Here is a 1,054,778-nt window from a genome sequence, read left to right as displayed (position 1 = left end):
CTGATTTTAAATATAATAAAGTTTACACATTCATACAAAGCTAATATAATTTTGAGAAGGAAGACAAGTAGGAACTCATGAGATATTAAGACATATAGTAATATCACAGTTCTAAGAAACAGTGTAGAACTGGTATAGGAACAGATAGATCAATGAAACAGAATAGAGAGACCAAGCAGAATTATATATGAAGGATAAGTGTATATAACAATGATGGCATTGCAGATGTGCATGTGCTAAGTCACTTCAGTCATATGCAGCTGTTTGCGACCCTGTGGACTGTAGCCCGCCAGCCTCCTCTGTCCATGGGATTCTCCAGGCAAGAATACTGGAGTGGGTTGCCATGCCCTTCTCCAGGGGTCTTCCCAGCCCAGGGATCGAACCCTCGTCTCCTGTGGCTCCTGCATTGCAGGGGGATTCTTTACTGATAAGTCATGGGGAAAACCCGAAGGCATCCCAGGTAAGAGGCCTAAATATAAGCATAAATTTATCCAGGGCATGCTGCATGACAAGCCAACCTAAAGTCTCACTGGCTTCTGACAATAGACATTTTATTTCTTACTTGCAAGTTTAGGATCAGATAAGAGAATGCGCATTCGGTCAGCCAAAGGTAGTCCAATGGTTGGTCCTGTCAATGGTGTGGTAAAGTGCATTTCTTTACAGGGACACACGACAGGAATGTGTTAATAACAGTGACATGAAGGAGTGAATGGGTAACTGTGAATAACAACCAATCTATCATAATAAAACTATAAACAACATTAATAGAAAAAATGTGGGGAGATATTTTTATGACATTAAAATACCTTGGACTTGGGGGTACAAATTATAATGTAAAATACTGATAAGTTCAAATAAATACAAAAGAAGACTGAAGATGGAAAAGGGAGTTGATGTATGATGAATTGGGAAAGGCAGTTTTAGCATGATACGGGCATTACTTCCTGGAATACAATAAGAACTCATAGATAAATAAAAGAAAGGAAAACACTGTATGTTTCAAGAGAACAGAAATTTTTCTCTGCCCTGATCACTGTTGTATCCCCAGAGCTCAGCTGAGTGCCTGGCAATACTGACCCATCCTCCTTAGTGTTTATTCTGCCTCAAGACTCACGTCCCATCTGCCCTAGTCTCCAAGACAGGCATATTAATTTCCTGTTGCTGCTATAAATAGTACATGTTTAGGCGCTTAGAATGACACATGTTTATTCTCTAACTGTTCTGAAGGTTAGAGTTCAGAATCAGTCTCCCTGGCCAGGAGTCAGGGTGTCAGCAGGGCTGGCTCCTTCTGCAGGTTCACCTGTGTTCCTTGGCGCTTGGCTCCCTGCTCCATCTTCAAAGGTGTCATCACATCTCCTTCATTGACTGCGTCTGTCCTCACACTACTTTTTTTGTTTTTGACCCTCATGCCTCCTCTTATCTGACCCTCGTGATTACGTTGGGCGCACTCAGATAATTCAGGATCATCTCCTTATATCACACTCTTTAATCACAGCTGTCCAATCCCTTTTGCCATTTAAGGAAACTTGTTCAAAAATTCCATGGATCAGATCATGAATGTATTGGTGGGGAGAGCATTATTCAGCCCTCTCCCCGCACTCTGGGCTTTCTCAACCTTGGCACAATTAGCGCTTTCAAATGGATAATTAATTATTTGTTGTGGTGGCTTGTTCTGAACCTTATAGGATATTTAGTAGCATCTTTTCCCTGGGCCCATTAGATCCTAGAACTCTCTCTTCCCCCTGGTTGTGACCAGATGTTATGGATCAAGACCCACTGCTTCATGCCCTTCTGCTTAATAAAGCAGATCTAAAGATGTTAATCTGCTGCACAGACTCCTGTCTGTCCCCCTATTCCTTTCAACAGAATCTCCTACCTCTGTCTTAGAAAGAACCCCTCCTACTTAGCATATCATCCAACTTTCCGTAACCTGGCTTCTCTGACTTCTCCTGGCCCTGTCTGCCCCCACTCCCTGTCCACTTGTCCTTCAGATATTCTTGTAGTTCCCCAGATATGACATTCTCTCATACCTCCTGGCATTGTAAATATGCTTCCCCCGTCTGCCTCAAATTCCCTGTTTCCTTTTTCTTTATGCAGAGAACTCATACTTGTGTGTCCTCAGAGTTTAGCTGAGATGTCTGGGACCGAGGTCTCCTCCCTGCGTCTGCTGAGCACCTGAGGTTACCTATATCTGCATGTGGGTGTTTATTTCCTCTTCTCTCTGCCCTGGTTGGTGAGCTGTCTAGATCTCTGACTTCTGTCTGTTTCCATGGATCTAGCCGTCTTCCTGCAACAAATTCGGGGCCCAATAATTTCACTGCTTTTCGAATGAATGAGGAAATGGTGACTTTCATGCCTCAACTTGAACATGCTCTCCAGTATCTGAAACAGATGAGGAATGTTGCTTCAAGATATTTACAAAAATAATACACTTTTCTATTCCAGAACAGAAAATAAATTCATTCTCCTACCCTTTCTCATAGAAAGAACCCCTTACAAAGAGAGTATCTGTGCTGTCCTGTGTTTATGAACTGCTTAATTATTGTTTGTCCCAAATTAAGTTCATGCTCAGAAACTACCTTCACTTACTAAATATGCTTAAATTAAGAAATAAATTAGAAAAATCCTTCTCATGGAGAGTCTGGCAAAATTAAAGTGCCCAATCCTAGACTTCACAGCATTGTGAAAAGGTCAGATGTGTCAGAGCAGTTTTGTGGGCCACCTCGGAGACCATGGTTGGTTCTGCAATTTAGATTTTGACTTTGCAAGAAGAAAACTGTCACCTGGCACTTGCAGCCTTCACAATGAAACAAGATCTGCTGCTTTGCAAAGTCTCAGCATTTGGCATTTGCTTCAAATAATAGACATGTCAAAAATGGTTTCTGTTGCTATGCATTTTATGCTTCTTCTTACAGCCTAACATTAAAAGTTTCTCTTAATGGGTAGAAACTGGAGACTCTTCAGTAAATATCACTGAAAACACCTGCATGTGATGTTCACTAATGACTATTTTCTCTATTCAGAGCTCAGATTAAGAGTGTGTTCGGAGAGGATGGCTGTTCTCTCTCTACTTGTTAAATATATTCAGGTACCTTATGTAAAACAGAAATTAAAAGAAATTTCCCCCATACTACATTTTTATCACTCAAGCTAAAAATCTGTCCACAGACATTGTAAGGAGAAGAGTCAAAACAAAGTTTCATTACACAAAAGGTGTCAAAGCTTAATATGCTAAAGGTGGCTCAGTGGTAAAGAATCCACCTGCCAGTGCAGGAGCTGTAAGAGATGTGGCTTTGATCCTTTGGTCGGGAAGATCTCCTGGAGAAGGAAATGGCAACCCACTCCAGTATTCTTGCCTGGGAAATCCCATGGAGAGAGGAGTCTGGTGGGCTACAGTCCATTGGGTTGCGAAAGAGTTGGACACCACTTACTGACCAAACAACAACAGCATATAAGCTAAAGGAAGCTTTTGAGATTGTCTTTAATTCCCATATGAGGCTGACTAAGATGTATTTTTCCTCTAAACCACCATGTCATAAGTTGTTGCTAAATATATTTGATTGTAGGTAGTGTCATATAAGTGATGTTGCTGACAAGATTTGTCTAAGACCTTGGCTGGCCTGGTTGAATCCCAAGTCTGTAACCTTGAGCATGTTACATAACCTCTCTGAGCCTCAGTTCCTACATTTGTAAAATGTATCTGTAAAGTTTCTTGGAGGATATGCATTCAGCTAGGACTTCAGATCGGGAGAATCTCAGGAAACTGGAATGAAGACGAGGTTAAGAAAACGTGAGAATTACAGCATGAGCCAAGAAACAGAGAACAGCAAATAGAATTTATCCTAATTCCTTGAATTTGTGGTGTTTTACAGTTTTTGAAGTGCTTTCCTGTATCTTACCTTATTTGTGAATTAAAGCAAAAAACATCATGTGGAGGTTTATAAGAAAAGTATGTTTTATTTTACATAAGAAAAAAGTGCGTTCTAGAGAAAATGAATGACTTATAAAGTCATCAAGTAATAAATAATGCTTAAGAAGAAATAGAGTCTAAAGCAGAGTAGGTTTACTTGCAATGGTGACATGACTCTTTATAAACACTGCAGATGCACAGGGCATGCCAGTTTGCTCCTAATTGCAAGTAAGGAGGGATAACAGAGAAATAGCCAAAGACTCAAAGGCTAGTCACAGTGAAACAAAATCTATCTCAGCCTCGAGGGGCATGTTAGTGACATCTCGCAATATCTTCAGTGTTACTCCCCAGCTCTTAACTCAGCTCTCTGGAGGATGGTGAACCTAATTCTAATTAAAGATTTTATTTGATCCAAATGTGTACCAGTACACAACAGCTAAAGAGAATAAGTCCATGACGAATCAGTCAGATGACTGAAAATTGTGATGGATATAAAATATGTTCAGAAGTTCTTTGATTCTCCTCGCTTCTAGGGATAAAGTTTAATTCCCCTCGCTTACCCTCTGTGGGCTGTTCAGAATGACTGGATGCTAATGAACAGTAGTGAGGGTGAGGGTGGGCCACTGCAGAGACAAGGAGTAAGGCCATTACAGCCTTTTCCTTGCCTTCTCGCTTGGGTCACACACTCTGGGATGTTACCTGCCATGTCAGGAAAACAGCTGAGCACCCCGATGGAGGGAACCATACAATGAGAAACCAAGGCCTCCTGCCAATAGCTGTAAAAGAGAGCCATCTCTTACATGGGTCTTCTAGCTACAGTCAGGCCTTTAGACTGAAACTTCTTGACAAGCACTGATCTAGAACCACTCAGCCCAACCCCTGCAAACTCTTCACCGGCAAAACTTTGATATACTGAATGAAATAATTTGTTAGGGAGAAAAAAAAATTACTAAAAAGGGAAACATGAATAATTGTATGAAGACTCAGGATCAGTTCAGTCGCTAAGTCATGACCAATTCTTTGCGACCCCATGAACCGCAGCACACCAGGCCTCCCTGTCCATCATCAACTCCCAGGGTTTACCCAAACTCATGTTCATTGAGTTGGTGATGCCATCTAACCATCTCATCCTCTGTCGTCCCCTTCTCCTCCTGCCTTCAATCTTTCCCAACATCAGGGTCTTTTAAAAACAGTCAGCTCTTCGTATCAGGTGGCCAAAATATTGTAGTTTCAGCTTTAACATCAGTCCTTTCAAAGAATACCCAGAAATGATTTCCTTTAGGATGGACTGGATGGATCTCCTTGCAGTCCAAGGGACTCTCAAGACTCTTCTCCAACACCACAGTTCAAAAGCATCTATTCTTCAGTGCTCAGCTTTCTTCATAATCCAACTCTCACATCCATACATGACTACTGGAAAAACCATAGCCTTGACTAGATGGACCTTTGTTGACAAAGTAATGTCTCTGCTTTTTAATATGCTGTCGAGGTTGCTCATAACTTTCCTTCCAAGGAGTAAGCATCTTTTAATTTCATGGCTGCAGTCACCATCTACAGTGATTTTGGAGCCCCCAAAAATAAAGTTAGCCACTGTTTCCCCATCCATCTGCCACGAAGTGATGGGACCGGATGCCATGACTTAAGTTTTCCGAATGTTGAGCTTTAAGCCAACTTTTTCACTCTCCTCTTTCACTTTCATCAAGAGGCTCTTTACTTCCACTTCACTTTCTGCCATAAGGGTGGTGTCATCTGCGTATCTGAGGTTATTGATATTGCTCCTGGCAATCTTGATCCCAGCTTGTGCTTCATCCAGTCCAGCATTTCTCATGATGTACTCTGCATATAAGTTAAATAAGCAGGATGACAATATACAGCCCTGATGTATGCCTATTCCTATTTGGAACCAGTCTGTTGTTCCATGTCCAGTTCTAATGGTTGCTTCCTGACCTGCATACAGGTTTCTCAAGAGGCAGGTGGTCTGGTATTCCCATCTCTTTCAGAATTTTCCACAGTTCACTGTGATCCACACAGTCAAAGGCTTTGGCATAGTCAATAAAGCAGAAGTAGATGTTTTCCTGGAACTCTCTTGCTTTTTTGATGATCCATCGGATGTTGGCAATCTGATCTCTGGTTCCTCTGCCTTTTCTAAAACCAGCTCGAACATCTGGAGGTTCTCTGTTTATGTATTGCTGAAGCCTGGCTTGGAGAATTTTGAGCATTACTTTACTAGTGTGTGAGATAAGTGCAATTTGGCCGTAGTTTGAGCATTCTTTGGCACTGCCTTTCTTTGGGATTGGAATGAAAACTGAGCTTTTCCAGTCCTGGGGCCACTGCTGTATTTTCCAAATTTGCTGGCATATTGAGTGCAGCACTTTCACAGCATCATCTTTCAGGATTTGAAATAGCTCAACTGCAATTCCATCACCTCCACTAGCTTTGTTCATAGTGATACTTCCTAAGGCCCACTTGACTTCATGTTCCAGAATGTCTGGCTCTAGGTGAGTGATCACACCATCATGATTATCTGGGTCATGAAGATCTTTTTTGTACAGTTCTGTGTATTCTTGCCACCTCTTCTTCATATCTTCTGCTTCTGTTAGGTCCATACCATTTCTGTCCTTTATTGAGCCCATCTTTGCATGAAATGTTCCCTTGGTATCTCTAACTTTCTTGAAGAGATCTTTAGTCTTTCCCATTCTATTGTTTTCCTCTATTTCTTTCCACTGATTGCTGAGGAAGGCTTTCTTATCTCTCCTGGCTATTCTTTGGAACTCTGCATTCAAATGGGAATATCTTTCTTTTTCTCTCTTGCCTTTTGCTTCTCTTCTTTTCACAGCTATTTGTAAGGCCTCCTCAGACAGCCATTTTGCTTTTTTGCATTTCTTTTTCTTGGGGATAATCTTGATCCCTGTCTCCTATACAATGTCACAAACCTCCGTCCATAGTTCATCAGGCACTCTGTCTACCAGGTTTAGTCCCTTAAAGCCATTTCTCACTTCCACTGTATAACCATAAGGGATTTGATTTAGGTCAAATCCTAAACCACTGAATAGTCTAGTGGTTTTCCCCACTTTTTTCAATTTAAGTCTGAATTTGGCAATAAGGAGTTCATGATCTGAGCCACAGTCAGCTCCCAGTCTTGTTTTTGCTGACTGTATAGAGCTTCTCCATCTTTGACTGCAAAGAATATAATCAATCTGATTTTGGTGTCGACCATCTGGTGATGTCCACATGTAGAGTCTTCTCTTGTGTTGTTGGAAGAGGGTGTTTGCTATGACCAGCGCGTTCTCTTGGCAAAACTCTATTAGCCTTTGCCCTACTTCATTCCGTACTCCAAGGCCAAATTTGCCTGTTACTCCAGGTAGTTCTTGACTTCCTACTTTTGCACTCCAGTTCCCTATAATGAGAGGACATCTTTTTTGGGTGTTAGTTCTAAAAGGTCTTTTAGGTCTTCATAGAACCTTTCAACTTCAGCTTCTTCAGTCATACTTGTTGGGGCATAGACTTGGATTACCATGATATTGAATGATTTGCCTTGGAAACGAACAGAGATCATTCTGTTGTTTTTGAGATTGCATCCAAGTACTGCATTTCGGAGTCTTTTGTTGACTGTGATGGCTACTCCATTTCTTCTAAGGGATTCCTGCCCACAGTAGTAAATATAATTGTCATCTGAGTTAAATTCACACATTCCAGTCCATCTTAGTTCACTGATTCCTAGAATGTCGATGTTCACTCTTGCCACCTCCTGTTTGACCACTTCCAATTTGCCTTGATTCATAGACCTAACATTCCAGGTTCCTAAGCAATATTGCTCTTTACAGCATCGGACCTTGCTTCTATCACCAGTCCCATCCACAACTGGGTGTTATTTTTGCTTTGGCTCCATCCCTTCATTCTTTCTGGAGTTATTTCTCCACTGATCTCCAGTAGCGTATTGGGCACATACTGACCTGGGGAGTTTCTCTTTCAGTATCCTATCATTTTGCCTTCTCATACTGCTCATGGGGTTCTCAAGGCAAGAATACTGAAGTGGTTTGCCATTCCCTTCTCCAGTGGACCACATTCTGTCAGACCTCTCCACCATGACCCATCCGTCTTGGGTGGCCCCACACAGCATGGCTTAGTTTCACTGACCACACGACCTGTGGTCCGTGTGATCAGATTGGCTAGTTGTTTGTGATTGTGGTTTCAGACTGTCTGCCCTCTGATGCCCTCTCTCAGCGCCTACCGTCTTACTTGAGTTTCTCTTACCTTGAACGTGGGGTATCTCTTCATGCAGCTCCAGCAAAGTGCAGCTGCTGCTCCTTACCTTGGACATGGGATAGCTCCTCTGGGCTCTGGCCCCTGAGTTTGAGTGCCGCCCCCGAGCTTGGGCGTATGAAGACTGTCTTCCATCAAAGGGCAGAGTTCATGACTGAATTTGGGTTGTTAGGGAATAGGATTCTTCCTTGACTAGTTTGTAACCTGACCTAGAAGTGTAAACAATAATTAAACAAGGAAATACAAAGAATCCTGAGCCTGATCCAGCTAACTCTTGATGATTAATTTCTCACTACAGAGAGAAAGACATTACTCTTCCAATTTTTAAATTTAAATCTTTAGTATATACATTCTTCTGGTTTAATGACAGCGGTGATATGCTTACTAAGTTATTGATAAATTGATGTTGTGTTTTAATGTGCTATATTTTAATTTTCAAAAAGGACTAGGTTTTTCATTATTTAAAAAGTTGTATGGAGTCATATATTTTCATGTGTGCAACACTGTGTAAATTCGAAAAACTATGCATTGCCTCAAATTTATATAGATCCCTGCCTTTTTACAAAGCAATTTCAAATGGTGCTCATCTCGGACATCCCAGAACAGAATATTTGCATGAATTTTTGTAGAATCTTGCTTAGCTCAGGTATCAAAAAATGAAGAGGGTTTTAACATAGACAGGAAGATAAACTTGGCATATTAGGCCACGTTTTCTAAGACATGCTAAACCTATAGGAGAAAAGTAAAAGCTGCTAGTTGTAAAAACCTTCCCCTGAGTCCCTCTGCGCCCATCCAAGCCTGAGGAGGGCCTGCAGAAACCTGAGGCCTCCCAGGCCACCTCGGACTTGGGGAAGAATAACAGGATCAGGTCACAAAACGTGCGCGTACCGTGCAGCTCAAGGACAAGGGCAAAACCTCAAAGCAAAGAAAACAAAATTGGAGCTTCGGAGGATATATAGTTCAGCCCCCAGGGGAGGGTGGTGAGTGAGCATCAATTCGCTCCTTTCTATTGCAGCCCCGTGTCCGGGCCCGGAAGCTGGGCCACTGCGCTTGCGCCGAGGAGCCGGGCCGCGAGGGGGTGGGGGGCGCTGGCGGGGCGGGGCCGGGGCGGGGCCAGGAGCGCGCGAGATTTGAACTTCTCAGAGGAGCTAAGTGCCTGCGCTGAGGTGAAGTTACGCGGCAGTTTTCTCGGCTGGCTTTGCAGCTTAGTGGGGTGCAGCGTAGGCCCGGGCGATGGTGGAAGGCCCGGGTTGTACTCTAAATGGAGAGAAGATTCGGGCGCGCTTGCGCCCGGGCCAGGCGGTGACTGACGTGCGGGGCCGCGAGCTGCAGGGCCTGGGGGGGTCCGGCTCGCCGCCGGCCGCCTCCGGGCCTGTGGGCTCCTCACAGGTGAGCAGCGTCGTTGTCTCACTAGGGGACCAGCATGGGAGACAGAACAAAAAGCCCACCGGGTTTCCAGGGTCCAAAGTGCCTTAGCTCTGGTCAAGGCTTCCTGCTGCTGCTGCTAAGTCACTTCAGTCGTGTCCGACTCAGTGCGACCCCGCGGACGGCAGCCCACCAGCCTCCCCTGTCCACGGGAGTCCCCAGGCAAGAATACTGGAGTGGGTTGCCATTTCCTTTTCCACAAGGCTTCCTGGGGCCTGGTCTTTCCTAAGGCGTACTTTGACTTCGCCCGAGGGAGAATGCCCTACTAGTGCGCCTGCGCACTGCGGTTGAGGGTTGGTTGCTGGACCGCTGAGTTAAGGCCGCCTTGGAGATGCCCGGGTGGGAAGTGATGGAAGGTGTTTTATTCCATGCTACCTTGCTTATTTTCTTTATAGCCCAGCAAGAGATGGTTTCCTTCTGTCCATAGCCGCATTTTCTGCTGTTAATATTATCAGATGTCTGCAACCTCTTTTTTCTTCTTCTTTGTTTTTCACATTTTAAAGACAGTAAGCTTGTAGGATAAAATTCTAGCTTCTCGCCTGCCTAGTATTCTGCAACTGAAAATGTATTACAACTAATACATAATCCTAAAATTTCACACAGAAGATTAGCACCACCCTGTCCACTCAACTCAATATTGCCATCTAATGAAGGGGCAGAACCATTTTGGTTCCCTTAAGTGAATTTATTTCTTTTCAAAGGAAGTTGTAGCACAGCTTCTTGCCACTCAGACATGCATTGCAGATGGTGTGATTTTCATTTGGTAAGAACTTAGAACTTGTACTGAAAATATTCTGATTAAACCTCGTGCCTTAAAAGCCCTTCAGATGTACGAATGATTGTATTTCATGAATGCATGCATTATTGCGCTGTACTTCAATTTCTCCTGCAAAGCTTCATCATAGCCTTTGGTCCTGGAAGAAAAAAGTTGCTTGCTATGAAATTAGCATATGCTTACAACTTGAAAGAAATGAAGTTCTCAGTCTGAGTAAATACATTTTCAGACTTGGACAGAGAATAATTTTTGCGTCTCCTTCCGACTGCCCTTGTGTTTTATTTATTTTGACTATATGTCAGTTAGTACACTGAACCTGTTCTTTTATTATAGTGTTTCTTTCAAAATCATTTCAGGATACCACAGAGATGAATCCTGAGTAGTCTCTTAAGAGTATTAATGTTTAGAAAAATCACTCATTCAACAGAATTTTGAATACTCAAGGAACCTGGGTAACAGAAACTTAACACTTCCCCCTTGTGGGGGCTATTCTTTAGTTGGGAAGATACATAGACATTCATTAGGTAAGAACAGAAAGAAATATAAGTTGATAAATTCTCTAAAGTAAAGGTACATGGTTCCATGAGAACTTACAGGAAGTTCAAGGATGGCTTTGCTGAGACAGTAACAATTAAGCTGAGGTGTGAAGGGTGAGGAGATACCTAGATCTGAACTGAAGGTTGGCAGGCGGAACACTGCAGGCAATAGCAAAGGAAGAGAGATTGAAAGAAATCTGGTGTGGCTGGAAAGGGGATGATGAGATACAGGGAACGTGGTTTGAAATAAGACAAAATTGAGATTGCTGGTCGAAGTCAGATCCTGGGAATCTTTGCAGAACTTTGTAGGGACTCTACTCATTCTGTAATAATGGGGGTCTTTGAAGGGTGTTAAGATCCAGTGACAGTTTGAAAGATCATTCTCCTTGCAAAGGAAAATCATAAGATTGGCAGAAAGCCAGGGCACATGCTGCCTTCTCAGGTGAGGACTGTAGGAATCCGAGAAGGCTGCCTGGAGCACAGAGGAGGGGGCTGGTGACAGAAATGAAGAGAAGGGAACAGAATTGCTATTTTGGAAGTAAAGGGAATAGGGTGTGGTAATGGATATGGCATGAATATGTTATGGATATCATAATTTACATCATTAAACAATAATATATTCTATATTAAGTTTTAAGCTATTACTAGCTCCCAAGGATACAAGATGAGTCAGATAAACTTACTTCCTTGAGAATCCCATTTACTGTTTTAAATAGACATTACCTCATTGGTCTTTAGGACCAGCATGAACATTTCCTTTCCATTTATGATTATCTTCAGTTCCAAGGCACAAAGTGCTTTTGAAGAACTGTTATATTTCATTTCATTATAAAAAGTAATAGCTCTATGATAAAGGATTAACCTGATTCTACAGATAAGGAATGTGAAGCTCAAGTGAGTTTAAGTAATTAAGTTGCCCAGTATCACATGACTAGGAAGGGATGAACCAGGTTTAATCTCCCTTCTTTCAAACTCCAAAGCCTGACACTTTTAACCATAGTTCCCCTCAGTTATAAAAGTTCAGTAGGAAAATGCTAATTCATTTTGGCAAAAATACCATACTGCTCAGCATATAGTGGTGACTACATATTAATCAGAGAAGTGAGACCTTAAGTTTTTGGCTGTATCTGCCACCATTTCTACTTTTGTTCAGTTTAGCCAGTTGGCTTACCTACTTTGGTAATGCTAATGGCTTCCATTAGCATGAAATGGAATCCATGCTTCCACGAAGCATGGATGCTTCATCAGTGGATGAACAATTAATAATATCACTTGGAAGCAATCCCTCAACATTACTATATTTAATACTTTGACATAAAAAGGTGTTAAAAGTTGGAATAGGTCTTTATGATTTGGAATCAAGAATCTGCTTCTATGGGAACTGGCTTTGAAAATCGATATGAAAATCAGTATGGAATTAATAATCCCTTTATCACTGGGAATATTCTAAATATTTTGCCATAGCTTCACTTTATGGACCCTTGATCTAAAGAAATAATAATCTTTGTAAATATGAAGGGTCTTTGCATTTTAGAGGGTCATTGAATCCATAGTGCTAGTTGCAATCATGTCTGACTCTTTTGAGATCCCGCCAGGCTCCTCTGTCCATGGAATTCTCCAGGCGAGAGTACTAGAGTGGGTTGCCATTCCCATCTCCAGGGGATCTTCCCGACCTAGGGATTGAACCCGGGTCCCCCACACTGTGGGCACATTCTTTACTGACTGAACCACCAGGGAGGCCCTATAGTAAATTTCATCAAAATGTGGTAGGTTGTCACAGATCTTTGGGTAAATCACTACTTTAATAGGTGATCCCATGTTTCCTAGACCTTTGTGCCTGAGCATTAAAGCTATTTAAAGGTTTCTGCTACTGGCTTGAAATCATTAGTTTTCATGAGGCAGCAGTTGAAAAATAATAACTGCATATGATCTTCTTTTTATTGCAATAAACATGAAAAAGTACAAAGGAGAGTTGAATACTAATTGGGCATTTAAAATAAATGATTGAAACTCCAGATAATCATTGTATCAAAAAAAGAATCTCACCTGTGTAGCTACTGTTGTAATGAATCAGCTACTGTGGCCTGTAGTCCTCCTCTTGGCTCAAGTTTGAAGTTCATGGAGAACATGTTCTAAGGCATGTCTCCTTGTGACAAGTGACCCCCATTTTGAAGAAGAAAGCCTAGCCATAGAAGCCCAGCATTTTCTAGTTGTGCATGCACTATATTACTTCTGAGTTTTGATCCACTGTCTTGTCAGCATAAAATTATGCAACTCTGTAAGCACATTGCATAAAACTGCTGGAGCTTTTGGAACCTTATGGTAAGAAACAACCTTGGAGTATAAATGAACATGTCTGCTTAATGAGCTGTGAAGAGTCAATCCTTCGATTTTAATTGTTGGGTGGATACAATATTTTGGTGAAATCAGTGTGTAATCTGCATATGTTTTCAGTTTCCTTTCACAAAAACAGAATATGAAACAGTTTATAAGCATTCATTTCATTTGAAACATGATCCTCTGGCTACTCTCCCTCTCCTTAAGATTTGATATATGTATGTAGTATGCTAGTTATTCTTACTCGTCTTGATATACCCTTCACAGTGTCTCAGAGTTATTTAGTAAACATTTGAATGGATGGAGATATGCCCTTCACAGTGTCTCAGAGTTATTTAGTAAACATTTGAATGGATGGAGAGGAGCAAAGTTTTAAATAGTGCAAAAATAGTTTTGATGAAAGATTTAAAAATAAATTCAGTTTGGAATCTTTCTCTATAAGTGTGTATTTTGTTATGCATGTTAAATGGAAATTTCTATTACAAGAAAATAATGAAGCCATATAATAAAAGTTTTCCTCCCTCCTTTGGAGGAAGTGGAAATCATAATTCATTTTATTGCCATTATATGAAGGAATGAGCTAATCCACAAAGATTCATTTTCTAGCTAAATGAAGCTTATTCGTTTAAATCTAAAAAGAGGTTTTTTAACTTGTATAGAACATGCATAATAGTATTTGCTTACATTCTTCCATGGATCCGGGTAATGGTTTCATCTTAATGACTCAGGATCATTACTACCAGCATTCAGCATTACATGGAGTCATAGAGCAAGAGTGAACCGAGAGAGAACAGTTAAGGAAACTCAGGGAGATGATTCTCCACAGCCACTGGAGCTTTTAGTGAACCCTAAAGTGTTGGGGATGATGTAGAGAAAACGTCTGATCATCTTGATTTTTGAGTTCCAGCTCCTTTGTTGCTTATACTCACATCTTTGCCTGTTTGGTCAGAATCAGATTATAGGACACATAAAACTCTTAGCTTAGTGCCTAGCAAAGTAAGAAGTAGTGGTAGTGTTAGTCACTCAGTTGTGTCCAACTCTTTGTGACTCCATGGACTGTAGCCTGCCAGGCTCCTCCATCCATGGGATTCTCCAGGCAGGAGTACTGGAATGCATTGCCATTCCCTTCTCCAGGGATCTTCCCGACCCAGGGATCGAACCTGGGTTTCCTGCTTTGCAGGCAGTTTCTTTACTGTCTGAGCTGCAGTAAACGTCCTTGTAATTGTTTGTTCCTTTTTCTCCCAGATCAGGGCTTTCTCACCAGACCCACCTATCTGATGATGACTTTGTAAAGGGGTGTAATCTTTTGGTGTAATCATATTGTGTATAAAACATTTAGCCTCTGAGTAAGTGCTTACAGCCTCTGCCCTTACAAAATTGTAGAACAGGTTTTTATGTAAAGACCTCTCTTGCTAAAATTAGGTTTTTTTTGATGGTTTAAATTGATAGATAAGTGGCTTGTGATTACTAAAAGTATTGTTGTATTGGGGGTAAAAATTATGTGGGGGACAAAAAGGAGAGACTGTCAATGTAAATAGGGTATATTTTTCCTCTCTAGGGGAAATATGTAATTGTGCTACAGTTAAACCATTTATCTGTGGAAAAGTCTTATTCTGTTCTAAAAGTTCATCTTCCTTGTTCACCCATGGATAGGCAGGATAAATGGTAATCAGCACAATAAATCACGTGCTGTCTCCAAAGATATATGTTGTTTTGATGATTTCCTATTATCAAGCCACTTGAAAATGGAAAGGTGAACCCTTCTCAATCATACTTAAAATTGTGGCAAAGGAGATTTTCTCTTATTTCAGGGGGAATAAAAAGAATGAAATGTTCAGATAATATAGTAACAAGTTTATAAGGGTCAAAATGAGAAAGTCAGGTGTATGTTGGACAATTGTGTATAGTTACAGAAAAAATAATAGGCTTGTGGAAATTAATTTTTGATTTTGCATGGGCTGCTGAATCTTGCATGAAGAGGTGATAACCCCAGGTTCTGCAGTAGGACAAGTGAATCTCTTCTAATTCTTGGGCTTATTGCAAAAACCTTGCCCCATTTGTACATAAGAGCTCTCAAAATAAATGGAACATACCATCACTGGTACGTAAGAATTTCTCCCTCAAATGGTGTTTTCAAAGAAAAAAGCAGTTAAAAATGTATTCAGGTGCTTGAGATGGTCAATTATAAGTTGAAATTTTTATTTTGAAATTTTTAATTTTTATTTTACTTTTATTTTATATCCTCTAGAGCAGATTATTTTAGAAATGATAGTGTACTGGGGATCAGGTGATTTGGGTCAAATGCCCAATAGACAATTGGATAAAAGATCTTTTTGTATCATCTCCCTAAAAACCCAAATAAGATTTTTAAAGCAGCCATTTAAATGCTAAGTAAAAGGAGATCAGTCCTGGGTGTTCATTGGAAGGACTGATGCTGAAGCTGAAACTCCAATACTTTGGCCACCTCATGCAAAGAGTTGACTCATTGGAAAAGACCCTGATGCTGGGAGGGATTAGGGGCAGGAGGAGAAGGGGACAAAAGAGGATGAGATGGCTGGATGGCATCACCGACCCGATGGGCGTGAGTTTGAGTAAACTCCAGGAGTTGGTGATGGACAGGGAGGTCTGGCGTGCTGCGATTCATGGGGTCGCAAAGAGTCGGACACGACTGAGTGACTGGACTGAACTGAACTGAACTGAACTGAAACATCTTAAGTAAAAACCAGGGCAAGCTGGGGCTGGTTGCTGAAATCCTAAACCTTCCTGTAAAGTTCTTTTTACTTAATGGAAAATTATGATTAACTATAATATTTAACTATAATATTAACTATAATATTTTATAATTTTAATATATCACATTAACTATAATATTTAACGGAGAACTTGGTACTCCTATATTTAAGCCTCATTTCTTTGCAGATAATTAGAAAATAAGAGACTGGGATGTTAATAATTCTCAGAGGAGCTAAAACAGTTGGTGGAGCAGAAGTTTTTGCCAAGAAGCCTTGGGAAAGGTATAGCAAGATGGGGACGATGGGTGGGGAATATCGAGAGGGCAGGAGGGAGGGATCTGGCTCATCCCACAGATGTTTCCTGAGCTCCAGGCATCGTGTGAAGTGCCCGGGGATAAGGAAACACCATAGTCGCTGTCCACAGGAGCTCACAGATGAATAAGGGAGAAACACGAGTCACAGACACTAGTTCAGTTGGTAAGTGCCAGCACTAGGTTGTAAAAAGCCCTGTGCTGGGTTTGGCAGGTAGAAAGCCTCAAGATGATTATGTTTCCCAGGCAGGGAAATTCTAGTCCCAGCGAGTGTACATCGAGTGACAAATTGTGTGTGTGAGCAAGGAGGAGGCTGTGCTAACATGTCTTTTTAATTCCCAAGCACCTCATCAAGTATTAAAAAACTAACTCTGACACACAGTTGAGCCAAGGGCTCGAGGCGTCTGTAGCTGGAGCCGGCTATGCCACAGAAGTCATCGGATAGTGTCAAATCTGTGTGTTTCCACAGCTCCAGCCTCGCCACCTGTGATCGTCCCCCACCTGCCCCTGCTGACATCTGTATTGTCATAGTCACCTTCACCTTCATCAGGCCCAAAACATCTTTTTTCAGTATTTGTAGAGACTTTAATATCGTCCCTTTCCACATTCTGTTTTTGATGTCCTATTCTGTGTTATTTTTGATTATAGAGTAGAGTACAAAACCAGCACACCTGTGAAGATTTGGCTTCTGGTTCTTTGTGACTCTGTCCATCAGGACACCATGGTTCACTTCTCATGGACAGCTGTGTGAAGAGACTTACTGGTGTCATGCATTTCAAGTATATTGGCATTTGTGTTTTTTGACTCATCTTCTTATGTACAAGCAATTTAGTTCTAAGGGCACATACTCCTCTTTGTCTTGTTAATAAGTGGTCCAGGAACCCTAACATTTGGGAGGGCCTTCTGCTGAATCCTCCTTTGGCTGGGGAGACATTTCCCATGGTCACATTCATTAGACTTCCTAAAACCTCTGATGGTTGGCAGTAATTGGACAGCACATAGATACATACCCCAAGACATCCTGTGGTGTCTTAACAGATTAGTACTGTATGGAAAACCTCTTTTTTTAACCTGCCCCTCAATCTTGGTCTATAGGGCATTTCAGCTGTGCTCTCCATTAGCTACACATGGAACCAAACTTCTTCAGGACTGCAGGAACTAATAGGAGTATTTAGCACAGAATTAGAAATTTCCCAGGGAAAATATAGGATAAAAATCAGAATAAGCTAGGTTTAGATTTCTTCCTAATAGACATTATTCGAAACTCTGGCATTTAACTTGGAGCAAGAAAAAGGAAGGTTTTCATTAAGAACCCATACTTCCCCCCCCACCCCAGGGTTTTATGGTTTCTTTTAATTTATACCTTCTGAAATGGATGTTACAGTGGTTTAAGAATAAGTAGCACAAAACTTTTTGATATGAATTGTACTCACAGATTTTGTTTAGCCAATCGTAACAAAACCCAATGATGTATGACCGTTGAATCACACCTGGGTGCTTTAATACTGGGGCGGTTTTCGATGGCCCAGTCTAGTCGCTGAACAGCGGGCAGTTACCCTGCAGGGACGGAAGCTCCCCGGGAAATGGCCCGGTTCGGTTTTCAGATGTCTAGAATAAGGCCTAGCAGGGCCTCACGCACAGTACGAAGTCAACAGGCTTTCCTGAAATGAATGAATCCAGTTCAGCAGCCCTAAATGGTACATTTTTTATGTGGAGAGTGTGTGTCCAGATGCGTCCTGCCATCTTTATCCTTAGAGGATGTCAAAGTCGTGGACACAGCCAAGTGAGTGGCATGAACTATGGTAGCTGTTGACTGAGAATTTTAAACTACATGGTGTTAAGTTCTTGCAAAATGGTTAATTTAGTGCTGTGAGCAGACTTCCTGGGAGACATTAGGGACCCATTTACTATTTTATTAGATATGGTCACACCGCTGTCTATATCAAGGTTTTCTTTTCTGTCTGTGACAGGAGCCATTATAGAACTTGGTAAAGCCAGATCAAGGAGAGAAAAGGAGGTCTGAACACTGGGGTCATGGTGCACACAGGTGCTTAGGGAAACAAAGGGATGTGCACTCAACCTGAAACAGGGATAGACTCCCTTACAAGGGAGTCAGGCATAGGCTGTGAGGGTTCTGTATGTCCCAGAAAGGAAGTGTCCTAGGTTCAGGGCAGGGTGAAGGGTGTGCGGATTGGCATGGTGACCTTTTCCTGCATATTGGATAGATGACGGGTTTTAGATTTAACTTGTAAAGCTTAAAGGAAAATGCAAACACTGGGGTGACAGTCAGCACATTTTCTCCTAACCAAGAAGTGGGGGATGCTGCTGTGGTGTCCAGGGCTGTGCATGTGAAATGGGGCCAGATGCCCACCCAGCCTTCACTGGGAACCCTAATAGAAGTCAGAGGACTTCAGAGGACACAGTGAAAACGAGTTACTAGTAAAGAATACTGGGAGGGATAAGAGGCTATTGGCTCTAGAGTAACAGGAACACAGGCCCCTGAACCATTAATTTAGAAAATGAAGGTTTAAAAGATCATAAGATGTTATGGCAAAAATTCTGAAAAATATAAAACCTAGTCTATGTTGAAGCAAAGGTTATTCAAAACAGATCTATTTCTGCTCTATTAATCATCATCCTCAAAGTCTCTGGGCTAATTTATGAGAATTTTTAACTACTAATTGGTTGTCATGGAAACCCACCTCAAAACTGCTATCTTAATCTACACTTGGTTTGAAGTGTATGCAAGAGACAGCAAAAAGTCTTGTTCAGTAGAAAAGCATCAAATTCTTGGTGCTTCTCAGTTTAGGGTTCTAAGAGATTCATTTATAAAAATATGGCAAATGTGAAAGAATATTTTTCCCTCACTGAGTACTCAGGCTTGCTGTGCCAGTGCTTGATAACCACTGATTTGTGCCAGAGTTCATCCAACTCTTTGCGATCCCATGGACTGTAGCACCTCAGGCCTCCCAGTCCATCACCAACTCCTGGAGCTTGTTCAGACTCATGACCACTGAGTTGGTGATGCCATCCAACCATCTCATCCTGTAGTCCCCTTCTCCTCCTGCCTTCAATCTTTCCCAGCATCAGGGACTTTTCACATGAGTCAGTTCTTCCCATCAGGCGGTCAAAGTATTGGAGTTTCAGCTTCAGCATCAGTCCTTCCAATGAATATTTAGGACTGATTTCCTTTAGGATGGACTGGTTGGATCTCCGCAGTCCAGGGGATTCTCAAGAGTCTCCTCCAATACCACAGTTTAAAAGCGCCAATTCTTCAGCGCTCAGCTTTGTTTGTGGTCCAGCTCTCACATCCATACATAACTACTGGAAAAGCCATAGGTTTGACTAGATGACCTTTGTTGCAAAGTAATGTCTCTGCTTTTTAATATGCTGTCTAGGTTGCTCATAACTTCTTCCAAGGAGCAGGCATCTTTTGATTTCATTGCTGCAGTCACCACCTGCAGTGATTTTGGAGCCCAAGAAAATAAAGTCTGTCACTGTTTCTACTGTTTCACCATATATTTGCCATGAAGTGATGACACTTGATGCCATGATCTTTGTTTTTTGAATATTGAGTTTTAAGCTAGCTTTTTCACTCTCCTCTTTGACTTTCATCAAGAGGCTCTTCAGTTCCTCTTCGCTTTCTGCCACTAGAGTGGTATCATCTGCATATCTGAGGTTATTGATATTTCTCCCGCAGTCTTGGTTCCAGCTTGTACTTCATCCAGCCCAGCATTTTGCATGATGTACTCTGCATGGAAGTTAAATAAGCAGGGTGACAATATACAGCCTTGACGTACTCCTTTTCCAATTTGGAACCAGTCCATTGTTCCATGTCTGGTTCTAACTGTTGTTTCTTGACCTACTACAGATTTCTCAGGAGGCAGGTAAAGTGGTCTGGTATTCCCATCTCTTTAAGAAGTTCCACAGTTTCTCCTGATCCACACAGTCAGAGGCTTTGGCATAGTCAATGAAGCAGAAGTATATGTTTTTCTGGAACTCTCTTGCTTTTTCTGTGATCCAAAGGATGTTGGCAGACAATTTAATCTCTGGTTTTTCTTCCTTTTCTAAGGAAGTTTGAACATCTGGAAGTTCACGGTTCACGTTTGCTGAAGCCTGGCTTGGAGAATTTTGAGCATTACTTTGCTAGCATGTGAGATGAGTGCAATTGTGGGGTAGCTTGAGCATTCTTTGGCATTGCCTTTCTTTGGGACTGGAATGAAAACTGACCTTTTCCAGTCTTGTGGCCACTGCTGAGTTTTCCAAATTTGCAGGCATATTGAGTGCAGCATTTTAACAACATCATCTTTTAGGACTTGCAATAGCTCAGCTGGAATTCCATCACCTCCACTAGCTTTGTTTATAGTGATGCTTCCTAAGGGCCACTTGATGTGAGATTCCAGGATGTCTGGCTCTAGGTGAGCGATCACACCATTGTGGTTATATAGGTCATTAAGATCTTTCTTGTATAGTTCTTCTGTGTATTCTTGCTACCTTTGCTTAATATCTTCTGCTTCTGTTAGGTCCATACTGTTTCTGTCCTTTATTGTGCCCATCTTTGCATCAGGTGTTCCCTTGGTATCTCTAATTTTCTTGAAAAGATCTGTAGTCTTTCCCATTCTATTGTTTTCCTCTATTTCTTTGCATTGATCACATACTAAGGCTTTCTTATCTCTCCTTGCTATTCTTTGGAACTCTGCATTCAGATGGGTATTTCTTTCCTTTGCTCCTTTGCCTTTAGCTTCTCTTCCTTTTTCAGATATTTGTAAGGCCTCCTCAGTCAACCATTTTGCCTTTTTTCATTTCTTTTTCTTGGGTATGGTCTTGATCCCTGCCCTGCAATGTCATGAACCTCTGTCCATAGTTCTTTAGGGACTCTATCAGATCTAATCTCTTGAATCTATTTGTCACTTGCACTGTATAATCATAAGGGTTTTGATTTAGGTCATATCTGAATGGTCTAGTGGTTTCCCCTACTTTCTTCAATTTAAGTCTGAATTTGCCAATAAGGAGTTCATGAACTGAGCCACAGTCAGCTCTCAGTCTTATTTTTACTGACTGTATAGAGCTTCTCCATCTTTGGCTGCAAAGAATATAATCAGTCTGATTTTGGTATTGACCATCTGGTGATGTCCATGTGTAGAGTTGTCTCTTGTTTTGTTGGAAGAGGGTGTTTGCTATGACCATTGAGTTCTCTTGGCAAAACCCTATTAGCCTTTGCCCTGCTTCATTCCATACTTCAAGGCCAAATTTGCCTGTTACTCCAGGTATCTCTTGACTTTTTACTTTTGCATTCCAGTCCCCTGTAATGAAAAGGACATCTTTTTTTGATGTTAGTTCTAGAAGGTTTTGTCAATCAGCATAGAACCGTTCAACTTCAGCTTCTTCAGCATTACTGGTTGGGGTATAGACTTGGATTACTGTGTTATTGAATGGTTTGCCTTGAAAACAAGCAGATCGTTTTGTTGTTTTTTGAGATTGCACTCAAGTACTGCATTTTGGACTCTTTTGTTGACTATGGGGGCTACTCTATTTCTTCTGAGGGATTCTTGCCTACCGTAGTAGGTATACTGGTCATCTGAATTAAATTCACCCATTCAATTCTGTTTTAGGTCACTGATTCCTAAAATGTCCAGGTTTATGCTTGCCATCTTCTGTTTGATCACTTCCATTTACCTTGATTCATGGAGCTAACATTCTAGGTTCCTATGCAATATTGTTCTTTACAGCATCAGACTTTACTTCCATCACCGATCACATCCACAACTGGGTGTTGTTTTCGCTTTGGCTCTATCTCTTCATTGTTTCCAGAGTTATTTCTCCACTCTTCTCAAGTGGCATACTGTCTCATTTTGCTCATAGTATCTAAACTGTTTTATAATTTTATCATCACAGCATGCATACTGCTCAGCTTCAGAAGAAAGGTTTATCTCTGTCATCATTTTCTCTGTCATTATGATTTTTACTTCAAAGGCTAGTCAATTTATTTCTTTAAAAAAGAAAATGGTTATTTGGCATGGCTTCTCAGGTATATGTAAACTTAATGCATTCCTGCCCTTCACCCACAGGAGTCCTGATATTTTACGCCTGTAATTACCTTGGTCTTTTTTATAATGTTCGGTATATATGTTGTAATTCTGCCAGTATGTTGTTGGCTTTCCATGCTGATGGGGGAAGGTGTACTGGGTTTCTGTTTCCTTTATTCTGAACATTACGCTTGCGGAGCGGGAGAGGGGCAGCCCTGCGGCCAGATTCCCCTCCAGGGGGACTCCTGGCTCTGCCTGTGACCCTCCATGTCCCACAGAGCCATGAAAACCGGAGGCCTCATGTCTTAATGTCCAGTAAATGCCTTTCTGATAAAATCTGGCTCCTTACCTTTGGGGTTCTCTCTCACTTTTACTTGGCTTTTGCCCTCTTTTTTTTCCTTACTGGTTTATGAGTTCATCATCACAGGTCCAAATTTATTTTTTTACCAAAATATATTGTTTGCCTCTATTCTTTACCTAGGTTATTCTTTGCCACGTTTAGATGTTTTTATCTGAATGCTCTTCCAAGGACCTTGACTATACTTTGGAAACGGAAGACTCTGTGCCCTAGTTTTTAACTTTAAAACATTCATGTCATTTCCCTGTGCTTTCTTTTTTCATGCACAGAGCAGTATAGTCCTGGGAGAAATTCATTTTGATTCTGTGCCAATGACTTTTTTTTCCACTTTTTTTTTTTTCTTTAGGCCTCTCTCTTTAAATAACTGCCTAGTTATTTAACAAAATGTATGTAAACAGCTATTTACATTACTCAACTTATTTGAGATGATTCTTCTCATTGGGATGCACCTGAGCATAGAGTAATATAAAAATGTTAAGATTTAAATTATGATTTTTATTTCAAGTTTGTGTATTTACATGTGTTTATTTTCCCCTAGGCTGCTGCACTGAATAATAATAAAAATTCCAGTCAGAATTTCTTGAGACTGTTTAATGGACATGTTTACAGTGGTGTGGAAACTTTGGGGAAGGAGCTCTTCATGTACTTTGGGCCAAAAGCTTTACGGTAAGATAAACCTGTACAATACATCTGACCTCTCTATCTTTAAAGATCTGCAGAAGGCTTTTCTTGCAGTTTGCCGCTTGTCACATTTAATCACGGAGAAAGTACTCCATTTTTAAGAGAGCTCTACTACAAGAGGTTGAAATTTTTGAAATTATCGTGGAAAGCAGCGAGTAGAAGAATAAAGTGTGATGTCATCATTACTTGGAGAGCTAATCAATTTATTTATTTAAAAAAAAAAAAAAAGACAGTCAGGCAAGGTCTCCCAAAGGTTGTTAGAACAAGGCGTCTGTTTGGCTCATCTCCAGACGCCCTGTGGTGCCCTCTCCCACTCTTGTTTTTACCAAATGTTTATTGCATTAGTGCCATCATTTTCTTTATGACGCCTCCTAGTTTGATTGGAATGTCTCTCCAGATTTGTATATTTTTCTCTCTTCCTTCTTTCTCCAAAGGCTTGTACAGAAATGGAAACTGACCTGTACGTTTCAAAGACTTTCCACAGAAGTAACGAGTTCTCTGCTGTTTTACAGTTCTTATGGAAATTAGTTGCTAACTTACAGATTGACTTAGTGGTAAAGGTGTTGAAATGTATATAGTCATCTATCTGATTTTTGCAAAAAATATGAAAAGTCCTATGGAGTAAAATGTCTGTCAATTTTGTCTTCTTGTAGTTTAGCCTAAGCTATTGCAGACTGTAAACTTTAAACCGTTTAAAATTTTTCTTTTAGATTTTCACCTTCTTGAAAGTTCTGCTATTGGACCCCGTGAAGATGACTAGTGGTCATAGATAATATGACTACGTGATTGTTATTTATTGTATCTCATCTTTTGCTTGTTTCGAGTACTTCAGAGTTTACCTAGTTGCTTTTCCTTTGATGTGTTCTCTCATTGTCAGCAGCTGCTGTCCTTGGAGAGCACTGTCCCTTCATGGTTTTTCTTAGTCTGTAATTGATAACATCACATAACCTCCTAGTTCATGTAGGAGCAGGCTGCATTGTTGTGGTAGTAGATTGATTGATGTGATTGAAAATCCTTTGCTCTGAACAGAGAAGGACGCAATGGGATCCATGTGAGATAGTTGAAAACATTGATATGTTATTGATTCTCTGGTGTGAGGTGCAGATTTATTTCTGTAGAATGAGAGGGAGCTTTTCATCCTGTCTTCTCCACCAGACTGATAAGGGGAATCATTTCCCAGTGAAAGGCTGTCCGTAGGTGTTTGCTGAAGTTCTCAGCAAGCGCAGCCGTTTGGTCGAGCTCAGCGATGTGGGACCGTCCCTGGCAGGTGTGCGCCTCCGCGTACGGATGAGGAGCAGCGTGGTCCTTGTCTCTTTCCAGTTTCTGCAGCCTCAGATACTACTTGATGTAGTGATTCAAGGTCATTGGCAGATCAGCTGTTTGAATATGAAATGAGCAACCTAAAATCAACTGTATTCCCTTTCAGAGTTTAACACAAGTTACAGAAATGCTCTCCTGACCTAAGCTGCTCAGGAGGATGGATGACTGTGTCAGAGAAATGGGATCCTGTGTGGGGCTGCAGGTCTGTGAGTGTGAGACAGGAACGTTGTCTTCACTTCTGACCTGTTTTCTCCTCACCCGGCTGGTCTGCTCTTTCGAAAGCCTATAGCCAGAAACGTGCTTAATGATCACTTACAGTATTCCCTCCATAGGCAGCATCTCACAATTAAAGCTGCCCTTGGATTTTGGTGCATCTTATAGGTCAGGCTGTGAGTCTTCCTGGGATTCATTTGTTATCAAAGTGAAATACAGGCCTAGCCCTCTGGAGGAGAACCTGCTATGTAAGATCCAAGCTTCAGAAAGGTACAAACTAGGTACGGACTACTTCTGTTGCTAAAAGATGTATCTAAGTGCTCAAGCACTTGGAACAGTATCAGAAAATAATAAAAATGATTTAACATACATTTATTTTAGGAGTACAGTTGTGGTGTTATGTGTGACTAATACCTATACTGTTTCTAAACACTTTTCAGAAGCTTTTAATATGTAACGAAAAAAGTCATGTTTAACTTTTTGTTAAATATGTATCAATTACTCATTAGAGCAAACTAAGCATAATGAACAAATAAGAATAAATGTATACTTTCACAATCCCACTACTGAATAGAATATCTACTAACTGTGGGTGCATGTATTGCCAGTGCTATGTATGTACATATCTTAACTCTATTCACTCAGACACACCCACCCTTCAAGCTGCTATTTTCAATCAAAATGACACAGGTTATATTGTGGATTAACCTGTATCTAAATATATTTTTAAATGAGTATCTTTTCCAAAAAAAATTAGCTATTTCTAACTTGTGGTTTATATGACTAATTATTTGCAGTTACATACATACTCAGAGACCAAAAGCTGTATCTGAAATATTTTGGAGGTTTTGCCATTTTAGTGAAGCATTATGCATTATCAGTTTTGTAATTTAGTAATTTATTGGAGATATGCAAAAGATAATGTGACAGTTTTTTAGCTTGCTGGAAAATCTTTAAGGAATCCACGATAGGCTACATGTAAGAGGGTTTTACAGCTTAAATGTAGCTTTGTAATCTGTCGCGTGACATGTTAGGAAAAGCTGGAGTGTGATAAGGACCCCAAATCTTACACTTTAGAGTGGTAAATACCTACTGTTTGTCCAGTCTGCCCTCTTAACTTTTGGGGACAGCATTTCTTCTGGAAACTGATTATCTGATCACAGTAACTGGAGAGTTCAAGTTGAATTTAGCGTTTCTTTCCTAACATACTCTATTGGGTCAGTCTGAGTTCTTTTGTGAACATTCTCACCTGGAGTTGAGGAGAGTTAGCCTCTCTGTGATGGAGGGAATCTGGGATGCGATGTCTTAGTACTTGTATGGAGCCACTAGCTTGTCCAGAAAGATAAGGTGATGGAAAATACAGCCAGTTTCCATAAAACAGAGAGAGTTCCCAAGGCATCTTCATCCCTTATTCCCTCTGTCCCTGAGATCCAGCTATATTCCTGGCTCTCATGCACTTTGATTCTTCAGCCTTCCTAAGAGCCATGAGTTACAAAATATCCATTAATGCCTAAACTTTTTGAGTTGAGTCTGTGTCACTTGCAATCTAAGAAACCTGATCATTAAAATATCTATAGGTTGTTGTTCAGTTGTCAAGTTGTGTCTGGCTCTATGATCCCATGGACTTACAGCAAGCCAAGCTTCCCTGTCCTTCACTATCTCCCAGAGTTTTCTCAAACTCATGTGTATTGAGTTGGTGATGCCATCGAGCCATCTCATCCTCTATTATCCCCTTCTCCTCCTGCCCTCAGTATTCCCCAGCATCAAGGTCTTTTCCAGTGAGTCAGCTCTTCACAACAGGTAGCCAAAGTATTGGAGCTTCACCTTCAGCATCAGTCCTTCCAGTGAATATTCAGGGTTGATTTCTTTTAGGATTGACTGGTTTGATCTCCTTGCAGTCCAAGGTACTCTCAAGAGTCTCCTCCAGCACTGCAATTCGAGAGCATTAATTCTTCGGTGCTCAGCCTCTTTATGGCCCAACTCTCATGTTTGTACATAATTGCTGGAAAAACCATAGCTCTGACTATATGGGCCTTTGTTGGCAAAGTGATGTCTCTGCTTTTTATTATGCTGCATAGGTTTGTCATAGCTTTTCTTCCAAGGAGCAAGCATCTTTTGATTTCATGGTGCAATCACTGTCTACAGTGATTTAAGAGCCCCGAAAAATAAAATTTTCCACTGTCTTCATTATTTCCCCTTGTATTTGCCATGAAGTGATAGAACCAGATTCCATGATCTTAGCTTTTTGATTGTTGAGTTTTAAGTCAGGCTTTTCACTCTCCTCTTTAACCTTCAGCAGGGGCCTCTCAGTCCCTCTTCACTTTCTGCCATTAGGGTGGCATCATCTGCATATCTGAAGTTGTTGATATTTCTCCCAGCAATCTTAATTCCATCTTGTGAGTCATAGCCCGGCATTTCACCTGATGTATTCTGGATGTAAGTTAAATAAGCAGGATGACAATATACAGCCTTGATGTACCCCTTTCCCCATTTTGAACCGGTCCATTGATCCATGTCTGGTTCTAACTGTTGCATTTTGACCTGCATACAGGTTTCTTAGGAGACAGATCAGGTGGTCTGGTATTATTATCTCTTTAAGAGTTCTCCATAGTTTGTTTTGATCCACATAGTCAGAAGTTTTAGCCTAGTCAGTGAAGCAGAAGTAGATGTTTTTCTGAAATCATCTTTCTTTTTCTGTGATCCAATGAATGTTGGCAATTTGATCTCTAGCTCTTCTGCCTTTTCTAAATCCAGCTTGTACATCTGCAAGTTCTTAATTCATGAAAAATAAGGTTTTGAAGTAGTAACTTATTTTCTATTTTAGTTACCATAATGTTTATATGTGTAACTGGAGAAAATATACAATTTTCTTACCATCACTTCAACTTTTAGTTTGGACACAATTGTCATATTAAAATTTTGGTTGTAAGTTTCAGAAGCTCAACTTAATTTTAACAATTATTTGTTATAAGAATATGAGTGTCTTTTAATACCTGAAGATAATGGAGTCAGCTTTCAGGTAGAACTGGAAGCAAAGACTAAATGCTATGAAGACTCTGCATTCTGTGATTCTGTTCCTCTGAAATCCTCTACAGTCTGTGTCTCTGCAGACAGGCCTCCTTTGGCTATTCTGGTGCCTGGTGCCCTGTCGGTAATATCATAGACAGCTCCCAGCTCCCAGGCCTCCCAGTCCTAACAAGAAACTGATCTCTCTCTGTCCCAAAGAAGTTTGTCAGGAGAACTCTGATGAATCCAGCTTGACTCATGTGTCCATTCCTGAATCAGCTGTGTCTAAACTGGGATCAGAGGAAGGGACAGAGACTGCCCCTGGTGGGGCCTGGAGCCCACCGTGGGCAGGCAGTCATGTTATGCACAGTGAATGAGCTCAAGAAACCAGTTGAACTGTGGTGGAGGGAACTTGAGTTGTCAAGAAATAAGGATCTAATAACATTTTCCTAAACTAGGTTGATAACAATGAGGAATCTTGAAAACAAATCTGATTCTTGAATGCAAATACAATAAGGGTGTATGTCCCAGTTTATAAGACATCAGTATGACAATTGTAGTAACAATACAGGTATTTATTGCGCCTTGAAAATTTTCATGATACTGTTATGTTTTTCTTAGTTTTAGACAAAGGGTATGTAACAATAAATGCAAAATTTGTTGTTTTGTTGCAGCGTGGTTATCACAACATTTTGCTATTTCATAAAAGTTAGCTAAAATTTGTTAATTATAAGAAGTTATTTTTGTGCACATTTCTCCCTAAATAGATTTGTAAGACCAAAAAAAGGTATACATATGTGTATTTGATCTGGGGTTCTTACTGGGACTACTCCTGCCTTTGAATTGGATCTTAACCTTTGAGATTTTATATGTGGATGCAGTTTCATTATAGAAAATGATTTAGAATCCACTTTATGAGCTATTCAGCTGAAAAGATTTTCGGTATGATGGCTTCTGGGCATGACAGTTGTGCACCTTTCACTGGGGTTGAACCTCCATAAGCTAAAGTATAGAGTACTTACAGGCACACATTTTTCCTGTCAAGAACTATGGGGCATGTAAAATGCATATATGATTGATAGTAGGGCACACAGAGTTTAAAAATCCACATTTTTAAAGTTAGACTGGTTAACCTTGTACAATACTGTAACATGGTGCTTTGGAATTAGAAGCATAGAGCAGTAACATTTGCTGCCAAAAAAAGCCATATTTATTAACTCAACAAAGCTATAAGGAGAAGGATTTGAAAGGCAGAACACAATATTTCATCTTGAGAATCATTTCTGATCTTCATCATCAGAAGTCTCATAGAACCACTTTTTTTCTTTATTTTTTAACTGGACATGCTAATCAATCCTATAAAAACTGAAAGGCTATGAATTTTTCATCATTGCACTGTGGCTTTCAAGTTAACTGTAAATATTTATAAATCCCCTCTTCCCAATACATATGAAGGTAAAAGGAAACTAAAAAAATTGAAGACAATGGTATTTTGACTTGTTCTCTTTTCTTTTGATCTGAAAGATTTTGTAAAAAATTGTTTCGTTGTGTTATCCCAAAGCAGGGGAGGGGGTAAAAAAGAAAAAGTGTGTTAAGCTATATATCTCATTCTGGAATGGGTACATTTCCAATCCACTGTGGCTAGAACTAAGAAATGTTAGTGTTCGCGGCTTTGTAGAATTCATAAAAACACCCATTATAGGCAGTTTAAATTTAGCCTTATCTCACCCCAAGCCTTTGAATCTGAGAAAAGGCTGAGAAGACAGTAGACTGTTGTGTGAATAAAAGATGCTTCATCTGACAAGAAAGAGAACAGGGGGATATTTTGTTGGGATTATTGTCAGGGCCTTATTATTTCTCTAGGAACTTATTTTATTTGTGGATTGGAAAAATGATTGCCCTATCTTGTTTTATAAGGATGCAAAGGCATTAACCAAAAAAAAAAAAAAAAAAAAGTGATATTAGCTATTATTTTGTGCCCTTGAGTGTTTATTGTGACTGGTATTTGTTTGCTTATATTCCAATAAATGAAGAAACAAAAATTTAATGCACAAGATACTTTCTGCTGCTCAAAGATGGGTTTGATTTTATTCCAGGATTCATTTTGGAATGAAAGGCTCGCTTGTGATTAATCCACTTGAGTCTAAAAATAAGAATGGAGTTTCTCCTGTTTTTGAAGTACAGCTCACCAAAGATCTGATTTGTTTCTTTGACTCATCAGTAGAAATCAGGTAAAAAATTAAGTTAGAAAATGCTTCTGCTGCGAAACTAAAAAGTTGGCTCTGCAGCTGGATTTGGGATGTCACATGTGGAAGTGAAAAAATAAACACAAATTTTTAAAAAGTGGTTTATAATTGATAAAAAAATTATTTAAAAGAGTCTTCAAATAACATAGTTTGGTAGGATCTTCATTGTTTGGCTATATAACTTTTATATGCTGGTTAACATAATCTTTATATCAAAGATCATTTAAAATGACACTGGATTGTAACCAGGCACATGATTAATGTGTTGTCTATTCCTTTCTTTAGAAACTCAACAGAAAGCCAACAGAGAATAAGAGTGATGGAAGAATTAGATGTATGTTCACCTAGATTTAGTTTCTCCAGAGCAGAAAATGAAGTGAAAAAGCAGAAAGGACGGATGCTATGTGACGTGTTAATGGATCAGAAAGTGTTGCCTGGGGTGGGAAACATCATCAAAAATGAAGCTCTCTTTGACAGTGGTCTCCATCCCTCTGTCAAAGTAGGTTTTAGATATTTTTTAAATGACTTCTTTATTTTTAAATATTGTGAAGGGCTCAGCGAGGAACACTTAAATTTGGCCTGACATGTTTGGAGAGAATGGCAGTAGCACAGTCTCCCCAGCAGACTTCAGGGGGCCTTTGCCCGTGTCAGCTTCTCTGTGAGACCAACCCTGGCCACTCTTTTTAAAGCTGGGCATGCCCACTTCATCCCCCCAGTCTTCTGTAACTTGCTCTGCTTTTTTTTTCTCCATACCACTGATCACTTTCAAATACAGCCTGATGTTTACTTGTTACATATATAGTATGTAAGATCTCTTCTCTGCTAGAATACAGTCTCTTAGGAGGAAAGTGTCTGTTTGGTTCATTGATATATCTGAGCATCTAGATACAGTGTTTGGCACATGGAAGGCATTAAAGAAATATCTGGTGAATGTATGAAGGAACTGAGCTCACCAATTTCTCTTACTATCTGGCATATTAAATTCATACTCTGCACTCACTCAGGATAGCTATTTGTGACATTAGAAAATGCTGTTTTGATGGAATGGTAAGATTGGAAGTCAGGACGCAAAGGCTAAGAATAAGTGAATGGTGAGGAAATGGAAGCAAATTTTAGAGTAATTGTTAAGCTAGCTTAGATTGAAGCAAAAGGAAAATATTCAACTGCCAAAGGGAGATGTTGGCATAACTGGGTCTTTAGGTGATTTTTTCCTTGTTCTTCAACTGAAGTGATGTGAACTTATTTATATGTTGTGGGGTGGGAGGTGGGAACTGACAGAGAGGGAGAGGTCGAAAAAAAAAAAGAAAATGATGATTAATAGGGCCAAGTTGTAAGAAGGTCAGAGAGGTTAGAACTCAAATCCAGGTGGAAGGATACATACATTTTAGTTTCCAGGGAAGAAAGTTACATTAGGGCTTTTATCCAGACCCAAGTATTGTCTATTAACTAAACCATCTTTTACATATTTCCAAAGATAACTATTTATTTTATATGATTTCTTCCCAGTTAGGTTTTATGCAATCCAATCAGTAGGAAATTTTTCAAAGAAACTAGTTAATAATTGTTATAGATTCTGTTTGTTTTTTGACCCTTGGAACAAGCTAGTCAAATTTCTGTAATACAGAATAACAAAACAGAATTATAACAGGAATGAGTTTATGAGCTTTTTAAAATCACCTCAACGTCTATGGAAAATATTTTTGAAAAAAGAACTGAGTGTTGTTACCCAGAGCATTGTTATTACCTTTGATAAACTGGCAATTTACTTTTTATCACTTTGTATCCAGCCAGCCATTCATCTAGTAGGAGATCATTTGACCATAATGCCTGCAGGTTAAAAATTAATGATAAGCTACTAGCCCCCTAAAAGCATATGTACAATGATTGAAAAAGTATAGTTTAACATTTTAAGATATGACTGAACATAGTATGTAAGATGTGGTAAAAAATAAGTGAGTTTGAGAAGTATAATACATATGTTTTAACTTTAAATAAATGAAAAAATAGATGATATTTACTTTTAGAAGGATTTTGTTGATTAAACAGTTTTAGATTTTAGGCACTGATAAATTTATTTCCATTGCATAAAAATGTATTCATTACACAAAAGAGAGTCATCAGGAAGAATTTGTTCTGGAATTGCTGTTGAAACTACATGTGCCAAATGATAACTAATTCTACAAGGGAAACCCGGAGATTTATGCACAAAAAAAAATCTTCAGTAAAGTCTGTTTCTGAGTTCTTCCATGTATTAACAAGTACTTTAGTATTAATGTGTGTCTATAAATTCACTAAAAACTTGACAGTGACCTTGGTGGTCATCTACTCTTGTGCCTGTTTTTCCCTCCCCTCTTTCTTTGTGATCTTTTTTTTTTTTTTTCTTTTCCTCTTTATCTCCCACAAAACTTTTCAAGGTGGCTGTGACGGGCAATATTGGGGCTTTGAAGATGTCCAGTACAGAGAAGATATTCAATAAATACTTGAATTTAGGATTAAAGTTTATAAATAAGAATAGTATTTTTTCTTTTTCTTATAATTTTAACTTTTTCTAAAGTTGAGGTATAGTTAATTTACAATGTTATGTTAGTCTCATGTGTACAGCAAAGTGATTCAGTTATGTTGTTATTCAGTCGCCCAGTTGTGTCCGACTCTTTACGACCCTGTGGACTGCAGCATACCAGATCTCCCTGTCCCTCACCACCTCCTGGAGTTTGCCCAAGTTCATATCCATTGCATCAGTGATGCTGTTCAGCCATCTCAACCTCTGACACCCTCTTCTCCTTCTACCCTCAGTCTTTCCCAGCATCAGGGATTTTTCCAATGAGTCATCAGTTCACATCAGATAACCAAAATACTGAAGCTTCAGCTTCAGCATTAGTCCTTCCAGTGAATATTCAGGGTTGATTTCCTTTAGTATTGACTGGTGTGATTTCCTTGCTGTCCAAGGGACTTTTAGGAGTCTTCTCCAACACCACAGTTTGAAGGCATCAGTTCTTTGGCATTCTGCTTTCTTTATGGTCCAGATTTCACAACAGTACGTGACCACTGGGAAGACCATGGCCTTGACTATATGGACCTTTGTCGGCAGAGTAATGGCTCTGCTTTTCAATATACTGTCTAGTTTTATCATCACTTTCCTGCCAAGAAGCAGTCATCTGATTTCATGGCTGCAGTCACCGTCCACAGTGATTTTGGAGCCTAAGAAAAGGAAATTTGTCACTACTTCCACCTTTTCCCTTTCTATTTGCATGCAGTAATGGGGCTGGATGCCATGATCTTAGTTTTTTTAGTATTTAGTCTTAAGCCAGCTCTTTCACTCTCCTCCTTCACCCTCATCAAGAGGCTCTTTAGTTCCTCCCACATGTGAGGTTGTTGATGTTTCTCCTGCCTGTCTTGATTCCAGCTTGTAACTCGTCCAGCCTGGCATGTCTCTTGATGTGCTCAGCATACAGATTAAACAAGCAGGTGACAGCAGACAGCTCTGTCGTAGCCCTTTCTCAATCTTGAACCAATCGGTTGTTCCATACAGGTTCTAACCGTTGCTTCTTGACCTGCATACAGGTTTCTCAGGAAGCAAGTAAAATGGTCTGCTGTCACCATCTGTTTAAGAGCTTTCCATGGTTTGTCATGATCCACACAGTCAAAGGCTTTAGCCTAGTCAATGATACAAAGATAGATGTTTTTCCTTTTTTTTTTAGATAGATGTTTTCCTGATATTCCCTTGCTTTCTCTATGATCCAGCATATGTTGGCAATTTGGTCTCTAGTTCCTCTTCCTTTTCTAAACCCAGCTTGGACATCTGGAAGATCTTGGTTCACATAATGCTGAAGCCCAGCATGCAAGATTTTAAGCATGACCTTACTATCATGGGAGATGAGTGCAACTGTCCGATGGCTGGCGCATTCTTTGTTACTACCCTTCTTAGGAATTGGGATGAGGATTGACCTTTTCCAGTCCTGTGGCCACTGCTGGGTCTTCCAGATTTGCTGACATAATGAATGCAAAACCTTGATAGCATCCTTCTCTAGGGATTTGAGTAGTTCTGCTGGAATTTCATTGCATTTAGTAGCTTTATTGCATCAGTGCTTCTTAAGGCCCACTTGATTTCACACTCTAGAACATCTGACTTTGGGTAACTAACCACATCATCACAGTAATCTGGTTCATTAAGATCTTTTTTATACAGATCATCTCTTCTTGATCTCTTCAGCATCTACTAGGTCTTTACCATTTTTTTCCTTTATTGTGCCCATCTTTGGGTGGAATGTTCCTTTGATGTTTCCAGTTTTCCTAAAGAGATCTCTAGTCTTTCCCCTTTTGTTGTTTTCTTTTGCCTTGAAGAAGCCCTTCTTGTCTCTTCTAGCTATTCTTTGAAACTCTGCATTTAATTGGATGTACCTGTCCCTCTCTCCCTTGCTTTTCACGTCTCTTCGTTCTTCTGCTATTTGTAGTCTCCTTCTTGCTTTTTTTTTTCTTTTGGATGGTTTTGTTTGCCGTCTCCTGTACAATATTACAGAACTGTGTCCATAGTTCTTCTAGATCTAGTCCCTTAAATCTGTTTGCTACCTCTATCGTGAATGCATATGGGATTTGATTTAAGTCATACCTGGCTGACCTACTGTTTTTCATGGTTTTCTTTAGTTTAAGCCTGAATTTTGCTATGAGAAGCTGATTATCTGAGCCACAGTCAACTCCAGGTCGTGTTTTTGCTGACTGTATACAGTTTCTCCATCCTTCGATTGCAAAGAATGTAATCAATCTGATTTCGGTATTGACCATTTGGTGATGTCCATGTGTAAAACTGTCTCTTGTGTTGTTAAAAAAGGTATCTGCTATGACTAGTGCATTCTCTTGGCAGAATTCAGTTAGCCTTTGCCCTGTTCCATTTTGTTTCCCAAGGCCAAATTTGCCTGTTACTCTAGGTATATCTTGACTTCCTACTTTTGGATTCCAATCCCTGATGATGAATAAAACATCTTTCTTAGGTTTTAGTTCTAGGAGGTCTTCTATATCTTCATAATAGTGATCAACTTCAGCTTCTTTGGCGTCTGTGGTTGGGCCATAGACCTGGATTACTGTGATGTTGAATGGTTTGCCTTGGAAATGAACTGAGGTCATTCTGTTTTCTTTGAGGTTGCACCTAAGCACTGTATTTCAGACTCTTTTGTTGATTATGATGGTTACTCCATTTCTTCTATGGGATTCTTGCCCAGAGTAGTAGATATAATGGTCATCTGAATTAAATTCGCCCATTCCTGTCTATTTTAGTTTGCTGATTCCTAGGATGCCGATGTTTATTCTTACCATCTCCTGCTTGACTATGTCCAGTTATACACACATATGTACATATTCTTTTTCAACATCTTTTCCATTATAGATTATTACAGGATACTGAATATAGTTCTGTGTGCTATACAGTGGAAACTTATTGTCTCTTGTACATATAGTAGTGTGTATCTGTTAATCCTAAACTCCTAATTTATCTCCCCCACCCCACTACTGGCGACTTCCTTTGTGCCTGCAGTGCAAGAGACCCTAATTTGATCCCTGGGTCAGGAAGATCCCCTGGAGAAAGTAATGGCAACCCACTCCAGTATCCTGCTTGGGAAATCCCACGGACAGAGGAGCCTGGCGGGATACAGTCCATGGGATCGCAGAGAGTTGGACACAACTGAGTGACTAACGCTTTCACTTTCACCCCTGCTGCTATACCCCTTTGGTTTGTTTTCTATGTCTGTGAGTTCATTTCTGTTTTGTAAATAAGTTCAAGAATGGTGTTTATTTATCTGTGCTTGAAATGGTCAATGCTGTTAAGAACACTAAATAGATACATGAGTTTTAGAAGAGATGCATATATTTCAAATCTTTTTATAGTACTCTTAGACCTGGCAAGTGGTATTACTGTCTATAGTAATGAACAAATTATGAAACTGTCCTGAGTAGTTTTTCTATTTTAAGGTTTGTCAGTTAACAGATGAACAGATCCATCACCTTGTGAAAATGATACGTGATTTCAGCATTCTTTTTTACAGGGTAAGAGCAAACATTTTTCAACTATGCAAAATGTTGCTTATTTTCCTTTAATTGCACCAAAAATGTTAAGGCTGTATGTAGCCGTCTAAGGGTAAGAGCATAGAGGTGCAGTGGGGAGAAGTGACATGTTGTGGGCATAATTAACATCTTAAAATTTTAGGTCAAAGGTCAGCCCAAACTAACTATAATTATGTTAGATTATCTTTATACTAAGTTGGGAGACAGGTATGTTGGCATGTTACTTAGACTCATGTTCTAATTTTGGGCATATAAAAGTAAAAGATAGGTAGCCTAGAGAGAGAGTCAATACTTTGGGATAAATATAGTCTTTGTTTCAATCACATTTTGCCACTTACCATTTGTGTGGTTAATATTATTTAGGTTACTTAACTTAGGTTTAGTTTATCTATAAAATAGGGTAATATTTGTCTTAACACAGACGCTGTTTTGAGAACTGTAAATTTTGAGAGTTGTGTATATAGGCATGGGCTTCCCTGGTAGCTCACCTGTCAAGAATTTGCCTGACAATGCAGAAGACATGGGTTCAATCCCTGGGTCAGGAAGGTCCCCTGGAGAAGGAAATGGCAACCCTTTGCAGTGGCAATCCCAATGCCTCGGAAATCCCATGAACAGAGGAGCCTGGCGGGCTACAGTCCATGTGGTTGCAAAGAGTCAGACATGACTGAGCAACTAAGGAGAAACATATTTTATCTTTAAACAAATTATCATAAATATGTCTTTTTTTCTCTACATTCCATTTTATATGTTCAAAATGTTTATTCTTGCTATTGTTAGAAAGTCAGGTGTTGTAGGATTCTTCATTAGTTGGCCTAAAGTGTTAATGAGTCTTTAGATTTACATACCTGTCCTAAGTATCTGTGGCTGTTTTAATATTATATATGCCCACTTGTGCTTTTAGGGAAAGATGATTCCAAATCACTACCCATTTTCTGCCCAGATTAAGATGTGTATTTCAATACTTGGCTTAAATTATTATGGATTGTTTTTTTAATTTTCAGCTTGTACTATTATTTGCTGTATTTCTGAACTTTTAAATTTTCACACTGCTGATATAAATCCCAAACATTGGCTTTTGGAGGAGTTTTACGTGTGTGTGAGTAGAATAAAACTGACAGAGAATAATCAATGTCTTTTGAAATAGAATTCTGCCAAATGGAACATGTTTGCTGCTAGGATGGTATTTGAATTTTTCTTCTTTTTCAGTGAATTGTAAGATTAAAAACAACTGTCCCTTTTTAGGTCAGCAAAGAAGATGATCTTATTAAGCTTTACCCTGTAGAAATAAATTTTTTGGCTATTGAAACAAAGTGAGCAGCTTCAATATTCTAAAAATAATCAGATTTAAAGCTAATCTAGTCTTTTTCTTATAACCACATAATTATGTTTAATTATAAAAACCTTAAAAGCATGAAAGGCATTTTAAATTATAGCACTTTTGTATCCTGTTTAGATAAGAGGGTAAAAAGCCATGCAAAGAGCAATTTTAAATACTAATAAGTTATAAAATAATGGCTTAATTACTTCACATAAACCTTATTTGACAAATGTTGCTGAATCTTGTCAATACCTTTTTCTCAGATGAAAGAAAGATCATGAGGACATATGTATAAGCCTATGTACATTTTTAACAAATCATTTTTAGAAATGTCTTTCAAGAATATGTCATATATAACATAACGTAATGTTTGTTTGTTTGCTTTTAGTGCTGCAAAGTGGGATCTGCTCTCTCTAAATACTGTAAGGTTTACAAGCGTCCAAACTGTGGTCAGTGTTGCTGCAAAATAACTGTGTGTCGCTTAGGGGAGAATAACAGAATGACATATTTCTGTCCTCACTGTCAGAAGGAAAATCCTCAGCATGTTGACATATGGTGAGAAATCTAATTTAAAGTGTACTGTTTGCCCCAATTCTCTTAACAAAAGGTCTATTAATAAGAGAACATAGCTGAAGAGCTATCAGGCTATTAAGAACAGAACATAACTCACAAGTGTTTGAAGGCTTGGAAGAAAATAGTAAATAATATCATCCAAAAACCAGAATGATCTGGAGATGGTTTATGAGCCTCTTCTGATTCTGCAGAAAATCTCTAAGTTTAATGTTAATATCCAGGCTTTGGCTTTTGTCTCATTTATAAAATGATTACTAGGAAGTGTAGTTTTGTCAATAATAGGAAAAATGCAACTACTTTCCAAAGCTCTTAATAGAAAACATTAGCAAACTCTCTTTACTGAATTGCTGTCTTCCTGGTGAAGCAACCAACTACTTAGTAAACACGACGTGGTGATTCAGCCAGTGGCTGAGTAAGTCTGTTCCCATTCTGCGTTCCAGAGCAGGGAACTCACCACTGGGTGGGTTCAAGGACCCACTGGCTCCACTGCGAGAATTGAGCTAAAACTGTGTTGCTCTCCTGACCTGCACAAGCCCCTGCTCTGACCTGTGGAGCACAGTGGTACTTCGGGCCTGCTCAAATAAGTGTCAGTTCAGAACTAGCGTCCCTGGAAGGCTGGGTGAAATATTAACCATATAAAGGAGCTGCAGGATTTGTGATTTTAAGTCAGATGAATCAGTACAGACATGAAGCACATTAAGTGCTACAAGAGTGCAGGGACATTAGCTCTTTATAGGAACACAAAAGCTTGGAAAAATCTCATACAAAAAGTGTAATTTGATGTTTCTTTTAGAGCTATAATTTTGGCTAAGTAAATGAGCAAGCAGACATTATTTAATTGGAAAAGCATTGCCACAAACCTCAAATCATTGATGGTAACACTGGCGAAGCCACGTGAAGACTGCAAGCTGTTAAATAGGAAAAGCTAGTTTTACAGTTAGGGTGGGGTTAACGGGTCAGAATCAGTAGCACTAGGAATGGTTCATGTCTAAGCTAAATCAGTAGATAAAGACTTTTTAATTGGTTATAGCAATGTTAGGATAGAAAATGAAGAAACACACAGGAAGCTTGTGTAGTATAATGGACAAGAGATGGTTACTAGGCCTGAGGTCAAGACACTGGAAATGGAGGAAGAAATAGTCACCTAGAGCCGGCAAGAATTATGACAGATTTGATATGTAGGGTAATGCAAAAAGTTTCAAGCCCCAAAACAGAAATTTTCACTTTACAGGACTGGGAAAGATGGGTGGAATGGAAGAGATAAATCAAGTTTTGGATATGTGGATCAGATCCATGTATGGTGGGTGATGAAGGCTTGATGGTTACACCTGTGTTGTTGATGGAAGTATTAACACAGGATTGATTCACTGGAAAAGTATAGAGAAAAGAAGCAAGGTCTGAGCTTTGGAGAGTATACCTAACTACACAGTAGGAGGGAAAGAGGCAGAGAGGGAACAGGATGCGGTGGTTGGAGACCGCAGGGCAAGCAGGGAAGTACACATCTGTGAGGAGGTCTGGGAGGGCGGAGGCACCATCTTGTCTGGGGAGCTCAGGGCCCCAGGACGGAGGTGATGTGGTCCAGATCCCCTTATGTCTCTATCAGTATGTCTGCAGCTGTCTTTTGTTTTTTCTTCCTTGTTCCTATGTTTCATTTTCTTCATCACCTTTTGTTAACAATTACTTTTCTCTAAACCACGCCATATCCCCCTTTTTTCAGGTTCCTCACTGCATTTTACTATCAGAGATCTGAAATATGGTTAGATAATGTTATATTACATAAATTTAGGGGTTCCTTATATTTAGTATTACTTTTATTTGATCAAAAACATACAGCATTTCTGGCAGAAGACATTCAATATATATTCATCTACTGAATAAGTGATTAATATTCTGTATGTATTTGTTTTCTATGAGTTGATAGCTTTTGAAGTTTTTAAAAATTCACATTCTTCCAGTTTGTCAAGTAAGCAAAGGTCTTTTGAAACTAGGATTCAAAGCCTCAAGGGTTCCCTGAAAGAGCCGTGGGAGTCACCTGTGAGCTGTAGAGTGGGATGCACCGGATGCGTCCTGGGCCCTCCGCCTCTCCCTCCTAACCTGGGTCTCTTTCATATGTTGGCACCCAGCTGAAGACTTATTGCAGAATAAGTGTGTATATAATAAAGCACTTGAAAACCAGTAATATTTGCCCCACTCTTAGAGATTTCTGCAAGTAAGTATATTCTAGTCATTGTCTGGATGAGCATTTGAGCACTTTTTTATATTGACTAAACTTTTTTCGTTTTAAAGTCATTTCAAATTCAAATGAAATATTAAAAATTTCAATCATAATGATCTAAATTCTTATGTTCCTTCAGTCACTAAAAATTTACTTCAGTCCTTCCTGAAGTCCTACCCAGATTTTCCAGTCTATTGGTCACACCATTCTTTGCATACTTGTATTTTGTATTGTTGGCTCTTCTTTACATTCTTACTAGCAAAATCTATGTGTGTGAGTATTGTTTTCATGAAGGGAAACTGCATTATTCTTTGACTTTACTGGAGTCTTTATAATTTTTTCCTCACTTTTTTTTTTTTTTTTGATGTTGACTTTATGAGGGCCTGCAGTATGTTAGGTGCTGGGATAGCACAGAGGAATAGAATAGTGACTCTGTGACTGATAAGTTCCCACATATGCTTCTGCTCAGTCCTTTCTCTGAGGACCACCAGCCCTGAGGTCTCCCTCAGCTGTCCCTCTGCCAGGCTGTTCCTAGGTCACTGGTGGATGGTGCGTGTTTGAAGGGACTTGGGGCCCCAGTCATGGTATCCCCTAAGCAAGGAACGGAGCGGCATCTCTTGAATTGGACATGTGAGACAGTCCACCTGCTCCCTGACATCACCAGGGCACATAGGTCCCTGGGCACTGAGCAGGTGTGAGGTGGTGCTGGCAGCACGTGGGTCTTGCCCAGAGAGAACCCCAGGCCTGACGTCGCGGACAGTGCCCTCCACCTCCTGCAGCTGGAATGACAGCTTCTGTCCCCCACGCTCACCAACCCCCTCCACAGAGGACCACACAGCAAGCCGCGGAAGCTTCCTGAGTGTCTGGCAGATTTGCCTCTGCAGCAGGGCCTGCAGGATGTGTTGACAGAATGGGTGTGAGGGAAAAGTGTTACAGACAGCTCCCAGGTTTCTGGCCTCATCAGCTGAGTGCATGGTGATGCCCTTTGCCGAGATGTGCCAAACCGGCGGGAGTGCAGACTGGGGGCAGGGGTCCCGGCTTTTACCTGCACAGGCTTCCTGTGGCTGCTGTAACAGCTTACCAGCAGCTGGACGGCTCAAAGCAGCAGCAGTTTATTCCCTCATGGTTCTGGGTGCCAGCAGTTCATTATTCTCACTGGGCCAGAGTCACAGTGTGGGCAGGGCTGTGCACCCCTAACCCAGCGGCTCTAGCACGGAATCCACTCCTTGCCTTTTCCAGCTTCTGGTGATTCTGGTGTCCTACGCTTGTGGCTACATGATCCCAGTCTCTGCCTTTCCCTTCTGCATGTATCAAATCTCCCTCTGCCTCACTCTCTCTTAAGGACACTTGTGTTTGGATTAAGAGATCACTCTGATAATCTTTTGGAGGTCATTATTCAGCCTACTGCAGACATGTTAGGGTTGAAATTCTGGTTAACTGTCTAACTGGAAACTGAAAAGAATTTATTACTAGATTATTAAGACATGGAGCAGTTAAGAGAAAATGTTTCCAAAGCTTCTGTATGTAACAATAAATATTCACTTACAGTAAATTTGTAGGATAGAAAATGAAAAGGGTGAAAAGTTGGAGCACATTAAAAACCTGAAGGCTATTTAAATTGTGCTTTACTTAATTATGAATAAATACATAATGCTGCTGTCTCTCATAGTAAGTCAGTAGAGGGCAGGGATTAGGTCAAGTAAATTCTTTAGAAGGTCTGATATTGCATAGGAATAAGAGATATTTTTAAAAATTTATTAAAGTATAGTTGATTTACAGGGGTGAGAAATATTGAATAGCATTAAAAGTCAAGGTAAATAAAGATAAAAGAACCATAATGAGATGTGTCTTACTTTCAGATTTTCTTATGCTATTTATGATTTTACCAAACAAGTCTGAATTTAAAACCTGTTATAATTATATGTAGGGAGCAAAATATTACAGAAGACAAGGCTACCTTTGAGAGTCAAAGAAGTCATGTTCTGAAATGTAAGGTACAAAGCCTTTACCGGAAGAGTTTTTTTCAATATTAATGTTTGGAATCATGAAAGGAATCCATGACCCTGCCTTGGTTGCTAAGCCATGTGATGTGCTCTGCAGACCCAGAGCAGGACTACATCAGAGCTTAGAAAGGCACTTTCTTGAACAATACAGAGTCAACTAGGAATTTGGGGTAGAGAATCATAGTTTACGTCTGTGGCCAAAAATTGGGGTTGGTTTTACTGTTTGCTTACTAATCTGTTAGATATCAACATGAGAGAGTTTTACCTGAAGGGACATAACGTTAAGTATAGATATCTTTCTCATCATAATAGATTGTAGATCAACTAATTGCCACAGTGCTGAGTAGACACTGTTGAGAAATTCCAGAGGCGCACAAAGTATATGTGAAGCTTTTCTTATCTTAACGGTCATTGCCTTGATTTCTACATAACTTTTTTCCTCCGTAATTTGTTTGACTAAAGATGGTTTTGCTTCGGGAAGAGTCCCACTTACTTTAATGCTCCCTTACAGAAATGCTCCCTAGTGGTTAGGTCAACTGCTTTTAGTTGGTTTAAAAGTACACATACACAGTTCTTTGATTGTAAGTCTTTTGTTAGTTCTGTCTTTAATAGCAATCTTCAGAACCCAAGTGAAAACATTCTGAGACATAGAACTTCTAAGCAATAGTAAACGTGTAACATTTGGGTATTGTAATTGTGGTTCTGTAATTGTTTCTGCGGTACTCAGAATGTATAAGAACAAGACCGTAATAAAAGTGTTAATGATTAACTTTAGAAAAAATTCTCTTCTAGCATGCTGCCAGTTAGAAACACTGCAGTCAGTTGGTCTTGTAGCAGAGAGGGTCATCTTATGGACTGTGTGGCCCAGAAATTTGAAGAGCAATGGACATGCGAGGTCTGTACTCTAATAAATAAGCCGTCTTCTAAGACATGTGATGCTTGCCTGACTTCAAGGCCTGCAGGTAAGACTAAATTTTGATTCTGAGTTCCTGCTATTTCAAAGAGGATAAATTATACAAAGGCAAGTATATATCTTGTTCCATTTTGATATTTCACAACTAACTAAAATGCCTTCTTTCTGAAAGATTTAAAAGAATTGCCAGCCTTTGCATGTAAACCATGCTAATATTCTGTTGAGCACTTTTTTTTTTTAAACAGGGAGGGAACACATGGTATGTGCCTTTGTATCTCACAAAACTGAGATGATCACATCTGTTCTCTACTGTTTCTAATGAATTATTCAATAAAGCTTTGTTTTATGCAGATTTCAGCAACTTTTGAGTTTGTTATTCAGTCCAAGTGTTTCATAAATTGAAAGGGAGGATTTCTGTAAGAATATCTTTGCAGGTGGAATAGAAAAATGCTGAATTTTTTCCTCTTTCTTTATCCCTCCTACCCCTTGTTATTAAAATCTTTACCCAGACAATTGTACTGATTTCATTCAAATCCTTCAAAATAACTCTTTAGAGCTCACAATTTCATGCGTTCAGAGAATGTAAAACCTCAGAGAAAACCTGTGATTAAGAACCATCTCATTGATGCGGCTTCTATTGTGTTCTCAAAATGTTCTTTCTTTCTTCAATTAGAGAGGAGAAAGTTCATTCTTGACTTCTGGACCCCACATTGTGTGAGCCGTCATACTGTGTTTTGTTCTCTGGGCCAGAGAGGCAGGCATCACCCCTTGCACAGCTTCACTGGGAGCAGAAGGAACTGTGTCTCCTATTTCTGGCCTTGCCTTCTTCAGTATCATTCAACAGAGAGCCTTTAGAAAATCACAGTCTTAGATTTCCACATTTATTTTGACATTCTGAAATGCCTTTACACATCTTAATTATTTTCTTGTTATTTTTTCTGAATATGAAAGGCATATATCTCAAGAGCAATTTAGAATAAATCACAGTACAGATTCTAAAATTCTAAGATGCTTTCTTGAAACATATTTAATAAATGTAAATCTTTGTAATTCATCTTTACTTTTTTGTAATAAGCCTTTCAGTTGGTCTCATCATTCACAGACACATTCCTGATGATCTAGATATAGACTCTAACTGCTGACCTAAAGCTTTGTGGGATGACCCCTCTTAATTATACTGCATTAATATTTGGTTTGCTAGTTGCAAAATCGATAGCTCAATAACCTTTAAATGCTAAAACACAATATAAAGCATAATAAATACAAATCTTTATTAAACCCACCTCTGAGTCCCTGGAAGTTGTTGAAATTTTGCACTTCATGTAACTCTATTTCCTAATCAGAAGGTGGCTTTCTGGATTGTTCAGGCTAACTTTGTATTATTAGTTCTATACATTAAGTCACTGTAATAAATGAACTGAATGTTTTAATCAGATGAAAAGATGTTTCAAATAGTCAGTGTATTTAAAGGAATTCTATAGAACTACTTGTCTCTTCTTCCAGATTCAGTACTCAGGAATGAAGGAAATCCTTTTGTCTTTAACAACTTAGTGAAATACCCTTGTAATAGCTTTGGAAAACCGAAGGCAAAAGTGAAGATCAACAGGAAAACTGCATTTGGAACTGCAACTCTTGTTTTGACGGATTTCAGCAATAAGTCCAGTGCTTTGGAAAGAGAAGAAAGCCAAAATCATATACCAGATGGAGAGTTTCCAAGCCCTCCTCCTAACATGTGTGGTAGTGATACACTGAACACCTCCAAGGAGAGAACAAACTGTGGAAGTCAATCATCTAACAAAGTAAATATATCACCTGTAGTCTGCTCTCAGTATAAATTATTTAGTCCAGCACATAAAAAATTAAAAACAACCCACTACTCATCACCAGATCTTAAAAGTTGCAACCCTGGATTTTCTAACAGGTATGATACCTCTCACCTTGGTCTTTAAGGTATTTGCATTAAGTTTTAAGGATGAAGAAGAATCATCCATTGCTAAGGAAGCCTAATTGATCTTGGAAATGTAAATCAAACCCAGAAAGACTTTTACAGTATTCAATAATTTGCATCCCTTTCTTCCTCTAGCTTATAATACTACAGAAGGGAAGAGAATGAAAAACAGAATTTCCTCCATCCATAGAAAGTTTGGTTTTGGTTTTTCTGACTTAACTATATACATGCTTAATACAGAATCTTTGGAAATATTGGAGAGTATAAGTACAAATAATTAAATCCCCCCCTAGTCATACTGGTTATCAGTCTCTACTGTTAGCAATGTTTTATTTTTTTTAACTTTTCTTCCAGTGAAAGATAGTTCTTCTAAAAGGGAAACTGTTCATTTAGTAAATGTCCTCTGTTCTGAAGGAGAGGGATCTGAGACATTTTTAGTGACATTTCTGCTAAAGAAAGTGGCTGTATTTCAAACAGCCAGGGAGAGTGGTGGTCATTATTTCAACCAAAAAGCCTTGAAGAGCATGTGTACTACTTTTGGACATGAAATTAAAAGGTTGTAATTCCAATTAATGAATACTACCACACCACATATGTTTTTAAGAGACTACTAGCTATACATTCGGGAGAAGACACAAGCTGCTGTCACCAGAGATAGATACTTTAGTAAACAGTGTCATCCTTGTCCTTAATAATTATTGGCAGCTGCTCCTCCTGTTCTTCTCCAGCCTTATTTAATATATTGTCTGGGGCTCCTGACTGTCATATCTCCATCAGGGAGAGACTTCTCTCCACAATTTTCTTTTCCTTAAGAAAGCAGACATTGTGTATCCAGCATCTTTACATGAAAGGGAGAGTATTTTAAATGAAGTGAAGGTGGGTCTTCTTACCAATGGGAGATTAGCAGGGGAAGAGCTGCTGTGGGTGGGCTCTGAAATAATCTCAGGAGGGATTCTGGTTTCCACCCTCTCCTCTGATTAGCTGTGTCTTTGCTGATGGAAAGATTCTTCCTCTGGGTCATGAGGCGAAGGACCACCAGTGCACACACCTGGAGCAACCCTCGGGGAATCCTTGTAACTTATTTCATAACAATTCTGAGATGATTTTGGGCCAATAGATACTTTAATCTTCCCCATACTGGTTCTAAATTTACCATCAGTTCATCTTGATAATTTATTCTTGGCTAATTCTTTGTTGCTGTTCTTCCTATTCACTTATAACTTGCTTGACTTTTGTCTGTAATACTTATAAAATAGAGACATTTGAGTTAAGCCATGAAGGGGAAACTTTTAACTACTGCATTAGTACACCATCTCTTCACTTAACGCTAATAGCGTTTCATGATGAAAGTTCATGAAGGAGCTAGTTAAGAGGGTCCGAGTTGGGAGGCTTTCCTGAAAGAAAATCATTTTTGAACAGCCTTTTCTATTGTGTCCCATAAGTGGAAAGAAGCAGGTGTGATTGTTTAAAAACATTGTGGCTTTTTTTGCACTCAGATGAAGTATCTTGGCATATTTTTATTTCCTTAGTGCTTTGTAGAAAATCTCAGACAATTTAACTAATGAATTAGGGATTTAAAAAAACATTAATGTAACCTTAAATTTAAATGATTTCCTCATAAGCCATTAGTAATAGGGTCATATGATTAATCACAGCACACAGCATTACTTAGAAACACTGCTGCATGCGAATGTGTTGAATATAAGAACCCCAGGAATGCAACTCTAAAATCAATCAAGATCAACTATCAGAATAAATGTCAAGTGATGAAATACATTCACCCAGCAGCCCTTCTGCACCCAGCTACTTTACAAGGAATAAATTGCAAATTACTGTCATTTATTTCATTTTTCTCCTTGTCTGACAGCTACAGTGTTCATCTTGTGGACAAGATGCTGAGCAGAAGCTCACAACATAATAGGATTAAAGCAGGTGGTCCACTCAGAGAAGTGATAGCCAGTTCATTTTTTCTTTAATTATTATATGGTAATTAATTTGCTTTTTGTTCTCTTAATTACTGATCTCATCACCACATGATACATGCTATGTTGACAGGGCATATTTTCAGATTGGTCTTTAGACAGACTTGAATTGAATCCAGCTACTGGATTATAAATTAGATAGTTGAACCAATTTTTAAGCAGTTAAGAATGACTGTTAGACAGTTTTAAGTCTTTGATCCAATTATTGTAAATACAGAGCAAAACACAGTGATACCACTTCAAAGAAATCATACATGTATTTTAGGTTGAAGTTTTCCCTGAGCTGATACAAAGGCTCATGTAGATGAGAGAAATGAAATAAAATCAGTCTGCTGCCATCAGGGTTGCCAAATTCTACCTCTAATCACCAGTGAAGCACTGACACCTTGTACATGCCTCTGGGTCACCTTTTGGGGTTTTCAGTCCCCAAGAATGTCAGAGCCAGCTGGGACCATCCAGGATGAGTCATTTAACCTCTGTTTGTTGTGATCCTTGAAATACTACTAAACTATAAAATATACATTCAGTGAGACTGATTAATTTAAAAATATCAGATAATTTTTTTTATAATCACCTGGTCTGTATAAGTTAAACCATGATAAATTGGTCATTGAAAAAAATACCCACTTTAAAATTAAAAACCTGTGCTTGGTAATGTCCTCCTTTTTGATAATAGCTTTTGTCTGATCTCTGTTTAATATTATTTGAACAATGCTTATTGAACACGTTCAGTGTTTATTATTAAGTATTTATTGAGAACCTGTTGTGCATCATAAATATTACTGTTGATTCTAATGACTTTTACCTCAGTAAACTATAGCGAGCAGGGCTAAAGTCAGCCCACCCCCAGTTTTAATAAGTAAAGTTTTATGGAGACAATCCCGTTTCCAGTTGGTTTACATATTCTCTCTGGCTACTTTTCATGATAAAACAGCAGACTTGAGTATTTTTCAACAGAAACCAAAAAACCCATGAGCCTAAAAGTATGTCCCTTTTGAAAAAATTCACCGACCCCAATCTGTTATATTGGCCATTTATGCCGTGTTTAGTCTTAGAGTTGTGTCCGACTCTTTGTGACCACAAGCTCTCCAGTTTCCTCTGTCCTTGGGCATTCTCAAGGTAAGAATAATGGAGAGGGTTGCCATGCCCTCCTCCACTGACCATTTGTAATCCAATATTAATATTTAAGATAACAATCCTAGTTATCAAAATAAGTTAAACTATTCCGTATGCTTTTTACCCAAGAAAATGCTTTGCTACATTATTGAAAGTTTTTAAAGTAATGATGGAAACAAAGAGGAACCAAAATGTCCTCAGTTAATCAGAACATTTAATTATTCTGGGTAGTATTTGTTATCATGAAATGAAGATTGGCTGTGCGTCTTTGGAGCCTGTGTGGTCTTGGTTGCAGTAACTCGGTACTCTGACACATACTGCGGGAATGTATATTCAGTCTCTGGGGTTCTGAGTCTGCCAGAGATCTGGAGTAGAGGCAGATGATTCTGAGGAGCTGCCCAGTAATCCTGACGCTTCTGGTCAATGGGCCGCACTCGGAGGGCCGGAATAAGATAGCTTATGGAGTTTTTTAATTTATCTTTGTACTAAGGAAGAAAGGGAATGGAAGACAGAAATGAGGAACTTACAGGAGACACTGGAGTCTTTCCTTCCTATCTTGATCCTGTCTTCCAAAAAAGCTTTACTAATAAGGGAATCTAAACCTCTCCCTGGATTTATGAAGCTGGAGATTTCTAGGTTGAAGCAAGTGGGTTCAAAAATGTTTGATTGTTAACCCCAGCATTCCAAATAATAAAATTATGTTTGCATGTGTGTACTTTTTTAAAGAAAGCATCCATTTATTTCCTTCTCTTAAGATTTTTAACTTTATTTCTCCTCTAAATTTTTTGTAAGCATTGTTTATTACCCTCTTGCTTTGATTTTGAAATCACTCAACTTCTCTACAATTATCCAAATATTTAGCTTCTCTTGGAGTTAACATTTTAATATTTACTCTTTGGGAGGCACTGATGAAACCAAAGGAGATGGAAAAGAGAAGTCTTTTGCCCTTCACCTTCTTTATTTCTGGTTAGTGTTCCCTGTGATTCTAAATTATAAGCCACCATCCCCCACACTGAAAGTGCTACCAACAAAATACCTGCTGGAGGAATATTTAATAATAACAGTTTCTTCACAATGCCCACAGCTGCTTTCATCTTATAGATGCTGCTGCACAAACAGCTTCAGAAACTACCCTCAGGATGTTTGAGTCCATTTAAAGCAGTATAGTTAAATGTCTTTTATAAACAAGTGTAGACCAACTTCATCACAAATAAAAGATCCCTTGTATGTCAATTATATCTCAATTGAAACTGGAAAAAATATCTCATACTCTGAACATTTTTTTTATCACTCTGAACATTTTGATTAGATATGATGCCTTTAGAAACTATAGGAACGAGTATGTGAAGCTTATAGTTTAGGATTTATAAGTATTTTTTTAAAAAATCACTTGAGAATGGTATTTTGTTCTTCAGAAATTAACAAAAGAAAGAAAGAACTTTATCATTTAAAAATTAAAAATTGGGCTATTAGGGGAAGGGCTTCTGGTTTTAATAAGGGCTCTTTTTCTCTTCAATTGGTTTATTAAAAAGACCATTATAAAGGCATTATTAAAAATATGCAAAGTATAAAAAATTAAATCATGAAGTTAATTTTTGAAGAGAAAATTCCACATACAGTGGAAGGCCAGCTTCTGACCTTTATACACTGTATGCAGGGATAACCTCCAGCCGCTCTTGATCTAATCATGGGGAAGAATAAAGCTTCCTTGCTAGCTTTACAGAATACATGTTTCTGCTCTGGTGGCAGCCTGCTGAAATATGATTGCAACTATTATGTAGCCTTGATCAAAGCAAAGCATAGAAAATTATCTTTAGAGTGGGCAGTAGAAAAAGTGATCTCTTTGGCCTTGTCAGAGCCATTGATGACAGTCTGCTACCCATGAGAAAATAATTAGAGAAGATTGTGACTTGTTCGTTTGGGGGTCAGGGGGCTGTTAAGACTTGAGAATATTTTAGGGGAAATAAAAGTGGCCACCCAGTCATGTTGGGTAAGAAAAGAACCAAATGTCACAAATGAAAACTAAGAAGATTGGATGTGCAAGTCAGCTGTTTTTATTCTTGAGAAATTTAAATTATATGTTTAATTTAAATTAAATTTACATAAATAGGTACCCTCATAAGTAAATTAGAATTACCTGGGAAAACCAAGAATTAGAATGATGTAGGAGTGTGTGTAATTACGTGAAGTTGACCACGGTCCCTTTTTGGCACCATTTCTCTGTACAGGCAGGATTCTAATGTGGAGGTGAGGTGGTGTGAATGATCCCTTTTAGCACTGTCGTGCTGCAGTTATTTTGTAACTTGTCATTACAGTGAACTTCAAAACAATTTGACAGATGGTCCTTGCTCGTTAAATGCCGGCAGTCCCCGCTGCAGTAAACACGGCCGCCCCTGCGCTCTCCGAGTGGTGAGGAAGGGTGGAGAAAACAAGGGCAGGCACTTCTATGCTTGTCCTCTACCGAGAGAAGCACAGTGTGGATTTTTTGAAGTACGTGTATGATTCATCAAACTTAATGTTTATGTCATTGAAAACTTAGGGCCACTAAAATGTAGCAAATATCTGTCCTTTTCTTGTTTTATCTTTAAAAAAGCTATACTGGTGGTGTTAAAATTCAAAGGTGTTCATCTCCAAAAGAAAAATTAATCAAATGACAGCTGTTCCATTATTAGAGTATATTTGTAACCACCAGTACAGGTAGAAGTGTCCCTTGGTTTACAGAGAAAAGTAATAAAGTCACTTACCAGGGACTGATAATCCAAGATAGATATTTGCTCTTCCTGACTTCAGAGTGACATCCAGACCTTTGGTTTATGCATTGAGTAGAGGTACCTGGGAAACTAATTTACATGCCCTGGATTTACAATAAGCTTGGCGAATCCTACTACACAGGCTTAGCCAAATAAAGTGATGACACAGTAACAGTTTAGATGTAAGTGATTCCCCAGCCTTTCAGTCTGTTTGTCCCTCCCAATGACTATGAGACAGAAGACAGGAACCTGGGTCCTTTAGGTCAGTCTTGCTTCCTTCCTCATTGTGAGCCTCACTCTGCTGACTGCCATCCTAAGGCTTAAAGATACATATTCTCCCCAACTGCTTTATCTGATGAAAAGCTGGAAAAAGAAAATACAAATCTGTTTCAGTGCTGGAGCAGAAGTTTTCTGGTTGGGCTTACTGAGAGAGAAATAATCTGTCTTCAGGGATTCCTTAGGAATCCCTAAGGAATTCCCCAGGGAAGCTATGATTTTGATTTCAGAGCCTCGCCCCTTCCCAAGATGTGACTCCATCCTACTCAACTTACACATCTCCCCAAGAAGCTCGTATAGGATTATTGGAGAAAATATTATTAGCAATATTAATATCACAGCCTTCTTGGTAACTCTCTTGAGGCCAAAATTAATAAGGATAAGAATAATACAGTGCAATCTGGTAGTAATTAGTCTGGGTAATTCTGTATTGGATTCTTTTCCTAAGAGAGTAAGAAAGTTCAGTATTAAAGTCATAACAAATCTTTGATCTTAATAGCTTTAACTGAAACAGATCTATAGCAGGAACATTGCTGATTTGCTTTACAGTGAGATTTTCAATAAAGTGAAGGAACTTTATTCTTGTAAGTATCCTATAATTAAGCCTTTGGAAGAAGGACACTTATAATTATGACAACTTCTCGTGTGGTTCAGGCAAATTTGTTGGAGAAGCTACTTATAGGATATAAGGTTTTTTAAGGGCAATAACTAATGACTTACATGTATCTTACAATGTCAGATTAATAGGAAAAGGAGTGGAAACAACAAGGTACTAATCAAATACATCTCATCTGTCTACCTCCATCTAAACTTTACAATCTGTTTCTCTCCAGTGGGCGGATTTGTCCTTCCCATTCTGCAACCATGGCAAACGCACCATCATGAGAACAGTGTTGAAAATTGGACCAAATAATGGAAAGAATTTTTTTGTGTGCCCTCTTGGGAAGGAAAAACAGTGCAATTTTTTCCAGTGGGCCCAAAATGGGCCAGGAATAAACATTATTCCAGGATGCTAAGTTTCTGTAATAAGTGTGCCATCTTTCCATTCAGCGGCTGTGTACATTCCATTTATAATGTATATTTAACCTATTTAGCTATGACAATAAAGTATTTTTAATATGCTCTTGGTCTGTTTTAACTTTAAGGAGGCAGTGATTTTTTTTTTTTTCTTTGAGGAGAGGAGTGTGCAGTTCAATAAGATAATGCAGTATTCTGTCTGTGATGAATAATTTCTCATGTATCACCACTATTCATGATATATGATTAAAGGAACTTCTTGTTTTCCTAAGTGAAATGTAAGAAATGGGATGATCTTTATAGAAAATATTTTCTTTTTTTAAAATTCTATTCAACAAATATCAAGTTCCTCAAGATGCCAGAGACATGCTGAACACATGTATAACTTCAAACGCATTTTCATGAAAAGCTATGGGGATTCAGAATATAAAAGTAACATTTAAAAAAAGAAGAAGTCATCTGTATATCTTAAAAGAAGTTGATTTAAACTTTTCTGCTCTTGATTTAATATCTGGTAATTAATTGCTTAAGTTCATTTCAAAAGCTTAATGTGCTATTATTTTTTAATTTCTAGTTTTATTTTAACTCCCCTCTTTTTAAAAAACTTAGTCTAGGTGTGATTATTTCTCAAAAGAAAAGAAAATATTAATCTCAATGCATTTCTGCATGTTTATGGAAAATTCCATTCAGAGCTGGTTCAGTCTATTTTAAAGGATAGCATGGAAGATGGCTGGAACCTCACTCCCCTTCTAAAACCAAATAGCCCCTGCAGCACTCTAGAGGTTAACAACATACAAAATTACCAACAAGGAAAGAGCATATTTCATCACCATGTGCTTGAAACTTTACAATGAAGAGACACAGAACCAACCTAAGATCAGTGATCTTAATCACTCAACAGGGTAATTATAGAGCTCCACCAGGCCACTGATGGTGTTAGTGACTGATGTGAAGCACACAGGTGTGCATTCAGAAAGTAGCTACATGTTGATTATACAACAACAAGGGGAAAGGCCTATTGCAAACCAGGATTCCATAAATTCTAGTCCCAAAAATCAGCAAATTAATTATGAGGAAATATAGGCAAATGAAACAATAAATTTAGAGATTATTTTCTAAGAAATGTGCAAGATTTAAATGAAGAAAATTTTACTGACACTTCAAAGAAATGTTTCTAGGCCAAGCAGCACCTTGATTGAAAAGGATGGATGTTTTAAAAGTGTCATTCTTCCAAACTTAATTGTGAGTTTTAAAGAAATTTCCCATCAAAATCTCAAGGAGGTTTCTGCTTCCATTGAGGGGTAAGCTCCACCTGAACCCAGCTCTAGATTCTGGAAAAAACCATTCTGGAGTGTGAACAAAAGGAGACAACTTCTAGAGGACTGTGAAATTTGGAGGAAGAGACCAGCAGGAGGTAACTTCCCATTTTTTACAGTGTTTATCCTGAGAGTAGGACAAAGTCAGTTTCAACCCACTATCTTTCTGTCTTGAAGAGCCAGCAGGCGGTCTGGGCAACCACAACTCCTGAGAAGGGGAAATCTCAGAAGGCATTTTGAGATGAGGAGCCCTAAGTTCTGTGTTTAAACTGCCCATGACCTTGAATGACCCCTGAAAAACATTTGTATAGGGCAACTAAAGATACACCAACTGAACAAAGATTTTATCTACCACCCACGAGAATTTGCAATTTGAATCCAATGAAATCAATTGCCTTAGACAAGAGTCAACACTCTCCAGAGGAATATACCAAATCCAGAGTCCGCCACATCTTATACACATTCACTATTCCATCAGGAATTATATAGCATAAGAAGATCCAGAATAATGGGACCCAGATTCAGAGAAAAGACTTAGCACCCAAGACCTCCAAGATGACCAAGATGTATTACTTTGTCTCTTACTTTCATTATATTACAAGGGATTTTGTAAAGCAAAAATATAATCTTGTAAGATTTATAATGTTTGTAGACATGACAGCTATAGCCTAAAGAGAAAGATCAAAGGAGCTATTTAGTTGCAAGTTTTCTACATTTTGTGTGAAATAGTTTCATATTAACACTAATTATGAAAAGTGTATGTTTGTGTTGGAGAAGACTCTTGAGAGTCCCTTGGACTGCAAGGAGATCCAACTAGTCCATCCTGAAGGAGTTAAGTCCTGGGTGTTCATTGGAAGGACTGATGCTGAAGCTGAAACTCCAATACTTTGGCTACCTCATGTGAAGAGTTGACTCATTGGAAAAGACCTGATGCTTGGAGGGATTAGGGGCAGGAGAATAAGGGGACAACAGAGGATGAGATGGCTGGATGGCATCACTGACTTGATGGGCATGAGTTTGAGTGAACTCCAGGAGTTTATGATGGACAGGGAGGCCTGGCATGCCGAGATTCATGGGGTCGCAAAGAGTTGGACATTACTGAGTGACTGAACTGAACTGACTGATATTTGTGTGTGTGTGATATCTATTATCAGACTTCGGAAATTTTCAACCACTGTTTCTCTGAGTACTTTTTTAGTTCACACTCTTCTTTCTGAGATTCTGATGATGCAAATATTAGATCATTATTATTATCCTGCAGACTCCTGGGCTCTGTTTATTTCTCCCACTCTCATTCAAACTGGGTAAATCCTATTCATCTGTCTCCAAGTTCACTGATTATTGTTTTTGATCTTCACTCTATTGTTGAGAACATCCAGCTAAATTTTTTATTTCAGTTATATATTTTATTCATTCCTGTAATTTCTACCTGTTTCTCTTTTTATGATTTCTGTTTCTTTATGGAGATTTTTCCTTTTTTTCCCATTGGTTTCAAGATAATTTATAATTGATTTCAGAAGCACATTTATGGCGTCTGCTCTAAAATCTTTGTCATATTATTCCAATACTTGATTTATTCTGATATCTCGGAACCAGAGATCCCATTGCCAACATCTGCTGGATCATCAAAAAAGCAAGAGACTTCCAGAAAAACATCTATTTCTGCTTTATTGACTTTGCCAAAGTCTTTGACTAGGTGGATCACAATAAACTGTGGAAAATTCTGAAACAGATGGGAATACCAGACCACCTGACCTGCCTCTTGAGAAACCTGTATGCAGGTCAGGAAGCAACAGTTAGAACTGGACGTGGAACAACAGACTGTTTCCAAATAGGAAAAGGAGTACGTCAAGGCTTTATATCGTCACTCTGCTTATTTATTTAACTTACATGCAGAGTACATCATGAGAAATGCTGGGCTGGAGGAAGCACAGGCTGGAATCAAGATTGCTGGGAGAAATATCAATAACCTCAGATATGCAGATGACACCACCCTTATGGCAGAAAGTGAAGAGGAACTAAAGAGCCTCTTGATGGAAGTGAAAGAGGAGAGTGAAAAAGTTGGCTTAAAGCTCAACATTCAGAAAACTAAGATGATGGCATCCAGTCTCATCACTTCATGGGAAATAAATGGGGAAATACGTGGAAACAGTGTCAGACTTTATTTTTTTGGGCTCCAAAATCACTGCAGATGGTGACTGCAGCCATGAAATTAAAAGACACTTACTCCTTGGAAGGAGAGTTATGAGCAACCTAGACAGCATATTAAAAAGCAGAGACATTACTTTGCCAACAAAGTCTGCCTAGTCAAGGCTATGGTTTTTCCAGTGGTCATGTATGGATGTGAGAGTTGGACTGTAAAGAAAGTTGAATGCCGAAGAATTGATGCTTTTAAACTGTGGTGTTGGAGAAGACTCTTGAGAGTCTCTTGGACTGCAAGGAGATCCAACCAGTCCATCCTAAGGAGATCAGTCATGGGTGTTCATTGGAAGGACTGATGTTGAAGCTGAAACTCCAGTACTTTGGCCACTTGATGCAAAGAGCTGACTCATTTGAAAAGACCCTGATGCTGGGAAAGATTGAGGGCAGGAGGAGAAGGGGACAACAGAGAATGAGATGGTTGGTTGGCATCATCTACTCAATTGACATGGGTTTGGATAGACTCCAGGAGTTGGTGATGAACAGGGAGGCCTGGTGTGCTGCAGTTCATGGGGTCGCGAAGAGTCGGACTTGACTGAGTGACTGAACTGAAGTCTGTCAGCTGAGCGTCTTTTCTCCTTCAGATGTATGTTTTCCAGTTCAGAACAGAAACAGATGGTTGTTCAATTGTATAAAAAGTATTTGGCTGTTAATGTTTGGATACTCTTTAATGTTTGGTTATTATGTTAGGAGACTCGGTCTTCTGTAAATAGAATATGCAGTCATTTTGTTTAGCAGAGTGTCTAGTTTCTGACTTAAAATTTGGGCTTTATTCCCAAAGGCAGATTAATTTTCAGAGCCCTTGCAGTCCAGTTCTGGCCTGCTTTATTATGGATTTGCTGTGTGTCTTCATCGAGCTGCCTGGTGCTGTCTGCAGGCACATGAGGTGATCCCTAGGCTGTCTGGTGTTTCTAGGACATCTTGTTCAGAGAGGGGAGGGCAGGAGCCACTGCACCTGCATCTCCTTATGTCACCGGGTGAAGAGAACTGGTATTTTTGTTATCCCCATCAACAGTGTGGGTTCCCACAGCACCCAAGCCAGAACCAGATGGTCAGCCTTCAGATCCTACATTGGTGCATCATTGTGCTGCACCTTTGGAAGCTGCTGTGTGGTCTGCTACTGTTCATTCCTTTGGAGTTTATCTGCCTATTTCTTGATATTTCAGACCACTATCCTGTGAATATAAAGGCTTTTCATAATTCAGGGAAAGCCAAAAATGAGATAGAAGGTAAAATGATGCTTTTAAGAGCTGCTGTTTCTGAACTTTTATGTGGTGACAGCTGTTGTCGCTTTCCATAGATTATTTCATCTAATCCTCTTAACTGCCCCATGAAATTTGTTCCCATTATTTCTAATTTTCTAGTTTAAGAAAGCTGGCTTGCTATAGGTTAACTCAGAAATGTGTGTCACACAGGCTGTAGTTTGAAGTTTGCGTAGTGCTAAAACACACGGATATGTTTCTTTCCTCTCCATGAATTAAAGTGGCTGTATCCAGAACTGTGTGTCATTGGTAAATACAAATATCTAACATATACAGATGAAAATAATTGTGGGATGCTAATAAAATTATGGTCATTTTTTCCTCTAAAATTTGTCATGTTAAAAATTTATATAAATTTATTTTAAACCTATTACTTTCTATTACTTTTAAAATTTAATTTCTATTAATTTTATAATCTATTATTTGTACCCACAATCACATATTCTAGACTACCATTATTAGCAAGTTGTTGTGTGGAATGAAAGAACAAATGTTCTAATGAGTTTCCAAAAAATTTAACCTCCTTTTTCTTTGTACATCTTTTCAGCATTTTACATTTCTTCTGGAGCGTATGCTAGGGTTTGCCTTGTGTTGTATAACTTGTCCTGTCTGGATTTCCTGATGTTCACCTAAAGGCTTGCGTGTAATCCTTCTTTGTTCTTCACAGAATCTTACCAAGGATTGTGCCTGTACACAGTAGAAACTTGGTAAACATTTGTTGAACCTAATAGATTAAGGTCTAATATCATGTCACTCTGTTGGAATGTTTTTAACCTTCTTACCACTATTCAAACATGAATGCACTCAAATGTCATTGAAAAGAGTGTCACTGGTTTATTATAAAAGAGAAATTCCTTGGTGTCTAAAAGCTGTTAAATCTTTCTAGTAAGTTAAATGAAAAAAAATTGGCTTTTTATAGAAATTTGCTTACACACAGACAGGCAATCAAAGACTAATCAAAGAGCATATATTCGTTGAAAAGTAAAGAGGCCATCAAAATAAGGCTTCGTTATTGCTATCTCATGTTTCATAACATATAGAGATGAAAAAAATGTGAGTACCCCTCACAGTGCTTCATGAGTTTGAACCTCTTCCTTTTTCAGGAAACCAAGTCAACCAGTTTAAATTATTTCTTAGCTTTTAATTCAGTTAATCCCTACTGAGCTCCCCCTATGTGAAAACTTCAATGATACGTATTTTTAAAGTAGATCTCGCCAATGCCTAAGTGAAATAGAGATGATGAGGGATGTAGTTCTTCAAGCAAAGTGTGGACAGACGGGAGCAAGCAGGGAGCCCACACCTGACTAAGGAGTGGACAAACCTCAGGACAGATGGCTGCTGGAATTTCACTTCGATGAAGATCTGCATATGTACAAAGGCATCTCAGTAAATACAGCCCAGAGCACAGGGAACGGAACGTGTGGGGAATAGCAAAGAATCCTGTTTGGCAGGATTGTAGGGACTATGAAGGCAAAAACAGGGGAAATATGTAACAGATGAATTCACTCCATTTCACTGCTACAAGTGGAGTTCCTAAGATGGGCCAGGTCTTTGTTCCAAAGATATAAAAGTCACTCTCTCCCCTTAGGGAGCTCATGGCAGAAGAACAAGCCAGTGCACATCAGGACCCAGCTGGGTTAATGATCCAATCAGAGGGCCTTCTGAGCAAAGGAGAAAAGGAATCTATTCTGCCAGTGCTGTGCAATGTGGTAGGTACAGTGTTTAATTGCTAGATGCTAGAAAACAATTGAGTTCTTAAATCAGACTGCTAGTTCAAAGGCCGGTCACACCCCTGACCCTTGCTCATTGGAAGAAGGGCTATGACAAACCTAAGCAGCATATTAAAAAGCAAAGATGTTACTTTGCCAACAAAGGTCTGTATGGTCAAAGCTATGGTTTTTCCAGTAGTCACGTATGGATATCAGAGCTTGACCATAAATCTGAGTGCTAAAGAATTAATGCTTTTGAACTATGGTGTTGGAGAAGACTCTTGAAAGTCCCTTGGACTGCAAGGAGATCAGACTAGTCAATCCTAAAGGAAATCAGTCCAGAATATTCTTTGGAAGGACTGATGGCTGAAGCTGAAACTCCAGTACTTTGGTTACCTGATGCAAAGAGCTGACTCGTTGGAAAATACCCTGATGCTGGGAAAGATTGAAGGTGGGAGGAGAAGGGGACGACAGAGGAAGGGATGGTTAGATAGCATCACAGACTCAATGGACATGAATTTGAGCAAGCTCAGGGAGTTGGTGATGGACAGGGAGGCATGGCGTGCTGTAGTCCATGGGGTCACAGAGTTGGAAATGACTGAGTTAGTGAACTAAACTGTAGATTAGGATTGGGATACTGTGTACTGAGTCTTAACTTACCTCACCTGTTAGGTGGTGGTGGTGATGTTGGTGCTGTCTGTGCTGTCTCCAACACTTTCAATGATAAAGTGCTATATCCCTGTGAAGCGCTGAGCACAGTCCCTGGCCATCAGAACCGGAGAGTTCATTTTATTATCTTCATTAATCTTCCCCCTCCTCCCATCACAGCTATTATTGTGGGAGGTCCCAGAGGGGAAGGATGTAGCAGGGGTAGTAGCCTCAGAGAAGGATGTGGGTTTCACTGGCAGGGCAGGACTCAGGATGGAGGGGACATGGGTGAGGGAAGTGTGGGAGCAGGAGGAGGTGTGCTGTGTCGGAAATGGAGTCTGGAACCTCATAAGAAATTTTCAGGAAGAAGGTGCTGGGCTGAGTTTTATGTTTTCAATGACACGTCAGAAATTTAGGATTGAAATGTGTGAAAGAAATATGAAAAGCCGTCATTCATGAAGAATAGGGAGAGCCAAGTGTTCTCGGTAATGCAGGCATCCTTTATTCTAGACAGAAGTCATATATCCTAGCAGTGAGTCCAAAACTTAATTACAATAGCTTGCAGGGCCTGTTTCTATGACTGCAAAGAGATAATGGCTTTGAGTGCATGGAAACACTGGGAAAGCAGGTTATCAGGTCAACCAGAGTGATGAATCCAAGTAGTACTGAGGGTCCTAGTTGCAGTAATCCATTTTTAAGCAGGTGAATCCAATGCCTCACAAGGCAGAACAAGGCCCCCAAACACAGAAAGTGGGTGAACCTTATTGTCCTTGGAAGTCACAGAATAAAAGCCAAGGGTTTTCAGTTCAGTGCATTTCAGTTGCTCAGTCCTGTCTGACACTTTGCAACCCCATGGACTGCAGCATTCCAGGCTTCCCTGCCCATCACCAACTCCCGGAACCTACTCAAACTCATGTGCATTGAGTCGGTAATGCCATCCAACCATCTTATCCTCTGTCATCCCTTCTCCTGCCCTCAATCTTTCCAGGCATCGGGGTCTTTTGAAATGAGTCAGCTCTTCACATCAGGTGGCCAAAGTATTGGAGCTTCAGCTTCAGCATCAGTCCTTCCAATGAACACTCAGGACTGATCTCCTTTAGGGTTGCCTGGTTCGAAGTTCTGCCTCACCAAGGGATTCTCAAGAGGCTTCTCCAACACCACAGTTCAAAAGCATCAATTATTCAGCACACAGCTTTCTTTGTGGTTCAAGTCTCACATCCATACATGACTACTGGAAAAACCATAGCTCCAACTAGACAAATCTCTGTTGGCAAAGTAATGTCTCTGCTTTTTAATATGCTGTCTACGTGGTCATAGCTTTTCTTCCAAGGAGCAAGTGTCTTTTAATTTCATGACTTCAGTAACCATCTGCAGTGATTTTGGGGTCCAAGAAAATAAAGTCTCTCAATGTTTCAATTGTTTCCCCAAATATTTGCCATGAAGGGATGGGACCAGATTCCATGATCTTGGTTTTTTGAATGTTGAGTTTTAAGACAACTTTTTCACTCTCCTCTTTCACTTTCATCAAGAAGCTCTTTAATTCCTCTTTGCTTTCTGCCATAAGGGTGGTGTCATATTTGTATGTGAGGTTGTTGATATTTCCCCTGGCAATCTTGACTCTAGCTTGTGCTTCATCCAGTCTGGCATTTCTCACGGTATACTCTGCATAGACGTTAAGTAAGCAGTGTAACAATATACAGCCTTGACATACTCCTTTCCTGATTTAGAACCAGTCCATTGCTCCATGTCTGGTTCTAACTGTTGCTTCTTGACCTGCATACAGATTTCTCAGGAGGCAAGTAAGGTCATCTGGTATTACAGTCTCTTTAAGAATTTTCCACAGTCTGTTGTGATCCATGCCATCAAAGACTTTAGCATAGTCAATGAAGCAGAAATAGATGTTTTTGTAGAATTCTCTTGCTTTTTCTATGATCCAATGGATGTTGGAAATTTGATCTCTGGTTGCTCTGCCTTTTCTAAATCCAGCTTGAACATCTGAAGTTCTCATCTGAACATCTGAAGTTCACATATTGCTGAAGCCTGGCTTGGAGAACTTAGAGCATTCCTTTGCTAACGTGTGAGATGAGTGCAGTTGTATGGTAGTTTGAACATTACCTGGCATTGCCCTTCTTTGGAATTTGAATGAAAACTGAAATTTTCCAGTCCTGTGGCCACTGCTTAGTTTTCCAAATTTGCTGGCATATTGAGTGCAACACTTTCACAGCATCATATTTTAGGATTTGAAATAGCTCAACTGGAATTCCATCATCTCCACTAGCTTTGTTCCTAGTGATGCTTCCTAAGGCCCACTTGACTTCATACTCCAGCATGTCTGGCTCTAGGTGAGTGATCACACTGTTATGGTTATCTGGGTCACTAAGATGTCTTTTGTATAGTTCTTCTGTGTATTCTTGCCACCTCTTAATAGCTTCTGCTTCTGTTAGGTCTATATAGTTTCTGTCCTTTATTGTGCCCATCTTTGCATGAACTGTTCCCTTGCTATCTTTAATTTTCTTGAAGAGATCTCTAGTCTTTCCCAGTCTATTGATCTCCTCTATTTCTTTGCATTGTTCACTAAGGAAGGCTTTCTTATCTCTCCTTGCTATTCTTCAGAACTCTGAATTCAGATAGATATATCTTTCCTTTTCTCCTTTGCCTTTCACTTCTCTTCTTTTCACAGCTATTTGTAAGACTCCTCAGGCAACCATTTTGCCTTTTTTTTCCTTGGGGATATTTTTGATCACAACCTCCTATACACTGTTAAGAGCCTCCCTCCATAGTTCTTCAGGCACTCTATCAGATCTCATCCCTTGAATCTATTTGTCACTTCTACTGTATAATTATAAGGGATTTGATTTAGGTCAGACCTGAATGGTCTAATGGTTTTCCCTACTTTCTTCCATTTAAGTTTGAATTTAACAATAGGGAGTTCATGATATGAGCCACAGTCAGCTCCCAGTCTTGTTTTTGTTGACTGTATACAGCTTCTCCATCTTTGGCTGCAAAGAATATAATCAATCTGATTTCAGTGTTGACCATCTGGTGATGTCTATGTGTAGAGTCTTGTGTGGTTGGAAGAGGGTGTTTGCTATGACCAATGCATTTTCTTGGCAAAACTCTATTAGCCTTTGCCCTGCTTCATTCTGTACTCCAAGGCCAAATTTTCCTGTTACACCAGGTATTTTTAAATTTACTCAGTAAATCTATAATCCAAGTTTCTGTTGATGGCTGGGGCTGTGTTGCCTCCCTGTAGTTTGGCCTCAGGCCAAAGGACGGTTGGGGTAATGGCAGCCTCCCTGAAGAGGACTTTCGCCAGCACTCCACTGCTCATGGGACTGCTGTATTCAGTGGCCCGACCCCACGGCAGGCTGCTGGAGACTCCTGGACATTCACAGACAAGTCTGGCTCAGCCCCTTGTGGGATCACTGCTCCATTCTCCTGGGTCCTGGTGCATTCAAAGTTTTGTTTGTGCCCTCCAAGTGTCTGTTCCCCAGTCCTGTGCAAGTTCTCTAATCAAGTCCCACTGGACTTCAAAGTCAAATTCCCTGGGTGTTCTAAGTCCCTTTGCTAGATCCCCATGTTGAGAAATCTGTTTTTGGTCCTAGAACTTTTGTGACAGTGTGAAAACTTCTTTGGTTTCATTGTTTTCCAGTTTGTGGGTCATTTGCTTGGTGGCTCTATGGTGGGGCTAATAACAACCTCTTCCAAGAGTTTTAGAGTTGAGAAACTCCAAGAGTCCAAGGGTTTTAGGATTGAAAAATTTTCTGTTTATTATTCAAATACTATTGGCTGAAGGAGGGGAAAAAATAACAGGAAGTTAAAAGAGATGAAATGAAACAATGATGGTAGGAAAAAAATCTTGTCAACAGAAAAGAAAATACAAAGAGCAAGGCCCAAAGCATCTATGTGGACACTAAGCCTCCATTTTTAGCTTTCAGAAACACAAATATATAGACAGTTAACAAAAGAAGAGCTTTGTAAATTTTTAAAGCTGAGCACTAGCTTTTTGTACTAAATGCTATCATAAAATGCAAAACTGCAAAACAAAGGAGCAGTCTCATTAGAACAGTTCCACACCTAATGTACATCTCTCTCATTCCAATCTTTAGCCATGGCATATTCATTTACATATTAATAAATATTCATCTGCTTTTAATATGCATATATCTTTCTCATATTATTACACTCAGTTTTTGGCTCCATTTAAAAAGAATTTATTTTGCTATCAATAACAGAAAACAATTTAGGAAACTGAGCAGAGCAGGAAAAATGTTAAATCTAAGTATTTGAGTCAGTTATGGACTCATTAGTTTAATAACTCGTTTTCTCCAAACTTGAATAATTTGAACACATTAGGAATGATACAGCAGTTTTAAAAAGTGTGTTCTTAAAATGGTAAACACTGGGTCTAGGATCTGAGTTTGTAGTTATTACTTATTTAAAATAAACAACCGAATTCCACTGAGATATGGTCTCATTTTCAGGAATGGTCTATTAACAGGCAGCAGTGAGCAAAACAATTAACTATATCAGCGCATTAAAACCTAATGTGTAAACTCTGCATAGCAGCAAACACACATCCTACCATGGCCTATTAAGTAATCAGAAATGATTGCAGATAATTAGCTGGTGAACAGCTGCATAAACTGAAGTATCCCATTTTTTATCAGACATGGAGACTTCAAGTGGAAGGGAGGTCTGTCAGCTGTGTCTTTAACCAGGCAGGAGTGTCACCATGAAACAAAATTAAGGACGACTCTAGGACTGGATGGCAGATGGCCCCTTCAGACTTTCCTCTGCTGCTACTCCCAATGTTCAGGTGAATATAGTCTGTGAGTGAGAAGCGTGGAATCAGGGACACTATCAGTGACCAAAAAGCTTGTAAAATTGGAAATTGAAATAGGATAACACAGAAATCAAGTTAAGTTCTCTTAATGAGTGTGTATCATTCGTACTTATTTGTATTTTTAGTTCAGAGTTGATTTGCACACTCCCATATATCCCTTCTGGATGAGATAATATTCTGATATGTATCTAAATGGTGATATATACAGTAAACATATAGTTGTATTTGAATTAGTAAATGTACTGGATAAGTATTTCTTAAAAAATGCAAATAACACAGTTTCTTTCTTTCTTTTTTTCCTATTCCTTTTTTGACTAAAGAAAACATGCTGGATAGACCATGATGACTATCTTTAGGAATCTGAGGTACTGATATGAAAAAGAATCATATTTATTCCATACAAGTCCAGAAAACATAACAGACATATATTTAATACAGACAAAATTTCAAAAATTAGAGTTCTTAAAATGGAAGCGAGTACACTGTAAGGTTCTTAGGTCCAGCCAGGAGTGTAATCAAATAAATTCGGTGTCTGATTCCTACCAGAGTGGATGTGGTTAGAAGGACCTCAGGTTTTATCAAAGGTTCCCCCTCCGCCCCGTTGTAAAATCCTAGACTCTAGAGGAGATGGTACACTGTAAAATCCCATCTCTAGAGGAGATCATACAGCAATAAATAAATGTATTATCATCAATGGTGCTAAACTTTTGGGTAGTACTTGAGGAATACTTGCATGAAAGGTTTTGTATCAGGTGAAATTACATTTACACATGTTCACATGATTTTTTTTTTGACACAAGTTTTCATTTTATTTATAGGCTTACTAAGGATAAAATGGATGGATGGATGGATAGATAGATAATAAACATATAACTGAGAACCATGCATTTCACTCACAGAGAACTAGTTCTATCATATGGATATTATATTTTTTTCTCTCAAGTTATCCTCATTGATAAAAGCATTCATTCAACAGATGTTATTTCTGTACCTGTTGCTGTGCTAGGCTCAAAGTGCTGAAAATGTAGATTATTGCTTCAAGATGTTTAAAGTCTTTGAAGGGAAGTGAGCCTTCAAAGCATCACTCACAGTTACAGTTCAGTGAGACAGAGATACAGGATACAAGGAGAAGATGGGGAAGGAGTTCCCATGACAATCTGAAAGACACCAGGAGTAAGGCTGGGGTGGGGAGTGTGCCAGGCAAGGCGTAGGAAGAGGCTGTGGGCAGAGAGGAGTGTTTGTAAAGGCCTATGTGGCCTGGAAAGAGGCTACTGATTACACCTCTGAATGGTGATGGAGCTAACACCTGCTAAGCTGTGCTCTGATTAGTCGCTCAGTTGTGTCCAACTCTTTGCAACCCCATGGACTGTAGCCCGCCAGGCTCCTCTGTCCATGGGATTCTCCAGTCAAGAATACTGGAGTGGGTAGCTGTTCCCTTCAGCAGAGCTTCCCAACCCAGGGAGTGAACCCAGGTCTCCCGCATTGCTGGCGGATTCTTTACTAACTGGTAGTTAGTCTCACGTTGTTCTCTCATTGAAAATTGTCAGTTGTTCTCATCCGACTTTACAGAATCGTTTGCTGTAACTACTGTCTGTCTCCTAGGACCATTGCTCAGAAAAGTGCTAATAAAAATGTGGATGTGTGCTGCAGCTGCTACCCAGTGTAGCCAAATAAATAAATAATTTTTAAAACTTTATTAAAACAAAAATGGACTACAACCTCAGCATCACCTTAGAACTTAGTAAATGCTCCTGGATGGAGGCCCAGCTAGGTCTGCGTTAACAGTTCTCCAGGTAACCTGTCTACAAAGTTAAGTTTGGGAACCACTGTTGAGCAGAGTACCTGCATGTTTTAGAAAAATTTATTAATCTATATTAGAATAAACATGTAAAACTTTTTTTTTAAGTGTGTTGTAACAGGTAAATTAATTTGAAGTGGAATGAGGATGTTAGGTTGAAAAAAGCAATGAATAGACTGGGAGTCAGGCCACCTGGTTACTAATTCCAGCCCTGCCATTAAATGGTAACAATAATCACCACCAAGTAATGTCCAACCATGCCAAGATTCTGGACTTATCTTGAACCTCAGAGTTTTTCAGCCTGTTATAACAAGGCAGTTATATAGGAAGATTTCTAAAACCCCTTCCTAAGTCTAAAATGTGGCTCTGAAGGAGTTTTAACATTTGTTATTTGCATTGGGCTTCTCTGGTGACTTAGAGGTAAAGAATCTGCCTGCCAATGCAGGAGATGCGGGTTCAATCCCTGGATTGGAAGATCCCCAGAAGGAAAGGGCAACCCACTCCAGTCTTGCCTGGAGAATCCCATGGACACAGGAGCCTGGTGGACTATAGTCCATGGGGTTGCAAAGAGTCGGACATGACTCAGCGAGTAAACAACAACAACAAATTTGCATTATTAAAAAATTTAATCATGTCAGTCTCTTTGCAGATGATTTTAAATTGCTTTCTCTGCGTGTCTTTTGAAAGTAGTGCAGCCCTTGCTGTCTGCTATTTCTGGTCCATCATTTTTAAACCTTTTCTTTCTTCTTTCCTGCTTTTGGGTCAGTGGTTGGTTCACTCCATGGTTATTTAAAGTAAGATCCTCTTTTATACATATTAAAACTTCCATGAAGACTCCTTGATGAAAACTACCCAATAGACTTTCAGAAGAAAACAAAACAAAAATAGCCTTCATTTTAGAGTGTGAAACAGTCTGTCTTGAATGTCAAGCAAACAATTCACAGGGGGTAGAAAATAAGAAGAAAATAATGTTTCTCTTAAGATTTCATAAGCTATAGACCCACAGAAAAAATTTAATCCTTCCCTTTGTATATGGTGCTTTAGATTATCTTTTCCTTCCTTCTCTCCTTCCATCCATCCATATTCTCTTGTGCTGATTTTCTTTCTGCTGAGCAGCTTTGGCACCAAATCTTGCATTTATGAAAGTGCAGACTTCTATAAAGCAGAATTTGTTAGGCCCCCATAATGTTTAGCATAACACTCCAAACAAATAATTTCTCAATAAAAGCTTAAGGTATATGAATTTAAGTTCTGTCTCAGGAAAATCTTAGCCCCAGTCAGTAAACTGGTTTTCTTTACAATCTTTGGAGCATCTCTCCAAAATATTTTCTCTGTATTTCTGTAAGGAGGTACCTGGAGGAGAAAATGGCAACCCACTCCAGTATTCTTGCCTGGAGGATCCCACGGACAGGGGAGCCTGGCAGGCTACAGTCCATGGGGTTGCAAAGAGTCAGACACGACTTAGCAACTATACAGAAGGAGGTGCAGCTTCTGATTCACGTTTAGATTTGCTGCTTCACCTGCTCCCACTCCCTTTCTGACATGATCGCTGGCTGGGGAGCTGACATGGTGGTTCTCTCTTCTTTTCCATGGTGCATGGTTTGGCAATCACCCCACTCTTAACACGTGTCTGGGTGATGCAGCTTATGCTTGAGCACCCTGGAGACCCACTCAAAGCATGCACTTGCTCATTCTAAAACTTCAATAACCCTTCTCTGTCTCGGACAGGAAATTAGAGGAAAATGCTCTGTTTTCAGCATTACTTTGCAGTTGGGTGTGCGCGCGGTCACTTCAGTCGTGTCTGTCTCTCTGTGACCCTATGAGCTGTAGCCCGCCAGGCAGTCATCTCACCTTTATGCTGACCAATCTTGAATCCCCAGATGGGTCTTACCTCTTGTTAGCTGACTGTCCGGCTATTAAGAGGGACTGCATCAATAACACAAAAAGAAGCCGTCTCCAGAACTCTTCATTTTTGTTTTGGGAGTGAGCATAGATAATTCTGACCCCTGGTCAACTCCAGGGATATAAAATTGTGAAGGCTATCTGTTCTAAAAATACTGGAAGGCATTCATTTCTGGAGAGCACATTATCTCTGAAATGTGGGTCACTATCTTAAGTCTCTCTTGGAGCCAATCTTAAATATTAGCAAGTCTTTCTAAATCGTTTCTCTGTGGATAATTGTTTTGTTACGGGTCATTTTTGAGCTACTTACTGTCATCACTATATACACAGTATTCATCTAGTTTTACTCCCTCAACTTGTGAAATAGTTCCGTATCCTTAAAGGGACTCCAAAGAGCTCCGGTGCCATAGTCCTTTATATCTCAGTGCAGACAGGAACGCAGCAAGAGCAAAGTGATAGATAAGAGGTGATTTATTAGAATAGGACCTTTGTGAGGTTTCCAAGCAGGCGGTTGAGAACTGCCATGCCCTGAGAACTTTCTGGCTACAGTTTTATAATCAAAGGAGAAGTGGGGAGGGGAAGAAGATATTCTTTGTTTTCTTAACTAGAAATGCTTCCATCATCAGCTCCTCCTCCAGGTTGAGCAGGGGAGTACTTTTGTCCCTTCATGGTCAAGCTACGTCCACAAATTATTGTTTATCATGCATACAAAGAACATGTCCTGGGGGTCATCAACTTACTGAGCTCACTGAGAAGGATGTGGGTCTCATGCCACCGTTGTTTACTGTTCTGAGGCATGCCTGGTGCCTCTGTTGCAGTTTTGTTGCTAAGCAAGCCTGCTTGGTTTTATGGTTTAGCAAACCTGCTCTCTTGAGTGATCGTTAATTTACAGGGGTCTCCCATATTTTTTCTACTTATAATCCCCTAGTGGGATTAACTATTTAAACACCTACTTTGCCCCTTCACTGTGTTCCTATCACTTGTATTTATCCTCATTTTCCTCCATCCCTTCCCCTTTGTAAGTGCAAGTGATAGTTGCTCAGTTGTTTCCGACTCTTTGGGAGTGTCCCCTTTGTAAGCATAGATCAACCAAAGGGACCCTCTCCTAAGAGCTTTCTTTAAAGCTCAGATCAGTTCAGTTTACAGCTTTTTTGTTTTTGTTTGTTTCTGTTGAAGTAAATCCTGTGAATTTTCTTCCTATGAATAATCACAATTGTAACAAAATAATATACTGGGTACCTAGTCTAATGTCTGTCTTCCTTTTTAAAATGAACACTCCACGTGGGCACGACTTTTCTCTTACTTATCACAGGATCCCCACCTCCTAGGCCAGCGGCTTGAATATAGTAGTTGTTCCACAGAAGCTCTTGAATTAACAGGATCCTATTACTTTATTAATTTTGCTGACTGCTCTTTGGCTGTTATTTTAATTCTAAAATGCAGTCCTTTGGCCTCCAAACTGATAGGGAAGGCCGCTTTGCTAATAAGCATGCTCTCTCCCCCGTAGGCAAATCGACATGTGAATAAAGTCTTTGAAATACAAATTACTATGGAAACAGCCCAAGGTTTGGGTTTGGACATGGAGTGCTGGGGCTGCCCTTCTCACGCTGGAGGGAGCTGGAGTCACAGACAAATCCTGGCTCCCTGGTCTCCCCACTTTCTCACAGACGCCCCCACCACCCCTACCATCTGCTTGTTCTCTCTTCAGGTGGGTTACAGTACAATTGATTGTGATGAGAGTACTTAATCTATTCACTATCACAGATTAAGTTCTTGCTTGATTGAGTTACAGCTTCATCCATTTACCCTGATTAGATTGTTACTGGAAATACAGGGATACCATCAAGCTGCTGCCACCCTCAGATTCCTCAGGGTGTCTCTGAATTTCTCCACATAATCTTCTTGGCTGTTCCTTAGGGTATGTCACTTCCACAGATAACTAATCTCATCCATTACGTTTTGAATCTTCCTGATTTTATTCTTGGAGGAAGACTCTATCTCAAACTCCCCTGGGGAACCCTCCTGCCCTCTCCAGGACTAGCCACCCCTGGCAAATAACTGTTGGGGCTTGTGGAGGCCACAAACCACTCTCCTCTTTCTTCCTCTCCTTCTGTCTGTTCCTCCTCTCAGATGAGTGGTGGCAGAGAGTTACATATAACTGCCAACAAACGTAAGAGGGCTTTTCATGAATTTTCACCCAGAGGCCTTGGACAGAACTTTCTGTCAATGTCTTGCATATATTGGAGGAGCAGAGCAGGCAGAGCAGAGTTTGTTAAAGATAATGATAGGAAGTTCCTCACTGCTCAGTGTTACACATTTTTAAAGAAACAACATAATTTAGTTTATATCCAACCACTTACATTCAAGCTCACTTTTTCCAGGGTGAAGCGGGATCAGGAAACATTTGCAAACACACCTCTCTCCAGCTTGCTGGCTGTGGTGAGCCTAGGTCAGAGGCAGAGGGTTAGCAATGCCAAAGTTTGAGGCCATCTGGCTCAGCAGACTTGTTCTTTTAGAAAGTCAACACACAGTGGAGTAGGGTATGTTTATTTGTGTATTTGACTTTATAGAAACATCTCCTGTGAATGAGCAGTGGAGAGATTTCTCTTGGTATTCATAGAAACCAGAGACTTCCCTATGATTCCTCCAGAAACATTATATATAGCTTAGAAGGGTATTGTCTAAAAAAAAAAAAAATTTTTTTTCCCCAAAGATTCAATACAGTATGAAGAATCTCATGGTAAATATTACTTAGGGACTGAAGTTCTTTTAGTCTGCGTGTGATGATTATATTGGGCTTATATTTCTTGCATGATTTGCTAAATTGTTTCATAGCTTGGAAGTCCTTATTCTTCAGCATTTCAGATATCTTTTCCATTTATACAGTCAGGTTCCTTCCCATGCTCTGTCTCCAGGTCCACATCTAATTGCTTCCAAAGACAAACGAGAGTCACAAGTTTATAAGGTTAAATATACACAAAATTAAGTTTATTTCTTCATGCTTCACTAATCTACAGAAAATGCAACCTCTTGACACATAACCTAAAAAACTTTACTTGAAAAGGAAAAACAAGACTACAAATAACTATACATTTTTAAAATTCAAAAATAGTTTTTCTGACATAAAGCATCATTATTCCTAAAAGGCTTCTTGCTATTCTCTTCACCTAAATGAGTGACCATGGCACATGCATTTTGGAGGTGAGTGAATTTTTAGCATACCCCTAGCTACCTCACTGACAGATTTAAGAACATCTTTATTTTGAACCTGTGTATCTAACAGTCATGCAAAAGTATAGAACACCATGGCATAAGCAAAACATGCATGTGAGGAGATAAAATATAGCTTCCCAAGTGCAGCTACTAAATTTCCACATCTTATTTTTGGGTGAACTCCTACCACCTTAAAACGATAGGATAAAATTCTCAGCCCATTTGCTCTTTATGTGCTATTTTCTTTCTTTTTATGTGCTATTTTCATTATAACTGTGTTGCTTCAGACTTTGGGAAGAAAAAACAGAAATTAGTGGGGGAGGGGTTCTTGGTATCCACACTGATACAAGCAAGACAACACAGAGAAATACAGGAAACCGCAAAAAGAAGAGATCAGAATTCAAAATGTAAGGAGCTTCTTGTCTCATTCAATTTTAAAGTCATCCCTTTATTATAGCCTAGAATAGGAATCTAGGCTCATAATGATGACACTGAGTAATCAGTTCAGTAAACATGTAACAGCAGATGACATGTACACAGAATATTTTATATTCACTGCCTGCCACATTTTTTAGCATAGAGTGTAGGAGTTCAACTACTGTATGTTGAATAATACTGTGAAAATAAACACAGAAACACAATGGAGATTAGATATATACTATTGTGATATTTTTTATGGGACCATTTCAAAAGAATAGCATACGAAACTTTAAAAGATATCAAGGATAAAGCAAGTGAGCTGGTAACTGAGTTTAAAAAGGGATGAAAAGCCATTAAAGATTATAGGAAAAGGTCGAGAATACAGAGCTTTGAAAAATGCAGAGATACCATAGTGTAGCAGCAAAATCCTAGATCATCTGAAACCACAGATTAAAGATTTAAGAAGGCTGTAAAGGAGACAGAGGTAGTATTTGATATAGAAAATGATTAAGACATAAATGAGAATCTCAGCGTAGGCAGGACTCTGGTAAGGGTGCATGTTAGACATGTTCAAGGGTGCGTGACAGATGGAAAGGCAGAGGAGGAAATGGTAGCTTCAAGTCAAGGATATCTTAACTACTGGGGGCCTTGGGAGCAAAATAAAAGTAGGAACTTTGGACAAAAAAAGAGCAAAGCCAAACTGCTGTCTAGCATAACTAGAAAGGAGACTGCATTGAAGAATGAATTGACATAAAAGTTCAGGAAGATGACAGATTCAACCTAAAGAATAAAAGAAGTTGATAGGCTAGGTTTAAGACTATATATATATATATATATATATATGGTATAATTAAACACAATTAATCATGTAAATACTGTCATCACAATTACATCAGGAGATCGAAATTCAGGCTTAATTGCTCCAATGAGGGAAGTAAGTATTTAATGAGTTAAGAGTGAGAAATATTTTGAAAATTGTGGGAAAATGTACTAGGAAAGGGAGCTGTGCATTGAGAAGAAGGGTAATTTTAAGATGGCCCAAGCAGCCCCTTGTTACTGGTGGCTCAGCTCAACCTTAAGGTGTGGGTGACTCAGCTTTTAAGGACACTTCCACTGCTCATCTAATTACACCATATTCACTTTGACAAAATTTTGAGGGTGCACTGCAGTCGCTTTTACCAACTGGAATCATTTTTCCAGATCTTCTCATTAACTATAAAAATAGAAATCATTGTCCTTGCTGTTTTACAATAAATATTCAAGCAACCAAAGTTTTAAAATATAACCTGGCAATTTAAGTGATTCATTACAGCAGCATAATGCTTGAGACATTCTGATTAATGGAAAACTTGAAATATTTCAACTAAAATATTTAAACAAATGAAGGTGTCTTTAGACGAAAGAAAACCAAAGCAGTTATCATTGAGAAGTATAGATTCATCTCCTTCTCTTCTTCACAAAAACATCAAAATGTTACCAAACTCAGGTTCAGCTGCTGACCACTCAAAAGCCAGTAATTCAAGAGGCAAGTGTCAGTAGAAATGAAAGTGCTTTCATCAGAAAAGCCAGCAATCTGGGTAGGAGGTAGACTCAAGTCTGGAGACCAACTCCAAAGATTCTGCTCAGCCATGACAGTGTTTAAAGGGAAGGTGGGGGTTGAGGGGGCAGGAGGTTGGGTTCTGCATTCATCTGTACTGTGTGCAGCCTGGCTGACTCCCTCTTCAGGTGTTTGCCCACCCAATCTGCCTGCAGGATTGCTAAGGCAGCTCTTGAGGGTGTGCGTGCTTGCTAAGTTGCCTCAGTCATGTCCAACTCTGCGACGCTGTGGACTATAGCCTACCAGGCTCCTCTGTCCATGGGATTCTCCAGGCAAGCTTACTGGATTGGGTTGCCATTTCCTTCTCCAGGGGATCTATTCAACCCAGGGATCAAACCCACGTCTCATACATCTTCTGCATTGACCAGCAGCTTCTTTATCACTAGCACCACCTGGGAAGCCCTGTTGAGGGTAGAGTATTTAAATACTAAATTCTACATTAGAAGATATAATCAATGAAGTTAAAAAGGAGTGAATAAATTCAACAGCATAACAGGACAGAAGGGAAGATGATAAATGGGAAGATGGAGCAAAAGAAATCACTCCAGGACATAAAGAAATACAGGACAGAAAGCATATATGCAGCACAATATATGGAAAATATGAAATGAAGCATGAGACATTTAATGTAGATAAAGCATGAAGAATATTGCCCAATGAATTATTGCTTTACCATTGACAGCAATTTGCAATCCAATTAAGAAATGCTTCAGTTCAGTCACTCAGTTGTGTCCGACTCTTTGCGACCCCACGAACCGCAGCATGCCAGGCCTCCCTGTCCATCACCAACTCCCAGAGTTTACCCAAACTCATGTCCATTGAGGCAGTGATGCCATCCAACCATCTCATTCTCTCTCTTCCCCTTCTCCTCCTGCCCTCAATCTTTCCCAGCATCAGGGTCTTTTCCAAAGAGTCAGCCCTTCGCATCAGGTGGCCAAAGTATTGGAGTTTCAGTTTCAACATCAGTCCTTCCAATGAACACTCAGAACTGATCTCCTTTAGGATGGACTGGTTAGTTCTCCTTGCAGTCCAAGGGACTCTCAAGAGTCTTCTCCAACACCACAGTTCAAAAGCATCAATTCATTGGCACTCAGCTTTCTTCACAGTCCAACTCTCACATCCATACATGACCACTGGAAAAACCATAGCCTTCACTAGATGGACCTTTGTAGACAAAGTAATGTCTGCTTTTTTAATATGCTGTCTAGGTTGGTCATAACTTTCCTTCCAAGGAATAAGTGTCTTTTAATTTCATGGCTGAAATCACTATCTGCAGTGATTTTGGAGCCCCCCAAAATAAAGCCAGCCACTGTTTCCACTGTTTCCCCATCTATTTGCCATGAATTGATGGGACCAGATGCCATGATCTTAGTTTTCTGAATGTTGAGCTTTAAGCCAACTTTTTCCACTCTCCTCTTTCACTTTCATCAAGAGGCTCTTTAGTTCTTCACTTTCTGCCATAAGGGTGGTTTCATCTTATCTGAGGTTATTGATATTGCTCTCAGGAATCTTGATTCCAGCTTGTGCTTCATCAGCCCAGCGTTTCTCATGATATACTCTGCATATAAGATAAATAAGCAGGGTGACAATGTACAGCCTTGACGTACTCCTTTTCCTATTTGGAAACAGTCTGTTATTCCATGTCCAGTTCTAACTGTTGCTTCCTGACCTGCATACAGGTTTCTCAAGAGGCAGGTCAGGTGGTCTAGTTTTCCCATCTCCTTCAAAATTTTCCACAGTTTATTGTGATCCACAATCAAAGGCTTTGGCATAGTCAGTAAAGCAGAAATAGATGTTTTTCTGGAACTCTCTTGCTTTTTCAATGATCGATCGGAGGTTGGCAATTTGATCTCTGGTTCCTCTGCCTTTGCTAAAACCAGCTTGAACATCTGGAAATTCACGGGTCACATATTGCTGAAGCCTGGCTTGGAGAATTTTGAGAATTACTTTAGTAGTGTGTGAGATGAATGCAATTGTGTGGTAGTTTGAGCATTTTTTGGCACTGCCTTTCTTTGGGATTGGAATGAAAACTGACGTTTTCTAGTCCTGTGGCCACTGCTGAGTTTTCCAAATTTGCTGGCATATTGAGTGCAGCACTTTCACAGCATCATCTTTCAGGATTTGAAATGTTCAATTAGAATTCCATCACCTCCACTAGCTTTGTTCATAGTGATACTTCCTAAGGCCCACTTGACTTCACATTCCAGGATGTCTGGCTCTAGGTGAGTGAGTGATCACACCATCATGATTATCTGGGTTGTGAAGATCTTTTTTGTACAGTTCTTCTGTGTATTCTTGCCACCTCTTCTTCATATCTTCTGCTTCTGTTAGGTCCATACCATTTCTGTCCTTTATTGAGCCCATCTTTGCATAAAATGTTCCCTTGGTAGCTCTAGTTTTCTTGAAGAGATCTCTAGTCTTTCCCATTCTATTGTTTTCCTCTATTTCCTTGCACTGATCACTAAGGAAGGCTTTCTTATCTCTCCTTGCTATTCCCTGGAACTCTGCATTCAAATGAGTATATCTTTCTTTTTCTCTTTTGCTTTTTGCTTCTCTTCTTTCCACAGCTATTTGTAAGTCCTCCTCAGACAGCCATTTTGCTTTTTTGCATTTCTTTTTCTTGGGGATGGTCTTGATCCCTGTCTCCTGTACAATGTTACGAACCTCCCTCCATAGTTCATCAGGCACTCTGTCTATCAGATTTAGTCCCTTAAATCTATTTCTCACTTCCACTGTATAACCATAAGGGTCTTGATTTAGGTCATACCTGAATGGTCTAGTGGTTTTCCCCACTTTCTTCAATTTAAGTTTTCAAATTAAGGGATGCTTAGATGTTAAAAAATTTTTAATTTATAATTAAGAAAATAAAGTTAATATAGATAAAGACAGACAATGAGAGAGAAGAGATATTTTTTAAAGTGATGAAAAGTTTAAGTATATGGTGATCTTTATCATGTCTTTATGAATCTTCCAATTTAGAAGTACAGTGAATTTCAAGCAGAACACATAAGTAAAAATAAATCCACACATAGACACATTATTTGGATAATTAATGACACCATAGATAAATAGTTCCAAAAACTTTCCTGAGAAAATAAGTTGAGCACAAAGTCAGGAAAATTAAACAACAGAATTAATTCTCAACAGCAACTACTGAAGCTAGACACAGTATAATTAATTCTTCCAAGAGGAAATAGCTATCAATTAACAATTGAGTACCTAGAAAAATTCAATAATGAGAATGAAATTAAAAACATTTTCAGACATAATTTGAGGGAGATATTCAGCATACATCTTCATCAAAGGGGTTTCTTTTTCCCTTCCTCCATTTCTCATTTTTTAAAATATGTAGTACAATAATGTGGTTTAAAATTCCAAAATTCAAAAAGATATAGCCTTAGAATCTGGTGATTCTCAGCAAATCATTTCTCCCAAGGGCAGTCATCATGTATTTGAAATGTGTATGTTCTGTTTGTGTATATCTTTAAAAAGATACATTATAAATATACAAGCAAATGTACATACATTATTTCTCCTACATTTTGATGAAACTGTAATATTTCATGATAGATGAGGATTGGAAGATGCTCAGTTGTGTCCGACTTTTGTGACCCCATGGACTGTTTCTCTATCCATGGAATTCTCCAAGCAAGAATACTGGAGTGGGTTGCCATTTCCTCCTTCAGGGGATCTTCCCAACCCATTGATGGAACTTGAGTCTTTTGCATCTCCTGCATTGGCAGGTGGATTCTTTACCACAAGCCACTGGGAAGCCCATAATATTCCATGATAGGGTTTTGTACAGTCCATTTATTATTACTATACATGAAGGCTACAATAAGTCACCTTTCACATAAATACAAATTGTGATAAATGTAAGACTAATTTCTTTAGGTAGAATTATTAGATCTAAAGTTTATTCCAATGCAGCCTATCTTACATCTATTTACCTCTCTACTGGAAAAAATAAAATGACAACTGCTCCTACATCCCCACCAAAATAGTTTTCAAACAGGTTGATCATTGCCAAACTGATAGAAGAGCTTAATTTTAATTTGCATTTATTTTATGATCTGTAATGCCCAGCACATTTTATATTTTCTTCTAGAAATTTATATTTTCTTTTAGGTGAGTTTTTATACCCATCTTCTATATTTGCGTTTTGGGGAGTTTACTTTTGATTTAAGGGCAGGCTTTATCTAAACTCACTTAGCCCATGGTGTTGTTATGGGTTGGAAAAAGATTCTTCAATTTTTATATGTCTCTTTTGTCATTGCATATAGTGCTTTCATTCATGCAGGAAATTTTAATATATTTAAATATAATACTTAAAAATTTTATGACCTTTGCTTTTGTGTCATATTTAGAAAGACTTTACCTTTTAGATAATACAGTTTTTACTACTTATGCCAGTATTTTATCAATTTAGAATCTGTTCCTATGTAGGTCAATTGATATAATGATCTTTCATGGCATCACTTATATTCATCATTTTTTTAATTGAAATACTGTGACCACATAATACATTTCCACATATTTTAGAATATTTCTGGAGTTTTTATTCTCTTTTCATTATGTTAATATTTATTCATCCTTTAGTATAGAAAAGTTAATGATTTTACCATTGACATGTTCTTATTTTTCCAATAAAATTTTGAAGTCAATTTGTTCTAAAGCTTGTTTTTTGTGAGTGTATTAAATACTTACTGTTGGAAAATCTGAATCTCTTATAGTTATTACATTTTGTTTCTCCAAAATAAATTATAGAATTATTTTATTAAGATTTTTCTCCAAAGAAACCTTTTCAGATTTTGATTGTATCAAATGACATTCTAGTTTAATTTAGAAATAATTGACATATTTACAATGGGGAAATTTCCTCTCCAAGAACTTGGTATTTGTTATGTCTCTCTATTTAATCAAGTTTACATTTTTTTTCTTCAGTTGCATTTTATAGTTTTATTCAAAAGTACTCAGTAATAAAATTTGCTAAGCTAACTATGGATGCTTTTGACTGCATAAAAAGAGTCAAGCCATTTTCTCCTATTTTGAATATATATGTCATTTTTTTTAATCTTGTGAGAATACTTAGGAAATATTTGAATGGAAAATAGAAGAATTAAGGGAGGAGTTAGCCATTCGGTTAAAAAAAAAAATCACAACTCTTTCACTCATAGCAAACTAAATTCCAGATGGATCAAAGATTTTAAATGTTGAAAAATAAATGTTTTAAAGCTAAATTTTAAAAGTTTGCCCAATCATTTTTATAAACTTGTCATGGAAAGATCTTTTTAATCATGATAAACAAAGAAAAGCAAGGAAAAATTTGCATAAATACTTACCTAATCTTTATAAAAGTATGTCTTGAGAAAGAAAGGCTGTAGACAAATGGTTCTCCCTATCTGTAGAGATCTGAGTCTTTAGTTCAATTCCAACGTTTCTAGTCAACCAAGACCTAAAATTAATTGAACTTACTACTTTCTCATTTTGCTCACCCGTGCACCCATATCGCTCTTCTTATCCAACTGAGTTCATGGTCAGTGCTGATAATCATTTTGCCTGCGGGGTTAAATTCATCTGTCTGTCAGGCTTCAGTCTCTGTGAATCTAAATATGGTGGGATTTCAGTCACACTGCAACCCTCACTTTCAGCCTGCAGTAACTAGCTTTAGTAACAAGTGGGCTCTGAATGCTTTCCGGCAGTCATGGTCCCTTTTCTTTTCTAACCTGGATGTCTCCTCTTTTCTCCTCAAGCTTCAAACCTCTGACCATCTCCTTCCACAGCCTACCTTTCATCTAACTACTTTATTCCCTTGGTCACTGAAGAAAGAAAAACAGTTAGAAGAGAACTTCCACAAGTTTCCTTTGCTACATAAGACCACCTACCTTCATTGAGCAGCTTGTCTTATTAGCTTGCCTCCTCCAGAGAAATTCTTCCTCTATGCCGATTAATTAACAGTACTTTTCCATTTTGTAGAGAAGTCTGATGATTGGTAAACCCCTTATAACCAGTAAGTCGGGAAAGAAACCTTTATTTTGATCAGAACATTTCATAAAATTTTATTATTTCACTATCAGTTCAATTCAGTTCAGTCACTCAGTTGTGTCTGATTCTTTGCGACCCCATGAACTGCAGCATGCCAGGCCTCTCTCTCCATCACCAACTCCCGGAGTTAACCCAAACTCATGTCCATCGAGTCGGTGATGCCATCCAACCATCTCATCCTCTGTCATTCCCTTCTCCTCCTGCCCTCAATCTTTCCCAGCATCAGGGTCTTTTCCAATGAGTCAGCTCTTTGCATCAGGTGGCCAAAGTACTGGAGTTTCAGCTTCAACATCAGTCCTTCCAATGAACACCCAGGACTGATCTCCTTTAGGATGGACTGGTTGGATCTCCTTGCAGTCCAAGGGACTCTCAAGAGTCTTCTCCAACACCACAGTTCAAAAGCATCAATTCTTTGGCACTCAGCTTTCTCCACAGTCCAACTCTCACATCCATACATGACCACTGGAAAAACCATAGCCTTCACTAGATGGACCTTTGTAGACAAAGTAATGTCTCTGCTTTTCAATATGCTGTCTAGGTTGGTCATAACTTTCCTTCCAAGGAATAAGTGTCTTTTAATTTCATGGCTGAAATCACTATCTGCAGTGATTTTGGAGCCCCCCAAAATAAAGCCAGCCACTGTTTCCACTGTTTCCCCATCTATTTGCCATGAATTGATGGGACCAGATGCCATGATCTTAGTTTTCTGAATGTTGAGCTTTAAGCCAATTTTTTCACTCTCCTCTTTCATCAAGAGGCTCTTTAGTTCCTCTTCACTTTCTGCCATAAGGGTGGTGTCATCTTCATATCTGAGATTATTGATGTTTCTCCTGGCCATCTTGATTCCAGCCTGTGCTTCCTCCATCCCAGCATTTCTCATGATGTACTCTGCGTAGAAGTTAAATAAGCAGGTGACAACGTACAGCCTTGATGTAGTCCTTTTCCTATTTGGAACCAGTCTGTTATTCCATGTCCAGTTCTAACTGTTGCTTCCTGACCTGCATACAGGTTTCTCAAGAGGCAGGTCAGGTGGTCTGGTATTCCCATCTCTTTCAGAATTTTATTTCTTATATCACTATAAGCACAATTAATTCAGATACTCAAGACCTCTGGTAGATTAATTCATTAGACATCATGCTGTGTGAACACAAAGTTAAATTGTTAGTAGCTTTTTGTGTCCACATATTGCCTTCAGCATTGCCTTCCTCAGAAAAATATTTGATGGACAATATTAACCTCTTGGATGTTGATGCATTTCCAACGTGATTTCTCAGATGCATCTATGTGGCCAGTTGACAATTATTTTCCCCCTAATGGAATTACCAAATGAGCCCAATGTGAAGAATTCCATAAGTGTCAGCAAATGTCTTGAAAGGTGACTTTTTATATCCGACCCTCAGGAAATGAAGTGTGTCTCCTTTCTATAGAGGCCACAAGGGCAGCCTGTACTCATCCAATGACCGGCGACTCTGATGGATGAATCTGGTGCATGAAAGGGTCAGGAGCAAAACGATAAATGAGTATCAGGGAGACGTTGCCTTCGTTCTGAGACTATAGGAGAACCCTTCAGCTGTACCTGAAAATGTGAGTACTATGCTGAATAATTGTGTGGTCAAGGAGAGAGGTGTGTGTGTGTGTATGTGTGCACACTTCATCCCCTACTCAGCTCTTTCATTCTTCAAGAGTAGTCTCTGATAATTACTTTGGCATTCTCTCCACGAGAGCAAAATTTCAGTGGCAATATCAAGTTGATTGCTTTTTGCTTTTCTGTGAATAGCAACCCTGACCAATCTATTTCAAAGGACAGCACTCCAGGCATACCATACGATGCAAATGTAACGTGGCAATTTTATTTTCAAGGAGCACTTCATAGGAAGCATGGCTAGGCAAGCAGCAAACCAGTCAGCTCTCGAAAATGTATTTTATCCAACCAAGTGAGGAATCCCAGAGTAAAGGAACCCTCTCAACTTTCTGCAAAACCGATCATACCCCAAAGATTGAAACTGTCTCGTTATTTGTAATCTTTAGCTCATAAGTGGCAGTCTTTGCCTTCTCTGAGCACGATTGGGAGCTCTTAGACATGCTGAGGGCTCTTGAACTCCACTCAAGAGCTCCACGACCGGGTTCTCTTTCCCACTCCCAGAGATGTCAAACCTGTGAACATAACGTTGTATGCCACGTTCAAGACCGAGACAATAAACAGAACTGCATGGAGGTATTCAGAGTTCCCATACAGGGTGTAAAATACTGAAAATGAGACAGGCTGTTTTGAATTATCACAAAGAATCTGGAGGCAAGAAAGAACCCTGCCAGAGCAAAGCAGGACTTAATTTCTAATTAAGGGGCCCTTCTTCCAGGCCCCCTACTCCATAAAGCACCATGGGGCGTATGGATCAGTAACCCACTCTAAGATCAACTCTTTGAGTGAATTCTAACTCCTTGCTTTAAAAATCAGAATAATTTCCTCTGGATCAGTCAGATCGCTTGTATCTTCTTTCCAAAGATCCTAATCAAATCTCAGGTTCACATATGAGTCTTTTCATGCTTGAATTGCTGTACCAAGAGAACCTTCTCTCTGGTCTGTCAGTGGTACACGGTTCCTCAGCAGTCTCCTGGCTTCCCTGGGAACGTGTGACAGGGTCCACGTCACTTTGCTCAGCTTCCTTGCTTAGCCAGAGCAGTCATCTGACCACGCTCTGTTAGCTGTCTCTGAGGTTTACGGCAGCAGTTCTCACATATATTGTTCTCAGGATCCCCAGACTCTCTTAAACATTTCTGAGAATCACAATGTAGATGTTCGTTATATCTATCAATATTTACCTTATTGAAACTTAAAATGGAGACATTGCAACCATCTATTTGTTAAGTAAAAAATATTTAACCCATTACATGCTAACAAAATATTTTGTGAAAAATAACTAGATTTTTCAAAACAGAAACACATTTAGTGAGAAAAGTGATATATCACTTTACATTTTTGCAAAGCTCTTTAATGGCTGGCTTAGAGGAAGGGTGTTGGATTCTCATTTCTGCTTCTGAATCCATACTGCAATATGTTCTTTTAATTGATGTTCCAAAAGAAACTGTGGCCTCACACAGCTGTGTCCTTGGAAAAGGGAGAGTATTTTAATTGCTTTGCTTCAGCTAATTTTGAATTTTCTTCTTTGATAAAACACCAAATCTTGACAAGTGGTAATTTCTTAAAAGCTACGTGCAGTGGAGAAACTGAAGCCATATCGGTGAACCTCTTTTACTCCATTACCCTGAAATTCATTGGCTTGTCTCATTCTTGAGTGAATCTTTTACCCATGCATAGTATTGTAACATCATGTGTTAGTTATCTGGAAAACCCTGAGTAACTGATTTATGTAGCTCTTGTAAATATTGATGATTTCATTAATTATATCAAAAATAATATTTATTATTATAACTACAGATTTCACAAGAAAAGTCAAGTAGTGAGAAGCTGTTAAATCTCATAGCTGTGAAGGTAAGTATTCCAAAATTTAATTTTCACATAAAAACCCAAATGTTATCACTGATAACTCATACTGACAACTGTTTTGTTTTTTACATACCAGGCTTACTTTGCTCATTTTCAATGTAATATCTGTCACATACCCAGATCTGTATAACTATAGTTTATCTACTAATCATTTGTTGAAATAAAACTTTTGTTGTTGTTGTTCAGTTGCTAAGTCATGTCCAACTCTTTGTGATCCCATGGACAGTACACCAGGCTTCTTTGTCATTCACTATTTCCTTGAGTTTGCTCAAACTCAAGTCCATCAAGTCGGTGATGCCATCCAACCATCTCATCCTCTGTCGTCCCTTCTCCTACTGCCTCAATCTTTCCCAGCATCAGGGTCTTTTCCAATGAGTCAGCTCTTCCCATCAGGTGGCCAAAGTATTGGAGCTTCAGCATCAGTCCTTTCAATGAATATTCAGGACTGATTTCCTTTAGGATGTACTGGTTTGATCTCCTTGCAGTCCAAGGGAATCTCAAGCATCTTCTCCAATACCACAATTTGAAAGTGTCAATTCTTCAGTGCTCAGCCTTCTTTATGGCCCAATCCTCACATCCACTGGATGTGACCACTGGAAAAACTGGTGCACTGCAAAAACATTGGCCAGTTTTAGCTCAAAACTCAGTCATAGTGCTTTCTCCATGATAGCGCTGCACTTCACTATGGAGCTGAAATACTCTATAGGTAATTCCCGTTTCACCAGACAATGTTACAAAAAAGACATATATTCAAGGGTTGCATTTAATAAAAATTAATACTATTTTCTGCCTCATCAAGGGCATTCTTAAGAGAAACTGGAAATATTTTTTCTTTAGCTGCAAGTGTGTGATGGTGGAAAATAGGATAACAACCTGCATGGTTTGGTACCACTGTGTTTTTGCTAATACACGAGCCATTTTACCCATCATTGCCAGCGTCAGCACAGTGAAGAAGGCAAGCAATGCCTTAATATCTTAATATTTCATGACTAGTGTTAAGACTTCATGGACGATGTGGGACTGGGTCAGGAACCCTCAAGGCCCATGTGCCATGCCTGAAGTGCTGGCCTGATACAGGGCATGCCCAGTGCAGGTTGCATATTAAAAGAATGGAAAGGTGTTTAAATACTTGTGCTCAGGTCCCAAGCCAGGCTGATTAAATCGCAACTGTTGAGCGTGGGGCTCAGTATTTTTTTTAAAGCTTCCTAGGTGTTTCTACTGTCAGTAAGTTGAGAAACTTTGGTCTCAGTGGTATTTGAACCTGTTTCCAAGTGTTTGTTCCTATTTTAAATTTTATTATTCTGGCTTTTCCCAAGTTCTTTGATGTGCTAAGAATACTTAACCATTCTTCCATCTCATTCAAATCTTAAACTCTGTAAGAAAGCTTTTTAGACTTTAAACAAAGAAGATGATAAAGCGTTAATGAACTATCACCTAGTTTGTGCAGTTAATTGGCCATTTTTTTTTACCGTATTCCATTGCTTGTTATTAAAAGACAAATATTAAAATAAAAAGCTTACCTCCCATTTTTTCTTAAAAAATAATCAGAGGACTAGGTTAGAATAGGTATAGTTTTAAATCATTCTCTTGTAATTACTTCCATAATGGGAATGATGATCAAAAGGCTGTTCTCTCAGAGTAAAAGTATTTGAATCACAAAGATTGCAATCCCATCCCTGTACTAAACCTAGAGAAGTATCAGTACAATTTTAAAACATGTCTAACAACGCATACATTTTAAAATGTTTCCTTCTTGGTTCATCACAGTACTTTATCTTGAAGCCATTTAGTTTACTGAGAATTTATCCTATTATTTGTATTTTAAAATGATTATTGATTGCTATATGAATTTGCTCTTGGTAAAGAATCCACAAGTTTGTTTTTTTTTTACTGATAAGCAAAGAAAATCATATTGTGATGTATTAAATTCCTTCTTATACATAGAATTTTTCTCAATTTTGAATTTCACTGGATAGACTGTTCTGGCATCAGTGGACAGAGTTAAGCCTGTTGATATAAATTATGTGACAGCTGTCTATAAGGGACAGGATTTCCTGATAAATATTAGACCATAAAGCAAAGGGTAGCGGTATTATAAACATAAGTTTTCTGCTTATGACATCTTTTCCTATGAAAAAATATAAAATCCTTTTAAAGATAACTTATCATTTTTTAGGCTAACCCTCCCACACCTGAGCACACTTTTCTTTTTCTTTCCTTCAAAAATAAAACAAGCCAAGAAAGTCTTAGCTGACCAGTGACACCAAGGGAGCTAATGGCAAAAATCCATGGATGCGGTCTGTGGGCACTAGCCCTCTAGCCTGGTCGGTAGAACTATTCACAAAATGTCATTTGAACACTTTACTAGATGGAACTTAAGATGAGACTAGGAGGGGAAAAAGTATTTTTTTCCCTTCATATGGACTGTAGGTCTGAGCTGTTATCAAGCTGTCTCATATTCCACCAAAGAGTGACTGATAGTCGGAGTCCGAATGAGAAGGAGAGAATTCCTCCAGGTCAGAAGAAGAGGATAATGATTTTTTAAGAGTATATCAGGAGATTGATGACAGAGAGAGGACTTTCAGGCAGCCAGAGGAAATGGCTGGAAATAAACGTCTCGAGCTGTGCTAGTTTTCTGCCGCTGCTTTCAGAGCTGCCACAGGGAACAGCTTCACAGCCTTATTGATCGTGAAGCCAGTAACATTTCCATTAAAATTTGCTAAATTAACTCTCTGGATGCTTGTGGACAAAGAGCAAATGGTCAGACCTGAGGTTTCACTGACCTAACAATATTTGCTCTTCTTTTATTTATTATTATTAGTTTCACTCTCTTTTAAATGATCACTGTTTCAAATAAATTATTTAAGTTATTTATTTAGACTATCAGTACATCAAACTTGTATGAAGCAGGGAAGGAATATGAAATCTTATGCTCCCTTCATGGACCACATTTACCTTGTATTGTGGTCCCAGGCTCTCTGTTCTGCTGGACCCCTGAGATGGGACTCCACACAGGGTGAGGGTAAGCTCCTTACACTTTTATCTGCGACAGTGCCTAGTACCATTATCTTGGGGGGACAAGTTACATCTGCATATAATTTTGTATCTTCTTGTCTTTTCTTCCTTGCAGAGTATTACCCAATGATTCATTAAGTTCTCAGATTATTTGGTTACTATCTGTTTCAATAGTGTCTACTAATTTAATTTTTCACCTCTTCTTTAAGTGTTAACTGAGAAATTTTGATGTTTAGTTTGTTTGACCTCCCTTATGCTACAGATGTCTTGTTTGAAATATCTTGGCTTATTTCCATTTTTATAATCCCTTTTCCCCCCTCTCTGCCACTTCTTTTCCTGTTCCTTGATTCTCATCCTTATTTCACAATTATGGGGAAGGGTCATAGATCTCTAACCATTATTCACCATATACGATGTCTCAGGTGTAGATTCTTTTCACAATCTTACTCTAAGATAGGAATTATCATTTTCCCCAGTTTGCTGATATTGAAACTCAAGCGTAGAAAGAACACGTGAATTGATGAGGTTGGTAGGTGTCAGAGTCATGGGTGGACTCAAGCTACATTGCCTTTCCCTGTAGAATGAGATTCTTAACCAGTGTGCCTGTGAATCTGTCTCTAACCATTGCCACATAGTGTCCTTTAAAAAAAAGGAAGTTAATATTAGTTATTAACTAACGTAGATGATGTTGGCCTCAAAAGAACTACAATGTATTCCAAATAGCAGAAGTGTCCCTTAATGGTCCTTTACAAGGCTGTGATCTGTAGATCTATCCAAAGCCATCTTGAAGTCATTTGCATTTTCTATACTTCACATCTCATGGAGCAGAATTTTCAGAAGTTTGTTGTTCTCCCCGTTACGTCTTCCTCCTTTTAGAACTCTAGAAGTTCTGTGCTCATCACTCCTTTCAGCTTCATGATAGCTCTCCAAGTTGCCGCCTTCGTCTGGGTTCACCCCCTGCCCCTCTTCTGGCATTATTGGCACCTGTCATATCTCATCTCAGCTTTGACTTTCGTGGCTGTAAACCAGTCAGCACTGTTGTCTCCACTTTTTCTTGATGTCTCTAATTGGCCTCCTTTGGATCCTTTCCCCATCAACTGTATTCTTCTGAAAGTACAGATCAAACAGATTTCACAAATTATTTCTGATATGAAAGCTTTGTTTGGGAGCTACTGTGAAGGATGGATTAAAAAGGGAGTTACATCTAAAAGTCTCAAAGCTCTTGGTGTAATTGAGAGGCAATGAGGCCTTGCTTGCTGGGGGAGCCAGGGAGACGGGTGATCAGTAAGGAACTGCTCCTGGCGTTAGCCCACTCCGTGGCCTGGGCAAACACTGAAGGTCTTTGGGTCTTAATCCTTTTTCTTCCGAGAGGAAAGCTGTAATGACTACCTTTCCTTATTGCTTTGAGCATTAGAGGAAATACATTCATTTAGACTTAGAGGAAGTACTTCAAAAGTTGTAGTTATTACAATCTAGATTAGGAGCAATTGTGTTAAAAAAAAAAAGGAGGTGTGGATAATGAAGGAGATAAGAATGAAAAGACTTCCAATATGTTCATCCTTAGAGACTGGGATAAGAATAATATACCTTGAATTATTTCTGGCCTTTGAGATTTCCGGCTTGTTCCTAACCTGCCACGATATATGGGGTTTTGATTCTTATTTGGAAAAGCTACTGTTTTTTCAAAGATACAGTTTTGATAACACTGGCCTATTATTTGTCAGGTAACTATGCTATCTACGCATCTCTATGTGTAAGAAGATAGTAAAGGGCGGCAGTGACTGGAGAAATTGAGTTCGGCAAAGGGTAGCAGGAAGAAAGACAGGAGTAGAAGGGGGAAATGTCTTTTTTATTTTATTTTATTTTTCGATTCATAGCTTACACTTGGGTTTGCTCCAGGGTGTTTTTAAGTAGTGTACAGATTTCCTGCTGATTATTGATTCTGCTTTATAATATCTGTATTTTATCATAGTTTGTTGCCTAAAGTTGAGTAAGCAAGTGATAGATTTCTTTTAAGTGTTTGCTCTCCAAGAAGACATTGATTCCTATTATATTGTGGCTTAATTCACAGCTACTTCCAGGGAGGACCTCTGTTCATTGCTCAGGTTCAAGGCTCTAGCCATTTATCCTTCCCTAGATTATTCTTGCCCAAAGGAGAGGTTTCACCAATAGAGCAGCAGGGTAAAGTCTTACATTATAAATAACAATATGATTTAAAATTTGCATTTCTCCCTGTCAGGACTCATGCTTTCAGCTTACAGTGATGTACCTTGTCAAATTTCTATAATACATTCCATTGCCATTAAAAAAATATATTAGAAGGACTAACACCAAGCTCATACTTTCTACAATAAGATTTCAATACCTTGATGCTTTCCTGTTTTGCCTCCCCCCACCTTTTATATCCTTCCTGTAGATTTTGTAATCTACATGCTCTGTATTCTCTTTCATCTTCCAAGTATCTGACATTCAAATTATACCCAGGGTTTCACTTGCTGGTGTAGAACATCCTTCACTGTGTTTTCATCAGGGCTTTTAACATGCATTTTGAAAAATTTACATAACCTGAGTTCACTTTTCTGTCTCCTCCTACAGTTCAATTGACCAATGTATTACACAATCTAGTCCTTTCTGTTTTCCTTAAATACTCTATGAAGTCCCCTCAGTACTCTTAACTGAGACTTGGAATCTAAAATTCTTAATTTTTTTTTTTTAAAAGTTGTCTTCTCAGAATTTTTAATTCAAGAATTCTTGCCCTATTTTCAATCAACTTTATCAGAGCTAATTTGAATCTTGTTTCAGGTGAAGTTCGTGTGTGTACGTGCTAAGTTGCTTTAGTCGTGTCCAGCCCTGTGACCCCATGCACTGTAGCCTGTCAGGCTCCTATGTCCATGGAATTCTCCAGGCAAGGACACTGGAGTGGGTTGCCATGCCCTCCTCCAGGGGATCTCCCTGACCTTTCCTTAATTAGTACAGTGAGCATATGTATTTATTTCCTGACTCACTCTTGCCATTTAGGCCTTGAAAGTTTTGGTTGCATTTATTTGGGTTGCATTTATTAGGTATTGTCTCAGGAAACACCAGTCAGAAGCCTTGGATTTGATTCTTCAGTCTAATGGACCGTCCATCAGCCTCTCCAGCGGTGGGGTACTTTCTCTGTGCCACTGAAATCATTCCAGCCAAATGTCTACAGCTCCCTGTGTCTCCTCTATGATCATCTGATACTTTTGTTTTGGTAGGGAAATCACATCCTGAAGATGTCACCATGATTGTTAATTCTAGTCATTTATAATTCCAGTTCCTTCTATTACCTACCTCTATTTCAGAATTCCCTTCCTTAACTAAGACTGAAACGTTAGCTGGAAGGTGAGCTGCATCGAGAACACCTGTGTTCTTCCTGTTAGCGGGAGGTCACCTCACTCTCTTGTTTACCCTGCAGCCCTGAGAGGTTATTTCTTGTGCTTCTGATTCTCTCAATCATCAGTCAGTCTCAGGTTTTTAAAAAAGGTATATCATGTCATTCTGGTATAAATGTACAAATTTTTGTAAGGAAAAACTACTCAGGAATTTCCAAGTTTAAGACCATAGACCATAGCAAACATAAACTTGATTTTTATAACTGAAGTTATTTTGGCTACTGTCAGAGTAAATGTACCTCTGGTGACCATCCATGACTGTTCAAAAATAGGGAAAGAGACAGACAGCAACAAGAGACCTCAGAGAGACGGACATGCCCCAAACTACACCCCGCCAGCAGGGATCTGGTTAAGAACAGGGGTAAACATGAGGATGTGCTTTTCAGCTCGTTTTCTCCTTTCCTCTCCAGCCACTCCTCTGATGTACTCAAACAATTTATTCAAAAAGGTTTGAATTGGCTGTGGGGGTATATTAAAATTCATAGGATAATTAATCATCTTCTCGCTTTCACTATATAGATACATCCTGGGAAGAATTACTCATATTTCACAATATACAGAATATTTTATTTTAATGAAGCAACTAGAAAATCAGTGTAAAGAATTATTTAGTATTAACACAATCCATTACCAAAAATGTTGTGGGAATTCAGAATAGAAGACATTGATTGGTATTAGTTAGAATTTTTCCAAATGATTTTCATACAGTGGATAGGGTACTAGTGAGACATAAATGAGATTTTAAGGAGGCAAGGGGGACCACTCAAGCTAAGGCAGAGGTGGGGCCTCCAGGTCACATATTCAGAGGGCAGGAAGCAAGTCCATGGGATTGGGCGGAGGTCGTAATTTGAGAATGGTAAGAAGTTGTATAGTGGAAAGCAGATTGATGTAAGATACTGATTATGAAATGAGGTGAGTTGAGAGCCAGTCATTCAAGGAACTAGATCTAACCCTACAGAGCAGTACCGAAGAGTTTTAAAAGAGAGGGATGTGTCTTATAAAGGTTAGTCTATGAGCAAAGTAGTGTACAGATTGAAACAGGAAAAAAATGATTTGGTCATGAGGTTGTTGGTAAAGGTCTAAACTAATGCAACTATTCTATTTTTATTTATAAAAATAAAGAGATGTGAGGCACACTGCAAGGGGAAAAGCTAACTGCTTGGAGTCTGCAGGGGAGCAAAGAAGTTTGGGATGAGAAAATGGTAAGGAAATAAGAAATTCACAGTGTCCTGTTTAATACAATTTTTCCTTCATTTCATTATAAATTTTATAGTTGGGGTAAACAATCAAATGAAAAAAAATTGTACTAGATTCTCCTGGAGAATTGAATGTGATTAAAGAAAGGGTCAATAGTTTTAAGATATGGATCTCTTTTGATTCTGTAACTCAAGACCTAAGTTGTAAAACTTAGTCACTGATCCTGTTTACCTATCCTGTTGAGTAGCATTTTTTGTGATTTGTGTATTAAAGATAAAACACAATAAACTTTAACAAATGGGATTTCAAAATGTCGTTAGTGTTAGTTCATTAGTTCTATTAATTTTTTTATTCCAATAAAAAACAAAAGCAGTATTCTGTTTCACTTTTGCTGCATTAGTTTAGCACAAAGTCCTAATTTTCCAATTTTTTCCTTCTAATGTAAGAACATGGATCTGATTCCCTTTCCCATAACATTTTCTGTGACTGACTTTCTAACAAAGACCTCTGTGACTCTACTATTCCTGGGGTGAGAAGGGGTTTCAGACAGAACCTTGACCAAAAGAGGAATTATCTTGCTGCCCAAAAGACTGCACTTTTATAGAGAAAAATATCGTTTTTCTCTAAAATATATCCTGTTACTCATTATCAGATACATACTTCACTGGGTAAGAGGGGTTAATAGCCACCTGCTTGCTGTCTTATTATTTCCTGTCAATTTAAATATAGGCTGGAAACATAATGATATCCCTAGATTCATTGCTACCATCTCCACCGACAGTGAGGAGGACATGATGAAACACTTGCATGCTGGTTCTCTCCAAACCAGGCGTGAGTGCGGAGCTGCTTCAAACACTGCTGCTTCATTCCATTCATTCATCTAAGCTTAATGGAACAAAGTAGACGTGCAGGTACTGAACATATTACAGATACACATGCTGTACAAAGAGATTTCAAAACTTACAGATCTGCTTCGTTGCCTTCGGACTCGTGGAACTATCTTATTTGAATGATGAAAGTAGTTAACACTTACTAGGTAGCAGAGACCATTCTAAATATTTTTAACATATTAACTCCTTTAATCCTCACAATAACCCCATTTTCCAGATGAGGAAACTGAAGTTTGTAGAAAGTGAAGTGACATTTCTAAGGGAAGTGACAGAAGCAAGATTGTTAAAGCCTGGCATTTGTATTCAAGAATCCTGAGCTCCTTGAGAGATTCGTACCAGGGTTTGAGACCAGTGCCTCTGAGCAGGAAAAAAGGAGCTGCAGAGAGACCTGGCTATGATCACAAAGCCCACAGCCCTGTCAAAAGTCTCTGAGGGCCTCAGAAGGAACAAAGCTGATTCCTAGGGGACCAGGTGGATCTAGGACAGGAACAGAGGCCTCCAGGGTCGGTGACTGGTGGATCCTTCCCATGTGATCAGCTTTGGGTGAGTCTCTACATACTGAGGAATTTTGAGGACCTTGGAGCAGAAGGCCACCAATAGTTCTTGAGGTGGAATTGCCACCAGGTGGTCAGAATGAGGCTCAGAGATGTAACTAATTTTGTCTTCAAGTAAGTAACACTTTTTAGCCCACAGGGGTTTGTGGATTCAGACTTGTCCTCATTTGAGTAGAATCAACTTTAGAGCCACAAACAATTCCGTTTTCCACCACCTGCTTGTAAAAGGTCACCAAAAAATATCAAGTGGAGCAAAAAAATCACAAATAGTTCTTTAGGGGACTTCCCTGGGTGTCCAGTGGTTAAGACTCCAAATCAGGTGCCTGGGTTCGATCCCTGGTCAGGGAACTAGATCCCACATGACACAGCTAAAGATCCCTAGTGGCACAACTAAGATCTGGCACAGCCAAGCATAAAAATATTTTGAAAGCAGTGCATGTATTATAACTTCCCAGCTTTTCCACATCATCATTTTCCTCAAAAGCTAGGCTTTCAAGAATTAACCAGGTTTAGTTTTAAATAGAAAATACCATAAGTTAACAACATGAAAAAGCAACAGTATATCTCCCACGGGTACTGACTCAGTTCAGTCCAGTTCAGTTGCTCAGCCATGTCTGACTTTTTGCGACCCCATGAACTGCAGCACGCCAGGCCTCCCTGTCCATCACCAACTCCCAGAGCTTGCTCAAACTCATGTCCCTCAAGTTGGTGATTTCATCCAACAATCTCATCCTCTGTTGTCCCCTTCTCGTCCCGCCTTCAATCTTCCCCAGCATCAGGGTCTTTTCACATGAGTCAGTTCTTCCCATCAGGTGGTCAAAGTATTGGAGTTTCAGCTTTAGCATCAGTCCTTCCAGTGAATATTCAGGACTGATTTCGTTTAGGATAGACTGGTTGGATCTCCTTGCAGTCCAAGGGACTCTCAAGAGTCTTCTCCAACTGCACAGTTCAAAAGCATTAATTCTTTGGCACTCAGCTTTCTTTAGAGTCCAACTCTCACATCCATACATGACCACTGGAAAAACCATAGCTTTGACTAGACAGATCTCTGCTTTTTAATATGCTGTCTATGTTGGTCATAACTTTTCTTCCAGGTACCAACTACCACAATGATATCTATTTTTACATATTATCTTTCACTTGCATACTTTCATGCATTTGCAGTCATACCTTGTTGACTGTTCCATTTTTTTTCTGAGCATATGAATGCTAATACAGCAGCTTATCTTCTAAACTTGAGAATAACAGAAATGATACTATTCAAATGCTCATCAATTATTGTATTGATGCTCCCTCCACTCTTATTTATTTATTTATTTTACCACCACATGTCTTTTTTTCCCCTGAAATGCCTTGAGCTTTCCAAATAACCTGGGGTTTTGAATTAGTTCAGACTTATTCTGGCTAAATAATAAAAGCAGCAAATTCCCCTTTCACATTGTCATGGTTGTTGCTCCTCTGATAGGAATTTGATGGAAAGAATACAGAGTGAATAAGGCCCCAGTTCCAATCCTCTCTTCACCTATTTTTAGGAGTTTGTGTACAGATTTCCAAACCTTGTAAATTAATAGTTGGCATCAAAATCTGACTGCAAGTGGTGATCCTATGTACCTTACAAAATTGTCAGAATCATATTATCAAAATCTGATCAAAAACTTTTCAAAACATGTATACAGAACATAGATGTAAACTGTTGCATAGCTAAAATTTTTATCTTCAATGTAATTGCTTTGGCTTTTCCCACCTATCATTTCTAAATAGCTCAACTGAATTTAAGAAATAACTGATACATGCAGTGACCTGTCAAGTGTGGGGACCATTTTCTGGAAGATATTGAATCAGCTACAGACCATCCTGAGATAGGTGACATCATCATTCATGGCATAGCACCAGTAGGTAGAGGGAATGCTTTAAATCCAAGTAGATGGACTACTTTCTATCTACTCAATTTTAGAAAAAAGTACTGAACTGTCATTAAGAAAAAATTGATAGCTATTGTATAAATTTCACAGATGTTTACTCCATTATCTTTTTTGTTATTTATGAAGAAATCATGTTTCACTTACAAAACAGCACTAAGTTGACCACAGGGCAATAGAAGTTACTAAGAGCAAGCTTTGTGATCCTGTTTTTTTGTTTTTTGTTTTTCTTATTTTAAAGAAATTATCACTGTCTTTTGTTAGTATTTGTGAACCTGACTGCTTCTAGAATGTCCTCATCTTAATAAAAATTAAGGACATAAACATTGAACATAAAAGCAAATTAAGTGGATGTCTTATCTTAAAATTACTTGATAGAATCATCTAGAATTTATCTTATCTCTAAAGGAATGAATTGGTTTAGTGGAAGGGCGGGAGGTTCTTTGATTGTTTTATTAGAAAATTTATCACAAACTTATACATGAGTGATATTTGGCTCAAGTGAAATCAGAGGGTTGCACATCAATCATAGTTCAATAAAAACTTTAAAAAATTTTCCTTTAATGAAATCAGAGGGCGAAAGTGACCTTAGAGACAGTGGTAGTTAACAATAAAAGGCCACGAATTACTTGACATTCCTGACATTGAAAAGAGCTTGGGACTGCTCTAATGAATAGAATATAGCAGACAAGATGCTGTGGTTTCCTATCTACATCATGAAAGGTTATGCTTTCTGTTTCTTTCTTCCTGGAGGAAGTCAGACATCAAGGAAGAGGTCCTGCTACCTTGAGACAACACACACTGGAGAGGTAACACCCAGCCAAAGCCAATCTCCAACGCAGCCACGTGAGTGACCCTCTAGGGCACCTCGGCCAGCTAGCCCCACCTGGCATCTGGACCACAGCTGCATCCGAGTCCCAGGTGAGACCTGCCCATCCCAGTCAAGCCCGTCCCAGACCCCTGACACCCAATCATGAGCAAAGGAAAATGAAATGCCCCTAAGCTTGGGGATCATTTTTCACACAATAATATTTGTTGGAGTAGTAGTCCTAAAGTTAATTTATGTGACTCTTAAGTAGATGGTAAGGCTAATATACAATTTTCAAGCTACGAAAATTCCTGCTCTTGGTTTCATCATTCATTAAACTTGTGATCTAGCCAAAGTGTCATTTAATGCCTTGGTTCCTTTGTCTATAAAATGTCCATGTCTTTAGAGTTGCTCTAAAGTTTAAGTGAGAATCCATGTAGAAATCCTTATAGAAGGGGGCATGAGAAGCATTATTAGACATAACTGATAAGTGGAAATTATAATGCAAATATCTTATAATAGAGATGTGATATTAGTTTTTCTTACAGATCAAATTTTCAGAGAGATATTTAAGCTATTGTCTATTTTCCGTAATGATATTTATTGTTGGACTGAGGGAGTGAAAGAATACAAATTCAATCAAAGTACATGAAAGCATGTGCCTACTTAGAGTTTCATTTTCTTCTCTCTTCTTATTGTGATATTACTCTGCATGATGTATTATGGGTTTTAGGGGTGATTTGTATTCATCATAAAAATTCCCTTCAGTATTATTAGAGCCCATTGTGGGATGCTTAGGACTGTCTGAAAGTCATTCGTCATTCAGAAAGTATGATAAAACCATGGTTAGGCAGCTCCCAGCCACTGTCATACTTACACTTCTGGAAAACAACATAGTGAAACAACATTTGGGAAGGAAGTGACCTTGATGCTTTCATGTCATGCTATTGTGATAAATATCATTAACGCTAGAACTTTTTAACATCAATCCTATCGAGAATCAACTGCTACGACATCTGAAAAGCTACATCCCCACACTTTATTTCTGACTATTTCCCTTGGAATGTAAATGAGCTGTTTCTCGCAAGCCAGGTCCTTGATGTGACATTGGAGTGTACTTTCATTTTCTGAGATCTTTCAAGAGACAAAAAGCTGCAATCTTCAGACTGGGTTTTTGGGAATTATATATATAGAGAAAGACAGCCAAACTTCCTTTTCTGTATAAGGAGGAGACTTGCTGAGTGAAGAAACTGAGTTGCCCCCTGGAATGAGCCTCATGGGTCGGAAGGCTGCTTCAAAAGGGTGTCCAACACACAGTGAGGCCAAACAGACCCAAACATCAGAGCTTGGAGGAGAAAAAGGTTTACAGCAGGGCTGAGCAGGGAGAATGCAGCAAGGAGCCTGTGTCCACCCTTCTACTCCCCACCCCCCCAAAACCCTGAACTCCCCAAGGGGCTTCAGCAAAGCATTTTTAAAGGCCAGGTGAAGGAAGGGTGTCCCAGGGTATGTGATCAACTCACGCACAGTTCTCTGGCTGATGTTGAAGTCACAGGATGGTTAACATTATCAATCCTTAGGCACCAGAAGGTGTAGGGGCTACATACTCATGACCATCGGGTAGGTGATATCTTCCTTGATGGTGGTTTTAGCAACTGAAAAACTCAGGAAATATACATGAGATACTATTATCTGGGTACTTCAGAGAAGAACTACAGCGGAGGAAACGGGAGTAGGGTCTGTCCAGGAAGACCCTCCAGAGTCCTGCTGGTCACAAGGGAAGTTGGGCTCCTCTGTCCTTACATTTCCTAGAGTCATAGATCACCCCATTCCAGTACTCTTGCCTGGAAAATCCCATGGATGGAGGAGCCTGGTGGGCTGCAGTCCTTGGGGTCGTGAAGAGTTGGACACGACTGAGTGACTTCACTTTCACTTTTCACTTTCATGCATTGGAGAAGGAAATGGCAGCCCATTCCAGTGTTCTTGCCTGGAGAATCCCAGGGACAGGGGAGCCTGGTGGGCTGCCGTCTCTGGGGTCGCAGAGTCAGACACGACTGAAGTGACTTAACAGCAGCAGCAGAGTCACAGATTACACCGGATAAAGAGGAGACACCGGTTTCTCATCATCCTGGTGACGATGCTGTCTTACATTTGTGTGAGTGGTGAATCATGCAGTTTATCTATACTGCTTGTGTGCTTGCCACCTTCTTCCTGAAAGCAATAGAGAAAAAGAAAAAAGCCAAAATCACCCTTTGTCTAGAATCTTTACAGCAATGCCAACTCTCATTTTGGAAGAGTAGAAATTATCTTATTAAGTGTTATTGTTTTCCAGTACCAAAGCTAGTTCTTCAAAGTACAAAATGTAAAACTTTCTTGTAAAAAAAAAAATCCTCCATGATTCTGATGAAGAAGAAAAGCGAAATTATAGGAATTCAGAGGCCCCCTAATTTGGACGCTTGTTATTTATCCCAGGCTTATTTCTCCTTCTTCTCTCCTGCTAGCCCTACACCCACTATAACCAGTCTCTCACTGCCAAACACACTCCGAAACTTAACACAAACTATTCCCACTGCTAGGAATGCACTTTCCTGACATTCCAACAGTTGAGAAGGCCCTAACTTCTCTAAGTGCGCCATTGAACTCTAATTTCCAAATTTTCCGCAATGTTCTGCAGCCAGAATTCTATGTCCCTCAGACATACCTCCAGGGGAATCTGTTTATACTTCTTATCAGTGGTTTGTTGTCAACTGCATTTTATCAGTCATTATATTCTGTGTTTGAAATTAAAGATGCTTAATATGTTTTTTGCCAAGAATTGTTAAAGATCTTAGATTTTATCTGAATACAATCTAACAAGTGTGCCATAGCAGTTTCATGACTTTCTGGAAGACATGAAACTCCTGGGTCAGAAACAAAGGGCTTAATTACCCACATATATAGCAGTAGCCAGAGTATCTGTATGTGCACCATTTCTCTGAGCCCTGAATCCCACCAGGTGCCTTGAAGAAGGCAGGTGTTGCCTGCATAGGCAGTAGGTTGCATAATGGAAAGGAGCCCACGTCATTTATAATGAGCAATAAGCCCGCCTGACGTTAGCCCAGAAGAACACATTATCTTTATTATACTGGATGGTACACAGATATGCCTTTGCTGCAGAGACAGCTCTCTCTGCTGTCTTCCAAGTCCCTTCACTGTGCATACAACCTGGGAAAGGCAGCCAGCACCTCAGCTCTCTAGACACCAAGAAACGTGGCTGATTCATGGAATAGTGTCTCCCAAAGTTAGTTTCCTCCATCTTGCTCATGTCTTTCTGTCTGTTCATTATGGCCTTATAACCTAGGAAGAAAATGTCTTATTCATATTTCTAATAGAATAAGCATTGTTTCTTGAAGAAAGTACATCCAGCCTTCTGAGTAAATGGAATGATAGAACAAGGGTGTTAAGAACCTCCTCTATCTACACCCTAGATTTTTAAAAGAATCTACCTTGCCGATAGCAGAATGGAAGCCAGCGAGTGTGTATGTCAGTGTTGAGCATACAGCCTCCCTATTACACTTAGGTTTTCTCTTTGGGGATGATTAACTCTTAGGGCTTCCAGATTCTATTTCATACAACCCTAGCTACAAGCAAAGTGCCTCCTACTTTCTTATTCCCAGCTTCATCAAGACCAGAGCCGAGGCAAAGAAGGTTCATTTCACCAGGGTGTAAATACTGATGACAGCTTTAGTGTTACCCATCTGAGACTGATGGTAAGCTAAACAAGAAGGAAATATACATTGGGTAAATGTGAGCAATTGCTAGCTACCCTAATTAATAGAAATTTTGACTATTGTTTCTGAAATTGTACATTCACACCACACTGATGAACATCTTCCCTTCCTATGTATAGGAGTGAGCTTGGGAAATGGGTCCCAACAGTACAGAGACATTAGTTAATATTTAAATAGTCAAGACAGAAATACAGCATTTTGGCTATCACATAAGCCATAGCTCTTCCATTTGAAAGCAGGTATAAAGTAACACCAAATAGTTTTGAATCACAGACAAGAAAAAAAATACTTGTTCCTGCCAAGGCAAACATTTAGTATAATCTTTTTCTAAGGAAAACTTTCTGCATAGCCCCAAACATGTTTTTTTTTTTTTTCTGAATTCATTTATTTAAAGATAAAATAGCCATTTGAGATCATGGAATACAATACCAACACAATAAAAGGTGAGGAATTGTTATATTTTGCTTACATTGATTTCTTAAAAGAAGCAAATGTAGATTTTAAGATTTAAGACACTAATGACACAACTAAGAGTTTCTATCGAAGTTAACAGTGATACTGCTTGATTTTCAAGTTGAAAGATTTTTAATAACCTATATATTTCAATTAGATGGCAGCAAATAGAAAAGCATCTTTTGAGCTGAATAGTATACTGTTAAGCAGGAGTTTATTTTACAGCAGTCATCGTTCTCCTGGCCTCAGTTTGTGTGTAGAAGGCATACTAGATACCAGCAATTCACGTCACATAAATGATCTACCACTCACAATGGTACAAAATCTATTAGACATGTATTTGAACAGAAATTTTTGTTGAATGCCAGAAAAAATGCCATTTGTGTTTGACAGTTGTGGGGTTTCCCAGTTTTGCCACTGATCAGCTATCTGAGCTTAAGTTTCTTCACTGTTAAACTTCTGACAGAACAGGAAGAAACTGCAAAATAGGCTTTAGTAGCCTTCAGTTTATCAGCTGTCCACTGGCTTTTCATCTCACGAGAAGGCTCATACCTAGTTACAGTGGAGTTATTTCCACTAGGACAGCATCGGCACAGCAGACACGGGGTGCTGCCACACAGACATGGGATCCAGCTCGCCATGGAGCAGAGCCCCAAGACGCTCCCCATCTCCACAACGTCGCAGGAGAAGCCTGTGCCAACAAAATGGAGACAGCAACTCCCCTCGCGTTTCCCAGCTTATTTACTCTTGTTTTTTTTTTTTTTTTAAATGAACATTAAGAGTGCCAAGAGAGTTTGAAAGGAAGCACAATTATTGCTTAGAGACCAAAAAGGAAGATGATTATCTTTTAACAGGAGAAATATGCCTGAATATGAGAGGTAACTAGATGGATTTTATTTTTTTAAAAAAACATCAAAGAATGCCTGGGGCATATACTGCATTATATTTAATATGACATTTGCATGGAACTTGCCAGAACTCCCAGAAATGCTTTCAGTAGCATGTCATTTTGCAGCTCTATATGTATAGAGATGATTATGATAATTATTGGCCAATTTTAGTAATTAATATTCACTGCAAAATATCAAACCCTGCAGTTCCCATGCCCAGTTTCACTCAACATTCAGATCCTGTCAAAGTTACCACCTTGAGGAAGATCTGTGATCTCCAACCTCAACCTGCAACTAGACACTACCAGTCAGCCTGGGGGATCTCACTGCCACGTTGGTTTGTCGATAACTCCTCCCTCCCCAGCCTGTCCACACCACCCCCACACACTCCATGAGCTTCACTGGGGTTGAGCCATGTTGGTTCCTTCATAGCTCCATCTCCTGGGCATAGAATAGTGTCTCAGACAGAAAGATAAAGAAATAACCAAAGGACGAATGGGTCCCTCGTTTTACTCTTTAAGGCTCCGTTTTCAGACCTCTTTCAAACCACAGGATTCTCGGTAGCTGTCATCTCTTCTCAGCAGTGTGCTGGCAGAGGGCATTTTCTCCAAACCCATAGACCACAGGCGACATCTCGGTTTGGTGAAAGGGGAAGAAGGCCCTTTTGTGCTTGCAGTCACAATGACTGGAGTTTCCTCTTTCTCAGGATTTTCCTTCTCTTCATTTGTTCTTTGGTTTTCACTTTTTCTTGAGTGTAGAGCGCGTCATTCCTGGCTGTTCTTGGACACCTTGGCAGTTCACCTAGTTCACAAACTGCCTTCCTGTCAGCCTTGTCTCCTGCCACCATCATTCAGCCCCCAGCAACTTGTGTGGTGTTTGCTCCCAGACACGTTCCACGTGTGCACTCATATGCTCTGCCTGTGACTTGTGTTGTATGTATTGTGATCTGATGAGTACATAGACAAGAGTGATAAGGGCATGGACAGATTGCAGGACTATGGGTTCTCACTTTTCGAGAGCAAATATTAATTTTATAAGGGCAATTTCAGAAAATAAATCAAATTTTTCTATTCAGTGTTTGGGCTAGGTCCCATAAAATTTGAGCTGTATCGAATCTCAGATTATTTGAGCCACATCAAGTTTTGGATTGGTCAGTCTTTCTGAACCTGGGCAGAATTCTAGTCAGGAAAAATATATATGCATCCCTCTCATGGTGAACTCCAGAGAATACAAGTATTTTGTTTGTTTCTGGTATTATTTCTAGCACAGATTGTACTCCCATTCATCTGTCTCCATCCACTCTTGCTAAGTTCCTGCTCCTTTCACATTTTCTGCAGAAGTGTATTTCCTGAAGGGAAAATCAGGGGGGCAAGCAAAGTGCTGTTAGTGCAGGAGTTGACCTAGGATGGAGCATGCATTTTGCAACTGGATCTGGAATCCATCTCCCTGCAGGTCACGGTCTGTGTCCCCAGGGTTTTCCTGATTCATCTTGCAGATCAAGCTGGTTCCTGGGAGCCTGAGGTGTATTGTGAAGGACAGAGAAGGCTGTGTTTAGGGGAGGTGTCAGCCCCACATACAGAAAAAGTTACTGAGCACTGGCAAGTTTTCTTCACTGCTCAGGGGAGCTTTCCTCCTTTTCCTTATTTATCTGTGCTGTTTTTTTCCCCAGGTATGTTTCTAACACTCAAAGAAGTTACCAGTGGTTTCCTGCTCTGTTCTCTCATCAGTTTTCTCATCGGTTTCATTCTGTTCACTAAACCTAAGTCAGTAAGATGACTGGTCTCTTCTTGGCTCTCGTAAAGCCTCATTAATTTGGAGAATGATTATGGAGTGGAGGGAGGGTGGTGTGTGCTGAAGGAAATTGAGGAATTGAGGCCTGGAGGATATTGTTATAGCCCAAGTGAATGCCAGGAGGAAGGCAAGACAAGAACTCTCAGCTGAGAAGGTTGTATTTGTATTGAAATGCCAGTAATCAACTAAATAGACCCTAAGACTATTTATACTGTGGCAAGTCTTCTGTAAATAAAGCAAAAAAAAAAAAAAAAAAATTCAATATGGTGCTGAAAATAATTCAAAAGTTTTAATTTCTGGTTTAAAAAATGAACAAATCTAGCAACCAGCAGTCCTTATCTAGGAAAACTCCAGATCCACTATAGCAGGTCAGAAACATTTGCTGTCTTTAGTTTCCGTTCCGTGAAGAATTGGAAGGGCCCAGCTTAAACCATAACACACTCTCTCACGGCTTTATATCACCATGATATCCCAACATCATACAAAGATACGGTGATATAATCCATTAGGCAAAGAACTAACAAATTTAACACCAAGCCATCCTTTTCTGCCTGGTCCTTATAAATAATCATCAAATTTCCTGTTAAATCTTACCTACATAGGTAGGTCCTTTATCTCAAAAAGTTTAGAGGGATGTATCCTTGCCTTAAAAATATGGATAGCATTTTACACTTTAAAAAAAATTTTGTTTTTTGCACTAGATTTGAACATATTACATTTTAACGTGATTCAAATTCTCTCAGTGTGGTAAAAAGATAAAGGTGGTTTACCAGGAAACACAGAAAACCTTTATGTTTAAAAAATAATAAGCTATTATGAAACAAATACTGAATTCAACTTCACCAGATGACTCTGAAAGATTCATGGGTACTTAAGACTTCATCCAGTAATTTACAACAGAAGAAAATAAAACATGAAGACATGCATTTTCCACAGATATTATTCAGTCATTATCTCAAATCTCTCTCTATATGGCAGCGAGACCCTGGTCTTTCTGAGACATGATCAACTGCCTGATAGTAAGAAAAAACAGAAGGATTCAAGTGTCATGAAGCAAACCTTCCAATAACTCAAGTGTGGAATGAAATCAGGTAGGACATCACACTGACTTTCTCAGTTAATGTCTCTTTTAAAAACAAAAGTTGACATTTGCATGGTAGTCTTTCAGCAAATTTGGCAGAAAAAAAATCCAACTTAATTATTTCAGAAGAATTCTACCTCTCTTAACAAAAAAGTTCTTGGAGACCCATCAATGACAAGAAATATCTTTCAAGGCCTCCCTCAAACACTGTCACATTTACCAGGTGACACTTTCTTCTACTTCTCATAACTTATCTGACACACTAGCGTATCAGCAATATACTACAGGGGAGATAATTGGAATCAAGAAAGCTAATCCACCTTTCTGCTTCAACTGTCAGAGAGGGAAAAAAAATGAAGTCACAGCAAATACTTTTAAAAGCACAACAGTGGAATGTCAATTCCCTGACTCAGCAACCCAAACAGAAATGGCAAATCTATTCACAAAGCCGTAAGAACCTGCCACAGCTGGTGTTCAGTGGCATAATGTGCTTTTATAGCTAACTTGAATGGAAGTCGTAGGAAAGAGCGATGTGACAGCCCCTCGCCCCAACCTCCAAGTAAGGCTGCAAGGCACTGCACGCCCATCTAGCCTCAAATAAATCCAGCCAGGTTAAAGCATAAATCTAGTACTCCGGTCTAATAGAGCAAAAGTTTCAGGAAAGTGATTTCAAGTGTAAGAAAGGACAGTGACTTCCAAATAAATCTAGTCGAAAGCTGTGTTGCTTGGCCACAGAGTTAATCAGGGAGCCAAGTGGGTGCAGTCAAGATCTTAGCCCTGTGATATTCACACACCCTTGTCCTCCTTATGTGGCAATGCAAAGATTCCTAAGCATCAGATAGAAACAAGCATGCTGATTACAGAAACCTCTCTGAGTGGAAGACAAACAAAACCAAAACAAAACACCTGACGATGAATATATTGTTCCTGTTTATATCATATCAAAAAAGTGAATCTTTGAAGGTAGAATTATTTTTATAAGGACAGTTCTCACAAGAAGTTTTCTCTTCCTCCTTCTGTCTGCCTCTTTCTGGATAGGGAATTTCTGACTTAGGCACATCTGCCCACCTTACTGAGATGCTGGACATGCTGTTCCAAATGCTGAAGAGTATTTTCTCATGGGGATGAAAATATCCAGATATCCACAAGCTAGCAGCCGCCATATGAAGCAATGCCCTTCTTGAAAGGCAGGAGAAAGCCGCAGTGGGGCTATCAGCTGCTGGGCGCTTTTGGTTGGTCCCACCCACTGTAATTGCCTCTGACCTGGCTGAGTAAGTGGGCGGCTGCAGTTAGATTCTAAAATTGGCTCATCGAAGTCCAGAAGTTGAACATTTGTTTAATGTTTAAATATCTTTATTTTGTTTTCTACTTTGACTCGGAAGCCCTTAAAGGGGAAGAATCTAGGAAAAAAAGATTTTTAAGTGAAATTTTGAAATTGAACATTTTGAAGACTGGGTTCAGGATCCTGCCTGCTGTCAAGATGACACCCTGTTATCACACTTGTGCAAAACACCCAAACAGATTATTGCAGACTCATTCACAACCTGCCATGTCTTACTATTTAACTGTCATGTACTGATATCAACAGAGACCAGCTTTTGCTACTAAAAAATGCTTTTATTGTGCAAGTTTTAGTGTAATTAATTCTTTCCTTTAACTTCAGGCTTAAGAGAGCAAGGTCTTTGTGTCTACAGAGACCGCTAAGAAGCCTGCCCTCCCCTGCCCTTTACACGTTAAACCACTCTCATCAGCCACCTTAGCTAATGGAATATCCTATATGTTTGCAAAATTCTCTCATGATCAATTCTAACATTGTTCCATGGAAGAGTTTTATTGCTTCCTACCTTCTTTTTTTTATATGAAGATATCTATTGATTTCCTACTAACATTAAAGCATTACGCTTGAAACTGGGGAGAATACTTAAGACAGAAATAGTTTTCTCCATCTTATCATCCAGGAGGGACAATTATAGGCAATAATAATTTAGGGTGATTATTTGTGTTTAATGTGATTGTTTAGGAACCCTTAGGAGGGACACTTAACTGGATTACAGTAGTGAGGGAAAGTTATGACAAACCTACAAACCTAGACAGCGTATTAAAAAGCAAAAACATCACTTTGCCAACAAAGGTCCATATAGTCAAAGCTGTGGTTTTTCCAGTAGTCATGTACGGATCTGAGAGTTGGACCATAAAGAAGGCTGAGCGCCAAAGAATTGATGCTTTCGAACTGGTGTGCTGGGGAAGACTCTTGAGAGACCTTTGGACAGCAAGGAAATCAAACCAGTCAATCCTAAAGGAAATCAACCCTGAATATTCATTGGAAGGACTGATGCTGAAGCTCCAATTATTTGACTACCTGATGCGAAGAGCCGACTCATTGGAGAAGACCCTGATGCTGGGAAAGAGTGAAGACAGGAGGAGAAGGGGATGATGGTTTAGATGAGGATTAGATGGTTAGGTAGCATCACCGAGCCAATGGATATGAGTTTGAGCAAACTCTGGGAGATAGTGATGGACAGGGAAGCCTGGCGTGCTACAGTCCATGGGGTCGCATAGTCAGACACAACTTAGCAACTGAACAACAACAGTGAGGGAAAGCACTCTGTAAGAAGTGACAGCCTTTACTGTAGGAGGAGGGGAGGCAGAGGAGTGATCCTGGTGAAGGTCTGGTTGGAGATAGAATGTGAGGAGATAGAATGTGAAACCTGGGCTTGGTGGTGTGAGCAGGGACCGTGGTACAGATTAGCCCTCTATCCCAGCACTGAAGTAATCACTTGAGAATTACACGTGCTGTCACATTTGGGTTTGTGAAAGTTGGCTCTGGAGGTTGGAGACCAGTTTAGAGAAGAGCCTTGAATCCAGTTTAGAATATCAGTTCAGTGCCTGTTGGAATAATCTCCATGGAAGAAAGTGATGGCCAAGCTAAGGAACTGCTGCTGCGAATGGAGAGAAACATACAGATTTGAAATATTTAAGAGGTAAATGTAGTTGGCTCTGTGTGTTGACAGACAAGTGTCGAGGTCTTGAGCAGCTGGGTGGATGGTGTCAGCCCTTGAGACAGGAAACATGGTAGGAGGGACATGTTCGGTGGGAAAAGTGAGTTCCATCTGTACCTGACTAGTCTGAGATGACTGTGGGGCATCCCAGGGGAGCTTTCCAGGAGGCACGTCAGATCTTCCTGCTGTGTTAGCAGAATACAATATGTAATCACTTTGACACACCTATTCCAGGTCATGTTGTGGAATTCTTTGATTGCTGTCTTTCTTCTCCATTTGACAGTAAGCTCCCAGAGGGCAGGATCTTGATCTGTGCTGACTAACCATTGCATGCCCCTGACCTAGCACAGTGCCTGGTAGAGGGTAGGAGCTCAAGACATGTTCCATTCATCCTGTTCCCTGTGGGAATAAAATGCTGCCGTTTGTATGCAATAAGTGACAAAACATTTAGCAAGTTCGGCATTCATTTTCTTCGGTTGTTAGCTTCATCTTATATTTTAACTCTGACGGTGTGCACCTAACAAATCAACTATTGCATCAAGATGTCTTCTTAAGTTTCCATTTGCAGAGTCTTTCAACTTACATGACAGTTTCTTATCTATGGCTGTGTAAGAAATCCACGTAAAACTTAGCTGTTTAAAAACAGAAGTTAAACTTTTTCTGTAAAGGGTCATATAATAAATAATTTAGAAATCTCGGTTGCAATCACCTCACTCTGCCCTTGTAGTACAAAAGCAACTATCTACAGCACTCAAGCAGGGTAGTGTATTTGTGCTCCCATACAACTGTTGATGAACACCGACATCCAAACATTATGGAATTTTCTTGTGTCAAAAAAATTATTATCATTTTAAGCTTCTTCTACCACTTAATAATGTAAGATCCCTTCTTAGATCACAGACGAAAACAGACAGTGGGCTAGATTTGGCCCAGGGGCCGACAGCAACACTTATATTATCTTTACCTGGGGAAGTGGAAAAATAGTCAGGAGCCAGGCTGCAAGAACAAGGAGCTTTAGTTGGGGTCTTAAGAATTGCAGTTCAGGAGACACAGATTCAGGGAAAACCAAGAGAGGCTTCCAGGGGAGGGAAGAGTCAGGGGCTTATAAAGACAAAAGTCACAAGGTTGTTGGAGATACCGGGCAAAAATTGTGATTGACATGTCAGGAAACACTTGTCCTTAAGGAATCAGCAGGCACTTTAGGGTAGGGGTCCACTAAGCATCTTGAGTTCCTGGCAGATGTTCTAGTTGCCTTCGTTAGGATAATAAATGGTCAGAAGCCCAGATTCCCTCCGGGCTGAGAGGCGTGAGTCACAGTCTCTCAGCGAGCTCCCAGCTCCATTCTGGAGAGCTCTCTAAGCAGGACTGACTCCTCTTCGATTTTTCCACTTGCAGAAGGAAGAATTAAGACAGAACTCAGCAGGGTGATTCTCCTGCCCCTCTCAGCATTGAGGAAGGCTGCTTGGTAGCACTTGGCTTTGACTGTGCTGGCCTGGAGGATCTTAGGTTTATTCAGACACCTGGCACCTTGGTGGGAATGTCTGGGGAGACCTGGGCTCAGCTGGGATCACGACTGCAATCACTGAACTGGCTTCCAGAGAGCTTCAAGATGAGCCTTATGCATCCTGGCAGAGGGTAAGCCATGTTCCGTGTGTACAGCGAGTCAGGCTTTGAGAGGATGGATGCTGCTTATCAGTAGGAACAGAGGAGCAGGGTGTCCACTTCTTAGCTTCCTCCTAAGAAAGCACTTATGCTAATACACACTGTTGGGTTTTGTACAACTCTTCACTTTTCATCTGATCATTTGCTATTTTTCTCCATCCTTCAATTGCCTTCCCTTTTCAATTCAAAACAAGCCTGCAGAGTCAATGCTGAAGCATAATCCTGTATTAATTTATGGGCTGTGGTGTGGCTCACCAGAAATGAAACACTCTGGTCCCGTGAAATCCTAATCACTCTCCCAGCCAGCAGGTGCCAGAGTTAAAGCATTTCCAGGGAAGTGAACAAGAACATTTAATAAGACCAGGGCTGGGAACTGGTTGCATTTTAGTCAGGGAGAGGGAAGTGCTGAACCGCTGATCAAGGCTTAGCCGGGGGAGGCAACTCTGTTTGGCTTCAACTCAGTGGTAAAGGCAGTAACTTCAAATCCATGGTCAGTTCAATTCAATTTATGAGAGACTTGCCCTGTTATTTCTGTATTGCATACCAAGCAGAGAGGATCTGAGCAGGCTCATGAAAAATCTCCCAGGTGAAAGAGAGAATATAAAAACTGTGCCCTGTTTGAGTACTTTAAACTACCCCTGACCCTTTGAGCCCTGCTCCCAAAGTAGATCAGAATCTCAGAAGAGGAGAAGGGCCCCTGGGGAAGCCCGTGTGTCGGGTGGATGGCTCCAGTCCCAGCCCCCAGAAGGGTTCTCTCTGATGCCAAAGAGTGTGGGAAAGCCCTTCCTATTAACTGCTGACAGGGCATAGCTCGAGTAAAAGCAGGTTTTGGGAAAACTCAACTCCGGATATGCTGGTATGAATGAACTTCCTGAATATACAAATGGCAGTGGAAGGGTTTTCTAAAATCTAAAAACAGTGCACAGGACATCTTGAAATTCACTGCAAAGTCAAGATAAGGTATAATACAGCTTAAAGACTAATAAAATTTAGTTTAGTTTTGATTGTCAATTATGCCAAGGCAAAAGAACTTCTCAAAGCTGGTAAAAATTTTATATGTCTCCTAATAGCAGATGGAAGTTATACCCAATAGAATGTAGACCAAAAATAATAATCAAAAATTTGCTGATGTAGTATTAGATTCACCTTGGCAGGAACTTTATCTTCTTAATGATGTTCAATGTATAGTGATGTTAGAATCAGCTTGTTTCCCTGAATTCATTCTTACAATGTCAGGCAGAAAACTGCCCATTTTAATTTTTAGTTTAATCTTGGTTTTGAATGTCAGTTTTATTTTAAAGGGATTTAAAAAGAGCTGTGAGTGAAATAGCTCATCTAATGCATAAGTATATTAGCATAGAAAATTTAGAATTAAACTTACTAACATTGACTGTAGTACCACTTTTAAGTTGCATACAGTATTTAGAAATATTGATACATTTAATTGCAAATATGGTAATAGTCATCTTAGCAGTGCAAAGATGTACACAGGAAAGCCTGTGAGACATTTGTGTATGTTGTGATATGAACAGGGAAAGGATTGGGAAGATGTTCACAAAGTTTGAGTAAGAAAGAAAGGAAGAAGGTGAGGGAAGATTTTGAACTGGGCCCATACTTACTCAAGCATAGATTCTTCCGGGGTCGACAATAACCCAATGGGAAGAGGAGGAGGAGGTGGCCTCTGTGTGTGTCTTCGTTTATTCCTTCTCACTGGCTAATGGAATGGAAATGAATTGTCTAGATCTGAAGGCGATAGAAGGAAACCCTACGGGGCTTTTGTTTGATGCCTTCTGTTGGTCTACCATGAAAGAAGAGCTACAAGAATATTTTACAAGCGAAGTCCTCCAATCCCCTTCCTTCTTTCAACCAGTTTTGTCAGAATCATAACACAAATTATTCAGTTTTAAAAAGCAAAGCTGTTCAAGAATACGACTGCTAATGGAGCACTTGAAAGCCTTCCATGTTTTGACAAGCCTGGTTCAAATAATATTTGTGGGCACAAGAGCACGGTTTGTTTTTATCTGCATCCAGACAACTTATCCCAGGAAAAGTTTTGTGCATGATTTTTTAAAAGAAATACTGTCTAGAGTTTTGACAGTGTTCTCGGCTGATAATCCTTAACCAATTAAGGAGGACCCACTGGAGACCTTGTTCATAAAAGATTTACCAAAAAGTCACAGTGTAGTTGAATTCAAAATGAAGAGTGTAAAGATAAGTGAGCATTTCTGAATAATAACCTATTCGGTAAAAGACAAAACATATCACTTCAAAATACAATGGAACAGCATTTAAAAAGATATCTTGGGAGACATTTCTCTCCCCTAATAACTCTTTAGAAAAAACAGATTTCTTCAGGGTTACTTTGAAAGATGGAAAGCACTTAATAGGTAATTGGGTTGACAATCACCCTGTTTTGAGACAACATTCCAAGGATCTTCACGTCTTGCCCCCAAGCAACAGCAACATTTTGATAATTTGAAAAACAGAAACGTTAGCTTGATTGTTTCTAGTCTAACTGACTCTAGTAGAGGAGGACTCCAGTTTATTTATGAGGGATATTGCATAAAAAAGCTTGGAGTAACTCCATTTGCTGCCACTGATAATTATTTAGTTCTTAGTATATGATGTTACTTTTGCAGGATTTGATCATTTATGTTTATTTTCTTTAGTTGGGGGCGGTGGCAGCAGGAAATGAGGTCTGTGACAGGAATTGAGATCCATAGAATCACAGGATATTGGTGCTGCTGGAGAGAGTGGGCAAGGGCCAGGAATGAAAAGATGTTCCAATTCTGTTGTATGCCAGACACTGTGGTAGGTGCGTCATAATTTATGAACAGCACATGTACTGATAGACGTAATTTGACAGATGTGGAAAAAGACTCATCAGGGAATTTCTCCAGTAGATAATGTGGCGGCAGAAAAAAAATCTGTTTTGTTGTTGTTTTCCCATTTAGGGCTATCAAACCCGTGTCGTGTTCTTTCTGATTCATGAGGCTAACTCCTCCGGGAGGAAACTTGGCATCCTCTGGCTCAGCAGTGCTAAATTTTAAATTGATATGAGTCAGTAAAGGTCTTGAGAGAATGTGGATTCTGAATCCGTAGGCCTGGGGTGGGGTCTGAGAACCTGCATTTTTAATTAGTTCCCAGATACTGCTGATGGCGTTGGTTTGGCTTCCTGGTAAAATGGTCTCCAATACAACACTGCTTTAGCATCATTAGAATCATTGTCTGACATTGCTTTTATTCTGAACTCTGGTTTAATTTTTAATCAGCCTTTATTACAGTAAATGGAACAAGAGAGCAAGACGAGTGACACTGGTTTTATTTAGGAATGGAAAGAAGTCTTTTGACATTTATGGTGTTTAAGGATTTTGCACAAGTTAGAGAGAAATGGAGACAGATTGCTAGCAATTGAAAGGAACTTTGTTTTTCCACATCTACTGTAATGTCTGATTTCTCATCATATGTTGCCATCCACATTCTAGAAACCAAATTTTAATTAAAGAGAATACATGAACAACTACATCTAATGCACAGCATAGAAAGATCACACGTTTGAATCAGCTGACCAATGCTTTAGTGCACTGCCCAGGCATTAGAACTGGATGACTTCCTGTCCCTTTAACTCGGACACAAATAGGTTGATAATGGCAGCTTTAACTTTCCCCATTATATCCAAGTTGAATGTGGCAGTGATTTTATCCTTCAAGTGGCTATGCTTTTTCAAATACTGAAATAACGGTACTTCTTTACTGGCTGACCCTGGATTGTGTAAGAAAAGATTTATCTTATAGCACCTATGGGGCACAGGCAATTCGTAGACATGCAATTTTCATGGGCCTTGTCATCTTTTTAACTTCCTAAGGGTCAAATATATACACATAAATAGCATAATACTCAAGAAAACAAGCAAAAATTTTAAGTGTCTTTTTAGAAGCACTTTTAAAGGTCTAGGAATCTTTTTAAAGAAGACCAATAAAATGACATAAATAGGTCTTAATCTGTTTTCATAATTAGCATCTGATTAAGATATGTCATCAGTTTTTATTCAAATGAAGATAATTAAACTATTAAGATACTGAGTTCAATTATGTCCTCAGCTCCAAATTCAGTCACCAAGTATCAGATGTAATGACATTTTAATAAAAAGAATTTCTGCTTTTGAACTGTGGTGTTGGAGAGGACTCTTGAGAGTCCCTTGGACTGCAAGGAGATCCAACCCGTCCATCCTAAAGATCAGTCCCAGGTGTTCATTGGAAGGACTGATGCTGAAACTGAAACTTCAATACTTTGGCCACCTACTGCGAAGAGCTGACTCATTTGAAAAGACCCTGATGCAGGGAAAGATTGAGGGCAGGAGGAGAAGGGGACGACAGAGGATGAGATGGTTGGATGGCATCACTGACTCGATGGACATGGGTTTGGGGGAACTCCGGGAGTTGGTGATGGACAGGGAGGCCTGGCGTGCTGCAGTTCATGGGGTCACAAAGAGTTGGACACGACTGAGTGATTGAACTGAAAAAGAACTTCCAACTATTAAAAATTATGAGCTTTAAAAGTATGTTACAGTCTATGTATGATATCTCAATTAAAAATGTCTTATGCTTATTATTTGCCTTTTGAAACCAAAAGGAATCATTTGAATGCTGGTATTAGAAGTAGACCCCTTTTTATGTGCATATAGTGTACATATACATGTCTAACAACTACAGGTCGGAGTTCTACAAGAGTAAATCAGGACCAACTAATTTGCTAGGGAGTGACAGCTTGTGAAGATTTTCAAATTTATTTTTCTGGTGGTACATGGTTGCCTAACATATTAACAGACAGCAAACAAGAAACACAGGCATTTCACCTTGATATAAATGAATATACTCTGAGTTTCAATCTGGCTTCTTTCTCCCTGTTCCAAGGCCCAGTATGAGATTTCAGCAAGTCATCACACCTCATGGGAACCCACAAAAGTAAGATTTTCCCTGCTGCTCTGGGTGTGAGGCTGCAGGATTATTTCCTTACTGGTTTTCAGGCCTCCACCAGCAGCTGCTGAGTCCAGCTTTCACATACCTCTTTGTGAAGACCAACTAGATGGGCCAGAGAGGAGGGTGTCTGTGAGGAGGCACCCCAGTCATGATACGTGGTGAGGTCTGAGCACAGGTGACCTGAGAGCATTCTCAAAACTATAGCTTTCCAGCCCTAACTTACAAAGACCATGAAATATTAAGATAAGTGTAGGTAAAAGAGCAGATACACTGAAGGTGGGGACAATATTGTACATACAGCTTTATTAATGACTCCTGATGTACAAGGTCATGACGGCAGAAATGATAGCGAGCACACACATGCATAGTTCAGAAGGGCTGTCTAGACTGCTGACGGAGCGCTCAGGAAACAGGGCGGACAAGAGCCACTGACTCATTGCTAGCCTCTGCACAGGACAGTCATATAACCACAGTACACATCAAGTTCCCTAAATCAACTTGCAGATGAAATTATCAGTAGTAAATGCTTGTAGCTAAAAGTTTAGAGATTTTTGTGGCTAACAAACCTTCACAGGTTGAGAGCTCCATTAGAGGAAAAAGTACAAGAGAACCAACAGAGCTGCTCCCCAGAAGATGCCCACATTTTCTAACACGTGCAAAACACAATGCACCTTTAATATTAACAGCATTCTTTCCTCTTCAGGCTAGGAGGCCATATTATGTACAACTGATAATAAGTCATTAAGAGACATACTACTGGAAAGGTACTGAAATTCAATTAGAGCATATCATGGTGGGACTCATCATTACTTTTCCTTTGGGTCTAAATATCTTGGCTGCTCTCCCTATTTAAGTATCCAAATACAGATTACGTTTTGTGCCTTTACGATATTACTATGGAAATAAATCCCCAAAGTAGAAATTTCTTGAAACACTGAGCAGAAATCCAGAGATCACTTAAAATTAAACATATACAAAATACACACATATATATTCATTTTCAGGGGTATATAAAACTTAAGTAAAAACAAAAAATTTTTTTCACATATAGAAAGTGAAAATGCTGTTTCAGCATAAACTTTATTTTTGTGCTTATTTTACAGAGTTTAGAATACATGAGGCACATTATTCGATGACAGTGAGTAGCCTTTTCAGCTTCTGTTTCTTCTTTAAATATAGATGCTGACAGAAAAGATGGATTAGATGCAGTCTACTTTTTCCTCAGTTGGCTCACTTTTCAGAGGATTATAAACCATGAAATGAAACTGAGTAAATGTTGAAAGTTTATTGCAAGCAGCACCTGGGGCCAAGAAGAGAGAAAGCCGTTTGGTTAAATGTAGAATGCACGTATTTACAACCAGTAGACACCGCTCCAGACACTGGCCATGGTGGACCTTCCGTCCAGGCAGGCCATAGCAGTGTGCGTGTCCACCCTAGTGCCCATCCGCTGACCACCCAAGAGACCTCACAATGTGGGCTGAGGTTCTGCTCCTATCCATACGCAGTCATTGCTCCCATTATTTTAAAGTTTTCATACCCTTTTTTAGCAGAAGAAAATTTTCAGGTACATTTCCTAGTCACTGGGCCATTCCCTGTATCCATCCATAAGCCTCCCCTCCCCAGGCTCCCTGTTCGTTTCTACTCTTCTATGCCCGTGGGTGGGGAGGCTAGCTTGTCAAGATGGTCTCTGTCAGACAACAGTGACTTCTTCCCCGGCTCAGACACCTGGAGGGCATCCTTTTAATACTTTTCAGCATAAGAAGCTGGTCAATTTTAAATTCATCTACAATTATATAATTATCATTTTTACATCCTGTTAAATGCAACTTTGAGCTTTCTAAGGTTTATTTCCTAAGAGGGAATCGATGAAATGGACTTATTTTAGACATAAAGCCTTTTCCCCCATAACTTATATTGACTTTTGCATTTTAGTACTTAAAAAAAGCATAAGGAATTCCTCCACCAAGTTTTCAAATACTGAACTGTGGGAAGTAAGAGATCAAAGCACAATAATAAGCAGTCTAACCTAATAAGTTGTATTGATCAGTAGGCCGTGTATCTTCCCCATCTGAAATCTCGCTAATGAGGAGCGGCCGTGGTTGATCTTGAAGTGCTTTGAAACTGATAGGTTCACATGGAAAGTAAATGAAGCAAACGATATGCCTCAAATACAGTGCAAAAATAATTCTGCTAATGCCTTTAGTTTACTAATTGGTAATACATTTTGTACCTCGGAACCCTGAGATCTAAATGACTGAGGCCTTTAAATAATGAACGGAAAACAAGCAGGGAAGATCATTTATCCCTACCTACTTCTAACAAATAAAGGCATTTGACTAGATTAGCTCATCTCAGCATGCACTTGAGCTGAAGCTAAACCTTCCTTTGGACAGATGTCAAGGCTAAGAGCTAAAAGCCAAAGACTGGATCCTAACCACTGCCAGTCAACAGGTGCATTTTTAACCCTTTGGGGGTCGTGACTCATCAGCAGTGAACCTCTACTCAGCATGGCCCGGCTTCTGCTGCAGACGACTAAACTTCCTCACAGCATCTAAAAGTCTCTGTCCTCATCAACATTTGCAGGCCCACACAAATATGAATTTCAGATCAAACCCACCATAACTTCCGGTCACGTTGGCACATATCACAGCCCCAAAGAAGTTGGGAAAATACTTCTGGATTCTTGAGATCACTTTTTCACATGCTGTGGTTGGATTTTCTCCTCTTCTCATATATTCTACAGCTTGATAGCTGATTTAAACAGAGGCAAAACTTTAGTATCACAGAAAAAGCAAACTCCACAGTTTGATTACTTGAGTTTCTATGTGTAAAACCAACAAAACTGTCACATTTGATATAATACAGTGCAGACAGGTGAACAGAGGCCCCTAACTTCTGTGGCAATATCAACAGAAAAAGAAGTAATCTTGATACCATTTCTGTCTTTTCAGCTCACCCACCCACTCATTTCAGATAAGAAGTAATGTATTTGGCTTTGGCTGAATAACTGTTATTTAGTAATAACAGCCTAAAGTCAGAAAGTATAGAGTATAATTTCTTTAAATAAGAAACAAGGCTACTGACAACGGGGAGGAATACTAGGCATGAACAAAACACCTAAGTGTGAGGGTTATCTTTCCGTCAATAGTGGTGTGTAGTGACTCCATTTTCTACTTTTGTTGTCAGTTTTCACGTTTTCTCAGTGGCCTTACACTTTATTTAAATAGATCCTAAGTATTCTCAACTGTGCAGCACAGTGAGAGGTACTATTCCATTTCAGAGGACTATGATTGCTTCATTTGAATGATTACGCTTCATCTGAATGATTATGACTGTAAGTGATAGAGTGAAGAGTTGGTAAGCAGGGTTTCTAAAAGGTTCTGCCACACACAGGTTCGGGTCACGTGGCACAGACGATTAGGTTCTATGCTGACAGATGGCATTGCCACCCAACTCTCTGCAGTCACAGATGGAGGAGGACACACCTTGGGACGAAGCGCATCAGGATGTCCCCGTCGCCCGTGGCTGCGGCCGCCCCCACCATGTCGTCGGCGTAGGCCCCAGACCCAGGTATTGGTGAGTCTCCTATTCGGCTTTGGGAGGGCACAGCATGGTCATTCAGGGCAGGAAGGCAAGTGCAGAAAACTCTCTTAGATGTTTCTGCTTAGTCACTGACTATCACTTCAAGTAAATTCTTCATCAGAATACAGACAAGCAAGATTTTCCTTAGTTTTTCTACTGGGTTTTCACAACCCTGCACTCCTTACACGGGGATCAGACAGCAGCCCGTCACACGGAGGGGGCCCGCACAGGGTCACGGCGCCTGTCCCACCACCTCTACCCTGCGTCGTCTCAACAGGTCCCAACTGCCTTTCCTCACCTACAATCTGTTCCTGCTTTCCCGCTCACATGCCAGCATTTCAGCAAGCTCTTCCTTGCGTTAACAATAAACCTTCCATGCTTTTCTGCTACTTTCAGATAAAAGCCCAGGAATCTTTGAAGACCGCTTGAAGTCTGGCTCTGGTCTTCCTTCCCTGCACATGACCGATGTGCAGTTTTGCTCCGGCCATCCTGAGCCCTGCACCTGGGCGTGTACTGGCTCGGGTCAGCTCGGGCCTTGGCCCGGACGTCCCCGTTCCCTGGCTCAGGCTCGGGGTCAGTGCCCGGCCTCTCTCTCTGGCCTCCCCGACTATCCCAGCCTAGTCTGATCACCCCTGAACTCTGCAGCCCTGGCTGAGACCCCTTCTCCTTTGCACTTAGCAGCCACTCGTGTATCTTCTTTCACAGCAAACTCAGCTGTGAGGGCAGGGCTCTGCTCTTAACACTCTTCATCCCCCAAGGCACCTAGGACATATTGGCCGACACTCAATACATATATTCGAGATCTGTTCTTTTAAAACACTAACCCAGGTATTTTGAATTTTATACCATTTGTAGATGTACCAGCAGCAATATTTCCCATCTTATGGATGACGATCATGCCTAGAAATTTAAAAAAGAATGTATCGTTGTAGGTATCACCTCTACAGTGTACCTCAAATAAAACCAAATAATTGAGCAATTGGCAATATAAACATCCTCTTCCATTAATTTCAGGTAGAAAACAGCAGGTATCTTGGGGATTCTGAAAATTACACCAGTGGTATATAATCTGTGTGTTTTAATGGCCTGGTTTCATGGCATCATTTTGTAGGCATCCCATTTCCTCACTTCAGACTGCTCACTTTTCAGTGTCTCTTCAACAGTTATGCCAAAGAGAATCACTGCTGGAGACGAATGGAAACTTCCAACATTACCGGAAATGACTGGAAAGATCATTTGAATATGGTAAACATAAAATTATTAAAGCACTAAATACCAAACAAAGATTTAAAAATCATCAAGTAAATGATCATTAGATTTTTGTATAAGGTAACTGACCAAAATGTATACAGATGATATGAAAAGAATGTGTGTATGCATATGTGTATATGTATTTTTTTCCTTAATTTGCAATTAATCAAAATCACCTGGTTCATGAATAAGAATAAAGAAATTTAAAACTACAAGGAACCAATTAAAAATAACTGACTATAACCATAAAAACTGTAGTGAAGACAAATTACCAATAGTATCATGACTGTAACTGTGTGCTGTATCTTCGTAGGTGATACCATCTCGTTTTAAGATAGCAGGTGGTTTGTAGGGTCCACAGTATTTTGAAGAATCTGGTATAACATTCTGTAAATAATAAGTTTTATTTTTTTAGAAAGGGTGATTTTAGAAATCAGCAAGTGGTTATGTACAATCACTAAACATTAGCAAGAAACCAAAAGGACATCTGGTAACTGAAAGGTAAGAATTAAAAGCCAAAGGTTAGCTAAGTCTTATGTGAACAGATGGATGTTATTTTGCTAAATACCTAGTCAAATCTCCAAATCACCCAATATGGGCTAGACAGCTATAATATCTGGAAAAGATCCCCATTTTTTCTCTGTGTATGCCAAAATTTCTCAGTACAATGGCAAATATAAATAAAGATTTTCTTTTTTAGATTAGATATGATTTTTAAGATTAGATTTTCTTTTTTTTTTTGGATTCAAAGAAATCAGATATACAACCTGATTTTTTCAATTTTAGAATCTGTTCCCTGGCCAAAGAAGAGTTACTCTGAGATTTAAAGCAAAATCTATTTGAAAACCTTCCAATTTTCAAAGCTAAGTTCATGTGAGCATATTCTAAGTTGTACTCTCAGATTCTTTTACGAATCTTAGAGGCTCAAGAAAATAATCCAAATTCATAAATTCAGCTTGTGGACCTGGATTAATATTAAAGCAAGAAGCCTACAACTCATGTCTTATCCATTTGTGCACAGGGTGCCTCCCATGACCTGGTGTCAAGCAGTGGCCCCTTTCAAGAGACTCCCTGGTTACTCAAAGGCAATTAGGATTTGGTGAAGAAGTGAACGAGAGATCAAGGTACTCCAGAGAAGGACTCTACTGGGAAAGAATATCCGATTTAGGCTAACGTCCTGGTGGTTCAGATCGTAAACAGTCCACCTGCAATGCAGGAAACCCAAGTTCAATCACTAGGTTGGGAAGATGCCCTACAGAAGGGAATGGCTCCACTCCACCTGGAGAACCGCATGGATGAGGAGCCCGGCGGGCTACAATCCATGGGGTCACTAGGAGTCGGACACGACCGAGGATTAACACTTTGCTTTCTCACTGATTTAAAGACAAATTATCTTTCTAGTAACAGACACCTAATAGTATAAATCTTCAAGGTGAATAAGGGCAAAATATAGCATATACTTCCTATAGATAAACTGTTAATAAATACCTTAAATGAATGGTTTCCAAACTTTGGGTTTTTAACACATGGAACCTTTTGCTACAAAGAAACAGAGAGTGGCTGCAGTGAGGCAGCCCCTTACCCCAGAAACCTTTTAAGTCTGAAGCCACTGCCAGGGGCCAGGAGCTCCCCAACGGGGATGTGGATCGGATGCGGCTAGGGAGCTTTCGAGACCACCTGTGCCCAGAGCTGACTCCAGTCTTTGGTTCCAATGAGCAACCAGGGGTGCTAACTCACACTGCAGGCAACAGGTGGATGACTGAGAGCGGAAGCACTGTCACTCAGTATATTCAAATAACTTACTTTAAAAAATCATGCATACATACCTTCCAGTAATTTGGTTGGCAATTCCGAGCAAGCCAATCTGAATGAAGAGCCTGAGAAACGTTGGTGGATAAATCCTCATTGATAAAGCCCATGCTTTCGGCAAACTTGGTGGCTGGAGATTGGGAACAAAAATGTAAATGAGTTAAATGTCTTCTTTTAAATAAAATGTATGTACAGGAAGTGCTGTGGGTCAGCTGTCTTCCTCCTGGAGCACAACAATCCAGGGAGGAAACACAGATGGCCCAGGGAGGACTCAGATGCGAGGAGTGCTGTGGGCATCGGTTTCCAGGTCTCCACTTCCTACGTCCTTCCTGACGCTCATCTACTGACACCCTGGTGATGTGTGTGAGGACAGTTCCCCTTTCCCTCCAGATCTCTCTCCTTCTGCTTTACGAAAAGAAAGGGACACCCTGGAACAACAGTGACTCTGTGGCTCTAACTGGGGTGCAGTGCCTGGCGTGTAAAGAAATGCTGAGACACCCAACAAAGGCACCACTGATTCCACAAAGGAGTAACAGCTCCTGGCTTTGTCTGGTAGCTTTCCATTCTGGACGCCAGCAAAACTGAAGGATGCCTCCTGGAGTTGTTCACATCATTAAACGATGTAGCAAATGTGATTTTTGATTATAGATCACGGCATGATTTTTAGTATATACCTAGGAAGGTGTTCAAAGAAGTACCACTGTTGGAGCAAAACTCCTGTTCCCACCTTCTGTCATCATGTCTCTCAGGTCTCATGCCCATAAAAACGTACCGCAAGAAGGGAAACGATGCTGAACCCTTGTTCCCCTCCAGTAGTTACTCATTTATTAATACACTGATTTCTAAATAATAATAAAAATAAATGGAAAAAAAAGATAAAACTACCATAGTCAAAAAATAAAAAAAATTAAAAATCCTCCATTAAAAGTGAAGAAAGTACGATTTAGAAGTAACTTATCCAAAGTTAAACAGATGTTATGTAAAACAGCTGGACTTTGAACTTAGGTCTGCTTTTATGCACTGTTTTATACTGAGCCCTGCTTTCAGAGTGAAGACCAGAGCCAAGAGACAACGTAACGGAACACAGCTGGAACATACCTGCCTCTCCTGCTAACAGCGTGTGTGTCGTGTGTTCCAGAACTTTGCGGGCCACGCCAATGGCGTTTTTAATTCGTCTGAGATCTCCCACTGCTCCCACATTCATGGTAGTGCTGCCAGAAACAAGTGCGGTAAGATTAATTCAGGTAATTTATATGTTCACAAGTTTTTTACTTCAAAGCGTCTGCCTATAATGCGGGAGACCGGAGTTCAATCCCCGGGTCGGGAAGATCCCCTGGAGAAGGCAATGGCACCCCACTCCAGTACTCTTGCCTGGAAATCCCATGGACGGAGAAGCCTGGTAGGCTACAGTCCATGGGGTTGCAAAGAGTCAGACATGACTGAGCCCGACTTCACTTTCTTTCTTTCACTTTCATAGTGTTTTGTAGGATTAAACTCCACCGTCTTACCACAGAAGTGACAACACGTTCAAAAGTTCATACAATTCCCACATTCCGACATTTAAGGAAAAAAACCCAGAAAATCAACTAGCCATACTCCCAAAGCACTGGCCTTCTCAGTTTTCCACCGCTCTGGCTTTTGAAAAGGCCTTTAAGTCTTCCAGTGAGGCAAACCACAGGGTTCGTGGCTGGCAGGTAAACAATGGTTTCCAGGTACACGTTTTTGTATGTTAAGGTTCTCTCTGCTCTAAGGAGACCATCTACCTCCATGCGATATTTCTCTTATGATAATGATTTTTCTTTTCCAAAAATTTTTTAAATTGAGGTGTAGTTAATTTACAGCGTTGCATTAGTTTCAGGTCTACAGCAAAGTGATGTGGATTCTTTTCCATTACAGGTTGTTACAAGATACTGAGTATGGGTTACATCAAAATATATCAAAACTTATACATTGTGGGGGAGGGATAAATTGGGAGATGAGACTGACATATACATGCTACTAGATATAAAATAAACAGCAAGGGCCTCCTGTCTAGCACAGGGAACTCTACTCCTAGTCGGCAATGGCCTAAATGGGAAAAGAATACAAAGGAATGTGTGTAACTGACTCGCTCTGCGGCACACCTGAAACTAACACTACCCTGCACATCAACAACACGCCAATACAAAAACTAAAAAAAGAATAAACACCGTATATATTTGTGCATCTTGCTCTGGGTATAAGACTGCTGCTGCTGCTAAGTCGCTTCAGTCGTGTCCGACTCTCTGCGACCCCAGAGACGGTGGCCCACCCGGCTCCGCTGTCCGTGGGATTCTCCAGGCAAGAACACTGGAGTAGGTTGCCATTTCCTTCTTCAATGCATGAAAGTGAAAAGTGAAAGTGAAGTCGCTCAGTCGTGTCCGACTCTTCGCAACCCCATGGACTGCATCCTACCAGTCTCCTCCGTCCATGGATTTTCCAGGCAAGAGCACTGGAGTTGGGTACCACTGCCTTCTCCGGGGTAGAAGACTGACCAACTGCACGTGTGACTCCGCCTGCAGCAAGGCCGCAGAGCGCACGGGGCCGTGCGGGGCGCCCCTACCCGTCCATGATCATGGCGTCCAGCGTGGTCTCCGCCGACTCGTCCGGGCTGCCCCCGAAGCCCACGCTGCCGTCGCATTGCTGCTGCTCGCAGGTCGCGCAGCCGCTCTCAACCGCGTCCAGGGCCGACCCTCCGGCCGCCAATGTCTTCCACGCTGGGGATCAAATCCCAACAGTGCTTGTGTAGATACCGATTTCCTTTTCCATGCCAAAGGCAACAGACCAAAAATGGCACGAAAACGCATATTTTAAAAATTGTTTGCACATTTACTCCAGTTAAGTTGAAATTTTTGTTTATCAAGTGCTACAAATAAGTTATAATGATATAGACAGAATTATATAAGACAGTTCTTACCATGAAGAATCCAAAGGCTTCGGCTATTGATGCAAAGTGAGGGTTTTTTCACTTATTAGTACCCATTTCTACTACGTGTGTGAAAAAAGAATACTTATATAATTCTGGGTTGTGTGACCCTGAGCTAATAACTTAACCTCTCCGGATCGGTTTCCTGTTATTTAAAATGGGGATATTAATTACACAGTACTTGAATTAATGAATTAATCCACCTGAGCCCACATTGGAATTATCTGCTGTTATGGTACTGTTATGGACACTTGCTGCGATAGAGGCTACTTCAGTAGGTATATTTTTATTTAAAATATTAGGTCTATTTTAAATAATCTGATGATGTAGAAAAAATCTTATTTTGGTTCCAGTGGCCATGCTTTTAACACTAAACTATGTTCTCCAGAGCCCCACACATGGAAAAAGGGAGGCAGAAAAAAGGTCTTCAGTAGTCAACTTCTTTACTAATAAAAACAGAATTCCTTGACGGGTTGGTGCTACTATTTGTAAATAATTTAAGTATTACTACTGGAAGAACAGGCTTCAAAGTACATTTAGAGAAGTTTTCCTCTTGAATTCAGGCAACACAGAGAAGTGTCTCCTGCCTGGGGCTCTGAACTTTCTTTTCTGTCTCCTTGTCACTGAGAATTTCCCGCAGCCTGTTTACGCATTCTCTGAATCATACGCACTGCCTGTAACATACAAACTTAACGCCATCAAATGCTAAAGCTAGTTCAGCACCAGAAAATTCTATTAGTAGCCTCAAATCGGGGAGAGGAGTAGAAGAAGAAACTCCTGGGGCAGTACGAGTTGAAATGAATGGAACACAGTAAGAAAATGACAGAACCATGATAGGTACAGGATGTTACCAAAGCACCTAAGACAGGCACCTGAATCAGACTGGGTCTGAGGGTGCTAAACGAGGACAGACTTCCTAGAGGAGGTGATATATGTTTAGTCATTCTCAGTCCCAGCTGGCTGCAAATCAACATCACTTAAGCAGCTGGGGGGGGGGGGGGGGTGAGTTTCGGTTCAAGCAGTGGAATGAAAACCTAGAAGTGGGGCCCAGGCACGTGTATTTTTTGAGAAGCTCTGAGGATGATGATAATATATAACCAAGACTGGAACCCCATATTTCTGGTGACAAATACGGCATGTCAGCACGTAGCACAGAAAGTAAAGGTGAACAGATGATGTTTTATTTGGGAACTTGGTCGTTTGCCCAGCTTAAGTAGAGAGTTACTGCGGATACGTCAGGGGTTAGAAAGCAGAGGTGGTGGGGAAGACCGGAGACACAAGCTTCGAAAAGACAATAACAGGCGAAAGAAGGGGCAGGAGGGCCCCTGAACTCTGAGCAGAAGCCTTAAGTGCCGTAGGTCAGGGTGGAAAATAGTGATCGGCGTCCGAACAGGAGTCACCCCGCCGCTGCAGACCTAAAATGCAACTGCGGCGGGGAGGGGGGTGCGGGAGAGGCCGGAGGGGCGGCTGCGGAAGGTCGGCCGGTTCCGGGTTCCCGGCTCCCGGCCCCCTGCTCCCGGCCTCTGGCCAGCGGCGGCCCGCCCGCCCCGCGAGCTCGCGCAGCGCAGCCCCCGGCTCGGCCCCGCACCTGCCACGGTTGCATTCCTGAAAGGCCAAGTGTTGAGGATCAAGGGCAGCTGGCCGATGCTGCGCGCCGGGGCTGGGCCGAGCAGCAGCAGCAGCAACGGCAGGAAGAGACCCGGCTTCCGCACCATAGCTGCGCGCCCAGACCGCCGCCAAAGGTCACGGCCGCCGCGGACCCGCGGCCCGTGAACCCGGAACTCGTGGTCCCGGCGCCCCGCCCATCGCCCCGCCCCCCACTCCCTTGGGGCGCGGGCCCAGACCCTCAATTCTCGCGAGTCGTGGTTTCCGCGGCCCCATGGGAGTTTTCAGGTCACCACAGTGGGTTGGTGCTAGCGTCCTTCTGAGGTCTATTTTTTTTTTTTTTTCTTTTTTTGGGAAACTATTCAGCCAAAAATTAGTAGGACATTGTTCGGCTTTGGCTTACACGATCCTGGGAGCTTTTAAACTTGATTTCATTAGTTGAAGTTGGTCAATTTGTGAAATTTACAGTGTGCTCGCTGCGGTTCCTAAACGCAGATACGAGGATGGTTATTGAGTGTTAGGGGCGGCTCGGCTATAAACCAGGTTTATTTTAGATTTCTCCCACCCTACCTGCAGTCGTCTCTCCGCTGCGGTTTTTGTAGGACGTCCTCTGGTTATAAATCCCTGAGCTGAAAGAAATGGGAGAAACTGGAGAAGCAGAAATTAACAACGATCTCTACAGCTCGCTGAGGTGTGCTCTGTTGTTCCTCTAGGGCGAGAAGCTACCTCCGTTCATTTCTGAATGTGTTTTACTTGTGCCTGAACATTAAGTGCTTAATAAATGTTTGAATATAGGCTGAATGGAGACTTTACCTTGTTGAAAGATGAACTGAAGCGCATTAAAGATTCTGGGAACTATTTCTTAAGTAGACATACTGTAAAACAATTCTCCTTGAGCGTTCATTTAAAACCTTTTATTTATGTGTATCTAATTTACTTGTTCTTAACTATTAGATTTAGATTTGCTTTTGGAAATTTCATGAAACATTAAACAACTAATCATTTTAAGTTATGTTTCTTGCTGACAAATTCTGCACCTGAGGGAAGGAGCTTCTTTGACTTCGTAAACCGAGGTAGAATTAAAAATACTCTTGTTTAATGCTAATAGCTTCAAAGATTGACCTGTTCTAATTAAGTAAACAAACTTAAATTAGGTTTTATTGTGAAGATTATCCTAGGTCATACGAACTTGAAAAACTGGTTAGCTAGTTTCTATATTTCTGTGAGTATACTTTATTTACTGTTTGCCTTTAACCCAATTAAAATAGAGCTCTTTAGAAATAGTGCCAATACTACTGGGAAGCTTAAAAAATCATACAACTATAACACACATAGATACTATAAACGTACAGACAGATGCAAACAGTTTTTATAGCTTTTGTTTTAAAATTTTAGCCATGAGACAGGTATAATAATGCAAAACCCACTAGCTTATAAAAGATCATTGTGTTTCTGGCAGATGGAACAAGTTAAGGTTACCTCTTCAGATCAGTTCAATTCAGTTCAGTTGCTCAGTCATGTCCAACTCATTGCGACCCCATGAACCACAGCACTCCAGGCCTCCCTGTCCATCAGCAACTCCCAGAATCCACCCAGACCCATGTCCATTGAGTTGGTTATGCCATCCAGCCATCTCATCCTCTGTTGTCCCCTTCTCCTCCGGCCTTCAATTTTTCCCAACATCAGGGTCTTTTCAAATGAGTCAGCTCTTTGTATCAGGTAGCCAAAGCATTGGAGTTTCAGCTTCAACATCAGTCCTTCCAGTGAACACCCAGGACTGATCTTTAGGATGGACTGGTTGGATCTCCTTGCAGTTCAAGGACTCCCAAGAGTCTTCTCGAACACCACAGTTCAAAAGCGTCATTTTTTTGGCGCTCAGCTTTCTTTATAGTCCAACTCTCACATCCATACGTGACCACTAGAAAAACCATAGCCTTGACTAGACAGACCTTTGTTGGCAAAGTAATGCCTCTCTGCTTTTTAATATGCTGTCTAGGTTGGTCATAACTTTCCTTCCAAGGAGTAAGTGTCTTAATTTCTTGGCTGCAATCACCATCTGCAGTGATTTTGGAGCCCAGAAAAATAAAGAAAGCCACTGTTTCCCCATCTATTTGCCATGATGGGACCGAATGCCATGATCTTAGTTTTCTAGCTTTTTGCTAACATTTATGAAAGAGACTCTTCATAGGCCTAGATCGCAAAATAGCCTTTTCTCTCCCTGTCTCTCTCTCCTTCTGATAAGAATTACCTTGGTTTCTAGAGAAGACCATGTAGAACAGTTACATCTCAAAAGACAGTGAAAGAGTGCAAGTTCCACCAAGAAGGACTCCTGTTTGTAAGTCCAAATAATTTAAAAAATCTGAAAGCATTTTGAGATGAATTGGGGAGGTTTGGGAATTGGTTAAAAAAAGAAAAAGGAAAAAAAGCAAAGGATTGAGTGTGCTGTGAATTGTTTCTAGAGCCGCATTTCTGTTCTTGTAAAGACTCTATTTGTAATACAAGTAAAATGTTTTTAATTCCTCAAATAATTGGACTGCAACCTGAATATTAAGAGACTGACCCACCCATCCAACCACTTATCCTCAATTTGTTTCTCTATGCCCGGGAGAAGATCTTCTACTAAGGTAAATATCAGATTTCATTGTTTCAGATTTAGAGTTCTGTGTCTTCAGAGTGTTTTAGTATTTCCTTCCACAAAGGCTTCATAATGTGTTTCTTTCCTTCTGGGTACAGTTCTATTTTTAGTTTAGAGGTCCAAACCTAAAAAAATATAGATCTCAGCCTCTAAAAATCAACTTTCAATTTGGCCAACTTCTGACAATAGAGCTACTTTAATATAAGTTTTAAAAAATCCTCTCAAATACTTTGTCAGGTTTCAGCTGGGACAGACAGTAAATATTCCTGACTGTATTAAACAACCCTGTGGATGCAAAGACTTCTCTTGTGGCTCAGCTGATAAAGAATCTGCCCGCAATGCGGGAGACCTGGGTTCGATCCCTGGTTTGGGAAGATCTCCTGGAGAAGGGAAAGGCTAACCCACTCCAGTATTCTTGCCTGGAGAATTCCATGGACTGTATAGTCCATGGGGTTGCAAAGAGTCAGACACGACTAAGCAACTTTCACTGGATGCAAGGGGCATTCCCTCAGGAAGGACAGAAGATCCTACTCCCCCAAGATCTGGCACCACCTGCAGGACAGACAAAGGAAAGACTCGGAGTTCTCCTGAGATCTGGCAGTCTCAGTGGGCTGCAACCCACGTGTCTTCCAGGCTGTGTGCGCAGACTTCCAACCCGAGAACTGTCAGGCTAAGTTCTCAGTTCCCAAACGAGACAGACCAGCAGGCAGAGCTGTCCCTGGGAGAGAGTCAGCACCAGTGAGCATCTGAAAATCTAAGTCACGAGTCACAACCCGAAGATCTAATTCTCACAAATGTTTTTTTCCTGCCAAGGTGGATTTGGAAACTGTTCCTTCCTCTTGGGCAAGCCCCACAGTAGAGATCTGGGAGAGCTGACTTTAGCAAAACCCCCACCCTTTGCTGGCTTCGCCAGTTTCCCCAGGATCCCGGCTGCAGGCCCTGGAGCAGGTGGGGTGTCCCAGTGGGTCTCATCCAGGTCCCCAGAGACCATAGAGGAGGAAAGATAATGTTCCCTCTGCCCCTTCTGGTGAGTCTTGACTGAGACCCCTTCTCTCTAGGGCACCTCCTGAGTGGAGGTGAAAAGCCCTCCACTGTGGCCTCTCTAGTTCAGGTTACCTTTGTGAGTTGAGCCTGCCTGTTCAGCCTAATAACAAAACTTGATTCACCTGCGGTGCCAGGCAGAGCCGGGTCCAGCTCACGGCAGTCCGCGCCCACCCCAGACCCAGTCTGGCTTCTGTGCGAGACCCAGCTGGACTCAGCCAGTTTCAGGACCCAGCACAGACAAAGGAATGCTCAGTTGAAGTCTGAAAGCTTAGACGAGGTTCCGGGGGGACTCACCCACGACCTCCAGAGCCAGCAAGAAACCGTGAGCTTGAGGGCTCAGCAGGTACCTGCGTTTGCTTGCTCTTTGCCATTGCGTGTGTGGGGTGGGGGTTTATTTCACTCTGTCTTCTGACGCTGGCACTGTTAAAGGATAAACTGAGTCACATTCATTTATTTTAGCAAAAATCAGTTTGAATCAGGAAGTAGCCAATCTAGAAAGTAGGAGCTCGAAGGAGCTGTACAAAATGAGAGACTTTCACAGGCAGAAGGGAATGCAAACAAGGTGGTTACACCAGCACCTCCCCCCCCACCCCCCAAAAAAAGGCAGATTGGTTGGTTCAAGATTACTTTCCTTTAGGGCAGCAGGGACCATTTTTGTGCAAGACAATCTTTCCACAGACTGGGGGTGGGGGTGATTTCGGGATGACTCAAGTGCATTATATTTACTGTGCAGTTTATTTCTAATCTAATGCCACCGCTGATCTGGCAGGAGATACCAGTCGGCGACTCACAGCTTGGAGACCCCTGCTTTAGGGGAGGACAGAGGGCTTCACGAGCAGATTACCTAACTAGTGCTGATCAGATGGTTCCTGACTGACTGGGTTCCCTTTCCATTTCTGGAAGAACCAGAACTATTCTTGTCAGTCTTAGTTTGATGATGTGAAGCTTAGTGATTCCATTTTGGGGGCTGTCCTCTTGTTTTCAACCACATGCATGGCTTGTTTGTTTAGCTCAGTTGTCTGGGGAGATGGCAGAGTATGAGACTCCAGGGGGCTGGAATGCCTGTCTGATTGTGAAGGGAAACCATGTCACCAAATGATATAGAGGAGTGTCTATAAATCTGTGCAGACTTTTAAAATATTAACTTGGTAAGAGTTGTAAGGTTTACAGAAACTTCATGGCTCTTACTGCGAGGAATTTAAGTATAGTTTAAACAGCCTAAGATAGCCTGGAAGAATTATCCTAAGATAAAGAAATGCTATTAAAAAGTTAGGTGTAATTGAAGAGAAGTGTTACAAATTTCTGCTCAGGGTTTTTGGAGGAGGAATGAGTCATTTGTGCTGGGGTAATCAGGGTAAATTAATGCCATCTGCAATTTAGAAGAGGCGAAACAGGTTGAGAAAGCAAGGAAAACGTGCACTGTCTTTTCAATTAGCTTTGGTTAGCACCTGCATTGAGCCTTAGTGTTCTTGATACACCCTTGGGGGCCAGGCCAAGCCTTCAGGAAAATACAAAGTTGCATGATGCGGTCCGTGAGAAAACTGGTCTCTGCCCACTGCCCTGTATAGCTATCTCTAGTTCTTCTGTCTAAAAGAACTGGACTTCGTTGTGCCTGTGCAGTCGCTTCAGTCATGTCCAGCTCTTTGTGACCCCATGGACTGTAGCCCACCAGTCCCCTCTGTCCATGGAATTCTCCAGTCAAGAATACTAGAGTGGGTTGCCATTTCCTCCAGGGAATCTTCCTGACCCAGGAATCAAACCCACATCTCCCTAGGTAATATGATAAATCAAGACAGTTATATGTTATTTTTATTTAAATTTAGAATGCATTACACAATTTTCTTTGGTCAAAAGCTTGCTTTCCTAAATGGAACTTACTGTGACTAGCAATACTGTGGGAGAGTTCTCAAGTTCTGGATTTTAAAACATTGTTGTTTAGTTGATCAGTTGTGTCTGACTTTTGCAACACCCATGGACCCTACTAGGCTCCTCTGTCTATAGGATTTCCCTGGGAAGAATACTGGAGTGGGTTGCCATTTTCTTCCTTCAGGGGTATTTTTCAGACCCAGGGATCGAACCCTCATCTCCTGCATTGACAGGCAGATTCTTTACCACTGAGCAACCAGGGAAGCCCCTTTTAAAACGTGGGGCAACAACCTATCAGCATGATTAATTCACGTAATATTCCCTTGGCACACTTTTCATCTGTCAGATGGAGAAAAAAGAGTGTTTATCTTAGAAAGTTTAGGGACTACGTTAGATGTGAGAGAATGGTAAAGTACTATGAGAATTCAGTCGTTTAATTGGCATTTGCCAAGCAATTGATGTCAGCGAGGAGGCAGCCCAGAAATACACAAAGCAGCAAAAAGAAATTTCGCCATTCAGAATTTTCTATAGGACTAATAAAGAGTTGGCTGGATACCTATAAGGCATTTTGTAAAGTAAGCAGTTTGATTTTCTCGACTGTCTTAAATGAGAATTAAAAAGAATGTTTTCCATTCTCTAAAATTTGGTTTAAATGCTTAAAAAGATGGTCCATGTCTTTTGTGAGGGTTGTGAGATTTCTGGAATGTTTTAAAAGCAGCATCCTCCAGCCTTCCCAAATGGAAACTTAAGCGTTGTTACTAATAGAGCCTTCCTGTGTTGGGTGAGGAGGGGCGCAGGTGGCTGTAGGCTCCCCTCTTTTCCTCTAAACTTCATGGCTTTCAACTTATCAGTCTCAGAAGGATGAAGAGTTGAGTCTCTCCTGATAGCATTTGAAGCTGTGGTTCCACAGAGGATTTAACGCTGTAGTTGCAGGGAGTCTGGGTATTTCAAATCTGAGGCTTAAAAAACTAAGCCATCCCCTCCGGCTTTTGCACTGATGCTGTGAAATCCATTTGAGAAACATGCTCGTGTTTTGCTACTCGTTCAAAGCTGTAAGCGTGACTTGGCATTGAAATAATAATTTATTTTTTCAAAAGCTCCCCACTGAACTACTACCTGGGTTATCTAAATACAGTTTACTTATTTGATTGGCATATGCTCCTGTCAGTTTTGCAGACCGTAAGTAATGATGGTTGCTAATGTTAGAACATTGTGGTACCGCGTTTCTCATTTCTGTCCAATTTGACACTCATCCTCGGACACTTGATGGTTCTACCTGATTGAATATTCTAGATGTAATTAGAGTCATTATATAGAAATGTGTTATCTTATTATTTTCTAAATGAGAAAACAAAGAATTCTTCCTTTTTGAAATATTTTTTCTGGTTCACGCCCTTGAACCCATTTGTCAAATCATAGGAGATTCAAATCCCAAACATTTTTTAAAAAACTTTTTGACCTTTAAAAATCATCTTGGTGACTTACAGGACCAAGATTGTGTAGTAGAAGATGTCCCTATTAAATGATTTCAAGGTAAGTTATATGAATGTGCTACAATAAAGTTATAATAAGGATATAGATGACTCGGTGGAATCTACTTTTATGACAGTTGTTTACAATGTTGTGATGTCTTCATGAGTGTGATTCTTTACAGTAATAAAGGAGGGCGCAGCAGAGCAAGCTTCTCGGTATCTTCCTATCAGTTTAAACTCACCTGACACCACTGACTGGTGTCACAGCTGGTTTTAATGAAGAAATTTGACAGTAAAAGCAAAATCATAAAAAAAAAACTCAGTGATTCACAGGATTATGCTCACCATTTAAAATAATGCTCATCTAATGATCATGATTTAAGTGGAAAAATATTCTAATATGAACAAATGTGTCCAAATAGTCTGTTCTTTCCCAGTGGTTCATATAAACTTTGAAAAGGAAGGTTATTATACATGTGACTTAGTGTTCATTTTTTAGAAACACATATGTGGTCAACAATCTGTCAGTTATCGCTACTGTAACCCTTATTGAAGATAAGGCATTAACATTTTGGTACATATCTGTTTGGTGAAAAATCTTGACAGCACACACATTGGTGTATAACCTACCTTTTAAAGATATCTTTAGCCTCTTTGCATGTCACTAATATTCTTTACACCATTTTAGTCTTTATTGTGAAATATAATGCAAATATAGAAAAGAACATAAAGCAAAAAGATACAAAGAATTTTGCATAAAATGAACACCCATGTAATCACCACCCATGTCAACAAACAGAATATTTTGAGCACCCCAGAAAACCCTTAACCATTCATACAACATAATTTTTACTGGAGGTATGACATTCATTTCTGTCTAAACAGAAATTTACTGTTTTCTACTGCCTTTTACTATTTGGCCAAGAAGTTTGTTCAGGATCTTTCTACATACAAAAACCCTGAACAAACTTTTTGGCCAACCTAATAGGTGAGAGTGAAAGTCACTCAGCTGTGTCTGACTCTTTGTGATTCCATGGATTACAGTCCATAGAATTCTCCAGGATGGAATACTGGAGTCTCTAGCCATTGCCTTCTCCAGGGGGTCTTCCCAGCCCAGGGATCGAACCCAGGTCTCCCACATTGCGGGCAGATTCTTTACCAGCTGAGCCACCAGGGAAGCCCAAGAATACTGGAGTGGGTAGACAATCCCTTCTCTAGCGGGTCTTCCCGAGCCAGGAATCGAACTGGGGTCTCCTGCATTGCAGGTGGATTCTTTACCAACTGAGCTATCAGGGAAGCTCAACCTAATAGGTGTTTGTATATAAATCATTCTTCAGGATTATCCTGTCAGGTAGTACATTGAATTTATATGATAGACTGTAGCAGCTAAGATAGTATCATGCTAGCTCATGGGTGAAGGTTAACACCAGGAATTCAGGGCCCTTGCATGGCTCAGGTGGGTGGGCAGCATCTATTATTAATGGGTTTCTGAAGAGTCAGGACAGATTTAGAGTTTAGGCTCCTCTCCAAATTCAGGGCAGATTCAGAGAGTCAGGTGGCTAGAGGAAATGAGCTCTCATTCTGAGGAAAGGGTTTTTCTACTCACCTACCATCTTTATCATTTTCTTATCTCTCATCACCATCTTACGGAGCTGTGAACTGGATAATTTTGATTACATCCCAAGGCCCTGATGGCATTCAGGAGTTTAGGCAGACTTAACAGTAAACATTTAGGTCACACATCTTTAAACTGTTTGAATTTCACAGGTTTAGGATTATGATGAGTGTGATTTTGAAATTTTGTATTGGCTTTAAGTGCTCTCAGTATCAAATAACAGAAAAAAAGCAAAAGGAATTTACTTTGTTGCACAAAACAAGAAATAAAAAGGTGCTGGCCTTGGCTCAGTAGCTGGAAAATGGTAAAGCATCTGCTTATATTGTGGGAGATCTGGGTTCGATTCCTGGGTGGGAAAGATACTCTGGAGAAGGTAATGGCAACCCACTCCGGTACTCTTGCCTGGAAAATCCCATGGGTGGAGGAGCCTGGTGAACTACAGTCCATGGGGTCGCAAAGAGTTGGACATGACTGAGTGACTTCACTTTCACTTTACTTATCTTACATTCACAAGAGAGCTACTATTGCTCCAGATATTGCATCTGCATTCAAACAATGGGATGGAAGAAAGATCTGGTGGTATTAGGCACACTGTCTTTGCCTTTGTATCAGGAAAGCAAAAGCATTCCCAGACGCACCCAGAAGAAAACCACTTCATTATCATTGCTCAGAGTGGTGTCACTTGGCCTTTTCAGTAAAAACCTTCATTCCATACTCACAACATTTTCTTTTTCTTTCCTTCTTTTTAAGGAAGGGTCTGGATGCCATTTCTGTGTCAGTGTAGTACATAATAGGAAGAACACGTACAGGAAGAGGTCAGATACTGAGGGGACCTTGAGAACTTAAGACTTTTGTAAGTTTCTTAAGTCTTTTTGAAAGATTTTGGACTTCATCAGTAAACTTGGAGTCTGAGCCCGTCTTATTTAGATCTCAGGGATCAGAAGAACCTGATTCAAAATCAGAATGACGACTCTGGTGCTCAGGTTGAAAGGAACAGGGCCATTCTCCCTCTGCGATAGAAAGATGATTATTTTTTTTTTTTTTTTAAATTTTTATTAGTTGGAGGCTAATTACTTTACATCATTACAGTAGTTTTTGTTATACATTGATATGAATTAGCCATGGATTTACATGTATTCCCCATCCCAGTCCCCCCTCCCACCTCCCTCTCCACCCGATCCCTCTGGGTCTTCCCAGTACACCAGGCCCGAGCACTTGTCTCATGTACCCAACCTGAGCTGGTTATCCGTTTCACCCTAGATAATACACATGTTTCAATGCTGTTCTCCTGAAACATCCCACCCTCGCCTTCTCCCAGAGTCCACAAGTCTGTTCCATACATCTGAGTCTCTTTTTCTGTTTTGCATATAGAGTTATCGTTACCATCTTTCTAAAGTCCATATATATGTGTTAGTATACTGTAATGGTCTTTATCTTTCTGGCTTACTTCGCTCTGTATAATGGGCTCCAGTTTCATCCATCTCATTAGAAGTGATTCAAATGAATTCTTTTTAATGGCTGAGTAATATTCCATGGTGTATATGTACCACAGCTTCCTCATCCATTCGTCTGCTGATGGGCATCTGGGTTGCTTCCATGTCCTGGCTATTATAAACAGTGCTGCGATGAACATTGGGGTGCATGTGTCTCTTTCAGATCTGGTTTCCTTGGTGTGTATGCCCAGAAGTGGGATTGCTGGGTCATATGGCAGTTCTATTTCCAGCTTTTTAAGAAATCTCCACACTGTTTTCCATAGTGGCTGTACTAATTTGCATTCCCACCAACAGTGTAAGAGGGTTCCCTTTTCTCCACACCCTCTCCAGCATTTATTGCTTGTAGACTTTTGGATAGCATTTTTGAGAATAAGAGATTAAAGGAAAACAGGGGACTTTGTACCTGATGATCTTCTCTGGGAGTCATAAAAATCACCTGCCAAGATTATAGCGAGTTTGAAATGGTGACTAGAAACTGGTGAGGGATTTTAGAAGATTCATTATTTCAAGTATTCATAAAGGTGGGCGGTAACTGAACAGGACAGATGGTAGAGCAGGAAGGCAGATCCCCACTTGACATCAAGTTGCCTGGTGTTGCCGAATCCTAAATAATCACCGTCTTTGCTTTTCTCCAGTATCATTTTAAATGACCTGACTTACAATGTAAAAAGTGAGAATCATCCTGTACTCGGTTGACGGGAAATGTGTTGGTATTGCTGATAACGGCGACATCCAGACTGAATGCTGTGCGTGTGTGTGTTTAATGAAGAGTCAACAGACCGGGTGAAGAGAGAGCTGGAGAGCGGGGAGGCTGTGATAAACAGCAACAGCCCTCTTCACGTATGAGGACTGCTGCATCCTAGGCTTCAGAGGCCACCCTCAAATTGAGGAGGAGGCATCTTGCCGTGTGGGCTGGACTTCGCCTTAGAAACCGCAGGAGCCATTTGCTTTTCTTCATCCCTGACCTCTTCTCTCTCTCTGGGCCTCCCTCCTCCACCTTCTTCCCGCCCTCCCTTCCTTCCTTCATTCCTTCCCTCCGTCTTCTCTCCTGTTCCTCTCTTCTCCTTCCCTTCTTATCTAAAGTATTTATTGGTTGCTCATTATGTGTCAGGGATATTTTTATGTGGTGTAGATACAGCGGTGACCAAATCAGAGAAATTCCTACCCTGATGGAACTGCTCTAAACCTCTGACATACGTGGGATATTAGGGAGCCCGCGAGGAAGGTGAGGCGGCGGGATGGGGCTGCCTGCAGCGGACGCTTCTGGTGCCAGTGATGGGAGGTGGCGAGATACTCGCTGGGTTTTAAAGGAAAGGCCTGTAGACTCGTCGATGGCTAGGACGCTGGGTGTAAGAGAACAAGGTGTAGGTGACAACTCGGGACAATGTGAGCAGACACAGCTCAGGACGAGACGTGGGACAAAGACTATATTTTCGGCTTTGGGAACGGAGTGACCTTGGCGTCGATTTCAGCAGCGTCCTGCTCGGCCAGGGTTTCTGCGTCTTAGGAGGGCAGAGACTGCGTTTCCTGCAGTGGCCTCGGCGGGGCGCTCACAGGAGCGCTCACCAGGCTTCAGGGCGGCGCTTCCTCCAGGCCCTTTGTTCAGGCGACTCGCCTGCGGACTGCGGCGCCTTTTCTCAGAGGGGAGTCCGCTCGGAAAGGCAGGGAGCGGCTCCCTCCTGTTGTGACTCCTCCTCGCGTCGAGGCCAGTAGTGAGCCCTTGGTCTTTCCGTCTGGGCTCTGTGTGATAAGTCAGGCAGGATGACCCCGAGCGGACTCCCCGTGACGTCTGGGGCCGAAGCTGCCCGCAGGGACGGCTCGCCACCCTGCCCTGCGCCCTGCGCTCCTGACCCGGGGAGCAGGCCGGTCCTGGGTCTGGCGGGGAGAAGACCGTCTGCTTGGTGGGGAAGGGCTGTCCTCTGACTCTACCTTGTTCTTTTCTGAACATGCTCATCAGACCTCGGTTTGTCCCGCCTGCATTCTGTCTTGCAGTTTACTCAGAACCCTGTCCCAGGAAAGGCGTCCTGAGGGTGGAGGCCCCTGGGGAGACACAGCAGCAGCGTTGGTCACATCGCCTTCCATTTTCCACAGCGATTTACAGACAGTCGCACGCACATTAGCTCATCCATGGCTCCCATTGGGCAGGTGGCGGGATTGGAGTTTTTAGCAGGTCATTGACACAACCAAACTCACTGTTACTAAGAATAGCAGCAAGATGCTATATCTAGGTCTCCTCACTACTAAACATAATGTTTTTTCCCCTTATATCCACGATGACTTTGGACATATATTAAGGGTGAGTTTCCTTTGAGACCTTGGGGGTAATGTGCACATTCATCAAAGTCTGAGCAGAGCATGGGGAACCTCTGTAAAAAGCATGAAAATAGAAAACTCACCACTATTCATTTTATTAGTCAAAACCCTGTACATTGTGTTCATCCATCTCTCATTTGAAATATGTCAAATTTTTCATTCAGGCCTGAAATGTATCCAAATATATTTTTCTTTGAGAGTTGCCTTTCATAGTTTTTTTTTTTTTTAAGTGCTGAATTTTGGTATGAATTTTGTTATGTTTTTTGATTGGGTGGTATTTGTGACTCTATTGGGAAATGAATAATAGCGTCCCCAAACTGTTGAAGAATTTCTATAGCAGCTGCTTTCTCCTGAGTACCTCTGAATTCCACCGTCTGGGCAGAATGCAATATCTATTAATTATCACAAATTCTTAAAAGTCTCCAGCTTCAAAATGGAAACTATGTTGCACTTATTTTTATGGGAAAGAAAATCTATTGTGGTGTGTGCCCAGGAGAGTCATGATGGCAGATAAAGCACGATGTGAATGACACTGGATGTGTTCCACGTGGCAGTAACTCTTATCTGCAGCCAAGATCATCAGCACAAACAGGAGGAATGTGGGAATCAGCCATCGAGGCCGTGCGTTTACTTCTAAGAGCAACTGTGCAATCTCCTTTCCAAGACCTGAGCCACCCAAGCACATTTTTCTGCATTACATAACACTATCATTTAAATGCTGTCATTCCAACGTGAAGACCAGCTGTGCACATCAGGGCCCAGCTGCTGGGCCGAGGTACCGATGAGCCATCTGGTGCATGGTTCTGGGTGGTTAAATTCCAGCCGGGCATTTCACTCCATGTCCAGCTGTGATAAAGTCAATTGAAGACTGCATATTATTCCTCAGAAATCACTCCTCAGGGACATTCCTCAGCAATAAATTTCCGCCAGAGGTGTCATTGATTGGTTCTATACTTTCAATGACAGCATTTGCCAAATATAAAACCAAACAAAATTGTTCGGTCATTTTGTCTTCTTTGTGTGAAACAAAATAGCTAAAGAGAATGAAGTTTTTCGGTCCTTCTGCAGATTATTTTTGTACAAGGGCAACCTGCAGTATAGCTGCCTGGCTTCCCTCATCACTCTGAGAGGAAAAGTCAGGTGCTTCATAAAGACTCAGACAGCAAAGGCGGTAATTAGCCTGATTTCCAGAATCATTCTGTCCACAGGTATGTGAGACAGCAGACTCGCCTCTCCCTCAATACCAAATGTTTTCAAGGGAAGGATCTGAAAATGCTGCCTTAACTTTTTACACATGTGATTAATCGTGGCGTCCTCAGGAAGAAAAAGACCTTGAAAAATTAGACTTGACGTTTCAGCATTTTCAGTCATTTCTGTCGTGTAACTGAAACCATGCACCTCAGATTCGGACTTGAACCCACCATCTTTTCACTGAGATCACACACCTCGTCTCAGGACTTAGTGAGGCTCAAGTGCTTGATGTCTCATTACAAAAAAAAAAAAAAAAAATTCAGTGAGAGACAAAGTGATAAGAAAGAAGTGGACTTTTATTTAGAGAGAAACACACTCCACAGAGTGCTGACCACCTAAGGAGGTGAGAGTGACCCCAGGGTGTGAGGTGGTCAGTTTTTATCGGGATAGATCATTTTGTAAGCTAATGCGTGGAGGAGTAGTCCAGCTATCTTGGGGAAGGGGCAGGGATCTCCCAGAATTGGCCCACAGCCCACTTTTTGGCCTGGGAGCTGTCCTGGAGACCATGGGTGTGGCATTTAGTGTACTGAAGTGTTAGGAGAGAAGGCTGAGGCTCAAGTTCTAGCAGAAATCAACTTGGATCTGTTTGGTTCCAGTCGGTTTATGTCAGGTCCTCAGGCTGTGTCATTCTTTCAGAGGTTGTGCCCTGCACCCTTCCTTCCTATTTCATAAGGATATGGAACTATGGACTTAATCTTTATTACGTTTTAACGTCTTCAAATGAGCTGACTTTTCCTATAACTTATGACAACGTTTCACTTAGTGAATGCTCTATATGCAATTTTATCTTAAGCAAACAGCCCTGGGATATATTAATTACTGAGAATAGAGTTATGCTATATATTAGTGTATGTTAGTTGTCAAGTACGCAGACTGAGATTGAAATAAAAAAGTTTTCTTTTTCCTTAAAATTAATTTACTTTGTTCTGTGATTTCTGATTGGAAAAGCTAACCTTTTACCCCTAGCTGGAACCTTCTTTTGGGAGCTACAATTGTTAATTTAAACACACAAAAAGTGAATATATGTGCAGAGAAATTTTTCAGTAAAGACACTTCTTTATTATCTTTTCAGAGTGTTTAGAGAAACTCTTGTATGGGGATTATATGAGTAACCAAAACACAGATAAGCACAGTAATGTGAACTTCCGAGGCATGTGTGTGTATTAGGGTTCCTCAGAGAAGCAGAGTCAATAGCATCTATATAAATAGGTAGATATAAGAGGAGATTAATTTATTAGAGAAATTGTCTCATGAGGCTGTGGGGGCTGAGAAGTCCCACAATCTCTTGTTTGAAAGCTGGAGAATGGGACAGGCAGTGGTGTAATTCAGTCTGAATCTGAAGGTGTGAAACCCAGGCACTCTGAGGTCAGAGGCAGGAGAAGTTGGGCATCCCAGCTGAAGAAGAAGAGAATTTGCTCTCCCCCCGCCTTTGTGTTCCACCTGGACCTTCAAGGGATGGGACAGTACCACCCACAGAGGTGAGGGTCTCCTGAATCAAATGCAGGTCCGTTCCACACATAACAGCACACTAGGTCCAGAAGTGATGTTTTACCAGCATCTGGACATCCCCGAGAACAGTCAAGGTGACACAGAGAATTCACCACCACAGAGTACATTCAAGTTGGGTGGTTTGTTTGCCTTTCGATTCTAAATGCAGAAGTTCTTAAGGAACACTTTCACTTTTATTACTGTGGGTTTAAGTTCAAGGTTTGTTTCTCAGACTCTGAGAGGTCTAAAATAAACCAGTGAGTGTATTATGTCAATTTATAGTCTCTTTGAGCCTGTTTGAAAGAGAATTTAAACAGAAAAGATTTTTAGAGTTGATACCAGGGTTATATATGCATTGTGTAATTTCTCCAAAATATATATTTTAGAACCCCACTAATACTTTGAATACAAAATATAGAAGTCCACCCTGTATACTTTATAGGTACCTGTATTCTACACCGGAATCCCAGGACCTACTGGAACTTATAGCCAAAGTTGGAGTAACTCCACAGAGCATGAAGGGGCAGGCCTTGAGGTCATAGAAATCATGAGACAAAACTAAGAAACAGCAAGGAAAAACAAAAGAAGTTAACAAAATTTTTAAGTTTACAAAGATTTGAAACATGCACTGCACCTCTTATTTTCAGATTTAAACTTTGGACTGTTGTTAAATTTTAGACTAATTCACTTTTTGTTCTTTTCTTTTTGAATACCTTAAAAGTTTTATTACATGCTTTTGTACCTCAAAGTGTAGATGAGCAAAAAACAGAAAATTACTGCTATTTGGTGTTAGAGGTTCCATTATTTGACTTAAAAAATTGATTTTGCCAAAGTCACCATACTGCCCATCTGTGGTGGCAAGTATCCTTTCTTTATAACAAGCAGATGACAGACAGGTGGGAAGAGTGTAGGGGAAATTCACTTTAAGTGACTTTGACTCTTTACCTTATGTGAATTATTTCTTTTGAAAATGAGAGATAGGTAGGCATCTCCTAATCAGATGCAGAACTCCATCACCAACTCACTCAAACTCATGTCCATCAAGATGGTGATGCCATCAAACCATCTCATCCTCTGTCATCCCCTTATTCTCCTGCCTTCGATCTTTCCCAACAACCGGGTCTTTTCCAATGAGTCAGTTCCTCCCATCAGGTGGCCAAAGTATTGGAGTTTCAACTTCAGCATCGGTCCTTCCAATGAATATTCAGGACTGATTTCCTTTAGAATGGACTGGTTGGATCTCCTTGCAGTCCAAGGGACTCTCAAGAGTCTTCTCCAACACCACAGTTCAAAAGCACCAATTCTTTGGCACTCAGCTTCCTTTATAGTCCAACTCTCAAATCCATGCATGATTACTGAAAAATACCATAGCTTTGACTAGACAGACTTTTGTTGGCAAAGTAATGTCTCTGATTTTAAGTATGTTGTCTAGGTTTGTCATAGCTTTTCTTCCAAGGAGCAAGCTTCTTTTAAATTCATGGCTGCAGTCACCATCTGCAGTGATTTTAGAGCCCTCCAAAATAAAGTCTCTTACTGTTTCCATTGTTTCCCCATCTATTTGACATGAAGTGATGGGACCAGATGCCATGATCTTAGTTTTCTGAATGTTGTGTTTTAAGCTGACTTTTCCACTCTCCTCTTTCACTTTCATCAAGAGGCTCTTTAGTTGTTCACTTTCTGCCATTAGGGTGGTGTCATCTGCATATCTGAGGTTATTGATATTTCTCCTGGCACTCTTGACTCCAGCTTTGGAATGGAAGCCTGGCATTTTCCATGATGTACTTTGCATATAAGTTAAATAAACAGAGTGACAATATACAGCCTTGACATACTCCTTTCCCAATTTGTAACCAATCTGTTGTTCCATGTCCAGTTCTAACTGTTGCTTCTTGACATGGATACAGATTTCTCAGGAGGCAGGTCAGGTGGTCTGATATTTCCATCTCTTTAAGAATTTTCCATAGTTTGTTGTGATCCACACAGTCAAAGGTTTGTCATAGTCAATAAAGCAGAAGTAGATGTTTTTCTGGAACTTTTGTGCTTTTTCAATGATCCAGCAGATGTTGGCAATTTTATCTCTGGTTCCTCTGCCTTTTCTAAATTCAGCTTGAACATTTAGAAGTTCACGATTCACATACTATTAAAGGCTGGCTTGGAAAATTTTGAACATTACTAGTGTGTGAGATGAGTGCAATTGTGCAGTAGTTTGAGCATTCTTTGGCATTGCCTTTCTTTGGGATTGGAATGAAAACTGAACTTTTCCAGTCCTGTGGCCACTGCTGAGTTTTCCAAATTTGCTGACATATTGAGTGCAGCACTTTCATAGCATCATCTTTTAGGATTTGAAATGCTCAATTGGAATTTCATCACCTCCACTAGCTTTGTTCCAAATGATGCTTCCTAAGGCCCACTTGACTTGACATTTCATGATATCTGGCTCTAGGTGAGTGATCACACCATCATGGTTATCTGGGTTGTGAAAAGCTTTTTTGTATAGTTCTTCTGTGTATACTTGCCACCTCTTCTTAATATCTTCTGCTTTTGTTAGGTCCATACCATTTCCGTCCTTAATTGTGCCCATCTTTGCATGAAATATTCCCTTGGTATCTCTAATTTTCTTGATGAAATCTCTAGCCTTTTCCATTCTATTGTTTTCCTCTATTTCTTTGCATTGATCACTTAGGAATCCTTACTTATCTCTCCTGGCTATTCTTTGGAACTCTGCATTCAAATGAGTGCATTTTCCTTTTCTCCTTTGCCTGTTGCTTCTCTTCTTTTCTCAGATATTTGCAAGGCCTCCTCAGACAACCATTTTGCCTTTTTACATTTCTTTTTCTTGCAGATAGTCTTGATCACTGTCTCCTGTACAATGTCATGAACCTCCGTCCATAGTTCTTCAGGCACTCTGTCTATCAGATCTAATCCCTTGAATCTACTTGTCACTTCCACTGTATAATTATGAGGGATTTGATTTTGGTTGTACCTGAATGGTCTAGTGAGTTTCCCTACTTTCTTCAAATTAAGTCTGAATTTGGCAATAAGGAGCTCATGATCTGAGCCATAGTCAGCTCCCAGTCTTGTTTTTGCTGACCATATAGAGCTTCTTCATTTTTGGCTGCAGAGAATATAATCAGTCTGATTTCAGTGTTGACCATCTGGTGATGTCCATGTGTAGAGTCTTCTCTTGTGTTGTTGGAAGAGGGTGATTGCTATGACCAGTGCCTTCTCTTGGCAAAACTCTATCAGCCTTTGCCCTGCTTCATTCTGTACTCCAAGGCCAAATTTGCCTGTTACTCCAGGTATTTCTTGATTTCCTACTTTTGCATTCCAGTCCCCTATAATGAAAAGGATGTATTTTTTGAGTGTTAGTTCCAGAAGGTCTTGTAGGTCTTCAGAGAACCTTTCAACTTCAGCTTCTTCAGCATTACTGGTTGGGGCACAGAGTTGGATTACCCTCATATTGAATGGTTTGCTTTGGAAACTAACAGATCATTCTGTCGTTTTTGAGATTGCATCCAAGTACTGCATTTCAGACTCTTTTGTTAACTGTGATGGCTACTCCATTTCTTCTAAGGGATTCCTGCCCACAGTAGTAGATATAATGGTCATCTGAGTTAAATTCATACATTCCAGTCCATCTTAGTTCACTGATTCCTAGAATGTCAATGTTCACTCTTGCCATCTCCTGTTTGACCACTTCCAATTTGCCTTGATTCATGGACCCAACATTCCAGGTTCCTATGCAATATTGCTCTTTATAGCATCAGACCTTGCTTCTATCCCCCAGTCCCATCCACAACTGGGTGTTGTTTTTGCTTTGGCTCCATCCCTTCATTCTTTCTGGAGTTATTTCTCCACTGATATCCAGTAGCATATTGGGTACCTACTGACCCGGGGAGTTCATCTTTCAGTGTCCTATCTTTTTGCCTTTTCATACTGTCCATGGGGTTCTCAAGGCAAGAATGCTGAAGTGATTTGCCATTCCCTTCCCCAATGGACCACATTCTGTCAGACCTCTCCACCATGACCCGTCTGTCTTGGGTGGCTCTACATGGCATGGCTTAGTTTCATTGAGTTTGATTAGTTTTCTGTGATTGTGGTTTTTCATTCTGCTGGTTTTTCATTTTGGTGGAGAAGGATAAGAAGCTTCCTGATGGTAGTGACTGACCGAGGGGGAAACTGGGAGGTTGACCAAGGGTAGTGCCATATTTCTTTACCACCTCCCAAACTTAGTTATAAGGGTTGTGATATTGTTCAGTTGCTAAGTTGTGTCTGACTCTTTCTGACCCCATAGACTGTAGCACACCAGGCTCCCCTGTCCTTCACTATCTCCCAGAGTTTGCTCAAACTCATGTCCATTGAGTTGGTGATGCCATCCAACCATCTCATCCTCTGCCCCCATCTTCTCCGTTTGCTGTTAATCTTTCCCAGGATCAGAACACAGCCTTTTTGCAGCAAAGGGGGTTTTGTAATTCAATGAAGCTATGAGACATACTGTTCAGGGCCACTCAAAACGGCTGGGTCATAGTGAAGAATTCTGACAAAATATGGTCCACTGGAGGAGGAAATGGCAACTCACTCCAGTATTCTTGCCCCAAGAGTCCCATGAACAGTATGAAAAGGGCTGTGATATGTATAAATAGAAACTAAAACTTTCTGCATAGATATTGGGAAAATGTAAGAATAACAGTATTGTTATCAAAGAGGGGTGGGATGGGGGTTCAGGATGGGGAACACATGTACACCCATGGCGGAGTCAAGTCAATGTATGGCAAAACCAATACAGTGTTGTAAAGTAAAATAAATAAATAAATAAATTTAAAAAAACTCACATACCCTGTTTAAAAAAAAAGAGCTCAATGGTGGTGTTTTATAAACATTTTGAATTACTTAATATCTGAGGTGAACTCAATAAATGCTAACCAAACATGGGTTAATTAATTATGGGCTAAGTTATTCATGAATTAGAAACCTCTAGCCAAGTTTGTCATTTAGGTTAAGTAAAAACACTTATTCTTCCCAGGAAAGGTTGTAATCACCAAGATTATAATCCAAGAAAAGACAATCTCCTATGCAGTAAAGATTTTAAGCTAAGGATTTTTAATTTTGTTAGATTTAGTTTTTTGGAAAGAGAACAACAGAAAATTTTCTTTGGGAGCAATACTAAATTATCTTAAATAGTTATTTGACCTTACTACCAATAATAAGTTTCAGGGAGCATTCATTAAACTTAGAAGTGACAATATATGTTTTACTAACCTTATAAGCATCATAATTGGCCTTCCCAGGTGGCTCACTGGTAGAAAAGTCTGCTTGCAAAGCAGAAGACACATTTTGATGCTGGGATTGGGAAGATCCCCTGGAAAAGAAAATGACTACCCACTCCAGAATTCTTGCCTGGAGAATCCCATGGACAGGGGAGCCTGGCGGGCTGCAGTCCATGGGGTTGCAGAGAGTTGGGCATGACTTAGTGACTAAACAACAAGTATCATAATACTGTTATCAGAACTAGCCACGTTTTCTAGGCCACTGTTAGTTGTGAGACCTCCACTATTGGTTAACTAAGGCTTTGAGGAGCATAAAGGATTTTTGTTCCCCATTTTGCTTATTTTTTAAGAATATAAAGAGACGGATTTGAAACACTGTGATCTATGTTCTGTCAGGTTATAATCTTACATATATACAACTTGTTCAGTCTTAACAAATTTTTTAAAAAAGTTCTCATATCTTCACTAATTTATTCTAGGTCACTGGAATAAATTTCATCCCATCTTCCAAAGTCTTTCACCCTTTTAAACAGGTTTGGTGACATTTCAAGGTCAGTAACTATTGAGGATAAATTGAAAGAAAATCCAGTTAAGATGAGGCCTAAAGGATTAGGTTATTTAAACATAAGACATTTCTTGACAATGAGGGTTATTAGATATTAAAATAGAAATTACCCTCTTTGGTCTGTTGGCTATAAACATTTTAATATATTTGACAGGAAGTAAATGTAATAATTTCAGAAGTCTTGGGAACAGAAAAGATGACCTTAAAAACTCATTTTCTGAATATAGGTGTGACATGTATGATACTGGGCATGAAGTAATTAAATGGTATCTATTCCCAGGGTGGAAGCGATTGTGTAATGATGACAAATAGGAAGTGTGATGACATACTGAGTCTGTCCAGTGGAAGAGTTGTAGGTGACACTTCCTATCAGAGTGATTTTAACAGCCTAAATATCCCATCATTCTACCCAGAAAAGTGCAGTGCCTTTGAGAAATTAACTTCCCTGGTGGCTCAGATGGTGAGGAATCTGCCTGCAGTGTAGCAGACCAGGTTCAATCCCTGAATCTGGAAGATCCCCTGGAGAAGGAAATGGCAACCCACTCCAGTATTCTTGCCTGGAAAATCCCGTGAACAGATGAGCCTGGTGGGCTACAGTCCATGGGGTCACAAAAGCGTCCTACGTGACTGAGCGACTAACACTTTTTCACTTGAGAAAGTGAAGGCATGCAGGACTCAGGCTGGAAATACGGAGCTGAAGAACCCTATGCTCACACCTGGAGCCATTAGAAACACAAAGCTTTTGTGCTTATTTATTGATTTAGATTTATGCTTAAAAAATCCGTTTTGAGCAATTACCAGCCAAGGCTGAGGGTGACCCAGATTCCTGTAATTCTTATTCCTGGTGTCATGCATCAGAAGCACAGCAGAGTGGCCAAGATTTCGTATTGTGGAGTCAGCCTACATGTAAGTGAACCCACTGTACAAGCTTTGTGGTTTGTTATGTAAAACTACATATTACTGATTGTAGATAGTTTGCATTTCTGGGGATAAGCTCCATCTTTTTCAGTGGATCCTTTTATCATCTTCATGAAAGGCAGAGTAGATGCTTGGGGCAGGCAGTTCTCTCATAATAGCTGCTGTCCCTTCTGAATATTCCAGGTATCCATTCTGATTAACGAGTGCTGATGCATCAAAATTAAATAGCTTGAGTATAACTCCTGGGGCTGAAGATTATTGTGTAGGCATTTGGATTTGGTTCATAATGTCTATGATGAGATATTATCAGGAAAATGTACTTGGGGCCAGAAATTCCTGGTCCTGGCTTTATAAGTAGCTTTTCTTCTAATAAGAACTTGGTTCCTCATGACCATTATAATTATTTCCAGTTTATTTACTCTTATTGAGTTATATAAGGTGCACTCTATCCATATCTACAGCTATTTCTGGTAAAGATATTTAAGTATATTTCGCATGTATATATGTAAGTGCACAAATATTAGTTAAATAACTTGATGGATTTTTACATATAGAAATATTTCCACAGCACCACTACCCATAGAGCAAGATTCAGAACTTTTCCAATAGCGGTACTTAGATGTTTTACATCCCATTCCAAAAATAAGCCCTAATGTGACCCTTATCACTGTAGAATAGTTTGCCTGTTCTTGAACTTTGTATAAATGAAACCATATAGTTTATATCTTTTATGTCTAGCTTGTTTTTTCCCCAACACTATGTGTTTGACATTCATTTACATCATTGCATAGAACCAGGGTTCTTTCTTTGTCACTGGTGTATAACATACTGTTCACAATTTATTTACCCACTGTAGCATTGACTGATTGCATTGTGCCCAGTATGGAACCTTTATGTTGATATATGTTCTTGGGTAGACTTCAGCGCTTATTTCTGTAGTGTGACTTTATTGCCCTTAAGCAAGGCATGCCAGGGAAGTAGCTGTCTCAGTACAGACATCTGCCTAAAGGGAGATTAACTAGCATTAGAAAATCATCCATTTCAAGTCTCTTTGTGTAGGAATTCTATTTCCTCATTCATCTGATATGTTACTTTATCTCCGCAATAAAGCCTCCATCTTACCAAGAAAGCAAAACCAAGTTGTAGAGATGGCCCATGAGTTGGTCTCCAGTGAGACTTACTCAAGAGGACTATCAGTATTATGCCATTGACAGAGATTATGGAAAAAAAAACCCCAAAACACAAAGCTTCCAGCTCAGCCCGAATACTCTGCTCCAAAAAATGTAATACAAACAGTTCAGAATCTCTCTGACATAACTTGCAGCAAATTCCAGCCCTTCCCTGCAAAAAAAAAAAAAAACCTAAGCAGTGTGCAAATCTTTGTCATACAACAGCCCTGATCACTGAGAGAGACCCCAGCTCTGTTCTGGGTCTCAGGATCTGTATCTGCTGGCAGAGGAAGGAAACACAGTGTGAATTATGTCTCCATAAACTCAGGAATTGCACTGGGAGCATAATGAGGTAGAAACATTTGCTGTTGTTTTTTGGTCTCAGACTCAGAATTAATCTAGCTCAACATTTAGAAGACCCTGAAACCCGACTCTGTGTCACCACCTTTCTCGAGCTGCTCAGACTAGAAACCTAGAATTCATCCTTGATTTTCTTTCCTCAAGTCCATCTCCAATCCCCAAGTGTGGATTGCTCTTCCCTCAGATCTTCAGCTAATCTGTTCTTCCACAGATTTCCGTTTCTGTTCACATGTTAACTTCACAAAAACGTTTTCCTCGACAAACCTACTTAACCACCCCTATTTCTTTACCGTGTGTGTTTTCAGCGTTTATGGGAAATTGCTGTTTTCTTCCTTTCCTGTTTATGACTGATGTTCCTCATGAGAAGATAGGCTCCAGGAAGAGGGCCACTCTGTCTTATTTACTAAAACCTCTTAAGTCTGGTATATATTATGCATGCATGCTTAATTGTGTCTGACCCTTTGTAACCCCATGGACTGCAGCCCCCCAGCCTCCTCTGTCCATGGGATTTTTTTGGACAAAAATACTGTCCAAAGTGTCCTGAGTGGGTTGCATTTGCAGGCAGAGTCTTTTACCACTGAGCCACCTGGGAAGCCTTAGTATATATTATGCCTGGTAGTAATTCTCCAAGTTCCTCCATTTTGAGTGAAGAAAAGAATTAATCAGGATTCTGGGATCAAGAGTTGCTACAACTAGGCAATGGTGGCTTGTGGAATTCTTTGTTCAGAAGACTTATGCTGTTGTTCAATTTACAGCCTTAGACTTTCCTTCTGGAAATAGTCAAGGAGATCATTGCTCATATTTGCTTGACTGTGTTGCTTGGTTTTTATTTTCCACTTCCTTCCTGACATACAGACTATCTGGCTGGACTCTGCAGTGAGTTAGATGCTCCCGGATTGGGAGTCTTGGCTCCATTCTTCGAAGGCGTGGGATCCATCTCTCCTCTTAGGAGATGCTAGGGGTGGGAAGCCCTGCTCTTGTGCTGAAGGCGTCACCACGCTTTGTCTTTATTCATGCGCCCCCTTTTCACCCTTTGATGAAACAGTCCCCTCCTTGATGCAGTGGGATGCATCTCCAGACAGGGGACGGAAACTTCTGCGCATCCACAGCCCCTGACCCAGGTCTGGGATCCTGGTCGCTCACAAAGAGTCTCATGTTGGCTGCGCCCTGGCTCCAAGGCAGATGCTCCCAGTCTCTGTCCCGAGTCAGAGGGTGAATGAGAGCCTTCAGGGATGTGTGGCTTGTCAGGAGAAGCCTGAAGTTTGTACTTGTTATTTGACCACTCTGGATTTTACATTGTTTTTCTAAGGCTGAGATAGAATATACTGGGAGACTGAGAGAGCTGAGAGGAACTTGGAGAAACTCTAAAATCAAGATGAAAAAAGAATAAAAAGCAGAGAGAGAGGAGAGCTTTTCTTTTGGATTGGTGAAGAGAACCCAATCTGTCTATTTTAAGCGGAAGGGTATTTAACACAGTAAATTAAGTGTCAGTAAGAGCATAGATCAGGCTTTCCTAGTGGCTCAGTGATGAAGAACTTGCCTGTCAATGCAGAAGATGCAGGTTTGATCCCTGGATCAGGAAAATCCCCTGGAGAAGAAAATGGCAACCCACTCCAGTATTTTTCTCTGGAAAACTCCATGGACAGAGGAACCTGGTGGGCTGCAATCTGTGGGGTCACAAAGAGTCAGACACGACTATTCGACTAAACCACCACCTCCACCACAAGGGCATAGTTATGATGACAAAGAAAGTGGGAACAATTTTTTTTTTTAATTTAAAGTGGTGAGAAAAAACAGAGATGTACTGAACGTATGTTGGCAATATCTTTCTTTGGCCAAGAATGATTCTGAGACACAAAATGTGAATTCAGTGACATATGAACATATGACATATGAACAGTGAATAGGAAAATGATCGATAAAGGAAAACAACGACAAAAACAGATCACCTTGACCATGTATCATGCATAGAAACTCAACATGGAATGAGGTCATGCATATAAAGTTCTTAGAACAATTTCTGTATGTAGTGAGCAGTCACTAAGTACTAGCTTGGATAAACCAGAGACTGCCCATCATGTTGAAGGTGTGGAGTAACAAAATTTATGCTGCAAGCTGCAGGGGGCTCACTATTTTCAAAACTTATTCTGTTTTTCCACTGTCAAAGCCAGTGGCAAGGCAGCTGACCGTGGAGGTCACCAGAGTCCATATTTGGTGTGGTGATCTGAGTACATCTGAAAGGTGTTAAGGTTGGTGGTGCCTGCCTCAACAGATTCTCTTTATTTTTCCTCCATTAGATACCTTTTAAAAAATCACAAAAGTAACATATACACATGATATCACATCAAACAACAGAAAGGTATGAAGTTGAGAAATGCACCCAGCTTAATTTCCCTAACTCAGTTAACCAAGGTTAATGGCACCACATATGTCAATCAACACACTTTAAATTCAGATAATATGTGTTTATTTTGGGGAAAAGTTATGAAGTAGAAACTGAAGTAGAATAGCGTGCTTTCAAAAGAAGGTCATTGCAGAGGATTATTGGGGGAAATATAAAGACAGTAAGCTTAAATCCTTTATGGAGTTATGAACAAAAGAATTTGGGGCAACCAAGTTACCTTTTTGATATTTTGTTAGTTAATTCTAAAACTAAATTCTTATTGGTATTATTCTGGGGGGAAAAATGCTTATTAAGCAAGACTGTGATCTCCTTCAGGATTAGTATTATCATAAAACCCTGCAAAGAACCTCACACGTGGCGAACATTTGCTAAGTGTTAAAATAGAAAATAGAACATATAACTCTTTAAAAATGTGAGGCCTCTTTTTCATAATACCAACAGAGTTCTCATTTTACCCATTATAATAATCATTTTTCTCCACTACAATCATTCAAATAACACATAAAATGTTTATATTCAATTTATTAATTTGCTTCATTTAATTATGACTATCACACCATTTAGGAAAAAGCCTACATATTTAAGAGCTTAATATATTTTCTCTTTGTTTTATTTTGCGATGATTGAATAGTTTTTAAAATGTGTTTTGCTAACCTCCAATATTTCTTTTATGTAATAGTTTTCATTAGCTTATAGCTAGTTTTTTATTAGCTGGCTTCCTCCTCCTCGCTCTCTTTTCTTCCCTCCTAGGACAACTTTAGTCCTTGTGTTCATCAGAAAATCAAGGCCCTGTATGAGAGAGCTGGGGCATAGTTAGTGAGATGGGGTATCCACCCCACTCAATATGGAGCTTATGACTCACACAGTGACCAAATCCACAGCTCAACCAATTGGTTTTTACTGAGATTCTTGCATATTTATATTTTAGTTTGTGTAAGGAATAGGATCATTGAAGGACTGACGTTGAAGCTCAAACTTCAATACTTTGGCCACCTGATGCGAAGAGCTGGCTCATTGGAAAAGACCCTGATGCTGGGAAAGATTGAGGGCAGGAGGAGAAGGGGACGACAGAGGGTGAGATGGCTGGATGACATTATGGACTTGATGGACATAACTTTGATCAAGCTTCAGGAGTTGGTGATGGACAGGAAGACCTGGCATGCTGCAGTCCATGGGGTCGCAAAAAGAGTCAGACACGACTGAGCGCCTGAACTGAACTGAACTGAACTGAACTGAAGGAATAGGATTCTTGTGCATCATTAACTATGGAAAGTTTAAGGAAGAGAAACTGGGAAGTGAGAGTTAAAAGATATGTAAGATTGAGATCTCTGGATCTTACTTGTTCTGTTGCTTTCTAAAAGAGAGTTGGTCAGTGACGAGAAAGAGCTAAATTATCTTAATCTGAAAAACAGAGCTTTAGTTAACATTACTTTCTTGTCCTGGAAGAAAATAAAACCATATCTTTAAATACTGTCTTACATGAATGGGTTGAGAGGCTGTAATAAAGATTGGCATATTACTAACACTTCCTTTTTCTATTCATTAAAAAAGTAAAACTGATGGATTGTAGTTATTGTAAAATACTACTAAATATATCAATAATATTCATTTTTATTGGCTGCTCTCTAGTGAATGCTGCATGACATATAACATGCTTCTAGTTAGATTAATTTGTTTAGGGGGAAATGGACCTCATCAGCCAATTTTTCTAATGTTTCCATGACATTTCCTATTTCTCTTTTTTTTAAGTTTTATGAACTAGGAATTTATTGTCAATGCTTGGTAAATAGCACTATGAATTACTTGCAAGAGATGACAGTTAAGTAGTTTATATTATTAGTGATGCTAAAAGTAAATAGTGACTCTGCCTGAGTCAAGTCCTAACACTGGCAGTTATTTAATGTGTGACTTTAGCAAATTATTCGACTTTCCTTTCCTTTCTATAAAGTGTCTCTGTTTACACTAAATCAGCGATAAAAATAATAACTTTTTCTGAGGACTGAGTTAACTCCCATACAGCATTTATAACTCAACAGATGTAACGCAGGTTTTTGTTTTTCTGTTCAACAGCAGTGATACATACTTTGAGCCAGTCCTTTTCCTGAGCAGACACATTCAATCAAACCAGAAATTCCTCCCACCTTGCACCCAAGGGTGGAGTGTATATTCTGGGAACTCGGAGAATAACAGGGCTTTGGAGGGGGTGCTAGAACCACAGATCCGGCCCTGGGTCTTTTCTCACACCTTTGCCTGCAGAGAAGAGCTGTCGTCACCCTGCGGGGGCTTCCCTACTCAGCTCACTTCTCATCCTCGTCCGAAATGCCCGCTTCGCACCTGGCCCTGGTCACAGAGAAACTGCAGCGCTGTCTCAGCCCCATCAGCCCAGGCTCTCTGTGCCTTGGTTCCTGACCCTTCTAGCACCCTGGACTCTCCCCGGGGGGGGGGGGGACCCCAGGCTTCCTGCATTCTCTGGCTCCATAGAGCTATCTGATGGTTTGCATATGTAGATAAGATGAACTCTGGGACGAATTTAGAAGCACAGAAACGTATGTATCTATGAGATTTGTCAAATTATTATTCTTAGTATTTTGATCAAACTCTTCCAAGTTCCATTTTTCTTTTTCCCTTTGAAGGGAGAAAGAGGATTAGAGACAGTAGTTAGAATATGCAGACACATTACCAAGGATTCTGGGCTCTCACTCCCACCAAGCTCTGGCCAGGGGACTCCCCTGGATTCTTGATCAGTTGACATTCTGACCATTAAGCTAGAGAAGCCAGTATAAAAAGCGGTGACTCTAAGAAGGGAGTTTGTACAGTCACAGTTTGGTACAGTAACAGTTGAGACAGATGAAAGCGTATTTGCAGAGTGTGAGGAGGGACAGGTCAGTTCTGGTTAGTGACTCACAGAAAGGGGAGAGGATGGAGGAGGAGGTATTTGATTCAGGTCTGGGAAGATACGTGGGCTGTTAAGTCAAAATACATGTTGCAGAGAAAACCTGTTCTTGCCCTTTTGTTCCCAAAGCTTATGTTTTTTCATCCTCCACTTTAATGAATAGAAGAGTGTTTTGTGGAGAAAAGCATGTAGACTTTGGAGCTGTCGGGCTCAGCAGTGTCACTGGATGACCTGGGAGAATGGATGGCTGAATGTCTGTACAATGACCATGACCTCGTCCTTCGGGGCAGAGGGAATCAAGTGCTGAAACATACACGGCGCACCCAAGTTCCAGGCCAGCTCCTGTAACAACTCAATAAATACTGTTTCTTTCCTTACTTTTGACCCCAGAGGTTTAGTGTAAAATTTATTTAGTGTGTACTAGGAACTTGGGCAAAACTCCCTTTAGGAACTGTGTTCTGTAAATAAATATTTATAGTCATGGTCTACTTTGTCCTGGAAGGATCTGTAAAATGCAAGACTTTACTGCCATTGATACCTAACCCCAATTTTTATAATCATAAAATGGAGCAGAATAATGGGTGATATACAGAGCCTACAGTGAGATATTGACTTGATTTATATGTTTTTTTAGCTGCTAAATTCTACAGAGACTATTTTAAAAGGAAACACATCTGAAAAGCTAATATATAAGATTTTACAAGTGGTTGTATTTAGCAGAAAACCTGTTTTTCTGCCAGTTGATCTCTTGAGAATTAGGTCACCAGGTATACTCTCTTCCTCCTAATTGGACTTCGATAACATCTAATTGGACAACTCTGTTTCTTTCTTAGATCTTTTTGGTCTTATTATGTAGAAGTTTATTCCAACTCAAGAAGAATAAGGCAGCTACCCTAGAGTGCAGCTGAGAGGCCTCATAAGTTTGAGCAATGGGGAAGGGAACCAAGAACTAGCTTTCTCAGCCAAGTAGGCTAAACTTGAAGATATAGATTCACAAATGTCCAAATAAAATTTCTTTATTGACATAGAGGAGAATTTCCAGCCTTGGTACTGCTGGGTGTGGGTTTGGGGAGTGGAAAATTAAAAGAAAGAAAACCCAACTATAAATGGAGATGAAATCAAAATACTAGTCTGTAAAAAAATCTGGTTTTAATTTGCACTAAGGTAAAACACTTTATGAGCTTCCCTGGTAGTTCAGCTGGTAGAAAATCCACCTGCAATGCAGGAGACCCCCGTTCGATTCCTGGGTCAGGAAGATCCCTGCAGAAGGGCATGGCAACCCACTCCAGTACTCTTGCCTGGAGAATCCCCATGGACAGAGGAGCCTGGCGGGCTACAGTCCATGGGGTCACAAAGAGTCAGACACGACTGAGTGACTAAGCGCAGCACAAAACCCTTTATGCTTATTCTATGCAACCACACGCTTGAAGTGTTTGAAATCACAAAATGGCAAAATTTATAAGTGAAAATCATCTTGGATTAGTCCTAAATAGGGCTATTCTAATAGGACAAATAATCCACCTGAAAAATCTACTCATTATTCATGTCTGCACAGCACAGCTGAGTATCAGCAGAAATAGGTATGTCTCAGAAAGAAAACTATGAGTAGACTGACATTTGACTTAGCTGTTATCTTGAAGAATTCAAATCCATTCCCTTCTGCAGGATTCCTCTGGACAGCATCAGCCATCCAGCTCACTCTGTGCTATCTGACCTGGCTCCTGTCTCATGCAATTTTGTATGACTGAATTTTTTTTGTCATGTTTGGTATTTGGTGGAGGGTATAGGTGCGTCCTGGTGGTTTGTAAGTTATGAAACAATTTATGAGTACCACTGAGAGTCAGTCCATTCATTTTAGTGTGAATGTTTTTTCCACTGGTTTGCCTTTCATTTTGCCAACATCAGCTACTTCGATACCGTGGTAGTATTCACTGCTTGCTGGGAGCAGTAGACTAAGGCATCATTTCCTGTGATGTTGTAGATTCCATTTGGTGTCCTACTCTGTCTGCTTCCTCCTCATCTTTTTCCTTTTATATTTTATATTTTCTTTTATATTTTTCCTTTTATTTTCATATTTGGCCAGTAGTTTCTGGTACTTATAGAGTTTTAACAGAACTTTAGGTGTTTAATAGTGATTTTAAAGGCAGTACACCACTTTTGTGCTTACAATAAATTCATAAAAGAAATGTCACTATTAGAATTTTTCCTGAAAAAATTTTCAATTGTTAATAAATGGCATTTGGTAAGAAAAATATATAAACATTGAGACTTGCTCTTAATTGCCAGGAAACTATTTTATCTAGTAGGTGTGTGTTGAGGGCCTACTGGTGATGAGAAAATATGCCTTCTCCCCTCATCTTCCTCCCACCACACCTACTATAAATAGCTGGAGAATAACTCTTTAAGTATATACAGCAAATAAAACATGCTGCAAGTGTGGCCCCAGATGCTCTAAGAATCCAGAGTGGAAGGAAATTTCAGCTTGTGTGGGGTAATGATTGGGGAGTTAGCAGATGAATGGGTCTTGGAAGACTTGTGATGGGTAAAGATTGAGGATGAGCAATGTAAGTAGAAAGAATGACAGGACTAAGTCCGCAAAAGCAGCAAATATGGGATATCTTAGAAAATGATGCATTTTATCAAAGAAAAAATTATAAAGGGGAGTAAAGGGAGTAAGTTCCCAAGTTAAAATAAAACGGCATTGCAGATAGCCTGAAATAAAGTTCACATGGTGTATTTTGTTGTTTAAAATCTGTTCAGATTCAATGTGGCATGAACGTAAAGCACTAAAATAAAATTTCACAGCAATTCTCATATGAAATACACCCAAACTCCATTAGGCGTCAGTACTTAAAATGTGGTGGCCTGCACACTCTCCATAGACCTGTTGGAGTTTCCTGGGCTGGGAGACGTTCTGGAAGCCAGCGTGTGTCACCATGGTGCTGCTGTTAATCTCAGTGTCTTGGGAAAAGAACAGGAACGTGGGGGATCCAGGCCTTCATCTGGGTGGTTAGAAGGAAATGTCCCTTTTCAGAAGGAGCTAAGCATCCATCTCTAAGGCTTCTTATCACTCGCCCAGTTTGGTCATTGATTATAACTCCCGTTTTCTGGTCATGGGTTAATTGGCATATATACACTGTGCTGTGCTGTGGTGTCTGACTCTGTGACCCCATGGACTGTAACCTGCCAGGCTCCTCTGTCCATGAGGATTCTCCAGGCAAGAATACTGGAGTGAATTTCCATGCCCTCCTCCAGGGCATCTTCCCAGCCCAGGAGTGGAACCCAGGTCTCCTGTGTTGCACCACTATGTATAAAATGGATAACTAACAAGAACCTTGGAGTAGGAAATAGCAGCCCACTCCAATATTCTTGCCTGGAAAATTCCATGGACAGAGGAGTCGAGTCTGGTGGGCTACAGCCCATGGGGTTGCAAGGAGTTGAACATGACTGAGCACGCATCCAGTGAGAGCCTACTGTGTAGAACAGGGAGCTGTACGCAGTGTTCTGTGGTGACCTCAATGGGAAGGAAATCTAAAAAGAGACGATTCAGGTACATATACAGGTGACTCACTGCCCTGCAGTAGAAACTAACAGCATTGTAAAGCAGCTATACTCCAATTTAAAAAATAGAGATTAAAAAAAAAAAACATTAGATTTATTCATATAATGGCAAACTGTACCTAGGTTGAATTAGACTGGATTTATATGTCTCAAAACCTTCATAAATAAGATTTGAGTTCATAAAACAGAAACATAAAAATAATACATACACACAACTTTAATTTGAGGATTTCTGATAAGGAAGCCAGAAGAGCAAAAACTTTGGAGAAAAGACTTTTTTTTTTTTTCATTTATTTTTATTAGTTGGAGGCTAATTACTTTACATCATTGCAGTGGTTTTTGTCATACATTGAAATGAATCAGCCATGGATTTACATGTATTCCCCATCCCACTCCCCCCTCCCACCTCCCTCTCCACCCCATCCCTCTGGGTCTTCCCAGTGCACCAGGCCCAAGCACTTGTCTCATGCATCCAACCTGGGCTGGTGATCTGTTTCACCCTAGATAATATACATGTTTCGATGCTGTCCTCTTGAAACATCCTACCCTCGCCTTCTCCCAGAGTCCACAAGTCTGTTCTATACATCTGAGTCTCTTTTTCTGTTTTGCATATAGGGTTATTGTTACCATCTTTCTAAATTCCATATATATGTGTTAGTATACTGTAATGGTCTTTATCTTTCTGGCTTACTTCGCTCTGTATAATGGGCTCCAGTTTCATCCATCTCATTAGAACTGATTTAAATGAATTCTTTTTAATGGCTGAGTACTTTTAGATATCAGCATTATATCCCACTCATTATCTGTCATTATTGAATTTATTTTTATAGTATCATAAAATAATCTTTTTGTACATAGAATTCTCCAAGGCTCAGTCTGTAATCACCAAGATAGCTTGTGCCTTTATGAAATAGTAACTTCTTTTGCTCTGGGATGATGATAAAATTAGAAAGGTTTGCGGTAATAAAAAAAGAGGAAAGAACCATTACTGATGCAGCATCATTTAGGAAATGATATGTTTAATCAATTTTAGAAAAGCAAAGCTGTATTGAAAACAAAAAGTGCCTATCGGTTTACTTTTATGGGAAAAATGTAAATTTTCTGAGTAGTTGAGTCAAATCCCAAAATACCATACGACTTTGTAACACAAAAATGAAAAGCATCTATTGTATTCAAACCATGTGTTCAGGCTAAAAGGTAACGTTAACTGGATTTCCCAAATCCAGCCTGGAAACTTTGATATCCTTCTGGGCCATGTGGGGCTTAGAAGCCTCTGCCTATGGAGGATCAGACTGTCTTTTATCAGCCTGTCTGCCCCTGATCCAGTCGTGTTCCTATTAAGTTCTGCTGTAACCCCTCCTGGTACAGGGACAGAAGTTGGCCAATTTTTTCTTTCTCTTTTTTTTTATGGCAGTGTGACTCAATCTGCCTGAGCTTTCCAGGAATAAATAGATATTATGAACCAAGAAAAGAATAAGAACAGTGGTGAAGTTGAGCAAGCTATTAGAGAATATTTTCCCTATTGAACACCTGGGTCAATGTCATAGGATGTTGGAGGCCGAGCTTTGGGGTCCTCAGACATCCTGAAATATTATTCAGATAATATGAAAAAGATACAGACGAAAGCTCCTGAAACTCAGTGCCTGCAGATTTTCATCTCTTCCTGTTACAAAGCGAAAATGATCACTGTTCTCTTATCTGTGCGCCAGGCATGAACATTAATTGATGGCTGTTCTTCCTGAATTACATTTGGTCTGTTGGGGAAAACCCATATGTAATCAGTTTAGAAATACCGTGAGTTTAAATATAATGTCACAGATGGGCAGTGAAACTTTAATTCATGCTTTTATGATCTCCAACTTGGATTATAGTCATTCTCTGCCTCCAGGTCTCCTTCAGGTGTCCCACTGGACAAAGACAAGATAGCTTGTCCAAGTATGCGGCCCCAGAGATTTTAATCATGCAGAGTCTGGTCAATGTGTGTGTCTGCTTGGAGAGTTGGGTTCTGGCTGCCGGTTAGGGCTGAATACATGGTAAGAGGTCCTGGGGATGTGTTTTTGAAACACGGCGTGAATCCAAGTGAGTTTCAGGTTCCCTATTGTCCAAGCCCAATTTTGCTCAACTGTGAAAACATGGACTTTTCATTTCTTCAGAAGTGCTATTATAAATCATGATGCCCCATAGCTTTTTCAAGCAGTTGTGGAATATATTTTTCCCAGACAGATTCAGAATATCAGACCTGTCATCAAATTTAGGTCAAGGCTAAAGTGACTTGTTTAATTTGCTTTTTTTCTTTTTTTTCCCAACAGTATGGTATTCTTTCTGTGCCTTCTGTGTAGATTTGCCATAATTTTTAAAAATTCCTTTAAGACCTTAGCATTGTATTATTTACCACGGTTAAAATAAACACAGTTGAAATCTTGTTTAAAAGTATGCTCATGTATAACAAACTTATGGTTACCAGAGGGGAAGAGTTGGGGGAAGGGATGATTTGTGATGGACATGTACACACTGCTGCATTTTAAATGGATAACCAATAAGGACCTACTGTATAGTGCAGTGAACTCTGCTAAATGGCACATAACAACCTAAATGGGAAAAGACAGAATAGATGCGTGTATAAGTACAACTGAATCCCTTTGCTGTATTCCTGAAACTAACACAACATCATTAATCGACTATGCTCCAATTTAAAATAAATAAATTAATTAAAAAATAAAAATAAAAAAAATTAAAAGTTAAAAAACTAAGTACGTTCACGTATAGGCATGGTCTGCTGTGCACAGGGACACCATCGCCGTGACCCTTGCCACTTCCTTGTTGATGACAGAAAAATCAAACATTCTTTATTTTCCTATAATTCTACTGTATAGGATATTTTATAAACATATTTTATCATTTTCCCCAGGTATTATTTTTACCCTGATTTCCCAAGTCATCTTATTTGTGTCAAACTTAATTGAAAGTAAATCATTAAAATGCATTTCCTTTTTTTTTTTTTGCTATCTGAAAATGGAAATGGCCATAAGGGCTTTTATTTCTGAATGAAATTGCATAATTAGGTTTCTTTATCTACTGACATTTCCCCTTTTCTTTTAAACATATTTCTTCTGCTATCTAGACACACATTTGTCATATGTATTGAAGTCGGTTTAATTACTCTCCCTCTTAACCTATAGGTCATATTTTGATATGATAGCAGTTTTATGGGAATTGGGCTTCACTGATAGCTCACTTGTAAAGACTCCGCCTGCAATGCAGGAGACCCCAGTTCAATTTCTGGGTTGGAAAGATCCTCTGGAGAAGGGATAGGCTACCTACTCCAGTATTCTGGCCTGGAGAATTCCATGGACCATATGGTCCATGGGGTTGCAAGGAGTTGGATTCGACTGAGTGACTTTCACTTTCACCTTGTTTATGGGAATTAGGTGCCAGGAATACCTCCTTTAAGGAAGGGATATACTGTTAGTGACTAGCTACCTTGATTTGATTCTTCCTGAGCATGGCATATTCCTCAGTGCTATAATTACCGACAGAGGCATTGAGAAACACAAATGAGATTTGATAGTGAAAAATCTGATATTCACAGACAAACCATTTTTCCTTTTGAGCTTCTTTTCTCATCAAAGGGATAGTTATAGTTCACACCTCACACGCTTTTGTATGGAGTGAAAGAAATATGAAAGCACTTCAAACCGTATAAGACTATTTGCAAATATTAGTTATTTTCAATATTGCTCTAGTGGAGGAAAGCTTTTATGGACAAGAAGCGAGGTATTTAGCAGCTAAATTCAGTATTTAATTTTGAAGCACGGAATTTCTTCTATAAACAGCTAAACCTCTCCCTTCTGCTTTTTTGCTGTATATTGTCTATCTCTTTGGGTATTTTTTTTTTACTAGTATAAAACAATGCATATGTGTTATACATTTGTCTTTTAGTAAATCTATGTAATATTTTAGTAAAAATCAGATAAACAAAGGTCTTGAATATGTGCAAAAATATAGCAGTAAATATGGAAAGTGAAAATATACTCTAATAAGGCCCCTTTGAAATATTTCACTCTGTTTAACTTCACAATAATAAAAATAGTTGTCATGTTTTCAAACAGTCACAAAATATACTGATAATTATGTTGGCATTAACACACACTCCATTTCTCTATTTTTCTCCAGTGTTTCTTTAGTGTTAACTAAATGTTGGATTGTTCTTTTTCAGTTCATTAAAGAGCCATTTCTGAACTTATTTCTGAGTTTTTCCTGGTAAGGGGAACTTGAGGTTCAAATGCCAGTGTGTGCAAATAGTACCAAGTGGATTGGGATGGGGAATCTGATCTCGTTCTACTCTTGGTCCTCTCATCCCTCCTCTGCTTTGTGAAATTGCCCTCTTTCTCTGAGACAGGAAGAATTCATATCTGCAGCTTTTCTTAGGGAATCACAAATGAGCTCCTTTAATTCTGTGGACCAAGTCCCTTTGCAGTTACCATAGAGACCCAGATCCAAACAATAGGCCATCTTTTCAACTGTTTTAAGCTCATAGGCTTCTTGGCTTCCTGTTTCATTGTGTTTTCTCCCTGAACTAATCACTACTGAATTTTTTCCTCCTTCTTTTGTATTCCATTCTAGCCAAACTTACATATATTAATTCTTTTAAAAAGAAATATTTATAAGTGGGGAGAGTTGTCCCAGAGATGAACCAGTAATTTATGCATGTCCACGTAATGCTCACTCTCATGCATGCTTAGTCAGTCAGTCATGTCTGACTCTGTGACCCAAGGACTGTAGCCCACCAGGCTCCTCTGTCCGTGGGATTCTCCAGGCAAGAATACTGGAGTGGGTTGCCATTTCCTTCTCCAGGGGATCTTCCTGAACCAGGGATTGAACCTGGGTCTCCTGCATTGCAGGCAGATTCTTTATCATTTGAGCCACCAGGGAAGGCCCAGTGCTCACTCTCCTTGTCAGTAATTCTTTGTATTAACTATAAAACAGTCTCATAAGGCTTCATCAAGGACCAATTCACTTAGCTTTAAAAGTGAATGCAGGTGGTATGATGATGCAGGACCACTAACAGCGCAGTAAGGGCTCCCAATGCACAGGTGAGCTTCCAGAGTCTCCACACCGCTTCCAGTGTTCATAAATTACTTAGTCATTGACCAGCTGATAAACTTTACTTCCATTGGTACAAGATGAAAGTAAAGAGAAACAGCTTGAAGAATGCATCTATGCATATGCATGGTTGGACTTCCTTTTACAGACTGGGTTGAAATAATTACAGGGAATATAATTAGCAGTGAATGTAGCTCTGGGATGTGTCATTTCACATAGGATGGATTCTTCTCTGCACAACCCCACTGCGGTCCCATCTGCTAAGTCAATATTTTCCAACCAACATTTTCTGAACATATGCTCTGTGATTGGTACTTTGGTAGAAGCGGGACATAGACATAGAATTCTTGGCTGAGGAACTCATGAACTACTTATTTGACTAGAATATTTCAGTTGCAAGGATTTTATTTGGGGGGAGGTTTCTGTTTAAATAGTGACAAAAGTAACAAGCATTCACTGTCTTGTAGAGGTGGCAGATCATCACAGTTGAAATGTGGACTCTAAATGTTGCCTTTCGAAATGCCAAACATTGGAAAGGTGCGTTTAGTCTCTCTGATGTTTGTTTCTTCATCTACAAATAAATAAATAACAACAGAATCTAACTCATAGGATCCTTGTAAGGCTTGAGTTAGAATTCACATAGTACTTAGAATAGTGCCTGGATTCAAATCATTCAAAACATAATGGCTTCTTTGTCCTCAAGGCCCCAAAAAGATGATTCATAGAGTATTTTTACCCTTATGAGAATCTACATTATGTTTTAAATCATTCACTTAGAATTAAACCATGAAGATAAATAACAAAGTGGTGGTAAGAAAACTGCTTGTTGAATTCAATATGGATAATCAACCTGTACCACTCAAGGCAAAAGAGAGAAATAATGTTCTAAAACAAGTGGTGCTGCAATTTTATTTGATCCTGAAGTATACAGGTATATTCTTTGTCACCCCAATCATTTCCATCAAACATACATAATTGAGATTCTGTTGCCAATAAGCTCAAGTTGTATGGACTTAGAAAATTCTCCTTGAACCGTGGGCTTCATGTGAGCTCTTGCTGAAGTGTATTTGGAAGAGACAATTTTTTCTTTATGGTTGTGTTTCAATTAGAATTCCTGTGTGTATATTGCATCTGACCTCTTTGGAAACCTTAATTTAAATGAGGAGCAAAGAATTCAATATTCTCTTGCAAGGTCCATTCTAGCTGTAGCATTCTCCAATTTTGGGTTTGCAAAAGGTGCAGAGTTGCTCTGAATTGTGATTAGAGTGACAACGAACTCTTGTTCTCCCAGAACGTGGATGGTAAGGCACAATCTCCTGACATCCTTGTAACAACAAAATTATGCTTCTGTACTTTTTTTTGATGAACAGAGAGAGTAGAGAAACTCAGTAGTGAGAGATTTCCTGGTTAAATTAATGTTTTAAACCTATACAGGAAATGCTTTCTTATTAGAAGAAATAATTATATCTCTGGTCTCTGATCAGACCACCTGCATAACCTCAGCTTTTCATCCTAGTTTTCCCCTATTAGTTCTGAATGCTTCTTGATTAATGATCCACTTTTTCAACTGCATCTTCAATTCCTCCCTCCCCACTAGCCACTTTCCTTTGTCTGTAAGATGGAGTAGAAGTTTTCCTTTGGTCATGCTATTTCCTTGGGGAACAAACTTCTGATGTGCCTTTTAAATAAACAAAACTTTTGGAAAGAGAACATTTTTCTACCCTCAGACATTCAACTTCCGCTACAGCCTCTCCTTTGTTAAACCTCAGCAATCTGCTTTCCACTGAGTCCATAACAGCACACTTGAAGGTCACATGTGGTTCTATAATGACATAAACAATGGTTCTTTTCCAGTTGTCATCCTTCTTGATAAGCCCTTGACATTGAAATCAATGCCCCTTATCCCTTTTGCAGAAAACTGTTACCCTAGCTTTCCTGACACAGAATTTGATAGTCTTCCTATCTCTGACTGTTTTATCTGAGATTATTAGTTTTCCTCCTCTGTTATTCCAAAAATTCCACCCTGAGCCGTCTTTTCTGTTTCTGATACTCTCTCTTGGGCCTTCTCCCCACTCTCCTAACTTTAATCATTTCAGATCGAAGGCAAGAGGAGAAGAGGGTAACGGGGAATGAGATGGTTGGACGGCATCACTGATGCAATGGACGTGAATTTGAGCAAACTCTGGGAAATAGTAGAGAACAGAGGAGTCTGGCATGATACAGTCAGTGGGGTTGTAAAGTGTCAGACGTGACTTAGTGACTGAATAAATCTCTCCCCTGAATTCTACACGTTATGCTTTTGTTTTAGAGAAATTTTGGCATTAAGAATGTCTTTATCATCTTGATTACTTATTCAAGTAAATTGTCTGAAAGAGGAGATGGTAATAGAAAGTCACAGTACTATTATGAAGCTAACTGCTTGTCTATACTTGAGTAGTCCACCAACGGGGCTGTTTAAAAGCAGAAATAAATCTCAAGCTCTTATGGCATCAAGAAAACTGAAGTTTTGAGTTAATCTTTCTCCATCTAAGTGGCTGTCGGAGGAAGCTGATGCCTTGGCCACCACCAGCAAGCTGCCACTTCCTTCTGGCTTCAAAACCAAGCCACGTCTGCCCAAATCAGGGAGATGTCCAGTAGGACACCCGATTGTTGATTCCACCTGACACATAAATGAATCAGGGTTTATTCTCTGTGGGTAACTCAGCTCTTCCTGGTCATAGCAGAATTTGGGAGGCAACCCAGAGGATCCCCAGTTTTCCAGAGATTTGCTTTTTTATCTTCCCAATAGAGCGGTTACTCTTATTTTCCCTTTAACTGTAAATCACTCTAGTACATGCAGAAACTCCTCCTTTCCTCTTGGTGAGTCTAGTGACATGTGGACCCTCAAGTGACCAGACCTCACCTGCCAGTGCAGTGGGACCACTTTCATTTTCTCCACTGAGAGCATCCGTCCCTTGGGGACCATTGAAGGTACCCTGCAGGCTAATCTGCTGCAATGAAGCAAGCCCCAAACAGAGTGGCTCAAACAAGATGACTGTTTCCCTCTCAGACGAGTTCAGAGTTGGCCGGTGGTTTTGGGCAGAGGAGTATCTTTGCTTAATAAGATTATCAACCTTGTTCTGTCTTGTTGCTCTGTAATGCCTCAGGGTCTCATCTGCATAGTGAACTCTGGCCCATCTGCATCACACATGCAGATTCTAGCCCACACATGCGTGGAAACAAAGGAAGGGAAGTTCTAGCATTTTCCTCATTAAAGGATTTGACCTTGAAGTTGCATTTATACTTCTGCCTGCCTCCCATGAGCTAGAACTATGGCACATAACTCTATATAGAGGCAGTGGAAAGCTGGAGCTTGTTTAACTGGGAAGACATTCGCTGAACAAATATTCAGGGTGTTTTCTTATTAACATGCAAAGGGAGATCATTAGTCGTGGAAAAGTTATCAGTCTATGCTATGGTACTAAGACCTCTAAAAATCAAGATAGCAAAGTTTCAGGGATGAGAGGCAAAAATATTATGAGAGGGACACTAGGTATAACAGTGGGAGATGCTACTTTCCTCTTTGGTTCCAGGCCTGTGTATTTTGTCAGTGGCACTTGACATCGAATATCGGATGAGGCATATATCACATCCTGAAGGACAATTATCCAACCACACCAAAACTGGTGCCCCTGGAAGGGTGAATCCTTCCTACTGTTCATCACGGCACCCCTGATGGGCCTGAAATGCAGTATCAGTCTGCATGGTTGTAATTCGTTGCTTTAGGAAATCCAAGGTCAAAAGTTTTCTTCCCCATCACGTGGCAGAGTGCATGCATGCCTGCTAAGTCACATCAGTCCTGTCCCACTGTTCGTGACGCTATGGACTGTAACTTGCCAGGCTCCTCTGTCCATGGGGATTCTCCAGGCGAGAACACTGGAGTGGGTTGCCATGCCCTCCTCCAGGGGATCTTCCCCACCCAGGGATCCAATCCATGTCTGTTAGGTCTCCTACATTGGCAGGCAGGCTCCTTACCACTAGTGCCACCTGGGAAGCCCATCTGACATTGTACTTCTCATAAGATTCTTTGAAGGAGAGGAGACAGTACGTATATGTAGAGATGGTGAGAATTTTTCTGTTCAAGCCAGCTTACTCTTATCCACAGATAATAGCACTTTTCAAGAACAGAGGTAATTCTTCATCTCGCTAATGTCTTTCTTGGTGCTTGATAAAAGGACTCTTAGAGGACAGAGTTAATGGATGGCTACGTGGGTGCTCGTTAAAAAATCTAGCAGAATTATTAATATTTATTCTCCTTATTCTTGTTATTCTTTTTACATTACTCAGAAAAAAAGTGCTGACCTCTTAAGTTCACCCTCCTGGGCCATGACTGAATCCAGGTTTCAACCAGCTGATCAAGTAGACAGTCAGAACTTCAGCAGGTGCTTGATGAACTAAACCAATCCCGAGGTTTGGTTTCTCTTTCTCTGATTTAAAACCCTCAGAATTTTCAAGAGTGTGTGTTTCCCAGCCAGAGTGTCTAGTATTGAATCCTTGTTTTAGACTGACCAGCTGTGTGATCTTGGATAAGCTGTTCACCTCCATATACCTTGGTTTCCTTATTTGTAAAGGAGATATAGTACGTGCTCATGGGTTAATTTGTGAATACATTTAAAGAGGTTGTATGTATACAGTATATATGTGTGTGTGTGTGTATATAAAACAAAGTCTATGTTGAATCAGTGATAGCTCTTTTTTTTTTTTCATTGAAGATAGGTCAGTATTCCTAGTTTGCCAGTAAAAGTCCCTTCTCTTTTTGTTATAATCTCTACTTCTACTCATTATTTTACACCAACCATGTGTTCCATTTTTATGAAGCTGGACTAAATCCTGTTTCTTGACAAGCCTCTCACTTCTGTATTTGACATCTTTTCCTGACAAGTCCTTTCATGGAACGCTGCTTATTGGATTTCACCTACTTGTGATGCTCACATAGGGTGCCGCTGCCACTGTGAAATCTTTCTTGCTATTTTTCTGTCTGAAGATAAGCTTTCCTCGCAAACATCTTCATTGTGGGTCAGTTTTTTTTTTCCAGGACACCTCATTAATTAACTAACTGATTAGACACTTCTTAAGTGATACCCATATTTAAGGAGACAATTTCACTCTGTGAGAGGAACTTGCAAATTTCTAGGAGAAACAGACATATAAATAGATAATTCCATGTAAAGTAATTAGCCTCCAACTAATAAAAATAAATGGAAAAAAAAATAGATAATTCCAATATAGTGGTTGGTTGGATGTTAGCAAGAATCATGGTTCGAGTTACCTAAGCGTTCAGAAGACAGGTTACTTAGCTCCAAACTGGGAAGCAGTGAAAGCTTCCTGGAGGAAAGGAAGGCTTCCTAGAGGAAGTGATGCCAGAAATGAGTTAGAAAAAAAGTTATAAAACTGTTATAAAGTTCACATGGGGCTGCAGTGGGGAAATACCAGAAAGGCAGACACTGAAAAGGTACCATCCCAAAGGATCATGTATGAGTAAGGAGTTAGGACGTATTTTTCAGTGCCATTGAAGGCTTTTCAGCAGATTTCAAATTTAGAGAATTCATCTCAGCAGTAGTATGGAGGTGGGGTTTTGGGCCAAAAAAAGGCCAGTTAAATTTTATTGCCATCATCTAGGTGAGAGACAAGAAGGGCAGGGATAGTAGGACCACATGGAAAAGATGGAATAACTTGAAAATTATTCCTGAGAAAAATTATAAGGATTTTATCATCAGTTAATTCTGGGAGATGAGGAAGTCGAAGGAGGTAATATATGTATCTTTAGGTTTCAATAGGGATAACAGGGAGGTTGGTGATGCTAAATTATGTCACCTAAATCTGGAACTCACATGGTGTGGAGTACAAAAGAGCAGTATGTCTACCTAGGGCATATGGTAGATGCTCTCCGGGCTTTTTCAGATCTGCTGATTCACAGAGATGTCACTGTCTGGGGTAGAAACTTGAATGTGAAGGACAAAGGAGACTCAATCTTTGTATAATCACGTCCCATGAAGTCTTTGTACTCCTACTGGTGATTCACATCATCTGCTTTACTGTTGATGGAGAAAATTGCTAAGAAAGACAAAAGTCCACAATCTCAAACACAGAGAAGAAAGGGGAAAAAAGGAAAAAGAATGAATGAAAGGAAAAGGAAAACATCCATGTGGCAACTGAGTGTATTTGAATGTAGAATTTGATAAGAAATTGAATCTGGTATATACGATCACTGATGAGCAGATACCTAATTAGATAATGAAAAATTGCTTTCATTTAAAATGCACTAATCTCTACCCTCATTCTTTTTTTTTTTTAAGTATGTGTGTAAATATTTGGTACAGTGGGTGTTCTAAATGGAAACGTTAGAGACGGAGTGAAGACTGGAGACATACTGGTCTGGGAACCCAGAAAGCTGGATTCTGGCTCTGTCTTCTCATAAACTTGGCTGGATAAGAGATAGGGGCTCGTTAATCTCTTCAGAAAAGTTATCCTCTTGCTGAAATCTTTTGATTTGTATAATCTGATGGGGCTTGTGACATGATTCACTGTGGCTCAGAAATATTTGGTGTCTTCCTCAAAAATGCCTGTGGAAAGAGAAGCTGCACAGAGGACTGGACTCGGGCGTGACTGCCCACGAAGCACCCTCATCAATCAAGACTAACACAACGCGATGTGATAATATAAATTAAGGCTCTGGCGTGAATAATTTTCATTTCCATCCTGCTCACACTGAAGCGATTATAGGGATAAAGAATGGCTATCACTCAATTAACAGTCCATTAAAGCGTCTCATTAGCAGGTTAAAGGGTTAAGACTGGTTAAAAAAAAATGCAGCAGTTGGGTTCAAGGGACAGAAGGAAATGAAATGGAGACGGGTTACTAGGTTGCTGTAATTAGACAGCATTTCGCAGAGTAGGCATTTTATAAGTTGAATAAGTATATGAAAGAGCCTGAGGTCTTGGCTTACTTTTTGCTCTAAATTAGTATTAAACTTTTATATTATTAGCAGTGTTCTTCTTCATATGTGAATAGTATCTGCTTTCAGCAGTAGAGCAATCCACATTTGCTGAGCCTCATCTGTAATTGACATGCAAAGAATTAAACGTGTGTATGTGTGTGTGTGTGTGTGTGTGTGTGTGTGTGTGTGATTATAGGTGCGTGGAGAGGCTGGTGGTGTTCAGTTTTTACCTGTTTCTAACAAGCTCAAACTGTTGATTGAAGAGAATAATTTTCAGGTGATTTTACACTACATGGGAATGTTGAGTGGTACTAGACTTGAAAGTTTTTGAAAAGAGGAAATCGACTCTTTCTAGAGGAAGTTAATATTCACCAAGATGAAAACAGTAGTTACGCTACTGTATTGACACAACATAAAACAGTCACAGTGAAGACATTTCTTGAAAATTTGTGGCTCCTATAACTGGATTTCAGAATTCATCCAGTGGCACGTTAACCAAAGTAAAAATGAATAGAGGTGTCATCCAAAGAAGAAATGATGCAGAAACTGATTGGCAGAATTTTTGGGGTAGAGTTTTACCCATGGTCTCTACAGATGCAAGGGAGAAAATAGGTTGTTCATGAAACTTAAATTCAGTGGAGGAATCAATTCAATTTTTGAATTTATGTTTAGTTCCTAAACAACTTTCCTTTTTCCAGACCACCGTGTCCTTGAAAAGTTAATTTTGTTTTTATCTCTGGATCCAAGAGGCTTCACATGACAATGGAAGTTGAAAGCTTCCCAGGTAAAGATCCTTCAAAGAATAAGGGACTCATGATAGGGAAGGATAAAAGTCAACAGTTTATACCACCCGATCGCTTTTAAGATTTTCATCAAATACATCCCCTGCAGTAGAGACTTAACCAGAGCAGCTTCCCAGCAGAGTTAAAATCATAAAACAATGACATTGTTCTCTTTGTTTCCCTGAGCCTTCACACAGGAAAGACAGCAACTGAACTGTGTATCAACTTACTTTCTTCCACTTTTGGTGTTTAGAGGAAAAAAAAAAACTCTCTTACCCTGAGGTACCTGGCAATAGCCACAGTTTAAGCAAAACGTGGCTTCGTTTTTTGTTATCGGTGAGAAAAATGCAACTTTATTCTAAGAGTGTTTGTATTTTATGGATTCTGGTGTGAATGTGCCATGGACTTACTCAAGGACAAAATCTGTCGAAACACAGAAAAAGGAGTTCATTGCAATTTTAAAAATAAATATTAACTTGTGACTGAAAAAAAAAAAAGTGTTTACTAATACCTTTTCATCAGATGCCCAGGATTTTATTTTTTTAAATGTGTGTTTATTTTATGACAGTGATGACAGCTTATTTAACAATCAGCAGTTGTAGCAATGAAGGGGCTGCACATTCTTATTTCTGGGATATTGCGAATCTGTGACCTCATGCTGATGTTTGCTTTGGAGCCTGCCACATGCAAGTGACTGACTCCCTCCTTGCCCACTTGTGTCTCCTTTGTTCCCAGAAGGTCCATCAAGGGACCAGTGTCCTCAAAATGCCAAGTACAGTTTTGAGTTGAGACGCTTTCTTAAAATGCACTTTGTAGCTGCTTCACCAAAAGATACAGAATGCCCTACAAGTCTTGTGTTACGTGTGTGTGTGTATTACCACTCAGTTGTGTCCAACTCTTTGTGACCCCATGAACAATAGCCCACCAGACTCCTCTGTCCATGCGATTTCCCAGGCAAGAATACTGTGGTGGGTTAACACGCACTTCTCCAGGGGGTCTTCCCGACCCAAGGATTGAAACCTGGTCTCCGGCATTGCAGGTAGGTTCTTTACTATGTGAGCCACCACGGAAGCCCTTGTTGTACTGCAAGCTAATAAAAGTCGAAATTAGTTCTCCTAGATATTCATTGAGTAGCCGCTTTGCTATTGAATTGCCTCTTTGAGATTTAATTAAAAAAAAAAATTCTTCCATGTTGGCACTGAAAAGATGCTGCCAGAAGGTTCCTGGGACAGACTATGTGAATCTGGCTACATTTCAACTGGGTTCATTGCCTTTTGCCTACTTATTTTTTCATCTATGATCTTTCTCTTTATTCATGTAAATGTCATAGTCTGCTGAACAACACTGAGCACCTGTTACATTTCATTTTTTTAAAGTTTCTGAATGTTTGGAACTGTTACCACATCAGTTTCTGTGTAAATGGTTTTGGTTAGTCCAGGGGATGCTAGTGGTAAGAAACCCACCTACCAATGCAGGGGACGTAAGAGATGCACGTTCGATCCCTGTGTCAGGAAGATCCCCTGGAGGAGGGCATGGCAACCCACTCCAGTATTCTTGCCTGGACAATCCCATGGACAAAGGAGCCGGGCAGGCTACAGTCCATAGGGTTGCAAAGAGTCGGACACAACTGAAGCAACTTAGCATGCACAGGTTTAGAATAAATTATTATGGTGTTCTATCGTAGTCCCTATAATATGAATAAATACATCCAAGACAGGTATACTCTACTACAACTGAAGCCATACTTTAAAAATTTCATGATGAGAAAGCAATACGTTTGGCAGTGGTACTGAAGAATATACAATTTGATTTTCACCTCAGTATCTCAGCCCCCAAAACTCCTAAGGAAAGCTCACATTTGAGAAAGCTGGCATATTACTCTACAAAAAGGTCAAAAGGTTCATCAGGTTGCTGAATGGACCCATCACTTCTTTTCATTGTCTTCCATGGAAATCAGAATATTGCTTGGACTTTTATAGTTACTAGGATGGCCTCGGAAGTTAGCTTAATTCTCAATGATCTTTTATCTCCTGGTAGATGCTCGCCACACCCCTCAATTTCTCCACTTCAGCAATGTCACTAGAGTTGTCAACTCCAATGATTGCGTTCCACATTTCTTCACTAACTTTTTTTCCTCCCACTAACTTTTATAAACCTTTTTTATATGGTGCACCCAAACTCATGTGACTTCCAACTCAGCTCTTACATTTCCTGGCAGTTCACTGTTGACTGGGAACAGGGCAGGGAGCTCCCCAGTTCCCTCCCCCGTGTCCCTATCAGCTCTCAAGTCACCTGCAAAATGATGACGAAATCGACACTTTTAGAGCGTAAGGTAAAATGTGCCTGCAGGCATCTTTGGACTTGGCCATGCTTTTGATGTGTAACATGTGAACAACATAGGAACAGTGTGTCTGCTTCTAATTTTAACCTCAAGGGAAATCCCCTAGCCCCTTTCCCAGTAAGCCTGCCTCCCCTCTGCCCGCCCTGCGATCGGGAAGTTCTCTAGCCTGGTGCGGCTCCCAGGACGTTAGCAAAGGGAGTCAGAGCAGAAATTGCCAGGGTGGGTCTCAGATGCTAATATGAGATGTCCTCCAAGACCCTGAATGTGGGGAGAGACTTTGAGCTAATGGAGAGCTGTGTGCCAGGCAGATGTGAAGAAAGCAAAAAGCAATGATATCTGAATTATTATTAGATATTGTGTAAGTAGCTCCCGCCACTGACATTCTGAGTTAACTGTCAGGACACCTGAGATGAGAAGCATCATCAAGGCAAGAGGGATATTCAAGGGTTATCAATTTTTTTTTCCTCAGAATTTTCTGGAAGGCTGCTTTAAACAACGCAAAAATCCCTCAGATGCTATAGAAAACCGAAATGAACTTTTGACTGACCCAATACAACAATCAGTTTAAAGACCTCAAAGAAATTTTGTGCTTGGAGGTGCCCTTTCCACTGTTCCACTTGGCTCCTGTGGACAGGCAGGTCAGTCTTTTCTGCTCCTAAAGGGACCTGGCTGAGATATTTGAGAAGCTCAGGATCCCATATCTCCACAGGGGCCCTGAGACATTGATCCAGAGGCCTGACCAATGGAGACTCAGAGAATTCCAGCAATTTGTGGGCTTTGGATAATCGAGCTCAGCTCCAGCTCCTGCTCTGACCTGCAATCTGAGAAGGAATTTCATCTTATTGTTGTTGTTGTTCAGTCACTCAGTTGTGTCTGCCTCTTTGTGACCCCGTGGACTGCAGCACGCCAGGCTTCCCTGTTCTTCACCATCTCCTGGAGTTTGCCCAAGTTCATGTCCATTGAGTCAGTGATGCCATCAACCATCTCATCCTCCGCAGCCCTCTTCTCTTCTCTTTCTCCTCTTCTTCCACCTCCCTGAAAGGGAAAGTGAAAGAGCAAGTCAGTCACTCATGTCTGACACTTTGCAACCCCATGGACTTTATACTACATGGAAGCCTCCAGGCCAGAATACTGGAGTGGGTAGCCTATCCCTTCTCCAGGGGAGCTTCCCAACCCAGGGATCGAACCCAGGTCTCCCGCATTGCAGGGGGATTCTCCACCAGCTGAGCCACAAGGGAACCTCAAGAATACAGGAGTCCACCTCCCTAAATTTGTTTAAATCTCCTAAGGACTGCTGAGTAAGTATTACTGTGAACCCACATCTCCTGCATTGGGAGGCAGACTCTGAGCCACTTAGGAAGCCCCCAAATTTGTTTAAATTTCATAAGAACTGCTGAGTAGGTATTATAATCATTTTATAAGAGGAAGACCGAGGCTTGGGGATGAGAAACCTCCTCAGAGATGTAGCAGGTGCCAAATATAAGTCAAAGTCAGGTTTCTGGATTCCCAGGATGGGGATTTTTCTACTTCACTCAGCAGCCACCCGGACCTGACACCAATTGCAGCTTCTCCAGTGCTCAGCCTGGAGACACAGATCCTTGTCAATTGATCAGACATAATTCTCATGTTAGTAGCCATAGTAATGAATATCAGTAGGGTGCTTTACATTTTGCAAAGCTCTTTTTTGTGTCTATGAGTTCATTCAATCCCCCCAATAACCTCTGGCAAAATATTTCTATGAACCCATTTAAGAAACAGTTGGAGGAATTAACCTCTATTTAGCTTCTACTGGGCACTGGTACTAACCTCTTATGATATATCACCTCATTTTATATTCATAATCTCATCACATTGTCATTATGATTGTCACCTTTTAAGAAAATTGAGACTCAAAGGAGTTTATCATCATTTGTGGATTTAGTAAATGTAGTAAAACTAAAATCTAGTAAAATGGAGGAAAACTCTAATGCAGTGATCAATGTCTTTCTTATTAAATGTCATTGTTGTTGTTTAGTCTCTAAGCAGTGTCTGACTCTGTGATTCCCAGGGGGTGTAGCCCATTGGGCTCTTCTGTCCATGGAATTCTCTACGGAAGAATACTGGAGTGGATAGCCATTTCCTTCCCCAGGGTATCTTCCCAACTCAAGGACTGAACCCGCATCTCCTGCATTGTAGGCAGATTCTTTTCCACGGAGCCACCAGGGAAGCCCCTTCTTACTCTGTGCTTGTCTCATGGTAGGGTTCTGGTGAAGCCTGCTCCTCGGCCTTGCTCAGTTCTCATGGAGGCTCCTGAAACAGAAGGTGCATCCTTTACTAGTTCATCTCTGCTCAGTGGACGCAGGATGTCTCCTTCCTGTTATTCGTGGGGGAGCACTAGAAAGTTTTCCTGCTAGGATTACTTGCTCATGAGTAGCATTCTCCCTCTCTTCCCCTCTCAGCATAATCTCTCTAGGATACTCAATTATAATAGGCTCTTTATGTCTCCAGGTGCTGACTACCATGAATGCGTTTCTACTTCTTGTATTTCAGGCAATGGAATTAAGTATGGGGGAGATTGACAGAGAGAATGGGGGAGGTGTTTGGGGACTGGACGATTCCTTGTGAGCCCAAAGCACAGCATAGGCTGAAGAATCACTCATGCTTTGCATTCCTGGGAGTTTGTCTGCCCTGCGACCTGGTCGTTGGCTGGACATCAGATGATGTAGTTTTTGATTAAAGGTAATGTGTCTAAAGGGCCAAAGTCTATCCCATTTCCTCAGCCTTATGCAGCCTTTCTGGGAAGAGGCAAATTTTGTCAAAAGAAATAGACCATGAACACTCGACACTTTGATTCTACTGGAAAGGGACGATCTAAGTCAGGTAAAGACAGCTGCAGGAAAAGTTACAGCGCCCGAGTCTCTGAGGCAGTCATTAGCTGTTGCTGCTATTTAGTCGCTCAGTCATGTCCAGCTCTTTGCAACCCCATTGGACTGTAGCCCTCCAGCTCTTCTGTCCATGAAAATTTTCAGGCAAAAATACTGGAGTGAGTTGCCATTTCTTTCTCCAGGGGAATCTTCCCGACCCAGGGATCAAACCCATGTTTCTGCTTGGCAGACAGATTATTTGCTACTGAGAGACCTGGGAAGGCCCCCAGTCTTGTAGCAATGTGTTGTTCAGCATGTTTAGTTCATAGGATCACAAAGAGTCAGACGTGACTGAAGCATCTTAGCATGCATGCTGTATCTATGGAGAGAACCCAGTCATGATCTAAATTTAGTGTTCAGAAGAGGAAGAAAGTTTTCAAGGAAAGTAGAGATTGAAAGCTGAAAGAGGTTAGAGGAAAACTAGAATGTCTTAGAAAAAAGAAAGAAAAGAATTTAAGATAGAATTGATGGTCAAGTTCTTTAGCAGCCACCATGCTGGTGTCAGGATGGGATGGCCGTTATTTCCTAGCCTCTAACTCTCCACGCTCATTAGCTCCTTACCCCCACCCCTGCCAGTAGGCTCAGAAAAAAGGGGGCAGTCTGGGCTGACTCCTGTCCAAAGGCCGACTTCCTGGGCTGACAACCAGTGGGCAAGAGCTTTTATAGATAAAGGGAGGGGGCTCCATGCAGAAACAGCACAGGCAGCTCTGAGAGTCATCTTATACTTGGTCATCAGTGGTCCAAGCAGCATCCTCTTGATTGTTTTAGGTATAGCTCCTCTTCAGTTCCAGGGTCGGTGTGCTCTCATTTTCTTTGAGGCCAACTCAAAATTGAGGCAGCATAGGGTCACAAAGAGATGGACACGACTGAAGCGGCTTAGCATGTCACGGCTACAAACTGATCATCGTGTAAACTTCTCCACCATGCTTTCAGTATCTATAAGACAACTTGAAAGACTTGGCTCAGAATATTAGCTATAACCCTTGAGAAGGAACTAAAGGTCTTGACCATGCTTAATGTCTATACTATTATTTGGTCTCCTTTGACTGTTTTCCTTTATTTCTGCATTTTCTCACTTCTCTGATTAAATTTATTCATTGGGTAAAGTTTTTCCACAGACAAAAGGAAGCTGAGGACTGGGGAGTGATGCTTTGTTTCACAATCCCATTCTTAACTTTGTATCCATTCTACCATCTACTAGTTTTTAGATTCAACCACCATTATTTTCTAAATCAAATGTGGTCTTTTGCTTCGGTGCCAATGTGACACTTAAACATGTGATCTACCTACAATTTTTTTGTGTGTCTGTCATCAAAAGTGCACTTTGTTACAATACTCTAGTATTGCCTTGAGGTATATATGTTGTAAGACAGCACATAGGTCAAGAATTTTTCCATAAGTCATTTACATACCTGGGTGCTGGGCATTCTATGGCCCTGTTTGTTTCTTGAGTGGAAATGAACAATTTCAAAGAAACCTCACACAGCAGAACTTGAATATCCCATACTTAACCATAAAAGCACACTTGCTCTCACACTCAGGATACAGGGCAAGTCGGGAGTCCTTGCTCCCAGTATCTCTAGTCTCTAGTTGGTGTCCATTCACCTCCTGCATGAAAATCCTCCTGGAATGGGACTCAGTCAGTGATGTTTCTAAACCAGGGAGCCAAATCTTCCAACAGTTTTTGATGGGCAGGTAGGTTTGTCTGACGCTCAGGGTGGACTGTCTTTGAAACTGACATCATACAGCCTCTCAGTTCAGTTAAGTTGCTCAGTCGTGTCTGACTTTGCAACCCCATGAACTGCAGCATACCAGGCCTCCCTGTCCTTCACCAACTCCTGGAGCTTGCTCAAACTCATGTCCATCAAGATGGTGATGCCATCTAACCATCTCATCCTCTGTCGTCCCCTTTTCCTCCTGCCTTCAATCTTTCTCAGGTCTTTTCCAAGGGGTCAATTCTTTGCATCAGGTGGCCAAAGTATTGGAGTTTCAGCTTCAACATCAACCCTTCCAATGAACATTCAGGACTGATTTCCTTTAGAATGGACTGGTTGGATCTCCTTGCCGTCCAAGGGACTCTCAAGAGTCTTCTCCAACACCACAGTTCAAAAGCATCAATTCTTCAGCACTCAGTTTTCTTTATAGTCCAATTCTCAGATCCATGCATGACTACTGGGAAAACCATAGCTTTGACTAGACAGACATTTGTCAGCAAAGTAATGTCTCTGCTGTTTAATATGCTGTCTAGGTTGGTCATAACTTTCCTTCCAAGAAGAAAGCATCTTTTAATTTCATGGCTGCAGTCACCATCTGCAGTGATTTTGGAGCCCCCCAAAATAAACTCTCTCACTGTTTTCCAGGGTTTCCCCATCTATTTGCCATGAATGATGGGACCCAGTGCCATGATCTTAGTTTTCTGAATGTTGTATTTTAAGCCAACATTTTCACTCTCCTCTTTCACTTTCATCAAGAGGCTCTTTAGTTCTTCTGAACTTTCTGCCATTAGGGTGGTGTCATCTGTATATCTGAGGTTATTGATATTTCTCATGGCAATCTTGATTCCAGCTTGTGCTTCCTTCAGCCTGGCATTTCGCCTGATGTACTCTGCATATAAGTAAAATAAGCAGGGTGACAATATACAGCCTTGACCTACTTCTTTCCCAATTTGTAACCAATCTGTTTTTCCATGTCCAGTTCTAACTTTTGCTTCTTGACATGCATATAGATTTCTCAGGAGGCAGGTAACATGGTCTGGTATTCCTATCTCTTGAAGAATTTTCCATAGGTAGTTGTGATCCACATGGTCAAAGGCTTTGGTGCTCCTTAAAATTTTGCTACGTTTGCTCCAGTCTCGGGTGCTTACTTTACCTCTGAGGTTTGTTCAACATTTATGGCCTGGCATGTAATGCAATGAATAAGGAATAAAGAGGACTGTTAAAATGTCATTGGTGATCATGAATAATATAATTTTAGGAGAGTGGAGGGATTAGGAACACCGGAAAAACTCTTGATTTGTATCACATTATAGGTCATCTAAATAGAAAGATTAGAAAAAGAATAGAAAGTGATACTGTATATTTTTCTTTACAGAAAAATAGCAAGAAGTAATGGGGTGATTTGCTACATTTGTAGTCTGAATAAAAAAGTATGTAATAAATATTTTTTTCCCCCCAGAAACTCCAAAGTAGAGGGTGGGTATAGCAGCCAGCAAAAGAGGAAGAAAGAATTTATTGCAACTTGTCACATGAGAGACACATAATACATGGTGTGGTCATGATTGAACAAGCTGCTCTCATTGTAAAGCCGACCACACATGCTGTGTAATGGATATTTAAATCTTCTAGGAATCAGCACACAAATACACCCATCCCCAGCATTACATTGTCATCCTACAAGAGCATTCAGTGGAGCTGTGAGGCTGCTCCATGGGCAACAGTTGACCTGGAAACTGGGACTCAGAGAGCACGATCTGGCGAGTTGAGATTTAAACTTGGGACTGGGTTGAAAGGAGGGTGGATCAATATGGACTTTAGAAAGATGATAACGATAACCCTATATGCAAAACAGAAAAAGGGACTCAGATGTATAGAACAGACTTGTGGACTCTGGGAGAAGGCGAGGGTGGGATGTTTCAAAAGAACAGCACTGAAACATGTATATTATCTAGGTGAAACATGTATATTATCTAGGGCAGATAACCTGCCCAGGTTGGGTACATGAGACAAGTGCTCGGGTCTGGTGCACTGGGAAGACCCAGAGGGATCGGGTGGAGAGGGAGGTGGGAGGGGGGACTGGGATGGGGAATACATGTAAATCCATGGCTAATTCATTTCAATGTATAACAAAAACTACTGTAATGATGTAAAGTAATTAGCCTCCAACTAATAAAAATTAAAAAAATAAAAATAAAAAAAAAAAAAAAAAGAAAAGTCAGAGGTCCAGCGCTGTAGAAGGTCAAAGCTACATAATTTCTCAAAAGCCCAAGACCATGCAGTTTGTGGGTCGGAAATCCTAATTCTTACTCTGGCAACAGGCAACACTTGATAGATGATAGAGGATGGCCTCAAACTTGGGGACTCAGAGTGGGCATGAGGGAGTTTCATCTTCATCAGTTTTGTTTACTTCATCTCCAGTGGAGGTCTTCCCAGGTGGCGCTAGTGGTAAAGAACCTGCCTGCCGAGGCAGGAGACAGAAGAGACACAGTTTCGATCCCTGGGCTGGGAAGATCCCCTTGGAGTGGGGCATGGCCACCCACTCCAGTGTTCTTGCCTGGGAAATCCCATGGACATGGGGTCACAAAGAGTCAGACATGACTGAAGTGACAGCACGCATACCAGCGAAGGAGAGACACAGTGTGATACGTGATTCACTTACCTAAGCACTCGGTACAAAAATGATTTAAAATACAAGCATTAATTAGCCTCTGTTGTTGCTGAGTCACAAAGTTATGTCTGACTCTGCGACCCCATGGACTGTAGCCCGCCAGGTTCCTCTGTCCACGGAATGCTCCAGGCAAGGATACTGGAGTGGGTTGTCATGCCCTCCTTGAGGGGATCTTCCCGACCTCTACTTCCAGGGAATTTTTATAGCAATGTCCCTTATGAAGAGGTTCACTCTCCTCAAGCCTAATTAATTATGTTTTCTCCTATCAGCTATTTTAAGTGAAGGCATGTTAGGTAAAGTAACCATCTATCATGTGATGAAGGGCCACATCCTGACGAGATCTTATTTTTCCCATTTTTTTTTTTTTTTGCAGTCTGGCTCATCTTCATGTGAGGATGAGAGATATCAAGAGATTTTTTTTCAAGGTTATTCTATTAGTAAATGGTAGATTTTTAAAAGAACCTGTTTTTGATATTTCTCACTTGAAAGGCCACAAATAATTTCAGATTTAGCAGTCTGCCTTCAAAGCATCTTGGCAAAGGAGAGTTAATTTAGCTCTCAAGGTTCTGCCTTCAGTCTTTCCCAGCATCAGGGTCTTTTCCAATGAATTAGCTAGGTATATATATAGGTCCCCTCTCTCTTGAACCTCCAAAAACTTGCCTCTTTATCACAACTATTCTGCTTTCTTAACACTGAATTTTGATGTTTTAAAATAATTTTCTCTTTAAAAAACTCTCCTAGTTAGTCACAGTCACTCAGTCATGTCTCTTTTCGACCCCATGGACTATAGCCCACGAGGCTCCTCTGTCCATGGGATTCTCCAGGCAAGAACACTGGAGTGGGTTGCCATGTCCTCCTCCAGGGGATATTCCTGACCCAAGGATCGAACCTATGTCTGCTGCATTGCAAGAGGATTTCTTACCATCTGAGCCAAAAATCTCCCCTGGATTTTAACAATTAGCCTTGAAGTAGCTGTCCACTCTGTTCTTTTCAGTCTCCTGTTTCCATTGGAGCTACCTTCACTGAATGATCTTTTCTACAGAATACAAAGCTAATACAGTTTCTCTTCATCTTTTAAAAACTTAACTAATCTTGGCATTTCTTTACCATCTTGGCTTGTTGCAGGCTCTCTCACATTGAAAATTACCCTCTTTATTAAAGCCCAGACAGAAAAGTCCATTTCTCCATTTTTCTTTCTTTCTTTCTTTCTTTTTTTTTTTTTTTTTTAACAAATAGACTCTTAAGCTATTCTGTGTCCCATAATAGTTTACAGTCTTTGGGGTAAAGGAGATCCCCCTTGCAACTTGCAAACCTGTTTCTACTTGCCATTTTAAAATTGCTGTTGCCTTTGGTGGTGGGGGAATGTCTTCCTTTGTCAAAATGGCAACAGGAAGCACAAGTGACAATCCCTCTCCTTAAGACTCCGGACGGCACAAAGCTGTCAGTTTTAAAAATGACACCGTGGCACAGCCTTTCTTTAAGGCGGCACTTTCATTTTTGACTCCTGCTGTTCCTGACAGTTGAAATGGCAGCAGGAGGCAGAAAGTAAAGTAAGTTCTCTTGGCATTTGCCCTCGGGTAGAAATTAATAATAGAAGAAGCAGACCTGGGCTTCACAACAGCTCGTGTCAGATGTCACGCAATGGACTGTGACCAATCCCCTAATGAGGTGACCCAAACTGTCCATAACCATCCAAAGCTAGCCTTCGTTCTCAAACTTGCTTACTGTGTTAATCTGTGTCTTTAGACTTGTAGAGCATTTGATATCTTCTGGAAGATTATGTTCTACTTCAAGAAGTAGGCCAGAAATTGCAATCAGATTTCTCAAGAAAACCTAAATTATTTTGGCTGCATTGAATTTTATAAAGCGCCCAATATTATTTTTTTTTCTTTTGAATCCGACTGTGTTTCTGACTGTGGATGAATTAACGTGCACATTTTTTTCATGTAATAGCCTCATGAACTATCAGATAGCTCAGCTGATTCCAACCTAAGTATTAACTCTGTGGCTTTCTGGATTTATTGGTGCCATATAGGCTTCCCTTGCTTACTTGTTTATTTATGAGTCGCTGGATTTTATTGTATCTCTTCTTTGCCTGGTGCCTTCTGGTTCTGCACCATCAGCTCATTTGTATCGAATATTTGCAATTCCTTTCTTTGTGGATGGATGGTCTATTCCCAGGGCTTGGTATCTGGACATACAGTGGAATTTAAACTATCCTCTCCCAAACCCCACTTTGCTAGTTGCGTTCCCATACTCAGATCTGGGAATAAGCCAGGGCACTTAGATGTGTGGTTATGTATGAGATATACATTCTGTCTTTTTGCTCAATAAATTTTCATACCAATTCCTCAGCTACTTGAAAAGTGCGTTAGCATGAACTTTATACTCTCGCATCTCCCCCTTTCCTTTCCCATCGCTGATGCATCTTGGTTTATTTGCACTTCCTTAACTTCATCTTGCAATCTAGCTCTCCCAAATGCCTCTTTCTTAAATTCAGTTACTTCCTGATTTTCTTCTTTTTCCATTTTATTCAGGGTGTTTTCCTTCCTGAGGTACGTAAATTGTCTTTTTAACATTCCCTCTTTCCTTTGGCTTTGTTTTGATTATTGATCCCGTATATTTCATTCCACCTACTTCACAGCCTTTCAAAAATTATTTTATGTAAATTCTTGACCCATTTAATGTTACTTTGATAATGATTTGTTGGAGTCAGTAGTTTAGCTCTCTTACTATATATTCCCAATCTGTCATTCATGTTATTACAATATAAACTGAGTGATGCTCCATTTTTTACCATTTCATGTTTAGAAACAAGCTTTTCTCCATACTCACAACATACTCATAAAATTTCTGTTTTGAAAAAATAGACCTAGATTGCCTTTGATATTTTGGTTTGTAGGCATACACCAATGCGCTCTTAGGAATGTCATTAAAATATTCTTCATTGCCTATTTTTTGTCTTTGTGTATATATGCGGAAAGGCAGTCTCATTATTTGTTTTGATGCAGAAGTTCCAAAACTTGGTTGTGTACAAGCATCACCCAGCAGCTTTGGAAAACTGTATTCCCAGAGATCCATTCCAGACTTACAGATCCGAATTTCCTGGTAAAGATCCAAGGATCTATAGGAAAGATCCCTGCATTTGTAACAAGCCCCACTGAGAATCTCAGATGGTTTAGTCAGCCTTAGTCCTGAGACAAGTGTTCAGGGATAATTTCTAAGTGGTTTTCCATTTGGGACTAAGTGTGTTTAAATACTTGAGCAAAAGGAAAGAATGCAGATGAGAAATATGCTTTTGTTTATGAGACACCCCATCATGATCTGATATCTTGTTTTCAGCCTTTCCTGCAGGACTGTTATTTCTCTGAGGTCGGGGGCTGGCCCCTGGTCATCCTGAAATCTTGTACCTGGCCTCCCTCCTGACACGTGGAGACACTTGGCACAGATTTGTTTAACATAGGAACTGTCTGAACTGCCTCTCATCAAGGCATGATGCTTTGACAGATCTGAAGGCAAGTTCCACTGAAAATGCTAGATTATTAAAACAAGAGAGACCCCTTTTCTAGGCAAGCAGGAGGGAGTGAAATGGACACATGATGGAAGTACTGAGGAGGGGGCCGGACAGATGCTGGAGGCATACAAGAATGACTTTAGAAGGATGAAAAGTTGACCTATAACAGGCAACTTCCTTCTAAGTCACTGATCAAAATATCTCAGTCTGATGACTATTTCACTGTTGTCATAGGAGACTGCTACCCACAGTTACATCATCTTGTCTTTTGCCCACAATAGTTAAAGTGAAAGTCACTCAGTTATGTCCGACTATTTGTGACCCCTTGTACTATCCAGTCCATGGAATTCTCCAGGCCAGAATACTGGAGTGGGTAGCCTTTCCCTTCTCCAGGGGATCTTCCCAACCCAGGGATCGAACCAGGGTCTCCTGCACTGTAGGCACATTCCATTGAGCTATCAGGGAAGCCCCACAAAAATGGAATTTGGTGAAATGAATATTTTTGAGGAGGATTTAAATTTTATTTTATATTTCTAGAGAAAAGAGGCACAGGCAGTAACAGAAGGGGCTGGAAACATTGTAATATATGAAAGTTGATTTAGTTTCTTAGTTCCTGAAGCAGCGACTAGTGAGGTTTTTGTCGTATGTGTGTGTGTGAGAGAGATCTGTTCCACTTGTGTGGCAAACCAAACGTAATCTCTACAACTTTCATATGTAGTATGAAATTAGTGCATGAGCCTCACAGTTTTCTCAGGAACAAGTTCACTTCTAATCACCAAATTACACCAAATCAACAACTGAGAACTCTCATTAGTACACTGAAAGAAAGCAAAGACCAATTTCAAGTTCTAGTATCTTTCGCCCCAACTTCAGATCTAGTTTGCAGTAGTGTCAGAAATGTGCTGTTTTTTAAGGATGCACAGAAATCATTGCAACGAGGCGGTGTTTCCTGGAGGCATCTGTGATGGCCTTTCTCTCACTGGGTAGCAGTCCTGACATTAGGCAAAAGAGCAAAATAGAGAAGTGTAATTGAGAGGTCATCCCACCCACTGTTAAAATTCCTAATTATTAAACCTCCTTTAACTGATGAAATCTGAGCAGATGTGATGTATGCGCCCACAGGGTGGACGCTTTAACAGCCTGTGTGACCTCCGCTGTTTCTTCCTCTGCCTTAGTAACGGCCATGTTGCAGGGAGTAACTGACAGCTATGCAACTTGTTTGCGTCCAGAGTCTTAGATCCAGGAGCTTGCGGTGGGCACAGAGTCAGGGCAAGCAATCAACCTTGTTCTCCAAAGCCACTGAGACTGGGGGCTTTGGTTTCTGCATCGCTACTTTGATTATCCCGATTGATACAGGGGTATGCGATTGATGAAAAGGTTTAGCATTTTACTAGTTGCTAGTGCAGAAAGTTTCAATAGATTTAGTTATTTAAGCAAACATGTTGTGCCCAAGTTTTAAAACATATTGCAAAATTTGGGGTGGGGGAGGATAAATTTAGAGTATGGGATTAACATGTACACATCACTGTATATAAAATGGATAAACAACAAGGGCAGGGACATAGCACAGGGGACTATATTCAATATCTTATAATAACCTACAGTGGAAAGGAATCTGAAAAAGAATACACATGCGTATATCTGAATCACTTTGTTGTACATCTGAGACTAACAGAGCTTTGTATATCAACTATCCTTCAACACAAAAAGAAAAAACATACTGCAAAATTCAGTTACATAGTATAAATCTTTTGAAAGAAGAATAGATAATGTAAAAACTTATTCAGTGATTGCAAAATATAAACTCATTGGAGTTTAACATTCAGGGAGACTCCAGGATTCTGTAATGACTGCCATGTGTAGGTAGAAACATCCCTAAATGCGGTCTTCCCTTTGCAGGCATTTGGTGACTATGGAACTCACTGCCTTTTTGAGTCAGCAAATCGTATTGCTGAGAATTATAAACCGTTAGGCAGAACTTTCTTAAATTTGGAGAAAATTATTTTCCTGAAGGTTAAGTTCTACTCTAAAGGGAAACAGTCTTCTGACTCAGCCAATTCTGCTGCTGGACAACTATAATTATTAGGTAGAACTTTTTACATATATTTAGCAAAATCTTTTCCTTGCTACTTAATTTTGGCCAGCTTTACCTTAAAGAAAAGTTTCAATTAAATCCATTCTGCTGTTCATGTGGCAATTCTTAAAATATCTGGAGACAGCTATCATGTCCCCCAAAACTCTATCTGTAACCCTGAATATTCCGTTTCTTCAGCCATTCATTACAGGAAACCCTTACCACACCTTCTGAAGAAACAGCTCTCTCTGCCAGACAACCTAGTTTACAATTGTCTCTTTTAAGGTACAACAAGAACATGTGACATGCCAGAAAGAGTGTGGCAATTTCAGAGAATTCAATCATTATTCTTCTTGGGTATTATACTGCTGTTACTATAGCCTGGGATTGAATTAAATTTTTTTTTTAAGTAGTTGAACCATCCAATTGGATCATCTAAATCTCCCAGAACTTTTTCCTTACAATCTGTTGTAAAACTGAAGTGTCATCTATCCTCTCATTAAATAATGGGATTTTGGAAAACAACATAGAACTCTGTATTTATCTGTAAAAAACTTTCATATTTTTTTAAGATGAACATTTAGATTATTTAAAGTAAACATTTCAGATTACTTTAATGTAAACATGAAGTAAACTGAGTGAAAGTCAGTCATGTCTGACTCTTTGGGAATCCATGGATTGTCACCTGCCAGGCTCCTTTGTCTATGGGGATTCTCCAGGCCAGAATACTGGAGTGGGTAGCTGTCCCCAACCCAGGGATTGAACCCATGTCTCCTGCATTGCAGGCGGATTCGTTACCAGCTAAGCTACCAGGGAAGCCCAAGTAAATATTACTTATATTAATTTCATAGTAAGGCAAATTATTAAACACTTAAGTTTGTATATATGCTATAAATTAATATTTTTGATTAGAGAAGTGTTTATCTTTTTCCTTAGTTTCTTAGATTTCTTGGGATTACACATTGCTGCAGTTTCCTAACTATGCTGCATGATGCCTGACATACTTGTTTTAAATCTATCAAAGTTAATTATATCATTGGTAAATATTTGTGTGAATTTTTCATTCATAGAGGTTTTCCATTTCATGCATGTTACTTCCAAGAAAAATAACCTAACTCAAATGAACTTATTTTAAAATATTAAGCATTATCAATAGTAAAATGAATAACAGATGAAATATTACATTACATATTGTATGGAGAACAAAATCGGGCAAAAATGAACTATCATATCTGTCATTAGGACAGTGATTACCTTTGGGTTGTGATGGTATAAGTGGACAGAGGTTGCTTCGAGGAATCTGATAAAGGTTTTTTTAAATTTAGGAAATAGATTTATGATTGGTGAAAAGTCATCCACCTGTATACCTATACTGATACTGATAGCCACACAGTCATGTCTGACTCTTTGCAACCCATGGACTGTAGCCTGCCAGGCTCCTGTCTGTATGGAATTCTCCAGGCAAGAATCCTGGAGTGGGTTGCCGTTCACTTCTCCAGGGGATCTTCCCAATCCAGGTATCGAGCCCAGGTCTCCTGCATTGCAGGCAGGTTCTTCACCATTGAATTACCAGGGAGACCAGCTATACCTGTGGTGGGTACTCTTTTCTGTGTGTGTCTTACGCTCCAATAAAATGTTTACATTAAACATGTTGAATGCTTTCTTATTGGGAATTATAATTGTATTTCTCTAGACTATTAAATCCATTCAGAAAACTGTTTTAAAGGTAAAACTATTTTCACAGTTTCATGAAAGGTGATTTTATCGACAGTGCTGTCCTTATTTTGGTTATGTTTTAGAGAAGCATATTAAATGGCAACCTACTCCAGTACCCCTGCCTGGAAAATTACATTGACAGAGGAGCCTGGTAGGCTACCGTCCACGGGGTCACAAAGAGTTGGACACAAATGAGTGACTTCACTTTCACTTTTCATTAAACCTATTAAACCATATTAAACCATATTTTAAACCATGGTTTAAACCATAAAGCATATTAAACCATATTAAACCTAGAGAGCATATTAAAAAGCAGAAACATTACTTTGTCAGTAAAGGTCTGTTTAGTCAAAGCTATGGTTTTTCCAGTAGTCATGCATGGATCTGAGAGTTGGACTATAAAGAAAGCTGAGTGCTGAGAATTGATGCTTTTGAACTGTGGTGTTGGAGAAGACTCTTGAGAGTCCCTTGGACTGCAAGGAGATCCAATCAGTCCATCCTAAAGGAAATCAGTCCTGAATATTCATTGGAAGGATTGATGCTGAAGCTGAAACTCCAATACTTTGGCCACCTGATGTGAAGAGCTGACTCACAAGAAAAGACCCTGATGCTGGGAAAGACTGAAGGCAGGAGGAGAAGGGGATGACAGAGGCTGAGATGGTTGGATGGCATCACTGATTCAATAGACATGAGTTTGAGCAAGCTCCAGGAGTTGGTGATGGACAGGGAAGCCTGGCATGCTGCAGCCCATGGGGTCACAGAGAGTTGGACATGACTGAGCGACTGAACTGAATTAGAGAAGCCTTGTGGAATTACTAGTTTCACCACTGCCGAGGTATTGCATCTGTAACAGATGTCCCTTCCATGGGGGTTTTCAAGTAGGGCAGTGCCAGATGGAACCAGGATTGCTTTTGGAAATCCGTTCTGACTGAGGAGTAAGACCTCTTCACCCTCCCTTGCCACCACCACTGCTCCTTCATGCCACAACGAACAACATGTTTCCACACAACCTGTTGGACACTGCTGTATTTCTTCATCCTATTGGCTTTAGGCCTTGCCTGCTGTTTTCATACATCTCTATTGAAATCTGTTGAAAGTGGCAGAATGTGCCCATTAAAAACAATTTATTGCCACTTTGCTTGAAGACGTTGGAGCAAACTATAATTAATAGTGACTTACAGGGGATGGAGTCAGTAGTGCCAGTAACTAGAGGTAGAAACAAAATCAATAAATAGAAGCCATGAGATACAACGGAAGAAGCAAAGGACGTTAAAGAAGAAAGGAGAAAAGAAAAAGAACTGAGGAGGAAACGAGAAATGAAGGGACATAGAGACAATGGGACGCGAAGAGACAAAATGTGGACGCTCTCCCCTTCCCCTCTCCCTCCCACCCCTACAAGTGTCCCTTTCCTGGACTTGGTTTGAAATCGGCCTGCTGCTAACAGATGTCTTCTCTACATCACTCACTCAGAAATCCTGCTTTTTTTTTTTTCTTTTTCTTTTAAACTACTTTAATTCTTTTCATGAACATTTATTGAGAGCCAGGAGCCCACTTCCTCTGAGGCTATCAGGGAAATAGAACACACGAGGTCCGCTCTGGGTGACCTGTGGCTTCAATTGCCCCGACCCCTGATGCTGCAGTCAGCATACTATTCCTTAGTATTCTCCTCTCAGGATCACCCCACTGGGTTGGTATTACCTATGAAAACTTATGAGGTTCTAAAACTAAGCCCAATCTTTCAAACTTCTCTTTGTGTTTGGGTGTTTCATTTTATAAACGTATATATTTAGAGTTTAGTCTGCAGGTACCAATATACGGCTTCCCAGGGTGGCTCGATGGTAAAGCATCTGCCTGTCAGGTCAGGAGGTTCAGGTTCAGCCCCTGGGTCAGGAAGATCCCCTGGAGAAGGAAAGGACAACCCACTCCATTATTCTTGACTGGAGAATCCCATGGACAGAGGAGCCTGGCGGGCTACAGTCCATGGGGTCACAAAGAGTTGGATGCGGTGGAGCATGCATGCATACCAATAAATACCATTATATCTGGTTTACTGTGATTGTTTTCAGTCTTTATTGTTCTGTTTTAAAGGTCAGTTTATAGAAAAACATTTCTTAAGTGCCTGCTTTCTGTCAGTGAGTTCCCGGAAAAGTAGGATTGTATAAACAAGACATGCAATACATTCCAAAGAGGCATTACAAAAAGTAGGAAAAAAAAAAACACAACTCCTGTATCCTAGATAATTAATTCAGGAAATCATTGGTCAGGGAACCTTGGTGGTGGTGGATCTTAGTTTAACTTTTCAAATGTTGACATGATTGACTTTTTGTATATTACGTGTGACATTTGCAGATCCAGATAGCCTTAATTTTGCAGTCATAAAATTTCTTTGGTAGGGCAAATGCAGACAGTAGCCTCGTCTCGTGGGATCAAGTAGAATTAGAAAATATTCACAAACAACTTTTAGAGTGCAAATAAAAAGAGGACTGTGGGGCGCACATAGCAACTGCGCGTGCGCCCACCGTGCGGTGCGGATTTCTCTAGGTAACTCACATCCGCAAGCGTTTATGAGGTTTTAATTGTTTTTTCTGCTATTTCAGGATATCCCACGTGATGCTCTGACTCCTTTAGAGGCCCGGGCAGCCACACTCCATTTATCATCATCAGAGTGAAAAGAAATCTGCACATAACATCCCGTTAAGGGTCTTTCTTTGTTTCTTTTACACGTTGCGATTTCAATTTCGATCAGAGTAAATATTTTCACTGCATTTTGATATGTAAAATTTCCACTGAAATAAACATTCTTTATCATAATCTAATGAGTTCAGTTCCATGACAACAGACTTAAAACTTCAGAAATACCTACCATTCAAATAGCATGCTGTTAACAGTGAATGATTAATAATTTGAAGCAATTAAATATGATCTCCTAACTAGATTCTCTTACATGGTTGATCTGCTTTCAAAACATGTTTTTAAATTGAAGTTTAATTTACAGTGTTGTTAGTTTCAGGTGTACAATGGAGTGATTCAGTTATACATATCTTCTTTTTCAAATTCTTTTCCATTATAACTTATTATAAGATATTGAATATAGTTCCCTATGTCATGTAGGTCCTTGTTTATTTTATATGTTGTAGTATTTATTTGTTAATCTTCAACTCCTAATTTATCCCTTTTCACCCCACTACCCTCCCCCAACCCTCAGCTTTGTAACTCTAAGTTTTCTATGTCTGTGGGTCTATTTCTGCTTTGTAAATAAGTTCATTTGTATCATTTTTTTGATTCCACATATATGTAATATGATATATTTGTCTTTGTCTTACTTCACTTAATGTGATCATCTCTAGGTTCATCCATGCTGCAAATGGCATTCTTTTGTTCTTTTTTATGTGGCTGACATTGTAAAGCAGATGGCATCGGCTGCAAACCAAACTTCTTTTGTTAAAGGCCCCATGGCTTCCCACGTGCTCAGTGGTAAAGCGTCCACCAGAGAATGCAGGAGCTACAAGCACATGGCTTTGATTCCTCGGTGGGAAAAATCCAGTGGCGGAGGAGATGGCAATGCACTCCAGTGTTCTTGCCTGGAAAGTTCCATGGACAGAGGAGCCCAGCAGACCACAGTCCCTAGGGTTGCAAAGAGTCAGACTCGGCCAAGCCACTGAGCATGTGTGCTATCGATACCATAGCCTAGTAAATTCTAAAGAGAAAATCCAGGCGTAGTTACTGGGGGAGGTACTGAATTTCCTGTACAGTTCTACAGCTAGGATAAATAGCATAATTCCTTTTCTCAAGCAAAAAGGAAAATACAAGGGGCTATATACTCAATTGATTAACTCTGTGGCATAAATGTACTTGCTCGAGGGTTTCAGAGCAGGAAGAACCGTGAAGGCTGAATGAAGGTATGGTCCAGATGGGTTAGGGCAGATGTGGACCAGTGGGAGAAAGCAGGAAGGAAAGATATTTCTGGTAGGTCTAGAAGCTTGTTTTGAATGTGAGTCCTTGAGGAAGCTCTTGGAAGTGATGAAGTGCAGAAGAGGGGAGGTTAGATTGGCCACTAGGGTCAAATTATCAAAAATGTTGAATGCCATGAAGACCAACATAAGCAAGAAGAAACAGGGATGAGCAGGAAAATGAATTCATTTAATGGTAATACATTACAAACAGTAACAGGTCACACTTAGCATTACCTAGGTACCAAACACCATTCTAAGAAACTTATATAACTTATATTATGTAATCCTCAGACCAACCTTGGGAGTTATTTTAAAGACAGGAAAACTGAGGCACACAGAGAATAATTCACTAGACTATTTTGCACAGATCCTAGGTAGAAGAACCATGATGCTTTTACGTCTTCTGAGCCTATACTCTTAAAACCTTTGCCTTTCAGGAGGCTGTAGGCATTTAACTCTGGGAAGCAGGTATCATTATCCCAATTTTCAGACTGGTATGTTGTGTCCACAAGCTCTAAGTTAGTTACAGATGAAACTTCTACTTACCTGAAAATGCAGTACAGTATTGATTCAGGTTTCAGTTATGATGAAGAGAAAATATCTAATCACTACATTCAACCAATAATGATAGATGACAATACTATGTGCTGGGCACTATCAGAAGTGCTGAGGATGTAACACGGGGACTAGGCAATTACCTAAATATCTTAATAGAAGTCTCTGACTTTACCTATATGCTTCTCTTTTTTTTTTTCATTTATTTTTATTAGTTGGAGGCTAATTAATTTACAATATTGTAGTGGGTTTGTCATACATTGACATGAATCAGCCATGGATTTACATGTATTCCCCATCCCGCTCCCCCCTCCCACCTCCCTCTCCACCCGATCCCTCTGGGTCTTCCCAGTGCACCAGGCCCGAGCACTTGTCTAGTGCATCCAACCTGGGCTGGTGATCTCTTTCACCATAGATAATATACATGTTTCGATGCTGTTCTCTCGAAACATCCCACCCTCGCCTTCTCCCACAGAGTCCAATATGCTTCTTATAGTTACTCAGCAACTAGTATTTCCTCCCAGCTCTCAGTGTTTACTTTGGCTTATTCTGAATTCAGCCTAACCACTCCTTACACCCATGCTTTGAAGACAAGACAGGAAATGGACCAAAGAGCCCAATACTGCATGAGGAAACTAACAGTTATCAGTTTCCTCTGATATGGAGCCGCCTAGTGTGGCTTCTAAGGACAGACTGTTAAAAATTTAGGAAGTTTGAGAGCTGGTGGTTATATTACTGGTAGCTTGGAATTAGCCATAGAAGGGTGGATCTATATTACAAAAATGGGCAAACATTACAAACAGGGCTTTTATAAAAATCTGACTTAGCCGTATACCACTGCCCTACTTCTGCTTGAGGAGATCTCATGTTCCATCTTCACTCTTTTCAATGGCCAGTGCACTTGTTATTTTCTTTCTTTTTTTTTAATCAAAAAGGGCATTCAGTAAAATGAAAAAGAAAGGTAGTTGCTATCTCTTCAGCAACTGCTTTATATCATGCATGGTACTTATTCTGCATGTTATTTGATATTTGTGACAACTCAGTGAGTTAAGTATTTACTTGCCACTTAAGATTAGAAAACCGGCTCAGAAGAGTTAAGTTACTTCTCCAACAATGTCAACCAGATACTGAGAAATGAAGCTGAATTTTTCTGCAAGGAACACATGATTTCAGAGCCCACTGTCTTTCCCTGCTCTCCCACCGAATCTGGCTGAGTGGAATCAGGAAGTTACCTATTTAGATCTATTACTAGTTTTGAAATGCTTTAGTAATTGATTAACATAATTGCTTTTGCATTTACTGATTCTGTAAGTGCTAAAGGAGAAGTAACCGGGTCCCTGCCTGACTGTGAGAGGCACGTTGAATGCCGCAGGTGATGATGAAAGAGACAGACACCCCGACAGGAAGGTCCAGGGGATGGAAGGCACTGGTCCCTGTTCAGAAGTACTGAAAGAAAAGAAGCTTTTTGGGGGAGGCAAGTATAGACTTCTTGACACCCCATAAACTCTCCCATGCTCCTATTCCAGTTAAAGCTGAGCCTAACGGCAGTGCTTAGAACCTGCTCTCAAGACCTCGTCCTACCATTTGAGTGGAGTTTTTGTGTATGAGAGCCAAAAAATTGCTGTCTTTTAACAAAATTATTACTAGATTTTGGTTTTGATTCGGGCAGGAATAAACATGAAGATGTGTCAATGGTATCTTTCCTAGTAACCAAATTTTGCTGTAGATGTGTTGAAACTTGAAGGTGCAGATCTCCCAAATTCCAGCCCTGCTGTTTATTACCAGCTGATCACACCATAACTGTTGCTAATTCAGGAGACTGTTTGCATCTGCTTTCCTCTTCTGTAGCTTCATGATTATAATACTCACCTTCCAAGATTGGGTAATTGTAGATGATGTATATACAGACATGCCTCATTTTACACTGTGCTTAACTTTATTGCAATTCAGATACTTTTTTTTTTTTTTAAACAAATTGAAAGTCTGTGGCAACCCTGTGCTGAGCTTCTTTCAGTGCTATTTTTCCAACTGCGTTATTCACTTTGTGTTTCCTGTGCCACATTTTGGTAATTCTTGCAACATTTCAAACTTTTTGATTATTATTGTATTACTATTATGCTGGGAAAGATTGAAGGCTGGAGGAGACAGGGATGACAAAGGGTGAGATGGTTGGACGGCATCACCTACTCAATGGATATGAGTTTGAGCAAGCTATGGGGGTTGATGATGGACAAGGAAGCCTGCAGTCCATAGGGTCGCAATGAGTCGGACACAACTGAGCGACTGAACTGAACTGAGTACTGTATTTGCTGTGGTGACTTGTAACCAGTAATCTTTGCTGTTACTACTGGAATTTGCTGAAGGCTCAGATGATGGTTAGCATGTCTTAACAATACAGTTTTAGGTGCGTTTTCTTCTATAACAGCATCACTGACTCAATGGACATGAGTTTGAGCAAACTCCAGGTGATGGTGAAGGACAGGGAAGCCCGGTGTGCTGCAGTTCACGGAGTCACAGAGAGTCGGACACGATTTAGTGACTGAACAACAGCAATTCTGTTGCACATGTAGGCTACAGGATTGTGGAAAGAAAGTGAAAGTGAAGTCACTCAGTCGTGTCCGACTCTTTGCGACCCCGTGGACTGTAGCCTATCAGGCTCCTCCGTCCATGGGATTTTCCAGGCAAGAGTACTGGAGTGGGGTGCCATTGCCTTCTCCAGGGGTTCTTCCTGACCCAGGGATCGAACCCAGTTTCCTGCATTGTTGGCTTTACCGTCTGAGCCACCTTTAAATGTGTTGGGGAATCCAGACTTTTGTGCGTCTCTCTTCACCGTGATATGTGCCGTATTGTGGTGTTCTGGAACTGGACCTGATATATCTTGGAGGTCTGCCTGTAATCTTTCCAACCTACCTTTCTAGCCGGTTACCTTTCTAGCCAATGTCTTCCGGACATTACCTTTCTAGCCAGTGTCCATCAGTTCTTTCAGTCTGTCCCTTCATTTTAGTAAAACCTACCTTCTGGCTATTCTCTGATCAGTCCTCTGGGCTTTGCTTCTCTGAAGTGCCTTCTTTTCAATTTGTCCCTTCAATCTTACCCATCTTAAAGGTCTAAGTCAAGTTTGAGTCCTCCCTGCCCCCACCCCAAAGCCTTTCTAGTCCATGATATCTTCTTAGAACTGACATTGTCTCTTCCGAGTTCAGACTTTATTTCCACCCGCCCCCCACCCCATGTAATTGTGATTATAAAGTCTTTTTGGCGTCTGTTGTGATACTGCTTTTATGTTTTTGTGTTAGTGTTTTACATGTATCTTTTCCTTTTCTTTCCAACAAGATTTCCAATACCCAGAGGAGGGAACTGTTCCATTTCTTCACATTTCTCATGACACCAAGCAGAGTGTTAACACCCATACATTCACAAGGAGCAACCACATTCATATACACTAAACTTCGAAATCCTTTCATGGGTGTTTGGTATAGAACTGTGCACAGTGTGAACGATTACTAAGTACTAGGGTAATTATTCACATTAGTTCTGTTCTAATTGCAGTGTGTTCAAAGAACCCAACCTTTGCAGCAGCTTTGCTCAGTTTCCTGACCTGCGTGAATGCTCATAAAAATGAACAAAAACAGTCATTATGGGCTGAACTGTTTTCTCTCCAAATGAATATGTTGAAGTCTTAATTCCCAGCATCTCAGGAACGTGACTGTGTTTGGAGATGGGGTCTTTGAAGAGGTAATTGCAGTTAATGAGGTTATTAGGGTAAGGTGCTGGTCTGATAGGACTAGTGTCCCTGTAAAAAGGGACGAGCAGACAGACATACAGAGGGTCAACCCTGCGAAGACTCAGTAGAAGACCACCATCTGCAAACCCAGGAAAGAGGCCTTCGAGCAACCAAATCTGCCAACACCTTGACCTTGGAACCTCTGGAGCTGTGAGAAAATGCATTGTCGTCTCAGCCCCATCTGCAGTATTTCACAGCAGCCCTGGCAGTTAGGATCCGTCTGGAATGGAAGGGTGGGTTTGGCTGCAGCCATTCACGGCATCACTTATTTCCCTCTAGGACTGCCCTTACATTTGGGTTCTGAGAGGAGTCAGTGAGCTCATTTGCTTAGTAGTCTGTCCGAGGGAGTGCAGAGAGATAGTGGGTAAGGCCTACGAGCGGATTTATTGCTCCGCAGCCAGACTTTTTGGCCATGGCCATCAGTTTTGGCAACCCACTGCCGTATTCTTGCCTGGGAAATCCCACAGATAGCGGATCCTGCTCTGCGGGGTCTACACTGCACCTACCCTGCCTGGGGTCGCAAACAGTCAGACAGGACTAGTGACTAAAATGACAGCCACACTCTATTTTATTTCCCCTTACCTGGGTATCCTTGGCCGAGTTCCCCGACTGATTTTTGTCTCAGTTCTTCACCTGAGAAGTGGAGACAGTCACTGTATGTTTTCATAAGGATGTTGTGAAAAACAATGACTTTTAAAAAACATACCAGTGCTTAGAACAGTCCTTAGCACACAGGAATGAATAAACTCTAGCAATGGTTTGAAGATATTTACATTTAGTACATTATTTGAAGTTATTTACCTTTGCTAAATAGAACTCTAGCAACTTTAAGCACTGAAATTTAAGGTCCCATAGCTTTTAAAACCTATCCTTAATATACTAGAAAGCTAAATTATTCATCTCTTTATTGTGTTTATGTGCACACCCACATACATATAGTTTTATTAATCCAAGAAGAAGTAACCTATTAGCTCTTCTGTTGTCAAAGAGGAAGCACACACTCATAGGCATCGTCCAGTTTCCTGGGGCTCTTGTGTTCCTTTTGTTTGGGTACCTCGGTCAGTGGGTCATGAACCATCCTGTTGAATTAATGAGGCAAACTGGGCTATGTAGTCCAGGGCTGATGGATGTCCTCAAAAATGACTTCCACTGAATAGTTTTCTTTTTATTATCTGTTTTCCTCGCAAATTAGCGCTGTAAAACCAACTTTCAAAGGCATTTCTGTGATTTGAGATTATTGCTGTTACTACCCTTAGATTTTTCTTCCCCCCCAAGGGAGTTGCAAGACCAAACTGCCTTTGCGCATTTCGAGCATCTAATCTGTTTTAATATGCTAATAAGTTTTAATATGGTGCAGTCTTGTGTTTATAACCACAAACCTTATTGTAAATGTCAAAAGAATTCAGATCTTAATATATCCCCTGTAGTGATACATTAATAAGGGCCATAGGAGCAAATTCTGTAGGTAGTTATTTCTTAATGGACCAGGGCTCTTTGCTATTTGATTTGGAGATCAAAACCCAGAGAGACGATAAATAGTGTGCATTTTAATTTCAGGACGTGATGTTTGCTCTCCCCACAGCATGGGAGAATTTCCCTTGAAAATCCTCATTTATTAATCTACCATGACGGTGCCAAGGACATAATAGATTTTTTTAACTCATAATTGTTGAATAAATGAATACACATATTATGCTCATCACTATGTTACAATTGCATACTGGAGCAGCAGAGGTGATCTTTGAGATCATCTAACTTTGCATCATTGCTTTGCAGATAAGTTAATCAAGGTCAAAGAAGTTGAATGACCGTGGACCATGATTGAGTCAAATCTAGAAGTCAATTTGTTTGACTTCAAGTCCAGTCTTAATTTTGGTTTTCAATTACACCATCTCTAATAATGATCTGAGGAAAGGAGTATAATTGTGAGACTTCTTTACATTTTACTACACACAATATTTTTGAGGAATACATGGAAAATATAAAGTGAATATAGTTGTTTAGTCTTTATCTAATTAAAAGGCCCCTGGGTGTAGCCGGTGCCATTTTTTATAACCTTTACTCGGGCAAACTTGTATCCCTTATTTTTGGAGTAATATACCAAGTTTCATGAGACAGCTGATCACTCATCTTCATCCAGGTGGGGCTTGAGACAATTATGCTGTTCAGCAGCTTCCCACTGGCTGTCTATTCTCCACACAGCGGTGTATACACGTCAATGTTACCCCCTCAGTTTGTTGGCTCGGCACTCTGTGATGACCTAGAGGAGTGGGCTGGGAGGGGAGGGAGGCTTAATGGGGGGATCTATGTATAAGTGTGGGTGGTTTATGATGTTGTACATCAGAAACCAACACAACATAGTAAAGCAATTATATTAAAAAAAAAGCTCTTAAATAAGCGCCACACAACTCAACATGTCTGTGTTTTTACAGGCTACCCCTAAGAGGCAGCACAATCCAGCAATCTGAACTTTTTTCATTCATTATCATTTGATTTTTAATAAACCTGCCAAAGAGGAGAGTATAATATCGAATGGGTTGATATAACCTCAAATTACATCACCTCGCAGGTCTTCTGTGATGTGGGCTAAAACTATGATGACTTAAGTGCTGCAAGAACAGAGCTCCAAGGAGCAAAAAACAGGGAGTCCATATCTGGATGACTTGCCTTGTGACCACCCATGAGGTCCAGGTGAAAGAAGCATATAATCTTCTGCTTCTCCATTTCAACTAGGCCATGCAGCAATAAATCTGCAATAAATCTCTCTTCAGGTAGCATTATGGTTTAGAGAAAATATTATGAATTTTGCAAGAGAAATCCTGGTTTTTGCATCAACAGTGATGTCCTGGCCTCTTGGCCTTTATCTTCTAATATGGAAAATGGGGGGGGATGTGTTAAAGGAGGTTTTCTTCCAATGATATCTTTTCTGAGGTTGTATAACAACATTATGCTTCTAAGAGAGAAGGGCCAAGAAAAAATGTGACATTTCCTCCAGCACTGAGACTGATGGGAAACCATGTTTTTGTACAGTTAACTTCAATATCAGGAGAGTCAGGGGCTGAGTCAAAACACACCCACTCTTAATCCTGGGATGACCCAGTCAGAGTACAAATTCAGTCTTGGCTCTCTCGAGCGCACTTGCTATCTGTAGACTTTGAGGCACTTTGGTGGAAGATTAGTTCTGATATTTAGAAACCTAACAGGCTGCCTCTTGGAGACTTGTAGTGGCTCTGATTGACAGCTGGTTTCAGATACATATTTTCACGGCTTTGGTTAGGTGTGAGGACATATCAAAACGAGTTTCTGAGTGTTATGGAACAAAAGGAAAGGAGGGATTTTTTTTCTACCTGTGTGATCTCTAAAGATCTTAAAGGAATCATTTGTAAAGCAAATTGGCTAAATATCATTTATAACATTGTAAGTGAAGGTTTCTTTTTTACATACAAAAGAGACTTGGGAATTAAGTAGGAGGCCCTTTAAACTGAATATATGTTAGTTTGGGGATAAGCAAACTGCTGTTGAAAGTTTCCTTTGTTATCAGTGTTTTAAGACTGATTCATTTAAGTCAGCAGATGGTTTCTTTGTTAGTAGCGCTCACATGAAATGAAGTTATGTGTGTTTTAAACCAATCCTCTTTAGTATTTATGTGCATGGAGGTTTACTAATAGTAATAGTATTGATGATGACCATGATTGATAATTTTCAGTAAGGAAAACTGAGGTGTAGGGATATTAAAGATTTGAAACAAAATGTAAATATGTGATATTTCAATTTCACTTAAGTCTATGCACTACCTCTCAGGCATAATTCACATTTCTGAATATTTTAAAGACTTAGTTTTGAGGTAGAGAATATGCAAAAAGTTGGAGGACCAAAAAGCAAATTCTTCTATTTCCACTAGAGAATCCACAGATTCTGGTAAGACATCTTCCATTAAGGAAAGGCAGTATCTTCAACTTTAGCCAAAACATAAAACTTTCATTTTGACCTTGGAAGCCTGTAACTTTTGCCAAAATATAATTCTTTTTCATACCAGTTTTTCAATGTGTAAAAATGGAAGTGGTTATATAGTAGAATTTTTCCTTCATGGTTATTAAGACTCTGAAACATTTATTTTTACAAATGGCACTGAGAACCCCCTTTATGCCATTGGCTTTGATTTCCTGGTCAGTCTCTCCAAACCAAGGCTCCCTGGTTGACCAGTTGACCAGATTGCTGCCAGCAGAGAATTACAGAGCTTCTCTGGCAAGGTCACACAACTCTTCTTGGAGAATCAACTAGAAGTTGTAAAAAATAATAAGAAATCAGTGGAGCAGAGAAATACCCTCAAAGTGATCAGACATGGACACATTAGGCTAATGGTAGTCCATGGATGGGTTGACAATTAAGAGGGAATCAGGAGAGGGCACATTTCTGCTTGTTCCTTTGGTTGAGACTTCCGATATGCACTATTTTTAGCCCTTTTAAAATTATTGAGCACCTCTGTCCTCTAAGATGCCTCTTAGCAGCATTGTTCCTTAACAGCTGTTCCATAAATTGTGTTATTGGCAGGAGATACTGCAGACCACGCTGGGCTGATCTTAGTATGCAGCCAGGTGAAGACCACGTCTTGGTTCTGAATCTTGAGATTCACAGCAAATGTGGTTGCTGGCATGCAAATTTGAGTACCTCTTCATCCTATTTTCCTTTTAATGGCAAAAAAAATTTCAAGATTGAATTTAGATTTCAGAATTTGCACACGTTAACAGGTATATAAAGGGGCTTCCCAGGTGGCTCAGTGATAAACAATCTGCCTGTAGTGTAGGAGACCCAGGTTCGATCCCTGGGTCAGGAAGATCCCCTGGAGGAGGAAATGGCAACCCATTCTAGCATTTTTGCCTGGGAAATCCCATGGACAGAGGAGTCTAGTGGGCTACAGTCCATGGTGTCGCAGAGTCATGACTTAGTGACTAAACAACAACAACAGATTTACAACACTGTGAAATTAACCAACATTCCCCGCCCCCCCCTTAAACCAACATTTTATTGGTAAGATTCTGCAGGTTTTATTCGGTGTCCTTGTAGCAGAGTTCCCGACACCACTGCAGTGACTGGGCTTGTGGGGCATGTCTTGAGATCCTCCATCACAATTAAACAAATAAATCTCCTTCCTCCTATAAAACAAACAAAGAAACAAGTGGAACCCCCCAACATGGCGGCATGGCTCCCTGTTGGGTCTGTCCTTTGCTGGCTTCCCCTGGCGGTTCCTGCTGCTTCATCCTTAAGGAGATTGTAGGCAGGTTGACATCTGCTAGGTCACAGCTGCCTCTTCAGAATTATGCTCCTTTCTTTCTGTCCCACTTCTAAATGACTAACTAGTGCTATCTGTTGCTTTTACCACCTGCTGAAAAGCTGACAAAACAGGTCTCTGTTTGGAATCGTTCATTCTGAATATTCTTTCAAGATGCAGCTCTCATTTCTTACTTTCCAGACATGCATGGCACACAGAATTTTATTTTTCCAAAGTAATACTTTTTCTGTGATAGCGCAAAGGTCTTCAGAGAAATGTTTGAAAACTAACAAAGTAAGCTTGCAGTATATACCACTGAAGTCATATACCACAAATAGTCATTTTTTCTGTGGAGGATGTGAACGTTATTTTAATTTGATTTTTAAATTTTGTGATTTATATTACTCATACAAAATTTGGATTTGGTGTTTCTATTACATTAAGAGCATTGGGAAGAAAAAAGTCAGCTAGAGAAGCAATAGACCATGGGAAACCTTTGTGGGTATTTAAGGAGCATCGCTGGACAGGTCTCCTGAGACAGTCTAATCAGAAGCAAGGTTAGAATGGCTCATTCATAAAAGCCTTCTCTTCCTTGGCCAGAATTCCTGTGGGTCTCACATTTTTGGGGAACAGCTCTCAGTAGTAGTGTTTGATAGCACAAGCCCATAATTTTCTGTTTAAAGATCTAAGCTTTTTTCATATCGTATCTTATAAGAATCAAAAGACAGAGCACTACATTTTAATTTGATCATATCATTTCTGTAGGGATCTGAGATAAAATGTCCAGACATGGTGCATTCATAAGATGTGTCATAGAGACAGAGCTGAGAGAGTCTAGAGCAGCTCGGTTCGGTAGGACTAGGATGCAAACCACTTAAGTAATTCTGGATTTTCTAGTGGTTGCATTGGAAAAAAAAAGTAAAAAAGAAACAGGTAAAATTAATTTTAGTAATTTATTTTGTTTGAAAATGAGAGTGTTAGTCGGTCAGTTGTGTCTGACTCTTTGTGACTCCATAGACTGTAGCCCACCAGGCTCCTCTCTTCATGAAGACCTAATATATTAAAAATATTATTTCAGTGTAGAGTAAGTATATAATTATGAATGTGAGACATACTATGTTTTTCTTTGATAATCCCGTGTGTTTTATGCTTGTAGAACATCTCCATTAATACTAATAACATGTTAAGTGTCCAGTAGCTGCAGATAAGTAGTGGCTACTGAGCTGCACAGAGCAGTTCTAAAGGAATGGTTGGGTGTTATGTCCCTTACACAGATCCTTTTTAAAAAAAAATCACATCTCTTCAGTATGTTTGACTAGTGCTGGATGACATCTGGATGGTTGACTCTGTGTAGGTAGCAAAATTGTACTCTTTTAGAAAATTTAAAAGCCAAATTTGTCTTCTCACTCAGATAGATAGTCGTTCCATCAAGGCTACAATCCACATCCTGGTAAATGATGAGACGTTTTTCTCTCCAATTAGGGTAAAGAAGATGATAGTTACTTGAATTATCCCAATAACTGTTTAGTTTCAGAAGTGATGTTTAAGCACTTAATCCTTCTGTCATAATTTAAATTGTCACAACTTTCAAGATTATATCTATTTATCTAAAGACTTGGAATAGACTTTCAAAATTTAGGTTATTCCCTTTGAGAATTCACTGTAATAGAAATTGGCATGGTGATACATTTTTTAAAAATCACATTTTTTTCTTGTGAAGTTAAACTGTAGAATAACACATTTAAGTGTAAAATAAAGTGCAATCTAGAGTAAAAAAACCCACTGCTTTCTATGGAAATAAAAGTAGTATAATGGTGGAATTCCCTGGAAACACCACACAGCATAACATCTTATTCTTGCCAAGTAACAAGACCTCTTTAAAAGCTCTCATCTCATTTCCAAAAGGAAATAGAAAATCAATGAAAATATCAACAAGGAAAGTAAGCCAGGTACTTCAAAGAGGAAATAGAAAATCAATAATCAATAATTACCCAGCAAAGTAAGTTATGGTAATACTTGTAGAGAAAATTAATATATGTTAGGGGAAATTAATATATACACACACATATATGCTTCTCTTTGTATTGGAAGCAGAGTTGGAATTCACATGAATGCATCACAGTACAGATAGTTATTAGATATATGATTGTATTTTAGATCATATTTGTAATTACTGCTTCATCTCATTTTATATTACTTGAATTAAATTTTGATATAAAATTGTTGTAAGATACCAAAGAGCTTGCCTGGTGACTCAGCTCCACCTGCCAATGCAGGAGACGTGGGTACAATCCCTGGGTTTGGAAGATCCCCTGGAGGAGGAAATGGTAACCCACTCTAGTATTCTTGCCTGGGAAATTCCATGGACAGAAGGGCCTGGAAGGCTACAGTCCATGGGGTCATAAAGAGTTGGCTATCAAGAGTTAATGACTATACAACAAGAACAACAAAGATGCCAAAATCTAGAAACCTCCTTCTCATCCATCTTTCTAGTCTTCATACTATTCTGACCAAATGTTACATTTGCATTTTTCTTCTTTGTTGAGTCACAGTATGACTATTAACACTATTTTATGTTTAAAAGGCATAATGTTTAATTTCCTAGAAGATTTTATATATTTATAGAATAAGGCTTAACATATGAATAAGAGTCTAATTCATTTGAAATAGCTTTTAATCTGTATAATTTTTAATGACTTTTAAATCACCTCTAGATATTTTTAAATGGTGAAGCCTTCAAATTATGAAATTACATAAACTTAGAAGTTTAATATAGATAATATTTTAGTTACTTTGATACTATAGGATGGGCAATAAAATAAATGTATCTTGAAAAATTTTTTTAATTTCCATTTTAATCAAGAAAATGTGAAGTATTAAGATGATTAGATGTCTATTAAAAATAAATGTTAAAGGTACACTAACTTTTCAAAATAAACTTTTCATTTTAGAACTTTTATGGTGAAACTGTGAAGATAATACAGAGTTACCAGGCACCCAACAGTTTTATCTATTATTAATATAGTAAATGAATATGGTAGATTTGCTGCAATTAATGAACCCATATTGATACATTATTATTTTAGAAGTCTATTCTTTATTCATATTTCCCTGTGCTTGCATGTTCAGTCACTCAGCGTGTCTGACTCTGTGACCCCATGGACTGTAGCCCGCCAGGCTCCTCTGTCCATGGAATTTCCAACGCAGGAATACCAGAGTAGGCCATTTCCTTCTCCAGGGGAACTTCCCGACCCAGGGATCGAATCTGCATCTCCTGCTTTGCAGGCAGACTCTCTACAGCTGAGCCACCGGGGAAGCCCAAGTTCCTTTTTCTGTTCCGAGGTCCCATCCAGGATGTTGTATCACATTTAACCATCATATCCTCTTAGGCTTCTCTTGGCTGTGACAGTTTCTCAGACTTGCCTTGTTTTTCATGACCTCTGATGGTTTTGACGATGACCAGGCAGGCATTTTGTTGATTATCCCTCATCTGGGACTGTCTCACATTTTCCTCGTGATTAGAACTGGACTGTGTATTTTGGGGAGGAAAACCACAGAGGTCGTGTGCCATTTTATCAATCTAAGTGCATCCTAGCTAAGTAGCAGTTGATGTCAACAAAGAAATACACAATGGAGAAGAGTATGTGACAGGTTTCTCTCCTATAAAGTTATTTTTCTCCTCCTCTTTCCACACTGTAAGCTTTAGAAATAAGTCACTGTGCAGCCCGCACTTAAGGTGTGGGGATTGTGCTATACCTCCTTGAAGGTGGGGAATCTGTGTAAATTTTTCGGAGTTCTTTCCATAGAAGGCTTGTCCTTTCTCTTCCGTCTCTCTTCTTTCTTTACTTCCTTCCCTTCCTCCCTCTCATTTCTTCCTTTATTCATTACTCAATCATCTATAATTGCATAGGCTCATGCATAGTCATCTTTATTTTGGTATGTAATCCAATATCACTTTATATTTTATTGCCATTGGGAGCTCTTTCAGTTGGCCCCCATGTCCCTTTGATGTCCTTGTGGTGTGTTTGTTTTAACTTTTTGAGTTCTTCCTTACTTTCTGGAACTATTGGATGCTTCAGGTCCCTCTTACTCTCTTTATATTTCCTGACCTAAATCTAGAATCAGCCATTTTCCCAAAGCTCCCTCATTGTTCTTATTTCAGAGTCATATTGAAAACCAAGATCTGGGTGCCCAGTATTCTTGCTTCTGTATAAAGTTCTAGTGCTCACAGCTGACAGAGACTATATCATGTACTTTTCTGATCCCTGTTTTGCTGTGATTTTAGCCTGTAAGTTAGTCTCAGAGAGGCTACCAACACTACATATGTTCACATCTTTAACTAGGCTGGTAATGATATGCTACTTATAATCCCTTCTCTATCCCAGCCTTGTATATAGAAAGGATATAGTGACTATTTGCCTATTTTTGTTTTAAATTATGACTTTTTAATTTTCAACCAGACAGATCTATTAGAGATAATGGTCGTTCAACATACAAAGGGTAATAGGTTTGTACTGATTTTTATAGAAGCACAAAAAAGGGAAATTCACTTAACCTGTGAGGTGAAGTGCAAGGATAAGTAAAGCATTTAAAATAAACAAATCATAAAGACCATTGTGATTATTTTGAGTCTTTTCACCAGTAAAAGATTCCTTCACTTACTTGTGTTGTACCAAGTGTGAAGTTTTGAAGACCGCTATACAGTGTTACTGCCACCAAAGTTTAGCAGTTATGCCTCATTTTTTTCCCCCCAAAATCCATTTTTAAAACTAGTCTATGAGCTTTGCTTCTTACAAAATTCTTTATGGCTGTTTGAAATGATATAGAATTTCTGTATTAGTTTTTACTAAGGTTTCAAAAAAATCAAAATCTGAGTGGCTTATTTCAGTAAACACTTGCTTCTGCTTGCTTGGGCCCATGTGTCTTCTGGTCTGAGACCTAGGATGGTGGAGTGGCCTTCTTGTGTGGAACGCTGGTCTCATGGCTGAGAGCAAGAGCAAGCCAGGTTGAGCTCACTGCATTCACATCGAAAGCTCCTGCTCAGATGTAGAGAGTGCCCCGTAGGCTCTCAAGGTTCAAAGTCAATGAGTCCGATAAAGCCGTATCTTCAGGAGGCTCAGGGCAAATTACGTGAAAATGGGCCAAGCTGTAGAAACGGATGAGAGGGAGTGAGAAATGATTAGTCAAATCCCTCAGATGTTGCCTGAATACTTTGGATGACATTGAACTGCATCTGTCAGAAAAGCCTTAAAAGAAAAGCAGAGAGGCTCATAACAAGGTAAAGGTCTATTTCTCCCTCCCGGATGCAAGTCCAAGTCGCTGCCCCAGGGTCACTGTAACAGTCCACACCGCCAGAGACCGGGGTTCATCTTACCTTGTTGCTCACCTCTCTGACTCGTGATTTAAGATGGTTGCAGGCAGTAGTATGGAGGGAGAAATTACGGAGGACCTGTACCTCACCTCTTTTGTCAGAAGTATCTAGAAAAATGTTAAATAACAATTTTACTTACATTTTATTGTCCAGAACACAGTCATGTAACTATACATAAATGCAAAGGAACCTAGTAAATACAGGATTCCATTTTTATTCTCTGTGGTGTCTCTATGTGCAGCTAATTTTTTTACTACTCTGGAAGAAGTAAAGAAAGATTCTGGAATAAAAACATGCTAACAGGACTTGGGACAAGTTTTGTTGGATTTATCAAATAAAGTCTGGGAAATGAGGAATTGTAAGGTAATCTAAAAACACCAAGTGAAAAATAGGAACAAGTGAAAAAGATCCAGAAAATGATGGCTTGATGTAATGTAAAATGCAATGAAGCAACAACAGTTTGAACAGAGGAGAGGAATGGTTAGAGAATGGAAATAACTTTTTTTTTTCTGAAGAAAATAGGTACAGATCAGGTGCACAAAGAGTTAAAGTTCAGTATTTTTCCATGAAAGTAATACTCCATCTCCAGAATCTTATGTGAAGTAAGACCTGCCCCAAACTTGTTTCACTTCTTATGATCCTTCATTTTTATCTAAGTTATTCATTTTCCACTAGAATTCTAATCAAATTGCTTTAAAAGGATCTTGGCGATTCCTGGGCTATGCTTAGCTGATCAAATATTTTCTGAACAAATTAGTGGACTTGCAAGTCAGATGAGAGGAAAAGTTGGCTGGAAACTGCATTACATGTTCCTGAAAGTTGGAGAATTACTTGATGGACCATGTACTGTTAATGAACTGAGGTATGTGAAAATTTTGAAGAGTTTATTTGAGCAAAAAAATGATTTCAGATCAGGCAATGACAAACCAGAAGTGGTTAGGAGAACTCCACCAACAAGAGCATTTATAGAAAAAAGGCAAAGTAAAGAAATGGTTCATTGACTATTGTGTGAAGTCTGGTTGGCTGTCTGTGGTTGGTGGTCCTTAGTGATTTGATTTCCTGACCCTGAGGCTTTTGCTGGCTTAGATTTTGGCTTGTTTATGCAGGCTGCCACGGTGTGAAATCTACCTCAGTCTGATGGGCTCCTTGTTTTTAACATTCCCCCTGTTTGTTCATCTTCTTCTGCAACACAGACTGACAGTGTACTGGTATTAGTGGGACTGTCATTCACCATCAGAGTTGTTTTTCTCTTATTGCAAAACGTTTCAATTAATAACATTTTCTCCTGCATAGGTGCACTAGATACATTTCACGTCTGGGGTGCTTACACTTTGATACTTATTCTTCATCTTTTATAGTGCTATTTAAGACAGAGCCTAAATGGAAAAAAAAAAGAAAAAGAAAAAATATATATATATAAATCCAAAATTAAAAAAAAAATAAAGGCAGAGCCTAATATTTCTGGAGAATGTGCAGAGATACTTTTAAAATGTGTGTGTGTGTGTAAGTCAGCAGTTGGATGTAACTGGAGTGATTTATACTGTGCTTGGAAGGGCATTGCAATTTTGGCTTCTGAACATAAAGTAGTCATTTTCTATTTAGTTGGTAAAAATGTACTTAATGATTGCTACACACTTAAAGGGTCCTAAAGTTAGACTTAAGGTGTTTTTTTTTTTTTTGAACATTTCACTTCTTTTTTTTCATTCTTTTATTTTAGCATATGAAATGAATGCAGAAAATCCTAGCATTATCCATCTGGGGGACTGCCATGACCTTTAAAGCAGCATCATCAAAGGGATCTGGGGAAATATATGCTGTGAACATTTAATAACACCACTACCGTGACTTAGTGAACATTTCCATGCTTCTGTACTATGAAAATATCGCATTGGGACCATGGTTGAAAAGTTCAAAAACACAAAAGTTGAAGAATACGTGGCATTTGAAATATCTACTTTAACTGTTCTGGACAATGTTTGGTCTTGGCCTAGTTGGGGATTATTTAAGTCTTGGCTTGGTTTTTCATAACAAGGACAGAATAAACAGTGATTATTTACTATTTGGGATGGCCATAATTTAAAATGTTTTTTAAACTCTCTAATTCCACTGACAGCATATTAATGTACTAGTCAGTTTTCTTAGACTTTGTTGAAAATTCACGATCTGTGCCGCAGAAACAACCTGGCCTGATTCTTTTGTACTAAATGTATTGCAACGGAAGTTGTCTTTGCTCCTCTGACAAAGGACTTTGGAAGAATGAGTTGCCCCCATCCCCTTTGTCTTTGAAAAGCTCTGATCAGAAAAATGACCACTTTTCTTTCCTTCCTTGCCTCCATGGTTGATAATAGGATTTTACAAGGTAAAAACAGCACCAAGGGTTGCCCCAAATTCCTTCCCCAAATAGTTACGCCTGCCAAATAGCATTGACTTTGCAAACTCATCACATCCTTGGAAAAATGCCCAATATTAATTGTTCTCCAACCTTCCATTGGGAGGCAAATGTGCTCAAGGCCATTTGCTGTTCAAAAGACTTCAGATCTTCCATCCGGCCCCACAGATTCTAAGCCTCTGCCGCCCCGGTAGCTGCATGCTTTGCTTTTTTTGACAGCAGGACTAGTTCTTTGGCTTACTTATCTTCTAAACTTCAGCTAAACTTCAAACTTCTGCTTTTTTCCCTCTTTTGCTAAAGCCAGTGATCACACGCTGAGTAAATAATCTACAGACCATGATCTGCTGTCCTATCAGGCTTGTTATCCACACACTAACTCCCCCCCCCCCCCACCCCATGTCAGAAACCTGCCTGGTAAGTATTCCCGGGTAGGTTCTGTAAGCGACCCCCCCACTGGTTACCATCGCCACTGCTTACACACTTAGAGAACTCCCTTGTAGCACACTGACTATATTTGGAAGAACTAATTGGTGGTTCTGGTCTCTTTGTTAGGAAAAAGTGACACTTTTTGAAGTTAATAAAAATCTTTTCAGCTACAGCCTTTTATCAGATGTAACAAAACATTGTTTGAACAAATACGCTCTCAGTAGTAGTGACAGTTCATTTCTGTTTTTCCTAACCATCAACATCTTAGGAAAGAAAATGGTAGAAGCTCCTTAAAAGCATAAAATTAGTTTTTGAATAATGGCAGTTTCTGATAGAAAATTGCTTTTCCAATCAATAACTCAATTAAATTAGGTTCCAATTTGATTGCATCAGCATCTTTATGATATATATTTAAGGAAATATATTTCTCTGTTGTCTTTAAGCAACCTTTAATATTACACTTCAGTGCTGGATAAACATTTTTCACCATGTTATTGACTCTCTGGGAGGAAAGCAGTCTATTTATCAAATATCACAATTAAGAAAGTGACTCTGTGATAATTTAGGTGTGACATCAATAAAACTAAAAGAGGGTTCCTTTAGCTTTTACAAATAGAAATTTTCTTGAGAGAATGAGAGAGAGAGATGAAGAAAGAGATCTCAATCCTTGGAAATAAAAATCCTACTCTCAGCAAAGCAAAGCTGGGTGTGCTCACCAGTCACTGAGGATTCACCAAAATTAGTTTCTCAGTATCTGAATTCTAGCATGATTATTACATTAAAAATTGTGTTTATTGTCTACTTGTAATTGTTAAAACACTTGTATTCTTTTCCAGTGGGATAAACAGGATAAATACAATTCATTACTGATAGGGCAATACCCAGGGGAGTCTGCAGGACAGGGGCTCATTTACCCTTGCTCCGCAATATCTATCAACTACCCACAAGTCACCCACATAAATGTAAAACCGAATTAAAATATATTTGGTAACTTTAAGATTTTTCTAGAGAAATTCTGAAGCCAAACACTCATGTTTTCTTATCAAGTATTTTTACAATATGGGAAAAGAGAAAAATCTAGCTTGTTCATACAATTCTATCTACTATCGTACATTTTAGGAGTTTTGTCTTCTTTTAAAAGGTGTAGATAATTTTTAAAAACAAGAGTGTGTTCAGTTGCTTAGTTGTGTCTCATTCTTTGCAACCCCATGGACTGCAGCACGCCAGGCTTCTCTGTCATTCACCATCTCCTAGAGCTTACTCAAATTCATGTCCATTGAGTCAGTGATGCCATCCAACCATCTCATCCTCTGTCGTCCCCTTCTCCTCCCACCTTCAATCTTTCCCAGCATCAGGGTCTTTTCAAATGAGTCAGTTCTTCACATTTGGTGGCCGAAGTATTGGAGCTTCAGCTTCATCATCAGTCCTTCCAATGTATATTCAGGACTGATTTCCTTTAGGATGGACTGGTTGGATCTCCTTGCAGTCCAAGGGACTCTCAAGAGTCTTCTCCAATACCACAGTTCAAAAGCATCAATTCTTCAGTGCTCAGCTTTCTTTATAGTCCAATTCTCAGATCCATGCATGACTACTGGAAAAACCATAGCTTTAACTAGCTGGACCTTTGAAGGCAAAGTAATGACTCTACTTTTTAATATGCTCTCTAGGTTTGTCATAACTTTTCTTTCAAGGAGCAAGTGTCTTTTAATTTCCTGGCTGCAGTCACTATCTGCAGTGATTTTGGAGCCCAAGAAAATAAAGTCTGTCACTGTTTCCATTGTTTCCCCATCTATTTGCCATGAAATGATGGGACAAGATGCCATGATCTTAGTTTTCTGAATGTTGACTTTTAAGCCACTTTCTTCACTCTCCTCTTTCATGTTCATCAAGAGGCTCCTTAGTTCTTCACTTTCTGCCATAAAGATGGTGTCATCTGTATATCTGAGGTTATTGATATTTCTCTTGGAAATCTTGATTTCAGCTTGAGCTTTATCCAGCCTGGCATTCTGCATGATGTGCTCTGCATATACATGAGATAAACAGGGTGACAATATACATCCTTGACATACTCCTTTCCCAATTTGGAACCAGTCCATTGATCCATGTCCAGTTCTAACCATTTCTTCTTGACTTGCATACAGGTTTCTTAGGAGGCAGGTAAGGTGGTCTGGTATTCCCATTTCTTGAAAAATTTTCCACAGTTTGTTGTGATTCACACAGTCAATTGCCTTAGCATAGTCAATGAAGCAGATGTTTTTCTGGAATTCTCTTTCTTTTTCTATGATCTAGTGGACATTGGCAATTTGATCTCTGGTTCCTCAGCCTTTTCTAAGTCCAGCTTGAACATCTGGAAGTTCACAGTTCATGGTTTGTTGAAGCCTAGCTTGGAGAATTTTGAGTATTTCTTTGCTAGTGTGTAAAATGGGAGCAATTGTGCGGTAGTTTGAACATTTTTTGGCATTACCTTTCTTTGGGAATGGATGAAAACTGATCTTTTCCAATCCTGGGGCCACTGCTGAACTTTCCAAATTTGCTGGCATATTGAGTGCAGCACTTTCACAGCATCATCTTTTAGGATTTGAAATAGCTCATCTGGAATTCCATCACCTCCACTACTTTATTTGTAGTGATACTTCCTAAGGCCCACTTGACTTTACATTCCAGGATATCTGGCTCTAGGTGAGTGATCACACCATTGTGGTTATCTGGGTCATTAAAATCTCTTTTGTTCAGTTCTTTTGTGTATTCTTGCTGCCTCTTCTTAATATCTTCTGCTTCTATTAGGTCCATACCATTTCTGTCCTTTATTGTGCCAATTTTTGCATAAAATGTTCCCTTGGTATCTCTGATTTTCTTGAAGAGATCTCTAGTCTTCCCCATTCTATTGTTTTCCTCTATTTCTTTGCATTGGTCACATACTAAGGCTTTCTTATCTCTGCTTGCTATACTTTGGAACTCTGCATTCAGTTGAGTGTATTTTTCCTCATCTCCTTTGCCTTTCGCTCCTCTTCTTTTCACAGCTATTTGTAAGGCCTCCTCAGACAACCATTTTGCCTTTTTGCACTTCTTTTTCTTGGGGAGGGTCTTGATCACTGCCTCCTGTTCAATGTTATGAACCTCTGTCCATAGTTCTCTAGGCACTCTGTCTACCAGGTCTAGTCTCTTGAATCTATTTGTCACTTCCACTATATAATCATAAGGGATTTGATTTTGGTCATAGCTGAATGGTCTATTGATTTCCCCTACTTTCTTCAATTTAAGTCTGAATTTGGCAATAAGGGGTTCATTATCTGAGCCACAGTCAGCTGCTTTTTTTTAAATTTTCATATTAATTTATCTATTTTAATTGGAAGCTGATTACTTTAAAATATTGTGATGGTTTTCACCATACATTGTCATGGATCAGCCACAGGTGTTCATGTTTCTCCCCATCCTGAACCCCCTTCCTACCTCTCTCTCCATCCATCCCTCTGGGTTGTCCCAGTGCACTGGCTTTGAGTACCCTGCCTCATGCAATGAGCTTAGACTGGTCATCTATTTCACATACATGTTTCAATTTGGTCTTCTTTTTGCTGACTGTGTAGAGCTTTTCCATCTTTGGCTGCAAAGAATATAATCAATCTGATTTCGGTATTGAAATCGGTGATGTCCATGGGTAGAGTCTTCTCTTGTGTTGTTGGAAGACAGTGTTACTATGGTAACACTCTTGGCAAAACTTTGTTAGCCTTTGCCCTGCTTCATTTTGTACTCCAAGGCCAAACTTGACTGTTACTCCGAATATCTCTTGACTTCCTACTTGTGTATTCTAGTTCCCTGTAATGAAAAGGACATATTTTTTGGGGTGTATGTTCTAGAAACTCTTATAGGTCTTCACAGAACTGTTCAGCTTTAGTTTCTTTGGCATCAGTGATTGGGACATAGACTTGGATTACTGTGATATTGAATGGTTTGCCTTGCAAAAAGACAGAGATCATTCTGTCATTTTTGAGATTGTATCTGAGTACTGTGTTTTGGGGGCTTCCCAGGTAGCTCAGCTGTTAAAGAATCCACCCGCAATGCAGGAGACCTGGGTTCGATCCCTGGGTTGGTAAGATCACCTGGAGAACGGAATAGTTACCCACTCCAGTATTCTGGCCTGGAGAATTCCAAGGACTGTATAGTCTGTGGGGTCACAAAGAGTCGGGCATGACTGAGCAACTTTTATTTTCACTGCATTTTGGACCCTCTTGTTGACTATGAGGGCTACTCCATTTTCTTCTAAGGGATTCTTGCCCACAGTAGTAGATATAATGGTTATCTGACCTTCTAAGGGATTCTTGCCCACAGTAGTAGATATAATGGTTATCTGAAAAAAATTCACCCATTCCAGTCCATTTTAGTTCACTACTGATTTCTAAAATGTTGACATTCACTCTTGCCATCTCCTGTCTGACCACATTCAATTTACCTTGATTCATGGACCTAACATTCCAGGTTCCTATGCAATATTGACTTTATAGCATCAGACTTTACTTTCATCACTAGCCACATCCACAACTGGGCATTGTTTTTGCTTTGGCTCAGCCTTTTCATTCATTCTGGAGTTATTTTTCCACTCTTCTTCAGTAGCATATTGAGCATCTACTGACCTGGGGAGTTCATCTTTCAAGAGTATATTATAATAAGTGGTCTATTAAAATAAATTTTTTTTTTTCATTTTATTATGGTAAGAACGTTTCACATGAGAGCTGCCCTCTTAGGTTTTTAAGTGTATAACACACTGTTGACTTGAGGTTCAATGTGGTCTCTGGAACTTAGTCTTTTTTTTTTTTTTTTTTTAATTGGAGGACAATCGCTTTACAATGTTGCCTTGGTTTATGCTCTACAACAGCATGAATCCACCATAAGTATATACATATGCCCTGTCCCTTTTGAGTCTCCCTCCCACACCCACCCCGTCCCACCCAGCACAGAGCACCTGGCTGAACTAGCTTCCCACCAGCTATCTATTCTGCACATGATAGTATATATGCTTCAGTGTTACTCTTTCAATGTGCCCCACCCTCTCCTTCTCCCACTGTGTCCACAAGTCTGATCTCTATGTCTGTGTCTCTATTCCTGACCTGCAAAGAGGTTCATCAGTGGCATTTTTCTAGATTCCATATATGTATGTGTTATTATACAGTATTTGCTTTTCTCTTTCTGACTTACTTCACTCAGTATAACAGATTCTAGGTTCATCCACCTCAGTTCAACTGAATCAAATTCATGGAACCTAGTTGTCTTGAATAACTGAAGCTTTATGCCCATTGACTAGTAATTTCCAGTTTCCTCTTCCCCTGCTCCCTACCCCCGGTACCTGATAACCTCCATCCCACTCTGATTCTATGCTTTTGCTGCTAAGTCGCTTCAGTCGTGTCCGATTCTGTACAACCCCATAGACAGCAGCCCACCAGGCTCCCCTGTCCCTGGGATTCTCCAGGCAAGAACACTGGAGTGGGTTGCCATTTCCTTCTCCAATGCATGAAAGTGAAAAGGGAAAGTGAAATTGCTCAGTCGTGTCTGACTCTTTGCGACCCCAAGGACCACAGCCTACCAGGCTCCTTCGCCCATGGGATTTTCCAGGCAAGAGTACTGGAGTGGGGTGCCATTGCCTTCTCCCTGATTCTGTGAATTTACCTATTTTAGATGTCTCATGAAAGTGGAATCATGCAGTATTTGTCCTTCTGTGATTTGTTCATTTCACTTAGTGTCATGTCCCCAGGTTTCATCCATGCTGTTGCATCATTTCTTTTTTTTAAAGACTGAATAGTGTGCTATTGTTTTTCATACCACACTTCCTTTATGCATTTATCTGTTGATGAACTTTTAGTTTCTTTCCACATCTTGGTTTCTGTGAATAATGCTGCAGTAAACATGGAAGTGCAAATGTCTCTCTGAGATTCTAATTTCAATTCTTTGGGCTGAATACTCAGAAGCTGAACTGTTGGATCATATGGTAGTTCTATTTCTAAATTTTTTGAGAAGTTTCCACGCTGTTTTCAATAGCAGCTGTACCTTTTTGCATTCCTACCAACAGTGTGCAAGGGTTACAATTTCTCCACAACTTTGCCAGCCCTTGCTGCCTTCTGCTTTTTGATAGAAGCCATCCTTACAGGTATGAGGTGATACTTTGTGGTTTGGTTTTATGTTTCTCTGCTGATTTGGAAGTTGAGCATCTAGAGAAATGTTAATTCAACTTCCCATTTTTAAATTTGTTTTTCTTTTGGGTTTTGAGTTGTAGCTTCTTATATATATTTAAATATTAACCTCTTATCAGATATGATTTGCAGATATTTTCTTCTATTCCGTACGATGATCTGGTTGTTTTGCTTTGTTTTGTTTGAATCCTAGTAAACTATCAATGCAGTTCATCAGGGTTTTTTTCCATAATCAAAAGTGATATGTGAATATATTATATTTAAATGTGTAGGAGAATATCTGAAATGAAATTCATGTGCTAGTACTAGATACATGAGTCTAGTAAAATCTGAAAATCAGTTCAATACAAAAATGCACGTTGGTATAAATAACTTGACAATTTTGAATAGCAAGCTGTTATTAACACACTATACTGTACATTATCAAAAAATATTTTCAAAAAAATTCAGCACTAAAAATTACAAACTTAAAGATGGAACATTAGCAAGTTCAGAAAAACTATGGGTCAAAGTACAAAGTAAATGTTTACTTATTATTTGAATCATTTATTCATTGAACCATTCAGTCAACAAAACTCTGTTCTCTATCGCATTTGTTTTTACACCAAGGAGTGTATTCAATACAAGTGATACAAATGATTTGTACTTTCCCTGACTCCAGTGACCTGAGAGAGTTAAAACACTTCTAAGTGCAAAAAAAATACTTAATTGTATTGTCTTAATCCAAGTAAAATTGAGAATGAAGCAAACAAAAGCAACCCCCCCCAAAAAAAACTCACAACATTAATTGAGATATTAACACCAACAGATAAAACAATGTGAAGATGTGTTGTGGTTTACTTTGAAAGCTAACTGGACTTTTGTAGGTTGTCCATCATGTTTTATGGGATTCAGGTGAGGCAATACTTTCAGAAAGTGTGTTATTCAGTCTAAAAAGCGGTTCAGTTCAGTTCAGTCGCTCAGTCGTGTCTGACTCTTTGCAACCGCATGGACTGCAGCACTCCAGGCCTCCCTGTCCATCACCAACTCCCAGAGTTTACTCAAACTCATGCCCATCGAGTCGGTGATGCCATCCAACCATCTCATCCTCTGTCGCCCCCTTCTCCTCCTGCCCCCAATCCCTCCCAGCATCAGGGTCTTTTCCAGTGAGTCAGTTCTTCGCATCAGGTGGCCAAAGTATTGGAGTTTCAGCTTCATCATCAGTCCTTCCAGTGAACACCCAGGACTGATTTCCTTTAGGATGGACTGGTTGGATCTCCTTGCAGTCCAAGGGACTCTCAAGAGTCTTCTCAGGTAAAAACCCCCTTTTCTTAGTTTGCATAAAAAGACATTAAAACAAGTTTTTAAATTTTCCTTGTATTTATTTATTTGGCTGCGCTGGGTCTCTGTCGCTGACCGGGCTTTTTTCTAGTTGTGGGGAGTGGGGACTACTCTGCAGCTGGCTTGCACGGGCTTCTCCCTGAAGTTGGGGAGCACAAGCTCCCCGGTGCTCAGGCTTCAGCAGTTGTGGCCCTTGGCGTTAGAGCACAGGCTCAATAGCTGTGGTGTGTGGGCTTAATTGCTTCACAGGATGTGGGATCTTCCTGGATCAGGGATCGAACCCGCATCTCCTGCATTGGCAGGTGGATTCTTTACCACTGAGCCCTCAGGGGGCTCAAATAGGGGTTTCAAAAAGTAGTGTTCAGTTGGCTAGAGATCAGTGACTCAACTGACATTCATTTCTAGCAGTTAAACCCTTCTCCCCTCCCCCAGTTTATCACTTTCTTCATGATCTCCAACTAATATGTCCTTCTCTTCCTCAGTTTCCTGCCAGTTCAACACAATGTCAGTGATATGTCCTGAAATGTAAGGATCAGAATGCCATGCCACATCCTAGGGAAATGTTTTGTTCTTTAGAAAACAGTGTCTCTATTTTAATCCTGTGCTGTTGTTGAGACGAAAGCCCCAAACATAGATGTTTAGATTTGGAATGACCTAGAAATATAAAATTGAGAACTTAGATATCAATGCATTAAAACAGAGATTGGCAAATATCTTGTATAAAGAGTCAGTTAGGATATACTTTAGGCTTTGCAGGCCATATGGTCTGTGTTCCAAGTCCTTCACTGTGCTACAGTGGTGAAAAGCCCGCCACCAGCAGCAAGTAAATGAACATGCCTGTGTGTGTTCTAACAACATTTTGTTTATGCAAACAAGCAGTAAGCTGGCTCTGGTTTGTGGGGTGCAGTTTGCCAAACCTTGGATTAAAGTATACATGGGGTGAGTTGGCACATATAGTAGCTATGAATGTTAGTGTGCTGGGTTGATAAGTCATTGCTTGCAAGGCTGAGGTTCCTCACTGGTTAGTGAGACACAAGCTGCTAGTTACTGAATCCATCGAAGGAAATCGATTTCACTTCTGTCTCCTTCCTCCTGATCAGAAAGGGTTCTTGCAGAGCTCACGTTTCCAAATGCCATTCTGCCAATGCATCAAGGTTCCCCTAGAGCAGTGCCTACACCAATTCCTTTTCTTGTGTCAGGCGCAGAAAAGGATGATAGTTATATCACACGCTTGGGTAAATGGACGAAGCTGCTCACGGATGATGCAATGCAGCGTAGTTCTCTAAGTGTCCAGGTCCCTCCCCCCATCCCCAGGATGGACACACAGGTGACAGGATTTGCCCTACATGGTGTCATTGGGGAATTTTTGAAGGAGAAGATCAAAAGCGCGTCTGTCTGTTTTGAGTCTGTCCTTCCAAGAATTCTTACTGGATTCTCACTTCCTCCCCAATTCCTTGCAGGCTTGAGTTCCATTAAATTTCCTAAGGAATAAATGGCACAAAAGTGTTCAGGAGTTTCTGTAGTCTTCTAGGATAACACTGTGTAACAATCAATTGAAGTTATCATTCTAGCTCCGCCTCCAACTGGTCATGCGACTTTAGGGCATTCATTTAAAACCATGAAATGTAGATGCAAAACAGAAACAGACTCAGAGACAGAGGAAGCAAACTAGTAATTACCAAGGGGGAGAGGGAAGAGGGGAGAGACAGATAAGGGGTACCCGGCTAACAGAAATTAATGTGTATAAAGTAGATTAGCAACAAGGATACACTGTATCACACAGGGAACTGTAGCCATTATTTTGTAAAAACCTGTAATGGAGTATATATAATCTGCAAAATCACTGAATCACTAGCTACACAGTACATCTGAAATTAATATAATATTGTAAATCAGCTATACTTCAAGCAAAAAGAAAATGAACAGGAGCTATGGGATACCCATTTTTGGAAAGAAGCTAGGAAAAACAAGCTGTTCTCAAGGGTCTTGTTCAGGACTAGCATTTATGTATGATAGCCCACCTCTTACAATCTGAGATGTCTCTTTTTCTTGGGATCTTTTTCTGTCCTCTGAGCCCTTTTCTCTCATGAGCTGTTCCTTGTTTATAAAATCCTCATACCCATGCTCTCAACCTCTTGTTGAGGACAGTGGGCTCATTAAAATATGTGAAAACATTGTACAGTAGCATCCCAACCCATCAACCCTCAGAAACTGTCTTAATCACGGCAAATTACATGGAAATAAACAACCCAGGGTTCCAGGGGCTTGTCAAGTAAGGGTGAGCTTCTCACAAACACTGTGGCTGTTGATTTAGGTCACAGAGGAGTGTGTCAGAAGCGCCCTACTCCGTGTAAGCATTCAGAGACCAGGCACATTTAGCGAACAGTTCTCAAAGCCTGAAGTTTCCCACAGATAACGGAACAGGGAACAAACTGGGCGACCTAGATGTGACATATACCACCTCTGCCCACTTTCCTTGGGCTGGCCCTCAGTCACATGGTTCTAGGTAGCTGTCAGTGAGGCTTGGAAATAAAATCTAGCTGCTTGCCTAGAGGAAAAGGAAATTAGATTTGGGGAATAAATAGCATTTTCTCTGCCACAGCCACCGAAACAGGTTTTCCGCAGAGTGAAGGTTGGTGTGCACTGCCCAGACCTTGTTGTAATTGAGGAGAAGCACAGGCGTAAACCGTAGCCTCAAACGGCAGAAGCTGGGATCCTGGCACTCTGAGGGAGCCAAGACGCCCACAGTGGGCCTGGGGCTGAGCTTAGGTCTGGAGATGACCGCTGAGCCTGAGGATAACAAGGACTCTCAGCCTCTGTCACACCCTTCTCCTCCTGCCCTCAGTCTTTCCCAGCACCAGGGTCTTTCCCAATGAGTCGGCTCTTTGTATCAGGTGGTCAGAAGATGAGGTGGTTGGACGGCATCCCTGACTCAATGGACTTGAGTCTGAGCAGACTCTGGGAGACGGTGAAGGTCAGGGAGGCCTGGTGTGCTGCAGTCCTGGGGTCGCAAAGAGTCAGACACTGCTGAACACAAAAAGGACTCAAGGTCAGCGGCCAAGTGAAGGACACGCTGCAGATAACAACGTGTTTAGTTGTAGAGATTTTACAGGCATATAGTCATGTAAACTGCTGGAATGCTAAGTGATAGAAAACCAGTCTTCTATAATAGATCAAATGAAAATGGTTTTAAAAAGAACCTAATGATGAATTGGTATATATTTGATAAAGAGGTCCATATTCTAAGTGCACCCATGTATACACATGCCCAACAAATCCTGTGTTTTCCTTCTCTCTCCTGCTTTCAAACTCAACACTTGCATGACAAATTATGTACTTTCCCCCAGACTGTAGTATTTATGATATATATGATATCCTGATTCCTTTTAATATAGCATTTATCAGGAATACTTTTGAGAATCATGGGTATAAGCAATGAAAGAGACTGTCCTCTCTGCTTTTAAGGTTACAATTGGTGGGCTACTTCAAATAGTCCTATTTGCTTATACAAAACAAATGAAAAGATTAGGACCAAATATTTATAATCAATAGGTTAGTCATCCAAATTATTTAGTTTTTGAAAGAATTATGGACTGCTTTTTGCTGGGAAGTATTTTATATGTAGTATACCTGGCAGTCAAACTTACTCAATTTCCTAATCTAAAGTGCAGGATACAAACTCATTTGTTATATCTGTAGACATGCATTTAAGCCATTTTCTAGTGACTAGATACTTCCACAGAGCTGCATGGAGCTTAAGATAAGTTAAGCATTATGCAATTTTTAATAAACCATCATCTGTGTTATAATGTTTTGGTATCATGACCGTGACCATGTGAAGCTGCTCAGTCATGTCCAGCTCTTTGTGACTCTATGGACTGTAACCTACCAGGCTCCTCTGTCCATGAGATTTTACAGGCAAGAGTACTGAAGAGGCTTGCCATTTCCCTCTCCAGGGGATCTTCCTGACCCAGGGATCGAACCCGGGTCTCCTGCACTGCAGGCAGACGCTTTACCATCTGAGCTATTTGTATCATAGATTATCAGAAAATGGTATTAATGGTCTCTCAAAAATAACAGTCATAAACTCTCTCAAATTGCTTTTAACACAGCCAATTCTTTAATACAGGCTTCCCTGGGGGCTCAGCAGTAAAGACTCTACCTGCCAATGCAGGAGATGCAGGTTCGATCCCTGGGTGGGGAAGATGCCCTGGAGGAGTAAATGGCTACCTACTCCAGTATTCTTGCTTGGAGAATCCCATGGACAGAGGAACCTGTTGGGCTACAGTCCATGGGGTTGCAAAAGAGTCAGACACAATGGAGTGATTAACAACAACAACAAATTATTTGATACATTAAAATACTTGCTGGAGGATTTTTTTTTCTTTTGACAGAAATGGAGACATCACAGTTGTTTTGAAAACAAAGTAAGCTTACTTATTTAAAACTCATCACACACTACAACTTGCCAGTAAAACCAGGCAGCTGAATTGGTGACATAGGTGCATAGAAAGATCTGAATTACCTAGCTGGCCTTACCTTTGAGAAGCCTGTCTCCCCTGCATCTTTTTGCGTCTTTATCGTGTGTCCACACACCGATGCTACCTGCATTCTCCCCGGCTGTGCTTCCTCCTCTGCCTTTCACTGGTCTATTTTTTCTTGCAGCACCAATTACCTTTTAAGAGATGGTCCACATTGCTTATTTTACATGTGAACTGTTTAGCCTCAGTTTTCCCTTCTAACCTGCACACTCGAAAATCAATTAATGTTTTCACCAGTCTGTTTCTAAATTGAAATGTGAATCTAACTGCAAGTATTACTTTAATGAGATTAGTCTTTGCTGAAAACAACCGACAACAGCAAAGAACACCCAGAGTGTGGCTTTCTTTCGAATGGTTAATAGCTCTGATACAGGTTGTGTTCATCAAGAACTGGCTTGTCTCTGTGTAAGGACCTTGAGCTCAGCAATCCATTTTTGTTGTGCATATCGGAGTATTCTGATTGAACCAGCTCTTCTGCCTTTCTCAGTGTTTCATTATTAATGCACTGAATTCCAAATTAATATGAAAAAACAAATCCTCCATTCCTTTTGAAGTCCTCTCAAATTCTTATGGAAACAAGGTCAATAAATGTGTACACTTGCTGTTGAAAATGCTTTCATTTCCCATTTATTTTGTTTGGGATTTTTGCTAAGAAAAGATGTTTCCTTTAGTACCGTCTGTCTAGATTGCTTTATTTCAAGGACATATAGCACGGTCCAGAGCTCATGTTTCCCTCATCCACCATTCATTTTTGTGCAAATGCAGATTAAATAGTCTCCTTAACATGAACAGTGAGACCAACTTTGTAGGGAGGGCTGCCTTGCTGCAGCCCACCAGAGGCCTCTTCCCGGGCAGGGAGATGCCTGTGTCTGCACTTCCTTCACAATCGATCATGCCATCCATCTACCCTTCCCCTTCTCTCCAAAGTCTGTCTGCCTTGGTCCCTCACCAGCAGCTAACAGCATCTTCTTGCCTTCATGGTACTAAGCCCCCTGCAGTCACATGCACAAGCAATAGCTTTACGTTTGACTATGAAATCAGAAACCAATTTAGTTGGCTTTGCTGTTGTTCGCTACTCAGTCGTGTCCGACTCTTTCCAACCCCATGGATTGTGGCACACCAGGCTTCCCTGTCCTTCACTATTTCCTGGAGTTTGCTCAAAATCACGTCCACTGGAACTGGTGATGCCGTCCAACCATCTCATTTGAAAGAATGCATACACTTGTATGTATCAGTGAACCACTTCACTGCACAAACTGAAACTAACACAATATAGTTAATCAACAATGAGCCAGTGTACCATAAAATCTAAAACATAGGTGAGCTTGATTAGGTTATATTAATGTTAAAAATAATCTCCACTTGTAAAGATAAGGGCTTCCCTGTCTCTTAAAATCCATCCAATAGAGACATCTGTTCACTTCCAGGTCATCGCTCTCAACCTCAAAGACCCGTGGATGTATGAGGAACATTCATTCCTCCTGTCCTGGTGTGGGGCAGATTTCTAGTTGTTTTCACATGGTTGTTTTATTTAGTCCTTACACAAACCTTGGGAGGAGATATTATTAGCCTGGTACGAGGAAATAGAGGCTTAGAGAATTTCAGGGACTTGCAGATTCACCAACCTCATAAAACACAATGCTGGAATCAGAAGGTGTGTCTGCTGGGTCTAGGTCTCCTTCCAGGACGCCTGTGGAAGGTTGGATTTCTAACGAGGGCAGGTTAGGCTGTAGCTAGGACCATCAGATCAGGTGTGTTGCTCTACTTAATAGACCATCTTCAGCTAATGGTTTAATATATTGTCCAAGTTTATATGAAAAAGGTACTCTGTTAGTTATCACTACTCTCCCAAATAAAGTGGAATGTATGGTTACCCAAAATAACATTAATGCATTGTGTTGGTTCTCTAGAGGATATCTTAGAGATAAGGAAAGAGCAAATTTTTATTTGTAGATTCTGGTTTATCATAAAAGCAATATGTGAAGTGATTTGTATAATTCTCCTAAAACTTTCTATTAGTTCCATATGTCCTTGTTTTACTATATGTCTATTAAAGTTCAGGAATGATGAAAGAATTGACCTGAATATTAATGTCTGATTATTGGTGATATATGACCATCCTATGTAGGAATTATCCCAACTTTCATTATAGATATTGTAAGAACTTACTGAATAATTAGGCAGCACAAATGTTTTTTTTCATTGATTGTCAAGATGATAATCGCTATGCTTTTGGAAAAAATTTTCTTAAAGTACAGAGATGTAGGCTTGAAATGTTAGCTACATGGTTCAAAAATTTTTAAACTTTGGACAAACTAATTTATGTCTTGTGTGTGTTTTTTTAGCATTTATATGTGTGTGTCTAATCATGTCCAATTTTTTTGCAACCCCATAGACTGTAGCCCACCAGGCTTCTCTCTCCGTGGAATTTTTCAGACAAGAATACTTGAGTGGGTTTCTATTTCCTCCTCCAGGGGGTCTTTCCAACCCAGGGATTGAACCCATGTCTCCTGCAGCTCCTGTATTGTAGGCAGATTCTTTACTTGCTGAGCCATTACCTGAGCTTTCTCATTTGAAAAAGGATTATACTGGTGTCTGCTCTAACTGCTTCACAGAAATGCTGTAAATATGAAATAAGATGATATGCAAGTGCTTTGGAAACTGTAAAGTACTTTAAAGATGCATGTATGTGTAATATATATATGTACATATAAAATTTTACATGAATTTATATTGCACAGAGAGTTTACATTTATTTTGCTTTACAATAGAATTTTAATAAGCACATTTTTAATGAAAAATGTTAGTATATGTACAAAAATTTTTATGTCTTCAAAATAATTCTCAAAAAATATCCATCAAGGATATTACATTCTAACTTGCTGCCTAGAACCGTTATCTAAAAACGTCCTGAAGATGGCATCATAAGTACACTTTGATGCAAACGTTATTAAGGACGAGGCTTTAAGAAACATACATATGAGGTTAAAACACTCAATCTAAACAAATCTATTCTAAGTTTGTGGAAAAGAAAATTTCTGAGCTGTTTAACCAAGGCTCATTGTTTTATTGTTACAAAAGTCATTTGTTTGAGCCGTAAGGAGGAAAAGGTAACTTGGCAGAAAACTGATAGAATCTGCTGTTACTGACGAAAGTCAGGTTAGTTCATGTCCTATAGTTTTACCAATAAACTTACCCTTGGAATTGTAAAACAGCTGATGCACTCATCTGGCATCTTCTGCATAATTACAGTCTGCACCTAAATGCCAGTTTTTATTAGAAACATTATGAGGATAAGGGCTGGCAGAGAGATGAGATGAGTTGGAAAATATCCAGTTTATTAAAATATAAAATACAGTGGGGCCTATTCTTAGGAAAAATATTGACAGGTTTGCATTATTTCTGTGGGGCTGTAATACTTGTAAGTTTTAAAAATATGTATCTATCTGATGCCAGCTTTATGGTCTTCCACGCAGAAGTAGAATCAATATGTGTGCCCAGCGAAATACGCAACTGTGACAGTAGGTCTGCTGTATTGATTGTCAGAGGTTATTTGTTCTCAGCCATCTCTGAGATGTGCCTGTTTTTACATGTCACCCATGAAATACTTACAGTGCGTATAGCATAGGCTCTTTACCTATTAAGGACTTAAAATCGAAATATGATCAATAGTATATTTATATACATTTACATATGAATGATAGGGATAATCAGAGTTGCAAATATATTTGTTGTGAGTATAAATCCATAGGCACTTTCTTATAGCATGTAGAGTAAATATGCAAATGAAATCTTATCTTTACAAGTAAATACACTTCTGATTGGTTGGAGGGAAAAATTGGTGTTTTATGTCTCTCCCTGGAAGGAAATTTCTTGGCTTAAGGTTTTGAGAACTGAACTTTAGTCCCCACAAAACTGCCATTTGATAAGATTAGAGCTTAATGATTTCTTATGCCATTCGGACAGCATTGAGCTGCGAGAATGATGTTAGTGATTCTGACACCTTGAATCTAGTTATAAACTTACTTTGTTCCACATCAATATCCAAGATGCCTGGAGGTTTTGGAAATCAAAAGTGATGCATTTTGAGCATTTGTAAATCATAGAAAAGTCAATACAATTCTCTCAGTTGAGATGGATTGTTAAAAAATTAAACTGGCCTGAAGTTAGAGTGTCTGAAATTTCTTCAGTTTATAAAATTAGGAACTGAAAGTCTTACCATCAGTACTGAAATTTTCTTCTTGCACTTTCTTTTGGAATAAACTATTTGTTTATTTAAAGTATTTTAGGCTTTTTATGTCCATAATCTTCAGATAATGAAAATAGCTGTATACTTTTAGAAAATTCTAGATCATGATGTTTACAAAGAAGCAGTCTTAAGTTATCAAAGGAACAATAGATGGTTCAAAATTGTCTAAATGCTTATTAACTTGAATGTCAGTAACGTCCCAGTTTGACTCAGATAGGGTCAGAATGTTTGACAAAATGCTTTTAAAGATGTCAAGCTACATATTCATAGATACTATTTGTTGTTTAGTTGCAGTCATGTCTGACTCTTTTGCAACCCCATGGACTGTAGCCCACCAGGCTCCTCAGTCCATGGGATTTCCCAGGCAAGAATATCGGAGTGGGTTGCCATTTCCTTCTTCAGGGGATCTTCCCAACCCAGGGATTGAACTCTTGTCTCTTGCATTTTAGGTGATTCTTTTACCAGTGAGGCTTCAGGAAAGTTCTTAAATATACTATATTGCTACTGTAACAATGATTTCAAAATTATCCATTTATGCATTTATCTAAGTTACCTTTTCTAATGCATTTTCCACTGGCTTCTCCATTCTAAAGAAATGAGCAAAACTGATAAACAAAGGAAAGAGGCTAACAAACAAAAAACATTAAAAATAGAAAGTTAAAACAAGAGTCTTACTTTGTAATTTATTTTTAATTTAATCTGACAGAATCAAAGAATTAGTTCATTGTTTGGAGAGTCTCAAAAGATTAATAGATTTTATTATTTGATTGAAAGGAAACATGACTTTAGTCATAATGTTCATATTTGTTTGAGTTCAGCTTTTTTTTTTTTTTAATAGAATGACATTCTGTGCAGTTGTTAGGCTTGTGAAATCTTCTATGTTGGTACTATAGCACAGCCTATGAATGTAGAATGAATAGACTGGTATCTTTTCTTTCAAAGGGGCCCCAGCATGTCATAATGTCTCCAGTAAGTTCTGAGATCCACAGTCTAGGACCAGTAACTTGGTGGATTGTCACATGTTAATCCAGGGAGCAAAACTGTATCATCAATGGTATGATGAGAAAATCAACAGATATCTGTGCATGACTAATGCTGATTGAATTATTACTCAGAACTCATAACAACAGGTGGAAGCAACTGAAAGTGTGATGATTTACTATGGTGATATATCATAGATTTTAAAATTTATTTTTTTCTGTATTATATAGCAGATAGTGAAAAACGAGATGAAGCCAGTTGTCATTACCTCTTGTAAAAATCATGTGTATTTCTTAAAAACACGCTTTTAAAACATTTTAATTTAATTTTTTATTAATTTTTGATCACATACTTTTATCAAAAAATCTTTTCTAAGTGGTCACACAAGATGTGTCATTATGGTTTTGTCATTTGATAAAGGAACATAGAAAACTTCAAGGAACAGTGTTAGAAAATTTACTATTTTATCTTAACTTTCTTCACATAATTTATTTTAAAACAAAAATAATTGCACTTTTAAACATATTTTTTTACATTGGCTTCTTCATTCTGTATTATGGAGAGTCTACTGTTAGTCATCTTTCTCCATAAAAACAGAAGTCTGTAAACTGGATATATTTTATGGTGTCTAAGGCTACTATCAATTAGAGAGTATGCCATCTTCTGTTCCAAAAGACTTAAAATAGTAGTCATTATAATGATTTAGATGCAGTGTTATGTGAAAAAGAGAAGGTGCTGTGAGTGATCACCAAAGGTTTCTTAACAGCTTTAAGACTATGTGATTTTTCTGAATGGAGTTTGGTTGTTCCCCAAGCAATACCATTAGTCATGGTGAGTTAGAGTATTCGTATAAGCCATCTCCTTATCTCGTGTAAATAATCAATGCCAACATGTGTGAAGCTTTAGCAGCATCAATATTATGCCTGTTGACAGAGATAAAAGGGATGAGTTGAAAGAAAAGGGCTCTGGCTGCATTTGTGGAAGCCTCAGTGCATGGCTCCTGGGTTCAGATTCACAGATGTCTTAATACGTGAAAATTCTGGAATGCCCACACCTTCCTTTAGGAGAACTGACATCTCAGAGAACATTCAGGGATGCTAAAGACAAACTCACACCAGGCAGTTTGTCCTACCACTGAGTCCCTGCCACCAACATATTACTTTGGTCCTTTGGGTGTCGATCACCAGAATGGTGCAGGGCCCTAGTGATGGTGGTTTTGTTCTCTCCCACATTGGGGAGTCACTCCAACTCACCCTGGAGAACATGATCAAGCAAACCCTTCTCAAACACTGCTGGTACCATAACATACATGGATGAAGGTCGTTTCCTTTTGGCCCAGCCAGTGAAAAATGTGCAACCTAATCTCTTTCTTTTTTTGTTTTAAGGAAGAAAATGAAGAGCTATTCTCAGACACAGTTGAGCAATCACTGCCCAGCTGAGGTTTCAAGTGCCATATAGCCCAGCATCTCTTCCTTCTATTGCATTAAATTCATTAAGTCCATTAAATTCATCAAGCAGGTTTTGCTTGATTTTATTCTGTGAGGACTGATTTTGTAAGCTACTTCATGTCCTCATGGAAATAGATGAAGTATAATTCTTAACCAAATCCGTCTTTTACTCAAGAACTTTAAATGTCTTCCACTTTTCTACTGTATCAGTTCTAAGTTCCTCTGTGTGGTTTATAAGTTTCTGCTCCATCTGTTTGATTTTATTTCCCACCATTTCTCAAAAGGCCCTCGCTGCTCTAATTAGATCCATTTCCTCCAGGTTCTCGGAGGCTGTCACACTTGTTCTCACCTTTCCCTTCCCTGAAGCCCGCCATCAGGCCTCCGTTGCTCTTTCCTTTCCCTCCCTCCTGTATAAATCCCATTTGTGTCCTTTGGGGATAATACCCTAACTTCTTTATGAGGTCTACTCTAATTATTCATGGGTCTCCCCCTTTCATATTAACATTTTCAGTTTCTGTGCTGCAAAAAACAGCCCCTAAATTATTTGTACATTTTTTGTCAACTCTTTAATGTCAGACTTTTGTGGGTAGAGAAACATAAAAATTTCATATGTTTTCTGATAGTGTCTAAAATAAGATTGAGGACTCATTCAATAAACATTTTTTGTTATTTATTTATAGGTGATTTACAGTATTATATATTAGTTCTAGGTATATAGCTTAGTGATTGAGTATTTTTGCAGATTATACTCCATTAAAAGTTACAATAAGAAAATGATTGTAATTCCCTGTGCTATATAGTAATCTTTGTTTCTTATCTATATTTTTAGGGAACCCTCTTTCTTTTTGATTTTTTAAATTATGAAATTATGATAACACATTTATAGTAGACTTGGAAAATACAAAACAAAGTTAGATATAGTTCCACTACATATTACTATTGTTTTTAGGTAGATACATAAAGACTTTTAGTTGGGAGTTTCGATATCAAAGTCTGAAAAATTGACAGAACGAACAGATAGAAAAGTAGGAGGATATTGTAGACCTGAAAAGCTCCGTGAACCAGTAAACATTTTGTGGTAGAGATCTCAGGTCTGTTAACTCTTCCATATATTACAGAGCTGTAGAATTGATTAGTTAGGAGAAGGAAATGGCAACCCACTCCAGTATTCTTGCCTGGAGAATCCCAGGGACAGAGGAGCCTGGTGGGCTGCCGTCTATGGGGTCACACAGAGCCGGACACACCTGAGGTGACTTAGCAGCAGCAGCAGAATTGATCAGTTAGGATGCAAGGTAAAAACCAGCAGTAACATCCACCCTCCCTCTGCTCCCCTCCATTCCCTAGCTTTCTGTTCTGACTGATGAGCCAGGAGCAGAGATGGAAGGTCCCTAGGAAGTGAGGCAGATAAGGCAGGTTGGTCTCCCCTAACCTCTCTGTCTTCTCTTCTGATGTCGGAGGTGTCTGTTCCAGATGGCACCATCGGACCTCAGGTTGTTGAAGTTCAGGTGGACAAGAAATACATGTGTATAAGCTCTCGAGACTTTTTGAAGTTGATCTCTTGCAGTAACTAATTTAATTTTATCCTCTGGACTACAAGGTTACAAGTAACTGTACATAAGCTTTACAGAATCTTCAATCATAGGTATATACATCTTGTAAGAATTTAAGTTTTAGTCCAGAGACCTTCATTAATCTAGAACCACATGGAGACATACTCAGGAACTATTTCTGAGTGAACTAAAATTGTTCTGCCTATGGGAAACAGACGTATGCACTTCGTGATTTCCTTAGTGACAGTGAATGCTGTCTCTGACTTCATCTGGGCATCAAACATTGTTGATAATCATCTCTGAAACTTCTGAAAGGATGTAATCTTAGTTGGAAATACTATTGGCTAATGGTTGGTCAAGGGGATTAGAGATTGTGAGTTTGAAATTTTACTCAGTTTTCTTCTTTTGATTTTAAAAAGAATACATTCAACAAAAACAACTTGTCCCATTCTAGGTTATGTTGGACCATGACAAAAATGTACAGAAACATTCTAAATTCTAAGGCAGGTTCCACATTATGCAGTCTCAGTATGTAACATAATGAAAAAAGCTGTGGAGGAGAAAGTCAAGGAGAGAAGGTGAATCTGATGCTTCATCTTCTTTCTTTCGTCATATCCCTTTATTAATAGGGCCCATGGATAGTCACTGATAAAGAGTGTTCAAAAACCTCAACTATCGAGGAAAGTTATGCTTATAATATTATCATCTAAGAAAATTGAAGTTTTAAGTCTCAAGTTTTTAAAATTTTAACTTAACCATGAGTATCATGTGTGTGTGTTAGTTGTTCAGTTATGTCCAACTTTTTGTGACCCCGTGAACTGCACCCCGCCAGGCTTCTCTGTCCATGGAATTCTCCAGGCAAGAATACTGGAGTGGGCTGCCATTCCCGTCTCCAATGAGTATCATAGTGGCTTAATAATTATCAGTACACGTAATATGACAGAGGACCTTCAAGTTTATTTTGCACATTCACAATAAAAGACCCAGATAAAAATATCTAGATAAATAAAAGATTAAAAATATGATAAGAGATGCTTAGAAGGTAAAATTTCTCATATTCCATTGGTAGGAATGCATTCTTTCTGGATAGTAGTTTAGAAAGGCACATCAAGACCCCTAAAAATGTTTGTGTACTCTTCTCCAGTGATTCCACTTCTTTATCCTAAAGAAATTATCAGGGATAACATCACAAGTAGTTGTATACTGATATTTTTTCTAGTTTTTAAAAATTTAATGCTAGTTTAAAATTTTAATTAATAAGTTAATTTTATTATTATCATTAAAATAGGTGTGTCTTAGTTTGGGCTGCTATAATAAAATACCAGAGCCTGAGCGGCTTAAACAACACACATATATTTTTCACAACTCTGGAGTCTGGGAAGTTCAAGATCAAGATACTGACCAATTTGGTTCTCAGTGAGGGTCCTTTCCCTGGTTTGCAGAAGGCTGTCTTCTAGCTGTATCTGTTCTTCTCACAAGAAAACTTGTCCTTTTTTGGGGATCCCATCCTCATTATTTTATCTAAGCTTAGTTACCTCCCAAAGGTGTTGCTTCTCAATACCGTAACACTGGGGCTTAGGAAGGGCAGACACAATTTAGTCCATAGCAAACACATAAGTGCAAAAACCAGGGGTTTGGGTAAATATATTTTGGCACATTTTGATGATGATGTATTTACAGTCACTAAAAATATTGTCTTAACAAAGAATTTCAAATATTTAGCAACATGGGAAAATAGTCACAGCATTAAGAGAAAAACAGGTGTAAACTATAATTATTTCAATTTAATAAAAAATTATGTAGCTGTTTTGAAAAAGCAATGAAAAATACACAGAAAGGAGTAATATCAGTTATTTTTTTATGGTGGAGTTGTTAGAGGCTATTAAAAATTTATATTTTTGTATAATAAGGAGTTTCTTCATGCAGAAGTGAAAAATATAGAAGAACATATAGAAACTATTAAAGCATTAAAATAAGCATCAGCTATTTTGGTCAATAGAAATCACCAAATTCAGCTCTAGTTCCATTGAACTTAAATCATATTGTCTTTCTGTAAAAGTACTTGCTATTGTTACTTCATAACACACAAACAACAGTGACAGAATCACTCTTCCTCTTCTTGGGCTAGCATACTTCATCTTAGCCATCAGAGTAGCCCTTTTCATTTCCTTCGAGTCTGGTTATATGTTCTTTCACTTCTATTGTATCTGCTGTGTTCCCCTATAATGATATTCTAATGTTATTCATTTTCTTGTCTTTGTTCCCTGATGGGTTGTAACTCTGTAGTTCTTTGAAGTATTAAACATACTTCATCCCCATATTCTTAGCATTCTGGCACAATGATGGGCACGTAAATGCCAGTCAATAAATGTTTGTTGATTGAAAAATGCTTACCATGACTCATTGCAAGTGTGTATACAAACTGCAGAACTCCCCTGAGGCAAGGTCAACTCCTAATGTGGTTTTATTATAAATTTCTGGAATTTTGTTTCTAAGTAGTCAGGAAGCCCTATATAAAAACATTATACATCAGCTCCTGCTGGTCAAAGATGATTTACATAATTATATGATTAAAGGACTTTTTTTTAGACATTTGAATATATTTTTCAGTGATAAATGTGAGCCTGTGGTTAACCTCAATAAACAGATTTAAGCTTTCAAAAGTAGAAATGTTAACAAAAATTCCCACCGTTTTAGAATTCGTTGTAAATGATAAAGTGCAGTGCTAGCAGACTTCTCAACCCAAGTCACAGCAATGTTTCACAAATTTGTTTGATGAGGTTATTCATTAATTATGAGTTAATGAAAGACATTTGTCATAATGGGCTTCCCAGGTGGCTCGGGGTAAAGAATCTGCCTGCCAATTCAGGAGACGCAGGAGACACAGGTTCAATCCCTGGGGTAGGAAGATCCCTGGAAGTAGGAAATGGCAACCCGCTCTGGTATTCTTACTGGAGAATTCCATGGACAGAGGAGCCTGGCCAGCTACAGTCCATAGGGTCACAAAGAGTCAGACACAATGAGGCACCTGAGGACTAGGCGGAGAGTCTTTGCTATTGCAGCCAGTGGGGGCTACCCTCTGGGTGTGATGCTGGGGTGTGGGCTTCTGTTTGTCATGATAATGGCTTAAAGTTAACAAAAAAGCAGTCCTGGTCACATTTACTAAAGCAAGTAAGTCTGCTGTCTTGGCAAAACACTTCTCTACTTTAAAAATAACAAGTAAAATACAAACAGAATTAAAATTAAAGTTCAGAAGTATTTTCACAATACAGAAAAAAGTCTTGAAAATCCCCCAATTTAGAAAGCCATTTCTATTAGCTTAATCAAATATTCAGATCACTGGCTTTTCCATAGAATGCAGATGTTATTCAGAATGATCCACAGCAATGTGACTGGATTTTAGCCTGATTTTGAAAGACTGAGTTATTAAGATGCCTGAGATGTGTCTGAAAAAGAAGGCACACAGATAAAATTATTTCTCTGGACAAAATATGTTATCTTTGATTCCCTACCCATGCTATTTGGTTTGTTATAACTTGCTGTGATGCTAATTGGGTGACAGAATGAATGAATGTGCTTTCATGGAAGAATGGCAGATGCTAAAAATAATAAAAAAGGCAATACCTGAGCTCCAGTAATTTCATTATTGTGCATTCAGACAGTTTTGAAATCTGTGGAATTCCTGCTGGGAAACAATTTTTCCTTGCTGAATGGATCATTAAAAAGTCCATTTACTACAATAAAATGCATGTTTTGACTCTATGCATGTGTATATATGTATATATGACTTTGGAGATTTCTTTCTTCAACCATGGATACAAGAATTTCATTAATATGATTTTAAAAGAGTGAAATAAGTTTCTTATTACTATTTTTTAAAAATTGATATGTTCAAATAGCATTTGACAAATATCATTACTGTTAGGTTTCTGTGTTGGGAAAATAATATATTATTGTGTCTCAAACTGTAAGTTATATCTTATGTACTTGAATGTTTAATTATCTGATAACTGCATTTTTAACAACATATATTCAACATCTTGGAGTAGCAGTCATCTCTGTATTTTAGAATCAAAACCTCAAACAAATCAAGCTCATATGTATAAAATATTACATGTACATATTTTCACTACTACATTATCATTTTACATAGTCCCCACTCAAGAAATATTACAGTAATTTACCAATTGCTGAAGGTCAAAAAGTTAGGAGGATATAGGTTAAAAATAAAATTCTATATGAAAAAATGACCTGGAATACCATTTACATTTTAATTAGAATAAAATTAAAATATCAATAAAATATTTTTAGATGCTGTACTCATCATGGAAGATATTTAGGCATTTTTAAACAGGTGTCTAGAAATCCCAACAAATACATGTATAAAATTATCCATATGACACTGAATTTATGAATAATTTAAACTGTCCTAAATAGCTGCAATGTCCCCTGTGTGATAGGAAATGGGAAAATATTTAGTAATATCCAGATAATTGACTCAATTCCCTGTGTCTGGTCTATAATTGTCAGTATTGAAATATCGAGGAGGTAGATGATTTAATTATTGGATTACTTCAAGTTCCTGTAGCCTCAAATTGAGAAGACAAAACCTAAATCCTAGGTGTTGCTAATGTACATGAGGTTTTAGTTACACAGCAACAATAAGGTTTATGCAGTGCAACCTTTAAAAATAGCTTCAGAGTGTTGATTTTCACAATTACAAATAAGTACAATTTAACTAGTAATTAAAATGGAAATGTTAACAACTGCTCTGCATTGATGCCTCATTTGCAAATACAGTTGACTATCTCTGTTTTGAGGCAATCTGTCTGAGTTTAATCCTTATTTGAAAATTTCCCTGAGGACATTCCTTTTCTTACAAAGCCAAGTGAATTATTTGAAAAAAATATTAAAGTGCAATTTTCTGTACTCTTTTCTTAGAGAAATGAACATTTATTTGCATGATATAAGGGTATCAGCACCAGCAGAATTAATTTATTACAGTAACACCATTCCTATCAATACATATATATGGCTCTACTTTGTATCTGGCATTTCACTGAAATGCAATCACTAATGTTAACATTATCATGTTTTGACAGTAAAAATGTTAACTTTTTCTTGAATAATTAAAACAAAAGTCTTCTTTTAGCCAGCTGTACATTATGGCTACCACACATTATCTTTTTAGTAGGTCAATATATAAGATGCTTATTTTGACATCCTCAAGTTTTGCTGGGGGCTTCCCGGGTGCCTCAGATGGTAAAGAATCTGCCTGCAATGGAGGAGACCTGGGTTCTATCCCTGGGCTAGGAAGTTCCCCTGCAGAAGGGAATGGCAACCCAGTATTCTTCCCTGGAGAATTTCATGGGCATAGGAGCCTGATGGGTTATAGTCCATGGGATCTCAATGAGTTAGACATAGCTGAGTGACCAACACTTTCACTTTTCAAGTCTTGTTATATTCTATAAATTTAATAGCTCTCCTCTTTCAAGGTATGCTTTTTTTATTCAAACACTTTCATAAAGAAGATTTATAAATATTTTATGAAGATTGTAATCTATGATATTTCTAATATTTCCAATGATTTTTCTTCCAACTTAGATCATATTTCCTAAAATAAAATTAAATGAGCTCATGCATACATGCAAGGTCAGTGTAGAAATTCCTAGGGAATTTGGGAGTCCATCCTAATTCAGTGTAGACTCATCAGGGGAATTCTGCACACAAACAAAATTAGAGTGGACAACACTTGGAAAATGAGGGATCCATCTCAGTTTAATATAGACAAGCATAAGGAAATGGGGAGATATTCTAGATTAGTGTAAAAGCATTGATTAATTCAAGAAGCATCCCAAATTAGAAAACACACTCCCGGAGAACTGAGTAGAGATCTAAAGACAGTGATTGAACTTAGAAGTTATAGATTCAATCCAGGTCAGTGTAGACACACTCAGGTATTTAGAAATATATATATATATATATATTTTGTTAGTGTTTGCACCCTGCAAAATTAGGACAACATCCAAAGATAGTTTAGAAACTCCTGAAGGGGTTAGAGAGAAACCCTTGGTTATAGTAGGCAAACCTGGAAAGTTACGGAAAAATCACTTGTCAGTGTACAAAAACCTGGGGAATTAGGGTGACCTCTTCAGTCAGTCTAGACATACCTGGGGAATAAGTAAAACAAACAACATAGAGTGGACACTTTAGCAAATTAGGGAGATATCCAGACACACAGGAGAATCAGGGAGTCATCCAGGCCAGGGTGAACACCAGGTATGTTAGAGACATACTGAAAAAAAGGATTAATTCTTTATAAATCTTAGTCCTTATCTCTAGAGTCAGTATTACATGACTTTTACTACATTGTTTACGATACCATAATATATTGAATTTATGCAAATTGTACTCAGTTTGGTATATTTTTTGAAAATTGTACTCAAAGGTGTATTGATAGAACAAAAATATGAATTGCATGGTTATTACTACCCTCTTTATACAAATACAACTATTTCAAATTCTCTTTTAAAATGTGTTTTGTATTATTTATATTTGAATACATTTTAGATATAAAATAAATACATATTCATGGTTTTATTTTAAGAAGCCTAGTATGTTTGATGTCTATATATGCTTTATTTTAATGTGAACATGGAACGCCAGAGAGATTTTTATTTTTTTCTCCTTGGAGACAAGGCAGTTGGGTAATGGATAACAAGCCACTTGTCTTCTGCTTGAGAATGTGCTCCTGGGGCTTTGCATTCAAAGAAGAGTTCCTGCTCCCCACTGCCCTGTTTTATGTCATAAGTTAAAAAAGTTAGAGTCTAATGGCTTTTTTGACTAACATACACTTCTGAGGCTCTTTTGCCTAAAGGGTCCTCACAGTTACTAAAGCCACTCCCAGTACTCTGACTTTTTCCTCTCTGTCCTTTCTCGTGGATGGATTACTGAGAACAGAGAGCTTAACTGTTCACTCCCAGTGAGGGCTGTAATGCCTCGCGGTCACCAGCCGCAGTTAGTGCTCAGAAGACAGTCACTTCCTGCCATGTTTGGTCAACCCACAAGAGCAAAACCTAAAAGAAGCAGAAATCCCATTTTATTAATGCAGAGAATGTTTACTATTTCTTTTAGATTCAAGATTCAAATTGACACATGCGCTAAGTGCTTCAGTCATGTCGGACTCTGCAACCCCATGAGCTCCTCTGGCCATGGGATTCTCCAGGCAAGAATACTGGAGTGGGTTGCCAGGCCCTCCTCCAGGGCATCTTCCCAACCCAGGCATTGAACCTGCATCTCTTTTGTCTTCTGCGTTACCAGGCAGTTTCTTTACCACTAAGCCACCCGGGAAGCCCATTCTTTTAGAGGTGTGCTCAATTTTGTCTTTTTCCTTGTGGAATAAAAATTTCTTCTCAAATAAGGCAAAATATTTGTGTTTCATATACTATCAGTGAAATAATGAATTTATGTGTACATTTTCCTCCATTTTCTGAAATGTCTCAATGTTTCACAGTTTTGAAGTCATAAATAGTTCACTGGACTTCTCTTTTCCAATTTTAATCTGATTCTTACTTACTCAGGCCTGCTAAGTTTACCCAACTGGTATTCCCGAGATCACTGTGGGGAATGATGAAGAAAGTACAATTTGATGTAGCATTTTGTATAAGCTAGTTTCTTGTATTCTGGTTGAAAAAGGCACCGAAAAAAAATCTGAGCATTTGAAAGTATCTGATTATATCGATATAAACATCTTTAATTTTTTTCTTTGCAGGTGTATCTATAAATGATTATTAATATTCATATATTTTCAACATGTATTTTAAAATGTGTCTGTTTACTTTAGTGGGATACAACTAGTATTTCCTTATTTTGTGTTCCTGACTAGTTTGTATTTACATTCCCTGCACTCTGATGCATTCACTTTCCTCATGTTGCAAAGTAGAAATTAACTAAGAAGGATTTACTTATGTACTCTACATTTGACCCTGCCAGCCACTGTGTAATCATCCATGTAAGTTTCACCTGTGTCTTTCTAGCTGTTGTGGGTTTATCTGTCTTATCGCTACCTCTACAGATTCCTTGAATCTTTCCCTCTTCATTTATCTTGTTTATCCCAATGTCTCTTTTCAGTGTGTGATCTCTCCTCTCTGATCTTGAGGGTGGCCAGAAAGTCCATTATGATCCCCATTTACTCTCATCCTATAGGTTCTCAGATGCTTGCATTTCTATATATTATTATCATTGGTAAATTAAGGACAATATTTTTGAGTGTTTGCTCCTAGTGATCACATAATGAGTTATTATTTAAATTTTCTTCCAGTTAAATTCAGACTCAAATTATAGGACTGCTGGCCCAGACCTAATTTATGAATTCTGCTGAGAGAAGCATTTTTTAATTCTTCAGTAGGTATGCATTGTTCTGACTTGACTTTCCTCTTCATTCTTCCCAGGAGAAGCTCTTTCTCCTGAATAATTTACTTTAAACCTTGTGAATACAAAACTAATAAGTTAGCTTCTCTTAGGTGATTGTTAGACTGCCAGCAATTGTTCTTTTTAATATTTCATTCATTACTGATTCTACTATATTTTGTGAATTGTACACTTTAAAAATTTGTAAGTAAAATCACATATTTCATAGAAAATCTTCTGAATTTGTGCCAGTGAACATTTCCTAAAATGAAAAGAGAATAATTTCCTCTACTTCCATTTCCAAATGTAGTTACACTTTTATAGTAAAAGTTTAGGTGCACAGTGAACTAGCTGGCTAGCTAAAAGCATTCAATATCCTGGATTGTCAAATGGGAAACTTCCCTCATGAAAGCAAACTAGTTATTCTAGCATCATTGACCTCTTTGTCTTTGAGGTTTCCCAGCTCTTGCAGCTTGTATAATACTCTGTTGTCCTAATTTTGTGTTGTCTTGGATCATATCGTGTGTGTTAGATTGCTTCCTGAAGTGATAACTTTTTTAGGATAGTTGTTTTTCAGTCCTGTCTGACTCTTTGTGACATGGTGGACTGCAGGATGCCAGGCTTACCTGTCCTTCCCTATCTCTTGGAGTTTGCTCAAACTCATGTTTATTGGCTTGGTGATAACATCCAACCATCTCATCCTTTTAGAATAGAATGTATGTCTTACACTTGGTAAAGAATCTGCTCGCAGTGCCGGAGACCTGGGTTTGATCCCTGTGTCCGGAAGATCCCCTGGAGAAGGGAATGGCTACCCACTCCAGTATTCTTGCCTGGAGGGGATATCTTATATTTGTATATTTCCTATACTTCTATAATTCCAAAGATTAAATTGTAAGTGAAGAAACTGTTTGTTAGTTACTAAATGGACTATCTCTAATTTTTATCAAAGAATACTTATGCAAGTGATTAACTTTTAACAATAGGACCATAGAGAGGTGGGCATGGTAATTTAAACCTTAATTTTTATAGGTAAGGAAAATTATCCATAGAAATGAAATGAGCATTGAAAGACACTATAGCAAAATTGTTCTGTTAGCCTTTTTGAAATTGTCCCAATTTTCTACAATGTGCACTTTACATATTGTCTATTAGCATCTTTATTGGTGAATATATAGAGATAGTATTTCCTTTTTTATTTTAGATGAGTGACTAAACATAAACTTAAAACAGAGAATTTAGGCTATCTAAAATATGAAATGAATGATTTACTTCTCAACTAACTCTGAATGTGTTAATTAATTACTATAGTGATGGTAATAACGTACAACTGATAATTGACAGTCACATTTAATGAGGAATTAAAACATAAAATTTGTATTTAAGGTAAGACTTCTGTTTATATTCTAAATCTTTCAGGTCAGATAGTTTTATAACAAATTGCAAGTCTTTTTCAAACAAATTGCATGTTTCTTTTTCTACAATCATGTATTAGTGAGTTATCAGCAAACACCAAAGTTACATTCCAATGAAAAGTTGACACTGAAATTTAAAATGTCCAAATATATTTCATATTCTCTTTATAGAACACACACATGCACACACGCACACACACACACTACTTCAGAATAACATAACTAATTTAAAAGTATGACTCTAACTACAAATACCCTTATATAGTATAAAAATATATTCCAGCGGCTTATCTGTTGTACTTTTCCTCTTAAATAAGTGTTTATCATTTTGCTTTATTTAGTGACTAAATCATAAGCTGCAGTTCTAGCTGCATTTGTCATTTGCAGTTATCTGGTCTTTGAATCTTAGGCCTAATATCTAATATGTGCTTCAGAATGATCTTTCCTTCTTGCATTTTTTTTCCTGGCCCACAGAAGAACAGAGGCAATTTCATTACATAGGTTGTTGTGCTGAATAATATAAACCAGCACATGTGTTATAAGTACTATTCTACATAGCTCTGCATAAGAGAAACAAATGCACTTTGTTCTCTTTAATAGACATTTAAGGGACTTGCCTGGTGGTCCAGTGGTTAAGACTTCACCTTCCAATGCAGGGGGTACAGGTTGGATCTCTGGTAGGAGAGCTAAGATCCCACATGTCTTGGAGGCTAAAAACCCAAAACATTTTAAAAAAAAGCAATACTGTAACAAATTCAAAACAGACTTTAAAAATGGCCCACATAAAAAAACATAATTAAAAAAGACACTTATGTCCAAAGAATCAGACTATATATAGGAAGAAGCCAGAGCACCCACTGCCTGGAGAGGGGTGTCCTTGGGCCTGGTGGACTGTCCTCTGGCACATCTCCTTTGCATGAAGTTAAACCAGAAGACTTACTGCTGCAGTTAAACACTAAGCAATGATCCTTTGTTCATTAACCACACACCCCTTGATATTCTACTCTCATTTACGCAATGTCAATATGCTTCTTGCAGTTCTTTTTGCTCTTCTCAAACAAATGATGACCTTTAATTGAAAGGAGAAAATTACCTGTGATACTGTGGTAAGGGATAGCTTATGGAATTGGATTCATCAGAACAGAGAGTAGGAAAGAGAGAGCTGAAGGCAGGGGAGCAAAATCAAGTAGGAATACTCAGAAGAAGACTGACATGTGGAATAGATTTATAACGAACAGATGAATAGTAAGTCTATATAGAGGAACAATAGATTAATGATGCCTGAATGGAGCATTCATTGTCTTCTATCACAAATTCTTTTTGTGGAGACCTGACAGTAAGCTGCTTGCAGTGGATTCTTCCTTTTCTTTCTGAAATCATTTTGTTCAGGACTAATCAGTCATCATAACAATGTACATGTCCTCCATTAGCGCTTACCCTCCTAGAAGCTTCAAGCATACAAAATGTCCTGATTCACTCCTTGGTTTTATTTCCTCTAAACTCTGTATACTCCCTTTGCACAGCCTCTGGGCCTAATTAAGCGATTTTTAAAAATTAGGTTAGCAAAAAAGAAGAAAAATGCCCCTGTTTTTTATTACGGTTGCAAAGACTAAATGATGCCTCTACATTGCAATGCTGACACAGACAGTGATAATAGATCAAGATGAAAAGGCAATAGAATCCTTGCATGTTTCCCCCTCTCACCTTCCTTCTTATTCTTTTAGGGACAAAAGAAGGCAACTTTCTTTTTTCCTTCATCGCTGTCACAATACTGACTGGTCTGCCTTGGGAAATCACCTCTAGAGTGACACAGAGTTTGTACCAAGTTCAGGCAGATGACAAAACCGAGGATCAAGTAATATGCGATAGAGAAATGATTTGGAGGTGCTTTTCAAAACATGAAAGTCTTTTGAGTGCTGGCCCTGACCAGGGGTGCAGAGAACACATCAAATAGATTGCACTATTTTCCGATAATATTGACAAATGTATATGTGCTCTGAAGCCTTCCCCAACTTTCCCAAGCAGAATAAGTGATACGGGGTGTGCTGTTCCCAAAAGAGAATTCTAGCTCAATATCTGACAATCTGAAGGATTGTGAAGGATTGAAGTTACTGAGTGTTTGAACTAAAAGCCATCCAAAATTCTGAAACAGATGATCCCATTTATCTACTGCAACATAATAAGCCACCCCAAACTTAGGGCTGTCAAATGTCAACCGTTTCATTATGCTCTGATTTTCTGTGGATCAGTATTAGAAACAGCATCTCGGGAATGGTTGTCTCAGTTCCCTGTCTGGGTCTGCTCCTGGGGAGACTCAGGAGGTGGAGGGGAGACGTCTGAGGCCGGGGCCATCTGGAGCTTTCTTCACCTGCAAGTCAGGGTTCCTGAGCTGGGTTGACCAGAAGGCTCCGTTGACTGCCAATCAGGCACTTACATGGGCTGACTCCATGCAGTTCAGGGTTTTCCTAGCAAGGCAAGCTGTTAGGAGGGCTGTATTCTGTGAAGGAAGCCCTCCCTTCCCAGCCCTCTCTTGCAGAGAGCAAGCTTTCCAACAGAGCCCATGGAAGCTGTATGCTTTTTGGGACCTCACCTTGAAAATCACATAGCATCACTTCCTCTGTAATCTGTAGGTCAAGGCAGTCACAGTTGTGCGCAAATTGAAGAGACTAGGCACGTCAAAGAACCTAGGGCCATCTTTTAAGGCCAGCAAATTATACCCATAGTATTTTCTCTGTACTTTTTGCAAAGCCTGTCTGCGACTCTGGTCCATGTTATTTGTTATCTTTCCCCCAGATGGCTATGAGCTTATGCATTACAAGCATTTTTAATATTAAAAAAAACCTTTTTAGGTTTTAAAAGAATATCAACTGAAATTTACTAAAACTATTGAATGAAACAAGACTGATGTTTACCAGCTCACTCAGAGAAAATTAAAGTTAGGTAATTGGAGATAACCAAATATACATGGTTTATCTTTTTTTTAAATGTGGCTATTTGTATTTGAATACTTGATAGGCATGAGTCCAGTAAAACTTCAGCCTTAAACAAGTCAGTTATACAGTCTGTATTTTTTTTAATGTATTACATTGTTTCAGAGTTTTCTTGAGCTTTTGGGAAGGGGACAGTCCAACTGGTCTCTAGGAAAGCTCTGTCATGTAAATGTCTGGTTGCTGTTTAGTCACTCAGCCATGTCTGACTGTTTGTGACTCCATGGACTGTAGCCCACCTGGCTCCTCTGTCCATGGGATTCTCCAGGCAAGAACACTGGCGTGAATTGCCATTTCCTTCTCCAGGGGATCTTCCCCACCCAGGGGTCGAATCCAGGTCTCCTTCACAAGCAGATGGATTCTTTACCACTGAGCCAGTGTCTGTAGACAACAACAAAAAGGCTGTAGAGTGTATGTCAACTTGCTTTCCGAGTGCAGATTGCAAAGCGAATTTCGCATCAGGGGCGTGAAGCATGAGAAAAAGGAGATTGTGACTCTGGAATTTTACATCTAGAGTTGCCACTTATATTTAGAGTTCTCGTGGTCTTCTTGTTTTTCTTTTAAGGACAGCACTCATCTTTTCAAGGCCCTTTTACCTGCCTGGATGCTATTCCATAGCATAAGCGTGCTTCCCTCGGCCGCTATGTCACAACTTCTACTTAATTATCTCCTCGTTAACTTTCCTAACTGCACTGAATAGGCCCCCAGTTCTATTAGCAACACTGCATATTTTTCCTGTGGCATTTACCTATTATCAAACTATTTATTTATGTCTGTCTTCCTTGCTGTCTTCCTTGCAGTGTAAATTCCATGAGAACAGATTTATTTTCTACTACAATTCCAGTTCTTACAGCAGTGTCTGGCTCATAGTAAGCAATTACTGTACACATTTGTTATATCGGAGAATGAAGACAAAGAACATGAAGACAACCTTCCTTATGCAAGAGTTTGGAAGGTAATTAAGTCTTGATACATGTAAGTCTTTTACATTATACAACTTTGAAAATCACATCTAAAGGGCATGATCAATGATACTTTTTTTTTTTACTTTAGCTGAAGCACCAAAACCAGAAATAAAATAGAAGCCACCCCCTCCCATATTCTGAGATGCTGTTTTAGGCCATCTGTGAATTACCAAGGAGGCGGCCTGAAACTTACTCTGCATCGTTAGACCATCCAGGTATATTTAAAAAAAGACCTGGGGATTCATTACAGGATGTTTTTAAGTGCAAATTTCTTTGGACAAAAAATTTTAGGGAGGCAAGGTACATTTTCTGTCTAAACAAGTTCAGATGAGCTTTTGGGAAAGCATTTAGGGATCCTGACATATATATTCTGTGCTGCAGACACAGGGGTTGTTACCTGATGCAGGTGTGAGGAAAAATGGAAAAGCTTGATAATTGCTGGCAGAACAGGAAGAAAGCTGGAGGAGGAGCCTGGTGCATGCCCACTGATGGTGTAAAGAGGCACTGTTCCATGGGTGGGCCTGGAGGGTGCTATGCTTATTGAGATAAGTCAGACTGAGCAGCTCAGAGACTGTGCTTTCACTTATACGTGGAATCTCAATATAGCAAAACAGAAGCAGGCTCACAGAGGCAGAGAGCAAATCAGTGGTTTTCACGGGGGTGGCGTGGGGTAAGGGTGAAACAGGTGAAGGAGATTCAGAGGTACCGACTAGCAGTTATGAGATAAAATATGTGTCACAGGGATATAATGCACAGTGCAGGGAACACAGTCAATATTTGCAATATTTGTGTGGTGTATAATCTACAAAAATATGGACTCACTAAGTTATATACCTAAAGAGAGTATAACATTGTAAGTCAACTATGATTCAATTAAAAAAAAAATACACATTTCCAGCGGGAGCCAGACACAGAGCCCTTAGAAAGGACATGGATTTGAGGGGCTTAATGATTTTGAAAGGAACTGCTAAGCAGGGATGTGTTAATTTTGGGGACAAGTGTTGTGTCTCTGACTGGATTGACAGGGAGGAAGACCACCAAGGAATCCACAAACATTCCCTCTTCCATGGGAGAGAAGATAATAATGTCTGTTACTAATTGTTTGGGATTAGGGAGGAAAGAATAAGAAAAGGGAATTGATTGAGAGATTCATGCTTAGATGTTAGGTTGCAAATGACTTGTTAACTCCACCCCGCCCCCCCCCCCCAAAGTAGGTGTTCTTGTTAATACCGAGGAGTGATATAAAGTATTTTATCCAGGAATGAGTAAGAATAATTAAAAAGTTACAGTTTAAAAATAATGTTCTTACAGCTAAAAAATAACTGCAGCTATTTTCTATTTTTAACCTGCCAACCCTGGCTCAGTCAATTTCAAGGTTATATACAATTTAGAAAATACTATTAACTAGTAAAACATTTATGGTAAAGTTTTGAGTAAATAAAAGCCAAGTGCCTTGCACTTTATGAACAATATAAGCTCAAATTTATTTTATATATGTATATATACATATACAAATATATAATGTATAAAAACACACACACATTGGTATACATAGAATAAAAATGGATGTTAATACATCTATATCTAAATGTTAACACATTTTTTCCCCCCATTTGCTTGATTTAAATTTTCCTTATTTCCTCTTGGCCAGAAGAAGGCCTATTCTTTACTCATTTTCTTTTGAAAATGTATTTATTTACTTTTCTTAACTTTTTATTTTATATCAGAGTATAGCTGATTAACAGGGCTTTCCTGGTGGCTCAGCAATAAAGAATCCACCTGCAGTGCAGGAGATGCAGGTTCAACCCCTTAAACAACAAACAGCAAAAAAAAAGCTGATTCACAGTGTTATGTTTCAGGTAGGGAGCAAAGGGACTCAGCCATGTGCTAAGTCATTTCAGTTGCGTCCAACTCTTTGTGACCCTGTGGACTATAGCCCACCAGGCTCTTCTATCCATGGGATTTTCCAGGCAAGAGTACTGGAGTGTGCTGCCATTTCCTTCTCCAGGAATCTTCTCATACATATATACACTCTCCCTTCCCATCCAGGCTGCTACATAACCTTGATAAGAGTACCCTGTGCTATACAGTAGGTCCTTGTTGGTTATCAGTTTTACGTATAGCAGTGTATACATGTCTATCCCAAACTCCCTAATTATCCCTTTCCCCCAATCTTCCCTCAGCAATCATAATTTCATTCTCTAAGTCTGTGAGCCTGTTCCTATTTTGTATATAAATTCATTTGTATCATTTTTTAGATTCTGCATACGAAGGATGTTGTATGATATTTATCCTTCTCTGACTCACTTCACTCAGTATGAAATCTCTAAATCCATTCATGTTGCTGCAAAAGGCATTATTTCATTCTTTTTAATGATTGAGTAATATTCCATTGTGTATATATGTACCACATCTTTATCCAGCCTTCTGCTGATGGACATTGAGGTTACTTCCATGTTTTGGCTATTGTAAGCAGTGCTACAGTGAATATTGGGGTACATGTATCCTTTCAGATCATGTTTTTCTCTGGATATATTCCCAGAAGCAGAATTGCAGAGTAATATGCTAGTTCTATTATTAGATTTTTAAGCAACCTCCATCCTTTTCTCCATAGTGGCTTTACCAACTTACATTCCCACCAACAGTATAGAAAGATTCCCTTCTCTCTACACCCTCCCCAGCATTTATTTTCATTTGTGGATTTTTTTGATGACAGTCATTTTGACTGGTATGTGATATCTCATTGTAGTTTTGATTTGTTTTTCTCTAATAATTAGTGATCTTGAAAATCTGTTCATGTGCCTTATGGCCATCTGTATGTATTCTTTGGAGAAATGTCTTTTTAGGTCTTCTGTACATTTCTTGATTGGGTTGGTCTGTCTGTTTGTTTTTTGATACTGAACTTCATAAACAGTGTATAAATTTTGGAGATTAATTTTTTGTTGGTACTACTGTTTGCAAATATTTTCTCCCATTGTTATCTTTTCATTTTGTTTATGATTTCCTTTGCTGTGCAAAAGCCTTAGAGTCTGATTATGTCCCATTTGTTTATTTTTGTTTTTATTTCCCTTACTTTAGGAGATATTGCTGTGATTTATGTTCAGAGTGTTCTGCCTGTATTTTCCTGTTAGGGTTTTATAGTATACAGTCTTACACTTAGTTATTTAATCCATAATAAAGAAATATGGTTGGCTTCCTATTTCCTACCACATGTAATGGTGAACTACAGGTTAATGGTGTTCATTTAAATAGAAAAGCTATTACATATGGGGATGGGGAGAAAGTTCCTTTCAGAATCCTAAAAACACATTGTATATGATTTTAACTCAATGGATTTATCTATATAAAAATTCAGGAATTTCATTCAGTGGAGAATATTACAGAAAATTTTCACAGATGATTAATAGACTGGGAGAGTTTTCAAAGGACTTAATAATGAAACTATAAGAATGTCTTCTAACCAACCAAAATTGGTAGAGAAATTAGTAAGAAAATTGGCTATAAAATGACTTGTGCTTAGTCGCTCAGCCGTGTCTGACTCTTTGTGACCCTATATATGGTAGCCTGCCAGGCTCCTCAGTCCATGGGGGTTCTCCAGGCAAGAATACTGGAGTGGGCTGCCATGCCCTCCTCCACGGGATCTTCCCAACCCAGGGATCGAACCCAGATCTCCTGCACTGCAGGCGGATTCTTTACCATGTGAGCCATCCAGGAAGCCCATAAAATGATTTACTTATGTATAAAGATGTAAAACCTCTTAATAATCAGATAAACAAGAATTAAAACAAAAATAAAATACTAATTCATGCCCACTGAATTCACAAAAAGATGCAACCTAGTGGTGACCAGACCACGGAGGAATGATACTTGTCATTTATAATTTGTAGGATCTTAGTCTAGTGCAGCCTCTTTGGGGGGAAATACATAGCAGTGAATTTGCAAATTCTTATATCTTATTCAACAATTCAATGTTTGTTATTATACTCCTGAAAATCCAGCCTTCACTTCCAAGCAGGGACCTGACTGAAGGATGTTTGTGTAAGTAGAGTACTGGAGGCAAGTTAGATATTTTTTATTAGGGAAGTGAAAAAGAAAAACAAAATATGTTGATCCTATACTATGGAATAGTTAACTAACATGGCTAATCTTGAAAATTTAACTTTGGCTGGAAAAAAAAACACAACTTGTGTAGATGTTTAATTCTATTATTTGCACCTGTGGGGAAAATCAAATACCATGTTAAATTCTATTTAAAGGGCTTTAACCTAGACAGTGAACCTAGATGGTGAAGGAGAGGGAAGCCTGGCATGCTGCACTCCATGGGGTTGCAAAGAGTTGGACACGACTAAACTGCATATTAAGTTGTTTGTTTTTTTTCCATTTGTTTTTATTAGTTGGAGGCTAATTACTTTACAGTATTGTAGTGGTTTTTACCATACATTGACATGAATCAGCCATGGATTTACATGTGTTCCCCATCCTGATCCCCCACCCACCTCCCTCTCCATCCCATTCCTCTGGGTCTTCCCAGTGCACCAGCCCTGAGCACTTGTCTCATGCATCCAACCTGGGCTGGTGTTCTGTTTCACCCTTGATAGTATACTTGTTTCAATGCTGTTCTCTCAGATTATCACACACTTGCCTTCTCCCACAGAGTCTAAAAGTCTGTTCTGTACATCTGTGTCTCTCTTTCTGTTTTGCATATAGGGTTATTGTTACCATCTTTTTAAATTCCATATATATGTGTTAGTATACTGTATTGGTGTTTATCTTTCTGGTTTACTTCACTCTGTATAATGGGCTCCAGTTTCATCCATTTCATTAGAACTGATTCAAATGAATTCTTTTTAATGGCTGAGTAATATTCCATAGTGTATATGTACCACAGCTTCCTTATCCCTTTGTCTGCTGATGGGCATCTAGGTTGCTTCCATGTCCTGGCTATTATAAACAGTGCTGTGATAACCATTGGGGTACACGTGTCTCTTTCAGATCTGGTTGCCTTGGTGTGTATGCCCAGGAGTGGGACCACTGGCTCATATGGCAGTTTTATTTCCAGTTTTTTAAGGAATCTCCACACTGTTCTCCATAGCAGCTGTACTAGTTTGCAGTCCCACCAACAGTGTAAGAGGGTTCCCTTTTCTCCACACCCTCTCCAAGCATTTATTGCTTGTAGACTTTTGGATAGCAGCCATCCTGACTGGCGTGTAATGGTACCTCATTGTGGTTTTGATTTGCATTTCTCTGATAATGAGTGATGTTGAGCATCTTTTCATGAGTTTGTTAGCCATCTGAATGTCTTCTTTGGAGAAATGTCTGTTTAAATCTTTGGCCCATTTTTTGATTGGGTCATTTATTTTTCTGGAATTGAGCTGCAGGAGTTGCTTGTATATTTTTGAGATTAATTCTTTGTCTGTTTCTTCATTTGCTATCATTTTCTCCCATTCTGAAGGCTGTCTTTTCACCTTGCTTATAGTTTCCTTTGTTGTGCAAAAGCTTTTAAGTTTCATTAGGTCTGATTTGTTTATTTTTGCTTTTATTTCCAATATTCTGGGAGGTGGGTCATAGAGGATCCTGCTGTGATTTATGTCAGAGAGTGTTTTGCCTATGTTCTCCTCTAGGAGTTTTATAGCTTCTGGTCTTACATTTAGATCTTTAATCCATTTTGAGTTTATTTTTGTGTATGGTGTTAGAAAGTGTTCTAGTTTCATTCTGTTACAAGTGGTTGACCAGTTTTCCCAGCACCACTTGTTAAAGAGGTTGTCTTTTTTCCATTGTATATCCTTGCCTCCTTTGTCAAAGATAAGGTGTCCATAGGTACGTGGGTTTGCCTCTGGGCTTTCTATTTTGTTCCATTGATCTATATTTCTGTCTTTGTGCCAGTACCATACTGTCTTGATGACTGTGGCTTTGTAGTAGAGCCTGAAGTCAGGCAGGTTGATTCCTCCAGTTCCGTTCTTCTTTCTCAAGATTACTTTGGCTATTTGAGGTTTTTTTGTATTTCCATACAAATTGTGACATTATTTGTTCTAGTTTTGTGAAGAATACTATTGGTAGCTTGATAGGGATTACATTGAATCTATAGATTGCTTTGGGTAGTATACTCATTTTCAGGATATTGATTCTTCCAATCCATGAACACAGTATATTTCTCCATTTATTTGTGTCCTCTTTGATTTCTTTCATCAGTGTTTTATAGTTTTCTATGTATATGTCTTTTGTTTCTTTAGGTAGATATACTCCTAATTATTTTATTCTTTTTGTTGCAATGGTGAATGGTATCGTTTCCTTAATTTCTCTTTCTGTTTTCTCATTGTTAGTGTGTAGGAATGCAAGGGATTTCTGTGTGTTAATTTTATATCCTGAAACTTTACTATATTCATTGATTAGCTCTAGTAATTTTCTGGTAGAGTCTTTAGGGTTTTCTTTGTAGAGGATTATGTCATCTTCAAACAGTGAGAGTTTCACTTCTTCTTTTGCTATCTGGATTCCTTTTATTTCTTTTTCTGCCCTGGTTGCTGTGGCCAACACTTCCAAAACTATGTTGAATAGTAGTGGTGAGAGTGGGCACCCTTGTCTTGTTCCTGAATTTAGGGAAAATGCTTTCAATTTTTCACCGTTGAGGCTGATGCTTGCTGTGGGTTTGTCATATATAGCTTTTATTATGTTGAGGTATGTTCCTTCTATTCCTGCTTTCTGGAGAGTTTTTATCATAAATGGATGTTGAATTTTGTCAAAGACTTTTTCTGCATCTATTGAGATAATCATATGGTTTTTATCTTTCAATTTGTTAATGTGGTGTATTACATTGATTGATTTGCAGATATTAAAGAATCCTTGCATTCCTGGGATAAAGCCCATTTGGTCATGATGTATAATCTTTTTAATATGTTGTTGGATTCTGTTTGCTAGAATTTTGTCAAGGATTTTTGCATCTATGTTCATCAGTGATATTGGCCTGTAGTTTTCTTTTTTTGTGGCATCTTCGTCTGGTTTTGGAATTAGGGTGATGGTGGCCTCATAGAATGAGTTTGGAAGTTTAACTTCCTCTGCAATTTTCTGGAAGAGTTTGAGTAAGATAGGTGTTAGCTCTTCTCTAAATTTTTGGTAGAATTCAGCTGTGAAGCCATCTGGTCCTTGGCTTTTGTTTGCTGGAAGATTTCTGATTACAGTTTTGATTTCTGTGCTTGTGATGGGTCTGTTAAGATCTTCTATTTCTTCTTGGTTCAGTTTTGGAAAGTTATACTTTTCTAGGAATTTGTCCATTTCATCCAAGTTGTCCATTTTATTGGCATAGAACTACTGGTAGTAATCTCTTATGATCCTTTGTATTTCAGTGTTGTCTGTTGTGATCTCTCCATTTTCATTTCTAATTTTGTTGATTTGGTTCTCCTCCCTTTGTTTCTTAATGAGTCTTGCTAATGGTTTGTCAATTTTGTTTATTTTTTCAAAAAACCAGCTTTTAGCTTTGTTGATTTTTGCTATGGTCTCTTTAGTTTCTTTTGCATTTATTTCTGCCCTAATTTTTAAGACTTCTTTCCTTCTACTAACCCTGGGTTTCTTCATTTCTTCCATCTCTAGTTGCTTTAGGTGTAGAGCTAGGTTATTTATTTGACTTTTTTCTTGTTTCTTGAGGTAAACCTGTAATGCTATGAACCTTCGCCTTAGCACTGCTTTTACAGTGTCCCATAGGTTTTGGGTTATTGTGTTTTCATTTTCATTTGTTTCTATGCATATTTTGATTTCTTCTATGATTTGTTGGTTATTCAGAAGCGTGTTATTTAACCTCCATATGTTTGACTTTTAAAGTTTTTCTTTCCTGTAATTGAGATCTAGTCTTACTGAATTGTGGTCAGAAAAGATGACTGGAATGATTTCAATTTTTTTGAATTTACCAAGGCTAGATTTATGGCCCAGGATGTGATCTATTCTGGAGAAGGTTCCATGTGCACTTGAGAAAAAGGTGAAATTGATTTTTTTGCGGTGAAATGTCCTATAGATATCAATTAGGTCTAGCTGGTCCATTGTGTCATTTAAAGTTTGTGTTTCCTTGTTAACTTTCTGTTTAGTTGATCTATCCATAGGTGTGAGTGGGGTATTAAAGTCTCCCACTATTATTGTGTTACTGTTAATTTCCCCTTTCATACTCGTTAGCATTTGACTTACATATTGCGGTGCTCCTATGTTGGGTGCATATACATTTATAATTGTTATATCTTCTTCTTGGATTGATCCTTTGATCATTATGTAGTGTCCTTCTTTGTCTCTTTTCACAGCCTTTATTTCAAAGTCTATTTTATCTGATATGAGTATTGCGACTCCTGCTTTCTTTTGTTCTCCGTTTGTGTGAAATATTTTTTTCCAGCCCTTCACTTTCAGTCTGTATGTGTCCCTTGTTTTGTGGTGGGTCTCTTGGAGACAGCATATATAGGGGTCTTGTTTTTGTATCCATTCAGCCAGTCTTTGTCTTTTGGTTGGGCATACAACCCATTTACATTTAAAGTAATTATTGATAGGTATGGTCCCATTGCCATTTACTTTGTTGTTTTGGGTTCGTGTTTATACAACCTTTCTGTGTTTTCTGTCTAGAGAAGATCCTTTAGCATTTGTTGAAGAGCTGGTTTGGTGGTGCTGAATTCTCTCAGCTTTTGCTTGTCTGTAAAGCTTTTGAATTCTCCTTCATATCTGAATGAGACCTTTGCTGGGTAGAGTAATCTGGGTTGTAGGTTATTCTCTTTCATTATTTTAAGTATGTCCTGCCATTCCCTTCTGGCCTGAAGAGTTTCTATTGATAGATCAGCTGTTATCCTTATGGGAATCCTTTTGTGTGTTTTTTGTTGTTTCTCCCTTGCTGCTTTTAATATTTGTTCTTTGTGTTTGATCTTTATTAATTTGATTAATATGTGTCTTGGGGTGTTTCGCCTTGGGTTTATCCTGTTTAGGGCTCTCTGGGTTTCTTGGATCTGTGTAACTATTTCCTTCCCCATTGTAGGGAAGTTTTCAGCTATTATCTCCTCAAGTATTTTCTCATGGCCTTTCTTTTTGTCTTCTTCTTCTGGGACTGCTATGATTCAAATGTTGGGACGTTTCACATTGTCCCAGAGGTCCCTGAGGTTGTCCTCATTTCTTTTGATTCTTTTTTCTTTTTTCCCTCTCTGCTTCATTTATTTCCACCATTTTATCTTCTACCTCACTTATCCTATCTTCTGCCTCTGTTATTCTACTCTTGGTTCCCTCCAGAGTGTTTTTGATCTCATTTATTGCATTATTCATTTTTAATTGACACTTTTAAAATTTCTTCTAGGTCCTTGTTAAACTTTTCTTGCATCTTCTCAGTCCTTGTCTCCAGGCTATTTATCTGTAACTCCATTTTGTTTTTAAGATTTTGGATCATTTTCATTATCATTATTCTAAATTCTTCTTCAGGTAGATTCCCTATCTCCTCCTCTTTTGTTTGGCTTGGTGGACATTTTTCATGTTTCTTTACCTGTTGGGTGTTTCTCTGCCTTTTCATCCTGTTTAGATTGCTGTGTTTGGAGTGGGCTTTCTGTCTTCTGGTGGCCTTTGGTTCCTTCTAATTGTGGAGGTTTCTCCCAGTGGGTGGGGTTGGACAATTGACTTGTCAAAGTTTCTTGGTTAGGGAAGCTTGCGTCGGTGTTCTGTTGTGTGGAACTGGATTTCTTCTCTCTGGAGTGCAGTGGAGTATCCAGTAGTGAGTTTTGAGATGGGTCTATGTGTTTGGTGTGACTTTGGGCAGCCTGTATGTTGATGCTCAGGGCTATGTTCCTGCCTTGCTGGAGAATTTGCATGGTATGTCTTGCTCTGGAACTTATTGGCTCTTGGGTGGTGGTTGGTTTCACTGTAGGTATGGAGGCTTTTGGATGATCTCTTACTACTTGATGTTCCTGTAGTCAGGAGTTTTCTTGTGTTCTCAGGTTTTGGGCTTAACTCTCCTGCCTCTGGCTTTCAGTCTTATTCTTCCAGTAGCCTCAAGGCTTCTCCAACTATACAGCACTGATAATAAAACTTCTAGGTTAATGGTGAAAAGATTCTCCACCGTGAGGGGCACCCAGAGAGGTTCACAGAGTTACTTGAAAAACAGGAGAGGGAGAGGGAGATAGAGATGAGCAGGAGGAGAAAAGAGGGGACTCAAGAGGAGAGAGACAGATCTATGCAGTTTTCTGTTCCCAGAGTGTTCTCCATAGCCAAGACACCCACAGAGATTCACAGAATTGGATTGAGAAGAGAAGGAGGAGGGAGGAAATAGAGGTGATCTGGGGGAGAAAAAGATGAGTCAAAAGGGGGAAAGAGTAATCATCACACTAATGAGTAAAAATGGGTAGTGAATATTGGACTCTTAAATGTCCAAAATTGATAACAAATACTGAAAAACAGAGATTAAAAATCTAGGGTAGAGGTTAGACTCTTAAAAATACAATATTAAAAACAAAAACAAAAACACAAAAAATTTTAGAAATATATATGAAGTTCACTTCAAAAATAGGGAAAAAAATAGGGTCTTTTTTTTTTGCAAGGTTATAGTGAAATGAAAATGAAAATTAAGGAGTAATAGAGGAGTAATAGAGGACTTTAAAAGAAAATAAAAGAAAAAAAGAAAAAAATTATTAAAAATAGTAAAAATACATGAGAATGAAAATGAAAATTAAGCAGTAATAGAAAACTTAAAAGATAATAAAAGAAAAGAAAAGAAAAAAATTTTTTTCATTAAAAATAGTAAAAATATGTGAGAATGAAAATGAAAATTAAGCAGTAGTAGAGGAGTAATAGAGGACTTTAAAAGAAAATTTAAAAAAAGGAAAAAATTTCTTTTAATAAAAAGTAAAAATATATGAATATGAAAATTAAGGAGTAATAGAGGAGTAATAGGGAATGTTAAAATAAAAGAAAAAAAATTTAAAAAAATAAAAGAAAAAAGTTTTTAATTAAAAAAAAAATAGTAAAAATATATCTAGGAATTTCTCTGGAGCTGTTGCAGGCAGTGTGGGTTCAGTTCAGTTTCAGTAGCTCCTTGTTCAAGCTTACACTTCTCGATATCTATAGGCCCCTTCTGGTGTAGTCGGTGTTATCTACAGGGATTTTAATCTGTTGCACCAGTACCTTCTGAAGCAGTTCCCTTTGTTTATTTGGCTTCTGTTTGCTAATGTCTTCAGTGTCTAATTTCAGCCCTGATACGAGCAGGCGGAAGTGGTCTCTTGTTTAGGTTCGCTTGTTCAGTCGCGTTGCGGGGAGGGAGGGGCGCTGCAGACAGATATCGCTGGCGTGTGTGGGGAGCACTCGCAGTGTTCCGGCCACACTGGGTTTGACCCCGCTTGCGGCCCATGTGGTCTCCCCGTCTACACTGCTCAGGCTCCAGGCTGCTCTATAGGAAGCAGGCCCTGCGTTGCGTGTGGTTCCCAGTTTTCGGGTCCTCCACAAAAGCGCAGACTCGGTTGGGCCTGCGTTTTGTGCCTTCCCCACCCGAGCAGCTCAGGCAGCCAGGAGCTTGACGGGCGCACTCTCCCCGGGTGCAGTGCGCCTTTTCCCCTCTGCGGACCCAGCCGGGTTGAGTGCACCTTGTGTCTGTTCTGGGGAGGTGCTCTCTAGCCGCAATGGATGTCAACCATCCAGAATCTCAGGAAGTCTTTGGTTATAAACTGGGAGCCTGTTTGCAGTTTAGTAGGGGATGCCGTCTCTGGGGCGGAATTTGCCCCTTTCCCCTCCCCACTGCCTCCTGCCTCCGGCGGGGGATGGGCCGGTCCGCAGCCAGCTAGCTCTTCTCTGGAATTCTCAGCCTTTTTTTTTTTTAAATTTATTTTATTTTTTTATTTTATTTTATTATTTTTTTTCCATTTATTTTTATCAGTTGGAGGCTAATTACTTTACATCATTACAGTAGTTTTTGTCATACATTGAAATGAATTAGCCATGGATTTACATGTATTCCCCATCCCGGTCCCCCCTCCCACCTCTCTCTCCACCCGATCCCTCTGGGTCTTCCCAGTGCACCAGGCCCGAGCACTTGTCTCATGCACCCAACCTGGGCTGGCGATCTGTTTCACCCTAGATAATATACATGTTTCAATGCTGTTCTCTTGAAACATCCCACCCTTTCAGCCTTTCTTTTGTTCTGCGAATGGCTGGCAGTTTGTTTGGTTAGTGCGCTTTTCGCCAGTTAATTTTCTCTCTCTCCCTCTCTTGCTATCCCACAGTTTAAGTTGCTATCTCACATTAGCTCCCTCCGATTGCCCTCAGGGCATTCGGGCCCGGTCCTTACGCTAAGCAATTCCGCCTGCTCCTCTCCGTTCAGCCCCCACTTGCTGGTGGCGGATGCGAGTGTCTGGGGTACTTTTCTGCTGGGAGTTGCTTTTAGGCATGTAATCTGTGGGTCTTATTTATTTTTCCTCCCAGTTAGGTTGCCCTCCAAGATTCAAAAACTTCCCCCAGACCCGCCAGTGAGAGGGTTTCCTGGTGTTTGGAAACTTCCTCTATTACGACTCCCTTCCCAGGGTAGGTCTCTGTCCCTACCTCTTTTGTCTCTCTTTTTATCTTTTATATTTTGTCCTACCTCCTTTCGAAGACGATGGTCTGCTTTTCTGGGCGCCTGATGTCCTCAGCTAGCGATCAGAAGTTGTTTTGTGAAGTTTGCTCTGCGTTCAATTGTTCTTTCGATAAATTTGTAGGAGAGAAAGTGGTCTCCTCATCCTATTCCTCCACCATCTTCGTGTATTAATTTTGTAACTGTTATGCATTTTGGAATTTAGTGTGGATTATCTCTGTTTAAGGCAGTTTTCTTCTATGTCTTCATGATGCCATAAATGCACATGAGATATGGAAAACATTTCTGTCATCATAAACTGGAAAATTGACACTGTCTACCATTCTACTCTTCTAACACTAGCCAGTGTGTTCACTCTGGGAAACTAAATATACCAAGTCTTAAGTCTAACAGAATCACACTGGTTTTTTTTTTGTTGTTGTTTCTGAAGGTGGTGGTGGTGTTCAGTCACTAAGTCATGTTCTACTCTTTGTGACCCATGAACTGGAGCGCCCCAGGCTTCTCTGTCCTTCACTATCTCCCAGAGTTTGCTCAAATTCATGTCCATTGATTGATTCAGTGATGTTATCCAACCATCTTATCCTCTGTCACCCCCTTCTCCTCCTGCCTTCAATCTTTCCCAGCATCAGGGTTTTTTCCAATGAGTCATCAGCTCTTCGCATTAGTTGGCCAAAGTATTGGAGCCTCAGCTTCAGCATCAGCCCTTCCAATGAATATTCAGGGTTGATTTCATTTGGGATTCATTGGTTTGATCTCCTTGCAGTCCAAGGTAGGCTCTTAACAGTCTTCTCCAGCATCAGAGTTCAAAAGCATCAGTTCTTTGGCATTCAGCCTTCTTTATGGTCCAGCTCTCACACCCATATATGACTACTGGAAAAACCAAAGCTTTGATTATATGGACCTTTGTCAGCAAAGTGATGTCTGCTTTTTAATATGCTGTGTAGGTTTGTCATAGCTTTTCTTCCAAGGAGCAAGCATCTTTTAAATTCCTGGCTGCAATCACTGTCTGCAATGTTTTAGAGCCCAGGAAAATAAAATCTGCCACTGTTTCCGTTTTTCCCCCCATCTATTTGCTATGAAATGATGGGACCAGATGCCATGATCTTTGTTTTTTGAATGTTGTGCTTTAAGCCAGCTTTTTCACTCTCTTCTTTCACCTTCATCAAGAGGTTCTTTAGTTCTGAAGGTTTAGTTCTGATGATATGGTGACTAGTTATTCCTTTTGTAACATATACACAACCCAAAATAATCCATTAAGCACTCTGTACTTTTTCTCTTACTGTTTAAGTTTAACTCCAATGCTTTTGCAAAGTTAATATGTTGCCAACCTGATGTACCACATAGTATCACATACTATGATATTTATTTTCTTTAAAGTCACACTGGATATTGGTCCATACCTGACTCGAACTTTTCTCTTTGCATTATTCCTTGTATAGGAGAAATATGGATTAGAAAAGCAGTGTAAAATAAAGATAAGGAGACTAGAAAATGCTTCCCTGAGTAATTGAAAATGAGTTATGAGTTATCAAAAGGTGATATTATAGTTCTTAAGTAAAATCTAAATATGATTGATAACTGTATTCATTTGCTAAGGATTAAAATCTCATTAGATAACAATGGAGTATAACCTATAGGATAAAGATCTTCATAAAGTAGCTAATAGTTTTCTCAGAATATAACATCAAAAACTGAGCAATTAACAGTATGGGGTGGCCAGTGGCAAACAGTATTTGATTTTCATAAAATCTGCACAAATTCATATTCTTCCGTTTCACACATACAGAAAAGCCTGTGATTTTACTGTATTCAGTCTCCTCTTTGGGAAAATGTGTTTAGGAGTAACAGATTTCATCTTGAGCTCTCTGCTTTTGTTCTATGACATTTATCCAAGATAAATTTTAAATTGCCAGAAAATGCAAGTTATTGATCTTTATTGGTAGATTTATTTACTGTTCTGTCACTCTTGACTTTTCAGAAATTTTCCTTATAACATATGTATATTTTGTTTCCAACCTTACACTATTTTGCATGGTATTTAATATTCATATGTATCTTCCTTTTTGTTGCACTGGGGTTTTAGAATGCCAGCCTGTGGTATGTTCTTCACATACTATAAATTAAAATATTTTTCCTCCTTTAAAATACCATGTTATCCATGATCCATCTTTTATTAAAATCAAATCCAGAGACTACCATAAGAATTGTCTTACCACATCTTATTCTCACCTAAGTATTTAACAGTATAAATCAAGGTGCTAGGTATTCTTTCCTGTGCTACTAGGAAAAAATAACTGGTTTTTAAATGATTTTAAATTGTAATTATAACAATATCTATCCTTCTTCTCCTGATGACTTTTTTCCCCCAAGTGGTCTATTTTTATCCTGACATTTTTGTCCATTCTATGAATTTCATCATAGGGAAGAAACAGCAGTTTGTCTTAGAACAGCTCAATTTTGATCTCCAGGTGACAAGCTGATATTTCTTTCCTTTGAAGAAGCTTTTAATATGATGGGTTAAATGTCAAAGAAAAAACTCTCATCCTATATTGAACCTTGCTAACCTCATTTTTCTTAATATTAATGACATATTGAGATTTGATTTCTTTAAGGTTTTGTTTTTTTAACAGAGGTAAAGATTGTTTTCAAAAGAATGCATTTATTTAGGTATCTTGTCAGTTCAGTTCAGTCACTCAGTCATGTCTGACTCTTTGCGACCCCACAGACTGCAGCACGCCAGGCCTCCCTGTCCATCACCAACTCCCAGAGTTTACTCAAACTCATGTCCATTGAGTCAGTGATGCCATTCAACCATCTCATCCTCTGTCATCCCCTTCTCCTCCTGCCTTCAATCTTTCCCAGCATCAGGGTCTTTTTCAATGAGTCAGCTCTTCGCATCAGGTGGCCAAAGTATTGGAGTTTCAGCTTCAGGGTCAGTCCCTCCAGTGAACACCCAGGACTGATCTCCTTTAGGATGGACTCGTTGGATCTCCTTGCAGTCCAAGGGACTCTCAAGAGTCTTCTCCAATACCACAGTTCAAAAGCATCAATTCTTCAGCACTCAGTTTTCTTTATGGGCCAACTCACATCCATACGTGACCACTGGAAAAACCATAGCCTTGACTAGACGGACCTTTGTTGGCAAACAAATGTCACCGGGGAAAAAACTGGACAGCTTGCTCACTAATCCCACTATAGAGCAAAAGAAGTACATTTTTCTAAGGGGAAATGAAGAGTAAGTATTTATGTTTGGTTACTCAGTTCTGGAATTAAATTTAAAAAAAAAATCATTTACCTTGATGTATTTCAAGACAAATTAAAAAAATGTGTTGCCTCTATTGAAACTTTTCTCTCTGAGTAATTTTTCTTCAGAATGTCTTGCTTTGTAATTTTACCAGATTTCTGACATTCTGAACAACATCTTGAAGGAATTATCTTTTACAAATCTGAAAAATTCTTGGTGACGAAGGCCATGGAGATTTCAAGCAATAGAATATTAATTATATTAAAACCCAAAAGACAAAATTTACTAGGCCAGTGAGGCATAGTAGGTGTCATTTATAAATGATTAGGTGCTTTAACCAAAAGTTATTTATGTAAAGTTAATTCTATCAAAATAAGTGACTTTATCCCTGTTGTTGTTTAGTTGCTAAGTTGCTTCCAACTCCTTGCAACCCCATGGACTGTGGCCGACCAGCCTCCTCTGTCCATGAGATTCTCCAGGCCAGAATACTGGAGTTGGTTGCCATTTCCTCCTCCAGAGGATCTTCTTGACCCAGGGATCAAACCTGTGTCTCCTGTATCAGCAGGTGGATCCTGTTGAGCCATGTGGGAAACTCGTTATCCTTGTTATGGAGAAGTTAAACGGAAGTTCAAAGAGGTACCGAAATTCACAGAGGGAGTGATTACAGAGCAAAGATTCAAGCTTACATCCACCAAACTTCCAAGTCTTGTGCTGTTCTAGTACAACGCAACACTGTACATTGTGCAACACTGATGTCCTAGTAAACTGGGGTTAAAAAAGCAAAAAACAAACAGAAAAAAAACAGACAACCCCTCCACCCCGCACTTTTCTGTGATGTAAACACTCCCACTGTGGCCACAGTTGGACTGTCAGTAGTGTTAAACCTCAAAAAACTCCCAGGTATTCTGTTATCCTCCCTTCTGATCTACTCCAAGCCAATCCATCACACCCCTACCACTCTGCCTCTTTAATAAACAGAGAAGCTTTGAATGACAGAAATAAGTGAACAGTTCTCCTAAAGATAAGAGCATTATGGAAGTATGGACTATCACCCTTCTCTGCCCCTGAATTTTATTATGCTATCTTGTCACTTAGGAGAGCTAGCCTAGCTTTTATCCCAGTATGACTATTTTTGAAGACAGTGAAGTACTTAAGTGTAATTCTCTTTTCTTTGAACTTTGTTCCATGATATAGATCCTAAAAGTTCTAGCAGATTATTATTCCTACTGGATATTCAATTGGGTTCTCTTCTTTTCTCTCAACAAGCTTGTGGCAGGATGGTGTCTGACCACAGGTAAACAATTCTGCTGAGTAATTGAATAAAATGTGAAAAGCCCTATGCAGAATAGTGAAATCCCATATACTTGATGCTAAGATTTTATTCTTATCTTTTCTGGAGGAGAAGCATCAAGACTCAAGCGACTATATTATCTAATAAAAATCATAAAGAATAGAATATTATTAAGTATAAATGTTAAATAGTTTTATTTTTTACAGATGATCTCCAAATTATAATTACAAATCATCAGTATAAAATTACAAGTAGGCTGATTTGTTAAATTACACACATGCCTATCTTGAGAGTACCTTGATTCTCTGTACCACGTGACTCAGTCGTGTCCACCTCTCTGTGACCCCGTGGACTGTAGCCTGCCAGGCTCCTCTGTCCATGGGATTCTCCAGGCAAGAGTACTGGGGTGGGTTGCCATTTCCTACTCCAAGGGATCTTCCCGCCCCAGTGATCAAACCTGGGTCCCTTGTGCCTCCTGCATTGGCAGGCAGATTCTTTACCACTGAGCCACCCAGGAAGCCCTGAAACCACGTTACCCTCATTCTAATGCACTTGCCCAGAATGAAGAGAAGTTTTCATTGAAAACCTTTCAAAACACTTCAGACTATGCAGTCTCCACATGCTCCAACTTCTCCATACACAAAAACAGCTCTGGACATTGCCCCAAAGGCAGTTTCCTGGGCCCTATTTCCTCTTCACAACTTGATGAGATGTTGCAGTTACTGTACAACTGCGTCATCTTGTTTAACAAAGGCATACTATATTTCTAAATAGAAAAATAAAGCGTTAGAGATTTTTAGACAAAAGAAACTGGGAGGTAAGCGGGGATAAAAAGGTGGTTTTGAACAATTAAACTGTTCAAAAGGTGGTTCTGAACAATTAGAACTGTTCTATTTGAAATAATGAAATAATGTGCAAAGACTTCTACTGTTTAGTTAGATAAGGAAGTCCATGTTGGATGAGCGGGGTTGTCACCAGGAAGGACTTGGAGCTGGAGCTTATTAGATCAGTTTTCTGCTTCTGTGCCCAGTTAGGTCCTGTTCTCAGGAGTTGCATGCTGATTATATGGGACATGACAGTAACACAAAGTGTATATTGGCATGGTCCTGACACTTGTAGGTTGCTTAAATGCAGGGTCAGTTACGTTATCATACAAGCACCAATAAGGTAAAAATAGAACACTTGCCAGAGAAACTGACTTGTGGAAAATGTTTGAAACATCCTTTAATATAGCTGAAAACTGCACTTGTATTTTCTCCACCCATGCTCCTTAACACCCCATGATACATTCACAAACTCAATTTTTTGCTTCAAAGGAGGAGGCAGCTAGCACAGTTGGGAGCTGTTATCCATCTTGATGAGTTTATATTCATTCCCACGCATCACCCCCATAACTGTGGGAGTCTTGTGCATCGATTCCTTCATTTATTGTGGCAGAGTCTTTTCAGATCTTTCGTTGGGTTTACTAGTCTACAATTCCTGAGGATAACATTACATACTTATGTATTTTTGTAAAGTGGGTAATATGTCTGCATTTGCGCAGACATACGGGATCTCACCGTCCCTCAGTGAGCCTTTAAATATAATAGGTAAAGACACTGAGATTGTGTCAGTAGCTTCTGAGTGCCCCAGCGTCACTTTCATCAGGTCTTGGGCACGTGAAAGCGTGCAGCTTGACTGAGCAGCCTCTCCTCTGGTGAACTGCTGTTTACAGTCGCTGTGCCGTCCACATGGAAATTTATGTGAGAGCTGTGATCACGCTTAATGCCTTTTGGGAAGAGGAAAGAAAACACAGTTTAAAGTCTGGCATTTTGGATCGCCTCTTTCAGTTCTTGAAAAATGTTGCTAATTTCCTTTGAAGGAAATTTTGTCTGCTTGTGCGCACCCAGCTCTGTACCACGGAAAGCAGTGGAGAATAGTAAAATTAGGTGCGAGACCATGGAGCTCAGGGTCCTGAGTTCAGAACCTCAATTTGGCTACTTAGTATTTTTTCAAGATGTTATGTTTCTGTAAAATGGAGCCACAGTGGGACCTACCTCATATCCACTTCATAGAGTAATTACAAGGATTAAAGGGGTTAATGTACAGATCACTTAAAACTGTACACGGAGCCTGGTGGTCACAAGGAGTATTAATTCTCATTTATATATGTAATATTTACATGTATTGTGTATCAGGCTATCTATCTTGCCACATACACCATTATATTTTCTGTATACATGCATATGTGTGTGTGTGTGTACGTGTGTGTGCATGCGCTCGTGTGTGCTCAGGCGTGTCTGACTCTTTGTGGTCCTTTGACTGTACCCCGCCAGGATACTTTATCCATGGGATTCTCCAGGCAAGAATAGTGTCTCCTGCCTTTCAGGCCGATTCTTTACCAGTTGAGCCGTTGGGGGAGCCCGCATGCGTGCATGTATACATAAAATCATGGCATGTTAATTTCCTTGTATGTTTATACTTACTCTATACATACACACATGCAAGTAGATAAAAGATAAGATAAAATATTTTAAAGTTATGACTCATACAAATATAAAAAGAGAATACATGTCAGATAGTTTTTCTGATATATCAGTTAATGTGGGACCAAGATGTTAAAACTAATTCAGAGGAGAAGTCAAAACATATGCCCTGCCAAGTTTATTTCCTGCAGTGAATCTGTTTCAATCACTGTCATATTCTGTTTAATCATCTACTAATACTTTTATCTACAAAATTACCTGCTTCCATTTTTTCACCCTAATTTTCAGATCTTTTGTTTTGTTTTTCTGTGCTAACGTTGGTGTTTTTGAAAGACATTTACTTTTTCTGCAATGTTCCCTAAATTTCATGTATAAAATCCTTGTTGCTACTTCTTGTAGTTTGTCTTTTGGTTTGTGTATAGTGTACACCCTACAAATTTGTCAAATAAACCCCTTCATCACAAATCCAATGGCTATTTCCACTTAGCTTTCGAATTTTCTCTTTACCCACTGTCTTCTTGAATCTCTATGCAAAATCTCTGTCACTAATAGACAAAGGTGTCTCTTTTGCTTCTTACTCTCCTTTTCTAGTGATATTTGAAAGCTATCTCACCACGAGTTTTATTGCTCATTATCATTGCTTTAATTATGTATTCCTATAATTCTTCTGTGAATGTGATTAAGTATCTTCTTTTCTCATTATTGTTCCTGGTACAGCATCTAAAATCTGCATCAGCTGATTGCTTTCTTCATCACTGCAATTTAGAATCCCTCTTGACTACATTCATCCCTCACTGAAATTAGCTCAAAGTCCCCTCCTTGGATTAATGACTCTTCCTCACCCAGTGCTATGCTCTCCTTTTCTTGAGAGATAAATAGATAAGTAGCCCATTCCATTATCACCAAATCATGAGTATAGATGATAATGCTGGAGGTTATTTAGAATTGATCCCCTGTGTTCCAGATGGAAGGGTGGATTCAGAAACTTTCCCAAACTGAGGGTTATCTATTCAGAAGGAGATTTGGGAACATCTTTTGTGAATATAGTTATTTCTATGCTGTGGTGCTGAGTTACTAAAAATGAAGGTTCAATTTACAGCTACAAATTCAAGTAAGTTTAAATCACATTACTGCCAATTATCTTTTGCCCGTACGTGCCGAAGGGGAATATTAACCAGTAAATTAGCATGTTGAATGTCTCATCCAAATACAAATCAAATTCAAGCAAGATGTCTTTACAAGGAGACAGCAACAAAGCACAGATCCTTAACTAACTTTGTAGGACAAGAGATTGAATGAGGTCCCAATTATTAGACACAATGTAATTCACCTTTCAAATAATTTTTTTGTTACTTCCTGGTATAATTTAATTGTGTGCTAAGTGGAGAATGTTTCCAGAGGTGACACATAAGGTTTTATCTTTTCTACTTATTTACATATCTGTCTTGTAACCAATTATAACTTTACCTGTGGCTACTAAATAAGTAGGTTTCATTTTGCAGGGAGCGTGTCTCATACTGAAATTCAATGGTAAACAAAAACAGTTCAGAGAGAAGCATGATATATTTGCAGTGCATTAATCAGTGATACAAAACATTCTTAGAGCTGCTTGCTTACCACTCTTATTTACACTTTCCTTTCTTTCTGAAATAGCCAACATCCCCTGTTTACATTTTGTTGTTCTAGGAGCAACTGAACTATCACCTTCTGCAGGAAATTTTCTCTAACTGTCTCAGTTTGGTTTGGCAGATCCCTCTGTTCACATCACCCTGCCCACGCTGGGTTTATCATTGCCCCCTGAACGGAGAATGACTTGTCTATGGATCGGTCAGCTGGGCTGTGCTGGGTTGTGAAGTACTTTGCAGGCAGGATCATTCTTGCTTGCGCCTGCATGCTTGCTGACTGACACTGCCTCTGACATCCCTATAATTATTTTGCTCAAAGTAACAACAGCAAAAGCAAACATCAAACAAAAATTGAATTGAGTGTGTGATGAAGAGTTTTAACAAGCTCATAGGTCTTATGCAACACAGAAAACAAAACAGAACAAGGAAAAGTAACAGTACATGTGAAACAAATAAAAACAAAAAAAGAAGAGACAGGGAAGAATAATTACAGTAAATGAATTTGCTAAAATCGTGTGAATCGCTACAGATTTGATGGGTATTTGTGGCTAGAAGTTTAAAGATGTGATACATTATCTGTTTTTAAAATTTTTATTGGAGTATAGTTGATTTAAAATGTGTTAGTTTCTGCCGTACAGCAAAGTGAGTCAGTTATACATGTATCCACTTCTTTTTAGATTCCTTTCCTATATAGGACATGTGCTTGTTCAGTTGCTTAGTCATGTCTGACTCCTTGTGAACGCATGGACTGAAACACGCCAGGCTTCCCTGTCCTTCACTATCTCCCTGAGTTTGCTCAAACTCATGTCCATTGAGTTGATGCTGCCATCCAACCGTTTCATATAGGTCATAACAGAGTATTGAGTGAAGTTCCCTGTGCCATAGAGGAGGTCCTTTTTAGCTGTCTATTTACAGGTGTGTGTATATGTCAATCCCAAGCACCCTACTTACCTCTCCCCACTCCTTTTTCCCCAGTAACCATAAATTTGTTTTCTACATTTGCGACTCTCTTTCTGTTTTTAAAGTAAAATTTATGTAGGAGGGGCTCTATGAAGAGGTGACACCAGAGCATTTCACTGATGGCTTACACCTCCCCTGTGCTGGTAGCCAGGCGCGTGGTGGCGGTGGAGGTGGGAACCTCCGAGGCAGAATGTGGCCTCCTGATGATGGTCTGATGGATAGCTCACTTTTCCACTTGAAGTATCACACTTCTGGGAGAAGATCTGTGTAAGTGTTTCACCGAGAGAGCCTGAGGGGCACGTGATTTTCTGGGGTCGCTCAGAGCAAGGGGTGAAGGGCTAGATGGGATTCAGGCAGAGCTCAGGGAAGCAAGACAGCATTCAGCTTGGCAAATGGGTTCATCTGTGCCATTTTTCTAGATTCTCCATATGTGCATTAATCTATATGTTTGTTTTCCTCTCTGACTCATCTCTCTCTGTATGACAGTCTGTAGGTCCATCCAGGCCTGTGCAATTGGCACAACATACACTACTAGGTATAGAGCAGATCACCAACGAGGACCTACTTTACAGCACATGGACCTCTACTCAGCACTCTCTGGTGACCTAAATGGAAAGGGCATCCAGAAAAGAGGGGATGTGTGTGTACATAGAGCTGATTCACTCTGCTGTCCAGCAGATGCTAACAGCATTGTGAAACAACTATACTTCAATACAATTTTTTTTCAAAAAATTCCTCTACCTTATGACTAATTTAGAGCTCCCCAGGTGGCGCTTAGCATTAAGGAACCTGCCTGCCAATGAAGGAGACATAAGGGATGTGGATTGGATTCCTGTGCTGGGAAGATCCCCTGCAGGAGGAAATGGCAACCCCACTCCAGTATTCTTGCCTGCAGCACTGGATGGACAGAGGAGCCTGGTGGGCTACAGTCCATGGGGTCGCAGAGAGTCTGACATGACAGAAGCGAATTAGCACGCACACACACAGTGAATTATTCAAAGGGAAACATGTTGTAAATTAATTTACTAGGAAATTTTAAAGCTAATAAAAGACATGTTCCCTGAAAAAAAAAAGTCTTTATTCAAATCCTTCAAATTCACGGAGCAAGGGAATATAGCCACGTGGCTTGGCCAGATCCTACTGGTTGCTGTAGGGGTGGCCGTCTGTCCAAGGGGGCCCTGCCTGACGGTTCTCCCACAGGTCAGGACTCTTCGGCAATCACCTTTCACAGTGACAGGTGTGATGATTTTGATCATGCTTCCCCTGTTTTTCCCTTGAATTCCTTTAGACTTCAAGGCATTTAATCCAACACTGGTGACTCGTCTTTCATCCAATTTACCAGCTTGAACTCTTCCCTCTGCCACTGTGAATGGTCAGGTTTAGTGACAGAGTGATTAGAAAATGACCCTTGAAAATTGGAACCACAACCATAAAGGAAGTAAGTGAAGCTCACTGAAAACAAAAATTCTTGGGAAAGAAAAACAAACTGCACCAGGAAAGCAAGTGAACAAATAGAAACCTGGACAAAACAAAACAAATGGCTAAGTAGCAATGCAGGTAAAACCGGGATGAAATGCAAAAGCTAGATACGACTCTAGCGTTTGGTCCTACTTTGAAAATGTGTGAAATTGCCACTGATATACAGGAGAGACACATTTCTGAGAACAGTGTGAGTCAAACCTGAAAGGAATGCTTGAGGATTTAATAAGTTTACCAAGAATATCATAGTGATGTTTAAAGGACTGCATCAATTTGAAATAGTTTACCTGTGAAGAGATGTTTAAGAAAAGGTGTCAAGGAATTTATTCTGGACTATAAGACAATTATAGACCAATATGATGCTACCCTTGATTAAGTAAAAAACTGTTTCATGGAATATTTTATGTTTGTTTGAAAATAATTTTTAATAAGATGCATAGCCATAAAACATTCACATTTCAGGTATACATTATTGGTTTCTGGCAGCCTTTAAAAAAAATTCGTATCCTGATTGTAGCAGAGATTCTTTCTTTTAATTAAGAAGCTCACCAGACACTTTTAAAAACCATCCCCTAACTAGGTCCCTTGTGTCTCGGAATTGCTTGTACTATGAGTGAGGGGAATCGCTTAATACAAGCTTATTAGACAACCGAGCAGCTTGGAGGTTCCCCACTAGACCTTTCAATAAGGCTTAATCAACCAAGTAAGACCCTGATGAGGCTGGCAATTAGACTTACTGTATTTTTTAAATGGAGTTGCTGAGTTTCAAAATGTTAAAATGCTACTTCAACACAGTGATGACAAAATCAGAGGTGCTGTTGTGACCACAAATCAGAATCTGTATCTGCCCCCATCCTCGTAGCTCATTGCAGTGCATTGTTGAATTAACAAGGATTAATCTGCCTCTAAATTGCCTCTTGGAGTTTAGTCTGACTCCGTATAACTGTCTGAATGGGAAAAACAGTTGGGATTACTTATATAGTTATTACACAGAGAACAATTAAGTAAGTTTTTTAACTTTCTATGTCTGAACTGGATTATCATTTTTCTTTTAGTTCTCTCTTGTAAAAACTGTATAATTTACATGTGCATGCATGTACACTCAGTCACTTCAAGTTGTGTCTGACTCTGCGACCCTATGGACTATAGCCCACCAGGCTCCTCTGTCCATGGGATTCTCCAGGCAAGAATACTGGAGTGGCTTGCCGTGCCCTCCTCCAGGGGATCTCTCAACCCAGGGATCAAACTTGTGTCTCCTATATCTCCTGCACTGCAGATGAATTCTTTACTGCTGAGCCACTGGAGAAGCCCCATAATTTCAGTCAAGTTCAGTTGCTCAGTCGTGTCCGTGACCCCATGGACTGCAGCGCGCCAGGCCTCCCTGTCCATCACCAACTCCCAGAGTCCACCCAAACCCATGTCCATTGAGCCGGTGATGTCATCCAATCATCTCATCCTCCGTCGTCCCCTTTTCCTCCTGCCCCCAATCCCTCCCAGCATCAGGGTCATTTCAAATGAGTCAGCTCTTCGTATCAGGTGGCCAAAGTATTGGAGTTTCAGCTTCAGCATCAGTCCTTCCAATGAACACCCAGGACTGATCTCCTTTAGGATGAACTGGTTGGATCTCCTTGCAGTCCAAGGGACTCTCAAGAGTCTTCTCCAACACCATAGTTCAAAAGCATCAATTCTTCAGTGCTCAGCTTTCTTTATGGTCTAACTCTCACATCCATACATGACTACTGGAAAAATCATAGCTTTGACTAGATAGACCTTTGTTGACAAAATAATGTCTCTGTTTTTTAATATGCTGTCTAGGTTGATCATAACTTTCCTTCCAAGGACTAAGCGTCTTTTAATTTCATGGCTGCAATCACCATCTGCAGTGATTTTGGAGCCCAGAAAAATAAAGTCAGCCACTGTTTCCACTGTTTCTCCATCTATTTGCCATGAAGTGATGGGACTGGATGCCATGATCTTAGTTTTCTGAATGTTGAGCTTTAAGCCAACTTTTTCACTCTCCTCTTTCACCTTCATCAAGAGACTCTTTAGTTCTTCTTCTCTTTCTGCCTTAAGAGTGGCGTCATCCACGTGCACCCCAATGTTCATCACAGCACTGTTTATAATGGCCAGGACATGGAAGCAACCTAGATGCCCATCAGCAGACGAATGGATAAGGAAGCTGTGGTACATATACACCATGGAATATTACTCAGCCATTAAAAAGAATTCATTTGAATCAGTTCTAATGAGATGGATGAAACTGGAGCCCATTATACAGAGTGAAGTAAGCCAGAAAGATAAAGAACATTACAGCATACTAACACATATATATGGAATTTAGAAAGATGGTAATGATAACCCTATATGCAAAACAGAAAAAGAGACACAGATGTACAGAGCAGACTTTTGGACTCTGTGGGAGAAGGTGAGGGTGGGATGTTTTAAAAGAACAGCATGTATATTATCTATAGTGAAACATATCACCAGCCCAGGTGGGATGCATGAGACAAGTGCTCGGGCCTGGTGCACTGGGAAGACCCAGAGGAATCGGGTGGAGAGGGAGGTGGAAGAAGGGACTGGGATGGGGATTACATGTAATTCCATGGCTGATTCATGTCAATGTATGACAAAACCCACTGAAATATTGTGAAGTAATTAGCCTCCAACTAATAAAAACAAATGAATAAAAAAAAAAAAGAGTGGCGTCATCTGCATATCCGAGGTTATTGATATTTCTCCCAGGAATCTTGATTCCAGCCTGTGCTTCATCCAGCCCAGCATTTCTCATGATGTACTCTGCATATAAGTTAAATAAGCAGGGTGACAATATACAGCCTTGATGTACTCCTTTTCTTATTCAGAACCAGTCTGTTTTTCCATGTCCAGTTCTAACTGTTGCCTCCTGACCTGCATACAGGTTTCTCAAGAGGCAGGTCAGGTGGTCTGATAATCCCATTTCTTTCAGAATTTTCCACAGTTTATTGTGATCCACACAGTCAAAGGCTTTGGCATATTCAATAAAGCAGAAATAGATGTTTTTCTGGAACTCTCTTGCTTTTTCGATGATCCAGTATATATATAAATATTTAAGTTGAAATACCTATATTCATGATAAATACTATATGAACATAAAAAAATTCAAAATCTATCAAATATATTATTAAAGATAGCATCTCTCTTCATTCATTAGGGTTTCTTTATATGTACACACTGCTTGACTTGTTCATTTTTATTTTCAGCTGCCTTGGGTCTTCATTGTTGCATGCAGGCCTTCTCTAGTTGCAGAGAGAGGGGTCTATCTTCTAGTGGCCCACAGCCTTCTCATTGTGGTGACTTCTCTTATTGTGGAGCACAGGCTCTAGTATTTGTGGCCCAGGGGCTCACTAGTTGTGGCTCGAGGACCGCAGGCTTCAGTAGCTATGGCAGATGGGCTCAGCAGTTGCATCTTGTGAGCTCAGAGCACAGGCTCAATAGTTGTGGCCATGGGCGTTGTAGCTCTGTGGCATGTGGAATCTTCCTGGACCAGGGATTGAACCCATGTCCTTTGCATTGGCAGATGAATTCTTATCCACTGTGCCACCAGGGAAGTCCATTCATTAGGTTCTTAAGTGGCAAGTGTAAGGGCAAATACAAATTAAATAAGAGACTTGATTCTCTCTGCTGAAGATAAAAGACTTTCTCCCTTCCCTTTTCTTAAAGCATTTACTTTAGGAAACTTGTAATTAAGCTTTTTCTCTATCTCTTTAAGATGTATGTAAATATTTTTAAAAGTTAAATAAGCCTCTGGTTACATTTATCACTCAGGATTAACTTTCTCAAGGTCACAGGGACTATCTCTTTCAGTTCAGTTCAGTTCGCTCACTCAGTCATGTCCGACTCTTTGCAACCCCATGGACTGCAGCACGCCAGGCCTCCCTGCCCATCACCAACTCCCAGAGTCCACCCAAACCCATGTCCATTGAGCCTGTGGTGCCATCCAACCATCTCATCCTCTGTTGTCCCCTTCTCCTCCCGCCTTCAGTATTTCCCAGCATCAGGGTCTTTTCACATGTGTCAGCTCTTCACATCAGGTGGCCAAAGTATTGGAGTTTCAGCTTCAGCATCAGTCCTTCCAATGAACACCCAGGACTGATCTCCTTTAGGATGGACTGGTTAGATCTCCTTGCAGTCCAAGGGACTCTCAAGAGTCTTCTCTAACACCACAGTTCAAAAGCATCAATTCTTCAGTGCTCAGCTTTCTTTATAGTCTAACTTTCACATCCATACATGATGACTGGAAAACCATAACTTTGACTAGATGGACATTTCATGGCAAAGTAATGTCTCTGCTTTTTAATATGCTGTCTAGTTTGGTCATAACTTTCTTTCCAAGGAGTAAGCGTCTTTTAATTTCATGGCTACAGTCATCATCTGCACTGATTTTAGAGCCCCCCAAAATAAAGTCAGCCACTGTTTCCACTGTTTTCCCATTTATTTGCCATGAAGTGATGGGACCGGATGCCATGATCTTTGTTTCCTGAATGTTAAGCTTTAAGCCAACTTTTTCACTCTCCTCTTTCACTATCTCTTTAAAATGTAATTATTAGTAAGCACCTCTAGCTCCCAGTATCTGTGCGAAGGTGAAAGTCTGCTTTGGTAGTTTCCTCCCTCCAAACCACAAAGCACTCCCTTTCATAAAGGTATTATTTATTTTTTCTTTTTATTATTGTTCAGTCACTCAGGTGTGTCCAACCTTAGTCCATGCAGGCCCCATGAACTGCAGCATGCCAGGCCTCCCTGTCCTTCACTATCTTCTGGAGTTTACCCAAACTCATGTCCATCGAGTCAGTGATGCCATCCAGCCATCTCATCCTCTGTCATCCCCTTCTTCCCCTGCCCTCAATCTTCCCCAGCATCAGGGTCTTTACAAGTGAATCAGCTCTTCACATCAGGTGGCCAAAGTATTGGAGCTTCACCTTCAGCATCGGTCCTTCCAATGAATATTCAGGGCTGATTTCCTTCTAGAGTAGACTGCTTTGATCTCCTTACAGTCCAAGACTCTCAAGAGTCTTCTCCAGCACCACTAGTTGAAAGCAACAATTCTTCCACCCTCAGCTTTCTTTATGGTCCGACTCTTACATCCATACATGACTATTGGAAAACCATAGCTTTGACTGTGCGGATGTTAGTCGACAAAGTGAACACAGATGACTACCCCAACTATGTGGGTGGGTGAACTGTGTGTGTGAACTGTATGTGGCATATGGTGCTGTCAAGTCCTCTTATGTGAGGACTAGTTGTTGATCTTAAGAACATGTGTGCAATGGGCTCTATCTGCTTGGCTCTGTGAAAGGTGAGATTTCTTTTTGTTTTCACACTCTTTCGCTGGATTGTGTGCCAGGCACATCACATTCTGGTTTATTGCTCACTCAATAATAAAATTGCTTTCTTTCTCTTCTACTTTAGTGGAAAATTTTCTGAGTTAAGGGAAGATTTTGTGTTTTAGTTCTGTTTCTTCAACACAAACAATAGGCAGCACTCTGATTCTCAATGGAGAAAGAGGATTACCTAAAACATGGGACAGCTAAAAGATCCACCCAAATAACTGGAAAGTCTGAATTCAAAACTAGGTTTTAAGTTTCCTAACTTGACATGTAAAGTGAGAAAGTACCTAGAAGCAGAGGTGGTTTCCCAACACATTGGACAACCCTGTCCTTCATCTATATGGCTTTTCTGCAAATTAGTCCTTTTCTTTGGCTTACTTTTTTATTGAATTCTTTTTCTTTTCCTTGTCAGTTTAAAGAGATTCTTTAAATATATTAAATACTTACCCTTTTTTTATTGACATAGATTACATGTACATTCTTACGGTTTGTGCTTTCGTTTATTGAATTTTGTTGTGCAGAAGTGACAATCTTTCATATTAAATTTTTTCAATTTTGTTTTATATAAAAATTCCCTTTTAATCTTTAAATTATAAGACATTCTTCCATATTTTATTCCAAAAAAATCCATCCATTTATTTTTGTATGTGCTTTGAAGTAAGGATCTAATATCATTTTGTTAATTTTCTACATGAAAAGTCAATCATCCCAGAACAAATTATTGAAAACGCATTCTTTCCCTACTGATCAACAATGATAATTATATCAAGTTTTCCATAAATGTGGGACTCCAGGCCCAAGCATTCTTGAATTCCACTTGTCTGCTTGTCTGTTCTTGCACAAATTCACACTTTTATTTATTATTATTTTATAATAACATTCTTAGGTATCACTGTTGTTTTTCTTTAAGTATTTTGGTCATTTTTGGACACTGAAATTTCTGTATACACTTTAGAATCCATTTGTTAAGTTTCTCCTAAGCAACAGCAGAAAAATACAAATTGCTTGTTTTAGCATTGATGGGAATTGTTTTGGCTATAGAGATTTTGGCAGAATTGACATTTTTCCAATTTTGAGTCTTCAATTCATGTATCTACTCTTGTTTAAAAATTCCATGAAGAGACTACATATCTTTGCTAGAGTTTTGCTTTGCTAGATAAGTTATAGTTTTATTTGTCATTGTAAAGTTGAGTTTTTAAGGATTTATTATTGCTGTTGTTGCTATTTTGCAGGGAAGCAATAGATTTTTTACAATGTTCTTGTCATCCGACTTGCTGAATTTGCCTTTTTGTTCTAAATGCTTGTAAATATGTTTAGATTTTCCATTTACACAATTATAACACATGTAAATAGTGAGTTTCCTTTTTCGCTTCCAACATTTATGGTTTTATTTTTTTCCCCCTGTTTTTATGTCACTGTTTATAAACTACAGTAGTAAGCATTCTCAGATGTCCCTGACTTTTGAAGGAAATGTCTCTCATGTTTTGCCAGTATGTGTCATGCTTGATCAACATTTTAGAAAGTTACCATCATCACTTTAGGTACTATCCATCTGTTTCTATTATGCTAATAATTTTCTTTTTAAAGTTGTTTAGAGAGTTTGAATTTTATCCTAGATTTTTATATAGCTACAGATTTTTAAAATCAACTTCTGTAAAGTAGATTCTTATGTATCATGTATATTTTTATACTTATATATATTTATATAAAATATATAAAATATTTATGTGAAATATTTATATACTTTGATATCTGGTTATACTGGTTTGCACTGGCCGTCATTTAAAAGTGAAGTGAAGTGAAGTCATTCAGTCGTTTCCAACTCTTTGTGACCCCATGGGCTGTAGCCTACCAGGTTCCTCTGTCCATGGAATTTCCCAGGCAACAATACTGGAGTGGATTGCCATTTCCTTCTCCAGGGGATCTTCCCGACCCAGGGATCGAACCTGGGTCTCCCGCATTGCAGGCAGATGCTTTACCGTCTGAGCCACCAGGGAAGTCATTTAAAAAAATACCACTAGCTCAGTGGCTTAAACAATAGAATTTTTTTTTTTTCTTTTTCTGATAGTCCTGGAGGGTGGAAGTCTAAGATGCTGGCAGGGGTGGTTTCTCCGAGGCCTCTTTCCTTGGCTTGCAGATGGCCAAATTGTGGGTAACTCATGCCTGATGTTGCAGGCACAGGGTCAGGTCCCTTGCCGGATTCAGTTCTCTCTGTTCTCCTGGAAAAACCATCCTGGGATGTCTGGGTACATTTACATCTTTGAAAGTTCACAGCTTACAGGCCCTTATGTAGGGCACTTACCGCAGACCTCTTTCAGATAACCAGGAGGTGCGCACTGCTGTCTGCCACCACTGTGCCGGGTCCCCGGGGACAGCTGCAGCAGGCCTGGGGACTTCGGGGACTCTTCCTTTGCTGGCTGTTGTCTCCTGGGTCTAATGGACAAAAGCCCTGTAGGGTTTCAGATCTAGGTGCTTTGGAGGCCTGTCCCTCAGGTGGAAGTCTTAAAATTTGGGGTTCAAACCCTTCATTCCTCAGGGAGGCTGGGATTTGTGGGTTCCCTCCTGATGGTTTGCTCCTGTGCTGGGGGTATGCTGGGGGCGAAAGTGTGTCTCACCTTTCTTACCCAATGTGGGTTTTTCCTTGCTCACCGGGTGTGTGGGAATTGCTGAGCTAGCTCCCAGATTTCTTTCGGGGGAATTGTTCTGTGTGTAGGTGTGGATTCAATGTATCTGTGGAAAGAAGTGAATTCAGGGAACTCTTGCATTGCCATCTTGAGCAAGAACCATTCCCTTTCCATTTTAAAAATTTTGTCATATCTGACATGGAATAAGATAAAGTTTTAAAATGGAAAGAGAATGGTTCTGGTTCAACACGGCATCACAGGGGGGCCCTGAACTAAAATATTGCTCAGCCCTAAAAAGGAATGAAGTTAGGTTGTTTGTAGAGATGTGGGTGGGCCTAGCGTTTGTCATACAGAGTGAAGTAAGTCAGAAAGAGAAAAACAAATATCACATATTAATGCATATACGTGCAGTCCAGAGAATGGTACAGATGTACCTGGGTGCAGGGCAGGAAAGGAGATGCAGATGAGAGAACGGACATGTGAACACAGGGTGGGGACAAATGGGGAGACTGGGATTGACATATAAACACCACCATGTATGAAAGAGATAACCCATGAGAACGTTGTTGGAAGAGGGTGTTTGCTCTGACCAGTGTGTTCTCTTGACAAAACTCTGTTAGCCTTTGCCCTGCTCCATTTTGTACCCCAAGGGTAAACTTGCCTGTTACTCCAGGTATCTCTTGACTTCCTACATTTGCATTCCAGTCCCCTATGATGAAAAGGACATCTTTTTTGGGGTTAAGTCTGGAAGGACTGTAGGTTTCATAGACCTTTCAATTCCAGCTTCTTTGGCATCAGTGATTGGGGCATAGACTTGCATTACTGTGATACTGAATGGTTTGCCTTGGAGATGAACTGAGATCATTCTGTCATTTGGGAGATTGCACCCAAGGACGGCATTTCACACTTGTTGACTATGAGGGTTATTAAACATTAGAAATATACAATGAATGGAAAGTCCTCCAAAGTCAATCACAAATAGTGATTTGATGGATAGTCTTTATTTTTTGCTTTTCTATGTATGAACAAATAGTTAGAAATTATTTCTTTCAAAACAGAGTGTAGTACTTTCACTGATTAATGTGATTTTAATGTAGTTCCTTTAAAAATTTTTAAATAGTCTTAAGTGGGAACCTGCTCTATAGCATAGGGAGTTCAGCTCGGTGCTCTGTGCTGACCTAGATGGTTAGATGGAGGGATGGGGGGCGGTGGGAGAAAGGTCCAAGAGGGAGTGGATATATGTATCTGCATAGCTGATTCACTTTGTTGTAGAGCAGAAACTAACACAGCGTTATAAAGCTACTGTACCCCAATTAAAAAAAAAACTATCTTAGCCTTTCCTTAGATTTTCTTATTTTAACTTCTGTCTTTATTACGTTCTCATATTTCCATATCTGTTTTAACTTTCTGTTAAATTCTCAGTAATTTTTTAAGATTAATATTCAAACTCACCAATATTCTTTTTAGCTGTAACTGACTCCTTAGCCTGTTTAATTAATTTTTTTTTTCATTTCTTCCGTAAGCATTTCTAAAAACTTACTTATTTTTTAGTTGAAGGATAATTGCCTTACAGAATTTTGTTGTTTTTTATCAAGCCTCAACTAATTTTTGACTACAGTTACTTTATTTTTCAATACTCAAGCTTCTGTTTTCTTTAAATATGCCTTTTTATAGTCTGTTGATCTGGACGTTCTATGTTTCTGATGAAGGCTTTTATTTCTTGGTCATTTGAACTCATTGTATTGTTCATATCTGAGAGTTCTGTGATAAAGTTTGTACTTCTTGAGTATTTCTTCCTGTTCCCTGTTGTGTCTGCTGGCTCACACTAATGTTGGGTTATTTTCTAGTATATTTGTAAGATTTGGGAATTTGGGAGAACAGCTTTAGTGAGAGTTTATTTACAGTAAAACTTTAGGGCCATATGGGTACAACCCTCAAGAGAGGTGGTGTTGTTATCTGTGTTTTCCAGGTCCTGCTGGTTTTGCAGCAGCTCAGACTGTATTAAATGTTGTTTTCTTGAAGTAGGAATTTCTGAACTGTATTAATACTTGCATTCAGGCCTCCAGCCTATTGCACTAATAAATTTCCAGGAGATTTTAAATTTTTTTGAGCAAAGCCCAGGCTAAGACAGGCAAAATATATTTTTGGTCTTCCTCCATCAGTGGGAATTTTTTCCTGTTTTATGTTTTTATCATGTCTTCATCCGAAGTATATACGGAGTGGAGTTCTCAGTAACAATTTCTCGAGACCTCTTTGCCCGTCCTTATGTGTGTTTTGACTTAAGCCTGAGCTTACTAAGATCAGCTGAATCCCTCAGTCAGTCCGAGCTTCAGTTCCTGGGCATCTCCACGAATTTTCTCTGAAGATTTTCTTCATATTTTTTAATCATTTCTTTCTGTACTTATAGATCTCTCTCTCTCTCTCTCTCTCTCTCACACACACACACACACACACACACACACACACACACTCATCATTATTTTTATGCATTTCTAAAACTTTTCTATTGGGGAATTCTTTATTGGTTTACCCAAAGTTTTTGCCTCTTGAGTGGGGGGAAAAATTGAAAGAATGAAGCTTATTTGCTTGGTTGAGAGATTCCAGCAGTCCCCACAGGATAGGTGGATGAGATTTTACCATTCTGTTTTGAGCAGTCATCTCCCAGGACTAGCAGTTTAAGACAAGAGCATCTTGTGGCTTTTTATGGTTCCCAAGACCCTCAAAGACAAAAATGTGAAATAATGTTTTGTTCACAGTCTGTAGATAGAGAAGCAACAGTTGCTATGTTCTTTAAAAAAGAAGCTTTGGATTCTCTGGGCAACTTGTAAATGTCCTAGTCATATGCTATCACTGCAGTGACTCATGGGAAGAACTAACACAGCAAATAAGACACATACCAGCCGCCACTCCTATCTTTTCAGCAAGAGAAAAAAGCTGAATCACAAAATAACCATTCTGCTACAATTCCCTCTTTGGAGATGCCTCTGGTGGCTTGGGGGAGACTTCCATTACATTACTTAGCAGGTTACCTGATTCACATGTGCTGTATCAGATACTTTTAGTTATTTTTTCCCACTTAATGCTAGTCAACAGAGTAATATTTCTTACAAGTCATGCTGCCTTTGCACTAAGTCAAGATGCACATTAATTGCTGAGTTCAGAAGTTATTAGGTATCTCCTGCATCTCCAGGTTATTTTTTAATTAAGTTACAGCATTTGATTAACAATACTATTTTTCAATTAAAAAATATAATCATGCTATTCAATATAAGCCTTTCTATTATAATTAGGTATGTTTAGACTTCTGTGAAATAGGGCTTTTTGAAACATATCGTATGGATGAGTTATAAGTGTGTGCTTTAACTCGTGTAGGAGGGAAGCTATAGGAATGTTGAACCTTCTGGGTTATGACAACCTGAAGATACTTGGCTCATGGGGGAATATGAAGAATAGAAACATTTTTTTTTTCTGTATTAGTAGCAGGTACTTTTCAATCAACTTAGTGGCCTTTGATTTCATAAGGAAACAGCCATAAATGAGAGTTAAACTGTGTTGGGATGTGGAGTCTTGACACTTTGTCAAGAAATTAAATGATTAATATTCATCTCTCCATTTATTCATCTCAAATATATCTATGTATCAGGCATTTCTATTAGGTACAATATGTACAAACATGAGTAAGCTAGCCTTCTTTCTCAAGGAACTCCTATTTTCCTAATAAATATTATGTATGTATATATATATGTATGTAAATAAATAAATCATCAAGAAAAAGTTCACAGGTGATTGAGCATAATGGAATTTATGAATTAGTCAGGGAAGAAAAAAAAAACACTGCAAGGAAAAGGAACAGTATTTATATATAAAGATGTCCTAAAGTAAAAGTGATATTAAGAGAGACTGGGATAGTTTGGAATTTCTGAAGTGTCAGGTGTGTTAGAGAGAGGGGTGAGAGATCAAATTAGAATTGGGCATGGAAAGAGTTAAACAATCAAAGGCCTGGAGTGGTGATTTTAATATTGCCAGTAATAGAAAGCTGCTCAGTAAGTTTAAAGAGAAAGACTTCATACTTGAATGTATTAGACTTGTCTTTTGTACTTCATGAATGGTACTAGACTTTGTCAATAATTATATCCCTTCTAAAACCTAAATTTCATGCAGCCTATTCTTACTATTTTTCCTATCCTGACAGCTCACGCTTAGTCCAGAAGCCTTTCAGAACACCAAGATCCCTGAATCCACTGGTGTTACTGTCATTTAACCGTCTCTCACCTGCTTCATATGATTGCGCCTTACCCACCACAAGTTTCATGGTTAATAATTATTATAAGTCCTTTGCAAATAATTTTAGATTTTTTTGGTATCTTCCTTGCTTGGTGCTAGCCTGGCAAACCTATAACCTAATTGAATCCAGATATCCACCCAAGGCCACGCTGGCATTATAATGGGGCTGCAGAAAGCACAGTCATGCTGACAGGCCTCGTTGAATTCACGACCATGAACCCCAAGAGGGCTGCTTGGATCCAACTGTGTAACCGGATGCTATTCTAAGGAGACCATCTCATATCTTCTGTTTTCATATGCCAATACCTGTTCCCACATCCTTCCTCTCAACTTGTTTTCTGTTGCATTACAGAAATGAAGCAATCAGGAGAGACTTTTCATGGGGTCTGTCTTCCTCTCCTTCGTCTGTTTCCCGTGCTTGCTCCTAGCCGATGCCCCGTTTCTGTCTGCTGCCCCAGCTAGAAAGTCCCAGCACCATGGAAAACCAGGGGCTCCACTCTCATCAGGACCAGGCCACTTCTCTGCTCCTGGAGAGCTAACGCTCCTGCCCACTGCGCCCAGCCTCCCACCAGGACACCAGGACAGAAGCAGTGCGTTCCCTGCAGTAACCCCTCCCCCGGCGGTTGTCCTGCTCGCTTCTGTGGGCTCCACGGATATTTCTGTTATTCTACTTCTTACATGCTATTATAGTTTCTTGTTTATGTGATTGCCCTCTTCCCTAGGCTTAACTGTGAGAACCGCTTCCTCACTCATTTTTATCTCCTCAGAGCTTGACACATAGTAGACCCTTAAACATATCTGTTGAGCTAAAATAATACAATAAAAATATTTCCGAAATTGTAAAGAAAGGACCAGGATGTGAATAGATAACAGGAAAATAGGGATAGAAGTATGCCATTGCTGAATGCTGGGAGAAGTTTTGTTTCTGGAAGCTGTATGTGTGATAGAGAATGTATATCCAGGAGAATGTGGGCCCAGAGTAGGCTTATAACTGAATTATTGTGTGGTGTTTGTGTGTGTTTTCTTCTAAATAACTGTGTGTTATTTAGAAGAAAAGTGTCAAAGGCATAACCTTTTGTTTTTATTAAGGTTCCAATTACCTAATAAGCAAAATATTCTCAATTTCAGTCTAAAAACAATGACAAGCAAAAAGCAAACAAAATATTGTATTTTTATCTAAGACAATATTCCATTCATGGTTCCTAACTCAGTTAGCTTAATTTCTGAGAAAAAAGTTAAAATAGTCTAATTTTTATTTGTTCAGCATTATGTATGTAATTAGAAATGGTTGGATCATTCATTAGGTAGTCTATGTGAGAGTTCCATTACTAGTCTGCCTTTAATTCTGGTTTTCAAGAACTTTTTAAGATACATCTGCTAGCACATATATTTTAATGCCAAAAATAATGTGCTACTTTCCTTTGAATGAGTCTTCTTATCTTGGAGTATTTATCCTTGTTGACACTGCATTGTTTTAGAATATAGAGTCCTGCGTTTAATTCTGAATTCTGTCACTAAGTTGGCTAACTTGGTCCAAGTCATTTTTCTACTCAGAGCAGGAGATAAAAATAGGCATCTAATCTCCCTCTATTGGAAAACCTACAATAGTGTTTTCAAAGCACTTTGTATTCCTAAGACAAAATGCACTATATAAACCCAACGTTTCATTCTTCCTAAAAGAGAATTGAGACTAAAAGAAAAAAAAAAGTCCAGGTATATGATGGGATTTCTTTTTTGTGCATAAATAACTAAAATGGCATGAAGACACCCCAGGGTCCAGTGACTAAGACTCTAATTCCAGTGCTTGCTCCCACAAGTGTCTTGAGAGCAATTCCTGCAGTGGTGAGGTCATGTCCTCCTTGGGTTTTAGTATTCCTTTGCTTTTAATTCATCATAAATCATGTACAGCATAACAGGTCTTTAATAAAAAATTAAAAACTTAAAAAGAGATCCCCCCCCCCCATTCTTTTGACAAATTCAGAGTTAGTTGCTCAAACTCTCACACTTCACTATAAACAGAAGCCTGCACCTCCTGTGTAGAATATACTACTAGAATCTCAATCACATTGTATGATAAGGCTTGCTTTAAAGTCATTTTATGAGCAAATACATTTGCAGGCATCTTAATGCTATGAAACTGAGACCAAGAGCAGGTATTTTTAAGGTCTCTGAGTCCAGCTGGAAAAGTGGGGAAAAAAAAAAAACAAACCTTAATGCTTAATGTCATTTGCAGACAAAAGGCATCCACAGTGTGATGTACAAAACATTTGGGTGAAGTGGGGTTGGAGATGGAAGAGTCTCTAGAACTGAAGGTTGAAAGAAAAGTCCAATAAGTCCTTCCAATTCCTTCACTCTCTTATCCTCAGTGTGTTCCTTTTCTGGTCGTGTTTGAAATGTCAACCAGCTGTCCCCTTCATGTCTGTGCGCTGTAAGGGCCCCTTCTGTCATAGCATTCTTCCACGTGCACTTAAGATTCTACGGTCATCAGCGCAGTCATTCTCTTTCCCGTGTGATAACCATCACTCTCCATTTCACTTGGCAAAGCCCCAAACCTGGCAGAAACTCACATTTAACTGCCTGATTTATCCTCAACCCAACCCAGGCTGCCACACAGGGAGACCTCCGCCTGTTCAGAGACTCCCACTGAGACCCCCGGAGTCCTCTGGATGATTCTGGAAGAGAACCGCACTTCCTCACAGGGCTTCGAGGACCAGGGGTGTTCTAGGTCCCTCTCTTCCCTCCTTGGCACTTTGCAAATGTGCTGTAAAGATGAGAGAGACTTTCCGATGGGATTTCCACCCCCCTTGTCCTGGGCTTTTCTGCTCGCAAATATTCTCAGAGCTCAGCATCCAAAGTGCCATTCGGTTTTGAAACTATTCTGTTAGAAGATCACATCTTTGGTTGGTGAATGTGGTAGATTTGGTTAAGCTTGCACTTGACGTAGCTGATCCACATGTCTTTCAAAAATTTTTCTTCCCAGAACAATTCTAGTGAATATACATATTCACTACAATGTATTATAATTATAGTGTAATATGATAATTATTATTATGATGATACATAATATTACATATTATAATTGTATATATAATGCTTGCATGCATGCTAACTCACTTCAATCAAGTCCAACTTTTTGTGACCCCATGGACTATAGCCCTCCAGGCTTCTCTGTGCATGGGTTTTCCCAGGCAAGAATACTAGAGTGGGTTGCAATGTCCTCCTCCAGGGGATCTTTCCCACCCAGGGATCAAATCTTATTTGGGCAGAATCTTTTGTTTTTAGGTAGGGGATGAGAAAAGAAAAATTTAATGACACATGCTGGACTCAGGTGCTTCATGAGGCTGAGATTTCTACCCTTGTTTCACCAGTAGACCACATTCTGATTACTTGAAATGTTCTGAGATTTCTTCTTCTTCTTTTTTTTTTCTTTTGGGATAACTTCTGAACAAAAAGAGCAAAGTTACTTTCCTGTGAAATTGCAATACCAATACTATATTCTCGAGTTGAAAATGAACAGTCTGTTATTTTTCATAAGTGAAACCAGCATATTTTAGAGATTTGGGTTTTGTTGAGTTTTGTATGGTCATCATTCTTAGGCATGCAATGCAATATACTTGTTCCATCACAAGCTAGTAACATTCAAGACAGAAAATTGTGAGACAGGAAGTGCTGGCCATCAGCTTTCTCTGCTGCTTTCTCATCCTGCATCTCAGCCAGAGACGGGGCCCCACAGTCCTCGATGGGAGGAACGGGAAACCAGTCCTCCACTTGGGACCCGCAGCACTTTACCTGGGCTTGAAGGGCCTGGTTTTTTGTTTGTCTGCTTTGTTTTAAACCCCAGAATAGACAATTTTCTGAAAATGAACTTGACAAGAATATACACTGATACAGCATTATGTAAGTTTTTACAACATGGCTCAGACGGTAAAGAATCTGTAAGCCATATGGGAGACTGAAGTTCTGTCCCTAGATTGGGAAGATCCCCTGGAGAAGGAAATGGCAACTCACTCCAGTATTATGCCTGGAGACTTCCGTGGACAGACGAGCCTGGTGGGCTACAGTCCATGGGGTACAAAGAGTTGGATACGACTGGGGGATTAACACACTTTAGCATGCTTAGAAAGTGGTTTCCAAGATATACCATTTTAATATTAATAATGGACCACTTTAAGCATGAAAGCAGACTCATAAGAGTAATGTTTTTAGACATGTTAGCTTTTCAGCAACTTTCAGAGCTTTTCATGGTTAAACCATAGTTTCTCAGACTAGATTTTTGAATCATAAGAGGCTTCAAAGATTGCTTTCAGAATACCAGGTGTTTGTGAAGTTCGCAATAATAAAAAGAGCTTGCAACACTTTGTATATGCATATTTAATTTTTTTTTCTGGAAAGAGAGTCCAGAACATTATTTATATTTCCAATAGGGTCAACCTATTAAAAACTTGGATCTGTTTTTTGGTAACTTCAAAAACACTTTTGAATACAGACAACAGATATACTTGCAATATAATTTGGAGATACATTTCAATGTTAGCTGTTGTTTTCTTGCCCTAGATATAATCACTCTCTATACTACTTGATGTATATTGTATAATAGTACAGTGTGCCTCTACATAAATAGTTAGCGAAGACTTGAAGCATTTGCTGCTCATGAAAGGATCTTGCCTTTCACTAATTTGAGAATGTCAAAAAACTTCATGAATTGTTTTTCTTCCCAAACTTAACTGTTGTCTCATCAGTTTTTTTCTCTTAATAGGCCACAGACACTAGTCTTTTAAACTAGCATTTAAGCAGAAAGAAAAAAATAATCACAAAATGTTGCTTGCTCCCAATATTTTGTTTTGCTTTATTTCATTTATTTTTTAAAACACTTTTTGATGGAGTTTTCAACTTCAATCTTGCAAGAATATATTTTAAAACATATTTTTAAGTTCTGACACTATATTCATTTACTCCTAAGGTAGAAAACAAAGTGGAACTAAACAACAATCCTAACCCACAAATGTGAATATAAGTTTGCTCCTAAGATTGCCTATGGTATTTTTTTTTCTTCTTTTTTCCATTTATTTTCATTAGTTGGAGGCCAATTACTTTACAATATTGCAGTGGTTCCTGCCATACATTGACATAAATCAGCCATGGATTCACATGTGTTCCCCATCCCAATTCCCCCTCCCGCCTCCCTCTCCATCCCATCCCTCTGGGTCTTCCCAGTGCACCAGCCTTGAGCACCCGTCTCATGCATCCAACCTGGGCTGGTGATCTGTTTCATCCTTGATAGTATACTTGCTTCAGTGCTGTTCTCTCAGAACATCCCACCCTCGCCTTCTCCCACAGAGTCTAAAAGTCTGTTCTGTACATCTGTGTCTCTTTTTCTGTTTTGCATATAGGATTATCATTACCATCGTTTTTATTCCATATATATGCGTTAGTATACTGTATTGGTGTTTATCTTTCTGGCTTACTTCACTCTGTATAATGGGCTCCAGTTTCATCCATCTCATTAGAACTGATTCAAATGAATTCTTTTTAATGGCTGAGTAATATTCCATGGTGTATATGTACCACAGCTTCCTTATCCATTTGTCTGCTGATGGGCATCTAGGTTGCTTACATGTCCTGGCTATTATAAACAGTGCTGCGAAGAACATTGGAGTACATGTGTCTATTTCAGATCTAGTTTCCTTGGTGTGTTTGCCCAGGAGTGGGACCACTGGGTCATATGGCAGTTCTATTTCCAGTTTTTAAAGGAAATCTCCACACTGTTCTCCATAGCAGCTGTACTAGTTTGCATTCCCACCAACAGTGTAAGAGGGTTCCCTTTTCTCCACACCCTCTCCAGCATTTATTGCTTGTAGACTTTTGGATAGCAGCCATTCTGACTGGCATGGTATCTTTCAGTAAAATGACAGAATAAAAGGTATTGTTAATTTTAACAATATTAACTTTGTGCTTTGTCAGTGTTTTATATTTCTTTTTATATTTCCCCCCAGGTATTTCTAGTTAAAACCAAGTGCCTCATTTGTAGTCAAAGGATGCATTCCTGGCATTACCTGGGCATTCTACTGGTTGAGTGTAAATAGCTCAGTAGCAGTCCAGCAAAGCCTACTAGATGCTCCCTTGAGCATGTTTTGAATTTTTTACTTTTCATTTTTTAATATACAGAAATACAGGCACGTCAATTATTAAAACACCTCTGAACTCAACTTAATGTGGCTGCATTTAAATTATTTTCAGATCCGGTGCCCCATACATTTATCTGACCAGAAGTGGTACTCACTGTGTGTAAAATCATGTCCATGCATACAAACTAAAAGTATCCAGGAGAATCCATCCTAAGAGCAGGCTGCTCATTTGACATGGAGGTCTCTTTCTCTTTGCTCCATTAATTGTCACTGAGTGCAATTTTATCATAGTTAAAATGAATTCAGGCCTATTTCCCAGTAGCAATAATTTTGGAGGGCTGGAGAAATTAATATTCCTCAAAAACTAATTAATAATCTCTAAAGAATCATTTGCATAAAGGATGTTAGACTCTCACAGCCATTATGTGTTGTATGTAACTAATGAAAAGGTCCATTTTCATTATTGCCCATAGCCGGGAGGTGACAGGCGTGACCGCCCCAAATGGCCAAGCACAGGGCTAAGTGATTGAGAAATCATGTGACATTATTTCATCCAAAGCATCAAATTGTTTTTACAGTAAGGTCTTTCGAAGAAAGGGAGGAAGGAGGGAAGGAAAGGAGGAGGGAGGTGGGGAGGAAGGAAAAAAGAGAAAAGCCACCCATATGGTGGGATGGTTTTCAAACCTATACTTTGTTCTACCATAAATTTCAGAACTTTCCATGTTTATTCCACTTGAGTCCAGTTTATTTCTGCATTTTAATACTATGATGCATCAAGATGAACTGTTGATTTCACCATAAACCTACATGGAAACAGGTTCATTGTATAATACATATTTTTACGTTAGCAGAATTAACTTTCCAACTTTTCTTTTGTTTTGATGTCAATTTATTACAAGAAGCTACTGCCTGGAAATAGAGCTTCTGTGTTGCTCTGCTGAAAATTACTGTGTGTAACAGCCTTAATATGTTAAATTTGTTTGACTTATCGGTAGAGCCGACCAAACAAGCTCCACAGAAGAGAGCATCACTCTTAGCAGACAGAAGATCCATTCATTATTTTTATTATAATTATAGTGAAAACATTATTGATAAATCAAACTGCAATAATTACTCTTTGAAAATGAAAGGACATTTAGCTTTCTAATGTCCTGGAAGATGCTGTTTGTAAAATCTGTTTGCTTGCTAACTCTCCAACTTGCTAGGACAGCCCAGAAATATCAAACACGGCTTTCCACATCATTTCCTCCACCAAACTTCATTCCCACCATCAACAGTGGTGAAATTACAGGCCTTCAAACAGAACATATGGAATAAAAGTCAATTTATCTGAATGAGGATGCAACATCAACCCCCCACCCCCAACCTCAAGCAAAAGAAAACAAAATGAGTTCTTGTAGCTTTGAAGACAATCCACAGGAGGTAAATTTCCCCCATAGCAACACTCTACTGAAAAGTGTGTGCTTAGAAAGCATTTCAATTACCAGCTAGCTGAATATGATTCACAATTCTCCAATAAATCTTTTTCCCCCAGTTTTCTGAATATATAGAAAATTACTTGAAGAAATAACTATAGAAAATAATAATGCCAAAGTCAGCAGCTGAAAATGGAGAGAGTAATGTTGAATTGTTGGTCAAAGAAATCTATTGAATCTGCGCTTACATTGGTGGACTCCATATGTGAACTTAATGTGACAAGCTTATGTCATTGTTGTTAGCTGTGGGCATAAATGTACTTGCATGAACCCATACGGAATCAGGTTTTTTTTTTTTTACTATACATCTGAAGAAACTTTTGGCTTGGGAAAATGGTTGTCTTTGGTTTATTCTTTTCCCTTAAAATGCCCAAGGCTTTTGTTAAATGTGAATGACCTCATTTCTGATTGCTGTGTGCCAGGTTGGTCTGTCGACTGTTGTTATTTCCCAGAAGCTGAGAGTTACTCCACATTGTTTCAAATTGTGTTTTTGTATTCTTCAAGCTTTTCTTCAGACTGCTGTGCTTATAGCCATTATAGGGCTTTCTAGGAGCAAAGTGCTTTTACAATCTTACAAAATACAATAGGAAAAACACAAAGATGACTTCATTTGCTACACCACACAAAATTGGAACATTTGCTTTAAAATGTCCCTGAAGAATGTTGCTGAATATTTGCATCAAGAAAAATCTGTTTAATTACAAAATAGCAAAGCAACAGTTTCAACATTAAAATAACACCCTGGGTTAGCAGTGGTTTAAATAATCCCCCAAAGAGATTTAATGCTTCTGCTAAAATAGACAAAATGCTGCCATTTCTACATTGTAAGAGGGAATAGATGCAAGTCTTAGTTTACAGGCTTGGATTCTGGGAATTCTGTAGAAACCAATTTAGAATACAGGATTTTAGCTTGAGTTAGAGAGGACTGAGTTGTAATTCTGTGGGTTAGCATATTTCTTCATAAAAATAAACTGCATTTCATAACATGGGAGTCCTTCTGGAGTAATCAGAAATCATTTGGATTCTCATTTTAAAAATACTTTAGATTAGGTTATCTCAAATATTATTTTATCAGATTTTACTACTGTGACCATAAGTTCATTGAAGGATAAGCAGAATATTAACTAATATGTGCAAATAATATGGTATTTGGAGTATATTAACTATATCCTTGGCTTGGTGCTTTTTTCTTTTTTTTTTAAATTTTTTAATTTTTTTAATTTTTCCATTTATTTTTGTTAGTTGGAGGCTAATTACTTTACATCATTGCAGTGGTTTTTATCATACATTGAAATGAATTAGCCATGGATTTACATGTATTCCCCATCAAAGTGAGTTCATAGATGGTTTTAAAATCTACATACTATGCCTTACATAGTCACAATATAAAAATCATATTTTGCTGCTTCCCACCCACCCTATTCAGTTACAAGAAGTACTTCAAAGTATTTATCTGTTTAAATTTAAAAATTTGTATGCCTTGCAAATATTTTCTCCCTTCCAGTAGGCTTTTTGTTAATTATTTCCTTTTTGTGTAAAAGCTTTTAAGTTTAATCAGGTCCCATCTGTTTATTTTACTTTTGTTTCTTTGGAGACAGGTCACCCCCAAAATATTACTACAATTTATGTCAAAGAGTGTTTTATGTTTTATTCTAGTTTTATGGTTTCTGGCCTTATATTTAGGTCATTAATCCATTTTGAGTTTATTTGTGTATATGGTATTAGAAATGCCCTAGTTTCATTCTTTTACATGTAGCTGTCCAGTTTTCCCAGCATCATTTATTGAAAAGACTGTCTTTTCTCCATTGTATACTCATTCCTCCTTTGTCATAAATTAATTGGCCATAAGTGTGTGAATTTATTACTGGGCTATCTATTCTTTTCCATTGATTGATGTGTCTACGTACCAGCAACATACTGTTTTGATTATTATAGCTTTTTAGTATAGTCTGAAGCCAGGGAGTGTGATACTTCAAGCTTTGTTCTCCTTTCTCAAGATTGTTTTGGCTATTCAGGGTCCACTGTGTTTCCATACAAATTTTAAAGTTCTTTGTTCTAGTTCTATGAAAAATACCATTGATATTTTGAAAGGAACTGCACTGAATCTGTAGATTGCACAACCTCTCAGCCTACAAATATATTTGACTCTTCCATTTTAAAAGTATTTTCCATGTACAGTTACTCCCTTTTAGTTTGCCACCTTATCTTTCTTCATTAACTCATCAAATAATGAAGTAGGTTTCAGATGTATAGTAGACTCTGACAATATAAAAATGATAAAGACAAAAACTCTTTCAGAAGAAAATCAGTCTAGTGGAGAAGACATAATGTAGGGAATAGAAATAATAAACCTACCAGCTGCACCAGACATCTCAGTTCTTTTCTCTTCTCCTTGACTGCCCTTTTTATACCTTAGAGAAGGTACATGGACTAAGGTCTAGTAGGTGGTATTTTTCTTAAATTCACCATCTCTACTTCTGCTGAAGTTTACTGGGTCATGGATATGAATAAATGTAAATCAAATCATCTCTTCCAGATTTACACATTTATATTTTGATATAGAGAGTGTGAGCTGCAAATTGGGGTAATATATAATATAGATGGTAAGTAAAGAAGCTAGTCTACAAAAAAAAAAGACGGTAGATAGATGGAAATAAATATGTAACAAAGTACCCTGGAGGAGGACATGGCAACCCACTCCAGTATTCTTGCCTGAAGAATGCCATGGACAGAGGAGCCTGGCAGGCTACAGTCCATGGGGTCACAAAGAGTCAGACATGGCTGAGTGGCTAGGCATAGCACAGTACCATGATATGAAACAGACAGAAAGAGAAACTGCCAGAGGAAGATGTTTTCATGCTTTTCACGCTCTATGATACTTTGTCTAATGTAATCACATGTATCTATATGTATGTGTAGACATCTGTGTATACACACCATCATACATATGTATAAAATCATGGATAGTAGCTGGAGTGCCCATTTCTTTTGGTGATTTACAAATTAGCTCTCTGGAAAGATGACTTGTTGGCTGAACAGACAGGAGAGGAGAGTGGTAGATAATCCTTATTTCCTACAGCAAAGGTGGTAGATGCCAAGACACATGGCACAGAAGTGTAAATGATGTTTGGGAATAAAGTCATTCCAAAGTGTAAGAGGCCAGGGTATGTCTGGGGCAGTGGACACAGGTGATAATAGCATAGAATGCAGAAGCCAGATCATGAATGACCATATTTTGCCCTACTGAGGAGACTTAATTATATTCTGGAGGTGATTGGGAGTTGCTGATAGGTTTTAATGAGGGAAGTGACATGATCAGGTTTTATTTTAGAATATTGATCTTTCAGATCTTTTTGGGTGAATTGTTGCTTGGCCGTATAGGATGTCATACACCACGTTCAAACTAAAATGCTCATGAAAATCTCCTTCTGGTTCCCTACACACCATGACAATGAAGACTAAAGTCACCCTATGCAAGAGTTAAGGAAAAGACTGATGGTCTGGAATGATAAACACAGTCCATGCCTGTGCATGCATGGAGGGAACTAAGATAAGCAATGGAAGACTCTTATTTATCTGTCTTCCAGCTTGGATCATAGGGGATGTTTAAACTAGAAAATGTGCACTTACTCCATGACCCAACAGAAACCCCCACATGGGAGAGTACATTATTAATGTGTCATCTCTCACGTGTATCATGTATTATGGGGTGTGGTTTTTCTTTTCAGGCTCTTAGAATTGGGTAGAAATCAACAGTTTAGTAAAGTCACGCTAGAATAATCCTAGTTATCAGAAATAAGGGTGAAGATTTGTTGCTATTGCTGTCACCAAGTTGTGTCTCAAGATAATAATAGTACAATAATTCACTTCTGGTTTAGATTTGAGAGAAAAAAATTCATGTCTATTACATGAATGGAGTTAGAAATGAAGTTAGCAGTGATTAGGGAAATTTTAACATTACTTTGTAAGCAAAAATCAACCTAAAAAGAAATAATCTCATTCAAAAATGAGCAAAGATATGTCACATGAAGGTGAAATCCATGAAAATCTGCTCTATGAGGACCATTACTCTGAAATCTCAGAGTAAAATATTTGTGAAAATCCAATAAGAAATCAGATATAATAAAAATAAGTAATCTCTTTTGTATTTATAAAATTATTCCAAGTACAAGAGCAGGGACTGTAAAGAGACACTTATTTGATTCTCAGTTCACCTCTCTGATTCCAGTTTTATTTCTCTGAAATAGTCTCCTGCATAAAACTTTATAACATTATACAGTGGTTGGCCACCACCCACAAGGAAAATCCAATCTACCTTCCATGAGTAGAGGGTGATGACAGAAGATTGAGTCACGCTATACAAGTTTCTGCAGAATACAAAGGAAATGATAAAAGATAAAATAATGACAGGAAAGATAATAAGTAGAAAATTTTTCTATGGACTTATAAGAAAATAAAGCTCTGAATCAGAAACCAAAATGGAACAGAAGCAATTAAAAAAATATAATGATTGAAGATAGCTTTAATGAAGCAAAAATAAAATCTCAACTGCGAAAGAGATTGCTATTTTAAAGGCTGAAGAAGAGACACTTTCCTAGAGAAGTATTAGCAATGTCTTCAACCGCAAGAAAAAAATCCTGCTGGCTTTCAAACAGAACAATAACAAAACTTTGATTATTTAAAAAAAATCTTATAGTAGCAATTGTCTACAACATGAATTTCCAGAAGGCAATGGAACAGTGTGTGTGTATGTTAGTTGCTTAGTCGTGTCCGACTCTGTGCAACCCCATAGACTGCAGCCCACCAGGCCCCTCCATCCATGGGATCCTCCAGGCAAGAATACTGATGTGGGTTGCCATTTCCTTCTCCAAAAGGAACTATAGAAAGAAAGAAAGTGAAGTCACTCAGTTGTGTCCGACTTTTTGCGACCCCATGGACTGTAGCCTACCAGGCTGTTACATCCATGGAATTTTCCAGGCAAGAGTACTGGAGTGGGTTGCCATTGCCTTCTCCAAAGCAACAATAACCGGCCATAAAATTTTGAAAGAATACAGTTTTGAAACAAAATATCAACACCCAATACCTGTAAATGCAACAAAGGAGATTTTCTCAGAAACATAAAGATTAGAGGCAGTGTCTTGAAGACTTACTCCTGCTGAACAACTTACCTTGAGATAAATGCAAATGAAGAATTTAAGAATGTGTAGTTCATAATATATAAGTACTACTCATGATCATTGAAATACTAATGTAAAATGAAAAATTTAAATTAGTTCCCATTGGAATAAATAAAACAAAAGGGAAATACATGTGATTTCTTAAAAGTAATTATCTGGATTGGAATTTCAAGATTGAATTCACAAGATAGAAATGGATGGGAGATAGAAAAATCAAAGACGTTTTTTCCCTCCAACAAAAGAGTGTGTCATATTTTTGTATACTTTTTGGAGTGTCATAATAGGAGATTCATGCAGGTTTGGGAAAACCTAGAGACAAATAGCACAGGAATTTTTTAAAAGTTTGACTTTCAAATCATTGAATAGAGTGTAAGAGCTCTGTAAATATAATAAACTAGCATAAAATAAATGAAACAACAAGGAAATCTAATAAACCAAAACATAAACCAAGAAAATAGAAACATACCCAAGAACATCAGTCATTGCTATAAATGATTGTAGGACAAAGTCCCCTACAGAAACAGAAATTCTCTCAGATTGTGTCAGAAAACAAAAACAAAAGTAAATTTAATTATGTGTTGCCCATAATGGAAAAAACCTAAAGCAGAGTTACATTGAATATTTTGATGGAATAAGCATCCACTTCTTAGACAAATAAGAGCAAAGGCACACAGGAGTTTAATTAATGATAGACAAAATTTAACAGAATAGAATTATTAATTTTATATTGATAAAAATTATTAATATGTTAGAAGGCTGTATCTCCCTAAAATATGAAATCTTTGGGGAAAGAGACTACCACCAAGGCCAGACACATTGACAAGTGCATAGTGTTCCTTTAAGAAAAACTTTCTCAGTAATATGAGACAAAGAGGGTAATGTTTTACTGCTAAGCTAGTAATCACCACTTTTGCCTATGTGAAGTATGCACGACTGAAGCCTCATTAGTTGCAATAACTCCTTCAGCCATAATTCCTGTTAAAGACAATCTAGTCATAAAACTATGTGATAAATAATTGAACAGTAAAATATCTATGACAAAAGTCATCAGAAACCCAAGGTAAATTGATAACCACACAATTACTGGAAGAATCATTAATAAACTGTCTTCATTAAAGTATTATCAAATACATAAAAATAAAGAAGAAATTGGAGGTTTGAGCACCATCATCAATGCAGTTAAACTAATATATACCATATCTTGTGCCCTACAAACATAATACACATTTTAAAGAGGCTAACTAAGTGAAAGAGGTAAATGAATCTATAGTGTATAGAATAATCCTCACTGAGACAATTTGAGGTTATGGTCAGTTTTAGAAGTCTGGTTTGAGACATTTTGATATTGATGATTTATTTTCTGACCTACTTGCTGACAGGCTCAATTTTTAATTGAAACATTTTAAATCCTCTAATCCTGCACTGAGTATCTGAACCTGATGCACTGCAACTCCAGCTTGTCTGGAGAGAACCTTATTGAAACAACATCAATCTGACATCAAATTATGCTGAATGAATATTCATATTATATGAATATGACAGTCTATACTGCAGTTCATGGGGTTGCAAAGAGTTGGGCGTGACTTAGCGAGTGAATAATACCAACAATGAATATGACAGAAAGCAAACATCCCTGTTGTTCGATGGATGAGCAATTACTCTCAAAGGAAAGGACACATAAACTGAGGACATATTTCTGAAAGTGTTTGTTACAGATACCACGAAACCCCCTTAACAAACTCAGTGCTCTCTCTTCACTTCTTCATTCTACTGGATTTCTTTGCAGAAATGGCAGTTGTCCTTACTTTTGTTCTTGAAACATTCTGTATTGGTTGTTCTACAAATGCCTTTATAATTTACCCTCAGTCTCACTCACTGTTCATTTCTTTTTGCCCATGTCCTAAACAGTGATGCTTCTTGGGGATAGATCACTAGTTTTCTTTCCATTCTACCTTTTAAAAGTTTTTTCCCAGCTCCATAGACTCAGAAACACTCTTCAGTAACCTTGGTTTTCACATGGAACAGTGAAAGCAAATCAATGGTAATAACAATGGGAAGAAATAATGTGCTTGATTGAGATTGCATTGATTCTGAAGACCAATTTTGAGATAACTGACATCTAACCAATTTTCACTCTTTGATCTTTGAACGTGATATATTTCTTTCATTGATTTAAATCTCTAATTTCGGTGGTATTTTGTAGTTTTAACTGTATGTGTCTTGCTCAAAGTTGTTAAATTTATTCTATCTTTTTTCTGGATGTTATTATGAGATAAATCAATTTTTAAATTTGAGTTTCTGGTTTTGTGTTATTGCTTTTATATAGACATATAAATGTTTTTATATCAACTATACATTCTGCATCTTGCTAAAGTTATTAATTCTGGCAACTTTCTTGCGTATTTCTTTAGGCTATCTCTATGCAGGACCATGAAATCTCTTCCCAACCAGTCTGAGTTTTGTTTCATTTCCCTCTCCCACCCTTATACACTCTAATAAAATTGAGTAGAAAAAATTAGAGTGGTTATTTTTCTTTTATTTTTGATATTAGTCTTCTACTTTTAGTGGGATGTGAGCTCTATGTTATTTGTAGATATTATTGATGAAGCTAAAAATGTTCCCTTCTATCCCTAGTTTTCTGGGAGTTGTTATTATGAGTGGTAGTTGGATAGTTTTCCTTTTATTTTAATCAGTAAAGTCATATGAACCTAGAGTTTTTAAATGTTATTCTCTTATGACAAATTATTAAATTTTTTTGTTTACTTGCTTAGTTTTGTGGGGGCTTGTCTGGGACTTTAAAAAAGTTTTTTTTTGACCTGCGTACAGATTTCTCAGGAATAGATAAGTGAAAGTCACACAGTCATGCCTGACTCTTTGTGATCCCATGGTTTATAGCCTGCCAGGCTCCTCTGTCCATGGGATTCTCCAGAAGAATATTGGAGTGAGTTCCCATTTCCTTCTCCTGGGGATCTTCCCAACCCAAGGATCAAACCCAGGTCTCCCACATTGCAGGAGGACTCTTTACTGACTGAGTTACCAGGTAAGCCCATTTCTTGAAGAATTTTCTAGAGTTTGTTGTGATCGACACAGTCAAAGGCTGTCAATGAAGCAGAAGTGGATGTTTTTTTGGAATTCCCTTGCTTTCTCTATGATCCAGTGGATGTTGGAAATTTGATCTCTGGTTCCTTTGCTTTTTCTAAATCAAGCTTGTACTTGGGGAAGTTCTTGATTCACATACTGTTGAAGCCTAGCTTGAAGGAATTTTAGCATTACCTTTCTAGCATGTGAAATGAGCACAATTGTACATTAGTTTGAACATGATTTGGCTTTGCTTTTCTTTGGGATTGGAATGAAAACTGATCTTTTCCAGTCCTGTGGCCACTGCTGAGTTTTACAAATTTGTTGACATATGGAGTGCAATACTTTCACAGCATCATCTTTTAGAATTTGAAATAGCTCAGCTGGAATTCCATAACCTCCACTAGCTTTGTACATAGTAATGCTTCCTAAGGCCCTCTTACTTCACAGTCTAGGATGTCTGATTTTAGGTGAGTGACCACACCATCATGGTTATCTGGGTCATTAAGTGTATTTTTGTATAGTTGTTCCATGTATTCTTGTCATGTCTTCTCAACCTTATCTGCTTCTGTTAGGTCCTTGATGTTTCTGTCTTTTATTGTGCCCATCTTTGCATGAAATGTTCCTTTGGTATCTCCAATTTTGTTGAAGAGATCTCTAGTCTTTCCCATTCTACTGCTTTCCTCTATTTCTTTGCATTGCTCACTTTAAGGAAGTTTTTTTTCCCCTTAAATCTCTCCTTGTTATTCTCTAGAACTCTGCATTCAGTTCAATATATCTCTCTTTCTCCTTTGCCTTTCACTTCTCTTCTTTTCTAAGTTATTTGTAAGGCCTCTTCAGACAACTACTTTGCCTTCTTGCATTTCTTTTTCTTTGGGATGGTTTTGGTCACTACTTCTTGTACAGTGTTATGAACCTTGTCCATAGTTCTTCAGGCACTCTGTCTACAAGAGCTAATCCTTTGAATCTATTCCTCACCTTCCCTGTGTAACCATAAGGGGTTTGATCTAGGTCATACCTGAATGGTCCAGTGGTTTTCCCTACTGTCTTCATTTAAGCCTGAAGTTTGCAATAAGGAGTTCATGGTCTGAGCCACAGCCAGCTCTGGGTTTTGCTGAGCTTTTGTTTTTGCTGAGTGTATAGTGTTTCCCCATCTTCAGCTGCAAAGACTATAATCAGTCTGATTTCAGTATTGACCATCTGGTGATGTCCATGTATAGAGTTGTCTCTTATGTTGTTGGAAGAGTGTGTTTGCTATGACCAGGGTGTTTGTTTGGCAAAACTCTATATTGATCCTTTATATTCTCCTTTTTTCTTGATCAGTCTAGTTTGAGTTTTTTCAATTTTACTGATTTTTTTCAAAGAATTTATTTTTGGTATCATTATTTCCATTTTATTATTTTTTCATTGTCTATTTCATTGATTTTTTTACTCTTGTGTTTTGTGGAAGTTTATTTTTAGTCCTAGTTTGCTGAGTGTTTTAACATTATTAGTAAATGTAACTGATTTGTTACTTAGTGTGTTTCACCCACAGTTAAGGATTTACACAAAGCATGGACCACAGAGGAGTCTTAGAGACCAGCTCAGAACTATCTCTACATAGAAGAATGTAGAATGATCCTCACTTAGGGCTTGTTGAAGTTGATTCCTAAGGCTCTCTATGGTCTCCACTGAACTCACTGTGTTCAATGAGGATTTTCTATTCTGGATGTGCAGAATTGGAGTGTTCCGTCTCCCTGGGTGAGCTCTGAGGATAGTTTAATTTATAACTCCCTAAGATTCTCACCTGGCCTCACGGAATTTCACTCTTTGCCTGTGCATCTTTGTTTTCAGCAGCAAACTTAAGGGGAACGTTGAACGGATTTCTGGAACTCTCTCTCTGCATAGCTTTCTCTCTTCAGCCCTGTGTTCTCTCTCAGCCCCCTTGAACTCTGATCTCTTCCTTTTCAAGGAAGGGACACTGATTTGCTTTAGGTAGAAATCTGGGGGTGTTATAGGACTCATCATGATTCTTTTGTTTTTTTTTTTTTTTTAGGGATTATAGTCAAGTGCTGTTTGGCTGCCCAGCATATGAAAGGAGTTTCCTTATATGTTTTGTTAGATTTTCTGCTTACTAATAGCAGAGAGGCTATTTCAGTTTTAGGAATCTGAGATGTTCAGAAGCAGAAGTGTTTGATTTTAGTGTGAGGTCCTGTACTTCATGGCTCTGGCTAGTCAATACTATTATCAGACTTTGGGAAAATGTTGGTTTCCTGTTATTCTCTGTCCTTAGTGTATTTTATGTATGGAGATATGGGAAGGATCTATATAATGCTGCTATTCTAGGCTTACAAGGATGCTCACAATCCAATCATTCTTTAGACCAGACAGAATTATTCTGTCTCAGAATAATTTTTAATAAGTTAGAATTTCTGGGAATCAATCATAATCATCACTAGTTCCTAGAAGCTAGACAATCTTATATGGAATAGATTATGAGAACCACTACTTAGATTTGTCTTTTAGAAATCCCTTGTGCTTTGTTTGCAGGTCAACTGTCATAGGAGGGTAGTTTGGTGAGTAGTTATTTCTATGCCTATAATTTGAAAGCAGTTTCAAAAATTATGCTACTTTTTCCCCCTAAAAAGAAACCTTTGCATGTCATTTAAGATCTGGTGCAACCAAACCTAGTTAGAGTTTAGCATTAATTTCTAATGGTTCTCTTCTATAGAATATAACTTGTATTTTTACTAAAATATCCTAAAGGTGCTCACCCTCAGGGTATGTAAGAATGAGCTTCTGCTTTCCTGGGAGTGAACTGCAGATCAGCATTTTTAATGCTGCCTAAGATCCTTAGTGTGTGTGTTTTTAAAAATTACCAACATAGATCATGTTTATGTTAATTGTATGAAAAGGCAACAGAAATAATCAGTAATACTTACACAACTTTACGTTTTTAACCTAGTTCCAAGGCAGCAGAATTATTTAGTAGTCAGCACCATAAAGTAGGTAAAACTGGTCATAAAGCATTTCCTTTGACAACTTTTTTTTCTTCTTCCTTGTTGCAGGCGTGCTTGTGTACCATGCCTATTGATGTTGTGGTTGTAGTGATGTGGCTTAAATAAAATCTGTCTCAATCTACACTAAATATGTTTCTTTACATATGTTAAGCAGTCTACTCTGAATGTTTTCTCTGTTTCTCAAAGGTTGCAGGCAGCTCTTGACAGAAGTAAAAATGACACTACTGGATACGAGGGTAGAGAACAGATACATGAATTCCCTTGTGTAAAATTACACACACAAGCAAAGACATATAAAAAATACCCGTACTTTAAAATTTTTATAAGAAATCAACATTTATTGAGTGCATGGCTGTATACTTTATTGACTGAGCAAGAAGCTCATCTTTTTTTTTTTTTTTGAAAAGAAGTCCCCAGCGTAATGTCAAAAAAAAAAGGGGGGGGGGACAAATCTTAGAAAGAAGTTGCTGTACACTTCTTCAGGGGCTGTGTAGCATTTGCTATCTGAATTACATCTTAATTCTCTGCCTTAGCGTGTTGTCCTTCTGAATAAATGTATGGTTTCATCAATGAAAGACGAGTAACAGGGTAAAAATATTTTTATTGAATCTATGATATTAGAAGGAACTTAGATTTAATTGAATATATTGTAGTACCAGAAACATCAGTGGAGACTTGTGATTAATTAAAAGGCTTTTGTTGTTGCACAGTTTCCAAGTCATGTCTGACTCTTTGTGACTGCGGCACTCCAGGCTTCCCTGTCCCTCACCATCTCCCAGAGTTTGCCAGAGTTCATGTCCGTTGAATTAATCATGCCACCCAAACATCTTCTGCCCCCTTCCCCTCCTGCCCTCAACCCTTCCCAGCATCAGGGTTTTTCCAATGAGTCACCTCTTCGCATCAGGTGGCCAAAGTATTGGCGCTGCAGCCTCGAGATCAATCCTTCCAGTGAATATTCAGGGTTGATTTCCTTTAGGGTTGATTAGTTTGATCTCCTTGATGTTCAAGGGACTCTCAAGAATCTTCTCCAGCACCATAGTTTGAAAGCATCGACTCTTTGGCACTCTGCCTTCTTTATGGTCCAGCTCTCATATCCATACATGACTGCTGGAAAGACCATAGCTTTGACTATAAGGACCTATGTTGGCAAAATGATGTCTTTGCCTTTTAATACACTGTCTAGGTTTGTCATAGCTTTCCTGCTAAGAAGATATAATTTTCTAATTTCATGTCCTATTGAGTCTTAAAATTATTGAATTTTCTAGGATTGGAGTGGCCTCTCACACTCTTATTCTTTCTAACCTCCCTTTCACTTCCTTCCTGATTGTCTCCTCATCACGATGGACCTTTTGTAATATGTCCAGCATTGATAGATTCCTACTTTTTTTTTTAAATCCCATCACTATTCTACAAATTGCTCTCTTAGACACACATATAGGCATCTCTTAAAACATCATAGATCACAGCAAGAACTTTTTTTTTGGTACTATGTGATGGTTAATTTAATGTGTCATATTGACTAGTATAATATAGTTGGTATAGATAATTTCTAGTTATCTGGTGAAATAGTTCTGAGTGAGTCTGTGAGGGTGTTTCTTGAAGAGATTGTCATTTATATCTGTAGGCTGTGTAACAAAGATGTCCCCATCAACACAGATGGGCACCATCCAATTCACTGAGAGAGGGTTTGCATAGATCCGAAAGTCAGAGGAAGGGTGAGTTTGTTCTCCAGTTTGAGTTGGAACATCCGTCTTCTGCTGCCCTTGGACATCAGTGTTCCTGGTCCTCAGGCCTTTAGATTTGGACTGAATAACACCAGTTAAAGTCCGGTTCAGCCAGCTTCCCTCATTGTTCAGTTTGTAGATAGTGGATGGTGGGACTCCCCAGCTTCCATGATCACGTGAGTCAACTCCTAAAATAAATCTCTCTTTCTCTCTATTTCTATCACTAAATATACATACATTTTACTTTTAATTGTATTCTCCCAACAATAGCTGAATAACAATTTTGAAATCATAACCAAATACCACTTTTAGAGATGGAACTAAGATCCAGGAGCTATGATCACAACTGGTCTGCCAAGGCTCCCAGAGCTGGTCAGCGTAGCCCTTGTTCATATTCGAAAGTTTAATTGTGTTTGAATGTTCCCATATGAATAGCTAATAAATCCAGAGGAATAGTTTTTTCTATGCTTCAGTGGAAGCGAATCAGCATGGGGTGACATCTAAGGTTATTGGCATTTCCTAAGTGATAGCTGCTCATTGTAATGTGTAAAGACTTATTTCGCTGACTTAATGAAAATCCAATCATTTCTACACTTTGGTGCTGAGTTAAGTGAGAGAAACAGAGAGAGAGAGAAAAGAGGTGCAAAGAAGTCTTGCAAATATGAATCGATTTATTAATATCATTTTTTTTGCCAGTTCAATAGGATATGGCATGAAACATTTACAAAATGAAAACATACATGTATATTACCTTTAATGAAAGAAATTCAAAGAGGTGATGCATAGCTGCAAGGTTGAAGAATAATAAAAAAATAGATAGTAATAAATGTTATGTTGTAGTAGTTTTGACTGCTCAGGAAAAATAGATTTGGAATAAAACCAAGATGAAAGGCAATCTTACTTGTACCAATATACACTGTAAATTTTATATATATACATATATATATATATATTTATAAACAAACACCCAAGAGTCAATTTTAAAAATAGCTTAGATGAGAATGAAAGTGTTTGAAGGTTGGCTGACTTAATCATTCATAAGGCTGTAATATGTCAACACTATTTAAAACATTGTGCTTTCATAAAAACAAATTCTTACAAAGTACCTCGGGAATGGGGCTTCCCAGGTGGCTCAGTGGTACAGAATCCGCCTGCCAATGTGCCAGTGCAAGACACGTGGGTTCACTCCCTGGAGAGGGAAGATCTCTTGGGGTAGGAAATAGAAACCTGTTCTAGTATTCTTGCCTGGAAAATTCCATCGACAGAGGAGCCTGGTGGGTTACAGTCCATAGGGTCACAGAGTCAGACATGACCCAGCGATCGAGCACACATGCTCTTTTAATGCCTTTTGCTACTATAAAATTTAAAAGGCTGCTCACAGATGACGCAAAAGAAGGGATTTGAATGAAATATTCCCCTCATTTTCATCTGTGAACTTGCCAGATGGCTAAAATATTTGGATGTTTTGGGAGGTGTAGGGGAAGGGTATAGAATAGGAACAGGAGTGGTAATAATCTCATTTAAATGCATTAACCAAAAAACGTTCTATATAATTTATCCTTTCAGTATTTGTTTTTGTGTAAGTAGTATCACGTATCAGGAAAATGATGCCTATTTCATATCAATGTGAGCATTGTTACATGGAATGGAAACAATGATCTGAAGAAATTCTTTACTTTTAATTTGCATTTGAACTTAAGCAAATGCAAATTAATTAGTATTAAGTTCCACCTCATTGCTACTTACAAAGTAGTTTTGTCCTGTATCGATTTATGTGCCTGTAATTTAAAGACCTATACTTTAAACTCAAAAATTTCACTTTAGTTTGTTTCTTCATAAACTTATTGACCATGTTGCCTGCAAACTGGTAACATTTAGAAATGTAAAGATTAAAAAAGTGTAAATAATATTTTGTTCGAACTTAATATTTGACAGAATTGGGGGAATACATAAACTAGGAACATATTTCATGGAGAAGGAAATGGCAACCCACTCCAGTATTCTTGCCTGGGAAATCTCATGGACAGAGGACTCTCGTAGGCTACAGTCCATGGGGTTGGACCTGACTGAAGTGGCTAAGCATGCATAGGAACATATTTAAAAGATGTGAATGTATTAATAGTCTTTACAGTGATTACTTAGGATTAATAAAACTCATTTATGTTGATAATAGAGAATATAGCATTAAGTATCAATTTTAATGTAAAGTTGGTAGTGGCAAAATGCTTGCTTTATCATTTAAATGAAATTCAATATAATTCTGCATCTTAGAGTCACATTTTAATAATTCCAAACTATCTGAATATAAGAAAAATGATTCAAGAAAAAGCACAATGGATACTCAGAAAAGCTACTTTCTGCTGTGACATTGGTGATTATCTCAGGGATAGATGACAGTTTTAGCAAATAGAGAACAAATTAAGAAAAAAATCACTTCACACTCATCGAGGTATATTCATATGAGTAGCATATTTGCATTTTGTATATTTCTGTTCAATATTTTTTCTACTTCGAAATTGTGACTCTAAGTACAGGATATGTAGTGTTTTTCTCACTAGGTATTATATTGTGAAAATTTCTTCATGATGTTAAAAATTTTCAAACACCTATTTTCTATTACATGAAGTAGTCTTTTATATAGCTCTGTTCTAATTGAGTGAACTATTTTCTAACTGTTGAAGATATGACCTATCTATATATTATAACAAGGTTGTTATCATTGTAACAAGATTGTAATGGAGATATTTTTACCTATTTTTATATCCAAATATGCGATGATGTAATTAGGAAAGATATCAGAATTAGAATAATTAACTCAAATTGTATGCACATTTTTAGTCTCTCGATGTGGACTGTTGAATGCTTTCCAGATGTTTGAACCAATTTATATTCCCTGTACCCACTCATGAGCACTGCATAATATTTTAAAACATATTTTTCAAAAAAAAAAGTATTTTTCACATATCAGAGCATGTTTTTCTTCAATCACTATAGTAACAACAGATAATTCATTTTTAATATATTCAAAGAACCATCATATTTTCTTATTCTCTCTTTTGTCCAATTGCCTATTCATCATTGCATTCTCCTATGTTTTACATTTATTTTAAGGGTATATTATGTGTGTATGCAAACATAGCATTAATCTTAGCCTATTTTCCCACTTAAAAATGTTTGTTTTAATTATATTTATGTTCTTTTTTGTCATTAAGAAGCTTTAGTTACTGTATATTCAGATCTTCATTTTTTTTTTTTTTTGGTGATTTTTCTGTTGCTTTACTAATTAACAAATTACTTCTAAAGCAGCAAGCTGAATATTTAATTTAATTTTTAATAATTTATTTAAGTATTTGCCCTTGTGTATTTGAAACTGATTTTGATTATCAGTACTATTTAGTGCATTGAATACATTCCTTTTCTTTTGGCTTGTGTTCTTTAGCAGGATATCACTGTTTATAGAGGGTAGTGTCTATTTTATGGCAGTTTAATGTGTTCTATACTTTGCTTATTAATCTGATATAGTGCTGTGCTATGCTTAGATGCTCAGTTCTGTCTGACTCTTTGCGACACCACGGACTTAGCCTGCCAGGCTCTTTGGTCCATGGGATTCTCCAGGTAAGGATACTGGAGTGGGTTGCCATGCCCTCCTCCAGGGGAACTTCCCAATTCAGGGATGGAACACAGGTCTCCTGCATTGCAGGCAGATTCTTTACCATCTGAGCCACCAGGGAAGCCCAATCTGGTATAGTACTGAATTATTATACCAGATTATTTTTTTATAGCTTGCTTTAGTTATTTTGTGCATGCATGCACATGCAACTTAAAATCCATTTTATATCCAGGAAAGAAAGTGAAAATGAAAGTTGCTCAGTCATGTCCTACTCTTTGCAACCCCATGGACTGTAGCCCTCCAGGTTCCCCTGTCTCTGAAATTCTCCAGGTCAGAATATTGGAGTGGGCAGCTGTTCCCTTCTCTAGGCCATCTTCTTAACCCAGAGATCGAACCTGGGTCTCCAGAATCCACATTGCAGGTGTATTCTCTACCATCTGAGCCACCAGGGAAACCCAATTTCCAGGAAGGTATGACCTTATTATTCTTCTTTTTCCAAATTTACTTAGCTATTAATTGCCTCTTTATTATTCCAGATGTAGTTTGTAGTTGAAAACCAAAAGACTTTCATAAGGAAGAGGCTTATAATTGTGTTGAAAATACAAGCTATTTTGAAAAGAATGACAATATTTGGCCTCCTCATCCAGCTACATGGTAGATCTCTCCATTCAGCTGAGACTTATTTTTTTTTTCTTCTAGTAATATTTCGGGTTTTCCCTTCATAAATCTCCATATTTTGAGGAGTATGCATGGCTATCTTAAAATTTTCTCTTTCTTTTAGCTTTTGTCTCTAGGTAGGTGAGAAATTTATTTATATATTTTTATATAAGAAAAAAATTCATGGTCTGTACCATTAACCAGTGACTTTTCTTTTAGTGTAGCAGCTTTATGAGATATAATTTACATACCATACAGCTTATCTACTTAAGTGTATGTCAATGGGTTTTTAATATCTGTACCCATTAGTAGTCACTCCAAATTTCTTCCCATCTTCTCCCAGCTTCTGGCAACCACTAAACTATGTTCTTGCTTGATGGATTTACCTATTCTAGACCTTTGATGAAAAGGATCATATCTGTGATCTATTATGACTGGCCTCTCTCCCTTACTATAATGTTTAAAAGGTTCAACTATGCTGTAGCTTGTATTGACACTTCATTTTTTGTGGATAAATAATATTCCACTTTATCATTGTATCACACTTGTTTAGCCATTAATCAGTTGATGGTTTTTTCTTTCCTCATTCCTGGCTATTATAATTATTGCTGCTATGACCTTGGAAGAAAAGCTATGACTAACCTAGATAGCATATTAAAAAGCAGAGACATTACCAACAAAGCTCTGTCTAGTCAAACCTATGGTTTTTCCAGTAGTCATGTATGAATGTGAGAGTTGGACTATAAAGAAAGCTGAGCACCAAAGAACTGATGCTTTTGAACTGTGGTGTTGAAGAAGACTCTTGAGAGTCCCTTGGACTGCAAGGAGATCTAACCAGTCCATCCTAAAGGAAATCAGTCCTGAATGTTCATTGGAAGGACTAATCCTGTAGCTGAAACTCTAGTACTTTGGCCACCTGATGCAAAGAACCGACTCATTTGAAAAAACCCTGATGCTGGGAAAGATTGCAGGTGGGAGGAGAAGGGGATGACAGACGATGAGATGGTTGGATGGCATCGCCAATGTGATAGACATGAGTTTGAGTAAACTCTGGGAGTTAGTGATGGACAGGGAAGCCTGGCATGCTGCAGTCCATTGGGTTGCAGAGTCCAACACAACTGAGCGACTGAACTGAACTGAACTGATGACCATTCTTGACCAAGTTTTTTGAGGATATATGCTTTCAATTCCGTTTGGCATACACATTTGAGTGAAATCTTTGGGTCATTTGTTAATTCTGTGTTTAGCTTCATGGGGAAAGATGGATAGTCTTCCAAATCAAGGCACCATTTTAACTTCCCACCAACAGAGTATGAAGCTTCTGATTTCTTCACATCCTTGCCAACAACTGTTACTGTGTGCCTTTGAGCTCATACCCATTTTAATGCATGTGAGTTGCTATGTCTTTGTAGGTTTGATTTGCACCTTTCCTCATGACTAAAGATGTTGAGCCTTTTTTTGTTGTTGTTCTTTTTTGCATTTTAGTTGTCTGTATGTTGTCTCTGAAGAAGTTTCTATTCAAATCCTTTGTCAATTTTTAAGATTCAGTTGTCTTTTTGTTGAGTTGTATATTCTTATGTGTTCTGGATGTTCTTTTTATTTTGGATGTAAATGTGGAGAGTTGCAGTTTTAAATAGGCTGGTATGGATAGGTCCTATTGAGAATGTAACATTTAATCAAATACTTGAAGGAGGAAATCAGCCTTACAGATAAGTGAGAGAAGAAATGGTTTTTTTGTGGGCACAAAAATAGTTAATAGAAAAGGAAAGATATTCGGTATATTTGAGGAAGAGTGAGAGGGTCACTGTGGCTGGGGCAGAGTGAGTGAAAGGAACCACCGAGAGTGAGAAGGAGGGGGATTCCGAGATGTAAAGAGGGGGCGGGGTCGGATCAGAGAGCTCGCCTGTGACCGCAGTGGGTGAATGACATGGGGAGGCCGTGCGGTCCCACTAAAGGAACAAGACTCTATGGCTGACAGTTAAATGATCATTCTGGTTTCTATGCTGACCACACACAGTAGGGGAAGTGGAGGAAGTATGTAGACCAGTTGGAGGTCTGCAGATTTCAAGGGAGTAGGAAAGGAGCTTTTAAGAAGGCTAGACTCTGAATCCCTTTTAAAAGTAGAATCAACCATAGGATTTTCTGATGAATTGAATATTGTCCTGAATCTGTAAAGATCATTTTTAAACTTGTCTAAATCACTTGCTAATCCACTGAAGACTGATCCCCAAATATTGAAAACAGTTTCATCTAGTCTTACTCCTTAAACATCTAGATTTAGGGTGTTATGAAAAAAAAAAAAAAAGTCTACTTAAAACAAACAAGAAAAAAACAAAACAAAAACACAACACTTCCTCCCCATAAAGCCCAGTTATCTTCTTTAACTGAAAGGAAATGCAGTGGTCTTTTAGCAACATATTATGCAATGGAGGAGCTATTTCCTGGTCTCTTAATTGGGGAAGAATATTACCACTGTCACCATCATCCTGATTTTCAGCAAAATCGCTTTTTCATGTTTTACCTTTGACCTGAGAGATGGGGACCAGAAACCCCTCACCTTTGTAGTAAAGTATAGGCCGGCCTAAAATATTTTAATAGAACTTTAATCAAGGTTTGAAAAAGTCAGAAAAATATAAATAAAATGGAATTAGAAAAAATAGCATCAACCAAATGGTTTGCTCAACTATTCCTTGAGGTTCTTGACAGAATATTTCAGCCATGGTCTTTGCCTCCATGGAATAGTATGGTCTTTCATCCCATCACCAAGAAATGACCTCAATACTTGGAATCCTTGAAGTTTGATGTTTAACCCCTAAACAGCGAGAGCCAAGAAAAACAAAATGGCTTTCATTTTGTTATGAAAAACCTTCCTTCTGAGTTACCGCTTCCTCTCCCAACATCTGTCTCTGCCATGCAGTGAATACCATGGCTTTTCAGTGATGACGCCAGGAAAAGTGTCCTTGCCTTAGGGCAACCAGACACCTGGTCAGAACACAAGACCTTAAGCTTAATATCTTACAAGAGAGACAGGCAGAGACTAACAAAAGAATGAGTGGTTTTTACTTTGTTCTGTTTTGCTACACACAAAGGTACTTCTGAGGAGACTGAAGTTTTTAAGTTTTTTCTCTAATACATCACTACAAATTAGCTTGTCTTCAAATAACTAGAGAGATGAAAGTAATTTGATATACCTGTTGAATCAGCTTCGCTTCTGAGAAAGGTGTATGCATTTCATTGGTATGCACCCTGAGGACTGGTATCACCCTTCTCATCTTTGTGAGAAGATACAGATTCCATTCTTACTCCAGAAGAAAAATAATGTGGATCTTTCATGCAAAGCATTCTGAAGATTAGCTATTTAACTTTAAGTTAGCTTTTAAGTCAGCTTTTGAATAATAAATTAATAACACAATTATGCTAATAAGTAACTCTAATATTTGCTTAACAAAATAAATTTACCTACTTTGGGAGCAGATCAAGTGGTTAAATAGAGCAGTAAAAGAGTATTCTGGAAAATACATCAAAGTTCTATTAATCTAAACTATTTTAGGACTGATAGCAATGTTTTATTGGCCAAGTATACATGACAGAGACTGTCTTAGATACTTTCTTGGAAATAAATTGATAATCACACTGCCTACTATTTATTATTTTACAGCCTGTAAAATACTTTCATTACATCATTTCATGTAATGAACATACAAATAGGGGCATTACTGCCAGTTCCTGCATGCTTAGTCACTCAGTCATGTCCAACTCTTTGTGACCCCATGGACTGTTGCCTGCCAGGCTCCTCTGTCCATGGGATTCTCCAGGCAAGAATATTGAAGGTGGTTGCCACTCCCTTCTCCAGGTTATCTTCCCAACCCAAGGATTGAACCCAGGTTTCATACATTGCAGGTGGATTTTTTTACTATCTGAGCCACCAGGGAATCCTGTTACTGCCAGAATTAAGAGCATTATTGTAGTTTTAGGTTTTTTTTTTTTTTTTAAGACTAATGATAGAAAAGCAAGGAAAGTAAATTTATCTCTAGTTATCTGTCCAAATGGTAATTCAAAGCAAGTTTTATACAGTTTGAATAAAAAGTTTTTCAATGTTAAAAAGATTCCTTATTTGAGAAAAAAAAATCTTAAAGACAAACTTCTTGGCAGACAGAGGGTATTGAGCTGAAATAGTGTTGAAAATGGATCTGTGAGAGAAGTCGAATGTGCCCTGAGGCATAAAGATACTAATTTTGTTTTATTGGATTTTACTGTAGCTATTAATATATTTTGCTAGAGATTTATGTGATCAATTTATCCTATGACCTGAACTAATTCCCCCAGTATATTTTATCAGAATATATGACTTTTTTCTAAATTTAGCTTTATTTCTAAAATTTTCCATGCCTGGGAAGTATTATTCTATATCTCCTGACTTGTTAAGTATTACAAAAGTATTTTGAGCATCTAAGGAAAAATAAAGCCAAAATATTACCCCTGTGCATCCTGAATGTTTCTCTCACATGTAAACCAAGGTTGTCTACATCAAGGTTATTTGCATGTCTCTGGCATTATTGAATTCTTCAATGAAATGAAAAATGGATTACATTTCTGGTTTTGTGGCTTTCATGGCTCCATTGCTTTTTTGATAATATTTGCCTGTTACAAGTAGTTATTTTTCATTAACACATTCAATCATGGGTAATAATTTAATAATGGTGGATGTGAAGTTAATTAACAATCCAACAGGTATGGTCATTGGACAGGATTGTGCTCCATCTCAAATACAAAGAAAACAATTTCATTAGTAGTTATAAATTTGCATAGAAAGATACAATATGGGATTCTTGATAAATCTCATTCATGAGTAATAAAAGTGGACATTGGCAAACTGTACTCAAGTTCTCTGTTTATAGATAATTTATAATGTTATTTACAATGACAGTCATCATCACTAAGAACTCCTTAGTTAGGGAATTCTTGAGGTGGATCAATAGGTATCAATATTGAGATAGTTGAGGCTCTTTAACATATTTTACAATTTGTTTGCATATGTAAGTGGTTTGTTAAGCACTTGAGATATCCACGTGACTGTGATTTATCTTGTGATTTACCTATTAAAAATAAGAAGTGTGTACTGATGCAAAAATCCTCAACAAAATTTTAGCAAACAGAATCCAACAACATATTAAAAAGATCATACATCATGACCAAGTGGGCTTTATCCCAGGGATACAAGGATTCTTCAATATTCACAAATCAATGATACACCACCACATTAACAAATTGAAAGATAAAAACCATATAATTATCTCAATAGATGCAGAGAAAAACCTTTGACAAAATTCAACACCTATTTATGACAAAAACTCTCTAGATAGCAGGCATAGAAGAAACATCACTTAACATAGTAAAAGCCATATACAATAAACCCACAGAAAACCTTATCCTCAAAGGTGAAAAATGGAAAGCATGTCCTCTAAAGTCAGGAACAAGACAAGTGTGCCCAGTCTCACCACTACTATTCAACATAGTTTTGGAAGTCTTAACCACAGCAGTCAGAGAAGAAAAAGAAATAAAAGAAATCCAGATTGGAAAAGAGGAAGTAAAACTCTCAGTTTGCAGATGACATGATCCTCTACATAGAAAACCCTAAAGACACTACTAGAAACTTACTAGAGCTAATCAATGAATATAGTAAAGTTTCAGGATATAAAATTAATACACAGAAATCCCTTATATTCCTATATACTAACAATGAGAAAACAGAAAGAGAAATTAAGGAAACAATCCCATTCACCATTGCAACAGAAAGAATAAAATACTTAGGAATAAATTTACCTAAAGAAACAAAATTGAAAGTCAGTCATGTCTGACCCTTTGTGACACCAGGAACTATAGAGTCCATGGAATTCTCCAGGCTAGAATACTGGAGTGGGTAGCCTTTCTCTTCTTCAGGGGCTCTTCCAAACCCAGGGATTGAACTGAATTTCTCCTGCCTTGCAGGTGGATTCTTACCAACTGAGCCACAAGGGAAGCCCAAAGAAACAAAGACCTATATATATAGAAAATTATAAAACAGTGATGAAATAAATCAAAGGTGTCACAAATAGATGGACAAATATACCATGTTCATGGATCAGAAGAATCAACATAGTGAAAATGAATATATTACCCAAACCAATGTATAGATTCAGTGCAATCCCTATCAAGCTTCAGATGGTATTTTTCACAGGACTAGAATAAATACTTTCACAATTTGTGTGGAAACACAAAAAACCTCAAATAGCCAAAGCAATCTTGAGAAGGAAGAATGGAACTGGAGGAATCAATCTTCCTGACTTCAGATTATACTACAAAGCTACAGTCATCAATATGGTATGGTACTGGCATAAAAGCAAAAATATAGATCAATGGAACAAAATAGCCCAGAGATGTATCCACACACCTATAGACGGCTTATCTCTGACAAAGGAGGCAAAAATATACAATGGAGAAGAGATAATATCTTTAACAAGTGGTGCTGGGAAAACTGGTCAACCACCTGTAAAAGAAAGAAATTAGAACACTTTCTAACATCATACACAAAAATAAACTCAAAATGGATTAAAGATCTAAATGTAAGACCAGAAACTATAAAACCCCTAGAGGAAAACATAGGCAGAACACTCTCTGACATAAATCACAGCAGGATCCTCTATGACTTACCTCCCAGAGTAATGGAAATAAAAACAAAAATACAAATGAGACCTAAATAAACTTAAAATCTTTTACACAATGAAGGATACTATAAGCAAGGTGAAAAGACAGGCTTAAGAATGGGAGAAAATAATAGCAAACAAAACAACTGACAAAGAACTAAACTCAAAAATATACAGGCAGCTCATGCAGCTCAATTCCAGAAAAATAAACAACCCAATCAAAAAATGGGCCAAAGAACTAAACAGACATCTCTTGAAAGAAGACACATAGATGGCTAACAAACACATGAAAAGATGCTCAACATCACTCATTATCAGAGAAATGCAAATCAAAACCACAATGAGGTACCATCTCACACTTATCAGAATGGCTACTATCAAAAAGGCTACAAACAATCAGTGCTGGAGAGGGTGTGGAGAAAAGGGAACCCTCTTACACTATTGGTGGAAATGCAAACTAGTACAGTCACTATAGAGAACAGTGTGGAGATTCCTTAAAAAACTGGAAATAGAACTGCCATATGACCCAGCAATCCCACTGCTGGGCATACACACTGAGGTAACAAGAATGGAAAGAGACACGTGCACCCCAATGTTCATCTCAGCACTGTTTATAATAGCCAGGACATGTAAGCAACCTAGATGCCCATCAGCAGACGAATGGATAAGGAAGCTGTGGTACATATACACAGTGGAATATTACACAGCCATTAAAAAGAATGCATTTGAATCAGTTCTAATGAGGTGGATGAAACTTGGGCCTATTATACAGAGTGAAGTGAGCCAGAAAGAAAAACACCAATACAGTATACTAATGCATATACAAGGAATTTAGAAAGATGGTAACAATGATCCTATATGCAAAACAGCAAAAAAGACACAGAAATGAAGAACAGACTTTTGGTCTATGTGGGAGAAAAAGAGGGTGGGATGATCTGAGAGAATAGCATTGAAACATGTATATTACCATATGTGAAGTATATGACCAGTCCAAGTTCAATACATGAAACAGGGAACTCAAAGCTGGTACACTGGGACAACCCAGAGGGATGGGATGGGGAGGGAGGTGAGAGGGGTTCGAGATGGGGGACACATGTACACCCATGGCTGATTCATGTAATGTATGGCAAGATCCACCAAAATATTGTAAAGTAATTAGCCTTCAATCAAAATAAATTAATTAAAAAATAAAAATAAATAAATAATTAAAAGTATGTAAAATATTCCATGGTAGACTTTTGGACTCTGTGGGAGAAGGTGAGGGTGGGATGTTTCAAGAGAACAGCATTGAAACATGTATATTATCTATGGTGAAGCAGATCACCAGCCCAGGTTGGATGCATGAAACAAGTGCTCGGGCCTGGAGCACTGGGAAGATCCAGAGGAATCAGGTGGAGAGGGAGGTGGGAGGGGGGATCGGGATGGGGAATACATGTAACTCCATGGCTGATTCATGTCAATGTATGACAAAACCCACTACAATACTGTAAAGTAATTAGCCTCCAACTAATAAAAATAAATGAAAAAAAAGTATGTAAAGTAATTTTACATGTATTGTCATATAGCTATATTTATATGTATATATCTAGCTTCCTTTTGTATTTCCTTTCTCTCTCTCTCTCTTTCTCTCAATTTCTCCCTTCTCTTTTCTTTCTTCTGGTACCAAACACATTTTCTTCAAAATCAGCATAAGGAAGTCAAAATAAATAAATCTTTCATCATTTATTCAAAACCATATAGCACACTGGTCCTCTTATTCTATATTATAGATATATTGTTGTATTGACTAATCTGCTCATTTTATGTATGCAAGGAGTTCCCATTTGGGTTATTTATTAGTTATTGTGTAGACCAGAGTTCAAAGTCAAGTAGGCCTTAGGAAGCATCACTATGAACAAAGCTAGTGGAGGTCATGGAATTCCAGTTGAGCTATTTCAAATCCTAAAAGATGATGCTGTGAAAGTGCTGTGCTCAGTATGCCAGCAAATTTGGAAAACTCAGCAGTGGCCACAGGACTGGAAAAGCTCAGTTTTCATTCCAATCCCAAAGAAAGGCAATGACAAAGAATGTTCAAACTACCAGAAAATGCACTCATTTCACATGTTAGCAAAGTAATGCTCAAAATTCTCCAAGCCAGTCTTCAACAGTACATGAACCATGAAATTCCAGATGTCTAAATTCTGCTGGATTTAGACAAGGCAGAGGAACCAGAGATCAAACTGCCAACATCCATTGGATCATTGAAAAAGCAATAGAGTTCCAGAAAATCACCTACTTCTGCTTTACTGACTACACCAAAGCCTTTGACTATAAACTGGTCATCTGAGGAGGCCTTACAAATAGCTGTGAAAAGAAGAGAAGTGAAGGGCAAAGGAGAAAAGGAAAGATATCCCCATTTGAATGCAGAGTTCCAAAGAATAGCCAGGAGAGATAAGAAAGTCTTCCTCAGCGATCAATGCAAAGAAATAGAGAAAAAAAAAAAAAAAAAAAACAAAACAGAATGGGAAAGACTAGAGTTCTCTTCAAGAAAATTAGAGATACCAAGGGAAAATTTCAGGCAAAGATGGGTTTGATAAAGGACAGAAATGATATGGACCTAACAGAAGCAGAAGACATTAAGAAGAGGTGGCAAGAATACAGAGAAAAACTGTACAAAAAAGATATCTTCACGACCCAGATAATCACGATGGTGTGATCACTCACCTAGAGCCAGACACCCTGGAATGTGAAGCTGAGTGGGCCTTAGGAAACATCACTATGAACAAAGCTAGTGGATGTGATGGAATTCCAGTTGAGCTATTTCAAATCCTGAAAGATGATGCTGTGAAAGTGCTGCACTCAATATGCCAGCACATTTGGAAAACTCAGCAGTGGCCACAGGACTGGAAAAGGTCAGTTTTCATTCCAATCCCAAAGAAAGGCAATCCCAAAGAATGCTCAAACTACCACACAATTGTAATCATCTCACATGCTAGTAAAGTAATGCTCAAAATTCTCCAAGCCAGGCTTCAGCAATATGTGAACCGTGAACTTCCAGATGTTCAAGCCAGTTTTAGAAAAGGCAGAGGAACCAGAGATCAAATTGCCAATATCCTCTGGATCATTGAAAAAGCAAGAGAGTTCCAGAAAAACATCTATTTCTGCTTTATTGACTACTCTAAAGCCTTCAACTGTCTGGATCACAATAAACTGTGGAAAATTCAGAAGGAGATGGGAATACCAGACCACCTGACCTGCCTCTTGAGAAACCTGTATGCAGGGCAGGAAGCAACAGTTAGAACTGGACATGGAACAACAGACTGGTTCCAAATAGGAAAAGGAGTATGTCAGGCTGTATATTTTCACCCTGCTTATTTAACTTATATGCAGAGTACATCATGAGAAACACTGGGCTGGAAGAAGCACAAGCTGGAATCAAGATTGCTGGGAGAAATATCAGTAGCCTCAGATACATAGATGACACCACCCTTATGGCAGAAGGTGAAGAAGAACTAAAGAGCCTCTTGATGAAGGTGAAAGAGGAGAGTGAAAAAGTTGGCTTAAAACTCAGCATTGAGAAAACTAAGATCATGGTATCTGGTTCCATCACTTCATGGCAAATAGATGGGGAAACAATGGAAACAGTGTCAGACTTTATTTTTGAGGGCTCCAAAATCACTGCAGATAGTGACTGCAGCGAGAAATTAAGACACTTGCTCCTTGGAAGAAAAGCTATGACAAACCTAGATAGCATATTAAAAAGAGACATTGCTTTACCGATAAAGGTTTGTATCATCAAAGCCATGTTTTTTTTTTCCAGTAGTCCTGTATGGATGTAAGAGTTGGACTATTAAGAAAGCTGAAAGCTGAAGAATTAATGCTTTTTAACTGTGGTGTTGGGGAAGAGTCTTGATAGTCCTTTGGACTGCAAGGAGATCCAACCAGTACATTCTAAAGGAGATCAGTCCTGAGTGTTCATGGGAAGGACTGATGCTGAAGCTGAAGCTACAATCCTTTGGCCACCTGATTCAAAGAATTGACTCATTAGAAAAGACCCTGATGCTGGGTATGGTTGAAGGCAGGATGAGCTACAGAGGATGAGATGGTTGGATGGCATCACTGACTTGATGAATGTGAGTTTCAGAAAGCTCTGGGAGTTGGTGATGGACAGGGAAGCCTGGCGTGCTGCATTCCATGGGGCCATAAAGAGTCTGACAGGACTAAGTGACTGAACTGAACTGATTGAGGAGCCCCAAGAGGGAAATCCAAAGAAGTGACAGGTGCTGGTCAGGATAGACCCTATAGGTCCGGGGAGGGGCTTCAGTGAAAATGACAGGCATTGGACCAGTGTGAGCAGAGGATCGTTGTGAGTGAAATGATATTTCAGAAGCACCTGTCAATGGTGAGTTGAGAACTGACAGTTGGGGGAAAGGTAAAAGGAAGGGGACCAATTTGGAAGCTCTCCAAAGAATCCTAGCAGAAGACAGCGATGGCCTGGACCAGGACAAACCAGGCCGGACAGCAGTGCAGAGGCTAAGAGGTGGGCAGCTTTCAGGTGTGTGTTGATGACAGAAGCAGAAAAGTTTACTGGCAGCTTAGACATAACAGCTTTGGAGAGAAAAAAGGAACCCAGAATGTTTTCAAGGCTTTTATCCTAGACTATATGTCAAGGATGATGCTATTGAAAAATAAGATCAGGAAAACTGTGGGTACAACAGGTTTTAGAAAAGACACTATTTCCAGTTAGGAAAAATTTAAATGTGGGTTATCTGTCACCCACATGGTGATTTTCAGTAGGTAATTGTTGTTAAGTTGCTCAGTCGTGTCTGACTCTTTTGAGACCCCATGAACTGTACCCTGCCAGGTTCCTCTATCCATGCGATTTCCTAGGCAAGAATCCTGGAGTGGGTTGCCATTTCCTTCACCAAGGGATCTTCCCAACCTGAGGATCAAACTCATGTCTTCTACTGCTGCTGCTACTGCTAAAGTCACTTCAGTCGTGTCCAACTCTGTGCCACTCCATAGACGGCAGCCCACCAGGCTCCCCCATCCCTGGGATTCTCCAGGCAAGAACACTGGAGTGGGTTGCCATTTCCTTCTCCAATGCATGAAGGTGAAAAATGAAAGTGAAGTCGTTCAGTCGTGTCTGACTCTTAGCGACCCCATGGACTGCAGCCTACCAGGCTCCTCCGTCCATGGGATTTTCCAGCCAAGAGTACTAGAGTAGGGTGCCAGTGCCTTCTCTGATGTCTTCTACAATTGCAGGCAAATTTTTTACCACTGAGCCACCAGGGAAGCCCCCAGTAGGCAATCGGATGCAAGAATTTTAAGTTTAGGAGACAGTTCTGTCTAGGAGATTTAAATTTAGGAAGCATCATTTAATAAAGTATTCGTAAATCTGGATCTGGACAAAGTCACATAAAGAGAAAGGAGTTAGCTCTGAGTGTTGAATGTGAGGGCTCTGCGCTGTGTGGACATTGTCAGAAAAGCAGAGTCTGTCCTGATGGGCCAGTGGTAGGTGGTGACCCAGAGAGTGAGGGGTGAGGAAAGCGGGGGAGACTCCAGGCTGCTGGGTCAAGGAGGATGAAGACCTGACCATTGATTGTAGCAATGCGGAGGGTGCAGATGGTCTTTGTTTCCCTGGAATGGACAACAGAAATAATTATGAGTTGATAATAATAGAATTCATTGCATTTTGTGATTTTCCTCACCTTGACAACACTTTGTCCCTGGCAGTCCTTAAAGTTTTTTTCAACTATGGAATCTTTAAGTCCTCAAAATGAACTATGGAGAGGAGCCCATCTTTCTTGTCACCTTAGTGATAAAGCAACTAACGTCAGAGAGGTTATGAAGCTGGGTCATGATATAAGATGTGACCTGAAGTGGTCTGATTTTAGAGACTTTAATCTTAAGCACTGCACTAAAAGGTAAAGGAATGGAAAGATCACATTTGTGTATGATTCTAAGTAGTATGATGAAGAAAACAAAAATGACCATCTTTGAGTCATCATTGAGTGACGAATTCAGACTATTTTCATATCTAGTTTTATCCCTAAATATTTGCTCCTTTAGTAAACAGTTGAGCCACTAACAATTAGGCTGTGGCTGTTTAAAAATATTTAAACATCTTAATTTTTAATGTTTTTAAATTAAAAATGCTTCTGGTCTGAGTCCTTAGATGGCAGAGTAGTACAAAGTAAGATTTATTTACTTTCCATGGATTAAGTAATTTTTAAAAATTTTATATTGGAGTATAACTGATTAGCAATATGTGTTAGTTCCAGGTACTCTGTATTAACCTAAATGGGAAAATAATTTCAAAAAGAATGGATATAAAAAAAAATTTTTAAAAAAAGAATGGATATGTGTACATACATAACTGAATCATTTTGCTGTACATTGGAAACTGGCACTAGTTTTTAAGTTTTGAACCTCAACTTGGACCTTTTGTACTGGAAACTCATGACAGGCACAGCAAAAGCATAATCCAGCCGCCACTAATATCATTTCTTCCACCAGTTACATGGGAACACATTCCTTTGTAACAAACCTGGGCAAAGGTTTAACCCCACTATTTACAGTTCCTCTTCTATTTCCCCTAATGAATACCCTTGTTTTCTATTACTATTATTGTTATTATTATTTACTGTAAAATCGAGACTTGATTTTATTATACTCATTTAAGACCATCTGGGATTCAGTTCAGTTCAGTCGTGTCCGACTCTTTGCGACCCCATGGATCGCAGGACACCAGGCCTCCCTGTCTGTCACCAATTCCCGGAGTTTACCCAAATTCATGTCCATTGAGTCGGTGATGCCATCCAACTATCTCATCCTCTGTCATCCCCTTCTACTCCTGCCTTCAATCTTTCCCAGCATCAGGGTCTTTTTCAAAGAGTCAGCTCTTCACATCAGGTGGACAAAGTATAGGAGTCTCAGCTTCAGCATCAGTCCTTCCAATGAACACCCAGGACTGATCTCCTTTAGGATGGACTGGTTGGATCACCTTGCTGTCCAAGGGACTCTCAAGAGTCCTCTCCAACACCACAGTTCAAAAGCATCAATTCTTCAGTGCTTAGCTTTCTTTATAGTTATACCTATTTAAGACCATTTGGGATTAAACTGAATTAATTGGATTAAACCAAACCCACTATCTTTAATTCTTCTTAAGCTCATTGAAACTTCCAATTCTTTAGGTTATATGTATTTTTAAAAAATCAAAATGTGCCATACACGTTTCATTTTCACCCAAAATTAACTATATTGTCTACTTTATTTCCTCAAAGTGAATATATTTTAAACTCACTGCTTCAGTTGCACTTAATTTTTGCTTAAACAATTTTCCCCAACCTTTAGTCTGATGATACCCATGTTTCTTTACAAGCCTTCACCAGGAGACAGTTTCTTAGAATTAATAAAATTGCCTTGTATTTCTGCTTTACTGTTTAAAAATTTATTATCTATCAGATTTTATTGTATTTCACTTTGTAAAGTTTGTTTCCTTACCGCACTTTCCATTTCTAAAGGGACACATTTGTGTGTGAGTGTTTTATTCATAATATAATTATTTTATCTATTTCTTGGTTGTGAACTAAACGGGGATTGCAACGTTTAACCTGCTCAGACCTACTATGACATTTTGAAAAGTTAAACTTCATCTGATAACAAGAAGTCATGAGATATTCAAGTAGTCGGGTGAAGTTAGTGATTTGTGAAATGTAAGCCTAGAACCAGGGTAGCACATGGATTGGAAGAGGAAACGGCTGGACCCAGGGAGGCCAGCTAGTATGTGACTGAAATACTATTGTCAAGAGTCAATTAGCTCTGAAGTTCTAAAAGAGAAGTAGAAGTTGTGGGAAAGTGACAAAGTTTGGGAATGTTCAAAACATTAAATATTTTCCTCCAATGTTCTAGGACGCTGAGAAACAGGACTAATGAAAATTTTCCCCTAGAATCATCTTCCCTCCCTGTTATTATTTTGTTGCTTGTTTCACCCCTCTCTTTTTCTCTTGTAATAGACTTTTTTAGAGCAGTTTTAGACCACAGTAATACTGAGAGGAAAGTACAGAGACTTCCTACTCTGTCTTGATACATGCATAACCTCCATCATTATCATCATTCCTCACCAGACAGTATACTTGTTACAATTTATGAAACTACATTAACATGTAATTATCAGCGAAAGCCCATAGTTTACACTAAGCCTGACTCTAGGTGCTGTATAATCTAAACTTACTTGCTAAGTTCCCCCAGTTGTGTCCAACTCTTTGTGACCCCATAGACCCAACAGGCTCCTCTGTCTATGGGATTCACCAGACAAGAATACTGGAGTGGATGCCATGCTCTCCTCCATGGGATCTTCCTGATCCAGGGATCAAACCCATGTCTCTTATATCTTCTGCGCTGGCAACAGGGTTCTTTACCATGAGAACCACCTGGAGAGCCCTGTACATTCTCATTCTCTGGGTTTGTACAAATGTAAAATGAATGACGTGTTCAGTTCAGTTCAGCCACTCAGTTGTGTCTGACTCTTTGTGACCCCATGGACTGCAGCATGCCAGGCTTACCTATCCAACACCAACTCCTGAATATTGCTCAAACTCATGTCCATCAAGTCGGTGATGCCATCCAACCATCTCATCCTTTATTGTCCCCTTCTCCTCCTGCCTTCAATCTTTCTCAGCATCAGGGTCTTTTCCAATGAGTCAGTTCTTCACATCAGGTGGCCAAAGTATTGGAGCTTCAGCTTCAGCATCAGTCCTTCCAATGAATATTCAGGACTGATTTCCTTTAAGATTGACTGGTTTTGTCTCCTTGCTGTCCAAGGGACTCTCAAGAAACTTCTCCAACACCACAGTTCAAAAGCATCAATTCTTCAGCGCCAAGTTTTCTTTATGGTCTAACTCTCACATACATCCATACATGACTACTGGAAAAACCATAGCATTGACAATAAGGACCTTTGTCGGTTAAGGCAAAGTCAGTAAAAATAATTAAAGATTTTAATATGCTGTCCAGGTTTGTCATAGCTTTTCTTCCAAGGAGCAAGCATTTTTTAATTCCATGACTGCAGTTACCATCTGCAGTGATTTTGGAGACTAAGAAAATAGTCTCACTGTTTCCATTGTTTCTCCATCTACTTGCCATGAAGTGATGGGACCAGATGCCATGATTTTAGTTTTTTGAATATTGAGTTTTAAGCCAGCTTTTTCACACTCCTCTTTCACTTTCATCAAGAGGCTCTTTTATTCCTCTTCACATTCTCCCTGCAATTTTGAGTCCAGCTTGTGCTTCATCCAGTCTGGCATTTTGAGTGATATATGCTGTATAGAAGTTAAATAAACAGGGTGACAATATACAGCCTTGACGTACTCCTTTCCCGATTTGGAACCAGTCCATTGATCCATATCCGGTTCTAACTGTTGCTTCTTGACCTGCATACAGATTTCTCAGGAGGCAGGTCAGGTGGTCTGGTATTCCCATCTCTTTCAGAATTTTCCACAGTTTATTGTGATCCACACAGTCAAAGGCTTTAGCATAGTGAATGAAGCAGAAATAGATATTCTTCTGTAATTCTCTTGCTTTTTCTATGATCCAACAGACATTGGCAATTTGATCCCTGGTTCCTCTGTCTTTTCTAAATCCAGCTTGAACATCTAGAAGTTCATGGTTCACATACTGGTGAAGCCTGGCTTGGAGAATTTTGAGCATTACTTTGCTAGCATGTGAGATTTGTACAATTGTGCAGCAGTTTGAACATTCTTTAGCGTTGCCTTTCTTTGGGATTGGAATGAAAATGGACCTTTTTCGGTCCCGTGGCCACTGCTGAGTTTTTCAAATTTGCTGGCATATTGAGCACAGCACTTTCACAGCATCATCTTTTAGGATTTGAATTAGCTCACTTGGAATTCCATCACTTTCACTTGCTTTGTTCATAGTGATGTTTCTCAGGCCCACTTGATTTTGCAGTCCAGGTTGTCTGGCTCTATTTGAGTGATTGCACCATTGTGATTATCTGGGTCATTAAAATCTTTTTTGTATAGTTCTTCTGAGTATTACTGCCACTTCTTAATATCTTCTGCTTCTGTTAGGTCCATACCATTTCTTTCCTTTATTGAGCCCATCTTTGCATGAAATGTTCCCTCGGTATCTCTAATTTTCTTGAAGAGATCTCTAGTCTTTCCCATTCTATTGTTTTTCTCTATTTCTTTGCATTGATCTCTAAGGAAGGCTTTCTTTTCTCTCCTTGCTATTCTTTGGAACTCTGCCTTTAGATGGATATATCTTTCCTTTTCTCCTTTGCCTTTTGCTTCTCTGCTTTTTCAGCTGTTTGTAAGGCCTACACAGACAACCGTTTGCCTTTTGCATTTCTTCTTCTTGGGAATGGTTTTGATCGCCACCTCCTGTTCAGTGTTATGAACCTCTGTCCATACTTCTTCAGGCACTCTATCTATCAGTTCTAATACCTTGAATCTATTTGTCACTTCCACCATATAATCATAAGGGGTTTGATTTAGGTCATACCTGGATAGTCTAGTGGTTTTCCATACTTTCTTCAATTTAAGTCTGAATTTGGCAATAAGGAGTTCATGATCTGAGCCACAGTCAGCTCCTGGTTTTGTTTTTGCTGACTGTATAGAGCTTCTCTGTCTTTGGCGACAAAAAACATAATCAATCTGATTTCAGTGTTGACCATCTGGTGATGTCCATGTGTAGAGTCTTCTCTTGTATTGTTGGAAGAAGGTGTTTGCTCTGACCAGTGCGTTCTCTTGGCAGAACTCTATTAGCCTTTGCCCTGCTTCATTCTGTACTCCTAGTCCAAATTTCCCTGTTACTCCAGGTGTTTCTTGACTTCCTACTTGTGCATTCCAGTCCTCTATGATGAAAAGGGCATCTTTTTTTAGTGTGAGTTCTAGAAGGTCTTGTATGTCTTCATAGAACCATTAAACTTCAGCTTCTTTAGCATTAGTAATTGGGACATAGACTTGGATTACTGTGTTATTGAATGTTTTGCCTTGGAAACGAACAGAGATCATTCTGTCATTTGTGAGATAGTACCAAAGGATTGCATTTTGGATTTTTTTTTGTTGACTATGTGGGGGCTACCCCATTTCTTCTAAGGGATTCTTGCCCACAATAGTAGATATAATGATCATCTGAATTAAGTTCACCCATTCTGGTCCATTTTAGTTCACTGATTCCTAAAATGTCAATGTTCACTATTGCCATCTTCTGTTTGAGTTACTTCCAATTTACCTTGATTCATGGACCTAACTTTCCAGGTTCCTATGCAATATTGCTGTTTATAGTTTTGAACTTCCATCACTAGTCTCATCCAAAACCAGGCATTTTTTTTTTTGCTTTGGCTCAGACTCTTTATTCTTTCTGGAGGATTTTTTTTCCTCACTCTTCTCCAGTATCATATTGGGCACCTACCAACCTAGGGAGTTCATCTCTCAGTGTCCTAACTTTTTGCCTTTTCATACTGTTCATGGGGTTCTTAAGGCAAGGATACTGAAGTGGTTTGTCATTCCATTCTCCCGTGGACCACGTCTTGTCAGAACTCTCCACCATGACCCATCCATCTTGACTGTCCCTACGTGGCATGGCTTGTAGTTTCATTTGGATGAGGCTGTGATCCAAGTGATCAGTTTGGCTAGTTTTCTGTAATTTGTTGTTTCCATTCTGTCTGCCTTCTGTTGCAAGGATAAGAGGCTTGTGGAATCTTCCTGGTGGGAGGGACTGGCTGTGGGGGAATCTGGGTCTTGCTCTGATTGGTGGGGCCATGCTCAGTAAATTTTTAATACAATTTTCTGTTGATGGGTTGGACTGTGTCCCCTCCCTATAATTTGGCCTGACTATGGTAGAGGTAATGGCAGCAATGGCATCTTCCTTCAAAAAGACTTACGCCAGGACTATTGTATTCAGAGCACTGACCCCACAGCAGGCCGCTGTCGACCCATGCCTCTGCCAGAGACTCCTGGATGCTCACAGGCAAGTCTGGTCAGTCTTTTGTGGGGTCACTGCTCCCCACATGTATGACATGTGTATGTCATTATAGTATCATAGAGAGTAATGTCACTGCCTTAGAAATTGTTTGTGTTCCTCCCATTCATGTATCTGACAGACTGATGGTTTAGGCACCATCTTTTTTCTCACTTCCTTACATGCTGTATTTTCTGCAGCAGGTTAATTTCTGGAGGCTGGTTTCACATTGATCCAAGGTTCTACAGCTAGGCCATCTTCTGGGGACATAAATACAAAAGAATACAAAAGGAATTTCATTTTTCTCTTTGGATCCAGCATTGAATCAGCCTGGATGCCACCTATCTAGAGATCATATTTTTTAAACCCTGTTTATTACGGCCAAGTAATTACATTACACAACAAAGTAATTATATTATTTTGCCAACAAAGGCCCATCTAGTCAAAGCTATGATTTTTCCAGTAGTCATGTATGGATGTGAGAGTTAGACTATAAAGAAAGCTGAGCACCAAAGAGCTGATGTTTTAGAACTGTGGTGTTGGAAAGACTCTTGAGAGTCCCTTGAGCTTCAATGAGATCCAACCAGGGGACAACAGAGGATGAGATGGTTGGATGGTGTAACTGACTCAATGCCCATGAGTTTAAGTGAGCTCCAGGAGTTGATGATGGACAGGGAAGCCAAGCGTGCTGCAGTCCATGGGGTCGCAAAGTGTTGGACAAGACTGAGTGACTGAACTGAACTGATTACAGCCAGCTACAGTTGCAGGATCCCCTAAGAACTGTAGAAAGATAATTCGTGTCTTCTTGCTCCTATGCCCATGTTTCTCTCTTGGTTTCTCCAGGACCAAGACTTTATTTCTGTTTCTCTCCAGACTTTATTTCTATTCCAATTCCTAAACCCCTAAACTGGAACTTAACTGGAACTTTCCTCCTAAGATATAATCTGTGACCAAATAAGCCACTGCCATCAAAGTATAAAAAGCTAGTATCAATTCTACATTATATGCTAAGACTATTCTAATATAAAATACACATTAAACCGAACTCTAAAATTCTACCTGTGAAATTGTGAATGCATGGTTAATGTGACTAACTGGTTAATTAGACAACTTCCATTGATTTTAAACTCAAGTGAATTCCATGTAAGATGGCTTAAAATAGGAAAGCATCTTTTTTTTTTGTATGAAAGTCTTGGGGTGGTGATAAACATTTTTGATGTCTGGTAAAAAATCAACATGGTCCTAACACTTATTTTGCTTGAGGTCTGGAATTCAAAGCTCCATATTGAAGGACTGTGGGTGTTTAAAGAAAAGACAGAAAATCTGTGGAACACTGCAACATTCATGACTGACTGCGTGTAAAATGATTTTACACTACTAGGCACTGACTCTCTCCGGGTGAAAGCTGATGGCCCTCTGCATTCTGGTTGAAATCATTGTTCCCCAAATAGAAGATTCAACCCTGAAAATTAAGTAAAATCCCAAGTACTTTCTTTTCACTGCAGCACACTAATTATAGGAAATGTTTATATCAGATTCTGTTGTATGTTTCTTTCTGATTTTTCAACCTTAAAAGTAACAGTCTTGCTTTGGTTGAATCTTGTTGCTTTCTGTTAAATTTAGTCCCATGGACAGAGGAGCCCAGTAGTCTACAGTCCATGGGTTGCAAGAGTCAGACACAACTTTGTGACTAAGCCATCACCACCAGCCATTATACTAGAAGGGATTAAAGAGAAAACAGTGAAGTAAACTGATAATTGGGATGTTGCACGTTTTAAAGAAATAGAAGTGCTAAGTTTTCACAAGTAGATTGGTTGATGATGATTGATTGATTTACATTAGCTTTAGTGATATTCATTCCATGGCAACTCTGATTTGTATAGCAGTCTAACCATATGTAAGAACTGAGAAGGAAAACAAATTCCATAACAAAAAGGATAATATTGCACACAACTGGAGTTTCTAATTTTGAAAGACTTTATAATATCAGGTTTATACTAAGTTCTCAGACTCGAATTTTACATAAAACTTTGGTGCTTATTAAAACAATGTTGCTGTTGTTGTTGTTTAGCTACTAAGTTGTGTCCAACTCTTTTGTGATCCCATGGACTGTAGCCTGCCAGGATCCTCTGTCCATGTGATTTTCCAGGCAAGAACACTGGAGTGGGTTGCCATTTCCTCCTTCAGGGGACCTTCCTGAGCTAGGGATCAAACCTGCATCTCCTGTATTGGCAGGCAGATTCTTTACCACTGAGCCACCAGGGAAGCCCATTAAATAATATTATTTAATACCAAAATATATATTAGTGTAAATAATTTTCTAAATTGTCCATTTTTAGGGTTATGATTATTAACTGAATGAATAGTTATAAGAAAATAATCATAATATTTTGTCACCTAATAATTTTATTATTTTATGATCTCTAACTCAACCATTGGACCACACCAAGAGCCTGTTGACATGGACTTTTATTAGTTTTCTGATGCAGTTGTATGAATTATATGCTTAGTGAAAAGTCATGTTCTTTTAAGGAGCATTTGATGGTAGGCAGCAGAATGAACAATTTGTAGCAGTATTATAAACAAGGATTAAAAACAAGTTCACAATGAAAAAAAAAATCTCCAGAAAGAAGACCTTATATAAAAATCAAGATAAAATTATCAGATCTAGTTTTGAATTTGGAAGTCATAAATCAAGAACAGAGGTGGACAGAATCAAGACACTGTTTCAAGGTCACCATGCATAGGAAACACATTATCAAATCAGGGAAAAAATCCCTTTTTATGGCTTCACATCATGTAACATCATTTTATATCTGAATCTATTTTGAATCTCCATTAATGTGGCTATCTTGTTCCTGTACCATGAACTGAAAAGAGAGCTTTGAAACAGTCAACATTTATTAGAAGGGTTTTAAAAGTATGTTCTCAAATTTAAATTTCATCATCTTTCATGAACCACTTATTATCTCTTTTATTATCTACCTCACCTAAATTCTCTGGAAGTTACTTGAGAAATTAAAAGGAAGTTATAGAGCATATCAATAATTTTTTAGAGCAAGCATTAAAATGCAGTGGAGTACAGTAATAGATTTTTTATGGGTGATATTATTTAGCTTTCCTTTATTGCTTCTAGTTATTTTTTCAAGTACAAGGAAAATGTTTAGAAAAGTACAATAGATGCCCATTGTCCCCACAGCCCCAACCCCCCACCTCCAAAACAGATCTATCCCAAGGCCAGGGTAGGGGAAGTAAGATGAAAAGGAAGCTAGCACCGAACTTTTAGTCACTTACTTGTCCACTGCATTTTATCAACCACCCTGAGAGATTTAATTTTATGTAGTTCAGAGGTTAGTGGTGAAATCCCTGGAGACAGAAAGACTGGAGTATGAAACTTGTTTCTGATAATTATCCATGTGATCTTACACAAGTTATTCCAAACTTTAGTTTATTTATCTTTAAGTTGAAGAAAATACTAACACTGACCTAACAGGGTTATGGTGAGCACAAAATAAGTTAATGCATGGAAAACTTATAGAATTATATGAGAAGGTACACCAAAAGCATGTCATACATACTAGCTATTATTTTAATAGTCCCTGGTAACACAGACAGTAAATTATTTGCCGGCAATGCAGGAGACCCAGGTTCGATCCCTGGGCTGGGAAGATCCTCTGGAAATGGGAATGGTTACCCACTCCAGTATTCTTGCTTGGAGAATCCCATGGACAGAGAAGCCTAGGGACTACAGTCCTTGGGGTCATAGAGAGATGGATACGACTGAGCAACTGAGAACATATGCATGATCAGCTCCAAATAAAACTGATTGTTAATCTTTAAATAACCAAGAGATGAATATCTGAATATTTCAGGGCTGGGATTTATGTACATGAGTTTGACCACAGTTTTGACCCAAGGATTTCATAATGCCATTGCATTCTCAGCAATTAACTATTCTCATGTTCACATATTCATGCATTATTCAGGTCATTTATCTTCATTAAAAGAATATAACACCTTCTAATTATCAATAATTGAATGGCTCAGAAAAGTAAATTTTAATTTGTTAAAAATCCTCAAGATTATGCAACAGATGTTTAATCTAGTCCTGCAAAAGTTATCTTCATGGATAAATAAAAAAGTACATAACAGGATTTGAGGTTTGCCTGTATTTCATGTTATCATGTAATGAATAAAAAAGAAGATCCCCTGGAGAAGGCAATGGCAACCCACTCCAGTATTCTTGTCTGGAGAATCCCATAGAAGGAGGAGGCTGGTAGGCTACAGTCCACGGGGTTGCAAAGACTCGGACACGACCGAGTGACTTCACTTTCACTTTCACTTAGACTTTGTAATGAAAGCACAATGGGGTTTAGGGGGCCCCAGATAAGCAGTTTATTGAAATCTGTTGTAATTCAATCTAAATTTCCATTGGACTCATTATCTGCTTCCAGGTTTGGAAAAAAAAATAACAGTTTTCTCAAAATAGACATTCTAGTGCTTCTCCCAACCCTCCGCATATAATCTGTGCCTTGAGTTTTACATTCCACTCCATATATCATTACTTTTGTCTACTGCTTTCCTATTTTTCCTTTCCTTCACAAAAGTCACTCTAGTTTATAATGCTTCCCTCAGTTCCTGCTCTAAGATGGGAAGTCTATGAATTGCTAGGGAAAAATACAATGATAATTTAGTGCTTATTGCAGGAATGACAACTGAGGAATGAAATACTTCTAAATTGCATTCAAATAATCTCAGATGAGGACCATTTTCATGCTTAATAAGAAGGTCTATTCACTATATTTTGTTCTGTTTACTTCATATATTTCCCAGTGTGGCAGATTTGTAACAACTTTTGGCTCCCAAGTATGCTGTTGTTTGATTTTAATAAGGCATAAGCTCGAAGTGAATGGAATAGGCAATTTAAAGTGCTGATCTGTCTTACAGATACCATAAACTTTCGTTTCTATGTCACAGGAACGAATGCGAATGAAATCCAGTGTCATGGTAAGTAGAGTAATCTATTTCTAGATTTTTATATCCTGACACCACCACCACCTCCCACTTTGCAGCAAGCTTTTCCTTTGGTAAGAAAGCCTCCAGGAAAAAAAAAAAAAAGAAATCTGTCATGGGCTGATTTCTCTGGATAACTCTTTGAAAATCTCATGTTTACCGTAACAGAGTCAGCAGACTCCCACTGGCTGCAAGTCAAAAAATTAACATCAGATTTCTCTGCATAGTAGACATTAATGCACCTTTTTATTCAATGAGCTCCTTTAGCATATGGAATATAAAGTTCCGCTCTATGATTATGTCTTCAGCTAGCTGAGTTATAGGCAAGTCAAGTACTTTTTGGAGAGTAGATTTTAAATAACTCAGTTCATAGCACTTCAAATGCTCTGCTGACATCCTGAGGGCTTCTTACCCTAGATATTCAACATGGGCATAATGTGGCATCAATAAAGGACCACGTGCACGCATGCTCAATTGCTTCAGTTGTGTCCAACTTTTTGTGACCCCCATGGACAGAGGACCCCATGGACTGTAGCCTGCTGGCCCCCTCTGTCCTTGGAATTCCCCAGGCAAGAATGCTGGAGTGGGTCGCCATTCCCTTTTCCAGGTTATCTTCCTGACCCAGGAACTGAACCCTTGTCTCTTGTGTCTCCTGCATTGGCAGGCAGGTTCTTTATCAGTAGTGACACCTGGGAAGCCCAAAGGGCCATACACATGCTCAAATATTGTGATCCTTAAAGACATGCTTGGACATTTTAAAAAGGAAAATAAACTTGTTATAAATTTTAAAGTTTATAACATATAAATTCCATGTCTGTTAAGATATCCATACCTTAACAGATATGGAATTAGTTAACCATGACCTCCTGAGGTGCTTCAACAGGGAAATTATTTGTGTTATACTGAAATCATCATAATTATGAAAAAAAAATTCTTAGGTGATATTTGATCTGGCAACCTTTTCTACTTGACTAAAGGCAGGTTGTGGTAAATCCATCACCACCAACACGGAGTGGGAAGAAATGTGAAAAGATTCACCAAGATGGAGAAAATGGCAATCCCACAACTAGAAGTGACTGCATCAGATAATTGTCAGTGTCCAGAGACATCACATTTATTCAAGAGATGTGTTTACTTAGCATTTCTCATAGTTGGAAACTCACAAAATTCAGGGATTTCCATCGTCAGTGACAACAAGGTATTGCCCAAAGGCAGGGTATTGCCCATCAGAGCAACCCTTGAGTGAACAAGTAGGAAAGCTGGATCAGGACATAAACAACTCTTGGAAAGCTTCGCAGAGGGCTGACGCCCTGCAGGTTTGCTAGTGCTACAGAAGAGCTGCCCCTTGCTCTCTCCACTGTGTTTCTCACCGCACGTCAGACCTGTGTTTAAGGGGTAATTTGCCGGAATGGCTCACTTACATCTGCTCTCTGACAGATGAAAGTATGGGCTAGACCAGAGAACATGCTGTGGGCAAGTTTCTCTGTTCATCTGTTTTTCTTTGCATAAGTGCTGGGCTGACAAGTGAATCCATATCAACTTCCCTTCCTCTTAATCAGGACAGACTGATGGACAAAGACCCACATTGCAAATAAGACTCACCTTCAGGCAGCCATTGTCCATCACATGCTTTCTTTCTGCTTCATCCTCACTTTCATAGTTCACTTCTGGAAAGTCACCTCTGAGTCTTTCTCATTCAATGAGTTCAGTTAAATATGTTTCAATGTCTGCGTGTCTCAGGGTGAAAGAAACATATTCATTTTTATGTATGAAAACTAATGCAAAGAAATGTTTATTTATTTTTTTCTCTCTGCACTAAATATGCATTTCAGTTGATGAAATTTAGAGTAAATTTTGCAGGATAAATAACATGGCCTGGAAATTTTTTTTCAATGTTCTCACTCTCATGACACATTTTTAATCCCAGCATGGTCAAAGACTAAATTCTTATATGTTATACCAGTGGCAGATTCCATTATCCTCAAATTTGATAGTTCAGGGAAATGTAATTAATCAGAGAGAAGTATTAAATCTTATCAAGTATGAAGTGCTTTCCTTTGCCAGTCAGCACATCAGCTTCTTTGTGATCTTAGACAATTGTGCATTTGGAAAACATATGAGAAAGACTATACTTGACTGTCTTTGGACTTATCAGTTACTGTTAATAAGTAACATAATAGGTACACTCCACTCAACTGATCTATTGATACCTGTTTCCCGGCTAAAATAACTTTGTCTTTTCTCCAACAGTAAAGGTTAAAATAAAGCAAAATAAAATAAAACAAAGCAAGCAAACAAACAAATAAAAAAAAAGGAGCAAAACTGAGGTTCTCTGGTGGGTCTTCAGATGAAGATGGTCCAAAGGAACAGAGAGTTTGCTCAAGATCCTCAGGATAAACCAACGACTTCATGGCGCAGGCTGCTTCTACATAAAATCACTCTGATGCCAGAAAGCACTAATTACAATACGTTTATTTGCAAGTTTTTGTTCTTTATCATCTAGGCTATTTTCTTTCCTTTACTGGTAAAAAGTTCTAAATTATTAGGAGACACTCTTCTTAAATCATAGTATTCCTAAGATTCTTGGCAATGATAAGCACCAGATATTTGAAGTTAGGACACATCAGATGGTTAAAAAAAAGATCATTTAAAAAAGTACAAGAAGGAATTCAGTTTCAAGGGGTCAAAATACTACCATTATAAACATGATAAAAGGTCTCTATCCATTTAATATCAGTGTTGTCAGTTTGGATTGATGGCAGTCCTAGGAGATGATGGTCCATCCTTAAGCCTAGGCTGAAACCCTACCGGAGAAGGGACTAATAAAAGAAAAATATAGTCTCTGTATACAGCTAGGCTGTGTGTGTGTTTGTAGAAAGTGGTTGTTGTGGTGGGGGATGAGAACTTACATAGAAACTGCAACATATAAGACAGGCTGATATATTAATCACAGAAGAGATAATTCTACCAAACAAGAATATGACATATATCACACACTATCTGCAATTAGAGCTCCCTGATATCAGCTTGATTAGACCCATATGTTCTAGAAAAAAAATGACAATATAGAAAAACATCCCTCTAGCTCCACATGGACCACATGTTCTAAAGATGAGACTCCCAGGACTTTGCCTCTTTTATGCATCCTGACCAGTCCTTGCTAAGACAAACTGATGACTGACCTTATTAGCCTATCATGATCTAGGGCTTCCCTAGGCACTAGTGGTAAAGAACTCACCTGACAATGCAGGAGATGCAAGAGATGTGGGTTCGACCCCTGGGTCAGGAAGATCCCCTGGAGAAGGGCATGACAACCCACTCCAGTGTTCTTGCCTGGAGATTCCCATGGACAGAGGAGCCTGGTGGGCTACAGTCCATGGGGTCACAAAGAGTCAGACTTAACTGAGATGACTTAGCATGCACTCATTGCCTTCTAAGATTATCCTTCTCTAACTTCTCATATGAAATTCCCCATGATCATTCTTGTGTGTATCATCCCTTGCTGCAAAGTAAATAAATTCGAAAAATTTTTTTTGGCCACCTGTATTTTAGGTGGTCAGTAGTTGTGGATTCTATCAATTGTTAACAAAGGTAGTATTTAGTACCATTGTAGAATTGTTATGAAACACATAGTTAAGCATTAAGAGTACAATACCAAAATTTTAAATGGCTAGAAAATCATGTGCTAACTCATTTAAAATATCTGCCTCTACTGCTTTTCCTTTTAACCATTTATTTTTGTCTTGGCTGTACTGGATCTTCGCTGCTGCATGAGCTTTGCTTTAGCTGTGGGGAGTGGGGCTGCTCTCTAGTCGTGGTGCATGGACTTCTCCTTGCCGGGGCTTCTCTCGTTGCAGAGCAGAGGCTCTAGGCGCTCGGGCTTCAGTAGTTGTGGCACGTGGACTCAGCGGTTGCAGCTCCCAGGCTCTCGAGCACAGGCTTAGTAGTTGTGGTTCATGAGCTGAGTTGCTCCATGGCATGTGGGATCTTCCCAGACTGGGGATCAAACCCGTGTCTCCTGCATTGGCAGGTGGATTCTTTATCACTGAGCCACCAAGGAAGCCCTTCTTTATTGCTTTTAAATCTTCAACCTCATGTGTGGCAAGAAAATTAGAGATAATTTCAAAGAATAACTAAAAGGAAAATATCTACAAGAAAATACTTTTCATTTGCATCTCTGTTGGGAAGGGGTTCAGTGACCATAAGCATTAATGAAAATTCATACTTATGAAATAAATCTCACTTCATTTTTCTAAACCGGTATGACTATCTTTGCAGCACTGAACTTTTTTTTTTTTCATTTATTTTTATTAGTTGGAGGCTAATTTCTTCACAACATTGCGGTGGGTTTTGTCATACATTGACATGAATCAGCCATGGAGTTACATGTATTCCCCATCCCGATCCCCCCTCCCACTGAACTTTTTTAAAGAGGCAAATTCTATATCCAAATGATCAAATTATCCCATTCCTTACACTAAAGACAGAGGGAAAAATATGTAGTGTAATCAAGTGTTTTTCCCCTAATATATTCTTTTAAACTTTCAGAAAACTCTAATTTCTCTGCCACTATCTGACTTAATAATACCCCAGATATTTCTTGTCTTTGTATCATGCTCAGGATAAATCAGAGATATTATGAGCTTCAGGCTAACCAAAGCAAAGCAATTACATGAATTATCTGATACTGAAAATGTATGTCATTCAGGCTACTATGATTATGCATAAAATGATAAAAGCTACTTTACATTTTAATATCAGATTTACCTTTTATCCTCATAGGGAACTATGCGTGCATACAGTAAAGCTTATGTAGCAATTATGAGTTAGAAACTGAATAATCACAATTCTGGTTTCTTACATTATTATGATTATTTTATTTCATTAAATATTCTTAACAAAATTTCTAACTCTAGACTATAAAGAGTTGATGGTCAAGCTCTATTTCAAAATGTTTGAAATATAAGTTCTAACTCATAAATGACACATTTTTTAAGTTTGGGAAGGCATAGGTGTAGAGTTATAAGCATTAATGTGTTGACCCTAGAAAGGACTAATTTTTCTTCATCCTTTAGGCTACATTTGATACAACACAAAATCTATTTAGTTACAAGAATAATCATATCATCCACTTCATTTCCCCAAAATAAGTACACTTGAGTAGAAGGGAAAATGAAAATGACCCATTTGCAGTGAAACCTTTATTTCTATTTTGAGGTCATTAGTTCATTCAATTCCAGAAAATTAAATCAACTCAGGGAATGAACATTTCATACTATAATCTACAACAGTAAATTCAGTAAATTTTTGCCCCTATTTTAAATAGCTAGGCTTGTTAGGATAATTCTTAGTGTGCATCTTTTACCTTCATTTTGAGAGTTTACCATGTCTCATTCATTTTCCCAAACTGCTTTTTTTCTTGAAGTGAGCCTAAAGATAAGGACCATTTAAAATAAAGATATCTCTGAACTCTATTATTTGAAGATTGGGTCATAGCATCTGCACCTAATTTTACCTTAATAATGTTGCTGCAAAAGTCTGTATAAATAAAGAAGCTAATTGTGTATCCCTATGCATTTATGGTATTTATTATTTGGTGCACAGCCATTTCAGACATGTCCAACTCTTTGTGACCACATGGACCGTAGCCCACCAGGCTCCTCTGTCCATGGAATTTTCCAGGCAAGAATACTGTAGTGGGTAGCCATTCCCTTCTCCAAGGGATCTTCCTGACCTAGAGATTGAACCTGGGTCTTCTGAATTTCAGGCAGATTCTTTACCATCTGAGCCACCAGGAAAGCCCAGTGTTTAAACTACATAGTACAACATAGGATGAGAATTTGATAGTAAATAAATAATAAATCAAATTCTCATTCTGTGTTGTACTGTGTAGTTTGAATAGTTGAGGCATGACTTTAAATTCTGATTTGTTGAAAATGATTAATCTTGGCAAGTTATACTGTGCAACACACTCAGAAAATAGCTTTATTAAGTTGGCATTCACAATCTGGAATTGCACAATCCACACTGAGATAAAAATTCCTTAAGAAATATTTTCTGATAATACATATAATAAATACTTAGAAAATTCTGGAAAACTTAGGGGAAAGAAAACCCAAGTTAGCATGATTCTACCATCCAGAAATAACTCACATTAACATTTCATAAATAGCCTTTATATAGATATTTTAAAATCTAAATTAGAATCATGAACATAAGGCACTCTGTAATGGTGCGTTACATTGTGTAACCTGCCTATTATACTTAACAGCAAACTGTTTTCCTAGATTCCTGAGTATTCATGCATATGTTGTAAAGCTAATTTAACTTATTATGATCAGAAAAGCACGCAGGTGAAAGTCTTAACTAGAAATCACCCATTATCAACACAGGGTTGACCAAAGTAGGTCTGAAATCCAGGTGGTTGAGCCAATTCTTCTTTACCAATTGTCCTTGAGTCCTTTTTTAAGCAGAGAGAAAGTGGACCCATAACACATAGAAACTTCCCCATCCTCTGGTCTCCTTCCCTTTGTATTTCATACTTCTTTTTCTTAGATAGCAACTTTGCTACTCATTGCTGTTCTCTTAATCCATATGTTGTTGCTATTCAGAGAGGAAGACTTAAGAGAAAAAACTGTGTGTGTGTGTATATATATATATATCTCCCTAGAGGAGGGCATGGCAGCCCATTCCAGGATTCTTGCCTGGAGACTACAAGCATATGCTGTGTGCTTAGTCATTCAGTTGCTCATATATATATATATATATATATATATGTATGAATGTATGTGTGTGTGTGTGTATGTATATATATATACATATATATATATATGAGCAACTGACTAAGCACACAGCATATTCTCTTTCTGACCCCACGGACTGTAGCCTGCCAGTGTCCATGGGGATTCTCCAGGAAAGAATACTGGAGTGGTTTGCCATGCCCTCCTCCAGGGGATCTTCCCAGTCCAGGGATCTAACCCAGGTCTCCCGCATTGCAGGCGGATTCTTTACCATCTGAGCCACAATGGGAGTCCATGAATACTGGACTGGGTAGCCTATTCCCTTCTCCAGGGGATCTTCCCGACCCAGGAATCTTGCTGGGGTTTCCTGTATTGCAGGCAGATTCTTTGCCAGCTGAGCTACCAGGGAAGCTTATATATATATGTGTGTGCCTGTGTGCGTGTGTGTGTATATATATACACGTGTGTGTGTGTATATGTGTGTGTATATAATATTTATTTTTGATATTTAGATCCTATTGCAATAAAGACAGAGGCTTTCTCAGAGATAATGACATTGAGGATACAGAAGGGTGATAGAAATACAATACCACATAGTCCATGATTGTGATGGTGACATATTAGTCCATCATATGGATATGCCACAGCTTATGTTGCTAATCTATTACTCTAAAAATTAAACTATTTATTTCCCCCCAGTTATAAATGATAATGCAATAGCAATTGTATTTTCCTTCAATAGTATCTTTAGGATAAATTTCTGGAGGTGAATTATTCAATCAGGCATATGAACATGTTCATGAAATTTAACTCAAAATGCCATGTCTAATACAGAGATGTAATTTCTACCCTGTGGTGGTTGGTTGGTGTCTATTTGCCTTTGCATCCTCCAGTCATGACCCTAACATCCATTCTTGGCCCTTCCTGCTCAAATCCTGGGAAGTTTGCAGGCAGGAGTTTGATAACATCACTTGGGCTTCCCTTGTCCTTGGGTTCTGCGTCAGGCTCAGTCAAAGGGAGGCCCCAGCAGGAGAGTGCCTGGTGCCTTACCCTTCCTTACAGTGCCCTTCAGTACAACCACACAGCTACTAGTAGAACCTGCATTGTCCTCAGTGATTCAGAGTGTGCCGTCTGTTTCCTGCTGTGCTGCAGGGTGATGCATATAATTGTTGTTCAGTTGCTAAATCATGCCTGACTCTTTGTGATCCCGTGGACTGCAGCACGGCAGGAGTTTGCTCAAACGCACATCCACGGAGTCAGTGGTGCTATCTAACCATTTCGTCCTCTGCTACCCTCTTCTTTTGCCTTTAATCTTTCCATCATTAGGACCTTTTCCAGTGAGTTGGCTCTTTGTATGAGGGGGCTAAAGTTTTGGAATTTCAGCTTCAGCATCAGTCCTTCCAATGAACATTCAGGGTTATATGCAATAACCTGGGTTATAGTATATAACCCTGAATATTCATGATATATACAATAATATATATATATGCATGTATACATATATATATATATATACACAACCCCACACTGTCTGAGGATGCCTGCTTCAAAATACCCTTGAGAATAGAAAGGATGACTTTAAGATAAAAGTTGACAATTTGAAAAAACATTTTAGGAGAAAAAGGCATCTCATTTTAATTTAATTTCTTTGTTACCCAGTGAGGCTGAGTTTTGTAATATATGATTAATATTTTTATGTATATTTAGTTTTGGGGATATGAACATTCTAGCAACTGTTTATCCACCTTTTAAAGAAGGGGCTATCATTTTCTTATGGCTTGAAAATCATCTTCATATAGTAGGAATATTAAATATCAAATTTGACATTTAATTTTGCTTTAGGAGTTTTAAAAATCACTCCTTTGTCATTTCTGTCATTATTTTTACCTTTAAGAGGTCATTTCCCAATTCCAGTGTCAGTTTCACTTGACACATAGATGAAAATTCTTGTCTTACAATAGCAAATAACCAAACTTGATCACAAATATCCTAACCTTCTAAAGTGGGCTCAGAAAGATATTCCTAACTCCTGGGCCTTCTGGTCTCAGCCATGAATGATCTGAGTTGCCTGTGGAACTGTAGTTAGTATTTGTCAAAAGATAAGACTCCAACTCTTGAGCAAAACTGCGTGTCTGTCCCCAGCAGTCACTATCTAATCAGCATGACTTCTTTTTTGTTCTGCCTCCCACACCTTACACAGTGTCTCTCCATGGAAGAACATAATCTGAACCCTGTTGTGAAAATAATCCAAGAAATTCTGTGAGCAGTTAGAAGAGTGAGACTATTTCTGGAAATCAACAAACTGTATCTGGTAAGTCCACCCTCTTGGACAATTAGTTCCTTATACATCTTAGGCTTGTATTTGAACTTCCAACTCATCAGTGGCAACATCATATTTTGCCCTACACAGTTCCAGAAAGATGTACTCATTATGAACCCAAAAATAGGAGACCAAAATTTCTTACAAGTCTCTGTAGTTTTCTGTGATGCAAATTCATTTCCTAGTCCAATTGTCATTATGATATAATAATATCATATAGCTTAATCACCATTCATATACAGTATTAGTGGAAGTGAATGAGATTCTACAGTTAGTCACAAGGTTGTAGTTGGTATTTATGAGATTTTTTTTTCCCCAATAGAATTTCTTGTTCTCTTTGGCCTCAGCTGGGTCCTTATCCAATTATGGTTCTTAATCTCATAGATTGTACTGGGTGTGGTACTGTATGGTCCAGTTCTTTGCAACCCCATGAACAGAAGACCCTGTGGACTGTATCTTGCCAGGCTCCTCTGTCCACTGAATTCTCCAGGTAAGCATACTGGAGTGGGTTACCATTTCCTTTTCCAGTAGATCTTCCTGACCCAGGGATTGAACTCATGTCTCTTGCATCACCCACATTGGCAGGTGGATTCTGTACCACTGTGCCACCTTGCCACGTTGCATGTCTGCTAAGTCACTTCAGTCCTTTCTGACTCTGTGTGACCCTATGGACTGTAGCTTGCCAGGCTTCTCTGTCCATGGCATTTCCAGGCAAGAATACTGGAGTGGGCAGCCATGCCAAATTATCACTGAAATTGAGTCATTAATGATGTTAATTATTTGAAGGTGTATTCTTTCATTCACTAGTAGTACAGACAGGAGCAAATTCCAGAAATTCTTCTACTTGAGGCAGTTTTGTAGTAGTAATTGCATTTCCCCCTTGATCAACAGGATCAGTCAACTGTGACTCCATTTGTTACTGATGGATTGGTCATAAGTGACAATGTGACAACCACAACTTGCAATTCAAGTTGACCATTGTTGTCATTTCTGGTGGAAATATAACTTCTTTGGTATCTAAGACTTATATATTAGTGGTGTCCAAGATTTGGGGGAGTTGCTGTTGTTCAGTTGCTCAGTTGTGTCTGACTTTTTGAGTCCCCATGGACGGCAGCATGCCAGGCACCCCTGTCCTTTACTATCTCCTGGAGCTTGCTCAAACCCATGTCCATTGTGTCAGTGATGCCATCCAACCATCTCATCCTCTGTCATCCTTTTCTCCTGCTGCCCTCAATCTTTCCCAGCATCAGAGTCTTTTTCCAATGAGTCAGTTCTTTGCATCAGGCGATCAAGGTATTGGAGCCTCAGCTTCAACATCAGTTCTTCCAATGAATATTCAGGACTGATTTCCTTTAGGATTGACTTGTTGGATCTTGTTGCAGTCCAGAGGACTTTCAAGAGTCTCCTGCAACACCACAGTTTGAAAGCATCAATTCTTTGGTGCTCAGACTCTATGGTCCAGCTCTCACATCTATACATGACCACTGGAAAAACCATAGCTTTGACTATAGGGACCTTTGTCAGCAAAGTAATGTCTCTGCTTTTAAATACACTGTCTAGTTTTTAACATGCTGTCTATGTGGTCATAACTTTCCTTGCAAGGAGTAAGCGTCTTTTAATTTCATGGCTGCAGTCACCATCTGCACTGATTTTGGAGCCCCCCAAAATAAAGTCAGCCACTGTTTCCACTCTTTCCCCATCTATTTGCCATTAAGTGATGGGACCGAATGCCATGATCTTAGTTTTCTGAATGTTGAGCTTTAAGCCAACTTTTTCACTCTCCTCTTTCACTTTCATCAAGAGGCTCTTTAGTTCTTCTTCACTTTCTGCCATAAGGGTGGTGTCATATGCATATGGGAGAAGGTGATGGCACCCCACTTGAGTACTCTTGCCTGGAAAATCCCATGGATGGAGGAGCCTGGTTGACTGCAGTTCATAGGGTTGCTAAGAGTTGAACATGACTGAGCGACTTCACTCACTTTTCACTTTCATGCATTGGAGAAGGAAATGGCAACCCACCCCAGTGTTCTTGCCTGGAGAATCCCAGGGATGGGGAAGCCTGGTGGGCTGCCATCTATGGGGTCGCACAGAGTCAGACACAACTGAAGTGATTTACCGGCAGCAATAGCATGTCCATATCTGAAGTTATTGATATTTCTCCCAGCAATCTTGATTCCAGCTTGTGCTTCTTCCAGCCCAGCATTTCTCATGACGTACTCTGCATATAAGTTATATAAGCAGGGTGACAATATACAGCCTTGACGTACTCTTTTTCCTATTTGGAACCAGTCCATTGTTCCACGTTCAGTTCTAACTGTTGCTTCCTGACCTGCATATAGGTTTCCCAAGAGGCAGGTCAGGTGGTCTGATATTCCCATCTCTTTCAGAATTTTCCACAGTTTATTGTGATCCACACAGTCAAAGGCTTTGGCATAGTCAATAAAGCAGAAATAGATGTTTTCTGGAACTCTCTTGCTTTTTTGATGATCCAGCAGATGTTGGCAACTTGATAACTGGTTCCTCTGCCTTTTCTAAAACCAGCTTGAACATCTAGAAGTTCACTGTTCACCTATTGCTGAAGCCTGTCTTAGAGAATTTCGAGCATTACTTTACTAGCATGTGAGATGAGTACGATTGTGTGGTAGTTTGAGCATTCTTTGGCATTGCCTTTCTTTGGGATTGGAATGAAAATGACCTTTTCCAGTCCTGTGGCCACTGCTGAGTTTTCCAAATGTGCTGGTATATTGAGTGCAGCACTTTCACAGCATCATCTTTTAGGATTTGAATTAGCTCAGCTGGAATTCCATCCCCTCCACCAGCTTTGTTCGTAGTGATGTTTCCTAAGGCCCACTCAACTTCACATTCCAGGATGTCTGACTCTAGGTTAGTGATCACACCATTGTGATTATCTGGATCATGAAGATCTTTTTGTACAGTTTTTCTGTGTATTCTTGCCACCTCTTAATATCTTCCGCTTCTGTTAGGTCCATACCATTTCTGTCCTTTATTGAGCCCATCTTTGCATGAAATGTTCCCTTCATATCTCTAATTTTCTTGAAGAGATCTCTAGTCTTTCACATTCTATTGTTTTCCTCTATTTCTTCACATTGATCACTGAGGATGGCTTTCCTATCTCTCCTTGCTATTCTTTGGAACTCTGCATTCAAATGGGTATAACTTTCCTTTTCTCTGTTGCTTTTCACCTGTCTTCTTTTCACAGCTATTTTTAAGGCCTCCTCAGACAGCCATTTTGCTTTTTTGCATTTCTTTTTAGTGCAGCCATGAAATTAAAAGATGCTTACTCCTTGAAGGAAAGTTATGACCAACCTAGATAGCATATTAAAAAGCAGAGACATTACTTTGCCAAGAAAGATCTGTCTAGTCAAGGCTATGGTTTTTCCAGTAGTCATGTATGGATGTGAGAGTTGGACTGTAAAGAAAGCTGAATGCCAAAGAATTGATGCTTTTGAACTGTGGTATTGGAGAAGACTCTTGAGAGTCCCTGGACTGCATGGAGATCCAACCAGTCCATCGTAAAGGAGATCAGTCCTGGGTGTTTATTGGAAGGACTGATGTTGAAGTTGAAACTCCAATACTTTGGCCAGCTGATGTGAAGAACTAGCTCATGTGAAAAACCCTGATGCTGGGAAAGATTGAGGGCAGGAGGAGAAGAGGATGGCAGAGGATGAGATGGTTGGATGGCATCACTGACTCAATAGACATGAGTTTGGGAAAACTCCGGGAATTGGTGATGGACAGGGAGTTCTGGCGTGCTGCAGTCTATGGGGTCACAGAGAGTCGGACACGACTGAGCGACTGAACTGAACTGAAATCTTCTAACTCTATTATTGCTATCTGCTCATTTCCTGTAATTTTTATTCTTTTGTCTTTCTGTGCCTCATTCTTGATATTTCTTCTCATCTATTTCACATTCACTAATGTTCTCTTCAGCTACCAGTAAATCTCACTTCCTGTCACAATTTGCTCCTGAATTCCCAATTTCAGTAACTGCATTTTTAGTGTAGAATTTCCAGTTTTTTCTTTTTCAAACATAGAATATATGTGTGTGTGTATATATATATATATATATATATATATATATATGAATTCTTTGCAGAAATGGTTATGCTTTCCTTTTTACCTCCACAGTAAGCACAGTTATCTTACAATCCAAATCCATTGATTGTAGTATCTGGAGTAACTGAGGATCCATTTTTGCTTAGCATTTATGTGTTAGTTTGTCTCCATTCAAATGTCACATCTTCTCAAGTCTCCAGATATCTTTGATTGTGTGCTGAACATTTTAGTAGAAATATTATTTTATTTTAGAAATAATTGTCAAAGTATTAGATGAGGTAATATTCTTTCAGGGAGAATTTCAAACCTCTGTCCAGTAACTGAGGACATTAGAAATATATGATCAGCCAAACCAATGACACACATGAGATTAATTTGGGTCACTGATATAACTCACAGATATGCTGTGGTCTATGTTGTAAGGGCCTATTTGGTGCTATTTATATTTACTTTTAGGAGACAGCACTTTAAAGGGTGGTTACAGTGCTATGTGGATAGCAGGCTGTCTTCCAACTCCTGTGCTGCCAGTTCCATGAGGATGAAACCTCATACTCCAAGCTGTTCATCTTGTTTTAATACTGGACAGAATTAGCCCAGATTTTTGGCTCATCTCACTGTGCACACTGTGTGCTGAGTCACTTCAGTGATGTCCGACTCTTTGTGACCCTATGGACGCAGCCCCAGGCTCCTCTGGCCATGGGATTCTCCAGGCAGCAGTACTGGAGTGCATTGCATGCCCTCCTCCAGGGGATCTTCCTGACTTAGGGATCTAACCTGCAGCTCTTGAGTCTCCAGCATTGGCAGGTGGCTTTCTTTCCACTAGCACCACCTGGAAAGCCCTCTTCTCACTGATATCCAGTGCATTCCACAACTTAAATCTTGTAATTTCTTTTATTGTATTGTGTAGCTTACTTTGAGGTTTTTCTACATTGAGTAATATATTTAATACAGGAAATGAGAGGCAACAAAACCATTGTAAAGTCTGAGAAGTGAAAAAATATGGACACTTAAAGAGTACAATGAAGTGACTCCTAATAGTCTCAACTGTGATTGTACCAAAGTAGACGACTTGAGAAAAGACAAATATAATCTACCATGTTGGAAACCAGATTAGTGGCTGCCTAGGACTACAGGTGAAGAGATAATTGAGAAGATGCAGGAGAGAACTTCTGAGGTGATGGAAACATCCTGTATGCTGATTTGGGAGGTGGTGACATGGGTGTATACATTTCTCAAGACTCACTGAAATGTGCATCTCAGAAGGTGCATTGTAATATAAATTATACTCCAATGAAGAACTTTAAAATAAATAAAAAAGCAAGCAACAGAGAGAACTGTCAGGTTGGCATGAGGAAGCAGAAGTCAGTTTCCTGGAGGAAGAGATTCAGAGATGACTGAAAGGTCAAAGTCATCAGTGATAGGAGGCAGGATTATGCAGGTTTTTAGGAAAAGCCTCTGTTAGGAGATGCTCCTGAGAGGCAGAGGTTTACCTGGATAACTGGTATTCTCACATCTTGTGGAAGAAGCAAACAAGCTTTTCCTTTGAGATTCAGAGAAATCAAGACGGAAGAGACAGCGAGATCCTTCCTTTTATAAATGATGACGTTTCCCACAGCCAGAGTGGCAAATGAGCTCGGGCAGGAAGCAGGTTTCTGAGTCCTGCCGCTATTCACCCAGCCTCTTGCCCCCTCAGGAGTCAGAGCGCCATGTGCAGCAGGAATAAGCATTGTGCTTTGGTGCCTGCAGACCAGCATGAGAACCCCGCCTTGCCACCTACTAGCTTTGTGACTTCGGTTTGGCTCAGTATATTCATTGGTAAGAGCTTCCCAGGTGGAGCGAGTGGTAAAGAACATGCCTGCCAATGCAGGAGACATAAGAGATGTGGGTGTGATCCCTGGGTCAGCAAGATACCCTGGAGGAAGGCATGGCGACTCAATCCAGTATTCTTAACTGAAGAATCCCTCGGGCAGAGTAGCTTGATGGTCCATGTGGTCACACAGATTCAGAGGCAACTGAAGTGACTTAGGATGGACACAGCCATGTTCACCTGTAAATGAGAAATATCCTTGCAATACTAAATGGGGTCACATGTATCAAGTACCTTCTGCAGTGGCTGGAACATAGAAAGCACGATGTTAATTGTAGTTCTTACTGGGGACTTCCTTGGTGGTTCAAGTGGCCAAGACTACACTTGGAATGTAGGGGGTCTGGGTTCAATCCCTACCCAGAGAATTAGACCCCACATGTGGGAACTAAAGATTACCCACAAAAAAAGAGGTTGCCCCTGCCAGCATGGAAGATCCCACATGCCCAACTAAGACTCAGGGCAACCAAAAAAAAAAAAAAAAAATTACAGTTCTCACTTAGATGTGGTAATAGATGTTCATGGTTCCCTTCTACTTAATCACTTTTCCCTCTCATTTATGTTTTGTGAGAAAACTTACAACTCAGATAGGCTCTACCTGTCTTAGCTGGTGTTATGAGCAGGTCTTTGTGTCACAAATTTCTTGTATGATCCTTAAGTTGCTTTTGGACCCCACCCCCCAAAAATCATATATGAAATGTAGATGGGAATTCCGGCCTCCCACCTCACGGCCCCAGCCTAACATGTGCACACTCTAATTCCCAGCACCTGTGAGTACCCTATCTTGCATGGCAGCATTAAGTTAAGGGTCTTCTGATGGGACATTAGGTAATGCAGGTGGATTCAACACGAAGGAACCTTATATAAACGGAGGCGGTGGCCCAGAGCCTTGGGCGGAAGCAAGATGGTGGGTGAGGTGAAGACGGGGGTGGCAGGCGGAGAGAAGGAATTCTTGTCCAGAGCCCCCCGGAGGAACCAGCGCTGCCCAGCACCCTGATTTCCCACGTCTGAAGGTAGGAACCCACTTTCCTTGTGCTGTGGCGCTGTTTGCGGGGGTTTGTTGCGGCAGCGACGGGAAGCTGACGCGGGCGTGTCGGGGAGCCTGGGACAGCTCGGCAGAGTCTCCGCTGCCGCCCCTGGAGACCGTGGTCCCCCCTGAGGATGCTCACGGGCCCGGCCCTGGTCCCCGGGTTTCCCTGAGCATCTAGGACCGTGTGTCCCACCACCTTCCCGCCCTGTAGCTTCAGAGGGAGAGGGTGTCTTTCTTCTCTGCGGTCAAACTGGCAGAATAACCACCGCGTCGCCTCTATCTGTTCATGTGTTAAATGTGTCCTGTTGGTTAGGAGGGTCTTGCTGACGTGGCCAAGGGTGACCCAGGGCAAATTCATCACTGCTAATGGGATGAGCATAAAATTCTGTATGTTTTACTGCAGCTCGAAATAGAGAGCCAGTGTTTGTGTCTCTTTTCTCCAAACTCATAAGCACACTTAGGGGCCCCAAAGGACTTCAAGCAGACCACACTTTTGTTTAGAAAGGTTAAAATTAAAACGAACATATTCCACATCATTCTTAGAGATGTAAGTTGTTTACAGTAATAGCTATCTTTTTTGGAAAAACTGTTCAATGAGTTGTGTGTTTATATCAAGATGTATTTTTGCCGCCTCGCAAGGTATCTGGGAGAGAGCGATTTTCTTCGGATTAATGGCTGTGTGGAGAGCACTGCAGGTTGAATCACTTTAGGGATAATGAAACACTCAATTAAAATACAAACGCTTGGGTAATGGCTATCATCACAAAGGGATGTTTTACAGAGGGAAAAAAAAAGCTATATTTGAAAAATCTATTCTGAGTTTTCTTTTTGTGATTTTTTAATGTAAGAAGCCTAGAGAAAAGGATCACTTTAAACATCCCTTTGTTTTCAAGTGAATAATCAATAGATGGAAATTCTCGCAAGGATTTGTTTCAAGGTTCTGTGAATTTCATAACTTTCTCTAAAATAAGATTCAGTGGTGGTAAATAGCAATGGGAGGGTGTAAGGAATCAGAAGAAAAAAAAAAAAATTCTTTATAGGGTAAAATCAGAGAAAGGACTACCACAAGTCTTTTTAAATTGCTGACTCAGAATCTCAGCTGATGTTTCTCAACTTTGGCTGAGGGTTGAGAGGAATCACCTGGAGGATTTTCCATGTCTAACACCTGATTCCCACAGCAGACAAATGGGTTTAATTGATTTGGGGTGTGGCCTAATGAGTTTTCAAGCCTCTTTCTCTCTGGGTAGTTCAATATTTAGCCAGCCCTGCCACCAAGCCAGCATTTCTTCCTGAAATCTGTGACTCTGCTATGACCCATCCTTAATTCATGGCCTTGCCTCCTCTCAGTTAAAAAAAGATGAAATCTGTAGCTGGCTGAGCCTTCAGTTCAGTTGCTCAGTCACGTCCGACTCTTGGCAACTCCATGAACCGCAGCATGCCAGGCCTCCCTGTCGATCACCAACTCCCAGAGTCCACCCAAACTCTTGTCCATAAAGTCAGTGATGCCATCCAACCATCTCATCCTCTGTCATCCCTGTCTCCTCCTGCCTTCAATCTTTCCCAGCTTCAGGGTCTTTTCAAGCGAGTCAGTTCTTCCCATCAGGTGACCAAAGTATGGGAGTTTCAGCTTCAGCATCAGTCCTTCCAAAGAATATTCAGGACTGATCTCCTTTAGGATGGACTGGTTGGATCTCCTTGCAGTCCAAGGGACTCTCAAGAGTCTTCGCCAACACCACAGTTCAAAAGCATCAATTCTTCCGAGCTCAACTTTCTTTATAGGAGGTATGATTTCCATCATGGTATTTCTCCCTCGATGAAGGACAAGCCAACACACAGACTAGTTTCTATGATTTTATAAACTAAATATTATAAAAACATGAAGACTGAGCCACCAATTTTCCCCTTGAAACAAACTCCCACACTGGGCTCTATTTGAGTGGCTGTGGGCAGGGCTGGCAGGCAGGGGCCAGGTGGATGGTGAGCAACTGTTACTCAGAAGCATTTCCTGCTGGGAATCCCATCCTTTATCCTGAAAAATCCTCCCTCTTTATACTTGACCCATGTTCACACTGGTCTCTAACTTGTGCCAGTGTCTAGAAGCCTGCTGTTGAAAAGTATCTTGTTAGTTGAGAAGGAAAGGAATGCATCTTGTAGACATGTTGACATTGAACATCATCCTGCTTGAATTGAAAGTACTTCTTTGCTTTAAAAATGTACAGCTTTATTTATTGCAATGCTAATTCAGCAATTCATTAAATGAAAGGTTTTTAAAAGTACTCTTGCATCTTAATTTTTCAGATTATTATAGTGATATATACATCCCGATGTTCATGGCTGTATTTACAATAGCCAGGATGTGGAAGCAACCTAAGTGTCCATCAGTTGATGAAATAGTAAATAGACACACACATACACTTACATGCCTGCACATACGCAGAATGGAATACTGCTCAGCCATAAGAAAAAAAATTCTGCCACTTGCAATCACTTAGATAGACATTGAGGGTATTATGCTCAGTGAAGTAAATCACACCAAGACAATATATTGTCACATACATGGTGGAATCTAAATAATTAACAAATGAATATAACAACAGAAGCAGATTCAAAAATATGGAGAACAAACTAGTGGTACCAGGTGACAGGGAAGGAGTATGGGCAAGATGGCAGTAAGTGATTTAAAGGCACAGACTACTGTGTATAAAATAAATAAGCTACAAGGATATACTGTACAGAGCAGGGCATATAGCCAGTATTTTACAATAACCTTATATGGCGTATAATCTATACAAATATTGAATCACTTGTAGACCAGAAACTAAAATGATACTGTCAATCATCTGTACTTCAATAGAAAATAAAGAATAAAAGAAAAACAATGCAAATATTTTCTTCTTAGTATCATCTCCTTTTTTCCAGATTGTATTCATTGCTGCTACATGTTCTTCATGGTTATTGGAATAGTTCAAACAATTTTGAATACTTCCATAATCTAGTTTTATTTTGCTTTGAACTTGAAGACCAAACAAAATTCTAATAAGAATGAAACATTTATGTAATACCCTTCAAATCTGTAAATTTGTTTACATCTGGTTCTGAGCACCTAAGAAAATTGAGAAAATAATATTCATATTTGTTTTTAGTATAACTGCAGAGAACGCTGGCTCTTATCATTGGTGTTTATTCTTCCTGTTCATTTTCAGTAATTTTATATTTTAATAAGTATCCTAAATTATGGCCTACAAATTTTATAGATTTCATTATGAGATTTAATTGACATATAATGTGCTGTACATACTTAAAGCATGGTGTGATAAGATTTGACATCTGTATCAATACATACCCATAAAATATTTTCCACAATTAAGAGAATGAATGTTTCTACAATTTCCCCAAATTTCTCATCCCACTTCATCTCTCTCATCTCTAGGCAACCAATAAGCTGCTCTGTCAACACTGAGATGCATTTTATAGAAGCTTCTATAATGGAATCACCGTCTGCTTTCCTTCACTCACCAATATTATTTTGAGATTCATGTATTTTCTTATGTATGTGCATAGTTCATTCTCTTTTGCTGCTAAGCAGTTTTTCATTATCGGTAGGTACCAAAATTCACCAGTTCACATGATCATGGACATTTGGGTTGCTTCCAGTGTTTATTACAAATCTGTAGTCACTACCTCATTCCAATTTTTGTATGGATACAGGGCTTCCCAGTTCCCAGGTGGTACTAGTAGTAAAGAACCCACCTGCCAGTGCAAGAGACAAAAGAGACATGGGTTCTATCCTTGGGTTGAGAAGATCCCCCTGAGTAGGAAATGTCAACCTGTTCCAGTATTCCTGCCTGGAAAATTTCACGGACAGAGGAGCCTGGTGGGCTGCAGTCCATGGTGGGTGGCAGAAAACTCAGACAAGACTGCGCATCACTACCAACATGTATTCTTTCCTCTTGGGTAAATCCCTATGAGGGGAATTGCTGGATCATATAATACATACATGTTTAACTTTTTAAGATGCTGCTAAATTGTTTTACAGAGTTATAACACTTTACATGGCTTCACCATGTATGAGAGTTCAAGTTCTTTCACCTCACCAACCTGTGGTATTGTTACTTTTTAATTTAGGCAATCTAGAAGGTTTATTGTTGTATATCATTTGGATTTAATTTGTATTCACCAAATAACTAATCAGGTTGATCATCTTTTCTTGTCATTTTTCCATCCATATGTTTTTTGGTGCCATGTCTGTTCACATATTTTGTCTGCTTTTTAATATTTTTAAAAAATTACTAATGTTTGAGCCTTCCTTATACATTCTGAATGTAATTCTTTCTCAAATACAATGACTTGCAAAACTTTTTTTGTTAGACTGCTGTTTGGCTCTACATTTTAACTATATATCCTAAAGATGAGAAATGTAAAATTTTGACAAAGCCAATGTCACTAATTTAGTTCATGGATTATTACTTTAAGTGTCATGTTTGAGGAATCTTTGCAAGCCCAATTTGAAAGACCTTTCACTTATATTTGCTTCTGGAAGTTTTAGTTTTCGGTTTTGCTTTTAATTATATGATCCACTTTGATTTAACTTTTGTATATTGTCCAAGGTACAGAACAAAGTTCACTTTTCTCTGTGCATGGCCATGCATCTTGCCTATATTTGGAAAGCGATCCTTTTTTCTCTGAGTTGTCTTTCAACCTTTGTCAAAAATTACTTGTACATGTGTGTGAACTCACCTCTGGACTTCTATTCTGTTTCATGGATTGACTCGGCTGTAGTGATGCCAGTGACACTGTCTTTTTATGACTCAATTTAAAATCTTGTAGTCAAACAGTGTTCTCTAATTTTATTCTTCTAGAACTTTTCTGGTTTCTTTGGGTTTTTGTAGGGAATACAGAATCACCTTTTCACTTTCTACAGATATTCTGTTGGAATTTCTGTCGTGATTGCGTTGCATTTGTAGATCAATTTGGAGTTCCCTGGAAACTCGGTGGTGAAGACTCTGCCTGCCAATGCAGGAGACGTGGGTCAATCCCTGTGATGGAACTTTCCCCTGGAGGAGGAAATGGCAACCCGCTCCAGTCTTCTTGCCTGGGAAATCCCATGGACCAGGAAACCTGGCAGGCTACAGTCCATGGGGTCGCAGAGTTGGACACGGCTGAAGCAGCTGAGCACACGCATGCACAGAGGTCTATTTGGGGAGAATTGACATCTTAACAACATGGAGCCAGTGTAGATGGACTGTACGTTGGACAAATTCCCTTTTATTCCTCCTTTGCTAAGAGTATCAGGGAATGGATGTTGGATTTTATAATAATACTTATTCTGAATTTATTAAGATTATCACGCCTTTTAAAAAATTTTGTTAATAGGGTGAATAGTATTGATTCAGCTTCAAATGCCAAACCAAACTTGTATTCCTACTCATGTAAGTTTTAAAAATATTTATCTCCTTTGTCACCATTTATAAAAAGAATTTGTTTATGTTCATGAAGAGTAATGTTCTGCAGTTTTCTTTATAATGTCTAGTTTTGGTCTCACTGAATGGACTGAAAGCATTCCATATTTTTCCATTTAAGTTTGGTAGAAATCATCAGTGATGACATAGTGTGTTAGTTGCTCAATCATGCCTGACTCTTTGCAACCCCATGGACTGCAGCCCACCAGGCTCCTCTGTCCGTGAGATTTTTCAGGCAAGGATACTGGAGTGGGTTACCATTTCCTTCTCCAGGGGATCTTCCCAACCCAGGGATCGAACCCAGGTCTCCTGCACTGCAGGCAGATTCTTTATGGACAGAGCTACAAGGGAAGCCCCAGTGATAACATATGTGCCAGTAATTTTCCTTGTGGGAAATCTTAAATTACAAACTGATTCTCTATAATAGAGAATTGTTCAAGTTTTCCCCCCTAACTTAGAAGGAATGTGTCATTTCATTGGAGATGTTGAATATATTGTCACAAAGCTGTTCTAAATATTCCCTTGAAATCCTCTATTTGTAAAATACAGTTATATTCTGTAGTTATATTCTCTTAATCCTGATTTTTTTTTCCAGACCTCTCTGACCACCTTTCCTTTTCCCTTCTAAGAGCCAGTTTTGGTGGACATTGATTTTTTTTTTCCTGCTTGTATGTGCTCTGATCATTGATATTCCCTTCATCTGCTTATTTTAGATTTAATTTGTTCTTTTTCTGTAGCTAAAATGGAGCTGATATCATGAATTTGGGTATTTTTTTTCTAACAATTTTATTCTCTACATTTCTGCCTTTGTATGGTTTTAGTGGCATTTCACTTACTATTCTTTTGTATTCAGTTCAAAATACTTTGTAATTTTCTGTTTGATTTTTACCTTGACTCACATGCTATTTAGAAGTGTTATTTCATTTTCAATTATATACAAATTTTCCAGAGATCTTTGTTAATGTGAAATTCTTTTTTAGTCACAGAACACATTCTGTATGAATGGAATCCTTTCAAATTTGAGACTTCTGTTACCATCCTGGATATGACTCATAGCGAGGGTTCCATGTGCACTTGAGAAGAGTATGTATATTCTGTTTCTGAGATTATTCTAAAGTTGTCAGTTGGGTTGATTTGATTGATAGTATAAGTGGAGTCTTCTATACACAGGGATTTTCTGTTTATCACTTATTGAGAGTAGTACTGAAATCTTTAACTGGTAGTGAAAACATCTATTTCTCCTTGAAGTTACATCAAATTTCGCTTTACATATTTTGAAGGTATGTTATGCATAAAAAGTGTAGGATTTTTATGTCCTGTAGATGAATTGACCTCTTGATCATTTTGAAAAGACTTTGTCCATTCCTGGTTATATTCTTCTGTAATTTACTAGGCTGACTATTAATGCAGCTACAGCATATTTGGTTAGGATGGTCTTTTCTGTACTCTGACATTTAACCTACTTAGATATTAATATTTAAAGTACATTTCTTTTGAGCAACAGAAAGTTGGGTCGTGCCTTTTTATCTAGCCTGGAAAGCTCTGCCTTGTAACTGGAGGCGTGTCATTTACATCCAGTAGCATACCGTGGAGTTTAAGTTACGTTTGAAGTTAAGAGTGGAGCTTATGACTAACCCACCTCAACTTCAGCACAAAGGAGGGCATATTTATAATCCCACATTTTTTTAAAAATGCTAAATAAGAATCCTTGGATTGGTCACAAAACTGAACATAAAAATAAACCTTTACTTACCTCCCTGTATTTGCCTTTATAAAGTGCTAACCTATAAGTAACTGCACTATATAACAAGAGACTATAAATTAGTCTCATCTTCTACTGTAGAGATGGAGGTCTCCTTTAAACAACCAAAATCTTTATTGGAGAATTCTCAGCTTTTCATGACAGTACTGTATTGTTGCTCAGTCACTCAGTCGTATCTGACTCTTTGCAACCCAATGGACTGCAGCACGCCAGGCTTCCCTGTCCTTCACCATCTCCTGGAGTTTCCTCAAACTCATGTCCATTGAGTTGTTGATGCCATCCAACTGTCTCATCCTCTGTCATCCCTTTCTCCTCCTGCCTTCAATTTTTCCCAGCACCAGAATCTTCTCCAGTGAGTTGGCTCTTCGCATTAGGTGGGCAAAGAATTGAAACTTCAGCTTTAGCATCAGTCCTTCCAATTAATAGTCAGAGTTCATTTCCTTTAGGATTGAATGGTCTCCTTGCTGTTCAACAGACTCTCAAGAGTCTTCTCCAGCACCACAGTCAGAAGGCATCAATTCTTCAGCACAACCTTTTTTTATTGTGTAGTTGTTACATCCATACATCAGTTCAGTTCAGTTGCTCAGTCATGTCCAACTCTTTGAGATCCCATGGACTGCAGCACGCCAGGCCTTCCTGTCCATCACCAACTCCCGGAGTCCACCCAAACTCTTGTTCATAAAGTCAGTGATGCCATCCAACCATCTCATCCTCTGTCGTCCCTGTCTCCTCCTGCCTTCAATCTTTCCCAGCATCAGGGTCTTTTCCAATGAGTCAGTTCTTCACATCAGGTGGCCAAAGTATTGGAGTTTCAGCTTCAGCATCAGTCCTTCCAAAGAATATACAAGACTGATCTCCTTTAGGATGGACTGGTTGGATCTCCTTGCAGTCCAAGGGACTCTCAAGAGTCTTCTCCAACACCACAGTTCAAAAGCATCAATTCTTCGGTGCTCAGTTTTCTTTATAGTCCAACTCTCACATCCATACATGACTACTGGAAAAACCATAGCCTTGATTAGATGGACCTTTGTCAGCAAAGTAATGTCTCTGCTTTTTAACATGCTGACTGGGTTTGTCATTGCTTTTTTCCCAAGGAGCAAGCATTTTATAATTTCATGACTGCAGTCACAGTCCACAGTGATTTTGGAGCCCAAGAAAATAAAATCTGTCACTGTCTCCACTGTTTCCCCATCTATTTGCCATGAAGTGATGGGACCAGATACCATGATCTTAGTTTTTTGAATGTTGAGTTTTAAGTCAGCTTTTTCACTCTCCTCTTTCACTTTCATCACAAGGCTCTTTAGTTCTTTGCTTTCTGCCATAAGAGTGGTGTCATCTGTGTATCTGAGGTTTTGATATTTCTCCCAGCAATCTTGATTCCAGCTTGAGTTTCATCCATCCCAGCATTTCACATGATGTACTCGTCATAGAAGTTAAATAAACAGGGTGACAATATACAACCTTGATGTACTCCTTTCTCACTTTTGAACCAGTCTGTTTTTCCATGGCTGGTTCTAACTGCTGCTTCTTGACCTGAATACAGATTTCTCAGGAGGCAGGTAAGGTGGTCTAATATTCCCATCTCTTTAAGAATGTTCTGCAGTTTGTTGTGATCTATACAGTCAAAGGCTTTAGCATAGTCTGTGAAGCAGAAGTAGATGTTGTTCTGGAATTCCCTTGCTTTGCCTATGATCCAACGGATGTTGGCAATTTGATCTCTGGTTCCTCTGCGTTTTCTAAATCTAGCATGTACATCTGGAATTTTTTGGTTCACATACTAGTGAAGCCTGGCTTGGAGAATTTTGAGCATTACTTTGCTAGCATGTGAAATGAATTCAATTGTGCTGTAGTTGGAACATTCTTTGGCATTGCCCTTCCTTGGGATTGGAATAAAAACTGATCTTTTCCAGTCCTGTGACCACTGCTGAGTTTTCCAAACTTGCTGGCATATTGAGTGCAGCACTTTAATAGTATCATCTTTTAGGATTTGAAATAGCTTAGCTGAAATTCCATAATCTCCACTAGCTTTGTTCCTAGTGATGCTTCCTAAGGCCAACTTGCCTTCACACTCCAGGATGTTGGACTCTAGGTGAGTGATCACACTGTCATGGTTATCCAGGTCATTCAGATCTTTTTTTTGTACAGTTTTTCTGTGTATTTTTGCCCCCTCTTAATATCTTCTGCTTCTGTTAAGTCAATACCATTTCTGTCCTTTATTGTGCCCATCTTTGCTTAAGTGTTCCCTAGGTATCTCTAATTTTCTTGAAGAGATTTCTAGTGTTTCCCATTCTGTTGTTTTCCTGTTTCTTTGCATTGTTTACTTAAAAATTCTTTTATCTCTTCTTGCTTTTCTGTGGAACTCTGCATTCAGATGGGTGCATCTTTCCTTTTCTCCTTTGCCTTTCACGTCTCTTTTTTTCTAAGCTATTTGCAACACCTCCTCAGACAGCCATTTTGCCTTTTGCATTTCTTCTTCTTGGGGATGGTCTTGTTCACTGCCTCCTGTACAATGTTATGAACCTCTGTCTATACTTCAGGCACTCTCTCTTCCACATCTAATCCCTTAAATCTATTTGTCACTTACATTGTATAAATAGGAGGGATTTAATTTAGATCATACCTGAATGGTCTAGTGGTTTACCATACATTCTTTAATTTAAGCCTGAATTTTGCCATAAGGGAGTTCATGATCTGAGCCACAGTGAGCTCCTGATTTTTTTTTTTTTTTTCTGACTGTATAGAGCTTCTCCATCTTTGGCTTCAGAGAATATAATCAGATTTCAGTATTTACCATCTGGTGATGTCCATGTGTAGAGTTGTCTCTTGTGTTCTTGGAAGAGATTGTTTGCTGTGATCAGTGTAATCTCTTGGCAAAACTCTTATTAGCCTTTGCCCTGGTTCATTTTGTACTCCAAGGTCAACCTGCCTGTTACTCCAGGTATCTCTTTACTTCCTATTTTTGCATTCCAGATCCCTATGATGAAAAGGACATCTCTTTTTGCTGTTAGTTCTAGAAGGTCTTATCAGTCTTCATAGAACCGTTCAACATCAGCTTTGGCATTAGTGGTTGGGGCATGACTTGGATCACTGTGATGTTGAATGGTTTGCCTTGGAAACAAACAGGGATCATTCTGTCATTTGTGAGATTGCACCCAAGTACTGCATTTCAGACTTTCTTATTGACTGTGAAGGGTACTCCATTTCTTCTAAGGCATTCTTGCCCACAGCAGTAGATGTAATGATCATCTGAGTTAAATTTACCCACTCCTGTCCATTTTAGTTCACTGATTCCTACAATGTCAATGTTCATTCTTGCTGTCCGTTGGTCCACTTCCAGTTCACCTTGATTCAGTACTGTATATGTGTATAAAGTTTGTTCAGTAAATGTTAAACTGCCCTGCTGTGTCATCTTGGATATTTAGTCTACTGCTTGTTGGCCCATTGCTCACCATTGGTTTCCTAGATTCCTGAGATTATGTTGAAGCTTCTGGTCTGTTCTAAAGTTGTCAGCTGGCAGTACAATGAAGCGCAGTCAGATAAGGAAGTCATCTTGAGATACTGGAAGCCTGTCGTCCCACTGGTCACATTCCCAATGTTGTCCAGTGCCATATGCTGCATCTTATGTGGCCTGCACTTCAGAATTAAAAAATGTGTTTCTCACTTTCTCCACTGACTTTATACACGAGGAATCTCTTTACACATCCATCAAAAGAAGTTATCAGGTTTTATAAAGACGAAAGTTAAATTACAGTAAAAAAAACACACAAAAAAACCCCAACAAAGCCAAGCTTGATTATGCATCCTGTGAGAAAAGTTCAATGTTTTTACCTTTACATTTTCTTTGATAGGAATTTTATGAGCTTCCCAGATGGCCTAGTGATAAAGAGTCCTCCTGCTCATGCAGGAGACATGGGTTCAGTACCTGGGTCAGGAAGATCCCCTGGAGATGGAATTGGCAACCCACTCCAGTATTCTTGCCTGGGAAATCCCATGCACAAAGGAGCCTGGCAGGCTACAGTCCACGGGGCTGCAAAGAGTCAAACATGACTTTAGCAATTAAACAACAACAAATGCATTTTATATTTAAGTGATTAATGCATTTTTATATAAAGTATATAAGAAATTGAATTATTAATATTACCAAAGTTGCTAATACATACAACACTCAGTCTCATAACTGGTTTTGACACTCCACTCAATTAACTGGAGGGGATGAATAATTTAGTTAGAAGTCAGATTTAATAAATATGTGTGTTGAGAAGATAAGTTCCTGACAGTATAGCCCTTTGTTCAATTAATATAACTATTTTTGTCTACTTATGTACACTTGTGTAAATGACAGATTTTTAAAGACTTGGAATATTTAGTAACTTGGTTATAACATCTACAGGACTATTAAGTTTTACTATCAACAGACCTATTAAGTTATTGGAAAAATTAGACCCTAGAACATTTTCAGGGAAGACCATGATCCTAGCTGTGAAATCCTTGTTGCTGAGACATATCTTTTTGACAAAAAGATATGATATTTTTTAATATTTGTGTCAGCAGATAGAACTGTAGAATATTTAATCAAGAATACATGAGTACTCATCTGCCCGTGATGCCCTAATACGATGGTCTGAGGACAGTCCACATCAACAGAACTCCAGGTAGAATTTCACATTGTTTTCACTCATCTGGAGGATGGTTCCTTTAGCCAAGTCAAGAGGGTGGTTATGGAGCCTATATTGACCACAGCATTTTCTAATAACTAGTTCTGAATCCCCCCGCACTTCTGATGTGTTCTCATTTTTTTATAAATAGTTACATGCTGAGAAAGAGTAGCCTGTGGTTAGGTTGGAATGCGTGATTTGGAAGTAGGAGGGAGTTGCTGGTGTACGTCGTAAGTTCCTATCTCACTAAGCCTTCATCCACATCTGATCTGAGTCTGCTGGGTGCGGGAAGGTTGGAGGGGGGTGGACCTGAGGAGGAAGAGCAGATAGGCAGTGCTCACCTGGGACTGTGTCACCCAAGGTCAGGTGTCCTCCTCCCTGGGTAGTAAGTGAGCAAAGACAGAGGTTTTGATAGAAATAAGGTAAGTGGAAGGTGATTCCAAACTGTCTCAGAAGCACTTATAAGTACTGTATTGGTATTTATGCATTTCAGAGAACATACTGGGTGTGGGGGACAGTGGTGTATAAATGACTCAGTGTTACTGCTAATATAATTTCCCAAGTATTCAGAAAAATAGGTTCAACCTGAGGATGCCATCAGCTCATTATCTTGTTTCTTCTAGTACTTCTTGCAGAAGGTTGTGCTTTCCAAAGACAGCTGCACACATGCCCGTGTGTAATTGTATACATCATCCTATATCCTCACAATGCTGACATACCTGCGTTGAGAGGTGTGGTCTGTGTGCTCTCCCCTCAAACCTGGGTGGACTTTTGTGACTGCCTTGGCCAAGAGGATGCGGCGGAGCGTTGCATGATTCTGAGGCCCAGCCAGAAGGCAAAATGTGGCTTCTCCTGGCTCTTTTCCTGGAACAGTTGGACCTGGAATGGATGGGCCACTTGTATGTTATTCTGGCTGAGTGTCCCAGCTAGTCCCCCCGCTTGCTATCAGCATCTATGATCAGACGTGTGATCAAATGCACTCCCAGGCCTGAACTACGAGTCTTCCAGCTGTCTTTCCTGCCCTGCAGAGCAGAAATTAAGCCATCTCCAATGTGTCCTTTGTAAATTTGTGACCAATAGAAACTGATAATAATTATATGTAGCCTCTAAGTTTGGGGTGACTTGTTGCACAACATTAAGTGACTCTGTAGCTCTGGTGCTGTTTTTAACATTTTGCCTGTTCTACACAGACACACACAGACACAGACACACACACACACACACTTCAACCTTAAGTACTTTTTGCTACAGTGGCAAGATTTAGGATCCCTGATGTCAACACCAGCCACAGTGTCAGGAGGGAGAATGAGTTTGGACAAGGACAAAGTGTCCTGGGAGGAATGATTATTCCTGGAGCAGTGGAGTGAATTTGATGGTGAAAGACAAAAGTTAGATCCAGCAGCACTTGGATCCCGTTTATATGTAATCTCATCACAAAATTACCTTATACTTTGATTAGATTGCCCATGATTTAAAACATTATTAAATTCTAACTTAATGATGTAAAATATTTCATTCTTAGAATGCATTAGTGATGCTTAAACATTGTAAAGTTATCTTAAGACTTAGAAACAAACCCACTTTTGATAGGTTAGTACTTAAAATAGATGCTTACTTGAAATTGTTGAAATAAGGTTTTCTCTTCGACAGGCAGTTAATGAGTGCATGCAGCTTTTTTCCTGAAGAATCACCATCAGGATTAAATGAAGTTTTGCTTCTGGTCTTTGAAACTGTACTTAGTTGGCAAGTGGACATTGCATTTTCAATCTGTAGATCATTTTGGTTAAAAAGTCAACAGGTTAACCCTTTCTGAGTCATCCGAATAATGCAGGATTTCTGCTTTCTCATACATTCTTTTCATCTATCTCTAGAGACAATATCAGGTCCTATGCTTGAGCTAGCAAATTATTGAGGAAAATTTTGCATTAATAACTTTTGACTCACAGGTAACTTGGTGACAGTGATTTATGGTCTTTTCCACCAGGTGTGCTTATAGAGATATAAGAAGTATTAGTATTAAACTTGAGCATTATTCAATAGGGAAGTTGGAAGGAAATGCTTAACCTCAAGAGTTGTTGTCAATAAATAATAGCATATGGGGAATGCTATGAATTCAGTGATATGGATTTATTATCATGTCTAGACAGCTATACTTTAAAAGACGTTTGGTAGCATATCCCATAATACTTATTATTGTAGTACAGTGTGATCAGAATTAAGACAACTAGACCTACTAAAATTTTGTGAAACATACTTTTTAATTGGAGATAGAGACATAGACATTTCCAATGATGTAGGAGGTGAGTGGTCTGGCTCTCCTCCGGCCGATCCTTGTCATCCCTCCTCACCAATTGGAATGGTGCCTGGGTTGAACCAGAACTTACCTATTCTGGTTTGTGTCTCGCCTTACCAGTGGTGGTGAAGTAAACCCATTCATACTCTCTGCCCCAGTTTTTTTTATACTTACCATTCGTAATGCTACTGTTTGCCTGAAATACTCAATATTGGGACTCCTACCCAATTGGACCTTCCAGGAAGGTCTTCCCCCATCTTGTTCTGTGCTTATTCACTCAGCTGTGTCCGACCCTTGGAGACCCTGCTGACTGTAGCCCACCAGGCTCCTCTGTCCATGGGATTCTCCAGGCAAGAACACGGGAGTGGGTTGCCATTTCCTTCTGCAAAAGTTTGACTAAGTGATACCAAAAGTGATGGGTGATGATAATTCACACAAAATGAGTAAATTTGGCAAATGAAAAGGAATTTAATGAAATTCTCATTATTTTCTAATAAGAATAATTGGTAACCTGCTAGTATCAAAATTTTAAAATACAACATACTTCTCAGTACAAAAATAAGTGGAACAATAACTTCTGGACAGAAGTCAGGATATATTAAAATGTGTTACAAAATATAAATTCATAGTACAAGTTCTGAAAACAAGCTGAATTTTATATATATATATATATATTTTAAAGTGATTCTCAATCCACATTACTTTGACTCTGGGGCATTATTTTGACTAAAGTCATTACTTTCAATTCCATACTAAGCTTTTTCCAACTAAACTTTTCCCAACAGCCTTCTTTGCTGATTCACCTTCTTCTCCTAACCTCCAAATGTTGACAGGCCCCAAAGCTTAATCCTTCATCCTCTTTATCCACATTTATTCCTTTGGCTATATCATCCAGTCTTATAATTTTAAATGCTATCCATATACTGACAATGTCCAAAATATACTTCTAAAATTCCAAATTCATTACATTCATAAGCTACTTGACTGTATACAGATGGCTAACTATTACAGGGTCAAACTCAACCACCAGCCAGTGTCAGCTGCTTCCATGCCTCTACTAGACCTGTGGGATCATTCCCACAGGATTTGTTTCTGAATGCAGTGGTCCTGGTAGCACAGGACTTGGCAAATATTTGGAAACTCAGACTTAGTTCTAATGACTCATTGAAACTTGAACAGTAATGGTAATTTAGTTTTGTGTCAAAAAAAAAAAAGTTTTGTTTCTATAGGAACAAAGGGTCAAAAAAAAAAAAAGCTGAAGCTATGCTTTTAAAGAGTGATTGTTTAGACAGGAGGAAGAGGGATGATCAGCAGAAGAAGCTTGAAAGATAAACTGAAGTCTTCAAATCCAGCTTATCTATAACTGCAACTAAGAGTTTCGTAAAGCACCATAGACAAATATGTCTGTCCTCTGAATTATCGGCAATTAAGCTGTCCTATGCAAACATTCACATACTACCCAATATTATGATTATTTTCAGACAGAAACTTGTTTCCACTGAAAAGTTAGCTGTTCTAGGCACACCAGGTTTCTGATCCTAGAAATGCTTAGCATTATAGCTTATGCATAATGGGTATTTAATCATTAAATACTTCAAAGAAAAAGTATTTAGATCATATAGACTAATTTAAAATTAACTTTTAAAATGCCTGAAGTCAAGAAAAAAGTGATGTGTTTTCATGCTGAACATTGTTTGTACTTCTCTTTTCTGTGAATATAATTAGAAATGAGATTATTTATAGTTAGGAATATGCCTACCACTAAGACTAGCTTTAAAATGCCTGATTTCTTTGTGCCATGAAGATGAAAGATACAGACTTTAGATGTTTGCTTTCATGAAAAATTATTTTCCTTCCTTTGGCTTAGTAAAAACATCTTAGAAATCTTCAGACATTCTAAGTTTCTGGAAGCAAAATCAGTGGCATTTTAAAATGCAGGTTGTTAGACTATGATTTATTATAGCAATTACTTGCTAAAATTATAAAATATAGAAGCACCAGATCTGAGGGCAGGGACATTTTTTATCATCCCAGACTTTAGTGTGATCCTGTAAAAGATCACACATAAAAGAATGAATATGGCTAAACTGTATTTGTGTCAACATGTGTGTGTGATCCTAGATTACATGTTCACACTGTAATACAAATACTTCCCAACATTCTTAGAAAAGAAGAAAAAAAAGGATGAGATAAAGTAGGATCTTACCATATAGGGTATTATATAAGATATAAAGAAATATAATTTTGTTTTGCAATTTGTTAAGGGGAAACAATGGAAACATTGAAAGACTTTATCTTCTTGGGCTCCAAAATCACTGCAAATGGTTACCACAGCCATGAAATTAAAAGATGCTTGTTCCTTGGAAGAAAAGCTATGACTAATCTAGACAGCGTATTAAAAAGTAGAGACATTACTTTGCCAACAAAGGTCTGTCTAGCCAAAGGTATGGTTTTTCCAGTAGTCATCTATGGATGTCAGAGTTGGACTATAAAGAAAGCTGAGGGCTGGAGAATTGATGCTTTTGAACTGTGGTGTTGGAGAAGACTCCCGAGAGTCTCTTGGACTGTGAGAAGATCAAACCAGTCAATTCTAAAGGAAATCAGTCCTGAATATTCATTGGAAGGACTCATGCTGAAGCTGAAACTCCAATACTTCGGCTACCTGATGGGAAGAACTGACTCATTTGAAAAGACCCTGAAGCTAGGAAGGATTGAAGGCAGGAGGAGATGGGGACGACAGAGGATGAGATGGTTAGATGGCATCACTGAGTCAATGGACATGAGTTTGAGCAAGCTCTGGGAAGTGGTGATAGACAGGGAAGCCTGGCGTGCTGTGGTCCATGGGGTCGCAGAGGCAGACAAAACTGAGCAACTGAACTGAAGGGGAAAAATGACTTATGCATAGGAAAAGTTACATAACCATTCAGAGCAAATACAGCTGAATATATTAATGAGTAAACTACTAGACTATAAGGTATTTATTTGCCACTGCTGTCTTTTGGTTTCAAGAATATCATCCCAACTTCCCAAGGAAAAGGTGTTTCCCTCTGATTTGGTGAGGTGCTATACCTGATGCTTGCCTACCTCTTCATTACAGACTAGTTGGCAGGCTTCTGCTCTTCTTCATTTATAGTTAGATAACTGGCAGGTACTATTGGCCAATCATATACTCCTTTCCTGGGACATTGAGACTTGATTGTTACAGTGAGAAGGTTAAAGTGTCCGCAGTTGATGTATTTGACTAATGTGCCTATGTAAGTGTGTATTGGTCCTAGCTAATGATAACTGCATGTCCACAACTGGTCCAGTTTTATTTATGTTGCCTTGGGTCTTTTGAATGATCTTACATCCTTTCAACAGCAGTTGCAGTTACTCAAAGTTATGCCGAGTTGCTTATTTTAATCTTCTTTAAACTTTTTATTTGGCCTCTTAAAAATCTCAACTAAGACAACTATTAAGTAGGTACTAGATGAGATCAGTGGTGGGAGAGATTGCTCTATGCTGGAGTCCTCCGGTAACATTTTCCCAAAGAAGAAATGTCTGATGGGAGACTCACAGGATGGGTAGAGATTGTTTATGTTAAGTGAGGTAGGAAGAACACTTTGGTGATGAGGGAAAGCCTGGTACCAGTAATTGGAAGCTGAAAAATGGGTACCAGGTTTAGTGAGTGGAAAAAATGATTTTCTTATAAATGCAAGAGTGGGAAAAGAGATTGAGAATGTACTTTCTAAATCTTGATGCTGGATTTAAGAATTTAAGCTCTTTTTAATTGTATGGGAGTTGGTGATGGACAATGAGGCCTGGCGTGCTGCGATTCATGGGGTCGCAAAGAGTCGGACACGACTGAGCGACTGAACTGAACCTTGTACAGACATTTGAAGATGCTAAGTCCAGGTTAGGCTGTAAAAGATGATGAACCCCTAATTAGAAAATATTTATTGTAATTGCAGATTAATAGAATGATCATTCATTCACTTTTGACCTTTACCTTTGAGTTTTTATTTTATTTTTTTTAACTTTTGAGTTTTTAGTTTCAAATTACAGATAACCTGGTACATAGAATATACATAAAAGTTGATAACTGCACATCCATAAATCTTAAATATAGCTCAAGAAAATTGAAGGATAGCAGAAAATATAGCAGAAAATTGTAGGAATAGCAGAAAAATCCTAATTTTCTAAATTAATTTTTGATGTTTTTGAATAAGATTTGTGGGGAAGGAAAGTTAAGGCAAGAAGTAAGTCATGAAATCATAGAATATATCCTTAAAGGGGTTTTTGAAAATTAAGAGAAATTAAGGTAAAAATTCTGATTGTAAAGTGGAAGGAAATCATATCCCCATATAAAATTAGATCAGTGAAAACAGTGACAGTATTAGTCACTGAGTTGTGTCTGACTCTTTGCAACCCTGTACACTGTAGCCCATCAGACTTCTCTCCGTGGGATTTCCCAGGCAAGAATACTGGAGTGGGTTGCCATTTCCTTCTCCAGAGGATCGTCCAGACCCTGCTCTCCTGCCTGGCAAGCAGCAGCTTTACCGTCTAAGCTACCATTAGATCAGTCTTGACATATAATCCATATAACTCAGGATCCAAAATTTGGTGGGATCTTAAATAACCACTGTGATTTCTATGTTAACTAAATTAACAGGAGAAATTATGAGCAGTGTTTTTATTACTTTGATTGATGAAAAGTAAATGCTCCAATCAATCATCTAAATGTAATTTTGGCATTATGGCTTAGGCAAAACATCTGGATTTTGATAGAAATTGTGTTTTCATTAACTGCACATGGTTTAACTCTTTAGATAATTTATTCTATAGATATTTCCTTTTAAGTTTTAGTCTACTGACTACTCTGGTTTGACAAATGATAAGAAAATAATGGAGCTTTGATACTGAGTACCATTAACCTGTGCTGCTCAGAGTGGTGGCCATTACCCGTGTGCTCCTACTGAGCTCTTGAAATGTGGCTGGTTGGAATTGAAATGTACCGTAAGTGCAAAATGCACACTGACTTTTGAAGACTTTGTAAGAAGATTTTTATACATACACAGGATAAAAGATACATAGTTTGAAAAATATCTTAATTTTGCTTTTACTTAATGAGGTTATTAGAAATTTAAAATTATACTTGTGGAATGCAGTATATATCTGATGGAACTCATCTAGAGCTTGAAGCAGTGAAATCATTGTCAATGAAAGTAGCTCAGTCATGTCTGACTCTTCGTGACCCCATGGGCTATAGCCCACCAGGCTGCTCTGTCCATGGGATTCTCCAGGCAAGAATACTGGAGTGGGTAGCCATTCCTTTCTCTAGGAGATCTTCCCAACCCAGGGATAAAACCCAGGTCTCCTGCATTGCTGGAAGATTCTTTACCATTTGAGCCGCCAGATAAGCCCAAGATGTACTGGCATGGGTAGTTTATCCTTTCTCCAGGGAATCTTCCCGACCCAGGAATTGAACTGGGGTCTCCTGAATTTCAGGCGGATTCTTTACTCTCTGAGCTACCAGAGAAAAGGTCTTTCTCTTCTAGATTCTTTGATCAAACCCCAGGCAACCTAATTGTGTAAGCAAATTGCTTAATTGTATTCAACAAAGGTCCATCTAGTCAAAGCTATGGTTTTTCCAGTAGTCATGTATGGATGTGAGAGTTGGACCATAAAGAAAGCTGAGTGCTGAAGAATGGATGCTTTTGAACTATGGTGTTGGAGAAGACTTTTGAGAGTCCCTTGGACAGCAAGGAGATCCAACAAGTCCATCATAAAGGAAATCAGTCCTAAATATTCATTGGAAGAACTGATGCTGAAGCTGAGGCTCCAATACTTTGGCTACTCGATGTGAAGAGCTGACTCAGTGGATAAGATGCTGATGCTGGGAAAGATTGAAGGCAGGAGGAGAAGGAGATGACAGAAGATGAGATGGTTGGAAGGCATCACCAACTCAATGGACATGAATCTGAGCAAGTTCTAGGAGTTGGTGATGGACAGGGAGGCCTGTTGTGCTGCAGTCCATGGGGTTGCAAAGAGTTGGACGTGACTGAGTGACTGAACTGACCGAACCAACAATCTACACAGTTTCTGGGAAACTTGTTTCCAAGTACTTTTTTTTTTTTTTTAATTGACATGAAGCTGCTTTACAATGGTGTTAGTTTCTGCTCTACAAGGAAGTGAATCCGTTTTACATATACCTATATCTGCTCGCTCTTTGACCTGCCTCCCATCCCATCCATCTAGGTCATCATGTAGCACCCAGTCGAGTACTTCTAATTGCTGCATATACAGCTAGGACTTAGCAATGGCAGGGGGCAGCTCAGAGAGGACTGAGTACATGTTCATGGTACCACATATTTGCAGGCTTCACTGCATCTCAACTGTATGGGAAGGAGGCATGCACTCACTTCAGGGGGCAGTGCCTTCCAGAATGGCTGTCCAGGGCCTGGTGGCCTTTTTGGAAGGGCAGACAGAGCCCTGACTTTATGCCTGAGATCAGCTGAATAATGGATTCATATACTGGCTAACTGCATTGGTTTGCATTTGTTAAAAACACTGTGTGTTCAGTGACAGGTCTGTTTTAAATCAGTACCTAGATTTTCTTTTTTTACTGCAGAGTATCAAAGCCAGGTTGTTCTTTTTTCTTTTTAAGATTCTGCATTTTGTTTTCTCAGGGGATGGCCTAAGATTTCCCACGTCACCATATGTATAGAACACATTATTTTTGAATAAATGCCACTTAGTATGTTATTTATCAAATTTACAAGATTGTTTTCTAATGTGCTTTTCCTGTCAGCCTTCTCAGCAATTCTCTGACACCCCACAGCGAAAATGACCCATCATACAATCTGTTGATGGCATTCATTGAATTAGAATTAGGCTTATAATAAATTTCACACACTTTAAAGTACAATAATCAGGAGGATATGTTATTTAATGGTGACAGTCCCATCTGGTGTACACTGGTGAGACTGGGTACTCTTGTTTGAGAGCCTGAGACGCGCCCTGTGGCTTGCCCATCTAAACCAGGCAACGTATTTATAAGTTAAGCTATTTTGCATTACAATTGAACATTTTCCAAAGAATTCTTTTTTTTTTTTTCCTGCCCACATGTTGTGGCATGTAAAATCTTTGTTCCCTGGCACTGGAAGTACGGAGTCTTCACCACTAGACCACAAGGAAGTCCCTCCCAAGAATTCTTTAAGGAATAAGCCTTGGGGGGTGTGGGGGGTGTGCAGAACCATCCCTAGCATGGTCTAGTCCTTAAGACTTTGCCTTCCAATGCAGGGGGTGTGGCTTCTATTTCTGGTGGGGGAGCTAAGATCCTACATGCCTCACAGATAAAAAAAAAAAAACAAAACCTCAAAGAACAGAAGCAATGTAACAAATTCAGTAAAGACTTTAAAAGATGTGGTTAAAATTGTAAATTATCAAAGAATAAGCCTATGTACCTTGAATATTTTAAGTTTTAAACAGCTTTTTATCATTTTGTTCAACATACACAACCACGCAATGTGAAATTCAGAAAGCAGGGAGTCCTTACTGGCGCCCTGCTGATGGAAACTTGCCTGTATTGGGACGAAACCCTCTTTTTTGTGTTCCATGGTAACTTAGAATTATCAAATCATTTAGGAAAGCAACCCTGGAGAAGGAAATGGCAACCCACTCCAGTATTCTTGCCTAGAGAATTCCATGGACAAAGGAACCTGGCAGATAACAGTCCCACGGGGTCATAAAGAGTTGGACACAACTGAGTGACTATCACTCGCTCATTTAGGAAAGCAAGCCATTTACATAATGATGAGACATTCAAATTTAGGTAGAAATAGTATGCTGTTAAGTATAAAATAATAAATAGAAGTGTCATGACATAGGGGTTTCCAAGGTGGCTCAGTGGTAAAGAATCTGCCGGCCAGTGCATGAGATATCAGAGATGCAGGTTTGATCCCTGGGTCAGAAAGATCACCTGGAGAAAGAAATGGCAACCCACTCTGGTATTCTTGCCCAGAGAATTCCATGGACGGAGGAGCCTGACTGGCTGAAGTTCATGGGATTGCAGAGTCATACACAACTGGGCAACTGTGCAAGCATGCACTATGATGTAATTGAGACTTAGTGCCAAATGGTGTGGTATTCGCAAATCCATGGAAGATGCTTAACCTGCCCCTGCTCTAAAGGAGGAAAATGCCATCTTCTCAGTTGCCTTTACTATTTTACCTTTTCCCATATCTTTATTTCAAAAACCTAAATATGACTTTCCCTTGTAGAGCAGACCAAGAATGACAGTATGATACCATCATTTAGGAAGTGTTGTCTAAAGTGCTTGATTAAAGACAAGAAATCAGAGGACTTAGTGACAGAATGGCCACTTGGACTCTACTGACGAGTACTAAGTGTTCCTGGTTTACAAGGTTCTTTTGTAGAAATTTAAGATTTTTCCATCCAGAATCCTGAATCTCCAAGATTTATGTATTGGTGGGAAAATTTTCAGTACAGAATCAGAAATCTGGAAAACTGCTGATTTTTCGTCTGTTCTAAAAGATCAAGGCAGTCCAATGCCATAATGCCATCAAGGTAACCTCCACATCCTTGTTCTTAGAATGCAATCTCTCCTTTTCTAGCACATTCTCCTCCACTTTGACTCCTTTCCTAGGACAAATGGCCTGTCAGCATAATACTGTGACAAATTGCCGAGACTCGTATTAAATGTTTTTCCTAGATTAAGTAATTTTCCGAACAACCTCATGAAACAGGCACCCTAATTATCTCATTATTTCAGATGAAGTAAAAAGGCTAAGACAAGATTGTGTGTATAACATAAGCAGCAAGAAGAAGAGTCAGCCTTGGACCTCAGATGAGCCAGTCCATAACTCCATAGCTTTTTTCGTTTTTTGATATATGGTATTTTAAAAAATTTTTCTTTTTTTAAAAGCTTTTATTGGTGTATAGTCGATTTAAAGTGTTGTATTAGTTTCAGGTGTAGAGCAAAGTGAATCAGTTTTGCATATATATATCTATTCTTTTTTAGATTCTTTTCCCATCTAGATTATTAGAGTATTGAGTAGAGTTTCCTGTGTTGTACAGTAGGCCCTTCTTAATTAACTGTTTTATATACAATAGTGTGTATATGTCAACCCCAATTTTCCAATTTATTCCTCTCCTGTCTTACCCCTGATAACCATAAATTTGTTTCCTACATCTCTAATTCTATTTAGGTTTCATTGATAAGTTCATTTATAGCCTTTTTTATTAAGCTCCCACATATCAGTGATGGCATATTTGTCTGTCTTTGGCTGACTTCACTCACTATGACAGTCTCTAGGTCCATCCAAGTTGCTGAAAATGGCATTTGTTTTCTTTTTCGTGATTGAGTATTATTCCATTTTATATGCGTACCGCACCCCTTTATCCATTGCTCTGTTGACGGTCATTTAGGTTGCTTCCATGTCCTGTAAATAGAGATGCAGTGCATGCCTCTTTTCACATTATGGTTTTGTCTGGCTTTTATGCCCTGAGTGGGATCGAACGGTTCTGTGGCAGCTGTGGGCTTCCTTGGTGGCTCAGATGGAAAACATTCTGCCTGCAATGCAGGAGACCTGGGTTCGATTCCTGGTTTGGGAAGATCCCCTGGAGGAGGGCCTGGCAACCCACTCTAGTATTCTTGCCTGGAGAATCTCCATGGACAGAGGAGCCCAGTGAGCTATAGTCCACGGGGTCACAGAGAGTCGGACACAACTGAGCGACTAAGCACCGCACGTGGTAGCTCAATCCATGGCCTTTAACTGTTAAAGGCTACATGGTAGAACACTCCCTGACTCTCCAAGGATACATCTCTAATTCACATTGCATTTCTCTGATACACTTTGTCTCTCCTCTCTGTCTTTTTTACCACCCACTGCTTCCTTTCCTTTCATTGCTTGTAATTTTCTTCTTAGAACTTTGCTGAAATTTCGTACCTCCCATATTATCTTCTCTTACCATTACCAGCTTAGCCTGATGGCTCTTGACTTTATTCTGACACTTGAAACAACTTAGGTAGGTCAGCCTCTTAAAAATGTCTCCTCCTTGATTTCTGTAACAGGGCATTATACTACTTCCCTCTCCTTCTTACTATTGCTTTTATTTCTCCAAGACTGGCTTTGACTACAAGTATTTGTTGACATCTCATTTTCATCCTCTTCCTTGGCCGCCTGTTTTAACAGCCACGGCTCTTGTTTCTGAAATGATGCTGCGTTTATCATGAGTCCTGAGTTCTAACTGGGCGTCTGTTCTAATATTTCGAAACTTCAAATATTTACTTCCATTAGGACACTCCATTCCAAGGTTCAGCTAAGGGTAAGATTTGATCATCAATAAGGCGATGACTCTAACCCTTTGTTGCCAGATGGAAAGACCTTGAACAACAGTTTCATATTGTCACTTGCCTCTTAAAATAAGAGTAACATTTACTCTTTTCTTTTTTCTCCGTGAACTTGCTTGGATTTTCAGGACTCTTTCCTTGATAAATTATTATTTATTTTTGAATACACTGGTTCTTTGCTGCACAGGGGCTTTCTCTAGGGACAGTGAGTGGGGCTGCTCTTTGTTGCGGAGCGTGGTTCTCACCGTGGTGGGCGCTCTTGGAGCAGCGCCCTCGCTCCAGGCACAGTGGCTCAGGAGCTGTGGTGTGCTGGCTGAGTTGCCCCATGGCACCTTTCCAGACCAGAGATCTACCCTGTGCCACCTGCAGTGGCAGTGAATTCTTGGCCACTGGATCACCAGGGAAGCCCAGGGCTTCTTACTGTGTCATTGTACTCCTCCTCCTTCTGCCCCAGCCATCCCCTCCCCATCCCTCTGCCCCAGCCATCGCCTCCCCATCCCTCTGCCCCAGCCATCCCCTCCCCATCCCTCTGCCCCAGCCATCCCCTCCCCATCCCTCTGCCCCAGCCATCCCCTCCTCCTCCCTCTGCCCCAGCCATCCCCTCCTCCTCCCTCTGCTCCAGCCATCCCCTCTCCATCCCTCTGCCCCAGCCATCCCCTCCTCCTCCCTCTGCCCCAGCCATCCCCTCCTCCTCCCTCTGCCCCAGCCATCCCCTCCTCCTCCCTCTGCCCCAGCCATCCCCTTGTCCCTTCTGTTTGGGTGTCCCCTGCCCTTCATTCCTCTTTCTTCCTCCGTCCCTTCTTCTCTGGTCCCTGCTGTCCAGTCACAGCATCACGTTCTCGCCATTGTCCGTGGTTCTACTTTTTCTCTCTGTCGTGGTGTTCAGTGCTTCTCTTGCCCATCAGAATTCTAGGAGGTGGTCATGGTAAAAATGAAAACCAGTATCCGCCATCAGGGCACCCTTTCCCCCATCCCCTTTAAAGCTTCATCTCCTGTGAACTGTTACATTGTCCCACCAAAATTGTTTCACCCTTATTGTAATAGGCAAATTTAGTATAATAAGATGCACTGTGACACCATGATTGTTTTCCATTCCCCACAGAACAGCAGTGCTAAGCACCTGATAGATATTCAAATAAGCACTCATTTTAATAGATTAGTTCTTGGTCATGGAATACATGTCCACATTTCTCAGAAAGTTGTGTGAGTTAGATCCTTTTCTATGTGACCATAAACAGAATTTTCTTTTCTAAAATGACTTTTTTTTTAATTTAAATTTTTTGGGAGTATTGTTGATTTACAATGTTATGTTAGTTTCTAGTGTAGCAAAGTGATCCAGTTATATGTATACACATCATCATTATTAGATTCTTTTTCTCACACAGCTTATCCCAGAACATTGAGCAGATTTCCTGTGCTGCACAGAGGTCCTTGCTGGTTATCCATCTTATGTATTGTTTGTTGTTTAGTTGCTAAGTCATGTCTGACTCTGCAACGCTATGGACTGTAGCCTGCCAAGATCCTCTGTCCATGGGATTTCCCAGGCAAGGATACTGGAGTGGGTGGCCATGTCCTCCTCCAGGGGATCTTCCTGACCCAGGGATTGGGCCCTGGCTTCTGCATTGCAGGCAGAATCTTTACCACTGTGCCACCAGGGAAGCCCACCTTATGTATAGTAGTGTGTGTCTGTTCATCTGTGGTTCCTGGCTTATTTCTCCTCCAAAAGTCTCCCCTTTGGTGACCATAGGTTTGTTTTCAGTGTCTATGAGTCAGCTTCTATTTTGCACACAAGTTCTAAAATGATACATGTTATTATGTTGGTTATTAAGTCCTAAAAGTGCTTCAGCTAATTCTGATGGCATTCAGGGATAATTTTTTAGAAGTTAACAATGAGTCACGAAAATGATCTGGGGACTAGAGAGGAAAATGACTGTACACAATGTTCTTTCCTCAGCCTTAAAAAAATGAATGCATGTGACTGCCCATTTGACCAAACTTATATGAAGATCACTACTTTGGATTTTTCATTTACTTATGAATTTCTCTACCTAGTTTTCTCGTAATGGTAATTCCACAGCTCCCTTGAGACCCTGTATTTTAACCTTCATTTGCCCTTGAGTCCTTGGCTCCAGGGGTTTCCTGTTACATACAGTGGCTTGTTCACATAACTCTGCTACCTAGAGCTTTTTATACTAATTTGTGTTTGTTCTTGTTACCAGGAAGATCATTTAAGGCAAAGATGTGGCTTTATGCTTTTCTTTGTCTAAAAGCCCTGTGGTATACTGTGGTCTGTCCAAAGGTGCCTCTGGTTATATAACTGCATTTGTTGAATAAAACCTGCCCCTGACAGTGAATGAGTATTTTCACCACGTACAAGAGGCCATTTGTCAAAACTGACCTTTTATGTGAAACAGCTACAATTATTAGTTGATTCAAGTGTCAGAGCCCCATCGTCAGATAAGGGTGTCAGCTAGGAAATTTTTTCTCATTTGATAATAGGTTTCAGAAAGAGTTATAGATGGATGTGATGTTTCTGTCTAAGGTTGAAAACTTGGCCCCAAATGTGCCCAGAGCAATTTAGGTTCCCACCTTTGAACTGAGTTATATATAACAGTTTTAGTTTCTTGTAGATTGCCCATAAAATCATCTCTTTGACCAGCATTTTGCTTTCAATTACCTTGTCTTCATGCTAACAAAAGTGAGGGACAACACATCTTTTATTAAAAAGCTGTATTTCGCTATATGATACATTATTTTATATTAAGAGCATCTATACTACCTTGATAGTAGATGATGGAGACCTTTTAAAAAGTTAGACTATTTAGCACCATGGTCCCCAAACTTTTTGGACCCAGGGACTGGATTCATGGAAGACAATTTTTCCACAGGGCGCAGGGGATGGTTTTGGGATGGCTGATACACATTACATTCGCTGTGCACTTTATTCCTATTATAATTACATCAGCTTCACCTCAGATCATCAAGCATTAGATCCCAGAGGATGGGGACCCTTGCTTTAGCATAAATGCTTAATTAATGACAATGCACAGTTGATTGTGAGTGTCCCAGGTGGTTCAATGGAAAAGAATCCTCCTGCTAAGCAGGACACTTGGGTTCTATCCTGAATTGGGAAGATCCCCTGGAGAAGGAAATGGAAACCCACTCCAGCATTCTTGCCTGGGAAATCTCGTGGGCAGGAGAGCTTGGTGGGCTACAGTCGCAGAGAGTCAGACATGACTGAGTGACTAAACAAGAACAGCGACAACACTGTAAAATCAGCTCCCAGCATTTTGTAAGCCAAAGACAAAAGATAAAAAATCAGGAAACATGAGAAGTACAAGCCAGTTAGAAAAGCTGCATCAAGAAGACGTTCAACATGATCAACAGGGAAGTTCCTCCATGCAACAGAGTGCAGATGCTCTTCTCCACGCTGGCACAATACTGCTTTAACTTGAAGGTCTGCAAAAATGTTGGGCCTTGCCGATTTCAGAGAGATAACTGAAACAGCGTCATGCAAAATAGAAGTGTTAAAAAACTCACAAGAGACGTTTTTGATTGAAAAGAGAAAGTATAAAAATAACACACTCCAGTGCAACAGACAGGACAATGGGAAAATGATGAGGCTGAAGAGAAAAGAGTTATTTAAAGGCAAAGAAAGGGATTTAGCATTAAAATCATGGAGTGTGAGAGGCCTCAAGCCTACTTCCATGATAAAAAAACATCCTGGCAAGAAACTAATGTGCCTTGTAATGGCTTGAGCAAAGTCAAGTCAGCCATATGGAGAACTAAAAATAAGCTTCTTTTAAAATCCACCTGTGGTGGGGAGATGTCACCTTGAAGGTACAGAGAGCAGAAACATCAATTTTTTTAGAAGAGAGCCATGTTAATCATTGCTTACATACATAAGAGCACCAAGTTTAATTAGATAAAATAAAACTGGCATGAAAAACTCATTGCCAAACTCTTGATTCAATCTGTTTCCTTCAAGGCTTCGATTATCCTTAAAAGTGGGGTTCCCTGGTGGCTCAGATGGTAAAGAAAGCCTAATCCCTGGGTTGGGAAGATCCCCTGGAGAGGGAAGTGGAAAGCCACTTCAGTATTGTTGCCTGGAGAATCGCATGGACAGAAGAGCCTGGCAGGTGACAGTTCATGGGGTCGCGAAGAATCGGACACGACTGAGTGACTAACACTTTTACTTCCATCCTTCACAGCATCTCCTGGTCCTACATCATGTGTGTGTAGATGTGTATGTTGGCTTTAACGGTGCAGTGGAACTATGAAATTTACTCTGCAGACTGAAACTGCAAAGTCATCTTATTAATCATTGGGAAAAATCATGTTTCTTTCATGACTTTTACAAATGTTGGTCTGAATGTTAAACACTCCTTTTGGTCACTTACAATGCATGGGGAAATGAAATAGTAGAATCATTAACTGCAGTTTGACACATTGGAAACACTGAGAATTGTTTTTGTTTTGTCTTTTATCCAATAACCAATCATGGAATGAAAACATAAAGTATCTTCAGACTGTTATCAAGAAGAAATCCTATTACTGTACAACAACCTCTGAAGCATCTCTCGTTACCTCTTGAAACAATTACATGGATTTTTTAGGTCACATGATGAGAAAGAGAATATTTCAGCTTATACAACAGCAAAAACATGTTCACACCAAATAGTATAAGAGAGCATACAAAACTGTCACACACATGCGCGCGTGCGCACACACACACACACACACACACACACAGAAGCTCTCTCTTCTCAGCTCCCATGTGCTTGAATTTCATCACCCTGGTTCAACCAGATAACACAGTACTGACAACCACTTCGATTTCCGTCTTCACAGTATATTAACTATGAGTAAATGCGTTAAGTACTCACTTTGCTCCTAGCTCTTCAATATGCAGATCTCTAGGTAGATAACATGTGCTTTGCGATCAGAGCCCACTCAAATCTCTCAGAGCTCCTTGGTGATTCACTGTGCATCTGATATTCAATTTATGCACAGACAGTAAAGCATGTAGCTGTGTTACTTCCTTGTATCCTAGTGATAAACCCAAGTATCACTTTTCACAAAACTTTGTAATTCAAAGAGGGATTGGGTAATACAGGTAAAGCCCAGGAAATAAACCAAAAACACCATCAAAATCAAATCTGAATCACACATATGTGGAGTCACAGGAGAAGTCAACCGTGGGCCGGTCATCACTCCTGCTGGTCCAAGACTCTGAATATGCAGCCAGAGAAGTCAGTGAAGATAAATTTGTCAACATCAGTGATGAAAGTGGTGGTAATGAACAGGATGAAAATGTCTCAAGGATTGGAACTGCACAAAAATTTCATATTAAAAGGAACAGGGCAATGTCCCACAACACCAATGGTATCAGGATAAAATGCCAGCTAACCCCAATTCCTAATATGACAGTTAGTATAGGCCAGAGACACAGAAAAGCTGCTCACCCCACATCAGAAGCTATACTCTGGGGGGGAAATGCAGGTACTATGGAAAACTAGCCTTGTACCTAGTTTATGAAGAACTGGCCTTCTCACGCTACTGTAAATGTAGCAAGCAAACATCCTCTCCTAGTCATAATCCTGACCAAGGCAAGCGGTCACAGGATACGCAGAGCATAGGACCCAGAGAAAGAGCCATGCAATGGAACCAGCACCAGATCGGAGAGATGCCTGATCCACACTCACCCATGACGTCACCATGCTCTGTTATGTAGGGACGAAGTCACTCACTGCCAGAATGACTTCACCATAAGAAGGGTATGGGCAGTTGGGGAATTTCAGCACAATGAATCATTTAAGGCTTGAGGTTAAGAAAGTCTCGGATTTTTTACTTTACTGTGATACAGTTGGTGTCTAACATTGTATAAGTTTAAGGTGTATGAGGTGTTGGCTTGGTGACTTTATATATTGCTGTATAGTATGACTGTAGCATTAGTTAATACCTCTATCATGTCACGTAATGATCATTTCTTCTTTATGGCAAAAACCGTCTTTTAGCAGCTTTGAAGTTGGTAATGCATTGTTGCTAACTCTAATCATGATTTTGAACATAAGATCTCCAGAAGTTTTTATCTGCTGCTGCTTATTTATCTACTGGTTGCAAGTTCTATCCTTAACCATAATTTCCCCCAGCCCATGGCAACCACCATTCTGCTGTTCTATCAGCTCTGCTTGAAAAGCCTCAAATTAAGCTATCACTTTCTATATCAATGACTGTAAGCCTACAGCCTGAGTAACTACTGACAGAATTTAATTTTTTTCCACTCTTTAGGTTATTAAACATGTTTCTTATATTTTTAGATATAAAACAAAGACATATTCTTAGATACTCCAAAAGGAAGAGACTTGAGATGTCTTACTCTTTCTACAAGTTTCTTTACCAGCATGGGCCTCTTAATATTGCAGAATTTCTGAGCTGGAGATCATGGGCTCCTCTAGTACAAATCTTTTCTTTTGCAGATGAGAAAATAAGGAATCAAAGAAAAGGAAGCAAATAAAAGGGGATCATATTTTCTCCAATAACCCTGGCAGATAAAGTATTTCTGTGAAGTTTTCAGTCTGAAAAGTACACTTTCATATCTATTATTTGACTGAATTCTCAAAACAGTCCTCTGAAGTTGGTGAGCAAGAATTACAGTCACTGTGCCAATGTGAAACAGATTGAAAGAAATCGAATGTCTTCCCTGAGGTGACCCAGCTCCTGACAGGCGCCCTCATCTCCTTACCCCAGGACAGAGGCCTTATCTGTTATTTACCTGTGGCCTCCTGTGTGGGAGCTGACACTCACGTGTATAGAACCTCTGGCTGGCTTTAAGCAATTTGCCTTCAGAAGTCCTTGGCAATCTTGATCTCTTTTTCCAAAGGTTTGCAGGTGGTGTTACTCCGCACTGCAAGATGCAACTTGCTAGAACTGTAAATTCACGGTCGAGGAGGAAGCTCTCAATAGCCGCGTACAGAATAAAAATGATGAGATGTCTTTCTCCGGGAATGCAGCCTGTATTGCTGTTGAGTCATATGTGTTCTGTTAATACTCGGCATGTGGATCAGTCCAGGTGGACTCAGAGCTTCATTCTCCTGAGTCCCTGTCTTTCTACCACCATCTAACTGGCATGATAATACCTTCATTCGATGGTTGCCTTCTCCAAAGGGCTCCTAGACTTTTCAGTCAAGTTTTTCTGTCACATACCCATATTGCACAACTCCTTTTCTGCCAAAATATTTGTTGTCTAGGCAAAGTTTAAGAATATACAAACATCTCAGATGTATGGAACAGACTTGTGGACTCTGGGAGAAGGTGAGGGTGGGATGTTTCAGGAGAACAGCATTGAAACATGTATATTATCTAGGGTGAAACAGATCACCAGCCTAGGTTGGGTGCATGAGACAAGTGCTCGGGCCTGGTGCACTGGGAAGTCCCAGAGGGATCGGGTGGAGAGGGAGGTGGGAGGGGGGACTGGGATGGGGAGTACATGTAATTCCATGGCTAATTCATATCAATGTATAACAAAAACTACTGTAATGATGTAAAGTAATTAGCCTCCAACTAATAAAAAATTAAAAAAAAAAAAAAAAAGAATATACAAACACAAATTGCATACATGTGTAAAGGAGTTCAACTGTCAGGCACATTTGAAAGAGAATGTCCATTCTTATTTAAGGAATTTGAGTTCTCTATATCTGTGTTTTGTATAGAAAGGAGCCATCCTGAAATAAGATGCTTACTGTATAAATGATGGTGACATTTTCAAAACAGTCATAACTCAATATGTAGAAATACACCTGTGACTTCTCCAGTGTATCTTTCATCTCAACTTCCCTATATAGAAGGTTTAAAGATGGATAACATTTTCATACAGAAAACTGCATGTTCACAGAAAACTTGATATGATAGATGAATCATAACAATAACTTTGAATCTTTTGTGCTGGAATACAGTAGATAAAATGAGTGGTAAATTTAATACACTTGCAGGTATATTTGTGGGATTAAACTATTTACATTGAGAAAACTTCTGATGTGATGTCTTGCTTAGGTTTTTTTCAATAGCATACAATTAAGAATCAATTTCTCCTTTGTCCTTCATGATTGTAAAAGGTCAATTTTTTTTTCTGTAAATAGTAATTAACTTTGAGTAATTCTATTAGAATTTGTGTTTCAATTTTACAGAACATAATCAAATTATAAGATAAAAGAGTCACCATTTAAAAATTCAAATTTATTTGAGACTTAAGCTTTGACAAATCATAATTTATGAAATAGTCCAGTGGGATAATATACACTTAACAGCCTGAGACTGTACTTGGAGTTATCTGCATGTAACAAGCAATTTTTTCAAGGTGAAGATTCTTAAACACATGTGAGGTTTGCATATTTCCTAGAGGCTCGCATTAAATCCATCCAGCAGTCAAACGACCTTGCCACCAGCTTCCTCCCAGAAAACTGACATTTCCATTTGTAAGGTTAAATAAAATACATAATGGAGAAATCCAAAAAGAAAGAAGGAGTGATTATGCATCAAAGGAACATATCCTAAGTTTTCCTATCTTCCCTGACAACTCAAACCTTTGTATAATGATCCTGTCAAGAATAATATCTATTCTTGTGAGTTGTCTATGTATTGGGCTTGGCAACTCAACTTCAGTGGAACAAACTGAAATAATTGTTATATGTATATGAAAGGCTTTTAGAAATGAGATTATTCTGGGTTATGATCTCAAGATATATGTTTGACTGTCCCTGCAACCATGATCTCTTTATCACACAAAGACATCAGAAGCATGCTGTGGTAATAGTGATGTAACACGTTGGAAGGTATTTTAGATAATATACCAACAATAGCAATTCAAATGAATAAATTATTATTTTTAGAATGCCAGGTAATTTCTGTTTTAGAGAATTGCATTTATGATTTAGCAAAAACAAATTGTAAAGTTCAACATAGATAATAAATTAAGGAAGTTAAGAGCACAAAATTATCCTGTCTAGGATAAATGTATGATTTATTTTTTTAATTTGAATTGCTATCATTGGTATATTATCTAAAATACTTTCCCAACTTGATATGTCACTATTACCACAGCAATTTGTTCCTAGCTTAATCCTCACAAACACCTCTCTGTTCCATAGCTCTGTGCCTGGGCTGTGTCTTTGAATTTCTATAGAAATGTTATTGACTCTGTTAAAAGCATTTGTTGTTGTTGTTTGTTCAGTCGCGCAGTCATGTCTGACTGTTTGTGACCCCGTCGACAGCATCACACCCGGCTTCTTCGTCCTTCGCTACCACCCGGAGCTTGCTCAAACTCATGTCCATTGAGTCGGTGATGCCATCCAACCATCTCATCCTCTGTCGTCCTCTTCTCCTCCTGCCCTCAATCTTTCCCAGCATTAGGGTCTTTTCTAATGAGTCTGCTCTTTGCATCAGGTGGCCAAAGTGTTGGAGCTTCAGCATTTTAAATAGGTCTTCACCCTCTTTGACCTCACTAATTTGTATACAGTACTTACAGTTTCCTTTGGAATCATTGCATTCATCTGTTTTGAACAATGTAAACAGTTTGAGTCTTACTTTTTTTCCTTAGGGGATAACACATTGTATTTTAACTTTCATTCTATTTATTTTTGTCTTCTGTTTTCAAGTGCTTGACAGAAGTTTCTGGGTTTCTAGGTCTTGGGTGTTGATGTGAGGTTAGGCTCTGCATTTACTACCCTCTGGTTTGTTTTCCCACAGTTCCATCCTCTGCTCCCTGATCCACTATAGGGGAGCGTTGACTTGGTTTCACAGAAGTCCTGGGCGTCGGGTAAAGGGTTGTCCCGCATTAGAACTCGTCATGGTGTAAGCTGTCTTACCACTTCCAATGGGAAGCATTCTAACTGAACTAATGTGTCTCTTGCCTGGTAGTGAGGAGAACCTGATTGCAGTAGGAGGCGTAGGATAAAGGGTAAATTCTGGGGCCATTTTGTAAGTGAGCAGCCTTAAAGTAATTATCTTTTGAGATGAGCATAGTTTACACAAAAGAGAAGATTCCCAGGTTGAATAGTTTTTGTCTAAATTGCAGTCAATATTGACAGAATGATTCCTATGGAATCTCAGAAGATTTAATAAAATTAAGTCTACTCACAGCAAATTGCTACCCATTTTATAAATGGCAAACGTGTTCTACTTTTATCTGGGAGTTGCATTTCTGAGGCAGCAGGTTATATAACCTCAAAAGTGGGGAGAATGTTTCTTCCCGCTTGACAGTATCGCAGTGTTCCATGATACAGCAGAAAAACCAGGATGACAAATAGTTCTGTCTTCAATGGTGTTTATAACTTTCAGTTATATTACTACCTTTATCTTATCTTTCATCAGATATCTGCTTATCTGGCTTCTTAGACTTTTCCTCATAAATCAGACCCTTTTCAAGTGATTTTTAACCTTCACAGATAGGTTTCCTTAATTGTTTCTCTTCATTTCAGAAGAAACTAATTTCCTAATGGCATATATATCTAAACACACAGAAAGACCTACAGTCTATAGCTTAATTATAGCCATGAGAGTGTAATTTTCATCAAGAGAATTTGGTTAAAAAAAAAACTCATAAGATGTTCATGAACTTAAGTATGGATAGGTTTGATGGATTGTGAGCTGGCCGTTATAATATGGTGTCAGTGTAAGAAGTTGTATCGAGTAAGTCCATGAGGATTGGCTTTTATGACCTTTATATTTGATTATTTTCTTGATTTAGAATAAGGATAAAGCATATTCTCAAATAGAATTTGAAATATAAGTGTATATAATGGTATATGCCCTTTATGTATGGTGAAAAATTGCATAGATACAGCTATACTTTTTTAAAACCTTTAGAGTTTTATTTAAGGAATTACCTCCCTAAAATATATTTTTAGTCACCAATTTCTGGTTGTTAGAAATGTATTGCTTGGAGTCAGCCTGCTGGGGTTTTTATCTTGTGTTATCACCAGGCAAGATATTGGGTGGGCTTATTTTATACTGTTGTACCGAAATTTCTTTATCTATAAAATGGGGTTGATAACTTTATTTCACAGAGATGCTGTAAAGATTATATATGGAAAACATGGGCATAGAACAAACTATCACATGGCATGAGATCGCAAAATGTTAGCGAATGTTCCTTTTATCACTATGTGTGAGTCACTATGGGGCTCCAAAATTGAAAACAATATGGCAACAGCAAAAAGATTGCTCATTTCCAAAAAGGGAAATGGGCTTGTTTACAAACTGTACACGGTAGTAAATTGCACAAAATTAATAGTTACAGAAATGTGAAACTTGTGCTCATTATAGCAAACTTAGCAATGATCGAAAGCTTTCAGATGAGACCTTTCTAGATTTATTCCAAGTCTGGATACTTAATATTACTTGCAGGGTTTTTTTTTTTTTTTTTTGGTGACTCATAATTTTCATTAAGTCAAACTTTAATTAAAACGTCTCTGCCTGGAGACACTGCCTTTGAAATCCTAGGCAAAGCTCAGTAGGATTGTTTGTCTGTTTGTGACAATATTAAATGTCAGGCTGAAAAATGTCAGCTCAGCAGATGGATAATTGTATACTTTAACACTGTTAATGGAGAGAGATGTATTTCAGTATAAACTTTAATATCATCTGTGAATAAAACCACAGCTCATAAAGGAATAATCTTATTTACATATGCTAATATACCCACACTTACCCAGCAGTAGTTCAGTATTACCAGTATGATAAATGATGTTAAGAATTATTTATTGTTGTTCAGTCACTAAATTGTGACCAACTCTTTGCAACCCCATGGACTGCAGCATGCAAGGCTTTCCTGTCCTTCCTTATCTCCTGGAGTTTACTCAAACTCATGACCGTTAAGTAAGTGATGCCATCCAACCATCTCATCCTCTGTCATCTCCTTCTCCTGCCCTCAATCTTTCCTCCTGCCCTCAAAGGACCCAGCAACAGGGTCTTTTCCAATGAGTCAATTCTTCGCATCAGGGGGCCAAAGTATTGGAGCTTCAGTATCAGTCCTTCCAGTGAATATTCAGGATTGATTTCCTTTAGGATTGACTGGTTTGATTTACATATATTTATCATCTAGGAGTTCTCCATGAAACATAGGTGTCTCAGTTCAGTTTCTGAAAGCAGAGTCTGTGATCGGGAGAGCATGATGATGTGAGACTTGACGTGGAGTAGGAGTGAGGAAGCCGGCATCCCTGCTGTGGGCACTCGGGATTGGGTTTTGCAGGGACTTCTGAGCAGCGTGTAGAAGGCTTCCCAGCCTTGTCCCAGGGCTGCAGCATTTATCCTCCAGCTTTCCTCCGTTACTGGCTGAGTATTTCCTCGTATCGACTCCCCTTCTTTTCTATAACTCATTTGTGCAGGGCCCGTTGGTCAGAATCTTAGACTTGGAAGATGATACTATGACAGAAATCTGAAGGAACTTGCAGAGGCGATTGTGGTGGAAGACTTTGTCTGAGGGTCACTTTGCATAACATTGGGTATAAAGAATCCACCTGCCAATGCAGGAGACACAGGAGACGGGTTTGATCCCTGGGTCAGGAAGATCTACCTGGAGGAGGAAATGGCAACCCACTCCAGTATTCTTGGTGGAGAATCTCATGGACAGAGGAGCCTGGTGGTCCATGGGGTCGTGAAGTGTCAGGTATGACTGAGCACACACGTTGCATAAAATCCCCCAGTTTCAAGATCTTTAAATGAGCACCAGGCTGAGGCAGAGCTGCCTCCTGTCCACCATCCTTCATGCTGCTTGGATCTGTCAAGGGGTCTTTCTGGTTCTCAGCTCAGCATGGTGGCAAGTTAGCCATAGCTTCTTAGACAGCTTTTTTAGGGAAGTAAGTGTAACAAGCTGGAGTCTGCATTGCTGCAGCCAGTTTGGGGGATATAATTAATCATCTCCCTTTTCCATCACCCGTGTGGGATGTCCCTTCCTCGTGGCCCACATTTCAACTTGCTTATCATGGTAGAGGTCCAGAATTTCATCTCTCAAGGCTTGATCTCCTTAGATCAGCATGCGGTGATCCCTCGTTCACTTGTGTCAAGAATTATAGAAGGATCAAGTAATGTCCCAGGGACTCCTCCAGGTCCCAGGCGACTTGCTCCATTAAGTAACAGCCCGCCTAGAGACTCAGAATATTCAAGTCAGTAACTAACCCGGGTGCAACCTATGCTGATGAGCTGAGTATTCAGGAGTGAGAGAAAACCCTGCTTTCTGAGTGAGAGGGAGCCCATGCATGGTCTCCGTCCCCACCACCATGCTTATTCCTCATGTGGGCCATCGAGACAGGATATTACACCCCTGCTTAAACTAGGAAGACCGGTTCCATAGTCGCATCTTCTATCAGGCTAGATGTGTGCGTTTGTGCTTGGTCACTCAGTCATGTCTGACTCTTTGCAACCCCATGGACTGTAGCCCACCAGGCTCCTCTGTCCATGACAGTTTTCAGGCAAGAATACAAGAGTGGGTTGCCATTTCTTCCTCCAGGGGAGCTTCCAGACCCAGGGATCGAACCCTCATCTCCTGCATCTTCTGCATAGCAGGCAGATTCTTAATCCTCTGAGCCTTGAGGGAAGCCCCCATCAGGTACTTAGGAAAGTCATAGACACTCTCCTGATGTCACTGCCCTTCTCACTTGTGTGTTTCTTTGCAAATGACACAGTGGAGATGGGTTGCGGGGGCTGGGGGGCCGCATGACAGTGATGTTACTAGCACAACAGGAAGCTTGCCCTTGGCAATTCCAATTCCCAGAGGGAGTACCAGAATAAGCTACGATCTGACTGCGGAAGTCAAGGTACATACACATGTGGATACACACTATATCTTTTACTGGCTGTACAACACCGAATAAGTTATTTTTCTCTAGACAATTCTTTATCTGCATTATAAAGCAGGTCCTCAATTCTGCTGTTCAGTGATTCCAACACAAATGGTGTCATTTCTCAACTACTTCATGAATCTGCCTACAATGCAAAAGACCTACATTGGATCCCTGGGTCAGAAAGATGCCGTGGAGGAGGGAATGGCAATCCCCTCCTATATTCTTGCCTGGAGAGTTCCATGGACAGAAGAGCCTGGTGGACTACAGTTCACGGGGATCACAAAGAAACAGATATGACTGAGCGATTAACACTTTGATTTTCATGTTCTTTATTCTCCTCATTGATTTGAAGATGGACAGATGTTTTCTTCTTGAATCACAGGGGTTGATTTATAGTTGTAGAAGTCAATGGGGCAGGTATTTCTATTGGAGGGGTGCAACTAGACAGTTTTTTCAGACCTAGAGAATATTTGCCTATAACATTCATAAGTACAATGTACATAATTCCAGGTGAGATGGAGTCTAAGGTCATGTGAAAAGCAGATGGTCCCAGTCATTCTGAATGATGAAGGATCACGTATCCCCAGTCTTTGCGGATGGAGACTCAGTGAGCTGTTTAGGACACTGAAGGGAAGAGTCTGCATTTGAAAGACAAAGCTTCACAGAATACAAGTTTATCTGACAAATCCAATTACTCGGATACTTAGTTGATTGAAGAAATATTTATATGATGTCCACCATTGTAGAGATGTACAGAATACAATTTATGGGATCATTTAACTATATAATCATTTATGTCTAAGGAAATTGGCTGTTAAGCTATGTTCTAGATTTCAAAATGAAGATTCTCAATAGCATAGCTGTGGCTGGTTACTCAGTTTTACAAAACAGGTCGAAGGCAGCCAAGATTAGGTGTCATTTTTCTTTGTTTGGTTCTGTGACTTAGATCTGCCTTTATCAGGTGCAGTAGAATCATCCAGGTCATTTCCCAATGGTTCTGGAAAAATATGTCACCTCCACTACAGGCGAGAGGATAAAAGCAAAAGACAATGGTTTCTGTTTATAAGGGTTAATAGTGTCAGCTCATCAATAAAGTACACAGCATTATTTTCACATTTCTGATAGAATTGTACATAATATTTTCAAGCTTTTCTCTACACTGTGATTGTATCAAGTTTATCCACAGAAAAGTTTTTATTTTTATTTTTTTTTCATTTATTTTTATTAGTTGGAGGCTAATTACTTTACAATATTGTAGTGGGTTTTGTCATACATTGACATGAATCAGCCATGGAGTTACATGTATTCCCCATCCCAATCCCCCTTCCAACCTCCCTCTCCACCCAAGTCCTCTGGGTCTTCCCAGTGCACCAGGCCTGAGCACTTGTCTCATGCATCCAACCTGGGCTGGTGAAGAAAAGTATTTTTATAAGTAGTAGTATTTTACATGTCTGTAGGTTAAACTATGTAAATAACACCTCAAATTTGATTCATTGCAAAAGCATACTCTGTATTTTTTATGTAATTCTGTGTTGTCACTAAATTTGGATGACTTTAATTATACAGCTTGGGGGTAATTTCACAAAGTAGCTCTGAAGCTCTAACACGGATGTTGGACACCTTGCTTGCCCCATTATGCTGTTGTCTTTAATTAAAGACCAGTAGTAATTTTATTTGATTACCATTTTTAGTATGTTAACTTCAATTTCCCAACTTAGCACTCTGGCTTGAAGGTTCAGTCTTTTACATGAAATTGTATACACTTGACCCTTGAACGATGTGGCGGTTTGAAGCTGGGCACTGACCCTCTGAGCAGTCAGAGATCTGCCTATAACTTTCCATGCGCTCTGTAGCTACCGAGTGTTTACTATTGAAAAAAATCCTCTTAAGCAGACCTGCAGTCAAATTGATGTTCAAGGGTCAACTGTGCTCTTCTTCTTTGATTAACTTATTATGATTCCTTTTTCTTGAAATACAGAAATTGCATGTAAGTTTTACCAGCCTAGACACTAAAATCACCAGAGACTGGAGCTGGGTTCAGAATCACTTTCTAAATTGCACATTTTTGCAATCATGCAGTGCCCTTGTACAGTCGAGTCCTGGCCTTGCTGACGCCCCGGGTCTGTGGCTTTATATTAGTATCTTAGATTCATTGCTCAGCACTGATGTTGCACTGGGCACCTTCCGGTCTTTGCTGATCTTGCATGCAGAGTCCTAAAAAGGATTTTTGCTAACAGTTATGCAGCCGCCTTTGGTTGTTTCTCTTAAGTTCTGAAACTTCCCAAATGGCTTTCTCCTGAGCCTGGGTGATGGGGCTGCTGTGTGTCCACCTGCTTCAGATGCCTGTTCAGGATACAGAAGATGGAACATTTAACTTTCTTCCCACGTGTCTGAGAGCTTATGGAATAGCCCTTTTCAGATTTCTCAATTGACGGTTATAAACTCAGTCAGGATATTGAAGATTGATAACCACAGTCCTTGTCACGTTGGCTTGCGGGCCATGCTTCTCCTCCTTGCCTCCAGGATACCACTTGTGGCTCTGCAGTGCGCTTCCTGACCTTCAAGGCTGGAGGGTGGGAGTGGTTTAGCACAGATGGGGTGGGAGGTGGCCTCCCGGTGAGCCAGCATGCCTGCCATAAGGGACGTGGGACTGGGAATAACCCCGAACAGATTTCATGGATTGGGCTGTTACTTCCTGGCATTGAGCACTCAGCAGTTAACTTTCTCTAGCTTCCTGTTTTTTGATGCAATAGGTTGCTATCCACCTCGATGGCTAGTGACAAGATGAAAAGGGATACTTAGCACCTAGTAGGCTGTTCACTGGCTGCCACATGATAGATGCTCTGGAAGTGGTTGGAGCCCTGCCCCCTCCAATGCTGTCAGCTCATGGAGGAGTCGGTCCCTGGTACTGCTGGGGGCTTACTCTGTAGAGTTTAGTTCCATACGTGAACAGCAGTCCTGAGAGACCTCCTCCTAGGCTGATGTAGAATTTCTTGTGGCCCCCTCTTCTGGACTCCATGACTGGAGTCTGAGCCTCCATCCTACATACACTCAAGGCCTCTACCCCACCCCACCCCCAAGTTGTTTTTTTTTTTCCTTAGCTCAGCTGTACACATAGTACATTTTCCCTAGAGTTTGACCCTGGAGACTGATTGGGGGGGGGACCAGCTACTTTTGAAGGAGAGAAATAAGCAATCCACCATTGGAGTAGACGGTGTGGAGTGTCCCCCTGCTTTCCAAATGTATGATCTTCCGCTGGGAGAACCGATGAACTTGATTGCTTTCTGTTCCTCAGGCCGCCTCTGCAGACACTGCATATGGGCGGGAGTGGCAGACTGTGCTGCCCGTGAGTTTATACGAGACCTTCTACAGACGCCCATGCGTGGGGCAGTTAGGCTGATGCACGTTCTGTGATGGTTAAGGAGGACTCCTTGTTCTGCCTGGAGGAGGGGCTTCAGAGCAACCATGCTGAAGGAAGCCTGAGCCTGGGGACAGGTTGTGAAGCTGTACATATGTGGGCATGTCAGTTTCACTGTAATATTCAGATTGTGTGTTTGTATGGCACAGTAAGTGTAAGGTCAGAATATCCCATGTCAAGTCACTGCTTGTTTGGCAGTTTGCCCTGTACTGTGTGGATTTAGTTCTTGTAGCAAGGTGACCGAGATTCCTTACTGGTACATACAGAACTTACTCAGTGGATCCAAACAGACTGAAGGATTATTTATGCGGTGCTAGACAGACGCAGAGCCTTGAAAGATGGTGCTGTTGCTTACTTCTTTCTGTTCGGTAATTAACATGACTGTCGATGCTTCTCATCTTGCCTTTGAATTAAGTTACTTTAATCTTGAGATATTTTTAGCTTTGCTGTTTAGTTCTTCTCACTCTCTTCTCTGGTCACATAGACATTTAACAAGACACACGCTGTCCATAATTAAGCCGTGTATTTTTCATTCACGGGGAGAAACTGATCTCTCTTGTTTAACTACCAGCACATTTTATATGCCCTTTTATTCTGCACAGAAATTCATCTGTGACTAGGAACCACTAAGAACCTATGGAAGAATGTAAAACCCCAATGTGTGTCTTCAGCAGTGATGATCACTAGGGCTTAAACATTCTTCTGCCTTGCTGATCCTGTATTTTTTCTAGAAATCATGTTTGTCTGCTGTCTCTTTCATGCCTGCGGAATTACTGAGTTGGAATACAGCAGAGGACTAGCTTTGCAAATACACCTCCAATCTCATTTCCACTTCTTAATGGACTCCAGTCAATGTCGTGGTACTAAAAGCCTTTCATTACTTACTTCACCCTGACCTTTTTATATTCCTTTTATTTGTGCAGTCAGTTTTATAGGCCAGTTGCTCTTTTTTTTGTCAAGTGGCTTATAACACATTCTTCCAAGCACAATAGTTCACCATCTAAAACATCTGTAACTTCAGTTCACAATGACTTTCTACTCCTATCTTTGTCATATATCCATTTATGGAATTGCTAATAGAAATATGCCTTCAACATAATTCCTGTTTTTTTCTTCTAAACCAACAGTGACTGAAACATTCCCCCTACTGGTCTCATTACTACTCCTTGAGCTGTCGTAGGAAAAAAGTGGCATTTGTGAATAATGGCTGTGACAGAAATTCAAGGAATAAAACATTTTAAAAACCATATTTTACAGAAGTTTTACGATTTCTCTTTTCCCACCCAGTAGACCGGGCATTGCTCACCAATATGTGTGTTAAAACTGCTATGAGCTCCCTATGTTGGTGGAATGCATATGCTGTCCTGCATACACACACTTGGGTCTAGTGGTGGTGGGTTTTACAGTGAAAGTGTCACAACTTCAGTGAATCGAGATGAGTTCACTCACCACTGTTTCAGGGTGGGTCAATGTCAGTTACCTGGAGCCATCTGCACCAACCCAGTCATCCCTGCTTTGAAACCTCCAGTTCAGTTCAGTTACTCAGTCATGTCCAACTCTTTGTGACCCCATGGACTGCGGCACACCAGGCCTCCCTGTCCATCACCAACTACCAGAGTTTATTCAAACTCATGTCCATTGAGTCAGTGATGCCATCCAACCATCTAATCCTCTGTAATCCCCTTCTCCCACCCTCAATCTTTCCCAGCATCAGGGTCTTTTCAAGTGAGAAACCTCCAGAGAGCTGGCCAATCAGGAAGTTTCCATAGAGGCTAAATTCAGTGACTAGTATATTTCAAGAATTATTAACTCAGAATATATATGCTAAATGTATCCTGTATTCCAGGTTCCAGGTAAATACCAACAAAAGCAATCAAGTCTTCATGTCAACCAGTTCATGTGCTGAATTCTATGGGGTCACTGAAGCTTTTACCCCATATATATTTGTTTAGTTTTTATTCATTTTTAAACATTGAAGTATAGTTGACTTACAACATTACAGTAATTCCAAGTATGCAACATAGTGATTTGATAATTTTATGGGCTCTACTCCATATAAAGTTATGGTAAAGGATTGGCTATAGTCCCTGTGCTATATGTTATGTCCTTACAACTCATTTTAAAAACATTTTTAAAAATTGAAACATAGCTCATTTACAATGTTGTGTTAATTTCTGTTGAATAGAAATGATTCAGTTATTCACACACACTATATATATATGTATATATATTTATGTGTATATATATATACACATTCTTATTTTTTAATATATTCTTTTATGATATGGTTTATCACAGGATATTGAATACAGTTCTCTGTGCTATACAGTAGGACCTTGTTTAGCCATTCTGTATATAAAAGCTTTACATCACCTCCCCAACCTGCTCCCCCAAGCAGGCCCTCTCCCTTGGCCACCACAGGTATGTTCTCTGTGTCCATGAGTCTGTTTCTTTTTCACAGATGCATTCATTTGTATCATATTTTAGAATCCACATGTAAGTGATATCATTTGGTATTTGTCTTTTTCTTTCTGACTGACTTCATTTAGTATGATAATCTCTAGTTGCTTCCATAATGCTGCAAATGGCGTTATTTCATTCTTTTTTTTTTCTGTACTGAGTGGTTGTGCAACTTATTTTTAAAAGATGATTATTGCTCTCATGATGCTGTGTCTTAAACGACAATGATTTCTATATGCCACCAACAATGTGTCAGTGTATGTGAGGCTGTCTTATTATATAGTGGCTTGCAAAATCTCAAGCACTTAAGAAGGATGTCACCTTACTCAGCATTCTGTCACTAAAGTGCTCCATGTCAACAGGGCTTGTCTCTGGTCTCCACTGTGCTTTGGGGCTGATTTATTGAACACGTACACAACTCTGCCGCTGTGGCTTCATTTCAGCTCATTCTAAGCTGCTCAGCTGCCCTGCAGTTACCCCCCTCTCCCCACTTTATAGTCATGACCTCACTGAATTAAATGCACAGCCCCCAGCTTTAATGCCAGTGACTTGGCAGCACTGTCAGACTCAATGGGGTTTATTTTTTTCTGCCATCACATGCTACGTCTGGTTTCTAGGAGATAAATCCATTCAAAAAGGTTCTGCAAATTCTGTTGCTGGGTATATGGACTTTGATAAAGCTGTTTTCCTTTTAAATTGACCAAAGAAAGACCATTCAAATGACGTGATAGTTTTCAGCTTCATACAAAACTGTAACACAAATGTTATTTGAGGTTTCTGGATGTCTTTCAATGGAAGATGCTTAAGCTACCTTCTGATTTTGCCTGGGTTTACGTGTAGGGAATATAAGCTACTTTCTGATTTTACCTGGGTTTACGTGTACGGAATATATCCAGGCAGACTGTGTTCTTTGAGCTTTTTCCAACTCCCTCTTCCTCGTTGACACAGTCTAAAGATGGCAGAAGCAGGCAGCACAGCCGTCTTTTTATAGGCATGGTTGCCTTCATGGCAAAGAGGTTTGGACCTGATCCCTGAGTAGGATGCCAAATCAGTTAAAAGCCTGGGATTTTCCACATGCTAAAGCACTTTCTTTATGGTGGGTAGACTCCTAAAGCTAAGGCAGAAGGAAAAAGTAAGAGAGATGTGGAAGATGTAATCTCAACATGTACTATATGGGCAAATCTGGTCCTCTAGGATGCAAACACTGTTTTGGAAATAGAATTGACTTGCCCACTTTTTTCTACACTATCTCTAATGTAGATGAAATACCTTTATTTTATTTTTATTATTTTTTTACAGGAACCTAAGAATGTTGCTCATTTTTGAAAACTTTTTAGTTTGTGTTGGGTATAGCCATTTAACAATATCATGTGTGTTTCAGGTGGCCCATTCTCCTCCAAACTCGCCTCCTATCCAGCCTATAACATAATATTGAGCAGAGCCTACTGTATTATACAGTAGGTCCTTGTTGGTTATCTATTTTAAGTATAGCGGTAGAAACACTTTTACTTTAAAATTTAAATATAAGTATTTTATTGAAATATTCCAATGTGTTGATGGTCTACTTTACTCTTAGAAAACTTACTTGTCTTCTTATAAGTTATTAGTTGCCAAACATCTGCTTAACTGCATTGTGTCTCTTAAGATAGACCTTTTTTTCTATAAAATTTCTTATTTAGGGTATGATTATTGCCTCTGACTCAAAGGCTTGACTTCAGGTAATTTAGATTTGTATTTCAGGCTTAATTATAGAGAACTATAACCACCTATTGGGTTTTTGATATATTGTTTTTTGTTAAAGTCCATTTTAAAATTTGAATATTTTTCTGAAGCCATGGTATTTTAGTTATTGCTAAATACTTTGTATATCCACGAAAATTTCAATGCCCTGTCTGCTGAAGACTTTGATGAATGAGGGTAGTCAGTTTGCTTAATGAAGAATTGAGCTGAACTTTTTCATATGCAGGTTAATTCAGCTTTATTCTAAATATAGTGACATAAACTAATTCTGTAACAAATGCAAGTATTTAATAGAATTATACCTTCTCTTGACAATGATCCAAAAAGTTGAAACATTAATAACTGCTGAGTTTTAATTTTGCTTCAGTGCATACTGTTTTCACAGCCTTTTCCATCAGAACCAAATGAACTTTCTTATTTTATATGAGGCCCAGAAAACTTAAATTGTCCCTATTCCAAGTGCTATCTATTTAATCAGGTTTATGGAACCCATGTATCAGATCACCACCACTGAATGCTCCTTGGAAACACTGATAAGTTTCCATAATTCTTTAAGGCAGGAAAAATGCTTGTGTTCCACGGCTTTCAGCAGAAATACTTGGGAGGCCTGACATTTGAAGTGAGAATCATTGCTCACCTCTTTCATTTAACTAGAATCAGTCACATGGACGCAGGTTCTTAAAATGAAAAATATTTCCTCCTTCCTCTCATTCTGACAGATGCACATCCCCATTTAAAGTATAGTTGAACAACTAACTGAACAGGTTTCACAAGCATCACATCAATTTCCCCATCCACACCTCACTGTTGGTTCAGTGGAATGCAATACATCTGAGTGAAGATGAAAGAATCACAGAAGGCATTCAGTCAGTGCAGACTTATTGAGAGTCTTCATTGTAAAAAATGCTGAACTAGTTGTCAGAGGGATAAAAGAGAAATCAAAGGCATGACTCAGGTCCCAGAGACCTGCACGATGGATGATTCAGTAGTAGAGCAAGACATCTCTTCCCATAAAACAATGTTTAGTCTCTCTGCCTTCTCCAGCTTGGGCCGCGTAAAAATAAATGGAAGCTCATCATTTCTTTTTAGATAGCTTCACTGTATATGATTCCCATCCATGTACCTAGGAGCCCTGCAGTCTACCCACAATTTTTCACTATTCCATACTGCCTATGCCTATGATATTGCATGTAAATTTCCAGTTTCAACTTCCGAGAGAGTATCACTTCCATTTACATTTTCAACATTGCTTCATTGCCCTAAAATATTACCAATAACAGAAGGCTCCGTTTATCCAGGGTCTGTTTTATTTTAGGCTCTGAGATATGGGATGAAATGAACACGGAGGCAGCCGGTGCTTTATACGGCACCGTTGTTAACTAAGAGATGTGACCTTAAGACATATATATATATATATTTGGCTGTGCTGGGTCTTCACTGCTGTGTGCGGACTTGACCCAGTCGTGGTGAGCGAGGGCTGCTCTCCAGCTGCGGGGTCTGGGTTTCCCTGCTGCTGGCTCCTCTTGCTGCAGGGAATGGGATCCAGGGCACTCGGGTTTCAGTAGTCGTGGCCCCCAGGCTCTGGAGCACTGGCTCTGTAGTTGCCGTGTACGGGGGCTTAGCTGTTCCATGGCATGTGGACTCTCTCTGGGCCAGGGATCGAACCCACGTCCCCCGCATTGACAGACAAAATTCCTAACCCCTGGACCACCAGGGAAGTCCACGAGATGTGACGTTTGGAGCCACATCCTACCTTTGCACTTTTTGCTTTATGTGGACTTACAGAAGCACCGCAAAGATGGTACAGAGTTCCATCTATCCTTCCCAGAGCTGCTTCTAATGATTTCATCTTATATAATCGTGATGCATTTATCAAAGCTAAAAGGTGAGCAATGGCATGATATTAATGCTACTTACAAAACTGCCTGGTGTTACTTGAACACCTCTGATTTTTCCATGAATGCCATTTCTCTGTCCCAAGATCCAATCAGGAATCACGTTGTACTTGATTTTGTCTCCTCAGTCTCTTCCAGCGTATGAGACTGTTACGGTCTTTTTCTCATCTCTCCTGATGTTGACACTTTTGAAGACTGCTGGTTAGATTTTTCGTCCATGTTCCTCGAATTGCATTTGTCTGATATTTCTCATGATTAACCTGCTGTTACAGATTGAATTGAAGAGTACCACTGAGGTTTTATTACATCATATGGGGGTGATATCAGCTTGATTAATTTTTGGTGAGCTAACCTTGACCATTTGGTTAAAGAAGGGTCTGTCAGGATTTCTCAGTGGAAAGGTACTATGTTTCCTTTCCATATCCTAAGTACTGGAAGGAAGGAAAGAACAGCCCACACTTGACAGGAGAGCAGTGCTTAAATTCCATCTCTTGAGGTAAGGTGTAGATTTCGATTTTTGAACATGTTAAAACTATCACAGTAATGAATATTTTCGGGATACATAAAAATTCTGTTAAGTTTTGACCACATTTTACCATTTGTCTATGCATCTTGTCTGCATAAATTATTACTATGGAGTTTTAGTAGTGATGAGAGACCAAGATAATTTCTTTTAAATACTATTCTATAATACAAGGAGCCACACTCCTTGGACAAATGGCTGGTTCTGGGGTTGGAGCAGGAAATATACAAGATAAACACAGGGGATCTTGCAATATCACAAAGTAAGTGCTAAAAACAAAAGAAAAAGGATGCAGGCATGTTAAAAGGACACAGAAACCTACTCACAGCTGGAAAAATTTCACCAACAAAATAGTGGTAGTAACAGATTATAATCCCCCAAATAAAAAAAATATCCATGAGTCCACACTGATAAGCTGACTGAATAAATGGGAGAAAAGGGACAGTTGCTTACAGAAAAATTCCAATTACTAAGTGTAGAAACAATGAAGAAAATAGGAAGTCATAGTGAGATACCATTTAATAAATTCTATCCAATTTAATATCTGCCAAAAACATGCTTCATATAGTTTTTATCAAATATATGAGCCATTTGCATAGTGTTCTTGGCATTTAATCCAAATGCTATTTATGCCACAATATTATATTCACATTCACTGTTAAATTTTTTAAATGCACATAATTATCAAGGAAAAGCTTGCAGTCAGGCCATAAGCAAATTTCTTTGATTTATAATAACATTCTTCACACTTATTTGCAGTATTTCACAGTATTTCTCTTTTAGTGAGTGTTTATAATTTATGTATCTTTCCTACAAAACTTGAAAAAAAAACTGTACCTGGTTGTTTTGCTCTTTGAATTTTCATTTAGCATTTTTATTAAATTGCTCCCACCCCTAGTATTAAATATACTTTCAAAAGCAGACTTAAATTACTGGATTCTATTGTTATGCAGAAAGTCCAAATACATTTTTATAAAAAATCTCTTTTAGATATTTTATGTAATAATATCCTTATATGTAAGTCTTTGCCTGCACATCATCAGAACTAAGGTAGGCTTTTAGCAGGATGAATAATTTAAAGACTATAAACATTTAAAGCTCTTCACACACACAAGCATGACTTTTTAATACTATCATAAAACTGTAGTATAATTTAACCATCGTAATATTGTAGACACTTAGATAATTCCAGGCAGTTTATACACTATTACCAATGGTACATGTATCTTTCCCCCAAATTACTAAATTCTCAAGTGTCTTAGGCTACTTAAACATACTGCTAAATTGATTTCCAAAACAGATCACACCATGGCAAATTTCCAAATGATTATTTCTATTTCATATACATTTCTGAATATTAACTATTAGTAATTTTGTTTAAACTCTTAATTTTTTTTGTAGAATGTATCTTTTAACACTTGATTAAAAAAAAAAAACTTTTAGTCAGTTTGAATATGGAACACTGAAAAGAAATATAACCTTTGAAAGATATATTTTATGTCATGAATACTTGTGAATTGTTATAATTTAGCACATTTTAATCTACTGGTTAGTCAACAATAATTAAATTCTTGCATTAATCCAGCAACCTCAGATATGCAGGTGATACTGAAAAAGTCAATTCCTAGGCAGATTGATAAGAAGTTCAGGGTCCCCAAGGAAGATAAAGGGGTCTGGGGCTCTCAAAGTGGAGATTGGGGGTCTCAAATTCTCAAGGAGGAGAAAAGGACAGATGTTTTTTTTCCGCTACATTCCTTAGTCTTAGTCAACTACGCAACTCAGTTTAAACTCTGTACTAGGGATTATGCAACAACAATGTGTCTGGCTGGAGGACAGTTTCTCCTTCCTGAAAACCTTCTGACTAATCCTGATATTTTAGAATGTATATTATGGGAGTGGGTCTGGAGGATCTTTCTATTGTTAAACTCCAATCTTGTTATCCTAAAATGTAAGTTGCTGGAGTAGGTCTGGTAAAATTTTCACAAGCTTGAGACATTCTTTAGATTTATTGTAATAACTAATTAAAAGCTATATAACTCCATTGCTAACACTAGCAAGGGGTCACTCTTTCTGCCTCCTTCTGATGTCTACGTCAGAAGTTTTCTCTATCCCGTTTATACTTTAATAAAACTCTATTGCACAAAAGCTCTGAGCGATCAAGTCTGGTCTCTGGCCCCAGACTGAATTCTTCTCTTCCAGAGGCCTAGGATCCCAGCATCTTTTCGTGGGTCAGCAACAATCTTTCAATACTACTTTAATGGCAGAAAGTGAGGAGGAACTAAAGAGCCTCTTGATGAAGATGAAAGAGGAGAGTGAAAAGCTGGCTTAAAACTCAACATTCAGAAACTAAGATCATGGCATCTAGTCCCTCACTTCATGACAAATAGATGGGGAAAAAGTGGAAACAGTGACAGGTTTTATTTTCTTTGGCTCCAAAATCACTGCAGATGTTGACTACAGCCACAAAATTAAAAGATGCTTGCTCCTTGGAAGCAAAGCTATGACAAACCTAGACAGCATATTAAAAAGCAGAGATATCACTCTGCTGACAAATGGCCATATAGTCAAAGCTATGGTTTTTCCAGTAGTCATGTATGGATTTGAGAGTTGGACCATAAAGAAGGTTGAGCACTAAAGAATTGATGCTTTTGAACTGTGGTGTTGGAGAAGGCTCTTGAGAGTCCCTTGGACAGCAAGGAGATCAAACCAGTCCATCCTAAAGGAAATCAACTCTGAATACTCATTGGAAGTACCGATGCTGAAACTAAAGCTCCAAAACTTTGGCCACCTGATGGGAAGAGATTCATTGGAAAAGATACTGATGCTGGGAAAGATTGAGGGCAGGAGCAGAAGGAGGCAACAGAGAATGAGGTGACTGGATGGCATTACTGAATCAGTGGGATATGAGTTTGAGCAAACTCCAGGAGATAACGAAGGACAGAGAAGCCTGGTGTGCTGAAGTTAACGAAGTCACAAAGAGTAGGACACAACAACTACGTAACAATTAAACATGACTTCAAAATTAGGTCTTACTCAAAATTTTTCATAGAAATATACTTGACAAATAAAAATCGTATGTTCTTCATGAACTATGGTTATTTTGATGAAAAGGGAAATGGGGAAAACAAAACTCTTTTGAAATAGACAAAACTAAACTGGAAGATACACATCCCACAAGATATTTGAAAATGCAATTTTTCATATTTTTACATGTTTTCAAAAATTTCTTTCATAGAATTCAAATATTTTGAACACTTTGAGAATAATTAGTGCTCTTAGAGCAGATAGTGAAAATTTAAAATTACTCTGTAATTTTAATCCTATAGGATCCTAATAGTAAATGTAGTTATGATTTCAATAGAAGATGCTCAAGTAGCTATTGAAGTATGGTAAACTATGTGTATATCAGTAATTTGTTGGTTGCTTGTAGGTATATAACTGAATGCCATTGCTCTTAGTTCATGATTGTTAACCTGTTTAAATTTAGCAGGTCTCTATAAGCCAGTAAAATACATACTTGGATATGTTCTACTGTCTTATCTGCCAACAACAGAAAAAACATTAAAATAAAATCTTTATTGTTGGAACACCTGAAGAGGCCAGAGGGATTTTAAGTTCTCTCACTGAAGTGCAAGAAAATGCAAAAATTAAGGCATAATACACATTTTCATTATGTTAATTTCTTTTATCAGCAAAAGTAGAAAAACCACCCATCTGTTGAATTAAAAAACATGTTTGCCAAGCACTTTATTCCTTTTAATTTTTATCCTTGTGTATTTTAAGAGAAATGAAATCCATGTGTCTGCTGTTTTTTATTTTTGGATTCTACCAAAGTTAAGCAAGTTTATTCAAGTTCACTTGTATTTCCACTCAATGTATTCTTTACCAATTTCAGATTAAAATTTTTAGGTGCAAAAAAGATAGGAAAATAGAGCCTTGATTAGTTACATGGATTCTGTCTTTGTATAGTTTCTCATTCTTCTGTGAGATGTTACAGAAAAACCCAAATAAACCTTTTGGCCAACCCAGTACATTAAGAAAACAGACACATGAGAAAGATTGTCTATTTTCTTGATGAAATGTAAGTAAAAGAATTGTTAAACTTCAAGTAACCATAGGTTTCCTTTGAATTCTGGTTTAGAATGTTGTCTGGTTTGCAATCCTGAAAGTTTCTCCTAATTGCAAAGAGACTCACGTGGGCAGCAGGTTAAAAACTATGGCCAATGATATGTTCACTGAGGTCGGTAGGTGCCCAATACACTACTGGAGATCAGTGGAGAAATAACTCCAGAAAGAATGAAGGGAAGGAGCCAAAGCAAAAACAATACCCAGTTGTCGATGTGACTGATGATAGCAGCAAGGTCCGATGCAGTAAAGAGCAATATTGCATAGGAACCTGGAGAGTTAGGTCCATGAATCAAGGCAAATTGGAAGTGGTCAAACAGGAGATGGCAAGAGTGAATGTCGACATTCTAGGAATCAGCAAACTAAAATGGACTGGAATGGATGAATTTAACTCAGATGACCATTATATCTACTACTGTGGGCAGGAATCCCGAAGAAATGGAGTAGCCATCATGGTCAACAAAAGAGTTTGAAATGCAGTAAATGGGTGCAGTCTAAGAAATGACAGAATGATCTCTGTTCGTTTTCAAGGCAAACCATTCAATATCACGGTAATTCAAGTCTATGCACCAACCAGTAACACTGAAGAAGCTGAAGTTGAATGGTTCTATGAAGACCTACAAGGCCTTTTTGAACTAACACCCAAAAATGATGTCCTTCTCATTATAGGGGACTGGAATGCAAAAGTAGGAAGTCAAGAAACACCTGGAATAACAGGCAAATTTGGCCTTGGAGTACGGAATGAAACAGGGCAAAGGCTAACAGTTTTGCCAAGAGAACGCACTTGTCATAGCAAATGCCCTCATCCAACAACACAAGGGAAGACTCTACACATGGACATCACCAGATGGTCGACACCGAAATCTGATTGATTATATTCTTTGCAGCCATAGATGGAGAAGCCCTATATAGTCAGCAAAAACAAGTCTGGGAGGTGACTGTGACTCAGATCATGAACTTCTTATTGCCAAATTCAGGCTTAAATTGAAGAAAGTAGGGAAAACCATTAGACTATTCAGGTATGACCTAAATCAAATTCCTTATGACTATACAGTGGAAGTGAGAAACAGATTTAAGGGACTAGCTCTGATAGAGTGAGTGCTTCATGAACTATGGACAGAGGTTCATGACACTGTACAGGAGACAGGGATCAAGACCATCCCCATGGAAAAGAAATGCAATAAGGCAAAATGGTTGTCTGAGAAGGCCTTACAAATGGCTGTGAAAAGAAGAGAAGCGAAAAGGAAAGCTATTCCCATTTGAATGCAGAGTTCCAAAGAATAGCCAGGAGAGATAAGAAAGGCTTCCTCAGTGATCACTACAAAGAAATAGAGGAAAACAGCAGAATGGGAAAGACTAGAGATCTCTTCAAGAATACTAACGATACCAAGGGAACATTTCTCGCAAAGTTGGGTTCAATAAAGGACAGAAATGGTATGGACCTAATAGAAGAAGATATTAAGAAGAGGTGGCAAGAATACACAGAAAAACTGTACAAAAAAGATCTTCATGACCCAGATAATCATGATGGTGTGATCACTCACCTAGAGCCAGACATCCTGGAATGTGAAGTCAGGTGGGCCTTAGAAAGCATCACTACAAAGCTAGTGGATGTGATGGAATTCCAGTTGAGCTATTTCAAATCCTGAAAGATGATGCTGTGAAAGTGCTAAACTCAATATGCCAGCAAATTTGGAAAACTCAAAAGTGGCTACAGGACGGGAAAAGGTCAGTTTTCATTCTAATCCCAAAGAAAGTCAATGCCAGAGAATGCTCAATCTACTGGACAATTGCACTCATCTCACACACTAGTAAAGTAATGCTCAATATTCTCCAAGCCAGGCTTCAGCAGTACGTGAACTGTGAACTTCCAGATGTTCAAGCTGGTTTTAGAAAAGGCAGAGGAACCAGAGATCAAATTGCCAACATCCACTGGATCATCAGAAAAGCAAGAGAGTTCCAGAAAAACATCTATTTCTGCTTTTGACTACACCAAAGCCTTCGACTGTGTGGATCACAATAAACTGGAAAATTCTGAAAGAGATGGGAATACCAGACCACCTGACCTGTCTCTTGAGAAACCTGTATACAGGTCAGGAAGCAACAGTTAGAACTGGACATGGAAAAACAGACTGGTTCCAAATAGGAAAAGGAGTACATCAAGGCTGTATATTGTTACCCTCTTATTTAACTTATATGCAGAGTATATCATGAGAAATGCTGGGCTGGAAGAAGCACAAGCTGGAATCAAGATTGCTGGGAGAAATATCAATAACCTCAGATATGCAGATGACACCACCCTTATAGCAGAGAGTAAAGAGGAACGAAAAAGCCTCTTGATGGAAGTGAAAGAGGAGAGTGAAAAAGTTGGCTTAAAGCTCAACATTCAGAAAACTAATATCATGGCATCTGGTCCCATCACTTCATGGGAAATAGATGGGGAGACAGTGGAAACAGTGTCAGACTTTATTTTTGGGGCCTCCAAAATCACTGCAGATGGTGATTGCAGCCATGAAATTAAAAGACACTCCTTGGAAAGAAAGTTATGACAAACCTAGATAGCATATTAAAAAGCAGAGACATTACTTTGCCAACAAAGGTCTGTCTGGTCAAGGCTATGGTTTTTCCAGTGGTCATGTATGGATGTGAGTGTTGGACTGTGAGGAAAGCTGAGTGCCAAAAAATTGGTGCTTTTGAATGGTGGTGTTGGAGAAGACTCTTGAGAGTCCCTTGGACTGCAAGGAGATCCAACCAATCCATTCTAAGGAGATCAGTCCTGGGTGTTCTTTGGAAGGACTGATGCTGAAGCTGAAACTCCAATACTTTGGCCACCTCATGTGAAGAGTTGATTCATTGGAAAAGACCCTGATGCTAGGAGGGATTGGGGGCAGGAGGAGAAGGGAACGACAGAGGATGAGATGGATGGATGGCATCACCGACTCAATGGGCATGAGTTCGAGTCAACTCCGGGAGTTGGTGCTGGACAGGGAGGCTTGGCATGTTGTGATTCATGGGGTCGCAAAGAGTCAGACAAGACTGAGCAACTGAACTGAGCTGATGTTCACTGAATGAGGAAATGGACTGATTTGGAGAGTTTTTCCTATTTTTCCAAATATCAATGACAGGCAACACTGCTGTGGGTTTTCTACATTGATAGGCACTCCTGTAATAACTAACTCCTATAGTTATGTGTTTTATATTGTCAGTAACTCATTGAAGTATTTATTCTCGCTATTTTATTAACACACTTTGAGGCCAGTTTGACATCTCAGTTCAGATTTTACCCCCATAACCTCTCTTCTGTCACCTTTAAGAAGCATGGGGTTAATGAGGTTGTGTTGGAAAACTGACCTAGTGATATGCACTGGCTCACGCCCGGTTTCTTGTGAAACAAACAGCCGTTAGCCTGGAGTAGTATAGGAAGAGAAGTCAGTCTTTGTCTCATTATGGCTGTTGGCTGATACTTTGAAAGTGAAAGTTGCTCAGTCATGTCAGACTCTTTGCAACCCCATGGACTATACAGTCCATGGAATTCTCCAGGCCAGAATACTGGAGTGGGTAGCTTTTCCCTTCTCCAGGGGATCTTCCCGATCCAGGAATGAACCGGGATCCTCCTGCATTGCAGGTGGATTCTTTACCATCTGAGCTATCAGAGAAACCTGTGATACTTTGGCCAGATGAAATATGTAGTTATAACTGGAAGCATAAGATTCACAAAGGGTTGCTCTTATTTATTTTTTAAGTGGAGGATAGTTGCTTTACAAGGTTGTGTTGGTTTCTGCCAACAACAGTGCAGATCTGCCATCAGTACCCATGTGCCCTTGTTGAGCCTCTCCCCATCCCGCACCCCGTCCTGCCCCTCTAGGTTATCACGGAGCAGAGGGTTGAGCTCCCTCGGTTATCCAGCAGCTTCCCATTAGCTATGTGTTTACGTATGGTAATGTGTATGTTTCAATGCTACTGTCTCAGTTTGTCCCATCCTCTCCTTCCCTACTGTGTCCACAAGTCTGTTCTCTATGTGGGCATCTGCATTCCTGAAAGGGATATTCTTATCTCCACAACTTGAAGCTTATGACTTGTGATATTAGCACATCATGTGACGTCATTTACCACTGTGCCCTTTCAGTGCTCATCAAACCCAGTGGTTTACTGGGTTTTGGGGTCTATGACAGGATGGAAAAAAATGTAGATGGTGACAGTGAAAGGGCCATACAAACGAAAGTCTGGCTGCTTAAAAGAAATCTAATAAACTAAGAATGTGAATTTGTTGTGTTGACAAATAACATTCTTATGAATACTTGAGTGTCTGCTTAATTTTCTGTTAGAATAGACAGTATAAGGAAACTAAAAATGCTGTAGATTATAAAGAAATAGCTTTTTCAACACAGTTTTGAATCTTAATTGTTCGAGAAGGTGTACAGGTTAGCATAAACTCTAACATTTAAATAATAAAGGAATCTGAAGCAAGGGAAATTTAATATAGGCCACTTTCAACATATTAATAAAACTATCAGAAAAACAAATGCTAGACTACTTATCTTTTTTGCAGTTTAAAACTTAAGGGAACAATATACTAGATGTTTTCAAGGTGAAAAGAGAAGGGAGTAAGAATTTTCTATAAGCTGTCATCTATGTGCAAAGGCAGCAGACAAATATTCTAAGTGGTGGAGAGGCTTAGAAATTAATTGTACCAGTATCTAATTGCAGAAATAAGAGAACTTAAGTATAAAATATTTCTTTTTAAACATAAATCCAGCATTTGTTTCTGTTATATAAAACACATTTTGAAGGGAAGAGTTGAATAGAGATAGTCTGCTGATCTTTCCCTTTAAAGTGAAAACATCCTAGTGCTTGACTATAAGGAATAATACTTATTATTAAATTATTAATTTAAAATTGATGTTTTAAAAATACTAGTAAAATTAAAAGCATAACATATACCTCAAAACAATCGAAAAGATCAACAGAAAACAAACATAACAAAGATTATAACATATAAAACAAAGGATGAGCAAAGTGAGAAAGCATAAAACCCCAAAAGTATAGAACACAGGAACAGAAGACCTCTGTACTCTGAAAGTCATTTTACATACTAGTTCAAATTCTTGTTTTGAAAAGTAGACATTCAACTTCATTAAAAAATATAGCATGATATTATAAATAAATAATGCTGCAGTGAATATGGTGATGCAGATATCTTTTCAAGTGACTGTTTTCCTTTTCTTTGATAAACACCTGAAAGTGGAATGGCTGGATCATTTTGTTGTGGTTCATTTGCTAAGTCATGTCCAACTCTGTGTGGCTGCATGGACTACAGCATGCCAGGCTCCTCTGTCCTCTATTATCTTCCAGACTTTGCTCAAATTCATGTCTATTGAGTCAGTGATGCCATCAAACCATCTCATCCTCTGTCATCCCCTTCTCCTCCTGCCTTCAATCTTTCCCAGCATCCGGGTCTTTTCTAATGAGTCAGTTCTTCACATCAGGTGGCCAAAGTATTGGAGCTTCAGCATCAGTCCTTCCAATGAATATTCAGGACTGATTTCCTTTAGCACTGACTGGTTTGATCTCTTTGTAGTCCAAGGGACTGTTAAGAGTCTTCTCCAGCACCACAATTTTAAAGCATCAATTATTTGGTGCTCAGCCTTCTTTTTAGTCCAATTCTCACATGACTACTGGAAAAATCATAGTTTTGACTATACAGACCTTCGTCAGCATAGTGATATCTCTGCTTTTTATTATGCTGTCTAGATTTGTCATAGCTTTCCTTCCAAGGAGCAGTAGTCTTTTGATTTCATGGCTGCAGTCATGTTCTGCATTGATATGGTAGTTCTCTTTTTAATTTTTTTTTTGAGGAACCTCCATACTGTTACCCAGCGTGGCTGAACAAATGTACATTTCCACCAATGGCACACAAGTGTTCTCTGTACATCCTCACCAGTACTTATCTCTTGTCTTTGTGGTAACAACAATTTTAACAGGTGTGGAGTGTTATTTCATTATAGTTTTGATTTGTGTTTTCCTGAAGAGTGATGTTGAGCAGCTTCCATGTGACTGTTGGCCATTTGTGCATTTTTTTGGGGGAAAAATGTCTATGTACATTCTCTGTCCAGATTTTCATTGGATTGTTTTTGTGCTGTTGAGTTGTATGGATTCTTTATGTATTTTAGATATGAACCCCTTATCAGATATGATTTGAAGACATTTTCTCTCATTAAAGTGAGTTGCCTTTTCATTTTTTTTTTTTTGTTGTTGTTTCTTTCACTGAGCAGAAGCTTTGTAGTTTGATACAGTCTCATATGTTTGTTTTCACTTTTGCCTTTGCTTTTGGTGTCAGATCCAAAACATCATCACTAATACTTACTAATACTAATACTTACTAATAATACTTATTAATACTAATACTTACTACCTAGAGTTTCTTTATGGTTTAAGTCTTATCTTCAGACCTTTAATCAGTTTTGAGTTCACTTTCTGTGTATGATGCAAGAGTGGTCCAGTTTCATTCTTTTGCATCTGGCTGTTCAGGTTTCCCACCAGTATTTATTGAAGAAACACTCCTTTCCCCAGTGTATATTCTTGTGGTCATGGATTGGCCACCTCTGTGTGGTTTATTTCTGGACTCTCACTTCTGCTAAACTGCTTGTCTGTTTTTAGTGCCAATACAGTACTGGTTTGATTACTGTCGCTTTGTAACATAGTTTAAAAACAAGATCTGGCATCCAGCTTTGTTCTTTCTAAAGACTACTTAGGCTATTTGAGTTCTTTGTGGTTCCACAAAAATTCTGGAATTGTATTCTATTTCTACGAAAAGTGATGTTGGAATTTTGATAGAGATTGCATTGAATCTGTAGATGGCTTTGAGTAGTATGGACATTTTAACAACATCTCTTCCAATTCATGAGCATGGGATATCTTTCTTTTTGTTTCTTTAATATCTTTCACTAATATGTTATAGTTCTCAATGTATAGGTCTTTCACTTTCTTGGTTTTATATATATATACATATATATATATATATGTATGTATGTGTGTGTATATATATATAATTTACTCCCAAGTGTTTTATTCTTTTTGATGCAACTTTAAATGGGATTATATTCTTAACTTCTCTCTGTGGTATTTTGTTATTACTGTATAGAATCATGAGAAATTTCTATATATTGAGTCCATATTCCTGAAACTTTACTGAATATATTAGTACTAACAGTTTTTTTGTGTGGTAAATTTAGGGATTTTATATATAATATCATGTCATCCACAAATTGTGACAGTTTGACTCCTTCCTTTCTGATTGAGACTTTTATTTCTTGGATAATAGCTCTGGCTTGGACTTCTAGTACTATGTTGAACAAAAGGTGAGAACAAGCATCCTTGTCTTCTTCCCCATCTTAGAGGAAAAACTTTCATCTTTTCACCATTGAGTGTGATGTTAATTGGAGGCATCTTATATTATCATGTTGTGCTACATTCCCCCAATACCCACTTTGTTGAGACTTCTTATCATAAATGAATGTCGGAGAGTTCAGGAAATACTTGAGTTCAGGAAAAGTTTTGAATTTACTCAAACCTTTAAGAAAGCAGAAAACAGAGTGTATCCTGTACAATATCTATAAACTAATAATACATGCTTAATGCTTCAAAAGGCTGCAGATGTTTAGCCAAAATGGCAAAATGAAAATTACACTACATTAAATAAATGAGGAAATTAGAGCTGCATTGCTGACCACAAGCTTCTAGGCTCAAAGTGAATGTCTCTTAGTCGTGTCCAACTCTTTGCGACTATACATGGACTATACAGTCCATGGAGTTCTCCAGGCCAGAATACTGGAGTAGGTAGCCTTTCCCTTCTGCAGGGGATCTTCCCAACTCACTGATTGAACCCAGGCCTCCCACATTGCAGGCAGATTCTTTACCAGCTGAGCCACAAGGGAAGCCCAAGAATAATGGAGTGGGTAGCCTATCCCTTCTCCAGTGGATCTTCCCATCCCAGGAGTTGAACCAGGGTCCCCTGCACTGCAGGCAGATTCTTTACTAACTGAGCTATCAGTGAAGCCCATCTGAGCTCAAAGGTCTATACCTATCTTGACCCTCCAGGAGGAAGCAGAGATTTGAAACCTTATATTTATGACTATCCTGGGAATAGATCAGGATCATTATTAATTTTATGAAGTGGATCACATTCTCAGATGTGTTAATATTATTAAGGCTCCATATTTCTACTTCTAGATACATGATGTGAGTGAAAAATCTATTAATTGTGCAGAATTATATGTATGATTTCGACTTTCCGTTTGTCAAAAGGCAAATGGGATGTTCAAGAGAACATATGACAGACACCCAACTCAGCTTTCTAAGGAGACTGCAGTGTGAATAAAAGTGGCCTATGCAAGCTCAAAGTTTTCTTTAAAATTCTGTAAAATTTCTCTGAAATTATTGAAATATCAAAAACCTCTCAAAAGCAGTCTGAATGATCTTGCTTCAGAAAACATTGGATATAAGACAGCTGCAGTCTGCTGAATGGACTTCGTGAATGTCAGTCCCAGGCTGCCAGCTCATCCCATAACCCACACCCTGTGTCCCCACGGTGGCTCTCCACACCTGGGTCTCTATGACTCCCTGGCAAATAGGTTGATCTGTACCATTTTCTCTAGATTCTACAGTAGTATGTATTAATATGATACTTGTTTTTCTCTTTCTGACTTACTTCATTCTGTATGACAGACTCTATGTCCATCCATGTGTCTACAAATGACCCAATATCATTCCTTTTTTCAGGCTGAGTATTATACACCACATCTTCTTTATCTGTTCATCTGTTGCTGGACATTTAGGTTGCTTCCATGTCCTGGCTACTGTAAATAGTGCTGCATTAAACATTGGGGTGCATGTGTCATTTAAATTATAGATTTCTCAGGATAGGTGCTGATTAGTGGGATTGCTGGGTAATGTGGTATTTTTATAATACAACTGTGCATACATGCAGAGATGTAATACATACATATATGTACATATTTATATTTGTATGTTACAGTTAATTTCACATACCCACAGAATAGTTACAAACCACCATTTATTTTAATTTTTTCTCAGAGTATAGTTGAGTTATAATGTGTTAGTTTCAGATTACAGAAAAGTGAATCAGTTATACACAAATCCACTCTTTTCAAAGATTCTTTTTCCATATAGGCCATTACAGAGTATTGAGTGTTCTCTGTGATATATAGTAGGTCCTTATCAGTTACCTATTTATATGTATATGTTAATCCCTATCTCCCAATTTATAAATGACCATTTAGTAAAGCACCCTGTTGCAGAAAGGGCCTCCCTGGTGGCCTAGTGGTAAAGAATCCACTTGCCAATGCCAGAGATGTGGGTTCGATCCCTGGGTCAGGAAGCTCCCTGGAAAAGAAATGGCAACCCACTCTAGTATTCTTGCCTGGGAAATCCCATGGACAGAGGAGCCTGGCAGGTGATGGTCCAAGGCATCTCAAAATGTTGGACCTGATTTTGCATCTGAGTAACAACAGTATTTCAGAAAATGGAAATAGCATCTTTGCATAGTTCATCTAACAAGGTAGGCAACGGATACCTTAAGCAGCACTGGTTTTTGACAGTTCGAATTTCCAGTTGCTCATTTAGCTTCCTAGAGGGAAGGTGGAATTATGAGTTGAGTGAAGAGACCATGCTTTACTAAGTGTCTTGGAGGTTTGCTGAAGTGTCAGCAAGTTGTCATCCATTTCCCTAATAGAAATGGCAGGACCTTTCTTGAAAGGCATGTCAAGTGCTGGACTACAGTAAGAAAACCTGCAGTGACATGGGAAGTCTGTCACTGTGTCAGGACCCCCAGTGTCTATGTAGAAACATGCATGTCACTAACTTTGAGACCAGTGAGTTGGCTGCATAAGGCGCCTCCTCCCTAGTGGTGAGGAGGACCTGACCGCAGTAGGCGTTGCAGGATAAAGCATCAATTCTGGGGTGGTTTTGTAAATGAACAGCCTTTAAGTGATTGTCTTTTGAGATAAGCATAGTTTACACAAAAGAGAAGACACCAAAGTTGAATAGATTGTTATTTAAAGAAAAAAGAAAAAACTTCTATATCTCTAGTTAGATCTAGGTAAAGAAAAGGAAAGCAATTAGTAATTTGGAAAAATTCACGAAAACGCCCACTGTCGTCTTTGTTGCTACAGAAAAACATCAGAACCATCACATTCCAGTCTGAATAGTTAACTTATATTCTGTCTATAATATTAAGCTAAGTCAAAAGGAGAGGGTTATAGGTAATGTGCATTGCCTGGCTGGACTGATGGAGGAAAATATGGACACAGAGTTTAAGAGAATTAACCTCAGAGACATGTGTCAACCAGTGATGTGTGTGAAGCATCCACAGCATGTCCTGTGAGACCTGGGAGAAGATCCTTAGGTCACTTCCTTCATCCAGAAAGACCCTGGCTGCGAGATACCCTGTGGTACATCTAAGAATGTACACTTTGAAAAGTTTTCAGAACTAGCTGAACTAAAATGTGTATTTATAATTTCGTTTCCTCTGTTGAGTTATTATTAACAGGAAATAAAATTTTATAATTTTAATAATTTTTTATAATTTTACATTTATAATTGTATTTCCTGTTTATTATTTACCTACTTGGTATAAAATTGCCTATGAATGTTCGGAAGTAACATTTTAACTACTCTGAAAAGTGCAGTTTGAAATCAGCTTCATTACTGTTGGATCCACTCGGTACGCGGACATGCGTCACTTCAGAATGCTATGCCTCTTCATCAGTCTTCCTGTGAGCTGGCTTGCAGCCACAGCAGCTTTCTAGCTCCCTGGAACCCAGATGTTTCCTGACCCCACGGTGGAGACCCTATGATCCCTCCACCCTCCTGTCACCCAGCTTTTCCCAGGACTGAGGTTTCACTTTCATTTTTATGACTTTAGGTTATCATTTAAGGAACCTGGTTCTCTTGGTTCACATAGATCAGAAATATTTTAATCACTTCTGTCCAGAATGCTGGCTTGAGAGTTTACTTCATAGTTGGTCACGTCCGACAGCCTTAATTAAATCCCATATTTAGTCCCCAGGTATCAATACTTCTGCTGTCAGTTCTGTTATAAGGTGTCTCTAGAACTGGCTTCGTTCTTCTGTGTCTGGACCTTCCAACTCTAAGGATGTTAGTGTTCACCAGCCACGACCCCACTGCCTGCTTTTTGTGTATCATCTTGGAGCCCCAGAAATTTGAATGTTTCTAGGTAGTACTATCACCATTGCCTGCTACTAGTTAGTCAGCCATCTGCTCTGAAACTTCTGCTGTGTAACTCATCTGCTGTGAAAGTAAAGAGTATCCTTCCCAGCACAAACCATGAGAAAACCACTCTAGGATTCTAGCCTTTTATTTGGTACGGTGTCCAGGAAGGCTGCATATTTTAGGCAGTGTAGTTGCAATGTGGTGGGGTCACCATCTACCCACAGCACAATCCCTTTGGAATGTATTATGGGGTTTGTTTGACTTGTGGGGTTTGTGTATTAAGCTGCTGAGACCTTGGGATTTGTTGCTACAGTGTAACTTTGAAAATACAGGTGGGAAAGAGTGTAACCTCCTTACCCTCTCAACCCTCCTCTTCTCCTTCCTCTTTTTCCTCCTCTTTTTTTTTTTTTTCCCTCTTTCTCCTCACTGTTATCATCACAGGGGTGAGAGAAAACTTTAGAGGGTGATGGATATGTACATGGCCCTAAAGTTAGTGATGGTTTCATTGGTGTATATGCATCCCTAAACCCATCAAGTTATATACTGAAAGGCGTGCAACTTTTATTTTGTATTGATTGATCTCAAAGTGGTTTAAAAAATAAGGAATTTCTACTGTGTCTGTAGACTTTAGGACTGTTAAAGGAAGACACAGAAGGGTGGGTCAGAGCTTGATAAGTGAACTAAAAAGAGGGAGGTGTATTCCAGGCAGGAAAATAAACATTAAGGCAATTACAGAAAAATAGGTGCAGACTGTGTTTAGAAAACAATAATTATTTCCAAATTATTCTTTCTTCTACTTTGCATTGCTCTCTATCTCCACCATGACTTTTCCCCCATTACCTTATTAGAATTAATTTTGTATATATCCATTTCCTTTCTAAATTGTGATCTCTCTGTGAGCAGAAACATTTTTTTTCTTTATTTTACCCCCTGTATGATCTAATCTACTATCTTATATAAACTAGGTGTCACATCGACATAAATTTCAGTAATCTGGAATTAAGGGATTTATCAATTTTATTTTCCCTAAACATTTCACTCCTTTATTTCACACATCCTCTTTCAGAGATGCACTCCCAGGAACTAGCTCTGAGAAAGGCACACAGGATTGCCTTATGTAAACACAGGGACTTCAAGCCATATTTTTCTAACAAGACACATTTGGATTTCTGACTAATTATAAGCATTTGTTAAAAATATCCCTGGGTAAAGTCCTTAAAAATGCTTATAACATTAACAGCTTTCTGTGATAATGCATAAATACACACATTAGTAAAATATCACAGGTTAGAGTTCTTAAAAATGCTTGAAGCATAACAGTTCACACAGCAGTATGCATAAATACACACATTAGGCAAATATCACAGGATACAATTGCTAAAAACTGCTTATAACATTAACAGGTCTTACTGTGAAGTGCAGGTAATAAAAAAAAAATTATCTTAATCAACAAAGGTGTCCATGCATAAGACCTCAGCTTCATGGCAATAATGTTGGAATTTGCAGCAGTATGTTGTCTCCAAGAATTCACGGTGCCAGGAATAATTACACTCTTTACAGTTAACTAGATGTTATCTGACCTGAAACCAATATAAAGAAATTATTGCTATAAAAGTCTTCAGTCCTGAAATATGCTGGGGTTTTTTTCCCTCACAGTCTATATTTATTGGACCCCCTTATATGGTTTGCAGGGGCTAAATTTATTTTCCCTTGAAACACTTCTCTCTCTTTTTCTCTGAAGTTCCTCCACTACAGAATGGGAATGCATGTGCCTATAAATACCCCCCTGTTTACATTGCCAGAGAAGGACTTTCCGGTGAAACTGCTTATCCCAGGCATAGGGTATATTGTATGTCAGGAGCATATATTTACAGAGGCTCTAATTTATCAGCTCTTAACTCTTTGGACATGGGACTGTAAAGCTCAAGATCTGCTAAAGGAAGACTGAGATTTGGACCGTCCTCCATGGCTCAGGAGCGAGCTGTCCAATCCCAAGGGCATCTGAAGGACAGCAGTTTAGCTTTTCTAGTCAAGGAAGCCAGCAGCTCTGAGATGGCATCTAGCCACGAGCCCCTCACACCTTGGTTCCTGGACAATTTAGATGCATCGTGTAAAATATAGACTGCCTCTTCTCTTATATTCATCTTAATTCAAATATTTCTGTGTGAAGATCGTTATCCATGTAGGGTAAAGTGTAACAAAATGACTCCTCTCTAGGACTAGCATGCCCGGATGGGAAAATTTGGGTGTCAAGTTCCAGGACTGGAGTTGGGAGATGATTGAAAGTGTTTTAAATTAGCAATAGATGAGTTGAAAATCAGATGGCCTGTTATAAGGAGGAAGGCATTGTAGTAAAGCCTTAGAAGAGGTAGCAGAAAAACCCAGACAGGGGGAAAGTCAGTGTTGGGCCTCTCTGATCAGCGGATCGTTTTCACACCGTGGGAAGCTGACTGTAAGAGGTGGTCTTAGTAGGAGTCTGGCCTTCCCTTTGATATTTCACTCCCATTACATTCGGTTACCTCCTCCAAAAGGCAAGCCAGATGATAGGGTGCTGCTTTGTTTCCAAATGTTTGTTTTCACCCCCAAATCCATATATTGAAAGCCAACACTTAAGATGACACTATTAGGTTGTGGGGCCCTTGGGAGGTGATGAGCTCTGCCCTCATGAAAAGTGGCTAGACATCTAGAAGGATGGTACCGATGGGCCTACGTGCAAGGCAGCAACAGAGACGCAGACATAGAGAACAGACCATGGACACAGTTGGGGAAGGTGAAGGTGGGACAGATTGGGAGAGGAGCCCTGAAACATCTGCATTACCGTACGTAAAATGGATAGCCGGGGGATTTGCTCTATGTCGCAGGGAGCCCCACTCTGGTGCTCTGTGACATGCGGGAGGTGGGAGGAGGTCCAAGGAGGAGGCGGCATGCGTATACCTAGGGCTGATTCATGCTGATGTACGGCAGAAACCAGCACAGTATTGTAAAGCAATTATCCTCCAATTAAAAATAAATTTAAAAAAGCGGCTAGAGAAAGCTCCGTTGTCCTTTCTCCTATGCGAAGACACAGCAAAACGGTAGTGTGTGAACTGGGAAGTGGGTTTTCATCAGACGCTGGATTTGCCAGCATCTGGATATTAGACTTCCTGGCCCTAGAACTGTGAGAAATACATTTGTCAGTAAATCACCTAGTTTCTGGTATTTCGTCACAGCGGCCTGAGCAAGCTCAGGTGACTGCCCACCATCGGGGGTTTCTGATGCCTTCTCGGTGACGACAGAAAAACAGAACTCAACACCATCAGCCAAGTCCTGCACGATCTGTCCCTGGACTTTCTTAGAGCATATTTCCAACACCTGCCTTCTATTCCTCTCCCAGCCACTCAGAACTTCACACATTTCTAGATCGATGTATTTTTCAAATCTTTCCTCTGTACTTGGACTGTCTCTTCCAGGAACGTCCTTATCTTGACTAGGTAAACTCCTGCTTGTGCTTAAAGAAATGTGACTTTATTTCTTCAGTCTTCTCAGATCTCCAGAGATTTAAAGCACAATGTGGAAGGTTAAAATGGTGTTTTTATGTCTCTAGTTCTCATTAGAGGCTTCCCTGAGGCTCAGTTGGTACAGAATATGCCTGCAATGCAGGAGACCTGTGTTCGATCTCTGGGTCAGGAAGATCCCCTGGAGAAGGAAATGGCAACCCACTCCAGTATTCTTGCCTAGAAAATCCCTTGGACAGAGGAACCTGGCAGGCTACAGTCTGTAGGGTCACAAAGAGTCAGACATGACTTAATGACTAAACCACGACCACAGGGATAATTAGACTTTGAGATCCTTGAGGAAGGTGACCTTTCTTGTAGAAGGCCAGTAAGTGACTGCTGAACAAATTGATTAATTAACTATTATGCACATTCTGGAGAAATAAGCCCATTACCTGTTGAAGAACATCTTTTGTCTATGTAATAGTTGTACCAGATTTAGTGGAATTTAATGGAGCCATTTTCTTTGTTTACTTTTTCTTCAGTGAATCTGGATTATAAGTTTTCATGTGGGTACACTTGAAAATTAAATAAGTGCTGATAAATATGAGTGGAATGGAATGACACCTGAAAAATGTGGAATGCTTGATATAAGAATAGTTCTTGTGGACTTTCTGACAAAGGTCACACTTTATTTGGAGAATGAATATGTTCGCTTCTATTTCTAAATGTTATTTATCTTAGCACATAGTTTTGCCTTATCACGTAATTATCCATTTGACTCTCTTAAATAATGCCATGTAGAATTATAACAATGATTAGATTTGATTAGAAATTTGGAGACTAAACTGTAAAAGAGTTAATGACTTTAAAAGACTTCCTTAAAATATATAATTTAGTTTCTGTGTGCATGTGCAGGAGTCATTAGCAATGGAATCACTGGCTGCCTGCTAAAGAGCCGTTATTATCAGTAATACTTTCATTATTTGTTTGTGTAACCATATTCCCCATGTTACTTTAAAGGCTATTTTTATTCTGTAGGAAAGAGGATTAGTCTTGTTATTTGATTGAAGCATGTTTAAGAGGGTCAGAAAGTCTGTACTGTGTGACTAATGTAGCTAAATTTTTTCTGTGGTCTCAAAGCTCAAACTTTGTGACAAGTAATTATATGGATAATGTTGTCCCCCCAAAGTAATATTTTTCTTGTTAATATGCCCAAAGTACAAAACTCTGCTTAAATATAGACATAACTAGCTTCATTATTCCCTATGTGGGAAAGGGAGGTGGTAACAGAATTCATGGTTTCTCGAGCGCCTCTGTGAACATACAACAAGCACAGCCGTGTTCGACAGGGTCAGTGGCTCGCAGAGGCTAAGAGTACTGAAGGCCAGGGGCACGTATGGACAGAGGGTGAGAGAGGGGGATCTGTTCCCAGGATTCTATTGCCAAAGATTCTATTTTAACATCAAGTTACTCGATAAATATCTAGATGGTCCCTAGAACCTGAGTTTAAGAGTTTGGGGGTTATACTGTATACCTGATGATTAGACCAGTAATATTTGCCATCAAACATCTTTTCAGCTGGATATAAAGCTGAAGAACTTTGACATGCTGTCTGTGACTGGGTGAAGCCACAGATGCACAGGTGTGGACACTGAGGTCCCTATCTGTTCCCTGTTGCTATTGCTCAGTCATGTCTGACTCTTCGTGACCCCGTGGACTGCAGCGTGCCAGGCCTCCCTGTCCTTCAGCATCTCCTGGAGCTGGTTCAAACTCATGTCCATTGAGTCAGGGATGCCATTCAACCATCTCATCCTCTGTCGCCCCCTTCTCTTCCTGCCTTCAATCTTTCCCAGTATCAGGGTCTTTTCTGATGAGTTGGCTCTTCACATCAGGTAGCCAAAATATTGGAGCGTCAGCTTCATCATCAGTCCTTCCAATGAATATTCAGGATTGATTTCCTTTAGGATGGACTGGTTGGATTTCCTCGCTGTCCAAGGAACTCCACTTTATGTGAGGGACTTGAGTGTCAGGGGTTTGGGCATGCATGGGGATCCTGAGACATATTGCCTGCACATGCTGAGGGATGACTGTGTTATGACTTAATAGAGAAGGATCCAGGAATCTTTTGATATATGTGTGTGTGTGTGTGTATATAATGCTGTCTTACCTGTATTTATATTTATATTATGCATCCCAGTATTCATTCTTTTAAGGAGCTCTTCCAGCCTACGAGATAGTCATGGTTCTTGGTAACATACATTCCTCACAGTTGAAAATTTAAGTCCAGAGCATCTTGGTCTCAGTATTTTGGTCTTTATTTAGTTTTCTTTAGCCCCACAACTGATAAGATCCCTGTGAACCGTCCCCCTTCAACTCTCTAGCTTGAAGTCAGATCTAGCACTTCTGAAACTCTGATCTGTTTTCCTTCTAACTACACTTTGATTTCCGCTTCTTAGTTCTGATGTTCCCCGCTCTCTTAGATCTTTTTCTTGTATGAAGTCTTAGAAGCATTCTTGTCATTCTGGGTTATTTTGAGGGGGTCAGCTCTAGATAATCATTCTTAGCAAAAACTAATGGATTTTCTAATCTCCTTAAAAAAGGACACATTATGTTATGACATAAAAAATCATATTCTTGCCCCAGTCTATTTTCTGAATATTCTTGCTTTTCAGAAACATCAAATAATTGAACCATTTTCAAACATTCTTCCACATTTAGTACAGTCAATTCTCATTATGTGTGGTGATGTTCTGCAAAGTTGCCATGAACCTTAATTAGTGAATATTGAACCTTTGCTCCTAGAGAACATACAGGGTTGGTTCCTGTTAAGCCTCTGGTCAGAACATTTTTAACACGTATTTTAAAATGTAGGTTTCTGTTTAAAAATACCTTATTTCATGCATATTGTGTGTGTGTATGTGCTCGGTCATGTCTGACTCTTTCCAACCTCATGGACTGACTGTAGCCCGCCAGGCTCGTCTGTCCATAGGATTTCCCAGGCAAGAATACTGGAGTGAGTTGCCATTTCCTACCCCATGGTATCTTCCAGGCCCAGGAATCAAACCCGAGTCTCTTTCACCTCCTGCATTGGCAGGTGGATTCTCTACCACTGGTGCTACGAGCGTGCATGATTAGTCATTCAGTTGTGTCTGACTCTGTGAACCCATGGACTGTAGCCTGCCAGATTCCTCTGTCCATGGAATTCTCCAGGCAGAAACACTGGAGTGGGTAGCCACTCCTTTCTCCAGAGGATCTTCTTAACCCAGGGGTGGAATCAACATTTCCTGTGTCTCCATTGCCGGGGGATTCTTTCAGAAGCCCTATTTCATTCATATTATTTGTTCATTAACATAAAATTTACAAACATTTTTTATAATTAATAGTTTATTTATTGATTAATTATACTTTAATTGAAACTCATTCAGTGAAATATTAACCATGTACTTAGCTTGTCTCTAATTGTAAAATAAACACCCTCTCTCCCTTGCCCACCCCAACCTTGTTAAAGAGATTTTAGAACTCATCCAGCAAGGATGAGCGTTTATTTTGTGTGTTTGCTGTTGGTGTCTTTAGTAATTAGACTGATTGTGCTGTGAAGGGACGTAGCTGACTCTATCATTTTGAAGCAAGTTGGCTGCCCCATGACCTTTTCTCTCAGATGGCATCTTGTCCCTCTAGGGAAGCTGGCTGAGACTGTGGTATTTCTAGGTTAATGGCTCCTAAACAAGGAAGATTTGTCTTAGCAGCCTGTAGCAGCTCCCTTCCATTAGGAACTATTCTTTACAACACATTTTCTTACATCTGTTTGAATCTAAACACAATTTGCGCTCTTTTAAAAAAATTATTTATTTTTTTTATTGGAGGCTAATTACTTTACAGTATTGTAGTGGTTCTGCCATACATTGACATGAATCCACCATGGGTATACATGTGTTCCCCATCCTGAAACCTCTCCCGCCTCCCTCTCTTTCCCATCCCTCAGGATCATCCCAGTGCACCAGCCCTGAGCTCCCTATCTCATGCATCGAACCTTGACTGGTGATTCGTTTCACATATGATAATATACATGTTTCAGTGCTATTCTCTCATATCATTGCACCCTCGCCTTCTCCCGCAGAGTCCAAAAGTCTTTACATCTGTGTCTTTTCTGCTGTCTTACATATAGGATCATTGTTACCATATTTCTAAATTCCATGTATATACATTAATATACTGTATTGGTGTTTTTCTTTCTGGCTGACTTCACCCTGTATAATAGGCTCCAGTTTCATCCACCTCATTAGAACTGACTCAAATGCATTCCTTTTAATAGCTGAATAAGATCATGGCATCTGGTCCCATCACTTCATGGGAAATATATGGGGAAACAGTGTCAGACTTTATTTTTTGGGGCTCCAGAATCACTGCAGATGGTGATTGCAGTCATGAAATTAAAAGACGCTTACTCCTTGGAAGGAAAGTTATAACCAACCTAGATAGCATATTAAAAAGCAGAGACGTTACTTTGCCAACACAAGTCTGTCTAGTCAAGGTTATGGTTTTTCCAGTGGTCATGTATGGATGTGAGAGTTGGACTGTGAAAAAACCTGAGTGCTGAATAATTGATGCTTTTGAACTGTAGTGTTGGAAAAGACTCTTGAGAGTCCCTTGGACTGCAAGGAGATCCAAGCAATCCATCCTTAAGGAGATCAGCCCTTCATGTTCATTGGAAGGACTGATGCTGAAGCTGAAACTCCAACTTTGGCCACCTGATGCAAAGAGTTGACTCATTGGATAAGACCCTGATGCTGGGAGGGATTGGGGGCAGGAGGATAAGGGGACGACCGAGGATGAGATGGCTGGATGGCATTACTGACTCAATAAACTTGAGTTTGAGTAAACTCCAGGAGTTGCTGATAGACAGGAGGCCTGGAGTGCTGAGATTAATGGGGTTGCAAAGAGTTGGACATGACTGAGTGACTGAACTGAACTGAATATTCCATTGTGTATATGTACCACAACTTTCTTATCCACTCATCTGCCAATGGACGTCTAGGTTGCTTGCATGTCCTGGCTACTATAGACAGTGCTGCAATGAATATTGGGGTACATGTGTCTCTTTCAGTTCTTGGTGTGTATGCCCAGGAGTGGGATTGCTGGGTCATATGGCAGTTCTATTTCCAGTTTTTTAAGAAATCTCCACACTGTTCTCCATTGTGGCTGTACTAGTTTGCATTCCCACCAACAGTGTAAGAGGGTTCCCTTTTCTCCACACCCTCTCCAGCATTATTGCCTGTAGCCTTTTGGATAGCAGCCATCCTGACTGGCGTGTAATGGTACCTCATTGTGGTTTTGATTTGCATTTCTCTGATCATGAGTGATGTTGAGCATCTTTTCATGTGTTTATTAGCCATCTGTATGTCTTCTTTGGAGAAATGTCTGTTTAGTTCTTTGGCCCATTTTTTGATTGGGTCACTTATTTTTCTGGAATTGAGCTGCAGGTACTGCTTGTATATTTTTGAGATAAATTCTTTGTCAGTTCCTTCATTTGCTATTATTTTCTCCCATTCTGAAGGCTGTCTTTTCACCTTGCTTATAGTTTCCTTCTTTGTGCAAAAGTTTTTAATTAGGTCCCGTTTGTTTATTTTTGCTTTTATTTCCATTACTCTGGGAGGTGGGTCATAGAGGATCCTGCTGTAATTTATGTCAGAGAGTGTTCTGCCTATGTTTTCCTCTAGGAGTTTTATATAAGTTTCTGGTCTTACATTTAGATCTTTAATCCATTTTGAGTTTATTTTTGTGTATGGTTTTAGAAGGTGTTCTAGTTTCATTCTTTTACAAGTGGTTGACCAGTGTTCCCAGCACCACTTGTTAAAGAGATTGTCTTTTCTCCATTGTATATTCTTGCCTCCTTTGTCAAAGATAAGGTGTCCATAGGTGTGTGGATTTATCTCTGGGCTTTCTATTGTGTCCCAGTGATTTGTATTTCTTTCTTCATACCAGTGCCATACTGTCTTGATGACTTCAGCTTTGTAGTATAGTCTGAACTCAGTCAGGTTGATTCCTCCAGTTCCATTCTCCTTTCTTAAGATTGCTTTGGTTATTTGAGTTTTTTTGTATTTCTATACAAATTGTGTTTGTTCTAGTTCTAGTTTATTTGCTTGAACAAAAAATTTATTTGTTAATCATTAAACAATTATTTGTTCTAGTTCTCTGAAAAATACCATTGGTAGCTTGATAGGGATTGCATTGAATCTATAGATTGCTTTGGGTAGTATACTCATTTTCACTATACTGATTCTTCTGATCCATGAACATAGTATATTTCTCCATATATTTGTGTCAATTTTGATTTCTTTCATTAGTCTTTTATACTTTTTTATATATAGGTGTTTTGTTTCTACAGGTAGATTTATTCCCATAGGTAGTTTTATTCTTTTCGTTGCAATGGTGAATGCAATGGTTTCCTCTATTTCTGTTTTCTCATTGTTAGTGTATAGGAATGCAAGGGATTTCTGTGCATTAATTTTATATCCTGCAACTTTACTATATTCATTGATTAGCTCTAGTAATTTTTTGGTGGAATCTTTAGAGTTTTCTATGTAGAGGATCATGTCATCTGCAAACAGAGTCTTACTTCTTTTCCAATCTGGATTCCTTTTATTTTTCTTTATTCTCTGATTGCTGTGGCTAAAACCTCCAAAACTATGTTCAATAGTAGTGGTGAGAGTGGACACCCTTGTCTTGTTCCTGACTTTAGGGGAAATGCTTTCAATTTTTCACCATTGAGGAAAATGTTTGCTGTGGGTTTATCATATATGGCTTTTATTATGTTGAGGTATGTTCCTTCTATGCCTGCTTTCTGGAGGGTTTTTTTTTTTTTATCATAAATGGATGTTGAATTTTGTCAAAGGCTTTCTCTGCATCTATTGGGAGAATCATATGATTTTTATCTTTCAGTTTGTTAATGTGGTGTATCACATTAGTTGATTTGTGAATACTGAAGAACCCTTGCATCCCTAGGGTAAAGTCCACTTGGTCATGAGGTATGATTTTTTTAATATGATGTTGGATTCTGTTTGCTAGAATTTACAAACAACATTTTAACTGAGCCTGAACAAGGCTTATCTAACAGGGTAATTTTTCTGGGAGGTGCATCACAGTCTTCCTGTGAGAAACCTTAGATGGTGCTTCAGCCCTCTCTTTGGAGGCCATTATACATGGTGGAACTACTAACAAAAATTGTATATATGAGCAACATGTGACATTAAGAAATGCCCCTGCAAAAAGGGGATTGTTTGAAGTATGAAAGCGGAAAGAAAACAGAACATCGCCTGGTTTGATCTGAGCTGGGAATGGGCATCCGTCAACTCAAACTTGTTACTGCTATAAATGACTGTGAAGGCTAGTATTAACTTGGGGGGCTAGAAATTTCTCCAGATTAGCAAATTTGCAAATATTGAATCCACACATAGTGAGAATTGACTCTACTTCATATGGAAATGAAAAATTATAAAAATTGTAAAAATACTAAAAATTGTATTTTTTGTAGAAGTCAAGGAATTTGTACACATGGCAGTATTAAAACACATAAACTCACCTCAAGGGTCAAGATCATGTCCAACAGATAACTGAATTATTATACACCAGGTTCTGTGCCAAGTCTTTCTGTATGTTAATTCACTGAAGCCTAAACTCAATCAGTGAGTTGTGCTAGTGGTAAAGAATCCACCTGCCAATGTAGGAGACACACATTTGATTCCTGAGTTGAAAAGATTCCCTGGAGGAGAGCATGGCAAACCACTCCAGTACTCTTGCCTGGGGAATCCCATGGACAGAGGAGCCACAGGGCCACAGAAAGTCGGACGTGACTGATCTTCTGAATGCATAGCTGATTAACTGTGTTGTGATGATTTCAAGTGCACAGCCATATATATAAATGTGTCCATTCTCCCAATTCCCATCCAGGCTGCCTCTGTCCTTTCGTTTTCACATTTTCCTCCATTTTCTCAGGAAGACCATGTGTAGATACAATATCCTCTCCTGCTATAGGGGATGGATGACAATGGAAGGCATTCACCTAATACATGGAACAAAAGGAGGGTAAAACTTTTCATTCTATCTTGGGTAGTATTTTCTGGAAAAGTTTTATATATAGGCATGGCCTTTACACCCTGTACTCAGCATTCAAGGAAAATTAAATAGGTTCCCGACACTTTTAAGGAGAACTGTAAATAGAATTTTTTTTTAAAATAGAATATTTTAAATGTATCAGCTAGATATAGGCCAGTAACTGAGAATACTTCACCCAGAAACTCACTTTTTTTCCTGCTGTGCTATAGGCCAACTTTATCCTGACCCCTGATGCGTAAGAGTTTGTCTTAAACTCCCACTCAGATCACTCACTTTTATTACAAGCTGTCTTTGATATTCACACCTTGGCTGCTCCCCTCAAAGTGAGTCATTATATGCATGACATTATTCTATCAGGTGAGCTACTGTAAACCACCTAATTCCATTAACAAATCTGTGAAAAGAAGGGGTGAGGAAGGCAGTTCTGTTAATTAACAGGTTGCTTTTCCACCACAAAATAATGGAACCACTTTGAAAGCAAATTTAAATTAACAGCTCTAAGTAGGTTAGCTGTAAAATGCTTAGATGAAAAGAGGAAAAGAGTGAAATAGTGGGGGGAAAAAAACAAGGAGTAAGTGTCTTTTCCAAAGTAAGTTTTTATGTATGTCTGTCATTTGTAGTGAGGCTCTCCCAGCATACTTAAATATTTCATCCAGCCTGGCAACTAGAGGTAGGGTCTGAAAGAGAAAGAGAGGGACATGTTTTTTAAAAAAGGATTAAGAAAATCCAAACGTGATCCATATATGTCCCATGCTTTGCTAAATTCTGAAACTTGGGTTTATTTCATCCATTAATTTCTTGGATTTTTTCCCCACCTTTTTTTCTACCATTTGTTTTGTGCGATACTTTATTTTCTCTCCTGTTCTCCATTCTATGTAGAAGTTTTCTGAAAGAAATCTTACAGCTAGTGGTTTAACAGTGTCTCCAGTTCCTGATATACTGTCCACTCCTCTTCATTCCTTGATTTGAGGCTTTGTTTTCAGATTTCTACTCATCTCACACTTCTTCAAATTAATCACAAAAGTATCTATTAACTAAAAAAATTAGCAAGTCTCAGACTACATGTGCATTGTAATAGCTGACTCAGTCCTTCATTCACCAATAGATATTTAAGGAACACCTAAAATGCTTCAGAAGCTATTTCCAGTTAGTCATGTGAGCACAGAGGATGGGCAGGTGCCTGGGTCTCATGCATGAGACACACTTCACACGACAGTCACAGAGAAGAGCATCTTTCCAAACAGAGGCAAGTGTCGTGAAGGAAAAAGCCAGGTTGTGTAATCACATATATTAAAGAGGTGCAAACTACCAGATAAAACAAGCTTCAGAGCTATGATGTACAATCCAGGGCATATGGCCAATATTTTATAACTTGGCAGGAAGAGAAGGGGGCAACAGAGGATGAGATGATTGGATGGCATCGCTGACTAGATGGACATGAGTTTGAGCAAGCTCTGGGAGTTGGTGATGGACAGGGAGGCCTGGCGTGCTGCAGTCCCTGGGGTCACAAAGGAGTTGGACATGACCTAGCAACTGAACTGAATCTGTATTAACCCACTATGTTGTACACCTGAAACTGAAATGATATTTTAATTTATATACTTCAATAATTTTTTTTTAATTACAGTGAAAACCTCTGGGGTTAGGGATGGTTTCCATGAGGAAGTAACACTTGAACTGAAATATGAACACAGGGGTGGGATGTGGGAGGCTGCATGTTATAAAGGAAGGTTGTTCAAAGATCCCACACAAGGAATGAATGAGAAAGTGTGAGGAAGTGACTGATATTCAGGAGACTCATGGGAGTCTAACGGAGGGTGGGGCTGATGGGAATCCTGAAGTTGTCAGGGTGTCAGACACTCCATGGGCCCAACTTGGGTGCCATCCTGGTGCAAAGCCAAGCTGTGGAGTGTGGATCTAAGAGTGGGTGGAGGGGCCGAGTGGCATATTTCCCTTTGAAAAGTCTGTTTTCATAAAAAAAAAAAAAAAACACACTTGAATTTTTAAAAAATTGGTAAATAATAAGAATTAGAAGCTTTAGGATATAAGAACAGTTTTTTAAATATTTGATATGTCATTGTGAATACATTTTCATACATACTTTAATATTATAAAATAATACTCCTAAATAAAAATTTGCTGTCATTTAAACAAAAATTACTTGCATTGAAGTATAGTTGATTTACAATGTTGTGTTAATTTCAGGCGCACAGCAAAGTGATTCAATTATAAATACACATTTATCTATTCTTTTTCAGATTATTTTCCCACATAGGTTATTATAGAGTATGGAATCAAGCTCCCTATGCTATACAGTAGGTCCTTGTTGATTATTTTATTTATAGTCATGTGAATATGTCAATCTTAAACTCCTGATTGCTCTCTCCTCCCCATCTTCTTTAACCTTAAGATTGTTTTCTGTTGAACATACTGAAATGTACTCTTCAAGATGTTTCATTTATAGTTCAAATAATTTAAGTAGGTTGTTTCCTCTACTGTTTGCTTTTCAGTGGCTAAGTCTTGTCTGAGTGTTTGCAACACCGTGGGCTGTAGCACCCCAGGCTTCCCTGTCCTTCACCATCTCCCAGGGTTTGCTCAAACTCATGTCCATTGAGTCAGGGATGACACCCAACCATCTCATTCTCTCTCGCCCTCTTCTCCTCCTGCCTCAATCTTTCCCAGCATCAGGGGCTTTTCTAATGACTTGTCTCTTCGCATCAGGTGGCCAAAGTATTGGAGCTTCAGCATCAGTCCTTCAGTGAATATTCAGAGTGGATTTCCTTTAGGATTAACTGGTTGGATCTCCTTGCAGTCCAAGGGGCTCTCAAGAGTCTTCTCCAACACCACAGTTCAAAAGCATCAATTCTTCAGCACTCAGCCTTCTTTATGGTCCAACTGTCACATCCATACATGACTACTGGAAAAACCATAGCCTTGACTATATGGACCTTTGTCGCAAAGTTATGTCTCTCCTTTTTAATACACTCTTTCGCCTATATATAGAATAAATATTATCTAAAAAATCCTTTTACTTGAAACTATTCCTTTATTAAAGATCATGTAGCAATTTCCCAAGAGGTCTGTGTATAACGAGGTTGGATGTAATTATCTTAGTGCATCAGGTGGCTTCTCTTTATATAGGAAGAAAGGACCACACATTTTGCTTGTATTCTTTCTTTGTTCAGTTAACATCCTGTATTGACTTGATTATTCTTTCCCCACCATGTCCTTGAACTGTTTTCAAGTCTACAATAGCTCCTTACGCATCTTCTGGCTCAGAAGTTCTTACTACAACTTGGGCCATTGCCTTGAAACAGCTGCATCTCATTTTCAAAGGTTTTACCTTTTCTGAGTAGCATACAGATTCAGACTTGAACACCAGCACATACAGTACTTTGGAAATAATTTTAGGAAAGTAATATTCTTGTGACTTCCCTGGTGGCTGAGACAGTAAAGAGTCTGCCCACAATGCGGAAGACCCGGGTTGGATCCCTGGGTCGGGAAGATCCCCTGGAGAAGGAAATAGCAACCCACTCCAGTACCGTTGCCTTGAAAATCCCATGGATGGAGGAACCTGGTAGGCTACAGTCCATGGGGTCACAGAATCAGACACGACTGAGCGACTTCACTTCCTTTTTTCTTAAAATTCTCGATAGGAAAATAAGCAGTGTGGTACCATCTCTATAAATTCATAGTTCCTCTAAATCACAGTTTGGGATTGTGACCCCTGACGTAGTTAGTATTAGCATACGTTTGACTATTTCTGGAGCAGCTCCTATCGACTTTATCATCCCCAAATAAAACACCATAAACGGGCTTTTTTTCTTTGTCCTGTTCTTGCTGTGGTTATCTTTTGTTCATCTATTTTAATCATAGACCCACTACTATATTCTATGTTATTGATTTGTTAGATTAATAATTCATTGACAATTGATAATTAAACAGCCCTGTGCAATGTGCTGCTGTAAAAACAGAGTACAGTTCGTGCCTTCAGAGATCTCTCTGTCTTATGGGGGAGAATTGTATTTAAACAGTTAATCACTACAACACAATAAATCTGTAAGGAGAGTTATGTCCAAAAATGGCACTGGAGTAGGGAAATGTTATATTTAGGAGACTATGAATTACAGAATGAATCTAATTTTGCCAGGTTAGACAGAGCAGTACCTAGCTTTTTGTATTTCCAGAAATAATCTAACCATGATTGGATCAAAGTTTCAGGAGACAAATGATGGTTTACATTTTCTCAAGGCTCATAGCAGTTCATTATAATTTTTATTCTGCCACTATGCTCTAATACCTCCTTTCATCAGAGTCAGAATGGATTCTAGTGTTCTGAAAATACCCCATGGCTTACACTTTTCTGCAGTGAGTCATTCCTGGAGCCCCAGAATTCAGTGCCTTATCATTGGCTTATATTGGGTTCAATAATGACAAATGATAGGATTTTTTTTTGTAAAATGTGTCGCATCGCTTAGAGCCCGATTAGGTGTCCCTATCAAAATGCATACTGATAAGACAGCTGTCCTCTTTTGTTTTACCAAACTTAGCAAGTATTTTATTTGCAATAAAGAAACTGAAGGGCCATCAAAGTTGTGTAGAGCCATCTGCTTCCTGAATTAGTTTCATACAGGGGATTTAATCCTCAGTACTTCTCATCTATTTATGATCCTGGAAATGCTTTGAGTATTTTGAGCCTATAGTTTGGTTAACTGCACACATCTAATTCTAATCTATCACCTTATATCAAGTGTGTGAGCACTATTTTCCAAATGGAGAAGATGTGGTAATAACCCAGGGCTTATACATGATAATGAATCATATCACAGGGCTCAGTCTGTCTAAAAAAGTGCTAAGAACTCTCTATGCCTGCTAAGAAGCATATGAAGAAACATGACATATGATCCAGTTTATAAAAGCACAGCTTAAAAATCTAATGTAGTTCAGAGCAGGTGGGAATTCTGTGATAAGCCTGACTCGATTCATCAACATCTTGAGATGCAGTCACATTTTACCATTGTTTAATTTGCCTCAGTCTCTTGGACTGCAGGAAAACCCATTAACTGTATTTTACTCTTCCATGTATTTCTAGAGGCATCTTTGACCTGCTTTTCACAAGCAAATGTGAATCATGTACAAAGTTGGTTATGTGTGTGTTAAGAACCAAATGTGTTTTATAGTATTAAACAAGGTTAAGTTCATTTTAATAGGCAATAAACTGGACCTAGACACTCCCTAAAGTCCCTCCTCACAAGCATTTACTTTTATTCTTTTTTTTTCATTTATTTTTATTAGTTGGAGACTAATTACTTTACAATCATTGTAGTGGGTTTTGTCATACATTGACATGAATCAGCCATGGATTTACATGTATTCCCCATCCCAATCACCCCTCCCACCTCCCTCTCCACCCGATTCTTCTGGGTCTTCCCAGTGCACCAGGCCCGAGCACTTGTCTCATGCATCCAACCTGGGCTGGTGATCTGTTTCACTATTGATAATATGCATGTTTCGATGCTATTCCTTCGAAACATCCCACCCTTGCCTTCTCCCACAGAGTCCAAAAGTCTGTTCTGTACATCTGAGTCTCTTTTTCTGTTTTGCATATAGGGTTATCATTACCATCTTTCTAAATTCCATATATATGTGTTAGTATACTGTAATGGTCTTTATCTTTCTGGCTTACCTCACTCTGTATAATGGGCTCCAGTTTCATCCATCTCATTAGAACTGATTTAAATGAATTCTTTTTAATGGCTGAGTAATATTCCATGGTGTATATGTACCACAGCTTCCTCATCCATTCGTCTGCTGATGGGCATCTAGGTTGCTTCCATGTCCTGGCTATTATAAACAGTGCTGTGATGAACATTGGGGTGCACCTGTCTCTTTCAGATCTGGTTTCCTTGGTGTGTATGCCCAGAAGTGGGATTGCTGGGTCATATGGCAGCTCTATTTCCAGTTTTTTAAGAAATCTCCACACTGTTCTCCATAGTGGCTGTACTAGTTTGCATTCCCACCAACAGTGTAAGAGGGTTCCCTTTTCTCCACACCCTCTCCAGCATTTATTGCCTGTAGCCTTTTGGATAGCAGCCATCCTGACTGGCGTGTAATGGTACCTCATTGTGGTTTTGATTTGCATTTCTCTGATAATGAGTGATGTTGAGCATCTTTTCATGTGTTTGTTAGCCATCTGTATGTCTTCTTTGGAGAAATGTCTGTTTAGTTCTTTGGCCCATTTTTTGATTGGGTCATTTATTTTTCTGGAATTGAGCTGCAGGAGTTGCTTGTATATTTTTGAGATTAATCCTTTATCTGTTGCTTCATTTGCTATTATTTTCTCCCAATCTGAGGGCTGTCTTTTCACCTTGCTTATCGTTTCCTTTGTTGTGCAAAAGCTTTTAAGTTTCATTAGGTCCCATTTGTTTATTTTTGCTTTTATTTCCAATATTCTGGGAGGTAGGTCATAGAGGATCCTGCTGTGATTTATGTCAGAGAGTGTTTTGCCTATGTTCTCCTCTAGGAGTTTGATAGTTTCTGGTCTTACATTTAGATCTTTAATCCATTTTGAGTTTATTTTTGTGTAAGGTGTTATAAAGTGTTCTAGTTTCATTCTTTTCCAAGTGGTTGACCAGTTTTCCCAGCACCATTTGTTAAAGAGGTTGTCTTTTTTCCATTGTATATCCTTGCCTCCTTTGTCGAAGATAAGGTGTCCGTAGGTTTGTGGATTTATCTCTGGGCTTTCTATTCTGTTCCATTGATCTATATTTCTGTCTTTGTGCCAGTACCATACTGTCTTGATGACTGTGGCTTTGTAGTAGAGCCTGAAGTCAGGCAGGTTGATTCCTCCAGTTCCATTCTTCTTTCTCAAGACTACTTTGGCTATTCGAGGGGTTTTGTATTTCCATACAAGTTGTGACATTATTTGTTCTAGTTCTGTGAAAAATACTGTTGGTAGCTTGATAGGGATTGCATTGAATCTGTAGATTGCTTTGGGTAGTATAGCCATTTTGACAATATTGATTCGTCCAATCCATGAACACGGTATATTTCTCCATCTGTTTGTGTCGTCTTTGATTTCTTTCATCAGTGTTTTATAGTTTTCTATGTATAGGTCTTTTGTTTCTTTAGGTAGATATACTCCTAAGTATTTTATTCTTTTTGTTGCAATGGTGAATGGTATTGTTTCCTTAATTTCTCTTTCTGTTTTCTCATGGTTAGTGTATAGGAATGCAAGGGATTTCTGTGTGTTAATTTTATATCCTGCAACTTTACTATATTCGTTGATTAGCTCTAGTAATTTTCTGGTAGAGTCTTTAGGGTTTTCTATGTAGAGGATCATGTCATCTGCAAACAGCAAGAGTTTCACTTCTTCTTTTCCTATCTGGATTCCTTTTACTTCTTTTTCTGCTCTGATTGCTGTGGCCAATACTTCCAAAACTATGTTGAATAGTGGTGGTGAGAGTGGGCACCCTTGTCTTGTTCCTGATTTCAGGGGAAATGCTTTCAATTTTTCACCATTGAGGGTGATGCTTGCTGTGGGTTTGTCATATATAGCTTTTATTATGTTGAGGTATGTTCCTTCTATTCCTGCTTTCTGGAGTGTTTCAATCATAAATGGGTGTTGAATTTTTTAAAAGGCTTTCTCTGCATCTATTGAGATAATCATATGGTTTTTATCTTTCAATTTGTTAATGTGGTGTATTACATTGATTGATTTGTGGATATTAAAGAATCCTTGCATTCCTGGGATGAAAGCCCACTTGGTCATGGTGTATGATTTTTTTAATATGTTGTTGGATTCTGTTTTCTAGAATTTTGTTAAGGATTTTTGCATCTATGTTCATCAGTGATATTGGCCTGTAGTTTTTTTTGTGGCATCTTCGTCTGGTTTTGGAATTAGGGTGATGGTGGCCTGATAGAATGAGTTTGGAAGTTTACTTTCTTCTGCAATTTTCTGGAAGAGTTTGAGTAAGATAGGTGTTAGCTCTTCTCTAAATTTTTGGTAGAATTCCGCTGTGAAGCCATCTGGTCCTGGGCTTTTGTTTGCTGGAAGATTTCTGATTACAGTTTCGATTTCCTTGCTTGTGATGGGTCTGTTAAGATCTTCTATTTCTTCTTGGTTCAGTTTTGGAAAGTTATATTTTTCTAAGAATTTGTCCATTTCTTCCAAGTTGTCCATTTTATTGGCATAGAGCTGCTGGTAGTAGTCTCTTATGATCCTTTGTATTTCAGTGTTGTCTGTTGTGATCTCTCCATTTTCATTTCTAATTTTGTTAATTTGGTTCTCTCTTTGTTTCTTAATGAGTCTTGCTAATGGTTTGTCAATTTTGTTTATTTTTTCAAAAAACCAGCTTTTAGCTTTGTTGATTTTTGCTATGGTCTCTTTAGTTTCTTTTGCATTTATTTCTGCCCTAATTTTTAAGATTTCTTTCCTTTTACTAACCCTGGGGTTCTTCATTTCTTCCTTCTCTAATTGGTTTAGGTGTAGAGTTAGGTTATTTATTTGACTTTTTTTTTGTTTCTTGAGGTAAGCCTGTAAGGTTATGAACCTTCCCCTTAGCACTGCTTTTACAGTGTCCCATAGGTTTTGGGTTGTTGTGTTTTCATTTTCATTCATTTCTATGCATATTTTGATTTCTTTTATTCTTGTCTATATGGTATTTTCTCATGATCCATAGTCTGTTTGTCTGGCTTTTACCTATCATCTCTCTAAACATTGAGACATTGCCGCTTTTAAGCATTGACATATTTTAATGTGTTCTGACCCAAACAATGAGCAGTTTCCACTTCACTAATGGATTTAGTGAAAGAATTGCATTTTGCAAGACTCTAAATAGACCACCATGAAATACGAATTTTCATTCCCTTGAGTTTAATAGTCCAAAAAAAGAAAGTTTGTAGAGTACAATGAAACATGCGTTCGATTTTTGAGGGAAAAACCTACATTACTTTATGTAGCAGAAAATGTCAAATATGCTATAGCTAGTATTTGTGATATTTGTACTACTTTTGATCCTTGATAACAATTAAACCACTATTATAGAATACTAATTCGTGTCGGACTCTTGTGAAACCATGGACTGTAGCCCACCAGGCTCCTCTGTTCACGGGATTTTCCAGGCAAGAATACTGGAGTGGGTTGCCATTTTCTTCTCCAGGGGATCTTCTGGACCCAGGAATTGAACCCGTGTCTCCTGCATTGCAGGCGGATTCTTTCCCAACTGAGCTAGGAGAAAAGGCCTATATAAAGTGGATCTTTTCACTTAGAATCAAGTTTATTTGTCATTCTGTGACATTTACCTATTCACATGTTATATATTCTAGATATATTTATGTGACACACAAAGAAACCCACATGTACACTAATCTAATAGCCTTCAAAGTACTGCTGCTGCTGCTAAGTTGCTTCAGTCGAGTCTGACTCTGTGCGACCCCATGGGCAGCAGCCCACCAGGCTCCTCTGTCCCTGGGAGTCTCCAGGCAAGAATACTGGAGTAGGTTGCCATTTCCTTCTCCCTTCAAAGTACTAATAAAACAGGTATCAAATTTTACTTAGTAATATCCATTACAAGACTCTTGAAAATATTAAATATTTCACAGTAAGTCCTAGGGCCCATGTTTTAAAACTTAGTTAGCATCAATGTCCCTTGATTCATTCTTTCAGTTCCTTCAAGCAGTATCTGAGAACCGTATGCCTCGCAGGCAGTGGGATTGTAACATACCAAATCAGACATAACCCCTTCCTTTCAGGAAGGTGAAATTATACTTTAGATTAGAAGATGGACAATAAAGAAGCGACAACAAACATCTAAGTATAAATTCTGATAATACTGTGAATAAATAAACCCATCATCATCCAGAGGGAAATGATATGAGTCCCCGGGGCTGGATGGGTGTCTCAGGGTGGACAGTTATGGGCTTGGATCTCTGTTCTGATGTTAGGCGTTTGAACTTCCGTGCTGACAGAGGAAATCAATAGCTCCCAGTATGGGCTATAAGGATGCTTTTTGTTAATACATAGAGAATTTTGCCCCTCTATAGAAACAGTGTAGTGTGCTCGGTGGAAATAATCACCTTTTCTGATTAGAATAGTGATACAATTATTACATTTTATGGGCAATGAAGTGTTCATTTTACAGTTATCATCACCTTATTCAAAGTGCTGTGATGTATTTTTTTGTCATTTATTTTGGTAATTCTGTATAATTTCTTCACATAAGTAGAGGCATAAAATTAACTCATTTTCCATACATTCAAGAGACTGAAAGAAGGCTGGCAGTCATTTGTATGGTTCAAATACTATGCAAAATACATACTTTGATTTAAAAAATATCACACCAGGCTGAGAAAAGTCTATCATTGTTTTCTTTGATTTTCTGCTTCAGAAAACATTATTTACATATAAAAATAATAAATATCACATTAAATTTGAATATATACTGATAAAAATAAATATGCACTGATAAGATGAAAAGTACTCAGTCATACTAAATGGGGGTTTCCTGGTGGCTCAGATGGTAAAAAATCTGCCTGCAATGTGGAAGACCTGGGTTCAATCCCTGGGTCAGGAAGATCCCCCGGAGGAGGTCATGGCAACCCACTCCGGTATTCTTGCTGGGAGAATTCCATGGACAGCGGAACCTGGTGGGCTGCAGTCCGCGGGGTTGCAGAAGAGTCAGACATGACTGAGCGACTAAGCACAGCTCAGCATGCTAAAAAACATTGGTAAAGAACTCTGATCACTTTATCACTACTGCTTCTCAGAGACTTAAATATTAAGCACGTAATTTACAGACGTTATGCGGTAGATTCTCAGTACGTTTAGATACCAGTGCTGCAGTGTTTCTCTGAAGGTAACTGTAGTTAACAGATGGAACATGGAAATGTGCTCCTGGTGGTCTCATTTCCTAAGATCAGCATTTTATTTAAAATGTATTATTCATGGTATAATAAACTTATCCTCTAAGTTAATGCAGTTTTCTTAGTAATGCATAAGAACATAGTGGACGTTGACTTTAGAAACATTTGGGATGTGTTTAATAGCCCAGATTTAAGCTCTTAAAGAAAGCTTTAAAAAAAAAGTATTTTATCTAATGAACTTTCTTCAGTTAGAGTACACATGAAACCTTTCTATCATATTTAATTTATCCCAATTTGAACTTCTTGAGTAGAATTTTAAAACACGAAATTTAGAGTACCAATTTCATTTTAAGATAAACATGCAGGGCCAGGAGTCTTAATTTCCTCCGATTATAATCAAATTGTGATCCAAGACACAAGAGCAGCACCGCCTGGGCTGCGTCTGCACATGGCAGCCGTAAGAAAAGTGCCGTATTTCCTAATGACTCCACTCTTCATCTCTGCTCTTCAAAAGAATGGTCTCTTTTCCATCCTGATGCTTGCACTGAGACTAAAAACAGGTTGAGGAGAAATGATGTATGTGGTGGGAGCTCATCTTGAGATGAAATTTCCTAGTTCTCAGTTAAATGAGGAAAATCATTTCTATAGCCCATACAGCTCCTAATTCAGTATCAATAGTAAGTCATTTTAGTAGTCTAATAATACTGAGATCCATGATTATAAGTGTACTAGCTCATTGCTGGAACAGTGTTACAAGTCATAGTGATAGTAGACTAGAAAGATAAAGATGGAGACTGGAATAGAGTTCGGTCTCATTTGAACAAAACACATTGTTAGGCTTTTCTTAAAATCCTGTCTGTCTTTTCACTCTGACTGCTTTGAGGGAAGATTTAATGCAAAACACAATCAGGAATAGACTGTCACACTTCAAGACCTGCTTAAACAAATGATTGCTGCCCTTGGAAATCTTCTCATTCTTGATTTTTTTTTTTAAATGGTAAAAGAGAAAGGTAAAGAGCGTGGAGAAGCTGTGGTGGTAGTCTCATGGAAGGACCCCAGTCTGGGGACAAATTTCCTCTCAGAGTTACTATGCCGTAGGTGTCACCTGCAATATCAGCTTTGACACAAGGTAGCACTTAATTAACATAATTGATTTTTTTTCCTCCATAAAAAAATCACATTCTCTTTATGTACAATTATAGGAAGAGTTTAGACAATTTGATCGAAATATAATTATCAATTATAGGCACCTTTAGGTCCATGGACATGATTACCTTTTAATGACTTAGTTCTTTTTCGTATGATTCTTGGAAATTAGAGAGTCATCATTCCTCCTAGTGAATTACAAATTATGTTCTACCATGACGATGATATTGTAATTAAGGGGAGGAAACAAAAGCCCCATCAGATGTTCACATCATCCTTATTGTATTTTGACAAGGTAAAACTTAAAACGACTCCATGGGGAACAGTGAACAAAAATGACAAAAAAATATCCTGCAAAATATTTCCTTTTTGATATCCCTTGTTAATATTTTTATGGACCTTTTAAGTTTCTCCAAAAGATTTTTAATGCAACAGGCTTTGTTATGAAGTCATTTATCTAAAAAAATGGATGGCTAGACATAGATATCTTATTTCCCCTCACGATATCATACATATCAGTCTTTATCACAGTGGGAACAATAAAGTAACAGACTGCAATGCATTAGCATCGTAAAGAAAATGTAATAAATGACTTTATAACTGTCGTAAAAATTGCATGAGCACCGCAGCTGTACCAGAAGTGCTGCTGAAGCAACGCTTTATGACCTAATGGTGCTCAGTGGGCTGATGGTTCTGTGTGTGTGTTTGGGGGTGGGAGGGATGCCAGGAGTTACCAATGCCTAGATTTCAACTCGGTAAATAATTGAAAGCACTTTTAGACTTTTCCATAAAATGTTTAATAAGAGATCAAACCCTCCCTCCCTGTAGTGGAAAATTAAATAGATTTTATGGTAGTATTTTAGGATGGAATTCTTACTGCTAACTGTGGGAAAAGTGGTTTTTAAATGCAGTCTTTGAAAGTAAAGAATGCCTCCAAGAGCTTGTATAGTCTTGAATTTGATTAACAGGATTTTTTTTTTTCAACTTAATTTTTCTTCTTTGCTCAAGTTTCTGGCATTTGGATTTTGAAGACTGCCTGAAATACCATGACTGATTGAAGTAAATGTAGAGAGAATGGCATTCTTGGGGTGCAGTGTGGGTGTGAGTCTACAATGCAGAGAACTAACTGCAGTGAGTTGATACCCTGAAAATGACAGACTGGATCATCCTAGATAGTGAATGTGCGATTCACCACAGATTCTTTATGCTGTTAAGGAAAAAAAAAAAGTGTGAATGATTTTCTCATCTCATTCACAGAACAGATGAGATGTGAAATGAATGCTCTCTGAGTGGATGAAATTTTCATATCATGTACGATCTGGGAGATTGGGATTTATTTAAATAGAGAAAACAAAATATATTTTTTCCCCTAGGAGAAATTTTAATGGTAATTTTTGCTATCACATATGACTTTTCCCCCTGTTTTGAGAGGAATGAATTTCACAACTTTTGCTCATTTGTTAAATGCCTTTCTACTTCCTTTTATTTGGCTGTTAAGAGCCTGAAGGGAATTAATGTATATTCTACATCAACTGAAGTGAGGTTGCTAATCAGTTATCACAAACACTGGCTGTCAATTACTCCATATGGCACATATTCTTAGTCAATCAAATATACAACATTAGTAGGCTGTCATCTTAATGTGAAATGAAAAAGATAAAATGTATATAAAACAGTCAAATCCCTCTAAGATAAATATGTCTAAAACTCTATCTTGAGAATGATTTAACAGAAAAGAGCAACAACTCAACTAAAAAACATAATAAAAAGTGTTTCAAATAATGGTTCAACTGCATCTGCTAAATGTCACCTCCTCAGCCTGGGGGACAGTAATGAGTGCCACTGATCGAGGGAGAAATTTAGACCTTATTGAGCAAAGTTATTCAGACTTAAGTGGAAAACTTTTTTTTTTGCTTAAAGTTTATGATACTTATTTGCTCTGATGATAGCCTATACTCTACTATTTGCCACCAGGATGAAAAATGTAAATAACAGCTAAGTATTCTCATCTTAAGATACCTTGATGAAATGAGGACAAAGTGTGAGAGAGCATGTGAGAGGCCTACTATTCGCATTAGATAATAAAAGATAGTGACTCTGAGTTTGAATGTTAACTGTCTGCCACTTGGTAGCCATGAAATTTTTTAAAGTAGTTCAGTAGGTTAATATTTTAAATGTAATTAACCATGGGACAGGCTTCCCAGGTGGCTCAGTGGTAGAGAATCTGCCTGCCAATGCAGGAGACATGGGTTCAGTCCTTGGGTCTGGAAGATCCCCTGGAGAAGGAAATGGCAACCCACTCCAGTATTCTTGCTTGGGAAATCTCATGGACAGAGGAGCCTGGTGAGGTACAGTTCATGGGGTCGCAAAGACACACACCCACACCCACCTTTAACCATGGGCCTGAAGTGATGCTTGTGGGAGTTACTAAGTTGATGGCACATAACTTAGGAAAGAACAGGTCCCAGACTTTCATTACTATTGCTTGCTTTTCTCTTTCTGTACCTTTATCTAATTGCTCACAGTGATTTGAGATCCCAGAAAGTATGAGATGATACTTCCATTGGTGCCCAGTTTTGTAACATCCATTTTGCCCATATTTGCCTATCTCTATTTGATAGACTCCAAGATTGTCAGTTACACCACCCCAAACTTTCTCTTCTACAGAGGTGACACCAGAATTATTAGAAGAAAATAAAATGTGTAAGATGGTGGCTGAAGGTCATCACGCTTGAATTCAGTTCGTTGTGGCTGTGTATCAGCCCTGAAGGCAATTCTGAACTTCACTTGAAAAAATAATAGAAGCAGTTCTGTATAATCTAGAATGGCATATTTTGACTTATTTTGAACATATGAACTAGAACTTCACTATTTCTCTCTAGCATGAGTGTGAAAGTAATGGCTAGTGCTTACTGAGGTGTCCTTATTCATCACTTTTAAAAATACACATGTGGCTTAACTCAGAGCAATCTAAGAGGGATTTAATCTAAGGATTAAGGGATAAGACAAGGAAAACAACATAGCATATCTTACTCATTTGTCTGAGGTCACAGGTCAGAATGATAGAACTGGGATTTGAACTCAAGTATCTCTTTCCATGTCTGCCATTTAGACAGCTCTTCTCTGCTGTCTGTCCAGATTTACCCTCTTGGGTAAAGTTATTAACAGAGTGAATTAAGCACACATTGCCACTGTCTGCTTTTCGAGGAGAGTCTTTGGTAGGACTGTTTCCTTTTTAAATTTTAAGTATGTATTGTTTATGAAGGATCATTGCTTTACAGAATTCTGTTGTTTTCTGTCAAACCTCAGCATGAATCAGCCATAGGTATACACACATCCCTTCCCTTTTGAACCTCCCTCCCATGCTACCCATCTAGGTTGATAAAGAGTCCCTGCTTGAGTTTCCCAAGCCATACAGCAAGTTCCCGTTGGCTATCTATTTTCCACGTGGTACTGTAAGTTTCCATGTTACTCTCTCCATACATCTCGCCCTTTCCTGCCCTTTGTCCATAAATCTGTTCTCCATGTCTGCTTCTCCATTGCTTCCCTGTAAATAAATTCTTCAGTACCATTTTTCTAGATTCCATATACATTAGAATATGATATTTATCTTTCTCTTTCTGACTCACTTCACTCTGTATAATAGGTTCTAGGTTCATCCACCTCATCAAAACTGATTCAAATGTGTTCTTTTTATGGCTGAGTAATATTCCATTGTGTATATGTACCACAACTTCTTTACCCATTCATCTGTTGATGGACATCTAGGTTGCTTCCATGTTCTAGCTATTGTAAATAGTGCTGCAATGAACAATGGGATACATGTGTCTTTTTCAATTCTGCTTTCCTCAGGGTATATGCCTAGGAGTGGGATTGCTGGATCATACAGTGGTTTTTATCCCCTAGTTTTTAAAGGAATCTCCCTACCATCTTCCATAGTGGCTGTATCAGTTTACATTCCCACCAACAGTGCAAGAGCATTCCCTTTTCTTCACACCCTCTCCAGCATTTATTGTTTGTAGACTTTTTGATGATGGCCGTTCTGACTGGTGTAAGGTAGTATCTCATTGTAGTTTTCATGTGCATTTCTCTAATAATGAGCGATGTTGACATCTTTTCATGTGTTTGTTAGCCATCTGTATATCTTCTTTGGAGAAATGTCTGTTTAGGTCTTTTTCCCACTTTTTGATTGGGTTCTTTGTTTTTCTGGTATTAAGTTGTATGAGCTACTTGTATGTTTTGGAAATTAATCCTCTGTCTATTTTTCATTTGCTATTACTTTCTCTCATTCTGAGGGTTGTCTTTTCACCTTGCTTATAGTATCCTTTGCTGTGCAAAATCTTTTAAGTCTATGAGGTCCCACTTGTTTACTTTTGTTTTTATTTCCATTACTCTAGCAGGAGGGTCATAGAGGATTTCGCTTTGATTTATGTCATCGAGTGTTCTGCCTATGTTTTCCTCTAAGAGTTGTATAGTTTCTGGTCTTACATTTAGGTCTTTAATCCATTTTGGGTTTATCTTTGTGTATGGTATCAGGAAGTGCTCTAATTTCATTCTTTTACATGTAGCTGTCCGGTTTTCCCAGCACCACTTACTGAAGAGACTGTCTTTGCCCCATTGTATATTCTTGCCTCCTTTGTCAAAAATAAGGTACCCATAGATGCATGGGTTTATTTATGGGATTTCTATCTGGTTCCATTGGCCTATATTTCTGTTTTTGTGCCAGTACCCTACTGTCTTGATGACTGTAGCTTTGTAGTATAATTTGAAGTCAGGGAGATTGAACCTCCAGCTACATTCTTCTTTCTCAAGACTGCTTTGGCTATTTGGGGTCTTTTGTGTTTCCATATGAATTGTGAAATTTTTTGTTCTAGTTCTGTGAAAAATGCTATTGGTAATTTGATAGGGATTGCATTGAATCTGTAGGTTGTGTTTGGTGGTATAGTCATTTTCACAATATTGATTATTCCTACTCAGGAACATGGAATATCTATCCATCTGTTTGTCAGCTTTGATTTCTTCCATAGTGTCTTATAATATTCTGTGTACAGTTCTTTTTTCTCCTTAGGTAAGTTTATTCCTAGCTATTCTTTTTGTTGCAGTGGTGAATGGGATTTATTGATTCCTTAATTTCTCTTTCTGATTTTTCATTGTTAGTATAGAAGTGCAAGTGATTTCTGTGTATTGATTTTGTATCCTGCAACTTTGCTAAATTCACTGATTAAGTCTAGTAATTTTCTGATACTATCTTTAGGGTTTTCTATATATAGTATCATGTCATCTGCAAACAGTGAGAGCTTTACTTCTTTTCCAATCTGGATTCCTTTTATTTCTTTTTCTTCTCTGATTGCTGTAGGTAGGACTTCAAAAGCTGTGTTGAATAATAGTGGGGAAAGTGGACATCCTTTTCTTGTTCCTGATCTTTGGGGAAATGCTTTCAGTTTTTCACCATTGAGAATAATGTTTGCTGTGGACTTAGTATACTTTGCCTTTACTATTTTGAGGTAGATTCCTTCTACGCCCATTTTTTGAAGAGTTTTAATCATAAATGGATGCTGAGTTTTGTGAAAGGCTTTTTCTGCATCTATTAAGATGATCATATGGCTTTTATCTTTCAATTTGTTAATATGGTGTATCACTTTGGTTGATCTGCGTATATTGAAGAATCCTTGCATCTCTGGAATAAAGCCAACTTGATCATGGTGTATGAGCTTTTTGATGCTTTGCTGAATTAAATGTTTCCTTTTGAATGTAATTTTTCTAAAGTGTGCTATTTAGTAGAGCTCTGCCCATGAATTTCAAGATCAGTTTTAGAGTGCACGCTGCAAAACCAGCACATGCTTCCTTTGCCAACCGCCACCTCCTGCTAGTTGCAGAAGCTTCCTTCCTCCTTTAAGTAGAAAAGCTACTCACCAGGAAACACGGGCTTTGACATGGAGAAGGTGGCTATGTGCTGTGGTGACTGTGTTCAAACACCCACTGCTAAAGCTGATGCCTACCTGACCAATCCTGGGTCCACTAAAAGCTTCTCTGTAGGTTATTTTGATCCCAAATTTCACTCACTGTCTGATACTCAAGTGTCCCAACCTATGAGCCATGTGTGGGTTTGACACCCATGTTTCCCACCTGAATTTGGATCGCCTAGGTAATGGAAAAGATTTCAATAATTCACCATACTGCAGATAAATCCAGGTGGATAGATGATTCTGGTGTGTTCGGAATTAGTGATTGTGGTGTCCATGACTGTGGCAATGCAGGGAGTCAGTCAGTCAGTCTCAGGAAAGCCTGGGAAATGACAAGGTACCCTCACCCTCACTCAGCGCTGTACCCATGGCCTGGGCACGATGTTCAATCACGAAGTCATGTCGGACACTTTGCGATCGGGTGGACTGCAGCACGCCAGGCTTCTCTGTCCTCCACTATCTCCCAGACTTTGCTTAAATTCATGTTTATTGAGTTGGTGATACCATCCAAAAATGCCATCCATGCAGGAAATAGCCCTGGACTCTGAGTGGGTGCTGCTTTAGCAGGACTGTCCCAAATAGATGACCTGAGTCATTCCTCTGAGTCTTTCTCATTCATGAGAAGAGAAACACTGGGAGCAGGGAGGATGGATGTGTTCCTCTGATGGTAGTTCTTCCACCAAATGACAAAGTGACGGCTAAAGCAAAATTCAGTGCAAACTGGATTATGTCTGCTTGACTTCCAGCCTGCCTGATTTTCTGACATATGTTCTTTAGGGGGAAAAAAAAAGTATGCATTTATTCCACCTGTATAATCCAGATACATAATCATATTAATACATCTGTCCTAAAAGATGTATATTATACTTGTGAATTATGTCTTATTTAAGAACTTTGGGAGAAAGTCTTTTTTAAAATCCTTTAAGATCTTCAAATCTTTACTATCCCTGTACTGTGCATAGTTGCATTGGATTCTTTGTGATCCCACAGATTGTAGCCCACCAGGCTCCTCTGTTCATGGGATTCCCCAGGCAAGAGCACTGAAATGGGTTGCCGTGCCCTCCTCCAGGGCATCTTCCCAACCCAGGCATTGAACCCAGGTCTCCCACATTGCAGGCATATTCTTTCCCAGCTGAGCCACCAGAGAATCCAAAGAATACTGGAGTGGGTAGCCTATCCCTTCTTCAGGGGATCTTCCTGACCCAGGAATTGAACCAGGGTCTCCTGCATTGCAGGTGGATTCTTCACCAGCTGAGCTACCAGGGAAGCCCTTTATTTTCCTACCTAGCTTCAAAATTCAAGCAACATCACCAGGTGCTGGATTTGTGGTGAATCTCTGAGCTTCCTAACTTGAACACTTAGAACTTCTGTGTTCCCCTGAGGATACAGGAGCCCTCCTCCAACTTTTTTCTTTGAGCAAACATTTAAAAAACCACATTAGGTTTAATAGCTAATATCATCTTAAAGTGTTAATCATCTTAGAAAGAAAGAAAGTGAAGTCACCCAGTTGTGTCTGACTCTTTACGACCCCATGGACTGTAGCCTACCAGGTTCCTCTGACCATGGGATTTTCCAGGCAAGAGTATTGGAGTGGGTTGCTATTTCCTTCTCCAGGAGATCTTCCTAACCCAGGGATTGAACCCAGGTCACCCTCATTGGAGGCAGACACTTTACCCTCTGAACCACCAGGTTTGTTTGAATTTTAAAAGAATGAATCATAGAAAATGGCTTTCATTTTGAATTTTAAGGCTCAGCTACTGAAGGAGGAGAATAGGGTCTTCTTTTTTTTTGTAATACGTAAGTGTTTTGTTTTAAATGATTTGGGGCTTAAATAAGAGTTGTGAAGATAGTAATTATAAAGGAATTGTAAAGATGAGAATTCCCATCATCCTTTTATTCAGCTTCTCCTACTGCTGACATCTTAAATAATCATTGTGCTTCTGTCAAAACTAAGAAATTCTCATTAATATAATATAATTAACTGAACCATAGACATTTCATGTATCTATAATGTTTCTATTACCATGCTCTTCCTGTTTTCGAACCCAATGAGGATGAGGTCGTCTTGATCTCATTTAAATCGGTCATCTTTCCTGTTATCGCATAACTTTTGCTTTGCTACCAGGTAACACTAATTTCAAGAAAGCCATCCAAGCAGTAAAACCCTTAACTCAAGGTTCAAAGTTTAAGTCTTATAAAACTTCTTACACAGTGTTACTATAGGGTCACTTATTAGCAGGTGAGATTATTAAATTTCAAGAGATTATGTATCTGAAGGCAATCATCTAATGTATAGCAAATCCTCATTAATTTTAAAAAGATAGAATTAAAAATGTTAATTGCTCAAGTCAAACTACCTGCCCCACTTCACACTTCTTCTATTTTTAGAAATGGTCACTCTAATTGCTATCTGGGTGAAACAGTGTTCTGCTTCTGTTACTATTATTGTTTTATGAAAATGTTTGAAGTAGGATCATCTGATTCTCATGTAATTATGTGTTGATAATTGACTGCTGGAGTGTAGCTAGAATATTTGTTTGGAAATTGAGATATATGACTTTTCTTGAAGGGAAAATACTATGTAATATAATTTGGCTATTTCTTTAATGATGACAAAAATTAGATCTACATTTATTACATAAACATTATAATAAGTTCTGTTATGTAAGTCTACTTACTTTGATTATGTTTGTGGGTCCATGACATGGACTTTATTCTTTTTAATCTATTTAAGCACATTGTTTTTGTGTACCAAAATATTTGACCAAATATTTGGGGTTTTCCATAAGGTGTTACATTCCACCTTTTCAAAAGACCTATGGGTGCAAATTAGAGAAAATAATGAAACAAGTTAGACTATAAAAATTTAATTTCTGAAAATTCTGTATGAATGTTCTAACAATTTCTAATGTTCTAACGATTTTAGAACTGGCAACCCACTCCAGTATTCTTGCCTAGAGAATTCGTTGGACAGTGGAGCCTAGTGGGCTACAGTCCATGGGGTCACAAAGAGTCAGACATGACTGAATGACTAACACACTAACAATTTTAGCTATTATTAGATGATAAACTTAGTGATGCAATTCATAATAATTTGGTGATCACATTGAGAAGCACTTTTCCCACTATTAAATCTTGAGAATGTTAACTAAAAAATGCACAACTTGAGAGGTATGAGTTAAGTTTTATTTGAGGCAAAATGAGAACTCCAGCCTGGGAGATAGTACATCAAATAGCAACAAGAGACTGCTCTGAAGACACAGTGGGTAAAGGTCATTATGTAAGATTTTGGTGAAGGGGGAGTGTAATACCATTAAGCACTAATTTTACAAAAGGTTTTCTGCTAGTCACAAGATGTCACCATGAAGGGATTCAGTGTTTTTCTAGATACGAAGAGATGCAGGGATTCAGTCAGTTCAGTTCAGTCGCTCAGTTGTGTCCGACTCTGCGACCTGATGGACTGCAGCACGCCAGGCCTCCCTGTCCATCACCAACTCCTGGAGTTTGCTTAAGCTGATGTCTATTGAGTCAGTGATGCCATCCAACCATCTCATCCTCTGTCATCCCCTTCTCCTTCTGCCTTCGATCTTTCCCAGCATCAGTTCAGTTCAGTTCAGTCACTCAGTCGTGTCCGATTCTTTGCAACCCCATGAACCACGGCACGCCAGGCCTCCCTGTCCATCACCAGCTCCAGGAGTTTACTCAAACCCATGTCCATCGAGTTGGTGATGCCATCCCTGCATCTCATCCTCTGTCATCCCCTTCTCCTCCTGCCCTCAATCTTTCCCAACATCAGGGTCTTTTCCAATGAGTCAGTTCTTTGCATCAGGTGGCCAAAGTATTGAAGTTTCAGTGTCAGCATCAGTCCTTCCAATGAACATCCAGGACTGATCTCCTTTAGGAAGGACTGGTTGAATCTCCTTGCAGTCCAAGGGGCTCTCAAGAGTCTTCATCAACACCACAGTTGAAAAGAATCAATTTTGCGATGCTCAGCTTTCTTTATATTCCAACTCTCACATCTAAACATGTCCAAAAACAATATAAGATATTTTAGGTAAGGTGCAGCCTTACCTTTGGACCTAATGAGCTACTGTGTTCAATGCTTATGCAGACAATATATATCTGAGGTTAAAATTCTCTTCAGATCCATATTTCCTTATAGCATATTAAAAATCAGAGACATTACTTTGCCAACAAAAGTCCATCCAGTCAAAGCTTTGGTTTTACTAGTAGTCATGTATGGATGTGAGAGTTGGACCATAAAGAAAGCCGAGTGCCAAAGAATTGATACTTTTGAACTGTGATGTTGCAAAAGACTTTGAGAGTCCCTTGGACAGCAAGGAGATCCAACCAGTCCATCATAAAGGAAATCAGTCCTGAATATTCATTAGAAGAACTGATGTTGAAGCTGAAACTCCAATACTTTGGCCACCTGATGTGAAGAACTGACTCATTTGAAAAGACCCTAATGCTGGGAAAGATTGAAGGCAGGAGGAGAAGGGGATGACAGAGGATGAGATGTTTGGATGGTATCACCGACTCAATGGGCGTGAATTTGAGTATACGCCAGGAGTTGGTGATGGATAGGGAAGCCTGGCATATTGTAGTCCATGGGGTTGCAAAGAGTTGGACATGGCTGAGCAACTGAAACTGAACTCTACTGGGCTGCTGCCAGTAATTAGAGCTAAGGCGCACTGGGGCAGCTGGAAATCTTTGTCTCTGGGTTCAAGTTCTGGCTGTGACCTAACTAGATGAGAAAACCTGGACAAGTCAAATCCTTGCAGGCCTGTCTATTCTTCTATAAAACAAAGTTTGGACCCCTAAGATCTCTTAGACATTTTGTGGCCTGCATATGACAGAATTCTGGGAAGAAGGACCATATCAGGCATTGGATCCTGAAATCAGTTCCTGAATATAACTATCTAAAGACCTGTCCCACCAGATTCCCTGGAGCACAGAGTGCCTCACTCTACCCTGAACTCCCTCGGAGGTGTTGAAGGCAACAGCTGAAGCAGCATAGGGTTCAGTCTCTACAGAGGCAGATGGAAAATGCCCTTGTTGTTCAGCCTCTGGCAGTGGTCTTGGCAAGTGCCAATTTGTAGTTGACAAGACTGTCCAATTTAAATGTCTCTTAGAGATGATCTAAGTGTCTCTAAGAGACATCTCTAAATGTATCTGCAAAACAAGAGACCCAGGTTCGATCCCTGGGTTAGAAAGATCCCCTGGAGAAAGAAATGGCAACCCACTCCAGTACTCTTGCCTGGAGAATCCCATGGGTGGAGAAGCATGGTAGGCTACAGTCCATGGAGTCACAAAGAGTCAGACAGGACTGAGCGACTTCACTTAGAGATGATTATGGGCTTCTCTTGTGGCTCACCTAATGAATCTGCCTGAAACACGGGAGACCTGGGTTTGATCTCTGAGTTAGGAAGAGCTCCTAGAGAATGGAAAGGCTACCTGCTCCAGTATTCTGGCCTGGAGAATTCTCTGGACTGTATGGTCCATGGGGTCACAAAGAGTCGGACACAACTGAGCAAATTTCACTTTCACTTTCATATATGTAGCCCTTCAAAATTATTTATTTTCCCTGGGTTAAAAGTTTTTCTGAATTTATAAACATAAAATAATATATGATCCCTTGGAGGAACAAATGGCAACCTACTCCAGTATTCTTGCATGGAAGATTTCATGGACAAAAGAGCTTAGAAGGCTACAGCTCATGGGGTTACAAAGCGTGGACATGATTGAGCATGTATGCACAAAGTTAGTCACATGCAATAATGAAAGTTATAAAGTTAGTCACTCTGTAGTGTCCAATTCTATGAGACCCCATGGACCATAAACCCCCAGGCTCCTCTGTCCATGGGATTCTCTAGGCAAGAATACCGGAGTGGGTTGCCCTGCCCTCCTCCAGGGTAACTTCCCAATCCAGGGTTCAAACCTGGGTTTCCCACATTGCAGGCAATTCTTTACCATTTGAGCTACCAGGGTAACTTTTACAAACATACAATGCATTTAGTTTAAAAAGAATTACACCTTCCCTCTGTCACTCAAGCCATTCCTGCACAGATGATTTCAAAACAAAAAAAAATTTCTTTTTTTTGTATCTCAGGTGATTCTCTACTTCCTATATATGTGGTGATATGTATGCTTTTAGAATTTTGAGTAATTGTTTTCACTGATTTTTTTTTTTCAATAGATACTCCAGGCAAATTCAGATGATGATTGTTTTGACTTTTAATTTTCAAGGCCTCCTGTGTTCACTTCGACATTTCCTAGAACTAAGCATAGATGTTTGTGGAAAATGCTCTCCTCTCTGGCTTCTGGATAAACTCACAGAGCCTTTATCCAGTTGTCAAGCCTACAGTTAATCCTTGCCCTCAAGCACCTGTAGCTTTCAAAATGTCTCTTCCATCACATTGTTTCTTAGGAACCTAAGTAGGAAGGAGAGGATGTGAAGCATTTCTACATAACTCAGAGGTGATTAAACTGAATGTAATATGTTAAAAAAAAAAACAAAACATGAGAATATGTTGGATTCTTTCATTCCTTGACCTGGATTTGTGTTTAGACCCATCAAACAAAATATGTATTTGAAAGACTGACATAACCACAAGCATATGAGGCATCATGTCTGTTTCATTGTTTACTTAAAGGATGAAGGATGCTGAAGGTGTAGAGACTTTTAGAGTGTTTTCTTTAGATTTGAAATGAAATGTCCTTGTTCTTGCTTCCTCTTTTTATTTTTTTCCACTCTTTTTATTTATTTATTTATTTATTTGCTCTTTTTGTGGACTTTATTTTTTTATTTTTTTCATTTATTTTTATTAGTTGGAGGCTAATTACTTTACAATATTGTAGTGGTTTTTGTCATACATTGACATGAATCAGCCATGGATTTACATATATTCCCCATCCTGATCCCCCATCCCACCTCTCTCTCTACCCGATCCCTCTGGGTCTTCCCAGTGCACCAGGCCCGAGCACTTGTCTCATGTATCCAACCTGGGCTGGTGATCTGTATAGATAATATACATGTTTTGATGCTGTTCTCTTGAAACATCCCATCCTCGCCTTCTCCCACAGAGTCCACAAGTCTGTTCTGTACATCTGTGTCTCTTTTTCTGTTTTGCATATAGGGTTATTGTTACCATCTTTCTAAATTCCATATATATGTGTTAGTATGCTGTAATGGTCTTTATCTTTCTGGCTTACTTCAGCCTGTTTAATGGTCTCCAGTTTCATCCATCTCATTAGAACTGATTCAAATGAATTCTTTTTCATGGCTGAGTAATATTCCATGGTGTATATGTACCACAGCTTCCTTATCCATTCGTCTGCTGATGGGCATCTAGGTTGCTTCCATGTCCTGGCTATTATAAACAGTGCTGCAATGAACATTGGGGTGCACGTGTCTCTTTCAGATCTGGTTTCCTCAGTGTGTATGCCCAGAAGTGGGACCACTGGCTCATATGGCAGTTCTATTTCCAGTTTTTTAAGAAATCTCCACACTCTTCTCCATAGCAGCTGTACTAGTTTACATTCCCACCAACAGTTTAAGAGGGTTCCCTTTTCTCCACACCCTCTCCAGCATTTATTGCTTGTAGCCTTTTGGATAGCAGCCATCCTGACTGGCGTATAATGGTACCTCATTGTGGTTTTGATTTGCATTTCTCTGATAACGAGTGATGTTGAGCATCTTTTCATGTGTTTGTTAGCCATGTGTATGTCTTCTTTGGAGAAATGTCTGTTTAGTTCTTTGGCCCATTTTTTGATTGGGTCATTTATTTTTCTGGAATTGAGCTGCAGGAGTTGCTTGTATATTTTTGAGATTAATCCTTTGTCTGTTGCTTCATTTGCTATTATTTTCTCCCAATCTGAGGGCTGTCTTTTCACCTTGCTTATAGTTTCCTTTGTTGTGCAAAAGCTTTTAAGTTTCATTAGGTCCCATTTGTTTATTTTTACTTTTATTTCCAATATTCTGGGAGGTGGGTCATAGAGGATCCTGCTGTGATTTATGTCAGAGAGTGTTTTGCCTATGTTCTCCTCTAGGAGTTTTATAGTTCCTGGTCTTACATTTAGGTCTTTAATCCATTTTGAGTTTATATTTGTGTATGGTGTTAGAAAGTGTTCTAGTTTCATTCTTTTACAAGTGGTTGACCAGTTTTCCCAGCACCACTTGTTAAAGAGGTTATCTTTTTTCCATTGTATATTCTTGCCTCCTTTGTTGAAGTTAAGGTGTGTGTAGGTACGTGGATTTATCTCTGGGCTTTCTATTCTGTTCCATTGATCTATATTTCTGTCTTTGTGCCAGTACCATACTGTCTTGATGACTGTGGCTTTGTAGTATAGTCTGAAGTCAGGCAGGTTAATTCCTCCAGTTCCATTCTTCTTTCTCAAGACTTCTTTGGCTATTCAAGGTTTTTTGTATTTCCATACAAATTGTGAAATTATTTGTTCTAGTTTGTGAAAAATACCGATGGTAGCTTAATAGGGATTGCATTGAACCTATAGATTGCTTTGGGTAGTATAGCCATTTTGGCAATATTGATTCTTCCAATCCATGAACACGGTATGTTTCTCCATCTGTTTGTGTCCTCTTTGATTTCTTTCATCAGTGTTGCTTCCTCTTTTTAAAACCCTGTTGTAACCTGCAGTGCTTGCTTTGTAAACTGTGGTTTGAGAAACATTTATGTGTTATAAAATCAATCTAATGTATTAAAAGAGCATTTTAAAAATGAAATGTAATGAAACCAAAATGAGAGAACAGGCTACAATATAGTAGAAAAGCCAGACATACCTTACGCATAGGAATCAGTGTTTGGTAAACTTGCATTTCGATGATATGTGTTTATGCAAAGTCATGCATGCATTTTCTTGTGCCATAAAATATGTTTCTGCCTGTGGAATAGACTCAGAAGAGCTGGAAATGTACTTATTTACTATCTCATGACCCACCAGTATAATATATATTCAACCAGGAGGTCAGTGTCCAGTGAAGACATGATATGCGTACTACATCAACAATCTCAGGGTTATTTATCCATCATATCAGAAATGCATCAAGTTTTATATAAGAGATCAACCATGTTGTTAGCACCAGCTCTAAGTTGTAACCTTAAATAGATCAGATTTACAAACTAGCCAAGCTCCATCTTTAAGTCTTGTCACCTGAAGCTCTAGCAGAATTCCTATAGGAAGCCTCAATTTTGAGTTGATGTTCCTTTAAAAAATATTGATTGAAAATATTCTCTATGCCAAGCACTAATTTAGATACTGGGTAAGTATCTGTGAATGAATCTGTTGAGTTCTTCTGGAAAAGATGGACAATAAATAAGTAACAGTGAATTTTGCTAACTATACATATAGTGATATAAAGAATAAAGGTAATAAAAAAATATGATATTAAAGCAAGGTAATAGAGATATTTGGACCCTGGAAAGTATTTTAGATGGGATTCTCTGAATGCTTCTCTGGAGAGGTGACATGAAGGAGGAAATAAGTATCAGATAAAAGAAACCATGTGTATCCAGTTTGAGGTGAAAATGAGCTTTGTGTGTTTGTATGTGTGTGTGTTAGTCGATCAGCCATGTCCAACTCTTTGTAACCCTATGGGCTTATAGGCTGCCAGGCTCCTCTGTTCATGGGATTCTCCAGGTAAGAATACTGGAGTGGGTTGCCATTCCCTTCTCCAGGGAATCTTCCCAACCCAGGGATCAAACCCATGTCTCCTGCACTGCAGGCAGATTTTTTACCATCTGAGCCTCCAGGGAAGCCCCTTATGTGTTTAGGGGACAGTGAAAAAGCCAGTATAACTGAAATCATGAGCCTGAGGATGACTTAGTTATACTATACAGATGAAAATATAGACAGAACCCAGCCAAGTGGAGCTTCCTCTACCTTGGTCAGGATTTTGGATATTGTTTTGCAAGCTATGGAAAGATTTGGGAGATTTTGAATAGGGTTTTGATGCAATCTCCATGCATAAAAGACCTTTGTGACTCTGAGAATAACAGACCATCTGAGGGCAAGAGGTGAAGTAGAAAGTCCAGGAAGGAGTCTAGGTAAACCGACCAACAGTATGTTGAAAATGCCTTAGACTAAGGTAAGAAATCCTGGAAGAGGGAATAGCAACCCATGCCAGTGTTCTTGTCTGGAGAATCCCATGGACAGAGGAGCTAGGTGGGTTACAGTCCACAGGGTTGCAAAGAGTCAGACCTGACTGAGCGACCTAGCACACACACACACACACACAAGGAAAGAAGTGGTCAGATAGAAGCTGCAGAAGTTGGGATAAGTGCTCAGATTTGGCATCTGTTTTGCAGGTAAAGCTAATAGAACTACTTGATTTGGGATGAGAGAAGGAAAGGAGACAGTATTTCTTAGATAGTTGGCCTGATTAAATTGTGAGGGTAGGTGAGTCAGGTCGATTTTATTTTATTGATATTATATGGTAAAGGACACTCAGTATTGGAGTGAAGAGTTTTATTTTAAACTTAACAAGGTGGAGATGTCTGTTAGGCTTCCAAGTAGAGATATCAAATAGACGGTTTCATACATGAAGAGAAATTATTTCAAACTCGGGAATCAGATGATATGCGTGTGATCATTTGACTCCTAAGTTTCAAACTTCTGTTTCTGAATGAATCATGCAGAACTTCTTTGTGTGTGTGGTGTTCCTTCTCTCCTTTTTAAGAAAGTATTTACTTTGTCTGCGTCGAGTCTTTGCTATGCACGCCGGGTTAGTTGCTCTGCAGCATGTGATATCTTAGTTTCCTGATCAGGGATCCAATCTGCATCCCCTGATTTGGAAGGCAGAGTCCTAACCACTGCACCACTGGGGAAGTCTCCACCCAGAACTTCTTAAACGAGCCTTTCTTCCTAGAATTTTAACCTGCGACAAAGACACAGAAGTGACTTTTTGATTAACTCTACCATAATTTCTTATTTTGCACTCATTCAGCAAATAAGTATTGAAGCGATATTTTAAAATATGGGACTCGGAGAAACTGGACATTCAAAAGAGAGTATGGCAAAGCACTGAACCTTACAACACTTGGACATTTAGGATATTTAAAGGTCTGAAGAGAAGATTGGCATAGATTGACAGGGAGAAGCCAGAGCTTCAGGCAGAAAGTTAGAAAAGGGTAGAAAATACTTTAATAAGGAGTGGTGGGTAACTGTCTCAGACAGCCACCTGATGGAGGTCACTGTTGATCTTGACAAGACAAATTTCAGTGGGGTGGTTTTGATGAAGTCTGATTACAGTGCTTTAAGGAGTCAATGGGGCATGAACCTGTAAAGATTGCTGGCACATACATATTTTTAAGGGATATTACTCCAATACTTTGGCCACTGGATGTGAACAACTATCTCATTAGAAAAGACCCTGACACTGGACAAGATTGAAGGCTGGGGAGAAGGGGATGACAGGATGAGATGGTTGGATGGCATCACCGATTCGATGGACATGAGTGTGAGCAAATTCCAGGAGATGGTGAAGGACAGGGAAGCCTGGCATGCTGCAGTCCATCAGATCACAGAGAGTCAGACACAGCTGAGCAACTGAACTATTAGCATGAATGAAATCAGGCTTTATCACCATCTGTAGAAAATTGAGGTCAAGCTTTTTTTTTTTCTTTGATGGGAGATACTTAAAGGTTGATGAGGGTATTACTGTACAAAAAATATAAAGTTATTAACATAGCAAAAATGTAGAAGCAAAGTTTTATTTAGTTGAGATTACACAAATGCAGGGTTGGATTTAGATAGAAGCAAGGAAATGTTATCCAACATTATATTAGGGGAAACAAGGGCTGTCAGTGAAGAGACAGTGAAAATATCACCACTGGTCATTGAGGGTATATGGAGATGTGTCACTGTCCCAGGGCAGGCTGAGGTCCTCCGTCAGCACCTGGGTCAGGCTCATTCAGTTTTTAACATATGCAAGTGCAAGTTCTCCCTGCAAATACTAGTAAATGGGCATTTCTGTCAGTTGCCTCTGTTAAAAACTTTTTCATTTGTTTTCTATGGTCTCTTGATCTCAGGAGTGGAAGCCCCACTGGCCACCAGAGCCAGGATATGAAGGGGTGCATCCTCTGGGCAGTAGGTCCAAAACCTGGGGTGCCAGGTTATGTGCAGACACTCCTTTCAGGGAGATGGTGACGGGGAGGGGGCAGAGGGAGAACATGGAGAGGGTGACCATCGGGCTCTCCTGACTCTGGGGAAGTTTGCAGTTGCCCCGAGACTTGTTAAATTACAATCCTGACCCTCAGGCTGTAGCTTCTAACACCTGCAAGTAGGTGTTCTTCAGGGAGAGTCTAGGATTCGGACCTTTCTGCCTGTTGACTTTGCACTGAGCCTTGTGGGGGACATCCATGGTAGTCCAGGAGCCTGTTAAGAATGATTCCTTTGTTTGCTGGTGTCTTATAGGTCTTGTGGTCACAATCTGTTGGCTTTCAAGGCTAGGTGTTTTGGGAACCATCCCTCAAGAGGAGAAGCTGGTGTTCCGTTTATACATCCCTATGCCAGGGCTCGACTTTATAGCAAGTGTGGTTCATTCCCTGCCCCCCTCCCCCTTTTTGCTGTGCGTGTGTTTTTTAAATTTACCCAATGTATAGACATTGCTCTGCTAGTTTCTGCATTTATTTAAGAGGGAAATGTTCCATGTATACTGGCAGACCTGATATGTCCAGGGAAGGAGGGGAGTTCAGCATCCTGAAAAAATCAGTCTGATCTAGCCCAAAAGATAAACATTTAAAAGTTCCTCAGGTGTTTTTATTGTGGTTACAGTATGTCAGAAACCCTGATTTTGCTATTAGAGATGTCAGGAAATCTAGCTACAACCCCCTTTTCTTTAGAGAGTGATACTAAATAATAAGCTTAGGATATTTAACTAGTATTGTAATACTTTAGTCCTTCCCAGTTGGCACTAGTAGTAAAGAATGTGCCTGCCAATGCAGGAGACATAAGAGACACAGGTGTGAGCCTTGGGTTGTGAAGATCCACTGGAGAAGGGCATGGCAACCCAGTCTAGTATTCTTGCCTGGAGAATGCCATGGACAGAGGAGCCTGGCAGGCTACAGTCCACGGGACCACAAAGAGTCAGACACGACTGAAGAGACTTAGCTCGCATGCACATAATACTGTATAAATAAGACAGGATATTCAAGATAAAACTTTTAAAAATTCTTAACGACTCTTAAACCTGTAGAATCAAATTCAGATTTCTTGGTGCAACTGATTTCCCGTGAGCTGGTTTGGCCTGCTTACCCAGGCTTACCATTCTCTGGTCTCCTTGTGGTCAAGGGTCTCCCTCTCTTTGGTTAATTACCTCTGATTCAGTGTAGTTGCCACTTCCTTTTCCCAATCATCCTGCTTCTAGGTCAGTTGGTGAGGATATGTATAATGAATGACATGTTCAGTTCAGTCGCTCAGTCATGTCTGACTCTTTGCCACTCTATGGACTGCAGCATGCCAGGCTTCCCTGTCCTTCACCATCTCCCCGACTTCACTCAAACTCATGTCCATCAAGTCGGTGATGCCCTCCAACCTTCTCATTCTCTGTAGCTCCCTTCTTCTTCTGCTCTCAATTTTTCCCAGCATCAGGGTCTTTTCCAATATAGAATTTCTAAATATTTTAAAAAATTTAACCTTCATCCCTTCATTATTGAACACTTATGTTTTTCAATCCTAAGGCAAAGGTGGAATATTTAACATCTTTTATGCCTTTGAGAATCTCTAGTCTCTTTCAGAATGAAAAGACAGCCTACATCTAAAAAGGCTTATAATGAAACTGCAGCAGGTTTACAAGTGCTTATGAATTCTCTTCTCATATTTCTCAGGGTTCAGAGATTCAAGTTTAATGACAGCCTTGCTTAAGACTACATCTCTAAAACACTGTTTATAGCATTTCTAACAATTTGGCCTCATTGAATCCCTTTCTCAGCTTAGGAGGCCTCCATGTCTACATAATTGTAACTAGCAGTGAATGCAACTTTGATTCATTCTGAATTTCGTGGTCAGACATTTAAAATTTTTTTTCTTTGATTTATATCCTGCACAGTCCTACCAAGCTTGTATGTGACTGTAGTCTAGTTACCTCTTCACTGTCCATGGTTTGCCCAGCATAACTGGAAAAATAAATCAAAATTTCATGGTTGAGTTCATGTTGTATTTCAGCTATTAGTCTGGTATCATTTGAATCCTCCCTGAGGCTTAGCAAACCTTCGTTTCCTTTGTTACGTTCTAATACTCATTGTTCAAAGTGTTTCAGGTCCTCTGAATGACATGCATACTTAGGAAGTTATTAGTTTTTATGATTTCAAAAATGAATTCATGTGTATGAAAGTATCCTGAATAGTGTCTTGCACAAGTGAAGCACTGCAAAGATTTGATATTTATTAACTATTTGTAGGGAGCCTAATGGAGAAGGAAATGGCAACCTGCTCCAGTGTTCTTGCCTGGAGAATCCCAGGGATGGCGGAGCCTGGTGGGCTGCCGTCTATGGGGTCGCATAGTCAGACATGACTGAAGCGACTTAGCAGCAGCAGTGAGAGATGAGAGCATGTAGGAGGCTACTATATTAGTCTAAAACAGAGATTATGGTATTAACATTAAAGTGGAAGATGTTAATTGAATAAAGGATTTTTTGTTGGAGGGATGAGAGGAGTAGGGAAGGTTGACAAGATTTCATTAAAGATGGTATCAGGAAGTAAGGGGGAGGAATGCAAAGTCCTGGAATGTGGTCTTTTACTTAAATCATTATGGGATGCTGGTATGATTTACGTCTTGGGGAATAGTACTTGGAAAAGAATAAATTTGAGAGGTTTGGGTAATGTAGGCTGGACACCTGTAAGAAACTCTTCAGAGTGCCAGTGCAAAGACATCAAGAAGGAAAGTGAGTTATCAGTATGGAGTTCTAGAACGTGATCGGGAAGGAAGAATGGACAGCACAAAGTCTAGGGGTATTTCCCATTTAGAGACCAAGCAGAGAAAAGTGAAAGTGAAAGTCACATCCGACTCTTTGTGACCCCGTGGACTATACAGTCCATGGAATTCTCCAGGCCAGAATACTGGAGTGGGTAGCCTTTCCCTTCTCCAGGGCATCTTCCCAACCCAGGGATCGAACTCAGGTCTCCCACATTGCAGACAGATTCTTTACTATTCCCTTTACTCAAGGGAAGCCCAAGAATACTGGAGTGGGTAGCCTATCCTTTCTCCAGGGGATCTTCCCAACCCAGGAATTGCTCTGGGGTCTCCTGTATTGCAGGCAGATTTTTTACCAACTGAGCTATCAGGGAAGCAGAGAAATGCCGACTAAAAAAATGCTTAACGTGAGAGTTGTGAGTCAAGTTTTATGTTTGGACAAAACAAGGACTGTAGCTCAGGAGACAGCATCCCAGATAGCTCTGAGAAACTTCTCCAAAAAGGCAGGGGAAAGTCAGTATATATGTGATTCTGGTGAAGAGGGCAGTACATGCAGTCAAGCACATATTTTTTTGCAGTAGATTTCAGCTAGTCATAAGGAGCAGACGTCACCTTAAAGGAGTTTAGTGCTTTTCTAGATAAGAGGAGATGGGAGAATCGGGCTCATAAAATCGACTCCTGAAAGTAACTATCTGCAGACCTGTCTTCCCAGTTTTTCCAGAATACAGGGTGTCTCAGTTCCGCTCTTTATGGGGTGTTGAAGGTCAGCACCTGAGCAGCACCTGATTTAACCCTTGTAGAGGTGGATGGCATGTACCCGTGGCAAGTGCCAAATTTGTAGTTGAGAGAAGGAAGCGCCCATGTGGAAGACTATGGAGAAGGCACCTGGCAGGAAGAAAAGCATGTCCTGGAAGCTGCGTGCAAAAAGTGCTCCAGGAATGCAAAGTGCTCAATTGCACGGAATGCAGCTGAGAGGTCAAAGGACAGAAAAGGTGCTGATCGATTTGGGAGCATAGAAGTCAGACATGACCTTGACAGAGTGGTCACCACGGAACTGGCAGGAAGAGCTTGTTTAGGAGTGTGGAAAGCACATGAGTCAAGAAATTGGAGTTTAGTAATTACAAACCACATTTTTCTTTTGGTGAAAGAAGGGAAAAAAGATAGGCTTGCTTTTGTCAAATTTATCATTTCATTCCCTCCAGGCTGCTAACACATTCCTGTGTTTTCTTCTATCATAATAATTTTAAAAGAAGTTTTTTATTTCTGTGCCGACTTGCCCTTTGATCATTTGACATGTCTCCCTAGTTGGCCTGTTGAGAGTGTTCTCTTCAGGGTGTAGAACATCTATTTTCAACAGGATTCTCCCCCTGGTCTTTATTGCCCTTGACATGTCAGCAGTAGTTGACATTATTAAAGACCTTTCTTGATACATTTTTCTCTAAAAAAAATTTTTTTTATTCTCCTATAGTAATTTCTTCCACCCGACTAATTACTGTTTCATTTTTTCAATTAGCATCAGATGTCTTATTTAGGTTAAGAATATAACCCAGAAGATCTTCTCCCTAAATACTTTTGTTTCAAGTTAAATTGAAGCTTGCTTAAGAACCCAAGAGCCTGACTTGAAAGTGGCACAAAATTTATTTCTCACTTGGAATCCTTTAGTGGATCATCCCGTGGGTCTTCGACAATCTAAGCCCAGCTCCCAGTGCGCATGCTCCCAGGTCAGATCATCTTGACGTCGCTGCCCTCACTCCTTGTCAGCCTTGACACACGTGGGAAGTTGGCCCCACCCGTGCATCTGAGCTGGTGGGGACGCTGTGCTGAGGTCACGGCTGCCAGGTTCTCGGCAGAGAGAACCTGCCCCGGGAATGCTCCCTTGTTTCTGTGCTCCAGCCAGCTCCCCCGTTTCTGAATTTCTCAGGCCACAGTTATTTTCAGCCACACACACTCACTATCATCCAAGGTCTCCCTTCTCTAGTGATCCTGTGCTGGAACTGTTTGGCTGTCACACCACTTCAGTTCAGTCACTAAGTCGTGTCCGACTCTTTGTGATCCATGGACTGCAGCACACCAGGCCTCCCTGTCCATCACCACCAACTCCTGGTGTTTACGCAAACTCATGTCCATCAAGTCGGTGATGCCATCCAGCCATCTCATCCTCTGTCATCCCCTTCTCCTCCCGCCTTCAATGTTTCCCAGCATCAGGGTCTTTTCCAATGAGTCAGCTCTTCGCATCAGGTGGCCAAAGTATTGGAGTTTCAGCTTCAGTATCAGTCCTTCCAATGAACACCCAGGACTGATCTCCTTTAGGATGGACTGGTTGGATCTCCTTGCAGTCCAAGGGACTCTCAAGAGTCTTCTCCAACACCACAGTTCAAAAGCATCAATTCTTCGGTGCTCAGCTTTCTTGAGAGTCCAAATCTCATATCCATACATGACCACTGGAAATGCCATAGCTTTGACTAGACGGACCTTTGTTGGCAAAGTAATGTCTCTGCTTTTTAATATGGTTGGCCATAGGTTGGCCATAGGTTGGTTCTCACATCAGTCCCTTTGAAAATCTCAGCCTGGGAGCTCTGTCCAATTTGGAGAGTGTAAGTGTATGTTGATCTGGGTCCCAGAAGCATTCATTACAGCTCCTGAACTCAAATGCTTCTTTCTACTCCTTTTCTTTTTGTTATTTTATAATCAAATTTTATTATTGACAGTTCAGGAAACTTTCTTTTTACTTCATACCATGTTATTGGTAATTCAAATATCTATCAAATTAAAAAAAATTATTGGAGTATAGTTGACTTACAGTGTTGTTAGTTTCAGGTGACCAGCAAAGTGATTCAGTTACACATATACATCTAGTCATTCTTTTTTAGGTTCTTTTCCCATATAGGTTATTATAGACTATTGGATCAAGTTCCCTGTGCTATATAGTAGGTCCTTATTGGTTCCCCATTTTATGTATAGGAGTGTGTGTGTCAATCCCAAACTCCTAATTTATCTGCCTGCCCCTGCCCTGCCGCCACCACATTTCCCCTTTGGTACCATAAATTTGCTTTCAAAATCTGTGTCTCTTCCTGTTTTATAAATAAGTTCATCTGTATCATCTTTTAAAATGAGGCTCCACATATGAGTGATGGCATGTGTGTTTGTCTTTCTGTGACTTCACTTGGTATGACAGTCTTATGTCACTGCAAATGCCTGCTCCTTTTCTTATAAATGTTGTGATTATTTCTCAGGGAGAGGGGCAGGATTTAAAAAACAAACAAACAAAACTGTTCCTCAAGCATTAGTAAAGATGAATTCAGTAGCAGTTTCCTGACCAGAAATTCTGAATTGGTGAGTCTAAGGTGGAGCTGAATAATGTGTATTTTAATGAGTTCTCTAGAAGCAGTGTCTTTTGTCTAAGGTGTAAATCTTGAGAAATACCTCCTTTAGAGATAGAAAAATAAAGTTATTTTCCTTGGGAATAAAGATTTAATTAAATCTTAGTCATCAAAGCAATTCAACATCTCTCTGGGAAAGACAGGTTGGAAAATGTTATGCTTCACAGGTAAGACCCTTGGAGGACAAACACAGTGACCCCAAGGTACGTTCTTACAGCACATAAAACAAGATACAGGTTACATCTTTAGGAGGATGTACTCCTGATTAAATATGCAGCAAGAAATTCTTTATCTGAAAGATAAGCACACTGAGCATAATGAATGTGACCCATATAATAAAAAAGCAAGGTTGAGGGAAGAAAAATGCTGATGCATCAGGCCATGACTGGCCTCACATTTCTGACATTCATGGCCAAGGCTCACTGTGTCATCTCCAGGTCTCCATCCACCTGCCCCTGACCCCTCCAGACCATGATGTCTGCGTCATGCTTCTTGTCTGGACCCAGACACCATTCCTCGCTTCCCTCTCTTCTCTTCTGCCCTGCAGACCTTCATTTCTTCAACAGTGGCTGTTATGTATTAGCTTGCCCGTCAGATGCTCTTTCTCCTTGCCTTGCCTGGGACCTGCTTCTCTCTGAGACTGCTGATTCCTCCTGGTCCTCTCACGTGAACTGTTGGATTCTTTCAAACACTAAGTCCCTCGGGGTCTAGAGCTGGGCTTATCAACAAGTCCTGGTCCTCACTGTCACTTCTAGGCTGTTAGCTGCCTCCTCCTGTTTTTATTACTTTATTTTAAAATTTTTATTGGCGTGTAGTTGCTTTGCAATGTTAGTTTCTGCTGTACAGTAAAGTGAATCAACCACATGAAAAGGCAAAAAGATATGACATGTGAAAGTGAAATTTACTGAAGTTCTCACTGCTGGTATGGGGCATATCAGAAATTTAAACAGATAACTATTTGCAGTCCCAGGATCTTAATCAGTACTTTTATGGCCTCTGTATTTTTAAGGAGATCCCCGGTCAGCCTTACACAGTGAGAAAATATCAGAAATCTAGGAGGTAAAGATAATTTGGGGCAATAGCAGTGGAATAGTGAAAGAAGCTAGCATTTTAGAGGACCAACCTCGCTCACATCCTTTTTCGTAATGCCCCTAATCCTCAAGTGACATTCTTCTTACCAGAATTTCAGTCAGAGACCTAAAATGATTATTTTTGTTAAAGGAATGAACGAACTCAATGTGTTAAGCACAAAAATAATTTTGCAATTATGAAGTTCACCTCCTTATTTCAGAATTACTTCCCTTTGATCAATGAATGCAACCATCTCTGTTGTTTCCTGGTGTCTTACACATCTCATTTTGCAGCCTCAGGCTTGACTTCCCTACAAAACAATGTTCACCGAGACTTTTCTACTTCATGACTACTTCTCGGAAAAATGATCTTGACTGTTGTGATTTCTCTGATTCAAATTTATTATGTGATAAGTTTATCTCCATAATGAATTGCCAGTCAGAAGAGCACTTTAAAATGTGGATGTGTAAGTCATAATCCTCTTTTAAATTAAATAACATAACAGATATGGCTTTCCTTTTACATTTCCAATAGTTCAAACTAAGTTTCTTTCTTTCCATGAGAAAATATTAATTAGTCAATTAAAAACAGAAATTTGACCCTCTGCTGAGTGGAAACTTACCTAATAGTAATTGACTTAGTGCCCTTGTGAATACAGCTTTCTAACAGACCACCAGGGAGTAGATTCAACTTTGTGATAATTTGGCGTACTAGGTATTTAAAAAATAAAACCTCAGCTAGAATTGCACTTTTAATACAAACAACACTCCATCATGTTGTCAGCTCCCTAAGGAGAGGTACCCTTTCTTTGTTGGAAACACTTTTTCCTCTTACACAATTGATCTTCCTAAAAAGAATTTTAGATGACAATGATAATAATAGTGCCAGAAAAGAAAAGGTTAATCTCTATTTGTAGGTAAAAATGAGAAGTGTATGATCTGAGGAGTATGAAAAGACTCAAACTCTGTGCTAGTGGAAGAATTGCTTTTGAATGGATGAAGTGTATTTCATTATTTTCTTGAATAACTCAACTGTGGTTTGGGAGCATTTCTGCAAGAGGATAGGGGCATGGAGATACTTATCGGTCAGATTACAGTCCATTTAAATTGGAGATTTATTTATGTACTTTTAATATTGCTATTCTAGAAATTTAGCTAAGTGCGAGATCTGGTGATGGAGACAAAATGGAAAATGATAGTACATTTCTATTTTCTTCTATTATCTTTTTATATAAGCACATACATAATACAATTGACTATAAGAAAAAGAAATGGACTTTTTCCTACTTCTAATTCAGTATCAAAAGTGTCTTCTGTTCCAGTGTATCCTAGTTTATAGTCTGCAAGAATTTGAATAGAATTTGTATCCTACTATTGTGTGAAAACTGTGTAAGTCTTAAATATGTTGAATTGGTTCATGGTGCTTTTCAGGTCTACTATATCCTTCTACTTCTTTGTATATTCATTCTATTAATTTTTGAGAGTTTGGCATTGAAATTCCATCTAAAAATCTTATCTATTTAAAAATAATTGTGGTATATAGTGGAACTATATGTAACTTTGTCCAAGTCTCCTGTAAATGTCTTATCATACTTTCATAATTTAAAAACATAAGAAAGAGGAAAAAAGTAATTGACAACCATTTATGTAAGCTGAATTTTACCTTTTACACATGGCTTTTCTTAAAAATTTCAATGAATCCTCATGTATCTCCTGTAAGGGAAAAAGAGACACCAGTGTTGCCACTGACGTGGAGGCAGTGAAGGCCAGAGCTGGTGATGAGTGGCCCAAGGTCACACAGATGGTCTGCGGCAAACAACCTGGGGCTTCTGATTTCAACACTAAGTGCTATTTTTATTAACCACAGCTGCCACCTCACCATCTACATTTGGGAGAATAATTTGAAATAATTGGCATTATTATTAGGGTATCTACATATACATGAAACCCCAATTCTGCAAGTTTCCCCACCATTAATACCACACAGTAAAATATGTCCACCCTTCCTGAGGATATTTTTGGATTGAGTAATTTTAAGCAAACAAGTAAGCTAAAAGTACTGTAGCAGGAGCTGCTGGTCGACTTTTATTCTTGCCACAGGCAGCTGCTTGGCAGGCGCTAATGTCTTGATGAGACTGTCTTATTAAATTTTCGGTCCAATTAGTGTACATAGATACATTTTGACTGGTTCTTCACTTATGGCAACTATAAATTGTAATTGGCTGCTAATGGTTATTACCTTACTGTATCTGGGACTGATAACCATCCATTGTAATTTTACATAAACAATAAAAATAATTATAACCCAATGACCATTATAATTCATCAGCCATCTTAGAAGTATCAATACCAAAGAGAATCTGCCCCCAGGGATAATGACCTTGAGTTTATCCAAAATGGTATTTCTTTAAGTAGTTCAGGAAAATGCATTCATTTTTATTCTGCTCACTATGTCTAGGACAAGGAATGCATTTTTAATTCCTGAGTTTTTGGTGATACAGATTCAGACTAAATTTTTGTGAGCACCAAGAAAATAGGTGTTAAAGATGAATGAAAAATTTGTTAATTCCCAGTAAATAGATAAACCTTCTAAGCTTTGTTATCAATGACTGGAGGGCTGATTCAGTCTTCTAGTTTAAGAGGCCCAGACAATTTCTCAAAGACACTGAATATTAACAACAAAAGAGAAACTTTACATTGACACAGTACTTTAGAATAAGTGATCATGTTGGACTTCCAGTTGGCGAGCTATTCTTGAAAACTCTGTTGTTGGCATCACCATGTGAGGCTTTCTGACCCTCCTCCCCCACAGGTTAGAAGAACACCGGCTGTCATAGTGCAGATGGTTTGTTTCTTTGTTTGTAGTCTTCAACCCAACGTCATGTGAATGTTGCATTTTTAAGAACCTGGATGCATTATGTATAGAGCATTGACTGTCAAGTGAAGTAAAGTAGCAGTCACTCAGTCATGTCAGACTCTTTTCGACCCCATGGACTATACAATCCATGGAATTCTCCAGGCCAGAAAACAAAAGACATGGGAAGTAAACAATTCCAAAATCAAATTCTGGCTCTGACTTTGAGCAGATTACTTAACTACTCTGAGTCCAATTTCCTGTACAAGAGAGAAATCATATCTCTTTTATGGGGGCCAGTGATGATTAGAGGATGTAATACAGAAAAGTGAAAATGAAAGTCAGTTAGTCGTGTCTGACTCTTTGTGACCCCATGGACTATACAGTCCATGGAATTTTCCAGGCCAGAATACTGGAGTGGGTAGCCATTCCCTTCTCCAGGAGATCTTCCCTACTGAGGGATCAAACCTAGGTCTCCTGCATTGCAGGCAGATTCTTTACCAGCTGAGCCACAAAGGAAGTCCAAAAATACTTGAATGGGTAGCCTATCCCTTCTCCAGTGGATCTTCCTGACCCAGGAATCAAACCGGGGTTTCCTGCATTGCAGGTGGGTTCTTTACCAGCTGGGCTACCAGGGAAGCCCCCGATTGACTGTCAAACTCAAATGTAAACCAGACTTGCAGGACAGTCTTGCTGAAGGAGTTGGCATCTGTCTACCCCCTGCAAAGTTTCTGATTCAGTAGATCTGGAATTAGGTGGTCTCGTGTACATTTCCACGAAGTTCCAAGAGGACTTTCATGCTGATGATCCAGCATCTGCCCTGTGATTATCATTGAACTCGAGTTACAGTAAAGAGCAGGGTCTCCAACCACCAGTCTGCCTAAAATCACATTGAATTCTGTTACTTACTGGCTGGTTTACCTTCACTGAGTTTACCTCACTTGTGGTCTCATCTCCTGATCTGCACAGTGGGTGTAATACCAGGACCTAGCTCACAGACTATTGTATGATAGTATCCCAAACAGGGAAAGCAGTCAACAAGTTAGCTATTGCAATTGTTTTCAGAGACCCATTTGGGTCAAAGTTCAGGATAGCCCATAAAAAATATTCTCTTCTCTCATTTGAATAGATGTACTGTGCTCACAGTAATTCCCACTGAATATGAAGAAGATGACACCTGGTGTTACATAATTAACTAGTAAAAATATTTAAGAAAGGCTTGAGTAGACTTACCTGGTGGGCCAGTGGCTGGGACTTCACCTTCCAATGCAGGGGATGTGGGTTTGATCCCTGGTTGAGGAATCGCGATGCCACGTGCCTTGTGACCAAAAACCAAAACATAAAACAGAAGCCATGTTGTAACAAATTCAGTACAGATTAAAAAAATAGTCCACTTAAAAAAAATAAAAAAGGCTTGGATAAACTGGAATGCATCCTGAGAAGGCAGAAGAATTTAAAATTATGCCTCATGAAGGATGTTGGAGGCATCTCTCGAGGAGGGAATCCATGTTAGAGGTGACCCAACTCTGATAGAAGGTCCAAACAATGGCCATACAGAAATGCCCTATTATGTGCACTCCAAGTTTGGCATTTATAATAGAGAACATTCTGTTAATCACACTTTTACAAAAGAATGGATTACTCTGTAGGTTTTTATTTAATTTGTTGTTACTGATGGTGTTGAAGAAAGAAATGAGTGATTCATAATTATAATTTTTGGAGACTAATATGCTATCTTATGTAGAAGTATGGTTAGACAATATTTTTAGGGCTTTCCTGTATCTAAACCACTGCTTTTTGGTCTATGAACTTGCCTTTATCTTGGAATCTATAGATCATGTTTCTAAATGGCAGACTGTATTTGACATCCAGGCAGTTATGGTGGGGTCCTACAACATTTGCTGATTTTATTCAGTAAAATCTGCCTGCATGGCTGTGCAAGAAGCAGAATCCTGATTATGTCAGTTGTGCTGTTAGAATACCAGCCTGGGATTATTTTACTGAGCTGTGACAAATTGGACTGTCCGTAATTCTCAATCACGCCTGATTCTGCTATTGTGTGAATATGGACTGCATTATCTTAGCGAAACCACCTGGCTCACCATCAGGCAAAGCTGCTGTTATAGCAGAGCTGATGAGAAGGCTTGCTGGTGTTTTTGAAACAGAGAGTAAGGGGAGAAGCAAGGAATAATGATTACGGAGGTCACTATCCTTAGGGCGTATAATGTCTCATCAAACCTTACTATTAAAAGCACACTTGCCCTCTGAAGCCCCTCGTTATGAACACTGATATGTAACTCATTCAGCGTACTTCATGCTTTCGCCAAATCAGGCACTCGTGTTCTATTTCCTTCCAGACAGATGCATGCTCAGTCACGTACCATTCTTTTGCGACCCCCACGGACTGTAATCCACCAGGCTTCTCTGTCCATGGTATTCTCCTGGCAAGAATACTGGAGTGGGTTGCCATTTCCTTCTCCAGGGACGCTTCCCAACCCAGAGTTCAAATTTGTGTCCCCCCATCTCTTGCATTGCAGGTGAGCTCTTTACCTGCTGAGCAATTGGGGTACCCCCCTGACAGTTGAATATATATTTAATGACAAAGTTAGGATGATATATAGTATGGATAGAGAGGAAGGAATAAACTACAGCAAAGGAAAATATTTCAAAGAATCTGTAGCAAAGACACTGCTGTTGGAGAAAGGGATGGACTCATATCTGGTTTCATTCCATTTCATCCCAGTTTACTGATTGATGCTTTCACTTCAGTCAATTAGAATTAACCATGGCTTCTTGCTCATATGGTGGTGGCTAAGAATTTCTTGGGCTGCTGGTTTTGTGTTTGTTTACTGTTGGGAAAGGAACATTTTCCCATGCCCACAGAATTCTTTTGACTGGACTAATAATTGGTGCAACACAGATTAACAGGAGGGGAAAAAATTAATTTGTACACATGAATGTCTGCTAGACATGGAATGCCGGAAGTGACCAAGCAGGCTTGTGCTTGGGCCAGCAAATCAGTGAAGAAGTACCAAAGGTTTTATACAAACTTTCTCTCTTAGAGTTGAATTCCCTAACTGTTGATAAGGATGCTTTCTGTTCTCCTTGTATAAGGAGGATAAGTTCATATGGGAGATTTATTTCTTGCTTTAGGGGAAAGAAAGTGGTCAGAATTTTTTTTAAATATCATTTTTACCCAAAGGCTGTTTCTCAAGTAACTTTACAAGATAATGAATATGCCATTGAGGTGTATTTTGGGGCAGCCTGCCTGGGGGCCCCAAGAGTATTCTGGGAAAGATCTCAATGAACTAGTGGATGAGGTGTGCCCTTTGCTATAAGTAGACACAAATTGAACTGCCCAAAATTTAATGTCATGAAAAATTTAACTAGACATATACATGAGTTAAAAGGCAAAGTGGCTCCTGGATGTACAGGGCTTACTTGAGTCCTGATTGGGTGTCTTGAGCATCTAAGGAAGAACACGTTTGTCAGAAAGAACTTGATAAACACGGGAAGCCTAGAAAGATATGTGTGTACCCAGGAAACGGGGTGAAGGACAGTCATTAACCACTATGTTGCCGTTTTAAAGCAATGATGTTTGTGGAGAGGACTGTCAACATTAAGGGTAGTTTTCCTTTTATTTAATTCAGCAAACACCATTCTGATGAAAATTGTTTTTCCTCTGTGGGTCTGGTTGTCTAGGAGTTTCTAGTCTGGTTGGTTATGTTTGTCATTATAAATTGGAACTTGTGGGTTTGGTTAATGAAGGCAGCCTGGGAGACTCATCCTTGTTAAGGTTTTCAAGCCTGCAAGGATGAGAGCTAACCCATGCATAAATTCACCAGCATGACATGTGGTACCCTCTGAGACCTTGTCGGGGAGAGCCTGCCAGCTTCTTTCGAAGGAAATGCCCCTGGATACTAACTTGACTTCCTGCTGAAATTTTGAAATATCCTAATCTATCTCATGCAGTTTTGAGAATTAGGGACAATGAAAGTGAATCACCTAGCATTTAGAAGATATTATTAAGCAAGTATAGTTAGATATAGATTTCTGAACTTAAACTAGATATTCTCTCTGTGTTGTGTTTAGAACAGGTTAGTGAATAAAAGTGTTAGTCGCTCAGTCATGTCCAACTGTTTTGGACCCCATGGACTGCAGCCTGCCAGGCTCCTCTGTCCATGGGATTCTCCAGGCAAGAACACTGGAGTGGGTAGCCATTCCCTTCTCCAGGGATCTTCCCAACCCAGGCATCAAACCAAGATCTCCTGCATTGCAGGCAGATTCTTTTCCGTCTGAACCACCAGGGAAGTCCACAATAAGGGAAGTTACAGAAATAAATGTGTTTAAGTTGTGTCTGTATGATGACAATGGAAAGAGTCCATCATACTTAAGGGAGTGTGTAGAATGTGTGGGGAACTATTCAAAGTGCTTCTCATAGATGAACTCAGTCCTCAAAGCAACCCTCTGAAGGAAGTCTCCCCTTTAGGGAACTGAGTAATGTTACAGTTAAAATAATTCACACAAGTGTTTAGTCCAGAGCATCTGGCACGGACCTCATCCTAGAAATCCTCCAGGATTCGGGGGATGTTAGGTGGTGGTTCAGGTTACAGATTGCCTTCCCAAATCTACCTCGCTACTCCTCTGTGCTGGGAGAGCCTCTCCATTTCCAAGAATGCCATATGCCCAGCTAAATAAGAACTTGTGTAGCCCCTCTTTCTCTTACAGTCTGATCTTCCCTCTTTGATGTGACTACATTCTGTCCAGTGATAGCAAAAGTTAGAGTACATGACTGGGATGATAAGAGGTAGTAATCGTGTGTCTGCAGCCTTGGAGGTATGTGTGTGTGTGTCTTTTGTTGCTGTCTGTCCTTTTTGCATTTTGGCTGCAATGCAAGTGTGAAAGCTGAAGCCTGAGCAGTTACTTTGGATCTGGAAGTAATGTCAAGAGTGCAGCCATACTAGTGTAGTTGCTCAGAGTGTGGTCTCTGGCAAAACGGAAGCTGTAATATCCACCCTAGATGTCCTCCACTGAACCATTTTTATTGATAAAATAAACCTTTTTGTATTTAAACCAGTTACATTTTGGGTTTTCTGTTCTAGGCAGCCAAATCTACTTTAATTCTAACAGCTAATGGAGTGGGGTGGGGAGGGGAGAATATTTTAAACCATGTTTCCATTAAAAACTGAGAGCAGCAGTGATGGCCCTTCTCATATTTCTCCATTTGACTCCTCTTGATCATTTTTCATGACCACCCTTGTCTTAATGGAACTTGAGTTTGGTAGCATCTGAGGATGGTTTCATAAAGATCTCTTGGGCTTAAATAAAGTAATCATTCAATGTCCCTAAACTGGAAAACATTTAAGAATGAAAGGAGGCTCACTTACTAATAATATAATGGAATATTGTTATTGGTTATGATGGATATAAACCACGGCTTCCCTGGGTAAAACAGAGGCAAAATCTCTCTAGGCTTAAACGTAGGAAGACTGAAGAGAGAGAAGAAAAGGTACTGTGATAGACAATGTAGAGAGCAGAGAAATGAAGACAGACTGATGTTCTTAATAAGTCTAATTTCTGTTCCATAATGCCTTACTGTTTCAGGAATTATAAGTACAATACAGATGAGATGCTAATAATGGTTCTCACCATGGTTGTTGTTATTACTGCAATAATAGCACCAGTTATGATCTATGATGACTATTCAGTGTGAACATCAGGTTTCAAAGGGAGCTGATGGAAAAACAAACCCTAAAAGGAATTTCCGAGTTCTGCCAATCCTTCGCTGAAACAACGCATCAGGGGCAGATAGGAATAAGTAAGTCTGCTAGTTATCATTGCTTTTCCCAGAAAACCATATGAGGTCTAGGTAAGCTTTAAATAGACATGCAATTGTAGCTGATGATTAGACTGCTGATGATCAGATTACTGCTAGAAATTCTGAGCTTCGGATTTTTATGGCTAAAATTTGCTTTTTTTCCCCCTCAGTGGTTCAGAGTATTGTGTACTCATGCAGCAAAATGAACCAACATGTCTACTTTTCTCAGAAGTCTCTTAAACTAGTGCTGTGCAAAGCCCACTGAAGCGGAAATAAGGCCAGGTCAACGTGAAAGTGTTCTTGGTTAGGTTGTCAGGAGCGTGTGCTGACTCCATGGTTTCTTAAAGATGGGCTTGGTAAGGGAAGTGTTGGACCCAGTGGGCATAAGGAAAGAGAACAGACACTCGTGGTGAGTGGTAGAACCAAAATAATAAGGAAAGAAATGGTAGACACTATATTAAAGGAAAGAGAACTGTGATACAAAAACCAACAGAGGGGAAGATGACAAGAATATTTTTCCTGTCTGGTGGGCAGAAGTTTGAGAGAGGAAGGTTAGTATTTTAATTTGAGTATACCTTAATTCTTGTTTAAGAATAAGAAAAAAAAATATTTATACTTCTGAATGAGTTTTTCCACTGTAACTCCAAAACAGAAGGCCAAAAGAAAAGAAGTTGTGTACATATAACACCCATAGGAGAACAGGTACCCTACAATAAAGAAAAACAGTGCAACTCTGAGAAAGGTAGTATTTTTAGGATGAACAGCTGCCTAGAGATTCAAGTTCCAATGAGAAAAAAATTCACTCATTAAATTGCACACAGGATGGCACAGCAAACAATATTTAGATGGTCTATCATCATGGGGGTTTAGCCACTGATTTTCCTCCCTGTCACAATATGCTTTCTATCTTGTGTTGTTTTGATTTAAATGAGATAGAAATATTCTGCTTATAAATAACATGTCAATGGCAGATGATAGAACTCCAGCTTGGGCATGTATTGCCTAGAGAGGTAAACTATAACTGTTTATTTTGAGAAGCAAACTGGAGAAAGGAGAGAAGCAGAAATTAAGTTTACTGTCTTATATCTTTCTGTTTGAAACTTTAATTTCTTAGCTTTGAAGTGATGAATATATATATATATACATATATTTTCAAAGTAAGAAAGAATAACAGTTCATGTCCCAAGTTGTTTATTTTTAAAATTTTTAGTTTTTTTTTTTTTCAACTATTTAGGTGGTAAACTAGATAATTAACTTCTTTTAAACTAAGTCAATCAGTCAGTTTAGTTACTCAGTCATGTCTGATTCCTTGTGACACTATGGACTGCAGCATGCCAAGCTTCTCCGTCCATCACCAACTCCTGGAGCTTACTCACACTCATGTCCATTGAGTCGGTGATGCCATCCAACCATCACATCCTCTGTCGTCCCCACTCCTGCCTTCAATCTTTCCCACCATTAGGGTCTTTTCCAGTGAGTCAGTTCTTCACATCAGGTGGCCAAAGTACTGGAGTTTCACCTTCAGCATCAGTCCTTCCCATGAATATTCAGGACTGATTTCCTTTAGGAAATGCTTTGATGTCTTTAAATTTATACTATTTTTGCCTGAAATTGTGCACAAATTTTAATTGGCTTATGCTTTGATGTCTTAAGTTTTATTTTTTTTTTAAGATACTTTACAGTAGTAACAAAAACTCATCTGGGCTAGCAACTATGGTATATGAATGCTCAGTCACATCCAATTATTTGTGACCCCATGGACTAGCTTGTTAGACTCCTCTGTCCATCGAAATTTCCAGGGAAGAATACTGGAGTGGGTAGCCATCTCCTACTCCAGGGGATCTTCCCGATCCAGGGATTGAGCCTGTGTCTCTTGCATCTCCTACATTGGCAGGGAGACTCTTTCCCATGGTACCAACTGAGACTGTAGTATCATTTCTGTGTATTTTCCTTAAGGGATTTATGACAGATTTTTACCAACTTAGCAATATCATCTCATTCCTTTAATGTTCATCTCTGTTTAACAGGTATTAGAAACTACCAATGAGACACTTTGGGCCCCATTTGGAAGGGACTAGAAAAACAGAAGTCTTATTATTGTTCACTGATAGCAGAGATCTGGTGTAATGACATTTTTCACAGAAATAGAAAAAGTTCCCAAATCTGTATGAAATTAAATCCCAAATAACAAAGTCAGTCTTGAGAGAAAAAGAACAGAACTGGAGTCATCACATGTCTTGATTTTAAAATATATTACAAAAGTGTGGTAATCAAAACAGTACGGTATTGGCATAAAAACTGGCACATAGGTCAGTGGAATAGAATTGAGAGCCCAGGAATAAACTCACAAATCTATGGTCACCTAATATTTGACAGGGGAGCCAAGAATGGGCAATAGGAAAATAATAGTCTCTTTGATAAATGGTAGTGGGAAAGCAGGATATCCACATGTGGAAGAATGAAACTGGACTCCTATCTTTCACCAAAACCAAAAATCAATTCAACGTGGATTAAATATTTGAATATAAGACATAAAACCCTAAAATTCCTGCAACAAAACACAGAGGGTAGACTTTTTGACCTAGATCCTGACAGTGATTGCTTTTGGATCCGACACAGAAAGCAAAGGCAACAAAAGCAAAAATAAAAAAGTGGAACACAATTTAAAAAGCTTTTGCACAGCAATGAAAACCATCATCAAAATAAAAAGGCAACCTATGAAATGGGGAAAAAAATATATATTTGCAAACTGCATATCTGCTAAGGAGTTAACATCTAAGGAACTTGTAAAACTCAGTAGCAAGAAGAGTCCACAACCCAACTAAATAGGCAAAGGTCATGAATAGACATTTTTCCAAAGACATACCAACAGATGCTCAGTATCACTAATTTTCAGGAAAATGTGAATCATAACCATAGTATCACCTCTACCTGTTAAGGTATCTGTTATAAAAAAAAGAGATAAAAGCGCTGATGATAAAGATGTGAAGAAAAAAAAAAAAGAACACTTGTGCACTGTTTGTGGGAAAATAAACCGTTACAGCCACTATGGAAAAGATTATGGAGGGTCCTCAAAATTTAACAAGTGAACTACCTTCTGATCCAACAATTTCACTTCTGGGGGTACATCCAAAGAAATGCAAATCCACTATTTTAAAAAGATAACTTGTACCTCTTTATTCATTGCAGCTTTATTCATCAAGGTCAAGTTATGAAAACAACCTAAATGTCCATCAAAGAAAATGTGGCATCTACATATAATGAAGTACTATTTAGCCTTTAAAAAAAAAAAGAGAAAATTCCACCACAATTTATCCAACAACATGGATGATTGTGTAGGGCATTATGTTAAGTGAAGTAAGCCAGAGAAAGACAATTACTGCATACCTTTGCTGCTCACTCTTAAGGCATAGTGGTTTGCATCCCTTAAGCCTAAATCCCTAATTTGCCTCTCCCCTTTTGCTCTCTCCTGGTAACCACTCGTTTGTTTACTCTGTCTGAGTCTGTTTTGGGTACATATACATTTATTTTTAATTTTTTAGTACCCACATATAAGTGATATCATATAATAGTTGTCTTTCTCTGATTGCCATTCAGAATCTTTTCTGTATCCACTGTAACGATACTAGAGATAATGAATGTGTCTTTTCCAGCTGTCTCCTGTGAAGCAGCGCATTGTTTGGATATTGTTCTGTGCTAATGATGCTTGGGCTGCTGGCCACAAGGAGGGGCTGGAACAACAGCCCTGATGCAGGGTGCTGCTGGCAGATGAATTGTGTAGTCAGGGAGCTGGAGGCACCAGGGCGGGACTGGAGGGAGCCCGTTTTATGCATCAGAATATAAGGCTCCAGGGAACGATGATAAACTGGAAAATGGCACTAAAGAACGGCCCGTGGAAAATTACCAGAGACAGACAGATGGATGGGGCTATCGAATAACCAGGAAGGAATCTGTAAAGTGATGAGTGTCAGGCAGTTCATAGCTAGCGTCCTTGAGGGGAAAAAAAAAAAAACCTAACAACAAAAAACCTTGTCTGTAAGAGCTGAAGCAACAGCTAGAAATCAGAGTCGAATGGCAGGCCAGTCCTCCAGAAGCTTGATTAGTGGAGCTCAGCTGCCACGGAGGGTCAAGCAAAAGTAAACTTTCAAATCTAAGTAATGCCAATTTAGCCAAGAAGCTGGAATCGTACATCCTGCTTTGAGGTCAGGAGTGACACTTGAGAGGCTCGGGGAAGAAATGCTGTTTATATTTTCATCAGTGCCTTCTGATGCCACTTTGTGCGGGCGAATTCACTGTTCAAATGGTATCTAGGGAAGTGGCAGACAGCGGCATATACTTGGAAGGAGAATTTTAAAACATATTTATCCTTTTTTAAGATATTTATACTTCATCTCTGTTCAACTGTAGAGTTCTATTGATAAAAGCTTGACAGGTTTCCAGTTAAAAAAAAAAAATTAGGAGCATCTCATCTTGCATGAGGACCTTTGGCTGCTGAAACATTCTGTATGGTTACACCACTGGCCGAAATCGAGATGAAAAGTCCTCAAACTGTATAATGAAAGACAACAAACCTAAGGAAGTTTGGCGAAGAAAGATAATAAATGAGCATTCTTCTTGCTGCCATTCCATATTGGATGTATAGTATGAATTAGCCCAGATTGTCTGGCTTAGGGTGTATGTTTAGTTTGTGCCCCGACAAAGCACCACTGGCCGGGGGCTCAGACGACAGGCCTGCGCTGTCTCGGTTCAGGAGGCTGGATGGCAGAGATGGAGGTGGTGGCGGGGCCGGTTCCTCTGAGCGCTTACAGGGAGGACCTGCTCTGTTCCTCGCTGGTGGCTTCTGGTGCTTCACTGGCCACGTTTGACGGTCTTTGCCCTGTAGGTGCATCCTCCTGTCTCTGACTTCATCTTCACGTTGTGGTCTCTGTGGGCACCTCTGGGTAAAAATTTCCTCTTTTATAGGACACTAATCAAGTTATATTGGGGCCTAAAGACCTCATTTTAACTTGATTACACTTATAAATGATCCCCTGCTTCCAAATCAGTTCATATTCTGAGATACTGGGGGTTGGGACTTCAGTGTATCTCCTTGAGGGACATAATTCAACCTATTCTAAGTGTAGCAGACCTATGAGTCAAGTAATACAGTTTATTGCATGTCTTTTAAAAATTAACTCCACTGGCTAATGTCTTCTAATGAGAAAATTGAGGACAAGAAGATAGAAATACTGTGCTCAGAAGGATCTTTAGAATGGTACCAGATGAGTGTTGGCTTCACTATAAAGGCCACTAAATGCTACTTACACTTCAGATGAGGTCGTATCACTTTATGGCAAACAGAGGGGGAAAAAGTGGAAATAGTGACAGATTTTATATTCTTTGGCTCCAAAATAACTCTGGATGGTTACTGCAGTCATGAAATTACAAAACAACTTGTTCCTGGGAAGGAAAGCTATGACAAACCTAGATAGCATATTAAAAAGCAGAGATATCACCTTGCTGACAAAGGTCCCTAACAGTCATGAATAGATGTGAGGGTCAGATCATAAAGAAGGCTGAGTGCTGAAGAATTGAGACTTTCAAACTGTGGTGCTGAAGAAGACTCATGAATGTCAACTCACTGGAAAAGGCCCTGATGCTGGGAAAAATTGAAGGCAGGAGGGAGAAGGAGGTGGCAAAGGATGAGATGGTTGGATGGCATCACTGACTCAATGGACATGAGTTTGAGCAAGCTCTAGGAGATAGTGGAAAACAAGGGATCTGGCGTGCTGCAATCCATGAGGTCACATAGAGTCAGACACAGCTGAGCTCCTGAACAATATCCCTTCACATTAGTTCTTTTGAATTATTGGGTCACATGGTTGCTTTGAGCCTGTAATAGGAACTTAGACCTGCTCCTCAGAAAGTGGCTGTGAGCAGAAAACTGGTTTTGTACAATTGTCAAGAACATTTTCAAACTCTTATCTCTAATAATCCTTCCTCTATAGGCTCTCTTTAGTCAGATAATCTTAAGTATGTCTGTGTGCATGCCAAGTCACTTCAGTCATGTCCGACCTGCAGCCCTATGGACTGTAGCCGGCCAGGCTCCTCTGTCCAAAGGATTTCCCTGGCAACAATACTGGAGTGGGATGTCATGCCCTCCTCCAGAGGATCTTCTAAATCCAGGGATTGAACCCACACCTCTTAAGTCTCCTGCATTAGCAGTGGGTTCTCTACCACTGACTGGCGCCATCTGGGAAGCCTTAGATATGTTTAGATGCCATATAAAACTGTTTAAAATTCTCTGAATTAACAAGGATATCATGTTGCCTTTAAGCTGGGGGGAAAAAAGCATTTTCACTCAGAGTGGAAATTTCCCCACTTCTAATTTTTTTTTTTTTATATTCTATCCTGGAAGTAGCAGCAAGAAAGGAAAGGGATTTTTTTTCTAGCAACTTGTTTGCCATCCTCCGTTACCTCCTTCAGCTTTCTGCTTAACAGTCGCCCAGGCGGTGTATGGTTTGGCTTAAAGTCCTGTAGAAATCTTCATATATAGTTACCATATATAGGAAAGTGTCTAAAATCCCATCAATCAAAAAGAGGACTTTCTACTTTGCATGGTATAGTGGATTTATTTTGTCCAAAGTCCACTGGTATTTAAATGAGATTTACATCCTTCAAGTGTATGACAATATATTAATACAAACACATAATTCATTTGAAAGTCTCAGCACCATTCAAGTCACTCAGACACGTGGGGCTTGCATCTGGAGTTCTATTACAATTTAGCAGTCCTGGCTGCTGTCCTCTGGCATGGAAGCATGGGCCCCATCCTGCTGCGAGAGTTCTCATCTGCCTGGTCCTCAGCAGGGGCTTAGCTGCTCTGGAAGCCTGGGGTTCCCAATCTAGGGGCTCTTGAAGGCCGCCTGCTGGGTCAGACTCCTTCCAAGCCCCAGCGTGTCAATATGACTTCACGAAGATTGCTGCATCACAGCTACTGTTTCTATCATTGTAACAATACCTGTTAAACAGTATTCAGAGCAAGGTTTTTCTCTTTTCAGTGTCCTCCTCTCCAAATTGCCTCTTCCAATTAATACACAGAAGTTGAAAACCCCATTCCCTGAAGCCACCTGTGGCCTCCCTTTCTTTGGAATAAATTGCTCACACCATCAAGAGTTCCAGTAAGCTCCTGGGCTCTTTTTGAATGGAAATTAGACAAAATGTATGTGGATTCTTTTTTGAGTCTGGCGCTAGGGCTGAGTGGTGGATGTAAAATTCCCTGATTATAGTTCCATCCTCATCGCATATCTTTTTATAACACAATCTCCGACACTTGTTAATTCAGAATACTAACATCATTTTGCTGGTAAAACATATGCTCAGAGCATAGAATTTGGATGAAGATGCCTTAGGTAATACTTTTAAACCTATCAGAGATTAAATTTAAATATAGGTATTGGCAAGATGGCAGTTATCATTTGAACTTAGGGAGAATAATTTGGAGGCTAATTTGAGACGGAAAATAATTGCTCTAAACAATCACATTTAAACAAGTGGTTTCAATGTGTAGTTCCCATTCTTCAGTGTACTGACGCAAGCCTTTGTAATTGAACAGCCTGATTCTTCAGTTTCACTCTCATCCTAACAGTTGACACTTCCTAGGAGAGGCATGTGTGTCCTGCACTCTGTATTCTGCCTTTTGAGAGGCTGAATGTAACCTGGGCAATGGCCAGACCATCCATGAAAACAGGACATGGACCACAGCTTCTGCGGAAAGCAGCCCAGAAGAGTCAGACCATGGTCACCAACTGCCAGCCTCTCTGCTTTCTGTTCCTACTTTGAACACAGGATCAACCAAACAAGGCTAACTATGCTTTCCCAACTAACCACATAGTATTATTTTACAAATGCCCTTCTTTTATTTTAAACTTTTTTTTTTCCTGGAGTACTACTTTCTCATAATCCAAAACATGGAGTGAAATGAGAGCCAGCTTCCTTGTCTTATTTCTGATCTCTTTCAGACCACAGATTTTACAATGGCTGTAGTCACCATCTGCAGTGATTTTGGAATCCTAGAAAATGAAGTCAGCTACTGTTTCCACTGTTTCCCCATCTATTTGCCATGAAGTGATGGGACTGGATGCCATGATCTTAAGTTTTCTGAATGTTGAGTTTTAAGTCAGAGTTTTCTCTCTCCTCTTTCACTTTCATCAAGAGGTTCTTTAGTTCTTCTTCACTTTCTGCCATTAAAGTGGTATCATCTGTACATCTGAGGTTGTTGCTGTTTCTCCTGGCAATTTTGATTCCCAGTTTGTGCTTCATCCAGCCTGGCATTTCACATGATGTACTCTGCATATAAGTTAAATAAGCAAGATGACAATATACAGCCTTGGCATACCCTTTTCCCAATTTTGAACCAGTCCACTGTTCCATGTCCAGTTCTAACTGTTGCTCCTTGTCCTACATACAGGTTTCTCAGGAGGCAGGTAATATGGTCTGGTATGCCCATCTCATTAAGAATATTCCACAGTTTGTTGTTATCCACACAGTTAAAGTGTTCAACATAGTCAATGAAGCAGAAGTAGATTTTTTTTTTTAATTTCCTCCCTTTTTCTATGATTCAGCTTATGTTGGCAATTTGATCTCTGGTTCCTCTACCTTTTCTAAATCCATCCCTATGAGCATAGGGATGCATATATTTTTGGAATTACAGTTTTGTCTGGGTAGATGTCCTCATCTTCTTACAGCTTGAAGAACATGATTTCCCGTCAGACATCTAGCTCCCTGGATCTCGGTTTTAGTTGTTTGGTTAAATCCCCTTACTGGTGTCTCATTATTGCATCTCACATTTTTTGATTTTGCCTGATTTTCATGTATTTACTTTTGCCATAATGTCCTGAAGCTGTGTTCTATATCCTTGACTGCTTTTCTTCTCCATGCAGTATTTTGAGTATCTTTGAACAGAGCTTCTCAACCTGTTATGTTAGTATGATCCAGTTCTGGGTCTTATTAAAATGAATACTCTGATTCAGTAGATCCAAATTATGTTCATGTCCTGAATTTCTCACTGCTGCCACAGAACACATTTTGGGTGACAAAATTTAAATTACGTTTCAAGCTTGGTAGATTATTAAAATCACCAGAGGATATGAATACACATGACATATACCTATAGACCCATACACATATACAGACACATAGATGTGTGTATGTATATGAACTTACTGGCCCCAATCCAGGCATAATGGGTCAGTCCTGGCCTAGTCTTATAATTATTCCTCTAGGAATAGTCTAACCCTCAGTGCCTCCTAGAGGCCCCATCTTCTAATGTCATTGCATTGGGAGCTAGGGCTTCAACAAACAAATCTTGGAGGGACCCAGTTCAGTACAGAGTAATCAGTGTCTGAATTGACGCTGAATGCCAGCGTCTCAGAGTGGAGCAGATGGGTCCAGAACAGTGGTTCCGATTACCTTAGGTGGAGATGATCTGAAGCACACCAGTTGTGAGTCACACCTTGTGTCCCTTCACTTGGGAGAGAAGTTCAGGGCTCCCTGGATGTCAGCTGTGACTCAGAGCCTCCTTCCCATTTTGTGATGTTCAGCACATGAGCGGTGGGGTTAGCCACTTCCTCCCTTCTCCTGCAGGCCTTCAGCAGTGGAGCTACACACCCCTCTGTATCTGCATCTCTGAAGGTGGCTTTCTTGTCAGCCTACCTGCCCCTAAGCGTCACCTTCACAACCTTCTCAAATCAGGTCCATTTTCGTTTGCATCTCACATTCCCGAAGCTCAGCAGGTGGGCGTCAGGACTCCTGTCTTCCAGATCAGGGCTCCCAGCACTTCCACAGACAGAACCACCAAACTGCTCAGTCGTGTCTGACTCTTCACGACCCCATGGACTGTAGCCTGCCAGGCTGCTCTGTCCCTGGAACTTGCCAGGCAAGAATGCTGTAGCGGGTTGCCATTTCCTACTTAAAACCTACTTACTGGAGGGTTATGTTGTCATAGCTAATTCAACTTATTCCTAGAATTCTGATCTCCTAGTCATTCCACAGCACTGAAATGAGTCTTAATCCTTGGTAAGAGCAATATGCATGTGTATAAACTATCCCAGAGTGTGGGCTTTTAGTTTTTCTGACTTTGTTTCCAGAGAACTTTTTCTGTGTCCAGCGTAAGTTCTCATTCCTGTGATAAACACCCCTGTTTTCATTTCCTTTGTATGAAGCCAAGTAACTGACTCAGACAGTCACTAATTGCCTGGAAAATTTAGTGTGGTAAAACGTGTGGTCAGGCCCTCTTCCTTGAGGACGAGTGACTGTTGAGGATGTGTGTTTGATGGGTGATACCTGCTTTGCTCTGTAAAAGGAAGATATCTTCCTGGGTCAGAAGTCTCTTCGTGGATTGCCTGTGATGCCCTTCACTTTCTGATTTAATACTTATTCAGCAATATTATTTTCCTTCTCTTCTACTTTGGAGAGGTTTTCTGCGCTGAGAGCGTATTTTATTTTTAAATATATTTTCCCAAACATCTCATCCATGTTCTTAGTGTGTGATAGTTCCCAAGTTTTATCTCTGGGCAAGATCTCTTCTCCAAGTCACTGATTCTCTGAATTTCCACGTACGTATCTCATAGGTATTTCAAATTCAAAGAAGTCATCAGTATCTCCTTCTAAGCCTTGTCCTCACTGAGTTTGTCTTTTCAGTATGTTGTATAGCTATCTAATAGCTCCTGCTAAAAATGTTGTTCTATATTATTTTCTTATTCATATGCCAACCTTTTTTTTGCAATACATCCAGAAAACCTCTTGATGCTACTTCCAGTCAAGACCAGTGTGATTCTAATACAGACCTTGATTCTGTCCTTTTTTCAGAATGTTAGTAGTTTAACATGCCATAATTTTTCAAGAGTACTGTCATAATAAATAAATTATGACATTGTGGTGTTTTATAGGATATTGCCATATTGCCAAGCTCATCTTTCTTGGTCCATTTTTGCCCTTCATTTAACCATTCTTCATATCATAACAAGATTGATGTTCTTAAAGGAAAACACTCATTTTCTTCTTCTTAACACTGTAGTCTATTTGTAGAAAGATTTGAACATAGGACAGTTTTGCTGTTTTTATTTTTGCTAAGCTTCTATTTGCATGTTAGTCATTTGCTTGTAACAAAAATATTTATTAAGGAAGCACTGGGCACCAAGAAAGGGGCTAATTTTTACTCTGAATGCAAATTGATAAACACAACACTAAGACATGTAATTAATTTTCTTTGTGAAGTTATTTTGATAAAATTAGAATTGATTTACCTCCTACATTTTCAAGTGTAATCCCATAATGAAAGGCAGTGCATTACATACAGTGCCCACTTGTTTATTAACCATTAATCATTTCTGTGGCAGCTGTGGCCGGAAGGATGCCCTGGACTAGGTACCACTTACTGGGTAATTAAATGTTCTTCTGTCACTAAACATCACAGAGGTTCTTTTTCCCCTAATGAAAATAATTATTTTTTCATGGTGAGTAGTCTACTGCTAAGCAATCTGTGATAGTCTCCGTAAATGGATCTAGTGCACACCTAGAAGTTCCATTCAGAAGCATGAACTAGAGCAGAATTTTAAGAACTCAGATTTGTTGACTGCCAAGGTCCAAGAGGTTATATATACATTGCTATGTTGCTGATAAGGTTAAAGGTTTTTTTTTAAATATATGTTAAATGAAAGTTAAAATATTGGAAGAAGGACAATATGAAATGGTAAATAACACTGCCTTTGAAAATATCAGTGTATTGGATCACAGCACCTGTAGCATCTGGGAGATTTCAGGTACCACTTCAGGCATCCCCAAAACTTGTAGTACATCAGGGAACAGAATGTGAGCTGCGAATCTTCCATATCTTACGTTTAGGCAAAAGGAGATAGACAATTAAAATAAGCATAATAATTATAGTGTTATGAACATATGAATTCTGAAGTAGTGAGCTAGATAGAAAACATGTGAGATGGGGGTGCCAGGTAGTGGGTGAGAGCAAAATTAAGCAATGTGGTCAAGACCTGCAAGATTTGGGGAAAGAGTTGAGTAGAGAACTTAAGCCAATGAAATGTCTTGGGAAGAATACCCTACATAGAGGAACCAGCTGGAGTCTTGTAAGTATGTTTGAGTGTTACATGGGGACTTCTTTGTCTGAAGTGGGGTAAGCTGCGGGGAGGGTATCAGGAGGGCCTGGAGAGAATGGCGGTAGGGAGCCAGGTTACTCACGGGCTTATCAGTCATTAAGCCTCTATAAAGACTTGGCCTCTCATTCTGAGTAACATAGGGACCCACTTCTGGGTATGGAGCAGAGGAGCATGTGCTCTGTCTTGTATTAAAATAATGTTTTCAGCTACACTGCTGACTAAGGATGAAGGAAGAAGTGAATCAATATGCTAGAGATTACTGCAATAATACTAATGATCAGTGATGCTGAGGATGTGCAGAGTATCAGCAGTGGATGTGGTGACCTTAGAGATGGCCCTCTGTATCCGCGAGTTCCATATCCATGGAGTTTCAAAATCCTTTCCCAAGCAACAGTAAGGTTTCTGGTTGGTAAAAGACCTTAAATAGAATGTTTGTTTCTGTCAATTGCTTTCTGAATGGGAGAGGTGTCTAACTTGCTAATGGTATGCTTTGTATTTGGATTAAAATCTGCCTACCTCTTTTTTTCAATGCTATGTGTGACCTTGAAAAACAATATATCTTTGAATTCAATTGACTTCATCCAAACAATGGTTTATATCCTTTTATCTATGATTGTAAATAACAAATTTAAACTCTTGACAAATAAGTACTGCTTAAATTGTGGCTATTATGTCTTAGAGAAAATTAATTATTCTACCTCTTTGTTTTATCTCTTTTGAAACTAACAAAAAATTACATGCATGCCCTAAATAACGAGATCTGAAAAACTAAAATGCATAATTTATTTGTATAGCAAAATAATTTTGTCTTTTTTTATATCCCCTCCCTCTTTTTTATATCCCCTCCTTCTAAAATAATTTTGAATAGGTAATATTCAATACATGCACACTATATAAAAGAAAATGGTACAAAAATTTGCACTATGAAAGTCTCTGCTTTCTAGCCTCCTGATCCCCCTGCAAAAACTTAATCAACATGTTGCCATCTAAATAAGAAGATTCTCTGCCTTACAAAAATGATAGCTTACAAAATACACTCTTTTGCATCTCCAGAAGGCTGTTGCATTGAGGACATCAGTGGAGGTCTTTCTTAAAACTGTACTGATGATCAACCTCTTCTTCTGTACAATCTTGCTTCTATCTGCCCCTTAAGAGGTTGTTTCTGAAAGAGCAGCCTAAAAATCTACCAGTGTGCCAACGTTTATGCCCCAGACTCTCTTTTCTGGGAAAATGACCCATGGCAGCACCTTTCAGATTGAGATGAAAGGTAATTGTGTTTTATATTTCCATGTAGTTGACCTTAATCAATATTGTACTAAAAAAGTTCTCAGAAGCAGACTTAAGGGGGAAATGACTTGATGTATATACTAAATGTAAAGACTTTAAAAATATTAAACACTTAAAAACATTTTAGGACCTTTGGCACTAAAATAATCTGAACCAACCTGGAACATACTTACATAAGAAAGAGCTATGACATTGAGCTTGTGGAACTACTTAGAGATGGAGAGCATAGTTAGCTGCATCTATTAAATCCAGTGTGCTGAGTTCTTGCTCAGGCTGCAGCGGGAGAAGAAAGTGGATACTTAGATATCTAAAGTGGACACTCAAACCATTAGTGAGAGCAAAGAAATCACTAACTCACTTTTCAAAGACTGTCTTTAGGACATTACCTGCCAAGAAAGTAATGAAAGTCATGCTTTGTTCTTGACAAAGGCTCTCTCTCTCTCAATATCGGTCCTTACAAGTCTATTATTTGTGGGGCTGAATCACATCCTTTGGACATACTTCTTCTACAATACTGTCCTATCTTAAACTTTGTCACCATTGCATTCTAAAGAAATGGACTTTAAAATAAGAATTCTATTTTGAAAAAATAAGGTCTTTGCTACATCACTTGCCATTCTTGAGATGCGCTAATCATTGTGAGATGTGCTCGGTCACTCAGTCCAACTCTTGGTGACCCTATGGACTGTTGCCTTCCAGACTCTTCTATCTGTGGGATTCTCCAGGCAAGAATACTGGAGTGGGTTGCCCAGTGCTCTCCCAGGGGATCTTCCTGACCCAGGGATTGAACCCATGTGTCTCTTGAGTATCCTGTATTGGCAGGTAGATTCTTCACCACCTGTGCTAACTGGGAAACCCTAATCATTAAGTAACATTAAAATGCCAAACAAGCAAAAAAGAATGAAGGAAACATAGGGCCCAAAGGGATTATTCTTTCATATTAATACAGAATTTATCAAATAATAAATAGCTTAAAGGAGATTTTTTTCCTCAGAAGTGCATGGTGAATTAAAAATATGAAGTTAAACTATTAATTTATAAATGTACATCTGAAGGTCATGTGATATAATGTTCGATCCAGCAAGAGTGGATTTCTGGTCATTAAAAAGAAAGCTAGGATTGGATGTAGGCTTTTCTACTGGACAATGACACTGTGTGCAATTCACACAGCTTTCTGAGCAGAAGTATCTTGGTAAGAATGAAAGATAATATTAATACAGTCCCTGACACTATGAGCTATGAAAACTGTGTGTGTTCTGTGTGTGTGTGCGTAGTTGCTCAGTCGTGTCTGACTCCGCGATCTCATGGACTGTAGCCTGCCAGGCTTCTCCGTGGGAGTGGGAGTGGGTTGCCATGCCCTGCTCCAGGGACTCTTCCCAAAGCAGGGATTGAAACCAGGTTTCCCACATTGCAGGCAGATTCTTTACTGTCTGAGCCAGTGGGGAAGCCCATGAAGGTCATACAACACATTACAATAGGGGATTCAGAATTCTCTCAGTAGTGAAAGATCTATTAAATTTTATTTTGCAGCGTTAAATCAGATATTTAACAATATTTCAGTTTGTGGACTCCATTCATATTATAGTACATCTTGTTGAAAAACAATCATATTATTCAGGCGTTCCTATTCCTTACCCATGGATGATCAAAGGATGGTAGCTCTGGTTACTCTAGAGATGACAGCTGTGATTCTCAGCCAGGGTAAGTTTTTTAAATGGATGAAACCCAGGATAGTCTATATCAATGAAGAATGCTGGGTAGAATTCCATAACCCAGACTCCTTTATCACTAAACCTGAAAAGCAGTTTATGAGATTCATTCCTTTAGGTCCTTCATCATATATCCCTACAACTAGAAAGGCAGCACCAAAGTTGGTTGCCATGAAACTGTCACACCACCAGAGCTGAAGACTAGTTAAGAGTTGCCCTTTGGGGAAGGAACCCAGGAACAGACTGGAGAAAACCCAGGACCAGAATAAGAGTAGCCAGAGGGAGACTAAGGGGTCAGGGAGTAAATAAGAGAAATGCAGCCTCGTTCATAATTTGCTACCAGTAAATTCCACAATTGCAACAAAAAAGTGAGTCTTTGGGGATATTTTAGAAAAAAAAATCATGAATTGTCTCTATTTCAAAGTGTCATTAATACTGGCATTATGGACATGTCTCACTTTTTTCTTTGTGCTTTGCTGAAATCTTAATGTTTTAAGAAATGATTTTTTTTTTTGATGGATTGCATTCATTGATTTTTGAGTGTTAAAGCAGCCTTGCATACATGGTATAAATCTCAACTGATCATTGTGTATAATTCTTTTTATATATTGTTGGATTCAGTTTGATAATGCTTTAAGGATATTTTTCATCTATGTCCTTGAGAGATATTGATGTATAGTTTTTTGTTATTTTTTTTTCCCCCTTGTGATATCTTTGTCTGATTATGGTACTGGGATTTTGTTGGCCTCATGGAATTAGTTAGGACATATTCTTTCTACTTCTCTCATCTGAAAGAGTGTTTAGAGTATTAGTATAATTTCTTCTTTGTGCTAGAATTTACCATTGAATGCAACTAGACCAGGTACTTTCTGTTTTGAAAAATTATTAATTTTTGATTCAATTTATTTTATAGATAGTTATTTTAATTGTCTACTTCTTCTTGTGTGAGTTTTGTCAGATAGTGTCTTTCAACAAATTGGTCCATTTCATCTAAGTTCTCAAATTAGTGGACATGAGGATATTTCTAATGAGCCTTTACTAATTCTTTCAGTTCCCATGAGATAAGTAAGCAATGTCTATATTTCATTTAGGACATTACTAATTTGCACTTTCTTTGGCTAGATGGTTGACAATTTATTGACCGTTTTTAAAAAAGAAGGCTTTAGTTTCATTGGTGTTTCTCTATTGATTGTATATTTAATTTTAGTAATTTGTGATCTAATGTATCCTTTTTGTCTGCTTATTTTAGAATTTATTCTTTTCCTAGTTTTCTGAGGTGAATGCTTTGATGATTGATTTTTAGATGTTTATTCTTTAGTATTTGGAATTAGTACTATAAATTTCCCTCTAAGTGCTGTTTTTGCTGTATCCCATTATTTTTGATAAGTTGTCATTTTATTTTAATTCAGAATGTTTTAAAATTTCTAGTGACATTTCTTCCTTGACTCATGTGTTACTTAAAAATGTATTGTTTAATGTGGTTGTGTTTTGAAATTTCCAAGCTATCTTTCTGTTCCTGATTTTTAGGTTAGTCTCATTATGATCTGAGAAAGGACCTTGTGTGATTTATGTCCTTTTTACATTTGTTAAGATATGATTTCTGACCTGGAATGTGGTCTGGATGTAAATGTTCCATGTGAGCTTGCAGTATGTCTATTCTTTTGTCGAATAATGCAGTTGATAAATACCAACTATATCCAATTGATTGATGGTGCTCTTGAGTACAGCTGCATGCTCTGCCTGCTGGATGACAGAGAATTGTTGACATCTCATAATGGGTTCATCTATTTCTCCTTACAGTTCTATCAGTTTTTGCCCTAGGTATTTTGAACCTCTGTATTAAAGAACATGCACTTTAAGGATTATGTCTTTTTTTGAGACTTGATCCTTTTATCATTTTATAATGCCCCTCTTTATCCCTGATAACTTTCATCTGATGTCTACTCCTTCAGAAATGAATATAAGTATGCTTGTTTTCTTTCTTTTTGTTTAGTATTAGTAAGAAATGATATTTAGGAAAACTTATGCATGTACTCGATATATATTTTCTTCAACTCATATAATATTCATTGAGATGTTTACATGAAGATCACTAGTTTTATAGTTCTCCTGTGTAGAAAAGAATAACATCCTGGGAAGTTGTTATAAGAGTTAAGTCAGGGAGAGCTGGTAGAAAACTGGATGATGGATGAGACTTGACTCATAAATGTAAATAGAGTGATAATACTTGACTTTGATACAAACTTCTGGCTCAAAATAACCTAATGCTTAACTTGAAATTGGCTGGCCAGAGTAGAAGAACCCCGGTAAGTGTCAATCAGAATCATAGTCTAAAAGGGAAGCAAAGGTAGTTGAACAGGTGCCCAGAATCTTTTAAAATTAATCAGCCAGATACACAGAAATCACCTTAGGATGGAATCTGGTGGGTGGAAGTTCAGATCGTTAAACTCTGTTTTACTGGGAAAGGAAACTAGTATTAGATTATGCAGTGAGTGCAGAAAATGTAGGCTGAATCACCCATTCTATTGCAGACTGTATGTTAATATATTTTAAAATTATCATTCATACCTTGAGTTGCTTCACCTGATTTTCTTGGCAGATTAGTGTGAATGAATTTTATATAAGATAAAAGAGTGTAGGAATTAGCTGGAGATTTTCTTAGGGGTAATGATTTGAACGATGTAATATTTCTGGTTGTTTTTGTCTATATACTCAAACATTATCAAACCGTGTTGGTTATCTTCCTACCAGCATTTGAACTGGCCTCTGTAGAGAACCATTGTCTCTGTAACGTACTGTTTCCTCTAGTGTGAAAACAGTTTTGAAAAGCTTGAAAGTAGTGTGTGTTCCTTTTTTGATTTATTTTAGTAGTGTAAGCATTGGCAGAGTTTAGGAAGTAAATGCTGTAGATTCAAATCTCAAAAATAAAAATATTTTCATATGTACAAGTTTCAGAAAACATTACTTTGTGTGTATAGTTTTTCCATGCTAACATGGACTATTCATTAATAAAACAGTCATTCTTTATTATAGACAAAGCAAATGTTCCATACATTACCCTAGAGAAAGACCATTTAGAAATAAACAAGCAATGCCTCAAGGAGATGTGTAATTTAGCAAAAATAGCCACCCAAGCCTAGTTATCTTTTGGGGAAAGGAAATAGGCGATAAACAACCATCCTGAAGGGAGTTGATTTGAAAATAAATTAAACATTTTCCCATGAGAGGCACAGCAGAGAGAGGGAGTATTCTTGAATAGCACCCAGCAGTCAGTCAAGACAAGACAAGCACCCAAGTGATGTTGAAACAAATGTGTTTTATTTTTCAATAGTGGATTTGTAAGTTTTTAAAATTATAGTCCATTAAAAATCTCACTGGTCTTTTGTTGCTGATTTAGACACTTTCTTATATTTTCAACATTTTATAATTTATTTGCACTTGTTTTCCAGATATTTTTGTAAATCTTATTTTGAATCTGCATTTTGTACTTCATTTTTATTAGCATTATTCCTTTCTTAAATTTAGTTAAGGTAAATTTCTCTTCTTTAAAGATTTGTCATTTCAATTCAATTCCCTACAATATATCCCCTGATTTAACGTTACCATGACCCTGTTTCCACATTAAAAACAAAAACAAAAAAGCCCTGCAGATCGTATTAAAACTTTATTTTGCATTTTAAAATCTTATTTTAAGCATTTCATCTGAGATTCAAATAGACCAACATATAGTTTGTAGTTCACTAAAACACTATAGTCAGTGTAAAACATTTGGAGGCATCCTTGTTATCTTTCCTTGTCATCTCAACTTCAGGTTTTCTGCAAGTATATCAGAAAGCCAAGCACATCAATGAACTCTCATAACACTGAAAAGACATTTATTTTTCCTCGGGAGTCAGCAACTCCGTGTATCAAGTTATCATGTCAGTTAGTCTTGCTCATTTCAATGCTACTATTTAAAGAATTAACTAAATTATCAGTTTTGGTAATCCATCACCGTCTGTGTGAGATTCTTCCTCTTGCATTCTGCATTTAGTGTACCACTAGTTTATAGCTTTTTATTTTATGCTTCTAATACTGAAATGAGGGCTAGGACAGACATATCTACAAGGAACTGAGGCTCAGGACCTCTGCTCTCAGCCACTTTTGTGGCTCTGATCCTCCTGCCTGATCTTCATGACAGCAGGATTGTAATAACTGCAGTCAAACAAAAGCAAGAATTGGAGAAGTAATAGGATAATAATAGGGAAAACCAAGACTTGCAGGCAGAAATACCTAGTTGCATAGAATTTAGAAGTAAGCCTCTTGGGCTGTGGAAGGGAAGAACAGATCAGACTGCGGGAGTGGGGGAGTGGGTCTGAACATGCAGACATAATCAAATGTGGTTCATAAATAAAAGATTTCCTTAAAACTTTGATAAAGGTTCTTCCTGTTACTTTATTGCATTAAACTTGTATTTCTGTCTCTTGAGTGATTTGACTGAACGAAACTAGATTAGCATCCTGTTGTGAAATGAGGATACCATGTCCATTCCCTCTGCTTCCCAGGGTTGCTTTGCACATCAGAAAAGTCAGTTTTTATCAACATTATGCAGGATCACTCTGCCAACCTTGTATCTGGGGTGAAGCATGGATAGTGGGTTATTTCACATGTCCTTGTCAGTCTAGAGACTTAGGCCCTCCTAGGAACTTTGTTCAGTGTTGCGTGAAATCATAAACAGTGTATTACATTAGTTGAAAGGAAAGAGAAAACACTGGGATCCTTAAACAGATACATAATATCCTTGACTCTGTACTGAGAAAAGAGTAGACACAAAACTAAAATAGGACAAGTAAGGAGACATCAGTATTATGCACAGGGGGAGTCACTGCAGTATAGATTCAGAATAAAAGAAGTAGATTAAGGCACTGTAGTGTCAGAGTTGTAAATCCAAATATTTGGGGTTTACACTGGAAGTGGTGACTGGCAGAGGAGTATAGAAGGAAGGGGGTACTTCCTTTTCCATATGAGTTGACAATGGATTATTGAAAAGAAGATAGTAGTCTGCAATTAGTATGTACTTTTTATATCCTGAGTTTTTCTAATTTGAACATGAGTTTGTTCTTACAGTTGGTTGATGAAAGAAAGTAAGAAAGAACATAATCAGTACAATAAACTCTAACAAATGTATAGACTGCCTCATAATACCTGGAAGAGGTCCACTGATGGTATAAATCCATGCATTTGTGAAGGCAATATAAAGCTGGTTACATTTTTAGCTGTTATGTACACAGCATGATAGAGGACCAGGGATTGCTTGTAAAGCTGTTCAGAGAGACTAGAGATAATTGCCACAATAATCTATAGAAAATAGATGCATTTATTTGTTGATGTTTATTGTCTGTGATAGATCGATGGATACACTTTTAAAACCAAAGAAACACAACATGACACAGTTGACTTTGGAACTCTTTCTCTGGCTTCCTGCTGATTTCCTGGACTCCAAAAGCGTAGGAAAAGAGGGCTGCACTTTATCTGCTTCTTAGGGTTGTTGTTATTATTAGAAAAATTGTTTGTGGTGTTGGAGAAGACTCTTGAGAGTCCCTTGGGCTGCAAGGAGATCCAACCAGTCCATCCTAAAGGAGATCAGTCCTAGGTGTTCATTGGAAGGACTGATGCTGAAGTTGAAACTCCAATACTTTGGCCACCTCATGCAAGGAGTTGACTCATTGGAAAAGACCCTGATGCTGGGAGGGATTGGGGGCAGGAGGAGAAGGGGATGACAGAGGCTGAGATGGTTGGATGGCATCACCCACTCGATGGACATGAGTTTGAGTAAACTCCGGGAATTGGTGATGGACAGGGAAGCCTGGCATGCTGTGATTCATGGGGTCGCAAAGAGTTGGACATGAATGAGCAACTGAACTGAACTGAAAGAATTTTGGGGTCTTTTTGAACTTGTGCTGTTCTACTTTTTGTTAGAGTACCAGTGAAATCATTTAAGGAACTCTTCTAATGAGAGGATGTTTCTGTTTTCAGGATGATTATATTCAAATTCATAGATCTTAGGTGGTGTATGCTTATATTTGTCTTCACAGAAAACAGAATTTCCTGCCTTCCAAATGTTGTACACTTCCTTATAAATCTGAGACTTTTCTTGTTTTTGTAAACAGAGAGTTGTAGCTGACCAGAATATCACTCTCACACACTCATTTTCAATTACTGAGATGGGTTATTGCTGGGAGGAATGCTCTACTATGAAATTTTATTTCTCAGTTTCATAGCATTAGTCCTGCTCAACAGAGAGTTTGTGGACACACTGTTAGAAGCAAGATTAGGATTCTGTGAGATGAGAATTTACAGCTCACATCTCAGATCCTCATTCCAGTTCTAGGCATGTGTTAACTCTTGGTGGGGCCCAAATACACCACCTTCTATGACCACAAAGCATCAGACAAGCTGGATGCCAAGGATCTAGCAAATGTTGAAAATACTTATTAATGTTTACTGAAATGGTATAATTTTTTATAACATTGGAAATGTAAAATTTGGAGCAATTATTATTATGCAGTGATCTACTCTTATTCTAAGAATGAAAATAGAATTTATGATTTCCTTAAAAATGAGAATATGCTTATACCCTTCGATATGGAAAGAGTCACATCATCCTCTGTTTCTTGTTATTGTGAGCAGGAAGCTTATAAGACTTCATATCTATGAGGCTCTTATCTATAAGATGGAGTTTATAGTATCTGATCTTTATGGTCCCATGTAGGTCTAAAATTCTGAGATTCTCTCAAATTACATGTCTTATTTCTTTTCAAGAGCCAGGAACCAATTTATAATTAAAAATTAGATCAAGTCATTTAAATGCATATCATGTTTCATAACATTTTCCAGGATTAGGAATACTGACCATGGTGCTGAAAGAATAAATGACACTTTCAAAATTCTAATCAAAAGTATATATTCAGTAGCCATAGAGTACAAGGGTCGACATGTAAGAAAGATTCTAACAATTCATGAAGTTCTTTTTTTTTTATTTTTTATTGTATTTATTTTTTTTTTATGAAGTTCTATTTTTATTTTTCCTTAACACTTATGATCAGTGTTTTCATTGTGCAAATGTACTCTAGAGTGTTGGTGGTAATTTATTTCAACTCTCTTTCCTAGTGGTGCTACAAAATGCATATCATCTAGGTTATTGATGTCACTCTGGGAAAATCATTAAGTTCATCCACTCCAAGAACAGTGCGCATCAGAAAATAGTGGCTTATATACCATTACAGAGGTTTTAAGATTAATAGTCACCATCCTGAAAATTTTTATGCTTGTAAAACATTCACTTAGTTCTTGATTCTTTTTGTCTATTCAAGAAACTTTCCCCATATTTTCAGTTTTGATTGATAAAGATTCATTATTTTTTTCGAGTTCCTTTATTGACTTATTGGAAGTTCTTAGGTTTATGTAGGGCACTCCAAATCTGTTTTCTCCTTGAAATAAATTCATCCTTAATTGCCTTCTTGGTCAGTTGTACAGAAGAGAACAATTACAACAATGAACTTAAACTTTATAGAATTGCCTGTCCCAAATCCTGATAGAATGAACAAAAACCCATAATAGCTAGTAAACAAGTGAAAAAAAAAGTTTCATAAACCCTGAAATAAATAAAATAAAACACATAAATAAGGAAAGAGATATAATTTAATGAAATCATGTTCAAAATTTCAAGCAAGGAGATAAAGTAGGATTCTCTAAATTTGAATTTTGCAGGAAAAGCTGAAAAGAATCACAATTCTTTAACCTGACTTCTTTATCTAGAAGCCATCCTGGTAAAACAATAGTGCTGAGGAATCTCCATTAGTACTTTCAAGTGTGTTAGGAATGAAGTGAGTGGGCACACTTTCTTTTCTCCACTCTGCCTGAAGAAGAGGAGAAACTGACAGCTAGAAGAGTGTACAACATGATAAATCAAACAGGGCTGATTGTTTCCAGCAAAGAGACCCACATACTGTGTTGGGGAATTTACCCGAAGCCCGATGGTATCCTTCTATGGGATGTTGCTATACCACAAAATTAACAGAGATGGACTCTCCTACACAGCATTTATTTAACAAAAGCCAGCACATTCTAACAAAGACTCCAGATAGCCTGAAGTGAAGCTATTGAACTTCAAGGATAAAGATAGAATTCTGTAGACAATCACACCAAAAAAAAAAAAAAAAAATCACCTAAAAGCAGGAGAAATGAGCCAGGTCTTCAGCATCTCCATAGTAAGAGTCAAAGTCAGAAGACAATGAAACAGGGTCTTCAAAGTTCCAAGGGAATGAAAATATGACCCAAGAATATTATTCACAATCACAATATTATTCCCATACAAGCACAAAAGAACTTAGAGATATAGCAACATGAACTCTGTGTAAAAAGGAAAAGAAAAATTCCTTGGCAGAATATCTAGACAATTAGAGATAAATTAAAGAACTCAGGATTTGAAGCTAATGTTATTTCTGGTGAGCCTTGAGTCCCTTTATATGTAGAAATAACAGTAATAAAATCATTGCGCACCATCTATTGTTATGAGCTACCTGACAATTTGCGAAGAATTTTTCTTCAGTTAATCCTCTCAAAGCATATACTGCAGATAATATTATTATGTCTTCTGTAGATGAGGGAAACAGAAGTGTAAAATAATCTAAGTAACTCATTTAAAGGCACAGGAAGAATTCAGAGAGTAATTTCTTTGAACCCAGACGAGGCGGAGAGATGACCGCCCTCTTCACTGTTATATCTGTCTTGTGGTTGTCCAATCATGCCTGTTCATCTCAGTTTCACAAACCAGGATAAGGGTTATCAGGGAAGCTATTTCCCCTTTTGATAGGTTGCGTTTTTTTCTGACCTCATTTACATTGCTTAGAGTCCAGGAGTTACTGGCATATTTACATTTGGTTTATCTTCTGACTCACCCTTGTTCTGTTTGTCAGAGCTTTCATCCATTCCCTGTTCTCTCTGGCCATCCTTTGGACAAATATTGTGTTTACCATATTTATTTGATTTTTTTGTCAAGGATACATTTTCCTGCTGGTGGTTACCTTTTCTTTTACTTGTTACCTTCCAGATCATAGCATGCATCCCAGGCATTGTTGTTAAATTATTAGTGTAACATAACTCTGTACTTTTAATGTTCTTCAGGCAAGGCTGGAACCCAGAGCACTTTTAACCGCATTTGATCTCCCTATATTTTCAAAGCTGAATCCTGACAGACACAGGTATGACAATTACACATAGAGCACAAGTCGCAGATATAAAATTTGATAAAATCTTATAAAGTGGTCCCACCCTTCTGAACAGCACTCACATAAAGAAACAGAACATAACTAGGGTAGGAAAAATTTATATTACACCCGTACCCATCTTTACTACCTTTGAGAGAAACCACTAATATGAGTTCTAAAATTCAAATGCTTTTGTCCATTTGTAAACCTTAAAAATTGGTTCACGCCTCGTGTACACATCTTGGTCCTCACCTTACCGAGGAATCATCCGTATCCTTTTGTTTGTATCCATAATGTTTGTCATTTTCATTGCCCTTTACTAGTATTGTGCTGTGTGAATACACAGCACTCCTGTGATTCTTGCTGCACTATAGATGTAGAAGACAAATGGCTTAAAACAGCCATATGTGATACATATGTGTGTATGTATGTGTGTGTGTATGTAAATATGATCCTGTCACAGGCTACATTATTAGAGGATAATAGGTATCAATGTATTTTAAAATGTGAAAACACACTGAACTTATTAAATCTACATGGATACTATTTCTATAACTTCAACATATTAATACACACCTATACTGTTTACTTCTGTAATTTGTAGGTTGTTTTTAAGACTCTTAGAGTTAAGCAAAATAGCCTGTTATTAATTTAATCATCATCATCATATAACTGTAAAACTTTTAAGACTGCATGCTATAGTGCAAAAGTATTTGTACAGAAGGATGGTGCCTGGAATACACAAGTGTTACCAGTTTTATATATATACATTATATGTGTATCAGACAGAATCTACAGCCATAAACTTTTCTCTGCCTTGCTCTCTCTGTAAGGCAACTGTGGGATAACATCTTTGAGATTCGTAACTTGAGAGTATTTTGCCATGAGGAGAGGTTGGAAATGAGAAACAGTTTTCTTTTACAACTCCTGGCTTTTTTCTGTTTAAGCACTTCTGAAGTCGTGCCTCTCTTCTCACGTTTAATCCTAACAGTGAGAAGATAACAGATGGCCCTGCAAACACTCTCCCTGAAAACCTCCTGGCCAGCCTTCCCCTCCATGGTGTTTTCCTCCCCCGAGTCCTGCTGGGGTCAGCATCGTGGACAGTCCCGCCCATTAAAACATGGGTCTGTGGCCTCCCCTTTCCAGTGACATGTCCTTCCTGTAGGTCTTCACTCACAGCCTCTCTGATGCCTTTTAGGATCTCACTGACGCTTTTCTCAGGAAGCCGTTAGGGCTCCATCTGTCTTCAGGCCCCAGCACCAATGTTGCAGGCCTGTTGGCCCAAGCCGGCCCCCAGCACTCCTGCTGTTCTCTCCAGGTGAGTGCCCTCAGTGGCCCACTCGGGCTCCCTTCTGGCACAGAGCTTGGTTCTAAGAGTGAGCACCCCCAGATAATCAGGTTGGGACTCAGTGTTATTTCATGGCTTAGACTCAAAAGTCACATTGTGTCACTCTGAGGATAACCATCAACCCACTCAGATTCAGGGGGAGAGGGGGAACGTACAGCTCCCCGCCCCCAGAATAAAATTGTCAAAATCTTATTTTAAGAAGAATGTATTGGATGGGACATGGTAGTCTGTCACACACATTTTAGTCATACTAGTAGAGGACATTTCTGTATTCTCTCATTTGGGACAAAATAGCACTGCAGTGATCATTTTAGTGCATGTCCTTTGGAGAACATTTGTTAACATTTATGTAATTATCTAAGAGTATAATAACTGTGTGTTCACTTAGGCATACGATTAGAGCACACTGCCAAACAATTTTCAAAACCATTTTACATTCCCATCAACCAGGAATTTACCTTTCACACTAATATCTGTAATTGTGTAGGTCGACTGCTGTTCTTGTTCAGTTGCTAAGTCTTATCCAACACTACGACCCCATGGGCCACAGCACACCAGGATTCCCTCTTCTTTACCATGTTCCGTAGTTTGCTCAAATTCATGTCCATTGAATCGGTGATGCTATCTAGCCATCTCATCCTCTGCCACCCCTTCACCATTTGCCTTTAGTCTTTCCCAGCATCAGGGTCTTTTCCAGTGAGTTGGTTCTTTGCATTAGGTGGCCAGAGTATTGGAGCTTCAGCTTCAACATCAATCTTTATGATGAATATTCAGGGTTGATTTCCTTCAGGATTGACTGGTTTGATCTCCTTGTAGCCCAAGGGACTCTCAAGAGTCTTCTATAGCACCACAAATCGAAAGCATCAATTCTTCGACACTTAGCTTTATTTATGGTCCATTTCTCACATTGGCACATGACTACTGGAAAAGCCATTGCTTTGATTATACAGAACTTTGTCAGCAAAGTGATATTTTTGCTTTTTAATATACTGTCTAAGTTTGTCATAACTTTCCTTCCAAGGAGCAAATGTCTTTAATTTCATAGCTACAGTCATCATCTGCTCTGATTTTGAAGCCCAAGAAAATAAAATCAGTCACTACTACTTCCACTTTTTCCCCTTCTATATGCCATGAAATGATGAGACTGGATGCAATGATCTTAGCTTTTTAAATGTTGACATTTAAGCCAGATTTTCCACTGTCCTCTTTCACTCTCATCAAGAGGCTCTTTAGTTCCTCTTCAATATCTCCCGTTAAAGTGGTATTATCTGCATATTGGAGGTTGTTGATATTTCTCTCAGGTATCTTGATTCTAGCTTGTGATTCATCCAGCTGGCATTTTGCATGATGTACTCTGCATATAAGTTAAATAAGCAGGGTGACAATATACAGCCTTGATGTACTCCTTTCCCAATTTTGAACCAGTTTGTTCTTCCATGTCTGTTTCTAACTTTTGCTTCTTGACCTGCATACGGGTTTCTCAGGAAACAGTTAAGGTGGTTTGGTATTCCCATCTCTTTAAGAATTTTCCACAGTTTGTTGTGATCCATACAGTCAAAGACTTTAGCATAGTCAATGAATCAGAAGTAGGTGTTTTTCTGGAATTCCCTTTCTTTCCTATGATCCAATGAATGTTGGCAATTTGATCTCTGATTCCTCTGCATTTTCTAAACCCAGCTTGTACATCTGGAAGTTCTAGGTTCATATACTGTTGAAGCCTTGCTTGAAGGGTTTTGCACATAACTTTATTAACATGCTAAATGAGCGCCATTGTATGGTGGTTTGAATATTCTTTGACATGGCCCTTCTTTGAAGTTGAATGAAAACTGAACTTTTCCTGTCCTGTGGCCACTGCTGAGTTTTCCAAATTTGCTGGCATATTGAATTTAGCACTTTCACAGCAGCATCTTTTAGCATTTTAAATAGCTCGGCTGGAATTTCATCACCTCTGGTAGCTTTGTTCATAGTAATGCTGTATAAGGCCTGCTTGACTTTACACTCCAGGAGGTCTGGCTCGGTGAGTGACCACACCATCTTGTTTATCCAGGTCATTAAGACCTTTCTTGTATAGTTTTTCTGTGTATTCTTGCCATCTCTTCTTAATCTCTTCTGTTTCTGTTAGGTCCTTACCTTTTCTGTCCTTTATTGTGCCCATCTTTGCATGAAATGTTCCCTTGGTCTCTCCACTTTTCTTGAAGAGATCTCTAGTCTGTTCAGTTCTATTGTTTTCCTCTACTTCTTAGCATTATTTATTAAGAAAGCCTTTTTATCTCTCCTTGCTATTCTCTGGAACTCTCTATTCAGTTAGATATATCTTTCCCTTTCTCCTTTGTGTTCTACTTCTCTTCTTTCCTCAGCTATTTGTGAAACATCTCAGACAACCACTTTGCCTTCTTGCATTTCTATTTCTTTGGGATGGTTTTGGTCACTGCTTCCTGTATAATGTCATGAATCTCTGTCCATAATTCTTCAAGCAGTCTCTCTACCAGATCTAGTCACTTGAATTCATCACTGCCACTGTATAAACATAAGGGATTTGATTTAGGTCATACCTGAATGGCCTAATGGTTTTTCCCTACTTACATCAATTTAAGTCTGAATTTTGCAATAAGGAGCTCATGATCTGAGCCACAGTCAACTCCAGGTCTGGTTTTTGCTGGATGTATAGAGCTTCTCCATCTTTGGCTGCAAAGAGTGTAATCAATCTGATTTTGGTATTGATCATTTGGAGATGTCCGTGGGTAGATTTTCTTTTGTGTTGTTGGAAAAAGGTGTTCGCTATGACCAGTGCACTCTCTTGACAAAATTCTATTAGCTTTTGACCTGCTTCATTTTGTACTCCAAGGTTAAACTTGCCTGTTACTCCAAGGATCCCTTGACTTCTTACTTTTGCATTCCAATCCCCTATGATGAAAATGACTTTTTTTTTTTTTTTTTTGGTGTTGGTTTTAGAAGGCCTTGTTGGTCTTCACAGAACCAACCAATTTCAGCTTCTTTGGCATTAGTGGTTGGGGCATAGACTTAGAATACTGTGATATTGAATGGTTTCCCTTGGAAACACAGAGATCTTTCTGTTGTTTCTGAGATTGCACGCAGGTTTGCATTTTGGACTCTTATTAACTATGAGGACTACTCCATTTCGTCTAAGAGATTATTTTCCACAATAGTAATGTAATGGTCATCTGAATGAAATTTGCCCATTCCCATCCATTTTAATTCACTGATTTAAGATGCCGATGTTCACTCTTGCCATCTCCTGCTTGATCAAATCCAATGTGTAGGTTAGTAGTGGTTTGCAATTCTTGCCTCCCTCTCCTGCTGACCGCTGGTATGTCTCCCTCTCAGATTAGGTCTGGCCTAGATGAATTCCTTGGCTACAACAGAAGTGAAGCTCTGGAGCTTAAAATAATAGAAAACACTGCAGCTTCTCTTGGAGCCTCTTGAAGTCCTCTCGTTTGTAGCTCTGAATGCATAAGAAAGTGTTTGTCACTCCATTTTGTCTGACTCCTTGTGACCCCCGTGGACTGCAGCCCACCAGGCTCCTCTGTCCACAGAATTCTCCAAGCAACAATACTGGAGTGGCTTGCCATTTCCTTCTCCAGGGCATCTTCCCAACCCAGCTCTGAGTCACCATATAAATAATAGTCTGACCACCCTCAGACCATCAAGCTAGGGAGGACTGCTTGACTGTTATCAGTCAATCCCAACCTTCCAGCAAACCTTCTACGACAGTCACATGAGTGAACTTGTCTTGAATATTATCTGTTTTATACAATAATGATGGATAACAATCATCACTGAACATAATGTGGTTAAAAAATGATGTGTTATTTCCTGTGTGTCAACTAGTTGACTGAGTGATTCTCCTGCTCTCTTTCAGGTTAACTTCTGCAATTCCAGTCAGAGGAACGTTGGCTCCTTTACTTTGTAGATTTTTTTTTTTTTCCTGTTCCTTCACATTTCCCCATTTCTGGAAGTCTTCTGTTGACTTTTCTATGACAGGCTTGATTGGATTAACTCATCTCTCCCGTGTATTTATCTCTAAAATCCTTACAAAAGGATATCTTAGACATATTCTCATGGTCACTACAGAGAAGTGAGAGGAAACTGTAACACACAGGTACTTCTTCAAGCCCCTCCTTGATGCCAGCCAGTCACTCTGGTCATCTTTTTCTTTTTTTCACCTGGACAAGTAGCATCAACAAGCACAAATTAGAGGAGTAAGAAAATATATTCCAACTATGTATTTCAGTGAATTTCAAAAGCCATGGATACAGGGAGAGATGCCCAGTTGAGGTCAGCAGTGCAACCATTCAGCTGTACCTGTTTACCATGTGAAATGTTTCTTTTTCTCTAGTAATGACTTTTTTTTTTTTTTTTGGCTTAAAGTTAGGTTTATGATTATTAGTCTAGATAGATCGATTTTATTTTTCTTAATAGTTTCTTGGAACTCCTCTTTCTAGCTCTTCACTTTCAACCTTCTGAGTCTATATTTTTTTTCCATTTTTGTTTTTTTAGCAACAAAATGTTTTTTATTTTTTCCCAGTGCTGATGCTCTTTGTGCTTTATTTGGCATATTTAATTCATTTCCATTTATTGGTATAACTGTTACCACTCATTTTATTTTTTCTTTTCTCTTTGACCCATCACCTGTTGCCTTCATTTGATTAACTATGAACATGTTTTAGTATTTCATTTTGCATTCTACTATCTTACTATTTATTCATCCTTTTAGTGTCCTTTTACCACCTACCATAAAGATTACAGCATGATTTTAATGTATTGAATCTAAAGTAAATTACTGTTTTTACCACTTCCCACAATACCAATAGTACCTTCAAACCATTAAGCTCTAGTTATGCCTTTCTCAACTTTTGCATTATGATGAAAATGTCTGTTGAGGTACATACTATTGGACTTTATAGAAACTCGCAATTGTTGTTTAGCAGAGTAAGTTTCAATTTTATCCATAATTGCTACCATCTGCAGGTTATTTCACTGCTTCTTGCATTTACATATTTCCACATGGAATAATTTTCTTTCTGCCAGAAGCATATACTTTAGTTTTTAAATATATATTTGTTTCTCATTTACTGACTCCTTGAGTCTCTGAGAATATCTTTGCTCTTCTCTTGTTTTTAAGAGAATTTAAGAGTATGTCATTGCTTAGAGTGAATCCTCCAACTATTTTCTTCTTATGGTATACCTACTCTGCTAATTTTTATGTTTGATGTAACAGAGTACTACAGACTGGGAGCTTAAACAACAGAAATTTATTTTCTCACAGTTATGGAGACTAGAAGTCTAACATCAAGGTGTCAGCAGGTTTGGTTTCTTCCGAGGCCTCTCTCCTTGACTTGCAAGTGGGCACATGGACTTCCTTCTGTATCTGCAGGCCCCTTTCTTCTCTATGTGTTTATGCCAAGGAAGGAAAAAAAAATCATATAAATGTTAATTGAAAGCGTATAAGACAGACAAAGAGTGGGAGATGAAAATTGGAATAAAAAACAAACACAATGAATAGAAAATAGTAACAAAATAGTCAATATTAATCCAACCATACCAGTACTCATTTTGAACATCAATGGTCTATATGTACCAGTTAAAAGACAGGTTGCCAGATTGGATCAGAAAACATGATGCAAGTCTATGTTGACTCTAAGAAATCTACTTTAAATATAAAGACACTTTTGACTAAAGGTAAATTGATGGAGAAAAATTTTCTGTGCTAACACTAATCAGAAAATAAGCAAGAATAGCTATATTAAGAACGAGCAGACTTCAAAGTAAAGGATAAAAAAGCATATTACATAATGAAAAAAAGGTCAGTTCTCCAACAAAAGGTAGCAATTCATAATGTGTATGTGCCTAATAACAGAGCCTCAAGCTACAAGAAGCTAACACTAATAGAAATGTAAGGGGTAAGAGATTAATCTTAGAATTAAATTCAATCTTCAATCTGTAGAATTGAAGATTTCAATACCCTCTTTCAGAGATGAACAGATCCAGAAAGTAGAAAACCAGTTAGGGCATAGCTGAACTCAATACTACCACCAATCAACTGGATATAAATGGCAACTGTATGCTACTTCATCCAACAGGAGCATACATTTTTTTTTTTTCAAAGTCACGTGGAGTATTCACTAAAATAGGCCACATTCTGAGCCATAAAACACATCTTCACAAGTGAAAAAGAATAAAAATTATAAAATATCTGTTCTCAGATCTCAGTGGACTTCAGCTAGAAATCAACCAAAGAAACATAACTGGAAAATTCCAACATGCAAAAATCAAACAACATATTTCTAAATTATTCATAGGTCAAAGAAGAAATCACAGGAGATATTTGAAAATATTTTGAACTAAATGTAAACACAACTTCTCTAAATTTGGTGGGTGCAGTAAAAGCAAGGCTTTGGAGGGGAGGGGTGAGTAGGTTAAGCATGAAGGATTTCTAAAGCAGTGAAACTTGTACATAACACTCTAATGGTAGATCCATGTCATTACATATCCCAACCTCAGAGAAGCTTCAGCTTTTTGGGGTGATTTGTGGTTCCATACAAATTTTAGGATTCTTTGCTCCAGTTCTGCCAAAAATACCCTTGATAATTTGATAGGGATTGCATTGAATCTAGGTTGCTCTGAAGAGTATGGATATTTTAATAACATTATTTCTTCCAATCTATGAGCATGGTGTATCTTTCCATTTCTTTGTGTCACATTCAAGAGTCTTGTACACTGATATACATATAGATCTGTCTTTTTATCTCCTAGGTTAAATGTGTTCCTAGATTCTTTATTTTTTTAGATGAAAATAGAATTGCTTTCTTAATTTCTCTTATAGTTTGTAATTAGTGTATAGAAATACAACAGATTTGTGTATATCAATTTTGTATCTTGCAGGTTTACTGAGTTTCATTGATCAGTTCTGATAGTTTTTGGTGGCAACTTTAGGGTTTTCTTTATGTATGTAATATCATGTCATCTGCTAACAGTTGACAATTTTACTTCTTTTCCATTTTGGATGCTTTTAATCTTGCCTGAGTGTTGTAATTAGAATTTCCAGTACTATGTTCAATAAAAGTAGTGATAATGGACATCCTTCTCTTATTTCTGATCTTATAGAAAAAGATTTCAAATCTTCATCATAGAGTATCATGTTTGCTGTGGATCTGTCTATACCACCTTAATTATCTTAAGGTATGTTTCCTCTAAATCCGCCTCATGACAACTTTTGTCAAAAACTGACGTTGGATTTTATCTAATGCTAATTTTGTTTCAGCATCTACTGATATGGTTCTTAACCTTTGTTCTGTTAATGTGATGTGTCACACGGACTGATTTATGGATGTTGAATCATTGTTGCATTGTTGAAATAAACCCCATTTGATCATGGTGTATGATCATTTTAGCATATTGTTGAATTTGGTTTTTTAATACTTTGAGAATTGTTGCATCAGTTTTGATCAGAGTTAGTGGCCTGTGACTTTCTTTTTTTGTGATATCTTTGTCTGGTTTTATTATCAGGGTAATGACGGTTTTGTAGAATGAACTTTGATGTGTTTCTTCTTATTATTTAAAATGGTTTGAGAAGAACATGTGTGACTCTTCAGATATTTGGTAGAATTCTCCTATGAAGCTGGACTTTTGTTTATTGGGAGTTTTTTTGATTACCAAATTAATTTCATTACTAGTGATCAGTCTGTTCAGAATTTCTTTCTCTTCCTGATTCAGTCTTGGAAGAATGTATGTTATTAGGAATTTATCTGTTTCTTCTTTGTTGTTGTTCAGTCACTCAGTCATGTCCAGCTCTTTGTGACCCATGGACTGCAGCATGCCAGGCTTCCCTTTCCATCTCCTGGAGCTTTCTCAAACTCATGTCTGTTGAACTGGTGATGCCATCCAACCATCTCATCCTCTGTCATCCCCTTCTCCTCCTGCCTTCAATCTTTCCCAGCATCAAGGTCTTTTCTAATGAGTTGTCTCTTCTTATCAGGTGGCCAAAATATTAGAACTCCAGCTTCAACATCAGTCCTTCCAATGAATATTCAGGACTGATTTCCTTTAGGAGTGACTGGTTTGATCTTTCAGCCCAAGGGACTCTCAAGAGTCTTCTCCAACACCACAGTTTAAAAGCATCAGTTCTTTGTTGTTCAGCCATCTTTATAGTCCAACTCTCACATTCATACATGACTACTGAAAAAACCATAGCTTTAATTATATGGACCTTTGTAGGCAAAGTAATGTCTCTGCTTTTTAATCCTTTTCTTCTAGCTTATCCAATTTGCTGGCACAAAATTGTGTGTGGTAACCTTTTAAGATCTTTTGTATTTCTATGGCGTCGGTTGAATCTTCTCTTTCATTTCTGGTTGTGTTTAATTTGTCCTGTTCTTTTTCTCTTGATTCTGGCTAAAACTTTGTCAATTTTGTTTATCTTCTCAGAGAACCATCTCTTACTTTTCTTGATCTTTTTAATTTTTTATCTCTATTTCATTTATTTCCACTCTGATTTTTATTGTTTCTTTCCTTCTACTAACTTTGGCCTTTTTTTTTTTTTTTTACTTTATTTATACACAAAATTAGGGAAGGCCTTTAGACATTTTCAGGCAAAACTTCTTTACAGTTGGAATTATACCTTAATGTTATGAGAGGACATATGTCTTAAATATAAATATTTGTATAATAGCACGTTAGTAATTTAATAAGTAATTTAGCATGCTTTTGTGCCTGAAGTCTTCTAAATACCTTAATTTTCTACATAACAATAAGTAAGACTTACTATAATAAGTGTCTCTAAAATATTTAAAACCGTGTCCTATTATAGTGATCATTGTAATTAATATTTTTAAACTTTTGCTTCAAATGCCAAGTTCACTATTTTGCTAAGTGATTTTACTTTCTTTTGTGAGTCTGTAAATGTTATGAAATCAGAACAAATTGAGGGTTACGTCACCGTGTTGTTTTATTTTAAGAAGTCATAATTCTTGTGTGTTTGTGTGGGGAGGGGATAAATTGCCTTTTCTAAAAGCAATATAATGAATGTTCTTTAATTCACTCTAACTACCTGTAGTCTTCCTATGTAAATAATATTGCACTGATGGCATTCTAAAGAAAGGCTCAGCAAGTACAATAGCAATACAAAGCAGGTTACATTTAGGTGTCAAATGAATAAGACACATAACGTCTTTAGGAAACTAATTACCTTCAGGCCAGGAGAACAGAGGAGTCCTAAAACAGGGATTTGAAGGTTAAGTTTAAAACACAGTCTGTCTCCCAACATTTTAAAATTTGGTTTGCATAAACTGCTAAATATTCACAAGGGGTATTTTATTCTTTAGCCATAAATCTAATGCCAAGGAGAGTTCATAAAACTGCTGTGGCAAGTTCCAACTTGTCACCACAATGTACTCTTCAAAACCTGAGTGTAAAACAGACTGTTATAAAGGTTTTATGTTTCCTCACAGGAACAATGTTGCAATTTGACATTATATGGTAGACCAAGCAGCAAATAAATCATAGACATGACTGAAAATATGTCATAAAGTAAGGGATACAGCTATAAATTTGTGCAATTTTAAATGATAAAATTATGCTCCACGTTCTATGCAATGGGCACAAATGTACCATGCACGCTGATAATTCACAGGCCCTGGTGAATCATAAAAGCAGGGTATATAAGATACAATTCTACTGTATTCCAAATTTGAACTGGCTATGAGATTTATCTAATTTTCCTCTGCTGCTTATGTCTGGAAGATTGGAGGAACTCGATCCCTTCTTTACCCTCCTCTTTGCATTTCCCCCAGTCTATCACTGTGCTTCCCATCCCCTCCCCCATGTGCCTGAAACAGTTAACTGTGAATTTCAAGTTAACTCATCTCGCTAAAAGGATCATTAAAGGGCGAAACTGAGATGCGTCATAGACCACCGTATGGCGACTGTGAGGCTGCTGTTTGGACACCCCACTGGTGGTGGAATCACTCGTTGTGTCTGGAGCTCTCAGCCCCAGGGAATGTAGCCTGGAAGGCTCTTCTGCATCCTGTTCCCAAGTGGAAGAGGATTACTATTGTTCAGTGGCTCAGTCCTGTCTGACTTTTTGCCACCCATGGAATGAAGCACGCCAGGCTTCCCAGTCCTTCACCATCTCCTGGAGTGTGCTCAAACTCATGTCCATTGAGTCAGTGGTGCTATCTAACCATCTCATTCACTGTGAGAGGATGGAAGGAGGGTATCCATGTGCTAGAGCTGGCCTACGTTTGTGTGCAGTTTGTTTACATTTTGAAAGGTAGTGGCATGGATAAAGGAAGGAAATTTCTCTTTGAATCACTAGACAATGTGAAAATACCCCCAGATCTCTTTCCCTCTTCTATTTGCTCAAGGGATAGTCTTGCCAGATGTGAGGCAGAAAAAGGCAAGCTAAAAAACTGCTGATTTAAAATACAGGATGGAAAGGGGATTGCCCCTAGTAGCTGAGATATCTGTGAGCACACACCTATTGAGAGCCATCAGAATCAAGCAGAAGGGGCAGAGGCTCACTGTTTGACTACAGAGCTCAGACTCGGCAGGGTGCTGGCCAATGAAGCCCTCAGGGTTAAGGAACCTAGAGAGCCTGTGGACTCTCACATCTTTCTTCCCAGAGGGGGCTCTCCTTGACTTCCCGGTTTCTTCCAGCCTCCAATGCCTTGGGGGTCTTTCTGCCTAATTGCAACTTCCTAAACTGGAGTGAACTGCCTTGAAATGTGATCTGTTTAGAAGCAAGGATTCTGAAGCTGAAAGATTGTTGTTAAAAGAACTACAAAAGCAGAATAATACAGTTGAGAATGAATGTGTGGTCTCACACAAAAGTCCTGGAGCTCTTCCTTTATGGATTGAAAGCCTGTTGTCTTCCTTGACCTAGAATTAAAGTGACCTCATTTTCAAAAGTAGGTGAGCCAAGAAGTTTGATAATGTTTGTTTGTCCTAAGGGAGGAGGTTGTAGAGGTTAAAATGGTACAGAATACACAGTTTCAGACAAAGATAGGAGTTTGTGGAGATTGAAGTGAGAAATATGCTGCTAGTGACAGGAAGCTTCCTTAGTCCAGTGAAATACTTCAGAAATGGCTGGGCCTGTGAGTGTCCAATTTACTATTAATATTTTTTCTTTGCAAAATTGATCTGTGTTCAAAGATGATTTTCCCTTTTTTGGTTCACTCTCAAAGAGACTTTTTTTTTTTTTTAAACTTAATTTTGTGTGAGGTGGTTAGACTTCTTTTTTTTTTTTAATTCTGAAATTTTAAAAAGATGCTCACTCAGGAAAGTTTCATTTCTTTGAAAGATAATTTAAAATAGTTTCTTAATAGGTCTCAAATGTCTTCTTAACTTAAATATTTATACGTAAGATCTTGCTGAATTCCTTAAACAGAACAAAAGAACCAGCTTGTATACCAAGATATTCTAGGTCCTGTTGATAATCTTGGAAACTAATCCTCTGATTCTCAGTTATCTGTAGGTGGTGCTATTAGGGGAACCACACTGATTGAAACCGCCCACCCTGGCCAGGCACCATAGTAACCATTTGCATGAGTTGTTTTATGACAGGAGATCCTGATAAGGAATACGAAACTAATAAGCCACCACCAACCTGAAGAGTTCGGGAAAGGTCGAAAGGAGACACTGCGTGTCCATCCACTTCCCAGAATCCCTCTCTCTAGCATCCATCTTGGCTGAGCTATGCTTGCGCCACTAGGAAAGACTGAATTAGAATTGGCCAAAGACCACCTGGAAACTAATCCTATCACCATAAAACCCGAGATTGTGAGCCATGTGACAGAGGAGTCCTCCTGGGTTCCCTTACCCTCCTGCTCTCCACCTGGACGCCCTTTTCCAATAAAACCTCTTGCTTTGTCAGCACATGTGTCTCCTCGGATAATTCATTTCCGAGTGTTAGACAAGAGCCCAGTTTCGGGCCCTGGAAGGGGTCCCCCTTCCTACAACAGGGCCGTGGTAAAGAACCTGCCTGCCAGTGCAGGAGACACACGAGACACAAGTTCGACCCCTGGGCCCAGAAAATCCCTTGGAAAGGAGATGGCTACCCTCTCCAGTGTTTCTGCCTGGAAAGCTCCATGGACAGAGGAGCATAGTGGGCTACATTGCAGTGCATAGGATCACAAAGAGTCAAACATGACTGAATGCGCCCCTACCCACCCACCCACACACACACACGTGTGTGTATGGCACTTGATTTATTCCTTCCAGGCAGCAGGTGTATTTCAAAGAACCCTTCAGTTTCCTTTGAATTTTGACCACTATGCTCTTCTTTTTGGCTTATCAGCTTTTTCTTATACATTCAGACTAAGCAAGCATATTCTTCATTATGTTCTAACAATCAACTCTCTTCAGTCTCATATCTTTCATTTTAAGTAACTGAAGTATGATCTGATTTCACCTATCCCCAAATTAAGCACAAATACACACATACACGTAAACTAAAAGATAATTTTAAGAATGCTTACGTTTTCCTAGACCCTAGTTTCTGAGCTTGCTGCAAACCATCGAGGGACAGGTGTGTACGCCTGTGCTGCCTCCACCCTCGATTCTCTAGAGAGGGGACCTGCATCTCTCTATGAACTGGCCTTCTGTTGAAATTGCTTCTCTGAGGATGTGGTTTTTAACTTTGCAGTTGACAGATTCCATCACCCTCCTTCTCTTTTATTTCTCTGCAGCATGCGCTGTTGCCCATACCTCTCTGAAATTCTGCAGTCTTCCCTGACAACATGTTTCATGTTTCAGCATGTTTCACATGCTGTCTTGCAACTTTTTCTTGCTCTCTAACATGGGTCTCGCCCAAATATCCTGCATTTCTTTGTTTCTTCTGTTCAACACCCTCACCCTTAGTGATCTTACACACTCAAGTTGGTTTTGGTTTCTTCACAGAAATGGGTCCCAAATGTACATCCTTGGGCTGATTTCTCTAAGATTCATCTTCCTTCATGCCTGCTGGGAATTTCTATCTAGTTATCTTCTCAACAGCTTTCTGCCTGAGAGACATTTGCTTTTTGCCCCCCACTCTATCAGTCTAAATCCTACCTGTTTTCTAAAACTCAGTTGAGATATCAACCCCACTGTGAAATTCTCCAGTTTAAATAAACTCTTCTTCATTTGTGCTATTTTGTACCTATTTCTGAAATATATCACAAGTATTCTTACACTTAGTAAATGTGTTTATCACTATGAAAGGTGAAGTGAAAGTGATAATCACTCAGTTGTGTCTGATTCTTTGCAATCCCATGGACTGTAGCCCACCAAACTCCTCTGTCCATGGAATTCTCCAGGCAAGAATACTGGAGTGGGTAGCCATTCCCTTCTCCCAGAGATCAAACCCAGTTCTCTTGAATTGCAGGCAGATACTGTGTGAGCCCCCAGGAAGCCCGTTTATCACTGTAACAGTATTTTTAAATTTACTGAAGAAAAAATATTCCAAAAGAGTAAAGTTAAATATTCAGTTAGAAATCATTTTAGTAATATGCATGTAAATGCATGTGTATATTAGAATTAGACTGATATAAATGGTCCAGATTTTTTTCATTAGAATTTGTGAAAATGTTAACAGTAGTAAGATATAATGATCTTAAAAGTGAACCAAATGACAAGATTGGCCTTAGTTTGCAAGTATAGATACCGTCTCCAAAGAATTTTCTTTACTGAAGATATTTGGTCTATATATTATGTTTAAAGCTGAGTCACATAATCTAAATATTAAAATGTAAGCAAGGCATATTCCTTTAACATCAAAAGGATACCATCTCTATGTGAGATGCATGCATTTCACAGAAATTCTCAGTTATTAATGTTGCTACAAAATTTACATTTTAATAGCACCACAAGAATCAGGGTGTACACAAAAGCAGCCTCCATAAAGAATAGGTAACAACTTTATGTGGCAAAATATGAGGATGTCTTTTCATTCTCCCAATGTTCATTTATAACTTAATGCTCTGATGCCATCTCACTGTGGGGGGGGGGGGACCCAAAATACATACCATGCTTGCTGCTAATTCACATCTTCATTCATGTTTTGTTTACTTGGCTTCTTATCCCAACCTAATATGCTAATGTGCTATTTCAGTTTGATATTGAGATAATACTACATTATGAATCATTATCAATAGCCCAGTTGGCATCTCCATGTGAGTTCAAAATAAGCGTGTCCTATCTCATTGCAGTTGTAATGCTGGTTTTGTTGTAACATACATACTAGTGCTATCTATCAGATACGTGTTGTCATAAATATATAAATACATCATGTCTGTGGACCAGTGATACTTCCTAAAATGCAATACACATAAGTAATATACAGCCCCCACAGTAGTGTGAAGGGACCCCAGACAAGGCACCATCGTGTAGAAACTGACCCTTAGTTTGTGTATTTGTACCTATTGTATTTGCATTTGTACCTATTGTATGGATGACACCTATCTCATAGACTTTTTTAAAGCACACATGAAATAAATATATCCCAAGATTTAGCATCATTATTCAGTACATCTTAGTTTTCTTTTTCCCAAGAACACTTAAGAAATTTCCAGACTCATTTTTGTCAAGGACATTTTCCTAAGGTTTGAGCTCAGAGATCAATGTTTTTTTTTTCTATGAAGTATTAGATCATGCATATTTTAGGCTTGTAGGCCTTATGTATAACCTCCACTGTGACTATTTAATTGTATCAAAAAAGTTGCCATAGACTAGATAACATGCACGTGAATGAGCATGACTATGTTCTAATAAAACTTTATTTGCGAAAAAGAGAGGGCTTGATTTGGTCCATAGGCCATAGTTACTGACCTCATTTATTCATTAATACATGGTGGAGTTATATTAGTCTATTTCAATTATGTTTTTATGCTCTGACCCAGACAAAGAGAATTGCTTAGTAAGGTCACTTGATTTAATTCTTTATGAAAACTCACTTGTGCTTCTATTAAGGCTGAGGTTAGAAGAAACCTTCTGAAGGCTTCTCCTTGACAATATATATCTCTAAAACTTCGATCTTTTCCTCTCTTCCTCATCTTTGGTCCAAACTGATAATTTTTATTTCTCTTAGGGAGAAGATACATTTAACATCTATTGAGATTATTTAGACATTTTTTTCTTATTTTATTGAAAAATTTTCGTAAATATGTTTCATATAAGTAGCCCCAAACTGTATTTTCTAAGCTAATCTTTTCTTTCTAATCAAATGAAATGTCTCAGGCCAGCATTCTTCCTATTGAGGGGGTGCACAGTGCTACAGCTTTTGGGGCATTTCAAAAACCCTATATCCTCCCCTCTAGGGAGAAGATACATTTAACATCTATTGAGATTATTTAGACATTTTTTTCTTATTTTATTGAAAAATTTTTGTAAATATGTTTCATATAAGTAGCCCCAAACTGTATTTTCTAAGCTAATCTTTTCTTTCTAATCAAATGAAATGTCTCAGGCCAGCATTCTTCCTATTGAGGGGGTGCACAGTGCTATAGATTTTGGGGCATTTCAAAAACCCTATATCCTCATGGTCTGCCACCCTGTGAATTCTTGCTCAGGCAAAATTATCAACCCTATTACAGCCCAGAGCTGCTGTTCTACAAGGGGCCATTAACTCGAGTTTGAGGCCTGAAGCAATCTTAAAAGAAGGCTTTGGGGCAATGTAGGCAGTCCACCATGTACCATGGGACGGAAGTTAATTTGACTTTCATAATTAAAAACAAAAACAAAAAAAGCAATATACTGTCCTGAAGTTTCCCAGCCCTGGGCAAGGATGCTTACCAAAATCCATCAATATGAGAATAAAAGTTACTTTGCCATTTTAAATCATGTCCTTTTCTCAAGGGGTATTTGCTACATCTCACTCATTCTTCCTTCAGAAAGAGTTATTTCTTGTTTCAGTCTTATTATGGATATAGGAGATATAATGCATAAAACAAGGCAACTGAAGTCAAAACAATAATATTTAGTATATATAGAAAATTGCACACCAGCATCATAACATCAAATATAATGTTTTTTAAAAAATGAGAGATACAGTGACAGGTATGAATATACAACTTATTGTATTGTTCATTCCATTGAATTAAGTATATGGGAGTCATAGATACAGAATTAGCTACTGCAACTTTCTTTCGGAAGAATAAGGACATGAGAAATAAAAAAATAGACATTCAAGTGAAAATCAAAGTAACTTATCCTTCCGTTAGGTTTTGTACTATCACTCTGGATTTCAAGGACTCACAAAAACAGGAAACAAGTCTGTAGTGATTATCTCAGCGTGGTACAAACACCCCTCACATACACCTCGGGCAAGGTACGTACTGGCATGGAGGCAACCTTGCTTTGGAATCGTTTTCATGCTACACTAGTCTACTCTTCACACTTTTTGTTCTCAAATAGTGGTTATTAATCCAGAAAAACCACGTCCCATAACCTGCTAAGTTCAATGTGTCCTTACTGCTTTCATGGTGTGTACTCAGCTGCAGCAAAACTTTGTTGCTAGGCTTATTTGTAGCATATTTGCAACAAAAACAAAAAGTACATGATTGATTCCCAAGTAAAAAACAAACAAAAAATGCCAAATACACAAAAGGGCATTGGAAGAAGGTTTATCACCTACAGTTATTATCTAAACACTAATAAGATAATGGTGATCAATTGCTTATTTTTTATTGCATCTTCTGAAGGGAATATTAATGTTATCAGAAAGCATAATCACAACTTTTTCTGATAGAAACCCTTCTCAGCTCTGAGTCTGTAACTCTTAGGTAAATGTATAGAAAGTCAGCAATTTCCGAAAGTAGCTCTCAGAAATTCACCCTTTCCCAGGGGCTTCCCCCAGGTTCTAGTGGGAACTGTCTAGCTGAGTTTCTTTATAGAACTTGTTGGAAGATAATCTGAAATTCAGATACTTTAGAACAGGAAGATGCTAGTATCTCTTTCCACAAAGACATCTTATTGTTGATGGTGTAGTTGATTATTACAGTATGAGAACAATGTGGAGCCCAATCAACAGTGATTTCCGCTTTCAGAGACTGACAGGGGTGCTGTTACCAGTGAGCAAAAAGTCACGCATTTTGTTTGTAACTGAAGCGCTGTCACGGCCACATCCAGACACAAACCTACTGACAAATGCTTATAGGTGCCTATTATGTGTCAAGCATTGCTTAAGCAGATGCGACATATCAGTTTTAAAAGATGCACCAGAAACAGTGTATTGAAATGCCCATGAACTAAACAAACCAAAGGTTCAATGTTAGTTTGTATGCTATTTCCTTACATTGTCAAACTAGTATATTCTTCACCAAAGAACAATGAGAAATTCCATGTTTCGTCTGCTTTCATGTTTGGTGATTAACTGTTTTTCAGCATTTAGACCTAAAAATTAGATTATTGACCTAAAAATAATTATTTCATTTTATAATTTTTTCTCTTATTATGCAACTTGCACATATTCTTTTTTTGTGAATTTTCAGATTAATGTTGAGTTCATTGTTTGTGCATATGTTATATTTCTTCTTTTAATTTTCCATATATTGTAACAAAAAACAAACTTTTTTTTAATTTCTAGAGAAAAATACCTGTCTTGTATTTATCTATCCATCCATCCATCCATGCTCTATGAATATTTTTTGAGGACTCCATTTACCAGTGCTATGTTCACTTACTAGCCTAAGCTGGTTATTGAGTGTAATTTTACTGATTGAAAATGCTTTAGGTCAGAAGTTCTTCCCTTTCTGAAAATGCACTAGAGAATTTCTAATTGACAAGCTCTGAAATTTGTTTTATATTCCAGTAGAATTTTGCCAACAAAGAAAATCAGGGAAGGGCTGAAACCACCATGGCTCCATGAAGCTCAGACGACACTTGCACAAAATGAGCTTCAATTCAGTTGCATTTATGAGTAAGAATTAGATTTCTGGCCTTTGGCTCCAGATGATGGACTGCTGTAATTAGACTTTAAAGTCCTGCATGTGATTAAATCTGGGATCCTTTGATTCTCCTCATCAAAATACATTATACATGTTTTGAAGTTCTCTCACTATTCGCCTTCAAGCTTTTGTGTTTCTCTCTTTATGTTTTCTCAAACATTTTAACAGGATATCTGTTTTGAGTCCCATAAATATAAATACCTTGGGGACTTTTTAAAATAAATGAGATAAGAATTAGTATGATGGCTCCTCTCCTGATTTTTTTAATAGGATGCTATCATATTTGCAAAAACTTCTAAGGTTCATAAAGTAGGTACAGGAGAGGAAAAGTTTAGAGAAGATTACTCTATAAGAGGAAGTTTTTTCAGCATCGAAAGATAAAGAAGGCAAACGTCCTCCCAAAATTAAAAAGGGACAAAGCCAGTAAAGTAAAATATCTTTTTCTTATGCACAGCCCCTGGAGATTTTACTTGCTTAGGAAGTGTTCATTTAGTTAGAATTATAGTTGTGTGATAGAATTATAGATAATTATATAATGATATAATTTATTATGATAATGAAAATGCCTCAGAGCTGGTGAACAAGTAATCAGCAATATTAAGATTTTCCTGGAGGTGTCTCTAATTCCAACATGCCTTTTTAAAAAAAATTTTTATGTAATATTAATTTTGTAAGAATATGGGCTTAATAAAAGCAAATGCTAAAGAAATGAAAAGAAAGTGGTGATTTATATATATATGCATAAATGCTTTTTTCCTTTTTTGTTTATTGTAAAATATACATAATATAAAATTTACCATTATAACCATTAATTGTCGAGTTCAGTGTTATTAAATTCCGTTGATATTGTTGCACAGCCATCACTAACATCCATCTCCAGAACTTTTTCTTCTTCCAACACTAAACAATAACTTCCTATTCCTCTCTCCTTCTAGCCCCTGGCAGCCACCATTCTTTGTCTCTGTGAAGTGGACTACTTTAGATATGCAGTATAGGTCGAATCATAAAATATTCTGTTGTGATTGACTTATTTACTTAGCACAAGGTCTTTAAGGTATCTGCTGTAGTGTGTATCAGAATTTCCTTTTAAAGGCTGGATAATATTCCATTGTATCTATGTGCCACATTTTCTGATCATGGACACTTGGTTTGGTTCTATCTTTTGGCTATTGTGAGTAATTCTGCTATGAACATGGTTGTACAGATATCTGTTTGAGTTCCTGTTTTCTTTTGGGTATAGACCCAGAAGTGGACTTCCTGGATAAAGTAATTCTCTTTTCATCAGTTGTTTGTGGCACTACCATACTGTTTTCCACAACATTTGCACAGTTTATGTTCATGGGTTCAGTTTTCTCTGCACTCTAGCCAATCATTGTTACTTATTTTTTGCTTTTTGCTTTTATTTTCAGTAACAGTCATCCTTGTTGGTAGAGTATCTCAGTGATGGTTTTTATTTGTATCTTGCTGATGAGTAGTGGTATTTTTTGACTGTTTGACATGCTTTCAATTGTTTGACATACAATTGATCAAGGCATTCTCTTATAATCCTTTATCATTTTGTAAAATCATTGGTAGTCTTTTTTAAACTTCAGATTCTGTTTGAAACTATTTTGTTGTTGTGGTTGGTCAATCTGGCTAAGTTTATCAGTTTTATTGGCTCAAGAATTAAATCTTGCCTTTATTATTTCTCCCTATTGACTTCCTAGTCTCTTATTTTGTTATCTCTGCTCTAATCTTTATTAATTCCTTCTTTCTGCTACCTTTGGGTTTCTTTCCCTGTAATTTCTTCTTTGATCTATTTAGAGTCTGTTGTTTAATTTCCACATAATTGTGCTGCTGATTTCCAATGTCATTCCACTCTGATTAGAAATGATTTTTTCTAATAATTTTATGATTTAAACTCTTACATTTATTGAATTATTTCGTGCCACAGGAGTCTTGCTCTTCAGTATGTTCCATGAGCACTTGATGAAAATGTGTGTTAGCCTGTTGTTGGGTAGAATGTTCTGAATGTGTCTATTGGCTCTAATGAACTATGATATTATTCAAATCCTCCATTTCCTTGTTGATTTTCTGTTTGGTTTCATAGCCATTATTGAAAGTGGAATATTGAATTCCCCTATTGTTATTGTATAGGAACTTGGCCTTTCGATTCTTTCAATGTTTGCTTTATTTCGGAGGTCTGATGGGTAGTCTTCACATATATATGGTCTTTGAAGAGCATTCAGCTTAGTTTTTCACAACACACATTTGATTAAGAAATACCTGGGTGAATCACATAAATTCAAAACCAGTCTCACCTGTCATAGGCAAAGCTGTGTGGAAAGAGCACAACCAAGTCTAGGTAAGCATGCAGCCGACCGGTGGGAGGAGAAACAGGCCTGTTCTGGAAAAGGCATCCGGGGCTGTAAGCTCACAGTGCGCCGTGGATGTCAGCTGTCGTGTTCTGCAGAGAGAATCTGTGCAGTGTCTCACCTTAAGGCAGGAGTAATTCAAATACAGTTGTTCACAACAGAATTGTAGAAGCAGACTCAAAACCAAGAGAAAATTGCAGAGATGCTGAAGACAAAACTAGAAACCTCGGAATACACAAGGATGAGATGGTTTAAAAATACTGCAGCTAGAGGGCTGATGTTGCCTCTGTTATGTAGAATCCAGGCATTACTTCCCACTGGAAAATTCAGACTGGGAATGACAAATCTAGTAAATTATAAAATCGACAAATGCAGATTCTTTTTTTTAACTGGCAATCTTCTGATTTTCTTTTTTATGGAATATGTTATTGTTTGATTTATTTTTTAAACTATGCCCATGGTTGCTGGAAAAAGTCAACTATGTTCTTGCTTGAGAAAATGTTCAGAGCATGTTTATCCTCCTTCTAAGCTTCCTGTGAAGAGCTGACTCATTGGAAAAGACCCTGATGCTGAGAGGGATTGGGGGCAGGAGGAGAAGGGGACGACAGAGGATGAGATGGTTGGATGGCATCACGGACTCTATGGAAATGGGTTTGGGTGGACTCCGGGAGTTGGTGATGGACAGGGAGTCCTGGTGTACTGAGATTCATGTTGTCACAAAGAGTCGGACACGACTGAGCGACTGAACTGAACTGAACTGAAGCTTCCTGGATGGAGACCTGGAAGATGGTCTTTGGTGGCAGCTGGAATCTCTCATAGCACTCTGCTCAGTACCTTGTCCTTAGTATCCAGGAGAGATTGTCTTTGGAAATCTTTTAATCTGTCTACTATGGAGTTCATTTTTAAAAACATAACTATTATCGAAAGTGTTTCTTGCTTTGATCCTAGAGATAAGAGCATTTCAGATGGCTTTCTACCTAGATGAAGTTGTGTTTGGAATTTTAAGAAGTCACGTGCTGGACTGGGCTGTTACTAAGGAATGTGATACTAACACTGGGTTTACCTTGTCAGAGCAAATGAGTTTTGAGGGAGAAACATTTAGAAGTAATTAGAAATGCTTCATAAATCATCAATAGATAAGTCACTTAAATTGCATATTTTTTTAAAAAAATTTATTTTTAATTGGAGGATGATTACTTTGCAATAGTGTGATGGTTTCTGGCATACATCAACATAAATCAGTCAAAGGTATATACATATGTCCCCTCCCTCTTAAACCACCCAACCACCTCATTCCCAATTTCACCACTCTAGGTTGTTACTTAGAACCAGTTTTGGGTTCCCTGCATCATAAAGAAAATTCCCATTGACTGTCTATTTACATATGGTAGTGCATATATTTTACTATTACTCTCTGAAGTCATCCTACCCTCTCCCAAACTTTAGAATCTAATTTTTTATTTGGACTTTTTTAAAGAACATGACCAAACTATAGAATGCCAAATTACAATACTTTCCAAATGGAATCTCAGTTGTGCTTTAGAGAAAAACTTGCCAAATTGTTTGGAGATTTCAAAGGTGATGAAACACGGAAAATGGAACTAGCTGATTCCACTGGAACACAATAGAATGCACTTGAAAACTTAGTTGTAGTGCAGATAATTCCACAGGAAAACAATCAAACTTCACCATTTTGGAAATGTCAAGTTACTGCATACTGTAAACAATAACATTTTTTTTTCCTTTTCTAAAAAAAAAACCCAAAGAAATTATTCTTGAAAAAATTTTAACTGATGCTACCAAGTTCTGTGACAGCAAACGTATTCCTCTGCAAAAATTTAAAACAGCTGAGGAAAGACTATAATGGTAGGGATGAACCTCTGGAAATGCTACTTGAGAAAAAGGAATTTGTTGTTTAGTCACTCAGTCATGTCCGGATTTTTGCAAACCAAGGACTGCAGCACACCAGGCTTATCCTGTCCTTTACTATTCTCCCAGAGTCTGCTCAAACTCATGTCCATTGAGTTGGTGATACCATCCAACTAGCTCATCCTCTGCCATCCCTTTCTCCTCCCACCTTCAATCTTTCCCAGCATCAGTGTCTTTTTTAATGAGTCAGCTCCTTGCATCAGGTGACCAAAGTATTGGAGCTTCAGCATATTCAGGATTGATTTCCTTTAGGATTTACTGGTTTGATCTCCTTGCAGTCCAAGGAACTCTCAAGAGTCTCCTGTAGCACCATAGTTTAAAGGCATCAGTTCTTTGGTGCTCAGCATTCAATATGGTCCAACTTTCACATCTATACATGACTACTAGAAGAATCATAACTTTGACTATATAGACCTTTCTCAGCAAAGTAATGTCTGACTTTCAATATGCTGTCTAGTTTGGTCATAACTTTCTTTTCAAGGGACAAATGTCTTTTAATTTCATGGCTGCAGTCACCATCTGCAGTGATTTTGGAGCCCAAAGAAATAGTCTGTCACTGTTTCCATTGTTTCCCCATCTATTTGCCATGAAGTGAGGGGACTGGATGCCATGATCTTTGTTTTTTGAATATTTTTTTAAGCCAGCTTTTTCACTCTCCTCTTTCAGTTTCATCAAGAGGCTTTTTAGTTCCTCTTCGATTTCTGCCATAAGGGTGATGTCATTTGCATATCTGAGGTTATTGATATTTCTCCTGACAATCTTGATTCCTGCTTGTGCGTCATCCAGCCTGACATTTCTCATGTTGTACTCTGCAGATAAGTTAAATAGGCAAGGTGACAATATACAGCTTTGATGTAATCCTTTTCTAGTTTGAAACCAGTCCATCATTCTGTGACCAGTTTTAACTGTTGTTTTTTGATCTGCAAAGAGAAGGCAGGTAAGGTGGTGTGGTATTCCCATCTGTCAGAATTTTCCACATTTTTTGTGATCCACACAGTCAAAGGCTTTAGCATGGTCCATGAAGTGGAAGTAAATGTTTTTTTCTGGAATTCTCTTGCTTTTTCTAAGATCTACTGGATACTGGCAATTTGATCTCTGGTTCCTCTGCCTTTTCTAAATCCAGCTTGAACATCTGGAAGTTCTTGTTTCACGTACTGTTGAAACCTAGCCTGGAGAATTTTGAGCATTACTTTACTAGCGTGTGAGATGAATGCAGTTGTGTATTGGTTTGAACATTCCTTGGCATTGCTTTTCTTTGGGATTGGAATGAAAACTAACCTTTTCCAGTCCTGTGACCACTACTGAGTTGTGGACTACTTAAAAATATTGAATGGAGCAAACAATCATGTACCTGATTATCTTTGACTACTAGACGCATTCTCTGAAAAAGACAAATCTGTTTAAAAAAATATTTTTAATTGGAGGATAATTGCTTTACAATATTGTGTAGGTCTCTGCCACACATCATTATGAATCAGCATTGGTATACATATTTCCCCTCCTTCATGAACCTTCTCCCGCCTCCCACCCCATCCCACCTCTCTAGATTGTCACATAACACCAGCTTGGGTTTGAGCTCCCTGCATCATAACAGCAAATTCCCACTAGCTATCTATTTTATATATGGTAATATATATGTTTCCATGCTACTGTCTTAATTTGTCCCACCCTCCCCGTCCCCCTCTGTGTCCACAAATCTGTTCTCTATATCTGCATCTCCACTGCTGCCATGCAAATAGGTTCATCAATACCATCATTCTAGATTGCATATATATGTATACATACGATGTTTGTCTTTCTCTAACTTCACTTGACTCTGTATGATAGGCTCTAGGCTCATCTACCTTATTGGAACTGACTCAAATGTGTTTCTTTTTATGCTGGAGTAACATTCCATTACGTATATGTACCACAGCTTCTTTATCCATTCATCTGTCAAGGAACATCAATGATTCTTTGTGGTAGACTGAGTTACATGTGGCAAGAGATAGAGACAGAAAGAGTCCAAATAGAGAAAAATGTAATCTTGAGGATATCAATTTGGGGAAGATATAATAAATCTAAAGGCTAACTCGAAGTAAGAAAAGGTATCTAAGTAAAGATATAAAACATTAAATACAAGTTATAAAGATGAGTGAGATTTTGCTTGGAATCAAGAGCAAAGATATTTTCATGAGCAACTGATAAAAATAACAGATTATCTACATTTATTTTATCAAGCAACTCTGCTATTTCAAATGATATTAAATGCAAATAGATAAACTTTGGGTTTGACAGAGGCTCTCTTAAATGAAGATAATACATTGCATGCTTTAAGATCATGTACCCTATATTTCATAAATATTTTAGTAACAAGCAATTTGCTTATTTGGGGTGTAATGATAGCAATTATAAATTAATGAACTTGTATTGAGTATTTGTTCAATTTTAAAGACTGAGCAATATTTCATGGACTTAAGTTTTATTCTCACTTCATCTTTGAAACAACCTGTCCAGGATTTAAAACGTTGGTACCAAGTTAAGACTAGACTCAACTTCAATCACTTGGAAGGTAGTAGCATATTTACTTAGATACAGCTGTTTCAAAATCTTCACAGGAGGTTACAATGCTTTGAATTTTTGCTTCATGTTTCTGAAAACAAGAACTTATTTGACTATATAAATAATAATAGGGTCATGAACAACAAAGGTTCTCACTTCATCTGATCAAAAATATCTTTTTATGAAAAAAATAGCCAATTATTTTCTAGCTTTCTGTTTTCAATGAAGGAGATTTGAAGTGTATACTTTTATTCATCTGTTTGCTTCTTTGTTTTCTGTCTCATGTCTGTAGCATTTTGGCAGAAGGCATTGTAAAATGTTGGGTATTGCAGAATTGCTATGAGGCTGGAAATATATTGAAGTGAATTCTCATGTAACATAGCTACAGTATGAAAAGTTCAAAGAACCTACACAGTTATAACAAAACAAGAGTTTCTGACACTGGGAGAAAACATTTTTCTCAGAGTGTCAAGTTGGGAGAAAAAAGACACTTCAAAATTTTAAGAAATAAATATTTCATATATTTTTGCTTCTTTGCTTGAATTTAATGATGAAGAATCATGCTACAGATATAAATGTTTCCATCATGTCTCTGATCATTTGCTTAAAGATATAATACATGTACTTTTCCCCCAAAGCCTTGTGTAGAAACAGCTATTTTCTTGTACTTTCAAAACTATAATAATATAAAACATGCAGTAAATTAGATTCATCTTTGTGCTTTGCTTAAAGTCCCTTTTATATATAAAGGTAAACCATACCTTTATTGTAAAGGCAGATGAATTTCCCCTAGACTAATGCTATTTTCAAAATTATTAAAAAATTAAGGACAAATATGTCTTTGATATTGGGCTTCCCTGTTGGCTTGGCAGTTAAGGATCCACCTGCAATGCAGGAGACGTGGGTTCACTCCCTGAGTTGAGAAGATTCTGGAGAAGGAAATGGCAACTCACTCCAGTATTCTTGTTTGGGAAATCCCATGGACAGAGGAGCCTGGTGGGCTACAGTCCATGTAATCACAAAAGAGTCAGACATGACTAAACAACAAACCCACCACCAACAACGTCTTTGACATCAGTAGTGAGTACCTAGGAAGTAAAATGTTAGAAAAATTATTTCTGGAGATTTAGAGATGATTATTACTCTTAAGAGTTTTAAAATCGAGCCACCCATGTATATTTTTCCTTCAGTGTCACAGATGCAGAGTTTAGTCACTGTCTCTACATGATGTGGAGTTGAGTTTCATTTTCCATTGGCTGCAAAAAGGTCAGAACAGATCCGACTGAAATTTGATGAATTTGTGAAGTGCACAACATTAAATTAACTCATTGCTGCTGCAGGCTGTAGAAGTACTTAAATGGAGCAGCAGAGAGAAAGAGGACCAGTAATCAGATAGGCTGAGAGCTCTAATTAAAGATGTAAAGCAAGGGGAACACAGGTTGCAGGCAGCGCAGGTGCAGGAAAGATACTCAGGGTCTTCAAACACAAACTCAGGGTCAAGGGATACGAGGGCAGGTGAGTCAACAGTGTCCCACTGCTGTTGCTAATTAACTAGTCATCTCAAAATAGAGTGGTAAAATAATCATTATATGGAGCTCACAGTTTGTGTGGGTCTGGAGTTTAGATCCGGCACAGAATAGATGATGTGTTTCTGGCGCACATTTGGGTTCTGGGAACGTGGGACTTTCCCCTTGAATATCAGATAACTCCCAGCTTCACCTGTGGACTTCCGTATCACTCAACTGGTAAAGAATCTGCTTGCAATGCAGGAGATCTGGGTTCGATCCCTGGGTCAGGAAGACCCCCTGGAGAAGGAAATGGCAACCCACTCCATTATTCTTGGCTGGAGAATCCCATGGACAGAGGGGCCTGGAGGGCTACAGTCCATGGGGTCACAAAGAGTCGGGCATGACTGAGTGACTAAGAGACACCCAGGTTCACCAGGACAAACTGTGTCATAGAAAACAAGGGAGACTGGAGAGCTTTCTGTTACCATGATTATAAAATAAAGGTACCTCGATCAGAAAGGAGGGCAGAGAAACTGTGCTGGATTATCTGGCTAAAGGGAATGCTGTTGTCTTGGCTGATAGCAATCCATTTTATTAGGCTTGAAGCACATATTGCTATACAGAAGTATCCATACCTCACAAGCACTTACCTTGTGTTTGGTTAGCTGGTTATTACATCCTCAGTTATGGATTAACTATTTCAAAATATGGTAACATAAGCTTAACACAGAGGCTGGCCTGAAGGTGAAAGGCGCTCAGTCCTGTCCAACTCTTTGATACCCCATGGACTATATAGTCCATGGAATTCTCCAGGCAAAAATACTGGAGTGGGTGGCCTTTCCCTTCTCCAGGGGATCTTCCCAACCCAGGGATCGAACCCAGGTCTCCCACACTACAGGCAGATTCTTTACCAGCTGAGGCACCAGGGAAGCCCAAGAATACTGGAGTGGGTAGCCTATCCGGTTCCAGCAGATCTTCCTGACCCAGGAATCAAACCTGGGTCTCCTGCATTGCAGGCAGATTCTTTACCAGCTGAGCTATGAGGGCTGGCCTGAGCAAGCTGTTTTATCGAGATATTGTTGTTCAGTTGCTAAGTCATGTCTGACTCTTGGTGACCCTGGAGACTGTAGCCCACCAGGCTCCTCTGTTCATGTGATTTCCCGGGCAAGAATACTGGAGTGAGTTGCCATTTCCTTCTCCAGGGGATCTTCCCGACCCAGAGATTGAACCCGTGTCTCCTGCACTGCAGAATGATTCTTTACCACTGAGCCACCAGGGAAGCCCTTCTGTCGTCATAAATCTGCCTATTTGGGACCCTTACGTTATCTAAAATGTGGGTTGTGCACCAGACTTCTTTCACTTAGCATGTTTTCACTGTTTGTGTTGTAGCGTGGATCAGTACTTCACTCACTTTTATGACTATTATCCCTTTATATATTGATAGGTAAATGTCATTTTGTCTCTCCATTCAACAATTGATAAACATTTGGATTTTTTATCAACTTTTTTGGCTATTATGAATAGTGTTGCTATGAATGTTCATGTACAAATTTTTATGTGGTTGTATGTTTTCAGTTCTTTCTATCCTAAGAATGGAATCGCTAGGTCGCATGGTGACTCTGTGTAGCCTCCTGAGGAACTGCTGAGTTGTTTTTCCCAGTGGTTGCTCCACTGTACATTCTACATTTTTACAGCAAGGTCTGAGGGTTTCAGTTTCTCCACACTGTCGCTAAAATTTATGGTTGTTCTCTTGTGTATCAAAGCCATCCTTTTGAGAATGCAATAATACATCATTGCAGTTTTGATTTGAGTTTCTCTCATTACTAATGATGTCCAGTATCTTTTCATATGCTCATTGGTCATTTGTATATCTTCTCTGGATAAATATCTACTCAGTTTTTTCTTTGTATTGCCCATGTGAAAATTAGGCTATTGATCTTTTTGTTACTTATATATTCTCAATACTAACTCCTTCTGGGATACATAATTCACCAATATTTTCTCTTGCTTGTTGGCTATTTCACTTTCTTGATGGGGTCCTTTGAAGCACAGACTTTTTTTATTAAGTCAAAGTTATTTTTTTTTTTTTGAATTTTAGTGTCATATCAAGAAATTATTGCCTAAACCAAAGTCACAGAATTTTATCCCAGTGTTTTCTAAGATTTTTAGAATTTTAACTCTTGTATATAGATTTTTGATTCATTTTGAGTTAGCTTTGTAAGTGGCATTAGTTAGGGGTTCAATTTCCATCTTTGCATGTGGACATCCAATTATCACAGCATCATATTGGTATGTTGAAAAGTACTATTTTCCCTATTGAATTTTCTTGGCATCCTGGTTAAATTTCAGTTGATCATAAATGCAAGGATTTATACCTTGAGTTTTAACTCTATTCCACTGATATATGCATCTGTTCAGTACTACACCATTTTGATTATTCCAACAGGGTACGAAGTTCTCAACTGAGAACTGTGAGTCCTCCAACTTGGTTCTTTTTAAAGATGTTTCTGGCTATTCCGGGTCTCTTTTATTCCTTTGTACATTTTAGGATGTGCTTAACAATTTGTGCAAAAATGAAAAAAAAAAACCAACACAATTTTGTTAGGAAATGCATCAAATCTGCAAGTTGATTTGGGTGTTATTCCCACCTTTACAATATTAAGTTGTAGTTTCCAATTCATTAACATGGGAAGTCTTTCCTTTTATTTAGGTGTTCTTTAATTGTTTTCAACATATTTTGTAAGTTTGGGTATATAAATTGTACTTACTTTAGTAAATTGTTAAGTATTCTATTTTTAATATGTGAATATTTTCTCATAATAAAAATTTTTGAATCATCATTGGGAGGATATAGAAGGACTATGAATTTTTGTTTATTGATCTTGTATCCTGCAACCTTAATAAACTCATATTAGCTCAAATAATTTTTTTAGTAGATTGCTTTGGATTTACTTCCTTTTGATTTATTTATTTGGGTTTTTTTATGTCATTTGTGAAAAGAGTTTTGACTTTTCAGTATAAATCCTTTCCCCTGCCCCCTATTTTTGTGCCATAATACTCTACCTTAAACCTCCAGTATATTTAATAGAAGTGACATGGGTGGGCATCCTCATTTGTTTGTGATTTTAAGGGGAAAGTGTTCAGTATTTTACGATTATTTTGCAGTAGTTGGTAGAGAATTGATGTTGCTTTTCTTTTAGGTACTTGGTTGAATTCACCAGCAAAGTCATCTGATATAAATCTATCAGACATTTATTTCTTCTTGAGTCAGTTTCACTGTTTTTTTTTTCTAGGAATTTTTCCATTTCATTTAGGTAGTCTAATTTATTGGCAGGCAGTTGGTGATTGTATTTCCTGGTAATCCTTCTTATTTTTGTGACATTGGTAATAATGATCTCAAGTCCTGGTTTTAGTCTCTTGTCACCCTTTTTTCTTGCTGTGTCAAACTGAAAGTTTTCCATTAAATGGAAAATGTATTTGTTTGGTGGCATCAGGTCTTGGTTGCAGCGTGAGGGCTCTTTGCTGAGTTGTGGGCTCAGTAGCTGTAGACTAGGCTTAGTTGCCCTGCAGCATGTGGGATCTTAGTTCCCCAACCAGGGATTGAACCCATGTCCCCTAACTCGGGAGGTGGATTCTTAACCAGTGGACCACCAGGGGAGTCCCTGGTTTTTAAATTTTATTGATATATACAGAGAGCCATTTTTTAAGTTTTGCTGATTTTCTCCATTATTTTTCTAGTATTTATTTCTTCTCTAATTTTCATTATTCTTTTTTGTTTTAGATTTAGTTTGATAATTTCTATTTTTAAGGTAGAAAACTAGGTTACTGATACTTGACTTTTCTTCTTTTTTAATTAGTAGCTATAAGTGCCTGTATTTCTTCTATTATGTTTAGCTGCATCTCATAAGTTTTGGTATGCTGTTTTTATTTTCCTCCATTTTGAAGTATTTTCCAATATCCCTTGTGATGTCCTTGTTGACATATTGGTTATCTAGGAGTGTTAATTTCTATGTACAATTGACCTGTGGGCAACATGAGTTTGAACTGCAAAGGTCCATTATTCATGGGTTTCTTTCAATAATAAATACTACAATATTTCATGATCCAAGGTGGATTAAATCTTCAAATGTAGACCCTAGGCTACAGGGGAATCTCAATTACCGAAGGCATGACTATAAGTTTAATGTCCATTTTTGACTTTGTGGAGGGTTAGTACCTCAACCCTCACATTGTTCAAAGGTCAACTGTATTTGCAAATGTCCTAATTTTCCTTTCGTTATTAAATTTTAATTTTGTTTCACTGTGTCAGGAGGCATAAGTTATGTGACTTTAACTCTTGTAAATTAATTCAGATTTGCTTTGTGGTGTAATATATGGCTTATCCAGGATATGTGCTTTGTGTACTTGAGATGTATTTGCTGCCATTATTGGGCTGAGTATTCCATAGCTGTGACCTAGGCCTACTTGATTTACAGTATTGCTCAAGTTTTCTAGATGCTTGTGACTTTCCGTGTAGTTGTTCTTTCTTGATAATGTATTATTGGTGTATCCATATATGTATACATATATTCTTAAACTGGTGTATCTATATATTCTATTTCTTTCTCATATCAACATAAAGGATCCTTCTTTGCTTCTAGTGACAATTTCATTTTTTAAAAATAATTTATTTGTGGCTGTGTTGGTTCTTCATTGCTGCATGGGTTTTTGTCCAGTTGCAATGAGGAGGGGGCCTTCATAGTGCTTTATTTGGGGTGTGCAGGCTTCTTACTGCGGTGGCTTCTCCTTTGTGGATCACTGGCTCTAGGGTACATGGGCTTCAGTAGTTGCAGCGCATGGGTTCAGTGGTAATGGCCCTTGGGCCCTGGAGCGCAGTCTCAACAGTTGTGGTGCAAGGTCTTAGCTGCTCTGCAGCGTGTGGATCGTCCCAGATCAGGGATCAAACCTGTGTCTCCTGCGCTGGCAGGCAGAGTCTTTGCTGCTGAGCTACCAGGGAAGCCCAACAATTTTAGTTCTAAAATTTATTTTATTATATTAGTTTGTACAGTGCTGTATGCTGCATGTAATCACTCAGTCGTGTCTGACTCTTTGTGACCCCATGGACTTCGTCTGGCATATCCTCTCTTTTATTTTCAATGTGTTTGTGCTTTGGTCTAAATTGTGTCTGTTGTGAACAGTGTAGAGTTTGATCATTTTAAAGATACGTTATACAAATCTCTGTATTTTTACTAGTGTTTAATTCACCGACATTTAATGTAATTACCAATAAAATAGCAATTATACCTTCCGTTTTGCTATTTATATGCTGTATCTTATATAGCATACAAAGCTATATGCTATATCTTGGGAAGATCCCCTAGAGGAAGGCATGGCAACTTACTCCAGTATTCTTGCCTGGAGAATCCCATGGACAGAGGAGCCTGGTGGGCTACAGTCCATAGGGTTGCAAAGAGTCGGACACGACTGAAGCAACTTAGCATGCATGTGTGCTATATGTTTTTTGTTCCTGTGTTCCTCCATTATTGTGCTATGCTTAGTTGCTCAGCTGTGTCCAACTCTTTGCGACCCAATGGACTGTAGCCTGCATTCCTCCATTACTGTGTTCTTTTGTGTTAAATTGATATTTTCTGATATACACTTTTCCATGCCATTTTTATAAAAGTTACATCTTTGGATGTTACATTGCTATCAATAGCTACAGCTTAAATGATTACTGCTTTATGTAGCTGTATCTTAAATCTGATACAAAAGATACATACACATATGCAAATACACATGTTTATATCTCAATTATAAATATATAGCTATAAATATATCTGTATGAGATATGAAAACTGGAAAAGGTCAGTTTTCATTCAAATCCCAAAGAAAGGCAATGCCAAAGAAGGTTCAAACTATTGCACAATTGTACTCATATCACATGCTAGCAAAGTAATGCTCAAAATTCTCCAAGTCATACTTCCAACAGTATGTGAACTGTGAACTTCCAGATGTTCAAGCTGGATTCAGAAAAGACAAAGGAACCAGAAGTCAAATTGACAACATCTGTTGGATCATCAAAAAAGCCAGAGTTCCAGAAAAACATCTACTTCTGCTTTACTGATATGCCAAAGCCTTTGACTGTGTGGATCACAACAAACTGTGGAAAATTCTTCAAGAGATGGGAATACCAGACACCTGACCTGCCTCTTGAGAAATCTGTATGCAGGTCAAGAAGCAACAATTAGAACTGGACATGGAACAACAAACTGGTTCCAAATTAGGAAAGGAGTATGTCAAGGCTGTATATTGTCACCCTGCTTATTTAACTTATATGCAGAGTACATCATACAAAATGCCGGGCTGAATGAAGCACAAGCTGGAATCAAGATTGCCAGGAGAAATATCAATAACCTCAGATATGCAGATGACACTGCTCTTATGGCAGAAAGCAAAGAATAACTAAAGGGCCTCTAATGAGAGTGAAAGAGGAGACTGAAAAGTTGGCTTGAAACTCAACATTCAGAAAATTAAGATCATGGCATCCAGTCCCATCACTTCATGGCCAATAGATGGGAAAACAATGGAAACAGTGAGAGACTTTATTTTTGGGGGGCTCCAAAATCATTGCAGATGGTTACTGTTGCCATGAAATTAAAAGATGCTTTCTCCTTGGAAGAAAAGGTATGACCAACCTAGACAGCATATTAAAAAACAGAGACATTACTTTATTGACAAAGGTCTGTACAGTCAAAGCTATGGTTTTTCCAGTAGTCATGTATGGATGTGAGAGTTGGACCATAAAGAAAGTTGAGCCCCAAAGAATTGATAGTTTTGAAGAATTGATAGTTTTGAACTCTGGTGTTTGAGAAGACTCTTGGGAGTCCCTTGGACTGCAATGAGATGTAATCAGTCAATCCTAAAGGAAATCAGTCCTGAATATTCATTGGAAGGACTTATGCTGAAGCTGAAACTCCAATACTTTGGCCACCTGATGTGAAGAATTGACTCGTTGGAAAAGACCCTGATGCTGGGAAAGATTTAAGATGGGAGGATAAGGGGACTTCAGGGGATGACATGGTTGAATGGCATCACCGAGTCAATGGACATGAGTTTGAGCAGGCTCCAGGTCTTGGTGATGGACAGAGATGCTTGGCATGATGCAATCCATTGGGTCTCAAAGAGTTGGACATCACTGAGAGACTGAACTGAACTGATCTCAATTTATCCTACTTGGAGATTGCATTTTCTGGATAGGTTAGATTAATGCTTTTTTTCAAATATAGAAAGTGTTTGACTATCACTTATTCGAATATTATTTGTGCCCACTTTTATCTCCTTCTGGGATTTCTATTATGTGTGTTTTAGTACACTTAACTGTGTCACCATGGATCTGCTCATTAATCCTTTTTGTTCAGTATTTCAGATATTTGCCACTGATTGTTTTTGACAAACTCCCTTAGGAAAAAGCTGTTTCCAGGAAGCAAGCTTTGAGTCAGGTGAAATAAAGACCAGCCCTCTGTGTGTGTGAGTGTGTCCAGGTGCTGTCAGATCATCATAATGCTGTGCAGATGAGTCTTTTGGATAGCTCCCATCCTGGTCTTCCCCACACCTTCCAATGGCTACCAGGCTGCTGGTTTTCATGAGTACTATAGTTGATAAGTTGTTGATTTTCAAGGCTACCATTGGGCCAGTATATTGGAATGGGGCAAATTAAAATGTCCCAGTGTTTATTGTTCAGCCATTGCCTTCTTGGATATATATTGCTAGAGTATTGAAAGATTTTGGTTAATTTTCAGAGATGTCATCACATTTATTTTGAAAAAGCTTCTGATGTTATCATTGCTCTTATGGAAGAGTAGATTTTTGGCAGTCTTTATTTTGTTATTCCATGTGACATTGCATCACTGATCACTTTTAGCTTTTATTTAGCTTTTTAAAATGATTTACTTGGTATACAGATTCTGTGATGCTGTAGGGTTATCATTAACAATATCAGTTCTCAGTTTCTGATTGAAGTTTTAAATGCTAGGTAATGTAATTTTGGTTATAGAAAAGCTATATAAAGCAATATATCCTATGAAGCCTTTTTTAATGTTATAAAGGATAGTTTTCATAACATTAACGGAAGCAAAGTTACCTCATTTTATAGAAAGAAGAAGACTGGTAAACATTACCCATTCCTTTTTTTTTTTAAAGTCATTATAATTCTCCATTTCATCTGTGAAGCCAGTGATAACAAAGGACAGTTTACATTTGCAGAAGTGGGAAAATACTTACTTTATACTATTTTTTAGTAGACAGAAGTCATGTAAACTTTCATTACTGAGTAAGGATTTTCAACATTGCTCATATTATGCTTGTTATTACCATTGTTGCACTTGAAGTGTTTTCCATAAAGATAGTCTGGGGATTAAAATGGAAAGATTAAGGCAGTTTCGGTAATTTAATTTAAATGTATTTATGATGGTATTACATCAAACAGATTGTTTACTCAGCAGAGTGCTAAAGTTGCTTCTTGCTTCAGAGTGAAATTTCACCCACAGTCCCAGATACACTAAAAGAAAAAAAAAAAAAAGAAAATAGAGGAAAAAGAAAACTCAGAAATGATCTTAACAACCTGGATGCAGTGCAGGGACCAGAATCTAATTTGACTAGCTATGATGCCCCCATTTTGTGAGTAGTTTCTGCTTTCTGATACACATTGCTTCATCTCAGGAGTGAAAACAAAAGACAGATTCAGCTTAAAGAATTCTCATAGTTCAAAAGTACTTCACAGTAGAAGAGCAAAGGAGTGAGAGGTTGTGGAGGAGGTCATAGAATGAAAAAGGCAGTGGGCTTGAGTCAGAAGGTTGGAATTTGACTCCTAGCTTTGCTATAGTTATTTGTCTTTAAGAATCAGGGGTCTCAACCGTCAAAGTTGGATTATGGTAATAAAATGGTGACTGTCATGAAATGAGAATATGTGAAAAAGTTGTAATACTTTATACATGGTATAAGATAGCTATCTGTGTGTGTGTATACATGTGTGTTAAGTCGCTCAGTCAAGTCTTGACTCTCTGGACTGTAGCCTGCCAGGACTATAGCCCCATGGACTGCAGCCCACCAGGCTTCTCTGTCCTTGGGATTTCCCAGGCAAGAATATGGGAGCAGGTTGCCATTTCCTACTCCAGAGCATCTTCCTGACCCAGTAGTCAAACCCATATCTCCTACATTGGCAGATGGATTCTGTTCCACTAGTGCCATCTGGGAACACGTCATCACAACTATTGTTCACCCAAGGAAGTTTCTGTCAGTTAACTTGTGTGTTTGATTTTGTTTCCCAACTCTTCCCAACCCTCAGATGATGATTATGTATTTCAGTTTGCACACACAGGAAGTTCCCATTGTAAGCAGGATTCAGCATGTTAAAATGCATCTCTTCCTATATCTTAAAGTGTTTGCATTACCATGCAAAGTTCAGCTCAGAAAGTCTCTTCTGTGCAGAACTGTGTCTGTAGAATATTTTGGATGCCACTAGGGTAGTTGGGCTCTACCTGAGAGCTCCCAGGATGGGTTTTCACTATAAAGAAAATGTTCTCTTTTGGTGTCATCAGCTGCCCCTTCGCAGCTTGGTGGGAAGAAAGAGGATGTTAGGGAAGATGGCAATAACTTACCTTGCAGCCTGCTGTTAGGGAGCTGACAGCTGAATAGATGCTTTTTCTCAGTGGGAGACTATTAACCTGTTAGCATCGAGTGTGATTCTCACTGAACCCAGTACAGTATTAATGGAAAGTCACAGGGGGAGGAGGACAGGTGTGTCTAGGGCCACGCTAGACTGCTGCTGCTACAGTTAATCACCTCCCAGTTCATGTTAGACGTTTCCCTTTCCTGCCTCTCTGAGTTCAACAAAATTGGATTTGTTTAGGATGTGATTATAGAAAAATATTCAGTTTGGAGATGAGGGTTGGTGGACCAAATAAAAGAAGTTGTCTCTTCCACTTCAAGAAGTTAATGTGTAGAAAACATAATCATTGCAATGATTAGTTGAGAGAAATTTCTGAAAGTTTGAAGATAGGATACTTGACAAAAATATACTTAACTTCTTTATGTTTTAAATTAAAATGATAAAATTTAAAATTTGATTAGAGAACAATGTAATATAAGGTCTAATTCACTGCTGACCATTTAGAAAAGAGTCTCAGAAAATAGACATAAGTGAAAATCTTTTTGCTTTAAAAAATGTCCATTGTTTAAGCATGAGCCGACCATACTCTTTGCTTGGTGCGTAAAATAAACACTGTATTTTTCCTCACTACAAAGAAAAAAAAAGTCCATTGTTGACTTCTAGCAACTTTCACCCTTAGACCTGAATTCCCCCTTTTGTCAGGTTTGTTTTTTTCTGCTTCTCCCTCTCTTGTCTCTCTGCTGCCATTCATTCATCTCTTCTAAATAGGCCAAGCAGTGTGCTAGAAGCTAAGGATGCAATAGTGAGCAATGAAATAATCCCCACTCCTGTTGAATTTACTGCCCAGGAGAGGGCTCAGGCATGAATCAATTGTATGATAGAAAGTAAAGTTTCAGCTGTGACCACTGAGAGCAAAGTTAGGTGCAGCTTCTCCAAGAGCTGTTGACAAAAATTGTTTATGTAAGGTAATGGTGTTGTGATTCAGCCCTTCAGCTAGTAAGAATAATTCTATCTTAGACCTTCCTCTTACCCAACAGTGATGCTCTCTGTCAGACTGAAAGCTGCAAGAAGACAAGGAGTGGTCTTTGTACCACGCTCCCTGAGGCATCGTGTGTCAACACACAATCAGTTTTTTTCCTCTTGGTGACAAGAGGCTGTATATTTACGTACTGAGATCAACATTTTCCTTTCATGTTGGCAGTATGATAACTTGTGAAAATTTAATCACTCTTATGTTGTAAAACAATCCTTAATACCATTTTCTATTTGCACATTTTATTTTTGTTTTGCTATTTTTGAAGAACTGCTAGAAGAACTGGGCAGCTTTCTTAAATTTTGTTTTATTTGTGTGTTCTTAGTCATGCCCCACACTTTCTGACCCCATGGACTGTAGCCAGCTATGGGTACATCCGGTAACTCTGTCCACCGGATTTCTCAGGCAAGAGTGTTGGAGTGGATTGCAATTTCCTATTCCAGGGGATCTTCCCAACCAAGGGCTTGAACCTGCGTCTCCTGCATTGGCAGTCAGATTCTTTACCACTACACTACCTGGGGATCTCTTTGTTTTATGGGGTTACTAATAATTAGATGTCCTGACTGCTTGTTCGAGGGCAAGCATGGTTTTGATTTTTTCAGCAGTGATTCATGTCAGTCTCATAGGGAGGTGACCTATGTAATTTATTAAAAACGAAAACACTCAAATAATGTACTATTAATTCTTGACACAGTCACTGGAAGATGGTCTGCTGTTCCGAGCATGGGAGAAAAAAAAGGTTAGATTTTTCTAGACTTAACCTGAATCCCTAGGTCCAGAAGATCCCTTGGAAAAGGGAATTGCAACGCATTCCAGTATTGTTGTCTGGAGAATGCCATGGACAGAGGGGCCTGGTGGGCTGCAGTTCGTGGTGTCGCAAAGAGTTGGACACAACTAGCAACAAACTTATTGCACTTTCAACCTGAATTCCATGTTATAAGTTTGATATACTTCTTTTCTATGTATATCATATAGATTTAGTTACAGTAGTCACTGGGGAGGACATTCTCTTTAAGAAGCCCTTTAAAAGTCAGTTTAAAATGTTCAAAATGGGAAATGAACCATGATAGGAAGCTGTAGCAAGCTTTATCATCATAGTGTACATGCATTCTATTTTTTTGTAATGCTAATTGAAATTGGTAGCAAGGACGTACAAATGCCTCTGTATGTTCACTGCTGTTTCAGTGATGTTCAGTTTATGGATATTATCTCTGTCCTCTTATTGGATGCTTCAGTACTTTTAACAAATTACTGCCACCTTATTAATCAATGCATCTACAAAACAGGGCCTGGTATCCAGCTCTCTGTGCAATATATTTAGTGATGGTTCAGTACTATAACATGAGTACTCAACCTTGGAAAGGAACTTGGTTTTATTGAAGATGGTCATATAAAAATAGACTTCAGGAAACTTTCTTGATACTGAGATGTATTCATGACACCTAAAGACATTATGTCTGTGTAACTGAACATTCTGCATGTGGTTGACATACAAGAACACATAACCTAGGAGAAAATATTCATACTTTTTGATGAGACTGTGAACTGATAGCGTTGCTTAAAACTTGAACAGTTTAGCTCTTCACTTATTCTCAATATTCTCCTTTCTTTATTTAATATCACGATATTTTGATATTTTAGCCATTTCCATTGTAGGTTATACAATGAGAGACTTGACATATTTGGCTAAAGTATTCTAGTTTAACCTGTACAATTTAGTTCTCCACTTATTTATTTCTTAAGCATTTTGATTTCCTAGAACCTTTGAAAGTTTTTTATCCTTTTGTTGTGACCACGATCTGGTAGTGGGTCATGCAATTCTACTTAAAAATAGTTTTGATTTTGCCTTTTCATTGTAATGTTCCTCCTCTTTTCTGCAACATGAGAAGAGACGAAAGTATTTTGAGAGTTTTTTCTATTTAGTTTTTTTCTTTTTTGCAGTTACATGCAGTTTTACCTTAAGAGGAAGAAAGGAAAGCAAAGAAAGAAAGCAAAGCAGAACTCTACAAGTTCTTCAATTGCATTTAAATTATGGTTCAGCTTGAAAAATAAGTGTGATTTACATACAAGATTTTAGTCATCTGTTGAGTAAAATGAAATATATCTGTAATCTGCTTAGTACATTATATTTATCGATATATCATACCTTTATTACTTGGTTGAAACACTATTAAGTTCACTCTCATTTCATGTTCTTAAATATTTATAGGATGTACTGCTTCCTATGCCAATCTGTGATTATATGTAAAAGGGAATTGTCTGATACTAGTCGTGTAACTTGGTTTAGACCTATGGACTAAGTAAATGCAAAAATACCATATTAGGTTAGAAAGTTCTCCTTTATTATGCTAGAATTATAGAATTAAATTCTGAGCTTTAGTCTATGTTCAAATGATATATTTTAGTCTTTGTACTTTGTCTATGTTATGGAGACATATTCTTAAATTACACTGTATTGCGTTATATTATGGGCTTTCCTGGTGGCTCAGACAGTAAAGAATCTGTCTGCAATGCAGGATACATGAGTTTGTACAGTGAGGAACTTATTTACCATGTATAACAATCAAATACATTTCTGAACAAACAGTTGAAATATATGTATTTTTTTGGCATAATTTTTATAGATAAAAAATAAGGTTTTTGTAGACAAAATTGCATCCAGCAATCCTATTTTATTTCTGTGTCTTTTGGTGAGAATAATTCCTAGATTTCCTCTGGAAATTTTTTTAAAAATATAAGTCCTATTTTCAAATAGAAATTATATAAATGTCAGGTTAACATTAATTCATGATACAACTTTTTGAAAAATATTTTAAGGAGAGTAATAGAGACTAGTGTTTGTAATCTTTGGGAAAATCCTATTTTAAATAAGAATTACTTAAAAAATCTATTAAGTCATTCTTGTGAGTTTATAGATACTTGTATAGTTCTTAAATAATCTCTGAAGTAATATCTTAATTTTTGCTAAAAAGAAAAAAATGGGCTTTCTCTGGTAGATATTTTTGAAGTTGACGGCTTGTCAGGTTTACACATTACAATCTTCCTTTTATATTTTCATCAGTTGCACAAACTCTCTATTAAATGAGTTTCATTTAACAAAAACAACTCTGAGCAAGGCATAAATTCCCAAGTTGCTTCCTACACATAGTTAATAGTTGATGAAAGTCGCTCAGTTGTGTCCAACTCTTTGTGACCCCCATGGACTATACAATTCATGGAATTCTCCAGATCAGAATACTGGAGTGGGTAGAAGATTCCCTTCTCCAGGGGATCTTCCCAACTCAGGCAGATTCTTTACCGACTAAGCCACAGGGAAGGCCAAGAATATTGGAATAGGTAGCCTATCCCTTCTCCAGCGGATCTTCCTGACCCAGGAATCCAACGAGGGTCTGTTGCACTGCAGGCAGATTCTTTACCAACTGAGCTATCAGGGACACCCGACAGATGATACATTTAACAAAAACAAACCACTTTGGGAGGATAGGAAAGGGGCAGTATAGTAAAATGTAAAGGAAAATGCTGTTATGAAGATTCAGAAATGTCCTATGTTGATTTACCAAACCCTTTCTATGGCATCTTAACGATATTAGTATGACTAATATTTATAATAAACCTTTGAAGCCATTACCCTAATTTCCTGAAGAGAAAATTGAAGCCCAAGTCACGAACTTGACAGATGCCCCAGAGGTGACGAGTGGAAGTGAGACCCCAGCGACCGTCGGCAGAGTCCGTACTCTGAGCCCCCTGCCGACGCTGCCTCTTGGGTTGGGGTGAGCTCCTGACAGACTGGTTGCTGGGCTTGGGCACAGTTTACCCTCTCCACTGTGGGTACCTCAACTCTAAAACCGAGCTGATTTCTCATGAAGTGCTTCCCATGAAATGAAATGATAGATATGAGTCGTGGAGCAGGGTACCTGCCTTCTAGTCTTATCTGTTCATTAATTTTGTTCAATGGCAAGTTAAAAAGAAGTAAAATCTTTGAAAATGTTGACGTAGATTTGGCCATAATTGAACTGTTACTATTAGTTCGTTTTATTTTGATTACAAGTTTCTCTTTATTTCTAAATTGAAAATAAAAAGTGACATAGCCTTCCGTAGGACTGATAGCTCAGTGGCCACTTGCCAGCTATGTGACTTGAAGCAAATTTCTTAATCTCCCTGTGAAAGAAGCAGGATGATGAGAGTATTCTAAACTTTTTATATTGAGGTCAGAAGCCATTTTGGAAAAATAGCAAATTTACCATATAAATGGTATTACATTTTCCACTCCATCTTTAATATTAGGCTTTCCCAAAAGGGGCAAGAATAAATCCTGGAAGCTCTACTCATCTATCTTAACGGTCTTCATTAAACCTATTGTTGGATTTTTCTTTCTTAAACGTATGGATCAATATTGATTTCAATATTCAGACGAGAAGTTCATTTAAAAGCTTTTTAGCTATTTGTAACAAACACCCCCTCCTGCTTGTGTCGCTGTACAAGGTTGGATGGAAGCCTCTTTAATTGTGTACGTTCCATTAGCCCCTTAATTCTGTTTGTAGTCGTTAAAGCTAGTAGTGAAAAATTTGAAAGCTGCTTTGATCCGCAGTTATTAGCTAGATAAAATTCCAAACTGAGATTTAAGGCCATGTGTTGCACAAAGCTTCTGTCCAATGGAAAATCCTCAATTACCTTAAGAGCTTCCCTCACATTCACAGGGCTTTCTCTTTTTATAAGATCCAAGTTTCTATAATCCTGGGCTGATTCAAGAAATTATTTATGGCAGTATTACCTCATACTCACTTTCTCCTGAGTGAAGTTGCATCTGTATCAGTGTGAGCCATTGGTCTTGAACATTCCCCTTCCTTCGCTGTAACCAATAAAATGTACTTCCTTGAGATCACACTTCTTTTTCTTCTTGGATTAGATGCAGTATTCTTTCACTCTGCGTGTAGGGAGAAACAAAACAAAAACAAAAGGAAAGCCAGATGCACTCCGGGATTCTGGAATGTTTCCATGTTACTGAAGTTTACACTTCTCGGTCAAGATAGGATTACCAATTAAGTGCAATTAAAGATACATATCTGCATAAAATAGGTTAATCAGCTGGTTTTAACAGCAGAGTGTTCATCACTCAGTGTGAATTCTACCAATATGGGAAGACAGTTGCAAAATACCCTTAGAGTACTTCTGTCTCAACGATGAGCTATTATTGATTTGTAAGCTATTTTGTTCAGCTACCAGTCTCTCACTGTATGATTAATCTACCCAGAGGCCACCATGTTGGTTTTCTTGGTGACATGAGTAGTGTTTGAAGCTAAACTTAAAATTCTCAATTCTATATGTTTGGAAATTCTATAGGTTTTAGATAAAAAAATTCTGCTAATACGCCTAAAATGCATTTCTTTGTAGTTTATTTCTGTGGGAGTTGCAAACGATGAGGGCAATTTAATAACATAGTTTAAAGACATTTTACAATACTCCACTGAAAATACTTTGAGAGAATATTGCAACTGAGGATCAGCCTTCAGGTATTCACATTCATAACTAGCAAAGGCAGAAGTTAATTTTGGTCATTGTGCTTTCAATAAAATTATTAGTTGGGTAACAAATCCTTATCCTCTTGAATAAGGCTAACTTTTTGAAATCCTTGGTCTAGGTTTGTTTAGTTTCCTACCCTTTCTTCTTTTCTCATATTAAATTTTATTACAAGCTTTGGAGGAGGGGTAAAAACATTGCGGGAGAAATAAAACCGAGAATCTTAAAGTTTTATGGAAGTTCTAAACTTTTCTGGGTATATGATATACTATTAGGGCCTGGGTATTCACCAAGCTGACCTGAATACTTGTAGCATCTCTGTCCCCTTGAACTGTTGAGTCACATTCTCCAAAGGGAAACTGATTAGATGTCTCAGCTCTCTGAAAATCTGGGAAAAGGCTCTAAATTTATAGAGGGTTATAAAAACAGCAGAATTGTGTGGCTGAGAGTCATGCTTGGATTCCAAAGGCTGTGAACTTGGATAGGTACCCGAAGGACTGCATCATAACATAGCATGCTTAGAAAACTTCGAGATTCAAATGGAGGTGAATCAGTATAAAAATAATTAACTCAAAGGTAAATATTTATTTACTCAAAACATTTCTATATGGAAGTCGAAGTGAACATAAACCTCAGAGACTAGGATCTGAACTGATTCTAAATATGTTAGATTCCTTTTTTCTGTCTACTTTGGGATAATATTTACTACTTAGTGTAAGCTAGAAATACCATGGCAGAGATAGAAATCTCTCCAGTAAAGCTTTTGTTGTTCAGTCACTAAGTTGTATCTGACTCTTGGTGACCCATGGACTGCAACACGCCAGGCTCCCCTGTCCTTCACTATCTCCTGGAGTTTGCTCATATTCATTTCCATTGAATCGACGATACCATCCAACCATCTCATCCTCTGTAGCCCCCTTCTCCTTCTGCCTTCAATCTTTCCCTTCGTCAGTCTTTTTCAGTGAGTTGGCCCTTGACATCAGGTGACCAAAGTATTGGTGCTATAGCTTCAGCATCAGTTCTTCCAATGAATATTCAAGGTTGATTTCCTTTAATATGGACTGGTTTGATCTCCTTGCTGTCCAAGGGATTTTCAAGTCTTCTCAAGTACCACAATTCAAAAGCATCAAATTTTTGGTGCTCAGCCTTCTTTATGGCCTAACTCTCAAATCCATAGATGACTAGTGGAAAAACATAGCTTTGACTAGACGGACCTTTGTGGTCAAAGTGATGTCTCTGCTTAATATGCTGTCTAGGTTTGTCATAGGTTTCCTTCCAAGGAGCAGGCATCTTAATTTCATGGCTGCAGTCACTATCCATAGTGATTTTGGAGCTGAGGAAAATAAAATCTGTCACTGCTTCCACTTTTGCTCCATCTACTTGCCATGAACTGATGGGACTGCATGCCTTAATTTTAGATTTCCAGTAAAGATTGTTGAATGAATAGCAACAAGTCTTGAGTTACCCCCTCCCCCTCAAAATCAATGATTCTTAAGTAAATCCTGAGCAGTGTTAAGGTGATTTTTTTGCTACTGTCTTCTCTCTTGTCCTCCTAATATATTATCTGTAAAGAAATGAATGCCTTCCCTAATGCTCCATACTTAATCCAACTGGAGCTTAACCAACATCATTTTCTCTGCTCTCTGAGTATTCTCAGCTTTAGTGAACTAGTTTCCTCATTTACTACTAATGAAACTTCATCCAGTTTGAAGAAAAGTAAAAGTAAGCATGGTCAATTTTGCTCCCAGTTTCATTGGTGGGGGAGCAAAGGTTAAAGAATAGTGAGTCACTAATATGTGAGAATTGCAGTGTGACAAAATCACACAACAAAAATCAGTATATTAGTTTTCAAATAATATAAGAACATTTGGTGTTCATTAGCTATCTTGGTCCCCTTCTTTTCCATCAGTCCTTTTCCTGGTAAATATCCACTCCCTTCCATTTGAAGTATTACAAATCTTCAAGATAAAGGTGTTATAGATATCTTAATCTCTATTCTTTCCTGAGAATCTATAAGAAATAATGAGCTAATTAATCTTCTATACCCCTGCTTCCTACCTGTATACAATCTCATGATCTGACTCATTAATAATAATAAAACCCCACATTGGTATATATATTGCCTTTAGGAGGAGTGATCCATGAATTGACCTGTTTTACAGACATGCACTCGTGGATACCCACACACACAGATACACACACAGGTATATACATGCAGACTGACACATTTTAAGCTTTACTCTGCATCTGTCCGTATGTGAACTATCCTTTGCAGTTCAGTCACTAAGTCGTGTCTGACTCTTCACAACCCCACGGACTGTAGACACCCAGATCCTCTGTCTTCCACTATCTTCCAGAGTTTGCTCAAAGGACTATCCTTGGGCCTTTTTAAATACCTTTAAATTCTGCCTAAACTTTGTCTCCACATAGGGTATGTAGTTTTTCTTATTTACTCTTAGGTAACTGAATTGTTAGAAATGTACTGATTAAAAACCTTCTGATAACCCTAGTTTTTTTTTTTTAATATAGTATTTTTTTTTTTCTGATGGAAAGATACATTTGAATCTTGTTTCCCTGTCACACCATTAAAAATTCCTATAAAGTGACTAAGCCAGACATAGCTAAAAAGCAAATTATGAGGCAAAAGTGAAGTACTTAGTTCTATTCAGAGCCAATTCAGTTATAATCTACAGCTAATCTAAATAAAGATGTCTAGAAGTTCTATATATGTTTTTGATATTATATATATGTAAAAGTAATTGTTTTTCTTGGTATTGCACGTGTCCTGGATTAAGCATTCTACAAGCTGTATTTCACTAGAAACATTGCTCAGTCTTTCATATACTTTGTGTTAATATTCTCCAAAGAGCCCAGCTGCACTATTCAACTGCAAAATCACTTTCATCTAAGTCAGTTTAGTAGTGAGGATGAAGATAATTTCACTCTGGAGGATTCTTTCCACTTGACTAATAGAGCCTCCGATCTCAACTTGAGCCTCAGAAAAGCATGCTTACTCACCTACGTCAGGTGGACGGTTGATAAGGTGATGTATGACTTAGTAGCAGAAGAATGCATGAGAACAACACCCCCCGCCCCCAACCCGATGATAACGTGTGCACTACATGAAAGTTGTTGATTTATTAAGTTGGAAATCTGCCAAGAAAGACGATACCAGGGCAGAAGTGGTCCCTCACTGTCATGAATCCAAGTAAACTGCAGCATCCTGATGACTGAACTGCAACACCAAGAAGTGTAGGCTCTTTATTCTTCAAGACATTTCCTTCCTATTTATCATAACATAAAACTTAAGACCCATTACTGAGATGAAGAGCAAGATGGAAAAGGTATAGAAATGAAGGTATTTATACTGTGATCAAGGATTCTTGATAAAATGCTCAGAAAAGCTAAATTTTAGCTCCTGTTTTCAAAGATCAACATCAGCTCGCTCTTTCTTTTGACCAAATTTGATTTTTGTCCATTGCAGTTGTGGCCATGTGATTTGTTATGTGTCTACTTAGTCCTCTAGTGGTTCAGAGGGTAAAGTATCTGCCTGCCACGTGGGAGACCTGGGTTTGATCCCTGGGTCGGAAAGATCCTCTGGAGAAGGAAGTGGCAACCCACTCCAGTACCCTTGCCCGGAAAATCCCATGGACCGGGGAACCCAGTAGGCTACAGTCCATGGGGTCCCAAAGAGTTGGACACGACTGAGCGACTTCACTTTCACTTTCACTGTCCTCGTGTGTGTGTGTGTGTGTGTGTGTGTGAAATCTGTCTTTCTCCACAAGAATGTTAGCCCTTCAGGGCGAGAATGTGGTCCTTTTTGTTCACTGTTGTGTGTGCAGTAACTAAAATAGCCCGTGCCATTTGCAGGTGCTCAAGAAATGCTTGTTGAACGGCTAAATCAGCCAAGATGGGTGTGTGTTCTTGTGTGTGTATGCTCAGTGGTGTCCAACTTCTTGCAGCTCCATGAACTGTAGCCCTCCAGGCTCTTGTGTTCATGAGATTTTCCAGACAAGAATATTGGAGCAGGCTGCCACTTCTTCCAGAGCATCTTCCTTACCTGGGGATCTAACCCATGTCTTTGCATCTCCCGCAATGGCAGGCAGATGCTTTACCACTAGGGCCAAGATAGTCTTGGAAACAAAAGGAGTTGTAAGTAGGGGATCTCAGAAGGAATGCAACAGAAATTCAGATCCTCCTCCTCACAGGGCTTTGCCATCCTACAGAAATATCATCACCAAATCTTTACAGATACCTGGGGTGAATTATATCTAGCATGAGGTGTTTTCCAAAGACAAAGGTACAGTGTGATTTAAAAATTCATGCCTTGGCCTTATTGTGTGCAGTTGAGGAAAGTTGACTATAGTGTATAATTCTTACTTGCTTCCATTTCCACACATGCATTCATGGGACATATTAAAGAGAATTTCGTGCTTGGGAAAAATACTTCAGTACAGAAGGAGCTATAACTGATCTGAGATCTTTATGCCTCAGGATCTCCTTTTATGTCAAATTGTAGGGCAGAGTTTAACATGGTATATTTAGGAAGAAAGAATGATGCTGAAATTTGCTGCTCCTCTTTTTAGACATTTTTAATTGCAGGAAGAATAGAGGAATTTATTGAGTGTCAATTATTGATTTTAAAAGCATTTTCTTAACAACACATTAACCTTATTTTATGTGCTGAGGAAAAGGCAATATTGAAAGGCTATACGTTAGGTATTTAGCATTTAAAACTTTTAAACTAATTAACCTAAAGGTATCCAGTAGTTTTTCACTGTCTTTAAACACACACTTTACACTATATTTATGTCAAGACACAATTTTACTTACTTTAGCCTAGAAAAGTAACATATTTTTGAGACAGTAATTTTCTGAGAGAGAAGAAATACCTTTTATAACCTTTTTATCTGCTCACCAAAATCAGTTTGGCAAAATCAACAGAATTCCATTTTCCAGCTGGCCTTGGCTTTCCTGAATGTTTACCAAATGCATCTCATTTTTAAATGAGATTCTTTTGGCCTTGCTGTTTAAATGCCAGGGGGTGGAACTATGCAGCTAGGTTTAACAGTGATGCTGTCCAAAGAGCCAGTTAACACAATTTAGTCATGCCGAATTTGGGGCCCACGTTAGTTGTTAATGCCCATCTGAAGTCATGGAGTAATTGCACGTTTTAAAATTTACTTTTCCATAAGGCATTTAGTTTAAAATGTAATTGGGAGTTCTGCCTTTTTCCTTCTACAGCTGCAAAAATATTCAGAAATTCTCTGTCCTAAACCTGCATTCAGGTTGAATTTGAAATAATCCAAGACAGATAGTGATCGGTGTTATTTCAGTAGAGTTTACATCTTTGGCATTCTTTAATGTTTACTGGTTGATTTTGAAGTTAATCAGTGAAATGATTAATGGTAAACATTTTAAATGTGGTGTTACCATTTAATTATTAATGGTAACACATTTTTATAATGTGGCCCATTATATCTTCTTGTATCATAGTTTATTTCTTAACTTGTTGACCTCAACCTGTGTGTTTGGGCAAATCATCTCATTTTTCTGAATCTTAATTTCCTCTTCTATAAAAAGATAGAGGCTGGTTTGGGATGCTTAGAGATCAAAGACACGGGTCTTGAGTCAGTTCCAGGTTTTATCATGTTTAGTTTCCTCCACACAAATCAAACAATTTTGAATCAGCTCTCAAAAATCATTTTCTCCTGGCCATGGTTGTGTAGGACTGATCACTGGCTGCTCTGTAGTTGACCACAGTTCCCATAATGTCTTCCTGCCTCCTCCTCCTGGCACCAAAATTAAACAATATTTCCATCTGTCACTGTGCTTACAAGATTTCTTTTAAAAAAATACATAATATTCTTCTGTATAAGTGTTTCTAACAAAAGAAAATTTATAAATGTTAAACCAAGAAGATGAATGTTTTAGGAAAACTACGTTTTATTTAGTGAGTGGAACTAAATAATATTCTTACGTATTTAACATGCAAACCAAGTACATCTGGGTTAAAACACTGCAGTTCAAGGCACCAGTTTTAAGGAAACAATAGTCATAGTGATGAGTTACATGAATAAATGACATGTCATGAAAAAGAATGAACTGAAAGGAAAAGACTAAAAGTTTAAGAGCGTTTATTTGTTAATGGAAGTATTGCTAGTCTGAGAGGTAGTTATATTATGAATGAAAACAACTTTTTAATATTGATACTTTTCTAAAATGATTAGTTTGGAGATGTTCTTATTACATGAAGAAAAAATACAGAAATGCAGCAAATATTGGCAAATATGAGATTAACTTAAATGCTTATTGCCCAGAATGCTGAAAATATAAAGTATAGTATATAAAGTATACCCAGAACACAGCCAGTTTGAATTAAGTAAAAGCCAAATAAGAAAAGAAACTGATTTGTGTTGTTTTCACCTGCTGATGTCACATATTTGTGATGCATTATCAGTGGAATTGTGATGTGGTTTGGAACATATGGACATGAGGTTCATGACTGCAATCCCCTCACAACATGATTTTGTGTGAGTGTGTTTATATGTATGCCTGTGTGTTGGACCATTCTGGAAAAGTTTAACATAAAATTGGCAAGGAAAATGAGTCAAGGCAATGTTCCAAAAGTGATCAGTTAATTTTGGACTTATTGTATCCCTTAAATAGTATTTAGAAACATGGGATGACAACATAGTTACCCTAATCAGTCACCTTGATCTGCTTTATGTAAGAAGTTTAAATGGAATTCCTGCTCTAGAAGAAGATTAAGTTAGTCATCTGCATATGTTTCCTTGGCTTCACCATTGTCTACTGAACTGCCTGGAAGTTAGTTGATTTGTCATTTTATACTGAACAGCTTCTTTGAGATGTAACATGCAGTGAGTTTCTATCATCTAAGATAAAAACCAATCTTGGCTTCCAAGTGAAGATGGAATCAGTGACATTATCCCTTTGTTATTATTCATCTTCTAAGTACCTTATAAAGTACTATGTAGAAAGAAATAGTGTATGATTTACATGCCCAATTTCTTGTAAAATTATGCCTTTGGAAACACTTTGTCAAAGACTAACCTGGCTTATACTACTTATCAGAAATCACCTTCTTCTGGAGCTTAACAGAATTGTCTAACTCCTAAAATATTTTTTTTTTAAGGAAGGAAAGAAAAATACAATTTCAGACTTAAAACTGATAACAGTGATATAATATGACTAGAGTTAAGAGCTAGTTAGAAATTTTATCATGGTGCAATGCAGGTTCAAACATTAAAGGCAGCACTATTGAAATGTCTGAGTCTTGCAGAAAACTTTGTAATAGCTATTCTAAATATAAAAGCTGTGATGTAAAAATTCTGTGTGTGGAAGTATCTTAGTTTTATGGAAGTATCTGTTTTCCAGTAAGAAACTGAATAAAATTAAACATTACTGCTGTTAAGAGGTTGAAAGCCAAGTTTCATTCAATGTGAAAGCACTGCAAAGCGTAAATAAAGAGACCAGAGCTTGAGGACAGAGGTGGGGGGGGGGGGTCTCAGGTTTACTTTACAAATGAAAGGAAATAATAATGATGGAATTTTTTTTTTTTTTTTAGATTTTGATCTCAATTTTTTCAGTAACATCCCTTTTTTGGTTACAATATAATTACAACCTATTTCAGAACATAGAGTTTGGATGTTTGTGATATGACAGTTGACTTATTTTTTAAACAACCAATCTATTTCACTATTTATATTATGTGCTCATCTCACCCTCTGCTTCTAGATCTAAAGTTAAATCAACTGATAACTTCCAAGCTAATGATCAGGAGAATTTGGAAAGAATTTATGTAACTCACCCTGCACATAATGCTGTATATCTTAGACTTAAGGATACTTAAAAATGGGCTTTTATGGTTCTGAAAAGTGATATCAGAAACTACTTAACTTGGTTTGTTACATATAAACATGTCCTTAATCTTTTATGCTTCATCAAAATGATGTATACATCATATTGTACACTCTATTAAACCTATAGTCTAAGAGAAATGTACTTAAAATGTAAGGACTTTTGTGAAAAATATTCTAATACACCAATGTTCCACTAAAATTTGTATTTACTTATTGTGAATGTCTTCACTTAGGAAGAAACACAAGTTAACTACATTAAAATAGAGGTTATCAAGTCATATTTCTTACAGTTATTTTAAGGAGTCTGACACATTTCCCATATGCAGAAATAATTTAATATCCAGTTAGACTTTTCTGAATGGATGAAGCATATTTGCATTTGACATTCATATAATTAAAATATTTAAAGTTTCCTTGAATGACTTTGTATAACCTGCCTTCAACAGATAATTGCCAATTCTGTGCATCCTTTTATAAAACTGCCTCCTAAATATAATTAATTAGTAAGCTTTGAAAATCTTCCACATCTCAAGGATGTTTTTGAAAAAGGCAAAGTTAATTATTTCAAATCTTAATTTATATTAAATCAAGCTATTCCCCACTCGATGCAAAAAGAACTGGCTTGCTTGAACAGTTGATGAAACACAAAATGGAGTCAGATGATAAACACTTCACTGGTGAACTTTATGATGAATGATCTATTGTGCCATTTAGGGTCAGGATCCCTTATTTCATTATTGGATAAGACATCCATTGCTCCCATATCTGAAAAGATCTGTTTAGAGGCAGTTGCTATCCAATTACAGTTACGTAGGGATAGAAATGTACAATGTCATGGTTCTTGGCAGTGAACTGCTGATGCATTGCTCCAGCATATAGACGCATCATTCCCATAAAACTTGTAACATTATAGTTCAGAGACTATTTAACCTTTAAAATAAATCATTTTGATCATCCCAACAGAACTCAAAAACATTTTATTATTTATTTCTCTTTAACACTGTGTATCAACTACAACGTTACTCTGTTACAAATGAAAGGCATGTTTAAATCTCATCCATGTGCAATACTTCTGCAGAACTCCTTAAAGGAATGCAAATGTCTTCACCAAACAGAGCAAAAGGAAGACTCAAAATTGTCACTGATGTCAGATTATTTATGAAATGAAGTTATCTCTGACTTGCTTTTTCTTTAATTTTCAAGATCACCTTTTCTTCTCTGTTGTCTTATTTTCTTCTCTTTATTGTCAGCAATGTGCCTTCAAGTAATTCTAATAGAACATTCTATAACACTGAGTAGGAAAAATACGAGGATAAAATGTACTATTGCCAGTATGTTTGTTTATCATATTGTCAATTTGTTATTGTTTACACCTAGGTTTATCTGACAGAACTCTTCAGAAAAAACATAGAACCAATTTATTTCTAATTTTTAAAAATCTTTTGCTGGCATGGACTTAAGCTCACTTACATTAAAAATATAACTTCTCTGGAAATTGGTTCTACATCTTTTTCAGTTTGTTTGCCTTGCAGTCACATTCTTTATTCTTTTATTTACAGCTTGCCGAAGACAAAATTTTCCATGGATTTAGTGCAGGGAAAAATGGGGAAACAAAAGGAAATGCAGTGTAACAGAATAAAATGCCTTAAATTCCAGTGGGAAAATAAAAATGATTTGTGTTAAAGGTTAAATAGTCCCTAAACCATCATGTTGTACCAGTTTTATAGGAATGATGTCTCTGTATTTTTGTGCAATGCATCATCAATACATAGCCAAATGCCACTGACATTGTATATTTTTTATCTCTGCTGAACAATATTTGGATACCACTTACCTCTGAGGCAGTTCTCTTGGAAATTATAAATATATTTCTTTCCAGGGATCAAAAGAATGCACATCAAAATGAAAGATGAAGTGTGGAATCTGAATTCACAGCTGCTTTATGCAATCTGGACAGAGTGTGGGATTTCTCATTTTAGTTCACTTCCCAAAGCTTTGTAGATAGAGGCTTAAAATGATATATTTGAATTTTTTTTTAATATTCTTCTCTTCTCTGGCTGTGTAAATGATTGCAATCAATCAGATTTTCTGTGTTCAAGAAGAACCATGAAATTACAATATGAAATTTTTTCACATGCAATTTTATACCATGGGCAATGACTGGCAGCCTCACAGTGTCTCATTGTGGCAAGAATTATGATGTTACTTTTGGATAAATATTTTTATATAAGAAAAGTTAAGTAACAAAAAGTTGACTCATATCTTTTTTTGAAAACAGTTTTGCAGGACATAAAAGTATAATTTGAGTCTGTTATTTGACATTTATATGAACTAATATAATTATTTAACAAACTATTAAGATATATTAAAACCTTCGCAATAACGAAAACAGAAATCTGAAGCAAATTAAGCTATGCCATGCTAGTGTGTAGTACATAAGCATTTTTAGGGAAGTATTATTGCTCATTCCAAAAGTGCTATATTAGTTACAAAATGATTTTCATTAATGATAATTCTATTATTAAGAAATAGACACCGATGTTAAGGTAGGTTCTAACTAAACTCTGATGCATTTTCTGGCATTTAGAAGGAAAAGCTGACTAGGGTCACTAGAGGTTTGGCAAATACACTGTTCCTATGAAATATCAACCTAAGCATATTTGAATTTGATTCAAGATTCAAAACTGAATTCAATCCTAAATTGTAAATGTATATGTAATATTTAATATAACTTTCCCTTTAGAGTTGGCTATTACAATGAAAACCTTTCTCATCAAAATAAATACAATATAAAACTTAATGTGGTCAAATGTTATGTAGATTTTGGACATTTTTCTCCCCTGATAAAAAGTAGTTTTCTTTCTGGATCATGAGATGAAAAGTCTATGTCAAAGGTAAAGTAAAATATAAAAATAAAGCGATATATTGTTTAGGGAAATTTACAGAAACTATATTCTTGGAGCTTTTTCTGCTGTTAACTAATCAAAGTTTCTTTGTGCATAAAAGCATCTATTTCACAAGGCTAGAAAGTGAGCTGGTATTTTATGTATTCATTCATTTGGGATATTTTGGTTTGCCTATCATGTGCCAGGTATGAGTTATGTGCTGGGTGATAAATGGGAAACAGCATGTCGGGCACATGGCTCTTTCAAGGCCATGGTGTCTGTGTGTAGAGAGAAGAAAAACAGACCATAAACCAGAACTACATATAATGAAAAGTGTGATAAATACCAGGTAGGGAAACAGCAAGATGAAGAGATGGACAATAATGGAGTAGACTGATATTAACAGTATATTCTCTGAAGAGGTGACATTTAATATGAGACTTGGATCATGAGAAGAAATCAGTCAAGAATAGAGAAGAAGGTTCTAGGAAGCGGGCCAAATAGGGTCTATGTTCCCTAAAGTGGGCAGAGGAACTTGTATGTCTTCAGGTACCTGGAAGGAGGTCCACCTTCCTCCAATGTTGCGGATATAGAAAAGGGCTCATGAGCCGTGTCCCAGGCCAGACTGAGCGTCTTTTAGGGTCTATTGTGGAGTTTGGATTTTCTCTGATGTATGAGTGAGTGAGTGAGTGAGTGAGTGAAGTTGCTCAGTTGTGTCCGACTCTCCACGACCCCATGGACTGTAGCCCACCAGGCTCCTCCATCCATGGGATTTTCCAGGCAAGAGTACTGGATTGGGTGCCATCTCCTTCTCCATCTCTGATGTATAGTAGGAAGCTATTTGAAGGCTTATAGCAAATGCTTATGTCTGTGTTTTAAAGATATATTCTGGTTGTTTAATAGTAATTTAATCTATAATTAATATAACATGATTTATAGAAAAAGAGGAGACAGAAGCATAAATATAAAAAAATGGAAAATATAGATTTAATGTAAAAGCTGAATTGCTTTTTGTTTGCTTGTTTTTAATGTTTTAAATCTGAGGCACCTGTGAGGCTGTGAATACCCTTTGAACTGTCTAGAGTTGAGAGCAGACCACTTAGACTCGTCATTTAGAGATGATTGGTGCATTCCTTGGGTGATGATCAGCCTCTCTCTGCAGAAAATGTGCGTGAAAAGAAAGGTCTGCACATACCCTGGAAAAATGTTAAAATATGGAGGCCACATTAGAGGAGCAAAAGTAGGTTTGACACATTCTACCTTGAGAGGGATGGACATACCCATCTGTGTCTGTAGGAAGAAATTGCATTTCTTATAAGCATTTGAGGAGTCCAAGTTTAGATGTGATTTGCCAGACGATCCCTTGGTGTCTGTTGAACTTGTTATATCTAAATGTGACAGGGCAATGTGCAGGTAGAGAAAACCTGGAAGAGAGTGGTATCACAGATGCCTGGGGGAGGCTTTCAAGGAGCAGTTGAAAGGTCCAGAAACGTAAGAAGTAGAAATGATCCTGTGGATTTGGCCACACAGTTGTCACTTGTGACTTTCTTTTTTAATTGTTTTTGGAGTATAGTCAATTAACAATGTTGTAATGGTTTCAGGTGTACATTAGAGTGAACCTGTTATACATAAACACATATCCACTGTTTTTTAGATTCTTTTCCCATATATGTCATTACAGAGTCCTGAATAGTTCCTTCTGCTATACAGGAAGTAGGTTCTTATTAGTTCTTAGTGATCTATATAGCGTAGTATGTGTGTGTGTGACTTTAGAGGAGCATTTTCGATGGACTGTGGAGTTCGGGGCCATACTGGAAATGCATGTGCATGAACAGAGGTGAGGGGGAAGATGTGCTGCCATGTAGTGACAAGCAAAAATGAACAAAAAACTGAATGTATCAACATCTGTCCCTGCCTTTTCATTCACCCTTGGAAGTTAAAACCCAAAGACTTAGATAAATCACTGTGATCATATAAAAAGTAAATCAAGGGAAACTATGGATGACTCAGAGTCAGAAGTTAGAGCAAACACATTACACTATTGGGATGGCAGGATTATGGTCGCACAAAAGTCCCAACAGATCAGAAAGACATAAAAATAATTTCAGTTTCTTCACATCAGTTTTCCATTTGTTCATGAGGCCTCTTCCCATTATTCTTGGTGTGTCACGGTTTCTGCCCATGGACATTCCAAAACCCTATCCTAATTCTTGGCCTTCTCTATACTGATCATTTATATGTATTCCACTTAAGAATATACTTTCATAGCAATAACAGTAGTAATCATGATTATCAGTTCTAGACTCTTTACCATTTATCATACAGTGATCAATTTAGCTTATCTAACTTAATCCCCACAGCATAGTGAGTTAAGATTTATCTCAATTGTGCAAATGAAGTTGGGGTTCACAAAGTTAAATGAATCACTTAAGCTCACACAGCCCCTAAACCAAACATGTGTTCTTACCTGTAAAATTTGTGAGATTCACCTGTAAAGCCCAGAAATCTTCACATTTGGGTCAGTCATCAATATTGTGTCTTCCTTCATATGCCAGGCTGTAAAGAAAAACTACACAGTCAAAATCAGGCAAAACCCCACAGTCAAGTAGATAAATTTGTTATTTATTCAGCATATTCTACACTACAGTGTGGTCTCTGAAATTTCACTCCAGGTGCCCTTCATTCCAGGTCATTTCCTCATTCTCTTCTGCCATGATCCAAAAAATTCTGTTTCCCCAAGTATCTTGCCCCAATATGCATCATCATCTGCCACTTCAACAGCTAAACTCATCTTCTATTTTACAGAGACAGTAGAGATCAGCTGACTTAAACTTGATTTGACACTGGTCTTTTTAAAAAATGTGTTGTTACCTATTTCTATTCTTCTATTCTCTGTCCTGGCCTCACAAGAATTTAAAGATTTTTCCTCCTGAGATTTCTGGTTGAAGTCTACTTCTTTGAATCTATTCTTTGTTCAGTAACTACAGTTTGTGCTTCAAGCTCTGATTATGTTTTTCTTTTGTGGAATACTCTGACTTGGGTGTTGTCTTCACATGTCAAAAATACAGTCATTTCTCATGGTGCTAGGGCTGTATCCTATATCCATATCCATCATACTGATCACTGCACAGTATATGATATGGTTTGCAAACCTTGTTGAAAATCTGACATAAGAATTTTCCAATCCCCTTTCCCAGGTGGTCTACTTTTGTAGCACTGGAGCAAGACTCTGTTTGAAATCAGGAATCTGTATTTTGTCAATACTGCCATGCATGATGATGATCATTCTGGATTGAAATCACTGAACCATGGGAAGAACATGCTCTTGAGGGCAGAGAGAAGTATGTTTAATTTCAACTGTGAAACTTGCTAGACAATCATTGTTGTTTAGTCACTAAGTAGTGTCCAACCCTTTGTGACCCCGTGGACTGCAGCATGCCAGGCTCCTCTGTTCTGCACTATCTCACGGAGTTTGCTCAGATTTATGTCCATTGAGTCAGTGATGCTATTTAACCATCTCATCTTTGGTTGCCCCCTTCTCCTTTTGCCTTCAATCTTTCCCAGCATCAGTAGGTTATTGGAGAATGACTTTCAACCAAACTCTCAAGCTATCTATCCCCCAGTATATAAGCTTCTTATCTGTCTTCAAAATGTGTCCTGTCTCCTGCTAGGTCTTCCCAGGTCTTCCTATAGCTCAAGTCATGATCACCTCTCATGTGGCCTGTTGCAAACCCTCGACTCATCTGATTCACAGTTGCAAGCCATTTTCTATGTATTTTACATAGGAGCCTGAAGAGATTCCTTTGTGGAAACATCATATGTTGCTATTTCTGTCCTTCACATCTTCCAATGGCCTCTTTTGGTGTGCAGAGTATGACCCAGATCTTCACAATGGCCTGTGACTTTAAATGATCTGCTGATACAAATTTTCCCTTTTTACCTCCTGTTCTCTTTGATTTCCTCTTCTATCTCCCTATCCCTTGTTGATTCCACTGCAGACACACTGGACTCACGGCTGTTCCTTATTTATATTTACCATATCAGTTCAGGCCACGGGGTCCTTGGGTTCTTACATATGCATTGTAATTCAGTGCATTGAATTTCATTGTTGAAAGTGAACAGGCATAGTTAACCAGTGAAGTTATGGTGAAAGACTGTATGATCGATCGCCAATTGCACTTCTAATCTGTAAAACCCTCTGGTTCCTGATCTAGCATGTCCTAAAGACTAAGTGCTCTTGAAGGTAGTACCAGTAGGCCCCCAATAATAACACACATTATTTTGACTAAAGAAAAAGGCCACGGCTCATTTTCTCATTAGATTATGTCAGTTACAGTATTACTACAAATCTATTGCATTAATATTTTTTCCTGGTGGCTCAGATGGTAAGAAATCTGCCTGCAATGTGGGAGACTCAACTTTGATCCATTCATTGGGAAGATCCCCTGGAGAAAGGAATGGCAATCCCCACTTCAGTTTTTGCCTGGAGAATCCCAGGGACAGAGGAGCCGGGCGGGCTGCAGTCCATGAGGTTGCAAAGAGTCGGATACGCCTGAGTGGCTTAACATTTTCACTTTCCAAGCAAAAATGGACTCTATATGATGATTTTTGTGCTGTGTGTGTTGAAGGGAAAAAATGCAGATTAGAAGTGTTATTGGTTTCCCTTTGTAAAATGACTCTTGGTTAATTAGAATTTGTGTTTGTTTATAAAGATTTCATTGGAAATTTAACAAGCATGGAGCCTGTCACTGAGGTGAGTGGCAATTGTCTCACTGAAGCCTGAACTTCTGTCTGTAACAATGCCTTTGTCTGGTGACACTATTCATAGGAGCACAATGAGCAAGTTTAACTTATTCTATTGTTCCTTTGTTGCATTGTCATGACAGTGTTTCACACAACTATTTCCTCTTTTTCTCACTCTTGGCCACCGCGTTAGCTATATTATTGCTTAAGTGACTTGTCCTTTATTTGCACAGTGCTCCATCATGCATTGAAGTATCACACCCATAGCATCTAAAAATACAGTTTACTTTTAGTCTCTGTGTGTATATATGTGTGTGTGTGTGTGTGTGTGTGTATATAGTCATTTCTTTGCTTGCAGTATTGGTTATGTAGGTGAACTTCATACCAACTGGAGCAGCTACCAGGAGTTCAAAATATAGGGCATCGTAAGTGCACTGAGGGATGTTTATGACATAGAAATAAATCTTTGAATGTTTTAATGTCCCCAAATTTACTCCTGCACTTTAGCACTTATTATAGTGCTTATTTTTCAAGTTTTTGTTGAAGTAACATACATTTTTTTCCTCTCCATTCAATGCATTATATGCAGCAAACTGTGTGATGAAAGAAATGTCTCCTGAGGAGGCAAATGATTGTGGATTCTCTGTAGTCCTGGTGAAAGCACTGCTTTTCAGCAGGACCTTATTAATGTCATTTTTACCCAGAGGGTCTCAGTTTTCTAGCCTTGAGAAGAGAGAGAGAGTTGGAGCATTCTATAATTTTATGTAAAGTTTTATATGTGATCTCTTCTTGATACATCACTGCTCATGGAATACCCTAGATCAGTTTCTTAAAGGCCATTATTACTTCATATATTGCCTTTGTTTTTACACCATTGTGTTCCTGTCTTATTCAGAAGAAAACTATATTGTACACACACACCTGCACACAATTTCAGACTCATTCACACTCACATTAGGAATTAAGGATGGAGAAGTAGATAGTATGTATACTAACTGTGCTGGGAACACTTGCTGGCCTGACATATGATTCCACTTGATATCAATTGAGGAAATAGAGTTTGGAGAGGAAAGTATGTTTTTAAAAAGAAAAGAAATTCTATTTTATGTTGTTCCCTAGTTTAAAATAATTTGTCCATTAAAACGGGATCCTTTAAAATATTTCTTATTCTTTATAAAACAATCTATCAATATGTAACTGTATAATATAAATATATATAAATATCAATATATAATATAAAATACCCTATCAGGATGTAATAGTGACTGTCTCTCTTGATCAAAAGTAGATTGGCATCCTGATAGTATACACATTTGATCTATATTCTTTTGATTCTCTTTCTTAACTATTTTCATTCTAATTTCTAGAGTAATCATTCCTAGGATAACCAAAACAAAAATGTTCTCAAGAACAGAAATCTAGCTTGGTGAAACCCTGACAATTCCATTTCTATTGCAAGAGAGTTACTAAAATCTACAGACTAAGCTATTTTTTAGAATTAAAAAAAATGTTTAATTGTGGATAGTACATCAGAAAATTTGTAATATGGTCTGAATAATGTCAACAGGTCATGAAAATTTAGACCATGCTTACTTAGTTTGACTCAAAATATATTCAAGACACTTGGTCTTCATACTAAGACTGAGATCCTCAATATTTAATAAACAAGAAATTTTATGAAGCAATAAAATATTAGATTATCAGAAGAAAGTATTTTCTTATGGCCGCATATAAAAGAAACAAGATACATTGTGGCAGGAAGAATGTCCTTGATAGTGACATTCAGGTAATCTAGGGTGATAATAGATGCTTGACCCTGCTCAACTCAGGCTGGGATTAACAACTTTAGCTGTTCTTCAGGTGACATTAGAGTCTTAGGGTTGAGATACAGTCTTTTTAATTTTCAATAAAATGGCTGTTTGTGAAAGTGATTCTATGCTTTCTAAACTTTGTAGGACATTTTAATAGTACCGCAAAAAGTCTGTCTTTGAAAGTCCTGGTGAGCTTCCCCCAGTGGGTAAAGAATCTGCCTGCCAGGCAGGAGACACAGGATGTGGGTTCCATCCCTGTGGAGGGAAGGTCCCCTGGAGAACAACATGGCAACCCACCCCAGTATTCTTGCCTGGAGAACCCCAAGGACAGAGGAGCCTGCTGGTCTACAGTCCAAAAGGTTGCAAAGGGTCAGACACGACTGAGTGATTAAGCACACATACACATGCATGGTAGGTTGTAGGGAAACAAAATCTTCTAATTTTCAACACTCTAATGTATCAACTCTTTGCAACTGAGATTTAACAATTTATATTGCATTGTATCATTAGACTGAATTTTTAAAAAATACTCAATAAAAATAAAGTATGTTAAAAAAATAAAGTATGTCAGCATTCTATTGCAAACCAATGTTTTTGTATGCCAGCTGATTGTAAACCTGTAGTTGTCATGGTAGTGGGGTTGGAGAGCAATTTTATTGCCTGGGGGATATCTGATGATGTCTGGGATATTATTAGTTGTCATAAGTGGGGAGAGGTGCCAGAATCTAGTGGATGAAGGCCAGGGATACTGCTGAAGCTGGCGATACACACAGCCCTGTGAAACAAAGTGTTGCCTGGCCCTGAATGTCATTACTGCCAAGAAACAGACACCCTGCTTTAGATGAATCGCTGTTCCTCTGATGGAAACGGTGATTGAAATCTGTTGTTTGCCTTGTACAACTTTGAGAGAAGAGAAAGAAAACTCCATCCACCCAGTTTACATTTCTGACATCTGTGTTGCGTGTGATTGGAGCTTCTCTTTCTTCTAAATGTCTATTGTGTGTCTCAATGACAACTGGGATAAGAGCCACTTGTTTCTACAGTAATTGTCACAGGATAACTGCCAGATGGTGGTACTAAGAAGGACAGCACAGAACAAAGAGGACTCCGATCATGTTTTCTTTCCCACTTCACTGTCTTTATAGGCTAAATTGATCTAATGTTTGAAATATAGTTTGTCCTTCTTTGAGTAGAAAAAAAAAAAGATCATTGATGCCAATGGCACACAGATCCTGAATCAATGTGACTGGTGAGATTTTTTTAATATACCTGCAAATTATTTGCCCCTGGTATCTGTTTAATGCTGTTAAATGAGGAAAATTCTTCTTTTGCCATTACATGAAGGTTTGGGTGGTTCTTGTAACTCTTCTGTTCACTTTGGGGAATCCGTGGTGATTTTAGATTATACACAGTATGAAGTCAGCAATTAATAATGCCCAGTCCTTTATAATACATGAAACTATGAATGTAGGTCTTCACTGTGACAATGGCACTGGCTTCAGGCTGGTCACCTGCTACTCCGAAATAGGAGTGGCGACCCATTTCTCTCTCTGCTGCCCACTTTTCTCCAAAAACCCACCAAGTGGGAGTGGGGAGGGGGTGTGGAGAAGGGCTAGCGTTTCATACAGCCAAGTATTTACTTGTCAAGTATTTACAAGTCAGCACTTCTATAAGATGAATCGGGGTTCTCTAGGCCTGGCAGACGGTTACAGTTCACTTTCACTAGTTACAAGTCTAGTCTCGCCTTTCCTTAGAGGAGCTGGTGAACTTTCCCAGTCTGTGATCTGTCTTCCTGAATAACTGGAGAATATATTTTCCTAATTCTTTCCTAATTTTTCAAAGGGGGAAAAAATTGCACTATTTCTCTCTCTCCCTTCTGAGGACAAGTAAGTTGAGAGAGTTCATAGGAAGTGGGTGCTCAATGAGATGACAGTGGTGTGTTGATAACATCCTTTCAGATGCCTGTTGACCATATTTGCTTCCCTAAAAAAAAAAAATTGGTTATTTCACGGTCCAACAAACTGTTCAGAAGGATGGCCTACTGACCTTAGCTGCTCTAATTTCCCATTTTGTAACCCAGGTGTTAATTCATTATCTTGCAAAATTCTCATAGTCTTGGCCTCTTTATTACCCCTAGTGATAGGCTGTACTTCTATGGCATTTTCATTAAACTGCTTGTCATTTTGGGGATCCTTCACTTGGACTGTCTTCTGTCATAGGCTGTGGATACCCTCCTGCTGCATATTACTCCCTGTAAGACCCTGGTGTTTCAGGGCTTTCCTCCATGGAAAACTCTTTGCTTGAGTTTCATAATAACCCAGACAATGCTCTTGAGCACAAGTCACACAGACTCCAGGCTGCCTCTGCTCCTCCTACGTGACAGATGTCTGGTTCTGTTGTTTACCTTGACGGAAATGACTCACCTATCATTTACCTTGACCAGTTCTCCAGTGAAGGCTCAGTTCACTACCAAAGAATTTCAGCATCACATTTCTCTTGCCTTTCAACTTCCTTTCCAGGAATCAGGACAAGAGTCTGCTCCCCCTTCCAAACTCTGTGGACACAGACAACTTCAGGGGTGTCCAGGAGTCTTACCTCTCTCTAGGGCTCAGGAGGAGCACACACTTCCCAAACTGTCCATTGGACAGTTCCTGTACAGTGCTGGGACTCACAGCACGCAGTAACTCTGTCCTCAGGCATCTCTCTCAGCCTCCTTTCTAAGTTGCTGATAAGCTTAGCTACCTCAAAAACCTGCCCCTTGTTAGGATCTATATTTAGTTAGCTGACGGATATTTATTGTCAGTTGGAAACTGAGTCAAAACTTCCAAGTTACTAATTCTGATTACTGGAATCATTAAAATAATATTTGCTCATGACCCCAAATTTCATAATATTTGGGAAAATAAGTAAAACCCTGTTGATACCACTTTACTCCTGAGTGTTCCTAGTAACTAAAAATGTAAACAGTGTACAAGTAACTCTGAGATAGTTAGAGGCTTATTCACGTCTTCAATGATGTCTTGCCCAAATAATGCAATGTGAGGCCTTAATTAAAACAATGAGGAGGACACAAATCTATATTTTTAGCATTATGCTGCAGATGAAACAAAGGAGGGGTTGTTTTATGATTTCCAATGATTATTTATACATCTTGATCTACGTATATAAAAATACATAGAGTGTCATTGTTAACTTGGTTTTTGTGATGATTTTCAATTTTGACATAGAATATTAAGTAACTGGTGATAAGAAAAAGAAATCCACCAAAGCTGTTTTGAACGGAAATTTTTTGGCAGTATTGAGCTATCTAGCAATATTGCTCAGACAATACACAGCTTGTTCTGTTCATATTTATCCTGCTGATCTGGAAGATAAAGCTGATACTTCACTGCAGGGGCTGCACCGGCGGGAATGAGACATTGTGTTTGTAGGACCTCTGATCTTCTTTGCTGAGAAAAGTAATTCATAAAGATGGAAAAGGGCATCACAAGAAAACATCCACCCCAGAGTCTGCAGGGAGAGTGAGGATTGCTAGGAGGATGGGACATAAGCCTTGAATAACTTGAGTAACTGAACCAAAAGGAAAAATCTCTTCTTCCTACATTATTCTTGAGAATGTGAAACTGCAAAAATATGTCTGATAAATCTTCACATGGCTTAAGGGACAGTTATATTTATTTTTTTAAAAAATAGGCTTTTTTTTTCCTCACTGCATGCATCTTATAATGACCATTGTTTTTACTTGGGAGCATTTTACTGCTGACTATTTTGCATTAAGCACTTGGAGACAATACTTGAGAGTGGGCTCTTGTGATCTTATATTTCAGTTTTGTTTTTTTCTTAATTTCATAAAATATGATTATGATATAGGGACAATATTTTGGATTTTCCTGTAGATTCAACAGTTTTTTTGTTTACCTTTCTTTCTTGCATCTCAGCCCCTTTTTCAAATTGATTTCCTTCTCTCTGAAGGTAGGATTTTAGGGGCTCCTTCAGTACAACTATGTTTGTGGTGATAAAAAAAATCAATTTTGTACATTTGAAAGCACATTTGTTTGTTTTTTCAGCCTTGAATAATTGCTTTGCTGGATAAAAAATCCTCCTGGATTTTAATTTGCATGAACCAGGATTTAATTGGAGATACTGTCTCGTAGAGAGGATTTGTTTTTTGTTTTACTGGAAGATGAAATTTTATCAACCCCAAGACACTCTGACCTCCTCTGAGAGAACTGGTCTTTGTGGGACCTCAGGGTTGACTCCTCCATGGATCTGAATGTCAGTATAATTGATCTCTTCTACTTGAGGGAGAGAATTGCTATGGTTTTCCCAAAGAGTAGTTCTTAAAGGAGTATTTTCAAATTCTATTTGATCTGGTTTTTGAGATACATTTAGAAGTATTTATGGTATCCTGTGAAAGATTTTATAAATGGTAAAACATTCAAACATGACCGGCTTACTAAAAGTCATTCGTAATTTTGATATTTGAAGACTGTCAAAACTTTTTTTTCTCTCTGACTCCTTTGTGTTGATACAGTGTTTAGATGGCAAGCTTATTAAATGTAGACTGAGATATATTAATTTTGTGCTCAAAGCTTATTAATGAATTCATGAATCAAAATATATAACTAATATTACTCTCCTGATTGTTGCTTGCTAATATCTTGAATGGACTTCCCTGGTGACTCAGTGGTAAAGAATCTGCCTATAGTGCAGAAACTATGGGGTCAATTCCTAGATCAGGAAGATAACCTGGAGGATGAAATGGAAACCCACTCCAGTATTCTAGCCTGGGAAATTCCATGGACAGAGGAGTGTGGCAGGCTATGGTCCATGGGATCGTGAAAGAGTCAGATACAATTGCATGACTAAAAAACAACAATATCTTGAATGACTAAGCTGATGTAATAATGCATAACTTTCTGATTGTCTGTTGGGGAAGCAAAGGTAAAACTGATATCTAACACAGAAATGAGAGGTTTGTTATTTAGTGATAGAATTTATCAGTTTCCCACTCAATGTTTAATTCTTAAATCACAAATGCATAATCACTATTTTGTTCTGACTTAAATATTTCCCTTCAGTTTATATGCAAATATACTCTGACAGGTGGTTACATAATGCACCTTTCATTATATTTGGTTTGTCTAAAGTCAAGTCAGCTTATAGTTAGGATATACAGCATCACGCTGGTAGCTCAGATAGTAAAGAATCCTCCTGCAATGTGGGAGACCTGGGTTCAGTCCCTGGGTTGGGAAGATTCCCTGGAGAAGGGAAGGGCTACCCACTCTAGTATTCTAGCCTGGAGAATCCCATGGACAGAGGAGCCTGGCAGGCTACAGTCCTTGGGGTAATAGAGAGCCGGACACGACTGAGTGACTTTCACTTTCACACAGCATCGCAACATTGGATTTCATGGGTGGCCTCTCTGGGCCTGATCTTCTGTACGGAGCTCCAGGCTGTCTGCCATGGGTGTTGGCCTTGCTGGAGGCAGTATTTGTGAGATATCTATGGAGCATCTTCTGTAAACAGTTCTTGCTTAGATAACATGAAACTATGAAGCAGCAAGCCAAATTTGATAAGAGGTGATTCTTTTGGCAATATTTCTGATGATGCTGGTGGCTTTGTAAAGAGAAATTCACATTTGTCCAAGAAAAGTATCATAATATGTGTAAAACTATGAATATTTAAAGCTAATATTTCTAAGCATGTTTTAAAAATCTGATTCAGAAAGTAAACTTATAAATAATGCATATTAATAGTCATATCTATATATCTAGGCACCTATATCTTTTATATGTCTTTTTGCAGTTTATTATGGCTGTCTTGGTCAGAAAGTTTAAAAATATAAATATCATAAAAGACTTAGCACCATCTTACATCTTAGAAAGGGAAATAACTTCTCTCACAGAAAATCCTATCAAAATGATTCAGTTCTGTTCTACAGCATTTTTCAAAAACATATTATTGAAAAACAGTATTAAAACATGTCATACAAAATCATTAAATGCAAACAACACAATCTCTTTAAAATGTTAAAATATTAGTAACCTACTTGATATAGATAAGGGAGCTAAATATTAGATTTCAAGCTGAAATGTTTATTTGGAAAATGCTGAAATAATTTTGTCTTGAGAGGTGTATATTTACAGGGTCACCAGCATAGAGAATTTCTTCCGTTTTCAGTCACTTGTAATAATTTTCAGTGTTTTGCAATAATTAATTGACATGAAACAGTACTTTATAAATCGTTGTCTATAGTCAAGAAGGACATTTCAGAGTCTTTTGAAGAGGTATTTGCCGTCCACATTCTGGCTTTTTATTTTTTCTCACTTTTAAATCTATCCCTTAGAAATTCATCAGCTATCATTAATGATTATTGAGAATTTAAAGTACTGTGAGTTGGGTGGAAAACAGAAACTTTAGTTTTTCTACATATTCCACACACTGAGAACTTTATGAAACAATTATACTCTAATAAAATAAAAAGACAACAAAAAATGGCAAGCTAGTGATGGTTCAAACCATGCCTTCTCAGTAATTAACTTTTTTTCCCAAGACTTCAACATCCTTGAGAAAATGCAATGTAAGGATTCTGTAATCAACACTGTTTGGTTTCTCTTTATGTAGAGGGGTAGGAAAAGAGATGATATAAAAATATGAAAATTTAAATCCTGGTATTCAGCCTTTGGGATATTAGGATAGGTATTAAAGCTTTCATTTGGTGGCTTAAAAATCTGCTTCTGCTTGGTATTCTCAATATACACACACACATCCATTAATTCTTTAATGACCTGAGTCACATTTTTAAATAGTTTGCATTTTCAAATAAAACCAAACCCTTGAGGTCATCGCAGCCCCCCATGCTAAGCTCCCTCTGTTATACAGCAGCTAGCTATTTCACACATGGTAGTGTATATATATTAATGTTACACTCCCAATTCATCCCACCCTCCCCTTCCCCTCCTCTGTACACATATCCATTCTCTATGTCTGTGTCTCTATTTATGCTTTGCACATAGGTTCCTCGTACATTTTTTCTGGATTCCACATATACGTGTTAATACACCATATTTGCTTTTTTCTTTCTGATTTCACTTTGTATGACATTCTCTAGGCCCATCCACATTTCTAAAAATGGCCTAATTGCATTCTTTCTCATGGCTGAGTAATAATCCCTTGTGTGTATGTACCACATCTTTATCCATTCATCCATCAGCAGGCATTTAGGTTGCTTCCATGTCCTGGCTATTGTAAATAGTGCTTCTGTGAACACTGGGGTGCACGTGTCTTTTTGTGGAGAAGTTTAGGAAGTTATCTGATGCATGATAGGATCTGATGCCAATCTGGGAACATGATAGCAAAGTTCCTACTAAATGATGTCCAGGATTGTCTTCATCCTCTTTCATTTTTGATTTCATTATAATTGGCAGTTGCAAGATGTTTGGGGGTCTACAGATTTACCAAATCAGTTTAAGCGTTTTCCTAACCTCTGTAAATTAGGAATTCCCTGGCGGCTCAGACAGTAAAACGTCTGCGTACAATGTGGGAGTCCTGGGTTTGATCCCTGGGTCGGGAAGATCCCCTAGAGAAAGAAATGGCAACCCACTCCAGTACTCTTGCCTGGAAAATCTAATGGATGGAGGAGCCTAATAGGCTACACTCCATGGGGTCGCTAAGAATCAGACACGACTGAGTGACTTCACTAACTCCTGCAAATAGCCCATTTTAAGCTAGTTTTCAGGACTCTGAAAATATCAACCACGAAGTTTTACTAAGACAAGCCATCATATTGAATAATGTACAAATGTGACTTTTGATATATATATATATATATATATATATATATATATATATATAGGCATATAAGCATGGGGCTAAATGCAGTCTTGCATTTAAAAATGATGCAGAATTCTCTAACACAAGTGGAACTGCACAGAGTCTGCCTGTAGCTATAGTGGGAGGCGTGGTTCGATTGCATATGAGTAGGAAACCCGATTTTCTCATGCTTTATTATTCATCAAGGCAGGCAGGAAAAGCCTTTTGGGATATTATGTATTTCTAGTGGAGAAAATATAACACAGTGCTGAATTTTGTCTTACAGGAGAGGAAGCAGTGAGGTTAGTTCGAATGATTTATTGGAAGCGCCAGAAGTGAGGTGGGCAAAGCAGTGTATATATTCCAGAGTCTAGACAAGTTTTTTAATTATCTAAGGTTTTTTAAAATAAATACCAGATGATCATACAATATATGTGTGAGATACTGATTATTATCGTTGGCATTATTATATAATGTGTTTGGACTCCTCCTCTATGCTAGACATTATAGTATTTAATAAATGCTTTAAAATATTACATGATTTAATCCTCACTTCAAATCTGTATATTTGGTGTGAATGTCAGTAGCTGACATTCGAAGAGAATGAAGTGGAAGTAGATAAAATGACTTATGATTCCATGGAAACTATTTCATATGAAAGGAGACAAATTCTTTTAAAAAGAAATGAATAATAAAGGGAACTTTGAATTGAAAGGAGTAAAAACAAAAGTCATCAAGACTTAAGATGGATTAAAAATGTATTAACAGTGTATGAAAATTTAAATATTACCTATTTTTTCTTCCTAAGCCTGTTAAGGTGTGCCAGGGCAGGAGTGACCTAATATGTATGTCTGTATGTATAATGTGTGTGTGTGTGCTTCTAAATATATCCTGCTTCACTATTTGCCCATCACTGTGCTGTGTGCTTAGTCGTTCAGTTGCGTCCGACTTTGCGACCCCATGGTCTGTAGCCCACCATGCCCCTCTGTCCATGGGGATTCTCCAGCAAGAATACTGGAGTGGGTTTTCATGCCCTCCTCCAGGAGATCTTCCTAACCCAGGGATCAAACTCAGGTCTGCCGCCTTGTAGGAGGATTCTTTTACTGTCGGAGGAACCAGCGAAGCCCATCACTCAGCATACTTAGAAATGGTGCAGAAACACACCCTGCCATATTTTATTACAAAATAGCAAAGGTTTAAACTGCATCTCCAAAGCTGACACGCCACTGCATCATTAAGGTAGCCACCAAGAACATTTAAAGTTTACAGTATGTGCATTTATAGTGGAGGGCAAAGCCTTCAGAGTTTAATATATTTACTTTGGCACAGTTGGTCCTATTCTTTGTGAACCGTTAATCTTTTCAACCAATACAGCAAAATGTCAGTGTCTTCATTTGCTGAATATAATAGGCTTATATCCTGAAACAATCAAGTCATAATAGCTTGTCTGTTGCTTGGTGGAGTTATACAAATTCAGCCTGAACCTGTGGTTGCATTCCCTGCTCTTTCTCAAGGTTTTCTTACACATGCCCTTCCTGTCTCGTTGGGAAAATTAGCCACATTCATAATTGTTTTTTTTTTTTTTTTTATAAAATCAACTATATAACTTAGACTAATTTTCCATTGCAGTATAATTCACTTTAATTTTTTTCAGTATTGATATAATTAACAACTAAAGACATTTGTATTAATAATGTAGAGAAAACATTATCCTTGTTTTAAATACTACTTAAAATTTTTTTTTGGTAGAAAAAATTATGATTTGGAAAAGTCTCGTATTTGCAGTGTAAAGAAATGTGAACAAAGTCATATTTAATAGAGATTCCTACTTTCTACCAATGGTCATATTCAACTTCATTCTTCCCTGGCAAGGGAAAATTCATTCTGTTCAACTCCTTTCTCTTCGGATTGATTTCACTGCTAAAATATAGAAGTCATCATATTATTAAAAAAATAAAACCCAAAACATTAACAGTTCAGTGAATAGATGGTTTCATTTCCCCAGATTCTATAATTGGGTAGTCAATTCCATGATGTCATATATTCTATTTAGAACTCTTGGTGTTTTAGTTTGTTTTATTAAAACTTTTTTGTTACAATGATTCAGATAGGGAAGTGCCACTCAAAATCATTTTGCAAGTGTGGTTCACTCTTGTTGAAAAACTTCAGGGATTATGCTGCTTTATCGCATTTTACTTGTAACATTCTTGGTCTTTTATGCACAAGATTGAAAGGATTAAATCCAATTTGTGGCAGTTACCACTTGTTACCTCCAAATGAATATTTGTATACTAAATAAAGCATGATTCTACAGGTAAGTTATCAAGCCCATTTTAGGAAGAATTTCATAAAATTAACACATCTGAAGTTGAACCTATGTTACAGGAAATATAATCTCTAGTTCATGTATTTCTAAACTAAGAGTGCATTTACAGTATACCTCCCTCCCTATGGGGCCAGTTTATCGCGTGAAAGTTTCTCTAATCAAGAGTATTGGCACCACACATTGAACTGACCTCCTCAAGATTTTCTCGTTGTTATTTATTATCTGAAACACTAATGCTGGCATATCTACTATTTTTTAGATAATGTGTTCAGATTTTATTTCAGTTTTGTTGATTGTTTAGGGTTTTGTTTTCCCACGTGCAAGTTAATATAGCATTGGGGATCACACTTATTTTAACCAGAGGCACAGGTAGGTCATACGCTCACACTGCACTTAACACTGCCTATTAACCCTGGAAGGCGGTGACCACTGTGGTTCACCCCCGCCTCTGGGAACCCTCAGTGTAAGAGCTTAATCCATTAGACGGTACAGTTAACAACCCAAGCCCTGGTGGTTCAGACGGGGAAAAATCTGCCTGTAATGCTGGAGATCTGGCTTCAGTCCCTGGGTTGGGAAATTCCTCTGGAGAAGGGAATGGCAGCCAACTCCAGTAATCTTGCCTAGAGAAATCCAAGGACAGAGGAGCCTGGCTGGCTACAGCTCACGGGGTCGCAAAGAGTCAGACGTGACAGAGTGACAAGCACACACATTAACTACAGATAACTCAGTGACGTTTTTAGTTCTAGCCTTGATAAAGTGATTTGGCCTTACCAATTCAAATCATTCAAGCCTAATTAAAATCATAGTAAATTTCCATTTTATCTGTGATACAGTTTTAGAGACTTTTTGGGAGAAAAATAACGCATTTAGTATACCCTATAAAGGAGATGGAGATTTTTTTCTGAGTAGCATAAAACTAGCCTAGAATATTCTATATATTAATTTCTAAGCACATACTGTTTTGTGTACTTTATATTTCATACTAAATAGGTGACATAAATCAACTATTTTTGTGGTGGAGAAAAAGCTGTTTAAATTTGCCAGCTAGTTATTCTGTGAACTTTTTTCTAAGCCAAAATACTTTCAGTGAAATTCGTGCTATACATCCATAAAAGGAATGCTTTATAACTGAGTAGTTCCATGTGTGTCTGCTCCAATTGTGTCCAACTCTCTGTGCCCCATGGACTGTAGCCTGCCAGGCTCCTCTGTCCATGGAATTCACCAGGGAAGAACACTGGAGTGGTTAGCCATCCCCTTCTCAGGGGATCTTCTTGACCCAGGGATTGAACCCGGGTTCCCTGCATCCTAGGCAGGTTTTTAATGTGTGAGCAACCAGGGAAGCCGGAACAATTCCATACATATGTATGTATCTGTATATATATACATACAGAGAGAGAGACAGACAGATATAAGTTCTTTGATGCTTTTGAACACCCCTAAGTTTCTGAGAGATTCATATGGCACGTCCATAAAACAGAGCATCTTGGGACAAAAATGGTGGATGGTGTGAACTAGTTAAGGATTTTGCCTATTTGAGGTTCATGTTTCCAGCTAGAAGCATTGGAATAATATTATTTATGATATTATTTATCCTTATTTCCTCTGTGGTGGCTCTAAATTTTAAATTTAAAACATGAGTGACTTTCACATTGCATATAACATAATAGATGCTCAATAAATATCTTTCTTTGTTATTACTAATAAGGAAGTAACTGGTAATGATTTGGCAATCAAATTATTCCTCTACGACTTATTAGCTATTTATCCTTTTCAAGTCTGTTAATTTCTCTGAGTCTCAGGTTCTTGTTCTGTAAAGTTGAGATAAAATTTTCTTCACGGGTATTAGGACAATGTGTGTGCTTAGTCATACAGTTGTGTCTGACTCTTTGCCACCCCATGGACTACAGCCCACCAGGCTCCTCTGCCCATGGGGCTTTCCAGGCAATAATACTAGAATGTATTGCCATTTCCTCCTCCAGGGGATCTTCCCCAGCCAGGGATTGAACCTGCATCTCCTGTATTGCAGGCAGATTCTTTACACTGTTGAACCACCTGGGAAGACCATATAAAGACAATATTTGTAGGGTAAAACATCTCAAGTAAAAGTCACTCAGGTGTATCTGACTCTTTGCAACCCCATGGGGAAAGTAAAAAAAAAAAAAATGTTGCTCTTGTTTTCTTACCAACAGAGGATGCAGTCTTCAGTGAGTGGAGGTTAATCGGTTAATCAGGAGGGTTGTTCAGAAAGAGAAATAAGAAATGGATTAAAAAGTCATCAAAATTTTTGTTATACAAATGTTATGAATTTATGCTAGGTGGTAATAATGTATTTTAGAACTGATGGAGCTATAGGATTTATTCAACATGTAACAAGAGGACTTGGAGGGTATATGAAAGGAATGAGTTTCTGAGGGTGCTGGGTTGAGATGGGCAGACATCTCAGAAAGTATGTGAAATAGGTTAGTGGTAGGGAATCACTCACCTCTTATGAATCACCATCTAGGATGTCTCTCATAGTGCTGGGAAAAGCCACCAGTAAGTGAAGGAGCAATGCCCCTGTTAGGGCAGAGGGTTAAGTCAGGGACCCAATGTGCAGATGGTAATGGGTGGTGTGGTTTGTTGGCCAAATCCCTCCTAAAGGCCTGAGGCACCCCCCTCAGCTGCCAGGAGTGCTGGTGGTGGATGATGAGCACTTAAGTCCATGCACTGGAATCCTGAAGGATGGAGTAGCCACAGTAGGCATACTTCATCTTCTGGATGCAGCCTCTTCCCACGTCTCTTAGGTGTAGTTGATATAAAGCTCCCTACCTTGTCCTCAAGACGAGTCAGTTCTGGAGGGACATCCCAGGTCCAGCACTCACTGTGGGTCTTCCTCCTGTCCTCCCTGCACTCAGCAGCCCTCTGCTCCTCCTCCTCCTTCTACTCCACAGCACATTCTTTTTTCCTCTTTTAGATTTTTTTCTTTTATGGTAAATGATACTTAACATAATACTTTCCATCTTAACCTTTTTACACATTCAGTCCAGTGGAATCACATTCACATTATGACGCAAACATCTCCATCTCCAAGATTTTTTCATCATCCTGAACTGAAACTCTGCCCATTAAACATTACCCACCCAACTCCCTCTCACTCCAACCCTAGTAAGAATAAATCTATTTTCTGTCTCATGGCCACCCTAAGTAACTCATATGTGCAGAATCATGCAGCATTTGTGTTTTGATACTGGGTTTCTTTCACTTAGCATAATGTTTTCATGGTTCATCATGATGCAGTAAAATCAAGAATTCCCTTCCTTCCTTTTTAAGACTAAATAATACTGCATTGTATGTATATGCAACGTTTTGTAAACATCTGTTGATGGACACTTGAGTTGTTTTTGACCATTGTGAATAATGCTGTTATAAACATTGGTATACAAAGGTATCTCCCTATTTCTAAATCTTTGGGGTATATACCTGGAAGTGGAATTGTTAAATCATATGATAATTAAACATATGATATGTTTAATATTTTGAGAAACTTCCACAAAATTTTCAGAAGTGGCTGTACCAGTTTACATTCCTAATGGTTTAAACCATAATGGTTATAATGGTTCCCTCATTAACACTTACTTTCCTAATGGGTGTGAAGGGATATCTCATGGTCATTTTGATCTGCATTTCCCTAACAATTGGTGACACTTGGTATCATCCCATGTCCTTATTGGCCATCTGTATATCTTTTTTTGGAGAAATGTCTATTAAAACCTTTTTTTCATTTTTAAATTGAATTGTTGGGTATTTTGTTGTTGATTTGTAGTGGTTGTTTGCATATCCTAGATATAAAATCCTTATTAAATATGATTTACAGATAATTTATTTTTGGGGTTGCCCACAGACATGCTCTTCATAGTATCCTTCAGACAAAAGTTTTGAATTTTTGATGTAGTTTGGTTTGCTAATTTTTCTTTTATTTTGCTGTCATGTTCAATATATCATTGCCAAAATCTATGTCATGAAACTGTTATTTTAGTTTCTACATTGAGATTTTTTATCCAGTTTGAGTATGTAGTGTTTGTATACAGTATAAGATAAAGTCCAGCTTCATCTTTTGCATGTTTTCCCACTATTTATTGAACTAATTGCCCTTTCCCCAATTGAATTGTTTTGGCACTCTTGTCAAAAATCATTTGACTGTACATGCAAAAGTTGATATCTGGGCTCATTATTTCTGTTTCATTGGTCTATGTGTCTGTCAATGCCTCAGACCACACTGTTTTGGTTACTGTAACTTTGGAGTGAGTTTTGAAATCAAGAGATTTGAGTCCTTCAAGTTTGTTTTTATTTTGGATTGTTTTGGCTCTTCAGAACCCCTTGAAATTCTGTATGAATTTCCAATAGACTTATCCTGAGGTCACAGCTTAGTGAACTTCCTGCATACCAGTGTCCTTCTTTTAATATCATTATTTAATGACCAACTAAAATACATTAAATTCCATTTTTTTTCATCAAATATCTTTCAACACTAAGAGCTAATGTTTCCCTGGGAGTACAAAAGTATAAGAATTTTCCCGACTGAGCTGAACTGTAAGGACTGCAGTCCTTATATTAGGTCAAAAACATCCAGATATCTCACAGTATCTTTTCTTTGCTGAACTTTTCTATTAACACAAATAACCATTCACTTGATGTCTGACAATGATAGTTTTGATTTTATCTCTTCATATACCTAAACAATTTGATAGTTCCCTAATAATAAGAGTTATTGGGATGCTTATTAAATTTAATTAAGTAATGTAGTCTATGCTTTTCTTTTATATATAAATTTTTGTCTAAAGAATTTATAGGGAAGAATGTAGAAATTATAGTCTTGGCTGATATATACAAAAAGCGATTGGAAATCTTTTGAATCATCTCATATGTCTGAATAGACTGGCAGCAAGAGGTTTACAGCACTAGAGAAAGTAGATAGTATAATTGTTAATAAAGCTCTGTGATATCATGTCTATTAGCTTTTCAGCAAATAAGTAGGAATTAGTAGTCTTTTTTGGGTTCAGAAGCCTATTTAAAAATTTTGATTTTTAATGTGCTATGAGCTTTACACCTTCTAAGATCTTTAGCAGAGCAGCTTTGCAGATATTAATTATTCTGAACTTATTCTTGTAATTTATATTTTTACATGTGCTGTATCCTTCTGATTTATTGCTTTGATCTTATTTTTGGTTCAGCAATCAATTTGGTTGAGGTCCTGATCATTCCAGTTAATTTAGTGAACTACAAGATATAAAATTATTCTAAGTAAAATCTCCTCACATTTTCACAGTGGTAGGGGTCAGGGAGAGTTCTCACATGAAATATTTAAGAAACATCTGACTATAACCTAACCAGCATGTGGGGAAATTACATTATTTCTTAGAGTATTTTAACATCAAAGTAGCTCTGAAGTGAAGGATAGTCATTAACAGCTGAATGACTTAAAGTATATCTGGATAGTACACTTAAACACATTTCAGCAGGCTAAAATAATTTAAAATCTGAAGTGTGATCCAGAATCACATATGTCAATTACTATGTTGTCTGTGGTATTAAAAATGCATGCAGCTGGAGGCTTTAATTATATGAGATTCTCTGACTCAGAAATGCTTTGGATTTTATTTTTTTGAAAAAGTCACCTTTTCAGCAGTCCAAGGGAAAACGTCTATAAAATGCATCATGCCTTTTCCAATTACCTATTACTGAAAGACGGAGCAACACTAGAGAGTCATAGAAGTGAACTGAAAACATGGTTTTATATTAAATCTGATTATTGTTTGCTGACAGCAATTGCCTGGGAAAGAGTAAATTTTTGAGTCAGACTTTTCTTCCCCCAATGCCCATGTCATTAAACCAAATGTGATCCAGTATGTGTTGTCTTGCCCCACTATAATAAATCAAGAGTTTTACAACTAAAATTTTCAAGTAACTTTTGGACTTATCTTTCACTGATAAGTAATATTTATTTTTCTTTCCCATTAATAAAGTCCAACAAAGTAAAAATAACAATTGACATGATATATATATATATATACACACACACACACAGACACACACATACACACACGGACAGGGAGGCCTGGCGTGCTGAGATTCATGGGGTCGCATGGGTTCGCAAAGAGTCGGACATGACTGAGCAAATGAACTGAACTGATACATATATAGATCCTGCAAATTTTTCATTATACATTTGTATTTATTACAAGATGCTTTTATTACAAAATTATTGGCTTATATAAAGCTACACATGCTCAGTCACTCAGCTGTGTCCAATTCTTTGCGGCCCCATGGACTGTGGCTCCTCATTCCATAGAATTTTCCAGGCAGTGATATTGGAGTGGGTTGCCATTTCCTATTCCAGGGTAAAGTTATATGAATTGCCTCTAAATGTATTTCTAATAGATACAACATCCTGGGAACATCACTAAAATATGAACCTTGACAAATCATTAAATCCACCATCTCTTAAGACAAAAATATGTCTCAAGAATGCAAATTGTTTTTATTCCTTAGAGGACAAATGCAATTTAAAAATATTTATCTTATTCTCTAGCCAGGTTAGGTCTCATATGCAGATAAGGAACTTGAAATTTGCAAAATGTGTATTTTTGGTAAAATCTTCCATGGAAAATATCTGGTTGCCTTCTAGGTAGTAAATTTCTATTTGTTGGGATTTCCTTATTTTTACTCTTCCAGAATTCCTGTGCACAATACAGCTCTTCACACTCCCAAGGAAACAAGCAGCCCAGTGACCCACACCATGCCCATGTGGGTTAGATAGTTCACTAATGTGATGGCTTACTCTTTTACAATGACTTTTTGTATCCCTAAAATGAGCCTGGGTTGACTTTTGTTCAGATTCAAAGAGAGTATTGGAATAAATCTCCTCTTTAAGTGGCAGGAGGAAATCAAATGTATCGCTCATTAAGTAAAAAGTCAGTGTGAGTTTTGGAACTCTTCCTATTATCTACAAAACATGTCTTGTGGGACCCAGAATAAGGATGTGAAAAAAAATGACCTAATTTTCTAAAGGGTTTTTCAAATAATCGTTGTTCGGTACAGCGATACTGAAAAAGATCTACCAAGTAGACGGGATATTGATATTCTTTAGGTACTAAGGAGAAAAAGGCAAGCTTAAACATTGATGAATTCAGTCTGCGACCAACATTCTTTTTGTTCATTTCAGGTCTTGCTTTTTCTTATAAAAATGTGAAAACATGTAGAGGTTTTTAATTGGATATTTACTTATTAAGCATTTAATTAGCACCTTCCCCATGTAACGGTATGTGGTTGCTATTCCTTGGGTGACAGATATTCATAGATTGTTTTGGAGTCTGGGGTGCATGACTCCGCTTATTAGGGAGCATTGTGATTCTGAGGTCTCCTATGCCCTTCGCTACCATGCCCTCCTTCAGAAAAGATCCTTCTTTCTCATGGAAAATTTCTTGGTCTCCAGAGAATTTTATTTTTATTTATTTATTTATTTATTTATTTATTTTTTTTAGCCATGGATTTACATGTATTCCCCAGAATTTTAAACCAACGTCCTAAGAGCCAAAACTGTGTGATTTTATGCTATTTCTGCACTTTGACTGAAATTGTGACATTAAAGCCACAAGTGGTTCCACACTGTTTCCTCAGTCAGATGCTGGCACCCAGGAAGGGTGGGGTGTAGCTTTTGACGGAGGTGCCTGCGAAGTTCGCTCTAGCCAGGGCACTCCCATCACTACCAGAGGCTGAGAGTGGGCTTCTCATCCACATATGTGTCATGGATGTATTTCTGTAAAGCACCATGTTCAGACTTTGCAGCATCCGTCAGAATACCAGAGACTGGGATGCTGGAATCTTTCTGAATTAAAAAAAAAAAAAGTGATGGCACTTGTGCTAATGTTTTGGGTTTGTATTTTTAGGTGATTTATACAAGGAAGTGATTGCTCTCTATTTGAATAGCACCAGCTAATAGCTAATGTTTTTTTCTCAGTCTATATAGCTGAAGCTAAATAGAGAAATGTCTCAAGGATATTTATGATGTTATTGGTTTGGTTAGAGTTGTCTTCAGATCTATTCTAATATTATTTCTGCTGTACTAGGTGTATACCTTTTAAAAATAAAAGTGAAAGTAAAAGGGAGATTATATCTAGGAAAATACTTAAAATGTCAATAATAAAGGAAAAAATCTGACTTTCCTTCTCTCATAGTTAATGTTGGGCTGGCCAAAATATTTGCTCTATTTTTCCATCACATCAGTAGAAAACCCAGAACATTTTTGGCTAACCCACTATATAGTTTGATTAAATCACAGATGTGTTGTTTGATTTGGATATAGTGTCTGGGGAGAGAATGCCCCAGATCTGCCCTCCCTCTTGTAACAAGGCAGTGTGTGGTGTGATACTGACAGGCCTGGTAAGACATGAGTGTCCATATGTCCGGGGCTCATTGACTGGAGGTTTGATTTGAAGCCAGACACAAAACCTCTTTGAGACCAGTTTACTGACATTTACAAAGGCCATATCATTTTCTTGCCTCAGTCACAGAACTTAGTTAGATAATATGTAAAATATTATATGAACATATGATTTTGAAAAGGAGTTATTTTAGACTATTGGATTACCTAGTCTAATTAATCACCACAAACTCCTCGGCAGAAATATGTCTCTGGAATCTTACCCTACCTTCCCACTCACTGTCTGAGGGATTCTCATTTCTGCCCCTGATGAAAATCCTAAAGCAATTGGATATGAAATCCTTAGAAAAGCAATTTTTTTTCTAATATTGACTTTTATGTAAGTGATACGGCCCTGCTGAAGCGTTTTGGAGGTGAGATGTCAACTAACCAAATCATCGAGATTCCCTAAAAAACAAATTTATCACCACTTCACAATCATATGTCCATATTATGGTGACAGATGACCCACAAAACTTGAGCTTCTGCCAAAGTGTTTTTAAGTTTCAGTGTATCACACTGTGAAGGTATGTGATTTAGACCTGATCTGGGGCCTTTGGTGTGAATTCTATCATTTACTGATTTCAATACAAGGAATGTCTCCTTAGAACCATTAAAACTGTCATACATTTTAATGGATTCTACTGAAAACATGAGGCCTTTACAATCAGGTCTAGAAAGAAGCATGCTTCGGAAGCCATATTTCTCCTCCTCATTTTCCAGACCCCTGTGGTGTGGCAATACTGTCCCTTCAAATTTATAGGGCGCATTTTTGTCTCATGTCATGGTGACACTTGTTTGTGATTGGCCTGTATTTCTCTGGGTTGTGGTTTCCTTACAAATTAATTTGTTATTCATTTACACATGCAATTTGTTTATATATTTACTTATTCCTTAGAAATATCCAGGTGTAGCTAAGTTTTTCCTGCCAAGCATTTCCACCACCCATTATTTTAAAATCAGGCAGGCATTCACTTGATTCATGTAACTGGTGATAAACCAGGACCTTGGCAGGCTGCTCGCATGTATTTGGCTCTGTTGAGGGGCATGATTCAGCTGTAAGTGCATTCAAGTACACACTCGGCTCTAAATCCTTAGGAGTGTTCTGACGGAGGCCACAGGCTGTACACACTGCTCCATAGATGACATCCTAAATCATTATTTGGGGAGGTATAAATACGTATAATTATTGTGTGACATGACACCCTATTTCAAAGGCTATGAAAAGCAGAGCCCTCAGATCAGAAAATGGGATTCCAATCTTCTGTGAAAGTGAAAGTGGGAGTTAGTTGCTCAGTCATCTCCGACTCTTTTGCGACCCCATGGGCTACATGTGGCCCACCAGGCTCCTCGGTGCATGGGATTCTCCAGGCAAAGAATACTGGAGTGGGTTGCCATTCCCTTCTCCACGGGATCTTCCTGACCCAGAGTTTGAACCTGGGTCTCCCACATTACAGGCAGCTTCTTTACTGTCTGCATCACCAGGGAAGCCCTGCTACCAGGGAAGCCAAATAGTTGCCCCTATACATGCCAAGAAATAGTTCTGTCTCTGTTCTTTGTTCAGAGTAACAAAATACGGCATAGCACATTTTTACATAGGAAAGATATTTTTCTAATACTCTGATGCTCTCTGGAAAACTATGTAAATTGTAACAATGATAATGGATATACTCATATTCACACACAGCATTGCATGAGAATTTTATATCTTTATACAGAAGGAGTAGGTTCAAATATATGCTGGAAACATCCTGCATATTAAGGTTTGAGTACAAGAAAATATAGCTAAGGGAAGATAAATTCTAGAATATTAAAACAGTGCTGTCTTTAGTCTATGAATTGCTTTAGTTGTAAGAAGTAATTAAAGTTACTATTACTTGGCATCACAGACTAGAAACTACTATCTTTTTTTCTGCTTTATTTTTTGATACTACTTGTCACTAATCAATGTTTTCTTACTAATTTTTTCATTGTCTCCTTTTGGAGAACGTTGCTATGCGACTTTGGACATTTTCTGTCCATTTATATGCCCTGTCTGTAATGATGGGATAAGAAGAATGTCTGCCATGTAGGGATAAGTAAATATTAAATCATAGAAAAGAATGATATCATAATTTTTGTTTCTGGAATTTTTCTAAACTGTATACTGCTGCTTTGTTTTCTGAGGCTATAATAAAATATCCATTTTATGTGCTATTTATTATTTTAATTTTTACATATATATAGGTGTGTGTAAATAACCTTGAAGGGCTATATCTATCTTCTTACATTTTGAAGAAATAATGTAGAATTTAACAAGGCCTCAGAAAGATATATGATGCGTTCTATTCCCCAAAGAGCTAAAACCAGGAGATGAAGTGGGCCATACAAATAGAAAAGGAAACTCGGCTGAGAGTGCAGTGTTTATTCCTGGGAAAGAGGGCTACAGGAGAAATATTACCTAGTCAGTTGGTTCTCCTGTTTTAAAAAAAAAAAGAATGAAAGGTAATGTGTACAAAAATGATACAGATTCTATAAAAACACTTGTAACAATACTAATATAAATACTGGATGGAGTGAATTATTAGTTTATCACCAGATTCTGAACTAGTATTGCCATCTCCCTGGACTAAAATTTTAAGGGTATGACAGCTTTATTCCTACAATTTCAAAGCAAGTATTTTGGATACCCAAAATATACAGCGGGCATTTAAAGTGCAACAATAAGAAAGTAAAGAAACCAAATGAAAGTGCTCAAAAGACCTGAAGGGCAGATGGTGGGAGCCAGCAAACTCACTGTTGGACTGTGAATTCACAGATGAGAAGAGGGGCTGGAATGAGCCATGTGGTGGTGAAAGTGACTTGGAGAACCAAGTGAGAGCACATGCTTAGTCTAATGCAGATGGGTATATATAAAAATACTTACAGGTATGCATATAAAAAGTACTTGTAGGTATATGTATTGGGGGCTTCCCTGGTGACTCAGGTGGTAAAGTATCTGCCTGCAATGCAGGAGGCCCAGATTTGATCCCTGGGTTGGGAAGATCCCCTGGAGAAGGGAATGGCAACCCACTCCAGTATTCTTGCCTGGAGAATCCTATAGACAGGGGAGCCTGGTGGACTGCAACCCATAGCATTGCAAAGAGTCAGACGCAACTGAGTTACTAAGCACTCACACATAGGGATGTGTGTACACACAGGTTAGTATGAGGGCACACACACACACACACACACAATTTCTTTGCCCTTCTAGTTGAGAGAACCTGATAAAGTGACACATAAGTAGCAACAGAAATACCTAGCACCCAGATCTTAGTTTGTTACTCTCCTGTAAAGTGAACTATGGCATCCAGGACAAATGGTTGATTATAGGGCTGGGATAGCAAACACACGGGAAGTGTCTGAGCATCTCGTAGTTTCGGAAGATAAGAAAAGTGCTACACACACACACACACACACACACACACACACACAGTCTTTCGTTCTCTCTCTCTCTCTCTCACACACACACACATACTTTGTCTCTCTGGAGTATGTCAGAGAGACACAGGAGGCTTGCAGGGTCAAAATAAAAAAACAAAGTAAACAGTGTTTGATTATGACCCAACATGTAATGCAAATGGCTGTGAGCCCATCTGAGGATAAGTGAATGACTGGATAAAGTTAATAAATGTGCAGCAGAGCCCGTGTCTCATGCAGGAGAGTTCTAAGTGTCTGATGTCGATCACCCACCCTTGAAGACCCGGAGCCCACCTCCACACTCATTACGTGTGGGCCGCACAGAGTGGCTTCCTGCCAGGGAGGATGCTATAGAAACGAGATTAAAAAATTAAAAAAAAAAAAGAGCAACTTTACAGTGAAGAAATATGACAAACACTCCCTCAGCCAGGCGATAAAGGTCAACATTAACAGTCATAAATCATGTTGCTAGTTTGTACCCTTGGTATGAGGTGATGAATATGGCATTTTATTTCTGTGATCTTCCTCTCCAAAGCTCATAACCTCACAGCAATCATGACAAAAACAAATTCCAATAGATGGGCAGCTGACAAAATACTTGACCATTAGTCCTCAAAGCTGTCAAGGTCATCAGAAACAAGGAAAGTCTGAAAATTTGTCATAGCCGAGAGGTGATATCAAGAAAGATGATGTTTAAATTTAAACCCATCCTGGTTGGGATCCCTTAACAGAAAAGGAACATTAAGTAAAAGCTAGTGAAATCTGGATTTTAGTTAATAAAGTCTGGACTTTAGTTAATGAATATGGATCAATATTGATTCACTAATTGCAACAAATGTCTTTACTAATGTAAAACATTTGGATCAGGAGAAACTGGGTGCAGGGTTGTGGAAATCAATTTTTCTGTAAACATAAAAATGTTCTAAAGATGATGTTTACTTATAAAAAATGGGTAAAAGATAAAGGTTATATGAGGTAATTAGCATGCTGCTGTACAACCTGAGTTGCCCGTTTTCTAAAATACTGAGTGACCCAAAAAATTATGCTTCATAATTCTTTATGCTGGGAGGCCCAAGGTTCTATTTTGTATTCAAACTTGTGGAATCTAATGTAGAAGCTTTCCTCTAGATTTCCACCCATTAAGCACAGTAGAGTTTTGAGAGAAGAGGAAGTATTGTGTTGGTTGAAGAGTTCATTGGGGTTTTCTATAAAATGTTATCTTTGGCCAGCCCAACAAGTCAATCCTGGCTTGGGTAATGCCACCCAACATTTAGGACATGGGGTTGGTCTGGTTGCACTGAAACCTTAAGCATCAGTGAGACAGAACCTGTACTATCTCAGTGCAGTTCTCCTTACATGCTAGTCACTCAAGAGACGTTCTTTTAATTTTCATTGTTTAGGGCAGCGCCCTATACTTGCTTTGGTCTGTTGATTACTAATACAGTGGTTTGACTTGAATCACTGTTTGTTGAGTTCTTTTTTTTTTTTTTTTTGCTAAATTCAGAGAAACTCCTTTCTCCACGTGATGAAAATATAGTATAGTGGTGGATGGTAGATTTTACTTGCTGGGTAATAAAAGAGAAAAGCATGAATATGATGGTTTAGAGGTTATACCAGTAAGGGAAGCATGACAAAAAAAATGCCTAAATACAATTGTGGTTGTTGTTCAATGATCAGTCACTCAGTCGTGTCTGGCTCTTTGGGACCCCAAGGACTGCAGCATGCCAGGCTTCTCTGGTCTTCAGTATCTCCTGGAGTTTGCTCAGATTCATTTCTCTTGAGTCAATGATGCCATCCAACCATCTCATCCTCTGTCACCTAATTCTCCTCCTGCCCTCACTCTTTCGGAGCATCAGGGTCTTTTTCAATGAGTCAGCTCTTCGCATCAGGTAGTCAAACTATTGGAGTTTCAGCATCAGTCCTTGCAATGAATATTCAGGGATAATTTCCTTTAGGATTTACTGGTTTGATATTCTTGCAGTCCAAGGGACTCTCAAGAGTCTTCTCCAGCCCCACAGTTCAAAAGCATCAATTCTTCAGTGCTCAGCCTTCTTTGGAAGAATACCGAGAAGATGCATTATTGGGAAGATGGTACTTGTCATTGAAATTTTATGGGTGAGTAGGACTTGTGAAAAAACAAGACCTGGAGCTGACTGTGGGTCAGATCATGAACTCTTTATTGCCAAATTCAGACTTAAACTGAAGAAGGTAGGGATAACCACTAGACTATTCAGGTATGACCTAAATCAAATCCCTTATGACTATACAGTGAAATTGAGAAATAGATTCAAGGGACTAGATCTGATAGATAGAGAGCCTGATGAACTATGGACAGAGGTTCGTGACACTATATAGGAGACAGGGATTAAGACCATCCCCATGGAAAAGAAATGCAAAAAAGCAAAATGGTTGTCTGAGGAGGCCTTACAAATAGCTGTGAAATGAAGAGAAGTGAAAAGCAAAGGAGAAAATGAAAGATGTTCCCATTTGAATACAGAGTTCCAAAGAATAGCCAGGAGAAAAAGAAAGCCTTCCTCAGTGATCAATGCAAAGAAATAGAGGAAAACAATAGAATGGGAAAGACAAGATATCTCTTCAAGATAATTAGAGATACCAAGAGAACATTTCATGCAAAAATGCATTCAATAAAGGACAGAAATGGTATGCACCTAACAGAAGCAGAAGATATTAAGAAGAGGTGGCAAGAATACACAGAAGAACTGTACAAAAAAGATCTTTATGACCCAGATAATCACAATGGTGTGATTACTCACCTAGAGCCATTCATCCTGGAATGTGAAGTCAAGTGGGCCTTAGAAAGCATCACTATGAACAAAGCTAGTGGATGTGATGGAATTCCAGTTGAGCTATTTCAAATCCTGAAAGATGATGCTGTGAAAGTGCTGCACTCAATATGCCAGCAAATTTGGAAAATTCAGCAGTGGCCACAGGACTGGAAAAGGTCAGTTTTCATTCCAATCCCTAAGAAAGGCAATCCCAAAGAATGCTCAAACTACTGCACAATTGCACTCATCTCACATGCTAGTAAAGTAATACTCAAAATTCTCTAAGCCAGGCTTCAGCAATACATGAACCATGAACTTCCAGATGTTCAAGCTGGTTTTAGAAAAGGCAGAGGAACCAGAGATCAAATTGCCAACATCCGCTGGATCATTGAGAAAGCAAGAGATTGCCCAGGGAAATACCAATAACCTCAGATGTGCAGATGACACCACCCTTTGGTAGAAACTGAAGAACTAAAAAGCCTCTTGATGAAAGTGAAAGAGGAAACTGAAAAAGTTAGTTTAAAGCTTAATCTTCAAAAAACTAAGATCATGGCATCCTGTCCCATCACTTCATGGGAAATAGATGGGGAAGTGGAAACAGTGTCAGACTTTATTTTTCTGGGCTGCAAAATCACTGCAGATGGTGATTTCAGCTATGAAATTAAAAGATGCTTACTCCTTGGAAAGAAAGTTATGAGCAACCTGGATAGCATATTAAAAAGCAGACATTACTTTGCCAACAAAGGTCCATCTGGTCAAGGCTGTGGTTTTTCCAGTGGTCATGTATGGATGTGAGAGTTGGACTAGGAAGAAAGCTCAGTGCCGAAGAATTGATGTTTTTGAACTATGGTGTTGGAAAAGACTCTTGAGAGTCCCTTGGACTGCAAGGAGATCCAGCCAGTCCATCCAAGGAAATCAGTCCTGGGTGTTCATTGGAAGGACTGATGCTAAAGCTGAAACTCCAATGCTTTGGCCACCTCATGTGAAGAGTTGACTCATTGGAAAAGGCCCTGATACTGGTAGGGATTGGGGGCAGGAGGAGAAGGGGACGACAGAGGATGAGATGGTTGGATGGCATCACCGACTCGATGGGCATGAGTTTGAGTCAACTCCGGGAATTGGTGATGGACAGGGAGGCCTGGCGTGCTGCGATTCATGGGGTCGCAAAGAGTCAGACAGACTGAGCGACTGAACTGAACTGACTGAGGACTTGTGAAAGTGGAGAAAGGAGATGGGGCATTTATAATGGCAACAAGAGCATGTGTTAACGATGATAGCTATGAAAATGCACACTGCTTTAGGAGCAGTCCTGGTTAAGTGTGAAATAATAGAAAACAGAGTTTAAGAAGAGAAAAAAGTGAGAAGGAAAGTTTAGAAATGAGGAGACTATCTCCAGCTTTTATTTCTCAGTTAATCCATTGCACATGCAGAGTGAATCCATTTAAAATATTCTGATGACTCTAGCTTTAGAAAGACATCTCTGACTTTCTCTGGCTCAAAACTTTAAGCAACTGACTCATCTTCTCTATTATTTTTTTCTAAAATAAGAATAGATACCCATCTGAAATTTCATGAGCTAATATAAACACGAAATTCATGGTGCTTTAAAGGACTGTGTGTTGTCACTTCACAGAATGAAGTAATATTTGATACTTTAATCTAGAGGTCGTGAAAATAGAAAAATCACTCCTTCTTGAGTGGTCAGAGCTTTCCAGTATTGTAAAGTTAATTATAATTCGTGTGAATTATACTTTATAATTACTACGACGAGTGCAGTTTTAATATGAATTTAAAATAGTAAGAGTAAGATTAAGGGCACATAATTTAGTGCAAAGTGACATCTTGACAACATATAAAAATTACTAGAAATAAATGGTTATTCATATTAAGAAATAAGGATTTGTTGATTCTTTAATGATTTAGATGATTTGCATTAGAGTTACTAGCATGTGGGAACAGTGTCCTTTGTAACTGGTGATTCTGTGTGGGCGTGTCACTGACTCACACTGATTAGCTAAGGCAAGTTACTTTATTTTCTTCTTCTAAGGACAGACTCTGTCATCACTGACTTGGTGGTTGGTTGTAAATCTAATATGGTATCACAAAAAGAACACATCTCTGGGTTTCACCAGATTCCCAGTCTTAATGTAGTAATGAATGCTAGCCCTTGCAATTGTCTTTTTTTTTTTTTTTCTGATGCTCTGACTTTCTTTGGGATTCAAAGCCAAGAATACTGATTCAATCTTAGATTTGACCTTAAAAAAAAAAAAAAGGGAAAGAAAAAAATAAGAGAGGAAAATTGTATTACAAAAATCTTTGACTGGAAACCATATTGCTGTTTGTTCTAGAAATGAATCTAGTGGATAGAAAGTTATGATTTTTAAGAAAATGTTTTTAGTCCAACTATATTCTGTTATTCCTCTTGTTCATGAAATAACATTCATGAAATACTTATACCCTAAGGTAAAGGAGAATCATGTTTACCTACTTTTTGTGTTACTTTCCATCACATGAAATTGAAATGACCCTGACTTTGACTCTTCTCAAAAATGATTTAAAGGAATAAAATAGACCATAATTAAAGAAAAAAGCAAGTTAAAGTCCCTGTGCTTGGCAAGATACAATTGTTGATCAATTTAAATGAGTAAGAAAGTAAAATCCAACTTATTCAATGTGTCCAAGAAAATAATATATTTCACGTTTATGCTATTTTCAAGGTGATCCTGGTTAATTAAAAAACAACTATAGCAACACAAACCCAAATACTCTAAGCTCCACTTAATCCTTCAGAGTTGTAAAAATTGTGATTAAATAGCCAAACAGATTTTCAGTGTCTTGTGGCCGTGGCTCTATTCTTGATACAGGTGTTACTGAAGTATTTGAAATAATATAAATTCTTAAATGCACTTACAGATGGTCAGAACCACTTATAAGGTGTGTGAATATATTCTGAACATGCAACAGACTCACAGGTAGGCAATAATAAAACATGTACTTATGCAAACAAAGCCAAACAAAGACTTCCCCAAGGAAGAGAAGGAATAGGAAAGACTGAGCAAACTAAGAATGATCACTGCAGCACTCACCAGTGATCTTACCTTTGCAGATTTCTGTCCTGTGTCCAGATTTCCTCCTCTTATGAGGGCGTCATCAAGATTCAGTTAGGCCTCACCCTCACGGCACCATTTTAACTTAATCCCCCCTTAAAAGGCCTCACCTTCAGATAGTCACATTCTGTGGTACTAAGACTGAAACCTTCAACACATGAATTTTGGAAAGACACAATCCAGCCCATAACAGTATCTATATAATGCTTTTAAGATATTCTATTTATTTGGTTCTCAGTGGGGTGTCCATCTAAGTGTTGTTTTCATTTTGTCTTTTTTTGGGGTATGTTGGGATTCTTAAATTTTTCAATACCCTTCACTTGGCAACATTTGAGAGAATTAGGGTGGGACCTTTATTTTGGGGGGCTCCAAAATCACTGCAGATGGTGACTGAGGCCATGAAATTAAAAGCCACTTGCTCTTTGGAAGAAAACCTATGACCAACCTAGACAGCATATTAAAAAGCAGAGACATTACTTTTCCAACAAAGGTTCATCTAGTCAAAGCTATGGTTTTTCTAGTAGTCATGTATTGACATGAGAGTTGGACTATAAAGAAAGCTGACCGCTGAAGAATTGATGCTTTTGAGCTGTTGTGTTGAAGAGTCTTGAGAGTCCCTTGGACTGCAAGGAGATCCAACCGGTCCATCCTAAAGAAAATCAGTCCTGAATACTCTTTGGAAGGACTGATGCTGAAGCTGAGACTCCAGTACTTTGGCCACGTGATGCAAAGAACTGATTCATTGGAAAAGACCTTGATGTTGGGAAAGATTGAAGGCAGGAGGAGAAGGGGATGACAGTGGATGAGATAGTTGGTTGGCATCACTGACTCAATAGACATGAGTTTGAGCAAGCTCCAGAAGTTGGTGATGGACAGGGAAGCCTGGAGTGCTGCAGTCCATGGGTTTCAAAGAGTTGGACATGACTGAGCAACTGAACTGAACTGAACTGATAACATCAAAGTTTGATTTTTATCCCCCATTTTGTCTTCTCCTTCCATTATTTAAATTACATATAGGATCTTTGTGTGTTCTGTTAATCTTCCAAGCTTTTATCCACATTTCTACTCTTTATTTTCCTTCTGTGCTTCAGATTGACTTATTCATGATAGAGCTTCCATTTTATAGTCTGTGTTTTGCTATCCAATCTGTTGCTAATCCATCCTTTGAGGACTTAATTTGTTTATAATACATATTTGCTCTAAAAAATCATTTAATTTTTTCCCATACATTAAAATTCTACAGGAAATTTTTCATCCTTTCACCAATTAACTTCATCCATATTTTTCTTATTTTTGTGACAAATTCATCAGAGTTGTTTGCTTTCTTTCTTGTCTGGGTCACCTGTTTGTTCACTTCTGCTGTCTGCAGTTTCTGTTATTAAAATTTATTATGTAGATGTTGCTTTCTTTTATATATGGTTTGGCCAAAAATTTTGTTTGGGTGTTTCAGAAAAACCCAAACATACTTTTTGGACAACCCAATATATTTTCTATGTATGTATGTTCAGCATACATAACTTCTGAACCTTAGAAGTTTCAGATTATGTTGTCTTTCCTCCTATACCTTCTCCTGTTAACATATAGAGTCAGACATGTATCACCATAGCCCAGCTTGGGGCCGAGCTGTGTCCAGGCTGGGTTTCACTGTCTGTTTTACCTGTGGTTGACTCCTGTTTCCAGAATGTTCCTCAAGAACTTTCAATACACAGCCTGGTTGGACTTTGGATCCTTAGCTCTGAAAGACTACTGGCAATGCATTTTAGGTTTTCAGAGTATTTTATGTTTTCTGTTTAGCCTATTTTTCTTGATTTTCTTAGCTTATACCTGTACAGTTTGCCCCCTATATAAACTGAGTTAATCTGGTGTGTATTGGTTTGAAATCTCACTGATGGCTTAAAAAATGTGATTTTGTAGCTTTATCTTGCCTTGTTAGTAGTTGACAGTGAGAGCAACTGTCTACCCCTGATCATCTGCACTTTACAGAAGCAGATCTCATGTATTTTCTTATCTTCAACATTTTGAGTACAAATATACCTGCATGCATGAGCAGCTAATTTACAGATCCAGAAGATGATACAAGTTTCAGGGTCAATTAAACTGAATTTAAAACACTCCACTTGTATTACATGAATTTCAGGTAATAAACCCTCTAGAATGAGGGTTAATTTATCAAGATAAGTATTATGCACATTTCTATATATGTGTATATATGACAACAAAATACATGTAATTTTGAATTATAAAAATATATCTATACATATATATATATGTACAGGTATATAGTTGTGTATAAATAAACCTACAACTATACATTCAGTTACATGTTTTTTGGCCTCCTCGACCATGCTTGAATCAAGCTAAGACATTAAATCTTTGTAGAAACTGAGCTATAGGTATGGAGTTTTAAGTAATTTAATTAATTTGATAATGATTACCTGTCATATTAGGGCAAACATCCCAACAAAAATTTAGTGTATGCTCCCAATTGCTTGGTAGCTAGGAAAAGGTAAAATTGTTAAGACTGGGTTTTTTAAGGATAGAAATATGATTTTTAAATAGTGCTGTATAAGTTACCTGTGCCATACAGAAAATTACCATACCGCAGATGCAGTGATTTTAAAAGCCACACATTTATCATCTCACTTGATTCTGCTGGTTGATTCTAAGTCTGCTTTGATCTTTCCTCTACTCAGAGTCTCTGAAGGCTGCCTTCAAGGGATCAGCCAGGCTATGGTCTCATACGGTGTCTTGACTGTGGAAGAATGCATCCTTTCTCCTCCGCAAACTTGGTCAGCTTTTGGCAGAATTCCTTTCCTCATGGCTGTGAGAGTGACCAAACTCTTGGTTTTTGCTGTCTTTCATCTGGAAGCTTTGGTCAGTTCCTAAAAGGCATCCACAGTCCCCTCCTTTAAGGTCCTCTCTGTATGGATATAAGCAGTTCACAGCTTCCTTCCTCTAAGGCAACGGAAAAGCAAGAGAGTGAACCTGACATCAAGACAGCATCTCATAAAAAGTAACAAATCACAGCAGGGATAGCCCATCACCTTTGCCACATTTTCTTGGTTAAAGTCAATCATGTCTTCCGCACCCGCCAGGGGTGGGAATGAAACATCATCCAGGCTGCCACAGTAGGACCACCTTAGAGATTGTCTGCCAAGGTACTTGGCCACTGATGTGACATGTCTAAATATGTGGTTTCTACAGTGCAACAGGATTCCCTTAAAAATCTAAAAACAAAACTAGCCTGTAACCCAGCAATCCCATTACTGGGCATATACCTTGAGAAAACCGTAATTCAGAAAGACGCATGTACCCCAGAGTTCAGAGAAGCACTATTTATAACAGCCAGGACATGGAAGTAACCTGAATGTCCATCAGCATGAATGCACAAAGAAGATGTAATGTATACATACAGTGGAGTATTACTCAGCCATAAGAAGGAATGAAATTGGGTCATTTGTAGTGATGTGGATGAACCTGTAGTCTATCATGTGCAGTGAAGTAAGTCAGAAAGAGAAAAACAGATATTGCACATTATGCAAATGTATGGAATCTAGAAAAATAGTACAGCTAAGCCTATTTGCAGGGCAGGAATAGAGACACAGACTTAGAGAGTGAACATGTGGACACAGGGGAATGAGAGGGTGGGGTGAATGGGGAGAGTCCCATGTATAAAACAAATAGCTAGTGGGAGGCTGCTGTGTAATATAGGAGCTCAGCTCGGTGCTGTGTGATGACCTAGATGGGTGGGATGGAGGTGGTTCAATGGAGGCTCAAGAGAGAGGGGGATACTTGTGTGTGATTCACACTATTATACTGCAGAAACTAACAACATTGCAAAGAAAGCAATTATGTGCCAATAAAAAAATACGTTCATGTAAAATTCTCAGCAAAGATAAATATGTGGTTTCAAAAATGAATTTGGGTCATTAAGAAAAAAGAGAAATCAGTTGGTGATAAGCAGTTTAATTGCGCGTGTGTGTGTGTACTCAGTCATCCAGTAGTGTCTGACTCTTTGGAACTTCATAAACTGTGGTCCACCAAACTCCTCTGTCCTTGGGATTCTCCAGGCAGGAATACAGGAGTGGGTTGCCGTTTCCTCCTCTAGGGGATCTTCCTGACCCAGGGAATCAAACCAGTGTTTCTTGCATCTCCTGCTTCTCCTGCACTAAGAGGATTCTTTACCACTGCACCACCTGGGAAAGCCACATTTAATTGTATATATGTCCAAATTTTTACAAAAAAAGAATATATGTGTGTTTGTGTGTGTGTAAGTTTTTCAGAGAAAACAGAATTCAGAATTCTATTTCTCCAAGGAACTTCAGTTGTTAACTTGAACATGTGTTCTTTACATATTTATTTCTTTGCTAAGAAAAAGAAAACATACTTTTTATGTAAAGCCTGATTATTTACGCAGGGTCACATTTGTTCTCAAATGCTGGGTAAAACTGGCATTTATAGTACCTCTTAAAGTTTGTTGAGAAGAAATCTCAATTCTGAGAGAATATTTGGATTCAACAGCTATAATACCTTTCAATCCACTATTTAAAATATTTTTAGCCTCAGGGCTTGTGTTTCATTTGACAGCTATCTCATTTTCCTTTTTCTTTTTCCTGCAATGGCTGATTCTTCTCAACCCTGAGGACATTTATACTTTATTATGAGAAGCTGAGTGGAACATTCTGGCTCCTGCTCCGTTGGCACATTTGCCCTCATTTTGACCTGGTCGTAGAGTTGGAAATCTGAATATGATTTCCTTCATGATGTCAGAAAGTTTTAAAAGTATAAAATTACTTGAATGTGTTGATTATTTGGCATAACTCATGGAATATATCTGAAAGATGAATTTTTCTGAACTTCCATATATAATATTTTATATCTAATAATAAATATACCATAAATCATTTACATCAATCATTTAGTGGAGTCACTGATCATTTTATATTGAATTTCTAAGGTGAATATACTTAATGAATACTTAGAGTAAAGCAGAGTACAGTGTACAAAAACTAAGAGAAATCTTTTTTCCTGTCCATATTTGGGCTTTTAACTTTTTATAATGAACTTAATATTTATTTCAAAGAGGATGAAAGTTTATTTCCTCATATATGATTACTATGGATAAACACCAAATTACCTATGTAAAATTGGTAATAAATATCCAAAATATATCCAAGTCTTGCTGATTTACACAACCAGGCCAAATTGAAATGAACTAAATATTTGTTGCACAGTCTGAATTTCTGACCTTAATTAGAATTTTGATCAGATTACTCAGGTTATTATGAAACACAGCTTTTTTTTAATACCTAAATCAAATATTGAAATAATTGTTAATTAACTGACAAATAGCTTTTAATAGCTTAAGTATCTACCTAGTTTCTGAAATTTGGGGGAATATATTCAGAGAAAAATATGAAAAAGGTAAGAGGAAATAATTATTAAAATTGTCTGTCCTGAATTCCTAAACCCTGTCTCAAAATGCCTCACCAAAGGGAGGGCTCCTTTTTGTCTGTTTCAATCAGATCCCAAACTCAGGCCTTTCAAGTTGTGTGTTCCTTGCCTAGAGTAATAATCTAGCTCCCCCCAACCTTTTGAGCCAACACTTAAGAGTTCTCCCCTACAACTTCTGAAATTCTCAGTGTTTTTTATACTATAAATGAGACGTGTGAGTACTTGCTTTGCTGGACTTCCCTGGGGGCTCAGTGGTCAAGAATTCACTTGCCAATGCAGGAGACACTGCTGTGATCCCCGGGTCGGGAAGATCCCCTGGAGAAGGAAATGGCAACCCACTCCAGTGTTCTTGTCTGGAAAACCCCAGGGACAGAGGAGTCTGGTGGGCTACAGTGACGGGGTCACAGAATAGCCTTAGCGACTGAACAGCAATGACAACTTGCTTTGCTGAACAAAGCAAGTTGTTCCAACAATATTTGCTATGCCGTAACTGTAAGTGTATATAATCAGCTTTGATGTGTGCTAAGCTGCTCAATCATGTCTGATTCTGTGCAACCCCATGGACTGTAGCCCACCAAGCTCCTCTGTCCATGGGGATTCTCCAGGCAAGAATACTGGAGTGGGTTGCCATGCCCTCCTCCAGGGGATCTTCCCAGCCCAGGGATTGAACCCCTGTCTCCCGCACTGCAGGCAGATTCTTTACCATCTGAGCCACCAGGGAATCAGCATTGATAAAACACTTGAAAACCACTATAGAAGGTAGAACTTGAGAGCACATCAAGTCAGACTGATGTGGTTTCAAAACCTGTTTCTTAGAAGCTATATAACTGGATAAATTATAATATTATCGTATTATATATATTATGATAAATATATATTATATTTACAATACTAATGTCAGGATTAAATGAAAGAATGTATGAAAAACACATAACAAAGTGCCTCTTCCAAAGTATTCACTGATTTATTTTACTAGTACTGATATCACTTCTGCTACTACTGTAATTACAGTTAAATCTCTCACTCCCTCCTCTAATTACCACTTTATAAAGCAATCCACGTGGTGAACTTTCAGGGAACTTCCCATGCCAGAGGACTGCTGGTTTTAGAGAAATGTTGGTATGTGCAGTGAGAACCGTCAGGCAGGCGTTCCTTTGGGTTATGGTGGAGTAGGAGCCGACTGGCCTGACCCTTGTGCGGCTCATGTAACAAGCTCTGTAAATAACACATGAAGCTGACACTGAAGGCATTGGAGAGGGAACAGAAAGAGCAGATTCTGGTTAGATAATCATCCTCAGAAGAGAGAGTAATGGGGTGATTCCCCCATTTTTGCTAATTTTAGACTGGAGGTAGGCACAGCTGCGTGGAACAGTGAGGCTGTTGGTAGAAAACTCAAATCTTAAGGCTTGAGAATCCAGGGAATTGAGTTGACATAACAATGACTGCAGGAGAGAGAAGGCAGAATCTAGGACCAGAAAGAGCCGGGAAGACGGGAATCCAATCATGTCTTTCTGTTCATCTGGGTGATCCCTGACCATGCATTTATAGACCAGAATAAAAGCACTTAGCTAAAGAGTAAAGACCAAAATGAAGATCATGAGTGGCTCCCCCAGAAAACAGTGCGCAGTTTGCATCAAAACAAATAAGATTTTGCTAAAAGAAATGTTTGCTTAAACAGAACACTTTTAGGAACAACAAATAAATTCAAATTCACCACCGTTATATAAAAATAATGTATAGGACACATTTCAAAATACCTGATGGAATCTATACCTTAGTAACCATTTTTAAGAATAAAGATAATTAATTGAGAACTAACCTAAGATAAATGATGATATTCACAGAGAAGAATTTGAAAACTACTTGTATAGATATATATGTCTATTTGTTGCTCTTGTTTAGTCACTGAGTCATGTCCAACTGTCTTGTGACCCCATGGACTGTAGCTCTCCAGGCTCCTCTGTCCATGGCATTTCCCAGGCAAGAATACTGGGGTGGGTTGCCATTTCTTTCTTCAGGGCATCTTCCCATTCCAGGGATTGAAACCATGTCTTCTGCATTGGCAGGTGGATTCTTTACCACTGTGCCACGTGGGAAGCCCCTTATATGTTTATATGATATACTTGTAAAACATAAAATATGTGTGTGTGTGTTTTAATCACTTACTCCTGTCTGACTCTTTGTGACCCCATGGACTGTAGCCCACCAGGCTCCTCTATTACTTTGAAAGGTTGAAAATATAGGAAATATACTAGAGAGGATAAAAACAATAAAAGTAAAAAGGAAACCAAAATTATAAAAATATGCAAATCTGAAATTTGAAAAAAGTATCTGATATCCAGGGGAAAGGTCATGAGAAAGGAGACAGTGACCTTGGAGATACACCAATTAAAATTATTTCCTAGAAAAAAATTTAAAAGGAAAACAGTCTTGGGGACCTGTTAGATCATATCAAATAGATCAAAGTTGATTCCCAGAAGAAGAGTATTATGGGTTGAATTATCTCCCTCAAGTTTATATGTTGACATCCTAACTCCAAGTATTTCAGAATATGACTCTTTTTTGAAAAGAGGATCACTGCAGGTGATTTCCTTCCCATTCAGGTCCCCACTGGGAATTAAATAGAGTTCCCTGTGGTGTATGTTATATTATCATTAATTATCTATTTATACACGGTATCAATAGTGTGTATCTGTCCAGTGTGTGCGTGCTAAGTTGGTTCAGTCATGTCCCACTCTTTGTGACCCTGGACTAGAGCCCACCAGGCTCCTATGTCCATGGGATTCTCCAGGCAAGAACACTGGAGTGGGTCGCCATGCCCTTTTTCAGAAGATCTTCCCGACCCAGGGGTTGAACCTGCATCTCTTATGTCTCCTTCGTTGGCAGGCTGGTTCTTTATCACTAGTGCCACCCAGGAAGCCGTATCTGTCCAGAGAAAACCATAATTCAAAAAGATACAAGCACCCCAATGTTCATCACAGCACTATTCACAATAGTCAGGACTTGGAAGCAATCTAGATGTCCACTGACAGAGGAACGGATAAAGAAGATGGGTAGATAAAGACAATGAAATACTACTCAGCCTGCTAATACCTTGATCTAAATTTCCTTCAAAACTATGAAAATCAAAATTTCTGTTATTCCTGTCCCCTCAGTTTTTGGTCCCTTGCTTGGCTGCCCAGCAAATGAATGCAGAAAGAAAGCAGAAAGAACATTTGAAAAAATAATGGCTTAATTTTTTTCAAATGATAAGAGATTTCTGCTGTGGTGAAAAGATGAGGCTGAGGATAAGTTAACCTTTATGATCTAACATTTTCCACATTTTATGTAAAGTGCCATAATATAAACTTGAAATAGACTGTGGAGTCCCTAGAAAAATTACTAAAATGTAATGAAAACAAGAACGTATGAAACTATTTCAATACAAAAGTCAGGAAATGTCAGAGTCATAATAAACAGAGTTGGCAAAGAGCAACAAATAATGCAGTATTATACTAACATGATACAATACTACTAATTACTTTAAACTGTAATAGACTCCCTCCAATTAAAAGGCATTAACTTGCTATGACAAAGAAGACATGTCTTATGTACAATGACAGCCATAGTTTGAAAACAAATGGCTGGAAAATATATACTATGCGAACTGTAGAGTAACAGGCCTTTTATTGATCTATCAATATTTGATAAAATAGATTTAAATTTTAAAAAATTATTATTGTTGAAAAAGGGTGACATTTCCTAATGATAAAAATGTCAATTCACCTTGAATTCATAACTGTCAATGTGTATGTGATAAATTATGTATCTTTGAAATATGTACAGAACTATTCACATAATTAAAAGACAAATTACATGAGTCCACAATGATAGCTGGGGCATTTTAACAACTATTTCAGCAACTAATATAATAACTAGATTAAAAATCAGTAAAAATATAGACGATGTGAACAATACAATCATTTTGATCTAGTTGATATTTGTAGATACTACACTCAAGAGGAATGCAAATTTCATATATTAATGCATATATATGGAGTCTAAAAAATGGTACAGATGAACTTATTTGCAGGTCAGGGATAGAGACACAGACATGTGGAGAATGTGGGGAATGGGAGGATGGGGAGAATTCAGAGAGTAGCACTGAAATATATACACTACCAAGTGCAAAATAACTCATGAAGACCTGCTCTACAGCTCAGCTCGGTGATGACCTGCGGGGTGGGAAGCAGGGGGAGGGAGGCTCAGGAGGGAAGAGGTGTGTGTGTGTGCGCGTGCGTGTGTGCAAGTGCACACTGTTGTTGTTCAGTGGCTCAGTCATGTCCAGCTCTCTGGGACCCCATGGACTGCAGCACGCCAGATGTCCCTGTCCTTCCCCATCTGCCGTAGTTTGCTCAAACTCATGTGCATTGAGTTGGTGATTGCATCAAACCTTCTCATTCTCTGTCATACCCTTCTCTCACCTTCAGTCATTCCCAGCATCAGGGTCTTTTCCAATGAGTCAGCTCTTTGCATCAGGTGGCCAGAGTATTGGAGCCTCAGCATTGGTCCTTCCAATGAATATTCAGGGTTGATTTCTTTTAGGATTGACTGGTTTGATCTCCTTGCTGTCCAAGAGACTCTCAAGAGTCTTCTCCAACACCACAGTTCGAAAGGATCGATTCTTTGATGCTCACCCTTATTTATGGTCCAATTCTCACATTCATATGTGACTACTGGGAAAACTATAGCTTTGATTAGATGGACCTTTGTCAGCAAAGTAATGTCTCTGCTTTTTAATATGTTGTCCAGGTTTGTCATCGCATTTCTTCAAAGGAACAAGCATCTTTTTCATGGCTATAGTCACAGTCCACAGTGGTTTTGGAGCCCTAGAAAATAAAGTCTGTGACTGTCCCACTGTTTCTCCTTGAAGTGGAGAAACATTTGCCATGAAGTGATGGGACTGGATGCCATGATCTTAGCTTTTTAAATGTTGAGTTTTAAGCCAGGTTTTTCACCTCTTTTACTTTCATCAAGAGGCTCTTTAGTTCCTCCTCACTTTCTTTCTAAAGAGTTGTGTTATCTGTATATCTGAGGTTACTGATATTTCTCTAGGCAGTCTTGATTCCAGCTTGTGCTCCATCCAGCCTGACATTTGGCATGATGTGCTCTGCATATAAATTAAATAAGCAGGATGAAAATATACAGACTTGTTGTATTCCTTTCTCAATTTGGAACCAGTCCATTGTTCCATGTCTGGTTCTAAATGTTGCTTTCTGAGCTGCATACGGGTTTCTCAGGAGGCAGGCAAGGTGGTCTGATTTCCCTGTCTCTTTAAGAATTTTCCACAGTTTGTTGAGATCCACACAGTCAAAGGCTTTAGCATCGTCAAGCAGAAGTAGATATTTTTCTGGAATTCTCTTGCTTTTTATGTATATTTATCAATACTGATTCACGATGTTATACAGCAGAAATGAACACATAACACAACCTTGTGAAGGAGTTATACCCCAATTAAAAAAAAATTGAACACCTTTTCAAGTATACATGATATATTCACCAGGACAGATCAATGCTGGGATATAAATTATCAATAAATTAAAATCTGTTGAAATTCCGCCAACACAATTACATTGAAAAATAGTAAGACAAGCATTTAAAAAACTCCCAAGCACATGAAATTAAACAAAGATATGCAAATAACCCAAAAGACTAGAAAAGGAATCATAGAAAATGACAATATATTTGGAACTAAATAAAAATCTAAGAACAACTTTAAAAATGCTGGGGGCACAGCCAACACAGTTCTTAAAGGTAATTTATTACTTTAAATGATTAAATTAGGAAAGATGAAAGATCATAATTCAGTGATCTAAGTGTCTTTCTTCATAAACACAGGAAAAAAGCTAATTATTCAAACAGTAGGAAGAAACAGTATAAGAGCAGAAATCAATGAAATAATAATTAAAGAGAAAAATCAGTAAAATCAAATACTGATTCTTGGAGAAGTTTATTAAACTGGATAAAACTCTGCTGAAACTGGTTACAAACAAGCAGAGAACATATGGATGAACATTATCCATAATGAATAAAGAAATGTTACTATAGGTCCTGAGGGAAATAAAGTAATAAGGGTCTATTGTGAGCAACCTAATTCCAAGATCAACATTATCCTTAAAGAGTCCAAATTTCCATAAGCTACATAAGAAAAAAAAAGTTAATAGAAATAACCTTTCTCAGTGAAAGGAATTAAATTCATAATTAACATCTTCCCTGCAAAAAATAACTTAGCTAAGCGATGACTTTGATGAATTCCATGAACCTTTAAAGGACTTTTGTTTTAAATATCTAGAAGTCGTTGTCAAGTCAATAATAAAACAACCCCAACATGGATAGACATTTTTAATAATTACTCTATAAAAGGAGACATCTGAATGGTCAATAAGCATATAAAAAGATAATCAAAAGTCATCAGGGAAATTCAAATTAAAGCTCCAGTAACACTTTGACTGAAACATAAAACATACATTGATGAGAATGTGGAGCAACTGGAACTGTCCATACTTTGGTGGGAATGTAAAATTGCAGTCATTTTGGAAATCAAATTAGCATCAGAGATAAAGTTAAATGTAAAGTTATATATGACAGATTGTCCTACAGAGTGAAGTCTGAAGCAGAACAAATATATATTAATGCATGTCTGTGAATCTAAAAATTGGTACAGATGAACCTAGTTCCAGGATGGGAAAAGAGATGCAGGTGCAGAAAATGGATGTGTGGCACGTGGAGAAAGGAGAGGGTGAGGTGAATTGAGAGAGCAGTGCAGACACAGATACACTTGTTGTTCAGTCACTAAGTCATGCCCAGCTCTCTCTGACCCCATGGACTACAGCACACCATGCTTCCTTGTCCTTCACTATCTCCCAGAGCTTACTCAAACTCATGTCTATTAAGCCATCCAACCATCTCATCCTCTGTCGTCCCTTTCTCCTCTTGCCTTCCATCTTTCCCAGCATCAGGGTCTTTTCCAAAGAGTTGGGCCTTTATATCAGGTGACCAAAGTATTAGAGCTTCAGCTTCAGCATCAGTCCTTCCAGTGAACATTCAAGGTTGATTTCATTTAGGATGGACTGGTTGGATCTCCCTGCAGTCCAAGAGACTCTCAAGAGTCTTCTCCAAGACCACAGTTGAAAAGAATCCATTCTTCAGTGCTCGGTTTTCTTTATGGTCCAGTTCTCACATCCATACATGACTACTGGGAAAACCATCACTTTGACTCTACAGACTTTTGTTGGCACAATAGTATCTCTGCTTTTTAATGTGCTGTGTGGGTTTGTCACAACTTTTCTTCCAAGCAGCAAGTGTCTTTTAATTTCATGGCTGTAGTCACTGTCCACAATGAATTTGGAGCCCAAGAAAATAAAGTCTGTCACTCTTTCTATTTTTTCCCAATCTATTTGCCATGAAGTAGTGGGACCAGATGCATAATCTTAGTTTTTTTTTTTTTTTTAATTTAAAGCCAGCTCTCCTCTTTCACCTTCACCAAGAGGCTCTGTAATTCCTCTTTGCTTTCTGCCATAAGGGTGGTGTCATCTGCATATCTGAAGTGACTGATATTTCTCCCAGCAGTCTTGATTCCAGCTTGTGCTTCCTCCAGCCCAGTGTTTCTCATGATGTACTCTGCATATAAGTTAAATAAGCAGGGTGACAATACACAGCCTTGACGCACTCCTTTTACACTATCATGTGAAATAGATAGCAGAGGAGGCTCACCTCGGTGCTCCGTGATGGCCTCGAGGGATGGGAGGAGGGCTGGAAGAGGGATTCAAGAGGGGGGCATATATGTATATGGTGTATATGTATATGGGGATATATATATATATATATGGTTGATTCATTTCATGGAGACCATAAACTAACAACATTGTAAAGCAGTTATACTCCAGTAAAAATAAAGGAAAAAATACCACATAGGACCCAATAATCTCAGTGCTAGAACTTTGTCCTAGTGGAATGAAATACATCTGCACATAATCACCTGTACACAAATCTCAGTAGTATCTTTGATAGTAATAGCCCCCCAATAGAAATAATCCAAATAATCTAAATGTTCATCCATTGATTCTAACAAAATTTTGGCACATCTGCGCTATTGAATGCATGTCACAGTGAGAAGGTGCAAACAGTTGACCCACATAACCATTTATCATTGCAAAATATGCTAAGTGAAAAGATTAGACAAGATGGCATGTTGCAGGAAATATGGTATTTTAGAAAAAACCTAGTAATACTGACTAAAAGTAAACAATACATGTGGTACTTGTAAGGAGTCACCTATGATAATATACATACTCGACTTTAGCTAATATCAATAAGTAATTCATAAAGGAAATGCACATATAGCCAACTTAAATTAATTCGGTTTTAACGTAGGTACTGATTATTTAATTCAGGACACTGTAGAATCTTTTTTCTCTTGAATTTCATATTACCCCAAACCTAAGGAATTCCACCATGTGGTTGTGAATAACTTTTTCATCACACGGCTTCCCTGGTGACACAGACAGTAAAGAATCTGCTTGCAGTGTGAGACCTGGTTTTGATCCCTGGATTGGGAAGATCCCCTGTGATGGGAATGGCAAGTCACTCCAGTATTCTTGCCTGGAAAATTCCATGGGACAGAGGAACCTGGCAGGCTATAGTCGATGAGGTCTCAAAGAGTCGGACGTGACTGAGTGACTAACATTTTCACTTTCACTTTTTTCATAACACGAGTTATGTCTCTAAAGTTACCAAATACATTAAGAACCAAGAATGTACTTATAACAGAATTTGGGAAAAAAAAGTTCAAGAGTGAAAGTATTATATAAATAATTGAGAATGTCGTGTTGCATTTGAACATAATCTTGATTCCTATGAATGAACTTGTTCACAAGCAAACATTTAACCTGTCAAATATGCCTTTAACATTTGCTTGAGGCAGTTTTTAACAAATATATAATGAAATAAGCATTATGCATATTTACAGTGATGTTAAACATGAGACTTGTAAGACTGAAGACAATTTTTTAAGTGACTTTCTAAAATACTCAGGTTCTTTGTATTCTTAGTCATAAGAGAAAGAAAGGCAAAATGATTCTATGTGGTAGCAACCTGAACTCCACATTAGACGACAGTTAGAACAGTTCTTGACTATATTAAAAAAAAAAAAAAGATTCCAAAAAGTTTATATTTCATGGCAACAATCATACCGCTTTAAATCAATGGGAATTTTAGAATGCAGCAAAGGGATTGAATTGAGCCCAGAGTAATTAATTAAAATGACAAATGTGTGTAAATAATGAATATAGACCATTATAATTAGAGACTCACCAGGTGTAGTAAATACGCTGTACTTTCAGTTTTCAAAATTGCTTATAGCCTCATAGTGAGATGATTTTCCAGGCCTTGTCTGAAATCCCAAGTCTCTGCAGACAATGGGTGATCTAGTTAGAATTTCCCTTGCAACAGTGAGTATGCATCTAAAAACGTGCAGAGGTGATAAAATAAATGTTTAGACTAGTTCAGAAAATGAGGAATCTCTATATGAGGTAAAGAGGTGAGTGGCCTAATTAACTTGGGGCTGGAAGGAAAGATAACTCATATTTTGTCTTTCGAACAAGGTTAGCTAAAATATTTGTACCTCTTTAATTGAGTGTTTTCAAAATGTTGCCAAAAAATCTACACAAATCTCTCTTTTAAAAACTTGAGATTTGTCCAAATGTGATTAATTTGATAACTTATCCTCCCCAGTTTACAAAATGGAAATTCACAGCTGTTACTAATTACACGCCTACCCTTCATAAAATAACCAAATAAAACCATCCAAATTTACTAGAAGGTTAAGTTCAGATGCAGTGAGCTGAATTAACAAAGGACACTGTTTTGTTTTTTTTTTACTTAATCCTTAAAAAAATAATTGCATTAATACACTTAAATAATTCAGAAAATATTTTAAAAGTAATTGATAGAAAGGTTTAGAGACCAAAGAAACAGGTGACTAAAATAGAGTCATTCATATTGAATATAAATGAAAACAAAACACCTAAAATTCTGATAACCAATGGATTCCTTTTCTTGAAGCTTTGCTGCATGCTCAGTCGTGTCTGACTCTTTCTGACCCCGCAGCTATAGCTTGCCAGGCTCCTTTGTCCATAGATTTTCCAGGCAAAAATACTGAAGTGGATTGCCATTTCCTCCTCCAAGGGATCTTCCCGACTCAGGGTTTGAACCCACGTCTCCTGCATTGCGGGCAGGTTGTTTAGCACCGAGCCTCCTGGGAAGCCTCTTGGAACGTTGCTGCTGCTGCTTTGTCACTTCCGTCGTGTCCGACTCTCTGCGACCCCAGAGACGGCAGCCCACCAGGCTCCCCGTCCCTGGGATTCTCCAGGCAAGAATACGGGAGTGGGTTGCCATTTCCTTCTCCAGTGCATGAAAGTGAAAAGTGAAAGTGAAGTCGCTCAGTCGTGTCCAACTCTTAGAGACCCCATGGACTGCAGCCCACCAGGCTCCTCCGTCCCTGGGATTTTCCAGGCAAGAGGACTGGAGTGGGGTGCTTGGAGCGTTACAGGGTCTCAATGAATCATCACCTTCAGCTTCTCTTGGCTGGCTTAAGCAACTCCACTTAGAATGTGCATAGTTAATTTTATACAGTCTCCAAATAAGTACCCTTTTACTGCTTTCTTCAAATTGAGAATTTTTGTATTTTGATTATATAAAGATGAGGTCGAGTTTTATAAACTAAAATATTTACTTATTAAAATTATATTAATACTTTTGTAAACTATGCAAAAAAATAACAAGAAAACATCTGCATTCATAGAACTGCATGTCAGCGTGGCAGATCCCCACTGAGGGCATTTCCAGAACCACCTCACTCATTGTTTAGGCACATCCATCTACTCACACAGCATGGCTAGTCCTCCAGTTCTCTCTTTTTAGTGAAGTATAATTGAGTTACAATCTTTTGTTAATTTTGGCTGTATAGCAAAGTGATTCAATTATGTGTGTGTGTTCCATTATATTCTTTTCCATTATGGTTTATCACAGGATAGTGAATGTAGTTCCCTATGTTATACAGTAGGACCTTCTTATCTATTTATAGCTTATATTTGCTATTTACTTATAGCAAATATTTTTATATTTATATAGCAAATATATTTATATAGCAAATATAGCTTATATTTGCTAACCCCAGCGTCCCATGCCCTTCCTCCTTCAAGCCCACCCTCTTGGCCACCACACGTGTGTTTTCCATGTTTGTGTGTCTGTTTCTGTTTCATAAATAGGTTTATTTGTGTCATATTTTAGATTCCACGTGTAAGGAATATCATATGATATTTGTGTCCGACTCACTCTGCTTAGCATAGTTCCATCCATGTTCCTGCAAATGGCATTACTTTGTTCCTTTCATGGCTGAGTAATATTCCGTCACATATATGTACCATCACATATATGTACCGTCACATATATGTACCACATCTTCATCCATTCATCTGTCAATGGGCATTCAGGCTGTTTCCATGTTTTGACTGTTGTGAATAGTGCTGCTGTGAACATGGGGTGCATGTACCATTTTGAATTACAGTTTTGTTTGGATATGCTGTTTGGGCATGGGATTGCTGCATCATATGGTAGCTCTACTTTTAGTATTCTAAGGAACCAACAGTGTAGGGAGTCCTCCACTTCTAGAGGGTTCCCTTCTGCTATGAATGTGTGTGTCCAGTGGTCTGCTTCTTAGACTTGGCATCGACCTTCCTCACCTACAGTTGGTGTGCAAACTGGTTCCATACTCAGAGGGCAAGGGGAAATCCAAGAAAGAGGCTGACCACTCTAGGTGGGTAGGTGGCAGGTTTAATAAGTTACCACTTATACGTAACTTATACCACCAAATAAGGAGGGAACTTACATGTGAGAGACCCCCATGATAAGGAGATCTCTGTGCTCACCCACAAGAATATGAAGTGTTTACACATAGAGAGGCCTTAACTGCATTCAGTCACGTCTACCACCAGATGGTCTCCAGGACACACTGCTGTCTTAAGGACGCAGCCTTGGAAATGTCTCCTGGCGCGGGACCAGTGGGCAGAGCATACCCTCCAAGGACAGGGGAGAAGGTGAGGAGCCTCTGATTGCACAGGTCCAGTGAGTGGGTCCCTCAGTGGTCACATCCTCTCCAGGACTTCCTCCAGCATCCACCAGCGCTGGAGGAGGACTGGGACCATGCAGACCATCAGTTCAGCCCACTCTTCTAGGGAGGTTTTATTGTATGCTTTACACAGAAATTCTTGAACTGTTAACTGACTTGTTTGGTTTCATATTGCCAATAGTACTGGAGCCAAGACTCTAAGAAAGGCACGTCTATTCCCAAAGCCTACACTGCTTCCTCGGGAGGACATTGTCCCTAGACACTCCCACGTTTCTTGATGGTTCTTCAGGATGTGTCTCAGAGCCACTGTGCATGACACCCCCGATGCATGCTGACTGCTCAGGTTCCAAAGGTGCCCTTCACATGGGCAAAAGTGTGCCTGCTTTTGGGAGCTTCCTGGTGCAACTATTTGTGTGTCTTGAAATTTCCAGTCCTTCACCTTATTATTTGATTCTGAGAATCAAAATTTTAAAAAAGAAAAATCCACTTTTCTACAGTAGATTATTTTAGTATCCAGAATCTAGCAATTTGAGTACATTTTTTTCCAGACTGACACAATACATGTAACATGATATAATAATACATATGTAGTACCGAATGGGCTTCTCTGGTGGCTCAATGGGCAAAGAATCCACCTGCAATGCAGGAGACATGGGAGAAGTGGGTTTGATCCCTGGTTTGGGAAAATCCCATGGAGGAGGAAATAGCAACCCACTCCAGTATTCTTGTCTGAAAACTCCCATGGACAGAGGAACCTGGCAGGCTACAGTCCATAGCATTGCAGAGAGTCAGACATGACTAAGTGACTAAGCATGCACACACAAATACAGAATACCCATAACATTCAGGTGCATTTTCTTCCATATATGAATTTATAAAGTTTGTTGATACTATCATCTATCATTGTGCCTGGCATTATAAAAAACAACAATATTTGGTGGATGAATACATATGTTTCTATAAAGTGAAATTCTTGGCACAATTTTACTCCTTTGCTTTTTTATGTATGTGTGCATGCATGTCTTTCTGTATGCTAGGTGTGCAATTCTTTATGTAATCAAGTGACCACATGGCCATGGTATATTTCATTGTTTTTTGGCAAAATTCCAGGTACAGATGACTGATAAATAAGATTTTTGATGATGGCCTGTTTCAAACTGAGAAATTAGAATTCCAGAGAATATATTGTACAGTGAATCATAATTCATTTTAAAGAAAACTTGAATAAACTTAGGGCAAAGCATAGGCTGGGTGGAAAAAATCCTCTGAATATGACATTGAATGCAGTGCTAAGATCTTTGTAACCATGAGACTTGTTCCACAATGGTATCTGCTTCTTGAGAAGAATTGACCCCATTCCCCAGAAACATGGCTTCCTTCAGAGCTCAGGTGGTAAAGAATCCATCTGCAATGCAGGAGACCTGGGTTCAATCCCTGTGTTGGGAAGATCCCCTGGAGAAGGGAAAGGCTACCTACTCCAGTATTCTGATCTGGAAGATTCCATGGACTGTATAGTCCATGGGGTCGCAAAGAGTCAGACATGACTGAGCGACTTTCACTTCACTTCACTTCCCCAGAAACATAGTGCTAGAGGATAGAGGTCACACTTGTGATATCTCTGTAAAGATTCTTGCTGTAGCAATGGTTTGTTAGATTAAATATACTTAATGCATCTTCGAACTCCTATTCAAAAATTTATCACTTCTCTTTTGACCTCTTACATTGGTAGTTAATTTTGTTCTTTTCCTTGAGAATAATTCACAATTGTCCCAACAATGGATCTTTCAATTTTTCTGCAATTAGTCTCTCACCACTATTCTAGAAGCCTGCTGGAATATTGCTGGATTTTCTAGGGATGAGATGTCCTGTCATTGTTAAGCATTCATAGATAGAATTTCTGTCAGTTTGATAATAAGGATATGGATTTATACATTGTAACCCTGTGGTGTAATTTTATTGTTATAACTCATTCTTGCTGTTAAACTGGGATTCCAGATATATGGTAGAAATGTACACTTGGTTATTGAATGTTTGGGGGAGAAACAAGATCATTAAATTCTTGGTAGCTTGCACAAGAGTCAAAAGGCAAAGTCTAGAAAGCTATGTGTTTGCATTTTTTTTAACTAGTCTCATTTTAAATCCTGATTTAAGAGAATATCAGACTTGCTTTTGTTTCTTCAATAGTAATAGAAAGCAAACAGCAGGCTGCAAAGGTGGGAAAAAGTTGATATTTGCTTAAACAGTCATGGCAGCTAGGGGTTTTAATAATAAATCAGCTGTTAACTAGACATGTTTTGTTTCTCCCTTATTCAAATATCAAAGTTTAACTGAATGTGATTATAATTAGGATTTAGTCATGACACACAGATTTAAAACTTTCTATTCCATAGAATTAACAAAAGGCAATATAACTATTTGTAGATACAAAATCATGTTTTTACTTAATTTATATATTTAGCTAATCTTACTCTGTCTTCTATAAACTCAAATTTAGGGGAAAAGCAAATGAGCTACTGTACATTGAGCAGTATGGATGTGATTTTTCAGTGCTATGTGAATATATCACTGATGTAAAATACCAAAATCAAGTTTCATTAGCATGTGATATTTTAGGATAGCAGAATTATGTGCTATCCATCAAAAGTAAGTGTTTCTCTTAAGTAATATTTGCCTTTGCTATGGTTATAAGTGAGTATTTGGGGGGAACAGACTAACCTTGATTTGCATTTAATTAAACCAAAATAGGGAATAAGTGTTTGTTGAATTTAACTCAATTCCAGTTAATTACCAACAGCACACACTTGGCTAATTTTTTGACTAAAATTAGTATTTTACAATAGATAGAAGTGTCTCTATGTATATTCACCTCATTTCTGCCACTTTGAGTCCCATTAGCTTCCTTTACCAAGACAGAAGACTGCTTTAGGGGGAATATCTAAGCACATTTACTTTTTAATCACTTCATGCCTGCCTAAAGAAGTTTTAGGGTTCATTGTAATCAGTTATTCATGCTTCCAGGAAGCAGAGAACTGCTGGCCAGATGTCTGCAGTGGCTGTAGGCCACTTCTTGGACGTTCACAGGGAAGAGAATACAGACAGTCAATCTTTGCAGCCAGCACCAAGCATGATTGTAGACCCCTGGAGAGCAGGGCTCAGGTATAAGAAAGCCTCCAGGGCTGCTTTTCATGGAAGAGACAGGTGAACGAGGCTGGATGAGAACTCTTTTTGTTCTCTTACCAACTGGGAGACTTCTTACCAAGAAAGCATGATGTAGAAAGGAATGGACTCTTAAGACTGAGGCCTCTTACCAAGTGGGACGTAACTTCAAGCACAGTATTCTGAACCAGCTCCCAAGAAAGGAAAGAATCCAGAGGACATTTTTTTTTTTTTAAACTATGTCCCCAAGAATGATGTCACAGCAAACCAGGAAACAATTCAAATATCCCTATCATCAAGGTAAATAATCTGCCACTCCCTGAAATATTTCTGCCTAATTGTTCTTGTCTATGAGGGGCTTTGTTGGTAGCTCGGATGGTAAAGAATCCATCTGCCACACTGTTTACAATAGCCAGGACATGGAAGCAACCTAGATGTCCATCAACAGACGAATGGGTAAGAAACCAGTGGTACATATACACAATGGAATATTACTCAGCTATGAAAAAGAATGCATTTGAATCAGTTCTAATGAGGTGGATGAAACTTGGGCCTATTATACAGAGTGAAGTAAGTCAGAAAGAAAAACACCAATACAGCATATTAATGCATATATATGGAATTTAGAAAGATGGTAACAATGACCCTATATGCAAGACAGCAAAAGAGACACAGATGTAAAGAACAGACTTTTGGACTCTGGGAGAAGGTGAGGGCGGGATGATTTGAGAGACTAGCATTGAAACACATATATTATCATATGTGAAATGAATCGCCAGTCCAGGTTTGATGCATGAGACAGGGTGCTCAGGGCTGGTGCACTGGGATGACCCTAAGGGATGGGATGGGGAGGGAGGTGGGAGGGAGTGTTCAGGGTGGGGAACACATGTAAACTCATGGTTGACTCATGTCAATGTATGGCAAAACCACTACAGTATTGTAAAGTAATTAGCCTCCAATTAAAATAAATAAATTAATTAAAAAAAGAAAAAAAGAATCCATCTCCCAATTCAGGAGACCCATGTTCAATCCCTGGGCCAGGAAGATGCCCTGGAGAAGGGCATGGCAACCCCTTCCAGAGTTCTTGCTGGAGAATCCCATGGACAGAGGAGCCTGCCAGGCCACAGTCTATGGGGTCTCAAAGACTTGGACATGACTGAGCAACTAACACTTTTCACTTCCTTTCACTTTTCATGAACTCCTCCTAAGGTTTGCAGATGGTAACCAAGGGCCCATGATTTTCACATAAGAGTTTCTCCCAGTCATAAAGGTGTATTTCAGCAGAGAACGTGTTCTACTTGAGCTTATGGTCCCGCCCTCTTTTTCTCACCTTAGAGTCCATTCCTTACACATCATGTTTTCTTACTGCAGAGAGTTCAAAATCATCTCCTAGTTTTTCCAAACTCAGTAGGTCACGAGCTTGTCAAGGATAGGGAACAAAAAAAAAAAAGGATAGGAAACATGACTTGTTTTAATCACTCCCAAGCCTGCCATAATTACTGTCATATTAACAAATTCAAGCTCTCAAGTACGTGGTGACACATTAAGTCAGAACCCCTTGCTGTGATTTTTAAGAAAGAAAGAAAAGGGAAAAGTCTAGCTCAGTGATTGAACGAGACTGAATTTAAAGGAGGAAAACAGGTCACGGCGGGGCGGGGGGCGGGGCGGGGCAGACATCCTATAAACCAGGTATTTCTTAGCTCTTCAAGGGGCAAGACCGCTTGATCCTTCAACATGTTTTCACCTTCGTCACGTGGAGAGGGAAAGGGCAGGACAGAAGGAACGTGAACTGTGTGTGGACACTCTCAGCTTGCTAATCCTTTCACCTCTGTCATTATCTTAAAAAAGATGTCATCGTCCCAACTTTTCAGTCCGCACCCCACTTTCTCTGCTGAGAACTCATCTCCAATTATGCAAATGCCTTGGAGGCCTGGTCTGACTTATCATTTTGTGTAACTTCCTCTTTTTCTTTTAACACTGAATCGTTCAGTACCTTAACCTCATCTTCATTTTAGACTTCTGCTTTCTCCATATTTAATTTGAGCTGCCTGGGAGCCCTTTCAGTTCTTTATTGTATCAATAAAATGTGTCCGTTGTCTTAAGTCAGCATCTCATAAAACCAGAAACAGTCTTATCTAAAACATAGTGCCATTATGTATTTTAAAAAAAATCTACCTGGTGTTCACCTATTTTATGTGTGTGTGCAATTATTTATTTTTATAAAAACATGTATTTCTAGGTATGTTCAACATTTTATCAACAAAATTCTTCAGCATCCCTGATGTTATTGACCTTTTAAATCTATTCTAGATCAGATGGCTTCTCCTTGAATGTCTATGTATTTATACATATATACACACACACACACACAATTATATACATATATATTCCCTTCTTGTGTATGCTCCCTGGTTTGTGTATGTGTATGTATGTATCTTTGTTTTACTTTATATAATGTTCTTCTGAAATATACTCCCAGAAAAGTGCCAAAACCATAAAATTCATGCAATTGAATTTTATTGAAACCATTGAACTCATGCAATTCAATGAATGTTGATACATTAAGCATATCATGTGACCTCCACCCAGATTAAGAAATAGAATATTAACATACCTCAAATTCCCCAATTAACCTTCCAAACCTTTACCTCTTTTTCCTCTCCAAAGGTTATCCCTAGCCTGATGTCTAACACCATAGGTTAGTTTGGTCACTTTTTAAAATATCTCATATAAAATTATACGATGTTTTCTTTTATATGGTTTTGTATGTGGCTTCTTCACTCAACACAGTATTAGTGGAATTCCCACCTGCTGTTGGATGTGACTACAGACTATTCTTGTTTTTTCATGTTTGCCTATTACTGTACACTGTTCTATTGTAACAATAAAATGGTTTTAGTTACCATTCTAACGTTAATGGACATTTGGAGCTTTTCCAAGTCTGGCCATTTTGAACAGTAGAGAATATTTCATCTGTGTCTTCACATGTGTGTGTTTCTCTGACACATGAACTTGCTGAATCCTGGTTTGGGCTTTAGGTCAACTCAGATCATGGCATCAAGATTTCTAAAGAGACATTATTAATTTAAACTGATTCCTGCATATACTCAACAAAACTTGTTATTATCAGTACCTTTCATTTTAGTTATTGGAGTTTGTGTGTCTCAGTGTTTCATTTTGGTTTTGACTTATGTTTTACTGATAATGAGTGATATTGATCAAGTTATTTGAATAGGCTTTTAGGATATCAATGTCCGAAGAACTGTCCTCTTTTTTCTATTTTTTCCTTACTCTTTTCTTATTTTCCCCCACCGCCAATTTTCATTGTGGGTGTTATCACCCACTAATCTCTTCTCTCTCACTATCTTTTCCTGTCTTTCCTTGTGTTTCTTTTTTATTCTATCAACCTTGTCCTCTCTACACATTCAGCCCTCTGAGCCTATGTATTAAAAAATGATGCCCACATCTTCACATGATTTCTAGAGTACCATTTTCTAATGTTTACAGAAATATCTTTGGACCGGAGAGCTAGTTTGAAATCTTGACTTACCTTATAATACTTTATTATAATGTAATTCATATTAAAATAAATATTCAATTTCTAGGTATTTTAACAATTTGTTTTTAACTATTTGTAACTTCTAACTATATTACATTAAGATTTTGTTTTAGTTGTATATCACATCATAATAACATTTTTCCTTCAGCAGTGTACAGTCATAAGATTGCAAGATATGAATGTGATATTTAATACAAATATAGAACAAGTCATCTAGATAAAATGTATAAAATCTATGGTAGCAAGTAGTAACAAATGATAGCAGAACTCAGATAATTTGAGGTGTCTGACAAAAGTGATTTTTTTTTAAATCTTAGTGAATAACACAGAATAAAAGCATATCAACCATAACTAAACACGTAGGTACACAAAGCATATGTTCGAACAAGCAGAGGAAATCAATGGCAAAGGAAAGTTGCAGAATTATGACTTATTCCTACTTTAGAAATGATTAAGAAGTATCATAAAAATAATAGCCATGTGAAGAGAAATAAACCAGATGGCCTGAGAGAGGCCTCTCTTAAATCGACAAATTCTAAGATTCCGTGAGAAACCATCCATCACAAATTCAGGCTCAGCTGGCTTTAATGCAGCTCTCCTCAAGAAATTGAAAGTAATGAAGAAGAGTGTATAACCAAATGACAGAGATGGAGAGAATTCTCTAGTGAGGTTTGCTTCACAAATAATAAGGCAAAGGAAAGGATAATGCTGGTGATAAAGGAATTTTAGAAGAATGGATAGAATCTACATATAAGAACAAAATTTTAGGCTTTACTTTTGATCCCTCAAATATTAACTGATGATTTTCTATGTGTGCAGTGGCATGGGTGCTAGCATAGTAATTTTGCTTTTTTTTTAACCCCTGTTGTTTGAGGGAGGACATAGCTATAATTAAATAAAGGTTTCCCTTGAAATATGTTTCTTTTAGAACATTAAGCTATTTCTGAATTTAAGAAAAAAATTACATGCTCCCATTTTGTACAGCATATTTAATTTTATCTTAAAATACATTCTACAGTTTAATGTGTACATCTTGGCAAAGTTTTTCCTCTCCTACTGATTTTGAGATCAGTGTTTCTTATCTTTTCAGATGATAACGATCTTGCTTTTTAAGGCCAGTGGGTGAGCAGCTCTACAGAGTATGTAAACAATGGTTTTGATTTTAAGTCGGTCACTGAATTTTTTGTTGCCACAATTTTCTTCTCCACAAAAGTTACTATGATGCAAATTCATGATGTGAGTTTTCATCTTTCTGATGGGAGGAAAAGATCAGAAGAAAGTGGAATCTAGTGGTTATTGGTGGATAGAATATAGCAGGATAATCATTCCTCTCCATTGATTTTTCCCTGGAGCATGGTGGTAAGTGACTAAGGGCACCATGAAGAGATGGGGAACATATTTGAGTGTTTATGGTTTTGCAAAGGACTTGGCTTGAGCACCAAACAGGAAGGGAGTTAGGTGCTGGAGTCCTCCACAGATGGCAGAAATCTAGCCCTGGGATCACCTGCAGAATGTGACAGCCTTCAACAGGTGACATCCCCCTTCAGAATGTTCTTGCTGTTCAGTTGTTCTGTCATGTCCGACTCTTTGTGACCCTATGGACTGCAGCATGCCAGGCTTCCCTGTCTTTCACTATCTCCCTGAGTGCTCAAAATCAGGGCCACTGAGTTGGTGATGCAATCTAAACATCTCACCCTCTGTCGCCCCCTTCTCCTCTTGCCCTCAATATTTCCTAGTATCAGGGTCTTTTCCAGGGAATTGGCTCTTTGCATCAGGTGGCCAAAGTATTGGAGCTTCAGCATCAGTCCTTCCAATGAATATTCAGGGCTGACTTCCTTTAGGATTGACTGGTTTGATTTCTTTGCTGTCCAAGGGACTCTCAAGAGTCTTCTCTAGCACCACAGTTTGAAAGCATCAATTCTCTGGCACCCTGCCTTCTTTATGGTTCAGCTTTTGCATCCATACATAACTACTTCAGAATGGGGCCCAGGAAATTTTGCTGAGCTCAGGGAGCAAGCAAAGGTTCTCCTTTGTAAAGGATTTCTCTTGTAAATTAAAACGCGGGCTTTCCCCCCATCATTAGGAATCCAAATTAATACTAATTGGTGTGGGAATTTTTGAGCCAAAATATCTTAAAGGCTTGTCATAGGGAGGTAATATTACTTAGAGACATAAACACAGAAAGCAGTGTGTGAGCATTGCCTTACATGTAGATTACATGCAACCCTTACATGCAGATTACATCCCTTACATGCAGAAAGGGGATATTTGGGGCAGTAAGAACCTGATTTGCAGGGTTACATAGCTCTCATGACCTTGCTCTTGTTCAACTTTTTCTGCAGTGGCTTCTCCATTTAGATTTAATTTCTAATTTTGAATCTTTCTATAATCCTATCTATAAATTTTGACATTGCCTATTCATTACATTATTTTTTCTTACCTTCTCTAGGTAATTTTAGGAATATTACTCAGTGAGCTTATTTAATGCTTCTCTTCTCTCTCCGTCTATATTAAACATTTTCTTCCATCTGTGCAGCTGATAATTAACAGAATTAATTGCCACAGATCAGTCATCCAGGAACAAATGCTATGCCAGTATTATTAAAATTTGGGAAAATCCTTAATTTCAGTTGTTAAGTTGGCTGTAGACCAGGGCTCAGTAATATGTGAATTTTATAATGTGATATTTCTTTCCCTGAAGAAAGCCTAGAGAAAAGGATTCATTTAAAATTGCAGGTAAAGCTGAGTAAAAAGACTGAAAAACAGAAGCAGGGTAAATTTTAAAAGATGACATATCTTTAAGATAGACTTTCTTGAACTTTATTTTGAGGCCTCAGTCCCCCAATTAACTACTCTGACTTCTAAATGTTTCATGTTTTCTCCTCTAAATTTTTATAGAATTTCTCTTAAGTCTATCAGTTCATTATATTTTACGTCATAAATACCCCCTTAAGAGCCATTGATAATGTGTGTTGACTTGTTTTGGGCTGTTTATCAAACAGAGTGCCAGAGCGGGCAATATATTGAGACTTTAAATAGAAATCAGATTTTTTTTTTAAGAAAGAGGTTGAGGGGACTTCTCTGGCAGTCCAGTGGTTAAGACTTCCCCTTCCAATGTAGGGAGTGCGGGTTTGATCCCTGGTCAGGGAACTAAAGCTCCTACATGCCTTGAGGTAAAAAAACCCGAAAATATTAAACAGAGGTGGAACTGTAACAAATTCAGTGGGGGCTTTAAAAATGGTCCACATTTTTTAAAAGTCTTTAAAAACAAAGGCACTGAGATTTTGACAAAAACAACCCCATGCAAATAAGAAAGCAGAATCATGACATTTGGCCTGTGAGTGCCTTGTGGGTTATGCGGGGCTGTATGACCAGCAACCAGACGGGGCCATGTCCTCACAAACTGGGAGGACAGATATTACCCTCCTGAGGACTGTAAAGAACCTGGGGTAAAGTGCGCCCTGATCCCTTTTTTGACGTGTTACTTGTCTGGTAACCTATGAACTTCCCAGGTGGCTCAGATGGTAAAGAATCTGCCTGCAATGCAGGAGACCTGGGTTCAATCCCCGGGTCAGGAAGATCCCTTGAAGAAGGAAATGGCAACCCACTCCAGTGTTCTTGCCTGGAGAATCCCATGGACAGAGGAGCCTGGTGGGCTACACAGTCCATGGGGTCGCAAAGGTTTGGACATGACTGAGCTGCTAACATTTTCACTTTCACTGGTCTTGTAGCTTCTAGTCATTAGCACCCAGAGCCCACTGGGTTGACATGGAAACTTTTGGGGACACTCTATCCATTCTCTGTGAAAGCTTCCTTTCTATGTCTTCAACAGAACTAAGAAAATCCAGGACAGAACAAAGCCCTGTATGTAAAAATATAAATAAATAAATAAAGCTTTGTACATAGATATAAACAGAAGAAAAAGCACTAAGAACAACAGAGGAATGAACATGTCGATAGCAAACAGCACTATACTTTCCAGTGGTACAGTTGCAAATTCTGGGATTCAGCATTTTACATAAAGATCTAGGTTTAATGACCATATACAGACATATAATCTGACTACAAATTCTAGGATAAAAGGTAATTTTAACAACTCTGCACAGTAAAACTGTTCAGAACTTTGCTCTTCAGTCACTAAGTTGTGTCTAACTCTTTGCGACCCCATAGACGGCTGCATGCCAGACTTCCCTGTCCTTCACCATCTCCCAGATTTGCTCAAGCTCGTGTCCATTGAGTTGGTGATGTCTTCCAACCCTCTGTCACCCCTTCTCCTTTTGCCCTCAATCTTTCCCAGCACAAGGGTTTTTTTCCCCAGAGATTCAGCTTTAGCATTAGTCCTTCCAATGAATCTTCAGACTAATTTCCTTTAGTACTGACTGGTTGGACTTTCCTGTAGTATACAGAACTCTAAAGAGTCTTCTCAAACACCACAGTTCAAAAGCATCAATTCTTTGGTGCTCAGCTTTCTTTATAGTCCAACTCTCACATCCATATTTGACTACTGGAAAAACCATAGCCTTTACTAGATGGACCTTTGTTGCCAAAGTAATGTCTCTGCTTTTTAGTATGCTGTCTAGTTTTGTCATAGCTTTTCTTCCAAGGAGCAAGCATCTTTTAATTTCATGGCTGCAGGCACCATGCAGTGATTTTTGGAGAAAATAATGTATGTCACTGTTTCTGTTGATTCCCTGTTATTTGCCATGAAGTGATGGGATTGGATGCTATGATCTTAGTTTTTTGAATGTTGAGATTTAAGCCAGCTTTTTCACTCTCCTCTTTCACCTTCATCAACAGGCTATTTAGTTCCTCTTCACTTTCTGCCATTAAATTGGTGTCATCTGCATATCTGAGGTCGTTGATATTTCTCCCAGCAATCTTGATTCCAGCTTGTGCATCAACCAGCCCGGCATTTCACATGATGTACTCTGCATATAAGTTAAATAAGCAGGGTGACGGTATACAGCCTTGATGTACTCCTTTCCCAGTTTTGAGCCAGTCTGTTCCATGTCCGTTTCTAACTGTTCCTTCTTGACCTGAATACAGGTTTCTTAGAAGGCAGGTAAAGTGGTCTGGTATTCCTATCTCTCAAAATTTTCCACAGTTTATTGTGATCCACACAGTCAGAGACTTTAGTGTAATCAATGAAGCAGAAATATAAGTTTTTCTGGACTTCCGTTGCTTTTTCTATAACTAGCAAATGGTGGCAATTTGATCTCTGGTTCCTCTGCATTTTCTAAATCCAGCTTGAACATCTGGAAGCTCTCGGTTCACAGACTGTTGAAGCCTAGCTTGACAGATTTTGAGCATTACTTTGCTAGCCTGTGAAATAAATCAATTGTGTGATAGTGTGAACATTGTTTGGCATTGCCCTTCTTTGGTATTGGCATGAAAATTAACCTTCTCCAGTCCTGTGGCCTCTGCTGAGTTTTCCAAATTTGCTGGCATATTAAGTGCAGCCCTTTAACAGCATCATCTTTTAGGATTTGAAATGGCTCAGTTTAAACTGGAATTTCATCATCTCCACTAGTTTTGTTCTTACTGATGTTTTCTTAGTGATGCTTCCTAAGGCATACTTCAGTTCGCAGGATATCTGGCTCTAGGTGAGTGATCACACCATGGTGTATATCCGGGTCATTAAGGTCTTTTTTGTACAGTTCTTCTGTGTATTCTTGCCAACTCTTCTCAATATCTTCTGTTTCTGTTAGGTCAACATGATTTCTAACCTTTATTGTGCTCATTTCTTTCCATGATATGTTTGTTCCCTTGGTATCTCCAATTTTTTTGAAGAGATCTCTATTCTTTCCCATTCTGTTGTTTTCCTCTATTTCTTTGCATTGATCACTTAGGAAAGCTTTCTTATCTCTCCTTGCTATTCTTTGGAACTCTGCATTCAATGGGTATATTTTTCCTTTTCTCCTTTGTCTTTTGCTTATTTTCTTTTCTAAGCTATTTGTAAGGCCTCCTCAGACAACCATTTTGCCTTTTTGCATTACTTTTTCTTAGGTATGGTTTTGATCCCCGCCTCCTGTACAGTGTTACAAACCTCTGTCCATAGTTCTTCAGGCACTCTGTCCACCAGATTTAATCCTTTTAATCTATTTGTTACTTCCACTGTATAATCAGAAGGGTTTTGATTTAGGTCATACCTGAATGGCCTAGTGGCTTTCCCTACTTTCTTCAGTTTAAGTCTGAATTTGGCAATAAGGAGCTTGGATCACTTTTCAGATGATCTCACCAGACAGGAGATCTAAAGAAAAAAATATTGTTTTGGTGGAATAAATATAGTGAACACACCTGTTGGTCTGAGAGTCTCTTGATTCTGTCAACTCAATGTCTTTAAAGCAAACCTTCAGAAATGATCCTGAGACTAGCATTCAATATCTGAAATACAAAGATTATTATGAAGTTATTTATTTCAGTAAAGTAAGACACAGTATCTTTGCCCAGAGCAGGCTGGCAATTTCATGGAGTTTTGGATATCACACACAAAAGAATTGATGGTCTTTCAGAAAGTAATATGTGTTGACATTATCTGTAGAAGTGTGGTTACATAGGTGAGATATTGATGAATGACACTCATAAGTGTGTTTATGGAACAAGCCTGTTCTTTACTGCTGACTTCTGGAGCAAAGTCAACATTAGTTGACTTACAAAAATGGTTTATTTCACTAGTTGTCCACGATCAACTGAACAGTTTTCAGTTTTTGGTCACTAGTTATTATCACTACAGAGCAACTAATCTTTTCCTATTTAGGTGGCAAATTTTCCGCCAATAGCATATATTACAGAGAAGACAATGGCAACCCACTCCAGTGTTCTTGCCTAGAGAATCCTGTGGACAGAGGAGCCTGGTGGGCTGCCGTCTATGGGGTCGCACAGAGTCGGACACGACTGAAGTGACTTAGTAGCAGCAGCATATACTAAGCAAGCATAAATCCAAAGTGAAAGTGAAGGTGAAGTTGCTCAGTCCTGTCTGACTCTTTGCGACCCCGTGGACTATAGCCCACCAGGCTCCTCCATCCACAGGATTCTTCAGGCAAGCATACTGGAGTGGGCTGCCATTTCTTTCTCCAAGAAATCCAAAAGAGTGATACAAAACTTCAGTAATGGTGATGAAAGTTCATCTTGATAAATGTCAAGAAAAAAAAATGTTGAGTTTGATTTTATTTATAAGCATCTGTGTATATAAATTTGTCAGTCTGATCAAACTTTTAAATATATAACATGAGATCTGGTATTTTAACAGGGAGCTCATAATTATTCAAAACCAACAAAGATTATTTTGCTATTAATAATTCTTATGAAATAACTATATTTCTTCTTTAATCTTGGAATATTGACTTCATTGTAGGTATTAAAAAGAAACATTATTATTTTAAGTAATCAAACAGTACTACAAAGAAAGGAAAGCACTAGAAAACTCCACAAATACTAAATCATCATTAGCGTTAAAACCATTCCCTACACTAATCCATAAATCCCACAAATGTTAGTTTTAGTTTTGTACTTAATTGCCTTCAGTGTTTACCACCAACTCCTGTAACACCACTTCCATTCCTGAGTTATTTTGAGTCACCTCTTTTTGGGCTCATTTTTTTGTGTTTCTTGCAATTCACATGTTTGTCAGTGTATTGTTTATATGTGGCTACCACCCTTGAGTGTAATATCCTTGGACTTAATTTTTCTCTCAGAATATTATACATGTTTTTAAATATTTCTTGTCATTGACTAATACAAGAGTATTAGGTCACTGTTGATTTTCCTCTGCCATGTCACATTTTCTCCTACAAGGGTGACTAGAAGCTCTTTTTGGAGTTTGGTAAAGAAGCCAAGAATTCATGTGGATTGAATCTGCTTAATTTTCATTCCCTTGAAAGATGTCTTCAGTTCAGTTCAGTTCAGCCACTTAGTCGTGTCCGACTCTTTGCGACCCTATGAATCGCAGCACGCCAGGCCTCCCTGTCCATCACCAACTCCCAGAGTTTACTCAGACTCATGCCCATCGAGTCAGTGATGCCATCCAGCTATCTCATCCTCTGTCGTCCCCTTCTCCTCCTGCCCCCAATCCCTCCCAGCATCAGGGTCTTTTCCAATGAGTCAACTCTTCGCATGAGGTGACCAAAGTACTGGAGTTTCAGCCTCAGCCTCAGTCCTTCCAATGAACATCCAGGACTGATCTCCTTCAGGATGGACTGGTTGGATCTCCTTACTACCTTATAAAAGCTTGACACCTAAGCAGTGCAGTTTCAGAATCCATGTCACCCACTCAACAAATATATCTGTATTAGAGTTTTGGAAAATGAACATAAAAGCAAGAGAATTTCTCTTGATACTAATTCTTGCCTTGTTTAAAGGCTCTGTAATAACCACATCTGAAGTATGTACTTTCTGTCTGATATAAAATCTCGTGACCTACCCCTGCTAATTTGTCATTAGTCCCTACGAGTCGTAGAGGGTTGCAATATTCAGGATATGTGTCATTCCTGTAATAAAAAGACACTAAAATGTGTGTATTTCTTTCTCAGACAAGGTCGAAACGTGAGTGATACTTGCTTACAGGTGGTCCTGTTGGGTGTTTTTAGAGCGAGATCCTCAGATCTTTCTTATTTCTCTACAAACCCATGAAACACACCTTCCATGTGATAAAATCTCAGTTCTGTATTTTGGATCCTGCTTCAAAGTAGAATTGGGAGGAAAAGAATTTTTTAAGTAAATGATAAACAAATATGCACATATTGCTTCTGATCATTTCAGTCGTTGATAAGTTACTCACATCTCACAGTCAGTCCGAGAGAGGCTGTGAGATGCATTGCCTGATTGGGTAGCTGTGGGCTCAGTGAAACTGCATTACAGAAGATTGGAACTACAGATCTGAAAGCGAGAACAAGGTAGCCAGGTGGCTGTTGGTACATGAGCATCCTCATTTGGGTGTGACCTGCCCTTGTTTAACTGGAAAACATAAATGAGAACTTAATAGACTGTTCTGGGGCTTCCCTGGTGGTTCTGTCAGTAATGAATCTGCCTGCAGTGCAGGAGACCCCGGTTTGATCCCTGGGTTGGGAAGATCCCCTGGAGAAGGGAATGGCAACCCACTGTAGTATTCTTGCCTGGAAATTCCTATGTACAGAGGATCCTGACAGGCTACAGTCCATGTGGTCGCAAGAGTCGGACACGACTTAATGACTGAACACCACCACAGACTGTGTTGAGCTTCATTCTACATTGTTTAGAACAGATTTTATGAAGGAAAATGCTGACTCAGAAAACCATCTCAGGATGAGAGCACAAGAATCCAGGCCAGGGAAGACAGTGACTGGGATGCTGGTGGTGGAGATCCGGCTTCCCAGGTGGTGCAGTGGTTAAAAAAAAAATCCACCTGCCGATGCAGGAGATGTAAGATACACAGGTTCGGTTCCTGGGTCAGGAAGATTCCCCAGAGAAGGGAATGGCAACCTCCTCCAGTTTTCTTGCCTGGGAAATCCCATAGACAGAGGAGCCCGGTGAGCTACAGTCCATGGGGGTCACATAGGGTCAGACACGACTTAGCATTACAGACACACAGTGGAGACCTGAGGAGTGGCCGGTGCTGGACATTATCTGAAGGTACACGTGACAGGGTTTTCTGGTTTAATGCATGTCACAATTGAAGTTATTCCTGGTATTTTTTCCAAAGCTGTTGAAGGAATATAGTTAAAATTGACTGAGATGGGAGGAACTGGGGTAGGAGAATATTTAGAGAGGTAATTGAAATGAAGTGAAAGTCACTCAGTCATGTCCAACTCTTTGCGACCCCATGGCCTATAGTCCATGAAATTCTCCAGGCCAGAATACTCCAGAATTCTCCAGAATAAAGCTAAAGGAAAGTTTAGCCTTTCCCTTCTCCAAGGGATCTTCCCAACCAGGGATTGAATCCAGGTCTCCCGCATTGCGGGTGGATTCTTTACCAGCTCAGCCACAAGGAAGCCCAAGGATACTGGAGTGGGTAGCCTCTCCCTTCTCCAGTGGATCTTCCTAACCCAGGAATCAAACCAGGATTTCCTGCATTACAGGGGGATTCTTTACCAACTAAGCTATCAGGGTTGGAAAGGGAGATAATTAGGAATATACATTTCACTTGGTTCCACTGGATAGAATATTTATATAAACAAATTGCATGTACTCTTATGCAACTTGAAGGATGAGGGCCTCCATATTATCATTTTAGAAAGCCTCCTAAGCTTCTGTTTTCTACACTAAAATGATGTAAGCAAAAGTACTTTAAATTAACAATAAAAACAGTAACTGCATTTAGGAGTCGCATAATAATTTTCAAGTAAGTGTCCACTCCCCGTAACCTATAAGCCAGGTTTTACTACTCAGTTATCTCAGGATGCTAGCTTTTCCTCTCACATCACATTGCTGACCCTGACTGCTTGGACATCAGGATGGTTTTTGGTTCTTGATCTGTGGGGCTATCAACTGGTACAGCTTTAATATCGCCATTTGTAATTCCTTTACTTATATTGTGTCTTTTCAGATCAGACTTGATTAAGGCTGTTAAAATGATGTCTACAAACATCCAAACACAGAGGAAAATGTTCCTTGTTCTGGGACCACATGCCTGAGGTAAGCTTTCCTTGAGCCAATGTGAGTAAGATTCCAAGTATCTGTGTGACAGCAATGAGAAGGCCAGATGAAGTCCCCTCAGATACATTCTGTCTTTTGTTGGAGAGAGGTAATCAGGAGGGTTCTGTTCTGGATATATGAAATATGAACAGAGCATCCCTATGAAGCCTGGGACTGTCTAGCCAGAATGGCTGGGTTAAAATTTAGGCTCTGCCATTTGCCGGGTGATGCTCTGGGAAAGTTTATTACTCTCTTGCTTTAGTTTCCTCATATTTAGAAAGGTAAAAGTCATAGAATCTACCCAATAGTGTTATTGGGAGACTATGTGTGTGTAAAAACATGCAGTAGTTGGTAGAACCCCTGGTATGTAATGAAGATTCTGTAGGAGTATTATTGCATACAAGGGGAAATGCAGAATGGACAGCTACATGTATAAATCTGAATTGAGGAAATGCTTCAGCCAGAATTACTGTTTAGAGAGTTCTGTAGTCTGGATGTTTGTGCTCTCCCCCAAATTCATGTTGAAACCCCCAAAGGTGATGGTATTAGGTGGTGCTTAGGTCCTGAGGGGAGATGCGTCATGAACGGAATTAATTCTCTTATAAAATAATCTGCCCTATGTGAGAACAGGGCAGAAAGGCACCAACTGTGAACCCTAAAAAGGACCATCATCCAACCATACCGACACTCGAGTGTCAGACTTCCAGCCACCAAAACTGTGAGAAATAAACTTTGATTGACAATGTCTAGGCAGCTTGAGGAGCAAAAGAGGAGATAGGACCTAGTCGCCAAGAAAAGTGGAAGACAGTTCAGTGGCAAATGCATCACTCCTCGAAGCAGTTGTAACGTTCTCTTCCAGGCGGTCTTGTATGTACAGCGACGCATCAGCTAAGCTATGTTCCCTCCTGGTGCCCATCATGGTTTAAGTGGATAGCTGGATTTTTAAACACAGAGGAGGTTTTTTCAGAGAAAGCAGGGAGGCAGGGAGAGAGAGAAAAGTGGTGAACAGGGCAGAAATCATGGGGAGTTGGAATCTCATGTCACACTCACTGGTGTCCGACTCTTTGTTGAAAAGGCGTTACAATATTTCAGGTAATTATTTATCTATTATTGTTAATTCTGCTTGGAGCCAAGCATGTGTGTGTGTGTGTGTGTGTGTGTGTGTGTGTTAGCTGTTCAGTCATGTCCGACTCTTTGCAACCCCATGGACTGTAGCCCGCCAGGCTCCTCTGTCCATGGGATTCTCCAGGAAAGCATAGAAATTGATAAAAGAATTCATGTTGGCATCATATTGCTAGGAAAAATCAGGTTTTGTTGTTGTTGTTGTTATGCAGTATAATTGAAAGTAGGTTGTATGACATAGTCTCTAGACAGTATGCATCAAATAAAATCAAGAAATACATGATCTAATTTTGATTTTAAAATTTGTTCAAAGAACAATAGATACTTGAAAACTGATATATGTGAGTGGGTTTTATATATGATAAAATACTACATGTGATGTTTGAGGATGTGAATCTATTTTTTTCCCTAACAAACGTATGACTTTAGGGATTTATTTAGCTTTGAATTCCTCATATTATCAGTGAAGAGACTGGGACCAGGTGATCATTAAGTGACAGATCGTTCCAAGTTTCTGACAGCATCTAGTTTTAGAAAGGCCTGTCTTTGGGATGAGAGAATGAAATCTTTTTAAGTCCTAACAACTCAGGGAAAAAAAGTTGTTCTGTGAACACAATTAATTTTTTTTTCCCTAAAAATGTTGAAAGCCTAAGAGAGAGAAGAAAAAGGTAAATGACTTAGCCTGACAATCAGTAAAAGCATTCTCTTATACTTGAAGGCAGGCTACAGAAAGAACACCAGTCCTTGCCAGAATTCTCTCCTGCCCACTCAGCAGAAGTCAGGCTGGTGGGGGATGGCCCTGGGATAGGGATACAATATCATTCCTTCCCCCAATGTTTCTTTGTGACTTAAACTCACTCTGATGGTAATTTACTGCAGTTTTTCAACACACAGGAATATTGTTACTCAGAAGTAAAGCATTTTAAAAATTGGGAAGGCACCATTTGAATTCAAACTATTTTAGTGACTTCAGATTTCATAGCCATAAACATTTGACAGATTTCAGTCTTAAGGACAGAAACAATTTTGGGTTATATCTACCAACTGCCAGGAACAATATTAAAAACCTAGTAGGCTCTCAAAACAAAAACAAAACACCAGTGACTGTTTGCAAATCTATTATCATTACCTTGCTTTTTTTTTTGTCAGTCAGCATTTCTGTTTCTGAAATTTTTCTTTCTTTTGATACTATTTTTTATTTTATGTATAAAATACAATTCATGTCTTGCAAAGCAGACTATATTGTCCAGTCTTCAAGGAACTTTGGAAACTGCAAAGCAAGGTGTCAGACGTTTCAGTAATTGAATTTCTTTGAGAACTGACTTGGTTTGTCAGCTTGGACTTTACTGTCAAAAGAAAAGAAAATAACCAGCGAATTCATCTGAGATAACACTGGTGTAGTTTGATAATGCTAAGGCGAGAACACTAAGTGTTTTCTATGAAGTTCTCTGCACTCAGATACCCCCAGCTAGTGACTGTGAGTTCATGGGAGCTTTGAGTCCCTCTTATCTGATGCTGAGGTTTGAGATTAACTAATGACCTGTCAGATGGCCATACAGAAGCCTTTCTTCCGGTATTAAAATGCACACCGTCACTGCTTAAAATGCCCAGTATACTCTTTGTCAATTATTTCATAAGTGCAATTCATCTTTTACTGCTTCCGTGCATGGATTGCTTGTAAAATGTTTAGTGGTTAATTAGCCTGGAAGGAAGTCCAACTTATGAAAATCCAGGTAGAAAAAAAAAAGTGTCAAAAAATTAATGGCTTATTCTCCCATTATTATTTGATAGAACAGTGTTAATTGGATCCCATCAGAAATTTACTTTTGACTACCATGCAGCCTTCTCTATAATTGGCTCCAGAGATTTTCCACCGTGGAACATCCTTTCTTTGGATTTCCTTTCTTTGGCCTGTGCTTTTTGCCAAAGGACTTAAATGTATTAAGTCCTCCTAACATCCTCCTAACAACTGTAGACTGTGCTAACACTAAAAGGAAACATGGGTCCTGAGATATTTCTTTTCCGAAATATCAAACATGAAAAACATTTAACTATAAATGAAACCAACACTTGTTACTCTGTATGAGTAGACTGACCTTGAGTTTACATGAATCGGTTAGAGAAAAATTTATAGAAAACCAATAAAAGTACAGGTATAGAAATATGATAAAGCTATTTTTATAGTCATGAAGATAGCAAATTAAAGGATTTCAATACAAAATACCACAGTTGCATATAAATTATTCAGTTTTACTACACAGTCTGATAAAAGTACTAAAAAAATCCTTAAATTAACAAAAATGGTTACATATGTTTTTCACTTTCTCCTGCAAAGGAAAATATATATATATATATATATATATATATATATATATTTACCACAGAAATTGGCAGAATCAGTTTATACAATTTTCTTTAGCTTAAATAGGAGATTCTCGCATTATGGTCTATAGTACACATGGACAGTCATTCAGTTCAGTCGCTCAGTCGTGTTTGACTCTTTGTGACCCCGTGGGGTGCAGTATGTCATGTCCATCACCAACTGCCGGAGTTTACTCAAACTCATGTCCATCGAGTTGGTGATGCCATCCAACCATCTCATCTTCTGTCGTCCCCTTCTCCTCCTGCCCCCAATCCCTGCCAGCATCGGGATCTTTTCCAATGAGTCAACTCTTTGCATCAGGTGGCCAAGGTATTGGAGCTTCAACTTCAGCATCATTCCTTTCAATGAACACCCAGGACTGATCTCCTTTAGGATGGACTGATTGGATTTCCTTGCAGTCCAAGGGATTCTCAAGAGTCTTCTCCAACACCACAGTTCAAAAGCATCAATTCTTCAGTGCTCAGCTTTCTTTATAGTCCAATACTCACATCCATACATGACTACTGGAAAAACCATAGCCTTGACTAGATGGACCTTTGTTGCCAAAGTAATGTCTCTGCTTTTTAGTATGCTGTCTAGTTTTGTCATAGCTTTTCTTCCAAGGAACAAGTGTCTTTTAATTTCATGGCTGCAGGCACCATGCAGTGATTTTGGAGCCCCCAAAAATAAAGTCTTTCACTGTTTCCACTGTTGCCCCATCTATTTTGAGACAGTCATTAACCCCTTCTGATATAAGATGGATTATAATGAAACACATAGAACTAAATTCAGCTTATGTAAATGGTTTTAAATTGTGATTTTTCTTACCCCAGTTCAACTGGCTTTTCATACTAGGTAACTTAAGAAAGGGCCCTGTCCTGTTGTAGCAGGTATGGTGCTGTGTCTTCATTAACATCTTAGCTTTCTTGGTGGTGCCTGAAGGATCTGCTTTACTTTGTTCATACCCCCAAAATATGTGGATGTGCTCTAGGGGTGTGGTGGAGTCAGTACATGCTAGGTTCATGAGAAAGCAGAATATTCAGATCATCTTCAGAAAAAATAATGTATTAATAGAAATGTCATTTCATTAAACTGGTAGAATTCTATATTAAGTTAATCTTATTCTGCTATACACAATAAAAATATGTATATGCACCTGAAATAAGTACAAAGGGGGCTTAATTCACTTGTTCGTCATCTTGTGGATGAAATTTTTTGTCTTCAATAAGGCAGTTACTGTTTAGCATTAAGACCACTTTTTCCTTGTTACCTGACCATCAGTTACATCAAATATCATAGAGTGGAAACATGCTGGAGAATGCACTAGTACTGTTAACTCATCTGTACGAAATGTTTCATGCTTTTATCAGTTCCAAGTAGTATATTGCTATTAGTATTCATCAAACATTGCATTTGATGGCTTTATATGACAATAGGATAAAATTCTGGCAAGATTTATGCCTTTAGTTTAAAGAGAAGACATCTCTGATTAAAGTGCTATTTCATATCAGAAGAAATAATAGATGACTATTAAGGCATATGTGTGCTTTACAGGCCTTCTGTAAATTTTTAAAAGTAAGTAATAAAATGCTGCACATTATTAATTTGGGCTTTAAAATGGAATTTTAAGTGCCCTTTGTTTCACATAGTGGTGCAAGTTGAAAAAGCCAAGCAAATTATTTGGATAAATGTCAGCACTCTGTGTGTATAACAGCAATGATAGAATAATGCTATTATTTTCTTTTTTAAATTTTTATTGGAGTTCTTTACAATGTTGTGTTAGCTTCTACTGTATAGAAAAATTAATCAGTCATGCATCTAGCCTCTCCATTTTGTACTTTCTTCCCATTCGGTCACCATAGAGCATTAGGCAGAGGTCCCTGTGCTATATAACATGTTCTCATTAGTTACCTGTTTCATACATGGTATCAATAGTGTATATGCATCAATTCCAATCTCTCAGTTCCTCCCACCACCCCTCTTCCTCTTTGGTATCCATACATTTCTTATCTAGGTCTGTGTCTCTGTTTCTGCTTTGCAAATAAAATCATCTGTACCATTTGTCTAGATTCCACATATATGCATTGATAAATGATACTTTTCTCTTTATGACTTACTTCACTCTCTGTGACACACTCTGGGTCCATCCACGTTTCTACAAATTACCCAATTCCAGTCCACTTTATGGCTGAGTAATTTTTCATCATATTCATGTACCACATCTTCTTTATCCATTCCTCTGTTGATGGACATTTAGGTTGTTTCCATGCCCTGTTTATTGTAAATGGTGCTACAATGATCATTGGGGTGCATGCGTCTTTTGTAATTATGGTTTCTCTGGGTATGTGCCCAGGAGCAGGAGTGCTGGGTCATAAGGTAGTTGTAGGACTTCTCTGGGGGCTCAGTGGTAAAGAATCGGCCTTCAGTGCAGGAAATGTGGGTTCTATCCCTGGGTAGAAAAGATGCCCTGGAGAAGGAAATGGCAACACACCCCAGTATTCTTGCCTGGGAAAGCCCACGGACAGGGGAGCCTGGTGGGCTACAGTCCATGGGGGTCACGAGAGTCAGACATGACTTAGCAACTAAACACCACCACCAGGGTAGCTGTTGTTTCAGTTTTCTAAGGAACCTGCATATTGTTCTTCATAGTGGCTGCATCAATTTACGTTTCCACTAACAGTGTAAGAGGGTTCCTTTTTTCCACACTCTCTCCAGCATTAATCTTTTTATAGATTTTTTGATGATTTGTTTTTGATGGATCATTTTTGATTTTCTGAGTGGTGTGAGATGATGCCTCACTGTAGTTTTGTTTTGTCTTTCTCTAAAAAATAGTGATGCTGAGCATCTTTTCATGTGCATCTTGGCCATCTGTATGACTTCTTTGGAGAAATATATAGTCAGGTCTTCTACCCATTTTTTGATTGGGTCATTTTTTTAAATAAACAATTAAACAGCTATATGAGCTGTTTGTCTGTTTTGGAGATTGATCTCTTGTCAGTCACTTCATCTGCAAATATTTTCTCCCATTCTGAGGGTTGTCTTTTCATCTTGTTTATTGTTTCCTTTGCTGGGCAAAGGCTTTTAAGTCCTATTTGTTTATTTTCATTACTCTAAGAGGTGGGTCAAAAAAGATACTGTTGTGATTTATGACACAGAATGCTCTGCCTATGTTTTCCCCTAAGAGTTTTATAGTACTCAGCCTTACATTTAACTTTTTAATCTATTTTGTGTTTATTTTTGTGTATGGTGTTACAGTGTTCTAATTTCATTCTTTTACATGTAGCTGTCCAATTTTTCCAGCACCACTTTCTGAAGAGACTGCCTTTTCTTCATTGTATGTTTTGCCTCCTATGTCATAGATTAGGTGACCACAGGTGTGTGGGTTTATCTCTGGGGTTTCTATCCTATTCCATTGATAGAAATTTCTATTTTTGTGCCAGTACCATACCGTCTTGACTACCATAGCTTTGTAGTATAAAGTCTGCATTCAGGAAGCCTGATTGCTCCAGCTCTGTTTTTCTTTCTCAAGACTGCTGTGGCTATTCAGGGTCTTCTGTGTTTCCATACAAATTAAAAAAAAAATTTGTTCTAATTCTGTAAAAACACCATTGGTAATTTGATAGAGATTGCACTGAATCTGTAGATTGCTTTGAATAATATACTTATTTTCACTCTATTGATTCTTCCAATCCAAGAATATGTTATATCTCTCCATCTGTTTGTGTTATTTCTTTCATCAGTGTTTTATAGTTTTCTAAGAACAAGTCATTTGCCTCCTTAGGTAGGTTTATTCCTAGGTATATTATTCTTTTTTTGCAATGGAAAATGTGATTGTTTCCTTAATTTGATTTTCTTATCTTTCATTTTTAGTATATAGGAATGCAAGAGATTTTCTGTGTGATTTTTGTATCCTTCAACTTTACCAGATTCATTGAATAGCACCAGTAGTTTTCTGGCAGCATCTTTAGGATTTTCTTTTAGTATCATGTCATCTGGAAACAGTGACAGTTTTACTTCTTTTTGAGTTTGATTGTTTTTATAATACTTCATTTTCTTCTCTGATTGCCATGTCTAGGATTATAAAGACCAGGGCTTCCCCACTGGCTCAGCAGTGAAGAATTCACCTGCCAGTGCTGGAGATGGAGGAGATACAGGTTTGATCACTGGGTCAGGAAGATCCTCTGGAAAAGGAAATGATAACCCAGTCTAGTATCCTTGCCTGGAAAACACCATGGACAGAGGAGCCTGGCGGGCTGCAGTCTTGTTGTTTTATAGTCACAATGTCCTATCCGACTCCCTGTGACCCCATGGACTACAGCACTCCAGGCTCCCCTGTCCTCCACCGTCTCTCAGGGTTTGCTCAAACTCTGTCCACTGAGTCAGTGATGCTGTCTGTCTAACTTGCTGCTGCTGTCTTCCCTTTTTGCCTTCAGTTTTTCCCAGATTCAGGGTCTTTTCTAGTGAGTCAGCTCTTTGCACCAGGTGGCCAAAGTATTGGAATTTCAGCTTTAGCATCAGTCCTTCCAATCAATATTAAGGACTGATTTCCTTTAGGATTGACTGGTTTGATTTCCTTGTAGTACAAAGGACTGTCAGGAGTTTTTTTTCCAGCACTATAATTTGAAAGCATCAATTCTTCGGCACTCGGCATTCTTCATGATCCAACTCTTAAATCCATCCATGACTACTGGAAAAACCATAGCTTTGACCATATGGAATTTTGTCAGCAAAGTGATGTCTTTGTTTTTTAATATGCTGTCGAGGTTGGTCATAGCTTTCCTTCTAAGAAGCAAGCGTCTTTTAATTTCATGGCTGCAATCACCATCTGCAGTGATTTTGGAGCCAAGAAGAGAAAATCTGTCAGTGCTTCCACTTTACTCCCCCTTCCATTTGCCATGAAGTGATAGGGCTGGATGCCATGATCTAGTTTTTTGAATGTTTAGTTTTAGGCCAGCCTTTTCACACTCCTCTTTCACCCTCATGAAAACACTCTTTAGTTCCTCTTCACTTTCTGCTATTAGAGTGGTGTCATCTACATATCTGAGGTTGTTGATATTTCTCCAGGCAAGCTTGATTCCAGCTTCTGCTTCATCCAGCCCAGCATTTCTCATTATGTACTCTGCCTATAAGTTAAATAAGCAAGGTGACAATATACAGCCTTGATATACTCCTTTCTCAATTTTAATCCAGTCAGTTGTTTCATGTAAGGTGCTAACTGTTGCTTCTTGATCCAAACACAGGTTTCTCAGGAGACAGGTCAGGTGGTCTGGTATTCCCATCTCTTTAAGAATTGTCCAGTTTGTTGTGATCCCCACAGTCAAAGTCTTTCTCATAGTCAATGAAGCAGATGTTTTTCTGGAATTCCATTGATTTCTCTATGATCCAGTCAATGATGCAATATGATCTGTGGTTCTTTTGCCTTTTCTAAACTCAGCTTATACATCTGGAATTTTTTAGAACACATACTATTGAAGCCTGGCTTGAAGGATTTTGAGCATAATCTTACTATCATGAGAAATGAGTGCAATTGTCCAGTAGTTTGAATATTTTTTGGCATTGCCCTTCTTTGGGAATTGGAATGAAAACTGACCATTTACAGTCCTGGGGCCACTGCTTAGTTTTCCAAATTTGCTGGCATATCAAGTGCAGCACTTTAACAGCATCATCTTTTAGGATTTGAAATAACTCAGCTGGAATAGGGAATGGCAAACAACTCCAGTATTCTTGTGGTGAGAATCCAATGAACAGTACAAAAACTATTACAGTCTGTGGGGTTGCAAAGAGTTGAACACAACTGAGTGAGTAAACAACGACAACAACATAGTATTATTCTGAGAGATATTTAATTGTGTACATGTATAATATTACATTTTATACAATTCAAGTAAATCATCCCTTCCAAATAGTTTTGGATCCTAATTTTTGGGGGGTTCAAAGTGGAAGAGAAAAATAATTTGAAACTTACTCTCTGACTCTTTGATGTTGGTCCAGATAGAATTCTTTGGAGGAATAAAATAAAGTGGTAAGGCCTGTTTGGATGAATCTCTAGGAATCAGGAAAGCTATGTGACTAGATGTTTAGTCTGATGCTTGAACTGTTCAAGATATGCACCTACAGTAAGTCAGCTGAGTCTTCTCAAGTTCGTTAGGAATACTCTGCCTTCCAGTAGGGACTTCAGACTTCAGTGCTAAGCTACAAGGCAGAACCTTCAGGTTGGTTGGGACTCTGGCTCTTTACCTGGTTCTTCAAACAGACCTCATGCAGTGCCTCCCAAGCTGAGGACGCAGCCGCCGAGAATACCTGAGCAGGTTACCACACCCACAACTCTGAGAATGCTGTTGCCCCTCAGTGTAATTTAGCCCTTGAGTGTATGCAGTTTGCCTTTGAAATGTTATCACTTTATTCATTTTTCATTTGTCTATTTAGCTATTGTACTTTACTATTTGCTCTCATTTATAAATATTGAAAAATAGGTACTTAATTCTCAGAATGACTGGAGATCAGCAGAATATCTTGGCCCCTTAAGAAGCAAATATCTCCGCTTCTGTCATCTGAGGTAAATTCTGCAAAAACAAAATCAGCTTCATGAAATATGAGGCATCTGTTAAGCAGTACAGCACCCTGTGACTGAAAAATCTCCCCCGAGAAGTCAGCAAGGAGAAGATAGGAGGGGAGTGGAAATTCTAAGCATTTAATATGCATGATTGCACCTAGTTTTATAGCAGTATTATGTGTACATATTATGATTATTCTCATTTAACAGATAGTAAAAATGAGGGTTAGAAATTGCTCAGAGTTAGAGTGTTAGCAAACCATAATGCCAACATCAAAATCCAGCTCTTCTCAGATGTCAGTTATCCAGCTTTTAGCCATGGGAAAACTTACTTATCTACTTACTCATGGACAGTCCAGTCTCATTATGAAAACGTACAGCATCTACTCTCATTATGATCAGGACATAACAACACAAAGGAATGGGAAGGAAGACCCATCCTGGGAGGAAAAACTATTGTAAATGATGACATCCAGCTTTTGTAACTAAAGTAGTTCTCCATCTGCCAATTCTGACTTGGAAGGTAAGCAACAAAGTGTCGAAAATCAGGATTCTGGATTCCTTTTTTTGCCAGAATGCTACAATTGACTTATTTTCAACTGAGTGGTCTGGTGGATTAGTAAAAAAAACAAAAACAAAAACAATTAGGCTTTAAAATCAATGCCAAATGGGTTTTAACCTGCAGAGGCTCTTATTGGCCTGTGGGAAATTAATTTCTTTGATGGACTTAGACATTTATAAGATAAAATAATACTTAGCTTTCACATTTATGAAGAAAAACAGAATAGGTATTCAATAATTGATAGTTATTACTGACAGATTATTATAGTTATTTTTATTATTTACTTAAGTCAGACATTGGGAGGAAGATTTCTTTACTCCAATTTTTACAGAATTTAAGTGGAAACTGACAAGAGAATGAATTATTTTTAAGAGATATTTTAGAAATATCATATGTACATATCTAAGAATACATTTAGTAACATATGCATAATACTATATATATATATATATATATGTATATTTGGCATTCTTTATAGTTGAACAGAATCCTATAGACTACTAGACTAGATATTCCGGTTCTCCCTATTACATTTTGCTCTAGCTGTCCTCAAAAATTCTTTTAAATCATCAAGTGTTAAATCAGAAATTTCCTCTGTACTACTCACTTTAAACATGAACAGAAAACTATGATGTGGCCGCTCCATGGAAACTGGCAGGCATAGGAAATGAGGGCCTCAGTATTTTCCTGTTTGGTTTAATGCTGTTTTTAATGAAGGTTTCTCAGGGTCTGAAGCTTACATAATTTTATGAGCTGTTTCTAAGTAAAAAGGCACAGAATTTCAAATAGAAGATTAGGGCTTTGGGTAGAGCCTTGGCCTTTGAGCTGATTCATCATCAGCTTTGTGTAGAATCTTCCTTGAGATCCAGAGTCTTCATGTTGAAAATTCTTCCCCATTTGTAGAATCTGTCTAGTTCCTTTTACATTACTGATAAATATTATTTACAATGGCTTTGTTTCCCGTATCTTATCTCTCTTACCACACTGAAGTCCAACCCCACTTTCTCCATCCTGTTTCCCTTCTTCAGTCTTTCTTTCTTTTGTTACTAGTCTTTATTGGGGTATAGCAGCTTTATAGTGTTACATCAGTCTCATCTCTATGCAACGTGAATCAGCCACTTAGGTACATACATCCCCTCTTTTCTGGATTTCCTTCCCATGCAGGTCCCCACAGAGGACTGAATAGAGTTCGCTGTGCTGTGCAGTTGTTCTCGTTAGTTATCTGTTTATATGTAGTGTCAATAATGTATATATCTCCTACCTCACCTAGTCACCTATTGAAGATTCCTAATCTTTCTCACCAAAGCAGTCATCACACTAGCCCTGCTTCATTTATCTGGACTTGCACCATCCATTATTTTACAGGAACTCTAATCACACAGTGATGACTGTGTATTAGATTTTCAGAATCTCTCTCTCTCTCTCACACACACACATACACATTTGAGCATTTTCCTTAAAAATATATAGATGTTTTCTGCAAAAACGCAGAACAATATACATATGAGTACATATGAATCGAGGGAGTGTGTACAATCTGACACAACCATTCTGTATTGTAGGTGTTGCAGTTACGAGCAGATAGAGATATGGTTTGAGGCTGGAAATATCAGATGTTGTTAGTGCGTCTTATGCCAAGGCTTCCCAGGTGGCGCTCATGGTAGAGAATCCTCCTGCCGATGCAGGAGACAGAGGTTGATTCCCTGGGCTGGGAAGATTCCTGGAGTAGGAAGTGGCAACCCACTCCAGTATTTCTTACGTGTAAAATCCCATGGACAGAGGAGCCTGGCAGCAACAGTCTATGGGGTCACAGAGTCAGACAGAACTGAGTGAGCGTGTGCGCGCACACACGCCAGGCTAAAGGCCTTAGACATTTCACTTAAGGCTGGGAAGGTCAATCAGAGTTTTTCCATGAGAGCTGATCAACAGATATGTAATAAAAAAAATCTCCAGTGGCAAGTTGGAAGCATAGCTTGAGAAGAAGGGAGGTGAAAAGACAGGCTGGTTACTCTATAGTGTCTATAACTAAAGGTGCAAGGGGAACTGTGTGCATGAGGAAAAAAGGAAAACAAAAATATTCTTAAGAGATAAACTTGGTGGAGCTTATATATTAATTAGAAGTAGAGAATGAAGGAAGAGGAAATTAAGAAAATTAAGTTATATATATATAATATTTCTATCTTGAGGATGTAATTGGATGATGGGTGAGTGGTATAGGGAACTTGGTGAAAAATGTGCACTTTTATAGGTAAAAGGAAACTTTCGTGGGAGCCTCATTAGAGTTTGTGCATGATTGAGATACTTGTATACAGTATGTGATCTCAGTTGGACACGCTTTCAAATGACTTTAAATTGATTTAGAAAATTCTGGCCCTCTTCTTTGTAGCTTTCATTGTGCCTCATCTAGTAAAGAATCTGCCTGCAATCCAGGAGATCCAAGTTCGATCCTTGGGTCAGGAGGATACCCTGGAGAAGGGAATGGCAACCCACTCCAGTATTCTTGCCTGGAGAATCGTGTGGACAGAGAAGCCTGGCAGGCTACAGTCCATGAGGTCGCAAAGAGTCAGATACAGCTGAGCAACCTAATGCTTTCACTTTTCTCTGTAGCACTTTCATTGTGTAGAATATAGATTAGTTCTCAATCTCTGTTGTAAAATGTTTGCACTACTTTTTCAGGAACCCAGAAGCCTCATGCTCTTGGCTCATAACAAGGAGTTTGAATTTGAAGTTGCTTTTCTTCCTGCTTAGGATAAAACTGATGTTCAAAACAGACAAGCCAAGAGCAAGGCCTCTCCTATTCATCATATATCAAATTATAATAAACTCTATCTTTTTCTCAAGTTGGTTGTCAGAATGCTTACCGGAGTGGCTCAAACGTCTGCAGAAATGCCTTCATTGCACTATTTTTAGTGTTAAGCTCTGGCTGTATTAAAGATAGATTCAGTAAGTGGACATGGGAAGAATGCTCACAGCTTTGTGGAGAAGCTACTGTTGAAGACATTGCCCATTCTCCTGTTCTCTGTCATTTGTAAGAAGTGCCTGGGGAACACATTATTCCTTGACTTCAGCATTGGAAAACTCTGATTCTCTTGTAAAGTGGGTTTGATATTTTTGATCAGAGAATGGAAAGTATGTAACTCAGTTGAATAGTATGTAACTCAGTTTGTTTTTGCCTGAATTCTCAGAGTTAGAATTTGTGAACAAAGGTAATAACCACATTTGGTTAATGTTAAAGTTTGCATGGCAACCCACTCCAGTATGCTTGCCTGGAAAATCCCGTGCACAGAGGAGCCTGGCGGTGCAGTCCATTGGGTTTCAAAGAGTCAGACACAACGGAAGCGTCTGAGCCCAAAACATAGCACAGAACCCCAAATTTATACACACCTATTTTATACAATTGTTATTCCAGCTTTCAAAAGTATGCTAAGATACATGTTTCCTTTATAATAAAAGGTTTGAAAATTTTTAGAAGTGTATAGGTTCTAAATAATAGATGAGTAAATCATCAAAAATTCATTAATTGTATATTTGCTTACAAGTGATCATATTTTTATTTCACTATTTTCTACCTGAACTCTCAAGAAAGAAATAACTTGATTTGTAAATATAGTGAAATCATTCCCTCAGAATTTTGATACTTGGAAAAGTTTTATTTTAGTTGTTTCTTAATTATAACAAATATCTTTCCATTAGGAAATGACTTTGCTTTCATTGGTTTTTCTATAATAAAAGGAGATAATATACCTACATACAAGGCTATATATATATATATATATATATATACATAAAATTTCCTCCATCACATTTCTTTTTAGACTACACCCATGATTGTGCTTTCACCTCTGCCTTTCAGTTCTAATTCTTTCATTTGCCTGTGAAGCTTGGAGAAATTAGGTGTTTGTAGTTCAGATTTGTGGTAACATCTCAATGTGCTTACCTTTCCTGGAGGCATTGGAAGGCTTACTTTTGGGCCATAGGTTATAGCAAAACGCTACCTAAGAATATGTGGGAGTTGGAGTTTGTTCTATGAAGTATGGCAACAACATCAGAGGACACAATTACATATAAGACTGTCCCATTTGTGAAGAGAATGAAGACGTATATAAGGAATTGTTACTTAGTCGCTAAGTCTTGTCTGCCTCTTCTGCGGCCAGATGGCCCCATGGACTGTAGTCTGCCAGGCTCCTCTGTCTGTGGGATTTCACAGGCAAGACTACTATGCAGAGGGTTGCTGTTTCCTTCTCCAGAGGGTCTTCCCGACCCAGGGACTGAACACATATCTCCTGCATTGGCAGGTGGATTCTTTACCAGTGAGCCAACTGGGAAGCCCCTGTAAGGCATAGCAAGACGGAAAAGAGATCTTAGAATGGTGTAGTAGTCTGCTAGCGATGCCATGCAAAATATCAGAGAGAGAGTGCCTTAAACCCATAGATGTATTTCCACACTGTTCTGGAGTTAGAAGTACAAGATCAGGCCACTGTCAGGGCTGGCTTCTGGTGAGGCTTGCCTCCTGGCATTGTGGCTGACAGGGTTCTTGCTGTATCCTCACGTGGCTTCTCTCTGTGCGTGCATGAAGAAGGAGGCAGGGAACAAGAGAGAGATCAGAAAAGACCAATTTCTGGCGTCTGCTCCTCTTATAATAACACCACATCTATTGGATTAGGGCTCTTTCTTTTGATCTCATTTATCCTTCTTTATCTCCCTAAGAACCCTGGACTCCAAATACAGTCACATAAGGGGTAAAAGTCTCCACATATGAATTTTGGAGGGGCACAATCCAGTGCATATCAGATGATAAGATGATGGGAAACAGAATAAACAACTCAATTTTGGGGTCTTGAATTTTGTGCCCACTTAAGGTTGTCTAACTCTGAGGCTCTCACTTCCTGTCACTGGAGGCTGCAGGAAGCAGGGAACAATGCTGAGTAAGGGATCTCAGTGGCATCATTTCCTTTTCCAAGTTTTGAATAATAAATTTTGAACACTTTATATCTATTTTCCTTTCCATTTTGATTCCAAACAGCTGGGGGGGGGGTGTTGATTATGTATGTAATCCATTCAATCAGATTTATACCAAAATTTATGTACTGCATTTTCATTGGAAAACACATATTCCACCCTCCAATGAAATTAAGCCAATTTAACCCTTGTTTTATGCTTTTTTAATAGCACCATTTATATGTTTTTAGTTTATTACACATTTTTGTATTGATATCATTAAAATAATTTTCATCAGGGTTAATTGCTTTTTTGAAAAGTTCAAATATTTGATTTGTTGATTATTTATTTAGAGCATATCAGGGTTTGATTTTTTTTTTAATAAACCATTACTCTTGCTATTGAAAGCTTCCTTGATGCCATTATTTCAACCATGTAGAGTTTCTGTGGGTTAAAATTTCACAATCTAAAATACATCTGTATTAAATCATTTCATTAATTTTTAATCAATAAAAATTTTAATGCATGTATTTTCAGTCACTTCTTTTTGGCATTAATTTTATTAATTTTGCCAGACCTAGTTTTTTTCAGGCCTCAAATTTGCAGATTTCAATTTTACCAATAAGATATATTTCCTTTAGTTGTTTTGTTTGTGGAATTTATTATTTACCATGAGTTTTCTAGTAGAGCAAAAAAAGGTAAAAGATTTTTTTTTTATCATAACACAACTAAGATCATTGTTTCAAATTTTCAAAATACAAAAGTAATTGACAATCACATAGTTTAACAAATAGAAATATGAGGCTATTTTACAGTTTATGGGTGAGCAAATTTGATAAGCCTTTGGAAAGTAATTTTCTGTGTCTGTTTAACAATAAACAACTACAATTTAGCAATTTGATTTCTAGGAATCTCTCTATAGAAATGATAAGTAGGTAAAAATGCACATGCAATATTATCTTTAATGGCACAAATGCTGAAAAACTGTAAATATCTGTCATGCTAAGGAAAATAAATTTGGTTAGTTCATATGCTGAAATTAAATCCATCCATTAAAGGAGAGATATAAACCAGGAACTCCTTCTGAGGAATTGCTGTCTAGTGGGTATAAAGTTTCAGTTACACAAGAGGAAAAGATTTCTAGAGATGTGGGTACAACACCATCTGTAAAGAATTGTACACTTAATTTTGCTAAGAGGGTGAATCTCACGTTAAGTGCTCTACCACACCTAGAAAAATGTAATAGAATTACAGATGGAACCTCTTAGAAAGTTAATCTTGATATATCAACTTTGCTTTGGTAGAGGTATGATGGGTATTATTTTTCTAGTGAAAATTAAGCTAAAGATTGATTTTCAGTGTTTGGGAATGAGAGTCATGAGGAGTCATTAGTGGTGTTCATCAAATATTTTGGTGCAAATGGACTGAGCTTCCCTACAGTCATTGAATTAAGTGTAAATTTGCCCCTTGATTCGGTGACTGACGTGAGTGGAAGTGACATAATACATTTGGGTGGAACCTTAAATTTCAGTGCATGGTTAGCCATAATGCCTTCTTTCTGCCTATGCAATTGTAACACAAATATAGAGTCAAATTCTGCATGAATAAGATACATCTGTGATTTTAAGCCCCTGAGAATAGGGGATTATTTTTTACTTACAGCATAATCTAGTTTATTCTGTGCTGATCTTAAGTGTTAAACTACTCTTACTCCTGGGCTTGTGATAGATTTGGAGCTATTTTGAAAAGTCTTCTGTCTCAGGCTAGTGTATATCTTACCAGCATACAACAGCATACTCTTGTCAGTTGGCTTCATTAGACCAATGAAATGAACATTTTAGTATGATTTAATGTAAGCTCTTTTATCAGTCCTTATTTATTAAATTGGCATGAGTAAGATAAATATCCATTGTATCTCTGATCATTTTACCCATCAATTTCCAACTCATCAGTTGCACCCTTCTATGAAGGGTCTTTGATACTTTCCGAAGTGCTACCATAATGGGCTTAAACATATGAACACAACAGAAAACATTGTAACTGTCTCTTCTGTGATGCAGGATACACTTGATAAGTTGACTGTCTTGTTCCCATCTTAGCATATGTCAGTTTTATCAATAGGGAAAATGATATAAGTTAGACACTAGAGTAAAATGTGTCACTGTGGTAGTGTCTCCCAAGTGAATTCTATGTGGAAGTTTGGGGGCTTTTTTTTCTAAGAAAGGAAATGTAACCACATACCTAATACTCTCCTGGGAGGTCCCTTAGAGCCTCTAGGGAAAAACTGTAGAATCTGCCTTTACAGATTCCAAACTTTTCTGTGATGACTGGCAAGTGACCACGTAATAGCTCTCAGGGGGGTTCCATCAATAGCTAATTGCTTTGATTGCTTTGCCTTACCTATCTTTTGCCTACTTATACAAAACCTAAGTGCTGGCTTTGATTCTAAGTACTTTGCGCGTGTTGATTTAATTCTCAACAACTCTCTGAGATAGAAGCTATTATTTTCTCAATAAGTAAACTGAGGCACTGGAAAATAATGTGTCTCTGGTCATATAAGTGGTAAATGGATTCAAACCCAGGCAGTCTGAATATAAGGGAATGTTCTCAACCAGTATGTTACATTGCCATTCAAAGAAGTCATCGAAGGCAAGCATTATTACACAGGCTAGTGTTCAAAGAAAATGAAAGAGGCAAACCCTGAAAGACTGGTCGTGTTCACCAAGAATAAGGGAATACTGGCATGTTATCCTAATGATGTATTTGATGCATGACAGGGGACATACAGGAACCCAAGCCTGTGTGAGTGGTAGATTCGGATCTCTGCTGACATGCAGCCTGATGACAAAAGTTATGTATCAAGAGATATGTTCCGCTTTGCAGTGTATAAATGTACAGTGGTACTCATTACATTGCAGATTTAGAGTGCAATCACTTTGTAATATATAATAATAAGTTATACCTGTTTCTTATGTTCTGAAAGTTTAAATATTCTTCAATAATGGAAGTAAGACAGTTGCACATAGACAGGAATCTTAATGCTAAACTATAGCACTATAGCATCTCAGTACAGATGATTCGGTGAAAGTGGAAAAGGAGACACGTGATTTATGTTTATTCATTGCTGTATCCTGAGCCTAGCACAGTGCCAGATGAATTAAGGCTGTAGTTATAACATTATTCATTTTCCAGTGAACTGTGTGGTTTATAAGAATCACACATTGAAAAAGAACAGCTTTCTCAGCATATAGAAGATTTTTGTCATGCATGCATGCTAAGTTGTGTCCAACTCTCTGTGACCCAGTGGACTATAGACAGCTAGACTCCTCAATCTATAGGATTTCCCAGGCAAGAATATTGGAGTGGGTTGCCATTTCTTTCTCCAGGAGATTGTCCTAACCAGGGATCAAAGCTGCATCTCCTGCACTGGCAGGTGGATTTTTTTTTTAACCACTGAGCCACCTGGGAAGCCCTACAAATTCCAAAAGAAAGTAGTCAGATGTTTCAGTGTCACCCATGACATACAGACCCTGGAGCATCACTGTTACCCCAAGAACCATGATTAGGCTAATTGATTGATTAGGTTAATTTGGTGAAAAAACGTTCACCAAAGAGGAACTGAACAATATTGTTAAATTATAACACTGAGTATTCATTTATTTTCCCGTAAGTTTCCACCTTCACTATTTATTAACAACTTATTTGGTAATATTTGTGAAAACATTTATTAATATTTCTCATGTCACATCACTTAGATACTGACTCTTCTGTCTGCCCCTTCCATGTTTAAGAACCACTGTGTTTACACTGCTTCACCTGGATAAGCCCAGCCACTGTCTTATTTAAGGTCAGACCCAGGAGCAGATGGACTTGCATCCACTGCTTTTTTTCCCACTTGCCATATAATTAAACAGTCACAAATGTGGGGGATTAGCATTTAGATATCTTTAGGAAGCCATTATTCTGCCCACCAAAATATATACTAAAAAAATGTTTTGTTTAAATAATTATTTATAATTGAAGTCACTTTTCATTCCTTCCTGTAGATCAGGGCTTCCATCTACTGCTATTCTTTAGGATGGAGAGATCTTTGAACACTTCTCATGTTGCTAGTTTACTGGAATATGACTCTCAGATGTTTAATGGTATGAAGCTATACTTATTCTACATTAAAAAAACACTTTATATTTTGCATTGGGGATAGCTGATTAACAATGCTGTGGTAGTTTCAGGTGAAGAGTGAGGTGACTCAGCCACACATACACATGTATCCATTCTCCCCTAAATCCCCCTGCCATCCAGACTGGCACATAAAACATTGAGTAGAGTCCCATGTGCTATACAGTAGGTCCTTGTTGGTTATTCATTTAGAATACAGCCATGTGAAGGATACTTACATTGGATATAGAGTTCTAAATTTACAAGCACTTGCTAGTTAATTTTTTCCTACTTGCATCACTTAAAATGACCTTCTTCCATCTTCTGGCCTCCATTGTTTCTGAAGATCATCATCTATCATTTATAGCACTTACCCACTTTGTGCAGTGTCTTTATTTCTAGTTTTTAACATTTTAAAATTACTTATTTTTCAGAAGTTTTCAGAAGAGGTGCCTAAGTTTGATTTTCTTTGCTGTTTTACAATTTTGGGGTTTCAGTGACCTTCTTAGATTTATGGCTTGATGCTTTTTCATCCGTGTTAGATAATTTTCACATGGTCGCTTCAAAACTATTCTCTCTTCATCTGGTTCCCCAGTCATACTCAAGTTGATTCCACAAATCTCTCAAGCTCTGCTTACTCAGCCTGTATACTCTGTGTGTGTGCTTGTAGTTTACACATTTCTGCTGCTATTCTACAAGTAAGCCTATGATGAAATCAAATTAAATCTTTATTTGTAGTATTTGCATTTTTTATGTATAATTTCCTATAGAACTTTTCTGTTGATATCTCCTGGCTTTTTCTCTAGCTCCTCTAACATATTTATTCTAATTACCTTGGAGTCCTTATCTGCTAGTTCCTACTTCTGGGTCATCTGTGGGTCTGCTGCTATTGTTTATCTGCCCCCTCAATTATGAATCATATTTCTTGCTTCTTCAGGCCTCTTAGTTATCTACCGCATTCCTGCCACTGTATATATGTAAAATAACAGTAAGTACAAAAGTAAATAATATTCACCAAGAAAGAGAGGGCCTGCCTTATCTACACTCCAGATTTTCTTCACCACATAGATTGCTAGTATAGCAGATCCGTCAGTCCAATTGATAGTTGAGGTATTTCTGGACCTTGTTGCAGCTTTAGTTTGGGGCTCAGTTCCCCACTGGCCTGCACCATTTTCAGGGCAGGATTAGGACTTTTCCTTCAGCACGGTTTGCAGTCTGAGTAGGGATCTATGCTGTAGGGTCCAGTCACCAGTTTTCCAAACCATGGTTGATTTCTTCTTTTTATTTTTTTAACAGAACAGTTGCTAGCTTTTTGGATCACTAGGTATGTCTCTGGGCTCTTGAACCTGACTCTCTCCTACGCCCATGGCAGGAGTTCATGTTCTACTGCATGCAAGGTGAAGGCCGTGTCCATCTGTAGTTGACTTGGCTCAGCTCTGATGCTCTCCCAGCGTGGTAGGTTGCTGATGTGCATTCAGGAAGACCCTTTGTATCTTTGGGAAGAGGGTTACAGTAATCACTTTCAGGTCTTCCCTACCCTCACTTGACCCATGACTACAGAGAAGGTTCTATAGGAAGAAACTGGTGGGTAGGGACAGACTTTCTGTTTCTATTTTGAGTCTGAATTCATCATACAAGCCACAGACAGCTGGGAAAAGTTCACTAAAAGTGTCTGGATTCTCTTTACCCCAATCTGGTTGGTTCTTTCTCCTACCAGTCTTAAAGGATCGAAGGCAGCCTTGTATCTTGTTTATTTCTGGATTTCAGTTTATCTAGGTTTCTTTACATCAAAATCTGATGGTTTTAAAAACTCTGATCTCACAGCTTCTCCCCAACATTCTTGTTGTTAGTTTGGCAGTGACTATATTTTAACTGAAAGGAAAAATACCCTTTGCTAAAATCTTCCTTTCTCTTTGGTGAATTATCAGAGAAATTTTGAAAAAATTGTTATTGCTATTAAAGTTGAAAATAGGTTTATTCTCTTTCACGCAAAACGATATTCTATTCTGTATATGCTGTGTATTCTGTGTAGCTGAAAATACAGCAATGGTTCACTGCTTTTATTTTCAAAATGATACTGAATGCTGTTAAATTTGATAAATTTAATGTCACCTTTTCCAGTGTTCAGCCTATTTGCTTTGTATATCCAAATAGATATCAAAACAGCTACAGTGTGCTACATAGTGTAAATTTTGCACACTTGATTAATATTGAATATAAGTCACCTTATGGATATGAACTAACATTTGTGGAAGTTGCTATCAGGTGGCAATGCTAACCCTGTAAATATGCATAGTACCTAATTATAACCACTCAGTGTCATGGTGCAGAAAATCATTAGGGCTCTAAGACAATACATGCCTTGATAAAAATAACCAAGCATTATTACTAAATTGCCTTCTGTTAGAGGAACGTGAACTGGAAAATCCAAAAAAAACAAGAATTAAAATATATTTATACATTATCCTGTTATAAAAATTATTAAAGGAGACAGAAAAATATCTGATTAAGATGACAGAAATAGAAGGGAGTTCAGAGGAAAGTAAATTAGATAGACACAAAGTTAAATCACAAAGAAATATAAAATGAAATGCTATATGCTTTGTAATATGGCAAACAAGTTGAACTCTGGGCTGTCTGGTTTTTCACTATGTCAGCAAGGTTTCCACTTAGAATTAGGGTGGTGGAAAGTACACATTTAGATTAGATCATAATGGGCAAATTATGTTAATTCCTGGAACTTTAAAATCACCTGTCTTCACAGGAAATATCTAAACATTTCCCACCCAGCTACATACTTTTTGCTTAATCTCCCATTAAGTTCCCAACAACTGGTGTTTGATCGGTTACTCTTATTAATCATAGTCTCTTTGTGAGAGCCTTCAGTGATTCCTCAAATTCTGGGCACCTCCCTAGAGAAAGAAGCCTCTTAAGTGTTCGCTGTCTTACCCAACTTCACCAGCCAAGCTTGGGCTGTACACAGGAGATGCTTCCATGAGCTCTTGAAGCAATGTGTCACGTGCTGTTTTCTCCTTCATCTCTGTCACCCTCACTGATGCACCAGGATATCTCATCACTCTAACTGAGGCAGTGATTTAAGATGAGACTGAATTATTTTATAAGGATGGATTTTCCATGTTCTCAGAGTATTTCAGGTGATAAACCCATCCTCCAAGTGAAAGTGAAATTCCCTCAGTTGTGTCTGACACTTTGCGACTCCATGGACTACCCAGTCCATGGAATTCTCCAGGCCAGAACACTGGAGTGGGTAGCCTTTCCCTTCTCCAGGGGATCTTCCCGACCCAGGAACTGAACCCGAGTCTCTTGCATTGCAGGCGGTTTCTTTACCAACTGAGCTATCAGGGAACCCCCCTCCCCCCCCCCACAAAAAAAAAAATCCATCCTCCAAGTACAAAGAATATATTTTGTCACCCTCTATCGGGTCAGAAATTCAGTCCCCTCCTTTATGGTCCCCTCCCAGAAAACTTCATGGTAAGCATTTCTTTACCATCTCTCTGTAGCCTCTCAGACTCTAGGGCATTGTGCTGTGTATGCGGAAGATCACGTGTTGTTCACTAGTCCTTCCTCTCCCTGCCTCTCACCATCTCCCTCCAGAATCTTCTAAAAGATTCTCTCATTTCTTCCAGTCAAAACTCAACAAGTCTCTCACAAACAAAATAATACAATTGGATTCTTCAAACCCTCCATCTCCTTCTGTTACTTAGAAATACTTTGATCACCTAAAAGCCTGTCTAGAATAACCTGAAATGATAGAACTTCTTCAATCTCAAAAGTCCCAAACCCAGTTTTCCCTGTGGATTCTGAGAATTCCTCTAAAAATATTTATCTGAACACAGCAACAGAACTTTTCATGTTCTCTTTTATTCCAAATTTATACATTCAGACCCACTCGATTATGCTTTTATGGAAATATCTCCCAATTTTTACAAGGGAGTTCTGTTCCTAATCTTGACTCTCAAGCCATTTTGATGGAAAATTCCTCTTGCTGATTCAGCCAAGCAATCCATAAAACTACACGATTACTTTGTTATCAGAAAGAGCTCTTACAATCACTCCCATTTTCAAGCACTGTTCCTCTCTGACCAGTTTAAAATAGTATAGGCTAGCTTTTGATAAAAAACAAAATGCTTCTCAACCAATTTTTAAAGAAAGATTTCCATATAAGCATATTAGCTGAAATGCTTTCCCCTTCCTTCTTAAAGGCTTAACCTTAGGACTGACATAAATACCCAGGAAAGTGTGGCCTGTTCCTGTGTGTCATCATCCATACCTCTCAAGTTCAGTGTATTTGTCTGTAGCACGCCTGGGAGTTACTGGAAGTGAGTTTATTGGGGGTGTTTTCTCTATTGCTCATCTTTATATTTTAAAAAAGAACTTAGGCTATAAGCTGCTTTTTATTGTGAGAACTTTGTACAAGAAATCACTCTTCTGTTTCCTCTCTTGCCAACCTCAAGTCCTTAATAGCAAACCATACTCTGTCAAGTTCTATCATGGTAAAATAAGCTGTGTTTCTTTCTCTTTTTCTCCAAAATTTCAAGACAATAAAATGAGTGCAGTGCTATTTAGGCAGCAAAGAAAGAAACATAATGTTGAGCTGCACCCTGAAGACACTTCTTTTGTATTATAATGCTTTTTATCCACAGATGTTAGTTGAAAATTGATATAATGATGTTTCTTGTAAGTCTACCAGAAACAAAACAAAACAAAAAACATTTTAAAAGTAGAATAGATGTAATTGTATGTGATAAATGAGCCTAGTGGAATTGTACTAGAAACCCACAGGGAATAATTATCTATCAGTGGCACCTGCAGAGGAATTATAAGCAGCTGCAGAATTTGATTTTTGAACAAAAAAAATAGAAGAGAAAATAACTTAAAGACTGGTATTAAGAATTGAGAAGTTAGAGAACAGCACAGAATATAGAATGAGAAGAGGAGGATTTAACTGGGATTTCAGTCCAAAGATAATAAGGTGAAACACAGCTAGAAATGCATATATATTTAATTGTTATGGAGAAGTGTGCAGGGCCAATTAGGGGAGAGGTAGGGAAAACATTGAGTTTGAAGTTCAGACTCACAATGTCTCTCACGTTTAGAAATGTAAAACACCTGAATTTAGAAACTCTTTTGTTAGGCAGTGGGCTGTGATAAAAAGTATATAAAATCAAAAGACAAAGATATGTCCAGCCCCTGCTGTGTCACCTACAAGCTGTATGGTCTTTGAAAGTTATCTGATGTTTCTGATCATTTGTTTACATCATCATGTTGTGCAGACAAGTCAATTTGCATTTGCTTTATACTTTGCACAGAGTTTAGTGAATATTAGGTACTTAGAAAATGTGGATTCTCATTATACCTCTTTTTATTATTTTGATAAATTCACAAAGTTTTAAAAATATTTTCTTGAATATGGACAAAGTCAACTCTTGTTATTTGAAGTAATTCTATAAAATCTCTGCACACATTGGACCATTGGGGTAGACAGTTCCTGCGAGATTCAGGTCACATGTTCATCCACCTATAAAGACACAGCCTTGTCTTCTGTATGTTTCTATTTAGACATCTTATATAAAATGTATTGGTGATTTGTTAATTCACACCTGGAGGAAGTCTGTTTAACCCATGAATTTTCTTCATAAGGCACATCTCGGTCTTCTTACTGTTACGGACACTAGACAGCACTTCAGCACAACAGAGGGGCCCTTTTCCTTACAAGATCACCAGTAAAAAGCACACAAATATGAAACATATGGCTAAATAAATGCACTACAAAAAGGACACATTTGCAGGGTGGGCTCTGAAATGAGAAGACCAAGTGTCACCTTGCCTGACCTCACTTGGGATCACGCTCACTGTGTGGCTCAAGTGTTTCACCACTGAGTGCATGTCCACAAATAACCACAACAGTTCAGTTGCTCAGTCTTGTCTAACTCTTTGCGACCCCATGAACTGCAGCGTGTGAGGTCTCCCTGTCCATCACCAACTCCTGGAGTTTACTCAAACCCATGTCCATTGAGTCGGTGATGCCATCCAGCCATCTCATCCTCTGTCATCCCCTTCTCCTCCTGCCTTCAATCTTTCCCAGCATCAGGGTCTTTTCCAATGAGTTAGTTCTTCACATCAGGTGGAAAAAGTATTCGAGCTTCAGCATCAGTCCTTCCAATGAATATTCAGGACTGATTTCCTTTAGGATGGACTGGTTGGACCTCCATGCAGTCCAAGGGACTCTCAAGAGTCTTTGCCAATACCATCGTTCAAAAACATCCATTCTTTGGCACTCAACTTTCTTTATAGTCTAACTCTCATATCCATACATGACTACTGGAAAAGCCATAGCTTTGACTAGATGGACCTTTTAATATGCTGTCTAGGTTGGTCATAACTTTTCTTCCAAGGAGCAAGCGTCTTTCAATTTCAAAGAATCTGCCTGCAATGCAGGAGACCCCAGTTTGATTCCTGGGTTGGGAAGATCCACTGGAGAAGGGAAAAAGCTACCATCTGCACTCTAGAACTAGCCCATGGGATAGGAAAGAGTTGGACAGGATTGAGTGACTAACCACAAAAGAGCTGTGAGTATTTGAGAAGAAAATGTCTATGCAACATCAATGAAAAAATTACAGAGGGGAAAAAAAAAGGAAAGCATTTGGTAACCCTGTTTTCATATAGATATTTACATGTTTTTATTATGGTCAAAGTCCTCTTTAGAACTCAGAGCTTGAAGAATGTGGTCTCATCACATATGTGATGACTATCAGAGAAGAATGCCTGGGGTTTTCATAAATGTCAAATTAATCTTACTGATAGGAAAGTGATTTAAGTCCATTATGTGAAAATTAAGACTCACAGGTTCTTATTTTTGTTGTTTAGTCACTAAGTCTTGTCTGATTCTTTTGTGATCCCATGGACTACAGCCTGCCAGGCTCCTCTGTACATAGGATTCCCAGGCAAGAGTACTACAGTGGATTGTCATTTCCTTCTCCAGGGGATCTTCCCGACCCAGGGACCCAACCCACATCTCCTGGATTGGCAGGTAGATTCTTTACCACTGAGTCGTCAGGGAAGCCCATAGGTTCTTATGCTGACTGTAAAAATAAGATATAATTTTTCAGTTATTTTTGCTGTAATTAATATCAATGGCAAAATACTGAATCCCTATTTAGAAACCTTCAAGCATTATGATACATGTTGAAGTAGTGACCAAAGAATACAGTAGGAACTGGGAACCCCTGATGTGGATTATACTGGGATGTGCTTAATTTGGACTCTTGTTGTGGTATAACCTCATCCATGAGACTATTGAGGGATGTACCTTTCTCCTAAATCTTATAGCACTCTTCTTGAAACTGTGTTGGCCAAGTTGCTCTCTGACATTTTTCCACAATTGAATCATCTAGAACAATCTGATTCTTAAGAGGAGTACACCTACTCAATGGTGGCTTTCCTAAGAACCCCTTACGAGTGCGTGGGCTTCCCAGGAGCTCAGACAGTAAAGAACCCATCTGTAATGCAGGAGACCTGGATTCAATCCTTGGGTTGGGAAGATTTCTGGAGAAGAAAAGGGCAACCCCCTCCAGTATTCTTGCCTGGAAAAATCCATGGACAAATGAGCCTGGTGGGCTACACAGTCCATGGGGTCGCAAAGAGTCGGACGACTGAGCGACTAAGCACATCAGTGAGGCAGGAAGATTAGTCCACTACTCAGGGTCACTGTTCTTAGAAAGAGAAGAGAAACAACTCAAGCAGAACTCTTGCCCACTCCCCCAGATCACGTCAATCCCATCTGTGCTGCCTGACTCTCTACAGCCCTTGACGGTGCATTGCTCACTCTTTTTTTCTCATTCTGTCATGGACTCCGCTGTCTGTTGTCTACTTCTCCTTGAAAACAGAGACTATATCTTATCCATGAAGACGGTTATGGTTTTTAGCACTGTGCTTACCACAGTGGAGGGCTTCCCTGAATGCTCAGCTGGTAAAGAATCCCCCTACAATTCAAGAAACCCCGGTTCGATCCCTGGGTTGGGAAGGTCCCCTGGAGAAGGGAAAGGCTACCCACTCCAGTATTGTGGCCTGGGGAATTCCATGGACTATATAGTCCATGCGGTCGCAAACAGCCAGACATGACTGAGCGACTTTCACTTTACCACAGTGGAAGTCCTCAGGGAAGCGTGTTACACAGTGTAGGAGGAGACTGAAAAAGAGCAAGGCTTGCAGGTGAGCGTCTGTAGTGACAGGTGTGGGAGGCACCGGCTGCCCCCGGAGAGCAGAGCTCCGGTGTCCATCAGCGCAGGGCCTCAGCCTGGCCGCCCTGCCCTCCTTGGCGACACTGTTCATACGTGTTTTCCCACTCAGAAACAGCGTTAGTGCTACATCACTCCGTCCATCTGAGATTAGGTTTCTAATTGTTTTCATTCCCTTTCCTGTATAGAGGGGTAGAATACAAAGGACCATGAGATTTTTAATATCACTTGCTGATTGTTACCACTAATTTCAGTCAATCCTGTGGGCCAAATGGATACTTTCCTAATCGGCAGACTGTACACAAGGACATAGGCTTATGTGTGCATGAGTGTACGTAGGTGTGTATTTGTGTGTATACTGACTCAAAGAATGTGACCAAGGAACATACATGAATGAAGAAAGGGAAAAGTACAGACAGCACTTGTGAAAGATCTCTGAAACAACAGACTATAAGAATATTTGCTTTCTTAGGAATCTCCAAAATATTCACAAGGATAGCACCAGATATTCTGAAAGCTATGGAACAGGGACCTAAATCAGGGTGATGCTTGTCTTAGAGGCTGGGAGGCTGCAGGAGATTCCCATTGTTAACTTATAATAGAAATCCCCATAAAGCTCTTAACATACCAATAATGTCATCCCACAGATAGTGAAATATTCCCAATCGATAACAAAGACAGAAACTTGAAAACTTGACACATGCAATCTGATAATTATGGGAGAATGTGTATCTGCAGACCTAGCCGATTTCCAATGTCTAACTGAGCACTAAAACAAGACAAATCTGGAAGTTTCCAAACTGATAAAAAAGATTATTTAAATCATAGGGAACACCAAATTATAGACAAATTTGCAAAAGCAGATGACATTATCAACACTCCATAATTTCCAGGTGCTCCAAACAATGCACTGTCTATTGTCTTTCATTAATATTTTTGTCTGAAAACTTTTTCACATGCATTCGTGTCATTTTAATGGTTTTTGTTGGCTGTGTCCATTAGTACTTTAGAAAAAAATGTATAAAAAAAAACTGTAGTTTCTCTTATATCACCTTTAAAAAAAAAAAAAGGATCACTTTGTTTGGATTAAACCAAACTAGAGTAACTTTTAGAATGAATGAATCTAAGAAAAGTTGTATAATAAATTCACTATTTCCTAACTGTCATTACTGGCCAGAAATATTACAACACTTCAGTGTAAGAATTCAGAACTGTCCTACAGATCTATAAAATAATCAATAGTCAATTCCATTACTTTGCATTGATTGGGAATGGTACAACAAAGTAGCTCTAAATGCTGTACATTAATAATGAGAATTCCACAAATGGTCCATTGTCCTTTTTTGATATTTCATACATTTGTAGGTGTTGTAATGCCTCACAGTCATATTCTAAACCTCAGTTTTAATCACATCTTCCTAATAAATGAAGATGGTTACAATAGCAAGACAGGTCAGTTTTAGCTAACTCTATTATTACTATCTTATTTTTACCTTTTTATATTAAAACTTAATATAAGAATATTTTTAAAAATATTATTCTGGTTAAAATTGTATTCACGCCAAGAAGTTATTGGCATTGTATTTATTTGTAATTGATAATGTTTATAAAACTTCATTTTGTACTTTCAGATTTCAACAACTTCTTAAGGTAGAAGTTTAGGTCATTGATTTGAGTTCTTTATTTATTGTGTGCATATATACATGTATATATAAGCACATATATATTTAAAACTTCTAAACTGTACTTTAAACTCTCTCTAATCCTAGAGTCCATGTTTCTGGCTATTACTTACATGCTCTCCATCTAAACATTTAAACATAATTTGTCTACTCAAAAAAATAGTATTCACTTGAAAGGTTTTCTAATTTCTCTTGTGGTTTATTCTTTGACATACATTTCATATTAGGTGTGGTGTTTAATTTTCCCCCACATGTGAGCCTTTCCCAGGTTACTTTCTATAATTGATTTCTAGGTCACTTCCCTTGTGGTCAGAGAATACACTGCGCACGATTTCATTTGTTTTACACTTCTCTATTAATGGCACAGGCTAAGGCCTATGTGACTGTTAATCAGCGTCTGAAAAGAGTGTGTGTGTTCTGGATCTGGTGCTGTACAGACATGGATTAAGTTAGCCCAGTTGAGAGAGCCCCACTGTGGAGCTTGGGGTGGGATGGGGTTGACAGAAGAGGGGCTCGAGAAGCCTTTAGGAGGTGAAAGAGTTCTGTGTTTCGATTAGATGGATTTTATCCTAATAAACTTTGATAGAGATGATTTAAAACAAATCTCCTTCCAGCTACTGCCCTGTTTCTTGGTCAACCATGACCCTAAACACTGCAGACGCATCGCCCACACTTGCTGCTCCTAATTTCTCTCCCGCCTTTCTGACACCATCAGGAGGGAGGGTTCCTCCCCCCACTCCTGCACTAGTCCTTCGGCCACAGTCAGCAGTCTACTGTCTCTCACTTTCCTTCCTCCTCCTGCCCTCTCTGTGATGCTGGGCCCGAGATTCTAATCCCCTGCCAGTAGGCCTTCCCTAACTATGTCTAACTTGCTGAAGATGCTGAAGGAAGAAGGGCAGGATGTCTCTCCTGTTGGTTTCTGACAGAATCGGTGCATAGCAAAAAATGGTTTCCTTTGTCCAGCTCCCAGCTTCTTCCACTGTTGCCAGCACCTACACAAAGCAACCTGTGCTTTAAGAAAGAAGCACCAGCTGCCCGACTCTAAGGCCCATCCCCACGTCCCCTCTTCTCTTACTCCCACTTCCCTCCGCCCCACAGACCCAGGTTAGCTGCTGCTTGTAAAAAGTAATCTGACTGCATCTCCGTTTTTTCTTCTTCTGGTTTTACAGCACTATGCAACCAAACTTAAGCTTTCTCTGTTTGAAATACTTAATGTAGCTTTTGATTTTCTGACTCAGCCAGAATAACATAAAACTTGGTACTAAGAACGACACCAGAAAACATCAATGGTTTCATTAAGTGCTGGGATTCAAAAGGAGGGCGGAGATGTTGAAATTTGAAGAACATATACCTAATTTCAAAGGAGCCTTCCTTGGTAATTTTAAGAACCTCTGAAAAGTTACTAGAAGAGGGTGGTATTTGGACATAGATTTATTGATAAGATGTCACTTAAATTTGTTATTCATTACCTTATTTTTCTTATTAGATAATGTTAGGCACATGAATAAATGTTTAGTAATCCATTCTTTGGAGTAGACAAATTTAAGCTTAAGTGCTTAGATGGAGAGAACATATAACTAATAGGCAGACACATGGAATATAGGATCTAACTAAGGCAAACACGTGCAGTTTGATCTTGGATAAATATTTAACACTATTGGTTCACATTCCTCGTTTGTAAAACAAATAGCACTATTTGAGTCCTAGGGTCCCTTTTTGGTTCTGTGGTCTCCTTGAGTACATGTACAGAGATGTTGACAGCAAATGAGAGTCGCATGCAGATCACAAAAGCAGCCCAAACCAGAAGTAACCATGTGTGTAATGAGAAAAATGGTAGGTATCTGGGATGAAAAAGTGTTAAGTCCCCCCGGTAACAAACCATTCATATTTTTGGGTAGAGATGAAACAAAAAGCCACATTTTAGACAGGAAATCTGAACATATAAAACTGACCACCAAGCTCAAGAAATTGAAGACAGATAAAAATGAAACTTGTAAATATTCAGATATGAATCAGAATAAAGTATTTCTTATTGAAATTCTGATATTATAGGTAATTATGTAACTATTTCACTTGCCAGGATACTTGTTTTTTATAATACAGAGTGTCCTTGTTATGCTATGTGGTATGGAATAGAATTAGTAAGCACAGAAGCAACTCAGAAGACTGTACATCTATATTCAAATCTCAGTTTGATATTTAAATACTACAGAAGTTCAGAGATCATGAAAGATCTGTATTCTCAAACTGTTTCAGACTAAATACAGTATAAGTTAGTCAATACTGCATTCTATTATATGAGGCAAAGAGCCAGCTCTTTGGAAAAGATGGTGATGCTGGGAAAGACTGAGGGCAGGAGTAGGTAGCCTTTCTTTTCTCCAGGGGATCCTCCCAACCTAGAGATCGAACCCAGGTCTCCTGCATTGCAGGCGGATTCTTTACCAGCTGAGCCACAAGGGAAGCCCCAATGGACATGAGTTTGAGCAAACTCCGGGAGATAGGGAAGGACAGGGAAGCCTGGCGAGCTGCAGTCCATGGGGTCACAAAAATTCTATATGTCAAGTATATCTCAATTTTTAGGGTTTAAAGATACTATATTCTTTGATTTTTTGCATCTTAATGAAATAGTCTGTGGATGTTTTATCAACTATTCCTAAAATTTCATTTGAGTCATTTCATTTTGCCCCCACTGTGCATCACCCTATTCAGTTTTCTCTTCAGTGATCGAGAAGCTGAATGATACAGACTATCATTCAGGATTTATGTCATTTTCCACATAACATTAATAGACTTTCTGTAATTTTCTTTTTCTAATATCCATGGTTTCATATAGATACTCCACATTACATCTACTATAACTTAGTGTTCAGAAGTCAAGTACAATGTGGAATAATTTTCCAAAATAACAACAACCAAAGGAAACTATTAAATTATGAAACCCATTATCAATACCCATTTCTTGGTCCCTTGAAATTTAGGTCTGCTTGGTACAAGCCTGTTACACACTTGTGGAAACACGAAGTCTGAGATAAATACCTAATAGTTTGGAACCTATAATATATTGGTATCTCCTGGACTTTGGTTCTACCTTCTAAAACTACTGAATTTATTTCACATTGCTAAGCCCCAAGCAATACAGTTTCATTCAAAATTTATTTCCTTTCCCAAAGTGGAAATAGATTTTAAAAATAACACACCTTGCACAAAGCCTGAGAGTAATGGTAATGATCGTATCCACCCACTTCACCAATTCCATTCCATCCCATCCCTTTCATACTCATCTCACCTTAGTCCATCCTTGATTGTCCTTAAAACTCTATTTCCTTTATTGTTAGGTAGATCAAGTCACCACTTTTTTTTCCAGTACCCATTTAATATTTGAACATCCAAATGCATCAAGATGTTTAACAGTCTAAGAGTATCCATACTCCTTACAAGTCAACTGTGTTTAAAAATATGTATGTATATACCTTTGTCTTTCATTGGAAATGCAAGTACTTGCTATATAGATGGTGCTACTATAGGGTCAAAATATCACCATATTTTTGTTGTAATTCCTCCTTTCCATTAATTGATACCCTTTCCCCACCTTGGGGCGAGAATAAGTAGTCATCACTCTGTTACCATTCTTTAGTCTGATTTTCCACTGATATGTAGAGAAAAATTCTGTTTACTTCAAATTATTGTGACAGATATTTCTAGTCTTAAAATATGACTTTCAAAAGCTTTATTTATTTTTTTGGTTGGTCCTATTCACCAAGTACCAAAGTGGTGATGTTTCCTATTTTACAGTGAGATAGAAAATTCTAATAGGCTCCAATAGTTTAAAGAAGTAATAAAGTAAACATATCAAAAAAGAAATTGCTCCTGAGCTGAGTTAGACACATGTCAAAAAAATCTGGTGATATGTTCTCTAGGAATGTTCCTGATCAGGATGGCAGCACCTGTGCGACGTGGAGAATAAGTACCCGCTATCTTTTGCTTGTGCGCTATCATAAAACTGATAGGAAGTGCTTGTAGTCTTAGGAAAAAGGTTATTTAGTGGCTCTTTGTCTGCTAAGATACATATAACTTAGTACTGATTATAAATAAGACAACTAGCTCTCAACTTGTTTAGAGTGTGCTGTTGAATATTTTTAGTCAATTCCAGTTAATTAGATGGTATGAAGAATCATTGTTTGAGGCTTCCACTGATTTATATGACAAGCCTCCTTATGGGACAATATATTCAAAAGTAAAATTTGTTTCACTGCCTATAAACACTGAAACCCATATCGGAGGACCTTGTTACATCTCAAAACCTTTCTTCAGTAAGCATAAGGGATTTTATTGCTTCTGCATTTTGGAGGACACTGGAAAGCCAAAATGATTTTTCAGACATGAGTAACTGAAACATTGCTAAAATGAAAGCTATGCAAAAGTGATTTTAAATCTAGGCTTTTGGGTCACTGCATGTATGAAATATATTATTTATATGACAGACTAAATGCTTTTTATCTTTTCTCAGGTAATCACAAAACTAGCCAATGAGGATTTTAATTTAAGTTGAGATACTTTATATAATGCTATTATACACTGAATTTCTCTTTATGTCTCTCACTGTTTGAGACCCCATGGACTGTACCCCTGCCAGGCTCCTCTATCCATGGGATTTCCAGGCAGGAATATTGAAGTGCATTGCCATTTTCTTCTTCAGGAAATCTTGCAGACCCAGGAATCAAACCTGTTTCCTGCATTGCAGGCAGTCTTTACTGACTGAATTTCTCTGATATACTTAATTCAGCAACACTCCTTTCAGTCTTGACATTAGGTTAGTTTTCCTGTTAACACAATACTATATGTTTGCATATTTCTCACCACATGCATGATCCATTCTAGTCTACTTCAGCACACCAGCAGGGAATGGAGACCCATATTTAAATCATTTGAAAATGCTTTTTGTCCATTGCTCATACTGAGATTTACTAGCAGAGTTTGTTAAACTATCTCCTTCACCAACACATCTCAGGCATCAATTGGTCACATCTGAGGGATTAATTGGTGGTTTTCACTTTCATTTAGAAGGAAGAGGGATGCTGCCCTGCCAGTAGGGTCGGTATCAGAGTCTTGATGGTGGGGTGGGGAGTTGGATTAAAGAATGCAGATGACTCTAATAGCATTACAAAATCATCCCAAACTTCTCCCCATCATCATGCAGCTCTTGAATCAATTTACTTTCTATTAATAATTATTTAACAATGTTTTATGGCATCTATTGAATATCTCTAAAGAATCAAATGCTGTGACAAAAATGGCTTTATTTAATTCTCGTAATAACTATGAGGCAGGTATTCCTCTTATTCCCATTCACAAATAAGTAAAATGAAATATGAACTAAATGACTCAAGTTGGGTATCTTTAGAGCTGGAGCTTGAAGAGAAGACTGTTGACACCAAAGTTCATAATCTGAGTTACTACTGACTGTTGTGTCTGGTTTGTTCAGTTTAGCATTAACTGTGTCTTAATAAAATTATTTTGAGAATAGTCAATGTATGTTTATATCTAGTAATGTGATGGTGATGGGAAAACACTTTCAAAAATGACTGCTACTATGCAACTAATCAAAGATCCATTGATTTCATCACTGCAGGAAGAATGCTACACAATACAGGTGGTAATCCATTAAAATATTTCAGATAAAATATGTGTGGTCCTAAAAAATACTTATTTCATTGTGTGCTATTGTATTTAGTGTTTCCAATTTAGTCTTTATTATCCAAGAGTATTTAAAATATGAAATTATTTTTTTTTAGTTAGAAATTTTAATAGTTAAAACATTGACATATCGACTTAGAACTAAATTATCTCTGCAAAGCAGCAAAGATAAAAGGATGAAATGGGCAGGCGGGTTTTAATATCTAGGCAACCTCACTCATAGTTTAAAGTGGTCTTTGTAATACTGCTTAAAGTTTGTTTTAATGTCATTTATTCATTTGTTATTATTTGGTTTTATAGAATATAGAGTATGTACTAGGGCCATATCAATTTTCTAATGTGGTACTTCTGGAGTTTCTGTTGCTTTTCTCTTTGGGATTCATTTCTATTACTTAAAAGAAATGCAATGTTTAAATCTATTTTATTAACTGCTACCTGAGTGTATTAGACCTAAAAGGCTGTGGTCTTAATTTTCTCAATGTTTTAACTCATGAAAAATGTACACTCAAAATTCTTTAGTCATAGAACAAAGGTTTTAAAGAGTGAAGAAATTAAAATTATGTGATTCACTTAGTTATATAAAGAGGCAAACAAGAAAATTTAGCTTAACAGTTAATATTCTTTAGAGGTCTGTGTACTCTCATTTTAGATTATTAATAAAATTTAAGACAATTATTTTTTATACTGAAGTATAGTGGATTTTGGAGAAGGCAATGCACCCCACTCCAGTACTCTTGCCTGGAAAATCCCATGGACAGAGGAGTGTGGTAGGCTTCAGTCCATGGGATCGCAGAGTCGGACACGACTGAGCGACTTCACTCGCTCACTTATAGTGGATTTACAATGTTAATTTTAGGTGTACAACATAGTGATTCAATATTTTTATAGATTATACTCCAGTTAAAATGGCTATAAAATATTGCCTGTATTCCCTATGCAGCACAGTATTACATTGTTGTATGTTATTTGTGTTATACCTTGAGGTTTGGACACCTTAATCCTCTTCTCCTATCTTGTACCTACACTTCCCTTCTCCCCTCTGATAACCACTAGAGTGTTCTCTGTATCTACATTTAACTACACATGTAACAAGTAAATGGCAATAAATCAGTCATAGCATCGTATCCTTTCTAAATTGATTTAGTAATCATCACAATGCTTTGTAAATGCAAATATTCACTTAGTAATAAATTTAAAGCATTTCCATGTCACTGAAACACTGAAAGTACCATAAGGCTAATTCTAGGTAAAAGCAAAAATGATAAAAACATGCTAAATTGCCAACAAAATTAAATTTTGAATATCTGGCACATTATGTTAAATTTTCCACCAGTATAAGACACAGAAAACAAAACAAATAGTATTAAAGCTCAGAGTAAGCTGAGTAAAGGAAATTAAAAAGCAGAAATGGAAAAGAAAACTATTAAGCATTAGAAATATTGGCCCAAACAAACATTTCTTTTTTGAAAAGGAAATGCACTTGTAAAATTGCTACCAGCCTGGACCCCAGATGGCACAGTACGTGCCCTAGGATCCCCTGTCAGTGGGTCACAAGGCAGAGCCTGGCATTCAGCTGGGCCAGGGAAGAGCCGCAGTGGTCAGATTTGCCCCAGGAGAAGGATGCAGAGGGCGCCCCCAAGTGGGCTGCAGAGAATGCAACTTTGGGGCCGCCTACATAAGGCTACTTCTTGAAGACTGGGAAATGTACCCGGGCCTGCTAAAATGTAGTAATAAATTCAAAGAATTCCAGGAATATTTTTCAAATGAAGGCATAAGACAAAACTTTATAAGCACTAAGTGAAATGAAGATACCTTAAACTTTTTGGGGGTACGTTAGTTAACAACCATAAATATGTTCAACAAACTCTGATGTGGAAAGAATGAAGACAAATTTAACAAGAGTGGGAACTCTGAGCCCTATGTCAGACTCCCCAGCCTTGGGGGTTTGACATTAGAAGCCCAAGAACATTTGTATTTGAAGGCAGGAGCTCCCAGGACTTGGGGAAACAGACTGCAGTCTTAGAGGACACAAACAGTTTCTCATGGAATGGGACCCAGGGCAAAGCCGTGACTCAGAAGCCTGAGGTCACTGGTCAGTGTCGCCCACTATAGGGGCAAGGACACCGCAGAGAACACTCAAAGACCAATGAAACCAGCATAAAAACAGAGGTTTATTTCAATGGTGTAGGACAGAAAGCTCACAAACCTATGGTCATCTAATCTATGACCAAGGAGGCAAGAAAATACAATGAAGAAAAGACAGTCTCGTTAATAAATGGTACTGGGAATACTGGACAGCTGTGTGTAAAAGGATGAACTCAGAACATCCCCTAACGCAAAAATAAACTCAAAATTGATTAAAGACCTAAATGTAAGACTAAATACTGTAAAACTCTTCAAGGAAAACATAGGGAAAATATTGTGACATAAATCAGAGTAAGATCTTTTTTGACCCACCTCCTAGAGTAATAAAAACAAAAATAAACAAATGGGACCTGAATAAACTTAAAAACTTCTGCACAGCAAAGGAAACCATAAACAAGATGAAGAGACAACATTCAGAATGGGAGAAACTATTTGCAAATGAACCAACTGACAAGGGATTAATCTCCAGAATAAACAAACAGTTCATGCAGCTCAGTAAGAAACAGCCCAATCAAAAAATGAGCAGAAGACCTAAATAGACATTTCTCCAAAGACATACAAGTGGTTAAAAAGGGCAAGACAGGGCCTGGCACCCAACTGGGCCACCTAAAATGTAATCAATTCAAAGAATTAGAGGAATATTTTCCAAGTGAAGGCATAAGACAAAACCACAGAAGAACTAAGTGAAATCTAAGTGAAATAAAGGTAACTAATTTGCCCAATAAAAGTTTAAGATAATGACCATAATTATGTTCAACAAACTCTGGAGCAGAAAGGATGAAGACAAATTTAACAGAGCTAAAGGATATAAAAACTGATCCAATAAAATGTGCACTAGAAGGAATCTATGGTAGATTAGGTGATTGAGGAACGGATCAGAGAACTAGAAGACTAAGTAGTGGAAATCAACCAAGATGTTCACCATCACTAATCATTAGAGAATGTAAGTTGAAATTACAATGAGCTATATCACTTCACACTGGTCAGAATGGCCACTATCAAAAATTTCTACAAATACTTTAGAGTGTGTAGAGAAAAGGAAACCCTCCTGCACTGTTCGTGGGAATGTAAATTGATAAAGTCACTATGGAGAAATGTGTGGAGGTTCCTTAAAAAACTAAAATTAGAACTACCACATGACCCAGAAATCCCACTACTTCGCATATAGCCTGAGTAACTCATAATACAAAAAGATACATGCATCCCAGTGTTCACTGCAGCATTATTTACAACAGCCAGGACATGGAACCAACCTAAATACCACCAACAGATGAATGGATAAAGTGGATGTGGTACATATGTACAACAAAATATTACTCAGCCATAAAAGGAGCAAAATTAGGTCAATTGTAGATGCGTGGATGGAACAAGAGTGAAGTAAGTTAGAGAAAACCAAATATCACATATTAACACACATATGTGGAATCTAGAGACATGGTAAAGAACTTTTCACAGGGCTGGAACAGAAATGCAGGCATAGAGAACGGGCATGTGGACACAGTGGTACAAAGGGAGGGTGGGATGAATTGGGAGATTAGGATGGACATATATCCACTGCCATGTGTGAAAGAGATAGCTAGTAAACAGCACAATGGGCTCAGCTTGGCGCTCTGTGATGGCCTAGAGGGGTGTGAGGCAGGTCCAAGACGGAGGGGACGTGTGTACACATGTAGGGATTCACTTGTACCCCAGAAAATAATGTAACATTGTAAATCAGTTATACTCCACAATTTTAAAAGCTGGTCTCTTTAAAAAAATAAAATTGATAAAACCTTTAGCCAGACTCATCAAGAAAAAAAGAGAGAATTCAAGTCAATAAAACTAGAAATGAAAAAGAAGTTACAACTGACATTACAGAAATACAAAGGACTGTAAGAGACTAATACAAACAACTATATGCCAGTAACATGGACAACTTTAAGAAGAAATGGATAGATGCCTAGAAAGTCAATCTTCTAAGGCTGATCCAGGAAGAAACAGAAAACATGAACAGATCAATCACAAGTACTGAAGTTGGAACTGTGACTAAAGAACCTACAACAAAGGAGAGTCTAGGACAAATAGCTTCACATGTGAATTCAATCAAACATTTAGATAAGAGGAGTTAACACATATCCTTCTAAAACAATTCTAAAAAAGCTGCAGGTAAAGAAACACTTCCAAGCTCATTCTAGGAGGCCACCATCACTCTGACACCAAAATCAGCAAAGAAAACATAAAAAAGAAAATCATAGATCAATATCACTGATGAACATAGATGCAGATATCCTCAACAAAATACTATCAAACTGAATCCAACAACACATTAAAAGAATCCTATAGCACTATCACATGGGGTTTATCTCAGAGACGCAAGGATTCTTCAATATCTGCAAATTAATCAGTGTGATACACATTAACAAACTGAAGAATGACTACACATGCATCTCAATAGATGCAGAAAAAAACTTTTGACAAAATTCCACACCCATAAAAACACTCTAGAAATGGGCATAGAGGTAACTTACATCTATATAATAAAGGTCATATATGACAAACCCACAGCATACATCATTCTCAATGGTGAAAAACAGAAAATATTCCCTCTAATATTAGGAATGGACAAGGATGACCACTCTTGCCACTGTTATTCAACATAGTTTTAAAAGTTTTAGCCATGACAATTAAAGAAAAAGAAACTAAAGGAATCCAAATTGGAAAGGAAGAAATAAAACTGTCACTGTTTACATATGACATGATACTTTACATAGGATATCCTAAAGATGCTACCAGAAAACTACTGGAGTTCATCAACGAATTCAGTAAGGCTGCAGGATACAAAATTAGTGCAAGTAAATCTCTTGCGTTCCTATACATTAACAATGAAAGATCAGAAAGAGAAAATAAGGAAAAATTCCATTTATGATAATATAAAAAAATACCTGGTAATAAACCTACCTAAGAAAGCAAAATACCTATACTCAGAAATACAGAAAATACTGATGAAAGAAATAAAGGATGACAAAAAACAAATGGAGACATATACCATGTTCTTGGATTGGAAGAATCAATGTTGTGAAAATGACTGTATTACCAAAAGCAATCTACAGATTCAGTGCAGTCCCTATCAAGTTCCCAATGGCATTTCACCCTCAAAATTAGAGTATTTTACAATTTGTATGAAAACCCTAAATAACCAAAATGACCTTAAGGAAAAAAATAACCTTGAGATATCAGGCTTCCTGACCTCAAACAATACTACAAAGCTACAATAGTCAAGATAGATAGTGGTGGCACACAAACAGAAATATAGATCAATGGAACAAGACAGAAAGCCCTGAGATAAACCCATGCACCTATGGTCATCTAATCTATGACCAAGGAGGCAAGAATATACAATGGAGGAGAAAAGAGTCTCTTCATAAATGGTGCTAAGAAAACTGGACAGCTGCATGTAAAAGAATGAAATCAGAATACTCCCTAACTACGTACACAAAAATAAACTCAAAATGGATTAAAGACCTAAATGTAAGGTCAAATACTGTAAAACTCTTAGAGGAAAACATAGGGAAAGTATTCTGACATAAATCAGAGTAAGATCTTTTTTGACCCACCTCCTAGAGTAATGAAAATAAAAACAAAAAGTGGGACCTAATTAACCTTATAATCTTATGCACAGCAAAGGAAACCAGAAACAAATTCAAAAGACAACCCTCAGAATGGGAGAAAATATTTGCAAATAAAGCAATTGACAAGGCATTAATCACCAAAATACTCAAACAGTTCATACAGCTCAATAACAATCAACCCACTTAAAAATGGCTGTAGGACCTAAATAGACATCTCTCCAGGGAAGAAACACAGTGGCCACAAGGCACATGAAGAGATGTTCAACATCACAACTGTTAAAGAATTGAGTCAAAACTACAGTAAGGTATCATCTAACACAGGTCAGAATGGCCAACATAAAAAAATCTACAAACAAACAAATGCTGGAGAGGGTGTAGATAGAAGGGAACCCTCCTACAGTGTTGGGAGGGATGTAAATTGATACAGTTACTATGGATAACAGAATGGAGATCCTTAAAATGTTAAAAGTAGAGCTATCATATGACCCAGCTGTCCAACTTCTGGGCATATAGATGGAGAAAACCATAATTCAAAAAGATACATGCACCCCAATATTCACTGTAGCACTATTTACAGTAAGACATGGAAGCAACCTAAATGTCCATTGACAGAGGAATTGATAAAGATGTGGTAGATATATGTATACAATGGATACCATATATGTGTATATATATATATATACATATACATATATATGTATACCATACATATAATGGAATTTAAGTCAGCAATGAGAAATAACAAAATAATATCATTTGCAGCACCATAGATGGGCCTGAGATTGTCCTATTGAGTGAAGTCAGAGAAAGATAAATATCACATGATATCACTTACATGTAGAATCTAAAAAAGTTACACAAATGAGCTTATTTTCAAAACAGATATAGACCCATATATAGAAAACAAACTTATGTAACCAAAGAGGAAAGGTCGGGTGATGGGGGAGATAAATTAGGAGATTGGGATTAACATATGAGCACTGCTATATATAAAATAGATAATCAACAGGACCTACTGTATAGCATAGGGAACTCTACTCAATAATCTATAACTTATATGGGAAAAGAATCTTTAAAAATAAAGCATACATGAATATGTATAACTAAAACTAACACATTGATGTGCACTGGGAACTAACATGTACCATTGTACATCAACTATGATATAAAATAAAATTTAAAAATAAAATAGCAAAAATTTAAGGTTAAAAAAATTATATTAAAAACATCAAGAAAGCAGTAACTAGTTATGTACAAGAGAATCCCCATACAGTGGTGAATTGGGTTTGCAGCAAAAATTTTGTAGGACATAAGGGAGTTGGAAGATATATTCAAAGTGATGAAAGCAAAAACAACAACAAAAAACCAAACCAAGAATACTCTTCTGTCAAGGCTATCATTCATCGCTGAACAAGAGATAAAGACTTTTATAGAGAAACAAGAATTAAGAGAGTTCTGAAACATCAGACTGGTTTTAGACAAAAAAGTTCAAGACATTTCTCTCAGGAGAAAATACTACAGTTACAAATATAAAAATCTCATTTTATATTTGGGGAAACATATAGTAAAGTTAGTAGATTCACAGCTTATAAAGCTATTTGGAAGGCCAGAAGAGAAAAATAGTAAAAGCATATGTAGCCACAATAAGCAATTAAACACACAAAATAGGTAGGGAGTTTGGGATCAATATTACACACTGTAATATTTAAAATGGATAACCTCCTATATATAGTATGGGGAACTCTGCTTAATGTTATGTGACAGCTTGGATGGAGGGGAGTTTGGGGGAGAGAATACATAGGCATATGTGTGACTTAGCCCCTTTGCTGTCCACTGGAAACTATCACAACATTGTTAATCAGTTATACTCGAATATAAAATGTTTTTAATAAAAAAAAAGACATCATAAGGGAGAGAATAAGAATGCAGAGTTGCTAAGACATGTTTAAACTTAAGTGATCCACTTAAGATCATCACAATCAGAAACTATATAGATAGAAACAAAGGGAATAGGATTCAAACAAAACACTGAAATTAGTCATCAAATCACGAAGTGAGAGGGCAAAGAAGAAAGGAACAGAAAACAACTGCTTATCAGTAATTACTTTAAGTATAATTACAATAAATACATATTGCCTATCAATAATTATTTTAAATGTAAATAGACTAAACGCTCCAATCAACAAACATAGGGTGACTGAATAGATTTTTAAAAAATCTATTAAAAATAGAATTAAAAATTTTTTAAAATGTCTATTAAAATAGATTAAAAACAATGACCCATATGTACGCTACCTGTAAGACACTTGCTTCAGATCTAAAGCACGCACAGACTGAAAATGGGAAAAATGGAAACAGAAGCAAGCCGTGGTGGAAAGAGAGAGTGGGACTAATTGAGGGAATGCATGGAAACAGGTACGTCACCTGTGTAAAACGACTAGCAAGCGACAATCTGGAGTGACACAGAGAGCTCAAACCAGTGTTCCCTGATGACCTGCAGGGGTGGGGTGGGGTGGGAGGTGGGAGGGGACATGTGTAGATCTGTGGCTAATTCGTGTTGATGTGTAACAGGGGTCAACACAATACTGTAGAGCAATGTCCTCTAATTAAAAATGAAAAAGAAACATGCTCGGGGAGCAATACTTACATCAAATAAGAGACTCTAAAATGAAGGCTTGCAACAAGAGATAAAGAAAGAGGGATATTACATAACAACAAAGGATCAATCCAATAAGAGGATATTGTAAATACTTTTGTATATTGCAAATATTTTTGCACTCAACACAGAAACACCTGAATACATAAATATGGCAGACATAAAAGAAGATACTGACAGTAATACAATAATATCAATAGAAAGGTATATTAATACCTCCACTTACATCAATGGATGAATCATCCTAATAGAAAATTAATAAGAAGAATCTAGCCTCAAATACATTACACCAGATAAGCTTAATAAATAATATTTCATACATAACAGCAGACTACACATTATTTTTAAGTGCACATGGGATATTTGCTGGGATAGATTATATGCTAAGATACAAAACAAGTCTCAGTCCATATAACAAGACTGGAATCAAATTAAGTATCTTTTCTGACCACAGTGTTATGAGACTAGATCAAATACAGGAAAAACTGCAATAATACAGTCATGTGGAGGTTAAACAATGCTACTAAAAAAATAAAACAAAAAACTGTGGGTAAAGAAATTAAAGATAGAATTAAAAAATACCTAGATATAGATAATAATGAAAACACAGTGATCCAAAATGCATGGGATTTAGCAAATGGAATTCTAAGAGGAAATTTATTGCAATTCAAACCTACTTTAGGAAACAATAAAAATCTCAAAGTAATCTAATCTTACTGCTAAGGGAACTAGAAGAATAAACAAAACCCAAAGTTATAGAAGGAAATAATTCATAAGATCAGAGCAGAAATAAATAAAATTGATAAATCTTCATCTAGAACATCTAGTTTAGTCATCAAGAACAAAAAAGGACCCAAATACATAAAGTCAGAAATGAAAGAGAAGAAGTTATACCAACACCACAGAAATACAAAGGGTTATTAGAAATTACTATGAACAATTATATGCCAATAAAATGGACAATCTAGAGAAAATGGATAAATTCCTAGAAATGTACAATCTCCTCAGACCAAATCAGGAAGAAATAAAATATATGAACATACCAATTATAAGTAATGAAATTGAATCAGTCATTGAAAGCCTCCAACAAAAGTCCAGGACCAGATTCATCACAAAAGATTTTAACGTATAAAGAAGAGTTAACTATCCTTCTTAAACTATTCCAAAAAACTGCAGAGGAAGGAATGCTTTTGAACTCATCCTACAAGGTCAGCATCACCATGATAACAAAACAATACAAAGGTGCCATCAAAAAATTACAGGCCAGTATCACTGGCAAACATAAATGCAAAAGTCCTCAACAAAATACTAGCAAGCCAAATTCAGTAATGCATTAAAATGATCATACACCATGAGTAGCTGGGATTTATCCTATGGGTGCAGGAACTGTTCAATATACCCAAAACAATTCAGTGCATGATATACTATATTACACATTTAAAAATGAAAATTATAGGATCACCTCAATAGATTTAGAAAGTTTTTTCTGACAAAATTCAACACTCATTCATGAAAACAACTAAAAATTAGGGAATAGAGGGAACATATCTCAACAAATGCTATTTATGACACACCTATACTCATTATCTTACTGCTGAAAAGCAGGAAGTATTTCCTCCAAAATCAGACTCAAGACAAGAATACCAGCTCATTCCTTCTATTCAACATGGCATAGGAAGTCCTAGCCACAGCAACAGACAAGAAAAGGCATTCAGCTTAGCAGGGAAGAAGTAAAACTGTCATTATTTGTGGATGACATAATAACTATATGTAGAAAATCCTAAAGGTGCCACATACAGCTATCAGAATAAATGAATTCAGGAAAATTTCAGGAAGCATAATTAATATATAGAAGTCTATGCATTTCTGTATACCACTGATGAACTATCAGAAAACATTTTAGAAAGTATAATTACATCTAAAAGAACAAAATAACTCAGAATAAATCTAACCAAGTGTATGAATGAACCATACTGAGAAAAGTATAAGCCCCTGATGAAAAGATTGGAAGATGCTACAAATGCAGAAGATATGTATTGCAGTAAGTAGTATTGTTAAAATGGCCCAGGATCTCTACCGATTCAATGCAATTCATGGCATTTTTCACAAAACTAAAGGCAATATTCCTACATCTTGTATGCAAGCACAGAACATCTCAAATAGCCAAAACAATCTGAGAAAGAAGAGCAGAGCTGGGGTATCAGGCCCCAAATTTCAAACTATCCTACACAGCTACAGTCATTAAACCATACAGTGATGGCAGAAGGACACATGAATCAATGGAACGGAGCAGAGTCTGGAAAGATTCCATGCTTACACGGACGATTCATCTTCAGCAAGGGAGGAAAGAATATTAAGTGGGGAAAAGATAGTCTCCTCAATAAATAGTGTTGGAATAACTGGACAGCTACAAGGAAAACAATCCCACTGCACTTCTTTTTCACAAAATATACAAAAATGAACTCAAAATGGATTAAAGAATAAAACACTTTAAAGCTTAAAACTCTGCGAAGAAAATATGGGCAATAAGCTCTTCAACATCAGCAATACATACATACATACACACACACACACACATATATATATAGGTTATGACTCAGAGGGCAGACAGAATGAAAACCACAATCACAGAAAACTAATCACATGGATCACAGCCTTGCCTAACTCAATGAAACTATGAGCCATGCCATGTAGGGCCACCCAAGATGGACAGCTTATGGTGGAGAGTTCTGACAGAATGGTCCACTGGAGAAGGGAATGGCTCTTCAGCATCTTGCCTTGAGAACTCTACGAACAGTATGAAAAGGCAAAAAGATACGACACTGAAAGATGAACTCCCCAGGTTGGTACGTGCCCAATATGCTGCTGCAGAACAGCGGAGAAATAGCTCCAGAAGGAATGAAGTGGCTGAGCCAAAGTGGAAACAATGCCCCGTTGTGGATGTGCCTGGTGGGGAAAGCAGAGTCTGATGCTGTAAGAACAATAGTGCATAGCAACCTGGAACGTCAGGTCCATGACAAGGTAAACTGGAAGTGGCCAAACAGCAGATGGCAAGAGTGAATATCAACATTTCAATGGACCAATGAACCAAAATAGACCAGAATGGGCCAATATAATTTAGATAACCATTATATCTATTACTGTGGCAAGAATCCCTAAGAAGAAATGGAGTAGTTCTCATAGTTATCAAAAGAGTCTGAAATGCAGTACTTGGGTGCAGTCTCAAAAATGACAGAATGATCTGTGTTCATTTTCAAGGCAAACCATTCAATATCACAGTGATCCAAGTCTAGGCCCTAACTACTAATGCAGAAGAGGCTGAAGATGAACAGTTCTATGAAGACGTACAAGACCTTCTAGAACTAACACCAAAAGAAAGATGTCTTTTTCATCATATGGGAATGGAATGCAAAAGTAGGAAGTCAAGAAACACCTGGAGTAACCAGCAAGTTTGGCACTGGAATGCAAAATGCAGCAGTGCAAAGACTAACAGTTTTTCTAGAACAGTCAGGTCACAGCAACCATCCTCTTCCAAGAACACAAGAGACGATTCTACACATGGACATCACCAGATGGTCAATACCTAAATCAGACTGATTATATTCTTTGCAGCTGAAGATGGAGAAGCTCTATACAGTCAGCAAAAACAAGACCAGGAGCTGATTGGGGTTCAGATCATGAACTCCGTGTTGCCAAATTCAGATATAAATTGAAAAAACTAGGAAAAGTCACTAGACCCTTCAGGAATGACCTAAATCAATCCTTTATGATTAAACAGTGAAAGTGACAAATAGATCCAAGGATTAGATCTGATAGAGTGCTTGAAGAACTATGGGTGGAATTTCAACATTGTACAGGAGGTGGTGATCAAAACCATCCTCAAGAAAAAGAAATGCGAAAAGGCAAAATAGTTGTCTGAGGAGACCTTACGAATAGCTGAGAAAAGGAGAAAAGGAAAGATATACCCATTTAAATCCACAGTTTCAAAGGATAGCAAGGCGAGATAAGAATGCCTTCCTTGGTGTTCTGTGCAAAGAAAGAGAAGAAAAAAATAGAATAGGAAAGACTAGAGATCTCTTCAAGAAAATTAGAGATACCAAAGGAACACTTCATGTAAAGATGGGCATAATAAAGGACAAAAATAGCATGGACCCAACAGAAGCAGAAGATATTAAGAAGAGGTGGCAAGAATACACAGAAGAACTATACAAAAAAGATCTTAAAGACCTAGATAACAACGATGGTGTGATCACTCACCTAGAGCCAGATATCCTGGAGTGCCAAGTCAAGTGAGCCTTAGGAAGCACCATTATGAACAAAGCTAGTGGAAGTGATGGAATTCCAGCTGAGTTATTTCAATCCTAAAAGATGGTGCTGTGAAAGTGCTGCACTTACTATGCCAGAAAATTTGGAAAACTCAGCAGTGTTATACAGGACTGGAAAAGATCAGCTTTCATTCCAATCCTGAAGAATGTTCAAACTACCAGACAATTACTCTCATTTCACATGCTATTAAAGCACAAAATTCTTCAAGTTAGGCTTCAGTACATGAACTGAGAACTTCCAGATGTTCAAGCTGAATTTAGAAAGGGCAGAAAAACCAGAGATCAAATTGCCAACATCTGTTGGGTCATAGAAAAAGCAAGAGAGTTCCAGAGAAACATCTCTTCTGCTTCACTGACTACTCTAAAGCCTTTGACTGTGTGTATCACAACAAACTGTGGGAAATTTTTAAGAGATGGAAATGCCAGACCACCCTACCTGCCACCTGAGAAACCTGTATGCAGGTCAGGAAGCAAGAGTTAGAACTGGACATGGAACAATAGACTGGACCCAAATAGGAAAATGAGTATGTCAAGGCTGTATATTGTTACCCTACTTATTTAACTTAAATGCAGAGTACATCATGCAAAATGCCAGGATGGATGACACAGAATTTGGAATCAAGATTTCAAGAAGAAATACCAATGATCTCAGGTATGCAAATGACAGGACCCTAATGGGAGAAAGCAAAGAGTAACTCAAGAGTCTCTTTGTGAAGGTGAAAAAGATTGGTGAAAAAGCTGGCTTAAAATTCAACATTCAAAAAACAAAGATCATGGCATCCAGTCCCATCACTTCATGGCAGATAGATGGGGAAACAATGGAAACAGTGACAGACTTTATTTTCTTGGGTTCCAAAATCACTGCAGACATTGACTGCAGCCATGAAATTAAAAGACACTTGCTCCTTGGAAGAAAAGCGATGACAAACCTAGACAGCATATTAAAAAGCAGAGGTACTATTTTGATGACAGGTCCGTCTAGTCAAAGCTATGGTTTTCCCAGTGTCATGTATGGATGTGAGATTTGGACCATAAAGAAGGCTGAACACCAAAGAACTGATGTTTGGAACTGTGGTGTTGCAGAAGACTCTTGAGAGTCCCTTAGACTGCAAGGAGATAAATCTCTCAATCCTAAAAGGAAACCAATCCTGAATATTCATTGGAGGGACTGATGCTGAAGCTGAAGCTCCAATACTTTGGCCACCTGATGCAAAGAACTGACTCACTGGAAAAGATGTTGATCCTGAGAAAGACTGAAGGCAGAAGGAGAAGGCAAGGACAGAGGATGAGATGGTTGGATGGCAAACTGACTCAATGCACATGAGTTTGAGCAAACTCCAGGAGATGGTGATGGACAGGGAGGCCTGACGTGCTGCAGTCGGTGGGGTGGCAAAGAGTTGGACATGACTGAGCAACTCAACAACAACAACATGTTTCCTCAGGCAGGAAACAAAAACAAAAATAAATGGGAAAATAACAAACTGTAAGGCTTTCACACAACAACAAAAAATATCATCAACAAAACAGCAAAACCTCTGTGACAACCTAGACTGGCAGGATGGGGTGGTCCATGGGAGGGAAGTTCAAGACAAAGAGGACATACATATACCTATGGCTGATTCATGTTGATATATGGCAGAAATCAACACAATATTGTAAAGCAATTATTCTCTAATTAAAAATGAATTAACTGAAAAAGTAAAAAAGGAAGCCTACTGAATGGGATATGTTGTAAGCAACATATACAATAAGAGGTTAATATTCAAAAGATAAGCAGAATAGATACCTCAACATTAAAAAAAATGATAAAAATACCCTGAGGACATGAACAGACATTTCTCCAAAGGAGATACACAGATGGCTACCAGATACATGAAAAGATGCTCAAGATAAAAAATCATAAGGGAAATGCAAATCATAATCACAAATAGGTACCACTTTATACCTGTCAGAATGGTTTCATTAAGAGGACCACAAACAACAAGTATGGGCAAGAGCATGGAGAAAAGGACACACTCATGCACTGTTGTTCTGATTTGTAATTGATGTGGTCACTACAGAAAACAGTATAAAGGCTCCTCAAGATATTAAAAATAGAATAGCAAGATATTAAATATAATTCAACAATTTCACTTAAGCATTTACCCAAAGAAAACAATTACTCATTTGAAAAGATATGTACATACCAGTGCTCATTTCCACATTATTTGTAATAGCCAAGATACTGAGGCAACCTTGATAGTTGAATGCCTAAAGATGCAGCATACATATACAATGGAATATTAGCCATTAAAAATGAAATCTTGCCATTTGGAACATCACTAGATCTATATAGCATATTTCTGAGTGAAAAAAAATTCAGAAATGGAAAGACAAACAAATACCACATGATCTCATTTATTTGTGGAATTTGAAAAATAAGACAAATGCAGAGAACAAATGAGTAAGTTGCCAGAAGGGAGAGAGTTGGGAGATAGGTGAAATACGTGAAGGGGATTAAGTGATCTTAACCTCTAATACATAATAAATAGTAACAGTGATGCAACAGCATAAGGAATATGGTAAATATTAAATATTAATATGTATTGTGCTTATCATTTCATAGTCTATGCAAATGTAAAATCTTTATATAGAACACCTGAAACTTATGGATATTTTACATAATTTTAATTTCAATGAAAAATGTTTAAAACTGCAAACCTTGCTCAAAGAAGAGAAAAATATAATAAGTCATATGTAAAGTAAGAATGAGAAAGTCTAAATAGACTTCATGGTGCACATCTTTTTCTCCAACAATAAGAGTTTCTCTTGTTCCCTAGAAGGGAGAGGAATTTGTGGTACCATATAACAGTGACAGAGTATAGAGGATGCTTAGGGAAGAATGTTTAAGTACTAGTTACACACACACACCCCCCCCCACATACACAGATTATTAAATTGCTAAAACAAGAAATCAAGAGAAAAACGGAAAATTCAAAAAATACAAAAGGATATCAATAATCATCTTAGAGGTAATAAAAGAGTTTATGCCAATAAATTAAATATCTTATGAGAGCTGTTTTTAAGTTACTTAACAGTTTCACAGTACATAGATGAAGACTATCTATAGAAATGTAAACACATCCAGGAATAGTGAAATTCATAAGGTCTGACATGAAATATATTATCAAACATGTAAAGAAGCAGGGAAATGCCGCCTATAATGAAAAGAAATCTCAATCAAGAGAAACGGACTAAATTGACATAGGTAGAATTAATATTTAAAAAACATTATAGTGTTATAACAACTTTTCATATGCTCAAGATGGTAGAGGAATGACATGTTTTTACAAATTTTGAAATATATACAAACACATAAGTTTAACTTTTGAAGGTATAAAAGTATAAACTACATACTTTTTAAAGGTATAAACTATAATGCCTGAGATGACATATCCACCAGATAGGATTAACAGCAGACTACATAGCAAAGTTGAATGGTTTGCCTTGGAAACAAGCAGAGATCATTCTGTCGTTTTTGAGATTGCATCCAAGTACTGTATTTCAGACTCTTGTTGACTATGATGGCTACTCCATTTCTTCTAAGGGATTCTTGCCCACAGTAGTAGATATAATGGTCATGTGAATTAAATTCACCCATCCCATCCATTTTAGTTCACTACTGATTCCTAAAATGTTGACATTCACTCTTGCCATCTCCTGTTTGACCACTTTCAATTGCCTTGATTCATGGACCTAACATTCCAGGTTCCTATGCAATATTGCTCTTTACAGCATCTGATAGTGGCAGTGAAAGTCACTCAGTCATGTCTGACTCTTGGTGACCCCATGGACTGTATAGTCCATGGAATTCTCCAGGCCAGAATACTGGAGTGGGTAGCCTTTCCCTTCTTCAGGGGATCTTCCCAACCCAGGGATCGAACCCAGGTCTCCCATTTGCAGGTGGATTCTTTACCAGCTGAGCCACAAGGGAAGCCCAAGAATACTGGAGTGGGTAGCCTATCCCTTCTCCAGTGAATCTTCCCGACCCAGGAATCAAACCTGGGTCTCCTGCATGGCAAGCGGATCCTTTACCAACTGAGCTATGAGGAAAGCCCTTACAGCATTGGACTTTGCTTCCATCACCAGTCACATCCACAACCGGGTGTTGTTTTTGCTTTGGCTCCATCCCTTCATTCTTTCTGGAATTATCTCTCCACTGCTCTCCAGTGGGCACCTACCAACCTGGGGAGTTCATCTCTCAGTGTCCTATCTTTTTGCCTTTTCATACTGTTCATGGGGTTCTCAAGGCAAGAATACTGAAGTGGTCTGCCATTCCCTTCTCCAGTGGAACATGTTTTGTCAGAACTCTCCACTGTGACCTGTCCATCTAGGGTGGCCCTACACTGCATGGCTCATAGTTTCATTGAGTAATAAGGCTGTGGTCCATGTGATCAGTTTGATTAGTTTTCTGTGATTGTTGTGTTCATTCTGTCCACCCTCTGATGGATAAGGATAAGAGGCTTATGGAAGCTTCCTGATGGGAGAGACTGACTGTGGGGAAACTGGATCTTGTTCAGATGGGCAGGGCCATGCTCAGTAAATCTTTAATCCAATTTTCTGTTGATGGGTGGGGCTGTGTTCCCTCCCTGTTGTTTTACCTGAGACCAAACTATGCTGGAGGTAATGAGGATGATGACAACCTCCTTCAAAAGGTCCCCTGCAGACACTGCCACACTCAGTGCCCCTGACCCTGCAGCAGGCCACCGCCAACCCACACCTCCACTGAAGACTCCTGAACACTCACAGGCAAGTCTTGTGGGGTCACTGCTCCTATCTATTGCTATGGGCAAGAATCCCTTAGAAGAAATGGAGTAGCCCACATAGTCAACAAAAGAGTCTAAATGCAGTACTTGGGTGCAACCTCAAAAACAACAGAATGATCTGTTTGTTTCCAAGGCAAACCATTCAGTATTACAGTAATGCAAGTCTATGCCCTAAAAAGGAATGCTGAAGAAGCTGAAATTGACCGGTTTTATGAAGACCTGACATGACTGAGTGACTTCACTTTTTCACATGAAGATCTACAAGAGCTTCTAGAACTAACACCAAAAAAATAAAAAAGATGTGCTTTTCATCATATTGGACTGAAATGCAAAAGTAGGAAGAAAAAAAGATACCTAGAGTAACAGGCAAATTTGGCCTTAGAGTACAAAATGAAACAGGGCAAAGGCTAACAGAATTTTGCCAAGAGAACACACTGGTCATAGCAAACACCCTCTTCCAAAAACACAAGAGAAGACACTATACATGGACATCACCAGATGGTCAACACCAAAATCAGATTGATTATATTCTTTGCAGCCAAAGATGGAGAAACTCTATACAGTCAGGAAAAACAAGACCAGGAGCTAACTGTGGCTCAGATCATGAACTCCTTATTGGCAAATTCAGATTTAAATTGAAGAAAATAGGGAAAACCACTAGACCATTCAGGTATGACCTAAATAAAATCCATTACAATTATACAGTGGAAGTGACAAATAGATTCAAGGGATTAGATCTGATAGAGCATCTGAAGAAATATGGATGGAGGTTCATGGCATTGTGCACGAGGCAGTGATCAAGACCATCCCCAAGAAAAAGAAATGCAGAAAGGCAAAATGGTTGTCTGAGGAGGTCTTACAAATAGCTGAGAAAAGAAGAGAAGCTAAAGGCAAAGGAGAAAAGGAAAGATATACCCATTTGAATGCAGAGTTCCAATGAACAGCAAAGAGAGATAAGAAAGCCTTCCTCAGTGATCAATGCAAAGAAATAGAAGAAAACAACAGAATGGGAAAGACTAGAGATCTCTTCAAGAAAATCAGAGATACCAAGGAAACATTTCATGCAAAGATGGGCACAATAAAGGACAGAAATGGTATGGACCTAACAGAAGCAGAAGATATTAAGAAGATGTGGCAAGAATACCCAGAAGAACTATACAAAAAAGATCTTCATGAACCACATACCATGATGGTGTGATCACTTACCTAGAGCCAGACATCCTTGAATGTGAAGTCAAGTGGGCCTTAGGAAGCATCACTACAAACAAAGCTAGTGTAGGTGATGGAATTCCAGTTGAGCTATTTCAAATCCTAAAAGATGATGCTGTGAAAGTGCTGCACTCAATATGCCAGCAAATTCAGAAAACTCAGCGGTGGCCACAGGACTGGAAAAGCTCAGCTTTCATTCCAATCCTAAAGAAAAGCAATGCCAAAGAATGTTCACCCTACCACACAATTGCACTTTCTCATAGGCTAGCAAAGTGATGCACAAAATTCTCCAAGCCAGGCTTCAGCAGTGCGTGAACCAAGAACTTCCAGATATTCAAACTGGATTTAGAAAAGGCAGAGGAATCAGAGATCAAATTGCCAATATCCACTGGATCACTGAAAAAGCAAGAGAGTTCCAGAATAACATCTACCTCTGCTTTATTGATTATGCCAAAGCATTTGATTCTGTAGATCAAAAGAAACTTGGAAAATTCTTCAAGAGATGGAAATACCAGACCACCTTACCTGCCTCCTGAGAAATCTGTATGCAGGTCAAGAAGCAACAGTTAGAACTGGACATGGAACAACAGACTGGTTCCAAATTGGGAAAGGAGTATGTCAGGACTGTATACTGTCACCCTGCTTACTTAACTTGTATGCAGAGTACATCATGCAAAATGCTGAGCTGGATGAAGCACAAGCTGGAATCAAGATTGCCGGGAGAAATATCAATAATCTCAGATACGCAGATGACACCACCCTTACGGTAGAAAGTGAAGAGGAACTAATGAGCCCTTTAATGAAAGTGAAAGAGGAGAGTGAAAAAGCTGGCTTAAAACTCAACATTCAAAAAACTGAGATAATGCCATATGGTCCCATGACTTCATGGCAAATAGATGAGGAAACAATGGAAATAGTGAGAGACTTTATTTTCTTAGGCACCAAAATCACTACAGATGTTGATGGCAGCCAGAAAATTAAGAGTCTTGCTCCTTGGAAGAAAAGCTATGACCAACTTAGACATTATTTTGCCTACAAAGGTCCATCTAGTCAAAGCTATGGTTTTTCTAGTAGTCATGTATGGATGTGAGAGTTGGACTATAAAGAAAGCTGAGCACTGAAGAAATGATGCTTTTTAACTATAGTGTTGGATAAGATTCTTGAGAGTCCCTTGGACTGCAGGGAGATCCAACCAGTCCATCCTAAAGGAAACCAGTCCTGAATATTCATTGGAAGGACTGATGCTGAAGCTGAAACTCCCAATACTTTGGCCACCTGATGCAAAGAACTACCTCATCAGAAAAGACCCTGATTTAGGGAAAGACTGAAGGCAGGAGGGGAAATGGTTGGATGGCATCACAGACTTGATGGACATGAATTTGAGAACGGTCTGAGAGTTGGTGATGGACAGGGAAGGCTGGTGTGCTGCAGTCCATGGGGTCGCAAAGAATTGGACGTGACTGAGCAAATTAACTGAACTGAACATAACAAAATGCTTGTGAACCTGATAATGTCTTAACAGAATCTGTCAAAGGAAATGGTAGAGGAGAACCAAGAAGCAATGAACTCTTAGACAGCCTTAGATAGGCTAATGTTCTTACATAGAAGGGGGGCATTAAGAAATAATTGTCAACATATTCCCTTAATTTGATTAAAAGTAGAAATCCCTAGATCCTAAAACAAAGTCCAACAAATTTTGAAAACAAATAAATAAGTGGAAATACTTAAGACTGCCTGGTAAAGATGTTTTCAAGCTACAGTATTGCAAAGATTACTTAATGGTTAAAGTTTGTATATATTCCATATTATATACATATTCTCAACACATGACAAAAAATGAATTTCAGGTGTTACCTTACATCATAAACAATAGTTACCTTAAAGTGTATCTGATCCCTAAATAAATGTAAGTACAATAACTATAAAGTTTCTAGAAAATAGAATTTAGTGAACTTATGTCAGGCAACGATTTCTTAAAAATGACACATAAGTTATTAAGTGTAAAAGAAAAATATTAATAAAACAATCAGAAGTCAATACTTGATTTTCCAGAGACACTTAAAAACTTAAAAGGCTCAAATAAATTATTTGTAAAACATACCACTCAGTAAGAACATGCATCAGGAACTATTTACAGACTGCCTTTGAACAATGTGGGGATTAAGGGTGCCTGCCCTTGAAAATTTTTCTGTAACTTACTGTTGGTCCTCCAGATCCACAATTCCTTTCTGTTCACAATTTTACTCAACTGAGGATTATGGTACCACTGTGTTTACTATTGGAGAAAAAAAAAAAACATGTTTAAGTCAACCCCTGCATTTCAATACTGTGCTTTTAAGGATTAACAGTATATGTTTATACACACGCACACACATATATCAATAATAAAGACAAATACCTCAATTAAAAATGGGCAAAACATTTGGATAATTCTAAAAAGACATCGGTAGGCCAAGAAACATATTAAATAGTACTCAATAGCATTTGACTCTGAGAATGCAAATCACAATTCCATATACATTATAATATACATAATGTACCACACACATTACAATAGCACAGACTAAAAAGATAAATCATACCAAGTTTTGGATAGGATGGGAAACAACTGAAACTCATATACTGTTTTGGGAGGGTAAAATGATACAACCATTTGCAAAAAAATTTTAGCAGTTTCTTAAAACATTAAACATATACCTGCCTTATGAGTCAGCTATTCCAAGAGAAACAAAAGCATGTATAAACATAAAACTTCTACAGAAATGTTCAAAGCAACTTTATTATAACAGTATAAATGTCTATCAATAGGTAAATGATTAAGCAGATTGTGATGTACCCATACAATAGAATAATGCCAAAGTATTATATTTCCAAAGTAATATTGAATGAAATATACCATACCAGGAAAAGCATATATGCTGTATGATTCTACTTATTAAAAATTCAAGGAAATGTACAATAAATTGACAAAAAATGTTTTTTTTTTTTTCCTGAGCAGAGACAAGATGAGTAGAGAGATATAGGACAAACAAATTACACAAGAAATTATGGAAGTGATTGGTTATGCATAGTATCTTATTGCAGTGATAGTTTCGTGGGCCTGAACATGTCAAAATGTATAAAATTTACACTGATAAACACACATAATGAGTTTCAACTGCATCCCTGTCATAATAGATTAAGTTAGCAGTATAGACTAACTACTAATCATTGGTAGGGATTTGGAACAATTAGAATTCTAATACATTTCTAACATGGAACAGTTACTTATAAAGTGAAATATGTGTATGTCATACAATGCAGTTCTTCCACTCTCACGATATTTATTCAAGAGGCATTAGAACAGACGAGTTGTTCATATGTATTTGTAGCTGTTTAGCTCATTAATTAAATCTCAAACCTGAACTTAAAATGTTTTCATTGGTGAATGGATAAACTAATTGGGTCACACATGATCAATAAGCTGACCCTTCAACAACATGGTTTGAATTGTGTGGATCCATGTTTGTTTCACTAGATATGTACTATAGTATTACACAGTGTGCAGCTGGCTGAATCCATGGATGTGGAACCAGGGTTACTGAAGGCCAACTCTAAGTTATATGGGGATTTCTGACTATGTGGAAGGCCAGCATCCCAGTTCCTGTGTTGGTTGAGTCAGCCATGTGAACTATTTAGGAATGAACACTGCATGCAGGAATGCTAATATGTTGTAAGTTATAGGGTCTGAGATTATACAATCAAGTATTTACAGGAATGATTCCAGTTCTAATAAACTCTAGAATAAGCAGGACTAAGTTTCAGTGATGGAAAGCTTATCAAGATTGATTGTAAAGGAGATTTTAAAGAACTTTTTAAGGAATGGAAATTTTATCGGTGGTTACCCACATCTGTCAAAATACATCAGGTTGGACACCTCACATTGGCACTTTTTACTGAGTGTGAATATATTTAATTTAAACAACATTGAAACATCAGGTTTCTATTATAAGAAGCTGAACCATAATAGGCATAACATTTTATAAGATTTCATAATATGAATTCCAACAAATATTTAATAATTTTTGTGAAGCTGAAATTCACAGTAAGATCTACAATTAAGGTCATGATTTACTCTTTCAGAATTTGAAAAATGGTGTACTTAAAAAGGAAAGCACTGGGTCTATGTAGGAATTGCTAAAAATCCAGCCATGTTCAATTCACATAAATACAATTTTATTGGATTTAATATTCTTCTAAAGAGGTGAAATTCAGTGAAGCCATTATAAAATTTTTAAGTATATAACTATTTTGGTAGAATTTATCATTTTACCACTTGAGCCCAGTTTGTTCTGCATAAGCATACAACCCCTGATTACTGTGAGAACATGCCACATTTCTGTGAAGAGCCTTTTCAGTTGAAACGCAGTATATAGTGTGTGTGTGTGTGTATATATATAGTAGTTGTATGTAGTGTATACATGGTAATTCTAATAAAATTAGAACTCAAGGCATTTTTCTTATGTCTTAATATCTTGTACTCACATTTCATGGTCCTCTCCAGGTGATGTCCCGAGGAGTTAGCTGGGCTCATCCTGTCTGGGGCTCTGTCTTCAAGGCTGTAGCTCTTTTAGCTGGAGACGTTATTCCAATAGCCTTCAGGTACTCCTCTCCCTCCTTCCATTTAGTTTCTAGATCTGTACTAAAAGATTTAGGCTGCCCATTACAAAATTCTAAAACAGATTTTTATTTTCTTACTCTATATTTTAAAATCATGTTTCTTTTTCTCATAACTATATGCATTAAAATTTAAGTGCATTTTTATTATTCAAAAGACTGTATGTTCCATGAAAGCATACTTTGCCTGATTTTTGTCACTGGTTTATATTTAGTGCTTATATACAACAGGTACTCGTGAAATATTATTTAGATCAATACAAGCTTGAGCACATAAATAAATGGGTGTCTCTGAGTTCTGATCAACCACAATGAACTCAGGTTTATGTTTTGCGACCTTGGTTGTACCCCACCCTGCAAAAGTGAGAAATTGGGATTTCTCAGCTTGGAACCACAGAAAAAAAAATAAAATTTGAGCCATTTTGAAAATAAGCTATACATGTGTGCTAAACCATAGCTTCCTGTCTACTTTCAAGAAGACTAAAGGACTCAGAAATTAAAACAGAAACCCTTTTTTTTTTGTTTTTTCAGTTTTACTGTCTGAACACATTGATTGTCTCTATTAATCTATCCTGGTCTATTACCTGGTCAATAAAACTTATTCTCATCCTCCTCCTCCTTCCACTGATCACCTTCCTCCTCTACCTCCTTGCCAACTGATTTGTAATTATGTTCAATATCACCAAATGTAGGCACTGAAAAACAACATAAATGTGTTTTCTTTTTTTTTTTTTTCCTGTTCCAACTAAAATCTAACATAAAGCTAAATTCAAGTCAGGAAGATGTGGGCTATTTAGTTTTTATAGCCACCCTCCTCACAAGCCAAAATCATTTGTTCCCATTTGGGCCCAATGGAAAGGGACTGAGCGCAGAAAGGACTCTGCTTGCTTCCTTTGTTCTGTGACACGGGCCTGACTTACCTCCTAAGTATACAGCGGGAGAAATTACAGCTCTGCCTGTTTTCTGCAGCAGACCAATTTCACCTGTCAGAAAATGGTTTACCCTCATTTGCTTCCTCTGGTACTGTCAGACAACCTGGTAATGCTTTTTTTTTTTTTTTTTTAATGAGAAAAAATAAGCTTAAATAAGAGTGAACTAGATTTAGATTCATTCAAGTCATAGATTTTTTGTTGTATTTGACCTTGGGGAAGTATTCCATTCAAGGCTCATTCACACAGAGTGTTACAAGGATTAAAGTTGAGAAATCTTTGAAAACGTACTTGGTGGATGGATAGGACCCTGGAGTCCGAGCGAAAGAGAAGCTCTTCCAGAGACGGATGGCGTTCCAGAGTGAAGGTCAGCATCAAGATCACTGTGGACCGGACTCCTGCCAGCAAGACTAGGTTGTTCTCACCTCTCAGCCAACAAGATCATTCTGTAAATAATCATTTGTATTAATAACATCAGTGGAGTAAAACGGTTGATCTGTCGTATTTGTCTATTCAATCATTTTTTCTCCAACTGTCTCACCTATTCTTATATTTTACAAATGTATCTTTAAGAAGGTCTATATTCCTTTTCAGGAATATGTGAATACTGTAACAAATCCTCAGTGAGTTTTGGTGAGTAAAATATAAGAACAAATATTTAATGCCATCCACAGTATATTTTTTCTAAGAAGAAATCTCTGGTTTGCTCTCAAGTGAGGAATAAGAACTTTAATTTATGTTAATATTCATAAAAACTAATGTCATTCTTGCTTGAGGTTTTCCCCGTGTTTAGTAGACCATAGCACACAAAATCTCTTGAAAATTTTATTCATAAAGAACATGTCAGTTCAGCCTGAAAATAAAAATTTAATAACTGCTATACAGATTTCAATGTATATTTTGCTCATTGGCTCAAGATTCAAAGATTATTTTGGAAATAATATTTCCATTGAAATTTTAATATAGCTGTAACTTTTATAGAGATTATTTTTCTCTAATCCTTATTTTAGGAGTTGTCACCATAAAACAACTATTAATTTTATTAATATTAATACAACTTTATATTTAGAGTAAAAGAAGTTGATAATACCACTGTATATATTTGTAAAAGATAATACAAGACAATTCCCCCAGAAAACAACAGCTGTCTGCTTATTCTTTTCCATAAATAATGGAAAAAAATTTGTTCAGAAATGATTTCAACAGATGTCAACCTTTGAATAATTACTATAACAAAGGAAACTTCCCTCATAGTTTTCCAGATTTTGTGTGATTTATAGTCATCTGTAGTAAATAGTGTTTATCATTTTGTTTGTACAATGACCAAATCATATAATAAAACTTAAATGAATGGAATCAATCAAAAACAAAATTTCTGTGATAATAAGGCAAACACTTTTTGCATTTCTTTTTTGCTATTTTTTCTTTTTTGCTTTATTCCCTCCACTTCTTTACCTGCTTTTACCACTGAAATGCAGAAGTCTAAACTTACTACGAGAGAGCCTGCAGTTGTATTTTAGAGTGATACAGAACAGCAGGTCTTTCGTTCGACATGATATTAAGCTAGTTTTATTACAAACTGAATTCAATTGAAAGCTCAAGGGCTTAACATAGGGGCTTAAAGTTGAAAGCAAGCATGTGAATAATGTCGAAAATGGATGTGTTGCTTTTACTATAGATTCAATATTTAATCATTAGTCATATGTGTAACAGTATTGTGATATAAAATAGAACAATGAGTTGTATGGTCTCTCTTAAAGGTCATTATGATAGATGACAAAGTTTCATAATATAATTAGTAACTGGAAATGTAGTTCTTGGTATTTTACCTTTTTTTTGAACCCGTGAAGTGTCTAAAACCTCAACTATATTGCTTCTTTAGCAACATGAGTATTTTTCAACTAGATTTTGCTTTTTAAAAATAATCAGAACAACAACAAAAATGCCTAACATAGGTTCTGTAAAATGAGGAAAATAAATTCTAATTAACAGATAGTCATGTGTAAATAAATCAGACTACAAATATTATTATATAAATATACTATTCTGCCATTCTTTTGAAATGCATCTTTAATGAAGTCTACTCATATGTTTTCTACATCTTGTTTCATTGATTTATTAGCATAAGCCTGCAAAAAGAGCATACCATTTAATTCCTGAGATAATTTTGTTTGCATTTTGATGTTGCCCCATCATTATTTTTAGTAAGAATATTACCTAAGCCTTTCAAAATGTATGGAGACTTGTATACTCTGTAAAGGTTTACATAATAAGAAAATTATACTTTGAAGTATTGTTTTTAAAACATTTTTGTACAATTATGAGCCTGTTTCCATTTACAGCGTAATACATAAACCCCTTTTAATAATTCCTCATAGATGCTAGTACTTGAAGAGTCTCAAATCCTTTTGCCAACATTAGAAGCTGATGACATTCAAGGACACACGAGGAGGACGCTGAGCTGAAAAGGGCTCTGCACTCAGTGCCTGAAATTCCCACCCTATGCTGCCTCTCCTGCTGCTCAGGGTGCAGGCTGATGCGTTCATGCTAATGCTGGACTCATGTTTAAAGCCAACACTCAACATACTCTGATATCAGAAAAAAATTAAGGTTACCTACTATCATCATTAACTAACGTTGTTCTCTTTGAGTAGATGATGTAAAAGTAAGAGAAGGAAAACAGTATAAAATTGAAAAGAAAAACTGCAGTTGCAAAGTGATTGCTTATTTTACAGTTTTATAGATAGAACTACAGTAAGCTAATCAACACTCCAGAAGAGCTAAATGCATGATAGTATCATAATAAGAAATATTAGGCAATAAATATATGTGGAAGCAACCTATGTCTCAATAACAGCAAGCTTATTGTTGAAGCTTAAAGAGCTAGACATCATCATAAGCTCCTCATATCCTTCCCTCTCTATCTTCTCTATTTCTATATCATTTCTAATCAAAATAATACACACTGCATTGGTAAACACTAAGGCTGGATAAAGAAACCATGTATTATGAATATGTCACTTCTTTCTAAACAAATATGATTCCCCATGAAAATGCTAATAGCTTAAGCAACTATATAAACTTTCAACTGAATAGAAAAAATGAAATGAAAATTAAGCAGAGACATTATAAAATTTAGTAATATTGAGAAGGGTCTCCTAATGGATATTAAAATATAATATTGAGCTACAATATTTAATGTATCATATTAATGGCAAACACATAGCTCCATACAATAAAGACCAGAAATAGAAAAATGTTTTAACATGTGATAAAAGAAAAATGTCTTATCATATGATACAAGTAGCATTCAAAGTAAGTGGATAATCAATAGATTATTAATTGACACTAGGATTGATGGATAACCATCTAAACAAAATCCAGTTCCTTCCCTCCCTCACTCTTTTTAACAATTTAACTTCAATTAATCATCAATAATGGATTTAAATCATAAAGATCAACACAAATTGTTGAAAGAAATCAAGGGATATTAATTATAATTTTGAAATCAGAATATTAAAATATAATCTTGAGGTGATATTTCTGTTACTTTTTAAAGGAAAAATGCTAATGTAAAAAACTTAAAGCGTAAAAATTCAAACTGAGAAAATATTTGAAACCTATATGCATGAATAGGGCATAGTTCCTTAATACCAGTTAATATGGATACAAGACAAATAGGGATTTAACTGGTCATTATGAAAAAATAAAAATACTGAAATTACAATATAAAACTTACAAAAATATTTTCACGTAAATAATTTTTAAATTAAACTGAAGTCGCCCAGTTGTGTCCAACTCTTTGCAACCCCATGGACTGTAGCCCGCCAGGCTCCTCCGTCCAAGGGATTCTCCAGGCAAGAATACTGGAGTGGGTTGCCATTTCCTTCTCCAGGGGATCTTCCCAACCCAGGGATCGAACCTGGGCCTCCTGCATTTCAGGCAGACGCTTTATCCTCTGAGCCACCAGGGAAACCCCATTAAAGGCAGGATATATACATTTTATGGAGAAAGAAATGGCAACCTGCTGCAGTATTCTTGCCTGGAGAATCCCTTGGACGGAGGAGCCTGGTGGGCTGCCCTCTGTGGGGCCGCACAGAGTCAGACACGACTCACGCGACTTAGCAGCAGCAGTAGCATATACGTTTTAAAAACAAAGTAAGAAAGATAACTGTGATAATAACATGTTGCTCAAAGTGTGGGGCAAGAAAGACCCCCATACAATTTTGGTCCAGGCATTTAGTTAATAAATATCAGAATTATAGGTACATAGGTACATATTTACTGGGGTATATATGTATAATCCTATTCATTGGGGTTAGTTTGTAATAACAAAATATATGGATACAAACCAATTTACTGTCCATCAACAAAAATACTAATGAAGTATAATATGCCCTTGCAGTGATGTACTATGAAACCAAAAAAAACCAAACCACCAAAACTAACAAAAACAATATATTACAATAGAAGGAACCTATCTCAACATAATAAAGGTCATACATGACATACTCACAGCAAGCATTATTCTCAATGGAGAAAAACTGAAAGCATTTCCTCTAAGACCAGGAAGAAAACAAAGCTGCCCATTCTCACCACTGTTATTCAACATAGTTTTGGAAGTCCTTACCACAGCAATCAGAGAGAAAAAAGAAATAAAAGGGATCTAGATTGGAAAAGAAGAAATAAAACTATTTGCAGATGACATGATACTACATAGTATAACATACATGATATACATGCATAGATGACATGATATTATACATAGAAAACCCAAAAGATTATGCCAGAAAATTACTAGAATTCATCAATGAGTTTATTAAAGTTGCAGGATATAAAATTAATACACAGAAATCTCTTGAAATCCTATATACTAACAATGAAAAATCAGAAAGAGAGGTTAAGGCAGCAATCCCATTCACCACTGCAACAAAATTAATGAAATACCTAAGAATAAACCTACCCAAAGAATCAAAAGACTTGTATGCAGAAAATTTTAAGACACTGATGAAAGAAATCAGAAATGACGCAAAACAGATGGAGAGATACACCATGTTTTCTGGATTGGAAGAATCAATACTGTGAAAATGACTATACTACCCAAAATAATCAAGAGATTCAATGCAATCCCTATCAAACTTATCAATTATATTTTTCACAGAACTCAAACAAAACATTTCACAATCTGTATGCAAACACAAAAGACCCTGAATAGCCAAAGCAATCTTAAAGAAAAACAGATCTGGAGAAATCAGCCTTCTTGACTTCAGACAAAGCTACAGTCATGAAGACAGTATGGTACTGACACAAAATCAGAAATATAAACAGCAGCAGAAGATAAAAAGCCAAGAGATAAACTTCCACACCTGTGGGCATCTTATCGTTGAAAAAGGAGGCAAGGATATACAATGGAGAAGAGGTAGCACCTTCAATAAGTAATGCAGGAAAAACTGGACAGCCACATGCAAAAGAATGAAACTAGAACACTTTCTAACACCACACTGAAATAAACTCAAAATGGATTAAAGAAGTAAATGTAAGGTTAGAAACTATCAAGCTCTTAGATGAAAACATAGGCAGTATGCTCCATGACATAAATCACAGCAAGATCCTCTGTGACCCACCTCTAGAGTAATGGAAATAAAAACAAACAAATGGGACCTAGTTAAACTTAAAAGCTTTTGTGCAGCAAAGGACATAAACAAGATTAAAAGACAACCCTCAGAATGGGAGAAAATAATTGCAAATGGAACAACTGAATAAAGGATTAATCTCCAGAATATATACGCATCTCATATAGTTCAATATTAGGAAAACAAACAACCCAATCAAAAAATGGGCAGAAGACCGACCTAAACAGACATTTCTCCAAAGAAGACATACGGATGGCCAATGAACACATGAAAAGATGCTCAACATCAGTAATTATTAATGAAATGAAAAATCAAGACTACAATGAGGTATCACCTAACACTAGTAAGGATGGCCATCATCAAAAAATCTACCAACATTAAATGCTGGAGAGGCTGTGGAGAAAAAAGAGCACTCTACCCTGTTGGTGGGAATGTTAACTGCTTCAGCCATTGTGGAGACGCCTTAAAGAAACTAGGAATACATCTACCATATGACCCAGCAACTCTACCAGTGGGCATATACTCTGAAAAAAACCACATGTACCCCAGTGTTCATCACAGCACTGTTTACAATAGTCAGGACATGGAATCAACCGAGATGCCCACTGATTGATGAATGGATAAAGAAGATACAGTACATATATACAATATAATATTACTCAGCCATAAAAAAGAATGGATTTCAGTCAGTTTTAGAGGACCTAGAGCCTGCTGTACATAGTGAAGTAAGTCAGGAAAAGAAACATAGTACATTAACACACACATATACATATAATCTAGAAAAATGATATCGATGAACCTATCTGAAGGGAAGGAAAGGAGATGGAGGTGTAGAGAATGGACTTGTGGACACGGTGTGGGAGGGAGAGTGTGGGCCAAAAGGAAAAAATAGCATCAACATGTGTACATTATTGGGTATAAGATAGATGGATGTGGGAAGTTGCTGTGTATCATAGGGAGGCCAGTCTGGTACTCTGATGACCTGGAGGGATAGGATGCAGGGAAAGGAGAGAGGCTGGAGGGAGAGGGGATGTATGTGTAATTATGACTGGTTTGCATTATCATATGGCAGGAACAAACAAAACATTGCAAAATATATTTTTTAATTAAATTAAAAAAAAAACAACAGAAATGTATCATAGCCATCACTGATGTGAACCCACCGCAGAGTAAAATGCTACGTGGAAAGAGCTTGCAGCACAATGTCTATGATGTATAACATCTAGGATGGAAGAAGGGATGAAAAAGATGAATTACAATTACTAGATTAGTACACAAGCCACACTTGATTGCTACTTCTATGGTGTCATCTGTGGAAATCTGGGTCCCAGAGGACAAAAGGTCACTGGAAGATTAACTTTTATTTTGGCTTTTATACCTGTACACACATACACACACACACACCCCTATATGTAGACACACACATATATATCTACACACACATATACATATATATGTCTTCACTGTTTGAATTTTATTTTACTGTCACAAATATTACCTATTCAATAAATTCCCAATAATTTTATAACATGTGAACTTGGTTAATCTATTTGAAACTAAAACTTAGTTTAGATCTAATGAAAGTGTTGTTACATTCTATTTTAATTTTAAAAAAAGTCTTTTGAAAACATACCAAATCATGTATTAGTAACATAAAATATTACATGGAAAATGATCTTGAGTGGTTTCAGTAAGTTTCATGAAATCAAAGTACTACACAGTAAGAAGGTGCTCTGGGCTCAAAAACAAATGAAAAACAGTTATAACAACTTGATTCTTTGAACAGCTGATGTACACTGCCATGCTTGAGATGTTTAGAAAGGAAGACAGGAAGTTTCTGTTCTCCTTAATAAACAATTCCTGGCTGTTTTATTATTTCGTAAATGACTTCTGAGTTTGAAGAATATCATTTACTTAAACAGCAAGACAGGCCATAGAGATAGAACCAAATTTCTTTTTGAAGTGTGACTTTCAAAGTTACAGTTTCCTTTTGATCCAGATATATACTAGATTATCTTTTTCTTTTCAAACTCCTGACATTTTGCTAATGAGTTGAAGCCAAGGCTCACAGCTAACATTACATGAATATGATCCTTCACTTGGTGAAGCTTTGGAACAAGGACTTCTGGAGCAGAACTTAGTTTTCTTCCTTTCAATCCTCAAAAGACCACTTTCAGTGGCCACTCCGGGATAGATAAGATACATTATTTCACTACAAGATAACATATTGTTAATGGTAATGCATTTCAAGTGTTTATGTGCAGTCAGCATGGAAACTGAATTTCACCTGAAAGCAGAAGCAAGTTACCTCTTCTAAATGAAGAGCTTATGAATATGTAAATGTGAGTCTAAATCACAGTATAGTGATCTTTTCTGAGATATTTAATTACCTGAAAGAAGCATGAGACATTGTCATTTTTTTAAAGAAAAATGATAATCTATAATAAAATGAATGAATACTGAGGCTGTATTTTAAAAACTGTATTATTAAGCAAAGTGAAATAGGATATGGAAATAATGAAGGACTCCAGAGAAATAAATTACATCTAGCTCAGACTCTCTCACTAATTATCTGTATTACTAACTTCTGTATTCTCTAGATTAGCTATTAACTGGTTATAATACATGCCTTACTTCCTCCTACTATTTTTTATAAGGAAAAAAATGGAAAATATATATGGATGTCATTTTTTAGAGTTTTTAAAAAACACCCCTTGCATATATCATTTTAATAATTCTAGAAGCATTTTTTATTATTTGATAGCCATGATGACATTGGTAACAACAACCAAGAAATTAAAACAGAATCTCATCATTATTCACTTAATAACCTACACGGGACTAAGTAATGTGTCCTTTTAGCAAAGAAGAAAGCATGGTTTCAGCATCTTTTCCCATGGGAAAATGGGAAAATATAATCACTGAATTGTGAAAGGGTGGCAGAAGTACTGATCAATGTTTCAGCATCCAGTTTTTCATTGAACATTAAATGTACTCTCAAGTTTCCAGGTCTGTTGGAGGACAAAAGGTTTTTGATAGACGGAGGAAGCTAACTGTTTCTGGAAGAGGCAGGTCGGCATCGCCCTTCCCAGCTCCACTGGGCGGTTTGGGGAAAACGCTTCCCTTGGATTCTGCGCACTGGGAGAAGCAACAGCTGGTCCTCCTCCCCCTGATGGAGGCTGCCACCATTTCCTTTCCCTCCCCAGCTGATGAGGGTGTCTATTATTTATGATCATTAGATTACGCTCATCTCTCAGCCTTTGGGCAGGTATACAAAAACAAATCAGACCATCAATCTTTTCCTCCCGAGTTTCCAGTCTACAGATTCACACCTGCCCGTTTCCCATATTTATTAGACAGAAGCCTGTATCCACAGATGGGCCTTAACCGGGAAGGAAAGGAAAAACAAAATTTAGAAGCATGAAAACCTACAGATAATCCTGTCATCTTGCTCATATTATTGCAAAGAAAAGAAAGATCATTAGCTCTTGATCATCTACAGTTTGCAAGTCATCATCAGCAGTGTTTCATCTATACTGAATGCTGCTTAGATGAAAATACATTGGCACATACAGATCTCAAGGATACAAGGTATATGTTCAAATTCATAAAAATATACTGAGAAAGAAAATACGTTCGATGCAATAAAGAAATAGTCCTTTGTGAAACACTAAGGAGCCCTGACAGATATTTAGTTTCTGGGACAGGGTTTCCTCCAAAGCAAACTCATTAAAGTGTTTTAGGAAAATGAACCTGTGTCACTATTTAAAGAACTCCATGGTTTTCAAAATAGTATTTGTCTTATATGAGTGTTACAAAGCCTAGAGTGTTTCTACAGTCCTGCAGCCACATATAAAATCACCCTGATGCTGGTGAGTTTTTAGATACCAATCACAATAAAACTGCAGTTTGAATTGAATTCACTGAATTTTTTGGCTTCCTATAAGAAATATAACTTGATGGAGACACTATGATTATCTTTAAGAAATATAAGACTAAGTTTAGTAACTTTTGAAATGTAATAACATGAATCAAATTTGAGGCGAGGTATTTCTTTTAGGGTTCTATTAACAAAACCACTGTAAGTAAATGAAAAGTAAAAATGGTGAAGGTTAAGCCATGTGAAGAGGCTGTCATTTCTGTAATAAGACAGATGTTTAAACACATGCCCTCTGGCATGGCCTTCACATGAATCTCTAACTGCAACTGAACCTGAAAGTGTACTCAGGAGATAAGGAACTCTGGAAAAAAACACTGAAAAAGGAAAAAAAATTACTTTCCATATGTTTAATTCTAATTATGTAAAAATATAAAATTAATTTTGGTAATATTCTCTACATGTTATCTACTTATAATTTCCCTGCTTTCAGAGAGCCTATACATACCTCACCAAGGTTCAAATGACATAAAGGCAAAAGCTGAATATTAAGCATAAATAAAGTTTAAATAAACTATCTTTCAAGATATTTACTTTTGAATTACCTTTAGACACTCCTTATCTGCTTCACAAAGATTTTAAAGTCCAAAATTTGCTTCACGTGTCCATTTCTCTATCACTATTTGTGTCTATACCTACATCTACAGCAACATCCATAGCTATATTCTCATCTATATTCCTTACATTATTCCTATATATATTCATATCAATGTAACTATTTCAAGAGTCTTAGAGTAACAAATTATTACTAGTTCTATTTTCCTTGAAACAGGTAAGTTTGTTAAAAATAAGTCTGTATTAGGTGAATTCTATCAACCATTTAGAGAAGAGTTGACACCTACACTTCTGAAACTCTTCCAAAAAATTTCAGAGGAAGACTCTCAAGCGCATTCTATGAGGCTGCCATTAATTACCCTGAAACCAAAACCAGAAAAAGATCATAAAAAAAGGAAAATTACTGGCCAATATCACTGACGAACATAAATACAAAGATCCTCAACAAAATACTAGCAAACGAAGTCCAACAACACATTAAAAGAATCATACACCATTATCACATGGGCTTTACCTTAGGGATGCAAGGGTTTTCAACATATGTAAATTGACTGGTGTGATACACCACATCAATAAATTGATGCATAAAAACCATATGATCATCTCAATAAATACAGAATAAGCCTTTAACAAAATCCAACACCCACTTAATGATAAAAACTTATGATAAAACTTAATGATAAAATCCCACAAAGTGGGCATAGAGGGAACCTATATCAACATAAGTAAGTAAGTGTTAGTCACTCAGTCGTGTCCGACTCTTTGTGACCCTGTGGACTGCAGCCCACCAGGCTCCTCTGTCCATGAGATTTTCCAGGCAAGGATACTGGAGCAGGTTGCCATTTCCTTCTCCAGGGGATCTTCCTGACCCAGGGATGGAACCCAGGTCTCCTGCATTGCAGGCAGACGCTTTACCTTCTGAGCCACCAGGGAAGCCCCATATCAACATAATAAAGACCAAATTTCACAAAGCCGCAGCAAAAATCATTCTTAATGGTGAAAAACTCAAAGCATTTCCTCTAAGATCAGGAAAAAGACAACTTCTCCCACTTTTATTCAATGTAGTTTTGGAAGTTCTAGCCACAGCAGTCAGAGAAGAAAAATAAATAAAGGAATCCCAATTGGGAAAGAAGAAGTAAAACTGTCTTCCAATGGTATCTTTCACAGAATTAAAACAAACAAATCTGCAATTTGTACAAAAATATTAAAAGACTCTGAACAGCAAAAGCAATGCTGAGAAAGATAAGTGGAGCTGGAGTAATCTCAGGTTCTTTGACTTTAGACTATTTGACAAAGCTACAGTCATCAAGACATTATGGTACTGACCCAAAGACAGAAATATATATCAAAAGAGCAGGATAGAAAGCATAGATATAAACACACACAGTTATGGTCAATTAATCTACCACAAAAGAGACAAGAATATACAATGGAGAAAATACAGTTTCCATTGTATATTCTTATACAAGTGGTTCTGGGAAAACTGGACAGCTACATACAAAAGAATGAATTAGGATATACCTTTACAGCATACACAAAAATAAACTCCAAATGGATTAAAGACCTAAATATAAGGCCAAGAACCACAAAACTCTTATAGGAAAACATTGGCAGAACCCTCTTTGACATAAATTGCAGCAAGATCTTTTATGACCCACCTCCTAGAATAGTGAAAATAAAATAAAAAATAAACAAGTGAGACCTAATTAAATGCAGAAGTTTCTGTACAGCAAAGGAAGCCATTAGCAAGATGAAAAGCCAACCCTCAAAATGGGAGAAAATATTTGCAAATGAAGCAATGACAAGGAATTAATCTCCAAAAATATATAAACAGCTCACGCAATTCGGTATAAGAAAGCCAATCCAAAAAAATGGGCACAAAATCTAAATAGACATTTTTTTCAAAGAAGACATATAGATGACCAAGAGGCACATGAAAAGATGATCGTATCACTAATTATTGTGTGTTACTGACTCAGTCATGTCCGACTCTTTGCGACCCCATTGACTACAGCCTGCCAGGCTCCTTTGTCCTTGGTATTCTCCAGGCAAGAATACTAGAGTGGGTGGGCATTTCCTTCTCCAGCAGATCTCCCTAACCCAGGATTTGAACCCCAGGTCTCCCACATTGCAGGTGGATTCTTTACCATCTGAGCCACCCGGGAAGCCCATCACTAATTATTAGAGAAATGCAAATAGAAAAAAAAAATGATGTTCCCCCCCACACTAGTCAGAATGGCCATTATCAAAATATATACAAACAATGCTGGAGAGGGCATGGAGAAAAGGTAACATTATTAGACTGTTGGTGGGAATGTAAACTAATATAGCCACTATGAAGAACAGTGTGGAGGTTCATCAGAAAATGAAAAATAAAACTACCTTATGACCCAGAAATCCCACCTCTGAGCATATTCCCAGAGAAAACCATAATTCTAAAAGAATATGTACCCCAATGTTCATTGGAGCACTATTTACAACAGTCAAAATATGAAAGTAACCTAAATGTCCCTCAACAGAGGAATGGATAAAGAAGCAATCTACTTCATATAAATATAGTGATGTAAATGCCATATGGAATATGGTAAGATATTAGATACATGTGCAGTTTCAAGTTCAAAGAGTATATGATCCTGAACTTTCCGTATGTAAATGCTGGTAGGATCTGCTTTAAATATTTGAAATCCTCGACTACTTCTTACTGTCATAGCAATCAATCTCATTTATCTCTTTCACTTCCCTTGAACTTTCCTTTTTCCATGATATGTATTTCTACCATATTTCAGCTTATCCATCATTTTATTTTAGGAATACATCCATCTTGTCTAAGAGTAACATCAGATGGTCCTGAAGGTCATAGTGAAATTGTTATCACTTGAAAGCAAAAATGCAATCTTTTCTTTTTATACATGTAAAATAAATCTTAGGTTTACTACTAGTAAGATAAAAATGTAGAAGTGTTTCCCTTGTGCAAAAAATTTTGCTTTTAACTAAGATTTATCAATATTTCCTTATGACTTTAAAACATATATATTGCAGTTTTTATACATACTTGCAATTCTATTTTTATCCTTATTCACATGCTAATTTTTAAAGAAAAATCAAACAGCTAGGGATTTTATCATCACCTAGTTCATGTAGTAATTATAGCAATTACATTATTTACTCTTTTAAGCACCTTGAAGTGTTCTTGTACCATGCTAAGCATCATATAAGTTACTGATAGTAGGTAGATTAAATAAAAACTAAGTTGTTCAAATATATTCATGAGTTTTGAATATTTCAATTATGTTTAATGGAAATGAAAGCTGCTTTCCTATCTAAAAGATGTTGCTTTTCAGTGAAATATATTATGATTTTTCAGTATCTACCCAGTTCTCACCTTATAGTTTTACCTTTGGGACAAAAATGATTACATATTTTTAGTAAAATATGCTGTTCTGGAATCAATGTAAAGGGCAGATAGATAGCCATTTTAAGTGATCAGACAACTATTTTAAGAATGCATTGATCTACCTTGGAAGTCAGTAATCTCATGTCACCAGGTTAATGTCAATCTATTTTTTTTCAAAGATAGATATGCATCCATATTTTTAGCACTCTCAAGAGTCTGAAATTCCAGACTATATATTCCCTGGTGTTTGAGAACCACAGGCTGTGCATGAACAATGTGTGAACTCCTTTCCCTCAGTGCTTAGAGGGTTTTTCTTATTAGGAAAGCCACACAATTAATTATAATTTAATTATGACTTTGGGTCAGTAAGGTTTGATAGGGACCTTTTTGTTTTTTCACACCAAAATCCTTAAATGAGTAGTCAAAGCCTCTTCTCTGTGTTTTTTTTCTTTTGTCACTGCTAATGATGCTCCTCTTTATTATTTTTTTTTTCATTTATTTTTATTAGTTGGAGGCTAATTACTTTACAATATTGTAGTGGGTCTTCTTTAAATGAGGCATTGCATTGGGGGGGTTTCTGCCTGTACTATCAGTACATTCTTCTGAAAGCCTATCAACATAACTAATGATCACTTTCTCATAAACCTAGGCTGGTTTACTTCATCTTACCCCTGGGAATTTCCCAAGGCTTGGCATTTGTCTTCTGGTTTTATAGGTACTGTGTCCTAAGAGATCACATCTTGTTTTCTTCCTGTTTTTACTCCTGAAGTAATGTCTTCAAAAATCTTTGTTTCCCCTCTCACTTTCCTTTTGTTTGTTTTATAGTGCTGGGTTTAAGTGCGGGGGCTTGATATAAGTGAAAATTAACTTTGTAAGCAGTAACCACAACCTATATTGTGCTAAGGATAACAACTGTTTGCACTGAATCAGTTTTACTTAAAAATTCCCCAACAATATACCTAGATTACTGAGCAGGACTATGTATCATGTGCTAACCTGAAATGTGAGAAAGATCATGAAAAGTAGGATGTAAAGGTTTTGGTTACCTAGGTGGAAATATCTAACTTCTTGGAAAAGAATGTTATATTGCTGAAAACAACAGAAGTGAAACCATCCTTTGTAAATATCCCTGAGATTGTATAAAGACCCCTTAACAAGCCTCCTCTGAGACAATGTTCAGGCTTGTTCTACTCTTACCTGAATCTTCCTTACACTCTCAGCAACACTTGTGACATAGTGATTTTATTTTCCTTAAATGGTGGGATAGAAATTTATGTCATAGCTAAAAATATAACCCTTATTGTGATTATAGTTATTAAAAGAAAAATTGTGACAACATAGTAGTTATAATTATTATAATAATTATATAATATGTAAATTATATAAATATCATTTATAAATCAGTGTAAGCAAAATTATTTCTAAATATTATATTAATATAATGCTTGAACTCTCAAGCTCACATATTTTCAGCAGACATTAATTTGTTCATAAATCAAATGCAAAATTGTTTAATTTTCAAGGATTTCTATAATTTGCATGACATCAGCATCTCAGTGTCATCATCAAGTAGTTCTGACACACTGCTGAAGCTGGATCTCTTTATAATCCCTAACTCCTTTCTATCCACACACTTACACCCATCACTTGCTCATCTCTAAGACTGATGCCACCTCTCAGGGCTCCCCTCACATCCCACCACCTCACTGATCTCTTCCCCCCACTCCTGATCTCTGTCTGTATACAGCAGTAGCTTCAAATATTTTGCAAAAGTATCCCTTAAAGAACTTTACAAACTGTCCAATCCCTTGAACATATATAATTTGTCAAATGTTTTCTTCACAGATTTCAAGTTACTGTAAGCAAATAATTTCCAATATATTAAATAAATGGTTATTCTAAGGAAAAATTATCACATCATTCAAAATGTAATCAAGTTTATGTGCCATAGATACTCGGTATCATATTTCATTAACTTAAAAACTATGTCAAAAGTCTCTGTAAGACAAAAATAAAATATATCCCTGCTATTCTTAGAATGCATATTTGTAATTCTGAAAATTTTAACTATTTTATACATTAAAATATTTGATTTTCTCTAGCAAAATATATATACATATTACACTATATATACACACACATTTCATGTACTTATAAGGATAAATATTTAAAGAATATTTCTCTGGATTAAATAGTCATAATTATTACTTACATATAATTGATTTAAATAAATACCTATGTCATACATAGTTATTAAATATAAATGAAATGAAAATTTTCAAAGTGCATGTTTTTTTGGCATCTTAAATAAATTTACAAGCCTCTGACTTTAGTTTGTGTATGACTATGTCAATTCTAGTTTTGTCTTTCAACTGTATGACCATAACCACTGAGAAAACTTATTTACATAAATAAGTAAAAGAGAAAGAAATGTGCTGTGATCTAGTAGTGTCACAATTATTTAAACCCCTACTGTTTTAAAAGTCAAAAATCATATAGTACTATACCGTAAGAAACAAACCCTATGGTTCACTGGTTAATAACTACATTTTGGTTTTACTAATTTTTGTCCTAAGCAAAGATTTGGAGACCACCTGACTGGCAAACAAATGTGTTTCCTGGTCTGCTACACTCAGGATGTCAGCAAATTGGGAAAACTCAGCAGTGGCTACAAGACGAATAAGCCAATTTTCATTTCAATCCCAAAGAAGGGCGATGCCATTGAATGTTCAAACCAAACAATTGTGCCTATTTTGCATGCCAGTAAAGTTATGCTCAAAATCCTTCAGGCGAGGCTTCAGCAGTGCCTGAATCAAGAACTTCCAGATGTACAAGCTGGGTTTAGAAAAGGCAGAGGAACCAGAGATAGAATTGCCAACATTTGTTTGATCACAGAGAAAAACATCTACTTCTGCTTCAGTGAAGTAGGCTAAAGCCTCTGACAGTGTGAGTCAATACCAGGCCACCTTACCTCTCCTTCCTGAAAAATCTGTATACAGGCCAAGAAGCAACAGTTAGAAACAGACACGAAACAACTGACTGGTTCAAAATTGGGAAAGGATTATGACAAGTCTGTACTGTCACCCTGCTTATTCAACTTCTGTGCAGAGTACATTTTCTCAATACCAATACCAACATGCCGAACATATTCTTTGTCAGGTGCTCCAGGATCTTTTACACTCAGGGCAATGCCTAGAGTAAGAGAGAAGAAATGAAATGCCTTGCATTTCTTCTCTGGCAGATTAATAAGTACATATAGAGGCTGAAGATGTGATGTTCATGCTTTTCAAACCATCTGTATCTGTATACCCAGGAAGTTTTGGCATACCCTCAGAAATATTCAGACTCCATTCTGAAGATTACTGCTCTCCAGCACTGGAAAGGCCATCCAAAAATTAGGTCTTAATTTTAAACCAATTATGTTACTCATTGTTGTTTTATGAACATCTGTTTAACTTCCTCATGTGAGGTGGAATCACTTGAGTTACACTTAGTTTATGTCATGCACTTCTTGATATTAAACCAAATCTTTCAGTGCAGATTAGAATCCCAAATATGTATGTGCTTAGTTTCCATTTCTAAAAGCATCAGTTAAAAAAAAAAAGGCAAACAAATTAAATAACATGATGTGGTTAGTTTTAAATGTTAATGCCAAAAATATTTTGCATTCCAACCACAGACCATTGTAATTTATTTTGAATACAACTATAAATTAGATTACAGCCTCCTACGGAATGGAAATTCAGAAAGATTGCAAATTAGTAGAAGTCACTACATTTAAATTCAGTCTGTAACACAGTGAAATCCAGATACACACACTGTCTTCCCACAGGTATCCACATAAATTCAGACAACTACATTTACGGTTACACTTATGTTTTATGTATATGCCTGTTATATTTATAGGGCTTTATTTGTTTTCCTAGTTGGATGTTCCTTAAGGGCTAGTGTCACATTAAAAAAAATGATTTTTTTTTTTGTTTTGGAAATAAACATTTGGAAAAAAGAAAGAAATTTGGGGAAAAAACCCACTATTGATTATTTCAGAGTTTTGAATTTAAATGCTTTTTTTCATAATTTTCTTTATTTTTATGTCATCTTACTAAATGGTTTAGCACGTTCAGACATCTACCTATAAATAGATTCTGTAAAATTCCACCTGTAAGTGGATTCTAAAGCATTTGGTTAATTTATTTCAGTTTTAATTTAATTTTAACCTTTCATCTTGATAAACCTTCAGATAATCTTTATTCTGCTAAACTGTTTTACATCATAAAAGTGTTTCTCAACAGTTATCTTAGACTTTTGTTCCTGATTATCTAGGTTAACAGTTTTCAAATTTACATAAATATCTATAAAAATGTTCCTCCACATTCATAATCATATTTTCATGACTGACTTCCAATATTTCTACTTAATTTAAGAATCCAGAGCTAGTCACAATTTAGTTTACTTTCTGAAGGGCTGCATACAAAACCTTTTCTATGAAGATTACTGCAGAATGTATTAATGTTTTTTCATGGTTGATAATTTCTTTATATCCCAAAATTATTGACTTTGTTTCAAGGTAACAATATACATTAAATTATTTGAATCTAGCCCTTTCCTGATGCCATTGAAATAAACAAAATATTAAGAATGTAACCTGTAACAGTTCTGACAAGTAAGAATAATTGACCTTGTATATGTGTGTGTATGGTAAGTCACTTCAGTCGTGTCTAACTCTTTGCGACCTCATGGACTGTAGCCCACCAGGCTCCTCTGTCCATAGGATTCTCCAGGCAAGAGTACTGGAGTGGGTTGACATTTCCTTTTCCAGGGATCTTTCCAACCCAGGGATCGAACTCGTGTCTCCTACGTCTCCTGCACTGGCACAGAGGTTCTTTACCACCACTGCCACCTGGAAGCCCTATAGTTGACTGACCTTAGCAAATATGAAATCTTGAAGTTCATAGATGGTGTAATATAATGCTATGAATTGGAGAAAAAGGTATTTAAAAATATGGCCACATTTCATACCATGGAAAGAAAAGACCTATCCAAAATATAGTAGTATCAGTTCCGGGTTTCAGCTCCAACATGTAAAAAAGTCACGACTCCTGTCCTTACAAAAAAACTGGGCAAACTGAAAGCCAGCAATGCTTCCTAGACCCACAAGAGGACAAAGATTGCAGAGTAACTGAAATTTTGAGATACAGGCTCATCTAATGAGAACCAGCCAAACTCTCTTAACCTGGAGCAGAAGCTGCTGGAACCATAACTGTTAGGAACATTTAAATGATAATTTTGATGAACTGTTGGGGGAATGAATGTAGACTGGTATTAGAAGGAAAAAAAAAATGGCTGAGTACAAGCTTTAAAAATGATCTATATTCTTTTGGGCTTTATCTGCAGGAAAATTACAAGATTCTCAGAATGTTCCCCATGTGGCTCTAGGAAGGAGGAGATTAATCATTGTAGCTATAACTGAAGTCTGCTCAGTATATTTCCCATAGACTTCTCCTTACCTCTCCATGGAGGAAACTTGGCCAGAGACTTATCTCTATGGGTAGGTTCATCCCCCCTGCTCCGGACCTTTCTATCCTTCCTGACTCACAAAGATGTGGGGTGGGGACTACAACCAATAAAACTGAAGGCTTCAAAGTCATTGATGTAGAATGCTGTAGCCAGAGAAGGAAGTTGGGGTAAAAATGGAAGAAAAGCTATTCCACTGAGGAGAAAGACTTATTAAGTTCACATTTCCAAAAGATGAGGCCATTAGATGACTGAAATCATAGAACGCCTCCACTACCCCACACGTTAACAACTACCTCACTAGGGCGCCAGCCCATTACTCAGGGGAGCTGAAAGCAGCTTTCTTTGAGAAAGATTACCTAGAAAGCCTGAAGTCAAGAGATAAGACAAACATGGATACCAGGGGAATGTGAAATGCAAAACTTCTGGTAATTCTAGCAAATATTAAACAGAGCCCGACTCAGCCAGAGTAACATAATCACACAACAGAAAGGTCTCTTTGCCTCAGTAACCATACTGATTCACAATATCTGACTTTCAACAAAATTACAAGGTGGCCAGGCATGATAAAAGGCAAGCTAAAACAATCCAAAGAGGCAAAGCAATCATCAGACCATATGCAGATATGACACAAATGTTGGAATTGACTATGAGCTCAAATCTGGTGTTCTGTCGCACCTAGAGGGGTGCGATGGGGTGGGAGGTGGGAGGGAGGAAATATACATTTATCCATGGCTCATTCATGTTGATGTATGTCAGAAACCAGCACAATATTGTAAAGGAATTATCCTCCAATTAAATATAAACAAACTTAAAATAAGTGAAATTTGAACTATGAATAATATGTCAAGTGCTCTAATGGAAACAGTAGTCTAACAAACATGAACAAAAGGGTAATGAAAGTAGATGAAAATTCTGAGCAAGAGGCAAAGGGGAATACTAGGATTCAAGAATGTAACAGAAATGATGACTACCTTTGATGGTCAGCAAACAAGCTAGGGTAGAATCAAGCAGCTTTAAGGTAAGTCAGTAGAAACCTCCCAAACTGGAATGCAAAGGTGGCGGGGCGAAAAAGCCAGAAGAGAGTATTGAAGAATTATGGGACAAAAAGTTTTAATACATGCACAATTAGAAAACAAAACATAAAAAGAGAAAACATAGCAAATTATTTTAAGTAATAATAGCTAAGGGCTTTTTAAATTAACGACAAACACCAAACCACAGATTCAGTAAGCTCAGAGAATATCAAGCAGGATAAGTACAAGAAACAAACAAAAAGCCCTATATTTAGGCTTTCTGTTTTCAAAAGGTAGAAAACCAGAACAAGGGAAGTTTTGGAAAGCAGCAGGGGGAAGGGAATTTCAGGGCAAATAAAAATATGAACCAAGTATATATTTAAAGTGGATTTCTTTTAGAACATATAAATGTGAAGGATAAAACTGAAGGACTCTAGAAAGATATGCCATACTAATTCTAATTTTTAAAAATGTTCGAGCAGTTGGAGAAATATCAGAAATAAGTTAACATCTGACTTATAAGAAATTGAATGTGGGATATTATAAATACTAAACTATTTCATTATTTTTCTGTAAATATATATATATATATATTTAATTGGAATATAGTTGGTCTACAATGCCATGCCAGTTTCTGCTATACAATTAAGTGAGTCAGCTATGTGCATACACATATCTCTTCTCGTAAATTTTCTCCCATCCCATCCCTCTATCTCCCATGTAGGTCAGCACAGGGCACCAAGCTGTGCTCCCTGAGCTATAGAGCAGGTTCCCACTTAAGATTATTTTAAATTTTAAAAGGAACTACATTAAAATTGCATTAATCAGTGAAAGTAGTACACTCTGTTTTGAAAGAAATAATTTGCAGCTATTTGTTCATACATAGAAAAGCAAAAAATAAAGAATATCCATCAAATCATTAATTATGATTGACTTTAGAAGACTTTACATAAATTATATATTTCTAATGTTTAGTAGCCTTTATAGTCAACAAGAGTCTGAAATGCAGTACTTGGGTGCAGTATCAAAAATGACAATGATCTCAGTTCCTTTCCAAGGCAAACCATTTAGTAACACAGTAATGCAAGTCTATGCCCCAACTACTAGCTGAAGAAGCTGAAGTTGAATGGTTCTATGGAGACCTACAGGCCTTCTAGATTTCACGCCAAAAAAGATGTCCTTTTCATCATAGGGGGTTGGAATACAAAAGTAGGAAGTCAAGAGATACCTGGAGTAACAAGCAAGTTTGGCCTTGGAGCACAAAATGAAGCAGGACGAAAGCTAAAATGGTTTTGTCAAGAGAACACACTGGTCAAAGCAAACATCCTCTTCCAACACAAGAGACAATTCTACACATGGACATGACCAAATGGTCAATACCCAAATCAGACTGATTATATTCTTTGTAGCTAAACATGGAGAAGCTCCGCAAAAACAAGACCTGGAGCTGACTGTGGCTCAGATCATCGGCTCCTTATTACAAAATTCAAGCTAAAATTGAAGAAAGTAGGGAAAACCACTAAGCCATTCAGATGTGAAATACATCAAATCCCTTATGATTATACAGTGGAGGTTACAAATAGATTCAAATGACTAAAGCTAGTAGACAGAGTGCCTGAAGAACTATGGAAAGATGTTTGTAACATTGTGAAGGCAGTGACCAAAACCATCCCAGAGAAAAAGAAATGCAAGAAGGCAAAGTGGTTGTTTGAGGAGGCTTTAAAACAGCTGAGGAAAGAGAACTGAAAAGCAAAGGAGAAAATAAAAAAATTTAAAAAAAAAAAAGAAAGAAAAGCAAGGGAGAAAGGGGAAGGTGTACCCAACTAAATGCAGAGTTCCAGAGAATAGCAAAGGGAGATAAGAAGGCCTTCTTAAACAAGGTAGACAATGAAGTAGAGGAAAACAACGTATCTCATCAAGAAAATCAGAGAGATCAAGGGAACACTTCATGCAAGGATGGGCACAATAAATGACAGGAACAGTAATGACCTAATGAAGGCAGAAGAGATTAAGAAGAGGTGACAAGAATACATAGGAAAAAAACATACAAAAAATGTCTTAATGACCTAGATAACCATGATGATATGATCACTCACCCAGAGCCAGACATCCTGGAGTGGGAAGTCAAGTGGGCCTTAGGAAGCATTACTACAAACAAAGCTATTGGAAATGATGGAATTCCGGCTGAGTTATTTCAAATTCTAAAAGATGATGCTGTTAAAGTGCTACACTCATATGCCAGCAAATCTGTAAAACTCAGCAGTGGCCACAGGACTGGAAATGATCTATTTTCATTCCAATCCCAAAGAAAGACAATATCAAAGAATGTTCAAACTACTATACAGTTGTACTCATTTCACATGCTAGTGTTATGATCAAAATCCTTCAAGCCAGGCTCCAACAGAATGTGAACCAAAAACTTCCAGATGTATAAGCTGGGTTTAGAAAAGGCAGAGGAACCAGAGATGCAATTGCGACATTTGTTTGATCATACAGCAAGGGAATTTCAATAAAATATCTACATGTGTTTCATTGACTACACTAAAACTTTGCCTATGTGGATCACAAAAAAAACTGTGGAAAATTCTTACAGAGATGAGAATACCAGGCCACCAAACCAGTCTCCTGATAAACCTATACACAGATTAAGAAGCAACAGTCACCCTAGATAATATACATGTTGCGATGCTGTTCTCTCGAAACATCCCACCCTCGCCTTCTCCCACAGAGTCCAAAATTCTGTTCTGTACATCTGTGTCTCTTTCTGTTTTGCATATAGGGTTATCGTTACCATCTTTCTAAATTCCATATATATGCATTAGTACACTGTATTGGTCTTTATCTTTCTGGCTTACTTCACTCTGTATAATGGGCTCCAGTTTCATCCATCTCATTAGAACTGATTCAAATGAATTCTTTTTAATGGCTGAGTAATATTCCATGGTGTATATGGATACATGAGACAAGTGCTCGGGCCTGGTGCACTGGGAAGACCCAGAGGAATCCGGTGGAGAGGGAGGTGGGAGGGGGCATCGGGACGGGGAATACACGTAAATCTACGGCTGATTCATGTCAATGTATGACAAAAACCACTACAATATTGTAATTAGCCTCCAACTAATAAAAATACATGGAGAAAAAAAAAAGAAAAAATAAAGAAAGAAGCAACAGTTAGAACCTTACATGGAACAACAGACTTGCTCTAAATGGGGAAAGGAGTACATCAAGGTGGTATATGTCACCCTGTTTGTTTAACTTTTACATGCAGAATATATCATGTGAAATGCTGGGCTGGATGAAGCTCATGCTGGAATAAAAATTCCTGGGAGAAACATCAATAGCCTCACATATGCAGATGATCCCAATAATAGTAGAAAGTGAAGAGGAACTACAGAGCCTCTTCATGAAAGTGAAAGAGAAGAGTAAAACAGCTGGCTTAAAATTCAACATTCAAAAAACTAAGATCATGACAGCTGGTCCCAGGACTTCATGGCGCATATGGGGAAAAACTGGAAGCAGAGACAGACTTTCTTTTCTTGGGCTCCAAAATCACTGTGGATGGTGACTGCAGTCATGGAATTATCTTGCTCCTTGCAGGGAAAGTTATGACAAACCTAGACAGCCTATAGAAAGCAAAGGCGTTTCTTTTTCCATAGACATGTATGGATGTGAGAGTTGGAACAAAGAGAAGGCCAAGTGCCAAAGAATTGATGCTTTTGAGCTGTGGTGTTGGACAAGACTCTTGACAGTCCCTTGGACTGCAAGGAGATCAAACCAGTCAACCCTAGTAGAAATCAATCCTGAATGTTCACTGGAAGGACTGATGCTAAAGCTCCAATACTTTGGCCACCTGATGCAAAGAGCCAACTCATTGGAAAAGACCCTGATATTGGGAAGGACTGAAGGGAAAAGAGAAGAGGGCAGCAGATACAAGGAGCTGTTTAAATAACATCTTCCAACTCAATGGACACGAATTTGAGCAAACTCAGTGAGACAGTGAAGGACAAGGAAGCCTGGCTTGCTGCAGTCCATGGGGTCAGAAGGAGTTGGAGAGGACTTAGCAAATGAACAACAACAAATGTTTAATATCACCTCAGAGATTTTCTTAGGTCTCATTCCTTAGAATCGGGGCCTAAACGGGGAGTTTTTATGTAAATGACTTATTTCAAGAATGGCCTCTGGTGAAAGATACAGGGAAGTGATGGAAGCAAAACAGGGCAGGCCGAGTGACATGGATGGACCTAGAGACTGTCATGCTGAGTGAGGTCCGTCAGACAAAGACAAATGCATGACATCAATTGTATCCTGAATGTTAAAACGATGGCACAACTGAACTTAGCTACAAGACAGAAATGGAGGGGACACGTATGGTTGCCAAGAGGAAAGGGGGGTGAATTGGGAGATGGGGGTTGACGTATAACACTGCCACTCTGCTGAGTCACTTCAGCTGTGTCCGACTGTGTGACTTACAGGCTGCAGCCCATCAGGCTCCTCTTTGTCCATGGAACTTTCTCGGCAAGAATATGGAGTGGGTTGCCATACCCTCCTCCAGGGGATCTTCCCAACCTAGGGATTGAACCCAGGTCTCCCGCATTGCAGGTGGATATTTTACCAGCTGAGCTACCAGGGAAGCCCCATATACACACTAATATATATAAAAATAGAGAACTACTATATAGCACAGAGAACCCTACTCAGTACTTTAATGACATACACTGGAAGAGAATCTAAAAAGAACAGATATATGTATATGCATAACTGATTCACTTTGCTGAACAGCAGAAACTAACAATATTTTAAGTCAACTATACTCCAATAAAAATTGTTTTTGAAAAAAACACAAACAGAAAAAGCTCAACAGTGTGACTCAGCCTGATTCCATAGGCATTCTACAATTGCCATGCCTTGATGCAACGGGCTTGGTGTTTGTATCCCCCATCAGATCATCATGGACCTCAGTACTCACTGGCACAAGGGTACATATATCAGGACACCAAAAAAAAAAAAAATATATATGTATATATATATATATAGCATGAATACATATTATGTTCCTAAGCAGAAAACAAAGATCATGTGTTTCTGGAGGCTGTTCAACCCCTCCGTTGATAGTTATAAGTTAGGTTAATGCATCATTTTTTATTTCTATTCTTCTGCTATTTTTCCTGCAACCCACAGTGTATGCCTTTCTAGAATATGTACACTATCAAACAGCATAAAATGCTGACACAACTCTGTTTGTGTAAATGTTTCTTCAAAGCAGTTTGTGTACTATGTCTAGGTATTACTTTTCCTTTATTGCTCTCCTAAGTATTTAAATGTCTTAAAATTAGGCCCAGAGTCTAGTCTGCAAAATAGGAAATTAACTAGTAACTTTCATTCCAGTGGAATCATAAATTCTCAATTTAAATGGCTCTCTCATCTACAGCTTTTTAAATTATCTGTTATCTGATTTTAACTCTGTATTTTGAAAGCTAAATCACTCCTTTTCAATAAATTTAAGTTTTTACAATGTAAAGTACAGTTTTAAGAGACTAGCTATACTAAAGTACTATCTGTTTGTTTGCACAGAACTATGGCTACAGAGACACTAAGCCTTCAAAGAAAACCTACTTACCTAGGTATTCAGGAATAAAATGATCTTTTCTCCACAAAAATAGCTTTTATTCCCAAAATGGTAATTTCTCTTTTATAATAATGTTATCAACTCATAAGTACCAATAACTGCTTTGGATATTTTGGATAGATTTGGATAGAAATGTGCTACAACCTAATACTGTTTTCCGTGTGTGCTCAGATGCTTAGCTGTGTCTGACTCTTTGGACTGTAGCCTCCAGGCTCCTCTGTCCATGGGATTCACCAGGCAAGAATATTGAAGTGGGTTGCCATGTCCTCCTGCAGGGGATCTTCCCGACCCAGATTGAACCCGCATCTCCTGTATTGGCAGATGGATTCTTTACCACTGAGCCACTTGGCAAGCCCTTACATGATACCAAACATCAGTTGGTATCCAGAGATCAAATTGCGAACATCCACTGAATCATCAAAAAAGACAGTTCCAGAAAAACATCTATTTCTGCTTTATTGACTATGCCAAAGCCTTTGACTGTGTGGATGACAATAAACTGTGGAAAATTCTGAAAGAGATGAGAATACCATACCACCTGACCTGCCTCCTGAGAAATCTGTATGCAGGTCAGGAAGCAACAGTTAGAACTGGACATGGAACAATAGACTGGCTCCAAATTGGGAAAGGAGTACGTCAGGGCTCTATATTGTCATCCTGCTTATTTAGCTTATATGCAGAGTACATCATGAGACACTATGGGCTGGATGAAGCACAAGCTGAAATCAAGATAGCTAGGAGAAATATCAATAACCTCAGATATGAAGACGACACCACCCTTATAGCAAAAAGTGAGGAAGAACTAAAGAGCCTCTTGATGAAAGTGAAAGAGGAGAGTGAAAAAGCTGGCTTAAAGGTCAACATTCAGAAAACTAAGATCATGGCATCCGGTCCCAAAACTTCACAGCAAATAGATGGGGAAACAGTGGGAAAAATGGCAGACTTTATTTTTTGGGGCTCCAAAATCACTGCAGATTGTGATTGCAGCCATGAAATTAAAAGATGCTTACTCCTTGGAAGGAAAGCTATGACCAACCTAGACAGCATTATTAAAAAGCAGAGACATTACTTTGCGAACAAAGGTCTGTCTAGTCAAGACTATGGTTTTTCCAGTAGTCATGTATGGATGTGAGAGTTGGACTATAAAGAAAGCTAAGTGCCAAAGAATTGATATTTTTGAACTGTGGTATTGGAGAAGATTCTTGAGAGTCCCTTGGATGGCAAGGAGATCCAACCAGTCCATCCTAAAGAAAATCAGTCCTGAATATTCATTGGAAGGACTGATGCTGAAGCTGAAACTCCAATATTTGGCCACCTGATGTGAAGAACTGACACATTTGAAAAGACCCTGATGCTAGGAAAGATTGAAAGCAGGAGGAGAAGGGGATGACAGAGGATGTGATGGTTGAATGGCATCACTGACTCAATGGACATGAGTTTGAGTAAACTCCAGGAGTTGGTGATGGACAGGGAGGCCTGGCATGCTGCAGTCCATGGGGTCGCAAAGAGTCAGACACGCTTGAGCAACTGAACTGAACTGAATCCAGTTAAAATCATGGGTTTACCAATAATAATTAACTGAATAATAGGCAGAAGTTTTGCTATTAGAAATGAACTGTCTTAAAAAAAAATAAAGGTGTTCAACTTATGGTTCACTTAAGGATGAGAATAGGAAGAATGCATCATATAGAGAGATCAATGTATCTTACATGTTTTTACTGTATGAAATGGACACATACATGTTCCTAAACATAATTTCTATCCATTGATTTTCCAAAAACCTGGAGAAATAAATGACTAAAGTAAAGAAAACATCTACCAAAAATTAGTAAAGATAAAGTTTTAGATAGAAATTTGTTGCTTACCTCCCGAATATACATTTTACAGTCTACTTAATTTATTTAATTATACTGAGCTTGCCTCATTTTATTACATACAAAAGTCCAAGCTCATTTAAGAAAGCTAAGCTTTACACTACTGTACTTATATGTTTTTAATGCTGTTCATATTTAAGTGTCTTTTTATGAAGAATTGATACTTGTCATCCAAACTTGTTTAATTATTAACTTATCCATGGATAAAGAAAATCTTCAAAAGGTAAACTAGTTATCTGGTAAGAACTATTCTATCTTTAATCAAAGATATATCAAGTCTCTTTGATCTGATGAACAATGGTTTTGAAAAAAAAATAAACCTTGCTTTTTTGGTTGGCTGATTAAATGTAGTTTCTCAACCTTCAATCATTTCAGAGATTAAAAAATCCAATTTAATTAATGATAGATTTCAATTTTAACTGTCAAATAATATATTGAATAAAATTACACAATAGGCTAAAGAAGTTCCTCATACTATATTAGGACTTACATTATTTTAAGATTTTATTTTGACCTTAATAAAATAATTCAAGTTGGATTATACTCAGAAATGCAATTTTAAACCCCAATACATTTAATAATGATTATAATAGTGAATGTTTATAATAGTGACGTTTATCTATGTTTATATATTTGCAGGAGTCATATAGAAGAAGATAGCAATACTCATGTTTAAAGTTATTCTAACTAAGAAAAAAAACTAGACATCATTTGATCGATTTTTAAGAAGAAAGTGTTTCAGAGTCAGGGTTGTGTTTCTATACAGCATGTTCATTTATTCAGTATGCTTTAAAGGTAATATTTATTTTCCTTTCAGTTTTACATAATCTGAAAAGACAGGCATAAGAAATGCGAAATTTAAGTTTAGAGGGGTGATTCAAGCTGGTGGTACAGGGAGACCTTGAACTCGCCTCCTCGTGGGGAGACTCCTAACCTCCAGCTCCACACAGAACAGTTCCGGCTGGAAAAGACCTGAAGCAGGAGGCCTGGCCCCGCAGCGCGGGCAGGCGGCCCACAGGGGCAGGGCGGAGAGGAGGCCTCACGGTCTCAGCGAGACCCTGCCCCGGCGCCCCCACCACGGGTAGGGGGGGGGGTCCGCATCCAAGTTCTGAAGGTCTCCCAGAGGAGGGAGAGACGTGTACCCCGGATCCGGCAACACCCCCCTGGGACCTGCAGCAGAGACACAAGCCCCCCAAACCCCTGACCTAGAAAAGAAATGGGGCTCACGTCCAAGGGCCCCCAAGAGCTGGAGGTAACCGAGATTCTCCTTTAAGGTGAACGCAGCCCAGAAGCAGCAGTCTGAAAAGCACCTGGACTGTATGTGAAGAGGATTCATTTGCAAACCTTAAAGCATCGCTAGAGCAGGGTGGACAGGTAGGGCTGTCTCCAGCGGGGCAGGTGCCCGCAGACCTCACGTTCATAGCTCGTAGACGGCACACATGGACACGCGTCTTCCTGCTGCCTCGCCGAGTGCAGCCCGTGGGGTAGGGGGCTATTTCACGGCCACGTGGAAGCCAGTGAGCGTGGGTGGCCGCAGCAATGCCCTGTTCCCTGGCCGGCGCTGGTAAGCAGTAGCAATCACAGGCTGCCCCCCGTCCCGAGCTAAAGCCGGTGGGCACACACAGCCAAGGCACTTACCCTATTCATTGCTGAGCTGGTCTATACAAGCCGTCAAGACATCTTCCCGCCGCCTTGCTGATGCCACTAGGCGCGCCCTGGCACCCACACCCACCAGCTGCCTCACTAGAGCCAGCAGGTACGCAGGATCCACACAGTGAATGTCACTTGATTACCTGGCCTGATGGGCAAGGGGCTTGCACTCCTGGGCTTCAGGAACACAGTTTTAACAACTGAAAAGATAATTGTTGACGGGCTACCACCCCTCCATGGGGGCTTTCCAAGCGGCACAGTGGTAAAGAACCTGCCCGCCAATCAGGAGTCTCAAGAAATGTGAGTTCAATCCCTGGGTCAGGAAGATCCCCTGGAGGAGGACGGGCCAACCCACTGCAGTATTCTTGCCTGGGAAATCCCATGGACAGAGGAGCCTGGTGGGCTACAGTCCACGGGGTCATAAAAGATTCCGACTTGGCTTACTAACTAAATACCAACCGCCACCACCCACCCCAGGGCACTGCTCATTCAGCCGATTGAAACACGGGCCCTGTCTTCCCGTGAAAAAGGACTGTTTACTCACAGATGCAGCCTGTGGGACAGGCTTCAGGTTTGCCGCATGCCTGAAGGCTCTGGAAGCAGCCTCAGGGAGAGTAAGCCGCAAGACGCTTTCTTCACCCGCCACCCCCACGCTTGACTGCAGCCTGACAAAACCTCCTAGAAAGGAGCCTGTAAGCAGTCATCTGGAGCCCCAGTGTTTGCAACTGTTGTCCAGAGAATTTGCAACTGTTGTCCAGAGATCAGCTTCAGATCACCTGCTGAAGGCCAGCAGGGTCTATACAGCCACGGCCCCACAGAACTTGTATATGTACATACTTCAAAAGCTGCCCCCTGAAGTCTAAGTTCCAGTCAACAGGAAACCAAGTGCCAAATGAGGTCCTTCCTCTTGGAGTACTGACAGGTCTTGGTGCACCCCTAACAGCGGGGATCTGTTGAGAATAAATCAGACTGCTTAGACAGCCAGGAAGATTCGAAAGACAACCATGGGCTGGCACAGGTGTAAGTTTCCACACAATGCCATTCCTTCAAGACTGGGACCCTTCTCTTTCACTTAATACAAAGGAGCAAACATAGCCAAGAAAAATGAGGAAACAGAGGAATATGTTCCAAAGGAAAGAATAAGACAAAACCTCAGAAGGAAAAGAAAAATATATATATATGTATATATATATATGAAATAGAGATAAGAAATCTACCTATTAAAGCATTCAAAGCAATGGTCACAAAAGTGCTCACTGAACTGAGAAGAACGGATGAACACAGTGATATAAAAATCATAAGTACTAAAAAGAAATCATGGAACTGAATAATAAACAAACCGAAGAATACAATAGAGGGGTTCAACAGCAGAGTAGATGAAGCAGAATCATGGATCAGTAATCTAGAAGACAGGGAAATAGAACTGACCCAAGCAGAGGAAAAAAAAGTAAAGATAGTTTAAGGAACCTGTGGGACCATATCAAGCACAGCATCATTTACTTTATAGGGGTATTAGAAAGAACAATGAAAAAGGGGAGGAAAACCTATTTGAAAAACCAAGGACTAAAAACTCCCCTAATCTGGGGAAGAAAAGAAAAATCTAGGTTCAGGAGGCCAGCATAAGATGAACCAAAGGAGATGTACTCCAAGACACATTATAATGAAAATGGCAAAAGTTAAAGAGAGTATCTTAAAACAAGTAAGAAAAAACCACTTGCTATAGTTATGACCAACCTAGACAGCATATTAAAAAGCAGAGACATTACTTTGCCAACAAAGGTCTGTCTAGTCAAGGCTATGGTTTTTCCAGTGGTCATGTATGGATGTGAGAGTTGGACTATAAAGAAAGTTGAGCACCGAAGAATTGATGCTTTTGAACTGTGGTGTTGGAGAAGACTCTTGAGAGTTCCTTGGACTGCAAGGAGATCCAACCAGTCCATCCTAAAGGAGATCAGTCCTGGGTGTTCATTGGAAGGACTGATGTTGAAGCTGAAACTCCAGTACTTTGGCCACCTGATGCGAAGAGCTGACTCGTTGGAAAAGACCCTGATGCTGGGAAATATTGAGGGCAGGAGGAGAAAGGAGAAGGGGGCGACAGAGGGTGAGATGGTTAGATGGCATCACCGACTTGATGGACATGGGTTTGGGTAAACTCTGGGAGTTGGTGATGGACAGGGAGGCCTGGCGTGCTGCAGTTCATGGGGTCGCAAAGAGTCGGACATGACTGAGCTACTGAACTGAACTGATGTCAAAGAAAAACTGATAAGAATATCAGCAGATGTTCAGCTGAAATTTTGCAGGTCAGAAACGGGTGGCATGATGTATGTATCCAAATTGCTGAAAGGAAAAAAATCTTCCAACTGAGAATACTCTATCTGGAAAGATTATCATTCAGAATTGAAGGAAACTAAAGAATTTTGCAGACAAGCTAAAGCTAATGAGTTCATCACCACTGAAGAAATGTTAAAGGCAGTTCTGCAAGCTTAAAAGAAATGGCACCAATTAATAACAAAAAACATAGGAAAATAAAAAAAATCTCACATGGGAAAATAAAAAAAGGTAAATATATAGTAAACATCATGGATTCATTACATAGCTAGTATGAAAGTTAATAAAATTAGTAAAATTAACTAAAATAAGTAATATACAAAATATGATATTAAAAACATAAAACATGCAGGGGGATAAATATATAGAGCTTTGGGATGAGTTAAAAATTAACTTGCTAATAACTTAAAATAGAATGTTATATACATAGGGTGTTATATGTAAATCTTGCAGTAACCATAAGGGAAAAATATATAGTATAATAAATACAAAAATTAAAATGAGAAAGAAATCTAAATGTAACACCAAGGAAAGTCAAAAGACAGGAGAAAAGAGTAAGAGAAGAAAGAAACATAACCAACTAAAAGCAACTAAGAAACCAGCCAGAAAACAATAAAGTGACAATAAGTAAATACCTATCAATAGGTATTTCAAATGTAAGCGTGCCAATCAAAATATAAGTGCCTATAGAGACTCACTTCAGCAGAAAGGCCACAAAGTGAAGAGATACAAAATATATTTCATGAAAATGAAAGAGATGGTATAGCTATAATTATATTAAGCAAAGGAAACAAATATTGTAATAAAAGGACCAAAAAAAATAATGATACATTATGTAATTATATAATTACATAATGATAAATCAATCCAAATAGAAAATATAGCATTTGGAAACATATATACACCCAACATAGGAGCACCAAAATATGCATTGACACAATTTGTTTTGCTGTGTGTCTCAGGGAACTCAAACGGGGGCTCTGTATCAACCTAGGGGGTGGGATGGGTGGGAGATGGGAGGAAGACTCGAGAGGGAGGGGGCATGTGTGCACCCATGGCTGATTCATGTTGAGGTTTGACAGAAAATGAAATTCTGCAAAGTAATTATCCTCCAACTAAAAAATAAATATAAAGAATAGAAAAGAAAAGGAGCAAGAAAACTATTAAAAAAAAAAAAAACAATTTAACTTTATAAAGGAATCAGAAAAAGAAAGAAAAGAATAGGGAAGAAATAAAGACTAAATAACTCAAACTAAGAACTGATTCTTTGAAAACATTAAACTTTAGTTAGACTTAAAAATAGAGTAGACTTAAATAAAATCAGAAATGAAAGAAGTTACAACTGACAACACAGAGATACAAAGAATCATAAGTGATGCTGGAAACAAGTACACACCAGCAAACTGGGAAACCTGTAACAAATAAACTTGTAGAATCATGCAGTCTCCCAAGACTGAATCAGGAAGAAGCAGAAAATCTAAGTAAACCAGTTACTTGTAAGGAGACTGAATCAGTAATCAAAAGCCTCTAAACAAATAAAAGGCCAGGACCACACAGCTTCACTGGTGATTTGTATCAACTATTCAAAGATTCAATACCTATCCTTCTTAAACTCTTCCAAAGAAAATTGAAGAGAAAACACTTCTACACTCATTTTATGATCAGCACTACCCTGATACCAAGATCAGACAAAGACATCACCACTCCAAAAATACATATATATATGTGTGTGTGTATGTGTATATATATATATATATAAATGCATCTGTGTTCATGTTCATCAGGGATATTGGCCTATATATAAATATATTTATTTATATTTATATTTTTAAAATATATATATGTATATAGGCCAATATCCCTGATGAACATGAACACAAATGCAAAAATCCTCAACAAAATATCAGCAAACCAAATTCAACAATCTGTTAAAACATTCATATACTATAATCAAGTGAGATGTATTCCAAGAATGCAAGGATAGTTCAACATCCACACATTTATCACCATGATACACTCCATTAACATAATGAAGGATACAGCATATGATCATCTCAGTAAATGCAGAAAAGGCGCTTGAAACAATGAAACATCCATTTATGAAGAAAAACTCTCAACAAAGTGGGTACAGAGGGAACATAATTCAACATAATAAAGACCGTATATAACAAACCAGAGTGGAGAAGGGTTGTGGGGTGAACAAAATGGGTGAAGGAGGTCAAGAGATACAAACTTGCCATCATAAAATAAGTCATGGAGACATAATGTACAACATGGTAGTCGGTAATACTGTAGGGCATACTTGAAAGGTGCCAAGTGAGTAAATCCTAAAAGTTAGCTTTGTGTGATGACAGGTAGTAAATAGATGTAATTTGGCCATCACTTGGCAATGTATATATCACTTCACAGCAAACAGATGGGGAAACAATGGAAATGGTGACAGACTATATCTTTTGGGGCTGCAAAATCACTGCAGATGGTGACTGCAGCCATGAAATTAAAAGACGCTTGCTCCTTGGAAGAAAAGCCATGACCAACCTAGACAGCATATTAAAAAACAGAGATATTACTTCACCAACAAAAGTCCATCTAGTCAAAGCTATGGTTTTTCCAGTAGTCACATAAGGATGTGAGAGTTGGCCCATAAAGAAAGCTGAGCACTGAAAAATTGATGCTTTTGAACTGTGGTGTTGAAGAAGACTCTTGAGAGTCCCTTGGACTGCAAGGAGATCCAACCAGTCCATCCTAAAGGAGATCAGTCCTGGGTGTTCATTGGAAGGACTGATGCTGAAGCTGAAACTCCCATACTTTGGCCACCTGATGTGAAGAACCGACTCATTGGAAAAGACCCTGATGGTGGCAAAGATTGACGACAGGAGGAGAAGGGAACGACAGCAGATGAAATAGTTGGATGGCATCACTGATGTGATGGATGTGAGTTTCAGTAAGCTCCAGGAGTTGATGATGAACAGGGAAGCCTGGCGTTTTGCAGCCCATGGGGTCACAAATAGTTGGACACGACTGAACAACTGAACTGAATTGATGTTTATTACACCTCAATAATTTAGAAGCATATGCCTTTATACTTTGAGATACTCAACTAATTCTGATTCTCTTAATCTAAAAGTAAAGTCACATAGAAAGAGGAGAAAGCAGGTCTCATATTGTCAGCCCAGCTCTCATTCTTTGGCACTAACCTCTGGTAGCTCAGCTGGTTTAGAATCCCCCTGCAATGCAGGAGACCTGGGTTCCATCCCTGGCTTGCGAAGATCCCCTGTAGAAAGGAATGGCTACCCACTCCAGTATTCCAGCCTGGAGAACTCCATGGACAGAAGGAGCCTGGCAAGATACACTCTATTGGGTTGCAAAGAGTCAGACATGACTGAATGACTTTCATACACTAGCCAAAGCAAATTCCTGCATGTATTATTCGATGTCACCAGAGAAGCAAGTATAAACAAATAAAGCCTTACTCTTACATTAATTCTGCAAATCCACTCCTCCAAAACACAAACTATCATGGCATAAAACTGAAACAGAATTTGCCTGAAGAGACAAATATGTGGATGTTTACCTCCATGGGTCAACGCTCCACAGCAGGTGTTTTTAATTGAGTGTTATTTTTGCCTCATTACAAGTATGTCTAATGTTGGACTCCCACAAAAGCAGATCTTGAGACAAAATATTTGAGGACAATTTTGGAGGAATCTGAAAACAGGAGGAAAATCAGGGTATACACAGAAGAACAGAATGCCCCTACATGGGTACATTTTCCATCTGGGAAATCAGACCTGGTGGCCATCTGGATCTCAGACCTGGTGGAGACTTAGAAACAGTTTAGACCAAATCTAAGAGTCATTCACTTGAGGGGCAAGGAAGCTAGAGTGTTAATATTCAAGTTCCCATTCATCATTATTCGAGAGCTGTTTCACAAAGTCCTTTTTACATATAAGTTACTATTAACAATACAATGTCAAATTATATCTATTAATAAGAAACTATTACTAATACAGTGTCAGATGATATCTCTGATGACATGACTGGTAGGAAGTTGGTAGCCTATACACTGTGGGTGGGGTGATACTACGGGTTCTGTTTTTTGCTTTTAGAATACCCCATTGCAAGTATTCATACTGATTAATATATCATTCCCTTGGGTATAGTAATTATACTTCTAGGAAACAGAAGTGAGTGTACACTTGCAACCAGTATGTTTATTATTAACCCAGTTATATAAGTTAACCAGTTATATAAGTTATATATATATATATAAGATACGTATATATATAAGATATATAAGTTAACAAGTTATATAAGTTAACCAGTATAACTTACTTTATAAAACAGTATGTGTGCCAGAGACATTTATTCAGATGTCCAATGAAGTATTCGCACCCCATTATTTATGGAACGTTGTGGTGGATACCTTTGGTTTACTCTCTAGATTGCCCTCCACTGTGTCAAATAGCTCCCTTGCTTCTTGTTGCAGATGGGCAGTGGGATGTCCCGTGTGCTATCAGAGAGAGAAGTGGGGAGAACAGTCAAATAACAGATCCTCCCAGCTCCTTCTCGCAGTGTCTCTCCTTGTAACCTGCCTACTGCCCAATCAGTTCAGTTCAGTCACTCAGTCGTGTCCGACTCTTTGTGACCCCATGAACCACAGCACGCCAGGCCTCCCTGTCCATCACCAACTCCCGGAGTTTACCCAAACCCATGTCCAGGATGTTGGTGATGCCATCCAGCCATCTCATCCTCTGCCCTCAATCTTTTCCAGCTTCAGAGTCTTTTCTAATGAGTCAACTCTTCACATCAGGTGGCTATTGGAGTTTCAGCTTCAACATCAGTCCTTCCAATGAACACCCAGGACTGATCTCCTTTAGGATAGACTGGTTGGATCCCCTTGCAGTCCAAGGGACTCTCAAGAGTCTTCAACACCACAGTTCAAAAACATCAATTCTTTGGTGCTCAGCTTTCTTTTTAGTCCAACTCTCACATCCATACATTACTACTGGAAAAACCACAGCCTTGACTAGACAGACCTTTATTGGCAAAGTAATGTCTCTGCTTTTTAATATGCTGTCTAGGTTGGTCATAACTTTCTTTCCAAGGAGCAAGTGTCTTTTAATTTCATGGCTGCAATCACCATCCTACACAATCACTACTGCCCAGCATCTAAGCCATAATTCCAAGGAGATGACATTCTCCACAGCATTCCTCTATTTTCTCCATGTTATCTTTCAGTGGATAATTCTCTCAAATTAACTCCGTTCCACTGCGCCTTCTACCTCCTGCCCTATGCCCCTGGCTGATACAATCATTTACTACATGATAGGTGTTACTCTGTTTGACACCATTCCCTCACTCAATTACATATTCTTTTGAGGGAGACTAACAACATGAGTAGAAATGAGTACAACTGATGAACCTACATCAACACATCATCTAGACAGCAGGGGAGGTTATTCATGAATGGAGCCAGAAACTATGTGGAAAATATTTGTACCTTCAGGCTGATTTTGCTGTGAAACTAAAACTGCTCTTTTAAAAAGTTATTAAAAAAAAAAAGAGTGAAAGCTGTGATAAACAGCAAGAACATTCTGCCTTGGGTATCACTGGTCCTGGTTCTAGTCTGGGTATTTCTACTGCTATGTAGCCTTGGACTCTTGAATTCGGTATCCTTATATGTAAAATTGGAGGAGAGAATCAACATATTTAATATTTTCAAAAAGCTACTTCTAGCACTGTATGGAAATTTTTTAGGCCTAATGATCACACGAGAAAGGTAAATGAAAAATTAGTGCTACCCTAAGTAGGAAAAAGGACCCTACTGGCATATACCAAAGTATTAATGTATACAGTCTTCTGTTACCAACTTTATTGACCAAATCTTCAAAGATTTAACACTACAGCAACAATGCTGTTGACAAAATAAGGATTTAAAAATTCTCAATAGGTAGAAAGATGGGTAAAAACCAATATGATTAAACTGTACAGTGACAAATGGGCAGTCACAATTATAGGGGGAAGAAAGCATTGCTCTAGTAAAAGGTGGGCGGAAATGTTTTCTTGATATTACTAGAAGGAAAAAAAAAAAAAGGAAAAAAGTTTTTAGCTGACCAGAAAGATCAAAATGATTGGCACAGGTGCTCAAGAAATAATTAAATGAAGAAACTAGAGATTAATCTTAACAGGGAAAACCTGAATGATCAAACATCAAAATAGTCTCACACAGAAGGAGTTGGCACATTCTTCTTTGAACAGAGTATGGAAGTAGGTCTACTAAGTGGAAGTTCAGGGAGGTAGATTTTGACTTCATATAAATAATAACTTTTGTTTCATATATTAGAAACTGTTTCTAGGGCTTTTAATATTTCCCAGGTGTAATCAAGATATGGAGCTACAAAGATAGGCAGAGATTCATCCTTAAGTACAGTAATAAACAGGCTACACTGAGAGGAAGTGAACAATCCAAAGGAAGAAGCCATCATGCAAAGGCTTACTGGTGACTTTGTTTTTTTAACTTTCAATTTTGTGTTGGGGTATAGCTGATGAACAATGCTGTGATAGTTTCAGGTGGACAGCAATGGAACTCAGCCATAAATGCATATGTATCCATTCTCCCCCAAATCCCCCTCCCATCCAGGCTGCTACATAACATTGAACAGAGTTCCATGTCTTATACAGTAGGTCCTTGGTTATCCATTTTAAATATAGTTGTATGTAGGAAAATCTTGTATTGGGTGATTAAGTTAAACTGCTTTTTCAAGTGTCCATCAATGGATGTATGGATACAGAAGATGTAATATGTGTAGGTATATGTGTACTATTAAGTTACAAGAAAGAGAGAACTTCAACTCCTATTTGCTTGTTACTAACAAGTTCAAGTTGCTATTTACAACAACATTGATGAACCTAGAGGGTATTATGCTAAGACTCTGTGATGTCACTTAAATTTAGAATCTAAAAAAAAAAAGGTTGAACATAGTAACAGAGTGAAATGGAATGGTGGTTACCAGAAGCTGAGGAATGGGAAGAATGGGGAGATGCTGGTCAGAGTCCAAGCCTTCAGTTATAAGATCAAAAAGTTCTGGAAATCTGATGTACAGCATGATGATGACAATAAATAATGCTATATTATAGACTTAAAATTTACTAAGAGAACAGATATTAGTCATTCTCATCACACACACAAAGAGTAACTGTGTGAGGTCATTGATGCATTATCTAACTTGATTACAATAATCATTTCACAATGTATATCAAATCTTTACCCTGTACACTTTAAATATATACAACCTTATTTGTTAATTATACCTCAATAAAGCTGAGTGGAAAAATGAAAGGAAAAAAAAAGAAATGAGTAAAATGTAATGGATTTATGAGAGTAACAAGCAGAAAAGAACTGAATTTTCTGGGCGTTGAAATGGACCAAGGGAATATTCTTGGAAAGATTTTCCTGAGTAATCTGGAACAATTGAGGAGTTGTCTATGACTTCCTAGGTAGGGGTTAATGGATAAAAGAAGCATTTCACTTAGACAGAGGTCCCAAAGATCAAAGACCCTGGATGAAAATGTGCCTTATATGTGTGAACAATCATGAAGTGTCCAGTGTGATTGAAGGGGAGTGAGCAAGAGTGGGGACAAGCAGATGTAGCCTCACTAATGGGCAGTCAGCTCAGAGAGAATTCTGCAAGGTTCCTTATAGAATCCAACATTCCATCTGGGTAAAATCAGCAGCAAATGCAGATATTTCAGTAGGGAGTGGAATTATGTGTCATAATTTAATAGAGTCATTCCTTTTGCTATCATGCAGATAGAAGGGCCTGGAGAAAGATCTGGAAGGGTAAGTCCAGTTGGAAGAAAAAGCAGTAATCCAGGAAAGATGTTCAGAACTCTGCCGGAGGATAGAGCTAAGGATGTGCAAAGACGATTAATTTCTAGACACTTGTGAATGTTGAAAAAAAAAAACTATAATGAAGATGAAAAATAATAGGATAATACTAAGATTTCTGTGGTCAGAGCAACTGAGACATCTTAGTTGACTTTCACTAAGATGGGGAAGATTTCTGTAGGAGCTAGTTAAGGAGATTCTCTGAGAGATCAGTTGTGGATGGCTTGTATTCATCTGCATACTATTATATCTAGAAGAAACTTTTGAGTAGGGATTATAAATATGGATCTCATCTCAGAAGAGAAGATGAGTGTGAAATACACATTTGGGAGTTAGCACCATAAGCTGTGACCGCAGGTAAGATTATCCCAGGCTTTTGTATGGATATGTAAGAGAAACACTAATAGGGCTGGGCTCTGAGTCAGTTCAACATTTAGATGCTGGCTCTATCGGAGGAGAAACAAAAAGCCCCCCAAGCCCACAGTAAAACCTTGGAAATGGTAACCAGTGGGTAAGAAAATCAAGAGATAATGTACCATAAACACATGAACTGAGTCTTTCAAAAAGGATATAATGACCAACCAGGTCAAATGTTATTACCAGCATAATGACCAAAACATGTCAAACATTGTCTGTAGGCTAAATAATATCACATATGGAAATTAATCATCCTAAGTATTAACATGGATGATATCGAGCATCTTTGTAAGGGTTCAGGGGTGAAAATCTGGATGCATTTAAGAGAGAATGGTAAGTAGAAAAAATATTCAAAAAGCTAGTAGAGCTGGTTTCTGCGGAGAGGAGTGGTTTTGTTATGTGTAGCATTTAAAATAGAATTAACAAAAGTGTATTTGTATGGTGGATAAACAGTAAGGATAGAAAATAGTGAGACAAGAAGATAACACTAAATGCATAAAAGAAAGGGTTGGCCATAACCAAGAATGAGGATTTTAGCCAATGCAGGGCAGATGCAGATGATACGGACAGAAATGCATGTACTTGGGGGTTCTGAGCTTACACAAGTTCTCCAACTGTTTATTGTTTTCTCAATGAAAAGAAAAAAAAAAAAAAGGCCAGCAGCTGAGTGTGAGAGGAGGAAATGAGGTATTAAGTTTTGAATAAAAATGATAATGCAGGAGCCTCACATGTGAGAACTGATGAGAGGGAGAGGAAAAGAAAAACATAATTGCCTAGAAGTCCAGTGAGCTGAGTGCTCAGGAATCCAAGTGAGATGAAGTTCAATTGTTCAGTCATGTCTGACTCTTTGCGACACCATGGACTGCAAAACGCCAAGTTTCCCTGTCCATCACAAATTCCCAAAGCTTGCTCAAACTCATGTCCATCAAGTCAGTGATGCCACCCAACCATCTCATCCTCTGTCTTCTCTTTCTCTTCCTGCCCTCAATCTTTCCCAGCTTCAGGGTCTTTTCTAATGAGTCAGTTCTTCACATCAGGTAATCTAAATATTGGAGCTTCAGCTTCAACATCAGTCCTTCCAATGAACACCCAGGACTGATCTCCTTTAGGATTGACTGGTTGGATCTCTTGCAGTCCAAGGGAATCTCAAGAGCCTTCTCCAGCACCACAGTTCCAAAGCATCAATTCTTTGGTGCTCAGCTTTCTTCACAGTCCAACTCTCACATCCATACATGACTACTGGAAAAACTATAGCTTTGACTAGACGGAACTTTGTTGGCAAAGTAGTGTCTCTGCTTTTTAATATGCTGTCTAGGTTGGTCATAGCTTTTCTTCCAAGGAGTAAGCATCTTTTAATTTCATGGCTGCAGTCACATCTGCAGTGATTTTGGAGCCTAAAAAAATAATCTCTGTCATTGTTTCCATTGTTTCCCCATCTATTTGCCATGAAGTGATGGAACCAGATGTCATGATCATAGTTTTCTGAATGTTGAGTTTTCAGCCAACTTTTTCACTCTCCTCTTTCACTTTCATCAAGAGGTTCTTTAGTTCTTCTTCACTTTGTGGTAAAGGTGGTGTCATCTGCATATCTGAGGTTATTGATATTTCCCCCAGCAATCTTGATTCCAGCCTGTGCTTCATCCAGCCCAGCATTTTGCATGGTGCACTCTGCATATAATTTAAATAAGCAGGGTGGCAATATACAGCCTTGACATACTCCCTTCCTGATTTGGAACCAGTCCGTCATTCCATGTCTAGTACTGTTTCTTCTTGACATGCACATATATTTCTCAGGAGACAGGTATTCCCTGTCCCTGTGGTGTGGTATTCACATTTCATGAAGAATTTTCCAGTTTTGTTTTTTTTTTTGTGATCCACATAGTCAAAAGCTTTAGAGTAGTAAATGAAGCAGATGTTTTTCTGGAATTTGCTTGCTTTTTCATTGATCCACTAGATGTTGGCAATTTGATCTCTGGTTCCTTGCCGGAGCCTGCCGGCAAACGAACTGATCGAGAACGCAATTACCAGAGTACCTAAGAAAAATAAGACTCAGAAAGACTTAGAAAGATGGGGTTGAGAGGGACAGAGTCAGCTTGCGTCTGACTCTGCCAACTTTATTGAAGAATACCACACCTATATATATGCTAACAGGAGTTACTAATAGATCAAAGGTTTGCATATGTGCAGAGCTACAGGCACAGATGTTTTAAATTCCTCCACTTAAGGACAGTAAAGCATCACCCTAGCACCCAACATGATTAAGATCAATAGAACATTAACTAGATGTTAAACAGGCTTCAATCATGACGAGTTTATCAGCACCAGGAAAACAGGTGAAAGATGGCTACAGCAATTTCCTTGAGGGAGGTGAGAAAGGCCAACCTGTGCTTTAATAAATCAGGGGTGGCAGGACAGAGAGGGACCTCTTGATCTCTCTCAGAGCCAAGAAGGAGCCTGAGCAGTCAGGCTGGCTCCCCGCAGTTCCTCTGCATTTTCTAAATCCAGGTTGAACATTAGGAAGTTCATGGTTCACGTACTGTTGAAGCCTGGCTTAGAGAATTTTGAGCATTACTTTGCTAGTGTGTGAGATGAGTGCAATTGTGTGGTAATTTGAACATTCTTTGGCATTGCCTTTCTTTGGGATTGGGATGAAATGAAACCTGACCTCTTCCAGTCCCATGACCACTGCTGAACTTTATAAAGTTGCTGGCATATTGAGTTTAGCACTTTCACAGCATCATCTTTTGGATTTGAATTAGCTCAGCTGGAATTCTATCACCTCCACTCACTTTGTTTGTAGTGATGCTTCCTAAGGCCCACTTGACTTTGCATTTCAGGATGTCTGGCTTTAGGTGAGTGATCACACCATCATGGTTATTTGGGTCACAAAGATCTTTTTTGTACAGTTCTTCTGTGTATTTTTGCCACCTCTTCTTTATATATTCTGCTTCTGTTAGGTCCATACCATTTCTGTCCTTTATTGTGCCCATCTTTGCATGAAATGTTCCCTTGGTATCTCTAATTTTCTTTTTCTGTTGTTTTCCTCTGTTTCTTTGCACTGATCACTTAGGAAGGCTTTCTTATCTCTCATTTCTGTTCTTTGGAACTCTGCATTCAAATGGGTGTATCTTTCCATTTTTCTTTGCCTTTCACTTCTCTTCTTTCTCAGTTATTTGTAAGGCCTCCTCAGACAGCCATTTTGCTGTTTTGCATTTCTTCCTGGGGATGGTTTTGATTACCACCTGTGGTACAATGTTATGAATCTCTGCTTATAGTTCTTCAGTCACTCTATCAGGTATAACCCCTTGAATCTATTTATCACTTCCACTGTATAATCATAAGGGATTTGTTTAGGTCATCCCTGAATGATCTAGTGGTTTCTGAATTTTATAAGAAGGAGTTCACGATCTGAGCCATAGTCAGCTCCTGGTCTTGTTTTTGCTGAATATATAGAGCTTCTTCATCTTTGGCTGCAAATAATACAATCAATCTGATTTTAGTATTGACCACCTGGTAATGTCCATGTGTAGAGTCATCTCTTGTGTTGTTCGAAGAGGGGGTTTGTTATGACCAGTGTGTTCTCTCAGTAAAACTCTTGTTAGCCTTTGCCCTGCTTCATTTTGCACTCAAGGGCAAACTTACCTGTTACTCCAGGTAAATCTTGACTTTCTACTACTGCAATACAGTCCCCTATAATGAAAAGGACACCTTTTTTATCATAGCCTTTTCATGACATGATTATACAGTCATGTGAATATGCAAGTCATCTTGATTACATAGTCACTTGATTACGCAAGTGAGTTTATGCAGCATTTTTTTTCCTAACACCCTCAGCCGCACTGGTGGGGTCGCTGAAAAGGTGAACAATGAGATACATCCAGAGTTAATATTTTGCAAAATGTTTCTGATTAGATGAAAGTGTCCAATTTTTAAAGATACATGTCTGGAAAGGATGGGCTTCCCACATGACACAGTGGTAAAAAGAGTCTGCCTGCCAATGCAGGAGGCAGAAGGGACATGGGTTTGATCCCTGGGTTAGGAAGATCCCTTGGTGAGTGAAATGGCCCACTCCAGTATTCTTGCCTGGGAATCCCATGCAAAGAGGAGCCTGGTGGGCTATAGTCTATGGGATCACAAGAGTTAGACAAACACACACACACACACATAGGAAAGGGTTACAATAATACATTTTTATCACATATCTTAACAATGTGCAGGTACTATTCTAAGCTCTTGCTGATCATTCACTCATTTAAATTTCATTAACAGCCCTGTGAGGTGGATTTCCTATTCTCCCCATTTTTACAGATAAGGAAAATGAGGCATAGAAAGTAAGGAAATCTGGCTCATGTCTGGATCTTGTAGATGATGTGGCTAAGTCTCAAAGCCCCACCTTTCTCTATAGCTCATACTCTTATGGATCTTAGGCAGGATAAGGAGGACTGAACCTTCAAGGGACTTAAAATTCAGGCATGAACCATAAATTATTAAAACTGGAAATCCTAGAAAAAAGTGGGAAAAAACAAGATGGTGGATTACTATTTACTGTGTAAACCTGGGAAGATGCAGGGGTTCAGGGAAGCATAATTTGAGGAAAAGACATCTCTGAAGCAAAATGTGAGAACACTGAAGTGTCTAGGATTGTGACATGAATTGTAGGGAGTGGAAATAAGCAAAGACTTAAAATCCTGAAGAAATGCAGCAAAAAGTGGCTCATGGTAAAGTATAGTAAGAAATGGCTAATGAGGATTTTGTGAAATAAAAGCTGTTAGGAAGAGCAGCAATTTTAGAAGTCAGCAAAAGGAAGAGCCATGATGTGTGAAACAACACCTAGAAGAAATGGGGTGGAACCCTGGTTTTTTCCTAGAAGGGTCCCCACAACATATTTTACACTGCATGTACTGTTGAGCCAAATTATATATACTCTAAACATAGTATGAATACCTTCTAATACCCCAAAATGTTCTCTGAAAATACAGGTATATACAAGTTCACAGAAAAAAATCTGGAAGAACATATTCCAAACATAATTGTAGTTCCGGGGAAATAAGTCAAATGGGAACTTTTAAACGATTGTTTCAAACTTTTACAAGAATGTGAATATATGTACAAGCAAAATGACCACAAAGTACAGACTTATGATTTTAAAAAAGTTTATGCAGATAAAATATCCATTCAATCCCTCTTCTATTTAAAGTACTTGGGAAACTTACTTTGATCAGTTGATTCTATATCTTTGAATATATTTATTTACCCTGGGTGTATACTCAGAATTTTTTATATAAAACCATATATGCATGTTTACAAAAGTAAACATATCACAAGTACTCAACTCAGTGTAAATTATCTAGAAGTGGACATATTTGTGTAGCCAAAGAAATAAAAAGAAAAATTATCAGTAGTTCAGAAACCTTAGGTACCAACCAATCACCACTTCCTCCTTTAATGCCATAGTTAAACTTATCCTGACTTCTTTAATGTGTTATTGCCTGATTTTTAACTTTATTGGTATAATCATTCTATATCTTATGTTTGAGAAAATTATACATGCTATTAGAACTAGCAATAATTTTTCATTTTTGTATTTTTGTATAGTATTACATTTGCAATATTCAGTTACTTGCTGTTATAAATTCTGGTATGAATACTCTTATAGATGTCTTTAGCTACACATTTGCTTATATAATTTCAATATAATTACCTGATTTTACCAATAAATTGAATTCTATATCTTTTCTGCAAGTGTTCTTCTTATATTAATAGTCTGTTGCATTACACTGCATTTTCCCCCAGTCATTTGTATTTTGACATGGTTGGTGGTATTTTGCCCTTGAAAAATATTTTATGCAAGATTAATGTATCTCTTCTTTAATTACATTTATTTATGTTCAACAATACGATATCTTATAGAAAATGTATCCAATATTTCTTTAAATTCTGCCCTATTCCAAAATATAGATTAGTGTTAACAGTGGTTTTATAAAATAGTTTCAGAAACTTACTTTATTCTCTGAAAAGTTTAAATAGTATTAGAATTTGTTCTTTTTAGATTAGTAATTAAACTGAAATTTTCTGGCACTATCTTTATTAGGTACTTAGATTCTGATAACTTTTACAATTATTTTATAATAATTGGCCTACTGAGATTTTATATATATCTTTGAGAGTTAGTGACAGCCACTTAATTTTCTAAAGCCCTTCAATTCCATAGAGGTTTTCAAATTTGATTAATATATTCTTTAGACATTTACAACTTCCTATTTATTCTATTTCCATACACAATTTCTGATTTTGTGTATTTTGCTCTCTGCATCTTTATTGCTTATGGCAGCTCATTGCTTATCTTTTAATTATATTTTTCAAAAAGCCAATTCTTTGATTTATCAAATCTAATTTCTCTAGAAATTAACCTTGCTACTTCCATACTTATTAAACTCTGTTCATCCTCTTTCTAACTTTTTGAATTTAATGCTTAAGAAATAATCTGTAGTGAAGGATTTTTTTGTCATTATTTCTATTTTAATTTTGTCCTTCCAATTCTTGTTTAGGAGAAACTTTTAAATTCCCTGCTGTATAGAGTTTCCTTTCTTTACTTTTCCTACTTAAAAAAAAATCATCTTTTTATCATGATCAAAGAAAATGGTACTTATAACACAATACTTGTAATTTTGATCTCTAAAACTCCAATACAGTTTTCTCTATGATCTGAACATAGGATCACATTTGGTAAGTGTTTCGTGTTTCATAAAAGCATACATTACTAGATATTGATTTATTAATCCAATCAGTATTTACTAAAGGATCACTTATCTTAAGCACCTTAAACTGATGAAAAAAATAAAGTCTTTCCTTCCTGGGGTTTATATTCTAGCTGTGGAAATAAAACAAACTCTGCACATTTTAATTAAATATACTATATTGTCTCTTAATACAATCCATACCATCAGGGAAGAAAGTGAAGCAAAGTTTTGAAGGGTAGGTACTGAAAGGGTTTGCAATTTTGAGTATGATGGTTTCGGAAAGCTTCATTGAGAACACAAAATACTTGACCAATGACCTTAAGGAGTGGGAAAGAGATCTCCCTGCTTATCTGGAGGAAAGAGCATTCCAGACAGAAAAACAGACTGTAAAAGGGTCCTAATATGAGAGTGTGTCTAGCATCATTCAGAGCAGCAAAAAATAAAAAGACTGGTCAAGGTCAAGGAAGGGCTGCGATTGTAGGACGTGGAGTCAGCAACGCAATGGCGCTGCCATAAGGGCTCAGAGCTGTACTCTGACAGGAGCACGAGGCACTGGAGATTTCTGAGAAGGCTGACGTGATGTCACTTCCAGCAAAACAGGACCATTCCCACAGATCTGTGATGAGGCAGAGATACTCTCATAGGATCACAGACAAGAAATTATCTTGGGTCTGACTAGGACTGGAATAACGAAGCAAGTTGTTGAATTTGGACCATTTTCCAAAGTAGATCCTAAAGTATATTTTTCCACTATGTCTGTTGGCATATAAAGAAAATAGATCATGCACGAAACCACAGCTGTTGTCTGAGCAACTGGAAATACAGAATTCATTAAAGAAGTCTGACAGTGGAGTAGGTATTGGGGGGGTATCAGGAACTGAGTTCTAGGTGGGCTCAGTGAGATATCGACAAGATGAATGAAGTCCAGGACTCAAGGTGGCTGAGCTGTGAGTCAGCAGCTATAGAAGGAATTTAAAACCAAGAGGCAGAAGGTTATAACAGGATGTGAATGAAGACAGAATAGGAGAGGTGCAAGGGCTGAGACTGTGACATCCTAAGGCTGACAGAGGTCAGCAAAGGAAACAACAGGAGTGATGAGAGCAGGAGGATGAAGACAAAGACACAGAGAAGGCCTGATCAGAATCTGGTTCAGAAAAAACGGAGGGAAAGTGGAGATGGTGAGTGAGTGTACTTTCAAAGTGTTTTTTTTTTTTTCCCAATTAAGTTATTTTGATCATATGATAATGACTTTACAATATTGTGGTGGTTTTTGCTATTAACATGAATTGGCCACAGGTATACATGTGAACCCCATCCTGAACACCACCACCCCCTCCCAGTTTGCTCCCCATCCTATCCTTCTGAGTTGTCCCAGAGCACCAGCTTTGGGTGCCCCACTTCACGCATCAAACCAGCACTGATCATCTGTTTTACATATGGTAATATACATGTGTTTCAATGCTAGCCTCTCAAATCACCCCACACTTCGCCTTCTCCAACTGAGTCCAAAAGTCTGGGCTTTACATCTGTGTCTCCTTTGCTACCTTGCATATCAGATCATCGGAAGACCCAAGTAATAGTTATGTATCTGAAAGAAGAAAGTATGTACCTTCCTCTCTTGTCCCCAGCCCAGTTTTGGTGTTTTTTTAATCATTTTAATGGCACAGTAGCAGTGAGGTCAGTAATACAAAGCTTTACACATTTCTTAAAGATTTCTCTATCAGTGGTGATAGGTATAAGGCTCTATCCCTAAGACCTGTAAGCTGAAAGTTACAATGAAAGACTTCTAGTCTTGTCACACAGCACGCAGTCCCCCTACACAAAGCGACCTAGTCACAAACCCACACATAGACAGTGTAAAATAACAGCAATGTGGTTTTAAACAATATAAGATTCATTCAACGACCCACTTAAATTTTCCTGAGTCCCTATATATATGACAGAGATTTTTCCTAGGACCTTAGCATGCAACAGTGAACAAAGGAGTTAAAAAATAAAATAAAAATAACCTTGACTTCAGGTGAAATACAGTGAGGGAAGACAGATAATAAAAAATAAATACTTAATAGATTAAAAATAAGACTTGCTATGAGCCCTGTCATTCAGGGCCACCCAAGACAGACACGTCATAGTGGAGAGTTCTGACAAAACAAGGTCCACTGGAGAAGGGAATGGCAAGCCACTTCAGCATACTTGCCACGAGAACCCCATGAACTGTATAAAAGGCAAAAAGATGACACTGAAAGATGAGTCCCCCAGGTTGGGACGTGTCCAATGTGCTACTGGGGAATGAGGGCAACTACTAACAGCTCCAGAACGAATGAAGCAGCTGGGCCAAAGTGGAAACGATGCTCAGTTGGGGATGTTGTCTGGTGATGAAAGTAAAATCCAATGCAGTAAAGAACAATACTGCATAGGAATCGGGAATGTTAGGTTCATGAATCAAGGTAAATTGGACGTGGTCAAGCAGTAGATGGCAAAAGTAAACATCGGCAAACATTAACAATCAGTGAACTAAAATGGATGAATTTAATTTAGATGACCATGACATCTGCTACTGTGGGCACAAATTCCATACAAGAAATGGAGTAGTGCTCATAATCAACAAGAGTCTGAAATTCAGTACTTGGGTGCAACCTCAAAAATGATGGAATGATCTCAGTTCATTTACAAGGCAAACCATTCAATATCACAGTAATCTAAGTCTATACCCCAACCACCAGTGCTAAAGAAGCTGGATCAGTTCTATGAAGACCTAGAAGACCTCTTAGAACTAACACCAGAAAAGATGTCCTCTTCATCACAGGAGACTGGAATGCAAAAGTAGGAAGTCAAGAGACACCTGGAGTAACAGGCAAGTATGGTCTTGGAGTACAAAATAGAGCAAGGCAAAGGCTAATAGAATTCTGCCAAGAGAATGCACTGGTGATAGCCAACACCAGTTCTCAACAACACAAGAGACAACTCTACACAAGGACATCACCAAATGGTCAATACCTCTACACATGGATATCACCAAATTGTCAACACCAAAATTAGGCTGATTACATTCTCTGTAGCCGAAGACAGAGAAGCTGTATAGTGTCAGCAAACACAAGACTGGAGCTGACTGTGGCTCAGATCATCAGCTCCTCATACTAAAATTCAGGCTTAAACTAAAGAAAGTAGGAGAAACCACTAGGCCATTCAGGTACAACTTGTGTCAAGTATCAAATCCCCTATGAATATACAGTGAAAAGTGAAAGTGAAGCCAAGTCATGTCTGACTCTTTGTGACCCCATGGACTTTAGCCTACCAGGATCCTCCATCCATAGGATTTTCCAGGCAAGAGTACTGGAGTAGGTTGCCATTTCCTTCTCCAGAGTATCCTCCCAATCCAAGGACTGAACCCGGGTCTCCCACACTGTAGGCAGATGCTTTTACTATCTGAGCCACCAGGGAAGTCCATGAATACACAGTGAAGGTGACAAATAGATTCAAGGGATTAGATCTGGTAAGCAGAGTGCCTGAAGAACTGTGAACAAAGGCTGCCAATACTGTGTTGGAGGCCATGATCAAAACCATCCCAAAGGAAAAGAGATGCAAGAAGGCAAGGTGGTTGTTGAGGAGGTTTTACAAATAGCTGAGGAAAGAAGAGAAGTGAAAAGCAAGGCAGAAAGGGAAAGGTACACTCAACCAAATGCAGAGTTCCAAGAATAGTAAGGCCAGAATAGAAGGTCTTCTTCAATGAACAATGCAAAGAAATAGAGAACAACAACAGAAGGGTAAAGACTAGAGATCTCTTCAAGAAAACTAGAAATATCAAAGGAACATTCCATCCAACAAGGGGCACAATAAACGGCAGAAATGGTAAAGGCCTAAAAGAAACAGAAGAGATGAAGTCGTGTCAAGAATACACAGAGGAACTATACAAAAAAAAAAAATTAATGATATGGATAACCATGATGGTGGTGTCACTCACCCAAAGCCAGACATTCTGGAGTATGAAGTCAAGTGGTCCTTAGGAAGCACTGCTGCCAATAGAGTTAATGGAGGTGATGGAATTCCAGCAGAACTGGAATTCAAATCCTAAAAGATGATGTTATTGAAGTGCTATACTCAATATGTCAGCAAATTTGGAAAACTCAGCAGTGGCCACATTACTGGAAAAGGTCAGTCCTAATCTCAATTCCCAAGAAGGGCAGTACTAAAGAATGTTCAAACCACTGGAAAATTGCACTCATCTCCCATGTTAGTAAGGTTATGCTCAAAATCCTTCAAGCTAGGCTTCAGTATCACATGAACCGAGAACTTGCAAATGTTCAAGCTGAGTTTAGAAAAGGCAGAGGAATGAGAGATCAAACATCTACCTTTGTTTCATCGACTACATTAAGGCCTTCAGTTTTGTGAATCATAAGAGACTGTGGAAAACTCTTAAAGACACCATTTCAGCTGTCTCCTGAGAAACTGGTATGTGGGTCAAGAAGCAACAGTCAGAACCGTGTATGGAAAAGCAGACTGGTTCAGGATTGAGAAAGGAGTACAACAAGGCTGTTTATTGTCACCTGTTTATTTAACTTACACACAGAGCACATCATGCGAAATGCCAGGCTGGATGTGTTACAAGCTGGAATCAAGATTGTGGGAGAAATATCAGCAGCCTCAGATATGAGGATGACACCACTCTAATGGCAGAAAGCAAAGAAGAATGAAAGAGCCTCCTGATGAGAGTGAAGAAGGAGAGTGAAAAAGCCAGCTTAAGACTGAATATTAAAAAGAAAACTAAGACCATGGCATCTCATCCCATCACTTCATGGCAAACAGAAGCAGAAAAGGTGGAAGCAGTGACAGATTTCCTCTTCTTGGGCTCTAAAAGTCCTGCGGATGTTGACTGAAGACATGAAGTTAGAAGATGATTGATTCTTGGCAGGGAAGTTATGACAAACCTAGACAGTGTGTTAAAAACAAAGACATCACTTTGCTGAGAAAGGTCCATATAGTTAAGGTTATGGTCTTTATGGTAGTCATGTACACATGTGAGAGCTGGACCATAAAGAAGGCAGAATGCCAAAGAATTGATGCTTTCAAACTGTGATGCTGGAGAAAACTCTTGAGAGTTTCTCTTGGACAGGAAGGAGATCAAACCAGTCAATCTTAAAGGAAATCAACCTTGAATACTCATTGGAAGGACTGATGCTGAAGTTTCAATACTTTGGCCACCTGATGCAAACAGTTGTCTCATTAGAAAAGGCTCTGATGCTGGGAAAGATTGAGGGCAGGAGGAGAATGGGGGGACAGAAAATGAGATGGTTGGATGACAAAACCAACTCAATGGACATGATCTTGGGCAACTCCAGGAGATGGTGAGGGACAGGGAAGCCTGGCATGTTGCAGTCCATGGGGCCATGAAGAGTCAGACATGACTTGGTGACTGAATAAAAACAAAAATAAGACTTAGCAGGGGATAGTTAGTTCTGTGTAAGATTTGGAAAAAAAAAATTGAGAGGGAGTAGACTGGTGGCTGAGTCGATATTAAACAGAGTGATCTGAAGGAGCCCCATGAGAAGACTTAACAAGCAGATACCATCAGGGCAAATAACCTCCCTGGCAGAGGCCACATTTTAGAAAAACAAAGATGTTCTTCTGATGTGAAGAGCAGGCAGTGGATGTCACATTGGAAAGGGGTCACCAGGCCTTTTGGTTTTGGAGAGGCTGATGAGTGGATAGCTGGAAGTCAGTTAGCAGAATGAATGGGTAAAGAACCCAGAGAAGAGAGAAATAAGCTGGTAAAATAATTTTTGCCTCCAGGTTTCAGGTTCGTGGTACAAGCAAGACTTAGACAAATACCGTCCTAGTTAGGGTAATTAGGCAACTAATTAAAAGCAATTAACCCAGCCTCCACCTACAAGATGAAGAAGTCAGAGCTGCAGCTCACTTTAGAGGTGGAAACATCTGGCTGAAAAGAGCCTGCAGCTAGCTTTGTCTGCTGCTGTGTTAATTGTAACTTGGTTGATTGAAAACACAATTTGGGAGGTAGAAGCCGTTCTTTTCCAAAGAAACTCATGTATTATGACAATCGCCACTATTACAATATCTGTTTCTGTGCTGATAATAGTAATGTTATATTGTTAATTATACACAGATACAAAGTTGCACAAAGATACACGTTTTCTTAAGCTTCACGAGCTACAGTAGCATTCTTAACAAGAAAACAGAAGAAAAAAAGGGATGCAAGATCTCAGGTACATTTAAAGTTTTTTTTTTCACCTCATGGAGGCAAAAGGTTATGCGTAAAATTTTTAACTAGAGTAGTTCTAAAAAGAATATTTAATTTAGAATAAGAATCTATATACACATTCTCATAGAAACACAAATATTACCAGCACTGGTTGCACCCCCGGTTTTTCCCTTTTAGCATTATAATGCTTGAAGAAATTACTCTAGCATCATTCCTATTTGTTTAATTAGTCTGGCTTTTCCTTCTGACGGTATATTTATTTTTATTGATTTATTTGGCTGCAGCAGGTGTTAGCTTTGACACACAGGATCTTTAGTTGCTGCGTGTGGGATCTAGTTCCCTGACCAGGGACTGAACCCAGGCCCCCTGCATTGCGAACCCAGAGTCTTTGCCACTGGACCACCAAGAATGTCCGCAGCATCATTCAGACTTTATGAAGTTAGCATTATCGCTATCTATACACAAGACACAGACATTCAAATGAAATTACTGTATTTCTTGCTTTATCTGATGTTCCTTTCAAATATTTTGCCAAAGTTGACAGGATTCTTTATAATGATTACAATTAAACCTAGTGTTAGATACTTAGATGACCAATATAATATGCTTAAGGGTCATAGTGGAATGGAATCCAAAGAGTTATGAAGTGTTAAGAGCACAGGAAGTAAATTAATAAAGCAAATATTTAGTGGCAAAATACCATAGATTAACAGTGAACTTTTAAACAAATAAATTAAAAAATACAAAATGAAACCTACTGAAATTCACTAAAAAGGAAGATGAACAAAAACCATGGCAACGAAAAGCATTAGTATGATATCTTTTGAATATTAAAGAATATTTACTACTCTGTTCACTACTGTGGTATGTCAACTCTAAATGTTGTCTTGGCTAAACTTCACAACTCTTTAGAATCAGTATTGAACATAAGAAGCTTAAGATTCATAAAAGTTGAATATGCTCAAATTCACACAAACAAATTAAGGACCTGTTGTAAAATTTTTTGCTTCTTACACTAGCAAAAAGCTACTCAGATGACATTCCATGTGGCCTTTTCCATCCTTAGGTTCAGATATAGCTACTGATTGTGAATATAATTTGAGGAAATAATTGAGAGAAGAAAAAAAAAAGGTTGAAAACACTCAGTTAAAGTTTAAAATGCTGTGCATCAGGAAAAATGTAAAGACAGGCTCATGGAACTAAATCCCCCCCCCCCCCAGATTCCTACACTTTAAGGGATCTGACTATGATTTTAGATGTATTCAAATTCTAACTAAACTACTTTCCACCTTTTTGTTTTTATGGCATTTACTTAATGTTTCTGTGGCTTAGTGTCCTCAGCTAAAATAGGAAAATACTACTTCCGTATCATAATAATATGTCGATGTCATCTGTCCTTTTTCCTGTGTTGACATTTGCTGCTTTTATCTTAGTGTAATCCAAGGTAATCACACCAAACTATACTTGTAATCATAGTATCCTTTGCTGCTCCCTACATAAAGCACACGGATACAGTGAAATGAAAATTCTGTTAAGAATGTCGATGATAAGACTGGAGTAAATACGTGCCCATTTCACTTAGCAAAGAACGGCAATTGTCCACGAGTTTCTTTGTAGGATAAATAATTCTCTAGAGTTCAATCTACCAGAGCATATGCTTTTAGATTATATATGGAATGAAAGATGTATGAAAACTTTTTCTCCACAAGTACAGTTTATAAGTTTAGGGTTAATGAAATCCAATGATTGATAATGAAAGTCAAAATAAGATTATAAACTTCATTCTCTGTTAGAATAAATTACTGAACATAAAATGCAATGGGACATTTAGAAATATCCTATATGTTGACACAATAGTATGGAGATATTGTTTCTGTATATGTGGAGGAAATGTAAAAAGCTAGGTTATGTCAGTTAAACTTGCTGCATTAAGTATTTGAAGTGTTCTGGACATACTTTTTCTTTTATCCTATTTTAATACTGTTTCAAGTATCAAAATTAATTAGCTACTATACAATGTTATTTGAAATGTAAATTTTTACAGTTTCTTTGGGAGTTCTGTATTTCAATGTCCCTCAGAGTAGTAAAGATATTCTTTCTCTTTGATCTACATTTAAAGCACTTTCAAAATTATATCATATGGGTATTGCTCTAAAACCAGAAACATGTGCATACCCTGTATATCACTGCTTTATCTAAAAGACTTTATTAGAGAAGTCCATTAAAAGCTTCTGAACCTTCCTGATTTCTCTTTCCTTGTATTTTTGATATGTGAATTTGTTCATAGGTGGGAAATGACAATATGTGAAATAAGCTGATGACTGAAGGCAGATGTCTAACTGGAGATTAATGTTTTTGTTTACTTTCCCCCTGTATGCCTGCTCTAGCAAGAGGCAGTAGAAAATAACCTTGTTTAACAAGGAAGAAAAACTGCCTCTGAATCTCTTGTAAAAGGTTAAAATTTCTCCCACCAAGAAATAAATAAATTACTAGCTAGCACATATAAGCAAGCAAGCAAGCAAACAAAATTCTATTAATAAAAAATATTTTGATACATATATACAGGTGAAAAAAGTTATAACTGCTATGACACCTCATAAATCTAATAATTTTATATCAAGTATATGAATCATATCAGTTTTAAAAGGTATGGAAAAATAAACAAAAGGCAAAGGTATTGAGACTTTAGAATAGCATTCTCACCTATTATTTAAATAAGGATCCAAATAATAAGGATACAGAATATCTAAATAATATATTTCATAAAGTTAATATTAAGTGTTTAGGTATATATGTTCCCATACATCTTTACAAAGCTTTTTTTTTCATTTATTTTTGTTAGTTGGAGGCTACCTTTAAGATAAAGCCAGGTTGCTACATCTACTTTGTCTCTGACTGTGAGATAATAAAGATGATCTAATTGACCATGTATAAAATTTCATAGTACTATAAAATTTGAAATGAAGACCATATAAATAAATCAAACAATTTGAAATTAAATGTTAAACAAAACACTCTCCTAGATAGCTCCCATGTCTAGGTTATCCAAGCTGAAATTATTTTTAAAAAGATCAAATATCAAAGATCAAATGATCACAGTATATAAACATACTTGATATGGACAATGCTGAATATAAAGGAAAATTTATAGCTCTAAAACTTTCATTATTATTCTAGAGGGATTAAAATAAGTCAGTTATCTGGATAAGGAGGTTAAAAAAAAACCCACAAAAAATGAGATGATCTTGGATATGGCAAAGACTTTTTAGATAGAACACCACAGGCATGATCAATGACAGAACTAATGGATAATCTCATCTTCATTAAAATTAAGGGCTCCTGATCTGTGAGAAAATGTGAACAGAATGAGAAGACAAGCCACAGACTGGGAGAAAATATTTACAAAAGACACATCTGATAATTGACTGTCATCCAAAATGTACAAAGATGCCTGAAAGCTAAAAATTAGAAAACCAACCTAATTAAAAATGGGCCAAACACCTTACAAGGTGCCACATCAAAGATGACATAAAGTTGTCAAGCAAGCATATGAAAAGATACTTCACATCCTATACTGTGAGGGAAATAAAAATTAGAACAATGAAATACCATTACACATCTCTGAAAATTACTCAGTTGTGTCCGACTCTTTGCAACCCCATGGACTTCCACCTGCCAGGCTCCTCTGTCCATAGGATTCTCTCGGCAAGAACACTGGAGTGGGTTGCCATTCCCTTCTCCAAGGGGATCTTCCCGACCCAGGGAATGAACCTGGGTCTCCTGCATTGCAGGCAGATTCTCTACCCTCTGAACCACCAGGGAAGACCAAATGGCCAAAATCCCAAACACTGAAAATACTGTTTGTGAGAATGCAAAGCAACTGGAACTCTCATACATTGCTGCTGGAAAACAACAAAATTGTACAGCCACTTTGGTAGGCAGTTTGGTGGCTTCTCACATTTAGACAATGAAGTAACACCCAGTGCTAAAAAGCAATGAGAAAAGCATGGAAGAAAATTAAATGTGTATATGACTCACTCAAAGAAACCAATCAGACAAGGCTACATATAGTATGATTCCAACTATATAATATTTGGGAGAAGACAAAACTATAGAGATAGTAAATGGTCAGAAATTGCCAGGGGTCTGGGCTGAGGTGGCAGAAAGATGAATAGGCAGAGCACAGAGGATTTTTAGGGGAGTAAAATATTTCGAGGAGTGCTGTACCATAATGAAGGCTTCCCAGGTGGCTCAGTGGTAAAGAACCTGCCCATCAATGCAGGAGATGTAAGAGATGCAGGTTCCATCCCTGGGTTGGGAAGATCCGTTGGAGGAGGGCATGGCAATGTACTCTAGTATTCTTGCCTGGAGAATCCCATGGACAGAGGAGCCTGGTGGGCTACAGTCCAAGGGGTCGCAAAGAGTCGGACAGGACCGAAGCGACTTAGCACATGTGAACTCATAACATAATGATGGGTAATTGTACACAAATGAACACATGTTCAAATCCATAGAATGTATGACACCAGAAGTGAATGCAAACAAACTGTGTACCTTGGGTGATTATGATGTTTATAAATTATAAGAAGTCAACCTTCTGCTGGGGGTGCTGAAAATCGGGAAGGCTATGCAGGTATGGGTGGCAGAGTTACAGAAAATCTCTAACTTCCCCTCCATTTTGGTGCGAAAAATTCAAGCATCTAAACAAAGAAGGCCTTAATAAAAAGGAAGAAAAATAATAGAAGGAAAAGCAAATAAAATCAATAAAAGAACTTAAAAAAAATCAATGTAATTTAAATGATTTTTATTTTTAAGAAATTAATAATCTTGAAAAGACATTACAAGTGAAAGGCAAAACTTTGGGATAATAAAAATGTCATAGATGTAAATGTAGAGGTGTGTTCCCATTCTTTCTAAGTCCATTGACTTTGGCTTAACTTTCGATACATTTTGAAAATGTGTAAGATAGTAGTAGGGGCCTCCATTGCGGCTCAGATGGTAAAGAATTTGCCGGCAATGCAGGAGACCTGATTCAACCCCTGGGTCAGGAAGAGTCCATGGAACAGGGAATGACTACCCACTCCAGTATTCTTCCCTGGAGAATTCCATGTACTACTGCAAAATTCGTACTTAAATTGAAGAACTTATGGAAAACCACTAGGCCATCCAGGTACAACCTAAATCAAATCCCTTATGATTATATAGTGGAAGTGACAAACAGATTCAAGGGATTAGCTGATACTGTGCCTGAAGAACTATGGACAGAGGTTTGTAACATTGTACAGCAGGCTGTGATCAAAACTATCCCCAAGAAAAAGAAATGCAAAAAGCCAAAGTGGTTGTCAAAGGAGGCCTTACAAATAGCTGAGAAAAGAAAAGTGAAAGGCAAAAGAGAAAAGGCAAATGATTCATACCCATCTGAATGCAGAGTTCCAGAGAATAACAAGGAAAGGTAAGAAAACATTTTTAAATGAACAATACAAAGAAATAGAGGAAAACAATAGAATGGAGAATACTAGAGATCTCTTCAAAAACATTAGAGATATCAAGGGAACATTTCATGCAAAGATGGGCTCAATAAAGGACAGAAATGGTATGGACCTGACAGAAACAGAAGATATTAGGAAGAGGTGGCAAGAATACACAGAAGAACTGTACAAAAAAGATATTAATGATCTGGATAGCCACAATGGTGTGATCACTCACCTAGAGCCAGACATCCTGGAATGTGAAGTCAAGTGGGCCTTAGGAAGCATCACTATGAACAAAGCTATTGTAGGTGATGGAATTCCAGGTGAGCTATTTCAAATCCTAAAAAGTGATGCTGTGAAAGTGCTGCACTCAGTACATCATCATATTTGGAAAACTCTTAAGTAGCCACAGGGCTGGAAAAGGTCAGTTTTCATTCCAGTCTCAAAGAAGTGCAAGGGCAAAGAATGTTCACATACAACATGACTGTGCTCATTTTACACGCTAGCAAAGTAATGATCAAAATCCTTCAACTGAGGTTTCAACAGTAGATGAACCAAGAACTTCCAGATGTTCAAGCTGGATTTTGAAAAGGCAGGGTAACCAGAGATTAAATTACCAATAATCCCTTGGATATCAAAAAAGAAAGGGAATTCCAGAAAAACATCTACTTCTGCTTCATTGACTGACTATACTAAAGCCTTTGACTGTGTGAATCACAAGAAACTGTGGAAAGTTTTTAAAGAGTAGTGAAAACCAGACCACCTTACCTGACTCCTAAGAAACATGAATACAGGTCAAGAAGCAACAGTTAGAACCAGACATGGAACAACGGACTGGTTCCAAATTGGAAAGGAGTACATCAACACTGTATATTGTCACTCTACTTATTTAAATTACATGCAGAGTGCACCATGCAAAATGCCAGGATGGATGAAGCACAAGCTGGAATCAAGATTTCTGGGAGAAACATCAATAACTTCAGAAATGCAGATGACAGCACCCTATGGCAGAGAGCAAAGAGGAACTAACTAGCCTCTTGATGAAGGTGAAAGAGAAGAGTGAAAATCTGTCTTAGAACTCAACATTCAGAAAAGCTAAGATTATGGCATCTGGTCCCATCACTTCATGGCAAATAGATGGGGAAACACTGCAAACAGTGACAGACTTTATTTTCTTGGGTTCCAAAATCACTGTGGACGGTGACTGCAGCCATGAAATTAAAAGATGTTTGCTCCCTGGAATGAAACCTATGACAAACCTAGACAGCATATTAAAAAAAAGTAGAGACATGACTTTGCTGATACAGGTCCATATAGTCAAAGCTATGTTTTTTTTTTTCAGAAGTTATGTATGGATGAAAGAGTTGGACAATTAAAAAGGCTGAGCGCTAAACAATTGCTGCTTTTTAACTGTGGTGTTCAAAACTCTTAAAGAGTCCCTGGACAGCAAGGAGATCAAACCAGTCAATCCTAAAGGAAATCAACCCTGAATACTTACTGGAAGGACTGATGCTGAAGCTGAAGCTCCAAAACTGTGGCGGCCTCATACGAAGAGCTGACTCACTGGAAAAGACCCTGACTTAAGATAGAAGGCAGGAGGAGAAGGGGATGACAGAGGAGGTGATGGCTGGATGGCATCACCAACTCGATGGGCAAGAGTTTGAAAAAATTCCAAGAAATGGTGAAGGACAGGGAATCCTGGCATGCTGCAGTCCCTGGGGTCACAAAGAGTCGGACATGACCGTGTGACTGAACATCAACAGAGATAGTAGATAAGATGAACTTCTTTCTGCAGTAATATCGAGAATGACTGCTTTCACAATAGCAATGCAAAGAACAGTTAATTGCTTGATATTTGACCCTCAGAAGTATTTCAGACTTTAGTAAACCAGGAACATCATACTGATAAATATTTTCCAGTGGCAAAGCTACATAATTTGGCCAATAGGAATATAGAGCAGTGATGCAATGCCTACAGTGCATCACAGAAGGAACACTGTCCATGAGCAGTATTAGCAGTGAACACTAGTAATTTGAGTATTTCCCACCAAGTTTTTTCCACTGTAAAGCTACTCATTGTGTAATTGATAAGTAATTAGGGAAATAATTTGATATTATGGAAATATTCTGTTCTTTTAACTTTTCACTCAATAGACTTAGCAATCCTGAATGATAATTTTTGGAATCAACTTTTGAAAGCTTTGCAGCGACAGTTTGGTAACTTTATTATTGTTTCTATGTTTATTAGTTGGCATTCTGCTATAAGGAAGAAATTTCTTTTCCTCCTCTTTTTTTTTTTTAATTTACATGCAAACAGATTTTTATATTATTCGATGGACTATTGTTCATTACTGTCATCTTATTTTGATGTTTGAATTATACATTTGGACAGGTGCAGCTATTCAAAATGGCTTTTTATTACTTTTGACATAACCCATTTTTTAAAAAGGACTTTCTTACTTTCTGGCATGTCCATGCACATGTTGTACTTATCCTGTTTCAGCTCTGGAATCAGTTATTTCCCCAGAGTCTAGTTCTTATTGGGAAATTGTATTTAACAACCAAGATTTCTGAGCTAAAGTGTACTGTCCTTCACTACTGGAGTATTTGCTTCTGGGCCATTTTAGAGGAAAGAACTAGGTAAAAACATTGCACCACTCCCCTACAAACATACCAAATACAAGTATATGAAAGTTGTATTTAAAATTAAACTATATATATCATTTATATAATTTCAATGTCTAAAATTTAAAATATAAACTCATAATATCATAGTGATAGCTCTAATTTCAATCCAACATTATAGGATCCCCTCTTGCCTTCCTCACTTCATATTAGTATCTCCCTTCTTTTACTGTGTAAACTTTGTCTCCCAAGATCAATCTTCAATATAGTCATATATTTTTCAACCTAGTAACAAGATATTTTCAGAATAGATGCCATTATACCAATATGTGTATTATGTACACATGCCACGCTATTAAAATCCAAACATACAGCCTAAGAATATGTAAGTCATATTTCCAAAATTGCTTGTATTTGGTTTTCTTGTTGATCATATGGTAGTCATTTGAAATACAGTGAGGGGGATCAAAATTTTCCACAATGGCATGTTGATTTTTTTGATTTAAGGTTACTTAAGCAGCCAGTGCCAGATACCCAGACCCTCCTTTTTCTCCTGAAAGCAGGAAGTAAATCTTTCTTGTGAAGGTACCTTCCCTGTATTAGGAAGGTAGAAGGCATCCTTATCACCAGAGAGGGAATTCAAGACTGAGAAAGCTATAGAAACAAATCCTATTACTTCATTAACTTGTTACTCCAAGCCCAGACTTCTTGTTGTTTTTTTAAAACCCTCACAGATAATTGTCTAAAGGTATGAAAACTGCCTGCTTTAGTCACTTGAGTCTCACTTATATCTAGAAATAAGACACAAATGAAGTGGTGACATCCAAATTTCTTACAATCTGAAATGGAAGCCACCTCTCCTATTTCTTCTCCTTCTCTTCCTTCTTATAACTTTTAATTTCAAAATATTAATACTTTATGCTTTAGTGTGTAAAAATTCTAAATGTTAAAAATAACTCTGAAAGACATCTTGCTTTCTTCAGTTGGAATAATTCAGCTATATGTGTTTTTAAGTGCAGTTTCTGACATATTTTGGTTTTAATATAAGATCTCATACTTCACTTTCTATTGGTTCCATCAGTTTTATCTTTTTACTATCTTATTTTTCCTCTGATTTTACACTTTTTAAAAAGCACTGTCACTTACAAGTCCTACATGAGATAAAACAAATATTTAGTTATCAAAGGATGATATTTGAATATCCTCTCTTCCAGGAGAAACAATGCTCTCTCCCAGCAGTTAAAACCACTTTAACCCTCCTAACATTTTTTATGTATTTTTTCAAATTCAGACTTGCTGAATATGATTCACTTGTGGTAGAAATCATTCTGCCTAGCTGTATAATTCAATTACTTTGAGAACCATGTACAGCTATGGAAACTTTACCATGATTGAAATATGCAATGTTTCTATCGCTAAAAAAATCTCCCTCAGTCCTCTTTAGATATTCCTTTCTCTTTGCTCCCAGTACCTGGCAACATCCTGCTTCTGTGTAAATACATATTCTTGTAAAATATAGCTGCAATTGCAAACATGCAGATTTTTATGTTTGGCTTAGTTTTATGTTTTTAAATCCACCCTATAAACTAATATCTTTATCCCCATTCCCCATTGGATGTGTTTTCAGGTGATTCCAGTTTTACATAATTATAAAAAAGGCTGCTAAGGATATTTGTGTATAGGTCCGTTAAGTGACCACATGTGTTCTACCTTTGAATAAGAAAGGTGACTTGTATATATTTAGCTTTATAAGAAATTACCAAAGATCTTCCAAAGTCACTGTATTATTCTGTGTTCTAATTACAAGTATGAACGTCAAACACTTATCCTTTATCATTTTTCTTTTTTATTTTTTTTTGGTCTTTAGCCATCCTAGTAAATGTGTAGTGGTATCTCTTTTTAATATAGATTTTTCTAATGAAAAATGGTAACAAATATTTGTTTATTTCCCAGTTTTATCTCATCCTTGGTAAAATATTTGTTCAAATACTTTGCAGTTTTTAGTTGCCAATTTATTATTACTGAGCATAAAAGTCCTTCATAAACCCTGAATATAAGTCCTTTAGAGATATGCATTTGCAGTTACATGTCTCATGTATATAGCAATATGCTCCATTATCATATGTGAGTTGAAGATTTATTATGTTATTTCAATATGAGCTTATTGAAGAGTCAAGTTTTTTTTTTGTTTAAAATGAAATATGCACATTTATTTCTCTGTAACTTACATTATATTTATTATAATATCCCACTCTATTGATTATCATAGCTGCAGGGTAAATTTCAAACTCAATTACTGTGAGCCTTTTAATAGTTTTACTTCAAAACTTTGGTCCTTTGCTCTTTTGTGTACATTTTAAATTAGTTAACAAAATCTATGAAAGTTCTGCTGGAATTTTACTGGGCTTATAATGAATTTTTAAATGAATTCTGGGAGAACTGACATCCTGACAGTATTAAATGGTTCAATCCATGAATAAAGTATATTTATCCATTTATTTAGATAGTTTTTAGCTTCTTTCATGGATGTTATACTTTTCAGCATATAAATCTGGGGCATATTTCAATTTCTCTAAAATTATTTCATGTCTTCAGTGTTATTGAACACATAGGACCTACTTTACTTTCCATAAACAATTACCCAATTCCATTGTAACAAGAAATGAAAATGAGTTTCGTGTGCTGTTTTGTATAGTACTTCGCTAAACTGGACTTGTTTCTCCTGGCATTAAATTAAAAAAAAAAAATAGAATTGAAACAAACCTTATTTTTGTCTTTAGAGTAAACTTGAGGCTTCCCTGATGGCTCGGCGGGTAAAGAAGTGTCTGCAGTGCAGGAGACGTGGGTTCAATCCCTGGGTCAGGAAGATCCCCTGGAGGAGGAAATGGCAACCCTCTGCAGTGATTTTGCCTGCAAAATTCCATGGAGAGAGGAGCCTGGTAGGCTGCAGTCCAGAGGATCACAAAGAGTCAGATATGACAGAGCAGCTAAGTACACATGGTAAACTCTCATTGTTTACTTTGAATCCATCTTTTTGTAGTCAGGGTTGGAGATGCAAATTTTGTCCAAAGCAAACTTAGTGGTTTTGAGCTATCACAAACCAAGATTCAATATAATCATATGCCCATATATCGGGTTATATAATGGAGTTCTCTGAATTAAATTATTTGGAGAATCAATATTTACTAAAAGAAACACTTAAAAGAGGTTCTTATTTTAATGTATATGTATATTCAAAAAAATGTATTTAATGTATACAATTAAAGTTCAAAGGTAACTGCTACAATTATTTAGAACCTAACCCCAGAAACTAATTTTTTTAGGAAGGGAATTTTAATACTGACATTGTTTAGAACTGCCAACAAACACTGTTAGTAAAAAGGAGAACACCTCTAATGATTTTAACACTGGTTTAGATTTTAATATTTGTTTTAAATTTTAGATAACACAACCCTAATTGTTTGTATTCACAGCAAATAATTTCCGTCTTATCAACCTTGATATCCCACACTCCCTGACCAAGTTTTATCCATTACCAGGAATTTTTAATGTTTCTTATAATTTCTTATTCAACCAGTGTTTATTAGCTAATCAACTAATACAAATCCTTTGAGAGAACCGACTTTTAACTTTAGTTTTAATAAAGCGAAACTAGGAAATAACAACCAGTACAAAATACGCATTCCATTCAAAAATAGTAAGCATGTAATGCTGCTGCTAAGTCGAGTCAATCGTGTCCGACTCTGTGCGACCCCACAGACGGCAGCCCACCAGGCTCCTCTGTCCCTGGGATTCTCCAGGTGAAAATACTGGAGTGGGTTGCCATTTCCCTCTCCAAAAGCATGTAATACTGGTTTGTAATTAAGTTTTAAAGATGATATTAGTAGAGGATATCTGTGCCTCAGAATTTTACATATGGAATTCTTTATGTCAATGAAAGAAAAAAAAAAAAGCCTTAAAAATTAAAAAGCAAAATAATTCAAAGAAATGGAAAGATATTCCATGCTCTTGGATTGAAAGAATGAATACGGTTAAGATGGCAATACTACCCAAAGCAATCAACAGATTTAATACAATCCCTATAAAATTACCCATGGCATTTTTATATGGAACCATAAAAGACCCAGTATTGCCAAAGCAATTCTAAGCAGAAAAAAAAGCAGGAGGCATAACTCTCCCAGACTTCAGACAATACTAGAAAGCTCCAATAATTAAAACACTGTGGTACTGGTACAAAAACAGACATATGGAATAATGGAACAGGGTAGAGAGCCCAGAAATAAACCCATACACCTATGGTCAATTAATCTTTGTCAAAGGAGACAAGGATGGGACAAATGAGGAAAAGACACTCTATTCACCAAGCAGAGCTAGGAAAGTGGGACGGCTGCACATAACTCAAAGTTAGAACACAAAATGGCTTAAAGACTTATATTTAAGACAAAATGGTATGGAAATCCTAGAAGAGAACATAGGCAAAACATTCTGACATAAAATGTGCCAATGTTTTCTTAGGTCAGTCTCCTAAGGCAATAGAGATAAAAACAAACAAAACAAATGAGGTCTCAAAGAGTCGGACATGACTGAGTGACTTAAAAAAATCAAACTTAAAAAGCTTTTGCACAGCAAAAGAAATAATAAGAAAAGTGAAAAGACAACCTATGGAATAGGAAAAGATATTTGCAAATGACAACAGACGAGTATTAAACACCAACATGTACAAATAGCTCATGCAATTCAACCACAAAAAACAACCTAATCAAGAAATGGGCAGAGATCTAGACATTTACCAAAGACGACACACAGATAACCATCAGGCACATGAAAAGATGTTCAACATAGGCAATACTTAGAGAAATGCAAATTAAAACTACAATGAGGAGCCATCTCACACTGATCAGGATGGTCATCATGAAAACCTCTACAAATAAATGCTAGAAAGGGTATGAAGAAAAGGAAACTATTCTAGACTGTTGCTGGGAATGTAAGTTGGTGCAGTCACTTTAGAAAATACTGTGGAGGTGCTTTGAAAACTGAAAATAGAACTACCATATGATTCAGCAATCCTACTCCTGGGGATACACCCAGACAAAACTATATTTCAATAAGATACATGCACTTCTATGTTCACAGCAGCAATATTCACAATATCCAAGACATGGAAGCAACCTAAATGTTCATCAACAGGTGAATGGATAAAGAAGATGTCATACAAATATACAGTGAAATACTACTGAGCCACAGAAAAGAACAAAATACTGCCACTTGCGGCAACATGGGAGCAACTAGTGATCATCATACTAAGTGAAGTAAGTTAGAAAGAGGAAGAAAAATACCACATGATATTACTTAAAGGTGAAATCTAAAAATATGGCACAAATGAACCTATCCACGAAACAGAAACAGACTTACAGAGAATGGACTTGTGGTTGCCAAGGGATAGGGGAGGGAGAAGGATGGACTGGGAGTTCAGGGTTAGTAAAGAAGTTATACTTCAACTTAAGAAAATATCCTGATTTGATTGCATAAAGAGAAGAGAAAGATTATGATGTTTAGACTGTTAGATAAGTGAGTACCGATTAGATATTTGATGATGTTAAGGAATAACTGAATTTTTAAAGTCTGATGATGATATTGAAAAAAGCATAGTAGTTAAAAGTATATAATAGGTCATAGAAATCAATGTATGTGGTTGAAATAACATCAACTATAATTTCATACTGTTTGGGATAATTTTAAAAAATTGAATTTCCTCTTACTGTACTTGTTACAAATCCTGTATCAAAATACAAGTGACTGCTTATAAATATTACATGTTTTATTTTATTTACAAAGATTAATTGATTTTTAATTTGAATACATTACTTATATCATAAAGCACTGAATCTGTTTCAAAATAACATGTACACCCAATGCATTAAGATTATATAAAATGGGGGGCATATTTGTAGCTCATTGTGTTCTATTTATTAATAAATTAGGCACCAACCACCTATTTTTCATAAAATGTGTTCGTGAAAAGCACAGACGTCAGCCAAGTTAAATAAATCATATATTTCTTATCTTCCAAGAAAGCCAATATTCTCATATATAAATAGCACTGCAAAATGCCCTGAGAGAACACAGTTCTTATATCACTATAGCAGGAAAAAAAAAAAATTCAAGTTTACTTTGAATAGTGTTAGGCCAGAAGCTGAATTTTCTAGAAGATATATTCATAAAACTTTTACAATATTAGCACAGCTCTGAACAATTATCTGTAACACTACTTTTGTAATACTCAAAGTGCAGGAACTGCAAACTCTGAATTCCATAAATCACATTAAATTATATAAATTGTTCATGCATTTGTAAATAGTCATTTAGAAAGGCGAAACTCATCAATAGTCTAATAGTATTTGTATTTTGATACCATGAAAACATTTTATACCATCTATAACATTAAATATTTTAAATAATTAAAATATGTAATATCTTACTCCTTATAACAAATAAGATGATTATTTTTACAATTCTGCCTAAGTAGCTGGAACTTCTCAATATATTACCTGACTTATCTTTGTTTATTCCTTAAAATTCATGTAAGAAAAACATGAGCTTCCCTGGTGGCTCAGTGGTAAATAATCCACCTGACAATTCAGGGGACTTGGGTTTGATCCCTGGGTTGGGAAGATACCCTGGAGAAAGAAATAGCAACCCATGCCAGTATGCTTGCCCGGGAAATCTCATCGACAGATGAGCCTGGCAGGCTACAGTCCATGGGATCACAAAACAGTCAGACACAACTTAGAGATTAAACAACAGCAACAATCAGAAACATACGCCCTTTTAGGCCATTTATTTCCTAGTCACCTAAATTAAAATTACAGTTACTTCATTTGAGTCACGTAGATTGTATGTGAAAAACTTGCTTGTATAACTATATGATTTATAGGTGTCACATGAAATACTGAAATATTTAACATTCACAATGACAATTCTGAACTAATTTATTGATACAGCAAAATACTTAAATTTGCTTCAGAGTCATAAGAAACAAGTCATAACTAATAATTTTTTTAGTAAATCTAAATATATCAAAATCTACAGTGAGTTTTAAATTTTGGTGCTAAATCTAAACATTTTATAAAGTCCATTAGTTTCAAAACTGACTTCACAGAGAGACCGACTGGACACTGACTTTATTCAGAAGGTCACAGGTAATGATGGGGCTTTCCAGGTGGCTCAGTGGTAAAGAGTCACCTGCCGAGGAGGAGCTACAGGAAACATAGGTTGGATCCCTGGGTAGGGAAGATCCCATGAAGGAGGAAATGGCAACCCATTCCAGTATTCTTGCTGGGTAATCCCATGGACAGAAGAGCCTGGTGGGCTACAGTCCCTGGGGTGGTAAAGAGCTGAAAGTGATTGAGCACGCACAGACAGGGAATATTGGAAAAATTTAACTATTTGCTTAGAAGCAAATTTTACCATTATGACTTAACTCACCTGTTATTTCACAACCTGTGTTATATATAAAAAGAATATAGAATCACAAAAATAAAAACACAGCTATAAGGCAAGTACCTGCCTTCATGGATCAAAGCCTTGTTTTGGCCAAGGAGCTTGTGTAACTCAATGAAGCTATAAGCCATGCTGTGAAGGGCAACCCAAGATAGATGAGCCACAGTGGAGAGTTCTGACAAAACGTGGTCCACTGAAGAAGGGAATGGCAAACTACTCTCATATTCTTGCCTCGAGAACCCCATGAACAGTGTGAGAAGGCAAAAAGATACAACATCAGGAGATGAGCCACCCCAGGTTGGAAGGGGTCCAAGATGCTACTGGGGAAGAGTGGAGGGCAATTACTAATAGCTCAAGAAACAATGAAGTGGCTGGGCCGGAGTAGAACTGATGCGAAGTCTAAAGCTATAAAGAACAATATTGCATAGGAACCTGGAATGTTAGGTCCATGAATCAAGGTCAATTGGACATGGTAAAGCAGGAGATGGCAAGAGTGAACACCATCTTAGCAATCAGTGAACTAATACGGACAAGAATGGGTGAAATTAATTTGGATAACCACCATATCTATTACTGTGGGCAACAGTCTCTTGGAAGAAATGGAGTACCCTTCATAATCAACAAGAGTCTTAAAAGTAGTACTTGGGTGCAGTCTCAAAAATGACAGAATGATCTAGGCTAGTTGCCAAGGCAAACCATTCAACATCACAGTAATCCAAGTATATGCCCCAACCACTGATGCTGAAGAAGCTGAAGCTGACCAGTTCTGTGAAGAATTACAAGACCTTCTAGAACTAACACTAAAAAAGATGTCCTTTTCATCACAGGGAACTGGAACGCACAAGTAGGAAGTCAGGAAATACCTGGAATAGCAGGCAAGCTTGGCCTTAGAGTACAAAATGAAGCAGGGCAAAGGCTAACAGAGTTTTGTCATGAGAACACACTGGTCATAGCAAACACCTTTTTCAAGCAAAACAAGACTCTATACATGGACATCACCAAATGGTTAATATCAAAATCAGATTGATTATATTCTTTGCAGCTGAAGATGGAGAAGCTCTATGCAGTCAGTAAAAATGATCATTAGTTTCTTAGTGCAAAATTCAGGCTTAAAGAAAGTAGGGAAAACCATCAGACCATTTAGGTATGACCTAAACTAAATCCCTTATGATTATACAGTGGAGGCGACAAATAGATTCAAGGGATTAGATCTGAGAGACAGAGTGCCTGAAGAACTATGGACAGAAGATCCTAACATTGCACAGAAAGTAGTGACCAAAACCATCCCAAAGAAAAAGAAATGCAGCAAGGCAGAGTGGTTGTCTGAGGAGGTCTTACAAATAGCTGAGAAAAGAAAAGTCAAAGGCAAATGAGAAAGGGAAAGATATACCCAACTGAATGCAGAGGATAGCAAGGAGAGCGGCCTTCTTCAATGAACAAAGCAAAGAAGTAGAGAACAACAATAGGACGCGATAGATGAGAGATCTCAAGAAAACTGGACATAGCTAGGGAACATTTCATGCAAGGATGGGCACAATAAAGGACATAAATGGCAAGGTCCTAACAGAGGCAGAAGAGATTAAAAGTTGGCAAGAATGCACAGAACTATACAGAAAAGATCTTATTGACTCAGAGAAGTTGGAGTCACTCACCTAGAGCCAAGTAAGTCAAGCGGGCCTTAGGGAGCATCACTACGAACAAAGATAGTGGAGGTGGTGGAATTCCAGTTGAGCTATTTCAAATCCTGAAAGATGATGCTATTAAAGTGCTATACTCAATGCCAGCAAATTTGGAAACCTCAGCAGTGGCCACAGGAATGGAAAAGGTCAGTTTTTATTCCAATCCCAAAGAAGGGCAGCGCCAAAAAATGTTCAAACTTTTGCACAACTGCACTCATTTCACATGCTAGCAAGGTAATGCTCAAAATCCTCCAAGCAAGGTTTCAGCAGTATGTGAACCAACAAAGTCCAGATATACATGCTGGGTTTAGAAAAGACAGAGGAAGCAGAGATCAAATTGGTAACATTCATTCGATCATAGAGAAAGCAAGAGCATTCCAGAAAAACATCTACTTCTGCTTCATTGACTAAGTAAAAACTTTTAACAGTGTGGATCACAACAAACTGTGGAAAATTCTTAAAGAGATGGGAATTCCAGACCACCTTACCTGTCTCGTGAGAAATCTGTATTGGGTCAAGAAGGTACAGTTAAAACCTTGCATAGAGCAACTGACTAGTTCAAAATGACAAGGCTGTATATCTTCACCCTGCTTATTTAACTTCTATGCAGAGCACATCATGCAAAATGCTGGGCTGGTGAAGCTCAGACTGTAATTAAGATTGCTGGGAGAAATATCAATAACCTCAGATATGCAGATGATACCACCCTCATGGAAGAAAGTGAAGAACTAAAGAGCCTTTTAATGAGGGTCAAGGAGGAAAGTGGAAAAGTTGGCTTAAAACTCAACATTTGAAAAACGAAAATCATGGCATCTGGTCCCACCACTTCATGACAAATAGAATGAAAAAAAAAAAATGGAAGCAGTGACAGATTTTCTTTTCTTGGGCTCCAAAATCACTGCAGATGGTGACTGCAACCATGAAATTAAAAGACACTTGCTCCTTGGAAGAAAAGCTATGACAAACCTAGAGAGCATATTAAAAAGCAAAGACTTTATTTTGCCAACAACGATCCATATAGTCAAAGCTATGGTTTTTCCAGTAGTCATGTACAATGTGAAAGTTGGACCATAAACAAGGTTGAATGCCAAAGCATTGATGCTTTTGAACTGTGGTGCTAGAGAAGACTTGAGAGTCCTCTGGACAGCAAGGAAATCAAGCCAGTCACTCATAAAGGAAATCAACCCTGAATAATCATTGAAAGGACTGATGCTGAAGCTTAAGTTCCAATACTTTAGCCACCTGATGCAAAGAGCCAACTCATTGGACAAGACCCTGATGCCAGGAAAGATTGAAGGTAACTCAGAAGAAAGTGGCAGAGGATGAGATGGTTAGATAGCATCACTAACTCAACGGATGTGAATTTGAGCAAAATCTAGGAGATAGTGAAGGATAAGGAAGCCAAGTGTGCTGCAGCCCAAGGGTTCGCAAGGAGTTGACTATTCGACCAAAATATAATGAGGAAACAGCATATGATCAAACATTTTCAGTTCAAGGTGAGATTTTAACAGGGAATAGATTTTCCTTATGTCTGTGAATTAGGAGACCTTTATGGTAAATGGTGCCCTAAAGATGCTACAGCTTTCAAGTCAAGGAAGGAATACCACCAATGGTGGAAATGGTTCCAAGCAAAAAGCACGTAGTTACAATTGTGACTCTGCAGAATTCTTAGGGCACGTTTTTTCAACTAAAAGTTTAATTATATCTTAGTGGGAAATAAGTCAGAAAGAGAAAAATATTGTATATTAACGCATATATATATGGAATATCAAAAGACAGTGCTGATAAACCTATCTTCAGCACAGCAATGGAGATGCAGACACAGAGAGGAGACTTGGGGACACAGCTGGGAGAGGAGGGGGTGGGACAAACAGAAAGTAGCATTGAAACGGACTTTACAACATGCAAAACAGGTAGCTAGTGGGAACCTGCTGCGTAACAGGAGAGCTCAACCCGGGACTCTGTGATAACACAGAGGTGTGGGCTAGGGTGGGAGGGAGGGGACATATTTATATTTATGATTCACATTGTGGTATGGCAGAAACAATGCAACATTGTAAAGCAATTATCCTCCAATTAAAAGTAAATTTTAAAAAATGATGCCTTAATAGAGTATCCTATGGTGATGAGTGTAACATCAGCTATAATATAATGTTTAGTACAATATTCCAAAGGACAATACATGACTACGAGTGACTTACTAAAATATAAGACAATAGTAAAATAACATTTTCTAGGAATAAATTCTTTCATAATATATATGTAAAAGACAATACCTATAGTTGTTTAATCCATTGAGAGATTTTAATTAACACTAGATAAATACTGAAAATATTATATGGACTGATAGTTATCAGTAGAAATATGCATACAAATAACTGGAGTTAGTTATTATATATTTCTTAAACATTGGAAAATATGCATGAATGCACTCATGAATTTTTTTTAAAAGAGGAAGATGCTTACATGGAAAAGGTTGAATTTTACATTGGTTTTGATAGGTTGTTTGATGCCTAATTATGATTTGCAATAGAGAAAAGACAGCGTCTATTAATGTTGAAGTTTCAACTTGTACTGATTTTGCCAGAAATTCTGTCAAGATTTTATGCTCCTAAATCTAAAATTACTTCTATAGTTCAACAGATTTTTATGTGAAATTATCATTCTTTTTACTAATAATTAACTTTTCATTACATAATTATCTTTGAAGACTAAAGCTTTCATTCTTTTGTTTAACTATCATGTTTTACATCCTATAGAAATCTATTGATCTAATCTAGCTTAAGAGTGTATGCTCACAGATTCAAACAAACGAAAGAAAACAAAATGAATTAAAAAGAGATGACTTTAACATACACCTAGAACTATGAATAGCAGCGGTACAGAGATGTAAATGAAGTATTAAATCCTGAATTACAGGTAGTTTACACTTTTCCAGAACAGAAGACAATTACTTTTGAGGCTGGTATTATTTTTCATGTTTCTCTGTTAATACAGAAATGTGAGAGGCCTTACAAATTCAGATTGTTAAAATGAAAGATGCCAATAAAGTAGAACCATCTTAATCAAAGGTAATGGATTTTTTTTTTTCAAAAGCTTGTTTCTTAAATGTGAAGCTTTCTCTGAGTTAATGTGGTGTATAGAGCATCTACTCACAGAATCTTAAATCAGATTGATGGTGTAATCATTGAATATATATTGAAAATACTTCTCATGCACTATTCTTTTAAGCTTGAAATTTCCAAATGTTTCTGAAACACAGGTATGCCTCGCCACTCTTCCTTGCCCTCTAGAATCCTCTCTCTCTTACCATATTTCTTGGCAATGATGATAGATGTGTATTAGAATTAACTGAGAGTTTGGACATAAGACACTGGAATGAGTTCTCACTGAGGTTAAAGTTTTGTTTGGAAATCAGGTAGGATTCCTTTGTACTTTGTACTTTGTTACTATCATAGTACTAGGAAATGTCACTCATATAGAATTCTTTTTATGTGTAAAATAAAGTCAAAGCACTATACAGTAGATTCTCCTGTAATAAAAGTCTGTGACTCAAGGAATAATTTAAATTATCTTTTGAACTGTCAATAATCTTACAATTTATGAAAGTGAAAGTGTTAGTTGCTCAGATGTGTCCGACTTTTTGGACTGTAGCCCATCAGGCTCCTCTGTCCATGAGATTCTCCAGGCAAGAATACTAGAGTGGGTTGCCATTCCCTTTTTTAGGGGATCTTTTCAACCCAGAGATTGAACCCACGTCTCCCTCACTGCAGGCAGATTCTACCATCTGAGCCACTGAGAGACCTTCTAAAGGCCAACTTGTCAGGAGTGGGATTTATAGATTATTCTAATCACTTCAACAATATCTACCATATCAAAATTATTTTATATGTGTATCTGTGTGTGTTAAATAAAAAAGGAAGAGAGATGGAATATGCATTCATTCACAGTAATGACAGTAATGGCTAATGTGGACCAACTCTTACTGAGAATGATTTTTCTGTATGATTTGGTAGAGAAATTCAAGATTATAATACGAAAAAGGCAACTTGAATATTTTGTAACTCATTATTTAGGGCAACATTTACCTAAGACTGTCTAATTTGGAAAAAGTAGCTGAAAGAATGAGGAGCTGTGCATGGATTTCATCAGCCACTTGGAGATTGAGAGGCAGAATTTGGAGTCCAGGGCCTACCAAGGAAGCAGTGACTTATTAATTCTCCAATTGTTTGATTTGGTTCCCTGAAGGGCTAAATGATTATAAGCAGGGTTTTAAGAGGAAATAAAAACTAGAACTATATTAGCATTCACATGTGCTGAAGCCCAAAGTCATGTTATTTTAAATACTTTACTGGATTATATTAATCCAGGGATGATAGTGTACCTCTTTTCACTCCAAAAGCAAAGGTAAATACTCGCAGCATGACTTAAAGTTACATATAGACTCATTCATTTTTTTGTATAAGTGTCTATAATTCAGTCACCCAAAGGTACCAGCATGAGAGGAAACAATGTGATGGGACAGAAAGCCAGAAGAAAATTAGATAACAGAAACACAACTACAGAGGATGCTCACGATGATGTCATTCATGTAAGACATTAAAATAAAAATACCTAAATATTCACAGAGATAAAGTTATTTCAGCAGAGAACTGAAGTCTATGAAAAAGATTCAGATGTTAATTCTAAGAGTGAAAAATTCATTAATTAAGTTTAAGAATTCAATAAGCCAGTTAAGCAGTATGTTGGGTAGAGAAAAAGAGGATTAAGGAATTGAGGATATATCCATAGAAAACACCCAGGCAGGATGAACAAATAGTACATAATGAATGCAAAAACCCAAAAGAGGTCTTAATAGATCTATGGATGAATAGATTATGAAACTGTAATATGTACTGTATGTATGATGGGCTATTATATAATAGATATGTAAAATGAAATATTATTCAACTATAAAGCAGCATGAATAAAACTGGATGGCACTATACTAAGTAAAAGATGCCAGACATAGAAAAACAAACACTACATATCTCACTTATATATGAACATCCAAGAAAGCCAAACTCATAGAACCAGAGGATAGTGGTTGCCAGGGGCTGTGGATGGATTGAAGGGAAGCAGGGAGTGTTGGTCAAAGGCACAGAATTTCACTTATAAGATGAGTAAGTTTTGAGGATCTAACAGTGATTTTACTCAAAAACAAATGTACAACATGGCAATTATAGTTAATATTATGTACTGTATTGTGTACTTGAAACTTGCTAATAAGAAAGTGGATCTGAAGTGTTCTTAGCACACAGACAAAAATACTAATTCTGTGAGGTGGTATGTTATTAAACTTGTGGTAATCATTTCACAATGTATATTAAATCATTATAAACCTTGAGTTGTACACTTTCAAAAATCATGTTGAGACAGAGGGGACATACATATACCCATGGCTGGTTCATGTTGATGTATGGCTTAAACCAGCACAATATTGTAAAGCAATTATCCTCAAATTAAAAATAATTTTAAAAAGAAATTAACACAACATTGTAAATCAACTATACTTCAATATAATAAATTTTAAATAAATTAAAAAAATCATGCTGAACAGTCTTAATATACATAACCTTTATTTGTCAGTAATACTTCAATAAGGGTAGAAAAAACTCAAGCATCCAAAAAATAAAAAAAGAAGACTAAAATCAAAGAACTCTATAGGAACCTATTGTTAAAACCTATAGTTAGAAGTGTACATGTTAATGAGACAAGGGCTACCAGGGCTCAGTGGTGAAGAATCTGCCTGCAATGCAGTAGAAGTGGGTTCTATACCCAGGCAGGAAAGATCCCCTGGAGGAGGAAATGAAAACCCACTCCAATATTCTTGCCCGGAGAATTCCATGGACAGAGGGACCTGGTGGGCTTCAGTCCATGGGGTCTCAAAAAGTCGGATATGACTGAAGCAACTGAGCACTCAAGAATATTCCCAAATTAGGGAAATTCAAAAAAACATAGATTCAAGAAGTGCTACTAAGAAAATCAGTCCTTAAGAACATCATGGTAGAACTGCTTAAAATCAAAACAAAAACTCAAAGGCATTTTTACCAAAGCCAAATACAGGTAGTTCATCAGCCAGAAACCTATGATGAAGGAACTACTAAGAGGTAAAATCAGGCAGAAGAAAAACAGGAAAAGAGTAACCAAAAATGTGTATTTAAGTGAGATTTTGACTGTGTATAGTGCTGTCCTGTTGTATTTAAAATTTCATTAAAGTACACAAGAATTGGAGTAGCAAGTGGCAACCCACTCAAGTATTCTTGCTGGAGAATTCCATGAACAGAGGATCCAGGTGGGCTACAGTCCATGGGGTCGCAAAGAGTCAGACACGACTGAGCGCACACGCTTGCAAGAAAGGAGTGCTGCTTCCACTGGAAATACAAAAGACTCCAAAAGAACATCACTCTCAAACTACAAGTGAGCAACAGCCAGATAAAATGCAGAAACAATTTTGGGGAGCTAGTCAAAGAGCTGAAGTTGCAAGGCTCTTAAAGGGAACGGCATGTCGATGAGTGACAAGCTCTTCTGGGGACAGAGGCACAGGAACTGTAGGCAGGACGAAAAGAGAAATAATAAAAACTAACAATACTGTAAAGGGGAACTGTAGGGAAAGGCTGGACACCAGTTCCCACAGCCGCAAGCCCTACACATAAAGGGAGTATGCATTAATTCACAAAATCTTCTAGATATTTAATAGGAGTCTGTGAGCAAAGGAGCAGATGAAAGAGTCTCTTTAAGCTCCCAGACAACCACAAGGGATGATCTGGTCCCAGTGGAGAATGGGAAAGCTGTGTAGAGTTTTTCTCACCCTCATGATGGGGCAGAAGCTGATGCTCTTCTAAGACACAGGCCTGTGAGGACATGTTTAGAGAGGAACCCATCTACATCTTGGGAAGAGCTGGGAAAAACCAACTTTATGCCCTCAAAGTGAATTCTCACGGTCACGACCCCATGGATTATAGCCTACCAGGCTTCCCCATCCATGGGGTTTTCCAGGCAAGAGTATTGGAGTGGGTTGCCACTTCCTTCTCCAGGGGATCTTCCCAACCCAGGGATCGAACCCAGGTCTCCCACATTGTAGGCAGACACTTTTACCATCTGAGCCACCAGCGAAGATGGATTATGCCCTCAAGGGCAAGGCAGAGATCCTTGGCTTCTGGGGAAAAACAGATGCAATACCCTCTACCCTTGCAGGAAAGCAAAGAAAAAGACTCCCTGAATGCCTCACTGGAACAAGATGGTGTTCCTCCACCACTAGGCAAAGATGACCTTCTCCTACTGGAGACCACATTAGACACAAGGTTGAGTTCAGCTGCTGTGGGTGGAGCGGAGGCAGGAACAAGAAGGGACATTCCCTGAGACCAAACACAGCTGCCAACCAAAGACTGGGTGGAGCAGGAAAGCCCCACGCCCCCTACACGGAACATAAAGCAATGGTATTGACAATGCCAAGTATGCGGCAGCAGCAACTCCCTCTGGAGAAGGCGCAACAGCAGAGAGACAGACCTCTCTGTGATTCAAAAGCACAGGAGCCATGTGAAACATGAAGGAAAGATGGACGGAAACACTAGGTTGTCAGCATCTCAGGACCAACAGGAAGCACATACAATGACAGCCTGATGCTGAATGAATGTGAAGTCTGTGGCACTGGAAGTCAGTGATAATAACAAAGCACAAATCTGTCTCAATGGTTCACCCCATTAACCTAACTCTTCATCATAACGGCCTGACAAAGCAGTAGGCGTACCCATTTCTGGTCATAAAAATATATATATATCTCAGTCTCATTGGGTCTTAATTTTATTTCTGGAAAGTATTTTATATCAGAAATGAAAAAAAAAAATTCCTCCAATAGTCTAATAACTAGTTATGGGTAAGGAATGATTCTATTGAACTGGAAAATATGTCAACAGAACTTTCAAAATAAAATGCAAAAAATTTAAAAGTCAAATACAAGAGAACATCTAAGACCTGTGGGTTAAAATAAAAAACTTAACATTTAGTATTGTATTTATAGAAGAATAAAAGGCAGAATGGCCAAGGAGTTATTTAAAGAGATGATGGTCCCCAGATTTCAAAATAAAGAAACACAAACACATATCAAAGTTTAGTAACTGCAACATGATAAACACAGAATAAAAGAAAAATTAAGAAAAAAGTCAGTTTGCTGAAAAACAAATGTAAATAGAGCCTTGATGGCAAAATAAAAATAACTGCATATGGGAAATATAACAATTTAAACAGACTTGTTTTCAGAGATTATTCAAGTTGCCAAAAGTGAGGAGATATCTTTATAATTTGGGGAGAAAAATATTTCAAACAGCATTTCTATACCCAGCAAAAACATACTAATTGGTCAAGAAAAAATAGAAGACTATAGCAGAATGTATGAAGATGATTTATATATTGAGTTGAAGGATGTATGAATTTTGAAAACTGAAACAGCTATTATAAATATTTTGATGGGTTAAGTAATATGACATTATTTGATAAATACTTGGCAATTGCAATAAATGGAAACAATTAAAAAACAAAGATTTAAAAATAGTGAAGTACAATAATCAAAATGAGAAATTCACTGTTGTCAGTAGCAGATTAGAGAGGAGAGAAGAAATGATCAGTGAAGTTGAAGCTTTATCAATGGAAATGGTTTGGTCTCAAGGTATCGATAAGAAAGACTGAAAAAAAAGATTACAAACAAGTGTCTAATGTACTTAGAGTTGGAGTCACAGAAAGCAGACAGACTGGGGCAGAAGGAGATATTTGGATGATAATGATTATTTCTTTTCCAGTTTGATTACAAATTGGATTTACACTTGGAGATGCACACATTTCATCAGACACTGACCAGGATAAGTATCAAGAAAATCACATCATAGTAAACTTGCTGAAAATTACAGGCAAAAATTCAAAACAGCCAGTGAATAAAATTAAACAAAGAGCAACACTAAACTTAATGACAGCTAACTTCTCAGATACCACTAAAGCCACAGGTAATGCAACAAAATCGTTGAAGTGACAAAAGAAATGCTTCAACACAAAGTCCAGGAAATCTTTTTACAGTTAAATCTGTTACAGTTAAATAAAAGCTGAAGATGGTGGCTAAAGATCTGCACTGGAAAAAGGGCTAAAAACATTCTTTAGGAAGAAAGAGAACACCACCAGATAAAAACTCAGTATCAGAAACAACAAACAAGTGGGAAAATACACAGTACATTTTTCTATTGATTTCTTGAAGGCAAGTGACTATTTAAGAACAGCACTGAAAATACGTAGAAGGAAATACAGGAAAATAGAACAAAGTAAAGAGGATGCAAAGTATAAAACATAAAAAGAGAACAAAAAAGGAAATGGGACTTTAGAGCCAAGGGTGACGTGGAAAGTAGAATAATATTAAATTTAAATGTTGATATTTTGAAGATGTCTAATGTAAACTCAAAAAAAAAATCAAAAATAATTTTAAAAATATATATGAAACAAAGTCATTAGACTATAGAGTCAAGAAGTATACCTACATACATATGGTCACTAATTTTTTTTCTTTTACCCTTTTTTATCTTTCTTATTTTTCAAATTGTGAAAATATGATAAATGGTCATTAATTTTTAACAAATGTCAGAGCATTTCAATGAGTTAAGATTAATATATTCTACAAGTTGTGTTGGGACAAGTTGATAACCATTATAATATTTATATATTTTGTGTATATATATCTTTATCTAACACTATGTGCAAAAATGCCAAAGTTACATTAAAATGGGACAACTTAAATATCAGACCTTAACCTCTAAAATCTTCCAGAAGAAAATATAGGAAAATTATTTACCTTGGAATAGGTACAAGATTCTTATGTAGGATAGAAAAAAGCATAAACTATGAAAGAAACTAATAAATTAAGACATTCTTCCCCTATTCAAAAGAGAGTCTGAATAAAATGGAAAGTAAAGCTACAGGCCAACAGAAAACATCTGCAAAACTTATACCTCATAAAGGAATTATACTCGGGGTATTTATATATACACACACACAAACACACATACACGCACACACATATATACACACACATGAATACATAAATAAAATATATTTTTAGAGTAATAAGAGAAATAACTCACTAGAAATAAAAGACACTCAAATAATAGGAAATACACATAAAAAATTGCTCAGGATAATGTCATTTAGGCAAATGCATATTAAAACTACAAGATGCCACAGCATACCTACTAGAAGGCCTAAAATTAAAAATCAAATATTCATATCTGTTGTGGATTGGTATGTTACAATTTCAAATCCAGTTATTGATGGCTTAAGTAAACTTGTTTGAGCTAAGGGAGAGTTTCTTTACAGTGGGGAGGCTGTCAAGATGATATCAGCAAAATTGTACTCACTGGTTACTGCAATAAACATATGGAGGAATGACTATCAACATTTAAACCCTAAATACCAAGATTTTGTGAGGACCTAATGAGAGTATTCAGAGAAGGCAATGGCACCCCACTCCAGTACTCTTGCCTGGAAAATCCCATGGACAGAGGATCCTGGTAGGCTACAGTCCATGGGGTTGCGAAGAGTCAGACACGACTGAGCAACTTCACTTTCACTTTTCACTTTCATGCACTGGAGAAGGAAATGGCAACCCACTCCAGTATTCTTGCCTGGAGAATCCCAGGGACGGGAGCCTGGTGGGCTACCATCTATGGGGTCACACAGAGTTGGACACGACTGACGTGACTTAGCAGCAGCAGCAGGAAGAAACACAGACCCTTTTTGCTCCTAAAGGCATGATTTCACACCCAGAGAAGGATGATTATCATTACCTTTTGACTCCAGTAACATACCTGGGCTTCCCTGGTGGCTCAGTGGTCAAGAGTCCACCTACCAATGCAAAAGATATGGGTTCAATCCCTGGGTTGGGAAGATCCCTTGGAGTGGCAAATGGCAACCCACTCCAGTATTCTTGCTTAGATAATTCCATGGACAGAGGAGCCTTGTGGGCTATAGTCCATGGGGTTGCAAAAGAGTTGGACTCAAGGGCCAAACAACAACAACTTTACTACAAACTAATCCCACAAGAATAGATAAACCTACAAGTGATAATATGGAAGACATCAAAGTCACTCAGAACCTGTACTAGACAAGAAATGACAAATTAGAATGCAATTCCAACTGAGTTGGACAGAGAAACCCAAAGGTTAGTAGATTTATGTTTCAGAACAAAACTGATCCTCACAGGAGCAGAGAGTATGAAACTCAGACCTAGGACCAGTGATGCTACATTCAATCAACATCTTAAGAATATTTGCATAAAGTTACAGTTAGCCATGTATCTACTAAAGGAATTATCAAAACCTTTCCTCAAAGAAAATTATAGAACCAATTATTTTCAGTGGTAAATTTCAATTAAGGATTTAAGAAAGATCTGTATCCATCTTTCATTACTCTTAAAAGAAAACAGAAGAGGAGAAGGTACTTCATATTTATTTTATGAGACTTACTCTGATATAAAAATCAAAGATTTTACAAAAAAACAACTATAAAAACAACATTCATCATAAACATAGTCACAAATATTCTTATCTATTCAGGAAATAAATACCAGTGATATCTATAAATGGTAATATGTCATGACTAAGTGACTATTATGGATTTTCATGATTTCACTGAACACAATGGACTAAAAACAGGCCAAACAGAGCTGGACATCGGTAGGATGCAAGGCGAGCTGGTCTGTAACATGCACAAGCCCGAAGGATGCCTGAAAACTCAGCCCCTGTCAAATACTCCTCACCATATTAACTCAGTCTATACTTGCATGTGATTCTGGCTAAATTTACTGTTAACAAACTGAACAGTTGTAACTCACCGTTGAGATTTATTGATTGAGTAATCTTTAACTTATGCATACCCTGAAATTAATGAGATGCAGCTGAAGGCTTCCTGGGTTGGATGGCTTGCTTTAATTAAGACTGTTTGAACCCACAGAGCCTTATTTCTTACACGCAGAGTAGGGATGCTGATTAATGTGTCTGGAAATTCCCAGCCCTTCAGAACCTGACTATGCATGCCACATTGCCTGCCTCATTTCCTTCTTAGAGTTAGCTAGCTACTGGCCGATTGTGTTTTGTAAATTTGATTTTCAATTTAAAACAAAAGACACTGATTCTGGCCAAGCAGATTAGGCATTACAGTAAGACAGGGGTTATCTACTGATTGATAATTTACATTTTATTCCTTTATACCACAGAACCTCATTAAGAAACTATATTAGAAAATGTTTTAAAAATCATTCATATTCTTAGCAACCACTAAAATGAGTCTAGAATTCAACCATACAAAACATGTATTAATTTAGTAGAGAAAATAATTTTAAAATGACTCAAGATGTTAAATATTCAGTCACTAAATCATGTCTGAGTCTTTGCGACCCCATGAATTGCATCAGGCTTCCCTGTCCTTCGGTAGCTCTTAGAGTTTGCATGAACTCATGTCCATTGAGTTGGTAGTCCATTGATACTAAATAAGTTTTGAATAGACAGTTTTGCTGTTCATAAGAATTTGTTTGGGATTCCCAAGTGGTGTAGTGGTAAAGACTCCACCTGCCAGTGCAGGAGATGCAGGGGACCTGGGTTTGATCCCTGGGTCAGGAACATCCTTTGAGGGAAAAGTGGCAACCCACTCCTGTATTCTTGCCTGGAGATTCCCATGGACAGAGGAGCCTGGTGGACTACAGTCTACAAGGTCGCAAAGAGCTGGCTATAACTGAGCGACTGAGCACACATGCACACACTCAGGTATTTATTTAAATTCCTATTAAATTCTGAGCTTGATTTTGAGAGTGATTTGAATAATTTATTCTAAGCTTTTGCATAGAAAAATGTTTCCAATGACTAAAGCAACTTCATAAAAGAAAACAAAAGTGAGAAGTTCCATCCTATCATATGTAAATACAATATACAGGGCCAGAATGGTTTCAAAATACTACAGCAAGAAAGAGTAAAAAAAAAAAACAGAAGTTAGAAATGGACATTTCATATTAAATTATAAATTTTATAGTTATAATTTATAGCATTTAAGTTTTAAAGTTCTTAGTTAAGCAATGGATAAAAACAAGGGGATTGTGGAATAGAGATGGAGGAACTGGCTCTGTATATGGAGAGAATTAGACTTCTCTTATGACTTCAAATTGCCTTGCTCTTGTGCCTACATAAAATAGAAAAAATAGAAATCTCAACTGTACATTTTGTTTATGTAAATGTTTTATGAAGTTTAATGTGAAACTTACAAGTTCAAATAATTCTTATAAAGGTTTATTTAAAATTTTTAATGAGCCACAAAGTTGATTTCACCCTCCTTCAACTTAACACAAATAAATTGAAAACAATTTCACAGCATCTGAATTAAAACGTTATTCATTTCAGTTATTCACATTCTCAGCTTCTGGGACAGGGATTAATTTAGGGTTGTTCACTTTCCCTTTAATGCCATCAGGTATATGTGACTATATATACATGAATGGATAGATTCTCTGTTTTCATTAGAATTATTTTCTATAGAATTGCTGAGAACACTGAATTAGCAAAAAGAAAACCATTGCTCTTGGGGAAATAAAGGTCAGATGCCCGTGAATCTCTGGACATAACATTTTCATCAACTCATCTATAAAAACTATCTTATGTGTCTTTCTGTTTGAAAATACCTTAATTAACATTTATTTTGTATAAATAATTGTATTGTCTCTGGATGATTAAAGCCAGGGACTTTGGAACCCATTTGTATTACATAGGTTGGTTTGCCAATGTCCTCGTAACACCAATTTTAAAAATTATCATAATACTTGACTTTACTTCTACAACATGTCAAGATTTAGAGAATACTCTTGCCTGGAAAATCCTATGGACATAGGAGCCTGGTAGGCTTCAGTCCATGGGGTCCTGAAGAGTCAGACACGACTGAGCAACTTCACTATCACGTTTCACTTTCATGCATTGGAGAAGGAAATGGCAACCCACTCCAGTGTTCTCTCCTGGAGAATCCCAGGGATGGCGGAGCCTGGTGGGCTGCCGTCTATGGGGTTGCACAGAGTCAGACACGACTGAAGCGACTTAGCAGCAGCAGAAGCAGAGATTAAAGTACTATATACTAACAGACTAAAGTGAATGAAGAGAAGAAAACTAAGCTATACCAAGGTGAAACAAGAGCAATGGCTTGTAGATTTCAAGACTAAGGTCTTGAGGCATTGCTGGTGGCTCAGTGGTAAAGAATTCGCCTGCCAGTGCAGGAGACATAGGTTCAATCCCTGATCTGGGAACATCCCTTATGTTCCGCAACTACTAAAGCCAGCGCGCCACAGAGCAGCGACAAGAGAAGTCAACGCGATGAGAAGCCATGCCCCACAACTAGTGAGCGGCTCCTGCTTGCCACAACTAGAGAAAACCCTGCACAGCAAAGAAGACCCAGCACAGCCAAAAAATAAATCTTTTCTTAAAAGGGATAAGGTCTTATACAGTCATAAATAATAATTAATTGTACTCTGCATTGCAATTTGATTTTTAAAGAAGTGGGAAGGTAATAGAAGTGAGCAAGAGCAGCATGTACAAAAGAATGGATGGAAATGTTGGGAAGGATAATAGATATAAATGGATGAATGGACAGAAAGGGACGAGAAAATACTTGTTGGAATGTTTACAGAGTATGAGCACTAATTATCATGGAAGTACTAGACTATGTTCTCCTTCGCTATCTTATTTACCTTCCCACTCAGTACCCGAGATGTTTTAAGAAGCTATGTAAGCAGCCATGAAGTTTATCAGTGTAGAAAATTTGGAAAATGTTTTTATTTACTAAGACAAATGCTAATGATAATTAAGATATATTGACATAGTTTGCAAATTTCATTTCACATCAATGTGTACTTCACAAATGATTTATGCCAAATAACCTCATACATGCAAAATTTACTACTATACCATTATTATATAGCTGAACAACCAAGGTTCAGCCAGCTTTTCAAAGGTCATATTGCAAGTGAGAGCTAAAGACCATAGCTCATTCCATTTTATAAAAATGAAAAGTTTTATTTATAATTAAATAATTTGCAATATTAATATAATAAAATCATATAATAAAACATTGTTTAAGGGTGTTTATGGGTGAGGTGCTATGATTTAGTAATCTTACTAAATTGCCATATTGTCCATTTTAGTTTGGAAGCATTCCTATTTCTGTTTCACATTAGGAAAATCTTGATGCTCAAAATTTAATTTGCTCAGTGCTGCCCAACCATCAAGTGATGAAGACTGAGTTACACTGTTTAATTAATATTCAAAACATAAAAACTTTAACCTGTACTTTCCATAAAAGATACATGAGGGTTGGGTCCACAGTTTCTAACACACAGTGTATCAAGATGTGTCTCTAAACCCTGTTATCAAGAAAAAAGGGAGAGGATTCAAATCAATAAAATTAGAAATGAAAAGGCAGAAATTACAACTGACACCACAGAAATACAAAGGATTCTAAGAGATTACTACAAGCAACTATATGCCAAAAAAAATGGACAACATGGAAGAAGCGTGACAACTCTTTTTCCAAGACTAAACCAGGAAGAAATATAAAATATAAACAGAGTAACCATAAGTAATTAAATTGAAACTGTAATTTAAAATTTTCCAATAAACAAAAGTCCAGTATCAGCTTCATAGGCAAATTCTATCAAATATTAAGAGCCAACACCCATTCTTCTCAAACTCTTGCAAAAAACTGCAGAGGGAAGAACACTCCCAAAATCATTGTACAAGGCCACCATCACCTTGATACCAAAACCAGACAAAGCTATATCAAGAAAATTAAAATTACAGATCAGTATAACTGATGAACCTATACACAAAAATCCCCCATAAAATACTAGCAAACAGAATCCAAAAATAATTAAAAGAATCATACACCACAATCAAGTGAGATTTATCCCAGCAATCCAAGAATTCTTACATACACAAGTCAGTATGATACACCATATTAACAAATTAAAAAATAAAAAACCATATATGATCATCTCAATAGAGGTAGAAAAAGATATGACAAAATTCAACACTTATTTATGATAAAAATAAAACTCTCCAGAAAGTGGGCATAGAGGGAAACTATATCAACATAATACAGGCCATATGTGACAAATTCACAGCAAACAACATTCTCAGTGGTAAAGAAAAAAAAAAGAAAGAAAGAATTTCCTGTAAGATCAGGAACAAAACAGGGATGTTTACTCTCACCACTGTTATTCAACATAATTTTGGAAGTCCTAGCCACAGCAATCAAAGAAAAAGAAATAAAAGGAATCCAACTTGGAAAAGAAGTAAAGCTGTCAGTGTTTGTAGATGACATGATACTATACATGAAAGAGCCAAAAGATGAGACTGGAAAATCACTAGAACTAATCAATGGATTTGGTAATTTTGCAGGATACAAAATTAATGCACAGAAATCTCTTGCATTCCTGTATGCTAATAGCAAGAGATCAGAAAGACAAATATAGGAAACAATCCTATTTACCATACAACAAAAAGAATATCCAGAAATAAACCTAAGGAGACAAAAGACTGATATTCAGAAAACTATTATATAATGATGAAAGAAATCAAAGATGACACAAACAAATGGAGAGCTATACTATGTTCTTGGACTGGAAGAATCAATATTGTCAAAGTACTATCTTTATTGTGAAATTACTATCAAAAGCAACCTATGGATTCAGTGCAATCCGTATCAAACTACCAATGGTATTTTTAATGGAATTAGAAAAAATTTTTACAATTTTTATAGAAAGACACAAGACCCCAAATAACCAAAGCAATCTTGACAAAGAGGAACAAAGCTGAAGGAATCAGGCTTTTTTACTTCAGAAGATAAATACAAAACTACAGTAATCAAGACAGTATGGTCCTGACACAAAACAGAAATACAGGTTCATGTAACAGGATGGAAAGTCCAGAAATAAACCCATGCAACTATGGCCACCTAATCTATGACAAAGGATGCAAGAATACACAGGGGAGAACACACAGTTTTCAATAATTGGTGCTGGGAAAACTGGACGTCTACATGTAGAAGAATGACATTAGAAAACTCCCCAAAACCATATTTTGAACAGAGATTCAAAATAGATTAAAGACCTTAATGTAAGACCAAACACTATAAAACTTTTAGGAAAACATATCAAAAACATTCTTTGACATAAATTATAGCAACATCTTTTTTGACCCAACTCCTACAGTAACAAAAATAAAAAAAAAGAAGCAAACTGGACCTAAATAAACTTAAAATCATACAGCAAAGGAAACAATAAACAAGAGTAAAACACTACCCTCAAGTGGGAAGAAATATTTGCAATGAAGCAACTGACAAAGGATTAATCTCCAAAATATACAAATAGCTCATGCAACTCAGTAACAAAAAATGAACAATCCAATCAAAAAATTGGCTGAAGACCTCAATAGACATTTCTACAAATAAGCCATATAGATGGCCGAGTCACATGAAAAGATGCTTATCACTCATCACTAATTATTAGAGAAGTTTAAATCAAAACTACAATGAGATATCACCTCATACTAATCAGAATACCCAAAATCAAAAAAAATCTACAAGAAATAAATGTTGGAGAGGGTGGGGAGAAAAGAGAACTTTTTTATACTAATTTTGGGGCTCCAAAATCATCGCAGATGGTGACTTCAGCCATGAAATTAAAAGACACTTGTTCTTTGGAAGAAAAGCTATGATCAACAGGCAGCATATTAAGAGCAGAGACATTATTTACCAACAAAGGTCTGTCTGGTCAAGGCTATGGTTTTTCCAGTAGTCATGTATGGATGTGAGAGTTGGACTATAAAGAAAGCTGAGCACCGAAGAATTGATGCATTTGAACTGTGGTGTTGGAGAAGACTCTTGAGAGCCCCTTGGACTGAAAGGAGATCCAACCAGTCCATCCTAAAGGAAATTGGTCCTGGATATTCATTGGAGGGACTGACGTTGAAGCTAAAACTCCAATACTTTGGCCACCTGATGTGAACATCTGACTCATCTCAAAAAACCCTGATGCTGGGAAAGATTGAAAGTGCAAGGAGAAGGGGATGACAGAGGATGAGATGGTTGGATGGCGTCACAACTCAATGGACATGAGTTTGAATAAATTCCAGGAGTTTGTGATGGACAGGGAGGCCTGGCATGCTGCAGTCCATGGAGTCACAGAGAGTTGGACATGACTGAGCGACTGAACTGAACTGATACTGTTAGTAGGAGTGTAAATTGATACAGCCACTATGCAGACTACTATGGCGGTTCCTTAAAATAAGTAAAAATACAACTACCTTGAAAAGAAAGTCAGTCAATTAGTCATGTCCAACTCTTTGTGGCTCCATGGACTGTAGCCCACTACACTCATCCATAGAATTCTCCAGGCAAGAATACTGGAGTGGATTGCCATTTCCTTCTCCAACTACCTTATAATCCAGCAATCCCACTACTGGGCAGACACCTGAGAAAATAATAATATAAAAAGACACATGTACTTGAATATTTAGTTCAGTTCACTCAGTCATGTCTGACTCTTTCTGACCCCATAGACTGCAGCATGCCAGGCTTCCCTGTCCATCACCAACTCCCAGAGCTTGCTCAAACTCATGTCCATTGTGTTGGTGATGCCATCCACTCATCTCGTCCTCTGTTGTCCCTTCTCCTCCTGCCTTCAATCTTCCCCAGCATTAGAGTCTTTTCCAATGTTCACTGAAGCTCTACTTAGTATAGCCAGGATATGGAAGCAATCTAAATGTCCATCGACAGATCAAAGGATAAAGATATGGTACATTTATACAATGGAATTGCAGCCAAAGATGGAGAAGTTCTATAACACTCAGCAAAACAAGACCAGGAGCTGTCTGTGGGGCAGATCATGAACTCCTTATTGCCAAATTCAGGCCTAAACTGAAGAAAGTAGGGAAAACCACTAGACCATTCAGGCATGACCTAAATCAAATCCCTTATGATTATAAAGTAGAAGTGAGAAATATATTTAAGGGACTAGATCTGATAGATAGAGTGCCTGGGGAACTATGGACGGAGGTTTGTGACACTGTACAGGAGACAGGGATCAAATCCATCCCTAAGAAAAAGAAATGCAAAAAAGTGTGGTGGCTGTCTGAAGAGGTCTTACAAATAGCTGTGAAAGGAACAGAAGTGAAAAGCAAAGGAGAAAAGGAAAGACATACCCATTTGAATGCAGAGTTCCAAGAATAGCAAGGAGAGATAAGAAAGCCTTCCTCAGTGATCAGTGCAAGGAAATAGAGGAAAACAACCAAATGGGAAAAGCTAAAGATCTCTTCAAAAAATTAGAGATACCAAGGGAACATTTCATGCAAAGAGGGGCTCAATAAAGGACAGAAATGGTATGGACCTAACAGAAGCAGATCTTAAGAAGAGGTGGCAAGAATACACAGAAGAACTATACAAAAAAGATCTTCATGACCCAGATAATCACAATGGTGTAATCACTCACCAAAAGCCAGACATCCTAGAACGTGAAGTCAAGTGGGCCTTAGGAAGCGTCAATAGGAACAAAGCGATTGGAGGTGATGGAATTCTGGGTGAGCTATTTCAAACCCTAAAAGATGATGCTGTGAAAGTTCTGCACTCATTATGCCAGGAAATTTGGAAAACTCAGCAGTGCCACAGGACTGGAAAAGGTTACTTTTTATTCCAATCCCAAAGAAATGCAATGCAAAAGAATGTTCCAACTACCACACAATTGCACTCATCTCACACACTAGTAAAGTAATACTCAAAATTCTCCAAGTCAGGCTTCAACAATACATAAACCATGAACTTCTAGATGTTCAAGCTGGTTTTAGAAAAGGCAGAGGAACCAAAGAGCAAATTGCAAACATCCGCTGGAATATCAAAAAAGCAAGAGAGTTCCAGAAAAACACCTATTTCTGCTTTTTTGACTATGCCAATGCCTTGACTGTGTGGATCATAACAACCTGTGGTAATTTCTGAAAGAGATGGGAATACCAGACCACCTGACCTGTGTCTTGAGAAATCTGTGTGCCAGTCAAGAATCAACAGTTAGAACTGGACATGGATCAACAGACTGGTTCCAAATATGGAAAGGAGCACATCAGGGCTGCATATTGTCACCCTGCTTATTTAACTTATACACAGAGTACATCATGAGAAATGCTGGGCTGGAGGAAGCACAAGCTGAAATCAAGATTGCTTGGAGAAATATCAATAACCTCAGATATGCAGATGACACCACCCTTTGGCAGAAAGTGAAGAAGAACTAAAGAGCCTCTTGATGAAAGTGAAAGAGGAGAGTGAAAAAGTTGACTTAAAGCTCAACATTCAGAAAACCAAGATCACGGCATCTGGTCCATTACTTCATGGCAAACAGATGGGGAAGCAGTGGAAACTGTGGCAGACTTTATTTTGGGGGGGCTCTAAAATCACTGCAAATGGTGACTGCAATCATGAAATTAAAAGATACTTACTTCTTGGAAGGAAAGTTATGACCAACCTAGACAGCATATTAAAAAGCAGAGACATCACTTAGTCAACAAAGGTCTGTCTAGTCAAGCTATTGTTTTTCAGTAGTCATGTATGGATGTGAGAGTTGGACTATAAAGAAAGCTTAGTGCTTTTGAACTGTGGTGTTGGAGGAGAATCTTGAGAGTCCTTTGGACTGCAAGGAGATCCAACCAGTCCATCCTAAAGGGGACCAGTCCTGGGTGTTCATTGGAAGGACTGATGCTGAAGCTGAAACTCCAATACTTTGGCCACCTCATGCGAAGAGTTGACTCATTGGAAAAGACCCTGATGCTGGGAGGGATTGGGTGCAGGAGGAGAAGAGGACGGCAGAGGATGAGATGGCTGGATGGCATCACCAACTCAGTGGACATGAGTTGGCGTAAACTCCGGGAGTTGATGATGGACACGGAGGCCTGGCATACTGCAGTTCATGGGGTTGCAAAGAGTCGGACATAACTGAGCGACTGAACTAAATTGATACAATGGAATATTAATCAGCCACAAAAAAGAACAAAATTGGGTAATTTTCAGAAGTGGATGCATCTAGAGTCTGTCATACAGAGTGAATCAGAAAGGGAAAAACAAATCTTGTATATTAGTGCATATATATAAATCTAGAAAGATGGTTCAGATAGGCCTATTTACAAGGCAAGAATAGGAACACAGACATAGAAAAAGGACATGTGGACACCGCAGAGGTAAGAAGAGGGTGGGAGGCATTGGGAGATGAGAATTGACATAAAACTACCATGTGTCAAACAGATAGCTGGTGGGAACCTGCTGCCTAGCACAGGGAGCTCAGCCTGGTGCTCTGTGGTGACCGAGATGGGAGAGTCAGAGGGAGAGCCACGTGTGGGGCGCGGGGGAAAATGTGGACACACAGCAGAAACTGACACAACATTGTAAAGCAATCATACTCCAAATAAGTACTTAACCCTGCAATGTTATCTCATTCATAGCTAACCGGTTTCAGAAAACCTCAGGTTATATACACATAGGTAAAGTTCAGGTTTAAACAGACACGCTAATGTATTTTCTTTAATATTTTTTAGTTTTCTATGGGATTAATGTAAATACTTTGCTAATCCTATGTAAAGACTCTGTGGAAGTGAAATCAACAATGATAATTGGGAAGTGCAACACTGAATTAAAAAGAAAATGCAAATTGATGTTTGACTATATAGCATTTAAGTATAAAATGATGAAAATAAAGTGTGATCACACATTTTCTAATTTGGACTGCCAAAATATTTAATATATTTATTATATTTAACAAACCTTTTTAACCAATTAACTTATAAATTAAAATAAATGAAACAGAATCATAAAAAATAACACTGAATGTACCTTAGCCTAAGTTTAAAAGTTAAGAAATTTTGAAGTACAACTTATTTTCATCTAACTCTGATTCATAGTTAAGAATTACAAAGACCTACTTTATTTTTAATTTTCACTAGAAAAAAGAGGTCAGTTGCCAAAAGATTTACTTACATTTTAGACTACCTTGATGTTCCTTTTATATTTATAGGCATTGAAGAATGATAGAAAATAAATTATAGAAGACAGCTACAAGGCAATAAAAGTGTTAAGTTTGGAATAAAATATTGCTACAATTATGAGCATTGTGTAATTATACAGTGATCAACCACTCCAGTATTCTTGCCCAGAGAATCCCATGGACAAAGGAGCCTGGTGCACTACAGTCCACAGGGCTGCAAAAAATCGAACACGACTGAAGCGACTTAGCACAGGCATGCCTAACTATTTCTATTTTCTTGTCTGGTTGCCATAAGCAGTCCTTTTTGAACTTGCAGTAATATGAACGTTAAGAAAGAATACTGATGACTCTTTTGAATAGTCAACGTGTTTTGCTTAAGGATTATGCAAATCAGTTCTTAAGTCTCATTAAAAGATAATATTTAAGCTGAACACTAAAAATTCTCAGTTAAAATTCAGGTCATCCAAGCATGGAGTCAGTAGGTAACACCTTACTGTTTTATTGTGCATGCTGCTACAGTATATGAATGTTCTATTTGCATCTCTTTTTATGTGTCAAGTATCTAGGACATCTTCTCTTTCTTATGATATATGCATATATATTTTATTATGTATGGCAGAATATTTCCACACAAATTTGAAGTCCATTTTAAGAGAAATTATAAAATTTTCAATATACAGTCTGAAATCTTCAATGCAGTAAATTTTAGAACTGCATGTATAACTGAACTACTCTCAACACTGAGAACACAGGATTGGGAAAAGTATGAGAAACAATTAAGAAGACCCCTGTAAACTCAGCACACTTTGTTTTGCCTTCTTTGTGTGAAACAAAGAAATCAAATGCTAGTAACCAAAATGTTAAAGATTAAATGTGTTCCCTTAGTGTCTGAGCCTAAAGCAACCTAAGCTTTTAGTGACTGACTTTGTCACATTGTGTTAAAAACTGAGGCTCAACTCGATACATGAATTGATTAGCAATTTAAAATACACTTTAGATCATTTAAGTGGAACCATGAAAATCTGTTAAATCATAGTAATATTAGAACAGTCAAAATTAAACTTACAGAAGTTTGAATGTCTGGATACTTCTAAACAATTCAACAAATTTCACCAAGTGATGCAAGGATTATAACTTATAAAGAAAGCAATAGCCCCCAAAAGACAAACAAAGCTAAGAAGGTGCTCAAACCAAAAATTCTTCCACACTTGATGCTTGCGGTATTTGTTTTCCATTCATATTTATTTACAGAGAATTGACTTGCTTCATAAATAAAAAATTATGTTCAGGCAAAAAAATCTACATGTACATAAATATCCTTGGAAGCACTAATGATTGTTTACAGCAGTATCTTTGAACGAGGAGAGGATCAAAGGGTCCTCTGTGTCTCTGTGTGTGTCTGTGGTGATAGATTTTTGGTCTTAATCTTGTTTTTAAAGTACCCTGCATTATCTTGATAATGTGGATAATTGAAAGTACATTAGGGGACATTCAGACAAGCTGCCCACGTTTTCATTCCATTCCCTTATGAAGGTCTATATATACTGTTTGTCAGAAATGACTTTCCCTCTTGGAACTTTTCAATGATGAGCTATACTTTCCAAATGTATACCAGTGCTATGATTTATTTTGAAGGGAGTCTCATTAAATTGTACACTGCTGTACTGAAATACATGGCAACACTAAAAGTGCTGACACAAATATTTCTCATATTACTCTTCAAGTTGGTTGATTTTCTGAGAATGTTAAATCAAGGATGAGAGCTTCCTCTTCTTCATCTGCATAGAGATGAAGGTGCTGCATGGACTCATTATTTCTTCCTGCACTGTCAGATATAAATATTTTATGGAAGAAAATAATCTATGGGAATGTTTAATAAAATCACTACTTTTTATATTACAGGTTAGCTATTTTAAAAATTACTTATAGTAATAAACATCTCTTTGTTCAAAGGCACAACGTCTATATAATTGATGATTAATATTATATTTAATATCAAATTTTAATGCCATAGTGTTAGTTAAGGATGTTATTTAACAAGTAAGTTCCTTCAAGTGAAAGAGAATAAAGTGTAAGTTGCTCAGCCGTGTTCAACCCCATGGACTTTACAGTCCATGGATTGTCCAGGTTAGAATACTGGAGTGGGTAGCCTTTCCCTTCTCCAGGGGATCTTCCCAACCAAGGGATCAAACCCGGGTCTCCCACATTGCAGGCAGATTCTTTACCAGCTGAGCCACAGAGGAAGCCCAAGAATACAGGAGTGGGTAGCGTATTCATTCTCCAGCAGATCTTCGTGACCCAGGAATGGAATCGGGGTCTCCTGCATTGCAAGCAGATTCTTAACCAACTAAACTATCAGGGAAGCCTAAGTTTCTTCACGAAATATACTCAAATAATTAATATCTGCATCCTGCCTAAAAGTAAGTTTGTTACATTAGTAACTGCTTTCACTTAAAAAATATGTGCCTTCTTTAAAGAAATTAGTTATGTTTAAAATGATAAATAATAATGTGTCAATTTTCCAGATATTCCTTTGGCATGCTTTAGAAATACCTTTAATATCAATGAATTTTAATGTTTGTTGTGTTAGAACATATTTCACAAGTACAAACATAGAACAAAATACTGCGATGCTTTATACATCTCCTCCTCCCATTGATTTTAAGTTCCTGTAAAGGAGATCTAACATCTTTATGCAGGTGGGGGGTGGCAGAAAGGTAATAAGTTATATCATTCAAATTTGTTGCCTTGAAAAAAATTCTTGCTACATATAATACACATAAGTAAATGAATACATAAAATTTCTGGATTTGACAACACTGTTGCTTATGACATTGAATGCTCTCTTCACTGGTCCACGCCTGCAACTGTACAGGACTTCAAGTATATGAATGCATGAGTGATGGTCCAGTTTGCTCAACTATCACCTCACAGTGAGTGAAGCAGGAAAAAATCTGAAGCTGTCCACTATTTCAGAGAAGCTCAGGATCCTGTGATCTGACTTGGCTCATGTATTCCACATCCTCAGGAGGTAAATTCAAGCCTGAGGATTCATAGGCTCTTTAAGTTCATTTCCATAGTAATTCCCTGTCTTTATCAAAGTTAAAGCAAAACATGTTATGAAGATGCTCTTGAAATCTGTCTTCAAAAATGTCAGGAAAGAGTTTCCTGTCTTCTGTTATTTTGTCAAAAGTACTTCTATTCTGCATTGATATTTTAAGTAACTGATTGAATTTTACTAGTTGTGATACATGGTAGGAAAACAGCTAAATATGTGTTCCTTTCTTAGCTAAAGTGGAGACTTCTTTTAGTACACTATTTTCTCTTAACTTTAATATAATCATATTTATTATATTTTGAACAAAATTTGATATAATTATTTTAGTGAATTAATCAGAACATAGTTATAATTTAGAAACCACATGCTGTATAAACTGATTTTTCAGTAGATCTACCTATGACTTTGTGACAAGAGCTGCTTCTGGACCACAGACTGGAATATGATGTTGGTGTCTCTGGACAATAGTCATCCATCCATGTTGTGAAAAGCTGACTCATGGGAAAAGATTCTGATCTGGTAAAGACTAACAGCAGGAGGAGAAAGAGGCATCATGGGATGAGATGGTTGGATGGCATCACCAACTCAACAGACATGAGTTTTACAAACTCCAGGAGACAGTGAAGAACAGGGAAACCTGGCATGCTGCAGTCCATGGGGTTGCAAAGAGTCAGACACAACTTAGCGATTAAACAACAACAAAATGGTGTCTATCATTGGGTCAGTTGGCCACCTTTTCAAATAATGTAAGCATTAGGAAGCCAGGACATTAGTGCTATTCTCCATTACATCCATAGCATCTGAAAAGTGATACTTTGTGGACAATGAGACTTATTGAATAAAGAACCTCATGTTTTTATTTAACAGTTGTCTAATATAAATAAATTCTTAGATAATTCAGTTTGACTCACTTTTGAAATTTATCCATATTAGAGCATCATATTTTGCTTATGTGGAATACAGCTAGGAGATCTAATACTGATTGAAAGACCATGTACTATGTGTTATTCCTATGGGAGAATTAAATTTGGTTCCAGCATTCTCATACTAAATTACATCATAAATACATGTAGTGCAAGCAACCAAGTTATACTGACACCAAATGTATACAGTAGAACGAGTGGTAAGAGAAAACTACGAGTAGCTATACTCACATCCGGTCTGACTCATGAAGGGTTTCGTGGACTTGGGAAGAACGTAATACAGTTTGAGAAAGCTCTTAAAATGACTGTGATAAAGTTATATCTAAGTAAGTAATTTTCCTAAATGAAATTCACTCTGAAACAAAATTAGCCATAAGGGAATCCCTACTCTCTTTAGGGACAGGACTGTAGACTTTATGTTCTCTTTTTTTTTGACTAAATTCTATTCACACTTTCCCAGTCTCAGATCGGCTGATATTCATTGTGAATTAATATTTACCTTCAAATAACATTCCTTTGTACCTATATAGTACAAGTAGTTTATCCATTCTAATGATATGTTTGATACTTATTTTACCTTTTTTCCTTGTTAACATGCTGCTTTTACTGTTCATTGTGTAAACATATAAAAGGGCTGCATATGCCCCAAAGTAGAATTGCTGCATCATAAAATGCACACATATTGAATTTCCCTAACCAGTGTATGGAAACCCACTCCAGTGTTCTTGCCTGGAGAATCCCAGGGATGGGGGAGCCTGGTGGGCTGCCGTCTAAGGGGTCGCAAAGAGTCAGACACGATTGAAGGGACTCAGCAGCAGCAGCAACCAGTGTTATATATACTTTTTCAAAGTTCTGTAGCAATTTTGACTTAATTATAGGCTGTCAGGGGACATTTGACTTTAAGGAATCCAATATGTTGCCATTTCTCAAGGATTCTCTGTTCCTTATCAGTTCCTATTCCGGGAATGAGTGAAACAGCATGCTGTTCCCAGGACTGAGGTCATAGGATGAGACATGTATGAATCCCCTTCAGTGACTCTTTTCAGCATCAGCGACCTTGTATGTATTAGACTATCTGTATTGTGGCTATTGATAAAATTTCATTCTGTGTAATAGCTGAGTAATCATCTTACTAAAGATATATAAGCCTGCATTTCTGTTAATAAAATACCCTTGCTCCATCAGAGCTTGGGTCCCCATGTCTGTCTTTCTCTCTCTTTCACTTTCTTATTGTCGACTCTAGACCACCAGGTTCTGGTCCATTTAAGGACCCCAACAATAGGCAATGTATACTCCAATCAAGGTCCATCTTGTAATAGTTAACATTAGACTTTAATTTCTGATGATCAATTGAATGTAAATGAGGCTTTTATTTACTAATCATTTGTTTATTGATCTTTTGTACTTCCAATCTTAAAATTCCAGTCTTTTCTCATTATATTTCTCTCTGTCATCATTTGGGAGGATTTCTTTAAAATTACACATAGAGATTTCCTATGTTGAAAATACTCTCTATTTTTTAGCCTTTTTGTTCTGGTAGCATTTACTTTGAAGAATCTCTCAATGTAACCATAGAACTTTTCAGACCCTCCCCTTATGATTTACATTATTTGCATGTTATTTAAACAGTATTTCCTACTTTGTGCTCACAATGGCATTCTGATATACTATATTTGTTTAAAATTATAAACACCATTCTGCAACACTACCTCTCTCACACAGTATTCAGATGTGTGATTTAGCTTTTTATTTCATTCCACTGATTGATTTTCTCTGTTTGTTTCTCAATATCTGGATACCTGATAAGCAGCAGTGCTTTAGGCATTCTTGGGACCATGTAAATCTAGTTTTAGAAATATGTTCAGTCCAGTCGCTCTGTCATGTCTGACTCTCTGTGACCCCCCGACTGCAACACGCCAGACTTTGCTGTCCATCACCAACTCCCGGAGCTCGCTCAAACTCATGTCCATAGAGTCAGTGATTCCATCCAACCATCTCATCCTCTGTCATCCCCTTCTCCTCCTGCCTTCAATCTTTCCCAGCATCACGGGTCTAAAACACTAAATCAAACAAGAAAACAATGGCCAAAAAAAAAAAAAAAAAAGCTGTGGTGGTTGCATGGAATATTTAAATGCATTGCATAAAAATGGAATATTTTCTATATTGAATTTTTCAGATTTTCAGAATGAAAACGACTAGAGATCTCTTTAAGAAATTTAGAGATACCAAGGGAACATTTCATGCAAAGATGAAAAATAAGACAATAAAGAACACAAATTGTATGGACCTAACAGAAGCAGAAGATATTAAGAAGAGGTGGCAATGACATCCTGGAATGCGAACCCAAGTGACCCTTAGGAAGCATCACTACGAACAAAGCTAGTAGAGGTGATTGAATTCCAGTTGAGCTATTTCAAATCCTAGAAGAAGATGCTGTGAAAGTGCTACACTCAACATGCCAGCAAATTTGGAAAACTCAGCAGTGGCCACAGAACCAGAAAATGTCACTTTTCATTCCAATCCCAAAGAAAGGCAATACCAAAGAATGCTCAAACTACCACACAATTGCACTCATCTCACATACTAGTAAATAGTCAAAATTCTCCAAGCCAGGCTTCAACAGTACATGAACCATGAACTTCCAGATGTTCAAGCTGGATTTAGAAAGGGCAGAGGAACCAGAGATCAAATTGCCAACATCTGACTGGATCATCAAAAAAGCAAGAGAGTTCCAAAAAAAAATCTATATCTGCTTAATGGACTATGCCAAAGCCATTGACTGTGTGGATCACAACAAACTGGAAAGTTTTTAAAGAGATGGGAATACCAGACCACCTGACCTGCCTCTTGAGAAAGCTGTATGCAGGTCAGGAAGCAACAGTTAGAAGTGGACAAGTGCTCAGGCCTGGTGCACTGGGAAGACCCAGAGGGATCGGGTGGAGAGGGAGGAGGGAGGGGGGACCAGGATGGGGAACACATGTAAATCCATGGCTAATTCATTGTATGACTAAAACCACTGCAATGCTGTAGAGTAATTAGCCTCCAACTAATAAAAATAAATGGGAAAAGAAAAGAAAAAAAAATGGCAAAGAAAAAAAAAAAAAGAAAAAAAAAAAGAAGTGGACATGGAACAAAAGATTGGTTCAAAATAGAGAAAGGAGTACATCAAGGCTATATATTGTCCTGCTTATTTAAATTATATGCACAGTACATAATGAGAAATGATGGACTGGATGAAACACAAGCAGGAATCAAGATTGGTGGTAGAAATATCAATAACCTCAGATATGCAGATGACACTACCCTTATGGCAGAAAGCAAAGAACTAAAGAGCATCTTGATGAAAGTGAAAGAGGAGAGTGAAAAAGTTGGCTTAATACTTAACATTCAGAAAACTAAGATCATGGCACCAGGTCCCATCACTTCATGGCAAATAGATGGGGAAAGAGTGGAAACAGTGGCTGACTTTATTTTTGGGGGTCCAAAATCACTGCAGATGGTGACTGCAGCCATGAAATTAAAAGATGTTTGCTCCTTGAAAGAAAAGTTATGACCAACCTAGACAGCATATTAAAAGGCAGAGACATTACTTGCCAACAAACGTCTTGTCTACTCAAAGCTACGGTTTTTCCAGTAGTCATGTATGGATGTGAGAGTTGGAGTATAAAGAAAGTTGAGCAACAAAGAAATGATGCTTTTGAACTGTGGTGTTGGAGAAGACTCTTGAGAGTCCCTTGGACTGCAAGGAGATCCAACCAATCCGTCCTGAAAGAAATCAGTCCTGAATGTTCTTTGGAAGGAGTGATTTTGAAGCTGAAACCCCAATACTTTGACCACCTGATGCGAAGAACTCACTTACTGGAAAAGTCCCTGATGCTGGGAAAGACTGAAGGCACGAGGAGAAGGGGACGACAGAAGATGAGATGGTTGGATGGCATCACCAACTCAATGGACATGAGTTTGAGTAAACTCTGGGAGTTGGTGATGGACAGGGTGGCCTGGTGTTCTGCAATCCATGGGGTTGGAAAGAGTTGGACATGACTGAGCAACTGAACTGAAACTGAATCTTCCATGAAGTAAAAGTGATATTTCCACAATATGCAGGTAATAGTTAATGTTTATCAATGTAGTTTTTAATTTTTTAAATATTTTCATATATACTTTGTAGATCTATTCCTAGATACCTTAAAATAGTCATTCACAAATCATATTTTACTACATTTTCTAAGGACTTGCCACTGTGCATACAATTGCCACTTTTTATATATTTTGATTTCAGCAATATTTCTAATCACTTCTAGTAGTTATCATATACCCTTTGGATTATAGTGTCAATATTCAAAAATTAATGGAAGCTCTTGAAAATGCATACATCACTGATAATCCTAAGTAAGTGATTTTAAGAGAATGCTATCAACAATTTTATGCCAACAAAAATAAATGTTTTGATAAACTATACAAATTCCAAGAAGGACACACTATGAATACTGAGTCAAGAAGAAACAGCAAATTAAAGAAACATGAAAAGTAAGCACTGTGTAATGGATTAATAATTTTAAAACTTCCAGTAAAGAAAAGCCAAGTCTTCACTGGCTTTTCTACCAGTTACTTAAGTAATTCTACCAAACACTTTAAAAAATTAATACCAACACTTCATAAGCTGCTATAAAAACAGAAGAGGAGCAGTTTTTAGTTTTTTCCAAGACCCACAATACCCTGATACCAAAGCCTATCAAGGCATCACAGAAAAACTACATACATATCAGTACATACATACTAGTACATCTTTCAACAAGATGCAAAAACACTCAAAACACTTTAATGCCATATCCACTATAATCAAGTTGGGTCCATACTATAAATACAAGATTATCTTAATATTCTATGATCAATAAATGTAATACCTCCAATAGAATAAGGGACAAAACCACATCATCCTCTCAAATGCAGAAAAAAACATTTGACAAAAATCTAATACATTTTCATGATCTATCAGAACATCAGCCAAATAAGAGGTATCTTCCTCAAACTCATAAACGAGATCTATTCAAAACTCACATGTAAGAGTGTTTCATGGTAAAAGATAATGCACAGCCAAACAACAGAATACTATTCGTCACTGAAAAGAAATGACCTATTACACCATGAAAAGGCATGGAGGAAAATTGAATGCAACTTACTAACTGAAAGAAGCTAATCTAAAAAGACTAAAAACTACTTCCAATTACATGACATTTTAGAAAAGGTGAAACTATGGAGACACTGCATATTCTAGACAAACTTAGACAGTGTATATAAAAGCAGAGACATGACTTTGGTGGCAAAGGTCCATCGAGCCAAAGCTATGGTCTTTCTATTAGCCGGTATGGCTGAGAGAGTTGGACCATAAAGAAGGCTGAGTGCCAAAGAATTGATGCCTTTGAACTGTGGTGCTGGAGAAGGCTCGTGAGAGTCTCTTGGACAGAAAAAAGATCCAACCAGTCAATCCTAAAGGAAATCAACCCTGAATATTCATTGAAGGACTGATGCTGAAGCTACAATGCTTGCACCACCTGATGCAAAGAGCCAAATCATTGGAAAAGACCCTGATGCTGGGACAGATTGAAGGCAGGAGGAGACAGGGACAAGGGAAGAGATGGTTGAATGGCATCACTAACTCAATGGACATGAGTTCGAGAAAATTCCAGGATACAGTGGAGAACAGGGATGCCTGGCATCTTGCATTCTATGGGGTTGTAAAGAGTGGGACACGACTGCTGCTGAACAACAAATGGAAACACTAATAAGATGTGGGTTGTGGACCCAGGGAGGGATGAATAGGGAGAGCAAAGAGGATCTTAAGATGGTAAAATACATGTTACCATAATGATACACCCTGTTATACATTTGTCCAAACCCACAGAATGTACAACAGCAAACTGGAATGCCACTTATGATTTTGATATTTGCTATACCTAAACATACTTTTTTCAGTTATAACAAACATGGCATTCTGGTTGGGGATGTTAATAATGGGAAAGACTGCTTGTGTGAGGCATGCGGTATATAGAAAATCTATCTCAATTTGCTGTAAAGTTTAAACTGCTCTAAAAAGTTGTTCTAATTTTTTTTAAAAAGTTTATATCTATCAAAATGTTCACATAATTCTTCTAGTTCCTGTCAATGTGGTGAAATACATTGATTTTTTAAAATATTAAGCTATCCTTGCATACTTGAAGAAACCTACTTTTGGCTGGTGCACTGGGATGACCCTGGGGGATGGGATTGGGACGGAGGTGGGAGGGGGGCTCTGGATGGGGAACACATGTGCGAATGTGGCTGATTCATGTCGATGTTTGGCAAAAACCACTACAATATTGTAAAGTAATTAGCCTCCAGTTAAGATAAATAAATTTTTAAAAAGTTATATTCCCTTCTCAAAATTTCATACATATTAATTTTATCAGTTCACCAAAATACCTAGAAACCTTAGTCTAATCTATTCACACCACACTTGAATTCCACATGGGTTCCTTCCAAAATAAGGGAGCATTTAGGACACAGAACCCCAGAGTTATTGGTTTAATTTGCAAATGTGTAATGAATATAGTGATCAAGTGTAACCATAATGCTCTTCATCAAATGAATATGGGAAAATCCAAAATCAGTTCATGGGCCATTTTCTTAGCTCTGTGAAGTTAAATACATCACAGATTTGCATCCCTTTAGAGATATATGTGTCTGTATGACTTGGTGATTATGTGTCATTGTGATCCTGTGATGAGTAACTTAATACTCTTGCTACAGAACTAATGGGATAGTAAAGGTTAATGCCTATTTATGCCCAGACTAAATGTGAAAGAAAAATAATTATAATAATTGTATAGATATATAATGCCTACTGTGTGTTGATTTTAGCATTCCTTCCAGGTAAGTATTTTCCCACCCATTTGTGAATGAGGAAATTGAAATTCAGACTTTAATTTATCCCTGCTAAATTGTTACTATTATTGTTCCCATTCAACCTTTTAAATGAAAAATATTATATACTAAGATTTTAAAATTATATTCTATTTAAAACTATCTGGGAAAGAAGATACATATCTAATAATTTGTAAGTCATGAAGCAAGATATCATATGGAAATCTCAAAACTGTTTCTAAAATATTTGCACCAGCTTATTAATTCTTACAAAAATTATGCTTTGGACCAACACATTATCATTTAATATTTGCTAATATTTGCTTAATATTTAAGATTAATCTAATACTGTTTTATTTAATAACTGAAACTATACATATTTTAAATGAGCTTTGACAGATTTTATAAATCTGCATTTCAAGTAATGACAAATTTCAGCTTTAAATAACTTGCTTTAGTATCTACTGAACAAATATATTTATACAACATATTCCTAAAATATCTGGTGAAAGACTTGACCCTAGAAAACACATTATGCCACAAATTACGTTTCCAGATTCACTATGTGTGTCTAATTATTTGCAGGATTGGAATTTAAATGAAAATAATTTGCAGGTGCTATGTCATGTTATTCACTTTCTCAGCGAGTTTTTAGTTTTGCAGGAAAAAAAGGGTGAAATCTAGTGCTAATTTAGTCAGTTCCTGGAATTGTTTCATGGTTCAATATGACAAAGATTTCCATACTTAAGCAAACATTGTATCATATTTATTTTAAGTTTTATAAAACAAGAAACATTTCTGACCCAGATTTTATGGAGCACAGATGGATAAGGAGATGTAAATACATAGATAGCTGGCAAACAGATGGCTTTCACTTTTCTATTTAAATGCTGTTCCTGGTTGAATGTGGCCTCCACTGATATTTTTCCATGTATTTTGACATTTGGTGTCTTTAATAAAATATGATAGAAATTAACAGAAAAGGTGGGAAAAGTATGTATGTTTAAACTAGGTAGTGGTAGTGAAAGTCATTTAGTCACATCCAACTCTTTGCGACCCCATGGACTGTAGCCAGCCAGGCTCCTCTGTCCATGAGATTTTCCAGGCAAGAATACTGGAGTGGACTGCCATGCCCTCCTCCAGGGGATCTTCCTGACCCAGGGATCAAACCCTGGTCTCCTGCATTGCAGGCAGATTCCTTACCATCTGAGCCACCAAGGAAGCCCAAACTAGGTACAATTTCTCCTTATTTGGGGAATATTAATGAATCACAACGAATAAAATACAATTTTATAATTATGCCCACACACTGCTTTTTTTTTTCATATCACTACTCTTTTCCAAAGCAAACGGATCTTTAAGCACTTAAAGCACTTTGCTATAACTAATAAGTGAATGGACTAGGTTATCCATTTCAATTTCAAATCAGATGTGTATACATTATTCACTGCTTAGACTTTATGAAAGCAGACATTCTTGCAGTTAGCATTTATAAAAATAAGATGCTAAAATATCGAATGTACATTTTTAAATACTCCAAACCATGAAATAGTAGTTTAAATGGTTATTTCAGCATCAAGAAAGAAATAATAAAATTTTACAAAAATGCTTATTAACCTTTAAATACAATGTTACATGAGTTATACTCATAAGCTAGTTTGCTCAGGATCTTTATTTTTAAATTTCACTTAGTTTATTAAGAGTAGCCATGTCACCACATCTGCAATGACAGTTTTCTTTGCATATCTGAATTTTATGAAGTCTCTCAGGCCTCTTGCCAGAATCTGATCCTCCCTGTAACTCACACATTTTATCCTGATATGCCTCTAGTTTGCATTGTATCCTCAAATGCTCATGCACATTCTTATGCTTTTTAAATACTGCTCCCAATTTTTCACATATATGAATATTCTCTGTCCTGTAAATTCAAGGACATAAGTTTCATCCTTATATCTGATACATATGTTACACATAAAAATAAACATGATTCAATTGAATATGGTTTTATTTAAGCATGTTTATATCTGAAGAATTGATGCTTTTGAACTGTGGTGCTACAGAAGACTTATTTTTTTAATTGGGATTTTTATTTTTATTTTTTCCATTTATTTTTATTACCTTACAATATTGGAGGCTAATTACCTTACAATATTGTAGTGGTTTTTGTCATACATTAACTCTTGAGAGTCCCTTGGACAGCAAGCAGTTCAAACCAGTACAGTCTTAAAAGAAATCAACCCTGAATACTCACTGGAAGGACTAATGCTGAATCTGAAGCTCCAATACTTTGGCCACCTGATGCAAACAACTGACTCATTGGAAAATACCCTGATTGAAGGCAGAAGACAGAGGATGAGATGTTTGGATGGCATCGCCGATTCAATGAACATGAACTTGGGCAAACCCCAGGAGATGATGAGGGACACGGAAGCCTGGCACGCTGCAATCCATGGGGTTGCTAAGAGTGGGACATGATTTGGAGGCTGAAGAGCAACAAAATCCGGAGCAGATGTAATTATTACATGTGTGTGTGTGCATGTGCTCAGTCATGCCTGACTATTTGCAACCCCATGACTGTAGCCTGCCAGGCTCCTCTGTCTGTGGAATTCTCCAAGCAACTGTACTGGAGTGGGTTTCCATTTCCTCCTCCAGGGATCTTCCCAACCCAGGATGCGAACATGCATCTATTTGTGTCTTCTGCATTGGCAGGTGGATTCTTTACCATGGTGCCACCTGGGAAGCCACAGTAAATAACTTTAGTTCAAATTTACTGTATCAATACTTAAAATATGTCTGTTTTATCATATGCACCACTCACCAGAGAATAGTAATCTACAATAGAGACTAACATGAAAATTCTAAAATGACAAAATACACCATCTGAAATTATGCACTTTCATTGAGATTAATAACACATAAGAAATGCAGAAGACAGGATTACTTAACTAGAAAGAAAGTCATTAGAAAATATCTGAATTTAAGCACCAGGAAATTATAAAACAGAGACTGAGAAAAAATTAGAACCACATGGGACACAATGAAGACATCTATCATGCATGTAAATAGAGGCCCCACAGGAACGGAAAAAGAACTGACATATGAGGAGATAATGGACAAAACATTTCTGAAACCGATAGAAGAAACAAACCCCCAAATTCAAAGATCTGCAAGCATTCCAGGAGAATGTGGGGGAAAAAAAAATCACACTGTTGCAAATGAAAGACAAGAGATGAGCTCAAAGCAAATCCAAGAAAATATGTACTAGATTCTAAGGAACAACAGTTAAACTGAGATCTGAGTTGTGAGAGTTAGGTTGGATCCAGAAAATAATGCAAGGGCACCCTGTTTCCAAAACACACTCTTAGAGTCCAGACATGAATCATGGTGACTTTCAGACTGATATCTAGGAAGATGAAAAAGGGAACAATATGGAAAAGATTTTCAATGTATAGTAGACAGGATTTGATGGATTACATATTCGTATTAGAGGAAAAGCAAATATTTAAATAAAATTATATACACAGTTCAGGTTTTTCCTTCATTGTTGTTTTAATCAAGTTGCTGACTCCAATTATAGATATGGGTAAGCCTGGGGTAGTCTGTGTGGGAGGGAGAAATGGTCAGCTATGCTTATTTACATTGAGTTGAGAGGCATGTTAGACATCTAAGTAAAGAGAGATACATATACATTCTTTGAGGAGCTAGGAAAATTTGTGAGAGGGTTATATTTAAATATGGTAGTCAGGGTGACTTCGCTGAAATGATGTTTTGGTCGACTCAACACTTTACTCCTCAGTAATAGAATCATACATTCATACTTGTTCCTTTCAATGCTGAATTGCCTTCCAGGGTAGAGAGAGTACATTTTTCCGTCATGCTGCTGTAGGCACAGCCATGAAATTTGCTTTGCTTACTGTATCATGCCGTTGCATGTAATCCCACTGAGATACAACTGTGGTTACATGGTCCAGTTTGTCTTGGTTTCTGCCATGAGAAGAACATGCCTCAGGTAGCTTCTGGTGTCATAACAGACAGAAGTGGAATGGACCTGACTTGAAGCCTGGGTTTGGCTTAACTCAGTGTTATCAATATCACCCAGATTCTCCACTCTCGGATCACATACTCATAAAACAAGTGTCTGCTTTACAAATCAGAGGAGCTTAAGTTCATTTTAGTTCACCTACAATATTCTGTTAGGTTCAGAAGTATAACATATGATTCGATGTCTTTATTTAAAAAAATATTAACAGAGATATTGGTACTAGAACAGTGGTGTGGGCTGTTCTATCACAAAATATGTGCCATTGGCTGTGGGAAAGTGCACTGTGAAGTGATAAGAAGATATAAGATAGCAACACAGTGTGGTGAAACTTTTGTGTAATTCTCGCCTGTGGTAGCCTAGCAGTGATGACACTTGTGGCTCAAGGGAGACAGTTGTCTCGCCCTTACACCACAGTCTGAAGACAGAAATCACATTAAGGTCATCGACATTAAGACTGAGAGATACCCTTTCAATTGGACCTAATGGGTCCAAGAAGAATACAGACATTGTTCCATGAAGCCTTTTATACCATCAAATTTTTCCTTAAATCTAGACAGAGAGAATAACAAATTGTGGACATAACTTTTGGCACATAAGATGAATCAGAATAAAATAAACAGGATATCTCAAAGCTTTTATTAAGTTATATTGGCCAGAGCATTATCATCCTGAATTAAAAGACATTGAGACTACTCAAGGTATTAAAAAATTTCCACTACTCTCTTCAGAAGTGACCAAGGAGAATGATGAAAGAGCAAAGGACACCCGAAAGATACAGAAAGTCCCAAATAAATTAACAGACTGGAGACATGCATTCAGGGAGCAAAATACAGATTTAATAAAGGATAGAGAAATGGTAAAGAATCTGCCTGCAATGCAGGAGACTAAGATTTGATTCCTGGGTTGGGATGTTACCCTGGAGAAGAGAATGGCCACCCACTCCAGTATTTTTGCCTGGAGAGTTGCATGGACAGAAGAGCCTGGCAGGCTATAGTCCATGGGATCACAAAGAGTCAGACACAACTAAGTGATTAACACTTCCACTATTTCAGAGGGATCTCAAAGACTCTGGGCCCAGTCTAAGAGAACATCATAAAACTGGCCCACTGATTTCCAAATTACTATGAACTACTGATGTTGAAGTTGAAACTCTAATACTTTAGCCACCTGATGCAAAGAGCTGACTTGTTTGAAAAGACCCTGATGCTGGGAAAGATTGAAGGCAGGAGGAGAAGGGGATGACAGAGGATGAGATGGTTGGATGGCATCACCGACTCAATGGACGTGAGTTTGAGTAAACTCTGGGAGTTGGTGATGGACAGGGGAACCTGGCATGCTGCAGTCCATCGGGTCACAAAGGGTCGGTGACACAACTGAGCAACTGAACTAAACTGACTGTGAACTAGTGACTTCTGGGTGCCAGCCCTTCTTTGCATTACCAGATGAAGTATTCCTGCAGTTATCCTGCCTCAATTTTGGATTTGGGGAGAGAACAAAGAACTAGTGTTTGATTTTCTATGTTTCTTGCTCAAGAGGATTGATTCACTCCTGGACTTGGGAAAGATCACTGAAAAGTTCATAAAGATGCTGAAATGGATTATAATGCAACAAAAATACAGCCATTTTAAACCACATTAGAGCAATGGAACCATGTCATGAAAATACCCTGAGAACAAGTTTCAAGGCATAAGATGTATCAAGTACCCAGGCCCTGATGTAAGTGTTAGAATCAAAACCAAATGGAGTGACTTCCCTGGTTGTCCAGTGGTCAAGACTCCTCGCCGACAATGCAAGGGGCAGATTTGATCCATGGTCAGGGAACTAGATCCCACATGCTACAACTAAGACCTGGAACGGTTAAAAAAGAAAAAAAAAAATGGAGACAAGCTTTGAAAACTCCCTGAGCACACAAGACCAGTTTTGTCATACACATACACACACCTTACCTTAGTTTATTTTGCAAGGCTAACTTAACCTGAGTCATTTCTTGTTACACCTCTGGAAATCATCAGCAAAACGAACTGTTCCCTAAAGTTGATATGAGGTAACTGCTGACCAATTTCCTATCATTTAAAAAGATGCTAATATTAGAACCAACCACTGAAAAATAAGCAGTCACTGCTTTCTCTTTTATAAGCTGCTTGATAAAAATATGCCCTTGAGACTCATCTTGTGTTTGGGTTTGAGTGCTCACGATATTCTGTCTTCCTGGTGTGTGCACAACAAATTTTTACTAATTATTACTTTGGTGATCCACTGGCTTTCAATCTATTACATGAGTTTTTGACAAAAGCAAGAAGAGCACAGAACTCAATGTGGCTAGATCCAATTAGTCAAGAAAGAAGAAAAGTTACAGAAAGGGATGAAGACAGGGAAGAAATGGACCATGAGTAAATAATACATGGGGCCTTACTAGAATTTCAGATTTCACCTAAAGAGGAAAGGAGAACATTTAAGGGTTTTGGATATTAATAACAGGATGTGACTTATCAATTAAGATTCACTTCCACTTTGCTATGGAGTGCTGGAGGGGTCAAGTGCAGAATCAAGGTGTTCAGTAGCAATCCAGGCAAGGGATGAAGGTGGTAATGAATCAGGGTCTTAGTGCTGGTCTGATGAGAAGTGTTTAGATTTGGGGTTTATTTTGAAAGTTAAGTTTTCATGATTCGTTGGTCTGTTGATTTATTTGGAACATCAGAATCATCAAGAACAGCAGCAAGCTTCTGGACTAAAGCATGAGGTTGACAATAATGAAGGTAAAGATGATTGACTGCAGGAGGAGTTTTACTTTGTATGTATGTGTGCATGTGTGTGAAAAGTGAAAAAGTGAAGGTGTTAGTCACTCAGTCTTGTCTGACTCTTTGCAACACTATAGACTGTAGCCTGTCAGGCTCCTCTGCCCACGGAATTCTCCAGACAAGAATACTGCAGTGGGTTGCCATTCCCTTCTCCCGGGGATCTTTCTAGCCCAGGGGTTGAACTTAGGTCTCCTGCATTGCAGGTAGATTCTTTACTGTCTGAGTCAGAGAAGCCATGTGTATATATGTACATATTTATTTTTGTGGGACAGAATGGTTTCAGAAATTTGCTTTTGTACATAGCCAGTTTGAGTTGGTTAAATATCCATGCAAGATATTAAGGGGACTATTTTGCCTAATAGTTTAGAGTCCATGGGAGATATCTAGATGTAAATATAAGTTTCAGAATTATTTATCTTTAGATGCCATTTGAAACCATAAGATAGCATATGATTATCAATAAATAAAGCTGAAAGACTGAACCCTGGGGCATTCCAAGGCAAAATAAGATATGAAAAGAAAAGCGCCAACTAATTTCAAACTGAGCATAGTCATCGAGGACCAAAATAAAGACATGGAGGTGTCACAGACACTAACTGAAGAGAATGTTGTAAAGGGAAAATGGTAATCAACCAGATTAAATGCTTTTGTACACCAAGTAAGAATAGGGATAAGAAACTCACCACTGGATTTAACAACATGGATGTCACTTTCCAGTGACCTCCCACACTGATAATGTTGGAAAAACCCAGTTTCAGTAGGGTGGTAAGGGAAGAAAACATGATTGATGGTTTGGTCAAAGGATAAAAGTGCCTTGGGAATTGAAGGTGTAACAAGGAATATAATTATAGTTATTTGCCATGAAATTTAATCTGCCTAAGAAATAAAGATAAGGTGCCTGGGACAGAGAAATACTGATATGATCACAGGAGTTTAGATTTTGTTAAAGTTGTAAATTTCTGCGAATGTAAGATAATGATATTACTAAGCTAGGAAGTGGTAACCCAAGAGGAGAATAGTTAAGGAGATATAACTACTAAATACAATGTCATACCCTGGAGGGGTTCAAGTATTACATAAAAACTAAAGAGAAATGACAGAACTGTCTCTGAGCATCTCCTGTGGAGGTTCAGGTCAGCAGTGGACTGCCACAGGGGCAGAGGCTCTGGGTGCAGCAGACCTGGGTATGGCATCAGCCCTCTTGGAGGAGGCCACCATTAACCCCACCATAGAGCTGCCAGACCTCACCCAGGACTGGGGAATAGACTCTTGGTGGGCACACACAGAACGTTTGTGCACCAGGACCCAGGAGAAAGGAGCAGTGACCGCACAAGAGACTGACCCAGACTTGCCTGGGAGTGTCCAGGAGTCTCCATGGGAGGCGTGGGTCGGTGATGGCCTGGTGCAGGGTTGGGGCACTGAGTGTAGCAGTACATGCATAGGACCTTCTGAAGGAGGTCACCATCCTCTTCATTACCTCCACCATAGTTCAGCCCCAGGTAAAGAGCAGGGAGGGAACACAGCGCCACACATCAACAGAAAACTGGATTAAAGATTTACTGAGCATGGTTCTGCCCATCAGAACAAGACCCAGTTTCCCCCTCAGTCAGTCTCTCCCATCAGGAAGCTTCCATAAGCCTCTTATCCTTCTCCATCAGAGGGCAGACAGACTGAAAATCACAATCACAGAAAACTAACCAATCTGATCCGTCTAGTCAAGGCTATGGTGTTTCCAGTAGTCGTGTATGAATGTGAGAGCTGGACTAGAAAGAAAGCTGAGCACCGAAGAAATGATGCTTTTGAACTGTGGTGTTGGAGAAGACTCTTGAGAGTCCCTTGGACTGCAAAGAGATACAAGTCCATCCTAAAGGAATATTCATTGCAAGGACTGATGTTGAAGCTGAAACTCCATTACTTTGGCCACCTGATGCAGAGAACTGACTCATTGGAAAAGAGCCTGATGCTGGGAAAGATTGAAGGCAGGAGGAAAAGGGGACGACAGAGGATGAGATGTCTGGATGGCGTCACTGACTCAATGGACATGGGTTTGAGTAAACTCTGGATATTGCTGATCGACAGGGAGGCCTGGTGTGCTGCAGCCCATGGGGTCGCAAAGAGTGACTAAGTGAATGAAATGAACTTAACTGGAACAAAAATGAATAATGTAGAAACTACATTTAATAAGGATTTATCTATACTTATAATTCCCTGGTGGCTCAGACTATAAAGAGTTTGCCTACAGTTCGGGAGATCCAGGTTCAATCCGTGGGTTGGGAAGATCCCCTGGAGAAGGAAATGGCAACCCACTCCAGTGTTCTTGCCTGGAAAATCCCATAGATGGAGGAGCCTGATGGGCTACAGACCATGGGTTCTCAAGGAGTCGGGCACGACTGAGCAACTTCACTTTATCTATACTAGCTTATCCATAATGATAAATATACAATACAAATAAGAGATATTAATTAAACTGGAACAGTTTAGAATAACAGCTCTGCACTGTATAATTTAGAAACCTCAAACTATTATAAACTCTAACAAGTAATTATAATACTTGAAGCTAGGTATTGATTTTTAAGTTATTAATAATAGTGATATGGTGATAAGACCATATGAGGAATAGCTGAAACCGAATGGAGAACTTTAGAGTTCAGATTGTTAAAAAGCTGGGAGGTCACTGACTTAAAGGTCAAAGAAATAACCAAAATGAAAAGTGAGAGGTGACTAAGTGCTGGGGAAAGTTCTGGAAAGAGCAGTGTAGTTTAGGAGAAACTTACCCCATCTCCCAGCCCAATTGATGAGGGCTGAGGAAGAGAAAACCTCACCATTTGACAGGTTGAAAGGTCAACTGTGTAGTCAGCAAAGAGCCAAGCTTTAGAACAAATGGTGAAAAGGGCTTGAGGTTATAGAGATTTTTCAAAACACTAAGGTAAAAAGGCAGAGAGAAATATAGTAGGAGTTTGGACAAATGGTAGGAATGGTTAGCAAGGTGTTTAGAGCTAGTTAATTCCTGAGACTGAATGATTAGGAAGATGCCCTGGACTTCTTGTGATGACTGGAATAAACTGGGAAAAACAGCATAATAAGGCGAGTATTGATCTTCTTAGAGCAAAAACATGTAGTAGGGATATAAGCGTCCACAGAAAGGGTATTTGGGGAAATTTCCAGAGGCACTGAAGTGTTAGGATTCACTCTACACGGCTGATGGTGCTTTTCAGGGAGGTGATGAAGGGCTGTTTTACTAACACATAAGGTTTTCCCTTGCTCTCTGTGACTGGTAGGGCCAGATATATAAATACGGAGCTAAGGGAGACATAAGGACTCAGAATAAACACCTGAAGGAATCAATTATGGTTTTAAAATGTGCAACTGAATGAGGTGTGTCTTGTTAGAGTTAAAATAGAAGAGGATCCAGGACCAAATCTCAGACTAAACCAATTATTAGAGGTGAAGAGATAAGTACAAAAACTGACCCAAGATAAAGATTAAGACACAATAGTATAAGTATTAAAGAAGTCTATCTGGTGGTTAGGAAGATTTACATTAATATGCCACATACAAAAGTTAAATTGATAAGAAATCTTGAAATAATCTGAAAGTATTAGGATTCTTAACAGAAAACCAAACAGTGTCAAATTGTTTGTCACTGAGTTTTATAAATCAGTGCAACATTTTACCTTTCTCTTCTGCAGCACTAGTTTTATCATGAGTTGATTAGTATATTTTACACACTTACCATTATAATTGAGGGCTCTACGCTACAAGAGCCAATTTTTAATTGTCTGTTTGAAATTATTATATCATTTACAAATCTAACAATGTATTAAGTATGCCAGGTATTTAATTATTTTACTTCAAGTATTTAAGGGATTTCCACGTTTGATTTTCATCAGAGCATTTAAACCAGAAATGTCCCTGAAATACTTATGTTTTATGTCAATGGACATTTTCCAAGAGTACTCTAATTATTCTGAAGAATATCACATTGCTTTTTTAGAAATATGAGCAGAATTCAGACAAGATGAAATAGTATAGTTGTTTTGCCATAAAATATGAAGATGAGTTTGTACAAAAGTTCTACTAAATTAAAGGTGATTTAGAGAGACAAATATACTCTGGGAAATATACTTCTGAAAAGATATTAGGAAAAAATGCACTTTTACAGAAACTCTTTAAAAGTCATTACTCTGGAAAAAAAAAAATTCACTTGATATATTTTGAGTGAGAAACAGTGAACAGGGAGGTATCTGACCTGAAAGTGGTATTCCTCTGAGCCATGCCATTACAGGATGACATAGAAAGTGAAAATGAGGAAGTTGTTTAAACTTTATGATGGTTGGTTATTACAGTGGACTTTCCAGTCAATTTTAACCAAAACTCTACCTTGGACCATTGTAGGCAGATGACAAGTTTTATTTATGATTATCAGAGGCATTTACAAAAAATAACCAACATTAATTCTGGTATGTTTATGAAATGAGTTTGATTAATTATGCTTGTCTTGGCCGTTTTGTCTGCTTGAGGTATCTTCAAGCCTGTTCTCCATTTTAATAACAGAGAACTACAGTAAATATGAAAATATTAAAAGGGATTTTCTTCTCTTGTTATTCTAATCCAGTGGTTCCAGACTGGAGGTGATCTTGCCCTAAGGGACACTTGGCAAAAACTGGAGACACTTCTGCCGTTACAACTAACGGAGCTACTGGTATCGATGGGTAGAGGCCAGGGCTACTGCTGAACATCCTAGAGTTTACATGATGGCACATGATAAGAAGATACTGTCCTACCCAAAATGTCAGTAGGACCCTTTTTGAGCAATTTTCCTCTCACATCTCTTGTAATTTGATCTTATTCCCATCTATAGTTTGCATTCCCACATCTACTCAGAGGACTAAGCAATTTACTTATCTACATTACATCTCGTCTCTAAGATCCAAACCTCTGATTTCAGTTTCTACTTGATATTTGCTTTTGATGGTTTCACAGAGGCATCTGAACTCAACATCATCTTATCTCAATTCCTGTTCATATTTGAGGTCAATAAACAGGGCTAATCACCATTCAATTTAAACATTCAAAAAACATGGAAATGTCTTTATTCTATTCCCCAGCTGCCATTTGTGGTAAGGTGAACAAAAGGTACAAACTTTCAGTTATATAATAAATATTAGGGATGTAATGTACAATCTGATGACTATGGCTAACACTACAGCTCTATGACATGTAGCAGTTATTTTGAGTAAATTGTAAGAGTTCTCATCACAAAATTTTTCCTGTTCTTTTTTCCTGTTCTATTTATCTGTGTGAGAAGATGGATGACTAATAGGTTCAACCATATATATTTGACAATATATAGGTAATCATATATATTAAATCATAAATCAAACCATCATGCTACATTCTTTAAACTTAATACAGTGATGTATGTCAACTATTTCTCAGTAAAACTGGAAGAAAATAAAGTTTATTTTAATCATGGACAATCTAAGCAAAAAACCAAGATAATGTAATGAAATTACATAGGGGACCCAAAGTGCTACTGGATCTAATACTTCTCCTTCGCCACTAAATTCGACCTATTTATAGTTAACTGCTCCAGGAATAATCATTTCTCCCAGGACATTTTTGTCCTCATCCAAACTCATTCTTCCTCCTGACACTGTGGCTGGTGCTGACATTAGAACTTCTAAATCTTGTCACTACAGCAAAAAGTAGTGAAAGATGAAGCATGTGGGCTGGGGGAAGAGTGTGGGGTGCCATGAGAAGCACAGGTACCATTTTAAAACTCAGACCAGAGCTACAGTGATGCATTATTCACCAAACATTGTGTAACAAGTCACCCTGAACTTAGAGGCTACAGACAATTATTAACAGTTTCTGCTGCTCATTAATTTGGAGGACATGCAGAGATGGTTTCAGTTCCTACTCCACCGTGTCTGGAACAAAGCTGGAAGACTCAAAATCCAGGCCTGGAAATATCTGGGAGCTCATTTGCTCACGTTTGATCATAGGTGCGGATGTCCCACTGGGGGACTAGCTGGGACTATCAGTCAGAATAACCCACAAAGGGTCCTCTGATTCCACGGGCAAGAGTTCCAGGAAAAGGAGGATCAGGAGAAGTCGCATTGCCACTTCTGGTCCGGCCTCAGGAGTCATGAAGCATCACTGCTACATTATATCGGCCAAATTAGCCACAGAAGGCCACCCAGGTGTGAGGGGAGGGAACACAGATCACCCCTCTCAGTGGAGACACGTCAACATTACACTGTAAGCAGAGTGTACAGATGGTGTGTATTATTCACGTGTCTGTACTTTCCAAAGGTGGCTACACACACACACACCCTTCCACAAGAAGCACTAGAAGAAACGAAATATTGTGCAGATGGAATTCTGAACTTGAAAACTTTTCCAAATAATTGAGGAATTAGTAATAACATTAACTCCAACACCATTATCCTCTTATCCAGTATGTTGTCTAAGATGCATAAATACTAATATACATAAATACGAGTGCTTATAACCTTTTCTGAGATTGCCTGGGACAACCTGCCATTTTTAAGACTGTTTTTATCAGAAACTCTCCAGCTTTCACGTCTCACTCTCAGATCAGGAGCACTCCTAAATTTCTAGTTACACACAACGCAATCCCAGGTGAGCACTTCTTATCTGCTCTTCTTCCTCAAGTACCCCTCCCCTCCTTCCCCCCAGCAGACTCGCATTCAATTGTGGATAAAGGCTTCATACGATATGAAATTGTGACACACGCCAGGAACTCTGCTATTTCCAGAGAATGCATTCCAGCCCTAATATCTTCTTTTTCAGCATTTTATCATTTAAAAAATAAAGAAAAGCTGCTGTTATATAGAAGTGCTGAGTTCCAGGACTAATTATTGGAATAGGATGTGGTCACCATGGGCTCTATAAACTTGCCCTGGCTCAGTCATTCTCTAGTGAAACTGAATATGAAATGCTATCTGGAGTCATGTTTATAATGACTGTTCTCAGACTGTCACTAGGGCATCACAAGCAAATAAGGGCTTGCATCTTCCTAGCTATATACTCCATAGTCCTGTCTGTTGACACAATTATGAGAAACATATCTTTTTGTCAGAAACATAACTATATGACTCAGTAACAAGGATTTTACAGACTGCATCACAGTTTTCCTGAAAATGTTCTATGATCTAATTTTGTTAATAATAGGTCTCTAGATATAACCAAGTTACCCAATATTTTGGAGAAAGAAATGGAAACCCACTCCAGTATTCTTGCCTGGGAACACCCATGGGCAGAGGAGCCTGGTGAACTACTATTCATGGGGTGGCAAGAGTGAGACACGACTTGGTGACTAAATAACAACCCAATATTTTGTTTTTAAAAATCAATCATTATTTATGGATGTATATATATATACTGGTCAAAAATTATTAAAACTATGAGTTGAGCCAAAAGATATCTTGTCAGGAGCTTATCTTCACAGACAACTATTAAATCTGACTTCTAAACTGAATTGTAAAATGCATCCCCTCCAGTTAGTGACTGAGTGAAATATATTAAAACCACAGCTGTTAAATTTGATATTGTATGTGTATTGGTAACTCTGTAAATAGTTCAGTTTTTTGATACCATACGTACAATATGTATTCATCACTTAGTTGTAAAATACTTATCAAGGAGAACAGAAAGGTAAAATATTGAATTTCTCACTGGATTCATAAATTATTTTTAGATTTTTATTATAATTTAACCTCCATCTTTATCAAATCTGTTACTTGGTTTTAACAGATGTATAAAAACATCCCTTATGTATGGGGTCAGTGGCATAGAGTGAGAAAATCATATTCCTTTAATTCCAGAGTTCAGGCCATATTATAAAGCCTGTGGGATTGGACAATACTGAGAATATAACCAATGGGACCAAACTTTTCCTGCATCTACAGGTGACTTATCTGACCACTTCTATTTCACTATCGGCCTCAAACCGTAGCACATACAGGAAGCCTCAATGTAGTTTTAGGAATCTAGAAAAATAGTGTTAGGGTGTGGGCCAAGCAGTATTGGACTAGTTATCCAACAACATACAAGCAGTGAAATTTGATATTTACTAGACTAGCTTTGTGTTAGTTGCTTAGTTGTGTCCAACTCTCTATGACCTCATGGGCTATAGCCCATCAGGCTCCCCTCTCCGTGGGATTTTCCAGGCAAGAATACTGGAGTGGGCTGCCACTTCCTTCTCCAGGGGATCTTCCCATCCCAGGGATCAAGCCCATGTCTCCTGATTGGCAGGCAGATTCTTTACCACTGAGCCACCTGGGAAGCCTGAAACTAGCGTTAAGCACGGCATATAGAACTGCCTATTGTGGCTCAGGTGGTAAAGAATCTGCCTGCAATGCAGGAGACATGGGTTCAACCCCTGGGTCAGGAAGATCCCTGGAGAAGGAAATGGAAACCCACTCCAGTATTCTTGCCTGGGAAATCCCATGGATAAAAGAGCCTGGCAGGCTACAGTCCACGAGGTCACAGAATTGGACAACTGAGCGACTAACACTTTCACTTTCAGCTTTATGCACAGTGTATACAACTGCCTATTATACTTAGTTGAAAAAATTTCAAGACATTATAGTATTTCTTGCTTAAAATAGGCCCCATCCCTGTAGCAGAACATGGAATTTATAGTATCTTGTTCACTACCATTATTTAAAGGTTAGCATTTTAGAAAGGCAAATATAAAAGGGTAGGTAGATGTTTATTTTTATGCCTAGTTTTGTTACAGACTGTCAAATTCTCATTTTCAGTTTTTAACAAAATTTGGGGACATAAATATGCCTCCACCCATGCTGAAGTTGAAGATGGGCAGTTGAATTCCTCTGTTAACTTCAAGATTGACTTAATCCAAACCATATCAGTCACATTAAATGTAAGTGGCAATACCACAGTTAAAAGGCAGAGATTGTCAGCTTAGATAAAAATCAAGTTCCAATTTTATGCTTCTTAAAAGAAATGCACTTTGAATATTAATACCTAAGTAGGTAAAAATGATCAAAGTGATAGCCCATTCTAAACTAATCAAAATAAATCTATCACTATAGTAATAAGTGAATTAGAGATGAATATAAGGTCTTTTCATAAAGAAGAAATTCATAAAGACAACTCTTCAACTTTATGTACACAACATTTTCAAAATACAGAGGAAAATCTGGTAAAACTGCAAGAAGAAACAGATACTTCCAAGGCCATATTTGATGATAAATGCTACTTTCTCAACAGTCCATAGGCAGAAAATACCTAAGTGTATGGAAGACTTCAACAATGCTATCAACTAAATCAACTCAATTGTCAATTTTAGAATAATCTTCTCAGCATCAGAGCATACAGTCTTCTCAAGTATACATAGAATTCTTATTGTGATAGAACCATACCCAAGACCATATAACAAAAGTCTAAAATTTGAGAATTTATACAAAGAATGTTCTGACCACAACATGATAACAGATCATTAATAAAGATTTTCTGAGACATCTTTAAGTAGCTGAAAATTAAATAACACTTCTAAAAAACTTGCATCGATGCAAAAAAATCAAAAAGGAAGTTAGAAATATTCTGACCTCAATGTAAATGGAAGCACAACATATGTGTCTGGCTAGTATATATAGTTTAACATACAACTGACCAAATTTCAGGTAGAAATTTAGACCATAGAATTGTATTAGAAGAAAACAAAACAAATTCATGACTTCGTGTTCTATTTTAAGCAACTAGAAAAAGAGCAAATTAAACCCAAATGAGTGGAGGAAATGAACTGATAATCTGAACAGATATAAGAAGAAAAATATGGGGGGAAAAATCAATGTACCCCAAAACTAACTCAAATAACTTAACCTGATAAAAGTCTAGTCAGTTTAGCCAGAAAAAAGGATAAAACTCAATTTAACTGTGTGAGATTTAAAAGAATACAATTACAAATATGTCACATTCTACAAAAATTAACAGAATTTCAAAGGAGTATCATGAACGATTTTGTGCCAGTATGTTCAATCAGTTCAGTTCAGTCGCTCAGTCATGTCCGACTCTTTGTGACCCCATGAATCGCAGCACGCCAGGCCTCCCTGTCCATCACCAACTCCCAGAGTTGACTCAAACTCATGTCCATCGAGTCGGTGATGCCATCCAGCCATCTCATCCTCTGTCGTCCCCTTCTCCTCCTGCCCCCAATCCCTCCCAGCATCAGGGTCTTTTCCAATAAGTCAACTCTTCACATGAAGTGGCCAAAGGATTGGAGTTTCAGCTTCAGCATCATACCTTCCAAAGAACACCCAGGACTGATCTCCTTTAGGATGGACTGGTTGGATCTCCTTGCAGTCCAAGGGACTCTCAAGAGTCTTCTCCAACACCACAGTTCAAAAGCATCAATTTTTCAGTGCTCAGCTTTCTTCACAGTCCAACTCTCACATCCATACACAACCACTGGAAAAACCATAGCCTTGACTAGACGGACATTTGTTGGCAATGTAATGTCTCTGCTTTTTAATATGCTATCTAGGTTCGTCATAATTTTCCTTCCAAGCAGTAAGCGTCTTTTAATTTAATGGCTACAGTCACCATCCGCAGTGATTTTGGAGCCCAGAAAAATAAAGTCTGACACTGTTTCCCCATCTATTTGTCATAAAGTGATGGGACCAGATGCCATGATTTTAGTTTTCTGAATGCTGAGCTTTAAGCCAACTTTTTCACTCTCCTCTTTCACTTTCATCAAGAGGCTTTTTAGTTCCTCTTCACTTTCTGTCATAAATAACTCCAATTAAATTCTATGATTCATATGAAAATCCCAAGTAATTAAAACAGGCAAAACAACTCTAAAAGAACAAATACTGGAGAGCATTATCTGATTATAAGAACTAAAAAACCACAGTAAAAGTTTGTTACTTGCCTCAGTATAAACAAGGAGATCAATGAAACAGAATAGGAAATCTAGAAGTGGGTTCACACACATGAATAACCGATTTTTCATGAAAATCCAGAGGCAATTCAGTGAAGAAAGAATAGTGTTTCCACAAATATTGTTATAAAAATTGTATGTCCTGGTGCAGAAAATGTGATTTTGTTCCCTACCTTGTACAATATATAGAAATTAAATCAAAATGGATGATATACTTAAAGGTAAAATTAGAACTATAAAAACTTTCAAAGTTAAATGAAGACCTTTGAAATTGGACTGGCAAAGACTTTTAAAGTATGATAGTTCAAAAATAATCCAAGAAACAAATTGGTAGCATGAACTTTATCAAATGTAATGGCAAACCACAGTCTGAGAAAATTTTTCCAAGGTATTTATTTGATAAAAAAAAAATTAAGAAAAAAGAATGCTCAAAACACAGCAATAAAAAACCTAATATTAAGGTAGACAAATATGTGAAAGGCATTTCACCAAAAAAAATGGATGGCAAAAAGACACAGGAAAAGATGATCAACATGATTAGTCATTAGGCAAATTAAATCTGAATTATAAACCACAACATGGCTTCTGGATTTCCTAAGATTTTTCTTAAATTGAAATAGCTGATTTACAATGTTGTTAGTCTGAGATGTACAGAAAGTGATTCAGTTATACATATATAAATACATATGCTTTTTTTTTTTACATTCTCTTCCATTATAAGTTACTAAAAGTATCAGGTATAGTTCCCTGTGCTATACATTAGGTCCTTGTTGGTTATGTATTTGAAATATAATAGTATGCATACTTTAGTCCCCAACTCTTAATTTATCCCTCCTTTCCCATCTATTGATAGTAAAATATAAGTTTATTTTCTGTAAGTCTATTTCTGTGTTATAAAAAGTTCCTTTGCATCATTTTGGCAGAGTCCACATATAAGTGATATCATATGATATTTGTTTTTCTGCCTAGCTTACTTCACTTACTATGATGATCCCTATGTCCATCCATGTTGCATTATTTCAGATGGCATTAATTCATTTTTATGGCTGAGTAATATTCCATTGTGTGTGTATCCATGTGCGCACACACACACACCCCCCACATTGTTGCCTTCATGTCTTGGCTATTGTAAATAAGTGTTACTATGAACGCCGAGGTGCAAATATTCTTTTGAATTATGGTTTTCTCTGGTCATATGCTCAGGAGTGTAATTACAGGATCATATGGTAGTTCTACTTTTAGTTTAAGGAATCCCCATATGTTCTCCATATTAGCTGCACAATTTACATTCCCGCCAACAGTACAAGGGGGCTCCTTTTGCTCCACACCCTCTCCAGCTTTTATTATTTGTATATCTTTTTATGATGGCCATCCTGAATGATGTGAGGTGATATTTCATTTTGGTTTTGGTTTGCATTTCTCTAACTGATGTTGAGAATCTTTTCACATGCCTATTGGCCATCTATAAGTCTTCAGAGAAATGTCTACTTATAATTTTTGCCCATTTTGTGATTTGGTTGACTTTTTTATATTGAGCTGTAATGAGTTGTTTGTATATTTGAAGATTAATCCCTTCTCACATCATTTGCAAATAATTTTTCCCATTCTGTAGCTTTATTATTGTTTTGTTTATGGTTTCCTTTGTTGCGCAAGAGTTTTTAAGTTTAATTTAATCATTTTGAGTTATAGTTTTACTTGGTATAGAATTCTACACTGGCATTTTTTCAGTAAATTAATGTGTAATTACATTTTCCTTTTCCTTAGTTTATGATAAGCAGTCTGCTGTCATTAATTTTTGCTTCTCTGTATATAATGTTTATGTTTCTACTTGTTTTGAATAAGGCATATTTAATGATATTGCTGCCTTGGAGAGGTTCTCTTTTATTATTTGGCATTGATTCAATTTTATAAATAACCCTTACATTTGGCAGATTTTAGTCATTAATGATTGTACTATTTTCTGTTCCCTTCTCTGCTCTGAGAAAGTTCACACATTTTAGAAAATGGTTGCAACTACCAAGTAAGAGATTATAGTACCTTGTAATGTGGTAGAAGCACATGTGACGAAAAGTGATTTAACATAAAGAGAATGGATTTCAGGACAAGAGTTTATCCTGGAGTTAAATATTTAGGGTCATTGGTTTATTTGGTATGTAATATAGAAAATGAGAATGTTAAAATCACCAAAAAGAACGTCTAGATAAGGGTCAAGACAACTATAAGGAAAGTCTTTTGAGTAAGATGAAATTGAGCTCAAGAAGAGATAAAACTGTGCTCAGCCTTATTATTAGAGAAATGCAAATCAAAACTAAAATGAGGTATCACCTTACATCATTCAGAAAGGCCATCATTTAAAAATCTACAATCAATCAATGCTGGAGAGCGTGTAAAGAACAAAAATCCCTCATGCACTGTTGGTGAAACTACTGTGGAAAAGAGTACAGAGGTTCCTTATAAGCCTAAAAGACAGAACTACCACATGATCCTGTAATTCCACTCCTGAGCATATGCCCAGAAAAAGAAATGCAATTCAAAAAGATACATGCATTGCAGTGTTCAAAGCAGCACCATTTACAACAGCCAGGACATGGAAACGACCTTATCGTCCACATGTCCATCAGCAGAGAAATAAAGATACAGTAATATATGCAATGGACTATTACTCAGACACAGAAAGCAATGAAGTTGGGTCACTGGTAGAGATGTGGAGAGACCTAGAAAATATCATACAGAGTGAAGTAAGTCAGAAAGAGAAAAATAAATACTGTGCATTAATGCATATATGTGGAATCTAGAAAAGTGGTACAGATGACCATACTTGCAAAGCAGAACTAGAGACACAGATGTAGAGAGCAAACATATGGATACCAAGGGGGAAGAGAAGATGGGAGGAACTGGGAGGCTGGGATCCACAACACACACCCTGATACCCATATGTGAAACATTAACTGATGAGAAGCTGTCAGCACAGGCAGCTCTATTTACTGCACTGAGGAGGCCTGGATGGGAAAGAAGTCCAAAACGGAGGCAGTATGTATTTATGAATGGCTGATTCATTTTGCTGTATAACAGAAACTAACATAGAAAAGCAACTATACTCCAATAAAAACTTAAAAATATTAAAAAATAATAACGATAAAATTGGAAGGAAATTGAGGTTTCTAGAAAAAAGAGTATCTTGGAAAGTAAGTAATACAAATTTCCAAAAGGAGGCAGCAGGCACTTGTGTTAAATAGTGTGGAGTAAAAAATCAGAAAAATCATGTACTATGACAAAATCAATGTATTCAATAAGATGAAGGTCACAGTCACTGGCAGAGTGATTTAAACAGAGGTGGAAGTAAGTCCTTAAAAGTTAAGAAAATAAAAAAGTAAACATAGTTAAGTACAGACTAACTCATTCAACAAGTTACTAATAGAAATAAAGTTTCACCATATTTAAGGGGAATGTAGGCAACTATAGTCCTTAATATAACTACATTGCTTAGTATGTTTAAGCAAATATATAACTTTGCCATAGCTTATGCTGCTTTACTTACATAATACCATATTCAACTGCATTTTGCTTTTATTCAGTTGTTTATATTTTATTCTATTTTTATAAAAGTAGATATAATGAATCCTTTTAATGAACAGTATTTTATGACAGTATGGCACACCTATTGTATTTTTCATGGTCACTTCACATTTTTTTCATTTATTCATTACAGACACTTGCAATGAACATTTTTGTATCATTTTGAGAAGTTACAAGTTTTATGTACAGAAATGAAGTTGCTAAATGCACATGTTACACGTTTAACTTTACTCCTGCTGCCACTGCTGCTAAGTCACTTCAGTCGTGTCCAACTCTGTGCGACCCCATAGACAGCAGCCCACCAGGCTCCTCTGTCCCTGGGATTCTCCAGGCAAGAATACTGGAGTGGGTTGCCATTTCTTTCTCTTATGCATGCATGTTTGCATGCAAAGTCACTTCAGTCGTGTCTGACTCTATGCAACCCTATGGACTGTAGCCCACCAAGCACCTCCGTCCAGAGGATTCTCTAGGCAAGAATACTGGACTTGGTCGCCATTTCCTTCTCCTTAACTTTACTAGATACTGCCAATTTTCTCAAAAGTGCCCATGATAACTCTCACGTTCATCAGTAACAGGAGAGTAAAATTTCCCCTTTTATCCTTACCATTCTTGTTGTCAGAGTTGGAATTTTGCCAATATATTATGTTTTATTGTGTTTCAAATTTCAGTTTCTAGATATGGAACAATTCTCAACCACACATGAGTTGGACATTTTTATGTTCTTCCCAGTGAATTCCTATTCAGATCCTTTACCCTCCTCTGACATGTTCTTATCTTTCTTATTTCCCCTCTTGGGCTAAAATGGGAAGCACCCCAGGAGGAAGCCTCAGTATCCCACCCACTGAGCTTAACATGACCTGCCCCTCAGAGCACCATTCTGCCTCTGTGTCCAGGACAGCTCCCAGTTTTGTTAGATGCCCCATCTCAGGCCCTAGCTCAAAGGAAAGGAGAGACCCACAAGGATCAAGCAGCTTGACCTGTCCCTCTGTGGTGCCTCAAAGCATCTCCCTGCCAGGTGCTCCCAAGTCTCTCTGGCTCCTGGGGACCTCCAGACACACACCACCTTTAGGGTGCCCCATCACCTGTGGACCTCCCCCACATTTCACTCTTCATTATCATCTCACCTACTTTCTTAAGAGAAAATTCTCACAGCCCCTGCTTCTCTAAGAAACCCTTTTGTTCTTTTTGATCACTCTGTATTTGTGTGTTCCATCATTATAGAGTTCATCTGGTCTGAGGGATGGAGAAGAGACTGACACTTACGACCACTCTGTCCCAGTTCTGACAGTTTCAGAGCATCCTAGCAGGAAGAAAGAGCAACAATAGCCACAATCAACCTTTACTTTCAGAACTCTCAAGGCATCTCACACACACATGCTATTCAGCCACTAAGAAAAATAACTGCCATATGACCCAGCAATCCCACTGCTGGGCATACACACCAAGGAAACCAGAATTGAAAGACATGTGTACCCCAATGTTCATCGCAGCACTGTTTACAATAGCCAGGACATGGAAGCAACCTAGATGTCCATCAGCAGATGAATGTATAAGAAAGCAGTGGTACATATACACAATGGAATATTACTCAGCTGTTAAAAAGAATGCATTTGAATCAGTGGATTCAATGAGGTGGATGAAACTGGAGCCTATTATACAAAGTGAAGTAAGTCAGAAAGAAAAACATCAATACAGCATATTAATTCATATATATGGAATTTAGAAAGATGGTAACGATGACCTTATATGTGAGACAGCAAAAGAGACACAGATGTAAAGAACAGACTTTTGGACTCTGTGGGAGAAGGCAAGGGTGGGATGATTTGAGAGAATAGCATTGAAACACATATACTATCATACGTGAAACAGATCACCAGTCCAGGTTCAATTCATGAGGCGTGGTGTTCAGGGCCGGTGCACTGGGATGACCCTAAGGGATGGGATGGGGAGGGAGGTGGGAGGGGGGTTCAGGGTGGGGAACATATGTATACCCATGGCTGATTCATGTCACTATATGGAGAAAACCACTACAATACTGTAAAGTAATTAGCCTCCAATTAAAATTAATTAAAAAAAGAAAAAGAAATGAGCCTGACCCAGAACAAGACAACAAAGCTTTCCACGTACATCCCTTGACATCACTCAACTTTTTAGGTTGCAAAGCCCAGCCACACACTAAAAGAAACCACAGATGACTGGCATTAATAATTCATTACATTTATAAAATGATGACATTTATGTTAATAGATGATTGAATTAGTATTACAATACATAAGGCTATAAAATTTTAAAGGGAAATAAGTACTTTCAGTTAAAGCAAGATAACTTTTAATGGCCTCACATCTGCAAAATGTGATTCTCATTTTGTTTCCTTCTCAGCTGAATTAAAGTATTTTAAAGGCCTGTTAAAATATTTTTACATTATAAAATATGAAATGCTGGAGATCAGTGTAAATAAGATTTGTGTAAAGAAGGAGGATTTATTAGAGTAAAGGATGGGATTCTCAGCACTAGGATGATTCTCCTAGAAAAGGGCTGTTCAATATCTACCCTCCCACACACTCACTCTGGATCCCAGTTGTACTTTTTATGAGAAGAAAAAAATGGGTGGCAGGAGCCTTAGTTTTTAGTTTTTTTTTTAAATAATTGTATCTTTTTAATTGAAGGATAATTGCTTTACAGTATTGTGTTCATTTCTACACAACATCAACAGGAATCAGCCACAGGTTTACCTATGCCGCCTCCCACGTGAACCTCTCTCCCACCTTCCTCCCCACCCCACCCCTCTAGGCTGTTGTCAATCCCTACCTTGAGGTCCCTGAGTTATATAGCAAATTCCCATTGGCTGTCTATTTTAGCAGCGGTAATGTATGTTTCCATGCTACTCTCTCCCTACATCCCACCCTCTCCTTCTCTCCTGCCCCTCGCAGCCAAGTCCATAAGTCTGTTCCCTTTGCGTCTCCGTTTTGACAATATTGAGTTTATCAAATCATCAAGGCAGCTATCCTCCGTAATGGCTTAGGCTGAATCACTGCTCATCTTTCATGGAGGAAATAATGCCATACTGAAACCTCCAAAGGCTCTGCCAGCCGAAAGTTGGTGTGTGTGTGTTTTGTTTTATCCTTTTTGTAATCAACAGGGTACATGTCCATAGCGTGAGGCTGGAACCCAGCAGTGCCCCAGGAAGAAATGCTGGCTGTGCGGCAGGTCTGGCTGACTACTACAAACACCCAGGGAGAAACAGGCTTGAAAACCCATCAGACCACACCCCACACCAATTTAGCCCGAGTCTCTGCTGTGGGAATCAGGTGTAGGACATTGAAAGGCCCCCAGGTGATACCTCTCTACCCTCAGCCAGAGCTGAGCAACTGTCAGAGCTTCTGAGCCTGTAACTTAAAGCTTCCTAGTTTCCACTCCATCAAGACAGTTCTATTTGTCTCTACCCTATTTTACAAGCTTATGATTCCTCCCATTACTGTTTACCACAACTGAAACTCTTTCCAGATAAAGTTACCAAATTCAGAGAACCTTGAAACAAGTACTTTCAAGAATTTCCATTTATTGATTCATTCACCTGAAAACAAATGAATGTTTTAAGGTCACTGTCTGCCTGTGCTTCTTCTTACATTGAGAATCACACACAAAAAATTCAAAATAGATTTTTAAAACATAGCTTTCTTTCTCTGTAAAATATTCCATTGTAATGCTAGCCATTACACAAACATTTGTATTTAATTGAGTGTTTCATTACCCCTAAAGTGATTCAACCTGCAGTGCTCTCCACGCAACCATTAGTCTGAAGAAAATCACTCTCAGATACCTTGCAAGGCAGCAAAATACATAGATACTAGGATCCAATGAACAGTTCTTCCAAAAAGGTAGTTGCTATTGTAAATAAGTTTGGCTTTCAAGAATGATGTGGCACGTGTTCACCTTAAATTTCACTTTTCTAAACAAAAACCATTTTACCTTCTCCTCTTGAAGTCCTAAGTGACCAATATGTGCTGAAGTTTGGAGAAAAGAGATACAAACCCTGGCTCTCTATTTCGAGCTGCAGTAAAACGTACAGAATTTTATGCTCATCCCATTAGCAGTGACGAGTCTGCCCTGGGTCACCCTTGGCCACGTCAGCAAGACCCTCCTAACCAACAGGACACATTTAACGCATGAACAGATAGAGGCGACGCGGTGGTTACTCTGCCAGTTTGACCGCAGAGGAGAGAGACACCCTCTTCCTCTGAAGCTACAGGGCGGGAAGGTGGTGGGACACACGGTCCTAGACGCTCAGAGAAACCCGGGGACCAGGGCCGGGCCCGTGAGCATCCTCAGGGGGGACCACGGTCTCCAGGGGCGTCAGCGGAGACTCTGGGGAGCTGTCCCAGGCTCCCCGACACGCCCGCGTCAGCTTCCCGTCGCTGCCGCAACAAACCCCCGCAAACAGCGCCACAGCACAAGGAAAGTGGGTTCCTACCTTCAGACGTGGGAAATCAGGGTGCTGGGCAGCGCTGGTTCCTCCCGGGGGTCTGGACAAGAATTCCTTCTCTCCGCCTGCCACCCCCGTCTTCACCTCACCCACCATCTTGCTTCCGCCCAAGGCTCTGAGCCACCGCCTCCGTTTATATAAGGTTCCTTCGTGTTGAATCCACCTGCATTACCTAATGTCCCATCAGAAGACCCTTAACTTAATGCTGCCATGCAAGATAGGGTACTCACAGGTGCCCGGAATTAGAATGTGCACATCTCTGGGGGAGAACGGTCAAGCTCAGCATGATTTCCATTGTTAGCGTACACTTGTGTGATTTTTCTCCTGTAAATGATTTAGGGATCATACAAGAAAGATGTTGCACAAAGACCTTTGGGTAACTCGTAAGGAAAGGGAGCAGGACCCTGTGGTCCTTGCCACCCCTCCCCCACCCCATGCCCGCTGTCTGCCTTTTGTCAATGGAAATCTGTAGTCAAAGAATAATCACAAAAGTGTGAACATGCAGAAACAAAGGAAAACAGTCAAAGGAGACCAAATAATAATAACATAGTCTCTAAGCAAAGCCAAGACCTTTAGCTCCTCCTCACAGTCGGTAGATAAGCTCCTAAGCCATATCCTGTGAGCCGTCTGGTAGATACTGAAACCCCACCAGGTGAAGAAGTTAACTGCATGATGACAAGACTGTAGCCGTGACACAAGCCGAGAATTGGCCTCAAAGAATGGAAACCAACTGACCCTGGAACTGAAGGCTAACTGCAACTAAAACAAGCAAGATGACACTGCTCATACCACCAATGACCAATTTCAAGATGACTGTCAGAGCTGACTATGCTGTTTCTGCATGGAGCCCCTTCCCCCGCCATTTAAAACTCTTGTTCCACTAGGTGGTCAGTGGGGGGAATCTGCCTCTGGACAGATGTCTGCCCTCCCCCACCACCCCCCAGTTGCCAGCATCTGAAATAAAGCAAACTCTCCTTTCCACCAGGGCTTCCCTGATAGCTCAGCTGGTAAAGAATCTGCTTGCAATGCAGGAGACCTGGCTTAGATTCCTGGGTTGGGAAGATCCCCTGGAGAAGGGAAAGGCTACCAACTCCAGTATTCTGGCACAGAGAATTCCACGGAGTGTGTAGTTCAAGGGGTCACAAAGAGTCTGGACACAACTGAGCAACTTTCACTTTACTTCCTTCCCACCAACCTGGCCTGTTAATCGGATTTTGAGCAGCCCAAGAGCAGCCAGACCCCAGCTTTCAGAAATAATAATACCAGGTGAGATGAGAAGACCGATAGAGCCTATTTGTGGGTTTTTTTTGTCTGTTTTTTTACTTAAAATATTTTTTATTTTAAATTTATGGCATGTTTCTTTACATGTCGAATTTAATATCAACACATTTTTCATGTAGGCAATGAGGCTACAAATAAGGCTGTCATAGTGGAACCTGGATGACCTATTGGAGTTTTTTAAATTAAAGGTTAAACTGTGGTTGGATGTACATCAGTTATCACTGTGGTAAGATTTCCATAGAACACATTAGATATGGAATAATATGTAAACACATTTGAAGCTGTGCTGTACTGAAGAAGAACTAAATAAATTCACTGTATACATTTAAACAGGGGATAAGGATGAGAGGGTTATAATAGGGAGAGCCTATCTGAATTGTAAGTTATCTCACCAGACATAAATGAGAGAGAACAGTGATAGAAGGGACCCACAAAGCTTGGTTTCTACTACTGCAGCGTCGTGATACCTATTAATACTATTACCACTGTGCTTTCTGTGGGTCAACGGCTGCAGTAGGTCCTTGACACCTGGGACCCCCATTAGTACTGCAAGAATATCTCTCATTTGCTAATAAATAAACTGAACCAGATAGAATTTAAATAACTTAGCCAAAGTCACAAAGCTAGTAGGTGGCAAGGGGAGGTTCTCATGCTGGTTTGCGGGCACCAAAGCAGGTGCTTATTCCTGTTGCACGTGGTGTTCTGACTCCCAAGGGCGCAGGAGGCTGGGTGAGCAGCAGCAGGACTCAGAAACCTGCTTCCTGCCTGAGCTCAGTTGCCACTCAGGCTGTGAGAAACATCGTCATTTATAAAAGGAAAGATCCCCATCAACCTGTCTCTTCCTTCTTGATTTCTATAAGTCTCAAAGGAAAAACTTCTTCACTTCTTCCAAAAGAAGACTTGATGACAATGGTCATCCAGGTAAACTTCTCACTCTCAGGAGCATCTGCTAACAGGGTTTTCCTGAGAAACTGTGTAATCTTGCCTCCTATCACTGGTAGGATGTCACCTTTCAGTCACCTTTAAATCTCTTCCTTCAGAAGAATGATTTTGACACATCATGTCAATATGACAGTTCTTTCTCTAATCTGTGTGTGTGTGTTTAACATAGTTCATTGAAGTTTAATTTATATTACAGTGCACTCACTGAGATGCATATTTCAATGCATCTTGATAAATATATGTCACCACCTCCCAAATTGAGTTCCCATCACTTCAGAAGTTCTTTCCTGCATCTTCTCAGGCAATCCTCTCTTCACCTGTAGTTCTCAGTCAGTTCAGTCACTCAGTCGTGTCTGACTCTTTGCAACCCCATGGACTACAGCATGCCAGGCCTCCCTGCCCATCACCAACTCCTGGAGTTACTCAAACTCATGTCTGTTGAATCAGTGATGCCATCCAACCATCTCATCCTCTGTCACCCCCTTCTCCTCCCTGTAGTCCTAAACAGCCACTAATTTGTTTTCTGTCATGCTAGATTATTTTGGTCTTTTCTTGAGTTTAATGTGAATAGAATCATATAGTAATACTTTCTATACCTGGCTTCTTTCACTCAGAGTGATGGTATTTTGAGATTCCAGTTGTTGTATCATCAGTAACTAATTCATTTGTATCATTGGGTATTATTCACTCAGAGCTGTATCTCTAAAAAATTAGAGCACATTGATGTGAAGGATATATTCAACTTCATAGCACTTACTCTGAAGAGAAAAAATAGTTGCTATAAAATTACAATATTTTACCCACAGAATTTAGCAAAATAACCACCATGTTTACAATACAGCATTTTATAATCCATTTAAATATTTCATTAAAAATGCATAGTTACCAATAGCTATTAAGTTACAGAAGTTCAAGTACTAATATGATTCCTGTCATATTCCTACTTTCAACCATTGCTTAGCATGAATTTCCTTTGCAGTTTTCATTTGGTATTATTAAAAGAAAAATGGTTTTTCATTTGATATTTATAGTGCCATTAAAGCATACTCTAAATATAAATTAGGGATTATGGAATATGTAACATTTATTCAAAAGATCAGCTATATAAATACATATTCAGAGATTTAATCATTTGCTTATACTGGAAATTACAATTGAATGAGTTGAGATGTGCCAGATACTATTTGTGGGCACTCAGCATATTTCATACCAATCTCTAAATTCTCGGCTATTTGCAGAGGTATAAACCTGAATGCTTCACTAGCAAGTGTGTTTTGCCAGGGAGGTTATAGACAGACACTGCCAACTCCGTGGCTTTAGGAAGGAGAAAGAGATTATTCTCAAGTGGCCACTGCAATTAGATGCATGGGTGTCTGCAACTTGCTGACTTGGGATGCTGCCTGTGGATTTTGGACGCCTTGTTGTGAATCATCTACTTTAGTACAAACATGGCTAAGGCTGGTGGAGAAGCTCCCCTACAACCCCCAAGCTTTTGTATTTTTGCACTTCTCACATTTGCCAATGATTTTGCTAGCCTCTCAGGTCATGTATTAAAAGTATTACTGGTAGTAGGAAACATCAAAGTCATGCAATCTTACCATCTAAAGAGGGGAATAAAAGATAGTATGCAAAAACTTAGCTGAGAGTCCTAATGCAACAACAACTGAATACCAAGGACACAATATTGGTATCTCCGGAGAGAGGCTGAAAGAAAAAGTGTCCCACCTGTGGCAGAGCAGGAGAGGAAGACGTGGCTGCTCTGGAAGTGGGGAGGAACAAACCAGCCAGAATGTTAAAGCTGAGTGTGCTTAGCGTGCCAGGGATAACTGGAAGTCCTACACAAAGGAAGGGTTTTACACTCACTGAAATCTGTTCCTCATGGTCCTGCATCATCTGCTGACTTAAGAGACTGGGGAGAGGACAGAGGACCAGAGACAGCTCCTTAATTATGAGGAGAGAATGATGCAATCAGCTCCCCCCAAGGAAAGACATGAAGCATGTCCCCAAGCTCATGTCTTACACTGGGTCGGCCAACAAAGTTCATTCAGATTTTTCCATAAGATGTCACAGAAAAACCCAATTGAAGTTTTTGGCCAATCCAATATGACTGGCCAGTAATCAGACCCATAACCCACAGAACTTACGGTTTGTGACTTAAAGTTTTAGGAAGACCTAATGGAACTTCTCTTTTTCAAAAGTCAACTAAATTCAACACCACATTTCTCAAGGAATTTCAAATGTAAAGGAATGTTCAAAGATATTTTCAAAATGTGATGATTTCTATGATGTGTCTTTTCCTATTAGCCTTTGAATAGGCAAATGTATCTTAGAGAATGGCAATGCAATGTCATTATGTAACCAGGAAGCATTCCAGTCGCACCCATGTCTTATCTTTGCAAGTGCAAATTAATACAACCTCTGGTACCTGCAATGAAACTATTTGAAAAATGCTTTATTATCTATACCAAGCAATAGAGACATGACATGTGGTTTTCCTTCTTTTGGTAGCAATGTTGTTGTATTAGTCGCTCAATCATGTGTGACTATTTGTGACCCCATGGACTATAGTCCACCAATCTCCTCTGTCCATGGGATTCTCCAGGTAAGAATACTGGAGTGGGTTGCCATTCCCTTCTCCAGGGGATCTTGCCGACTCAGGGATCGAACCTGGGTCTTCTGCATTGCAGGCAGATTCTTTACCATCTGAACCACCAGGAAAGCCCTGTGAGTATATGCAGTTTCTCAGTTCTCAGGGCTGTGTCATCCCCATCACTGTCAAAGACTAGTCTTAAGGTATCTTGATCACTTGATATCAGTTTGGACATGATACTACTTTGCCATATTGGTCACATGATGATTAGATGTGTTAATCATGATGTGATGACTATTTTATTCTATTTAGTTACAAAATGGTCTTATCAAAGAGTGAAAATCAAATGAAAACCAAGGGCCAACCAACTTATGGAAGGCTCTTTGAATCTAGTTATCTGCAGTATGTTAATATTGTTTCTCTAAAGATAAAAACAAACAAGAGAAGTGTTTTGCAATTTTCACCTTTTAACTCTATGAAGAGACACACTTCTCTGCACTGTGAAAGTTATATAACACAGCTGTGTGTGTGTGTGTCTGCTCAGTCGTGTCTGACTCTTTGTGACCCCATGTTCTATGGCCCGCCAGGCTCCTCTGCCCATGGGATTCTCCAGGTAAGAATGCTGGAGTGGGTTGCCATTGCCTACTCTAAGGGACCTTCCCCACCCAGGGATTGAACCCACTTCTCTTGCATCTCCTGCATTGGCAGGGAGATACTTTATAACTAGTACCACCTGGGAAATCGTGTAACATTAGATAGTGTCCTAATTTGAGTTATTTACTGAATAAACTATACGGCTGCTACAAACTATTAATACCAAGCCTCTTGCATTGTGTAAACCAGATCAAAGATGTTACAAGTATCTGTGGCTGACATGGTGGGTACAAGGAGCCTCTGGCAAGATCTCATAAGACATATATCAGAGTTGGGGAAAGCATGCTTTTATCTTCCAATATATATTCTCCTTTGACAGCAGCTTCTGCCTTAATGATGGGCACTGGTAGGGGCAGAAAGCTTGACCTCAAGTCACGAAGCAACCTTGCGGTCTGACCTCCCTATCACAACATATATGTAATCTAATCTATGAAGGCATGAGGTTAAGGTTAAGTACTCCATTACCAAGTATAAGTGCAATATAAAATATCAGACCTAAACTGTTTCATAAGGCAAATAAAGTCTTATAAGCAATGGTTCAGACTCCTGTAGTCTCTGCTATTTTTCAGTGACCTCATCTCCCACATCTACCTCAACCCACCCCTGTGGCTTACTGTGGAATTCTCTATGACCAGTCAGACTGCAAAAGCAAACTGACATTTTGTCCATGATCATTCCACAATAGTATGCTGACACAGCCTAAAATAACACTGGTTGGTCACATAAGTGCTCAAAGGAATATTCCTGAATGACAGTGGGTAATGAAACTCCCAGTTGAGAGATTTGGGCAATTAATCTGTCTACAAGAAGAGATTACTAAAGTGTTGGAGTTACATTAACATTAATATGTGGAGAGTGGTTCAGCTGATGGTAACAGACTTGGAAGGAACATCACTAGAGGAATGAACACAAGGTATATGAACGGATGCTCAGGGTAAGAACTGCGTGTACAAACCTTACACTGCTGTAAGCTGGATCATCAAAGTGAATCTTTTACAAATCAAGCTCTTAGTGATCAGGTGCATGAAAATGACCCATTCAGTGAAGGTTTATCTCCCTCCTTTTCCAATTGACCTCGTTTTCACTGAAGGGACACATGAAAAACACAGCCATGGCAGTGGAGGTAAAATGATTGCACAGTCTTTGCCTTAAGAAGGTTGATTTGGCCAACATTACTACTGCATATGCAATATGTCAACAACAGAGACCACTGCTGATTTCTTGCTATGGCATCATCCTTTGGAGGGAAAGAACAGCCAACTGGCTGCAAATTAAAATTGATTACTTGGCATTCTTCCATCATGGATGGAGCAGTAATTTGTCCATAGTAAAATAGACACATGCTTAGTGTGTAACTATTGATACATCTTCTACCTTTATGATTTCCGCCAACAGTACCACTCGTATATTTATTAAATACCTTATTCATCATCATGAAACTTTAGTCAGCATTGCTTATGATCAAAGAATTTACTTTTTATTATTTTGTTTCTTGTGGCTAGAACTTTTAAGAACTTTCAGGATAAAATAATTGTGGAAACCGGAACTTCCCTGGTGGTCTAAGGGGCTAAGAATCCACCCGCCAGGGCAGGGGACATGGGTTCAGTTCCTGGTCCTGGAAGTCTCCACGCACCACGGGGCAACCAAGCCCAAGCGCCACAATCACTGAAGCCCATGTGCTACAGAGCCCGTACCCTGCAACGAGAGAAGTCCTGCAGTCAGAAGGCTGGGCACCCCAGCTAGAGAGTAGTCGTCACTCCTCTCTAAATAAACAAGTTAAATTTAAAAATAAACAGATAAAATGAAATAATTGTAGAAATGGCCTTAAGTCCCAAGATTCAAAGTTTTAAGTTTTCTCTATCAGAAAAAAAATAAAAAAAACCCTGAATTAAACAATGGAATGGGAGTCCTTAGTAATAATGGACTAGCCAACTGAAATAAATCTGTATTGAAAACAAAATAAGAAATTTGAATGATACAGCTAAAATAGATTCCTGAAAGAATCAAAATACATAAAAGTATAAAAAGGAATTGCTAGGCTAAGATGTGGAATACAATAGGCATCAGTGAGATGAGCCGAGCCTTTGGGATCATTCTGCCCAGCATGAAAGCAAGACAAACAACCGAAAGAGTGAACAGAATACCTTCAGTCTTCCGAATCTAGCAGGATGGGAGCCGGGCTAGAGACGCTAACTTTGCAGCACTGAACCCACCTTTATTTAAATATGAGGCTTTAAAGTGCTGTATGCTGAGGGTAATTAGAGATGGATGCAAATAAGCCTTACATAGACTATAGTACCTCTCTGAGTTAAATCAGTGACCCCAAAAAACTCATATCCTGATATTAGGTTAGATTAATCATGTATTTCTAATGTCCTCAGATGCCTGAAAGAGGTTAATAAATTCTCTCTGGAAGAATATGACCTCACCCAACACTTTTTGACAATTATTTTAAAAACAATATTTCAACTAAAATGTTTAGCACACAATCAATGATATCTAGGGTCATAAGAAAGCACAATATCTAAATGAAGACCAAAAATACAAAATATTAAGCAAAAATAGGTTCTTAGTCATTCCTGATGGTAGAATCAATAGATATGGATTATAAAATAACTGTATTTACTGTGGATACAGAAGGAAAGCATAAGCATTTCAGCGAAGACACCACCAATGTATGTCTTAAATACCAAAGATCTAGATATGTTTCCACCAGGAATAACAATAATGGTTGCTCTGAATCACAAGTTGAGGCTACCATATCGTAGCTTACGGCTCATCAATCAGCAACAAATGGGGATCAAAGTTGATTGGTCCTGTTTATAAAAGGGAAAATGGAATTGCTACTATAAAAGTGGCTCAAGAAGAAGAATGTCTGGGATTCAGATAGTCCTCTGGTGGTATTATTAGTGGATGTGCCTGTTCAGTACTACAAGTTAATGAAGGACCACAGCACCCTCAAATAAGTAAGATCATTAATGACTCAGAAGTTTTAATAATTATTAGGCTTAATATATGAAACTAAGAACCATAATTTGATGAGGCTCTAGCTGAAATTGGTAATAGAAAAAAGAACTTATAAATATCAACTACAACTTTGTAACAATCAGTACAAATGTTTGCAGAATATCATCCTCATATGCTAATATTGAATATAAGATGAATTAGTGATGGTACTCCTTAAGATGTATGATATCTAAAGGGAATGATGGTTGGGCTAGCAGATGAAAACACATCACAGAAAACACAGAGACTTATAAGAAGGTTTGGTCTCTTATTTTAGGGTTCATAATGGGTACGTCTTCCTGACACCACATTTGCAAATATGACATTAACACCAATGACTAGAAGTTTAATTAAGAGTAGAAGATGTACATAAAACTAATTGCTCAAGAGGGTGGACTTACCTGGTAGAGCTTGTTGATTTTCAGAAATATTCTCACTCTTCAGTGAATTTCTTGGATTCTTTTCAGAACAGGGTTCAGGTTATATTCTTCCATGGAGATACACTGTGTAAGATGGGGGAGGCAAAACAAAAGAGAGGTCATCCTGACGTGGTGGTGACTACTGGGGGTGCACACGTGGTTTTACTCATGACTTGGAGTCTTATCTTTTGAAAAATCCTAACTACAGTGCTACAGGCAAGTCGGATCATTCATAGTTGAGACCAGCAGCCTTAGGAATAAAGCACAGCATCCTGAACCCACTTTATAAGGTTAGGACATTTTCAATCAAGTTTAGTTATTTGCTATTGTGAGAACAGAATTTTCATATCCATGTAAAAGTGGCTGACACTGGGATTAAAAAATTACCTTGTGGAGGTATCAGGCTGTAAACACTTAAATTATATATGTAATCATAGATAATGATAATTATATAATTATAAAACATACAATTATATAACTACATATGTTATTGTTGTTCAGTTGCTGAGTCATGTGTGACTCTGTGATCCCATGGACTGCAGCACACCAGGCCTCACTCTCCCTCACCATCTCCCGAAGTTTGCCCAAGTTTATGTTCCTTGAATCAGTGATGCTATCTAATCAACTCATCCTCTGCCTTCTTCTCAGTTTGCCTTCAATCTTTCCCAGCAACAGGGATACATATACATATATAAACATATACATATATATGTATATATATATATAAATGTAAAATAATACATATTGTTGTTTAGCAGTAAAGTCGTGTCTAACCATTGTGACCCTATGGACTGCAGCTTGTCAGGCTCCTCTGTCCATGCAATTTCCCAGAGAAGAATACAGACTAGGTTGCCATTTCCTTCTCCAGGGGGCCTTCCTGAACCAAGTATCAAACCTGAAATGGTGTGTGTGTGTGTGTATACACACAATATTTTTCTTATATGTTACCTTTCTGAAAAATTGCAAATATGGATAGTTCAGTTCAGTTCAATCGCTCAGTCGTGTCTGACTCTTTGCGACCCCATGAAATCGCAGCACGCCAGGCCTCCCTGTCCTTCACCAACTCCCGGAGTTTACTCAAACTCATGCCCATCGAGTCAGTGATGCCATCCAGCCATCTCATCCTCTGTCGTTCCCCTTCTCCTCCTGCCCCCAATCCCTCCCAGCATCAGGGTCTTTTCCAATGAGTCAACTCTTCGCATGAGGTGGCCAAAGTATTGGAGTTTCAGCTTCAGCATCAGTCCTTCCAATGAACACCCAGGACTGATCTCTTTCAGGATGGACTGGTTGGATCTCCTTTCAGTCCAAGGGACTCTCAAGAGTCTTCTCCAACACCACAGTTCAAAAACATCAATTTTTCGGCGCTCAGCTTTCTTCACAGTCCAACTCTCACATCCATACATGACTACTGGAAAAACCATAGCCTTGACCAGACAGACCTTTGTTGGCAAAGTAATGTCTCTGCTTTTTAATATGCTGTATAGGTTGGTCATAACTTTCCTTCCAAGGAGTAAGTGTCTTTTAAGTTCATGGCTGCAGTCACCATCTGCAGTGATTTTGGAGCTCAAAAAAATAAAGTCTGACACTGTATCCACTGTCTCCCCATCTATTTCCCATGAGGTGATGGGACCAGATGCCATGATTTTAGTTTTCTGAATGTTGAGCTTTAAGCCAACTTTTTCACTCTCTCTTTCACTTTCATCAAGAGGCTTTTTAGTTCCTCTTCACTTTCTGCCATAAGGGTGGTGTCATATGCATATCTGAGGTTATTGATATTTCTCCCAGCAATCTTAATTCCAGCTTATGCTTCTTCCAGCCCACTGTTTCTCATGATGTACTCTGCATATAAGTTAAATAAGCAGGGTGACAATATACAGCCTTGACGTACTCCTTTTCCTATTTGGAACCAGTCTGTTGTTCCATGTCCAGTTCTAACTGTTGCTTCCTGACCTGCATACAGATTTCTCAAGAGGCAGGTCAGGTGGTTTGGTATTCCCATCTCTTTCAGAATTTTCCACAGTTTATTGTGATCCATACTGTCGAAGGATTTGGCATAGTCTATAAAGCAGAAATAGATGTTTTTCTGGAACTCCCTTGCTTTTTCGATGATCTAGTGGATGTCTGCAATTTGATCTCTGGTTCCTTTGTCTTTTCTAAAACCAGCTTGAATGTCTGGAAGTTCTCGGTTCACGTATTGCTGAAGCCTGGCTTGGAGAATTTTGAGCATTACTTTACTAGCGTGAGAGATGAGTGCAATTGTGCAGTAGTTTGAGCATTCTTTGGGATTGCCTTTCTTAGGGATTGGAATGAAAACCGACCTTTTCCAGTCCTTTGGCCACTGCTGAGTTTTCCAAATTTGCTGCATGTTGAGTTTAGCACTTTCACAGCATCATCTTTCAGGGTTTGAAATAGCTCAACTGGAATTCAATCACATCCACTCACTTTGTTCATAGTGATGCTTTCTAAGGCCCACTTGACTTCACATTCCGGGATGTCTGGCTCTAGGTCAGTGATCACACCATTGTGATTATCTGGGTCATGAAGATCTTTTTTGTACAGTGCTTCTGTGTATTCTTGCCACCTCTTCTTAATATCTCCTGCTTCTATTAGGTCCATACCATTTCTGTCCTTTATTGAGCCCATTTTTGCATGAAATTTTCCCTTGGTATCTCGAATTTTCTTGAAGAGATCTCTAGTCTTTCCCATTCTGTTGTTTTCCTCTATTTCTTTGCATTGATCACTGAGGAAGGCTTTCTTATCTCTCCTGGCTATTCTTTGGAACTCTGCATTCAAATGGGAATATCTTTTCTTTTCTCCTTTCCTTTTCACTTCTTTTCATTTCACAGCTATTTGTAAGGCCTCCTCATACAACCATTTTGCCTTTTTACATTTCTCTTCCACGGGGATGGTCTTGATCCCTGTCTCCTGTACAATGTCACAAACCCCCGTCCATAGTTCATCAGGCTCTCTGTCTATCAGATCTAGTTCCTTAAATCTATTTCTCACTTCCACTATATATTCATAAGGGATTTGATTTAGGTCATACCTGAATGGTCTAGTGGTTTTCCCTACTCTCTTCAGTTTAAGTCTGAATTTGGCAATAAGGAGTTCATGATCTGAGCCACAGTCATCTCCCCGTCTTGTTTTTGCTGACTGTATAGTGCTTCTCCATCTTTGGCTGCAAAGAATATAATCAATCTGATTTCGGTGTTGACCATCTGGTGATGTCCATGTGTAGAGTCTTCTCTTGTGTTGTTGAGTCCCTTGTTATGGGGGGTGGGGGTGGGCAAGAGTACCACTACCTTCTCCAGGGATCGAACCCAGGTCTACCCATGCTGTAGGTAGAACGCTTTACTGCCTGACCTACCAGGGAAGCCGATATTGGTAGTAGCAATATGCTTTAGCGGAACAGCACTGTCTAACAGAGTTAGCAGTTTATAATAGGCAGAAAAACTCACTGAATTTCAGGAAGGAATGCCACCAAACATTTAAAGAGTTAATGCCAATCCTTCCTAACTCAAAAACGGAAAAAGAGAGAACATTCCCACATTTATTTTATGAGGCCAGAATTACCTTGACACCAAAGCTAGATGAGGACATGGAAAAACAGAAAACTAAAGGCCAATCAATACCCCTGATAATATAGATGCAAAAATCCCCCAAAGTACTAACAAACAGAAATCAAAAGGAGAATAAAAGGACCATCCACTAAGATCAACTGGGAATTGTACCTGAAATGTCAGGATGATACAACACATGCAAATCAGTATACGTGATAATCACATTAATGGAAAACAAGATAAAAAGCAATGATCATCTCAGTAGATGCATAAGAAAACATGACAAAGACAGCATCTTTTCGTCATCAGAACTCTCAACAAATTGGGAATATTTACCCTTTCAACATAAACTTTCTTCTAAAGAGTGAATCCCATGAATGTATCAAATCTCCTTTTTAGAAGCATTCAAGATAGCACTAGCCTTAATTCAGAATCCCTGTTATGTTGTCATGGTGTGGTGGTTCGTGTGTGTGTGTGTGTGTTTGTGAAAAAGAGAGAGAAAGACAGGCATTTAAAGTATGTCTCCTTTACAGATAACAGACACAAAGAAATGGGGACTTGAGTACCTGTGATCTGTTAATTCTCTCTCACCTCCTGTAATATTGTCAGTTTTACAATAAAGTTCTCAAATACCTCTTCAATGGATGAGGAAAATGCTGCTGCTGCTGCTGATAAGTCACTTCAGTCGTGTCTGACTCTGTGTGACCCCACAGACGGCAGCCCACCAGGCTCCCCCGTCCCTGGGATTCTCCAGGCAAGAACACTGGAGTGGGTTGCCATTTCCTTCTCCAGTGCATGAAAAGTGAAAAAGGAAAGTGAACCTGCAATGCAGGAGACCCCTATTTGATTACTGGGCTGGGAAGATCCACTGGAGAAGGGATAGGACACCCACTCCAGTGGTTTTGGACTTCCCTTGTGGCTCAGCTGGTAAAGAAGCCACCCGCAATGCCGGAGACCTGGCTTCAATCTGTGGGTTGGAAAGACCCCCTGGAGAAGGGAAAGGCCACCCACTCCAGTATTCTTGCCTGGAGAATTCCATGGAATGTATAGTCCATGAGGTTCGCAAAGAGTTGAACACGCCTGAGCAACTTTCACTTTAGTTATATTTATTGTTTCATTCAAATAGAAAAATAATATATTTACTAGCAAGAAACCAAGAGTGCGACAAAAATTAGCAAAAACATTTAACCTGAAAATCTGTGCTGGACTCAAGCATAGAATTAGAGTTGAGAAGAAAATGTTTAAAAAAAAAGTGTAATCCCAATCGAGACACTTCTAAGAGTTGGTGAATGTTCAAAAATTAATTATTTATATTTTATGTACAACTGTAAAATATTTAATGAAAAGAATGTTGGGTTTATTATATCCTTTATCATAGAAATAGTTATATTCAAAATATCACTGAAACCAAATTCCTTCTATAAAAGTTATCTATCTGCATTTTAAATTGAAATTGCATAAATGTGTTTTGATTATATAAGCTTTAAAATACCATAAATAAAATTATTATTCTGTGCTATATTTCCATACATGAAAATTTATAATCTTATCAGATCTAATATTTAATACTCTTATGACTATTATTTTCTGAAAAATTTATTTCTAAATTCTGTCTTATTACATATTTCTTACAAAATTGCCTGAAATAGTATTCAAAGTTGTATTTTAGGATTTAAAAACTTTGAATAGATTACACCTTCATTTATGCTTTGTTGTAGATCATAATTTTTCTAAATTAAGGAGACACTTTTTCTACAGCTTACCTGGTAAATTCAAGAGGGAATTCTTAATTATATGTTTGTTTTTGAAATGTATAAATATTTTCCTAAATATTTTCACAAGTTTAGTCTGTTTGGCCTTCATTAGATCATAGATTTTGACAAATAGTGTTTAAACAAAAGAAATTTGCTAAATTAGATGACTATATGCTTTCCCAAATCTAGATGCTATGAAAAGTTTAGGACTCAATGTAATTCTATTATGTTATGAAACATAATTTCATTCAATTACAAGTAGGAACTCCTTTGAAAAATGTTTCCCCACTTATAACATTTAAAAGTTGACTTTCGTACACAATTTAAAAATCATTTAAAATTTTTAGTTTGTCCTTGACAGTAAAGTGATATATTTTAATGTTATACTACTCCAAATGGTTTATTTCAAAAATAGCAACTCAATTCAATTTTAAAATATTACAATTATTGGAGGTATCATATTAATTAAAGAATTTACAAAAGTCATGAGCAAACAAGACAAGCAAAATCAAAGAACTCATTAAAATAAAAATTAAAACAATTGTAAGACACCTATATTGATTTGTAAATTCTTACATTAAAAAATTTCAAATGATAATAGGCAGGACAGATTTAAAATAGATACTGAAACATCATTTTGTCTTCAATAACACCTTCCTCACCAAACTTTGTTACAGTAAACTGTAGAGAGAACCTACTTACGCATTTTGAAACTGACTTCTGATTCAGTTGACTAAATAGTATAGCTTATTTGGAAACACTTGAGAATTATGTCTGCAACAGCAACAATTCCAAGTAGATTTCATTTCTCTTTTTCCTGTGCACCTTTGCAGAAATACAATTGACCACGTATATGGCAGTATCCTTATACTTTGCAGCAGACAGTTCTTGCACATATTTGTGTAGGATTTACATCTATATATTTAATTTTTTGTGTTGTAATTGTGAATGGTACTCTTAAAACTTCCAAGATTTCATTTCTAAAATGTAGAAATATTATTGCTTTTTGTATATTTAACTTGTGTTCTGGAGCCCTTGTTAAACTCATTTATTTGTTGTCATAGCTTCTTAGCAGATTGTGTGGGATTTTATACGTTGAAAATGATGTCTGAGAATAGGATTTTTAAGACTGTTCCAATCTGTATGTCTTTTAATTTGATTTTCTGGCTTAATGAAGATTTTCAATAATAAGACTTTAAAATTAAATGAGAATACTTTTTTTCTGTAATGTTATATATCATGGAAAATTCTCTTTGTGTTACCACTTCAAAATAAACAGTTTTATCATGACTGTTTCTGGAAAAGGAAATGGCAAACCACTCCAGCATTCTTGCCTGGAGAATCCCATGCACAGAGGAGCCTGTCCGACTATAGTCCATGGGGTTGCAGGAGTTGGACATGACTTAGTGACTAAACCACCACCATCACATCTTTATTGTTTAACTTTTTAACCAATTTTAAGTAGCATTCATAAAATGCCTGACATCCCACCTTTTGGGGGCTCTAGATTAGATGTTCTCCCCACCCCTGCCTCCATTCTGAACTTCCTCTGGTCATGGGCCACCTCATAGGACCACGTATCTATGGGGGCTATTGGAAATAACCACCTAAATACCACTCCTCAGCTATGCGAATATCTTAAAGTTGTTCTTGTGATCATATTGGGCAGATGGTGATAAGTAATGGGTACACGGGGCTTCCCAGATGGCTCAGTGGTAAAGAATCTGCGTGTGATGCAGAAGACGCAGTGGGCTGGATCCCTGGGTCAGGAAGACCCCTGGAGGAGGGCACAGAAACCTGCTCCAGTATTCTTGCCTTGGAGAATCTCATGGACAGAGGAGCCTGGCAGGCTGCAGTTCATCACACAGAGTCAGACACGTCTCAGCATGTCCAATGGGTACATGATCGCAAAATCAGTTTCAAGAGATTAATCATATTGCTTATCATATTCTCTAAAGAAAGTTTGTTATAGTCAGTGTTTGTGTTATTTCTTTCTTCCTATGTGTGTGTGTATGTCTATCTGTTCTCAGTGATTGACTGCAAACTCATTGAGAAGAGAATCTTGAATGACTCATTTAGGTGTCATCTAAAGCATATAGCAGGTTAAATGCTTATTGAATATATGTGTTTTTCCTGTGAAAGCTAGGAAATGTGAAATTGGATTTTGAAAAGCCAAAGAGCTAGAATATACTACATGTTATATGAAATTGAGAGTTTAATTTATCTTAAGACATATTCTTTTGTTAGTGATGCCAGATACTGAAAAGCAAGCTATAGCCTTTCTACACCTGATGATAGTTCTATTCATAACTAATATGAATTTAATAAGCATTCATTCATTCCTTGTTTTAGAAATTCAGCATTTGTTAGCATGTTTTCTTGTGATGAACTGGTTTGTATTCTTTAGGCCTCCAAATTAAGTGCATTTTAAGATGTAGACAGTGACACAGAAAGGCATATAAGACTATAATTGAGAGTAAAATAACACAGTTGTGTCAGTTTGCATTTAAATTACTGCTATTATGAGCTATGGTGCTTCCTGAAATTGTAAAATAACAGTTGGCTTATAATTTTAGTAGACAGTAACTTTAGCTGCCCCTGAGTATTCATTATAGATACACAACTATTTATTCAGAGGATATGGCTTTTACCTAAAAGTGTGGCATCTTGACAAGCGTATCTGACAGCATATAAGTATTTATTAGAAAACTAGCCTCCAGATCCACATGTTTTACTCAGGACAAATTTATAGCATTTCAGTTTGCTTAAGAGTCAGAGACATTAAAAGTCTCACCCCCAGCATGTTGAGAATTGTTAAATCAACCATCCCTGACCCTCTCCCTGACAATAATATATTTTTTATGCACCAATATTTTGCAAATGGTGGATTTTGCTTTATATCAATATCAATAGTCCATCTTTGCTCCAAATATAATTAGGGTTATAAAAAGTGCTAACTGATATATACTCATGCCAAGAAATGATCACTTGGGCTTGGTGGTTATATTTGTTTTGAAGTTCCCATGACTTGATGACCTCCAGGACATTAAAACATTATTTCTGGTGCTTACTTAGAGGAATAATGATTTAAAAAATTTTTGTCATGTTAATGTGCAAATTAATGAATCAGAAACATTTTAATGAAAGCACTTAAGCTGTTTTTAGTTGATTATTTCTTTGTGGATTTTCCTTTTCCATTTTGACTTTAAACTATAGAAAAATTACTATAGCAAATAATGGTTTTAAATTTTATATCCAAAAATAAATAAATAAATAAATTTTATATCCTATTTGGTTTATGTATAATATGCAATGAAACTACAGATTATGTAATGGTCTTGATTTCAGAAATGGATAAAGTTAAATATTTTAAGATGTTAAAATATCCATTTTTAGATATTTTAGAAGAGAAAAATAAGTACTATAAAAATAGAGATTTGCTAAAAAAAAAAAAAAAATCTCCCCAGAGAAAGAATATTCTTCAAAAATATGATTGTATTAAGGCTATCCTTCTAATCAAATAGGAATGAAACACATACTGAGCCAAATAAGGAAGTTGCATGAAATTAATTAGAAAGTTGCTTAGAAAAACCTCAAGTGACACTAAGTCCTAATTTCTTTTCCAAGGACTGCCTGAGTGGGACCTGCAGCCTGGGCTACCCTTGATACACACCTCATATCCATTGCTGATTGAAGGAGGAGGGCACTCTTGATCCAAATAGGGCCAATGAATGACTTTCTCAATGGGATTTTTAAATGGGGTCACTTTTTGGCAAATATTAGGTTATTAAGATGACTTGAGGCAATGGAAGTCCTCTGGGACTGTGATTTTGCATGAATAACCAAAACAGAGGAACTGTACAGAAAGAGGGGAAGATTCCTAATATTGCTGGAATAATAAGAGAGTTTGTTACAGTCTGAGGCATTGTTCATTGGACTTAAATGTTATGAAATGGCTTTAAATATTTCTAAGAAGCATACTTTCTTTTTTCCAATTTCAACTTGTACATGTGGCTTCTATTCCCTGAAAACAAGAATTATTGATTAAGACTTTACTTCACTCTGTTTAATTATTCTCCTATAATGAATTCAGCATATACTTGATTTTGGCCTATATCTTATAAATACATTTCAACTGAGATAGTGTTGTAATTGATAAAAAATTTAATATATTATATAATAAGGAAATACTAATTATTACAAATCCTATTGTGCATAGCTGGGGCCAGAACTACCCTTATGGCAGAAAGTAAAGAAGAACTAAGGAGCCTCTTGATTCAGTGAAAGAGGAGAGTGAAAAAGTTGGCTTAAAATTCAACATTCAGAAAACTAAGATATGCCATCTGGTCCCATCACTTCATGGCAAATAGATGGGGAAACAATGGAAACAGTGACAGACTTTATTTTCTTGGACTCCAAAATCACTGCAGATGGTGACTTCAGTCATGAAATTAAAAGACACTTGCTCCTTGAAAGAAAAGCTGATCAACCTAGACAGCATATTAAAAAGCAGAAACATTACTTTGCCAACAAAGGTCCCTCTAGTCAAAGCTATAGTTTTTCCAGTAGTCATGTATGGATGTGATGGTTGGACTCTAAAGAAAGCTGAGCACTGAAGAATTGATGCTTTTCAACTGTGGTGTTGGAGAAGACTCTTGAGAGTCCCTTGGACTGCAAGGTGACCCAACCAGTCCATCCTAAAGGAGATAAGTCCTGAATATTCACTGGAAGGACTCATGCTATAGCTGAAACTCTAATACTTTGGCCACCCAGCAGAGTATGGGTCAACAATGGCCTGCCACGGGATCAGAGGCACTAATTACAACAGTCCTGGAAGCCATGGCTTGCTGGTTTAAATCTTTTGAAGGAGGTCACCATTACCACCTTTACCCTTACCATACCCTTGTCCTGAGGCCAAACTATAGGGAGGGAACACAGCCCCACTCATCAGCTGAAAGTTGGATTAAAGATTTACTGAGCATGGCCCTGACCAGCAGAGCAAGACCTAGTTTTCCCAAAGCCAGTCCCTCCCTTCTGAAAGCTTCCACAAGTCTCATCCTCATCCATCAGAGGGAAGACAGAATGAAAACCACAATCCCAGAATACTAACCAAACTGATCAGATAGATTACAGCCTTGTCTAACTCAATGAAACTATAAGCCATGCCCTGTAGGGCAACACAAGATGGACAGCTCATGGTGAAGAGTTCTAACAAAACGTGGTCCCCTGGAGAAGGGAATGGCAAACCGCTTCAGCATTCTTGCCTTGAGAACCCCATGAACAGTATGAAAAGGCAAAAGGATATGACACTGAAAGATGAACTCCCCAGGTCGATATGTACCCAATTTGCTACTGGAGAAAACCAGAGAAATAGCTACAGAAGGAATGAAGAGGCTGAGCCCAAGTGAAAACAATATCCAGCTATGGATGTGTCTTGTGCTGAAGTAAAGTCTAATGCTGTAAAGAACAGTATTGCATGTGAACCTGGAATGTTAGGTCCTTGACTCAGGATAAATTGGAAGTAGTCAAACAGGAGATGGCAAGAGTGAACATTGACATTTTCGGTATCAGTGAACTAAAATAGATGAGATGGGTGAATTTAATTCGTATGACCATTATGTCTACTACTGTGGGCAAGAATCCCTTAGAAGAAATGGAGTAGCCCTCATATTCAACAAAAGAGTCCAAAATGCAGTACTTGGATACAATCCCCAAAATGACAGAATGATCTCTGTTTGTTTCCAGGGCAAACCATTCAATATCACAGAAATAAGTCTGCATCCCAACCACTGACACTGAAGAAGCTGAAATTGAACAGTTCTATGAAGACCTACAGGGAGAAGGCAATGGCACCCCACTCTAGTACTCTTGCCTGGAAAATCCCATGGATGGAGGAGTCTGGTGCACTCCAGTCCATGGGGTCGCTAAGAGTTGGACACAACTGAGTGACTTCACTTTCACTTTTCACTTTCATGCATTGGAGAAGGAAATGGCAACCCACTCCAGTGTTCTTGCCTGGAGAATCCCAGGGACGGGGGAGCCTGGTGGGCTGCATCTATGGGGTCACACAGAGTTGGACATGACTGAAGTGACTTAGCAGCAGCATGAAGACCTAGAAGACCTTCTAGAACTAATATCAAAAAAAGATGTCCTTTTCATCATAGGGGACTAGAATGCAAAACTAGAAAGTCAAGAGATACTTGGAATAACAGGCAAGTTTGGCCTTGGAGTACAAAATGAAGCAGGTCAAAGGCTAACAGAGGTTTGCCAAGAGAACACACTGGTCATAGCAAACACCCTCTTACAACAACACAACAGATGATTCTACACAAGGACATCACCAGATGGTGAAAACTGAAATCAGATTAATTATATTATTTGCAGCTGAAGCTCTATACAGTCAGCAAAAACAAAACTGGGAGCTGACGGTGGCTCAGAACATAAACTCCTTATGGCAAAATCCAGACTTAAATTGAAAAAAGTAGAAAAAATCACTAGGCCATTAAGGTATGACTTAATTCAAAATGCTTACAACTATACAGTGAAAGTGACAAATAGATTCCAGGGGTTATATCTGATACATACAGTGCCTGAAGGACTATGGACAGAGGTTCGTAACATTGTCCATGAGGCCATTTCCAGAAAAAGGCAAAACGGAAAAATGGTTGTCTGTGGAGACCTTACAAATAGCTGAGAAAAGAAGAGAAGTGAAAAGCAAAGGAGACAAGGAAAGATGTACCCATTTGAATGCAGAGTTCCAAAGAAGAGCAAGTAGAGATAAGAAAGCCTTCCTCAGTAATCAATGCAAAGAAATAGAGGAAAACAATAGAATGGGAAAGACTAGAGATCTCTTCAAGAAAATTAGAGGTACCAAGGGAATATTTCATGCAAAAATGGGCACAATAAATGCCAGAAATGGTATCGACCTAACAAGAGAAGAAGATATTAAGAAGAGGTGGCAAGAATACACAGGAGAGCTATACAAAAAAGACCTAATGACCCAGATAACCACGATTGTATGTTCACTTACCTAGAGCCAGACATTTTGGAGTGTGAAGTCAAGTGGGCCTTAAAAAGCATCACTATGAAGCTAGTGGAAGTGACGGAATTCCAGATAGGCTATTTCATATCCTGAAAGATGATGCTGTGAAAGTGCTGCACTCAATATACTAACAAATTTGGAAAACTCAAAGGTGGCCATGGGACTGGAAAAGGTCAGTTTTATTCCAATCTCAAAGAAAGGCAATGCCAAAGAATGTTCAAATTACTGCATAACTGCACTCATCTCACATGCTAACAAAGAAATACTCAAAATTCCCCAAGCTACTTTTCAACAGTACTTGAACCGAGAACTTCGAGATGTTCAAGCTGGATTTAGAAAAGGCAGAGGAACCAGAGATCATATTGTCAACATCCGCTGGATCACAGAAAAAGAAAGAGAATTCAAAATACAATCTCCTTCTGTTTCACTGATTGCACTAAAGACTTTGATTTTGTAGATTACAACAAACTGTTGAAAATTCTTAAAGAGATGGGAATCCCAGACCACCTTACCTGCCTCCTGAGAAATCTGTATGCAGGTCAAGAAGCAACAGTTAGAACCAGACATGGAACAACAGACTGGCTCCAAATCCTGAAAGGAGTACATCAAAGCTGTATATTGTCACACTGCTTATTTAACTTATATGCAGGGTACATCATGTGAAATGCCCGGCTGGATGAAGTGCAAGCTGGAATAAGATTGCTGGAAGAAATATCAGTAACCTCAGATATGCAGATGACACCACCCTATGGCAGAAAGCAAAGAGACTACAGAGTCTCTTGGTAAGTGTGAATGAGGAGAGTGTAAAAGTCGACTTAAAACTCAATATTCAAAAAACAAAGATCATGGCATCTGGTCCCATCACATCATGGAAAATAGATGGGGAAAAATGGGAAGAGTGACAGACTTTATCTTCTTGGGCTCCACAATCCCTGCAGAAGGTAACTGAAGCCATGAAATATAAAGATGCTTGCTCCTTGGAAGAAAAGCTATGACAAACCTAGACAGCATATTTGAAAGCAGAGATATTACTTTTTTGACAAAGGTCCATTTATTCAAAGTTATTATTTTCCAGTAGTCATATATGGATGTGAGAATTGGACCAGAAAGAAAGCTGAGCATCAAATAATTGATGCTTCTGAACTATGGCGTTGGAGAAGACTTTTGAGAATCCCTTGGACTGCAAGGAGATCCAACCAGTCCATCCTAAAGGAAATCTGTCCTGAATATTCATTGGAAGGACTAATGCTGAAGCTGAAGCTCCAATGCTTTGGCCACCTGATATGAAGAGCTGACTTGTTAGAAAAGACCCTGATGCTTGAAAGATTGAAGGCAGGAGGAGAAGGTTACGACAGAGGATGAGATGGTTGGATATCCTCACTGACTCTATGGACATGAGTTTGAACAAGCTCAGGGAGATCTTGAAGGACAGGGAAACCTGGCATGCTGCAGTCCGTGTCGTCACAAAGAGTCGGACATGACTGAGCAACTGAAGAGCAACAGCAACAACATAAAAACAAAAAAGAAAAAAAAAATGCTTAAACCATTGTAGCAGATCATACAGGCAGGTGACAAAACAATTGAGATTAAATCTGAAATAGTAGGAATATAAGGAAAGTTCAGTTTAACTCCAAGTTTTGCAGAAAATTACTTAGAAAAATTTACTTTATATGCAAAACAATGAATTAAAAAATATAAACTCTTGTGGATATCCTTCAGTTATATTATCAGTCTTATTTATACAGAAGTGCTGTCATTTACATTTTTTTTTCATTTGCATCCTATGTCCAATACTTTGGCCACTCAATGCGAAGTGTTGACTCACTAGAAAACACCCTGGTGCTAGGAAATATGGAGAGCAGGAGGAGAAGGGGACAACAGAGGATGTACGGTTGTATGGCATCACCAACTCAATGGACAAGAATTTGAGCAAATTCTAGGAGATAGTGAAGGACAGGGAAGCCTGGAGTGCTACAGTCCATGAGCAAAGATTCAGACACAACCTAGTGACTGAACAACAACAACAATGTAGAATTACTGGGGATAACTGGTAAATGTATAAAAACTGGCTCTCTCTAAAATAATGTGTACATATACATAATAATTTCAGTGTAAGTTGTGTTAACATAAAGCATGTTAAGACATAGTTCAAATAATAAAATAACATGAAATATTCTTCATTATTGTTTTCATATAGGCAATCAATTCTCACAGAATGTTTTTGTTGGTTTGGCTGAATGTCTGTATTACATCCCACTGCTATAGTAGCATCTGATGAATAACTGTCATTCCAAAATGAGAGTTCTTTGATTTTTTTTCATTTAAATTAATGAGTGAGAAAAAAGACTAACAGTGAAGATATATGTTGAAAATAAACCTTCCACAATGACATGAGTAGCTTCTTATCTGAAACTGAAAGAATGTTTCCTCAAAGTTTTAGCTGTTATCCATGCAATGGCTATCGACACAGCACACTTTTACACCTACACTACATTATTAGTATTTTCTGCACCATTTTCTGAAGTTTAGACAATTTCTGTTTTGTTTTGTTGAAACAATAACTCAAAGCCTGATGTGTAGAGCTTTCCGACTGCTGTGATACAAATATTCCCATTATCTGACTCAAGCTGTGCGGCGTTATTGAAGGTGATGTTGAGAAGAGAGGCACAGTACCACCGCATTGCAGCGTCCTCACACTAGACATCTATAACCTTATAACATATAGCAGCAAACTGATTATGAAACAATAGGCTTTGAGTATTTACTATTTCTTTTTTAATATAATTTAATTATAATTTTACATAATTTAATTTTTAAACAATCTCAGTATTGAACAAGTTACGCAAAAAAATCCCTGAAGATATAACAATGGACTCCCATGACTCATTAGGAGCTGGCTCCAACACACCTCTAGAACTCATGTATTATAACTAATAATAATAAAGTCAGACACAGATGTTCTATACCTCATGTGATATGGAGAGGGTATATAATCAGTATATTTAATTGGTGTGGGTTTGGTATCAGCCTACGTTCATATAATAGCACTGCCATCTAATCAGTCAGCTACCAGCTCTGGATTAAAGTGCTCATAGGAGGGATTTTTCTGTGTAATGAACGGGGTCTAGGGTTTGGGAGCAACTTGAACATAGCAGCAACTCGGAGGCAGGGATAACAAGGCATTGTAAGCTGATACGAGTAGCAAGTAGGCACTGGGGAAAATGCCGTGGAGGTCTGAACACATAAGTTCAGGCACTGCTTGATAGGCAGTGCAGGCAGTAAAGATTTTAATCAACTCATTCGAAGTGCATGGATCTGAAGAAGCAAGTGTGAATCAACGGTTCCTAGGTCCTCAAAGGGAGCCTGGGGAACTCTCTGACTCAGCAGATCCAATCCAACACATCTGGGCTGCAGGCAGAAATACTCATGAACAGCTGGATCATAGAAAAAGCAAGAGAGTTTCAGAAAAAAAACATCTACTTCTGCCTCATTGACTATGCTAAAGCCTTTGACTGCGTGGATCACTAAGGAAAATTATTCAAGAAATCAATACCAGACCACCTTACCTGCTTCCTGAGAAATCTGTATGCAGGTCAAGAAGCAACAGTTAGAATAGGACATGGAACAACAGACTGGTTCCAAATTGGGAAAGGAGTATGTCAAGGGTGTATATTGTCACCCTGCTTATTTAACTTATATGCAGGTACATCATGTGAAATGAAGCACAAGCTGGAATCAAGATTGCTGGAAGAAATATCAATAACTGCAGATATGCAGATGACACCACCCTTATGGTGGAAAGTGAAAAGGAACTAAAGAGCCTCTTGATGAAAGTGAAAGAAGAGAGTGAAAAAGCTGGCTTAAAACTCAACATTCAAAAGACTAAGATCATTGCAGTGGTCCCATCACTTCATGGCAAACAGATGAGGAAACATTGATAGACTTTTATTTTCTTGGGCTCCAAAATCACTGCCGATGGTCACTGCAGCCATGAAAAGATGCTTGTTCCTTGGAAGAAAAGCTATGACAAACCTACACAGCATATTAAAAAGTAGAGACATTACTGACAAAGTCTGTATAGGCAAAGCTATGGTTTTTCCAACAGTGATGTATGATTGTAAGAGTCAGACCATAAAGAAAGCTGAGAGCCAAAGAATTGGTGCTTTTGAATTGTGGTGTTGTAGAATGTTGGAGGAGACTCTTTAGAGTCCCTTGGACTACAAGGAGATCTAACCAGTCGATCCTAAAGGAAATCAGTCCTGAATATTCATTGGAAGGACAGATGCTGAAGCTGAAGCTCTGATACTTTGACCATCTGATGGGAAGAGCTGACTCATTGGAAAAGACCCTGATGGGAATGTTAGTAGGACTGAACCTGCCCTCAGCCGGTGGGGGAACTGAAGCAGGGGTCCAATCCTCACATTAGGGCAACTGTCTGGATCAGAGGAGAAACATTTAAGGCTGAGAGTGAAGCAGCTGATCTGTGGCAGCCTAAATGGAATGAGAATCAGACAGTCCTTGCTGCAGCCATACCTATCCCGGACAGGGATGCAGGTCTCCTGGAAGGGATAGCAGCTGGGAGCTGGAGTGTAGGGATTGTGGAGCAGTCCTAGGGTGAGGGCTGCTGTTGACTGTGGAGAGACAGACAGAGGGGACCTGAACTGAGGGAGGAGATTATGGCGGGAAATGCTGTGGAGGAAAGCCAGGCAGCCTTGGAACCAAGGCGATACTGTTGAGTCATGCATTGGGGGTGGAGCCATCACCATAGCGTCTCTCTCCCCAGAGGCCGGCATCCACAGCTGAACAATAGAGAGGCTGGCCCGTCAAGCTCCTGACCCGTGGAACGACAGAGTAGGACCTCATCCAGGGTGCCCCTTTAAGTGCCTCAAGCGCCAATCTACAGAGTTAGACCTTAGCCAGGTGGCCCCTTTATGAGTCTGATGCACCAAACAACAGAGAAAGACCCCAGGCAAGGGAGCCCTCTAAGTGCCTGAGCAGGTGGAGCTATGGAGAAAGACTAGCCAAAGAGGCCTTGTGATTACCAACTACCAGAGCCCCGATAAAAGACTCGGATCAGGTCGTAACTCCTGCAGCTGCACCACATTCACGCTCAACCCTCACTGGGGCGGAGCTGCCACAGGCAAAAATAGTCTTGGATCTATGCACATGGGGTCAGTTCAGCTGTGTCCACCTCTTTGTGACCCTGTGGACTGTGGCCTGCCAGGCTTCTCTGTCAGTGGGTTTCTCCAGGCAAGACTACTGGAGCGAATTGGCCAATACTGGTTGCCATACCCTTCTAGAGCACTACATTTCCTGCTGCCCGAGCTGCCAACTCCCCTGAGTACCTGGTGCTGCCAAAGTCCCTGGGATCTGAGCAGCTGCACCACCCCACACCTGGCCCTCACTGGGGCAGACCCAAGTGCTCCAGGGCAGCCAAACCCCAGTGGACTACCCACATGCAGAAGTGGAACTAAAACCACAATTGAAACCCAGAGGCAGTGTGGCTAAGGAATTAGACCCAAAACCTTCCCACCAGCTATACAAGCTTCAGATTAAATTCACATGGTTAAAGCTAGGCAGACACTGTATCTATGCAATATATAAAAGGAAACCAAGAGCTCCCACAAAAGAAAACACACTGGTTCTGATAGCTGTGGACATTGGAGGCAAGAACACACAGGAGTAGGACCAGATTAGAATCTGAGCTGCCCCTACAGCAGGTCCAGAGACCAACACATTGTTGGAGGGCATCCTAGGAAGGTGAGGTAGACTGTGACTCCCAGAGAGGGATAGGACGCTGACATCAGAGATTCAAGGAAAACATTTATTATTCTTAAATTTTGACTTGTTCTGTAGTTTCTTTAGGATTTTTCTTCCTGCCCCCTCTTCTGTTGTAGTTGTCAATTTTATTAGCACTATGCGATCAAATTAAGCTTTTGAATTTTTTTTTAACTACACTTTTTATTGCTGTTATAAACCTCTGCCTCTACATTGGCCTTTTGCAGTTCTGTGGAGTATCTCCCCCCCCTTTTTTTTCTCTCTTTTTAAAATTTTAATTAAAAAATTTTTTTAAGAGACACGTGCACCCCAGTGTTCATCGCAGCACTGTTTATAATAGCCAGGACATGGAAGCAACCTAGATGCCCATCAGCAGACGAATGGATGAGGAAGCTGTGGTACATATACACCATGGAATATTACTCAGCCATTAAAAAGAATTGATTTGAATCAGTTCTAATGAGATGGATGAAACTGGAGCCCATTATACAGAGTGAAGTAAGCCAGAAAGATAAAGACCATTACAGTATACTAACACATATATATGGAATATAGAAAGATGGTAATGATAACCCTATATGCAAAACAGAAAAAGAGACTCAGATGTATAGAACTGACTTGTGGACTCTGGGAGAAGGAGAGGGTGGGATGTTTCAAGAGAACAGCATCAAAACATGTATATTATCTAGGGTGAAACAGATCACCAGCCCAGGTTGGATGCATGAGACAAGTGCTCGGGCCTGGTGCACTGGGAAGACCCAGAGGGATCAGGTAGAGAGGGAGGTGGGAGGGGGGATCAGGATGGGGAATACATGTAAATCCATGGCTAATTCATTTCAATGTATGACAAAAACTACTGTAATGATGTAAAGTAATTAGCCTCAAAAAAAATTAAAAAAAAGAAAAAAAAATAAACCTATGATTTTTTTCTACATTTATTCCTTTGTTTGCTTTTCCTAATGTTCTTTTCCCCTTGCTATTAATCTTTAATATATATAAATCTTCTTTATCTACCTCTATTTAATTTTGCATTTCTATTCTTTCTTTCTTTTCTTTCTTTTTCTCACTATATTTTTTGGTTTTGTTTTCATTTCTTTATTCCCCAGTTGGCACCTTGCTTTAGTTTTGTTTTCTAGTTTGTGCTTTATTTAGTTTTATTCTTAACTGGTGGATATCATTTTTGATATGCTTTGTTCTCCAGGCCAATCTATTGTACCTAATTTTTGTTGGACGGTTTTGATTTTGCTTATGGGGGTATATGTGTAGGCATACATTACATTATTTTAATTATTATTTGCCTAATTTTATACCTGCTATTTGTCTAGGGTTCACCTTTGCTTTCTCACTTTTGGTTATTTGTTTTAATCTCATTTAATGCCATAAAAAAACACACATGTGGAATCTGTTCCTGGCCAGAGATCAACCCGTGAGCCTTTGGAGTAGGAGCACTGGCTCCAAGACCCTAGACTCCCCAGAGAACTCCTAACCCTAGGGAGAATCAAATAGAAAACTCTCACAAAGGAAACCACTTGAATACAAGATGCAGCATCACACAATTACCAGTAGCACCCTGTGCAGGATGCCTCATTCAAACAACAAACAAGACAAAAGCACAAACCAACTCATCAGCAGACAGGATTACCACCTCACTCAGCCCTACACATAAGAGGAAAACAAAAAAACTCAGCACAAATCTCACCCTATATGAAACTTACACAAAACTGGACCAGACTTAGGAGGGCAGAAAGCAAAATAATAAAGAATTCAACCTTGAAACCTGGGGAAAGGAGACCTCAAACACAATAAGTTAAAAAAAAAATGTAAAGGCAGAGAAATACTGCACAAATGAGGGAACAAACTAGAAACACAGAAGTCCACGTAAATGAAGAGGAAATAGGCAAACTACCTGAAAAAGAATTCAGAATAGTGATTGTAAAGATTATCAAAAACCTTGAAAATATACTGTAGAAAATGCCAGAATCAATTAACAAAGACATAGAAAAATTGAAGAATAAACACAGAGATAAACAGCACAATTACTGAAATTAAAAATACTCTACAAGGAATCAATAACAGAATATCCAAAGCAGAAGAATGGATCAGTGAGCTAGAAGATAAAATGGTGGAAGTAACTGCTGAAGAGCAGAATAAAGTAAAAAGAAGGAAAAGAATGAGGATCGTCTCAGAGACCTCTGGGACAATATTAAACACATGAACATTTGAATGATGGGGGTTCCAGAAGAATAAGAGTTAAAGAAAGGGTATGAGAAAAATTTTGAAGAGATAATAGTTGAAATTTTCCCAACATGGAAAAGGAAATAGTCAAGTCCAAGAAGTGCAAACAGTCTGGTACAGGATAAACCCAAGGAGAAACCTGTCAAGTCACATACTAATCAAACTAACAAAGATTAAACACAAAGAAAGAATATTAAAAGCAGCAAGGGAAAATCAACATGTAACATACAAGGGAAATCCCATATGTTTAAGAGCTGCTCTTTCAGCAGAAGCTCTGCAGGCTGGAAGGGAACGGCAGGATATATTAAAGTACTTAAAGGGGAAAATCTACAACCAAGGTTACTCTATGGCAAGGATCTCATTAAAAATTGATGGATAAATCAAACACTTTACAGACAAGCAAAGTTAAGAGAATGCAATACCACCAAACCAGCTACAACAAATGTTAATGGGGCTTACACAGTCAGGAAATACAAGAAAAGAAAAAGATCTACAAAAACAAACCCCAAGCAATTCAGAAAATGGCAACTGGAACATAAATATCAATAATTACTTTAAATGTAAATGGATTAAATGCTCCAACCAAAAGACCAGACTGGCTGAATGGATACAAAAATAAGACCCTATATATGCTATCTACAAGAATCCCGCTTCTGACCTAAAGACACATATAGACTGAAAGTGAGAGGATGGAAAAATAATATAGTCCACATAAATGGAAAGTAAAAGAAACATGGAGTGGTGAGAGAGTCAATTTCTAGGTAGGTTGATACGAAGTCTGGGGTCCCTGAGGAAGAGAGAGAAGTCTGGGGTTCTCAAGGAGGAGAAAAGGACAAAGGTTTCTTTTCTAATCTGGAAGAAATGGACAGATTCTTAGAAAAGTTCAGTCTTCCAAGACTAAACCAGGAAGACACAGAAATTTTGAACAACCCAATTACAAGCACTGAAATCGAAGCTGTGATCAAAAATCTCCCAAAAAAATAGAAGCCTAGGACCAGATGGTTTCAAAGGTGAATTCTAGCAAACATTTAGAGATGAGGTAATGCCTTTCCTTCTAAAAAGCTTTCAAAATTTGCAGAGGAAGGAATGCTTCCAAACTCATTCTGTGAGGCCACCATCACCCTGATACCAAAACTAGACAAAGACAACACAAAAAAAGAAAACTACTGGCCAATATCACTGATGAACACAGATGCAAAAATCCTCAACAAAATTCTAGCAAACAATTTCAACAACACATTAAAAAGCTCATACAACATGATCAAGTTGGGTTTATTCCAAGGATGCAAGGATTCTTCAATATATGTAAATCAATCAATGCGATATACCATATTAACAAATTGAAAGATAAAAATCATATGATTATTTCAATAGAGGCAGAAATAACCTTTGACAAAATTCAGCACCCATTTATGTTTAAAACTCTTCAAAAAATGGGCATAGAAGGAACCTACCTCAACATAGTAAAGGCCATATGTGATAAGTCTGCAGCAAACACTATTCTCAATGTTGAAAAACTGAAAGCATTCCCCCTAAGATCAGGAACAAGATAAGGGTGTCTACTTTCACCACTATTATTCAACATAGATTTTGAAGTCCTAGCTACAGCAATCAGAGAAGAAAAAGAAATAAATTCAGATTGGAAAAGAAGAAGTAAAGCTCTCACTGTTTGCAGATGACATAATACTATATATAGAAAATCCTAAAGATTCTATCAGAAAATTATTAGAGCTAATCACTTTATTTAAAACAGTTGCAGGATACAAAATCAATACACAGAAATCATCTGTATTCCTATATACTAACAATGAAACATCAGAAAGAGATTTTAAGGAATCAATCCCATTCTCTATTGTAACAAAAAGAAGAAAATATCTAGGAATAAACCTACATAAGGAGACAAAAGAACTGTACACAGAAAATTATGACACTGATGAAAGAAATCAAAGATGACATAGACAGATGGAGAGATATTCTATGTTCCTGGGTAGGAAGATTCAATTTTGTGAAAATGACTATACTACTAAATGCAATCTACAAATTCAGTGAGATCCCTATCAAATTAACAATGGCATTTTTCACAGAACTAGAACAAAAAATTTCACAATTCATATGGAAACACAAAAGACCCTGAGTAGCCAAAGAAGTCTTGAGATGGAAGAATGGAGTTTGTAGAATCAACCTTCCTGACTTCAGACTTTAGATTATACTACAGAGCTACAGTCATCAAGACAGTATGGTACTGGCACAAAAATAGAAATATAGACAAATGGAACCAGATAGAAAGCCTAGAAATAAATCCACGCACCTACAGGTACCTTATTTTTGACAAAGGGGGCAAGGATATACAGTGAGGCAAAAACAGCCTCTTCAATAAATGGTTCTGGGAGACTGGACAGCTACATGTAAAAGAATGAAACTAGAACACTTCCTAACACCATACACAAAGATAAACTCAAAATGGATTAAAGACCTAAATGTAAGACCAGAAACTATAAAACTAGTAAACTCTTAGAGGAAAACATAGGCAGAACACTTGATGACATAAATCAAAGCAGGGTCCTCTTTGACTCACCTCCCAGAGTAATGGAAATAAAAACAAAGTAAATAAGTGGGACCTGATTAAACTTAAAATATTTTGCACAGCAAAAGAAACTATAAGCAAGGTGAAAAGACAACCCTCAGAATGGGAGAAAATGATAGCAAATGAAACAACTGACAAAGGATTAATTTCCAAAATATACAAGCAGCTCATACAACTCAATGCCAGAAAAACAAACAACCCAATCAAAAAGTTGGAAAAAGACTAAAACAGACATTTCTCCAAAGAAGACATACAGATGGCTAACAAACACATGAAAAGATGCTCAACATCGCTTATTATTAAAGAAGTGCAAATCAAAACTACAATGAGATATCACCTCACACTGGTCAGAATGGCCATCATCAAAAAATCTACAAGCAATAAATGCTGGAAAAGATATGGAGAAAAGGGAACCCTCTTTCACTCTTGGTGCAAATGTAAATTGATACAGCCACTATGGAAAGAAGATATTATGGAGATTCCTTAAAAAACTAGAGGAAAAATCCACCATATGACCCAGCAATCCCACTCCTAGTCATATACCCTGAGGAAACCAAAACTGAAAAAGACATATGTAACCCAATACTCATTGAAGCACTATTTACAATAGCTAGAACATGGAAGCAACCTAGATGTTCATTGACAATGAATGGATAAAGAAGTTGTGGCACATATACACAATGGAATATTACTCAGCCATAAAAAGGAACACATTTGAGTCAGTTCTGATGAGATGGGTGGACCTAGAACCTATTATAGAGAGTGAAGTAAGTCAGAAAGAGAAAGATAAATATCATATTCTAGTGGATATATACGGAATCAAGAAAGATGGTACTGAAGAATTTATTTGCAGGGCAGCAATGAAGAAACAGACATAGAGAACAGACTTATGGACATGGGGAGAGGGGAGGAGAGGGCGAGATGTATGGAAAGAGTAACATGGAAACCTACATTGCCATGTGTAAAATAGAGAGCCAACGGGAATTTGCTGTGAGGCTCAGGAAACCCAAGCAGGGGCTCTGTATCAACCTAGAGGGGTGGGATGGGGGGGGGGGAGATGGGAGGGAGGTTCAAGAGGGAGGGGACATGTGTATACCTATGGCTGATCCATGGTGAGGTCTGACAGAAAACAGCAAACTCTGTAAAGCAACTATCCTTCACTTAAAAAATAAATTTATTAAAAAGAAAAGAAAAGATCCTGATGCTGGGAAAGATTGAAGACAGGAGGAAAAGGGGATAACAGAAGATGAGATGGTTGGATGGCATCACCAACTCAATGGACATGAGTTTGAGCAAGCTCTGGGATTTGGGGATGAACAGGGAAGCCTGGTGTGCTGCGGTCCATGGGGTTGCAAAGACTTGGACATGACTGAGTGACTGAACTGAACTGAAAGCACAGGGCACAGGATGTCAAGTAATTAGATTTTCAGAGGGATTATGGAAGATATTGTCTGTTGAACACATATTTAAATTGGGGAACAGATAGTTTGATAAAAGAAGAGGGTTTGATATCATTAATACCAAAGTTCAAAGAAAGAAAATGTGTGAAGGGAGAGAACTTCAAAGAAGTTAATTGGGGCAGAAACGGAGAAGAGTTACAAGGTTAGTGGCTGGATATTTAAGTGGAAAATAGGAGTCATACTGTGAAAGGGTGAAGAGTTTGGATTTTGTCCTGTGGGAAAGAAAATGTGACTTCTAAAAAACTGAAGCAGTTTTGCTTCTTAAAATAGTAAATTTGATGGCTATGTTTGGAAAGATAATAATGCAAAGGAGGCTACTGCTATAAGGATGCAGGCAGTAACAGTGGAGGAGAAGCCATTCAACAGAGATGCTCACATGAACTAAACCTGAAATGATGGCTAACTTTTGCTGGGAATGAAAAGATTCACATTCAGCCTAGAACACCTACTTTTAAAGAGCAGGTAGAGGGCTGTACCATTTAGAGATACAGAAAATACAGGAGGGTAGTAGAAGCTTGTGACAGAGTGATGCACTGTGTTTTCACCGGTGGAGCTTTGCGTGCAGCCGGACCATGTAAACCTATTCGAGAAGTGCAAATTGGGTCCAGACATGTGTAAACTGCTGAGGTGCTGGCGTAGCTGTGAGGGCCCTTTCAGGTAAAGCAATGACATAGATGTCAGGTAAAATGAACTGTGCCTTTTATTTATCAACCAGATCCTCCATGATCATTGATGAGAGTCTCAAGAGCAGAATGTGACACTGGAGTTTAATAATTTAAAATGTTAGAGTGGGAGCTGAGGAAGTGTGAACACCAAGCCTCTTTCAAGCAGCTTGGTGGTGAAATAACCAAAGAGGACAGAGAGAGTTTAATGAAAAGAGTGAGGCACAGCTGGGAGAGGCATGCATGTCTATGTCTTTGTACCTTAGTGGATCCAACTATGACCATATTTTTGGATGGGAATTGTCACCTCAGGTTGTACTTTACATGATGACTATGACAGCCCTTTGTAATATCAATATGAAAACTATAATTTAAAACAAATATATTCGGAGAAGATAAAATATTAACTAAGATCTCTTTTTAGCACCTTACTTCACTGATGGTGAAGTTTGCAGTGTTATTCTTTTCATTATGTAAGTATGTGTCAGTCCTGTAGGAGAGGTCTATCAATTAAATGAGGGCAGGTAAGAACAACTCATTATGAGAAATCCCAGGTGGGGAGAGAAGAGACATGAAATCCTAACACTGAGGTTAAATGATTCTAATCTAAACAATTTTTTTTTTTAATCTGTCCAGCAGCATGGAAGTCACAGAGAAAAGACAGAGTTTCATCATCAAACTTCGTAGGTGCCAAGACTCCTAAGAGAAACTTGACATTCTGAGCACAAAGGCAGCCCATGATCCACCAGAACGCATGTAATACATGTGAAAGAAAAGAAAGTGAAAGTGAAAGTCACTCAGTCGTGTCCGACTCTTTGTGACCCCATGGACTATACAGTCCATGGAGTTCTCCAGGCCAGAATACTGGAGTGGGTAGCCTTTCCCTTCTCCAGGGGATCTTCCAGACCCAGGGATCGGGCCCAGGTCTTCTGTACTGCAGGCGGACTCTTCACCAGCTGAACCACAAGGGAAGCCCGAGAATACCAGAGTGGGCAGCCTCTCCCTTCTCGAGAGGATCTTCCCAACCCAGGAATCAAACCTGGGTCTCCTGCATTGCAGGTGGATTCTTTACCAACTGACCTATTTGTTAAATGATAGATCATGTTGTTAAGTTTCTCTCTCTCTCTTTGTGTGTATATATAGAATTTGAATGCTGAAATCATAACAAGGGTAAAGCATTCAGACCAAATCCTTTGGGATTTTGAATTATTACAAATACATATACTTGGCTTTAAGATGTTTGATGGAAAACTAAACATCTATAAATCTTCTGAATAATGCTCTGCAAACTGCCTGATAGCTACCTTTAGAGACTGTTTTTATTGCTGTGGTGTGTTCCTTTGTTGACCATAGTCTTAAAATTCTAGTACTGTGATGAGGACTGACTTAATTAACATTTAAAAGACACAAAGAATTTGTGAGGAATGTACATTTCAAATATTTGCAGTTCTACAAATTTTAGGTGTGGAAATACTTGTATAGTCTATATTATTTTATTTAGTTTATTTCTAAATAATATGCCTATTGAGATTCACATGTTTCCTTTGTACATCTTTATGCAAAACCATGTCTTTTTGATGTCCATTTTTACCTGAAAACTAAATTTTAACTAATACATAAGAAGAATTTATGACTATAGAGCCTGGTGGAGAAGGCAATGGCACCCCACTCCAGTACTCTTGCCTGGAAAATCCCAGGGACGGGGGAGCCTGGTAGGCTGCAGTCCATGGGGTCGCTAACAGTCGGACACAACTGAGCGACTTCACTTTCCCTTTTCACTTTCATGCATTGGAGAAGGAAATGGCAACCCACTCCAGTGTTCTTGCCTGGAGAATCCCAGGGATGGGGGAGCCTGGTGGGCTGCGATCTATGGATCGTATAGAGTTGGACACGAATGAAGCGACTTAGCAGAAGCAGCTGCAGTATACAGCCTGGAGGTTTGATAATATGATATTCGCATGCCTAAGAAAGCATGGGGACCATATGGCTATAAGTAGGCAACTTTAGCCTTTGGTTTGGCTTCTGATTTTAAGATGCTAAATCATCAATTACATAATATCAAAAATGACTATTACACACACTCTCTCTCACCAGGTCTATAATATACAAACATATCCTCTGTGCTTTAACAAAATTACAGCTTGTTAGCTGTCAATTATTAAAACCACTGGGGGTCTAATTGATTCGTTGTTGTTCAGTCACTAAGTCCTGTCCAGCGCTTTGCGACTCCATGGACTACAGCATGCCAGGCCTCCTGGTCCTTCACTGCACACACACACACACACACACACACACACACACACACAATTTTGTATTTCATCCACTATAGGACCCCTTATGAATTTTCAGAACTGTGATGAACCAATATTAGTTCTTTAAAATGATTATAGTAAAAAGAAAACAAAAAAATAACTGTATTTAAATCAGTTAGCTATTTTTTGTAATCATTTACTGAGAAATATTTTATCAAGTATTTCACCAACATTCGGGAGTCAGACTCAACTCAAATATATGCACATTTACTTCAAAGTTTAAAATCTATATATAACTTTAACTAAAGCAGATTCTGAATGAGATAATAGTAAGACCAGAGTAACCTGGGAATATGCTGTTCTAGAGTGAAGCTTGCCTTCATTGAGCTGGTTAGTGCTTAAATTACAATGTCCACAGGGAACAGAAAATCTAGTCTTAATTCAGCCCATTTCTGTTCTCTGAAATAACTGGATTGATGAGGAATTGCTGGAGGAGCTGGGAAAGGACTTTTCAGAGATCTTGGTATATATCTGTGAAATGTTGATGCAAGACACTAAGACACTCAACAAGGGTTAAAAACAGGACCAACCCTCCAGAAAGAGAGATGGCAATAGCCAGCCAGCAAATGAGAACCTTAACTAAACCTCCAGAAAATGAAGCCTCTAAAGAGCAGGCTTCATCTTCACCAAAAGGACTGAAACTCACTTAAACTATATATATATATATGAGACTTAGGGCAGAGGGCCAATTCCAGATGAGATTTACTTTTGTAAATTTGGTTCCTGGTGTGTTGCCAGGCTAAAATAATTGGGTGAAGCTGAGCACTTACATAGAAAGTTGGAAGGACATACAACTGGATGGAAGTGAAGAAGTCAAGGACAAACACAAAGCTAACTATCTAAGACCCCGATGCTGGGAAAGATTGAGGGCAGGAGGAGAAGGGGATGACAGAGGATGACATAGTTGGATGGCATCACTGACTCAATAGACATGATTTTAAGCAAGCTCCAAGAGATGGTGAGGGACAGGAAAGCCTGGTATGCTGCAGTACATAGGGTCGCAGAGTTGCACATGACTTAGTGACTGAGCAACTATCTAAACTGTGTCACAGAATTTGGGAACAGAAAGAAGTAGAAAATTAATGAGCTTTTTATAGACTGCATCAAGGGATAAAGAAGTATCAGACCATTTGTGACATCATGATTATAATTATTCCCAATTATTTACTACCCACTTCCCTGAAAAGGATTATTTATCAGTTGCTTGCCTTGGATTGGCAGTGCCTTCCAGCAGGAAGTATTAAGAGTGCACTTACTTAAGCCCCTTAGTTACTTACTTGACCACGTGCTTTCTCTTGGTGAATGATGTGACAGGATGTCAATTCCAAACAGAAACATTGAGAGCCAGGGTAGGTTTTATCCAACTCTTGCTTTGTTTATTTTTTTAATCTGCCACAAGACAGCATGTCACAATATACAGTAATTTCTTTTCATCCTGAAATGAAGGAAAAAGTGGAACATGAGCAGAGCTGTCAACAACTAAAGCCAACGGAGGGAAATGAATACATGCTGCTGTGAGTCACTGATATTTTGGAGGTGGTTTATTAACCCAGCAAAGCTCAGTGGTTCAAAAACTATGTAAGAAGTGAAGCACAGACACATAGAAAAAGCAGCATATGTGGTCCTGGCTCCAGGGCTGAAAATCAACTATAATTGGTGGATGGAAAATGGCAACCTGTTTTGTGTATTGATAAAATTTTATGTATTAATGAAATTCATAGCAATGTTTTTTAACATTTGTAACAATTATAAAAACAATGTTTTGTAACGTTTTAGGAATGTTAGGCAGCAAAATGGCTGTCTGAGGAGGCCATAAATATAGCTATGAAAAGAAGGGAGGCAAAAAGCAAAGGGACAAAGGAAAGATATACCCATTTGAATGCAGAGTTCCAAAGAATAGCCAGGAGAGATAAGAAAGCCTTCCTCAGTGATAAATGCAAAGAAATAGAGGAAAACAACAGAATGGGAAAGACTAGAGCTCTCTTCAAGAAAATTAGAGATATCAAGGGAACATTTCATGCAAAGATGGGCTCAATAAAGAACAGAAATGGTAGGGACCTAACAGAAGCAGAAGACATTAAGAAGAGGTGGCAAGAATACACAGAACTATACAAAAATGATCTTCATGACCCAGATAATCATGATGGGGTGATCACTCACCTAGAGCCAGACATCCTGGAATGTGAAGTCAAGTGGGCCTTAGGAAGCATCACTATGAACAAAGCTAGTGGAGGTGATGGAATTCCAGTTGAGCTATTTCAAATCCTGAAAGAAGATGTAGTGAAAGTTCTGCACTCAATATGCCAGCAAATTTGGAAAACTCAGCAGTGGCCACAAGACTGGTAAAGGTCAGTTTTCATTCCAATCCCAAAGAAAGGCAATCCCAAAGAATGCTCAAACGACCACACAATTTCATTCATCTCACACACTAGTAAAGTAATACTCAAAATTCTCTTAGCCAGGCTTCAGCAATATATGAACCGTGAACTTCAAGATGTTCAAGCCTGTTGTAGAAAAGGCAGAGAAACCAGAGATCAAATTGCCAACAGATGTTGATCATCAAAAAAGCAAGAGAGTTCCAGAAAAACATCTATTTCTGCTTTATTGACTATGCCAAAGCCTTAGCATGTGTGGATCATAAAAAAACTGTGGAAAATTCTGAAAGAGATGGGAATACCAGACCACCTCATCTTCCTCCTGAGAAATCTGTATGCACGTCAGGAAGCAAAAGTTAGAACTGGACATGGATAAACAGACTGGTTCCAAATAGGAAAAGGAGTACGTCAAGGCTGTATATTGTCACACTGCTTATTTAACTTATATGCGGAGTACATCATGAGAAACGCTGGGATGGAGGAAGCACAAGCTGGAATCCAGATTGTCAGGAGAAATATCAATAACCTCAGATATGCAGATGACACCACCCTTATGGCAGAAAGTGAAGAAGAACTAAAGAGCTTCTTGATGAAAGTGAAAGAGGAGAGTGAAAAAGTTGGCTTAAAGCTCAACATTCAGAAAACTAAGATCATGGCATCTGGTCCTATCACTTCATGTCAAATAGATGAGGAAACAGTGGCTGACTTTATTTTTGGAGGCTCCAAAATCACTGCAGATGGTGATTGCAGCCATGAAATTAAAAGACACTTACTCCTTGGAAGGAAAGTTATGACCAACCTAGACAGCATATTAAAAAGCAGAGACATTACATTGCCAACAAAGGTCTGTCTAGTCAAGGCTATGGTTTTTCCAGTGGTCATGTATGGATGTGAGAGTTGGACTATAAAGAAAGCTGAGTGCAGAAAAATTGATGCTTTTCAACTGTGGTGTTGGAGAAGACTCTCGAGAGTCCCTTGGACTGCAAGGAGACCCATCTTAAACGAGATCAGTCCTGGGTGTTCATTGAAAGGACTGATGTTGAAGTTGAAACTCCAATACTTTGGCCACCTTATGTGAAGAGCTGACTCATTGGGAAAGACCCTGATGCTGGGAAAGATTGAAAGCAGGAGGAGAAGGGGATGACAGAGGATGAGATGGTTGGATGGCATCACTGACTCGATGGATATGGGTTTGGGTGGATTCCGGGAGCTGGTTATGGACAGTGAGGCCTGGTGTGCTGAGATTCATGGGGTTTCAAAGAGTCAGACACAACTGAGTGACTGAACTGAGCTGAACAATGTTTTTCACAATAACATTTAAGTCATTTAATGTACCTAATTAACTTGTCACTTTTGGCAAAAGGGGTAAAACCTAGAATTTTATCAAGTGTACTTTTGCTATTGGCTGTATTTAAGAAAACAAAGATGAGACCAGAATAGAACTCACTAGTTAGCAAGGAGTAAAAGAGGAATAAGACAGTGCAGATAACTAAGGACTAGCAGGGTTGAAAAACTTGGAAGTTCTTGAAAGACTCAAACTTATAATTAACCCAGAGAAAGACCAAATTAAGATACAGGTTCATGTCCCTATGGGAAAGTAGGGAGTTCCTATGAAAAGGTTCATTAAGTCAAAATAGCAATAAAGTGAAGAAGCAATTACGATACTGTAGGACATGATGCTGGTGGAGAACAAGATAAACTGTGACAAAGCAGAGATGCTCATGGGCAGTTCAAGGCTCATGGGAAGTTCAAGCAGCTTGATGCTGGGATGTGGAGTGTTGTACCCAGGAAAGGAGCTTGGTTGGGTGATTTGAGTGCGCACTGCTTTTGCAACAGCTCACTGCAAAACACAGGTGCAAAGCTAGTTTGTCTTTTTGCCTTTTTATGTAAAAGCTAAAAATCTCTTCAGATTTTTTGGTTAATGAAAACAAAAACCCATATAAAAAAACATGTCTTTTGTAAAAGTGAAGTGGCCTAAGGCAAACTTTCCAAAAGCAGGGGATACCTATAATTGTCATCTGCTCTTGGTTCATAAGTCCGAATAGATTATGGTAGCTACAGATAAATCATTTCAGTTGAAAAAAATAGGACACAGAGAATGGACCAAGATTGGCTTCAGAGTGAAGTCTAATAAACTCAATATAACATTACATAAGGGCAAGTCAGGGACTTCCTTGCTGGTCCAGTGGTTAAGACTCCATGCTCCCAATGCAGGGGGCTCAGGTTCAATCCCTGATCAGGGATCTAGATTCTATACACCACAACTAAGAGCTTGCATGCCCCAACTAAAGATCCTGCATGTCCCAGCTAAAGATCCCACATGCTGCAACTTAGGAACTCGTATGCCACAACTTCAGACAGAAATGGTATGAGAAGCAGCAGATATTAAGAAGAGGTGGCAAGAATACACAGAAGAATTATACAAAAAAAGATATTCATGACCCAGATAATCACAATGGTGTGATCACTCACCTAGAGCCAGCCATCCTGGAATGTGAAGGCAAGTGGGCCTTAGGAAGCATCACTACAAACAAAGCTAGTGGAGGTGATGGAATTCCAGTTGAGCTATTTCAAATCCTAAAAGATGATGCTGTGAAAGTGCTGCACTCAATATGCCAGCAAATTTGGAAAACTCAACAGTGGCCACAGGACTGGAAAAAGTCAGTTTTCATTCCAATCCCCAAAGAAAGGCAATGCCAAACAATGCTCAAACTACCACACAATTGCACTCATCTCACATGCTAGGAAAGTAATGTTCAAAATTCTCCAAGCCAGGTCTCAACAGTACATGAACCATGAACTTCCAGATGTTCAAGCTGGTTTTAGAAAAGGCAGGGGAACAAGAGATCAAATTGCCAATGTTCATTGGATTATTTTATGGGCCAAATAAGCCAGGAGGCCAAGTTCATGTTCATGGGTGGAGAAGGTCATTCCTTCCCCTAGGAAAGCACGGTGATTGTATAACAACATAGTGATGCATAATCACTAAAAAGCAAGAGGAAAATAACACAATAGTACAAAGAACAATATCCACAGTCTTGGTCACAAACATCTGTGTGTGTGTGTGCTCAGTCATATCCAGCTCTTTGCAGCCCCATGGACTGTAACCCACCAGGCTCCTCTGTCCATGGGATTTCCCAGGCAAGAATGCTGGAGCAGGTTGCCGTTTCCTACTCCAGGGGATCTTCCCAACCCAGGGATTGAACCTACATCTCTTGCATCTCCTGCATTGGCAGGCAGATACTTTATCACTGAGCCACCAGGGTAGCCAAATCACAATCCTCTTTTTTACTGATAGTAAAGATTGGCAACCCTTCCCGCAAGGAAGATGTGCCCAAAACACAATCCAGTCATGACAATCAGATTCATATTTGAGAAGATATTAATCATCTCTATTGGGCTTCCCTAGGGTTCAGTGTTAAAGAATCTGCCTATCAAGCTGGAGACCAGGGTGTGATCCATGGGATGGGAAGATCTCCTGGAGAAGGAAGTGGCAACCCACTCCAGTATTCTTTCTGGAAAATCTCACAGACAGAGTAACCTGGTAGGATTCAGTCCATGGGGACTTGAAGAGTCAGGCTCAACTGAATTACTGAGCATACACACACATTTAATCTCTATCAATCAATTCAATTCACTCCCTCAGTCGTGTCTGACTATTTGTGACCCCATGAACTGCAGCATGCCAGGCCTCCCTGTCCATCACCAACTCCCAGAGTTTACCCAAACCCATGTCCATTGAGTCGGTGATGCCATCCAACCATCTCATCCTATCTCATCCCCTTCTCCTCCTGCCCTCGATCTTTCTCAGCATCAGGGTCTTTTCAAATGAGTCAGCTCTCCGCATGAGGTGGCCAAAGTATTGAAGTTTCACCTTCCTTCCAGTGAACACCCAGGACTGACCCCTTTTAGGATGGACTGGTTGGATCTCCTTGCAGTCCAATGGTCTCTCAAGGGTCTTAATCTCTATAGGAGGTCCAAATTGAGCTTTTAAAAGTTGGTGGCACATGAACACACAAACACATACACACACTCACTCATTCCGTATTCTAATTCCTAAATACTCAAGGTTAATAGTGGAATAAGAGCTAGATATCCACAATTAATACTACTATTCAGAAATGGGATGTGAGTGGTATATAGTCATCAGTGACTCATAGTAATTCTGGAATTCTGTTGGCCAGGTTTTTCAAGGAACATAAAATATTTCTTGATTATGAGATAATTATGCTTCCTGGATATTCTCCAATCTGTCCTTCTTAGTGGCCCTCAGCTCTACTTCTGGACAATTCTTATTTATTATATGAGTAAACTTTGTTAACTCTGAAGAGAGCATTGAAGACCATACCTTCTTTGTGCTTGAATAGCTTGCTCACTAGTTCCAGAAGTTACACATCTATGCAAAGCTGTTGTACACCTCAAATAGTCACCATCTCTTTTAATCCATGCTGGTGGTTCTTTTGACAGTGCATCTCTCTTAATAACATTGTTTTTCCTTTGTTTGATTTCAGTCATTTCCATGTGCAAACCAACACACTCACAGAGCTTTCTGAGGCAGCCCCTGGCCCCTTTATTCTGTCTTGTCCTTATTTTTCAACATTTATTTTATTTATGCATTATTTGGCTGCTCAGGGTTTTAGTTGTGGCATCAGTTCAGTTCAGTCATTCATGGGCAACTGTTTGCGACCCCATGGACTGCAGCATGCCAGGCCTCCCTGTCCATCACCACCTCCTGGAGTTTACCCAGATTCATGTCCATTGAGTCGGTGATGCCATCCAACCATCTCATCCTCTGTTGTCCCCTTTTCTTGCTGCCTTAAATCTTTCCCAGCATCACGGTCTTTTCTAGTGAGTCAGTTCTTCTCCTCAGGTGGCCAAAGTATTGGAGTTTCAGGTTCAGCATCAGTCCTTCCAATGAATATTCAGGACTGATTTCCTTTAGGATGGACTGGTTGGATCTCCTTGCAGTCCAAGGGACTCTCAAGAGAGAGTTTGAACACAGAGTTCCAAAGAATAGCAAGGAGAGATAAGAAAGACTTCCTCAGTGATCAATGCAAAGAGATAGAGGAAAACAACAGAATGGGAAAGACTAGAGATCTCTTCAAGAAAATTAGAGATACCAAGGGAACTTTCTGTGCATAGATGGGCACAATAAAGGATAGAATTTCCATATATATATATATATATATATATATATATATATATATATACATGTTAATATAAAATATGTGTTTTTCTCTGACTTACTTCACTTTGTATAATAGGCTTTAGTTCATCTACCTCATTAGAACTGACTCAAATGTGTTCCTTTTTGTAGCTTAATAATATTCCATTACATAGATGTATCACAACTTCTCTATGCATTCATCTGTTGATGGGCGTCTAGGTTAGTTCTATGTACTAGCTACTGTAAATAGTGCTGTGATAACATTGTGGTACATATGTCTTTTTCAGTTATATTTCCTCAGGGTATATTCCCAATAGTGGGATTATTGGGTCATATGATAGTTGTATTCCTAGTTTTTTAAGGAATCTCCACACTGTTCTTCATGGTGGCTGTATCAGTTTACATTCCCAACAACAGTGCAAGAGGCTTCCCTTTTCTCCACACCCTCTCCAGAATTTTCTGTTTATAGATTTTTTGATAATGACTTTCTGACTGGTGTGAGGTGATACCTCATTTTAGTTTTGATTTTCATTTCCCTAATAATGAGTGATGTTGAGCATCTTTTCATGTAGTTATTAGCCATCTGTATATCTTCTTTGGAGAAATGTCTGTTTAGGTCTTTGGCCCAACTTTTGATTAATTTTTTCTTTTTTTTCTTGTATTGAGCTGCATGAGCTGCTTGTATATTTTGGAGATTAATCCTTTGTCAGTTGATTCATTTGGTATTATATTCTCCCATTCAGAGGGTTGTCTTTTCACCTTGTTCATAGTTTCCTTCACTGTGCAAAAGCTTTCACGTTTAATTAGGTCCCATTTACTTAAATTTTGTTTTTATTTACATTACTCTAGGAGGTGAGTCAGAAACAATCTTGCTGTTATTTATGTGAGAGTATTCTACCTACATTTTCCTTTAAGAGTTGTATAGTTTCTTGTCTTACATTTAGGTCTTTAATCTATTTTGAGTTTATTTTTGTAAGTGGTGTTAGGGAGTGTTCTAATTTTATTCTTTTACACATAGCTGTCCAGTTTTCTCAGCACCACTTATTGAAGACATTGTCTTTTCTCTGTTGTCTATTCTTGCCTCCTTTGCCAAATATAAATTGCCCATAGGTGTGTGGGTTTATCTCTGGGCTTCCTATCTTGTTCTACTGGTCTATATTTCTGTTTTTGTGCCAGGACCATACTGTCTTTTAGCTGGCCAAAGTGAAAAATTAAATTAAAAAAAAAAAATACTGTCCATTGGTAAATACAAGACAGAGCCAGATAAAGAGGTATTACAGGGGCAAAACTATTTCTAGAAATTATCTATCTCAGAGTCCAGAAGACAGTTTTAATACATTTGTGATTTTTAACGTTATGCTAGGTAGCATAGCCTCTACCATATAAGCCCTCAGATCCTCCTGAGGAAATCAAGTGGAGTTGAAATTTCAGCAGGATCCAATTAAAATTTAACAGAACATGAAAAAATAATTTATTTAATTTAAGAGAAATAAATGACCTATGGCAGGGCTGCAAAAGAATTTAAATCCAATGTCAGAATACATTTCTACAGTAGAAGCGGTAAAAGGCAGACTTTATACTGTGGAAATCAAATTTCAAAGCTCAGTCCCCGTGCAGCCTGAGTAGACACGTGCAATCCCTTCTGAGTAGAGACACATCGACACACGTACATGGTCAGGCGTTAGAAAGAATGGGAAATTCTGTCTGGGGGCAGAAACGACGTGAGAAACCAAAGCCAGCCTGTGTGAACTGGTATCACGTGGGTCAGTGCTGACGTGTGTGTGCGCTCTGGGGCTGGTGCGCCTTGCAGGGGTGCATCCTGACTGAGGGAAAAGCTGGAAACACAATGGGAAGCATTGGAGGTAGACACGAACCCCCTGCAGGAGCCCCGGAGCCTGAAGGAGAAACCGGTGTGCACCCCAGGGCTACATAAGGCTTTTCTACCCCGAATGCTAGATTAGGTGATTTGCTCCCATCTTTCTGCTGATGTCAATTAGAGAGTTGAAAAATATTATAAAACATCTTTTAGAAGGTACTGAAGAGCTAACCAGGAAGTGAAGAAGTGTGATGTCAAGCTGCTGAGAAAGCTAATCCCCGGGGATGAGATGATATTTGTGACCGTTTATTCCCTCAGCCCATCTGTTGGTTTCAGCAAGCAGCTTAGAAGAAGTAATAGTTAGTCTGAGAAGAGTAGTGTGTTTTTCTTTTAGAAAAGAGAATAGGAAGTTTAAACATGGAGAGGCTGTTATATGCATGAGGGTTCAGAGACTAGATAGTGTAGTCAATTTGGAATAAATTGAGTCTGATGTATATTATGTGTTGAGTTTGGATTTTCAAATGATCCAAGCTGTCTATTAGGTCCTATTTATCTATTTGGTTAATTTTTTGGTGAATAAGTGAAAAAAAAAAAAAAAAGAAAAGAAAAATGAATGAAAAAAAAAAAAGAAAGAAACAGATATACCTAACCAGAAGAATGTCTTTTGAAAACCTGATACATATGAAAGAGCTCACTTGGCAGTATTTTTCAGCTCTTTATAAATTAATGGGCATTATGTTGAAATAGTTTTTGTATGCTTGTTAAGCTTAGTATTATAGAACAGAGGACCTATGAAAAAAACTAGTAACTTTTATCTTTGGTTTACATTCTAAAATCTATTAATTTAACCCCTTAATGTTTTATCTATTGAAAAATACTCAAATGTGTTCAATATAACACCAATACATATTTTCCTAGAAAAATTGACATATGACATGGTGTAAAGCACGTCTCTCTCTCCCCCTTTTTTTTTTTTCCCTCCTCCACACACACACACACACACACAAAATCAAGATTATAGACCTACTGAGCAGATGGCCTTTGGCTTGGAGAAAATTGGATCCTGGGATGACTTTCTGAATTTATCTTCGATTCAAATAGTCTTTAGTATGCACAAGTCATTAAAGCTCTAGTCTGGGCCGGAAGAGGTTTCCTTCAATATTTTATAGGTAGGATTTTGATCTATGATTTATCAGTCAACTGACAGCACAAAGGGCAGAGAGGATTTTTTTTTCCATTAAGAATCAATTCTTCTGGTAGATAGATTTTTATTTCCATTCTCACTCTGCCCATTGGAAAAAAAAAATCTGCTTTGGGATATGTCTGTCAATTTGAGTGACCAGGCACATAAGTGGTATAAAATGCAGGAATTTTTAAGCTGTGAGAAGGACTGCAGTGTTGCAAAATACATAAAAAGTGAATAAATGAAACCTACCAAGCATCTTTTATGATTTGTAGGTGCTTTTGAATGCAGGAAACGTTAAAGAGGAATGCACTTTATTTATGTAAAGGTCACCATTATGCTTTATTTCTATATGCATCTTCTCTGCTCATGTATAGAATAAAAAACTTTGTGGACAAATGCGATTATATATTTCTGAGAGATCTGCAGTTCGTCTTTACAGCATTTTGTTTAGTGTCATTTATTTTCTTATAGCTTGTGATTTATTGCCCGTCATGCCAGTCAGTATATTTTTCATTCCTCAGAAATGTGTGACTGAATTGCAAGTAAATTTTTCAGTCAGTTACACTGGCTCAAAAAGTAAATATTATGGAAAAGAAACTATCAAGTTTTATAAGGAGATATATCTTGCTATTATTTATTTCTGCATGCAAGGCTGACTGCAGAAAGCTAGCAGGCACAGAGAGCTGGGTGGCAGCTGCTAGGCTTCAGGTGAATATCGAGTCATTTGGAAATGGTTTCCTTAGAGGAACGCTCTCTTCTGTTAAGAAATCATGAGTTTTAGGAGCTCTATAGTCTTTCAAACTGCTTCCCTGAAAAGTTGCTAGGTGGTCACAAAGGTTCAATTATGATAATGAATTGGAATTAAAACAGAGCTGAACCACTTGTGTGAGGAGATACTGTAAAGAGTGGACTTTTTTCAGGTTCTTTCTGTTAAATACAGCATTTCAGGGTCTTCATTCACGTGATGTATGAATATGCTGTTACTAGCATATCACAAATGTAGTACTTATTTCTATTTATCAGAATTATTTATCATCTCTCTATGAAGACGCCTCTATATAGCTCATGTAAAGGAAATGTTTTTGAAAATATGATTCACTGTGGTTCAGGTCTTTAGCCCCCTCCCCCTCAACATCATCATCTTCTTAAAACAGGTTTTTGCTTCTGTCCTTTACTATATTCTTCATATGATTGTCTCTTTTGGAACCTAAGATACTTGTTAGAATACATTTCATTACCCATCAAATTATTAGCATCATTAGTTTGCATATAACCCTGTATTTGCCAAATATCTTTAACCAAAACTCCAACCTAGCTTTCAGATTTCTTTCTCCAGAAGCAGAACAGTTTGTATCATCACTCTTATTTTCCTCTCTGGGGTGAAACAATAGAACAACATATTGTTTCCTCTCCCTATAAACTGCCACTTGTGGCAAATGCCCACCTGGAGGTTTCCGTGTGGTGCACATAATGGTGCATATTTGTATCCATATTAGAGTGAATAATATCAATACTCAATGAGGGTGAATGATGGCTATCTGTTTCCCCCAGGAAATATCAGTTGTCTCCAAGCTGCAGAAACAATGCTGAAACACCCTAACATAGAGACAGACTAGAAGCATTAGGCAGAGAGGATACCACTTAATAATTTAGAATATATTTTGGTTTCTTGATGAATACTCCTCTCAGCCTTGGGAGTTTGACTCAGCTGGGGCTATCTATTTTGAGGAAAAAAAAAAAAAGGTGATGGATAGAAAAACAGCTAGGAAAATAGGAGAATAAACTGTGGATAAAATCTAAGATGAAATGATGACATTCAGCATGTTGGATGTCACAAAATGTGTCTTTGACAAGGCCTTTACTTTAGATATTTGTCATTTCTTACCGGTAAACAGTTTTTAGTGTGAAATACGTCTATTATGAATTAACAAAGCCTCCTTCTGTTAAGAAAACATACCCACACCCAACTGGGTGATGAAGTGGCTATAGTGGAAAGGAGGAGGGTCACTGCGAATTGTTGTTCAGTCACTAAACTGTGTCAATTGTGGGTTAAGGAGATTATATTTCTGAGATAGAAACTATAAGGAATTTACACTCCTTCCAAAAATGACATGCCATTCATCTTTCAGTCATCTAATCATGCAAATGTTCCCCATTGTCTTCAAAACAAAATCTACATATCATTGTAACCTGAACCTATCTATGTTCACATTCCAATCTCCTGCCATTCTTGTTTTTCCAATGTAATTTAGATTTAAGGTATTTAATTTGTATACAACCACTTGCCAAACACAGTATGTGCACATCTTTTGGGTCTCTTTATGTCTTCACCCACTGCCCTTTTGACTTGCACTGCATTTATTCTTGTTACATTTCTTTCTGTTGCTGTTGTTCAGTCACTGGGTCCTGTCCGACTTTTTGTGACCCCATGGACTGCAGTAGGCCAGGCTTCCCTGTCCTTCAGTATCTCCTGGAGCTTGTTCAAATGTATGTCCATTGAGTCGGTGATGCCATCCAGCCATCTCACCCTCTGTCGTCCCCTTCTCCTCCTGCCTTCAGTCTTTCCCAGCATCAGTCTTTTCTAATGAGTCAGTTCTTCCCATCAGTTGGCCAAAGTTTTGGAGCTTCAACTTCAACATTTCTTTTTAAGATCCTAGCAAGTTATTGTTTGGCTGAAACTGTCCCCGAAAGCCCGTTTCTTAATGTCTGACACTGGTGTTACTCTAAGCCCATCCTTAGGACTTTAAGATTCCTGACAAAGGAATCTTAGACAAAGGAAGCTTTTATTCACCTATATTTCTTTAGCAACAATCCCATTGTCCATGGCATATGTCCGAGTCTTTCAGACCCCTATGAACTGTACCCTGCCAGATTCCTCCACCTATGGGATTTTCCTGGAAAGAATACTGAAGTGGGTTGCCAAATGCTCCTCCAGGGGATCTTCCTGACCCAGGGATCAAGTCCATGTCTTCTGTGTCTCCTGCATGCAGGCAGATTATTTACTGCTTGAGCCTTCAGGAAAGTCCCTGCTTAAGGCATACTGGAAGCTAATCCTTCAATGAAAGGAGAAAGGAAAGGAGAGAGGGAAGTCAAAAAAGAAGGGGATGGATAGGAAGGAAGGAATGAAAGTAATGACAGACTGAGTAAGGAAAATTAGCCTTTCTTCCAAGAAGGAGCTTAACTTCAGTATGAGAAAAGGAAACTAGTTCTAAGGGAAAAGCTCTGGTCTTGAAGTCTTAATATAGTAAGTGTCTTCATTTCCAACTCTTGTTGGTCATGGGAACTTAGGTAAGTCCTATTACCTTAATGAGACTTAGGTTCTCATTCTAGAAAGCTGAAATAACAAGGTACATTCATCCTCTTACTCCAGGGTGCAGCAGGCATCACATTTAATGGTATTTGTATATGTGCTTCATAGTTTCAAAGGACAGAACAGCTACAGGGTCTTATTATTTCAAAACATACCAAAGATTAAAAATAAGATTAGATAAAGATAAAATTTAACTTATGTGTAGTGTATCTGTGAAAGTTCTAAAGAGCAATGAGTGATTTTCTAATTAAAAGAAGGCTTAAATGGAAGTCAAATAATCTGTAATTAAATATGCTTTTTTTGTTGTTTGTACACAAGTGCTCTGGGCAATTACAGAACATTTTCCAGGAAGAGTGCTTTAGTACCTGGTTGCTTTTGCTTATACCTACCATATCCCTCCATTTCTGCTCTATTCAGCATTATTAGTTTATTGTCTGGGCTTCCGAACAATTATTTCAGAAATGTATTCATTAATTATATGATGAAAGGCTTGGCCAGTAGTTTTATCCATAGAGCATTAGCAAGCTTATTTTTCATGTGCACATGAAAATATCACAAATTTAGGCTGACTTGAGGCTTTATTTGTCTGGTATATTCTCTTTGTTCAAACTTACCATCTCAAAGACTTCCTTTTTTTTGTTGTTGTTAATTTTTGGACTACTTGGAAGCCTATAAATTCAAAATAAAAAGCTAATTTGTGAATTCTCTCAATACTTCAAGGAAAATTTTTTTATACTTCATTTAATCAATAGTGTTCTTAAAAGTGAACAATGTATTTTATTATGCTGTCTTGTCATCTTTGCTGAAGTAACACACAGCCAAAATGTCTCCAAATGACCAAAATATCTCCAAAGGTTTATTTCTTGCTCTCATTGCATATGAGTCTTGACTCAGTGGTAGCTCCCCATTTCTCTTTCATTCATGATCTAGACTGGAGAAGCTATGTCCCAGATGTGGTGCAGAAGGGAAACAAAGTCGAGATTTGGCAAAGCCACAAGATAATTTAGGCCCTGAAACCAATACATCATGACTGTTAAAGATTAAGTTGCCTTGAGGAACTGGGCTATTGTTCCATTTGCTCTGGGAGTTGGTGATGGACAGGGAGGCCTGGCATGCTGCAGTCTATGGGGTTGCAAACAGTCGGATATGACTGAATGACTGAACGGAACTGATACAGAATCTAGACAGATGGTACTAATGAACCCATCTGCAGGCAGCAAAGAAGATGCAGACATAAATAACAGACTTGTGGACACGGGTGAGGAAGGAGGGGGTGGGACAAGTTGAGGGGGCAGCTTTGAAATCCATATATCACCATACACAAAATAGATAAAATGTCATATGCACCATAGACAAAATAGATGTGCTGCTCTTAGTTGCTCAGTCATGTCTGACTGTTTGCTACCCCATGGACTGTAGCCTGCCAGGCTCCTCTGCCCACGGGGATTCTCCAGGCGAGAACACTGGAGTGGGTTGCCATGCCCTCCTCCAGGGGATCTTCCCAACCCAGGGATAGGACCCAGGTCTCCTGCTTTACAGGAGGATTCAATACGGTCTGAGCCACCAGGGGAGCCCAGGAACACTGGAGTGGGCAGACTGTCCCTTTTCCAGGAGATCTTCCCAACCCAGGAGTCAAACCGGGATCTCCTGCATTGCAGGAGGATACTTTACCAGCTGAGCTTCCATGGAAGCCCATGTATAGTAGATGGCCAGTGGGAATTCGCTGTATGACACTCAGAGCCCGACTCAGGTGTCATGTGGCAATCTTGAGGGCTGCCATGGGGTGAGGGGGGCAAGAGAGGTTCAACAGGGGGGACACATGTATCCCTATGTCTGTTTCATGTTGATGTGTGGCAGAAAACAACGCAACATTATAAAGCAACTGTCCTCCAATTAAAAATAAATAAAACTGACAAACGCATTGAAATCGTCTTCCGGACTCTGAGAGAGACAGTTTCTAGAAACAGATTTTATTTCTGAGTATTCATATAATAGTTCTTTATCTGGTTCTCTCTTGTATTTACCAATGAATACTATTGTTTTATTTTTTTCCTTAAATTTTTACCTTGGCCCGCTAAGATTTCTCTCAAAGATTTATTATCTCCTAGTCTTGTCTAAGAGCTTCCTTGGTGACTCAGAGGGTAAAGAATCCATCTGCAATGCAGGAGACCCAGGTTTGACCCCTGGGTTGGGAAGATCCCCTGGAGAAGGAAATGGCAACCCACTCCAGTATTCTTACCTGGAGAAATCCACAGACAGAGGAGCCTAGTCTATACTATATATTTGGGGGAATGGCTGAATTCCTTTATCAGTTTGGAAAATTCTTAATTGTGTGATGTGTACAGGTTTTGACAACTTCCACCTACTTAGAAAACTATATCTGCTACTGTAACTCCAACCTAGGTATGTAGTCTTTCCTTCATGGTCTAGTTTTCACATATTTTAAATATATAAATAGTTAAATATTAAATCCAGTATGAACTGTAACTATGGTAGCAGCCTCCACTCCAATCTTCCCTGTTTTACTTGGAATCAATTCTGCAATTCCAGGATGCCACAAAGTTCCCACAGTTCCTGCAATTTCCTTCTGCCTCCACAATGCTCATTTCCCATCCAAAAGATTTTCAGCTTAAGCATTGTCAAATATCTGAGGGAATGCAGAAGAGAGGAAAGTTTGGGGCAGTGCATTCCATATAACACAGAACAGCATGGGAGGGCTGTGGTTTCTGACTGATATCAACCATGGGTCTCTGACTGGAGGATTAGAAACTACAGAAATATGTGCAAACAATCTTGGCCTCTTTTTGAGGCAGGAGGCAGACAGTTATCCCGCCCCCACCCCCACCCAGGGTAAAGCAAACGGAGGTTCATCCTCTATTGACAGAAACTCCAAGACAAGAAGAGAAGAACAATTAATGCAAGAGGCTGGGCCCTGCTCGGACCACATATTTCTCCTTCTCAGAGTCAGGAGATCTCCCTGACCACATATGCGCAGAATGGCTCCTTGGAGATCAAAGGGGAGTGATGCCAACTAATGCCAGGTTACCCAAACACCATTGTGATAGAATCCATCTTGGCTAACACACGCGTGCACACACATGGAAGGATCCTGAGATACACCACATGTTAACTGTGAACCAGGCAAAACCTAATGATTGGTCAAAGGAAAACCGGAATAAATGTCCCATAAAATAATTCAAACTGCCAGGAGGGTGCAGCTCAGCGACTCTCTCCCCCTGAGCCCACCCATGTGTCTGTGCACACTTAATGCACTCGTTTTCCTCTAACAATACTTTACTTAATTCACTACTTTCCGCCTTTGTGGAAACTTTTTTTCTGCAAAGCCAAAGGGCCAAGGCCCTTGTCACTGACCACTGGTCAAGTCTCTAGGCTCTGGTGCTCTCACCACCATGACCCAGCCCCGTTTCTGCTGGGAACCCAAGGCACCTGAGGTCATGTCCAGGAAGTCTCTTTTGTAAGAAACAAAGCCTAGATAAGCCATTGACTGGAATCAAGATTCTAACACAAGCTGAAATCAAGATTGCCAGAAGAAATATCAATAACCTCAGATATGCAGATGACACCACTATTATGGAAGTGAAGGAGAACTAAAGAGCCTCTTGATGAAAGTGAAAGAGTAGAGTGAAAAAGCTGGCTTCAAAGTCAACATTCAAAAAACTAAGATCATGGCATCTGGTCCCATTACTTCATGGCAAATAGATGGGGAAACAATAGAAATAGTACGAGATTTTATTTTCTTGGGCTTCAAAATCACTGCAGATGGTGACTGCAGCTGTGAAATTAAAAGATGCTTAACCCTTGGGAGAAAAGCTGTGGCCAACCTAGACTACATATTAAAAAACAGAGAAATTACTTTGCCTATAAAGGTCTGTCTAGTCAAAGGTATGTTTTTTTTTTCCCAGTAGTCATGTATAGATGTGAGAGTTGGACTATAAAGAAAGCTGAGTGCTGAAGAATTGATGCTTTTGATCTATGGTATTGTAGAAGACTCTTGAGAGTCCCTTGGACTGCAAGGAGATCAAACCAATCAATACTAAATAGGAAATCAGTCCTGGATATTCATTGGAAGGACTGATGCTAAAGCTGAAACTCCAATACTTTGACCACCTGATGTGAAGAACTGACTTTGGGAAAAACTCCGATGCTGAGAAAGATTGAATGCAGGAGGAGAAGGGGATGACAGAGGATGAGATGGTTGGATGGCATCACTGACTCATGATGGACATGAGTTTGAACAACTCGAGTTGGTGATGGACAGGGAAGCCTCACGTGCTGCAGTTGCAAAGACCGGGTCACGAAGAACGGGACATGACTGATTGACTGAACTGAACTGAACCAAAGCCACTGAAGAAATAGTGTGCATATTCTGAAGGAGGGCAGAATTTGCCACCTCAAATAGATCCAATAATCACAAGGGTGATTGTTGGCTGATGACTTTAAAAAAGCAGCTAACACAGGAAAATCTCTGAAACTTAAGTAGAAGTTACCCTTCTACATTTGCATTTATATGGGAACTCTCCCTTTGATTATTTACCAACTGAGCTATCAGGGAAGGGAGTGCGGAATGAAGCAGGGCAAAGGCTAATAGAGTTTTGCCAAGAGAACGCACTGGTCACAGCAAACACTCTTCCAACAACACAAGAGAAGACTCTACACATGGGCATCACCAGATGGTCAACACCGAAAACAGATTGATTATATTCTTTTCAGCCAAAGATGGAGAAGCACTATACAGTCAGCAAAAACAAGACCAAGACCTGCCTGTGGCTCAGATCATGAACTCCTTATTGCCAAATTCAGACATAAACTGAAGAAAGTAGGGAAAACCACTAGACCATTCAGGTATGACCTAAATCAAATCCCTTATGACTATACAGTGGAAGTGAGAAATAGATTTAAGGGACTAGATCTGATAGACAGAGAGCCTGATGAACTATGGATGGAGGTTGGTGACATTGTACAGGAGACAGGGATCAAGACCATCCCCATGGAAAAGAAATGCAAAAAGGCAAAATGATTGTCTGAGGAGGCCTTATAAGTAGCTGTGAGAAGAAGAGAAGTGAAAAGCAAAGGAGAAAAGGAAAGATATTCCCATTTGAATGCAGAGTTCCAAAGAATAGCCAGGAGAGATAAGAAAGACTTCCTCAGCGATCAACACAAAGAAATAGAGGTAAACAACAGAATGGGAAAGACTAGAGCTCTCTTCAAGAAAATTAGAGATATCAAGGGAACATTTCAGGCAAAGATGGGTTCGATAAAGGACAGAAATGGTATGCACCTAACAGAAGCAGAATATATTAAGAAGAGGTGGCAAGAATACACAGAAGAACTGTACAAAAGAGATCTTCACAACCCAGATAATCACAATGGTGTGATCACTGACCTAGAGCCAGACATCCTGGAATGTGAAGTCAAATGGGCCTTAGAAAGCATCACTAGGAACAAAGCGAGTGGATGTGATGGAATTCCAGTTGAGCTATTTCAAATCCTGAAAGATTAAAAAAAAAAAATCCTGAAAGATGATGCTGTGAAAGTGCTAAACTCAATATGCCAGCAAATTTGGAGAGCTCAGCAGTGGCCACATGACTGGAAAAGGTCAGTTTTCATTCCAATCCCTAAGAAAGGCAATCCCAAAGAATGCTCAAACTACCGCACAATTGCACTCATCTCTCACGCTGGTAAAGTAATGCTCAAAATTCTTCAAGCCAGGCTTCAGCAATACGTGAACCAAGAACTTTCAGATGTTCAAGCTGGTTTTAGAAAAGGCAGAGGAACCAGAGATCAAATTGCCAATGTCCTCTGGATCATTGAAAAAGCAAGAGAATTCCAGAAAAACATCTATTTCTGCTTTATTGACTACGCCAAAGCCTTCAACTGTGTGGATCACAGTAAACTGTAGAAAATTCTTAAAGAGATGGGAATACCAGACCACCTGACCTGCCTCTTGAGAAATCTGTATGCAAGTCAGGAAGCAGCAGTTAGAACTGGACATGGAACAACAGACTGGCTCCAAATAGGAAAAGGAGTACGTCAAGGCTGTATATTGTCACCCTGCTTATTTAAATTATATGCAGAGTACATCATGAGAAATGCTGGGCTGGAAGAAGCACAAGCTGGAATCAAGATTGCTGGGAGAAATATCAATAACCTCAGATATGCAGATGACATCACCCTTATGGCAGAGAGTGAAGAGAAACTAAAAAGCCTCTTGATGAAAGTGAAAGAGGAGAGTGAAAAAGTTGGCTTAAAGCTCAACATTCAGAAAACTAGGATTATGGCATCTGGGCCCATCACCTCATGGGAAATAGATGGCGAGACAGTGGAAACAGTGTCAGACTTTATTTTTTGGGGCTCCAAAATCACTGCAGATGGTGACTGCAGCCATGAAATTAAAAGACGCTTACTCCTTGGAAGGAAAGTTATGACCAACCTATACAGCATTAAAAAGCAGAGACATTACTTTGCCAACAAAGGTCCGTCTGGTCAAGGCTATGGTTTTTCCAGTGGTCATGTATGGATGTGAGATTTGGACTGTGAAGAAAGCTGAGCACCAAAAAATTGATGCTTTTGAACTGTGGTGTTGGAGAAGACTCTTGAGAGTCCCTTGGACTGCAAGGAGATCCAACCAGTCCATCCTAAAGGAGATCAGTCCTGGGTGTTCATTGGAAGGACTGATGCTAAAGCGGAAACTCCAGTACTTCGGCCACCTCATGCGAAGAGTTGACTCACTGGAAAAGACCTTGATGCTGGGAGGGATTGGGGGCAGGAGGAGAAGGGGATGACAGAGGATGAGATGGCTGGATGGCATCACTGACTCGATGGGCATGAGTTTGAGTAAACTCTGGGAGTTGGTGATGGACAGGGAGACCAGGCGTGCTGCAATTCATGGGGTTGCAAAGAGTCAGATATGACTGAGTGACTGAACTCAACTGAACTCCATTTGAAAAGGTCCCTCCTTTTTTGTTACCAGGAAGAGAGGATGACCAGATATCTAGATACTCTTATCAGTGGATAAGACAATGACCTGAATCTGCTCAGCAACCCTACCTTTGTTGACTCTGATCAGCCAGGCAGGCTCCCACAGCAGGCTCACCCACTCCCCAACACCTTCTTCCGTTTAACTGGACACAGCATTGAAGGTGGTGTTTTGGGCCATTTTGAGGAATTATTATCCTTGTCTGTCCCATGTGACACAGGAGCTGTAAATGTTATTAAATTTCTGCTGTTTCTTTTTCTCCTCTTAATCTTTTATTACAAAGAGAGCAGTGCTGTCTCAGCCAGGGCCTAGAAGAGTTGGGGGAAAATTCTTTTTCATCGCCTATAGTGAAAATTAATTTCATCTGTGTGATGAAATTCTAAAAAATTCTAAAGAATCTGATGTTATGTAGTTTTCCAGTTAAACTTTTTAATAGTTCATAAGCTTTTTATTGTGGCCTGTGAGCAGCTTGGAAGAGAATTTCCAGACAAGAGGCAGAATGAGAGGAGAAAAAGTTTATAGAGTGGGAGAAGCTGCTAGAACAACAGGCCAGCTCGAGGGAGAGCCGGCCCCTTCCAAAGGCTAATAGGCAATTTTTATTGCCTCAAAACAGACAAAGTTCCTACTGGAAGAGTGGCCTTAAGTGATGGGTCAGGATGCGCTAGGGAGCATAATAGGGTGGATATTTTACCTAATTTGGGGTCAGGGAATTGTTGTTCAGTGGCTAAGTTATGTCTGACTCTTTGTGACATTATAGATCGTAGCCCACCAGGCTCCTCTGACCATGGGATCTCCAGGCAAGAATACTGTAGGGGGTTGTCATTTCCTTCTCCAGCGGGTCTTCCTGACCCAGGAATTGAACCCAGATCTGTTATGTCTCCTGCACTGGCAGGTGGGTTCTTTACCACTAGCACCAGGTGGGAAACCCCAAACAGTCATTAACTGAAAGTCACTCAGTTGTATCAGGCTCTTTGCTACCACACAGACTGTAGCCTGCCAAGTTCCTCTGGGATCCAGGGGATCCTGTGGGCAAGAATACTGGAGTGGGTAGCCATTCCCTTCTCCAGGGCATCTTCCCAACCCAGGGATCAAACCCAGGTCTCCTGCATTGCAGGCAGATTCTTTACCAGCTGAGCTACCAGGGAAGCGCTTAATAAACTGGCAGATTCCAATTTGGTCATTTGAGGGTTAGTCTGAATCCTAGGCACCATTTCTGAGGGAGCTCCAGCTGACCATGCAGATGCCCATGTGGAGAGTGAAGGGAATCCAAGGACCTGGCCCCAAACCCTCCCCTGAGCCGTCAGTTTCATCAACATCAACCTGTCAGTCATGTGAACAATTTCTCTTAAAAGTGGACTTGCCAATTTATAGCTGAGCCAACCTAGTGTCAGTTGGGGAAGGAGTAGTTTTCCCCACCATGCTTTGTCCAATTTGCAGATTTTGCACAAAACAAATGATGGTTGTAGCATTAGGTAACAAATTTGGAGGTAATCTGTAATAAAATAATAGCTATTTGGTTGATCAAGAAACTTCATTCAATTAGGGAATTCATTGTTCAACAAAGTTCTTGGTGAATATGAAAAATATGTCTTTATTTTTATTTACAACCAAATGAACATTTTGGCCAACCCAATATTTGACCTGAAGGCTCTGAGACTCTTCTATTTCCAATGTGCTCACAAATAGACAGTCTTCTCCTTTGATATAAAACTTGCATTTATATCTTTTCTTATCTGGAACAGTTTTAAGTTATGGGAAATAAGGATGACATTTAAGTGGCTCCATTGAATACTTTGTCCACTGACTCGATGGACATGAGTTTGAGCAAGCTCCAGGAGTTGGTGATGGACAGGGAAGCCTGGCATGCTGCAGTCCATGGGGTTGCATACAGTCGTACATGACTGAGTGACTGAACTGAACTGAATTGAAAGCTTTACATAAACTTTCAGGTACACAGCAGAAGTAGGCTAAAAATGGGGCTCAGTTTTCAGATGACCTCTACACATCACTTACATCTCACTCAAGAATCCAGACTCTCAGGATTCACAGTGCAGAAGCTGAATGTGGGTTCATCTCCAGAGCCTTATAAAACCAATGCAAATGATTCCTCACCTGAGCCTCTTGATAGCTTACAGTGAATAATTTTGGACTCACGATCTCCAAAGAAGATTTAGTTTAGGGACCAGGGACCATGCTTGTTCACCCAAGAGCTTTTGTGTAGCAGGATTTTATTAAAGTCTAAAAAGGGACAGAGAAAGTTTCTGACATAGACATCAGATGGAGAGTGCCCCCCTTGCTAGTCTTATCCAGGCCTTACATACTTCTACCAGACCCATTCCCACACATCCATCTTAAATTAACAAGATTAGAGCTAACAATAGAAAGGTCTTACCAGACCCACTCTTGCAACATATGTCTCAAAATAATAAGATTAGTCAGATTAGTAATAAGTAATAATAAGATTAGGTCTTATTAAGGAGGAGAAAGATGTCCTCAAGCAAGATACATTATTGTTATATAATCTGTTTGCCCTTTTATTCCTCTGTGAGAGCCCTGGACCCCTTCCTCTTTGAGGGTCCAGACTCTTTATCAACTTACCTAAAAATTAGCTCTCTCACACTTTTGTTGATGAGGCACTCTCTCAAATATATTGTCAGCATTTTCCTTTCTGTGGGCTCATTCTCATTAGATGGAAAAGGCAACGGCATCCCACTCCAGTACTCTTGCCTGTAAAATCCCAAGAATGGAGGAGCCTGGTGGGCTGCAGTCCAATGGAGTCGTGGAGAGTCGGACACGACTGAGTGACTTCACTTTCACTTTTCACTTTTATGCATTGGAGAAGGAAATGGCAACCCACTCCAGTGTTTTTGCCTGAAGAATCTCAGGGACGGGGGAGCCTGGTGGGCTGCCATCTACAGGGTCGCACAGAGTCGGACATGACTGAAGCAACTTAGCAGCAGCAGCAGCAGCATTCTCATTAGCACTAAAACCTGCTCCAGTCAATCACAGTCAGCAGAAAAGCCTTCCATCAACTTTCTCTCCCATGACTTCAAGCCTTCTTTCTAGCCATGTCCCATAGTAAAGAAAGAAAGAAAGAAAGTGAAGTGGCTCAGTTGTGTCCAACTCTTTGCAACCCCATGGACTATATAGCCTACCAGGCTCCTCCATCCATAGAATTTTCCAGGCAAGAGTACTGTATTGGGTTGCCATTTCCACCTCCAGGGGATCTTCCTGACCCAGGGATTGAATCCCGGTCTCCCAGATTGCAGGTATCTGAGCCACCAGGGAAGCCCAGTGCATCCCCTTTTTGTATAACAAACATCCCTTCCCTCTTCTTCCCTTTCTACTCTGACTGCCATTTCCAACTCGAGTCCTATAACTGCTTCAACCTAGGTCACAGAGTCAACAGAAAGACTTCTTCCTGAAGTAAACGGATATTTTGGTTCCTTGTTGACCTGACTTTTCAACGGTATGTATTCTTCTTGTCAAGTTCCTCCCTGCCTCTTCTTAGACTAACCACACCTGAATTAGTCTGTTTGAGACATCATCATAAGATATCACAGGTTTTGGTGGCTTAAACAATAAAATTTTTTTTTTCTTTCAGTTCTGGAAGCAGGAAGGTGGGGATAGAGGTGCCAGGAGCTTGGTTTCTGACGGGGTCTCTCTGGCTGACATGTGCCTGCTTTGCAGCTGACTCCTAACACAGCCTTTCCCTGAGGCCTGTGCAGAGAGCACTATGGTGCCTTGTCTTCTTTTTTCCAATAATAAATGTATGTATTTAAATGAATTTCTATTGGAATGTAGTTGTATCACAATGTTGAGTTAGTTTCTAGTGTACAACAAAGTGAATCAGTTAAACATATACGCATACCCCATCCTCCCCATCCCTTTTTTTTTAAATTTCCTTCCCATTTAGGCCACCATAGGTCTTTGAGCAGGGCATGGCAAGCCACTCTAGTATTCTTGCCTGGAGAATTTCATGGACAGAGGAGCCTGGTGGGCTACAATCCATGGGGTTGCACAGAGTCAGATGTGACTGAGGCGACTTTTCATGCACACAGGTCGTTGAGCAGAGTTCCCTGTGCTATACAGTAGGTTCTCATCAGTTATCTGTTTTATGCATAATATCAATAGTGTATATATGTGCTTTGTTTTCTTATAAGGTTACCAGTCCCATATGATCAGAATTTTACCCTTAGGACTTCATCCAACCTTAATGACTTTCATGCCCTGCTTCCAAACATGTGATGTAGTAGGTAGGGGCTTCAACACATGAATTCAGTTCATAGCAATGTGTCTTAGCTCACCTGAGCTCAAATTCCATAGGCTCTTCTAACTATGCTGACACTTCAGTGTATTTATTGTTATTGTTCTTTAAATCATTTTTCTCAGACCCCTTTATTTTCACTCTCTGAATAGCCTTTCCTTCTTACAACTTAAATTGCAACTGATATTTCACAGAGCTTTGCATCTTTGGCCCAGCTCTCTCCCCAGGGTGTCAGATTCACTCAGTTCTATATTAGACTCACGAACTCTACGCTCCACAATTATCTTACATCAAACAATCCAAACTATTGATATGTCATATCTCATGTACATGAACCAAGTTATCAGCAAGTTATCCAAGCCAGGATCCTATATTTTGGCTTTTTATCCTCAACAAAATCATGCACTTAAAAAGTTCAACAATTTCCTTTGTCTTTTGTGCTCAGGCATGTGTGTACGCTCAGTTGTGTCTGACTCTTTGCAACCCCATAGACTGCAGCCAGCCAGACTCCTCTGGTCATGGAATTTCCCAGGAAAGAATACTGGAGTGGGTTGCCACGCCCTCCTCCATGGTATCTTCCTGACCCAGGGATTGAACCCTCGTCTCCTGTGTCTCCTACATTGGCAGGTGGAGTCTTTACCACTGCATTGTGGTCTAACTTGTATAGCATGTTTCAAAAGTCTTTGGATACTGACCTCTCTTCTATTTGTGTTTTTTCAAATGTACTTACTCCACCAAGAATACTCTGGCTTCATCACCTGGGTAATCCCACTCCTCTTCACGTCTAACCTATGGCACAGTCTTCTCTGGGAAGAAGGTCCTGAATCTCTAGACTGATCATAGTCACATTAACCCACTTGATCACTTGTTCTTCCTAGTGATGTCTGTTGTAGCCACTCTTCAAAAAGACGATGCACTCCCACCCAAAATTTGGTTTAATAAGACCAATAATCACACATACATAAAGGACTATAAAAAACGGTATCATTTATAAAATGAAACTTTCTTGAGAATGCAGCCCAACTTTTCTGACGAAGTCCTAAAATGGCTTGAAAAAGCCAGGAAAGGCCTTGAACTGTGGCCAGGGGTGGAGCGGGGATGGAGGCTGTCACAGAGGACGCCCTCTGTGCTCCGAAGCTCTCACTGCCGAGTGAGCAGCCATCTGGGTTTCTCATCAGCTTGACCAGATGTGAGGCGGAAGGGGGAGAGGAGTGATGCTGAAAAGCTGTCAGCAGTCAAACATCAGAAAACAAGCTCGAACTCTTTAGTGTGTGGTGTTGGGAGTTCAGCTGAGCAGGGAAAGCGGGAGCTGGGCTGTCAGACAGCAGAGTTGCCTGTTAAAGCAACGTGCCAGTGATGGATGAGTGAACGCTTTCGTCCCTGAATGCAGTAGGAGCAACAGGAGGCCGAAAGGGAGCCAGGTTCCCCTGCAAGGCCTCACCCCGGAGGGTCAGGCAGAAGCGCAGGTGTCAGGGGTCACTTCAGTGCTGAGCGAGCCCCGAACCAAAGGTTCTGAGATGGAGGAGGGTGTGAGAAGGTAGGGCTGGGAGTGGAGAAGTGGGGGGCATAGGGTCAGAGTGGGGGAAAGTCACAGACACCTTCTGTAAGGGTTTCTCCCCCCCACCCCCATAGACAGGAGTCTGCAGAGTCTAAAGATGACTTCTGCCCCAGATCTCAGAGAAAGAGACGAGGCATCAAGGCATCAAGGCTAGGAATGTAAACACGAGTGAGAGTGTCCCCTTTTGGGAGGGTCTGGACCCTTCAAAGATTGCAGCACGCTGGCTGTGCCGGGCCTCTGGCGTGGGAAAGGCCCTTGACTCCGTGAGGCCTGTCAGCTAAAGCTTTGGTCAAACCCAACGGTCAGGCTGGAAAAATTACACAGGGACTGACCCGGGAGCCAGACTCCTCACAGGGTCTTTGTCATATGGAATTATGGTCACATGCACAGTCAAGGGAAACAGACACACCTGATCAGGTGAGTACTTCCACTGGGCATATGTTAATACCCATTAGTCACCTTATTTTTGAAATATTCTGACATTCATCTTAGCTGAGTCTCCCCCTCCTTACATTATAGGTCAATATATTTTCCATTGGAAAATGTAGCCACTTTTAAAATAATCTATACTTATAAATGTATTTTGAAAGCACATGGAAACTTTTTTACACACTGGCAAAAACCACAGTTTGAGCACAACCATTATTAATGTGGAAGAGCCAGCAAGAGTGCTTTCCTTCAAGAAAAGAGTACAGAAGAGCTTTTAAAAGATAAGCTTTCATATAGACTTAGGAAAATTCTATAAGCCTCAATTTTACCATCTGCAAATACATTTTCTAATATTATTATGAAGATGGAATAAGGCAAAACATAATGAATGGCATACTCTTTGGTGTATATATGGTCCAATTAATGATTAACAGATGAGTCAGTTAGCATGTGTACTATCCCTTGTGATTCTGAAGTGATTTAACACTATGTCTACAGATACAGACTTGAGAAGATGAATGATGGGTAAGGAGGGGAGGGGAGACTCCTTGAGACTCAAATTTTCTGTTTAAAAAAATGGAGAAGTCCCCTTTTCTCTTCAGTGCTCTTGGGGCTTATTTTTATGCCTTCAAACTGTCTAAGAAGCTCAAAATTATTACAAGAAGCCTGATGAATTTTGGGGAGTTTCAAGAGAAAATCTTTCTATGCATTTCTCAGAAGAGGCTTAGATTTAGAATATATTGCATTTTCCATAAAATATAGTTCTCCCAAATCATTAGTATTCTTGTCATTATTTCTGCACCTATCATCTAATCTGTCCTGCTCCATTGTTTCCCCATGAGATGTGGACACGAGTTTTGAAGACCTATTAACCAGGTCATAAAGGCATTATGGATGATCTTCTTCAATTTTTATACTTATGCTAATATGGACTTATTATAATAGTGAGAGTGGTATTTAAATTCAATTAAATTCATGTCAGATGTTTGATCAATTATTACTTATTATTAGGAACTAGTGATTTAAAGATTAATAAGATATATCCTCCGTCCTTGAAAAACTGACAATTATCTCAGAGTACAGGTACATATTTAACTTACATAATCAATGGAATGAGGACTGGAACAAATACAACAGCAGTATGTCTTGATAACAAAGAAAAGGGTGCTATCCAGTGTCTTCAAGTATTAGGGAATACTCTACTTAATGAGGTCACAGTAGACTTCAGGCTTTAAGAAGAGATAAGTCCACCCAGGAGGAAAAAATGAGAGAATGCCATGTAGAGTGGAATCAAGAGTATGAGAAAAGACCCAGAGAGTTCTCAAAACCACAAATGAAGCTGCAACTAGGCCACTTGTATACCTGTCCTCAACAAAATGTCCTTCCAAGTTTCAAAAATATCTTAAAGGTACAGAACTTCAAGAAAAGCCATTTGACCAAAGCAGACAGGAATTACATTGAATGAAAACTGGCTTTAATCATAAACACCACAGTACCTAATAAACTCATAATTATGTTGATGAAGTTGCTTACCATGTGCTGAGATTATACAATCTGTTGGTGGTGTATTTGCCTGGGAACTGGTATTCCTGAATCTAAGAGCATGCTGAAGTTTCTCCTTAGCTGTTCACAAGAAAAAATAATGAAAATTTATTTATTCAGAAAAACCATTGGTTTGTTTCCTATCTGAAAAAAATAAATAAAAAGCTGCAGAGGAAATTTTAATAAAATTTTAAAAACTTTTCTGATAACATATTTGCACCCTGCCAGGCACTGAGTATAAGTGTATGCCTTGAAAAAAATCTCCTATAATAAGGTTTACACATATTTTTGTGTTACATTAATATAACATGCTGTTAGGAGAAGCCATCCATGAAATCACAAAGAATTATATATTTTCTATATAAAAGTGCTGCATGGCTGTTCTCTGAAGAAATGACTCTCACACATCGAAAATATAGCATGTGTCCTGACAGAGAAGTGAGAAATTTCAGTGACATGCTTAACTCTGTTTAAGTCTTCCTTTTTTTCTTACATATTTCATCACAGCTACTCCTGAATGTACTATTTTGAGTTGATTCTGTCACAAACAGACTCATATGTTTGCATCTTATGGCAGCTGGCACCCGGGTTCTCTTGGACTGGGTAGTCAGAGCTTCATAAATGCGGTGTGATTGCATTGCCCAGCCACGCTGGGCAGTGATGGGGGACTGGATGCCACACCAACCCGGAGCCACGCTGAAGCTGACAACTGATTTAACACAGTGAGCTGTTTCAACTGAGATGGACTGTTTGTGTTCTTTAACTTCAAGAGACAGTTATTTTGAAAGATGCAGTCCTTTTGTGAGGCTAAAAAGAACACTTTGTCTTAATTATACTTGACATTTCAAAGCTCATACCAAGAGCCTTCTCTGGGGACAGAAACAAACCACTTGTCTCCTCTAGAATAGGAGAATGAAATGAATAAACAACCCTTGTACTTCTCATTCGATAGTGCAATTTCTCTGATGTTTGTTTGTTGTTTCATATATATTCTTCTTTTGAAGAGCACTGGATGAACCATAGCTTAATATTCTCTAGGACAATCAAAGTATCGATGGGAGGGCTATTTTGGAAATTTAAAAATAAAATTGCTAGTGTACAAAGCAACATACTGTGTGCCCTTGGTTGTTCTGTGTTCATTCAGAACAGTTAATTTTCTCTGAGGCAGTAAAATAACATGGGTACTAATATACCAAGAATCTGACATTTTAAAACTTGTGTTTCTTTAAATTACTGCAAATTTAATACTACAATTTTCTTCAATTTTAATTTGAGTTCACTGCATTTGTCATTTCCTCTGAAAATATATGATTTCTGTGGTTTCTATTCATCTTGAAATGTTTCATCATCCATGTTTTATCTCTTACATGTTCTATATAAATGATTATTATATAAAAGTATTTAAATTACTTTTTCCATGAAGGTGAATAGGGAATAATGTAGTCTATGGTGAAATGGAAGTAACTTATAATTAAAATTAATTTTATAAAAATATGATGCATTTTCAGAGAGAATAAAATCAATTTAGTCTTATTTGTACTTCTAGAAAATAGGAGGTTGAAGTAATCAATGGCTTGAAATAGCAAAAATGAATAATATCTGTAATTTTTCCAAATTATATGGCATAAATACAGCATCCATAAAATACAAGACTTTTATTGTATTTTAGTATTTATTTATTGTATTTGTATTTTACATACAAAATTTTAGTATGTAAGTGTGGAATTCTATAAAATTCTTTGTAATATATGGATGCAAGCAGATTTTTCCTTTAGATATAATTGTAAAATATCTAGGATATTAAAAACATTCCATATTTTACCAATAACAATACATAGACATCAACTACTTTTGTATGAGTCTAGAATATATACAAGAAGTTTCAAGGAGGGAAGTTCAAGTGGATATTTAGAATGAAAAAGAGGTGTCTAAGCATATTATTCACAAGAATTGAGATAATTGCTTCAAATAATATTGAAAAAAACTGATGTTTTTTCAAAACTGATCGTGATGTTGTTATTTTTTATATTATCTTATTTTAAAATTTATTTTATATGTCCTCTCTACAGTTTTGTACATTTCAAATATTTCTCAATGGCATCACATATTCTTTTGTAGAAACTATGCCTGTTTCTATTTTTCTGGGTTTAATTCACAAATTATGTTAGCATAATATATATTATTATAATATTATATGTTAGCATATTTTTAATAAGCTATCCTAAAGGCAAGGACATTATTTCAAGTGAAAATTCACAAACATGGTGAGATAACAAAATCTAACTGGTTAATTTAGTTATTTAATTACTGATATTAATTTAATCAATCATGGCATATTGTGATGTCTTTGTACTTGACAGTTTGCTTGTGCTAGACAGGCAAAAAGACAACAGTCCTTGCCATGAATGAACAATCACATGTTTTATGATGATATCTATGTTTTTATATGATAGGCTTCTTAATAGTTTTAGAATAAGTGACAAATATAATCTCCATTATATTGTTTTAAATATTTATATTTAAAATAAAAGTATACTTTTTCCACTGGGATCTAAATACTAAAGCAATTTGATAACTCACATTTATCTATGAAGGAAAAAATACATAAATAAACCCATCTTTGACAGTCCGAATTTTGACTGTGTCAGTTTTTCTTCTTAATTCATATACCCTAATTATATTTTAAATTTTAAACTGGAAAGCCTTCTGTTAATCATCATGTAATAACTTTTATCTGTAAAATCACATATGTATATTGAACTCTATTTTTAATTCTTTAGGCCATAAGCCTATATGTTTTAAAAGATTTCTTCAGGATTGAGTTAAGATTTCAATTACTTTAGTACAGACCTGATCTAAACAATAAACATGTACTTCAAATTTCTAAAAAGGCATGAAAGTTACACTGAAAATGTCTCTTAATAATATATCTGTTTACATGTAACTTTTTATGAAATGTTTCATGTATGTATGAATACTGATGGTAGAATTAGACTGAGTTTGGCATCAATCTTTCTTTCTTGAATTTATATATGTTTAAAGGCAATAAATACATAATAACTTATCATGTAATTGTCTATTTTGAGCATGTCCATATATTGTGAAGATATTTTTTGGACACATAGAAGTGCAATAAATTCATTATTGCTCCTATATTTCCTCTAATCCTCTAATGCATGATGTCTAATTCCTCTAAAGTCTAATTCCTCTAAAGTCATGTTTTTGTCCACATTCTGCACTTAAATCTATCTCCACCAACCTTTCTGTGTATTAATGTAATGTTTAATTTTACTGTTTAAATGTCCTTAAAGGGTTTATTGACATTAGTATTTATGTTAAGTTTTCCATTTCTAGAAGAAACAATGTGCTTAGAGTAGATTTTGTAGCAGTCATATGCTTGGCAGTGTTATCTCTGGGTATAGCACCTGCTATTGGGAAGGAAATGGCAACCCACTCCAGTATTCTTGCCTGAAAAATCCCATGGATGGAAGAGCCTGGTAGGCTACAGCCCATGGGGTCACAAAGAGTCAAACACGACTGAATGACTTCACTATTGAAAAGCATCCTAAATAATTATTAGCAGAAGTACAAAATCACTGCAAATGGTCACTGCAGCCATGAAATTAAAGGACACTTACTCCTTGGAAGAGAAGTTATGACCAACCTAGACAGCATATTAAAAAGCAGAGACATTACTTTGTCAACAAAGGTCTGTCTAGTCAAGGCTATGGTTTTTCCAGTGGTCGTGTATGGATGTGAGAGTTGGACTATAAAGAAAGCTGAGCGCTGAAGAATTGATACTTTTGAACTGTGGTGTTGGAGAAGACTCTTGAGAGTCCCTTGGACTGCAAGGGGATCCAACCAGTCCCTCCTAAAGGAGATCAGTCCTGGGTGTTCATTGGAAGGACTGATGTTGAAGCTGAAACTCCAGCACTTTGGCCACCGGATGCGAAGAGCTGACTCATTGGAAAAGACCCTGATGCTGGTAGGGATTGGGGGCAGGAGGAGAAGGGGACAACAGAAGATGAGATGATTGGATGGCATCACCAACTCAATGGACATGAGTTGGGTAAACTCTGGGAGTTGGTGATGGAAAGGGAGGCCTGGCATGCTTTGGTCCATGGGGTCACAAAGAGTCGGACACGACTGAGCGACTGAACTGAAACTGAGTGAAGAAAATATTTGGTGTGTTGTTTGGGATGTTTTGATATATTCATAAAAGTGCACTTTTAGCATAAAATCTGCATTCCTTATTATCTACATATTTCTTGAAATGTAAATCAACTATTTCCAGAATCTGTGAAAGAGAATGCTTGAAATGATTCCATGCAATCATCTTTAACATAATCATTTAGGTCTTTAAACTCTGCAGTAAGACACTGCTGATATCACAGCAACTGACACTGTCATTTGGTGAAGTGAACTGGGTCTCTGCAGCAAGACAGAAAGAAGTGAGATGTTGTGTCTCCTTCTATGAAAATAATTGGTCTTTTTCCGTCCTCAATATTAGAACCCTGCTATTCTTCAATATCTGAATATGAATAAATATCTTTTGCTTATTTTCTTGTTCTTTTAACTCTGTTAAAACTCAACAATATTACCACTGAAAATTATGTTAATCCATGCATGCATTCTGGAAGTCATAAACCCATTTCAATACAATGAGAGGGATGAATTCTATAAGAATGAGAAAAGAGACACAATACGACAACAACTGAAAATATTAACATTGTTTTGTCTGCCAATTCCCACTGAGATGACTTAGGTTGAAGCCAGAGTTATGTGAATGGCTGAATTGAAATATTTTACTTTTCAAAATAAATAGAATTTTAGTCTCTGCCTATGTTACGAATCTTAGGGCAATAAGGTGTCTGAAAGAGCAATCTGGAAAGGCAGTTTCTTTAGATTACCAAAAATTGTGTTGCTGAACTTGAGGAATTCTGTGTTTTCACAGCTAATAGATGGACAGGACACTCATAAACAGAAGTTTTTGGTAACCATATGGCTCTTTAATTCTTTCTTCCTCTAGTGTTATTTTTGTAGTGTTATTTTATAGTTTTATAACTCAAACTATTTCAAATTTAACATGTGCATGTGTGTGTGTGTTCATGTGTATATTTCCCCTGATTTTATTTTCTGCTAGTATTTTGTGCATTTTAATGTCCTTACCCAAGTCTCAAACTGTAACTGTACAGTGGAAAGAAGAGTTAGGACCGTGGAATCAGAGCTCTGTTCAAAGACTTGAAAGACTGTAGTTAATTTATTTAAGCACTCTGAGCCTGAATACTTAGAAATGAATGGATTCAAAGAGTATGAACTGATACAAAAGTGCCCAAAGCCAGTGTTTAAAAGATAGAAAGGATTAAGTAAATATTAATTTACTTACCACCTTAGTAAGTAAATATTAATTACTATATTTAACAATTTATAATTGCTACAGTTTTCATGGAAAAGCTAACAATGTCTTCCTAAGGTTGCAGTCCATGAAAGAGTATGTACATATTGGCAAACTTTATAAGTAATTTTTTTTTGCTTTGTCTTCAAGAATTTTAGTACTGTTTGACATACTTTCTAGCACCTACATAAGATCAGGAACACTGTAACAAATATTTTCTTATATCTCACAGTGTTTTATGTGGAATAGCTCAGTAAGTTGTTATTCACTGTTATGCATAGATATGTTCCAGGTAACCTCAAAATAAGAAATAAATATAAGTTCTATTAAATTACATAAGAATATATTACATAACTTATGTTAATTGACAACTGTAAATGCCTAATCTTGCATGCATTGAATCTACAGAATGTGATTAAACATGAGTAGTCAAACTAAAGCAATTATTCTTTCTGTTGAGATTTTTTTAAAAAGTATTTTTGAAGGCATTTGTATGAAAGGTATAGTTTCATAAAGAAAAAAAAAACAATTGAAAATGGAAAATTGAGTATTTTTGAGTCTGCAAGAGATAACGATGTATAATGAAGAAACATATGGTCTGAGAAAAAGCAACAGTGAAAAAAACTTTAAAGATATTATGTTTAATTTTCAACTCAATTTTGGATTATACAGTTTCCTCTTTCATGTTATGTAATGCATGAGCTCATTGAATCTGACATCAAACTGAAAAGCTTCTGCAAGGCAGAAGAAACAATCAATAAAATGAAAAGCAACTATGGAATGGGAGAAAATATTTGCAAACCCTACATCTGATAAGGGGTTAATATACAAAATATATAAAGAACCCATATAATTCAATAGCAAAACAAATAACTCAATTTAAAAATGGACTGGGGATCAAACAGACACTTTTGCAAAGAAGACGTAAACGGCCATAATATACATGAAAAGAGGCTCTAGTGAAAGTGAAATTCGCTCAGTCTTGTCTGACTCTTTGAGACCCCATGAACTGTCCATGCAATTCGCCAGGCCAGAATACTGGAGTGGGTAGCCTTTCCCTTCTCCAGGTGATCTTCCCAACCCGGGACAGAACCCAGGTCTCCCACACTGTGGGCAGATTCTTCACCAGATGAGCCACAAGGGAAGCCCGTCTAATCCTCAGAGAACTGCAAATCAAGATCACAAAGAGACACCACCTCATACCTCTTAGAATGGCTGTATTTGATATTTACATCAAATATAAAAGAGATAACAAGTATTACTGAAGATGTGGAGAAAAATGAAGCCTTTGTGCACTGTTAGTGGGAATGTAAATTGGTGCAACCGCTATGGAAACTGTATGAAGATTCCTCAAAAAAATTAAAAATAGAGCTACCACGTGTTCCAGCAATTGCACTTCTGAGTACAGAGCCAAAGGGAGCAAAAACAGGATCTCAAAGAGGTATCTGTATCCCATGTTCACTGCAGCATTATTCACCACAGCCTAGTTATGGTGAAGGACCAAACAGAACAGGCTCCATCTTGAAAGCAGGACTCCATCTTGGGCCAGATGTGGACTTTGAGCTCTATGCCCAGTATCTATGGAAATGACAAACCAACTGGAAAACCAGACCCCTAGATGGAAGAGCCCCAGGGCTCATACCTAGAGTCTCTGTCACCTAAAAGAATACCTTAGTTATCTGTGTAACCGAATAGAATCATAAATTCTATTATGGTAATTGGGGTATGACCACAGGCCTATTGATAATTGTCCATTGTTAACTACTTAGGCTTAAGGCATATGAATCATGGGTTTAAGGCACACAAATCATGGGTTAACTTTGATTATTTCCTTTGTTCAGACTAGTTTCAGAGAATTTGGGGAGCAGGTACACTAAGGGCATATAAGGTTTTCACAAAAACTGGTCAGGGTCCTTGGCTAAGAGGAGACTCTTACTTGGGCCCACCGGTGTAATAAATTGCACTCCACTATCTGCATTGTCCTTCTGAGTGAGTTTGTTTCCCGGAATGCGTGGCTACAACAATGGAAGCAACTTGAGAATATGCTGATGGACAAATAGATAAAGAAGATGTGGTATGTATATACAGTGGGATTAAAACTCAGCCATGAACAAGAAAAAAACCCTGCCATTTATAACAATATAGTTTGAACTTGAGAGCATTATGCTAAGTGGAATAAGTCAGAGAAAGACAAATAACATATAATGCACTTACATTTAGAATGAGAAAGACCAAAACTCACAGAATTAGAGTAGAATAGTGGTTACCAGAAAGTGGAGAGGGGGCATGGGAGAAGAGCGGGAGATGCTGGTCAGAGTAAAACTTGTAGCTATAAAATGAATGAGTTCTGAGGATTTAATGTGCAGCATGGTGAGTATGTGGTGATTACATGCCGCTTATACATGGTATCGCTAATAGCTCAGATGGTAAAGAATCTGCCTGCAATGTGGGGGAACTGGGTCCAATCTCTGGGTCGGGAAGATCCCCTGGAAAAGGGCATGGCGACCCACTCCAGTATTCTTGCCTGGAGAATCCCATGGACAGAACCCAGCAGGCTCAAAGAGTCTCAAAGAGTCAGACATGACTGAGTGACTGATACGTTCATGGTGATTATATTAATAGTTAATAATGAGGTTTTCTCAGGTCTTTCCTGAGCATGTGTCTTGCCTGGGTCTGAGGGTGGCTTTTTTGGTTCTCCCTTCCTTCCACAGGGCTGCCTTTAAATGTCTTAAAGGTCAAGAGTCTCGCCCTAGCTACCCTGGGCCTTGGATGGTCTACAGTCTGTCCCATGTGTACTCTCCTGCTCCACGTGTTCTCCTTGCAGCCTTCCCAAGAGGCACCCACTGCTTCTCCTGCTGAGATCTAAGTTACGTGAGACAGAGACTAGTCCTTCAGACCGCCCCCAGTCAGGTTAGAATATTTCAGACACGTCTTCTCTGCTCCCTCCACTTCAGCAGAGAGAACTGGGAACAGGGCTGCAGCCTCCTGAGGACAAAGACCAGGTGAGCTGCTGAGCAGGTGGGGCAAGCAAGTAGGAGCATCACAAGATCTCAAACCTGAATGCTGTGGCTTTTTTCTTGAATGGGTGTCCAGTTGGTTGAGGTAGGCTTTCTAACCAGAGTTCCTCTAATTTAGCCCATTTTGAATGTGTTTGATGTCTCCCTGGGGGAATAAGGACTTGGACCTTCCTATTCTGTCATTTTCTGGAACAAAAATAAACACATTTAAAAATATTCATTTAAATGATTGATCCTAGTCCTTTATAAAGCAAAAACCCATCAGACTGAGATACAATTAGCTGCATAATAATTACATGATACACAATTAAATAATAAATCAAGCTTATTTTTAGTTTTGTTAAACTAAAGACAATTAAGGAAACATTTAATACTTTGTGTCTCACTTTCTTTACCTGTATAATGAGATTAATGTCCCCTCACAGGATGGCTCGAGTATTACTTTATTTCACATGTGGACAGTGTATAGAAGAATACACATAATTTTAGCTCTCAAAAAATTTGGCTAGCTTTACTTTTATTACAGTTCTTCATAATTAGCATCATAATATATAAAGCTAATCTTAAACATAACAGAATAGATCAATAGGAATAATTTTGTTAGAATGAACACATAATTTGTAATCCAAATTGATATTTTGAGGATGAAAGTATCATTATTTATAATTATACTGGTGAAAACAGTAATAAATCAAGACTCTTCTGGGTAAACCTGTACATAATTACAGTGAATAATTTAACATTTCTCTGACAGAAAAAATTAATATAACAAAAAGCCCATTCATGCAATTAATAAACATGGAATAATATATGTTTGAACTTTTTAATCTTATAAATATAGATAATAAATGATGGTCTTTAATGTAAAATAATGGCCTTTAACATGAAATTATGAAAATAAGTGAGCTAAGCTATGTCTCAAGTTGTTAATAAAACTATTAAATAAGAAAGCAAAGGCAAAGTAAAGTTATCAAAATGAAAGAAGAAATAAATAAAATAGACATTAGCAATAATAAAAAGAAAATAAGTCATAAATACAAAGACAATGGAAATTTTTAATTCATTAAAACTCATAAAAGCAAATAATGTGCAAGAGGCTAAAGATTTTATAAAAATAGTCAGCTGCATTCTTATATTTAGAGCAGATGGGTTTACCTGAGGTTTCTTTTATGTTATATTAACTATTGATAATCTAGAACACAATAAAGAATCAAATGTCATCAGAAACTAAGGTTAAACTCATAATGGCTGCACACTTATATACACATTTTTTACTTCTACCTACATATACACATATATACACTAGAAAAATCTCAATTACATGAGAGAAATCTCACTTACAAATATGAGTGCATTTGGTACACTTTATCAAATTTTATATATCTATATCTATACAAAATTTTTAAACCAGTGATTCTGGTCCTGGGTTTATATTTCACAGAAATTCTTACACAGGCAAGGAAGGACATATTGCAGATGTGAGATATTTGTCAATTCAAACTCATGACCACTGGTGCTGGTGCAAAATATAGCTCATACCAGTCAATAAAAATTCCATTAAATGCTCTAACCAATCAAATGACAAAGGCATGGCCAAAAAGTTCACAAAAGAATGGAGAAAAAATTACTAATGACCAAATAAAATATTGGAAATGGCCAAGTAAAATTTTTGAAAGGAAATCAAATTTTCTTAAGAATAATATATAATTTTGTTTGTTAAATTGTAGTAAGTTTGACATTGTCAAAACATTCAAGTTGTATTATTATCTATAATTTTTCTCTATGTATATATAAATACACATACACATTTTTATGTAGTTAGATATTGATAGACTAGGTAAACATAGAGATTATATAAATATGAATGAAATACAGTAACACCCTTAACATTAGTAAAGCCTATAAAAACATATGGTTGGGTCTTACTATTTATTCCTACATTTAAATGCTTTACTATAATTTTAAAATTATTCAATTAAAATATATAGTTCTTATAAGAAAATTACAATATTCTAAATTATTTATATAATAATTTATTCTGGCCCTTACAGTAACTTTGGTCTTTTAACTGGCCTGTGAAAATATATTAATAGCATATTTCTGAAATAAATCCACAGATAAAATTACCAGTCTCCATGAGCAAATGTTAAAAGGTTTTGTTTTTGAACAATAAGAAGGGACTTCTGCACTTGACAAAGAAAACAGCAAAAGACATTTCTACATTCAATTTCTAAAATTCTCCATTTTCTTTTCTATACAATTTATAAACAAACCTCATAGTGAAAATCATATTTGTATAACCTTTAAGACTTCATCTATACCAACACCAATTTGCACCTTATATCCTAATAATAATTTTATTCAAGACACTTTGTCATTTCCATTTTAAAGACAATAAAAGTTTTTAATTCCTGCCAGTGAGTATGGGTTTCCAATGGTATCATTTATCTCAATGTATGACTCTTTTTTTTCCCCTAAATTTTCAGATACAAAACTAATTGATAAGCCAACAATTCTTCAGAGAGCATCAAGTAAATACTGAAAAAATCCATGGTACTCTGGGGAATATAATCAACTATAATATACATCTGCTGCTTTAAATTCCTTTAAATGTATCTGGGAAAAGAAGTGAAAGTGAAAGTCGCTCAGTCATTTCTGACTCTTTGCAACCTCAAGGACTCTACAGTCCAGAGAATTCTCCAGGCCAGACTGCTGGAGTGGGTAGCCTTTCCTTTCTCCAAGGAATTTTCCCAGCCTGGGGATTGAACCCAGGTCTCCCACATTGTAGGCGGATTCTTTACCAGCTGAGCCATAATGGAAGCCCAAGAATACTGGAGTGGGTAGCCTATCCAGTCTTTAATGGATCTTCCCAACCCAGGAATCAAACCGGGGTCTCCTGCATTGCAGGCAGATTTTTTACCAACTGAGCCACAAGGGAAGAGAAGAGGAACTATAACTGAAGATCTCACAATGACTTAAAAAGAAAGGGCAATGCTTTATGTGCTAGAGATTCTCAGATTCTTCATGGAGGGGGTCTTGAACTGGACCTTAAATATTGAGAAACATTTGGAATGATGAGGCTCTAGACATTCTGAGAATGCATGGGAGGGAAAAAGTACCAAATATGGGTTATCTAGTGTGGGAGTTAAATGCAAGATGGTACTGTACCACCACACAAGCATTATTCCCTGCTTTGTATCCTGCCTTGCCTTTTCCACATCATCATATAAATGGACTCATAAAATCCATAACCTTTCAGTTCTGGCATCTTTCATTTGTCAAAGCATATTTAAGATCCATTTTTGTTGTTCTAAGAATCAATAGTTCATTCATGAGCAGTATTCCATTGCCTTGATGCTTGTTCATCCATTCACATATTCAAGGGCATTTTGTTATATGTAATAATTTTAATTATTCTCAGCTTAAAAATATCACTGATATTTTTCCATGTAAGCTAGTGTGCTGCTGTGATATTTTTAATGGTTACAAGGCCACTGAATTCCATTTACTGCACATACAATAATTTGCTTACATAATTCTTTATTGATTGTTGACAGTTTCCAAGGTTAATAATAAAGAACTTCAAAACAAAATTTAACTCCCTTCATAATTATATTCTTAATCTAATTTTCTTGAAGTAAAATTTGGAGTCAAAAGATGCTCAATATTTTGGGGGTTTGGACTCAAAATTTATGAGATTGATTATTTTTGCTATATGGACATCTCATGATTTGTTTTTGAGGAAGAAGTATTATGCTAAGGGAATCACAGAGATACATAACAAGGAGGAGGGAGGAAAGAAAAGATTATATTTCTTAAATTTACATAAAAACAAACTCTGGGATTGGAAATAATGCCAAAATAATACATTAGGCTGATTTTAAAAAGCAGTTAATTCACAGGGATAAAGTTACTCACATTGTTATGATTAATTTCATGTAGAAAAAACTGAATTTTTTTCACATATATTCTCATAAGACTACTTGCAATCAATCTACTCCTTCCCCAGGTCTGCAGGTAGGATCTTTCCTAATGTAATATTTAGGTGGAAATTAATCAGCATAAACATACCAAACAATGTAGACAATCTATCAATTCAGTAACCACATTAACCAATTTATAATTTTAATAAAAATAAGAAAAGTGTCTGATATTCTGAATTACATTTCTTTCAAAAGATTTATTGCTATCTTGTAGACACTATCTTAATGTTCATATATTATTTTCTCCCCAATCAGCCAAGTCCATAGTTGGTTTCATACTTTATTACCAATAATTTTTTCTTTAGAAAGTATGAAACCAATAGGACATTTTATGACCACTTTCAACTTTCATTTAAAACCCTAAATCCATGGTGAAGAAAAATTAATTTATGATTTTTTTTACTATCTTACACTCAAGTCATAAAATTTTTTTCATTTTAAAGAGCTATATAAAGTTAAATACTCAATTGGGCTTTACTCCTTAGCTCTTAAATGCATATGTATTTTTCTTTCTTTTCCTTTGAACTAAGAGGTGGCATATTGTCAGGAGTAAATGAATCTTGAAATTTATAAGTTCAGAATTTAAGGTCTTCAAATTTTCAGGGAAACTTGACCTTGGATGAAGGCAGTCACTGAGCCCTATCATAAAAATTATATTCTTTATGTAGGCTTCCAGAGTCTTCAGAGAGATAGCTCATTCATGTAAGAAATAAGGACTGCCATTTATGGGGAAAACACTTGTTAATTTTCTATGGTAATTTTCTCAACTTTCTTATTTGTATCAATTCAACTGCAAGAAGAAAACTAGACTATATATTTTCATTCCCTTTATATTTTAAATATTTATGATCCTACATCACTATTAAAATACAAAGGACATATGTATTAAGCTACCTCAATGATGGAAGCTTAAGTTGAACTCGTAAGATTAAAAAGCAATCTCCACAATATTGAAGTAAAAGAAATTATCATCTGAAAACTTCGACAGTTTATACTTCAGAATGTATTACATTTACGAAGGTATCAAACTTGATAATTTATCTCAAAATATGGTATCTTAAAATTACTTTTTGGATTTATTTTATTTGTATGAGTGACTTTTCTTATCAACAAGTTCCACAGGCTAAAATGATTATAAATAAATAACTGATTTTAACTATGTTAGGGTAAATAAGTAATCCTTTAAGGAAATTACATTCACTCCATTGATAAACACTTAAATTAATGGCATATGACGATGGGCATCTCCTTTTATGCATTAAGGAAAGGGCCATAAATGGGTGGGCTGCTGTGTTATTAAAAATGCATTAGACTGGAAAACTCATTTCATGTTGTAGGCAAAATTAAGAAATTTTCTAATATCAGTAAACAGAACTGTACTTAAGCCAATTTCAAGGGTTTCAATAGACTTTATACTGTAAAAGTAGATATATTAAATTATTATTACTTATTTTTGTTAATATTAACAAAATGCTGAAAACCATAAATAGTTAACTTCAAATTATGCTACATTAGACATAGTCATTTGTCCACATAGTCAAGAATTATATATTTACACAAAATATATATGATACCAAAAAGTATATAAACATAGAAATGCTTATTATTTTTGTGTTTAAGCTTTGATATTAATGGTATCATTCTGCATGTATTCTTTTGCAACTTAATTTCCTAAATATTTTCTAAATTTACAGTAGAGCACATTATTCTTTGATTTGTATACATTTTAACTCAAAACATTCAATTTTATGGAGAACCCAGACCCCTGAACATGTTTCCTTGAATACATGAATAAATGTTTCTCCCACTGAGTCTTTAAACATGTAATGTAGCAATGCCCTTCTTCAATTTACATGTCATCTTGGGCAGGACCCACAATTTCCTTATGAATTTTAGTTCTGTGTTTTAGAGAGTTACCATTCACTTAAAAGTGTGATGGAAGAAATTTTCACATATTGGAGTCTACAGAGGTCATTCTGGCTAGGACACAATTTAACTTGAAATGTATATTAATTAGAATGGCCTGACTCATGGTCTGTTTATCAAACATTGTACAACTACTTTAACCTTTAAAGAAAAGGATGCATTTAAAAGTCAAACCCACAGCAAACATTATCTTCAATGGTGAAAAATTGAAAGCATTTCCCCTAAAGTCAGGAACAAGACAAGGGTGCCCACTCTCACCACTACTATTCAACATAGTTTTGGAAGTTTTGGCCACAGCAATCAGAGCAGAAAAAGAAATAAAAGGAATTCAGATTGGAAAAGAAGAAGTAAAACTCTCACTGTTTGCAGATGACGTGATCCTCAACATAGAAAACCCTAAAGAATCCACCAGAAAATTACTAGAGCTAATCAATGAATATAGTAAAGTTGCAGGATATAAAATTAACACACAGAAATCCCTTGCATTCCTATACACCAGCAATGAGAAAATAGAGAAATTAAGGAAACAAGCCCATTCACCATTGCAACGAAAAGAATAAAATACTTAGGAATATATCTACCTAAAGAAACAAAAGACCTATATATAGAAAACTATAAAACACTGACAAAAGAAATCAAAGAGGACACAAATAGATGGAGAAATGTACTATGCTCATTGATCAGAAGAATCAATATAGTGAACATGAGTATACTACCCAAAGCAATCTATAGATTCAATGCAATCCCTATCAAGTTACCAATGGTATTTTTCACAGAACTGGAAGAAATAATTTCACAATTTGTATGGAAATACAAAAAACCTCAAATAGCCAAAGCAATCTTGAGAAAGAAGAAAGGAACTGGAGGAATCAACCTGCCTGATTTCAGGCTCTACTACAAAACTACAGTCATCAAGACAGTATGGTATTGACACAAAGACAGAAATATAGATCAATGGGGCAAAATAGAAAGCCCAGAGATAAATCCATGCACCTATGGACACCTTATCTTTGACAAAAGAGGCAAGAATATACAATGGAGAAAAGACAACTTCTTTAACAAGTGGTGCTGGGAAAACTTGTCAACCACTTGTAAAAGAATGAAACTAGAACACTTTCTAACACCATACACAAAAATAAACTCAAAATGGATTAAAGATCTAAATGTAAGACCAGAAACTATAAAGCTCCTAGAGGAGAACATAGGCAAAACACTTTCCGACATAAATCACTGAAGTATCCTCTATGACCCACCTTCCAGAGTATTGGAAATAAAAGCAAAAATAAACAAATGGAACCTAATTAAACTTAAAAGATTTTGCACAACAAAGGAAACTATAAGCAAAGTGAAAAGACAGCCTTCATAATATGAGAAAATAATAGCAAACAAAGCCTGACAAAGAATTAATCTCAAAAATATATAAGTAACTCCTGCAGCTCAATTCCAGAAAAATAAATGACCCAATCAAAAAGTGGGCCAAAGAAATAAACAGACATTTCTCCAAAGAAGACATACAGATGGCTAACAAACACACGAAAAGATGCTCAACATCACTCATTATCAGAGAAATGCAAATCAAAACCACAATGAGGTACCACTTCGTGCCAGCCAAAATGGCTGCTATCCAAAAGTCTACAAGCAATAAATACCAGAGAGGGTGTGGAGAAAAGGGAACCCTCTTACACTGTTGGTGGGAATGCAAACTACTACAGCCACTATGGAGAACAGTGTGGAGATTCCTTAAAAACCTGGAAATAGAACTGCCATATGACCCAGCATCCCACTGCTGGGCATACACACCAAGGAAACCAGAATTGAAAGAGACACGTGTACCCCAATGTTCATTGCAGCACTATTTATAATAGCCAGGACATGGAAGCAACCTAGATGTCCATTAGCAGACAAATGTATAAGAAAGCAGTGGTACATATACACAATGGAATATTACTCAGCCATTAAAAATAATACATTTGAATCAGTTCTAATGAGGTTGATGAAACTGAAGCCTATTATAGAGAGTGAAGTAAGCCAGAAAGAAAAACACCAATACAGCACACTAACACACATATATGGAATTTAGAAAGATGGTAATGATAAGCCTATATGTGAGAGAGCAAAAGAGACACAGACATAAAGAACAGTCTTTTGGACTCTGTGGGAGAGGGCTAGTGTGGGATGATTTGGGAGAATGGCATTGAATCATGTATATTGTCATAAGTGAAACAAATCAACAGTCCAGGTTTGATGCATGAGATAGGGTGCTCAGGGCTGGTGCACTGGGATGACCCTGAGGGATGGGATGGGGAGGGAGGTGGGAGGGGGGTTCAGGATGGGGAACACATGTACACCCGTGGCTGATTCATGTCAATGTATGGCAAAACCACTACAATATTGTAAAGTAATTAGCCTCCAATTAAAATAAATAAGTTTATATTAAAACAAACAAAGTCAAAGTGAAGTATTAATAATGGTGATTCAGGCATTTGTAATGGTGCCATGTGTCCATTGTGGATGTGGTTTCAGATACATTCCTGCATCCCTAAGAACTTAAATTTTCTGAATTGGATTAAATTCAGGAACATCCTCATATATTATTTTCTAAACAATATCTGCCAGCAGGTGCTGGCTTCTCCCTTCTGGTCACAACATCTCCCCTTGTAATTACGCAACCGTTTCACATTCCAACCAATCCTGGCTTAACAAATACACTGACATCTTACCAGCTCCAATGCTGTTTTGTCAAATGATTCACAGAACTTTGTGTAGGTGCAAATAATTGATAAACAATCTATAATGGAAATAGAAAGGCTCAAAATGAAACTCTTGTGTATTAATTATTTGCACCTACACTTGTTAATTATTTCCACCTACACTGGATTCCCCTGGTGGCTCAGATGGTAAAGCATCAGCCTACAATGCAGAAGACCTGGGTTTGGTCCCTGGGTTGGGAAGATCCTTGGGAGAAGGAAATGGCAACCCAGTGCAGTACTCTTGACTGGAAAATCCCATGGTTGGAGGAGCATGGTAGGCTACAGCCTGTGGAGTCACAAAGTCGGACACAACTGAACAACTTCACTTTCACAAATGTTAAAATTTCAGTCCCTCTAAATTAAAACTTCAATCTCATGTCAAGCCCCGTCATTCTCCACTCACCTGTCCCAGAGCCCGTGATGGGAGAGAGGTTTAATACACTCAATGGCCCTTTCTTGACTTCCTCCTTCTCCACATCCTGACTCCTTCAAATCAGGACAACTAAGAAGGCATGAGAGGTAAAGACCTAGTCAGAGGATCTGCAATTCTTCTTTAACCAGAAGTGCCTCCATCATGGCAGTTTTATGGGAAGGTCACAGGACCCTTCCTCTGCTAAGCAGTGCTCTCTCTGGACATCCTGTCCAAGCAAGAGCTCTTCTTACACTGGGCGAGTGTATGTGTATGGAGATGGCTCCTGCCTCAGCACCGTCCTGTGGGAAACCAGGAGAAAGCTGGCTGAATTTACCCACAAGAAACCCTGCCACTACCTATGACAAGTGCCTGAAGTGCAGCCTCCACACTATTGTCCCATCCAACATCCTGTCCTTAAAAGATAATTGGCTTAATAACAAAATTCACTATTTTCAAAAACAAAATAGGTGCCTAAGCAACAAAAGCTTTTGTATTCTTGGACACCTATTGCTGTTGTTGTTCAGTTGCTAAGTCCTGTCCGACTCTTTGCAACCCCGTGGACTGCAGCATGCCAGGCTTCTCTGTCCACCACTAGTTGAAATTTGATCAAATGCTTGTCAATTGAGTTGGTGATGCTGTCTAACTATCTCATTTTCTGTCTCTTCCTTTTCCTTTTGCCCGGGATCAGTATCTTCTCCAATGAGTCTTCAAATCAGGTGGACAAAGTATTGGAGCTTCAGTATCAACATCTGTCTTTTCAATTAATATTCAGGGTTGATTTCCTTTAGGATTGACTGGTTTGATTTCCTTGCAGTTCAAGGGACTCTCAAGAATCTTCTCCAACACCACAATTAGAAAGCAACTCTTTGACGCTCAGCTTTCTTTATGGTCCAACTCTCACATTAGTACATGACTACTGGAAAAACCATAGCTTTGAATAAAAAGACTTTGTTGGCAAAGTGATGTCTCTTCTTTTTAACATGCTGTCTAGATTTGTTATAGTTTTCCTTCCAAGAGAAGATGTCTTTTAACTTCATGGCTACAGTCACCATCTGCAGTGATTTGGGAGCCCAAGAAAATAAAATGTCACTGCTTCCACTTTTTTGTCTTCTGTTTGCCATCAAGTGACAGGACTGGATGCCATGATCTTAGTTTTTTGAATGTTGAGTTTAGCCAGCTTTTTCACTCTCTTTTCTCACCCCCACCAAGAGGCCCTTTAGTTTCTCTTCACTTTCTGCCATTAGAGTGCTATCATCTTCATATCTGAGGTTGTCAATATTTCTCCCAGCAACTTTGATTCCAGCTTGTGATTCATCCTTCCAATCCTTCATTGGAAGGACTGATGTTGAAGCTGAAACTCCAGTACTTTGGCTACCTGATGTGAAGAACTGACTCATTTGAAAAGACCCTGATGCTGGGAAAGATTGAGGGCAGGAGAAGGGGATGGCAGAGGATGAGATGGCTGGATGGCATCACTGACTCGATGGACATGGGTTTGGGTGGACTCTGGGAGTTGGTGATGGACAGGGAGACCTGGTGTGCTGCAGTTCATGGGGTCACAAAGAGTCAGACATGACTGAGCGACTGAACTGAACTGTGTTTCATCCAGCCTGGCATTTCTCATGATTTACTCTGCACGTAATTTAAGCAGGGTGACAATACACAGCTTTGGCCTACTCCTTTCCAATTTTGAACCAGTCAGTTGCTTGATGTCCTGTTCTGTTGCTTCTTGACCTGTATGTATGTTTCTCAGGAGAGAGATAAGGTGGTATTGTACTCCTATCTCTAAAAATTTTCCACAGTTTGTTGGGATCCACACAGTCAAAGGTTTTTGTGTAGTCAATGAAACAGAAGTAGATGTTTTTATGAAACTACCTTGCTTTCTCCATGATCCAACGAATGTTGGCAATTTGATCTCTGCCTGCAAATGTATCACTATCTTTACTCACAGTTACTTCTTGAATTCAATCTTTTTTTCTGGGTTCAGTTTCTTTGCTTCTAAAATATTTTAATTTGATGTTCTTTGATGAGGCCCTGTTAATAGAAAATTCTTTAAGTCTTTTTTTTTAATCCTTTCACTTGAATTTTAGTTATTACAGGTTTATAGAATTCTATGTTAAATAATGGTTTATCTCAGAATTTCCAAGTCATGCCTTAATAAGAAAGAAGTCTGTTGTCAGTGAAGTTATATTATTTTTAAATTTAATTTTTCCTTGCTATTTTATCATGCTATTATGTTTTACTTAGGTGTTTATGCTTTTTTTTCTTATTCTTGCTAAAGTTATATTAAGCTTATTTGAATCTCAAAAATTATTTATTCCAACATACCAAATATAAAGCAGCCACTCCATGAAATATTTTTGTCCAACTTTTTTGTCAATATGTCTGAAAATCCAATAAGACATACAGTAGTTCCCTCTTACTCACAGGGGATACCTTCTAAGATCCCCATTAGATGGTGGAATCCATGGATAGTACCAAACCAAGAATGCCTGAAACTGTGTATATATATATGTGTGTGTGTGTGTGTGTGTGTGTGTGTGTGTGTGTGTGTTAATTGCTCATTTGTGCCCAACTCTTTGTCAGACTCCCATGGACTATAGCCTGCCAGACTCCTCTGTCCAAGGAATTCTCCAGGCAAGAATACTGGAGTGGGTAGCCATTTCCTTCTTGAGGAGATCTTCCCAACCCAGGAATCTAACCCAGATCTCTCGAATTGCATGATTCTTTACCACCTGAGTCACCAAGGAATTAAATATATATAATAAAATATATGTGTGTGTGTGTGTGTGTATATATATATATATATATAATGTTTTCCCTACATATACATACATACCTATGATAAAGTTCATAAATGATTAATGGGTACTGTAAAAGAATAATAACAATAAAATAGAGAAATTATAACAATATACTGATATAAAAGCTTTGTGAATGTGGTCTCTCTCTCCAAATATCTCATTGTACAAATTTTACACCTTTTCCACCTTAACAAAGTACTTGTCACATCACACTGTGGGGCAACAGTAAAACTAGCACAGATTTCTTTTTCTTTCTTCACCATTTCATGGATAGAAGATTCATCCTTACTGTAGATCTCAGCAACCTCAGCATACCATTTCTTTTCTTTCCTCATTAAGTAGAGAACTTGCACCATTTTAGTTAAAGGAAGCACTTTAGTGGTTCTCTGTGGTACGTCTGAATTGGTAGCATCACCCTTCTGACGCTTTGGGGCCACTATCAAGTAACATAAGGTTCACTCGAACATGAGCACTGTGACACCTTCAGAGGTGATCGGATAACCCGGACACTACTAAGTGACCAATGCACATGATATGCTGGGCAAAGCAATGACTCACACCCCTGACTGGACAGAAGAAGTTGCACAGAATTCCATTACACTATGCAGAAAAGTGTACAATGCATGAATTATCTACTTTGATAATTTTCCATTTAGTCTTTTCAGACTGCAATTGACCACAGACACCTGAAACTGCAGAAAGTGAAGTTGTAGGCAGGGGAGACCAGGGACGAGGGGAGACCAGGGTTGAGGGGAGACTGCTGCACTGAACTATCTTCTTTCCCTGCACATTTCATTTTTAGCTATGTCCTCTTTCTTTCTCCACATTCACTACTTGTCTCATTAAATGTGTCTCATCTGCGACTTAGCTCATTTATTTTTCCTTTTTGCTTCAGTGGCTATTTTATTCTATTTATGCAATTTATTCCATTGTTCAAAGCCGCCTGTTCTTTTTTCCTAGTGTCTTGACCTTAAATTTCATAAAAATGTAAAACATACTATGGTCCTAAGTGCTTCTTGGTCTAATTGTGCTGCTTATTATGCCTTATGATTCTTGCTCCTGCAAGTTCATTCCTGCATATGATTTGTGATTTTTTTATGTGTAGCCTGAAATCTGCATGACGCACAGTAATTGTTGCAGTTTTTCTCTGTGAGCATCCTTCTGCTTGGTGGGTGCATTCCTCCTGAGCAATTTGCCTTTGTTTCTCTGTAACTGCAGAAGTTCCATCAACCTGCTTTAAGTTGTGTAACTTTTGCACCTTGAGACTTTTCAGCACACAAATGAATGTGGTATAAATTTCTAACCAATTTCCATATGAAGTGCATGTTTAAGCCTTTGCATATTTATGAGAAACTTTTTGGTTGGTCAGATTGAGGCAGAGAAAGACATTTATCCTTTCTGTGCCAAAAGATGATTTATTCCCCCCTCACCCCCGGTGCAGTGAGATTTACTCCTTTAAGATTCCAACTCTTGAGGCATCTCTCATCTCACTCCCCTCAAGGGTGACTGGGGTTCTCACTACTCCTCCTGATGGGCCCTAACCCCAATGACCCTTGGTGACCAGTCACATCTAAAAGGCAGTGATCAGATCTGTTAATGACTACAGTTTGTTGATTAACACTTTCCTCTTTATTTCCAGTATTTGATGATTTTCCTTTCTTGGAAGCTCAGGTATACATTGAAAACAATGCCTACTCTATACTATCTTTCTTTTGTAGGTAAGTGGAATTTAAATCTAAATTAGTATACATTTTTTTTACAAGATCTGGAACTTTAATTGATTTCAATAATAGTAGTTTAAATCATTAAAAAGATTGTCTTTAAAGCCAGTTCCTTAGATATAACTTGCTCCAACAAAAAAGAGAGGAGGGATTCTCACAGAGAAAAATGGTAACAATAGTTGTGTATTACATAAAACTTAAGCTACACATTAAAAAAAAAATACAAATCACATTTGGAATGAAGTTCCATTAGCAAATATCAGCAGTCATAATAAACAGCAAAAGTAGACCAGGAAGCATTTATAATCTCAATGTTTCACATGGATAATTTTTTCTTAACCACACTCTATCTTAATTTCCTAAAATATAACGTGAAGAAATGATTGTATCTACCTGTTAGGGTTTTCTAATGGATAACATGTGTCAGTGTACTCTATTAGTCAGTCAAGGTTATTGTGGAAAAACCTACCAAGCCAAATTGCAGTGACTTGGCAGGAAGACATGTTTCTTGCTCAGATCAAGTCTGACATGCATCGCTGGAAATTGCTTCTACTTGCTTAACTCAAGAAACAAAACTGTCTTCCTCTAGAAATGCTTCTATGTCATCACAAGCGTCTGTTCACACGGCTGCCAGGTCCTCTAAGCAGAGAACACGGATGGTGGACAGAGTACACTGGCCCATAACTGCCTCAGTCCAGAATGAGCACACCAGATCAGGGCTGTCTAGTGACCAAAATAGTCACGAGGGCTCCGCTTAAGTGGTCTGAAGGCTAGAAAACATGGGGAGGCACTTGAAATATTTGATGAGCATTAACTGTCTTTACCACAAATATATAAATATTTTATAATAAGATCTTGCCCATATTAAACACTCAATACAGATTAGTTATTATATTATTATTATTATTATAAATAGCACTGTGATTAATATGTTTACAGCCAAGTATCTGCCACAGTTAGGTTATTTCATTAAGATTCCTGGAAGAACACTTATTCTATTAAGGGTATGGGTATTTGTGGGCTTTTTATAAAGGTTGTCAAATTCATTTTAAGAATGAGATTGTTATAAATTTATCACAGGCATTTGTATGTCTATTTCATCAGATAAATGACAATAATAAATATATTTTTACAACATGTCTGTGGATTTTCAAGTCAATTTACTAATCTGCCTTTATTTCATTAGCTTAACAAATTATATTTTCTCTTAATTTGCATTTATTTAACTACTTTTGTGAGGTTGAGCATTTTTATGTATTTATACTGGTCATTAGATTCTGATCTAGAGAAAATTATCCGCTTATAACCTATGTCCATGTAGCTATTCATGACTTCAATGTTTTTCGCTCATCAATTTGTAATGGTTTTTCATTGTCAAAAGTTAATCCTTTTTGCAGACAAAGGCTAAAAATGTTTGCCTTCATCTTTCATGGCTCTTTATACTTTAGTATCTTTGGATATGAAACTATTCCTGAAAAGATTTAAAAAGTCCTTTTATTGTATGTCCTTTTATTGTATTAACCCTTTATCATCATATAAAGATCCTCACTTATTCTGGTAAATTTCTTTGCTGGGAAGTCTATGTAATATTAATTAAGTTGTGACTTATTTGATATTAACACAGCCATGCCTGTTTTGCTTTTATTAAAATTTTTACAATATATCTTTTTCCGTCCTTTTACTTTAAGCCTGTAGAAATCATTATAATTGAAATGAGTGTTTTTGTACACAGAGTAGAATGGAAGCATGTTTACTAGTCCACTATGTCAACCACTGTCTTGGTAATGTAATTATTGACTCCTTAGAGCTTAAGTGTGACATTTTAATTTTTCTATTGTTCTTCTCTTTCTCTTTCATTTCTTTTTCTTGCCTATTTTCCTTGAATGTGTAAAGATCTTATATTTATCTATCTGTAGTGTGATTGATTGTAATTCTTTGCATAACCTTTTAACTCTTTGCTCTAAGCATTACATAATACGCACATAACTTATCTCAGTCCGCAGGTGTCCACACTTCACTAGTTTGAATGAAATGGAGACATTTCACATCCTGTTAAATTTCTTTCATCTACAATATAATTGCCTTAAAATTTTCCTCTATACATTTAAAAACCACTAAAGACATTTTCACAATTCTCACTTCAACTGTCAAACATAATTTAAATTGCTCAAGTGGAGAATAAAAGCCAAACATATATGCCCATATTTTTGCTTACCGTGTTCTTTCTTTCTTTTTGAAGTATTAACGTTTCTTTTTTAAATCATTTCTTTTCTCTTTAGAGACCTTCCTTTAGCCATTCTTTAAGATAGGTATTGGAGAAGGAAATGGCAACCGACTCCAGTACTCTTGCCTGGAAAATTCCATGGACAGAGGAGCCTTGTAGGCTACAGTCCATGGGGTCACAAAGAGTTGGACATGACTGAGAGACTTCACTTCACTTAGGATAGGTATGCCTGTGACAAACTGTCTTTGTTTTTATCTGAGAATGTTTTCAGTAATCTGTCACTCGTAATTAATATTGTTACTGGTTTTACATTTCTGGAGTTATGTTTTCTTTCAGTATGTGGAAAAATACTTTCTGATTTCCATGGTTTCTGATGAGAAATTTGAAAGTGAAAGTGCAAGTCGCTCAGTCATGTCTGACTCTTTGCAACCCCAGGCCAGAATGCTGGAGTGGGTAGCCTTTCCCTTCTTCAGGGGATCTTCCCAACCCAGGGATCGAACCCAGGTCTCCCACATTGCAGGTAGATTTTTTACCAGCTGAGCCACAAGGGAATAAGAAATTTACTATTATTCAAATTGGATTTTTCCCAATAAATAACCTGTGGTTTTTCTCTAGATGGCTTACAAAGTTTTTTATTTGACAATTTCATTTCATTAAGAAGACAGCAAGTTCCCATTGACCTTCCTACCAGAAATGAGGTACTATAATAAAAACTGGTTTGCTTTTGTTTTGTTTACCACTGAGTAAATTTTATTGTGAAACTTAAGGGGGCAAGGATGGGGTGAGACAGGTGAGTACAGGGAGAGAATCTGCAACATCTTGAAATATATTTAGATAAAATAAATAATTCAAGTCATCCAAGATTTATTTCAAATATTTGTGCCCATATATTTTGGGTAACTCAAATTGAGAGCTAATCTCCACTCTTAATAATATGTATTTCACAGTAGATTTTTTTCTTCTATACTTTGCAACACCAAACTCTTACAGTTCTTACCAAATATTGAGTAAAGAGACTGTAATTACACACATCCACATATTTTTACCCATTACTACTATTTATAAAATTAAATTATTATTTATAAAATTAGAGGGCTTCCCTATAAAATTAAAATTTTAATTATAATTTTAAAAAAGTGTTAGTGGGGCTGAATCAGGAAACTGCTAATTCAGTTTATTGGATATCATGCGGGCTATTTAACTGAACACTCTGAGATTCTAATTTCAGTTCTGGCACTGACTGAACCAAAGAAACTAATGTCAATCTTTCATTCTCTGATCCCTCATCTTGAATATAAAAGACCGTGATGTAAAAACTATGGTAATGTAGGGTGCTGTTTTGGACAATAACACTATTCCTATTTCTAGATGCCTCAGGCTGCAAGAAATTTTCAAGATAAGAAGTAATTTCTCTGGAAAACTGGGTACGGCTAACACAGTGTATACCATAGAAACTCTCCTCAATGCTCTATAATGACTTACGTGGAAAAAGAATCTAAAAAGAGTGATATAGGTATATGTATAACTGATGCTCTTTTCTGTACAACAGAAACTAACACAATATTCTATGTCAACTATACTGCGATAAAAATTAATTTTAAGAAAAGGAAAAGACCTCACAGAGTTAAAATGGCACCAAGTAAGCACTGTCAACTACATGAAAGTCTTTTGAGAATATTAAGAATATTGTTCCACAAAAACCAGAGACACCGCCTAAAGTAGAATGAGACCAGTTTCCAAAAGAATTCTTAGTCTGATTTTTGCCTAATGGAATGACTCATAACATGAAGTGTACGTAGAAAATCCTCAATGCTTATATGGAGTTTTACAAATTGGACTAAAAGTTATTAAGAAAGTTTGCAATGGAAAGACAATCTGGAGTCCTCAAACTTCTGTGAGTAGAAACTGCCTAGGAAAGTTTTGTGGATGTTTTAGTTCCTAAATCATGTCTGACTCTTTTGTGACCCCGTGGACTGTAGCCACAAGGCTCCTCTGTCCATGGGATTTCCCAGGCAAGACTACTGGAGTGGGTTGCCATTTCCTTCTCTGGGGGATCTTCCCGACCCAGGGATCAAACCCACATTTCTTGCTTTGGCAGATGGATTCTCTACCAGTGAGCCACAAGGGAAGTCCCTGGGAAAGCTATTTATTTTTAAATTCTCCTTGTGAAGGCAAAAGGAGAAGAGGGCAGCAGAGGATGAGATGCTTAGGTAGCATCACTGACTCAATGGATGTGAATTTGAGCAAACTCTGGGAGATAGTGATGGACAGAGGAGCCTGGCCTGCTGCAGTCCATGGGGTTGCAAAGAGTTCATGACTTAGCAACTGAACAGTAACAACATACAGGTCATTTCTTAGAAATATGAAGACGTCTCAGACTTCAAAGCAAAGACACAGATGATATGCCAGGAGAAATCCATGAATCAGAAAATCATGTCCGAGAATAAGAACCTCACCCTCATCAAGGAGCTTTTCCTCTCCTTAAAGTAGGGGCATCTGGCGTCGGGTGCCTGGGTGGGTCTCAGAGCTGCCAAGCACCAGTTAACCACTCCCAGGAAACTCAGAGCTGCCTTGTGAGAATCTCAGCTGAGCCCCGTGGGAATGAGAGCGTGAGGAGCTGAAACAAACAGACTCGGCTCGTGCCCTTAGAGCGGCCATCAGAGCCACGACTATGGCACGTTTACTTCCTTACACTGTACCTTTCTTTGCTCCTATCGACAGGCCTCTAAAATGTAACGGTTATTTAATATTTCAAGCAATCCTTTGTGCTCAGTGCCACCCTTAATCTCTCCCATATTTTCCTGTCCAATCATCCAAAGACCGTTCTCTAAATGTAGATAAATATCACATCTACAAATCTTCTCTGTGTTGCCCACCCATTCATTGAAATAGATCCAACATGTTGATAATCACTTTTGACTGTCTGTTGAAATATATAATTATATGAGAAATATGAATACCCAGTTTGTTGAACTCATAACCTTTGAATAGTTTCAGTAAAATATCTACTCTTCAATATGAGGTTAAAGGAATTCTTCTGAGCTAAATCTGCTACATTCTTCTTCTAAGATAACTGTACTCTTTTAAATTTCATTTTGCCGTGTGCTGAATAAGGTTCTTTCTCCCTTTCCACCAAGCAATTAGCTGCAATTTTGATTCAACTTTGACAGTGGTAAGAGTCATATTTCTTGATTTCAAATTCTCAGTCTTCTTCCATGCTGCATATATTGAGAGGGTTTTTATGTCATCAGTTATAACTGACTTTATGTTGATGATATTTAAGCACTGAAGAAATAGTTAAGAAAGCTCTAGTTTTAGAATCTCTACTGTATCAAATTACTATCTACTGCAGTCCATTGCCTCCCATAAAGAAAAGCTTCTTTTAATAAAAACAATAAGTAACTCACAAGCTGGTAAAAGCTGTTTTCCAACTTAAGTAAATTGTGACAATGGAAATAAATTCTTCCATGGTTGGTGAAGTATATTGTCTATAGTAAGATAGATGCCTTCTCAAGCTTATTAAAAAAAGAGAGGCAGCTTTATTTTGTTCCTATTGATGGGTTTGTCCAACCATAAAAGATACATTTCCTTGTATTTACCATTTCTTTCTGCTGATTATTACCAACACAGTCAACTGGTAAATGCAAATTCTAAGTTGAATATTTTTGATAGCAAATTAAAAACAAAGTTTGATAGTTTTTTTTAGGTCATTAAAATAAAATGCACAATACAGCTTGTAAAAATACTTCATTAAACAAAAAAGAGATAAAAATATCACATACAAAAAGGCACTGAAAATGGGTGCTTGAGAGACTATATAATAAAAAAGTAAATGAAATAACTTTGTAGATTTTCAGTCTCAGAATGAGTAGCTTAAAGATAACTCCTGAAGCATAGGTGGCTGTTAAGAACAGGTTAACAGTACACCTTCCACCAAGAGGTATTTTTAAAATAATGCCTTTGAATAATTATATTCTAACAATCAAATAATTTGAAGATTATTCTTCAACTGTAAAACTTGAACATATAAGAAAAAAGTCAGAAAAAAATTCAAATCCCAATTTCAATTTCCTTTTTTTCTGCTAAAATCTTTAGATTTTAAAAATGGCATTTTTATGATTGGAATTCTCCCTCACACATCTTCAGATAAAACATTATAGAGTTGAACAACACAGGCTTGAAATACACAGGTCCACTTACGTGTGGATTTATTTCAACAGTAAAAGTCACAGTACTACACAGTCTGCATATATGTAACCAAGGATACAGAGGGACCAGGTAACCAGGGCTGACTAATAAAGTTATATTCAGGTTTCAGATGTGCTGATGGTCCATGCCCCTAACAACCATGTTGTTCAAGGGTCAGCTGCATTTAAAAGAGAAATCATCACATATAATTAGAGAGGAAATAATATGTCAATATAGACTTCCCTGGTGGCTCAGGGGTAAAGAAACTGCCTGCAATAGAGGAGACACAGGTTCAATCCCTGGGTCAGGAAGCTTGCCTGGATAAGGAAATGGCTACCTATAACAGTATTCTTGCCTGGGAACTCCCATGGACAGAGGAGCCTGGTGGGCTACAGTATGCAGGGTCGCAAAGAGTTAGACCCAACTTGGGGACTAAACAATGACAGCAATGTGTCAATATTTCCTTCTAACCCCCAACTGAGAGTTTTAACAAAATTTATTTGTGGAATGAATATAAGCCTGGGAGCGAATCCACAGATAACTTGATTCAGGAAGCCAGGTTATCCATTCAAAATAATTTGTGTAACTACTACAAACAAAATTGCATGCTAGACTAAAAGGATTTTTACCTTGCATTTAGGGGGTTAGCCTTTAATTGCTAAAATGCAAAGAATGTCTTATTCACAGAGTGGAAGGATTTACTATTAATTTACACTGATGTATACATGGTCTGTCGTCACTACACCTTTCTTAGGAAAACCAAGTTAGTACCTAGAAGGCTGGTGAACATGTTTCTTCAAAGTAGACTGGAAAAAAACAAAAAACAAAAAACAGACTAGTATTTTATGGGCAATATAGGGGAAGCTAGAGAATTCATACAACATGTATGTATCACATTCTAGGGATCTGAATAATCTTAGAATCAGAAATATTGTCTCTGTGTCCTGCCATGCTAAGTCACTTCAGTTGTGTGTGATTCTTTGTGACACTCTGGACTCCAGCCCGTCAGGCTCCTCTGTCCATGGGATTCTCCAGGCAAGAATACTGGTGGGGGTTGCCATGCCCTTCTGAGGGGATCTTCCAGACCCAGGGATCAAACCCACGTCTCCTGTGGCTCCTGCATTATAGGCAGATTCTTTACCACTGGGCCAAGGGGAAGCCCCAGTACTGTCTCTGCTCCTAGACAATTCTGAATATCTGATATTTGTGGATGAAATGTAATTTTTGCTTCTGAATGTCTATTACCTGGAATTACAGATGTTTTTCAAATAATAAGAGAATACAGGTATACCTCAAAGATACTCTGGGTTATGTTTTAGACTACCACAGGAAAATGAATATCACAATAAAGCAAGTAATACAAATTTTTTGGCTTCCCAGTGCTTATAAAATTATGGTTGCACTATTTTGTACTCTATTAAGTCTGCAAAAGTACTATATCAAAAATGTACACATCTTAATTAAAAAATAATGCTACTAGGAAATGGCATCGACAGATTTGCTCGACAGAGGCTTGCCATAAACTTTCAACTTGCAAAAAACACAGTGTGATGAAAAATGAAGAGAAGCACAATAAAATGAGGTATGCTTATAACTGCAGTGTGAAAGTAAAATACAACACTCTATATTCCAGGAATTGCTATTGATAATGATTAAACACTGTATTTACAGTGATATTTTATGTAATAATGAGATATAGTTATCATTTCATTGACAATCCAGATCAAATGAGAAACCTTCATAATCCAGAATGATCCTTTCTCCCTTGGAGTCTCTAGAAAGAATTATTGGGAAATGAGATACGGATCAAAATAAATCAATTTAGAGTTAAAAGGAGTCAAGCTCCAAAGTAATGTTTGGTTTCTTGCTCACTCATGTCTGACTCTTTTACAACCCAATGGACTAACAGCCCGCCAGGATCCTCTGTGCATGGGATTTTCCAGGCAAGAATACTGGAGTGGGTTGCCATTTCCTAATCCAGGGAACCTTTCAGACCCAGGGATCAAACTTTTGTCTCCTGGGTCTCCTGCACTGCAGGCAGACTCTTAACTGCTGAGCCACCAGGGGGGTCTTCTAAAATAATGAACCTGACCCTACAATAACTGAGTAGCAGGTAGCAATGGAATTCAGCCTTGTTGTTCCTGTTTGGTCACTCATTTGTGTCCAGCTCTTTGTGGTCTCATGGACTGTGGTTCACCATGCTTCCCTGTCCTTCACCATCTCCTGGAGCTTGCTCGAACTCACGTCCATTGAGTTGGCGGTGCCATGCAACCATTTTATCCTCTGTCATCCTTTTGTCCTCCTGCCTTCAATCTTTCCCAGCATCAGGGTCTTTTCCAATGAGTCAGTTCTTCGCATCAGGTGGCCAAAGTATTGGAGTTTCAGCTACAGAATCAGTCCTTTCAGTCAATATTCAAGACTGATTTCCTTTAGGATGAACTGGTTGGATCTTCTTGCAGTCCAAGGGGCTCTCAAGAGTCTTCTCCAACACCACAGTTCAAAAGCATCAATTCTTCTGTGCTCAGCTATCTTTATAGTCCAACCCTCACATCCATACTCGACTACTGGAAAAACCACAGCCTTGACTAGATGGACTTTTGTTGGCAAAGTAAGTCTCTGCTTTTTAGTGTGTTGTCTAGATTTGTCACAGCTTTTCTTCCAAGAAGCAAGTGTCTTTTAATTTCATGGCTGCAGGAATCTAGCCCAGGGGAATGAAGTCAGCCTAGTTCACAGGAAGGTGTGAGAATTAGAGTTTTTAGTCCTCCTCCTGTTCTCCCCACTCTAATCCTCTTCTCATGTTTCAAAATCTCATTTTATTTTTCATCTCTCTGCTCCCTCCACTCTCCCTGAGTCCTTTAGACATAATAACAAGAGTGAAACTGAACTGGGGAAAATGCAAACAATCAATAAATATAAAAACAATGTTTAACTTCATTAGCAAACTTGGATAAGTTAATTATGATAAAGCACCTTTAGATAATTTTTAAAAATAAAATAAGATTATAAGGCAGTTCAAAAGATTGCACTTATGTCTCATTCTAATTTTCAAGGTGGAATACTTCCTAGTAAGTATGAAAATTTAGATGTCTCAGATTTCAAATTTAAGGAAAAAAAAAACACATTACACTGAAAATACACCTCTATTTTACTCTTTTAAAAGCCGTAGTAAAAAAGAAAAAATAAAGAAACCAGAAACAAAACAAGATCAAAACTCCAAAAGAAACCAGGAACTTTGAGAGGTGTTGAATATTTCTGTTCCCTTGATTGGAGTGAAGGTATTTCTAGTTACTGCATATGTCCAAACTTAACAAAATGTACATATTAAATATCTGTAGTTTTTGTATAATAATTATACTTCAATAAAGCTGTTTTAAAAAGAATAAAAGCACTGTTTATCAAATAGTTATAACTGTGTTAATAAAACTTCAGTCAACTAGAAGTTGTCTGCATTATTGTTGATACTTTTTGCAATACTGGATTTTGTTGTTTTTGTTCAGGTGCCCAGTCATGTCTGACTCTTTTGTGACCCTATAGATTGGGATTTTCCAGGAAGAATGTGGAGCTGGTTGCCATTTCCTTTCTCCAAAGTATCTTCCCGACCCAGGGAAGAAATGCGTGTCTCCTGACTGCATCTCCTGCTGGTGGATTCTTTACTTCTGAGCCACCAGATACCCCGGTTGCTTTTTTTTTTTTTAACAACTAATTCTCTAAATGATTTTTGGTGTCAAAGAATAAATAAAACAATGGTCACAGCCTGTATTGTGTTAATGAAGATTAAAATTTTAAAAGCCTAAAGTCTAAACAGGAAAAGATCTCAAAGTTGTCAGAGGTACTCAGGTGATCCTTGTCTGTCCACAAACTGCCCTGCCTCAAAAGTCACCACTGCTCACAACGTTTTCGATTCCGCGCAAGGGATTTTAAAAAGCAGGAAACCAGCATATCTCGCACTTCATTTACTCAGTTAGCAGAAACTACCCAACAAAAATAGGAAACTTTTCCAAGGCTTGCTCCATATTCAATGGGCATAGAATTTACAAGTGATTACAGTTCAGTAATTGACTTAGAGAAAAATGTGAACTTTTAAAATTAGTTTCTGACCATTCTTAAAATGAAGGAAAAAACATGTAACTGTGACAACAACAGCAACAAATCTCTGGATGTGTCTTTTCAAAGCTCTAACGCAGGTACCATTCTGATTTGGTCCATCTCACAAGGGTCCACTAGGAAATGTAAGGTGACATATCTATGCGCAGCAGCATGATTAAAAAACATCAGCTGTTAAGAGTCTGAGAAACATGAGGACAGAATATGACATGTGCTGGGGCAAGTGGTTCCTAGAAAACTTTTGTTCTAGGAGAAAACCATGTAGTATTTGGATCCATGGAAGTTCAGGGTTCCCAAGGAAAAAATTTTTAAGGAGAAGTAAGGGAACTTTGGGGATCTTAGAAGAGCTGCAGTTCCCCATAGAGAATGAAAGCATTTCATTACTCTAACAACTCACACAAGTGTAGTGGGGTAAGGACAATGTCAGTCATGTAAATGACAAAATGTCCTTGACCTTCCTTCATAAACACTTTGCCGCTTTATCCCAAACACTGTAGGAGAGCTGAGAACACAGTAAGGCATGAAAATCTCAGGCATTAAAGAATAAGCCATCTTGTGGAAGAAATTAACATGTCAGGATGATAAAATCTGTGATTGGAGTCTACACTTTGTGTGTTTAAATGTATGGAGGGAGAAATAACATTTTCCAGGAGAAACTAAAAAAAAAAAAAAAATGGGCCATAGAAATAGACATTTGAAATTGGTCTTGAAGAATGTGTATGAGTTTGTTAGATGGAGGAAGAAAACAAAATCTTCCCCAACTAATAACATCTGAAGAAAAAAATTGTTAGAAGTATTAGCCTACAGATATGACTGATGGTTCTTTCCAAGTTCAAATATTGGTTATTTGAGTTTGGAGAGGCATAGTCTCTCTTGATGATGCTAGTCTTTAAAATATGATTGATCTATGCCTTCCCCCAGTTTGGCATTTTTTGAAGCTTATGTGGTGAAATAATATACATTTGCATAAAATTACTGACAACTCATCTAAAGTAAATAATATGTTGTCAGAAATTATATGGGTGAACCACACAACTATTAAAAATCATGTAAATATTACTATTTTGCTACTCAAATAAAGTTCACAATATATTGGTGAAGGAAAAACTATAAACTGGTACCTATTACATAATTCCATTTCTAAAACAAAAAAAAAACTGAATGTTTACATGTATATACATATAAATGTTAGATAACTATACACCATAGGATTATTTTGGAGTAGTGATGTCATTTATTTTCTTGGGCTCCAAAATCACTGCAGATGGTGACTGCAGCCATGAAATTAAAAGACATTTGCTCCTCGGAAGAAAAGCTATGATCAACCTAGACAGCATATTAAAAAGGAGAGACATTACTTTGCTGAAAAACATTTGTCTAGTCAAAGTTATGGTTTTCCCAGTAGTCAAGTATGGATGCGAGAGCTGGAGTATAAAGAAAGCTGAGCACCAAAGAACTGATGATTTGACCTGTGATGTTGGAGAAGACTCTTGAGAGTCCCCTGGGCTTCAAGGAGATCAAACCAGTCAGTCCTAATGGAAATCAGTCCTGAATGTTCATTGGAAGGACAGATGCTGAAGTTGAAACTCCAATACTTTGGCCACTTGATGGGAAGAACTGACTCATTTGAAAAGACTATGATGCTGGGAAAGATTGAAGGCAAGAGCAGAAAGGGACGACAGAGGATGAGATGGTTGGATGGCATCACTGACTCAATGAACATGAGTTTGAGTAAACTTCGGGAGTTGGTAATGGACAGGGAAGCCTGCAGTCCATGGGGTCACAAAGAGTCAGACACGACTGAGCAACTGAACTGAACTGAACTGAGTAACATCATGGGTGCATTTTATCATTTTTTGCCATATGAATTTCTTGATTATTTTACAATAAGCATAAATTGTTCACTATATATATGTATATATATATCTAAATATTAAGGGAACCACATTGTTTTTATATGCCAGCAAATAAGCATAGAGAAGTGATAACTGACATAGTTCTTAAAGTAGAAGAGCATGTAATTTTGATAAAGAAAATTAACATAAGGAAATTATGTCTTTCAGATCATTCTATAGCATTGATATGAATTTGAGGAAGGGTTAGAGATTTCTTTATGAAAATTTAATGGCTTTATTATAGTATGTCAACTAGATTTCTGGTAAGTTGTTCCTCTTTCACAAGCCAAATTAACTCTATGCCATCAAAAATACTGTTTAAATTTCCTGTGGCTTAATTTCCTTAGGTTTAAAATGTGAATAAGTATCAAAACATCTTCATAGGTTAGGTATGAGACTAGAATGTAATAACAGTTATAAATTAAATAGATTCCTTATGGTGCATAGCTTCTTCTTTCTCAAAATGCACTCCTCCATTCAGTTCAGTTCAGTAGCTCAATCATGTCCAACTCTTTGTGACCCCAAGGACTGCAGCATGCAAGATCTCCCTGTCCATCACGAACTCCCAGAGTTTACTCATAAACTCATATCTATTGAGTCGGTGATGCCATCCAATGCACTCCTCTCCTGGCAACAAAGTGTCATATCTTGAGAAACTAAGGCATCTGGTAATGTCTATTCTGTGTATTACAACCCTAGAATGCTAGCTTCTTTCAATAACTTTATCAGCATTCTTCATCAGTGGTGAGACAATTTATTTACTAGTCTTTTTTTTTTTTTAACATTCCTGAATACTTCTAGCTCTGAACACACTTTGTAACAATTAAAGTACTCAGTTTCATTTCCTTGGTAATGTTACAGGCACCCACCAGGCAGAAAACATAAAGATACTTTGTAGGTTTGGTATTCATACCATCATACAGGAGGGGCATTATAAAGGAAGAGCAAATGAAGACATGGAGTCTCAGCTTAAGCCTTCTGTTTGAAGTAAGGCGGTGTGGAGGTGCAATATACACTCAGATCTGACACTAGAAGCAGTGTATCAGAGTGCAGAACAAGGACGGAGGAGTGTGCGCTGATTCTAGCAGAAGCCTCTATATCACCAAGCTTTAATATGAGCACATAAAAGCACATCTTTATGATAGGAAGTGATTAGAACTATCAAGCATGTGTGAATCAGCAGACATCAGTGGCTGTAGACCTGCAGAGGACCCAACAGTTCCGTCAATATTATCCCTTGAACATTTCTCAAGTCAGTCTTAGTCCTTACTCTAAGCTCTCGCAACCTCTCATCTTAGCACGTAGAGGAGAGCTTAGCTGAGCTCTTCCATTTTCTATCCCAACCTCAGGGTGTTTTCCACACTGCAGTTGGTATCCTAAAACCTGCCGTCTGTTACATCTGTAACTCTCTCTAGTACGTTACTATAGCTTAAAGATGAAGGTCTACAAAGACCTGTAGTTTTTGGAGTTTTCAACCAGTCCAGAGTTAGCCCTGGACACTCTGGGATTTCTGAAAACCAGCTCTTCCAGCCCCTCTGGGTATTTAAATCTTTTAAGTACCCCAGATTTGTTCTTCCCTAGAGTCTCCTCCTCTAAATCTAATCCTGCTCCTTGGCCTTCCCTGATTAGTGCCACCGGCTCTTCAGATTTTGACTGTAAAGAGCACTTTGTACGGTAAAACTTCTCTGATCACTCCTGCTCCTCACAGTCTTGTTGAAGACCCCAGCATCACTAGTGCTGCAAGAAGCCCACAAAGTCCTGCAAGATTTAAATGTAGATTGGTTGATCGTTTCTTGGAGCTCTGAACATAAAAGAACCAGCTACTTCTCACTTTTCAATTTAAAAGAAATGGACATAGTCTACTCCAGAACAAAGCAGACGGGGAATATGGCAAGGTACATAGGCTGCAGATATCTTAGCCAACTTGGGTCAAAGGATGCTTTGATTGCACAAATGTAAAATGTTGGCCAAAGTTGTTTTTTTCTACTAATTAGTATTATATTATGCATACAGATATTTGAAAGGCAAAGTAGAAAAAAATGCTATTAATATAGACACACTACAAATATTTGAAGCAAATATTTTCTATTCTGGTTTAATGCATACAAAACTGAGGAAATGGGCAAGTGAATTTGAATAAAAAGGAAAACTGCAACTAAGATATTAGCTATGGCTAATATCTACTGCTTAATCGTATCATATTAAAATTAGTTTTTTGATAAACTTCCTCATTTTACTTTTGTGCCCTCTTTTATGTAGATGTACAAAAAAGTATTTATGTCATCAACTGTTTCCTCTTTGGGGAAAATGTTTATTACATTTAATTTTCTTTCTTGTTCTTATATTTCCTCACTTAAATCCTCTGTGAGCTGCATTTGCTGGGATCATACTTCTTTGTTTTATTTTTCTTAACCCAAGGGCTAATAAAATTAAAGTTGTATTGAAACTGAAGGACAAGGGCTACATGGAAAATAAATCTGTTTCTACTTTATATACCAAGTTAAATCACCACTCCCAGAAAATCACATCAGATACTAATATGTCACCTGTGTTTTGCTATCTGTGAAAGTGAGAAGGCTATCTAAAAATCCAGTGACATGACTGAAAGATCATGACTCAATTTCATAGTTGACTGAAGGATGTAATGATTCCTCTAAAAAAACTGCTGAAAGAAACTTTTGATACTAATTGATTTGAGAAAATATTTGATTATTAACATTGACCTTAGTTTCACCCTTTATTTTTCTTAAAACAATCTTGTGCAAAGTAGAAATCATATATCTTTAATATGTTTATATCAAAAAATTCCCACATATTTTAGAAATACTTTTTTTGGTTAAAATAAGCTAACACACTGAAGCTTGACAGGACAATATCAAAACCAATTCAGAGCAGAACCTCTCAGAGATGCAATATCTCCTCTGTGTATTTTTATTATAAACATACTTTCTGTCCATACTCTACCCAAAAATTTTCACAAAAATTGTAAGGAAAGCTGATGCTTTGGGATCCAACATTTAAAAATAGGACATAATAACTGAAATTAAAATTCTCCTGCCTTCTTATTTATTATTATTCTCAATTGGGGGAGAAAAAAAACACTTAAGAGATTTGCAATTTTAGTGAAGGATACATTTCCCATAGACCTGCTGGGATTAAATAAATGAGGCAAGTGGCAGGAGGAAGTTAGAAAGATATTTTTATTGTTTGCAAATAGGATAACCTATAGGAATGCTTTGGCAAACTGCTGAACAACTAAGAATTTTACCATCTTGTTGTGTAATCTACTGATTAAAAAGAATTTCTCCACATAAGCAGTCATTTGTATCTGTAGCCTTGGCCAAGGTCTTTCCATACATTTCAAGCTGTACTTCAAACTTCCTGCCAAAGACACGTAGAATACATGAAGCCTTGTCTATATCTTCCTGTTTATGAAATATGTCTATGTCTTCCTGTTTAAGATCTACTACTGGGTCTTCCCTGAATATTTATTGGAGTGTTTTGTGGTTTCAAGAGGCAAGTGACTGATTGGCTTAACAAGAAAGGAGACACTGATCAATAAAACATCCTTTTTTCTGATTTAAATTCATTGCAGCAACTTCAACAAAGGCCAGTTACAATAACATTTGTAAAAATCATTTATTGCTAGTCAGCAAAACTTCCTTACTTTGGTTCATTGCTTATAATAGTTAATGTTAAAGATACAAATCACAATAGAATACTGAACATTTAAGGCGCTGTTTATTTAAACCCTATAGAAATGGAAATGACGACAGTTCAGTGTTAGTCGCTCAGCCGCTCAGTCGTGTCCGACTCTGAATTCCCATGGACTGTAGCCCACCAGGCTCCTATGTCCATGGGATTTTCCAGGCAAGAACACTGAAGTGGGTTGCCATTTCCTCCTGCAGGGGAGCTTCCTGACCCAGGGATAGATCAAACCTGGGCCTCCTGCATTGCAGGCAGATTCTTTACCCTCTGAGCCACCAGGGACACATTGAGGTGGGGCTTAAGGAGTTTTTAGGGATTATTAAGGCTCCAACAGAGTCCTAATATACCTAACGAAGAAAAATATATCTTGCATATTTAATGGAATTATCCTGAGTGAACAGACCATTTTTCTCATCTGCCAGTTTATATACTTAAACACACTGATGTGCAAGTATTTACATCTGTGCAAGACCTCTGTCTCATCCCTTCCTCTCTCTCCTCACAATACACACATGCATACAACACACTCTTCCCTCTCTCATTCATTTATTCAAAAGGCACAAACTAAACACTTCCTATATACTAGGCACCACACAGGCATGAAACACTGAAAAGCAGTTTGAGCTCTGAAGGGTTTATAGCACAAAGAGGAGAGAGACATGGACACAATCATATTAAATAAAGTAACAAGTGCTACAGTGAACATGTTTCTAGACGGTATAGTGGTAGAATAAGGGCTTTGTTACTTGTTAAAGTCACAAGATGACGAGTTTTACAAGAAATAAATACATGTCTTTTAGTAAGGAGAAATGTAAAGTCAATCTAAATTAAGCAAATTTTTTTTTTAGGAAAAGGCCATTGTGGATGTCATGTCAGAAAAACTTTCAATGAAGATAGAATAGTGGTCAATTTTAGAAGTAGAGATCACGATAATTTGAAAACATTTGTTTAATTAACTCACTTGTGTGATTTCTAAGATAGTCTACATGGCCCAAAGGGAAAAACAATTCAAGTCTTGAAAAAATCATTTTTACTGTCTTCATCTGTGTGTGCTTAGTCACTCAGTTGTGTCCAACTCTTTGTGACTCTATGGACTGTAGCCCACCAAGCTCCTCTGTTTATGGGGATTCTCTAAGCAAGAATGCTGGAGTGGGTTGCCATGCCCTTTTCCAGGGGATCTTCCCAACCCAGGGACTGAACCCAGTTCTCCCACATTGCAGATGGATTCTTTACCATCTCAGCCACCAGGCTCATGGTTTTAAATAAATCAATTGCTGCCTTTATCATTTTCTAATTCCTCATTTTGGTTAGATACTTCTTTAAAATAGCCTCTTGGTTGCAAAGAATGTATCCTGTGCACGTGTTAAGTTGCTCAGTCATGTCTGACTCTGCGACCCCGTGGACTGTAGCCTGCCGGCCTTGTTCATGGGATTTCCCAGGCAAGGATACTGCAGTGGATAGTCATTTTCTTCTCCAGGGGAACTTCCCAACCCCGGAATTGAACCTGCATCTCCTGCAATGCAGACTTTTTTTTTTTTTTAAACCACTGAGCCACCTAGGAAGCCCAAAGAGCACTTCACTCTTTCTTAAATTAATATCCCTCCATATGTATTTCTTTTGTTGCATGCACTTTTACAGTTGACTTATAACAGTTTGCCTGCTTTAGAAAAACTTGGGATTGTACATTTCTTTTAGCCTAGGAATTCTATTTTCTTATTTTGAATTTTTATATGCCCAGTTGGAAAAATGGCAAGATATTTTCATGGATTTATTGTGTGTGTGTGCATGTGTGTTTATGTGTATCTTTTACTCTATCAATGCGTCTCCATTTGTTCTCTTTCTGTGTATACATACATAAGTACTTGTATCAAAGAGAAAGAAGAATCCTTTGCTACATTTCATTTTTCTTTCTTAATGGAAATCTTGTGCATACATTTAATAGTATAATAATATAATTGGTCTTCTTTAGCCACAGATGCATTTTAACTCTTTATTACATATCCAAAGTATAAACATCTTTTTATAACTCATTTGTTAAAATTAAAAAAAAAACCAGGTTCAATGAAACTTAGATAGTCACAGGTATTTTGAGGGAGATAAAAATTTTCAAAGAATAAAAACAGATGGCAAATGATTGCCAGTTAACATACAATGTATTAAGTTAGTGTTACTACTATCTAAGTAATTATAGTTGGGCTACAGAGAAACTAGTTTTTCATGTTGGTTATTAGAGGCCATTTTCTAACACCTTAGGATATGTAGTGATCATCTGTTGTTTCTGTCTGCTAAGTATTGCTTTCTCGCTTTGAGAAACTAAACCCTCTACTCTTCCCAACGTGTCACTGGAGGTGGGGCTGGCCTTGCCATCACCCACCATGTCGAGTGCATTGCACACATTGATGAAGGCTTGGCCAGGCTGTGCATTTCCCATCCCACTAACTCCACCATTTACTACAGACATGGTTGGTTTTGGATTTTGTGTTTTAGTCAGTAAGCTGTGTCCAGCTCTTTAGTCACCCCGTGGACAGGCTCCTCAGTCCATGGGATTTTCCAGGTGAGAATACAGAGGTGGGTTGCCATTTCCTCCTCCAGGGGATCTTCCCAACCCAGGGGTCGAACCAGCATCTCCTGCACTGGTAGGTAGAGTCTTTACCACCGAGACACTATAACCAAACAAGGTTATGCAGGGGCCATTCCAACACTTTAGTAGAATTTTATGCGAGATGACATCTGTCTTCCTGCTAAAGGTGCTGAGTTAGTAGGAATCTGACTTGAAGCTGTTGGTGCTTGTTCTACCAAAACAAAGAATGGGACCACCTTAGTGTAAAGGTAATAATACACGAGAAAACAAATTCCAGAGATATTTACAGAGTACAAAATTTTGTGAACCTCTGGCTATGTCAATGCCAGAAGTCAGGTTTTCCACCAAATATTTCTGTATTAAAGTCCTTATTTTAACACTTCTTAGGTGACTATACTGTGCCAGGTGCTATGAAAGATAAATGGAACACAGTAACCTTATTTATTATTATCACCTAAGAAATGTTAAAATAAGGACTTCAGTACAGAAATATTTGGATCGATAAAGAATCTGCTTGCCATTGTAGGAGATGCAGGTTCAATCCCTGTGTCAGAAAGATTCCCTGAAGGAGGAAATGACAACCCACTCCAGGATTCTTACCTGGGAAATCCCATGGACAGAGGAGCCTGACAGGCTACAGTCCCCGTGTTGCAAAGAGTCAGACACAACTTAGTGACTAAAGAACAATAACAAAAATAAATAAAATGCACAGATCTCTTTGATATGTTCACTAGTAGAGACATGCACAAGCAAGTCAGTCCATTAGAGTTTAGGAAAGTTAGACAACAAATATATTGAAAGTACAAAGAGAGACTGCAAGGAAAGAGGTAGTCAAAACAATGTAAAGCGAGTTAAGAAAGCTATAAAGCTTGAAAATTATTGGATTTTCAATACGCAATCATAAAGCAAATACATTTCAGAGGATGCATTCTCTATGAAAAGAGGTGCTTAAAAAATTGACTGAAGCATGAACAGCACAGATCAAGTAGAAAAAAAAGTCCACAAGTGTTACATTTTTTTCACCTTACTACAAGTCTAGAACAATCTCTGTGTTATAACCTATTGATTTATTTCTTTGACTAGTAAAGAATTGGACATTCAGAATGCCTAAACACCTCTTAAACCAAAAAAGTTTATCATATTCATAGTAAACATCATAAAATAGAGAGCTCCAGTACCTGCTTATGTAATATATATATTGGGAAACAAGATTTGTGGAAAATAATACATTCATTTTTGCAGTGACTTTCAGAAGCAGAGTATATAGATTTGGAAATAAAATGACATTTTTCTTACCAACAGCAATTGAAAGTGGCAATGTTGATTCCTAGGATAGACAACTCTATACATGTTTGAAGAATAGCTGGAAATAGTTACACTATTGCTATTTTGTGAAATGTAAGTAAAACACAGGCTCAGAAAACAAACTTGCTGCAAAGTTGTCTACAATATTTTGTTGATAAAACTGTAACTAATAGATGTTACAGCTGAATTAGTGAGCTATAAATATGTATAGATCTTCCTACATTTACAATGGGGTAACATCCAATAAACCCACTGTGAATTGAAAATATTTTAAACTAAAAATGCATTTAATATACTTAGCCTATGGAACATCATAGCCTAGCCTAGCCAACCTTAAACATGCTCAGAGCCACTAAATCAACCTATATTTGGGCAACATCATCTTAACACAAAGCCTATTTTATTATAAAATGTTGAATTTTCATATAATGTATTGAATACTGTACTGAAAGTGAAAAACAGAATGGTTGTATGGGTACAGAATTGTAATTATACTGGTTGCTTACCCTCGTAATCAGGCTAGAAATTCCAGAAAGTTTTAACATAATCATATGCACATTCTGCTAATTTTGAAGATCTAAAAATCAGAATTTCTAAGATAAGTATTTATTACAAGAATTCAGTTATAAATATGATAAACAGAGGACCCAAATACACAATTAAAAGTAATCTAAGTCTCATATGAGATAATTGGATCCTTGTTTATTATTAAGTATTCATGGTATGTATGTAAAATTTATTATCAAATTTAGAAATACATTATTATATATAAAAATCTTAATTTAAAGTGAATAAGGAAATGTGAGATGGTTTACAAGGACTTGCAAGTTACTCTACAAATTTCATGTTATTTCTTATAACCAAATAGGTAACTTGTTGAGAATCATGTGTTATAATATTTAGTATTTAGTATTATAATACTAATTTAGTGTTATAATATTTAATATTTAGAAGAGTCAAGGGAAAGGACTATATTTTTTCTGGAATTTGAAGGCTTTCTTGATATGAAATTGCTTTTCTTATTTCTGTATGTGTTTTAAGTCTGTGTATATGGAATATTTTCACGTAGTACTTTGTATTATCTTAATTTGTACAATCTGGGCATTGTTCTGAAGGAAATCAGTAAGGTAAGCTACACATGAAGATTGATCCCCTTTTATGGATCCTTAATTGCCTCTGATTGTAACTGCTGGGTTGGATACAAAAGTTCCTTCAACTCTTTTGTGGTCAAATAAAGTGTGAGATATACTTGTGGGACTGGGGGTGGATTTAGCATTTCATTCCATGGTCACCATTTCTAAAGTACATCTTAGTAAATCTAACATCACTGATTCTCAACCAACTAATTGACCTGTCATTGTACTAATGTTTCTCTCAGTTTTACAGTGTTAATTAAGATTGACACTACATCATTTTGCTCTAATTTATTTGTGAGCATAATTGCATGTTATGAAGTCATAATCTGCATATTAAATTTTCTTTTACTGCTGACAATCTCCAAAAAAAAGAAAATGACTTGATTACAAGTGCTGAAAAACTTCAACAAATAAAAGAGAAAAAGTGTGCTTTCTCTTATATGTAAATTTCTAATGAAAAAGAATTTTTGATACAGTTAAATAAATGGTGACAAGACAAATAGACTATTTTTTAATGTATCAGTATTCTTTAAAAAGTTGATCAGTTATTTTACATTGGAGATAAAGAGTGATCTTGGGAATGAAGTATAATTATTCTTCCCATTATTAATAATAATGACAAGGTTATAATAATATATCTCCTTCAGTAATAAAAGGTAGGTTGATATATCAGCTAATCAGATAATATAAATTATATCTTATGAGAAAGATAAAAGTAAAATAATGATGAGCACATAAAAATGTTCAGGAATGTGAATTATACATGCATGACTAGATTTGGTCCCCAGTTTTAGCAATTAAAGCTTAAAGGAGAAAGCATATTAGTAATATAAATTACTGCATTCATAAGACAAAAATCTAGTTACTCAAAAGAAAACTATATCTCATAGAAAAATTAAAGGTAATTTATTTTCAACTTTCCTTCACTAAAAGATATTTTTGATGAAGTAAACAATGTTGTTAATAACATTAAAGAAAATAAAATATGTATTCATAGGACATTGTTAGAAGATAATTTCTAGATTGTTTTTAGATTATATTCTAGAAAATGTTAAAAAAACTAGCAGTCATAGTAACTGCAATTAAAATTTTATTTCCTTTATAATAAATGGTCTATATTGGAATACTGTTACTAAAATTTAATGTCATACAGTAAATATTCAATATGACCCCAATAAATGAGTGAAAGTAATAAACAAATGTATACTTTTTCAAGTATGTTTTCAACATGTAAATCCAGCCTCCCTAACACAAACTTTCTGTGGAGTATTTCCCAGTTGGCAAAAGGCTCAAGCAGTTGAGATTTTTAAACACAAAAGTTTGATTAAGTTTGGACTCAAAACCACTCTATTTTTCTTGTTATTATGTAAGACAAAAATGTCTTCAAATCTGGCCTGAGAACTTAACTAGACCATGTGAAATTGTTTCTCATTGCAGAAAGAAATGTGACTATTCGACCGGAACAGTTGTTTTTTAAGATCTGCTACATTCGGGTGTCCCATTTATAAAACATAGCCAAGACCCATCTTTCTTGACAACAAAAAAGAAATATCTGCAAATCCCTGCCCAAAGTCCCTTTTCTTGAAAACTATTCAATTTTTCACAATTTGTAAATGCTTTCTTCACTTACAAATTAGGAACAAACCAAAATAACATTTTTCCTTTGTATCTAAAGAACATATCTATGAAAGAAATCTGTGACTGAATTTCATAATTAGCTTGTAGTTTCTATTTTACAGAAAACAATTAAAGGGATTAAAAATACCACATGGTACTTAAATGGGGCATTGGCTTTAGGATGCAATCCACCAGACATCCAGTATTCCACAGCAAAAATCCCAGGATATAGTACTGTTACAGTGACCAGCTGCTCCCTCCTTCATTCAGAGGACTGAATGCAGTGTAAAAGCTAGATATGTGTGTGCTCAGTTGTATCCGACTCTCTTTGACTCCATGGACCATAGCCTACCAAGCTCCTCTGTTCATGGGATACTTTTAGGCAAGAATACTAGAATGGGTTGCCATTTCTAGTATTTGACAAAGCATTTAATATGCAAAGTAACTCAGGTGGTCTCTGATTCAGTATGTCAAGAGTTTCCCAGTCAATGCAATAAAAGCAATCCAAATATAGCCTCTCAAGAGGGGAAAGAAAAAAAAAAACAATTTTGAGTGACCATAGCGATCATCGAGTTAGTCCAAAGCTCTCTCTTTTGGCATCTTTGTTGTGCACAGGCATCTTTGTTGCTCAAAGTAGTTTTACATTGTCTTTCTAGTAGAATCATTAATAAACATAAAGTTATCTTTTGTATGATTTCAACAGAAGACCAAGAAAACTACAAATATTTGTCAGTCGAGGAATGTTGAACAAGTCACAGTACAATCATACAGTGGGTACCAGGCAATTCTGAAAAGGAAGCATGTGCATTTTTGTACACAGTCTATGACATCATCTTTAAGACTGTTGCTTAATTGCTGTCATGTCCGACTCTTCTGTGACCCCATGGACTGTAGCCTGCCAGGCTCCTCTGTCCGTATGATTTTCCAGGCAAGAATGCTGGTGTGTGGGTGTGCTAAGTCACTTCAGTTGTGTCCTACTCTTTGCAACCCTAAGGAGCCCTCCAGGCTCCCCTGTCCATAGATTCTCCAGGGAAGAATACTGGAGTGGTTTGCCATGCCTTCCTCCGGGGGATCTTCCCAACCCGGGGATCGAACCCATGGTTGTTATGTCTCCTGCACTGGCAGGGTTCTTTACCACTAGTGCTACCTGGGAAACCCAGATTGGGTTCCTATTTCCTTCTCCAGGGGATCTTGACTCAGGGATCAAATCTGCATCTCCTGAATTGGCAGGTAGATTCTTTATCACTGAGCCACCAGTGAAGTCCTATCTTCAAGATATTTATAATTAAAAAGGCAGGTAAAGTACATAAAACATGCTACTACTTCCTATATATAATAAATTTATATATATATATATATACATTATAGACACATAGAATTTATGTATATTACACATATGCATAATGCCTTACATTTATATGTATATTGAATCATTATAGAAATTGAAAGTTGAACTGAACTAAAAATGGTTACACATGAGGGACGGAATTCAAGTGCAGAGTTTGGAGATTACCAGGAGATAGCTCAGACAGTAAAGTGTGTACCTGCAATACGGAAGACCAAGTTTCGACCTCTGGGTTGGGAAGATCCCCTGGAGAAGGAAATGGAAACCCACTCCAGTACTCTTGCCTGGAAAATCCCATGGGCAGAGGAACCACATAGGCTACAGTCCATGGGACACGACTGAGCGACTTCACTTTCACCTTCCTTTCTTCAGTACATTTATTTGAGCCATGTAAATAGTTTATATAAAAAAGCAAATATTAGCTTAAAATTTAATCTTTAAAAACATTTAAAAATAAAGCCAATTAATATTAGCATAATGAGTGCTTACATAATACATAGAAAGTTTTTTTTAAAGTTAAAATAAACTAATTTGAATATAACCCTCTCTATAATACATCTTAAAGGCTGAATTGACAAGAATAGCCTAAACTAATTGACAATTCTTGATAAAAGTGTAGCTATCATTATTCAGAGACTGTCTTGAGATGATTGTAAATTAATGGAAATAGCTATGCTGATGTCCAGCCAGTTGGGATTCTCTGTGTAAAAAGGAGTTGCAGAAATAAGATTAACGAGGACAACTTAGAATTTTATATTTCTGAATGTACCAGAATAAGCACATATTGTGTATAATCTTTCACAAAATACATTTCCTCTGTCTTCTGAAATGACTATCCTATAGCAAAGGACATCACTAATGCCTTGATTGTATTCTCTATGTATTACATATATTGCATTATATATTCTTATAAATATTATATAACACATACTAGTATAAAATACCATTGCCTCCTTCTGTACCCACACCCCTCCTCCTACTCAGAAAAGGGAATGAGGTTTTATAGAGAATGAGGGTTTTATAGAGAAATAAATTGGCTGATATCATGTGTGGGCTAGGACACGATTAAAATGAGCATGGACTATCTGTTGCTTGAATTCAAGCAAGCTGTCAAAATTATGGTGTTCCTGTTGTATGCACAAAGAAGACAGCAAGAGGAATCAACCATTGGCAGAGGTGGAAAAATCTGAGCTTCAGAAAAAAAAAAAAAACTGAAGTAAACTGAATCACATCCAATATTTTAAATCCGTGAACCCCTAATTGTCAGTTCTGTGGCTGCTAAAGAAAGCAACTCAACATTCTGAGAATCAGCAAACAAACCAAAACATCAGGCATCTATGCTGTATTTCCTATAAAATTAAACCTCAGAGAATCTAATTGTTTATTGGGGATGTTTCATTTTGAAGAAATAGTCCACCAAAAATTATGAAGGAATGACAAATTTCACCATTTGAATGAAATAATGAGTCTAGAGAATGATCATCAATGCCTGCAAACATCAAAAGAGATAACCACTTGTTGGAACAATGGAATATCATCCAGGATATACTATTTCTCCATAAAATCAAACTTGAATCTAACCATGCCTCTATATCTGGCAACAAATTTACAGGAAATGCAGGGGACAAAAAATTAATAACTTTTCAACAATAAAGCCAGAATGCAATTTGTAAAATATGGATTGCAAAAACATCTACAGGATAGCCAGTATGCTTTCTTCAACAAAATACATTTTAGGGAAAATAAAAATAAAGAACAGAATCTACAGATTAAAAGATTCTTAAAGAAAACTGTATAATTGGTCCACCTGCTAAGACACTGAAAGAAAAAAATTCAATTGTGATTATAAATAATGCATGAACAATGGGGATAAACAGGGACGGCACCCAACCATGTAAGACATATGACTCTAAAAAACAAAACCACCAAGTGAATCTCTGGAGCTGAATTGTCCAAATTTTAAAATTTTCTTAAAGAAGATACAGCAAGGCAAATATAACCACTAGCTGGATGTTTAAAGAATTACTGTTCATTAATTAAGGTATAAGAGTGCTATGGCTATAATTTTTGAATATTTATCTTTAAGTAGTAAATATAGAAATATTAATATAATAAAACATAGAATATCTTGTTTTGCTTCAAAATAACAAGTTGGGAAAGTGGATGGAATTAGTGGAGTCATATAATTGGATAATTGGCCACAGATTGATTAATTTGACTGAGTTTACTATGCTATAGTTTCTAACTTGTATATATTTGAATATCTAAAAAGAGCTGTTTTCTGCAATTTCCTCATTACCAACTTGATGAGTATTGTCATTTTGTTTGAACCTGAGCCAAATCCATTAAGTCAAGCTCTACCCAGTGGGAGTATGAACATTATTATTTTTAAAAAGCTTCTCTGTTGACTCAAAGGCAAGGTCTGGGCTGTGAACTCACACCATACAAAATTAGCCCTACTTTAACAGAAACATCATTACTAGTGAATTAGTACTTACTGACTTCCTGGGGGAAAGATAATTTTAAAAGTCCTTAAATTTTGAAACAAAACTGTCAGATTCCTTTTGTCATAGAGCAGAAAGAGGACAAACAAGTTAATATGTGAATACAAATTATGAGAGATGATGCAATATATGTTCATTTCAGTTGCACAACAAGTTATCTGAGATTCTGGTTTCTTGAAATTCAGTCTATATTTGCAATTACTACAAAGCATTGATGCAATACAAAATATTATGTGATTGGTTAATGTTTTGAACAGTTAAGTTATGCTTTTTGTTTCTCTTTGTAGTTTATCTGTTTTTCTACATTCAAGGAGAGAGTTATATGTACTGTAATTTTTTTCAGCTTCTCCATTATACATCCTGTACTCTTTTCTCTACTGTTTTCATAAATTTTGTTTGGGAATCTAGATTTTGCTGCTCTCAATTAGCAAGTTTTTATATCTGACCATTCGGTCTGCCCCAGGGGATAAAGTATGCATTCTAAGTTGCTTCAGTCATGTCCGACTCTGTGCGACCCTATGGACTATAACCTGTCAGGCTCCTCTGTTCACGGATTCTCCAGGCAAGAATAGTGGAGTGGGTTGCCATGCCCTCCTCCCAGGGATCTTCCCAACCCAGGGATCAAACCTGAGTCTCTTAAGTCTCCTGCATTGCAGGCAGATTCTTTGCCACTAATGCCATGTGGGAAGCCCATAAAGTGTATGACCCAGGTCTAAATGAATCATATTTAACCAAAAGAGCCACAGTTGATATGTTAATATGCTGCTAGTGTTAAGCGAGGTGGGGGGCGGATGGAGGCTTGAACAGATATTATGGTTTTGTTCAGGGATACAAAAGTCAGATTTCATTTCACAGCTATCACAGTGGCCAAAAAGAAAAAAAAAGAATTATCAAACTTTCCTGAAGAATGAGAAACTGCATCTACCAACCCACTTGTTGGAGTTTATATAGTGTATCCACTTTGGAGAGCAATTTAGCATCTAATAAAGATGGATATACAATTATAAATGCTCCTGCATTTTACTTCTAAGTATATAACTCAGAAATGATTTTGCACATGTTCACAAGAAAATACATATCACATTAACTTTGTTGGTAATACCCTTAGCTAAACATCCTTCATCAGAAGAGTACATATATCATACTATATATTTATACACTGAACTATCATGTAGTATTAGCTATATTAGTATTAAGGCAACTCCTAATTCTTCGGGTGTCATTTTTGCCATGCTATGTCATGCAACAGTCTCCAAATCTCACTGGCTTATGACAAACAGTTATTTCTTACAGAGGCTACATGTCAGCAAATACAGATATACCTATGGGGCTCTGCTCCAAGCTAGAAGCCAAGTTTGGTGTACTGATGTAGTCAACTTCTCTTTCCAGAAAACTGACTGAAAGAGAGCCCTCAGTCGCCGATACAGAAATTTGCAGAGCTTCTAAAATCCTTTCTAATGAACTAGTGTACGTAACTTCTATTCAAAGGCCTTTGACCAAAGAAAGACACGTGTAAGTTCAAATGGTTAGGACTGGGCACTTCCACTGCAGGGAGTCTGAGGTCTGAGAATCCCTATATCATGTAAAATTTACAAACTGATGGTCATTCACCAGCTCATCCATAAAAGTGGGTGAAATTTAAATTGGAATTGCATTGAAAATATAAAATCATATAGAAAAGATATTTTGATGTAATTAAAACATCTACACATAATATAATCTTCCATTTAAAATAGAGGTCTTTTAAAATTTCTTTCAAAATTATTTTGTAGGTTCTCTATTTCTTGCATAATTTTTTTAAGAGATGTACCTAGGTATTTAACATGTTTTAAAGAGATTGAAAATAATGTCTCTTTGACAAACTAATTTTATTATTATACTTGAGAAGTAGAAATAAAATTTATTCAAATATTGACCCATTGCCCTAAACCTTGCCAAATTCATCACTAAAATTTAACAGCTTGACTAGATTTTTCAGATTTTCTATTTATACATTCTGCCATCTGAAAAGAATGGCAGTTTCAGTTTTTCTTTCCGGTTTGCACAAATTAAAACTTTTTTTTTTTTTTGCCTTAATCCAAGATTTTGACAATCTTGCATTCCCAGGATAGAGTAGAATGGAATAGTGATAATAGATATAAAATAAAATATTTTCATATTTTATCCTTAAGATGATGTTCACTATAGGTTTTGCACCATTATTTATAATATTAAGAAGGTTTATTGTATTCTTGGTCTGCAAATAATCTCTATCATGAATGGGTGTTAAGTTTTAACATTTAAGCACAAGCTGGAATCAAGATTGCTGGGAGAAATATCAATAACCTCAGATATGCAGATGGCACCACCCTTATGGCAGAAAGTGAAGAAGAACTGAAGAGCCTCTTGATGAAAGTCAAAGAGGAGAGTGAAAAAGTTGGCTTAAAGCTCAACATTCAGAAAACTAAGATCATGGCTTCTGGTCCAATGATTTCATGGCAAATAGATGGGAAGACAGTGGAAACAGTATCAGACTTTATTTTTCTGGGCTCCAAAATCACTGTAGATGGTGACTGCAGCCATGAAACTAAAAGAGGCTTACTCCTTGGAAGAAAAGCTAAAGAGGTTATCTTTTTTCCATTGTATATCCTTGCCTCCTTTGTCGAAGATGAGGTGACCATAGGTTCGTGGACTTATCTCTGGGCTTTCTATTCTGTTCCATTGATCTATATTTCTGTCTTTGTGCCAGTACCATACTGTCTTGATGACTGTGGCTTTGTAGTAGAGTCTGAAGTCAGGCAGATTGATTCCTCCAGTTCCATTCTTCTTTCTCAGGATTACTTTGGCTATTCGAGGTTTTTTGTATTTCCATACAAATTGTGAAATTATTTGTTCTAGTTCTGTGAAAAATACTGTTGGTAGTTTGATAGGGATTGCATTGAATCTATAGATTACTTTGGGTAGTATAGCCATTTTGACAATATTGATTCTTCCAATCCATGAACACGGTATATTTCTCCATCTATTTGTGTCCTCTTTGATTTCTTTCATCAGTGTTTTATAGTTTTCTATGTATAGGTCTTTTGTTTCTTTAGGTAGATATACTCCTAAGTATTTTATTCTTTTTGTTGCAATGGTGAATGGTATTGTTTCCTTAATTTCTCTTTCTGTTTTCTCATTGTTAGTGTATAGGAATGCAAGAGATTTCTGTGAAAAAGATAACCTCTTTAACAAGTGGTGCTGGGAAAACTGGTCAACCACCTGTAAAAGAATGAAACTAGAACACTTTCTAACACCATACACAAAAATAAACTCAAAATGGATTAAAGATCTAAATGTAAGACCAGAAACTATCAAACTCCTAGAGGAGAACATAGGCAAAACACTCTCCGACATAAATCACAGCAGGATCCTCTATGACCCACATCCCAGAATTTCAGAAATAAAAGCAAAAATAAACAAATGGGACCTAATGAAACTTAAAAGCTTTTGCACAACAAAGGAAACTATAAGCAAGGTGAAAAGACAGCCCTCAGATTGGGAGAAAATAATAGCAAATGAAGCAACAGACAAAGGATTAATCTCAAAAATATACAAGCAACTCCTCCAGCTCAACTCCAGAAAAATAAATGACCCAATCAAAAAATGGGCCAAAGAACTCAACAGACATTTCTCCAAGGAAGACATACAGATGGCTAACAAACACATGAAAAGATGCTCAACATCACTCATTATCAGAGAAATGCAAATCAAAACCACAATGAGGTACCATTATACGCCAGTCAGGATGGCTGCTATCCAAAAGTCTACAAGCAATAAATGCTGGAGAGGGTGTGGAGAAAAGGGAACCCTCTTACACTGTTGGTGGGAATGCAAATTAGTACAGCCACTATGGAAAACAGTGTGGAGATTTCTTAAAAAGCTGGAAATAGAACTGCCATATGACCCAGCAATCCCACTTCTGGGCATACACACCAAGGAAACCAGATCTGAAAGAGCCACATGCACCCCAATGTTCATCGCAGCACTGTTTATAATAGCCAGGACATGGAAGCAACCCAGATGCCCATCAGCAGACGAATGGATGAGGAAGCTGTGGTACATATACACCATGGAATATTACTCAGCCATTAAAAAGAATTCATTTGAATCACTTCTAATGAGATGGATGAAACTGGAGCCCATTATACAGAGCGAAGTAAGCCAGAAAGATAAAGACCATTACAGTATACTAACACATATATATGGACTTTAGAAAGATGGTAACGATAACCCTATATGCAAAACAGAAAAAGAGACCCAGATGTATGGAACAGACTTGTGGACTCTGGGAGAAGGCGAGGGTGGGATGTTTCAGGAGAACAGCATTGAAACATGTGTATTATCTAGGGTGAAACGGATAACCAGCTCAGGTTGGGTACATGAGACAAGTGCTCGGGCCTGGTGCACTGGGAAGACCCAGAGGGATCGGGTGGAGAGGGAGGTGGGAGGGGGGACTGGGATGGGGAATACATGTAAATCCATGGCTAATTCATATCAATGTATAACAAAAACTACTGTAATGATGTAAAGTAATTAGCCTCCAACTAATAAAAATTAAAAAAAAAAAAAAAAAAAAAAAAAAAAAAAAAAAAAAAGAAAAGCTATGACCAACGTAGACAGCATATTAAAAAGCAGAGACATTACTTTGCCAACAAAGGTCCATTTAGTCAAAGCTATGGTTTTTCCAGTGGTCAGGTATGGATGTGCTGCTGCTGCTAAGTTGCTTCAGTTGTGTCTGACTCTGTGCGACCCCAGAGACGGCAGCCCACCGCCTCCGCCATCACTAGGATTCTCCAGGCAAGAGTTCTGGTATGGATGTGAGAGTTGGACTATAAAGAAAGCTGAGCACTGAAGAATTGATGCTTTTGAACTGTGGCGTTGGAGAAGACCCTTGAGAGTCCCTTGGACTTCAAGGAGATCCAACCAGTCCATCCTAAAGGAGATCAGTCCCGGGTGTTCATTGGAAGGACTGATGCTGAAGCTGAAACTCCAATACTTTGGCCACCTGATGCGAATAACTTACTCACTGGAAAAGACCCTGATGCTGGGAAAGACTGAAGGTGGGAGGAGAAGGGGATGACAGATGAGATGATTGGATGGCATCACCAACTCAGTGGATATGAGTTTGAGTAAGCTCTGGGAGTTGGTGATGGACAGGGAGGCCTGGCGTGCTGCAGTCCATGGGGTTGCAAAGAGTCAGACATGATTGAATGACTGAAATGAATTGATTGAAATAATTATATCTCTCACTTTTTGATGAATGTGGTGGATATATTATACTTATTACTTTTCAAACAATAAATCAGTGTTGTGTTTCTGGAATAAACATCAAAATTAATAAAATAAATCCTATTTTGTTTAAGGCATGCATGTGTGCTAAGTTGCTTGAGTTATGTGTGACTCTGTGTAACCCTATGGACTGTTGGTATCCCTCCAGGCTCCTCTGTCCACGGGATTCTCCAGGCAAGAATACTGGAGTGGGTTGCCATGCCCTCCTCCAGGGAATCTTCCTGACATAGGGACTCAAACCTGCATCTCTTATGACTCCACATTGACAGGTGGGTTCGTCACCACTAGGCTACCTGGGAAACACCAACATACAATTATTTCACAGGAAAGATGGATTGGTAATGTTCATTTCTTATAATGCCCCTGTCATTAGGTTATGTACCACGGTAAAGATAATTTTATAAAATATTTGTGCTGCTGCTGCTAAGTCGCTTCAGTCGTGTCCGACTCTGTGTGACCCCATAGACTGCCGCCCAACAGGCTCTGCTGTCCCTGAGATTCTCCAGGCAAGAACACTGGAGCGGGTTGCCATTTCCTTCTCCAGTGCATGAAAGTGAAAAGTGAAAGTGAAGTTGCTCAGACGAGTCTGACTCTTCGCGACCCCATGTACTGCAGCCTACCAGGCTCCTCTATCCAGGGGATTTTCCAGGCAAGAGTACTGGAGTAGGTTGCCATTGCCTTATCCATATTTGTGCTACTACATTCTATTTTTATTTGAAATTTTTAAGACTAGTACTTTTCATTTTCAAATTTTAGTGGGAAATTTATTAGCTATTAACAGTTTCAATTTCTTTGATACACATTCAACAATTTCAATTTCATATCTTCTTTGTGCATCAATATTGGTAACTTGTGTTTTTAATAAAATTTTCCCCATTGTATTCAAAATTAAAAATTTAATGAGTTAAAGTGGCTCTTTATACCCCTGTATTTTTATGTCTGTACAGTATGTTGCAAATAATCATTTTAATTGTTTCATTTCTCTTCATTTCTTGTTATTGATATTGTATGTTCTCATTCTTATGTCTTTTTGAGAGTTTATCAATGCTATTAACTTCATACTGAAAGTATGTCAATCTTATTAATCTTCTCAAAGAACCAACACAGTTAATTTGTTCTATTGTACCTTCTTTTCTATTTCATTAATTTCTGATTTTCCTTTATTATTTTCTCCTATCTTTTTATTGTCTTTTGATTTTCCAGATTCTTGAGATGGAAGGTCAGCTTTTAGATTTTCAGCCGTTTTCATTGCTAATACATGCATGTAAAATCAAGTAATATCTTAGAAACAACATTATAGCTATATTAGCCAATTTTAATCAATGCTCCTTTGATTACTTTCTTTAAGCCATTTGTAATATACATTGTCATTTCTTCCTGACTCCTAGGTTATTTGTAGGTCTATGGTTTAATTTTAGGCTATTGGTGATTTTCCAAATATCATTTTTTGTTAGATTTCACATTCATTTTACATTCACTCTTTTCAAAAACTTCCCCTTATAAGATTTCAATTCTAATATAATTTTTGAAATTTATTTTATGACCCATATATAGGTTCCTCCTCCCAAACTGGAATCATAAACTCATTTTAGTTTTCTTTCTTTATGTATTTCTGTTTCCAATATGTTGGAAAAGGTCATTTATTTGAATTTTAAAATGGCAGACTACCCTTTCAAAAAAGAAGCAATAGCCTCCCTTTGATGCTTCAGATGGTTCCATCTTTCTTTGATGTTTGTTTGCTCTTCTCCCCACTAATGATTTCTTGCACAGAGGCTGCCAACAAAATGCTGATTAAATGATGCCTGCAAGCTGATTCTAGACCATCAAACTCATTTTGCTATAATTTCATTACTCTTTATTAAACACTCAGAACTTGTGAGAAGTAACAGTGTCTTTAAATTTTGTTTTATTGGAATCACACAAATCAGCAGAGGATTGAGACTTCTTCATTCTCTCGATATTTAAGTATTTCTACATTAACGAATCAATGGGTCTTATTTTAGCTATAATGTCTTCCCTCTAGTAAATTATTTCCCTGGCAAGTAATCCAAGGCAGAGCCAAGTCATATGAAATTCTGTACTGTAGTCCACCATGGTATGACGCTTCTCCACAATACTTTCAATTTTCTTTCTACTTTTAATGCTGCTACTTTGTATTTGGGGCTTCCCTGGTGGCTCAGCAGTAAAGAATTCGCCTGCCAGTGCTGGAGACGCAGATGTGGGTTGGATCCCAGGTCGGGAAGATCCCTGGAGAAGGAATTGGCAACCCACTCCAGTATTCTTGCCTAGGAAGTCCCATGGGCAGTGGAGCCTGGCAGCCTACAGTCCGTGGGGTTGCAAAGAGTTGGACACAACTGAACAACATCAATGAAACAACAAATCTGTATTTGCTAAAATACATGGCCCAAAATCTCTAGAATCATTAAAGAATGATATTTTCTTAATGATCATTTAAGTAAAATGCTTTGTAATATAGTAAGAAAATGCTTCTGAGTGACAGTAAAATCAATTAGATTAACTTAATTGCTGGTCATTTATTTTCTGGCATCAAGTTATGCTTTTACCCGTTAGTCACATATAGGCATGGAAAGCTACCGGAGCTGGCCTTCAGACTGATTTGTGTTCATATTGTTTCTTGATTAATTGAATGCAACTGTTGGCGCAATCTCCATTTCACCACTACTCCCCTGCTCCCCCTGCCCACCCCCATCCTGTTCTTTTTTTCAAACAGAGGCCCTTGCAGGGCATCTGGCATCTGAAAGTGAAACTAAGTGAAAGTCACTCAGTCCTGTCTGACTCTTTGCGATCCGGTGGACTATATACAGTCCATGGAATTCTCTAGGCCAGAATACTGGAGTAGGTAACCTTTCCCTTCTCCAGGAGATCTTCCCAACCCAGGGGTTGAACCCAAGTCTCCCACATTGCAGGCAGATTCTGAGCCACAGGGGAAGTCCAATAATACCGGAGTGGGTAGCCTATCCTTTCTCCAGTGGATCTTCCCGACCCAGGAATCCAACTGGGGTCTCCTGCATTGCAGGCAGATTCTTTACCAACTGAGCTATCAGGGAAGCTACTTTTTTTCTGAAAGTGAAATCCTGTGTAATTGTTTTCCTAACATAAAAAAGTCAAGCAAAGCATCAGACATCTTTTTTTTCCCCCCAATATCTCTATTTCAGCTAATATATACCCTTTTGTGAAACCAAAGCTGTGCAACTATCTGATTAATTTGAGTTGATGTGAACAGTCAAACAAAGTCATTTTTTGATTACACTGAATTATCTACTTGGTTCTTAGTATTGTATTCATCACAAATTTGTGCATTCTCAGTTTTGCTAATTTTCGTATCTTAAACTTTTCTTCATCAACATAAAAATAGTTTTATTCATTTAACTGGTTGATTAGTTTATGAATTTCAAGATCCAAATAAAATGTGCAGTGATGATGAACACAAAAGTTGAAAAAGATAACTTGTATATAGTGTAGACTAAGCATGTGTGGCATGCACATGCTCAGTCTTGTCTGACTCTTTGTGACCCTATGAACTGCTGCCCACCAGGCACATCTGACCATGGGATTTCCCAGGCAAGAACACTGGAGTGGGTGCTGCCTGCCCTATCAATTAACAGGATGCTGTGACTATTAGCAGTTGCAGCCACCCTGGACTGGGGAGCCCTGAGGGAACTCGGGAAAGAAACAAGGAATGCCTGCCATCTAGCAGCCACCAGACTGCAGCAACTCCCCAAGGGTGCAGCTTGAGGAAACTCAGGATGAGAAAACACAGGACCCTGGCCCCAGAGAGCTGAGGTGCACTGCAAAGGGTTGATTTCTCTGAGCCCAGACTATCACACCTTCCCATACACAGAAAAGAGCTAAATCCCCTACCTTGAGATAGCTGGTTTTCTTTCATTAATGATAATTTTTGACATTCCTACTACTTGTCCTTTATTGCAAAAAAAAAAAGCCAAAAAACAAAAAACCCTAGCCCTCACCTCCTCCAAGCCTTTTTCTCAGTGCTATCTGAGGTGCTGGTTCCTGGGCTTAAAGTTCTAGGAATGTCCCCAGGATAAAACAAACCTCTCAACTTTTAGATTATGCATTGCTTTCAGTGGACAACAGGCTAAATTCTTAAGTTATTGATAGACTTTGAATCAATACATTTGTTAGGAAAATAGAGGTCATTGAGTCTGACAAGTGTACTTACTTCGATATTGGGTAGGTGTTATATGGTAACTTTATAATAAATGAAGAAGACAGATAACCATTATGTTGAAAGAAAAAATCTCCTATTTGAAGAAGGAATTCATAGGGCCAGGACTCCATCTCAGGCCTATCTGTGCTGATCATGCTCGGCTGCTTCTCCAGTGGACTCTGAACTCTCTGCTTAGTGCCTGTGGGAACGACAATGGAAGGATAAGACCCCCTCCGGACATGGGAATCTTGAGGGTCACATCCAGGTTACTCATCGCCTAAGAGGAAACATACCATAATCACCCCTGTCTCCGGACAGGTCAAAAACATTTTCCGTATCTGTCAGGATGTAATCACAGGCTTATAGATTATTAACTGGTTGGAACGTGACCACAAGCTTATTGATTATTAACTGTTTGGAATGTAACTGCGGGCTTATTGATTATTGACTGTTTGAACACATAACATGTGAATAATGGGGTTATTGTAGTTGTATTTACCCTACCTTTGTTTATGTAAGTCTCAAGGGAATTGGGGTGGTGGGTTTGGACACGTACACCTGGGGTATAAAAGATTTTCACAAATGCTGGTCGGGGTCCTTGGCTAAGAGGAGATTCTTCCTTGGATCCTCCGGTGTAATAAACTGTACTCCACTATCTGCATTGTACTTCTGAGTGAGTTTGTTTCCCGGAAAGCATGGCTATAACATATTAAAAGCCATGTTTGCACTTCCAATGTAATTGCATGCTGATGATACAATGTCTTCAGTATGTCCAGTTTATCATAAAAATATTACATCAATTTGGACAAAAATAATATTTATAAGAATATAAGAATATTAATAATTTTATAGTATTAAATGAGAGTTATACAAGAGACATCAGTTATATGCATTCAAGTAAGTGCTGATAAAATTAAGCTTTACTCTTTCATCCCTTTTCTTTAGATTACTGTAGCAAAAAAATTATATTGTCTATTAATTAATTGAATCTTTGCAAATACAAAAAAATGAAAATTATCTTAGTAAATTATTTAATATTTGAGAATGGCAAAGAATTACAGTTTTCATGAAATGGTAGCAGAAAGGTAAATATGCCAAGGTAAAGGACAGTAAGATTAGCCGCTGAGAACTTTAAAGTCCAGTAACAAAATTAACATTTTTATTGGAATCAGAGAAGAGCAGAGTTTGTTTTGTAGAAAACTTTATCAGTAATGTGGAAGATAAATTGAGAAGCTCTTCCAAAAAGAAGATTCAAAAGACAAGAACAAAAACAACATAAATGAAGAGAAATGTGAAAATCTTAGACCAGAAATACACAGTAAGAATTCTGGATATGCCTTTCCAATAAAACCGAATTAACACATCTGAAGAAAATTGCTCTGCTTAGTAGAGATTTGAGAAATTCCACACATTCCTAGATGTCTTTGCTCTGTCCTCAGGCACATTGTGTTAAAAGCTTTTTAAGTATAAGATTTAAAAAATTCTACAAGCTTGGCTTTATTCACTTAATTTTTAAAAATCACACATTATCTTAAGATTCCTTTGTATGCAATCTGAATATTCAGAATAGTCAACTGCTTAAGACAGAATGGAGATTTGTGGTTGCCAGGAGCAGAGGGGAGGATGCGGGGATAAATGGGGCTTTGCCTGGAGGGTCAGGAATGTTGTGTAACTAGATACAAAGTGGGGGCAGCAGAAAATTGTGAATTTCACTAAATGCCTCTGAAATGGTCAACAAACTATTTAAAATAAGTATGCAAATACAGGAACCAAAATTAAAAATGGGAGTCTTCAGATTCACACAGATAGGGGTCTGAGCCTGGTGCACCCATGCTGGCGGTGTGACCTTGCTATTAATAACTCCTGAGAGCTGGGGTGGCAATAACAGGACCACCCCACACGGTGGTCGTGAGGCTTAAACCAGACTTACAAAAACACTTGACCTCATGCCTGACACAGTGAGGACCTCACAAATGGTGGTGACTGTCACTAAGCACAATTCCACAGCAGCCCAGAGCCAGAAGGAACCTCTCGCATCACCTGACCCTGTGCAGATGAAGCAGCGGAGATCCACTCAGAGACCGATGCCCACACACGGTTCCCTTCAGCCTGCTCCCCCGGCTCTGGGTCCTCACTCCATCTCTGCTCTCCAGCGGAGCAGGGATGAGGCACGTTGGTCCTGAGTCCTCCTGCTGCTCCCTCCCCTGTTCTGACTATCGCACAGCGCGGTGAGGCCCCTTCGGGGCAGATTTTCCTGCCATGGAGGTGGCTCCCGTCGGGAAGGTCAGGGTGGAGAGCAGTCCCGGAATTACTTCTCTGCATCCGGCACGGTCCGCAGCAGTGCACGGTCCGCAGCAGTGCGCGCTCCGCGCAGAGCTGCCCAGTGCCGACGGGACTGGCAGAGCCCGTGTGAGAGCCAGCACTCCTGGCCTTGGTGCTGCCCAAGACACGAGGAAGTCAAGCCCAAGATGCAATATATTACCAGAGAGATGCCATCTTTATGTACTTAAAAGAATTGTTAGAGATGCTGATATGCAGTGTCTATGACCCACTTATACTAGCAGAGGATCAATCTTTCAATGTTTACTTAAAAAGGTATCACATTACACTTTTTAAAGTAAAAGAATATATTAATTAACCCACTAAAACACATTTATTAGACATATTATATACTTTAGAAATGGAAAAATGAGTATTTTGGGGGGACATATTACCTTCTAGCATAGAAAAATGTATTTTAGGGAAAAAACCCAGCTATAATCATCATTTAATAGCAGGTATAATATATTGACTGCATACAACTTTTAACCACTATCACAATTTATGAAAAAATACACTTACTGATTCTCTTAACTTTCACCATTCCCAACAGTTTCTTCATCATTGCACAAACTACTTTTCAATAATCAAAACAGTTTTACTAATGCATGTTTTCCTCTGTTAGAAACGTTTGCTATACAATGGATTTTTAAATTCACTCATTATGCTTTCAGTTGATAATTTATCCAAAGTTACAAGTGCCTGGTCATATATCTTTAACACAGTCACATTTATTAATATTTCATGGACAGAGGAACCTGGTGGGCTACAGTCCATGTGGTCTCAAAGAGTCAGACATGACTGAGTGACTAACACTTTCATACATATGAATGTATACAGAGATATACACATATGGGTATAAACATTCTCCACAATATAACTACTGAATGTATGCAATGTAGGGATTTTTAAAATGAGATTTTAAAAGGTTTGTGTACTATAATGAACTAAAATGCACCAGAATGGGTGAATTTAATTCAGCTGAGCATCACATCTACAAGTGTGGGCAAGAATCCCTTAGAAGAAATGGAGTAACACTCATAGTCACCAAAAGAGTCTGAAATGCAGTACTTGGGTACAATCTGAAAAATGACAGAATAATCACTGTTCTGTTCCAAGATTCAACATCATAGTAATCCAAGTCTATGCCTCAACCACTAGTGATGAAGAAGCTAAAGTTGAATGGTTCTATGAAGACCTATAAGACATTATAGAACTAATAGCAAAAAAAAAAAAAAAAAAAGGTGTCCTTTTCATCATAGGGGGATGGAATGCAAAGGTAGGTAGTCAAAAGATACCTGGGGGCGGGGGGTGGGGGGGAGATACCTGGAGTAACTGGCAAGTTTTCCCTTGGAGTATAAAATGAAGCAGGGGAAATGCTAACAGTTTTGCCAAGGAAACACACTGGTCATAGCAAACACCATCTTCCAATAACACAAGAAATGACTCGACACATGGACATCACCAGATAGTCAATGCCAAAATCAGACTGATTATATTCTTTGCAGCTGAAGATGAAGACACTTAATAGAGACAGCAAGAACAAGACCAGGAGCTGACTGTGGCTCAGATCATGAACTCCTTGTGGCCAAAATCAGACTTACATTGAAGAAAGTAGGGGAAGTCACTAGAACATTCAGGTATAACCTAAATCAAATCCCATATGATTATAAAGTAGAAGTGACAAATAGATTCAAGGGATTAGATCTGATAGAGAGAGTGCCTGAAGAAATATGAACAGAGGTTCATAACACTGTAAAGGAGGCCATGATCAAAACCATCTCAAGAAAAAGAAATGCAAAAAGGCAAAATGGTTGTCTGAGGAGGCCTTACAAACAGTTGAGAAAAGAAGAGAAGCAAAGGCAAAGGAGAAAAAAAACATGTATATCCGTCTGAACACAGAGTTCCAAAGAATAGTAAGAAGAGATTAGAAAGCCTTCCTCAGTGATCTATGCAAAGAAATAGAGAAAATAACAGGATGGGAAAGACTAGAGATGTCTTTAAGAAAATTAGAGATACCAAGGGAACATTTCATGCAAAGATGGGCACAATAAAGGACAGAAATGGTATGGGTCTAACAGAAGCAGAAGATATTAAGAAGAGGTGGCAAGAATACACAGAAGAACTATACAAAAAAGATCTTCATGACCCAGGTAACCATGATGGTGTGATCACTCACTTACAGCGAGACATCCTGCAGTGCAAGGTCAAGTGGGCCTTAGGAAGCATCACTAGGAACAAAGCGAGTGGAGGTGATGGAATTTCAGCTAAGCTATTTCAAATCCTGAAAGATGATGCTGTGAAAGTCCTGCGCTCAATATGGCAGCAAATTTGGAAAACTCAGCAGGGATCACAAGACTAGAAAAGGTCAGTCTTCATTTCAACCTCAAAGAAAGATAATGCCAAAGAATGTTCAAACTACCACACAATTATACTCACCTCACATGCTAGCAAAGTAATGCTCAAATTTTTCCAAGCCAGGCTTCAACAGTATTTGAACCGAGAACTTCCAGACATTCAAGTTGGATTTAGAAAAGGCAGAGAAACCAGAGATCAAATTGCCAACATCCACTAGAGCAAAGGAAAAGCAAGATAATTCCAGAAAAAAAAAAAAAAACCTACTTCTGGTGTTCATTGACTCAACTAAACCCTTTGATTATGTCGATCACAACAAACTGGAAAATTCTTAAAGAGATGGCAATACCAGATCATATTACATGAGAAATCTGCATGCAGGTCAAGAAGCAACATGCAGAATTGGACATGGAAAAACGAACTGGTTCCAAATTGGGAAAGGAGTACGTCAAAGCTATATATTGTCACCCTGTTTATTTAACTTACATGCAGAGTACATCATGCAAAATTCTAGGCTGGATGAAGCACAAACTGGAATCAAGATCGCTCTGAGAAATATCAATAAGCTCAGATGGTGCAGATGACACCACCCTTATGGCAGAAAGCCAAGAGAAACTAATGAGTCTCTTGATGAAAGTGAAAGAGTGGAGTGAAAAAGCCAACTTAAAACCCAACATTCAGAAAATGAAGATCATGGCATCTGGTCCCATCACTTCATGGCAAACAGATGGGGAAACAATGGAAACAGTGACAGACTTCATTTTCTTGGGCTCCAAAATCACTTGGAGATGGTGACTACAGCCATGAAATTAAAAGATGCTTGCCCCTTGGAAGAAATCTATGACCAACCTAGACAGCATTTTAAAAAGCAGAGATATTACTTTGCCAACCAATGTCTGTATAGTCAAAGCTATGATTTTTCCATTAGTCATTTATGGATGTGAGAGTTGGACCATAAAGAAAGCTGAGCACCAAAGAATTGATGCTTTTGAATTGTGGTGTTAGAGAAGACTCTTGAGAGTCCCTTGGGCTGCAAGGAGATCAAACCATTCAATCCTAAAGGAAATGAGTCCTGAATATTCATTGGAAGGACTTATGCTGAAGCTGAAACTCCAATACTTTGGTCACCTAATGCAAAGAGCTGACTCATTGGAAAAGCCCCCGATGCTAGGAAAGACTGAAGGCAGGAGGAGAAGGGGACAAGGGAAGATGAGATGGTTGTATACCATCACCAACTCGATGGACATGAGTTTCAGCAATTGTGAAGTTTTATGGTCAGGGAAACATGGCATGCTGCAGTACATAAGTTCACAAAGAGTCAGACAATACTGAGAGACTGAACTAAATTGAACTATATATAATGTATAATCCTTAGGAAGAAATATAGTTTGCTTTGACTTCTGTATTTAAATGCATTTCATCAAAAGACATTTACAAGCATCTGAAGCTAGAATTAATTGGACTTTTTCAACACCAACTGTTGACCATTATCAAATCTTTGACTTCTACTCTATAGTTATAACATCTCTAGGCAAGGAAGGTGAGGCTTATTAATCTGGTGGGGTTAGCCATTTCACTCCCCATTCATCCTTCTCTGACACCACATGGAGGAGGGTGAGGGATCGGGAAGGACAGGAGCATCTCGTTACCCTGGTTACCACAGGACAAGAGCGGGCAACTACACCTTTGTCTCCAGAGGGAGGGGAAGAGTGTTGGACTCTGTGTGTGTAGTCTGTGGCTGGAATAGAGTTACTATTACTGGATGAATATTTTTTGTCCTTTACGACTGGTCCTTTGGCTAAAGAATGTAGGTTTGTTTACTTGGTTTTACTTTTGTTGTTGTTTCTTCACCCATTGTGTTTACTGGTTGGCTGATTTCTCCAGCAGAGTCTGTGATAAATGAGGTAAAGAGAAAACCCAAGGAACTCACCACCACGCTGTTCCTGTCCCTTGGGTCCCTAGGTACCTAGTCAGTTCATCTTCTTTCCTTTCAGAGTCTGCTTGTGTTTTCTTTATATATAATATCCAGGTATTTCAGTTGTTTCGGGGGGAGGAACAGGGAAAAGTCTGTCCGCCTTTTCTTTCTGCACAAGGACTTTTAGAACAATTCAAATATAAGGAGACTCCTCAAGGTCTAAATTTTGTTCATCTAATCAAGTTTATAAGAAGCATAGGCTTTCCTAGTCTGTTCAGGCTGCTACAACAAAAATACAATAAAATGTGCACTTAAAAACAACAGAAGTGTATTTCTTATGGTTTTGGAGGCTTGAAGTCTGAGATCAGGGTGCGTGTGTGGTCTGGTTCTGGTGCAATAGATGATGTCTCTTTGAAGCCTCACTTGGAGAGGTCAGAGAGGGGAAGCGACTCTCTCAGGACTCTCAAAGGGCACCAGTCACTCCACAGGGATCCACCCTCACGACCTCCTCGACTCCTTATCACCTCTGAAAGCCCATCTCCTAACAGCTTGAAGCGGTGTACAAGGTTTCAACATATGAATTTTGGAAGGACACAAACATTCAGTCCATAACACTCTCTAAACCATGCTTTTCTGTAAAATAGGGATGTTAATTATATTGACCTGATCAGGTTGAGGGATGTAAAAGATAATTTCTACAAGGTGCTAAATTGCCTGGCACATAGTAAGTCCTTAATCCACTTCATCTGCCAATTTTATCATCACATGTTTTGCTTGCTTTTTAATGTTTAGCATATCACAGGCACATATTCATGAGGGTCTCTCTGTAATCAAGAACTCTTAGCAATTTTTGCTATTTTTTGTATCAGACTCTTGGACTTTTTTGAACTTTTTAAAGGATTTGATATTTTAAGGATGCTACCCAAAATGTCTCCATATATAATGTGCCTTTGATGGCTTTGTGCTTATTTACTATATATACTCTTATAAAGTTTTATGTAGCAAAATTAAGAATTTTTTTGTCTTTCATTGCTTCTGGATTTCATGTCACGGTGGTGCTCTGATTTTATTAAGTTATGGGCCCAAAATAAATATTGTATTCATACAATAAATATTTTTATTGCTGAAAAATATGTACATATGTGAAACTGTAATGTATTTGGCCTGTAGTGTATGGTGGCCTTGGCCATGAAATCACAACAGTGAATTCTTTTCTCTACTTCTTTTTGAGAGGTCCTTGAATTATTTCTGCTAATGCCTTCCTTCTTTTTCTCCTTTGTTCTTTCCTTTCTTCCTCCCTTTCACTTATTTTTTTCTTCCTTTTTATGATCTATAATTCAAATAAAAAAATAAACTGAAAACGTTAGTTACTTCACTCATGTTTAACTCTGGCCAACTCTGTGGACTGTAACCCACCAGGCTCCTCTGTCTATGGAACTTTCCAGGCAAGAATACTGGAGCGGGTAACCATGCCCTTCTCTAGGTGGTTTTCCCAACCCAGGGATCAAACCCAGATCTCCTGCATTGCCGGCAGTTTCTTTGCAGTCTGAGCCACCAGGGAAACTCACGATACAATTTCTTGTATAGTTGCAGGGTGCCTCATTTTATAGTCACTGCATAAAGTCATTGTAGTCACAATCCACAAAGGTTGTGGAGTTCTGGGGACAAGGAAAAGTCTAAAACCCAGCATTGCTTTGTCCCATGTTTGTTAGGAATCAGCAAGCTTTCTTTTCCATGATAATAGTTCATCTTGATTAATAAGAAAATGTGTTGACTACCCTTGGAGGAGGTCAGATTGTTCTTCCTTCTGCTGAGATGTGAACAAAGTTGAAGGAATGCTCAACAGTTAACCGAATGGTTTCCTCTAATAGTAGGACATCTGCACAGAGATTTTCTGTTTTCTCTTTGAAAGATTATTCATGAACACTGTTTAGAAAAACTCCACGTGATGTAGATTTTGTGATTTATGAGTCCAGAAAGTGAAGAGTTTAGGCCCACTTCTGGATTGCCCCCAAAGGAATTCAGCTCCAGACTAAAGTTTCATGCTCAGTAAACACTCATCACATTGATCTGAGGCCAGGGACCCCTCTTGCAGCTCTTCCTTAATTAGGTGGGCTGACACTCTGACAGTCTGGAAGTCCTTCCATACACACCTCTCCTACTCTGAAGCTCTAAGACTGCTTTCGAGATTGTTCTTCCTTTAGTTAAGACGTGAAGTGAAGTGAAAGTCGCTCAATCATGTCCGACTCTGCGATTCCAAGGACTATACAGTCCATGGAATTCTCCAGGTCAGAATACTGGAGTGGGTAGCCTTTCCCTTCTCCAGGCGATCTTCCCAACCCAGGAATCAAACCCAGGTCTCCTCCACTGTATGCGAATTCTTTGCCAGCTGAGCCACAAAGGAAGCATAATAAGAGAAACATAATTCAAAACACTGAAGAGGAAAATGCAAAAGCCACACCCCAAATTCAAACTTCCTGTGCTGTGACATGACCTCTGACATGTGAGGTCACAGAGACTTCGAATACTACCAAGTGAACACACAGAAAAGTAACTCAGCAACTTGGACCCTGTGATTCAGCGTCTGCACATGGAAAGGAAGTGAAGTGAAGTGAAAGTCACTCAGTCGTGTCTGACTCTTTGTAACCCCATGGACTGTAGACCACCAGGCACCTCTGTCCATGGAATTCTCCAGGCAAAAATACTGGAATGGCTACCCATTCCCTTCTCCAGGGGATCAAACCCAGGTCTCCTGGATTGCAGGCAGATTCTATACAATCTGAGCCACCAGAGAAGCCCCAAAGTAAATCTAATTTGTAAAACATTTATTTCAAAATATATTTTCTGATACATAGTGAAAAATGTTTCACTACAAAATGACCTTACTATTTAAATGGAAGTATTTTTCTGGTGCTTAAAGAGATATTTCAGACAAGAAATATGACCTCTGAAATCATATGGTACATGTGGACAATAGACAAATTTATTTATCAGCATAATTAAATTAGAAGAAATTGAAAAATTTAGAAAGTCTGAGTCTTTGGGATAATTTTATTTGGTGAGAGTATCATAAATAGTCCTTCCATTTTGATAAATATTGCAAACTTAGGAGTATGAATACTCAGTCATTAGAAAAAGAATCATAGTTGATTCAGGAAATTTTTCACAGGTTATTATCCATGATTGGGATTTAAAAGAATAATAAAGATAAAAGATACGATACCAATGGTGTTTGGATTTATAGCCCTTATGTAATACTTTTTTTGAGTTGCACTATTTTTAAAACCAATTTGCATCATTTGCCCTCAATTTTTTCTTTGAAAGCTACCTCTCCAATATGTTACATGAACACAGTGAAAAATAAACTTGATTTACAGCCTAAAACATTCCAGAATTTATTAGCTATCACATTTTAGCAATTATTAGAATCAACAGAAAATAGGATTATATGTTACTTTTCAACATTGGGCATTTACTTTCTTTTACCATCTAAAAGATCACATAAATTCATGAACACGCAAAAGCTTCTTAGAAACTTTGTAGCTCAGAAGCACTTGAAGTGGAATGATCTTTCTCGATTATAAAGTCGGCTTGTAAATCTCATAGATTGATGGTATTATATATCTTATGTTTAAAACAACAGACATTGGGGAACTCCTATTCAATACTCTTTTATGTCATGTATCTTTTATTAGAAAGTACATTTAAGTCTTTGGACATTTGAAAACCCCTTTATAATAAATATAGAAAATGCAGTTTATAAAAATGCTTTCCACTTAAGTGTAAAAATCATGCCTCTTGTTTTGATTCTTTATAAGTAAAAAGACTTGACTACATTCTGAATTTTATAATTTTATGTATAATAAAGAAATGCTCATATAGAATGATCTGTCCAATTTTATGATTTTATAAATCTCCATGCCTGTATGCACTTCTACAGTTTTTTTTTCAAATTCAAATTGTACCTTTAGAAAAGATTTTAATAAAATTATATTATCTCACAAATATATCCACATCAAAACTTTCCTCTTATTAGATTACTTATACAAATAGTTGAGTTGAAAAGTTTCTGATGGCAATTATTCTATTTATAATTGCTATACTTTGGTAATCTGATGTAAAGAGCTGACTCATTGGAAAAGACTCTGATGCTGGGAAAGATTGAAAGCAAAAGGAGAAGGGGGTGACAGCAGATGACATGGCTGGATGGTATCACCAACTCAATGAATATGAATGAGCAATATGGGAGATAGCGAAGAACATGGAAGTCTGGTGTGCTGCAGTCCATGGGGTCACAAAAAGTAGGACAAAACTTAGGACTGAAAACAACAACATGATTTGCACTTACATATTTATGTTCATTTTCCTCTATCAATAATTATTGGTTAAAAATGATATTTGAAGTATCAGGAGATTTTAAAGTGTGGCAAAATATGTGTTCTCAATTGCTTAATATTTTTGGAGAGTAGTTTATGCTGCAAGTATTTTAGATAATCTTGATAAAATATCATTAATGACATAATCATGTTATATGTTATACATAAATAAATATGTAATGAACAATATATAATTTTTGACTATTACTATACTATAAAGACAAATCATAGAATCATTTGTAATGAAACATTATTTTTTAGGGTTGGTTGATACACCCCTTATCATCATCTTGTATCAGAAAAACAAGGAAGCTGTTTCATAGCTCAAACAGGAAGAGGAAGAAAGAGTTATTTGCAGAATTTTATTAGGGGCTTCTAGCCTTCAGCAATAACTATATTCAGACATTATACTATTTAACTTATAAAAACCATAAAACCAAAATACAAAAATAAATTCATTTGGAAACTAATATAGAAAATGGGAAATGCACAATGCATCTGCAAATTAATGAAGGCACTAATGTGATGAAACAGGTGGCTGATCGGCAAGTGGTCCGAGGTGGTTTTACCTTAGTGAATTTTTCATGCCTTGGGTTTCCCCCTTCCTCATCCCAGCATGATCCTAAAGTTGATTTTGCCAGTGCACTTACATATACATACAGAGTATAAACAGGAGAAATAACTCCCATGTACTTTGCAAGAGTAGTGTCTGATCACTTAACAGAATGCTTAAGAAAGTGCTCATCCTGCAGTTTATGGATGGCTAAGGATTCCGGTGCGCTACTTGAGAAGGCCAGGTCATGCTGCCGCTGCTGCTGCTGCGTCGCTTCAGTCGTGTCCGACTCTGTGTGACCCCCTAGACTGTAGTCCACCAGGCTCCACCATCCCTGGGGTGCTCCAGACCAGAACACTGGAGTGGGTTGCCATTTCCTTCTCCAATGCATGAAAATGAAAAGTGAAAGTGAAGTCGCTCAGTCGTGTCCGACTCCCCCACGACCCCATGGACTGCAGCCCACCAGGCTCCTCCGCCCATGGGATTTTCCAGGCAAGAGTACTGGAGTGGGGTGCCACTGCCTTCTCTGCGGGCCATGCTAAAGACAGCTTATTAAATAAATGAAAAAATAAGTTGAGTGCTTGGCTTAATGTAAACCTATGATATAATTAAAAGATAGATTTCATTTAATAGTATGTTTGGCATCAATTAAGATGTATTAATTTGTAAATATTCCAAATTGCCTGAGAAAAGGTGGTATAATATTGTGAGGAAAAAATAATGATGGTGAAATTAGAGAATAAAGGCCTCTCAGTTTTCCTCCCAACTATGATATTAGATATCATTTTGAAATTTTTGAGTTACCATTTTTTGGCTTTGATTCACTTATCTATAAAAAGTGTATTAGACTGAAAAAATGTCACCTAGATTTTCTTTTCCCATTTATTTTTATTAGTTGGAGGCTAATTACTTTACAATGTTGTAGTGGTTTTGTTTTTTACAGCAACTATTATGTGCAAAATTCTGTGCAAGCCACTTGCATCACTAGAAGTTAGCCTATGACTCTTAAGTACAGCACAAGTTCGTGTTCAGTCTATGTTTACAGCTGGAAGGACCTTAGAGACAGTCTGGAGATGGAGATAAACACTTTGTTCATAAACACTATTAATGAGACCTATTGAGAACAGTAAATAGGGCACACATTAACTTACATTCCCATTTTGCATAATTATAACTAATTATAGTTATTAAACTAATGATCTTAGTCATCAAGAACAATGTAATTGTTATAAAGGTTAAGAAACATGACAAATTGACATCATTCTATTACAGTTCTTTCATAACTCCCCGGATATCCTTAGTCAATTTCTTTCATGGGCTATTCTCTTTCCACTTATCCTTTAAACAGGCAGCATTCTGCCCTCAACTACCCCTAATGCAACTTTCTTGGTTGTTCCAATTTTGATACTTCAGGTTCCATTTAAATTAGTCCATGAATACCCCAAAATTTAACCACAAGATACATAGTGACCATTTCTAAATCCATGCCTCAGTCTCAAACCTTTGAATATCTCCTTTAGGACTTCTCCAGGAAACTCTATATGTCCAAAACAGTTACACTCATCACTTTTCCATCAGAGGTCTTGTTTGCCAGATTCCCTGCCTCAGTTGATATCCCCAAAAGTCACAGAGCTGCTCAAGTCTGTAATCTGGATTCCAAGATTATCTCACATCCCATTACCAATCACTGTGTAAGTAGTCATCAGTGTTTGTCCATCCTCTTTCTAAATTATAATTTATCTTTTTTTCTTTCTTTCTCTTGCACATATTAGAAGCACTTTTTTTTCTGTGCTTTTACATTAGTTTTATAATCTGATTCCAATTTCTCATCTGCCCACCTGCCCAGCTTTGAACAGTCTTGATGTCACCCCCTGGGTGAACTTTGAAGATGACATTCTGACAAGCTCATTCTCCAATTAAAAAAAAAAATTCCCTTTGATGTCAGGATGAGTCTAAATGCCTGCATATGACATAGAAACTCTTCTTGAGATTGTTTTATGCCCATCGGCTCAGCTTGATAGCCAAGGTATTTCCCTTCATTCCAGCTGCCATGAAGTGTGACATTCCCCTAACTGCCATAGTATTTCACGCTTCTATTATTTATTGGCTATGCCCCTCACATAACTGGAGCACGCCTTCCTACTTCTTGTCTGTCAAGTGCTCACACATCTTCTAACCTTCCCTCAAGTCCTGTTGATTCCTACCATCCTTTTTCCAAGCTTTCCCTCCACTCTGAAATTTTCTTTACTTGACTGTGAGAAACTTAGAAAGTGGTCAACTTTCATTGTTTTTACACTAAATGGTAATAACAAGAACAATATCAAGGATGCATTATAAATTTTGCTAGAATTCTAAGGAAATGAGCAAGTAGAAATTTATGCAGAGAGTATGCACTTTCCTGACAGAAATAAAATGGCACTCAGTACTATGGAGAAAATAATATACTCATAGTGGGCAGTCAAAGTTTCAGCTTTCACAGAAGTTATGAGTTCAGAAAGAGGAAAGTTGGCAGGTAGTGAACTGAATATTAAACACGAGATGTTTTAAAATTACTCAGAGGTCTGTGAAAGAAAGTGTTTTAACAGAAAATTTGAAAATCAGAGCTATGTTTGAGAAGAAGACATACACATTCTGTTTTCAAAAGTAAATGATATATGGTTTTCATGGTCACATGAAGCTATTCTAAAACAGAAACTTATATTTTCAAAATTAACATTGGTAATCAAATTTAAATATGAGGAAACAGAAAGCTTAACAAACTAGTATTGGTCATATGAAGCTATTCTAAAACAGAAACTTATATTTTCAAAATTAACATTGGTAATCAAATTTAAATATGAGGAAACAGAAAGCTTAACAAACTAGTACAAAAGTATTATGATTTCTTGTTTTCAATCTTCAAATTATTCACTAGGTTTTAACCCATATAAATTAAGTAAAAAATTATGCTACATTATTTTTTTGTAGCATTTCTAATACATTTAAGGCTGTTTCATCAAAAATAAATATTGGTACAATTTTAATTATAATAGTAATAGTGATTTTAAATGGTCAACATTTTCCAAATAATGGAGTATGTGACTGGCACCATAGTGAAACCAACAACAAAGTGGCATTAGAGGTAATTAAAGTACATGGCTACATCCATGAACTTTACTTATCTATAAAGTGAGATAAAGTGTACTTATCTATAGTCTTCAGAAATAAAACCAAAAAGCTTAGGAAGCCACATGAAAGATTTTCATATCACAATTATACAAATATCTTTAATTACATACCAGTAAAGGAATTAAGTGAGATGAGCTACACAAAAACTTTAGGAAAAGGCCAGTCACAAACTAAATGTAAAAGTAGTTAAATAAGAAATTTTCAAATGTGCAGGATGACAGAATCTGGGTGAAGAGGTGTGGTAGGCTTTGTAGTGGGCACCTAACTGACTCTTATATTTAATTTCCCAGGGATATTTGGTACTTTCTGCTTTATAGTTCAGCAGATATAGAGGATTTCTCTATTTACCATAGAGCTTGAAAAGCAACTTAAGATTTGTTTTGTTTATACTCTTTCAACAATTAATTACCAGGTAAGACTGACATTTAATTTTCACAATTTCCTATCTCTTTTTACATTTCTAATCCAACTTGAATTCAAAAACATTTATCATTGTGGAATTCTCAGTGAATTTGCAAAGTCTCATCAAGTGGCTAATTTAGTTTTGACTCTCAGCGTGTTCCAAAAATCCCTCAAGATACATAATTTTATATTTATATAAAACCCCTTTCAGAATGGTTTAATGAAAAATAAATTTAAAAAGCAACTGACAGATCAATCAGTAAGTTTCTGGAATATCACTGGTTAAAAAGCTCAAGGGGATATATAACAATTAATTTTAGTAAAAGAATGCCTGAAGTACACACTCTATCCTTCAACTGAGTTGGGGGAAGGTTTGCCTTCTATTGATAACTCTAGGGTTCTGCTAACTTTCCACCTAGGTGAAAAGATTTAGAAATCCAGATGTCAAGATACAATTTGATGTAAGAAAAGTTTCACTGCCTAATTAGTGGATTTTGGAGACAAACTTAGCAGGTAATTAATATTTATTAATGCCTATTCTGAGCCAGCTTCCATGGTGGCTGCCTTTTCATCTCACTGTATCCTCCTCTGAGGAGCTATTCTGCACCCCATATTATATGTGGGTAAACTGATGAGCACATGGGTTTAATCACTTGCACATGGTGCTAAAAATCATACGGCGCAAGGAGTCTCAAACCACTCTAGATGAGTCTAAATTCCACAGCTCTTTCACAATGCTACAAAATACAATCGTGATGAATAAGCACTTAATCCAAAAAAATATTTTCCCATTAAAATAATTCTTCACTGAGAAATAAATGTAAAATCAATCAGAATCATTTAAATAGTGTGAAATGCTTCAAATAAACTAGTGGTGATACTGTTATTTTTAAAATATACTTTATTTTTTACAGAAGTTTTAAGTTCACAGCTAACTGAGCAAAAAGTATGGTGAGTTCTTGTATACCTCCTGACCAAACGCATGTATAATCTTTGCCATCATCAACAACCCACCAACATGAAACATTTGTGAACCCATTGACACATCATAATCACCCAAAGTCCACAGTTTACATTATACTTCAATATTCTTGGGGCTCTACAAGCTGCGGGTTTGAGAAAACATACATGTACCTATTTGTATAGGCTTCCCCGGTGGCTCATTTGGTAAAGAATCTGCCTGCAATTCTGGAGACCCAGGTTCGATCCCTAGGCTGGGAAGAGGGCATGACAATCCATTCCAATATTCTTGCCTGGAGAATCCCATAGACAGAGGAGCCTGGTGGGCTATAGTCCATGGGGTCACAAAGAGTCGGATATGACTGAGCAACTAACACTGCACTTCACTTCACACTTCCCTCATCCCTATAGTAATACACAGAGTAATTGCATTGTGCTCCACCTAGTAATTCATCTTGCTCATCCCTGGCAAACACTAATCTTTTTATTGTCTCCACAGTTTTGTCTTTTCCAAAACGAAACATAGTAGAAAGTATACTATATGTAGCTTTTTCAGATTGCTTCTTTTACTAAGTTTTATGCATTTAAGTTTCCTCTATGTCTTTACCAGCCTTGATAACTCATTTCTTTTTAGCACTGAATTATATTCTATTATCTCTGGATGTACTACTGTTTATTTATCCATTCACAGATTGGAGGGCATTTTGGTTGCTTCTAAGATTTGGCAATCATTAATAAAGCTGCTATAAACATCTGTGTGGTTTTTATGTGGATATGTTTGCAACTCCTTTGGTAAGTACATTGTATGGATATGTGTAGTTTTATAAACAACAACAGAACAAAAACCTTGCCAAACTGTCTTCCAACATGGCTATACAATTTTGCATTCCAACCAGCAATGAATAAGAATACCTGTTGCTCCATATCCTTATTAGCAATCACTGTTGTCAATATTCTTGAATTTGGCCTTTCTGATGGATGTTTAAGGGTATCCAATTATCTTAATGTGCAGTTCCCTAATGAAATGTGATGTGGGACCTTCTTTAATATGCTTATTTGCCATCTGTGTATCCTCTTTGGTAAAGTATCAGGTAAGGTCTTGTGCTCATTTTCCAACTGAGTTACTTGTTTCATTGAATTTTAAGAGATCCTTGTATATATTTGGATAAGAGTACTTTATCAAAGGTATCTTTTGCAAACATTTCCTCCAGTCTGTGGCTTAGTTGTTCATTTCCTGACAGTGAGTGACAGATGAGACTGTAGTTTTTTTCTTTCCCCACCTCAATCCTTGTCTTAGTAAGATAACTTTTCTGTTTAATTAGAGGTTGATGTTTTAGAATGATATTGGAATATAATCCAAGGAGATAAAAAAACTAATAGTATTCACAGTGAGTCCCATTACATCTTGTTAACTCTTCTGACTTATTAGAACATCAAATATTGTACTATCAAACATTCTGCTATTTCATATTTAAGAATGTGATATTGATTAAAAGAGTTCCTAAATACCTTTATGCTATATAAAATAAATAATATGAAATATACTGAGCTGCATCTAAGATGAGAAAAAAAAAGTGGAAAGAAAAATATGTGCCAAGAAAGAGAGTAAACAAAAAGAAAAAATATGCCATTTTATTACATGGTAGCAGTAGACCATAGATTACAAATGGACCATAAAGAAGGCTGAGTGCTAAAAAATTGATGTTTTGAATTGGGGTGCTAGAGAAGACTCTTGGGAATCTCTTGGACAACAAGGAAATCAAACCTATCGATCCTAAAGAAAAACAATCCTGAACACTCATTGGAAGGAGTGATGCTGAAACTGAAGCTCCCCCCAATACTTTGGCCACCTGATGCCAAGAGGCGACTCATTTGGAAAGACTCTGATGTGGAGAAGATTGAAGGCAGGGGGAGAAGTGGGCAACAGAGGATGAGATGGTTGGATGACATCACCAACTCAATGGACAAGAATATGAGCAAGCTCTGGGAGGCAGTGAAGGACAGGGAAGTCTGGCGTGCTGCATTCCACAGGGTCTCAAAGAGTCAAATATGACTCAGTGACTGAACAACAATAACAATAGAAAACACTAATTTCCTTCCTATCACAATGGAAGTCTTTACCATCTAAGTTTCTTTCAGGGCTTGGGGGTGCTATGGGCGATTTCTTATATAGGCATACCTCAGAGATATCATGGGTGTCCTTCTAGACAATTACAGTAAAGCAAATATCACAATAAAGGGAGTTGCAAACATTTTTTGGTTGCCAGTGCGTATAAAAGTTACTTTTACACTATAATATCATACAATAATGTTAGGACTAAAATAATAAACATATTTTAATTAAAAAGTATTTTATAGCTAAAAATGCTAAGCATCATCTAAACCTTCATTAACTCAGAGAGTTAATTTTTTGTTGGTAAAGGGCCTTGCCATGATGCTAATGGCTGCTGACTGCTCAGGGTGGTGGTTGCTGAAGGGTAGGGTGTTTGTGGCAATTTTTTAAAATAACAAAACAATGAATTTGCAACATCAACTGACCCTTCATTTCACAAAAGATTTCTCAGTAGCATGCAATGGTGTTTGATAGCATTTACCCACAGTAGAACTTTTGAAACTGCAGTCAGTCCTCTCAAAAATCTTCCACTGGTTTATCAACTAAATTTATGGAAAATTCTAAGTTCTTTGTTAATATTTCAATAATTTTGACCTGTGGACAGAGGAGCCTGGCAGGATAGAGGAGCCTGTCCATGGGATTGCAAAGAGTTGGACACGACTGAGCAACTTTCACTTTGACAGTATCTTCACCACGAATAGATTTCATTTCAACAGACCACTATTTTTGCTCATCCATAAGAAGCAGCTTCTCATCTGTCCAAGTTTTACCAAGAGATTGCAACAATTCAGTCCCATCTTTAGCTCTACTTCTTATTCTAGTTCTATTGCTATTTCCACTACATCTGCAGTTACTTCCTCCACTGAAAGCTTGTATCCCTCAAGAACTGAACCCCTCAGTTCACAAGGGTTGGAATCAATTCTTCCAAACTCCACTGTATGTTAGTATTTAGACCTCTTCCCATGAATCACAAATGTTCTTAATGGCGTCTAGAATGGTGAATCCTTTCCAAAAAGTTTTCCATTGAATTTGCCGAAATTGATCAGAATAATCACTATATACGGCAGCTATAGCCTTAGAAAATGCATTTCATCAATAATGAGACTTGAAAATCAAAATTACTCCTTATCCATGGTCTGCAGAATGGGTGTTGTGTTAGCAGGCATGACAACAATGTTCATCGCTTTGTACGTCTTCATCAGAGCTCTTGGGTGACCAGGTGCATTGCCAATGAACAGTGAGATTTTGAAAGGAAACCTCTTTGGGACCTAAGACATTCATTAAACCATATTGTAGGGTGATGTCGTGTCATCCAGGCTTCATGTTTTCCATTTATAGAGCACTAGCAGGGTAGCTTTAGCATAATTTTTAAGGGCCCTAGGACTTTCAAAATGGTAACTGGATCTGGGCTTCAGCTTTTAGTCACCAGCCGCATTAGCCCCTAATAAGAAGAGTCAACCTGTCCTTGGAAGCTTTGAAGCTAGGTGTTGGCTTCTCCCTAGCTACAAAAGGCCTAGACGGCATCTTCTTCTAATAGAAGGCTGTTTTGTTTACATCCACCATTTAGTGCAGCCACCTTCATTATTTATCTGAGGGAGATCTTCTGAGTAACTTGCCTCAGCATCTACATTAGCACCTGCTGCTTCATCTTGCACTTCAATGTTATGAGGTGGCTTCTCTCCCTCAACCTCATGAACCCACCTCTTTTCCTCTGCAACTGGCCTCTGTCTCAGACTTCATAAAATGAATAGACTTAGTGCCTTGCTCTGGATTAGGCTTTGGCTTAAGGGAATGTTGTGGCTGGTTTAGTCTTCTGTCCAGACAAACTTTCTCCATTTCAGCAATAAGGCTATTTTGCTTTCTTATCATACACATGTTCACTGGAGGAGTACTTCTCATTTTCTTCAAGGACTTTTCCTTTGCATTCACAGCTTGGCTAAATGTTGGGGACAAGAAGCTTAGCTTTCAGCCTACCTTGGTGTTTGATGTGACTTCCTCACTAAGCTTAATCATTTTGAACTTCTGATTTAAACTGAGGGACATGGGGCACTTCCTGTTACTTGAACACAGAGACCATTGAAGGTTTGTTAATTAGCACAAGTTCAAATTAGGGAACAGGGACGTCTTAGGGACCAGGGAGGCCCGAGGGAAAGGAAAGGGACAGGGGAAAGATTGGAGGAACAGTCTGAACATTTACGGATTAAATGTTACATGGGCACAGTTCATGATGCCCCAGAACAATCACAACAGTGACGTCAAAGATTATTGATCACATAACAAATGTAATAATAATGGGAAAGTCTGAAATATTTTAAGAATTAACAAAATGGGACACATTGAGCAAATGCTGTTGAAAAAATAGTGCAACGAACTTGTTGAGAGGCAGGGTTGCCACAAAACATCAATCTGTAAACACGCACACACACAAAAGCAAAAACCCAATACTGACAAGGTGAAGTAAAGAGAAGCGCAGTAAAATGAGGTAGGCCTGTATCCTGTCAGCTCAGCACTTCAATGAAAAATATACCATATATAACAGGGAATGCTCCTGAGTTGGTCCAGTGCACTTAATCAGTTATATAAACTTCTCCCAAAATGAGGTTCCCTAATTCATAGGGAAATGAATGAATTAGGCTTCCCTGGCCGCTCAGAGAGTAAAGAATCTTGCAGTGCAGGAGATCTGGCTTTGAACCTGGGTTTGATCCCTGGGTCAGGAAGATCCTCTGGAGAAAGAACTGGCTACCCACTCTAGGATTCTTGCCTGGAGAGTTCCATGGACAGAGGAGCCTGGTGGGCTACAGGCCATGGGGTCACAAAGAGTGGATAACTGAGTGACTAACACTTTCACTTCAATTCATCGTGACATATCCCTTTCCTGAAAGGAAACACACTTGTAAAATGAAAACAACAACAATATAAAAACCAGCTAAATATTTTCTATAGAAACAGGGCAACAATCTCTATTGGAACATGCCTACCATGGTAGACCTTGAGCAATGGTTTTATAAATATCTCAGCATCATGTTTTTATATTCTCTATTTCTTTTATTCTTTCTACTTTGGCATTTAAAAGAGCTGGATTACAACCAAATTGAATGGAACAAAACAGAAAAACTTATTTAAAAAAAGAAAAAAACAGTTATCCAAAATCACAGAGTTAATTTAATTCAAATGCTGCATACATCTAACATTAACCCCTTTGATATTTTACTTTTATCTGAAATAAATGTAGATTTAACAAATTCCCTTGTTTTTTCACTCAACTTATCATATATCATAATGCAAAATAACAAATTGAAGTCAAATAAATGTAAAGCATAATGCAGGATATTTAAAATTTGTCACATTTAATGAGAAGCTTCAGAAATATAGTCAAGTCTAGTAGTAATATTTTAATTTCAAAAAAAATATATAAAATTTACCATTTCAACCATTTTTAAATGTACAGATCAGTAGATTTAAAAATATTCATGTTGTTGCACAACTTTCACTGACTAACATTCATACTTATGTAACACAAGAACTTCCTTAAGAATTTTGATAGTATCATGAAATCTGGCTCAATGAAAACTAATTTTGTTTTTATTAATAAATAACTCATTCATACTAGGACTATATATCATACTATGGGACTGTTTAAGTATATTAATTGTCCTTATTACATTTGTAGAAAGAACATCAGTCTTACAATGAGGAAAGTTATTGCTGAGACATAATTCCGCCAAGTATGAGGACGTGTTAAATCTTGGGTGCACTGAGAACAGGTTAAGCAAAATGACAGATCCAGATGTGTCTGGTCAGTAACCACTGACTCAGTTCCACACCTACAGCTAAATAAACCCCGCTGTCCTGTCGCTCACATCCGCACGCACCCTCTTTTACTTAGCATTTGTGTGTTCTCAGTTGCTTCATTCATATCCGACTCTCTGCCACTCTATAGACGGTAGCCTGCCAGGCTCTCCTGTTCTCGGGATTCTCCAGGCAAGAATGCTGGAGGGGGTTGCCAAGCCCTCCTCCAGGGGATCTTCTCAATCCAGGGATGAAGCCCACGTCTCCTGCATTGCAGGAGGATTCTTTATCCCCTGAGCCACCTGGGAAACACGCTCAGCATTCACATTTAGACAAAAACCTAAAGCAGGCTAAGCAATTAAGCAAAAATAAAAACAAATATAAACAAAATAGTTGTGTCTATTCTACTGTCATAATTATGTACCACAATTTATTTTATATTACTTAAATAAAACATGTTAGACAGGAAATAGTTTATTTATACTAAATTCCATGGTGCTAAATTGTATAGCAGAAATGAATACCCTCTTTTTATTTTAGAATATTTGTCTTTAAATCAAGCAAATGTGTAACCCCTAGGAATCATCCAGAGAACAAGCTAATTTAGCTATAAATTGGTTCAACTTTGACTGAAAGTATTAATCAAACTCTCCAAATACTATAAAATTAAGATGCAATTAGATGCCTTTCTGGTTTAGCCTGTGAATTCTGCTGAATATATTTATTTCAATGTTTTGTGAAGGATGATAATGACATATCTTTAAGCTTCTGTGAAATTAACTGAAGATAATATATAAAAGAATGATGCTATTTTTCTTTATAAATCCTATGTCTTTATTAATCAAGCTTTATTTCTTTTATCACTATCATTTGTCACTTTCCTAAGGCTTTCAAAATAACTTAATAAGCTAAAATTAATATTCTACATTTACTGTGTAAATATTCTATCACTTACATATTTGAATTAGATTCTCCTCTACATTTATAAATACTTAGTGTTAATTGTAATAGGTAAATTTTTATTATGAAAAATACATATTCCCTCAACTATAGGCATATTTACTGAATGTCTTTTATTTACTACAAAACCATGGTTTAATTTATGGGTTTAGTAATGCATAACAATAGTGGTATTTGAATTCTGAATACAAAATCTTTTAAATATATATTCTTTATGCAGAAATTTATTATAAAAGGAATATTACTATTTTCCTTCCTAAAATTAGCAATTTATATTGAACACTATGTTTTCTGAATTTTACAATAAGCAAGAGGATCAGTTTATTGTACTTCTTTTTATCACATAATCACCAATTACATTGAGAAAATATGTATGTGTACTTTAATAATTTTATTGTATAAGTTACTTAAGTTCTTCCTCACAAATTCCTCCAGGGGTAGGTATTTATAACCGTCTCCATTTTACAGATGAGGACATTTAGATACAGAGAACTTAAGTAAAGTAATTGAGCTTAAATCCTGAAGAGAATGGGCACTGGTAGATTAAATTCAGATCTAACCTAACTGATGATAAACCTATCAGTGTGGCAAACTGGTGTGAACAGATGATAAGTATCTTTTCTGAATGAGCTTATAACCTTGTTGAAGAGCTAAAGAATACACAAGAAATGGCAAGCTTAGCATTTTTGTTGTTCAGTCAATAAGCTGTGTCCAACTCTGTGACCCATAGACTGCAGCCTGCCAGGCTCCTCTGTCCATGGGACTTCCCAGGCTAGAATACTGGAATGGGTCTGCCATTTCCTTCTCCAGGGGGTCTCCAGTGGATTCAGGAAATGTAGGCGGATTTTCTACCAATGGGTCACCTGGGAAGCCCCAAACATAGATATATTATATAGCAGTCAACTCAGCTTCTGACATCACTGTTGGCTCTACTAGTTGAAGAGACCATGGAAAACCTGGAAATCAGCCCATTCTTCATAAACTGTCAATGATGTGGGCAGAAGATAAAGTAATAAAGGTATTTTCAATTGGAAGAAATGATCTAAAATATGCAACAAAAGTCCAAATAAGCACTCATTTATCAGAGTGTGAAGTCACAAACCTGACTAGAAGGATCTTTTTTCATCAAATACTGGAAGGCCAATGACTGAAATTCCATAGATTTTCCAAGTTGATTGGTTCCATTTAAAAAAATTTTGGCAGAATTTAAACATCTGTTTACAAAGTGTTGAGGAAGAATTAGACTCAGAATTTAGGGTTAATTAATTCTCTGAGAACGGCAAGTAATGGGACTGTGAAAAATGAAGTTATTCCTGTGTAGTATTGTATCAAAAGGGAATTTCAAGCCAACATTTTCCAATACAAGCGGCTTCACAATATAAGTGGATATAATATACCAGATGACTTCTAAAAAGTATGTTTTTTTCTTCAGTCACCTCATCTAATATTCTAAAGGATCTCCTATCATAATATAGTCACCTGAGTTCTATTTACATGTGATGAACAGTTTCTCAGATACCACCACTGACTGAATAAAATCTCTTAATATCAAGCAGATACCAGTAACAGAACATTTATGAGGCCAAAATAGCACCGAAGACCCCATAAGCTAAGAATCTGTGAATGCATGATATTATTAGTTATGCTCTTTACTGGTCAAGTGATGTAGATTAAATGAATATAACTGCAGGTGTTCAAGGTCAGTGTCATTAACCCCTCCCCTAACAAGCCTCCCCTTGGAGAAGGAAATGGAAATGCGACTAATGATACATTAGCAGTAAAAGTTTTTAGTTTTGTAGTTCCTTTGTAATTCTTCACTAGAAAGGACCCAACCATTCCTGCTGGTGACTGCCCTGTAATTATTTCTTTTATAGAATATAAGGAAATTGTATTTTAAACTAGCGTCTTGGCTCTTTATAGCTGGAGACTGAAAGCACTGTTGTATCAGGAAGAATAAAATGCAAGAAAGTGGTAGTGATGTACTTGTTTTACACAGAGCTGTTAAAGTTCGTATGAAGCTAGCAAACTCAAACTTTGTGAGAAAGTTGAAATCGGACAACTGCCCCGGTGCACAATCCTTTCTATGTCCCCAAACCCACTCAGTATTTGTAGGAAAATTCACAACACGGGAGGAGGCACCTCATTCTATTTCTGTGACATCACAGTCTCCTTTTTTTCCCCATGATGACTTATCCCACTTCTTTTACATCCTTTCTGCAAGTTTGGCTGTGGATGGTAAGGTTTCTTACAGCTTTCTTCTACACTCTCATCATCCAAACGTCCTCTGTCTAGGCAATTTCATCCATAATCCGATCACCACATATATGCCAACAATCTTCAAGTTCAAAAAGCTCTAAGCCATATTTGTGCAAAAAATTGCCTCCTTGATGTTGCTACTGGATGTCTCTATAGGAAATCAAGCACACAATGGGTAAAAGGTAAATCTCATAAGCTTCCTCAGAAAACAGTCCCTTCTCTGATGATCCCAGTTTATAAAACGGATTCAACATTGATCCTATCCTAAAGGATAGAAAACTGGTGATGGTGATGATGCATCACCATCACTATCATCCTCTTCATCATTTCAGGATCCCACACATCTCTCTCCTCCCAATACAATCAGAAGTTCCTTTATCCTTTCTCCATCTGCTATTTTCAGCTCCTGAGTGAAAAGAACTTTTAAAAATGCTCCTCAGAAAGCAAAAACTTTGAATAGAATAAAACAAATCACGGACATTGAAAATTTCCAAAAAATATTTTTAATGACTGCAAAAATGAAAATCATTGATGATCACATACTGATATGATATTACCTGATGTAAAAGCATTGCTGCAAGTAAAATGAAAGATAGGCAATAGGTTTTATTACAGTCTTCTAACAAGCACGTTAGAGCCTAGAAATGTCTCAATTGTTCTAACAGAAGTTGCATCGAAAAGTCTGAATTAAGACTTGAAAGAAAACTGAAAATTGACATTATGTCAAAAAGCATCTTATAGTGGATTGAGCATAAAGTTATTTATCCAATTTAGGAAATAATCACTGGTGCATTACAAAGAATGGTATTTATATCTTCATTTTTCATATTACATTTTCTTTTTACAAAATATATGAAGCTAGTACTAATCCCCCACTCCTTTTTTTCTGAAGGATGTCAAGCCTCCCTTAAGCTCAAATAAGCCTAAATTCAGAGAGGATTACCACGGAATTTTGCATTTTATCCCATTTAAAAATGTCAAATCCATTTCCTCAACAGCATTGTATCAGCACTGCCATCCAGGTTCCGTTTATTGTCAGTAGTGTTTAGCTGTGTTTTAGTCTTTAATACATAGTTTGAAAACTATAATATTTTGAAAGAAAATAAATTGATGCAAATTACACTGGAAGAGAAACTTAGTTTAAATAGATCTCTTACATATTTTCTCTCTTTCCCATTACTGTTCACTCCATCTACATTATATTTTGCATTTTGAAGGATTATTTTTCCCCCACGATTATTCTAAATTACTGTGCATTCTTAATTTTTTCCCTTTCTTGTTTATACTATGTTTTGGAAATAAATTATTGTTCGTTTATATTAACATTGAGTACATACATTTAATAAGATCCATATTTTGGAGGGCTATTTTATTAATATAGTATTAAATTCAGAACAAGATGAGAATATATGTGTCATATAGAGTAATATTTCCCTAAGATGTCATAAACTTATACTTCCCTGAAATATTTTTCTTCCAAATTTTTTCCATGGTGATTTTTTATTAATAAAAATAAAGATCATGGATAAAATCAAGCGGTTCAGTTAGACATACACCAAACTTACATCTGTGTGGTATTTATAATTATGTGAATACAACTGTTTTTACTTTAATGAAAATAGAAATGACTTATTGATGATTCTGTTACATTGGGTTGCTTTGCACAGCTTTCAAATTATAACATGATTTTAAAATCAAGGTGTGCTTTTGCTTGAATCTACACAATTATAATGATGTTACTCCTTGGCATTTTCACATTAAGTAGAATTAATTACATAGTTAACTCATGTGTATGAAGATTGTTCTAAATCTTTTATAAAGTAATTTTAAACACGTTATAGATGTCCCTAATTTAAACCTTAGTTCTAGAAGATATGCCACTAGAACCTTCTGCTTTATGAAGCTGTATTTGTTCAAGTTATTTATGAATTCCCCATAGAAATTCCTTATTCTAATGAACTGTGTAAGCTACTTTTACTCTATCAAATCAAAACCCCTATATAATGACTCATTTATGATAATGTACCAATTTGTAGATGGTCTCCCACTGTATTTCCAAACAATATTTCTTTTGAAGTATTTAATTCTCATATGGTACTTATAGCTTTAACTATGCATTTAATTTCTAGATAATTGACATCAATATTTAATTCCTAGATAATTGACATCAACCTTTATCCTAATGTGTGTTGTATAATTGCTATCATCAGATCATTTCCCAAAGGTACACTTTTTAGTGTTTCAAAGTCATATTATTCTGCAAAGCAGTTTTTATGATGGAATAGTCAACTCTAGGCTTTATCCCAGGCTAGTAAGTAATGACAACTCATTAATATACTTTATAAAAAGCATCTTTAGATTTTTAAGATATATAATTGTATTGCTGCCAATATTCATTTCCTAAATTCTTACTTATGTCTGGTAATATTTATTTTGCTGCCTTTATATCTTTGTACTTCATATTATAGCTTTACATATTGTATTATTACCTTGATATCTTTCTACTTATCTAATCATAGCTGTAGCTACTAAATTATTTTAATTTAACCAAGTATTTTAAATTGTAATTGTTATAAGCAAATGATTTGCTTTTCATTATTGCTTGATAATTACATTTTAAGAACCTATATTTTAATTTTTTCACCAATTTTTGGGCAGTAAATTTCTCAAGCATGATGTAATTTTATACAGCCAAAAAATCATTAATAATTATTATATTTGCTGTTAATGTACAATTAACTATCCTGTAACTATTTGAAATTCTTTTCTCATAAAATTGTAAGTTCATATATTCAAAAGTGACAGATTCTAATTTCCTTCAAAAATATTTCAAAATATACATTGTTTGTTTCTACTAAGAAACATTACTCCCCCCCAAAAATAAATAAATAAACATTACTCCTTTGCATTACTGTAAGTATTCTGAGGAATAAGCTGTTTTGCTTTTTTTTTTTTTGACTCAGGACAATATTGAGTATATCAAAGCAGTTAGTATTGCAGTGTTCAATACCAACTGAATGCTTCAGAGGGAATGATTATATATAAACTGTAATTTGATTCATCCATTACTTTTCCAAGTAATATGAAACTAAAATATATTTATTCCATGAAACAACAAGCTACATCTTAGTACAACAAAAGAAAACATAACTATGTTAAAAATTACAACAACACATAATTATTGAATGGAGACAATAAAATGGTACTATTTACAAATGAAGTATAAGCCTTTCTCAAAGGACTTCAAATCTACAAAAGGAGCAGTTATGATTTATATTTTAAGTTTACATTTTGGAGGGTAATGAGCTTCCCAAGTGCCATTAGGGGTAAAGAACCGGTCTGCCAAGGCAGGAGACACAAAATAATGGCAACCCACTCCAGTGTCCTTGCCTGGAGAATACCATGGACAGAGGGACTTGGTGAGCTACGGTCTATATAGGGTTGCAAATAGTCAGACAAGACTGAAGCAACATAGCATGCAATAAGTTATACTATTCATAATTTCCCTTTATATACATTGTTAATAGGTGATATGCAAAGTTAAAACCTACCTGAAAATCATGTCCTTTCACCTATTCAATTGCCCATGGAGAAGAAATCTTAGTAATAGTATGTTTTATTTATTAATTAAGTGTATGTATTTAAATACACACATACGTATATGTGTGCATGTGTTAAAATACATATAGGCTTTTTTTTTTTTTTTTTTAAAGAACAGATGTAATGCTTCTTTCTCAGTTGAATTGGTTGTGCTTGGTGATTTTTTTCCCCCTAGTATCCTGTGGAAGCCTACATATTTGCTCAGAGTTGAAGATATAGAAAACAGAGAATTGTAATGGTTGATTTTTTTGAAATGCTGCCACATGTGACTCCTTTTTGCAGACATAATTAAGGTCCCTAACTAGTTGACTTTATTTTAACTGAAAGAAAGATGACCATGGGTAGGAATGACCTAATCAGGTGAACTAGGTCATTCCTACTCACGGCTTTCCTGGTGGCTCAAACAGTAAAGAATCTGCCTGCAAAGCAGGAGACCTGGGTTCGATCCCTGGGTTGGGAAGATCCCCAGGAGGAGAGCATGGTAACCCACTCCAATATTCTTGGCTGGAGAATTCACATGGACAGAGGGGCCTGGCAGGCTGCAATCCGTGGGGTCACAAAGATTTGGACCGGACTGACTGACTAAGTACACAACCGTTAGCTTTGTTTTAACCAAAAGAAAGATGACCATGAGTAGGAGTGACCTAATCAGGTGAATCTCTTAAAGAGACTCAAAGCCACAGAAACAAGCAAAGCAAAGGAGCTTCTCCTCCAAGCTTCTAGCAAACAGATGCATGTATTGTTTACTGTCCATGGAGGGCACCAAATGGCCAGGACCTAAGAGCGGTCCCTAGATGCTGAGAGTAGTCCCAGGTCAACAGTGCGCAGCAAAGTAGAAGCTCCATTTCTCCACGTGCAAGGAGCTGAATTCTGGCAATAACCAGTTGGCTGCAAGAGAACTCAGACGAGAGAGCAGCCTTGGCTGACATCTTGATTTCAGCTTAATGAGACTCTCAGCAAAAGACCAAATTATCTCCCTAATCCCAGAGAAATGGTGAGATGATAAATTTTGTTTCAAGGAACAAAATTTGTAGTGAAGCAATAGAAAACTAATCTAGACTATAAAGAAAAGAATTTAGAAACAGATTTGTAAACATATTTTTAAGAAAAATAAAGAAAACTTGAAGCATAAGGTATCTTGTGGGAAGTTTCCTACCATTTGTAGGAATATCCCAAGCTAGAAGTACTAAATCTTAGACACTGTCCATTAACTTCACAAATCATAAAGGTTTTTAAGTGAAAGATTAAATCTGAATATCTATTATGCATCATTTAGGCCGAAAAATTGTTCTTATATGCACTGACCAACCTCTATTATTTATTATTTATATATTTAATCTATTTGCATGACTAACACAGAACAAATGAACTAAATCTGGAGTATTGTCCATGATATAGTTGATTTGAATTTTTAAATATATGGTTATAAATATAATTAAGTCTTTTTTCTACCATCACAACCTCATCTTGGTCAAAGCATGAGATAGAAAATCGGTTGAAGCTTTAAGCATCCACCAACCCTGAGATCTTCAAATTTATAAGTAGTGCTGAAATATATCTGACCATTACATAAATCTTCATTTAAAAAAACAACTTTTTTAAAGATACTGTGGTACTGCCCCATTCCCAATGATATGAATTAAGCTCATTGAGAGTTAAGATTTATAGTTTCATCTTTCATGAGCCAGGTGAATACTAATCCTGTAAAACAGGAAATAACCTGTAATGTTTAGTTTTCTGGGTCAACTTACTAGAGGATTACTCAGTCAAACATTACTCAGTCATACATTTCGTGGTATTGCTTTAAAGATATTCTAGATGATTAAGGTCCATAATGAGTCGACATTAAGTAAAGGAGGTTATCCTAGATAATCTGGGTAGATATGATTCAAACATTTTAAAAGTAAGAGCAAAATTGAGACTTCCCTGAAAAAGAATGTGCCTACAGACTGCAGCTTCAGCTGTTTCCTAAGAGTTCTGGGCTGCTCTTCCTGAAGACCTGCCCTGTCAATTTCAGAATTGCTTAGCTACACCAAACAATTTTGCAACTCAGTTCCTTGCAGTAAGTCTTATAATATGTATATTGTACTAGTTCTGTTTTGCTGGCCAGCCCCTTCTCTGATTTGCTAACTTATAATGACAAAAGAAACTCTCATGGATATAAAATCATTTTGGTGGATGTTTTTATTTATTTCAATAATCATCAAGGACATAATATTTAAACAAGTAAACAAATATCCTAGCAGGCAAACATAACTACCATGGAGCAACTGAAAATTAAAATTAGCAGCCTCAACAACCCATGATGGATTTCATGAAAGAAAAATTACCATGATATCCATATATCTTCATATTAAGTGTTCAAAATGCATGTCGCTTAATAAATGTTCTACATATATATAATTATCACTGAATTGATTTTCAGTGTGAATTACTCACATATTATGCAAAACAAAAAAAGCAAGAAAAGCTAAGAAGAAGAGGGGCTTCTCAGATAGTATGTACTCTTTTATGAAGGCAAGCTTTAAATGGTATTGAGGTCACATCACCAAGGATTCAATCATTCCTGACAATTCTTTCAACAGCAAGGATTATGGACTGACATCTCATTACTGGAGAACTGAAACATGAATAATTTGTCCTACACTGATGACCAGGAGATACTGAAAGTCATACAGTTATGAGGTATGAGAATAAACTCTAAATATATTATAAAAGAATAATAATGGAAAAGACATTAAATATTCAAAGATATTTAAGAAAGCCTTATAATTATATATTCTTTTTGTTATAAAAGACTTGCAGTTATTGGGTACTAATCTTGTTTAAACAACACAATTAAAAACAAATTATATTCCCCTAATTCTCAAAACTCCTGAGAATTTAAATAGCAAAAAATAGAAAGAACGGAATAAAATGAATATTTATTTTAAAATTAAAGAGAGATTGTACAATACTTCCTGGGGTAGGAGATATACATCTTCTTCTTTGTTGTATAATATGGGCTGAAAATAAAAATGCAGAACAATTGCATATTAAATGAAAAGAGGAAATTTGAACACAACATCAGAAAAAGTATGTCAAAAGAAAGTGTGAACATTGTGCTTATTTTATAAATAATATTTTTAAAGGAAACACTGCCTTCTAAGTATATATAACACTATTCATATTTAAATTATAATCACTTTGCTGTAGATCAGAATTAACACTGTAAATCAAATATTCTTCAATTGTTTTTTAAAGCTAAAATAAAAAACAGGGAAGTAAAAAGAAATGAAAAAGAAAACGAAAAAAAAAGTATAACAATATACAAAGTAAATTTTATGATGAATTTAGAGCAGTTACGAGAAGGACCAATATTTTAATTCAAAAAGTTTACTGATATAGACTCTATAGATATATCTGTTCACATTCTATAAGGACAAAGATGGAGCAGGACTGGTGTTAAGGACTGAATGCTTGCATTCCTTCCCAGTTCATATGCTAAAACTCTAACCCTCTATGTAACCCCTTGGGCATTCAAGATTGTGGAGTAGAAGGGCCTGTGCTCATCCTCTCCTGTGAGAACACCAAAATCACAACTAGTTGTTCAACAACCATTAATAGGAGGATGTTGGAACTCAACGAAAATAAGATAGCCCAAGTCTAAGGACTGCAATGAGACAGTAGGAGGGGCGCAATCATGCATGATAAAGTCAAATCCCATACTCATCTGGTGTGTGATCCACGAACTGGAGAACAATAATACCAAATGAACTTCTCACACTTTGTGAAGGTTATAGGCTCCACATTAGACTTCCAAGTGCAATAGTATTGGGAAATAGGCTTTGGGAGGGTTTCAGTTCAGTTCACTTCAGTCGCTCAGTCATGTCCAACTCTTTGCGACCCCATGAATCGCAGCACACCAGGCCTCCCTGTCCATCACCAACTCCTGGAGTCTACTCAAACTCATGTCCATCGAATTGGTGATGCCATACAACCATCTCATCCTCTGTCGTCCCCTTCTCCTCCTGCCCCCCATCACTCCCAGCATCAGGGTCTTTTCCAATGAGTCAGCTCTTCGCATAAGGTGGCCAAAGTGTTGGAGTTTTCAGCTTCAGCATCAGTCCTTCCAATGGATATTCAGGTCTGATCTCCTTTAGGATGGACTGGTTGGATCTCCTTGCAGTCCAAGGGAATCTCAAGAGTCTTCTCCAACACCATAGTTCAAAAGCATCAATTTTTTGTGGCTTAGCTTTCCTCACAGTCCAACTCTCACATCCATACATGACCACTGGAAAAACCATAGCCTCGACCAGACAGACCTTTGTTGGCAAAGTAATGTCTCTGCTTTTTAATATGCTATCTAGGTTGGTCATAACTTTCCTTCCAAGGAGTAAGTGTCTTTTAATTTCATGGCTGCAATCACCATCTGCAGTGATTTTGGAGCCCCACCCCCCCAAAAAAAATTAAGTCTGACACTGTTTCCACTGTCTCTCCACCTATTCGCCGTGACATGATGGGACCAGATGCCATGATCTTAGTTTTCTGAATGTTAAGCTTTAAGCCAACTTTTTCACTCTCCTCTTTCACTTTCATCAAGAGGCTTTTTAGTTCCTCTTCACTTTCTGCCATAAGGGTGGTGTCATCTGCATATCTAATATTTCTCCTGGCAATCGTGATTCCAGCTTGTGCTTCTTCCAGCCCAGCGTTTCTCATGATGTACTCTGCATATAAGTTAAATAAGCAGGGTGACAACATATAGACTTGAGGTACTCCTTTTCCTATTTGGAACCAGTGTGTTGTTCCAAGTCCAGTTCTAACTGTGGCTTCCTCACCTGCATACAGGTTTCTCAACAGAGGGTTTAGATAAGGTTATAAGGGTGGGGTTCTCATAATGACATTGGAAATGGCAATCACTCTAGGCCTCTGCTTGCAATGCAGGAGACCCAGGTTTAATCCCTGGGTCAGGAAGATCTCCTGGAGGAGGGAATGTCAACCCACTCCAGTATTCTTGCCTGGATAATTTCATGGAAAAAGGAACCTAGCTGTCTACAGTCCATGGGGTTGCAAAGAGTCCGACATGACTGAGCAACTAACACTTTCACTTTCATTTTCCAGTATTCTTGCCTGGAAACATCCCATGGACAGAGGAGCCTGGTGGGCTACAGTTCATGGGGATCTAATGTCAGATCTGACCGAGCAACCGAGAACTGTTGCAAGCAGAGACTAGAGGACTCAATCCCCCTCTTTTTGCCATGTGAGGACACAGCAGGAAATGGTCACTTGCTGACCAAGGCATCATCAGACACCAAATATGCCAGCATCTTAATCTCAGACCTCTCAACTTCCAGAGTTGTGAAAAATAAACATTTGCCTCTTAAACTCCAGTGCACACCATTCTGCTATAGCAGTCCAAACTAAGACAGCAGACGTCATAGATTTTAAGCAAGTTTAAGCATGTTTAAGCATTAAGTGTTGTGGAGAAAACTAGCCAGCACCATAGGGCTGATTTGATATTTCATCCAAACTACAGCATTGCTATCAGTGAGGAAAAATCTCACTTGCCCAAGAATTAAGGGTAAATATTCTCCATCTCAGGAAATGAATTAAAAACTTTTGAGTTACTGAAAATGTGTTTGATTATTAAAAACAGCATTAGAAAATTACTGGCTATGCATATACATATATATTTAATAATATTATAATTTTTAAAAGTGGCAAAGAATTTTCCTAATTTTACTATCTCCAAATATTTTCAGACTTTGCTCACTATATGTAACATCATATAATGTTTATTCTGAATATTTATCTGAAATTAAATAATGTCTTCAAATATCACAGAATGTCACATGGTCAGAGAGTTGATAATTTAAAAGTATATTTATTTGTTTTTAGCAGAAAGCAAAAGAAAGTCAATTTCTATACTACCAAAATTAAAATTTTTGTTATTGATTTATTTGTTCTTATATCTTCTCTTTTGCTGGTATATTAAGCCACAAATAAGAGATATTTATATTCATAAAGACATCTGCAAGGGTATAGACTTTTGAATGCAGTTTGAATAAATATATGTTTTGATATTGATACAAAGGAAACAGCACTGTCTTGATTTTCAATAATTCATTAGTATTTTAGAACCATCACACACACATTTCCCATGTATACTCAATATTAAGACCACGTGATTACTATAAGAAAATCATAGTTAATGTGATTTAAAATGCAAGAAGCACACTGATTAAATTTTACAGTAAGAAATCAACAGAACAAAAAACAGTGTTCTAATTTAAACAAAAGTATAAAAGCTTCTGAAAGGAAAGGGAATTTTCTATGAAGAATTAAAATCATCAAACTAAAGCAGCATGCAATGCCACCTCCCTCAGATCTTCCTCGAGTGGACTGATTATCTGAAGCCTCATTTGAACGAGAGCGGTGGAGACATTTTTGTCCACGGAGCTGACCTGCCTCTCCTCTGCAGAACTTCTCCAAGCACATTGTCAGAGCTGGTGACCTTCAAAAGCAGCATGACCAAAAGGGACTGGAGGGATGAGTTCATCCACATTTTTCTGTGCCCTCCGAGTGCACTGCAGTAATTTTAAAGCTGATACCTATCTTTAATGAGCTCGGAATTTTAAACTTTAAAAATTCCTGATTATACTGTTTTTAATGGTGACAATACCATATCACATTGTTACCTAGCTTCTCTCAGAAAAGTCACTGTTAAGGGACAGTTAGGTTTTTTTGTCTTCGAATTAAATGAATCAGAAAATGAACAGACTTTTCTCACCTAAGATTTATCTCTGAAACACCATTTATTTGGACCCATGTCTTGGGGTAATTTTAAGCTAGCGCCTCAAAATTTTGAGAGACATTGCTTTAAGAGTTCTTTTTGTCTTTCTCCATTCCATCTTCCTCAAGATATGGTGATTATGAAATTTATATTCGTGCTTAAGACTATATCCAATTTCAGATCCATATTTATAGCATAAATGAAACTACAAATATTTAATCATTTGAGAAAAAATATGTATTGCACTTCTCCCATCTCACTTTCAAATTATAAACATTCCTTCTTCCTTTAACTGAGTCTCCACACATACTGTTAAATTTCCTACTTTCTCCTTTATAACTCACTTTCTCCTAAAGCTCTGTCTTGAAAAACACCAGTGAATTCCCATTCACCATATGTGATGGTTTCTCTTAATCCATATTCATTGACATTTCTGCATAATTTGACACTCTCTTGAAAGGTTCATTTTACAAATGAATTTTCCAAGGTAACTAGAGTGTTTTATGAGATGCTTAGTTAAAAAAAAAAAAAATCTCTGGTGATCAAATTAGCATGGGTTAGGATGAACAAAATTAAATAGTTCTTTCCCCTGAGATTTCTTAGAATCTTTCATTTAGTAATGTGTCTTGCCAATTTCCAGAAGGAAAACTATTGCATTTGCATTCTTTATATTAGTTTGATCATGTAACCTGTTCTTAAAACTCTTAGAAGTGATGTTCTGCATCAAATGCTTCAGTTCAGTTTAGCCACTCAGTCGTGTCCAACTCTGTGACCCCGTGGACTGCAGCATGCCAGGCTTCACTACCCTTCACCATCTCCTGGAGTTTGCTCAAACTTATGTCCATTGCATCGTTGATGCCATTCAACCATCTCATCCTCTGTCATCCCCTTCTCCTCCTGCCTTCAATCTTTCCCAGCATCAGGGTCTTTCCCACTGAGTCAGTTCTTTGCCTTACATAGCCAAAGTATTGGAGCTTCAGCATCAGTTCTTTCAACGAATATTCATGAAGCTCCAATACTCTGGGTACATGATGAGAAGAGCTGATTCACTGGAAATATTTTTAAGTAATTTCAAATTTAAAAGTAGAGAATATGAGAGAGTAAATATTTACCACATTAATTTTCAGCCAAACTTCTTAGTCTTGCATTTACAAAAAAAATGAAATATTGAACAGAAACCAATAATCATTTTCTCCCATCTAGTCCCCTTCCTGAATTATATAAGTAAGGTTGTTGTCTTTTTTTATAGTGGAGCCTTTATAATTGCACTATTTATATGTAACCATATAACAAAAAAATTAGCCTTTATAACTTTTTGTCTGACTTAACTTACTTCAGTTATATATGCCAGCCTATATGATCTACTTTATTTATTTTAATTGTTCTATAGCTTTGGATTTACTGAGGTTTTCTGATCCACTCTTTGAATGATAACTACTTGGAATGTTTGCCAATTTTTTCTATTAGAATCTCCCATCCACTTGTTTTTTTTTTTTTTTGACCATGCCACATAAAGATGAGGGAATCTTAGTTCCTTGACGGATGATTGAACCCACGCCCCCTGCAGTGGAAGCATGGAATCTTAAGCACCGGAGCACTAGGGGAGTCCCCCACCACTTTTTATGCTTTCTCTCTCACCCTGGACCTTTTAACATTGTGATGTCTTTGTCTCTTCCCAAATTTGAAGAAGGTATATTATATTTAATCCCTGTGATACATTAGTATCCTATTGTTTAATACAGTAGACATATATTTAGATTATGCATCTCTGTGTTCTGTCCTGCATATGAGACATCCTATGTGAGAGCACCTTCCTTCTGCCTAAAATTCATTCTGCTCTTTCCATTTTTTTTTTGTTTGATTAAAAAACATTCTGTTTGTAGAATTCTACCTCAGCAAGTCTCCCACTTCTCTTTTACATACTGCCAGCCAACACAGGCTATTATCCTTTGATCTGCTTCCTTTCAATCTTGATATTGCAAAATCAGATACCAACCTCACTACTGCTCTTTTAAATTATCTTTCTCCCTTGACTGATTCTAAGGCTTCTCTCTCCTTTCCATCTAGCAGCGTTTTTCAGCTTCACCATGTTCTGCCTACTGTGAATATTCTTTTATTATTTTTAAATAATAATATTTATTATTATTACATACTTAATTGTGATATAATTGGCATGCAGTGAAGTGGAACTTTGATGTGTTTTAACAAATGCCTATACTTGTGAAACTATAAACACTATATGAGTAATGAACATTTATTAATAGATCATCATCAAAGTCTCCCCTACCCCTGTCTCTCCGTGCCCTCACATGCCCAGAAAGTCACTGATTTCTTTTCTATTGTCAGTTTGCATTTTCTAGAATTTTGTATAAATGGAATCATGCAGAATGTACTCTCTTTATCTAACATTTTTGTCTCAGTTCATTCTTCTTCATGGCTGAGTAACATTGCTCAACCCGTCATCTGTTGATGAGCATCTGATTTTTTCCCCAGTGTTTGACTGTTACAAATAAAGCTGCAGTGATTATTGCGGAGCCCCTATATCAAGATCACAGACGTGGAGCCTCATACCAAGGTCACAGGGCAAAAATCTCCAGAACTGACCAAGCCCCATAGCAACTGTTGCCAGGAAATCTGACCTACACTGTCCAGTTCCCTGACTCCTGTATTAGGTAAAATATCCACCCTATAGCATCCTGACCAATCACCTAACGCCACCCTACCAGCGGGAATTTTCTTTGTCTTGAGGCTGTAAAAATTGGCTACTAATCCACGAAAGGGGTCAGCTCCCCGTGATCTGTCAGTAGGTCTGCCTGCTGTGTTTGCAGCATCTTCATTATCTCTGCTCTTTGTTCTTGGTAAACTCATTCTGTTCTGAAATACTCTGTGTCTGGAAATTCTTTTCCCACCCACGCACAGACCACAACAATTATGGGCATAGAAGTCTTAACACGTGAGTCTATGTTTTCCTGGGGCTTCCCTAGTGGCTCAGAGGATAAGGAATCTGTCTGCAATGTGGGAGACTAGGTTTGATCCCTGGAGATCCCCTGGAGGAGGGCATAACAACCCACTCCAGTATTCTTGCCTGGAGAATCCCATGGACAGAGGAGACCAGCAGGCTACAGGCCAGGGGGTCACAAAGAGTCAGACAGGCGGAAGCGACTAACACTTTTCATACTTTGTATTTTCCTGGCATCGCGTATGCACATTAAAGTTTGACAAGTACTACCCTGAAACACGTCTGTCTGTCTGTGTGCATACTCTGTGTGCATGGCTTGCACTCACCAAGCTGTCTGTCCATGGAATTTTCCAGGCAAGAATGCTAGACTGGGTTGCCACTTCCTCCTCCAGGGGATCTTCCTAATGCAGGCATTGAACCTGCATCTTCCGCATCTCCTGCTTGGCGAGTGGGTTCTTTACCACGGCACTACCAGGGAAGCCAACCCTGAAGCACAGCAGTCATTAATTCTAGTCTAATCTAAATTCTAGATCCACCTCTGGGCTTGCATTCCATGAACCAATTCTATAAATTTATAATAACCATCTCTCTTCATTTAACCTAGTGTTTGTATATTTTCTGCTTATAAAGAAAAGCATTGAAGATATAATAAATGATCCCCCTCCTTGTTGCTTAAACTAGTCTCTATGGATTTTTATTACTTATAATCATAGGAAACTTGACTAATTCAGTTGCTCAGATAAAATTTCCTTCAACTCTGCAGCAAAAACCTTTAAGTCTGGACACTATCACTGTAAATATCAGTGATGATGACAGATGTTATCTATTGGGTTTGACTTAACAATCATCTGTGAATTAATTATATTCTTTTGAGACAAACTTGTGCATTTCATGTTAATGTGGATTATCCAAAACAAGCTGAGTTTCATTTTCTTGAAGGATCCAGATAAAATTAAAGAGCCGTTTGTCAAAATAACATAATACCAGACAGGGCAGCCATAATTATACATATTCTTATCATGGAAGTCTATAGATGGAAAGTTCACTGATATAAGAGAAAAATAAACTACTCAATCTTGAAATAAAAGAGTAATTAAGAATGGATTATTTTGTAATTTACATATATGACAGATTAGGAGAAATTACAATCTCATAAAGAAAATAAAGTTCTTCTGAGTACATGGAATTACCTTTCAATAATTCAAGTAGGAAAAAATTAAAAAATGCACCATGGTACCTGTAGAAATGGGAGCATACTATATTTTTACATAGTAAAATTCTTAGAGCTCTTTAAGAAGTTATTTCTGTGACAGAAAAAAATCAAAGTTAAATTATATAATTCCATATAATATAAACTTATGATACAATTACTGAATTGCACAAATATTTATGAAGTTGACCTTTATAAAGGCACTAACAAAGAAGCATTGACTACATACTTTCCATTCTAGTCATGATCATGGTTTAAAGTGTGTTTTATACTTGATTCTAGTAAATGCCACTAAGCTGGAGAAAAAAAAAAGTAAATTTGTAATGTATAATTTTTCTTCTAGGATATATAGGAGCTAGCAAGATTGGACATTAATAAAAGACACAGCCCAGTTATTTATAACCTTAAAGAATCTAAGGTTTACATATGTGTGTGTGTGTATATATATATTCATAATATGTGTTAATACAGATATCAGATATAAATAACATATGATAGAAATATTTCCAAGCTACATTCTAGAAATCATTCCCCAATTTTGTGTCTGAACATAGATTAATATTCAACTAAGAGAGCCCACATGCTGCAACTGAGACCCCTCAGGCTGCAGTGAAGACGGACTGTCCTACGTGCTGCAACTGAAATCCGACACAATAAATACGTTTTTTAAAAATGATGACAGTTGGTCTTTTGATTATTACTTGCTAGGTGCTATACACTGCAACATGTTACGCTTCTAAGGCAAGAGAATTGTCTAGTATTTAGATTTCATGGTTAATATTATTTTAATAATCACCAGTCTAAGACATCCGCAATAATAATGATTCAAATATTTCAAACTTAAGCTGATTGAAATTTCAGATGAAATTAGAGAAAAAAACCTAATAAGTACCCCTTTGTGGCTTCCTCATTTAAAATTTTATACATATATAAGGAGCATAAACTTTCCTCAGTTCTTTAGAACTTTGTATAAGATTTCCTCAATGCCAAGAGAGTTAATGAAATTTTGGACAGACAGATTAAAGAAATGGCATGACCAACCAAAATTGCCCTTTTAATGATAAATTCCTTCAGCACTGAATTATACGTCCACTCCATAAATCTGATGATCTTAAGGAGACATTCATTTTAAACTTAATTATTTGATAAAATTAGAAATAAAATATTAATATGCATCCCAAAGATATTTCTATTTTATTATATATTTTAAAAATGTTCTCTGTTACCATATACTTGAAGGTAAAATATATTCAAAATCAAAAATGGTCTTTGGAACACAATATTTTAAAGTTCAATAACTACAGTGAAACCTGAATGGCTTCGAGCATTTCCCCAAAATTATTTAATACTTTTCTAGCACAGGACGTGCCTGTAAGTATGGATTCTTTCAGAAAAACATTCTTCTCTTTACTCCTTTTGAAAAGTCCAATTCTAATAATATCTGACTAATTATATTTCACCTAATCTCACATATATCTCCATTAGCAAAATTATGAAAAATGTGAAGAAATTTGTATAATTAGAATCCCTAGAATCTTTTATTTAAAAATAATCTCACCGTAATAATAATCATCATTATATGATATAATATCATAAGAATGACTTAGGTGCTAATCATAAAACTTTCAAAATGTAATAAACAATTGTTACAAATTTATGTTATTTTTAAATGAAATTCTAAAATCCAATCCTAAACATAAAAGTCAATTTAAATCCTAATTTAAACAGTGGAGAAAGGGCTTAAGTTACACAGTGGGCTAATTTTTAATTATTTAACTTGCTGTAAGTTAAATTGACTTAGACATTTTGAATTACTTTATATTATTAAAACATCTAAATTAGAATTTAAGAGCAAAAGCCTAACTAAACACATAGTTGGAACAGTGCAATTGAACGGAACAGCTTAGGTTCTTTAGGAGGAGAATAAATGACTTGGAAGTTATCAAAATACACATCAGTATTACCTCCCTTCAAAAGGAGAAGTTTAAATCATAGGAAACTTCAGTTGTACAGTGGTCTATTTGAAGACATTCCGAGGTGAGGAAGGAAGAGTTCCTGCATTAACTGCATAGGGTATATTAACTAGAATTGCTGCTGCTATTACCTATGAGGATGCAAATTACACACGAGGTGGCTCTGGGGCAGGGTGGGGTGAAAAAACTTTGAGCTTCGAAGCAAAACAGAACTGGTTTTAAGATCTAGCATCACACTTTGTCAACTGGGCAGTTTCTGAAATATGTTTAAACTCTGTGTCTTAGATTTCACTATGCACGGAGCAGAGGGGCGATCCCTTCTTTGAGGGCTCTTGTAAAAATCACAAGTAATGTAATGCTCCCAGCAATCACGCAGGTTAGTGAGGGGAAGTCAGTATTCCACAAACTGTACCTCGGAGGACTGTAGATTTGGGAAGAATCAAGAAAACTTTTGGGGGAAATTTGCTTTTTAGAAGCATCTTCTTGATTGATAGCTTTTGTTAGAGAAGCAGTGGGCATTTCTTGTGTGAAGACCAGGGCAAGCCACCGATGTGCCATAAGCAAGGTGAGCAGAGGGCTGGAATAATGAGGGGATATGGAAGATGTCTGTAAATGGGAGCGAAGCACATAGTGAAGCTGGCTCCTTCCATGTCCCTTTCCCTTTGTTTCCGCACATCTCTCACCTGGGGCGCTGCTCTAGCAGCCTAGCTCTTCTTTGCACCCTTGGCTTCCTTCCAATGTATTTTCAACACAGAAGCTAGAGCATTACTGTTAAAGTTAAAATCAGAAGCCAGCTAGGAAAAGACAAATACTGCATGATCTCACTTGTATATAGAATCTAAAAAAGAACTCAAACTCCTAAGAGTAGAAGTAGAAAGGGGGATGTCAAGGATGTAGTGTGGGGAAATGGGATGTGGCCCCAAGGATACAAAGTTTCAGGTATGCAGGATAAAGACGTTCTGGAAATCCAAGGCACACGTCCTGGTTAACTATAGCCAATACTGTAATGGATACCCGAAGTTTGCTAAAAGAGTTGATCTTAAGTGGTCTCACCACACACGAACTGTGTGAGGTGATGGATCCATTAATGACCTCGATTGCGGGGATCATTTCACAATATATGGCCCTGTGCTTAATCCTGGACTAAGTCCAACTCTTTGCGACCCCATGGACTATAGCCGCCTGGTTCCTCTGTCCATGGGGATTCTCCACGCAAGAATGGAGTGGGTTGCCATGCCCTCCTCCAGGGGATCTTCCCAACCCAGATCTCCTACATTGTGGGCAGATTCCTTATCGTCTGAGCCTCCAGGGAAGCCCTGGTGGCTCACAGTATATTACGTATATCAAAACGCCATGTGCACATCTTAAACGTGTATAACTTTTGTCAATTGTACTTCAGTAAAGCTAGAAAAATAGGTCTAATTCAGCAGGCCACTTTCTTGTTTAACCGCCCGCTCGCAGCTTCTCCTATTGTTCAGAGTAAACACCAGATTCCCTACAATGATCTGAAGAGACCTCAGGAGATGTGAAACCCTGATTAACTGACTTTATTCCTATGCCCTACATTGCTCCAGCCTCTGGTTCTATTTGTTTTTCTTGAACTTGCTAACCACATTTCCTTCACAGTGTCTCTGTTCCTGACCTTAGTCTGCCTAGAAGCCTCTACTCCCAATAAACACATGGTTAACTCAGTCAATTCCCTTATGTTGTCAATTAAAGAAAGTGAGCTTCCCCCCGCCCCGTTTATAATATAAAGACTGCTAGGAACCAGGTTCCTCTTGCCTGAGAGACAGGAGCCAAACCCGGAGACGCCGACGTCTTCAGCAGACAGGGCTTATTCACACGCAGCAGAGCAAGGAGACCGAAGAACACATCTCGTTCCTGTCTACATAGTCTACGTTGGTCTACATCTCGAGTCCACCCACTGGAGACAAGCGGCTCGGGGTATTGGGGGATAGGGAATAAGCAGCAGAAGGTCCAGGGCACAGGGAACATGGGACGGCAGGGCAAGGTGGCTGAAGCAGGTGTGGGTATCCTGGTTCTGCGCGGGTGTAACTGAGCTACAGTCTTCAGCTCATTCTAAAGGTCACCAAGGGGACACGGGCACGTGCCCAGCTGGAGGGCCGGGGCCCTGCCCCTTTAATCAGCTCAGCTCCAACCAGACACAGCTGAGTCCAAGTTTCTAGAAACAACTCAGGCAAGCACCTTATTGTTCAGTCTGTGTGCCACATGGAGGACACGCAAGTCTTAAAGCAACCTTCTCTAGTGAAGCAGGTGAAGTGAATTTGACTCATTACCCATGGTCTTAGGAGTCCCTTCTTTAACACTTGCTTTCTCCATATTTATTCTGTCTTTAGTATTTATTTCAGTATAAAATACTCATATTTCTCTGTGATGTATTCTGTTTATCACCTTCCCCTGCTGTAGAATAGAAGTGTCTGGTTTGCTGCAGCACTCAATAAAGAAATATTTTCAAGCAACCAAATGAACGAGCCGTGGGGAAGATAAGTTTTCTCTGCAAAGAAAAATGACTACAAATGATCAGATGCTGTATCAGGCCCTAAAAATTCATTCTCACTCCTTTCCTCAATTAGTTTACAGAGAACAGTATTTAAGTGAGCTTCCAACCTAGAGATAATTGAACTTTAAAAATAAAATGTAATTATTGCCAGAATCGTATGTTGAAGTATTTTGTGCTGCTGGAATGACAAATGGATGCTGAGATGACATGATTCAAATTTGGAAAATAAAATAAAGCTTTCTTTCTCTATTTTCCTTCTCTTACAACGCATATCATCCACTCTTTCATTTAAGAAAAAGTTAAGATAGCCACAGCATTTAAAGATATGAAGAAATACAGCTAATAAAAACAATATATTTTGTTTAATAACACTAGTTACTGGTCAACTGATTTAATCCAAAATTTTTAAGTAAATATTTTAAGTTGTTTGGAATGAATTAAAAAAAAAACTGTAATTATAAAAAATAACAGAAGTGCAAATGAATAACATTCTAATTTACATAAAAAATGCAGACAGGTACTTATTACCATCATACTCAGACTCATACCTGCAAATTTAGTTTATACATAGTACATGGCAAATTGGATAAACACATTTATTCATGTTAAAAAAAAAAAAGAAGAACAGTGCCAAACACCAAAACAGCCTGTACAAAACTGCTCTGGAAATATCCTGAAGGAAAGGAATAGTTTCCTTTCCATCCCTTTGCATGTGGGTAATGGAGTGAATGAGGAGTCAGGGTCTACACTGGCAAACCCCACAATGGAGCTAGCTGGCTCACTGATGGTGTGCTGACATCTAGAAACTTTTATTTTATCTCACAAACTAGGAAAACGGGATTTTTTTTCACATTAAAAAGCACAGACACATTAAGAAACAGGAATCAAGATCCATACATTTAAAAAATAGATTGAGAGTTCACAGGAATTTTCCAAATGGAATAGAACTAAACTGGACACAAGAAATACTGTTTCATCTTTTCCTCTGAAAGGGAATCCGTTGGAAGTATTGAGAGATGCTTATTTAAGAGACTGAAATATTACTGTTTGAAATTTTCAATATTTTTCAAAATTAGTTTGTAATTAAACAATTATTGGTTAAAATTACTTTATGTGACAAATGTGACTAGGCATTACATAAGAAAAAGAGACATTAACAAAATTACATAAATCCTGATCATATGGAAATTACACTCATGTTCTTGTAATCTGGGAATTTTTGTTAAGAATTAGGCATATCCCAATATACCACAACATTCATTAACAATGTTGTTGAAAATTATTTAGACACATTAATTCATTAACAACATTTATTTATCAAAAATACAAGAAAATGGTTATCTAAAGATAAGGTATTTATGGTTTTAAGAAGGTTAAGATTTTGAGGTATATATCAAAATTCTTCTTAAAAACTGAAAACTTAAAAAAAAATCCAAAAGAATAAAAGTAGAAATTAAGACCATGTTTATAATGGAATACATCAAGAATATGAAACACAATGAAAACTTGGTTAAGAACACGGTTCTCAGGGGTATACATCATTAACTACATGGTAATGGCAACTCACAATATTCTTGCCTGGAAAATTCCATGGACAGAGGAGCCTGCTGGGCTGCAGTCCACAGGGTTGCAAAGACTCAGACACAACTGAGCAACTACACACACATGCATGCACAAACTTTGGGTTAACACTATCTCATTCAATATGTAAATATATATGTAAGCTGAGGATAGACAGGAGAATGACATATTTTTCACTTTTTGTTGTATCACAACAATTTAAGGACAGACATTCTATTGCAGTATAGAAAAATTAACAGTAAGTGGAAGGTAAAAATCATATAAAAATGATGGCTATATTGCTCCAACTTTAAACACTAAGCAATTAATATATTCTGTATTATTATTTTACTTATGGAGGAACTATTATATTGTGAAAAGATAGGAAAGAATTTTTCCATAAGAAAAATAATTCTTAATTTTAACAGTTTCATTTCTTTTTTTTTTTTTTTTTTTTTATTTTATTTTATTTTATTTTTAATTTTTATTAGTTGGAGGCTAATTACTTTACATCATTACAGTAGTTTTTGTTATACATTGATATGCATTAGCCATGGATTTACATGTATTCCCCATCCCAGTCCCCCCTCCCACCTCCCTCTCCACCCGATCCCTCTGGGTCTTCCCAGTGCACCAGGCCCGAGCACTTGTCTCATGTCCCCAACCTGAGCTGGTTATCCGTTTCACCCTAGATAATATACATGTTTCAATGCTGTTCTCCTGAAACATCCCACCCTCTCCTTCTCCCAGAGTCCACAAGTCTGTTCCATACATCTGAGTCTCTTTTTCTGTTTTGCATATAGGGTTATCGTTACCATCTTTCTAAAGTCCATATATATGTGTTAGTATACTGTAATGGTCTTTATCTTTCTGGCTTACTTCGCTCTGTATAATGGGCTCCAGTTTCATCCATCTCATTAGAACTGATTCAAATGAATTCTTTTTAATGGCTGAGTAGTATTCCATGGTGTATATGTACCACAGCTTCCTCATCCATTCGTCTGCTGATGGGCATCTGGGTTGCTTCCATGTCCTGGCTATTATAAACAGTGCTGCGATGAACATTGGGGTGCATGTGTCTCTTTCAGATCTGGTTTCCTTGGTGTGTATGCCCAGAAGTGGGATTGCTGGGTCATATGGCATCAAAGAGGACACAAGCAGATGGAGAAATATACCATGTTCATGGATTGGAAGAATCAATATTGTCAAAATGGCTATACTACCCAAAGTAATCTATAGATTCAATGCAATCCCTATCAAACTACCAACAGTATTTTTCACAGAACTAGAACAAATAATTTCACAATTTGTATGGAAATACAAAAAACCTCGAATAGCCAAAGTAATCCTGAGAAAGAAGAATGGAACTGGAGGAATCAATCTGCCTGACTTCAGACTCTACTACAAATCCACAGTCATCAAGACAGTATGGTACTGGCACAAAGACAGAAATATAGATCAATGGAACAGAATAGAAAGCCCAGAGATAAGTCCACGAACCTATGGTCACCTTATCTTTGACAAAGGAGGCAAGGATATGCAATGGAAAAAAGATAACCTCTTTAACAAGTTTCATTTCTTTTTACACTGAGATAATGAGCCAATGCTTATATGGAATAAGAGTGGGCAGGGTTATATAAACTTGCTATAAACAAGAAAAAATAGCAATTTAAAAGAAATAGTATTAAAACCCAGAGAATAGGTTTGATCTTCTAGAAATTAGGAAATTTGAATGAAAATATAAATAACACCCAACTTTAATATTTCACTTTTATTAAAAAATGATAGGAACTTTTAGAATTGTATTTACTTTTTTCATTTTAACCACCATCCTCCCCCGAAAAGAATTAACAAAGGTACAAACAGTAAGTTATACTACAAAAGTAACATAAAATCACATATAGAAAAAAAGAACGAGTGAGAATAAGATTTAGATTGTGCACAAAATTTAAATTATATACTTCTGGAAAAAGCTCTCCTGCTATGATTCATTCCTAGATGGAGTTACTAGAAACTATGTTTTACTCCTTCTTTTAATTAATTAAACAAATAAATATAATATGTAAATATATATATATGTGATATCACATAAGTGATAGCTATAGTGGTATATGCTTTCATTACATGTTGTCATATTTTTAAAGATTCAGAGAAAGTATCTTTACAAACCTCTATTATATGAAAACTTTTCTCAATTATCATCATGTCTATATTCAAGCAAGTTAGGAGAGAAATATTTCAAGAAATGAAACAATCATTGAATATCACTCAGTGTTTTTACAAATAATAGAATCCATCTGGCAACTTAATTCTAAAAAATCATTAAAAAACAGTAGGCTTAACTTCACAGAATCAAAAGCAGTAAACACTTCAAAAGAATCATGATAAAACTAACATTGGGGTGTTTTTCTTTCTCATATGTAAGTAAGTAAAATACAGTATCTCTTAAAGCCTCTTTTATTCATACTGTTCATAGACAGTTCAAAAACTCTTGAAAGTGCATTTGATTGGATGAACAGCAGTTATTTGCCTACATTTTAGCTACAAAGAATACTAGGAGACTAAATTTCCACGATTCTATTTTGGGAAGCCTGGATTTTAGGCAATAACAATGGCAGATATCCACTACAATCTATCCATTGTCTCACCAATATGAGTGAGCCCAGTGTTGTCCAGTTTGAATTCAGGGACCTCTGGGTGATGCCTGTCATCCTCTTATGTAGATACCACATTTATATTCTCTTCTGAAGTTCAAAGTTAAATAGCATCAACATGACATATGTTGATTAACAAAGTTATGAGAATGGAGAAAAAGGAAGGAAAAGTAACTCATCCATAAACAAATGCACATTACATCAAGGAAAAAAGGAAGTTTGGTGATCCTCGTTCTTATTTATGAAGTTGCTTATAGAGAATTACCAATGTTAATAACTACCTAAATCAGGTTCCTTTCTACCCAGCAGGAATCTCAGTTTTTTGTTTGTTGTGTGAATTGTCAGGGTGAACAGGACCTTCAAGCTGAAAGAATCTGTTCGTCAGTGGCCCTAAAAGTAGAATTTACTTTAGCCTTTATTTTTTCCTGCTTTAATCATGGAAATAATCACAATTTTCTCAAATATACTTTTCCTTTGAAGGCGAGCAACTATATTCCCCCGCATCACTAAAATCAGACACAAGAGACAGTACATAACTACCTTTTTTTGCCTCAATAAGTGGTTTGAGAAACCTTAGATGGTCAGATTATTTCTGAATCGATGACAGTATTGCTGGCATTTCTTTCTTAAGTTCTATGATTTTTCAATGAGCCCTTCCTAGGGATAAGAAGTTGGACAAGACTGAAGCACCTTAGCACACACAGACACAGGGATAAGGAAGCAAACATGTCCAGCATTTTTTAAGGATTGTAATTGCAGAAGGTGGGATCTATATTTACCTCTTCATGTCTGAGCTCTTTTATACTCTTTAATGGAAGAAAATGATACTTATTTTAATTAGTTCAGAACATATAGCATATCCTATAGTAGATCACAACTGAATTGTCTGGTATTTTATCCCAACTAGTTCCATAGGCATGTCTTCAGTAGACTGTCCAATAATTCTCCAAGGCTAGAAGCTTCTGAGTGATGGAAAGTGTGGTAAGATCTATAACATAAAATGTTTCTTATTCAGAAGCAATGTTGTGTGCTATAATGCATTCATAAGTATTAAGTATAAAAATGTTGTCATGGAAAATTTATGCTAGGTAGGGAATAAAATTCCATATGCAGAATAAATGTTTAAATCAGTGTGAATAAATTGCAGCAATCTTCATGATTAGCAGGGGTCTAATTTGAGCAATATGCCTCACCTCAGGGGCTTAATATCAAACTGGGAGTTCAGAGCTGACTGCAGCCAGTTTAGCTCCAGGAAGAGGAGGACCTGGAGGTTGAGTCCACGTGTAGTTTACATTCTCTGTCACTGTGGCCACCACTGTTGGGCCATTAAGCAAACTTTGGGGTGAATGTCATGCACAGGTAACTCTCATGATTATTAGAATCACCTCCTCATCAGAGTATTCTGATGAGAACTCATTTAGGATATACGTACTTCAACATTCTAGACTTATTTTAAAGATTTCCTCAACAGTACTCTTTCCCAAACTTCTCTAGCACAAATTTTTTTAATTGTAAATCTTATCCTATCATATCCTTTCCAATTCCCCCCAAAACTGGTGAAATCATGGGTTATTATACAGCAGGCCATTTTTTCTTTCAAGAAAACTGGTCAGGGCAGTAGACAGCCTGAAGTTCTGACCAATGAGAGGCCACTCATGCATTACTGGGTTTAAGGATGCTCGGGCTCCCTGTGATACTGCAGATGTCAGTGTTGACATGTGGTGTACTGCTATCTGTAAAACAGACTCATTTCAAACAATTATTCATAAACTTTATAGTTATATGTAATGTTTCACTTCGAAATGTTAAGATCCACAGGAAGTGTGTTTGAGGGACCACTTCAGTCTAATTCCAAGTGATAATGAAGTGCTTCTAGATAAAGCACCCAGTTTTCATATGGATGTCAGGTCACAACATACCTGGTGTCCAAAAATGAGAAATTCAGCCTCTAATACGTAGGCAAATCAGTATTCTTTATCAACATAAGGATAGTTATTTGCCAAGTAATTTGTCCTAAAGATTTATTATCAAGCTTGCACTATCTGTATTATGTTCATCTTAACTGCAAAGTGAAACCCAAATAACACTGGCTTACAGGTGATTGTAGATGCAGATTTCACTTTCAGAAATGGTGGACTAGCTTAGAGAAGCTTTAAAAGTGGGAATAAAAATAAATTTGTTTGGAAGAACTGGAGAGCTCTCATGGACTTGTAGTGGTAAGATGCTAATGAGAATTAAAGCCAAAAAATAAGAGTTCAATGTGTGGAATGACTTATATTGATTTGGAAGCAACAGTTATGAGAACAGAACACTTAGGAGGTTCAAAGTGCTGGAAGGTAAAAAAAAAGACAAAGCTAGTGTAAGGGGCTGGTGCAGAAAGGAGACATTGTAAATACTTCAGGCTTTCCTTTGAAGATTCAAAGGTTCTGGCATAAGAGTAAGAGCAAGCTATAAATAAAGAAGGCTTTTAAAATAAATGAAACCAAGCGTCAAGTACATTCAATATCTGATTGGATTAAGATAACTCTTCCTTGCAAACTGCTAACCAGAGGCAAAAGTTAATCCTTTTAGATAGAAAATGACATCACTGAAGCTTTGAATTATTTAGAATTTTTCACACAGGAGGACTGTCATTAAAAAATAAAGTAATACAAAATGACTGTGGGAATGCTATAAGTAAGTTGAAATTAGGAGGAAAGACAAGCGATGGAGGATGACACACAGAAGTTCTAGATATTGGAATTTTCAGCCATTACCTTTAAAATTAATTTGATTAATATTTCAAGAAATAATAAATTGATGAATTTTAGCAGTAAACTGGAAGTCATATTAACACTAAATATAAACATATATTATTCAGCTAAGTGCAAAAGACACACACACAAACACATACACAGTTACCAAAGAGAAATATAATAATATCTTAATAGCATTAATTTCAATGTAGAAACAGAGCAAATACTCATCAATAATATAGCTGAATAAGTTACAGTGAATTCATAAAATGAACTAGTTATAAATATTAAAAAGACCAAATTATTGCTATATACTACAAATGTATGCATATTTTTGAGCAACTAGATTCAAAATAATATTCACTCCATAGTTTCATTTATTAAACTTCAAAATAGCCCCAAACAAATGAATGACATGCATTCATTTCTCCATGAATGCTGTGGTATATACTATACTAGAGAACTAGACATTTTCATCTTGAGTTTTTCCTTATGTATAAATTCCATTCACAAGATCATCTTCATAGCCAAAAGTGGTTGCTTCAGACACAATATCCAAAGTCTAGCCAATATGAAATAGAAAGTACAGGAGAAAAGATACAGAAACCTCTTCCCTTCTTTGTGGGCCCCTCCTAGAATTTGCATATATAACTCACCATCAACCATTAGCTAAGTTCTGTTATAAGGGAACTTAGTAATATAGGCTATCTTTTATGTAGTGACATGTTGACTTAAACACTGACACTTCCACTTATATATTAATAGAAGACTAAAGACAGAGACAATAAATGAATATTTTAGCATAGTTATCAATTCCTAACACAGTGCATCACTTTGGCCACCAAATATCCACATGTACCCTTTCCTAGATGTATAAAACACTCACTTCTTCTCCAAGGGAATCGTTCCTAAAGTCTCAGCTATTCACTTTATTCACCTTAAAGTTCAAGAAATTTGGATGGTCATGGGTCCTTTTTACCAGATGTGTGCATAGTCCTGATTAACAAATAGATACATTGCTTAAAAATACAACTACAGGAAAAAAAGAGAAAATACACAAGAACATAATGAGGATTCTTAAGAGAAAAGGGCCTTTGAAATAAAATTAATCTGCAAAAACTATGAGCTCATTTTTTGCAAATAAATTGGAAAATATCCTAGGGAAATTCAATTTTCTAAGACAACTACATTAAAGATAAAAAATTTCAACTTGTAAATTTTCCTTGGAGATATTGAGAATGTTACTAAAAAAGTACCCCAGGAAAGACCAAAAGGGCAAGGTGGTATCACAAAAGAATCTACCCAATCTCAAAGGCCAAATTGTCTCAAAGTATCATTAATTATTTTTAAATATAACATTGATATCTAAACCTGAAAAGACTGTGCAAAATAGGAAAAAATATATCAATATCACTTACAAATACTGTAACAAAAATTATACATACAGTAACTAAAAGTACATACTGTACAAAAATAAACAGAATCTAGTATCACAGTAAGAAAATGATATATTAAGATCAAATAAAATTATTCAGGAATTCAGTTGTTTCAGTATTAGTAAATATATTTATGTATAATGTAATATACTATGTTAATACTTCAGGAAAAAATCATAGAAATATCTCCATAGACGCTGAAAAAGCTTTTGAGGAATTTCAATATTTACTTCTGATTTACAAAAAAAAAGCACAAGAGAAGGTCATATGCCACTGTTTCCACTGTTTTCCCATTTATTTGCCATGAAGTGATGGGACCAGATGACATGATCTTAGTTTTCTGAATGTTGAGCTTTAAGCCAACTTTTTCACTCTCCTCCTTCACTTTCATCAAGAGGCACTTTAGTTCTTCTTCACTTTCTGCCATAAGGGTAGTATCATCTGCACGTCTGAGGTTATTGATATTTCTCCCAACAATCTTGATTCCAGCTTGTGCTTCCTCCAGCCCAGCATTTCTCATGATGTACCCTGCATATAAGTTAAATAAGCAGGGTGACAACATACAGCTTTGACGTATTCCTTTCCTTATTGGAACCTAGGTGTTCATTGGAAGGACTGATGTTGAAACTGAAACTCCAATACTTATGGCCACCTGATGCAAAGAGCTGACTCATTTGAAAAGACCCTGATGCTGGAAAAGATTGACGACAGGAGGAGAAGGGGATGACAGAAGATGAGATTGTTGGATGGCATCACCTACTCAATGGACATGAGTTTGGGCAAACTCTGGGAGTTGGTGATGGACAGGGAGGCCTGGAGTGGTGCGGTTCATGGGGTTGCAAAGAGTCGGATATGACTGAGCGACTGAACTGAACTGATGATTATATGCAGTGTATATTAATCCTAAATGCGCTAACATATTTTTGGGGAGAAACCAAGGGCATGTTCATTAACATCAGAAACAAAGTAAGGTGTCTATTATCTCCAGTATTATTCAGTTAAATAGGAAAACTGATTAGAATATGAAATAGATGACATGAAATAAAATGATCTCTATGTGTAGATGGTCCATTCAGGTATCTGAAAAATCCCAGATACACAATGATAAAATTAACTCAAACAAGAAAAGGATTCAGTAAACTACTAGAAGAGGCCAAGTGGAAGTCAATATCCCAAGTGAGTTCCCAACCAAAACACTTCAGTACAGAGGAGGCTCTAACAAGAGGGTATTCACACATGATGAAGCCACAAGGCCGCCCGAGCTCAGCAGAAACAGCACACGAGGGCAGCCTGCTGCTCCCCTCTCTGTTCTTGCAATTTATGAAGCACAGTCAAGAAAACACACACACATTTTTAGAAAATAATCTGAAATATTCATGTCTACAACTGTTCTTTGCACAGACAGAAAGTGTGTAAAAACTAAATTTTTTACATGTTAGAGTTAGCTGAAATGCTCAAACAATACTTAAAAAGCTAAAAAAACTTAATGAACAAACTTCAATGTTATAATTTTAAATTCAGGGGTTTTATGTTTCTCCCCCTTTACAGGAAATCAACATTTTCCATATACATAAATAATAGTAGATGTAATGAGAGAAAAAGTTAATATCAAAAAGGAAGAAAAAAAACTAAAGGGAATTTAACAGAAAATATGCAAACTTTTACTGTATGAGTAAACTTTTAAAACACTTGTGAATGACATTAAAGTAAATTTAAAGTATTAGGAAGAGCTGACTCATTAGAAAAGACTCTGATGCTGAGAAAGATTGAAGGAAAGAGAAGGGATGATGGAGGACAATATGGCTGGATGACACGACCAACTCAATGAACATGAGTTTGAGCAAGCTCTAGGAGATGGTGATGGACAGAGAAGCCTGGCGAGTTGCAGTCCATGGGGTCACAAAGATTTGGACACGACTGAGTGAGTGAACGACAACAAAATTAGTAGGAAGATATTTCTTATTCTTAGACGTGATAATTCAACAGAGGACTCAGAGTCCCTAAATTAATTCATAAATTAAAAGTTAATATGCATTATTAGCACTAGAAAATCTGATGTAAACATTCACATGAATATATAAACATTGAAGAATAACCAAGAAAACACACTACACCACATACACACACACTTAAAAAAATCAATTGGCTCCAATATCAGATAATAAAACACACTATGAAGCCTCTATAATTAAAGCAGTGTGGTACTGACACATGAATATATAGCTAGACCTTTGCAACAATATAGAAAGTCCAGAATTTCCAAGTACACATGGAATTTTACATCACAATAATAGATTTAGGCAAGAGACAACAGTGGATGCTAAACTAGTAGGTAGACGTTTGAAGAGCAACAAGATGCTTTGTCTCTGCATATCTCTTCACATTCACTATCAAACAGAAAAGGGTTACAATAGTGAAGCACTGTGCAAAAAGTCAATAGACACCATTTGAACCAAGGGATTAAAGTTACTGTTAACAGGAATAGTAACAGGACTAAGGACTGACAGTAACAGGACTAACATCTGTGACCAGTTATAAATCACTGAGGATGCAGACTCACTTCTGAGGTATTCCTGCCAAAAGCACATACCTGAATGCAATCACAGGGCAGTATTACACAGGTAGAATATATGTTGGCCTGTGCTCCTGGGAAACATAGTCATGAGCTATAAACAAGCTGTCAGGCAAATTTGCCAGATTAAAGAGACATGTGAGACATGATAACTGAATGTAATGCATGATGTTAGATTTGTTTTGCTATCAAGAATATTGTTGGGTTAATTGATGAAGTTTGAATAAAGTCAGTAGATTATGTAATAGTATATTAATACACAGTTTCCAATTTTGATAATTTTACTATGTAAGATTGTAAAAAGGAAATACCTGTTGATCTATTTAAGTAAAGGGGCATCATCAACTTTCAGTTAAGGACTATCTATGTGTGTCAACAAACAAACACATATGGTAAGGAGAGAAAGAACCAATAAATGTAATAACATCTTAAGATTTGGGAATCTAGGGGAAGGATACACAGAAATTCTTTGTGCTGTTCATGCAACTTGCCTATAAGGTCTGAAATTATATCAAAATTAAAACAAAAAAGAAACAAATCCTGTGACGTAGATGTTATCCATTTTTTAAACCAATACTTAAACTAAGACCAGATAGTACAAAACCCAACAATATACATGGAATCCTGACCCATTATGTAGTAAATAAAGAATAAATTTCAACTACCAATATTTTTATTAACCCTAAAGTCCTCAGGTTGCCCAGCACTTCCTAATCCATAGTTCTAACTCTAAAATGGAAAGAGATTGAAAGGAATGAACTCTTACAGGTCACTCTTTTCAGAATCTGTGACTTAGAAATTTAATCAAAATAATTCTTCCTAAAAAAAAATAATAATAATTCTTCCTGAGTTAATACCAGACTAGCTCCTAGGAATGTGTAGGGGCAATGACACACATAGAGTATGTGTTTGTCCATATTTATGGTTGGAAACAGAAAAGAATTTACAGGTACCCTATCTTTATTATTTTAAAATACATTTTGTTTTCATACTATGTCTCTTTAATTTTTGAGGGAACATTAACACAGTCTCATAAAATAGTCATGTCTACAAGTGTCCTTGGCCACCTGATTCAAAGGAGTGACTCCCTGGAAAAGACCTTGATGCTGGGAAAGACTGAAGGCAGAAGGAGAAGGGGATGACAGAGGATGAGATGGTTGGATGGCATCATCGACTTGATGGACATGAGTTTGAGCAAGCTCGGGAACTGGTGATGCACAGGGAAGTCTGACGTGCTGCCGTCCCGGAGGTCAAAGTGTCAGACGTGACTGAGCGACTGAACTGAACTGAACAAGTGTCCTTGGGTCAGGTAGAAAGACTACAAAAACCAAATACGTATCTATGTTAAAAGTCAGCTGTACAAGCCCAAATAATAATGGAAGAATTAAAAACTCAAAGACAAATTTAAGACATTCAGGTGGTTTATTTTCAAGTTCAAGAGTTTTGTTAACTTTCTCCATAGCTAATAAAAGAAAATAAATCTATTTCATTAACATTTTATTTTCAAGTAATTATGAGTAAGATTTACCTCTTGTAATGCATTTGTAATACAGTAAAACATTACTGTAATGCAATGTTTTTTTTAATGTATAAATTAAAACTGTAAGCATGACACTGTAGCTATTCTCATAAAATGCCAGGGACACAGAAATTATTAAACAGAAACATGAAGTATAGTAGTCAGAATGGCTTGATTCCGCTTATAGATGAGTAAGCAACTCTATATAATGTACTTTTCTTTTTTAAAAAATAAGAACAAGGAAATCTATCCAGAATTATTTACATGTTGTACTTTTTATAAAGAAGGATGTCAAAATAATTCAAAAATCATATTAACTAAAAGAGTAACTAAAATTAATGGTGGGAAAATATTTTTATCTTATTTCAATAACTGAGGAATTATGCTCATACATGCACACACAGCATTTTTTTTTGGGTCAGTCAAGTAGCAAGAGTACTTGTTATTGACATATTACATACTGAAGGATCATCAGCATAAGAATATACAAGTTCAGGGTTTTTTTCTTTTTTTTTTCCCCATTACTATTAATAGTAATTTCAGTTACCTTTCTGTCATACACACATGCACACACACACACGCACGCACAAATCCTTCTTAATGTACATACATGACGTATGATAAAATTTCATTTATAAATTCGGCACAGTAAGAGATTAATCACGACTGAGGGACTTCACTTTTCACTTCCATGCGTTGGAGAAGGAAATGGCAACCCACTCCAGTGTTCTTGCCTGGAGAATCCCAGGGATGGAGGAGCCTGGTAGGCTACTGTCTATGGGGTTGCACAGAGTCAGACACGACTGAGGTGACTTAGCAGAAGCAGTAGCATTATAAAAAAGAAAAATTCTAACCATATATGGTAACAAAAGTTATGTGAATTTGTTCTCTCTGTCAAAATACTGTACACATTGAATTCCTTTTCTGTCTTAACTAAGCATTAATCATTTGCACGGAGAAGGATCATATGCAACCCACTCCAAAATTCTTGCCTGGAGAATCCCATGGACAGAGGAGCCTGACAGGCTACAGCCCATGGGGTCACAAGAGTCAGACAGGACTTAGCAACTAAACCACCAAATCAGCCAATCATACGCACTGTGGTAGAAACTTTTGCAGTTTGAAGTGCAGTAGCAAAACTAGCACAAATTCCTTTTTTCTTCCTCACTATTTAAATAACAGAAGGTTTGTTCTCACCTTAGATGTTGGAAAATTCAGCATACAATTTTTGTCCTCTCCTTATTAAATCAAGAAATTTCACATTGTCACATAGAGGAAGCACTTCGTGGTTTCTCTGTGGCATATCCGAATTGCCAGTACCGCTCCTCTTGTAGTTAGGGGTCACTATTAATTAAATGAAGGGTCATTTGAATGCTCACTGCACTACCTTGACGGGCAATCTGGTATTCACCATGGCTGCCTGATGACCAGCAGGTGTTCAGGTTCTACAGCGGGTCACTCTGGCTCAGTCCAGTAGGCTGGAGTTGATGTCATGAGATTTCATCATGCTACTTAGGAGGGTGTGCAATTTTAAACTTATGAACTGATTGTTTTGTGATTATCCATTTAAAATTTTCCAACCATAGTAACCGAATCTGTGGAAAATTAAACATCAGATAAGGGGAGACTACTGTACATTTATATATAATACACATTCATATATGTACTTCTTATTTCTACTTACATGTATTTGTAATAATGATAGATTTATAATTTTCAATTAATTTAAATGGATACATTTAAATAGATGGATAAAACATTTTAGTTTATGATTCCTTTTAGTTTACTAATAGGCATAAAACTTTAGTAGACAGAAAATATTAGATAATTGTATTACCTAAGCTAAACAAAATTTGTCTAAACATCTTCAATTAAGTGAATAATGATGATATTAAAAACAGAGTTTGAGCAAACTCCAGCAGATAGTGAAGGACAGGGAAAACTTGGCATGCCGAAGTCTTCAGGGTTGCAAAGAGTTGGACATGACTGAGTGACTGAACAACAAATTAAGCAGATACAAAAAACACACTTATTCAACGTTTTTTTAAACAGTAGAAAGTAATGTGCACTAGGATGATAGAATCTACCAATTAAAATAATTATAATGATAGGTATTATGTGAAAATATATTTGTATATTAATTTATCTACATTAAAAATATTTGGCATCACTTATAATAGAGGGCTTTGGCATTTAAAGTCAATATAAATTCTAATACAATTATATTTCATTTCTAAATATTTTCAATAAAATATTTTTTTAATTTAGGAGTTAGAAGTTTCAAATAATTTTATTCAAGTATAATATCACATTGAAGATAATTTCAACTATAGCATGTATACAAGAGTTGCTAATAGTGAATCAATCAAGAAAATAAATCAATTTTTGACTCTACCATTTACTAAGTCAATTATATTAAGCAAGTCATGTGACATTGTTTTTGTTGTTGTTCTTCAGGTTCTTTAGCTATAAAATGGAAATTATAATATATGGTAAAAGTGACTGTTCTAAGGGTTAGCTATAACAATAAACTAGAAGCTCCATGCACAGTCTTACACAGAGGAAAGTGAAAGTGAAAGTGCTCAGTTGTGTCCAACTCTTTGCGACCCCATGGACTATATAGTGCATGGAATTCTCCAGGCCAGAATACTGGAGTGGGTAGCCATTCCCTTCTCCAGGGGATCTTACCCGGGAAGCCCAAGAATACAGGAGTGTGTAGCCTATCCCTGGTCTAGCAGATCTTCCTGACCTAGGAATTGAAGCAGAGTCTCCTACTTTGCAGGCAGATTCTCTACCAGTTGAACCATAAGTCCTTAGTATTTGAGAGCTATTATTATCACTATTAACATAATTATTTTTAAAATGGTATTCCCCAAACCAAGCAAATCTAAGTGTAAAACTGATCAGGGCAGCAGTTATTTTAGTTTTGAAATGAGCCAATTTGGTAATCTTGCTACATCACTTTCCTGTATATATCTTTAATGTCATCTCAGTTATTTCTAAAATGTTACCTATAAGGATAGAACACCTTTATCTGTCATCACTGGTGATGTTCCCTTTTGATGAAATAGAATTCCCAGCATTACATATTGAAATTGGAGCGTCTCAGATTTACATCAATAATATCAACATAAAATTAACTACACATGCAAAGTTTACTTCATGGATTATCTGGATTTAAGCATTCAGTCCGTTGACTAGTTTCAGTGACTTGATTATGATCAAAGAAGATATAATTTTCATGGAAGAGTACACACACATCATTTGAACTGCACCAAATAAGGATTATAAAATGATGCATCTTTTCAGTCTGTCAGCCAATCTCCTGCCTAGAATGTGATGGAAGGGTAAAAACTGACAAGAGAACTGTGCGTTCTCACGCACTGTTGGTTGTGAGAAGAGCAATGTATCTTCACTGTACTATGGGGTGGTAATTTCCAGAAAAGGGCTAAAGGAATTTGAAGCGAAAAGCTTTAGAAACTACTGTTTTCTTCTAACTAGGAGGAAATTCTTTCACTCTCAGGTATTTTGAGCAATCATGCATGCATGCACACTCAATCACTCAGTCATGTATGTCTCTTTGAGACCCCATGGACTGTAGCCCGCCAGGCTCCTCTGTCCTTGGGATTTCACTGGGAAGAACACTGTAGTGCATTGCCTTTTCCTTCTCCAGGGGATCTTCTCCACTCAGGGATCGAACCTGAATCTCTTGCATTGCAGGCAGATTCTTTACCCCTGTGCCACCTGGGAAGTCCCTTAAGGGATCATATCAGGAGCCAATTGGCAAAGAGATGAAGAGAACAGGTTACCAGTGAATCTTCAATTTTCACGGTGGAGTTTTTCTTTTAATCTTTCATTTTTAGCTACAGTGATGGGAAAAAAGTTCACACTAGAGGTCTTTACTGGGAATTAAGTGAATGCATTTGATTAGAGTATATATCTCATGGTTTTAATTTCTTAAAATTTTGTGTTATGTGACTCTTGCTAGAACTTAAGAATTCTGATAAATCTGTATGCAGGTCAAGAAGCAACAGTTAGAACTGTATATAGAACAACACACTGGTTCCAAATTGGGAAAGGAGTATGTCAAGGCTGTATATTGTCACCCTGCTTATTTAACTTATATGCAGAGAACATCATGTGAAGTGTCCTGCTGGATGAAGCATAAGCTGGAATCAAAATTTCTGGGAGAAATATCAATAACCTCAGTATGTAGATGACAACACACTTATGGCAGAAGAACTACAGAGCCTCTTGATGAAAGTAAAAGAGGAGAGATGAAAAAGTTGGCTTAAAGCTAACGTTCAGAAAACTAACATCATGTCATCTGGTCCCATCACTTCATGGCGAATAGATGGAGAAATAAAGGAAACAGTGAGAAGTTTTATTTTGGGGGGCTCCAAAATCACTGCAGATGGTGATTGCAGCCATGAAATTAAAAGAAACTTGCTCTTTGGAAGAAAAGTTATGACCAACCTAGATAGCATATTTAAAGCAGAGACATTACTTTGCCAACAAAAGTCCATCTAGTCAAAGCTATGGTTATTCCAGCAGTCATGTATGGATGAGAAGGTTGGACTATAAAGAAAGCTAAGTGCCAAAGAATTGATGCTTTTGAATTGTGGTGTTGGAGAAGACTCTTGAGAGTCCCTTGAACTGCAAGGAGATCCAACCAGTCCATCGTAAAGGAGATCAGTTCTGGGTGTTCATTGGAAGGACTGATGTTGAAGCTGAAACTCTAATACTTTGGCCACCTGATGTGAAGAACTGACTCATTTGAAAAGACCCTCATGCTGGGAAGGATTGAAGCGGGGAGGAGAAGGGGACGGCAGAGGATGAGATGGTTGGATGGCATCAGTGACTCAATGGACATGAGTTTGAGTAAGCTCTAGGAGTTGGTGATGGACAGGGAAGCTTGATGTGTTGCAGTCCATGGGGTCGCAAAAGTCGGACACAACCTAGTGACTGAACTGAACTGAAGAATTTTAGGCAGTTAGGGACAGAGATCATAAACTCAGCTCTTCAAGATTAAAATAATATATCCATATATATATAATTAAATACATATGATTAAAGCTTTAAGTAATCTTCTCATTAACAGATGCCTGTTAACACCTGTATACTTAACTCAGTTGCAGTTGTAGATAATTGGAATGGCTAGCATGACCAAGTTGACTATGCCCTACTTGCTAATTCTGTGAATGTAGCCGTGGCTTAAGTTCTAAGAGAAAATGGAACAAATTCCCCTGGCAAACACATTCAAAGTTATTGCTTTTCCAACTGTGCAATCTTGGTTACATTGTTTCAATGCTATTTGCCTCATTTTTTGGGAAAATAAGGGCAACAACTTCCACACAATGTCGATGTGAATACTGAATGAGAAAAATATTTGCAAAGGGACATTCTGGGTCTTTGGTATTTGTCTTCCGCATTTCCTGTCCTTTCCTCTCAAAGCAGAAATCGCAAACCTCATAAGGCAGAAAAAAAAATTTTGAAACGCCTATAAATATTTATATTTTTTCATTACCCTTTCATTGCAAAATAATTATTGAGCAAATTTCATACAAACACTTGGGGAGGAAATGATGAACAAAACCTACTAGGGCTCATTGTCATGGAGATTACATATGAAGCACTTTGAAAACTTTTTCATTTATACTTTTATCTTTATAATTGATATCATTTGGATCTCTTCTCTTTTACTACAACATCCCTATTCCCAGAAAAGCTATACATCATATAACTAAACTCAAGTAGGGTTTTACACGTTTTGATTTTTTAAGCCACGTTTGAATTAATATCATTCATTTTTATCAGTAGTATCAAATACAGACCTGGAACAAATGAAGATTACAGGACTAAATGCTAAATTTTGATCACTAATCTGAAAGATATATTAAACATAAAATAGTGAAGTAGAATATTTTTTTAATATATTCTGGAGCTGATTTGAAAGATTAGGTACTGCTTCTGAGGTTAATTATATATCTAACTCAATAAATTATTTTACTTTCTTATTTTTACATAGAACCTTTGATAAACTGATTACCTGAAGATATTAATGCTGGTCTCAGTATTTCAAAGCAAATAAATAACTATAATAATACTTTATATTGCTTTCTTTGTAACTTCATTCAAATGGTAAAATAGTGTGTAATTAAATTTGATATGGTCTACCTGTTTTATATTTATACATATAGATTGAGTCTGTTAGCTACAGAATGCCTGAGATGGAACATGATTTGCAGAGTTAATCAGTCCACCACTCAGCAAACAATGGGCCTCCTAAAATTGTACTGGCATTCACAGTAAGCATTTCTTAATTATATATTTGACAGAGGACAAATGAATTGTTCTCAGAAATGAAACGAATTATAAATAGGCTACATTTCAGGTTACTGTTTCCATAAGATGATATGAATGTTAATGATGCTAAAGCTCTTTAGTAATAAAATGTAATTAATATATGAAGGAAAGGAAAAGAGAAAGGGATTGAAATGAAAGAAAGTGTGTGTGTATGTATATATAATCAAGAAAGAGAAAGAAAAACATATATTTTCAGTCATGTATCTACCTAAACAAGTCTACTTTAGTCAGTTAGTTCAGTTGCTCAGTCGTGTCCAGCTCTTTGCGACGCCATGAACTGCAGCACACCAGGCCTCCCTGTCCATCAACAACTCCCAGAGTCCACCCAAACCCATGTCTATTGAGTCGGTGATGCCATCCAACCATCTCATCCTCTGTCATCCCCTTCTCCTCCTGCCCTCAGTCTTTCTCAACATCAGGGTCTTTTCAAATGAATCAGCTCTTTGCATCAGGTGGCCAAAATATTGGACTTTCCCCTTCAACATCAGCCCTTCCGATGAACACCCAGGACTGATCTTTAATGCTACATTAAAAAAGAAATGACTATTTTACAGTTACTTAAAATTATATATAAAATACATATTTTAATGAAATTTTATAAATCACATCTTTGTTAATTCATACAACATAAGAAATTTATTATATCCTTGTTCAGCATTCACTCTATGTTTTAAACTATCATACTTGACTTCAATAGCTTTCTTATAATGACGGGATGAATGGCATCAGTTTAAAGCTGACTTTAACTTTTAATGTTATTGTTTGTTTACTATTATTAAGAAAAGTAGGGCTGTGTCTGTTTTATGACCTGCTTGGTCATCATCATTTACAATTCTTATAACAAATAATTACCTGTTGGGTGACTGAAAACAGGTAATTGATATAACTTTTCTTTGTATATTCATGCCTATCTTATTGTCATGAAGTCCAGTGTAGATCTGTGAAGAACAGCTTGTGAGTGGGTTGAAAATCCATTTATATCTGTGGCTTTCAGGGATTGTGAACCACTTGCTAGTCTACATGCAATTTTTAGCAAAATACTAAAAATATTCGATGAATTCTCCAAACCGCTGTATATTTTCAGCATAGGTGTGCCCATGCCCTTACCCCATCATTTTGAGTTGGCTTGACACAGTACTTTTGTGTTATCTGGTTGACTTGTGACTTCAACTATGTGATGAGTTCAAAGAAGAGTTGATTTTTTGTTTTTCAAAAAAAGTTTATCCAGCTTTTCTTTTTCTTCTCGTTAAATTAGAGAAACTCTCACTGCAGTTTTCTACATCTGAGATATAAGTGGAACACGGAACAGTCTCTGCTACTTTATTTTTTTTTTTTCTGCTACTTTAAGCTATTAGTCAACTTTCTATTTATTACATGAGATGTAATTCAAGATTGGATTGGACTGGATTGTGACTAAACTAATCTAGTTTAGAGAAAGGAACATCTAGAGAAGAGAATGACTTGGTCATCAAATACTTCCTTTTGGTGAGAAGAGTGGAATTGTATTATGTAACAGGAATGTTTCACTATATTGTTATAAGTACATTATTTTCAAATTTATGAGTGGGAGGATATATTTCACTACTAAGCAACCTGAAGGGTGGGCTGTGGTGTTTGTGAACAATTGGCACTCAGTCTCTGTTTTTCACCTGATGTCCATTTGTGAGCAGTGACAGTGGAAAGGTACAAATGAAAACTTCAGGAGTTTCTTGTGGTTAAGAGTCTGTGTGTATAATTTTTTCAGCTGGAAACATTTAATGGCATTTGGGAAGTACATGTGACTGGAAATGTTTTCTTATTTTGGAGACATGGGAGATTAGAAGCAGGCCCGTATTGCAGTGCAGTGTCATCAGACTTCTTGGAAATGGAAAAGTGGTTTCAGAGACAGTGAAGGTGGAAAAATATTTGTCATCTCTGCTATGAAGATGTAGTTTAGAACTCAGGAATCCATTAATAGCTGTAACCACCTGACTCTAAATCATTCAGAAAGGTGGTTTTAAAACCCCATAATTTATAATCACCTAACTCCTAGATTAAATACTTTTCTGCAAGAAAATATTTCTCACTGCTCCACAGAATCATCAATTTAACAACAATATGCAGATGATACTATCATAGTCTCTCATGCATTCTTATCGAAACATGTCTCTTATGTATTATTATCTCTCATTACTATGATGACTCTTGAATGCATTGAAGAGGTTACAGCCCCTCTTAGCTGGTGAGTACAAAGAAAGGAGAGATGTGAGGAGATCATAATTGGAAAAGACACATGTATGCGGGCATTCATTGTAGCATTTACAATAGCCAGGATATGAAAGGAACCTAGATGTCTATCGACAGATGAATGGATAAAGAAGTTATGGCTCAGTTCAATTCAGTTCAGTCTCTCAGTCATGTCTGACTCTTTGCGACCCCATGGACTGCAGCACACCAGACTTCCCTGTGTATCACCAACTACTGGAGGTGCTCAAACTCAAGTCCACTAAGTCAGAGACGCCATCCAACCATCTCATCCTCTGTCATCCCCTTCTCCTCCTGCCTTCAGTCTTTCCCAGCATCAGGGTCTTTCCAAATGAGTCAGTTCTTCACATCAGGTGGCCAAAGTGTTGGAGTTTCAGCTTCAGGATCAATCCTTCAATGAACACTCAGGACTGATTTCCTTTAGGATGGACTGGTTGGATCTCCTTGCTGCCCAAGGGACTTTCAAGAGTCTTCTCCAACACCACAGTTCAAAAGATCAGTTATTTGCCACTCAGCTTTCTTTATGGTCCAACTATCATATCCAAACATGACTACTGGAAAAACCATAGCTTTGACTATATGGACCTTTGTCAGTAAAGTAATGTCTCTACTTTTTAATATGTTGTCTAGGTTGGTCATAGCTTTTCTCCTAAGGAGTAAGTGTCTTTTAATTTCATGGCTACAGTCACCATCTGCAGTGATTTTGGAGCCCAAGAAAATAAAGTATGTCACTTTTTTCATTGTTTCCCCATCTATTTGCCATGAAGCAATGGGACTGGATGCCATGATGTTAGTTTTTGAATGTTTAAGCCAGCTTTTTCACTCTCCTCTTTCAGTTTCATCAAAAGGTTCTTTAGTTCCTCTTCACTTTCTGCCGTAAAGGTGGTGTCATCTGCATATCTGAGGTTATTGTTATTTCTCCCTTCAATCTTAATTCCAGCTTTTGCTTCATCCAGTCTGGCACTTTACATGATGGACACTGCAAACAAGCTAAATAAGAAAGGTGATAATATACAGCCTTGACCTCCATTGACAGATGAAGGAATAAAGAAGTTGTGGTACGTATATACAATGGAATGTTAACTATAAAAAGGAATTAATTTGAGCCAGTTTTAATGAGGTGGATGAACCTATAGCCTATCATATAGTGTTAAGTAAGTCAAAAAGAGAAAAATATTATATACTAAAGTATGTATATATATATATATATATATATATGCTGTCTATTGCCTATATAGACAGGGCTGTCTATTGCCACCCTGTTTGTTTAACCTATATGCTAAGCACATCATGAGAAATACCAGGCTGGTTGAGTTACAACCAGCGAGAGAAATATCAACAACCTCAGACATGTGAATGGCACCACTCTAATGGCAGAAAGTGAAGAGGAACTAAAGAGCCTCCTGAGGACGGTGAAGGAGGACAGTGAAAGAGCCAACTTAACACCAAATATTAATAAAAGCTAAGATCATGGCATCTGGCTCCATTACTTCATTGCAAATAGAAGGGGAAATGTTGGAAGTCTCTTTTTGGGCCCCAGAATCCCTGAGAATGATGACTGCAGACATAAACTCAGCAGACGACTGCTTCTTAGCAGGAAAGCAGACAAACCTAGACAGGGGAGTGAAAAGCACAGACATGACTCTGCCGACAAAGGTCCATAGCGTCAAGGCTGTGGTCTTCCCAGTGGTCATGTATGGATGTGAGAGTTGGACCGTAAAGAAGGCAGAACGTCAAAAAATTAATGCCTCCAAACTGTGGTGCTGGAAAAGACTCCTGAAAGTCCCTTGGACAGCAAAGAAATCAAACCAGTCAATTTTAAGGGAAATCAACACCTGAATATGCATTGGAAGGACTGATGCTGAAGCTGAAGCTCTAGGATTTTGGTCATCCGATGCAAACAGCTGACTCATTGAAAAAGTCCCCAGTGCTGGAAAATATTGAGGGCAGAATTAGAAAGGGGCATCAGAGATGAGATGGCTGGATGGCATCACCAAGGCAAGGACATGGACTTGGATAAACTTCAGGAGAGATGGTGAGTGACTGGAACGCCTGGCATGCTGCAGTCCAAGGGGTCACAAAGAATTGGACATGACTGGGTGACTGAACAACATCAACAATGCATATATATGGAATCTAGAAAGATGGTACTGATGAACCTATTTGCAGGACCACAATGGGGACACAGATACAGAGATCACACTTGGGGACACTGGGGGAAGGAGAGAGGGATGAACTGCGAGCGAAGCACTGAAACACATAAAGAACCATATGTACAACAGAGAGACGGGGGGTTGGCTGTGTGATTTAGGGAGCTCCAATCCAGGGCTCTGTGACAACCTAGAGGGGTGGGGTGGGGTGGGAGGTGAGAGTGAGGTTCAAGGGAGAGGGCGGCATATATACCCCTAGGTGAATCATGTTGCTGTGCAGCAAAAAACACCACAATTTGGTAAAGCAATTATCCTTCAATCAAAAATAAATAAACTTTTAAAAGGCAAGGAGAGGTGCATCAAAGCCTGCAGGAACATTCACAGCATTGTAACCCACTCCAGCCACTTCCCATCACCAGCACGTCACAGTGTGGTCAGGAGAAAATTCACAACTCACGCTTTCTTCCTTAGGAGAAGAGAAGGGACTGTGTACCTAAGGGTCATGATTGTGCGGCGGAGCTGCCCCAGAGACCGGTTTTCCTCTCATCTGATTGGAGCTCCGACAGGAAGTGCGGTTTGGATGCCAGGTTGAGGAGGCTGAGAAAGAAGGTAAGGACCACTGCAGGTTTCAACACAGCAGTGACTGTAGCGCCGCGGGCAGACACCGGGAGAAGAAAGAGGCTGGGTTTCAGAGAAGAGACAGGCCAACCCTCTTTAATGGGGCAATTACAAACGGGCCCAGAGATGATATATCCCAAGGAGATTTGAGAGGTCCCCAGAAACTCTATCTGGACTAACTGGTGAAGGGCCCTTATCTGTACAAAGTCAGTCTATAGAGACAGGAAAGGGTAGCTTTTAAAAAATTATTTTAAAGGCAGTTTGAGGTTTATAATAGAATTAAGGGAAGGTGAGAAACGCTGGGCTGGATGAAGCACAATTTGGAATCAAGATTGCCAGGAGAAATATTAGATATGCAGATGACACCACCCTTATGGCAGAAAGTGAAGAAGAACTAAAGAACCTCCTGATGAAAGTGAAAGAGGAGAGTGAAAAAGCTGGCTTAAAAGTCAGCATTCAGAAGACTAAGATCATGGCATCTGGTCCCATCACTTAGTGGCAAATAGACAGGAAAACAGTGGAAACAGTGACAGACTTTATTTGCGGGGGGCTCCAAAATCACTGCAGATGGTGATTGCAGCCATGAAATTAAAAGACACTTACTCCTTGAAGGAAAAGTTATGACCAAACTATACAGCATATTAAAAAGCATAGATATTACGTTGCCATCAAATATCCATCTAGTCAAAGCTATGGTTTTTCAGTAGTCATGTATGGATGTGAGAGTTGGACTATAAAGAAAGCTGAGAACTGATGCTTTTGAACTGTGGTGTTGGAGAACACTCTTGAGAGTCCCTTAGACTCCAAGGAGATCCAACCAGTCCATCCTAAAGGAAATCAGTCCTGAATATTCACTGGAAGGACTGATGCTGAAGCTGAAACTCCAATACTTTGGCCACCTGATGCAAAGAACTGACTCATTTGAAAAAGACCCTGATGCTGGGAAGGATTGAAGGCGGGGGGAGAAGGGGATGACAGAGAATGAGATGGTTGGATGGCATCAGTGACTCAAAGGACATGAGTTTGAGTAAACTCTGGGAGTTGGTGATGGACAGGGAGGCCTGGCGTCCTGCAGTCCATGGGCTTCTATACAGTCAGACACACCTGAGGGACTGAACTTAATTGAAGGTAAGGTGGGATTCCCAGGAGACTCACTGGTAAAGAATCTGCCTGCCAGTGGAGGAGAAACACGAAATACAAATTTGATCCCTAGGTTGGGAAGACCCCCTGAAGGAAGAAATGACAACCTATGCCAGTATTCTTCCCTGGAGAATTCCATGGACAGAAGAGCCTGGAGGGCTACATAATATAAGATGGCAAAGAATCAGACATGACTGAATGACTAAGTATATACACATAAAGGTCAAACAGAGATTTCCCTTATATCCCATACCCCCACACATATATAACCTCCCCATTATTGCCAAAGTTGTACACATTTGTTATAATGATGAATCTACATTGACACATTATTACCTAGAATTTATAGTCTACATTAGAGTTCGCTCCTCGTGTTGTGTATTCTGTGGTTTTGGGAAATTGCATAAATACATAAAGATACAAAAGAGTCTAAACTGCAGTACTTGAATGCAATCTCAAAAACAACAGAATGATCTCTGTTAACAAAACAAACCATTCAATATTATAGTACTCCAAGTCTATGCCCCAACCAGTAATGCTGGAGAAGTGGAAGTTGAATGGTTTTATGAAGACCTATAAGACCTTCTAGAACTAAATCTAGAACTAAATCTAGAATCAAAAAAGATACTCTTTTCATTAGAGGGGACTGGAATGGAAAAGTAGGAAGTCTAGAGAAATCTGGAATAACAGACAAATTTGGTGTTAGAATACAAAATGCAGCAGGTCAAAGGATAACAGTTTTCTTAAGAGAATGCACTGATCATAGCAAACACCCTCTTCCAAAAGCACAAGAGAAGACTACACATGGATATCACCAGATGGTCAATACCATAATCAGACTGATTATATTCTTTGCAGCCAAAGATGGAGAAACTCTATACAGTCAGCAAAAGCAAGACCAGGAGATGACTGTGGCTCAGATCATGAACTCCTTATTGCCAAATTCAGACTTGAATTGGAAAAAAGAGGGAAAAGCAGTAAACAATTCAGGTGTTACCTAAATCAAATCCCTTACGATTATACAGTGGAAGTGACAATAGATTCGAGGGATTAGATCTGATAGACAGAGAGCCTGGAGAACTATGGATGGAGGTTTGTGACATTGTACAGGAGGCGGGGATCAAGACAATCCCCAAGAACAAGGGATGCAAAAAAGCAAAATGGTTGTCTGAGAAAGCCTTACAAATAGCTGAGAAATGAGGAGAAGTGAAAGGCAAAGGAGAAAAGGAAAGATATACCCATGTGAATGCAGAGTTCCAAAGAATAGCAAGGAGAGATAAGAAAGCCTTCCTCATTGATCAATGCAAAGAAATAGAGGAAAACAATAGAATGGGAAAGGCTAGAGATGTCTTTAAGAAAATTAGAGATACCAAGGGAACATTTCATACAAAGATGAGCACAATTAAGGACAGAAAAGGTATGGACCTAACAGAAGCAGAAGATATTAAGAAGAGGTGGCAAGAATACACAGAATAACTGTACAAGAAAGGTCTTTATGGCCCAGGTAACTATGATGGTGTGATCACTCACGAGAGCCAGACATCCTGGAATGTGAAATCAAGTGGGCCTTGGGAAGCATCACTACAAACAAAGCTAGTGGAGGTGATGGAATTCCAGTTGAGCTATTTCAAATTCTAAAAGATGATGCAATGAAAGTGCTGCATTCAATAGGCCAGCAAATTTGGAAAACTCAGCAGTGGCCACAGGACTGGAAAAGGTCTGGTTTAATTCCAATCCCAAAGAAAGGCAATGCCAAAGAATGCTCAAACTACTGCACAATTGTACTCATCTCACATGCTAGCAAAGTAATGCTCAAAATATTGCTAACATCTGTTGGATCATCAAGAAAGCAAAGGAGTTCCAGAAAAACATCTACTTCTACTTTATTGATTATGTAAAAGCCTTTGACTGTGGGTGGATCTCAACAAATTATGAAATGTTCTTCAAGAGATAGGAATACCAGACCACCAGATCTGCCTCCTGAGAAATCTGTATGCAGGTCAGGAAGCAACATTTAGAACTGGACATGGAACAACAGACTGGTTCCAAATCGGGAAGGAGTATGTCTGTCAAGACTGTATATTGTCACCCTGCTTATTTAACTTATATCCAGAGTACCACATGAGAAATGCTGGGCTGGATGAAGCACACACTGGAATTAAGATGGCTGGGAGAAATATCAATAATCTCAGTATGCAGATGATACCAATCTTATGGCAGAAAGTGAAGAGGAACTAAAGAACTTCTTGATGAAAGTAAAAGAGGAGAGTGAAAAAGTTGGCTTAAAGCTCAACATTCAGAAAACTAAGTTCATGGCATCTGGTCCCATCACTTCATGGCAAATAGATGGGGAAATAATGGAAAGAGTGAGAGACTATTTTTTGGGGCTCCCAAATTGCTACAGATGGTGACTGCAGCCATGAAATTAAAAGATGCTTGCTCTTTGCAAGAAAAGCTATGACCAACATAAACAGCATATTAAAAAGCAGAGACTTGGCTTTGCCAACAAAGTCCATCTAGTGAAATCTATGGTTTTTCCAGTAGTCATGTATGGATGTGAGAGTTGGACTATACAGACAGCTGAACACTGAAGAATTGATGCTTTTGAACTGTGGTGTTGGAGAAGACTCTTGAGAGTCCCTTGGAGAGCAAGGAGATCCAACCAGTCCATCCTAAAGGAAATCAGTCCTGAATATTTATTGGAAGGACTGATGTTGAAGCTGAAACTCCAACACTTTGGCCATCTGATGTGAAGAACTTACTCATTGGAAAAGACCCTGATGCTGGGAAATATTGAAGGCAGGAGGCAAAGAGGACAACAGAAGATGAGATGGTTGGATGGCATCATTGACTCAATGGACATGAATTTGAGCAAGCTCTGGGAGCTGATGATGGGCACAAAAGCCTGACTGCTGCAGTCAGTGGGGTTGCAAAGAGTCAGATATGACTGAGAGACTGAACTGAACTGATAAAAACATATATCCAGTGTCATTGTTTCATACAGAGTATTTTCACTGCTGTAAGAAATCTCTGTTTTCAGGTACTTATGCTTCCTGATCACCTTTCCCACCAAATGCCTGGAAATTTCTTTTCTTTTTTTTTTTTTACTAGTACACACTATGTAGCTTTTTCTTATCAACTTTTTTCACTTAATAATATGCATTTAGGTTTTGTCCATGTCTTTTCATGGCTGAGAGCTTATTTCTTTTTGTGATGCTATTTAATATTCCATCACATGGATTTATCAGAGTTTATTTATCCATTTACATAGTGAAGGACATTTCAGGTTTTTTAAAATTAATTAATTTATTTTAATTGGAGGCTAATTGCTTTACAATATTTTAGTGGCTTTCTCCATACATCAACATGGATCAACCATGGTGTACATTTTGTCAATTATGAATAAAGTGGCTATAAACACTTGTGTGTAAAAAACAAACAAACAAACAAACAAACAAAAACCCTTGTGTGTAGATTTCTGTGTGTATGTGATTTATCAATTTATTTGGGTACCTATTGGCTATACCACTAAAAAAACAGGCAAGAAAAGCAAAAATACACAAAAGGCTACCAAAAAAACTCCAAAATTTCCATGTATCAAAGACATGAAAATCAACAGAGGGAAAAGAAAATCTACACAATAGATGTAGAATATCTACACAATAGATACTTGCAAATCATGTACCTGATAAAGAATTCATATCTAAAATAAAGAACTCATAAAATTCAGCAAAGAGAAAGCATATAATCTAATTAAAAATGGATAAAGGACTTGAAGAGACATTTTCCCTTAAAGATATATAGAGTTAATAAATGAATCTCAATATCACTAATCATTAAAAAAAAAGTACAAATCAAAACCGCAACATTATCACTTCACACTATGGACATTAGGGTGGCTACTATTAAAAAAACAAAAAAAGATACAGACAAAAAATGAAAACTAGACAATAGCAAATATCGACAAGGATAAAGAGAAACTGGAACTCTTGCATACTGTTGGTGAGAATGTAAAACGGTGCAGCTGCTATGGAAAATAGTATGGTGATTTCTCAAAATGTGTAAAACAGAATTACTCTATCATCCAGAAACCTAACAGCTGGGGCATGTCCCCCCAAAAAAAACCAAAAAAAAAAAAAAAAGCTGAAAGCAGCATCTTAAAGAGTTATTGGCACACTCACGCTCACTGAAGCACTATTCACAATAGAGCTGTGAAGCATTATTCAAAGAGCTGGAAGCAACACAAAATATTCATAGACTGATGAATGGATGTAAGAACATGTGTTACATACATACAATGAAATATTAGTTACAGTAAAGAAGAAAATTCTGTCATATGCTCCGATATGGATGTACCTTAAGGAATATTATGTTAAATAATATGTTTGTTAGTTGACAAAATGTCAGTACCATATAATTCTTTTATGTGAGAGAGCTAAAATAGTCAAACTCCTAGAAGCAAAAAGTTGAAATGTGGTTGCAAGGGGCTTAGGGAAGGGAGAAATGAGAAGTTGTTATTAATAGATATAGAGTTCCAATAAAAAAAAAATTCTAGAGAACATTGTGCAACAATGTAAATATACTTTGTATTACTGAACTGAACAGTTAAAATGGTTAAGTTAGTCAATTTTATGTTACATGTTTTTCCAACTACAATTATTATAAAAACAACACATTTTCATGGAGGGATAATATGTGTATAAGTTTATCTTTCATGTGTTTGATATCACACCTACAGGAAGCTGAATCCTACCCTGAGAAAAGCTGTTTTCCTGGTGAAGAATATTTTCAGGGAAGAATAGAAGGACAGCACATAAATGTGAGAACTGAAGGGCATAGTAGGATTTTTAAGATATTATGTGGTTGGGATAGATGCATTAGTGTCCAGAAAAGGGTCTATTGGGTAAAAGAGCACAGAGAAAGTTTACAGAAAAAGTCATACTTTTGTGATCCTTGTTTCGTTGTGAAGGATGGGATTGGTACTTATTGTAGTAAAGCCTAGAGGTAACTTTTCCCTTACATCTAGCAATTTTCAGTGAATACGTTCACTCATCATTGTTCTAAATTTTGTTTCAAGCCTTTACCGATACTTTGTCTTACTCCTAAATAGTACACTTCCATTTTTAAGTATTGCTTTTAAATGGTTGTAATTTTTAAAAATTTCATTACAGAGTAAACAATTTATAGCTTTAATCCTGGTAGAAGAAAAGAAGAATCAATATTTTCCCCCTATTTTTAAACAAATAGATTAGGTTAGGAATCTGCTATTCAGAATTAAATGCCTGTGTGAAGTCTCTCACCTAGCAAGGGATGGGGATGGAATTTATATGCTTTTACTGCCTATGTTTTTTTTTTTTTTTTCCCCATTTGTATGCCCAAGGCAAAGGCATTTGTTGTTAAAGAAGTGATAATCTTTTTTAAACCAAATTGTCCTGGAAACAAGCACATTTTGATTGTATTGTCACCATGTCCTTTTCTAAATAAAAGAAAATTAATTATAGTTTTCATTGCCATACAGTCTGGCCTTTACTTACTTACATTTTTTTTTCTACCTTTTTTCTTTCCCTAAATAGGCTGTCAGAACACTATGACCAGGAGTTATTCTAAGGCTAGTCTTGTGGAAAACAAACAATCTGCATTCTACCCGGAATGGAAGCTGCAGAAACAGAATTTAACAGCAATTCAGTGCAATAATAAGTCACTTGGGGAAAAATAAGGGGATTCAGTAGAGGAATATTTTAACTGTGATTATTACCAGATACAGTCAGGGCTGTATCTGCAGTTAAAAGTGGGGGGGCGGGGGGGAAGCTGAACTTTCCTGTATCACTGGAAAATACAAACTTAAGTATCCATACATCTCATTACCTTTTGAATCCTTCTGTTATGATCTGAGTGACTTGTTTTCCTATTTAAGGATTAGTTCACAGGACCATTCAAAAACTCTACAAGCCATGATGATAGCAGTAATATATTATGCTTTATTCAATTTGATTTGAGCTCCTAGTATTCACTTATGTTTCCATGCAATATATATGTCTTATCAACTTTATTGAGCTATAACTGACATACAACCTAGTACATATACTTAAACTTGTAATCTGATGAGCTTTGTCATAAATATACACTAAAAATTACTACCACTATCAACATAGTGAACATACTCAGTGCTCTCAAGTTTTCTCATATCTTTTTGGTAATCCTAAATCCCCAGGCCATCAGTGATCCACTTTATGTCATTCTAGATAAGTTTAAATATTCTAGAGTTTAAAAATATATAAAATATTACATTATTTATATGTAAATACATAATATATAAACTTGTAATATATACAGTATATAATCATTTTTTTAAAGCCTATTGCTTTTTCTAATATTATAATTACTTTGGTCACTTTTAAAAAAAGTATTTATTTTAATTGGAGGCTAATTACTTTACAATACTGTAGTGGTTTTTGCCATATATTGACATGGATCAGCCATGAGTTTACATGTGTTCCCCATTTTTGTTTGACTTCTCTCACAATCAATACAATTATTTTGATAGATGATACCAAAGAACAATCCATAAAAAAAAAAGTGATAAAATGGATTTCATCATAATTAAAATTTTCTGTTCTCAAAAAAAATCATTAAGAGAGAGAAAAAACTACATACTGGGAGAAGGCATTAATAAATCATATACCTTGTAAAAAATTTCATCCAATATAAAGAACTCTCAAAATTCAATAAGAAAATGAACAACCAAATTTTTTAAATGAGCAAATTATCTGAGCAGAAACTTCAAGAAAAATAACATAGCAGTAAATGGATGGAAGTTTATCACCATGAATCAATAGGGAAACACAACTTAACCCCCTTAACCTTACATCACTGCACATACATTAGAATGGCCAACATTCAAAACGCTGACACAAAGAGTCAGTAAAAATGAGGAAGAATTGGAATGATCATATTCTGTTGACAGTATAACATGGTAACTCACTTTGAAAATAAAATTGCAGTTTATTTTTAAAAGTTGAACACTTTCTCTCATAGGATCCAGCAATTTCACCCCTTGTTAATTACTCAGGGGAAAAAAAAGAAAACATATGAAAGATTTTGTTCAAAAACTTGAACAAAATTGCACATATCAGCTTAACTTTTAACAGACAAAAAACTAGAAATGACTCAAAGTTTCCTCAACAGGTGAATGGATAAAGAAAAATATGTGAATTCATAGTAGAATGCTACTTAGCAATGTAAGTAATGGACTATTGATAAACAAAAGTATCAATAAGTATTTCCATAGTCAGAAATAAAGTTTTTTGGTAAAATCACCAAGCATATTACAAGTGCTAGTGATGTAGAAATATTTTTTTATTAAAATTTTCATATTTGGACCTTCAAAAAATGGCAGTCTTAATTTCAACACGGATATACACAGTGAAAATACCTATGGAGTGCAACATTATACACTCTGAAACAATATATTAAGGTTTTGCAATTCAAATTCCAAAAAGCTATTTAAGTTGATGCTTCATATTAACCATTATATCTCACATAATCCCCTATGTTTATTAGACAGACAATAATTAAAATGATTTTTATTTATTATTCTCCAACAGGGGATGGAGTAACTTGGCTGTGTCATCTAGGTCATCCTTTTGACACCTCCAAACTGTCCAGTTTGAAATCTCCACTGTATGCTGAGAACCCAGGGTTCAGAGCCTCAGTGGAGGAGAAAGACAGTGAGGATTCAGGCTTCTGACTCTTAAATACCTAACGAGCTTATTCTCTGCTCAATCCCAGACGCGTCTCTGTGTTGTGTTCCCCTAGCCTAGTTAGACTGAATCCTTCCCTGAAGCTACATGAGGACCAAAGGAAATCACACTCTACTGCAACCATCTAGTAAAATCACAGGCTAGTAAAACTACTGCAACCTCTGGACCTTCGCTGCATCCTGACTGGCTCTCAGGTTTCATGGGATCTGAGGTTGTGGCAGCTAAAATTATTTCCTGTGCCTCTACTTCTCTATAGGGCTTCCCTGGTGGCTCAGTAGTAAAAAAAAAAAATAATCCGCCTGCCAATGGAAGAGACCTGGGTTGAATCCTCAGGTCAGGAAAATCCCAAGGAGAAGGAAATGGCAATCCATTCTAGTATTCCTGCTGGGAAATTCCCCAGACGGAGGAGTCTGGAGTGTTATGGTCCCTGGGGTCACAAAGAGTCAGACATGACTGAATGACTGAGCTACAACAGCTATTTCCTTGTGCTCTCGAGACTGTTATCATGTCACCTGTATTCTAACCTGTGTTCTTTATTAACTCATTATTGACTGGGGACTTTTGCAGAAACTAATATCTGTGGCCCATAATTTGTTAAGTAAGTGAATGTTAAACATATCTAGTCAATAACATTCAGGTAACAGAAGACATCCTAATAGGCCTCTGGTCAATAAAGTGTCGAGTATTAAAAACATGCTGCATTGCTTTTTACCAATATTCATTAGAGAATAGGTTATCAAAGAACTTTCTATTGAAAGAATTTTAGTAAGTCTCTTTTAAAATATAAATTCAGGATCTATCCATCTATAAAATCTAATCATCAATTTTTTTTTAGTGAAACTGAATTTAGAGAGTCACTTCTCTTATCACCACAGTGCTTTCTGTAACACAGTGTTACCAATACAACTTTCTCACCCAGTAGCACTGAAGAAGCCTTAAATTAGAAATGCCCAGAATCAAATCCAATCAAACAGCAAAATATGCCTTTATTAGGAGCTTTCCATAGTTGTTTCTAGCCAATCTAAACAGGATAAACTAGCATCCTTAGTTGTTTGAAAACACTCCATGCATTCCGACTCCTTTTTTTTTTTAAATTCTTAGACATGTTTCCCTTCCTTGTAAGAACATAAAATGCATATTTTGGCCTTTGTCCTCATAACTTCTGATTTCTATCATGGATCTCAGTTGGGTCCAACTTTTTGTGACCCCATGGACTGTAGCCCACTAGGCTCCTCTGTCTGAGGGATTCTACAAGTAAGAATACTGCAATGAGTTTCCATTTCCTTCTTCAGGGGATCTCCCTGACCCAGGCATGGAACCTGCATCTCCTGTGTCTTCTTCATTGCAGGTGGATTCTTTACAGCTTAATCCACCGGGAAGCCCTTTCTATCACCACCCACTCACTTTCTTCTAAATAGTCATCTTTCAGATTAGTCATCTTTAAAGTATGTAGTTATATTACCTTCAGTGTCGCTGGCTTCAACTTATTCTCTCAAATTTAGAATCTGTTTTCTTTAGAGAGTTGCCTGTTTTATGGCTGTTCAATTTTTTGAAGTTCCTATAATTGGAGCAGTAGTAAAAACACAATCTCTTAGACAGAGATTCTTGCCAGAGAACCTGTGTAACTTCTCAAGTACAGAGACAGCTCACACAAGGCCTTGGGGAAAGCTGCAGAAGTTAAAAATGGGCTTTGTATTTTAGAGAAATTTCCTTTATGAATGTGATGTCACTCATGATTATGTTTGCTAGAACATTATTTGGCCTAAGATAGATCTGCACAGAACAAGCCTATAGGCTAGTTCTTTCTTGCTGTAAACATTAAGTTTCCTGAATGAGTTATATCCATTCACTTATTTATTCCCAACATGGTAGTGATTTTTTTTTCATATTAATTGTTTCCTATTAAAGAGGTCTTTTTAAGGTTTTAAAAATTAAATACCCCTTAAAACAGATTTCAAATTGAATTGAAATATGCTACACTTAAAAAAAGATATGCATAGATACACTGAAATATTTTAAAAACATAAATAGTGTCATCTAGTTTATAGTCTATGGGACCTTGAACAGAACTTGTATTCTACTATTGTGTGAAAATTGTATAAATCTTAATTATGTTGAATTGTTTCATAGTGCTTTTCAGGTCCACTATACCCTACTTCTCTGTATATTCATTCTATTAATTTTTGACAGTTTAATATTGAAATTCCATGTGAAAATCTTGATCTATCTACTTAAAAAAATAATTGTAATATATAAGTGAATATATGTAACCCTGTTCTGTATTTTCCAGGTCTCCTGTAAATGTACTATCATACTTTCATAATTTGAAAAAGAAAATTATTTGTTTGAAGGCAAACATTAAATAATGGGAAATGAGCCTTTACAATATTTACACTGAAGCAAGAAATGTGTCACCCAAGAAACTGACATAGCTGCTTAAAATTATTCTAAACAGCCCTTATCCAATATTTTAGGCATCGCTGAAAATGCTTGTCGCTGGAAATATAAGGCCTGTTTGTTGCCTATTGTCTGTCTTATATGTGACTCTCCAAATTGACACCAAATTGCTATCTTGTCAACATGTAAAAGGATGGATCACTTTATCTCCTGACTGATGAAGTTTCAAATCCACAAAGCACAGGCCATCAGTCCTTTGAGGTGATTATGATGCCTCAAACCCGACAGCTTGTCCTGACAGCTTTCACATATTTCTGAAACCAAATTGTTTCTGCTCCTACTAGAAGGCAGGTGTATAAAACCTAGAGGAAGAAGAAAGTAAATAGAAAAGAAAACTGTCTTCATGTTCCGAGTAATTATAAAAAGTTGTTTCCAGGAAAAAGTGTAGGTATTGATTTTGCCTCTCCTAGTGATGTACACAGAGACACAAAGAACCCATATGGGTCCAAGGTTTGCCAGGAAAAGGAACGTCAGGATCAGCAGATGGCAGCCCCATTGCCATATGGCTCCTCAGGAATAAGCCCATGTTATGGAGTGTTGCCACAAGATAAGGCTAGAAATATTTTCATGCTACTATTTTAAAACAGCACCGAGAATGAATACCTGGTCTGTTGACATGAGAAATCACTAGAAAAATATGACAGGAACAGTTTATTACATGCACTTCTACTAACTGGCTCTCTGACTGAAAAGGATCAAACTGATGAGGTTTCCTATATTTTGGATACAAAAGTATGTGGATAACACAGCAGATTTTTTTAAAATATCAAACCAAAAATCCTAGTCATTGAAGTTAAAACACTTTTAAAGGCTTATGTTATAACCAAGACTTTGATCCAGAATTTCTACTGTTTACAATAATAAATAAGCTAAATATTACTGGGAACATTACCAGTTCTCATGTTAACTTGATGTAAAATGACAGCTATTAAATTTTTATTTAAAATTTGTTTCTAGTTTTATTGAGATTTGTGTGCATGCTAAATCACTTCAGCCGTGTCCAGCCCTTTGCGGCCTTACACATAGTAGCCTGCCAGGCTCCTCTGTCTGTAGGATTCTCCAGGCAATAATACTGGAGTGGGTTGCCATGCCCTCCTCCAAGGGATCTTCCCAACCCAGGGATCAAACCTGAGTCTCTTATGTCTCCTGAATTTGTAGGCAGGTTCTTTACCACTAGTATCACATGGGAAGCCCATTTATTAAGCTGTAGTTGATATATAACATCTTAATTTAAGATGTGCAATACAGTGCTTTGATATATTTATATACTGCAAAATGATTAACGTGATAATAAGTTTAGTTAACTTATCTATCACTTCACATGATTGTTGTTGTTCAGTCACTCAGTAATGTCTGACTCTTTGCCATGCCATGGACTGCAGCATGCCAGGTTTCCCTGTCCTTCCATATCTCCTAGAGTTTGCTCAAACTCATATCAATTGAGTTGATAATGCCATCCAACCATCTCATCCTCTGTCATTCCCTTCCCCTCCTGCCTTCAACCTTTCCCAGTATCAAGGTCTTTTCCAATGAGTCAGCTCTTCACACCAGGTGGCCAAAATATTGGAGCTTCAGCTTCAGCATCGGTCCATCCAATGAATATTCAGGGTTGATTTTCTTTGGGACTGACTGATTTAAGTTTGGGTTTAGAAACTGAAGAGAAAGGTCCACGGCTTTTTGATAGTTTTGCCATTTTAGTAGTTTTGCTATTATTTTTCTTGAAAGCAGAGAAGACATTAAACTCAATTTGCCTATCTGAAGGAGGAGGCTGACAATACAGAAATCACAGGGCTGTGGTGAGAAGTCAATGAGGTGATTTCCAGATGACTCTGGGTTATGAGACTAAAGAAAGGAACAACAAGAATCTAATAAAAGCACATGGATTAGGAGGGAGTGAAGAGAAGGGAGTGGGTCACTTAGCCCACCAGCAGCATTTTTTCTGCCTAAGAATACTTTGCTTCATTCTTGGACTTTCTTTTCTCATACTGTGCATGGGGTTCTCAAGACAGGAATACTGAAGTGGTTTGCAAAACCACTTGCCAAATCACTGCAGATGGTAACTGCAGCCATGAAGTAAAAAGACACTTACTCCTTGGAAGAAATGTTATTACCAACCTAGACAGCATAGTAAAAAGCAGAGACATTAGTTTGCCAACAAAGGTCCGGCTAGTCAAGGCTATTGTTTTTCCAGTAGTCATTTATGGATGTGAGAGTTGGACTGTGAAGAAAGCTGAGCTCCGAAGAACTGATGCTTTTGAACTGTTGTGTTGGAGAAGACTCTTGAGCATCCCTTGGACTGCAAGGAGATCCAACCAGTCCATCCTAAAGGAGATCAATCCTGGGTATTCATTGGAAGGACTGAATTTGAAGCTGAAACTCCGATACTTTGGCTACCTGATGTGAAGGGCTGACTCACTTGAAAAGACCCTGATGCTGGGGAAGATTGAAGGCCGAAGGAGAAGGGGACGACAGAGGATGAGATGGTTGGATGGCATCACTGACTCAATGGGCATGAGTTTGAGTAAACTCTGAGAGTTGGTGATGGACAGGGAGGCCTGGCGTGCTGCAGTCCATGGGGTCACAAAGAATCGGATGTGACTGAGCAAGTGAACTGAACTGAATTGGACTTTCTTAGCTTAGAGATAGATCCCCAGCTGCAAGGTTCCAATCAAACAACTTATTTCATGTGGGCTAAAAGCTTCCCTGATCTGACTTCCCTGGAGAAGATGATGTGACCCAAGTTTCACAAGATTCTCACAAGTTTTAACATCTCATTAGAAGGAGCAGCTCACATCCTATTTGGCCTAGAGCTTGAGGCACGACAAAATAAGGCAGACATTCATAGCTCCAGGTTGTTCAAAGAAAGCCATGTTGGGGATAGACAGAGCTGACCCACTCTCCTCCCATGTGACTCCACAATCCAGTCTTCTAATTTGTTGTTGTTTTTCGGTTACTAAGTTGTGTTTGACTCTTTGTGACCCCATGGGCTATAGCACGCCAGGCTTCCCTGTCCTTCACCATCTCCAAGCTTGCTCAAATTCATGTCCTTTGGACTACAAGGAGATAAAATCAGTCAATCCTAAAGGAAATCAACCTTGAACATTCACTGGAAAGACTGACAATACAGCTGAAACTCCAATACTTTGGCCAGCTGATGCAAAGAGCCAACTCAGTGGAAAATATTCTGATTCTGGGAAAGGCTGAAGTCAAAAGGAGAAGAGGGTGGCAGAGGAAGAGATGATTAGATAGCATTATCAACTCAAATATTCAAATCATGGTATCATTGCTTTTAATTGTTTTCTCTTTCCTTTTTAATAATTCTGAAAATGCAAGTAAAAAACTTTTCTTTGTGTATCTAAAAGCCATACATCAACACAAGATCATTGCATTCTTTGTAATATCCTTTTCTCTAGTGTTTCTCACTTAATCTGTCAATCAAGCCCAGAAGGGTGGCAGTATGAGCCTCCCTTCCACCTAAACATATAAACCAGACACAGGATACATGGACAGATACGCTTAAGTTTTTACAGATATGATCAACAACTAATTAGTAAGCAGTAGAACTAGAACAAATATCAAATTATCTAGTAAGAATAGACATGTCTTTCCATAATAGTTATAAAGGCTGATATCAGTTTGTTTACTTTTATAGATATTTGCATTAAATTATGAGATGCAGGAAAAATTTCCATATTATTTTCCCTAGTTTGTTTCCAAAGGCTACAGATACACAACTATACAGACTATGCTGAAGTATAACTTCTTTCCTTTTAATATTATTTCCAAGTATTTGGTAATCAGATAGGAATAAAAAACTGATAGAAAATTTCATTTAAAGAACACTGTATGTAGAATTACACTCCTGATAGAGAAGATAGCTATTAATGGTCAAGGGAAGGTCAAGAGTGACTCATCACAGGAAAATGAAAGAAAGAAAGAATGAATGAATAACTGAGATGAAGCTTGGAAAGAATTATAAAACTGACTTTTTAAAATTGGGTCTGTTATATCTGACAAACTGTGATGGATGCTAAAGAGTACACAGATATAGTATACCTTATAGAACTTCAGGAATGAATTTAAAAAAAAAACAAAAACTGGCAGTGATCGTTGTGGTAGCTTGCAAATTGATGGCACTTTGCTGAGTTTAAAGTGTCCAAAGTAGGAATCTGAGGATGTGAGTCAGCCAGACACCAACTGGATGACCTACAACTTAACAACTCCCAGGCTTTCATTTATTAGTAGAATGAGACTAATAGCTGGGGCCTCCCCTCTGATATGAGATTTTATATGCATATCAAATAAAACGTTCTACCTGAAAATATTTCAAAAATGTTAATGTTGTTTATTTTGATACATAGATTATTTTTATCCACCTCCTTCACAAGGGAACATTTCATGCAAAGATGTGTTCAATAAAGGACAGAAATGGTATGGACCTAACAGAAGCACAAGATATTAAGAAGAGGTGGCAAGAATACACAGAAGAACTGTACAAAAAAGATCTTCATGACCCAGATAATCATGATGGTGTGAGCACTCACCTAGAGCCAGACATCCTGGAATGTGAAGTCAAGTAGGCCTTAGAAAGCATCACTGTGAACAAAGCTAGTGAAGGTGAAGGAATTCCAGTTGAGCTATTTCAAATCCTAAAGGATAATGCTGTGAAAGTGCTCCACTCAATATGCCAGAAAATTTGGAAAACTTAGCAGTGGCCACAGAACTGGAAAAGGTCAGTTTTCATTCCAATCCCAAAGAAAGGCAATCCCAAAGAATGCTCAAACTACCGCACAATTGCACTCATCTCACACACTAGTAAAGTAATGCTCAACATTCTCCAAGCCAGGCTTCAGCAGTATGTGAACCGTGAACTTCCAGATATTCAAGCTGGTTTTAGAAAAGGCAGAGGAACCAGAGATCAAATTGCCAACATCAGCTGGATCATTGAAAAAGCAAGAGAGTTCCAGAAAAATTTATATTTCTGCTTTATTGACTATGCCAAAGCCTTTGACTGTGCAATAAACTGTGGAAAATTCTGAAAGAGATGGGCATACCAGACCATCTGACCTGCCTCTTGAGAACCCTGTATGCAGGTCAGGAAGCAACAGTTAGAACTGTACATGGAACAATAGATTGGTTCCAAATAGGAAAAGGAGTATGTCAAGGCAGTATATTGTCACCCCGCTTATTTAAATTATATGCAGAGTACATCATGAGAAACGCTGGGCTAGATGAAGCACAAGCTGGAATCAAGATTGCCGGGAGAAATATCAATAATCTCAGATATGCAGATGATACCACCCTTATTGCAGAAAGTGAAGAGGAACTAAAAAGCCTTTTGATGAAAGTGAAAGAGGAGAGTGAAAAAGTTGGCTTAAAGCTCAACATTCAGAAAACTAAGATCATGGCATCTGGGCCCATCACTTCATGGGAAATAGATGGGGAAACAGTGGAAACAGTGTTATACTTTATTTTTTGGCCTCCAAAATCACTGCAGATGGTGACTACAGCCATGAAATTAAAAGACGCTTACTCCTTGGAAGGAAAGTTATGACCAACCTAGATAGTATATTAAAAAAGCAGAGACATTACTGTGCCAACAAAGGTCCATCTAGCCAAGGCTATGGTTTTTCCAGTGATCATGTATGGATGTGAGAGTTGGACTGTGAAGAAAGCTGAGTGTCGAAAAATTGATGCTTTTGAACTGTGGTGTTGGAGAAGACTCTTGAGTCCCTTGGACTGCAAGGAGATCCAACCAGTCCATCCTAAAGGAGATCAGCCCTGGGTGTTCATTGGAAGGACTGATGTTGAAGCTGAAACTCCAATATTTTGGCCACCTGATGCAAAGAGCAAACTTATTTGAAAAGACTTTGATGCTGTGAAAGATTGAGACCAGGAGGAGAAGGGGACGACAGAGGATGAGATGGTAGGATGGCATCATTGACTCAATGGACATGAGTTTGGGTAAACTCTGGGATTTGGTGATGGACAGGGAGGCCTGACATGCTGTGGTTCATGGGGTTGCAGAGTCGGATATGACTGAGTGACTGAACTGAACTGAACTCACAATTCATAGGGAACATGAGAAATGGAAATGAATTAAGCAGGATTATCCTTTTCAAAGCAGGAAAAAAAGACATTCTTGTTTTAGACTCCAAAAGCTGCTATAGGAAAGCTGCCCTAGGGTAAACACTGATGCAGGCAGCAAGGAGGGGCAGGAGCGAAAGCGTGATCCCAGGTCAGATCAGTGGAAAAGACGGCTGTGTTCTGTAGTGGAGAAATGTGGATGCATTTTACGTATAAAGAGGACTGAAATGCATGGAAATAAAAACTTCTTTAGAAGGATGTAAATGATATTTGGGGGATTACAGATTACAGCTCTTTTATCATGTTAAATTTGGGAGTTAATTGAAAGCTACTCTGTTAATTAAAATGATGCTGTTTGTTGAAGCAGATAAACCCCTAAAACTCAGTGAATTGACCTAATGAAAGTCTTTCCCTAGATCAGGTAAAGTCCTATCCGTCATGTGTTCACATTCATGGGTGTCTGCCCACTCAGCAACTTAAGCTGACAGGGAGCTGCCATTTTCACATTGTTTCCAAGGTGATCCTGGGTGTTAGGGCCACTCAAGTTGCCAGGAAAAAATGGATAGATGACGACATGGAAATTTTTTATTATTTTGTGTGCATGTGTGGGAGAAGGCAGTTTACTTAAAAGTGGAGCACAGCACGTACTTATACTTGATTTACCAGAAGTTAGTCACAAGGACATTAAAAAAAAAGAATGAAAAATAGGCTGTAGTTGTGTGTCTAAAAAATAAGGACATGAAAACTTGCAGCCATTTGCTGTTATACTCTGCCCTTCTGTTCACCAAGCAGATATTTATCTTTTTTTTTTTTTGGTACTAACCCAGATGCCACTCACACCCTCTCCCAAACTCCATTTAACCACTCACTCAGTTTTACTTGCTGCTCTTTGAGCTAAGGAGATCTGTAAATTCAAAAGACAATTTATCTAAAAACAAATATATAATAAAAAAAATTGTGTGAAGCCATCATAACAATGCTATTTCACAAGAGAAACACTCTATTTCACAAAAGGAAGAGATAGGAAAGAGCTCTTAGGGGCACAGCCCACAGCCCACACCTGGGGTAATAACAAAGCCTTGACTAGAACATGAATCTGTTTTCTGCAGGGAACCTCTTGGAACAGTGATCTCCTTGTCCTGGCTTCACCAGGTGGATGGACTGTGCTTATTCATCCACTTCAGGGCTTCCCTGATGGATCAGTTGGTAATGAATCTACCTGCAATGCAGGAGACCCCAGATTTACTCCTGGGTTGGGAAGATCCTCTGGGGGAGGGATAGGCTACCCACTCCAGGATTCTTGGGCTCGCCTTGTGGCTCAGCTGATAGAGAATCCACCTGCAATGTGGTAGACCTGGATTCGATCCCTGGGTTGGGAAGATCCCCTGGAGATGGAAAGGCTACCCACTCCAGTATTCTGACCTGGAGAATTCCATGGACTGTATAGTCTATGGGGTCTCAAAGAGTCGGACACAACTGAGTGACTTTCACTTCACTCAGTGGCCACAACAAAGGTGAGACCAAGAAGGATGCCTCCTTGGAGGCTATCATTTTTTTAAAAATTTATTTAAAAAAATGAAAAAATAAAATTTATTATTAATTGGAGGATGATTGCTTTACAATGTTGTGTTGGCTCTGCCATACATCAACATGATTCAGCCATAGGTATACACATGCCCCCCACACATCCTTGCACCACCCTCCCACCTCCCACACCATCCCGCCTCTCTAGGTTGTCACAGAGCACTGGGTTTGTGCTCCCTGCCTCATACAGAGAATTCCCACTGTCTGCTTTGTATATGGTAACATGTATGTTTCAATACTACTCTCTTAACTTGCCCCAGTCTCTTCTTCCCTCACTGTGACCACAAGGCTTTTCTCTATGTCTGCATGTCCACTGCTGCCCTGCAAATAGGTACATTCAATCATTCAATTCAGTTAGTTTCTCTCTTTTTGACTTACTTCACTCCGTATAATAGGCTCTAGGTTCATCCACCTTTTTAGAACTGACATCTTTTTTGTAGCCAACTTCCTATTGGTAACATTTTAGGATCAGAATAGTCTCATTGCCAAAAGTTTTCTTTTTTAGTTTAGAATTGCAGTGTTTTTGGACAATAACATCCACTCAAAAATGCAGTATTTGTTTAATCAGTTCCGAATGCCTCTCATAGTCTCAGTTTTTCTTACTTAATGGTTTCTTTTTCTCTGTGATATTCTTGTTCAATTTAACGGAGGTGACCTTGAAGCAGATGGCATTAGTCTTAGTTGTTTTCAAAACTAAGTCAAAAAGGGTTTCAACATTCAAAATATTTTAAAGTTTTATTCTTATTATTTGGGGGCCTAGAAACTAATCTACTGTGACCTCAAATGTTTTTACATTATTTACTTTCATTTCTGCTTGCAAAGAAGGTAATTATAACTTGAGGCCATTTCATTCTTTTCATACTGTGCTAAATGCAGTTAGTAGCTACCAACACACATTACTAAGTTGTGTTTTCCAAGTACTTATGGTCGAGCTGGATTGCCTCAAAAGTTATCACAGATGCCATTTTGAACATTTGTTTCCTCACTACACAATAAAGATCTCCCTTTTCCCAATCGCTTTTATCCATATCCTAGGAGTTCACTCCAGTATTCTTGTCTGGAAAATTCCATGGACAGAGGACTCTGTACCGTCCATGGGGTCACAGAGTCAGACTCGACCGAGTGACTTCAGTTTCACACACTAGGAGTTCACTGCCTGATCAACAATGAGACAAGTTTATGGAATTTTAATTTAGTTTCCCACTTCTGATTACAAAGTTTATATTAACTAGATAATACCAGCTGCTGGAATCAGAACAGTTTATATCTTACTCAAGTAAAATGTCACAAGAATGGAGACGAAATGGGCTCCACACATTCTAGAAAAGTCAGTTGTATTAAATAAAGAAAAAGAAGAGGAGGAGAAGGAGGAGATGGAGGAGGAGGAGGAGAAGGAAGGAGGGCATAGAAATCTCAAACTCACCCTGGGGTTTGAGATCTAGTTAGCAGATGAATAAAGAGAAAGGGAGGGGAGGATCACATAAGAAATACTCAGTTGGCCACAATCAGACATGACATCTGTAACTGATTAAAATAAATCACGTAGGTTGATCTAGCAATTTGGGCTAAGATAGTTCAGAGTTATGTGCCACAGAAAATAAAAAATGGGCTTTTTGAACAACTTCCCAGTCTCTATTGGGGACTGAGGTATTATTACTTTATCAACAATTTCTACTGACTTCAGTATATTCATTGATTTAACCATGTGATCATTTAACATTGTGAGTAAATTATTACTTAAGGCAACATATCTACTTGAACTTCAAAACTAAAGAATACCTATTCTAAGAAAAATAACACTATAAAAAATACTATTTGTCAAGCAGGGGAACTTTTTATTTGTTGATAGGATGAAGAGGACAGTAGGAACTGAGTAAGAATAATTTGGTGACTTTGGGGTAAATCTTGAAGGAAAGTTGGAAACAAACCGGCAAAAGAAGGACAAATATTTCAGTCAAAGGCCATATAATATGCAAATACTCAATATAGAATATATACAATATTTCTTCCTAAAGCAAGCTGCTGTTCAATAAATAGCCTGGAATATAAAGTGCATGAGGAAATGTATTGAGTGATGATGACAGAGAAAAGCTTTGAACAGATATGAAAAGGGCTTTAATGGGGGTGATGTAATAATATATATTTTCACATAATGTAAATAAATATGCTTTTACACATATAAAAGTAAATGTATTTTATATAAATTCATTAATTTATTTAGTTACTACCACAATGTCCCACTTAGCAAAGGTGGTCTGGGTTAAAATTTGAGTTGTGTCCTAAAAAAAAAACTAGGCTTATAAAGTCTTAGGGTTATCTATTAGGGATGTGTACTGGAAGTCCTCAATTCTATAGGAGATTTTGTGAAGTTTCAAGACTATTCCAGGGACTAATAATCATCTTGGTACTCATAATTAAACTCTGTTTATATTGACTAATTAGGCAGTTCCTTCTGACCTAGATTTCTTCCATCATAGACAGCCTCTCATGACTTTGAACAATCCAGTTTTTAGATGATACAGAAAGAGCAAGTTTAAAAGCTCACATGAGCAAAATATGCCCATGATTACAATGGCTGAGACATTACAGGCTCTGCCTGATTATCAGGTGGATATGATGAGTGCCGAAAAATTGATGTTTTTGAACTGTGGTGTTGGAGAAGACTCTTGAGAGTCCCTTGGACTGCAAGGAGATCCAACCAGCCCATCCTAAAGAAAATCAGACCTGACTATCCATTGGAAGAACTGATGTTGAAGCTGAAACTCTAGTACTTTGGCCACCTGATGCGAAGAGTTGACTGATTGGAAAAGACACTGATGCTGGGAGGGGTTGGGGGCAGGAGGAGAAGGGGATGACAGAGGATGAGATGGTTGGATGGCATCACCGACTCGATGGGCATGAGTTTGAGTAAACTCCGGGAGTTGGTGATGGACAAGGAGGCCTGGCATGCTGCGATTCATGGGGTCACAGAGTTGGACATGACTGAGCGACTGAATTGAACTGAACTGAACTGACGTTAAAGTACCTTATGCAGGTCTTCATTTCCTCAGCTACAGTTCATATTGACACAAACTGAAAAAGGAGAAACTTAAAAAAAAAATGGAGATTGAAAACAAAAGTACACAGGAGGCTGTAGATTATGGCTGTCTTAGGTCTATAAGCCTTTCACTTAATAAAATGAGAATCTTGGATGAGGTATATTGAAAGGAAAGGAAAGAGTTTAGTGGCAAAAGTGAGAAATGGAATCCAAACACTTCTAATGCATAGTCATGAAGCCTGGAAAATAAGTTCAACTTGACTATGTAAATATTAGAGGAAGTATTTGGTTTGATTAAGGAAAGAGTTTAAAGCCAAGGCATTCCTTTTGTGAGAAAAAAGAAAAACTCCTCTTTTGAATTTCATAAGAATACTTAGGTTTTTCATTACTAGACTAATATCTGTATTACCCATGGGCTTCCCTGGTGGTTCAGTGGTGCAGAATCTGCCTGCAATGCAGGAGAATCAAGTTTGATCCCTGGAGAAGGAGATCCCCTGGAGAGGAAGATGGAAACCCACTCCAATATTCTTGCTTGGGAAACCCCATGGACAGAGGAGCCCAGTGGGTTACAGCCTGTGGGGCTACAAAAGAGTCAGACGTGACTTAGCAACTAAGTAACAACACTATATTACCTATAGGCAGTATACCACATTATTGGCAGATTTTAACACCATGTTATTTTTAATAGAGCCATTGAAGCTGAGGCATTTTATATGATGGCTAATATGTTGACTTGGTTATCATTGTAGAAGATAATGAACTTCTTCATCAAATATCTCTAAAACTGAAATGGAGGGAAAATATTGATTTCACATTTCTTACATTTTTTTGGAGAAGCATTTGATACACAAAAATGGGAAACTGTGTATATGCATGAGTATGTTAGATCTCCATCTATCTATGCAAATTTTTCTACACGAGAGCATTTTGGTGGTGATGGTAGTGGTGGTTGGTTTGGTGGTTTATTTTCCTGGGGCCAAGTCTTGGGCTGAGGTGCACTTTACATTTTTGATATGTTGGCTGAAGTGAACATTTAACCAGAACCCTATAAGAAAACATGCACTATTTTTGTTTGTTTGTTTGCTGGATAAATGTCACTATCACATGAATCCTAGTTCATCTTTGGAAATAGAGTATAGTTGATTTTAGAATTATAAACATTAAGACATCAAGCCAGATACACGTATTTTGAGTAAGTCTCAATAACACAGAACTGTGTAACTTTGGGACTGGCTGCTCTTTAATAGGATTTATAGAACAAAAATAAGAGTTCAAACAAATTAAACTGGAAGAAGAAAGAAAGGAGTCTGAAAGATTTTTCCATGAAGGAAGTAAAGACAAAAAAAATCAGTCTTTCTCAAGAATAGTCCCTACAGAGAGGAATGCATTTAAATGATGAACATACCAAATGCAAAGAGGCCACAGAAGGAAACCTGGAAAGAAGTTGGCATATTATCTACTGCTTCTCACAAAGTAAATAAAAGGGAGGTCAGGTAAAATATGGAAGTAAGTTCATGCAGAATCGTGAAGATCTGACACTTCTAAGTGGACTGGGATCTATTAAGTCCCCTTTCCCTTGACCAGATTTGAGACTTTGCCTGGAGTTATCAGGCAGCAGCATTTGCTTTACCAATCTGTGTATAATAATAGAAGAATTATATCAGCTCTGGGTAATGCACTAAAAGGAATTTACTGTGAACAATAAAAGGTTCAGGTTATTTTATTTCTAAAGTCATTCAGTCTTTTCTTTGCCTCTACAGAAAACAACAACAGAAATTCACCACATTGGCAATGGAATCGATGTTGTCTGAATTAGGCACTCTATACTAAACCCTTGATAAAATTCTCTCAACAAGTTCTAGAACATTATGATTTTTTTTTCTTTTTTCTTTTATTTTTTTCCATTTATTTTTATTTGTTGGAGGCTAATTACTTTACAATATTGTAGTGGGTTTTGCCATACATTGACATGAATCAGCTGTGGATTTACATGTGTTCCCCATCCCGATCCCCCCTCCCGCCTCCCTCTCCATCCCATCCCTTTGGGTCTTCCCAGTGCACCAGCCCTGAGCACCCGTCTCATGCATCCAACCTGGGCTGGTGATCTGTTTCACCCTTGATAGTATATTAGTTTCAATGCTGTTCTCTCTGAACATCCCACCATCACCTCCCACAGAGTCTAAAAGTCTGTTCTGTACATCTGTGTCTCTTTTTATGTTTTGCATATAGGGTTATCGTTACTATCTTTTTAAATTCCATATATATGTTAGTATACTGTATTGGTCTTTATCTTTCTGGCTTACTTCACTCTGTATAATGGGCTCCAGTTTCATCCATCTCATTAGAACTGATTCAAATGAATTCTTTTTAATGGCTGAGTAATATTCCATGGTGTATATGTACCACAGCTTCCTTATCCATTTGTCTGCTGATGGGCATCTAGGTTGCTTCCATGTCCTGGCTATTATAAACAGTGCAGCGATGAACATTGGGGTGCATGTGTCTCTTTCAGATCTGGTTTCCTCGGTGTGTATGCCCAGGAATGGGATTGCTGGGTCATATGGCAGTTCTATTTCCAGCTTTTTAAGAAATCTCCACACTGTTTTCCATAGTGGCTGTACTAATTTGCATTCCCACCAACAGTGTAAGAGGGTTCCCTTTTCTCCACACCCTCTCCAGCATTTATTGCTTGTAGACTTTTGGATAGCAGCCATCCTGACTGGCGTGTAATGGTACCTCATTGTGGTTTTGATTTACATTTCTCTGATAATGAGTGATGTTGAGCATCTTTTCATGTGTTTGTTAGCCATCTGTATGTCTTCTTTGGAGAAATGTCTGTTTAGATCTTTGGTCCATTTTTTGATTGGGTCATTTATTTTTCTGGAATTGAGCTGCAGGAGTTGCTTGTATATTTTTGAGATTAATCCTTTGTCTGTTTCTTCATTTGCTATTATTTTCTCCCATTCTGAAGGCTGTCTTTTCACCTTGCTTATAGTTTCCTTTGTTGTGCAAAAGCTTTTAAGTTTCATTAGGTCCCATTTGTTTATTTTCGCTTTTATTTCCAATATTTTGGGAATATTGGAATAGGGGATCCTGCTGTGATTTATGTCGGAGAGTGTTTTGCCTATATAGAACGTTATAATTTCTTTTAAATAAGAGAATGATGATCAATCTTGAATCATATTCTTGGGAAGTAATCTCTTAAAACATGATTTTTCAAGAGTTTAAAGATGAATATGTATAATTTACTGTCATGTCTCTGTTCTCACAAACATTCTTGACTATTTTAATTAATTTTATAGAAAATTTTATTGTTCTGATTATTATTATAGTAATTTCAATCAGAAGACTCTAGGGTAAAAGTTCTTTAAAGCTAAAATAGTCTAGAAATTAATATGTAAAGTCATATATTTTATTACATTATTATAATACTGATAAAACATATTTCCATTACACTGTAGTTCAGGAAACTTTTTTTGTACCATCCTTTGATGTTTTCCTTTTTTACTGGGTAATTCTGTAGCATTTTTGAAATATAACCTCTTTAACCTTGAATATAGAAATGTACTTGTGAGAAGGGTTGATAATCACACCAATAAATTATTAGTTTACCTTTACTAGCTACACTATTTAATTTTAATAATGTTTATGCTTCTTATGGCTGAGCTGCATCAAATTTCTTGAATGCTTTTAGATACAGGCAATATATAAATCATGCATCTTTAATGAGATGAATTATAGGTATAGAGGGATCCTGTGATCCCTTTTTGAGTCCTTAGTACTGTGCTCAGGGCACAGAGTTATCACAAAGAATCAGTCAAAGAATACAAAGGTCCAAAACAATCATTTATACTTCATCCATTTTCTCTTCCTAATAGATGAAAATGACTTGTTTTGAACTATTGGCCTTAAGCTTCCTCTAATAATCTCAGAACCCAGAATGTCTGTAGAGGGTAGAGAGGTGAACAAGGAAGGTGGAGTGAAAAATAATGTGACATGTTCAGGCAATTTGCTTCCTGAGACTGGGGGCAAAAAAGCAAGTACGATGCTTATGTAACACTGATTTATTCCACTAAACGGCTATCTCCACTGTGGTCATGGGATGATTCTTGCTGAAATCTTTGGGAACAGATAAGAAGTTCGAAGGACAATCAAAATTTCTTTTCACATTTTATTCTTAAACAGATTATCCCAACATAAAGGGCAACAGCTGCTGTTTCTCACTTTCTCTCATTATTCCTAACCTTTCTTTTATATTCAGTATCTTTAAAAAAAAAAATCCTTCTGCTCCTTTGGTCATTACCACTGAGGGGGTGGCTGCTTATATGTACTTTTACAAAAGTTAGAACTTTACATATCATTTCATTACAATTCTATACTCCTGTAAACAGCTCAGTGGTGGTTTTATGACTTTTACCTTTTCAATTAATTGATGCTTAATGGTTTTCTGATACTTTATCTATAAATAAATACATACAGGGAATACATGAAGAATAAAATAACAAGTTCTTTAGGATCAAAGACTCCATTCTGATACTGCAAGTTTAACCAGTAAACTATGAGAGGTGATCCCTGAATTCTAGCGATTCTCTGAGAAAAGAGAATTTTAAGTGAGGAACTATAATGGAAATTCTCCATTTTGATGTCTGGTAAGAACAGCCAAGGAGGTTACATTGCAACTAAATTTGAGAGGTAGCCCTTCTTAATCCCTTTCCTTATGATTTTTGTGTTTTTCAAGGACCTGAAAAAGAGGGCTAACATTTACTGATGACCTTAGAAGCCAGTTATAATTGAAGTGTGCTTCATCATACTCTGAGTCAAGGAGCAGCACATTAGAGAAATGCCTCATAATGTCCCTCCCTCAGAGTAGATAAAATAGGTAGCCAAACACACCAGGGAAATCAGAGCTCGCACCTGCAAATTAGAAAGAATCACTTGCGTTGGGCCATTATGAGACATTTTCCTTCCAAAAGTGAAAGTGTTAGTCGCTCAGTTGTGTCTGACTCTTTGCACACCCATGGACTGTAGCCTGCCAGGCTCCTTTGTCCACGGAATTCTCCAGGAAAGAATACTGGAGTGGGTTGCCATTCTCTTCTCCAGGGGATCTTCTTGATGCAGGAATTGAACCCTGTTCTCCAAAGAGATAAAATCAGGGGCTGATGCCAGCCCAGAACCATCGTACTCAGAAGTGCAATGAACCTGTGGTCCCTTCTAATGCCCATCACTGGCATGTGACCAATTCTGTAAGTACATTCTTCTGGAGGCTGTTTTGGTAGGTCCATGTTCTTCTGCAGGACACTAATGACAAGAATATCAAGGAATTCCTAAAATGAACTTTCTAAATTGACTATCATTAATTTATATATCTTGGGAAGACTATTTAATTGAAAGCCCAAGTGTCTAGATTAAATCCTCTGCCATGAGGCAAAATCAAAGTTAAAAATTAAAGTCAATTCTAGAAATACAGCTTTCAAATTACATATCTGAAAGTGTCTGACCCAAGAAAATTTGCAATATTAAAGCTATTGCACATCAAATACTACTCTAGTCAAGTTGGCTTAAGTAGCAGAATAAATTTTATTTTTTATTTTATTTTATTTTTTTACTTTTTCTTGACAAGGAAGAAATTAGTAGCCACCATATCATTCAGATGCTGGAAATTAAGTATAGACAATTCATATTAGGTCTTATTCTTGAGATGTAAGAACCAAGTCTATGTTATCTCCTGCAAAGTTAAGGAGTCACTCATTGCAGCATCTCTGCATGTGTCTGATTCTTTTTCCTCTATGAACAAATGAGCACCATCTGATTTCAACTCAGGTTGGTCATGTGTCCTTACGGCTTCTCCAAAAGGCACTCTAACTGAAAACCTTAAAAAAATAATCACATACACTATCTGGCTCCCGATGTGTGACTGATCTAATCTACTAATGTGCTCATTCTAAATATTTTCTCACCATGGGTCAGTCATCCACCTTGGTTGCCTCAGCTGTAATCAGTTGAGTTAATACATTAGGCCCACATATGGTCTACACATCTACTTTTTCTAAGGGGCTGTGGATGAGCATAGATTACTTTGGGAAGCATCACAGGGTAGTCACAATTATTATAGAAAGATAAAGTACATGAAAATACTCATTTAATCATTTAAAAAAGCATTTAAACAATTTTCAATAGCTCTTAAAATCCATTAAATGTATGTTCATGATAAATTTTGATTTCAGAATTGACTGCCTTCATGCTAAATTTGCCTTTTTTTAAACAAATTAAAAATCACTTCCCTAACTTTCAAAGATAAAAGCTCATAATTAATGAATGCATAGGACTGATTTTTAAACAAAATTTAAAAACATGGTCATTGGACTTCCAGAGTTTAAAGATGAATCCTTTCCCTAATTCATTAAGCTATCCACTAATCTTTATTTCAATACATACTGGAAGTTTTCATTCAGTAACTGTATACCAGAATTTGAAAATTGGTATTCATATCACATGGGAACAGTGTTGAACCTTAAATCACATTCTTTCTTCAGGTGACATCTTATAACATTGAATGATGGTATAATTTTCCTATCAGGGTTTCTTCAGTCTTAGGACTCTGAGTTTTTCCTCTTGGTTTAAATGACACAATTACAGCAAGGACAAATTTAGTGTTTTGCTCTTTTGGTAACATGTTCTCTAAATAAGAACATCTGTTTTACAGTCACTTCCTGTTTATAGGGTAAGCTATTGTAGTTAAATTTCAAAATGTCAAACTCAATCAAAAATACTGATCTGTTTCAGTGCGCAAGCGAAATGGCTAATGTGTGTAAGGAGCCAATATAATCTTGTGACAAGAATACTCTGCTGGGAAAAGGGAGGACTGTATTCTATTCCCAGCTCTCTCATGAATTATTGGCCTTGTCTATGAAGGGGATAAAAAGGTATTCCAAGGACACACAGGCAAGAACCTGCTATGTGAATGGCAGGCTCTGATTGTTCTGAAGAAGTGTTTACATGCTCCCTGAAGGTCATACGTGGCTACACTCCTTTAAACACGGCTGCATTTCCTACTATGTCTTTTGAGTGTTCATGATACACATGACATTAGCCATACACAAAAAGGGATTGATTCAGTAGAATAGAGCAGATTCTAGTGTATATATATAAGCTTCTTATACACATTAGAAGGCTGAGCACTGAAGAACTGATGCTTTTGATCTGTAGTGCTGGAGAAGACTCTTGAGAGTTCCTTGGACTGCAAGGAGATCAAACCAGTCAATCCTAAAGTCAATCAAACCAGTCAATCTGACTATTCATTGAAAGTACTGATGCTTAAGCTGAAACTCCAATACTTTGGCTTCCTTATAGAAAGAACCAACTTATTGGAAAATACACTGATGCTGGGGAGAATTTAAGGCAAAAGGAGAAGGGGGCAACCGAGGATGAGATGGTTAGATAGCATCACTGACTCAATGAACATGAATTTGAGCAAACTCTGGGAGATAGCGGAGGACAGAGGAGCCTGGAGTGATACAGCCCATGAGGTCACAAAGAGACGGGGCTTAGCAACTGAACAACAACGTGTGTGTTTGTGTGCATCCACTCAACTTGAGCATACCAAGTCCAGGTAGGCTAAGAAACATGCAGGGGGCATACAAAACAACAACAAAATTCTAATACCTATGGATTTTCTCTGAGGATATAAAAAGCCTTTTTTTCAGCAGTAAGAACCTCCTAATACTGAAAAGCTATGTATTTCCCCTTTTATTACTCTTCATAATTAATGATTCCAGAATCTCTTTGACAGTTATTATAGAGAAATTTAATCATCTGTGTTTTAACTACATGACAACATGATTCTAGATGACCAAAAAGTGTTAGTTGGCTCAGTCTGAACAAATCGCCCTGCCACGTGTGTAATCACAACCACAATGTGTGTGTGTGTGTTACAGTCAGCAGCAGAGTGTGTGAGCCTTGCTTGACTAATAGCTGAGAACCACAAATGCACATATATTTTGAGGGAAATTTGAGCTAAATGATTACTTAGTATGGCGAAAATTTCTTTATTTGTAAGGTTTTAAATAGTAGAGATGCAGAGTAGCAAAGTAAAATAGAAACAGGAATAAAAACAAAACAAAAAACAAAAAAATATGTAAATAAACCCAGAAATGAAGGAGAGTTTTCCTCCAAAGAATTTAGGAAATTGACATTGATAAATACTATTTTCCTGTCCATTAGGTTTTCCTCATTCCTAACCAGCTGGTATTGGGGATAATCAGTATATTTCAAGTTGATATGAAAGTTGATACAAAGAACATTAAATCTGAATTCCAGGAAGAATCTGATATGGGATCCTTATTTCTGGTCCAGTCCCAAATCATACAATGACCTCACATTTTTCAGGTAGCACCCAGACATTCGCCTGTATTTACCTCTTCAGATGACAGTCCCTGCTAGAGATAGCTTTCCCCTTGTTCTTCACAGAGATCACCGCAGAAAACGACCTTAAACTCACCTTGATGACGGCTTCTTCTCATGTAACCCCCTTATGATAAAGTGGACAAGGGAAAGGATTTCACAGTCACTAAAGTTAGTGGTTTCTTGTTTGAGAAATTTCTCTGTCTTGGGAGTTAAGGAAGATTGGCTTCCCTTAAAGGGCAAGTCCAGGATAAAGGAAGAATTCCTAATTCAGTGAAAGAGCCTTTGTGATTATGAGTTATTACAGTTAGATCTGCTTATATATGGTGGTGCAGGGTTAGAAGTCATCTTTAGAGACCTGGAGAGGGGAAATGGGGGAGAAAAGATTTACTCAAACCCTATACTTTATTTATTTATGAGAGAAAATCTGCAAGAAAGGAAACATAAATAATCCTGGTCCAGTCAAACTACTCTGTCTTGCTGTTGTAAGGAGAAGTAACAGAAATGAACAAACCTGCTGGCTGCTGGCAGAGGTGAGAGCCCCTGTGACACAGGAGTGTCCCTCTCCCCCCAGCAGGCTCCAACACTGAATTCTGGTGGGACAGTTTAGGTCCGCTAGACAGCCTCTCCCCACCACCCTGTTATTGCCCCTACCATCTCCCATCTCCCTCCTTATAGAAACAACTGTCTACACTTGCCCACAAGAGAGAAAATAACCCATGCTACTGACTTCCTTCACGTTCAGGAATGGTGGTCACAGGAACCTGCCAAGATGAGATGATGCTGACTGAACGGCATCAGTTTGCAGATCCCCATGCCCAAGATGGGGCTTCCCTGGTGGCTCAGCTGGTAAAGAATCCACCTGCAATGCAGGAGACCCAAGTTGGATCCCTGGGTTGGGAAGATCCCCTGGAGAATGGAAAGGTTACCCACTAGAGTATTCTGGCCTGGAGAATTCCCTGGACTGTATAGTCCATGGGGTCGCAGAGTCAGACATGACTGAGTGACTTTCACTCCACTTCACTTCATGCACAAGATGAAGAGAGGGTCCCAGCCTGCTGCTGTTACCAGTCTTCAGAGAAGGACGGTATGTCTCGGATTTTATTGGGCATACAAACTACCTGGATGTCTTTTTTTTTTCTTTTGAACTTTGTATTTTGTATTGTGGTAGAGCCAATTAACAATGTTGTGACGGTTTCAGGTGAACAGTGAAGGGACTCAGCCACACATATGCATGTATCCATTCTCCCTCAAACTCTCCTCCTATCCAGACTGCCATGTAACATTGAGCAGAGCTCCCTGTGCTATCCAGTAGGTCTTTGTTGGTTATCCATTTTAAATACATTGATATGTCTGACCAACAATCATATTTTCATATTATTTATTTTTCTGGGTCTTCCAACACATAGTTATGTCTCATTGTCTTTCTCCTAATTTGAATGAAATAAGTAGTATTTAGTTTAACTGAATAACATGAAAAAGATCTAAAAATAAACATGCATTAAACATTTTCCAAGTAGCATTTTGATAGACTATAACAATGGGAAATGTGATAACAGAAGTTTTATTATTATTCTTATATAATAATACAAGAAATAGGAGGCATGCCATCATAGTAGGGCTTAGGACTTAAAAATATCTTTGCTGCATCACCTCTGTCATCTTACTTAACTGAAACTGGTATCTTACACTGTAAATATTACTACCTACCATCCCTGAAAACTTAAGCAACTATGCTCATTTAAGAAACTGAAATATATAAAAAATATCAAATTGATCCTTTCTATCTTTGCTACCAGCATTTATTTAGATGTAATCGCATGTGTTTATACCATTTATATTTTGTACATGTCCATCCCAAACTCCCTAACTAACCCTTCTTGATAAAATGCATATTAAAACTCAGGAGATCTGGGAGCCTGAGCTACTGCTTTCCTAAAAAACAAACAAACAAACAAAACTCCCAGATAACACTAGGACTGCTGGTCCTTTTGAAACAGCACTTAAAATACTGACAAGCTTTATTTAGCTTGGTTTTGCTGCCTTAAATAGACTGTTGATTAATCAAGCCTTTGCATTATTTTGCAGACAGCACTGCTCATGTCTTCAGCTGTTCAGTCGGTCACTCACGTCTGACCCTCTGCAACTCGATGGACCGCAGCATGCCAGGCTTCCCTGTCCTCCTCTGTCTGCCAGAGTTTGCTCAAACTCATGCTCATTGAGTCGGTGATGCCATCCAACCATCTCATCCTCTGTCGCCTGACCCCTTCTCCTCTTGCCCTCAATCTTTCCCAGCATCAGGGTCTTTTCTTCAGGGTGACTCACAAAACCAAGAATCTCCAGGCTACAGAACTTAAAGAACAGGAACGTTGCCAGCTGAGCCCTTCAGAAGCAAGTCCTTCAGTCAGGAAAATCCAGCTCCCAGCAGTGCCAGTGACTTACAAGGACTGAGTTAAAACTAGCCAGTCATCTTCCAAGTTAAAATTCCCCCCAACTCTCACATTTAGCTCCAACCCTGATCAAGGAGATGTATTTGAGGGCCTTGTCTCCTGTCTCCTTGACTGTCAACCTCCAGAGTGAAGCTCTTTTCTCAGAAGTTGCCGCCACAGCACTGGCTTCTATGCACATCTGGCAGCAAGCCCTTGCTCAGTAAAACACTCAGTATGAGAGCCTAGGAGAAGATACCTCCATACTAATTGGTGGAGAATTTAGAGAGGTACCCTGATAAAATTACTCTTACTTATCTGACTTAAAACCATAATCAAGAGGTTTATTATATTTTAAATCCAAATATTTAAAGAGTTAAAAAGACAAAGCTGAGCAGGACAAAAGTCCTCTGCGTTAGACAGTGGATTTCAACTCTGTGAAACTCAATGCCCCATTTTTATCAAAAATACTTTTTATACTCCATTTCTCACTATGAAATAAAATTAATAGCAAAAATGCATATATACACATGATTATAATATAAAGGAAAATAAAAGGAATTTATTATAGAATTAGGAGGATTTTAATATGTACATTTGTAGGCACAATCAGCTATTAGACATTAATCATAGGTGCTGAGAAATCCACTCCCTCAATTTCTCAGCATTTTGAGAAGGGAAAAAAGTTCATAGAAACTTCATGAAGTCTTTTCTCTGTTGCCCTTTATGAAAATGTTGCAAAATTTTTACATTTGATTTTTTCTCCATATAAAGGATGAGTTGAAGTGAATTATCAACTTGACATTTTTTGTAATTCAGAAGTAAAATAATACAAGGGTGGTTCTAGAAGAAAACTTTTCCTATTTGCAAGAGACCTTAGAATTATTTCAAAATGAGAGTCATCAAAAAGACATTTGGTTTTAAATGATAATTTTTGAGTATATCTATCTTCAGGGAAAAAGAGAATGTATCATTTTTTTTCCACAAAATCTATGTACGAAATATGGATTATGAATCAGTTTATTCCAAATATGTCCTAGTAAAGAAAAAAAAGATCTAATGGGAAGTGACAATTGCCCAATATACTAGAGAAAAAGTGTATCTTGATGAAGGTAAGGGATACAATAAAGAGAAAGTTTTCTATCCACTGGGATCAAGCAAAACACACCAAATTTAAGCTAGAACAGGTTATGATGGTATGAATATTAGATATACATATGTCTCAAAAAATCAAAACACCACGTAAAATTGTTTGGTACTTCTTTATAATTAGAGATAAACTTTAGGGTAGTTCCTTTCCACGTAGATGAATTACCCCTTTGAGGGGTAATAACAATAAGTGAGCTGTATAGTAAGCTTGCTTGCATAGCAGCAGAACTGGAAAGATACGCTGGCTGATTGTGAGAATATTCCTAGACCTTGTCTTATATGTCCTCTCTGTAGTGGCCAGTGGAGCAAAGACCTGCATCCGGCCACCGGTGTCAGCAGCACCAAGAGCAGTGAGCAACAGCTGTGCTCAGAAACCCACTAAAGAACCCAGACTCATGATACATTTCAGATTGTCTCAGTCACTTCTGAGAGCAAGTAGTTGATTTAATTAGTAAAGGGCAAACATGCCGCTTTTATAATTTTCTCTTCTGGAAATGGCTACATCATGGAAATTTATGTCTCAAACTCCCCCAAATAGATCATAAAGGCAACCTGCCAGCCTTCGAAACACACACAAGTCACACACACAAACACACGTGCCACAACACACATAATTTCATGGCCACGGTCACCATCTGCAGTGATTTTGGAGCCCAGAAAAATAAAGTCAGCCACTGCTTTCAACTGAATTTGATTTACCAATAGAGTTGTGCATTTATTCTGGCTAAAAGATTTGTGTGTTAGTTACTCAGTTGCACCTCCATAGACTGTAGTGTGCCAGGCTCCTCTGTCCATGGGATTTCCCAGGCAAAAATACTGGAGTGGGTTGACATTTCCTTCTCAAGGTGACTTTAGGAGGTAATTATTGGTTGAGGTCATGAAAATAGAGTTCCCATAAAAGGATTAGTAGTCTTAGAAGTAAACGATGAGAGAGAACAGAGCTCTCTCTGCATGCAGGCACAGGTCAATGCCAGGTAAGGATACATGAGGGGCAGCCATCTACCAGCCAGGAAGAGAGCCCTCCCCAGACACAAATCTGCTGGCTTTCTGCTCTTGGACCTTCCTGTCTCCAGACCTGTGAGAAATCAACGTCTGTTGATTAAGTCATGTAGTCTATAGTATTTTGCTAATAGCAGGATGACTAAAACACCACAGAACTCTGTATAGGAGTACATCAAGGCTGTATATTGTCACGCTGCTTAGTTAAATTATATACATCATGAGAAACGCTGGGCTGGAAGAAGCACAAGCTGGAATCAAGATTGCCGGGAGAAATATCAATAATTTCAGATATGCAGATGACACCACCCTTATGGCAGAAAGTGAAGAGGAACTAAAAAGCCTCTTGATGAAAGTGAAAGAGGAGAGTGAAAAAGTTGGCTTAAAGCTCAACACTCAGAAAACTAAGATCATGGCATCTGGTCCCATCACTTTATCCAAATAGATGTGGAAACAGTGGAAATGGTGTCAGACTTTATTTTTGGGGGCTCCAAAATCACTGCAGATGGTGATTTCAGCCATGAAATTAAAAGATACTTACTCCTTAGAAGGAAAGTTATGACCAACTTAGCATATTAAAAAGCAGAGACATTACTGTGCCAACAAAGGTCCATCTAGTCAAGGCTATGGTTTTTCCAGTGGTCATGTATGGATGTGAGAGTTGGACTGTGAAGAAAGCTGAGTGCCAAAAAATTGATGCTTTTGAAGTGTGGTGTTGGAGAAGACTCTTGAGAGTCCCTTGAACTGCAAGGAGATCCAACCAGTCCATCCTAAAGGAGATCAGTCCTGGGTGTTCATTGGAAGGACTAATGCTGAAGCTGAAACTCCAATACTTTGGCTACCTCCTGAGAAGAGTTGACTCATTGGAAAAGACCCTGATGCTGGGAGGGGTTGGGGGCAGGAGGAGAAGGGGATGACAGAGGATGAGATTGTTGGATGGCATCACCGACTCGATGGACATGAGTTTGAGTAAACTCTTGGAGTTGGTGATGGACAGGGAGGCCTGACGTGCTGCAATTCATGGCGTCGCAAAGAGTCGGACACGACTGAGAGACTGAACTGAATTGACCTGTGTTATTGGAGTAAGGGAAATTCATCTTTGAATATGATATTTCAGCATGGTCATGGTCATAAGGTTTATACAATTTTATCTGTGTAGCAAAGTGAACTGGTTTTTACTGAGTTTATGCAGGCAGAAGGAGAAGCAATGGTAAAACACTCTGTATAATGTTTATCTATCCACTTTCTCAGCTTTGTGGACAAGATAAATCATTTTTGGTCAGAATTTCCAGGGGTAATCATAGAATTTACTGGTGGTAATATCAAAAACATGTTTTTTTCATATGTATAAAGTTAGAATTAATACAATGTGTTCCAGTATAACTTATTAATGTTGAGCTTTGATCCACGATAACAGATTCACTCTGGTTAACCCAGAAGTAAAGACACCTTTCTATTTTATATGACCTATTTTTCATAAAACATGTCATTTCTAATATACCTAGTGCTGAGATAGTTTCTACATAATGCTATAGCAGCAGGTATATCCATTCAGAGGGACCAAACATCTGGGCAGGCCAGTGTAATAAATGAGTAGAATATCTAGCCATCCTAGCCATCGCTCAATAATAAGTAAGACATACTTCCCTTTCCTCTCTTGACGCTGTCATGTATGTGTAGAATATCGAAAGCATTTGTAAAAATTAATGGTGGTTATAATGACAAACCTAGATAGTGTATTAAGAAGCAAAGACATCACTTTGCCAACAAAGATCTGTATAGTCAAAGCTGTGGTTTTAACAGTAAAACAGATGTGAAAGTTCAATGATAAAGAAGGCTAAGAGCCAAATAATTGATCCTTTTGAATTGCGGTGCTGGAGAAGACTCTTGAGAGTCCCTTGAACAGCAAAGAGATCAAACCAGTCAATCCTAAGGGAAATCAACCCTGAAAATGTATTGGAAAGACTGATGCTGAACTGAAGCTCCAATATGTTGGTCACCTGATGCAAAGAGCCAACTCATTAGACAAGACCCTCATGCTAGGAAAGGTTGAGAGCAGGAGGAGAAGGGTGTGACAGAGGATGAGGAGGTTGGAAGGCATCACCAACTCAATGGACGTGAACTTGAGCATACTCCAGGAGATAGTGAAGGAAAGGGAAGACAGGTGTGCTTCAGTCCAGGGGTTGCAAAGAGTTGGGCCACCAACCACTTAGAAACTCAACAACAGCAACACAGTTTACAAATGGACCATCCCAGAAGTTAGTAGGAAGGAAAGGCAGCTCCATCTATCCTGTTTTCACTGTATAAGTGGAACTACTCTGATAAAGAAGTCAACTAGACCTTATCAGTGTGACAGAAGAGATTCATTATAAGGCAATATCTTTGAAAAATGTCATTTCCTGGACTTTCCTGACGGTCCTTTGGGTAAGAACACACCTGCCAATGCAGGGGACGTGGATTCAACTCCTGGTCAGGGAAGATTCCACATGCCACGGAGCAACTAAGCTCTGCCACAACTACTGAGCACGCCTCATGCTGCACTAGTGAAACCCATGTGCCTAAAGCCTACGCTCTGCAACAGGAGAAGCCACAGCAACGAGAAGCCTGTGGACCACAATGAAGGGTCGCCCCTGCTCACTACAACTAGAGAAAGTCTGTGCACAGCGACAAAAATGCAGTGCAACCAGAAATAAAATAAATAAAACAAACAAACAGAAAAAAACAAAAATGTCATTTCTGTTAAAGTTAAATTCTAATGACAAAATGAAAATAAAAATTATTTACAAAATATAGATGGTATAACACATGGTTATATCTAATTGAATGGTGGTAGCAAATTTGGAAAGAACTAGTTTGGTATTTTTTTATCTTTTAGTTTATCTTTTATCTTTTAGTTTAGCTCATTTAAGATAAGCTTAGTTGCTTAAGTTTTCAGAGATAGTTCAAACTTTTGGTAGGCATATTTACTGGTCGGATATCAGTTTCAGTTAAGTTAAATGTCAGGTAATGCGGTGAAGATATTTTTAAATCCCCAAAACTATTATGATAGTAAATGTCATATTTCTCTAAAACTTCTATCATTACATTTCCCATTGTTATATTCTATCAAAATGCTACTTGGAAAAAGTTTGATGTATGTTTACTTTTATATGTTATCCACGTTAGTCAGTTAAATACTACTTATTTCATTCAAATTAGGAGAAAAATAATCATACATTACTGTCTACTGGAAGACCCAGAAAGATAAATCATATGAAAACATGACTGCTTTGGTCAGATATACCAATGTCTCTGGCTTTTATGTTCTCAGAGAAATGAATAAAAGCTCAATTTTCAAGAAAAGAAATGGTACATGTCCTGGTGCAAATTGTCAGAGGCTCATAACTATGCATGGAATCAATATGGAAGTTCAGTGATGATGCCCTATTAAAAAAAAAAAACTCTAAATTTTTTTCACTAGTTTATATAGGCGGTTCACCATCTGTAATATGTCTTAAAAGGAACATGAGTATGGAGTATGTGCAAAATGTGAGTGTGTCCTATTTACAAAACAAATTGGCAGATTGCATTTGGCTTGTTCTGGAAAACCAAAATAAATATGTTCTTTTAAAATTTCATTTATTCCATGTTAATGAACTAAAACAGAAACATATTAAAAATCTGAAAGATGAAATTAAACACAAATATCAAATTTGAAAACTTGGGAGGTGAGTTTTCAAAATGAATTTAATTGCATGTTTTATAATTTTTTTCTTCAAAATTATATGTCACTCTTGGAAGAAATTCAGATTAAAAGGACTTGTTCTGTGTACATATATACTATCCAGAAAAGGTCACTAATGGCAGAAATATTTTTTGTTCAAGATTTACTTGGTTTAACTGGTATAATTTGACCGGAAACTTAAATGCTTAGAAGCCAGCATGAATTTAAACAAATTGTATAAACAGTGACTGTTTTGTTAAAAATGTAGATCTCAAGAAATCAATTAAATCTTCATTGCATTCATTATCTCTGCTTCATTTTGCCATGCACTGAATCACCTTCACTTTTTAATGATTTATTAATGTCTATTCTTTAACATAATTCATCCAGAAATTATATTTATGACAGATATGAAATTTAAATCAACAATTTTATCTTATGAATTAATTAGAAGTTGTATCAAGTGCTGTTTATGAAATAGTACTCTTCTTAACCATTGAAAATTCAAACTTATCAACTAATAAATATATGTATTTAATTTTTTCCTAGATTCCCAATTCAGTTCTAATTATTTGTGCAATTTTGCAATATATATAGAGATTATATGCATATATGCATGCATATACATTTATAAATATGCATTTTATGCAAAAATATGTAATATGTGTGTGTGTGTGTGTGTGTGTGTGTGTGTGTGTATGTATGTTTACGTACATGTGAAGTTGGATTTGGTAACTGTGTTCTAAACTGTGGAGCATTCCTGCAAAGAAAATGTATGTAGAACACTATTCTCTGTCTGGCATGTAGTAAATTCATAATAATTGTTAGGTATCATTATTTGAAAAGAAAAATTTTGATAGAATTTGAGGCTCCTGAAGGCTGTTAGGCAGTGGATACAAAGAGGAAGACCCCATGTTCTGAGAAATTTTTGGACATTTAGGACTTGATGGTATTTCCTACAGCTTTTTGAAAGCATAATTGTAATAGAATGAATTGCAATATCTAAAATGTGTAATCTGATAACTATTGAAAAATTGACAAATAGCTATTATAATACTATTGAGTAAGTCAATATATCCATCACTCCCGAAATTTTCCTCATGTCCTTTTCTTATCTGTCTCTCTGCTTCCCCTACTCTCAAGGCACCATTAATATGCTTTCTGTTACTGTTGATTAGTTTACATTTTCTAGAAATGTATGTGAACAGGATTATACAGTATGTCAGAACATACTGTATGGTTTTTGGTGTGGCTTCTTTTATTCAGTGTAATTGTTTTGAAATTCATTCAGGCTGCTGATTGTATCAAAACTTAATTCTTTTTTATTGATATCTAGCATCCTGTTATATGGATATGCCACAAACTGTTTCTCTCTTCACCTAATGGAGAATTTTTTTTTTCCTTTTCAGTTTTTGACTTTTACAATAAAGTTTCTATGAACAATAATAGGCAAATTGTAGGGTGGTCATGTGTTTTAATTTTTCTTAATTTTTCATGCCTCTCAAGGAATCACTTACATGCCCTGTACAAATCCTAACAACTGTTTGTTCATATACTTTGCGCTGTTTCTTACTTAAAACAGAATGGTGAATTTAATTTCAGTTATTCTATCCCGGCTGAACGTGGGTCCTTATACTATCTTATTTTCATGACAGCTTTTCCATCAATTACCACTTATGGTTTTTCTTTTTGCAAGAGGTTAAGTTCTGTGAAGGAAGCAATTTTTTTTCTGCTTTGCTAATTAGTATTTCATGTATTTCTACCACTTAATTGAAACTTCATAAATATTTCTTGAATTAATAATATATGGAGTAACAAAAACACCAAATAACAGGGGATAAAAACACATGGAAATTTATTTTTTAACCACAATCCATGAGCCAAAAAGTGATCTGCAGACTCAACAAGAACCTGACTTGTTACATCTTTCTGCTTCACTAGCTTCAATACACTGAACTTTTATGAACAGGCTTATAATCTCATGATTGAAAGAAGGTGCTACAGTTGTACACTTTGGTGCTCACTTTATCTCATTGAAAGGGAAAATAGGGTGCAGAGAAAAAATAAATAGGGAGACCTTAATTATTTGGCATGCATTTTAATTTAATTTTTTGGTTGTCCTAAATTATTTGTTGGGCTTCCCGAGTGACTCAGCGGTAAAGAATCCACCTGCCAAGGCAGGAGATGTGGGCTTGATCCCTGGGTCCAGAAGATCTTCTAGAGAAGGAAAGTGCAACCCTCTCCAGTATTCTTGCTGGGGAAATCCCTCAGACAGAAGAGCCTGGCAGGCTACAGTGTACGGGGTCACCAAGAATCAGATATGACTTAGTGACTAAATAGCAGCAGCAAATTGTTTATTAGGTAAGAATTTTAAAGATTACTTGTAGACATATCTTTAGTCTAAGAGAAATACCTTGCTGGAACCCTTATAATTACTTCTACTTAGCTTTATCTCATTGGGCATAGTTCCCATGCATACACCTAAGAATGTGGTGGTTAGAAAAGTCCTTAAATTTTTAATCCCGAGAGTGAAAGTCAATCAATGGAAAAGAAATCTGGAACCAGCTATTCAACTGTTTCATAGCCACCTATCAGTGTCTGTGATAGCATGTTTGTCTTTTTTGTGTATATTATTTTTTAATAATGATAATTCTCCTATGTTTATTTTTATGTAAACTTAAAAAATCATCTACCTTAAAAATTTAACTTTTATTGTAAATTCACTGAATCTGCGTATTTATACTACAGTGAAAGTGAAAGTGTTAGCTGCTCAGTCCTGTCTGACTCTTTGCGACCTCATGGGCTGTACCCCGCCAGCTTTCTCTGTCCATGGAATTCTCCAAGCAGGAATATTGAGTGGGTAGCCATTCCCTTCTCCAGGGGATCTTCCCCACCCAGGGATCAAACCCAGGTCTCCTGCATTGCAGGCAGATTCTCTACCATTTGAGCTACCATATTATACTACTTGAGCTATGCATATTTATATTATATATTTATCAAATTGCACATAATTTCTTCACATTTGTTCAAACCTTCTCCCATGCCTTTCATCAAGATTTGATTTTATTTCGAAATTTTAGTGTCCAGGTACATAGTTTTGGAAGAGAACATACAATGATTTATTTTCAGCTTATATAATTTTATCATATTTTAATTCAAAAGAATTTTATTATAGCTTTTGGGTTTTACTCTTAAATGTTATCAAACCATCAATAAAAAGAGATAGTTTAATTTTTCTTTCATGAAGCTTCAATTATTTTAAAGTAATTTTATTGTGTATTTCATTGTCCAGAACCTCAAAAAATTGAATAATAGTAGTAGGCAAGCATCAAATTCTTTATATAACTGATAAAATTAGTGTTTCACCATTTAAAATGTTGTTTTATCCTGTTATTTGTTTAATAGATTTATCATTGTTAAGTACTTAAGTACTTACTTTTTAAGAATCCACTGAGTTCTGCTCAATACTGATTTATCGATCCACTCTATTCAAAATCCTCTGTCTCTTCTATCCTTGTGTACACCTTTTATGTACCACCATGTACTAAGCATTACAGTTCTGTCACATGTTGGGATACTCCTTTTGGATTTTTTAATTAATTCTGCAACATCAATAAAACAGCATGTGCCACCCTCAATGATAAACCCTTGGAAACACCCCCCAAAAATCAATATATCCTTCCTCTGAATTATTTCTTGCTTCCTCTAAGTTGTTTATTGCTCACCCTTCTTATATCACTGCTTTTGTAATAATGCCATGACAGTTTATCAGTGTTTCATGTATGACTGGCCTCTCCCCATTGCTTAGAGAGAAAACTTAAAGGGCAATGTCAGATATAATTGACTGTATGAGACTCTTCCTTTGTCATTTCTTTTCAATTTTTGACACAACAGACAACAAGAGGCTTAATATGTCATATTATTCACACACCTAACACATATAGAAAGGAATCTCTTAGGAAGTATGCCAGACACATGTAGAATTAACCTATGCTTATAAAATATGAGCAAACTACTAGCTTACAAATGTACTAAAAAAGAGAAATATTTTTTTAAGTTTTATGGTGAAAACATACAGTTCAACTCAACAAATATCTGGAAGAATAAAAAGGGATTTGTGATATACCAGATGAAAGAGCAGGTACAGAATAAGACAGAAAAAGGAGTACTTAAATCTATATCAAGTGAGGTGATCAAAGCAATTTTTCTCAGCAAGTAATATTTGACTATATTTTGAGGCTGATGAGTATACTAGATGGGGGTAATATTCCTGTGGCTATGTGCACAAAGATGTACACAAATGTTGCCAAGTGTAGACATATGTCTCCTGATTAACAGCCACTTACTTTAGCATAAAGGAATATGTTTTACGTAATGAAATCTTATCTTTCTAGGAGTTTTTACTACCCACAAACACAATATTTATGTGCTGAGGAACAGGACAGGAATGTAAAAGAATGAGGCTAGAGAAGCAGCCAGTGACTGGTTTATGAAAGGTTGTATATCTCATGCTGGGAGCTTCCCAGGTGGCACAGTGATGAAGAATCCACCTGCCAATGCAGGAGACACATAAGATTCAGGTTCGATTCCTGGGTGAGGAAGATCCCCTGCAGAAGGAAATGGCACTCCACTCCAGTATTCTTGCCTGCAAAACCCCACGGAGAGAGGAGCCTGGTGGAAGACAGGAAATCGGGTTGCAAAGAGTCTGACACGACTGAGTGCACACACACACACGTACCACGCTAAATGTCTACAGTGGTGATCAGAGTACGGTAGATGGAGTGATGTGTGGCAAGGGTTCCAGTTTTTGAAAGATGACATTGATGGTAATGCAAATAATTTGAGGAATGTGTAAAAGGGAAAGTGTTAAGTCACTCAGCTGTGTCTGACTCTTTGCGATCCCATGAACTGTAGCGCACCAGGTTCCTCGCTCCATGAAATTCTCCAGGTAAGAATACTGAGGTGGGTTTCCATTTCCTCCTCCAGAGGATCTTCTCGACCCAGGGATGACATATTCTCTGCCACTGAACTATCTGGGAAGTGCATCCATAGGAGGTATCAAATTTAGTAAAGGAAAAAAATACATTCAGAATGAATAGGGATGAGAAAGCCTCAACTTGTATTAAATTAATATGAAAAATAGCAATGGGTTGATAATGTTTGTTGTTATATGCCTAGAAATTGGTATTTAGAAAATTAGCAATTTTGATCATAGGTGGTATGGCCATCATTCCGTTAGCTTAGCTATAGATGGGAGGCAGGATATATAAGGTACTTTTCCTACTTTCCAAAGTTGGTGAGCTCTTTTTGTCTTTCACGAAAGTTAGTTATTTAGGCTTATAAACAGCCTTTCTAAGAAAAGGGGGAAAAAAGGAGTCTTTCAAATCATAAAATGTGCCTATGGAGACCTGTTTTCAGACACTACTGTGGATTCTTTTTACCAAAGAAAGTAATCTTCATAGCAGTACTCCAAGCTTAAAAGTTATTTTGCTTTTAGATTCATCTCTGAATGTTGCTATGCTAAAAGAAACTTACAAAACAAGAATAAAGCATTTCAACTTCACACATAGCCACAGGGAAGCCTTCCTCATGCATAGCCACGGGGATACCCAGGGCTTTAATGCTAAGAAAAAACGAGCAAATCCCTCAACTCATCACACCATCTGGAGGACATTTACTACACTCTACACACACACATGCATGTGCACACGCACACACACACACACACCTGGATAACAACCTATGAGCAGGGTTGGCTGAGGAATAACTTGGAAATACTTCTTTTTATCTTGTTGGAAAGTGTAACTCTAATTCTAGCTATGACATATATTTCGGAAAGCTTGGGAATCTAACTTATGGCTTTTCAAATTTTAGGAATTTATTCACTGAATCAATGTAATTTTAAAATGATCACAGAAAATTGAAATTTACAGAGAGTCTCTAATTGTATAGGCTATTTAAAGCCCATAGCCAGCAGCAGTCACTAAGTAAAGCCACTCATTTACCTAGTTGTAAATTAAAATTTAAGTATTTACCAGCTAGTTTGTATATGATATCTAGGGAAATCAGTGAGTGAAGAACATTTTGTGCAGATAAAACCACAGATTTTGACAAGAGGATGGGTCATTTGAAGAACTTAAGAAGTTCAATGTGGAAGCACTGCAGTTTGAGTGAGAATAGAAAAAATAGAAAAATAAACAGGATCCAAATTAGGAAGGATCTTCAAGTCAGATGACAGGGATTTAAATGTATCCTAAAGTCAGGGGAGCACCTGAAAAGCTTTAATAATAAGAACCAGTCTGATTGCTTATTAGCTAGCATGACATGAGAAAACCAATCAGACACTTCCTCCTGGAGAAACTTGTGAAGGAGTGATATATGAAGGGCATCTAGAAAACTTTAAAAAATATGTGAAAGGAAGCCAAGAAATAAAAAAAAAGCCATCAGGGATATAAGCAGAAGTGTTCACAATCACCTCTTTCTTATCTTGAACTCATAGACTGATTTTAAAAACTTAATCTACTACCAACGTCACTGTTATTCTGGTACTGCGTTCAGGTACATTAGCTCTTAGGGACTACATGTCATGACTTTTCAGAGCCTGAGAATACTGTAACACAATCCAGTTCTCACACTGACCACCCCCAGACCCCACAAGGTACGTGACACAGTCTCCCACAAGAATACCCTTATTTCAGACTCCAGCTGTACTTTGGGGGTACTTAGGCCATTGGCATTTCTGAACAGTTGGCTATAAATTTGGAGTTCTTGTGACCATCTTAGCCTTCATAATTCACTAGAATTAGCCACAAAATAAGATTTACATTATAAAGAAACAATATAAGGAGAGAACATCTGACAATATCATCTATTGGCAGAATATTGAGCAGTTTGGACTTTCAACTGCTGATAAGAATGTACACTGAAACAATTACAATAAAATCAGTATAGCAGCACTACAGAGTTTAAGACTTGTATTCCTACAGATGCAATATTTCCAGTTCTAGAAATATCTTCAGGAGTAGTGTCTAATTATGAGCATAAAACTAGAGTAACAAAAAAGCCCTCACCATTGTTTTTATTAGCCATAAACAGGGAATTGCTCAATAACTCAATCCATTTCATTTTTCCCCCTTTCTATTCTACTCCATTCTAGTCCATCCCATTATGCTCTATGTTTATAATACAAATGAATACTATATAGCAATGGAAAAATCTAGATTTATGCACTAAAACAAAAATCAACTGAAACATCATCATGATGGGTGAGAGCAATCATGGAAAAATTCCCAGTAGATGACTTCATGTACATACAGTAAAATAGCAGTAACTCTATTCTCTATTGTACAATGTATGTATATCTAGGAGGTACCATCCTTAAAAAGTAGAATGTGATTACCATAAACATCATGATGGTGGTTGCCTAAGGGTTAAAACAGTGTAGGTAATTGGGAAAGGTTGTTCTAAGTGACTCTGGCATATTGACAATGTATTATTTCTTGACTATAATGATGGTTTCAAGGATGTTTGCTTTTTAATTTATGACACTGTTCATTTACAGTAAGTGTATGACACTATATATATCATATTTCACAATTAAAAAATTGAAAGTCACATCATCACATCCATAATGTCAGCCCTTCATATCCATGCATTCTGCATCAGCAGATTCAACTAACTGCAGGTAAAAAATATTCAAAAAAATTGCAGGAGTTCCAAAAACTAAACTTGAATTTTTCATAATAGGCAGCTATTAACATAACATTTACATTATATTAGATATTATAAATAATCTAGAGATGACTTAAAGTATATGGGAGGATGTACTAAAGTTATATTGCAAATACCAAGCCATTTTATAAAAGGAAATTGAACATCTTGGTGTTTTGGCATTTCATTCAGGACTACCAGGAGTTGACTGTACTTTGAAATACAAATTTAAATAACATATCATCTATTTTTAGACAGCAAATTGAACAGGTATAGGAGAATAATTTGAAATGTTTGTCAATGTCCCATGCTTTAGTAAAAGCACCATATATTGTAATTAGCACTTATTGTTACTAAGTAAATATATTGTGGATTCCAATAAGGAGAAGAGCAACACAATTTTTATTGGCAATTTTGCTTCATGGATATACGCAGTATCATTATTAGCAGCACCCTTTTCTAGGCACTGTTATAGGTAAAACTTTGTTTAAAATGAAACAAAGAAAGCCACTTTGTTTAAAATGAAATAAACTGGCTTTTATGAAATTTGGAGCTTTACCAATGAACCCTTATTCTAATCTTCTATCATTCCATGAATTATTTAAGAAGTAAATTTATTTTGATTAGAATGCAAGGTTTTTTTTTTTTATATAAAGCAGCTGTTCATCATTTTCATCCTGGTAAAATTTCCATTATTGACAGATTTTATTTGTGTGTTTTACTTCAACAAAGCTACAACAAATGCTACAGTAAAATGTAAGAAATACTTGGTCTAATTTTAACCAATTAAAAAAGGAAATCATCTAGAATTGATTTACATTCAATGTAATTTGGAATGCTGCTTTTTTTTCCCACAAAATAGTATTCCTAAAATAATTTTATTCTAGAAGAGGAATCACCTGTACCCTGGTTTCATTCTCCCCTATGGAGAGGACTCCACTGAAAGAACACTCTTGGCCCAAGACCCAGCTGTTCAGTTCCTGCCCAGGAGTGGGGCATGCAATGGGCACAGAAGGCCAAAGGAAGCAGCTCCAAATATTCAGATCTGAAATAACTGCAGCATCAAAATGAGCAAACATAGTATGATCACCTAAAGAATAAAATAAATTATTTTTATTTAACTCTATATGATATAAATGAAAAGGAAGGAATAAAGGAAAAGACAAATCCAAGTAACTGATGTAGATAATTTCTGCAACAACTCTGGAATGTTCTGCACCAGATGGTGGAGCTCAGTCAGTCTCCTTCTTGTGTGTATGTCCGGGATCCTACTGTATATTCCCTCACCCTGTCTTAGAGTCAGCCATTTCTCCAAGGACCCCCATTCCTTTCACTGGGGACTTGCATTTAGAAACCAAGATGTAGGTAACTGCTCTTTTTATGCAGGTGCTGGAGGGTCCTTGCCCGAGACAGAGCCAGGAACTCAACGCAGTGTGTTAACTCATGTGTACATACACGTGTCTGTTATTGGTTCTGAAGAACATGAATTCTGCTGATATCTCCAACTCTAAATCAGTTTTCCTCAAAATCTAAGCCAAACTAACTCTCAGATTGGTTAAATAATTAAAAGTAAATAATATTATTATTAAAAAGCCAGAGTAAAAACATAAGCCAATAATGACTTGTTCTCAACTGGGGGAAATATTTTAAGCAGAAGACCCCAAAATTAGGGAACAAAGGAAAGGAAACACACATTTATAGAAATCCTGAATAGCAAAAGTATAAGCCTGTATATTCAGAAGAGTAGGATAATGACTAACTTGCAAAGATGATAAACTCATATTTAACCATTTAAATAAAAATAGCCCCTGTGAATGAATCTTGTGATAATACTGTAATAAAATAATGAACAAAATTAGTCACAGATTATTCACCATATAACTGGTTAACAGAAAAATACTTCTATCAAATTATAAAGCAATTTGCTGTTATAATAACTCACATTATTGAGGATGGAATGAGATATTGTTTTGTGAAGTCAAAGTGAAAGTTGCTCAGTCGTGTCTGACTCGTTGTGATAACCCAGGTCTCCCGCATTGCAGGCGGATTCTTTATCAGCTGAGCCACAAGGGAAACCCAAGAATACTGGAGTGGGTAGCCTATCCCTTCTCCAGTGGATCTTCCCTGCCCCGGAATTGAACTGGAGTCTCCTGCATTGCAGGTAGATTCTTCACTAAGTGAGCTATCAAGAGGACTTTCCCAGTGGCTCAGTAGTTAGAGAATCTGCCTGCAATGCAGGAGACCTGGGTTTGATCCCTGGGCTGGGGAGATCCCCTGGAGAAGGAAATGGCAACCACTCCAGTACTCTTGCCTGGAGGATTCCATGGACAGAGGAGTCTGGCAGGCTACATTCCATGGGATTGCAGTGTCTATATGAATCACTTCTGACTTAGTCACAAAGATATTACTTTAATAAATCAAATATGCAAATTGAACATCCTTTTCTGAAGGCAATTTGGATTTAACTAAGAAAATATTTTTCAATGTTCACATATTTAAATTCTAGAAATATATATTAAGGAAGTAATTAGCTGTGAGGTTATATATTATATTCAAGTCCACTGTTGTTTAGTCTGTAAGTAATATTTGACTCTTTTGTGACCCCTATGGGCTGTGGCCTGCCAGACTCATGGGCTTTCCTAGGCAAGAATAACTGCAGTGGGTTGCTGTTTCCTTCTCCAGAGGATCTTTCCAACCCAGGGATCAAGCACTTCAGTATGTCTTATTAGTAAGAGGAAAGATTCTTTTACAACAACAAAATTAACTGCAACAATTACACCAATGTTTAAGGAGACTGAGCCCAAACTGGTGAATCAAGTATATACAGATACATATTATTTAACTTTTGTGCACCCAGATCAAACTATAAGCTATAGCATATTTTTTTTTGCTATAGCATATTTTATTTTATGTGTTAATTATCAGATTTTCTTTCCAAAGGAAAACTAAAGAAGTTTAACTAAATGTAGTCTTGAGAAATACTTTTGTCCTGGACTTTTCAAAATCCTTTTTGTGCAGTATTTTTCTACTAGAGTTCTGTTCTTTTCCTGTGTCCCACCTCAGTAAAAGACTTGCTGATCGATCCAAACCACTTCTACGCTGGATGGGTCACTTCTGTGTCAGGACTGATTGATATTAATTGCAGAGAAGCATCTGTCTTTGTCTGCTTTTTTTTTTTTAGTTAAGACTTTAAAGAACAGAGAACATCAGTTGAATCGCTTCAGTCTGCATTGTTTCTGTTTTTATTTATTGGTGCATGGATCCCTGTGAATGGAGGAACACAGAGATATGAAGTTGTTCTCTAATAGGGAAAATGACTGCTTTGAAAGTCCCTTCTCTCCCTCTGAACTGCTGCACTGGGAGGAGTTTTATCAATTTTTCTGACATTTGAAGGAAAATAAAAAACTTCTGATCAGAGTTCTACAGAAAGTGTCTCTTCAAATCTTGCAATGACCTTTAAACTACAATTACTTCCTTTGTGATTCTTTCAAATGTCTCCTAATAGCAGCAGGGCTGGTTGAAACTGTCCACTTTTGGCTCACTAGGTATTGCTTTTTAACTGCAAATGTGGTACAAAAGCAGAAGACAGCAGATTGAGCATTGATTGCAGTTATCGAAAAATGTTTGTTTGGGCCCCTTGTGGCATCTGGCTAGTACTGTGTGATATAACTTACTCAAATGTCCAACTAAAATAGATATAAAGTGAAAATAACTAAAAATGTTGAAAAATTTTCAATAGCTAAATGCTATGACCTTTGGGGAAACAAATAATATTAAGAGCAACCTATCTGGGATTTCTGTCAGATTTCCTTTCATGAAGCAGAGATTTCTGAAGTGGAACAAAAGAGCAGGATGTTAATGCTTGCATTTCTCAGAATATGTCTGCTGACTACAAATGGGTTTCATACTTGTTAGAAACGGTTACATCTATATTAAAGAGAAATGTACATACGGGGTAAAGAGACCATATATCATATTACTTTATTTTTATGAAATGCTCAGAATAGACAAGTTTGTAGAAACAAAATTAGATTAGTGATTGCTTAGGGCTGGATGAGAGAGGGAAGTAGGTGGGTGATAGCTAAGGGTATGGACTTCTTTTTGAGATGAAAAGTTCTAAAATTGACTGATGATGGTTCCACATATATTTCAACACACTACAAACCATTGTTTTATACACTGTAAATGTGTGAACTGTATAATGTATGAAGTATATCTCAATAGAGCTGTTGAAAGGAAGGAAGGAAGGAAAAGGCAAAGGACTGAGGGAGAAAGAGAGGGAGAAAGAAAGGACGGGGGGCTCCACACTCTGACCCAGAAAGAGCAGGGAGCCTCCAGTGCAGTCACTCAGATCACAGAGGAGACCAAAGGTCAGGGAGCTGAGGCTGATCTGCTTGCAAACAATGTTTCAAAATATTAAAAAGTGGATTTCAAAGATTCATTCAAAAACACTTCCAAAACATTCATATGTATTTCAAAAAGGCTCTCAGCTAGTTGCATCAGTGGAATCAGAATATGATGCTCGGAGGACGGACCCAGCCAGAGCAGCAAGGCGACGTGTTGAAGTTCTCATACACAGTGAGTGGCAGAGCGGCGGCAAGAGCTCAAGAACCCCGAGCGTCATTTAGGCAGCCCCCAAATAAACAAGTACACACAGTACCTACTTCTGTGCCTCTCTTCTCCGACCCTCCTAGACACACAGGTCAACACTCTGGATCTCTGCTACATACTAATTGCTCTATTCTCCTTCACTGTAGATAGAGTTGCATTCTAAGCCTCAAAAAATGTGAATTCTTAGGGTCCTTCTACTCACTGATGCAAAATGATATTTTCACTTATTTTAACATATTTCTTTATACGCCCTATCCATGATTAAACTGATACACATGCATAAAATTCTAAAACTTTAGAGGGGACATTCTAAATGATATATTCTAATTCATTCCCCATACCTGGAATAATTTCACTAGTGGATGAAGAATATCTATAAAACTGTCATTCCATTTATGAAGGGCTCTTTTGGGAAATTCTTTCTTAGAGGCTAAAAAATAACCTCTTGGCATTTCATACCTGTGTATTCCAGTTCTGCTTTCCAGAAAAATAATGAATGTATTGTCTTTGGCAAAGCATAGCTGTCAGATATTTGAAGAGAACTATTACAGATGTCTGTGTCTTCTAATTGCTGTATTAAATACATGGGCTACTTCAGTGCCCCTTATGTTACTTTCTTTTCCAGCTCTTTAGTCTTCTGGGAAACCTCTTATGGCCCTACTCCAGACTGTCAACTTCCTTTTTCATAACATTTAAAGAGCACAAAGTTCAATGTGACTATTATATTATTTGAGAATGACACTGTATTTGGAATTAACAATGATACAGCATCCTTCATTTAAAACTAACTTGTAACCAATTAAAATCTCCATATCAAAGTGTATTATATAAATTATACCTAATCTATTGTTTCCAAGGTATATTTAGGCAATTAAGATTTTTAAAGAAATCCAGATTCTTAATTTTTGCAAGTGATTTATAAGCATCAATGTCTGAAATATGCTTGTGTGAATTATAATGAAATTTTAAAAGATCACTTTAAATTTGGCATCATAGTGACTCTAATTTTAGCTCAACAATGTAGACAAAAAGGAGAACATACTTAAGGCTATGTTTTTTGGTTTGAATTAGAAAAAATTGACATTATCTCATTGATGGTGCAAAGGGTGAGAAACAAGTTTGTGGGAGAATTGAGTTGAGTTCTGAACACACTGAGTTTTAGTGGCCAGAGAGATTTCTAAGTGAAGAGGTGGGACAAACAGTTGAAGAAAATATTGGACAGAAAATGGAGTAAAGATAAGATGGAAACTCAAAAGTAGATATAAGAGATTAATGAGATCTCAGATTTGGGAGAAATTTCACCTATCCATGCACACAAATTTTAGGTTATCTGTACAAAGTGAATTGTTAATTTACTTTGTTTTATTTAAATGTATACAGAGTAAATGTGTGAATTCACTAATTTCAGTAGAATGAATTGCTAATTTAGTAGATGGGGGAGTCTGGTGGGCTGCCATCTATGGATCGCACAGAGTCGGACATGACTGAAGCGACTTGGCATACTACTCTCCCCTTCATGGATCACTGCCTTGTCATCCTGAAGGGGCTTGTGTAAGTCAATGAAGCTATGAGCCATGCCATGCAGGGCCACCCAAGATGCACAGGTCCTGGCAGAGAGTTCTGATAAAATGTGATCCCCTGAAGGGAATGGCAAACCACCCCAGTGTACTTGCCGTAAGAACCTCATGAACTGTATAAAAGGCCCCAAAGATATGACACTGAAAGATGAGTCCCCCAGGTCTGAAGGTGTCCAATGTGCTACTGGGGAAGAGCAGAGAATTACCAATGGCCCCAGAATGAATGAAGCAGCTGAACCAAAGTGGATATGATGCTCAGTTGTTGATGTGTCTAGGGAAGCTTCCCTGGTGGCTCAGATGGTAAAGCATCTGCCTGCAGTGCAGGAGACGTGGGTTTAATCCCTGGGTTGAGAAGATCCCCTGGAGAAGGAAATGGCAACCCACTCCAGTATTCTTGCCTGGAAAATCCCATGGACAGAAGAACCTGGTAGGTTACAGTCCATGGGGTTGCAAAGAGTCAGACACGACTGAGCGACTTCACTTCTTTCTTTACTTTGTTCATGTGTCTGGTGACAAAAGTAAAATTCAGTGCTGCAGAGAACAGTATTGTATAGGAACCTGGAATGTTAGGTCCATGAATCAACGAAAATTGGGCATGGTCAAGCAGGAGTTGGTAAGAATAAACATCCACATCCTAGGAATCAGAGAACTAAAATGGACAGGATTGGGTGAATTTAATTCAGATGGCCATTATATCTACTACTGTGGGCAAGAACACCATAGAAGAAGTGGAGTAGCCCTCATAATCAACAAAAGAGTCTAAAATACAATACTTGGGTACAACCTCAAAAATGACAGAATGATCTTGGTTCATTTCCAAGGCAAGCCACTCAATACCACAGTACTCCAAGTCTATGCTCCTACCACCAATGTTGAAGAAGCTGAAATTGATCAGTTCTATAAAGACATAGAAGACTTCCTAGAACTAACACCTAAAAAGATGTTCTATTAATCACTGGGGATTAGAATGCAAAGATAAGAAGTCAAGAGATACTGGAGTAACAGGCAAGTTTAGACTTGGAGAACAAAATGAAGCAAGGCAAAGGCAAAGTGAATTCTGCCAAGAAAATTCACTAGTCATAGCAAATACTCTTTTTCAACAACATAAGGGAAAACTTTACATGGACATTGCCAAATGGTCAATAAAGAAATCAAACTGATTACATTATTTGTAGCTGAAGATGAAGAAACTGTATACAGTCAGTAAAAACAAGACCTGGAGCTGACTGGCTCAGATCATCAGCTTCTCACAGTAAAATTCAGTCTTATACAAAGAAAACCAGGAAAACCACTAGACCAGTCAGGCATGACTTAAATAAAATCCTGTATGAATTCATAGTACAGGTAAAAAAATAGATGCAAGGGACTAAATCTAAATAACAGTGTGCCTGAAGAACTATGGACAGAGGTCTGCAATATTGTACAGGAGGTGGTGAACAAAACCATCTGAAAGAAAAATTAAAGCAAGAAGGCAAAGTGGTTTTCTGAGCAGGCTTTACTAATAGTGAAAAAATGAAGAGAAGTGAAAAGCAAGGGAGAGAGGGAAATGTACATCCAATTAAATGCAGAGTTTCAAAGAATGGCTAGAAGAGACAAGAAGGTCTTCTTCAATGAACAGTGCTCAATAACAGAAGAAAACAACAAAAGGGGAAAGACGAGATCTCTTCAGGAAAACTGGAAATATCAAGGGAAAATTCCATCCAAAGATGGGTACAAAAAGGGATAAAAATGGTAGAGATGTAGTAGATGCTGAAGAGATCAAGAAGAGATGGAAAGAATACATAGAGCAACTGTATAAAAAAGATTATAATGAACTGGATTACTATGATAGTATGGTTAGTCACCCAGAGCCAGACATTCTGGAGTGTGAAGTCAAGTGTGCCTTAAGAAGCACTGCTGTTAATAAAGCCAGTGGATGCAATGAAATTCCAGCAGAACTATTCAAACCTATAAAGGATGATGCCATCAATGTTTTGCATTCATTATGTCAGCAAATCTGGAAGACCCAGCAGTGGTCACAGGACTTTAAAAGGTCAGTTCTCATCCCAGTTCCCAAGAAAGGTATTACCAGAGAATGTGGTAACAATCAGACAATCGCACTCATCTCCCAGGCTAGTAAGGTCATGCTTAAAAATTGCATGCTAGGCTTCAGCATTTTGTGAACCAAGAGCTTCCAGATGTCCAAGCTGGGTTTAGAAAAGGAAGAGGAACTAGAGATCAAATTGCCAACATTCAATTTGGATTATAGAGAAAGCAAAGGAATTTCAGAAAAGTATCTACCTCCGTTTCACTGACTACGCTAACACCTTTGACTGTGTAGATCATAACAAACTGTGGAAAGCTCTTATAGAGACGGGAATACCAAACAATACCTATCTCCTGAGAAACCTGTATGTGGGTCAAGACTCAGTAGTTAGAACCATGTATGGAACAACTGATTGGTTCAAGATCAAGAAGGGAATACAACAGGGATATCTGCTGTCATCCTGCTTGTTTAACCTATACACTGAGCACATGATGAGAAATGTGGGGCTGGATGAGTTACAAGCTGGAATCAAGATATGCGGGTGAAACATCAACAACCTCAGATATGCATATGATACCACTCTAATGGCAAAAACTGAAGAGGAAATAAAGAGACTCTTGATGAGGATGAAGGAGGAGAGTGAAAGAGCCAGTTTAAAAGTAAATATTAAAAAAAAAAAAACTAAGATAATGTCATCTGGTCCCATTTCTGCATGACAAATGGAAGGGGAAAAGGTAGAAGTAGTGAAATTTCATCATCTTCTTGGGCTCCAAAATCACTGTAGATAGTGGCTGCAGCCATGAAATTAGAAGACAATTGCCTCTTGTTAGGAAAGTTAAGACAAACCTAGACAGCATGTTGAAAAGTAGAGACATTACTCTACTGAAAAAGGTCCATATATTCAAGGCTATGGCCTTTGAATTGGTCACATATGGTTGTGAGAGCTGGGCTCTAAAGAAGTTCAGTTCAGTTCAGTTCAGTTGCTCAGTCTTGTCCAACTCTTTGTGACCCCATGGACTGCAGCACACCAGGCTTCTCTGTCCATCACCAAATCCAGGAGCTTGATCAAACACATGTCCATCAGTAGTCATTGATGCCATCCAACTGTCTCATCCTCTATCATCCCTTTCTCCTCCTGCCTTGAATATTTCCCAGCATCAGGGTCTTTTCCAATGAGTCAGTTCTACACATCAGAGGGGAAAGTATTGGAGTTTCAGCTTCAGTATCGGTCCTTCCAATAAAAATTCAGGACTGATCTCCTTTAGGATGGACTGGGTGGTTCAATTAGTTTTCTATGATTGTGGCTTTCATTGTAAAGAAGGCAGAGCACCAAAGAAGTAATGCCTTTGAACTGTGGTGCTGGAGAAGACTCCTGAAAGTTCCTTGAGCAGCAAGGAGATCAAACCAGTAAATCTTAAGGGAAATCAGTCCTGGAAGTACTGATGCTAGACGTGAAGCTCCAGTATTTTGGTCATCAGATGTGCAAACAACTCATTGTAAAATTCTCTGACACTGGGAAATATCAAGGGGAGAAGGAGAAGAGAGCATCAGAGGATGAGATGGCTGGACATCATCACTGATACAATGAACGTGAACTTGGGTCAACTCCAGAAGATGGTGAGAGACAGGGAGGCCTGGCATGCTGCAGTCCAGGGGGTAGCAAAGAGTGAGTTATGACTGGTTGACTGAACAACAACAATACACACGACACTCCAGGCTTTCCTAGTGGCTCAGGTGGTAAAGACTCTCTCTGCAACGTGGGAGAACCAGTTTCAATCACTGGGTTGGGAATACCCCGGGAGAAGGGAATGACTACCCACTCCAATATTCCTGCCCAGAGAATTCCATGGACAGGGCAGCCAGGCAGGCTTTAGTCCATGTGGTCACAAAGATATGACAGTCAGTTATGACTGAGTAACACTTTTCACTTTTACTACTCCCCATTTTTCTGTGTCAGTTCAAAATTATCCAGTGTGTATATTTTTAAAAATATGTTATCTATATAGGCTTGTCATTTAGAGACATAAATTGGGGTGATATTTCTCAGAAAGAGTACAAAGGGAGAAGGAAAGAGTCTTAGACAATGAGTTAAGGAAAGCTGTTTATGTTTAATTAAAAGAAAATGTGCCAAGGGGGAAGGTAGAGACTGTGTCGGGGATTAGCAAGATGCTCAAAAAGTGTAACAATATTCTTCCTGGACACTCTGCTAAAGTACATTTCCCCAAATTCTCTCTAGTTACAGTTGTTCATGTTCCTGACTTCTGGGCAATGGGGAGCTTTAGGGAAATGACAGAAGTCAGTATATGGTCCCACATATGATCCTCACACCTCCACTTTTCTCATTTCTGGAGAAGATGCTGTAGTAGGCCTTGGGATCACTGAATATCCTCCTTGAGGAGGTGCTCAGTAGAGTGGTTTAATCAAGAGTACCTACAAGAGTGAGGAATGTACATTCATGTTGTGTTATTATTTCATTAGAGCTATGCCTGGGAGAAAATTCTTTCTAAAACTATCATCAGAGTTATTTGGTTTTGTTTCTACTGACTGCATTTTTTTCCTCAACTTTGGATCATATTTTTCCACTGATTTGTATGTCTAATGGTTATTGATTGAGTTTTGGTATTAGGGATATTATATAATAGAGATTCTGGCTGGAAGCAGACTGCAAAGGCCTGAAGAGCTTTGAATGGTAAAATAGTACATGAATAGAAAAAAAAATGCCTAATATTCTTAAGAAAACTTTAAAACCTAATGGCTTGAGAGAGATATAGCATGCTACCTGCAGATAGTATGATTTTTGAAATATAATTATTAATACTTATTTAATTTAAACAAAGCTTGACTACAGGAAAAAAAATCTAGACGTAACAGATATTGAAAGCAGAAGAAAGTGGAAACAATCTATGCTTTGGAGAAAGCCAAAAAAAAACATCTGCAATATGAATATAAGTAATTAACTTACATTTTGATTGCATAGGATCACAGACAGAACTATGCGATTTGCCCATAAACGACACACTCAAAGTCATCACATTTGAACACAGTTGATGTAAAATTAAAAACATGCTCAGTCACTCAGTCATGTCCAATTCTTTGCAACCCCATGAACTGTAGCCTGCCAGGTTTCTCTGTCCATGTGAGTTTCCAGACAAGAATAGTGGAGTGGGTTGTCATTTCCTTCTTAAGTGAAAATTATAAATATACCTGGCCAGAGTATATATGTACCATGTGTGCGTGCGTTCGTGTTCAGTCATGCAGCTGTGTCAGACTCTTTGTGACCCCACTGACTATAGTTCACCAGGCTCCTCTGTCTATAGAACTTTCTAGGCAAGAATACTGGAGTGGGTTGCCATCTGCTACTCCAGGGAATCTTCCCAACCCAAGGATCGAATCCTTGTCTCTTGTGTCTCCTGCGTTGGCCAGTGAATTCTTTACCACTGTGCCACCTAGGAAGTCCATATGTATCATAGGTTTCCAGTGTTGTCTATGATAACATTATGGAGCATTTTAAAAATTTTAGTAAAACTGACCTATTGTATCATAGTAGCCATAGTACCTGAAAGTTGTCAGTTTGGTGTGACTAGTGTAGTGAACATAAATTGACTCATTATTCTTTCTGAATTTATTTCTGGCCTCTCAAACTTAAATATATTCCTTTTATGAAATATTGTCATTGAGATCAAGATATCCATCCATTAATCTATTTATCTGTCGGTGTGTGCATTTGAATTTCCTGAAATCTGCACATTTCAAATCTGTCAAAAATCTGTGGTCAACATCTTATTTATTTGCTATTACTAAACTAAACATGGTATTTGAAAATAGGAAGAAAAATAAGAGAGGCAAAATTTCCAGTTGACAGCCATACAGAACTGTGGAATTTGTAAGATAGGATAATAATATGTTACTTGTTGAAAACACTTGGTTTAATTAGTTGAGGGGAATTTGGGCATTATAGAACAGAAGAGATAAGAGACACAAATTCCACCTGTTTAAATAGTTGCTCTCTGCAGTCTGATTGCTGTTATACACATTATCATTATTTAAATTTCTACCAGTGTTTTTCAAGCCTCCAGACAGATGATGATGCATGTGAAATCATTATAATAACCTGTATTGAAGAAAAGTATTTAAGGAGAAATATCAGAGTGCCACAAATATAGCATTAAAAAATTCTACTCTCCTTTTCTTCCTTTTAAATTGGATCTGTATTTTTACCTATTTTCCTACCCTCCTGCATAGGGAAAAAATCAAAGGAAAAGACATAAAAAAAACAAAATTAGTGGTTTCTCAATTCTGAATCAAGCAATTTCCTAAGAGAAATCTATTTTAATTTTTTTCAAATGCACAGAAAAATTATAAAGCATTCTAGCAGTGTGCTGCTATCATGAACATGATTGAAAGTTATATTTTTTCCATGTGTAATCCAGGAGCTTCTGGTCCCAGATGTCCCAGAAACTTGACCAATCAGAGAAGATCCCAAGAAGCATTTTATATCAATTATGTACAAAACCCTGCCAAGTATCTTCTCATATAATCCACATCAATAACTGAGAAGTACAAAAGATATAAACTCAAACCATCTGCTCTCACTACAGTAAGCTACTGAGAGCTTACACAATAACTCACATAGTAACATACTCTGATACATTTATCTGGGATCATGCTGTTTACATGAGATTTGTGTTTAAAAATATTACCACTTTGGCCTCCCCACATTAGAAAATATGTTTTCCCCTTTCAGAGAAAGCACTGTCATTTCTGTTTTATTACAATGGTAAATTAAGAGAGCCACTGCCAGCTACATATAAAGAACAAAAACTGTGCTTCTACTTTATGTTTCATCGTAATTCTCTTTCCTGTTGATGCTAACAATACCCAATCTCTTAAAAGAGAAAAGGAAAAAAAAAAAGATAGCCTCCAGAAATTCATTGTTTTGACACCTGCACAATTTTTGAACCAAGTTAAATGCCAGAGTAAAGCTATCCCAGCATACAAAATGTTAACCCCAGTGCCTATAGGACCCAAGAAAGGGAAGTAAAGACTACAATCACATAAGATGGCTGATACTTAATATGTGACTGTTCTAAGTGTTAGCGACACTGAACTGGCACTTGCCAAAAATAGATGTGACTTTAAACAACATTCCAAAGGAAGCAGAGAAGACAGACAATTCCCTCCCATTCCCATCAGAATCCCTATCTTACATGGTAGCTTATCCGACCTGTCAAGATATCTATATTCTCATGTTAACAACAAAAATATGCAAATGAAAACATTATACTGTCAATTTCCCTAAACAGCCCTGTGTTTAATTTACAGATTCTAAAATCAGTTGGGGGATAAATTAACATTTATAATTCTCATACGTCTTAAAGAAACCAGATTCCACTTGTTCCCAGACTTCAATAATATAATTTTGCAATCATAGTTTGGAAATTATCCTGCTTGACATAGTTTTTCAATTGGTGATACATTACACAGAATGGAGTGGATATTCTTCAGCCTGTTTCCAATGACATTTACATTTTAATTATTACCGAAAAATTATGCCCTTGATGATAAAGGAGGGTAAAGAAATGTAACAGGTTATATTCAGAGAAGATGTATATCATACCATTTCAAAATAAGACATTCACAAGTGTTTGAAGAGCAATAAAGGATTCTTATGTTTTGTGCATGAACATTATCTTATGTGGTTATCAGTATGTATATGTATCTATGATACACAGTTCCGTATTCTTGTTTGCACATGTGAAATATGGCAACAAAAATAAGAAAGAGGGTGTCCTTGGATCAGACACACATACTTGAAAAAAATAAGATGGAAAAATTGCAAAAATCTTTACACTGTAAGGTATTATAAACCATGTAGAAATTCTGTCAAGAAATTCAGTATACTCAAACTGAGATTTCTTAAAAAGAAGGTTGAAAATAAACGAAGATGCAATTTTTCTGATCACTACTTCTAAAGTGGTATAGTACTTTTCTTTAATGGTCAGAAAACTTGCCTACACTATTTGGAAAAGCCTAATTGTACAAAACTATCTTGAACAGCAAGGACGATAATGGCTATGTTATGGCAGAGTTGACTTCACAAAAGGGAGATTGCCCTAAGCAGACAGACCTGAACAGGCCATCCTTAAATTCCCTGGGTTTTTTCTAGTGAACAATATACAAGGCTCTGGAAGACTTGTGCTCAGTCATTCAGTCATGTCCGACTCTTTGTGACCCCATGGACTGTAGCCCACCAGGCTCCCCTGTCCATGGGCATTCCCCAGGCAAGAATACAGGAGTGGGTTGCCATGCCCTCCTCCAGGGCATCTTCCCAACCCAGAGATCGAACCCAAGTCTCCTGCATTGCAGGTGGATTCTTTACCCTCTGAGCAAGCCCCCGGGAGGTTTGACACATCTGAAATTCTCCACTGCTGGCTTTAGGCCCAAAAGATAGTTATGGGAATCAACCAACATCTCTAAAACAAAGCAGTCTGGGGTGGGGTAGGGGAGGAAGAAATGTTGAGGTCTGGCTCTTTATCTAGTCCTGCAGCTGGCACTGTGTTTAGTCAAGATAGACATCTTTGAAGTGGATGCCTTTGCAATCTAAGCATAAGTCAGGAATTTCCATTATGAAAATGGAAAATACAAACAACTGTCAGACTTATATTACAGAGGACCTTATAATCACAAGTATTCTTATGAGAAGGCAGGAGGGCCAGAGTCAGGAAAGGAAGGTGAGTATGAGAGAGTATAAGTATAAATGGGGGCAATGTGAAAACAAAAGTAGAGTCAGAAAGAAAAGGAGAGCGAGCGAGCGAGATGGGACACAGCTGGCTCTGAAAAGAGAAGGCGCTGTCAGGCAAGGACTGCAGGCGACCTCTAGAAGCTGGAGAAGGCAACAGAACAGGTTCTTTTGAAGAGCCTCTAGAAGGAACATGAACCTGCCTGCCCACTATAGAATTTCAACACTCTCAACTATAAAATATATCTATGGTTTTGAGCCATCATGGTTGTGGTTATTTGCAATAGCAGCATTAAGAAACTAACACACAGTCTAAAATAAACTGCCACGGTGTTTGTGGTGGTGACATGAGTGTTTGATACTAAAAATTCAATTATATATATGCATGCATATACACACACAGAATCTAGTTAAATATCTTTACTAGATGTCGACTACAAACTGGCCCTTGTCATGGTCACCTGCCCTCTACCTCTACAAGGATTAAATCACATACTACTGCAACTGCTGATTTTCAACACCTCCTAAAACGAGTTCAGGGTGGAGAGCAGAAATGAGGCACTCTATGATGGGGGAACACCAGCAGGACACGTCTTCAGATAGTTAGATTCAGGGGTTGTTTTTATGAGCCCAATTCTTGAGTCTCCTTATATCTAGAAGGTGCCAAAATCCTTCATGATGACAACTGTTCCTTGAGACTAGGAGAACTTCATGAGACTAGTAAAAACCTTCTGGAAAAATATGTGCTTGATTGCATGTATCCCCCCTTCATAAAAATCATATGTATACTAACCTTCCCTCCTGCCTCTTTGGAGCTGTTTCTCAGAGCTATCTGAAGTGTGGTCTCCCAGTCCTCATTTTGCTCAAACAAAACTTATTTCACAATTCTCAGGTTGTGCATTTTTTCAAAGTCAACATAGGTTTTAGGAGAGCATTTTCCAGAATAGTTTATATAATAATAAACCATGCATTTATATGGAAGTTTACAAGATATTATAAAAATACTTGAGATTACATTTTGCTGTTGTTGTTCAGTCTCCCGGTCATTTCTGACTCTTTGTGACTCCATGGACTGCAGCATGCTAGACCTCTCTGTCCCTCACCATCTCCTGAAGTTTGCCCAAGTTCATGTCCATTGAATCAGTGATGCCATCCATTCATCTCATCCTCTGATGCCTTCTTCCCCTTCTGCCCTCAATCTTTCCCAGCATCAGGGTCTTTTCCAATGAGTCAGCTGTTCACATTAGATGCCCCAAATACTGGAGTTTCAGCTTCAGCATCAACATCCAGCATCCTTCCAACAGGTATTCAGGGTTGATTTCCCTTAAGATTGACTGGTTTCATCTCCTTGCTGTCCAAAGGACTCTCGAATCTTCTCCAGCACTACAGTTTGAGACATTAATTCTTCAGTGCCCCACCTTCTTTATAGTCCAGCTCTCACAAGTGTATGTGACCACTGGGAACACTATAACCTTGACTATACAGACCTCTGTCGGCAGAGTAATGTCTCTGCTTTCCAACACCCTGTCTAAGTTTGCCGTGGCATTCCTGCCAAAAAGCAAATGTCTTCTGATTTCATGGCTGCAGTCACCGTCCACAGTGATTTTAGAGCCCAAAAAGAGGAAATCTGTCACTACTTCCATCTTTTCCCCTTCTGTTTGCCATGCAGTAATGGGGCAAATGCCATGATCTTAGATTTTTTAATATTTGGTGTTAAGCTGGTTCTTTCACTCTCTTCCTTCACCCTTATCAAAAGGCTCTTTAGTTACTCTTCACTTTTTGCCAATAGAGTGGTATCATCCATGTATGTGAGGTTGTTGATGTTTCTCCCACCTATCTTGATTCTATCTTGTGACTCATCCAGTCCAACATTTCTCATGATGAGCTCAGCATATAGATTAAACAAACAGGTTGACAGCAGACAGCCCTACTGTACCAATCAGTTCTCAATCTTGAACCAATCAATTGCTCCATACACGGTTCTAACTGTTGCTTCTTAACCTACATACAGGTTTCTCAGGAGACAGGTATTTCCAAAATTAATTATGATCCACACAAAGGCTGTAGCATAGTCAGTGAAACAGAGTTACATGTTTTTGTGGAATTCCCTAGCTTTCTCTATGATCCAGCAAATGTTGGCAATTTGATCTTTGGTTCCACTTCCTTTTCTAAACCCAGCTTGGACATCTGGAAGTTCTTGGTTCACATAATACTGAAGACCAGCAAGCAACATTTTAGGCATG

The 1,054,778-nt window shown here is 38.1% G+C and overlaps 2 protein-coding genes, 2 long non-coding RNA genes and 1 other non-coding gene across 9 annotated transcripts in view; 3 read left to right on the top strand and 2 right to left on the bottom strand.

Moving 5' to 3' along the window:
- The window catches only part of NEIL3 (nei like DNA glycosylase 3), a 78,210-nt gene extending 25,804 nt beyond the window's left edge, over positions 1 to 52,406 (top strand). For 2 of the 4 annotated variants that reach the window (XM_070460112.1, XM_070460110.1), the window contains exons 2-10: positions 23,212 to 23,339; positions 29,990 to 30,124; positions 30,425 to 30,638; positions 36,098 to 36,172; positions 37,897 to 38,063; positions 43,092 to 43,261; positions 44,716 to 45,133; positions 50,574 to 50,748; positions 52,118 to 52,406. In XM_070460112.1, coding sequence (XP_070316213.1) covers positions 23,314 to 23,339; positions 29,990 to 30,124; positions 30,425 to 30,638; positions 36,098 to 36,172; positions 37,897 to 38,063; positions 43,092 to 43,261; positions 44,716 to 45,133; positions 50,574 to 50,748; positions 52,118 to 52,300 — 1,563 coding nt within the window. In that variant the 5' untranslated portion in view covers positions 23,212 to 23,313 and the 3' untranslated portion in view covers positions 52,301 to 52,406. Of the gene's footprint in view, positions 1 to 9,301; positions 9,563 to 23,211; positions 23,340 to 29,989; positions 30,125 to 30,424; positions 30,639 to 36,097; positions 36,173 to 37,896; positions 38,064 to 43,091; positions 43,262 to 44,715; positions 45,134 to 47,027; positions 47,147 to 50,573; positions 50,749 to 52,117 lie in introns of those variants that run through there. The other 2 variants (XM_070460111.1, XM_070460109.1) reach the window with 2 other exon arrangements.
- Positions 52,407 to 80,662: 28,256 nt separating this feature from the next.
- Positions 80,663 to 122,762, top strand: LOC139032615 (uncharacterized). Of its 2 annotated transcripts, XR_011485180.1 has the most exons (8): positions 80,663 to 80,840; positions 82,693 to 82,746; positions 90,315 to 90,394; positions 91,119 to 91,300; positions 94,506 to 94,673; positions 106,937 to 107,176; positions 115,576 to 117,009; positions 119,872 to 122,762. It is a non-coding gene; the product is annotated as an uncharacterized lncRNA (long non-coding RNA). The 2 variants fall into 2 exon arrangements; XR_011485179.1 differs by lacking the exon at positions 119,872 to 122,762 and having other exon boundaries at positions 115,576 to 117,299.
- AGA (aspartylglucosaminidase) lies at positions 113,233 to 123,551 on the bottom strand. The gene is made up of 9 exons (XM_020886781.2): positions 123,357 to 123,551; positions 121,406 to 121,559; positions 119,923 to 120,035; positions 118,842 to 118,954; positions 117,288 to 117,402; positions 116,589 to 116,664; positions 115,668 to 115,775; positions 114,800 to 114,933; positions 113,233 to 113,482 (listed from the first exon to the last, which is right to left on the bottom strand). The coding sequence occupies exons 1-9, from the start codon at positions 123,481 to 123,483 to the stop codon at positions 113,382 to 113,384; spliced, it is 1,041 nt and encodes a 346-aa protein (XP_020742440.1). The 5' UTR covers positions 123,484 to 123,551; the 3' UTR covers positions 113,233 to 113,381.
- Positions 123,552 to 127,202: 3,651 nt separating this feature from the next.
- On the top strand, positions 127,203 to 738,517 carry LOC139032614 (uncharacterized). The gene is made up of 5 exons (XR_011485178.1): positions 127,203 to 127,395; positions 334,601 to 334,711; positions 335,105 to 335,210; positions 611,388 to 611,476; positions 734,807 to 738,517. It is a non-coding gene; the product is annotated as an uncharacterized lncRNA (long non-coding RNA).
- TRNAF-GAA (transfer RNA phenylalanine (anticodon GAA)) lies at positions 675,040 to 675,111 on the bottom strand. Its single transcript has one exon. It is a non-coding gene; the product is annotated as a tRNA-Phe (tRNA).
- Positions 738,518 to 1,054,778: the final 316,261 nt, after the last annotated feature.

Source organism: Odocoileus virginianus, chromosome 32 (genome assembly GCF_023699985.2).
Source record: "Odocoileus virginianus isolate 20LAN1187 ecotype Illinois chromosome 32, Ovbor_1.2, whole genome shotgun sequence".
Lineage (NCBI taxonomy): Eukaryota > Metazoa > Chordata > Mammalia > Artiodactyla > Cervidae > Odocoileus > Odocoileus virginianus.
This window is presented reverse-complemented; position numbering and strand designations above follow the sequence as displayed.

Coding starts and splice junctions, on each gene's coding strand:
- AGA (XM_020886781.2), bottom strand. CDS start 123,483: ATGGTGCGGAAGCCGGGTCTCTTCCTGCCGTTGCTGCTGCTGCTGCTC. Junction 120,036..121,405: donor GACGCCATGATCATGGACGG/GTAGGGGCGCCC, acceptor TGTTTCTGGCAG/CACTACCATGAATGTGGGAG. Junction 117,403..118,841: donor GCCAACCAAATTACTGGAAG/GTATGTATGCAT, acceptor TATTATTTACAG/AATGTTATACCAGATTCTTC.